Below are 910,714 nucleotides of genomic sequence, written 5' to 3'. Positions count from 1 at the left end.
AAATATATACATGTTGATTGTAGTTTTATTTTCTTAATTAAAATTTATCTATAAACAATAAATACTTGAAGATATCATTTAATAAATATATGAATTATGTAATTAAGTTAATGACACGATAAAAGCCGTTCTGGGTGTTGATGTACGACTGACTATTATATAAATAATCTAAAAACAGTTTTTACAGTCCATATACCTACAGGAAACTTTAATTTATAGTGAACATTTTAAAAACTCTACCAGAGTATGGGCTAGCTTTCATTCTAAATCAAATCTAATTCAGAGACTTCCAATGAATGTTTTTATATCATTGGATACAGTGGTGGTATGTGAATTAGAACTGTTTACTGTTTAAGATATATTCAGCCTATGTTCAATTATATTTCTTTGTTCATTTAGAATTTTACTTTTAAATAATTGTAGATTTTGATTTGTTTAAGTATGTTTAGTCTTTGTTCTTCAATGTTTACACACAAGGATTTCATATGGTTCCTGATATCTGTTTTGTTTTTATTTGTTTTTGATGTTAAGTGACTCAATTCAATAATATGATTTGCAAAAGGTGGATTCAGTTGTAGAAGAATCAAGTATTTTTAGCATTCTTTGTACTATGTAAAAATCTGCACCCTGATTGCCCTATGTAAACCTACCATTGTTAGAGTATTCAATTTACCTGGTATTTACAACTTCAATAAATAGTTTGTTGGTGAGTAGGTTGTTATAATTATATAATAAGTACATGTAAAAGGGATCACTGAATCAATTCATAGGGTTGTTTTACAAATCAGTATAATTTTATACATTATAAAATAGTGTATCTTTTGTAACAATAAGTCAGGAATGTAGAGATAATACAAAATTAGTCAACTATAAATATATAAAACAAGAATTATTAATAAAAAAAAATCCACAAAGATCCACCAAAAACTTGCATCTTAAATTAAAATGTAAAACAGTTGACAGCAGACACCAAAAATTTTAATCTAAAAATATGCTTTTATACTTGGAAACAGAAAATGATCTAATGATCTATGATAATTTCCGTGGTGGCGTCTCAACCTTTAATTCAAAGGTCCCTCTTTTTGAATTTCAATCAGCCTTATAATTCTTTTAAAAAATGTCTACACCATAGTCCCATGGAGAAACTTTATGTAATTAAAATTTTTAATTTGTAAAATTATATGAGGTATTCATTTTAATGAAAATATAGTACTTTAAGGTAAAGGACCACTTAAAATGAATTTTTCTTAAAAATAATGTGTTTAACCAGGGGTTACATTTTAGATGTAAAGATGTAGTGCAACATCTTATAAAAATGTTGAAAAAATTAAATTACTATATATTATAGTTACATAACTACAATTATAATATATAGCTTTAGTTATATTATCTTAAGTAAAATGTGAGAAAAAATTTTTAGCTCTGTTAATTTATACTGTAAATGCATTTTTTGGATAAAATAAAAAATTATTCACATAAAAAAAAATCAATTCATATTAAAAAAAAAAGCTACACAATTGCTCTAAAATTATTTCCTGTAAAAATAGTATCTATATTAATTTCAGTGAGTAATCAATTTTTTAATAGGGATCTTTCATTATGCTTATCAAAGAATATAAAAATGTACATATAAGAACTGTATCTTTATCAAATTACTGCTATTTATTCGAATAGGAGATTATTTAAAATACTGAGGGGCCTTCCAAAACATAAGGTTCATCAGGATATATATACATACACAAGTACATATATATATTTGTTATCACAGCAGCTTTACTGCTATAAAAAATGAAAACCAAAATAAAACAGGGATAAACGTAGAGAAGTGTTATATATCACAGACCAATGTGCAAGTAAGACACATTTTTCTCTTTCATATTCCACTTTAATATACTTATTATTTTGTTTATGTTGAAAGAAAAAAATTATAAAGACTCAGAAAGTGGAAAGAGGGATGTGGAGCAAGTTTGTAATCCATAGTTCACAGCAGTAGATAGGAAGTTCATTTTAAAATAACAGTAAAATTTAGAGTTATTGACTACTTGAATTTCTCACACACAAAAAAATATTTTTTTATACAAACATATAAACCTTAACTCATTTGTTAATGAAACAGCAGGTTTCCTCATTTAATTGAGTGTAACTACAAATGTAAATAAATCTAAAATACAAAACAGAAATTGGGAAAAATAAATAAAATTAAAAGTTATTACAGTATAACTGAGATTAAGTCAAATATTAAGTAACAATCATACTTTTAAGCAGACATTTATAAATAAACGTAAATAATGGCACGGGCAAATTTCATTTCACTTCTGAAAAATAAAATCTATAAATAACACATAGTTTATATTTGAATATTTTCATAAGAGTATACAATGAAAATTATATTAGAACCACACGGGGCAGTTATCAATGTTTTGAGAAATCTAACCTAACAATTTACTTCGTAATTTTGATAGCAACTGGTTTTTATCTTTAAAAAAATACTGATAACAATTACTCAAGTAAATCAACCTTTTTCCTGATATTTTTTTAAAATTAAATGAATTTCGATGAAAAATCAATAGTATATAATAATTTTTCAGCTCCCACAAACTACGGTAAGTACCGAATGAATAAATAAATCTGCGACCATAGCAACTCTCTAATACTGCAGCTAATACCGCATTTTGGCCACAGCCTGCCTGCCGTATTCACTACTAGATTCTTCGTAACATTAACTCAGTAGTATTACGGAGTTGAAGGCAGTTTACCTTCCGTTTTCAATAATATGAAAAGAAATCCAGCTTTACTGCGCTATGACAAGTACTACTCACTATTAACAATACGCGTAACCTAGGTAAATATTCCTATAAAAAAATTAACTAAAAGCTCGTTTTCCCGAAAGTCTTACTATTTACAAAAGGAAGAATCCTGCCAAAATTTAGAAAAATTATTCTTCAAATGTTATTTGCTGTAATTTCATTAACCTGAATTTTATTTGCAAAAATCTATTTTGCAAGAATGTTGTTCAGTAGAGGTTGGAATCGATTTAAATCAACACAAATTGTGGGAGACTTTAAATTTTATTTTTTTGAAGTAAAATTTATCCTCAACAATACAAGCACAATGTTTTGTTTGGCGGTGATGGCTCTTTAAAAATCAAATTGTTCAAGAAACGGAGTCTAAAAAGGCTTTTATACATTTTAAGTAAATTATCTACAAATTGAAATTCCATCACCGATTTAATAAAAATAAAATATTTTCTTTAGAAACACCAATATTAATCTAGTGTACAGGTTTTAAATAAAACTGATTACAAAACAGAATTTGTTGTGCTGTCCTACATGTACACTTAAATAACTGCATTACATTATATATTTTTAAGTATTAATCTAAAATTTAATAACTGTCCTTTGTACAAGTGTTTTACTCCAACAACCTCATAATATATACTATAAAAAGGGGAAAGTAAGGTAATCGTGAAAAAAAATTTTTCTACTGTTCTGGTTTCTGACTCAGGGAACTGAAAATGAAAACATTAAGTATAATCTGTTCATTTGAAATTGTATGGGTGTTAGTATCTCCATTGAGATTGATAAATCAAGATCGACTGAACAGACATCTTCATATTTAGTAAGGATGGCTTCTACATTTGCGGCATTGTTATTATTAAAATGTAGCTTTAGGGTCTCAAAGGTCTCAAAGAGGGGGTCTACACCTTTATGAGAATGTAACATAATTACAGTTTAATTTTTAATTACCTCCCTTTATTTCAGGAATCATATCTTATCTAGGGATGGTCTTAATGAAAATTTTACTAGTATGTTTGAATTTTGAGACTTTTTTTAGAAAAAAGATGATTTTTTTTCATATAAAATTTTTCCCAAAATTACAACTAAATTCAAAAAAATAAGGTTTATGTAATAATTTTCAATTGTCTTCAGATTTGGTGTTTTTGGTTCACGCACAGTACATTCATAATTGTTGCTCTTGTCAAATTTAAAAAATTTAAATTGGATTTTGTGATACTGCTTTGATTAATATTTTCACAGTTTCCCTCAATCCTTTCGACCAAATGTTAGCAAGTACCTTAATTTATTCATGGAGTAGCATATGCACATATTCCTGATATGATGTGCACAATGTATAATTTTTTTTGTTCATATGCACCACTAAGGATCACATTTGCATAATTGTTTAGAACTTCTTTTGTTTTTCCAATATTTTTTTACTTTGTTGTTTTTCTTCCGCAGTCCACTTTCTTCCTACATTCCTCTTATCCTTCTTCTATGGAAACTTAGATTCTTTAATCAATTTTCTAAATCGGTTACTATTTAAAAAGGTTTTTTGGAGATTTTAAAAATTTTTAGATCGTTTTCTACTTCTTTAAACCAGTTAGTTTTAATAGTTCTACTGTTACAAAAATTAAATATTTGTTTTATTAATCTCTTTTCACTCAATCTGTATAAATGCCCATAAAATTGTAGTTTTCTTCTCCAGATGGTTTTTTTTTATTTTTCCGTATTTTTATAAATTTCAGTTTCACTTTTTAATTTATAAATTCTGTTCTGGTAATTGGGTCCATATACATTTCTTAAATTCTTTTTTTTTTTTTTTTAAATCTTTATCCAAAAAAATTTCCAAACACTCAGCGCCTTATAATACTTCTGGAAAAATTACTGTTTTGTAATATAAGATTAGAATTTTATTATTTGGGAAGTAGAATTACTAAAGATGGACGAAGCAGGAGCGATATAAAATGCCGAATAGCACAAGCGAAACGAGCCTTCAGTCAGAAATATAATTTGTTAACATCAAAAATTAATTTAAATGTCAGGAAAAAATTTTTGAAAAGTATATGTTTGGAGTGTCGCTTTATATGGAAGTGAAGCTTGGACAATCGGAGTATCTGAGAAGAAAAGATTAGAAGCTTTTGAAATGCGGTGCTATAGGAGAATGTTAAAAATCAGATGGGTGGATAAAGTGACAAATTATTGCGGCAAATAGATGAAGAAAGAAGCGTTTGGAAAAATATAGTAAAAAGAAAAGACAGACTTATAGGCCACATACTAAGGCATCCTGGAATAGTCGCTTTAATATTGGAAGGACAGGTAGAAGGAAAAAATTGTGTAGGCAGGCCACGTTTGGAATATGTAAAACAAATTGTTAGGGATGTAGGATGTAGGGGGTATACTGAAATGAAACGACTAGCACTAGATAGGGAATCTTGGAGAGCTGCATCAAACCAGTCAAATGTCTGAAGACAAAAAAAAAATATCAGATTCATCATAATCATGAAATAATTTACTTATCAATGGCTTTTTCAGTTGGACCCTCAGTAGTTTGTAGATTACTGCAAGCCATAAAAGAGGTTTTGATGACTTTCTGACTCGCTCAGTTTCTTGTTGATGTTGAGCTAAAATATTATCCCGACTTTTAACCGTCATTCATCGGTTTTGACAGCTTCCCAAAATTCTGGCAGTTATTAAAGTATATCTTTTACATTAATAACATTGAAAAGAGCATGAATATTCCCACTAACCGACTTAATTTTATCTGACAAAATTATCCAACATCATGAATGATTTATATAGCAGATTATCTTCACACAAAAAAAAGATCTTCATAAAACCATTTTGTAAATCCATCCGTACACTTTTTTTTTAGTATACTTCACAGGACGGGAGTTAATGTTTTTAAAAGCTCTCAGGTGTTAGGCTTCATCAATGACAACAGACTTACTAAACCCCAATTTATTTGAACAGTAAGTGTGATGGTTAAACCTCTTTTTGCTTCACAGTAGCCAGGAGCTGACTTTTCTTCTTTAAAAACAGAGTTTTGATGATATTATTTTGTCATTTAAACCAGTTTCATCACATCTGAAAACCTTTACTGAAATTTCAAGATTTCAGCATCGGTTATTTTCTTAATTTTGTAGTGTTTTCACTGACAAAATGTTATTAATTGTCTAGGACTTCAGTCGATCAAGCCAACCCTGATTAAATGTAAATTTCTCCCCATATTTAAAAATTCCAAAGCATCGGCATAGAATCGGGCCTGATAGTGAGCTACTTTATTTCAAATTTGGTTGAACAGCAAAAGTAGAATTTACATTTTTTCACATTTTTTTTTGTTTGATGGCTCTAATTTGTGTATCACTACTAACCTTTGCAAAATCGATCTTTCAATTTCTATTCCGAGTTGGATTCAAAGCCTCTTCAACTGTCCCCAGTCCAACAATGACGAAATAAATAGCCTCTAATTTTTATTCTGTAGTAACCAACTTGTTTTATAAACTTCCAAGTCTCTATGGAGACAATCAAGTTTCTGTGGAGAAGTAGCAAATCACACTTACAATATGACAGTAACCGGTCCTTTACTATCTATTTTTACCAGTTTATTTATTTGGAAATTTTTTTATTCTTTTTTTTTAGTGAAAAATATTTTATCGTCATAAAGACTTGCAAGATGTAATATTCAAAATGATTTATGAATAAATTACAATGTATAACCTATTATTACGTACAACTTGTTTTATTGTGTTCCATTAGATCAGAATATTACACTATTTTTATACTGGCAACCGAAATGAAATTTTTATCCATTAAGAAACAACACAAGGAATAAAAAATGTTAAAAACAAAACAATATCCACACATTTCAGCTAGTACGGTAAAACAAAACAACTGGTTTTTATCTGCCCATTCGACTAATTTGAAAGTGAAGATCACAAAAAATCTAATTGTAACAACAGAAAATTATACACATTAGAACAGTCTGCTGATATCGGTTCATTCATAACAAAAATACATTAAGAGAATTTATAAGAAAAATATTTCAAACATTATAAAACATCCCATGAAAAATTAGCAAAATGTTACAAACTTAGGAACTTTGATAACATGTTAAGACCGTAAAAAAAATGAGATTATTTGTAAAGATATTACAAGTATGAAAATACATAATAATTTAACATACGATAAGCATTATTTATTTACTGAATCACACTCTCTTCCTTAACTTAATAATGCCTGTTCCTATTCTTATCCATTTTATCAGAATTTTCAGATTGCTACTCCTACATTTTTTTATCGTCATTCCAATTTCTAGATATCTCAGTTCTCCGATAATTAATACTCATTCTCCTAATTCTACAATATCATCTGTGAATAATTAAGATTTGAATTATTTATTCTGATTTTCAATATTTCCTTCACTTTCTAGAATATTTGGCATACATAACTAATTTATAATAAGCAGTTTGAGATCTTCCTATCTACAAAAGCCATAATCATATAATCAATATTACTATTATTGCACTTCTGGGACATGTTTTTAGTCCACTGAATTGTTTTATATATTTTACGTCAGCATATTGTTACAAAGTGAGAGTAATTTTCCAACAGCGATAGCAATCTTTAGCATTATCAGCAGTAACAGTAAACTGTTAATCAGATGATCTCAGGGATAAACCGGTAACTAATTCTTCTCTTATCAGTCTTACTGCTTTACAACAAAATAAAAGAATTTTAGTATTTGGTTTTTTGAGGTGCAAAAAATATGTTAATGACTGGAGAAAGTTCTGTTTTTAACAGATTTTTATAATTCCAAACAAATGACATATAACTAATTATTGATAAGTACATATTTAGAGTTGCTATTCGTTTAATCAATTTTGGAAAAGGTTAAATATAACCGTAATAACTGGCACACTTTGGCATTAAGAAATATGTTCTTTCAGAATAAGAAACTTGTAATATATACATATATATGACTTGATAGTTTATGTCGGTGCAGACACAGTAATTGTACAACCCTTATCATGGCTATACCACTAATATTGTCATGACTCTTTTAGAAACTAGTAACCTGTTAGAGAAAGGTTACTGTATTTACACTGACAAATATTATTGCCCCTGAACGAGCCCCTAACTTTGAACGAGTGAAATATTGATTTACAGGTAATGTCACAAAGAATATAGGAATAGTATTAAAAGAAATTAAATAAAAATGAAATTTATGCTGTGTATGATAAGGTGGGAAAACTGATGTTGTTGAAGTGGCAAGTAAACGAGATGTCTTGTGTTTGACAACTACGCAAATAATTAGAATGAGTAGAAGTAGCAAAGAAAGAAAGACGGTAATGGTTCCAAACACTGTCAATGATTATATTTTTATGGATGGAGTTGAAAGGGTGGATATCAAATGCTGAGCGCATACCCGCTCGAAAGAAAACAACAAAAAGGATGATATAAAAGCAGTTCTGTCAACTTTTAAATATCATTATATTTAATACTAATGTTTTACATAAAAAAAGTGGTGGCTAGTACAATCCTCTTCAAATCAGAGAGCAAATTGTTGAAATGAGCAAACAAGGTAAGCCCTCTGTTGAAGATGATCCCTTTCATTCTGTGTGTAATGACATTTCCAGTCATATTCAGATACAGAAAAAACAAACACAAAACAAGAAGATGTTTGTATTACAAACGCATACAAAAGGAATTGCAATATTATTGATATGAATATGATGTCGGTCTTTGTGCTTCTTTTAGAGATATAATAGATTACATGTAGAGATATTACTGTTAATCCTGATGAAATTTTAGATATTATGGCGAGAAAGAAAAATGAGCGTTTAGTATATGTGAATTATGAAAAAAAATGATATACTAACATTATGATTCTTATTTGCGTAGTAAATTATGTATTAAATCTAAGCAGATGTTTTGTGTTTCTCAAATGCAAAAAAGTGTAAAAAACCGTTATAATATAAAATAATTTTCATTATTATTATTATTATTATTATTATTTTACGATCATCATCAGCCCCCTACACAATATGTAATGTTAAATTACATAAACTTTAAAATACGTATAATATTAATACAATGTTGGGTCTTGTGTTTATAAAAATAATCCGTTTTAAAATAAAGGTGCCGAATCCGTCAGCCTTTGTATTTTTAACATGCCAAAATATTAATTTCATAATAAAAAAAAATTAAAATAATTTAATGTTGATATGCTGTCGATTCAAATTTGTTAATAGATGCACTTTGACGCGTCAGTAGAGTATTTGTTTTAGTAACGCGGAAGACATAACAATTTTTATTCACCCGCTGTCTATCTGAATGTAACGTATGTAGCAACGGTTGTTAGGAAACCGAATTCCCTTCCTCACTTCGCCTACTACAATCTTTCAAGGTTAGACAGTTAGAACTTAAATGCATCTTTTTTTTCAACTCGCTATGTATCTGGCAACGTCTGTTTGGCAACTCTGGCAAAGTCTGGCAACTCTGTACCAGCGGTTGCTAGGAAACTGAATCCTCCCTTCCTCACTTCCTCTACATACAACCATTCAAGGTTACACAGTTAGAACGTAAATGCATCAGTTATATTACTGTATTTTATAAAATTATAACTATACAAAAATATAAAATTAAACCCTTTAACACTACAAACGTTTTCATCACCGATGTATTTATTTTTTTATTCTATTTTTTTTATATTTATTTATATTATTTCGATTGAAATTACTGAAAAAAATGCTTGTTAGTCAAAAATTGGATTAAACACCTGTCACTATTTTAGTGTATGAAACCTACCTAAACAATTGCCGATGGTGTTGTCTAGCATGAGACTCGAACCTGACACTTCAGCATATCAGTAGGTTTTTTAAAATCTTTTATTATGAATTTATATATAGATGTCGATGTAAAAAATATTTATTTGTATAAGAAACCAATAGATTGTGACTATAATTTTTATAGTCGTTGACCATGATTATGTACAATGTAACAGAATTGATCCTTTAAGGTTACAGAAAGTGCAAAACGAGAATCAACTCAAATCTTCAATAAATTAATCGGTTTTTAATGATAATTCAAGCCAGGAATCGAATCTAGAATCTTAAAATTACGATTTTGGTGGGGGGAAGGAGCGATACTCAGATGGGAATACCTTGTGATCTGATGTGTGTTCAAGTTAAAAATCGATCCCGAGACCTTCAGTACATCAGTCATTTGCTCTACTGTCTCTCTAATAACGGTGTTACGGTAACAATTTATTATAAAACTGAACATGAGAAACAATAAAATTTAGTTGTATGCTGCTTGATGAACTCTAAATATAACTTATTAGCGGGCATCTGTAGTGCGAGTGGTAGCGTCTCGGCTTTTCATTCGGCGGTCCCTGGTTCGAATCCCGGTCAGATATGGCATTTTAACACGCCACAGGATTCAAAATTGTATCGTTTTATTCCATCCTCTGAAGCAATACCTAAACGTTGGTCCCGGAGGCAAAAAGAAAAATTGAACGTTTTGTACTACAAACAGCTAATCCTACCGTACTAAAAGGTATTGTGTGTGTGTGCGCGCGCGCGCGCGCGTCCCCCTTAGCTTAGCACCGAAATCTACCGATCACTAGCGGAAAATCCCATTTCGTTAGTACATGTCTCGTGGTGGTTAGTTGTATACTTATGCATATTATATATACCGTGTACATATCGATATATAAGCGAAATATATATCGAAATTTTGGGAAAATTTAGTACTTTTTAACCGGATCCGAATTTTTGGATGAAAATTGCAAATATCTCGAAAACGGTCAGTCCTAGCGTCTGAAAAAATTTTTCGACCCCCCACGACGATACCCCATCCGCTCCCAGTGGTACTACTTGGATGATAATATGTTCAAGTCCCCCCGGGGCGCCGTTCGGGAATTGGGGATGGGGTGCCACCGTAATATCTCGGCAACCGCTCGTCCGATTTTCACGATTCAAACGGCATATGTATCAGCAGGTCGAGCGTTAAGTATTTAACGCATTACGTACAATCTTGATCGACCGGATGTTGGTTATCCGGAAATTAAATCGTTTAGCCCTACGTTTTGATTCCACTCATCCACCGTAAAACGTACCGATCCGATCTTTCGATAAATACGTTCAAACCTGTGCGCTAGCGCAGTTGTAAATTATAAACTTATGAAGACTAAAAAATAGAAAATTAAAAATATATTAAACGCACTAAAATGTAAAAAATAATTTTAGGACGGTATCTCAGAATGGATTTGATGGTGATATGTAAGATTATGTGAAAATCATAACTTCAAATTAAAAATTTGATGTTTTTGCCAATTTTTTTTTTATACGTGATGAATGGCCTAAAGAGTGGGAGGCAAACACGCATAAGAAAAAATTGGCAAAAACATCAAATTTTTAATTTGAAGCTACGACTTTCACATAATCTTACAATCAAATTTTTTTTTACTTTTAGTATCTTTAATTTAAGAGTGGTGTTTTAAATTTTTTTTTTCATATTTTTTTATATATTTGTGTCATTGTTTTTCTTCATAAAATAATGAACTATAACCAAAAATCCTTTTCGGCACGCTGGAAAGCGGAGTAGATTTCAACGGTGTTAAGTAGGGGATAAAAAAAGATTTCCACCTTAAATTTAAGAAAAACTTCAAATTTATTCAACGGTTACATGTGAAAAAAAGGTTTATATGTTTAGCATACTACAAGCCCCATATCGTTTTACAATTCTAGCAACATTTTGTTCATCTCTTGCCGTAAGGGTTGGTCATATCAAAAATTGTTTCGTACAAAAGTTTTAGGTAATGTTTAGAGGACTAACGATTACTTTAACCGATTCTACACTGTGGCTACTACGAGAGGTATATGATATTTTGTCTTCGAAACCTCATTTTTTCACCCCCTGGGCCAACGGTTGGTTATATCAAGAAACTTTACTAAGATAAGTTTTAGGCCCTTATCCAAAGAATAGTAGGAACTTCAAACGAATTCGATATTTTACTTAATAAGAAAGTTATAACGATATTTTGTTTTTTTCGAAAAAGCCCCCCCCCACCATTTTCACCCCCATGGTCCGATTTTGCCTATTAAAAAACGTGACCAAGATTTTGGGTCGTTATACTTTATGTATCAATTTGAAAGTGATTGGCGCAAAATTACAGCAGCTATCGTGTCCACAAGAAAGTGAAATATATATATATATGTCGGAGAATAAAGTACAGTGGAGTATCTTCCGACAAAACGATGAGAATATTCTTTAGAATATCTGTATTTTTAGTAGTTTTAAGAAATGTACTATTACTTGTAATATTTTGTAAAATAAGGTTTAAATTGTTTTATTGCGGTAGGCTTAGGCCTAGGTAGGCACATGGTTGTCAACGTAGTCGGGATCCCAGGACGATAGGGGTATCATAAAATTAATAAGGAAAAGGAAATATGCAGTAGGCATATTATTTGAGAATATTGAGAAAAGGCAGTCTTGCTTTGGAACCCAGATCGAACAGACGTCCTGGTGATCGCGAATTCGTTATTTCCCTGAGCCTCGGTCTATCGCAAGTTGTTTTAATATTATTTGAATTCTAAATTAAATTAATCTTATATTATAATTCGTGTACTACTGAGTTATTGATAAGTGATAATTATCATTTGTAATTATTTCATTGTACGAGTTATCTACTCATTTTTATTAATTGAACTTTATTATAATCTTATATATTCTCCACTTGTAATAATAAAAATGAGTGAAACACAAAACGTTGAATCCCTGACAAATCTCCTCGCCTCTCCGACATCAGAAGTGGGATCGTCTCCATCTGGTCCATCACCTGATCAGTGGAATACATTGTTTGAGTTTATGAAGTGTTGTATGCAAAAGCCATTATCGACAAAGAAAAGTGTTGCGTTACCACGATTTAATCCAGAGAGTGCGGGATCGGATTCTGTTGCTTGGTGCTCTGCAGCAGAACTGTGTCTATTAGAAAATCCTCTTCAAGGCAGTGAATTGATATCTGCGCTTAGCAAAGCTTTGGAAGGTTCAGCAGCTCAGTGGCTATCCCAAGTGGCAATTCCGGGTATACAGTGGCCTCAATTAAAAGAACTTTTTGTGTCACGCTTCGGGGGACAAGAAACTGCGACAGCGGTTGTGCTGAAAATTCATCAGGAGGCACCAACCAAGGATGAAAGTGTCGGCGCCTTTGGCATTCGACTTCGATCATCGCTAAAGGCCCGCTGGAGGTCTTTAACAGTTGACGAAATAGTTAATGTGGTTGTGCTTGCGCGATTGACCCATATTGATAATCGAGTGGAGCGCGTAGCATTAACTAGCGACATCAAAACGGAAGCCGAATTTTTGAGCGAAATGCGAGGCTTTTCCTGCACCCGAAAAAGACCAATATCAGCTTCAGATAACTCATCTACATCCGATTTGAAGCGTTTTAAGCCAGCAGCTTCAGGGAAGTGCCATTTCTGTGGGGAAATAGGTCACAAAAAGTTTGAGTGTCCTAAACTTAAGAAGAAGCAAGCGGAGCAAAGCAGTAACCATCGTGGCTCCAAAGAATCATCCTCTTCATCGCGCAATGTGACGTGTTTCAAATGTGGGGTAGCTGGTCATATTGCGCCAAACTGTACGGCTCCAGGTAGCAGCCGTAGCGGTCCAGGGAACAACAAGGAGAATGGTAGCGTCGAACGCCGTGTGAATCTTTGCACAGTTGCAGCTCCTACTGGTATTCTAAACCATCTTGGTGAGTCGTTTCCATATTGTTTTGATTCAGGAGCGGAATGCTCATTAATAAAGGAATCGATAGCGATTAAGTTTTCTGGACGTAGAATTAATGAATTAATAATTTTGAAAGGCATCGGAAATGTTGTAGTAAATTGTAGCATGCAAATTTTATCTATTGTAATTATGGATTTGTTTACATTAGAGATTCTTTTTCACGTTGTCCCAGATGAATATTTGAGTTATAATATTTTAATTGGTCGAGAAATTTTGAGCTTGGGTTTTGAAGTAAATATTTCTCAAAATAATTTTAAAATCTGTAAATCTAAAGTAGTAAATGAATGTAGTAAATTCGAAATTATAAATTTTGATAATGTTGATACAGATGTTGATAAAAATGATAAAATAAGATTAGTTTCAATCTTAAAAGAGTATGAAAGTTCTTTTATTACGGGTTTTCCTCGTACTCGCGTCAACAGTGGTGAACTTGACATACGTTTAATAGATACAAACGTTACGGTACAGAGAAGACCATATAGACTTAGTGTAGAAGAGAGACAAATAGTTAGAGAAAGAATAAATGAGTTACTTGAAGCTAATGTTATTCGTCCTAGCAATTCACCGTTTGCTAGTCCTATCTTACTAGTCAAGAAAAAAGACGGATCGGATCGTTTATGTGTCGATTATCGTGAATTAAATAAAAATACAGTTGCAGACAAATTTCCTTTGCCACTTATTTTAGATCAAATACCGAGACTTAGAAAGGCTAAATTCTACATTAGTTTAGATATGGCCAGTGGTTTCCATCAAATTCCTATACATTCGGAATCTATAGAACGTACGGCATTTGTTACTCCTGATGGTCAATTTGAATTTTTAACAATGCCATTCGGCTTGAAAAATGCTCCTTCGGTTTTTCAAAGAGCAATTTTAAAGGCATTGGGTGAGCTCGCGTACACTTTCGTTGTAGTTTATCTAGACGATGTACTGATAATTGCAGATACGATAGAAGAAGCGTTTGAAAGACTTCGAGTGGTATTAAAAATTCTTATAGATGCGGGATTCTCATTTAATTTTTCAAAATGTTCTTTTCTCAAAACATCTGTTTCATACCTTGGGTATGATATTCAAGAAGGACAAGTTCGTCCAAACCCTCGTAAAATAAACTCTTTAACAATGTTACCCGCTCCAAGGACCGTTACTCAGCTTAGACAGTTTATTGGCCTTGCATCTTATTTCCGACGGTTTGTCCCTAAGTTTTCACAAATCATGAAACCATTATATGCTCTTACCTCAGGTAAAAAATATATTGAGTGGACTGAGACACATGAAAACGCCCGACAAAAAGTAATTCATACTTTGACCAACGAACCCGTCTTAATTATCTTTGACCCGGATTATCCTATAGAACTGCATACCGATGCTAGTTCCGATGGGTACGGAGCAATACTCATGCATAAAGTAGACGGTAAAAATAAAGTTATTGAATACTTTAGTAAAAGGAAAGCCCAGCCGAGTCCAGGTATCATTCTTACGAACTCGAAACTATGGCCGTTGTTAAATCTATTAAACATTTTCGGCATTACTTGCATGGACGACAATTTACTGTTGTAACTGATTGTAATTCATTGAAATCTTCTCAAAATAAGATTGATCTTAATGATAGAGTCCATAGGTGGTGGGCTTATTTACAGGCTTTTCAGTTCGATATAGTTTATAGAGAAGGCAAACGTATGTCGCACGCGGATTTCTTCTCTCGAAACCCTTTGTCCGATTTACCAAAACAGGTTAATAAAATTGAAGAGAAACGCGTTAACCTCGCGGAACTATCGGTTGATTGGCTTCTTGCTGAACAACAGCGTGACTCGGAAATTTCGGAAATAGTCACCAAATTGCAAAGCGATGAGCTATCGGAAGATCTCTTAAAATCTTATGAAATTAAAGCCGGTACGCTATACCGGAAAATACAGAGAAAAGGCGAACCCCTTTGTTTGCCGATTGTACCCAGAGCATTTCGGTGGTCCGTCATTAACCATGTACATGAGTCTGTTATGCACTTAGGTTGGGATAAAACACTCGATAAGGTTTATGAGTATTACTGGTTTGAAGGTATGTCTAAATACGTACGTAAATTTGTTGACAATTGTATTACTTGTAAACTCTCTAAAGCTCAGTCAGGTAAAATTCAAGCTGAATTACATCCCATCCCTAAGACCCGCATACCTTGGCATACTGTGCATATAGATATTACAGGTAAATTGAGCGGTAAAAATAATACTAAAGAATACATTATTGTTATTATAGATGGTTTTACCAAATATGTTTATTTACATCACACCAGAAAAATTGACTGTAATAGTGTTATTAAAGCTTTAAAGGCTTCAATATTTATATTGGGAGTTCCCGCTCGTGTGATTGCCGATCAAGGTAGATGTTTTACTGGGAAAGATTTTAAAGACTTTTGTAAATCTTTAAATATTAATTTACATTTAATAGCTACAGGTACTAGTAGGGCAAATGGTCAAGTAGAGCGTGTAATGAGTACGTTAAAAAATATGTTCACTGCTGTTGAGTCTAATAATCGTCCATGGCAAGACGCCATTGGTGAAGTTCAGCTAGCTTTAAACTCAACCGCGAATCGTATTACCAAATCTAGTGCGTTAGAATTATTAATTGGTAAGAAGGCAAGACCTTACGGGTTGTTAGTTGATGACAACGAAAATGAAATTGATATCTCTAATGTAAGACAACGAGCGATTGAAAGTATAGAGGAAAATGCTAATTATGAGAAGATTAGATTTGATAAAAATAAAGCGAAGGTTAATAAGTTTAAAATAGGAGATCACGTTTTGATTAAGAACGAAGAACGTAATCAAACGAAACTCGATAGGAAATTTAGAGGTCCATTCGTAGTAACAGAATTACTTGATAACGACAGGTACACACTAAAATCTTTAAGTAGTAGTAGAAGTTATAAGTATAGTCATGATAAGTTGAGAGAAATGCCTGAGAATTATATTCCTAATGAGTTGGATGTTTCCTCGGACAATGAAAGTTGTGCCGAGGAGACTGTTGATGTTGGTCCTGAAACAGGGACTATGGTTTAAAAGGAGACCACCAATGACGCAATGCACTAATGGCTGGCAGCAGGTCGTGGACCTGGCATTTTTATTTTTCGCACATGCATCAGTGTGTAGTCGTAACTGCAAACTAAATTAGTGGCTAATGTTAGTTTGATCAGGGCGCGATGGGCACCTGATGATGTGTCGGGCAGGTAGTTGTGGCAACTACAGAATATGTATGATACTGTATGTGGCATACAGGGTAGCCTAGAGATAGTGCAGAGGTCTATTGGTGGAGGAAATAAAATCTTATTTGACAGTTAAATGATAAGGAATAATGATTGATGGCTTTTCGATCTCTTGAGTACTGTACGATGACTATTTAGGATAATGAATAATTAATGGATTTCTGTTACTCGAGAGGACTTCTGAATCTATCTTTTGTACTTTAACTATTGTAAAATGCTTTATAATGACCGAGGTCAGTTGAAAACAAAAATTAAAATACCACTGTAACTCAATGTTTTAGATACACCCGAGGGCGTGTGATTGTCAGAATGGCCGTGTCGGAGAATAAAGTACAGTGGAGTATCTTCCGACAAAACGATGAGAATATTCTTTAGAATATCTGTATTTTTAGTAGTTTTAAGAAATGTACTATTACTTGTAATATTTTGTAAAATAAGGTTTAAATTGTTTTATTGCGGTAGGCTTAGGCCTAGGTAGGCACATGGTTGTCAACGTAGTCGGGATCCCAGGACGATAGGGGTATCATAAAATTAATAAGGAAAAGGAAATATGCAGTAGGCATATTATTTGAGAATATTGAGAAAAGGCAGTCTTGCTTTGGAACCCAGATCGAACAGACGTCCTGGTGATCGCGAATTCGTTATTTCCCTGAGCCTCGGTCTATCGCAAGTTGTTTTAATATTATTTGAATTCTAAATTAAATTAATCTTATATTATAATTCGTGTACTACTGAGTTATTGATAAGTGATAATTATCATTTGTAATTATTTCATTGTACGAGTTATCTACTCATTTTTATTAATTGAACTTTATTATAATCTTATATATTCTCCACTTGTAATAATAAAAATGAGTGAAACACAAAACGTTGAATCCCTGACAAATCTCCTCGCCTCTCCGACATATATATATATATATATATATATATATATAAATGTATGCATAAAATTTCGAACTGACGATGGTTTTGGGGTCTGGAGGATGTGAAACGCGAAGATATGTCTAAATTTTCGGGAAGTCGAATCATGGTACCAATTACAATAGGAAGCTTTCTGATGAAATACCCAAAAGTAGGCACCGGAATGTACCGATCACTAGCTGAAAATCCCGACTCGTTAGTTAAAGTTAAATTTCGTTACGAGTTAAATTTCTCATTTAACTTTTGTTTTATCGTTATATCAATTTTCATCATTCAAAAAAAAAATATTTTACACAATAGATTAAATTAATAATAACGGGCTTCCCATGGGGGACTGTGGGTAAGGCTAGAGTGGTGAGGTGATCCAGAAACCTCGTGCGAGGCTAGACCCATCATCACCAACAATTGGTAATACACGGGGTGCCCCTAAAGTGCTATTTGGGGGGTGCAATGGGATGTTCTTATAATATTTCTGCAAAAAATCGTCCCATTTTCAAAATCGCTACTTGTTAGTAGGTTGAAGGCTAACTTTTGCGTTTTATCATATACACTCTCGATCTAACAAATAACAGTTATTCAGAAATATTATATCTTCGCAACCGATCTTCCGATTTTCAAAATTTAAACGGGGTGTTTACTAGTATAGAAAATCATGATGGAACCAAAGCTGCACAAAAAAAAAAAACAACGTTTGTCAGCAGTTTCTTTTCGGCAGTCGTGTTTTTTTATTTTTAATATTTATGTCTTGTTTATCTTATAATTTGTTTTTGTAATTTATATTTTGTAGACGTAATCTATATGATGTATTATTGTCTCCCGATCGGAATGAAGGTTTATTTATAATAATTAGTTTTATAATGTGAAATTTGCCGGTTCAAATTCTACCTGCTGCGAGAGGTTAAAATTTGTAAACCGAATCGATAACTCTCCAACCGACTCGTGAAGGATACATTGATGTTGGTAGTTTAAGGAGATCAGGCGTGTTGCTGCTGAAAGTAGTTTCCTTGTATACCGTTGACTCTCAAATTAGCCTGAATTAACTTTTCAATTTTACCGCGCTCGCTCGCTTGTTTTTATTATTCCTCGAGAACACCCGGTCGGTGTTTTTGTGTTCTGAAGTGTTTCATTATAAATAAAGTATTAGTTTTTAAACCGCAAAATAAAACCGGAAAATTTTCAATAATATTTTGGGTAGTTTTGCCGGGTTATCTTAAAATCTAAGAAAGTTTTGTCTGTTATATTCTGTAACCAAACGGTAGAAGGTGACACGATTTAGAACTTTTTTTACTTCTTAAAAAAAAGCATACGTATTCTCTAAAATAATATTTCATACCGCGGGTACTAGAAGAGTAACACGTGATTTTCTCGTTCGCTACTCGTCGAGCCGAAAGCAGAATCAAACACCGATACACCGAGAGAGAGTTATGATACGTACTAATATATTACGACTGCACAAAAAAGTATAAGATTTGTAAGAAAAAAACTTCATTCGCGAACAAAGTTTTATTTTGGAGGGTTAAAACCCGCATTAAAAAAGGCTTTCGTACTTTTAACGCGATTTTTCAGTCTTTATTTATTTATTGTTCTATAATTTGTATAACCGACGAGTTAATCGTTAAACAAATATTTTGTTTAAAGCGGGATAACGCCGTTCGAAGTGTAAGAACATTTGTTTTTACAATGACAATTTTTTAGATTTCTCTGAGAAGAAACGGGTTAAACCCTTGTTTCAAGTTAAACAAATAATTTACGTCCTTTGAAATCTTTTTTAAATTTATTTTCGATGTAGTATACAAAAGAAGTTTCGGATCGGTTCAAAATTTCCAGAAAAATATATGCTATTCCATTTTTTCAAATTATTTTCGTACAAATAAAGAAAATCGATCGAAGGCGATAGGCTATAAATAGAAAAGTATTTATTCCAAGCGATATACTGTTTGTTTAAAGAATAAATAAATTCGCTTGTTGCGCACAATGAGGCGTCATGTTTCTTCTTTTTTTAAAGTTAAAATCACCTTTAGGCTTACTAATGTTATAGATGTAATTACTGCGTATATTTTTGTGCGGTAAAATTTTAATTTATATCTCGGTGTTAAAATATAATTTTTGAAAATGATCAAAATTGTGATTCTAAAAAAACCGTTTATTTTTATTTTTTTGTAAATATGCATATTTGTTAACCTCTAACGGTGGTTTTTTCATTTAATATCTGACACGTTAGGCTGGTACCAGAAAGTGTTTTGTGTGAAACGTTTGTGCCGTAAGTAATTTTTACAAGCGTACGTTAAATGAAATGTTTTATTTTGAAAAGCGAAATTGCAAGTCCTCACTGTTACCGATTTTCTTAGTTATTTGATGTACACGATTCAACTCGACTTACTATTATTTCGTTTCTCAAGCGGTGATGAATTAGAAAATATATTACGGTTTACCTTGACCGGGCAGTGGAGTTATTGTTAAAATACTTTGGATCCGACCGATTTTAGAACTCGGTTGACAGATTTCAGTTAATTTTTTTACGCGGGAAAAATTACGTTAACTTTTTGCGTAATTCGAAGATTATTCTCCTCATCGAGAAACTTAAATGTCTAACAAAGTTTGTATCGTACTATCTTTTAATCCGTACTATAATTCATTCGATATCGTAGCATATCTTAAAACAAGTATTTTCGATACGAATAAATCGATAGAGTATATCGATTATCCGATAGTATTAAAACAAAATCATAAATCGTATTTATGATTTTGTTTTTGGCCTTGTAGATAATTAAACATGCATATAGGCAAAACACGTGGGTCAAATCAAACGGTAAACAATAAAGGTCAGAATTAGAAGATTTTTGAATCCTATATATCCTCCTTAGCCATTTATTGATTTTGCAGCCGACTTTTCTTTTGTTATTGTGTCAAGGAAGGTTAGTTTCGTATTACGATAATTTTTTTCGTAAATCGAATATTATATAAACGATAAATTAATTAATTAAATTTATATTTAAGCTTTCCAGCTCTCGTATCGAGTGAATTTACACATGGATATTGTGAATCTTGAAAATGTTGAGAGCGTGCTATCTTTAAAAGATGCCTAAACCAGATTTAATCGCAAAGATTTGCTGGTATTTTTTCGCTTTTCCTTGATCAATTATCATCATTCAAAAAAAAAAAAAAAAAACATTTTCACACAAGAGGTAATCGGTTTTGGACTGAGATGCTTCCCGCCAGAGAAACCCGCCCGGAGGGCCTAGCTGCCGTACCGTATTTAAATGTTTTAAATATGTCAGTGTTAATAATTTAATTTATACATGCAAAGAACTACACTACGTGTATGTTTTTTTCTAAACGGTTTATTTTTCTCTAATTTATTTCGTTTAAAATAAAATTGTCGTAATGATTATTATAAATATAACACGAGGGTGGATAGTAATTAATTAGAAAAAATAAATTTATCAAATCAGTAAATATTTGTTCCTCCTCTATGAATCATGAGACCTTGCCGTTGGTGAGGGGGCTTGAGTGCTCAGGGATACAGAGTAGCTGGACCGAAGGTGCAACCATATCGGAGAGGTATCTGTTGAGAGCCAGACTAAGGAATGATTCCTGAAAGAGGGCAGCAGCTCTTTCAGTAGTTGTTAGGGGCGTGAGTCACAATGACTTAAACGGCCGTATCAACATCACTCAGTCCTCTGAGTACTGCGCAGCTGAAAGCAATGGAAAACTACAGCTGCTTTTTTTCCAAGAAAATGTGGCTCTCTGCATTTTCACATAGCAACAATGGAGGCGCCTTCCTTGGTAAAATATTCCGGAGGTAAAATAGTCCCCCGTTCGGATCTCCGGGTGGGGACTACTAAGGAAGGGGTCACCAGAAAATTAAAAAATAACATTCTACGAGTCGGAGCGTGGAATGTTAGAAGCTTAAAAAAGGTTGGTAGGCTAGAAAATTTAAAAAGGGAAATGGATAGGGTGAATGTGGATATAGTAGGAATTAGTGAGGTTCGGTGGGAAGAGGAAGGCGACTTTTGGTCAGGTGATTTTAGAGTAATTAACTCAGCGTCAAATAATGGGCAGGCAGGAGTAGGTTTCGTGATGAACAAGAAGATAGGGAGGAGAGTGGAGTATTTCAAAACGCATAGCGATAGAATCATTGTAATAAGGATAAAATCAAAACCTAAACCGACAACGATTGTTAACGTTTATATGCCTACAAGCGCCCATGATGATGATGAGGTAGAGTGTGTATACGAAGAGATTGATGAAGCAATTAAACACGTAAAGGGAGATGAAAATTTAATAATAGTTGGAGATTGGAATGCAAGCATTGGAAAAGGCAAGGAAGGAAATATAGTGGGTGAATACGGGCTGGGCAAAAGGAATGAAAGAGGGGACCGACTTATAGAGTTTTGCACGAAGTATAATTTAGTAATTGCCAACACCCAATTTAAAAATCATAATAGAAGAATATACACTTGGAAAAAGCCAGGCGATACTGGAAGGTATCAGATAGATTATATCATGGTTAAGCAAAGATTTAGAAATCAACTCGTTGACTGTAAACCTTACCCTGGAGCAGACATTGATAGCGACCATAATTTGGTGATAATGAAATGTAGATTGGGGTTTAAAAACCTGAAGAAAAGTTGTCAGATGAATCGGTGGAATTTAGAGAAGCTTGAGGAAGAGGAGGTAAAGAAGATTTTTGAGGAGGACATCGCAAGAGGTCTGAGTAAAAAAGATATAGTAGAAAATGTAGAAGAAGAATGGGAGAATGTTAAAAAGGAAATTCTTAAATCAGCAGAAGCAAACTTAGGCGGAATAAAGAGAACTGGTAGAAAACCTTGGGTTTCAGACGATATATTGCAGCTGATGGATGAACGTAGAAAATATAAGAATGCTAATGATGAAGAAAGTAAAAGGAACTATCGGCAATTAAGAAATGCTATAAATAGGAAATGCAAACTGGCAAAAGAAGAGTGGATTAAAGAAAAGTGTTCAGAAGTGGAAAGAGAAATGAACATTGGTAAAATAGACGGAGCATACAGGAAAGTTAAGGAAAATTTTGGGGTACATAAATTAAAATCTAATAATGTGTTAAACAAAGATGGTACACCAATATATAATACGAAAGGTAAAGTCGATAGATGGGTGGAATATATTGAAGAGTTATACGGAGGAAATGAATTAGAAAATGGTGTTATAGAGGAAGAAGAGGAAGTTGAGGAGGATGAAATGGGAGAAACAATACTGAGATCTGAATTTAAGAGAGCATTAAAAGATTTAAATGGCAGAAAGGCTCCTGGAATAGACGGAATACCTGTAGAATTACTGCGCAGTGCAGGTGAGGAAGCGATTGATAGATTATACAAACTGGTGTGTAATATTTATGAAAAAGGGGAATTTCCGTCAGACTTCAAAAAAAGTGTTATAGTTATGATACCAAAGAAAGCAGGGGCAGATAAATGTGAAGAATACAGAACAATTAGTTTAACTAGTCATGCATCAAAAATCTTAACTAGAATTTTATACAGAAGAATTGAGAGGAGAGTGGAAGAAGTGTTAGGAGAAGACCAATTTGGTTTCAGGAAAAGTATAGGGACAAGGGAAGCAATTTTAGGCCTCAGATTAATAGTAGAAGGAAGATTAAAGAAAAACAAACCAACATACTTGGCGTTTATAGACCTAGAAAAGGCTTTCGATAACGTAGATTGGAATAAAATGTTCAGCATTTTAAAAAAATTAGGGTTCAAATACAGAGATAGAAGAACAATTGCTAACATGTACAGGAACCAAACAGCAACAATAACAATTGAAGAACATAAGAAAGAAGCCGTAATAAGAAAGGGAGTCCGACAAGGATGTTCCCTATCTCCGTTACTTTTTAATCTTTACATGGAACTAGCAGTTAATGATGTTAAAGAACAATTTAGATTCGGAGTAACAGTACAAGGTGAAAAGATAAAGATGCTACGATTTGCTGATGATATAGTAATTCTAGCCGAGAGTAAAAAGGATTTAGAAGAAACAATGAACGGCATAGATGAAGTCCTACGCAAGAACTATCGCATGAAAATAAACAAGAACAAAACAAAAGGAATGAAATGTAGTAGAAATAACAAAGATGGACCACTGAATGTGAAAATAGGAGGAGAAAAGATTATGGAGGTAGAAGAATTTTGTTATTTGGGAAGTAAAATTACTAAAGATGGACGAAGCAGGAGCGATATAAAATGCCGAATAGCACAAGCTAAACGAGCCTTCAGTAAGAAATATAATTTGTTTACATCAAAAATTAATTTAAATCTCAGGAAAAGATTTTTGAAAGTGTATGTTTGGAGTGTCGCTTTATATGGAAGTGAAACTTGGACAATCGGAGTATCTGAGAAGAAAAGATTAGAAGCTTTTGAAATGTGGTGCTATAGGAGAATGTTAAAAATCAGATGGGTGGATAAAGTGACAAATGAAGAGGTATTGCGGCAAATAGATGAAGAAAGAAGCATTTGGAAGAATATAGTTAAAAGAAGAGACAGACTTATAGGCCACATACTAAGGCATCCTGGAATAGTCGCTTTAATATTGGAAGGACAGGTAGAAGGGAAAAATTGTGTAGGCAGGCCACGTTTGGAGTATGTAAAACAAATTGTTGGGGATGTAGGATGTAGAGGGTATACTGAAATGAAACGACTAGCACTAGATAGGGAATCTTGGAGAGCTGCATCAAACCAGTCAAATGACTGAAGACAAAAAAAAAAAAAAAAAAAAAAAAAAATATTTGTTATACTCTCGAGTTTGTTTTTAAATACGTAAAATATATTATTTTTTTACTTAATATAATTATTCATTTACGCTGAATTTGTGCCTGGAGACACATATGTTGTGCGTTTCATATACAAAACGCACATAAATTTGTGTGTTTGTGTGATAAGTAAAAAAGATAAATCGTAAAAAAAATAATTGTTCGTTAAAGTAATTAACTTAAAAATATTTCTTCCCTTTAGTAGGTGGATACACAATTAACACAAGTTTGTTTTTATCGTATAAATCGATTTAATTAGGCCATTTCTGGGTCCGTTTTTGTTAGATTTTTTTCTTTTATTTTTATTTTCAACTGACTTCACGTGTGTTAAAAAATAATGTTTAGAGTATATATTAACGTAGAGTTTACGATGAAAAAAGTTACTTTATAAAATTCTCTCTCCGCTACAGAAATAGGAGCGATTCCATTTTTGAAACGTAGAAGAGAGCGCGGCAATCGCTCAGCAGTTGACCACTCCGTTCATCGCAGTAGGCGTAGTGCGCCAGGCTTAGCTATATCTGATTTTTGCGGTTTTGATAGTTAATTGAATCGGTTAAAATTCAATCGTTAGAAAGAACTGACCAGATTGAATGAAAATTTTACACGAATTTAAACTTTCTGGTGTTCTATAAATCAATTGACTGCTTCCAGCGGTCTATCATTTTTTATAGGGTAAAATATTTACAATATACCTCATCTTGTCTCCGTTTTGAATATTTCCCGTTTCAAATCGATTTATTATTTTGCTTGTTTAAATTTCATCATTAAACGTGAACACATGATATTTTTGATAGCGAATAAAATTCTTCCAAGTCGATATCCCAGTATAAATTTTAAAAATATTATTTAAGAAATATAATATTATAATCAAAAGGTTTGTTAAACTTACGCGTATATTTCATTAAATGGGAAACCCTTTTTCCTCATAAAAGTTTTCTAAAAATTTTTTTGGAATTTCACGAATATTTTTTTGTGTTGATATATAACAACAGCTATTATACTGACTTCCACGTGCGGTTATTTAAAGTAATTTGTGGGTTAAAGTACTCAGTATTTCGTATAGTTTATTGTTTAATTACTATTTGGAATTATTTTGTATTAAGTTTGTTACTTCTTATTTTTATCTTAGCGTAATACGTAATGTTTTATAACATTTTCTGATTAAAATTTTGGCGGGATATGGTGTACTTACCAACAATATGGAGCAGTGTTGGCTGCGTGCATGTGTGTGTGTATATATATATATATATTTATATTTTTTTATATAATGAAGGATTTTCCTCTAATATTCTCCGTTTAGTAGGTGACACGTTAGATTAGCATCAGAAAGTTATTTGTGTGAAACTTTTTAGCCGTAAGTAATTTTTACACTTGTACGTCGAATGAAATGTAATAAAAAAACATCGGTATTTCAAACGCTAAATTCCAAGTCCTCATTGTTACGGACTTTCTTATAGTTATTTGATTTACTTGATTTAACTCGTACTTACCGTTATTTCGCTTCCCAAGCGATGGTGAATAAAAAAATATGTATATTCGGCCTATCTTGACCGGGCAATGGAGTTTATTATTAAATAACTTTAGAACCGACTCATTTTTAAACTAGGTTGACCGATTTCAGTTATTACTTTTATGTGGAAAAAATTACGTCGCCTTTTATGCGTAATTCGTAGATTATTCTGTTAACTGAGAAACTTAACTGTACAACAAAGGTTTTTATACTATCTTTTAACGGTTTCGCCGATCGTTGAGTACGGCTATCTGAATTCTCACACGGTGGTCTGTTTCTTTCGCGTCTGTAATGTACGCATCTACTTCGTCGAATCAAAATCGTAATGCATTTTAAATCCAAGATGTTTCCAAATAGGCTGCCGCTAGGTGTAGAGAAATAAGTCAAGTTACGTAACGTACTGGAATTTTTCTATTTTATTACCATTTTCTTTTAATGAAGCGTACTAAATTTATCAAACGTTATTTTTACTGAATTCCTAATAGATTTTATTTTAATAATTCAAAGGATAATTAGCCAAACCTGTTTTATTACAACGAAATTCAGTTGTCGTATACTTCGCATATTTTACTATTTGTTTAGTAATTCTTTACACGATTGTTTTACAGTTTATTTTATTTCAAAAACGTACTGAAAATTATCAATTAGGGAGCGAAATTACTTTCATATGAACAGGATGAGAGATTTAAAAACTGAGCGACCCGGTTCGAGCTACAATTATTATCGTGTCACTTTTAATACCGTTGCTACTACGAACTCCGCTATTAATTGTTTATTTTACAACTCTCGTCTATAGAGATGGGCAAAATCGATTGATTTTAATAATAGAGGTATTAGTAATGGAACGATATAAATAATCGATGATTCGTTCGAAATATGAACGTTACTTATTTTTTCCACAAGTACAAACATCGAATAAGATACATTAGTTTGAGTAATTTATCATTTAATAAGTTTTGACTGTCTACGGGCTACTGGCGCCGCTATTAATCGCTCCCTAAACATTAATTTCTTCAGATGCTGTGGTTTTATTTAAATTATTATCTCGTTGTCAATCAGTACCTAATATTTTGGTAACTTGTTTTTTGTTTTTATATATTGGGTCAATTCTTACGGTGTTATTTGTCCCAGTTTCAGTTAGCGTTGCGTTTTTCAATTTTGTTTCTTTAGTTTTTTGATTAGGTCTACAGAATTTTTCATTTATTTTAGTATTGTAGGAATTATTACTTATTAGAATTTACTCGTTTAGAAATTATTTCGTTAAACTTTGGTTTTATCGAGTTTGATTTATTTATTTTTCGTATATAATTTAGCCGTTTAGAAACTTTCTTTTTTAAGTTTTATTTATGAAGTAGAATTATGAAACCAGGGGGAAATCATCGATCGTTTAAACATTGTTTACTAAAAATGAAGACAACAAAAGTGTTTGTTGTAAAATTTGCAAAAAAAAAAAAACAAAAAACCATTTAATGTTTTTCGACAATATTACTAACATAAAAGAGCACTTAAAACGGAAACATTCTTTACAGTTAAATGAAGAATTGGGTAATAATAATTTTTTTTTTGTCTTCAGTCATTTGACTGGTTTGATGCAGCTCTCCAAGATTCCCTATCTAGTGCTAGTCGTTTCATTTCAGTATACCCTCTACATCCTACATCCCTAACAATTTGTTTTACATATTCCAAACGTGGCCTGCCTACACAATTTTTTCCTTCTACCTAATATCAAAGCGACTATTCCAGGATGCCTTAGTATGAGACCTATAAGTCTGTCTCTTCTTTTAACTATATTTTTCCAAATGCTTCTTTCTTCATCTACTTGCCGCAATATCTCTTCATTTGTCACTTTATCCACCCATCTTATTTTTAACATTCTCTTACAGCACCACATTTCAAAAACCTTTTCTTCTCAGATACTCCGATTGTCCAAGTTTCACTTCCATATAAAGCGACACTCCAAACATACACTTTCAAAAATCTTTTCCTGGCATTTAAATTAATTTTTAATGTAAAGAAATTATATTTCTTACTGAAGGCTCGTTTAGCTTGTGCTATTCGGCATTTTATATCGCTCCTGCTTCGTCCATCTTTAGTAATTCTACATCCCAAATAACAAAATTCTTCTACCTCCATGATCTTTTCTCCTCCTATTTTCACATTCAGTGGTCCATCTTTGTTATTTCTACTACATTTCATTACTTTTGTTTTGTTCTTGTTTATTTTCACGCCATAGTTCTTGCGTAGGACTTCATCTATGCCGTTCATTGTTTTTAAATCCTTTTTATTCTCGGCTAGAATTGCTACATCATCAGCAAATCGTAGCATCTTTATCTTTTCACCTTTTACTGTTACTCCGAATCTAAATTGTTCTTTAACATCATTAACTGCTAGTTCCACGTAAAGATTAAAAAGTAACGGTGATAGGGAACATCCTTGTCGGACTCCCTTTCTTATTACGGCTTCTTTCATATGTTCTATTGAAGAACACTTCAATACTGTTGCTGTTGGGTTCCTGTACATGTTAGCAATTGTTCTTTTATCTCTGTATTTGAACACTAATTTTTTTTAAATGTTGAACATTTTATTCCAGTCTACGTTATCGAATGGTCAGGTGATTTTAGAGTAATAATAATAACGAAAGAGAAAATACTTCTGAAACTTCTACTTCATCGGTTAATCAACCTCACCGACGCACAGTACCAGTAATAGCGGATCGCGTTCCTTCCATATCATCAGCCGAAACACCAGGTAGTAAAATTAAATTTAATAAAGTAAATATATCTCCGCCTAAAAAACAACTATGAAAATAATTATCTATCGCAGAAAAAAGTGCAATCGATATGTGCAACATTAAGGTTGTAGCTACCGATTTTCAACCTTTATCGTCGGTTGAAAATTCTGGTTTTTTAGATTATACAAAAAAATTGAACCGGTTGTATACGTCACGTAGTAGGAAACATTTATCGTGTACAATGCTACCCCAAATTTATTCTCGAACGTCGGAAAAAGTTAAAAATATCTTAAATTCAATAAAACATGTTTCAGTAACTACCGATATTTGGTGGACCGATGGCAATAAATTGTTTGTTACATTTTACACGCGGTAACAAACATCATTCAATTGTACCGGCGACTCGCGAAAAATCAGTTGCTCGAACGGGAGTGGCAATCGGCTCTATGTTAAAAACAATTTTCGAAGAATGGAATATCACCGATAAAATAGTGGCAATAGTTGCAGACAACGGATGTAAAATAAAGAATGCGATTAATGAACATTTAAATTTGCATTACCGTCCGTGTGTGGCTCACAAGCTTAAGTTACCTGTACAAGATGATGGTAAAAAGAACATAGAGTACTTAGATTTATTGAAAAAATTCAGGTATTTTGTTCGCATTTTAAACGTAGTGTGTTACGGCAACAAGCAAATTAATAACTGATCGTGGGATAACCTGTATTAAAAATTAAACAGGATGTCTGGACCAGGTGGAATTCTATTTTAATGATGCTGGAAAGGCTATTTAAAGATCCATTGTTCGTTACGATATCTGAAATTCCAAAAGCTCTTCGATTTTTGGATGCCTTTGAATGGATAATCGACACCGATTGTATTGTTGTTTTAAAGCCTGTTCGGCAAATGACTATCGAGTTGTCAGGAGAAAGTAGTTATGATGAAGTAATCTTTACAGCAAAGGATGATTAGGTGTAGTATGAGATATGGAAGAGTGATTCTTCCTTGTCCTTGGTTAAATTTGTATTTTCTTTCTCTCTCTTTTTATTTTCTTTCTCTCTCTGATAAAGTAGTTATGATGAAGTAATCTTTAGGGCGTTGAATGTTAGGTGTAATCTGAGATAAAGAAGAGGTAATGTTTCTATTCATTGATTGAATTTTTATTGGCTTTCTCTCTCTGATAAAGTAGAAATGATGAAGTAATTTTTAGGGCATTGAATGCTACGTGTAATCTGACATATGGAAGAGTGAAACTTCCTTGTCCTTGGTTAAATTTGTATTTTCTTTTTCTCTCTTTTTATTTTCTTTCTCTCTCTGAGAAAAAAAATCTTTAGGGCGTTTAATGTTAGGTGTAATCTGTAATGTTTCTATTCATTGATTGAATTTTTTCTGGATTTCTCTCTCTGATAAAGTGGTTATGATGAACTGATATTTAGGGCGATGAATGTTAGATGTAATCTTAGATAAAGAAGAGGTAATGTTTGTTTTCATTGATTGAATTTTTATTGGCTTTCTCTCTATGATAAAAGTAGAAATGATGAAGTAATTTTTAGGGCATTGAATGCTAGGCATAATCTGACATATGGAAGAGTGAAACTTCCTTGTCCTTCGTTAAATTTTTATTTTCTTCTCTGATAAAGTAGTTATGATGAAGTAATCTTTAGGGCGTTGAATGTTAGGTGTAATCTTTGATACTGAAGAGGGAATGTTTCTCTTCATTGGTTAAATTTTTATTTGCTTTCTTTCTCTGATAAAGTAGTTATGGTGTATTAATTTTTAGCGTTGAATGTTGGATGTAAGCTGAGTTACAGAGAGTAAATCCTTTTTGTTATTGTTTAAATTTTTTATCAGCTTTCTCTCTTTCATGAGGTAGTTATTGATGAAGTAATGTGTGAAGGCAGTGAATTTTAGGTTTAATCTGAGATACGGAAGAGAGAATGTTTTTTGCCATCGGTTACAATTTATCGGGTTTCTCTTTCTGATAAGTTTGTTCTTGAACAAGTAATCTCTGAGGGCGATGAATGGTAGTTGTAATCTCAGATACGGAAGAGTGAATGTTTTTCCTCATTGACTCATTTTTTATCGGATTTCTCACTTTCATAAGTTAGTTATTGAAGAATTAATCTGTGAGGGCTTATATGTTAGGTGTAGTGTGAGATATGGAGGAGTGAATGTTTCAATTCATTAGTTAAATTTTTATCGGCTTTCCTTTTCTGATAATGTAGTTATTGACCAAGGAAGCTATGAGGAAGGTGATTGGTAAGTGCAATCTGAGATACGGAAGAGAGATTGTTTCTTGTCATTCGTGAAAATGTACCGGCTTTCTCTCTCCGATAAAGTAATTATGATGAAGTAATCTGTGAGGGCGTTTAATTTTAGGTGTAATGTAAGACATGGAAGAGAGAATTTTTCTTGTTATTGGTTAAATTTTTATCGGATTTCTCTGTTTAATAAGGTAATTATTGAAGTAATCTGCGAAGGCGGTGAATTTTAGGTTTAATCTGAGATACTGAAGAGAGAATGTTTCTTGTCATTGGTTAAATTTTATCGGCTTACTCTTTCTGAGGAAGTCGTTATTGAAGAAATAATCTGTGTGCGCGTTGAATGTTAGATGTAATCTGTGATACGAAAGAGTGAATTCTTCTTGTCATTGGTCAAATTTTTATCGGCTTTCTCTCGCTGATAAGATAGTTACTGAAAAGCCATCTGTGAGGGCGTTGAATGTAACGTGAAATCTGAGATACGGAAAAGGGAATGTTTCTTAATTGGCTAAATTTTTATCGGCTTTCTCTTTCTGATAAGGTAGTTATTGAAGAAGCTCCATTTTTAAGTACCACGTTTAAGTCAATAATACTCCATAATTATATATAAAACATTTACACAAGAACAAAACTGATTGAAAAAGGTGATTGATTAGCAAAAACTTAAGAAAAATTTTCTTAACAGTTTAGAAAGAAGGTTTTAAAACATAGAGAAACAAGAAATCAGATTTATAAATTCTAAATAAAGAATTAAGAAATCAAAAGAGTATAAATTAAAAGATAAATCTATGCCTTTATTTCTTTTTTTTTGTATTCAGTCATTTGACTGGTTTGATGCAGCTTTCCAAGACTCCCTATCTAGTGCCAAATGTTTTATTTCAGTAAACTCCCTACATCCTACATCCCTAACAATTTGTTTTACATATTCCAAACATTGCCTGCCTGCAAGATGTTTACCATCTACCTGTCCCTTCAATATGAAAGCGAATATTCCAGAATGCCTTAATATGTGGCCTATATAAGTCTGTCTCTTATTTTAACTATATATTTTTTAATGCTTGTTTTTTCATTGATTTGACTAAACATCTTTTCATTTGTCACTTTATCCACCTGTCTGATTTTTAACATTCTCCTGTAGCGCTGCATTTCAAAGCTTCTACTCTTTTCTTCTCTGGAAATACTCCGATTGTCAAAGTTTCACTTCCATATGAAGTTACGCTCCAAACATACACTTTCAAAAATGTTTTCCTGATGTTTAAATTAATTTTTGATGTAAGCAACTTATATTTCTTACTGAAAGTTCGTTTCGCCTCTACTAATCGGCATTTTGGCATTTCCTATTTATTTATTTATTTGGAATTTCCTGCCTTCATCCATCTTTAGTAATTCTACCTCCCAAATAACAAAATTCTTCTACCTCCATAATCTTTTCTCTTCCTATTTTTATATTCAGCGGTCCATTTACTTTATTTCTACTACATTTCATTACTTTCATTTTGTTCTTGTTTATTTTCATGGCAGTAGTTCTTGCGTAGGATTTCATCCGTGATGTTCGTTGTTTCTTCTAAATATTTTTTACTCTCAGCTAGAATTACTACATCATCAGCAAATCGTTGCATCTTTATCTTTTCACCTTGCACTGTTACTCTGGATCTAAATTGTTCTTTAAATCATTAACTACTAGTTCTATGTAAAGATACCATTTGTATCTGTAAACCATGAAAAGAAACTATTAGCCCAGCCCAGTCTAGTGGTTGCTAGACTAATGACCACTACACTACCTCACTCTCTTTTTCCGTTTAGCCTCCGGAATGTGGTCTAACCAAATTTAACTGACGTAGGTGGATGCCCACCATTCCAGCAGGCTGGCCACCATTCTACTCCCCCCTCAACGCAGTGGGGATCCTCACTAACTCAGAAATCACATTCGATTATGTTATTCTTGTCTAACAGGTCCGTTACATACCTCACCCTTGGTTTAGTCCATTTGATGCACACGAAGATCACGTGTTCAACATTGTCGAGGGTGCCTCAATAAAAGCACAAATCATACTCGCTGCACTACAGGTTCGACCTGAAACAGTCATGATCTGACAGGAAATTAGTAAGGAAATAGTCTACATTGCAGCTGTTTCACACTGACATCAGATGACATTATTAGGTGGTTTATTTTTTAAATTGGTTTAACATATTTTAGAATGTGTTTGAAATAAATAACAGCTGATATAAACTTGTTTTAATGCTAGTAGATATCCATAATTTTTCATTCAGGACAAATGTAAAAATGAGGTGAATGAATGTTTACAAATGTCTTCAAGGATAAAAACTCAACGGCAAAAGTTAAAAAATAATTACTTCTTACTTCTCTTAGAAGGATTGACTTCTTAAAAATCTTGAATTTTAAAAAAGGTCAGTAAGATGTAAGTGTCAAATCTGATTTAAAAGGTTAATTGACAGTACATTTGGATGACCGTTGAGCTTTGATTATTAAATTGAGATTCTTTCTATAACTGTAGGTATGTGAAGAGTCGTGTACTTTCTTATTTGTAATGGACCAAGGTAAATCTGTGAGCTGTGAAAAACTTTGGATTGAAAAAGTAATATAATTACATTGAATTTTATTAATATTCCCAATAACTGGCTGCCATAAATCCAGATTGGATTAGGGATGGCTTTGTAAATAATTAACTTGTTCAGCGATAATTTTGACTTTAAATTTACAATCCAGTACAACTGACAAAATTTAATATTCAGTTTTTCTCGTTTTTCCAAATGTGGGCCTTTTGTCAAGATGAATACCAAAGTATTTTGTAGAATTTGATTGCGGTAGCTGAATGTCATCGATTATAACAAGTGGACATTTGTTCAGAGAGTGAAACTAAAATGTGTAGTTTTATTTTCGTTAGACTTTATTTGCCACAACTTCCATCATGCTTCAGTGTTGTTTAACTATTCTTGAAGGTGCTGTGACATGGTGTCTGGTGATGCATCAATTATTTTCACACAGTACAAGCAAAGAACATAAGTAAAGGGAGCTATTACAGTGTTGGGAGAAACTGGCATATTTGGAAGTGTATGAATATTACACTTCCTTGAGCAATCCATATATTTGTGGAAAATAGCGAAGACAATTCAGTCTGGATTTTAACCTTGAAATATCTATTACCTAAAAAAGAACTGAAAATGTTAAAATACTGAAAAGGTAGATGTTGATTAATTTTAAAAAGGCCAGTGTGCTACACCTAATCTGAAGACTTGACAGATATAATAAAAACTGGTAGAGCAGACGTTCTTTGTCTGAAGCTATCTGAATATTAGAAAGAACACTATGAATCTGTTCGATGGTACTATGAAAAGTTTGAAAGCCAAACTTGTAGTCAGATGTTAGTTTGTTTTGTTGAAAAAAGGTTTTAATCTTCTATGTAGAAACTTAAAGTACAGGTATAAAAAAATTATTAACCTCTGATTGTAAAAACCTTTTACAACAAATAACAATTCAATAATAATAAAAAATTATATATGAAGAAAAATCAGAAGTTATTAGTAAAATAAAATTTTATGTACTTTTGAGTTTATTTCAAAATTTTTTACAGAGGTTAATAATTATTAATAAATCAGTATATTTAAATTAAAAAAAGTTAAAAAAAATATATATGTATCTAAAGTTGGATTCAGACCGATGAGTCCATGGTTACGGATCCGATACCCTCTCACTTCACATAACTACTTCAACAACGTGAAACAGAATTAATATGTAAACTAATATAAAATGCTTAAACGTATCATTTTTATTTACGTGTACCGGTATTTTAAACAAAAGTGGCTGTCAAGGTCTTTTGGCATTGCGTTGCAGTGATCCATAAAAATACTGGTTTATGTCTGATGTTTGTTTTTAATAATTATTGACTTCGGATTCACTGAAAGATTAATGTGATTCGAATCAGGGATTCTTGATAACTAACTGATTTTGATAAGTTAGTTACTTCGGATTCAATGAAAGATTTATGGGATTCGAATCAGTGATTCTCGATAACTAACATATATTAGTTATCTCGATAACTAACTGATTTATGTGATTTGAATCATTATAATGATTAGTTTTTCCCAACTCTAGTTCTTTGCGGCTATATGTCGGCTATATGAGCCGTAGCATTGTCCTATTAAAACCACGTATAATCTATCCGTTCTGCAGATATAGTGTTTACAAATTGTTGCACCGTCTGTATGTAGCTCTCATAGTTCACAGTGCCGGAAAGAATGTCATGAAGTTTCGACTACTTATATTGCACGCGAAACTCCCATTTTTTGTCCGCGGAGAGGAGACTAGTGCACTGATGTGGATTTCCGTACGCGAGATGCGTGAATTCTGTGCTTTCATGGTAGTTCCATATTGATGGAACCGTGCCTCGTCGGATCGAAACCGATCTTTGAATTCATCCCCGTCCGAGTTATGACATGAACCGCTGACAGAAAGCTACACCTTTTTCAGTGTCTTCAGGTAACAACTCGTGAACGACAGCAATTCTGTGTGAAAATTAAAAAAAGCTAAAAAAAATATATATGTATGTAAAGTTGGATTCAGACCGATGAGTCCACGGTTACGGATCCGATACCCTCTCACTTCACATAACTACTTCAACAACGTGAAACAAAATGAATATATAAACTAATATAAAATGCTTATATATCATTTTTATTTATGTGTACCGGCATTTTAAACAAAAGTGGCTGTCATGGTCTTTTGGCATTGCGTTGCAGTGATTCATAAAAATACTCGTTTATGTCCGATGTTTTTTTTTAATAATTATTGACTTCGGATTCACTGAAAGATTAATGTGATTCGAATCAGGGATTCTTGATAACTAACTGATTTTGATAAGTTAGTTATCGCGATAACTAACTGATTTACGGGATTTGAATCATTATAATGATTCGTTTCTTCAAACTGTTTGCTGACCACTTTTGACTTGCCCGATCTTCCCGAGTTAATTTTTAATTTAGACGATGTCACAAAAAAAAGTACAACTAATTTCTTGTAAAATATTTTAAGTACATTTTTATAGAAAAAAAATAAAATAAGTTTGGTGCTGTGTGTCGTTTCAAAAGTATGCATTTTTAAATTAATATCACCTCCGATCGTCATGGTCAAAAATGTATAAGCAATTAAAAATAATTACCGGCTGTTTAATTTATTAACGAAAATGTTTTTTTTTTAATTTTTACGTATAACTACTGCGTTTTTGTGTTTTATTACTTTTATGTTTAACAAAAACATTATTATTATTCAGTATTATAACGAGATATCGTATGTATTGAAGTATACAATAGCATCTGTTGGCATTATTGAACAATCATTAATAGTGTGAACGTTTGTCTAAGACCGTTGTAAGGGAGGTATTTATATTCTAATATAAGTATTATTTATTTGGTGGTGTTCACTTTTGTTTTTCTGACCAAGTAAGTAATTTTATACCATTCTAGTATAAATTAATAGAATTTAAGTTTGATTTTTTTTTTATGATGAATTTGTCATTACTAATGCTGTACGGTTAAGTGCTCTACAATGTAATCATTTCTTAAAACATTCCTGTGTTAAATAGTCTAAGTTAGCGATCGTAAGTTAATTCGTTAAATTATATTTATAATATAATGGTTATATCGGGCGATATTGACAATAATCCAAAGGTTTGCTGTTTATAGTTATAGATACAAATTAACCAAATTTAACCTTTCTTTCTTTTTCTTGTTTAGCCTCCGGTAACTACCGTTTAGATAATTCTTCAGAGGATGAATGAGGATGATATGTATGTGAGTGTAAATGAAGTGTAGTCTTGTACATTCTCAGTTCGACCGTTCCTGAGATGTGTGGTTAATTGAAACCCAACCACCAAAGAACACCGGTATCCACGATCTAGTATTCAAATAACCAAATTTAACCTAAGATCGCTAACCTCTACTAATTAACATAAATGTTTTGATTATTTAAATAATTGCAATAATTACTGATTTATAATTTAAATACTCAAAACATTTAACAGTAATGACGTATACGATAAAAAAACATTTGGTTGGATAACATTGCATAAGTTCTGTGATTATCTTTTTATTTATTGGAAATAATAATACTTAATTTCTTTTTCATATTCTACGATACTAACAAATAAGAACAGCGGATAGTTGACAGTTTTGCAATAGACTGTTGAAGTTTTCAATTAGGTTATAAATACAATAGGACGCCGATTGTTCGTTACCCGTAAATTCATCTCGTTCAATAATTCGTCATCCCTCTGGAAAAATTTGTAATTTTTATTTTGGAGGTACAATAGTGATACACAAAAGTAAATTCAATTTTTAATTACTAATAAAAAGTACACCATCTGTTAGTCCTACAGCATAAAAATTCACTTAATTGCGACTGATGGTTTTATATTAGCCTATTGTACATTATGTATAAATTACAGTAATCATGTGAGAAAAGAACTGGTAAAATTACTTTACATATCTTTCATTCATATAAACATTTTCATTTGGACACTATTATTTAATCAGTTTTTTCATATTTCTTATAGTACTTTATTATCAAAAGAACTGTAATTACATCATTTCTCTTTCATTTCTAAAATTCATTACAGTAGTGAACTTTGCATTATGCGAGTCAGTTGTTCATACTAGTGTCGTACCTATTAGTGTGTACTTTACTTAACGAAGCAAAGTTCTCTAGCAAATGTGGAAGTTATAAAAGTTTGAGATTCTTCAACACCTGTATAAGGGTGAAAGTATCGTTAAACTATCACAGGAATTCACAATCCCTCATATATCAGTAAGCAATATTGAAAAAAAAATCCGATAAAATAGAACAATTGATGAGTAAAATGGAAGTTACTGATGGTGATGTAACAACCAGAAAGAGAATGAAAACAACAGAAAATGCTGAACTTGACAAACCAATGTACATTTGGTTTGCACAGCATCGTAGTCAAGGTCTACCTTTAAATGGCTCATTAATTATTGAGGCAGTTCTTCAAATGGATGAACCATTAAATGACGATCCAGATTTTAAAGCCAGCCAGGGTTGGCTAAATAGTTTTAAAGTAAGGCAAGGAATTCGCCAGCTTGCAATTGAGGGCAAAAAATTAAGCGCTGACAGTCAGGTTGTAGTAGAATATTGTGAAAGTTTAGTTCAAAAAATAAAAGTCATAATTTAAGTCATGCGCAGGTGTATAACTGTAACGAAATGGGATTGTCCTGGAAGGTGCTTCCTTAGAAAACCTTAGCATCTTCTTCCTGGAGCTCTGAGGCTGGATACAAAGTAAGGAAAGAACGCATCTCCAATCATGTATGTTCTATCACAAGTGGTTGTCATAGACTTCCTCTAGCTGTTATTGGCAAGTCAAAAACCCGAGAGTTTTTAAACTCATAAATCGTTACTTATTACCGGTGAAATATTTTTCGCAATGAAGTGCTTGAATGACAAGATATTTTTAGCCAGTTGTTTTACGATGTTTTGTGCCTGAATTCCAGCAACATCTTAGAGAAAATAATTTACCAGAAAAGGCAGAACACAAAATTTAGGTCTTAATCGGCAAATTTTGAAAAACCAATTTTTAAATTATGTTTTTCTTTGAAGGCTGTGTACAATTCCAATCAGCTTGTCTTACAGAGACACAATCCTTCTTGCCTGGCATCATTCAGCTGTGCTGATCATTGTGGTAAAAATGTTGGTCACATTTAATAACATTTTCATCAATTACGTGACTTGATTTCTTTTTGCCGATTTGTGGCAAAATTCCACTTGTTTTAACTAATTGTTTGGATTGAAGGGCTAAATACTGACCAACACTAAACTCATTTTGAATTTTTTGATTGTTCCAGCTTCTTGGTAATAAAATATTAATTTTTTCCTGGATTGATTTAACTGTTTTCATTTTATCTTTTATTTTAATGATTAATTCGTATTCCCTACCTAAATCAGCATAATTTTGTCACTAAATATTACATTTAATACAGTTTGTGAACATACATTTAAACATTTATGTTTGTGTACATTTATTACATTTTATTACAGTTTGTGACTAAACTGGTTTCTTCTGTAGAAATATTTAAATGAAAGGATTTGTTTAATTTACTGGTAACCGACTCGGCTATTTTTGTAACATTATTTTTTGAAATTGGTACCTTTGTGCTTTTCGATAATTTTTTAACTTTATCGGAGGAAATGCCAAGTGTTGAACAAGCTTTATTCACAGACATGACTATAACATATTGAGGCTCAAATATATCTTCACATTCCGGTTCGCTTGCTGTATCATCGTGTGGTTTTTGTATTTTGTTTAAGCATTTTGTACACAGTGCTCTGCCTGGAATTAATTTTAAATTTGGATTGCATGTTGAAAGTGTCAAAGATATTTCTTAAAGAGAGATCACCTGCTTAGTGTGATTGTATATAAATATTAATACCCCCTTAAAATTAGTTCTGCCTCTTGTTTATTAACTTTTAATATGTAACATAAAATTTGTTGTTAGATTTGATGATAATTGAATAAACTGGTTATCGCTAAAGCGAGTACTGCCATTTCCTGAGGGGTGTTAAGAGACCTAAGGATCACCTGGATTTAATTTAAGTTTAATAATTTATTTATTGAATTTAAAATTTTATATGCACACAATTCAAAATATGTTACATGGTGGTAAGCAAGGTATAACATAATGTCGAACTTAGATATGAGTAAACAAAGATGTACACAGCAATATTATGAATCTGTTTCACAAACATGACACAGTAATATAATAAATACAAGTTCCATAAGCTTGTGCATATTTTGACGTTTATATATCTAAACAAGCTTGTGTTATTTATTTTGTAAATTCTGTTTAAACTGATTAATTCTTAATTAGTATTTTCCCCCGTTTTTAGTAACCTTTATTAGTGTGGGCATGTTAAAAAAAAATATTTATTCTAAAATCAGAATCATTTTTGTAACATAATTGTCATCAGTTGAAATTGACCGTTTGCAAATATTTTAATGTATTCTGTTACAAGGTTTTTAGCTTAATTTATATGATTAAATCTCTCATAACATTCATTATACCGTATCTAAGTTGCTTCCACATAATTTTGCTGTTTTATTTTTAATTATTAAAATTCTGTATAATTTACATTGACTGCCAGTAGATATTTGTTGTGCTCCGTTAAGCATCAGGTAATGCATAAAACCGATATCTGGGCATGAGAATTATCTTCTTTAACAAGTCATTTAAATGTAATATTTATTAAAATTGTAACAAATACGCACATGTACAAAAACTCATTTGAGCCACATGTGGCTCACATAGCCTCCTGATGTTCTTTAGTTTTTAATTTGAGGTCCATGTGAGCCTTAGAGGGATCACATGATTAATTTTGGTATTATTTAACAAAGTATTCTTGTATAAATAAAAGTTATATTTATAACTCTTAACATTACATCAATTCTTTTCATAAATTCTATCATTTAATGATCAATTTTGTTATAAAGAATTCAATACAGAACTTTTTTACACAAAATCATGATCAACAAAGTTTCTATCAAAGATTTTATGTCATGACAAAATCAGTCAACAGCCGAAGCAATCAAAAATAAAAGAAGGCATCGTACACATAACATTTTGTCATCACCCTTTTGATAATTTTTGCTGAGGTTTCTCTATGATCTGTTTACCTCTTCATTTTGTAGCAGCCACTGCATCTCTGTCTTGCTGTTAACTTCTTACCTTCAGTGTTGATCAGCCTATCTACTCTTGCAGTTTCTTTTGTAGATGCATCTTGACTGACTTCAATTTGCACATCATTGTCAAACATCTGTAAAAATTGTAAAGTCAATTCTTCCCCAAATATTTGGGTTTTCGTTGGAAGTTTCTGTTCTTTGATAACAGGTTGTATGAAAACCAAGCACTGACAATTGATTTTTGATGAAAACAGTATTTCAAAAATGATTTTTTTATATCACTTAACATCAAGGCTGGTGGAATATGAGCTCATTTGGTCAGACAAATCTACACAGTATGTCTGAAAAGCTCCCGATCTAAATAAAGTAAAAATACAAATTTAAAGATAAACGAATTTACTCACATCAGCCCTCTACAAAGAACCCTTCAATAGTTATACAATTGTAGTGCCGGTAGAGCCTGTGAAACGCTCTGGAGAAATCACTTTGTGGGATCACCTTTTTCGGTGCAAGCCCTTTGGGTGGCCAAAATGTCGTTGAAAAAGCAGCCTTTCAACTTTAACTTGAGTTTCGGCAACAGAAAATAGTCAGCTGGTGCCAAGTAGGGTGAATTGGCCCTTTAAGACGGTGATTTGATTTTCAGCATAATAATGTATTAAAAACTGCTGCCATGTGTACCAGGGGGTTGTCAAGCAAGAGATCGGGCATCTGCCTGATCCCGGTACTCGGGCTGGATTCGAAGGTATCAGGCCTTTTATTACCTCCAAATAGAATTTAGAATTCACGATTTGACCAGTTTGTACAAATTTATGATTAATCAGGCCCTTTGAATGGGAAAATGCCATCAACATTTTTTTTCACTCTTGATTTTTGCTGCCTGACTTATTCCGATCTTTGTGTTCTAGGACTCAACCAAGCAGCGGATTCACGCTTTGTTTGTGGATCATACATAAAGCAGCAGCTTTCATCCCCAGTTACAAAAATTTCATCCCCAGTTTGCAAAATATTTGGGTCACTATAGGCAATTTCAATGAAGTCTTGAGCGCAAGAAAGACTTTTTGTTCTGCAATCCAACAAATGTGGAATGAAATGAGAGCACACCTTTCAGCAGTTCATTTTTTCTGTTAAAATTTTACGTGCCGCATCTTTACCGATGTTTAACGTTTCAGCTATGGCCTGAAGGGTAAGATGAGGTTGTTTGAGCAGGAGCGTGTGCACTTTCACAATATTTTCATCATGATCAGCTGTTGACAGCCTTCCACTTCGTTCATCGTCATGTAACGACTCTATCACATTTATGTTGAAGTATAAGATGGGGTTCATCTCCAAATGCTTGTTGTATCAGAGAATAAGTTTTAACAAAAGATTTTTGAAATCGAACACAAAATTTTATCGCGCTTCTCTATTCCATATTGCAAGCTCCCACAAGGTCACAGGAACACAACGTATGTGGCCGATGATGTATAACTCGAGACTGGAGTGACGAAACGTGATGAAATTTTGTACACACATTTGTCAGGCATTGTGCAACACATTTCCCTGATTGTTCGAGAGATGGGCGCTACTTGTATCGAATACAGAAATTTTATTTAGGAACTTTTCAGACCTACTGTGTATGTAAGTACTACTGCAATGTTGTAATCTGTAACTACCTTGGGTTTCGTGGTGGGCTTTCCTTCTGTTTTGTTGAAATCATTAACAAATGTCTGTTATTTTTCCATTTCAATATATATATATATTTTTTTTTACCTGAACCTTGGGCTGTAACTACTACTTCAATTTGTTTCAGTTTGGTTTCTGTTAATTGTTTTGTATTTCCTTTTCGATTAGCCATTAATATACCAGCAAGATTTTTGTGTAACAATCAAGTAACTAAGAAGTCAACGATACCCTTGTATACCAATTTCCAAAAAAATGTTCATCCAACATCAAGTAATGGTCCAATGGAACCCTTTTGCTTGAAATTACTTCTTTTCTAGCATATATCTTGAGATTCCATATATACCCACAGACAAAGCATAATTTTATAAGTTTCACCCTGTGCTGATGTTTTTTTTTATAGTTTTGATGAAAGACAAGCTGTCCCCCTAAAAAGAATTATTTTTCATCGATTTACATCTCTTCCTGAGGATTCATTCCGTCTTGAAACTTTGGGAGAAGCTAGTCGATGAGTTGTTGAATTTTGTACAGTCTTTCATCATATGGAACATTTCCATTATTTGAAGCATGGAACATTCTCAGAAGAATTTGAAATATGTTACAATAAATTAGCTTACCAACTTGGTTATAATACAACAGACTTGCTATATCCGCAGCAATTTACTATCACCCATCCACAAAATTATTCCACAGAATCTTTGCATTACATTTATATCAGGTGTATACCATTTTTTCACTCTTTTTTATAATTATTGATTGCTCTGTTCTCCTTCAGAATTCAATCTTTTGTTTTGCATAATGATGTCTCATTGCCGTAAGAAATTGAAAATGCATGATTAATGAAAAGTGCATAATACACTTCTTGGGGGTTGGCATCTGTACCTTTGCTATTATTTTTCATCATTAACTAATAGTGCAAAGGCATTGGGATAAAATATCATGTATATCTAAGTTGTTAGATTAAATTCATTATCTCCTTCGTTGTTATCATTGTATAGTGCATTGTTGAAAACATTGGAACATTGGAGGCTCCAATGGTACACACTCCAAGATATTCCCAGCTTGACCAGGAATACAAGAAATCTGAATATTGCTGCTGCTACTTATGTCAGCCGAATTACTGACAGAATCATCAGACATTCATAGTTCATCAATCACTCTCCATAAACCTCTAATTTTTTGTCTTGTCATTTACGATTGGTTTGTCAAATTTTGATCTGTATTCAGGGTTTTCATCAGTCAGTGTCAAAATCAGCATTTTCACTAGAACTCGTTTAAAAATAAATCAAAACATGAAAGTGTTATGCTGGATAACACTAGAATTAGGTTTGAAATAAAATAAATGTTTTTAGGTTTAGAATAAAAAATTTTTGTTAATTTTCCAGTAGACAATTAAACATTTCTAGTTTGTAGAGAATTCACTTCTGAGGATATAAATGTAAATAACATCGGTTAAAATTAAACAGAAATTTAGTTTAATAAAATAAAAAAAAGAAACTAGATCTGGAACTAAATGAAAACAAATAGAAAACTTATCAATAACAGAAAAAAATCATAAAAAATATAATTAAAAAAATTAAAATCATGTACATTAGTATGTATCAAAGAATCAGTGAGCCAAGGGCCATGTCACATGGCCTCTTAGAGAGATTAATTTGAGCCACATATATGGCGTCATCTGTTAATATCATTCGTCTGTTCTTGTGTTCTCTTACCTTTTTCATTGAGAAAGCTTGCATCAGTATCAAATATAACCCCATTCAAGCCACCACAAAACATAAACAAAGAACAGTCATTAAGGAGTTAGAGTAAGACAGTTGTTTATGACAGCTTAAAGAAACCTATTTATGAAAAACTCAACATTATTTTTACACAGAATTTTTTTAAAAATTTTTATTATGGATATTTATTTTGATTTTTGGTGTTTTTTTGTAGATAATGAATGGGCGTGTAAATAATACTTTTAGTAATGAAGCTGTGCCTCTTAATAAAAATATTAAATTAGAGACTGAACAGGATAATGTAGCACAAATGATATCCTTTTTTTACCACATCATACGACTGAAACTAATACATCACATGAACATGTAAGTTTTTTTTATTTTTCTTTTTTTTGTACGTTTGAGGCAATATTTTACTTTACATTCATTTCTTTTTAAATGTTTATTCCTGTTTTCCAACAGTTCTTCATTCTTTTGCTTTATTTTTCCCTTCTCTCTTCTGAGCAAATGTTGTTTCTTTTTTATACCTTTCTGTGAAATCTTTACTGGTTTTCTGAACATTATTCTGTATTGTACTATCTCCTTGAAAAAATATTAACATTTTCATTTACAACCACTGAAATCTGTTGATTTTCATTCTTTTTTTTCTGTAAATGTGGTTGAAGATCTGTTTTGTGAGACTGAAAAAGATTTGGCTCTTCTTTTTCGATTGAATTGACATTTTGTCGGTTTCATTGCATTTCTAAATGTCTATTACTTCTTAATCTGCATTCATTTTCTTGCATTCTTATCGGTTCTAGAATCTTTTTCAAGCTTTTACTCTATTTTCTTTTGGATTTATTTTATCTGATTTCAAACTGAAGATGCATTTGATGCAGATTCCGCTGCTAAAGACGCATGTAGTCAACTATCCTTCACTACCTGTATTACTACATCCAATTTTATTAACCATGTCAAACACACACTTTGTGCAAGGTGGCAAAATGACTGGATTGCCATGGTAGGTAACAAACTTTGACATCTCAAAGGTACTGTGTTACCACAGGATTCCTCTCACAGGAAAATTCGCTGAGAGGAAGAGGAAGTGGTTCTCTGCCAATTACAGATAGGAAGTACAAAAGCTTCTCACAGGTATCTGATGTCAGCAGAAAATGCACCGATGTACGTACAATGAGAGTGCTGTTTGACTGTGTGCCACATCCTTGTGGATTACATTTGTTATGCGGCCTTGCATTGTAAATTTAAATTTTCCAGGAATTTTCATCATATCCTGGGCAGTAATAAAGAAGTTTTGGACTGGGTATTTTTATTTCTTCCAAGTATTAGTATTTTACTTATTTTTAATAATAGTATGCTTAAATTTTTTATGTACAGTAGTTGTATATTTTTGTGTTTCACATTTTAGTTAAAGTTTTTTATTTTGTCATTGCTTTTCAGTATTTTAGTTTGAATTTTAATTTTTGTTTTTAAGATTTTATTTTAATTCTGTTGCTGTCTTATTAGATTTTATACTTTATTTCTATATTTCATTTTTTTTCCTGGGCATCATAACGAAAATGTTTTTTGCCCAGAAAAACACTGAAGCAAACAGGTCCTCTGGTTTGATTACTGTATTTTAGTGCCTAATTTTGGCATCTACTGAAATGTCCTTTTTGTTCAAAATATCTTTTGTTAGTTAAATATCTTTTAAATTTTAGTTTTTGTAAGTAGTATTATTATTATTATTTCTATACTGTTGGTGTTATTTTCATTTATTTTTATTTTTACAATTATTCGCAATATTTCTATCAGACATCTACTTAAAAAGAATAACAGATTACATAAAGGCATTAAAATCTTATTGGTAAACATTATACATATTATTAGAATGCTGAAATTTTTTTAAAAATCTGTAAAAGCGGTGGCAAGCAACCACTTTTTCTTAAAGCTACTGTTTGATTTCAGCTTTCCTCCAGCTGTTGTGGTAATTTTATGTACCACAAAAGGGAGATAAGTTGTGTTATCTATTATTACTGCACTCCCTTCTTGTAAGTTATTTGTACTTCATTCATAAACCAATTTTTATGATAAAAATAATAATTTATGATAAAATATACGTCGACCACCACTTGACGCTTTTAATTTGTGAAATGTCTTGAAACCAATTTTTTTCACACTACGACGAACGGTTATAGATGATAAAATTTGCTTTCAGTTTTTCCCGTATTTCCTCTTTGAACTTCTTAACGGTAAGGATTTCATTCTGAACGGTAGAGGTATTATTGATATATGTTTCTGCACAATACATGATTGTTAAAATTGTCCAGTAACAGATTTCCATTCTGTGTCCTATTTTTCCCTGGCGTTTCAAACTGAACGCAACTATTGTTGCTATCGCACTCCTTAGCTGTCCTACATATCCTTTGTATTGATCTCCAACTAATGCTGCGTGTTTCAGCATTGAGTTCACGAACTTTATCAAAGTAAATCACGCTACGGAATTCGAAGTCGGATAGCTTTTGAAAAAAATTATATTCATTGTAGATTACATTTCTCGAACTACTTTTAATTGTATGGCCATGTTGACTGGAAAATGAAAGTGTTTCCCTCTCATTCATATTACACTCTCACACATATTACATAGTTACAGAAAAATTACAAAAAAAATCTATAACTTAAAACCTGATAAAAAAAATGCGAATTAACTTATTATAGACTGTCTTTGGCATAATGCAGCACTGTTAAATAAAAAAAAAAAACAGCATGAACTGAACATATGGAAATAGAAAATCCATATAATTTATTAGATATCACAGCTAAATGCTTAATGAACTCATCAGACTGAATACTGGCATTGCAATCAATTTATACTAATATACAACGACATAATATCAATATACTGTAATCAGTATTGAGACTTTCTGCTCACTGAGACTACTTCTTCAATCCTTATATTATATTAAAATCTATTATTATGATCCTCGCCGTAAAATACTAATGTTTATTAATTCAGCTCTACAAATAAAAATTCTAAAAAATTACTGTCTGATATTATTGAAAATTTATTTTTTCTAATCGTTTACTCTACTTTCAAAAGTAGAAAATTTTTATCTCTATCGGTTTGGATTTTATAGCAATTTAAGTCGACATTCTCAACAAAAAAACTGCAAAAATTCGTTTTTCGTGCCTCTAATTTTCAGGAAAATGACTGTAACTAAAATTGGCCGAATCCAGGTAGTGCAAAAATAATTGCATTTACTGATGATACCTTAATTTTTATTGTGGGATTTTTAACTTAGATGCAGTAGTTTAAATACTAGCGCCGTTTTTCATAGTGAGTAATATAATTCCAATTTCTCGCAAAAATTTCTGTATCATGATTAATATCAAATTCTGGTCAGGCATTGTAATATTCTTATGCTGCAAAATTGCATTTCCATATTCCACACAAGCTTCAAGGTTATGTAACAACATAACAAATAAATAACTATTGTTTGGAATTTATCTTTCAGTCAGAGAATTTGAATCTTACATAATTCCTATTTTTATAATCTGGTATGTATTGTCAGATATGAGATAAGAATTCAAAATTTTAGGTAACATTATCTTTAAAGGTATATTTATGACTAACAAAAATTTTACCATAGACAATATTAACACCAATGTTTCTAAGATTAGAAAAAACTAAATGAGGAAAATTACCGCAGCAGTTTAACAAATTATTTGATTGTAAAAGATTACAATTTGTAGAATAATCTGTAGTTGAGTAGCGACATTTTTAACATTTAAATTCGGATGATAAAATTTGGTGTAAGAAACATTTTCTAGGTTCTTCCATACAAAATTTGGCTTATTAAAGTCATAATAATAATAATTTGACTGTGGCTGTACTGTTAATGTGTGTGGTAAGTTAATTAGAGGTACAGATTATTTTTTTTTTTCAAATTATACAAAAAATTATAAATATTTACTTTTTTAGCATTTATTTTTTTGTTTTGCATTGCAGCAGGTAGATTTAGTACAACTGAAAGAGGAACCGTTTAATATGATTAATGGTGATATTCCAAAAGATCCTTTATCAATTGAAGAGACCATCTCAGTTAAATCAAAAAATGTAAAAGTGGAAAATGAAATGGTAAGAGTTATAGATTTTGCATACAGTGGAATACCAGTTATCTAGATTGACCTTTGCTAGGCCAGATCTGGATAACTGGAAAGATAAATTAAAAAGTTTAATATACACTGGACATATCATTCTAATGTTTAAATGGTTAAAAAAAAGTATTAATGTAGAAGTAAAAAAAAAAGTCCCTAAAATAAAAAAGAAATTTGGAACATGTACAGTGTAAGAAAAAAAGTAATGTGACACATTAGTATAGTGTAAAAAAACACTGTGTAGAAATTTACTTTTATAATTAGTTTAACAAATCCCTTAATACAGGGTGAGCAACATAAAATCACTCATAATGTAACCGCTGCAGAATTGGTAGGTTATTTTGGAATGAAATTTGATAAATGATATGGATAAATTAAATAAGAAAAACATAAAACTTAATTTAAATGTTGCATTTATATACCTTATTGTTACAAAAGATGTTTAACATGGCCACCTGGGCATCACTGCACTTTTGTGCTCAACTGTTCATATTGAGTGTTGTCTGATGCAAAATGTCATTTGTGTTGATATTTTGTTAAATGTTCACCTTCAGAACGTTTGATGTGTGACAAGTAACTCCATCTTTTTGGAAGAAGCTGTATTCTTTTTCATTATCAGTTACTTGTGCATAGAATTCTTTGAAAATTGCGAGGTAACTTGTGTATTCACAGTCTGGTCAAATAATATTGTTCCCATTATACAATTACCGCAAACGGTTTGTAACACCAATTTTCTCATTGTGAAGTGAACGCTCGAATATCTTGTAAGGATTCCTTGCCATTTAGTACTTTGTGATCTGTGAATTAATATTGTCTTTTAAATGAAGATGCCGTGCCTCGTCTGACATGAAATACAACATGGGTCTAAATGTCGCCAGCAATGTTTTTGAGAAGCTGGTTGCAATAATCAAGTCGTTTCAGTTTGTCTGTCTCCTTCAGTTGTGTCACAGTTGTAATGTGGTCACAATTGGAACACAATTGTAATGTCACAATTGGATTCACTAACTGTGACTAACAACTTATTGTTCATTTTCCTCAGCTCTGAAATAGTGGCCTTAAGTGAAGCAACCTGATCAGACAACATCTGAACAAGTTTTTTCAGCTTATTGCAAGATCCACACTGCTTAATACCTAAATTCATGGGAGCTTGTTTTGACGCAGCAGTGGCAAAAGATACATCTAAATTAACAAGGTTCTGTGAATTTAAGTGTTTTTCTGTATTCTCTGCATGCAGCCAGAAAAGATAGCTTGTGCTCGCTAGAAAGTCTGAGAATCGCCTTTTCCTCTTTAAAAATTAGGCAGTCTCGAGAGCGGGCTGCGTGTGAACCACTATAGTTAACACATTTTTCATCCGCATGGCAGTCTGTGTCATTGTGGCCTTCCTGAGCACATCGAGCACGGATCTCCATCTTCGAGCAAGATTTTGATGCTCCTGGTATTACCGGGAGATTAAATGTTAATATAAGAGATGGCATTAGTTCTTCCGACTCGCTCTGCTACTTCTTGATACAATTCACACTTCTTATTACTTCTTGGATTCGAAGTTCATCAGAGTAATTTCGTCAAAAACCGTTAAGGGGGTTAAATAACTAATATCAATATTTGATGTCATAAGTTACACAATTTATGTTTGATTGATTTTTAGTTTTAATCTCGCTTGTTTAATCAAATTGATTTTATGTACATGTTATTTCTTTTTTCAGTTTCTTTTTCTTCCATATCTCCTTTTTTTTATTTTCCAGTGTTTTACATTTTTTCTTCTGTCCAGGTAAGAAATATTTCTTCTATGGTTTTTTCTCTCCTGGAAACCTGAAATATTTTGAAATTCTTTCTCATTGTAAATGTTCTTTGTATTATTGTAAATGTCTTCTTGTATTATTTTCATTTTTTCTCTCTTTTTCAGTTTCTCTGTTTCAGTTGTTATTAGTTTCTAGATTTTTATAGTGTATAAATACCCTGTTGGGGGGTTCATTCTTTGTAGATGACCATAAAAGGCGATTCTTCTTTTTCTGATTAAATCTAATATTTTCTCCATGTTCATGTAAAGTTCATTCATTATTGTGTCTTCTTTTCTGTCTTCGATGGGCTGAAAGACTTTTTCTGAGTATTCATTTTTTGTTAATTAGAAGTTTGTTGTCAAATGTCAGATGTTCAGTTGGATATAGAGCTTCCAATGAAATGATTGTGCAGTAGTGTCTTAGTCTTTTTTTTCATCCCTTCCCCTTGGGACCAGACCTAGACCGATGAAGCACGACTCAATCCCAAGGGTGCCTTTGCCTCTAACCTCCTGAGTGATAATGTTGGACCTGGCTATGTCATTCCCAGCACTGGGTACCACCTGGTAGGCCAGGACTGGATCTTTCCTAATGCCTTGCCTGAAAGAGGAGGGCCCCCTAGATGACCTTTCTCCCGGCACTCTGGTTTTTTTTCATTTTAACCCCTTAACAAATCCCCTGGAGTCCTCATTCACTCATCGGCTGTAAGACACCTCGGCATTCCATGCCTCCAGAAAGGGGCTATCCACCTAACCCGTAATCTAGAAACCCCAAATCTCCATTTCCCTATCATCCTCCTCATCTTCCAGCTCCTCCCTAGCCTTAGCTCTCATTATATCGATGACCATATTGCAAATGGTGTCCCAATTTTTCCGATTAAAAAACATCGTTTCCACCACGTTATCTGTGGTGATCACACCAATAACATGCTCCATCTCTCTCCTCTCCATCACCCATCTGACACAGTGGAACACTGTGTGCGCTGCTCCACTTCATCACTCTCTGTAGAAGAGGCACCCATCCGACCTCCTCCTCTTTCTGTTCCACAGATGCTTGTTGAAGCAGCCATGACTGGACAGGAACTCCATCATCTCATAGGCTAACTGCCATACCTTCTGCCCAGCCATGGTTTGATCTGTGAGATCAGCCTTCTCGTCCAGCTCCGTATCTGCGTCCTTTCCCAATGAACGTATCTTGCTTATCTTGACCTTTTGGCACACCCGCTGATCTCTCCACTACTTTCTTCGCTAACAGATCTAAAGGTGGCATGGCCGCTATTACTAAAGTTGCTTCCGTCAAAACTGTTCGGTACGACCAGTTTTGAGACCAGCAATCTCGTTCTCACAATCTTCTTATGTAATGCTCTCCTCCAGGCTGGAACAGTGTACAAGACAAGACCTAGCCACTGATGCTAATAATCTCTCTTTGGACTTTTCCGCGTACTGATTTTCATCACCGCACTTCTTAATTCCATCTCACAAATGGAGGAATCTCTGCCGCAGCTACCACCTCCAATACCTCACATGGCCTCCAGGGGAACAGTACCTCCACGCAGTCAGGTAACAATTCAGGTAACGCTCTCCCGAATGTTTTACTAACAATCTTGAAGGCGTCTCCCCATATGTCGCTATCAAGGTGATCACACAACCCCTGCCACTTCTCTCTCTTACTGCTCATAATTTCTTTCTTAAAAGCTTTCCGACACCTCTTTAATTCTTCCAGTGCCAAATCAATCTCCTCCATCGCATCTCTATGATTTGCTTGCTGTAGACACTTATTACACCAAAACAGGCCTTCTAGCTGCCGCTACCTCAGGCAACCACCAATATACAAGTTTATCTATTGGTCATGCCTTCTCCAGCGGCATATGGCAAGCCTTCAAAATTACCTCCGTTAAAAACGCCGGCGAAATGCCACTGAGGTGACCTAAACACTCTTGTACAATATGTTACACCCTCTCAATGCCCAACACACTAATCACTCTTCTTACTTATACATCAACCCCTCATGACCATGAGGCCCCCAGTTCAAAATAGATTACTTCATGGTCGCTAAGCGACTGTTCCTGCTGAAGCACCTCCCAACCTCTAGTCTTAGTCTGGCATTGAGTGATCTTACCTTTTTACTGCAGGTGTTTTTAGTTAATGTAAATGGCTAGCCATTTTACTGATTTTGGAAATTTTGAAAGGTTTTTTCTTTTATCTTATTTTTAAAGGAATCTGAGATCTCATTAAATGATGAAATTTCACCACAGTTTCATCTTAACATGAAAACCGATGAACTTGAAATTAATTGTTTACACTCTGTGAAGATAGAAGAAGAGATTGAATATCCAGATCATGTAAGTATTTATAATTATTGGATATTGTAACAAACATGCTTTGTCTCTTGTTAATTTCATGAGAGAGAGTGAGTGTGTGTGTGTGTGTGTGTCACAACTGTTATTAATCTGTATTGGGTCAGGTTGTAATTACTAACCTGATAAATATGACAAGTGAATATAATTAACAACCGATTACCCAGAGCTTATTAAAATGAGAACTCTATCAACAAGTTAAACTACACACATTTTAGACATCACACTGAAATTTAAAAATTAACCATTCATCATTAATCAAAAATACATACATATATATATATATATATATATTTTTTTTTTTTTTTTGCTATTTCAGTGTGTTCTGTTATAAAAAAATTGTTTCTAACTCTATTTATTTCTATTTCATTTATATAGATTTAAGTTGTGTGTGAATGATAAATGGTTAATGTGCAAAGGCAAATGTTTTTAAATTTCAGTGATGTCTGAAATGTGTTTCTTTAACTTGTTGATAGAGTTCTCATTTTAATAAGCTCTGGGTAATCGGTTGTTAATTATATTTACTTGTCATATTTATCAGGTTAGTAATACAGATCAATACATATAAATACAGATCAATCACAGTTGTGACATATAGTTTTATTAATGAAATGAAAATAAAATAAAATTTAATTTTATATTTACATTTGGAGAAGTTAACATATTACCATATTATTACAAAAGATATTTGAAGTTAGCTCCCTGTGAAGCTGATGCAGAAATACTAAAGTAATCAAACTGAGAGTCACCTGATGCAAAATGTTATCAATGACTTCAGTTTTTATTGTGAATGCTCGCCTTCAGTTATCGATAGTACAGTATCAAAAATATGGTAATGTATAGGGTTTTATATTTGTACAGTATTATAACATCATAAAAAGTGTATACTCAAAAATAGTCATTGAAACGTTTTTTTTTTTTAATTTCTGTATAAAAACTCCATGAGCCTGTAACTTGGTTGCTGAAAGGGGTTAAGCACATATTAGGTTTCTTATAAGAGACTAGCTGTCTAACGAGAACCTGGACCCTTCAGGACAGGTCAGCCCAGGCAAATCTCAGAGCCAACTCAGAGGCACCACAAGGTTCTGATCTGTTAGATCGAGAGTATACCTGAGCATGCAAAAGTTAGTTTTTAACCTACTGACAAATACCCCATTTGAATTTTGAAAACCGTTTGATTGTTTACAGAGCTATTATAAGAGTACCACATTGCATGTCCCCCTCCCAAGGGCGCCCTGCTTGTTACCAGTTGATGGTAATGATTGGTCTAGCCTCCTACGAGGTGCTCGTATACCTTACCATACTAGCTTCTCGCGCAGTCCCCACAGGAAGCCCATTCATTATTGTTAAACAGAATTTTTTTAAATTTATTTAATGTTACTCATATTATTTTTTTTAATATTAATCAAACGACTGATACAAATCATTCAGTTCAAACCCAGTTCACACAGTGATAGGGGACTCACAGTTCATTAATTCAATTCATTAAAGTTTATGCATAACCGGGAAATTTCCACTACTACATACATATTCTCATTTTTTTTCTAGATCAGAAAGATATCTAAAAACCTTCACAGTTATGCTGAGAAACATGAAGTAAAAAGTTTGGTTGCAATTGATTAAGTAATTTTTTTTTTGTTTATCCCAAATAAACGAACACTTCTTCCCCTTTACATAATAGTATAGATGTAGACAGGAAATCTTATCAACAAGTACTGCTTTGTCGATGTTAAGCTTAATTCTAGGAATATATATTAAATTAATTTTAAGTTCTTGCAAAAAGATTTTTTATTTAAAAGTTGTTTTAAATAAATTACAATTGTTGGAATGTAGTAATAAGAAATATGAGTGAAAAATCTCATACACAACCCAATATCTGTTTTTGATATATGAATAAATTTTTTTAACAATTTTATATATTCATTCAGAACAGATAAATTTTGCTGCTTTTGTAAAATTAAATGCTAATTTTCTTATCATTACACTATTAAACTCCCCAGTATCCTCATAGTTTGAATACCATCTAATTCATGAAATATGTACAGTGTCAACTTCATCATAAAGATCTTGTTTAACTAGTTATTATTACTTTACATCCATTTTCAAACTTGAATATTTCCTGGATCTATTGAAAATAGCTGAAACCAATCAAATGAAGTAAACCACCTAATGATGTAACATCTTATCAGCTGATTAGCATGTGAGGTGTATCGCAGTAACAGACTCGCTAGACAGAATCAACATATAGATGTCATGCTTGCCAGAGTCATAAATTGGACGGTGAAGTCCTATCATCTGTGCTGAGTATTTTTTTTTTTTTTGGTTGGATACATGGAAGTTTAATAATATTTCAAAGGACATTCTTTCATTTTTCAATTTTCTTTGTTGTTAAGACCTAATTTTCCATTTTTATCCTCAAGCAGAGGGCTGGGTGATAAAATGAATTGGTATTAGGTAAGTTTTAAAATTTTTGTAAGTGTGGTAAATGTTTAAAGCTTATTTATTTAGTTAATTCAAATAGGTGGGCATGAAACCCACAAGTACAAAAACCTAAGTACATAACAAAGTAGAAGATGTATCTTCATTTTTATTAGCATATTTAAAAAATGTTTGGAATCATTAGATAAATATTACTTTTTTTTGGTATGTGACTATCAACAATACATAGTTGCAATTCCTCAAAATTTCTATATCAAATTCCAGTCAGGCATGGCATTTTTCATGTACTAAAAAATTGAATTTCCATACCCCATGCATAAACTTCAAGATTACGTGGCAAAATAAAAAAACAAAAATTATTTACAATCAAACTCTCATTTATAAACTTTAATTGTTACCAAATTTTTATTTTTATATCTGGTAAGAATTTATGAGATATAAGATTAGAATTCGAAATCTTAGGTAATGTTACCTCTAAGGTAAATTATATTTATTACAGTTATTCACCAGAAGCAGTATTTAACAATAATGTCAGAAAGATTAGAAAACACAAAATCTTGTGAATTACCGCAAGAGTTTTAACAGTTATTTGATTATAAAAGATTACAATTTATAGAAAAATCTGTAAGATGAGTTGCACCATTTTTTTGTAACATTTAGCAAAACCTGGAATATTAGTCACATAATAATAATAATAATAATAGTAATAATTAAACTGTGGCTGCACTATTTATGTAAGTGGTAAGCGATTTAGAGATATTAATTTTTATTTTATAAGTTTTACAAAAAATCATAAACATATTTACTTTGTAGCATTCATATTTTTCTTTTTATTACAGCAAGAAGATTTACTACAACTGGAAGAGGAACTGTGTGATGTTATTAATGGTGATATTGAAAAAGATCCATTAGCAATTGAAGAGACCGACTTAATTAAATCAGAAAATTTAAAATTTGAAAATAAAGTGGTAAGGGTATTAGATTTTGCATACAGTGGGACACCAATTATGCAGATGGACCTTTGCAAGGTCAAGTCTGGATAATTGAAAAGGATTATTTTATAAAGGTTTATCATATATACTGCACATATCATTCTAATGTTTAATGGTTAACACTACAGTAAAAAAAAAATATATAGATGTATTTCAGTAAAATGAAAAAGAAATTTGGAACATACATACAATGTAAGAAAAAAGAGATACAGTAATATGGTTAAAAAAAATACAGTGTGCAGAAATTTGCTTTTATAATTAGTTTTAGAAACATGTTTTTGCTAAATGAATTGAAAAAATAAATTAAAAAACCCAGTAAAATTAAGATCGATAAAAAAATCTTATTGAAGATGTATTTGAATAGTGTTTAAATTTTTCAAATAATATATTAGTTTTTTTTAAGTTGTCTAGTCTGGGTTTAAGCAGTCCAGTTGAATATTGGTGACCCACTGTTTTCTTTTAATCATAGGCTGCTGTGGTCATTAGCCCCAAATTTTCATTTTTCATTATTACTACCTAATATTTAAATTTTGGATTACATACAGTTCGTTTCTTAACTCATATATATAACTTTGCGAAAATTCAATTAATCATCAACATACTGACCACTATGACAAATTCTCAAATAACAGGAAAAAAATCACCAAGCAAGCACAGTAACAAAAACCTAATACCAAAAGTTGACTTTTATAAGATCCTGCTTCATCAATCAGTACAGAAATCCATAATTACATCAAACAAAAACAAAAACAAAAAATAAAAAATAAAATTTAGGAAACAACCCTAATAACGACAAAGCTTGAACATAACTCAGTACTAACTGGAATGATAATCATTCCATTTGTTGTTCAAGTTTTGTCGTTATTAGGGTTTATGTTTCCTAATTTTTAGTTTTTATTTATTTTTTCTTTGTTTGATGCAAGTTTGGAATTTTGTATTGATTGATGAAGCGGGATCTCATGAAAGTCAACTTTTGGTGTTAGTTTTTTTGGTTTCTGTTAGTGGTTGGTGGTGGATATTTTTTGTTATTTGAGATATATACGTAGATTTAGCCCACCAGGGTGGTCTAAAATCAGTTGTTTAACAGCTATTTACGTTGTTGAAGGTTCTTAGGTTCAAATCCTAGTAAAAGTTAGTTGCGTTTGTACAGATTTAAAAACTAAAATAGTGGATACTGGTGTACTTTGATTGTTTGGGTTAGTCGACCACATGCCCCAGGAATGGCCACACATCTGTACAATACTACCGTTTGTTTACATGTCATACATATCATCATCATCATCATCAAATTGTGCCATGGTGAACTGAATTGATATGATGGTGACTGAAGAATGTAAATATGCATCTTCTGTATATATTTTTTCACAATAAAAAACATATCATAAAGCATTAAAAAAAATGACTGCAGAAGATAGGTGTATTTCTTCTAAATTAATAATTCTTATTCCTGCTAGTTTTATTTACAGCAGAGTGAACAAAAAACTCGTTAATGAAATAGATGATTGGATAATGATAAGTAATGTATATGTATTACTATTCGAATCATGTTTTTGTCATCCATTGTAATTGATACATAATTAGTTATTTTTCTAATTCATTCTTAATAACGTTGTGGTTTTTTTTATATAAAATCCTGTAATGGAGCTAATCAAAATCAAGGAAGGCAAACTTAAGGGTAAATTTATAATTATAATTATAGTCATTGACACTAAGAATATTGGGAATTTTTTTTTGTATTATTTAAATTGTTACAAATTAGTGTTAACAACATAACATACATAACAATATTCATTTTTACAATATACTAAGCATAAAAGTGTATAGCAAGATAAATGTTATTTACATATCTGTATATTCTTGTACCTTCTTCATATAAATAAATCCAGAATTTTAATGCAGAAGTACGGGTGGTCATTTGTTATAGTATTATTATGTTTAATTACACTGTTAAACATAATTTTTGTTTCCTAACATGCAATACATGATTTTATTCTGTTTTTTTATGGTAAAAACAAATATGAACTCAATCTTTTTATCGCCCACCATTTTTGAAAAAATTGTAAATTTTAATTAAAGGATTTTTTTAATTTTTCAACGTACAGTTAGCATTTTAAGCTCCTATATTGTATTTTGCTAGCTCATTTTATTATTGTTTAACTTTGTTAACATAATTTGTAAGGTATAAATAAACAATACTAGGCAAAGAATTAATTTTTTTACACACTATCCTAGCCCTGATGGGCTTTAACGGAGTCGTCTTTCACCCTCTGATTTTTTATAACTCATAGTAATAAGCCAGGCCTCGTTGGGATGCCACCAATGTAAATACCTCGGTAGACATTTACATCGGTGATTTTTAAACTCAGCTTTTGCCTTCACTGTACAAACATCTTGAATGTCCTACATCGTTGCCCTCTGAACTAGCTACCTGAGCTCGTGGAAGCACGAACCCTGCACCTAGTTCTATTTTTATTGAGCCAATTTCTAGTAAATGTCTCGAAATTCGAGGCAAATTAACAACAACATGCAACCAAAAATGTTGTTCGCAACAACAAAATTTAGTCCTAGTTCCTTTAGTGAACTCTACTTCAGTTCATATCCCTGACTTTAAGTTAATTTATAGATTCCAGTCTGGTCTACAAGGGAGAGGCAGACAGACTTCCTACTCCCACTCAGCTCCATTGCAGAGTCCCGCATGATATTTACTTTCTTCAACCATCGTCGAGATGCCGCTACACCTCATTGCTGCATGGGATCCATGTCCTCGGCAGTGCAGTCGCCATCCCACCGACAGTGTCGTGTGCTCGTTCAAACTGCCCTCGTCAAAACGGCGCTACATCTCATGGCTGCATGGTAACCTATGCCCTCGGCAGTGCAGTGGCCGTTCCGCCAATTGCTAACATTCAAATAATCACCACAATTTCTATCTAACCATGGCTCATCGCCAATACACCTACCTTCAGCCAATCAACTGCCCAGGCAGTCCCTAGCCACCCGAGGTACTACTCTACTATACCCCTTCAGCCATCCTGCTCAGGGCAAGGAATCGAAGGAAGCCAGCCACAATAGTTCATTCTCTGCGAGTGTTCTAGTTGACATGCGGTTCAAAGAAGGAGTTCACTCTCTCGAGTTCCCTAACAACTCTGGTACGTTCAGCCTCACACCGTGCAAACATATACAAGTAATACAATAACATCAACTTTTACAAATCATAAAAATGTTATTCACAGCCACATAAAAGGAGCCACCTAAACAAATTCTATTAATGTGAAATTTGCAAATGCACTAAATTTAATAAAAAATATATATAAAGTGAGCTCAATTTAACAAAATATATTGTTCAACACATACCAAAGAGGTATTGTAACTACTTCAAGACAGGGCCCATTAACAATGCTGTCTCCAACTCTGGTGATAATGGAACGAGTATATTAGCTTCATAAAGATCTTTTAAAAGCACGATTTCATTTGTTTTGGAAACAAATTGTATCATAAAAAAGTATTATACACTTCATTTGTGATATTCATAATTAGAAAAAATGCAGTTGCTAATAATAAAAAAATCTATTTTAGAAAAAAAACTTGAATAAGCTGTACAGCCTCAGAAAAGGTCTTGTATTAAAAATTATTCTGTGCATCAGATATTAAGAAAGTTATTTATTTTATGTTATGTAAGTGTATATAATCTATATATAATAAATATTATAACATTTTTTCGCACTTACAGAATTGCCTTTTTAAGTACACCAGCACCTATGTAAAAACTATTATTTAAAAAATTATACAAAGAAGTCTTGATATGAATAAATCACATAAAAAAATTAATCACATAAACACGATTATAATTATTATTTGTCATACATATATACAGTTTTGTTTTTACACAATTTGAAAAAATTAAGCCTTTTATAATTATTTTAAAATGAAAACTACTAAAATTTTAACTGAACAATTATTATTCTTATAAATCTAGCATTCAAAGTTTATTTAAAATTCATTATTTACAACAAAAAAATCATAAGACATTTTAATGAAAAATCAATGTAAATTATATATATAACATTTGTACTTTCTAGGTTAATGTAGGTAGATAACTTTTAGTTACCATAAATAGAATATATATCAAGAGAATAATTTCCTAAACCACGAAATCACAAGATCAGCTATTCGTTCCCACCAGCTGCGTTGATCATTATCACCTGAAAATAAAATGTTTATATTAGATATTTTCAAAAAAACAAACTTTTTTTTTATTATTAAACTAAATTTTATTTATTAGAATAAAATCTTTCATGATAAATATAGTAAAAATGAAATTATTATTTGCTTATTATTGTTATTTGCAGGCAAATAACAGAGGTTATTGAACCCAGTGATATATCTCAATAGCAGATCTCTCATTGTGCATAATTACTCAAGTTTTCATGTTCTAAACTGTAATGACACATACATATAAATAAATATATATATGATGATATAACATATTATGATAAATACATTTTAACAGCCACTGTTATGTAGTACCATCATGCTTTCCATACAATAAAACAACTTATAAAATAAACAAGGCACAATATTGAATTGTCATTTGCTACAGAGAAAATTACCTTTGTCTCATTTAAAAAAATAAAATATTTTGTTTATGTTCTGTTTGACAAAAATGGTGGTAAAAGAAATTTTTCTTGCTCAGAACATAGCTGAATAAAATCTTAGAATGAAGAACCAAATGGGTTTGACAGAAGAACAGCAGTAGAGTAAAATATAAAATCTCTATCGAAAATATAAAAGGTTTAATATTATTAAATATTAAATAATTTATTTAACAAATAATGAAAGTTTTCTTTCAAAGAACATTTTGTAGCTTATAAAAGCTCCTTCTTCAGTGAAGTTGCTGATACCTCTTCAAAAATAATATGAAATGTCTAAAATATGTAACTGAATATTTATTCATTTATTATCTTATTTTTGTCAAATTTTGTGTATTTAAATTCCATATTGTTCAAGTGATATTGTTTCTTATGTGATAAAAAGTTTGTTTTGGTTAATGTCTTTGTATATATATGCTACGTTTCTGTCAAGTGATTGAAAAGTTTGATTATGTTATTGTCATGTATGTAAAAATACCTACTATATGTGTTTCTTGTATCTTGTATCTTGTAGTATTCAAAATGCAGTAAATTTTAATAGTGTTATTTATTATTTATAATATTGTGTTATTTATAATTTATAATGATTCTGTTCTTTAGATAGAAGATTTATTATTTTTCAAGTGAGACATTTATTATTTAATAATTTTAAACTAGTATCACATTTTTCTGAATATTTCATACAACATTTTGTTTATAAACACATTTTTCATGACATAACTTTTTAAATACTGTGAATGATTTTATTAATGTAATTTGATCATGAGAGTTCAATTAATGTCACTGTTTCATGAATGATTATTCTGATTGGATTTCTAAAAATAATCTAATTAATTAAAAAATTATTTACTTTTTAAATACTTGCAATTATGCTACCAAAATATTTTTGCAAAGCAATCAGGCAGGTTTTAATTTGTGGTATTGTAAATGATGATAATAGTTTCTTGAAGTTGTAAGGAGAGCCAGTTTATGGTCAAACAACATATTTGATTAGTTAATATTTGTTCATGTAATATGTTGTTTCTTAAAATATAAAAATACATAAATTTCAAATTATTCAGGTATGTGGTTTGTAACTTTTAAATGCTATATAACAAGTAAATTTTATATTTGTCATATAATAGCCAATAACTCAATCACTTGATCATGAAATTTACAAATATTTGAAGAAAAAAAACAATATAAACAACAGTACACAGATCACACATATTATATCTTTACACAGTATATTTTTTGACCACACGTGCTAAACAGGTCACTTAACTAGTTCTAGATGAGCATTATAACATTTGCAATGCCAGTGATGAAGGAACTATGTCACAGCACAAAAAAATATCTTGAACCATATTTTCAGACCTTTAGATTCTCTAAAGGTCTGAAACACCTTTAGAGTCTATAGGTCTAAAAATATGGTTCATATTTTTAGATGAACCCTATTCATGGTTCATCTAAAGGTGTTTAGATGATTTTAGGTACTCTTGACTTAAAAAAGTCCCATTAAAACTTGAAAGAAATAAACAACCAGTAACAAAAATTTTGAAATTAATGTTACCTAAACAATTAGGATTAGATATCAGTAGTTCCATTGAATCACATTCAGATAATAAACCTCACACAGAAATTGCTTCATTTCCCAATACCTTGGCAATTCTTATGCCAAGGTCATGCCAAAGTCAGTTATAATGTAATCCTTAAAAACTAGCCAATATAATCAAATACTGCTTGTTTTTAAATTAAATTTGTATGCAATACAATTTAATTTTTAATTAAATTTTACTTGTTTTTATAAAAAGAAAAGAAATGAAGAATACATTCCCAAAAAAGTAATGAATAGTATGGACTAATTTCTAAATAGATATTCAGTTTTAAAGTAAATAAGAGTAAAGCAAAGGTAACATGTGATACAGAATGAAGGATAATGACGAATTAAGAGTTAAGATTAGAGGATATAACACAAATTTGGCATGTAAGTAGTGTAATTACAAACTGGATGAATTAAAGCACAAGTCAGGACAGCTTTTAGAAAGAATGCCAGGTAGCAATAAAGAAATCATTTTGTGTCAAAAACATACTTAGGAATTAAAGAGAGAAATTCTTAAATTTTTTCTGTAGTTTTACAACTAAATATGAACAATAGGAATGTCAGCAAAACAAACAACATGGAAGATTTTAAAATGTGGTATTATATTTGAATGTTGAACATTAGTTAGTTAATAGAAATGAAATGAAGAGTTTTTAAAATGAATTGAACAAGAGAAAATTTCTTGACAGTATCTTATACATAGGATAAGGTGGTGAGCCAATATTAAGAAATCCAGGTCTAATAAATATGGTTCTAGAAAAAAAGGACAGGTTAAAAATACTAAAGAAGACTGGATAATATAAAATAGGTAATTGAATATGTAGTATGCATGAATTAAAGTAAAACTAAGAGCGAATGATTCAGAAAAGGAAATGGAGAAATGAATCACATCAGTCAACCAACTGGTGACAAAAAAAGTAAAATTTTTTTCACAAAGTTGTTATTGCTGTAGAATATGAAAAATAATGAACTTTTACTTTTTTCTAGGCCTAAAACGTTTTGAACAGTTTTTATTAGATGTATAAGCTATTAATATTCACAAAGCTTCTTTTTAGTTATTTAAAACTGTAAAATATCCTCTGATAACTCAGCCATAGATTAGATTTCTAAATCATTTTATTAAAATTTCAAAATTAAAGACAGAATTTCCTGGGCCTAATTTTAATGATTGTTTTATATATATATATGTATGTATTTAGGGAAATAGAAGGACAATGCTCTTCAGCTATTAAGTTTATTGTGCAGCAACCAAATAGGAAAAGAAGTAGCTCAGAAGTTGGTGTGTCCTCCTATCAGATGTCAAAGGGGATGAACAGGTTCTTCAGATTCCAGGATCCTCGGCATAGAATACCTAGAACAGTCAGACCTACATCCAAAAAATCAATAAATGAGAAGAAGGGACTAATATTAGTATTAAGTATTTTTAACTTCTCTTGCTTGTTGGGAATTCAAAGCATCATAAATTGGGCCATACTGGTTCCTTTTTATTTTTTGATTAACTTTATTCTGGAAAACCAAGCTTAATGTGGATGGATTTCTTCTTATTTAATTAATATTCAGACTGAGAATTGAATGTAGGACACAGGTGCGGTATGTAGTAATGCTGACTACTAACTACATCAGTGGATCAGTCTAACTTAGAAGTTACAGCAGCAAAAATTATTTTTATCTCTGTATCATAAAAACAAAATAATATTATAGTGGTCATTAGTAAAAAAATATTTGAATGGTTTTTTCTTGGACTGTAACTTAATGTTAATTATTTCATGTACAAAAGATATATTGTTTACAGGGTGACTCAATTAAATATTAAATGTTTTTTTTTGTTGTAATTATTAGATATGCTTTCTCTCTTAATAAATCCTGTTAGAAAAATGCTAACTGAAGAGTATAAAAATACTCAAACTCAAAATATAACAATACTGATAAAATAGTGTTAAGAAAAGGCCTCACTCATTTTGACTGAATATAGTAATTGAGCTCTGCAACAAAATTGAATTAATCACTAGTTAATTTATCACCAAATAATAGATGTCACTTTACTACATTTCAAAGTTTTCTTGTGTTTTACTAAGGTGTTCAAGAAAAAATAATGAAAAATAAATTTATCAAGAACAAGTTTTTGATTATATATTAATATTAAAGAGAAGAACAGGGTACTGTACAGTAGAAGGATTATAGCCTCGGAGATGAATATTAGGCTTAAATATTGAAGTAAAACATAAAATTAATGTATGTAGTGCATTACCATGAAAAGACTGTCTCGAGATCCTAACATAATGTAAACAGTGGATACCAAATGTTAGTAACTCAACAATAGAAACACCTCAATGTATTACTTATACCCTGTTTAAGAAAAATAATTGTCACCACTTTGAAACAGAAAATAGCAAGTCATAAAAATCGGAAAGCATGTCTCTCTGTAACTGTGCTACAAAGAGTGAAAAATAATAATAACAGGATCTCACTTTGCTCAACCAGCTAGGTAATTATACATATGTTGTTATAAGTAAAGTAACTGTGATTAGCATAAAATTGAATATAAACTTTTTTTAATGTTTGTTATAAATAGAGACCGGATTATATGCATTTGCATATTATCACCGGTTGTTGCATATCTTCCTTAAAATCTAGTGGATGCATATTATCGTTATATTTACAATATTTTTCTATAGGGTACCTAGTTAATAAATGAAATCTTATGTTGTAACCGACCAAACCTATTAGCTGCACGGCTCTTATAGCGCAATTAACAGCTGCGTGTCTATTTTTTTGATAGGATAATATAACATTATCCTATTATTGGTCTTATTATAAGGCCAAGTAAAACACAGATGCACACGAGACAAGGACGGACGATATCATTCTTGCGTCGCGCTTGTCTACTGCAGCACTCCCCACTAGGCAATTAAATTACACATGTCATTGTTGACATGCATTGTTTAGTTTTTTATTTATTTGTGCCAAGTTTAATGTGTACCATGCTTCCCGAAAAAAAGTCTCTTTGAGGACAGCTGGCTATCCTGGAACATCTACATATAACGGAAATGTTTTATATTGTCAAGTTTGCAAAAAAAATATTTCGTTCACAAAAAAGATTCAAATAGACCAGCATGTCAAGGCAAGTCTTCTTTTTGCAGGGTTGCAAAAGAAAGACCCACGACAACTTATAACTGCGGCAAGTAGCAGTGATTCACTTCCAAAGGTAAACAAAAAAAAAACTACTACATTGTTTACAAGTAATATTCCTCTTCACAAACTTACAATCCTACCTAAAGATTTTCTGCGAAAATATTGTTTGAATCAAAATATATCAGATGAATTCCAGTATAAAAAAACATAGCTGTGATTAGCACTCATTTTCCCCACATACCTGCGACTATTAAAAAGCTTGAAACTTGAGGTTTGGCATTGCCTGAATTTACTCAGTTAATGAATAAAATTTGCCAAATGAACTCCGCAAAAAAAAAAATTTGAAAAAATTTTGAATAATAACCCAGGCTTTGAGCCTTTGTGTCAAATTGATAGTTTTATTAATGGGAAGAGTGAACTTTTACCAGAAACAATAACTGCTAATATAGCACCCAAATTTAAATACTGTCCAGTTACCTCAGTGGATGTGGAGCGATCCTTTTCCACTTATAAAAATATTTTGAGTGATTGAAGACATAATCTTACTACCGAAGATTTGGTACACTGCACAATTGTTTACGTTTACAAAACTAACAAAATGTTAAATAATTGTTAATTTTTGAATTTATGTTATTGAACTGCTTTCTAATTATATGCTAATTAAAAAAAAAAACTAAAATGCGTTATTTTTTTAGTATTTAAAGTTGCATATTTTGACACTTTCATGCATATTTCAAGTTTTTTATGTTACATAAAATCCGGTCTCTAGTTTAAATGATAACTGGAAAGACCAAATTATGTTCAATTGAATATACTACTAGATCTATTTAATACCAATTGCTTGTATTAGATCATAATATATTAAAAGAACAGTAATTCGAAATTTTATTAAAGCAGTGCTACTTTATTTTAATAAGTCTATTCAGATCAGCTCAAAACAAGTAAAACATAATCATATAATAATGTTAATAAAATAGATTTATACATTTTTGAGCCAATGAATCTGAACCATGAGGCAAATAACTCCTCTAAACTTTGGCGCCAAGAGTTATCATTTTCATCACCTGTAAAACAAAAGTGTTTCATTACTTACTCAGATTAGTTTCTTTCTTCTTTTTTTTAAATGAAGTGGTTGGTTATGTTTATGAATTTACTTATAAAATTTTGACTTCATAACATTATTTTTTATGCAAAAAAATTACATATAGTTTTGAAATGTATTGAAAATAGATTCACACTCTATTTGTCTATGGTCTTCATTGTAATGAAATTGTAATTTACACATTCACTGGATTTATTATGTTGTAGTTGTAACTGTTGCAGAAGAAATAGGTATACTATAAAAATTATAAACTTATTTTGCTAAATGATATTAAGATAGTAACTGGTACTATAGTTTGTTTTTGAAAGGTTCAGTTTTTAGGTTTTTTTTTTCATCTAACTACAGTGTAATTTTCAGGAGCCTCTTTTATAACAATTTGAATGATAATTCTTTACTGTGTTTTTAAAACACATTTTTTTAGCTCCATATTATACAGATTCATCATTAAATATAACATTAATAAATCATTTTTATTTTAACACCTGTGTAATAAGCAAAAAGGAGAGTAATTCTGTTTACATTCATTATATTAGTTGCATGTGCCCTCTAGGTAATATTAAGTGAACAAAAACAATTGAAAACCATCAGTAGTATGTGAATTTTAATACCATCCTTCAATAATTCTGTAAGTGAGCCAAAGTTAAAAATTATTCATTCCAACTTAAACTAAAACTATAAAATAACAGGAAAGTAAATAATTACATCAATAGAATAAAAAAGATTGTTTAATTTAAAGCAACCTTTTCAAAAGATTTTTTTTATATTACTGTGGGTACTAATGCCATATGGTAACTTGCTATAAAATTTAGTAATTCATGGCTTATCTTAAAATAATGTTGTTCTGCTGACCTCTACAACCCTCTTGTTTTATTTCTTTTATTATAATTAGGAGTGTCTGAATTTCTTCTAAAATTTGTCTGTCTTAAGTATCTCATTTATATATATATTTTTTCTTCTTTTTTAAAGTAATTCTTTTAATAACCATACTCCTCTGTACCAATACAAATTAATTTATATTTAATAGATCAACCCTAAGTACAGAATAATTGAAATGGGATGACTTACCTCATTTCATTACATAACAGAAGCGCTTTCGCGAATTTGATTCGAATCATAGTTATGCAATATAGTATGCAATGTATGCTTTGTTTGATATGATGTATGATGTGATAATATGTATGCGTTAGAACTTCATTGGTAAGAGGCGACGAAGTCAACAAACTACGTTTACAGTTCTAAACATGACCTAACCTAATAGTGGAATGAAAATGGGGAAAAAATAATAAGCGTGAAAATATTATATTTCAGGTCAGTTAGATTAGTAATAAAGAATGCTTTCAAAAAATACCTCTAATTTTGTTAGACACGTTTTTTTCCATTTGATGAACCGTGAGAATCGAATATGTCATCTTACTCATTTTTTAATGTACCTTTGCGAATCGCGCCACTATCAGTGGCGATAACAGTACTTGATAGTACTAGGTAGCGTACAAAAACTTGATAATGTATTTGAAATAATAAAATTTAAAAGAAAATATACTACAGCTTGTTCTAATAGTAAATGCTGTTATGTAAAAGAAAGTACTGAAGATGAAACAATTTTTTTAATTCCCATCACATCTTTAAATAACTTCTTTAAAAAAAATAAATGTATTAGTTTACAAGAAATTATACTAGTTTAATTTAAAAAGGAATGAATAAAACAAAAATAAATACGGTGGTGTAATCGAATTTAACGATAAAAATCGAGGGTTACACTTACAAAGTGCAATATTATATGACGGATTTTCGATTCGTAAAGGTCATTATACTAGTTTTATTAAAAAACTAATGATATCGCATGAAGTGCATGATATCAAAAAAAAAAATTTGACTGAGAAGTTCAATTTGTTTGTTCTAAGGTAATAAATTTTAATAAGAAATCCATAAGATAACAATCAGTAATTCATAAAAAAGAAAAAAATCTAAAAAACGCAGTTATATCCAAAAAAAATTACATGAAATTGTAAACCGTACAGTAAGAGTCTCGAAGATATCATTTCTTCCTCTCAAAAAACAAAAATTTCTGTAATATAAATAAAACTGTTTTTAACAAAACGATATTGATATCAAAAAAGGTAAGACAGTACATTTCTATTATCAAAATCTGTTATTAATTTAGAATTCTCTTTTAAAAAAATACATGTTAAATATATGTAATAGACAATAGATAATAAACAATGTTTAAGTGCTCCATGTAATAAGCAAAAAAAAAAATTTGTTACAAAACTCTTACCGGCCCGATTTCATTTATATGTACTAAATATTACATTTACAGAAGTAATACAATTCTTATGATTATTCGTTGTTTAATAAATGAAATCGGACCGGTAAGAGCTTTGTAACAATTTTTCTATTTTTTGCATGGAACGCTTAAACATAGTTTATTATCTATTATTGCATATCTATTACCTATTACATATATTTAACATGTATTTATTTTTAAAGAAAATTCTAAATTACTAACAGATTTTGATAATAGAAATTTAGTGTCTTATCTTTTTTGATATCAGTATCGTTTTGTTAAAAAGTTTTATTTATATTACAGAAATTTTTGTTTTTTGAGCGGAAGAAATGATATCTGCGAGACTTACCGTACGGTTTACAATTTCAGTGTAAATGTTTTTGGATATATATAATATATATTACAAAACCATTAAAACCTCGCAATCCATAATAACATACTGCCCACTCACTTAAAATTTTATGTTCAAAATATTTTTAAAAACTTAAAATATTACAAATTTAAAAAATATAAAAATTGTTTAAAATGACAAAGATCGATTAATTAAAATTAACCAAGTCAAAATTAAAATGTAAAAATGTATTTAAAACAAAGATAAAAATAAAATAATTAATAATTAAAACTCTTAAAATAAAATAAAAACTTAAGCAAAGCAAAATCATGTGCTAGCCAAATCACTGATTTTACTTTACTAGCCGTATTAAAAGATCAATTACTCAACAGTACTATTATAAAGTATTATAAAGGCTGCAGGAGATACTACCACTATCTGTTAAGATAGTAAATAACGTTGAGTAATTGATATTTCAATATGGTTAATAAATTAAAATCAGTGAAATGACTAGCACATGATTTTGCTTTGCATTTTGTATGGTTTTAAAGTACAAATTTAAAAAAAAAATGTAATTAGTTTTAAAAATATTTTTAACATAAAATTAAAAGTGAATGGGTGGTATGGTGTCATGGAATTACAAGTTTTTGATGGTTTTGTAATATATATATATATATATATATATATATATATATATATATATATAATGTATGCAGCTGATGATGCGAATCAAATTCATGAAAGGCTTCTGTTATGTAATGAAATAAGATAAATCATCCTATTTCAATTGTTCTATACTTAGTTGATCCATTAAATATAAAAATATATATTTATTACAAAACAGAATGTATGTGCATATATATATATATATATATATATTATATTACATTACATTATAAAAATGTAGTGATTTCTGTGAGTCTGTTACTCTTTCATGCAATAACTACTCAACTGATTGGGCTGAAATTTTGCATGAGCATAAAATTTATACCTGGAAAGAACATAGGACTATTGTGTTACTAAATATTTTACTGTTTCAAGATGGTGGTTGTTTTAATACCTTGTGGTAACAACCAGATTATGTTCCCTTACTGATATCCAACTTTACTACAGCCAAGCTGTTGGTTAAATCAAATTTGGAGACCACTTGCAGAATTTGAAATTAAATTTTCTACAAAAATGATATTTTTGCCTTTTTCGATTCTTTTTCAGCTATCAAGAAAAGTAGCTTTAAGGTGTGACGGTGTACATAGCAGTGGCTCAACTAACACAGCCACTATTACTCTGTGTGTAATGTGACTGGCTGCACCTGCCTCCAGTTACTTGACTAAAAAAAATTAAAGTAAAAAAAAGGGAAACAAAATGCAGTCACTTACTTGTAACCAAACTGTTGCTCTGTTTTTACAAAACACTGAAGTTTATAAATTTAACAGTGTTAATTGTTATTTATCAGTATTATTATCGCAAGCATGAGGATAATGAACACAGTGGGGTCCTGGCTAGACAGGAAGGGTGAGTGAAACAGGTTTTGACCAGCTACTTCTTTATAAATAAGTAATGGGAGAACCAGTATTAATTTTTGATCTATAAAATAGATCAAAAATCTAATAATTTAGATTTTTGTAATTTTTTTTTTGTAGGCCATATTTTGTTATTACTTCCATGTACAGGTTTTCTTCTGTATCCTAAAACTATGAATTTTATTTAAATAACGATTCATAAAACATAATTGAATACATTTATATTTTAAATGAGAATACTAGTCCATAATACATTTCTCTTCTCTTTATCAGTATCAAACCCAGAATAATAATTTCAGAGCAAAGATATTTCACTTAATGTCCCTACTGATGTATTCTTTTCATCAGGATAATTATTATCTCTCACTATATTAATATTAGTTTCTTGTTTCCTACATTTACTTTTAAAGCTTAACTGGACTTTTTTTGTTTACTTCTAAATTATATTGAATAAGATGTTGAATACCTGCATTATAAAAGATAAAATTATTTCATCTTTAAGGATTTACATTCACATTGGATAACTTAACATTGTACCATCTGAATTAATAATTTTACTATAGGAGTAGTAAACAAGAATAACGACAACTAATAAATGAACTCAGAATTTACAAGATATATCAACACAAAATTATAGTTAAAAAAAAAGTCAGGAGTAATAATGTCTGGTATGGAAATGTTGTAAGATCTACCACTAATGAAGGTCGGCTGTATTTAAACAAAGAAGAGTTTAATTTAAATTTAAAGTAGTTAATTCAATTTATCCATAGACAGTTTTATTACTTTTTAATAAAATTTGTTTTGTATATTATGTTACTTCAGCCTCTTATTAACCACTGAAACCACTCATGTATTTTGTATTTATTATTTCATTGATGAGTTTGGTTTCAATAAATTAACCAACTATTTGTCAAATAATGTCAAATTAACAAAAGTACATTGTCATAACAATAAATTACTGAAAATTATTACAGAAAATTTACTTTGAGACTATTAACAACCCAATCAGAAATCATCAATCAGAATACACAACATATATTTTTATTCATATATTTGTATTATATTTAGTATTGTTTGCAATGCAATTTATGCAGTCTGTCTTGATTTTATCTTCTAATAATCCAGACAAAAGTTTATTAAAATATTTAAATATTTCAGATACATATGCGCTTTTTAAAGTACAAAGAAACTGGTAAGCGTATGCCAGAAACTGAACAGAATGACAGACTGGATTTTCACTAATGCCAAATGAAAAGAAGAAAATGTTCATATTTTTAAAAATTTAACCATAAAAGAATTGCTTAATGGATTATTTGACAATTAAAACTATTGATCTATCCCCATGAATATTACATATTAGTGATCAGTTGTTATAAAAATTAAGTTCTGATCTGATAATTTATCATGTAGGAAACGAATTATCTATTCCAGTCTTTCTTTCCTATACCTTGTTCCAAACCTGTTTTCCTAAGAAGCCATTTAAGGAATGATCTTCTTTTTCCATCATTACCTTCTTCATCATTTCCCAGAGGTGGTAATATTTCTGTATCTTCTTCTTCATCTGGTGCTCTTCTATGTCGTTTCTTGGAACATTTTTTACTCTAAATTTTAAAACAAAGAAAATGTGAACATGAAATATTATAGTATATAAAAATTATTTCTACATAATTTTTGTGATAAAGAATATTAATAAATACTTAAAACTCATTTTCAAATGATATGAAAACTTTTCTTTTGATGTTTTTGGAAGAAATATGCTATTCTGGTATCACTAAAGTTACCACTTTTATTGTTGTTAATTGAAAATAATTATAACCTATAACTATAAACTATAACTATAAAATATATAGTTATATTATAAATATAATATAATAACTATAACTATAACCACCTGAAAATAATTATAAAACACATATAGTACTAGACAGATAAAATAATATGTCCATGTTGTGCTCAATTATATGGTTTTAATTTATTTGTAAATTTTGTATTGTTCAAGCATATTGATATGGTTTTTGTGTGTTATATGTGAAATTTGCATGTTGTGGTTATTATGCAATTATTGTGAGTATATTCTGTTTCTATGAAGGTAATCTGAAGAAATTCTGCAGTTTGTGTGTGTGTATCTCTCTCTCTCTCTCTCTCTCTCTCTCTCTCTGAAATGGAGAAATGGATTCTAAGAAAAATAGAAAAGGACAAAATTGAGGCTTTTGAGATGTGTTGGAGAAGAATTTGGAAGGTTTTCTTGGACGAGTAGAGTGGAAAATGAGGAGGTACTAACAAGAATGGATGAAAAAAGAATATTACTATTAATAATAATTTAAAGAAATAGAATATATTTGGCCACTTGCTTCGACATTTCAGCTGGTTTACTGCATTGAGTTCAATAAATGGAATAAAGATGACAGAAAGATCTGGGCAAAGGCTAATGAATGAAGTGAAGGAAGAAAAACTTTGCAAAAAAATTAATAGACTAGCTTTGAATAGAAAACTGCAACGCTCTCTGAACTTTGGGTTGAGGGGAAATAATCTCATAGTAGCAAAGCCAACCATCAGCTTTTGCCAACCATCTTGTAAAAAATGAACATCAGTACAATTATATCAACAGCAATTTATAAATTACTCATGCTTATATTAAAAGGTCACATAAAAACATATGAAGAGTATGAAATATTAAAAAAAGACAAAAATATGTGATACTGATAAACTAGGACAGACATGTTTTAGATCTAATGCAATTTTTTTACAGAATTCTATATGTGTCTTATTAATTTGAAAGAAAAATTAACAAAGCAGAAGAGCTTCTTCTGAAATCATTATACAATACCAGTCACTTATGAAAGATTTTTTCTAAAAACATTCTCATATGAATCAAAATTAGGTTTATTATACCTAAATTTTGGCTTATAAGTCTAATAATTATTTTATATAAGTTATAATAAATAACAATAATAGGTACAAGATTCTTTTTTTTATTATTTATTATATTGTATTTATATTTATGCATGTAAGTATGCTTTCACTATTTTAGAATATCAAATATTACATAAAAATATTTGAAAAAATGTAAAAACAATTAGAAATGAAAGTAAATAAATAAAATATTTCTTATTTTCCATGATGGCAAATTATCAAAATTATTTTTTAAAGATTTTTCTAGTTCTATCTTTTTTTTGTATCTTCTATTAAATTATAATAATATTAAAAATTAGTAATTATTTTGTTTACCATTTGATAAACACATTCAATAAATTTTAAATACATTAAAACAATGAAATAAACAATGACTAAGAACAACTTTATACTTATATATTCAAAACAGAACAAAGAAAATAGGAAAAATTACTTACAATAACTGCTTCAATATTAGTAGTACCAACTTCTCCAGTCATTGTTACATTTCCTGAAAAGACAAGCAAATTTTGTTCAGAATATGAATATAAAGAAAAAAAATGAATTAAATCTCTATTGAAAATAAAGCTAATAAAATTATTTTTATAGTGATAAAAAACATTTGTAATTATGATATTTGGTTTCTTATAATTAGTTATTAAATTTTATGCATTTCTTATTTTAATGATCAGTATTGAAAAATATACTTTTATTATTAATAAGGACATATTGATAAATAATCTGAACAGTATTGAAAAGAAACTGAGATTGAAATAGATTGATTGATCATTGTCATATATGCAATGGAAAAGAGAAAAGCTTCATCAGATTATAAAAAAAAAATATTGGATTATCTAGATCCACTTAAGAAAAAAACCTAGTAAAATGGGGATTTAAATATAGTTAATTTTGATTACATTTTTTCTAAATTAAAATTTGAGTAGTTAAGCATCAGATATCAGATATGTGTATATATATATATATATATATATATATATATAAAATTACAGACCTGGAAGTACCTACTTTAAAGGCAGAAACACTATAACTGATAATATACATACAACTTACAAATTACCACAACCACTTAAAAGTAAGTAGTTATATATATATATATATAATCTATTTATCAGATACTTCCATGTTCATTATAAAAAATAGGGTTAAAACTTGTTATTGACCCTCTTTCAAAATTACATAACTAAAAGATCATTTTGGAGCTAATTACTCAGCTCCTTTTTGCAGCACAGTTACTGGTCATACTGTTGATACTTAATAATTAGTATGTAGTAAATAAAAATTAGTCACACATCTAATCACCCAGACATATAGTATTTTCATAAATTTATATCACCTGTCCTAGCCAACAACTACACTTAACAACTTAATATAATAAAATATCTGGCAGAACTTAATGATTATTACCCATTCATACTTACACACAATATACTAGATAAAATAAAGAAAAATCAGACACAAAAAATACATAATGATCTGCATCAACCAGCAATGATACAAAGTTGGCTACATTTCCAGGAAAGAAGTTAACATTTCACTTTCAAAACCACTAAAAAATATACAAGATCATACTGCAAACTAGTAATACACAACATAATCACCATTACATAAAAATACATATTACATAAAAATAAATCATTAACAAAGATATTAAGTCTGGAAAATATTTACAAATAGTACCCTCAACCCAAGATATGCTTGAGTAACAGAAACTTTATAAAAGATACTGACAAAGCGAGAGAAACTTGACAAAGCTACATTAAATTATTTTTGTTATTAAATGAATTAACACCAAACAAATCAAATAAAATTATTCAACAATACAATAAATAGATATTCTAAATATTTTAAGACATACAGTTGACAACAATACTACTGATATCAAAGCTGCAAATTTGGCTCCAGAAAGATATAGAAGTACAGTTTCAACATTATTTTTAAAGTCAAAAGTTAATAATTTTAATAAAAAAAGTTCTTTTCAGCTGATTAATATGATTAAGAAAATATCTTAATTATCTTCATGGTTATTATGTATTTAATCTCTGTACTTCTGTTTGTTAATTTAACAAGAATTTTATTAAAAATAAACACAAAAAAGGAAATCAAATTAAAATAGTATAAATATTACTAACCAAGAATGAAAGACCAGAATCCATAATTTCCAGGTCTAAAACCCCATCTTAAATTGAAATCACAAACAGTCATATTCCAAGCTGGTTGATATATTACACCATGCTTTCCTGACCATGTTAAAACATTTTTCTTCACTTTCCACACAACATGAGATTCTGTATTTATAATTAAATTTCTAAATTTCATACTACCTGTTGCATATTCTGAAAGAAAAAAGAATAAAATGAAAATTTTTAAAGTAAACATTGTTTGTATGATTAGAAGGCAAAAAAGTGATGCTATTTAAAGTAAGTTTCCTCCTTCAACAAGCTAAATATACTGTTTATCATAATGGTCAAGCCTACCAGTGCAAGTAATTCACCCTTTTTAGTGACATCTCAACCCAGTAGGGGAAGACACCCACCTTGTGGTGATTCTGGTTGCCACACCACCCCCTCCATTCCAAGCCCTGAGGGCTTTACTGGAGATCATCTTTAGACCCTCTAACTGATTACATATCATAGTCATCAGCCAGGCTGCAGTTGGGATGCCACCAATGCAAATGCCTCATCAGACATTTACATCAGTAAATGTCTGTTATTATCTCAGCCAACACCTTCACTTTAGGCTTATTTCGGACATCTTCACCCTTCTTTTCCTACAATATCACCCTCTGAACTAGCTAACCGAGTCCGTGGAAGCAAAAACCCTGCGCCTAATCCAATTTTAACACCAATGCTTGTGACTCTAAATGTCTCAACCATTGACTAAGTAATGAATCAATACAATACTAAACTCATACCGTTCAAAATACAACAACAACAATACATAACAATGAAATTCAGCCTACATCCCATCACCCACTATAAACATCATACCTGAAGACCACCCTTGGCAAAATAATGCCACACCTCACTGCTGCATGGACTACCATCCCCTCAGTAGCTCAGTCATCCCCGCTGACAAAGGCTCCGCCATCCAACTTTAATAACTATTGCTCCAAATTAACCGCATGACATTTATTCCATCACATTTGAAGACCACTCCTGGCAAGACAGTGTCATACCTCACGACTGCATGGACAACCATGCCCTCGGTAGCGTAATCGCCCCCCCCTCGGTTGACAGTGGTTCCACCACTCGATTTCAACAATCATTACTTTTGAATTAACCAAGGCTCGTTGCCAAAATGCCTACCCCTGGCCAATCAAATATCTCAGCCGAAACACTAGCCACCATGGATCCTACTCCGTCTAAATACCTTCAGCCAATCTACATAATGCAAGGAAATGAGCCACTATCGATCATTCCCCACAGACCTTCCAATTAATTCAGAAATCCAGAAAGGAGTTCACTCTCTCAAGTTCTCTAACTACTCTGGTTCATTCAGCCTTGTACCAAGAACAGACATTAATTAAACAGAAAAAAAATAGTGATAATGATTGTCACATGTATATATTTTCTAGAACAATAAATACATGTGCAATTGTAAATTAAGTACATACTTCTAGATGCCATTAGACAGACAGGAAATAAATGTGGATGCTCCTCAGGGAAATATTAGCCCGTTTGACACATCTATCTTTAAGAAGAAAATTGATGTATTACAGCACATTTATTTAAGTAGAAGGTTATTCACCTTCTACAAAAAGGTATTCAGTAAAAGATTAGATGAAAAATTGTTTTCCGGTTATGCAATGCCCATTCCTACAGTTCCTAATATACCAGCTTCCTGTGAATGGGTTGGAGTTGGAAAGCCATTTATTGACTGAAGGGAGCCTTGTGAAACCGCAGGTATTTGGACAGCAATGTTGTGATCATCGCCTCTCACTACCCTCCCTCTTTTCTCATTTGAATTCCTTCTTTCTGCTTATAGGCTTGTCCAGAAACTGTTTCCTGTTCAATAGTCACACAAGAGCTCTAATGAGTGGCTAAGGTTCATATTGAATAGTGATAAACCTCCCACGTACAAATATTACAAACATACATGTGAATGTATGTATGTATATTATTAGCATATATCGCACATAGCTAAAAATTAGTACAAAATGTTTCAAAAAGGATGAAATCTAAATGTTGATATTATACTTTAATTATTTTCTCATAACATATTACTCAAACAATATAATAAAAAATATTAAGAAACCCTTAACTTCAGTCCATATTATTCTGAAAAACCTTTTTTTTAAATAAACCAAAAGGAAAAAAGACACATGTTTGTATAAGATCTTAGTCACCACACGATTTTTGAGATCAAGCTTCATTTCTACAATGACAAGCAGTACCATTTTGCAGAAAACAATATTTTCACTCATTTTCCTCTAAACACTGGAATAATGCTGGATTAACTTACAATAACACTTTACAGTATTTCACTATTAACAGTTTAATCAAATCATACGATTACACATCAGATACTAAATTTATGTCTATGTACTGATTGTAAAAAGTATGATGATTTTCATTACTGTATACTTTGCTATTTTGACTGTTTACATGCCTTCCAGTGAAACCAAGCCTCATTACTGAAATAAACATTCAGTATCTCAATTCCATTTTCATCAACAAAAAATCAAAACCAAAAATATATAAATAATAATCATAATATCTCTTTCTTTCAATTTCATAAATATCAATTTTCTTTCAATTCATAAACATGACTGCTGAAAACAATTTTAACATTTTTGTAGCCTTTAAATAGTAGCTGTTGATAGTTCAACCTATGAAGATAACTTTCAAAGAGATTTTCTTGAGAAACAAGTTAAACATTTGTTCATGTCCTCATGAACTTTCATGGTTAACCATAACAGTTGGCCTGGTCACTTTTAGTTTTTAATTTAATTTTTAATATTTATTTATTTACTATATAAATATCGTGTCCGGGCACTGATGATGACACTTTGTTGTGCGCCCAGGAAAAAACAAAAAAAAAAACTGGTTGCTTTTGACTTTGAATAGTCCCTAAAGAAACAAAATTTATTTATCAAATTTAATATTATTGGCTGATTGAGAACTGCATGCTGAAGAAATTTCAATTGAAACTCACTTGAAAGATTTATATACAAGTAAGTTTTTAAGGGAAGTAGCTGCTACATAATGGCAAGCTTGGATGATCAGCTCACATGTCACTGCTATACTATTGCTCTCTGAAACATTGGCACACCATGGTTAGTCATCTCTTAGTAGCATAAACATGATGCATGGTACGTTGGGTAGTAATCATCGCCACTCCAAGCGTCCCTTACTTGGCAGCTACTTAAGTTACACAACATATTTCAATAAGCTGAAGTTACAACAGCCACTTATTTCACTTAATAACTTTTATATTAAAACTGTTTAAAATCATCACCAGATTTCATTAGTCACATTTTAAAAAGCGAGAAAATTGAAAAAAAATAATTGTTTCTAAAAAAGAGCAATTTTTAAATATTTTTAGCCCAACTGTTAATCAGTAAACTATTCAAAAGCGATACCTTTAATGAACCATATACTACGACACGAGTGTACTGAAAATATGTTTAAAAGTTAATTTTATTAATATTATATGATGGGTTTAATGATATATAGGATGATACCATGTAGTAGAAAAGTTATCTTAATTTGGAAATAGTGGACTGTATAAGGATAAATTTTGGGGCTGGAGCAATCCCTTAGACTGTTATGAAAATGATAGATAATTGATTTATCTCCCTGTACGAATCATGAGACCTTGCCAATGTTAAGGGCCTGAGTGCTCAGTGACAGAGTAGCTGGACGAAAGGTGCAACCATAAACCATATCAAAGAGTTATCTGTTGAGAGCCAGACTAAGGAATGATTTCTGAAAGGGGGCAGCAGCTCTTTCAGTAGTTGTTAAGGGCATAGGTCAGGAGGACTTAAACGGCCATATCAACATCACTCAATCTTCTGAGTACTGCACAGCTGAAAACAATGGAAAACCACAGCTGTATTTTTTCCAAGAAAATCTAGCTTTGCTATTTCATGAAACAAAGATGGAGACACCTCCCTTAGTAAAATATTCTGGAAGTAAACTAATCCCCTGTTCAGATCTCCAGGTGGGGACTACTAAGGAAGGGTTCACCAGAAAATTAAAAAATAACATCTACAAGTTGGAGCATGGAGTGTTAGAAGTCTAAAAAAGATTGGTAGGTTAGAAAATTTAAAGAGGGAATGGGTAGCTTTAGATGTAGTAGGACAGGAATTAGCGAGGTTCAGTGAGAAGAGGAAAACAACTTTTGGTCACATGATTTTAGAATAATTAACTCAACATCAAATACAGTGCAGGCGGAAGTAGGTTTCATAATGAACAAGAATATAGGGAAGAGAGTAGAGTATTTCAAATGCTTGGCGATAGAGTAATCAGGATAAAATCAAAACCTAAGCCGACAATGATTATTATATCCTATAAGAGCCCATAATGATCATGATGTAGGGTGTGTATAAAAAAGTCAGTTTCATTACTTTTCTCACACACTTTGTACATGCCATTTATAGAGTTAGAAAAGGCATTTGATAATATAGACTGGTATAAAATGTTCAACATTTTAAAAAACTTAGGGTTCAAGTATAGAGATAGAAGAACAATTTCAAACATTTACAGGAATCAAACTGCAACAGTAATAATTGAAGAAAAGAAGAAAGAAGTCATAATAAAAAAGGGACTCCAATAAGGATGTTCCCTATCACTGTTACTTTTTAATCTTTACATAGAACTAGTAGTTAATGATGTTAAAGAATAATTTAAATCCAGAATAACAGTGCAAGGTGAAAAGATAAAGATGCTACAATTTGCTGATGATATAGTAATTCTAGCTGAGAGTAAAAAGGATTTAGAAGAAACAATGAATGGCATAGATGAAGTCCTACGCAAGAACTATCGCATGAAAATAAACAAGAACAAAATGAATGTAATGAAATGTAGTAAAAATAATGTGGATGGACCACTGAATATAAAAATATGTAGAGAAAAGATTATGGAGAAAGAGGAATTTTGTTATTTGGGAAGTAAAATTTACTAAAGATGTATGAAGTAGGAGTGATATAAAATTCTGAATAGCAGAGGCGAAACAAGCTTTCAATCAGAAATATAATTTGCTTACATCAAAAATTAATTTAAACCTCAGGAAAACATTTTTGAAAGTATATGTTTGAAGCTTAGCTTTATATGGAAGTGAAACTTGGATGATCAGAGTACCTAAGAGGAAAAGATTAGAAGCTTTTGAAATTGGTGCTGTAGGAGAATGTTAAAAATCAGATGGGTGGATAAAGTGACAAATGAACAGGTATTGAGGCAAATTGATGATGAAAGAAGCATTTGGAAAGTATAGCTAAAAGAAGACAGATTTATAAGGCATCCTGGAATAGTTGTTTTGATATTGGAGGGACAGGTATATGGCAAAAATTGTACAGGCAAGCAACATTTGGAATATGTAAACCAAATTGTTAGGGATGCAGGATGTAGGGAGTATACCAAAATGAAATGACTGGTATTAGATAGGGAATCTTGAGGGGGAATCAAATCAGTCAAATGACTGAAGACGAAAAAAATTGATTTATAAAATAAATGATATTTAATAACAATAAATCTCACCAAACAAGACACATTAAAGGAAAAATAATGTTAAACTAATTGTTCATTGTTACACTTTTTGAGACACTCGCTGACAGATCAGAACCAATGTCACTTTCATCAAGTACTAAGCGCGACTGAGCTTTAATGATTGATTACAACCCAACAGTATTTCCAGATCTCCCACCACTTCTAAATGTCCAACACTTTGCACTGTAAATAGTAAACAAAAAGTACCAATGTTCAACATCGTGTGTTAATACAGTTGTCATGATAACTATATTCCAGTGACAAATAGTAGTTCTTTCTTCAGGTATTTCCATTACCACTAAGGAATTACAGTAGTAAATGTCCAACATTATAGATTAATATAATAGAAATAAAATTTTATTTACATTACATCATTTAGAGAAGAAATTTTTATGAAAATGTGAAAATAAAAAATGTAGAGTAGTTTCTAACCATAAAAAACCAATATTTACCAATTTTTGGCCACCGTTTTAGAGTAACAGTCCACATCCCATCTTTAGATTCAGTAATCCATTGCCAAGTCAACAATTCAAATTGACCTGGCATAGTTTTATTTATAAAAACATTAACATTTGCATTTTCTGGTTTTCGCTGCCACAGTTGATCCTGAAATTAAAAGAAATTTAAATAAAAATAATTTATTGATAAAACCCATAACTGATGAAGATTGTTAGATTTATGAACTGCAATAGTATGTATGCTTTGCTTTTTTGGTTGTTACAAGTTGAACAGCCGACTATATCTTTCAATAATGGGTACAATTAACTCTCCAACAACTTTATTCTAAATTCAGTCTTGCTGTTAGTAAATAAAAAACAAATTGTAAAAAATAAATATATTGGGGTTATTTCTTTGAAATGTTAATATTTATAACTGAAAGCAGTATGTAGACAGAAAATTAGTTTTATACAAATAAATTCCTGAATTTTAATTTTGTTAATAGTTAATTTTTTCTAATTTTAATTTTATATTAATTATAAGACCAATCAGATTTTCTGTAACTGAAGGGTGTGGACCGTTAAGTTTTGACACCATTAGTTTTTCTTTTAATTGTTCTAGAAATTACAAATCATTTTAAAAAGAACAAACAAAATACCATACTATTCTAGTTTCTGTTAACTGAAAGACTGAGAGGGCATAGAATAGTAAGCAATTCTGAACCTCTTTGGCTACAGTTCTTGTACTCAGTTTTTTAAAAGACAAAAAATTTAGAGGAGGTTTTCAGTTCGACCAGTATTTGTAATTTATTTATGTCTGATAATTAAATGGACCAATTTTGATGATGAACTCTATGACCATATCAAGATTTTATTGGCCTCTAGAAGAACAATTTACTAAAATGTAAATTTTGAATATCTCATTATTTCAACGTTTTCCATTATCACCCTGCTGGAAGGAGAATATCGGGTGTTCTTACCAAATGATGATTCCCTTCTTTTATCTGAAGGAATTAAATTTTAAAATTTTGATCTACAATGATTTTTCATACTAATGGACTTTAATATTTATGTTTTTTATTACTAATATATTTACCTATATATATATATATATATATATATACACATTAGTTCATATTAGTATACTGCAATAGTTATGCAGTTTATATTGCATTATGCATTAGTATATATTTATACTAATACATATTATCACAGAGAGGTACCAAAGGGGGTGCAATTAGAAAGAACATAAAGTGAACATTATTAAATGACCTAAGTTACTCGGAAGAAATTAGTTTTTTAAAGAATGAAGGAACCCTTCAAATACATTAAATATTTCTTGTGATTACTTGAACAACAAACAAAAAATTAATTAAATTGGTGATTTTGTAATTTTATTATGTTGGTTATCTTTCTGTTTTGTTTTATTAACTTGAGTAGTGTTTAATTTTTACATAAAATATTGTCACAATTACAGAGATTTTAGTTTGTATATTGAAAAAAAGTGTAAAATTATGGTTAAATTTATTTTTCTGAAAAATTCACCCCAACATATTTCTGGTTTTTTAAATATGAATTGTTTATAGAATAATCTTTTAGTAAGAGAGGAATAGGGTTGAATTTGTTGAACTTTTCAACGGTTATAATTTGCTAATGGTTAATATAATTATAACTGTTCAAAGTAAGGATTTAGTTTAATTCCATTAGGATTAGATCTGGACATATTATAAACTGCTGCTGTATATTACTTATGCAAGCAGCTTAAATAAAATTTTTATAAACGAAGAAATTTACACCTAGAAATTTCTATTTAGAAATTTACACCTATCTAAATTATTACACACCTTAGAATGAATTAAGAAAATAATTTTTAAACGGTAAAATTATTTTCAAAATACAACCAGATCTCTTTTTCCCTACTTAATAAAACATTTTTCCATGACTTATTTATTCAGGACTCTTTGTAAAAGTTTCAGATGAAGAAATTGATTAAAATAAAATTTTAACAAAACGTTGTATAAATATATATGCAGTGTATCAGGGAGAGGCAGTGTATATATGATGGTAGATAATTTATATTTATTTTCTCAGAATTAAATTCTTAAAACTAAATTACAGAATTTAAATAAGTTTTATTTGTTTATTAACAATATAACAAAGTTATTTTACGCCAAAGCTAAAAAAAAACTGCGTTTTTCAACTTTGTTTATTACAACCTATTTCGGAGAAAATAATGATGATACAGTTTCTGGGACCTATTTTTATTAATTTTTCAGATCAAAAACCATTAAAAAAAAAAAACACTAAATTTGTCACTTAATATACCTTCCCAAAATTTCAGTAGGGCTCATATTTTTCCACTCATACAGAAATTGGAGCGAAGAAATCTTTCACTAGCTGTTACTCATTAACGAAGCGTTTTCGGACCCATGTTTATATAAACTTTTTTCATTATTTTAATGAGAGAAATACGTCTATGAAGTTTAGCAGAATCCCCCCGGGACACTCTGTATATATAGTGCAAAATTTGATAAAAAGTTCATTTAATTAGAACTAAAATGTAGAAAATAAATATTTTTTTTTTAAATTTTAAATTTTCAAAAATATGCTTTTCTTAAAAGCATAAATAACAAAAAACAATTCGTACTAAAGAGTAAAAAATATTTTGTTTTCAAGAAAATTACTTTTAAAAAAATTTTCTTTTTACGCATGCTAAAAAGAAGCGTGGGGTGCGCTCTAATTATAAAGTCGCTGTTTATAAGAGCGCGCCTCACTCTTTTCTTTTTAATCCTGCATAAATAATAAAATTTTTAAAAGTAATTTTGAAATGCCTTATAGTTCCTTTGCCGTTTTTAATAAATTATCGACTCATTTTAAAGATCTTCTGGCTAATTTATTTAAAATTAAAGCAAATCCGTATCTTTTAATCATTTTAGCGATGTATCTTTTTTAAAAAAATGCTAATTAAAAAATGAAACCTAAATTTTCTGCACTTTGTTTAACATATACAAATAATTTATGCTGAACTAATTTTTATTAATACCTTCTAAATATGTATTTTTTTGTGTTTATTTATATTTAAATGTTTTCTTTTCTATTTTTTCATATATTTATTATTTTTATGTACAAAATTAAAATTGTCTTTAACCGCTTGTAAATTTTTTATGAGTCATAAAGTATGTTTTGTGACGTTTTTCTAATTAAAGTTTATCACGATTTTCCCTTTATTCGTCCGAGCAAATGTCGGGATAGTTCTTTTTTTATGGAATAGCATAACTACCAATTCCTGACATGATCTATACAACATATAATTATGTATAGATCTGACAGCGATAAAATATTTATTTATTCTCTTTAGAAAATAGGCTGACGGCTGGATACAGTTTCATATTAATAGATGAATTTTGTCGTTTTGAAAGATGCCAAGCTTTACCATAATTCAAACTCAGTTTTCATAAAAATAGACTAAAACCTCAGTCGACAAAAAAAATGTCCACCGATCGTTGCCAATACAATCCTTAAGTCTTCAATTGATAATTTTATTATTTCGGAAGACAAGAAATTTTGTAGGAATATTTTTAAATAATAAAATTATTATAAATACGAGTAAATAGATTTTCTGAACAGTATATCAATAAATTGCATTCTGTAGATCACGCCAGATATATTTTATGGATAAAAAGATTAACTGTCCCTGCGTTTGCCTAGGTGGACTAAGGAAAACTATGGTAAAAATCTTGATCACATCATCACAGAATAAAAGTTAATTAAAAAATATAAATGGCTAAAGCCAAATTAATTTAATGAACAAATGGATTTTTTTATACGTCTCTATTATTACGTTTGAATTATGCGGCTGGAACCTGTAACATTATAAGGGTCATTATGATACAAGTATTCAACCTGATCGAAAGCCTACCTTTTCAACCACTGACGAATCAGAAGCGAGTATTGTTTAATGTGTCAGCTGTTTTTTTTACTTTCATTTTAATCCGATTTAGTAGTTAGCATGCAGAGGTTAATTTGAAATTATACCAATAGGTAACTAAGTTTATATACTTAGCCCTCTAAGTTTATATGATAACCCTCTACGGAGCTGCCGTTCGTACGTGCTTGTACGAGTGGGCGGAGGCACGGGGACTGTCGCACTCCCGAGCGAAAAAGACCGGGTCTCGGCGGGGATGCCCCACTCGGGATGTCCGCGTTAGAGGCATTGGCATAAAGACCGTGTCCCGGTTTCCGGAGTGAGGATCCAGGGATGGCATAGCCGGGCCTGGTGGATCCTACTCTGGGGGTTTGAGGCGGGCGCAAAGTGAGATCTGATCGGCGGGCCGAGACGTGGAGGCTCGTTAAAGTAAAGGACACTCCCCTGAGCTGTGTAATACTTAACTGCAGGATCCGGCCCGGGGGAGAAGAAAAATGAAAAAAAAGTTTATATACTTCTCTATTTATCCTTTTAATTACGTTGGATTCTGAGGAAGAAATGTCTTTCTCAGCAACACTGATCGACATTAAAGAAAAGACAAAACTTATGACTAATAACCTATTGCCACAGAAATGAATTGTTTAATGTATTTTTTTTTTGAAAAATATTAAAAAATGTTCCGTAAACAATGTATTTCAATAATCCCAAAATTGTCTCATCCGTAGAAAAAATACGGTAAGAAACTCTCTATAATGCCCATTAAAGCGCTCTTGTGAAGTTTACGACATTCACCACGGCTCGTATCGTAACTTACTTCGCATTCGTCCATAATGGCATCATTATAGTCTCGTAGCATAATGTAATTCAATTTTTATTTTGTAATGTGTACGTTGCAATCTATTCAACTAGTGAACAATTAGCAACCCCCCCCCCCCTTTGACCAAGTGAGATGAGGATGATATGTCATGACATGTAAATGAGGTATAGTCTTATACAGACTCACACCGACCATTCCTGAGACGTGTAGTTAATTGAACCCCAACACCAAACTACAACGGTATCCGGTGTTTAGTATTCAAATCCATATTAAAGCAACTAACTTTTTAGTTAGTTAACTAGGATTTGAACCTCAGAACTTTCGATTTCGAAAATTAACTGTTAAACAGCTGACTTGCAACGACGATAAAGATTACAAATAAATATAATTACAAATATTATACAAAAAAAATTACAATACAGGGGTTAGTGAAAATTGTTTAAGCACTTATTTATGTACACGTTAAATGGGAAATGCAGAAAATTGAATCTTTTTTATCAGTATTATTTAAAAATTCATCGTGAAAGTAATACTGTTTCTATAAAAGAAAATCTTTTAATTTTATTTTAAATAAATTTGTGAGAAAATGTTGAAAATGGTTCGGAAATCTATTAAAAATGGTTACGAAAGTACCAATAAGACTCTTTCTCGTAAACTGAAATATTGTACTAAGATACGAAAACGATTTGCCGGCTTGATTAAGATGAACGTTGTTGTTCTTTTACCAAAACGTAAGTGCTTAGTCTTTTTAGCAAATAATGTACATTTAATTTTATATAAACATATGAATAAACTAAAAGTTTTAATTTATTATATATTGGTAAATATAATTTTCATTTATGAACAATAAACAACGATCTGACAACCCATTTTTATATCTTGAAAACTTATTCTGATTTTTTGAGGTGCTCCAAAAAATGACATTATATTTCAGACAGATATGTATAAAAAATATTTAATAATGCTAACAAATTTAGCGTTTTATTAATTCTCTTTAAGGGAAAACAGTGCAGTTTGATTTTATTTTAAAAGGAATCAATTTGATCATTCTATGATATTCAGTCATTTAACAAGAAAATATCACGTACTCTTGCTTCGAGGTATGTCAGCTATTATCACCACGCAAATAATAATTATTATATATACAAAGTATCATAATAATAATGTAAAATTAATTTTTATTAATCGATGAATCATTTTCATAATAAAAAATAATATTTCTAAAATATAATTACATAAACAATCAAATTTTATATTAATTTAAGAATAAATTTAATTTACTTACACAACCGCACGCGTATGCTGAACTAAGAAATAGACTAACACATCCTAAGGTCCACATTTTGTGTTTTGATGAAAAATTTTGAATTTATTTGGCTTTATATATAAGTTTTTCTTCGACCGTCATGGCATTGAAACTAACCAATAACGTTTGATTATTTCAATGTCACCGAAAAAATATATATGGTAAAAAACTGTTTTTCTCTAGAATATAGTAATCATATTTTATGCTATAATGCATAAAATTGGCAAGGGCAAGCTTCTAATATATATCTTTTCAAGCGAATGTCAAGTTTTTTCTTCATTACAAAGATTCTTCGAAAAGAATTTCCCGCGGTTCCTACTACAAGAATAAGCGATTATTTTTCATTCGATCTGTAGCAGGGAAGCAATCCGTGTCCAATTTCTTTTGTATTTTTCTTCGTAATTCTTTATTTACGTTTTTATATTATAAAGATTATTATATTAACATTAAATAATAAATAAATATTAAATTTCATTAAAGTAATTAGATTTTTTTTTCATGAGGTGAGTAATTTTTAAAAATAATTATTATTAGTAGTTTTCTTTTTTGTTTAATAAGGTACATTTTTTGTACAAATGTTTATAATTTTAATATGAAATAGTATGATGATTTGTAATAACTGTTACCTGATTTTTTTTGGCAATATGTTGAAATAAAATTTGAATTTGATTTAAAAAAAAAATTTAATAAGATTGTCCTTGAAAATTATAAAAAATAATTTGTTTCAAACACACGCGCGCATAACAAATATATACCAGTAGTTTCAGGAAGTTTCTGTTGTACTTTTAATAAACGTACTGTACTGGCTTACTGATCCTGTCGTTGTAATAGTGAAAATAAAAAAAAGCTGAGGACAAAGTTGTAATACTTTCCTAACATCGGTAAAAAAATTCTTGTTTTGTGGAAAAATAATGATACATGAAAAAAGTTACCTAAGATTTATTTTTCGGGATGGGGATAATTTATGATGAAGTTCTATTGTAAAATTTTCATTTTATGTTTAAATAAACCCAAAAAAATTTTTTATTCAATATATTTATATTTTTTTCTACTCCCCTACCTTAAAAATCACCTTCCAGCAAACCCTTTTTATGTTTCTAAGTTTATTATGTAAAATGGAAAAAAAATTTTTTGAATTTCCTGAAAAATACACAACCTATAAAAGTTACCTAAGATTTCTTTTTTGTAGGTGGGGTAAATTATAATGAAATTTTATTGTAATATTATTATTAGAAATCTATTAATTAAATTAATTTATATTGAAATTTTATATAAATTATCCCTATATGTTTAAGTAAACCAAAAAATAATTTTAAAGAATTCAAAAATTCTATATTTTTAAACTTTGATCACTTCCCCACCCACAATATTGCTCCCAAAATATCTCTTTTTTTAGAGAGGGGGTTACTACTAATACTACTATGCTTAAGAAGATATAAAAAAAAATTCAGTAAAAAAGTATGCAATAAATAAAAAGGTAGCTTTTTCGATTTTTTGGAGAAGGGGGAATTTGGAGTAAATTTTATTTTAAGTGGTAAGATAAGCATGATTTATATACTAAGCTTAATATAAATTAGGGTTATGTTTGCAAAATTTTGAGCAAATTGACCCTAAAAATCTATCCATCCCACCCATTGAGATATTGACTCGAAAATTAAACCAACAAACTGCCCATATACACGAGTCTCTTTGTCAAATCTCATCAAACTTGGTTTATCCAGTCAAAATTTATTAATCTTCAAAATCCCAACACACGTATATACATTTTTACGAACATTACCCCCACTTTTTTTTCTTTTTTTGGGTCCCTGGGTTATGAAACGGTGAGAAGTTAAAAGAAACTTATCCCCCATTTTTTGACCGATTATCATACTTTCCTTCTTTCCTGGCATCATACTTACTTTCCTGGCATCATAGCTCTAGAATATAGTTTATATCCCATATAAACATGGGTTTGAAAACGATTTTATTTTTTCGAGTTACAGCTAATAAAAAGATTTCACACATATTCCTATTCTAAAGGTCAAATAATGTTATAAAACTCAACGATAATTAAGCAAAATTATTAATTTTAAATACAATCATTAAAAATTAAAAGAAATGGATCCAGAGCTGTATTGCAAGTAGTTTCCGAGAAAATTGTTATAAATTAAATAAAAAATAAAGTGAAGTAAAAAGGAGGAGCTTTTTAGGTTTGACGTAAATTTGTAGTGAATAAATTCTGAGAAAACTTAGGAAATGAAAATCGAATGAAATTTTAAAATATTTATTTTTATTAAAAACCAAACAACAAAATTTCTGAAGTCTAGCAACACAAATCATGGGTTAAAAGACAGGCCTACTTCTCTCAAAATAATTCTATAACAAACCCAAATTACTATTTAAATTAATAATTTTATTTTTTTAAATTCGAGGCCGCTTTTTTTACTATTTTGCTGTAAATTAATTCAAATGTAGATCTTTACTATGAAGTATTGTATTCATTATCAGCAAGTCAGAAAATAGCGGTTAGATTCCCCGTTTTGAATTCTTTTGACTTCGTATGATGACCCATGAGGATAGAGTGGAATCATTGTTGCTCAAAGATAATTTAGGTTTGTTATAAAATTATTTTAAGAGTAGGCCTATTTTTTAACCCATGATTTGTGTTGGTAGATCTTCAGAAATTTTGTTGTTTGGTTTTCAATAAAAATTAATATTAAAAATTTAATTGGTTTTAATTGCATCAATCTTCTCAGCATTGAATTTTCTACAAATTTTATGTTGAAGCTTTATTTCGTTATTGCCAATTTAAAAATAGTATATTTACTCCAATTCTAAGGTTGCTTTTTACTTCAATTTTTTTTAAATTTACAACAATTTTCTCGGAAACTACTGTAGATACAGTGGTGGGATCCATTTCGTTCTCTTTTTTCAAGAAAGATTGCATATAAAACCAATAATTTGTATTCGAGCATTATTATTTGTGTCCGATTTTTAGAGCAGAAACCGTAACTCGAAAACAAAGCTTTTTCATTATTTTGATGAGGAATACGTCTATAAATTAAGACAGCAACTTATAACAGAAATATATATACATATATATTTTATTAATGGATGATTTTACATTAATTTTTCGCTTCTGAATAATAATGAGATGAACTGGGTAATAATGACCGATGAAAGAAAATCAGTCTAAAGCCGGAAATCAAACTTGGAATTTTGATACATCAATCGATTGCTGTACAATCTGAATTACTCAAGCTACTTTTAATAATTTCTCTTCCGTTTAGAACTCTCAGTGAGATCCTTGGACATTTATCCCTTCTTCGCTCCTCTTTGTTCTTGCTATTTATTTTAATTATTTATATTCTCCATGCTTCTAGTGATCATATCGCGGTTTTTGCAAATCTTACGTTTTGTTTTAGGGTCCAACTAGTTCATCTAGACCAAAAAAATAAACATATGTATTTATTGATGTGCGTACGTATGTATGTATTGTGTCGCACTGCTTTCGGCCTTAAATCTGAGAATTGACGCAACCGATTTTCTTCAAATTTGACTCAATTATTTCTCTACATGGAACATTGATCATATTAATTTTTTCCCAAAATTCTTTAACGGGGTGGGGGATTTTGAAAATTCGTTAAGGAAGGATATCGCAAAAAACCAATGTCAATTTTTTTCAGAGAAATTTTAGAGAAAACTTTATTAAAGCAGATTTGTTACTTACAATCCGTATATAATCCAAATTTTTTTTTCAAAATCAACCCCGCTCTCTTAAAACTGAAATATATGTATTTTGTTCTTTTGCTCTATCTCATTTCGGTTTAAATATTTTGCAAACATCTTTTGACAGGATCTACTTCATACGGTACATAGAGCTATCAAGAAATGTATAGTGTTTTTTTTTTTTTTTATTATAGACCCCCGGCAAACCTAAAATGCTGGAAAATTTTTTTTGGAGCTCCAAAATTAAAAAAAAAAATTTGTAATGCTCAAAACGTATTTTTTTAAACGATAAAGTCACTAAAGTAATTTAATACCTCTCCACGAAAAAAAAATCGAGATTTTTTTTTAATTTCAATTTTAATTGATTTAAAATCTATTTTAATGAATATTTTAGTCATTAAAAAAGCCACCTGATGTAAGAGTTCTCAAATTACCAAAAGTGAAAAACATGTTTTTCGAAATTATGATGCTAATATATACTAAAATTAAAAATGTCGGTTATTGCTTTATTTTGTTGTTCATTTTGGCTTCAAAGATTAAAAGATTTAATAAAATCAATTAAGTAATTTTATATTTAATAAAAAAAAAATATTTTTTAGAAATCAATAACATCGAAATTTATTAAGATATTTTTTTTTTTTTTTTTTTTTATGAAATAACTGAAGCTGGCTAATTGAACATTTTTGATTGATATTTTGTAACATTTGTACATTGTAAAAAGAATTCATAATTTTGGTTAATGTTTTTCAATAAAAAGGTATTATTTTATCATTGAAATACAAATAGAGCTTAAAATAACTGAATTGAAAAAACTTTCTGGCTTTAGTCATTATTATTCATGATGTCAACATGTCATTCATGACTGTTACAATAACTACATTTAAACCTCCTTGAAAAGGATAGAATTGTAGAAAGTGATTTTGTATTTTCAATTTATATTCAAAAGGTTTTAGAAGCTTTTTTTAGGCTTTTTATGAAGAACGCAGTTTTAATGACTATGAGAGAGTGATTTTGTGTGTGTGTGTGTGTGCGCGCGCGCGCGGGTGTATACATAAAGCAAAGTTAATCGAGAGCACTGAAAGAAAAAATGAAGTTTTTTAATAAAAGAAATTTCTATAAAAAATTTTAAAAAACAAAAGTAGATGTTAACAAAATATGAAAGTACTAAAATTCAGATTAACAAAATCAATAGGAAATTGAAAATAAATTAGCTTATAAAAACTATTTAATTAAAAAATATATGTATTAAAGAATTAAAATAAAATAAGGTAAAGTAAACTGATATTTTTATAATATTTAAAAATAAAAGTTAAAAGAAAAACTAAGCTAATGTAGATTAAAATCAAGGAATAATAGAAATTGTAGAACCATAATATTAGAGCGGGGAAGTGAATAAGCAGAATGGGAAAGGATAAGCATCGTAAAGGAAATGGGTGTCAATTTGATTGATGATTTTCTTTTTGTTATACATTCCTGATATTCAAAACTAAAGATGTATGTTTGTTCAAAAAAAAATTAGATTTAATACATAATAATGAGAATTTTAATTGCTTTATAACATTATTTTCATTAAGTGTAACTTATTTAAGTTGTTTTTTTTTCTTTAGTTATATATTGTTTGGCCTGAAGTTGTCCATTACATGGACATATGATGAATATTTAGATCCCTGCACTCTATTTTTTTTGCTCTTTTGAGTTCATTAAAATATTTGTGAATTCACTCACACTCATTAAAACTGTTTTCTTCATATGAAGTAAGTCTTCTAAAAGCTTTTGAATATAAACTGAAAATACAAAATCACTTTCTGTATGTGTGTATATATATATATATATATATATATAGTTGTACCCTGCCACGCCTCGCTGTGGCACAGCGAAGTTTCTGCAACGTTTATCAATTGATCGTTTCTTCGATGGAGAACAATATCTTTAGGTTGGAACTGATCTCCGACTATGACAATTGCTACTCGGTCTATAGTTGGAGCATTGTATCTCCGGACATGTCCATCATATCTCCAGCGGGCGTTTTGTCTGCGTGAATGACAATCTTGTGGGTATCTGATGGCATCATATCAATTGCCGTTTTGAACAAACGCACCAAATTGTTCCTTTCGTGAAGGAGCTTCTATAGCTGCGAAATAATGGATGTTCTTAGCGAGGTATGTATTTCACAACGTGCATCGACTTCATCTCTATCATCACCAATGAAGTACATTTGAAGGAATTTATTGTCACTATCTGGGAACGGGAGCAGGGTGCCAGCTTTGTGATATATTTGCCCTTAGATTTTAAAAGTTGGCATGAATTGAGTCGTCACGATTTCCGCACCAAATGACGTCATTTGGAAGCAAGAGTTATATTTCCTGATGTTCGATAGGAAATGCTTCGATTCAGCGGTAGATCCAGCAAGTAGAGTTTTCAATGGCTCTGGTGGTGCATCAAGTTGAGGCAATTTGATTTTTCCCCCAGCGCAACACATCCCTTTCGTTTCATTATTAAACTTTAGAGCCTGGCAGTAGGTACAGACATGACTCATCTGGCCAATGACAACATGCCGACTTGAACTATAATCAACAGCTGGATTGTACCGGAACGCAAGACGATTGTATTGCAGATTCAGATCAGCTGTTCTTTGGGTTCGTGTTTCAGCTATCCTCACTCTGTCGCGTTCATTCCGTTGAGAACGAACCAAATCTGTTGCTGCAGAACGCGACTGACCTGCTCGCAATCGTGCATCCTCAAGCCTGGCTGCTCGTCTTTCTGCCGGTTCCACGTTACGTATCTGGATGGTGCTTAGTCTGTTCCTCTCTCGTACGTATGCCCGCTCTTCCTCAGTCATATTCGAAATCTGTCTTCTTGATCCTTCTGTGTGGCGAGTGCGACGGCCCACATTCGATTTTCTGCGAGGCATTGTTTCGGCTTTCACTGGAATAGAAGGAAGGGATAAGATTATAACCTCTTATGGCTCTCACAGCTTTAGGTTGAAAACCATTACAGAAAGGACAAAAAATTTAATAACGAAAAATTTTCATTTTGAAAAGGCCAAAAAAATTTATTTAAACTTTTTTCACCTATCTCTCATGGTTCTCATAGCTGCAGCTCGACAACAATGAGACACCGGACAGACAGTATAGAAAAGTGGCTAAAAATTAACAATATTAACTAAATACATGAATTTAAATAAATAATTAAAATATTAGTTAAATGAAATAGTTAAATAATAATTATAAAAAAATAATATTTTTTCTGATCATCTCTCATATAAAACATAACCTCTACTTACGATTTGGTAAAAGGCACAGCTCAATCACGACACGATCACACAAAAGTACCTCAATTAAAGTGAATTTTTAATTCAGATTGTATAATAATCTGAATCAGATGCAAGTGGATACGTTGTTTTTTTTTTTTTTTTTTTTGTTAATAAAGAATGTAATTGGGAACAGGTATTGTTTCACATGTGACTGCGGTTGTCGTTAGCTAGTATGGCGAGTGTTCCCCTCGCTTCCGGCAGATGGCGCGGTCACTGGTACACAGCTGACCGTTAAAAAACTGTCTTCTCGCGATCGTGGGTATGTGACTGATGCGAAAAATAGATGAAAACAATCTTTGATGCGGGCTATATATCGTGCTAAAATTTGAGCTCAATCGATGCAGAACATTTTGAGTTTTTGAAGCGTACACAAACGAACTTAACATTTTTATATATAAAGATTTGTGGGCTGCGAAAAAAGCCCTTAAGTCGTGCGAAAAAAGACATCATTTTAAATGCTTACAAAAGCAGAGTAATGCTTACAAATTACAGAATAATCAAACGGCGTTGATTTCCGATGTTAATAAACTGCTAACGTAAGTAGAAGTTGTGCTGCTTCAGTGTACAACGTGATTCTCGAGTATGAATCTACTAATGAATTACGGTCTCCAAAGAAAACAAAACCCCGCAGGTCAATTGAGAAAAAGGTGAGATTTTGATAAAAACGCGATTCGTAAAAAAATTACACGAATTTGAATTATTTAGAAATAGTTTAACGATGTATTATGTCTTTTGGAAGATAATTCGGTTATTGTCTTCGACAACGCTTCTTATCATTAAACGAAAAGAATTCCAGCCGGGTTATAGAAAAACAATGATATCAAAATGTGGCTTAGTTCAAAAGGAATAATTTTTGAAGAGGTTTAAGTTAATGTTCAATCATTGCAAAGGGTTTCACGTATTAAAAGTAATTATAGTCCGTATAAAATTGGTTTGACACACAACGCCATATTGGTAAGTCGTGTTTTTATTCGGCTCCTAACGAATATGTTTGCCGTCCTCCGTGGCGCGAGTGGTAACGTCTCGGACTTTAATCCGGTGGTTCCGAGTTCGAATCCCGGTCAGGCATGGCATTTTCATACGCTATAAATCATTCATATCATCATCTGAAGCAATGCATAACGGTGGTTTCGGAGGTTAGAAAAAACAAAAAAAACGAATACTTAGTTGTGTGGTTTCAGTGTTACTATTTGTGAATTTTGTTCTTTGCTTTTACATAGCAAAGAACGCTAAATGACCAAAAAACGCTTGTTTGGTCATATATATGTAAAGGGTGTTTTAATTTATTTACTGTAAGTCATCCTCTTCTTGGTGGCTTTTCTTTTTGTTTTGGTGTTTTTTGTTTTTTTTTTTAATAAAATACAGATGATTTAGCTGTTAAATATAATTCAAATAAATTTGTTACTTGTGATTTTGTTTACATTGGCAACGGTCATACGGGCTCTTTGTGATTGGTCGTTGTGTTTGACAGCGGCCATCTTGCATTGAACTGATTGGTTTTCCTTTGTTTACATTTCCATCTGATTTATTAGCCTCTTATTTATTAAAAAACTGTTTTCTCGCGATTTTTTGTAACACAATAATAACACAAAATTACGAAATATTTTTCTCAATTTGATCGCAGCACCAACTGTCGGGACAAACTAAAATTAAAATAGAATATTATTGAATATACGATACTGCGATGGTAGCGCAGTCTGCTGGATCCAATGTAAAACATTCCAAAATCAACAACTACTTATAAATAAAAAATTAATTAAAAAAACATTTTCCAGTGGACCAAATTGTGAATCTAAATCATTATCGTATCCCCTTGAACACACACAAAAAATTTCATCAAAATCGGTCCAGCCGCTTAGGAGGATTTCAGTGACATACACACGCACAAAAGAAATATATATACAAAGATATATATAAATATCTTTCATTTTAGGTTTTCTTTTTTTTCTTTTATTATATTCATTCTCTTAGAACTGTCCTTTTTACAACTAGAAAATCTTTTTGTTGTTTCCTATAATTTGCTTTGTGACTTTATTTTTTATTGATACTTGTTCCCTTTTTATAAACATTTATTAAATGTAAGTATTAAGACCTCTTTTCTAAATATTTTCTGTTTGATTTTTTTTTTTTTTTTTTTTTTTTGAGATGACCGGCTTTGATTATTTTGGTTATTTTGCTCTAAGAGAATGGAAATTTATAGTATATGAAAAATGCCATGTCTGACTGGGATTCAAAACTAGGACCTCCAGATGAAAGGCTGAACTGCTACTACTCTGTTACACTTTAATTTACATTTTTTTAAAGGGTTGTGTGTGTAATATTTTGTCTATTCTTGGTTTGGTTCCAGATCCTCTTTTAGAATATACCTGCAGTTCTTTTTATACAGATTTCTTTAAAGCTGGTTTTTTTATAAACTCTTAATTTTATTTACAAGTCATTAGCTGGTTTTATAATATATCTATTTCTTATTACTACATGTTTATGTCTTCAAATCTTTGCCTTTTTTGGTTTTATTCATTTTTTAAAGTTGTTTAATTATTTTTATTTAGCTATAATAGTTATTGCATAATAACACAGTAATTGCAAATAAGGGATATGTAGTAAATTAAATAATATGATAAATAATAAAAAAAATCAAAATAATTTAATCATTTTAACAGTTTTTTTATAATAAGTAAAACGAAACATAATAAATAAGTAAAATCATAATCAATAATTCCTTAGAAAACTTTTTCTTCACTTTTATACTTGTAAAAGAAACTAAATATCTATTAATACTTCTTTTAGAATTGACATTTTTTTAATATTTACTAACATTTTTAATATTATTATTAATAATGAAATACAAATATTTATAAAAAAGTGAATTTGAATTTTTCTGTTTATTGATAAAATCAATATAATTCTGAATGTCTGCTAAGATTTCAAATTTTAACCCAAATATCAGTGCCAAACCTACACATAAAGCAAATTTTATAAATAAATATCACTGAACTGTAGTCTATATAATCTTTAATGAATAAAAAATTTCTTAGAAGGTGTTCTGTAAAATCAACAAGTACATATACAACCTCAGTCTTGTATCCATCGATTATTTCCAAGCCATTTGAGGAAATCCTCAAAACTGTTTCGCAGGAAAGACAAAATATACTCAATTTGAATAAAGACTTACAGTCAAACAATGAGTTTTTGTACTAGTATTTATGATTTTTCCTGCATTTTTTACAAGTAATTCAATTTATTTAAACTGGAATTGCTGATGTTATTTATATTATTCTTCAATAAATATGGGTGTCTCAATTGATTCTTTGCCACAACCTCCTTTGCTAGTTAGGTCATGTACTCCTTCACAGATTGTTGTCTAGTGTCATAAGTGTTGTAAATAATGTTAGATCTATAAGTATTAAAGAGTGAAAGAAGATTTAAAAAAAAAAAACCAGTCATAGAAATATTTTTAAATGAATTTACATCATTTAACTCTACAAGTAAAGCCAAAAGTCAGACATATTACTTTTCCCTTATAATTCAATTTGAAAATTATTGTGACTTATGACACTTGCCCAGGATGCTATGTTAGTAAATATAACAAAGAATATACATTTTTTCAATTCTTTGAAGGTTACATCATTTGGCCTGGAAAGTATTGTGTCTAGTTGTCTTCTTTTTGTTTTTTAAACATCATAAATCGGCTGTATCATAAATCCCTAACTACAGTCACATACAAAAGATGAAATCTGTACTATATAACAAATATCAGGCATGAATAGGACCTTAATCCAGAACCTTCTGGATGAAAGATAGATACATTACCTACCTTTTTTTAATAGAAAACTATCTCGGTACTGAGAACAGGGAAAATCAAAAGTTAAACTTATCTAATCTTAAACTTAAAATATAACTTACTTATTTGTATTTGAAAAGGAAAAGAATTCTTCATCGGAGGAAAAAATATTTTTTAATTAAAAACTGTTTTAACTTTTTTATTGAAAAATTCTCTATTATCATTGATACCAGAATTACATAGTACATTTTTCATTAACTTTGGCCGTACAAAAGATAATTTACATCCAGATTATGTTTTGTTATGGACTTCTACAAACCAATATGTTCCATTTCTTGTGTCATAACAGTAATAATAATTATAACAATTTAATAATGTTCAATCTATGTAGTGATCTGGTTGTCAAATTTAATACATTTATAAATTTATATTGAACTGTTTCATATTGTATTGATTCATGACTTTCATGTGTTAATATTTCATAGTGTGATTAATGTAATTTGTCTGTATATCTTGTTTCTATGAGATGATTTACAAAGATTAATTCTAATGTTTACGTAAGGCTTTGTGTCTATGGATGAAGTTTATCATTCAGTTTATCCAGTTTAACATTTAGTAGGCCTACTGTCATTGTAATTAAGTTCATTTCCTCATAAATTGCTACATCTATGAGTCTGTACTTTGATAAGTACAATTTAAAAAGTCCAACAGTTATACTTTACTAAAACTATATGAATGTTTTTGTAATGTTTTACGAATTTCTATGATACATTTTAATGTAATGCATTCAGAAATTGAGCAGTAAATGTTTCATTATTTTATAGAAATGTAAATTAGTTTTATCTAGCTGATCTATAAATGATTTCATTATGTTCTTCCATTCTTGATGAGTTTGTAGCATGTAGAACTCTAGAATTCTAGATGACTCTAAATGTAGATATGATGTTTTATATTTTATTTTTCCTTTTTTTAGTTAAAAATTTCTTTCTTTCTTTTTTCAAGGCAACAGATGTAGATGACCCAGGTGATACTTACCTCTTACTATCTGTTTCCAACCTGGTACAGGTTGGTAAAAAAACCAACCTGTAATTGATTTCATATCATCTGCTACTTGTTATTACTGCTATAAGTATTTTTCATTAAATCAGACCTTTATCAGTTAAGCAGTTTAAAGATGAATTCCAAATGGAAATTCCAATAAAAGTGATTTTAAAATGCCAAAGTTGTTAGTTATTCTTTAATCAATGTTAGAGAAAAGTGTTATTTTTGCTGTATATATTTAAAGAAGTTTTAATCCTTATGCAATATAAACATTTCAACATTGAACGGTGTATGAGTGGTAAAGTCACATAAATCGCAGGATAGTGTAAACTATTGGGACGCATTTGTCACTATTGCATTTGCAATTATATTAATTTCTATTCTTGATCAATGTAGTTCAATAATTGCTAATGACTGATTGATATGTTAGTTTTTATTATAACTCATTTCTTATTAAAAAGAATGCAATTAATTAATTTTGTTAATTTGTTGTAAAAACATATGCAGTTTTTAGAACATTTTTAGGATAAAAAATAAAGTTATACTATGTTAAATTAGATCATTCATAACAAAGAACATTACAAAAATATAAGATTTTTAAAATTAGATCATCTACAACACAATCATTGAAAATATGTTTATATAATTATTTAATGTGTGTGTACTCAAAAAAATCCCTTTGCTCATATGTAGTACCAATAAGGACTATTACAAACAAAAATTTTTCATGCTGATTTTCAAATATTTACATAAGAAAATAATTATAATCTACTAGTTAGGATACTACTAGTAGTGGGTGTACTACTGAAAGTGAGGGGAGACACTACCAACAACCCTTAGAATTATGGGGTAAATCATATATGTTTTAGTGTGAACTACATTCAAATAGTAGATCATTTTATTTGCCTTGATGAAACAAAGAAACTGATGTAAAAAAACTCATTGCTACAACAGTTCTCACCAATTTAAAGACTAGCCTTCATTGATATACCTTCAGATTTCATTACACTCCAATAATATCATATGAGAATATTACATTTTTGAGTTTTAAAAAGAAAGTTTAGGCAAATTTAAATTAGACATAATCTTGAAATGTCTTTATTAAATTTCTAAAATATTTTTAAAAAATGTTTTAATAAACATTAGATCATTTGTATAAATTATATTAATTGATATATTTATGAATTAGGGAGATAATGGTAAATTGAATTAATCGTAATATTTTCTGCTTATATTATCTTAAATTAACAGTTAGGTTTGTAAATTTGTTTGTCCTGGCTTTTTCTCTTCTTTTACAATTTTATTTTTAATACACTAAAATTTATTTTATGTTTGCAGTAAAAAAAATTAATCTGTCTTTTTTTGTTGACAGAATTAAATGTCTAAAATCTGTTCCCTCACAACAATAAATAGATGTGTTGAATCTCTACAATTGGCTTGAAGGAGAGAAAGCTTAATGCCCACTACATCCTGTATATTCTGTTTTTTTCTACCTGGCACACCCAGATTGATGATAATTAAATGAATATTTCATTAATATCCAAGTGAAAAAATTATACTTCATAGAAAAATCCCATGCTTGACCCGGGACTCAAACCCAGAACCTCTAGATGAAAGACAGACACATTACTACTTCACCACAGAGATTGGCTCCCATATTTAAAGAAAAATTGTGCACTATTGTGCTTTTGTAGTGAATTTAATTTGAAAACTAAATAGATAGTAACAAATGAATTTTATATTATCATCATAAACCAATGATTTATGATGAAAAATATTTCATAACTGACGTTAAAACAACAAAAAGAAAATATTACATAACTGTAGAAATGATATCCTATAAACTGTGCAATTTTTTAAAATTAGTTTATCATAGTGTTAATATGTAATATTTTGCACAAATAAGTCACACTTATTCTACTCAAGAGTATTTGATATGATGTTAACCTCTATCTTGGTTGATTCTCCACATCTACAACCTGGAATAGCTGACATAGCCCATTATAAAATAAGAAGGTACACATTCATTTCCAGCCCTTATTTAGTTATGCCTGCACCACAGTTTTCTAGACAGATAAAAGTCTAGTTACTAAACATATATGGCTAGAGACCATGGCATAGGACTACTGGTAATCATTATTGTCATCACTTGCCATTGTTGATTCATATTGAAATCTTTGTACTCAGGTCTTTGGATAGTTTCCCCACAAGTTTTTACATCAAAGTGAGTTAGATCAATGTGTCTCATAAGGATGTGGTTAATGGACAACACTGCATTGCTAGCTTTCTTTCTCACCAGAAATTCAACATCTTAGGTCAGGTACAGACATACTAGCTAACGATTACACAAGGGTGGATGAAGCAGTACCACTAATTATTCTTATAGTGTTGCTCAGTTTATAATTCACTTTCCTAGTATGTCTGCATTTTTATGTATGGGTGAGAATTAATCAACATATATACAATCTATACAGTTCTTTTCCATTTATTCTGCTTCCTTAAAATTCATTTAAGCTTCTTGTTTCTAGTTCTTAACTTTAACATAAAAGTATTGAAAGTAGGCTATACTGATAAAATAACAAGAAGAAGATAAAATAAACAGAGGTAAAATAAAAAAAAGTAAGTAGTTAGTACTAATGATTGGAAATATGAGAAAAAAGTGAGAGTTTTTCAAGGAAAAATCATTAAGTAACAGTGGAATGTTACACAGCTCAAAAACATGAAGACTGGGATAATTGAAATTTAGAAAAGTAGGACATGGAGAAACAGAAAAGATAAAATGGACAGATAAGCTAGTAAAACAGAAGTTCTATAAAAAATTGAATGAGGGTAGTAGGTATACTATTAAAATGAAGTAAAATTGGGTTAGTCATGTAATTGGAAGGAAAGGTGAAATCATGTTACTTTGGAAGTATAAGTATACCTTTTATGACTCCTTTGCTTCTGAAAGGAAAAGTAAATTAGTGGATGTTCACAAGAAAAATGGAGGATATGATCAAACAATGAATGGAAAGAAAAAACAATGAACAGGGAGGAATAGAGAAAATTACATCTCAAGAACTTGCCTTACAGCAGGAAACAGAAAGAGAATATTCATTTATGGCACAATCATTATTAAATCACTATTTGATCAAAATCATTATTATTTAATTTAGTCAGGTTTGATATTTTTTTATATATTACAAATTCCCATGTCATTTACTAAAAGGCTTATGAAAATTATGATAAATATATGTATATTTTTAAATATTCACTAGTTAAACAAATCATTTTTTTTTAAATTTAGAAAGTGATATTTACTTTATTTTTAAAATGTTGTTACATTCTATCATGCTGATTAATTATTTTCAAATATTTGAAAAATATGATTTTAATTATTTTATAATAAAATAATTTTAGTTTTTTTTGATAACATGTACAGTTATTTTAGATTCATCGACGAACTGTTTGCCAAACAAACCAAAATTCATTACATTTGAATTACATTGATTTGTGTATTTCATTTTTGTATTCCATTAGTTTTTTATCATTAAATATTTAAAATTGATATTAATATTCAAAACAGTTGAGGACAGTTTAATAATTATTTAGAAAACATATATGTCGTAGGTGAATAGAAAATTCAGTCTTATTGCGATGTGCCCAGGTAACTGGAAAATGAAATATAATATTTTGGATTATTGCTTATAATTATAAATATAATCTAACCAAAATTAACCTTTTCTTGCTAATCTAACTAGCAAGCATAGGTTAAGTTTGTTTAGATTATATTTATAATTTCCACTTAACCAATAATTTTCCAATTTACCAGGCACATTGCAATAGGCCTGATTTTTCATTTTGCTGACATATATAAATTATAATTTTTCTTTTTTTTAATTTAATAATTATTTTTCACTGTTATTACTAGTAAAATATTGAATTACAATATATGCACTATACAATATTCAAACATTTATTCTTTCTAAGATCTTCTCAGTCGTAATATTTTTTTTCATTTGGGACTTGTCGTGATTTTACATATTAAAATATAATTTGTCTATATTTGACCAGGTTCTCATTCCTTATCTATTGCATCTGAATGATCTTTTCTAAATGAGTACTTTTTGAATTAGTAAAAAACATTCTTTATTTATAAAATTAGGAAAATAACCTTGCAGAACCTCAGAGTCTAAGTGTTTAGAATGTATTAAGAAAATCTGGCTAAATGCAGAGGGTGAATTAGCAGATTAAAATGAATTTATTTTAGACTCAAGGCTGTGCAGCATAGTATATACCATGAAATGTTACTTGTTTAAAAACTACCAAAAAGAATAAAAAAATCATGCAGTAATTATCAGGAAAAATGTTTTGTTTTTTTAAATTATAGATTTCAATTTACAGAGAATTTTGATTTGCGACGTATCAAGGAAATGAGTTTTGATTATTGAGGTTAAAAATAATACTTTTATTTGTTCACAAACTAACATAATTTATTCTGTATGTCATTAGATATTTACCAACATTAAACATTTAAGGATCATTTCCAATGGGTTTAAAAATACTAAAAATTCTTGAGAAAAAAATGAAATTACAGTTTAAACTTGTTGATGTAATGTGTTTTGGAATGCTGAATTGCAAAAAGTCCAAATCAGGCAACAAAAAAAAAAAAAGACAGGGAAAAAAATATTGCAAATAAAACAAGTTACAACTCTCTTTCCTTGAAAAACTATTGATGTCTACCCATTCACTGAATTCTACAGAACACTATACATAATTCAAAATCTTCAAGTGAACTGAATCCATTTAATCTTATTTGTGTTAGAAATGGACTAGGATCTACTGGACCTAATCAAAGAAGGATCTAGCATTTTAATAGATCAATTCATTCATCTGAGCTTCCTTATTAAAATGCATGTGTGTGTATTATATGTTTGCAGTCATATTAGAATTTATATATTGGAGTGAATGCTGAAAGCCAGCAGAGAAACTGAGATTACAGTATTTATATGGATTACAGAAGATATAGACGCACAATTTCTTTTAAAATATTGAAGATATTTAAGGATTCACTGCTAACTAAATTTGAGATAACTAAAAAAAAAACAACAATGTCTATATATATATATATATATATATATCAAAGAAAAAAGTACAAAAATCTTGAAAAATATCTTATAACTTTAATGGTTTGAATTTAATGCATGATTTGGAACAAAAGGTTTAACTGATGATGAAGGAAAATCTCGAAAGCACTACTAGAAAAAAATATCAAGCATAAGGTAAGAAGCATTATTGATTCTGTATTCTTGGTAGTAAACGGATTCTATACTTTTGTCTTTGAGATATTAGTGCAGAGGTGAATATGGACAAATACAATAACAAAAGAATTGTTTTTGCTAAGTTAAAATATATAAATATTAACTACATATATATATTGAAGTTTTATCAGAGTATTTTTAGAATATTCTTTTATTACAATGATTAATTTTAACTGTTATTTTATTTCTATAGATTCTTTTTTATTTAATTTTTTACGTTTTATGACTACTCTGCATGCTTAACTTTAATAAGAAGCCTATTACATATATAAATATATATATATATATTACATACAATTTCATTTAATACCCAATTAATGAACCTTTTTTATATTTTTTGAGTTTTGAAAAATAATAGCACTGGTAGATGCAATTAAATCAACTGAACATATACACAAATAAAATTCACAAACACATTAGTGTCCTGCAGTTTAGTAAGAAGTGCTTGTTACAACATATAATGAACATTTTTCTTTTTAACACACATCATGATCCTAATTTTTATTAGTTTTAATGTTTAACTCTTTTTAAGACATAATTTATCTTCCTTAAAAAAGTATCTTTTGGCATTAAAAAAGTGATGAGAAGCTAGAACAAACATAAAAAAGGAAGAAAATTGTTTTTAATTACAGTTATATTTTATATATTTTCTAAATTTGGATAATAGTTTTACTTTAATCGATTTTTTCTTTCTTTGTAGAACTAAATCATTAATTGCAAAGAAGCTTACATTGTATACCATTTTAATATATGATATATAATTTTTGTTAAGTAATTAATGTTTTGAAATTTTTAAAATTTAAGAAAAAGTTCAAAAAATTTAGTAACATTAGTTATAAACTAAAGCTGACTTATTTGTCATAAAGCTATTATATTTAGAATGAATAGTCAATAGTTGCTAAATAAATTTTATATTTCCAATTAATGTTTTTACAATAATTCTATTTATCTGTTCAGGATGTATGGATGGGTAAATATCATTATTACATCACCTGATCTAAACTGCAAAAAAGATCCATTGTGGTTATCATACATTATAATCTCTCATGTACATACATTGTCAGGAAAACTTTTCTCATTCATTTTAAGCAATTAGAAATGATATCATATCCAGTGTTTTATTGTTGTAAACCTGGGCTTATTTTAGTTGATGACATGATGTAAGAGTACAATTGCATAACATTATCTACATTTATAAAATTAGCATCCTTTGTAAAATAAAATTCTAAATAAGACCAACACAATTACATTAATTATGATTTCATTTTTCTTTTTTTTAAAAAAGACAATAATAAGAAAAATTTAAATTTATTTGAATTTTTTTTTGCATTCAATATGAATATATGATTTACAATAGCATGTTTATTAATACTCTAGTTCAATAAACATTTGCTATAAAAAAATAAATTACAATAAAATAGTTAAAATTATTAAGATGTATAGAAAGTTGTATGAAAAACAAGTAATATAATATGTCAAGTCTAATTAGAAATGAACAAAAAATCTTTTGGATAAGTTAAGGCATTTCTTTAACCATGTACTCATACACACACACACACACACAGAGAGAGAGAGAGAGAGAGAGAGAGAGAGAGAGAGAGAGAATGATTCACAAAGAACTTATAACAAAATTTCAGAACGTTTTACTGGTGAAAAAGAAGAAAGTTCATATAAATGTAGGTTTGGAAATGCTCTGTTAGCAAGTGCCAGTTGGCGAAAGATTTTGCCCTGATTTCTGCACCTTCAGTTAAATTAAGCCAAACTGTAATTCTTGAAACCCAAATTAAGGGATAAATTTAGAGGCTTTATAAGAAATCTGACCAGAAAAATTGAACAAATAGTTCCCAAAACTGTATTTTTAATAGTTTTTAAGAAATCTGGTGTAATAGACAAAAGATTGGGGTTAAAAACACACTAATTTATGCTTGGTGTAAAATAACTGTTAAATAGGCAATAAACAATAAAAATTATAGAGAATTTGATTCTCAGTAAAAAGGTATGAATAAAGTTCACACAAATTAAATAGAAACATAAGTATTTCAAAGTTAATTAAATAAAACATATCAAAATGGGACAGATTTTAACTAGATATTAAATGAAACAAAATTTTCAATTTTGCGTTTCTGAAAGTATGTTTAAATGAACTTTCTTCTTCTACTCACCTGTAAAACAAGTCTTGGAAGTTTGTTACATTCTTTGTGAATCAACCCCTATATATATATATATATATATATATATATATATACACACACACAAATGTTGTGTATGTGTTGTTTACAGCTCTTTACAGTTGAACCCTTTTTTTATTTTTTATACGATGTCTGTAAATAAAGTAATAAGACTGGTTCAGAAAAACTTTTTATTTACAATCCAATTATACATGGACTCTTATCACCTTTGAAATAGTTCCCTTGGGAAGCCACACAACGCTTGAAACGGCTTTCCCACTCTTTATAGCAGTGTTGGAACTCAGAAACCAGAATATCATTCAGATGATCAGTTACATTTTTTTCTACATTTTCTACTGTTCCAAAATGGTTACTGGCTAGGAACGGAGGGAGTGGTGTAGTGACCGGACACGCTACGAGGTGGGATCTTCTCCCCTCGGGGGGGAATCGAGATGTTCCAAAATGGTATACTCTGGTCTCCTTTAGTGCGTCCAGAGTACTGTGGTTTTTATCTACTTTTGGTGTTTCGGCTGCTGGTCGAGTGTGTACCTTCCAGTGGTATCAAGTCTACCAATCGAGGATTGCAAACGCAGTGAGTACAAGGTTGTATGTTCTTGGCCCGTTGACTAGGTTGTTCAATAGGTGTTTATTTGCCGGGTATTTCCCGGCTTGCTAGATGCGTCGAATTTTGAAGCTGTTGTTCAAAGGTGGCGACAAGGACCCCACCGTTAGTTCTTCTTACCGTCCTCTGACGCTCTTACCAGTTGTTGGGAAAATTTTCGAGAAGGTACTTTACCTTCGCATTAATAGTAGGCTCACTCTGAATCACATGCTGATGGACGACCAGTATGGCTTTAGACCCGGTAAGAGTACAGAGGATGCGATTTTTAGGGTCCTGGATCTGGCTTCAGGCAGTGAATGTGTACTCGGTGTCTTCTTGGACATATCCGGGGCATTTAATAACTTGTAGTGGCCCTCTGCCTTGTTTCAGTTGCAGAAGCGTGGTTGCACGCAGGATGAAATTAGGACTCTCTCGAGTTATTTCAGCGAAAGAACTGTTGTCCTTCATGATGGCAGTTCGCAAGTAGGAAAGACCCTGTCAAAAGGATGTCCACAGGGCAGTGTATTAGGTCCACTCGTCTGGACCATCGAGTTGACTCTCTCATGCGGCTACGTTTGCCCAGTGGCTGTCGCGTTGTGGCTTATGCCGACGATGGGCTGCTGCTGGTTGAGGATGGCTCACGTGCTGAGATTGAACTCAGAGCGGCACAGGCATGTAGGGTTTTGCGGTTGTGGAGTCTTCAGCATAAGATGGTTTTCAGTGCGGAGAAAACCACTATGATGTTTTTGAAGGGCCGTCTAGCTGCAACTCGCCATCCGCGGGTTGTGATGGACGGTCGTTCAATTAGGTATGGCACCCTTCAGAAATATCTGGGTGTAATCCTTGATGAGAGGCTTCTTTTCAAGGAGCACTTTCAGTATGTGGCGAAGAAGGCATGCTTTCTTCGGCGTCCGTAGAGTGGTCCATCCCGATTGGGGGTTGAATTTCCATACCATGCGGATTCTTTATAAAGGCGTTTGTGAAGCCATTATGTTGTACGCTGCGCCCGTCTGGGCTCATCGTTTGCGGTACCAATGTTATAGGGACATTCTATTACGAGCCCAGCGTCATCTTTTGTTAGCGGTTGTCGGTGGTTACAGGACTGTCTCGCGAGAGGCAGTAACTGTGATCGCGGGCATCAAACCTGTAGATATTTCGGCTATGGAACGTAGCCAGCGGTATGTTGCAAAGAAGGGAGGCCTTCTCACTGCTGGGCGTATGCGTGAGATTGAAGACCAAGGTTTCGACTCTTGGCAAGATAGGTGGAATACCTCTTTGACAGGTCGTTATACGCATGGTATATTTCCCAATGTTAGAGAGTTGCGAGGGGTTAGCTGGGTATCCCCCAATCGGCACACCACCAGTTCCTCTCTGGACATGGTGCCTTTAGGGATAAATTGGCAAGGTTTAGGTTGGTTGATTCCGGCTTCTGTCCGGACTGTAGGGTCGATGACACCGTGGACCATGTCCTTCACATATGTCCCTGGTACGAAGCTAAGCGTACCAATGTTGCTAGGGAACTCGAGAGAGTAAACTCTATTTTTGATCTACGAGTCAACTGGAGGACTCGTAGAGAGTGGACAATAGTTGCTGGCTTCCTTCGCTTCCTCGCCCTGAGCAGGGCTGCCGAAGGGATTTAGTAGGTGATAGGAACCTGGGTGGCTAGGGACCGCTTGGGCAGTTGACTGGCCGAAGGTTGGCGCTTAAGGCAGCGTGCCTCGGTTAGATGTATTGGTGGCATGTATTTAATTACGCTGTCGGCGGAGTTGCGGCCGTTGCCGGCGGGCAGGTTTATCCTTGCCCGATGGGTGCGGTCGCGCTCCGACGGGGGCACTTATGAGCTAACGACACTGTCGCGGGGCTACTCTGGGTACTGCTTTGGTAGTATGCAGGGGGGCGGTATGGCCCCTGCATACATGCGTGCATGGGGGGGGGGGGTTGTATGCTTGGCGGCGGTCTGCGAAAGATGGTGAATGTCACGCGGGACTCCGTGATGGCGCTGTGCGGGAGTAGGCGTTAATTCTCCTCTCCCGGGCGGAGTCAGATAGAAACTCATTTTGAGTATTAAGCGAGGTTCTTAAGGGAACTAGGTCTAAATTTCGATGTATGAAACTTTAGTGGGAAAGTTTGTTGTTGAGGTTATTAGTACGGAGACATTCAGTAATTGGCTCTTTAATAGTTAGGACTAGGCGCGGGGTCTTCGTTCCGCGGTTAGGCTTCTAGCTTAGTTCCTGAGGGCGACGTGGTAGCTGCAGGTGTCCGTTGTCTTCATTCTGAAGGCATAAACACGAAAAACTATCTCGGGGTGAACTTTACCGATGCAGATGTCCCTCGGGGCATCTGCATCGGTGGCATCTCTGCAGGGCCTGGACTGAAAGCTGTGGTGCACAATCAGTTTGAGGGCGAGAAGATGTCCTCCGTTAAAGCCACTACTGGCTAGGAACGGAGGGGGTGGTGTAGCGACTGGACACGCTACGAGGTGGGATCTTCTCCCGTCGGGGGGGGGGGGGGGGATCGAGATGTTCCAAAATGGTGTCCTTTGAGATGTTTTTTTTAAAGTTGGGAACAGGAAAAAGTCACAGGGCTCAATTCAGATGAATAAGGTAGTTGAAGAACTACATAAATGTTTTTATTTGTCAAAAACTCTCTTAATTGAGAGTGCATGTAACAAGGTCCATTGTCATGATGTAGCATCCAGCTGTCTTTGATGGCTGGTCTCATGTGGACAGCTGTTTTCCACAGGCTTTCAAAACTTTCTCAGTAAACATATTGATTTACAGTCTGTCCTGTAAGCAAAAACTCTTTTTGGACAATGCCATTACTATTGAAGAAACAAATTAGCTTGATTTTGATTTTTGATTTACTCATTTTTGCTTTTTTTGGGACGTAGTGAGTTTGAAGTGTGCCACTCCTTGCTCTGGCGTTTTGTTTCTGGGTAGTATCAAATATCCAAGATTCATCACCAGTAATAACATTTTTTAGAAAATCATGTATAGTTTCAATTCACCCTAGAAGATTGCAGCACACTCCACCCTGTTGTTTTTCTGTTCAATAGTGAGGTATTTTGGGACCAATTTTGCACAAACTATTTTCATGTTCGATTCGTTTGTCAAAATTTGATGGACTGTGTGATATAGTCAAATTCAATTGTTCTGCAATCATTCTGACAGATAATTTCCAGTTGTACCATATCAAGTCTCTGATTCACTCAACATTGTCGTCACTTTTTGACGTTAACGGTCTTCCAGAGCATGAATCATCCACAGCTAATTCCCAGCCACTTGAAAATACTTTAAACCACCTAAAAACTTGAGCTCGTGACAAAGCGTCATCTTCATACACACTTTTCAATTTTTAAAAAGTTTCAGTAGCATTCTCACCAAGTTTAACACAAAGCTTGACTGCACAACGTTGCTCATAATTGGTATCACTCATTTTTGTAACACATAACAAAAACTTGTTCATGGAACATTTGTTTATGTGTTACATGGCAACAATAGATTAAAAATATAAATATCTAATATAAATCAGCTGTTCATAAAACCATACATTTAATAGTAACTTTACAGTGTTGCCACTTTGGCTGCCAAAAAACTAGTCTCATTACTTCATTTACAGACCTCACAGGTTAATCAAAAAAATTGACCTAGGAAACTGTATAATTTTCTCTATGTTGAATTTTAGCATGAAATTAATTCAAAAATTTTTTAAAATAAATCTTTAATTGGAGGAGTATATTTTAACTCATTAATGTTAAATTACGCTCCTTAAGGAATTACTTCCACACTTTGATATATTTTATTTAATTCACTTCTAGTTCACTTAATTCACTTCCATTTCACCTCCAATTCTTATTCATTCCAGGTTATATTATTTAATTTTTTCTCAAAGTGTGCAAAATCTCACTGAGGATTCAGTATACCCTCAGCAAAATTTAATTTTCTAAGATCATAGTTTAGGGAGATATTGATGAGAATAAGTGACAGTTGTACATGAACATTTTACTTTCATACAGTGCATGGTTTATATACCATATAGAATTATGAGATTTATGATTGATTGAACTAGTAAAGTTTTAAATCACTGGGGACAAGTATGTATCGAATACAATTGATTGATGTGCAATATAAGATAAAATAATATAATTAAAATAAAAATAATATTACCATACTGAAGAAAAGATATCACTTGGTTGGAAATAAAAGTAATTAAAACTTAAAAAAGCTTCTTTTTAAGTCATTATGAATTATTATTGAACGTTATGGCGTAATTATTGTAAGTGTATCCTGAATAATAACTACTCTGAATTAACATTCTCAACTTGTTTCAACTTGGTCGATTAAATGTTCATATTGTTTGTGATGTAGGGTATTTTTTTTAGGGATACTCTCCTTAAAATAAGGTATGTATACCTTACATACCTTACAGTATGTATATTTTATCAAGCATATTTGCATCTTTTATAAAATTAAAGATAATTCCTGAATCTTCATTAAAGATTGGAGTAGATATCTTTAATGTATGTCCAGTAAATAAAATTTAATTAATTAAACTAAATAGATATTCTTGATTATATTGTAATTCGTTTTAGATATATTTTCAATATATTTAAAAACCCTTTTTAAAAATGTTTTCTTATTTTTACTGTTTTGCATTAGTTTAATCAATATCACATTAAATTGTAAGAGTTTGATGTTTGTTTTATGAAAAGTGGCCCAGCCATTTAGGCTCTACCTTAGAACAAATAAATAAACACTGCAGAATTCACATTGATCTCTGTGCAAGGCATAGTCTGGTGAAAATCTCATTAATTAAAGATGCGACATGGAATTAAACTGATTGCATACAAATAATAACAACCAACTTTTTTTATATTTTATTTGTCAAATATCAATTCATGCTATAAATAAACTGATATTTATAATACATTTTTAAAGAATCTGAAAAGTTTCTAAAACTTGACGAGTTCATTTTATCTTAACATGAAGTTTTTAAAATAAATAAAAGATTTATTTGTAACTTGTTAAAGGTACAATTTATGAAAACATTATTTCAATAATTTTGTCAAAAAACTTCCCTCCGCACCTGCAGGGGAAGTTCTTCCATCAATACTTCATATTTTATTTTATTTTAGATATTATGTAAAAATCTTTTAGTGTATGATTAATATATATATATATATATATATATATATAAACAACAATCCTTAACTGTACAACCATAAAAATTTTTAACAAATATTAATTTCACAGTACATGTAATGCTGATTATATGGAGTGTTCCAGGACGTTTTCCCTGAACTTCAGGTACTGATTCAGAACATCCAAATGAACAAAAATGTTCACATCTATATTAGTTTTCCTTCTGGACACCTTTTTGTAATTTTTAACAAAAAAAAATATTTCTTGGGAACAGGTAAACCTACTTTAATTAAATTTGGCATATCTAACACAATAAAAATTTGTCCTATTCTACAAAATAAAAATTTTTAAATGTTTTCAAATTTCAAAAAGTTTTTAAATTTCACCTTCAACAATTTCAAAGAGGCAGCTATTTTAATTTTTTAATCTCCAATATCTTTGTAATTATTTGTTTGATTTTTTTATTAAAAAAATTATTAAGCATTTTATTTTGAACAAAATGAGACCTAATTTGTAAAAATCCATTGACAAACGATAGAGTTAATGCAGACAATTAACCAGGCAATACACTTGCGCACTGAAATGCAAGATGATAATTTTTATTAATTTACTATTATTATTCTTTATTAATAATTTTTATTACATTTAATGGAGGAAATAAAAACGGGCAAAAAAATTATCAGCTTGATAATTAAAATTATCAACGAAATGGCGCCCAGAAGGAAAATAAAGCAAGGTAGGACTTATGTCGACATAAACTTTTTTGCTCATTTTGGTGTCCTGAATCAGTACCTGAAGTTCGGGGAAAATTTCCTGGAACACTTTGAAAAAGTTTTATATAAATTAATAAAACCTTTTTAAAACATTTTAGCATCCTTTTCCCAAGTTATTAAAAGATTAAAAACAGACTGATCAAACACTCATCACATCGTAAAGATAGATTACAAAATTATAATACTGAAGGGTCCCTTCATATTTAAATTGACTTCAATCCTGTTATTTTTTGTAAAATATAAGACAGTTTTATTCCTGAAACTGAAACTTTATTTCTGTTTTTCAGATATATTCTTCTCTTTTGGAATACTCTTTTTGAACAATAACATAATAACTTTCTGCTACTTGTTCTTAAAACATTCCTTGAGAACACTGACAGAAAATTTAGACATTCAACAAAATTTTTGTTTGATATGATTATTATGTATGTATTACTACATATTCTTATGGAGTATGCATAGCACAACTAAAATTAATAAAATGATAAGCTTGTTATCATTATTAAATATTTACTATACTTTTGTATATTCTCATCTAAAGTTTACTATTATCTCTTGGGCTCCTAAAAAAAAGCCAGATCATTGGGTTGTCAGACAATTGTCTATTGTGGTGTCAGATCTCTAAGTAGTGTTGACCAATATTTTAGAAATCAAAAAAATGTTTACTTTGTGTTTATATTTATGAATATGCAGTCTTTGATAAAAATAATAATCACTATTTCTTAAAAAAATAACAATACCATCCTCTACCAAACCAACAAAATACTTTGATTTCCTTTACTATGCTTCCATTGCTATTTTTAATAAATTACCAAACCATTTAAAAAACCTTCCTACTAATTTTTTAAAATGCAATTTAAAGATTTTCTTTTAAAGAAGCAATATTACTCTGTCTATGAATTTTTAAATGATATTAATTTAACAATTTTTAAAAAACCTGAATTTTCTCATTTGGTTCAAATAAATATTTGCTCAAATGATTTTCAATAACATGAATTATTTTGTAGTTATTTTTTTACATCTAGTTTCTTCATCTTAACATTATACCATATATTTATATTTTAAATAATTGATCTGAAAAATAATTTAAGAAATCAGCATGAAAAATACTATAAGAATCAATTATTCATTCTTATTTAACAAAATCATTGTTGAACAGTGTACTGTAAGGCATGGATGCATGACGCAGTAACGCATGGGTAATGTTTAGATGTGCGTGTAGTACTGTTACTAATAAAATTTTTAGTTTAAATGAAACTCAATAGATAGCGTATGCTTCTTAGTACAAAATAACAGTTAGGAAATGATTTTTTTTTTATAGATATACTGTGATAAATGTGCTGAAGTATCTTCATTAATTTGATAAGTATATTTTATTTGTCATTCTACCCAAGTAAAAAGCACTGAAAAACTTATACCTACCTTCAGCTGTAATGTGTGAGGAGAAAATGGTGGGGGTACTAGTGATCCACCATGGTGATTCTCGTAATCCACGAGATGGCTCCACGCTATTTTGTTGTCAAACTGCAGGCTTCGTAGCGTCTGGCTGCAGCAGTGTCAGAGTGTCGTGTTTTGAATGCTTGTTTACTTTTAAAATTAAACGTGTATAGTTTCGTTATTTCATTTACGTTAAGGCATATTTTAGTGTGAACTGTTATTTAATTCTAGCTAATTATCTTCAGATTTTAATTTACATAACCTTATATTTTAATCGAGATAATTTATTACTACCAATTTATAGAATAAAATGTGAGATACCTTTAAAAGAATTCATAAAATTTGATATTTTTTGATTACATTTTTGTAAGTTATGAGTGTTTAATCAGTGTTGTGCAAAGTGACTTTAGTAGATTTAAAAATGCCTGCTGCCGAAGTGGCTATGACAACCGATCAGAAAGAGCCGGATAAGGCTCCAGTAGTTAATGGTACCGAAACATTACCACGTCCTTCAGGAAAACAGGTAAACAATGCGCCATTTTATGTCATTGCCTTGGTATTAAATTAGGGGATGGGGTAATCGATTATTGACCTATTTTTTTTTGCATGTGTTTACTTCAGTGTAAGTAAAACTTATAAACATTAGGTACCTGTGAAGTGAATTTCATGACCGGTGTACTGTCAAGCTTTTCCCCCTGTAACTGCGTAATTGAAAGAAAACTTATTTTCATTACCTCTAGAAGTGAATTAAAAAAATAATTATAAAATTCTTGCAGTTACATATCTACCGAAGTCGTGTTAGGCATTAGTTGTTATATTTCGCTAGTCTATTTACTTTAAACAGTTTGCCCATTCACGAAAAATTACATTCAAATATTTTCATTACTTCAATAAAAACTTTTGGCATGCTTTGTTATCGTTAAAAATATTCTGTAATTTTTTAATTCGGAATTATACACTTTTTGTATAAGTAAACGTTGATTGAAATTTATCAAATTTTAAAAAAATAGATGAAATCAATTGTTATATATATCATAATAGTTTTAATTTTTTTCTTGAAGTAATTATTGAAAAGTGTTTTAAAAGATAAACGCTTATTATTTTGTTGAATTGCAAAAACGCTTTTGTGTTTGGTTATTTGTGTTGCTTACAGTTGATGATTTCAATTTGTAATACTAAAAGAAACTTGCTTTATTAAGGAAAAAATCTACTGGTAACGGTTATTGTAGATAGTATTATAGAAATAACTGAATATTGTCTTAGACATTTTGCTTGATAGTCGCTGTTAGTAAGTTCATTTTCCAGTATATTTTAAATATTGTACATTATGAAATAAAAATTTAAATTACAAAATGCATTAAGCACTTTATGAAATATAATTTAGTTTACAGTCAATAACCCAAAGCTAGTTTTTTATTTAATAAAATTTAAAAAGGGGAATTTTAATTTGATTTTCCTTTAATTGAAATAGACTCACTGCATTATTTTTTTCTTTTAATTAATCGTTATTTTAAATTAAATAATTATAATATTTTAAATAACTTTCACTTACATATATGCAAATGTTATAAAATCTGTATTAATATGCTGAAAACTACGAATTTTTCCCTGTAAAACTGGAAATAAGCTAGTTTTTTCCCCTGTGGATTCCCAGAATAAAGTGCACATTTCAGTAACGTCAATAATTATAATAAAATTTATTTTAATCTAATTAAATAAATGTTTTATTAAGAAATAAACATAATTGATATTGTTTTCTGATAGATATAAGTTCTTTTTCGTAAAAATGGATTATAAAAATTTAGTTTTTTTTATTTTCTTCTCTTCTTTCCAGTCCCTAGAGGTTGCTTAACAGAAAAGATTCATAATCAGTTTTCTTTGAATGTTTTAAGAGTTTTTAGTTATTTTAATCACGACGTGATTTTTTTAAAGAATTTTTAGTTCTTTTGACATGATGGGTTTGTATTGTAAATTTGCAATAATTACTATTTTCTGATACTGAATGTAATTATTTAAATTTCCAGACACAAGAATGAATTCCTTTTTATATTATTATGTAAAGTTTTTTGGAAGTGTTATTTGCGGAAGAAAAGAATTGCGTTATTTTAAAATGAAAGTTATAATTAACTTTCAGTTTATATCAGTGTTATTATTAATTGAACTTATTGAATTGACAATGAGGTAGACTGGAATTCCCTGTTAAGAAGTGTCAAGGATAAATTTTTCGTGCTTAAATATAATTACACATTAAATTACAATTTTATTTATAGTAGTCGGAACTTTTAACACGTTAACGTTTGTATTACTGATCCCATAAATTTATTGTACATTTTTTCTATAGAAATTTGATTGGCCTTTGAACGGATATTCCATTAAAATCGTGAGAAATAATATACCATACAGAAGAGTTTTGTTGGTCTTTAAAATAGCAAAGGAGTAGTTGTTTGTTCCCCGTTTATCCGAATATCAACTAGGGTAGAACCTCTTTTATGGAGCACCTATTGCGTCTGTAGTGTTATTTATTACAAATCTCTGAAGTAGTTTATACGCTTTCATCGGAAAAGTTAAGGGTTTCCGTAATAAAATTGTAACCCTAACAAGTATGGAGTTACGATTATTTCATACGCCACTGATGCTATAATATCATATAGAAGTTAAATAAATAACCAGTTAGTTGATTGAAGAAATAAAGAAATTCTGATTTCATTAAATGGATTTGCCGGCCTGAGCCATTGAATGTTGCATATTTTCAGAATAAATGCGTATATTTTTAATCGGTTGAGTTGCAGTTTGTATCAGCATTTATACTTCTTAATAAGTCGTAAGAAAATTTGGGCTATGAAATTTTACACTGTATTTTTTAAACTCGATTTGAATAGATATTTCATTTGGAATTTGTAGACTCATTAAAACCAAAAAAGAAGAAATTATAATAGTGCTTTATGTTCATAATGTTTTAATTTGTTTTACCTGCTTTTAATATATATATTTTTTTGTTATATATTATTCGTTTAGTATACATTTAGGTACTATACTTTTATTTAACTTTTATGAACAAACTTTTTTTTTATGGAGTGGAGTAGTCTGTGAAAGAAAAAAATATTTCAAGTACACTTCACTAGAGTAGCGGAATTCTCGTTAAGTACAGTTAAAGTAACAACATTTTTTCTGTTGTTTTCTTGGTGCAATTTTTATTATAAGAACAAAAAAGTATTGAAAAAAATCAAGAAATTTAGGAGCGTTTCACCGCTATAAAATGGTGTAACGGTTATAAATTATTTGTTTACATTAATTACCTACGGGTTTTATCTAAAAATATATATTACTCAATTACTTTAATGTAATAATACTAATTGTAGAGGTGATGTTATACTGTAATAATAATAATAATAATACAGTAATGCGGCTTATGCATCAAGCTCCAAGCAAGTGTGATATCATGCAGGATGTTTTTATGGAAGAGTGGGAGACATTTCCAAGTTAAAACTGGTTGTGTAGCGAGCCGATTACGTCATTGATTTTTATACTGCACTATGAGCCGGTTAAGCTAGACTAAACAGTTTTATAACTTGTACTGATCATGATTTCTATACTACATACAAAATTTATTCTGACCTTTCCCGGTGTTCTCTTTTTGTGCGTTTTTTAAATATTTCATCATAGTTTATATTTAGTTATTTACTCATTCGTTTGTTATTTATATTATGTTATTAAAAGAGTGCGATTTGTTTGGATACATTTACTAAAGGCCTTCATTTATGATTTATTTGTTTAATCTGTATTGCTCCCCTCCATGTATCATAAAATAGTAAAGGTTTTGCGATATCCAATCAAAAGAGTTAGGAAGGCTATTAATAATTTTCAGATTTTAAATAATTTGTCCAATTTCTGTTAATTTGTAATTTGTACAGTTTTTATATCTAGCCCATGCGTTTGAAGCTTACCATAAAATTCGATGTCGGTAATATATCTCCGATTATATTGCCTTCTTAAATTATGCAATTCAGTTCTTTAAAGAAATTTGCCTTAATAAAGAAATTACTGTAATTTCTTTTTTATACGGCTGGACGCCAAGTTCAGCATACTTGTATAAATATGTGAGCAAGTTGAAACCGAATCGCTGTACACTAAAAATATAAATACATGTATTTATGGATGAAATGAAAAGATTCGATGATTTCCGTATTTATATTAGCAAAGTTAACATATTTACCATATATTTAGAAAGGATATTCAAAATGAGCGCTCTACGCAGCAGTGCACTTTGTGCTAGATCACATTGAGATTCATCTGACGCAAACCGCTGTCGTCAGTTTCTTGTTAAATGTTGGCTTTCAATTCATCAATAGGCTAGGGATTTGATTCGTAAACTCTGTCCTTCAAATCGAACCAAATGAAAAAATCGTAATTAAACAAATCTGGGGAACTCGGAGGCAACCGCTCTCCGTTTGCAGTTCGTTCTGTAAAAAGCCACATGAACACGTGCTAGTATGAGGGACACGTTGCTCCGACTTATTGGAAGAAGCCGTATTATTTTTCAAGATCTGCTATCTGAATGTAAAATTCTTTGAAAATTGTACCGTACGGTGTACAGTGTTACATGTAGATCTAATGACTGTCCGGTCGAAAAAAAATTGGCCCCACTGCAACAGAAACAGCTTATCATACACCGATTTTCTCATCATAAGCGGGTGTTCAAAATTCCGGTGAGGATTTTTAGTCTTCCGATACCGGGTGCTGTTAACATGCATCTATAAATAAAACTATACCTTACCTGATATGAAATACGTCGGGTCTATCTGACAATCGAAAATGTTTTTGAGGTCAGTCACATTAAGGCGTTTCGGTTTGTCTCTTTTCTTAACATACTGCGTAGTTGTTACTCGATATGATTTAAAATCTAAATTATGAAGGATCTTACGGCAGGATATGCATTCTACACCACTTTGTTGTGATAACTCACGTGTAGATTTTTTCGGACCGGCAGAAAGTCTTCTTTGAATAGGAGCTATGGCCGGGAGGTGCCTCTTTTTCGTTTTGCATTTGAAACCGACCTTCTTATTATAAGCCATTTTTTAAACCAAATTGTGTAGAATACTCTGTGCTAGGATACAGTTTCCACTATAGAACATTTTCTTCGATCGAACATTTTTTTTCTTTTTCCTGTTTAGCCTCCGGTAAATACCGTTTAGATAATTCTTCAGAGGATGATATGTATGAGTGTAAATGAAGTGTATAGTCTTGTACATTCTCAGTTCGACCATTCCTGAGATGTGTGGTTAATTGAAACCCAACCACCAATGAACACCGGTATCCACGATCTAGTATTCAAATCCGTGTAAAAATAACTGGCTTTACTAGGACTTGAACGCTGTAACTCTCGACTTCCAAATCAGCTGATTTGGGAAGACGCGTTAACCCCTAGACCAACCCGGTGGGTTCTCTTCGATCGAACTGGGCATTTTAAAAAGCACAACTGCAAAGAACGAAATTTTATTGCTCTAAGGTTTGTCAGTTTAAAACTGACACCAGCAGACGAGAGTAGTTACAAACAGAACCAAGAGTAAAGCCAATTGCATCAGCGGTTAAAAGTGATATTCAAATAACTGCAGTTTGAGCTGTCTCTGTTTTGTCTTCCGTTGGTCTGCTGTATCATATACTATATGTATCCTATAAGGCCATTCACTAATTCGCTAGAAAATTCACTTTTAAATTTTATTTTGTATCAGAATGACTGATTGGTCATCATTGGTCTATAACGATCCAATACCAAATAATTATGACAGGTAAAAATTAAAAAAAATATATATATATTTACAAAATGATTATGCAGAAAGTGTAATTTTTATTTAAAAAATTTTCTCATTATGTTTGGAAAAAGTTTTTTTTTGAGTCGGAGAAATTCTATTTACGCATGCCCCATAAATGTGGCAGTGTCGGACTTGCACAGGTTCCGCTAGATGTTGCTAAGAGCGTATGTATATCTGCACCCTACCGACGAAAACTCCTATCTCACCACTTCTCCTCACCGGGGCCGGGCCACAATGAAGTACTCTCAGCCCCGGGGGGGTGTCTTCAGGCTCAGGGGTTCGAGAGTCCTCGTGCATCATCACCATAGCCCATCCACGCAAGCGCGAACGAACTACGGCTCCGTAGGAGGCTGTCCATCCCCCATGACTCTCTGATCTAATTCTTCACCTAGCAGCTGGAATATTTAGGACTTTCTCAGGCTGTTCTGTCTTCGAATCTGACTACTTACTCCTGATAATACGGGTGATCGTACGAGAGATGGAATTCCATGTTTCCTCGTTGAAAAGCATCATCTCTATTATATTCTTTGGTGTGAGAGGACCCAGATGTCTGTAATTATGACTCAAGGGTTCCCAATGTAAACGGTGGAACACAACGTGTTCCACGTCATCCAGGTCTCCGCAATATGGACACGCGTTATCATCCACTCTCTTAAACTTGTGGAGATATTGGCGGAAACAGCCGTGGCCCGTCAGGAACTGTGTGAGCTCGTAACCGAGCTCACCAAATCCCCTCAGGACTCATACAACTTCCACTGAAATTATACCATATATATACACGACCTGTACACATAGGCTGGTAACTAAGAAAGTACACCCATAAATAATTTTTCAGCGTTTAAATATAGAAAATGAAATTTAGCAAATGCTCTTCGTCTTGAAACGATCTATTTTTTGGTATAAGACATACATCCGAGGGGGTTAATTCAGAAATTTCAAAGGGAAAAATAAGGTTTTGATTCTTCATTTTAAAGAGCATTGAAAAACAAAAATGTTGACTAAAAAATCTTCGTGCCACGAAAACCCTAACCAAAATAGACCACTTAAAGACCGTTTAATATTTTTCACAGGTAATCTCAAAGTGATTTACATTAGCATCTGTTAAATTAACGTCGACAGTGAAACATAAAAAAAGAATTTAGCTAATGTACTTTCCCAAAATGATCTATTTCTTGATACGAGATTACTATTTGGAGTTCACTGTAGACTACTTTTGAAACGCTTTGAAAAATATTAATTGACCGCCATTTTGGTTAGGGTTGTAGCCCAATGTCTTTAGTTTAATCTTTTCTCAATAAAATTGTGACAAACCCCTCCCTACCTTTTCCATTTAAAATTTTAGAGTATGCGCGCACTTAGTGCCGGGGGGGGGATGGCTTCCTACCGAAAATAGTTCGTTTTGAGCTTAAAAACCTTTTGCTAAGTTTTATTTTTTTATGTTTAACAGTTGAAAAATTATTTAAGGGTTACTACACTTTTTGTATTCTAATTCTTTGTATTTTTAAAGTGTTGTAGACCAACTAATACCTGTATTTTGAAGTTAATGAAAGATTTTAGTAGTTTTTTTGAAATGGCGTTTCCCTCATCTGGCGAATAGAGGAGAAGGCACCTCCCGGAACCGTGTTAATGCTTAATTGTGGGTCCGATTCCAGGAGACAGGGTTAAAAAAAAAAGTATGTCGATCTGAAATATTGTAAAGTATTGGAAAGTAAAATAAAATATTTGGAGAGAGTTCGGTGGCAGTAATTTATATACTCGAGTATGAAAATAGGCTGCGTGAACCTTACGTGTCATCTTATAATGATAATTTAGAATTATGGTAAAATCTTAATGGCTTTTATGCATGTCCTGTTCGTACTTGTCAGTTTTCAATTAGTAATTACTCTAATAAAAACGAGTTTGATGAGTGAAGACAACCATGCGTTCTTTATAGCTTTTTTGTTTGTAAAATGTAATGTTAGTGTTTATACATATGCACACGCGCGCGCGCACATTTTATCGTTCACCTGACTTGTTCGATACGTTTCCGCTACCTCTCATCGACATATTTTTCGACGTTTTGTTAATTTCGGATCAATCCTGATAAGAATGCTTGCTTTCGGTACTCGCACACCATACTAGCGAAAACATTTCATTAATTTATTTCAAAGTAATATTCACTATTTTTTTAATATACGGTTAAATCAATTTATAAAAAAGCTGACAAAAAAGTTGTCATACTTTCCTGGCATTAATTATTTATTTTTATATAGTGGAAGAATAATTATCCCAGTAAAAAGTAACCGAAGATTATTTTTTTGGGTGGGGGTAATCTATGATGAAGCTTTATTATAAAAAGTATCATTATAAACCAAAAATAGTTTTAAAAAATCAAATACTTTTAAAATTTTTTTCTGCTCTCCCGCTCCCAAAATCACCTCCTAAGAATTTTTTGGGTTTGTCTACGTTAAATGAAAGAAACTTATAAAAAATCCAATTAAAAAATTACCTAAACTTTTTTTTTTGGAGGGATGAATTATGATTGATTTTATTTTAATATTATTAATAATGTTTAAATTTTAAATAAGCCAAAATATTTTGGGAAAATTAAAAAAAAAACTGATATTTTTAAACTTTGATCGGCTTCTCCACCCTCAATATTGACGTTTCTTTTGGGTCTTTTGAATTACTACTATGCGTAGTTATAAGTTACAATCCGATTAAAAAATATGCAATAATAGAAGGTAGATTGTTTTTCATTTTGGGAAAGGGGAATTTTGGGGCAATTTTTGTTTTTTTTAATGGTAAGTATGCACGCATGTACTGAGCTTAATATAAACTGGGACTATGTTTGCAAAATCTTGAGAAAATTGACCCCCAAAACCCTCCTAACCACCTGGAGATACTGACTCCCCAAAAGTTTTGCCAACACATTTCCCCAAATAACGAGTCTCTATACAAAATTTCATCAAAATCGGTTTATCCAGTCAAAAGTTATTAAGTTTCAAACACCACCAACACACGTACATTCGTTTGTACGTACCTTTTTTGTGGTGGGGGGGGGGGTTCTTGGCCATGAAACGTTGAGAAATGCAAAAAACTCATACCCCATTTTTGACTCGTTATCATTCTTCTTGCAGCATAGCTCCTATAACTATGATGCGAGGAAAGTAGAATGAAATAACTGTTAATGTTATATTTATCACGATGTGTTATTTTTTTCTAACTGAAGACAACGAACTGTATTTATTTTGTTAATCGTTTTTTTACGCTGATCTAAAGATTTACTTGAGTAGAAGTATTAAACGATAGCTTGCTTATTTTAATTTATTCATATGTCATGTGCTTTACGAAAATAAGGAATTTTTGTTGCATGTTCTGAAGAAACTACACACTAATAGAAATGATATTTCATGACCTTGGCTTAAACTGAAAGTGCTTTTCTGTCACGAAATTTTTTTTCTATAACGGTTTTATTTTCTTCTTTGTTGTGTAAAGTAAAAAAAGTAATTGTGTGTAATTAATGTAGAATATATTCCGTTTGCATTCGTGACTTTTTCAGAAATTGAAAAAATGTTTTGATTCTGCTCGTCGAGTGTCTACTGTAATTTTAGTGTTTAATTTTATGGCAGTAATTCACATTATCTTTTTTTGTGGCTACATCAAAATATGTCTCCACTTGTCGTTAAAGTTTTGCAAGTAGGTTTTCTATAATTACTAATAAATAATGTATTATATTACATATTATTTGGGATCGATTATTGGTTATACACATTTCTTATACCTTCTTCAGCCTCTACTGACTGGACAGACATTTCTAATTAATTATTTATGTGTTCCGGGGGGGGGGGACATAGAATATTAATTAACTCTGTTAATTAAATAATTAAGAACAATTGATGGTATTGCCAAGTTAATTAATTATCCATTGTTGGAGGTAATATACTGCGTACGGGCTTATCTCCTTTATATCTCTTATATGACTTTCTTGTGTATTAAGAACAAAAGATAATGAGTTTTTTAGTTTTTATTTGTAAGTTAATCCGGTATTCGTTTTTTGTCGGTTGTTAAAACAGTCGGGTATCTATCTTTTTTTAACCGATTTCCTGTGCAAATTTCTTTTCAGTAATATATTTTTAATAATTATAAATATTAACTAAAATAGTAAATTTAACAAAATGTTATAAATATGTAAAATAGATATTTGTTTATTATATGTAAAATAAGATACTCTTAACCCAGCGGGTTGGTCTAGTGGTAAACTCGTCGTCGAAGTTCTCAACTTAAAATCCTAATAAAGGTAGTTACTTTTATTCGAATTTGAATACTAGATCGTGGATACCGGTGATCTTTGGTGGTTGGGTTTCAATTAACCACACGTATTAGGAATAGTCGACCTGAGTTTGTTCGAGACTACAAATTTACCGGTACAGTTATATTACACTGGATGAGTCGTTAATGACTTTAATTGTTGATGGTACTATAAATAAAAGTATTTAAAAAAAGATATTTTTATGAATATATTTTAAGTAGAAAAAGGAAGACTAAGTATCACACTATTAAAAATTGATTCCTCACCATTTTATGTGCGTATGTGCTACTCGTTCCAGTGTGCTTGCTTTTTGATCTACGGCTAGTTTGAAAGATTTAATTGTGAGATTGAATTTTTGAATTTTCTAGGATATCTTATCTTTAAACGCTCAAATTTACGATTTGTACTCTTCTGTACGGGAATCGAATGGGTTTGTTCCAAGTTGTTAAAGAGAGTAATATGATCTTTTTATTAAAAATATACCGTTTTCAAAACGTGATTTGAACTTAAATTAACACATTACGCTTTCTACTCGTTCCAGGACATCGCTTTGTAATATGTACATTAGCTTATTATGCGTGACTTATTATTTTATATATTTTGCAGCCCTGAAGAGGATGGTAGCAAAATGTATACTGAATACATTTTATTGTCGATATATTTTCTTTAATGGAGGTCGATCGATGCGGTGTTAAAAAGCAGGAAACACGTCCATTAGGTGTTTCCTGCAGCCGTTAATTGTTTCGTTATTCAATCTGGACTGTTTGAGACTATCGCTGATCCGTTTGCGATATAGATTACATTCAATATCGGTAGTCTACGTACCGTTAAAGATATGCATCGCGGTGCGTGACCGTATTGGTCCGTGTTCATATTATTGATATTGTTGCACTTGACATGTTCTAGAATATACAGACATGTATTGAATTACGCTTAGAGTGTAACTTATACTGCACGACATGTACACTTATATTGGAGACTCTACATTCATCTTGCGTATCGTTATACTTGTGAATTAAACGATGTGGTATTTGGTCGATATACATACTATGTGTTCAGGGTTTTGTTTTCACTATAGATTTGAAATTCTTTTACTTATTTTTTTCATAAATTTCTAATTTTTTGAATTAAATTACTAATAAGTTCTTCGAAACATCGAGGGGAGGTTTACAAGAAGAGATTTGATTTTAAAACGTACGACTCCACATTGAATGTAATTACAAACATTGTTAGACATTTATATTTAAATATTTAATGTTTCCAGATGCAGATGGTTTTTTGGAACGATAATAGGAGCCCCGAAGAAGTTTGTGAAATTATTTATTTTTTAAACATCTGAAACCATTCCTGAAATGTAAATATAAATAGATATCTTATCATTCTATTAGATGTGTAATAATATGTGATTTAGATTACAAAAGAAATGTGATAGTTACGTCAGGTGATCGTGATACACTAATGATAAAAAAAAAACTGCCCCAGTATTTACCTGGATGGATCATTTTGAAAACCTTAATAAGGAACGTCACAAAGTTCATAATTAATGTTATAAAAAGTGTTTAAAATAATAATTGCTTGAAATAATAGTGAAAAGGAAAATCTAGAAGCCGCCAATGAAAATTATTTGAACGCTATTTGTATAGGTAAACTAAGATGAAAAATTCACGGTTTTTATTTTTAAACTAGTATTGTTTAAAAACTTATCAAGAGGTAATATTGTTTCTACAAAAGAAATTCGTTCAGTTCTATTTTAAATAAATCGTTGGAAAAATCTTTTAAAAGGATCAGTAATTAAAAAAAAAAAAAAAATGGCAATGAAGTATAAGAATTTCATCACTAAATATCTCCGTTGGCGCGTAATTAAAAATGTTCTGTTATTCCGAACAGACCTCCTACTCTATGGCTATGTATCATATGGCACAGTTCTCTCTAGTCTTGCACGACCTAGAAAAAGATATCTGTAAAATTTAAGTTAAAACTGTAAAACAACAAATAAAGTTGATCAAATTAAATCAGTACCTCTGTTTTCCACATATTGGGTGACAAACCCACAATAATATTTCATTTTAAGATAATTTAAATAGATATTATAAAAATTTATAAAATTATGCTCTGTTAAGTAGGCTAATAAAAAAAGGAATAAAATATGTTTATTTGGATGGATGCGCTTTACTCTATTAAAAAGTCATTTGAATATTCCATAGACAAGACAGTGAGAAAATGTTTTTTTTTTTAATTTCTCTTAAACTGTGCTCTGGTAAACACAGATATTTTTTCTCTTATTAGATAGACTATTAAGTTATCATAATTGGACCGTTATTTATTGATAACTAGAATATTTTTCCCGAAGGGACTATTGCCGTATTTTTTTAAATTTTATGTAGATGAGGTTATTAACATATCATCCTCATTCATCCTCTGAAGTAATTCCTTACGATGGTTCCGAAGGCTAAACAGAAAAGAGAGAGATGAGGTTATTAAATGCAATAAGATTTCGTTCATTCAGTTTGATGAATATATAGATGGGGTACGGTTTGCATAATCTCCTACCTGCGGAAGATCAAATAAGGAAAAGTAAATGCATATGAAAAATTGATAAGAGCTATTAGAAATGAGGTCATAAAAAAATTGTTTCAGGTATAGAAAGTCGCGTTCTCTATATAGGAAGATTTATGAAAAGAGGATATGAAAGTTTTAAGTATTTTCGGATGTGTATGCATCAAAAGGGTAGTAGAAAGCTGTAGATTGTAAAATTATGAAGGGAAGAAAGGTTAAACAACTTATTTTAGCGTAATGAGAAAAATCAGAAGGGTCAAATGAATAGGTATTTATCATTAACCGTATTATAAGGTTATAATACGGTTAATGATACCGTTTAGGAGTATCGGAGCTAAGTGTACAGCGTGCGTGTAGCAATTTTCAGAATTAGATGTTTTAATTCTTATTTCTTGTTTTAGCTCTTTTTTTGTGTAAATTGATATTAATATAAGACTAGTATTATTCAATGTAAACAATAAAATATTTTATTTAAATAATACATAAATTGTTGAATTATATTAAGATTTCCTTCCTGAATTGTTTAATTTTTAACGGGACCTGCCTTGTACCATCTTGTGTGCATCAAACAGCAGATGCTGGAGTGCGATTGCATTTTATTGTGGAAGTGTTTTTAACATACACGTTTGTATTTCCTGCGCCATAAAATTACTGCCTCTCCGTGGTGGAGTGGTAGCTTCTCTACATTCTCTCGAAGGATTCTGGGTTTGATCAGGCTTGGCATTTTTGCGTGCCACAATATTCATCTCTCATCCACAATGACGATTGTAATCAGGTGCTTGCTTGTAATTGCGGGAGTAAATAAATAAGATTTATATTCTCAACACCCTTTAGCATGTCGATCGGTGTGAATTCAAGAAGCATACCCTAGTATATACAAGTGAGGAACTTATTATTTACGATGGCTTATAGATGCCGTTAACGTAAGGTTTTAAGAAACCTGACGTAAAATACCAGTAGTTTCCAAAAGCAGAATAATTATTCCCAAGAATAACAAGCATCCTGTCCCCAGGATTACTAAAAAATAAAGGAGTAAAATGGTAATGTTATAGCCTTCTTCACCGAACTGAATTTACTGTTGTATATCAACATGCCGAACCAATTATCATCTAGCCGTGCAAGTAACACATTAAGTCTATTCATGTTTAGAAACTTGCTGTTTAATCAACATCATTACTCTAGAGAAGAGCAACTTCGACTAGTTCACGATATAATACCGGTTTAATTGATAATTGCAGTTTGTGTTTGTTGTTTCTTTTTAATGCCACTTGTTAATTTGTATAATTGAGCGTTAATTTTTGTTTTATTTTTATTTATTTATTGGCTATAATGTTAATTAATAAAAAATGAAACTAAATTTAATTAAGATGAAGTTAATGAATTGTTTTATCAAATTTTATTTTAATTTCTAATAATGGATTATTCAGTTATTGTGTAAATATTCATAATTTTAGTCGATTCAGAGTTACAGTTGAAAAGCTTTTAAGGTATTATGTAATTTTTTTTTTATTAAAGAGAGAACTTTCGTAGTGAAGTACGTTGTTAGTGTTTATTATTGTTTTACACGCTTACCTTTTTAAATAATTGTATGTTCATCTTGATTATGAATATGTTTACCGACTTTACTCGAATACAGCATTTGATAGTCTTGCTTAAAAGAGTTTGCAGATCTGTTGTAATCTTCCTTTCAAACCTTATAATAAACGGTTCCTATTTTTATTTGTATTTCTTACGGTTTATTTTGTAATTTTTATTTTATTAATAAAATTCATTTCAATACTAATTATGAACGATGAATTAATTATTTATACCGTATTTTTTGTTGTTGTTTTCAATGGGATTCCTTTACAAAATTAAGTAGATTTTCCATTTTTAAATTTATTATTTTATCTTCCTGCTGTTCAAGGTTCCATAAAAATAAATTTTGTTTGAATCTGATGCGTTGTTCAAAGGTTTTCATCGAATAAATAATTTAATTTTGGATTTGATCGGGGTTGTACGCATCACGAAATAAAGAACCTATTTTTGAAGAGTTATATCTTACGAATCGAAATTGAGTTTTATATAAAATTGAAGCTTGTTCTTTTTTGCGTTAATAAGATTAGGTGTAAATTATTTTTCTTAAAAACAATACGTTTTAACGTTTATTCTCCAGTGACTCGGTTGAGAAATAATACAAAAAACTTATGCTTTAAGTTTTATACAAGGTCTATATCGTTTAAGGGCTAAAAGTAATTTTCGGTTACAATTAAACGCCATTAAAGAAAGAACAGGAGAAAGGATTTTTTTTGTATTAATACTATTACATTTCGTACGTAATTTCAATTAACGGGGTGGAAAAAAGAATGTGTGAAAGAAAACTTTCTATTAAAACTGGAGAATTTTAAGTGCTGTTATGAACGAGTACAGTCGCTTTACGTAAGCGTAGACTGAGATGTGTATTATATTCAAGAAAAACCAGATAATTGTACAAGAATTTATTCAACTATCTGACTTTAATTGAGCACTGTGAAACGACCTTCGTATGTGATGTTCAAAACATCTACCGGTTATAATATACATTCTTCTTTCCTTCATAACTCCTTTTCCATTTCGTCGTTAATTCAATTATGAAGTATCATTATTATTACCATTAAGAATTTTTCTATCATTACTGTGAGTGGAAATAATTCCTATTTTAATGATTGCCATATTAACAATTGAACATCAAAAAAATTGTTAAATACATAAACCACAATTTAAATTTTGTTCTTTTTAAATATACTTACCCAATCCTTGCATAATAATTAATATTTATAGAATATTTTGTTATTATTTTTGATACAGCTGTCCCACAAAGAAACGGAGAAACTTTCAGGACATGTTCTATTGGTGAAAAAATAAAAATATAGGTCTGGAAACGCTTTGTTTTCGAGTTACGGTAAGCGAAAATTTCGCTCGGATTTTAGCCCTTCAAATAAAAAGAAGTCCTATTTAATTTTTGGGACCAAATTAAGGAGTAAAGTTGGTGGTTTTCTTGTGTAATTTGAGCTGGGAAGTAGGATAACACAGGTCCTAAAACTGAAACTCCAATAGGTTTTAAGATATCCGACGTAAAACACAAATTTCAGTGTTGAAATTAACAAAGTTAAGTGAATTGAGAAATTGGAGATACAGTATCGGGAAAACGGGTGAAGAACTGGGTCTTTTTTATGCATAATTTCTACATTTTATCTTCATTTAAATTGTAACTATCCTTAATAACGTAAAAGGAAAACACGTTTCAGTGAAATTAAAACTTAGTTTTTTCCATCTACTGGTTGTTTCATTAAGATATAACTAGAAATTGTCCAAAAAATTTCAACGATATTGTATTTTTAATTACACCAAAATATCTTAGGTGCGTTGAGGTTGCTTTAAATTATAACGAATTAAAAATTAAATAAAGAAGTGAATGTGTATAATTAATTTATTAGCACGGCGTATATTTTCTCAGTATTACTTACTAAATGTTTATCTCATGGGTATTATTAGCTTAATTTTAATAGCCCTAATCCTTTAAATCGGTTTTCTTTTGTTATTAGATGCGTCATATCATTACATAGAATAGATGACGCTACATTTAACTGGATTAAACGCTGTTAGCCTGCTATATTAAGTGGATTTAATATTTTCTCTCTTATTATGATGGAAAACTGGAAAATACTATTAATAAATATTTTTAATAAATGTACTAGTGCAGAAAAAAAAATTAATTGGTTTTTAAACTGTAAATATTTTTATTATTTTTAAAAAATCAACAGTTTGAAATCGATTACTAATTTAAAAAATATGTGTAAACTATTAATAAATAATAAAAAAATTATCATTGAAAGTATGAATTATACAAAAAACTTTTTAACACATCTCGCTGCTTCGAAATGCATCGTCAGTTTAAATATTTTATTTTTAAATAATATTTAAGTAACACCGTGGCGGAGCGGTAGCGTTTCGGATTTTCATACGGAGGTCCTGGGTTCGAATCCTGGACAGGCATGACATTTTTCATACGCTACAAAATTCCATTCTATATCCCACGCATAAGCTTAAAGAAACAAAAATGCTTTTGATTTCATATAGCTTTTTCGTATTAAGTAAAAAATTATTTTTAATATTTTAATAACATCACAAGTATTTTAAGTCGCGAGTAATAAAAGTTGACCCATTGTAAAAGGAATGGTAAACAAGTACAACAGACGTCACTGTCTATGCATATTAAAAATAAATAAATAAATAAAATAAAATTAATCCTTGATTTTCACAAAGAGATCATTAAAGTATAATTTTGTAGTGTTGAAATTATAAATTTATATATTTATGCGTGTATATACTGTTTTATTTTTATTTTATAAAAATTTGAGGCTATAGAAGACTATAATGAATAGTATTGTTGTCTTAATATTATGAAGCAATTAAAGTTTCTTTGTCAAGATATGCGTACGTGATTTTATTTTTATGTTTTATTCATTTGCATTACTAATGTAAAAATATTGACTTGTGTCAGATTGAAACAACGTTACCATTACTTAATCTAATAAACAAATAAGTCTTTGGTAAACGTTTAAAAAAATTATAATTAAATAAATACACGAATGGATGGAGTGTTTTAATTAATACAAAACATTTTCTGTATGTATATAAAATAAAGTTAACTTAAAATAGAAATACTGACTTTATAAACGTATTAAAAAGTAAAAACTCAAAGCTTTTTCGAAGATTTTTTTTAGAAGTCTGCTCCAAATTATATGAATAAATTAGTGTTGAATTGATAACTGTTAATTTGGCGCCGATTAGTGTTGAATTGATAATTTTCTAACCGTTAATTTGGCGCCGATTTATAAAAATACATTGAGTAGTGTTGTTTTTTATTTATTTTTAATACACGATTAAAAAACTACAGTATGCTTTTTAAATACAAAGCAATTTTGTTTTTCGTTATCCAAGATCTTTTTTCTTGCATTGTATACAATCAAGTAGTGGCTGCACTTAAAATACGAATTAACCTTTCTGAGTTGATTACATACGTTATTATTTATAAGTAGAGATGTTTTATACCAAATTTATAAATTTGGTATTAAAAAAAAAAATTATAAATTACTTATCTTAGTATTACATATAAACTTCATACAGTTTATTATAAACATTTTTCATTATTATCAATTTCTAAATAACGGTTTTTACTGTGTTTATGTGTTACAGTAAAGCAATTTGCTGTATGATAAAAACCATTGTTGCAAAATATAACAGAATAAATAGTCTAGTAGTAATTTCTAATTGTAAATTAAAAGATTTTATATTAAAACATATTATTATTTCTGCTTAGGAATTTACTCAAGTGAATTCGAATGAATCATTTATTATTATCATAACGGTCAAACATATATAAGTATATTTATTACATTATTTTTGGTAGTGAATACATCACTGTTTTATTATTAGCGTATTTGTAATAGTATATATAATGTATTGGGGTTAGTTGATGCGAAGGGGTCCCACTGGAGTTCAGTAACAAATGAACATGCTTATACAAGGCCTCTTAGGAATTCAGTCGACCTGTAATATTATATAATATTGAATATTATATTTATTGTGTTTATTATTGTTGTATTGTGTATATTGTATATTATATATCGTAGTTTGTAATATGAAATAATTATTATTGGTATATTGTTGTAGTATTGTGTTTACTGCACGATATTTAAAATTTAGTTAAAGGTTCTATAAATGTTTGTAGATATTGTTAAAATTATTTGTATTGTTCAATTTCATTAAATCGCATTCATATCATTTCGTCCTCCCTGTATATGAAACGCATCTTACATTTTATAAGCGACTTTGTATTATAAATGAAATATTCACCGTTAAACTTATTTCATTTTGGTTTGTTAAAAAGCACGCCGTGCCTTACTTTAGAAACACTTGTACACCCATGTAAAAATTTTTAATTACTGCGTTCCCTAGTTTTCAGTCCGCTTACAGTTCGACAATATTCTTCCTTTAGCTTCCTCACCATATAATCAATTTATCTTATCTTGAGCCATCATAATTTGATTGTTAAAGAGCCAGTAAAAAAAATATAACTAGTTAGAACATGAGTAATAACGTTTCGACGTTTGTATAAAAATGAGAATACAATATTTTTTTTATTACTCAAAATACCAAACTGTAAAGCGTCAAAAGTTTTTATTACATAAAATAAAAACGGTTTGGTTTTTATTACGTAAAATACCAAACCGTAGAGAATCCAGGGTGTTCGCCCCCTCTACGCGTTCATATGCTTATGTTTGTGAGAATATCAAGTATTTTATATATATTAATTAAAGAAAGATTAGTAATTTTACTTAATATATCTTTTGCCATGGTTGCCAAAATAAAAATGTAAGCACACACAGAAAACAAACCAACGCACCATACTTTTTTATTGTAAAGAAATTATTAATAAGTGTTTTTATTAAAAAAAGTTGTCGGATGTTCACACACAACACTTGTCTGATTTAAAAGGAGAAAAAAAGGGATGTAAGATGGTTTTTTTTTAACCTCCGGGACTATCGTTAGGTGTTGCTTAAGAGGTTGAGATGAATGATTTGTAACGTGTGTGAAAATGCCATGCCTGAACGGGATTCGAACTCGGGACCTCCGGGTGAAAGGCCACGCCACGGAGGCCGACTGTGTGATAGGTTTTTATTTAGGATCAGTTTTCTGAAACTTTTCCAAACAACCTCACTTTTTATTAAGCTCAGTTCTTGTGTGCATGCTTATCTTACCATTAAAAAAAGAATTGCCCCAAATTCCCCCTTCCCCTTAAATATTGAAAAAGCTACTTTATGTTCAACTGTGTGATAAATACGTAACGAGTTTAATTTACTTATCGATCGTATATATTTTCAATAAAACTTGAAGAAAGTAAGCGAGCATCAAGGCGCTCTTATGTTTGGCATTTTTTTTTTATTATTGTTATTGGCTGTGATGTAATTGTCTTAAGAATATCATTAAAAAAAATTATACTTTCCTGTCATCATAGTTTTAGAGTTATGCTTCAAGAAGGAAAGTATGGTAATCAATCAAAAATGGGGTATGGATATTTTTTTCCATTTCTCGATCTTTCATGACCCAGGGACTCTAGAAAACAAAACGTTGTAGGGGGTTATGTTTGTACGTCTGTTGGCGAGTTTGAAGCTTAATAACTTTTGACTGGATAAATCTATTTTGATGAAATTTTGTGCTGAGACTCGTGAATGTGGGCCAATTTGTTGGTAAAATTTTGGGGTCGATATCTCCAGAAGGTGGGGTAGGTTTTTATTTAGGATCAGTTTTCTGAAACTTTTCCAAACAACCTCACTTTTTATTAAGCTCAGTTCTTGTGTGCATGCTTATCTTACCATTAAAAAAAGAATTGCCCCAAATTCCCCCTTCCCCTTAAATATTGAAAAAGCTATCTTTTTATTTATTGCATATTTTTTATCAGACTTTTTTTATGTCTACCTAGACCTAGTAGTTGTTGTGACGCAGAAAAATACTTGAGGGAGCAGATCAAAGTTTGAATATATCGATTTTTTTTTCATTAAAAGGTTTCTTTTGGTTTATTTTCATATATAAGAATCATATATCCAATGCCAGGAAAGTATTATAATTTTGTTGTCAGATTTTCTAAATTAAACAAAAAATATATAAAAGGCAATCATTTTTATAAAAACATTTTATTTCTAGAATGCTACTGGACCGATTTTTGTGTAGTTCCTTTTCTTGATTTTTATTCCGAAATTCTATAAAGTGTCATTATACTCGGGAAACCGTAAAAGCTTACATAATTCCGTAATCGTTAAACATATCGAATCAGATATTTTTTTAATTGATTCTCTGATCAAAAAAATTAGAGATCTTTGTGAAAAGAAAATTTAAATTGTCAGATTTATCACAAATTTTCTTAAAAACTGCATTGAACTGGTCAATAGTAGACCCTTTTCTGTTACTACTTAAAAAATTAAATGGTCTTTGTAAATTGTATGCATCTAATCCTTTTCATGTCTATCAATACCCACCATTTCAACCAAGGTTCACATTTCAGGCAAATTAATGCTGGAAGAACTAGTTTCCAGCATATTAAATTTCAATATCTAGCTCGGGAAGTTAATAATTTGTTTTTACGTTTGTTATAGAAAATCTTGATAAAAAAGCTTTTAACTTGTATTAACGATTTGTGAATACTGTAACATAAAAATACTGCATGCTAAAAAAATAGTTTAAAACATAAAAAATAAAAGCTATAAAAAAAAACATTTAAAAACCAAACAAAAAAATGTAACTATTAAGTAAATACATTTATAGAAACGTGTAAAAAGAATCCGCGTTTCTTTACCTACGAGGTTTTATTATTGTGCAAATATTTGTGCATTCTGCATTTTAATGAAAGAAATTTCTAGCAGTGGTATTCTAGAGCTTATATTTTTTTGCAAAGGATTTAATTCCTGATATAGATTTGCTTATTATTAAAAAAAATATAATTTTTTTTTTCAAGTTACCTTTTTAAGAAATAGTAATAATAAATTAAAACTGAATACAGATTAAGTTCCTTTCTGTTAATGCATAATTATTTTCTTATTTCGATCTTAGTTATAACGCATTAATTAGATTTCAGGTACATTTGGTCGTTAACCCGAAGATTGGTTTAAATTATTTATTAGTGTATTACCATCTGTTGTTACACAGAACCTAGGTAGATAGCACTACAGACATATTCTCGACTAAAATTTAAGACGTCTATTCATTTATTCTTCATTTATTAACCAAGACCATATTAGTCTTGAGGAGAAAGGAACTTTCTTCCGCTTCTCAGAAATTAACCTGATTTCATGACTACTATTAATAATATATTAGTTAATACTAGTAATGATTTAGTAATAGTTTTACGGAGAGAAGCTTTATATTTCTCGTAAAATACATATATATATATATATATATATATATATATATATATATATATATATGTAAATTATTTATTGATATTAAAAATATTTTTTACGGAAATTAGTTTGAAAATTTAAATAGGTTAATATTTAAATAGAAAAAAAATAGTAGAGTAGCAGCTTTTTTCTTTTTCCTGTTTAGCCTTTGGGAATTACCGTTCCGGTATTACTTTAGAGGATGAATGAGGATGATATGTATGAGTGTAAATGAAGTGTAGTCTTGTACAGTCTTAGTTCGACCATTCTGAGATGTGTGGTTAATTGAAAACCCAACCACCAAAGAACACCGGTATCCACGATTTAGTATTCAAATCCGTATAAAAGTAACTGCCGTTACTAGGACTTGCACGCTGGAACTCTCAACTTCCAAATCAGTTGATTTGGGAAGACGCGTTCACCCGTCTTCCCAAATCACCGGGTTTGGGTAGACTAACCCGGTGGGTTAATAATAGAGTAACAGCTTATCAGAGTCTCATGTCACCCTCTACAGAAGTCTACCTTATCTTTTTGAACATTATTTATATCAAGGTTTAGATTTTTGACTTTGCGATATTTAGGAACAGCTTCTTTTTTTGTCGGTAGTCCTATTTTGTAGCGCTATTCATTTTTTAAATAAAAATTTAAAAAATATATTTATAATAAAACAAATTCCTCTTCTTATTCACTTCAAGGATTAGATAATGTTGCCTTTTTCGAAAACCATTTTCTCATCGGGCTGCCAGTGATTCTGTACTGTTATTATAAAGCCAGGATAGTTAATCGATCTGTTGCGTACTATACAAAGGTCCATATCAATTTATCTTGTACTCTTTTATCTTTTCTTCCATATCAAAAATCTTCAAACACTTTCTTAATATTTACCTTTGGTATTTTATCCAGCAGCTTACAGCAATTACCTGCTCTATGGAGTCTCATTTCTGCAGCTCCGACTTGATCTTTTTCTCTTTTGTTTCTCTCTTGATCTTGTTCTTTTTTTGAAATACATGTTTCAGTTCCATATCACTATATCGATACTCCCATGGTCTTGCATGGTCTGGTGATGCATAAAAATGCTGCACACCTTATGTAATGGAAGTTAAACACTTTGTTCAATATCATTCCACTTATCTATATCTTTGATCTCATTGAATATTTTTCGCAGAAAGCTATTATTATTATACCTATGTTTTCTAAGCAAATATTTTTAAGCCGTTGTGATATTTTGTAATGAATATACACCTTTCACTGCAACATATCCTCACATTCATGTTAATGATATCATCTGCAAATGGAATTATGCTTCAGTGTTTCCCCGAGTGTCAGAAATTATATCCGAATCAAATAATGCGTATCCCGTTTTCAAAAATTTGTTTCCACCTGTAAATAATGTCGTCCAGATAGATATTTAAAAGTGTCGGGGAGAAACATACCCACCGGGTTGATCTAGTGGAAAACTCGTCATCGCAAATTAGCTGATTTCCAAGTCGAGAGTTCTAAGGTTCTAATGCTAGTAAAGGCAGTTACTTTTATACGGATTAGAGTACTACAATGGATACCGGTGTTCTTTGGTGGTTGGGATTTATGATTTCATACATCTCGGGAGTGGTCAACCTGAGATTGTACAAGACCAATTCATTTAAATTCATACGTATCCTCTGAAGTAATACCTTACAGTGGTTCCAGAGGCTAAACAGGAAAAAAAAGAAAAGAAAAGGTGCCGGAGAGATACAGCAGCTCATTGAAAACCTCTATGGTCTCAGTATCTGTCGTGTCAATCTATTACCCAAGTCGATTGCAACCGAAGTATCATCATACAAAATTTAATAACTTTGATCAAATAATTTAATAAATTATTAATATAGATAGTAGTATATATATTGTTATTAATAATATTACTTATATAATAACTTTGATTCAATTAAAAGGAAAGCTCCTCCGTAGTGACACGCACCATAAATTTGTTCTATCTATGCTGTAAAAAGATTTCAGAAAATCGATAAATGGAAACGTGTTAACAAATCATATTCCTTTCTCATTTCAATTAACTTTTTAATTGTAAATATGGTATCTGCTGAACAGATGCCCCCAGGAGACTGTAAAATGGACGAATTTGAAGAGAGCTCCAAAAATTAGTGGATAAGTATCTTAAACAGATCTGCTTATGAGCTGATCTGTTTAAGATATCTTAGGATTTAATATTAAGGCAGGATTAGGATTTAGAATGAAGATCTGCTTAAGATTATCTTAGGATTTTAATAAAACAAATTAAAAATGAAATTGACAAAAAATAATCGTTTTAAAAAGTAAAACATAATACTTTAAAAATTCTTTTTAAAATTTAAACTTCTTGTATTCGGCGTCAAATTGAAGGGTAAGTAAGTTATTGATAGTACAGATTTTTCGCTTATCTAAACAACAAATCGAAATTTAACAAAGAATATTAACGTATGTCTAAACAAAACTAAACCATGTTTTACATTTTAGAGTGGTTTTTTTAAATAGTTTTATTATTGTTATTTTTTTTAACTGTAAAATTATATAATTGCGTTTAATTTTTATTGTTAACATTACTGTTTAGCATAATGTATTGTGTAATTTGACAAAACTTCCCATTCATTAAATTATAAATAAAAACCAGTTTACTTATTTTCTTTAACTTTAGGGGTACCGTAAATAATGTCAAAATGAATGCTACATAACTGGCCGTTATGATTAACACGTAGAAAAAATGAAGGCCTGAAGCACTATTGTATTAATTCTTCATAAAGCTTCCCCTTGTATATAACCATTGTCAGTTTGTTGAATACATTTATTTCATTTTACACTTTTCTCTTTCAGTGACTTGTGTGCATCCTTGCCCGCGCACAGTTGAAAGGATCCCTGTTCTCTCTCCCATACGAACAATTTACCTTTGAGAAACCTTTCGGTGGGAATGGTTTGCTACTGTAATGTATTCTCAACGGTTAGGTAGACAGATGCAGAAGGAAGAAAAATTGTTTATTCATGAGTTCATTCATTTTTGTATCTTTCTATTTGTGTACTCTACATTTATTCCAGATCACTGAAGTGTGTAAGTACTGTATATGGAATTTATAAGCGTAAATGTATAGCGAATATATAATTATATTGTAATAACACCAACCTGTTTTTTTAATCTTAGGAGTAAAAATTTTTGTAGTATCTTGGAAATTAATATTAATTTATAATATTTTTTCCTTACATTAATTTTCATCGGATATTTTTAGATATTTATTCTATTACTGTTAGTACACTCGAAGTATATATTTTTATTGCCTTAAAGTGAATTTACGCATGTAGTAGCATATTGTGCGCTTACTGTACAGCTACTATTACTCGACGTCCTTCGACCGTTTCAGTCATCGAAGAGAATTGTGAACATTCCATACTGTTTCTTCGCGTTGCTTTCATTTGTGATTACGGAGAAACAGACGCTAACGTAGGCAAATCTTAGGAGGTTCATAATTTAACCCGTTGAGGGCTAGAGAAGAATTCCAGAATATTTTTAGCAAGTTGAAAAATTTTTCATTATTTTAATGAATTTGCAGACGCAGATCTATTGCTGATGTTATTAGATATGAAAAAACTAGTGATTTTTCAGACTTCAGAATTAGATAGATGAGTTACTGCTAAAGAGCTATATACGCTATATATACACCCGCCGTAGCTATTACAAGTATTTCAGGCCCATCGCGTATTTTTATAGTAGGAAGCAAAAGCTTGCCCGCTCAAATACTACTCATTGCGATCATATCCTAGATCCCCTTCACAAAACAACTCAAATCACAAAATATTGAACTTTCGACGGTTTGTACTAAATAGAAAACGCTTATGGCCAGTTTTTGCATGAAAAGTAATAGTACTCTATTTTCGCCTTCAAATGAATCTTAAATTAAATCGTTTTTCTTGTTTATGTTCTTTATAATTTCATTTATGAAGATAAATATTAATTTTCCAATTAAGAAGAATTAGCAAGGTAGTTCAGATTACTCGCCGATTTAAAAAAAAATCTAAATTTATAAAGAAGATTAAGGTATTTCTCTAAAACAAAAAATGTAAAACATGTTTTAATTTTAGAGCGGTTTTTTTAAAAAATAGTTTCATTATTTCTATTTTTTAACTGTAAAATTATATAATTATATAATGTTAGCCCATCAATTCAATACTATCATGAGATATTAGTGGATTTTGTATCCACTAATTGTAGTTACGTGTGTGTAAATACAATTTTGATTATCAGTAAATTTGACAGTTTTACTTTGCTTTCCTGTGTTTAACAAGTTTTTTCGTATGTTTAAATGCTGAAGAAGGTTGGTTAGATGCATTAATAACTCTCTACTTTAGCCAGTAAGTCAGAAATTACTTATCGTGTACTTTTGGTTATTGATTTATGATTGCAAAAAACCATTTTCAAAGTTATGATTTAATTTTTTTTTCTCATTTCTTTTTTTAACGATGATCATTTGATTGATTTGATCCACTTGTCGTATTCGATTCTACTCTGTTTTATTTTGTCATTTTTACGTAATTAAGTTATTACACATTATTACATCCTACATTGATAATATATCTGTTATGTAGGATGTAATAAAGTACTATTATAGTTTAATTACTGATACTTGTAATACGTGATTAGCCAAATGGTTGATTTCGTTGTTATTTTGTAGTCTAATTATATAGTGCTGTTATTGCGCACATCTCTTATCATCATAATTAATGATTTTCACGTTTGTTATACGCTCAGATAATCATTCTTATCGCAGCTGTTTTGATTAAATTCCTTTTTTGTAACGCCTGACCTGATGAAGCCTTTAATTATAATAGTTATCTTTATGTCAACTTTTAGTTGTTAAATGATTTTATATTTTATTTTTCAGAGAAAATGATCTATTACAGTGATATTGCAATTCAAAGCTTGTAGCTTGGTTGCGCTAAACGCTGTGAGTTTATTTTGTAGTATTTTTGTTTGTAAACAGTAAAGTTTTCTCTCGTTTTGTTAATTGATTTTGGATGTATATATATTGTCGAGTACTGATAAAAATTGATTTTGAAATAATTTTTCAAATTGTAATGTGAAAATACTTGACTACTTTACAGATTTACAGAAAATACTTTACAGATTTAAAAATTAAGAAATAATAGACATTTCATTGAAAAAATGTAGTGTTTTATTAACATTATAGTAAACATAACGTTTGATTCCTTCAAAACAGTCAATCAAAGAAAAGAATTCCATAACATATTTTATGTTTTTTTAATGTTAAATCAGTATAATTCCAGCGAACGTCAGTATCTTATATCATATTGTCTAAGTTCTTAATATTCCTCAACATTACAGTGTAATAATATATATATTACAACTGTCATGACGGGGAATGCCGTACGAGAAGACGTATTTACCTCTCGTATTCCGTTGATAATCAGTGACACAAATATGCCTTTTAAGTTCAAACGATTGCAGTTTTCCATCCGGCTAGCATTCGCTATGAGTTAGATCCACCATAATTTGATTCTCCTAGTACAGATCGTAACGTTTAGGTTTTGTAAAAGGTAAGATACAAATTTTTAAGCCTAAAATATAATTAGGCTACGTAATTTTTTCTTTCTCCTGTACCTTACAAGGCACAGGGACAATCGATCACTTCGTGTGGCAGGCATTAAATTGAAAAGGCCACGTTTTCCACACAGTTATACGTAGCTTCCTCAAGAGTCGGTCACGCCAAATAATTTATTTGTCTGTGCTCTGGATGGACAAAAGAAAAACATAGTGTACCGTCAAGCTCTATAGTAAAAGCTTTGAGATAAATAAAACTGTTTTCAATATGCCATCTACTAGCCCCCTCCCCGTCACCCCTAATATATATAAAGGGTGGGATTTGATGAGTCTGTGACTTCTCGGAGTGGCGATTGGATCGCCACTCCGAGAAGTCCAACGTTTATAAATCGTATCTTATTAGGCTTACATGCAAAGTTTCGAGTTATTCTTATTATTAATAGATATTTCACAACACCTGAAAGTTCATTTATCAGAAAAACATGGAAAAACACCAATTTCGCGTAATCATAAAATGTTACTATTTGCATAGAAAAACAGTAAAGGAAACAGAGAACAAAAGCTCCAAAAGTGTTATGGAGAGTACTTCTTCGCATGGAATGGTTCAAAAGTGGTTTACTGAATTTCGCTGTGATTGTACGCGTACAAGTGATGCTGAGCGTTTGGGACCTCCTGAAGTTGTAACTACTCAAGAAATGATCGATAAAATCAATGATATCGTACTGGAAGATCGCGGAACGAAGGTACGTGAGATTAGAGTGATCGTAAACATTTCAACTGAACGTGAACGGCGAAGTTTTCATGAGTAATTGGGTATGCGAAGGCTATCGGCAGGATGAGTGCCGCGATTGCTGACGCCTGATCACAAGCGGTGCGGCGTGACGATTTCAAAGTAATGTTTGGCCGTTTACCAGCGCAATCCAAAGCTTTTGCGATATTATGTTTCCGTTTATGAAACGTGGATTCATTATCATACGCCGGGAACAAAACAGCAATAAAAAATGTGAACTGGGCGAAACGAAACAGGCAAATGCGGTTCCTGGTAAGGTCATAGCCATGGTTTCCTGGGACGCACATAGTATAATATTGATCGATTACCTGCAGAAGGGAAAACGATTACTGGTGAGTATTATTCCTCACTACAGAGATTCTCTCAAATAAATCGAATCTTTTTTATTTGTTTCATAAAAACCACGCAGTTAATCTCGGGTGTTGCAGGGGTTCAAACAAACGAACAATCACATCACCTGAATAAATTACTCTCTTCCTTACATAATCCGATAATAATATGTTTCAACGAAGCGTTAAAGAAAATGTCAAGTATTCACCCACAAGAATTTTTTAAATTTAAATATATTCATATCACAAATGCTGTTTTATAATTAATACTTTTGATATATAATTTCATTATTTACAAATGTTTAAATTAATTCTTGTTATGCAATAATTAATAAATTATTTTTGTTTCGTAATAATAGTTTTTATTTTTTTATTTTATTTTTTTATCTTTACAAGGGTGGTGGCATTATAGGTTTTAATATTATGAGCGTTGTTGTATAGGGTGTAATTATAATCTTTAATTAATACTGTATTTTATACTTCAACGAAAATCATAAATTGTTCTTTCTATTTACGTATTTGGATATGAAATAAAAGGTATTATAGTTTATTGAAAAAAAGTGTGTGTGTGTGTGTGTAGGTTATGTTGCAGTTTAAGTGAATTCAAAAAAATGATGTTCTTAACATACGCGTGCGCGCACTTGTTCACAAAATAGAAGTTAGCCGATTTTTTAATGAGATGTCTGCTGCAGAATCTTGATTTTGTGAAAACAATTTTATATTATTAATTTTTTTTTTAAATTTGTTTCAGAATCCCTTTCAATGATTGGAGTTATCCTCAGATGTAAATAGAAAGGTTTTTCAAAAATAATTTTTAAAAAAATGTTGAACCAAATTTTATTAATATTCCTAATATGTTTGTTAATAATAATTTTACTTATTGAATCGCATACGTGTGCTTTATTAAAATTATTCCAGATTTTACTGCAGAGGTATATAAAAAAAGTAATAATTTGACAAATTAACATATAACAAACATATTAACAGTAACATATAACAATATTGAGCGGAATCATTTTTTTTTTTTTGTATAATAACTGTTTAAAAAAAGTTTGATTTCAATTAAAAGTTTTAACAGCGTTGATTTTTTTATCATTCGATAGTTGATTTAACTTACACGTTCTGGGATAACTTGTTTATTAAAGATTGACGTAAAAGTGTTAGAGTTGGTCGCAAGGTTTCCTTTTATTATATTTTTTTAACTTATAAAATAAATTAGAGTAAAATTAAAGAAAAAAAAATCGTTTGTTGAAGTGCAATAATTTTTTTAATCTAATAAAAATAAAGCTAAAAAAAATTTATTACATAAATTTTTTTTTTATCCACAAAACGTTTTTCTAACTGAAATTTTACTTCCGTGAAACTCTTTTTCGAAGAATTGACTATTCTCTTGCACTTCAATAACCTTTAATAAATCTTCCACGGGTTCTTTGCCACCCTATTTGTCATTTTGGTCTTATGCTCTACGTCTTTATTTTCACTTTTATTTTGTTTTCCTTCAATGCTTGTAATTTTGTTAATGATAAGTGATCAACCCCAAAATTTTGAATGAAACATTCTCTCTAACAAAATATTTCCTCTCTCCTAAACCAGTCCAAAGAGAAACTATTTTTACTAATTTATAGGACATTATTTGTTAAATAATAATTAATTCGTAATAAAAGCAAAAAAGACCATTTAGTTGTTTTTTTTTTACTCCCCAATAAAATTTAAGTTAACCTTCGAAATTTCATTTTATCAAATTAAATATTGAAAAAATCTTTCAAATATATATTTTTCCAAATCTTTCCAAAATATATTGAACAAAAACTAAATAACTATTCTTCCCCCTTTTCGATTTCTTTTCAATTTTGTTTAAAACTTAAAGCTTGTCCGAAATGGGCTAATAATTCTAAGAATATAGACAGTTTAATAACACCCCTAATAATTGAACTTTTCTTCATAATCTTCAGGATTTTTTAGGTCCATTCAGAAGTAATATTCAACTAAATTAAAAACGATGTTATATTAATTTGGTGAGTAAAACATGAAATAGTAATTGTTATTTGGAAGTAAAAAACTATATTAAATATTTTTGTGTCTGAGCAGATGATATACAGTAATTCGCCAAGAAAATTGATCAGTGGGAGTACTGTATTAGCTTACGAGAAGCTTTGGTCATATAATTTATATGACTATATATTATATTTTATATATCATATATACGACTGTAATATATTTTTTTTTGATGTTACATTACTTTTACTTTCACGTCTAGATATCGCTGTAGCTTTAGAAGGAAAAGTGGTGTAATCGGTCCAATTTGGCCATATACGGTCTTCACCGAATCTTGACGTTTTGTACCTACGAAACTCAAAAACCCGGATGTTAATGTAGGTTTGTGTGTTCGGTATTGGCCTCTATATTACATTATTTCTCCAGAACTACTGGACCGATTTTGACCAAACCTGGTCTGATTACTTCTATATATGGGACATTAATGCTATTAAATTTTCAACTAAAAAGGTCAAGGAAGTGAGGCTGTAGAGCAAGGTCACCCTCAGTATTTCGAGTTTCACCTAATTAAGGACATATTTTTTTAGGGACATTTGTTAAAAATTAAAAATAGCAATAATTGAAAAAAAATTTGCAGAATCGCAACCCCCACCCCAAAAAGTGCTGCTATAGTCGTCTGCTATGTTGTGAACTAACAGCTGAGCGGTAGAATTAAATAAATGAAAAGTATAAAAAAGTAACTCCGTCTGGGTAGGTCTAGAATTCGATCGCCCGATTGACTCTGTACCTATTGCGTTAAGCATCGCGGCTACACCAGTGTGCCGACCGGACAAGCGAAATTTGTTCTACGTAAGTTGTGAAATTGCATTAGTTTAGTTAGTGCCGAACGTCGCCGCTAGTACCGCCACACACGCGCGCTTTAGTTAGAATCATTGAATTAAATAAACAAAAAAATTATACGTCAATAAAATGATAAATATTTTAACTTAAGTTGTCTGTGTAGCCGTGCACCAGAAACAACTGTGTTGTCAGCTTTTTCCCTATACGCCTCAGCTATTAATTTTTCCTTTCAAATAACAGTTAACCCTTTTTGTAATAATCGTTAATTTTAATTAAATTTAACATATTCTCATATATATATATATTATAATAATAAATAAACCATACCTGATTTAAGTGTTATTACATTGAAATTCTGTTATTTTCAAATTGGACCGGGACAACGAAACATAGGGTAGTTATTAAATAATTAATACGGTATATTTTTAGGTTTTTGCATGAAAATTATTATACGTTAGAGTACGTAAGAGTTATACGTTAGAGTATTTTTGTTTTTGAAAACAAATAAAATGTCATCGAATAGGATAATAAAAAAAATCAATGCAAATTAAAATCAAACCACCCTGGATGTTTTACAATTGTTATGAAGCAAATTATTAAAGTTCACTCATTGTTTAGCAGAAGTATATGATCCTTGAATATTACAATAAATATATACCGGTCTCTCTGGAAGAAATTGAAAAATAATTACAGGACATGTTTTACAAGTAAAAATAAAGACAAAAATTTACATCAACATGGCTCCGAAGACGCTTTGTTTTCGAATTACAGCTTGCGAAAGATTATTCTCTGATTTCTGCTCCATGGCTAAAATTAAGACATACTGAAAATCTTGAAAAATGAATTAAGTAAATTTAATCGTTTTTGAACTGGAAAATTGAATAAAACAGGTCCCTGAACTATATCTCAAGTAATCTTTGAGAAAATTATTGTAATACAATAGAATTACTGACACGAAACACATTTTTTTTTTAATTTTTAACGTTGACAGTTTTTTAGGTAATAGCTTTATTAAACGGTAAGCAAATAAAATGTTGCAACAAAATTCGTAGAGAATTTAATTTTAATAAAGTCTACGTTTCGTCGAATGAACATGAAGAGAAATTAATAAATTCGACTTTCATTAAGAACAAAACAGACCGAAACATGGCAAAAAAATGTTCTGAAATTTTTCTTATTTCTTCGTTATACTTTCTTTATTATAAATAAATAAATATGTATATATGAAACTAAAATAATAAACCATTACACTCTCGTTGTGTGCCAGAATTTCGTTAATTTTCATCATTATCCCTTGAAATACTTGTCTCTGTACGTATTTTTTATTTCTAATACACGACTTATTATGGTGTATTTAATCCAACAACTCTTTTTTATCACGCGAAATGTTTTAGTTTATATTACTTTTAAGCTGACTTGAATTTTCAATTCAAACTGTTTTTAATTTAGTCTGCTAAAAATAAATGAAAATAGAAACGTGACTGCATGCTCTCTTTCTTTTCATATATATATATATATATATATATATATATATATATATATATATCACATGTTTTATTTATTTCAACTGTTCTGCTTGATGCTTTCTGTGGTCATGAAATATGAAAAATGTTTTTTTTTCCGAAGATAAGAGAAAAAGAAATTATTATTAATTTGATCACGAAATATTTAAATTTCTTCAATAATAGTAAAAATAAATAAATTTGAGAGTGGTATACCTATTGTAATACAGTAATAACATTTTTATTTATTTTGGTATTATAAAAAGGAGAAAAACTATGTTTATGGCCCACTTAACAAAAAAGAGAGACTTTTGAATAATTTATGTTTTTGTTACATGTGGGTGTTTTATCGGTGAAATTACAGTACATGGAGGTGATGATAAAAATGGATTTTGTTAAAACGGTTGAAGAAAGTTTATTATTCTAGCTCACTTAAAAATACAAACAAGAGAATACGGATTGAAAAATTTATTACTACTGATGAAATTGTGAAATTAGAATATTTTACAACATACATTTTTTGCGTCTGATGTTTTGCCGTTTGATTTTTCAACCGTGTCAATAGAAGGTGAATCTAATTATTGTTATTTTTGATTGACATGTGGAAGTACAGTTCACCGATTTTATTATAATAAAGAAAATTTTAACTTGGCCTTGTATATTTTTTTTTTTAATGTTGATAATATTTTTGCATATCTTCAAAGAACTATTGTTTTACGCTTGGTTTAATTTTATTGTTTTTTTCTTATTTATTTATTGTATTTATTAGAAATCTTTGTGTTTGGATTTAGTAATATTTATGCTTGACGAGCTCTTTAGATATCTTGATTTTAATTATAAATAAATATTGGAACATGTCTTTAAATACTATAATTTGCTTTTACACCCGTTTAAATTACCGGTTTATATAGTAATAGAAAAGTTGAACTGTTGAAATACTTGCAGTGAGTGTTCTTTCGGATATCAAATCTTATTTATTATCAAAAATAAGTTATAATACTCTCGAAATTTATACTACCCTCTTTCAATGTATATAAAAATGCGTAAAACATTGTTGCAAATTTAATTTACTTAAATTGTTATCTTGAAATGTTTTACTGAAATTCATTCACGACAAACCATTGTGTAAATTACAAGAAAACTGCAAATGATGAAGAAGGAACTTCCGTTTGAAATTTTATATACGTGTTTCTATTGCAGCTGTGTCTACTCCCTTTGCTTTAATTTTCATCGCTAGAAATCTTTGGATGAATTACCTCCTTCAATGTGTAATACTAAAAAAGAAAAAAAAAATTAAAAGTAGAGCAGATTTAATGTTTTGTCTTATTATTATTTTTCGTCTCGGAGATGTTTCACATCCGGAATTTCAGTATGAGGGGCCATTGGGGCATACCTCATTGGTGTGGTGCATTTAACATAATTCTTACAATCCTGCACGTCTCCAGAATTACTAATTTTTGGGCTTTTGGAATTATGAGTTTAGGATCCAGGCCAATCTTTTCTATGCATTTCTTAAAATTTTTGTTCATTAATCCATTTGCTGTTATCACAATGGGAATGACTTCTATTGAGTTCAGTCTGTAAATTTCTTTATATTCTATTGCCAGAGGGTTGTACTTTGTTATTTTATCTGTTTCAGCCTTATTGATATTGTGATCGGATGGGTGAGTACATCAATGAGAAGAGCGGTTTTTCCTCTAACGTTGTGTAGAACCATGTCTGGCTTATTTGCAGCAATAAATTTGTCAGTATGTATGCGGAGATCATAATAGAGTCCATAATGCTCATTTTCCAATGTAGATTGGCTTTATATTCATAATAAGGACAGTGCTCTCTGTCATCTGAAAGTCCTAATTTTAATACCAATGCCTGATGAACAATGTTTACTGCAAGATTGTGGCGATGCAGATATTCCGTGTTAGCCAAGTTGAAGCATCCAGTTATCAAATGATCAATTGTCTCAGATGATTTATGGCATACTCTGCACTCATCACCGATGCTACGATTTTCTATGAACGTTTTGTAGTTGTTTGTCGCAATGACCTGGTCCTGGATGGCACGGAAAAACCACTCAGTTTCTCCAAATAGAGACCCATCCCTTAGCCAACGCGTAGATGCGTGTTATTATTATTATATCACACACTCACACGCACTAACATCCCCCGTCGCGGCTTCACTCACGCTATACGCGTATAAAACTTAAAAAACTTGAAATTTTTTTTTTTAAATTGTGATGTGTGGTTCTTGCTCTCAGCGTTTTAGCTACTCACAACCTATAACATATTTTTCAATGGTTTAATTCGATGTTGAGCCGAGCATGTACGTGTTTCGTCTTTGGGAACGCTCTGGCGTAGTAGATCTACGTTGTCAACGATCATAAATTCCAGTAGTTATAGAAGATGTGTCTATCTATGACCTCGCCGACCTAGACGTTATGAAATTATTAACACCAAATTGAAAATCAAATTATTCCGATTACGTGTATGTCTTAACCTGATGGAACTCTTCAATTCAGAATATAAAAATCTACGGAGTCCCACTTTACTCTCATGAGGATGACTTCTCGCCGGTTGCCGCCAGATTAGACTATGATATTAAATTTAGTAATGCATAATATAGCTTTCTGATGAAGTCTATATTGACACAGAAAATGACAATCGATATAGACAATTACATTAAATTTAATAAGAGAAGTTCAAATTTATTTATTTGTACGTTTTTTGTGTTTATGTTTTATACAGTAGTGAGATTGGTGAGGTTTGAATTGTGGTAAATATTCTGGGGCTATTAGAAAGCTACAGCTGAATTTTTGTAATGATTGGCTCAGTAGTTTTATCGGAAATAAATGAAAAATACGTCTCTTTATGTAGTATGAGATTATATACATATATACATTTGATCTATTTTACTATCTATATTTTCGGTATAAGACCCCATGAGATCCCCATGGGGAAAACTCAAAAATGAGTCCGGTGTTCTAATAGCGAAGAATAGCTTGTTTTGTGGTGGGAATATTCCCTAAATTTTAATTAAACATTTTTTTTTTGTGTTTAACTTGTCTCCTGGTTGCTTGACGTGAAAATGCTATCATACGAAATAAGATAGTTTCGGAGTATTCGCTAAATTTAATTTTGTGTTATGTTTAACGGTTGAAAAGTTATTTTAAGGGTTCCCACCCTTTAACACTATTTACAGTTATCCTAAACGAGTAAAGTCAAAAACTATCTTTCGTCAAGAGGGACATCCCATTGGTAAATATTTCAGCTTTAAGAATTTTGATAAGATTCATTCATGTAAACTGTACAATAAGAGACATGTTTTTAAATAAAATAGAAATATTTTCAACTTCTAGTTAAAATAGTTTATGATCTCAATGCGTATCTTACAAACAGTAAAATAAAAACAACGTTAGAATATGAACACAGATACGAGTACAAAACTATTGAAGCAGTGCATCCGTATTTTGCGTTAATATTGTAATAAAATTAATTTTATCACTTATTTACAGACATAGCCCGTGATTTAATCAGTAATTTGAAACATTGCTACACAAAAAATGATCCTGTAAAATAAACCATCTGTTTAAATTTTAAATCCCACGTAATGTTGGAGTTGTCTCGATTAATTACGCTTAAAATCATCCTAAAAATTCTACAAATTGATTTATATTAAGTCATTCATTTAGGAATAGGATTTCTTTGGTTTTAAGTGATATCGGTGAATGATAAATTACGTACAATTAAACATATACAAGAAATAATACTGCTTTTTTTTGGGTGGGGAGGGGGTTTATAATAGTTTATTAAAGTCATTTATTTGGCTTCTCCTTAGATTATCATTAGAAACTGCTTCACCTCATTAAAATCTTACTTATAAAGTACTTGAATTTAAACACTTGATTTGAAAATATTTTTAAGGAGGTAAAGTGGCTAGAGGTCAAGCATGTTTTTTACTTATATAAATAAAAAGTAAAATATGTTTTATATAAATGTATATCCCGTGGTTATTACGGTCAAGGTGAAACTCGTTCATGAAATTATTTAATCAAAGCAGAATATCATTCGTCATACCGTATATTGCTTTATTCTAGGAATGAATTTATATTTTAATGTAGACTAAACTGCAGTTCTTATCTTTCCCTGATTATTTTCTACACATGTAAATATTTCTCTAACTACATAATTGCTAAGTAATGATTCATATTAATGACAGATTTAACGCATTTTTTTCTAATATTTTCTTATTAAATGTTACGTAAATAAGTTATAATTAAGAAATCAACTAATATTATGAAACCTTCAAATTACAAACTTTGATAATTAAACTAGAATGTTAATTATTTTACTCTTTATTACGTTAATTATTGTACTTGTATAAAACTCTTGACAAAATATATTTACGTCCATATAATTTACGTTATGTATTTGTCGTAATCTCATGTATTTATGTAAAATTAAAGTTTTATTTGAAGGTTGTTGAACTTTGTTTTCATATTTACGGAAAAAATTATGTAGAAAATTGAAAATTTTCATTTAGTTCGTACTTATTTGTCTCTATCGCTTTCACGTAAAAACGATCAACTAATTTCTGTACAAAGTTTTAGGATTATGACTAATTGGTTTAAATATTTAAAGGTGTATTATTACTTTCTTGATGCAAAATCAAAAGTTTTGTTTTGCATTTTCGCTTTCGGGATCCACAAAAGAAAAAGTTAACAGGATAAGATTTAAAACTTACGTGATGATTTATACAAAACTTCCATGTGGAAAAATAAGTTTAAAAAAGTTACATTATAATTTCTTAGGAATTATTATTCTGAATTTGTCCGCGACTTCAATATTTTGTAATGTTACTGATAACTAGACCCTGGACGTCGAGTTTTTTTTGTCATGTAAATTATAACAATAGTTAATTGCGTCTTGCTAAATAAACATAATTCATTTGTTATCACTATAAATTACTTAACTACTTATAGTAAAACGCCACCTTATTTTACTTTTTACTATAAAAAACTTTTTTTTCAATGGTCACAGACCATTGAACAAATTACTTTTTTTTTTGACGTACATATTGTAATGTTACTTTAATGTAGAAAGTTCATAAAAGTATAGCTTGATTACATTTATTATTTTTCAATTTGAAAGAGTTAATTTTTTGGTTATTTACTTTTGATATATTCCTATATAACCAATAACTAATAAATTCTGCTGCAAGCATTCAGTATTTGTGTTTTCCACATAGATAAGTACTAAATCGCATCTTCGTATTAGTAAATCTGTTGGACCAGATTAAGTGTTTAGATATAAAATGCAAATTTCCTCTTCGTCGTCTTTCTTCAAGACATAAAGGATTTTAGTGATAATTTATAGTATTTCGTGAGTGAACTTAACTTCTCCCAGCAGGAAAATAATTTAGTTTTGAATCTGGGGATCTGGAAAAAGTGACGATTCTTTAAACTTACTGCTTCCTATTTCTAAGGATTGTTTTATTTAGTATACTAATTCGAGTCCTCTTTTTATTTTATTCTTTATTGTTTTTTTTTTTTGGTAATATTTAAGCTTTTACTCTTTAACGGAACGATTGGTTATAATTTCAGAATTTTGAACTCTTAGTTCATTACTTTTTTTTGAGAATCTAGGATTCACTTCCATACATCTAAACGTTATTTATTTTTAGTTTTATACTGATTTAAACAGAGCGACATCATAATTCATTCTTCTAATTGCCTCATTAAACAGGAATAAGAAGAGAATTCGCAGTGCGTATAGTACACTCACGTACCAGGACTAGAATTAGTTCCATCAAATTCATCGTACGGACGGTTATTGCACAAAATACTTGCGTTTATAGACTTTAATTGTCTGTGAGTGGGAACTAATGATTTTCAATATGACTAGACTGTACCTGCATGAGTTCAGTTTGTTTACTTTTGAATATAATGAAGAAAAAATAAAATTTTTTAGCAACTAGGTTGCGTTAAACAAAAAGATGCTACCTTGTAAAATTTAAGCCATTTCTCTCTCTTCCTTGAATCGTTACGCTTTTTCCCATTTACGGCGTCTTATGTGCGCTGAAATAGCTTGTTTTAGAAATGGAAGAGGCCATTTGACCTTTTCATAATGTAACAACCATTATATTTAAAATTAGAAACCTGGATGTCTATTGTGGTTGATTTTACAAATTAGTTAAGATTTTCTACGGAATGCTATCTTGTTTTTCTCTAAAATTTGTATCAATAAAATAAGGTGGAAACAATGGGAGGATGTTAAGAGGTATTCTCTTCTCTTCTGGTACTTATAAGTTGGTCACAACAAGTTGAGTCGAGTAGAAATTGTGCTCATAATTCGTAATTTGTCGCTTTACGTCAATACTATTAGCTAAGGTAGGTGAGAGCGAAAAATCTTCCATCAAACCCACAATAGTATCATTATTTCTAGTGAAAAATCTTACATGTTCTTCCATTGTATAAACCTATGATTAAGTGTTTCAAATCATTTCACATGCGTAAATATTTACCAAAATTTATACCTTTTTTTTGGAATGTGTTTTCATAATCGGTAAATGCAGGTAAGACTTTCTATATCAAAATGTAATCAATAAATTTCAGGATCTTTATCTTGCATAAATCTAGCTGAAAGTCTTATTTTATTAATTAATGATTGCATTAAAGTATAATCTATACCTACCCAAGGCAGCTGTTACGATATTATTTCGTTACATAAAAAAAAATTATTCAGATTTTTATTCACTAACCATTTCGGATATCAGTGTCATATTGGAATAGCGGCGAAGTGTTGGCAATGTACCACTAAAATGACATAGAAATCATGTGTTATTTTTTTTTATGAAACAGATGATCTGGTATAGATTGATTTTACGTATTTTTATTCTGCTGATCGAGGATATTTATTTTTCATCTATCTAGTTGCAAACAAATTGTCCTCATGACACTTGAAATCCACTACAATTAAATAAATTATCCGTTTTTAAAGATTCTCGTTTTACAAATTTGGTAGTTTTATCTCAAGGGACATTAATAAATGATAAGTTATCTATTTGAGCAGTATAATACTGGGTTTTTGTTTTAAAACGCAACCCAAGTAAAATACTTTCTAGAAAAGTTAACACAATAATTTCGGATGAAGAGATTGGTAGCACTACCTATATTGTTAATGTTTTATAATCACCTGAATATAATTTTCTATTCCTTGTTTGTGAAGACGGTAGAAAGGATTTTTATTGTGGAAATATATTTAACAACTAATTTTTTTTTGTTTTGTGCCAATAAGTTTTTCAATTGCAGTTCCCGGATGAGAATGTACCAAAAAAAGTTTTTACTTCATCATTTAATGTCGATAGATTGGAAGATGTTAGGATCAGTTAAAAAATTCATCTAACCGATCATTAGGAAAACTTGCGCAACATAAAGGAATATCTCTGTATAGTGTCTTTAAAGTTATCCGGCTACTTAACTTAAAGCCATACCGAATTCACGTCTCATATGAATAACGCCCAGTTGATTTTGCTGCTAAGTTCCATTCCCATCAATGGTTTAATCAGTTTGTTAGAGAACCATTAAACTGCTGGATAATTTTTTTTTTTTACTGCTAAGGCTTGGTTTCTTATGATTGGTTACGTTAATACGTAGTTGGAATGATCCCTACTGGAGCCCCAACAATCCTCACATCATCCATTCACGACCTCCATATCCACAGAAAATTGGTGTGTGGTGTGCAATTTCCAGGCGAAGAATAATTGGCCCCATATTCTTTGAAAATTCTCTTAATGCAGACCTTTACCAAGAAATTGTAACGCAGTTTATTGAAAATTTAGAATTAGATGCGAGAGATTCGTGGTTTTAAGGAGATGGGGCCACATGTCTTCCGACAATGGACCTTTTGAGAAAATTCTTTGGTGAAAGAATTTTCACCAAAGAATTTTCATGGAAAGATCAGGTGACCTAGCTGGCTTACGGCCAGCTAGGTCACCTGATCTTTTCCCTGCAGATTTTTTTTCTGGAGATATTTAAAAGGTTGTGTATTCAAAAATAATCCACACATACCATTGAAGAACGGAAAGCCAACCAAGAATTACGAGAAATTTAAAGTGGTATACTTCGAAAGGAATATGAAAAATATCCATGGAATTTGAAAAAGAGGGTAAACCATTGATGAAAAAGGTGGAAACTTTCAACATTTTTTTAAAAAAGTTTGATCTCAGTATTGGCTTGTACAAATAATTGTAATATTTTTAATTAATCGCATTAAACATAGCAAATTATTTTTCTTTAAAATGGGTTGCGTTTTAAAATAAACACTTATGTAAAAATTACGTTTTAATTTTTATTTAGTTCAGAACCTATCGTTATTTTTTGTTCTTTATATTATATTTTTGTAAGTTTTGCTGTAAATATTGCGTTAATAAAGGCTATTGTTATTATTATAGAATAAATTATTGTACAGTAAAGGAAACAGCATATAGGTGTTGGATAGGTGCTTTATCTCTGAGCTCCATTACTTAACTGTAACGTTTTTTTATCCTGATACAAGAATTAGCATATCTTAACTCACGTAGCTACTTAATTGTTGAAATTCCGTGAATTCTATAGTACAGTCGGTTAAGTTTATTATGTAGAATCATGTCTGAAGGTTCATTTTTTAATATTCTAAAGATTGTTAAGGTTTTGCTATTGGTAATTATTTTTTTTCTCAGTTTATTTTTGAAGTGAATCTGTGATACATTTACTAAATCTTGTGAATAGAAATTGGAATGGTGATGCGTCTAGAAAGTCGGTTTCTAGACATATAAGCAAAAAATGCAGGTTTTTTATTTATATTCATATGGAGGTTCCTTTCCGAATTACCCTCGTATTTGAATTGTTGATTACTCTTCGAATGTAGAGTTATTGGACTACGTTTAACAATTTAAATTGCAATGTTTATTTTTGCTATTTTAAATTCCCTATGAACATATTTTGGTGTTTCAGATTTTTAGCTGAGAACAATAGAATAATTACGTATTGTAAAATTTCTTTGTTATATTGTTTACCTTTGTGTTATTTATGATTAAAGTCGGCTGTATTTATTTATATTACAATAATTTAAAATCAATATAATTCTTTGTGTGACTGCAGAATCTAATCCTGTACTGTTAGAAAACAAAACAATTTTATTAATTGTTCTGTAAAACCTGTCATAATTTCTCTTCTTTTGTTTGAATCTGGAGAGAGATTTAAAAATAATTTTTCTCGATTCTAATTATTTTCCTTCTAGCTTCTTTATCATTGAAATAATGATAAATATTTTTCGTATTATCACAAAATCGTATTATAAGTTCTGTAGCCTAACAAAAATTATTTTTTCTCTTCGTACCTTTTTCCATATTTCTCGTAATCATCCTTCGCTGAACAAAATTTCTTAGAATATGTCACAAAAATATGCTCTTGCTTCCTTCGCATCTTCATGAAATTCTACTCTTCTCTGTTATTCCCCAAATTCTTATTTTTTCTATTATATCTATCTTTACCTCAATCACATTAAAAATTATCCAATTAGTTCTCTTCCTTCTTTCTTACCGTCCAGGAGTTAGATCCAGAGTACAAAATATTCCACACACCGATGTGTATAGCGAGCGGCGTATTGCTGTGCACATAGGCTGACGGTTGGCTTACCGCGCGCTTTACTATCCTAAACAACTTTTGACAATGTATTGCGTACTATTTACGGAGCTATACGAGATGTTTTTGTAGACTAAACTGTTCCACACTTCCTATTAGGCTATCTCTCGCACGCAGTGTGTACAGCTATACGCCGCCCCGCTACATCATTAGTATCTCTAAATAATTATGTCAATAAAGCTGTTGTAAGTAAATAGAAAATATATTTTTGTTGCTTAGTTTGCGTTGTATTAACCTCGAAATTTTGTTGTAGAATGATCCTATTTGCTGATTTGCTTGCATATCCTATTATTGTATAAGTTAAGTATTTATAAAATCTGACAGAGACTTGGGTTTTGTTCAGATTTATAAAGTCGTCTTCGGGTCTTAGAAAGGGACTACTGGAGGAGGAGCCGTGGTGTGAATCGATTGCAACATATTACCAATGAGAAAATAAGGGTGCGAATGAGTGTAGAAGATTCCCTTCTAATCGAATCCATTTTCAGTAACCAATTGGTCTGTATCGATTTATGCGACGTATGAATAAATGTAGGATACCACAAAGAGCGTGGAACTGGAAATTAGCGGGAACTTGGAGTAAAGGACAGCCAAAGAACAGATGTCAGGGTCAAGAACACTTGGCTATGGATCAGAGATACCTGGAGTAATTGGTTTGGTAAGATCACGAAAACTAGAAGGTAAATTGCGAAGTAAAGAAATGGCTGAATTAGCTGTATATACTCGCATAAAATTAAAGTTAGGTAATTCTTACAAAACACCGGTTTGCTAAAATTATAGTTTAGTAATGAAATCGACGTAAAAGTGGTTGATTTGTAAAGTACAAGCAGTCTTACGATGTTTTTTATTCTATGTATTTTCTATATTATATTGATTCTGTGTATTTTCTATGATGTCCTTTGGAAGGATTTTATTTTCGCAAAAAATTTTTAGAAATTAAAAATTTTGTTATTTAAAATAGTAGTCATTATTATAGTAGCTTAAAAAATATTATACAGTATGTCCGTAAAATAATAGCGGGGGTTTTAAATGGTTATAGCTTTGGAACACATCTTTGTACAAAGATGAACTGTACATTAAGTGAAAGAGAAACACTCAAAAGTTTTTACGTGTTCAGTAGATTTTGATGTGTGCTCCCTTTGTTGCTCTGCAGACATCAAAATGATATTCAGTCTCTTGCCGCACATAGAAAACATCCAGCGTGATAGAAGAAACAGCTTCAGTGATCCTTTCTTTTAAACAGTTCAGATTTCGATCTTGAACAGAATACACTTGTGTTTTTAAATAGCCCCAAAAGTAGAACTTCACGGGGTAAGGTCTGAAGACTGTGGGAGCTAGGCGATCCATCCTTCTCATCCCGACCCGTCGCTGAGGAAATGTTTCGTTAAGAAAATCCTGTACGATTGCGGCAAAACGTTAAGGAACTCCATCTAACTGGAAAATGGAATTCTCCGGTATTTGGGACCCTTCTAACATATAGCCCATACCCTTTTAACGTATCAGGAAGATGTTTCCCGTTATTGTTTTTTCTTTTAAAAAAACAAAGGGCCAATAACTCTGTCTCGACCAATGGCGCTCCACAGATTCATGTTTTCACTGTCAGGTTGATGTTCAATAACTACATTTGGAGGTTCAGTACCCCGAATACGAACATTATACCGTTGTATTCGTCTTTCTTTCTTTCTTTTTCCTGTTTAGCCTCCGGTAACTACCCTTTAGATAATTCTTCAGAGGATGAATGAGGATGATATGTATGAGTGGAAATGAAGTGTTAGTCTTGTGTACATTCTCAGTTCGACCATTCCTGAGATGTGTGGTTAATTGAAACCCAACCACCAAAGAACACAGGTATCCACGATCTAGTATTCAAACCCGTGTAAAAATATCTGGCTTTACTAGGACTTGATTGCTGTAACTCTCGACTTCCAAATTAGCTGATTTGGGAAGACGCGTTAACCACTAGACCAACCCGGTGGGTTTCGTTGTATTCGTTTAGTAGCATGAAACGTTACTTTATCATTGAAATGAATTTATTTAAAAAATCATCATCCTGCTCTAACCTATCCAGAATGTCAACAGTAAAACCAAATGGTTTCACTTTGTCGTGTGGATATAATTGTTGTACTGAATTTTGAATATAATTGTTGTACCTGAATTTTGCACGCAGTGAAACGTCTTTTTAACACGTTGTTAACAGTTTTTTTTTTTTTTAGGAATGCCCAACTGTCTAGAACACTTCCGCACGTATTTCTTCGGGCTACGCAAGGAACTTGTTCGCACTGCTTCAGTCGTTTCATCAGCTCGGCCATCAGGAGTGATGGCCGTCCTGGACGTGTTTGTTTCAGCAGGTTACCTGATTTTTGTCCCATCCGAATGTTATTTTCGGGTCTTCATTGTACACATGACTGTATTCATGCCTAACACGTGTAACTGACTCATAGCAAGCCAAATCACTCATTGAACCTTCCTCTCCATCGCAAACATTTTAACTAACGGGCACGTGCTGCTTGCTAATTTCTCTAAGTTTTATTTTATTGTATTTTATTTAGACGATTATATCTCTTAGGTATCTGCATAATAGTCCTTGAATTTCATTCGGAGGTGTATTGTTTGATAGTCTTTTTTTCGGAAAAACACCGGAAAGTGTTAAAAAGAATTGCGGTCATTAAAGTTCAATACAGTGCTATCTGTAATATTTTATGATCAGTCATTTTCAGAACTGAAATTTTTAAATAAGTCAGTACTTTATTTAATCTTAAAATGTACACAGTGGTTAAAAAGTACGTAACAGTTTTATTTTGTGACACTAATTTCAATAAAAGAATTAATATCTTTTATTATCATGTACATTATTATTTTTTTAATATTAACATGTAGTATAGCGAGTACTTTATAAAAGGCCTGTAAAAAAAAAATGTCGCAATTGCTTTAACTTATTACTACTATGACCTCCTTCTCGACAGTGTTGTAGGAATACTACTTGCTACGTGGTGTGATTATTGTACTGTAATCACAAGGAGAAAAATAGTCCTGTTTTTTCTTTTGTAAAATAACATTACAATTATTCTAAAAGCCATATTCTTTATAAATACTGTAGTGCTTGGTCTTAATAATTGTTATTTTTAATTTTATCTATATACATTTTTTTCTCTTTCTTTAGCTTATCAGAAATGAACGTACCAGTATTTTTTTTTTATTTTAAAAATAACCATTCCCAATTATCTTAACAGTTACTTTAAAAATATCTGATAACTTACAAACGACTTGTAAAAAGACCCCAAATAAGACTAAAACATGAGATAAGATTAATTATTAAGCTGATAATAAAGTAGATTTTCAGAATTTTTTGCTGGTTTCTCTCGGACGTTAAATTAATTTTTTATTTTATTTAAAGTTGTCAAATAGAATATTTTTCTGGTAATAATATTGTCTAGGATTATACAATTTTAAAAAACTATCTACAGTCGCAGTGCGCTTTTTGAATCGTTAAAAAATTGCAAACATGAAACGTTTACATAAAATTAAAATAAATTGTTAAAATAAGAAAGTGTAAAATTAATGTAATTCTTTGAAAATCTCCATAATTCAAACCGCAGATATCGTGGGATTTGTTTACGTATACTAATATAGAAAGAAAAGTCAATTTTTCATTGACATCTTTTTTAAGTTTGCTTATTTAGAACAATAAATTGATTTTAGTGTTAATTTATCTATATAACGGATGAGCAACTTAAAACCGAACCGAGCCGCATCGAACTGCAGTTATTTGAGTGTCACCTCTATCGGTTGTATACGAATTGGTTGTGGCAAAAAAATAAAACCGGACTAATCGATCTACAGACAAACAGCATGGCGCGTGAAGTCAAACGGCACAAGGCCAAGTCACGTGACAACCTCTCTCCACTCCTGCCGCTGAGTCGACTGCGGACCCCTTAGTTGGGCCGTCGCCTTCGTGTCTATTCTTGCAATTGCAGCCCGTCGGAAAAATTTTAAGTGTTTTAAAAGAGCACGCGTTAATGTGAAATTTCTTGGAAACTCAGAAAATTCGTCACAAACTCATTCTTCGTTAAAAAAGGATACTATGATGAATGTTTATCACGCACTCAGGTTTTTGTGTAGTTTAAACTGTTCAAAGAGTAACGTGAAGCGATTGAAGATGACCCACGTCCAGGACGACCATATCTTTCGACATCCATGGGGTTTTTTACGTAAATTTGGTACCTGAAGGTTAAACTCTGAATCAGCAACACTACTTTTAGATCCCAATTACTCTCCGTGAATGAGTAAAAAGAAAGCGACCTGAATTGTGGAAAAACAAGTCATGGATTCTTCATCAGCACAATACCCGGGCCCATACTGCATTTTGGTTAAGCATGAGATTCCCTTGTAGGAACATCCACTCTATTCACCAGATCTTGCCCCGCGTGACTTTTTTCCGTTTCCCAAGGTGAAATCAGCACTGAAAGGAATGAGATTTCAGACAATTGAAGTTTTGAAAGACAAAGCGACGGAGACCATGAACATACTTTCTGAAAATGACTTCATACACTTCTATGACCAACGGAAAATTCGCATGATACGGTGCAGGGGAGTATATTGAAGAGGATAATGTTAAAATTGGGAAAAATAAATAAAATTTTTTTTTAGCCACTCCTCTTATGTTAATACTATCGTCTATTGTTGTCAGTTGCAAACTGCTTATGCTCCAATGCAGTGTAGTTTCGTTCCCTGCAGTTGTGTTTTTCAAAAATGATTTATTCGATCGAGGAAAGAGTTTCTTTAGAGGAAGCTTATATGCGTACTGCATCCTTTCAAAAAAATTCTGAATGGCAGTATCCCCGCAAACACTGGCATTCAGTCATTTTTTAACCGAATCCTGTAGGCACGATTCGATAAATAGTGCTGTTAATTATCTGTTGTATGCCTTTAAAAATGGCTACAACAGAATCGGTTTCAAACGCAAAACGAAATAGGCAACCTTTTAGAACGCCGAAGCAATAGCCGATATTTAAAGACAGAAAAAACTTTGTCGATGGAGAGATAGACCCGCCGTTGTGTTTCTTGTCAAACTAGGATGATTTCATTTATCTGGGCATGTTAATTTGCACAGTACCATGTATCGGATGACAGAAAAACCCCTCCGGATGTTTGAACGTCTACTCGTGATGTGAAAATCGGTGTATGGTATGGTTTTTTTGATAATCGTTTAACGGGTCCAATATTTTTTGACAGGTCTGTTAATACAGAAGTGTACCGTAAAATTTTCGAAGAATTCTGCGCTTAGTTAAGAGATCGTGAAAAAGAGTACTTCTTCCAACTTGACGGAGCAAAGTGCCACGACTCAGTATTTTGTATTCATGCGGTCTTTTCTAGAAGAAAAAACTCTCAGCAGAGGGCGGTGACCTTCGCGTTCCCCAGACTTTCCTAGTTAACCCACCGGATTGGTCTAGTGGTGAACGCGTCTTCCCAAATCAGCTGATTTGGAAGTCGAGAGTTCCAGCGTTCAAATCCTAGTAAAGTCAGTTATTTTTACACGGTTTTGAATACTAGGTCGTGGATACCGGTGTTCTTTGGTGGTTAGGTTTCAATTTACCACACATCTCAGTAATAGTCGAACTGAAACTGTACAAGATTACACTTCATTTACACTCATACATATCATCCTCTGATGTATTATCTGAACGGTAGTTACCGAAGGCTAAAACAGGAAAAAGAAGACTTGCCTAGTTATATTTTCCCCTTTGGAACTATTTAAGGATAGAGTTTATAAGTCAGATTCTCACATTATTGATGAACTAAAGGCGAACATTTAACGTGAAATCGGCGGCATTAGCAACAACAATGTCAGGTGACTCTCGAGATAATCGCTCTAAGAGAAACGTGCATCGCTACACGTTGCGCACATTTCGAACATCTTTTGTAAAAATATGTAAACTCTGGTAATGTACGTATCAAATGTAATTTAATTTACGTTTTCGTTTCATTCATTAAATGTCATATATTGAAACTGTATTGTTTTCTCAGTAGCGGTTCGGTTTTATCTTGCTTATCCTGTAATTTTACATTAAAATGACAAAGGAGTTAGATCGCGTATAAGTTCTTAATTCTAGTTAGTAGCATATAAACAAAGTAGAGTTCCCTACAACCAAACCGCGCAATCCAATGACTATATATATATATATATATATAAATATATATATATATATTTGCAGTTTGACTTATGTAAAACAATAATTTTATTGTTTTGTCTTTTTTCTGTTTTGATTTGGTGGAAGAATGAACACACGTTTAACTTATAAAAAATAATGATACATATTGGTTTACATTTAAATAATGTTATTGTAATTTATATGAAATGTTGTCTGATGTATTTATATACAGTATTTTTTAATTAATTTAGATATTTTAAATCCATAAAATAATGGTAGAGCATGAATTACTGTACTGTTTATTTGTAAAAAGATTATGGATGAATTTCGAAGCAATCACTTAGCGAGGAATTCTATCTTCAAGATCACCGTCCTTATTATCTGTCAAGTTTTATATTATACTGCCGTTTTAGTATATATATTTATTTAATATTTTGACGTATCAGTTTAAATGCCTTATTGAATTTATTTCATTTCCTTTTTTGTTGTAGCCGGGCTGTAAAAATAATCCTTTCTTTTAAAAATAATATTAAATTCGTTTTATTTTTAACCTTGAACTGACCGAACAAGGTAAAAGGTGGGCGAGGTATTGAAGAGTAAATTAAGCGTAATTTGAAAACTGTTGCGTATACTATTAAAGTTAATTTATTATCTTTGTACTTGCCGAAGGTCCATTTAAAATGAAACATAATGATGATTAATAAACCTACAATTTAGTTTTTAATAAAGTTTCTGTAATTTCTAGATAATTTCTTAATTCTTGTTTCGATTTTATAATGGTCGATAATAAAAAACCTAATTTTAATTTGAATATTATTGATCCAGTTCGGTATTGCTACAGTTACGGTTTAAAAAAAGAAAATAGTCCTGCTTTTAAGTAATTCATTTAATAAATAGAAATTGAGGAGACTTGTAGTAAAGGAACTTTAGTCTCATTAGGGATTTTTTTTAAGTCACTTTAAATGAAATCCCCATTTTTGACAAAAGTAAAAATCCCATTCACAAAATTTCAAATTTATATCGTTTAAAGGGATGAGTATCAGTTTAAAAGAAAATATGTAATTCAACTGTCGGCAGCAACTGTTTTCTCGTCTGTTGAATTATAAACTAAATTTTCTACATTTTATTGCGATGAAAGATTTAATTAAAGCTTTTATTAAACATGAGCATGAATCCACTTATAGAAGAAACAGCTAAATTAGAAAAAAAATTCTTGATAGATTATAATTAATAATTGGTAGATATAAAAGTTAATTAAACGCCCTTTAGTTATTATCACCTTTTTAATTACCGATTTGAATTAACATATAAAACGTGTATCGTAAAAATTTCTATTAAAAATCAATGCCAAATGAATTTTTTTGCGCAACCTTTTTATGTCATACATTACATACATTCATATCCTCGTTTCTGTATATTAGAGGTATTTATTGTGTCTATATTTTTTTTTATGTATGTAAATTATGTCGTTAAGTATAATAAGTAGGTTTGCACTTTAACTGATGAATTTAGTAGTTCGTATAAATGATTTAAATATGAAATTTTTAATAGTACATTTGTCATAAAGATATGTATATAATAATGAAGTGAAAGTTTATCAAGAATGGTTTTTAATTCGATTGGTGACCTCGTTGTTGACAATTGACTTTTCACGTCTTTCTTTTTTTTGTACTGCATCGTCCTTTAATAATAAAGTAGTAAAGAATAGAGAATAAAAGGTTTTTTCTAATAATATTGAAGTATGATATTTTCATGGATTTTTTTATTTTGAAAACTTTAGTGTAATATTATTATTACTTTTGACTTGGATAAGTTGTTGGTGCAATAGGTGGGAAGGATGATGGGCGTCGTTCTATTTATGTACGATACGGGTAAATCGTCAAAATAATAATGCCGGTATGTACATATTTTGTGGGGAATGCTAATCTAAATTGTCAATATTAGCGCTTGGATACAGTTTCTTAAACTTTTCATTAACAGTTTAAAAAAAAGGAAAATGTAAATAGAAGGAAGCAATCATTATAATCACGATTGTATTTCGAGGAAAGTATAAGAGCTTGGTTTAGTGGAAGAGATCGGATTACACGTTAGTATGCGCCCGTCCTGGCTTATCTTCCTCTACAAGATACAAAAAATTAAATTAGGTAATGTTCAAAAAAATGTAAGTATTAAAAAAAAAACGTTTTTGTTAATGATAAACATTAATTATTATTTATATATTCTTCTATCTTTAATAACGCAAAAACGCCTTACCTCCAATTTTACTAGTAGTTTAATTCATTTTTATCTTTTGTTTGGGTATTTAACAATTTCTTAGATTATGTTTTCGTATAAAAAAATTCCTTCTTTTTTAATATTTTGTATCTTTTCCGACATATTTTACACTTGGTATTCGTATAATTAAATTGTTATGCACTAGTCTTCGTTTTCGGTTAAGAAACTTATTTATACTTGGTATTCTTATCGTTTCCTGTATACTGAATTAAAATGGTATTACGTGAGAAACTAAAACTGTTTTTTTGTTGTTGTTATTTTATTGATTAATGGCTAGTGGATTCTCTTATTTCTTTCTGTTAAATTCGCAGAAGGATGGAATTAATACGTGGTCTGTTCAAAAAGTATCATACCATATGGCGTGAAAAAAATAGCTACCAATCCTAGTCTCGTTTGAAATTTTCCTCTTGTGATTCAAAAACTTAACAGCGGTAGGAAAATTTTTTGTGTAAATAGAGATCGATTTTTGAGCTTTCTATTGAGTAATGATTTTTCTCTTTGAAGCGATCGGGCAATCCATATTTTTACCTTATCATGTGTTCTATTTACATTATAACATATGAAATTTTATATCGGTATATTTAATCGTTTTTGAATTGTTATTCGATTTGTAAAATACTGCACGAAAAAATAACATTCGTTATTTTAAATTGATGAGTGTGATATTTGATAAAACACTAAACATACATAAGTTAAAAAGGATTTTTCTGTGGACCTTCAGGACATAGTGGTTCTAGTAACTCACTTTAACTTTGCTTTAAAAAACTGACAACAAATTTATATATTTTCCTGACATTGGTTATTTAGTAGAAAAGTAATGATATATGAAAAAAAAAATGTTTAAAATCCATATTTTAATCGATAATTTAAAAAAAAACAAATTCTATTAATAAATATGCATTAAATAATAAGGTAAGATGTTTTCGATTTTTGAGAAAGGGTAAAATTTAGGGCCAAATTAAAAAAAAAATAATAAGATAGGATCCTTAATGAAGTGGGTTTATGGTTTGTAAAATTTTGTGAAAATTGACCCAAAAAAAAAACAATCTGCTCCACCTCTTTGTAGATATTAATCTTACTTTTAGCAACAAATTGCACCATGCACACTAGTCTGTGGCAAATTTAATCAAAACCGGTATATCCAGTCAAAAGCATCAAACACGCTTACACTCGTAACTTACGAACATTATCCCCCTCCATTTTTTGCGGCTTCCCTCGGGCGTGAAAAAATCCATACCCCATTTTTTTTGACTGATTACCATACTTTCCTTCTTGTAGCATAATTCTAGAGCTATTATGCCAGGAAAGTAAAAATTAATTTACTTAAAAAATTGGCTAGGATTCAGTACTATAAAAACTTTTTATCCTAAATCAATTATATAATTCTCACTACCGGTTGTATAAATTAGATTTCAGCTCGACCGTTTTTATTTGTTATCATCACAATTTTCTATTCAGTTTTAATGAAATCCTTTGTTCGTACTGACTAATTCATTATTTAAACACATTTAACTAAAAAAATATGATTTAGAATTCTGTTTACTTGATTTTTTCTTTTATTAACAGTACGTTCGTATTACAACGAATCGTCGATTGGTTTGTTTTCGTTATTCATTTTAGAAGAGAATATAAAAAACTTTGATAAAAAGGATAATAGAGCGTCATATGATAATTAAGTGATATGATAATTAAGTGATTTTTTAAATGGAAATAGTTTGATTTAATTAAAATGAATCTGAGTAAATAATTTTTTTCCTTATTAATTTGGTAAATTAATGCCTAAATTTATTGTCCAGGATGGTGTTCTTTATTTTACTTTTTACGGACTAAAGTTATTTAAAGTATAAAAGTTACTTTTAATATCGTTTCGTTAAATATTTATTTATTTATTTAGAAAGGGAATTCTTGTTAATTAAATTTAAATTATATTAGTTTTTCCGAACACTTTCCGAAGTATAATTAAAACTACTAACGACCATTCTAGTTAGTTATGAAATTTGTTAATATAATAATTTCATAACTTAATTTAATCCATTGAATAAAGTCAACTTATATATTTCTAAAGATTTAGTAAAATGTACAGAAAGTGTTATAAAAAATTTGCTTCTATTAACTGCGAAGTCAGAGTTGTAACTTTACCCTTTTCACTTCTAGAATCGTAAAATGTATTAAATTATAAAATTTATTCCGCTGGAAGCCTTATATCTCGCTATAGGGGTCGTTTTGTTCCGAGTTCCTTACACGGTTATTTTTTTTCTTTTTAAAGAGGCACCGGTTATGTCAGGGCAGTATAAACCTTCGAAAATTTATTTCATGACCACTAGAAGCAACCTTCTCTCCATTTTCTTTGTTCGTTTTACTTGCTGCCTCGTAACGTGTCGGTTATATTGCTATAAGGTGCTGCGTGTAATTTTTTAAATATCTAAAAAAAATGTTTACGCTTACTTGCTCTTATTTTGTTGCGGTGAAACTGTGATATTAACTTCTTTGTAATAACATGTATTATACAAATATTATTACTCTTATTTTTATTTACATTTATAAAATTCAATTTTTATCTGTGAATTGCTTAGAATATATTATTTTATTATATAATAAATTCCTACAACTGGGTGACCAGCTAATGTAATGGTTAACATGCATTTTGGTCAACTAATCTCGAATCCGATTCCCGACAAAAATTTGACATTTCTTATTTAATTTATCCCATTTTTCTAGTTAAAATATGTATATGGTATTAACTTCTTGATACTAATAATAATAATTTAAAAACAAAACTTAGTATTACTTGTAATAAGGAAAATGAATTTTTTAAGATCTCCGCGGCGAAGTGATAACGTCTCGGCTTTTCATCGGAGGTCCCGGGTTAGAATCCTGGTCATGGCATTTTCCATACGCTGCAAAATTCATTTATTATTGTTTTAAATGGATTAGGTGACATACGTGTCAGATTGTAACTGCGTCTTTATTACTTATTATTTCGGACGGTTCAGTATTATCGAGTGTATTTTGTTCAGTAAAAAATCTGTGAAATGAAGATTCAACGTGGGTAATTCTTGATCATTAATTAATTAGAAAAAGGGCCTGCCTTATTTACACAATAGGCGCCTCAGTCACTAGTTTGGTTCTTTGTGCCACTACCCCCGGGTAAGAGCCCGTGTATAATTTTCCACGCATAAAGGGACGAAGATATTATTCCCGGCTGGCATAATACCGTTTGGGAATTCAATGTGGCCGATCAATTTCCAATACCCTGTCTTTGGAAGAAAAGGATAAGGAAAAAAGAGAAAAGAATGAGACGATCAACCCACAAAGGAGTGTTTAGGGTTACGTTTGGATTTGCCTTATCCTACGTTTTGGTTGTTTTTTTGTCTTGCCTTATGGTTTATGTTTTTGGTTTTGTCTTATTATTGTTTCTTGTTTTGTTGTTTTGTTTTTCACTAATGTTGTGTGTTGAACTCAACTTTTTCCTATTAGTTGTGATTTCAGTTCCTTCTAGTTGTCTATTCGGTCTTGTTGAAGATGGACTTGTGTTTTGTTTTTAAAGAGTTATCTAGTAGGTAGGTAGTAGGACACCGATGGGAATTTCACTTGTGGCATTCGCATCGGTGGCGTCCTGAAAGAGGCAAGAACGAGGCTGAGAGATGCCTTTTGCCGAGGTTTTGAAGATGACCTCCGGTAAAGCCCATCATAGCTAGGTACGGAGGGGTTGGCGTGGCGAACGAAACCGTTATATGGAGGCTGTCTTTCCCTATAGGTCAGGAGGACCTCTCGCTGAGAAATTTATATTCCTTGACAATATTGTTATTCCTGAAAAAAATTTTTGTCATTGGGTAATAAAACCTGAAATAAAATTTTACTTTCTCTGTACGTTAAAAATGTATATTTAAATTTCGGTTTTCTATAAGACAGTTTCCATATAATTTGAAAGCGATCCGTTTAGAGTTTGTTTAATTGTAAGTTATTAATCTGTTTCAATAATGTATTTTAGGAATTTATTGAGTTTATACGATCGTACATAGTGAACAAGTATCGATCTCTCGTTTTAAAAGTAACTTTAACCCGTTTTCTCAACATATTTAAAAGTAGAAAAGCACAAAAAATCAAAAGTTAACAGCTATCACTGGTAACTCCATTGAAGCGGATTACCTACCCAACCTTAAAAGGTCCTCTGGTGAATAATTTTTATGTAATAATTTTTAATAGTTTTGAAATTTATACTTTCTTAATTAAATTTTATTTAATTAAATTAGAGCAATTAAATTGTACTAGATGGGGAATCTTGAAAAGCTGCATCAAACCAGTCAACTGGTAAAATGACTGAAACAAAAAAAATTTTCTCAGTTAAAGTTTGTCTATTTACATGATTATTTTATTGTTACGGCATTTTATATTGTTTTTACCGGAAGACAATTAGAAATTTTAAGTTTTTCATTTATTTTGATAAGGGCATCCCTCGCTTAACTGTAGACAAACAATTTATGTTTTTAGAACGATTTAAAATTTGGAAGCATGGTTGCCAGTTTACGGACTTAAGGATAGATGACAAGTGAAAACGCACCGCTCCACAAAACATCGTTTTGTTTTCTATTTCTTCTTGCTATCCTGGATAGCCATTAAACCGGTACCAATTTTAAGCAGAAATTATAACCACTTTCAGCGGTCTCCCCACATTTCTCTTTCCTCTTGGTTTATTAATTACTTGCTTAACCCATCTATCGTAAGCCGCATACATTCCAAGTAATTAAATTTAATTTATCCGTTATCCCTGTTTTTTATTTGTACGTTTCCGGTTATTGTTGTTGCCAATAATCTTGTTCTGATTTTCTACTTGAAGATTGTGAGTAAGAACAGAGTTCCTCTAAAAACGCTACTAACGCTGTGTAGAGTAAGACAAGTGCCGGGGCTACCACCTAAGAGCTCCTGGACTCGCTCTGGATTTCATTTGGAGACCCACCTCCTAGCCTCTTCTGCCTTTCTGCAGTTGTGGATTTCTTCCTCATCCGCCTTCAAGGCCGATGACCGTTTCCACTGGTTTTGTCTACCTTGGGTATTTTATTTCCCCAGTACCTTCCAATCGTAGTTGGCGGGTACACGTTTTTATTTTATAACATAATAAAATTTGAGCCGCATATTAAATCTGAAGTTATAATTATACATTATAGTTACAGAAGAGAGAATATATCTTATTGTTTGTTTAATTAATATATTTCAACAGTAATTTGATTTATAAATCAATTATCGATCCCTTCTATTAATGCGCTTCGTGGAAATATGTCTGTCCTACCGAGTGAAGCCGCTCGATTCGGTTCCTGCTTTAGGGGCTTCAGACATCAATACTGAGTTAAATTATTAAAAATCTGTTGCTAAGAAAGAAAAGAGGTTTGTTTATCAAATGCTTTGACTAAAGTCATAGTCACCAGATGCAAGGGGCCCTTCTGATTCATCGCTTCTAGTGATTTATTAATGGTGTTATAAAGTTCCCATAACATTTCTTAAGACTTGTAAGTGTTTAAATATAAATAACTTAACGATCACTAAACAAAAATAAAAAGGCGAAAACTACCCTTTCCTTTTTTAATTTTGTTTAAAATGTAATGCCATTAATGCGTTACGTACAGAAATGTTTTGAACCATTTTCGAAGAATTTTGTTCAGCCAGTCCGGAGATATTAATCAAAATAGAGGCCACACACGTATGTACGTGGAAACTATTGGAAACTTCTCTGTTGGCTTTTTACGTTTAGACTTGAATTCGTGAAATTGTCGTTAAAAGCAAAGAGAAAAACGGTGAATGGAAAATTTAGACCGGTCTATTAACTTCCCTTTGTATAGCAGTTATGTAGCATTAATAGAGCTATAGCTGGAAAAGTAAAAATATTTTAAAACAATGAAATTTAATTGATATGAATACGTGGTAATTATATTATTTTTTATTAGTAATTAAGTATTTTTAATTCATGATCTATTTGTAGAAACGAGAAGTCGTCAGGAAACTATAGTTACGGTAACGATATAAACGGTTGGATAATTATTTACTACTGAAAGTAGACAATATTTGTAATGCCACATTGTTACATTGCTCTGGGAATATTTAAGAAACAGTCACCGTCTATCGGCTGGCAATTCTCGAATCAATATCGTATTAAAAAAATGTTCAAGTATAATAGCGATAATGTATCGTATCACGCGTACAAATAGGTTACCCTTAAGCACCATACGTTTTTATATGAGATTAGTAAGATAAAAAACAATTAAAGATGAAAATATAATAATTCATATGTTTACGAGTCGGTGTGTAAATAACGAAACGCAGGTGTTTGTGCTTTATGTGAAAATTGTATAGGACTGATATCCTTTATAAAAGATGCTACGATGTCTTTCAGTAGAAAAGTAACCATTTAATGGTAATAATTTTTTTTTAGTGCAATAATTTTGCTAAGGAATCGTTAAACGAAAAGTTTGCATTCTAATCGTTTATAAAAAATTCACTTCCTTTCGTTTTAAGCTCTATTTTTTTTCTCTTTATTATATTGAAAACGTTTAATTCAGTAGGCATATTTTTGCATAGTACGCTGTTTTACCTCTCGTGCCCCGTGATTGTAAATGACATTCGTATTATAAAGAGTAAAATGTGGAAAGGAAAAAAAAAGTTATATTAACCCCTCTTTATGATTGAGAGGTCGCCAAAATTAATCTAAATTAAATTAGACGAAGTGAGCTTAATTTAGTTCTTAAGATCAGTAGGATATCGTCGTTAAAGTGATGTAGACAATTGCTTTCTAACTTAGTTCGCTACTTAAGACCCTCTTCTTTTATACGAGAATTTTGTTCTGCTCATGTATAATAATATTTCGTTTGACGTTCATACTAGTCGTATACTTTCATAAATTTTAATATTTTTTTTTATCGTAGCTATTCTTCGATTAAATTTTATATTTATTTTTGATATATATTTTTTTAAGTTGTGTTATATAGATAGGATAGTTTTTTAATCCGTCGTTGTTAAATATACTTTAAAAATACATGTTGCAATCTACTATCAAATCTCATGGCAGACATTGGAGTTTTTTTTTATATAGATTTGTCAGCGGTTAGGAAATTTAAATAGAAATTATTGTGATAAGACTAAAACGTTGAATGTTACAGTAAAAATTTATTTATTTATCGTCGATTCATAACATCGTAATGATGTTTATGAATCGTAAACATGATTCATAAACATCGTAATGAGTACATTATATTATTATTTTAAAATTAAAAGTTTGTTTGTATGTTTATATTATTACATGTATTTAGTTTTATTATTGCATATTTTTGTAGATTAATATCTAAAAGTTACTTTAATATATTTGTTAAAAAAAGTATTTTTTGAAGTTTTGTCCCTTAGGAGACAAAAAAAAGTAGATTTTAATAGATTGTAAGTAACGTGCGAAAAAAATTGTATTTCTATTCCCAAGTCCAAAATAACCTTTTTTTTCAAGACGGACGTTTGTGTATATATAAAATTGTAAATACGTATTTTGATAACCCACCGGGTTGGTGTAGTGGTGAACGCGTCTTCTCAAATCAGCTGATCTGGAAGTCGAGAGCTCCAGCATTCAAGTCCTAGTAAAGTCAGTTATTTTTACGCAGATTAGAATACTAGATCGTGGATACCGGTGTTCTTTGGTGGTTGGGTTTCAATTAACCACACATCTCAGGAATGGTCGAACTGAGACTGTACAAGACCACACTCATACATATTATCCTCATTCATCCTCTGAAGTATTATCTAAAAGCTAATTACCGGTGGCTAAACAGAAAAAAGGAAACACGTATTTTGATTAATAACTCTGGATCTCGTTGACCGATTTCTTTCAAATTTGATAGACCAGGTACTAGCTTCGGGGGAAAAGAACGTATTAAATCTTTGCAAAGACTGGAAAAGGGATGAGGTTGTTTTGGGCGAATTAAATGTCAAATCTTTTGTGGGTTACTTTACCAAATATCTTACAAAAGCTTTTTTTATCGAGATATCACAAATTACCTAAAGTTTTTATTTACTATTCGCCCCTTCCTCAAACTATTACATTATATATTTACTTTTTTAGCTGTATTTGCTTCAGAAAAGGGGTTAACGGGAGTTTTTTTGCAAACAATAGGCCTTCAAATCATTACAAAAATGTTTCCCATCCCACTCCAATAAGTCTGTGGTAACAATTCTTTTTTTTTTTTAATTTAAAAAAATGTTTTTAAATTTAAATTCATCCGTAAGTTACCCATTGCATTTAAAATGTTCAAATTTAAATTTTTTGATAGCCCTTACCCTTTAGTATTTTTTTGAAAAAAGATTACTTCAAAACTTTCACCTCTTCTTAGAAAATTAGAACTTTGTTTATTTAGAATTATGAATGGCTGTATCTTTGGACTTTTTTCAAAAACCTTTTTTTAAATTTATTTAAAAAATTTATCACACTTATTATTTAAAAAATAATTAATTTTCCCCTTTAGTACGGGAGCGCCCAAAATGAAAAATATTTTTTCCCAATTTCAAATTTTTAATGTTGAAACGTATTTTGTTAAACAATAAAGTCACTAAAATAACGGTAATAATACCACTCCCCTGATGGGGTAGCTCCCAAATTAAAAAAAAAACGAAAAAACTATTTTTTAAATTTCGATTTCAATTTATTTAAAATCAATTTTAAAATAATTCCCACCCTGATGCATGAACTCCCAAATAGCTTAAAATGATTGAATTACTTTTTGGCATTACCAAAACGTAATTGCCGGCATTTTAATTACATCTTTTAATCAAATTTGTTAGTATTATAATATTAAACTATTTTATACTTGGGGCGTTTTTTTTTCTCGAATTCTTGAGGGAATTGAACGAAACGATTTAAGATTTTGCTTTGTGTTCAATTACGTATTAACTTTTTAGATATATCATTTATAAAGTGGTTTGTCATTCATTATTTTTAGATTTTTCGTTGTGAAATACGAATAGATATTCAATAAAAAATGTTTAGTAGAAATACAACTTATAAAAATAACATGATATTTTCACCTTGATATGCCAACTGAGTTTGATTGAAGACCACAATTTGAACAGTTCGCTTTGTTGTTGTTTCATACGGCCGTTCTATTACAGAAATGTTATTACCAAAACAATATATGTATTTAATGATTTCATCTGTCATATTTTGACAGGATTTAGAGAAAATTATGGGATTTTACCGAATCTAATTTGATCAAACGTAGATCAGATAAACTTTATTGTAGTTTTTTAGTTGGGCCTCAATCGGTCAACTCCCGTAGTCACTTAAAAAAATTTTAAATTTTTTATGTTTAATATGTTTTATATTTCATTTATTTAGAAAAAAATGAGTGTAATATAATTTCTTTTTAAAATTACTTTTACTAGCATTAGTAGGTTACGATACTATACTGTAAGACTTTCATTTACTCCCATACATATCCTCTGAAGTATTATCTGAATGGTAATTACCGGTTGCTAAACAGGAAAAAGAAAGGAAGTTTTATATACAGGTGTATCGCTATGTTCTTCCGGGATTTCATAACCTATTCTACTCGTGAAAATAATGGAAAAAGTTCATATAAACATATGTTCTAAAATGCATCGTTTGCGAGTTACGGCTAGTGAAAGATTTCGCTTGGATTTCAATTACCCCGGAGAAATGAAGTCGTACTGAAATTTTTTGGACGTTAATTAAGAGGCAGAATTAGTGATTTCTTATGGTTTTTGACCTGAATCGAATAAAATAGGTTCCCAAACCATATCTACAGTAGTGTTTTGAGAAATCCGGGGTGGAAAGCAATGATAAAAAAACCCTGTCTCTTATGTTTGACGTTACAATAACTTTGTTAAATGAGTAATAAATACATAAAACATATTAACAAAACATGTAGAGAATTTAATTCTGAACAAAGTGGTGTAAGATAATTTGAATAAAACGAAGAAAAATTCGAATTTTATTTAGAAACAGTAACTAAACCGAAGTACATTATACATACCAGTTTATAATAAATGTTCAAAAATGAGCCCGCCATTTTCAACACATTTCTTTTAACGCTTTTGTTACTCTTAGTTCTTCAGGGCTGTCCTTCAGTTGCTCAGCCGCATCCATAATGGGGGCAATTAATTCCTCACAAGAACATATTTTTGTTTAGTATACAATACTTTTCATCCATCCCCAGTCGCAAAAATCTAAAGGAGTTAGACCTCCACGACCGATCCATTTCAGGGAAATGATGATTTAAGTGAATGGAAACGGCACAAGAGAAGTGGGGAGGAGCGCCATCGTGCTGGAAGTATACTTTGCGTCTCAGCGCTAGAGGAACCGCAAGAAAGTGCAAGTAGACCTCAGCATTTAAGCGACCAGATAGTATGAACGGTTCAAACAGCTGATTTGTGTAGGAGGCCGCACAGATTGACGCTAAATCGCGCGTTGAAAATTGCCTTCCACCGTTTCATGAGGATTTATTCCGCCCATCTACGCTCATTGCGTAAGTTGTTGACGCTATCTCCAATGAAATTTATCTCGTCGGTGAACAAAACATATTTTTAGACTTGTCGATTTGTATTTCACTAGAACTCCAAGCGAAGCGAACCGTTTCCTGGGTGTAGATGTTGAACCAACTGTTTTGTTTAAGTTTCCTCCAAACTATCTAATTCGAAACTTCGATCCGCTTAGAAAGATGTCGTGTACTCTGACGCCTGGATTGCGCTGAACTGCATCGATGTTAATTTCATCAATAACAACGTCGTGTTGGACAGATCGTTCGTATCTGGTACAAATACTAAACATGAACGTGTTTCCCGAAGATTCCGCCAAGTCGCGCTAACTGTTTTGGGATCTGGAATCCTGCGATTTGGAAAACGTATTTCGTATTCTGCTGCAGCAGCTGTAGCATTACCATTACTCACACCCAAAATGAATACCACATCAACAACGTATTCCTCTGTTGTACATAAGTATGCCATTACGTCAACGGAACCGATCACGTTCAAACTAAAATTCACAGATAACATTCGTTAACAACAGCACAGTTCACAGTACTCGATGTACTTAATGTACTTAGAAAATGATTTAAGAACAATGCAGTATTAGGTATTGTTGAACAGCTGTTTTTTTATTGCCAATTTTAAAATATTAATTTTTCTCAAATAATTTATTGTATTTCTGTCATTAATTAAAAAAATTATTATCTCAGTAATTTTTATTTTACAGTTGTGCAATTACCCGTTTTTTTAGATTTTTTAACAGTAAATTTTGTTTTTACAAATTCTTCACATCACCAAAAAATAATTTGGTTTTTGTTTACATTAAATAAGTATTTCTCTGACAACTGTAGTAGTGTACTGTTTCTAAATAAAATTCACCCCAAATTTCTCAAAAAACTACTGCTGCAGATATGGTTCTGGGACCTATTTTATTCGATTTTTAGGTCGAAAACCATAATAAATCTCTAATTCTATTCCTTAATTAATGACTAAAAATTTCAGTACGACATCATTTCACCGAGTTAGCTGAAATCCGAGCGAAATCTTTCACTAGCTGTAATTCGCAAACGGAGCATTTTAGGGCATTGTTATATGAACTTTTTCCATTATTTTCAGGAGTAGAATAAAAGTCCCGCGAGAACTTACTGATTCACCTGTATGTAAAACTACAGTATAGTAACGTACCTACTAATGCTAGTAAAAGTAATTTTATAAAGAAATTATGTACTCATTTTTCGTATTTTATTATATATATATATCTATAAGTCAAAGAGTATATATATTTCGAATGTATGTTTGTGGATACAAGCTGTATTCAACAATATAATTTTTTTTTCATCTATTTGCTGATTACATAGTGAGTGGTACAGTACAAACCATGTCTTTACTTACAGTTTAATTTGAAGGGGATACGTGATACAGATACAAATGTGGGCTCTGCTTTAAAAAGATTCATGATAGATTCTAATTCACTTGTTATGAATGTTTTCCTCTTCCTTTTCTTCATTCGTTGAACGTTTCATAAAATTATCATAAATTATTATTATTACTATTTAATGATGAATAAAAACAGATTAATTTACGGGAATCATAAATTATTTACTTAGTAATAATTTAATAATCTCTCTAGATTTATTATTAATAGTTGTTTTTTAATCTTCTCATTTTTCATTATTCTTATTTATTAATATTATACTGTTCTTCAGATTTAACTTAATATTTATAAAAATTCATATTTTGGACTGCGAAATCGTTGCGCATATTTAAAATTATCTTATGTAACATATATTAATTTAATTAAAATAGAGGCATTTATTTGTTTGATGACTAATTAAATTACATTATTGTAACACGTTTCCGAGGTTTTAATTTCCAATCTGTATTCCTCCTCCGTCTTCCGAGGAGAAGTGGTAGAATCCTTTATTTTATTCTATAAGTCTTAGTTTCAAATTCGAATCAGTCATCTCTCTCACGCTTCAAAAATCCCATCTCCCGTCAGTGGTTGTAATTGACAGTTTTAATTTTTAAGGGATTTCTTGTCCGTTATTTCTGAAAGTTTAATATCCAGCCAGACAATGTTCATTGCATTTTAATATTATTCTCATACATTTTCATTTATTTTTGTATTTTTTGTCATTTTGCATTGAGATAATATTACAAATTTTCCAGAATTCAACAGTTTTGTTCAAGCCCAAGTATGTAAAAGGGAAACCCTTTGTTTGCATGGACTGAATCTGATTTCAAGCTCCATACGGCGTAGTTAGCAGGAAACAAAATTTACATTGTAAGAACCAGACTATATATATATATATATATATATACAAAGTCATAAATGTATTACGAAAATGATATAAATATTAAATAATCAGATTGGAAGTTGTCAGTTTATAAATATGTAAATCGGTTTTTACGGTGACCCAGACTTCCATTCATTCCCGCAGCGTTACAGCAAGCTGTACTTGTGAGGATGTGATCTCTACTTGTTACAAGTATAATTCTGCGAAGACGTGGTTGGATCCAGAAATTATTTTCAGTGTGTTAGGTTTTTAACATTTTTAACCACATTAATCATTTTAAATTGTAAACTCTACTTCTTCTTAGAAGGATTTGGGTAAAAATTAAAACGTCTTTCATAGTATTTTAAATTTTGTAACGTCACACTATAAGTCAAATTTAGATATTACGTTGTAATTTCTGTTTATTGAATGCATTCGGTGAGAGGGATCCGTGTTCTTTGGATTCATTTTCTCTGTAGACCAAGATAATTCAGATTTTGTTGTAGGTAGAAATTAAATATATTTAAGCGCACAAAGCTTAAAGTAAATCAAATTTTAGGGAATTAACGGAAAGCTTTGCGGCTAGAGTTTTATATACTTGTGTTAACTAAATACATTGTTACGTGACTTTTTTAAAACATATTGTCGTTTGCTGAAACGTATCTTTTAAATCATGTTACATTATTATTATTATTATTATTAGGTTTGATCTTAAAGAGTGGGTATATTATTTTAAGTTTCCACAATTATTATGTACCCTTTTATCTTGGTTAAAAAAAAGTTTGGAAAATTGTTGAGTTTTTATATGCGCTCCAAACCTTGATTATTTTAAATAATTATATGAAAACTGGTTGCATTTGCTTAGAACAGTGTAAAATCTATTGTTCTACAAAAAATTGTTTCTAAAAGATTCAGATATTAATTATAAAATAATGGTTGTATCTTTTATGTAAATTTAATAAATTCTACTTATCCTATTATTACTAAAACTTGAACGTCTTTATTATGACTTTATCATTACACATTACACTTCACTGAGTAGCTCTCATGACCGTTCAGATCCTTTAATTTATCTTTTATTATTAATACGGACACTCATCAATGTGTTTTAATTATATCCCTTTCTTTCTATTTGAATTTACGACTTTTAAGGAGATTAAAATTTATAAATACAGTTTCAGACGGATGTTTTCCAACCTTCCTTGCCAGTTAAATCGAGTTGTAGATTGTATACACTGATGGATGTAAACGATGTGGTACAGTAGGTCGTTCTTTCACGGAAACACCTACACAGTATATGTTCGGTTTATCTAACCAAACCAACATATTTTATTATTAAATTTTATGCAATTTATATCGTCCTACAGCTCGTCGTGATATTCTTGTGTACTGTACTGTAAACCACACTTCAAGAAATGTATGATTTATTTATAATTCATCCGATAATTTCAGATATTTATTTTATGTTTTTACCTAGCATCGCAACATACATGTTAGTTTTTGCTAAATTCACATTCAAAATGATGAACGAGCCATAATTTAATCATCAAAGAAACTTCTGTAAACTATTAGTTGAAGCGAGTTTTGAAAAGAAAGTGGTAATTGTTGCCAACAGCGAACTACAACATATAACATTAGTAAGTTTTGCTAGAAACTGTCAGTCTGAATTATTTGTTCGCTGTGTAGAATTATTCTTTGGTGTTTGGGTTTTAGTTCTTATAGGAGTTTTCTTTCCACCTTCTTTCCCAGACCGGACTGTGTTTATGAGCATAAGCACAGCCTGAGGGAGTGTCCAGTACTCTTAACGACCCGCCCACCTACCGCCTGTAAGTCCGGCACGACAGGCAGGCCCGCCGGTAGGATCTTGATTTCCTTGCCCTGCCACAAAGCCACTAGGTCCGACAAAGTCGTGCCCAGCGCCTTACCCCGGGAGCCGGGACTCGGTCTTACCTTGTCTGTTTCAAACGGAGGCAACCCGAAGGTCACCTCCGCTGGGACTCGGTCCCTTAAGCGCCTGCCTGTAACAAGCACGACCCATAAGTCGTGTCTGCCGGCTCTTATCAGCTCCAGAGCACCAGAATCCCTGTGCTTCATCGCCGACTGCCACCCACACAAAATAGATGAATTCGGAAGGCTAGACACAGGACAACAGCCACTCTCCACAAAGCCTGTAGGCACCAGGACCACATCCCAACCCCGCAGGGGAAGACACCCGCCTTGTGACGCTTCCGTTTTACACCCCCCCCCCGTTCCTAGCCGTGATGGGCCTTAACGGGAGTCGTCTTTCGCCCTCTAACTTTTTCCATCTCCTAGTAATAAGCCAGGCCTCGTTGGTATGCCACCGATATAAATGCCTCGGTATACATTTACATCGGTGATTTTTAAACTCGGCTTTTGCCTTCGCTGTAGGCTTCGTCCGGATATCATGAATGTCCTACATCGTTGCCCTCTGAACTAGCTAACCAAGCTCGCGGAAGCACGAACCCCGTATCCAGTTCTACTTTTATTGAGCTAATTTCTAGTAAATGTCTCGAAATTCGAGGCAAATTAACAACAACGTACCACCAAAAATGTTGTTCGCAACAAAGAAATTTGGTCCTAGTTCCCTTAGTGAACTCTACTTCAGTTCATGCCCCTGACTTTAGGTTAATTTACGGACTCCGGTCTGGTCTACAAGGGAGAGACGGACAGACCTCCTCATCACCAGGACAAAAACTCACCCTCGAACAGCACACTCGTACATGCGATGATCCGCTTTCCCGCAAATAATGCATACCCGCGGATTCCCATAAGTGTAACCCACCGGGTTGGTCTAGTGGTTAACGCGTCTTCCCAAATCAGCTAATTTGGAAGTCTAGAGTTACAGCGTTCAAGTCCTAGTAAAGCCAGTTATTTTTACACGGAGTTGAATACTAGATCGTGGATACCGGTGTTCTTTGGTGGTTGGGTTTCAATTAACCACACATCTCAGGAATGGTCGAACTGAGAATGTACAAGACTACACTTCATTTACACTCATACATATCATCCTCATTCATCCTCTGAAGAATTATCTAAACGGTAGTTACCGGAGGCTAAACAGGAAAAAGAAAGGATTCCCATAAGTGGCCCGCTGATGACCATGTCGCCCGCAACTGTAACACAACGCCGAACAATCAGTCCCGCGAGAGGTCGAGAACACGAGACGGCAGCATCCACAGTTTTTCCCTCAAAAAAACAAGGTTCCTATTCGTCGCCTTGAAACCGTACACCATAGGCCTATTTTTGAGGATGTAGGGGAGATTCAAAGAAAATATGCAGGTTTTCAGTGCCCCAGGTTCGGTAGTTCTGACTATTAACATACACACCAAGGGGAAACCACGCTTCATCTGTGAAAAACACTTTATCGAAAATGTCAGTGTAGTCTCATGAAGTTTTTGAACCATTGACAGTAGTGTGAACCCTTTTAGCATAATCAGCATTCGATACGGTTAACATTTCAGCATTCTCCTTACTGCAATATGGGCTGAACCTAGTGAAATGTTCTTTTTCCAGCTTAGTCTCTGCAAAAATTTATGAGAAGAACTTGTAACTGCCCCTCTAGTATCCTGTACGACTTGCGTCGTTAAAAGTGACCTGTGTCGCGCACGTTTCTGGTCTAACACCGAACCAGTTTCACGAATTTTTTAAATTAACTTCTAAATAAAAGTTTTTACTAATAAAAAGTTTCATTTTCAAATACCTACCAGAACTTTCGCCGACACACAACATGAGATGTCGTTTCTAAATAAGTTTTCATGAGGAATGCACTTTCTTCAACAGTTAACCGCATTTTTACAAATAACAAAACACGATTACGCAACCTTTTTCAAAAGCGAATGTTCGACACAGACTGTGAGTATTCAATGTGCACACAATGAACAGTCGTCCTCCCCACTCCAGCTCCAGTCGTACAACATCTTCCACATTATTTTATATGCATTTACTGGAAACTACTGAGTGATGAGGCCTCTTTAAAATTGAACACTGTATGTATGAAAATTTTAATTTAGAAAATCATAGTTAGGATTTCAAATCCTGATGATCACGTGATTGTGTAGAAATTTGTTGAATAACTGGCGGCATAACGACGTAAGTTCTGATTTATCAAGAATTGCTGTTAGTTGATTATATTACAAATTAATCAAATTAATTTATTTTTTAATTTAACTGACGAATAGCACAAGTATTTTATCATAAGTTATACTGATTTTCACTTGTATAGATGAGGAGTATTTACTTTTTTCTTGAATAACTTTTTTTTTGTTTATACAGTATTTATTTAGATACATTTTTACCATTTTTAAAGTTTTTTTCATGTTACTCGTTAAATAGTGTTTTTTTTATAATAGCAGTATTAATAATACTTGAATATTTCCATCGTCTATTCTGTAATTCATTAAATTCGATGAGGGTCTGAAGTAGTAGCTTTTTACTCTTTCATTTTCTTGTGCTATTTTATGTTAATCCTTTACTACTCATTTTAATCATTTTTTTTTTTTTTTGTCTTTTTATCATAAAAATTTTTTCTCCTGAAATTAAATTTTATTTTTAGTGCATCTTTTCAATCGTCCATGCTGATTTTTTTCTAGTGAGGTGATGACGAATAATTCTTCTAATAATTAGTTGTTTTTAGTGTTTACTACCACCTCTCTTGCATCCACTCCATAAAAACACATTGTGAATTTACGTTTGAGTTTTATACATTTATCCACTGGCTATACAGCCACCGCTGTATTTTGATTCATTATTATTTGTTGTTAAAATATCGGTCTTTGTGTTATGTTATTTTATTATTATATTCATTTACCTTCTATTTATTCTCTATTTAATTTTTCTGAAAGTGGTTTTCACTAGTTCGAAAGGCCAATGGGCTGTTTGTAACTGTATATTCAATTAAATTGTGTATTTATTTTATTAAAAATTCTGCTGAACTTGTCTAAGTTTTATGTTGCAGTTACATGATTTTTTGAGTGTGTTCTTTATTCATTAAAAAAATAAATTTCCTGATTTCGTAATTCCAGCGAAACATTTATATTATTATTTTGTATTGTTATTTTAATTTGTCTTTTTCTTTTGTTTTCCAGGTACGTTATCAACAGATTTATACTCATTAAATATTCGTAAGTAACTTTAAATAACATATGTATGCTAATAGCAATGTAAATTATACATTTTACTGAATCGGAAATAAAAGTTTCCTAAAATCTATTTGTTGGTTGTTACGCAGTATAATGTATGCATTATCTGGTTACCTTGTTCGTAATTACTAAATTATTTTTCTCATTCTGTTAAATACGGTATTAATGTTTATTATGTTAGGCTTATGTGATCGTTATTTTCAATTATTTTACAAATTTAAAATTTTAGATATTTCGAATATCTTTTGTATAAGGTAGCATTCTTAGAATTTAACTATATGAATAAAAATACAAATTTAACTTTGTTTTAGTGGCCACTAATCGTTACAGAAAAAAATTAATAATTATCATTGAGATATTTCATTGTAATTTTAAATATAACGTTTTATATCCGTTTCCTGAAAGAAATGAATAATGATGGTCTACTCATTTTTACTTTTTTGTACGAAGTAAAGGAAGTATTGTGATCACGAAAAATTTCTGATTTCAACGGAAATATCTATTTTGACCATCCTTGAATCCATTTTGATTAGTGTCGACGTGACGTCTGTACGAGTAGCCGTAGGATGTTGAAATTTTGGATTTAGGACTATTGTAACATCTAGTTGTGCATCTCCTCTTTTGATTGCAATCGACTGAACCAAAAGTTCCAAAAAAGTCCAAAATCAAAAAAAAAATTGGATTTTGGACTTTTTCTTAACTGCAGTAATAACCCCTCATTGAGAACTTTAAACGATATATCATAATTGGTACTTAAATTTCATTGGTTCCAGAGTTATAGCCAAATAAAATTTTAATTAATGAAATATTTGGATGTTACAACGGGAAGTTGTACATCGGGAAGTTGTTACATCGGTTCGAATCAGACTTCATTTCCTTTTTTTTATTTATTTATTTTTTTTATTTAAATAATTGATTTATAATTATTAACCGCTAATTGTAAAAAAATTACGATAAATAATAATTCAATAATACATTTTTTTTTAAATATCAGAAGTTTGTTATTAATGAAATAAAATTGTATGTACTTTTTATTTAAAAAAAATGTGTATATGTAATTTAATAGGCGTACAAGGAAGTTACGTGGTGTACACATCAGATTTTTTTAGCTTTACGATTGATTTCAGCAGTCTGTCATCCTATCATTTCGTCTAATAGGAAATTAAGTAATTATTACATTTTTTTTCCACGTATCTATTTATCTTGTATCTATATTATTTTTCTGAGATGATGATATAGGCCAATAAACGACTCCTATTGTCAACATTTAAGTGTGGGTCTATTTTGTCGTTTAATTTACTGTATTTGTTTTTTGCCGTCTTATGATAACACTGTAAAGTAAGCGTGTATCATTTTGATACACGCTGAAAATATGGTGATACAAAACAATATTGAGACTAACTCATCCGACTAATAAAAAGATTAATCCTCGATCATACTGCCTCAACCCCGAGAGAAGTATGTACCGGTTTTTAATTGTGACGTCAAAAGACCGGCAAATAATGAATCGTGTGCGTTGATAAGCGGTGCATTTAAAATTTCGTATGGCGCGTATCAAAATTTGATACTACACAGTTCAATTTCTCCCAGTACGCATTATGTTTTCGTATCACGACATACCTAAACGACACGAAAAAAGATACTGGTGTCTACCACTTTAAAGGTTACGAATAATAAGGGTCGGTGTAATGTTCGCATCCCTGTTTTATATCGTGTTTTGAGACGAGAAGATATAGTTAAATGTGGGTGTATCCTCGAGAGTAGAAGGTCCAATATGTGATACAGGTACAAGTTTGGAACCTTAACTGCTGTATTTTGAATAAAGAAATAATACTTGTTGTTTTTAAGATATAAATGAAGATTTTAAGTTTTAATGAATTATTTAACTGAAGACTTAAAATTCTAAACATTTATTCTTCATGATTTTCTTCAGTTCCATTTTCTCAGATGTTTTTTTTTTCAACATTTGGTTTCATAAATTTTTTCTAGTCACCAGTTTTCCACCTTTTTTTTCTACTATTATTTTTTATTGGCTTTACCAGTACCGAAACCTCACCTTTCGAAATTTGTACTTCGGAAGAATTCATTTGTGGATTTCTTAATCTGTAGTTCTCCAGATGAAAAAGGGAATCTGTTGAAATTACGACGGAATATATATATTTTGTTTCTTCGTAAATATCCTTTTTTTATCCCTACGGATTATTAAATTTTTTTATATCATTCGCAAAATTTTATCTTGTATTGTTTGATAGGTCACTGGGTTAAAATTATTTTTATGCAATAAAAATCGGTAAATTACAGTTTAACATCACTCTAATGACCTTACAAACCTACGATAAAATTCCTTTTAATGACAACGATAAAAAATGTCACTCACGTTAAAGAAGCTGTGGTGTATTAGAATTATAATTGCAATTAATTATATATTTAATTTTTTCTTCTTGTTTTAGATTTGATAATTTATAACAAAACAGCGTTATATTTCTCTGAATATCTTTAATTGTACGATTGTTTTTTGTGACTAATGATATTATTAAAGGTTATACTTATCGTGCTATGTCTTTGTCGATATGTTTGAAACTTAATAACTCACTTTATAACAGCAGTAAAAATTATAGGTATCTTGTTTAATTCTTCAATGAGAACACAGTTTTCTTTATAGAATTTCATTTCATTTAAATTTTTTTATAAACCCTTAAAAATAACGAAAGAATTACATTCTTTTAAGTATTTTTAACGACACTATTTTCTACTTACGTGAAACGCATAAAAAACGTTTCACGGTGTATTAAAGCATAACTTCCTTTTTATCTTCACCCAATTTGAGAATTTTTGGATAAACGCTTTTCAGAAATCGGCTCTTTTTAAGCAAAAAAATTTTAGTCAGAAATGGTAGTTTTTTAAACTCTTCGTTTTTATAATCTGTGTCAGTATAAATACATACATTATATCAAAGTAACCGATATCACAAAAGAGGTAAATTAGTACTCCTTTATTGAGGTAAAAGTACTATAATATCATTATTACATTGTAAACCGCGGTTCCTGTGATCCTTCTGTTTATGGAATTATCATAATTCGCCTACTCCGGTCCGACATATTGATGATATTTTTACTGCGGCATTAGTCACAAAACAGTCATTTAATTTAATGTTATTAATTTTTTGTTTTGCTAATGTACGTTGCAATCTCTTCACTCGATGATCAATAAGAAACTCCCCCCCCCCGGACCTAAGAGATGAGGATGATGTGTATAGTATTGTACACTCAGGCCGACCATTCCTGAGACGTAGGTAATTGAACCCCAACCTGCAAAGTATACCGGTATCCACAGTGTAGAATTCAAATCCGCATAAAAACAACTAACATTTACTAGGATTTGGACCTCAGAACCTTTGAGTACAAAAATCAGCTGTTAAACAAATGATTCGCGACGGGCTACTCATTCAATTCAAATGTAATATTGGGTTCGAATCCCGGTCGGACATGGCGTCTTTTCGTACGCGAATAATTTCTACCGGGCTAATGACCATAGCTGCTGATGACCGCTTTTTCATAAGAAAAAAATTAAACGTATAATTAATTGCAATTGTAATTCTAAAACGTCAAGGCTTCATTTAAACCATTTTGTTTTTTGTTATCGCTAGTTAGAATGTTATCAAAAATAACTGGAATATCATTGGTCAAAAACTCCAGATACTGCGAAAACAATTAGAAAAGATTAGTTTGTAGTAAGTTGTTAATAAGAGAGGCTTATTTTTATAATTATTTTTTTACTGTCTTAAAAAGTCAATTTAATTTAAAACTTCCTCAACAAACTATTCTTTTTTAAGTATTTATTTAGTTCATTTGAAGAAAATCATTGTATTGACTTAAAATTGCATAAAGGAGAAAATTGCTTTCAATAAAATAAAATCGCTTGCGATTATTTTTTTATTATGAATGAGTTACTAAGCTTCAAATTCAAGGACAGTTATACAGTGTGCTTAATACAATCACTTTAGGACATTTGTGGCTGTGTTTGCGATTATATAACAAAGTATTTTTTTTGAATATGTAATTTGTGAATTTAATTAACTCAGCTTAAAAAAAAATCGTTGAAGCGTGAGCTCTCTTTAAATTGTAATTAAGTTTTTTCTCTTTTTTTTTCTTTTTCTTAGTAATTTTTTGTGAAAAATCGTAAAAATATTTAAAGTATTTAAGTACTTTTGTGTTTGTAAGTTTAATTCATGATTAAAATCTTTCTTTTAGTTCGATTAGCTCAGGATGTCGTCTTGAGAGACCTTTAAAGTTCACGTATATACGTTCTCGTATATTCGTTTGATTATTCTATACGATAAATTACTTTTTTACTTTGTTTTATCCTCGTTTCTGTGAATAATAATGACATAACTGTTTCAGTTAAAAAAAAAAAAAAATATATATATATATAGCAGCTGTGAACTGAACAGCGTTTGTAGTTATGTATTGAGTTGTAACGGACGTGATAAATAACTCATTTTACGGGGAAAAAGGTTTTAATTTTATAGTAAAATATAAATTACGGGAAGTTTTTATCCTATTTAAAAAAGAATCATATTTTTCATTAAATAATTTTTTTCATTATTTTTTGTACATTCGCTTTCTTGTTTCAATAGTATTTTAATCATAAAAGTTTCTGGTAGTAACTTATTAAAAGATTTATTATAGGTTTTTTTTTAGATGTATCCCTTTATCTGTTTATACCGATTTCACAATTATATGTAGACCTATTTAATAACATTTCTAGGAGAAAAAAAGCAATTGAACCATCTTTTATTTCATTTACTGTAAATTTCTGTAAATTTGGGAGTTAATTGTTAAATTTTTTCACAAAAAATTGGGTAAAAATATTTAAAAATTCCAATTATAAGGTTATTGGAAATTTATAGCTAGCAAATACTAAACAACTTTAATCTTGACATTTTCAACAAAAAGGTAGCGTGCTTTTGTTGCATTTCACGTTTTTCTTTTCTTACTACCACTTATGATGCAAAACGTGATATTTAAAAGAATTTGATGTAGTTCACGGGTTAAAATATATGCTTGATTATATTCGTAGTTTACGTGTTTATTTTATTTATTATTATTTTTTTAATCTGTAAGTGTTTATTATATATATATTTTTTTTATTTTATTTTATATATTTTACTTATGTGTGTGTATATATATATATATATATATATATATATATATGTGTGTGTGTGTGTGTGTGTAAAATTTGTATTTTTCTATTTATATTTATCTACCATACTTAATTTTGTAATATTTTGAGTATATTTAATATTATTAATCATATAGGACGGTGAACCAGTAGGCTTCAGTTTATCTGTCGACAATAATCATTAGAAATCCACCTTACATTTTTAAATAAAGGGTGCATTAATTTAATTTTTTGCTTTAAACTGTCTATTCCCTTTTGCCTGAGGTACAAGAGACATTAATCAGAGTCCTTTTTTTATAAAGCAAAGAAAACAGTCTCATTTGTAGAACATAATAAGGTTTTTTTTTGTGTATGTTGGATCAATAAAGATGGCAATGAGAAACTACTTTACTCCTTACTTTCCTTAATAAGACCTATATAAAATGGCTTTTATATTTTGTACAAATTTTTTAGGAGCTTCTTATATATCTTGCTTACCATTTTTTTTTTTTTTTTTGAGTTTTGGCTATTAATACACATACGTTCTTTAAAAATTAATCTAAATTATTACGTAATATTTACCTTTATTAAGGATTCAAATTCGTGATCGATGGGTATATTCAGATCTCAGCTGTTTATATTAGATGAGAAAGTAAAATTTATTACTGACAAAAATTTGAGAAAACAATTACTTTATTTGGTTTAAATCATGGTTTTGAAATCCGATTTCGGCCAATAGGTTGTTGATTATTTTTTTTTTCATTTAAGAAAGGTCCGGCGGCTCTATTTATCAAGTACAATAGCATTAATTTGGGCCCCAATTTTGTACAGTTACCTAATAGGAGTATCTCCCATCAAGATACTGGTCTGGTTGGGTAACGATAAGTTACCCTACCGTGCAAATACGAACACAGTAACTCAAACATTTTCGTCGATCCAAATACCAAAGATTGCCACTGAGAAGAAAGGAATCCATAGGGAAACGGGGGGATAATCAGGAAGGAGATTTACTCAGAGGATGACTAAACGAGATAAATGATCCCATGGAATTATTTCCTAAGAAGTTTCTTCAATTAGTAGCAGAAATCTATCATTTCCATAATTCTCGGGAGAAATCTTTCACCAGGACAGGAACTGTTTATTATTGATCAGCGTCTTTGCATTAACCAGTTTAATTGTATACTGGATATTAACCTTCAGATATTAAAGAGCCGGTGAACAACGGAGTTAAGATAAGTATGATTGTTAGTTTTCGTATACGATATGACATGTTACAGTTAGCATAAAACATTTATAGATTAGATTAAACTGGTCGAATAAAATTAAGAAATAACACAATTCTGGGGCGATTTTTTTTATCGCTTATATTTATGGTAAAATTATATTTTTCAGGATATACAAACTCGCTGTCGACCGGATGTCTTTCTTTAACAATATAATTAGAATTGTATATATTTCTATAATGTGATAAAGTTAGTGGAGAAATATACAGCTGTAATGTACAATCAGTTAATGATAATTTGAAATCATTTATCAGTTTTTAAGCACTAAATGAAAACGTAATTGCAATCGAGGTCAACTAGTTTTTTCCGGTTCTGATTTCTACTCTTATTTTTAAAGAATGCGTGTAATAGGTAATTGTTTTGATTTTCATGTATATTCCACTTGCAAAAATATAATTACAAGGTGATAAATTTGCTACGATCGTCAGCGTTTGTTTGATTAATTCAGTCTTTCTCTTATAATTATTATAATAGTTTTACGATTAACAATGGAAAAAACACAAAAATACATAATGTACCTAAGCAGTAAATTATTAAGAAAAAGTCTTCCTGATATTTATAAAACGATAGATTAGCGGATTTTTAGCTAACTTTTGTATCAAAATATGAAATCCGTTAATGTTTATTGGCTTCTTGTAAAAAGTCTAGAGTTGGAAACAGCTACTATTCCTGCTTAAATTAAGTGTCTTGTAAACTGTATACATCCATTCCTTCCTACATCGATTAATTCCCACCGTTTCAGCCGAGGTTCATATTCTAGCCAAGTCATATTCTTGATCAGAAGTCATATTGTACAGAATTTATTCATCTAACTTTCTGGTTTAGATATTTTTACAAGAAAAATTGATATAAAAAAATCTTGCGCAGTTCTGCCCAAAAATCAGACTTTTCGTTAATTTAATTTGATCTTAATAATTTTTTTTAAATTTTATTTAATATTGCTAACGATAGATACCGCAAACAAAGAAACGTTTACGTTCCAACTTTCAGCATCATAACGAACCTCGCTTCTAACTTGCCCCGCTCAATTTTTTTTAATCTTAAATTGAGCGTAACTCAAGATAGATTCAACCAATCTTCATGAAATGTTCACATGCATAAATTCAGTTACATTAATTCGACGTATCCAAATTTCAATGAAATCGATCCAGTAGTGTTGGAAATCTTCAGCCCCAAACCTTGATGTGTAGGCGTATACATATAAATATATACCATATAAATATATACATATATATACGGTATTTTCATACCGTTCACGTACTGCAAAAACTTAAAGAAAGAGCGACCAAATGTAATAAATACTGTACTTAACTTCGAAAAGACGGTAAAAATTTTAACGTAACTGTAAACAGCTGTGATGTTATTACAATTAAATAAAAAAATCCTTTTAAAACCCTTAATAAAAAAAGAAAAACTTGAAAACCAGAAATTAAAAAAAAAAAGAAGAAACACTTAAAAGGGGATCCACGCCCCTTTCTGTGGGAATATTACAGCCTGTAAACGCGTCAGCGTTTTAATGAAGAAATATTGCCAACGTTAATTTTCTTCTGCTCTTTTATTTTTTCGTACAAGGAAGTTCATTGCTGGTTAATGATAATTGATGTCGAAAATTGTGGTCGACTTTTCGTTGGTTTTATAGTTTAATTGATAAAATAGTACAGGAGTATGTATATGTCAAGAATACACTGGGAATAATATGCGTCATCCAAGTACAATTTGAAGTAAACTCAATGTCTTTTTTTGTAGAGGCAGGTGATAGCAGCTGGTTCATCCATCTATCTCGTTGTGTGAACTTATTCCTTTATTCATTAAATTGTTACAAAATCGAATTAAGCAAATATAATATTTGTTGATTCATAATAGTATATATTAAAAAAGATTGTAATTTTTATTTTTATTTCTCTGCTATTACTGCATGTAACAAAGGAGTAAGTATTGAAATCGTATAAAAATGATCCTATCCACCTACTATTTTCTGTATAATTTTTTTGTATCTTTATAAATCCACTAAATATTTAAATCTTAACTACAGAATTCCGCATGTTTGTTTCATTTTATCTCACTCGGTCTTTTATCTTTGTAACGCCGTAATTTTAATAAAAAAAAACCTGATTTCTAATATTAATAATTCTGATGAATTTTTGAAAAAATCGGATGAAAATGGGAAAATATTTAAGGGATGCTGTACCCCAAAGGAGGTTGATCTTCATAAATATTTATAAATATAAAATATCTTGAATAAATATTTTGTTCATGCGAATTTTTTTTAGCTTTTTAAAATAAAGTAATTTTATCATATCGTATTATTGGAAAAAAATATGGGAAAAAATATTTGATGTAGCTTTTTTTGCGTTTCAATCGGACGAATTAATTTTTTATTCTCTTCATGAACTATCAGAATTGAGTTAGGAATTGTGTAGTAAAAATATCATTCTCCCACCCTTTTATAAATGAAGTTGTATAAATTTAAACTTTTTCAATTAATCGATTTTAAACTCTTTTTATTATTATTTCTTTTTTAATCCGTTAACAAAATTGAAAAAGTTTTCAACTTTATTATATAGGTAAAAAAGATAGCAAGTTTTAATGTTTTTAAAAATTAATTTTTTGTTTACGTAAGTGAAATTGAATATTAATCGAGATGTCTTTTTTTTAAACGACGTTTTATTTATTCTCTTTGGCAACTATAGCTACTCCCAAACTCTGTTTTTTTATAATAAGAAGTGAATTTTGTATCGTTTTATGTTATCTTAAAACAATAAAGCTTTAAGTTTTACTGATTTACAAATCATTCTAAAAAAAAACTTTTATTATTTTTCTTTAAAAAACAAACATCAATAAATAAGAAAATGAGTAAATAATGAGTTCTCAAAAAAGATTGATTCTTTGATCGAAATTAATCATGGAAGGTTTAACTAGTGCCCTAATAAATGTTCTGTATTATTAATAAGCGCTTTCTCCAGTGTCGCTGAACGTGATTGACTTTTAAGTTCGAGGAGGCACACCCGATATATCCCCATCTTTTCTTTATCTTAGTAGTTTTTTCTCATATTTTATTATATTTAAAATTTATTTTAAATTAGGTGTCCGAGGGAAAAAGATAGAAAATAGGTTTATCGAAAACAAACGTATGATTAACAATTAAATAGTGTTCTAAATAAGGCACGATGGTCTGTCATCATTTCAACTGTAATTTTTAATAAATCTTTATAAAAGGTATGTAGATTTGGTCGACCACTTGTCATAACCCTATCGTACCTCATTATAATTGTTACTTTTCATTATCTCCTCGAAGTTGATCGCAAAATTTTTATTTTTATTTGGGTGGGGGATAATAGTCTAGCCCGCTTCAGATCTTTATCGGCCGTTGTCATGGCAACAACAAGCGTCATTCACCACTCTAACGAGCTCAGTATTGATGAAAGATCATTCAATGATGATTATTCGTGGCACTTGCACAAGTAGTTCACAGGAAATTGTTATTTTAATTTAACATTTTATCATGGGAATTTTATTGAGACGCTTGATGTCTTAGTCTGCCAAAAGACTATATATATATATATATATATATATATATATATGAACTATATCCTGTGATTCACAATTGAGGATAAGAATGACTAGATTACCATCATTTTTGCGTCGGTGTTTAGCAATTAATTAGTCCTTATTCTTCTGTCCCTTATTGTCTGGTATTAAATAATATTGATAAATAAGTGGATCATGACTTTTCTCCTCATTGTGCAAATATTTCTAACCGGCATTTTATACAACTGCAATATTTACTATCCTAGTTATGTCTATATTATTTGAGGCGGTGTATGTATACATTTTTTTATATATATACATGAAGAATATAATTTAACTAATCTGTATTATTGTTAAAAAACACAATATTCCATTCAAAATTACAACTTAAAATAACTGATTAATAAAAGTACTTTTTTATTATTTGAACTTCATAAAGTTCTTTAATAGTAATTATAGGTTAATATAAAATAAAAATGAAATATTTTATTTATGAAAAATATATTTATTTTATTTTCTTTAATTTTTTAATGGTGATCCTCCGGGATCACCATTAGGTATTGCTTTAGAGGATGAGATGAATGGCAATTTTTGTAGCGTGTGAAAATGCCATGCCTGATCGGGATTCAACGGACCTCCGGAAGAAAGGCCGAGACGCTACCACTCGCGCTACGGAGGTCGGCTATTTAAAATACTTACTGAAAATATTATGGTAAAGCATAATTAGCCAACCTAATAGTTAACTCTCATAAACACAACGTCAAAATTTAAATCCAGGGCAGAAAATTCTAAACCCTTTAAAATAAAAACAGGCATTAGGCAGAGAGATGATTTATCATCACTTTTCTGTAATTGTTTGTTGAAGAAAATAATAGGAATTTGGAATGATAAACTAAAAGAATGCAAAATTTTATCGATTATATTGAGGGGGAATAGTGAATCTAATGGGGTAAACTACCTAGCATTTGCAGAGATTTTGACATACTTTCCGAAAATCTAACAGACGCTGCTACACAAATTTATCTTTTAGAAGAAATTCTAAAACAATTTTAAGAGTTTCTGTAGAAAAAATCTAAATTTATTAACAGTGCACCAAGATTTTTGTTAACAAATATCGGTCACATAGAAAAGGCTAAAAAATTTTAATATCTAGGAGAGACAATACAAGATCCAAGAAGATGGATTAGGTGATAGGGTTAAAATACGCTATAAGTGATAGGATTCATAGAATGCAAAGAGCGTATAATTAAGAATTCCTATAACAAAAAATGCATGAATAACGCAGTATAGTTCTATAATTAAAGCAGAGTATTTATATGCTTGTGAATGCCTATCGCTTAATTATAGTTAGATAGATTACAATTATTAGAGAGAGGAATTATTAGGAAAATAATGGATCCACTAAAAACTAGTGAAGGCTGGAAAACAAGAAGCAATGATGAAGCATATAAAAAGTAAAAAAAATTCAGAAACAATGATAAAAGAATATTGATTTTCTTTCTGCACTTATGTAGAATGAATGACAACAGGTTAAAGAAACAAATTTTCAAGTATCTTTGGGAAAAGAAGTTAACGACATGTTGGATCCAAGAAATAAAAAAAGATCTAGAAAAAAGCAACTCAAAAGAGAATGAAATAACAAAAAAAGATGTGTTATGTAGGAAATTGAGCAAAATAGGATTCCTTAGGAAGGATAAGAATACTGGAACAAAGTGGTCCAAATAAAGGGGAAAAACGCATAGCGAGGAGATGAAAGTGTACTAGAAGATAAGGAAACAATAAAAGAGAAGGAAATGAAATTGTTCCTTAAGCGGTCATAACACAAGAAGAAGAAGAAGAAGAAAAAGTACCAGTTTAGCTATTAAAAGCCAAAATTTTGGTTTTTCTTTTGATACAGATACATGGCACACTGATGTAAGTAAATTGCCTCTTTCGTTAAAACACTCGGAATATTATAATAAAACTTCTTTTGTAATATGCTAGTATTAAAAATTGCAACAGTGACTGCAACTATATATATAAAACTATATATATAAAAATTGCAACTGAAACAGTGACTTAACCTTTTATAAATGATTTACCAAAAGATAAATCATTTTATCTTATTTATTTGTATTTCATAAAGCTCTTTAATAGTAAATATAAGTTGATATAAAAAAAAGTGGAATATTTTATTTATGAAAACTATTTACGATGGAGTTGATGTGTGTTTTATTATTCTAGAAAAAATATTTGTTAAGTGTATTTCTGTAACATCACCTCCTTTCCTCGCATCTTTCACTTCATCTCCAGTAAATGAACCGTGTAATTTGAACATTTTAGATTTAAACTCTTTTACTTTCAGAAAAAACTATCTGTGGAAGCTATTTACTGAATACGTGCTTGGAGTGGACGTGTTTGTCGCATTAAGTTGAAATCGTGTACAAAGTTGATTTTACTTCGTAAAGGATATTCGAGAATGATTTATTTTCTCTTAAATTCCTATTTAATAGAATATTTCTTAAATTTTTAGCAATATTTTGATATTATTTAATTCTGTATTTTAATTAATAATTAATTTAAAATCTGCAATCGTCTAAAACATTTGTTGTATTCCATATTATAAATTATTCTATTATTTTTCCAGATTTCTTTTATTTTTAAAGAAAAAACAAAAATAAATATTTGGTGATATTTTTGTATCCAGATGGTTTTTTATGCCAGTTTATTTTAGGAAGATGCTGTTAAAGATTGAACGGTTTGATCCATTTATACATTACGCCTTTTTTTGTGCGTAGTTAAGCCTGATAGCTCATAATAATGTGTATATATTAAGACGTTAAATTTAAATACCGATTAGTCTAGAATACATCAATTAGTAATCGATGTATCAAATCGGTTTTACGTGTGACGCTGATTAATTTTTAATTTCATTTATAAAAACTATCCGGATTAATTACATTTTATCCAACTCTATCATATGTATTCTTTCAGAGTTCGCTAGAAATACCGTTCTGTACGAACAAGACAGTTTAGTCGCATTGTTTTTAGGTAGATTTCATAAGAAAGCTAGCTATTGTAATGAATACCATGACTTCCGAAAAATTTCGACATATCTTCGCGTTTCACATCCCGCATACTCCAATATATATATATATATATATATATATATATATATATATATATCACTTTCTTGTGGACACGATAATTGCTGTAATTTTGCGCCAATCACTTTCAAATTGTTCCTTAAAAATAATTCGTCCCAAAATCTCGGTCTAGTCCCTTAAAGGCCAAAATAGGACTACGTGGTGGAAATGGGCGCTTTTTCGAAAAAAAGAGAATCGCTATAACTTTCTTATTAAGTAAAATATCGAATTCGTTTAAATTCCCACTATTCTTTGGATAAGGGCCAAAAAACGTATGTAAGTAAAGTTTTTTGATATCACCAACCATTGGTCAAGGGGTGGAAAAAATGGAGTTTCGAAGACAAAAAAAAAAATCAGACCTCCATTAATAGGCACAGTATCGAATCGGTTTAAAGTGGTCGTTAATCCTCTAAACATTGCCTAAAACTTTTGTCTGAAACAATTTTTGATATGACCAACTCTTACGGCAAGGGATTACCACAATGTTGCTAGAATTGTAAGATGGGGCTTGTCGTATGCTAAACATGTGAAACTTTTTTTCACATGCAGCCATTGTCGTATTCAGTAAATTTTGAAGTTTTTCTTAACGATAAGGTGGAAAGATTTTTTATCCTCTACTTAGCAGTGGTGAAATCTACCCTCGCCTTCCGGTGTGCCGAAAGGGATTTTTTTAAATTATTATCCTCGTGTGACTAATATAAATTAAATTAAGGCATTTTGTTGATTTTATTTATCTTTGTATTTAAAGTTTAAATAATCATCTATTTAAAGAAGATATGTAATTACACAATTCCGATTCATTTTTTTTTCTCAATTTGTTTAAATGATACGTAATTTCTTTTGTTATTGAACGTTTTGTTTAAAATCATCGATAAAAACGATTGATTTTGTCGTATTATTAAATATAATAAGAATTGGAATTCATATACAATAATAAGTAAATATTATTTTTATGTTATGTTCCAACAGAATAAATTTACATTTATGATAATATGGATTTACATTTGATATTAGTATATATATATTCTGTTTAAGGTGCGCTTCAATAAATCTCTTTTATATGCAGTCAGTTTTATGTTGAAATTTTATTTTCATTTAATGTTCTATTACGGTTGATATATGTATACATATATCGAATAAGAGAGGCGAATGGAATGTTTAAAGATATAAAGCGAAGTAGACATGCAATAAGTTGACAGAGAAATCAGGGTGTGTGACATACGAGAAAATAAACGGTTTCGAGGACGTGTCTGTTTTTGTTTATTGGTTTAAATGCAATCGTATACTTGTGCATTAGTGTAATGTGGAAGCTGGTTCGCTGATATTTCTTCAGTTTCCTTTTTCTCTTAGAAATATCATTGTAGATTTATTATCATAGTAGATTTTAGTAATTTAAAAGATTATAAATTATAGACATACATATTAACTTATTTTTAATTTTTTAAACTCATTCTGGTATTATATAATAAATCTAAGTATAGCTTGTTCTTAGTTTGTAGAATATTCCGATTTATTACATTATCCAGTATTGTTCTACTGACATATCTGTCAGTAGAACAATTGACGGATGTAATTATTTTCATTTATAACGTTGTTAAACATACAAAATAACTATCGTCCGAAAATTTTGCATAAATTTTTAATAATACACTATTTTTCTGCGAGATATTTAATCGGTCATTAATTTTGCTATTTTTATCAAGCAGTTCTTTATTTCAGAACATAATGAAAGTTAATTCATAACTTTAAGAAAATTCATCTGTAATCTAAAGTCCTAATTATCTTTGATCTGATTTATTCTTAAGGGTGTAATTATATTTATATCCCAATTTTAAGTTTTGCTGGCCCAGTTAATCGTTTACAAGATAATTGAGGCAAATCAGCTTCGATATTAAGACTTTCTTTCTTTTACCTGTTTAGCCTCCGGAAATTACCGTTCAGGTATTACTTCAGAGGATGAATGAAGATGAATGTGCGAGTGTAAATGAAGTGTAGTCTTGTACAATCTCTCAGTTCGACTATTGCTGAGATGAGTGGTTAATTGAAACCCAACCCCACCAAAGAACACCGGTATTTACGATCTAGTATTCAAATCCGTATAAAAGTAACTGCCTTTACTAGGACTTGAACGCTGGAACTCTCGACTTCCAAATCAGCTGATTTGGGAAGACGCGTTCATCATTAGACCAACCCGCTGGGTTTCGGTATTAAGACTACTGGCAATGATCTTTACTTTCCTGTCATCATAGCTCTAGAGCAGCGTGATCTCCAAACGTTTTTTGATCGCATACCCCTAAGATGAAAGTAATTATAAGTTTTATCACATGTATATATATATATATATATATATATATATATATATATATATATATATATATGTGTGTGTGTCTGTGTGTGTGTGCGTGTTTGGTCGTCAAAAATCAAATTATTTATTATCTATACTACTTCTTTGACATATCCCAAGTATCACTGTGTACACCCTCTCATACTTTTTCTGTTTAGCCTCCGGAACCACCGTAAGATATTACTTCAAAGGATGAATGAGAATATGTATGAATGTAAATGAACTGTAGTCGTGTACAGTCTCAGGTCGACCATTCCTGAGATGTGGTTAAATGAAACCCAACCACCAAAGAACACCGGTATCCATGATCTAGTATTCAAATCCGTATAAAAGTAACTGCCTCTGCTAGAATTTGAACCTTAGAACTCTCGACATCAAAATCAATCGATTTGCGATGACGAGTTAACCAAGACTAGCCCGGTGGGCTTTGTGGACCTCCTTGGGTACGCGTATCCCACTTCGGAGACCACTGCTGTAAAGCTGTGTTGCAAGAAGGAAATTTTTTGTGTTTCTTAGCGTTTCATGACCCAGGGATCCCAAAAAAAGTGAGGGTTAATGTTCGTACATGTGTTTATATGTTTGAAGCTTGACTGGATAAACCGATTTTGATAAGATTTTGGCACAGAGCTCGTCTATATGAAGCAATTTGTTGGTAAAATGTTGTGGTCAATTTTTTCAAAATTTTGCAAACAAACCCCACTTTAGATTAAGCTCAGTACGTGCGTATGTGCTTATCTTACCATGTAAAAAGAAAAATTTCCCCCCAAATTCTTCCCCTCCTCCTTAAAATTGAAAAGCTATCTTTATTTGTCACATATTTTTATATGTTTCTCTAAGCATAGTAGTGCAAGTGGCCAAATAAAAATACTATGAGGGCAATGTCGCGGAGAGGGGAACCGATCGAAGTATAAAAATAGATATTTTTAAATTTGTTTCTCCTATCATTATTTTCTATTATATATAAGAATCAGTAAGCAATCTCACGAAAGTACAACTTTGAAGTCGGTTTTTTTGCGCGATGTTAATTGTGACCAAATCTTATTTCTTAATTATGATTACTAAAATCAATTTCTAATAAAAATAAAAATTCTGTTTTAGAAAATAAAATACGGAGAAAAGGATGACAAACAATTTTTTTTTAAATTCATTAAAATATGGATGCTGCATAAAATTCATCGTCTACAGTTACAGTTTTTGTACAAAAACCCCTTCCCTTTATTATCTTCTGACTTTTCATTCTGCAGTATAACTTATATAGCAAATTAATAACGGTGATTTTGATAAATAGTCGACCAGGGAACAGAGCTCCCTCGACTACCTCCACGCCTTTATCCTCTTGTTCGTATCCCATCCTTTCATTCCCTTAGCTCTATAAAGGTCCGTATTTTTAATGCTACATTTTAACGCGTTTGGATATACGGTATACTGCTCTCGGGTATATCAATATATCAAATCACAGCAACATTGATATACAGTTTTTCAGAGATTCCGGTTAAAAAAACAATTCGGCTCATCGAGTCACCCTGCTGTATATCCGACAAAAGTTGTGATACAGAACTATTAACTTTCATGTAATTTCACAAAGAAATTAAACCATTTAATTCGCATCTTTAAACCTTTTCGCACCACATATGAAAGCAAACTATAAAAACACAAAAATTTTGAATGTATATATTTTTTGCCAATAGTGAAAAACGCACGAAAGATTCAAACGAAGACACCTCTGTGTTTTATTTTAGGTAACTACATAATCACAACTTATTGATTCATATAAATATTTGAGGAATATATCGGCTGGCGAGGGTTGTTATTCTCAATTAAAACGTGAAACGTCTTTTGTGTAACTACGAACATATTGTAAATTATAAAATATTTTCGTGCATTCACACTTAATGTTTATTTGATTTTAATAAAGTGTATGAAAAGTACGATAATGTTTTGTTTAAATTAAAATTTGTGATCTTAATTTTTAATTACTTTGCATTTATTTGTTGTGTAAGTGTGTAATCGACATTTATTCAGTAAACAACTTTTTTTTTTCAGTAAAATTTTTTTATTATTTTAAGAGGCCATCATGATAAATAAAATAACATCTTTAAATCGAACTTTTAGTAGTACTTAACATTAGATAGTCTATAGTTAATGAATAATAGAATCACGTCTTTTCCAGAAATCAAATAGACGAAATCATCTCTTTGATTTCTGGAAAAAGTTTGCTTGAGTTTCCTGATTGAAGTTTCTCTGGGTGTTAAATGATAGTATTTGATTAAGACTGGTAAAAAAGTAAGTGAGTTAATAGTGATTACATAAACGGTTATTATTTATGTTAATACAACTTATTTATTTTCTCATTTTATGATAGACACATTATTTTGTAAAACTTTATTAAATCTATCGTGGAACGTGCATGAAAAATTGGAGGGTTTTAATGGCATTGACAAAATTAATTATTTGTCAACCTTTACCCAGAGATTTTGACGGAAATACTTCGGGTAAAGGTTTTAAAAATTAAAATGTATAATTTAACGGAATTGTTTCCTTTATCCTGTTAAATAAGCGCATTCCACATGTAAATTGTAATATATATTTAGAGATTGAAGAAGATAACAATTTCCCTCCATATATGAATGTATTTGAAAAATTATTTAAGCCACAGTAGGCCTACAGTATTTACTTATGCATACAATTTTGATTCGGCTTACAATAATGATCGGAAACTGGTCAGTCGGTAATGAATTTTTCTAGGAAGGAAAGAAACTAATTAATAATTTTAGGCAGATGTTACAAATAGTTCTTTCTGGGCTTTGTCTAGCAGCTGGTGGTTGCCTGGAAAAATCAGCTGTCGAGTTAATGATCGTACTTGCATGTGTTTACCAGTGAAACGGAGAGAGTATGAAACAACTAATTGTCGAAGCGGTTCTTTAAAAGTTGAAATATAAAGTAAAACTTATTAATATCTAGACCGTTTAACTAACTTATACTATATTTTTATAATTAATTATTATTAATTTTATTTTAATTTTCACATGGTATTCCATGACGTACCTTATTCGCTAATAAAATTCGGGTTTTGTTTGTGCGTATCACATCGTCTAATTTTTTTTTTTGGTTAATTGATTTCATTGTATTACATAATCTAATTGAAATTAATGATATACGCTTTATTTTTACTTTGCTAGCTTACAGCTCTATTGCTGCTGCAGCAGAATAAAGAGAAATAAATTAAGGGAAAGTATAACGATCAATCAAAATTATGGTGGGGGGGATTTTTCGAAGGTCGATATTTCAAGACCTCCTTAGTTTAAAAAAAAAAAAGTTACAGAAATTCCTGGAAGATTAACGAGTTAATAGTAAATATTGTAGCTTGAATTTTAATTAATATTTCTTGATTGGCTCTTAATTAATTCGAAAATGACTAAAAGAATGTGTATATATGGGACATTGATTGCTTTAAATTTTGTATAAAATTAAAATAGGGGGAGGGGTAGTTTTCTCTATTTTGAGTTTCTGTGTAGTGATCGTAGAAAATTGATCTTCGGTACGATGAAAATATTTATTAAGATAATTGAAATTCCAATGTTTTAAGCCGATCAGATTTAGGAATGGGAGGATATTCAACAGTACTTCATAATAATTTTTGCCTCATATCACACCACAACTTTGGCTTGAATTTCGTGTAGTATAAAGGTATCCATGTTTCATTTTTATTTTTGTTTCGAACTATAATTTTTTTTAGAGTTATTGAAAAAAATTGCAATAAAGTCGGCCAATGTATTCAAATTAATAATTACTCCAATTAATAAATTTTTAAGTCCTAAAAAATAAGAGGGCTGAATGGGAACCGTGCTAAAAAATATCAATATTTTTTCAACTTTCATTTTTAAGATTGAAAATCCAACTTCATGTTGTATTAATGTAATTAAATAAGATAATTTTTTTTAATAGGATCGTATGGTACCTGATCTTTCAATTTTTCTATAATTCCTATACTTTATCTGTTTTCTAAAAAAAAATAGCTTTATTATAAATGTTACAGAGATAGCTGTTGAGCAAGGTGAACATAGCCTTTATTACTAAAACTTTTTTTTTTTATTAAGTAGTTGTCTTATCTTAATACAGTATAATTTTACTAATAAAAACAGTCATTCAAGGGGATCAAGTGGGATACAGAACATTTACCTAGAAAGTTTGATATTAATTAATTTACAGACTTCATAAAAGGAGGTTGTATTCGACCCGCATATTTTTTTATGTTTGTAAATAAATCTTGTAATCGACGCAGCTGCTTTTCACGGTAGTACTAAGTTGTTGAAAACAACTTTTTTAGACACAAAAAATCGGTCTGAAAATTGACAAAAAAAATTTTCGCCGTCCGGTGGGTATGTAAGGACAGTGGGAATCCTGATATTCTATATGTACGTCACGTTAGATGATATTATATGGTTTTCTGTAGGGCAGATAGTACGAGTTTCTGCACAAGATATGTAACACCCTTAATAGATCATCAAAAATCGAGATATCTCGTCTTAAACGTTACAGACCCATTTACAATATATACGATAATATTCAGCATCGGTAGGGACAGTGGGAATTTTATATCTGTGTACGTGCATCACATTACATGGTCTTTTGCGCTCTCTTGCAAGGTCGGATAGCTAAATTTCTTCATAATATTTGTAACACTGTTGATATGTTACTTAATGATATGTTGATATGTTAATCAGTGTATCGACGGGACACCTTGAGCAAAGTGTAGCTCAATATTAAATCCTGTGCAAGGTTTCTCAATTTTTCCGTCTCAGCAAGTGCTTTTTTATCCTGTGATCTATTTACTACTTTACGTGGATCTAAGTCACGGTAAACCACATAAGCTGAAAACCGATGCCACAAATTTATTTCTGCTTCACATGAAGGAGGTTAAACATCCAACCCCGTTGGGGAAGATACCCGCCTTGTACCGCTTCCGGTCGCCACACCACCCCACTCCGTTTCTAGCCCTGATGGGCTTTAACGGGAGTCGTTTTTCGCCCTCTAACTTTTTACATCTTATAGTAATAAGCCAGGCCTCATTGGGATTCCACTGATGTAAATGCCTCGGTTGACATTTACATCTGTGTTTTATAAACTCAGCTTTTGACTTCGCTGCAGGTTTTGACTAGAGGCAGCTGCTTCCAAAGGAGTTAATGTGCTCCTTTTTGGCTTTCACCAAATTGGAGCACATTAAGTACGCCGAATAAGTTTATTATCGTTTTTAATCAGACACTGGAAATTATGAAATAATTATTTAAAAAAAAAAAATGGAACCGACATCAAAATTAGTTAAAAAGTAAAAAAATGATTTCATCCAAATATTTAATTAATCCCTTAGACAATTTTTTGAATCGGCGTCAAAATGCATGGTCATACTTATGTGGTACTTGAACGGTCCTATAGATGGCGTCTATAAAAAAAGTAATAATCGCAGAGAAAAATCAATCAAAGCACATAAATATGAATTTTACTGATATAGTATCGGTATTGGTTTTTATGAAGTATATGTACATATTATTATGGAACAAATTTATATTATATCTAGAAATTAATTTAATAGAAGCAGGTGCCGATTCAGAATAGAGTCTAAGGAATTAATTAAGTATTAGAACGAAATTATATTTTGCTTCATATCGCATTTTGATGTCGATTATATATATATTTTTTTTTAAATAATTATTCTCAATTACACTTTTTAATACTATTTAATTTTTAAGCAAAAACTTCATTTGATCTATGTCAAATTGCTTTTATACGGATTTGAATACTAGATCGTGGATACCGGTGTTCTTTGGTGGGGTTGGGTTTCAATTAACCACACATCTCAGGAATGGTCGAACTGAGACTGTACGAGACTACACTTCATTTACATTCGTACATATCATCTTCATTCATCCTCTGAAGTAATACCTGAACGGTAATTTCCGATGGCTAAACAGGAAAAAAGGTCAAGTTGGACCCAGATTTTTTTCAGTTGTACTCCAAATATTGTTTTGATATAATAGTCATAATAACCTATATAATAATAATAATAATCGGTTATAATAATAATTATTATTATTAGGTTTATATAATAATTTAAAAACCCAATGGCATATTTAAAATACGGTTATGCAACTTTTTTTTCTTATGAATGACCATACTCAGTCTAATATTTTATCACTTTAACTCAGTACTGTTTGTTATGAATGTTCTTTTTGTTGATTTTATTTATTTTTTATATATAAAATTATTTTAGTTTTTATTCTATTACAATTATATATATATATATATATATAACATGCCTCTTTCAATTTGTTCATAACTTGAGTTTATTCTTCTTTTAATTTTGTTGGTAGGTTTAAGTTTAGGTTTTGTTGGTAGGTTGGTTTGTTGTGTAGGTTAAAAAGTAGTAAAAAAAAAAAAATAATAAAAATTAATAAAAGTGTAATATATATATATATTACACTCAGTCAATTGGTGTTTTTAGTCACGTTGATGTATGTTATTGTATGAATGAGTAATTTAAGTAACATCATGCATAACAAGTAAATGGATATGACAGTTCATTTAGATTATGTACTGTTGGAATCCTTTTATATGTCAGTAGCAGAGAAATAGCATCCGGCCGTAAAATATCCTACCAAATCCTTTCCGCCTAAGCATAAAAAAATACTAAGAAAAATGCGACACACACAAAAAAAGGAAATCAAAAAATCTCTGTACATTTTATTTTTAAGCTAAAATAAGTATTACATTTTAAAGGAAATAAATATATATATATATATATCTTTTTTAAATAAACATACAAATAATCTATTAATTAATCTGGTTTTTACTCTACGGCAATTAAGAGTGCACGTAGAAATCTTTCCTTTTTTATTTTTATTTTTTTTTTAATGATCGGCTTGAAATAAAACTGGATCTTGTTTTATATACTGACGAACCGGTTTGTGTCTTTTAAAATTGACGTGGTGATCACTTTCCCATTAAAAACAGTTACTGGAAATCGAAAGTTGTCGGATAGAAATGTTACAGAAAACTTGTCTACATGTAATTAAATTTTTGTTTTGCCGATTATAAATTTTTTATTAAAACTTTTTGTAATTAGTCTTTTATAAGGTTAGTTATTATTATTTTCTTCATCTTTTCTTTGAAATTAAAATATAAATAATTCTGTTAACAACCTGTTCTTCAGATTTGTAAAAAGCATCTTAAATAAACTTGGTTGGATCGCTGGAATCCACGTATTTAGTATATTTTGTCGCTTATCTACAAATGCTATAATTACATAATTGATTACAATTATATTAAAATATATACGCATTAGGTATGTGCAAAAGACGTGGTAAGAGATGACAGGATGTTCACATCAGACTTACTAGGAAACGCGAAGTTTCACTTTGCTTTCTATACCAAGGGCCCGTTATACTACATCAATAAGCGAAGCCCATTTAAGGGCAAACGCACACTTTCGCGGCTGCGGCAGGCCAGGAAAGAAGCTGGCCGCAAGCGGCAATTTGTATGGAACTCATATGAATGAACGCGCACGTGGACGGTGCGACCAATTGGCCGCTGTCGCCAGAGATTTTCCGTTCTGGCCGCCACGATTAACCGAAATGTTGCAGCCAAAATTTGTATTGTAATGGGACAACGCGTACGCCAGACGGCCAGTATGCGGTTAGACAGCAAGCTGTTCAGTTTAATGCAAACCTATGCAAAATTGTATTAAATTGTAATTTTAGTGCGTAAGTTAGCAAAGAATTGGAAACGTATATTTTTCAAATTCGTTTTTTCTCTTGACCGTTTTAAAAATATTGATATGTCGGAAACTGATTTCGATTCAGAGAACTTCATTTCTGAAGTTAAAGAAAGAGCCATGTTTACGGGATGTATATCCCATAAATATTTCAATATTTTGTTGGAATATTTCGATTAATATTCCAACAAAACTTTCCTCTACACAGACGCATTGATATGTCTATACCTCTTATGTTGTGTACAATTTTATTTAATAGATCATCAAAACTCTTGAATGACATTCTTGTGAAATCGAATTTTTTTCATGCTGACGCAGATCACAAAAAAAGTAAAAACATGCCTTTTGAAAAACGACTTCGTAAAACGGGATGCACCCAATACTTTTTTTTTTGCCGTTTCAAGGGATTATATGAATACATAACTGCAACTGTTTCGGTACATCCATCTTGTGACTGGACGGCCGTGGCGTGGCCACCACCTTGCTGGTCGTTTGCAATGCGGCCACGACCGATCGCTGGCCGTGGCTGTAGCCGCATAGTGCGCGTTTGCCCTAAAGCAGATATTTGTGATACCTTCATACTGTTTACCATATTACTATTAACATCATTAATCTCAGAGAAAACGACACAATAGCGTGTATTGTACAGCTCATATGCTTTTATTAATTTTAAGAAAACGAATGACGGTGATATAAAAATCGATAAATAAATTAACATAAACCATAGTGTCGCGAAACTACCCATTTTATGCAGTGCATCAGTACATCGTCTCTTATAGAGGAATTCCTTCTACCGAGCCCTTTCAATTGTACCTTTAGCAGCTCTATGTCGTTATTTCCTCAAAACCGTTTTGGATTATTGCATTATCTTTAAAGATATATTTATGAACAATAAAACAGGATTTAAAAAATTATTAATTCTGTTTATAAAACATTTAAAAAAAAAGGTTTTGCTAAAAATTGGCAGTATTTAATAGCATTCAAGTGTACTTTAAAATATTCTAAGTTCTAAACACTTTCCTAAGGTTGCCGCCTTTTCGATCTATAATATATACTGCTGCGTATTAATAGGAATTACGGTAACTATGTGGCGAATTTTTTATGTGAATTGTTCGTGAAAAAATCTCAGCCTGTGAGATCCAGCAAATTCACAAATTGAGCATAGAAATATCGTGTTGTATGGAAATAATAGTTTAATTCTATTCATTTACTACCTAGTTTAATATCATTTATTGATGTATGAAAGATCTCCCTATTTTGTTGACACCATTGTCTGAAATGTTTTCGCTATTTGAGGAAACAAAAATGTTTCAATCATTTGGATATGTCGCTCTGAGAAAATAGTTGCAGGATTTCCTTCAGTTTACTAGAAAAAAAAAATGGAATGATTATTTCAAAGCATTGTGTTATTGCACACCGTCTGGTGACTTTAGTGTTGTGCATTGAATTTTGATGCGCTTAATTAGAATATTTTTTTGCCCCATACGGGTCAGTTTGTTTGTTCATTCTTCCATAAATGTAAATATGTTTATGATTACTCATTCGTTCGTAAGAGTAAAGGTTGGCGACAAAATGTCGGGCTACTAACCTGACAGCGTCATTTAATTCCTGTACTTCCTATTTGAATTTTACACGGATGCATTAGTTAATTGTTATGAACCATAGTGTTTTACAACGTGAGTGAAATTTAATGAGTACTGGTAAACGGGTAACGACTTGTTCAACGCTTAACAGTTTCTTAAAAATTCTGCATCCACATTTAAATATAAGGGGCCTGACAGCACCCCATTATTGCGGTAGATATTCTTAAGCGGTTCCGAAACAGCCGTTGTTCAGGTACACAATTGTCGCTATTTACCAATCTATTATTTATTCTTTCTTGTTAATTTATTTGGAGTTCCTTCGCATTTTTACGTTCTGACTAACATTTAATTGTTAAATAGATGATGATTGTTAAAATTAATAATAAACATATTATTTATTAGGCACTACAGTATTTGGTTTGTTCAGTTTTACGAGTATAAACTAATAATGATATTAAATATTGCTTACGGCATATTAAATAGAGAATTATAATACAATAGTGACCGCAGAATTTCTTTCACAATGTCGCAATGTATATATAGTATAGAATAAATAAAAAAACACATGCAGTTACATAGTATTGTTGCACATGTGGCAGTTTATTGTTCTAAATTCATTGCAGTTATTTCCGGTAGAGTGTTATTATTAGGAGCACGGTTTATTTTTGGAGAAACATATATTTCATTTTCATCAGTATCCCTGTTATCCTAACTGATCGGGACCGACGGTAATTCATTCGGAAAACGAGAATTGACGTTATTGTATATTTATATGCCAAATAAGAGATTATGATGAATTGTTTTATCCTATTACTTCCTCAGCGATTTTTTTTTGACAAATACGAATTTTTTTCTGATTTACTTGCTAAGGAATTCACTTTTTTAACTGTTCAGTCGTTTCTTTATTATAAAAAAAAATTACAAATGCTTGATAAATTGTAAAAAAGCTTTATATGGACAAAAAACTTCGAGCTTATCTGGTTAATAACTGTCACCAAAGGAAAGCTGGAGGTGTACTTTGCGTCTGAGCGCTACTTATATACCTCACAGCAGTGGTTCTCAAACTTTTTCGTGTCGCGGCGCCCTTTTTCAATTAAAATTTTTCCATGGCGCCCTATCCTAAGTAAAAGTATGACTCGTAAGTAAGAGATAAAAATAAATAAAACTCGTGTATCTTCATTATTTTTTACTTTATTTATATTAAACTAATTATTGTTAATGTCTTGGTTCAATTAATTATGAAGCTTTTACAATACTTCACGGCGCCCCTGTGAAGAGGCCGTGGCGCACAGTTTGGGAATCACTGCCTTACAGAATAATTTAAACACTAATAGATTATTGCGCATTGTTGTTCAGCGTTGTTATTTTATTGTCAATTTTGAAATAAATTTTCGTGTAATTTATTGTATTTCTGTTATTAATAAAAAAATAATTATCCAAGTAATTTTTATTTTGAAAGTGTGAAATTTCCAGTTTTAAAAATTTTTAACAGGAAATTTTGTTTTTAAAAATTTTTCACATCATTAAAAAAGAATTAGTACTTTTCTGACAAATGTAGCAATGTACAGTTTATAAATAAAATTAAAATTAATTTTTTTTTTTGTTTTATTCAAGTTATCTTACACCATTTTGTTCAGAATTAAATTCTCTAAGAATTTTGTTTAAAAGTTTTTGTGTTTATTACACAATCAACAAAGTTATCGCATGTCGAACATAAAAAGCAAGGTGTTTTACTCCAGTTTATTGATTTTCACCCCAGATTTCTCAAAAACTACTGCAGGTACGGTTCTGGAACCTGTTTTATTCGATTTGTCAGGTCAAAAACCATAAGAAATCACTAATTCTGCTTCTTAATTAATATCCTAAAAATTTCAGTACGACCTCATTTCATCGGGGTAGCTGAAATCCGAGCGAAATCTTTAACTAGTCGTAACTCACAAACGAGTGTAATACAATAAATTAATCTACCGATAACTTTCTGAAATTATGTTGTATAAGCTACATAAATTCAGCAGGGGTTGATTTATTGTAACTAGTAAGAGACCGATGAGGCGGTTCCTTGTGTTATGATCAGCGACAGCTCAATATTGGTTTCAAACATTGTTAAATAAATTGGTTGTTCTGTACATTTCTATATACATTGGTTGTTGTAGCAGATATTACTTTTATATATATTAAACGTCATTCTAACTCATTCTTAATAATAATTTTTTAATTAATTTATAGATTTTATGTCAGCCTATAAAAACGAATGTAATAGTATTTTAATTTAAAAAAATTACCTTTCCTAATAAATAAATATTACGTAAAGAACTCATAAATAACTGGAAATCCGTTTGTTCAAGGACATCCAATTCGGGGCTAGAGAGTGAAAAAAGATTAACTTGTTTATTATGTATATACTAGGTGTTTGTTTTAAAATACAACCCAAGCAAAATACTTTTTTGAAAAGTGAATATAATAATTTCGGATAAAGATGGCAGCATTTGAGTGGTAACGTTAGAAGTTGGAATGATCGCTACTGGAGCTCCAACAATCCTCACATCATCCATTCACCTCTACACCCACAGAAAATTGGTGTGTGGTGTGCAATTTCCAGGCGAAGAATAATTGCCCCAATTCTATGAAAATACTCTTAATGCATATTACCAAAAAAATTTAGCGTATTTTATTGCAAATTTAGAATTAAATGAGGGAAATTCGAGGTTTCAAGAAGATTGAGCCACATGTCTCACGACAGTAGCAACCATGGACCTTTTCAGATATTTCTTTGGTGAAATATTAATCGATGGTTATGGCTAGCTAGGTCGCATGATCCTTCCTTCACTTTCAGATTTTTTCTCTGGGGGTATATAAAAAGTTGTCTATTCAAAAATAATTCACACACCAATGAAGAACTGAAAGCCATCATAACTCAAGAATTACGAGAAGTCTGAAGAGGTACACTTCGAATGGTTGCACGAAACATGAAAAAGCGGCTTGCATTGATGAAAATAGTGGATACTTTCAACATTTGTTATAAAAAGTTTTGAATATGTTTTTTTCACAAATAATTGTAATATTTATATCTAATCTCATTAAATACGAGTATAACACATTATTTCTCTTTAAATTGAGTTACTTTATTTGGGATTGCGTTTTAAAACAAACACCGTGTAACAGAGCATATTATAAGAATTTTTTTTTTTAGTTCAATCTGAAGTTGATTAAAATCAAATGTATAAATAATGGATACTTTTCTTTTTTCTTTCGTTCTACCTCCACGGTTCATTTTTACTTAGCTAAGATTTCTTATAACTCATCTCATCACTCCATTTACGATTTTGCTTTTCTTTTGCTCTTCAGAAAATTTAGATTCGTCTATCCATCCTTTTTCTGAAAGTTAGTCTGCTCATAATTCTGCTTTTTGGTGTATTGAATATTTCAAATCATTTTCTGCTTATCCAAACCAGCTTATTTTTACTTTTTGAAAGAAAATTTTTTCAGTGAATCTGCTGTTTCAATCTGTATAGGTTTCCGTAAACTTTTAGTCTACTGTTCTTCATAATATGTTCTATTTATTCAAAATCTATAAATTTCCTGTATTTTTCTTATTTCAAAACTTTTTGTTTTAGTACTTCAGACCTTATATTTTTCAAATATAAGGTCTGAAGTACTAAAACAATATATAATATTGTATGATTTATGAATTATAGGTATGAATTATATAATATTAAATTCTTTTTTCTATTTTGCTAATATTTTTTTCTGAAAACTTGTGTAATCTCTGCCCTATATAATTTCTGAAAGTATTACTTTTTTGTAATATCTCAGTTTTGTATTTTTGGAAAGGGATTTAGTGTTATAAATATCCTTTGTTACTCTCTTTTCATCTTCTAGCTTTCATGTTTGTTTTTCTTTTCCAGTTTGTTGAAAGTTTTAATAATAAAATGATTAAACATAGGTTAACTAATTGGGATATAAAAATAAAGCGCCCTGGACATGTTTACTGTTTTATGAAGCGAATTATTTAACTTTAAACTCATCGGCAATATATATATATATATATATATATATATATATATATATTTGTAATGTGTCACGTTTAGTTTTATAATCAGATACTCGTATCTTTACATGATTACATACAACTTTATTTATTCAGTTTATGTTAAACTAAACAGAAGCTGAAACTTAAAGGTATATCATTCCCAAGTAGATATATCGAGTATTGCAGAAAGGAAGCAAATAAGAGATAAATATTAAAAATTAAAAAAAACACGAAAAAAGGCCAAAAAACATTGCTTTTAATACAGAGTAATTAGAGGGGCGGTGACAGTTTAGTATATAGTATTTGTATATTGTATATTTTTTTTAATTTATTAAAAAATAAATGTGTATATGTGTGTGTGGATATATATATATACACACACACACACACACACACATTTACATAGCCTGTGATTCTCCCGGTAACGTTCCAACGTGCAATACATCTAAATCGGTTCAGCCATTAACTTGCTACGGTGGAACAAACATATATACATACACCCTAAATATATTACACTCCTTTTTGAGCAGTCATGTGAAACTATTAAGACAACTTCCAAGTTTGAGATACGAGGTTTCGGAAACGTTCAGAATGAAGCGTTAAGGTAGTAATTCAAAAAGATTCATTCATCTGATCAACTTTTTTAAATTTATTTAAACATATATATATATATATATATTATGTTATATATATATTATGTTATATATATACAAACACGCATGCATGCAGTACACCCTAAATACATTACATTTCTTTTTTGGCAGTCGTGTAAAAAGAGAGGACAAGAAGATGGGAAAAACTAGAATACGTTTGTTTTAACTTTTTGTATGATGTTTAACCCGTATAGAGTAATTTTAACAGAATAACCTTATTTATTTAAATGAATTAGTTGTATTTTCGCGGAATACTCGCAGTAATTAATTCAGATTAAATTCGTTTTAATTTTCTAAGTGTTATCGATTGTTTTGAAATCCCTTGAAACGTATGTTCTTGAATCTACACAAACAGAAAATTAAATGAAAAACGTGCCACGGAACGGCACATGGACCGTTTAATGTTAATTAAATATATTTTACCTATAATTAAATATTTTAATGTAATTTTTTCCAATGATTTTTACTTTTTCTCTTACGTTATTTAATTTGATAAAATTCTGAATTTTTCAATCGTTCTTTGGCGACCTTTTAAACGTAAAGTATGTATTATTTTACATCAGTTTCATTATTTTTCTTGTAAGTACTAAATGAATGTTAAAACCTACTTCTTGTTTGTTTAGATATAAGGATAAAATATAGCCGATTAGCAAAGTTAACAAGGCGGATATTACAGTTTACCCACCATATGTACTTTTAACATATGTTTATTTAAATAACACATCCAGTAAAAAAAAAAAAAATCGACTAACATCCGCATTACACATATGCTAAACAGTAATAATGTATTATTATTATTAAATTATAGTGTAAGAGTTTTTAAATGTATTGTTATAAGTTTCATAGTTTTATTTATACCAAAGAATAAATTTAGTATACGAAGAATGAAGTGCTATATTTTATAATAATTTTCTCTTGAAAACCCAAAATCAGTATTTTATATTTCTTGAATCCACTTTTACTTAAACATTTTTTCCCGTAATTATTATGTTTTGGGGGATTATAATATGATTTATTTGCACGCTTTGGTCACGTTCTAGTGTTTCTGAGTTTTTATTTGTAAGATAACTGTTATAATATTTTACTCTTCCGTCTAGATAGCGCTATAACTCTAGAAGGGAAAATATTGTAATCGGTCCAATTTGGGCATATGCAGTTTTCACCGGATTTTGACGTATAGACACCTAAGAAACCCAAAAAATCGGATCGAAATTTTCCGAATGTTAATGTTCGTATGTACGCGCGCGCGCGCGCGCGCGTGTGTGTGTGTGTGTTCCGTGTTGGGCAGTAAATCTATTTATATAAAAATGAATGTTTGTCCGGTATGCGTTTCTATACCATTCATCTGATTACGATGAAACTTTCGTGAGTTGTGCGCGCGGCCACGAAGATTTCTGATAGTTTGATTAAGTGACGCTGGGGTCGAGATATTTGGAAAAATTGCATTTGTGGTCCGATTTGGCTCATATTCAGAGTATTCGTGAAAAGAAAAAGTTTTTGCAAAAATTATACCCGCTAGGTGGTGCCGGTGTCGAGATATTTACGAAACAAACAAATAAATATTCAAACAGACTTTCTTCTATATATATATGTAAGGCAATTTTCGTATATTTGTCCGCTGTAGACTAAAAAACTACTGGACCGATTTAGGGATTTTTGCAAAATGGTCAGTGTTGTCCGGAGGAGGTTTAAAGCTATTGAAATCCTCTTCTGACCAGTGGAAAGAAAGTTATTTGGATTTATTTACATTCTGACGTTTTTGTAGTGAAAGGTTAAATTTTGTGAAGCTTCGTAATGTTCAGTTTTTAAACTTTCAGTTGTGTTCGTTTAATCTATATGTGTGTGTGTATATATATACAATAGTTATATATATAGTACAATAGTTATATATACAATAGTTATATATACAATAGTTAGGGTGAGGTTGTAGAGGAAGGTCACCCTCAGTATCTCGAGATTTCGCCTAATTAAGGTCTTATTTTTCTTAGGCACATTTGTTAACAATTAAATAATAACTTTTTTTTGCAAGAAAATTTTTTTGCAAAATCGCGTCTCCACCCCAAAAATGTTGTTGTAGTTGTTTGAGATATTGTGACGTAACAGGGGAGCGGTAGAATTAAATAAGTGAATAATATAAATAAGTATAAAAATGTAACTCTGGCTGGGTGTAGAACTCGATCGCCCGGTTGGCTCAGTACCTGGTGTGTTTAGCCTCGCGGCTACACCAGTTTGCTGCGAAAAAAGTAATAAACGGGATATATATATATTTTTTTTTTTCATCTCTATAACTTTTTTTTCTCTATGAGGATTCTGTTTTTTTTAAATTAGTGATTCTGTTTGTATAATAGATAATTACTTTAAAAAATCGTTATTTCATGTACCAGAATCTATAAAAAGAAAGAAATTAGTTCAGTTAAAAAAAATAATCTGTTTAAAATTGTAAAAATTATTTAAAATTTTGTTTGTGTTTGCTTAATGCTTTGATACTGAAAGGTATTTGTAATTTATAGTCTGAATAAAATTAACGTTATATGAACTTTAAATGTCTATAATCCTGTTCTTAATAATCATTAAGGTTACAAATAAATTAAAAAAAAAAAAACAAGCTTGTTTGGAACTGAGAAAACACTTCCTTTTACAGTCTTTTATAGTTGAAAAAACAATTATTGTATATCAAAGATATTATTTGTATCCTTGGAGTATCAGATATAGTATGTGCGTATATCTAAACTGGAAATAGAAGAAATTCTATCCGCGTATTTTGTCCCTTGGTTTTATTTTTACATTTTTGTTAATGAGTAATACAAACGTTATGTTTAGTAAATAAATTGTTTAAGTTTTTTTTGTTCACGTTAAAAGAGTGGTTTTTTTTCGATTATATTTCACAAAAATTTCTCTGAGTATTTTTATGCTATAGAACTTTTTAATTTATTTATTTTGAAGTTTATAACCACAGATTTACTAATTCTTGTAAACTGATAGCCAGGTTGAATATAAATTTATTATTGACCTATAATTGAGTCGGTTAGAAGGCGATGCCTGTCGACGGTAGGAAACCAGTTGCTCTCACGTGGGATGAATTGGACCAGTTTTTTGTTGATGTTTTGTAATGAAAATTCGGTTAACCGTTGATGACTCATCCAATTATATTCCTTTCTTTAGAGCAAACAAGTGGGTGTCTTCTGTTGTGTTTTTAATTTAATAGTATTTTTCAGCTTCTTGTTTGAATTATAATTGAATTTTTTCTGGAAAGTCATTTATGCAATACTAATAATTTTACCGGTTTATTTTTTATTTTAATTAATAATTTGTAACTTTGTTATCTCCCGATTCAGTTATTAAAATTATTTAAGATTTGATGACGAAATTATGTTCGTCTACTTGATAACGGCCGTTTAATTAACCTTTATTATTCCTTTAAATTTAATCGTGGTTGTTACAGACCGTATCAATTTGTGCCACTGAAGCAGATACAAACCTTTTTTTTGGATATTAAACTTTCGTTCGTTGTATTTAAACAAATAAATTTATTTATATATGTATTTTGTTTAAAATAAATTTTATGATCTCTTTTTTCTCGTAACGTTTACCTAATCTGAGGTATACTTTTGATTTATTTTTAACTGTAGGAGTTTTTATACTAAATAATAGATATAAATTAAATACGGATATTGAATTCGTAAAGTGTTTTATTTTTTGAGTCGAGGATTTACTTTTTATTGTCTTGAATTTATATATAAACAGTACTTAATGATGAAAAACAGTGATTTCAGTTATTTCTACTGTGCAAGTCAGTAGAAATAACTTCATAATAACGATAAAAATTCTTGGTTCTGTTATTTTAATCGTCAGTCAGTTTTCTATCAACCTGACAGCAACGAGGATACATAAAATTTTCTTGTTTTTTGTGTGAATAGGATAGCCGAAACCGAAAAAATCATTGTATAAGTAATGATTGGCCAAAAAGAGCTTCATTAGAACCTGGAACCAAATATTTGCTCGGAAAAGCTCTCATAGATCCGAATAACGTTCTTCTTCCACCTCTGCATATCAGGTTAGGCTTGATGAAGAAATTTTTAAAAGCCTTACAAAAGAAGGTAAATCTTTTAAATACATTTGTGACAAATTTCCAGTCTTATCAACCGCCAAATTAAAAGAGGATGTCTTTACCGGTCCTGACATTAGAAAACCTCTCAAAGATGGTAATTTTGAGAAACAAATGGAAGTTGCGGAAAAAGAAGCCTGGGGAGCCTTTAAAGACGTAGTAACCAAGTTTCTGGGCAATAAGAAGGATCCGAACTTCAAATGAATCGTTGAGAACGTGGTGCAGAAGTACAAAAATTTAGGCTGTTCCACGAGCTTCAAGGTTCACTTCCTAAATTCACATGTGGATTATTTTCCTGAAAATCTGGGTACCGTTAGCGAAGAGGTGGGTGAGAGATTTCACCAGGACATGAAAGAAATGGAAAGGAGGTATCAAGGAAAATGGACTACTTTGAGGATGGCAGACTATTACTGGATGTGTTACACCGAAATGAATCGTATAGAGAACTCAGAAGGAAAAGCGCGAAGCAGTCCAAAGAAACTTCGACCCATGGAATGAAATTGTATTTTACATATTTCCGTCATTAAGGGATGGTGAAGAGGGGGTGGTAGTGTTTTCCAAAGGCATGGCGTATCATAAAAATTAATTAAATAAAAATAAATTAATTTAAAATGCACTTAATAAAAATTAGGCTTACTTTGTGGTAATTTTTATCAGAAATTAAGGGGTCAATGGACTCCTCCCACCGTCTTCCTCTTCATACCATTGAACTGTTTATCTATATGCATGCATAGTATAAGCCAAAAAAGTGAATATATTATAATAATTACTTTTAAAAAAAAAACGAAAAAAACGGTATCTATTTTATTGTATCACATTTTCGTAATTTTTCAACTTTAACAGATTTTGAAATTGCTAAAAAATCCTGACGTGGTGGAAAAAATGAAGGTTATTTTTGGATTCAGCGCTAAAAAATACATAAAAATCATTTATCAAAAACTAAAAAAATACAACCATCGCAGGCTTGTGTTATTGGCTTTATGTTACTAACCTTTTGTTATTGTTCTTGGTCGATTTTGAAGTTTTTGAACAATAATTTCCAATTATCAACCATTTTCTAAGTAATAGTATTCACTTTTTACTTTACTCCGCTCTCGGCTACATTTTTGATTGAAATAGCTGTTTGTTGAGAAATAGCCAAGAATCTAAAAAAAGGTGTTTCAAAAGACATTTAAATTTGGCAAAGATAAGAGTTATTAGGCAGTTAATAGAGCATAATTAAAAATATTTTTTTATTGAGCATTTCACAATGAAGTCAAATGTAGTCATTTTAAGATATTGTGAAAAATGTTTTTTTTTTTTACTTCAGTAGTTTGAAGAAAAACTGGAATAAATGGTATGTAATTCTTTGAATAATAGAAAAGTGAAAGTAAAATAAGACCACTACCAATGTATTATTATTATTTTTATTTTTTATGAAGGGAGTTATTAAGCTCAATAGCAAAGTTATAACCAATAAACGTCGGTTGATAGTTCTGTTCACTCGCATTGGCAAAAGATTTAGAGTTCATTTCATTAAATCTGTTTAGAAATACAGCAACTCAACAGAACTCATTGTGCCTATCTTTTTTATTCGATTACAAATTGTCATTATGAGAAATTCGTTATGGTTATTATAACCATAAAGCCACAGCCTACGCAAAATAGCAGTCTGCTTGCAAAGTGATGCAGTAATTTTCGTCGACTATATGTATCAATACAGACGACGTTAGGTTTTTTTTTTTGAAAGTACGCTTAATGTACAATTATCAGTTTTTTTTGTTAGTTTTTTTTTAATGCTATCACGTACCATTTTTTTTTATGGTTTTGGTAATACTCTTCACACACTAATTCAGTGATTAGCCTGTTGAAGTTGATTGAAAAATAAAATAAATTTATTAGCTGCACAGTTGTATTAACTTAACGTGTTATGAAAAATAGTTTTACTTGAATTAAAATGTATCATTAAAATGTATCAGCGGTCGTGAATAAACTGATTTTGGTAACTTTATTCAACTTTAATATATGCTAATTATTAAATTAAAAAAACCTTTATTTGTTTATAGTTCGTTGTTATTCTAACTATGGTGAGGAAGAATATAAAATAAAGGCAATAAGGTAAATGATTGTAGGTTACGTGAAAGGTTGCCATTTGGTTTTTCCCTTGTTTATAACATTCAACTTTGTTTATAACGCAACTTTCTACCCACGGTTCTTATTTCACGTGGTTATAATTATAAAAAATGTCACGTATTACATACTGTTTAAAATTCACTTTACCGTTGTTTTATACATGTCGGTTCTTTTGAAGAATTCAGAATTAATGAAAATAAAAAAAAAGGTTTTGGTGTTTTTCGCTTTACTATTTCAAGTTCGGTTTACTTCATTATTTTCAAGGTTTTGGATTTAAATCTTTGTTAGTTAAACATTTTTCACATTCTACTGGATTCATTTCTCATTTACACCACACAAAAAAAATTACTATAAATTTAAAAGGGCGTGGCCCTGTCGTTACTTGAATTAAAATAAATATCAGTTCGAATCGAGACAGTGCTTCTATATTGATTAACAGAAGTTATTGTGTATGATAAGTTTTATTCTTGTTAACTTCTTGCATTTGTTTTCCTTAATCACGTATCTTGGTATAGATGCCTATAAATACGAGCGTAGTTCCAAAGTTACATGGATGAACACGAATCGCTATCAATGATACTAGAAGAAAAAACTTATTTTAGTTTTTAACATAATTTCCAAACCTATGTAAGCATTTGTTTCGATGTGCTCAAAGTATTTTCTATAAAGATTTTACATCCGTATTTATTTGCCAGTTTATGGACCGAGAAGATTCCTTCAGCATCACAAACGAGTGGAAATCAGAATGTATGAAGTCAGAGGTAATAGGGAATCCATAAGAATTCGCAAGTGCTTATCGAACGTCTTATTGGTGTGTTTAATAAGAAGATTGAGAAATGAAGATTCACTCCATTTTGTGCAAAAAGATTGACACCCTAAATCAGAATTCAAATATGTTTCTTAAGATGATGTCTTCTTACATTTTGGAAACTTGATGGGATATCTCTCACGAAAACGATTTTCATTTGATGACAAAGAGGAAAGTGAGATTATAGATTCGCTGATGAACATGGAAATAAATTCTTATAATGGTATTTCAAGGAGATGTGCCGTATTAGAATTTTTCTTCGAGCTGAATTACGGATTTTGTTCAAGAAAAGTTAGGAATATGAAGCCTGAAATGTAGCAGTTTCCTCAGACTACAGTCTTTTTCCGGGCTTTCTTAATATGCTGAGTACTGTTTTTAAATTAGATTATTTATACACGTGGATTATAGAAACATTTACATCAAATGCATAGATTTTAAGAATATTTTTGGTTATTTTATTTTGTTGAACGTAACAAAGTTTGTTCATCTCTGTATTTCATGTTCATTTCCTTTTTGTGTTTGTCCGGAGGTAATTATTTAAGGGTTAAATTTTAGTAAATTTTTATTTAGTTTTAGTGATTTTATACACCAAAATAACATTCATATTACCGAAAATTAAGTTTAATATGATTGGAAATAATCCGATTGGGAATAAATTTACATTTATTTATGTAATATATACCATATTTTTTGAACCGTCATTGTTTATCAGTATTGTCAGAATTATGTAATACTTTATCGTAATTTGTAAGGCTATTGTTTTTCCCTGTAAATAATATTTATTTTTGGGAAAATAGCTAATGAATCTGAACAAACTGTAAATAAGATGTTTGATTGTAAGTTACTAAGGTTGTCATGCCGATTCAAAAGAATGGAAAATCATTCTTACAGAAAGCATTAAACGTGTGTAATGAAGATAAGTGTTATTAGTTTAGATTGCTTTCCTATTTTTGTAATAAAATAGAGAAAAGAGAGAAAAAAAGAAGATTTTTCTGTTTACTAACTTAGACGGCTTCTTGAGTTGGATATACTTCTAAACTAGAAATAACTGGTATGAGCTGACTGATACATTAAGATATATTCTAGGTTTGGTGGTATATTACCTTACCACATTATGGTGGTATGTCCACATTATCTAATAATGGAAAGTCGGAGTAGCTTGTTATTAGTTTAAATTTACAATGAAACCTCGTTTTACCAATTCATGAGCATGTTTTCTTTTAATATGCTGAGTACTGTTTTTAAATTAGATTATTTATACACGTGGATTATAGAAACAATATCTTACATCAAATGTACGTATTTTAAGAATATTTTCAGATATTGTATCGTATTAAGCGTAACAGAATTTGTACACCTCGGTATTTGAAGTTCATTTCCTTTTTATGTTTGTTCATAGGTAATTCTTTTACGGTTAAACAAAATTCTGACTCGTTTTTTGTATCAATAAGTAGTGTGTCATCCATCCGGTTTCAGGTTAGACTAGGCCAGTCGAAACTCATTACCAATTTTAATTTGTTCCCAGTAGAGATTTTTATCTGCAAGTTTATGTAAAAATCGTATGTCTGTAAAATATTTTTTCGTTATATGCAGATTTATTGGTAAGAATTATTTATTAGGTATTTTCCTTAAAACGTTTCATCGTTCTTTTTAACGAAATGAAAACTTACCAAAGCCTTCAGAGTAATTAATTTGGGTTCAGATTCAAACCCAAAATACAGTGTTCAAAAGTAACGCAATCTTATGAAAGAATGTTTCCTTCTTTATTTGCGTGTTTAATTGAAGAAAAATGGGTTACACAACCTAGAGAGAGAATATTCATTGTTTCCCAATAAATTAGATGTGCCAGTTTGCCTGTACCCAAGAATACCTTCACAGAAAAGTAGGTGTGGATACACCAAACAAGTCCTCCATCAAGCGGCTGAACGACAAGTTGCAAGAGACAGTGGTGAATGTGGCAAATGCAACCAAAAGTGCTAGCACCAGAAAAGTTGATCGACGTGCAAGCTGCATATTCTATTAGTACCAAAAAGCCTGTGCGACGCCTATCTAGCCAGTCTGGTCTCCCCATCGGTATTGCCCACACGCCATTACGCAAGTGCTTAAAGATGAATCCGTACAAAATTCGTGTTGTTCACGGGTTTACCTGCAGACTTTGGAAAACGTCTAGCTTTCTGTCAACGGTTCATGTCATCTGTTACGCCAGATGGGAAAGAACTCGATGATTGGTTTCGGTCTGACGAGGCACGGTTTCACCTTGATTTGTGAATAAACTGAATTCACGCATTTGGATCGCCGAAAATCCACATCAGCTGCACGGAGAAAATGTATGTGTTTGGTGTGCAATTTCAGGTATGCGAATCTTCATTACATTCTTTCACGGCACAGTGAACAGTGAGTGCTATATACAGACGGTGAAACAATTTGTATCTGCAGACCGGCTAGAGTACCTATGGTATGTACAGGACAGTATTACGGCTCATATAGAAAAAACCATTATAACTTTCTTGGATCAGTGTTTTCATGGAAAAGTGATTACGAAGGGGTTGTGGCCCCCTCGGTCTCCTGATTTTTTCCCTCCTGACCTTTTCTTGTGGAAATACCTTAAGGATGTTGCTTGCAGAGCGAAATTGAACGATGTGTCGCTGAGATTCCTCAACAAACCTTACACCATGGTTTTAAGAGAATACAACGTAATATTCAATTTCGTGAATCGCCTAATGGAGGCCACTTTCAAGAACTACTGTAATGTACTCATTTTCCTGTACGGTTGCCTCACCAACCACTCTGTAAGTTGGCTTCTTTTATTACGATTCCTCTGTGTATTTTATACTAAGCTACAATTTTTATAATTTGTCGAATTCTTTTTTTGTTATTCTGTGATTTGTTGTTTTTATTTAAACCTTGAAACTTCAGTTTTAATTTATTTTTATTATTAATATAAAGGATAATTGCTTAGTAAATAACACAGTTTGGTGACATTTGCATAAATAAATAACCTGTTTCTTATCGCGGTTGGTTTGATGTTCTTTACTATTATAATTTAGTAGCTACTTGGTATTTCTAGAGTTAAGTAAGATTTACTATGAAGTAGCGACTTTGTTGCATCTCACGGGAAAACGTGAAAGTTAAACTTACTTTCTAGTTATATTACCTTCTTTTAATGCTCGTGGAAAATACTATTAACGTTCCATGCAGTAACCTAACCCTGTTAAATAAACTTTTGCGGATACTGATTTACCACTTAAGGTATGTAATTTTACTTTCTTTTATTCCTTTTAAATTTTAATTTTCACTTTAATAAATGTTTGATTATTAAAAAATAATGAATTATAAACGATGATTAATAAATTATGATTCTTTTTTTGTATTCATTATTTTTCATAAATTTAAAAAAAAAAATTCTTTATTTTCAAAAAATTTTCCACTTACCTATTTTTCGTAAAAATTTTGATTTTGAGAAATGTTAAAGAATTATTTCTTATAAGATGATGCGTAATTTTACAAGTTCAATTACATGAAACATGAAAATCTCTCACTAAAATAGCGGGTTGTTTCGTTTCGAGCATCCTCTTTATTAGGTAGATAAGTGTAAATAGCTATTTTTCAATAATTTTTGGGGTTTATTAAATATCATATTTTTATTAACTAATTGAAAACCTTGTATTCTTCCAGCAATCAGTTTTTATCGTATTACCATATGTATATTGGGATGCCCAAGTTTACTTTTTTTTTGAGTCTGCCTCCGTGGGGTGAGTGGTTGCATCTCGGCCTTTCATCCGGAGGTCCCGAGTTCAAATCCAGTCAGGAATGGCATTCTCATACGCTACAAAATTGTCATTTCATCTCATCCTCTGAAGAAATACCTAAAGGTAGTCCCGGAGGCTAAAAAAAGGTTACTTTTCGAAAATTATTTTTAAGTAAGTTGTGTTGAAGATTTGTAACTGAATATCAGTACTTCATCAGAATCAATCGATTACAAGGTTCAACATCATCATTCAATAATAACAAATTTTCATAAAAAATAGTTTTGGTCCTTGAATTTTTTTGTCAATGTATCCCGAAGATGTAAATAAACCTTATGGCCAGGAAAGAGGTATCGGTACTTACGTATTAACGCCACCGCAGCTACAGATTTATTTAAAAGCAAAGTAGTCAATCGGATTTCGGTGGAAAATGAGCAGTCTCTTTATTAATTTTAATAAATGGTTATTTATATTTATTTATTTTATAAATATAATTTAACCAAACTTAACCTACGCTCGCTAACCTGACTAATTAACACCGTAATTTTTTGAGTATTTATTTAATAAATTCAGTAATTATTGCAATTATTTATTAATCAAAACACTCCTGGGATGAAACAAAACACATACTCTCGGGAATGGAGAGTACCATACGGAATGGGTAAATATCTGAGGTAAAAGCGGTTCTAGTCTTAATTGATTTTTCCTGAGAGTAATGATGTTCATAATACAGCCAATCCCTGTGATGAACAGAATGTATAATTTTCTTTGTTGAATATCATCTGCATTTCGATCTGCTTGGCATGTTAATATAAAACTGTATTCGGCTGAAAGGAAAAAGCATCTAGAAATTATTTCAATTTTTACTTTCCCTAGTATGAGTTTTTGTTATTCTTAGGAATGGCTATTTCTTTTGTTATTTGTTTCTCATGTCTGGATCGCCCATTAACGTTCGGTTTCGTTATTTAGCATGCATAAAATATGACTATGATTACGTTATGTAAGTAGACTATTTTATGTTATATTATTAAGTTAAATTGAAATTGCACATTTTCAAAGATATTCTTATTAAAATTTACAGAAATTTTTACCATAAATCAATTACGGGTATTTAAATTATTATATTTGACTGGTTTATCATTTATTTATTTAAAGATTTTACGGTTTTATTATTAAATCCCTTTTACAGACGCTTCTATAATTTTCAAGATATCTTTTACAAGTGTTGTAATTTATTTAATTCTGGAAGACCATTTTAAAGTAGGTTCTTTAGTAGGTTAATTTTCCTATATTGTTGTAGCATCCGGTAGAATAGTATCCGTTGGTTGCATCCAGTCGTTACTGTAGATACGCGATTTGTTGTTTCTCCTCTAATTTACACCGTTTCAGTCCATTAAATCAATTAATGTTGTAAAATCCGGTCATCGTTCTTTTTAAATTTATATTTAAGAAAATAAGACAAAAAAACTTGCTGTTTTGAAATCATTGTCGGATATAAAGAACAAGAGGTCTTTGCCCCCGTAAGAAACCGTTTCTACAATTCAGGATAGCTGTTTCCGTCAGTAATCCTGTAATTCTAGATTGAAATCCTGTTTCCCCTTATTTCCTTGAATAATATTCTAAAAATAGAATAATTCAATCCGCATTTTTATATTGTTTAGTTTTTTAAATTATAAAAAAGTAAGATAAAGTTTAAATAAGGTTTACATTTATAGAAGCACAAAGAATACAGTACTTTATTATAATATTAGGTGTATGAGACTGTAGAGAAAAGCTGAAGATTAAAATTTTTCACTTAATTTAAAGTACTGATCCATATTCCTAACAGGATTTAATTTGGGTAAATATAAATTTAAGCTGGCCTCCGTGGCAGCGTCTCGGCCTTTCATACGGAGGTCGCGGGTTCGAATCCCGGCCAGGGATGGCATTTTCACACGCTACAAAAATTGCCATTCATTTCATTCTCTGAAGCAATACCTAACGGTGGTTCCGGAGCTTAAGAAAAATAAATTTAAGAAAGTTTTATTATAAAAACATTCCTTAGATTTATTAACTTGCAAAATTACCTCATTATTTAGGTAAACTCTTTTATGTTAAAATGATGAAAAACAATGCAGATTCTAAAATCTGATACAACAGATGTTAAACTATATTAATTTTGCAAAGAAAACTTAAAAAATATAAAATGAAGCTTGATAAATTATAACTATTTTGTAAATTTTTAAACTATTTCATTACATTATACTCGTATTAGTACAATATTTTGCGGCCATTTCAAACTAAAAAACCTCTTAAAAAATATTGAAATATTTATTTCAACTATAAAAATTGCAAAAGAAACAAGTCGGTCGATTTAGGAAGAAAAAAATTTATCATCTCGGTTCAAAAAAAAAGGCAGTTGTTTACTTTTAAGAAATCATATTGACTCCAAATAAAATTCGGTATAAATAAGTAAAATTTGTACAAAGGTTACAATTTTTTGGGGGATTTATGTAAATTAATTACAAGAACTCGTGAAAGCAACGAAGTGTTTTTGATAATTCCCATTTCGCTGAAAATCCAGAACCTAATAAAAATGAAATAGAATATTACCGTTATCTAAAAAATAATTGTAGAAATTTTTAAACATGTTCATTATAAATAAATCATATTGGTTTAACTGAAATAAAGCTCATCGGGTTGGTCTAGTGGTTAACTCGTCGTCACAAATCAGTCTTTAACACTTGATTTTCGAAGTCTCTGGTTTGGATTTCGGTAAAACTTAGTTACTTACGGATTTGAATACTAGACGGTGGATACCAGTGTAGTTTGGTGGTTGGGGTCTAATTAACCATACGTCTTAGAGATGTCGGCTTGAGTCTGTTCAAGACTACACGTCATACATATCATCCTCATCTCATTGGGCCTTGCTGTGGTGGGGAGGGGGGTTTGCTTATTGTTCACATTTGATCAGACTGCAACATACACATTAGGAGGAAAAAATGAATTAAAGAATATCTTTAGTCGCTGATTGTGAAAAGAGGAAATGGAAAACTGATTTTAATGTTATGAATTATATAAACTCTCAAAAAAGTAGATACAACACAGATTTACTGAATAGACAGATATATACTGATTAGACCACATCCTAGATCGGTGAGTAACCGGCCATTTTTTCAAGTGGTGGCTATTTCAAGCAGAATGGATATTTTTGGAAATAAAGAAAAAAGCTGTTTGATCTATTAGAGATAACTTGAATTAGAAAGTGTTTATATCAATTAAAAATAACCATTACTACGATGAGGATAAAGTGGTACTTGAAAAAAAACATTCTTCAAATATGAGTTGCAAGCAGGAAATGTAATGATTACGTAATAACATAGTTGCTGTGCTTTGATTCCGGATAATAAAATAGATACTGGTTATAGTTTTTATTTTTTTTTTGCGTTACTTATATCGTCCGCACTGGCACGCGATCGTACTTTTATTTATAATTGTAAATTCATCTACGAAGGTTATATTATGTTGGTTTTCATTTTTGATAATGAAATGAAAAGGTATACATTTCCTTATTTAGATTAACAAAACAGATATAGTACTTTTAGTTCAATTTTTAAACACAGCCGTTCCTGATTTGAATAATAACTATTTGGAAAATGACACTGTTGTCACAAAACCTTCTAATTGGGTGAGTTAAGTGAGAAATCATTTTTTATTAGACAGTTTTTTGTTCGTTTTAAATACAGGATAAATTCAAGTTGGATTAAAAAGTTTTTTAATCGAGAACAGAAAAATGATTTGGAAGTAGAACAGAATCAACCTCCTCATTTTTAACGTTACTATGAAGAGCGCGAATTATAGTAGCACATGAAAAAAATATATCTTACTAAATTCTTTATATTTTAATCCATTCTTTAGTAAAGTTAGTTTATTGTTAAAATTATAATTTTTTCTGTTTACTTAAATTTAAGATGATATGTAAGCCAGTATGCCGATCTCCGTAACGGAGTGGTAGCGTCACAGCCTTTAATCCGGAGGTCCTGGGTTCGTATCCCGACATGACATTTTCCTACAAATTTCCATTCTCAGATAGCAAAATGAACAAAGCATTCGATGCCCGTCATTTCAAAAAAGATCCAGTACGTTACGGTATTGTGAATTACCAATTTTTTCGAATGGATTTTTCAATAATTAATTTTTTTTTCAATAAATAATTTCATCCGTTACATCCAGCCTATTTGTAGAATGTAATCGAATGAATTTTGTTTTTCCTAGGGCTTATAATTCTTATACTTATTAATCTAGTACTCTTCTGTTTTGTTTTATTTTACTTTTTTTATGTAACCATTTTTACAAAAATATTTGTTTAAAAAAAAATAAAATCGGGTGATAACTGTTTATCCATAAACACCTAAATTGGGCGAGGAAAATGATAAAATTTATTTATTTGGACATATTTTCAGATGTTTGTTTTTTTCTTCACAAGTGGATCCTATTACTCTTTATTATGTCTGTTGGCATCTTTTTATTTATTTCGTCATTGTTCCATACAAGAATATCACTCCTATTTTGCATATGATGATTTTTTTGAGTTGTAGCGTGATTACTTTTTATGTAATTTACTAATAAAATTAGTTAATCTATTGCAGTCAATAAGATTTAACGATTTATAGTAAGTATCCTGATAATTTTAAAATTTAACACTTGGAAATTATAAACCACTCAGGCAAGAAGTGTTTTCAGTCGATAATACTCGTATCCTTTCTTTTAAAAGTCGAGACATGCAATATTGAAGAAAGATAGTTTTATCGCACGCACCATCTTGTTCCTCTACTGCAGTGTTTTCATTTTTAAATGTATTTTGTTAAAAGTACTGGTTGTTTAATCACTTATAACGTGAGCTCGTTGAAGTTCCTCCAAGGTATAGTTTGCTTTAATAAAAAAGAAAATTACAAATCTTTTTGCGAAACAAATATAATGTATGTATATAGATTGAAGAAAGTTTTAAAATAGTCTAATCTAAGTAATGTAGTTTAAAAAAATTCGATTTTGATATTTTAATTTATTAAATCTTAATATAATAAATTGAATTTTTTACATTTTCTTTTTCTTCGGAAGTATTGTTATATAAATATAAATTAGTAATTTGTGAAAATGTTTTCACTTAATTTAATGAAACACGTCAGCTTTTTAATATTATCTTTTTATTGATGTTCTTAGAACCCGATTCACTTATACTCTACGTTATCGTGCTAGGTAATCAGAGCATATATATATATATATATATATATATATATATATATATATATATATATATATATATAGAGCATTGTCGATGATCCCACATCCCATTTTATAGAACTTTATTGTTCTCCCTATTCTTTTTACAGAGAGAGAGAGAGAGAGAGAGACTGAAAATGAATCTACCTTATATATGTATAACGAATGGAAACCAGTACAGTGAACTGCTTGATTGTTTGTGAATGTCACTTCTAGCGTCGTAATCCAGCTGATAAATAATTTATGCTTGATAATAAGTTTACAAAGAGTAGTTCTTTTTTTTTATTTGTATTATGGCATTATTCATTTATTTCTTAAACCATTTAAAGAAATTTCGTATCGGTAAAAATAATGTGTTCTCTGTAATTAGAAGTCTGGGGGAAAAATTATTTTAAAATTGGTTGGCCTTTTAGCTCAGATAGTACTGATACAAAGTGATGTATAACGGTACATTGTAGGTTCGATTCCTCGAATCGGGAACCGGGTTTTTCGCATTTATCGCCTGTGTTAAATACGTATCATTAGATTTAAATTAAATTCTACTGCTATTTAATTAGGAATTAGAGAATTCTTTGTTTGCTGAAAACAAAACAAATGAAATGAAAATTGTCATGTGTACTAAAATTTCTGTTGTACTTACTTGAACAGTCTAAGCGAATGGATTGCAATATTGTTGCCTACATTCAGTAGTCAGTACATGTTTATTGTTAATTCAACAGTTAAACCTTTTCTCACTAATCCGTGCAGTACATATAAATATGAATTCAGCATGTATGAGTAATATCTCAGTGGTTAAGGCTGAGTCAATCCCACGTGCTAGTGTAATTATTGCTTTATCGTATAATTTATTGTAAGCTATCGCTTGTCTAGCGCCGTAGCATGCCGATGATAAGCAATTAAACATTTTGTTGAATGATGTTTTATAACGATAACAACATTTGTAATTTCTCAAAAAAGGTGATTCAAGAGAGGTGGTAAACTACCGACCAATATCTTTGTTGCCTGTCCTATCCAAAATAGTAGAACGAGTCGTGAAAGAAAGATTAATTTATTTTCTCTGTAAAAACAATTTCTTTAGTAAGAGTCAATTTGAATTCATAAAGAATAAAAGTGCTGAAATGGTACTTAGTAAATATTTTAAAGACGTATACAGCAGCATAAATATCGGTAAAAAATGTTCAGTTTTGCTTTTAGATATACAAAAAGCATTTGATACAGTTAATCACAAAATCCTCCTAGCTAAAATGAAGAGAATAGGAATTAGAGGAGACGCGTTGATTTGGTTTGGATCTTATCTGTCAAATCTTTCACAATTGTCAGAATGGGTGACTATTTAAGTGATTGGACTGTAGTATCATGTAGCACTCCACAGGATACTGTCCTATCCGTTGTTCTGTTTTTGATATTCATTAATGATATACGTAATGAAAATTTCTGAGGTAAATGTTTTTTAGCGGATTATGCTGCCATTGAATATAGCTGCGATAAGTGGGGATATGTAAAAATACAGATGGAAGAAGACCTCATTATTTTCAGAGATTGGTTCTACAATAATAAATTAGTTCTTAGTACAAGCATATCTAATTTTGTTAATTTCCTGGATAGGGAGAAAGTGACCTTCTTTGTGAAGTATCAGACTATCATAAACATTCTAGCTCATGTAATACTATTTTCGTATGTGAATGTGTAAGGAAAACTAATTCCACTAAATATTTAGTGCTAATTATTTATTTATTATTTTATTATTATTTATTATTCTACCAAATATTAACCTAATTATAGATTTTGAATTAAGTTGGAAGCCTCACATATTAAAATTAAGGCAATAATAATTATTATTATACTCATATACATTTTACTAGTTACGACATTATTGCAATCAAAAGTGGTTGGTTTGTATATATAATGCACTTACTAAATTTAGACTTGTATTTGGAATCGAATGTTGATCAGGTACTTATAAATCTGGCTTATCAAGTGTGAAGATAGCACAAAAAAGAATAATTACAATTATGGATTTCAATAGCAGTTTCAACCCATCCCTTGAGGTTTCCAAAAAATTGGATATTTTACCCGTGTATGTATATATACATACATACACAGAGTATTAAAAGTATTTTTCAATAGTTATAAAGATCATAAAATAAATAATGTATCCAATACGGTATCCAGTATCCAGTATGGATGCAGAAAATACACAAATCCCAACTGTATTTAAAGAACTGTTTCGAAAATCATTTGTCTATTTAGGACCTAAGATTTGTAACATGTTAGACAATAATATAAAGTTTATAACTATTGAAAATATCTCCATTATAGAGGTGAAGAAATGGGTTGCCAGTATTCAGGACGCTAGTGTTTTGTTGTCTAAATTAGAATGAATAAGATTAACGTAGAACGAATAAAATTAAAATGGTGTAACAAATTTACAATATGATCCAGGTTTTGTACTACTGTTGATGAATCGAACCACACACCGCCTTATATGTAACGATTATTGATATGAACTAGACTCCTTGATGTGACAAACTTTAGATTAATTGTATTTAGATTAGGTCATATAAGACTCATTTATGTTTTATTACCTGTGGCACTGGAGCTCTAGGTATTTCAGAGAATGGAACTTTGTATATTTATTTGTAAAATTATTATTGGAATAAGTTGGAATTTGAATTTATAATGCTTCGTACCATTACTCAATTAAACGATTGAAAGTATCTCAGTCTATGTTATCGTGTTACTCAGTGCGATGCAGTTTTATAGTTAATTTTTATAACAGTTTTATGCAGTAATATTTTAATTAATTTTATCTACCCTGTGTTTTTGTTCCAGTCGGGTGGTAACATGAGCGATTCCGTCGTGAAACATAAACCGGGAAAATCCTTAAGTAGTTCTGAAAAAAAAATTATCAGCGTTTCTATATAACTTTAAAACAAAGATAACCCTGAAACTTCAGTCAGAGATATTGCTTGGAAAGGCGTTAGCTAAAGAACAATTTTTAATACGAGTATAATAGAGACAAAAAATTGATGGTAACATGTTAGCCCTAAAAAGACTCGAAAACTATTGAAAAATTAGACAATTTTACTAAAACCGCTACCAGGAAAAACGTTCATTCGTTTTACTTCAATAACAAGCTTCCTAACTTGACCGAATTGTTAAATGCCGTGAATGCAGATTCTGAACTGGCGAACTTTTCTAGAAGTACACTACATGTGTTTTAAAATCAATGAATTTTCGTTTCATGTTTAGAAAAAATAATTCTTTATTGATTGAATGCGAAGATATTATTTCATGGCGTAAGGTATATTTAAGAGAAATTAAGCGATTTCCTAAAAAGGGTAAGACAATTATTTAGTTGAAATTTGGGTTAACGCGGGACATGTACGGGAAAAGGTATGGGTGAATAGAGAAATAAAGAGGGCAAAAGACGCTATTATTAAAGGTTTGTCAACTGGGATGATAACCCCGTCTGGAAAAGTAAACGATTTGTAGTAACGCACGTAGGTACTAAAAATGGGGTTTGGAACGGTGGTTTATGGGTGTTTGAATTCAGATCTTCCCAAGAGTATCACCATGAAATGTGTGTATGTAGAAAATTGGTGCTGATTCATATAAATAAATTAAATCTTATGTAGTTGCGATTGTAATTTTTGTTGTTGTGAACAGTAAATAATATTCATATACATGTGAATCATTATATATAAATGTAATGACAACACTTGAAGTAGGTTAATCGGAGAGCTGGAACTGGACTGACCGAACGGAACGGAACGCAAGGGTGGCGGGAGTTTATTATTTCTCCGTACAGATCCCAGAACCTGGACAAAGTCCTTTGCTGCTGTGTCTTTCTTTTTTCGGGCGGGTTATTGGTTATTTAGTGGCGGTTATAAATTTTCATGTTTTATTTATGGACGGATTTGGTGATTTGCGTTCCTGTCCGCGTGAAATGATTTACCGAAGCTGTTCGTGGGAGACTAAGCTTTTTGAGGCTCGTACTTTTGGCGTAATTCCCCTTCAGGCCGTCCGATGAAGTCCTTTCGGGTTAGCAGGAATACGCCCACCGGGGCCCTAGTTTTTGGAGGAAACAATGCGTCCCCTTCTCCGGAGAGTGTCGCTTGTGCTGGCTGAAGTGACCGAACGGAACGGAACAGAACGCAAAAGTGGCGGGAGTTTCATTTCTCCCTTCGAAAACGCAGAGCCTGGACAGTGTTCCTTGCTGCTGTATCATTCTATTAATCGGGCGTGTTTCAGGGTTTATTTTAATGTCGGGTATGAATTTAAAAGTTTCTTTTAGTTTTATGGACGAATTGTTTTTGTGTAGCGTTCCATATCCGTATGAATCCAGCGTTCTCACACCCATTTCTGGGTCCGACCGCAGGAGGCTAGGCTTTTAAAACCCGTGCTCCCGACGTGATTTCCCTTCAGTCCGTCCACTGAAGACCTTTCGGTGCTAACGTTTTATTGGCTAGTAGGAACACGCCACAAGGGGGCACTAGTTATTGACAGAACGAAGTGATGAGCTTGGTTATATACTGTATGTAGAGCCGCTAAATCGTCAGGAGCCGAGTGAACTGTAAAGAGTCGAATGAATCCGACCGAAACCGAAGATCTTTAAATGAAAATTAAAGTTCCAACATTTAAACTGGAGCAAAAAAGTGAACATTTATAAGAGTATTTAAAAATTAAATAATTAATTTAAATAACCCTTAGACTTAACAGAATTAATGATGACAATTTTATGTAGCGGATTAGAAAAATTGTTGACTTTTTGCTGAAGAATCCGTCATAGTAATGGATAATTCACCGTACCATTGCCTAAAAACTGAAAAAATTTCAAACTCTGCTACCCGAAAATCGGAAATTGCCGAATGGTTAAAATTGAAGAAAATCGTCTACACCGAAGACTTGTTGAAAGTAGAACTTTTAAAAAATAGTAAAATCAGTTAAATAAAAATATATTCATTATCAAGATGAATTCGCAAAATCAAAAAATTGTATCTTGTTGGGGTTTCCTTTATACTATCGCAATTTTTACCCGACAGATTTGTATGGGCACAAGTCAAAGGCTACATTGGGAGTAATAACACAATATTTAAGTTACGTGATGTAAAAAAATTATTGATTATAGGCGTTAGTGGAATAGTTGCAAATGCGTAGAGAATTGTATTCTACCATGTAATTAAAGTAGTAAAAAGCAAGGGAAGCAGACTGAAAATATTGTTGAAGATATTGTGATAAATTTCGGAATCGATGATTATAGTTCAACTATTAGCAGCTTATCGGGTATTGAAGAACTACATGTTACAACAAACATTTTTTCTATTTTACTATATGAAATTTTAATATAACCGTAATGTGCTTTCTTAAAATTATTTTTAAGCTAAATATATCGTCACAATTTTCTACTATTTATATTCAAAGTTATTTTTACGTTACAAGTAAACAGAAGTGTTTTTTTCTCGGTTGGATTGCATTAAATTAAAATATCATACTGTTATATTTTGGTTTACTGCACGGTTTTATGAGACAAAGTTTAGGATCCATTCCGGGAAAAAACTCGTTGCTTAAATTCTAAATTGAATTTGATTATTTAAAAATATTAGTTTCGGTAGAATTATTAAATGGACTGGTATTTTTATTATAGTATTATTCTTATCATTTTTTCAAGGTCGTTTGTGTGTAATATTGTGTAAATTGCACTGCTTTGCCTGCCATGTTAGGTAATTTAAATGTCACTCATTTTGTAAACAACAATTATTTAAATAAAAAACTGTATCTTTGTATTTAACTAAGTGTATGGTATTGTTTCCTTTAAAAGGAAAGATAGAAATAGATTAACCCAATGAGTGACCAAATAAGGTTGTAATAATTTCCTTGGCGGGGTGGTAACATTTCTGTCTTTCATACATAGGTTTCGGGCTCGAGTCCCAATCATGCATGGCGGTTGTTACATGTTAAAGAATTCATTATGATCTGTAACTGTTATTATCCATCGGTCTTTAGTTAGTGTATAATTAAATAAATAAATAGTGATCGGTTTTGCAAAATTGCCTGTTTCTTCAAGATTCTGATTAAGCCGATAGAGTTTCAATTTCTAATTATCACGAAAGTTTAAAAACGTTTATTTTTTGCTATTTCCTTTTGATTAAAAATATTTAAAAAATAATAATTGAACCCCGTGGAAAGTTAAAGCAAACAAAAATTTTTTAATAAAATTAATCAATAATTTTTATTAAAATATTACCGATGGAAGTCTTCAGCAAACAAAAAAAATTATTGATATAATTTTGAAAAAAGAAATAATATGAAGAATTCCTTGATGGAAAACCTATCTTAAAAAAGTGTTCAGTTACACCCATTGTTGTTTTTGAAGCTTCGTTTACGCAAATTCATGCAGTCGAAGTATTACAGAAATAACATAAATAAAACCACCGACTCCATTGTTGTAGACAGGTTTTGTGTTTCGTTAGAAATGGCATATATATATTTGATGACGTTTATTTTTATCAATCGATGCGTGGATCCACCTCATTGGTTATGTAAACTGTCAAATAATGTTCTGTTTTGGATTTGTATTTTTTAAATGAACCATATGTTCGGTAGAAATCGTAGTTTTTGTTTCCTATCTGTACAATATTTGACTGTTCTGCTGTTTAATATTCAACACTGTTCTTTTCTCTCAATAACCCCGATGGAAATTACCCTCTCGGTAGCTGACAGTTCCAGTCGTCCCCCAACTTCCCCTACAGAATCTAGCCAATTGAGTCTTTGTTGTTGAACCATATTTTCCCCATGCAACATAAACTAATATAAGCTGGCTTTAAATAGACTTCTATAACCGTGTTCATTGCCACAAGGCTGGAAGAAGAGAAATGAATTTAGTAAGAATATCATCAACGGGTTTTCCAGTGTATATCTTTAACAATAAAAACGACGTGAAATCAATTTGCCTGACTATTACAATTATGATCAGCGCTGCTTTCTCATTATATATTCAGCACAAACATAGTCCTGAAGAATTGTGCAACAAATTATAGTAAAATTATATGCTTACAGATAATGCCTGCCACTTCAACACTAGATTGGTACATCATGCCAGATTTGGAATTTTTTAATTATTGAACATTATCCCCAGTCTAATGTGTTTATATATAAACACATTAGACGGAACGCAAGAATAGCGGGAGTTTGTTTTCTCCCTATTAATTGCAGAACCTGGACAAATGACCCTTGCTGCTGTGTCTTTCTATTTTATCTGGCGGGTTATCATCTATTTTGTGGCGGTTATAGATTTTATTTGTTTTATTTTATTTATGGAAGGATTTCGTATTTGCGTTCCGGTCTCTTTGACCAATGGGAAACAATTGACTGGGGCTGATACTGAGATATTAAGCGTGTATATGCTTTGTACTTCCGGCAATATTTCCCCTCAGTCCGTCCTCTGAAGTTTTTTCGGTGCTAGAGCCTTTCGGTCAAACAGGAATTTGCCTTCCGTTGGAGCCCTAGTATTTTGAGGAAGCTTTCAGATACACCTGTGTCCGGGAAGGGTTTGGGGAGATCGCGTGGACACCGTCGTTGTGCTGGTTCACCTGAAATATACATAAACAGGAGGCAGGTTCTGTATTGCAAGAAAGATATAAGAAACATATCTCGTTCAGGACAATATGACAAACCTCTCAAGTTGCAACCTACCTACTTATTAAATTTTTATAAAATTTATATTTATTCTATTTTATGAAGCGCGGCAAAATGGCTCTTAACGTTCCCGCTCGCGCAAAAATAACCCCTAATAATGTTGAAAAATATTAATTAGGATAGCATGGGCTTAGATTCAGATGTTTTCAATGAAATTTGAAAGTTAACAATTTATTTTAAATAAGTGGTTTATTAGTAGTTAACTCTGGTCAGGTTAGATATATTTCCGTTAGTAATAGTAACTATTAAATTAGGTTGGGATCAACAAAATATCAAATCGGTGGATTTGGTATAGAAGGTTTAAAAGATATTTTATTTTATTTTGTTTATTTATACTGAATACTTCCATCAACTTGGCCGTAGACAATGAAAAGGGTCCGGTCAGGTAGCAGCGTCTTATCTATTTCCTGTTGAGGACACCTTTGCAGCATAGTAGAACAAATCAAATGTGTTCAGTTATTATTACGCAATCGTTAGGACATTAGATTTTATCTATATACTGTTGTAGGATATTATAATGGGGTAGATTAAAATAATATTAGTTTAGGCACTTATTTTGCGTTTAATTTGAATAACATACAACACAACTAAATGTTTAATTATTTTTTAAGCACTAGTAAGGGTGTTATATTATTTGTATAATTCAGTAGTATTGTATGATACTGAAATGGAGTAAATGAAATTGATTTAATTTTCAAAACAAAAAAAAACCGTATGTCTATACATTTATGAACTGTAACACTTTTCGCTCAATATGAGACTTTATGCGCACATCTCTTTTTTAATGACCTCGCAATAAAGGCTCCGCAATCATTTGTGAAGTTGCCAGTTGGCTCACCCGATGTAGAAGCTCCTGGCCTGGTTTATCATACACAAACCCTCGTCCCGCCTTTTTACGGTGGTTCGTTTAACACGACATGAGGCCTTTTCTTCACACCTTGCGGTGTAGGGTCTTCTCGGCAGATGTCCCTGAGATGGCTGTGCCGGATACGGCCGCTCTCCCGAACAGTCCGCGCCCCTGTGCTATGCCCACTTCCGACACGGTTTTTATGTCCGCGTCGAAGTGAAGCGAGGCGTTTCTGACAAACCACGGCGCTCTAAAAATCGTCCGCAGCGCAACGTTTTTGACAGCCTCTAGCTTTTTTCTATAACGCCCCCATGTCGGGTAGGCGTATGTCAGAATTGGCAAGATGTAGAGTCTGTATATGGCTATCTTAGTCGCCAGAGGAATGGTGTTGGCTCGATTAAGCACTGGTTATAGGGAAGCCCCGGCGGCATTTGCCCTCTGGGTAACATATTTTACATGTTCCCCTATGGTAAGTCGTTTATCCAGGACTACTCCCAGATATTTAACTTTTGTTTCAAAGGGTATTTTTCCCCCTGAGATTTCCATCTGTCTGACCGGAGTGCGTCGCTTGCATGTGAATAGCACGGCCACGGACGTTTCCCCGTTGACACTGATTTTGTACTTATCAAGCCACGGATCCACTAAATCCGGTTGCCGGTGGAGTCTCTCGACCGCGTAATCCATATTTCGGGATGTGTAGTAATATGCCGTATCATCGGCGTAGTTAACGCCTTCAGACAACGGCATATCGTTTGTATATGCATGTAAAGAATCGGCGAAAGGACTGCTCCCTGGGGAACCCCGGCGTTTAACGCCCTGGTAGTTGATAAGGATCTCCGGACGCGTACTGCGAACTGTCTTCCCAGTAGGTAAGACCTTATTAGCTTGACATGGCGGCCAGGGACCCTCGTGTGAGCAAGTACATTCTCCAAGTGGACAATTTAAAACAAGTTACCCCACGTACCCCACATGAAGCTTCATTGACATTTCTTGTCTTCTCTAACCAACCATTGAAATTGTCATGGACTGAAAAGTTATATGTCAACTGATTGTTACGTATTTTATAAATAACTTGGAAAAAAAATTGAAAGAGTGCGGTGAGGATGCTTAAACCTACCGACTAAAACAGTATTCCATCCTTTCCTTCCGGTGGCTGAATAAAAAGCTTCATCCTGGACTTAGCTGCTTTCTAATCGCTTTATTACAATACGATACAAGCTCTAACACGGTTATGAAAATATAAATTAGGTTGTTCATGATTTTTTAATTTTTAAGAATTTATTGGAAATAAGTAAATTTCTGGTTTGATGATTAATTTGCACATAACCTTGAAGCTTTTGCATGAGAATATGGAAATTATATTTTGTAGCGTATGAAAAATGCCACGCCTAACTGGAATTCGAACCCGGAACCTTGGAGTTGAAAAGCTGGGATCCTACCACTTCCCTAAGGAAATCGGAGGAGTGTTAGAAAAATAAATTATTATGAAAAATTATTTTAATACATTTTTTCATTCGCGATATGAATAGTTTGTTATCACCCCTAAAATGTTTTCCTTCTTTATTAAGTTATCAGAGTTTTTGAAACTATGTAACTTATAATCCACTTAAAACTTTTTACTTTTTAAAACAATCAAAAACATTTGTTATTAAATAAATATCCGTCCAAATCGACCTTTGCATTTAAATTAATAGGTTTAACAAAATAGATTTTTATTAAACCATTGAATTTATAAAATATCACTTAAACCAAACAATTGAGGGTTACTTCGCTTCTACTTGGCAAATATTCACTAATTATGGATATTAACAGTAAGTTTACCTTTTAGTAGAGATTTCGCTTTGAGAATATTATTTTAAAGTCTTAGGTGATACTTCATTTTAGAGAAAATACTACGTCAGGCCCCATCAGAAATGCTATAAAGATTATTATTACGTAAACATTAATCTTTTAAAAATGAAACCATTAATTTCACAAATAGATTTTTATATTAAGAGATCTTATACATTCAAGTACGTGTTACATGTTTATGCCTTATTCATAGTTTATTCATAAACCTTAGGTCGATGATAGATTTTTTATTGATCTTTGCATATATTTTTGGAATGCAAATAAGTGTTGGAAAAAAATATTTTTATCGTACTGCTATTTGAAGAACAAATATATTATTTATTGATTTATTTAATAATTCAAATTATCACCGTACTTATATTTAAAATGTTTGTATAACCAACCAATAGCTCTGCTGCAAATCATCGTTACATACTATCCCTATATTTTTATCATTTATGTTAAATTGGCACAACTAAATGCGTTTAATCATAAGTTTGATTAAACTAAATTATATTAATAGGTTAATATTTTTGTTTGCATATTGTTCAACAAATGGTTCTTTCTTTTACTGAATAAATGTTTCTAAAGTTACCCCTTCGTAATGATCACATCCTTTGCAGATTAGTGGATGAGTCGTTTGATGGATATTAATTCCATTTCAATTACATTCATATTATCACACACACACACACACACACCCACACACACACACACACACACACACACACACACATATATATATATATATATATGTATAGGGTTACTACATTTATATTATATATATATTTAAGGTACTGCGTTCAAAGCATTCACTTACGGTTGCATGGCTTATGAACAAATTTAGATCGTTTACCTTTAAATTACTTATGTGGTTTTACTAATCAATAACTGTGGTGAATGTAGTGATTCCATGATAACTTCAAAGGCATATTTGTAATTGTAGTCTTAACATTACGTATGATTTAATTCAATAAATCATTTGAGAAGAAAAAGGAGAAAAATTTGTTTTTTTTTAATATTCTCTAAACATAGTTTTCTTTCGACCATTCATTTAGCTAAAAGTTTTAATAATGTGATTTTCCCTCTAAATTATTTTAAAATTGGATTTTATATTATTTTTTTTCTATGAGATAAAAATAGTTGGATTTTATTTTGTTTAATGAATCTGTTACATAAAATTTTTGAATTCATCTCTTATTATAATATTTTATCGTAAAATCGTTTTGTTTTCAATTTTGTATTTCCTTCTGTTTTATCTGAAATTATCTTTTTTATTATTATTTTTAAAAAAATGTTTATTGTTAGGTATCTTAGTTTTTTTTTTAGTCGTTATTTTGGTTCATCAAGAAAAAGGTTTAATTAATTTTGTAATATCTGATAAAAAAAGAGAAGAAAATTACGATGAATCATGATTCAACAAGTTATATGAAGTAACGAAAAAAATTAATTTTTTCTGCTGAGTTTATTTTACAGGTCTATATTAATCAGTTACTGGATATATATTTCTTGTTATAACAGAAACGTCAATTCACTTTTCATTACTCATTGTAATTACATGGTGCGTATATTGCCAATTTCATAAAAATACTGCATGCTATGAAATTTATTAAAATTAAAAACGAAAAAGTTTAAATTGTGTCATATATAAAAAATATTGTAATTTAATTAAAAAATTTTTTTTTAGGAGAAAAATTATGGTTTAACGTTGTACAGATTTGCAACGTGGTTTACCTTTGCAATAACGTTTTGTTACATTTCAATAGATACTCGTATTTAGTTATAAAAAAAAAGCTATGTAGCAAAATAATAACGGTATTGCTATGATGAATGGTCAAAGAGAAGCTATTTTTATTGACTTCCCATCTATGTTTGTGTTATAGTGCAGGACTTTATTCATGTATTAAGTTTCAGCTCAGCAGTTTTAATGTGTGTGTGTGCGCGCGCGCGCCATGCATGCATGCATGCATGTGTGTACTCCTGTCACTACAAAACTGATGTATCAAAAAATATAAAATATTGAAAAATAATCTATGAAGGATAATTTCCAGTTCTTTTACGTCATGACAAATAATAATTCCTAGAATTCAATGATAATGAATTATTGTTGAGGGATTAGAGTCCTTTGTGACGACTAATTGAACGGTTAAATGAATTTCTTAACTTTTAATTATTATTTCTTTGAAGTTTGGAAACAGTTAGTTGAAAACTGTGTCGTACGCACGCAAGTTTATGGAGAAAATCACCTCGATGAGTGGGTAAGGATGCTGAAAAATAAGGAGCATAGTCTTTTTGTTGCTTGATGATATCGCCACTTAATCGAAGCTTGTGCGTGGGATATGGAAATGGAATGTTGCGTATGAAAAATGCCATATCTGACCAGGAATCGAACCCCGGACTTCCGGATGAAAAGCCGAGACGTTACCGCTCCGCCACATAGATCAGCTAGTATTGAAAACAAATAATACATATTTTAACTATATTTTACAATACGTTTTAAGTTCAGTTTCCAGATTACGATTTCTTTTATGTTTAATATCTACAACTATATTCTGAAGTTATCAGATGTAGAAATTAATTATTTTTTTATCTCTCATTGTTGAAAGTAGGGTCGCGTAATAGGTTACAATAGGTCACTTTCCGAGGTAGTTCGGAAAGTACATTTCACAAAAATCGAGTAATGCACATTTATAATAAACTTATATGTTACATCACACAAGTACTAGGGTTTGTAGTTTTTTAAAACCGGTTTTTAAAAGAAAATTATGCAATTCGAAAACCGAAATTCGAATTATTCAATACATAAAATAAAATTAAATTCATACATAACACTTATATATTAATCCGCTATAATGATTTTAATGTAGGCAAAATATACACAGCAAGTTTTATATCCCGGAGAAAGGTCTGGCAACACTGTTGCCAGAGTGGAATGCGGCTGTACGAGAACACGTGATATGCTGACTAGACATTTATGTGCATGTGCACTGTCCGATCGGTGCATTCGGTGGGCCCAGTAGGCCAGTTTTTATCAGACTGGAGGAGTGTAATTGACATGTTTTTTTTTCGGTGTCTACGTAAACAAATGTGTATTGAGATTATTTAGATGAAATTCAGAACCGATTTCCATGTTTATTATTTCGTGGTATAGAGTATAGTGTTTATTGATTTGTAATTGTTTTACAGTTAAAAATATCGATTTGTAAGTATTTTCATTTATTATTATTATTTTTTTTTTTTAGTCCAAAATGTTAGAGTTTTGGAATTATTTCAAAAAGATTGAAAAAGATAAGGCGCCTTGTAATTACTGTAATAAAATGTTAACTCCCAAAGGAGCATCCATGAGTTTTAGGACCAATGAGATTAGCAGCCGAAGCCTTAGGCAGACAAGACGCGAATTTATTAACAAGTGAAGGCATATTTGAAATTTTTTTTTGGTGAATTAATAAGTATGAAATTAGTTACAAGTTATTACACGCTATAAAGACACGAATTAAAGAAAGAAGAGACAGGGGATTAGTAACATTTCCCTCCTATTTACAAAATTCACAGTCCGTTTGGACAAAATATTCTAGTAAATTTCTTCCATTAGCTACAAAAACTGACATTATTGACTTATCCGGACAGATATTATCAAGATTATTCTACAGAAGATGACTTTTTTTTTTTTTTTTTTTTTGTCTTCAGTCATTTGACTGGTTTGATGCAGCTCTCCAAGATTCCCTATCTAGAAGATGACTGTGATGTTAAAAAAAAATGACGAAGAAGAAAATCAAGACATATCTATAAATAAATATGTGCAAGAACTTGAAAAAGTGATTTCCTTTAGTCCTCAAACATTAAAGGAGTTTTTGGTGTTGGAGGCTGCAAATAGAAGAACAAAAAATTTAAATACTTTAAAGGCAATTAAGTCCAGTTCAGTAGAAAGTGAGCCAGTTTTTCTATTTCTGGTAATTTTGTGTCCAAAATAAGGATACGAATAAGCAATTGACGTTCTTTGATTTTTGAAGTAATATTTTGTTAAACAAAGAAAGAAAAAAATAATAATTTACATAAATATAAAACATTTAATTTCTTAATTTTAATAATTTTATGTATGTACGTTTACGTACCTTGTTTTCCTTTTTTGTATTTTTGAATTATTATAAATAAAAAAGTTTCAATTTTAAGTTGTAAATGTCTTGTTTTTTATCTGTAAAAATTCGAAACCGGCTTTTTTAAAGTCGGTTTTTGTATAAACCCTAACAAGTACACCACTATTTTTCTACATATTCACCATTCAGTTCCAGGGAGGGATTCTTGTGTCACACGCCCGTGCCGCCATTTCCTTTGACCATTCACACACGGTATTCTTCATTAGTTGAAAAGCGTTTTCCGCCCGTATGATCTTTTAAATGGGTGAAAAAAAAAATCAGTTGGTATCAAGTCGGGACTGCGGGTAGGATGTTTATTAGAATATCCTAACGAAAACTGTTTAGGAGATCCGCCATTTTACGTGCGGTATGGTGCTGAGCGTTATTGTGCAACAGACACACTGCCTTTGTCAGCTTCCTTTTCTTTCGTTTTGAATGATCCGACGAAGCTTTCGGAGCATCTTTCAGTATCTATTAGAATTTATGGATTGACCTGCAGTCAAAAAATCGTTTAGCAAAACTCCTTTTCTATTTTAGAAAAATATCGATATGATTTTTTCGCAGACTGTTGCGTTTTGAATTTTTTGGCCGACGGGGAACCAGTATGCTGCCACCGGATAGGTTGCTTTTGGATTCTTGTATGTAGTGAACTTTTCTTTCTTTTCTGTTTAGCCTCCGGAACCATCGTTAGGCATTACGAGGATGATGTGTATGTGTGTAAATGAACTGTAGTCTTGTAAGTCTCAGATCGACCATTCCTGAGATTTGTGGTTAATTGAAAACCAACCATCAAAGATCACAGGTATCCACGATCTAGTATTCAAATCCGTATAAAAGTAACTGCCTTTACTAGGATTTGAACCTTAGAACTCTCGACTTCTAAATCAGTTGATTTGCTATGGCGAGTTCACCACTAGACCAACCCGGTGGTTATGGCGTGTAGTGAGCCACCCAGGTTTCATCCCGTCACAAATAAGAGTCCTGCATTCTTCAACCTCGAGCTCATTACGGCACAGTTTTTGAAAATTCAAACTGTTGGTTACCGATTCGTACAGTTCAGTTCAAAAAACTTCTGGACACGTTTCATGAAGTTCGCAGTAAAACCGCATCTTCGTGAATCAGCCGTTTGAATTTGTCAACTTACTCGTCGCCACAATCGACGGTCTTCCGCTCCTCTGTTTATCGTGAATGTTTGTTCTACCATCTTTAAATTCCATACACCGCTTTCTTACTTTGTCACGTTGCGGTAAACAAAAACAATTTCGCAGTGGATGTTGGCGGGCTTTTCATTTTTAGCGACAGCTAAATATCGGATGAGGGTTCGCATTGCGGTATCGAGAATTGTCGGGTTCATATGAGGACGCAATTCTCAGTAACCGATCAGGCTACTCACTCCCAACTAGTCTTCACTTCACTTGCACTCCCAAACTAGTCTTCTTCACTTCACTTGGAACTCCTTTTCACGCAGGCACGCCAACCTTGAAACGAAAAATTTCCCTTGGGGCTACAGACACGTTGTAATCTTATTTTCCGAAGGAACATACCTCACACACACACACACACACACATATATATATATATATATATATATATACATACACGTAATATTTTATGAAAGTGAATTTTGTCTACAAATTGCCCTCGGATTACGCTTTTACTTAATAAATAAATTTTATAATTTCATATATATTTGCGATTTATGGAAAAAAAATCATCTATTTTAATTTTTATCTTTTAAGCTCATAACTTAAGAACGACTAAATCGATTTTAATGTATAATTAATATTTTAATTTTTATTAAATTCTTAGATTTATTTTAACGTAGTTCCTCTCTTGATGGAAAGAAAGTTATTTTCTTTAAAAAAAAAGAAGTTAATTAAAGGTTGTAGCTTTATAATAATACAGTTTAGTAGCAATAATTCTCTGACATTTTTAATAGGAACCCATCTCTTAGGATAATCTTTTTCTTAAAAGGAGAAAATTTTAAGATTACAAACATTGTTATGGAAAGCGTTTGAAATTTGTATACTAGGCTTAACTTTTTCACAGTAAATTGGTTTCAAATAATTTATTCACTAAAGATGCTTTTTGATAAAAAATAACTAAATAAAATATAAGTGATAACGTATAAATTACAATTTTTATAGAATACAATATTATTTGTTGAAACTTCAAACGGCAACTCCATGTTCTTATAAACGAATTCTTTTTAGTGATAGATCAAATACGTATTTTCATTATAAACGATAAAAACCGGAATATTATAATGTTTGTATTGAGCAATCTGTTCTTTAAGTAGGTTAAGTTTGTGAAAGAACCGTTCGTGATGTATCTTCTTCTCTTGCTTGCATTTATTTATTAATACGAAGATTTAATGTTTATGGCATAAAACATTATTAACCACCACCAACTAATAAGTCTAAAGCTATGTTATAATGAGAGATTTCACGGATTAGTCTGCTGCTAATTTTTCATGATATAAGTTTGGACGATTTTCATTAATCTACAGAACTAATCCGATGATGTAATGTATTTTAAGGAGTTTTTCTTTTGCGATTTCCCATCATCATACTTATTAAAATGAAATAATAATATATAGTAGAATATATGATAAATTATAATATTTCGATCATAATTTCTATTTTAAATATTCTTTTCATTATGTAAAATCTACAAGGTTAAACTTCTTTTAAACAAGTGTGCAAAGACAATACTAATGAGAAATTTCTTTAAAAAATAATTACGTGTGTGATGCAGATAAATGTCTGTTAATATATCTTGAATTAAAAACAGCTGGTAAAATATTAATTAGTTTGTATTCTTGAATAATAATTTAATTACGATACACTATGTTTAAGCATGGTTGAATGTTACCTTGATAAAAATTATGTCGGTAAGATCAAATAATTTTATTCATTTAATTTTTTTTTTAATTACTGCAAAAAATGTTATAATTTAATTAACTTTTCTCGTATCCAAGTACGGTTGACATTTATTTCTATGTTTAATAAAACGTAATATTCTATTTTAAGCAATTATTCATTGTATTTTTTTAATTTTTTTTTATTCGAGTATATATATTATATATAAAATGCAATCGTTATTTTTAAAAATTTATTTTACATAAGTATTTCCCCTACTTTAAAACAAGTTGACCTTAACTTTAAAAATTAAATAACTAAGAATATCTTTTAACATATTTTCATTCACTTTCATAGTACACTGAACTCGATTAACTTTTTTTCATTGTAGGCCAAGGTCATAGTGATTAGAAAGGGTTCTGTCTGGTAACATTTGTTTGCAATTTATATTATATATTTGCATAGTTATAATACAGCTTAAACACCTGCATTTTGTTTTGTTATTACCACTTTTCAGTATTCAGTGCTGTTATTCTAATACTAATAATTAATATTTAAACAGATTGAATCGTGTAACAGTTGGTCTTTAGTCCTTTTAATCAATTAATGAGCGAAATTTTTCATCAAAATAATTCCACATTGTCTCGTTTATTCTTATTGCTTCTCAAACCGAATCGGATCGTAGGATCTGCTTTGTGTCTACAGAAAACCTTGTATGTTATTCTTATTAGCCGAATTTTCTAATTACCGCGCGTTATATATATGTATTTGGCTGCTTGTTTACAAATTGTAACTATAATGTTTGGTGGGCTTTGGATTTCTTTCAGTTTTTTGCAATGGCTGGTTTTTTTTTGCACACTCCGGTTGTCAACCTTATGTCCATCCCTCAACGTAAAGATTTGGTATCTCTCTTCGAGGTTACCGTACCCTAATCGAATTATCTGCGCCAGAATACTTTTTTCATCTGATATACGTGCTTTAATAAAATCCGACTGCATAAAGCATAAAGACGACCAGTATCGTGTTAAGTACTCATGAAAGTAGAATTTATTGATAAAAGTTGACCAATTGCAACTGTAAAGGCTTTGTCTTGTCTCATAACAGCAGTTAATAACTGCTATTTAATGATGAAATTTATTCGACTTCAATTTGCCACTATTTTTTGACAAGAATTCCTTCCAATATTGATTCCTAGGGTCCTTATTTGGGGCACTGGTCAATGGAAAGCACTCAAAAGTTTTATTTAATTTGATCATTCGTTGAAATCATATTGGTTTTCGTTTTGTGGAAATCATATTATGATCCACAACGCAATGTGTTCATTAAAAAATTTACCCAGTACTCGTTATTTATTCGAAATATGTTGAGTTATTTTATATTTTACTTTTACCATTTAATTTATTATTTATTACTTTTATCTAGGCCTATTGTAATATTATAATTTTATTATCCGATTTTTTTATTGTATACAATTTATTTTTATATAAAAACATATATATATATATATTTGGTTTAATTAAATATAAGTAAATAAAATTATAATTTGCTAAAAATACATTTCATGAGTAAAAAATTTATTCCTATAATATTATTGTTAATCATTGTTGGATATCTATTTGCATATTTAAGATCATCTGGGATTACATTAATTTTTTTTTGGAACAATAAAGATTACAACTGTTACTAAAACTACCTTTACAAAATCTTGTTTTGACTCAGACGAAATTGTTCGTTCTTATCGGGAACTTAGTTTTAGGGACTTAACGGTTGTTAATTGAATTTCATTTCTAGAGTAAACTGGTTGTTACGTTTTGTATTATACTCGTAAAATAGATCTTACAATAGAAATTTGAAAAACCCTAGACAAAAATGTAATTGATTGCTTCCAATAAAAAAGGTCAACTTGCAATTGAAATTTTATTAACCTCGGGAGAGGCCACGTCAATTTCAGTAAATGCTTATCCTTGATGTATTGTTTTTCTTAATTTTTACGTTAGACCTGTTAGCCATACATATAGTAACCTCATGTATTTATTTCATTAAGTAATGTTGTTCAAAAAATTTTAGTGCCGCATGATTTTTCCACATTCTTTTTATTCAAAATGTCTACCGCGTACTGATTTGGATGTGCATTTAGAAAGGATTATATATTAAAATCAAGTTCACGTTTTCTTAAATGTATTGTAGGATTATTATAACGGATTCAGTGATATTAAAAAGTGTAAAGTTATTAAACTATTACGGTTGGTTTCACAATACGTTGGATTTATGTAGGCTTGTGTTGTGTATTCTCACATATAAAGAAATAAGGGAACGACCGAATGAATTCTTTCATTTGATCGTTGTACTTTTTTTTCTTTATTACTGATGCTGGTATTACTTGTAATGGTTCGGTTAAAAGATAAAAGGAATGTAAAAGAGAAAGAGAACGAACGGGAAAGTATAAAGGACCAACGTCTAGGATGACCTGACTGCAATTTAGAGCAGCAGAGGTTGAATTTTGTTCTGTAATTACAAAGTTCGTTCACTCTTTTAAGACAAAACTCGAAGTCAGCGAAGCATTAACTTAAGTGGATGCAGAAGTAATAAGATAGCTGCCATTTTTTCTTTTCTTTTCTTTTCTTTTCTTATTCAATTTATTGTACAATATGTACTCGTATTACTAAAATTGAACGATGCGCGCGCCTGTATTTATGTACTCTGAATCTTACTCTAGCGTTATTACTACTACAATCTGGTAATTACCGTAACTGAAACTGGATAAATGACTGTATAACTGTTTTTTTTTAGAAGTCATTGAATAAAAATCGTTGAAAGGATAATAATGTTCTTGTCTGATGGGTTTTCTTTAGATAGACTCTTGTATTTTGTAAAATACCGTTTGTTGTTTGCCTTTTCTATCGCATCGCGTGATATTTGTATACGATCTGGCACGAAATTAAATTTTGCTTAAGAATATTTAAATAAATCCTTTTCTTCTTTTTTCATCGAATCTATCCCATTTAAAATTAATGATGTTTTTAAAACTAATGCGTTTTAAGGTATAAGGAAAGAATGAATAGTTGTACAGTACATTACTTTGACCTCGATCGCCGATCGAGTGGAATCTCTTATCTAATTCTAATTCTACAGTAACAGAATTTTTAATAATTTGTTTAATGTTTATTTAAGTAATACATCAGAAAGGCAACAGAAAATTGCCCTGGATAACTACCTGTGTGAACTCCGCTGAAGAAAATGAAGCAAAGTTTCATCGTCATTGATTGTCCGTTAAAATTAAGCTGATCACTTAATAATAATAAATACCGAGGATATCAGCAGAACTAGATCGTGGCTCAATAAAATAGTAACAGCGCAATAAGATGTTAGTCAATAGAAAACATATCCGTAAGAAGGAGCTAAACGGGAGGAACAAAGCGACAGCTATTAATGTGTACGCCATACCTCTGTTGGCCTTCTCGTTCGGAGTCGTTAAATGAAGCAACACAGAACTCGAAAAAATGTTTTTCGAATAACAAGGACGTTGAGAACAAAGTTCCGCTACCATCACCCGAATTCATCCGTCGAACGATTCCATTTACCGGGAACACACGGAGGGCGAGGAATAACCGATATCGTAAATGCGCACTAAATTCAAATCCAGACGCTCCGACAATATTTTCAAACGAGAAAAAAGAAACGAGCAACTTACACGCCGCTGTTTATCATTGCTAACAAGTATACACCACATAAACTTCAATGCTATATATATATATATATATATATATATATGAGACTCTCCAAAATGCGAGTGGCGGATGGAGAAAAGCTACGGAAGTGGAAAAAAAGAGTCACGGAAGTATGTCGTGACCGCATATCAACGAGAAAGCATCGCGCATGTGGCTGTAAGAGGAAAAATATGGTGAAACAGAGGGCCTCATGTGCAACATCCAAGATGCCACTATTAAAACCAGAAATTACATCAAGCTACATGACGGGAGGATGCACGCAACTTGAACCGTCGAGACAACACCCCTACACAATCTCGTCGCTAAGATAATACATCAAGAAATAGCTATGAAATACGGACTATCTCACTTAAAAACGGATTACTCGAAATATGAGCCGAATCCGTTATTCGAAAACGAAAGCGTAAAGCTGTACTGTAACAGAGAAATAACGACCGATTGAACTATCGCGCACTATAAACCGGACATCACACTAATCGAAAAAGCAACGAAAGAAACATTCCTGGTTGAAATCTCGATATCGAACAGGAACATCTTGAACAAAAATCATACCGAGAAAGTAGAGAAATATATACCGTTGTTTCAGTAAATTAAAGAATTACGGCAACAACAACGTGTTCACATACTGCCGATCATCTTATCGACTTCGGGGACGATACCGAAAAAACTACTAGCGAACATCGAAAACTTGCAATTCGACCATGGATCTATTTAGTTACAGAAAATTGCACTCATCAGTACCTGCAGCTTAGTTAGGAAATTCCTACTATAAAATAGTTGGATAGCTTGACAAAAACGTCAGCACTGACTGTGCCACTAAATGATAGAAAAAAATGTTTCAGTTAAAAAATTATAATAGTAATACTCGATAAACATTAAAGCACCTATAAAATGGATATGTTAATAATAATTACAGCGAGTATCCGTTAGAAATGTTAAACAGTCAATTGCATTTTAATTGTATGCTGAGATTTATCTCAGAATATATATCTTATATATAATAGCTACTTATTTTATTATTTTTTTTAATAGTGTGAGATTTTTACTTTTACATTGTTGGTGACAGTTTTTTATTTTAACATAAACATCCGTTTGACTTAATTTCTTTTACAAAAACGTACAGAAAAAAATGAGCGAGTTAAAATATGCATTGAAGGGGGAATGAAAAGATTCGTAACCGTTCGTCGTACGTCGAGCGTTCAGCTACTCGAAATATTTTCTTCAAGACAGTTTTAGACGAACATGTTATAAAAAAAGTTTATTAGTACCAAGAAAGAGAAATATACTGAAATTCTATTAAAATTGAACTGACCATTTTATTCTGAAGAAGTAAGTGGATGCTTATAACTTCAGAAGCATTCTGTTGTGTTGCAGCACAAATCATTTGTCATCAGTGATGATCTCGTTCATTGCGAATCAGATCACTTCTAATTGTGAATGTTATTTATTGTAGTGAACGGTTTGGAGTTACATTTTCGATTTGTACGAACATCTATTTTAGTTTGTAATCTTTAAAAAATTTAAACTCATAATATGTAATAATAATTTTTTTTGGGTGTAGGGAGGGAAGTGGAATGCCTTTACGCACGGAGTGTCGGAGGCTCTCACTGGTGGTCTTATCCAGTCGCTATCAGCAGACTACCGACTAAAACCATCCTCTTTATACCAGGGCTCGACTCGGAACAGTTTTAAACGTTACTTCAGGCCGAGTCCTCCTATCATGTCCAGAAAAGGCCGCTACCTAATTTTCACCTGGTTCAGAACTATCCAGGTCGCCCTACTTAGCCCTGAGAATGCCCGCGACGAATCGGGCCCCACCCTCCCAGCTGCTCAGATAACGGAGCATCATCGCAACTGCGTAGTGAGGGCTCAGTGCTCCGAGATCAGTCACTAATGTCCCTCGATCTGCCGCCTACCGAATACACCGGGCAATAGAGGCAGTCGGGGGACGGCGCTTTCCCTTTGGCATGGAGATAAGAGCGGAAGTACCAAAAAACGGGTTAAAAACTAGATCACGTAGTATTCCATCTCTCCATGCCGCCGCTTTATCTACGGTCTGACCAGAGGTTCAAGCCTTGTCATCTTCCTTTGATCTCGCGGTCCCAGGTCTCTTGCCAGGCGAGGAATGTGCGAGTCCGATCCTCCCCGGCGATGGTCTCCCGGTCTTCACCTGCCCGTCGCCTCCTGTAGGCCGCTGACGCTTTCTTGCCAAAAGAGCAATGAGTATATCTCCGGCGACCATTAAAACGGCAGGCTTAAAAAATAATAATGGTAGTTTTCCTCTTTCACCAACGACGCGATTAAGACATCAAGGCAGATGCAGATATAAAATTCAGCCGACTAATAATTACGGAAATAAATGATTAGGTTACAGGGATAAAAGCGATAGTGAGCTAATGAATTTCAACTGGATGAATCGTGATAAATTTCCGGTTTTTTAGTCTGATGATAATAAGATTATTAAAAAAGTTAAATATAATAAGTAAATATTTTAACCTTGTTAATACAGTAATCTAAATTTAAAAAAAGATTTTTTTTACACCAGTGCGATGTATATGAAATTATACATCGAAATTAGTGTAGTTTATAAAGTACGTATATTACTAATCATCAGTCCAACTTCCAATCGCGGAAAAATGGAATTTGCAAGGTAATTGAGTTAACAATACTTTTTGCAGGAACGAAAATAAATAAATATTTATATATTTTGAAGAAATATAATTTAAAAAATAGAGTTAATAGCAATGATGCAATTATTATTTTTGAATTTTCAATTAATTAATTAATTAGAAACTACGTAAACATATTTTTTTTAAGACTCAATATATGTATATATGTAATTGAAATTTGGCTACTCACTGCAATAAAAATTATTTTGCCGAGGCAGTAGTGAAATTATTAAAAACAATTTATAAAAAATTACGAATGAATGTTAAAATTTTATTTACTTTATCAAAGATAAAAATGATTGAAGAAACAAAAAGAAGTTAAGTGTAATAGTTATATAAATTAATATAATTTATTATTAAAAATTATTTAATTTTATACAGAAAAATGGAGCATGAACATAGTTTTAATGTATTTCTATATTTTTTTCTTCTCTTAATATGCCGAAGTAAAGTCGCTCCCAAAAATGACAACCATTTTCATGAATAACCACTCATCTCAGGCTTATAAGGGAAAGTTAGGACAAAAATATTTTCCTATTACCTTCTACAATTTATAAATCATATAAGCCGTTGCTTATCAGTATTCCAACCCATCGAAATGCACTTTATATTCAGTTCTGTTATTGTTACTTTTACTCTCTGTTAGGATTGATTACTGTAAAGATTGGTGCTTTACATCCGTCACACCCATAAGAAAGATCGAAACATATATTAACCTTTTGTTGATTTGAATTTTTTTTAAAATTATATTTTAGATTAATGTTATCACAATAAGGATGTCTTTTTAAGTTTCATTTTAGAACTCTGATACTACTTTTTCTTTTTTAAGAATAAAGTCATTATTTGTTTAAATTGCTAAATTATACGTCTACATGTATTTATATAAAATAATTAGTTTAATAAATCGCATCAACAGAAGATTGTTTTTCTTTAAATAAAAAATTATGTAGTAAAGATGGTTTTTACGTTTACAACGAATGGCAGAAATTAAATTTAAAGTTTTGTGCCTACGTACGGAAAGTTCACCGTTGTATCTAAAATATTTCTCGTCAGCCCGTAAATGGTTATATTTTTCGTCATCCTACAAATTGCGATTAAACAGGTTTTGTAATAATGCATTATGCAACGAGTCTTTAATGATAGCCATTGATACTCGAGTGCGAAGTAAGTTACAACTGGACTGTGGTTATCGTAAACAAGAGGTCGTTAGGGAGAGTTCCGTACCGTATTTTTTCTACAACTGAGAATATATTGGGATTATTGATTTAGATCAATGATAGAATACATTGTTTACGGAATATTTTTTTTAATTTTTCAAAAAATACATTAAACAATACATTTCTGTGGCAATAGGCTGTTAATCATAAGTTTTGTATTTTCTTTAATATCGATCGGTTTTCTTCCTCAAAATCTGGCATAATTACCAAAAGGATTAAGTGTAATATAGATTATTATTTTTTTTTAGTTAGGTGTGCTTCTGAGGATAAGATGAAATGGCAATTTTGAAGCGTGTGAAAACGTCATATCTGTTCGGGATTCACACCCGGAACATGCAGATCAAAGGCCGAGTTTACTACCACTCGCGCCACGGAGAACGGCAATACAGTAACTTAGTTACCTATTGTTGTACTTTCAAATTAAACTCTGCTTGCTATCTACTAAACCGGATTAAGGCTTTTATATGTATAAAAGCAGCTAATACATTAAACGATACTCGTTTCTGATTGGTCATTGGTTGAAAAGAGTCGGTTTTTTGATCGGTTGAATACCTGTATCGTAATGATTATCATTATGTTGCAGGTTCCAGCCGCGCAGTCCAAACGTTTTAATTCAGCCGTAGAAAAAATATTTAAATTTTCACTGTAATTTCACGTGTTCGTGGGAAATCTAATGAGAAACTGTCTAATTTTTTTGTTTTAAGTTCTTTACTACACTCATTCTATTATATTAGCTTTAAAATATTTAATTGCACTTTCTGACGACAATTAAATATTTTAAAGCTAAATTTTACTTTTAAATTGTAATTTTGTAAGTGCTACTTTTTCGTTATTTGTCGTATAGTGTTCTTGTGATAGAATTGCAATAAACGATGTTACAAATATTACAATGATAAATTTGACGTTAAGACAATAGTAGAGTTCCTCTATTGTTTCTTTATGACAGGTTTCTATTCTGTATTTCCTTGTTTTAACAGTAGCGAAACATTGTTCTGTCTTCAGTATTACAAAATTTTATGTCGGAATAGCAAAGCGATAAGGAACTGTTTGTATAATACGGTGCATCATTTAAACATTTCGGTTCTTGTTATGTGCTGTGTTCAGATGTGATTAACATCTTTAGTATGAGAAGTATACGTTTGAGGAGAATTATTTAGAACGGTTACGTTTTGATAACATGTTTTATTTTCGATATAATTTTAGATTGATACTGTTTTTAATCGCTTTATCTGATTGAAATAAAATGATATTTTATTCTTTATTGTACACGTAAGAGTGAGATAAGGGCGGATATACAGTTTCTCTTAACAAAAAAAAAAAACATTCCATATAGACACGTCTTATAATGCTTCACTTTTTGGTTACGATTATTTGTATATAATATTTAAGAAGAAAAAGAACAAAAATAACTGAATATTTGGTGGTAAAAGAAAAAATTCTCGGAAAACCTTTTTTGATAACAATCATAATTTACGATTATCGACTTTATTATAATTGCCTTTTTTTTTTTACTGTACTGAAGATCCTAGTTTTCACGATGATTAACATCAATTATTTATTGTAGTAATATTAATGAATAAGATACGATCATAATCGACACAATTATTTAACCGAATTGGATACATTTGAATTTTTTGACTGTTGATAATAATATGATATTACTAAGAATAATAATTTGTGTGTTATATTTAACATTTTAAATGTAAGGTCTCTTATAAATAAGTAAGAAGGTAATTTTAAACCTTTATTTTATTTATAAAAAGTTTTGTAGTTTTTTAAATGTAGTAGTATCATTTTTGTTTTTGTTTAAAATTGTACCTTTTTTGACACGTTTTGCCTTTTAATGCGAAATAGAGTCGATATTCTTAATTTTTGATTATTTTCATTTGACTGACTTAATTTAAGTCTTAGAATCAACATCTTCCCGTTATTAAATTCTCGACTTATTACGTTAAACACAGTAAGTTTTTTTAAATTTAATTAACCTTTTTTATTGGTAATTTAACAGAGTTAATGTCGATGATATCTAAAAATGAAAATATGTTTTACGACTTCAATTTTAATGTTACAGTCTCCTCGGAAACTATTAAACACACAATCTGGGAACTTTTTTCCAGATCAAATATCTTTACCTTTCTTTTTCCTGTTTAGCCTCCGGTAACTACCGTTTAGATAATTCTTCAGAGGATGAATGAGGATGATATGTATGAGTGTAAATGAAGTGTAGTCTTGTACATTTTCAGTTCGACCATACCTGAGATGTGTGGTTAATTGAAACCCAACCACCAAAGAACACCGGTATCCACGATCTAGTATTCAAGTCCGTGTAAAAATAGCTGGCTTTACTAGGACTTGAACGCTGGAACTCTCGACTTCCAAATCAGCTGATTTGGGAAGACGCGTTAACCACTAGACCAACCCGGTGGGTCAAAGATCAAATATCTATATATATTCTGTATCACGAAGTTCTCCTGGGACTTTCATAACCTATTCTGCTCGTGAAAATTATGAAAAAAATTCGTATAATATGACGTAAAATGCTTCGTTTGTGAGTTACGGCTAGTGAAAAATTTCACTCAGATTTCACTTACCCTGGTGAAATGTGATCGTAGTGAAATTTTTACGAATTTAATTAGGGAGCAGAATAAGTCATTTCTTATGATTTTTTTTACCAGAAAATTCGAACAAAATAGGTTCCAGACCCGTATCTTCAGTAGTTTTTAAGAAATATGAGGTGAAAACCAATAAATTGAGATAAAAAACATCGTGAAAAGTTGTACTAAAGATCCAAGTTTTCACGATGATTAACATCAATTATTTTTGTAGTAATATTAATGAATAAGATAGGATCATAATCGGCGTAATTGTCTAACCTAATTGGACATATTGGAATTTGTTGACTGTTGTATTACTAAGATTAATAAAATATAAAAATATTTTATTAATATTAATATATTAGTATTACTAAGAATAATAACTACATCAACTTCTAAACTAAACTGGTAAAGAATTTAAGTCTGAACAGAATGTCCAACATGAATTAAATAAAACAGAAAATTTAGAAAAATTGGAATTTTATTTAGAAATAGTACACTAGACCAACGTACCAGTTTATAATAAATATTAAAAAATGTGTCCATAATTTTCTGTACATTTCTTAGCACACTTACTTTTGATGCTCTTTTTAGTTCTTCGGGGCTGTCTCGCTAGTTCCGCGGAGCTGTTGCTCAACCGCATCCATAATGCGGACAATTAATGCGTTACGAGACTGTTTTTTTGTTTTGTATTCAATATTTTTCATATATCTATAGACACAAAATTTTAAAATGTTAGATCAGGCGATCTTGGTGACCAGGAATGTGGACCTCCACGACCGATTCATTTATCAAGGAAATGATTTAAGCGAGTGGAAACGGCACAATAGAAGGTGGGAGGAGTGCCATCGGGCTGGAAATGTACGTTGCGTCTCAGCGCCAGGAACATCTTCAAGCAGCTGCGGCGATTCTTCTTGAAGAAAGTGCAAGTAGACCTCAGCATTTAAGCGGCCAGGTAATATGAACGGTCCAAACAGCTGATTGCGAAGAAGGCCGGATCATACATTGACGGTGTTGAAAATTATCTTCCACCGTTTCATGAGAATTTACTTCTGCCTATGTATGCTCATTGCGTAAGTTGTTGACGCTATCTCGAGTGAAACTTTCCTAGTCGGTAAACAAAATATACTTGTAGAGTTGTTGATTTGTATTCCACCAGTTGCAGAACTCCAAGCGTCTCTTGGGTGTACATATTTAAACAGGCTTTTTATTATAAGTATAAACTTGTTTTGTTTAAGCGTCCTCCAAACCATAAAATGCGAAACTCCGATCCGCTTAGAAAGTCGTCGTGTACTGATGCCTGGACTGCCCTGAACTGCATCGATAATAATTTCACCAATAACAGCGTCGTGTTGGAAAGACCGTTCGTAGCTGGTACGATTACTAGTTAGCGAACCTGTTTCCTGAAGATTTCGAAAAGGCGCACTGATTGTTCTGGGATATGGAATCCTGCGATTTGAAAAACGTATTTCATATTCTACTACAGCAGGTGTAGCCTTACCATTACACACACCCAATATGAAATACCATAGCAGCGTTTCTTAAAAATCACTACAGATACGGTTCTACGACCTATTTTATTCGATTTTTCAGGTCAAAAACCAAAGAAATCATCAATTCTGTTCCTTAATTAACTTCGTAAAAATGTCACTACGACCTCATTTCACCTGGGTAGCTGAATACCGGGCGAAATCTTTCAATAGACGGAACTCGCAATCGTAGCATCTTAGGACAATTGTTTATATGAACTTTTTTCCATTATTTTCACGAGTAGAATAATAGGTTATGAAAGTCCCGGGAGAACTTCGTGATACATTTTATGTATAAAACTACTAGTTTTGTCATGTAATTTGTGTTGAAAAATGTTTAATATTTTATAATTTTATAGTAATAAAAACGTTAAGGCTAGCGAACATTTTCGCTAGCAGTAGCGTTTTCGACTTATGTTTATATGAATTTTTATTCTTTAATTTGACCTTTTCTTTCTTTTTCCTGTTTAGCCTCCGGTAACTACCGTTTAGATAATTCTTCAGAGGATGAATGAGGATGATATGTATGAGTGTAAATGAAGTGTATTCTTGTACATTCTCAGTTCGACCATTCCTGAGATGTGTGGTTAATTGAAACCCAACCACCAAAGAACACTCGTATCCACGATCTAGTATTCAAATCCGTGTAAAAATAATTGGCTACTAGGACTTGAACGCTGTAACTCTCGACTTCCAAATCAGCTGATTTGGGAAGACGCGTTAACCACTAGACCAACCCGGTGGATTCTCTTTAATTTGACCTGTAGATAACATTCCTAAACTATGTTCGATTCTTCATAAGACTGTGTAAATCCACTATGCTTAAAAATTATGCGTTTTTGTTTTCAGCCTGAGTTTTTTTTAATCTTCTTACGTCAAATATCGATGTGATATTTATTGAATTATTATTTTTTTCATTAAATCATTTTATTTTGTGAATCTCCTTAATGTTTTTCTTTCGTATTTGGTTATAATGATATTCCGTTTGAAATATTTATAAGAATTCATTTTATCGAGAGTTGGTTTAAGGTTTTTTTTTTTATTAAATTGATTACTCGTCAATCTGATTCCAAAAACTGAACGAAAAAATGTAGATTTATCATTTCAGAATGAAAATATTGTCAACTACTTTGAAATTTATTTCGTAACTACTAACATCTTTGGTGTATTAACGGTGTTTACAACATTTCTTAACGAAATCATTTAACATTTTGTTTATTAATGAAATGAGATTTATCATTTTGTAAAAATTGCACTTTGAAATTAAGTAATCTTTATTGACCGGATTTTTTTTTAACTGGATTTTTTAATAGTTCTTTAAGTCGGGTTTTCAATACATTTTGTTTTCGAAATATTAAGTTAGTAATGTCAGTCCATTTTTTCCTGGGTCTTCTGTTTTTCTGTTACACTTCCCGTTTCTTTTTCTTCTGAATAAGCACGGTCTGTGATTAAAAAAAAAACACTTCAGTACTTTTGATTTTTACATTTTCTTTCTTCTTATTTATAAATCGTCTCGCCCTTTTCCCAACTGACCGTTTTTTAATGTTGATAATAAAGTATATTTACACTATTCAGCCGTTCAACACAATACAGTCCAAAAGTAGTAGTTCTAAATCAACACATTGTACAACAAATGTTGCATTTTGTTAATATATGAAGTTGCTGTCGACTAAACTAAAAGTCTTTGGTTTGATTCCTGTGATTCGTCGTAATTTCTATGGTAGGATTATATTCCTTGCAAGATTTTTGTTCATTATATTACGCTTTCTAACTGGATTATAATTTAAAACTGATAGTACGATTTAATAGTCATATTTTGGTGCCTATTTGTTTCTCTTTTTTTATGTTACTAATTTGTTGTGCAGTTTTGTTAGGTTATTAATTAAAAAATCTTTTATTACGCGTTAGTTACTAATTTTTATTTATGTACACACACACACACACACACACACACACACACACACACACACACACACTCACACACACACACACACACACACACACACACACACACACACACACACACACACACACACACACACACACACACACACACACACACACACTCACTCACTAAAGTGTATACAGAGTTACCATAACAGGTATTGTATTAATTTTATAACAAGTTCGTTCAATTCATTAACTGAGTTGTTTTTCATTATTATCGTTTTTCAATTATGGAATTTTGTTCTATTTTTGGAAAAAATACGTGAAAGATAACTTTTAACTGCTTACTTTTTCTATGAGATTGATGATTGTTCACGTAATTGTGTTGATATTGGTGTAAAATTATGGCATTTAAAAGTGATGCAATAATTATTCTCATGTATAAACGTAATTTGTTGTCTGGTTGATTTATTTCTGGGTGTGTGGGTGCGGAGACAGAATTATCAATTAGTTAAATGATTGCCATTGCGTCAGCATCGGCTCAGCATACCGCATTGGCTTCAAGGTTATTCACATAGTATGTGTTGCAATACTTGAATGCAGTTTAAAATGTATATACAGTTTACGGTACTTAAAATAAGTATGACATACTTTTTTCAGTTACGTTACTAGTTTACTATTTTTCAATTTAAATTAATGATAAATTCTTCTTTTTTTTGTAATAATTGTTGATTATTTTTTGTTTGGTATTATTTTTTATTTACAAAATCTTTTTGTTCAAATGATTTTATTTACAAAAAGATATTTTTAATATGTATATTTTCCTTTAAGTTTCTTTTGGTATATAGATAGCTCAGTGTATATTCTAACATACTATTTGGTTCATACAAAACTGAAGCTTAGCTCCAAATTTATCGGTTTTACAAACAATCGTGGAAAAACCGAAAAATTATTTAACAAATATAGCAGGATGAATTTATCGTCGTACCTTTAATTTCAGTCTTGGCTCGCTCGTATTATTGATGAAGCCATTGCAAATAATTTTTCTATATTAAAATTACGGGACAAAAATTAAAGCTTATAAATTATTTAACATTTATGATTATTTCTCTGTAAGGAATGTTTTATATTTTGAAGTTAGGCATAGCACCCCCCTTTTGGAGAATACTTTTTTTACTTTTAACAATCAGGATGGGTTGTACGAAATATGTATAAAACTTTTCAACATTTTTCTCCAAGCTCAGCATTGATTATAGGATGATTATTGACGAGATAAAAATTGAAGTAATACAATTATAAAACCATTAATTTCTAGCAATCGTTGGTTGAGTTCGGAGAAACCTTTTCGAAATTTAAACTTTCTACTAAATAACGAATTAGTATACGGAGGCACAGCGAATTTTTCAAGTATAGTTGGCCTCAGTTAAAGTTAGCGTGCTTCAAAATAAATCTACTAAATTCTCATTACTTGCCATACGTACGAATATATTTTTCATAGCGTTTAATTTTTAAGATGAGAATCGTTAGTTTTTTATGCGATTGGAGAAACTTACCTTAAATTTGTCTATAAATCCCCTGGATTTTTTTGGGCTTGAAATCAAAAATAAATTACCCATATTTGTACTACTTGCGATGAACAGAGACGTTGATTAGAGATTGTACAAAAACTGCTTAATTTGAAATTTCCAGTGCCAGTAAGAGTAATATTATGATTAAAATCTTTCATGTCTTTCACGGAGTTCGTTAGAATTTAGCCGGTAACAGTCCGCAGAAAGCGAAGTCAACGAACTACGTTTTACAATTCTAAAAATGACCTAACCTAAAAGTGAAAAGAAAATGGGGGAAAAATTAAAAAGTAAACGTGAAAACAGTATATTTCAGTTCAATTAGATATGTTAATAAGGAATACTTTCAACAAAAAAAATTTGTTAGTCAACGTTTTTTTTTCTTTCCCATTTGATGAACCGTGTGGGACTCGAATACGTCATTTTTTTCAATGTGATTTTACGAATCGCGCCGCTAGATAGCAGGACTTGGTAGTTGTAGGTAGCTACAAAAACTTGATAATTACTTGAAATAATAAAATTTAAAAGAAAATATACTACAGCTTGTTTTAATAGTAAATGATTTTATGTAACTGAAAGTACTGAAGATGAAACAAAAAATAAAAGTATTAGTTTACAAGAGATTATGCTAATTTTATTAAAAAAGGGAGAAAATAAAACAGAAATAAATTCGATTCATAAATTCGAATTTAACGATAAAAATTCGAGAGTTGTACTTACAAAGTAATAAGTGCAATATTACATTACGGTTCTTCGATTCGTGAAAATTATACTATTTTTATTAAAAACCGAAAAATATAGTATGAAGTGAATGACATGACTACCAACAAAACAAAATTGGCCGTGAAATTCAATTTGTTTATTTTAGAAAGACAATAAAACAAAACACAGTGATATCCAAAAAAATTACATTGAAATTGTAAACCGTACGGTAAGAGTCTCGCAGATAACATTTCTTCCGCTCAAAAAACAAAACATTCTCTAATACGAATAAAACTGTTTTTAACAAAATGATACTGATCTGATATAAAAAAGGTAAGACATTACATTTCTATTATCAAAATCTGTTATTAATTTATAATTTTTGTTTAAAAAAAATACATGTTAAATATATGTAATAGACCAGGGCTTCTTAAACTGTGGGTCGCGACCCCCAGGGGGGTCGCGAGACTACTGAAAGGAGGTCGCAAAGATCTGATACTTTTCAATCATTATAAATAAAATTTTAAAATTAGTATACATACTACGTACAAATATAAATACAAATAAAAATCATACAAAATACTATTGTAGTTTTATTATAACTATTTTTTGAAAAAAGTGGCAATGCAAAACTGTTATGTAGGGCCTATAAATGAAAATATGGAAGTAGCATTTAAAATAATAAATACAACGCGCTCCTCGATTTTCAACTGAACGTTCGACATTGATGTCTGGCCGCCGGCGTCAGTGTTTGCATGATAACTTAGTGATTATAAGTACCCAGACGCCGCGTCGCCTTACAGCTTACACATACAATACGGAAGCATAATCAAGCTAGGCTAGGCGAATCGGCATATTATTTTTATAAAAGAATAATAAAAAAAATTAAATGAAAGCTTCTTTTTCGGCGTCTTTGTGATACGGTGCCTTTGTGCGCTGCACACTTTGAACACGCCATGCGTCGGGGTTGATCTGATCGTAATTTGTTGTCATTGCACTGGTAAAGATTCGAGTGTAGTTATTTTTCTGTTTGTACTGCAGTTTGGACTCAGCTTTGTCTTCGTAGTGACATGTGTGTATTTACTGTGTAATTTTCAGTTGGTGTTTTTAATTATTACGTTAAAGTTCAACTACATTTTGTTTAATTATTTATTATTATTTAACCATCATGGATAAATGGCTAATTAAAATTCCAACTAATAAGTCTGCCACGCCGTCACAACTAAGTTGCAGTGCTTCAAATCCGACTTCTAGCAAAACAAAAAAAAGAAAATATGACGAATCATATTTGCAGTATGGCTTCACATGCTCTTCTCACAACAATGAAGAACAACCAGTGTGCTTAATTTGCAAAGAAGTTTTGGCTGCCGAAAGCATGAAACCGTCAAAACTGCAACGACATTTGAATACTAAACATGCAACGTTATCAAAAAAGCCAATAGAATATTTTGAGCGTCTTTTGCAAACATCAAATAAAGAAAAGAACACTTTGGAGAAGTATGTTACTTTGAATGATAAATATCTATTGGCATCGTATGAAGTTTCGTACTTGATAGCAAAAACGAAAAAGCCTTTTACTATTGGAGAGCAACTTTTACTACCTGCAGCTATAAGAATGTCTGAAATTGTTCATGGAAAACAGTATGCTGTGAAATTAGTAAAATTCCATTATCAAATGACACTGTGTCCAAAAGAATTTCAGACATTAGCAATGATCAATTTCAACAGCTTCTTATGAGGCTTAAAGACAGCTCAAAGTTTGCAATACAACTGGACGAGTCGACAGACATTTCAAAAATGGCACAGTTGTTACTTTTTGTAAGATATATTTATGAGGGAAGCATTCATGAAGATATACTGTTTTGTCGTCCTCTGGAAGGTCATACTCGTGGAAAAGATATATATAAAAAAGTAAATGAGTTTTTTGAAAAAGAAGGATTAAATTGGAAAAATTGTGTTGGTGTGTGCACGGACGGTGCTGCAGCAATGACCGGACAAGATCTTGGTTTTACAGCATTTGTTAAAGCTGGAAATGATCATATTACATTTACACATTGTATGATTCACCGAGAGCCACTTGTTGTTAAAAAAATTGCACCAGAATTAAACACTGTGTTTTTTGATGCAGTCAAAATCATTAACTTTATTAAAAGTCGAGCACTTAATAGTCGATTGTTTAAAAATTTGTGCATTGATATGGATTCGGATTATATAAGTTTATTGTTACATGCTGAAGTTAGGTGGCTATCAAAAGGTCGAAGTTTGAAACGATTATTAACTTTAAAAGATGAAGTTCTTATATTTCTAACAGAGCAAAATTCTAATTTGGCCGATTATTTTCAAGATAATTTATGGCTTCTCAAGCTATGCTATTTGGCAGATATTTTTGATAAAATCAATGATATGAATTTATCAATGCAGGGAGTCTGCGTTAATATGTTTATGTTAAAAAATAAACTTGAGGCCTTTGTTAAAAAAATTCTTATATGGAAGAACAGAGTGGAAAGTGGATCGCTCGAAATGTTTCCATTTACTGACGAGTATATAATTAGTAACAATATTTCAAAAAAAGATACTCCTATAACAAAAATTATAGTTAATCGTTTGAAGGATATGGAAGTTTACATGCATAGGTATTTTCCCAATGATATCGATACACAACAATGGATTTGCAATCCATTTTCAATTGAAATGGAAGAAATTAATTTTTTAAACTTAAAAGCACAAGAAGAATTTGCCGAATTAACAAGTGATACTACCTTGCGACTTAGATTTTCTCAAGTGCCTGTGCATGAATTTTGGATAGAAATCAAATCAGAATATCCCCTACTATTGGAAATGGCAATGAACAAATTACTGCCATTTTGTACAACATATTTATGTGAATCAGCCTTTTCCACATTAACTTACATAAAATCAAAATACCGTTCAACTTTAATAAACGTTGAAAATTTATTACGATCTGCACTAACTCAAATTGAGCCTAGATTTAATTATTTGTGTAAAAATAAACAACCACATCCGTCACATTAATATTGTTTGATGTTAATAATATGTTTTTATTAAAAAAATTGTTACAAAAGTTTATTTTTTCTATTGAATATATAGATATAGTTTTATGTTCTCTTATAAAAAAATTGTTACAAAAGTTTATTTTTTCTATTGAATATATAGATATAGTTTTATGTTTTCTTATAAAAAAATTGTTACAAAAGTTTATTTTTTCTATTGAATAAATATATATATAGTTTTATGTCATTCTATTTATTGTGTTTTATTACGACCGATATCCCGTCAACGTTTCCAATTATATATATGTGAAATGAATGGGTACGTATTCTTTAATCCTTATTTTATTTACATTGTAAAATAGTGCGATATTACATCTACATCTACGGTTAATATATATTTCATTATATGGAGGAGGGGGTCGTTTAAAATTTCCTAAGCTTGAAGGGGGTCGCTATATAAAAAAGTTTAAGAAGCCCTGTAATAGACAATAGATATACAATAATATATAATAAACAATGTTTTAGGGTTCCATATAATAAGCAAAAAATAGAAAAAAAAATGTTAGTAGAAAACTCTTACCGCCGGTTTCATTTATATGTAATCCATATCACATTTACAGAAATAATACAATTCTTATGATTATTCGTTGTTTAATAAATGAAATCGGCTCGGTAAGAGTTTTGTAACAAATTTGTCAATTTTTTGCTTATTTTATAGAACGCTTAAACATCATTTATTATATATTATTGTATATCTATTGTCTATTACATATGTTTAACATGTATTTTTTTAAAAGAAAATTCTAAATTAATGACAGATTTTGATAATAGAAATGTAGTAGTGTCTTACTGTTTTTGGCTGCCGTAGTGAAAAGAGAATGATGTATTTTTCAGCCTATATTGAATAAACTATTTTCACTATATTCAGCCTAAAAAAATTGAACAAATATTTTTGTTGTTTGTCTATTACTTTATTATAATTAAACAAAATTGATATTTCCAATGGTAAATTGTAAGCATATTTGAGTTTGACAATTTTATAATACTGATTTACCAATAAACATAATAAGTCAAAGACAAACGAATCCTTTCTTTTATATCTTTTTATTTTGAAAAGATCATTCGGTTTGTTTTAATTGTACAACTAAAATAAATTAATACTAGTATGTATTATAATTATGTATTTTACCCATCACTGTATTTAATTTTGACCTTGCATTGTTATATATTCAGAATTTGTTTGATTTATTGTGTTGCAACTATATGTTTGCATTTTATACTACTGCAATTATGGTATCATTTACTGTTCAAGGTTGGTTTTGGAAGTTACCTTTATGTGATTAGCAAGCCAATTCATCATCTTTACTCTAGTTTATTAAAAAACCAAATTGTGGGCCGATGAAAACATATTACAGCCTTGATATATTTTAAAAACTCTAGTATACTTAATTTTTTCTTAATTTTATATGTAATCTCTAAAATCCGTTACATTTACAGGATTTTCTTTGAAACATTTATATAAAGAAAAATAAAGTGAGATGATTCCTAGACTTATTTATCTCTTACATTAAAAATGTAATTTATTTCATTTTCCCGGCTGTTATATTAGTAGTTGGCAGAGGGAGATTCAATATTTTTCCTCTGTCATTTGCTTACCTTATTTATTGAAAAAACTGTCTTTGTATCGGTCAGAAAATTAACCCTCTTGTGTGTTTTTTTTTTTATTCCTCAATGTTCTGAGTTTACTGAAGTCAAATTCTAAAATTTTGGATATAAAATTCTCCATTTATATGCTTCGGTATTTATTTTTAATGTTGTGGATATATGGGTTTCATAATGTATGTTTAATGCCTGTCCTTTTATGTTTTTCCTCTTTTTACGTTTGCATCACATTCAGTGCGTGTTTTTCCTAATTATTTCTATTTTTATTGATTCTAATAGTTATTGTTTAAAAAATTAAATGGGGAGACGTAAGAAAAAGAACTATTTCTCGAAAGAGGTTACACTTGATAAAAATGTTTCATTTTTGTTTTCAAATAATAGATTGATATCCCCCCAAAAAATAAGTTTATAAAATTTTATAACTTCTGACTATAACATGAAAAATCATTTTAATATTTGTTTATCCAAATGAAACTTTTTCATGATGGGAACAATTTTCAATTCTTATCACAGTTTAAGAATTATGCAAACCTAACTTTAAAAGTTGGTTCTGTACCTTTCACTTTATAATTAATTGACTTAAAATATATTTTATTATTTTTCTCTGAAGACATTAATTGATGAGATAAATGAGAGTTATTATCAGAGTACTCAAATTTTATTTCAAGAGTAGAGATAAACTTTTATAAAAAAAAATTTGGAATAGTTATTTATATTACGGCACTTTAACCGTATTTTGTGATTCATAGGATACAATTTTCGTGGGAATTTTTGTATTTTACTTGTTCAGCAAATAGTTTTAGAATTTTAAAGATCTTGTTTTTACATTAGGAAAGAAAATAAGTGGATAAAAAATAAGGAAACCATAAGGTAAAGGAAAGTTTTTTCAGTTTTATCATTGATAGAAATTAAATTTTAAGTTTGTGCAAATGCAGAGAACTTCAGCAACATTTTTTCAGGCTTCTTTTTTTGTTATTCTAATTAATTTATTTTTACGTATACCTTTAAAATATTATTTATTAAATAAACGTCTTATCAATACATCTTATGTAAACGCGTAATAAATACTTTTAAAAAATTCTGATATGGACACCACGTGACCTCCTTGTACGCCTATTAAATTACATATGCACGTTTTTCATTTTTTGCTACGCTTTATTTAAACTTATTTCTCTTGGAAGTGAGATACGATCCTCCAATTCTTCAATAAAGTGGAGAGTTACACGATTGCTGAAATATTAATTTTTATTAACATCAAATATTTATACAATTATTAATTCAGTAATCTTACATAAAATATTAGGATAGAGTAAAAGTTCCTTTATTACTAGTATTACTTGATCAGTATTATTCGTGTCTTCGTGAGTTGCTGATTAACAAACGTTTCAGATTTCTGGTGTGTCGTATAAATCAAAAGTTAATAATAATTAAACTATTCCTTTAGTGAACTCCTGTGTACTGGTTACAAATGTTAATTTCGACCTTACGGTGTAAAATATTCAATTTTTATTAATTGAATTATTTGGTGAATAATCAATAATGAAAAAGAAACAATAATACAGGAAAAAGAAAAATAACTTAAGAAATATATCTCAAAAAAATGACAAGATGAATATAAAAAAGAATAAAATGTTAAGAACAAGGGAAGAATAAAAAAATTAAGAAAAGATGATAAATATAAAGAGGAAGAAAATGTTAAAACCAAAGAAAGAATAAAAAGATTAAGAGGGTGATGATTATAAAGAGAGAGAAAATTTCAAAAACTAGCGAACGTGTACACAAATTAAGATCAGAAGAATTATATCAAACCAAAAAGCCATTTAATGATTGGCAACAAAAAATAAGTAAACGAAATGATGATCAACTCCGAGATAATATTGTCCGACAATAGCAGAAGAGTAATGAACTAAAAGATAAGAATTTTTTGCCATTTATTAAAGATCAGGCATGTATGCCTAAGTGTATACGTTGTTCTTGTGAGGGTCTATTTTTCAGTCACTCTCTAGTTAACTTTATTGTAGATAAAATTAGGCAGAAATTCCAGAATAATTAAATAAAATTAAACTAGAAAATTCAAAAATAGTACGATTCTAAATTATAATTTTGAATTAATATTAAATAACCAGATGCTTCACCAAATCTGATGTGGACACTATATGACTTCCTTGTCATAAATTACATATACACATTTTTAAAAGTACATAAAATTTTGTTTCACTAATTACTTATGATTTTTTTTTTCATATTTTTTTAATTTTATCGTTGAAAAGTTCTGAATGAGGGCTTATTACTGCAGTTAAGAAAAAGTCCAAAATCCAAATTTTTGGGGATTTTGGGCTTTTTTGGACATTTTTGGTTCAGTCGATTGCAATCAAAAGGGGAGGTACACAATTAGATGTTACAACAGTCGTAATTCCAAAATTACAACATCCTACAACTAATCGTTTTTCAGTTATGCGAGATATGTACAGACGTCACGCTGAAACTAGTCAGAATGGATTAAGGAATGGTCAAAATGGATATTTCCGTTGAAATCTGAAATCTGAAATTGAAATCTTTCCGAAATTTTTCGCGATGACAATACTTCTTTTACTTTGAACAAGGCATTAAAAAACAAAAAAAATCCTTGTCTGATTTATAAACCATCTTTAATGAAAATGGAGTAATTATGAGGAGGCAGATAGAAACAAATTTAGATTGCCTTATTTTCGTAGACTGTATTATCGATGCGAGTAGTTTTTTTGTTTCTTTGTTTTCTTATTTTCTGTTTCACATCTGAAATAGATATGCACGACAGGTTAATTTATTTAAGTTAACTAGAACAGAAATTAAGTTATAAATATTGCTTCGGCTATCGAGTCGAATGATTTGTCGGTTTTTATCAGGGGATCCCCTCTTCCTCGGAGAGAAATTGTTTTATCATTTGGCTAACTTTAAATTTAGAAGAATTGCCTACTTTAGAAGAAATTGAGAAAATTAAACCGTTTCTAGTGACGTATAACTTTTTTTAAATTAAAAACGTTATTTACGTGTTCTGTGAAAATACATTAGTCGTCTTATTGCTGGTTATGGGTGTAGCAAGCTACAGGTGTACACATTCCATGAACAAAACCTGTCTGAAGGCCTCAAATCAAGAAAGTTACCTTAGTTATATGGAGATTTACGTATACTTACAAGTCCATCTTTCGATCATTATTTAATACAGATTTCACGGTTTCTGTCTGTATGTCTGCCTATACACAAAATTACTATCGATTTATCAAATAAAATTAATTTAAATATTAGTAATGCCGTGTTATGTTCATCGGTTTAGGAGGAGAAATGAATATTAGTTATCATTTTTGTAATTATTATTTTATCATCCTTATTTAATTAACTGCTGTTTACTCGTTAGCCGTTAGAAATCGAAGTATGCCTTTTTTTTAAACTAGTGTTTTAAATGCTTTTTTAATTTCAGTTATCATTTTCGAATTGTTTGGGAGGAAAACTTTTTATGAGTAGTTATTTTAACAGGTAACTTCTATTTGTTATTCCGACAAAAACCATTACGGATGAAATAATTATAACCATTGTACATAATATTGAGGGTTTATCACAAGTATGCTGTATTATGAGACGTACAGTAATTGAAAAGTGGGTAAGAATTTTAATGAATTGGTTAGCTTACATTGTATCTGCAGAAATTTACATAGCATATAAATGTAAAATAGTAGTTTGTTGCGATGTAAGGCATATATTGACATTAAAAATTAATGAGTATAATTTTTTTAATCATCTTAAAAAGAAGGAGTGGTAACACAACATTCCCTAGTTAACTTGTCTATTCTGTTTCATTACAAAATTAAATGATACATGGTAGTTGTGGGATAATGACTATGATCATCCAACTCATATATGCAAACTGCTGATTTTTTATTATTAATATTGTAGAAATTGTGTAGGAAATGTCTGTGTGTGTGTGTGTTTATATATATATATATATATATAAACAAACACACACACAGTGTGTAAGTATACATATATAATTAATTTCATGATTTACGTCTTTAATATTTCCTAATTGTTAGAGCGCTAAAATTTTCAGAACTCTTCAGGCGATGAAAATCCTGAAACTGTAAATTATTGCTTTTATCCTTTATCATATCAGTAAATAAAATACTCTTTGCTTCGTAAAAAATTCTTGTTTGTTATACCCGATGTATTTTAAAAACCGATTGATATTTGCGATTATTGTATTGCTAGACTGCAACGACGCTAGCCGCTGTTGGTAGATACGATGTCCGTCATCATAGTGATGTTCCAAGGTTGTCACTTTTCGCATGACAGCGTGAATACATGAATTGCGCACTTTTTTGTTGTTAATGAAGCAGTTTTAGAGTACGTACGACAAAATAAAAGTCAGGCTGATAGGTTCGACAACTCATTCCAAATTTCTCGCGTTCTTTCCTTACAATTTCATCTCATGTTGCTGCAATAAGTAAGCTAGCAGCTCTGTATACCGCCTTCTCAAAAATTTTTATCATTTTTTTTTTTTTGTATGTTTGAAGTGTAAAAGACACGTTATAAGTGTGAAATTATAAAACGTCGTAGGTTATGTATTCGTTCTATCGAATGAAATGATGTTTATGAATTTAGAATATTTAGTAAAGTTTTTTTGAACCAATTCTTTTTGATTATGTATATTCATTGATTTGAGTCTAAAATGTTATCAGAGAAATGTGTTTCTGACAACGAACGGTAATGTGATTTTGTTAACTTAATAAAAGCAAGCGAAAAACTATTAAAACAGATTGACTACTCACCGGGAAAATGTAATGATAGGATTCTTGACAGAGAAAAAGTGTATTTCTTTTGAAAAAAACCGACCGCAGCATACATTGTAATTTTCTTATATATATATATATATATATATATATATATATATATATATATACACGTGTTTTGGCCCAATGCTCGCCTCGCTTAAGTTGTGAGTCTTGTATATTAATAATAATCAGGATGAAATAAATTATTCTACGTAATAAAACCGCCAGCCGTTAATATACGCAGGGGATCATATAAAGAACCTTTTGAATTGGCTGATTAGTTCTAACACTGGTTAGGATTTAACTGACTAACTAAGTGGCACCCCTTGTTGATTTATCCGCAGTTATATAACAGATATTGAAACTTTGTTTTCCTAGTTAGATGTTTAGTTGGTTGTTTTTGCATTGGTTAAACGTACGTTCTGTGTTGTGTGTGTGTGTGTGTTTTACTATTATGAATATTTATTATGTAATATTTATTTATTTTTTTTTACCTATTCTCATGTACTTGTTACGGCGTTGAGGTTATTTTATGAATGTACTTGTATGTAACACGTTTGTGTGATGGAGGACCACCAATAACAGTACTAACAGATGAAACTTTTATTTTTTAGTATACGTATCTGTTCTCAGCTTCTTCTGAAGAGTTTAAATGAATACGGGTGAATTGAAATTCTGTTAATAGGTTATGATTTATGAATATTTTAGGTATGTGTAATGTAGAAACTTATGAAATATGTGGTGGTATATATACGAGTTCTGTAGAAATGTAAGAAAAGTAATAAATAGTCGGTTCGAGCATCGGGATTCACATTTTTCTTAGTCTTATAATGAAAGTTCTTGTATGAATAATTAGTTTTTAATATATGAAATACAATTTCATATAGTACAGAATGCAGTTTTTTATGCCAGATTTATGTACTAAGGATCTGTTTTGGTGGGAATGTGTTGAGAGAATTTTGGTCGAGTAGTTTCTCTTTTTAGTGAAAAGGGAAACTGGCAATGCGGTATTGGTTATATTTACTTCACCATTTAGTTTTTATCGTTTATTTTTAGCAGAATATATATATATATATATATATATATTCTGCTAAAATATATATATATATATATATATATATATATATAATTGATATTGTATAAATATTTGTTCTGAATATTATCTGTGCGCTGAACTCTTGCGTGCTTATTCTACAGTATTTCTGACCGCATTCATACTCGTTAAATTATAATATTTGACATTTAATGTTACCCCAATTTTTGTTTAATAATTATTATTACTTTACAGACGACAAAAACTGAACAGAATAACTGTTTTATTTTTGAATGAAACAAAGAGATATCTATTATTTGAATTGCGTATAGAGATGGCTCGTGCATTATAAGGTAGTCTGTTCACACCTAAATACAAAAAAACATTGGTGATGATTATTATTAAATTTTAATTACACGGATACAAAATTTAAGGTGTAATATATAAATACGGTTAAGTTTATGTACTGGTTTTTTTTTCTTTACGTCACAATTAAGTGATAGAAACTTAAAAAAAGGGTTTTTTTTTATTAGAACATTTCTCTTGTCATTAGGAATACAGGTATTTGTTCTTCTATTGTATTATGATAATTGTAAATTTCACGTTTCGCCTGAAGCCATTACCAATTCTCATTTAAATAATAAATGTCAGCAGAACCTAGTTATGACGCAACGATGTACGATTATATTCTTGAAGGTATCTTATCTATTTAGGTATAAAAAATTCTTACATCAGAGAAATTCACAGTTGTCGAACGAGATCCTGCTTATCGGATCGACGTGTGAAGAACTGAAGCGAAGAGTTACACCGAGTGAAGTCGTCAGCATTAGGCAACGGTGTTTCTCCTCTTATATCCGCAGTGAGCGATAGTACAAGATGCTAACAGCCGAAAACCTTTTTTTTACGTTTCCTTTATTTTCCGGTTAAACGCGAGACAACGTTTTCTTCATCCAGAGGTTTGGCAGCTGTAGAATTGTTTTACTTAGGTATAGCCATTCATAATATATATTAATGCTATATACGTCGAAGTAGTAGCAGCATTCCCGTTGCGGTTTCACTCGCGATATATGGTTACTTGCGTTTCTCGTCGCAGTCATTTTTATTTTATTTTATGTTTATGTACGCCGCGCTGTACACGGTAGTACCCCTTAAAAAATTGAAATTAAAAAAAACCGAATTTGATTTTTAGATATTCATCTGAAGAGTCCAAATCTACTGAATAACTCGTTTAGCAGAATCGGAGAATGAGAAAATTTGCAAACATATATTTTTACCTTTCCTCACCCCTTTCAAGGTCAAATTTCGAAAAATCTATAAATTACACACGCCAAAAATCAAGTTAATATCTTAATTTTTTTCCGAGAAAATAAAAAATTGCAAATTTCGTTCTTACTCCATTTTAACCCTTTGAACTCAGAATTTCAAAAAATCCTTTCTTAGTGTGCCCTTACACCAACAGAAAAACGGCTATAACATTTTTCATCAATTTATCTTAAGTAGTTTTTACTGGGCGTTCATTATGAATCACTTTCTACACGTTATTTTTTTATGTATATAAAAATATGGATATATATTACCTACGTAAATGTGAGTCTGGAGTATTTTATAACAGTTTATTGGAATTCAGGAGTGAAATTTTAGTTGGGGGTTCAATTGGTTAACTATCGAATAACGTTACATTTTGGGTCTTAAAAGAAAATACATTGTGTAATTAATTCTAGTTATTAAACTTTATATATTATTCAAGTTATTTCACTTTTTTTAAACTGTACACATGCACGCACATGTATACCGTTTAGCCCAGGCATGGCCAACATACGGCCCACGTAAAGAATTTATGCGGCTCGCGAAAAAATTTTTCAATATTAACTTTTTCTTATAAGCAATTCAATTATAGAAAATACGAAAATTAAAAAAAAAAAATGCCAAGAAATATTTAGTAATCTTCAGCTCAACTTATATTTGTGAACAAACGTTTTCTTTAATGAATCTAAATAAAAGTACAATAAATTCCATAATAATTTTTTTTTACTTATATGAATCGTTTTTGTATTTAACAATTTATTAATTTAAGTATTTCGTTCGGCCCGTGAAAAAAGGTTTTCTTTCCGATTCGGCCCGGAGGCAAAAACTGTTGGCCACGCCTGGTTTAGCGGATGTTTTTTTCATGCCATAAAACCTACTTTGGATATATTTTGCGCTTTCGGGTGTATACGATTAGGTAAAATAACACGCTGTTCCGCCAAAATCGTCAGCAGATTTTGAGAGTTTTTACATTATTTATTACGTTAGTATAAATTTTTAATTTTCTTAAAAATATTAAACATAAGTTACTTGTATCACTGTACTTTTACGGTAGTAAAATAATAAAGAATACTATTTATAATTTAAATAACAATAAAATATTGAGAAATCTTGTCGTTAATAAGAAACGTGTGGGGTATCTTAATAGAAGTCTTTTACGCCTATATAGAAATAATTTCACCGCTAAGTGGTTGGTATGCTCATTCAGAATTTCTACCATCCGGCTGCGAAACTGTTGTTGTTGTTGTTGTTGATTGATATTATTAAAAATTGAGATTCAGCCTACGATTTTTATTAACCGTAAAATGCTGTAATATTTCTGAAATTTGATTCGGTAAACGGTGATGGCTAGATAGTTTGTTGTACAGCACTTATTCTCTTAAGTGATACAGTGTTCGTGTCAGTTGTATCATTATACTAGTGACAATTCAAATGAAGTGCGCAATGACGGCACATCATGCTCAATTGACTCAGAAATTAGGACATATATATATATATATATATATATGTATGTACATGCGCTTTTACTCGCACTCACATGCACACTTTATGGATCGTATCAAGTGGTCTTCTACCCGGTTGTTATTTCACAATCAGGGAAGAGAGTGTGATGAGCGGAATGACTGAGAGGTTATGTTATGCTAGAGGCACTCTGCAGTAGTTGTGACGGACCTAACGAACCGTGTGTTACTGAATTGCAGTAATTTTACATCCGTTACTTTATTTTCACTTCCGTTACATTATTGTATAATTTGGTTTAACTTTTAAATGTCGAACATTTAAAACCTGACCTATTTACATAATTTTCTTTTTTTTTATTCATAAAAATATAAATATGTATTTTTATTTTAAAAATATAAATAAATGATAGTGATGGATGGATTATTAAATATAACATAAAAAGACTATTTCAACGAATTATTTTTCTTAAAAATAAATTATTTTAGTTTCCCAAATTTTTTCCATTTAATCAAATAATACAAAAGTACAACGATAGTAACGTAACAATTAATGATGTCACTAATATTTTAAAAAAAAAAAAAAAAAACTTGTAATAATTATTTATTTATTTATTTACGTAGTATCGTAATAATAATAATTTTTTTAAACTCTACTCTAAATCAGCGGTTTAAATCTTTCTGACTCGCGGAGCCCTTTTTAGAATCAATTTCTTCGGTGGAGCACCTAGATGTACCTTATGCCATACAATTTTTTTTTTAATGATTAATCCACCATATAAGCTTAAAGCTTGTGGAAATATGAAGCGGAAATTTTGTAGCGAAAAATGCCATTTAGGCTCCGCGAAACACAGGTTGGGAACTCCTGTTCTAAATAAAGTAGTACAGTTAATTTTTGTTTCAGATCAATTTATTTAAATTAAAACGGGTTTAATGTTTCCATAATTACCATCAGTACCAAAAACTTCAGTGTAGTTAAAATCCAACCTAAAATTGATTTTTTTAAAATCTATTTTTTTTAACTCACAAGTACATGGTATTATGAATCTACATCCAAAAAACCTAATACGGCTTGTAAAAGTATATGAATAAAAAATATTAAATATTAAAAAATATTTCAACGATATTTAACGACAATAAATATAACAGAAATACTGTTGGAAGAACCGGTATTTGATGCAATAAGTTTCGTTAATAGTGTATTTACTGACATTTATATTGAGTGACTAATTGTTTGTAATACAGAATGTAGCACCGGAATGGTAGATATATAATTGATGTGTTTTTTTATAATACTGTCAGGTACTTACTGTGTATTGTTGAAATTTTATAATCTTATATATGGGTTTTTCTTTCTCTTTTTCATATAGTCGTCGAGTTGTAACTGCATCAGTTGTTTAACACTGCGGCTTGCCAACAACCCACTTTGGTACTTTTACCCATAATTTGTTTAGTTTTGTAGCCGTGCTCACAAAAAAAAAAGATTCAAATTGACAAAAAACGATTAAAACTTTATTAAAACTACCAACCCCCTTTCCTTCATACCAGATCATATTTTGGATTATTTCGAAATTGAAGTTCTACAGGGAAACTAGCTCGCACCTAATCATGCTCGCAAAAATCTGATTTTGGCTTCAAACATGATATTTTGAATTTGAATCGTTGCGAAACCAGCTCGCAAAAATCTAATTCAGGGTGCAAACCTGATGTTTTTGAACCATTGGGAAACCGCACCTGGTGGTGCGAGCAAAAATCCAATTTTAGCTTTCTGACATGTGACCCATCAAATTACAACATGAAAACTTTGAAAAAACTTGAAAACGTATCCAAAAACCAAATTTCATCAAAATCGGTTAAAAATTACGCCCAGTAGAACTAAAAAAAAAAACTATAAATGCACTAAAAAAAACCCGTTTTTCGCTCTAACTCCGGTTCCTATGAACCGATTCGCTTGAAAATCAACAGGACTGTATTCCCGATACGTTTACATCATCCCAAAAAGTTTCGTAAAAATTTAAAATTTCCGTACGGTAGAGTGGACGAAAATATCTAATACATGCTTACATGCATACATATATATAAACATTGCAGAATTGTGCTTAGGAGATTCCTAAACATAAAGAAAAGTTTGTCTCCCCTCCCATCAGTACCCTCTTAGAAAATCTAATCGGGCACAATTGCGACTTCTACAAATTCTTTGGAAATACGCTAAAAAATGTACTATGTTTGTAACTTACAGATCCTGAATTACTATTGTTTAATGATAAAGATAAGAAATTTATTTTGAAGCATACGGAAAAATGCCAGTCCTAGCCGGGATTCGAGCCTTATATCTTTCGAATAAAAGACGATGTTGCTACCACTCTACCCCATACTTCGGCAAAATGTATTTTTAAGATGTGATCATCTTTTTGTATTCATGACTTTTTTTTCTTAACCTTCGGGACCACCGTTAGGTATAACTTCAGAAGATGAGATGAATGATTTGTAGCGTGTGTGAAAATGCCATGCCTGACTGGGATTCGAAGCAAGACCTCCTGTTGAAAGGCCAAGACGCTACCACTCGCGCCACGGAGGCCGGCTGTATTTATGATTTATGTGTAGTAAAAGTGACGTCTGTAGTAGTCATCATGCTCTAAATGGACCTTTGTATATAAAACTTTTGTGATAAGCATTATTTATAATCATTACGCGCTTCAACTTCTTAATAGAATCGCTTGATTTTTTTTCATGAATTTTTGTCATTAATTCCTCAATCTTCTGTTACCGATGATTGAACGCTTGGCTTTTAAAAATTTTCATAAAAATAAATTACTCTTAGAAAGGTCTGGTGATCATAAACAAGAATATTCTAAAAGGCTGTTTCTTAAAATGTTTTGAAACTATTGCTGCGGCAGTTCCATCTTCTTGATGTATGATGATCAATCTACATCATTTTTTTTTAATATTTTTTTTTAATATTGCATACCAAGCTAAAACTTTTGTTTCTTTATGTACAAATTCTGGTGTTTTAGCAACGAGAATTTTTATCATTACACAACATTACCGTCGTCAAAAAATAATTTTTAGTAAATCATAAAGTAATTCCATTTAAACTTTAATAATTCCCATTCCCGCGCATCATCTTGTAAAGTAGAAATCTTCTGATCGTAAGCACTGCCTGTAACGTTTTGTCAAAAAATGGCTTAGATATATATTAATTTCTTATCAACGTGATGTTTCACTTATTAGTGAAATATTACAGTATTTGCTTCAGTAAAAAAGGATCGTTCTAATATACCCTCTCTAACGCTGCTTATGTTTTATGTAACAGTGGACTGTCGCCTTTGAGAAGTCAAACCAGTCATCTGAGTATTAATATCTAACATTATTTTTTAACTTAAAATATTATAAAAATTACAAATATTAAATTATGGTTTTAATTAGAATTAATAAAAGACAGAAAAATACGAATAAAAGAAGTACAGTTTTGTTATACATTCACTGATATCAGTTTAAACTTTTAATACTGTTCTTAGCACTCTTTTATTATGGATGTTAGAAGGGTATTGAAATTTGCGGCTTTGTTGATTCAGAAGTTTTTCATGGCAACAAGTGGTTATTTTAATCTTTAATTTTACTATTCACAAACAAGCTTAATGTGACGTAGTTTGTGTAATAATAGATTTGAATTAAACCTATGAGTTAAGCTATCTCTTCATTAATAAATATAGATTATTAGTTTAAAACAATTTAATGATTTTTAATCTGTATAAGCTGAATATTTAGCAATCTATTAATATAAAGTAACTTATATCGTTAATATTCGTAGCTACAATATTTCCTTTTACGTTACATATATATATATATATAATTTTGTTTGGTTTTTATAATAATTATTTACCCAAAAACGGTATATATACGACAAAATGTCGGTTAAAAGAAAAAAAGTGCTTGTCCAGGAAAAAAATGGTTGTTTCTTCAATTCACTTGAAATAAAAGTATCTCAAAATGAACTTTTAATTTTTTAATAAAACACACTTTTTGTTAAAATATTAAAAATATTTTTGCTTTATTAGTGAGTAGTAGACATGGTGGTTATGTTTGATACAAAACATCTGATAAATGAGCGCCCAGCCTTGGGTGCACATATTCACTCTTTCGACAAAATGTTTCAAAACATGTTGACACAATTTCAGGGAAATATCGGTAATGTGTCGAATTTCTTCTTTGAGTTCCTGAATCGCTTCTGGTTTATTGAAGTACCTTTTATCCTAAAGATAACCCCAAAGAAAAACGTTCAACGGTATCGAGTCACATGATCGGGCAATTCATAACACTCGCTACGGGATAACACGACCAATTAAATTTTTCTTGCAATAACTGCATCGTTCCATTGGCAGTGTGGCATATTGCACTATCTTGTCGAAACCGTACGTCCTCCACATCCATTTCATTAATTCTAGGCTATAAAAGTTTTAAATCGTATCATAATAAATGGAACTCCATTTTCGGCATCACCATTTTCATTTTCGAAAGAGTAGGTTCAAGCAGCCTCCCAGCCCAAAATCCGCACCAAACCGTGATGCTTCCTACGCATCCCGTGACCCTGGTGCACAAAAATTCTTCATTTTTTCGATTTTTTGATCCCCAAATTCGACAATTTTTTTCATTGACATAGCTGGTAAGATGTGCCTCATCGTTAAAGATGATTTTTTTCGAATAGTCCATTATCAACTCGTTATATTGCTATTTTTACAATTTCTACGCGTTGTTCAAGTGTATACTTTTCCGTAATTTAATCTCAATGTTTACTGTTAACAGCATATAAAAATCTTCTTTGGTTTTACCACGAAAAAATGGTAAATTTAAAATTCATTTGGGATACCTTTATACAGGCATTTTAAAAGAACCTTTATATATAGTTTATGTTGTTATGAATTAATTATGTAAAACGTCATTGTTGATTTCATTCTTTTTTTAATGATTTTATTGATGTTTGATTTGCTATAATTTTAATTTATAATCTAAATTCCCACCCTTTTATTCCTTTATAATCTTCTTTCTTAATATTTTCTCACGTCTTTATACCTTTCACTTTCTTTTAATCGTGTATATAGCTTATGTAGTCCGTAATTAATTATTTTTAAACGGTTCATTTTACATACTTTATTAATCATTACTTTATATCGTAGATTGGTTTTTAAAATAATTACGTATGATTTAATTCTGTATAGAAAAAAAAATCACGTTAAGAATAAAAATTTTTTTAAGTTTAAGAATAAACTTTTGCCGGTCTCCGTGGCGCGAGTGGTAGCGACTCGGCCTTTCATACGGAGCTCCCGGATTCGAATCTCGGTCAGGCATGGCATTTTCACACACTACAAAAATTATCATTCATCTCATCCTCTGAAGTTATACCTAACGGTGGTCCCGGAGGTTAAAAAATAAATTAAGAAAGTAATAAAATTAAAAGAAATTAATTATTAAAATTTGAGAACGTAATGTTATGGTAATAAAGTCGCTGGATACTGTTAGTTATGTAATAAAATAAAATGAAAACAAAGTTAAACGGATTAACATAGGAAAGTTTTATATTAAAACGAATTGTTTTATCAAATGTAAATTATTTAGAGATTTTATTATGATGTGTAGAGGGAGGGGTTACGTAGCAAAATATGGAAAAAGCAGGATTTTTAAACTGGAAAATTTTGAAAAGTAAGTCTGATGATGAAGCACGAAATAAAGATATTTTAAGACTAACTGGAGAAGAGGGAAATTAGTACCAGAATTTTGGAAGTAAATGCGCTACTTCTTTGATACAAGGTATCTTCGGTTAGTTAGTTTGGTAATACATAGAAAAAAGTATACAGGTAAAAAACAGTTAAAAGGTTAAACGCAGTGTAAGGTTCTTTGCCATATTTATTTCAATCGACTTTATTAAAAAAAAAAAAATTATTAAAAAGTCAAATAAAGAGGCATCCAGCCCTTTCTGTTCTGTAAAGTTAATTTTTTGACCACAATATTTTCATTAAGTTCTATATCCTCAATCATCTGTTGTCATTTCAATATGTGTTTTCATCTCCTTTTTTTTACGTCTACGTTTTGCTCCTCCAAATTAATACCATAATAAATAAAATTGGCTGGTTTAATACATTGTCCACCAACCTAGTTCGTTTGTACGAGATTCAACCACAAATTCCACTTTTCTTCTACTGAATCATCGTTTCTTTGTTTCTAATTTTGTAAATTAGTTTTCTAATAAAATTAGTAGGGATTAATTTTCCCATCTAATTTTCAATATCTACTTGTAGCATCATACTTCAAACGCCTCTGTTTTTTTTTCTATCGTCCATGTTTTACTACCATAAAGCGCTTCCCTGTATACAAATATTTAAGAAATTTTTTTAAAATTTTGGATCAATATTTCTTTGTTCGTTCTTTTGTTAATTGATATTTTAATTTTTATTCCTTTTCCTTCTTGAAATTTCCACTGATTGAATTTTTTTTAAAGTATTTATTTTATTGTTTCAGGTATGAATTATCTACATCAAAATATTCGAAAAAATTTTCTGCAAAATTCCTATTATAAGTAAGTTATTTATTACAAGTTGAATTATTATTTTTATTTTACATAGTTTAATAAATATTTTATTACTTTTAATGTTTTTTATTAATAATCAGATTTTAATTTCGTTCAACTGAAAAAAATACTTTTGTATGTATAACATCTGAATTTTACTTATTGAAATTTATTTATTTATTAATAAATATTGTACTTTTGTTGAAAAAACCGGCAATGAATTACAAAACTTTTATGCAATTCGTTTTTTAAAAACCTTTCTGGTTTTTTTAACGTTTTTTTTTTTATTATTAATTTTTCTTTTTAATGATTAAAAAATATTCACTAAAATTGATTTTAAACATAATATAGAAATAAAATATCTTTTTTTCGGTATTTTTTTTTTATTTGGGAGCTTTCCCATCAAGCCAAAAACCAAGTTGATTATTTTATTTGTTGATGAAAAATTAAAACAAGAAAAAAAATAGTAAATTTCATTGTTTCTCCATTTTAACCCTTTATATTCGGAATTTAAAAAAAAATCCTATTTTAGTCTGGACTTACACCGTAAAAAAAACCATGTATTCAAATTTTTATCAATTTATTTTCAGTAGTTTTTCCCGGAGTTGATAAATCAGTCAGTCAGGACATGTTCTTTTAAATATATGGATTAACATAGTTAATGATTTTAATAGAATTTCTGTAAAAAAAAAAAAGTGAACAGAATAAGAGTATACAACGCAGTTGTGTATTGCACTAATGATGCTGTGATAGATAAAAATAAAACTGTAATTGAAGGATTAGCAATTTTGCTGGTTGGTGTGGCAGTAGGAGGAAGCAGTTAATGAAATTGGTCAGAGTGGGTTGATTGAGTCACCCTTCTCTTCTTTATCTTTTTATTCCTGTCTATTTTCAATCCTGTAAGGCCTAATTTTTTTTACTTAATCATCAACGTTGGTTGTTTACTATCACTTGATGTTACTTTATTATGAACTGAATTAAAAAAAATAATATTATGCGTACACTTATGATTTGAAGATGAAATTCAATCGATTACTAATGTAATCATTCACTTAAGACGATTCGATTGTTAAGTGGTTGGATTGCTTTATAACAGATCATTTAATTAATTTGATAGGTTATGTGATTTTAATCTTATAAACAAATTATATAAAATGTTAAGTACTTTCTTTAATAGTTATCGGTTCCATAATTAACATATTAAAGTAGTAGAATTGGTGGTGTTCTACCCTAAAAAAGTTAACACTACTATTAAATGAGTAAACAATTTGGTAATTATATCTTAGTTCAAGTTTAATTTTTTTCTGTCTTCAGTCATTTGACTGGTTTGATGGTTTTCTCCAAGATTTCCTATCTAGTGCCATTCGTTTCTTTCCGGAATACCCCCTACATCCCTAACAATTTGTTTTACATATTCCAAACGTTGCCTGCCTGCATAAGTCCCTCCAATATCAAAGCGACTATTCCAAGTATTTTTCCTTTTTTAACTATACTTTTCCAAATGCTTCTTTCTTCATCAGATTGCCGCAACACCCCTTCATTTATTACTTTATCCACCCTTCTGATTTTTAACATTCTCCAACAGCACCACCACGTTTCTATCTTTCTTCTCAGGTACCCCCGATCGTTCAAGTCTTACTCCATATAAAGCTACGCTCCAAACATATACTTTTAAAAATGTTTTCCTGATGGTTAAATTAATTTTTTATGCAAATTATATTTCTGACTGTAAGCTCGTTTCGCCTGTCCTATTCGGCATTTTATATCGCTCCTGCTTCGTCTATCTTTAGTAATTATACACCCCGAATAACAAAATTCTTCTACCTACATAATCCTTTTCTCTTCCTATTTTTATATTCAGTGGTCCTCCACATAATTTCTCCTACATTTCATTACTTTTGTTTTGTTCTTGTTTATTTTCATGCGGTTGTTCTTCCATTGGACTTCCTCCATGCCGTTCTTTGTTTTTCTAAATCTTTTTTACTCTCAGCTAGAATTATCATATCATCAGCAAATAATTCAGTAATTCTACTTCCCAAATAACAAAATTCTTCTACCTCCATAATCTTTTCTCCTCCTATTTTCACATTCAGTGGTCCATCTTTGTTATTTCTACTACATTTCATTACTTTTGTTTTGTTCTTGTTTATTTTCATGCGATAGTTCTTGCGTAGGACTTCATCTATGCCGTTCATTGTTTCTTCTAAATCCTTTTTACTTTCGGCTAGAATTACTATATCATCAGCAAATCATAGCATCTTTATCTTTTCACCTTGCACGATTACTCCGGATCTAAATTGTTCTTTAACACCATTACCTGCTAGTTCTATGTAAAGATTAAAAAGTAACGGGGATAGGGGACTTCCTTGACGGACTCTATTTTTTATTTCGGCTTCTTTCTTATGTTCTTCGATTATTGCTGTTGCAGTTTGGTCCTGTAAATTTGAGCAATCTCTGTACTTGAACCCTAAATTTTTTAAAACGCTGAAAATTTTATTCCAGTCTACGTTATCAAATCCTTTTTCTAAGTCTATAAATGCCATGTATGTTGGTTTGTTTTTCTTAAAACTAACTTCTACTATTAATCTGAGCGCTAAAATTGCTTCCCTTGTCCCTATACTTTTCCTGAAACCAAATTGGTCTTCTCCTAACACTTCTTCCACTCTCCTCTCAATTCTTTTGTGCAGAATTCTAGTTAAGATTTTTGATGCATGAATAGTTAAGCTAATTGTTCTGTATTCTTCACATTTATCTGCTTCTGCTTTCTTTGATCTTTTCGAAGTCACTTTTCGAAGTCTGACGGATTTTTCCCTTTTTCGTAAATTTTATACACAGTTTGTATAATATTGTTCTCTTTGTTCCGCCTAAGTTTGTTTCTGCTGATCTAAGAATTTTCAGTTTAACATTCTCCCTTTCTTCTTCTATATTTTCTGCCTTATCTGTTTTACTCAGACCTTTTCCGATGTCATTACCTCCGATGTCATTTAGCTTCTCTAAATTTCACTCATTCATCTGACACCTTTTCTTCAGATTTTTAAATTCCAATGTGCATTTTATTATCACTAAATTATGGTCGCTATCAATATCTGCTCCAAGGTAAGTTTTGCAGTCAACGAGTTGATTTCTAAATCTTTGCTTAACCATGATATAATCCATCTGATACCTTGCAGTATCGCCAGGCCTTTTCCAAGTTTATATTCTTCTATTATGATTTTTAAACTGGGTGTTGGCAATTTTTAAGTTACACTAAGAGCAAAACTCAATAAGTCAGTTCCCTCATTCATTCTTTTTGCACAGCCTGTATTCACCCACAATATTTTCTTTCTTGCCCTTTCCGATGCTTGCATTCCAATTTCCAACTATTATTAAATTTTCATCCTCTTTTATGTGTGAAATTGCTTCATCAATTTCTTCCCTTACACACTTTACCTCATCATCATCATGGGCACTTGTATATAGACGTTAACAATCGTTGTCGGCTTACGTTTTGATTTTATCCTTACTACTATTATTCTATCGCTAAGCTTTTTGATGTACTCTACTCTCTTTCCTATCTTCTTGTTCATTACGAACACCTACTCCTGCCTGCCCTTTATTTACACTGCGTTAATTATTCTAATATTACCTAACCAAAAATTCGTTTTCTTCCCACTGAACTTCGCTAATTACTAATACATCTACATTTAATCTATCCATTTCCCTCTTTAAATTTTCTAACCTACTAACCTTTTTTGGACTTCTAACATTCCACGCTCCGACTCGTAGAATGTTATTTTTTAATTTTCTGGTGACCCCTTCCTTAGTATTTCCCACCCAGAGATCCGAACGGGGGACTAGTTTACCTCCGGAATATTTTACCAAGGAAGGCGCCGCTATGTTTGTTATATGAAAATACAGAGAGCTACATTTCTTGGAAAAAAAAACAGCTGTAGTTTTCCATTGCTTTCAGCTGCGCGGTACTCAGAAGATTGAGTGATGCGCCGTTTAAGTCCTTCTGACCTACGCCCTTAACAACTACTGAAAGAGCCGCTGCCCTCTTTCAGGAATCATGCCTTAGTCTCGCTCTTAACAGATACATCTCCTATATGGTTGCACCTTCCGTCCAGCTACCTGTATCACTGAACACTCAAGCCCCCTCATCATTGGGAAGGTTTCATGATTCATAGAGTGAGTTTATGTTTAATATCTAAAGTAAATTTTTTTATTATTTTTAGCTAAAATTTTTACCACCCATTCTTCGCCACAGTTCAGTAATGGTATCAGATTTCATATATTTTTGATAAATTTAAGAATATACCTTTCGGCACGCCGGAAGGCGAAAGTAGATTTCACCCGTGCTAAATTGGGGATAAAAAAGAGTTCCACCTTAAAGTTAAGAAAATTTTCAAATTCTCAATACGACAGTGGTTCCATGTGAAAAAAGTTTCACGTGTTTAGAATATGACAAGCCTAATCTTCTTACAATTCCAGCAACATTTTGGTCATCTCTTGCCGCAAGTGTTAGTCATATCAAATATTATTTCAGGCATAGGTTTTAGGTAATCTTTAGAGGGATAACGACTACTTTAAACAGATTCGATACTGTGCCTATTAATGGAGGTATGATCCTTTTTTGTCTTCGAAACCCCATTTTTTCAACCCCCTGGCCAAATGGTTTGTGATGTCAAAGAAATTTACTAGGTAAGTTTTAGGCCCTTATCCAAAGAATAGTAGGAACTTTAAACGAATTCAATATTTTAATTAATACGAAAGTTATAGCGGAATTTTGTTTTTTAGAAAATGTCCTCCCCCATTTCCATCCCCAAGGTCTGATTTTCTTAAAAGAAAGTAAAGAAAAATAACAAAATGGCGAAATAGTTCCACCAAATGGCCAGTGGACATTTCTTAGTCATTTGGTTCTACAAAGGAACCATTTTTTTTTTAAATTGGCGTTAGGACCACAATAAATATCTTAATCATTTTTTCTATAAAAACATTTTTAACATTTTATTATATTTTTAAAATATTTAAAAGTTAATAAAAATCCTGCATTAGATTTTTCGTATATTTTGTTTACATCGCATGTATAAAAAGTAAAGTACATGACCTTTTTTTTCTAAAAGTTCAACTAAACGGTGAAGTAAATGTTTATTAAAAATATATTTAAAACATACTGCGGTGAATTATTAATAATTACTCATAGATTATTATAGCATTACTAAAATTGTCCCATTAAAACGCTTAAACGTATGTTTAATTGCAGACGATAAGGTTGTTATACAGTATAAATCAACCACAACCCTATTCTAACATATCACAAAGGATAGAATATATAATTGTGATAATAAATCATAGAAGTATAATTTTAACAAAAAAACCAAGAAATTCGAAGTAAAACGTGTATATACATACACCTATCGGGTGTATATAAATCTTCAATAAAAAATGTTTAAATAGTTAAACATAGAAAAATGAAATTTAGTAAATACCCCTTACCTTAAAACGATCTATTTGCGGTATGAAACTACCACCACCCCGGTCACCATGGGTAAGCAACTCAGAAATTAATTGTAAATGGAAAGGACATGATTGTGACATATCATTTTATAGGGTTTTGAAAAAGAAAAATTTGAATTAAAAACATTTTGATTCTAACCAAAGCGGGCGGCCATTAAATAATTTTCATAGCAGGTTCTAAAGTACACCTTAAGAATGGTTTCATATAGAAAAATAGGTCGTTTTGAGGTAAGAAGATTTGTTAAATTTTGTTTTATTAACGATTCACTATTGAACAGTTATTTAAGAGGTACTACAAACCGCTTTTGAAACTAGATGTAAAAAATATTAAATGGTCGCCATGTCGTATGGTCCGTATTTTTTTTATGTCAAAAGATTTGTTTTTCATTGCCCTTTAAAAATAGTGTATCAACCCTATTCTTTACATTTAAAATGTAAAAGTGTCCTTCCTAGGTGCTTGGATTGGGGATAGTGGTTTCATACCGAAAAATAGAAAGTTTAATTACAGCATTTAGTAAGTTTTATTTTTCTTTGTTTAACTTATTCTTTGTCATACCTTATTAATATTCTGTATTTGTTTGTACGATTAAATAATGTCACAAAAAACAATCTGTGATAATCGTTTTTGTAGTAGTAGTAGTAGTAGTAGTAGTATAGTGCTTTAGCGGTTCAAACAGCTAACGGTCTGGTCAGAAGTCACTGTCTGTTATCCAACTTAATTTGAATATTTGATTGTCAGAACTGCCCTCATTAGTTCGAGCTAACTGGTTGACCGCTGTATCTGATAAATGAATAAACTTTATAACATTTTCATTTACTATCCGTTAGAAGTGACGTAACTAACGTGTTGTTATGTTTGTATGATTTGGAGATCCGTGACGTAAACAAAATTGTAGTCTATAAAAAAAAATTATATGAAATTAAAAAAAAAATTAAATTAAATTTCAAATGTACATTAAATGAAATATATATATGTATATATCGAGTGATCGTTAACTCGCGCAACCCAAATGACACCCATTTTGTTAATTTACAAAATAATATTAACATTTACAAAAGTATTATACAAGTTTATAAATGCTGAAAATTTTCAATGCATGCATCAATGCGTTTTCCCACGTTGCTGCGACCTTTTTCAGTGTAACAGCAGGGATATTTGATGTACAGTCCTGAATATTTATTTTTAAGTTAATCAAGTGTATGCGGGTTGTTTGATTAGACATTATCTTTCAAAAAGCCCCAGAAATAAAAATCGGGAGGACTCGGGTCCGGTGAACGAGGATGCCATAGACCACGAGAAATTTTCCGGTCATCGAAAAAATTGCATACTACTGTTCGCCGTGTGTGCAGTTGCTTCGTCTTGTAGCTAGCTATCACGTTCATTAGCTTGAAGCGAAGCTATAAACTGCATGATTATTTCTTGATACCGTTCAGCTGTGATGGTCTCCGAAAAAAGATATGCCCGAGAATTCTCCAATGAGATCACCACGCCACATCCCAATTTTTTGCGAATTTAATGGCTGTTTATGGAAACATGTGGGTTCTCAGAAGACCATATTTAGTAATTTTGACTATTAACATTTCCTCGAAGGTAAAACCTAGCTTCATCGCTGAAAAAAAATTTTGCCTAGAGCAGACACGTCATTTCGAATGAAACTTTTTAACCACCGAAATTACTGTTTTTGTTTCTCCTTATCTTGTTCCTGATGATACGTTAATCTGGTACCGATGTAATTTTAGAACTTTAGTAGCCTTATTGATACTTCAGTAAAATAGCCAAATCTGGTTAAAAGTTTTCGAAGAGACTTTTTTGGAGAACGAAGAAGTGTTTCATTTACCGTCTGCAGACTGTCATCAGTTAAAACACATTGATGCTTGGACAAAAAAAACTGCTTGGTGCCACGCCCATTGTTGTCCGAAGGCGTGATGTTGCCATGCTTCTTCATTCTTTTCCTATTTAGCCTCCTGAAATTACCGGGTATTACTTCGAGAATGAGTGGGGAAGATATGCATGAGTGTAAATGAAGTGTAGTTTTGACAGTCTCAGTTAGACCATTCCTGAGATGTGTGGTTAATTGAAACCCAACCACCAAAGAACATCGGTATCCACGATCTAGCATTCAAATCCGTATAAAAGCAACTGCCTTTACTAGGACTTGAACCCTGGAACTCTCGACTTCCAAATCAACTGATTTGGAAAGACGCATTTACCACTAGACCAACCCGGTGGGTTGATCTACCAGTGCTACCTTACACTATTCTGTTGCAAAAAAAATTACCCTAATTAAAATATATTTTACAAACTTAACTGTCATTCCTATAAAGCAGAAAAATTTGGGTTGCGTGACTTTACGATCACTGTATATATATATATATATATATATATATATAAAAGTAAATAAAAAAAGTAATTCTAGTTTAATTCATGTTTATTAAAATTGATTCGAATTTTACTATGTGTAATTTATACTGATACCTGTCTGAAATTTTTGTATACATTTTATTTTTTTGTGTAATCAGACTATGTTGAAGGTATTTTGTATTCCTCGTGGATTTATTTATCGGCATATTGATTCATAAGATTGTTAACTGCGGTAAACAAACGGTTATAATTGGAATGACAGACGGTAGAAGTCGATCGAGAAAGTGGCTTGTCGTTCTCAGAAATAGAAAGATCACGTGCCAGGCTTTATAAGTAAATCAAAATAAAGTGATTCCTAGTTTTTTCCATACTGCCTCTACTCTGTATGACCAATATTAATTTACTGATATATGTATATATATATATATATATAATAAGAACACAAATTTTACTTAACAATATTATCTTTATTATTCTCTTGGGTTAACCAATCAACTATACAAACTTATAAATTGAATTCACTACGTTTCATGATATATGATTTTATAAAATGTTTCATGCCATATACACGTACTACTTTTATTTTTAAAATATCGTAAATATACACAATCAATAATATGTGTTATGTTATGTTCATTTCCAACACCCGTAGAAAATTTCAGTCTGAGAAAATTGATGTAATTGGCTATGAAAAACAAAAGAAAACAACTTTTATTAAAAACGTAGCAGAACAAAACTGTAATGGGTACCATGATTCGACTTCCGGAAAATTTCGACATACCTTCGGTTTCACATCCCACTGACCCCAAAACCACCATCAACTCAAAAGTTTATATATGTATATATATATTTTACTTTCTTGTGGACACGATAACTGTCGTAATTTTGTACCAATCACTTTCAGATATTTCCTTCAAAATAAATCGTCCCAAAATCTCGGTCAAGTTCGTTAACGGCCAAAATAGGACCATGGGGATGGAATTAGGTGCTTTTTCAAAAAAAATATCTATTACTTTCTTATTAAGTAAAACCTCGAATTCGTTTAAAGTTCCCACTAGTCTTTGGATAAAGAACCTAAAACTAATTAAGAACCTTTGGATTAAGAACCTAAAACTCATCTAAGTAAATTTTTTTGATATCACTAACCGTTGGCCCAGGGGGTTGAAAAAATGTAGTTTCGAAGACAAAAAAGAATCATACCTTCCTTAATAGGCACAGTATCGAATCGGTTTAAAGTGATCGTTAGCCTTGTAAAGATTACCTAAAACTTTTGTCTGAAACAATTTTTGATATGACCAACCCTTACGGCAAGGGATGACCAAAATATTGCTGGGATTGTAAGAAGTGGGGGGCTGCTTGTCGTATGCTAAACATGTGAAACTTTTTTCACATGCAGCCATTGCCGCATTGAGTTAATTTTAAGTATTTCTTAAAGGTGGAAATCTTTTTTATCCTCTACTACTGGTGAAATCTACCTCCGCTTAACGCGGCGTGCGGAAAGGAAGTTTTTTTATCTTTTGGGTTCTTTTTTCCCTTGAGTTTTCTGGGCACCGTGTAGAGATGTGTGTTTGTTGTTCTACAATACGGTTCTTGGTGAAGTGAGAGTTATCAGTACATATATTTGCTTAAATAATTTTGCTATCTCTTCTATTCATCATCACTGGAAACATCTTAAACATCAAATAAAAAATATTATTTTTAGGGCTTAATTTTTTTGAAAAAAGAAAAAAAAGATGAGTATGCCAGGATATTGTAATCATTTTAATATTATTCGAACTTTTTTATCTTGCGGTATTTTTTTATTTTATATTAAGGCTGCATTCAGAACATGTTACATTCGGAGAGTAGATTCGGAAAGTTTAAACGTTTTTATAATAAATATTTATTACAGTTATTCTTAATATTTTTCCTTTAAATATTAGAAATCTGATGTGTTAATACCGTCTTCTTCCGTAAAACAGTTTCGGTTTGATATTATGATTTCTTCTAGTAGGAAATAATTCTATAATTTTTTTTTGAGTGTTGTTTTTTGTCTTTCCTAGCATTGCCACTCAAACATTCATTGCTTACGCTTGTCGGAGTACATCCATTCTCAAAAGGAGTGCTAAAAGTAGTTTTGAGAATGGAGGTATGGAGGTACTCCGAAACACGTCAACTCTAAATGTTTGAGTCCAGGAAAGGCAGAAAATAACAGATCAATTATGATAATCCTAGCGAAAATATAAAATATTGTCGTGTGGGTGTTGGTGCGCATGCGCGCATCTATTTATTTATCTCAATTGGTTTCACATATTCTTTGAGATAATATAAGTACCGTAGGATAATTTTATATTTCCTTAAAGATTTTCTAATTCATTATTAATTTTTTTCTCAAATTCTCCTGTTTTTAATTATTAATCTCGGGCTTTAAAAATATATCCGTAGCAAGAGAATATACTCGTTTTTATTTTTATTAAATGGTTAATAGAATTGAATTAGCGTCATTTTCATTAATAAAACCATTATCATTTTTTTCTTTTCCAACTTTTAATTTCTTTTTTAAGGATTCTTTTAGTTATGAATTATATAATACGCTCAAGTAGTTATTTTATTGAACGGATATCTTGAAATATACCATCTATAAGCTTTGTAACTTTTAAATGTCGATTGTGTACGGATGATGCATGGAATGCAAAAGTACGATTGTTTTATTTCCTTCCAGTGTAGAACGTTCGTGCATTTCAGGTCTCATAAATTATTAAGGGAAATGGAGCAGTCATGTACTTATACAGATATTGTTTTATCCTATACCCCTGCCTACGATAGACTTGAGGCCTTGCTCATTTGACTTTTTTTTTTTTAAAGAGGTTTATACCTAACAACCTTCTCGTACATTGTATCCCTTTCTTTGTACTCATTCTTATGTACATTTTGTTATTTCTCGAGATAGAATGTAGCTGGGAAACACTTTAATTTAATTTTTTGTTTTTATTTTTCTTGTTAAAAAATACTTCTTTTTAGTTAAAAAAAAAATAAACAAAAAAAAATACTGGTAATACGCAATTTTTATTACGGGTAACTTGGCAGAATGATGCTTAATTTCGCCGGTATTTGCGTTGAGGTTACAATTTATAACTCTTCTTCCAATGTTAAATTTTGCAAATTGTTATTGTTACACTTATGCTGTACAATAAAATAATTGTTTCGTACCTTTTTTGTTCGTCATGAAACTAATGAAACAATGACGCAATGACGCGTTTCGAAACATATCTTGTCATCAAACGTGCAGAATTATTATTCTTTATGATACTCACATATTAACACTACGAGTACTAAAATGTATGAAATTAATAAATACGTAATGAATATTCATTACAAAATTAAACAAAATAGTATTCAAGCCATGTTATAGGTGCACATCTAAGAATATTAAGAGGGTACTGATCATTTAAATTACTAAAAAATTTACCGACTATTTCTGAGTTAAAGGTTGGAAACTACATTCAATGAGTTAGAGTATAAGTTGTCGGGTTCGGCTCAATAACGCTTCTGTTTAGGGAGTTTGGGAATTTCCTGGACCGGCAATCATGATGTGGGCAAATGCGCCGCCATTCGTTTAAGACGTTAGTTGTGAGCTGATTAAGTTGGACTTGTAGGTTGTATTTTTCGGCTTTCAGCTCTAAAGTAAGGGCACCTTCATACGATCCCCTTGGACTACGACTTCGTCGGTGTGGTTTGACTTTTTCGGTGCGGTGAGATCGAAGTTTGCGGCTGAATTTCGAGGAGGTTCGGCCGAGGAATTTTCAGTGATTTCCATAATTTCATTTTCCTTTCCTTACACCTGCAAGGACCACTACATTTAGCTATGGTTTTGTTGTCATATATTCTGTATAAAATTCTTTACCAAATGAGTAGGGACACAAGATTCACTTCCGTAGATAAATATTGGCAAAGCCACAATATTTTATAATTTAGATTGTATCGTTTTTCTGGCTTTTAGTTTACGTAATTCCAAAAAGTCTTACACTATTTTACTAAAAACGTCGTGTATCTTCATGATGTCATGTATGAATTATTAAAAGCGTTTAAATCGTAATTAAAAGTGGTTTAGTAGTGGTCGCTTGGGTAGCTCGTATCAGTCCGATTTACCGAGAATATGATAAATACTGTTCTATTTCTGTTTTAATTATATATTTATTCCACTTAAGAGTAACATCTTTAAAAGACCACTTTACTTTTATAGTGATAATAATTTTTCGATCGGTTCGTGCATTATCACGTTATACTTTATTTATAATAAACTATCTATTCATTCATCTGAAGTGTTTTGATGTTAATAAATTATCTAATGTTGAAACTTTCCTGATAACGGTTAATTGCTTGGGCTGGATGTTTTCGCAAAATCAATAAGCCTCCAGTTATAATTTATTAATCGAGCATATTTCAGTGTTAATTTAATTATTAATTATATAAAATAATACATATTAGGGAACACAAAATAATTTTGTAGTAATTAAAATTCTTGGTTATATCTTTAAAATCGTTTTTCCTATTTGACATTTTTTTCTTTCTATTTTTTTTTTAATAGAATCTCATTTGAGGTGTTTTTAATGAATTTAAAATTGCATTATTAAAATTATTTTTTAATAATGTATTTCATTTTTATTGTATTGCAAACGTTACCGATTTTTATTTATTAAGCTACAAAATAGTAATACTCGAATTGGATTTTTCCCCTTAAATTTTACGGCTTTCTACGTAAATATTTCTTATTCCGCAATGAATGCACTGTATATAACGCGCTATTTTGACTAAAATGTTTGCTGCAAAAAACTAAATTATCGGTTGCGAAAAGTAGCCTTCGCGCCGTACGTGGATGTTGATGATTCATTAAACTTTTATATCTTAATCAATTCATACTGAATTATAATACAAACTGCTTTGTTTTGACTACTTACCTACATCCGGTGAAATAAAATGATTTAGTAACATAAAACAAACAATTTTTCTATGAGTAAATACCTTTTTCTTTTTCTGTTTAGCCTCCGGAACCGTGTAAGGCATTGCTTCGGAGAATGAATGAGGATGATATGTATTAGTGTAAATGAAGTGTAGTCTTGTACAATCTCAGGTCGACCGTTCTTGAGACGTGTGGTTAATTGAAACCCAACCACCAAAGACCACCAAAGTTATAAAAGTAACTGCCTTTACTAGGATTTGAACCTCAGAACTCTCGATTTCGAAATCAGCTGATTTGCGAAGACGCGTTCACCACTAGACCAACCTGGTGAGTCGTATGAGTAAATACCAGTATTAGAAAATTAAACTACGACGTTACGTCAGACTTGTCGGAACCATTTTTTCGTATTAGGCTATTCTTATTTTATAAGAAAACATTTTTATCGATCATGTAATCATAAAATCAGTTTTCGTTGTGACAACGACCGTTCGGAACGTTAATGTTTCGTGTACAGTAGAACTACAGAATGAGTGAAAAAGAGACTGCATTCGTTCATTCATTGTAGCAGAATCCTGTATTCTTGAGTGGCGATAAAAAGAAAACAAATTTTTTCGTAGCCAGTAATGATAAGAGAACATTTCGCCGGAAAAACGCGAAATTTAGGGAAATAGAAGAAAATCTTGCAGCGTCAGTTCGTACGTTCTGTTTCTACAGAAATGTCTCAAATGAAATTCCTGGAGAATGCCGATCAACTAATTTTATGTATGGAAGCTAGTCTTATACGCCTATTTCTTTACCGATAGTTTTTCTTTTCGAAGAATGATGACGACACCACAGTGGCTGTCAGAAACAAACGAAGATAAATTAACAAAGTTTCAAAGATATGTCAAATTTACGAAAAGGGAACAATTATTCCGTAGATAAAATGACACCGCTGACTTTGAAAAACTACAGTATAGGTGTGCAAAGACTGTTCAGATACAAACTTGCCTATTTCGAAAAACAACGTCGCTCTCGGTGATGCTAGTCATATTTTCCCCTGCATATAATTTTTACTAGATATCATCTACCGAAAGATAAAAATATCCACCCGGTATTATCGAACAAATTCATAAAAGAAATTAATGATTAATTAGTACTTGACTATATTAAATGTGTCGACCAGGCTCTTCATTACGAAAACCTTCCATACTGTATAAATTGACAGTTTTAGAGGTCATACGATCGATGATGAGGACAGATTCCTGGAAAGTGTGATAAGGTTATTATTCTTTGTTGAATGACATCTATTCTTCAACTCTTGTCTGTGTAATCCGACGATTTGAAACCAAATTCTGAAAACACTACACAAATTGGATGGTCAACACGAGACTACATCATCTGATAAAATTAAAAAACCCGTCTTTGTTACAAATTTGCGACTAGATTATGAGGATCGGTCAGAAATACCTCATGTTTTGGTTGAAAAATTGTTTCAAGTAATATATTTCGAACACTCTTGGTGGAAGTGAGGACAATTATTTGTGGTCAAGTGATTACAAATATAATCGCAGTTCTACGAATGACGAAAACTCGAGCGTTGATAACAGTAATTAATGTAAAATATCTGATGTAATTTCTTTGCTTATGATTCGATATTTTCAGTACGAATTGATTTACTAACATTATGAAATTATTGTTTTACGCTCAATCTTCAATAGTGATTTTGTTAATTATGTGCAAAATATAACAATACTTTTTTAAGGACTTTTCGACGCAAACGTTACGGTATTACCTTTGGTCGCATGGTGTGAGTAGGGGGTGAAAATGAATTGTATTTACTTTTTGAAGTATGAGGATACGAAAATACCATTCAGTTAGATTGGGATTTTCTTATACATATATATAGGCCGATATATAAAATTTTGTGGCTTGAAAATCGCCAAAACTACTCGATAAATTTCGTTGGAATTTAGATATGCTGTAGTAGTAGTGTATCTGAAGTCGTACATTTGAAAATTTTATGAAAATTGGTTGAGACATTTTTCAGTTGCGCTCAATTTAAAGTTGAAAAAATTTGAAGTCGCTAAAAATACCAATGTAATATGCTGATTACAGCAGATGAGTGTATATAACCTTAAAACAAGATAACCCTTAAACTGCAGTCAGAGACGTTGCTCGGAAAGCAAGTAGTCTAATCGGCGTTAGTGAAAGAACAGTTTTTAGTATAATAAAGAAACATAAAATTGATGGTAAACATGTTACCCCTAAAAAAACCTCAAAATTTTGTGGAAATGATTGAAAAGTTTGGTAGATTTACTAAAACTGCTGTCAGAAAAAAGTTCATTCGTTTTATTTCAATAACGAGCTACCTAACTCCAACAAAATATTAAATGCCGTGAATATAGATTCTCTGAACTGTTTACATCGTGTTTTAAAAATAATGAATTTTCGCTTCATGTCCAGAAAAAAAAACTCTTTATTGATTGAACGCGTTGATATTAATGCAAAAAATATTTTTGAGGGATATTTAACGATTTCGTTTAATTTTACACATATAATAATTTAACGATTTTCGTTTGGGTAACACAATTCATTATGTAAATGAAACTTGGGTTAATGCGGGACATGTGCGGGAAAGGTGTGGGCGGATAAAGAAATAAGGAGCGCAAAAGATGCTCTATGAATGGTTTGTTAACTGAGCTGAAAGCCCGTCTTGAAAAAGTATATGATTAATAGTAACGCACGTAAGAAGAAAAAAAACTTGGTTTTGAACGGTGGTTCATGGATATTTGAATCCAGATCTGCTCAAGAGTATCACGATGAAATAAATGAATGATGACAATTTTATGCAGCGGTTTAAAAAACTTTTCGACATTTTTTCTGAAGGATCCGTTGTAGTAATGGATAATGCAACGTACCATTGCCTGAAAACTGAAAATATTTCAAACGCTTCGACCAGAAAATCGGAAATTGTCGAACGGTTAAAATTGAAGAAAATCGCTACACCGAAGACATGTTAAAAGTAAAACTTTTAAAAATATTAAAATCAGTTTAACAATATATATTCATCATCAATTAGATGAAATCACAAAGTCAAAAAAGTTGTGTCGTTGCGTCTTGTTTCATACCACTGCAATTTTAACCCGATACAATTTTGATGATATGGCCACATGTCAAAGGCTACATTGGAAACAATAATACAACATTTAAGTTACGTTATATGAAAAATCTATTGATAGAAGGTGTTAATAGAGTAAATGTAAATGCTTGGAAACATTGTATTCAAAGTATAATTAAAGAAGAAGAATAAATACATGAGAAACAGACAGCTTGTGTGAAAATATTATTGAAGATATAGTGATAAATTTGGGAAACGATGACGATAGTTTAACAGACAGTACCTTAGCGTGTATTAAAGAAATATATTGAGGTAACAAATATTTTGTCTGTTTTACTTGATGAAATTTTAATGTAGCGGTAACATACTTTCTTAAAACTTGTATTTTTAAGATAAATAGGGCATTTGATCGCAATTTTCTAATCTTTTGTTTTATAAGTTATTTTTATTTCATTTTTATGTTAAAAGTAAAGAGAAGTGTTTGTTTTCGGATGGATTGTGTTAAATTAAATAGAATCATCACTGTTGTTTGGGTTTTTTGCACGCTTTCGTGAAAAAAAAATTATAGTTAAGTTCACATTGTTAAATTCACGTAGTTACGTGAAAAGTATTAGCTTAATAATAAAAATGAGCGATTATCCATTTTTTAATATTGCTGTCAAGTAAGGAGAGATAACAGCAGTGATGTGTATATTTAGCACATAAATTACAGTAAAGCAATTTATTTTTATATTATTAGTTCTCACTTGTATTATCTCAATTATCATGTTGTAATTAATTATCTTGTTTTTAAACATTGATCTTTTCCAATGTTTTTTTTTCAAAACGTCGATCTTTTGCGATATTTCTTTCATAACGTTTTGCACAAGAAGACCGACTTCGTTTTATTTTGTTTACTTTTGAAAAAGTATAAACTCATTCTAATCTAAAATTTTACAAAGAAACCGGATTGAGAAATAAATAAGGAACAGAAATAAGTAAACAAACAAGAAGCCATTAAAATAATATAAACTATACACAAATATAAATAATAACAATAAAAAAAAATAGTTTTTATATAATTTAACAAGAATATCAGTAAGTGATTAATAATTCCGACGCCCTCATTATTTTGCAATCACAAACGCACTAAATACGTTCGATTAAACCAGTGGACCTTACACACAAGCAAGTTTCAACTCTCTCACCATTACCCTCAAAGTAGGTAACGCTACCTAAATACGCCGAACAATATTGCTAACAATAGATACCGTAAATAAAGAAAAGTCAGCGTTCCGACTTGCAGGATCATAACGAATCACGCTTCTAACTTGCCCCGCTCAAATATTTTCCACCTTAAATTGAGCGTAACTCAAGGACGACTCAACCAATCTTCATCAAATTTTCACATGCGCAACTTTGGTACACTATTACAGCATATGTAAATTTCAGTGAAATTGGTCTAATATTTTTGGAAGTTTTCGAGCCACAAAAGTTTACACAGGCCTGTAAGTAGATAACCCAGGATGGTCGGGAAGTCACCGTACCCAAAAAAAGTTAGAACTAAAAATTTATAATGAGTTGTAAATGAAAAATGCGATATAATAATGAATTTTATCATTTACTCACTTGATACATAGTATTAATTTAATGGTCCAGTTGGTCTGTGTGTTCGCTCCTCATGTTGCACGCACAATTCTATACTTCTCCACGTCCTTTGTGACATGCAACGGAACATTTCTGGTGTACGTTACGGAAGGCGTCACTCAATTTTTCATTTGTGATGAAGCGATATGCAGATACGTGTGCCTTAATAATTCCCCATAATGAATCTTCTGATATATTGAGACCAGGACTTCGTGATGACCATGATGAAGCTGGTGACACTGGGGTACAGCGACCAGTTCGACGTTCTGGAAAGTTTTCATTCAGAAACGCGCGGACTGATAGAGCAAATTGTGTTGGTGCTCCATCCTGTTGCAATCATACTCATTCCATGAGATTTTTTTCTTGAAGCTGAAGTATTAACCGTGCTTCCAACATCTCTAAATAAGTTTTGCATTCATTGGCTTGACAAAAAAATAAGGAATAAACAAATGATGAGCTGTTATTCCAGTCCATATCATGACCACGGTGGATTTCTTTCCAACTCTGTCGCGTAATAAGGATTTTTTTTCTCCCAAAATAACGCATTTCTGGCACGCAAACTGTGATAGATTGCGTATTCGTCAGTAAAAAACATCTTTCCACGGTGCACTGCAGCGGGTAATTTTTCTAATAAAAAGCCCGGCAGGATGCAGCGCGCCGTTCCATGTTTGCATCTGACAATTCGTTGAGGAACATCGGACGAAATGGCCTAACTTTCAAGTCTTTTTGCATATGGTCTTGCATTGTTGTCCGCGATGTACGAAGTCCAGGTGACCGTTTACCAATTGATTTCATCGGGGATTGTTCAGTGGAAACTGCAACAGCAGCACGTGTTTCTAACCGCGTTAACTTCCTTTTCGTCCACTCCGCGGCTTATCTTTAACACTCCCTAATTCAAACCCGCGTCTTTCCCAAGCCAACATTGTTGCTTTTCGTGGTGGCGGCTTATTAAAGCGCTGCCGAAATATATCGCTAATTAGCTTCATTGTTTGATTCATGAACCCATACACTTGTCGTTAAGCGCTCCTCGACGCTGCAACTATTCGTGTCAGCCATTTTTTCAGAACTGTCTTTTACTCAGAGTGCGTGACGTTGCAGAAAATTGTTGACAACCGACTCCAACGAAAATACCGTATGTTCTAAACACATATCCTTACTCATATTTTTCGTTAACTTTAGGGGTACGGTGACTTCCCGGTCACGCTGTATAAATAAGGGAACCACAATTTAAATGACTGGTATTTTTTTTAACTTTTCATGCCTCAAAACATGAAGATATACATTTTCACATCCCACTCCCACCATGTGACCGAAAGTAATACCGTACTTCTTCGAAAAGGAGGTTAAAATTTATTTTTCTGATGATTTCAAATTCCTACTGCATTACTACTGCAGTTGGTTGTGGAGAAACAAAAATACAATATTTTTTAAGATTGACCGTGCAAAAAAAAAGGACGTACTGTTTTATGGGGTGTTTTCAAATTGCCGGTAAGTGTATTACGTTTTATATTTTTAATGGGGGGGGGGGGTTCATATTTTATTTAACGCTTAATTCAAAATTTTAAATTAAGAATTCAACGATAATTTCTTTTCAACTTATTTGTGTTACGTAAAGTATTTATGTCAAAATTGTTTTTAAAACTTACTTTGAACGCATTTAATAGTTTTTTAACATCTACAACTTTATTTACGAGTTATGATTTCTTTTATGTTAATTAAATATAATTTTTTTTCTTTCAGTTCCGGATTTTAACAATTTAGACCGATGCGGTGGGTGTAGTATATGCGTCTTACTATAATAATGTTCTCATTCGGTTTTATATTTGTTTATGCGTTCGTTATCTTTATTTTTCTTTGAATATTTTTGTGATTAGATCTGATAAATAACTTGTTTTCTAAAATTTATTTCATTTTTATATTTCCAAGAAAAATATTTTTACAATGTTAATAAAGAACTAAATAATTTTAAAATTTAAGGCGTAGTATTGCGAGGGCACATTTCATAATGTTACGGTGGATGCATTTACAATATGGCGGATATTTTTCTTTTTTGATATAATTGAATAATGTTCTAATTTGAGAACGGATGTTGTCAGCCACTATACAAGTTTGAGATAAAGAAATTTTTGCCTAAGAATAACGAAGGATTCTCTCTGTTTCCTTTGTAATTATAATTATTTGTTTAATAATTATGCACCTTCTGTTGTCGTGATTTTTTTTATTACCGGTAAACTTCAGCCAATTAACAATTGTGTAGTATAGTATAATTAATTGTTTCGCTTACTGATTTGTTTTAACCGGTTGTCCCTGAGTATAACATCCAATTAAAATAATAAAAATTATTTTGTTTGCTTTGTTGTACTGTGCCCGATGTTCTCGTTTTCTCGTTCAGTGTTTTCTTTTAATTTCATCTTACCTATGGAAATGAGCATTACGTAATTTCTCGTTTCTTATTATTAAAACTGCTTTTAATTTTACGGTAAGCGGTTTACCAAAGTAACAAAATTACTAAAAAAAGCAGATAAATTTTGAAAAAAAAAAGTAAATAATCTTAGAATAGGTGCTATAGATAACCTACATACCTTATTTAATCATTCCCCGTTAAACTGGAGTTATACGTTTATTTTCTTCCCAGAGTTTCGTGTGTGATACTGTATCACTTAATTAGAGGACTTAAAATACAATCATGCCTCTTTTTTGTACAAAAAGTGCTCCTACCTTTTACCTGACTTGAAAGCTCGTTTCGCCTTTGCTATTCGGCGGCATTTTATATCGTTCCTGCTTCGTTCTCTTTAGTAATTCTACTTCCCAAATAACAAAATTCGGTACTTTCTGATTAAACGGAGGCCATTCTAACACAGCGCGTTGCGACTGTTAGGTTGAGGATATAAATAAAGGCCTATATTGTGTGTACATGTTTGAGTTTTTTTTGTATAATAAATAAATATAATTATAAATATAATCTAATCAAACTTAACCTACGCTCGCTTCGCTCGGTAACCTTGACTAGCGAGCGAAGTGTGCGTAGGTTAAGTTTGGTTAGAATAATATAATCGAACCAAATGTTTGAGTTTATAAAAACCTCATTCTTCTTTCTGAAAACAGATGGCTTCCGTTTAATCAAAAAGTACCCAAAATTCTTCTACCTATAATCTCTTCTCTTCCTATTTTTATATTCAATGGTCCATCTACATTATTTCTACTACATTTCATTACTTTAGTTTTGTTCTTGTTTATTTTCATGCGGTAGTTCTTCCGTAGGACTTCATGCCGTTCATTGTTTCTTCTAAATCTTCCGTACTCTCGGCTAGAATTACTATATCATCAGCAAATCGTAGCATCTTTATCTTTTCACCTTGCACTATTACTCCGGATCTAAATTGTTCTTTAACATCATTACCTGCTAGTTCTATGTAAAGATTAAAAAGTAACGGGGATAGGGGACTTCCTTGATGGACTCTCTTTTTTATTTCGGCTTCTTTCTTATGTTCTTCGATTATTGCTGTTGCAGTTTGGTCCTGTAAATTCTAGCAATTGTTCTATCTCTGTACTTGAACCCTAAATTTTTTAAAATGTTGAACATTTTATTCCAGTCTACGTTATCAAATCCTTTTTCCAAGTCTATAAATGCCATGTATGTTGGTTTGTTTTTCTTTAAACGAACTTCTACTATTAATCTGAGCGCTAAAATTGCTTCCCTTGTTCCTATGCCAAATTGAAACCAAATTGGTCTATTAACACTTCTTCCACTCTCCTCTCAATTTTTCTGTACAGAATTCTAGTTTAGATTTTTGATGTGTGAATAGTTAAGCTAATTGTTCTTTATTCTTCCCATTTATCTGCTCCTGCTTTCTTTGCTATCATGAACACCCTTTTCGAAGTCTGACGGAACTTCCCCCTTTTTGTAAATATTACACACCAGTTTGTATAATCTGTTTGTAGCTTCCTCACCTGCACTGCCCAGTAATTCTGTAGGTGTCCTGTCTATCTCAGGAGCCTTTCCGCTGGTAAAATATAAAGTATGTAAAAATATTAAATTTTTTTTTGTTATTAGTACAATTTTGAGGTCCGGGATTTCTGGTGACCGTATCTTTATCTACTTACCGCTTTTACCAATTAAACCAAATTAATTGGCATGAAAGAAATCATCATACACAATTTTATAAAAATGTATTTAGCTTGAAAGTATAAATAAAATGATAGCTGAGGACAGAAACAAAACAATGAGCCTATTATTCTCCACCCCTGATTAGAATACTTAATCAAATTGACGTAGTAATGCAATGGAATCATCTAATCAGTATATGAATGTGACTTTGAGTACAGGATATCCTCCCCCCCCCCCACAGAAAAAGAAAAAAACGTTTTTCGTTTCTATCTTTTTGTGGAGAATTTAATAAAACCAAACACCATTAGGAGCATTTAAAAAGAAAGCTAGCACATTTACATACATACAGGAATTTTTCATAAACTTTTTTTATTCTTTTTTTTTTCGTTATAGTGATCATGAAACGTCAAGATTTGAAAAAAAATCCCGATTAGAATAGTATATAATCCGATTATACCGTTTAATTACATATCCGGAAAAAAAATCTTTTCTTTTTTTTTTTACTAATACATTTTAATTATCAAATGTTGCCAATATAACGGTTCATGTCTGTTTTATTTCTTTTAACAGATAAGAATTATTAAATATATATATTAGTTTTACCGGATGTAATTTGTTTACTTACAGTACTGTAATTAGTTCAAAAAGTTAAATGGGGTCATGGCATACTGAAACAAGATAACGACCTCTAAAATAATACTAAACTATAGTATGAAATATTTATTTGTCTTTCATTAGTAATATATTACTGATAATTGGCATATTCCATTAAATAATTGCTAAAATACTTTGAAAGAAAATAGTAATGCAATAGATGCACATGCATAGCGTGTTATTGCATTTTATATTTACTCGTAATAAGGGCGGTTACTGAGTGTTCTCAAAAATGTATGACGCCGATTTTACTTATAAGTTACACAAGAAAACTTTTAATTAATTAAGTTTTTTCATAAGTTACGTAAAATAAATGTTTGCTTACATTAATATATTTATTGAATACAATTTTACATTAAGAAAAAACTAAATAATCGTATTGTGAAAGTGTATTGTTGCCAGGATGTGTTTACTTCTTTAGAGTTACAAATGTAATCACACTTTAATCTCGTAAAGTTTGCCATAGTTATGAAAAATCTGTGTCCATGTACTAGGGTGAAACTGATGTAGTTAATAATAAAATAGTAATAAAGGAAAAAAAATTGAAACGTTCTTTCTGTTATTTTCGGAGGTTAATTATACTTTATTGTGTGATTTAAATCACGTAAAAAATACGTTTGTTTACAAAAATATCAAAGAATGCTACAAGGAATTTGTAATACTTACCGGCATTGGTTATTTTTATTCTTATGAAGTGAAAAAAATTCCTATGATTTCTTTTTTTTAGGTCGGGGTTATCTTTGATGAAGTCTTATTGTAAAATCATTAGACTTTTAAATAAGCCAAAAATAATTTTAAAAATAAAAAAAAATTGTATTTTTTTCGCTCTCCTTTCCTCAAAATTGACTCCAAGATAAGTTTGTTTATTTTCACTCCTTTAACTAAGTTAAACGGAAGCGACAAAAAAAATTCCGCTAAAAAATGTACAAACGATAAAAAGTTACATAAGAATTTTTTTTCGGCTGGGGGTGAATTATGATTAAAGTTTATCGTAATATTATTTTAAAAGTTTAAATAATAAATTTTAATAATATTAAAAGTTTAAATTAACCAAAGTTCTGAAAAATTAAACAATTATATTTTTAAACTCTGATTGGCTTCTCCTTTTCCTGATATTGCCCCGTAAAGTATTTTTTGGGGTCACTTACATTACTACTATGCCTAGAAAGTTATTAAAAAAAAAAAACTGTTAAAAATATGCAATTAAATAAAAAGAGCTTTTTTCGATTTTTGGGGGAAGGGAAGAATCTGGAGGCAACATTTTTTATATATAACAAAAGCATAAACTGAGCTTAATATTAAGATGGGTTCTGTTTGTAAAAATTTTTGAGAAAATTGGCCCTCAAAGAAATTGTCTACCCCATCCCCGGGAGATACCGACCCCAAAAGTTTACGAACAAATCGCTCCATATACACGAGTCTCAAAATTTAATCAAAGTCGGTTTACCTAGTCAAAAGTAATTAAGCTTCAAACACGATAACGCACGTACGCAGGTAAAATGACTTCGCCTTTTTTTTTTTTTTTGTATTTTTGGGCTCTTGACTCATGAAACTTCAAGAAATGCTAAAAACCCATACCACATTTTTTGACCTATTTTGTTCTTTCCTTGCGTCGTAGCTCTAGAATTGTGATGCCACGAAAGTTGTAGAAACACGTACTTATCAACTTTAGAAATTAATTTTTTTTATGGTAGTAAGGCTACAAATTTTTAATTACTTATCTTAAATTATTGCCCCCAAAATGTAAATATTGTATGTCCTCCTCCAGTGCTATGAGGTACGTATCTCAGGGCGTATCATCACTTTTTGTTCTTCCAAATTTGATTAGCTTATTTTTTTAACCTTTATTTGAATTCATATTGTAAGAAATTTACATAGTTTTAGTAAAATATACAAAAATTTAATAAAATAGCCAATTTTATGTTAATTAAAATCTTGTAAATCGTTACGTGTTATTTAACAGTTACTTAGCTTTTATTTAGCAATCTTTTTCGTTTTTCGAAATAGGGATTTAATTAAATATCGTGATACCTGATTGTGATATTATTTGATTTATTTTTTTTTTGTGAGAATCTAAAATATTTATAAAGTCTCTTCGAAACCAGTAATTTCGAAATTCAAATTACTTTGCGAACCACATAAATTCGCTCGGCTCGCCGGGCGAATTTATGATTATGGATTAAATAATACTACTGTGTTTTTAATCCCCATTTTTAACTGAATAATCGGATTAAGTTAGAGAACTGATTTTGACAATGAGAGATATTCTCATTGTAAATTCATTGCCACGTACGAGATTTTGGTATATTTTACACATAAGACAGTATAAGCACGCTCAAAAATTAAGAATTGCCGTGAAGAAGGTCTTATCAACCTAATAAAAGAAATTTCTGTCCATTAAGAAATATTAAAAATACTAATACAAATAAGAAGTAAATTAATCTGGGCTTTTTTTAATTCTGAGCATTACTGTTAGCACTTTGTTCTAAATGGAGGTTTGGACAGTAACATTTATATAACTGAGTTACTATAAAAAATTCTCTCCGTAGAATGCTTTTTTTTTGCTTGATTATATCACCACATAGCTTGAAGCTTGTGTGTGGGATATGGAATTTTTTGGCGCATGAAAAATGCCATACCTGGCCGGGATTCGAACTCGGGACATCCAGATGAAAGGTCTTTTGCTTATTTGTAGCTTATTTTTGCTTGTTGTAGCTTTAATACCTTAATAAATTCAGTTTCTATTACTGAATTGTCTTGTTAAATACGGGCCCTGATAATTTAATTTAAGATATTGTGATTCCTTACTTCAAACAGATACAGAAGTAGTGACATGTTTCGTAGTTACTGTGTTATATAAATCCAACAAATGTTATTCTCTATCTTTTTTTTTTTTTTTTTGTCTTCAGTCATTTGACTGGTTTGATGCAGCTCTCCAAGATTCCCTATCTAGTGCTAGTCGTTTCATTTCAGTATACCCTCTACATCCTACATCCCCAACAATTTGTTTTACATACTCCAAACGTGGCCTGCCTACACAATTTTTCCCTTCTACCTGTCCTTCCAATATTAAAGCGACTATTCCAGGATGCCTTAGTATGTGGCCTATAAGTCTGTTTCTTCTTTTAACTATATTTTTCCAAATGCTACTTTCTTCATCTATTTGCCGCAATACCTCTTCAGTTGTCACTTTATCCACCCATCTGATTTTTAACATTCTCCTATAGCACCACATTTCAAAAGCTTCTAATCTTTTCTTCTCAGATACTCCGATTGTCCAAGTTTCACTTCCATATAAAGCGACACTCCAAACATACACTTTCAAAAATCTTTTCCTGACATTTAAATTCATTTTTGATGTAAACAAATTATATTTCTTACTGAAGGCTCGTTTAGCTTGTGCTATTCGGCATTTTATATCGCTCCTGCTTCGTCCATCTTTAGTAATTTTACTTCCCAAATAACAAAATTCTTCTACCTCCATAATCTTTTCTCCTCCTATTTTCACATTCAGTGGTCCATCTTTGTTATTTCTACTACATTTCATTACTTTTGTTTTGTTCTTGTTTATTTTCATGCGATAGTTTTTGCGTAGGACTTCATCTATGCCGTTCATTGTTTCTTCTCTATCTATACTTTTAAATTATTTGTATGATTGAAGATCGACCTGCGGATTTGTGGAAAGTAACATGTTACTTCCCTGCCCACTTTTCATAAACAGAGGCGATTGGAGCATTGCTAGCCGAGGAGAAATAGTTACGTAAGAAAAAAAGATTCTTTTCTGTTGACAGCAAGCGCATTCGGGTCTGGAACACCATTCTTTAATATTCCAGCGCTAAAATTTTCTTTCCACCTACAGTAACGCATTAGTCCAGTAAGTAAGACAGTCCAGCGACATAGCAATTCACCGTTAACTAGTGAGTATAAGTTTTTAACTGGTACGTTAAAGTATAATTTTTTCAAGTATAATTTTAAAAGTATAATTTTCAAGTATAATCTTTTCACTAGTATAGTGAAAGTATAATTTTTTCAATTTTCACTGTACGTTGTCAGTCCCACTACATCAAATGTATTAGCGTGCAGCTAGGAGTATCTGACCAAAGGAGTAATTTGTCAAAAATTCCCTCTTAAAAGGTAAACTCTTACCATTGCGAGGCAAAATCCGTAGGAAAATAGATTGATTTATTCATATTGAAGAACAGCAAGATAACTTTACTATTAAAAAATTATCGTTCAACATTTTTGAAACTATAAACTGGTACTAGTCGGAATATTTAATAACAAAGAATTAATTTAATGTAATAGAGTAAAAAAAAAAAAATAATGAAGATACCACGAGTTTTATTTATTTATTATTTTATTTATTTATTTTATCTCTTACGAGTAGTCATACTTTTACTTAAGGTAGGGCGCCATGAAAAAATTTTAATTGAAAAAGGACGCCGCGTGTCGGAAAAGTTTGAGAACCACTGTTTTATAACATATAAACTTTTCATTCCAGTTATAACATGAACCTTTCAGCCGATCTCCGTGGCGGAGTGGTAGCGTTTTGCCCTTTCATGTGGAGGCCCCCGGTTCGAATCTCGATCAGGAAAGGTATTTTTCATACGCTTCACAAATTCCATTTCCATATTCCACGCAAAAGCTGCAAGGTTATTTGGCGATATAATCAAGCAAAAAATAAAATTTTATTTTTAAAAATATTTTCAAAGTTGTGTTATCTTAATTTAAAAATCGTACCATTTGAATTCACCTTATCTGTAGGTAATTAATACTAATATACGTAACACTACTTCGCCAGAATTTATGCAGGATCTTCTAGAAGAGAACGTGGGGAATGGTAATAATTAACAAAGAAAAGAAAACAAGAAAGAAAAAAAAACGATTGAGGAAATGAAACGGTACAGATGTCAGGAAGTTTTATTAATAGACGACTTGATGATTGAAGAAGAAATAAAAGCAGAAACAGCAGTGATAAAATAAGTATTAAAAAGACATTTTATTATATAATTTAAAACTCATTAACTTATGCAGTTTACTTTGTAGTCTAATAATATTCTCTGCGATTTATGTCAAAGGTCGTCTTGTGACTTATATGGGTTCACGCGTCACTATTTCTTAAAGTATTGCGCCGAACCTTTTAATATTTAATAATTTTTATTTTTAACACCACTTCCCGGTGATTCTGTGACGAGTATATGGAAAGACAAACGTTATATTTAAACCGTGTATTATTGTGGAGAAAAATGAATTATTTAAAGGTGTAAAAACATTATTTATTGAAAAGTAGTTTTAACCTTTTACAAAAAATCTTGTGTTATCACAAATACAAATGTCATACGATAATTTCTCCATGAACTTTGATCCTGGCTTAAGTTACAAAAATATTGTTCTATGGACATATAAAAAAAACCGACTTGTTAAATTTCTTGTGTCATATTTATCGTTGTCTAAATTTCTTTTATTATCTGTCATCTTGCTGTTAATTATTACTTCATAAATAAATTACAGAGTAGATTTCTTAAAATATTTCCCGTATTTCCATATTCCTATCGTGAATTTTTTTCTATAACCTAAAGAAATCTATAATTAATGTTTAAATGATGATACTTATTATTGCACAGTATTTTTAATTAGAAATTAACTATTCCTGATTTTCTCATTAGTTCATTAATTTTTTCGTGACTTTTCGTGAATCCTAATTTTAATAATGAATGAATATTAGAAGGTTATTTACAAATAGACTGAATTTCTTTTCAAATTATTGTTAAATATTAAAAAAAATTAATATAATTCTTTTTTATCGTACAATAGTAGATAAACTTGCAAATTTTTGCTCCTAAAAAAACATTTTTGACTGATAGAAAGGGAAAGAAGGTGTTTTTTTTTATTTAAATAATACCGAGAAAATCATTTTTTCTTTTGTTTGGAAAATCGTAGATAATGGTACTGGTGGGCATAATTTACCACATAATCTCTATTTTTACTTCCTTTAGAATTACTGATTAAAAACATAAAACAAAATGTTAGCGAGTTGATTGAAATAAACAATATAATTCGTGTGCTGTGATAATAACATTTATTTGTAGCTTATTTTTTCGTGTGAAATTAATTTCCTTCGCTTTTTTGCGTAAAATAATTTTGGTGGTTCTCAGATGGTGATTTTTAGATGATTTTGGTTGATCTTTTAAAATTAATTTTCGTAGTATTCGGGATGAATTTATTTTAAATTGAATTTTATACGTTTATTTTTTATGAATAGTGTCAACTATAAGTAATGGAGGTGACTGATTCCGTACCGATGCCATCGCCAGCGGTTGTACGTATACAGTAACCTATTTCTATTACTGAATTATCCTGTTAAATACGGGCCATGATAATTTAGTTTAAGATTCAGATTTCTTACTTCCAACCGATACGAAGTAGTACATGTTTTGTAATTCCTGTGTAACTACGAAAACCTGGCCTGTAATCCTTGTAATTACCTTGGTAATTTAAATTTTGAGTTTGTTCTATTAAATTAGTTAACAAAAATAAAATAAAATCTCTAATTTTTTGAAATTGTAATTCTGGTGAAACTGAAAGCATAAATTTATAGAAATGCTGATTGAAATTCTAGGACGAATTATTCACAGAGAACTCTTCTTGCCTTTTAACAAAAACCAATTCTTCAGGATTTACTATTCAGTGAGAATGTATTTACATTAGAAAAATTATTGGACTTGAAAATTGTGTAGGTGAAATTTTGTCTATATAATAGGTACTGCCGATGAGTAACAAATCAAGAGTTACAGGTAAAAAAAACAGGTAGTTCTTTTCCCCAGAAATCTTTTAAACGATTCTATATATTGTTGAAAAGTTTTTACTTACAATTAAATAAATGGCTGTAACAGAAAACCCGTTTTTGATTATATAAAATACGTCGACTTCCGGGACGGAGTGATAGCAGTTTATCCAGAAGATTTAGATTTCCAATTACTGTGGGCGTAGTATTTTTCATACGCTATAAATTTCATCTTTCATATCAAATTGTAATTGGGCGTTTAGTGCAATAATTTTAGTTTAATAATTTAGCCGATTTTATTTTTAATTCTTATCCTTTTACCAGTTAGAACGTTAGCGATCACTCATGACTTATTAATATTACTAATAATTACTGTAGGTTCCTTACTTTAATTTATATTATTTTATTTCATGTTGTGTCAATAAATTCTGTTCATGATGGCCTCTTTTTAAGTCGTGTAAACCTTTCACTTCCTGTAAGGAACAATGTTTATTGTCTTTACATTTTGTGCGGTGTATGTTTTTCTTTATTATTAATGGACTATTTCTCTGATTTTTTTTGTCAATATTATTTGCTTTTGTTACTATCATGAAGTTTCCATCTATGTTTACTGTAACATAGATATTATATAAATAAGAATAAAACAAAATTAATGAAATGCGACAGGAAGCAGTTAAATAGGGAATTAGAGTTTAAGATGGGTGAACGTAAAATACTAGAAGTTAACGGAATTTTGCTATGTAGGGAGTAAAAAAAATAACAAAAGGTTGGTGCAAAACAAAAGAAGTCGGTCATGAGCGAGGAGAAAGACTTGGTGGTTTTTGTATTAAGACATGAAGATTTAATTAAGTTGATAATGGGAGTGCAGAAAGCCATAAAGGAAAACAGAGATAGGAATTTATAAAATGATAGCCGAAAATGTAGGAGACAGTAATTATGTCGAGATTAGAGGATTGGTATAGAATATTAAGGAATAGAAAAATGTTCCCCGGAATGCCTATTATCTCTCTTCTTTCTAATTAGTCATTGAAAGAAACAAAATATTGATCGGGCAAAATATTCTTATCTTTCGAACCGGTGAACGAGAAATATTTTGTGATTGTGCAGTTATAAAATCACGGTTGTTTCTTGGGGTAATATTTCTAAACCTAACTATTAAACTCTTTCTTTTTTTTTAACGATTATGAAAAATCTCCATTACCACAATCTCTTATTTTGTAATATTGTGGTAATTCATACGGAACTGAAGGATAGTACTCCCCCCATTATCTTGGTGTGTATGGTTATACGTACGCGCGTTGTATCGTATCAGAAAATCGTGTGAGATTGACTAAATTAATTGTGATGAAATTAAAGCATGAATTTATCGAAATGCTGATTGAAATTCTAGGACGGATTATTCACAGTGAACTCTTCATGCATTTTAACAAAAACCACTTCTTCAGGATTTACTATTCAGTGAGAATGTATTTACATAAAAGATCGGATTCCTTGTAATCCGATCGAAATAACTTTGTAGTAAAGTTATTTCAAACTTATTTTCATCCGTTAAAATTTTTGACTGAAATTCATTCTGAGTGTGTAATTACAAAAAAAGTGTTTTACCAAAAGAGGAGCGGGTTTAATTTTTTCAATTAAAAAATTACATTAAGAAAAATAATATATATTTTAAAGCGATTTATCGTCAATCACCGATGGTGGTGTAACAGTCACCCTAGTTACCTTTTAAACGACTGCCTGGATCAGCTACTTCGGGTTTGATTCCCGGCCATCCAATTTATTTTTTCTAACTTTGCTAAAATAATTTTTTATTGTAAAATACTGTTATTGTTTTTTATAAAAATAATTTTATTAAATTCTTTACTCCAACAAAATTTTTACTACCAGGAATAAATAAATAATGGTGATTAAAAATAGGCAGTTTTCCATTTTATTTTTTTAATGATCGATACACGGAGCTTTTAAAAGAAATCCAAAAGGAAGAAAGAAATATTTTAGGACAATTTTTACTCCTATAAAGGACGACACATTTATTTATACATATTAAATATGTATATGTATTTTTATCTGTATAATTTCTTTTATACATATATTTTAAAGCGTTTATCAGACACCGATGGTGCCGTAATCGTCACTATAGTTGCCGTTAAGCAGTTGTTTGTATGAGCTGATTCGCGTTCGATTCCTGGCCATTGGCTTTTTTTTTAACTATGCTAAAATAATTTTTTTTATTTAAACATATAATGGATAATTTTATAATAAAACTTAAATATAATTATTCTCCACTCCAAAAAGGAGATTTTAAGTAGCGTTCTTTATAATTATTTTTCCACGATATAAGAATAAATAACCAATATCGGGAAAGTATTACCACTTTGTTGTCAGCTTTTTTGTGATTTACTTGTTCGGTAAATATTTTATAATAAACTTGAACGTTACAAAGCAAGGGAATAGAATTTAAAACAAGGTTTTTTGGATAAATCTTTCTTAATTCTAATTGCGATTTAGGTTCTCTTTATGCTAATAGAAAGTAATAGCTAATTAACTGAAGGAACGCCGGGTAATCCAACTAATAGTGTTTCTAAATTTTTTTTTAAATAAAAAGAAGTTTCAAAAATATTTGAAACAAATCATAACTACAATTTTGCAGTAGTAGTGGAAATTTAAATTTAACTTTGCAGTTTTATTTTGAAGCTGATTAAAAACTATAGTGGAGTAGTTTTTTTTACATATATCCACATTAATATTACATAAAAAAAAAGATTGAAGTTATATTAAATTTATTTGTTACGATTTACATATTCATTTATTATTGAATAGATCTCATTCGTTCACGTAACCTTGGTGTGTTATTTAAGTAGGCTGAGAGATTATTGATTTTACTGTACTCGAGTTTTGGGATGGTACCATTTTCCTCCTAAATTAAACACATTGTTTCGTTTAAATACTGCAGAAAAAATGTAAATCTAATAAATGAATGTCTTTTTTAGTGAATTTCTAGTTTTTATTAGTGAATGTTACTTTTTTTTTGTTTTGTATTGTAATATATGCACATTTGTGAGTACGTAACGGGTCTACTTTAAAATTTGAAAAATGTGAAATGTATTTAATGTTTAGTTGTTTCCCGGTTGAATAGAGCCGATATTATTTCAATACGAGTAGTAATTTCAATTATGCCACTGCAGAAACGTATTATATTAAGTTTTATCTTTACGCTATCTACGTTATCTGTCTTTCTTACGTCCTACGGCTGTTAAGCGTATAAATCATCTTAGGTATATAGTTCGTAGTCGTAGTTATCGAGGTTAGTTCACATATCACGACTAGTTCTTATGGTCAGTCGCTTGTAGGAATATTAACTGTAGGTTTTGGAAAAACCACGTTATTCCTCATTTTCCATAGTAAGAATGACGTTAAATACTCGTTTTTTTATAACGGGTAGTGCATTTCAGTAACGACAATTATCTCTTGCCAGATCGTCGTTCGGTCTGGATATCCAATAAACATATCAGTACATTTCATTGAAAAATATTATTTTTAAAATTTCCATTCATCATATTAACTGAGAAGGAAGGGAAGATATATATCAGATTCTTTTTATAATTGATAGTTCTTAAATGTGTCTCGCTAAACTATTTTCCAGATTACAAGTTGATTGAAGGAGTCATGGGTTCCAGAAATGTGCCTCCATCCTTTTGATAATCTGTTTTGATCGTTTGGGTGGGGAGTTAAAAAAGAAATAGCTGTTAATACTAATAGTCTTTAAAAATTACCGGGTAAAACTTTTTCACTAAAGTTCATTTTTGAAACCGTACTTTTAAACTTACCACAAGGTTACCGGTTTAAAGCATTCGTTTTCAAAGTGGGTGATGACGTCCCCTTGTGGACGCGGAGGCCTTCAGGGGGTAGAGAAGCCCCACAGAAAATTGGGTTCATTCAGGCGGTCTAGGAAGGCGATGGCTGATTAAAACAAGGCGAAAATTATGTTTTCCTGATATTTCAAATTAAAATTAAATACCTACTACACTAGTACAAAAAATTAAAGGGACACCGGTATTTTACGATAAAAATGATTGTATTCAAAGTACTTTAACTTTGCAACAAGAGGCTTAGAGAGACGAATAAAAAAAAAATAACTAAAGCTTTGAATACTCTACTTTTTGACAGTATACTTCAGATTTCAAAAATCATCAAATTAAAAAAAAACCAGTGAAGAGAAAATTTTTTAAAATTTGAACGGTTTTCTTCGCGTTTGATCGAGAGCATAGGGGAAACGAAATTTTTTCAGTAAACTGCATTAAAATCGTTTAAAAGCTTAACACTAGCTTTAATTAATTTTTTTGTATATCTTTCTACGATTTTTCTCTACCAAAATATTCCACTTAAAGAGAAACGAGAGGTCACTTTTGTCTTTAATGCTGCATATCTCCGATCTTAAGCAACGTATTGATACAAATAAATATAGATATTAAAAGATTTTGATCTACCTTTTCTAGCTTTAATGACAAGTTATAATGTAGCGTTGCAGTTTTTGGCTTTTGTTCATTTTGTGCCGAGGTATTGAAATCTTTAAAGATTGAGACTGTATCATGTATCACCCGCTCAAAGCTTAACACAAGATCATGTTACAGTCTTAATCATTAAATATTTTAATATTTCGGCACAAAATGAATAAAATATTGTTGATTTAAAGAGCGCATCTTAAAAATAGCAATTGCAATTATTATTTTTACAGATGGTAAGTTTAAATATTTTTCGGCGCTAGAAAATTTTTGATTCTCAATGTGGACGGTAGGCCAAAAAGTTTGGGAATTAATGGTATAAAGGGACAAAGTTCATCCATTCGTCCGATTGTCGTAAAATATTGTTAGCATCAATCCCTCCCTAAATATTAATGAATCGCATTGTAACTGTTCATGATTATGTGTTAAGAAAAATATTGCTTAAATAAGACGTCGTCGGTGTAGGTATATATATATATATAGTATTAAAGGTTTCCCCCTAATATTTTTTCTTTTTTGACTCTTCTTTTTTGAGTACCTCAAAATGGGGTGAGAAGTAAAACCATATATCCAAAATTTTGACTCGTTACAATAATTTCCTTTATATTACCGTATTCTTTGATAATTTGGAATATAAAAATTCTACAAGAGTGCAGAGCTGTTGCATTCTTAAAATAGTTGACTTACAAAATAAAGTGATTCAAATTAAATTCAGATTATTAACCTGAAATGAGACTTCCATCAGAGGATCTTAAAAATTTAATGAAGTGGTGCATTAGATGGTTAAGCAACAACTTGCAGAAAATCTTCCTATTATGTTATTAGTATTATTTATTTTGTTACTCTTAAATTAGTAATCGTATATTAAATCCTTAATTAAATAAAATAAAAACAAAGTATATATATTTCATTAGTTTTTTCTTCGCAAAAAAAGAAAGTAAATAACTTGTTGCAAACTATGACAATCTATGTCTATGAAATTTACGAAGATTCTCCTAAAGTAACGAAAAGAACAGAATTTTTTTATACCTTGCCATTTTTATTTAACTTCTGATGACGAAAGATATTAAAATGAAGATCTACATAAATTTAGTTCATAAATTTAAAAATAATAAAATGTAATATTTACTGAATTAGGAAATTTAATTAAATAAATCGGGCATTAATATTATTTATATCGTTTTATGTGGAGGTTCGTAGCGCTTAGAAAGTTCACTCTCTATCCCTACTCCTTTTTAAGTGATGGCGAAACTGATTTAGCAATGACGTCATTTTAGTTCCTTTTAAGGAGTTGTTCTACGTCTGCGGGTGTTGTACTTGATACAGACGACGCGACGGGCGTTGAGATCGAGTCGACTGGAATAAATACGTCTTTACACGGAGCAGTTATTATGAATTCTGCATTCTTTGCGTTTCGCATTAACGGCTCCGTTCTTGGCTTCGCTGGTATTGTCATCAGAGAAAAGTCGTTTCAATATTTAATGCCTTAAACGTCATTCAGTATTGTAGTAGTTTTGTTGTTAATATTTTATCCTTAGACTACTTGTTATTGCTCTGCGCTACAGCTATATACGTAGTTGCAATCCGTTGCTAAATTATTAATTCTTACAGCAGATAGTTTTATTAAACCGGAAAAACTTTGCCAGGGTTAAAACAGATTTTTAGCTAAATTACAATTTTTTATATTAATGTACTTTATAATATAGAAACTTTTGACAAAAATAGTTTTTTACCGCGGGAGCTACTAATAATTCATTAAATTTTAAACATTATCGCTAATCGAGGATTGTAGGAGCAAAGTTATTTGGTCCGTTCGTCGAACCTGATCTTCTCTTACATAAATTAATCGTTCGTTAACACTGATTTCTCAAACCATAATTAATTTGCGGCCGGTAAGAAATCACACAATTACATTTTTCGAATCTTTATTAATTTTTTTTTATATCCAGTAAGCTACTTTAATTCTAGTATCATTAGAGTTAAAAAAAGAAACGAGATTATACGTTTGGTAAAATCTTATTACATGAGGAAGGTTCTGATAATGTTCGTAATTTATTTCTCCTCTTATTTGATAATTTTGTGGTCCATTTTATCAGCTTAATTTAAATTTTCACAGTACTTAGCGAGTAGAGGCATGACTTCTTCATTTCTGAGCTCCGTAATTGAAATCTGGTGCTGTGAGTCCGTAACCTCGTAAAAACATTTATTAAAAATCAATAATGATAATTTTTTGTGGGCCTTATAGCTGTGCAATTTGGCCGATAATAATCAATATCTTAACCGGTAGATTGCTGTAAGAAGGTAATATGTTTGCCAATCTTGTTTGTATGTATTGTTATCAGAGAACGAGAAGATTCACGTTCAATATTGATGAATCTGAATAACGCCTTTAACGAATCGATTGCTGAAGAGATCAGCAGCTGAGACAGTTTGGCTCTGAAAAGAGCTGTGAGTTCTTGGAGTTGGCAATAATCACATTAGGTCCAGGAGCCCAAACCCATCGGGTTGGTCTAGTGGTTAACGCGTCTTCCCAAATCAGCTGATTTGGAAAGTCGAGAGTTACAGCGTTCAGGTCCTAGTAAAGCCAGTTATTTTTACACGGATTTGAATACTAGATCGTGGGTACCGGTGTTCTTTGGTGGTGATGGGTTTCAATTAATCACACATCTCAGGAATGGTCGAACTGAGAATGTGCAAGACTACACTTCATTTACACTCATACATATCATCCTCTGAAGAATTATCTAAAACGGTAGTTACCGGAGACTAAACAGGAAAAGAAAGAAGGTCCAGGAGCCCAAACCTCGGAGTGGTTTCTTAAATGAACCGTTTTGGTTTACCCGAGTAGAGATGTTGTATCGAGTAATCGATTATAGTTAAACGATCATACTCTACACAAGTTTTTCTTCGTAGAATTATCGTCTGAGTTCTTTATCTACGGCGCTCTGGATTAGTCGAGCCATTAAACTTTTTCATAAAACTGGACTACAATGATAGGAGACTTCTGTTCGAGTCGGCGCATGAAGATTGTTCCGAATAACGGTCATTCATTGCCGTGGCTTAATACATTGTACAATCAATATTGATCGAGATAAAAAGTTTTAAAACTGACTAATTCGGTCTGCCGGTCGAAATATCCAACCGAATTCTTGCGCTACTATTGTTTTTTTTTTAATAGTTTCTGGGACTACCCTTAGATATTGCTTCAGAGGATGAGATGAAATGACAATTTAATACCGCGCGAAAATGCCATGCCTGACTGGGATTCGAATCCGGGACCTCCGGATGAAATATCGAGGCGTTACTAATTTGTCCAACAAACTTAAAAAAAAGTTTGTAATCTTGTTATAAACATGCAAGTGATATACTGATGTAAACAAAATAGTGGTAGATTGATGTCATTTATCAAAATCCAATAAAATATACTAAATCAAAAATTTAATTTCTTCCTTCTCTTTCTTTTTTATGAAAAATATTTTAATTTACTTGACCTGTAAATGTGTTGACATATTTTAATTAAATTCCGTCCTACTTGGCGGAATGATGGTAGCTTTTCACCTTATCTTTCATTGATCCTGGTTACGCATGGAATTCTTGAAAAGGAAAAGTATTGGTTTTATATACGTACATGTAGTGAGATTCTTCGTTGACTTCTACATCCTGTTTGGCTATTTTTAAAACTTAGTATTAAATAATTAGTTATGTCTCTCATCCAATTTTTCTCGTTACAGTTCTTAAAGCATATCCAAGGCTGTTAAAGCGAAAAGGAACCAAGGTTTCTAATTTCCTTTTTTATAATCCTGATTTTTCAAATGGTTACCGTGAATTTGTTTTTGAATATCCTTATGTAATTTTTTAAGGAAATTTTTAATCGATTTAGTTTTATAATACAGTTTTAGAAATTAATTTCTGTTTCTTCTACTATTAATAGAAACATAGAAAATATTATTTTCATGATGTATTTGTAGCGAGTTAGTCAAAGGAAATTTTTTTCCGGTAACCTGCCTTACATTTCCTGTAAAATGTTTAACATCTTGAAATCTTTGTATGAATATTAAATATAGGTCGTCATTGTCTATTACTAAAAATGTTTTTATATTATTAATTTAAAAAATCTATTCAGGTCTTAATATTCTATAACGTATTGTACTGATAGTAAAAAAAGTGCAGTTTTGACAGCGGCTGTTCGGTTACTAAATGCAATTGCATGCCCGCCCTGCAGGCTAGCCAATTTAGCACGACGTGTCTGTTTATATTTGATTTATTGAATTCATTGGCGGTAGTATTTCTTGGAGTACATTGTTCTCTTGTTCGATAAATCACCTGACAGTTATTCAGTCATCGTACTAGAATAAAATATCCTGAAATACTTGGTCAGGATGTTTTGTCTTTGTGTCTAGCACAATAATAAATTTATTATATCGGTAAAAAAAATTCATGGTACTCTTTTTCTTATGATAATATGTACTGTTTAATATTCATCATGAGATAATAAGATTTTTTTTACTCATCATGGTTAGTCATGTCTATTGAAACATACATAGAATATATATATTTTACACAAGAAAACAAACGTTTTACTTTATTATGTGTATAATATTATCATTTTAATATTTTGTCGCCTATCTATTTTAGGAATTCCCTAATGATACTTATCTGATAAAAACTGTAGTAAAACGTTCTGAAATAAAACAAACCTATTGTATGACGTCATTCAGCAATTTAGATAACGGTCAAGTTATTAATTCCAATTTCAGCTGTACTATCCAGTTATTGTACCGGTATTTATCGTTTTACGACTATTAAGGCTATTGACTTTATCTTTTTAGTATGTAAAAAAGAGAACATTTTAGTACCTTACTAGAATACATGTGTATGGTTTATTATTTATTATTGTTTTTTACTTGCCTTTCGTAAATTGTGGCTCAGACTGTGCGGCATTTCATTACACGATGATATTCATACGTACGTAATATTTCTCAGGGTTAAATGGAGATTTGCCTTCCATTTCTTTTGTTAGAGATTTTTTAGTAGCTCCCAACGAGCTGTTATGTAGTGATAACTTTTGTATAGAAATTCCGTAATCTTCTATATATATATATATATATATATATATATATATATATATATATATATATCATAAATATTGTAAAACAACCGTAAAGTACATACCTAAATTGTCGCCATTTAAATCACTGTCGACAGTGACGGTAATGTTCAAAGAAATTGGTGTACTAAAATTATTTTTATTTCTGAAAATCTTTTTCTAAAATGTTAAATAAACATAGATTTCCATCTTTATTAGAAGTGCTTAAAGCTGAAAATGTTGCTCTGTGGGAAATGGGTTTTTTATTATGAGATAACGGTACGAACTGCTTGGGGAAAAATTGAATATATATATATATATATATATATATATATAATCCATAGTAGCTGCTCGATGGTTTTGATAGTGTATGAGGCGATTTAATAATAATTGATGAGCTAAAGCTGTTTGCTGTATGTCTTCAACGTAGTAGATCTATGATAAGGTTAAACTTATTGCAGAATTTTTTTTTCGTTTTGTGATACATTCTTAGGGTATCCAAACAAATATTATTTAAAAAACCATTTGGAATCTGTAAGTCGACTCGCATTATGTAACATGCTGTTGTGCTTTTAGCTCAGTCGAATTTTGACTCTGGTCTTTTCTTGACCGAGTACTGCTCGTAAGTCAGTACTGTTGTTCTCCACTAGGCGTGTGGTTTTTACTTTTCCAGCTATTAAGGTAAAGCATATAAATCGGTAAAAAACAAAATCCAAAAAATTGGTCTTTTTTGTGCTATTAGAAGATATATTTAAAAAAAATAGATTTAAATAAATTGTAAATAATAATCGAAGAAAAAAATGTTTAAGTGCTTCCAAGTTCAAAAGATTTCTATTTGTTAAACAGACGTTTGTGCATGTGCATGTTTGTTGGCCTGTATTTGTTTGATCTTATAACTTCGGATTCCACTGACTGATTTTCTTCAAACTTGGTAGACAGGTACTACATTCGCAGAAAAAATGTATTAATTTTATCAAAAATTGAAAAAAGCGGTGGGGATGTTTTGTACGATACAAAATTCTAATTCTTTACTGGGATACTTAAATTAAAAAAAAATTCTTACAAAAGTTGAAGGTTTTTTTTAATCAAGATCACAAATTATCAAAAGATTTTTTTTTATGTTTTTCACCTTCTCCCCATTAAATGACTTTGTATTTTTCTTTTACTAGTTATATTTGCTTCAGAAAAGGAGTTAATGGAAGTTGTTTACACATAATAGGACTTAAGCCATTTTTAAATGTTTTCCCATTCACTCTAATGTTCTGTGGTAACAAGAATTCTTTTTAAAAATTTATTTTAAATTTAAACTATCTTGTGAGTTACCTATTGTGTTTATAATGTAAAATATTAACTTTTGGCACCCCTTCCACTGTATTATTTCTTTAAAAAAAATCAGAAAATTTTCACACCCTTCCTAGAAAATTACGGCTGTATCTTTGTATTTTTAAACAATTTTAAAAGTTTATTACCACCACTTCGGGATTATTTAAAAAAATTAATTTCATCTGAATGCTTCCACTTAAGTAAAGGATTTTCAAAATTCGCAGTTTTACATTTTTAATGCTTAAAATGTATTTTGTTAAACAATAAAGTCACTAAAATATCTTAATACTTCCCTTCCCTGATAGGGGAGTTACTAAATTTGAAAAATAAATTAATTTTTTTTTAAATTGTGATTTTAATTTATTTAAGAAAAATTTTAGTGAATATTTTTATTATTAAAAGTAGCCCCCGTTGCATGAGCTCCCAAATTTTCAAAACACTGTTTATATATTTTTTTAAATCAAATAAAAATTTTAAAAGGTGGTTTTTTAGTTTTTTCTGATGCCTAAAAAGAAATTTCCTGACTACCCTTCATATTTTGTTTGAAGTTGTCCGCAACTAATATAGCTGGGGCTCCAAATTAAAATTTTTGTCTAGGGCCCGGTAGAGGCTTAATCCGGTTCTGAATCCTGTTGTAGTACCACAAAACAGCTGTAGCTTTAAATTATGATAGAATTTAATGTAAGCGGTTGTGGTTAAATATATTTATTATGATACAAACTTAGATTTCTTTTTATTGCATTTTTTTAATGCTTGACCTTTTTTGTGGTTCTGGTAAGTTAAAAATTTAGTTATGGATTGCGTGCTTTATTGTAATTATTACTATATATATTTATATATATATTTTTTTTTTATTTGTGGGTGGTTGTATAAAAGCATATGGCGCCAGTCTCGTTACATGAAATGTTAATTGTACAATAGATAAATTGCCGACGGCATCACGCGTCCGATGTATATGCACTTCCTCATTGTACGTTTTGGTATGTATGTTCCCATTGTATTATCTGATTACAGTCATGATGTCGACTTTGTGATAATAATCTTAGTTCATATGCACGCTTATCAAGAATTTAAATGTGAGGAATTGTAAATGCGCTATTCCTTTTCTATTATAATAATACAAATGAATGAAGTATTGTAGGGTTCAGCCGAGCGGTAGAACTCTGGCTTTGTAATCTAAAGGTTGCTCGTTCGAATCTGGTACGGACTGATTGAAATTAAGATGGATTCGATGCAGCTAATCCGGCTGTTAGTGGATTCAAAGGATAAAATACTCGTTCTCCTATATTTCGTTCTCAGTTTTTTGTCTAATGTTAAGCGAATAAAATTGTATTATACTAAATCAAAAATATTTAATAAAATTTTCCTATATTACTCTCAAAATTTTCCTGTATTACCTGTATTGCTTTCTATTATCTTAATTAACTTCTAGCAAGGTGTGTTTCCATTATTATATTTATTTATAGTTGCCCCAGCTAATCTACGAGCTCATGTATTGACATTTCATTATATTATTGTTTTCCAAAACATTATTTTTGCGCCTAATTATTATTTTTATTTCATTTTTCGACTTGCAAACAATACGGGCACCCAAACAATACATTTATGTTGTCGTGTGACCAATTCTTTCCACTTGAGTTGATTACATGTAAAATGCTTAATGATAATCTTGTAAACAATAACAGTTCCTTAACCCAGTGATTCCCAAACTGTGCGTCGCGGCGTCTGGGGTGCCGCGGCCTCTTCACTGGGCGCCGCGAAATATTGTAAAAGTTTAATAATTAATTGAACCAGGACATTTAATTATTAATTTAATGTTAATAAAGTAAAAAAAATAAGGAACATACACGAGTTTTATTTATTTTTATCTCTTATTTACGAGTAGTTATATTTTTACGTAGGGTAGGGCGCTATAAAATATTTTAATTGAAAAAGGGCGCCGAGACTCGGAAAAGTTTGGTAACCACTGCCTTAACCAATGACAAATGCTCTGATTGGTATTACGTACAGGCCTATAAAAATTTATACATGCAGTTAGAAATGATGTCTTTCGTCACGATTATATTTTGATCCGTCATTCGTAGTACACAATGTGTGTGTAAAGAAATAAACTTTAGTCCAGTTTATATCATGTTCAGTGAAGATATTCGGATAGCGTTTTTGTACGGTCATATTTTTTGTAATTGCTCATTATTTTTCACAAATTTTTTGTAATATATTATTTTTTGTTTTATTTTTGTTCGTGTGTTATTTATGGTTTGTTATGGCAGAATTTAAATTCATAGTTAAGAAAGAAAACTTTGAAGTCAAACACGTGAAATTATCAATAATTTTTATGATTTTATGAAAAAAGGAGCTCTAAAAGTAGGTAAATTAACTGACGACAAACATAATTGGCATTCAAAAATACGAAGAAAGAACTGCTGCTGCTTGTGGGATATCAAAAACTCAGAAGAAAAAAAAGGCATGATTCTTCAATCAACATCCCAGTGGTGTTCTTTCAGCACGTCGTAAAAATATAAACGACGTTCGAAACCTGTCAGTGGGCTGGACAGTTTTGATTTAGTTGTAGTTAAAAGAACAGTTAATGAATTTCATTCAAATAAGAATGAGTTACCTACCTACTTTAAAAAATATAAGTCAAGAACTTCAATCATCAATTGATTTTAAAGGCAGTGAATCAACTTTAGCTGTTATTTTGAAAGAATTAAGTTTCAAATGGCGTAAAACTGAAAATAACAGAAAACTTTTAATCCGATAATCAAAAATCCTATATCAGATAGAAGAGAATTGAATATTTCCATTAAATGGCTAAGCACAGACATAGCAATGCTACAATTGCTTATTTGGATGAAACGTACTTTTAAGTTCGCATTGTTCGACAAAGTCGTGGTCTGATGGTATTGTTGCGGGACTTGATGTGCCGATTAATAAAGGTGACCGTTTAATTGTAATTCATGCTGAAGGAGAAATCGGTTTTATTCCGAACGCATTACTAACTTGGAAAGCCAGTTCGAAAAGTGGCAACTACCATGACAACTTGAATACAGATAATTTCATGAAATCTGCCCGTGAAAAATTGATTCCAAATCTTCCACGGATATCAATAGTATTTGTTTGTTAACGCTCCTTATCACAATACAGGTATTGATAAAGCGCCAAATTCTAACTCCAGAAGAAAAGATATGACCGATTGGCTGGAGAATACCTATATTCCGTATAATCCAAAAATGCTGAAACCACACTTGTATGAGTTAGTAAAGTTACATAAAACTGAAGTACAAAAATATCACTTGGATGAACTTCTGAAAAATCATGGGCATCGTGTTGTTAGACTTCCACCGTACCATCCTGATTTGAATCCGATCGAGATCGTATCGTCAGCCGTAAAAAGAGATATGTCGAGTTTTAACACAACATTTTCTTTCGCAAATGTTGAAAAATTAACTACGAAGAAAATTAATTCCTCGAATGAAGATGACTGGAAACCCTATTATGAAAAAGTAAAAAAAAAAAATTGAAAAACTGGAACCACTGATTGATGAGGTGAAAGAACGTTATATTATACATGTAGACTGTGATAGTAAAAGTGAAATTGAAGGTGACAGTGATAATGATTCGTTTAGCGAGGATGGTGAACTTGCTAGAGGTTTGAATTAGATGCATGAAGAAAATTCAAGTAAGCTTTTTGTTTATTATTAAAAATTAATAATTTAGTACAAATTAAGGTTATAAAAGAATTAATTACGTATTTTTTTATAATTAGTAAATGTAAATATGATAGTTATTACTGCGTACAATATGATAATAAATAATACTTCAATTTGTTACGCGGATTTGTTGTTTTCAGACCTAGTAGTAATATGGAGTCTGCTCGTGACGTCACAAGGTCGTACACTGGCTGGGCTAAATATATAATATATATATATATATATATATTATGTTTAAAAAGTATTGAGCCTTTGTAGGACAAAATTGAGAATACATTTATTATTATTATTGGACAATAACATCATGAAATCACATATGCATAATTTTTTCGATGACCTGCTATTTTTCCGACAATACCATGATATCGACCCTATACATCGTCTGTGGTTTCTGGTCAAAAAAAAAGTGACGTGTGATTTTTGTAGGCCTCTTTTGAAACTAACTTATCACCATTCAGGGAGTTCTGCAGAGACCGAAACAAATTATAGCCTGACGGTACCAGGTCCGGGCTATACGGTGGATGCAGTAAAACTTCCCAGTCAAGTTCTCTCAGTTTTTGACGGGTCGTTAAAGATGTATGCAGTCTAAAGTTGTCACCGTAGCATATGACAACCAGTTTTTTTTGTTGACCAGTTCAGGCCGTTTCTTTTGAATTGCTAGATGCAATCGCGTTAATTATCGATAGTACACGTCCGAGTCGTATCATTCTGCCTGGCGGCAGGAGATCGTGATGCACGATGCCTTTCCGATATTTCCAAACTTACAGCATAACCTTCCTGCGCGTCAGTATGTGCTTTGCCAAAAACTGTGGAGTCTCTCTTCGACCACGATCTTTTTTTGCATATTGTTGTATTTTATCCACTTTTCATCACTCGTGATCAACCATCTGATCATTCAGAAATGGCTCGATCGATACGATTCAGAATTTCGTATTCGCAGATAGAAATTCGGTCGAGTAAATCATCCCGTGTCAGATCAAGTGGTACCCAAACGTTGAGCTTCTTTTTGTATGTAGCTTTCTCCAAATGGTTTAACGCTGTTTGATGATGGATGTTTAGGTCATTGTAGATGTCATGACTGCTTACATGCCGGTCTTCTTCAACTTTTACCAGAATACGCTACCACTATCTCGTGCGCAAATAGATCCAATACTTTTTAGACTGTTTATTTTATATATTTTATTATGATGTTATATCAGTTGCTTTCAATAAGCCACCTAAGTTTAAATTTACTGATTATTTCAATAGAAGATAGAAGAATCTACTCACATCTAGGCGTCTATGTTTTATGCTCTGTTTACCCATATTTAGGCGATATAAAAATCAGGAATTTGTGCAGTATCGAGTCAGTTATTGAGCTTCTGTAATTGAAGAAAGTAAGATTGATTTTTAAAACTGTGTAATTAATTATTTTAATTTTGCACAACTTAATAAAAATAATACCGCATTTCTATATTAAAAATAATCCCCTCCAAAAAGGATTGCTGTAACATTAATTATCTAATTAAAATGTGTTTTGTACTAGGATTTATGTATTTGTAAGATTAAGAAATTGCCTACTGTTAACAACATTCCGTCCTTTTTTTTCATTAGTTCAGTTAATTTCCCATTATGGAACAATAGAGCAGCGCTACCTAGGCTTACATTGGTATTCTTATATCAGTACATAAAGTACTAAAGGCAATTTTATGAGTTATATTTACTTAGAAAACATTTGGAGAACCTTCAGCTCCATAAAAATATAAATATTTTGAATTTCAAAAAGCTTTATTAAGTCCCTTTTTCACTAATAAATAAATCACGTCACCCTCTGCATTTAAATCGTAGAACTAAAAGGATTGCAATTTGATTAATTAATAAACAAAAATAACGTAATTGTCTGTCCAAAGGAATCATTGTTTAAATTCAAAATTTCTTCCTTTAGTATTCATCTTCCTTTAGTATTTTGGCTTATATGAAAATTTTTAAAGTAAAATTAAAGATATTAATGGATGATTCAAACCTTGATTATGTGATGAACTAGTTTTAATATTGCGTTTACTACTGCTTATTTGTTTTTTTTTAATGTAAATATTAGGAAAATTTACATGAAGACAATATCCAAGTAGTATTATTATTACTTTCAAATAACAAAATAGCTCTTTTTTTAACAAAGATGAGATTTAAAGAATAAAAGAATAAAAATCGATAGTAAAGTTATAAATATCAATAAAGAATAATAGTAATAATTACATACGATAAAATAATAATCATAATGTACATAACAATGGATCATAAAAAATGCATGAAAGTAATTTTAATAGAATTAAAAGATGCGAGTTATTCATTGTATCTGAAAGGAAGGTCAAGTAAGTAAATTCATTCTCTTCAACCTGGCCAGTCTCCATTTACATCGTCTTCATCAAGAGTTATCGTGGTTTTCCAATTTATTTTGATATTTCACTTTTAAAAGTTAGATTTTTTTTTTGTTTTTGATGCAAATCTATTTATATTCTCCTTTCTCTTGTAAAGTCTCAGGTCGACCATTCCTGAGGTGTTAACTGAAACCCAACCACCAAAGAACACCGGTATCCACAATCTAGTATATAAATCCGTATAAAAGTCTTTACTAGGATTTGAACCTTAGAACCCTCGACTTTGGAATCGGTTAATTTGCGATGACGAGTTCAACACTAGACCAACCCGGTGGTTTTTAAATGTATTTTTACTGCAGCGGTTGTAATCTACCGCCATTGTGTAGCGTTAGCGATAAATTTCAAGACTTTGAAATCGTAAGATAATTTAAATATTTAACCTACTTAACGATACCAAAATTGCATTTCGTAAGTCTCAGTACACCATTGTAGAACAGTAAATATGTGCTGTAGTAATAAATATCAACTGGTGCCCCTTATCCGATACAGATCCCGTTATTTCGAGGCCACCGCGTACATTGGGTAAACGTACATTCCGTGTATGTTTAGCCAGGATCCTTCGATTTAGATGGATCCCCAAATACATTACTTCATCAGATTGAAGTATTAGTAGTATATCGTTTAGACTTATCTTGAGGGATGCTTTTTGACTTAAATACAGCTTGTTTTAATTTGTTGTTTCTTTAACGTTATTTTTTTTACACCAGTCGTTAAGATTCCTGAAGTTTATTAGAAGGCTTGAAGGAGGATTATATATATGTATCATCCGCTATGTAGCGAGCACACTACTAGATGGTTGATCAGATGTAAATAATGTTTAAAGAAAGAAAAGAAAAAAAAACGACTCAAAAGGTTCTTTCGGTTACTCCACCATGTTTTATGAAACATGAATTTTCATTGGCACTTGCAAGTCTTGTTCTTCTGTTATTCTCTGTCTCGTCGTAAATAATAAGTATTCTGAATTAAGGTTTTTTTTTTCTTAATAGCAACCTCTCGAATACTTCAGGCTTCGAATGAAATTTGAAGCATACTAATTGATGTTTAGGACTGGTACATTTTAGTAAAAGTGCAATTTGGAAAATTTTTTACTGAGCTAGGAAAGTCCAAAATAAAAAATAAAATAGATAATTGTTATAAGTAACATTAGCCTTCTACATGAAAGTTTTAATGTTAAGTTTCAATCGTAATTATATCCTAATCTTGAATTACTTTGGCGCAGATCTTTAGTTTAGCTGTTAAAGCCAATAATCAGAAGTTAAGTCAAAATTTGAGAATATTCTGTTTCATTTTTTAGAATACATCTTGTAATAAAAAATCTGATGTGGGTACCACATCACTTCCTTGTAGGCCTATTAAATTACATATACACACTTTTTTAAAATCAAAAATACATAAAATTTTATTTCATTAATAACTTTTGATTTTTTCATATTTTTTTTATTATTATTGAATTACTATTTATCTTAATTATTTATTTTACAATCAGAGGTTATATTGATTTATATTAATAAATCAATATATTTAAATTAAAAAAAAAAGTTAAAAAAAGAAGATGAAGTCTGAGTCGAACTGATGTACATTGAAAGATCCAAATATTTTATTAATAAAAATTTCTTTTGGCTATAAGTCTGGAACTAATGAAAATAAGTACCTTTTATGATATATCGTTGAAAAGTTCTCAGTGAGGGCTTATTACTGCAGTTAAGCAAAAGTCAAAAATCCAATTTTTTTTTGATTTTGGGCTTTTTTGGACACTTTTGGTTCAATCGATTACAATCAAAAAGGGAGGTGCACAACTAGATGTTACAGCAGTCCTAAATCCAAAAATTCAACATCTTACGGGTAATCGTTTTTGAGTTGTGCGAGATATATATATATATATATGTCAAAATGGATTCAGGGATGGTCAAAATGGATATTTCCGTTGAAATCTGAAAACCGAAATTTTTCGCGATCACAATACTTTTTTACTTAGTACAAGGAAGTAAAAATCAATCAAAAAAATAAATAATTGCATAATCCCAGTATGTGCGATTTGTTTAATTCCAGTAAGTGTAATCTCAGTGTTGATAAGTAGTTAAAAGTATTATTTTGAGGAGCCATTAGAAGGATATGAGCTCTGGGATTGGTTAATCTTGATCCCAAAATTGATTTAATTATAATGCAAATTAAATAAATATGGCTTCTAGTTGTACCTTACTGGGATTCGAACCCGGGACCTCCAGATGAAAGGCCGAGACGCTACCACTTACCCACGGAGAGGGGCAGTATTTATTTGTTTTTATTATATCATGTATTATTTAGGAGAAATAACAAATTAAACAAAAAATGTATTGTTGAAAGAATCGATCTTCAGTAACAGAACTCGAAATTTGGCATCGTAGTTTGTAAGTAATCATACAGCTGTTGTTGCAGCTGTTGGGATATATTTTGTTGCAGCTGTTGTGTGTGTGAAACTAGAAGTAAATATTTAACTGCACTAACATGTCTTAGATGCCTCTAAAGATATTATTTGTAGGTTTTGGTATTTACAGTAAAACAGATCCTAACGTTACAGAAAACTGTTATTGTTTTAAACTAAATCAATAATCTTTTTGATATTGAAAAAAAAAAACAGAAATCAATTTAACAATTATAGAAATTCTTCAAAATGCCCTGTGATATTTTCATATCGCACTGCTCGATCTAAAATTCATTTTATAGCTGTATAGTAACAGGGTTGTTTTGTACAAACTAAGCGGTCCCGAAAAATTATCATCGCTAACGTACTCGTTGCATTAGTATATCTTTCTAATTCATATTAGAAATATATAATGACATTATTTCCATTACGAAATGTGCAAAGAAAAATTATAAACTCTAATTTATTTTCATTTCTGGAAGGTTAAAAAATTATTTAAATAAAATATACAACATTTAATTGTTATTCAGATGTTAATACTGCCAATTTTTGAAAGAAAATGTTATAAACTTTTTAATTTTTTAAAGACTTTTGTTAAAATAGTATTTTATTTGAGTAGGTCATGTTGTTATTTACAATGTCAAAGATATTTTTAGTTTGGTATAAAATTGTAACATTTTTCTACCGCTTTTTAACTCAAAAAAGTCAGATTTCTAAAATTTATTTGTCAGTTATCTCCGCTTGCATAAACATTCTCAGAATTAAAGTCTACTAATTTTGTAACTAAGTTTTAAGTTTTTATTTGAAATTTAGCAAAGTTAACTAGATCAAACCTGAAAAAAATGTTTGTTTTTCAACCCAAATTTTTTATGCTTTAAAAAAGATTTTTTGGATACTATTGCAAATACCATTTTGAAACCTATATGTCCTAAACTACGAGTTTTGCTCCATAATTCGTATCCTAAGACTTTCAGGGTGTTGACATTTTATCGTTAGAGCGTAAATCACGGCAAAATTTTTCGCTATCCATAACTCGAAAAGAAATCGTTTCCTTCCTAAACCGATGTTTGTAAGATTTTTTTTCATTATTTTAGTACGAGGAATTTTAGCCTATTTGAGGCTTTAGGAACCTCTTCGAACATTCTGTGTATATAAAGGGTGTTTAAGCGAATGAAGTTAAAAAAAAAGTTATTCATTAGGGTTAACATTATTATGATTATTGGTTATTATATCTAATATTCTGTAGAAAATGATCTTTTAAATTAGACTCTTCGTGCTTTATTTTTCCCTCTGTTAATGAAATGTCTCAGCTGTTACGGATCATACAGAAATGTTAATAAACTATTTGAATAAAAACACGATTGTCAAACAGTGCTCTTTAATATAGGATAATTAAAGAGCGTACGGGTGACAATTTTGTATAAATAGTGTTTGTATATAGTATAATTTTGTTTTAAAATTTTTGAAATTTATTTAAACATATATATATATATCCTATGACACTCGCGGTAATGTAAGGATTCCAACCCTGGGTCATTCATTTAAATTGGTTCAGCCGTTGATCTGTTACGTTGGAACAAACATACATACATATATACACCCTAAATACAAAAGGTTATCTCTAAAGTAAAGATCGTTTCATTGTAAAAAGATTTATTCTAAAAATTTTATAAATATTTTTTATTCCTCTTAACTTCATAACTTATACTACTTCTTTATATAATCGCTACATGAATTAAGAGGTTTATCGTAGCGATACACCAACTTCAATATACCGTCGTCATATTCTTCTGCCGCCAATCCATTTAGCCACTGATTAACAACATTTTTAAATTTATAGTCACCCGCGAATTGCTTACCACTCAAAAATTCTTTCATTTCCCAAACGAATGGTAATCCGGACTATACCGGTGGGTGATTGTAAATTCCCCATCAAAATGTTCTCAGTAGATCACGTGTCGGACCCGCAAAATGTGAACGTACATTATCGTGGAGCAGAACGACGCTGTCGGTCAGCCGCCCACGTTGCCGATTTTGAATGGCGCGCCGTAACATATGCAGTTTCGCAGTGGGCTTCTGCACTTATAATCGTTTCACGTGGCATGAAATCAATTAGCAGTATGCCAAACCGATCCCAAAATACTGTGTCCGTCAGTTTGTGTCGAAATGGCTGTGGCTTGACTTTTTTTCGGTCTGGTTGGTGATTGAGGGGATGACGCCATTTGAACTGCTATTTTCTCTCTGACGTGTTATACGAAATCCATGTTTCATCACCGGTAACGATTGAATTAAGTAACTCATCACCTTTTTCTGTATAGCGCATCAAAAACTCCAAAGCATATCCCGTTTGGATTTTTTGTGACGTTCCGTTAAGACGTGCGGCACCCAACGTGTATAAACCATTCTGAAGCCTAAATTGTCATAAACAATGCGACCAATAACAGCTGTTGAAACATCTGGAAAAAAAGGACCAGGTCGGAAATCATTGAGGGACGGTCTTTTCCGATTTCATCATCGACGCGTTTCAACAAGTCCTCAGTAATTATCTAGGGCCTGCCCGAACGTTTATCATGAACATTAATTCTGTTATTTCTAAACTTTCGCACCATTTTCGGATGTTTCTTTCATTCATTACATTATCACAGTAACCAACTTTTACTTACAACTGCATTGTTGACTTACAGACAACAATGCAGTGTGGCCATGAACGACACTGGTTCGCCAACGCTAAGAAGAGAAATTTGTGTTTGCTTTAGAGATTTCCCTCCTACGTTACATTCGTTTTTGGGAAGTCGTGCAATAAATTATTTAAGTATAAACCACAGTGAGTATTTTTTTAGAGTAAATTGAAGATATTTTAATTTTTCAAAGATTTTAATTTATTTGACTAAAAACAGATGTTTTTAATTTTTACAAAATCATACGATTTTTCTGTTTTGTTTGTTATTAGTAGAAATTGATATATTTTTGTTTTTCATAGACTTTATTAAATAAATTTTCTTAGAATAGAAATTTTCTACACGATTTGAAATGTTTTTCCTCTAAAAATAATCTCTAAAATATCGTGAAATACAGTTCTGGAAACTTTTATTCGATTTATCAAGTCAAAAAAAGAGGAGGAATCATTGAGTTTACCCCTAATATACTGAAATTTCTGCGGGGGAACTGAAATCCACACGAAAATTTTCGCTAGCCGTAATTTTATAATAAAGCATTTTCGGCATAAAAATTTTATGTTAAAGCGTTACGTTTGTATGAACTTTTTTCTGTATTTCAAACTCTAGAATCAGTTTCCAGATTATTTTCCTTTCCTTTTGAATCACCTGCATATATATGTATAGCGTATGGCACCCGTAATATAAGGATTCCAACGCGGGCATACATCTAAATCGGTTCGGTTGTAGAATTGCTACGTTGTTTATGTTATCTCTATTCATAACTACAATATATAGTGTTACACTATTGTCAGTATGTCATTTTAATATGTATTGTCTCACGAATATATATAGAACGAAGAAAAAACTTTCGTATTATTTATTATTATATTTAAATGTTTCATGTTTTGTTACACAACATGAAACTAAACTTTGAATGTCGTACTTTTATAATTTAAATTAATTGATACATAAGCGCGTAGTCTCTTGTTTACGACTACTTTATTATACGGTGTGACAGCTACATTACTTAGCTTTCAGTGTTTGACACCGGTAACAATAGTTCAATATAATAATAATAGTGGTAATATAGATCGTGTATTTTAAAATACGTAGAGTAAGAAAATAAATAAATTATTCATTTTTAAAAAAATAACATACGCTCTAAAAAAGTAACATTCTTGTACTATCAAAGCTGGTTATTTAAATAAATAGGTTGTGTAATTTATTTAAAGTCCTTGAAAAATATAATGTTATGCTAGAATTTAAATTTAAAAAATTCCCACAAGAATATCGATTTACAAGTTAAAGAGAATTTCAATTCTTTTCTTTTTCAAAAATTATTTATGATATTAATGGCATATTTTTAAAAAGTTTTTACCGTAAATAGTAAACGGTAAATATTGGCCACGGTCGATATTTTTTCTGTTTACCTTTCAAGCGTAATGCGTAATTTTACACTGTAACATTACACTATCATCTGGTTAAATAAATAATTCAGATTGGTTTCTTTGTTCGATTAAACATTGCGTGCTATGAAGAACCTTGTTATAATGCATAATAAATAGGTTAATTTGTTCAAGGAATTTCACGGGTTGAAGTTTTCTGCTGACAGTTTATATAAAAAATAAAGCTGATTCCATATTTTTATTACACAAATTGTTATTTGAGATTTATATTTAAATTATATAATGCTATTAATTATTATTTATTAAAATAATGCAAAACGTATTTTTAAAGTATTTATAATGGTACGGTTAAATTAGTTTTTGCTAGTTATCTCTATTCTTGAGGAAAATTGATTGGTGTGATAACGTGAAAGATGTCCTTTAAAATTATGAATGACTTGATCGGAAAAACCGATTCAATTTTTCATTTTTTCTTGCTTTTTTTTTAACTCGCAATGTCTTTTTTCATGTTTGTCCTCACATCTTGAATCCATAATTTAACGTACTTCCTGACATTACCGATTGATGAAATTTTACACATTTACTAAGGTCGGGTGACAGTACAATATTCCACCATTACTTTTGCACACATCCTCCTGTACGGGGGTATATTAAGGGTGCTGGTGTAAAAAATTGCATAATTTTCAAAACGGCTATGCGGGGTTTTTGGGGTTGCAGATGGCAAATCCGATTCACTATAAAAACTTTACTATTTCGTTACTTTGTATAGTAAATGTTTGATTGAAAATTTGTTTGATATTTTATAAATATATTAGAAATTTCAATATATGATGTTATCTTTTAAAATCCAACTAATTAAACTCACGCAATGTATAGTTATAATTTGATTATAGTATGACTAAAAAGTATAAAGCAAGTTTTTGAAAAATTTTTGTAATTATTTATTGCTTGCTAAAGAAAGAGAATATGAAAGTTTTAGTCGTTTAAAGAAAGTACTGTAAAAAGCCGTATATATTATTGAAACTTAAATTACTTTATTAATATTATTTATAATCAATAAATTCATAATAATTTGTATTGCAGATTAAATAATGATATGATTTATTAAGAACTTTCTCTGGATTATTTTTTATCTTTCCAGTATTATATTTTATAAAAATATCGAGAGAAAGTTTGATCCAGTAAGAGATTTAGAAGTTCTCTTAGATTCTGTATGTTGATAAAATGCCTTCTAATGAACAGAGATACTCGAGCCTGATGAAGCGAATTAGACGTAATTTTAGTACTTATATCAAATCTCGTTAACTTCTTTACAGATTTTTAGTACGATTGTAGCTTAGATACCAGCTCAATATATTTGGAATGAAGACCGCTTCTACACAGATAAAGTTTTTTAAGATGTTCAATTGAAATTTATACTACTAGGTAAAATTTCGTGTCCGCTTAACAGTACTGGTTAGAATTCAGTGCCTAATCTGTTTGTTATCTATTACAGCAGATTTGAAATCTGTATATATTTTTTTCGTAAAAACCTTCTTTCTTATTCAAATCGACTTCAGATTCTAGTTTATTCTGTATATCTTTTGATTTGTTCACTAAGAATGTAGAATTTTCACTCCTTTGGGAAAATGTATGGAGTCAGGAAAATAGTTTCTAACAGTAACTGATTTTTGCTTACGTTACTATCAGATGAGAGAAAAATTACATTCGTTTATTGTGAAACAAAAATGATTTGATTACAACAATGATAAGAATTTTAAAGATCTGATGCGTATCAAGCTGAATTTACCGTAGGCTTTTATTAATTTCTTTTATTCATTTTATCATCTTTTGTTATTCTTTTTGTTTACGATATATACTTTGTATGTGTGATTTTTTTTTAGTTCGTATTACATTTTTTACCGCTGTGCTTATCACTTATTTTTTTTTAATTTTAAAATATACAATTATTTTAGTCAATAATAAATTTTAATAACGAAAAAGTTGATATTTGTGATAAAATGTAGAAATATGGAATTTTAAAACATATAATAATTATATGCGATCTTCTAGATCCTTAATTTCTGTAGAAAAGTTTTTGTGCGATTGTTTAACGTATCTTAAAATATTAGTTTTTCCTTCAACAAATCTCTCAGATTATTTCAGCGATGGATTGTTTAACGTATCTTAAAATATTAGTTTTTCCTTCAACAAATCTCTCAGATTATTTCAGCGATGGATTGTTTAAAAAAAAACAAAAAAAAAAACAAATTTATATATATATATATATATATATATATATATATATATATATATATGCTTTAAGTATTGTATCAAAATTACTTTTCAGTAATAGATTTCATAACAGAAAATTCTATAATTTGCTCCTGAATTTTAGTTTTTTCAATTTTTTCTCGAATCAAATAATATAAAAAATATGTTCCCAAAATGCTATACGTATGGTTGTTGGTATTATTTTACTAATAGAAATGTAGTCTACAATTAACCTTAAATTTTTTACTTAATGTACAGATATATCCGTAATAGGGATGGGTGTGGTAAATCGTGTTTTTAGGAGGATGATTCTAATACATTTTTTAAAATTGAATTAATAGTGGATGAAAGTTATTAAAATAAGGAATGTAATTTTAGTGGGAGTGGATTTAATGAAAAATTTACCTCTACTACTTGCTAAATTAAAAAAAAGACGTATTATTGAAAAAAGCGATATTAAAATGCTTTTTAGAAATATATTTAGAAAATATATTAAATATAAATATATTTAGAAATATATTTATATAGATTTTACAAAAATATTTTACTCAGGTTTTCCTTGTGCCAACTTTTTTCATAGTTATACGGTTATATCTGCCACACCTCAACCTACATACGAGGACAGCCTTTCGCTCAAATAATTTTTATTGTAAAAGTATTTTATTTACTTACTGAAAAGCTTATGTAATCTTTTTTCTTTTTATTGACAATCATTATCTTCTTTTTAAAATGATGTTATCACTATAGGAATAGTTCTCATAAAAAGAGGATTAAATATTTAATTTTGAAAAAGTAACATCTGCTTTACGTAGCTCATCGTATAAACCAGCGGTTTTTTAAAACTACTTTATTTGATACAGTAATATAGATACTTAAGCAGGTATTGTACGAATTTTATTAAATTTTGCAATTTTAAAAATTCAGTTAGAGCTTATTTATTTTTTAATTAACAAAATACTAAGGGTAAAAATACTATTAAAGTTTTATTACTGGAGGGAGCAATTAATTTTGTCCCCTTCCTAAGTGCTCAAAAGTTCAATAATCTCAATCTCTGCCATTTTTATTGGATTTTAAAGTATTGTTATTGTTTATATAGTCTACGGTAGAGGCAAACAATTAGCAATTCAATTTTTTAAAAATAATTAACTTTTTCAGTGTTCGCTTGATTATTATTTATGTATTCCTAGTTATTGGAAGAATATTATCAACGTCAATTGTAAATATTTGTCGTAGTACTGCTGTTTAGTATATCGAACTGATCGGATGTTTTAAGTCGTCATAGCTCGAACCATAAAAAGTTTGTAACGAAAAACTGCTCTGTACTATTCCCGGTCACAATTTATTTTTTTTATTGACTTTGAATCAACAACACATTCTGGCCTGGCGATATTTAGATGTAATTAAGCTTCAAGTGTATAAACAAGGGGTGAAGCTGTCGATGGGTTCCGTAGTCAAGAAAATGCTAGAAAGACTAGGTAGACTTTTCTAAATATCATATGAATCAAATCAAATTAAAATCTTTCCTTTTGTAACTTTGGTTTTTTTATAGAAGATTATTTAATGATTTTCATCATTATTAATAGATCAGCTGATAGTTATACTGCTGTCGTTTAATTCAGTCAGCTATATAAGGACTGACTGGCCTGAATGTTACCAAATCTGATGCCTCGCATACACATTATACATATTCTTCCTGGTTTAATATGAGAATTTTTTCTCATATCTTGATGAGATCTTGAATGCGATGAACCGTGTGTGGCCGAACATTATTATGAAGCAGCACGATTCCCGTAGCATTCTGTTTTGGATTGCTCGACAGTGTGTCTCGACATTTATGGTCTCACTCTGAGGAAAAAAAATCAACAAGAAACGGTCCCTGACTTTCCCAAAACACTGCTCATGATTTGGGACCTGACATTGTTTGCTTATATTTCACTTTCTTTGGAGATATTGAGTGTCTCTCTTCCATGGCTGTTGTTTTGATTCCGATGTAATATGAGGCACTCGTGTTACGTGACCGGTAACGATTCGACTTAAAAATGGATCGCCTTCATTATATATCGTGAGAAAATTCAATGTACCTACTAAACGTTTGTTTTTTTTGGAACTCTGGTACCCAGCGTGAGCACAACTTCGATAATTTAAGCTTACCGATACAATTCCGTAGAGAACACTTAGTGAAATTAAAGGAAATTCATTACACAGTGAAGAAATCGTAAACCGTCGGAGACTTTTCCATTAACTCTCTGCCCAGGTCATCCGTAATGACAGGCGATCGGTCGCCTACACCGTGCCACATCGTGAATGTTTTTACAGCCCTCTTTAAATGTCCTAAACCATTTTTTTACAATTGCATTGGACATAACGTTTATCCCCTATATTTCACTAATCTGTCGATGAATTTCTGTCGCTTTTGTATCTCTTGCGTTTAATAAAAGAATTACAAAACGTATTTCACAATCGGCGGCTGTGTCTGTAGTTATAAGCATTTTAATCTCACAGGAAGTTGTAAACAAAGATTAAAAATCACGTGTTGGCTCTACAGCAAGCTAATTAGGTGTAGCTACTCACTGTACATGCACGAAACGGCGAGAACCGCGCCGCAGTGGACGTATTTCAAAATGATATTTACTTATAACACGTACATCGTATTTTCTCCGTAAACGTATGGTTATTCGTTTCATTTATTTTTTTTCGAAGTAATAGTTCATATATAATTTATCGTATCGAGGTAAGTAATTAGTATTGTTTGGTTTTTATTGTCCTTTACTGCACCGTGAAACCTACATAGTGCATGTTATTTTACTCGTGTTGTTTCCTGTATGCTTACTTAAATGTCATTTTCCGGAATTAAAGAGACATAATTTTATATGTATTTTTTGTTTGTTTAAAAATTATATACAAATACCTATTTGGTTGTTCCATTTTAAATAAATTAGGCGGATGAATAAATTAAAAGTACATATATAACATGACGGTCGTTTCACTATAATCGATATAACAACGTCCGGATTTTTTTTTGTGGTGTAACAAATTGTATACGCGATTTTTAATTTAGTACTTTATTTTTTGCAGTGACATTTGTTTAGTTATGTGTGAATGAATTTGTGTACTTCCGTTAAATTTTCGTTCGGTTTAATTCATTTTTTAAATTAGCCATTGCCTTTCGTTATGATTGTCTTCTATTACGTAGGAATGTTTTGTTTGTCAGAATACAAAATGATAAATCACTTTGCTAACATAATTAAGTAGGATGCTTTTATATTTTCATCAACCAAGTGATCATATAATTAGACTTAAATATCCACAATCAGTCGGGTCACCACAGATCCAGTAGCTGCAAGAATAGCGCTAATTTAACGTTCCTATATTTTATGTTATGTTATTAAATGTTTAATGGAAAAAAGCTGACAACAAAGTTGTTATACTAACCTGGCATTGGTTATTTATTTATTTTTTTATTGTGGAAAAATGATTCATGGAAAAAATTCAAAAAAATCGTTATTTATATTTTTATCGGGTCCCTATCCCCCAATATTGCAGCCGAATTATTTTATTTTGGGTCACTTACACCACCTTTTTGCTTAGGAAGACATAATAAAACTTTGGTTAAAAGGTATGCAAAAATAAAAAGTTTCGATTTTTGGGGAAGATCTATCCTACTCCATGGCAGATATTGATGCCAAACTTTAACAAAAAATTGTCCCATATACATGAGTCTCTACACAAAATTTCATAAAAATCATTGTATCTAGTTTAAATTTATTAAGCTCCAAATACGCCAACATATGTACTTATGTACCCCTCTCACTAATAAATTTTCATTCATTTCATTTGAGAAAAAATTTGGAAAATGAATTTTCACTGGTATTACATGGACTTATTTCTCGCATAAAGTAAAGAAGTCTTCTTTTTATGCTAGGACTATGCCAGGAGGAAGATAATACGTGACGTTAAGGAGAAAGTTTGGGTGGTTTGTTGGTCAGTTCTTTTGTATTTCCACAGCACCAATTCATAAAACCGTTTCATTAGCTGCATTGATTTTCATAAAAATATTGTAAAATGATTTTTACGATTTTAAAAAAAAATCAAAATATTCCTCTTCAACTGCATTATCAGATTTAAATACCTTAAAATTTGATTAAAAAAGTTACTTAATGTAGAATTTCTGTACATTTACAGTTACATAGTTTTGTAACGATATTTTCATGCAAAATATCCATAAAAGCTGAAAAGAGTATAGTATTTTGAGGAAAATATTTTTCATATGTATATATATAATCATGAAAATTAATATGAAGAGTTTGTTTAAAGTGTTACCATGAAAGGGGACAGCGTATTTAATTTATGGTTTCTTACTGAATGGGGGAACATTAATTCTGTGCTTTAGAATATCTATCGCGGTCTTTCGTACAATTGTGACGCACGTACGACATATGAGGTACAAGTAGCGCTAGTCAGAATTCCTTTCTAAGAAAGTAATAGTGCCTGTGGTGAACAGAATGAATGTGTCACATACAGCACCGAGTAATGTTTGCATTTCGGAGTGTTTAACTTGCTTATGTGCTATCGTATGTTTGTTTCGATGAAGAAGTTTCAAATAATTATTTCATTCCTCACTCTACTTTGTAAGCCTAATGCAGGATAATGTGTTTGGAATGACTAAATAATTTTTATGTCATCGTCTGGCCACGCACAAGCCGTTATGGTTGTAGCACCTAATATACTTGCATGCATACATAAAGTAATATTAAATTGAAATTAAATTAAAACTTTTTACAAAATTCGGACAGAAGAAAAATATATTGGTTTGCTTTGAAAATATAATTATTTAATAATACAGGTTTTAAAATCACAATATGACATACGAGGTGTGTGAGAAAAGTAATGAGATTGGTAACACTGCGAGCGATCTGGCAACGCTGTATCTACCGGTCTGTGCTAGACCGGTGTGTTCATCCCTTCCACATGCTCAGTACGAGTTTCACCTCCGTTCAGCCAACATAATATTTTTGACAGCGCCATCAGTGAATTTAGTGAAGTTGTGTTTTTGTTGTGTGTTACGAAAATGGAGCATCGGAATTTAAAACAACGTTGTGCAATCAAGTTTTGTGTTAAACTTGAGGAATCCGCGAGTGTGACCTATGAAAAGATGAAACAGGCCTATGGAGAACATTGCTTATCAAGAGCAAAACTTTCCGCCGGCACAAATCATTTTTGGAAGGCCAAGAACACGTTGAAGATCAACCTCGCTCAGGGAGACCTTCAACTTCAAAATCTGACGAAAACGTTGAGCGAGTGAGGGTTCTTGTGAGACCAGACCGTCGTTTAACAATAAGGATGATGAGTGAACAGTTAAATTTAAAAACTTTCACCGTACATCAAATTTTGACAGACGATTTGGACATGCGAAATTGTTGCTGAAAAAACTCACAACGGAACAGGTCAATCGAAGATACGTGTGCGTTCATCTTCTTGAGAGGATTGACAATGACCAAGAATTCATCAATCGTGTGATGTATCACAGGTGATGAATCCTGGATATTTGAGTACGATCTTGAAACAAAGCGGCAAAGCGAAGAGTAGCACACTCCGTCATCTCCTCGACCGAAAAAATGTCGAATGAGCAAATCAAAAATCAAAACCATGTTGATTTGCTTTTTTGACAGTAGGGGTATGGTGCATAAAGAATTTGTTCCTCCAGGACAAACTGTCAACCAAGTGTTTTACAAAGGTGTCCTTGAAAGGCTCGAGAAAAGAGTGAATCGCAAGAGACCAGATATTGCAGACAAGTGGATGCTTCATCAAGACAATACCCCGTGTGACACGGGGCATCAGGGAATTTTTGACCTGAAAATGCATTTCTACGGTTCCTCAATCCCCCTATTCACCTGATTTGAGTCTTTGTGACTTTTTTCTTTTCCCGAAATTGAATCACGTTTTAAAAGGACGTCACTTAAAACTCTGGAGAACATTCAAAAGACTGTGACCGACCAGCTTAAAGCCCTACCAGTTGAAGACTTCCAGCGCTGCTACCAGGAGTGGGAACAACTACTCCGTCGGTGTATAGCTGCCCAAGGGAACTATTTTGAAGGGGATAATATTATTGTTTGAAAAAATAAAAACTTTGGTAAGTAAAAAGTCAGTCTCATTACTTTTCTCACACACCTCGTACTTGTGGTGAAGAATAAAAAAATCGGAATTAGTAATAAAAAATGTTATTATTACAAAATAAGTTAAAAAATGTATTTAAAAACGCCCTACAAAAAAGGCAAATACAGCGAGAAGCCGATTTTTCAGACGCTTTTTAAATGAATTATTTATGAAATTGTAGGACAGAAAATTTTTATTTATTTCAGATAATTAAAATGTTTTTTCTAATTTTTGAAAGTTTTTGTTTCTGATTCTTTTGTTAGCAGATTCTGTTTAGTGAATGTTTGTTGTAACGTATTACTTAATGTTTCTTTTTTTTTAGATTCTACTATGTTCTTAGTATCTTTTTAAAAAAATAAAAAATATTTATTTTTTTATTTTTATTAAGTGTAATACCCACTAAACATTAGGATAAAATTTCTAATGCGGTTGATAAACTTCTTGTAATTCTCCTTTTATCCGGATAATCTGGGTGTCACTGTAGGCTATAATTATTTTAATTTCAACTTTCTGAAGCGAAGTCAAATTTAAAACGACTACGAGCTTACTAAACTTTAATATACCGTTGACTTTAAAAAATCGCCGTTTAAATTAGTTCATTAAACGATATTATTTTTCACTCTTTAGTTTGAGATTTATTTAATTATTTTTTAAAAGGCTTATTTGTTATTTATTTTTATTTCTTTAATACTTTTTATTTATAGTCGCATCAATAATTAAAATCATTAGCGACTTATCAATGTAACTTTACCGGTAAATCTGTAATCTTGAACAAACTCAAGTTTCCACGATCTAGTATTCAAATCCGAATAAAAGTTTGTTAGGATTTGAAACTGCGAACTTCAAAATCAGTTGATTTACGACGACGTGTTTCACCAGACCAACCCGGTGGGTTCCTTATTTTATTTGTTTAATTTTAGTTACGGTTTTTTTAAAATAAAATCCTTTCGTATAAATCGCTATTTGTATGAAAAATATTCTAAATGTACTTAAACGCAGGAAATGTGCTTTTTTATAAAAAATAAAATGATAAGAAAAGTACGCTGAGAAATCGTGTAAGATTGTTGTTGAGTGTGAGCAGCGTCTTTAAAATACGGAAAATGTATTATTTATCATAATATTAAAATCAATATATGTTTTCTAAATTTTTGTAAAAAGTTCTTAATTTTCTGTTTTATATCACAATAACTTCAAGCTATGTATTTTTACTTATAAAAACAATTCAGTACGAAGCAGTGATGACAAATAAATGAAAGATGTATTCGTATCCAACTATCTGAATCCATCACCTCTTCGTCTATAAAATAAAAATAAATAAAAAGCTCACGGAGGAGCGGTCAGTTTGGTGAAAAAAAGTCTTGAACATAAAAAAACTCTATTGGTCGAATTGAAAACCTCTTAATTTTACTTAAGTCTATTAAAAATGTTTTTAATACTGATTTTTAACACTTAAAACAATTTTGAATTTTCTTGAAAGGTAAAATTATTCCTGTTTATGACATAGGGTGCATGTAAATTTTATAATTGCTATAAAAATACCATCTATCTATTTTGGAAACCCCTGTAGCCATTTTCCGGCCACAGAATTTCACCATTAAAAATAAGATATGGTTTTATTTTTTTTATAATAACAAATTTGTATTTGTTTTGTTTTTCGACCGGTGTATTGATATTAGTAAAAACCGACTGAAATACGGAGTTTTTCCATAATAGATGGTTTTTATTCATTTTTAGTTTTCTTCTTTTTTTTTTACTATTATGAGTATACTTTATTACATAGTTGCATGTAACATACCAAACAACATCATAAAATAAATGGTACCTGTTAAAATTCAAAATTCGCTGTCAATTGTTTGAAATAACCTCTAGGTTGTATATATATATTTCATATCATCTTCGTTATTACCATTTTTTTTCTACCTTAAGTAATAATTTTACTAGGGCGTTGCCAGTCTGTCATGCAAGAAATTATTCGATATGACCTTGGAAATTGAACAAAGCAATCCGTTGTAATTTAGAGTTGTGTTTTCTTGTTTAAATTTTTATTAAATTGAATAAAGTCAGTAGTAATGTCAATAAACTTACGTAGCCTACATATTATACAAAATCGTATCAAAATATTCTCTTAAACATTTGACGGTATATTCTACGAACATCTATGTAATGAACTACCACTAATTAGAGTATTAAAGAAAAAACTCATAAAGCATGATAAGGTCTTTTATAATTAATAAAGATTATTTTTGATTTTAAGATATATAATAAATTAAATGAATTAAAATAATTAAAAAAAAAAAAAAATATTAAATGACTTTTTCTGTTCGTAGCTTCGAGTTACGTCAAATTTGACTTATGAAATAGAAATTTGGCTTTGATGAGAGATGTTAGTACGTAGGAATGCAAAGGTGTTGCGCTTTTTGACAGAGCCTGCACCTAGATGCAAAAAACATTCCTACTAAGTTATTGGTATATTTATGAAATATTACCCATATGATGATCCAAGATTTAAAAAGAATCTTTTCTTTTAAAACAGTTATTGTTTGAAAAAAAAATTCAGATAACCAACTTTCTGAACTGTTGATCCGTTTCCCGAGTTATACATATCCAGCCGAGCGAGGAAGTTAACTCTGAGCATTGTCGTCTTAACCAAAAGGGCTTTTTTTATACCGCGCATTTATTCGTGTGCGTAAGTATCGGAATGTTACAGTCTGTTAGATATACTGAACTTCACGCTTACTTACATAATTTCTTAAAAATATTTTTACCTTTTATTTCACGTCTTTACACAAACGGTTCCTTTACCAACATTGAGACTTTGTAAAGCTAGTACGGCGCTGTTTAATTTACTACTACATCTCAGATAATAAAGTAACGATTTATATTTTTAATGATAAAAGTATCAAATTCTTTAGAGGGTACTTACACAAGAAGACATAAAAATTAAAAAAACCCACGACCAAAAAAACGTTAAGTAAAAAAATATAAGTCATGTGTGATTTAGACCGGCGAAAATTATTTAATAATCCACGCAATAATGTAGCCTTGCTGGAGTTAATAAAAAGACTTAGAAACATTCAAAAGCCGTTTAGAAGAAACATATCTACTGCAGCGCTCCCTGGCGGCCTATAACCGAAAAACTAATCTAAAAACCTGCTGATACGTATGTAATGCAGTGGGGTGATACCTATGTAATGCAAAAAACCGCAACAAAATCGGTCCAACCGTTTTAGAGAAACACATCTACTGCACCGCCCTCTGGTGGCCTATAACTATAAAAATGTCTTAAGAACCTGTTCTGAAGCGATATTTATGTAATGCAAAAAACTGCAACGAAATCGTTCCTGTAGTTTTTGATAAAAATTGTAACGGCACGCGCGCGCACACACACACACACACACACACACATCCTCTAACCCCAAATGCGTATACCGTCTCCGTTCCGTCGTGGGTAAAATTACTAATGCAACAGCTATTTTTAGCTGGTATTTAAAAATTAGAATTAAAAATGAAAGTAAAAATAAAAAAATTTATTCGTTAAATGCAATTTCAATAGAAAGCATAAATTTCGTTATAAAATGTCTAACCTTTATTTCAATGACTTAAATTTAGTTAAACATTTCTTCTTAATTTAGTTAAAAATTACAATCTTTTTTTACTCTAAAAATGTTTAAATTGTCACACTTCTTTACTGCATTTTCGACGATACTTAAAATTAAGTAATCAAAATCCATTCTAAATGTTTATTTTTAACTCAAATATTAGTTTGAATATCATATTATATAATTTACTTGTAATTGAGATTTTTTTTTAAATTGTTAACGTAACATAAATTTACGTAAACATTCATTGTTAACCGATAAATTAATATTAAAAATTAACTTAATAAAATAAACAGTACAGAGAGTATGGTTGGTAAAAATAAAAAAAAAATAAAAAATTCTTAAATTGTTGATCAAGTGTTAAAAAAGGGTCATTAAAGGAAAATTTACTTCTGTTATTATGGTTAGATAATTCTGCACGAATTTTTGTTTGAGACTGTAGAAGCAATCGCCTTGTTTGCGTTGTTGCGTTATTCAAGCTTACATGCTGGATGTGTGGGTTGGTTTTAATAATGTGCTTGCAAACGAGATTTCATAAATAACCAGTTATCAATGAAAAGTCTAGTAAGGGTTTCCCCAACGAACATTCTTATTATTATTATTTCAATTATTAATTCATTTCTAGCAAAGTTATTATCTCTAACTTCTACTTAGCTCAGATTATTACATAGTGTACAAATTTGTATAATATATTTGAGTATTATTGTTTGATTTCACATATTATGTCAATCATAATTTACAGTCTTATATGTCGTTGGTTCCTTTTCAGTATCTGTTACGATTAAAAAGTTACACATTTCTCTAATTAATTTTTTTTTTAAATCTGCAGATGGCACAAATGAGTTTATGATTTTAATAAATTTATTGGGATACGCTAAGTTAATATAATTTATTTTTCTTGTGTTTTATGGCATTTTTACTTCCTTGTACGAAGTAAAAGAAGATCGCGAAAAATGTCAGTTTTCAGATTCCAACCGAAATATCCATTTTGATTATCCCTGAATTTTGAATAGTTTCGGCGTTACGTCTGTATGAACGTATCCCGCATAACTGAAAAACGATTAGACGTAGGATGTTGAAATTTTGGTTTTAGGATTGTTGTAACATCTAGTTGTGCACCTCCCCTTTTGATTGCAATCGACTGAATTAAGTGTCCCAAAAAGCCCAAAATCCAAAAACATTTTGATTTAAAAATTTTTTTTTAACTGCAGAAGTAAGCCCTCATTGAGAGCTTTTCAATAATATATCATAAGTGGTACTTATTTTCATTGTTTCCAGAGTTATAGCCGAATGAAATTTTAATTAATGAATATTTAGATCTTACAGGAGAAGGTACATCGGTTCAAATCAGAATTCATCTTTTTTTTAAATTTTTTTTATTTTAAATATATTGATTTATTAATAATTATTAACCCGTGATTGTAAAAAAAAAAACGTTTTACAATAAATAATTATTCGATAATAACAATAAAAAAAAATATATGAAAAAAAAATCAGAATTATTAGTGAAATAAAATGTTACGTACGTTTAAAACTGTGTATATGTAATCTCGTAGGTATTATTACATATGTGTATATGTAACAGATTTGGTTAAATATCCGATTATGTAATATTAATTGAAAATTATAATTTAGAATCGTATTATTTTTGGATTCTGTAGTTGAATTTCTGTTTAATTTTATTTAATTATTCTGGAATTTCTGTTTAATTTTATCTATATTAAAGTTAACTACAGAGTGACTGAAAAATGGACCCTCACAAGAACAACATATCCACTAAGGCATACATACCTGATAAATTGCAAAATATCTTATCTTTTAGTTGATTACTCCTCTGATATTTTCGAACACTATTCTCCGTAAGTCAGAGTTGATCGTCATTTCGTTTATTGGTTATTTGTTGCCGATCATTTAATCGCTCTTTGATTTGCTATAATTCTTCTGATCTTAATTTGTGTACACATTCTCTAGTTTTGAAATTTTCTTTCTCTTTATATTCATCATTTTCTCTTTTATTCTTTTTTCTTTTTTATTCTTTCTTTGGTTGTAACATTTTTTTTTATAATCAGCAACTCGCGAATATACGAATAATACTGATCTAGTAATACAAGTAATAAAGTTACTCTATCCTAATATTTTATGTAAGATTGTTGAATTAATAATAGTATAAATATCTGAGGTTAATAGAAACTAATGTTTAAGAATTTGTGTAACTGTCCACTTTATGAAAGAATTGGAAGATCGTATCTCATTTTCAAATGAAATAAGTTAAAATGAAGTGCCGCAAAAAATGTTACATGTAATTTGATAGACGTACAAGGAAGTCATGTGTTTTACACATCAAATTTTTATTTGTTATTGAAAATTTAGTTTACATTGTTATTAAATTGTAATGATTATTGCAGAATTTTAATTTTAGCCATTTTGAGGTAAACTCACGGCCGATTGTGTCCATTCCTGTATTTCTTTAATCCTCTTACGATGCTTAATCCGAAGCCGAAATCAAAATCAAAATTCGTGACTAAAAGTGTTCACACATACTCATACGCACATGATACATACATGTATACAACATGTTGAATTTAACACAAAACTGTTCGTTCGTTGAAAATTTTGTAGGCAGTAATACGGTTTTGCGATCACTCCTTCCAAATTAATTTAAGAAACTTTTTTGAAAAGTGTATACAATTATAATTAATTTTGAAAGTACATTGTGCATTATAATCTCAACATCTGATTTAATATCTTTGAGTAAACATACAAAAATGTTGGTAAGTTCTGTTGTTATTTTCGTTCTGAAAATGCAATTCACGATTCTTAAAATTTGTATGTTTAATCATTCCGTTGAGTTTCTGTTTCGTGAATATTGGTACTTAACAAAGTTAAAAAACTAAATATAGTAATCAAAAAACAAAAAAATGATAGACCAATACTTGGTATAAAATTAAGTATGTTTAAAATGACAATCACAGTTTTTATTTTAAGGCAGTGATGTTATATTTTATTATCTGAACTGGTTGGTCCACTAGTGGTCTAATGATGATGATGATCTAAGTAGGTTAGCCTTTTTCTGTTTTTATAGTCATAGTAAATATTCCCCTCTGTTACAGCCTACACTTCATAAATATTAATTTTCTAACTCCTGCTGAATTTTAAAATATGGGATGGGTTGCTCGCTTTACGAACGGTTTTTATTAAAAATAATGTTATGCAAGAGTTTCTCCCCTCTCAAATAAAAAAAATTCTCTCTCTCTCTCTCTCTCTCTGTGTGTGCGTGTGTGTGAGCGCGGGACGCTTAGTATAATGTTAAAATGTTCTTTGAACAATATTTCTTGTTGAAGATTGCTTTTTTAAATTAATTCTAAGTTATGAACCGTTTCATCAGTCATATTAAAACAGTTTAATTTACGTAGTTATGTGTGATGTCATTTTAGTTAAGAGAAACAAAATACACTAATATATAAATGTATTAGTTAGCCGAAATGAATAATTTGGCTGCATTAGGTTGTTATTTATTATTTTCGTTCCTTGGTGTTCAGTTTAAATGATTTTATAACAATTTTTAGTTATAAAAATCGTTTCTAGTTATTTTATGTCGTACAAAATTTGTAGAAGGAAGAATTTTATCACACAAAATTTTAATCGTAAAATTTCACTTTTTTGAGATTTTTAATTTCGAAATTTTTTTAAAATTTGTTTATCAAAGAAATAAAAAAAAAATAAATAAAAATATTGTTAGTCAGAATGTCAAAATTGTGCGATTTCAGTTATTAGGACAGTTTCTTGCCGTAAATGCCGTAAAAGATAAAAACTTTCAATAAATTCTGATATTAAAGTGATAACCTTACGCTAGTATGTATTTATGTAATTTATTTTTGCTGTTAAGTTTGAAACTTAATAATACGCTTCCTAATAATGGTAAAAAAAACAAGAATTGTTTTATTTTAATCCGAGATCACTTACCTAAAAATTTAATACAATTCAATCATTTCATTCAGATCTTATCAGAAAACTGTTGAAAAAACTAAAGAAATGTACCTTTTTACATGCTTTTCTTTAACTTAAAATTGTTCAACAGTGTCCTGAAATCTTGCAATGTTAATTAAACTCATTTCCCGACTTAATACAATGGTGAAATTTTACACAGTGATGTAAGTCTGGTGATGTACAATATTCTAATGCTAATTTCTTTAATAAAATACAATAATATATATTGTGTATATAATATAATATAACAATGTTCCTCTTGTAATAATACAAGAGGAATATTTTGTGGGAGTTAAATCGATAAGATTCAGCTCAGATTGATTTTAACTGTCGATTCAGATTGAGTAGATCAGGTGGCTGTTGAAGCGGATTTTAATGTAACTAGTGTAAATTTACCTTCTAAATAATTTATCTACGCTAATCATTTCTTTTTCTGTTTAGCCTCCAGAACCACTGTAATGTATTACTTCAGAGGATGAATATAAGTGAAGTGTAGTCTTATACAATCTCAGGTCCATTTCTGAGATCTGTGCTTAATTGAAACCCAATCACGAAAAAACAACGTTATCCACGATCTAGATTCAAATACGTATAAAAGTAACTGCGTTTACTAGGATTTAAACCGTAGAACTCTTCGATTTCGAAATCAGCTGATTTAGTTATAAATAACTGATGTGTATAATTATGAAAAATAATTATCCAGGTTATAATATAGAATAAAACTGCATATAAATATTTTTTTTGTTTGTTTGCTAAAGAATTAAAACAACGAAAAGTAAAAACTTACTTGAAAGCTTAAATACTTATACAATTTGTTTAAAAAGTGGTAAAAAAATCTTTCTTTTCAAAAAAACCTTTTTTTAAAAGTAATATTTTTTTATTTTATCCCAACCCGAACTTAGGAGTCTTTCACAAGGAAATTAAATTTTCATGTCCATCAATAGATCACGCTCGATTTTTAACGTCATATGAAGTGAATTTTAAGCTTCAAACTCATTGGTAAAGATTTTGCGCCACTAATATATGTCCGTATCCGCTATAAGCACATTCATATAAACAGTTTTTCTCTCTCAAACATACTCAAGACTCCCCTTTCTCTATTGTCACCCACTCTTTCGGCTCCCTAAACGTGTATGCACGTGTAGAATCCATATGTTCATGAGCATGCTGTGCAGTCAGTAATTAATGCCATTATACCGAAATTGTTACGACGTGATTACATATTATAGTAGCATACGGACTGGTATGCGTCAGCCTCAATAATTTTATCCATTCAACCAATCACTAATTAAACTAATAAATGAATGTATAACCACGCTATTTTAAACAGAATATGATAAATAAATATCTACTGATGCCGTAATAATTTACTGCAAATATGAACTTTTTTGAATTTTATCGTACTTTAAAACAATTCCTAAAATTATTTCACGTATTCGTTTTCGATAAATTTATATTCACAACGGATGAAAACCTATACATACATGTAGATATCAAATTTAATATTTAATTTTTTTTTTGTTAGAGGAAGTACTCTCAATTAGGGTTCAGGATAATTAGGCATTGATATAATTTTCGATGTAGTTTAAGAACAAACATTTGAAGTTTCTTGTATTATTTAGTTCTGTATTTTCTTTATTTTTGTTCGACCATCTAACCGTAGTTTTTTAAAAATTTATTATTAATTTAAAAAAGAATCCTTTAATTTTGCTTCCTCTATATTTGTAATTAGGATAACTACTTCATCTGCAAAAGCTAATTTCTTTTTTCGCGTTCTTAAATATACAGATATTATCAGAGATTCGGTGTTAAACCAGTCTTTATTCCATTCTCTTATTTATTATATAATTTGTAATTTATTTATAATTTTCATTCACTAAACTTATTATATAAATTTTAAAAATTTACGTTTATTTATTTTATTGTCGTTAAATAATACAAAGTCGAATTATTTAATACTATCTTTGGCAGGGACCGAATTTTGAGATCAGAGGTTTTTTAAAACCCTTCTTTCATTTTGTATTGAATTTATAAAATTGATGTAGTTATTTACCTTTTACAAAAGTTTATTGAATGTGTTCCTAACGATCAAACTTTCCATAATTATTTTTAATTAAAAATTTGCATAATCTCTTAAATAAAACTGAAGCAAGTGCAAAAATTATAATTGTTTTACTCGTACATGTCTTTATCAAAACGAATCTAATAAATTATATTTTTTATGGTTATTTTTTAATTAAAAATCTTGTTTGAATTGAGAAATTATGTATAGAAAGATAAGGATAAGATCGATTGAGGACGTAGGTTTAGAACAAGAAATGTTAAATAATTTGTGCTTTTTCATAAACATCCTAATAATGATGGCTTTTATGGGGGAAGCCCTACAAAAAAAAATCATTATTTAAGCTTTATATGTTACAAGTTTATTTTTATTAAATATTTACAAAAATAATTTCCCCACTTCCTAATATTGAGATAGGGGTAGTAAAAAATGAGGAATTTATAGAAAAAAATCATAACCAGTTACTAATTTAGATGTAATGCTATTTTTACATTGTTTTTTTTTTTTTAACTGAAGGTAAAAACTTTGTCCTGTTCTTCTATGCATGTTAAAAAGTTTTTCATGAATGGGAAATTTGATAATAGTCTTTTTTCCAAACAGCAATATTTTACCGTTAAGATTTACTTTATATATTTTTAAAAATTTTCCTTGCAGTAATTTCAGTGTATCCATGCTTGGACAAGTAGAGCCAAACCTTCTGAAAATAAGTAAAAAAACATTATGTCTTACGTGTAAAGGAACTTAAGTTATGATTTTTTTTCATGTCCAAGAAAATGAAAAAAACTTACAGGAAATGAAATTCAAAGTAACAAAATCACATGCAGGTAATTTTATCACTCGGTACCTTATCTAATTTAGAATTCCTTAGCTGCATATGTGATATATTCTGCTTCTTTTTTCTTCTCTTCTTTATCTGTTCCATTCACAGCCTACTCCTTTCCTTTAATTTCGATGATCGCATATTGATAATTTTCTTTTTTTTTCGGTGATCGCGTCTTCTTTCCAAGATTCCACTGTTTTTTCCTGGAGATGCAGACGCGCTTTCCATACTTCTTGCCTATTACAACTGTGTTACCAAAATTAAACTCAATCTATGCCTTTGTCAGTGCTGCTTGTACTACCGACCGCGAAACACTTTTAGTTATCTCGCACTTTTTCCATAAGATACTGTGGAAACTCTGATTGGCGTTTTGAATTTTTCCTTTCAGACACCGATTTAACAAATTTTCATCGGTGAGCCGATGAAAATTTTTTTATTTTAACACATTTTTAAGATAAACTGATGGGTGGGTAACATTATCAATGTGCTTACCTGGTTTTTCATTTTTAGTCAGTGTTCGATTGTAAAAACATCAACCATCTTGTCCTGTAGGGCATTTTGTGTGTTCTGGCTCATTTTCAGTTGAATATAATATTACTTATTTCATAGATTCTACATCTTTACTTGTATAAGCTGCCACAGCATTACCATAGTACTTGGTGCGCTTCAAAATTGTGCTCTATTTTAAACTTCCGTGAGCTTCCCCCCTAGTGTAATCTTTTGGTCCCTACAAATCTTTACTATATACCGTCTGTAATCGCAAAATGAAACAGTCGACTGCTGCTAATACGGCTAAATACAAATCTAAAAATTACGAATGTACATGTTTCATACTTATAAAACGCAAAAAACCGTATTTTAAAATGATTCTAAACGAAGTTACAAATTATGAAGTCTACGAGAATACAAGTTCTATTCAGCGAGACATGTACTTGCAAAAATACTCATAACTTCATTTTTAAGCAACGTAGAATCATTTTATTCAGGAGATTTTAACCTATAAAATAGGCTAAAAACTTTTTCTTTGAAAAAAAAACCAACTAATTTTAAGCTTTTTTTGGCCGGGATGCCCCCTTAAATATTTAAAAAAATGAATAATAATTGTTATATTTCATAGTTTATCATTATTACTCGTATTATATTATTATTATTTATATTATCTGACTAGTGTCTTTATTTACAAAACTAGATATTGAACGTCGTTGTAGGTTGGGGGATACGTTAGTCTATTGGATATTTGTCATTTTTATCCATGTTAAAATTGTTGTAGAAGAAGGTTTTTTTTACAGTTCAATCCAATGAACGAATGTTCTATATAACGTTAACAGAATAAGTAATGATAATCTGGAAGCCTTCGAGGTACCTGGTCCAGTTTTATTACAATCGTGTGGCTTCATATTCATTAATTTACACTAGCTGTGTCAAGGGTCAACTAGACCAGAAATAAATTATGTGAAGGATATAGATCTGAAGAGTTCATTACATTCAGACTGGTTTTCTGATGATACAAGAAAGTGATAACCATCGCAGCCGATTGTTTATCTGTCGACATTGTACACGAATAGTCTGGTAGTTTCTTTTTTAGCCTGTTCTTTACTGTTTTTTTTTTTTTTTTTTTTTTAAACATTAATATGAAATAAATAAATAAAGCCTCGGCGTTCCCCGTTGATCACCTTATGGTCGGTCGGGCCAGAGCGACATTCAACTTTTATATAAAAGTGAGGAGTATTTATTCCAATTAGGAGTAAGCATGAATGTCTATCATGTACGTTATTACACGGCTGCCCAAAATAAGTGTAATGTATTTAGGGTGTTTGTGTGTACGTTTGTTACAGCATAGCAGCTCAACGGCTCAACCGATTTAGATTTATGATCCCGCGTTGAAATCCTTGCATTACCGGGAGGGTCATACGCTATATATATAGTGTTTCATTTTTATCGCCCCAGGCGATTTTCTCGTAAACTACGCACAGTACAAAACATGAATTAAACAAAAGTTACTCAGACTGAAGGGGAATACCTCGTGGTGACCTTGAACTTTACCTTATCTAAAGGTTAACACGGGTTTTTCGAATGGAATGACCTACTTTTGACCCCACCAATGAAAATAGCAGAAAATTTTACATTGGAATACGTAAAACATGATTTTGAACCTTTTTTTTAAAGATCATTAGCTAACCATCAGAGTTAGTCTTATACGGGTGATAGTGTTATACGGAGATAGTCTTATACGAGTTACACGATTTTAAAGGTCATCTAATATTCCTGGAATATTTATATTCCAGGCCATTTATCTTGAAAACTATGGGAAAGAACGTTAAAATGACTTTACATTATTTCTGATGGTTAGCCGTATGACTTTCAAATATGATCCAAGGTCATATGTGTGACTATATTTTCCAATGCAAAATATTTGCTCTTTTCATTGTTGGGGTAAAAAATAGGTCATTCCATTTGAAAATATGGTGTTAACCTTGAAATAAGGTGAAATTTAAGGTCTCACCATATGATATCCCTCTCCAATCTGAATAACGTTTGTTCCGGTTATATTTTTTGTTGTATTGTGCATAGTTTTTACGAGAAAATTGCCTGGGGCAATTAAAATGAAACACCTATAACTATATAACATATGTGTTTTATGATATATGTGTTGTATATATATATATATATGTGTGTGTGTTTAAATAGATTTAAAAAGTTTGAAAAATATATACAAAATTGTCACCCGCACGCTCTTTGATTATCCTGTATTAAAGAACAATATTTGTCAGCAATAATATTATATATATATATTTTTAATGAGGTATGCGATTGATTAAATAAAAAATAAAATAAGAAAAAAACAGCCAAATCTTTGCCGGGAATCGAACTCTAAATCCAACTTGTTTTCTTTCTTTGTGTGCTTAGCCTCCGGAACCATCGTAAGGTACGGCATTACTTCAGAGGATGAGTGAGAATTATTTATATGAATGTAAATGAAGTGGAGTCTTGAACAATCTCAGGTCGACCATTCCTACCCACCGGGTTGGTCTAGTGGTGAACGCGTCTTCCCAAATCAGCTGATTTGGAAGTCGAGAGTTCCAGCGTTAAAGTCCTTGTAAAGCCAGTTATTTTTACACTGATTTGAATACTAGCTCGTGGATACCAGTGTTCTTTGGTGGTTGGGTTTCAATTAACCACACATCTCAGGTGTGGTCGAACTGAGAATGTACAAGACTACACTTCATTTACACTCATACATATCATCCTCATTCATCCTCTGAAGAATTATCTAAACGGTAGTTACCGGAGGCTAAACAGGAAAAAGAAAGAAAGAAAAGGTCGACCATTCCTGAGATGTGTGGTTAATTGAAATCCAACCACTAAGAACACCGGTATCCACGATCTAATATTCAAAAAATGTAACTTATCTAGACCTAGCATTCTGCCACTAAATCAGCCAGTCGGCCCTGTAATTATTTCTTAGATTTTAAAGTTATTTATAAAGATGATTCGTAATTTTATAGTTGAAGAATTTTTATGCCAAGGAGATTAACGTATCTTTATTTGTGACATATATTATAGTTACGTGGGAGGATTTTGTCTCTCTGTGTGAAAGTAATAGAAGGAAAATGTCATTTAAGTTATTGTTTGCGCATATTCATGCGTTAAAAGCTGCGTTATTATTTTTATAAACGTAGAAAAAACGATATTGTCATATTGGTTTGTTTAGTATTATTTTTTTTATGTTCTTTTACAAGGTTAAAATCGTCTTAAAAACATCTATAACAATGATTTTTTTATTGGAATTTTTAATGTTTTATTTATGAATCATAATAATTTTATTGTTTTTAAAATTTATTTTTATGCTCTGTATTTTATATTTTTAGGAATAGATTATTGTAATAAAGCCAATAAAAAAGTGTTCCTTTATGTGTGTAAATGTTCTATATTTGTCTTAAGATAACCGACGACGGAAAACTATGATAGTAAATAAAATATTATTATTATAACTTTTTCATTAAAAATAATTATATTTTATAAAAGTTGCTGATATGTATGTAAAGTAACTACAACTGAGCCAGTTGGTAGTTATTTCCCCCTCAAATCGATAACCCAGATAATGATTAATACATTGGTTAAGTAATTATAATAAGAGTAGAAATATATATTATTACTTGATTAATTCTCGCATATATTTTCAACTGATCAAAAATATTAAATCATGATTATTGGAAGTTTAATTATTAATTATGTTTATCATTAAGATTAGTAGAAAGTGACCAGTTTAAGTGTGTGCTGTTGAAATTATTAATTAATTTCCAAAATAGGAAATCGAATAATACATTATATTGTGAATTTTGTGTTTATTCCTGAGAACATTATATACTATGTTTATTCCTTGTGTCTTGTTACCCAGCTAATAGGAGGAGAGTGGTGCGTTTAGTTTGTTTGCTTATTTGTGCACCATTCCTTATTTAGAAGCAGTTCTAATGAACTGCTTCCCAAATTTTTATGAAAATGTGTCAGACGGTTTGTGTACACGTAGATCTCGACCAAGTATAGTTTTGGAATAAAAACGTATTGCTGGATGGTATCCGACGATATTCCTTACTGCAAATTAAAATTCTTTTTTACTAATGAAATATGTTAACAGACCAACCAATTTATAAAGAGAATTTCAAATTACGTTTGGTACGATTCCAAAAAAATTTGTTTAATCAAAATTTTCATCTTATTTCTTTTGCTAAACAGTATTTATTCACTAGTTAACGAACTACCTAAATGGGGCGCACTTTTCTTTTCTTGAAGTTACAGGCAAGTATACTTGCCTATAAGTTTTTTTCCAGTTACAGGCAATACTTGCCTGTAACTGGAAAAAAGCTTCAAATATTCTTTTTAATTTTGTTGTTTATAAAAATAATTTTATAATTTATATTATATATATATTTATGAATTCTGAGAGCGTTGTTTCTATTTGACTTGTCGAGTGAAATTCTGTTTTAACATTTGACCTTTTGGCATTTCTTCTGTATTTGTTACGCAGCGACAGCCTAACGCGTCTTTCCAGTTTTGAAATGAGAATTAATGAAATATTCCTGATAGCTTGGATAGAATTCCCATTAATGATAACGATAGTGTTTCTGTTGCCCGTAAAACGAAATTTCTCGGTTTTTTATTACATGAGAATTTCTCTTGGGTTAATAAAATCGATTGGATTTCGTTTGTAACAAACTCTACCCGTACTGACCTTTGCTTAAAATCTCCTTAATAAAACGTTAATCATTATTAAATATTTATCTTGCTTGGTTGTATTCCATTATAAAGTATAATATCATCTCTTGGGGACCCTAAAAACATCAGATCGAGTTTTTTAGATACAAAATTGAACTGACAAATCGTAGTTCGGTATGTATCGTGTAAACCTATATTTAGAAATTAAATATATTAACTTACTCTTCCATTTATATTCTTTGCAAAAAAGAATGCATATTCACAATTTTTTAAAGAAAAATGTCATTTGTTCTTCAAAAAATAGTATCCACCATTACCAAACCAGATAACCGAAATGTTTTCGTATAGCTTAACACAATACTTCGGCTTAAAACTTTAATACTTTGGCTTATTAAAATTTTTAATAAATTTCTAAACGATTAAAAAAATTTATCCACCATTTTATTTAAAGCACAATTAAAAGATTTTCTATTTAGTACACATTACTATATGTAAGTTAACTTTTAAATAATACAGATTAAAAAAAATTAAAAATCTGATTTTTTTGGGTCCCGTTCAACGTATTTATAAATAAATATGTTCCCAGAATAATTTTAAATAATTGAAGCCTTTGAACTATGAATTATTTTGTTAAAAATTTATTATGTTTAATGTACTTACCTAAAATTATTCCACGTGTTATATTTTAAATAATAGTTTACCTACACTTTAATCGCATTTATTTTTTACCTTATGATTTAATTTTTATATTTATTATTTATTTTATATAATGTAGCGTTCAAAAAGTGAAGCGACCTAATGAAAGAATGTTTCCTTATTTTGTTATCGGTTTAATTGAGAAAAAACGGGTTACACAATGCAGCACAGGATATTCATTGTCTCCCAATACATTAGATGTGCCAGTTATGCCCAGACTCAGAATGCCTTCACAGGAAAGAACCGTGTGGATGCACCAAACAAATCCTCCATCTAGCTCCTGTACGACAAGTTGCAAGGGACAGGGAACGTGGCAGATGCACCCAAAAGTGCTAACACCAGAAAATTTGACCGACGTGTAAGCTGTATATTCTGTTCTTACGAAGTCTGTCCCACGAAGTCTATCTAGTCGCTTCGTTGGTAGTGCCCACACGACATTACGCAAGCGTTTGAAGATGCATCCGAACAGAATTCGTGTTGTTCACGGGTTGTTACCTGTAGACATTGGAAAACGTGTAGCTTTCTTTCAGCGGTTCGTCGTCTATAACGCAGTATGGGAAAGAAAGAATTCTACAATCGGTTTCGGTCTGAAGAGGCACGGTTCCACCTTGATGGATACGTGACTGCACAGAATTCACGTATTAGGAGTACGGAAAATCCACATCAGCTGCACGGAGAAAAAGCGGGTGTTTGGTGTGCAATTTCACGTATGCGAATCTTCATGATATTCTTTCACGGCGCAGTGAATAGTGAACGCTACGTACAGATGGTGCAACAATTGGCAAACACTGTACTTGCAGACCGGCTACAGTACACGTGTTTTCAGCCGGACAATGCTACGACTCATACAGCAAAAAACATTATGGCTTTCATGAATCAGTGGTTTCATGAACAAGTGATTTCGAAGGGGTTGTGACCATCTCGGTCTCCTGATGTATCCCTCCTGACCTTTTCTTATGGGTATACCTTAAGGATGCTGCTTACAAAACACATCCTCACACCGTTCCCGAATCGCAGAACGAAATTGAACGGTGTATCGCTACATTTCCTCAATAAATGTCACAGAATGTGTTTAAGAGCGTGCAGTATCGTATTCTTTTATGTGAATCGCATAATGGAAACCACTTTCAACTACTATTGAAAATTATTCATTTTCCCACAAGGTTGCGTCACTTTTTGAACATCCGGAATTTTTCCTAGACCGTTATCAGTTTGTGAACTTCGTTATATCCATGAGCATTGCTTATGAATTAATTGTTAATTCCCATCAATCTTGATATTTTTAATACGCCACTAAAATTAATTTCTTGTGATAAAAAAAAGGAACAGGATATCTGTAGTCTTGTTCATAGGCTTCTAGTTATCGGAGTTGTATTAAATTAATGATTGTAAATAGTAAAAGAAAAAAAGACACATTAGCACTATTAATAGTATGATAGTTGTTAAAAGGCTGATTTAAATGTAAATTGTAAACATCGGTTGCATGTCAAACAGATTAAAGATAAATGCATTGTTATTATGCGTTTTAGTTTTTGTAATTAATTAGTAAAAATGCATTGTTATTATGCGTTTTAGTTTTTGTAATTAATTAGTAATAAAATAATGTGGATATGTACTTAATGGGATTTAATTGTTCTACAAAAAATAAATTACTCGTTAAGTACTTTCTAATGTTTTCCCATTTAAGGAAATGCGTTCATTCGTGTTGTATAAGACGTGTGTAATAATAAAATTACCGTAATATGTATATATACGTAAATGTATTAAGTTAGTAACAGTACTTTCCTTTTGTTATTTTGTTAGTTGTATAATAATAATTAAACGAATTGAAGTAGTTTTCAGTCGGGTCTTTTGTATAGTATTCATGTCGGTTAATAAATTCGTTCTCATTACCACGACTTCTTCAGAGGTTAATTAATGTATAATAACAGTATTACCACAACATACAAAATGCGGTGTTGGTGTTCACATTGCAATATAAGCGGAACCGGTATATAATATAAAGTAATTAATATTTTGCTTTAGTATTCCTTTAATTATGTCTTTATATTAATAATATAGTTGATGCGATTAATTAACAGAACATTTTTTTCTAATTTCACATGAACAAATTATAGTAGTAAATTATTTTAAATTTACTTTAATAGGTTTTTCTATTGTTACATAGTTTTCATTATGTTTTCCATTTCGAGTGATGTAGTATATATCAGTTTTACTGATCGTTCAAACATGTATTATTGTTGTTGTAAATTAGGTTATAAATATGTTATAAATCAATATTTATTAAATATACGATAATAATTTGCTAATAGTGAACTATTATACTTCTTCTTTCTCATTTCGGTTGTTATTTGACCAACGATTTTCCGGTTATCGGCAAATGTTCAAATTATGGCTATTAATGAATGACAATACCTAAAAATAAAAAAAACAACCATACTGCTATCTTTCTTTGAACAATTTGAATAAGATGATTAAAAATAACCATTTTTAGGAAGAAAAAAGTGATATAAAATAAAAGTTTCTTAAAATAATTGCATATCATTAACTGTTGCGGAGAGTATTACATAATTTGAATAGACAGTTATGGATTGCTGTTGTTAGATAAGACGCTAGATCTTTTTTTTTTCAAAGTTAGTATACAATGACTAGTGTCCCGAAATACTTGATAATTTCTTATTTTATATCATTTCATCCATGACATTATTATAATTGTTTTTTACTTTCCCATCTAGATAGCGCTATAGGTCCCAGATGAGAAGTAATCGGTTCAATTTGGGCATGTGCAGTTTTCATCGGATCGTGACGTTTTGACACCTAAAAAAAAACCCAGAACACCGGATGGAAATTTTCCGGATGTTAATATTTGTGTGTGTGTGTATTCGGTATAGACATCTAAATCATCTTATATCTCCAGAACTACTAAACCGATTATAACTTGGTCAGATTAATTTTATATATGGGGCATTGATACCATTAAATTTTTAACTTAATAGTTCAAGGGTATCTTAATAGTATAGCTCAGTATCTCGAGATTTCGCCTAAGCTAAGGTCATATTTTTCTTAGGCATATTTTTGAACAATTAAAAAATAAAAATTATTTGCAAAAATAGTTTTGCAAAATCGCGCCCCCACCTCAAAAGAATGCTGTTGTGACATCACAGGTGAGCGGTAAAATTAAATAAATGAATAATATTTAAAGTGTAAAAAATTAGCGCGGTCTGACTGGGTCTCGAACTCGATCGCCCGGTCGATTCGGAATCTGATGCGTTAAGTCTCGCGGCTACACCCGTCTGCCGACCGTACAAGCAAAATTTGTTCTACGTAAGTTGTGAAATTACATTAGTTTAGTTCGTGCCGACCTAAACCCACCGGGTTGTTCTAGTGGTGAACGCGTCTTCCCAAATCAGCTGATTTGGAAGTCGAGAGTTCCAGTGTTCAAGTCCTAGTAAAGTCAGTTATTTTCACACGGATTTGAATACTAGATCGTGGATACAGGTGGTCTTTGGCGGTTGGGTTTCAATTAACCACTCATCTCAGGAATGGTCGAACTGAAACTTTACAAGACTACACTTCATTTACACTTATACATATTCTCATTCATCCTATGAAGTATTTTCTGAAAGGTAATTACCAGAGGCTAAACAGGAAAAACGTTAGTGCCTATCATCGCCGCTAATACAGCCACATTCGCGCGAATTAAATACGGTATGCGCATGCGCTTTAATTAGAATCATTGAATTATGTAAACGAAAAATAAAGCGATAAATATTATAAATTAAGTTATGTGTGTGTAAGTCGTACATCAGAAACAACCCTTATTTGTAGGACTTATATAAATAATACTACTTATTTATACGTAGTTATAATAAAGTCGTCACTTGTAGGATTTTATATAAATTATAAAATTGTAGGACTAATATAAAGTCCTACAACTGTTTGTCAGCTTTTTTTATTACTGTACATATTTTTAATAGTTTTATCAACATAGGTATGTGTTTTTCTTTAAAAAAAATGAATGCTCAAATTGAACTTGGACAGTGAGATAAGATTATGTATTAAAGGTAACTTTAATAAATTATTAGTTATTTGTTAAGCTATATATTTTTAGATTTTTGAATGATCAGGTAGACTTTAATTCTTGTTTGATTTAAAAGTAGAAACAATAACATTTTTAAAAATAGACGTAAAAAATTCAGAATCTTGCATTTTTATTACATTGATTTTTTGTATAAGTTGAAAGAATGTAATAAAAAAAAAGTACCTTATTGTCCTTGGCTTAGATCTTTTGTTTATAGACATTTTATTTTGTTTCGTTTAGCTGTGAGACTTGGTTTCATCTGGTTGACTGTTTGACCAAAGTAGCCGATTACGGCGCTGTGAAACAGCTCCTTTTAAATATTAACCATGCGTGCGCTTTCACACATATACTATTATTATTTGGAATGCAACCTCTCACTACTATGCAGTAACTAATTTTTTATTACCATTATTATTTTTTTATAAAATGGGAATTGTGAAGTTTGTACACGAAAACAAACTAATTTCATTCAGCAGGACGGCGTTACGTGTTATACTAGTAATGAAACATAAGCCGAATACCTAGGATTTCTTGATCTTAGTTAGACCTGAGGAAATTTTTGATTGCTAAGATCTTCACATCTTAGTCTACAAGATTTTTCCTTTAAAGCTATTTAACTTTTTTTTTGGAAAAATCCTTCAGAATATAATTTTGACTAACTAAAAACTAACATTGAAAGTAAGATTTCAAACAGTTATGAATAAATTTAACGGAAGTTGCTGTAAACTCATGATATTAGTAAAAACCTTGAGTTAGGTTATTAGAGATTATCTTAAAAATGCATCGTGAAGTTAAAGAGATCTTCCCCTCGCCGTTTATTTTTTGCGTATTTATAGCAGAAAATTGTCGTACCATTTGGGAAAAAATATTTCATAAATTCTTAGACTGTTACTTTACATTTTAAAAAAAAATAATAAAAAATTTGCAAATAAATAAATTTGCAAAAGAATGTCCAAAATATTTTTTTAAATATTAAAAAAAAACATTTGCAATTTGATATGTTTAAATGCTAATTAATGAAAACTGAAACTGAGATTATAATAATTTAAAACATTTAATACTTACATATGAATTATCAGATTATCGAGGACGACCAAAATATGCGTATTTAAATGTTTTTTATAATTTGGGCTTATATTAGTTTCGTTTTATTCTAATCTCTTATAAATAGTCAGGATGGTGAGTTCTCAGACTTATTGGTATCAGGGCAGTTGAAAACTATAATTAATTACGTTTAATTTAGTTTAAGACTATAATTAATTACGTTTTTTTTCTGTACTCAGTTAATTAGTAGTTATAACTCATAATTTAGATGCACAGCATGTAACTAATTAATGGATATAACCGGTGTATGTTGTGATGAAGTATTAGAATAAAACAGAATAGAAAGGAAAATAGAATAGTTCATGAAAACATATAAAAAAACAGCGATGTTGAAGATAAACTAGTTTGAATTACTAGTTTGTTATATAATCTATTAATAGTCAGAAACTTAATACATGAAGCCATCTTCCTGAAGGCGAGTGAATTTTTAATTTAATCCAATTATTCTTTAATCTTACCTTATTATTTTTTTGAAGTAAATGAATCGATTAAATAAAGTTATAAAAATAAACAAATAAAAGTAATGGATACATTTTTAAACTAACTTTTTTTAAATTTCTTTAAGAAACATTACTTTAAATATTATTATCAAGGAATTGCTTGTTTTATTAAAGAAAATAGAATTACAGTTACTTTTTTTTTATTTAAAAGGAAAATTCATCCGTAGAGATTGCTCTAGTTTTATTCGTTGTCGGAGTAAATCGATATCTTTATATAAGAAAAGGGAGATGGAAAATGAACCATTCTAACTGAAGCTGTTTTTACGATGTACGTTGGAAAATTGAACGGAAATAAAACGAGAAATTCTTTTTTCGTGATTTTTTTTTAAGCTTTGTTATCGGTTTTTTAAATATATTAAGAACTATTCTAAATAAGTAAATAGATTGTAGTGTGCAAAAACGGGACTCGTAAATATTGAGTCTCTTAGTATTCGTGGTTTTTTTTTAATCTGATTATAGAAGTTTTTGTTCAATCGTGTACGAATCTAATTCTAAATTTTGTAAATACCAAAAACTTCAAAATGGGACGAAATTTGTTGATCAGTAATGTATAACATGAAATTTTCTTCTACTTTTTAATGTAATATGTATTTTATTTACACTTTCTATAACTATGTTGATGGTTTTCTTCTGACCATGCTACCAGAGGAAAGTTATATATTTCGGTGGTATGTTTCTCGTATTTTTTCTCTGTAAATCGAGAACGACTGCACTGATTTTCGTGTTATAGTTTCGTCTCAATAACTGTTATTAATCTTGAAAAAAGTTTTAAATAAGCACAAATGTATTAGTCAAAGTAGATGTTAGTCATTTGATTACTGCAGTTACTGTGGGGAAAATTGCTTTCTGAATTATACCAGATGAAGGGTAATGTGTTTGTGATTCCGTAACTTCATAATGGTTTTTAATTAAATAGATATCAAATGATTTGTCTCAAACACACTATTGGTAACTGCTGTGATGTGTAGAAAACTTTTCTAATGCAAAGAATCAAAAATTAGATTTCAAGAAAGTTAATTTATATTAAATGAACAATTAATATTCATATAATCTGACTGATGCCATCTTGTATCATCTTTATAATAAGTGACCTATCAGTTTGTAGAAGAGATTTCACATATATTTCGGCAAACTAATGAATCTTATTCTTGCCAAATTGATGTATAGCAGGGGTGACTGGATAATAACAATTAATTTTTATAAATCGTTATTCTAAACCTGTTTTTGCTATCCTGTCTATATGATACAAATTGTTTTGGTTTTTTTTAAATAAAATCCTAACGCAGCTAAATCCAAACTAGGGGAGGCAAGCAAACTTATTATGGATTAATTTGCAATTATTAGCTTAAAGGTGTGCAACAATATAAATATTATTCTTGTATTTTCTGTATATTAATAAATCTAGAATGCTGAATTTTAATTCAAGGGTGCGGGTGTTCATTTGTTATAGTTTTATAGGATAATAAGTTTTAATTTCAATTGATCTCAATCTTTAACAATTAACTATCTGATTGTAAGAACTTATTTATATTTATTTTGTTTAAAAACTTTTATTTTTTAACTTTTTGTATTTAAATTTTTTTGTTTACTATTATTTTTTTGTTTTAGTACATCATTGTTTTATTCCCCCTCCCCAGAGCTGGATCAGCAATTGAGCATTTACTCAGCTCTAGGGGGTAAAACTACCTCAAACCATCGGGAACTAAAGTTCCCCCCGGGTAGCCGGGACCCGGTCTTTTAATTATACGCCATGTCTATAATGAGAGGACCCCAAGGGATCCCCTCACCCGGACACCGGTCTTGATGCCACGCCTCAAATGGGGAACCCCAAAGGAATCCCCACCAGGACTACGGTCTTACTTTGCCCCCCCCCCCATGTTGAAGACACTAGGCCTCCCCGTCCAGTCAACGAGAGTGGTACACGTAAGTGGCTCACCCCTCCTGGACGGGGCTGTCTCAACCTTAGCCCCTCCACAAGCAAAGGCGACGGGACTCGCTGCTGGCCCTGCAGCTTTGACTTCCAACTGAATGCCCGCGAATGTTGCATAGCGAACATTTAACCTCCGTTTGGCAGTTATTCGGGATTACCCCTCAGCTCCATAATTAAAACAACGCCTCCTTTTGTCGAGGCCACTGCAGGATGCTGCCCGGTGTCCTATGCCCCAGCAACGATATTATCGTTCCTTGGCGGACCTCCTCGAAAACCTACAAGAAACCTATCCCACACGAAGTCGGCCAATCTTTATCAGTTCCTCGGCCAGCAGTGGCGGGACCGCCACCGTCGCCATCTTAGTTTCCCCATACGACGGCCTCAGGGAAAGGACATCAATAGTGACCGAACCCCCAACAGTCTTCCTCATGTCACGTAACAATTCTTCCTGCGAGGTAGGGGATCGATGTCCTTCATCAGTAAATGGACCCACCGAACGCCCCTACCAGCTGTGACAGTGGTACCTTCCGCCTTCACCAGTATTTTTTCTCTCAACTTGACAGTTACGTCACCAGTATTCTGAACTCTTACGTGGAGGTCCTCTCTCTCTGACCGCTACGTGCCGACAGAATGTTGGCCTCTCCCGGCGACACGGTATCCCTCCCTCACCAGAGAAGATCCGCATACTACCTTCCTGTCGTCTTCACCACGACTGTCGCGGTTGGGGGCCCAACCGGCTTCCTCACTGGGACTTGCTCCCCGCAACAGCCAACGAAGTCACATCTGTGTGTATCCGTAGCGTAGTAGAATTCCTCGGAGCCATGTACTCGGCCACCGGCCCATGACATAATTCGTTTTTATATATATTTTGTTCGAGAGAAATAAAGGTTTACTCATTCATTTATTGAGGTGGATATGCAATTTTATTATGCACGAAAAGTAATTGTGCAATTTAAAAATATACGTATAATCTATTATAACAAAATCGACGTATGTGAAAATTAGTATGATTAAATAATATAAAATAAATTTAAATTGAATGGGGAAATTATATAGGAGAATAACATGAAATCCATAGTTTAAAAAAAGAAGAACGACGCAGGAAAATTGTAATCAATTATTATTAAGTGTGATTTGAATGTTGATTTTACAACAAATAGAGAATTCTAAATTATACTGGCATTAATATTATCGTGAACTCTCCGTTCATATTCTGTGAATGACAGTGGTGGCTTTATAATAAATGAAAAAAAAAAGTAAATAAATAAAACACATTAAAAATATTTCTTAGCGACTCTGAATACGAACTTCGGATTAAAGAATCCTGCTGTCAGCATTCGTGAGGTTTTCTGTTTACTCCACTCTCATTTAAAAATAATTTATTTATTGTTTTGGTTTTCATACTTTAGAGAGTATCGATTATGTTGTGGTTTTGTTTTGGTTTATATTGTATATGCATATGTAATGTATAATATATATATATATATATATTATGTGTGAGTTACGCGCGTGCGCACTTATGTACGTAGTTTGTTGACGTGTTTGAATCGTAATAATTATATGTATATATATATATATATATATATATATATATATATATATATATGTATGTATAGTATGTGTACGCATGCGCGATTGTGGCAACCCTTAAATAATTTGTCGATTGTAAAGCATAAAAAAGTGAAATTTTGCGAATTCTCTTTCAAAACGATCTATTTTTACTTCCTAGCATCATAGCTCTAGAGCTATGCTGCAAGTATGTTAGTATGGTAATTAGTCAAAAATGGGATATGGGGTTTTTTGTATTTATCGACGTTTCATGACATAGGGATCCCAAAAAACAAAAAAAAAAAGTGGGGGATAATGTTCGTACGTACGTACGTATGTTGGCATGTTTGAAGCTCGATTATTATCACAAATAATCGATATTATGAAAGATATAAAATGAAAATAAATATACGTAAAAACATTTGTAGCTTTCTCTGTTTTTTAGTTTATTTCTTTTATTTTGATAATACATATTTAGGTAACATAATGAAATTCATAAAGTATATTCAGTCACAAACGATTTTGTAGGTCTGATTTATTTATTTTTATTTTATCTAAAGTTGTTAACGATTTATTTTTTATTTGAAGTGACTTTTGTTAACCGTAGTTTTAATTTCATATACCATGCTTAACGGTTATTATTGTTGGCGTGCAAGTAACGTGATTAATATAAAAATTTTCTTTTCTTTTGCATGTAACGTATAAAAACTGTATTATTAACTGTAATATTAATGCAGGTAACTGCGGTTGTTTGGCTGTTAAATCTATTAGTTGCTTAACCTCTATTATAGCTACTTAATTTCAGTTATCCGTTATTTCTTTTATTTTTTCGTTTATTTAAAAAAAAATATATATATATATTTGTTAATTACTTGAAGATTAAGTAAAAACTTATTTATAGCAGTATATTTAAGATAATTTTCACATAGGATATTGTTTTTTAGCAATCGAGATTCGCCAAAAAATATTTTAGCGGTAAAAATTCTGATTCTTGATAGGAAATGAATAAAGTAACGATGGTTTAAAAGCGTGTAACGTTAAATACGAACTACTTAAAAGGGTTAACCGCTAGGACTGTAATGCTCAGATACACTCGACATGATTTTATTTGATTTAAATTATTGTTGTTTTTTATGTATGTTTCCAACTCGGAGAGTTGGAAACATACATACTGTTCACATCAATTTTGTTGATTTATTTTATATTTTTTTACTGCGTCGAATTGTGTGTTTATTATTTTATTGTTTTATCTAATGTTTGCTTTTCTGATTAAATTTTCCTTTTTTTCTTTTCGTTCCGACCATTACGGATGACGTTTATATAGTTTTGACTTCTTTATTTTCCCAAAAGGTTTTCATTTACTTTCTTTGTTGTTTCCGTTTTTCTTTCATCTACTTATTCAGGTTTATACCCTTCTTTTTCTTTGTCTCTGGGAACTTAGGTGCTTGAATAACTTTTCTAGATTTATCTCTGTATTTATACAGACCCTTAGAAATGTTTAATGTTGTTAGATCTGTTTCTATTTCTTTAAACCGGGCGTTCTTTGAGGCTCTGTTTAAGTACAAATTAAATATTTCTTTTTTGTCAGTCTTTGGTTGTTTATTCTGAATAAATCTCTATAAAATTGTAATCTTCTTTTCCGAATTAAATCCTCTATTTTTTTTACTATATTTGTAAATTTCTTTTTCACTTTTCAATTTGTTAATTCCATATTCATATTTTGGTAGTTAAATTTTTGTTACAATTTTTTTTCTACGTTTTTTTTTATTTTTTGTTTTGAAAAAAAAAACTGCAGACATTCTGCCCCATACAGTGCAGACGCACTGTAGGACCAGACGGTACCAGACGGTAGGACTATAGTTTTATAGTTCCCCAATCTGAATATATATGAAAAGGATTTTTTTATTGTAAATGTTTTTCGTGAGATAATAGGCAATTTTCCTAGTATATTCGTCATCCCATTTTTTTTTCAATTATATTCGGCGTAATGATTTCTCTCAGATATTTAAATTTAAAGTATCCAAACGTAATTCTTCATTACGGATGTAGCTTTGCAGACTCCAGATGTGGAAATAGACCAATCTGCGTCCTGGTCTGGTGTGGAGGTTCGTCATATGATTGACGACGGTGACGCTGATGGAGACCTTGAGAGACTGGTCTTTTGGGGCTGGCCTGAGGATGTATTCCAATCCTCAGTCCTGGTGGAGGATACCGCTGGCGTCGAAGAAGACACGGTTTTTTCTTGGGTGATTGACTTGGCGGCAGGGGCTGACCACCCGAATCACGTCTCGGTTTTCCGAAAAGCGTTATAGATCAGGAACCTGACTCGTTCGGGTAAATTGACGGCGGTTCAATCCTCTGCTCGGGATTTGTGTGGAGACGGTGTTGATTCACGGATTGACATCAGTCACATTGATTACGCCCTCAGTCGGCGGCTGGGGACCGGGAGGTGGCCTCTGTTGTCTGTCGGTCGGTTCCCCTGGTTGATGACACGGTAGGGGGGTGTGCTTCTCAGGGCCTTCGGGACGAGTCGGCCAACGTTTGCGTCGCTCAGTCGAGTACTTCGGTCGACGGGTTGGGAAGAGTCATCTTGTGCACCTGTTGGTGTCAGCGCTGAAGGATGTCGTCTAGAAACGACCGGTAGGCCCGCCGACGACGACAGTGGTGGTTAAAGTGAAGGGGAAAACCTACGCCGATCTCCTTCGCTCAGTGAAAGGAGCTGTGTCTCCAGGTGAATTCGGGTTCCTCTCTGCACGTAAGGGGCAGGAAGAGGACCTTTATGTCCGCGTGCGAGCTGTTTGTGTTGCAGCTGAACGAATTAGTAAGAACACTTCGTTGTCCCTCGACCACAGCGAAGGTCGAGGGCGCCACTACGGCTCTAACAAGGGGGGGGGGGATGGTAGGAGAGTTCACGTCCTTGTCAAGGACGTGGAACTATTCAGAATGAGTTCGTGACGGAACTTCGAAAGGTCACGGAGGGGAGTCAGTGTCGATGGACGTTCTGTCCATACGACCGGCTTATGGTGGGACTCAGGTGGTCACTATGATGACCACTTATTTATGATTTGATTACTAGATCGTGAATACCGGTTTTTTTTTAATGGTTGGGTTTCAATTAACCACACACCTCTGGAACGGTCGACCTGAAACTGTAGAAAACTACATTTAATTTACATTCATACATATCACCCACCGAAGTAATTCCTTACGGTGGTTCCGGAAGCTAAACAGAAAAAGAAATTAAAAGGTCCTGACGGACAAATTACTAGCCGACGGACGTGTCCGTATTAGATGGGTGGGTTTCAGAATCACGAGGCGCTCAGTTGAAGAACTTTGTTTCTGCTGTTGGAAGCGGAGCTGTAGAGCCAATTCCTGTACTGACCGTAGTGGCCACTGCTTTACCTGTGACGAGGGCGGCCACCTGCGGAAGGACTGCCGACGGGAGGCTTGGTGATCTTCCTGCAGGTTTCGCAGCATGCTCCCGCGAGACGGGACTGTAAGAGTTCACCTGCGCCATAAGATGCGGCGTCTGCTTAGCGCTGTTGGATGTCTGTGGGGGACAGCCCCATCTAGGAGGGCTGGGAGGCTTCGGCATCCCGCCATCGATGATTGGCCGAGGCTCCTTCGCAGCACCTTCGGGAAGGGAATGTAAGACAGTAGTCCCGATGGGGGATCCCTTTGGGGGTTCCTGGCACGTAAGAGGTGTGGCACGTAAATAAAGATCGTGTCCCGGCACTTGGTTGGGACTTTGTTTCTATCAAGGTAGCTTTCGACGATGGCATCTCCCGGACTGAGTTTATGCTTGGTTGCGGATCCGGCTCCTGCGGCGGCGGGGAAAATGGAGATGTAAAAAACACAGTTCTATTCCGATTCTCTTATAACCTTTTCAAGGGGACAGATTGAAGACAGTTCATAATTTTGCCTTAGTCCAATTTTAATTTCGAACGATTCTGAAAGTTCCCCTACGAATTTCCCTTTTGGTTTTGTGTTTGTTAATGTTTCTTTACAATGTTTATTGTCATAGGATCTATTTTATATTCTTAAAAGATTTTAAGTTGAGATTTACTGTGGATGGAGTCATACGCTTTCTTAAATTCTTTAAAAATTGTAAATAATTATGGGTTTTTAATGTTTTGGTATTGTAAAATTTGTTTTAAGATTGGATTAAAGATTTGCTCTGCACAACTTCTTCAGGTCTACATACACCTTGATATTTTCCGATTTCTTTTTCTATTGTCGGTTGTTTTTACTTAACAATATTTTGGACAAAACTCTGGACAACAGTGATATTCCTGTGTAGTTGATGTTTGTTTTATTTTATTTTTTGTGGAGGGGATGTATTAAAGCGTTTTTTTAATATTCTGGAATTCTTTTTGTTTCCCAGATTTCTTTAAAGATTCTTTCCAGTTTTTCGCTCAGTTCACCATTGCTGGCATTTTTCACCATTTTTGCAACTATATTGTTTTATTATTTTTATAGTATGTTTTATTACTTTTAAGTGATTTTATTATTTTTGTATTTCCTGTGCGTTTGGTGGTTGGAAAATTCGGGAGTTTCGATTATATTTGTGGAAGTAAACGTTTCTTTGGATCGGGGCGGTTTTCAAAATTTTCAAAAGCGAATTGAATTAGATTTTATTGATTATTAGGTTACCGTTTTCATTCTTAAAGTTAGTACAAATTGGGTTAAAACCTGATAATTTGGATTTACAAAGTTCCCCATTTTTGGTGATAACATTTTGATGTCTGCACATGCATTGTGCATGTGGTTTAATCAGTCTTTTTTCTAAATAGTTATTCGTAATTTATTATTATATTTATAATAATTTTTGTATTATAGATTTAATTCTCACAATATCTGATTGTGACTCTCAATGTGGAGAGAAAAAAACATATTTTTCTAAATAGAACAGTTAAATTTTGTTATCTTTATTACAGATTCGTTTCAACAAAGTGATAATGGTTTTAATAGAGATGAATAATAAATTACCAACTGTAAAGAAAAAGGAATTGTATAAATTTGTTTACTTAAAAAAAATCTCATTCAACCCGTGTGTATTGTCTAATCTACATTCAGCCTTTATTCTTCAGCAAATTAACGATTTAGATGGATCTTATTTATTTTGTGGACGAAGTCGCCCTTATGGTCCCATATTAAGTTTCTGAAAAATTACTAAAAATTAAAAAAAAAAAAAAATGAAAATTACCTGTTTACATAAAAGATAGTCGTACTTTTCATTTTGTTTTGTCGTATCGCTGCTCAGTATGAGTGTAATGTTTACACTTATGCTTAATGTTTATTACAGCTTAGGCAGGATAACCGGACTGCATGTTTGAATAGTACCCATCAGTAATCAGTGATCCAAATATGGAACAGATTAAAATTTTATTGATACGGTTAGACCTCGGTCTGGTGGTTGAATCCCACCGGGTTGGTCTAGTGCTAGCGGTTAAACTCGTCATCGTAAATAAGTTGATCTCGATCATGGTTCCTACAGGCAGGAAAAGTTAGGAATTTTTTGGAAAAAATCAGGAAAAATTTCAGAGAATTGAATTTTTGTTACCGAATTAAGATTATGTTATTAATAAAGAATTTTTTAACTAATACCAGAATATATTTCATAAACTTTCTGGGTATCGGAAAGTGGCGACCCCATCGCCCAGCACACCTACGTGCATCAAGTAACCATTAACATATCCTATTCTTACTTACATTCCTTAATTATTCTTTTTTATTAGAGAAGGGACATTCCAGATTGCAGTTAATTTTTTCACTGATGATATTTTAACAAAAATTTACCGTTGAAATATTTAAAGGTTGTTAATTGCTTTATTGGGATTTCTCTCAAATCACCATGAATTTTTTTTGTATTTTAAATAATCAATTGCTTTTAAATGGCATCTAAAAAGACTGTTTAATGACCATTGGTTAGATATAAACTTACACCCGTAATTCAGTTGGTTGCGAAGAGGTAGAGATGTATTTCATGCTTTTTGAGATGTGTGTAGAAAACATTTTGGACTGGGAAATATGGGCCGAAAGGCAGTAACTTCGTACAGTAAACCGAATCAGCATAATGAAATAATTAAGATAAAGAATTCTCTCAGCCTTCAATGAACATTTTTTTATCTCCCAGTTGTACGTCAGCTCACAGACTAAAACTTTGATCAGCAGTTGTTGTGATACATCTATGTGTTCTTTGCATGGATCTTCTGGTCAGAGTAATAGCATATCAGCAGCAAATGATACATTTAAACCCTCGACTTCATTTACGCAAAGTGATAATACAATTACAATTTTTGTTATAAAGACGTTGTTTCTAAGGCTGAGATTATGTGGGTTCTCATTGTTGTACAAAATAGTTTATCCTTGAAGTTCATGTGAAGATATTGGGTAAAACTTTTAAAATTACGTTTTCTGATAGTTGGGTAGCGTCAAAATTACAACTTGGAGCTCTAAATGCTCTTATGTTATTAATCATGTTCTTCCGCCGTACTTCGATGGCATTCTGCAAATACATTAGAATAATAATAATAAAATATTTTTCATGTAAATATTAATAAGTTTGATTTCTGTACAAAATTATGTGTTCTGTTCTAGTTTGCTTACTTACTGTATTACTTTAGTCACAGTGATTTTAGTTTTTCTAATATATATCATACACACATTTTTTCTTAAGTTGAAATCTGTGTTTCTTAGCGTTTTTATGCAAACCAAGTGATTAAATATTTTGATTTTTGTTTACTTTGCAAAATAATGTAGGCTAGTTTTTGTGGAAAAGTTATAGTAGTCAGGTGCAAGGTAATTATTTTTAAAAATTGCATTACTTAGTTTGTTTTTAGTTTTAAAAAATAGCCTAAATTTAAATGTATATAGTAAAAAAACATTAAAAAATAAAACTTTAAAATAAATGTAATAATAAATAATATAAAAAAAACCGTGAGTTATGGAGATGGTGGGAAAAAAAATTTGCGGAGTAAACGCCAATAGCATAACATTGTGAGTCGGGAAAGTTTTACTAAATTGGTCAGTAAAAGTCAGGAAAAATGAATCTTAAAATTCGGTGGGAATCCTGCGGAAGTTCAGCCGAGAGTTCTCAAGTTCAAATCCTAATAAAGGTAGTTTTTTTTATTTGGATTTGAATACTATCGTGGATGGCGGTGTTCATTGGTGGTTGGATTTCAATTAACTGCATCTAAGGTATGGTCGTCCTAAGTCTGTAGAAGACTACACCTCACTCACACGTCACGAATAAGGGACACGGCTGCCTACGATCCCCGAATCCAGAAAGGTGCATGGGATATCTGGAGACTTCCGGAATATTCATAAGAAATAAATAAAGCTCGGTCTGTCGACATTTTAACTGCAAAGACTAAACTTTAATATCCCCCCTAATCCGATGTACAGTATGACGGTTAAGAATATTTATTAATGCCTTAATATTTATTGAATATTTCTCATGCTGAAATTTAATAACTGTAATTATCGTTGATATTTAATTACTGCTTTTTGATCTTCCATCAACGAACTGTTGTAAATCTTGATCGTTGATTGTTTAATAAAAAAATTGGTTTTCACACAGGTTACCGAACGATTTAATTGTATTTACAACTACTATTATTACGTCATTACCTTTATTAGCATACATATATTATGTAATAATATTTGCTCGTTATTAAGGTTAAATGCGCTAGAGAAAGTTCTACGCTCGTATTATATTTTTCTATTATGTTTGGGTATATTGTTTCGCATGCAGTATGTAGGTGCAGCTTGATCTTATCGCGCGAAGGAACTGCAGAAGAAAAAAAACCGTGAATATTTTATATAGTAGTATGTGCTATACTCGATTATGTGTTTCATATTATAGAACGGCTAGTTATTTTAACGATGCGGACTAATCCCCCTATCTTTATCAGCAGCGTTATTGCTGAATAAATGGATAAGGTCATTTACATGAAGAATATGAATTGTTGAATTATTTTAATAAACGTATTGTCTTTAAATGCTACCGTACAATGTCTGATGGGTTTTTAAAACAAAAACTATTTTTGTGCTTTTGTTTCATATCACTTAATGTCTTACTTTATTTTACCTTTTATTTTTTAGCACCAATTTTATTTTTCGGTGTAGGACCTTTATATTCTCGTAATAGATAAAAATCGTCTTTTACTTGGTGACCGGTTTTCATGCTATTAATGAACTATTTTTAGCCTTATGTTGTTACAATCAATCGTGCGATGTGTTAGTTATGTGAAAATGTGTTAGCTGAAGGAAAAATATGCAATATTTATTATTATTATTAAGTAGAAATTTCTATAAATAGATCTAAAAACAACTTAGCGTACAAAATAAGAGCGATTAAAAATTTTGCTTTACAGATGCCATTGATTTACTCAATAATTAACTTCTTTTTTTTCTATAAAAAATTATTATATTTTTACTAATAACTGTTAATTTATATGATTAAGCTGAATTTTCGATTTCAATATCTTACAGAGTTTTTAACTAACAAGTACGTTTCTGAACAAGAATCATACATAAACAAAATCATAAAATGCTGAAAAAAAGATTTACAAAATATAAATCTAAAAGTAGATTACATTACTCAGCAGATTAATAATAAACAGATACAGAGGAATTTGTAAAGTTAAATAAAAATAAGTATTTTATTAAAAGAACTTAAATAAAGGAGTATTAAACAAATATTATAAATAAAAAGGTAATAAATAAGAGAAAAAACTGGTAACTAACTCTTTTTGATATTTTTATGTGATTCGTTATCACTAAAAAGGTATTTTTACTTAAAAAATGTATTAATTAAAATGATGAAATATGGTTTAAACTACTTTAACTTTCTTTTCTTTTTTTTCTGTTAAGTCTCCGGAACCACCGTCAGGATTACTTCAGTGGATGATATGTATGAGTGTAAATTAAGTGTAGTGTTGAACAGTCTCAGGTCGACCATTTCTGAGATATGTGGTTAATTGAAATCCAACCACTAAAGAACACCGGTATCCACGATCTAGTATTCAAATCCGTATAAACGTAACTGCCTTTACTATGATTTGAACCTTAGAACTCTCGACTTCGAAATCAGCTGATTTGCGAACACGCGTTCACCACTAGACCAACCTGGTGCGTTGCCACTGTTCATTTGTCAATTGTCCACTTTGACTTTCTACTCGTACTGACCATCACGTTCTTTACTTAGAGTAACAATAAGATAAAATACTTTACTTCTAAAAAACAGTTGTCATGATGAACGTGTGAATTTTATTTCTCTTGCCTCAGTCGGAATGAAAAAGTTAAATGTTTATACAATAACAAAAAAAGAAGTTTTTTTCTAATAAACGAGTAAAATCTGAAATATTAAGCGTGTTTAATTAATTAATTTCTTAAATATATCATTTATAAATAACATAAATAAATATTTATATGTATAAATAATAAATAATATAAATATATAATTAATAATATATTAATTTTTTAAATGCTATTAGTTATTAGCCCTCTAATAAATTAGGTTCTTTTATCTAATTCCTGTTTATTACAGACTTTTTAAAAATTTTATTCTCTTAAGTTTATTTTATGAACCGTCTTACTACTGTTTGCTCGTAGTTCATTTTCGAATTTTCTGTATTGAAGACGTAAATATTCCATTACATTCTAGTTTCAGTCTGTCTTTTCGTTTGCTCTGAGAATATTAAATTGCGATGCCCGTAAGTTAACAAATCAGTTTATATGTTACAGAGGCCAATTTCCTAGACTTCCCATAGTAAGACTTAAGTAATACTTTTTTATGATATACGGAGTGTCACATGAAGAGTATACGCTTTTGATTTAGTGCCACTCGCCCATTATCCACCGATTGCATTGAAACTTTACAGCCCTTCTAATGAAGGTTCTAAAGATTTTCAGTGAAAATTTCAACCTTCTAGGACCTATAGAAACAAAATGGCGGCTTTCAAATTAAAACATCAATATCAGAAAACCACATTTTTATTCATTACAAAATAGCTAGTAAAAATGATTAAAAGCAGATGATATATTGTTGAACAGCTGTTCAGATGAAAAAAACAAGTTAAAAATTAGTTTCAACCATGAATAATTACCTAACTGTTTTTAATTATTCTAGTTCTAATTATCGTCTGGTTTTAATAATTTTTACCAGCTATTTTGTAATGAATAGAAAATGTGGTTTATCTGAAACATGTTTTTATTTGAAAGCTGCGATTTTGTTTCTATAAATCTTAGAAAGTTGAAATTTTCACAAAAGATTTTTAGAACCTTCAGTAAAGGGTCTGTAAAGTTTCAATAGAATCGGCGGGGGAGTCAATAGTATTCTTGTAAAACGAGTCAGTCTTTAATATGAAGTCCATTTCTCTGCTTATGCTCTATAAATAACCGCAAAGAAAACTGTTTTTTAGGATTAATAGAATTTTTAGTGATTATGTTTGTTAGTATGGATACTTTATCGTTACTTATCGAAAGTGATTTTATTATCTTAACGAAATAATTTGAAAAATGCTAACGTATTCCAGTATTGTCAATTTTTGTAAGTTTTATGCTTTTAATCTTATTTTCAATGTTAAGTGAAATAAAAAAATAGATAAAACCGTCTTCTAATCTTTGTTAAATCATAGGAAATATTAGATTTCATTTTTAATTACTCTTGAAAAGACTGATAAATGCGCAGTGCGAGCTGATTACCCATTTCTGTTTCATTTATTTGTTTACTGTTTTTAAAATTCCTTTACTGTACGTTAATATTTTGAAATGGCATCTAAGAGAAGTTTTAAAATTGCATTTTTTAACAAGTTCGAGTTACTGCAACGATTACGTCAATCAGATACTAGATAAAAATGATGAGTTGTATAAGTTTTTGTACTTGAAATTATGATCAAAGATTTAAATTAAATTTGCGCTAAATTAAAAGATTAGATTTGTGCTAAATTAAGAGAAAAGTGGAATTGAAAACTGCAGCAAATTAAATTTGCTGCATGTGTTTCTCTCTACATTTTTCAATCCTTAGACCATCGTCAGGAGAATAAAATAGTATTATAGAATAAATTTAAAAAAATTAAAATGAATAAGCAGTCATGTTTACTAGTTATCTGTATGCTATAACTATTATCAGTATACTATAGAATAATTTTAATTTTAATTTTTGACTTTATTTTATAATATAATTTTATTCTCCTGACGATGGTCTAAGGACTGAAAGATCTAGAAAACACATTTAATTTTTTGGTAAGGTTGATTTTCACTTTTTTAGCAATTTTTAGTTTTTTGTACGAAGTAAAGGAAGTATTGTAATCGCGAAATATTTCGGTTTTCAGATTTCAATGGAAACATCCATTTCGGCCATCCCTGAATCCATTTTGACTAGATTCGGCGTGACGTCTGTACGTACGTATGAGTATGTACGTACGTACGTATGTATCTCGCATAACTCGACGATTAGTCGTAGGATGTTGAAATTTTAATTTAGGATTTTTGTAACATTTAGTTGTGCACTTCCCTTTTTGATTGAAATTGACTGAACCAAAATTGTCCAAAAAAGCCCAAAATTCAAATTGTTTTGGATTTTGAACTTTTTCTTAATTGCAGTAATAAGCCCTCATTGAGAGCTTTTCAACGATGTGTAATAATTAGTAATTATTTTCATTGGTTCCAGAGTTGTAGCCAAATAAAATTTTTATTTATGAAATTTTGGATCTTACGAGGGGAAGGCACATCGGTTCGAATCGGACTTCATTTCCTTTTTTTAATTTAAATATATTGATTTATTAATAATTAGTAACTCCTGATTGTAAAATAAAAATGTTTACAATAAATACTAATTCAATAATAACAATAATAAGAAAAAAAATATATCAGAAGTTATTAATGAAATAAATTTTTATTTAAAAAGAAAAATGTTAAAATGTGATTTTAATAGTCGTACCAGGAAGTCATGTGGTATCCACATCAGATTTTTAAATATATATGTATACATACAAACATTAATTTACAATTATCGTTTTATTAAAAATATCCTAAATTATACATATATATATATTTTTTTTTTGCTTCATTAGGATGTTTATAATAACCAGTAATCTGATTAAAAAGTAGAGTGCACAACCATGAACTTTATTAGAATTTATTGCATTTCCTGCGCTTGAAACTTTTTATAGTTTCATTTGATATGAATTACGATTAATTGTTCGAACCAACCAAATGTCTTCTCGATATCGGAAACGTGGTAGAATAATCTAAGAACTTTCAAAGGTACTACTACACCCATCACTGAATTGTGCATGGAAATGAAATCTGCGGCTAAACGTGAGTAGTTCTCGTTGTGATCACATCTTGCACTTGCACATTTCTTTCTTTTTTTTCTAATCGAGGCCAGTTAACTTAGTTTTAACAGAGTGTAGGCTATCTGAACGGTTCACCTGTTGATCGAGTCGTGCGTGACTCAACCGTGTAATCTTTATCCAACATTGCTGCGGATTCTCTTGACTTTTTTACTGTGCTTATAGCACTGCTCTTGTTTGAACTTTATTGATCGTTTCCGGTGTTTTACTACTGGGAATTGCTTAAAGCTTGTTCTTGTCGTGTAATTGTCTTTGTGTTACTCAAAGCATCGAAGCAGTTTTAATTAAATAATGTTTTTCCTTTGTGTACACATTTCGAGGTTTTTTTTGGTCGTATAAGAGATCGATGAGATGTTTCAATTAAAATTACAATTACTTGTTGGTAATTTTTATTGTCTTCATTGTTTCTGTATTAAAATCTTCTTAGGAAGTTTTTAGTTAAACTTCTTTTTTAAATACTGAATTGATAGTCTTCTTGTAGGGCAAAAAGCAAGGTTTGATTAATATCTACGGGTAGTGTAGGTATTACTCTAGGTAGTTGTACTAGAGACCGGTTAACGTAAATGTTTTGTTCCAAATTTATTGTAACATTCTCATCTGTATAACATTTCGAACCGATTTACACATTTTAAATAAATCACCACCATTTTCGTTTTGTGTAGAAAACGGTGATACTTGGATATCATTATCACCAGTCTTTCAGAGTAAATGCGTATTTTTTTTTTATAAAGGTATTCTGTTTAAATATGATATGATTTTATGTATCTGATATATAATAATCTGATATTCTAGCTGTTGGGAAATCGCTTACGTTACCGATGTCTCCAGCCATTTCTGTCCCAAGCCTTTTCTTTCGTCCCCTAGTAATTTCATAGCTTCACCTTATCTACTGACTTCATCCTTCTTCTTCCACGCTTCCTTTTCTCCTTCCACTGACCCTTTCAATGCAGTTGTCAAGATTTAACTTCCTCTAACAACATGTCCTAACCGGTTTCTTTTTGTTTTGTGTACTTCCTGTATAAGTGTTTTTTCTTCTTTAATCCTATTTATTACTTCCTCATTTTTCACTTTATCGGTCCATCTTATTTTCCTCCGTTATTTAAATTTCAATGCCTTATCAGTCCTTTCCCATTTCACCGTCGTCCATGCTTCATTTGCATTCAACAGGACACTGCATACATAACATCTAACCTCTTCCTAACCTCTTCCTTAAACTCTAAGTTCAAACTTTAATTATATTGTAATCTATTCTTACTGAAGGCTTCCTTTGCCATCGTTATCCTTCTTTTTTCCGTTGTACTATTCCAATCTTCATTCACCATAGTTTCCAAATATCTGTATTTTTTTTTCTATTCGGTTGTCCTCACCACTAAATCCTCTTTGTTGTTTAGTTCCATTACTTTAGTTTTTCCTATATTTATTTTTATTCTATACTCTTTCATTTCTTCCTCTAAGGCTGTTAACAATCTTTTGTAAGGATTTCTATCAGCTAAAATTACCATATCTTAATACAACTTATCTTCTGTCTTCCTGTACTTATTCCTTCTTCTCTTTCTTTTAATATATTCCTTATCACATTTTTGGTGTAAATGTTATAAACAATTTCATTCTTTTCCTCTATCTAAATCTCTCTCCAATTATCCTTAGTAGTCCGTTGGCATCTCTAGTTCCTTTCACCTTCCTGAAGCCAAACTCTCCTGAATTTACTTCCATTATTGCGACCAATCTACGATTTAGGACTCTTAACAGTATTTTACCGGCTTGGGCTATTAAACTTATTGTTCTGTGATTGTTTATTTCTGGTACCAGTTTTCTTCGAAATTTACTTCATTACTGTTTTCACAAAGTCTTCAGACCATTCTCCCGTATTGTATGTCCTCTTATACAATTCAACTATCTCTTTCACTTTTTCCCCTTTTAAGCATGACATATAGGATGTAATGGAAAATTTATTCTGTGAAACTCATGAAAAAGTCGCGTGGAAATTAATATATACAATTTTTTTCCTATTTTCTTACTAGTGAAATATATAGAATGTAAATTTAAATGTAATTATTTAATTAATCTATTAAAAAATTATCAAATTTTTTTATTTTAATTTTAACATATAACCTTTTTTTACAGTCTGACCCAGGAACTGCATTTTTAAGGGCAGCTAGAGCTGGTCAGCTAGATAAAGTACTAGAACTGCTGCAGTCAGGAGTGGGAATTAATACAGCGAATGCGGTAAGTTGTATTTTATTTAGTTCAGTATTAAAAACTTGAATATTTTTTATTTTTTACTTCCTTGTACGAAGTAAAGGTCTGGCGTATCTGTAGGTACGTATGTATGTACGTACGTAGTATATATCTCGCATAACTCAAAAACGATTAGCCATAGAATGTTGAGATTTTGGATTTAGGACTGTTGTAATATCTAGATGTGGACTTCCCTTTTTAATTAAAATCGACTGAACCAAAATACAAAGTGTTTTGGATTTTTGCCTTTTTCTTAACTGCAGTAATCAGCCCTCATTGAGAACTTTTCAACGATGTATCATAAGTGGTACTTATTTTCATTGTTCCAGAGTTATGGCCAAATAAAAATTTAATTAATGAAATATTAGGATCGTACAAGGGGAAGGCAAATAATCCGACGTTTTTAACTTTTTTTTTGTAATTTAAATATGTTGATTTATTAATTAATTATTAACCTCTGATTGTAAAAAGTGTGTTTGTAATTAAATAGGCATTCCTGAAAGTCATGTGGTGTCCACATCAGGCTTTTATTTTTATACAGAATATTTAAGAATTTGTACGATTAAGAAGTTTATTAAAGATTCAGAGTAATTATATTAAAGCACCTTCAATTAAAAAGTAATTAAGTTTGTTTGGACAACAAAGTTTACTCGAATTTCTGTTCGTAATTTTTTATTTCTTATCAAGTTAACGTAAAAGTTTCAGTATTTTTTTTGTTAATGTCAACTTTTAATTCTTAAAAATGCAGTATTACGGAAGACTACATACCAGTTATATTAATTTTGGTGTTAGTGCGATGATATAGCATTTATTGTAAAGTACTATTGTATTTTCCCTTTTTTAAAGTTGTTTTACAGCTTACATCTAATGTTTTTGTTTATTTGGCCAAATTTTTATCGGCCAATACGCGTTTATTTTTTGCTAAACTTTACTTTGTCTTTATAGTCACATTTTGGTATATTTCTACAGCATTTCATATATATACGAGTATTTCAAGAGAGAATTAAAGCGTCAATATTGTGGTCTTATCAAATTATTACAATAAATATTATATATGTATTTTTTATTCCTTTTTTATTGAAATGTTTCCGTAAGTATGATTGTAACACAAGATTGGTCGTCTAGACATCTGTTATAGTATTCACACATTTCTAATGAACTAACGGATGAAAGAAAGTTATAATTCATATATTTCATAAAATTAAATGCAGTACAGTCGAATGATTTTTTAACACCAAAAATAAGTTTTTAATTAGGTCTATTAACTGAATAAGTTTAATTTTCCTGTATATCCTACAGATTTAATCTTATATATTTTCGATTGCGTTGAGGGTATCACTAAAGATAATTTACTTTTTCTCTTCTCGTGTTTTTTAACGGTTTTTTACTTTCATCAATAGTTGAACTGGCTGATATTCGGTTGATAGACGACTCTTCAACCGGCTTAGATCCGTTATAGATTTTATTTCTTTTCAATTATTATGCTCATTTCTTATATGAGTTATAAGTACTCGTATTTGCCTTTTATACTAAGACGAATCTCTAAAAACACGGTGCTATCACGGTTGGCTTTTGAATGCAGTATAGTAATATTTAATAGCGAATACATTTTTAACAAATGGGGAGTCATTTTAATAAAAAGAATTATCATTATTTTCATTAATAAAAAGAAAGTAATTATATTGCTGAATTCAGTCGGGTTGCTATGTTTTTGTTTGTGAAAAAATCCGGCAAAGAGTTTCATAAAACCAACCATCCGCTTGACCAAATGTAACCGGAGTTGAATGGAATCAGTGACTCATATTCAGAAGTTTTTGTACAAAATTTCATAAAAAAAAGCGGTTCTGCCAGTTTGGAGATACCAAGTAAAACGATAACTGTTAAAAAAACCAAAAAAAAAACTTATCCCCTACCTCTGAATGAAATTGTCCAAAGTGATGTATTAATGAAATCAAATCATCTATTTATGTGACTGAGTTTTAAAACGACAAAAAATAGTGGCCTTTCTGCCAAAAAAGTCCGCCATTCTTGTATGGAGGTCTGAATAAGGCTAAAACTATCAGAAAATATCTTAGCTACCGCGGATCATTAAATAATTTACCGTTCCTTTAAGGAAAAATTTGAAATACGGACCCATAAGTCCATATTTCCCTGCTCCATTGACCAGTTGTGATCAAAATGATTACTTTTTTACGGGAACGTCTATTAGCAGATATATTTCTTATCGTATTATTATCACACAATTATATAATTTTAAAAGTTGTTTTTTTGTTATTCAATCGCCACAAAACTACTGCACCGACTACCATCAATCTGTTTTTACTTTTTTTGTTTTTTATAGAGAAACATATAGGTTACAAAAAAACCACGATATACGTTAATTTTTCGAAAATTAAGAAATAATGGAAATTTGAAAAAGTTTTATCAGTTTGTAAAACGTGTGTTCGATGAATCTTTTTCCGTTTTTTTTTTTAAAAAGTGAGATATAGGATAAAAAAACCCGCAAGCTGAACTTCAAGCAGTATCCAGAGCTACTAAGACTGAAGATCAAACGCTCCAAGCTTCGAAGCGCTCGTCGAGTATGCGTGCGAAGCTGCTGGAAACTGTAATAATTGTAAAGTGTATAAAGCTATACGTATAACTACACGGCCCGGAAAAGGAAAATTAACAGAAAACCAACATTTCTAGTTTTGGTATCAGTTATTAAGTCTGTTTCAACGTATTAATGAGCGGTAATGCTAATCTGGGGTAGGATTTTGCATACCAACACGAATTGTGGAGCTACAGAAAATAACGCCTGTCGTTTGATTAATATGAAATAAAATTTTATTGATTATTCTGAGACAATGATGTTGGATATTTATATAAAAAAATGAATCATATAAATAAACCTATAAACTGAATGATTTTTGTTCGTTTTGTTTTAAATTATGACTTATTAAAATTTTGTACCATTTTTGAGAAATTCGGGTTTCAATTCTCACGAATCAGTGATCTTAATTATATTGAAAAAGTTGAGTATATGTAAATAAACCTGTAACATAGCCTGATTTTATGTTTCGTTGTTTGGCCATTAAAAAAACCTGAGTAATGTTTTTAATGTTTTATAATAACTTCAAAATTTATTCTACACTTCTTTTTAGCCTTTTTTTGATTTGGTAGCCGTAGTTAGAGATTAACATTTTATTTTTCTGAAGCCGGCGAGTGTGAGTAGTCTGTTTAGGATAGCATATAAAAGTATCGTTGATTTTTTTTTTTGTTATCTCGACCTCTCATCGATCAGAATAAATATGTTTAATTATTTTATTACCGAATGTTTTTTTTATGAAAAAAAGAGAATTTTTATATATATACAAAAAGAATTTCCTCATGGTTTTACTACTTTATGTCACGCGGTATTCAATTTGAAAAGATTACCAAGAAGAGTCGTGGGAATGAATTTTCAATTTATCATATGGCTAAATTGTTTAATAACGATAAATTGGTCGGTCGATTAGATAAATGACAAGTACCCTTATGCAAGTTCTTTGGAATTTCGAGTATCTCCTCTCTCTTTTAATAAGAAATATTATTTACGATTAAGTTTTTGTTAGAACTTCTATCTAATTCTATTATTAATTAATTCAAAACATTACATGTATGCATGCAACTTAAAAAGTTATTGTATGTAATCATTAAATTCTTGTAAATTACTTATTTTTAGCCGATTATTTAATCTGATACATTACGTTTTAATTTTTAAATTAAATCCCGTGTCTAATTTGGGCGTCATTATAGCATGCTGCTCGGGTTTATTATTATTATTATTATTTTTTTTTTTTTTACCATGACGATTTAAACTAAACGGCAGTGGTTTGTTTATCGTTTTTTGATTCTTCCTTTTTTTTATCAAGTATCATGATACCGTGTATTTATCCTGTCAAGTAAATTGTAACTCTTTCAGGGCATAATAAACTGACGAAAACTGATATAATTATATATTACTGGTTGTATAGGACTTAATTTAATAATAAGCATCGTATTAAACGACCTAATTTTGTGTATTAAAGTGTAACAAACGCCGCGTTTAACATCGTCATCATCATCATTATATTGTGTAGCATTTTCTAACAATTTTAAATTTGATGCACGTACATTCTGATCACGTACTTGTCTTTACTATTTTCTTTACGTTAGCAGGCGTGACTGTACTAGGTTAATCATATTATTTATTACTTATAGACAGAATAATCCGCGTGCTGTGAAACCTCTTTAAATGATAAGATCATTTAAGGCTCTGTTAATCTTTATAAACGGTTTACTATGAGTGATTTACCCCTAAAACAGCTATAATAATCTATTTTGACCAGATAATTATTTTTATCGTGTTTTTTTAGCCATTTTCTCAAGTTAATATACTTATATTCAAAATCCTTAGGATATCTGTTGCAACTACATTTAGCCGGGACTATTTCATTACTACATTTCTTATCATTTATGTTATAAATAAAACTGCGCAAGGAGTTTTTTTTATCATATTTTGGATTTTTCAGGGTCGGTTAAAACCGAACGTAAAAATGATGTCCGGTAACAGAACAGACTGTAGTTGCAATAAGTATAGATCCACTAACCTTTCACAGGTTAGTAACTGTTGTGCCAAGTCGATGCCTTTTATCTGGCCATTTCAGGTCAATTCGGAGCCATCTTCCATTTAGGGGGATAAATTCGGGAGGTTATACGAACGGGTGCGAAAAATAGCCAGAATTTCTGAAACTACAGCGACGTTAGAGCCCCCTCCAGTGAGTAGAGATAATGTCAAAGTAATCTCTCTGCCAGTTGATTTAGGTTTGAATTGATGAGAGTTGCGATGAGAAGAAATTCTTTGAATCTAGATGATAACTGACGCCGAATTCGTCAAGTGTTAGTTTGAATGCGAGTGACTTCTCTCAAAAAGTAGGTAGGTATATGTTGCATTCATGATGCATCGGGCGGCGCGAGATACGATAGATTCTCGTCGGGCTAAGTTCATGTTAATTCCGTTATTCGTCTGTCATTCTGTCCTCCGAGCCTGGAAACACGAAAGAATACTCATCTTTAGGCTAGGCAGCAGAAATTTTTTAAATTTTCTAATACTGACTTATTATAGTAGGATGACTTAGGAAACCCGGAGTTAGTTGCAAATGAAAGACATCCAACAGATTAATAATCAGACCACCTCGAACCTATCCGTATAAAGAAGCATAAAGTGTGGTCGCAGTAACTTTACGGATTCTGAAATCCTTAGCACAGATCCAGTGGGCTTCTAGTAGCCAAACCCCACTAACCCTGGGAAAGAAAAATTCAAATGAAAGAGGTAATTAATGAAAAAAGAGGATTTTCCCGGGAGAACCGCTTAAAAATGACTAAACCGAAACAATAACAAAAACAGTTTCAAAACCTCTCCAGATAATGGATGGCTGACCCACCGAGTTGGTCTGTTGGTGAACTCGTCATCGCAAATCAGCTGATTTTGAAGTCGAGAGTTCTGAAGTTCAAATCCTAGTAAAGATTCGGATTTGAATACTAGATCCGTGGATAAGGGTGTTCTTTGGTGGTTGAGTTTAAATTTACCACACATCTCAGGAATGGTCGAACTAAGACAAGACTACATTTCATTTACATTCATGCATATCATCGTCAGAAGTAACCTTACGGTGGTGGTTCCGGAGGCTAAACAGAAATGAAAGAAAGAAGATAATGGGTAGCCCATTTATAATTCCTGGAGGAAATCAATGTATTTTACCCAGGATTATAATTATAAGTTAATACTTTATATTATATAAGATATTATAGATATTTTTCTAGATCTATAATATGTTGCTTCTAACATACTGGAACATATGATGGAAGGAACTTATAGATCAGTGATTTTGCGTTGATCCTTTCCAGAATTCTTGGGGTAAATTAGGTTATTTTACTTAGGATGGGAATAACATATTACAAATAAATGATTTTGTGTTGAGCAGCTAAAACACAGCATCTGTCTTTCTATAATAAATTGATTTCCGTCTCCATTTATGTAGAACCAGTCGAGAAGAGCTTGGGCCAGAATTGGCCTTCTCCCATCGTCAGAATTGTAAGACGTGGAGAAGTATCCGATTGAACTATAAAAAACGTTCGTTCAGATCCTTGTTAGAATCTAGGTCACAGTAAGTCAGCAGAAACATTACAATTATGTTTGCTTCCGTGACTAGTGTCACGGATAAACGGGACAGATGATGCCACGTTCATTCGTAAAGTTGTGAATTCTAATTAGGGTTACGCTTGGCATTTTTATGTTCTTATCTCATTCTCATCATAATCGGTCGGATATTTCTGACGGTTACTAAAACAATGAATAAATAAATAGATTAGGGCAAAAATATAACGCACGCTTGTTATTGAATGGTGTGTTGGTATGAGTGGATGATCAAGAGCGTAAAAAATCAAAGCCTCGCCGGTTGTATGTGTGGGTAAGTCATTTTTATTGTTAACATTAGTATATTATATTTTATGTGTATATTTAATTTGAAAGAGCCTCATTTTAGGAATTAAATATTAAATTTGTCCTTTTTAAAATATATGGATTTTGAAAGCGCAACTGAACTTAAATAATTTTATCTCGTTAATGTTATAAAAAAAAAAAAAAAATGTATTTAAGTGCAATAGAATAGGACTGAAAAATTTTACTAAAATAAATAATTATGTTATGCTAATCGTTAAGGGTTATTTTAAGGGTTGATTGTTTGTTTTTGAGGATTGTTTATATCTAAATTTATATTAATTTGAGTTATTTAATCGTAAAATTTAACATCAAAAAAATTTATTATTATATTAATTATTATATTTATTTATTATTAGTAATTAATTATAAAAAACTCTTTATAACTTTTTTATTATTAGCTTATCTTATGTGATTTAAATTATTCTTAGTCTATTGAGATTTTATGGTTAAACGCTCATTAAAAAAGCCAATTAGGAGGTGAAGTCTATATAGTTCAAAGGGCTCAGCTAACACTTAAGTAGAATACTTTGCGGAGGATATACCACTTCTGTACTAATTAGAGGATGCGAGTACCAAATGATCTAAATAGACTATTTCCCTAAGCATTTAATTAATCCTTTTTTTTTTACAGAATATTTAAAATAGATAAAAGTTCATTAAATAATATAAATATTTCGTAATAAATTTCTTTAATCTGCATTTGATATTTAAAATTCTTTTAAATGCAGTAATTTTACATTTTTAAATATGAATATTTATTTCTTATCCAGTGAAATTTTATGCTATATTTGATCGATTATATTACTTCCTTACAACAGGCAGGCGGTTAATCCATTTTTTATCAGTTGACATCAGTGTTATCAAAACGTTTGTCCAGATCGAGTTCTGAGAATCATTATCAATTTTGTGTGGAATTAATTTTTATTATTTGCGACTATTATTTTTTTTTGAGCTATTTCTTATTTTATTTATTATTTTCAACCTATTTGTTATATTCGATAATTTTTTTATGTAATTTAAGTTTTACCTCCCATCATAATACTAAAAAAGTAAATAAATAAATTTTAATTTGATTTTAAAGAACAGTTTTATTATGAAAGGTTTAGTCACTTCGTTCCGTGAAATGCATGATTGGCGTGGTTTTTGGTAATTAATAGCTTTTATTTTAAATATTTATTTAAACTGCCATCACCCCTAAAAAAAAATTGTATCTTATTTAAAAATTTAATTAAATTAATTAATTCGCTTCGATATTAGTTATGGACATAAAATGATTTGGGCAGCTGTGTTGATTATTTTGTTTAGTCTTTTATTTCGATCCCTTTTCATTAAATCTGGAAACTGTACAATGATCATTGTTTTTTTTTTTGCCCTTAACACTAAAAATCCATTTCTCAGGAAGTACCATTTCTTCAAGATTTTTGCATTTGTAAGACGAACCGTTTTCCGCTAATTTTTTCGACATCGTCGTAGGATATACGTAACAAACAAACCACGAATAAATATTTGCAGTACACTATTACTGATTTCATGCAAACATTTAACTATTACAAAATTCAGCGATTTAGGAATGTAAGAAACGTGTAAATGTTAAGAAATCGATTTCTTATCGTTTTAGGCTATTACCTACGTAATACCCTTTTATTTATCCTTACACGATTAACTGAATTTCAACCTACCATTATACAATTTCACATCGTCCTTTCTCTTACATTTACAATCGTTGAGGTAGGTACGGAGGTATGCAACGGCTCCTTCCCGTACTGTCGGCAAATCCTAAAATTTTATGTTACTAATTATACCGGGTGTCGAAAAAGAATTCCAGGGTTTAAGAACGATTATAATTTTTATTTTTCAGTACTCTGTGCTGTTTTATGCGTATTTTTGAAGCAACAACAATTAAAATTTAGTTTATACATTCTCCGTCAGATAACAATCTAACACAGACTGTTGCACTGTTACGAGGCCGGGATTCAGCGCAAGAAAATCACATTGCGTGTACCATTTGCAGAAACAAAATCAGTGACTGTTGTACAAATAAATTATATGGGAGTTTGTCGTAGAAATTCTTCGTGCGACTAAAGCATACGTAAGTGGTGTGAACAATTGTTGGAAACATTTTGAAAGGACACCCGCCGGTTAGGCCTAAAACAAATGCCGAAAACACAGAAAGAATTCAATTATCTTTCCGACGAAGTTCAAAATGTTCAGTTCGTAGTGTTAGTCGTCGACTAAAATATTCCTATAACCACGGTGTTCCGAAACGATTGAAACTTCGTGCTTATAAACCGCGGCTAATCTATGAAATTTAACTTAACGATAAACCACAAAGAGTTTCGTTTATAACGACCGTGTTAGGTTTCATTATTGCCGATGAAAACTACCTGCAGCGCATTTTGTTTTGTGATGAAATATTTCATGTTCATAAGATCGTGAATCACCATAATTGCCGATATGAGGCTTAGAAAATCCACACGAATTGTGAAATTCGTCCACAACTGTCCTTAAGTGAATGTCCGGTATGGTATCATGCATAATCGAATATTTGGATCATTATTTTTTTATGAGGAAACTGTTTTTGGGTTTAGTGTACTCGGTCACGTTAGAAAACTTAGTAATTCCACAGATTGAAAGTTCCGACTGCTCTCGACGCCAGGTTCTCAGAAAGCTGGGTAGGCAGAGAAGCTTTTACATCATTTGGCACCACGAAGTCCCTATTTGACGTCGATAAATTTCTTCATTTGGAGCTACGTAAAAGTCATTGTATACCAAGAAAAAATCCAACTATTCGACAATTTGCGCCAAAGAATAACAGCAGCCTTGAAAGGGATTCCGGCAGACGTGCTCGCCAGAGCAGGGTTTTAAACGGTGCTCATTTAGAAATGTAGTATAATTTTAAATACGATAAAGCAAATTTAATATAAAAACCGCGGAGCTGTTTTTCGGGGACCCGGTATTTTTTAAAACGTTACGAAACTTCACAGTGAATGATAACGAAAAACGCAATTTATTGTTATATTAACGAACGGAGCATCGTTGTGTGATATTTAATTGCATTTCAGTTATTATCTTTTAAATGAAAACGAACGAATGTGAAACAAAACAGACTTTTACATCCAGTACTTGGAGGGGGTTGATGAAATAGACAAGTACCATTGTTTTGTATGATTGATGAAAAAGTTAATTATTTAATATCGTTGTTTGAAATCTGAAGTAAAGTACGTAGTTTATTTTCACCATTCATTTCCTCAGAAGTTTTCATTACGTTGTATGACGTAACTTGTTGCATTTAATTAATTTTACGTTGCCTAGGAGAAAGTTTATTGTTTACTACATGGACAATAAGTTATATTAAATTCAATGAATATCTTATTCTCTTTAGTTATCGTTGTTAATTTTTGTAATTTTTATGAATGCACGCTAAGAAATACCAGGAAAAGTCCTTTAGTACTTTTTTTTATGCGGTTCAATAACATCAACTTACTTGTAGCATACAGTATATGTACGATTAAAACCCGAGTTCGATTCTAGGTAAAGTATGATATTTATCACATCCTGCAAAATGTGCATTCTATATTCTCACGTATAAGCTTATCTGTTGATTAACCATATAAAATAAAATAAAAAAAAAAAAAAAACATGGTGCGATTGACTTATTCTGTAGAAATACGTGTAATGTGTCTGGAAAATGACTTTTCTAATCGGTTATTAAAATGTTATATATGTATATATAAGTTAATTTTAATAACGCTTTTAATTATCTGAAATATTTTTATTGTTAAATAATATTTCGTTATAGGACTACAACTATTTATGGATGGTAATCAATCACTTCGAAGATTGGATTGAATGATGGCTACTACTAATAATGGTAATACAAAGCCTAGACAGCACTGAAGAAATAATTTTGACCAAAATTTACGGACTATATAACTTGTTTATTCTATCTCCCTTCCAAAGAAGTATACTTAATAACTAATAATAGATGTATTAACTGTATGCATGTATAATGCATTTTACCATCCTACATTTTTACTGGAACACGTATATTTTAAGTTAAGAGAATTATAGCTAGTGTCTATGTTTATGATAACTTTTTTCACCTATAATATATAGTTCTAAAAAGCTATAATTCAGCTTTAGAACATATTCACTTATCTTGATATTTATAATAAGGTAGTAGTAATTAAGTTCACCTAAATCCAAAAACAGTAAAATCTTGTTTAAACAAATTCGGTATCTATGAATTTTTTTTTGTTAATCTATGAATTTGTTTGGCCTCTACTGCGAATTATGTCTTAAGGAATTAAATAACTACAATTATTGAATTTGGTGTAATAGATTATATATTACCGAATTTATTCTATTACATAAAAAAGATTAGATGAAGGATGGAGAATTATTTGAGTGCTATTTGTTGAAAGGATATGAACATTTTGCTTATTAACAAATAATAAATTTTACGTATCAACAGGTAATAGAAAATATGAACATTTAAAAAAAAAAAAACTCCCATCCATAAAGAAATATTATTTATTATTTTTATAAAAGACATAGTCATGGTGATCAGAGTTTTCAACTCGCATTATAGAATTGGGGAATAATATGCGAACTGAATGTATTAATCATTTATTATTATTATTATTACTGTTGATTAAACTTATCGACTTTTCGTGATGTCCCACGAAGAAACAGAGTAATTTTCAGCATCTCTTCTGCTGGTGAAAATAATGAAAAACGTTCACATAAGCATAGGTCTGGAAACGCTTTGTTTTCGAGTTTAGCGAAAGTTTCGCTTGTATTTCAGCTCCGCTAATAAAAAGAAGCTCAACTGTAATTTTTGGGACACATATTAAGGAGTAAAGTTGGTCATTTCTTGTGTAATTTGAGCTGGAAAGTAGGACAAAAAGGTCCCAGAACTGTAACTCTAGTATTAAAATATCCGATGTAAAACAAAATTCGATGTCGAAAAATAATTTTTTTTTTTAGGTTTTTTGTACAATAGCTTTGTTAAATGATTAATAAATACGGAAGATTTAGTAACAAAACTTGTAGAGAATTTATTTCTAAGAAAATTAATGTAAGTACAGCCGATAAAAAGTGAATAAAAACTTTTAAAAATCAGTTTTTTATTGAAGCAAAACAGACGGAAAATATACAGAAAATCGTATTACTCTTTTTTTTTATTTAATAAAAATTACTCTTAGTATAGCAAAACAAAAAAATTAAATACATGAAATGATAAATGGTAACAGAATAACAAACCATTTCATTGTTGACTAGCGGTTAGTATTGGCAACCTACACAATAGGATCTTTTTAAATATTTTTAAATTAACATACATTTCAATTTAGACTTTTAGGTAATTATTTCGTTTTACGTGTGTAAATTATTGAGTACACAGAGCAAAATATTGTTTTACAATTTTTGTATTTCTTTTAACATTATTTTCAGTAATTATTGTTTTTTGTTTTAAAAAGAATACTCATTAGGTACAAAAAGAATAATACGATTTTTTCTCTATTTTTCGTCTGTTTTGCTACAATAAAAACCCGTATTTTAAAAGTCTTTACATACTTTTTATTGACTGTATTTACATTAATTTTCTCAGAATTAAATTCTCTACAAATTTTGTCATAAATCTTCCGCATTTATTAGTCATTTAACAAAGCTATTTTACTACAGACCTAAAAAAAACTTGTATTTCAACACCGAATTTTGTGTTTTACGTCAAATATCTTAAAAACTATTGGAGTTACGATTCCGGGATCTATGTTATCCTATTTCCCAGCTCAAAGTACATAAGAAACCACCTACTTTTCCTTAATTTGGGTCTCAAAAATTACAGTAGGGCTTCTTTTTATTATAAAAGCTGAAATCCGGGTGAAATTTTTCGCTAGCCGTAACTGGAAAATAAAGCTTTTCTAGACCTAAGTATATAAACTTTTTTCATTATTTTCACTAGTAGAACATGTCCTGAAACTTTCTTCTTTGTTCGTGGGACACCTGTATATATCGTTATTACGGTAGACGAACTGTGCAGTAATATCACGTAAGAAAGTATGTTTTATTTTAGTGAAGTAGAGAAAGAAGATAACTGTGCGAGGGGTTGAATATTTTTATGTCTTTTTAATGACTTAATAAATCAATCTATATATTTGCTTTTAAGAAGAAAATTCAATTTTAAATAATCTAAAAATGTAATTTAATCGTAGGGATAAAATAATTTTCAACTTTCAATTTTTATGTGTGAGAGAGAGAGAGAGAGAGAGAGAGAGAGAGAGAGAGAGAGAGAACATTTTAATATAAGTTATGTAAGTGCCAAAAAAGGTTCAGTAACATCATTGTCCAATTATTTTACTAATCGATAAATCTATAATTAATAATAATGAAATGAAAGAGTATAAGTTTCCTTGACCTTTGTACGAATTTAGTGTCATGCGGTTACGCCAACTATGGACCACGCAAATATCATTTCTTCTAAATTCTTTTTCTTTTCTCCCAGTACTATTTTATTCTTTCCGCATGTTTGGTCTTTCTCTCTTCCGACCATTTTACTTTGGTGTTATTCTTTTCTTTCCTCACTGTTTCAAACTCAACTTCGTATATTTTTTTGCCTGAATATCTTTCTCTCTTTCATTTCCTGTTCTTGGATCCCTAGTTTCTGTAATTCTTAATTCATTTGTTGTAGATGCCTTCACTGCTCTTTTGATCCTAGAGTTTAATGAATATTTGTTTATTTTGTCTCTGTTCGTCTATATTATTATTATTTTTTTAAAGGATTAGAGTGAGATTTAATATAAAATCCATGCAAATAGTTTTTGTGATGCTTCTTTGTGTTACTATGTACTAATAGAAAAATAAATTTGTGTGTTAGAATTGACTTAGAAACTTATTATTCTCTTTCTATTTATCCATCAATATAAATTATGATTGTTGCCGTGTAGATTAGGCCTGTTTTATCTTTAAATATTTTTGTGTAATATATCTTAAAGTTCTTAGACAATTACTAGAAATTTATAAGGAAAAAATTAAATTTATAAATTTAAAATTTCTTATAAATTTATAAGGAATGTATCAATTATAAAATTTATTTATAAAATGAAAGAATGATTAACATTTTATTGAATTTGTTTGAGAATTCTGCTATCTTTACGTTGTTATTTTACTGTGTAAGACCGATATCTGGCAAATGTCGATATTCTCCGGTGAATGTCGACACATACCAAATACGTCGGTGAAAGACCGAAACATTTGCATATATTATTATTATCATTAGACATTCGGACCTTCGCTGGTATAAGTCGACAAACAAAGATAAGATCTGGTCGTGGTCGAAACGATAACTAGAAATTTAAAAAAAATCACCCACTACCAATCTCTAAAGTAAAAAATTACGAGAAGCCCTTCTAAAAAAAGAAGTTTAAATTTAAGCCAAACATAACCTGCGCTTGTGTAACTTCGTCTTCTAATTAACGTTAAATATATAAACTATATATGTTATTCTCCACACTGAAGGCTTTTAATCAAATTTACCGTAACTAAATTCACCGTAAATTCATTTATAACAAATTTTAATCAAATTTATTGCTTTTTATAAATTGAAAGAACCAATCAAGATGTACTGAATATGTTAATTGCATGGATGAACGATAACGATACTAATAAATGGTCAGATGGTACAAACTAAATTACATAAATCAAACAAAAATCACTAACTCATTCTTCATTCTCATTCTTCATTCCACTGTAGGAGAGGAATCGCAACGGACGTTTTTATACCTTCTTTCTGGTTTAATAGAAATTTCATATCCGGTTTCTCGAGCACATTCTCCCGGATGTTACGTAATTTCGTGGGAGGACTCAGCAGCCAGAACCTGTTCCACTGAGCCCGCAATTTTAAACGGACTGATCTCATGAAGTCTCTCTCATATGTAGATTGTACTCGGATGCCATTTATTGCAGCTCTCTTGGCAGCCTCATCGGCCCGTTCGTTCCCGAGGATGCCACAATGGCCAGGAACCCATACCAGAACCACAATCTTATTTATCCTTGAAAGAATATCATGAATAATCTGGATGATGGATTCAGAACGTCTGCAGCTCAAGCTCTCAATTACACTCCTTGAGTCGGTAATTACTAGGAAGCTGCCATCGCTACGGGTTTCGATAATTTTCAAGGCGGAGTAAATTGCATAGGCCTCGCAAAAGATCACAGAAGAAGAGACATTAAGTTTATATAATATCTCGGTGTCAGTGAGTTTTACATTTACTTTCATTTACATAACAGCATTTACTATTAAAACAAGCTCTAGTATATTTTCCCTTAAATTTTATTATTTCACGTACATTATTAAGTTTTTGTACGCTACCTAGTACTATCAAGTACTGCTAACTAGCGACGCGATTCGTAAAGTCATATTAAAAAAAAAAAAATAAAATGACATATTCGAGTCCCGCGGTTCATCAAATGAAAAAAAAAAACATTGTTTAACAAAATTTGAGGTATTTTTTGAAAGTATTCTTTATTACAAATCTAATTGAACTGAAATACAATGTTTTCACGCTTATTTTTTCTCCATTTTCATTTCACTTTTAGGTTAGGTCCTGTTTAAAACTGTAAACGTAGTTCGTTTATTTCGCCGTCTGCAGACTCTTACCGACGAAGTATAGTCTTAGGTGACCGTATACCAGCCCGATGCAGAATGTAAATTTTCAATTCATCGACCATGGTGTAATCCGTTTATAAAAATTATTAATTTAAAAAATTAAAACATTAGATGGAGAAGGATTTAAAAATAATATTTCTAAGAATTAAATTATTTTTAAGACTAGTCCTCGCTGTTATTCCTAGCGATAAACAATTTTTCGATTATAGTATGTCAGTATAATTATATAATATATTTCTAGCGTTATGATCATTTTACGAGGATGATATTTCAAACAGCTATTTTCAATGTTTATTTTTTTAATATTTCATTAAGCGAGATTGAATGTTTTGATCTTTACAGACTTCTGATTACGATTGTTGAAGGGCCAGTAGAGTGACTGTGAAGTGTTGGTATGGGAGGAGAGAAGTCCGGTAGTAATCCTCATCCCTTTAATTCCCTTTCGGAATGGAACGCATGCTTTTACAGGAATCGTATAGTGGGGGAATTGTATAGATGACGTAAGCCGAACTCTTGAAAGTAGGTCATCCCCTTTTGTGGGCTGTTCTGTATGGAATCCTGAACTCGACTACTACTTAAAGGGAACATTAAAACGACCTACTGAAAACCGTGTTGTTACTCCACCGTAAACAAATAAATTTTAAATAACCAGACCGATGATTACTAACGTACTGGCATTGAAAAAAATACGAATCGGTTTCAAGTACATTGACCTTATTTGCTTTGCTTTAAGCTTTTGGTTACTGTCGTTTCAAATTTTATTTTATTATACGTTACGATATCAAGTACTTCACGTAAAATACATCGTTTCACTTTTATTTATTCAAGCTTTATTCCTTTTAATTTTTTTTAATTTATACTACACAGTAACTGTAAACATCATTCATTGCATTTTTATATTAAAAAAAAAAATTATTCTAAAAAAAAAAATGTGAAAATTTTAATTTAAAATATGCTTTTTGTATGTATAAAATCATTGTTTCATTAATCTAAGGTACTATTTAGTTCTGTTTTTTCTTATTATAGTTTTAAAATTTTTTAAACTTTTTTAAAAATTATTTAATTAAAAAAAAAAAATAAATAAACACAAAAAATCGTTCTGACATCACTTTTATTTTGATTCTTTTCTAAAAATATTAAATATTTATGTATTTGAGCTGGAGATTAATATATTATGCATTAATTAAATATTTTGTTTACTTCCTTGTACGAAGTAAAGGAAGTATTATTGTAATTGCGACAAATTTCGGTTTTCATATTTCAACGGAAATATCCATTTTGACCACCATCTCTGAATCCATTTTGACTAGTTTTGGCGTGACATCTGTATATACGTATGTATCTCGCATAACTGAAAAACGATTAGTCGTAATATTTTGAAATTTTGGATTTAGGAGTGTTGTAACATCTAGTTATGCACCTCCCCTTTTGATTGCAATCGACAACCAAAAATGACCAAAAAAGCCAAAATCCAAAATAATTTGGATTTTAAAAGTTTTCTTAACTGCAGTAATAAGCACTCATTGAGCGCTTTTCAACGATGTATCATAAGTGGTACCTATTTTTATTGGTTCCAGAGTTACAGCCAAATAAAATTTTAATTAATGAAATATTTGAATCTTACAAGGGAAGAAGACACATCAGTTTAAATCAGACTTCATCACCTTTTTTTCTTTTTTTAATTTATTTTTAATTTAAATATATTTATTTAACAATTACTAACCTGTGATTATAAAAAAAGTTTACAATAAATAATAAAAAAAAGTATGAAAAAAATCAGAAGTTATTAGTGAAATAAAATTTTATGTACTTCTAAATATGTGTATATGTAATTTAATAGGCATTATTACATATGTGTATATGTAATACATTTTGTGAAACATGATTATTTAATATTAATTGAAAATTATAATTTAGAATCATATTATTTTTGGATTTTCTACTTCATTAACTTTTGTTTAATTTTATTTACTTATTCTAGAATTTCTGTTTAATTTTAACTGCGTTAAAGTTAACTACAGAGTGACTGAAAAATAGACCCTCAGAAGAGCAACATATACACTGAGGCATATATGCATGATCATTAATAAATGGCAAAAAAATGTTGTCTTTTAATTCATTACTCCTCTGATATTGTCTGATAATATTCTCCCTAGTTAGAGTTGTTCATCATTTTGTTTTTTTGTTGCCAGTCATTTAATCACTCTTGAAATAATTCTGATCTTAATTTTTGTACACGTTCTCTTGTTTTCAAATTTTCTCTCTCTTTATATTCATCATCCTCTTTTAATCTTTTTATTCTTTCCTTGGTCTAAACATTTTCTTCCTCTTTATATTTATTATTTTCTCTTAATGTTAAAGGAACTTGTATTCTATCCTAATATTTCCTGTAAGATTGTTGAATTAATAATTATATAAATATTTGATGTTAATAAAAACTAATATTTCAGCAATTGTGTAACTGTCCACTTTATTAAAGAATTGGAGGAATTTATCTCATTTTCAAATGAGATACGTTTATATGAAGTACAGCAAAAAATATGTACATCTGTCTAATTTAATAGGTGTTCAAGGAAGTTATGTGGTGTTCACATCAGATTTTTTTTCTCTATTAATGGCAAGTCCATATCAGACGAACGAAACGTAAATATTTATTTATTTAATTACATTGTATCATTTAGATTCAAAATTTTAGAATTAAATTGAGATTTAATTATATATGCTCACCATGGAATATTATGAATTTTTCAATGATTTAAAGCATGTTCTTCAACATGCTGATAGTCAGGGTATTACTGGTATTTTTTAGTGGTCATATTCACTGATTATCTGTTTATTACTCTGATTAGAACATTTTAGTTACATATTACTCATTCAGCTTATTTTCCACCAAATATTTTTCATAATCAAAAGCAGTGGTGTTCGTAAAGGTTATTTTTGATGGGGGAGAATGAGTATAAGAGATTGTATCCAAATTCTACTTATTCTCAATTCTCATTATTTATCTATACTAATATTCCCAATGAATTGTATGCCTGTTGAATGAAGGGCGGTGGTGTAAGATGTATCTTTATCTTGTATTATATATATATATATATATATATATATATATATATATATATATATATATATATATATATACACATCAATTATAAATAAATGTAATTTCACATTATTTATTACATATAGTAATTTTCTTATAATAAACGTTTTAAATACCCTTCATTTATAGCTGTACAGGCATCAATGTGTTTTCATGTTAGCAGCCATGTTTTCAATAGTTGCAGTGGTGATAAGGTATATTTAGACTTCAGTTTCAGTTGATCAGTTGAGTGAGGGCTATTTCTGAACACTTTTTTCTTAAAGAACCTGATAAAAATCCATAAAATATTAATTTGGCCACCTAGATGGCCATAGACCATAGGAAATGACTTTCTTCTCAAATAACAATGATAAACATAATTTTTGTTTCCTAATATGGGATACATGATTTTAATCTGTTTTTTTATGTTGAAAACGAATAAGAACTCAGAATCTTTCTATCACCCACCATTTTTGAAAAATTTTTAAATTTTAATTAAAGGTTTTTTCATTTTTCAATGTATAGTTAGCAAGCTCCTATATTGTATTTTTAGCTCATTTGTTATTGTTTAACTTTGTTAACATTTTGAAGGCTATAAATAAACAATACTAGACAAATAATTAAATCATACCATAGTCACATATTATTACATCATATCTAATACTGAAGAGTGAGCCTTCGTGGACAAGATTAATCATGTTTGTACAGGTCAAAACATGTAGCTGAAAACACAGCTGTGTTGTTTGTATTAAGCACTGAATTTAGGAATGAATAAATTTTGTTCAATCTTATTGCTGTCTTAAGTTTGTTAACTGTAGAGTGCCATAATGCCTTGAAATTGTGTAATGATGTGGATACCTTTTGTTATGTATGTGGTGTGTTTGCCATAAAATCAAATAGAAAAACCATTACACCTTTATTTAAAAAAAGCATATCATTTGTACTTTTAATGTAAAATTGGTGATCAGGATAAGACATGTACATATAGTATGCACTAATTGTTCTGTATATTTAAGAGGATGGCTGAAAGGTACACGGAAAGCTTTGTCATTTGGTGTACCTATGGTTTAGCGTGAACCAAAGGATCATGCCAACTGTTACTTTGGTTTAACAAGTGTGTCTGGAATTTTTAAAAAATTTAAAGATACTGTAAAATATCTTTTATTGCAATCTGCAATCAGGCCTGTATCTCATAGTGAAATTATTCCAGTTCACTGAGCCATCTGTGAATATATGTTTTGAAAGCAGCGATGAAGAATCAGGCTGTACTGAAGAAGACAACAATGATTTTGAATTACCTTCTAATAAGCCACATCTTATTTCACAAAGTGAATTAAATGACTTGGTTAGGGATTTAAATTTATAAACAAATCAAGCTGAACTGTTAGATCAAGACTGCAAGGTTGGGATTTACTTAAAAAAAACACAAAAATGTTGGGCTTTCGAAGCCAACAAAATGAACTTTGTCAGTACTTTATTGATGAAAATAATTTGGTTTATTGCACAAATATTGATAAGCTTATGTTGCACTTAAGACAAGATCATAAACCTGAAGACTGGCACCTTTTCATGGATTCATCCAAGTGTAGTTTAAAAGTGGTTCTACTCTACAATGGTAACAAATATCCTTTGATACCAATCGCTTATGTTATTAACTTGAAAGAGACATACAATGTGATGAAAGATGTTCTTGAAAAAATGAATTATAAAAAACATAGCAGGAATATATGTGGTGATTTGAAAACTATAACTATTTTGATAGGCATGCAGTTAGGCTATACTACTAAGTACATGTGTTTTCTTTGCGAGTTAGGGATAAACATTATATTACCACGCGATAACTTAATTCCAAATGGGAGAAATATTATTCATGAGCCCTCAGTTGAACCCAAAAAATATTTTCACCCCCTCACCATAACAAGCTAGGACTAATGAAAAATTTTGTAAAAGCAATGAAGAAGGATATTCCTGGATTTTTGAACATCAAGCAGAAATTTCCGAATGTAAATTAAGGAAAAATTAAAGAAGGAAAATTTGTTGGTCCTCAAATAAGAGAGTTGATCAAAGATGACGTACTTAACTCAATGTTAAATAATGTAGAAAGTGCAGCTTGAGGTTCATGTAAAGACGTTCCCAAAAATTTTCTCGGCAAACAAAAATCCGACAGTTACCATGATAATCATATTCTTACTTCATACAGATCTATCGGATATAATACGTCTTTGAAAATACATTTCCTTCACTCACATCTGGATTTTTTCCCGGGCAACCTCAGAGATGTAAGTGATGAACGTGGTAAACATTTCCACCAAGACATTTTGGTAATGGAAAGCCGCTATAAAGGGAAGTGGAATACTAACATGCTAGCTGACTACTGTTGGACATTAATTCGGGATGTGCCTGAGGCTATTTATAAAAGAAAAGCATCAGCGAAATCATTCTAACACAGGTATGACCATGCAAAATTATAAATTTGGTCGATTTTAACTGTATTTTTCCTTAATTTTTTTTGAAGCATAATTTATTTAAAACTAAGGGAGATAAAAAATTTGTATTTACAGATTTGTAATGTATGCCAAAAAGAAATCATATCACACTTAGAGAAACATTAAAAAAAATTTTTTTTGTTTATCAATGTAATTTGTGTAGCAGCAGCATTGTGTTTGTTATTCACTGTGTGGGCTGTTACACTGTCTTGCTGCAACCAGCAGTCGCATTCATCTTCTTTTAACAGCGCTATGAAGTCGCTTATAAATCTGCTTGTAGCGTTTAGATATTGTCATCTCCCCAAAAAATATTTAATCTGTTATTCTGTTCAGAGAAATTGCCAACCAAATTCCCCTCTTTTCTGGGTGTAATGTGACCTTGTTGTAAACCTGAGGGTTCTCTGCACATCAGTATAGATTGTTTTGGATTTGTATATTCATTTAGATGAAACTATGCCTCCTCACTAAAGAAAATGGTATGAAAGATCCAGATGTTGCAGTGAACAAAGTGCATTAACTGTTTGCAATAATTGGGCTTTTTTCATGATCAGGCTCTTGCAATTCCTGCTTGATGTGAATATGGTACAGATGTAATTTTAATTTATTTGTGGCCATGCAGAGATTTCCATACGACAATCCAATCTACTGAGATAGCTTTCTTATTGACTTTCTAGGTGATCATTCAAAGGCTGCATGGATACATTCTAGAAAAAAGTAATTTAAAACTGTTGGCCTGCAAACAGTTGACTGTAACTTTCACCTACACTATTGGTTTCTCTAAAACGAGTGACAATGAAAGAAATTATTGACCTATTGTTTGATCGAGGGAAGCTGCTGCAAATGCAAAGTATTTCTGTCACTTTAAAAACAATTGCAGTTTAAAATAACTCTTAAAGAATGAATGCATGTTGAAACTGCATAAAACGCTCGATAGTTTTTTGTAGCACACCTGCCACTGGCTGACAAAATAGGGAGAAATTACTTGATTGTTGTGTATACGTTATTGGTATGAGGTCAAGCATTACCATGCCACCTATCAGTACCAACCTAAAAGCCATTTTTCCACTTCAGTAAAATAAAATAATGAATTAAATTAATGAATCTAGGGTTGCGTAACTTTTCGCACACTTGAATCAAAATACTAAAACATCTGTTTTACAAGTCTCCAATAATTTATCTTCTTCAAGGGATTGGAACTAATAATTGCTTTTTTTTATTTTATGTATAAAATTGTTTTGGACAAATAAAAAAGACTAAATTTAATATATTTGCCCTAGTATTTCTTATGTGTTATGACTTAATTAAATCATCTAAGGTATACCTTAGATGTAGTTACATATAAGTAACTACATTCTTAGAAGTTACTTATAGTTATAGTTATACTTATAGTTACTTTTAAGTAACTGCAGTTACTTATAAGTAACTACAGCCTGTGATGAATAGAATAAAGATGATTACTTGGGGTCAAATAATTACCTGTATTTCAATGAGCTTGGGTTGCTGATATGCGATATGATATTGGGCTCAGTGAAAAGTCAATGGAACGCAACTACATTCCTCACTTTCCTTGATAATTACCTAATTGAATTATATGTTGACACAATGGTTGTACCATTGAAACTGTTTCATGCGTGCTTGCCTACAATTGTTTAGTTGTGCTATATAATAGACACATTCACCTTTTTTTGTAATTATAAAACTTTACCTGAAATAGTTGATTATCTTTATTATTTATTCTTTAGTCTGAGATATGGGATGTCCATAAACAGTTGTTGGGTTGTCAACAATATTTCTCCACATTTCCCTTGTTACTGGTAAATCAATTTGCCATTATTTATTTGAAAAAAAAAAATGTTTTAGCAGGTAATCTCTTCTTTAAAATCAGTTAAAAAATTTTGTCTTATTGATTTATTTGTTCTTATGTTTTAGAATGGATTGAATGCATTGCATTTGGCAGCTAAAGATGGTCACATTGAAATTGTTAAAGAGCTTTTGGAAAGAGGTTGTTCTGTGGATGCTGCTACAAAGAAAGGCAACACTGCTTTACATATTGCTGCTTTGGGTTAGTATAATTAATTATGTTAATTATTGATTTTATTTTCCTTAAGAATTTTGAAAAAAATTCCCTTACTTAAGTGAATTTTTATCATTGAGTAGGCGATACAAAAGGATGAATATATATATATATATAAAAATGGGCTGAAAACCTATTTCCAGGCTCTCTGGACATTCTACTGGACGGATGGGGCTTATTTTATTTTATTCTGCTTAGAATGATGTACAGATTTGTTATCAAGCATCACCGGACCCCAAACTTGAGATTTCTCTGACAATTTCTCAAAAAAATTCTCATTTATTACATGAAATTTTTGAAGTTATTACTTAGAGGAAAATCACTTTGAAGGTGTGTCAATGCTTGATGACATATCTCTGGATTATTCCGGGTAGATTAAAAAAAATCAGCCTGATGCTTCCAGTAGAACTTCTGGACAGATTGGAAATAGGTTTTGAACACACATTTTACTTGTGGTACAAAAGGAAAGCGAAAAAAAAGAAGTTTGGGAATGAGAGTGATATAAATGGCATAGGTTTTTAGCCGATTTTTAAAAATATACTACATTACTGTGTAATAATACTACAGAGCAGCATTGGTGTATTACGTTTTTAGATGATTTTTTAAAAATAAATAACATTACCTTGTAATAATAATGATGCGAGCAGCAAGGGGCCACTAGTAGATAATAACATGATTATGCAGGTAGTTATTCTAGGATTTTACTGATGTTTAAAAAGTGAATTTATGTGAAATTAAATAAACCATGTAGTGCAGAATCAGGAACGTATGTATAGCTTGTCTGTTTTTTCTATTACTTTTTCTGACAAAAATGTAATTAGAGATGATATGATAACTCTCAACCTTTCTCAAATTAAGGCTACTTTACATCCTCATGTTATCTTGTGATGTGTGGTTTTAATTCTAAAATTATATTATAATCTTTTGATTATGGGAGGACTAAACAGAGGACATTTTTTAAATCAGTGAAAGTTAATTGTCAGACAGTTTCATGTAGTATTTTACTAGAAGGTAGTAATAAGACAGGAAAGCCTGTCTTACTAGTTACTGTTATAGGGAAGCCTGAGACTGTATTAATTTCTTTTAGTCATTTTATTCTGGAGGTAAAGTAATGTATTACACTAGTTGTTAATTGGTCATTTTGTAGAAACAAGTTACTCCCATATTTCGGTTCCAATTACCCTTTATGATTTCAGTAGGATGGATACTTACTGGCTAAAAATAACATTACTAAATTGTATACTTTTGGTTGGCAATATTTATGTTTTGGTGGTTGATTGTCTTCCTCATTACTCATTCTCTTCCAATTTTACTATTGTCCAGAAACCTGTTTTCCATCCACGACCTACAGCTGTAGAGGTAAATCCATCCAGTCTTTCCATGCCTGGCTAGGACATATGTTTTACTTAGCTAAAACATATACATGTTGTGTTTTTATTTACCCTGCATCATAGTAGAATCTGATTTTTAAAAAAAAGTTTTAATGTGTATTAAAAAATTACAATATAAGCATTGCAATTGGTCCTATTAACTTGATATAATTAATAAAATTAGTATGAATTTATTATTAATCAACGTTATGTGTTGTTATCTACTATAAACTTAAAAGTAAGAATGACTTAATTAGTTTTCAGTATTTATATATAATAATTTTGTGTTTAATACATTTATAAAAAAGACGTTAATGAAAACAAACTCCTCTCAGTTCTTATAAAAATAGCAGTCAAGAAACAACTGAGTTAATCATATAACTTTTATTTTTATTTCTTGTTTTTTTCTGTTTTTTTTTTTTTTTTTAATTTATCTCCATTACAGATTATATGCATAACTATTTTATGTTTATAGATATACATAAAAAACATGTATATATATATATATATATATATATATATATGTATGTATATAAAATATACTCATATGTTAACCAGTGTTTTCTTTTTAAATATATTACAACCATATGTACAGTGTGATGTTTTGATACAGAATATCAATTTTCCCCCCTACTGGTTTTGACAACAAGACCAGTTACATACTGCACTGCAGTTTATTCAATTATAGTCTTCAAGTGGTTTTATTTTTTTAAGTTTTAGTGAAGCTCTCTAGACATTCTAGAAGGAAAAATAGCTAATTGGCTGTATCGTTTCAGTTGTAATTAGCTGCTTTCAATATAATTAAGTTGATACAAAACCATTCAAGTTTCGTGGTTTGGTATTAAGTGTAAAACAGAAGAAAAAGAACATATTGGTTGTATAATAACAGCTACATGGCATTAAAAAATAAGATATCAGCCAAAATTATGGGTCATTAAACATAATGATCCATGATTTTATTAACCAATAAAATACACATTTTACTGATATGACTGTAGACATACTTGGACGATGGACAGTAAATTTTAGCAGCAATTAGGTGGACTTTTACATTATGCTTAATAGTATCATCTACTTTAATTGCTTTTATAAATGTTTATATTTATGCTTCCATTTCCTGCTGTGTTCAGAATATATTTTATCATCGTATGATTGAAATTGTCACTTTGTGACAAATTATGGTGTAAATGTCATTTTCATTTTTGCAGGCGTAGCATATCGATGTTCATTAGCATTTGGATTAGTGAAGAAGGCAACAAGAAACTTCTTCACGCTTCATTTTCCCCGGTATTCTTGGCATTGGATGCATGTTGTACTTTAGCATGGATATGCCAATTTTGGGTGTGACTCGTGTCTTATGTCAGTTGCCTACTCCAGTTCCTCTTACTGTGTGTATCTTTCTTGGAGGTTTAGAAAAATAATTTTATTTAATTTCATTGAACCAATTTTTAAGTTTATTTATTAGTGCTTTTTGATTATTCTTGAAGTTTTTCCTTTCGGCTCTAATCATTTGATATTCCCATAGTTGTCTCCTGTTGGTTTAAACCCAAAATCTTTTTTTATTAATTAAAATGTACATTAATTTTACATTGATACTTACCTTACTCCTCTTTAATTGCTGCAGAATTCAAGAACATAAAAAAAAATCAATTGAGTTGAAATATGTTCATCAAAAATAAAATTTAGTTCTAGAAAAAATTCATTTTTAAAAAGGTATTCAAGTAACTTGTCCAGTCATGAACTATTATGGTTTTCATCTAAGAATAATGAATGTTATTCATCTTACTCAAAATAAATTGTGTGTGTCTGACTGATTCAGTGAGAATCCCAAGAAGTATATTAATTTATATTGAATACTGAATTCCTCTATGTAATTCTTAATACATTTATTTTTATCATCATTCCATTTATAACTTAAGCCACATTTTAAAACAAGATGTGATCTAAGAAAAAGGGTCTTGTGAATTAACTACTCTAAATTTCTTTCTACTGATTGCTAAATATCCTTTCAGCATGTGGCTTAAATGTAGACTAGTTTGTTGTATCGCTTTTTTATTTAGATTTCCTGTATTGTACTCAGTACAGACGGTTTGAAGGCATGTTTTTCATCTGGTAACCACATGTAATTGTCATATTATTGTATGTAATTGTGAATATAGAGCATTAAAAGAAGCATATTATTGTATGTAATTGTGAATATAGAGCATTAAAAGAAGCATAAGTTAAACAAGTTGACTATTTTTCTATTTGTATTGGAAGGCATTAATTAACTTTTTGTTGTTTTTTCCTTTGTCATTTCTATGTTGTGATGGTCCACAGAATTGTTTCAACATTTTTTTTTTTAGTTTCGTAATTTGATGGTATCTTCTTTATATTACGCATTCTTTTTTTATATTTCATTGCAGCTGGACAAGAAGAGGTAGCTAGAATATTGGTTGAACTCGGAGCAGGAGTTAATATGCAGTCACTTAATGGATTTACTCCTTTGTACATGGCTGCTCAAGAAAATCATGATGGTGTCGTTAAATTCCTTTTAAGCAAAGGAGCTAACCAAACATTAACAACTGAGGTATAATTGTGGTTTTCTTTTATTACCTAGCAAATTAGTCTTAAACATATAGTATTTATGAAGAACTAGATGTTGGTGAATATTTTCTACAAATACTTGATTGCTTGAAATCATGAATGTGTTGAATACTACATTCAACAGATAGCATAGAATATTTTACTTCAACACACACACACACATCACTATTTATAAATTAACTTCTGGTCAAGCAATATATACAAAATAAATTGAATAAATATACTATATACAAAAGTCACTTACATACTTCTTGTCACACTCCCTCTCATAATTCAAGCACTTGTACCATAACAAGTTCTTTGACCCTCTTCAAAGAACAGAGCCTCTAAAGTGCAATGCACTGATTCATTTGTTGATTCCATCCATGATGTCATCTTGCTTTTGAAGTACTGAGTAGACAGTTATTTCTTTAATTTTGTGAACAGATGAAAATCAGGTAGTGCCAAATCAGGGCTGTGGGGTATAGTCAAAAATGGGAGTGCCATACATATCTCTAGGTTAGCTTCCCACAGCAGTGCGGTAGGAGTATTTTCCATTAGGTAAACTAATGATGTCGGTTAAAACAAAGCAACCGCATCAAGGAAATCCCACATGGTCCGACAATGCGGCTCTCACCACATTGACTCACTGCTTGTGAGTGGCCAATTTTCCCATGACCTCTAAGTTCCAGGGTGGCCGGGTCTCTGGGTCCCCCAAGAGCAGTGCAGTCAAACATCAGATTTTCATTTGGATTTCATCTGGATCTCCCCGCAGACGCACAACTCATCAGCTGCCAGGCGGAACCGAAACAGATATTGGTTTAAATTAACATAGTTGGTGAGCACCTGGGCACCCATTACCCTTAAAAATAAACTTGAGGCTTACCATCCCCCCCAGACTCTGTATAAATTTATACAAGGATCTTTCCTTAGTCATGGTGTGCCATTCCAGCTTCCATGCCTCCATCGTAAGACTCTGCAGCCTCTTCCGCAGGCGGGAGATGGGCAACTGAACGAAATTTAGATCAGGTGCATTGTGATCACCATTTTGCTTTGGTACTTCCCCAGCTCGAAACCAGATCCCAAATACCTCGGCCTCTTCAAAATTTCCACATGGCTGCCCAAACTTTCAGCACTAAATCGATTGAGAGAGCCATTCCCAATATGATGGTAGCCTTGTAGAAGTTATTTTAAAAACACAGTGGATACAATTAAGGCTCTGCACTGGGCACGCCTCAAATTTTTAAGAAGTGCTCTATTCATATCCAACCTATGCACCAAAGTGGGCACTGTGTATGAAGTCATGCTTTTGAAAACACCTTGTACACCATGTAGATTTGACAGCTCAACAATCCATAGTCTTTCCAAGCAATCCTCCTAAGTTTGTGCATCACTGAGACGGTGTCCGCTGCTACTTGCTTAATGTGGTTGCTAAATAGCAAGTTCTCATTTAACAAAACACCTAGTTACTTATGAACTCTCACTCAGCTGATTACACAACCTTTATAGTTAATGTGGGGGTTCCGACTGTACAATAATTTGTCTGCACGCTGGAGATGCATGTACTTCATCTTGGGCACAGAAATCCTTATATTTTGCATGTCCATCCAGCCCTCTGCAGATGACAAAGCCGCATGGGCACGATCTTCTAGCTACCGTTGTGAGTTACTATGAACTAATAGGAGACAGTCATCGGTGAAAGCCTGGACCGTGGCCCCTGCTGGGAATGTCAGTTCCAGAAATCCGTGTAAAGACCAGGTTCCACAGCAAGGGACTGAGAACAGAACCCTGCGAGCTTCCCCTGGTGATGGATTTTTCCACACCGGTGTGCATCTTTTAACAGAGCTCTGCTGTTAGACAAGTAGTCATGTACTACAGCCTGTAGGGCTATGGAAACATTGTGGCTTTCCAACTCATAGAGGACTGAACTCTAACACAAGGAAGGAAATGCTGGCTTTATGTTAATAAATTGTAAAACATATTTAAAGTTGGCACTTTCCATCTCAAAAAGAGCATTTAAGATGCAATCCTTGGTGCCAACCCCTTTCATGAAGCCATACTCCCCTCGATTCAGAAAACAGTTCATATCGATGTTTTCCCAGAGCCGTTCCACAACCAGCCTTTCCAGTAACTTACCAATAACCGGCAAGAGGCTGATGGGTTGATAAATACTGACCTCACTAGGATCCTTTCCTGATTTTAAGAGCACCCTCACCAAAGCCACCTTCTAGCAAGCCGGAAAGCAGCCCCAGCTAAGGCAGCTTGAGAACAGTCTGCCAAGTGGCTCGCTTGTGACAGGTAGCAGATGATAGAAAATATCCGGGTCAAGTTGGTCAATACCTGGTGCCTTTCTCAGTGTCATTCGAGAAACCACTCGGTTTATATGAATGGGATACATAGCCCGCATGCCAGGGAATGGTGTCTCACCCGCCCTGATGTTGATTATTACTTCACCCTCCAAAACATCTGGAAACAGAGTATCCAGAAATGCCTGGTAAGTCGCCACAGATGTTAAAGTGTGGTCTCGACCACCAAACCCACATCGAACACTGGACAGTACATGCAATGGCTTTGGCTGGTAACATGACTTCATGAGTTGCCAGGAGTTGCTCTTCAACTCATGCATGGAGTCTTGCCAAAACTTGGGTTTAACTTCCTTGATGGCATGAACATACTCGTTACGGGTGCACCGATAGATCCACAGATGCTCAGTGTGCACATCGTCGACTAGGAATAAATATCAACGTTGTCCTGTTACGGGACAACGCTGATATTTATTCCTAGCGGACCTAACTCTTGCGCGCAGCTCACTATGGTCAGAGGACCACCACTTTTTCTTGGGTCTTCACCTGCATCTAACAGACAGCTGTCCAGAAGCAGTGGTCATGATGACTCCAGGCACTCTCTGATCAGCTGGCCACCACTTAAGCGTCTGTCCATTGGCTGAGGCTGCCGTAGGATCCTATCGCAGCCAGTATTGATGGTCTCTCTGAATCGCTCAGCAAGTATTTCCATCTCCTCTCTGTTCTTCATGTGCCATTCCAACCCCTGCAAGGCAGCTGCGCACTTGCACCACAGCCTGTGCTGATTCAGGCTCCTTAGGTTATAGTGACCCAAATCTGGAGCTAGTAGACCATCTCCATAAATGATCTCATAGGTTATAAGCCTATGAGATCACTCACACTGGCCTCGGGCCAGACAGTCCAACTACTTGAACTTCGCAGCAAGTTGCCCATCACCAAAGTGTTAGTCTCTATAGAAGTTAGATCAAATTCAAGAAAATTAGTGGGTGTAAGTATGTTTGAAGTTTTGATTATTACGAGGTATATTCATAAAGTAAGGGCCGTCGGCTTATATTTAAATATTAGTGGGTCTGAATGCAGTGTCACGCATGCAGGGCCATCTATCTGCTATTTAGGAAGCCACTGCAGTTGTTGTTTTGATTTAGTAGTTTTTTGCCTGCTGGTGAATGTAGATTGCAATGTCCGCGACAATTGTTTCTCCCACCAGTTGTGAAGTGCGTGCTGTGATTTGATTTTTGTGTGCAAATGGATCTTCAGCTGCTGAAATTTATCAGGAGTTGTGCCTAGAATATGGACCTGCAGTAATGAGTGAAGGAAGGTTAGACAAGGTTTTTTTGCACATTTTGTAGTTTAAGAAGTTTGTTAAGCCAGTGATGAATTGCTAGAGGTACAGTGAACAGTATCCAATAAAAAAACATATACGTAAGAGTTTTTAAGTGAGGGTACATATGTGGGTATTTGGTAACTGTTATTCAGATTGTTCTGTTAGATTATGTAAAAAAGAAGAATCACTTTTCATTTTTTGTCAGTATATAATAAGTATTTTTCTATTCTCGATGAAAATTATTGTATAAAAGTTTCTTTCTGTTCTGTTCTAGATTTATATATTAGTTATTAAAATTATGTTAATAATAATAAAATTAATAATATTGTTTTATCTAGTTTGTATTATAAATTATTTGTTTTTAGATGCAAATGTCTAGGACTATATTATTTATTCTAGTAATTAAACTTAAATATTTTAATTATAATCTTATAATTATTATCAATTTCCATTGTCTATTACTTATCATTTAAACAATCTGTAGAGTCGTAATATGGACAAAAATGTATGAACATTATTATTTATTTTATATGTTTATAGACCTACTGAGGGTATATTATTAGGCTGAATATTGGTAGCTTTTATATTCATTATTATTTTTATTTATTATTTTGTTCATTCATTACTGTAGCCGTTGTTTATTTCCTAGTAAGTTTATATGCAAGTGTTATATTTACATTAGTTCAATCAGCTATAGCAGAATAAATTTACATTAATTTTCATCTGATTTTAGTTTATCTTTAAAAAGTTTATATTAAATATTATTTTACCAACTTGTTTATAATAAAGTTTTTTTTTATATACAAATAAGAATAAGTTTACCTATTGAAGATTCATAATCATCTGATACTATTTTTTTTTTAATAATTTTTCAAGAAAATTAATTTTTTTAAGATTTCAGGATTAAAATATTTCTCAATTATTTTTTTTTCTACCTAATATGACAAGTTATACAGAGTGGCCCAGAAAATGTTGATCAGACTGAAGAAACTGATTCAGGATATCTAAATGAAAAAAAAAAAATTGTTGATGGGGACATATGCCTGCTCTAGTTTTCCTTTGTTGCGTGCGGATATTTTTTTAATTTTCTGTAAAAATCTATTTCTTAAGAATGGATTGAGATATTTTAATGAAATTTGGTATAGATGTGTTTTACAACATCATTTACTATAAAATAAATAAATTTGAAATCTTCTTTTTGAAAATTCCAAAGTGGCAGCTATTTAAATTTTTGAATCATTAATAGCTCTGTAAATATTAGTTTTATCAAATTATATTTTAGATAAAATGTTAAGCTTTTTATTATGAACAAAATGACATCTCATTTCATCAAATCTGTTGATAAATAGCTGAGATATGGGTGAAATTATTGAAGTTGATTGTAAAAGTTGTGCGATCTTGAAAATTTTTCACCTGTTTTCGCTTACTAGCAGTAGAAATTATTATTAATTATTTTTAATTCATTAGCTGAAATGGATGATTCACTGATAAAAAAACACTTAATGATTTCATTTATTCCTTGATTTTTCAAAAATGGAATCAGGATATTTTTAGAAATTTTGTGAAGTACGTTTATGCAGTTGTTATTGTGTGATTAAATTAAATGGGTTAATTTTTCTAGCGTTGGTATTATATACTAAAATTAAAGCAGACTGTGAATTTTCATTTGAAAGTTATATAAAAAACTGAAATAACAAGACCTGTAAAGGTCATGGTAAAGTCTCTTATCAATAGTTTTTTATTGTTTCTTGAATAGACTGACTTAGTTCATTGTTAAAACATTATGATTGGCTGTTGTGTTATAAAGAGTTATTGCTGATTAAAAGAAATGATTGAATAAATATCATTTATTCAGTCATTATTCACATTAATAAAGCACAACTTTATTAATGTAATATTTTTAAAATATACCTTCAGTTCCTAATAGATAATATAATTAACAAAAACAATTTTTTTTTTTTTTTTTTTTTTTTTTTTTTTTTTTTTTTTTTATATGTTTTGGTAATTTTTAAATTTTATGTGTTTATGTACATTTAAATAATACACTAATAACTTTTATTTTATAGAGTAGATTCCAGTCACATATCTTAACAGTATGGACTAACTATTCATTCATCTACTAATTTTGTGTGTAGTTGATTCATATCTTTGACCTTGGACTTTTAAATGTATGTTTGACATAAATGGTTCTATCACGTTATAAATTAAATTTCATGTAATTTATTAACCTTGTTATCAGTATCAGAATTGTGTTTATTACTTTTTATTCGTGTCTGATTCATAACTGCAGATAAATGAATGTAAACAAAAGTGAAATAAGAAATTAGCGTAAATTAATCATTCTTTGTTCAGTCACTTTTGTTTCTCATGTATGATTCTTAGTCATTTGTTAATTTATTGTCATTTTTGGGTATGATGTAATAGTTAGAGAACAGCAGAGTTATGATTACTATGGTATTCTTACAAAATATTTGTCCAAGGACTTTATTGTATTGTGCTTTCATTAAAGATTGATTTGCATTCAGTTATTGTTTTATTTTACTGAAATGACCTCATTAATTCCTCATAGTTATTTTGTGTTCAAGATCAATTTATTTATGTAAAATGTATTATTTCTTATTAAATAGTATGGAATCATGGATATATGCTTTAGTTGTTTTTAATAATATCTAAAAAAACAAATCTAAAATATAATGTACTACAGATGATGCCATTGCCCTATAAAGCAGTATTGCTCTCTTTGTTTAATGTAGTAAGATTTGAGTTTTGTATATATTATTAAACCACAATTTAATGTATATTGCAAATTATTATTGAAGTCTCTTTCAGTCACATTCAGGAAGAATATACAATCTTTTCCATTATCTGCCTACCAGTACATTAATTAACTTTTAAGTCATTGTAAATATTAATATTTTACCTTTACTCAGAAGGCTAGTAGGGCACAATATCTGCCAAAATATTTTCTAACATGTCCTCTCCTTATGGTATTGATGCCACATAAACTTGCACAATTAAAAAAAAGTCATGGACCAGTGCATACTGCAATGGGCTTTGTTGTGTTGCATCACAAGCCACCATGTCTTTCTACTTCTCTGTATGCACACCAGAGTTTGTGTATAAAAAGGTATATTTACATACAACAGTTTGATGGGGATAACTGTGTTTTTGATGGGAGTTGTATGTTTTTCATTCCTCTATATAATTGTCATCTCTGTAGAATACATTCTTTGACGATGGGTAACAACTAAGCTTCTGTTTGGTCCTCAACAACAATTAAAATATTACCGTGTTGTATTTAAAACACCTCCAAACACCCACTGTTGTAATAATGCATGGCCAGTATTGTTGTTATGCTACAAAAATTGGCTGTCATCAATTTCCATAGTTTTTCTGGGACCATTTATTTGTATTTGATTTTTCAATAGGTCGTTAGTGCACACTTCATGCTTACAATTAAATCAGTCACAACCACATTGTTATGGTTAATTTCCAACTCCTGCTCTCAAAACTGTCTTGTTTGTTTCTTAGACCAGCACTAGAAGAAAACAACATTTTCAGGAAAGGCAATTTAGAGTCTTGTCAAGTACGTATCTTGTTATAACTTGTTGTATTCTTCACACTCACTTTTATAACAACACCATCTCTTATATCCATTGAAGTGCCATTAATATAACAGTTTTAATGAATCACAAATGACTCCCAAAAATAATATTTGTCATTTTCAAAAATAACAAAAACCCATTCCACAGTTACCAAATAAAGTGACAAGTGAAATGGTTCTATTTTGTCTTCTTCACTGAGCTGAATAAACTTGTATACATCAATATACCAAGCTTCAGTCCTAAAAATGACACCATCTGGTTTACCAGAAGGATTGGTGGAATACTGAACAACATTTCTGAGTAAGCAAACTTGGCTGGTGCCTTTGTATCCTTAATTAATAAATTTCTATAATAACTCATCTAAGTCATGTTATTCTTTAATATTTTTAAAAAAAAATTTCTAAATGTTAATCCGTATGAAAAGTACAATTGTGATAATTTAAGCAGAAATTAGATTTTTTTAAATTGTTACACGATGATTGTAATATGATATTATTAATTAAAAGTAAACATTTTTTTCTGATATACTCTTACCAAGAAGGTGTTGAAAAAACTAAGATAATAAAGTTACATTAGAAATGTCTACAAAATAATCAGTGCTAACTGACTGGTAGTGGATATTTATTAATTATTAATTCACATGTTAAAAGCTCTTAAAGGTAATTTTAATTTTAAGAAATTCTCATGTATAGTATATATACTATATGTATATTGGTATATTTGTATACTTACAAATTCCAGTTCCATTATTTCAGATGAATATCTGGGGTAGTAGACATCTGACATTTATTTTTCTTATTAAAATTTAGAGTGAGAGACTCCTAATGTAACATTTAAATTTGTTTGTTGTACTCTTTTTAACCAGATCTGTACTATTAATTTTATATCATCAACTGATATTCTGCCTGTTGGCAGGTTCCTGATGCCACTATTGTCTCTGTCTGTTTCTGTTCCATGCTTTTTTTCTTCTCATCGTAATTTTCATTACCCATTATGTCATTTATTAACTTTCTAGCTCTTCTTTTTTCAGCTTTTACAGAGCCTTTAAGAATTTCATTTATTATTTCTTTTCTCTAATTAAATGCCCAACCCGCTTTCTTTTCCTTTTTCATATAGTCATCAATATTGTTCTATCTTCATTTATTCTTCTTTAATCTTTTATATATATATATATTTTTTTTAAATTTTTATAACAAACCATGTTCTGTTTCACAATTAATAAAATAAGGATAATTAAAAAAAAAATTCTTTAACATTTAAATAATATGTAAAGTCTTTGCATAAAGCTATTTCTTAAATATTCTATAATAATTTAATTATTCAAAGAAACAAGACTAAACAGAATGTGTTGCATAATCTTTTCTAAACCAGTTGATGAGAGAAAGCAGAAAAATCTATGGGAGACAAAGTTTTTATATATATAAAACAGATATACAGATATATATATATGTATATAATTTATATAAAAACAGATTTCTTTTATGTTTTTAAGTAAATTTATATATATATATACATAAATTTTATATATAAAATTATATATATATATATACACATGTGTATATACTGCTATTTAAATTACAAATTCTCTATTTTTTATAAAGTTTAATTGTAATAATGTTTTATTATTAAAATATGAATATTAACAATAAAATACATACAGTAAGCTATCCTGAATGGATATTGGTATAAAATACCTAGTTATATTTAATTTTTTTCAAAATGAGAATAAATAACCAAATGCACATTTTCATTTTAAACAGTCATCAATAATTAATTTTAAATCCATTATTTAACAATTGGCTATAAAATAAAAAATCAGTGTGATAAAAAACTAATAAAAACATATTTATGAAGTAATATAAGAATAGTTGTTTTAACCCGTGAACTTTTATTTTTTTAATTCCGTGTGGCATCTGATGATGAGTATCTAAAACAATTGAAATGTGTTTTAGTTTTTTATTTGCATTTGTGTAAATAGTGCTTGAACTCTTCACTGTTTTTATAAAGATGTAATTTTTTAATTTTAATTCTTTAAAATGAACGTAAGTATTTCTAGTTATAATTCATCAGTTTAGTTTTATGTGTTTTTCTTTATAATTTTTCTTTCTTGGCATCATAGCTCTAGAGCTGTGCTGCAGTTAGGAAGGTATGGTAATTAGTCAACAAATGGGTGTGGTTTTTTTTTTGCATTTATTGATGTTTCATGATTCTGGGACCCCAAAAAACAAAAAAAAGGTGGGGGTAATGTTTTTATGTACATATGTATGTGTGTTGGTGTGTTTGAAGTTTAATAACTTTTGACTGGATAAATTGATTTTGATGAAATTTTATAGAGAGACTCATATGTATGGAGCAGTTTGTTGATAAAAAAAAAAAAATATCTTCAATATCTTCATGGGGGTGGGGGAGAGTTTTGGAAGTCGGTTTTCTCAAAACTTGCAAACGTAAGTTTGCAAGTGGTTTGCAAAAGTAGTTTGCAAAATGTGGTTTATAACCCCACATTATATTTTTTTAGAAATGCTAAGATAAGTAAGCACATGTACTAATCTCAGTACATGCGTGCTTACTTATCCACTTCTAAAAAAATTTTGCTCTGAAATTCCCGTTCCCAAAAATTGAAAAAGTTTTCTTATTATTTGTAACATATGTTTTAACCAGATTTTTTTAATGTCTACTTAAGCATAATTGTAATGCAACAAACCTAAAAAAAATATTTTGGTGACTATACTGAGGGTGTGGGAGCCGATCAAAGTTTAATGAATTTTTAAAAGTTTTTTAGGTGTATCTAAACTATATATTATTAAAAGTTTAAATAATAAAATTTATTATCTTTAAACATTTATTTTCATTATTTTTATTGTGATTTTTTATTTCTTTTGTTTGCTTTACTTTTTTTGTTTATTTGTGTGGGTATGAATCAATGAATATGTTAAATCCATTTTTATATGCTAGGAATTTTATTATTATGTTAAATTTTTATATATGATCAGGTGATCATATATAAAAAGGTGGTGGTATCACTTACATATTACAAGGTTGTAATGTAAATGTGTTAGGTAAGTTTATGAATTCTGCCCTAAAATGTATTATTATAGTATTTAAATACATGTATTATATAGTATCTAAAGTGAAGTTTAGTTTGTGATTTTTATCTTTATGCAGCTTAAGAGCTACCCTCATTTTCTTATGTCTCTTATTAGCATAACACTGTCATCAGTATGTCCATTATTTTGCAGCTGTGCTTGTTGATGATGAAAATGTGTATTTATGTGTAATGTTTTCTGCTGAGAGCCAGTTTTTAAAAGTTGTTCATGCTTTTATTTTAAAATGTTCAACTTTATAATTTTAAACACTTTTAATATATAATATTATATATATTTATATTTATTTTAATAGGTAAAATATATATATTCATATGACTATATTTAAACTGAAAGACCGGACTCTAGAACACAAAAATATATTTAACTTTAGTATATTTTTTTAATTATTATTTTGGAAAATTTTATTATTAGATATTTTCAAAGATTTTGCTAATATAGATAGATTTCTTTTATGTTTTCTAAAATTTCAAGTTTTCCAGTTTATGTTGTGTTATGTGCTTATAGAAGAAAATGAAAAAAATAGAAATTTAATTGAAAAAATGCAGTAAGTAGTACATTTGCAAAATCCACTTATTTATCAACACATAATATTACCATTCACTTCTAGGCCCATTTTTCCATTGATAGTATATTTTTTAGTATAATATCCCTATAAAATATAATATTTTGTTGAGTATAATAATTTTACAATAAAACTTCATCATAAATTACCTCCCTCCCTAAAAAAAAAGAAATCTTAGGTAACTTTATATGTATAATCTTCATGTATGTATAATACATTATTCTGTTGAGTTCCGATAGTTTATTATTCTGTTGATAAAATATTTTTGGGTTGATGTAACATAAAGAAAATTGTTCATGTGTTATATATGTTGTTTTTCTCTGAGCTTTGAAGCCTGTGACTGACATTGTTTCATTTGGTATATTTTGCTATACAGGTTTTATTTTAAATACCCTAATCAGGCTTTATTACAGCTATTATTCTAAAAAAAATATTTTTCTGAAAGAAATATAGCATTTAAAACAATGATTTGCAAAATTTCTGGTTTGTAAACTTATGAATATTGAGAACAAATATGTTAGTAATACATTCGGAATGTATCAGACTTATTTTTTGTGATATACAAAGGTCCTGTTTTATAATATCAGGTTTATTCTGAGACACATCAGCTAAAATTTATTTTGTTAAAATTGGAAGTTGACTTCATAAAACTTTGTTCTTGTGCACTGCTAAGCCAAATAATTCTCAACAAATTACAAAGAGTAACTGAGTGTAAAAAATGAAATTGTGATGAATTTGAAAAATGTAAAAATGATAAATTGTGAGATGCTTAAAACAAATATTTTTTAAATATTAGTATCTATAATCTGTACTATAATACTTATTTGGATGATATTTGGCATGGTGTCAGGCCTACAAAATTATGTGTACATTGTTACACAATTAATAATCATTACTGCTTATTAATTAATAATAAAAAATAATACTGCTTATAATAAAATAATTTTATTTTAAGTACTTTTCAGATATTTGTTTGCCCATACATTTATAAGTCTTAAGAATTTATGAAAACAAAATAACACCATATAGCTTATGATTATGTATCTTTATGAATTTTTAAGAGTTCAAATAAATAGTGTGATTTTAGTAGCTGTGATTAATCTGTAATTGTAACTTTATATAATTAGAAAATGGTCATTCTCAATTAATATTATTTTATTAACCATTGTAAAATGTTCATATTGTTGCACTATAATCTTTTAACAGGATGGTTTTACTCCATTAGCTGTTGCTATGCAGCAAGGTCATGACAAGGTAGTTGCTGTTTTATTAGAAAATGATTCAAGGGGTAAAGTTCGATTACCAGCTCTTCATATAGCTGCAAAAAAAGATGATTGCAAAGCTGCTGCACTTTTGCTTCAGGTATGTTTAAACTTAACTTTAAAAAGTTGTCATTTAAACTTTAAAGTAATTGTAAAGATTCTTTCTACTTTAATTTTAATGTAAAATTATTGAAAAGAAAATTTCTTTTCACATTTTTATTTTGGAAGGTTAATGTTGTTTTAGGTGTTGAATATATCAAAATAGAGAGATGAATTCAGTAAATTATTTAATGTAAATTCTAGAATGTGTTAAATAACATCAAGAGAAACATTTTACATTCCTTTTAATATGTAAACTTAAAAGAAATTTTTTTGGAATTTCTCCAAAAGATAAGATTACCATTATGAAGAATTTAATTAATTCTCTTATCAATCTATAAATAGAAAATATGTTTTATATTTTTATTGATTTCAGCTGTGTTTGTATTGCGACATAAGGAATTTTAGTGCCAATATCAGTTTGGGTATTTAATTGTTTGCTACTACAGTATTTTTTTTTTTTTTTTTGTTTTTTTTTTACATTTAATGTTGGATTATAATGTTAATAAAATGTATGGTAATTTATTTTTTTTAGTAGCATCTGGTCTGAAATTTTCTAATTGTTTATTGAAAACTTGTCGACTTACATAAATCATTTATCTTTATTTTATCTTTTAGTATTTTTTATAACTGATGTAAAGATTTGCCTGTTTTAATGCTAGTATTTGTTTGGTAAATAATTTCTAATGATGTAAGCAAATCATCACTACATTGGGTAGTCAATATTACCGATGAAAATTGGTTTTAAAGTTTTTTCTTTTTTATTTTGTTTTATGAAAGGCATTTAATCTTCATAGGAAAAGTAATAACAGTAGTGTAAAAAATTTTTGGAATGACAAATGTAATTAATTATTTTATGAGTTGGTCATATGTGGTTATACTATTATTATTTTTGTCATGTTGTTTGATTTCTTTTTATTTTGCATTTCCTACATCTGCTATTATTTACTTGATATATTTTTTCTTTATTTTTTTAATCTTTGAAATTTCCTTCTAGAGAAAATTCTCTAACCCTATGTTCTAATATATGATCCACAAAGTTGTTTATGAAAATGGTTCTGCCACACACCTATCTTGATTTGAATATCTTAAAACATATCATTCTCTTGAAACATTACATTTCAAAATTTGGTTTTTTTTTTACTTGGTTCCTAATGCTCATGTTTCACTTTCTAGAGTGCTGCATCTGCACTCATACAAATATTTATTTTAATTAACAATTAGTTTTCTTATTAACTAATTAATTAGTAAATATTTACACTTTTTTTAAGTACATTTTAATATTTGTCAATTATTTATTCCTATAAATATAATTTTAGTGTTATTCATTTTTAAACCAGTCAGTGTTTGATAAGAAGTTTTGCACCTAACAAAACCAAATCAAAGATTTGTTTATTTGTGTGTGTATGTGTGTTTTACATTATGTATATATATATATATATAATATTCAAAATTACATGCATTCAAAACAGCAAAAAGAAACTCTCAACACTTGACAAATTTTCAATAAAGTCATTAATTATGAAATTATTTTCTAATTGCAAATGATAATACTAATTACAGTTATGTAAAGATATATCGCCAATTTATTAGTTCTTTTTATTGCACCTGTAACAGAATACTGTTCGTAAATTTATTTATTTATTTATTTTATTATTTTAATTTGAATATTTTAATCTAGAAAAATTTGAACATTTAATTTAAGCCATGTGGAATGTGAGTCAACTTCTTTTTAATAATATGTAATATGTTCCAAAATCTTGACTTAAGTTCAGGTAGTTATGGAAATTATCCACAATAATTTATAATACTTGTGGATTATGGTTATGGCTGGAAAAAGTCCTGCTGTACAGTTGCAGTTGTATAGGGTACATTAATGTTAACCCACCGGGTTGGTCTAGTGATTGTACTCGTCATTGCAAATCAGCTGGTCTTGAAGTCAACAGTTCTAAGGTTCAAATCTTAGTAAAGGGAGTTACTTTTATACGGACTTGAATACTAGATCGTCGATACCAATGTTCTTTCTTTGATGATTGGGTTTCAATTAACCACACATCTCAGGAATGATCAACCTGAGACTGCAAGACTTCATTTACATTCATACATATCATCCTCACTCATCCTCTTAATACCTTACGGTGGTTCTGGAAGCTAAACACAAAAAGAAAAAGGGTGCATTGATATTATTTATGATTACACAGAAAATTTTGCTGTAACAGAATTGCTTGTTTATTTATACTGTTTGTAGTATTCATCAGTGATTAAGAGATGATTGTCTTCTTCATTAATTAATTTGTATGTTTTTTGTTGTTGACAGAATGAGCATAATCCAGATGTTACATCTAAAAGTGGTTTTACTCCTTTACATATAGCTGCACATTATGGTAACCAGAATATTGCTAATCTTTTGTATCAGAAAGGTGCTGATGTCAATTATGCTGCTAAGGTAAGCAAATTTTTATTTATTTATATCTTACTTAAATGTATATTTAAGTTTAGTTCCGTCAGTTAGGAAAAAGAAATTTGGGGTTGCATTGTACTTGGTATGTTACTCCTAAAGTTTCATGTGTCCATTTCATTACCAAACTACATTTAACACTTGCAAGAAATGTGATAAGCAAGTAGTATACTCTGAGCAGCAATGAAACAGGAATTGAGATCTGGCATATGTCTTGGTAGTTGTAGAATACTTTTAACTTTGGACATTTTTTTGTTAAAAAATTTTTTCAACCAGCAGCAGGTCAATCATGTTATTTTATTATATTACATGTTTTTTATTATTAAAATTAACAATTTCAATTAAGTTCATCATCATCTGGTGCTGGTGGCAGGTCCCTTACACCACTGCTATCTCCATCCATTTTCGTTCCAAACCTTCTTCATCACCTTGTAGTTTCCAGTCTTCACCTTGTATGTTAACTTCATCCTTCATCTTCCTTGATTCCTTTCTTCTTCTACTGACGCTTCCAATTCATTTGTCAAGATTCCACTTTCTTAATCACATGTTCTAACCAGTTTCCTTTTCTTTTGTGTACTTCCCATGTAAGTGATTGTTCTTCTTTAATCCTGTTTATTTCTTCCTCATTCTTCACTTTATCCTTCTATTTTACTTTCTTCATCCTTCTCAATTTAGTTATTTATTTTTATTACATGTCTAAGCTAAATAATGTAATTATGGTATAAAGATGTTTTGAAATTTTTATACTTTTGTGTTATTAAATTGATAATTAAAGAGCAAAACTTGAATTAAAATAAATTTCATCATTATATTTGAAAATAAATTAGTTGTAAAATTAACATTAATTTAAAAAATTTTTTTAATCTGCACACCTTCTTGATTGTCTACGTTATTATAAGGTGTAATGTTTGAAAGTCTGTTGATAAATATAAAATGAAAATCCATTCATGCGTTGTTCTCAGATACAAGTCTAGTCCATGTAAATTTATTTCCCTGTTTTTCCATTAAAATCCCTTTCAAGTAAAAGTTTTTGGAGATTGCCTTTCCCTCGTGTAAAGATTTCATCACAATTTAATTTTTAATGTAATTTCATTAAAAATCTTTTAAATAAAAGAAAACAGACATAAAGTACTGGTCTGTCAAAAGAAGGGAAAAGAGTGAGAAAACTCATCTAATCCGATCGTGTATGAAATTCAAACTATTGAAATTAAAAGAGAAAAGTGAAAATTAGTAATTCATTAAACAAACTTTTAGAATAGTTGGATAAACTTATATTTTTTAAATGCTTCAATCTCCTTTGATGGACCGGTGAAGAACGGTCATGTATGTCAAAGGTGGGACTTATGGTGTTTTCAGTTAAAAATAAATCGAGTAATAATGTTGGTTACTTGGTTGATTCCATTTTTTCATCCCATTTTAATACGAGACATTGTTTTTATCCTAAAAGAATGTGCTTCAGATAGTTCGGTCAGAGAGGTATGCAGGATTTGATAACAAGTGTTCTGGCCTTATAAATTCAACTAACCTGAACATCTGAAAATAGATGATTTTATGAACAAATTGATGTACCTGCAATAAACTAGTACAATATGCTAGCTGGCTTGAATGGAGTCGTCTTTAGATATTCTTCAATAACCAAAAACTGAAATTTTACTGATTTGACTAATTTTATTTTCTCTTCCTTTTTTTAAAAATAAATTAGAGATTTTACTTAAGTAAGATTGTATTAATTACTTTAAGATTTCTTTTTGTTTGTCTGTGTTTTTTTTTAGCATAATATAACACCACTTCATGTAGCTTCAAAATGGGGAAAACTTTCAATGGTCTCACTTCTCATTGAAAAAGGAGCAAATATTGAATCCAAAACAAGAGATGGTCTTACACCCTTGCACTGTGCTGCAAGGTCTGGTCATGATCAAGTTGTTGATCTTCTCGTCGAAAATAAAGCACCACTTTGTTCCAAAACAAAGGTATTATAATTATTATTTATACAGATTTTTTTTTTTTAATCTAATACTGGTTATTTAAAATTACCCATACACATCAATATTATTTGTGTATTCAATTTGTGAATACACAATTAGTTCTTAGATGGTATGAGGAAATAACAGCTTTTCTAATTTCACTCATAAATTGGAGAGTGTACCATTAAATGATTTTTTAAATCTGGCAGACTGAAAATTACAATATTGTGGTGTGTTTATTATGCTGAGAGAGTAATTTTTTGAAATTGTGCAGTTTTTTCTGTCACAAATTATGTTAACAGGAAATTATATGAGAAAATTGATATTGCTAGTTTATTTGAAACTATATTGCATACCATTTGTGATTAAATGCGTGTTTGAATTATATTTTACTGTTTTGCTACCTAGGTTGATTATACTCATTTTATTACTACATTAAATTAAAATTTCTTTTAGAACGGTTTATCACCACTTCATATGGCATCTCAAGGAGATCATGTAGATGCAGCAAGAATATTACTTTATCATGGTGCTCCTGTGGATGAAGTAACTGTTGATTATCTTACAGCATTGCATGTCGCTGCACATTGTGGACATGCACGAGTTGCTAAGCTACTTCTTGATAGAAAAGCCGATCCTAATGCGAGAGCTTTAAATGGTTTTACTCCTCTTCATATTGCTTGCAAAAAGAATAGAATAAAAGTTGTTGAACTGTTGTTAAAGTATGGTGCATCTATTGAAGCTACTACTGAGGTAAGTTTTCCTTTTTTCCATTGTTTTATCATCCTGCCTTTATATTATTGACTGTGTTTAATTTGAAGTGATAGTTATGATTATAAATTACTGATTGTTTATACATTTTAAATTTGGTACTGTATTATTTATTATCACCTGCACATTACTACATTTGTAACCACATTTTTGAAATATTTTTACACATACGTCTGTCTATTAAATTAATCACATCAGCATATATGTTTAAAATTTTGTGGTTACAATTTTCAGATTCATATCATTAAAAAAAAACAAAAAAAAACATTAAAGTAGTTTTGGAGTTGAATAAGTTAATAAAATCAATTTAACTAGAATATATGTGCTTTCTATTGCAAATATGTGTAAAAAATGAATGTTGAAACACTTGGCAAAAAATATTTTAAGAATTCATTACTGGTAATATGGCATGTATTCTAGATCACCCAATAAGAGTTATTCACAGTTAAAGTAATTATTATTACTGCACATTCATTCGTATGTTTTCTTTGCTTACACCTAATTTTATATAAGTGTTTCAAGCCCATTATTTATATAATACTGTTTCTTGTTTTTATTTTTAATCATTAACATGTTCTGTGATACACAGAAGCCAGCTACAAAATTCAATTAAAATTAAAGTTATTTTTAATTGTGTTGATCTGAAAATAAATACCTATGATACTGTTATACTTTAAAGTTAAAATTAAATTAATAACATTCTTTTGATATTCTCATTTGACAGGATTAACTTTCATACTCTATTCATTGTGCTTGTAGGTTATATAATCTCATTGGTTAAGTGTAAAAATTAACACTTTTTTTTTTAGCATTAATAAAAAATCTGATGAGGACAACACATGACTTCCTTGTATGCATATTAAATTACATATATAATTTTTTATATATTTATATTTTTTATTACATTTTTTTCATATATTTTTTGTTATTGAATTATTATTTATTGTAAAACGTTTTTGTAGTCAGAGGTTAATAGTTATTAATAAATCAATATATTTAAATTAAAAAAAAAAGATAAGGAGATGAAGTCTGATTCGAATCGATGTATCTTTCTTTGTAAGATCCAAACATTTCATTTATTAAAATTTTATTTTGGTCTGGAACCGATGAAAATAAGTAACACTTATGATATATCATTGAAAAGCTCTCAATGAGGGCTTATTAGTGCAATTAAGAAAAAGTCCAAAATCCAAATTGCTTTGGATCAGTTGATTGCAATAAAAAGGCATGGTGCACAACTAGACGTTACAACAGTTCTAAATCCAAAATATCAACATTGTACGGCTAGTCGTTTTTGAGTTATGCGAGACACATACATACAAACGTCATGCTGAAACTAGTCAAAATGGATTCAGGGATGGTCAAAATGGATATTTCCATTGAAATCAGAAAACCAAAATTTTTCATGATTACAATACTTCCTTATTGTATAGGAAGTAAAAAATTAACCGTATGAACTATGAAAAAGAGGTTAACTAGCATTTGCTACAAGAGATATTCCAAAATTGATGTCCAGTTAGCTGGTTAAAAAAAAGAGATTAATGTTTTGTAAACCTTATTCTATCATAAATCACGTGGTTTTCTACATTACTTTTGTATATAGTTATCTTCGGCACATTTGAGTGCTTATTGTACAGTGACACCTTTTGCAGATGTAAATTGAATATTTCTGATATCAGAATACCCAACCAGTTCTTCATTGGTTTTAATTAAAAGCCAGCCAGTTGATCAGAACACTTTCTCAGGACTGTCTGGGTTGAAGACGGATGGTAAAAATACCCACTTGTTTAGATCAAATCTTTTTTTGTAAAATTCAGTCCATCTGGAGGCATTGTCGTGCAGAAAAACATGATCTTCATGACCATTCGTGCCATTTTATGATTATAATTTTGGATTGAACTCTGAAGTTACTGTTCATTTCTCAAGAATTCTGTCAGTAGACTTTTCTGGCTATTCTGAAACTCTGTAGTTATGATGTTTGGTTTGTTAGTCCTTATGTAATTTTTTTGGTGAAACCACAGTTCGACTGTTTCTTGGTCTTTCATTCATGCATTTATTGACTGTAACTCATCTCCATTTTGATTTTTTTCAAGATAATAATCATCTTGCTTTTTATTATAGTGATGAAAGAATATCAATGGTGTGACCATTCTTTAAGTTTTGTTCATGATTGTCAACAGGTGTAGTGTTAGTAATGTGGTCCTCCTACACATATCTTCCTACACTGCTGTTTGTCTTTTCCTTTTAATTCTTAATTATATGTTTTGTAAATTGACTTTTTAAGTGTTTATGATACACAAATTTGGATATTGTACAATATAAAAAGATGTTTGCTGATTTAAAAAACCTACTTTAATAATAAAGAGTCATCAAAATAATAAGGCACTCAAACATATAATTAATTGATTGATTTGTTAATCCACTTACAAACAGAGATTAAAAAAGTTTCATTGAGACATTAAAGAAAATGTAAAGATTGAGTACCTGTTTTAAAAACTTTTACTTTGTATTAAACATCTTATTTTTATTTTTACTAAACAAAACTGGAGTTCTATAAATTCACTATATCAATACTTAATGTAGAATCCTACTTCAGCATTTTATCACTGTTTACAAGATCAGTGTTACCTTTGTCTGAAAGAAGCAGCTGATACTAAAGTAATAAAGACAACAACTGGTATTCTTTGTTAACTTCTCATATTAGTGTTATTGAGTTTAGGAATGTACTTTTTTATCTATAAAAATTATATTCTTTGTTTTTAATTACTATTTATTTTAAGTTATTTAATTGTTTTAAATTTAATTTTTAGCGTATTTTTAAGTATGTTAAAAATTAATAAATTTTAATAGATCTTATTATAAACATTTTTAACTAAATTTGGTACTTCATGTAAATGTTGTATGAGGTAGCTTTCTCTACCTTTTTTGGTTACCTTCTACAAAATTTATGGAGACCCAGTCTGTCTTTCAAGATACTATATGTGGAAATTCATTTATCAAGAAATAAGATTTATTACACAGTCTTTTCTTTCAATATTTTGAACAATTTCTGTCATAATTGAATATTGCCCTTTCCTTCCTGCCTTGCACGTATTTGTATCTCCCAAATTTCCTTTATTGTGTCAGTGCTTTCCCTCATTACATTATTATTATTATAAGCATGATGGATTCATCAGTAGGTATGCTAACACTGTGCCTTTCTGCTTGTTAAAATTGATCATACCAGACACTATCACATGAGATATATACGAAAAAAAAGATAGGGCGATTCAAAAGTTAGAAGAACAAAACACAGTTAGTAGACTGACAATGTCAGGTTTGATGTTTCATTGGATGATCTTTAGCAGGATTGAACAGAATGGATGGCACAAATGGCTAAGTAACAAGATTATATAGATTGCTGTGACTACTACTCACTTGCTCTTGTACTATGGCTTATTTTCAACAACCAATCATAAGTGTTTTGAAGTAGGTCATGCATTTACAACAGCATTTTGTAATTTAACAGTGTATTCAGGTATCATATGATTTGAGATCAGAACTTAAGTTAATTGGAAGATAGAAGATAAAGCAGAAAATCAAGAGCATTAATTTACTTTGTTTATACTGTTGTTGAATCTGTACTTACAGAATAAATAATTTTAATTGAAAAAAGTTCTCTTAAACAATTATTTATTTGAAACAATTCCTAAAAAGCATTTGCTACTTTTTAACTTACTAGACTCTAGATTCAATTGCTTTGTGTAATAAAAGTCTAAAATCTGTTTCCTTCTCTGCATAGAGATCTAGAAATTCATATGCAAATCCAATTATTTGTTTTTTTGTACACTATTTTGCATTATGACACTCATCTTGTTTGAAGTTATTTATGGATGGGTTTTTGAGTAATAATTATATGCATTGTTAACGGCAAAGTTTTTGATATCCTACTGCAAGAATCCTAAACATTATTAAAAAAAAATTTTCTTTATTATTATTATTATTTAAATTAAGACAGTTAAGATTTTCTTTAGGCTTGTTACTGTTTACTGTTGCTAATTTTATATTATTATTGACTAGTCTTTATTTTTGAAATGCTTATTGTGTTAACAGATTTTAATTGTTTATTTCTTGCTATGATTGTGCCAGGGAAAATGTAATGAAACGTCTCTAATTTGGAATATATGGGGCAAAGCCTAGTCTGAATTCGGGAAATAATTATAGAATTCTTTTTTGAATAAAATGCCTGTTATAAAAATATTTAAAACTATATAAATAATAACAAAATTGTGTTTTTATTTTATACAGTCCTTAACAGCAGGTATAATTGAAGTTAAACAAACTGCTATTTCTTATCTTATAATTTGTACAAAAAAATTTTAACACAAACACATTTTTAATACACATTATTACAAATAAACATAAATAATTATCGATTATGATATGGATAAACATAAATTAATTGATTTTTTTACAATAAAGAAGTCAAAAGAGAGGAATAAACTTTAATACAATAGAAAAAACGTACACAGTACTAAAAAATAAGTTTGCCTTCATGTAAGTCTTTTCACTTCAGTGCAAAAGAAATCTTAATAGCGAGCATTATTACTGTATCTTATAACAAGTATAATGGCAGTTTTGAAGCTGATTGTTCTGATTCTTCCCAATTTAAAGTCACAGTCTTAAAGAGATTGGAAATTTTATTCTGTTTTGCTCAACTACTGTATTGTTTTTTAATAATTTCTTGATGCGTCTCTTTGATAATCAGATTATATTTTTCAAATTTGGGATCAGGAACAGTAAAGTTAATGACTGCATCAAGATTTTTCCACACATTGGAAAGGGTAGTGTTCGGAACATTATCTTCATTGTTGTCTCCTTCATCACCACTGCTGGCTTCACTTCTTCTTATTCATTTTGTTTGTCACTGATGATCTCGTCTTAGCCAAGTTATGATACCTCTCATCTCAACACCCAAATGCATTTTTGAAGATGTATTTTCTTACATCTTCTATGTCAGTAGCTCCAAAAACATTTTTGTAGTCCATCTTCCAAACTTTGCTGCTTCATCTCTGGCTCTTTATTATTATTATGCTTCTACGGCCAACATGGGACCACTTAAGTCATTGTATTTTGTTGTTTGTCTGTCTTTTGTTTGAATCTAATGTTTTTGTCTTTTAGCTTTGTCATTTTTCCAGTTTTATTCTGTAGGTCAGTCAGGGAAATTCCCAATTCTTTCATATCTTCTCTAATTTCATTGATCCATTCTACTTCTAGCTTTTGGAGCCAGAGCTTTTCAATGATATTTCTTGACAGTCTTGTTTCCGGTGTCCTTAATGAGATGACCAAAGAAAGAGATTCTTTTTTTTCGCATAGTATCAGTAACAGGCTCTATTTCTCGATACACCACCTTATTTGGCACAATCCACCATTGGCCTTCTTTTTGGTGTTTTTTATTGATACACGTTCTGACAATTCCCCTCTTTATGTTCAGAATTTTATCAATTCGGTTTTTCTGAGTGATTTTGAAAAGGGTCTCGCTTCCGTAGGTGAACTACAGTAGGTGAACTACTAGCTGAACTACAGTTTTATAATGTTTAAGTTTTGTTTTAGCCGAAAGGCATTTTTTGTTATATGTTGACCTAGTTAATTTTTGGGATTTAATCATTTTATTTGTCCTGTTTTGCCATGTCACTTTTTCATTTAAATTATATGTTATTATGTCCCCTAGATATTTAAATTGTTTTACTATTTTAATTTTCTTTTGTTTACCGTAATGTGCTCTATTACCAGAGGATCTATGGCCATTAGTTCAGTTTTTTCGAAAGAGATATGAAGCCCTATCTTTTGTGCTAGATTTTGAAGGCTCATGATTTGTGTTTTGGCTTCTTGAATATTATTTGTTAAAAGAGCGAGGTCATCTGCAAATCCCAGGCAATTTTGTATGATGGAGTTTTTCTTAGTACCCTTTTTTTATATTTTTGGGATTTATTTCATACCATTTTCTCATGACAAATTCGAGGGCGCAGTTAAATAGGAGTGGTGAGAGGCCGTCTCCTTGCCTCAATCCAGTTTTTATGGAGAAGGGTCGAGAGAGTTCACCTCTGAATTTCACTCTGGACTGGGTATTGGTTAAAGTTAATTTTATCATGTTTACGAGTTTAGGGTGAAGACCCAGGTTTCTCAGAATATTCAGCATGGATGGTCGGTGTATACAATCATAGGCCAATTAGTGTATACAATTATTAGTTGTTTTTTCCGTCTTTTGTATAAGTCCATCATAAGTTTTAGGGATATTATTTCCTCCGGGCAACCTCTCCATGGCCTAAATCCCCCTTGGTATTCCCCAAGTTCCAGTTCAAGTTGATCTTTGCATCAGTTGTATATCATTCTCGACAGGATTTTGTATATGCAATCCAGGAGAGTTCTGCCTCTCTAGTTTTCTGGATTAGTTATATCCCCTTTTTTATGTAATGGATGAATGCCCGGGGATTCCTTTGTAAATTCTGTAACCCTGTAATTCTGTAACTCTGGCTCTTTATTATATAAAATCTTATAATCTGTTGTATAATGTAGATAATTTTATCTCATTTCAGCTGTTTGCCCAGCACTTTAAATAGAGCACTAATAGAACCTTAAATAGAGCAATTTTAATATTGTACTCTTTTATTTTTTTAAGAGTCTGTTTATTGCTATTATCCAGTTCTTCGCTGTCATTAAAAAATACCATGCATTTGTCTAGTTGTTTACATCCATAAAGGTGCAAGCAGCTGAGCATCACTTCCTTATCCATTGGTTGGAGGAGGGAAGTCATACTGGAGGCATAAACATTATTTTGATTTTTCCATCTTTCTTAGTTACATAACTATCAGTGGAATGAACTGGAGCATTGTCTAATATCACCAATCCTTTAATATCCTCTATTTTAATTTTTAAGATTTCTAGTTGAAATTTTCTCATTTCTGGAACATATATATTAAAAATTCAATCAAAGAGTAATTTTTCTGAATAAACCATAGTTTTGTTTACTTTTAAGTAACTGAAAGATTGTCTATAATATTCTTAATTAATCTTGACTTAGGCTTTCTAAGATGGATTTGAAATGGTGAGATCCATCTGCATTTGCACACAACAGAGCAGAAATTCTTTCATTATTTACCTTTGACCTGGTGTGGAATTTTCCATTCTGAAGGATTGTGTGTTCTGAGGAATAATAAGCTCATAATAAGCCATAATATTCTCCATAATAAGCCTATTCCATCACCGTTATAAATTTGGAGTGTGTGAATTTTTCATCTCTTATTATCGCTTTGAATTTCTCATGAATTGGTTTGGCAGTACTTAACATCAGCTCTTAAGCTTACCCCAAATATTTTTTGATTCAAAATGAATGCTGCTGTCAAGATTTTAAAAGCCATCTTGTACTTGTTTTAAAATCATTTATCTCTAGTTTTTTGTAAATCTTTCTGCTGCTGTCTGCAACTCTACACTTCTATTTGGAACCCCAACAGAATATTGTTGCTTTTACCACTTATAAAGAGCATCATCAATGTTACTGAACTTTGCTGCAGTCATTAATTTTCTTTTAACAGCATTAACATTAGGTCTACCTTATTTTAAAATGAAATTGAAATCTTTTTCTATCTTTTTTTTTATGCGTTGTAAAATAGACTTACTTATACCAAATTCATTTAGAATTGTCTGACAGAATAACCAGTGTCAATTTTATTTAAAATTTTCATTTATTCTTTTGAAGTTAAAGTTTTGTGTTTTCATCAAACACTCATATTAAGTGATAATACAAAATAAAAATTAAGGACTACTGTAATGTATAATGGTTAAAGAAAAAATTTGTATTAAAAAATATAAAAAACTTAAAAAGTCACTAAACAGAATACAGTAATATACTAAATACACACGATTAAAAACATTTTTCATGTGCAACAAATGAACTTAGAACTATGCAGTATTGTACATCAACATTTACAAGATACATGCCTCAATAACAATAGCAACACATGGCACTACCGAAATAAAAGTCTGAACTAAACAATAACCTGGTCCATGTGACGTTGGATGGCAAGCCATGTTTAACATATCAATACAAGTTTAGCTAACGTAACTTGAAATATTCCCTAAAAAAATATAATTATTGTTATTTTTTAAAGAAGTTATCACAAGTTATTGCAATTATAATAATTATTAATTATTTTCACAATTACTGTATAATTAATAATTACACAATTATTTTAATTAGAGTAGTCCAAATTAGAGATGTTCACTACATACAACAGGGAGAAAGATAGTAAACAGTTAGTCTATTTTTGACAAGATATATTTATTTCTAAAAAAAAATTGACTTGTTTAGGCATGAAAGCAAAGCTTTCAGGTCAGTCTTGTTTGATTATTTAACTGGATGATGTATACACACTATACATGTGCACAACTATTTCCGAAACTGTAGCCTTCTTATTGTTCCCTATTCTAGACAGTTTTTTATTTTCAAACAAGCTTTCCTGGTGCAATCAGGATTGTGAAATTCTGAATTTTTTTGTTACATAATTTGTTTGTAATGTTACTTTTTAATACTTTAATTCATGATATAGGATGTTACCAATTTTTTTTCATGCGAGTTTTGCATTATTTTCTGTCTTGAGTCACTTGGATAAATGTATTCTCATTATGTCTTATTAATCAACTTACTTATTACTCTGTCCTTGTCACCCAGGAAACTCTGAGTGCTTTAATATTCTGTATGACCTTCTAACCTAGTTTTGTAAGAATTTTCTTCTTTTCTGCTTTAGGGTTTTCTTTCTTTCTGCTAACATGCTATTAACGCTTTTTTTTTACATTATTCATTTTTCATCCTTTTACTGCCTAAACAAAAAAAAATTACTTGACTTTGGTGTATAATATTCACTTATCTATATATAATACACTGTTGTCATCTTTCTGTCACGTACATTGCACTTTTTTTAATCTATTTTAAAGTTTACTTCCTCTTCAATTAATCTGTTATTCCTTTAACACATTTGTATTTCAGCTGAAAGAGTAGTCATCTGTGAGTTTTAGGATCTGAATTTTCTTCTTCTTGCTTATTACTCTGGCCCCGTACTATTCTTTGAAATCTTTATTAATTACAATTTGTGATTTGTTTTTTCTTTATTTTTGTTTTGTAATCTTTGTCATTGGTTATCACAATGTAGTTGATTATAATTTATCACAGTTTTGCTTTTATCTTGTTTATATGTTTTTTCTCATTTTAATTATGCTTTTTAAATTTTTTTTTGTGAAGTTGTGTTTATTTAATGTTTTTAATGATTATGCAATTTCAGTCTGGGCTGACCCCGTTGCATGTGGCAAGTTTTATGGGATGTATGAATATAGCAATTTATTTGCTGCAACATGAGGCTAGTCCAGATGTGGCCACAGTCAGAGGAGAGACACCATTGCATCTTGCAGCCCGAGCTAATCAAACCGATATTGTACGTATTCTTCTCCGTAATGGAGCCAGTGTGGATGCTCGGGCTCGGGAAGAGCAGACTCCATTGCATGTAGCAAGCCGTCTTGGTAACGGAGATATTGTCATGTTATTGCTGCAACATGGAGCGAATATAGATGCTACTACAAAAGATCTCTATTCACCATTACATATTGCGGCCAAGGAGGGACAGGATGAGGTGATAAAAATAATTGACTTGCACTCACATATGCACATACACGTGCACTCCATACAAATACACAGTTTTGATTACTTGTTGAATTAATGATTAAATGTAGTACAAAAAAAAATTACTTGATTTTTTAAAATGTTTCATGAATATAATTGTTTTTATTCCCTTATTTTGTGAGTATATATTTATGATTTTTAGTTATCTTAACATATCGTTTAATATATGTATAAATATAAGATAACAAATAAATATCAACATTTAGGAAAGCATAATACTTTAAACAGACATATGAGTATGTTTGTATGCAAAAATATATTTTTTAGTTCTGATTGAGTATTTGAAGTTGTATGATATGTATTATGATACTATTTATTTGGTTAAATTTGTCTGCATGTTAATAAATGTTATTATGTTTCCAAAAATGTTATTGTAACTAGAAATGATTTTTAGTTAGTTTTAAATGGTTTTTTATTGCCGGTGTTTTTGAGATGACACCGCAAATATTGTTTAAATGTAATTATTATGGTATTTATAGACTTTTATTATAACAGTTTTGAGGGGAAAGTAGTGAATGGAGTGTTAAAAAAATTTTCTAATTAATGCTACACATCTAATTTAATTATTAAAAACTAAGTGTTATTGTGAATTATAATACGTAATACAAATTGGATAATGAATTTTCTGAAAGTGACATAATTTTATGTAAATGTTTCATGATTACTTACCTTGATTTAGATTAATATTAATTGATTTTTTTTTGATAATAATTGCTTTTTTCTCTTATTTATTTGTTTATTATAATTGAGGTAAGATTCATTATAATTGGAATATATCTTGTATATTATCTTTAACATTAAAGGACCAGTAATTAAATATTCTGTATTACATTTTTAGCTGGACAGTGTAGAAGATCATTATTTAATTTTTGTTTTTTTTATATCTTGCAGATTCACTGATTTATAACTAGAAAATTATATGTAAATAATTTTTTCTAAATTTTCTTAATCTGATGAGAAATCTTTCTATTAATGATCGTAATTAGTAAATTCTTATATTATTTGGATTTTTTATTATAAAACAATACTTAATTTTTGCAAAGTATTATTACCTCTTTTATAGAAGCTTTTCGTATTTCTGATAGCAATTTATACATAGAATTATGTGTTGGTTTTTCTGGTAAAAGTAGATTCTAATTTATAAAATTTACTTTTAAATCTACATATAAAAGAGGAACATTTCAATAGTACTTTTGTTTTTGTAAGGTTGCTTCACTATTGGTAGAAAATGGTGCTGCATTGGCTGGAACTACTAAAAAGGGTTTTACTCCACTTCATCTTGCAGCTAAATATGGTAATATCAAAGTTGCTCGATTGTTATTACAAAGAGATGCACCAGTTGATGCACAAGGAAAGGTTAGTTTTTAAAAATAATTTGTTAAAATTAATTTACTAAGAAATAACTAATAAACTTAAACAAATCAAAGTAAATACTACATTTATATTAGGGGTGGGGGTGTGTGTTGTATATCTCTTCAGTTATTTTTTTTACTTGCATTAAAGAATTTTGATGGAAACCTTTTAAAACTCTGATTATATCTTTGCTACATGACACCTGAATATTTTTGTTAGCTGTTTTGAGTATTTAAGTTAAAAAAATTTACCAGCATTCATCATCTTCATTGTCTAATTAATTTTGGCTTTAAAGACCAACTTAAACTTATAGGTTGATTGTCCTCATTAATCAGAGGACAATCAACTTATTAAAGGATTATGACCCTAAAAACAGATGTTCAGTATTTACGTAAGAATCCAGTTTGTAGTAGTGTGTAAAAAGTTAACAAGTTTGCTTACAACTATGTAGAAATTTATATGGTATAGCTCTTCTATATAGGAATCAGAAAGATGGTTGAGTTTCTTGATGACGTGAAATCGGATTATGAGGAAAATAAAATTTTCTGGTGTATTACAGAAAATAAAAATTTGGCCAAGATGCCACCTGGAATGATCTATAAAGACTTAGATAAGAATTTCTCGGTAAAACATCTTTAAGAGGATAAAACTGGAAACTGTTTCCAGTTCATATTTAAAGTGTTGTGGAAACATTTTAAACAAGAGCATCATGCATGCATAGGACAAAACATTAACTTCAGACAGCCATTAATACATTCTGTTCAGAGATAAAATTTAAAATTTTATCTATATAAATTGCACAGGTGATTACAAATGAAATATACACTTTTGATAGCTTATTAAAAATGTATTTTTTAAGAGTTGAGATAGTTACTTACATGATTATATAGAAGAGTTATTTAAGTTTTTATTTATAAATGTTCAGTGTGTGTTCTCTCTGTAATGTGACAGATATAAATATGATAGTCGAATTCGTCCCAGACATGTGCAAGCATATGTCAGTCAACAGTAGCAACAGCATTTGTGATGCGTTGTTTTAAGTCGTCAATGTCAACAGGAAGGGGCAGTATAAAAACTTTGCCATTTACATAACTCCATAAAAAGTAGTCGTAAGGTATTAAGCCAGGACTATGTGGTAGTCGATGCTTAAACACCATGTTTTCCTCACTTGCACGGCTAGTTCATCATCTGGGAAGACATTCATCCAGATAATTTCTGACCTATGGCCAATTAGGCGGTGCTCCATCTTGTACAAAAACGAAGTTGTAACTGTTTATTCCAGTCATAGATTGATTTTCTTGTTGGTGGTGATCTACCATATTTTGTTCTGAAATGTCGCTGCACGATAGTAACCGATTTTGTTTTGGCTAATTTGAACACACAAAAAGCTTTCTCTATTGTTGTAGCAGTCATCTTGCCAGACTGGTAACATACCATATCAATCATTGATATTAGCAGGAGAGCAGATATACCAACATAAACTTTAAAAGATTCCCTTTAAAACCCTATTATTTATGTATTCACATGCACCAGTTTAATTTTTTTTTAAGCTTTTTTAATCATTTGTATATTAATTTACAGATAAAAAGTTTTTTTAAGCTTCAAAGAACTATTAAAAATATAAAGAGGCAAGCATAAACCAGTATTTCCTTGAGTAGAATTAGTATATTGACTAGTAAATAAAATCTATTTAATTATGCATATATTGTTCTAATTTGTTTTATTTAATGTACCTCTCAGTTTTAAAAATGTTTTTCATTTGAAGCCTGTTTTGTTTTCAGAATGGAGTTACACCATTACATGTTGCTTCACATTATGATCATCAAAATGTAGCATTATTATTATTAGATAAAGGAGCATCGCCACATGCAACTGCCAAAAATGGACATACACCTCTTCATATTGCAGCAAGGAAGAATCAGGTGAGGTTTATGCCTTTTTTTAATCATAGCCTTTAATTTTTTGTACTTTTTTATGTCTTTCCAATAAATTATGCAGATTTTAAAGAATTAACACCATATAAAATTAATTAATATAGTAACTACACTATTTTTTGTATGATTAACATCATAATTAGTGAAATGCTCAAGCTAAGAAGTACTAATACTGTTACTGTCTTTTTCTTTCATGTTGCAAGTGTTTTCATGTATTTCATTTGGTAACAGATCAGTTTCTTTAATTATTAAAATTTAAAAAAAAAATAGTTAAAATTGTTGAGAAAATTCATGTACTCTTTCACTAACGCTTGATTTAAGATACAAATAGTACGAAAGCCATCAAGAAAGATAAAATAAAGCAATAATTCTGTGAGCATTGCAAAATATTTATTGCCTTATACTGCTATATTGACATTGATAAAATTGATTGAAACAAGAAATATTGACTACTGTTATTTAATAGCATTGTAATTTTGATCAGAAGACAGATCAAAAAGAATGATTATAACTGTTTTCTTAAAATACATCTGGTAGTATCTGGTGTATAATTTTTTTTTTGTGACTTCATAAAGTACATAAGTTATTGTCTGGCAGCCATTGTATGTGTTATTATAACACATGCTTGTTTCATTTTTATTTTGTACCTAATGACAGAAGCTGTTCAACAGTGTTATACCATTACAACATATAAGCAAATTACAACGTATACTCTTACATAGCAACACAACATCTTCCAATATTTCTCCTTATATTTGCTCTCGCTGGTGTTGTGATACCTTATGAAACACAACCATAATCCAAAGTGGAAACTATTGTGCTGATGGGTGGATGGCTCTACATAGTGATTCTCGAACTATGTCCTCTGTGCACCTGGGTGTACCCAATTGTATGTAGCTCTAATCTCTGTACACATGGGCTCTATAGAGATGGTCCTATCCTTGATATTCATGGGACCAAAATTACTAATCCTGAAATAATCCCTATGATGATTGGTGGTCCATTTGAAAAAACCACCACATGAAGTCGTGTGAAAAGACCTCATTCAGCTTTGTCTGATGAGGATAAGAACTTTATAGAAGATAATATTAGGTGATAAATCCCATCCGCAATATAACATCACATTTATATTTCTCCAAAACAATCAGGAAGGTGGCTTCTTTCAAAAGGCCTCACCTTTCCTGATGAATAAAATAATAATTGATGCAAGTGGTTCACCAAAAAACGTCAGGAAATTAAAGACAGATTGGTGCTGGTTGAGAGTACCAATCTCTCACTTTTGTTCTGTTCATGACGAACAACCTCTCCAATATGGGTGGTATCAACATAAAAGCGGTATGCTACAAATCTTTGAATTCCAGCTGAGGAGTAATGTTTTGTCAGGATCTTTTTTTAGTTCGATGTTATGAGATTGCCATTGCCATTGAGCTTCCTCCACAAGTTTTTATAGAGGTGAAACTTATAAAACATCAGTGCACAGTGGAAGAGCCTATTCCCTCTCTTTTACTAATATTCCTTGCCTTCTTGTATCACTGGAGAAAATAAGAAGAGTGGGTTACCTGTCGGTTTGAGTACGACCATTCATCCTCAACCCGTGGTGATGTTTCCAATTTCAAGGGTATGGACACACTACAACATCTTGCTTGAAAATTACAATATATGCTCTATATGCTAAAGAGGGTCTCAATGATATTAACTGTCAGGAGGAAGAAAACTGTGCTAACTTTGGTGGATCATATTTAGCTCTCCCAGCATTTAAAGAAGAGAAGGCAATTTTCAAAATTTGTACTGTGCAGAAGCTATCTTTTCCAGCCGCATGAAGAGCATATAAAAAGACAGTGAACTTCTGGAACCTGGTTAAACCAGATTTCTGTTTTGCCACCACTACATGAAGGAAAGCCATGCAAGTACAGGTCGACAATTTAGATCCTGCAATTAGAGTTAAAACAGTTTGTTCAGATGTTATTTGATCAGTATGCTTTGCTCACAGTCACTTTTTCTGAACTAATTAAGAGTTTAAGCAAGAAAAAGGGTATTTTTGCTGGAAAGACCAACATTGGTTTACTGAAACCACTTCAGTTCGTACACCATCAAATAAATTACCGATGCACCAACAGTGGAGCAAACCACCAGTAGATTCCTATGAAGGGATCTCTTAAAAAAATTGTTGCATGGTAAGGTATCTCCGGCCTCCCAGGCTCCCCCACCACCATCTCAAGGTCTCTTCAAGGATGCGGAGGCCGATGAAGTGCCTGAAGAAGCAAAGCTTTTCCTAAAAGTTATCAATACCCAAATGAAAAACCTGGATAGTATTTGACAAATAATCAGCATGCAGAGTTTTGTATATTATAGAAAAAGAGTATTTTTATGGGTACAAATATTATTCATTGGAATGTTTGCGGTTTCTATTCTCGTTGTGAGGATACTGAAATCCTACTAAAGGAAGAAAATTCTTTATTACTGTGTCTGTGAGAGACCCACCTCCATCCCCAGGATAATGTGTCCTTTTGCGGTTATGTCTATGAAAGATGTGACCATCAAACTGAGGGTTAGTATGTGAAGGTGTGGCGGTTTTTCTGAAGGAAATTGTATTAGCCACCCATGTTCCCCTAGTGACAACATCTCTGCAGTCTCAGTGCAGATATTGATGCCATTTAAAATGAATATCTGCAACTTTTATCTTCTACCAAATTGCGATATCAATGGCGGATGATCTGTCCATTCTGTTTTCACAGATTCCTTTACCCTACCTAATAATTGGCAGTTTCAATGCCCATCACTATTCACGGGGTTCATCATCATGTTCTTCCCGAACTATGTACTATAGTTGATGTACTGAGGCAGAACTTAGATGTCTGGATATTGAGCGATGGGCTGTACATGTTTATGTCATTTTTGTCAGGTACATTTTCATGCATCGATCTGTCCTTGTCTTCAGCATCTTTACTCCCACGTCTTACCAAACAATTTTTTATAAGTGATCACAGACCAGTTGTTATCTCAGTTGGTAATAGTGATTTGCCTCAGAGTCAGTCATACAGATAGGTGATTTGAAAAGCAGACTGGATCACATACAAGGATTCCTTTGTGCAATACAAAAAGAGTAGTAGCATGATCCACCAACGTGCGAAGTTTACACACCTGATAATTGATAGCACAAATAAATTTATACCATTAACATCTGAAAAGCTAAGGCAGCCTGCTATTCCTTGGTGGGATGAAGACTGCAGGAGTGCACTAAGAGATCGCCACAGGGCTTTAGGTAATTTAAATCAAAGGCCTATGACTGAATTGCTCTGCACCTTTTGCAATGTGAGGGTTGTTTGCCATCAAGTGTTTTGGTATGCTAAATGGAAATCATGGCAGAATTATATCAATACCATTTCTTGAACAACTCCATCATTGGTTGTGTGGAGAAAAGTTCAGGTCATGATTGGATCAGGACAATCTCTGCTGCTGATTGGACTGAAATGCAACAGCATCCTGGTCACTGCACCAGTTGATGTGATGAACATGTTTGGAAACTCATTCAAGTCACTGTCACTTACATCATCATACTGTCTTGAGTTTATGAGGTTTAAGTTGCAGACAGAAAATATCGCATTTGTTATCAGAGACTCATGAAGTTAATTAAAAATTCTCTTTTCTTTTGATGAGCTAAGGTATATGCCTTGATTAATTCCTGTGACACTTCCCATGGAAATGATAATATCAAGCTCAGTTTGTTATCTCACTTCCCATACTGCATTACAACATTTTTTGTCTATCTATAACAAAATATATTCTCATCAGGTTTTTCCAGTTTCTTGGTCAGAAGCATTGATAATTCCCATACTGAAACCTGGTAAAGATAAATTGTGCCTTGTCCAGTACCTTGTCCAAATTTATGAAATAAATGGTAAATCATCGTTTAGTTTGGTACTTTGAGAGAAACATCCTAATTTTCCCGAAACAGTGCGATTTTTGCCAAGGTAGAGTTGTTTATCGATCATGTAGTTGTCTTGGAATCTGTTATTCAAAACACCTTCTTACTTCATTAATGCCTCGTTGCTGTATTTTTCGATATGCGAAAGCCATACAGCACGGCTTGGAAGGGAGGAATCTTAAATACACTACAAGAATTTGGGGGTATACAAGGTAATCTCCTTCCATTTTTCAGGGGTTTTCTAAGTAGTTGGTTCTTTCAAGTTCGAGTTGGAACAGTGTGTCTGAAAATTTGAACTAGAAAATAGAATACCACAGAGAAGTGTCCTTGTTTGCTGTAGCCATAAATACTATAACAAACTGCATGTGTAAACTTGTTATGTGTTTGTTATTCATAGATAATTAAAAGCTTTTATTTAACTCGCTTTAGGAATAATCAAATCTTGCAACTGCTATATCTTTTGATCTATTGTATGAAAATCAATGAAATTTGGTACACGTATGTAACTTCAATGACAATATAGCACTACGGTGTCAGAATTTGATATGACCCGCCCCCACGTGCTATCCCTACGCTAAATTCATGCATTTAGTTGAAAATTTTCATTTCTCATGAACTTAAATTTTCTCAAATCTAAATCTTTTTCATTTCGTATGAAAATGATTGAAATTTGGTACACGTATGTAACTTCAATGTGTAAAAATAAATATTTTTACTTTTTTTTGGTCTTAAAAAGAAATACAAAAATAAAAAAAATTACAAAAATATATTTGATTACATATAAAAAATTATTTTTTAAAAAAGCTTTTATTTAACAAATATTAATATTAACATTAATAAAAAGAGGAAAAAATTAGAAAAACCCTCTAAAAAGTAAAAAATAAGAATTAAATGAGAATTTTAAACAAAAAAATATAATATATTAACAAATATAAAAATGCACTGAAAAGTAAGAAATAAATTATATAAATATCTAATTTTAAAATTAAAAATAATGAAAATATTTAGTTAAATAAAAGCGTGGCACAGTTTTTATAATTTATTTAAAACAACACAACATTTATTTTTACAACAATTAATCTTCATTTTCATTTTCAATAATGACACGAGGCGGAAAGGTCTGCTGGAATATTTCTTCTTGAATATTAATTTTTTTGTCTGGATTCTAAGATATGTTAAAAGTGGGAGTAATATGTGGAAGAATTCGTGCTTTTAAGTGATAAAAGTAATTAAGCGTTTCAAGAATTGTCTAGCATGATTTTTTATCTGCCTCTTAATCATTTGTATTTCTAAGATTGATTTATTATTTATTTTAAGAAGTTTTTCACTTGTTTTGTTTTTATGTTATTTATTTTTCTGTTATTCTTTATACTAAAAGAATTATGCCTTCAGTTAGTGTGTTTGTATGCATATTTTGTAATGTTAGTTTTATGTTGGCAGATGGATATTGCAACAACATTGCTTGAATATTCGGCAAATGCAAATGCAGAATCAAAGGCTGGTTTCACACCATTACACCTTAGTGCACAGGAAGGTCACACAGACATGGCTTCATTGTTAATTGAGCATCAAGCTGATGTTAACCATCAAGCAAAGGTAAGATGATTAAATATCTAGTCTACTCCCTCAGAAAATGAATAGATGTGTTGAATATCTATAATTAACTTGAAGGGGAGAAAGCTCTATGGCAATTACCTCCTCTATATTCCATTTAATTCTGGGTAGCACCCTGTAACAGCTGGTGATGGATTTTAATGTATCAAATTTTTTTTAGTGTGTGAAAAATACCATCCCTGATTTTGGACTTGAACCCAGAACCTATGGAGTAAGGTAGAGATGCTTCCATTCTTCCATGGGGATCTGATAAATCAAAATATAATTTTATTACGCATAAAGATTAATTAATTTTACTCAAAGTCTGTATATTAGTTTTCAAGAAATTGGTCCATAGTCATCTAACCAACCTTATTTTAAAAATGCCAAGTTTTCATGTTTTTTTTTTTGTCCCGTATCTATGAGAGGTTATCTCAAAAAAGACTGTTTTGTTGTAAAAAGATTTATTCTGAAAACTTTATAAGTATTTTTTATTTCTCTTAAACTACACACCTTATACTACTTTTCTATATAATCACCACATGAATTAAGATGTTTATCGTAGTGATATACCGCTTCAATATACCCTCGTCGTATTCTTCTGCCACCAGTCCATTTAACCATTGATTAACAGCAGTTTTAAGTTCATATCACCTGCGAATTGCTTACTACTCAAAGGTTCTTTCAATTTCCCAAACAAATGGTAATCAGAAGGAGCTAAGTCCAGACTATATGGTGGGTCATAGTAAATTTCCCATCCAAATTTTCTCAGTAAATCACGTTGAACCCGCAACACGTGGACGTGCATTGTGCAGCAGGATGATGCCGTCGATCAGCCACCAACATTGCTGATTTGAATGGTACGCCTTAACTTACATAGTTTCACAGTAGGCTTCTGCATTTATAGTCATTCTACGCGGCATGAAATCAGTCGGCAGTATGCCAAACCGATCCCAAAAGACTGTGGCCATCTGTTTGCATCCAGATGGCTGTGGCTTGTTCTTGTTGGTATGTTAGTGATTAAGGATTGAGTATGGTTAGTGATTTGTGTGTAGTACAAAATCCATGTTTCATCACTGGTAACAATTGAATTAAGTAACTCATCATCTTTTTCTGTGTAGCGCATCAAAAATTCCAAAGCAGATCCCATTCGGATTTTTTTGTGACACCGTGTTAAGATGTGTGGCACCCAATGTGCACAAACCTTCTGAAGCCTAAATGGTCATGAACAATGTGACCAATAACAACTCTTGAAACATCAGGGAAAAGAAGGGCCAGGTCAGGAGTCATTGAATGACAATCTTTTCTGATTTCAACATTGACACATTTCAACAAGTCCTCGGTGATTATCGAGGGCCTTCTCGAACGTTCTTCATCATGCAGATTAATTCTGTTATTTGTAGACCTTTCACACCATTTTTGGATGTTTCTTTAATTCTTTACATTATCACCATACACAGTAACCAATTACCTATGAATTTCAGCTGGCTTAACATTTTGATGGTTTAAAAAACATATGACTACACATATTTCAGTCGGCAGCAACATCAACTTTCCTATTCATTTTATAACACAATAACTCACACCTAATCGAAGATACTACAATGCGGCAACTTACAGATAACAATACAGTGTGCACATTACTAGCGTGGCCATGAATGACACAGCTTTGCCAACTTTAAGGATAGAAATTTCCCAGTGGTCTTTATTTTAGAGATATCCCTCGTAGTATCCTGAACAGATGAAGGATCATTTTGTCTTGTCAACTGTTTATTCATGATCTGTTTATGTCTTCACCCACTATGTTGGCTTTAAATACAGTGAGGTTGTGTATTCAAAGATCATTTTATACCTAATGTCAGAAGAAATTGAAGAATATACAAAGAGGATTGATAAAAGAACATCCTTACCTTTCTAATAGTATTTTTTTGATCAGGATCAAAAAGAATTTCACACAATAAGGTGAAAGTACTGACAAACATTTTCATAGGTTCTTCTCCAGAAAATGATACTCTTAAGAACAAAAAATAACCATTTGGTGATGGAGCTTTTACATTCACAAGGCTAAATTTTTTTATTTATTTTGAAATGAAAGTAAGACATCAAAATTAGGTTTAGTTAACTTGAATAATCTTTTTCAACTTTTAGGATGTAATACTACAGTCAATCAAAAGTTATAATATTTTAAATGTTGATGCAATGATTTCAGGCTAAAATAACATTTAAGCTATAATTAATAAAAGCAGATCTTACTGTTTAGTTATCAATTTCATACTGCTACCTTTAAACTTTTGTAGTGTTTGGATTATGACATTATAATAAGCTATATGTTAAAGTTCAAGAAATAGATTACAAAACAATTTCTTTGCTGTTAAAGGTTTTTAAATTTGTATATACATTTTTTTTCTTATCCCAGTTCAGAGATTTTTCATGTGCCAATATGTGCAATATTTGTAAATAGATACATTTACAAATATTAATATTCTGTGTTATCTGTTTTAGTTATGAACTGTTAATGGTCAATGTACAAATATTTATAACTACAAAATTATATTTATCATATTGAAAATTCAAGTTTATTTACGCTCATGAATGTTCATTACTAGGCACAATCACTACCTGCTTGGTAACATTAGAAATAAAATAAAATCAGAAATAAAATTAAAATTTAGAATAGTTTTTAATTAAAAAACTATTATCTATTAACTATTTTTGTTGTCTTGTGGTAAAAACTTTATCACTATGGATTATTAAAAAATCATTTTTTTATGCAAGTACTAAAAAAAAAGATTTAGTCAATCTTGTGATAAAAGTAAAACAAAATTTTGATAAACATTAACCAAATGATAAGAAATAATTATGTCCATCTCTTGTACTTATAGATTTACCATTGTGTTACTGAAATGTTTTACTAGAATATTTCTTGCCTCCTGTATTTACAATTAACTTAGATTTGCAGTAGGCAAATTGTAAAATAACCAGGATTAAGCCATTTTTAAGTCCAGCATTCAGTCTCATCTTAAGTCTTGCAGACTCTATATAATAACTCCTCAAAAAATAATGGAGAGATTACAAAAATAGATTGATCAACTTAAAAAGATAAAATTCTTAAATCAAGTTAAAGTGATTTTCAGTCATTTAGGATGTATTTATTTAGTTCATTAATATTATTCCTCACCTCAAATGAAAGAATTATAACAGTGTTCATTGTCTTGGTTATGAATCCTTCATTATTGTCGTATATATAAATTGTTTGACAAAATTATAAAAAAATTTTGAAACTTTCTGAAAGCTATATATCAGGGCTATCCCAAGTGTTATCTTATAGCCGATTGGTACGTAAGTGGTTCATGTAATGTAAATTTTACTAGTTTTGGGTTGCCTCAAGGGGCTGTGCCTTCATATCTTTTATATCTAATTGAAAAAATGATAAAATAACAATGAAGAATTGCAAAGTCATTTCTTTTGCTTTAGATATGGTTTCTAATTTTTAATAATCATGCATGGTTAGTTTTCCTGATGCAGAAAAACGCATTTGAGGTATTAAAAAGTGGTTTGATTGATTATACTTTTAATATAAATTTATCTAAAACCAAATTTGTATCATTGTGGTCAATAAATTTGGTTAATTATCTGATGAATTGGATAAATAATTATGGATTATAAGAAATAATTACAACTATCCAAAATTTATTAATCTATCAAACAACAAATATCTTGGAGATGTAATTAAGAAAGCGTCTTATATGGGATAATTTTCACTTTTTTCAATCATTGAATTAAAAACAGTTTTATAATCTGCTAACAATTTCATGTTTCAGCTGTTGTTATAAACTAATTTGAACAGTAAAAGGCCAAAATTTTATTTAATGAAATATAACTCTTTAAAACTAGTATTATGTATTAAATAACACCTCATTTGTTCAGATTATTTGATAACAACAGCCGAGAAAAGGACAAAAAAGTGGAGTATTTATTTAAGTAATATGTAATTAATTTGGATATATTCCTATGAAAATAAATATGTTTTAAAAGAAAGGATTTTATTATCTTGAAAAATTTAAGTATTTACTTTAATACTCTTGGCTATAGTTCTTTATATGAGCATGAGAAGTAGCTGATGTAGACATGCTGCTTGAAAGGGTTAGAAGTGAAAAAAGAAATGTTTTTAAAATTTTTTGAATGTTGCCTCTAAGGTGCTAAAAATATTTACAAAAAAATTCTGTATTGTACGATTAAAATAAACAAAAGAATTTTATCAAAATTGTATGAACAGTTTTCAAATACTTAAGATTGTGAAATTAAGTTTTTTAAAATAACTTTTTAAAATAATTTTATTAAATTTACTCAGTATTTACATTGATATAAATATATATAAATTTTATTTTTATCATATGATCAATCAATTTTGTGAAATTTTAATTTCAAACCTTGAAGTAAAATTTCAAATTCTTAGAACATCTACTTATTTTTCTAGTTTTTATCCTTGATCACAGAAGTAATACTGGTGGATATAAAAAAATATACTTCTTTTTTTTGAAAATTTTTTTTTTTTTTTTTTTGTCTTCAGTCATTTGACTGGTTTGATGCAGCTCTCCAAGATTCCCTATCTAGTGCTAGTCGTTTCATTTCAGTATACCCTCTACATCCTACATCCCCAACAATTTGTTTTACATACTCCAAACGTGGCCTGCCTACACAATTTTTCCCTTCTACCTGTCCTTCCAATATTAAAGCGACTATTCCAGGATGCCTTAGTATGTGGCCTATAAGTCTGTTTCTTCTTTTAACTATATTTTTCCAAATGCTACTTTCTTCATCTATTTGCCGCAATACCTCTTCATTTGTCACTTTATCCACCCATCTGATTTTTAACATTCTCCTATAACACCACATTTCAAAAGCTTCTAATCTTTTCTTCTCAGATACTCCGATTGTCCAAGTTTCACTTCCATATAAAGCGACACTCCAAACATACACTTTCAAAAATCTTTTCCTGACATTTAAATTCATTTTTGATGTAAACAAATTATATTTCTTACTGAAGGCTCGTTTAGCTTGTGCTATTCGGCATTTTATATCGCTCCTGCTTCGTCCATCTTTAGTAATTTTACTTCCCAAATAACAAAATTCTTCTACCTCCATAATCTTTTCTCCTCCTATTTTCACATTCAGTGGTCCATCTTTGTTATTTCTACTACATTTCATTACTTTTGTTTTGTTCTTGTTTATTTTCATGCAATAGGTTTTGCGTAGGACTTCATCTATGCCGTTCATTGTTTCTTCTAAATCCTTTTTACTCTCGGCTAGAATTACTATATCATCAGCAAATCGTAGCATCTTTATCTTTTCACCTTGTACTGTTACTCCGAATCTAAATTGTTCTTTAACATCATTAACTGCTAGTTCCATGTAAAGATTAAAAAGTAACGGCGATAGGGAACATCCTTGTCGGACTCCCTTTCTTATTAGGGCTTCTTTCTTATGTTCTTCAATTGTTATTGTTGCTGTTTGGTTCCTGTACATGTTAGCAATTGTTCTTCTATCTCTGTATTTGAACCCTAATTTTTTTAAAATGCTGAACATTTTATTCCAGTCTACGTTATCGAAAGCCTTTTCTAGGTCTATAAACGCCAAGTATGTTGGTTTGTTTTTCTTTAATCTTCCTTCTACTATTAATCTGAGGCCTAAAATTGCTTCCCTTGTCCCTATACTTTTCCTGAAACCAAATTGGTCTTCTCCTAACACTTCTTCCACTCTCCTCTCAATTCTTCTGTATAAAATTCTAGTTAAGATTTTTGATGCATGACTAGTTAAACTAATTGTTCTGTATTCTTCACATTTATCTGCCCCTGCTTTCTTTGGTATCATAACTATAACACTTTTTTTGAAGTCTGATGGAAATTCCCCATTTTCATAAATATTACATACACACCAGTTTGTATAATCTATCAATCGCTTCCTCACCTGCACTGCGCAGTAATTCTACAGGTATTCCGTCTATTCCAGGAGCCTTTCTGCCATTTAAATCTTTTAATGCTCTCTTAAATTCAGATCTCAGTATTGTTTCTCCCATTTCATCCTCCTCAACTTCCTCTTCTTCCTCTATAACACCATTTTCTAATTCATTTCCTCCGTATAACTCTTCAATATATTCCACCCATCTATCGACTTTACCTTTCGTATTATATATTGGTGTACCATCTTTGTTTAACACATTATTACATTTTAATTTATGTACCCCAAAATTTTCCTTAACTTTCCTGTATGCTCCGTCTATTTTACCAATGTTCATTTCTCTTTCCACTTCTGAACACTTTTCTTTAATCCACTCTTCTTTCGCCAGTTTGCACTTCCTGTTTATAGCATTTCTTAATTGCCGATAGTTCCTTTTACTTTCTTCATCACTAGCATTCTTATATTTTCTACGTTCATCCATCAGCTGCAATATATCGTCTGAAACCCAAGGTTTTCTACCAGTTCTCTTTATTCCGCCTAAGTTTGCTTCTGCTGATTTAAGAATTTCCTTTTTAACATTCTCCCATTCTTCTTCTACATTTTCTACCTTATCTTTTTTACTCAGACCTCTTGCGATGTCCTCCTCAAAAATCTTCTTTACCTCCTCTTCCTCAAGCTTCTCTAAATTCCACCGATTCATCTGACACCTTTTCTTCAGGTTTTTAAACCCCAATCTACATTTCATTATCACCAAATTATGGTCGCTATCAATGTCTGCTCCAGGGTAAGTTTTGCAGTCAACGAGTTGATTTCTAAATCTTTGCTTAACCATGACATAATCTATCTGATACCTTGCAGTATCGCCTGGCTTTTTCCAAGTGTATATTCTTCTATTATGATTTTTAAATTGGGTGTTGGCAATTACTAAATTATACTTCGTGCAAAACTCTATAAGTCGGTCCCCTCTTTCATTCCTTTTGCCCAGCCCGTATTCACCCACTATATTTCCTTCCTTGCCTTTTCCAATGCTTGCATTCCAATCTCCAACTATTATTAAATTTTCATCTCCTTTTACGTGTTTAATTGCTTCATCAATCTCTTCGTATACACATTCTACCTCATCATCATCATGGGCGCTTGTAGGCATATAAACGTTAACAATCGTTGTCGGTTTAGGTTTTGAGTTTATCCTTATTACAATGATTCTATCGCTATGCGTTTTGAAATACTCCACTCTCCTCCCTATCTTCTTGTTCATCACGAAACCTACTCCTGCCTGCCCATTATTTGACGCTGAGTTAATTACTCTAAAATCACCTGACCAAAAGTCGCCTTCCTCTTCCCACCGAACCTCACTAATTCCTTACTATATCCACATTCACCCTATCCATTTCCCTTTTTAAATTTTCTAGCCTACCAACCTTTTTTAAGCTTCTAACATTCCACGCTCCGACTCGTAGAATGTTATTTTTTAATTTTCTGGTGACCCCTTCCTTAGTAGTCCCCACCCGGAGATCCGAACGGGGGACTATTTTACCTCCGGAATATTTTACCAAGGAAGGCGCCTCCATTATTGTTATGTGAAAATGCAGAGCCACATTTTCTTGGAAAAAAAAAGCAGCTGTAGTTTTCCATTGCTTTCAGCTGCGCAGTACTCAGAGGACTGAGTGATGTTGATACGGCCGTTTAAGTCGTCCTGACTCACGCCCCTAACAACTACTGAAAGAGCTGCTGCCCTCTTTCAGGAATCATTCCTTAGTCTGGCTCTCAACAGATACCTCTCCGATATGGTTGCACCTTCGGTCCAGCTACTCTGTATCCCTGAGCACTCAAGCCCCCTCACCAACGGCAAGGTCTCATGATTCATAGAGGAGGTTTTTGAAAATGTCCTGCTTAAAATATGTACTTTTTTCAGTTCATTTGGAATCTGCTTTGGGAATTATGTGTAGTTTCTCATGTATGTGGAAATATTTAAATTGATTCTGAACATTTTGAATCAAGGAAACATTCAGTGTTGCAGAATGAGACACTAAAGAGTACTAAATCTAAATTGAAAAGATTTACTTAATTTTAACTTAACTTAATTTTAGCACATTAATTTAATGCACTTAGAACTGAAAAATTAGTTTTTCCGATTATTTATAAATATTGCCTGCAGTTCCTAACAGTATGTGCAAAAATGTATTCTGCCCATCAATAAACAAATAATTTGTAACCTACCATTTCATTATTTAAACATTAACAAATGTTTATTTTCAGAATGGGTTAACTCCACTTCACTTATGTGCTCAAGAGGATAAAGTTAATGTCGCAGCTATTCTAGTAAAAAGTGGCGCTAAAGTAGATGCTACAACTAAAGTAAGGATTAATTGTTATTGTTATTTGTTAGATATGTAAATAAAATTAGTATGGTACTTGATGTAATTTTTTTTTTAACCTCTGGGTTCACAGTTAAGTATTGCTTCAGAGGATGAGATGAATGGTTTGTAGCGTGTGTGAAAATGTCATGCCTGACCGAGATTCGAACCCAGGATCTCCGGGAGGAAGGCTGAGATGCTACCACTTGCGCCATGGAGGCTGCAACATAATATATTTGAAGTCATTGAATCTTACTGATAATTTTATTCTAGTTAAATCAGATCAGATCAGATTAAAATTTAAAGAAAAATTAATGAATTTTAATTTTTAATTAGTATAAAATGCCTTAAAAATGTTCATATGTTTATTGTAACACAAAAGAGATACTTTTAAGTTTGTGTTATAGGGTAGGTCATGATTGCAATTTGTGTGTGTGATAAATATTACAATACTGATCCAAGCTGCTTGTGTTAATGTAAACAGTAGATTTTGTCATGGTATAATATGTCATAGTTCCTAATAGTTTTTAGTATTAAAAATTGTCTTGGTTAGGTAAATTTGATAATTACGTTTTAGTCAATAGTATTAATCTTTCCCTTTATTTTTATACTCTTGCCAAAGTTGTTAATAAACTGCATCTTTTTCGTTTAATGGACTCCAACATCTGGAACATTTAAGAGAGTAGCATTTTTAAAAAAAAAGAATGAAGTAAAGATTTGATCCCAGTGGTTGAAGGTGAGTTTAACTGGAATACGATTAAATAACACTGATTACTTTAAATTTATAACTGCATACTGTTGACATTTTTGACTGATGGTGTCATTAATCTCATAATCCCATTTTTTAAAAATATTTTAAAAAGATCCTTTACGTTTTTTTAACTTTATTTTTTATGTTGTTATATTATTACTTAATATGATATTTTTAAAAAAATACCTTGATAAACCAACTTTTTTCTACATTTCTTTACTATCAATCTGAACCAAGATACCTTTTACTAAAGAAACAGTTGTTTGATTCCACTCAACTTATATAAAGTTTAATGTTTTTATTGAAAAGTCAATGTGCAGATAGGGAAATGCCCTTGTACCACCAGAGAGCAACTAAATAATTTTTTTTTTTAAATTTAAGGTGCCATTTTGAAATTCACCAAAGACAAAGAAGAATGTTCTGTCTTAACAATTAGTTCTATTAACCTTATCATATTAACGTTTATCTTTGAAAAAATAATGTTCAAAAATGCTTTTGCTCAGGTTTTTTCTTTAAAGCTACCATTTTGGTTGACAAATCAGAAGACTGATTTTTTAACATCAGTGTTCTGTGGCTATGATCTGATCATTTGGATTTTAAATGGTTTTTAAGTAATTTATGAGGAAGAATTTTTATAAATATTCTTCATTTTGCTTATTATTTTTTTTCTATTTGTTAAAATATTATAAAATTTTAAACCCCATCAAATTAGGATTTATTGCTATTGGAGCTTTATAGATATCTAGAATTGTCAAATACAAAAAAAAAATTAAACTCTGCTTATTATTTTTATATGTTTTACACAACCTTACATTTTGTATTTTCCTTGTTATTCTTAAAATAAATAAAATATGACAAATATTATCTCAATTTTTCAAGATATTTATTATTTATTTTACTGCACTTAGTAATTATTTGTATGTACAAGAATTATTTACAATATTTATTATGTCATGTCAAGTATTTTGTTTATATGAATAATTTATTTTTTACAGTCTGGTTATACACCTCTTCATGTTGCATCACATTTTGGTCAGCTAAACATGGTTCGATTTTTGTTGAATCATGGTGCAAGTGTTGATGCCGCCAATAATCTTGGTTATACTCCTCTTCACCAAGCAGCTCAGCAGGGTCATACGCTTATTATTACACTATTACTAGAGCACAAAGCTGAGCCAAATGCAGTTACTAATGTAAGTAATGCTTAATAACTTGTAAATAGTAAATGATACTAAGTTATTATTTTTTAATTATGTTATGTTCCATGAATAAATTTCTGTAAGATCATTTGCTTCATCAAATAATAATTATAACATTTCACAATATCCTTTTCCTCTAGTATAATATCAAAACTAGGATCACATGATTTAATTTACTTGTAGTTAGATATACGTTACCATTAATGCATAAATAATTGTACTATATATTTAAAACCAATATGTTAATATTATATTATAAATCTAATTATGAAAGAATAAGGGTTAACGTAATTAAATTACGGATTGTTAGTGTATTTTGAAATAAAATATTAGCAATTAATTCATTTTGTCATGAGAAAATTTTATTTATTAACAAATTAATAGCATTAACATGATAATTATAATTAATTTCTTTAAATCAAGAAAGAGAAGATTCAAATTCATTCTTTAATTTGTCCTCCAATTCATCTTTATAATATAGATCTTTTTTCAATAATGTACGGAGAGTTATTAACATAATTAACTTTTCTTTAACTTAACCCTTTGAAATCGGAAACCTGTATATGGGCTACCTGTACTTACGCTGGAGGATGGAAACCCGTTAATGGGTCTCTGAATGTGACCAGCTATTTGTCTTCACGTAGTCATATAAATTATAAGAGATGGCAGGAGATGTTCTTTCAATCATTTTGAGACGGAAATTCCTGATGCAACGTGATTGAGAACCATTTTACTTTAGTTATCAGATGAGTTCAATGACCGGTGTGTATGTAACAAGACGTGTACATTTTTTTGTATTTTTCGCTCATTCTTAAGTAATTTGTTTACAAACTATTCCTTCCAAAACTTCATTTTTGGCTTGCTTCATTTGAATTCAAACAAAATTTATGAGACAAAAATTCATAAGGAAATGAATAAAAATATTTATATTATAATAAAACCATATTATACTATTCCTAGTCCTATTCCTAAAAAATTATCAGTCATCACCAGTAGTTTGCAAATTGTAGTGCACTCAGTGAGACTTGTGCCGTTTTCGCATAAGCGTTTTCTCATAAGATAATTAAACATTGTTCCTTAACTAGATTGGTGGCAGAATTCAGCAAAAACACAATGTATATGCTGTTTTTATGCATCAATGCATGTTTTAAGTCACTTTTAATAATTTTTGCTTGAACATTTTTTTTTTTGAAAATGTCTTCTGTCTACAGCCATAAAATTTCTCTGCCGGTGAAGGGTTAGTCTTATATTAAACTATCTATTCGTGTATAATCAGAAGGTACTCCTCATTTATAAGTTCTAAATTATCATGCTTTTAATTTTATATGGTGATCAACTTTTTTCCTTTAATCTTAAGACTAGTGTTAATATTATTTTTTAATTTTAACTTTGGAACCAATAATTAACTTTTTTTTTATCAAGAATTTTGCTTACACTCTGGTAATTTCAGCCTAAAGCCTCAATGGCATTTAATTCTACTCAAAGTGTAACCAATCTATTTTCACAAAATCTGATCCTCCTAATCTGCTTCAGTCCTTTCTTCCTTTATTTATTACTCCATTTAAGATTCAGTAATCTGCTAAAATATAGCAAGCAGTTTTATAGAAACTTGGAGCTTTCTGATATTTGCTTTGGTCACCTTTGACGACTTAAACTATGTAGGAGAAGATTTTGACATAAGAATAAAAATTTTCAAGTTAGTTTCCATTGTAATATTATGCACTTTCAGACATTACTCTATTGAATAAATGTACCATCGGCATTTCTTATTTTAAAATATACACAGAAACAAAATTTAAGGTAATTAAAAATGAAAGAAAATTATTTTAGCTTATCAAACTGCTGTTCAGACTGAAGTCAATTCATTGTCACTTTCATCTTTCTTCTTGTCTCTATCACTCTGTCTATTACAGATATAAATACTTTTATTGTAGTGGTTCATGAATATTGAAGATTTTTTATGTTTTTACATTTTTTATTGATTTATTTACTTGAAATTTTTTTCTATATCTTTTAATTTCCTCCATCTATTTATTGATTATTGAAAATATTTTGTGCTTCTAATTTTAGAGTTTGTAAATGGTTTTGACCATTTTCTCTTCTTAATTAGAGTTTTTAGAACCAAATCAAACTGTAATAATTTAAAAAGTTCTTTAATTTGTAGTTTTTCGTGTTTGTAATCAATTATGGTATTATATCAGTCAAAATTATCTGTTCTTATTGGATAATTATTGGATTGTATATTATTTGAGTTTTTTTATTTGTATTTGTAGCAAGGGCAGACAGCATTGAGTATAGCCAATAAACTTGGCTATATAACTGTTGTTGAGACGCTGAAAATAGTTACAGAAACAACTATAACGACTACTACGACAACTACAATCGAAGAAAAATATCGTGTTGTGGCTCCAGAAACAATGCAGGAAACTTTCATGTCCGATTCAGAAGATGATGGTGGTAAGAATTCTTGTCTATTTTTAATTGTAACTTTTAAATAATTTTATTAATTATTCTATCCAAATTGCCTGTTACTTCGAGGTTCTATTATACTGCATTGGCTTGGTTGTTTTATATTTGTGTATTTTTGAAGTGATTTATCATCTTTGATTATTTAATGAAAATAATCTATTGTAAAAATGTTACTTGTTTTATTTTATGATGAACAGTAATATCTTAAAAATAATATTAAAAATACTTGTGTAGGTAAAAATGTTTATTGTTACACAAAATTTGTTTGAGGTATCTAAAGACGGACCATTGTTTTTTTTTGTAACACACACATATATATAAAACTCACTATAAACTGTATGGTAGTGTGTACTGTCATTCAGCAGATATGATTGTGCATATGAAATGTAGTCATGTAGTAATTCTGCTGTTTGTGCCAGTCATGGCAGAGCACATACATATATATATATTTATTTTAAATTAATAATTTAATTTTCATTTATCCACTTACATATTAATATGATGTATAGAAATTTATACTGACAAAGAACAAAAAAGGTTTTTAAGTTTTGCTTAATAAGATGATAAGTAAATGAATCTATAAATATTAGGAATCCATTAAAACATGTTCTAATGTATTTTGTTGTAAAAATTTATCATATTTTTACCATTATATTTATTTGCTAAATCTACGTAAAATTTATCTTTAGGTGTAATAACAAAGAATTTTATATACTGAAAAGTTACATTTTGTTTGCATTTGGTTTTATAATTTTTTAGGACATGTCATAAGAGGTTGTCAATTTATTGAATTAATATTATGTATAGAATCATTGCTTTTTTGGGTGATACCAACAGGTTAATTTGGTAAATTTCTAGTGCATTGTCTAAGGGGTTTTACTATATTGTGACATTAACATTATACATCCATATAATATTATACTTATTCTATGAAAGTAGTTAGTCAACTTTGTAGTTGAAAAACAAACAATAATGTTAACATTAACTATTCAAATAAAATTAAATCTTTTATTATAAGTATCAAGCAATTAGTAGTCAGTAATGTTAGTCGAACTGTACACATTAATAACAATAGTCAGTGTATTTGTTAATACATTAAAAAAAAACTAATACTAGTTATATATTTGTTAGCATGTAAATAATATTATTACTACTTTTTTTTTTCATTTTTTACAAGTTAATTAATTAAGATTTTACATTGTATTCTTAAGAATTAATGTCTCATATTATCAAAATATATTTCTTGGTTATTATGTGTATTAATTGTTAAACCGTAATTATATAATTTAATCAGTAATAAAATTAAAACCATCAAATACAGTATATCAAAAAGTAAGAGAGACTTACCAACAGCAATGCTTTTGAAATCGGTTCTTCATCGTCAGCAGTTAAAATTATTAATCACCCATAAAAAATATTTGCATATAGTGCTTTGTCCATTTACTATTGAATCTTCTATCCCATACCATGGCATGAGCCATCAATAGATTCTTCATCAAAGTATTGATTTCAAAAGCACTGCAGTTGGTAAGTGTCTCTTTTTAGTGTACTGTGTTTGGTGGTTTTGATTTTAATATTTCATTATTAATTAAATTATAATCAATACAGTGAAAAACATTTTTGATAAAATATATACATAATTAACATTTTGGACCTTAACATTTATGCAATTTATCTCTAAAAGTATTACAATATATAAATGTATTATGAAATAAAATGAAGAAATCTGATAACATTCCTATTTTTTTTTTTTTGGAAAGTTGTAAAGTACATTTTTGTACTCTATTGTTTACAGATACTGTAAAAATAGTTGATGTAGATATCTGTCTGATTAATTAATCATATTAATCAGCAACTACAAGTTGACAACCAAGTATGATCACCTTACTTTTTTTTATTATGAGATGAATTTTGAAATGTGTGTGTAAAAAATACCTATTCTGCTTGGAACCGTTAAACTCTTGGAAACCTTGGATCAACCATTTGAATGCTACCATTCTTTTCAACCTCCCTGGTGCAATAATTTGTTTAATCAAATTTTAATCTTATTGTTATTCATGTAAATTGAGAGATGACATAAATAAACTTTCAGTTATTTTGGATTGATAGATTTTTTTCTTTAGGCTGTTAGTTACTACCCTCTCTTAGTGAGATAAAACATAAAAATACCTCTTATGTGATGCCCAGCTGGAAAATAGTTATTCAAGTTGTTCACATCTTGTGTTGAAGTTTGATTTCAGTTGACAAATTCTTGTGTTTTATTTTATAGAGTGATTGTGCATAAAAAATTCTACTACAAAAAATTGTTCTATGAAACATGAATGAAGTCTAAATAAGCAAACATAATCTCCAATTTGTAAAGAATCTCTCTTTACTAGTACTGCTGTTACTCACATTGGTAAATAAAATACTAAGTTCCTTGAGGTGGTAATACAGTTCATGTACTGGTATTTAGCTAGTGAATAGGATTGGTAGATTCAGATTTCTATAACTTTTCATTATACTCCATATGAATTTCATTGCTTTTGTATTGTTGCTGTACCTTCCCAATATAAACAATAAAGTAGAGGATCTTAACAATATGCCAAGTGAAATATGCTATTCAATCTCTTTATGCAAAAAATGGATACTATGAAATTCATTAACAGATTAGGAAAGATTATGATGATGATAATTAATCAAAACTGCAATGGTAGTGTTAAAAATTAATGATAGGAAGAAGAATTTGTATTTGTAATGAAGAACAAATTGGGCATCTGGCTGTCATAATGGATGATTTGCTGCATCATGTTGATCAGTTTATTAGGCATGATTGGCATCACACAGTTATGTGAAATATTTCCACACATCTCTTTTACTGTAATTTGTACAGTTTTCACTGTTTCAAAAATTTGTGCTAGATAGATTCCATGGATACAATCTGATTAACACAAATTGAAGTGTGTGGGTGTTGTGCTATTTAAAAAAAATAAGAAAATTAATTTTTCATGCACGTCCTGAAACTTGGGTTTTCTGTTTTATATCAGAAAGTAAACATCATTAAGTAGAATGTTACTTTCATTTGCTATCCGTGCACTGGCCAAACTAAATTACTTGGATTTTCAATTGAAAAATGTTTAACTGTTCATCCTTTTGGTATTCATCCCTAGTAGTTTCCATCTTTTCATGAAATTGAAGAATTGAAAGGATAAACTTCAATATTTAATAAAGAGCTGAGGAAGCAGTTGTTATACTTGTGAATATATTGCTGATGGATGCGAATAGCAATGATGTAGAAAACCTGTTACATGTTATGATAAATGCCTAAATGTTCAAGAGTACAACATGGAAATGACCTAAGTTATTAACTGCACATGTACAGTAAAATCTCCTTATCTGCAGGGGTTACAGACTCTAAAAATTCCACAAATACAGAAAATCGTGAATATAGTATGGAACTAATCTCATTTAAGGAAGAAAAATCATGCGTACTTCCTTAGGGCAATGTTATTAATGAAATACAGATGGCAACATTAATTATAAGCACTGATTTAGTACAGTACATAGATACACTACATAAAAAATATTTAACAGAATACAATATATCTCCTAATTTACTCATAAGCACTTACCGAACTTTTTGATTTAAAAACTCACTGCAGTATATACTGTATTAGAAAACGGTACTACATGTTCAAATCATACTCGTTAATCGTCTTAAAAAGTCAAGAAAACAGCACTACATTACTATGTACGCTAAAACTAAAATTACTGTAAAGGAAATTTACAAACTAACCTACAGTATTTTGGATTGCATTTACCAAAATTTGTGGTTTTTCCTTGTCTTGCTCTTGTTTTTAAATCCGTGTGAAGTTCTGTGTATTCTTGCATTGATCTTTAATTTTGCTCTTAAAAATTAAGCTTCTACTCAAAGATGGATCAGTGTCTACAAAAAACTGATAAGATTATGGGATAGTTAAATGCCTTCAGTAAGCGTTTTGACATTTAACTGTTTTCCAGAGATCTTCTATCTTTTCACATTCTCTACCTACTTGATTAAGTCTTTTAATATTTTTATTTTTTAATGCCACTACATAATGTAATGTATATGAATACAAAAAATTTTAGATGCGAATAAAGAAAAGACATTGCAAAATATTGCACTGCGAATACGGGAAGTGCGAATAAGGAGATTTCACTATACTAATTTCCTTATGATCCTTGTATAATGACTGTTCTATTATCTGATACTTTTTTTACTATTTATATTAGAAAAATATTGCAATCATTTGTGTAAAAAAAAATAATTTTTTAAGGTATTAATTTTTGTTTATAAAAAATTCTTTTTTATTGCTGATGTAATGCTTGAAATGAAGGTTTTATTTTTTTGATGGGAAGCTAATCAGTTTTTCATTATGTGGTATATTAATGATTAAGACCATATTAATGCTTTAATTATTTATTGTATTTAATATATTTTTATGTTAAATATTTTTTTATATATGTGCAGGGTCTTTAAAAGGTGTATCTTATTTTTGCTTATTAGCTACATCTGGTAATAAATATGCAATACAGTCAACTCTTACTTAAGTGATTAACAGCAGTTAACTATTTCTGACAAATTAGTGATTTAATTTAAAAACAATCATTTTCAATCTATATTGTGGATGGTCAGACTGTGGTCAAATAAATATTTAGTTAGCGTGTGCATATTACATGTTTTGTGTTTTTATTTGATATTGCATTGTTGATAGTGGTTATCTGCCCCATTAATATATGACAAAATGTCATGTTTTGTGCATATTAAACATGCATAGGAGTTAAGAAATAAGTTACTACATTTAATAAGGTTGTGATTTTAAAATATTCGTTTATGTTGAAGAATAAATGTGTCAGATTTAATGTAGACCACGTTTTTTGTAGCTAAATAGTTAATAGAGTTGACTGTATTCTAAAAGTGGTTTAATGATTAATTATCATTCTCAAAGTACTGCATAATGTAGTTTTATTAACACTTAATGACATAATTCTTGTTATAGTTATTGCTATATATATTTTTTTGTGCATTTATTAATATGTAAGATTTTAAAGGTTTACCCCTCTTGTAATAGCTGTCTTTTTATTCTGGTTTATGAATTATCAAGTAAAATGTTTATTTTTGATTTTATTGAAGTATTTAATGTAATACTAACTATTGTGCTAACGTTAAATAAATTTTTAATATGTCAAGATTTATTATTTTTTTAATTTAGCCAGGGAATAAAGATTTGATGTAAAAGAACAGTTTTTTATCAGTGCATTTCTATATCAGATTGGAATTTAACATAAGATGAATAAAGTAAATATGTGAAAATGTTTATTTTATATTTAAATAATATATTATTTTATGTAACTTGAACGTTATTTAAGAGGGGTAATGAAATTTAACTGATTCATCTGCATGATTAATTGGGCAGGTGGGGATGAAATTATGGCAATGGCGATGAATGTGTATGGGAAACCAACCCATGCGCAACATGTCTACCTCCCATACTACCAGGGACAGATGCTCTACACTCGTAAGTGCTCTTGTTAATGCGACATACATCACTTGCATTGTAGAGCAACAAAGCCTGTAGCACTTAACATTATTAAATTAATTGTCTTTCAGGAAATCATACTATTCTTTTTTTTTAAATCAAACTTAATTTGCCCAATTTTAAGTTCTTAATTCATTTGTCATTAGTCAATTTGAAAATTTTTGATGTTAATATTTTCATAAATATTTTAATTAAAACATTTTATAAATTCTTTGTTCAGTTGAAGAAAATTTTTTTCAACCAAGTTTTTCCTGTTAATAACTGCTATAATGATTGATGACTATTACCTAGTAACTGTTAGCTTTCATCTTTTTCTATGTATATGAATGTACTCGTGTATTTGTAGAACTCTTTTATATGATGGATAAATGATACAGAATACTTGAACATAGTCAGTTGAACAATTCTTGAGTTCTATTTAAGATAGTTTGCTTTTTGGATAAATTAATTAATTTTTGCATTTAAATGTGTGAGTTAGATGTAATCTTATGAAACTTTTAGTGACTTATTTGTACTCATTAAAATTTTTCTGTGAAAGAATCTTTGAGAACTTTCATCTCTTCATCATATTTATTATTTTTCATCTCTTCCTGAGAATTCTTTGTGCTATTATAATTTTAATTTAACCCTCTTTTTTGAGAGTTTCATGCTAAATTTTTGTTTCATTTCAATTGCTTAATTATTTAAAAACATTATTTCTAATATTGGTAAATCTTTAAGCTTATGCTTTTTCAAATTTGTTTTGTTTTTAACATATATAAAGAGCTATACCAAATAGTTATTGAATAAGCTAGAAAACAGATTAGATTTTTTTAAGATAGTTTTTAGAATTTAAATAAAATTCTAGTGAACAGTTTTTGAGTGTAATATTGTTACCAACTTATTTTAGTTTTAAGTTGCGTCAACTCCTAATGCCATAAATGACTAAATTGAGACAAACTTTTTAAGTTTTCCCAAACTGGGAATCATCAAAGCCAAGACCTTCAATGTAGCAGACACGCGAGCTGCACTAAAGGTTTATTTACTATCACTTACAGCTTGAAGATGGTTACTAGAGTAATTTTTAACTGTTATCAACCGCTATAGTGTCACAATAAATGAATAGATTAGAGTTTCTTTGTTTTAATTTCCAATATTAATTTTCTAGTTTAATCAAGGAAAAAACATTTCTTATTTTTTCTATAATGGTGTAGAAAGAAAAAATGAATGATAAAAATGTTTTTTCTTAAAAACACAATTTTGTAAATTAAAAAAGTAACTTTCCACTAAAAAAAATGTGTTTAATTTTAATTTTACAATTGTTTAATTTTGTAATTGTTTATTTCTTAATGATATACATTGTTTTGCTTAGAATTAAGTTTTTTTCACATGATTCTGTGTTCATTGTAAAGTATGATTTTCTGTATGACAATTAGATGTAATATATTCACATTAATAATGATAATAATTAATATCTATTAGTAGTTAACTTGAGTCAGGTGGCTGGCAAATGTTAAAAATGGCTTTGACTTGCATTTTGTATTAAATGCTTTCTAATAATTTTGTAAATTATATATTTATGTATTGTTTTTAGGTTAACAAGGTGGCATGTTTTATGTATATTTTTTGTATGTATTGAATAATTAGATACTAGAAAGTGTTCCAATTGAATATAATTTAATGTCTATTAACTTTATTTGATTGATTATTAACCATTTGTTATTCTGTTTAATCATGTGCTTTATATACATTTTTTACATCTTTCCAAACATTTTGGTGTAGTTTTATTACTTAAACTGATTTGGTAGAAATTAGACATTTTTTCAAAAGTCTTTCATAAAGCAATTTAGTAGCTTTTAAAAGGGTTGAGTAGTTTGTAAAAGGGTTCTCCTTTATTCACTGAAGTTAAGTATAAATAATAAATAGGTGTTTACATTATATGTTATGTATTTTCTCTTGGGTTGGTTAATGTTAGAAATGACTCAGTCAAAAGTTTTTTTTTGACAAAATCCTGCTGCTTAAGTCCAGAAAAATTTTTAGAGATAAGGATAACAGCAAAAAAAAAAAACTTTTGCCTTACAATTCTATAAATGTGAAATGGCCTTGTAATAATGTTAGAAAATCATTCTACACTTTTTTTATACATTTACTATTCTTCATCATAAAATATTAAATAAGTAATGATTGTTATCATGTTTATTTTATCAATTTTTTTTATATTGATTACAATTATCTACTTTTCTTAGCTTCGTCATAATTAAATCATATGTTGACACATTTCAGTGAGTTTTGAAAATGAGTACACCTGAAATGTGTTAACATATGATTTCATTATGATGAAACTAAGAAAGATAGATAGATAATTGTATTCAATACAAAAATTTTGATGATCTTAGAAAAAAAATTGATAATTTTTATTGCATCATTTTGTACATTTATGTAGCGAATTAAAAAACGATATATCTATATAATGTAAATTTAAAAAATTCATATAATCCATTAACATTTAGATTACAGAGTTAATAAAATTTAATGTTACATGAGATGTAGACCACCAAAACACAGTAATTATATAAATTAAACCTACCATATTAATTTCCAGTAACTTTTTTTCACAGTATTCTGCATCTTCAGTTGATATTAAAGTCTGTATTTAGTACATTAAAACATATTCTTTTAATGATTTATAATTTTTTCAAAATTATGTTTTCTACTGTGAAATTTTGAAATTTCATATTATGATATGATATTATGAATGTATATGTAACTTTGCTGTCCAGTATGCACAGCTGACATGCAAAAATTTCATATAAAATGACAAATCATTAAAATAATAAGTTTTAATGTAAAGGTTCTTCATACAAGAATGGTAGGGTTTCTGCTATTCAGATTAAGGCAGTAGAGAAATTTTGGGAAGTTATGTTGGTAGCCCTGACAACCTTTTTACCTGAAAGTTTATGTAACAGCAGTTCAAACTACCACACCAGCAATTACATTATTGCTGAGGTATGTTTAATTCATAACTATGTTCACTGTTCAAGAAAAAGCAAAGTGTGTTTTATAACTGGCTGAATTAAAGCCCATAATTTTAGTTCAGTTTACATTTCAATGTGATAATGGAAAAGCGTTACCACATGAAAATAATATATGATGGTTCAAACAGTTTGAAGAAACTGGATCTGTTTTCAAGGAAAAATCAACTGGAAACAAAAAAACAATAATTCACAAAGTTTTACTTAAGAGATTGAAATTGCACGCATATAAAATCCAGCTACTGCAGGAATTGAGACCTTATGATGGAGAAAAACATTTCAATTTCACTGTTGAAATTTTCCACAAAATTAATGAAAACAATTCATTGTTAGATGATATAATTTTTACAATGAAGCTGTATTCCATATTAATAGGTGTGTTAATAGACACATTTCATGAATATGGGGATCTGAACACCCACATGTAATTTTTAAGAAACAACATGACACACCTAAAGTAATGTTTGGTGTGGTTGATACAAATTGTGCAATCAGACCTTTTTTCTTTCCTGAAAAGAATGTTAATGGAAATGTTTATCTCGATATTTTAAACAATTACTGCTTTCCTCAACTGGATGAACTCAAAAACATAGAATGAATTTATTTCTAACAAGATGGCACACCCCCATTCTTAAATGCATTCGTCAGTGAGGCTTTGAACAAAGAATTTGAGTATCGATGGATAGGGTGGCAAGGACTTTGGCCTCCAAAGATTCCACTTTGCAATTTTCTCTTTTGAGGGTATATAAAAAAACATTGGTTTTTTCCCAAAAAATATGCGACCTACATCATTTAAAAGAAAGGATTAATGAAGGATCATAACAGAAGGCATGTTAATTCGGGTATGGGGAGAAACTGAATATCCAGTGGACATTTACCGAGTGACTAATAGTGCACATATTGAAATTTATTAGTTATGTAAAAAAACTGTTTGAGTTGACAAATTTGATAAATAAATATCAACTGTATTTATTTTTGTTTTCCTTTAAACCATGTTCAAAACCCCACCATTCTTTTATGAAGATCCTGTAATAAATATATGATTTGCTATCAACTGAAGATGCGGGATATTGTGAAAACCAGTTATAGGAAATTAATTTGGTGAGTTTAACTTATCAAATTACTGTGTTTTGTTGGTTTATATTTCATATTATATTAAATATATTTATTTTTATACAAGCAATGTACATTTAAATATTTTCTCAGCTACCTTAACAGTGAAAATTTAAGATGGTTCCTGAAAAAGAATGTCAACATTGGGAGTACTAAATTAACATTCTGTTTATTAGATTTAGGAAGGTTTTTTTACAAAAATTAATTTTAATTAAGTAATTATATCTTCCATATGATATAATATTTAGTGTATTTTCCATTATGGATTATATTTTTAATGGATTATCATTTTAATGTATTTGGATATTTAGTGGAACAATCGTGTAACTGTGGAATTTCACAGTAATTGATATCTCTAGTGGAAGATGTCAAATATATTTGTCATCTTTGTTAGATATCACTTTCCATGAAGATTGACCCTTTTCTATGCTGTCTGTTTCTTTACACTATTGAAAACCAATTAGTAAATTGAAGAAGCTACTTTACTGTATGCTAGTCTAATTTTAGTCTGAATATAAACAGCAGACTGGACTAATGCTACTCCATTAGAAATTCATGCTTTTTTTTTGAATAGATGTAGTGTTGTTATCAAACTAGGAAAATGATAGCTAAATGTTTAATATTACAACATGAGGTTGATGATTTACCTTCTATGATCAAAAAATTATCTTGGTAGGTCATTTCAACAGTAAGTTATAGATGTGTTCAGTAATGTAATTGTTTTTTTTTGAAACCTAGTATTTTATTCTTTCTTTGGAATAAGGTAAAATGTGTCCGTCCGTATTGCTTCTGTAGCTGCAAAACACAAATAGATTATGGTATACTACATTCAACCATTATTAATACTAATATCCTTGTTAAGTACCTCTATCAAGTAAAATGGTGCCAGCACCATCTACTTGAAAATTATCCAATATTGCAGGTCAACAGAATGGGCCCTAATGATTTACTAAAGCTTTCCACCACATGCAGATATGAGGCATAACTCTGTTTTATGTATACATGAAAATAATATAAAGCTTAATGTCATTCTGATATTTAAAATATTAAGGAACCTTAATATTCAGGAAAATATCAGATAACAAATAATATGTATTTCTATGTTCCAGAGAGTCTTTGCTATAGTAGTAGTCTGTCATTTTCTCTGCATTCCTTTTCTTATTTTTATCAAGGTACAGGATCCACTTAATATTGTGTGTTTCATATGAACAGCTTTATTACCATATGATCATTGTTTTTGTAGATTTTTCCCCTTTTTAAATAGAAATTAAACAGAAAGTATTTAAATTAAAGCAAAAAATAATAAACCCAACTTAAAAACACTTTAAATATTTAAAAATAATACTTTTTTAATTATTATTATTATTAATGTTGCTACTTTTTGAAGTGTGTGGCTAATTAAGTGTTAATAAATTGCTGAAAGTTGCTTATTTTTAATTTGACGCTGATTTCAAAAAATGAAAATTTAAAGAAGAAATGAAGCTTTTTGTGTTTTATAAATAATTTTTATTATATTAAGATCTGTCTTTATTGGTTAACTATAATTTTGTTGATAATAATTTATTTTGGTTAAGAATTTAATTTTGATAAATTTTAAGATATTTTAGCATTACTTTATTAAATTAATGTTAATTTATGAAACAGTTTAGACAGTAGTAGTAATTTGTAGTGTAATGAAGTTTGGATGTAAATGTTTCATTAAATTCATGATTAATTAAATCATTTTTATTTCTATACATTTATAAATATATTAATTTAATTGTTAATTTAATGTAAATAACATTCATCATTCATGTAACATATTTTTTAACATTATCACGCTTGCTTCTTTGATTTACATTTTTATTTAAATTTTAAATTCTGCTATTTTTTATTAGATTTGAAGTTCACAGTGCATGTTACATGTTTGTACTAATAATTTAAAAGAATTGGTAAATCTTGTTTGATAGCAGTTTAGTTCATCACATACAGTTTTTTAGTTTGCATTAGCTTTCATTGCATTATGTCATGTAAATACATAATTAAAATGTTTGTGTTGTTTTTTAAAAAAGATTATTTTAAATGATAAAATTGTGTCTTTAGAACTTATTAGTTAATAATAGTGATTTTTAGATGTGTGTAGACTGTTAAATATTTACTTTTCAAATTTTTTTTATTAATTAGTGTTGTTAATTGTGTGAATACTCTTCAAAGAAAGGTGTTTTTTGATTTGTAGTTATGTTGTAGTAGGTTTAGGTATTTTTATAATAATTATTACAGATAGTAAGCTAATCTAATCAGCACATTGGTGTCTCATTCAGAGAATATATATATTTCTGTTGAACAAAAAATAATCCAGTATTCTTAAGTAGTACGTTATCAGTAGAGTGGTGTGAAGTAAAGTAATTGTATATAATGTAATGATTAAATTACCAGTGCGTTACTTTCTGTATTACTTCTAAAATTAACATTTACTTCTATTGTACTGAAATATGTATCTTTTAGGAAGGCACAAAAGTTCTTCAGGTAAGTTGTATTATGATATTTTGTTCTTCAGGTAAGTTGTATTATGATATTTTCTGTACCAGTAATAAGAAATTTAAAAAAAAAAACATCCTATAATCATAAATATTAATAGAAATTTTTTAACAGTAAATATGTCCACACTTTACATAGAGGTATGATGAAAAAATAATGAGAATTTTAAAGCAAAAAGGCTGGTGAAGTCTTTTTGCTTTAGGTGAAATTCTTCTATATTAATTCCCATTTCCTTCAAAGTAGCCCACTAGAGATGTGAGACTCTTATGCCAGTATTTCTTCCAATCCTCAAAACCTTGGTGAAAAACATTTTCTTGGGATAGCTCTTTCTTAAGCTCACTTAGTGATATTTTCTTTATTTTATCTATATCAAATTGTTGTCATTTTAATGATCTTTTAATCAGTGGGAACAAAAAAAAAGTTGCATAGTGGCGTGTTTGGAAAATATGGTAGCTGCAACAACAGTATGATATTAGTTTGGTTAAATAAATAGTGAAACAAATAAATTAAATAAATAGCAAAACAAATTAATAGTACAACAGTATGATATTAGTTTGGTTAAATAAATAGTGAAACAAATAAATTAAATAAATAGCAAAACAAATTAATAGTAAAGTGTGAGCTTGAAGCTTTATTGTGGTGCAAAATCCAAGAATTGTTTGCCCAAATTTATGATTGTTTCCAGATTGCCCCATGTAAACTGTGTAAAAAAAGTACAAGTAATATTGTTTTTTGACTACAACCTTGTGATAAGAATTCATAATGGATGACACCATTGTTATTAAAATATAACAGTAAGGAGAATCTTAACATTTGATCGAACTTGGTTTTATTTTTTGTCTGCTTTTTACAAAGTTTCCATTGAAATGATTGGATCTTTGTTTCAATATCATAACCATACATCCATGTTTCAGCTGTTGTGATGTGTTTAAGTAATTCTGAGTCATTAATGATGCCAGCCAACAATTGTTCTGCTGTGTTGCTTTTGTTGAAAATTCAACAGTTTTTGAACAAATTTTGCTGCTACTCGTGTCATACCCAAAATATTAGTCAACATTTTTTCACACAAGCCATAATAGATTGCAACTCTAGTAACTCATCAGCAACCTTTTGTGATGATTTGATAATTATTGATCACAATGTCTTTTAGTTTGTTGATACTTTTTTCAGTTATTGATATGTTAGGATGTCCAACCCTTCTGTTGTCTACATAACATACTTGAAACTACTTGTACCATTCATAAATCCTTGGTGTCGTTATAAGATCCTTGCTAAAAGCCTTTTCCAACATCTTTTACCACTTCCTTGCACTTTATTCCATTTTTAATGTAAACCTTTATTCTATCATTTTTAAACAAAATAAATCATCATTTGTAATAAACTATCTACCAATTACTCAGCTGCCAAATTTGAACTATGCATCTAATGTGGTTAAAAATGTTGATAATAGGTAGTGCTGCTATCGTGTGGGAAAAAGATGAATTCAGTCAAAAAGTCATATAGTGCTCAGAATTAAAAAAAAATTGTTTATTTTTTATTACACCTTATATCCAAATGAGGTGAAAAAAGATCCTTACCAAATTTTAAAATTGAAATTTGGTATGATAATGTGTATTATCATAATGAATCTTTTTCTCTTCAAGCAAAAGTAGCTTTGGCATTAGCTACTTTTAGCAGATAAAATCTTGCTTATAAAACTTTGCTAATCCTAAGGTCATTTGCAATTTCTCAGTTAATAACCAACAATGTTCTATTATAAGACGATGAAAGTTGTTATTGACATTTGGATTTTGGTATTTTGTTCACTCTTAGCTAAAATTTTTAATATATCTATAATTTTTTAACCCCATAGCTTTGTTCCTGAAAGCTTGCTTAATCTTACAAATTTTATTTTGAATATCATTAAGTTTTTGACAGAAATTGATGCAGTAACATTGTTCAGTGAATTTTGTTATGCACAAAACAAAAATTTGACAGGCACTTGTTATTCTAATATACACAGTGGATGCTGGAAAACAATGGACGTGCTCTATTAAACTTAACAAAAAAATACATTAGTACTAGGTACTGGTCCTGTGCTGTATCAAGTTTTACAGTTTGCATTCAAATATTTCTTGTAAAAAAAAAAAAAAAAGGTAGGATATTTTGTGAACTGACCTCTACATTTTTTAGAAAGTGTTTCATTAGATTCCCAAAATAAAACAGCACATCTATAGTTAATAAGCATTGTTATATACAAAAAATATCTGTGTGGCAGCAATAAAACTAAAATATTGTGTCAGAAAAAAGCATCATATTTACAATTCTTTCTAATTATTTAATCAGAAAAAACTATCTTTAGACAAAACTGAATTAAAAAATAATACTTCAACAGATAAAATGTAAATTTATAAAGTTATTCGAATTTTAAATGGAGTTAACCAATTTTTATTAGTGACTAATTTATTCATTAATATTTATATTAACAAATTTCACCAATTAATAATTGTTAAAATTGTAATTAATTATCTTTACAGTCTTTAAAGTATAGTATTTAAAATAATAAAAACTTTTGTATTTATTATAATTATTTTTGTTTTTTAATTGAAAATTTACTAAATAATGGTGGCCGAAATAAACTTATCATTGGTTCATCAGATATATAACGTGTACGCAATTTAAAACTATTTTGAGACATGTTGAAAACCCCCAGAAAAATAAATTGAGTGGCACAATGTCAGGGATTGAGGTGGCCAGGGAATTGTTCCATTACGGTCAATCTACTGTTGAGGAAATTGTTCAACCCCAATGTGGTGGTGCACCATCTAGTTGGAAGTAAACATTGCGTTGTTGATGTTCAATTTTTGGTACTGCATTCTCCTAAAACATGTCTAGATAACTAGCACTAGTAACTGTTGATTCGGTGAAGAAGAATTGACTGTTTAAGAATCACTTCTTAAACAGTCAATGCATAACAAATGTTAATTTTTGGGTTATCAGACTGTGTTTATAAAGTGGCATGAGGGTTCTCGCTACCCCAAATCCAACAATTATGACTGTTATGATTAGAAACATATAATGTAGCTTCATCAGAGAAAATTACTTTTTCTAAAACCACATTATCTCCCTTCATTCACTTTATCAAAATGTCCATGGCAGAATTGATCTGCCAACACCTTTCTTGTATTCTACCACTTATTGTATCCTTAAACTGCTGATACCAACATTTATCTTTATTAGGAGAATCATCGCTGTAATCTATAAACAAAAATGTCTATGAACAGTAATAACAAATTCACTTTCATGAAGGCCTTAGTGTGCATATTGCTTTCTCCTGCATGGTATTCATTGCTCAAGTGACGATCCCCTCTACTGTTGCATTGAGTCAGCGTGTTCATTCAATTTCATCAGTATCTCTAGTACCTACACTAATGTTTGAAAAAAATCAACGTGCACTACATTGCTTTGTTCATTTTTTATTAACCCTAAAATGCACTGAATAATTTTTGTTTACTCTGTACATTAACAAAAAAAAGTGTTAATCATTTTTTTTGTCCTTATCTCAAATTTAAAAAAAATTAAATAGTGTTTCTTCATGTAAAAAAATATCAGGATTGCTTTTTCAGTTACAAGAAATGGCAGTTTCTAGCAGTTTGGAATACTTACCTATTAAAATTACTCCCTAATTTTATATACTGTAAACACTTCTATTTGTTGACAGTATGAAATCTAATCTACTCACATTCACAATGTTGTAAAATAATTTTTTTAAATTTACCTGTGATACTTAAGATCGCGTTTAATTTGATGTTATTTATTTTTTTTACCTCAGAATATAAATCTCTTTTTTGCAATGAAATGGTTATAAAATGAAATAAATTGATAAAAAATTATGCTTGACTCTGTATCTGTTATTGAACCTGGTAGGGGAACTATAATTGAGTTCATATTTTACATTTACAATTATACTTATCAGTTATCTTAATTACTTTCTAATTATTAGTTTGACAGTATAACTGAGTTTAGTAGTTGTTTGAGGAGCTAGAAGTGTCATCTCTATTATCTTGTGTAAAATTTTTCTGTGATTCATTTATTATTTCCTTGATGTAAAGTAATATATGTGTTAAATATATTCTTTATTATTCCTTTTTTTTTAATTTTGTATATCCAATTATAACAACTTCTTTTATAACTTGTAATAATTTGAAGTAATTTATTTTTACATTGTGTACTTCTGTTTGTAAAAGAATAAACATGAATGCAAAAGTATAGATATTATCCTAATACAATAAATTGATTTAGAATTTTAGATTTATTTCTTAATAGTTTTTTATCTCTGAAAACTTTAAAATTACTTTTTTGGTCTCTAAAATAATTATGTTTGATTCTTTTTTGTTATAATGATATACTTGGTATTTATTTCTGTATGTGATGAAATATATAAATTCTGTCTTTTTGTTCTTAATTGATAGATTTTTCTTCAGTTTTTTCTGTAGCAGCTTTTTTTATACAACTAAAATTTTCAGAATTGATCAATAGCTTATTTGATTTTAACTTTTATCTTTACTTATGATTATATATATATATATATTATGAGTACACAAACCAGGCCAAGAAGCCTGATCTATTTTCCCCTCATGAAAATCTTTGAAATACTTTCAGTACTTTATAATATCTACAATTAAAAAAATATGGAAAAACTGGTTGTGTTGAGAACCACCTACTTTTATGAAATTGTTAAAAATACTTTTAAAAAATATAATATTTGTTTTTATATTAAAAATAAAAAGAATATGAAGTAAAATAAAAAAGAATATAAAATGAAAAATTCAAATCAAACTCCAAAAATCTGAAAACAGAATATATTTAACTAATAGATGGAGGAAGTAGCTTTTCTTTAAACTGACAAATACCGAATTTGTATGTTCTCTTATGCATTTCTTTTCTCTTTCAAGTTCAAGAAATCATTCCATATCTCCAAATCAATATTCAGTGTGTGTTATCAACTAATGTAAAACTTACTTTGTGAAAAAAAAATAAGGCATGATGATGCCTCATTTTCCTAACACTTATTCTTTCTTACACTGCTTCCTTCTATCATTCTTCTATTCATTATAAGCAACCCATTTTACTGCAATTATATAATATGTTGTTTGTACAATATAAGCCATTATTTTTCGATTTTCTATGGCTTCTTTACATGTTTTCTGTAATTACATTTATATTTTTCCTTGTCATAGCATTATCTCTTATATAACATTATTTGTTCTTCAAATGCAAATAGTATTTGAAGAGTAAAATGAAGAATTAAAAAATAATTGCTTTTAACTTTCTGGATTTTCATTTCCTTCATAATTTAGTTTCATGTCATGAGAAGAGTTGACCATATTCTGTTTCCTAGATAATAAGAGATGTGTTCTACAACTAGCTTCTTGTAATCACACATAAAATTTTCATTCTTTATCTTAAGTGGCATATTTATGTAACTATTAAATATTTTTTGATAATTTCTTGGTCTCAGTCCCCTTAATAAATTAAGTTGTTTTCTGAAGACAAAATTTATATAATAAACTTACTGATTAATATTATAAGCACCTGTTCCTCTTTTTAATGCATTAACAAGCAACCCTTTCGCAAGAGGTTAAAGTGAAATCAAAAATTTATTTATACATTTTATTGAAGTAAAATTTCCAATCCAAATTTTAGATTTATTACAGTTGGAAAGCAAAATATATAGAAACTGTGAAATCAAACTTTATTCTGCTAGAGGTTATTAAAGGGAAACCAGAAGTGTTGTTCATAGATTGCTAGAATATTATGTATTGAATTTCAAGCTTCTATCATTCTATATTTCTTATAGATATGATAGAAGCATCCATTTTCACTACCAAGAATGAGTGAGGAAATATTCCTCATTAGTAGTAGCTTATTATTTAAATGGATCAATACTAGGTTTCAAGTTAGCTCTTCTTTTAATTTCTGTACCCCATTAAAACCATTTTTAATTTCACTCTCCAATAGTATTGATGAAATTAACTATTATTTTTCTTTCCCGTATATTTAGAATAAATATACTAACTGCAGAATTGATTTGTTGGTATTCAGGAAAAGGGGAGAGTTAGTTATTTGATGATTTAAATATAGGAGTTTATCTTTGGTTTATTCCTATCACTTCCTTTTAGGTGTGCGTGGAAACACTCCCTTCATAGAGATAGCTAATTCCTGAGATGTGCCAGGTTTAAAGTCTAAAATATTTTTTATAAATTTAAAAAAAAATTATTGTCAAAGTTTTGTGAAGCAGAGGTTTTAGTGGATTTAGTTTTAATACTTTATATGCTTTAAAGAGAAAAATGTGTTTTTCTAATATACATCAATTAATGTTAATAAAGAATTAATTTATATTATTCTTATACAAATAAATTTGTGAGTTTAAATTAATGAGTAAAAATAAATATTATATTTGAATGTCGAAAAGAATGAGTTTTGATTTTTTTAGGAGAGGATCCTATGATGAGTGATCAACAGCAGTATCGTTATATGACTGTTGATGATATGAAATCTCTTGGTGATGATTCTCTAAAAATTGATGTAACACGAGATGAAAAAGGAGATAATAGAGATTCCATCAGTGAGTTATTATTTAGTTACAATTTATTTCTCAATTAATTAATTAATTTTTTCCATATTTTGTTTGAACAATTTTTTTTCTTACTAATAAAGAAAAAAATAAACAAATAAATGTAGGAGTTATGTGCGTTTAAATTGTGGATAAAAAATAAATCAAATATATATTAGACTTTTTTTTTAGATGTTATGTATATAATGTATATTTGTGTGTATATGTAAATTTTTGTATCATCTATTTCTGAATATTATGTCTATAGTGTTGTACATGTTATAGTTATCTGTCTTGTTCATACTTTTTTTTATTTAATTTCATTTTCCTTACTAAAGTAGATATTAGTGCATGTTTAAGATTATAATGATAAATAAATTCTACAGAAATCTGTAAAGTAGAGTTGATGAAATCTACCTGGTGTGGATCAGTGAAAGTCCAGACTATTATTAATTTTTCAGTTTTTAATTGCTTTTACATTATTTAAAATTTCATTTGATTTTTAATGACACTGAAAGTAACATTTATAATTTTTTTGACTCATTATTAATCTGGCTGTAAGTACGGCAATGGAACACTTGCATTGAAGTAAATGAGTCATTTTCAGATTATGAATTATCCAGTTTACAATAATATATTTTGGTACATCAAAAGTGACGCATTATAATTCGTTAATAACTTTTAATAATTATTAGTAAATTGGTTGTGTAACACTCATAAAAAACTATTTTTTATGCCTGTTCATTATTTTCCTTAAAGTTGTTTTTTTACTGGAAAATGTGAATTAATTTGGATTAAAGGAAAGACCACACTGTTGAAGTTTAGATTAATTAGATTTTACTGTGTAAAGTGACTTAACTGTAGTGTTGTTTGTTGGATTTTTTATGCATTATTCTTTTAAACTTTTCTTTTTTCACTACAACCACTAATGTACCAATACGATAAATTTATTTATTGTTTTTTACTAAATTTATTGCATTTCTTTTTTTACATATTATGTAAATTTACGTATGGAAAAGTTTTAATTTGTAGACTTAAAGGTCAGTTTCATAGGTCTGATCAAAACTTTGAAGTTAATTAATATTTTTTATGTTTGTATTTTTGTGTAAGACTTTCTGTAGATGATAATCATTTAGTTATTCTGCCTGAATTTATTGATTCATAATTTTATATGAGTTATAGTTATGAATTAGGAAATCCATTTCCTGAACAAAATAAATAAAGTAGATTTTCAATTTTAGATATGGTATATTCATAATTTTTTATTAATAAAATGTAAGGAGATTATATTACAAATAAAAAGAGTTTATTTACAGATGTATTTCTTTTGCAATGTATGAGTATTTCATGTACCAGGAAGTCTTATATAAAGTTTAAATAAGTAAGTGTTAAAAAAAAATCTGGTATTTGTACCATAATCTGTTAAAGATAAAAGTATTTTTCACATTTTGTAATGTTTTCAGTTATTCTTAAAAAATGGATAAATGTAATTTGAGGGTTAATTCTGAGTGAGCAACTTAAAATCAAACTGAGCCAACTCAAACTGCAGCTACAGTGTCACCTTTAATACTACTACTACTAAGACCATTGTTGGTTGTGTATGTTACTACTCTTGTCTATTGTTGTCAGTTGTAAGCTGTTCATGTTTCTGTGCAAATTATTTCATTCTGTGCAGTTGTATTTTTGTAAAATTCCATATTCATTCAAGGAAAGAACTATTATAATGGAACTTATGTGGTTTTGTATCCTTTCAAGAAATTATATCATCAGAAAAATTTCCAAATGCCATTATCCCAGCAAAAAGTAACGTTCACAATTTGATGAAAAAATGCCATACAACGGGGGTTGGTTTCAAACATAAAATGAAATAGGCAACTTTCTGTTAGGACTCCAGAGGCCATAGCTGAAATTCAAAGAAGTATTTCTGCCAGTCCTAAAATTAATCTACGTGAAAAATATCACAAAAAAAGTGGTGTAAAATGCACATCTTGCTGTAAGATTCTTCATGATTTAAATTTTAATCATATTCTGTAATGATTGTACAGTAACTTAAGGAACATACTGATATCTTAATTATTGCAACTGGCTTCTCAGAAAAATTAGCAATGGACAGATAGATCCATTACTGTATTTCACATCAGATAAGGATGGTTTCATTTATCTGGGCATGTTAATTCGCACAACACTAGGTATTGGATGATTGAAAATCCTCACCGGATTTTTGAACATCAATTCATGATGAGTAAATTGGTGGATGGTGTGCTGTTTCTGGTAATTGTATAGTGTGACCAGTATTTTTTGACAGGACTCTCAGTACAGAAGTGTATCATGCAATTTTTAAAGAATTCTACACTTAGCTATCAGTTCATGAAAAAGAGTACAGTTTCTTCCAAAAGATGGAGAAATGTGCAACCAAACAATTCACTAGCGTGCATTTTACGCATGCAGGCTTTTACAAAAGAATGAACTTTCAGGAGAGGGTGGTGGTCTCTACAGTCCCCAATCTTGTTTAGTAGCAATTTTTTTTAAATAGAATTTATGAATCAAACCCCACCCACTATCAATAAACTGAAGGTGAACATTCAACAAAAAATCAACAGCATTATCAACATTTTGTGTCAAATGACTTTCACCATCATCACTTAAACAAAAAAGTGCATTGTTGTACAGGGTGTTCACTCTGAATATTTTTTTGAAAAAATCTGATGAATATATTAACCTTTGATAATATAGAATTTAATTAAATTTACATTTCCATTTTAATTTTTTTATTTCATTCATAAAACTTTACATATCATAACTATGTTAGTCTGTAGCGGTTTGGTTTTAAGTTGTTCCCCCTATACTTTTTGTGTAATTAAGTACACTAAATAGAAATTCTCTTTCCTCAAAGTGACATATTTTGATCAAACATATTGATAAGTCGATTATATGAAATAGATTTACATCTGAATGTTAATGATAAATATTCAATGATATTTTTATCTTGTTAGAAATGTAATAATCTTTAAATAATCATATTATTATAACTTTTTTGTTGTTGTGACAGTTCCAGCAAATGAGTTAATTATTTCACCTCATCATCTGAAAGAAAATTATGCAGCAAACTCCACTACTAGTATACCAGATAATGTTGATATTGCACGATCACCAGTACACGTTGGGTACGATGTTATAATTTTTATTTTTAATGTTGTTTAATGCCAAAAATTTTCAATTGCTTTTTTAAAATTTGTAAATATTAGTTTGTAATAATCTTTTATAATAATAAAAAGCTGTGCAACTAATATTTTATTTGATTCAGCTTACTTTAGTAGATATATTTTGCAGCAGATGTTTTTGTATGAGCCACGTTCTATTTAGTTGATCTTTTTTTAGTCTGTCTTGGTTTATTATATACTACTCCATTTAACAAATTAATTTTTATTATCTCCTTTGTTTTCAGTTAATATTCTTTTATATTTCAATTTATATAAAATAAAATTATCCCTTTCTGACAATATTATTCTGATTATTTATTTTCTGACAATTTTATTCTTACCTTTTGTTGCCAGATTAAATATCTTTGGTTCTGTATCATGATATATCATTTTATCAATAAGAATTAATAAGATAAGAATCTTAAAAGAATTAGCCAGCAATTTACTTTATACTTTATCCTATTATTTGTTAAGAGAATGAGCACTTTTCAGAAAAAAAAACACTTTACTTAAAATAAAGTGTCCTATATTGTTTGCTGATTAATGTGGGATTTTCATTATAATCTTACATTTTTTTCTGTACATTATATTTTTTTAGTTGAAGTGTAAAGATTGCAGCTTTCATTTATTAACTGCTTATTAATAGATATGATTTTTTTTATGAATTCAGGATTATATTTTTACTGTTATATTCTATAAGAACTGTCTCTTGTATGATGTGAGTAGATAAATGTGGAATGTTCTGCAGATTACACAATGAAATGTAAAGGTCTTGAGATAGTCCAACCTTTCATAATTTTGTTCCAATAACTATGTTTTTAGTGAAATTCTTTAATGTCATTGAAAAAATTAAATAAATTTTCATTTCACACAATCCAACACACTTAATAGTTGCAATATTACTTATGTCTATAAGCTGTGTTTTTCAATATTTTATTGTCATATTTTTGTAATTGTAAATAGTAAATTTTCAAAGTATGTTGTAAATTTTGGTTCTATTTATGGTCACATATTACAGTGTTAGTGCAATATTTTTTGTTTCTGTGCACAGTGCCTTTTATTTATTGATTAAACTTTCTGCCTTCATTTTCCAAACTTTAACTATGTTCATTGTGCATTGATTTGATTTTAATTCTGCTGATTTTAAAGTAGTTATATGTCATTTCATGACTTTTTATGGGCGTATGTATTGGTAACTTTCATGGTTCTTTATATTAAAATAATTCATTTAATTAATCTCGTTAACATGTTGATAAAAATATTGTGGCTAAAAGTAAATTAAAAGTCTCTTCATATAAGATTAAAATTAAGCGGCCAATTTTTTTTTTGTCAATTTCTATTTGATTACATTATTTTTTTGAAAAATAAATGCGTTCATTGCAGAGTTTCTTATTATGTAGCTATTTATCCAAGAATCTAACTTATCGTAATATTGTATTTTTGTCCCCTTCTTTGTAGTTTTGGAGTTAAATATTTAAAAAGATTTTATACCTATTATCTAAAAATTATGTAAATATTTGAAGTTTAGCTTGCCCCTTTTAAGGTAGTCCAAATCATGGCTTTGTAAAAGTTTCTTTAAGTCACTGTGATGTATTCAGTATAAACCAGAATTTTGTTTTTTTTTTTAACTGTTGAAGTGTTATTCAGTTGAGTTTCTGATATCATAGAAATCTCCAAGTTTGTTTGTATAGCTCTACTATTTAGTCAAGAATCAAAAGTAGCTGCTACATCCCTTAGATTTGTCAGGCCAGGTTATATGTTAGAGCAAATGGTGTTATTAAGAAATATAGTTAGTTGCTGATCTTCCAGAAGCACTTTTTGATGTTCCACTACTCTTCACACCAAAATTTTAAAATAAAGGAGTACTTGTTTAAACCATAGCTCTATAAAAGAAAATATAATGATTCTAAATTAAAAATATTACACTGCTTGTACCTGCATATCTTTTTTACTTAAATTTTTCTTGAGAATAATTATGAAAATTTATAAAATGTCAAGACTTAATAACTCTTAACAATAGAATTTTCTAAAAAAAATATTAATCTATGAAAGTTGTTCTAAGCTGCCATAAAACTCTTCATTTATGGATCCCTTTGGTGAGAAATTAAATTTAAAATTTAGATGTACTGTGATGTATATATATATTGGATTTATATTAGATCTATATTTCAATATATTAGATATATTGTGATGTATGTCATATTATTTTACTCAAATTAATCTTTTTAAGATTCATATTATTCCTCTGTACTGTTAAATTGTAGTTTAAATTCTATTAAAATAAAAACCTCCAAGTATAGAATATTGAGATAAGATATATCTTACCTTAAATTTACCATGAAAGTTCTTTCATATGATCTGTCAGTGTTTGAGGGAGATACTCTTATAATTGCAGCAGATAGCAGCACTCAAATAATAAATTAATATGCATTTTTCATTATTTTTATTTTTTATTATGCAATAACTGAATTATTTAAATCATGACTAATGATGCTGTGAAAGTAATTTCATGGTAAAATTAAGGTAAGTTAATCCTATCTCAGTATTCTCTATTTGGAGGTTTTTATTTTAATAAAATTTGAAGTATATCATATTGTGTGAACAATAACATTAAAAGTTGTGATAGTGATAAGAAAAAAGTGATCTGTAATTTATGTAAAATTTAGGTAGCTTCAATTTAACTTGGTAATTATTAATTATATGTAGGCAAGTTTGATGACCTATCAGTTCATTAATTGTGGATTCTTATATCAGTTGATATATCGACTGAAAAAACTTAAAGAAAACTATTCTAGAGCATAAATGAATTAATTAATTTTCTTTCTAATATGTTGTCAAAAGCTTAATGTTATTTCTGGAAATGTTACTAGATAATAATGCTCTGCAGTGTGCAAGTGGTTGTGTAATAAAGAAAAATATCAAATATATGTGGAATTGCTTATTTTAGTTTTGTGTTGTATATACACTTGGTAAATACATAAATTTGCATTTAACTCATTAAAAAAATAAATATTAAAAATAGGCTGTTTTCAAATAAAAGAATTAAAAAAATACAGGAATTTGGTGGGTAAGTTTTGACAATATGAGAAAATGTGTTGAGTAGATGTATTTATTTAGTATATGGTTGAATTTTTGTTTGTTAATGAGTCCTTTATTTGTAGTTTTTGTGGGCTACCTGTATATGGGATGGGGCAAGATGAAAATGTTTTCTTTTATTTTATAGTTTGTTTAATTTTATTTAATCAATTAATATTAATTATATCTGTAGTCAGTACATCCTATACTTGCTCATCAATGTTGTTTAATGCACAATTCCAGTTTTTGTTAATGAAGCATATTTATAATTTTGTAATATATTCAGTATAGTGTTTAGTTAATGCCTAAATGTATGAAAATATTGATACAGATTAAAATTACCATTTAGTATTATTAACCTAGCATGATTAGTTTAAGATGTATTTCTTTTAAGTGTCATTTCTGTACAAGCAATTTGAATGAATTATTATATTTGCCAGATGTGAAATAATACTTACATTACTGTTGCTCTTTATTATTATTTTTTGCAGTTGAGAATTTTTTTGTGGACTGACAGACTATTCTTTTTATTCTATCTGCAGAATGTTTTAAAATTATTTATTTTAATCTTTACTTATCTAAAGTTTTAAGTTGAAAATATTACAACTTGATAAAACAATTTTAAGTTTATTGTAATTTTTACAATTTATATATTCTTTTGAAAGTTTTATTCATATTACATGTTCTGTTATAATTCATTTTTCACTTTTGGGTGAAGAGACTTGGGGTTTTTCAAAACCAATTTTTCAAAACATTCAGCACAATCTGGACTTTTCTAAATTTAATATATTTATTATATTCTTGAATGTGTTATTGCTTCTTTTTTCAGCTAGTGAATATAAAAATTGTGTAATTTTTAGTAGCATTCAGTTGAAATTTATTGAATGTTTAAATCTGGTAATACTTCTTAATATGTATTCTGTATCTGATGGTTGGTGTGCAACTGATTTTCTGAAGAGAAGTAAATATTCCATGCATTGTTATAAACAAATATTGGTTGATATACATTTTACAGGTAACAGTCACAGATAGGTTTAACTTTTAAATTTAATTTAAGTTTCTACAGATGAAACTTTTTAACAAATTATTAAAAATAATAATTTATTTTACTGAAAAACTAATTAATTTTTTTATGATATATATATGTGTGCACACACACACACACACACACACACACACTATATATATATATATATACTGACCCCAACATCTTGATGCCACTGCCATGTAAAAAAGAAAAAAAAACATTGATTAGTATGAGTAATTTTTTAACAAAATGAATCATAAATTAAACTTCATAATTTTTGATTAGCAACATTTTTGATTAGCAATTAAAAAAAGCAACAAATAATTTTAAAGTATTCAGGAAATTAACTACAATTTACTTTTTCACTCCTTTAACTATCCAACATAAACTCTGTTGTTCACATAAACTCTTTTAAAACATGATTCATATACCAATTACTCTCTAATGTTACCTAAAGATCAGATAGAGGACTTAACTACAGGGTGTCCCATATAAAATGCAACCCAACCTTATATTGGTATTGAAATAATAAAAAGTCATATGTAAATGTAATTTATATTATTACCATCCATTACCTTGCATTTAGAGTAAATGTTGGAAGTAGCCGCCATCTTCTTGAATACAAGCTTCAATTTTTTTTACAGCATTTCTTGCAACTTTTTTCAAAGTTTGTGGCTGGATATTTAATACAGCTTGTTCAATATTGACTTTCAATTGTTCAAGTGTTTGTGGTTTGTTGCTGTAGAAAAACCCCATAGAAAAAAATTTGCCGCAGTCAAATCTGGACATCTTGGTGGCCACAAGCCTCGACCGATAACACGATTACCAAAGAATTCCTCAACAAAATCAGAAGTTGAACCTGCGTAGTGCGATGTCTCACCGTCATGTTGTAGCTAGCAGTGTCTGTCTTCCTCTTCCAAGAGTGCAATGAAGTGAGATAAAATATCCTGATATCGTTCTGCATTAATGGTGTACTCAAAAAAAATAGGACCGATTATTTTCTTCCGCAATATCGCGCACCACACGCCCAACTTCTGCGGGTGTAATTGTTTTTCGTGATAAACATGGGGATTTTCAGCACTCCAAATTCCACTGTTTTGGCTGTTTACATAGCTATCCAAATGAAACCGTGCTTCATCTGTGAAAAATAAAGAGTCCATAACATTAATTCCCTCACACAGAAATCGATGGAACCATTGACAATATTGTAGCCGTTCTTCTTTGTCGGGTGCAAGAAGTTGATAAGTTGATATCGCATCAAGTTTGAATGCGATAAGGTCGTAATTGTAATTGTTTGGTCCCCCGATGAACAATTGATTTAGACAAATTAATTTCTGCAGACAAACGTCTGATCGATTTATTTGACGAGGCGAGTAATCGGTCTTTGATTTCAGTGACTGTATCTGTATTCTACACTGATGCAGATCTTTTGTGTTCCTTGTTATTAACAGAACCAGTCTCTCTAAATTTTGCAACTAACCTTAATACTGATGTTTTGTTAGGAGCTGGTTTATCTGGGTACTTATGGCGAAACAAATCTTGCACAGCAACCACTGATTTCATACTGAAGTATGACTCAACAATGAAAACACGTTCATCTAGCGAAAACACCATCTTGTCTCTAGCAATACACTGAACGTTATGATTGCATTGTTGTTACTATCGGTAGTGTTCTTCTGCGTCGCCGCGATGTTCCGATGTTGGACAAGTCCATTTCAGTAACGAGTAGGGGAGTAAGCTTGACTTACTCATTTCATGGATGAGTGATTGATGGGTTGCGTTTTATATGGGATACTCTGTATATAAAATAAAATAAAAAAAATGGCAGTCAAAACAAAAATCATCATCTTAATGTACACGTTACTTATAGATTATACAAAACAATGATTCAGAAAATGTTGGTTAAACATTTGAATAAAGCAGTGGTATAATGAAGCTATTATAAAACAGTTTTAACAAAAGCAATCATTATGCATAGAATTCAATTGATGAACATAATTCCCTGGAATATATAATCCAAATCAGGTGTAGCTTCAAACAAAGATTAAATGTACTCATAAAGAACTCCATATCAATTTTCTTTTTTTTAAACACCCCCCAAGGCAACCAGTCCCTGCTGGTTAGACATAACTTGGTTGCCTCAGGGTGTCATGGCAGTAGCCTGCTCCCCCTAGCTTGGCCCAACCCAGAGGCCACCCATCGGGTTCCCCATGGAGATCGCACGGATGCCCTGACTTCCTCCTCTGGGCAGCTAAGACACTCCTCCTCAGGAGGGCTCATCCCTGTTCCTATCCTAACAGGATTCAGGCATGGATTATGCACGCCCTTCTCATTACTCGTGCCCTCTCATACCACAAGGGTCTCCCATGCCATCATTAGAAGCACCCTGACTCTCCTGCTCTTGCATGCAGGCAAGCCAGGATGTCCTAGGCAAGGGGGCTGCCTAACTGGCCCTACATGTCGCCACATTTCAGATTTTTTTTTTTTCCACTCTGGCATTGCAGAGAAAGACACATACAGTCACAAAAACAACAATCCACAATAAACACACCACAAAAACTGAATTAAAATACATTATTATTTCATTTATTATTTCAATTATCAAAATACAAAAAATAAACTCAAGAAAGTAAATCATGAAAAAGAAATTAAAACACTAGACATAATACAAGAACACATAATACAAATCAGATTACAAATAACTCCATAATAATTGGGTCAGCAAATCCAAACTTTTCATAGAAACAGATTACAAAGATGCTTTAATTAACAATTGCATAGATAGGAAACAAAAATATTTTGCCAAAACATGTTAATTAAAATATAAAATATAGAAGAAGCATATGTAATATTCTTTGTACTAATTCCTGCATCAGGATAAACAAGCTGAGTTTGAAATCTTATTTGTATATGATGATCAACTTGAAACTTGTAAGGGATCATTCTGGCAAGGAAACTGCTTCACTTGTAAAACAATTAAAATAAAAGTCATTAAATAAGATTTAAGTTAATTGTTAGGTGTGAAGTATAATATTAGATTCTGGTTTATAATGAACTGCTTGTGTATGTTAGTGTTACATCCAAAATGATTGTAGACAACATGACCATGAATCGCAAGTCAATTCTGTAAACATCATAGGCACTGTAAATCATAACAGGCTTACTATACTAGTCTTTCTAAGAAAAGTAAGAAGTGAAGTGGACTTTTATTGCCTTCTTTACTGATGCTTATATGATTTTGCATGTCAGTATATCATGCCTATCAAAATTTTGTTGATGTTTAGAGTCGTAAGAGAATACAGTTCTTTTGTGCATCATGTGCTCTTAGTTGTAATAAAGATTGGAAGGTTAATGTAAAACAACAAATGTACCTCTTTCTATTGAAAAACAGTGCTTTGTATATAATGCCTCAACTCATTAGGATTACAGTTAATTACAGTATCCCTTTTTATTATTTATACCCAGATGGCCATTGCAGCATTTCTTTTTCTGTTTTATTTATTTTATAGTAAGTTGACTAAAAGATTGTTAAGTGTAATTCACTTTGCATAGAAATCTTTTTACATTCACTGAAGGTGTTTGATGGGTGTTCTTAAATTTCATATATGCACTTTTTTCTACAACATAGTAGGTATGAATCATATAAAAAACTGTAATGTTTGTCATGTTAGATCACACGATATTACAACATATTTATTTCTTATCTGTAAAAATATAATTTAGTAAAAGTAAACACTGAAAATTGTTTATTATGCTAATAACCTTACCTTAGTTATATTGCTTGGCTTGAGTGACTGTTATTTGAGTTTAAATAAAATGTTAAATAAATTTTTTTTGCAATTTTTGTTATGTGTACAATCTACTGAATTAGAAAGATGCTTCTGAAAACTTGGTGAGTAAATGGAAAAAATGTTTTGGCTTTAAGTAGTAATGAGTAAAATTTCTGGAAGAGTTGAATATTAACATTTGTGTTTATCATTCAGTGATATCTGTTTGCATCCTGTTATATGCTGTACATATATGCTTCACTAATTTCAGTTAGGTCATACACTGATGGTATTGATTTAAATCAGGTATTGTGGTTACATTATAATATTGGTAAAATAATACTGCTTGGAATTTTTGCTTCAGATTTATTTTTTTATTATTATTTGATAAGAAGTAACTGGGCTGGAAATTGTTTTTATTATAGTTCATTTGTTGCATTTCTTAATCACACATTAGTTACATTTTTTAATCATACTTGGTTTCCTTACTCGTATTTAAAATTATTATTCAGTGCATTTTAGAAGTAGCTGTACACCTGTCATGCACCAGTACAACAATATGTAACACTGACTTACTATACAGTAGTTGGAAATGGTCCCAATGTGCATTCAGATGTATCTACATGCATTTCTTCTTGTTCTTAAAGACTCATGAATTATTCATGTGGAATGTTCTTGGTGAAATCACAAATATCAGTTTGAAGATTGTGGGGGCTGTGGGGGATTCATCAATAAACATTACTGTTTGTTTAAACCCAGAAGTAAAAATCTGGTGTGTTTAAGTTCAGAGAACGAGGTGGTCACAAGCCCTTAGAAGTGATTCGATCTCTGTAAACTTCTTAGTAACTTCTTGGACTGCCTGGCCTCTATGCATTTCATTGAATCCAAGCATTATTAATTTTGTACTCTATTAGCTCTGTTATGAACTGATGTATAATTTCACATTAACGAGCCAAATTTATTGTATTGTTTCTGAAAATAATAACAAGTTGAATTTATTTTTCTGTGAAGAATATCGGATTGAATTTTCTTCTCTTGGGTATTTCAATCCACACCCCAGTCTTATGGTTATATAGGCAAATTTCATACATGGCATTTTGTGGGTTTTCAGTAAACCATAGATGTGAGTTCTGTGCATGTGCATTCCTGATAAACGGAACCATACCTTATCAGTATAGAAAACAGTCCAAAATATCATTAGAATTATCCACTAGAAACTATTCAAACCATTCACAGTATTGAATTCTGCATTCCACAGTCTGTGACCAATAACTTTTGTAATGCTTTCTTTATGCAGGTTGAAACTGAGCTTCTTATGAACTGCCTTGCATGCAACTAACACTGATGTTTTTTTGATATTTTTCTGCTTTCACTTTATATGAGATGAGATTGAGCTTCTTATAAACTGCCTTGTGTGCAGTTGCAACACCAGTATTTTTCTGTCGGGCCAACATTTCCTTGGACTTGTTGGGATTATGTTGCATAGCAGCTGCAGTTTTGTCTTGCAGTTTTTCTTCATCTAGTTCTGAAAGTCTACTACTTTGCTCACAGTCCTTTACCAGTCCCATGTCCCTAAATTTCTTGATTAGTAACCAGTGAACCTGAAAATTTATCGGAAAACTTGTGTGTGTGTGTGTGTGTGTACTCTTCTATTTTATTAATTCTCTCCTTGTTTAAATATAGTTTTTTTTTAAATTATAGTATTTTTCCGTGCATTCATATGGATGGAAACCCAGTTTTCAATTTACTTCCAGCTAGAGATATTACAGAATAAATAGGGTTGCAGTTTTTGATTATTTTACTTTCACTTAATTTGAGATTTAGAATCCTACTTGTAAACAATATGAGAAAGGCAAACATTGCCTGTACATTAGGAATGTATTTTTAAAAAAATATAGAGATAAAACAGATTATAACAACAATAGATTACATAAAAAACAGATAACAACAGATTATAACAAATATAGAGATATAAACAGGTTTCATTAAATTTACATATTTGCTGTCATTAAAGTCAAGTTACAGAAGTCTAAATGTAATTCTGGGTTCCTATTGGCATTTTTGAAAGAGAAACTGTCTGTGAATGAGAGTTACCACCTGATGTTATTGTGTTCTACAGGTTGAATTAAAAATTAAAAATACTATTTAAATTACGAAGTTCTGTCTCTTATTATATTTCTCTTACTCCAAAATGGAAACCCCCTCCCAGTCAAAATTATAAAAATGCTTTTGCTAAAAAAGTTCTTTTGAATTTATTTTAATCCTTTTCCTTTTACTTTTTCCTGTAATTAACTTTTACTAGTTGAATGAAACAAAAAACACATTTCTTCAAGAGATGGGTTTACTGAAGTAGTTACTGGGATAATAATAAGTTCTTTGATGTTTCAATAAATTATTTCTCTTTGTTATTTATATTTTTACTTGATCTGATTTTTGTTTATATTTCTCCTAAAGTCTATTCTGAAGTTGCAGAAAACTATTCCTCATTAATACTGCTTTTTAAAATCTAGCTAGTTTTCATTTACGTTAAACATAATACTATGATTTTTTTTTAATACTATTAAATTAAATAGCCTTGATGTGTAAAAAAACTTGACACAAAGTAGAGAAAATTTGGTTAATTTACACCTATTTTTGTGAAATGCAAAGATATAATGAAAAATTGACTAGACAAAGGTTTTCTGTGTGCTGCATAAGCAAAACTTGTGCCATCTGAGACAACTGTTTGTACATAACCTGAATAAATCTATTGCTTGTTGCTTCTAGGAGCTTAATGTACCTAAAATGATTATCCAATATGTTAGTGACTGTCTCAGTATATAGTGTGAAATAATGCATGATCATATAGTGGATCCATATATACATTTTTAAAAACCAATTACCAGTAAAAACCAATTGATATTGGATATGGTGGATTACTTTAAAATTCCTCTTACATTTCATAAAGGAAGGGAAAAAGGGATGGTAGTCATTTTTAACAAGACTGTGCACCATCTCATTGTAATTGCAATGTTCAAGACACATTCAGTGGTAGGTTCCCTGTACTCATACGGAAATGTTTTAAAGTATGCTCTAAACTTGTTGTGGTTTTGTTCTATATTAAAATAAGTAATAAAGTTTGTTAAATTCAATTAAATATTTTATTTTTTAAACGTGAAATCATATCACCTTTTTCATTGATGTTGCTCCGATTACTGCTGTTTTTATCATTATATTTCTCAAATTACAATTTTTTTATGTCTTCACCTTACATGAGCCCATAAACTCAATTTTTGTATTTTTTTCATACAGTATACATCAATCATTAAGTTACCTGAAGAGTTTTAAAACCTTTCTTAATGGTTCTGGTAGTTGTAATTTATTTAGTTATTTTTGTTTTATGGATAAACATGTAAGTGTATTTACATTAAGTATGCATGTGTATATGCATAACTAAAACTAAAGACAAACAAATCTGTATTATACTGTGTATAACATTAATCCGTCTGTAACTTAAGTGTTTTTAAATTATGCATGATTTCTTCTATTTATTCTTCTGAATAATATTTATTCACATAAGAAGTAAAGGATTTAACAGTTATCTGTCGTATTATTATTGCTATTCTATACTAATTCTATAGTTTACATTAAAAAAGCATGTTTATTATTTTTTAACTAATTTTGTTGCTTATTCACATTCTTTGTAAATCCTAACTTTTGTTTAATTTGCATTAAATACTACAGTTTATGATATTTCATTCATTCACTTGTTTAATGTAAAAAAAAGAGATAATAATTACGATTAAAAAAATTCCTACAGATTTTTAGTTTATTTTAAGTAGATCTGTGTACTATTTCTTTTAAACTTTATTTTATTTCAGTTGCACATTTTTTAAATGTGAAGTAATAACTTTCTCACATTTTATAAAGTATTATACTCTCACTCTTTTGTTTTCTCTTTTAAATCATTACTATGTTTCTCTCTTGGTATAAAACTATAATGATGTCTTTGTTATAAGATCTTGATGTCTTATTACTGAGACGTAAAATTCCAATTGTTCTTGTAACAAAAGAATTTTAAAACAAAACATTTTTAACTCTCTGAATAGACAGTTTCTTTTCTGTGAATGCTGTCCCCAAACAAATGTTATTACTTATTAATGGTTTTTTTTTATTTATTTATTTATTTTTTTTAATATGAAATGTAGTTATAAGCTTACTCATTGTCCATCATGTTTATCTGCTAATTAATTGCATAATAACAATATACTCATATTAGTTTATTTTGTTTTGTATCAATAGCTTGAATATAATTTAATTGTGAATTCATTCTTCCTCCTTGCATTTCTCCATAATCCATTTGTGCTCATGATATGTGTTGCATTAGGTTGCTTAGGCTAGAACACTCACTGGCACGCCTCGGTCGAACGCCATCACAGTCCAGTGGAATGTGGAGGGAAAGGTACTGATCGATTGATTGCTTGTTTGTTTCATAGTGATTAAATAGTTATATTCAGATAAGAGTGGTGATGTATTTTTCTTGTATACGCATTCTTTTACTATTTTTATAGTATTAAAAAAGTATATATTTATGTTTAACTTCTGTTATATTTTTGTTACATTTATTGCTATAAACTATGCTTCTCTTAGTATTCTTTATAATGATTTTGTTATTGCAAAATCCCTTTTCTTCTTTCTGTTATTAATTTTTTCTTTTAAACACTTGTTAGAAATTTATTTTTTTAATCATTCAAGGATAGAAGATATACTAGACATATTGACAACAGATTATATAATAGCTTATTTGTAGATGTTTTTGGAATGAATTCCGCAGATTCATTGAAATTTTGTCTTCATTTTATTCTGTTTCATATTTTAGGTTCAGATTGATTGTAATGAAATTGTATTTTAATTTAACATATCATAAACGCTCAGATTTTATTAGGAAGATATTTGTTTTTGTTCATCAATTCCAATTTTTTTTTTTAATCTGTATTTGATTATTATTTTGTTCAATTACATTAGTACTTAAGTTTGTATTGGTTGATATGATTCTTCATCAAAATACAGCCTTTTATTGATTTGAAGTAAATTAAAAAAAGAAAATTATGAGATTTATGAGTTAAATAAAGAATTTATAAATATTATTCTGTGAACTTAAAAAAAAAAGTTCTTCAAAGTTGAGAGCTAATATAAAATTGTGCAACTTGGGTGTATGCAGACTGCTGTGAAAAAGACTATGTTTAAATCAGCCACTTTGAAAGTTTAAACATTTTTAGAATAAATGATGATTACTGTTGGAAGTAATAATTTATCCATCCTTTATAAATAAGTAAAAAGATTTTTAGAAATTAATATTTCTCTTGTATTTCAAATAAAAAATTCTATTATTACTATTACTAAAGTCACTATTTATAAATAAACCACTATCTAATTTTTCTAATGCTTTTACAACAATATATTAAATAAATTTTGTTAGATTTATCATGAAAATAATTCATACGATCTTAGCTGTCGATTATTTGAAACAAAGGTTTACAAATAAACTCTTTGTAAAAGATGGAAAGAATATGTGGTGAAGATAAAGTGAATCACTTTATCTTCATCATATTTTGATTTTTAATATAGTTAATTTTATATTATTGTTTGTTATAATTTGTGTTTTATCATTAAAACTGATAATAGGTTGTTTTGTTCTAAAAAAAGTAGTCAATTCCATTTTTTATATTGTTGTATGACTAATTTGATTTTAATTAGAACATTTTCCCACTATAGAAACAGGTAATATATTGTTTAATAAATAATAGCAGTTAGAAAATAGACTTTATTGTTTTAACTACTTTGCTAATTGTGCTAATAGACCGATAAAAATAACGCATTTAGAGGGGGGAAAAAATTGTTATTTGAACTTTTATATATGGAAATGGTAAAGGAGCTTATAATAAACATAAAAAAAAATAAATGTATCAGCGGGGGTGGTGGAGAATTGATTTGGGGGGAGTTGAAAAGGGGTGAAAATTGTATTATTACGATTTCTGGCAAAAGTTGACATCAGAAAAATTTGTAGTTATTTAAGACACAGAAAGGTATACTTTCACCAAGTTTCATCAAAATTATATTATTTTTGTGGAATGAAAAATAAAAAAAAAAATATAAAAAAATTTTCTTTTTGTAAAAAAGCATAATTTTTCTCAGAAATTTTGAGGTTATGTTAAAAAGCGACTTTTACAAAAGTTGTAGATTTTTGCATGATCTACAACTTTTGTATTGGAAAATTTTTTCTTTTCAACTCCCCCAGTCCTCCAAATCACCCCTCTACCACCTCTGCTCACACATTTTTTTTCAGTTTATTATAAGTCCCTTTACCATTTCCACTTTTAGATGTCCTGGTAACAATTTTTTTTTCTCTATGTGTAATTTGGTTGGACTATAATCCCAGGCAGGAAATAAGAGTTACTAAACAAGCCCAGTTACCCGTTTATTAAGGAAATTGAAGAGTTTTATGGTCTTCTTTTACCTTCTTCACAAAGTCAATGTAATGTATTTTGCATATCTGAAGATCACTGAAACAAGTGATATTTATTCCCAAAATGACAAATTTACCCTGTTCACCATAGTGATTAATGCTTTTTGTACTTTTGTTATTTTACATGAATCACATTCATAACAAAGAGTGGGACAGATTTTGTACAGTTGTAAGTTGATGTATCCCTTTTAACATTATGAAATGGTGCATATTACTCTGCTTAGAATATGCAAAAAATTAATTAAAAATGTATTTTTTTTGAAAATCCAGCAACCCAAACAGAAAATAAATGCTATAAAAAATATTTTGAAATAAATATTAAATAAGTACAACTATTTATTATTTTAAAATTAATAAGTTATGGATTTATTGAAACTTTTTATATGTTTAAGTTAATGTATTGTAAAAAGATGTTTTAAATCGTATAAGTATTCTTAATGTTAAAATTTATGTGTGTAAACATTCTATGGACTTCATGAAAGAGTAAGTATACTTATTTATGTGTTCATAACATAGTCTGTTTGTTAACAACTAAGATTGAATGTTTAAGATTTAGAATCGTTAGTGAGTCAGATAATATTTATAAGCTGGCTTAGAAGACAGATTGTGCTGATTTTTTTTTTCTAATACTTTATTAGTTTAAAATGTATATTACCTTGGGAATTGAATATAATGCATTTATTCTCATTTCATGGCATCTAGGTTTAAAGTGATAATAAATTTACACATTATAATTTACATAATTAAACACTTTTAAATAACTCCTTGATTTATATTTTAATACTGTCTTTTAGGAGTTCAGATCATTTTTCAGATTCAGGTATTCCATTATAAACCATATTTGAAAAATTGCTAATATTATTTTTAATTTATGCACAAAGTATAATAGTTGTTACAAAAAACTTTGTTTTTCATGTTTGGTAAATTATATTATTTGAAGAGTTATACTTTACTAACCATTAGGTTGAAAAAAATAAGTTTTATTTCATAATAAACCTAGTTCATTTATATGTTATTTTGAAGAATTTCAATTAATTTGAAGAAAGTGTAGGACTCCAGCAAATTATGTGTGAAATGTAATGGGTTTTTACCTTTTTCTTCTGACTGTGCTATGTTAACGTTCTGTATATTTATTTTAATAGGTGATTTTAAAAATTAATTTTATGTGTATTTAAAAGCAGAGGTATATGTATTATTAAAGTATTTTTGCAACTTTTCTGATGATTGGTTTCAGTGCGATTGCCATTCTTTTAAAATTGTTAGTATTCAGATGTGGGTAAAAATAGGAAATTGTTTGAACTATATGTTTTAACAATAATGGTGTATAAATAATTTGATAATCAATTAATAATGGAATAGAGAAAAAGTTATGATATAAAGAACATTGTTATCTCATATTGCTTTAGAACAAAATAAATGTCCAGACCAGAATAATGTCAGTACTACATTTTATGCATATATGAAGTAACTACACTTTTCCTAATAGTCTGCAGAGACTCCTCCCTGATTCACTTAAAATTCTTCTTTTATTTTGTGACAGTTTTTCTATTGTGATATTAATTTAGATTATGAAATCATATTTGTATTAGAAGAATGTTAGAACGTACAGTTCAGGGCAAAAAAATTATTCTTAGAAATACTTAGTATTAATTTTTTTTTTATAGTCTTCTGAACAAAAGTATGGTATGTTGAAATTGCACTACCATAAACATAGGAAAAACAGGATATTTATATTGCATAATCTATCATAAATCCTAGATTTCTTTAAATTAATTGAATACTGAAAAGAACTAAGTTTAATATCGTTAAAAAATTTTAACTTTAACAAAGGTAAATTTTTTTCCATCACAACATAGATAATCAAAAAAAGTTTTTTCTTATGTGACAAGATTTAATGATCCATTATTAAATATTCTTAATGCTCTGTTTATTTATTTTCAATGAATTTTTTTTTCTATCCATTACAATTAATTAATGCTTCCTGTAAGAATAAAATCTTAAAGGATTTTTTAGGTAGATTGAAATAGTTGTAAAAACTGGTTAAAAATGACAGTTAAATGGTTAAAAAAAATATATCAGTTTTTTTATGTTAATTAAACACGGAAGGAAGTATATTTTTAAAAGTGTTCTACTTTATTTGAAAATCTGTTTAAATAAATTATTTACTGTATGTATGCATTATAATGATGTAATTTTCAATTATTTTTTCAAAATTTTACTACATGTACACATTTTATATTTTGGTTTGTTCAATCTTCTTAAAAATTGTTACACTGCAGAAAACCCATTGTAAAAATAGGTTTATTTACTTGGGATTTTCTTATTTTTTTATGCCACAGGGTTTTTACAAATTTATAGTAATTTTAATAATAAAAATTAATTTAATAAAACTTTCAAATGTTTTATCTCTGTAAGCCTTAAAAATTAAAAGAGAATCCTCATTATTTTTGGAAGAAATGGACTGGATTGTTTCTATTAATTCTTTTTTTTTTATTTCTTAATATTTACATTGCAATCAGTTGTGTCTTAATATTTACATTGCAATCAACTAGTGAACAATTAGAAACCCCCCCTGGCCCAATGAGATGAGGATGATATGTATGACATGTAAATGAGGTGTAGTCTTGTACAGACTTATGCCGACCATTCCTGAGATGTATGGTTAATTGAGCCCCAACCACTAAAGTACACTGATATCCACGATCTAGTATCCAAATCCATATAAAAGTAACTAAATTTTACTAGGATTTAGCCCTCAGAACCTTCGACTTCAAAAATCAGCTGTTAAACAAGTGATTTGCGATGACAAGTTTACCACTACACCAGCTAGATATATTTCTAGTAATTGATGTATTCTTTTTTATAATTGGAAAAAAAAAATAGCAAGAATAAATTAATTTTCAAAGAGTGTAAGATTTAATTAAATTTAAACAAATTAAAAATTTTCTAGATTTTTTTTTAATTTTGTATTATGAATCATATTAATACATCATTTATATTTTAGAAAATATTTTATATAAAATCTAATTTTTATCTATTCTTTTAGAATTTAATTTCTGAAGAGAAGTAATTTTTAATTTTAACATTCTCTGTAGGAAACTGGTTATTGTTGTGCAATGACAATTCTGATACACTTTAGTTCTTGAGAGTTTAATTCAGTCATGGGCTTTGCTTGGAATATATGAGCATGAGCATGAAAAGTTTTTTCAACTTATATATTTTCAGCAATTTGTTTAATTTTCTGTACTATAAATAGTTAATTTGACAATAACTACCACTATTTGACTGTACCATAAATAGCTGAGTTGTAATAAAACATTTTTTTAAATAATTGTATAAATATATACATATTACATTTTTCATGTTAAAAATTAACTACTTTAATAACATTTTTTTCAGAAAAAATAAAACAAAATTAATTGCAGTACTTCTATAAAACAGTCCAGTGTTTCTTTTTACCTCCAAATGGTCTTTGTGTAAAAGTATTGCTTTTTTCTGTTTATTTTTAAAAAGAAAAAAATAATGCTTGTATATAAATTATTATAAAATTGATATATTTAGTTATTTAGTTGTATTTATCCTTTTAAGATTTATTTTTATTTTTTTCCTTTAGCTAGTTAGTATTTAAGTGAAATAAAATATTTTTACCATGCTTTTCTAAATTTCTTTTGTTTCTTTTTTTTGGTATTTTCTTAACGGAAACAGCAAAGCGCAGTGGAAAAAGTAAGTTTAATTGTGAAGGAAGCTTTATAAAATTTGAAAATATCATCAGTAGATTGTCACTGTTTCTGTTGTTCTGGAATTTTGATAATTTACTTTTTGTGAAATATGTTATTTTAATGAGAAATAATTATAATATTGATTATACCAGAAAAGTTTGTATTATCCATAAAATTATCTCTTGAAATTTTATTTTGCATCTAAATATTTTCTTTACAGTTATATAAATAATACATTTACGTAGAAAGCTTTTACACTCTGCTCCTTTTTTATGTTTTTGTGAAGTGGTAAAACATAATCTTTGATGTACAGTCATTTATAAAATAACAATAAAATATTTTAGTTTTTTTTAAAAACACAATTAAATACATTTATTTTTAATCTGATTTCAGTTTTATTCAAGCTACTCTAGAACAAAAGTTATTTTTCAAATAGATAAATCAAAAATAATAATTATTATATAAATTCAAATAATAAAAAATATCATTGTCATGATTATCTGTTCTGCCTGAGGAGGGTCCCTTACACTGCTGCTGTCTTCATCCATTTTGTACCCAGACCTTTTCCTTTTGGCAGTTTTCACAGTTTCCAATTTTCATTTCTTTTATTAATTCCATCACTCTTCTTCCTCGTTTCCTTTCTCCTACTGACTCTTCCAATGCAGTTGTCAAGATTCATTCCTTCTAACTAGACCGCCTTGGTCCTGGCTAGTTTTTATTTCTTTTTTGTACACCTGAATCAGTCCTCTTTCTTCTTTAATTATTTCTTCATTTCTTCATTACTCCCTCATCCTTCACTTTATCCATCCATCTTATTTTCTGTAACATTATCTCAAAAAAGTCAGTTCAGCCCCTCTCCTTTCCTTGTTGTCCGTGCTTCATTTTTGTACAGCAAGACACTCCATATGTAGCATTTTGCTTCTTTATCTAAGTTAAACTTTTACCAGATAATAATTTCCTCTTACTGAAGGCTTCCTTGCCTTTGCTATCCTTCCTTTTATTTTTGCTGTGCTCTTTCAGTCCTCTGTCACCGAAGTCCCTAAATATCTGTAATTTTTTTTAACATCTCCTATTCACTTGTCCTCACCACTAAATCCAATTTGTTGTTTACTTCCATTATTTTAGTTTTTTCTATATTTATTTTCATTCCATACTCTTTTACTCCTTCCTCCAGGACTGTTAACAGTCTTTGAAGTGTATGTGTTCTATTAACTAAAATTATCATATCATCGGCAAACTTTGTTTTACCCCCCTAACTTATTCTTTCTACTCTAAATTCATGCATCATATCTTCAGTATTGATCGGTGTCAGTGAGATGCAGCATCATTGTCTAACACCTTGACCCAGATCCACCCATTCAGTCTTATACTTACTTATTTTCATTCCTGTTGTTTGTCTTGTACATAATTTCTCTGTACCTATTGTTAGTTAATATTTTATTAAATATATATTATATTTCCTTCCCTCCTACCAGTTTGTTTTGAAATGCTATTTTTTTTTATGGTTACTTTTACATATATATATATATATTTTTTTGTCTTCAGTCATTTGACTGGTTTGATGCAGCTCTTTAAGATTCCCTATCTAGTGCTAGTCGTTTCAGTTTAGTACACTCCCTACATCCTACATCCCTAAAAATTTGTTTTACATATTAGATACAATTGTTTACTTTTATATACAACCAAGAATGATCACAAAGTTTAACTAAATAAAAAATTTTAGCTATTGTTTAGTTGGGTCCCAATAAATGGGCATGGGCATGAATTCTTGCTGTTGGCTCAAATGTAGCACCATTTTGATTGTATTAAGTTCAATATTCTTATGTCTCATCCAATAATTATTCATGATTTGAAAAAAAAATCAATGTTGTAATATATTGATAATGTTAACCACATTGTAAACATTAAACTTACAAATTCAAAATTTTTGTATATTTCAGAACGTATTGATTATTCATTTGATCTATCAGTATGTGATAGTTTTACAATAAGATGGATTTGAAAATTTGTAAAATGGCAACTGCAGTAAGAACAGGCAACTATTACACAAAAGTTAACAAAATTCCAGGATAATATGTTAATAGAAGCTTAATTTTACGTTCACGCTGTCCTCTGTGTTTTACACCAGGCTATGTTATTCTTCTGTGTTTGCTCTTATAGAATAATCTATTTTAATTTTATTTATGTACAGGTAAAATTTTATTTGCTTGTATAGATTGAATTTCATTTATTTACTTTACTTTTTTTTTTAATTTCTACAGGTATTTTTGTTTTAATTGGGATTTATTATTATCATTATTATTTTAATAATGCTTGTACTATTTTAGATTTATTATTCTTTTCATAAATGTGTAATATACTTATTTAGAAATTTTTTTAGCTTTTATTAACAAATATTATTTGTGTTAACTCCCAGAAAAATGTTCCTTTGATTTCCTTAAAAGCTTTTCATAGAATTGTGGTTTTCATAGTAGTCACATTAAATAGTAAATTATTGCTGTGTTTTTAAATGTTGCAGTTATTTTTAACAGCATGTTTTTAGTATTTATCTTACAGATTCAGTTTTATTTATTAAATTTCACCTGTTTAATTTCAAGTATTTTTAATATGTGTTTATAATTATTTAATTTTGTAAAATTCTATTTATTTTGAAAACTGGGAGGCAGTTTCATTACTGATAGTTGAATTCTGTCCAGCTACCAGAAGCATTCACTTTTTATAATCTTTCTGAGGGAATAGTTGGGAAGCATGAAAAATAGTATAGTATAAAATTTCAGTAGCTTAAATTATGATTGTTTGTCATGTTGGGCTTGTTGATAATTTATTATCATATGGCTCTTAAAAAATGCCATATGTTTTCATAATTTTTTGATTATTAGACAGTTATCTTTTATTTTATTTTATTTCATTCTATGTGTCGTTAATAGTATCTGCATGCTGTGTCTATATTACTCATTTTTATTTAAGAATGTGTTAATTTAAGCACCTGAAAATAATATATTTTTTTAACTTAATTGTTATACTTTTTTTTTAGTAAATAGTGTTTGTATACTTATTAGAATCCAAAAATATTTATGTTTACTGCTATTTTAAGTTTGTAGAAATTAATAATAGATTAAATAAATAGTTATATAAATTTATCTGAATGATGTCATATAAGTCAGTAAGGTAAGTTTCCTTTTATTAATTGAAATATAAATAATTGAAAAATTTATTTTGTCAATAAGTCAAAGTGGGTTTATATTAATAAAGTTGCTGAACATCTGTTCAGCACTTTATCACCAATTAATTTATTTTCCTCATTAAAATATGCTTTCACGCTCTTTTTTATTGTTGATGTTATAAAACATTTTTAAGAAATGTCACTCACCAAGTTGAATTTGAAAGTTTCTATCAGCTGTTCAAAAAAAATCAGGAGACTTTTCTAATGCAAGGTGTAATTTTTACTTATTAACAAATATAAATGTAAATTACTTGTTATTATAGTTTGATGCTTTAAAAAGCCATATGACTGCTAGAATGTAATAATAGTTGATATAATGAATGTATTAAACAGATTATAAAGATCTATTAAAATGTGACAGATATATCTCTTTCACCATATGAATTCATATAAGTCCGTATGTAATCAAAGCATACCATATTATTTTCAGATCTTCTCTTAATAAATGCTATAGTGACTTGATACATTGTATATGTTTTCTGTGTTCAGATTTGAATTTTTCAGCAATAGTTTGCTCTTAAGTGATGAAAATAAATATCATTGATTTCAATATACATCATTGAAATTCTCACACAGTTGTTGTTCTGTATGGAATGGTATGTTTGATAACATGTAATGATATATTTTCAGAATGACTGGTTATGGTATTTAAAAACATTTGTTAATTTTCTTATATATTTCACTAAAAACTCTTTGTTGTAGGTACATATTTGCCGAACATTTTGTTTAAGCTTCAAGAAACATGATTCATTAATTTGAACTATTCAGATTAATGAATTGTTTTTTCATATTTTCCTTTTTTAATAGAGCTTGAAATGTTTGCAGCTCACAACTCTCGTAAATAACTTTTTCTTAATCAATGACATCCAGTAGATACATACAGTTCTTTGGTGTAGAATTCTGTTGATGCAAATTCTTTGCAATGTGCATGTATGAATAATACGATTCATCTAAAGGCAACCTAGTGGTGATGGAGTTTTGAGTGCCAACTCAAAGCTTTATTTGTTGCAGTAATGTAGAGGAAAATATAATGCATAATATTTATAGTATTTGTATGAAAAATAATAAGTATCCATTCTTACAGAAATTCATATTATACAGTACATTGTGCCCCTGCAGGAACACTGCATTTAGCACTTGCAGGAACACTGGAGTGTACTGATGCAGTACACTCCATTTTATCTTTAATTTTTTGAAGTAAATTCAAGAATTATATGATTCTTAACTTAATTATAACTACAACTAAATTAAAATAAATGTGCTTAGTTACAAAATTTAACTTATCATGTCAATAACAGAAATACAAATATCAGTTTGCTCTAAAAAAAATTAGAGTGAAATTGCAAATTATAATTGAAATAATTGTAAAATAGGGATTTTCAATATATATAAAACTAATGCAACTGCTGTTTTGATGTTAGAGAAAAACTAAGATCGTTGTACAATAGAAAAGACTCAAAATCAATTATAATTTTTTCTGAAAAAATTATAAAATTGAAGTATTTTTCATAAACAGTCGTGTTTCCTAAACTGACATATCATATGATAATTGGTTGTATACAGTGTTCTAAGATATCCATCATTTAGTATCTTGAGCCCCTTAGTAAAACTTTATAGTTATTGGTAATCATATGAATTATTTTAGCTAGTTATGGAATTCAAATTTAGAGTGATGATTATGTTGGCAAAAGAATAATGAAACTGTTCTGAAGATGTATAGTGAAGGTAGAATTATATTTGTACATTATAATTATATTTGTACAATATAATTATTTTATTTATATACTATATTTTATTCATACAGTACAACCAAATGCAGAATTGGAGTTAATCAGTTTGAATGCGTGAAATTGACCACAGATATAAATTTATGTTCATAATTAATGGTTTGTTTTAAACAAATTTCTTGACATATATTTCATGTAGTTATTGTGTTTCACCTTGAGTTAATATTGAAATTAGATTTTTTCTGACCATCTTTTTTAAAAAAAATGTCTTTCACATTTTCATTATAGAGAATACAAAAAAGGCTTGTAAAATTTACTTAAGAACTGAGTAATGTAAAGATAAAGCTGATAATTGCTTTGGTAAAGTTTTATTGTTAAAATATAACTTTTAAGTTTGGTACTAACAAATATTATGTTAAAACAATAACTTGTAAAGTGATTGAACTTTAAGAATTTTACAATATAATCAAAGAAAAATGAGATTTTCAAGTTTTCAGTTTGAAAAATATACCATGTTTACAAATAACAGAAAAAATAATTTAAAAAAATTATGTTGCCGGCATGAGATTTTAGATTTTGGTTTGAATTCTTGTTTTTAATTCAGTGAATTATATAATATAAAATATTATTGTTTTTATTGATTTCCATTATATAAAAATATTTGTTACAGCTTCTTGGTGAGTTTCTTGGTTGATGCGAGAGGGGGTGCTATGAGAGGATGTAGACATTCTGGTGTACGTGTTATTGTACCTCCTCGTAAAGCTGCTAGTCCAATGAGAGTGACTTGTCGATATCTACGCAAGGATAAGCTTAGTAATCCTCCACCACTAATGGAGGGTGAGGCACTGGCCAGTCGTATTCTTGAACTTGGACCTAATGGTGCAAAATTCCTTGGGTTAGTATAAAATTTATAAGACTAATTGATTCATTTTTTTTTAAATTAATGGACAAACTTCTTAAATTATTGTTTTTTTCCTCTTAGCATCAATTTTATTTCACATCATAATGCCATTTAATGCATTTTACTCATTAAAAGGTTCTTAGATTTAACATATTCCCTGTAGTATCATGAGAGTAGTCATGCTGCGCGCTGTGTACATTTCAAGGTACTAGTTAGTATTTATTTCATCTTTATGTAATAAACACCATTATAAATAGTCTTTTTATTTATCTATTTTTCTTCAATTTATTCACAAATCTATTTTTTTTATCATACTGTGATTTATCTTTATTGAAAAGATTATCAAACTAATGTGCATATTTTTAAAAATAATTATAGTTTAGTAATTTGTCACTTTTAAAACAATAACAATATTAATGTAAAAGCAACTTTATCTGTGGAATTATTCATATAAAAAAGTTTTTGTGTTATATCAATTAAAATATTATTTATCAAAACATTATATTGTCATTTCCTGCACAGCCTTTTAGAAAACATTCTTTTAGAAGTTAAATACATTTATTTATTAATATAAAAATGTTTTTACTTGTAAAATTTTTTCAACAAGAACAGTGTTTTATTTCATAAAAATGTATATGGCTGTACATTTATATTCTTTATATTTCTGGTATTAAATTAATTTTTTTATTTATGAATTAGACAAATAAGATATGTGATAATAAATATTAACTGGTAGATTTTAGAGCGAGGTTGGACTGAATTTTCATAGGTGAAAAATGAAGACAATGCCTTGTTGCTTGTTGAATAATGATTTAATGAATTATTGTCTTGTATAACATATAAAATCTCGTGACATATAAAAATAAAAAATTAAGTAAAGCATTAAAGCTAATGTTCATCTGAACAAAGAATGGAGTCCATCCGGACTCCATTGACTGAGTAACACTAGTATGACTGAGTAACACTAATTTTCCATCCAGATGAAATGAAAAATGCACCGCACTGGGCAGGATTCTAAGGTAGAATGCTAGTACCAGCTTAATTCAAATAGAGTTACTTATTAACTGATAGTAATACGCATTTATTACCCATTAAAGAGGACTCCTTTTTGTAACAACTATTTGAAGAAAAGTATGATGTTACTTTCGGCCAAATGGTGAGAGTAGAGGGTAAAAATGGATTTTCTTTATGTTTTGTGGTATGGGGAGTACAAAAGTATTATTCACTTAAATTGTGGTTTTCGTGTATATATATATGAAAGTATGTATAGGACCTATGTATAAAATTTTTTGGCTTGAAAATCTCCAAAACTAACAGATCAGTTTCATTTAAATTTAGATATGCTGTATAGTGTACCTGAAGTTGGGCATGTGAAAATTGATGAAGATTGAGTCGATGAGTTATGATCAATTTAAGGTTGAACAAATTTGAGCAGGGAAGCAGGATTCGTTATGATGTTGCAAGGTGGAATGTTAACATTTCTTTATCTGCAGTACCTATCATTAGCAATATTAAATTAGGTTAAAAAAAAATATTAAAACCTAAGTAAATAAACAAAAATGGGTTAATGAAAAATCTTGTACAGAACTGCACAAGATTTTTTTCATTTACTCTATGATTTACATATAACCGTATTATAAAGGTGGAGCAGAGGAAACGCATGTTTTTTAAACTGCTATAGTAGTAGCGGCAAGTGGGAGTATTGACCTTCAGTGACCTCTGATGGACAGCTCAGATTATGCAGTTTCAGTCGCTATGGAGTGTTGGTCCGTAGAACATCATGTGTTTGCTGTTGAGGAGTTTTTTGGAACAGTGATTCTGTGGTCATGGTTCAACGTCTTTTCTGCCAAAATTTTAATGTCAAACGTCAAGGTGCAGTTCCAGATCAAAACACCCTATTCTGATAGGTTGAAGCAATAAGAAATGTGGTGAAGAAAAAACCACCTGGCCTTCCCCGTTCAGTCTGAACTCCGAAAAACATAGAGTGAGAAGGCAGTTTTTGCTAGTCTGAAACGATGCGCTAGGAAAATGCTGTAGCACTGGGTGTCACGTCGTTCACCTCATCAACCTTATAGGTGATCTATGATTTCACCCATACAAAAATAATGATTGTCCGGTACCTAACTGAAAGGGATTTTGCGGCATAGTGAATGCCATTCTTACGGAAGATGCAAACATCTTAATAATGATGAATGACAAGCCCATTTCCATCTGGATGGCTATGTTAATGTACAGAACTGTCCGTACTGGGTGTCGGAAAACCCATATAAACTACACCTAAAAACTCTCCACACCTCAAAAGTGTCCAGTTGGTGTGGTGTGGTATCTTATGATAGGAATTGTTGGTCCTTACTCTTTTGAAGAGGGGGAACCGCAATTAGTGACATAAGCGCGCTAGATCGACATGTTAAACAACTTCCTGCGTTCAGAACTGGAAAGGCGTCAGGTGAACATGAGAGAATTGTAGTACCAACCCAACAATTGGGTTATCAACAATGGATATTCCAATGATATGGGTTATATTCCAATGATATGGGTTATCAACAAAGTGGGTTATCAACAATTGATAACCCACCGGGTTGGTCTAGTGCTGAACGCGTCTTCCCAAATCAGCTGATTTGGAAGTCGAGAGTTCCAACGTTCAAGTCCTAGTAAAGCCAGTTATTTTTACATGGATTTGAATACTAGATCGTGGATACCGGTGTTCTTTGGCGGTTGGGTTTCAATCAACCACACATCTCAGGAATAGTCGAACTGAGAATGTACAAGACTACACTTCATTTACACTCATACATATCATCCTCTGAAGTATTATATGAATGGTAGTTACCGGAGGCCAAACAGGAAAAAGAAAAGTACCAATGGGATGATGCCACAGCTCACATGGCAAGAGCATCAATTGAAGTGGTTCGAGAAATGTTTCCTGGACATATCATTTCATGATTCTGTGATTTTTCTTGTCCCCACGCTCTTCCAATCTATCGATTTGTAACTTCTTTTTGTGGGGCTACCTGAAATCAAGAGTTTACATGAACAAGCCGCACACAGTTTAAGACCTGAAAATTTCCATTTGTCAAGAAATTGAAACTTATCGAATGAAATGTTGGAGAAAGCCATGCAGAGCTTTGAGGAGAGGCTCTGAAATTATGTCCGACAAGAAGGAAGTCATCTTACTGACATTATTTTCCGAACCTATTTAAGTAGATTTCAAAAATCCAATAAAAATATTATTATTTAATGTGAAACTTTTTTTCTATAATTAAAACAACCGAAGTTATTCAATAGTGAAAAGCATGCATTTCCTCTACTCCACTCTTTACTTAGTAGTTCTCTGTTTTTTTTTTTTTTTTTATTGCAGAATGTTGACTAAAAAATGATTTTCTATGTAGGTCATGTGTAGAAATTTGTTCTTATGAAAACATGTCTACAAAAAAATTCTTCTTAAATACAAAATGAACTCGCTCAATGTGGACTAAAATGGCTTTTATCAAAATTAGACTAACTGATTACACACACTTACTCTAAAATAGACATGAAAAATAGTATTATATTGAAAACAAAAAGAGTAAATTTTGAAAAGTTATGATGTTTGTTATTTATGCAAATTATTCTCTGTTGATATCAATACTGATGAAAATAAATCTTTTAAAATAACAAAATTAACTTTAAAAAATAAATAAAATTGTATTTTTCTTTTAATTGAAGCCAGCAATTAAAATAAATTATTAACAATTCACAAATGCTGACCTTTAATTTGATTCGAGTTTTAAAAAAATACAAATTAAAAAAGGGAATGCAAAAAGTATTTTATCTTAAGTCTTATAAAAAAACATAAAGGTAAGAAATATGCACTTCGATTAAAATATGGGAAGGAATTTCAAGAAACAACACAGAGACTACTGTTGAACATTATTTAAGGCGTGTTTCGCAACCTGTGGGGTGCGACCCCCTCACCGCCCTAGGGTAGCGTGATAAGAAAAAAAAATATTATTAAGAAAATATATTTACTGAAAGGAAAGCAAAACAATTTACATTCTGACATAATAAATAATATAATACAAATTTATATTAATGCATTTATAAATAGGATTGTGTCAGTACTGCATAATGTATTTAATAATTAACTTATCAATGCTAAATTAAATACAAGTTTAATAATTATTAGTGACTCCCTTGGACTTGTCTTGCAGAGCAAAATTTCTTAAAGGAAGGTTTAATAACAGAAATAGACACTTTGAATTCTTTTACCATATTTAGCTGAGATCTGTATTTTGTCTTCAAAGCAGCCATCGCAGAAAATCCAGTTTCGCAAAGGTAGTAGGTGTTGGAAATGGTAATAGTATACGAAATGTTCTTGTTTTCAGTGGAGAAAACTCATCATCCACTCCTGCCCAAAATTCAAAGAGTGATTTATTACTAAATTGTTTTTTGATTTCACCACTTGCTGTGAAGTCTATGAAGATTTCTTCTTCAGCAGTTGAGAGCCCTTCGGGAATATTTTGAATTGGATCCTTCTCCAGTTATTCCACTCATAACTTGCTACACTTGTCTGTGCACTTGTTGATGCTTCATTATCATCTAATGCTCGCTTAAGCTCATTTAAATATTTATCCATGATTCTGTATAAATCTACTACCATGAATATTAATACCGTGAATTGCAATTAAAACACAAATTACAACATACACATTCAAAATAGATTTGATAGCGATGGAAGGATCTACTTGACTGAGACTGGCTGGAATTGAATGAGGTGCAGCATTTATACACATATGTGCAAATATTTGAGACAAATCAGAACTTCTTATGAAGCTGCGAGAATGTCCGATATGGTGAACATAAGACAGAGAGCAATAGAGAGGCATCAATTCTGTTTTTATCATTGCACTGGATCGGTGTTGCCAAATATCAATTACAATCGATAATTGGATCGGTGGATTAATAACAATTATTTTAGTACTTATTCTTGATAATTTGTAAGGTTTGTAATTAAGATTGTAGTGTAGCTCTAGCATCAAAGTACTCAAAATACATTATTATTGTATACGTTCTTATTATATGAGAGGGGGAGCGCGATGAAATTTATGATTGGAAATTGGGTTGTAAATACTGAAAGGTTGAGAAACGCTGATTTAAGACATTCTCTGGATCATTGGAATATTTTTATTTTAAGTTTTTCTTCTGGTTATTAAATTTTTTTTGAAAATATTTTGAATATCTGAATGATAACAAGTTGTGTGTTATTTATCCTTTCACATTTATCATTTACCTTTATAACATTTCAGTTTAGAGGACATACAGAACACAGGCTGAAAATGAGCCTGTACTCACAAAAGTAGTGTGATGCAAAGTTCCCTCAAAAGTGTTAAATAGTTATCATCAGAGATTTCAAAGAAGTTGTTATACATGAGTTTAGGAAAAAAATAAAATTTATTTTCTAAAGAAGTATGAATTTGAGTTAAATTTTTTATAATTGTAACTAAATTTTCTGTAACTATAAGTAAGATATAACTTAATATTCAGTAAACTGATTAAAATATTATTCTGTGTTATACAGAATGAAATTATTATCATTTACAATTATTACTGTAGGTGTAGCAATTACTTCATTCAGTGTTATTTGGTGTAAGTAATCAATGAGGATTTTTGGCTCTAACCAATGAAATTTTATTCTAGGTCATAGCCTTTTATCTTTGATCTGTTAATCCCTAGGACTTAACACATTGATATATATTTTGTTTGTTTTATTATAAGATTTTAGTTCTGAGAGTTCATGTAATGAGGAGAATGTTCATTTTAATAAAAAGCAGTATCCAATTTAATATAAAATGTATTCATGGTGAATCTTATTAAATAAATACGAGGTCTGTAAATAAAGTAATGAAACTAGTTTTTTTTGGTAGCCAAAGTGGCAACATTGTAAAGTTATTAGTAAACATATAATTATATGAACAGCTGATTTATATTGGGTATTAATATTTTTAGTCTATTGTTGCTGCATGAGATGTAAACAAACTTTTCATGAAACTAGTTTTTGTTGTGTTACAAAAATGAGTGATACTAATTATGAGCAATGTTGTGCAATCAAGTATTGTGTTAAACTCTGTGAGAATGCTACTGAAACTTTTTCAAAATTGAAAATGACATATGGAGATGATGCTTTGTCATGAGCTCAAGTTTTTAGGTGATTTAAACCATTTTTAGATGGTCGTGAATCAGTTGCAGATGATCCATGCACTGCAAGATCATTAACATCAAAAAGTGACAACAGTGTTGCGTGAATCAGACTTGATACGGTACAACTAGCAATTAACTGTCAGAATGATTGCAGAACAATTGAATTTGAACCATACTACAGTCCATCAAATTTTGACAGACTAATTTGATATGAAAAAAGTTTGTGTAAAATTGGTCCCAAAAAACCTCACTGTTGAACAGAAAAACAACAGGGTGAAAGTGTGTGTGAATCTTCTAGGGTGAATTGAAACTGATCCTGATTTTCTAAAAAAATATGTTATTACTAGTGATGAATCTTGGATATTTGAGTACGACCCAGAAACAAAATGCCAGAGCAAGGAGTGACACTTCAAACTCACCAGTCCCAAAAAGCAAAAATGAGCAAATCAAAATTATGCTAGTTTGTTTCTTTTGTAGTAGTGGATTGTCCGTAAGGAGTTTTTACCTACAGAACAGATTGCAAATCAATATGTTTACTGAGAAATTCTTGAAAGTCTGGGAAAAAGAGTTACCCATGTGTGATCAGCCATCAAAGACAACTGGATGCTGCATCATGACAATGCACCTTGTCACACTGCACTCTAATGAATTTTTGGCAATGAAAAACATTCCTGTAGTTCCTCAACCACCTTATTCTCCTGACTTGAATCCCTGTGACTTTTTCCTGTTCCCAACTTTTAAAAAAACATCTCAAAGTTTTAAAAAAACATCTCATTTTGGAACAGTAGAAAACATAGTAAAAAATGTAACTGATCATCTGAATGATATTCTGGTTTCTGAGTTCCAACACTGCTATAAAGAATGAAAAACCATTTGAAGGTTGAGTGGCTTCCCAAGTGAACTATTTCGAATGTAATAGAGTCCATGTATAATTGGATTGTAAATAAAAAAATTTTTCTGAACCAGTCTCGTTACTTTATTTACAAATCTCGAATAACACATTTACCCTGTTAATAAGTATTCTATTTATAAATATTGAATTGTGTTTTGTGTGATTCTAAAAACTTGAAGGTTATGAGTACTACATAATTGAAGTGATGTAGGTGAATATTATAATTCATTACTATTATAAACATTTTTTAAAGGTTTTTAGATTTTTGATTAAAAAATATGTTTTACAGACCAGTTATAATTGAGGTACCTCATTTTGCATCACTTCGTGGAAAAGAGCGGGAATTAATTATAATGCGTTGTGATAATGGTATGACATGGCGTGAACATGTACTTGATTCAAATGAAGAAGCTGTTCAGGATGTACTCAATGAAAGTTTTCAAAATGAAGGTTTGTCTTTTTTATGTTAAATTAGCTTGTTTATTTCAATTTTTAGTGTATTATGAAATATTAACAAGAATTCAGCCTTCAGTGAACTCTCAAGTTAGTAATTAAATTTGTATGACTAATTAAACATATTTGCAGTTGTTCTTTTTCTATAAATTAACAATACCTTGCATACAGCATAAAAACACTTCTTAGGTTAAGCAGTGGATGTTCATCCAGGATATGCTAATAGGATCCTTCCTTCTTATAGGATTTAATAAATCCTATTTTATGAATACATCTCTACAATAATAAAATGACTGGTTCTGATTTTTTTTAGGGATATGCTTACAGGATATTTAAGACAAAATATGGGCCATTCTTGGGATCTGATATTTCTTAAGACTAATTATTTATTTAAACAATTTACACTTTAAATTCCTACTATTTTATTGTATATTTACAGAAATTTTATGTGTATTCTTTTTAATAGATAATAACTAATGTAAACAAACTTAGGTAATCTTTATGACAGATCTAGAACAGGAAAAATAGTTTCACATTAAAAGTATCAGTAATTTACAGAAATCAGAAAACAATCTCAATGAACATAGTGGTGACAGTTGCTGGCAGTTGGCTGGGTATGGAAGGAATACTTGTAATGATTTCTTCAATAAATCAGTATAGTGTGAGAATTAAAATTGAAAATTTATAAAAAACTTTTAAATGTTTGAAACATAGAAGTAAAAGGTTTTTCACCTACCTTAATTAAAATCTGTGTTTTGACTGTGTAGTATGTTATTTAATATTTATCTTAATCTTGTTATTTTATTTAAAATAATATTTTTTTAATATGCTGGTGATCTTGTATTTTTTACGTGATCTGTGAATACATAATAAGGATGTCAATGTGAAGCCTTGCTTATTTTAGGATATTTAAAGTATCTTTCAGATATCAGACAGTATTTCAGGATAAATTTTGGGTATCCTGTAGATGATGAGAAATGTGTAAGATGAGTTTCAGATATCTTTAGGGACATCATGTGCTATACAGATGTTAAACATTTTGAGAATTACAACGTAGAAAAGGATTAATTGTTTATGTAATACATACAACTCCACAACAGGCTATATGCTTAATTATAGTTTGACAGTCATCTCGGCCAGATTCAGACCATCTGTTTTTGACGAATAATATAATTAATATGTAAAATCTTGTTTACAATTAGTATTGAAATAGTTGATTAAGCAAGTGTAAAGCTGTATCTATATTATGTTGTTCATTGTGGTAGATTTTCTCCATTATTTTGATTCTAGATGTGCATTTAATTACTCATGTATTTTATACATATTTTGATTTAATTGCTTTATATGATTTATTATAAATACCCAGCAAAAGATATTAATTTCAAAAGAAAAGATATTAACTTTAAAGTCCTCCTGAAACATGAGCATAAAAATCTAATCAAAACTCAATTTTGTACTTTGTGAATGACAAAATTTGGTAAATATTGTATTTGTATGTGGTAAATAACGTACTAATATATTGAAGATTAGCTAAGATTTTATATAATTTTATTTTTTTTACTTTTTGTAGACCTTAGGCCACTGGAAGATCTTCAAACTAATAGGATAGTTAGAATAGTGACAGTAGATTTTCCACAATATTTCGCTGTAGTTTCAAGAATTAGACAAGAACTTCACGCTATTGGTCCTGAAGGTGGTGTTGTATCTTCAACAGCAGTTCCTCAAGTACAAGCTCTGTTTCCTCCTAATGCTCTGACAAAGAAAATTAGAGTCGGTCTTCAGGTAATTTATTTTGTTTACCTATGTATTTTAATAAGCTGAAATTTTTAAGATTTTTGTGTTATACCAAGTTATTATATTTTGTTTTATATGTATGAGGTCTGTAAATAAAGTAATGAGACTTAACAAACTTTTCATGAAATAAGTTTTTGTTGTGCATTACAAAAATGAGTGATACTAATTATGAGCAATGTAGTGCAAACAAGTTTTGTTTAAAGGGTCGGTGAGAATGCTACTGAAACTTTTTCAAAATTGCAAAAGTGACTTTTTCAAAATATGGAAGTGACGCTTGTGTCACGAGCTCAAGTTTTTAGGTGGTTTAAAGCATTTTCAGATGGTGGGGAATCAGTTGCAGACGATCCATGTTCTGGAACAACATTAAATCAAAAAGTGACAACAATGTTGAGTGATTCAGAGACTTGATACGGTACAACTGGTGATTAACTGTCAGAATGATTGCAGAACAATTGAATTTGAAGCATGCTGTCCATAAAAGTTTGACAATCAAATTGGATATGAAAAAAGCTTGTGTAAAATTGGTCCCAAAACACCTTATCAAAGACAACTGGATGCTGCATCATGGCAATGCACCCTGTCACACTTCACTCTCAATTAATCATTTTGGAACAGTAGAAACCATTAAAAAAATATAACTGACCATCTCAAGGATATTCCGGTTTCTGAGTTCTAACACTGCTTTGAAGAGTGGGAAAACTTTTTGAAAGGTTGTGTGGCTTGCCAAGGGAACTGTTTTAAAGGTGATAAGAGTCCATGTGTAATTGGATTATAAATAAAAGGTTTTTCTGAATGAGTTTCATTACTTTATGTACAAACCTCGTGTGTATATATATATATATTTTTTTTAGTTCAGTTAGAAAAGTTAATTTATTTGTTAGTCTTAATAAAGTAATTCCTTTTTTTTTACTGTTAAAAAAATTTTTCCTGTAAATAATCTTTTTTCAAAAGTAGTCATTGTGTTCATTTTTATTATTCTGAAATATAAACAAATGTAATTTTTCTGGGGATGAGTAATTTTTAATTTATTAAAACTTGTTCATAATATAGATTTTTCTTTCTAGTAACTTACCTATTAAAAGTTTTTTCAAATCTCTGCTGATTTTTAGAGAAAGTTCAAATTTTCATTGTATTTCTTGATGGGAACGAGCGATATGTATTATTTCTAAATAAATTAATAGGTCTTAATATATCTAAGTAATATTTAATGATATATCATTATCAATTAATGTTTGAATATCTAATCTAATTAGTAAAATACAACTGATGAATTGTTTAATGCAATTTTCATCTGACTGTAAGTAGAATTAACATAAATTAGAATTTAAAAAAAGTTGGGTAATGTTTAATTTTATATTTTGTTGTCATTTTTAATAAAGTAGCTAATGATTTTAAATTTTAATGAAAAGATTTTACAAGCATTTTAATTTTTATTATGGTGATCTAATTTAAAAGACATTAAGAGATCTCTTTTTAAAAGAACACTATTCCTATTGTGAGTTTTAAAGATTATTTGTAAGTTAAACCAAGCTTATCCTTCGAATGAAAAAATTGGAATGTAGTGATCAAAAAAAAGAATTGTGGAATCTTAGCCAGGTATTTTGAAAACTTACTTAACCTTGAAGATTTCAAAGAAAAATTCCCTGTAGTCAATAGCAACAAACACAAACCTAAGTCAGACATGTTTAGAGATAAAAATCTGATGTGGACACCACATGACTTCCTTGTATGCTTATTAAAGTATATATACACACATTTTTAAAAGTACATAAAATGTTATTTCACTAATAAATGTTGATTTTTTATCATATTTTTTTATTATTATTATTGAATTATTATTTATTGTAAATTTTTTTTACAATCGGAGGTTAATAATTATTAGTAAATCGATATATATAAATTAAAAAAAAGGTAAAAAAAGGAAAATGAAAAAAGGAAGAAAATGTTACAAACAATGAAAGAATAAAAAAAAGAGACGATGATAAATATAAAGAGGAAGAAAACATTGAGACCACGGAAAGAATAAAAAGATTAAGAGAGGATGATGAATATAAAGAGAGAGAAAATTTGAAAACTAGAGAACATGTACACAAATTAAGATCAGAAGAGTTATATCAAACCAAAGAACGATTAAATAATTGGTAACAAAAAAAAAAATGAATGATGATCAACTTCGACTTAGGAAGAATATTGTCTAACAGTATCAGAAGAGTATTGAATTACAAGATAAGAATTTTTTGCAGTTTATCAAAGATCGGGCATGTATGCCTCAGTGTATATGTTTTTCTTGTGAGGGTCTATTTTTCAGTCATTCTGTAGTTAACTTTAATGTAATAAAATTAAACAGAAATTAAACTAGAAAATCCAAAAATAATATGATTCTAAATTATAATTTTCATAAAAATAGATGTTTCACCAACTCTATTACATATGCACATATATAATAATGCCTATTAAATTACATATATACATTTTTAAAAGTACATAAAATTTTATTTCACTAATAACTTTTGCTTTTTTTTGTTATTGTTGAATAATTATTTATTGTAAAAGTTTTTTACAATCAGAGTTTAATAATTATTAATAAATCAATATATTTAAATTAAAAAAAAAAGAAAAGGAGATAAAGTCTGATTCGAATCAATGTATCTTCTCTTGTAAGATCCAAATATTTCATTAATTAAAACTTTATTTGGCTCTAACTCTGGAACTGATGAAAATAAGTACCACTTATGATATATCGTTGAAAAGCTCTCAACGAGGGCTTATTACTGCAATTTAGAGAAAGTCCAAATTCTAAACTTTTTTCGATTTTAGGCTTTTCTGGACACTTTTGGTTTAGTCGATTGCAATCAAAAGGGGAGGTGTACAACTAGATGTTACAACAGTTCTAAATCCAAAATTTCAACATACTACGGCTCGTTTTTAAGTTATGCGAGATACATGTACATACATACATATGTCATACATACATGCTAATGTCACGCCGAAACATGTGAAGGATTCCAGAAGAAAGAACAAGAACAGAATCAACCCAGCAAAGATGTGAAGAGCACTCATGCAAAATGAAAAAGTACTTTGAACAAAAAAAAGATGTCAATAAGTGAAACTCTTTATTGTGATCTTAAAGAGTCTGGTGTTCATTAAAAATAAGCCCTGGATTTCTAGGGACTTCAAAACTATTTTGTTATTTTAGTTGAATTGAAGATGACTGAAGAATTGTAGATGACTGAAAGAAAATTGTAGCTATCAAGAATTCTTTTTTTGGCTGGAAAATGAGCATAATGGAGATGAAGGTGGTGCTTTGGGGCAAAAATTCATGTAGTAGTAATGTGATAAACTTAATTTATTATTTTCATATTGATACACCACTACCAATTTCTTTATAATTATCTTTGCTTAATTGTATATGTGTATTTTACCAACTTTTCTGTGCTATTTATTAATTGTGTGATAACTGTTCTGACCACAGTGTTTTTTTTTTCAGTTTTAGATCTTTCCATGCAAATGCTAGAACATTTCCTGTTTTGATGTGTGATAAAGCAAATCTACCATTCCCTGACATGATAGTATTTAATGTTTAATTATGTTTTAATCTGAAAAAAAAATTTGTTTTGTATATATATATTTTTTATTATTAATATATGTTGGGGTGTATGTACAATACGTACATTTTTCTGTTATATTTTCAGGCACAACCAATTGCTCCTGAACTAGTATCAAAGTTGCTGGGCAACAGAGTTGGAATATCACCAATTGTAACTGTTGAACCTCGTAGACGTAAATTCCATAAACCTATAACTTTGACCATACCTTGCCCTACAGCTGCTAACAAAGGAATGATAAACCAGTATTCAGGAGATGCACCAACTCTAAGGCTACTGTGCAGCATAACAGGTTTATAGAGAGATACATATTAGTTTTGATATCATCATATTAGATTAGTTAAATATTTTAATGGTTATCACATTTCAGCTGCATGTAATTCAAACTTTTAAATACAATTTATTTAAAAATAAGAAATGTATTTTATTTATAAAACCATATCTAAGATGTGTAATTTAAAAAAAAAAAAAATGTTAATTAGAAATTAATCTGTTGTGTAAAATTATATATGTTATTATATGTGTAATTTTGTTTATTGGTATGCATCATTTAAGATTTAAGTTTTGAAGAAACTGTGTTACTTCTCTTTTACCTATGTATCTATTCATTCATTGATTTATTGACTCAGTAATTCGATCCTAGAAATGTTGAAAAAAATACCTTTCAACCACTTAAATCCTCTGTAATATATTTACTCTGTAGTATATTTACATAAAAAAATTCAGTTTGAGATTGAGTCATTGTTTTCAGTTTCAGTCAAAAAAATATTATAAAAATCTTTATTCAGTTAGAAGGTATGATCTAAGCAAAAAATCTAAATGACTAATATTTTTATCTATAAAAAATAGCTGAATATTAACATTTTTCTCAAAAATGTGGTAAAGATAATATTTCATAAAATATTTTTTGTGTAGAATATAACTTTCTTTTTACGATATATTTATGCAAATTTTTTTATGTTGAAAATTAACTAAATTTAAATTTCAATGTGAGAGAACTTTTCATTACAATCCATGTCTTCCTTTTTTTTTTAATTTTACACCCTCTGCCCTAGTTTTTTTTCTGTGATGTATGTGAAATGCTTAGGGTGCAAGTAACACTTATTATTTTTTAGACAGCTGCTTTTTCTGAGAGTAGTAGTATTCATTATACAGTCAGTCTGTGTTGGAAATAAAATAGTGTCACTTGTAGATTTACATACCACTTGTATTTAGTTTGGCTTGGCATTCTCATACCAAAGTGAAATGCTTTTGTAGGGAAACTATTCACTTTCCCCTTGTAAGTCTGTCATGTGATCCTTATTATTCTTGGGAATGACTGTAAAATTTTCATAAGTGACTTGTGTTTCACTTCAGGTCACCTACAAAATTAGGTAGTGACATCCAACCTACATAGTATTATATTTTCAAAATTGTATTTTTTTTTATAACTGTATATAACTTAAAGAATAAATTATAAAAGTTAGCCAAGAAAAATATTCTGAGAAATTCACATTGTTCTTTATTGTTCAAACTTCATTGTTCTTTATTATATGCGTTGAATAGCTAGAAAATATTTTTTTTTAAATTTATTGACCAGAAAAGTTAAGACACCCCCCACCCGTGCTTTGAGGAAGGCAACTTAGTAATTTTAACAAGAGTTAAAAAAAGAAGGTATGAATTGAAATCTTGAAAAAGTAATATTTATAATAAATTAATTATGACCTTTCAAAAAGACATTAGTTTGGGATGATATGAACTTAGATATATTCATACATTTGGTCTTTATGATGATGATAATAATAATGATTGTGTCATCCCATTGTATGCAATGGGATATTTTTCTCTTAAGGGAAAAATATTTTGTGTGTTTAAGTGTTGCAGTTCGAATAACTTGTATATCATGAATCACATGTATACGGTAAAGAAAAAGTAGAATGTTTTTCTAAGTCAATAGTCATTTTAATGATTTAAATAAAATTAGGATAAATATTAATTAAGATAATCACTTATGTTATTTGTTTGGATTTAATAAATTAATAAATTTGGTTTGTAATGTAAAAATTTTAATTTATTATATTTTGCATGTTTTAATGTATTCACTACATTATAATTTTATTAAATTGAATTTCTGATTAAGGTTTTATAAAAATAATTACTTGATAAATACAAGATATGAAAAAAGTATCCGATCTTATTTTTTATTGTCAGTAACCAGTTGTAGTGCAGGAGGGAGACCGTCACCAGTCACTGGTTAGCAGTTGTGAAAGTAAAACTTGTGCGTAGTGGTTTATCCTGTTTTCATTGTCGTTCAAAGTGACTAAATGGATTAGTAGAGAATCTGTATTAAATTTTGACTGAAACTTGATGGCACGCAAGTAAGAGACAATAAGGAAGATTCAAACAGTGGTATCACTGTTTCCAAGATAGCCAAATGTCTGTCAGAAGTAATGAACGCTCTGGCAGACCTCTCACTAAGAAAAATCTCCAAAAATCAAGCAAATTTGACAGATGGTGTGATTGATTATTGAATAACAGTTAGAGAGCTTGAAGATGAAGTAATGTTTTCATTTGGCTTAGCGCAATTGATTTTAACAGATGATCTCTGGATGTGGCTTGTACCCACAAAATTTGTCCCAAACCTCTTTTTCATAAACAAAAGGAAAACCTGCTGCAAGTTGTGCGAGACAAGCTGGAATGAGCTGATAGTGATTCTGATTTTGTGAAATAAATAATAACCAGAGATAGAAAAACGAGGGCTATGGCTATGAGATAAAACCTCAGTCATCCAGTTGGGAAAACTCCAAGTTCTTTGTGCCAAAAGAAAATCAGGCAGTCGTGAAGCAATATGATCATGCTGGCAGTCTTTTTTGATGATTATTAAGGCATCGTTCATCATGAGTGTGCTCCTCAAGAACATAAACACAAACTCCTCAACTGTCAGTAAAAGTAATATATAATTGTTCTTTGTCAGCTAAGAGATGCTATTCAGCGCAGAGACCACAGCTTTGGGAAAAAGACAATTGGAAAATTCATCACAACAGTGCTCCAGCCTTTGTAACACAACTTATCTTTGCAAATCACAGCATTGAAAATTCTGCAATCTCCTTACTCACCAGACATGGCTTCTTACAATTTTTGGCTCTTTCCTAAACTTAAAATATTACTTAAAGGAAAGAGATTTGAAGAAGAAATCAAAAGAAATGGTGATTAAGAGGACTTAAGGACTCATTAAAAATAACATTGAAAAATATTTCAAACTTTGGGAACATTGCTGGGCTAAGTGTGCCGCATCAGAAAGATAATAATTTTTTGATATAAACTAAGACAATTTATTGATTAATGTTAGTTGTGATTGTGGTAGATAAGTTATGTATAATCTTTATTTTATTTACAGTTGTACATTTTAGGTTTTTTTATTGTTTAAGGTGGAAACTCTAGAGCACAGTGGGAAGATGTTACAGGTTCAACACCATTAACATTTGTTAAAGACTGTGTATCATTCACAACAACAGTATCAGCACGATTTTGGCTAATGGACTGTCGAAATATTTCTAATGCCACTAACATGGCATCAGAACTTTATCGTGAAGCAAACCATGTTCCATTTATGGCAAAGTAATTAATATACATATTTCAATTTCTTATACTGTTAGGTTTTGTACTATCTTTTTTTTTTTTAAATAAAGTTTTCTTCATTTTATGTAAGAAAATTATATTGTGATAAAGATATTTCAGTTACAAATAATTTTTTTAAATTTATCATTTGAAATCAGTTGTTACATTTTTTTTTTAATTTTATAATACTTTCTATTCCAAACAAATAAATATGCATGTTTTCAAAAACTAATATTTTTAATAGTTATAAAAAAAATAACACTGTTCAAGGACTATTTGGAACTTTTTCATTAAGTAGTTTTAGGAATAATGACTTAAAGTTCATCTTTTTATGTATACATCTATTATATATTGAGAAGGAAGAAAAATGACAAAAAGTTTGTTTTCCACTTTTGAAAAAATTTCAGCAAGATTTTATTCAAAATATTAAACTTTGTTAAAATACATAATCAAAGTATCCTTGAACAAATGTAGTACTTTCTTGATGAACCTTGCTAAAAGTAGAAAATAATTTTGTGATAGTAGAATGCTTGATTGAAATAGAATTTACTAAACATTTTGTATACGATTTGTTTACAGTTCCTATAAAAATACATAAATCACCAATGGTGTTATTCACTAGCACAAAGAAGTAGACAACTAAAGAATGCTACTTTATGCATTCTCAACATATCATTACATTTATTATTTATGCATAGAAGTAAATACATATTACATATACTGTAGTTCCTGGTCACACACATAAAGAAATTTATATATATATATATATATATATATGTAATATAATGTGGTAGGTTAAGCCTCATCATCATGTGGTATTTTGCCTGTCGGCAGGTCCGCGGCACCACTTTTGTCTTTATGTGTTTCTGTTGCATGCTTTTCTTTTCATCTCATCGTAACCTTTACTTACTGTATGTCATTTATTAACTTCAGCCTCTTCCTTCCTCTTCTTTTTTTAACTTCAATGGAGCCTTCAAGAGCTGTATTTATTATTCCTTTTCCCTTAATTATATGCCCAATGCAGTATCTCTTCCTCCTTCTGATAGTCACCAATATTGATCTATTTTAATTTATTCTTCTTAATACTTCGTTATTTTGTCCACCCATTTTATCTTTTCCATCCTCCTCCAGACCCACGTCTCGAAAGCCTCAAGCTTATCTTTTTCCCTACTGTTCATGTTTCACTACCATATAAAATTATACTCCAAACATAGCATTTTACTTATCAATCTCTTCATCAGGTTCTGATCAGTGTTGCTGCAGAGTAGGTTTCTTTCTAAATAGGCTTCCTTTGCCATTGCAATTCTTGTCTTAATCTCTTCTTTACTCCTCCAGTCTTCAGTTAGTACTGTCCTGAGATATCTGTATCTTTTTACTTGTTCAAGTTTTCCTTCTGCTACAATATCCATATCTTCCTTCTCATTCGCCTTCATAACTTTTGTTTTCCTAACATTTATTTTCATCTTTTTTATTCCTTCATCCCTACTTTTATTGCTTTTATCATTTCTTGTAATGTCTGAGTGTCTTTAGATATAATCAACAGATCATCAGTAAATCTAGCACAATTTATATTTCTTCCACCTATTCTTACTCCTTATTGGTCATCTGATATTTCAAAATTTCCCCGATATAAAGGATGAACAGTGTTGGTTATAAACAGGAGCCTTGCCTTACTTCTCTGCCTAATTCTAACCAATTTGTAAGATTCTCATTTACTTTCAAAGCTTCTTTTTGCTTCATATAATTCTCTGATCAATCTCTTATTTTTTCAGTGAACTTTCTTTTCTTTCAGAATCTCAAATAACTTTCCCCAGTGTGCTCTGTGTCAAATGTATTTTCCATATCAATAAAAACAGAAGCTCAATCTTCTTCCTCTTTCAAAATATCTCTCTCCAATCATCCTGATCAGTCCTACAGCTTCCTTGTTCCTTTTCCCTTTCTGAATTTCTGAATCTATACTCTTCTTCCCAACATTGCTCTTCATTTTTATGATCAACCTTTTATTCGTAACTCAGAATTATTTTTGCAGCATGTGGTATTAAGTTGATAGTTCTATGTTCTTCACATTTTTTGGTTCCAACTTTTTTAGGTATTGGTATCATTATTGTTTTAACAAAATCTTCTAGCCGTACTCAAGGATCATAAATTATATTGCACATTGAGAGTATCTCATCTATTTCTTTATCTTCTAAACATTTAAAGAGTTCTATTGGAAGTTCATCTACTCCTGTTGCTTTCCTATTCTTCATGTCTTTAATAGCTTGTATAATTTTAGGTATAAATTGGTAGGCCTTTCTCCTCTTCCATAATTTATTCCATCTCAGCTTTCCATGTGTCCTCAATAAATACAGTACTCTTATATACTTTATCTATCGTTTCTTTATCTCATCTTCTTTATAAATGATTTTATGAGTACTATCTTTCTTTTCAATTTCTCTCATTTTATAAGTAGGACTTTTTCTATCCCATGTGGTGTTTTTTACCTTCTTGTACAATTTGTCACACTTATTTTTCTTTTCTAAATCTTCTATCTCTACATACTTTTTTAGCCATCTTTCCCTAGCTTTATGTGTTTATCTCTTTAATTTGTTATTTAATCTTCAATAAATTGTACTGTTGTATTCTCCTTTATTTTGATATTTTCCTGTTTCTTTTGTATCATTTCTTGCGTTCTTTACCCAAGTGTCTTCATAGGAACGATTTCCTTTCTCTGCAGTTTCTCTCATAGATGATTTTACCCTTGACCACATTTCCTCTACTGATTCATTTTCCCTTTTACCTTGCATAATTGCCTTTGTCAGCATTTCATCCACTTTTACTCTCCTTCTGCCCTCTAGCTCCTCTAAATTCCATTTCTTTACCTTCATTGCAGTTTGAATTCTTTTTAATCTTATTTTAATTCCCATCAACAGAATATTATCACTTTATATATCGGTTCCTGGAAGCCCATTTGCTTTCTTAACAGCATTCCTGTATCTATTTTCAACCACAAAATTATCTATCTGAAAATGAAATCCATCTGTTGATCTCGTCCAAGTACATTTTCTTAGTTTATGATTCTTAAAAAATGTATTCATGATGAACAAATCCTTCTCTTGGTAAAATTCAACCAGTCTGTTTCCTCTTTCATTTCATGTTCATAATCTGAACTTATCTTTTTCTTTTCATCTTCACTTAGATTCCACTTTCAACTTCACTTTCGCTCACCACTGCATTCCAGTTCCCCATAATTATTTTACAGCAATCGTTTCATTCTTTAATAATTCCTGAATGTTATTTTACATCTTTTCAATATATTCATCCTTATATTCCAACATTGGCATGTACATCTGAACTATTACTAGATCTTTGGCAGCATTCCAGTCCTTAAAGCCATTACTTATCCTAATAAATTACTTCTTGCACTTTTCTTACTACACTATTTTTTTTACTGCTGTTCCTGCTCTGTTTTTTCTTCTTTCAATTCCTGAGTAATATAAAGTAATTTCACCCCTTCTCAACTGTTCTTTTCCCTCCCATCTAATCTCGCTTATCCCTACTATATTCATTTTATTTATTTTTATCTCTTCAAAGTTTACCAACTTACTTGATGACAACAATTTTCTCACATTCCATGAAAGAGAGAAAATTCACATTCTCACATTCTAATTTTCACTACATTGTCTTTTCTATGACACTCCTTCTGCTGCTTACCCCAGAGATCCAAATGGGAAGTCATTTTACCTCCACAAAATATTTAACAAAAGAAGACAATCACCAACATGCCTGACTAGAAAAAGTATCTATTGTCTAATGTATCCTAATATCGTTTACTTCTTATAGAAGTTTCTTTTGCCTTTGGAAGCAATTTCTCACTCCCAGGACAGTAGAGTGCTTCAAACCCCTACTGCTTATCTGCCCAGTGAAAAGGCCACTGGCACTTGTAGGGGCATAGCTCCTTATCCTGGGAGCTGTTTGATCCCTTCATTCATTTTAGGCCTCTTGTATATGCCAAACAAATCTAATATATACAATAATTGCCCCCTCTTTACCACATGGAGGTGAATTTCAGGATTTTTCCTACATGAAATCTTAACACCTAATTGGCATTTCTTAGATTCTCTGGTGTTTTTAGAGAGGCTTATAAGACTACAATATATTAATACTCTTATATGTGAAAAAGATGAATTGATATAAAATCCATTGTAATTATTTTGTTAAATTGTTATCTTTCCCTGCTTAATTTGTTTACTATAGTACGCACTAATACTTTCAGAGACCTCTTGTTTCTTCAGAATTGATTTTTATAAAAATTAAGTTATTAAAAACATTAAAACTGCAGAAATAATGTTTGCTAACATTTCAGTAATTGAATGAAAATGGACTCCTTTGCAATCTGTTAGTACATAATGAAACTATTCTTTTAGTGGCTCTAAATTATAAAATTTTGAATAAATTAAACTGAATATGTTAATTCGAAAGTCAGTCATTATGTTCACATTTTATTTATTTATCAATTTTATTTTCATTATTGTTTTTTATTTTTCAAATAAGAAGATTTAAATATTCACTATTAATTTATATTGTTCTGTTTTTGAAAATTACTTTATTTTCTCTAATGTGATCAGTGTAATTTGATTTTTCGTTTATTGTCTAAATGTTTATGTATATGTTTCTGAAAGTGTGTTTAAGTGTCTGCTTGCTATTCATATGTAGAATTTTTTACAGTTTTGCTCTGCACCATATTCTATGTTTTTGGCTATTGATTGATTTGCTAAGCTTTTTTAATATTATATTTAATATTAATAAATGTTAACCATCATAATTACTATGCATGAAGTCCTGACTTATAGTATGTTTATCATACTATACATTATCAGTAATAACAAAACAGGTTTAAAAACTTAAAGGTTAAGGATTTTTTTTTAGAAAATATTTATTTATTTATTATTAGTGTCATACAACAGCAGATGTTCACTTCTAAAAACATTGTGTGTTAGCAATTTATAGTTAATTTTTCTGTATAAAACTAGACTTTAAATTTCATATAATTCTGAGATATTTATACATCATTACATTGTTTTTCTCTATGATTTTATGTTTAGCTTATTGAAAGCCAATTTTTTTATTAATTTCACTTAATTTTTGTTATACATAATTAAAACAGATTTATCAGAATGTTCTTTTCTTTTTGATCATGGGGATTAGTAGATAGATTTTCTAAGTTGTCTTTAGGAACTGTCAGATTGGCAGATAGTTCAGAAAGTTCTGTGCAGCTTAGCACAGAAGAGCTCAGCAAGAAGGTGTGGGATTCATTTTTTAGATTTACTGTTATCAAAGATTAATTTTCTATGTTTTTATGTATTATTTGCATATTGTTAGAATATTACTCATGAATTATTAACAGTTAATGCCTTGTTTAAGTTTAAATCCCATTTGCAGTGAATAGGAGTTTTTTTTAACATTTTACTACAAATCAGTTAAATCCATAAAATCTCTTGTTTAGGGGAATGGTACACAGTAAAAGGGATATCTAGAAGGTACATTAATATCCCTAATATTTTCTTTATATATGTATAGCTTAAATTAGTTAAGGAATTTTGTATTATATGTCTCGATTCACAGGGTTATTTATTTAAAAGAAATATTAAAAAAACTTAAGTCATGCTGACAAAATTATTTTTTATGTTATACAGATTTGTTGTGTTTGCAAAACGAGTTGACGTGAATGAAGCTAGATTGAGAGTTTTCTGTATGACAGATGACAAAGAAGACAAAACATTAGAACACCAGGAACATTTTACAGAAGTTGCTAAAAGCAGAGATGTGGAGGTAAATCTTTGAACGTGCTCAAGTATTTTTACATGTTTATAAATAAGTACTATAAAATACTATCTAAATAGAAACTGAGATATTTTGGACTGACCAAATTGGTTAAAATTTTGCAGAACAAATATTTCACTAACCTACTTCATTATGATTATATTTTTATAGAAATTATTTAGGTTTTTCTGCTTATAAATCAAATTACTCTTTCTTGATTAAATTATATGTATTTTACTTGCAAAATTTTCATTAGCTTTTTTATGCATGTGAAACATAATATTATCTAACCTGCATCCCTTACAACTAATGATTCAACTACACGTAGATTGTCTCATGAGATAGTGTGTTGGAAAATGAAGTATTTGATATGAAGATAAAATACCAGGTCAAAGTTACGTTCAATAATCTATTCTCCATTGATTTAAGTTAAGCAGCCTCTTCCTAAGCCATTGTTAGTGGCTTATGACTATGCAAATTGATAACATTTAAAATTAAAACAAATTTTAACACATCTTTGTACTGTAAATTACAACTGAATAATCGTGCAAAAAATAACTCCAGCATGCAGAGCTCTTTGCATATTATTTTAAATAAATTTAACACAGTTACTGTAAATATAGCATGCACCTTATCTTAACAGTCTCTTATGCTGTACCACTAAATTCATAATATGTAAAATATTTTTGCTATTTAATTGTTTAGTTTTACAAATCAGGCTAAATGTGCTTATAGTTTTCTAATTTTTTTCCTATATGCATCTATTAGTTATTTCAAATAATTGCTAATTTGTGCCATTTTTGTTATGTATTTAACATGTCAGTTGCATTATCACTGACAAACCTTATTATCACCATTAATTTTATATTTTCATATTTAGTTAATTTATTAAATTCTTGATGTAATATTTTTTTTCATATTTTTCAGGTACTGGAAGGAAAATCTTTGTATGTTGAGTTTGCTGGAAATCTAGTGCCTGTAGCAAAATCTGGTGAACCTTTAGAACTTGGTTTTAAAGCATTCCGAGAAAACAGACTACCATTTACAGTTCGTGTTCGTGATCAAGATGAAAAAGCAATGGCAAGAGTGTTATTTATGCCTGAACCTAAGGTACTGAACAATTCAGCTTAGTCAATTGTCTTCAGTTATTTTTAATTAAAAATTGCCATTAATTTACTGTTATGCTATCATGTATCATTTTTTAACAGTCTTCAAAAAAGATATTGTGTATATGATCTATATATTTTTTTATGTTTGTGCTTAAATTTTTTCCTGTTAATCTGATTGTAATAAATCTTGTTGCAATCGATGCAGCTGCTTTCCGTGGTGATACTATGATGTTGAAAAAATTTTTTAGATACAAAAAATTGGTTTGAAAATTGACAAAAAAAATTTTTCGCTGCTGGTAAGTAGATAGGGACAGTGGGAATCCTGATATTCTATATGTATGTATTCTGTTAGTTGATTCTAGATGTTTTATGGTGGTATGTAGGGCAGGTAATGTGAGTTTCTGCATAAGATATGTAGAACCATTAATAAATCATCAAAAATTGAGATATCTCATCTTAAACCTTTCAGATCCGAAATCATTATATATAATATATATCGGTAGGAACAGTGGGATTCTTATAATTCTATATATGTGCATCACATTATATGGTAGTCTTTAGCAGTCTCTTGCAAGGTCAGACAACTAAATTTCTTCATAATACTCATAACACTGTTGATATGTCATTAGTAATCAACGTATCGACATCTTGAGCAAAGTGTAGCAGATTATTGAATCCTGTGCAAGGTTTCTCAATCTTTCTGTATCAGCAAATCTTTTTTTATTGTGTGGGCTATTCATACTTCACAAGGATCTAAATCACTCAAAGCTAAATCATTTCAGCTGAAAATTGATGCCACAAATTTAAAGTTGCCTTAGATCAAGGAGGTTAAACAAAACATCATGGCCTTTGATTAGAGACATCTGTATTATATCACCAAAAAGGAGCACATTAACTCCTCTAAATAACTTATCATTATTAATCAGAAACAGAAAATTATGGAATAATTATTTTTAAAAAAATATGGAACTGACATCAGAATGCGCTACATGTAAGAAATAATGTTGTCCAAATACCTAATTAGTTTTTTAGACACTTTTGAATCGGTGCCAAAATACACAATCTTATTTTGGTACTTGAATGGACCTATAGATGGTGTGTATAAAAAAAAATATGTTATAACGGCAAACAAAAAACAATCAAAGCACAAAAATATGAATTTTGCTGATGTAATGTCGGTATTGGTATTATAGGATTTAGGATTATAGTATTATAGAACAAATCTATGTTATAACTAGTGATTAATTTTGTAGAGCAGATGCCGATTCAGAAAAGTGTGTAAGGAATTAAGTATTTGGACGAAATTATTAGCACATTTTAATGTCTGTTCCATTTTCTTTTTTTTAAATAATTATTTTTATATAGTTTTGGTTTTATTACAGAAATAAAAGATGATAAACTGGAGTTTTGTGTCATTTTTGTGTTTCTGAAATGAAATTGTTATATTAGGAAATTATGAGTGAAGTTTATTTTACTTCTTGTAAAATTTTCTTACTCTGTATTTTTTTGTTCTTGTTTATTTGTCATTATGAAAATCTTCAGATTACTAAAACGTCAATAAAAAGGATTTTTTAATGATGTATGAAATCTCAGTTTTCATTATTTTGTTTGGCTTCTAAATTGTGTTGCATAATTCATTAATATTTATACATGGTGTGTTATTATTAAAATAAGTCTATTTTGAAATTAAAAAAAAAACTGAAAAATATGAACAAACTTCATTACTTACGCATAAAAACTACATTTATTTAGTACTTTTCTGCATTGCTGCCTTCAACTTCAACAAATTTTTCATAGTCTTTCATTAGCTTCTTCATTCCCTCTTCAAGTAGTTTCTTTGCCACGACCTAAATCATGCAGTAACATCATTTCTCAATTTGTTGTCACTGGGAAAACTTTGTAATGCAAGGCACTATGTGGTTAAGAACAAGAAATAATTGTTGGGAGCTAAGTCAGGGGTATGGGGTGTATGATTGAAGATTTTCCAACAAAATGTTTCCATTTGCTTCACTGTCTGATTTGCCATGTGTGGTCGGGATTGTCATGCAAAAACAAAATATTGTGGAGCAGCAATCTATGTCATTTGTTTTTTATAGCTCTTCTAAGATTTATAGTGTTATACAACATGTATTGGCATGGACAGTAGTTCCATGATCACTAAATTTGACAACCAAGATAAAAAACAAGAGGCATAAGCTTCTTTATCAATTTGTCTCAATGTTTATATTAATACAATTTAACAGTACAGAGGAATAATATGAATCTTAAAAAGATTAATTTCAGTATATGTGTATATATATACTTTGCTCAACATAAGTAAGACAAAATATATGTCATTTAACCTACTGAAACCGGTAAACCCCCTCGTGAATTTCAACTAAAACTACATACATGTTCAGTAAATAATAGTGAATCAATAAACAGTAACTGCTGTTGTCAGTCAATAGACAAAGTCAAGTCAATAAAATATCTTAAATAATAAGAATTATTTATTTTGCTTATGCTCATTCACTTTTCCAATATGGAATCAAGATGTGGGGATGAATACGTGATACCCATCTTAATAAAATATTTATGCTCTAGAAATATTTAATTAGAGCAGCTCTTGGTAGACCAAGGTTATATCACTGTACACGCATATTTGAAGAATTTAAGTATCTAATTTGAGACAGATATATGTCAAGAAAGTAATACTACACATAAACAAATATATAAATGATTTTGAGTTTAAAAATAGACCATACACTACTTGTTCAGCAGGAACAAATACTTATACCACATTCTTTTCAAAATTAACTATTTGTAAACATCAATTTTCATATTATTCCAGTATATTCTGTAGCAAAGTCCCTAATCATTTTAATGTCCAAATACGAAATAGATGAATGGGTCAAACACAATATATATTTTAAATTACCAAATTGAAATACAAAAATAATCTACACTAATAACAATAAATTTAACATATTATTGTAATGAATAGCATACAACAAAATAAATTAATATACTAACTACTTAACATTAAAAAATCAAAAAATATAAAACTGTGAATGTTTAAGTGAATGCTAAGGATGTTTAAATTCATAATACTGTTCAGTTGTGTATGAATATTTTTTGTTGTCCTAGATATTTTATTATTTCTCCATTATAAAATTTTTTTTCTAATTGTTTAGGTTACAAATTTATTGTATTTTATTTTATTTGATTTCATTGCAAATTTAAATAATTTTACATTCTGGTTATGTAAAACAAATTGTTAGGGATGTAGGATGTAGTGAAATGAAATGACGAGCACTAGATAGGAAATCTTGGAGAGCTATCTGCATCAGGGATAAATATGTTGAATAGAATTGTATATGTATTTTTCAATTGACAATAAATATTACATATTAACATATTTGCACCAAGATACACGGTAGATATATTTTACTAGGGTTTTGTGCAAGTTGGTAGGTTGCATCTTGTTACAATCCAAGAGTTTTTATATGCGTTTAATTGTGAGATCTTATTTAGTGGCCAGTTTTCTCAGCAAAATTTTCTGTATTTTGTTTTTTACCTAATAAACAAAATGTTAAAAAGAAATAAATTATCCTCAATATTTAACATTTACTACTAATTTTAAATGCTTTAATTCACAGTAAAAAGTCATCCATCTAACTGTTGTATGCATTATCTTGAAAAGAAAACTCTTGTTTTTGAAGAATAGTATTTTTCAAACCGCTTGATGGAAAAAGTAGAGTTTTATATACATTAAACCACTTTTTTTCTTTATTTTTTAATGTTTCCTGAATGTTACTGGAATTATGAAAAATTATATATTAAACTTCCTATTTTTGGGGTAATGCAATTTCAGTGTTTGATAACTTTGTTTATAGATAATATAAAAAATAAGTGTAAAAGTATTTAAGAACAGAGCTTTTGCATATTGCTTAAGAATTAAAAACAAAAAGTTTGACTATTTCAGTATGATGGCCATTTAAAAAATAAGCTATTTTTATTTTTTGTAAAAATACATTCTTATACTGAACTATGTGGTTTATTAATACTTCTATAGTATATAGGTAATTTTGAATTAATAATGGCACAGAAAAAGATTGTAAAGAAAGAAAAATTTCCATTGAAACTGATGATGATTTCTGTTAAGATAAGGATACATTCTTTTCTATGTGATGTACACTAAAAAGATAAATAAAAAATTCAGTTTGCATTAAATTAGGGGCTATCATGAAACATGTATTGTTTTTTAATACTAACAGGTGGTATAGATTCCTGCCCATGTGAATAGAAATTTTTTTACCTTTACAACAACCCTTTTTCTATTCTGTTATCATTTGAAATTATCTTGGTATCATAATAGTATTGTTATAACACGTCAATCAGCGCAATAAAAAAAACTCATATTTACCAAGAGCTGAAATAAATTTTTTTTTTAGAATGGCACACATTGAAACTGACCACTGGCAAAAAATGTATAAATAGGTAGGTAAAGTTTTTTTTACACCTGTTAATTTATATTTTCTTAAAATATAATCTATTAACAAAGTTATGAAACAATGAATATGCATTACTAAAAAGTGGGTGAAAATAAGTACTTTTTCATAATTGTCTATAACTTGTGTACATCTTTTTTTCAAGTAAATTGAAATTCCGAAAAGAAATGTTGAGAAAACACATGATTTAATTTTACATAAAATTAAATTCATTTTCTTTTGTGATGAGTATTATAGTAAGAATTAACCAGATATTGGAATAGTAATCTTCTTTTTTGTTTTTTAGAATTGAGTGTACTTTTATCTGAAACATTCTCATTTTAATGGTTTTTCTCTGTAGAATGTTTTGTGTTTGTCATTGTACATAAATATATATGTAACCATCTTGTATTCAAAGAAATGATCATCTCCAAAGTAGTATCAAAACATATATGATATTTCTTGGTAGTTTTCTTAGTTCCTACATCTTGGTGCAAAATTTAAATTTTAAGAAAGAAAAATTTTCAAGGAATTCATTAAATTCTTGACTATAATATTTAAGAGGACATTTTCTTTTTAGATATGTTGATTTAATGTAGGAAAAATCCACCAGACTGCAAACAATGCACTGCCTTGAATGGAATGTGTAAATTAACATTTTTTTAGGTTATTTTTTGTTCTTGTTATTTTTAACATGAATTAGCAAAAATTGCAATCTAGATTTTGCAAACTTTTACTCAGTTTAGAGAAAATAATCAGTATATCATAGAGTTATTCTTTTGTTTTAAGTAGATAGTATTTAATTAATTTTCTAGATTATACAGTGATACTAAGTCTATAATTCACTTCAGAGGGGTAATATAATATTTATAAGGCAAATACTAATTGTATTTAAGTTCTGTAACAGATTATGCTAGTTTTTACAATATGTTTTCTTTTTTCCCAGGCTGGAAGAGGTGAATTGGCTTCAGTTCCAGTTTGTACTCTTAATATTTCACTGCCAGATAAAATCATTCGTGAATCAACTCCATCAGATTCTGAACTATTTTTGTTTGATAAGAGCTACAGTTATTTACGAGATAATGGACTTGGTATGTTTATGCTAATTTTTCAGAAAATAGATTTTTATTTTGTTTTATTTAAGGTATTAATTTTTTTCTTAGTTTGCTTATAAAAGGTCTGTTCAGAAAATAACCAAACTTTATTAATTTTAATTATTATACACATTATTGATCCCTGTCACCTTCAAATTACTCCCCTCACACTTTTCCCAGTGGTGTTTCCACTTTGCAAATTAGTCCTGAATAGCTTCATTTGAAAGACCTTTAAGGTCTGTGATGAACTTGCTTTAATTTCATCAAAAGTCTCACAACGGTGTCCTTTTCATCACTGATTTTAATTTCGGAACTAAGAAAAAATTGCAAGGAGCCAGGTCTGGTGAGTAGGGAGGCTGAGGGAGGATAGTCATCTGATTTTTGGTATAATACTGACAAATTGACAAAGCTGAGTGTGTGAGTGCATCATCGTGGTGAAGGAACCATGGACAACTTTGGTCTCTTTTTATGGTTTTTTTCATGTAATCACTGTAAAACGCCTTGATAGTATGCAAGGTTCACTGTTTCACCTTGAGGCAAGAATTCAAAATGCACAATTCTTTAAAATCAAAAAAACAGAGAGCATTAGTTTGACATAGTATCGAGACTGACATGCTTTCTTTCCAGTTTCACACAAAATTGTACGTTGTATCATTGCTCCCAAAAATTGCTACTTAACATTTTAACAGGTAGTACTGAAATAGCAGTAACATGAAACTAAACAAGTTATCAACAATCCAGTCTGTAATTACAGAGCAGGTTATCTGGAGCGCAGTGCTGCCAACTGCATGTCACTAAATATCTATCTCTGTTGGTGTGTAATTAAAAATTTTTGGTTATTCTCTAAACAGACCTTGTATATGTTCTTTCCACCTTTCTTGTAGATAGTCATTTTACTCATTACTAAGTTAATTGTAATCTATAACACTCCATAATGTGTTATAGATTCTTTGTGTTTTTATGGTTAATATAAACATATGTGTACTTGCCTACAGGTTCATAATGTTTTGGTGAAAACTGAAAATTCCAAAAATGTAGATAATTTCCTGTGGGAATAATGCTAAGGAGAAAATTTTTATTAATAAATTGAACTGGACAAATTTTTGACTGAAAACATTTGATATACTGTATTGTGAGTTTTTTATTATGGACACAAAAGAGTAAAGGAGAGTAAAAAACTTTAAGAATTATTCCAACTGTTGTATATTATACCTAAGTTTCAAAAGAAAAAAAATTATCTTCAGGAGTTCTGTAAGAATTTATAAACATTATTTTCAGAAATGTTTTTGAACAGTTCCCTTTTTTAATCTTGTTTATTAAGCTAGCAATAAAAACTAAGTCTTATTTTGTTCGTAATTGTGTTTTTAACTGCGAGATTTTTTATGGTAATATTTATCACTGATCTGGGTTTTTTGAAAATTTTTTTACACTATATTTGTTAAAATTAATTTCAAAAAATGAAAAACTCAACTGATATGCATAAGTGATAAAAATAAAAATAATTATAAAAAAATAACATTCCCTTGTCAAAATGTTTGTTGTGTGTGATAAATACCAAAACAATGTCCCACAATACATTCACTGTACATAAATCTAGATTCTTTATGCTTTTTTTCATTATTTTATGTATCTGTACATACAAAATGGACTTTAGTGGCATTTTTTTTTGGTGTGAAAAATCCATCGTGAAAAAATTCAACAAAAACTACACAAGTAACCTCAATATTGAACAATGCGGTCCGTCAAAATGAAGGTGTAACATTTGTCCACAATTTACTTGATTTTGTTACTTGGTAAAGTATTTCACCAAATTAACTAAAAAAAATATGTTGGAAACACTACAAGGTGCCAGTTTAAAATAAAAGAAAGCAATTTATCTGCATACAGAATCGGCACAGTGCGATCTAATATCAGTTCATATATTTATGGGTTTAGTGACACTGACACATCGCTATTATGTAATGTTATGGAGTTGGCAGTCAGTATGTTTTAATGTTAATTAAAATTAGTTAGTTATTTAAATTATAATTTGACACTGTGAATGTCTATTGAACAAAGTCTCACAGTTAATATTGATAAAGGTTTTTTACAAGTATCTTTGGCTGTCCAAATGGTGTAGTGGTTAGCATGCTGACTTCTAGATCATTGGCCTTGGGCAGTGATTCCCACAGTGAGGGTCTGGCATTTATTCACCTATCATATTCTATCTTTGTCCTTAATATACATGAGAAATCATGTCTATTTAATTTTCATTTTTTAAATTTATATATTTTTATTAATTTATTACTAAAACAAATTGTTTCAGTATTCATTTATTCACATTAGGTTACTGTTGATGTGATCAACAATTTTTAAACAAATATAAAGTAAATTTTATAACTATATTTATTACATGACTGGTCAAAAAGGAGTGTAATGTTTTTGGGGTGTATATACATATGTTTGTTCCACCGTAGCAGCTCAGTGGCCGAACCAATTTAGATGTATGACCCTGTGTTAGAATCCTTACATTTCCGGGAGTGTTATAGGCTATATATATATATATATATATATATATATAGTAGTGGAGATTTGTCAGTTGAAGCACAAACTTTAATGGATTGAACTGTGAGCCCCAATCACTCTGTTAACTGAGTTTGAAATTAATGATTTAAATCAATCAAATGAATAGAATGATAAAAATAATAGAAATTAGATTTATGTTATATAGAATAAAATAATATTAAATAAATTTAAAAGATCTGTGTTTAATAATAATGATGGCTTCCTGTGGGGACTGCATGTGAGGCTATAGTGGTGAGGTGATGCGAGCACCACATACGAGGCTAGACCAATCATCACCATCAACTGGTAACAAATGGGGTGCTGTTTTAGGAGATGAAATGGGGTGTTCATTTTAAAAAAATGTTTGTTAAAGTCTTTTTTGTAAATTATTAATTTATGTGTACATTCTTACATTATTATTTATTTTATAAAACTAATTTTATTACTTTTTTTATTATCAGGTAATTCAGAAAGGATACACAGAGCAGATATCAGATTGGCTGATATTTGCAACTTGTTAAACAGTGATTGGATTCTTCTTGCTAGGGAGTTGGAGATTTCTGAGTCAGACATTAATCTGATCCAAAAAGAATATCGCAACAACCTGCCGCATCAAGCCATGGTTATGCTTAGGCTATGGATGAAAATTAATGGAAACCAGGCTACTGGTATGTCAATAGAAAAATTTTATTCGTAATCTTTATATCCAAAAATTACATTAATACAACTATATTCAACTAATTCAATTTGCTAAATTCTATATATATATATTAATTCATATAACAATACGAAGAACTAAAGAAATACACTAATTTCAGGAATCACAAAAATGATTTTGGTCAATCCTTCTTTGAATCTGTTCTTTTCCTTGATGTGGGAAATATTTATTTTGATCTCTATATTAATATTTTTGTTTGTTTATAAAGTTTTATGATAGAATTATAGATTTGTGAAATAATAGCAGCCCATTCATTTGCCTTACAAACAGAATGGTTTGAGACTTAAAATTTGCCATATTTTTCAGTTTGCTAATCATCTAGTAAGCTGCATTACAAAGGACAAAATTCATTGACATATTTTGATTTACACAATATATTATTATATTTTATTTTATTATTTAAATTAAATTGTTTACATTATATTTACTATCATATTATTTACATGATTTAGGTCGTGTATATCATTCATGATATGCTTTGCTGCCATTATTTACTACTAAGTGTTTATAAAACATCAAAAACATGAAAATAAAAAAGGCAGGAAAAGAACATTTGCAAAATGTAAATCACTGTTTTATAACATACTTTTATTTTATTCTATATATATAATTTAATGTAATATTAAAACATGTGTTTAGGAATAAAACAATGATTTTAAACCACTCAGTTATATGAGATATAATTAGTATTACGTTTAACATAAGCGCAGCAACCTGGTGAAGGCCCAGTGTACAGGTGAAATAAAACATGAATCTTGAAATATAAAGATCACAGTTAATCATGTTCTCTATATGTCATATATTTGATATGAAATTATTTTATGTACTTCAGCATGTTCTAATTTGAAAAAAAAAATCAATATTAAAAAAAGATTTGCCATTAAACTTCTATTAAATGTAATGCAGTTGAATCATATAGTTGGTAAATTTTTATATCCATAGGATTAGTTTAAAATTTGCATATGTATATAATGTTGTTTGTTATGTATGTAAATCTTTAACCTTAAAAATGAATGAAGCTGTCCATGATGAATGTAGGAATAAGGGCAGTATTTACGGCAAACAATATTTAAGGTTAACTTGTACTGTATAATAACGTGCAAATCAGAGTAACAAACAGGTAGTTGAGATGTATCCATAAGAACATTAAATTGACGTTTAATTAAGAGTATATGCCCTTTTTTTAATTAATTTCTTTCCTTGTAGAACTAGGTTAACCATTTTACATTATTTAAACGATGGCAAAAGTAATTATTAATAATATCTAATTTATATTTTGGATATTTATTTGTTAGTTAAAAATTTGTAAGAATTACCTATGGTCATAAAATGCTGATTAAGAATGTTTGGTTATAAAAATTATCAGTTCTTCTGCCTCAATGTATTTAAAACCCATAACATTACATGATAAGCCAGTTTGACAGTAATTAAGAGAGCTAGTTGGCTGGCAGTAATCCTTTACTGTTTGCAGTACTTCTAATAGTAAAGGAATTATTGTTGAATTCACTATACTGTTTTACCTACCGTTAACCATTTTTCATTAGTTGACATATTTTTAATTAGACAACTTTTACAATTTTCTTATCTGACAACATGAAACTAAATGCATAAGTAATCTAGTGTTATGAAAACTTAAGAAAAGTGTGCTCTACCATGTTGTTATTATTTCTTTGCTTTTGATAGAAATCAGTTGTTAAACCAGGTAGTAAATTGGAATTTAATATTAAAAATAAATGAAGTGGAACTTAATCTTAAAAATGAATAAAGCTGTCTGTAATGAGCACTAGAGCAAGTGCAGTATTTATGACAAACAATATTTAAGGTTATATTGAAGCTAATTTAAACAATAACATCCATACAGAGTAACATTTAGTAGAGATGCATCCACAAGAACATTAAATGGATTTTTAATGAAGACTATTTATAATTTTTTTAATTTATTTCGTTATAAAACTAGGTTAACCACGTTATTAGGAAACTTAAGTTTAGATTTGTTAAATTTAAGTTGGAATTTAATAGTTTTTTAAGTCCATAAAACAATCTTTTGTTTTCATTTGAGGCAAAATTAGAATACACATATTTATGATATATTACAGGTAATAACTTGGAAAAAGGATTAAGAAGCATTAATCGTGAGGACATTGTCAACCAGTGTATCTATAATGTTGAATTGGTTACTGATGATGTTGAAAGGGCAGTTGCTAAAGTACACCTTGATCAATCTGGTTTTGAAACCTTAAAAGAAGAACTTGGACCTTCTAGAGATACATCATTGCATCGTAACACCACACTCGATCAGAGTTATAATCCTGATAAGGTAAGTCTTTCTCATTTCTATGTTCTGCTGTTAAGTTTTGAATCTGTAACTTCAGTAAGGTCCCCCAGTATTTTCTCTTCCATTTTTTACTCCCCTTTTCTGCAGAGAAGAAAGTAGTTTTTACATCTGTAAAAAATGTATGAGAAACAACCCAACAGTGGCCTAGGTTTGAGTTACATAAACCTAATCTTAGCCTTCCCCTTGTTTTTATCTTTTACTACCACTCCCGTTTTGTAATTGATTTACTTATACATTTTTTTAAACATCCATCCCATCTTTTCATTCTGGGTTTTCATCATTGAGATCTATTTTACAGTAGAGTAAATTTGTTGATTTGAATTTCATTAATTCAAATTCAGTTGAGTCTTAAATAAGTAGAGGAATATTCTTGATACAAAGGAGTGGAGCATTGAATTCACTAACCAAGGTTAGTTAACAGCAACAGAAAACCAAATCACATTTCACTGTAGATACCTGGAGTACTGCATATCAGTGAATTTTTTCTCTGCCTTACGACATATTCGTTAATAAAATTGAAATGTTCAGATTATTTGTTATTCATTGAATTAAAGGATTTCATTGGTGGTTGTTTTTAGATATTTTCTTGTATACTGAAAATTACAGCCATACACGTGGATGTGTTTTTCTTATTCTTAAGGTTTCATCCAGCTTCATAAGTCAGAGACAACCAACGACCTGATTTGTGATTCTCTCCTTTCACATTTTTCAGTCATACTTTTTTGAGAACAACATTTTCATAGCCTGAATTCTGGCTCTTTTTTACGCTGCCACTCATGTTTCTCTTTATTTTAGAATCAGAATAAAAAAGCTTTTATATAGGATCATCCTTTTACTTTTTTTTGTACCTTCTTATTTCGCACAAATCCTCTATTTCATTTGAAGAAACACATACTTTCAGCTCAGTCTTTTCAATTACTTTGCACCATGCCTTTCTTCTCTTCCCTTTTTCCCATTTTGTCATAATAGTTACCTTCATTTTCCTCTCACTGAGCATTGCTATCCCTCTTCTTCATATTTATCAGTATGTCTGTATTTCATGCTTACTTTTCCCTCCTCAAAATCACAAAAACATCTCTGTAAATCTTACTTTTCCTCCTCCTACCCCTAACATCACCCTTGCATTTATATCCCATATTTCATCTATTATTATTGTAAATAGAAAAAAATGAAAATACATTGCCTGTGTTTTTAATTAAATGATTTATTTATCACCTTATTTAAGGTGATGAGCATTTAAATGCTCAACTTGTCTAAATCTGTTTTATAGTGGTTTCAGATACTCAATCATAGTAACCAAAAACTTTTTTTAGAAGAAAATTAACATTGAGCAACCAAATATGTTGGTTATTACTATAAACTGTACTCTGTCAAATTTTGGATGCTATAGATATAATCAATATTAATAACTAAACCACTAATATAATTCTATGTCTTTTGGCATTCAGTTCAGTATTGAATTTTAATTATAATTTTAAATAAAAAATTAAATAAAAAGTGGTGTTGGTTTTAATTATTATTTTTAATGCATTTATAATAATATAATAGAGAGTTATGTGAAATAGTTACTGATGTATATTGGAGAAAAAAAAATACTCAAAAACATTTACAAAACGTTTACTTAAAATCAAAAGGTAGATTTTGGTAGAGGCCATTTTGATTGTTATTGTTATTAGCAGTCACTGAGATAAGAAAATAAATAAAAGGAAAACGGTAAAGATTTTAAGTGAAATCTTTATGAACAGTCTTTAAAAATTTCTCAATTTCTAATTCATTAAATTATAACTATACATTTTGTTTTTATTTGAATAACAACTTTATTTTTAAATATAGTTCTTTATTTATATTTAATGTAACATATATATATATATATATATATATATATTAATTTCATTGGTCGATTTTATATTTTTATTGATTTGTTTCAACTTTTAGCATTTTTAAAGTGATGAGTAGCATCAAAATCAGCAAAAATATCAATCACGCATCTCAAACAAACTCAAAAAATCACAAAAAAATTTGTTAGAAATCCAGATTGAGGGGTTATCTCATTGCTGTTCTATCTTTATAGAAATCATTTTTAAATAGTTGCCTAGTTTTAGATTTTAATAAGTAAATTTTTTTTAAAATAGTTTTTGAGCATTTTCTTGTTTTCCAGTTGGCAATGATAACAATCTTTAATGTAAAAAAGTAATAAAAAATAAACACTTTTTTTTTCAATTTAAATCTCAATATAGACTTATTTATGTATGTGTTGTTTTATAGTGTAAGTTTATTTAAAAGTTAAAATTGAAGGTGATCTTGGAATTGGTGATTTCTTGTACTGTTCTATTAGATGGTTAATTTATTATTATTTAATTAATTTTTGTATATTCTTTTAAAACGATTTCATGGTTGTAATTATTTTTCAGAGTACAAGTTCAAATGAAGATTTCAATATTTCTAAAAAGGATAATGAAATAACTGAACAAGGTAAGACATGTATGATATATTTATGCTATTTAAAGAGTCATATTCATCTATTTTTATAAAAATGTATTCATAACTGACTCATTGAAATTGAATTCTTAGAGGAAATATTATTTTATTTCAGGTTGGTGTAATTCAGTGAATACAGTAGAATATAATAAAAATAAATATAGTGGAGAAGAGAAAAAATTAACAGAAGATTTCTTAAATCATGAAATTTCTGGAGATTTTATAAAACGACCTTCTAAACCTGAGGGTAAGTTAACCTGAGGGTATTATTGTTAAATAACAAGTATACATAATTATTTATTGTGTATTTATTATTCTTTGTTAGCGGTATTGAAGAAATTATTATTTTTTTATTTTGCTAGAAATATAAACTTTTATCATTTATTTTTGCTCTCATGCTATCAAATTGTTAGTTAATAGAATTGCTGGTTTTGTATTTTTATTTTTATTATTGTTATGATATAATTTTTTTTTTTTTATATATTGTAGCATTTTTTAACAATGTCTGGGTATTTGCACTTTAAAAATATTATAATTTTGTAATTGAGATTAACAATTGTTTTGTTCTGTAAAAATTGACTATATTAAAACCAATAAAAGAATTATTGAAGTTAAAATTATCTTTTTTGTTCTTAATGATCCTATGATCCTTAATGATAGTACCTTCTGATTGGTAGTACCTTGTAACCTAATTGTCCAATGTATATCACAAATTAATTATTGGAAATTGACTGGTTAGGTTTTATTATGTATGTGTACTATTGATACTGAATTTCTTATGAGCTGAAATAGAAAGAAAACAGAAACTTAATTTTAAATAATGGGATGTAATTTTTTTCAAGTTTATTTCATTTTTCTTCAACCAGTTTTCTAGCTACTGCTGGGTCTGGGTGTGTATTTAGGCAAATGTAACAACTGCTACCGTGTAGCTGCAGTGTAAGTGTTAATGTACTGATGAAGTTGTAGTCTTGAATACTCAGGTTGACCACTCCTGAGATGTTTGGCTAATTGAAACCCAACCACCAAAGTACACTGGTATCTACAGTCTAGCATTCAAATTCATATAAAAGATATTGTATAAATGATAAGAACTGTTCTTGAAATACAGCTAACAAAATATTTTGCTCTGATTCTCCTCAAAGTGTAAAATGAAGCCTATACTAAAATTCTTGGGACTAATTGAGGGCAAATATAGTTTTCTTGTATGCTTTTGTTATGAAAAATTGAATAAAATAACCCCGCACAACTGTATCTCTATTAGTTTCTCAGAAAACTGAGGGTTCAACACTCAGAAGATTAGCATTGAAAAACACTAATTAACTTAAAAAGTTAATTTTAAGAAAGTACTATACTTGTAAAGTGTTGCAGTTTCTTGTTGTATTACTATTATTTTTATGTGGTTAATAATACACTAATTAACAAATACATTGAATTAGCATTTATTAAACATTTTTGTCATTATAAATGTTAGACATTTTACTGTAAATATTTTTACTGTGCATAATTTTTGACATTTCTTTGATTTAAACATATTTAATTCTCTTAATACCAGTAAATTTATTAAACGGTTCTTATAAACTCCATAGCTATACTTTGTTTCCTTCTTTAATAAATAATTTTATAAGTTGTTTTTCAAGAAGATTTTTGTTTGGCAGTTTTCTTTAATCTTTTACCGTAATATACTTTAATATAAAAATAATATACTTTATCTAAAAAAAAAATGTATTTTCATATATGTAGCAGTAACCCACAAGAATCTCATACTTTCAAGAAGTATAGGTTCTTGTAATATGAATACAAAGTATAAGAAAAAGATTCTAATCAAAGTGAATTATTTTAAGATATTTTACACTTTATATTTTGAGTTAAGCCATTGCACACAGTGTAATGAAGTGATTGCTAACACTTCACCACAGAAGTTAAAAGGATTATTTAAAAATAAATTAAACTAGTGGTTCCCAACTTAGAATATATGTACTTCTGGATCTATAGAGAAAAACTTTCAGAGTACACTATGAAATCTTAAAAGTCATTAATTGTTAATATTATTACAGATTAATTTCTGAATACTGAATGATGAAACACAATACCAAATCTCTTATTTATAAATATGTGTCAATTTTTACTCTCCCTTCCTACCTTGTAGTTGGTTCTATCAGCATAAGTTGATTGCTCTTTAGAATGTTTATATTTTTGCAAGATTTATTAAATATTTATAATTTTTTCTACAAATAATTTGAGTATGAAACATTTAATTTTATATGCTAGTATTATTGTATTACCATTGTTGTACTATGTAGTTTTATCTACTTTGCATACTTTGTATTAGGTATATGGCATTTTTAACACACTTTTTTTGTTGTATAAAATTAAAAAAATATAATCCTTCCTTGAAGTTTATAAGAATTGTCATAATAATAATAATAATATGCTTCTGAGTAGCTATGCTTCTGAGTAGGTATTTAATATTTAATATTTTTCCTTTAAAATTTTAATTTTAATAATTTATAGTAAAATTATTGTTCCAGTGGAAGTGAAGAGAAAAACTTCCAAAACACCACCACCCAGTCCTGCTGAGTTTCCTGACCAGATAGGTAAGAAATGTTAACTATGCGACTATCTATTATCAGTTCTTCATGAGTAGTTACTGTGGTCTTGTATTTGTTAGTGATTTCAAATTGAGTGAAATAATCCGTACTTTTTTTTAAATATTTGTAAGGGTTTATAAAGTTTTGATGATTAACAGCATTTAAATTAGGTCTCATGTTTCTTATATTACATAATCTTAATAAAATGTGTAATGCAGTATGTATGTTGTCATATCATTTTCAACTATGATGTTAAATTATAGGAATCAACATAGTGATGGGGTCTGAGTTATTCTGTAGCTTTGTGTTTGAAGTTTTGGATATTAAACAGAATCTATTTTAATACACATGAAGAAGTATATTATTAATACATGTATGAACATATGTGTATTAAAAATCTGATGTGGACACCACATGACTTCCTTGTATGCCTATTAAATTACATATACACATTGTTTGCTGCACTTCATTTAAACTTATTTCATTTGAAAATGAGATATAATCCTCCAGTTCTTGAATAAAGTGGACAGTTACACAATTGCTAAAATATTAATTTTTATTAGCATCAAATATTTATATAATTATTAATTCAACAATCTTACCTGAAATATTAGGATAGAATCAAAGTTCCTTTATTACTCTTTAATTAAATGCACGTCTTATATCTATCTAATCAGTATAAGGCACCTACATCCATATTACTGTAGCCAACAAGGGGAAGGCATGGACAATTTGAACCATATTGCTTGTGTGGAATAGTACACTGTTTACATGTCTTCATTACGAAATACTAACTTGCAATATTCAGTTATACTCAAGAAAAAGGGCCCTAAAAATGTCTTTAGCATTTTATATTAGTTTACATATTAATTTTGTTTCATGTCACTCCAGTAGATATGTGGTGTAAATGAGAACGTGTCAGGGCTGTAACCATGCACACATCAGTTTGAATCCGACTTCATATATATATATTATTCTTAACTTTTTTTTAAATTTAAATATATTAATTTTATTAATATCTCTGATTGTAAAAATCTTTGAATTAAAATGAGAAGTTCATAAAATTTTATTTCACTTTCACTAATAACTTCTGATTTAAAGAACGTATATGTATATGAAGTTGGATTCGAACCAATGTGCCATCTCCTTATAAGATTCAAATATTTCATTAATTAAAATTTTATTTGGCTATAACTCTGGAACCAATGAAAATAAGTACCACTTATGATATATCGTTCAAAAGCTCTCAACAAGGGCTTATTACTGCAGTTAAGTAAAAGTCCAAAATCCCAATGTTTCAAAATTGAAACCCCTGTATATACATTTTTGGCCCAGTCGATTGCAATCAAAAGAGGAGGTGCACAAGTAGATGTTACAACAGTCAGTCATAAATACAAAATTTCAACATTCTACGGCTAATCATTTTTGAGTTATGTGAAATACATACATTTGTATGTACATACGACATCATGCCGAAACTAGTCAAGAGTGGACTCAGGGGTGGTCAAAATGGATATTTCCGTTGAAATCTGAAAACTGAAATTTTTCATGAGTACAATTCTTCCTTTACTTCATATAAGGAAGTAAAAATAAATAATTATTGGTTGTAGAAAATAAAAGATGATTTTATTTTTATCTAGTATAGCACTTACATTTCTTTAAAATAGGAATTTGCATTATCATTTAGATGATTGCATTATGCATTTAGGAATGCATAATTTCCTTAAGATAATCTGGATTATCTTTTAAAAGACTTAAAATAAATAATTTCCTTAATTTTAAGTTCATTGTTTATTTTTCCCTATCCTAAATAGTTTGTACTGTCTGCAAGTATAATATTTATTTATTATTTTTTTGTTGTATTTATTTTTCAATTATGTTGTTTAATTCACAAGTATCAGTAGAAATCTTTGGTTCTTTTAGTATTTTTGGTTTTTGGTTCTTTATTACTGTTGATTATTTTAAAATTTATTTAGCTTAAAGATTTGTTTTTTATCTTTTTATACTTGTTTTTATGTTTATAATTATTTTTAACATAAACTGATAATTATTTAAATTTTGAAATGAGCATCTATATAGATATTAATTTTTATTATAAACATTTCTAGACTGTTTATATTGTTATTTTAAATAATTATAAATAAATAATAATAATCTTTATTTATCTAACTGACTATATAAATAAATAATTTTTAGGTTGGGGTTCACACGACTTAGTATCAGTAACAGATAATGGTTTACAACAGTGGGAAGGTTCACAGAATATGCCCCCAAGCCAAAATCTTTGGAGATCATCATCAATGGAAGGTGAACTATCAGCAAAGGAGTTATCAACATCACAAGGTATAGAAAAATGATGATTATTTTTATGTAAATCCACAAGTATGAACGTTTTCTTAATATTACTTTGTTAATATTTTATTGATTTCAGTTATATGTTTCTTGTTGTTCCTTATATCTATATTTTATTTAATACTTTCATCTTTACATTTAATACTGTATTTTAAAAATTTTAAAGTATTAACTTTGTAACTTTTTAAAGTATTAATTTTGAATTGTTTATTAAAACTCCATAAAAAATTATTATTATTCATTTGTTAGTAAGAATGGACAGTTGTCTTACTTTTATGTAAACCAACACAGTAAAATGGTGATTTTTGGTTAAATAATATTTTAAAATTATATTCCTGATGAGAAAATTCCACATACCACTCTTTACTCTACATAGGGCAGTATTTTTTTTAGTCAAATTATATCTTAAATGAGTACCTTGTGTAAAATTTCAGCATAATTATATTAGTCATTTTTTCTTCTTTAGACTGAATTTTTTCTTCTTTTGCAATGTAAGCTATATCCCTAAATTAAAAAAAAAATCATCTATAGATATTGTGCTGAATTATACTCGCTTACAAAATAGGACAAACTGTTCAGGCTGTATTTCTGTACATAGATACTGTAGACGTACAGACATTGTTGTGAAAACCACTTTTCTGTACTTGGAGACCCCTAAAATAGATTTTCCAGTGAATCTCAAAATTACACTTTTGGCCGATTACTAACTGTGCTAAATATACTTATACATATAATATATATATATATATATTTTTTTTTTTTCTTATTTCTCTATTATATTTCAATGGGTCTTAGCAAGTCTATTCCTTTTTCTAATAGAAAATTTGTCTACTATTATAGAATAATTATAAAATAAATGGTAAGTAGAGATGCTTACTTTATCATAAAAAATAAATAAAGAAACAAACTCTTTAAAATTGTATTGTTATGTTAAAAAAAATTGTTTAGTGATGTGCTTTTTGAAAAGTACCATTGTTTTAAGTTATATGTAAGTGTAAAAACTTTGTCATAATTTAATTTTTATTTTTCCTTCACACATTTTCAATTACAAGTAAGATAATTCCTCTATTACCGTTTATTTAATGAGCATTAATATTTTTTATAAAATGTGTACACATGTACATATATTTAATCAATCTCATATTGTTTATAGTGTGTGAAATGCTACGTTAAAGTTTATGTTTTGTGTCTTTGTTTCAAGCTCCAAATAAGAAAAATGTGAAACGTATTGTTTTCATTTTGCTTTTGTTATATAGTAATATTTTGAACACTACTGCTTGTGTTGTGTTAAAATGAAGTTTTTCTGTGTTGTTATTATGTATCCTGTATTGTTATTACATGTTTTGGATCTTTTTTGGAATTCCCCCACCCCCCAAAAAAAACCAAAAAAAAAACACTAAATTTTGGGCTGAAAATCGATGTATTTTTAATATCAAATAAGAATTAGGTGGGAGTATGTGTGTTTCAAAATAGCAAGAAAATCAATATTTCTTGACAATAACCAGGTTGGAGAAATAACCCAACAACCCGAAAACACAATAACATGCTCTTTTATATCAGTCATTTCAAACATTCTACACATTAAAATATTTTACAAATTAAAAATGTAAGCATTATTGCTTATAGTTATAGATAGAAATTATAAATATAATCAACCAAACTTACCCTATGCTCGCTTTGATCGCTAACCTCGATTAATTAACAGTAATGTTTTCATTATTAAATGATAAATAATTGTAATTATTGAATTTATTACAAATTTATTAATCTATCCAAACTTAACCTATGCCTGCTTCACTCGCTATCCTCAACTAATTAAGAGTAATATTATGATTATTTAAATAATAAATAATTGCAATAATTATGAATTTATTATTTAAATATTCAAAGCATTATTGTTAATTAGTAAGGTTAGTAAATGAAGCGAGTGTAGGCTAAAGTTTGGTTAGATTAAGCGTTCGGTTAGCGAGTCTAGATTAAGTTAGAATTTTTATTTTTTATTTTGAAACATGCATATTCCCACCTAATTCTTATTGGATATTAGAAATACATTGATATTTGTTCGATTGGTTAAAAAATTAAGTGTTTTTTTCTTGGGGGAGGAATTTTGAAAAAGATCCCATGTTTTTTCTTATGTATTTGTTTTATTTTCATTGAATTATTGTTTTATTGTCACTGAATTAGTTTAAAAAAAAGTTATTTGTTGTGTTTGACGGAGAGAATTATATAAAAAAAAAAAATACTCTCTTATTGTTACCAAAAATTATAAATTATAAGATATTCAGGTTTCCATTGTCTCTTTAAAAAAAGTATTTTAACTTTTGTATTTTATCTTATATTTTCTGATGGGAAACCTAAGAGAAATGTATGAATTTCTCTTCCTTCCAAGTATTTTTTTTTTTAAATTAAATAATTTAATGTTTAAATTCAAAACACTTAAAGTAGTTTGGGATAGAATTTTAACGTTCAGGCATTTACAATAGAATCATTTTAAAAATTTGAACCCTAAAAGGTAAAAGTAGAGAGTGAACCAACTCCAAATAAAGCTAATTCTCTAGTTTCTTAAACTCATTTTAATTAAGCTAACATTGTGCATTCTTTGAGAGATTTACAATTTAATAATTCCTCAATGTACTTCTTAGCCAAACCTTTGTTACTATAGATTAATCTCCAGTTTCAATTTTTAAAACATACACTCCAAACTTGGTAACCCTTTAATTTGGATTAAAATATTTGGTAGAAGTCTTGTGTATTCTTCCTGAAGACTTCTTTTATTTTGTTTGGTTGTTGTTTCTTGACGTCTCCTCTTTTCTTTAAAACTTCAGATATTTTCTTTCTTTGTTGTTTAAAGTTCTTGAACTCATCTGGGTTTTTGATGGAGTTCCTTTTTCCAGAGTTTGAAGTTTTTGAAAAGAGCTTCTTCGCAGCTTCCATCTTGCAATCTATGTTTCTTTTGTGTGGCCAGAAAGATTGTTTTTTCTGTTGCTTGAATTTGAATATAAGATATTTTTGACCAAACAGGGGAATTTATCTTTTAATTTCTTGTTGATAGTTTTCTTTCATTTATTTATTTAATTTTAATTCTTCTATTTTATATTTTTGTATTCTTTGGGAGTTGCTGCTTTCTATTTGGGGTAAACTTCTTTTATTCTCATTAAATTATGATTCAAATCTACATTCAGATTCTGGAGAATTTTAGAGGTTTCTATGTGGAAGAGATCCTAACTATCTTTGACTTACTATCTTTGGTTTCTTTCATAATATTCATTTATTGGAGTTTGGGCATTGATTAAAGTGTATATTTGTTTTACATACATTACTCTTAAAAAGGATAATCTGTCAGAGGGGAATTCTAAACTTGTTACAGGATTTAGAAATTCTTTATTTATGATAAATGCAGTTTCCAAGCTGTGGCATGGTATGCATTGATATTCTACCTAGTTTACCTTTTAGAATATTGTATCCTTTAGATTCAAAATAGTCTTCATCTAGATCTTGTTTCCTAGACTGCTAAATAATATGGAGACTTTAAATAGATCTAAAGGTTTTAAGATATTTTTCAGTTTATCTACCTTTAAAAGAGGATTTAAATTAATTGTTCCAAAAGAACTTTAATGTACATTTAAATTTTGAAGTTTTTCCAAGAGGTTCCATCTCCTGGAAAGTAAATTGCTCTCCAGAATTCTTTCTCATCTGCACTATTTAATGTTGGTGGATTTTTCCAAAGTATTGCTACTAGAGTAGTTTTATTTCCAAATGGTTGACCATCATTCTTTGAAAATTCTACGGAGGATGGAAGAGAATTTACCACATGTTGGTCTTAACAATTTCAGAATTTTCCATTTTTAGTTCATTACTTAAAAAAAAAAAGACTATTAAGGTACACTGCATGTCCTTAATCAACATTGGCCCTAATAAAGCTTATCAGAAAAAAATCCCTCAAAAGTTTTGCATCAAATTTTATTGTAGGAACAGAAACCAATCCCCAAATATTTATATATGTATATAATGTAAGTTTATTAATATGATTTAATTTTTTTTAATATTTTTTATTACAAATTTTACATAGATTTTATTGAATTTTTGTGTGATTTTATTCTGAATATGTTTATTTATTTTGTAATATTTATGGATAAAGGTATGTAGAAAGCAAATGTGAGTTAGTCTGTAATCATGAGGTTAAAACTGCATGTATTCACTTTCATGTAAATAAGATTTACCAGAATTGTCATTTTGATAGACTTCACTTACAGTATATGTAGAATGGAAAACAACAGATTTTGTTTTCTTATATATAATGCACAACACATAAATTTCAACATAAGGAATATTTAATGGTTGTTGACAAATCTTTTTCACTTTTGACAAAGTCTCAATAAAGGTTATTGAATTGAAAAACCCGATATCCAATTCTGCTTACAACAGTTAATAATTGTTTTATTAATGAAAAATGCTAAGTAAAATAATATTATGAAAATAATTTTTTTCTATACAACATTTTTAATTTCATGTGTTTTTATAGATGAGAAATTTTGATTTCCTAAGCTCATTTCTTCCGTGGTCACATATAACAACTTCCTCCCCAAAAAAGTTGACAAAGTATCATAATAACTTAAAATTCTTTGTCCAATTTTCATGATCCATTTCAAGCTTTAATTAAGTTTAGAATTATTGATTTATGTTTATGTAAATCAAATTGCTTGAAGGTAGAATGAACAATTAGTAGTTAATTCATTTTGATAATCTTTGCAGATTCACGGATTTGACAAAATTAATAATTTCTACAAAAATAAAATGTCTTAGAACGTCAATCATATGTGTATATATATATATATATATATATATATATTTATATATAAAACTAACTTAACAGCTGTTGAGTTTTCTAAAAAACTACAAAAATCGACAAAATTCAAATTACAGATCTAAAAACCTACTCCATTAGATTTGGCTTAATGGTCTTCAGATTTATAAACGGTTAACCATCTGCACCTCATTTGTTTTTGATGCCTTCCATCTAAACTCCTAATACTTTCAATTAAAAATTTACATTTTGTTTTTAATTTAATCTTGCATATAGACTTAATGCATCTTACATTAGTAACATTCTTAAAAATTACTTGATTCAAGTCCAGAGTTGGCTGAAAAACAACTAACAAGGTTTTTAATTAAGAAATGCTACCAGAAAATCATATCGATTAAAAAAAAAAAAGTTGAGTTGGCACATGAGAGCAGCAAATTAAAAAAGCACCAGGCAAATTAAACTAAAACAAATTTTAATTATTTTAAACTTCAATAATTATATTAATCTTTTGATATTGTAAGTAATTTTTTTTTCTGTTAATTTATTTTTATAATGTTATATTCTCTTGTTAATTTTCTTTCTCTATGTTGTTTCCCTTTCTTATTGTTTCTCAAAGAAGCTAACTCAACTCAACTGACTCAAAGAATTAATGGCTTCTTTGAATCAGTTCTTCTCAGAGCCATTAAAGTAATTACTTATCAGTTAGTTGAGCATGCTGGTGGTTGTTTTAACAGGTGTGGGTTAATATATGACAGATATCACAATAAAAACTGGGATAACATTTTTTTTTAATATCTTGCATGTTGTACATTTCTAATATAGTGACAGTTTTGTACATAAATTGATTTTCCATGATATTTAATCAAAGAAGTGGGGTATAGAACCAAAAGCACTTCAGACATAAGAGTTAAAATTTTTATTATGTGAAGATGGATTTATACGTGTAGTACTGTGCGCATACTACACCGCTACCGTGTCATAACTGTCTTCGACCGTCTCAATATACACATGTGGTACTGTGCTCGTACCAAACTCCAATTACTGTTGTTGAAACACTGTGTTCATATTCCTTCCATCCTTATTTTCTTTTAGCTCATTAGCTCTCTTTCGTTTGTAGGTGGAAATGTAGTGTCATGGATCGAGACGAAGAGGATGTAATTATTGCCTGCTGCTTATATGAGCTTGTACAAGAAGAACAACGGAAGAAAACAAAAAAATAAAAACTTATTTGGTTCATAATTTATACAGAAAATTGGAGAAGAATTTAAATATTATTGGCCATTCCCAAATTGCATTGGTGCAATTGATGAGAATGTAGTGATACAAGCACCTCCAAATATTGGTTCACTGTATTTTAATTACAAAGGTTTCTGTTCAATAGTGTTTTTGGCTATAGTTGATGCAAATTACAAGTTTGTAGTTGAGGATGTAGGAGGGTATGGGAAATCTAGTAATGGCAATATTCTTAGAACCTCGAATCAGTTCAGCATCTGGAACAAGGAACGCTGCATATACCTCCACTAAAACCACTACCAGGAACATCAGATCCATTTCCTTTTGTGCTGGTGGGAGACAAAGTTTTCCTCTTAAGAAATATTTACTGCAACCCTATCCAAAATCTTTGTTGCAGAATAATGAAAATCAAAAAATATTTAATAATTGTCTGTCAAGAGCTTGGCATATCTCAGAAAATGCTTTTGGCCAACTGGTGCAAAGATTTTGAGTATTCTATGGGAATTTTCAGTTTAAACCTGAAAACATAGAAAAAGTTACAGTCTCTGGTTGTGTTCTATATAATTTCCTTCACGAATAGAATTTTCAGTTTTTGTTTGACAATTCCGAATCTGACCTACTTCCATTCCAAATGTTTGAGGTCATGGTACCACAGAAGCCATGGAAGTTCATAGAAAATTCAGTGATTATTTTGGAAAGGTTCCATGGCAAGTTAATGCGATAAGAAGCTCTAGTGCAAGCAAAAATTAACGGAAATGTTAAAAATCTGACATGAAAAATGGTTAAATGTGAGACTGTTGTATATCACAATCTTGATGAATCCTCTTCGAAACAGTCGAGCATATGGTCTGAGCATGGCATGTGTACAGTCCTACATGTGTAAATTGAAAACAGCCTGTTTAAGGATTTAAAGTAGTTTAGACCATTTTTCATTTGAAACAGTCACGACACAGTAGCGGTACAGTTCGTACACAGTATGAGATTTGTAAATCCAGTTTAACTGGTTTTATAAAATGAATCTAAACCATTGTCAGCTGATATTGATTATAGCTGATATATAGCCAATTACTGTATAAAAACTGAAAGAAGTTCATTGGTTGATAGAGTTACTGACTTATTAATCAAAGATATTTAGCTAAGCACCTGCACAAAATTAACATACTCGTTATAGGTGTATTAGGGATCAGTGGCAATGAATTGAAAAATAACGTTTTAATGTTCAGAAAACTATCTCCAGGTTAGCTATGAAAAGTGTCTCTAGAATTCCAGAGTATTGGAGATAATAATTGATTATGTAAATTTTATAAAGTTACAGTGATTTTATTTTAATTGGTTTTATAATCAAATATAGAACATTAAATAACAACGAAATATGTGTATAGATAATATATATGTATAGATAAATGTATAAATAATACACCAGTAATTTTGGTTTATAACCTTAATATGAAGCTTTATGATTTTTCTTAATTCTGGTATTTGTTTTCTGTTGTAACATATTTTATTTAGATTTTACTTTAATTTTTTTTTAAAAATAGTAATAATAATAATAAAAACACCAATGATTGCATTTTTCTAGTTTACAAACTGTTTTAAAGAATTAAAATTTGTTCTTAATTTAAATTTTATGGAAAATTTGGGGTCTTATTTAATCACTGAAAATAAATGTGTCAAATAGAAGTTTATATTTACCAGTAAATAGCAGATTATTATAAGAAATAAACTGTTATTAGACCATATGGTATCACAATCAATTCTGTTGGCAACAAAAATAATTTTTTTTTAGGAGTATGCAGTAAAGTAAAATAGACACTTAAAAGAGTCATTTGACTGAAGTAATTTTGATTTCAGTCAACTTATACTATGAAAATGTTAAACTTGTGTGTGTGTGTGTGTGTGTGTGTGTGTGTGTGTGTGTGTGTGTGTGTGTGTGTGTGTGTGTGTGTGTGTGTGCGTATGTGCGTATGTGCGTATGTGCGTATGTATGTATGCATGTATATGTGTATGTGCACAGACATGATTAATATAGTTTGAAATCTTAAGTGTTGTTTTAACTAATCATAATTATCATTTAGAAAATGTGAAACTCACAATCATTCAGTAATTTTTATTAACCCTAGAAGCAAAGTAGTAAATTACGTCCAGTATTTATTGAATTTTGGAAAGTATCTTTTAAATAAATAGTTTTGATTATTTTGTATGTTAACATAACTAGTAATATTAAGAGTACATTATTAAAGGTATATCATTTCGTGGCTAATAATAATAACTTTGATTATTATTTTTTTCTTATTTTTATTATATAATTTTATAAATGTAAATATATCATGCCTGAGAGAATTGAGAAAGTTAAAATGTTAAAAAAAATGTATGAAACAAAATTTGTTTTTAGAATCAAATTGAAAATTTACAACTGGAAAGATTTAAAAAAAGATGTGGTTTTTTAGAACTTGGGTTATTATGATGAATAGTTACATAAAATTTCAGAATACTGAAATGCCTCAAAGATTAATTCTAATTTATAGCAGGAGGAGAGTTCTGTAGTGGCATGTTAGCAGGTGCATTTACCCTGGGTAAAAAAATTCTAGGTTTTTCTTATTTTCTGGGCTTACAGGACTACTTTAACATACATACTGTTATTATAAATACGTAAATTGTTATTGTTATCTGTTGAATAACCTGAAATGCTTTCAGAAGTAAACACCACTCATAATTTGATTCAATGTGATTTGGTAATATCCAGAAAATGTGCACTGTTAGTGTCACTACCACTAAATTCATATAATATAAATTCGCTTCTTTTAATTATTCATGATTAATTTTTGCTAATAAGATGTAAATAATTGCAATTTATATGATGCTAACAGTAAAAAAATTTCTTAATGAAATTGAGGTTAGTTTTAACCATCACCATCAATGGCCACTACATTATTATTTTTAAATACAAATATATTGATAAAGATTCTGTTCATTTAGACTAAAAGTAACAAGCAATATGTCACAACATCTACAGACGTTCTCCAGAAATTCTCAAAATAGAAGTAACAAGTATTATGGAAAGTGGAAGTGCTATGTTTCCATTTGCATTTTAAAATACATCCCATAGCTGTCAAAAAGTTGACAGTTACTGCTTCCAGGATTAAAATGTGTTATGTATTTTAATAAAAATTATGCATATCTGCTAAGCTTTGCATGACACTGCTACAGCTTGTGTGACTTTATGTTTGTGTGTGTATATGTGCATTAGGGGGAATGGGACCTTGTGTCAGTAGTGATTCAGACAGTGACTGCGCTGCCGATGGATGTCATAAGAGAAGAGGCAGCACTTATGAAAGGCCTACCTCTGGAAAACACAAAACTCTTGGCAGCTCCAGCGGATCAGATGTTGCTGTTCATGAGGGTGCTGACCTATCGGATACTGGTCAGTTTAAAAAATGCACATTTTGCACTGCTGAATGTTTAATAATCAGTTTGTTTTATTCTTATTTTTGTGATTGTGATTATATTTCTGTGTTATTTTATTTTAATAATTAGGCTTTTGAAATTTTTGAATTCATGTTTTACCTAGATTGAGAACTAACTAATGCTAGTTTAAGTTCTGCAGTATAGAAATTATGCTACTTAATCATGGATTGATTAATATCGAGCTGAGATTTAATTTTTTCTTCTAATTCATTTGATGCTCTCAGGTTTTTTGGGACTTCAAGTTTTTAAAGGACTTGACTTTACACCATTCACTAAATTAATCCTTATTTTAGGAACTCTTTGTTGGTGTGTTGGATTATTTTATTAAAAATACTATTTAATTTTAGAATATGTTTTTTTGTATTGTGATATTTTATTATATAATATTTGTTGTTGAAGTTTTAATGTGGTTCTTTAAATTAAGTAAATTTTATGTTACAGGTTCAGATCTTGTTCAGGAATCGACAATGCATGTTGAAAGTGACCATGAAATCCACAGGTATGTATGTTAATGCGTAAAGTGAAGTATTTCAGTGTAACGAAACCCATTAAAATATTTAGAGGAGAGGAAATTGCAATAAATGTAGTCATTTAAAGGAAAGTCTAGATAAATCCATGTGGATATATATTTAGTGGATATTACAAATTGTAGAGACATTTTGTTCTTAGGAATATATTTTTTAAAAATTATAGCTCTGATAGGCATCATTGTCCAGTTCTTTCTGAAACTTCAGTATTAAGGCTTGCAAAATCGGTTCAGACATAAAAACTTATTTGCTGAATTTTTTGTGAAAATCAGCCATAATTAAATATACATGTAATTTAATGATAGGTAACATCTTCACGTTCATCAATTATATTTGACAACTTATTTTTTGTTTTCAAGCGTATGTGTAATTTTATTCTGTTGTCTGTTTGATTTATATTCTAATGCATTTTTCTTCTTCATTATTAATGCACTTGTTATTCTTTTGGTTGCTATATTTTTTTATTCTTTTGGTTGCTATATTTTGATTATTATTTTTCAGAAAATAATAATCAAAGTTGTTGGAAATATGTTACATTACAAGTCCTCATAAATATGGGATAAGATATATAAACAATAGTAAAAAAAAACATTATAATATTTTTGTGCATTTGATAGGTTATAATGAAATTTATGGTAGATAGACATGTGTGAAAGCTCTGAACATCATCAATATGTAGCTGGAAGTATAATAGTCATGACACATACACATATGGACCTATATAATATATTCTTACACTTGCACTATTGAAAAAAACAATATATATATATATATATATATGCGGAGGTACCACCTGGCACACAGTTTACTGAACCCTAGGTCTTTTGTCATGATTGTTTGACTACTTCCAAAACTTATTCTAACCTGTGATGCAATTTCAGAAACTGACAGATGTCGATCACGTAAAGTCCATGAATCATGCAAATGTTCTCCTCCGTAATGCTGGTCCAAGGACAGTGATCAAGTTCCTCATTTTCAACCCGTTGGTATCCTTCTTTCAACTCCTTATGCCAGGCAAACACATGATCCCTTGACAGAGTTTGATCCTCAGACTGTGTTGTCATATTTTGCAGAATCTCCAGTGGCCTTCATGAGTGAAAAATGTAATGATAATGCATTGCACAGTGGAAGGATGCACCTGTTGCTCTGACATCGTGAGTGCTACTGCCAAACTGGTCTGAACCAATTTGGACACCACCTGGTCTTCCCACTTCTGACATTCCACCAATGCATTCTAGAAGTGGCCGCCCACTCCCTTAAAACTTACCCGCTCAGAATGAAAAGTCTCGTTTATATTTGATCCACACCTATATATCTCTTTTTTTTTTGAAAATTCAAATAATTCATTAACTTATTGACTACTGTGTGAATAAAATTTAATATTAAATGAAATTTAAACCACCAAAACAGAGTAAATAGATAAAACTTACCATATTAATTCTGCTGTCCACTTCTGGACAGCAGAATTTTCAGAATTGTTCATAATTTCAAAATATTATGGTAAGTTTAACTTTTCTATTTACTGGATTTTGGTGGTTTAAATTTCGTTTAATATATATAAAACTCTTTAATGTTAGAAATATGTTGGTAAAACATAAATTATTATTCCCAGTTGATAGTAACAAGAATTACCTATACACTGTTCTATATTATAGGTTCAAAATACTGAAATACTAAAATGGTGTTCAAAATACTAAAATAGTCCTAAATACTGCCTGTAAGCAAATGCTAGTGAATTTATATTTTATGTATAAAAATACTGGTTCCTTGTACATACTGTGTAAGATAAGAAAATAATATTTGATTCTTGTGTAAAGGATTTATAAATCAGTCCAAATGCTATTCTCATTTGTTTTTTTTATTAATTTTTTTTTCTACCAGGACTTATGTTCCTGTAGAGACCTTATAGTTACTGTACTAATCACATTATTGCAGAGTTATACTTTATTAGCTATATCTTTTAAATGGATTATGTATTTTAGGTTGGTTTTTCATTGACCACTATCACATTGCAGTCAAATGAAATCATGATTTATTGTTTGTTGTAGAGTATTTCAGCATACTATCAACTGTGAGTAAGATTAATTAGCATTGTGGTAGTAGCTTTATTTACAGGATAGCTAGTCAGATTTATCTGTCTGGTAGTTGTAAAAGAATGGTTAATTGTTTGATTACTTGATTATTAAAAAGCTGGTTAGAGAACCAGTTTTCTTTTATAACTTGATTAACAAAGGTCTGTGTGAAGTCAGCCTGTGTGTGCAGAAATCTCTTTTTGTAATTGATCCCTACTTCCTTTGATAGATACCACAGCAATTGACCTCTCTGTTTTTGATGTCATGTTAGTTATCATCTGTTGACCAGTAGGACAGTTACTTCCTTACTAGGGCTAAGCGAACAAATGCATCTTTCTTTCTTTCTGTAGGCTTTTCTGGGGTTCCAAAAACCCCAGGTTATATTCTCAGTTCTTGGAATTGAATGCAATAGTGGATCCAAAAACTTCTTTGAGAAAAGGAATTCATTGAATACTATCAGGAGAGGAGTCCTGTCTTCTATTGATGGAAGAAAGGTTTTTCAGTAGTACTTAGTCACTCTGAATTCATTAAAAAATTTATATATATATATATATATATATATATGATACTGATTAGAGTTCCATCAGTTTTTAAACATCTTACAAACTAATAATGAATTTAATTCATTTTAATTGAAGAAAAAACAGAAAACAATGCAGAATATATTAAAACACTCATAAAAATTATGAGAAATTAACTTACTGTATTGATGTACATGATACTTAAAATTAGAATGTTTTATTAAAGAAATAAATTAACAATTAATACCTAGACCTTACCAGCATGTGCAGTTGATGTGTTCTTTAGATCTTTCGACTTACTTGGAAGCCATCATCAGGAGTTAAAATTAATGCATTTAAAGACAACATTTAAAAAATGCATTAATGCATTTAAAAAAAATCATACTTAAAATTTGAAAACAATCATGATTATCTGGTCCTACTAGTATACTCTAGAGCAGAGGTTCCCAAACTTATTTTTCTCATAGACCACTTTTAAAATTTTGCTGGTTCCGGTGGACCCCCCGGAGCTACATTTCTACCATATTTCCAGTCGACGGAAAATGTGAAGATTAGATCTACCTATGAAAAATTGCGTTACGGCTGAGTTCCACGAACTAACAGCTTCCGAAAAAAAAGTGAGAATTGATTGGTTAATTTTTGATTGACTGTGCTGTGAGTGGATGTCAAAAAAGTAAAGTAGGCCAATAAAAAAAAAATGCTTCCATCCAACTTTACATTTTTGACATCTACTCACAGCACAAGAAAGCAATCAATTCTCACTTATTTTATTTAGAAAACTTCCCATTCAGAGTGGTAAAAAGCAAAAGAAAAATAGTATATTTTTTGTGTTGCATTTATTCAAATATGTAATCATTACACTATTAATTATTATTGTTATCAAATTTTAAATAATCAACACTGTACAGTCGACATTTCTTCTTAGATTCAGCCATGTTTTGTATCGGTTACCTACCGGTAAATAAAAAAAAAACTTTGTTTTAGTAATCTCAAGGCGGTCTTACATAACAGGATATGACTATTTTAACAGAATAGGATTAATTAATTATTGCAATGAAATAAAGTACCAGCGGCAAACTGATTCTAATTATTAAAAGCAATAAATCTGTAAGATCCATAATAAAGTTTTATGAAAATGGCTGAACCGATTTTAATGTGATGTAAAACATTTTTTCATTAATTATATTTTGATATATTTCTGTAAATTCTGTAGAAAATACTTTTAAATAACCAATATTTTGATATCACAACTCTGCAATTTTAATCATTTATTTATAACTTTGATGCACGTTACGAGTATGTAAAGACAGGTACAATTTATAAAAATATACAACGTGTTACAGAATAAGGGTTACAACCAGGAAATGGTATGTTCAGGATACGTTTTTAAGGTATTTCAACAGTTTTTTTATATATCTGAAAAAAAATTTAGACCAAAAATGAATAAATCCTTAAACGGAGACAGTAAAAAGTGGTCACATTACAATATTGTGATGTCATGTAGGTAGGGCCCCGCGGCTTTGACCGCGCCGTGCGCGACATTTCAATATTGTGATTTGACCACTTTTTACTGATTTTTTATTAATTTTTGGTTTAAATTTTTTTTCAGATATATAAAAACAAACTATTAGAATCGACTTAAAAACTGATCCTGAACATAGCATTTCCCGGTTGTAACCCTTATTCTGTAACACGTTGTATAAATGTATATAATTATTAGTGAATCACCACACAGTCGGGTAAAAAAATATTACTAATAAAGTAGGGATAAAAAGTTCAACCTTTCTCGGCTTTCTGTTCTTTTAGGGAAGTCTCTAATAATGGCTCTGTTCAGTATTTAATTTTTAATACATACCTACTACACGCAAACATTACAAATATACTTATTACAACATAAATATATCTTTATCGCAGGTGGGTTGGAAGAGATTTCTTTTAGGAATAAGCCTCGCCTTTTGTACCTACTTATTTTTTGTAATTTGTGCATTTTTTGTTTACTGACGCGTACAATAAATTGTCAAATAAATAAATAAACAATAAATGAAATAAAAGTAAGTATAACAAAAAAGCAGGTAAGTACTTACTACTTTTTCCGACACTGGCAAACGCTAACATCTATTCACTTTACTTTTCGAAATTTCGGAAACAAATGAGTAACCTTTATCCATGGCAATCGTATTAAATTAGTGAAGAATCAAACAAGTTCATGCAAGATTGCTAGCACACATACCACAAGTCGTATTTCGTCCCTTTGCACGTCTGAACAAGCGTTGCGGAGGGCGCGGCGGCGCTTTGCAAGTCTCGACACGTTCGTTGTACTGAATATGGAATATGCAAGTTTTTACAAGTAACAGTCACTGAGCTTCTCAAAACATTATCTGCCTAGATTGATACGCAAAGTCAAGCCAACATTTTAGTTCTTCACTATCGAAACCAGATGAATTTTCGTGGACCCCCACTTACGAATTGTGAACCCCCATTTTTTGCCACGCCAACGTAGACCCCCGTGGACCCCTGGGAGTCCACCTGGACCACTTTGGGAATCAATGCTCTAGAGTATACTAGTAAAATAGAGTATACTAGTAGGACCAGACAGTCATGACTGTTTTAAAATTTTAACTATGCTTTTTTAAATTTTAACTTTAAATGCATTAATTTAACTCCTGATGGTGGCTTCCAAATAAGTCGAAAGATCTAGAGAACACATCAACATGCTGGTAAGGAGGATTATATTAATTGTTAATTTATTTATTTAACATATCAGCGATACCATGCTTGAGAAATTAAGTTTTATTAAAGAGTTTAAAATTAACTTTTCTTTTCTAAAAATTCCTTTAACTTGGGAAATATGAGACTGGGGTAATTGTATTTTTAAATATGATTGTTATGTACTTGAAATAAGAATGTTCAGTATTTTTTATTATTAATAAATTCAAGAAATGTTTATAGCTTAACATCATGCTTGTATCCTCATTGTTATTATGTACAATATTTCATTAATCTCTAGTTAATAATAATTTTAGAAAAATATTACATTTTTAATAAAAAGTATTCAAATCCAATTGGGTTTTTTAAGATCCCTGGGTTGTACAAATTCATACAAAATGGACTTAAAAAAGATGTAATTATAAGCCTGTTTAAAGTTATTATAATAAAATATATGTTAAAGAAATACTTCTTTAGGATCGGGTCTGACCTTATAAATCAGACTCAGTCTAACATAGGATACATCTAAGTCTTCAGAAGGAAACGTACCAAAAATACAAATTAAGACTCATTTTTTGTATATTTTATATTTCATCATTCTAATTTTATGGAATACTCATTTAATCAGTTTAGTACAATATTTATGATCTTATCTTGAATGTTTAAATTGTGTGTTTTGTTAATATTATCTTTTTTCCAGTTACTGGTAATTATTGTGATTTATTTTTTTAAAGGTATGTAACATCTCCTTGATAGCAGTAGAGTGATTTCAGACAATCAATAAATTAATTGTTGATGCAGCCACGCAAAACTCCAATAATAGCAAAAGTAAATTCTTATATTTATTTTTAAAAATATATAATATATATTTTACATTTATTATTTATTACATAAATTTTAAATATATTGTTATAACTTAAATAAAAAAATTATAATATATTTAAGAAATTTAACAGCTAGTTAATAGATGAAGAGTATTGTTGTTCTTATAACAGTGTTACTGAATTTATGCTGCTTTTATCCTAGAGGTTGTGCAGTTTATCATTTATTCCCATAAAAATGGGTTATTCAGTATTACAAAAATTTATTACTTTTTTATTTTATTTGATATTATAAAAGCCTATATATATATATATATATATATTGGCACAATATTGTTTTGTAGATTTGTTAATAAGAGATTGTGCACTTATCTTCATAGTTAGTTTTTTTATTATACATTTTATTTTTTTGTGAAAACTTTAGCTAACTTTTTTTCTTTTAAATATTTATATTGCTAAGAGAACAAATTTTATGTAAAGTATTTTATTATTATGTAATAGAGTTTTATTTAGATAAGAAAAATTAAATTAATTAATGTATACAATTTTTATTTCATGATATTTCCTTTTCACTTTGTGTCCAGTACTTTAAAAGTATTTGTATTTTAATAAAAAAAAACCTGAATAAAATATTATTTGTTGTATATAATAGGTATATTAATATTATTTTATTTGAATTTTTTAAATTGTAATCTTAATTAAATTTTACTAGTAATATAACATTTTTATTAAATATAGTGATAAATATATTATGCAAAGTTATTAAACAATCTGTGATTTTTCAAACTAAATAATATGGCACATTTAAAAAAAAATTCTTTTTTTGAACAAAAATAACTTGTTTTACTCATTAAATAAATACATTTTGTTGTTAGATTATGTATTTTTATTTAATTTTTTTATACCTTAAAATAATTTTTTTCTTCATTGATATTTAATTCCAGTTTTTGTTTAAATTTTTGATCTTTCTAACTGTTCTCTGATGCAATGAGGTATGAAATGCTTGCTGATTCAGTATATGAAGTTAATGATGAATCTTCAATTTTACTGTAGATTTTTTAGTATTTATTAACTGAAAATCAAATTTGATTAAATTAGTTTGTGTAGTGTTAGTGCAGTAAAGTGTTAGTGTTGGTGCAGTTGTGTTAGTACACCTACAATAGAAAGATTCTTTACTCACATTATGTGTTTGTTTATTGATTGCTTACTAATCTAAGAATAAAATTATCACTAATTTTGTAAAAATAAAATTACTTTTTAAAAATGATGAAAAAATAATGTAAAAAAATATAACATATATTAGCAAAAATTTATTTTTAAAAATTCTTTAAAAGTTTTAATAAATTTTTATTTTTTACATTAATTTATTATAAATCAGAAAGATTGCTTTCTTGACTATAGGTTGTTTTAATAATAGTAACATTTAAAATAGCAACTAGAAAAAATAAAGAAATAGTAACATTTTCATAGAATACATTTTATGAAAATGGACGTAAAATATTGTAAAATATACAATTAAGCATCTGAGGTACACTGACTGTGCTATATATTGTGATGATACTGGTTTGCCAAATTATTTTATAAAGTATTTTTTGAAATTATATGCAGTAAATAAGAATTATTATATTTAATGACAAGGTTAGTGGTTAAACTCGGTGCAAAATTAGCTGATTTTCAAAGTTGAGAGTTCTGAGATTTGAGTCCTTGTAAAGGTAGTTGCTTTTATATGGATTTGAATGCTAGACTGTGGATACCAGTCTTCTTTGGTGTTTGGGTTTCAATTAACCACAAATCTCAGGAGTGGTCAACTTGAATCTATTCCAGACTACATGTTTACACTTGCATTACACTACGTCAGGCTTGGCAAGCCTTTAGCAATGATTGCATCTGCCTGCACACACTCATGCACACCCTCAGAACCGGCAGTAGCTGGAAAACTGGTTGGAGAAAACAAGCATGTATAAGGGATTTAATATATGTTTCATTACTTTGAAATTGTATACTAACATCTGATACTTTGTAAGCCTGATGGAGAAAAAAAACAAATGGTACATACAGAACAGACTGCCTGTGCTAGAATTCTGGCTACATTGTTATAAAAGTTTTGCATGAATGTCACACTAGGGAAAATTTGTACATTTACCAGGGATAAGATAGTTTGTTTTTGAAGGTGGTACAAAAATAGCAGCTTAAGAAAACAGTTTTCATTCCCTAGAACAAAGACACAAACGCCCTAGATTGATTCTTTTATGACAATTTCTTTAGAAACTACCTTAGACCTAAAGCAACTGTGAAATCAGGAGACAATAAATTGCCTGAATATTTTTTTGTGTGGTCAATAGCTATTATAACAATGACTTTACCCAAGGTACCTTGGGTTCATCAGAAACAGCGTTTTCAACAAGAATGTTCTCTATAACTGGAAGATTGTGGGGACCATGGCCAGAAACATTTACGAGCTTTAGATGACAAATATATTATGTATTACTCCAGTGTACATCTGCTCACACAAACGACAGATGGATATGACACTGTTTCAATAATCACCTTGTGATTGGTTGCTTTAAGCACACACCAGTACACTACATCTACACCCACTTGCTGGTAAAGCATTACCATATAACAGGAAAGAAGTGGTGGCTGAAGTAGAAAGGAAAAAACAAAAATGGATCCTATCTGCCCACTCTACTGTTATCCAGACAGTAGAGCCAGACTGGGACTCTAATCTCACTTTAGCTTCATGGCTAAATCAACTTAATTAGAGGTCAAGCCAGAAACTAAAAGACTAAAAAAAATGGACTTCCAAGGTCAATTGTCATCTTACTCCACTAAGGGATGAGTTGGCTAGCTCTGAAGCAGCTATTTGCATACTTTGCCTGGAGAATAGGTTGTGCACTGGAGTGACAAGATGGAGAACTAATTTTCTAAAGTAGCAAATGCTGTCTGTCTATGATGACTTCATTTGTGTTGTGAAGAAGTTCAGGAACCTCAGCACCTGATGCATTTGTAAGCATGATCTTGCTTTAAAGATTACTTCATTTTTGCCAATGGCAAAGTAATAAATGCTCCAGACTTCTGGAAGGACATCATTTAATCTGGACAAGAAAAGTAAGTACAAAATATTTTTAAAATAATCAAAAATGTTGTTTATAAAACATGTAGTGGCAGTGGAATTAATGTGGTATATACATATTTTAAATTTTATAATAAATCATTTCAAAATCATTGTCAGTTGATGAAATAGATGTGTGTGTTGAAATGGTTGAGTACCTTATCGAAGCAAACGGATAATTAATCTCAGACGAAAATGTATGTGTAATACTGTCTTCTAATAAATTATTTACCCACATCAGGAAGGATTTTGTTTACAATAAAAGTAATGACAACAAATCCTAAATATCAGTCTGTTCAATCTACATTTACACTTCCATACTTCTACTTCCCTGATTCTAAACATTTTTAATTTTATATATACCATCTTAGACATTCTGTTGCAAGGAATAAAAGACTGCATAACAAATTTCATTTATAATAATCCTAAAGAAAATATTTAATGTATCATTTCTTGGCTAATTTTTGTATCAGGTCTTACAGAAATATAATTAGTACACATATATTTCATATACAGGTGGTCCAGAGAAACGGGAAATTTTGAATTTGATGTTAGCAGCCCTGTAGGTCTACCAAAAATGGGAAAAATGTTAAACTGAAGAGCAGTAATGGACATTTATTTAGTTGCGATGGAGCAGTGGAAGTGTAGAGTGTACGGTTATTGTAAGAGCGTTTTATCAACATGGTGACAGCTGCACAAAGAGTGTTTCGGCGATGAGATCCCACTCTACAGTCAAGTTCCTTCTTTATACACAATCAAAACTTGGGTTTGTAACTTTGAAGAGACTGGTTTGGCTTTGAAAAAATATAGTGAATGTGTATTGTCTGTACGTATGCCAGAAAACATTGATGCTGTGAAAGCTGATGTGGAAAAGGGTAAGGAGCCTGCATCGTTTGATGCAGAAAATTGCCTCGTCATTGGAGCTCAGACGTCGGGAGCATGCAAAGAATACTTCTTAACCTTAAATTCCATCATTACAAGATTCAGATTGTCCAAGAACTGACACCTAATGATTGTGATTGCATCTGCAATTTTGTGTAAAACTTATCCAAAATCAATGCGAATGCTAACTTTATTGAAAATCTTTGGATGACAAATGAAGCCCATTTTCACTTGAGTGGATATGTGAATAAGCAGAACTTCTATTATTGGGCATAAACAAACCCTGCTCAGCTTTACCAGCATCCATTACACAGTGCTAAACTTACTGTACGGTATGCAGTTTCGTGTCGTGGGACAATAGGTCCTTATTTCTTTGAAGATGAAAGGGGCTCTACTGTCACTTGACATCTCAACGTTATGTGGAGATATCTTTAGAGACATTTTTTGCTCCAAGGCTCCATTCTTTTCCAAATCTTGACCTTCAGCAAACCTGATTTCAACAGGACAGAGCCTCCTGTCCTGACACTGCCTGACAGTCTATATTAGCAGTGAGACATTTGTTTGGGATCGTGTAATTTCAGGGATTGCTAACATTGCTTGGGCATCCCGGTCTTTATAGACCTTTCAATCTGTGACTTCTTTTTATGGGGACATCTGAAGAACCTTGTGTATCAGACTAGACCAAGAAACCTTGCCCTGCTCAAAACACAGATTGAAGAGGAAATTGCCAACATCCTGAACACACTGTGCCGTGCTATGCAAAATTTTCAGAATCAACTTACTAAATGTGTACACAAAAATGGACAGCACTTAAGTGAAGTGATTTTTAAAAAGTAATGTATATTGAAATTTCCACTCTTGTAGAACATATTTTCAACATCAAATAAAGGTTAATAACTTTACTTCATTTTTTTATTACTTAAAATTTTCCTATTTCTTTGCACGACTCTTACGTATGGCCTAGTGCAGGCCTGGCCAACACGTGGCCTACCAGCTGCATGTGACCCAGCAGTTTTATATTTCTATTGAAACTTTTGTTTCTCGTTGTATGTATACAAAAGATATTAAATAAATGAAAATTTGCATATGTTGTTGCTATAATGCGAAAGTGCAACTATGAACTCCAGTTCTATATTTGACATCCACGAAGGCCAAATGTTACTGAAAGGATCAGTTTTGTTAGGCAACCATCTGTAATTTGAATGCAGTTATGCAATAAAGAACCGATTCACACACCTTTGCGCTTAGTAATGTAGGAGAGTGGAATGATGATGTCAAGCAGTGGGCAGCAGGTTGTCCGTGAGGAACCGATGTATTGTTTTGTGAGCTGAATGAGAGAGATGTATGATAGGAATGCGAACTGAGAACACATGTGTTGCCCGCATAATTCATTTTAATTGTAATTTTAATTCTAATAATAAAAAATACATACATATTATGTTACAGTAATTGACATGTGAAAAAACATTGGTTCCTTGTGAATAAAAGTGACATCTGAAGACATCAAATTTTTTCCAAAGAAATTCTGAAATTTATTCAAGTGAGTATATTGTAAAATTTAATGCAAGTAAAATTAAAAATTAGTAAGGTTTTAACTAAATGTTAAATTCAGGTGTCAAGTGATCACCATTTGCATTAAGTTTAAAAAAGTTATTAAATATTGGTATTTTTACATAATATTAATATATTATTACAAAACAAGAATACTAAATTTACTTAAAAAAGTAAATCTTATTGCTCTGTGTACTATACCAATATTCTCTAACATTTTATTTGCAATTTTTTTTTTAACATTTCAGGATGTATTCAAAGAAAAGAAAAACTGCTGATGAAAACAGGAAATTGAATTATCGTTGGAAAAAACTATTTTTTCACAATGCAAAACTCAAAATTAATGTGTTTAATTTGTAGAGAGACAATCGCTTTATTTAAGTAAAATAACATTAAAAGGCATCATGAGACAAAACATATTGATTATGTAAATTTCAGTAAAGAAGTAAAAAGTTTAAAATTAACTGTGCTTAAATCGCATCTGAAAGCTCAGCAGACGATAGTTGCTTCACCATTACAACAATCTACCATTGTTAAAGTAAGTTATTCTGTTGCCATGTTGATTACAAAGAAAATGAAAGTATTTTCAGATGGTGAACTGGTGAAGGACTGTTTGGAAGCAGTTATAAAAAGATGTTTTGCCCGATAAAAGCAAATTTTCAAGTATCAGTCTTTCACACCAAATTATATGTCGTCACATTGATGACATTTCAGCTGAAACAGTAATAACTTTGAGAGATAAATTTAACCAATTCAAAGCGTATTCTCTGGCATTTGATGAAAGTACAGATATCTCATATTGACACATGTCAACTTGTGGTATTTATTTGTGGTGTGACTAATTCATTCTAAGTTTTCTTGGTTGTTTTTTCGTCTATGTGTACAGGATTTGTCAGTTGGTGATTTGTGGACTTGCATGTGAATTTTTAGGTTTTTTTGGATAACTAATTGTGCGTTGTGTGTTTTTTTTAGTTTTTTGCTTAAGTTATTGTACACTGGTGTAGTTATGATTCTAAGTGAAAATTTTCTAAGTCATTGTACAAGAAAATACAAGACGGTGACATCATAACACAAATAACGACTTAGAAAAATTTCACGGTTTAGCAAATTTTTTCCAAGTCCTGGATAATATAATGGGAAACTTTCTTTAGAACTTTCTATACATTTTTCTACTCATCTCTTCCTTCCCCAATCAATTCCTTCAGGTTCTTGCCAAAACCTGACATTTCCCTTTTGGTCCCCCCCAGAATTTTTGAGTCCATTTTCGGTCAAATACATTTTACTTACCCCCTGGTCACCCTAAAAAATAGCGTGTGAGGTGTCAAATCAATCGAATTTTGACCCTCTACAATGTACTGTTGGTCTGATCAAGATTGGATCAGACCAGAAGATGGAAGGAAACACAAAAATCGCTTCCCAATATGGAGATAACAATGCCATCTACTTTGGAGATGACCCCAACGACTGAATCTACAAATATGGATTCTAAGCACAGGAAAAATGGCATAGGCCCAAGCCCGCAGAAGAAGAAGAAGAACCATTACCTGGGAGTATGGAAGAGTTGACAAATCAGCCAGGACTCTTCTTGATTAAGTCAAAGCAGAATTTGAGTTTGGGTCTACGTAACTATATAGGTCAGCATGAGGAAAACCTTACTAAAATCTATAATGGATTTAATAATGCAGGCACCCAAACTGAGGGAAATAAGGAGTTTGTGATCAGGAAATTGTTGAATAAACAACTATTTGATGAGGAAGTTGTTAACTTGGTGATACGGAGATGGCTGGCTCAGCTATCAAAGAGTATTCAGATAGTGGATGATCTAACCAAGACACAAGGAGATATTGGATACCTTCGTGATCTTGCCGATACCCATGAGAGAAAAGGTACTATGGCAGACTCCATAATAAATAGTATCATAAAGTCAGCTACGGTAACGAAAGAAGATACAATGGTAATGGAGATAGATAATCCCTCCATTAACAAAACAACTTAAAAAGGTTTTTTACTCATCTACAGAAGGTGAAGAGGTGACCCTAAGAAGCATGCTGGTAGCTCTGAAGAAGATAAGGGAGAAAGCTGAAGCACTCACATTGACTATCCCTGGCAACTGATTGAGTGCAGCGCTTTAGAAAATGCTGAGTTATTTATACCAAGGGGACAAAGATAAAATCAAAGTTTATGTTTTCCCAGAACAGAAGAAGTTAACAGAGCAAAGACTATGAATAGGATGGGTACACTGCCGAGTTCAGATTAGAGAGTGAAAAAAGAAAGATGCTTCCACTGCTGGGGCATCAGCTGGTTGCAAGGAGTAGACTGGTCAAACTTGTGTTTTAACTGGAGCAAACCTGGTCACAAGCATACCCAATGCAAGATGCCCACGAACTGCACAATTTGTGGTACGGAGGGCCACAAGATGAAGAAATGTGTGCCCCCAAATGAAATATCTCCAGATATTTATACAGGAATTTACTATGTATAAATATCTCCAGGTATTTGTATGGGAAGAAATAGACTTAACGCAAGACCTCTGTTGGGACACTGTGGTGAGAAAGTGTGTCAATATGATCATATTGTCAGAACCAAATATGTCGATGACCTTGGGGCCTGCGTGGCTAGTAGATCACTTCTATCAGTGATAGGTTGAAAAACCTATCACTGCACTGAAAAGTGTCTGGTGTTTCTGTAGTAAAAAGTGGAGCAGGACAAGGCTTTGGGCTGATTTGGGTACTGTAGTAGTCTTTTCATGTTATCTATCACTCACCCAGTTCTGATATTGTTGATTTTTGTAACTTCCTGGATGAACTTGCTGAGGAAATTACATTACACAGGCGGAGGAACATACTAATTGCTGAGGACTTCTGCGCTAAAAGTCCTGAATTTTGTGGGGTGGTAAACAGCATACGAGCCCAACACCTTAGCGACAGGGTAAATGCGCTAGGGTTAGTATGTATTAATGGTGAGGGGGTGACCTTTCAGAGAGGGGTCTCCCATTCTGCAATTGATCTGGTATTTGTACCTATGGAGAGCATCAACGACTACATGAACTGCAATTCTAGAGATGGAGAATCTTTCAGACAACCTATACATAGTCTATGAAACTAGGACAGTGTTGGCCGTCCCACCTTACCAAGAATGATAGTATCCAAAAAAGGATGCATCCAATTTAGTGGAAGAATACAAGCTAGATGGCTGTGATGATATTCCTGAGGAATTTGGTGACAATACTCTAGGAGGAATGTGAAAAATCTGGTGTTTTAGTTCCTAAAAGGGCAAATAAACATGCATATTAGTGGATGGAGGAGATAGAAATCCTTTGAAAGCAAGCATGGAAAACAAGAAGAGCATATCAATGCTTGGCAAAGAGTAATGCTCCTGATAGGGATAAGGCTTGGTCAAATTATATTACAGCTAGAATAATATATAAAGCAACCATTAAAAGTGCTAAAAAACCGTGTTGGAAGAGTTTATGCGAGTGGTAGCGTCTTGGCCTTTCAACTGGAGGTCCTGGGTTCGAATCCCGGTCAGGCATGGCATTTTCACACATGTTATAAATCATTCATCTCATCCTCTGAAGCAATACCTAACGATGGTCCTGGAGGTTAAAAAGAAAAAAAAAGGAAGAGTTTATGTGAGCATAGTATCGATCATGACCAATGGGGAAGAGGATTTTAACTGGTCACTGGAAGACTCTGAAGGAGACTTCCAGCACTAATGGAGGGTTATGTGAGGGAGTGAGGGAGGCGATGGCCTTACATTTCCCACAATGTGATGATCTCCCTAGAGAGGAGATATATTGTGAACAGTTCCGTGTCATCCACCACTGTGACCTTATCGAGTCGGGCAGAAAGATGAAGATAAGGAAAAGCCCAGGATCAGATGGCATACCGGCTGAGATTGAATGGGGTGCTGCTTGATGAATTTATACCCACATCTTTAAAGAAGTGAGGGGGTATTTATTAAAAAACGTGGAGCTGAGAATTCACCAGGTGGATATGGACTGATTAATCTCAAATAATATTTGCAAGCTTCTTGAGTGGATGCTGGAGCCCAGGCTTAGACTGGACATAGAGAATAAAAGAGGTTTGAGGGAGCACCAATATGGCTTCCAAAAAGGTAGATCCACCACTGAGGCAGCAGGCTGGGTGATGAGGATAATGATGAAGCAGTAACAGGCACTTACATACCAGGGAAGCGGCAGTGGTTATTTTGCTGGACTTCAAAAACACATTTGGTTCTCTCTGATGGGGTAACTTTTTGGGTGCTCAGAGAAAGAGGGTTGCAAATTATTTAAGAAGGATGGTGAAAAAGTACCTGGAAGGTAGGGAGCTAATATACTGTGTGAATGGGATGCAGACTAGATTTAGAGCCACATGCGAGATGCCCCAGGGCTCTGTCATGAATCCCCTTCTTTGGTGTCTGGTTATGATGGGGGTGTTAAGGCTAGACTACCCTGCTGGGATTGCTCCCATTGCCTTTGTGGTGTTGGCGAGGCGCAAAGAGGATGTTGCTGCAAGAGTGAACATGGCCATTGACATGAATAACAGTTGGATGATGGATAAGGGGTTGACGTTATCTCATGAAAAACACAGTTTATTGCTGTGACTGGAAGACGGATCATCAGGGAGATACCAATACATGTGGAAGGTCATCCTGTGCGATCAGAGGCTAAAATGAAATACCTAGGGATTTGGTTAGATCAAAGAAGAAACTTTTTGGAACACGTGAAGGAAACATGTACAAAGGCAGGGACGATGGTTAAGAACTTCAGTAAACTCCTAGTGAATGCATTGGGCTCTTGATCATCAAAGAGAAGGCTATATGTACATTTAGGAAATTAAGTCTTGTTGTATGTTGACCAGTCTGGAGGGACGCTTTGGATGTTGACAGGAACAGGCAAGCCCTTGAGGGGGTCTAGAGACAGATGGTCCTCAGGGTTGTAGCGGCTTATTCGTCGATTTCAAGTGATGCTATTTTCATTATAGTGGGAGTCCCTCTGGTGCAGCAATTAGCCAGCATGAGTATGAGAATCAGCAGGGGTGAAAGCACAGATGTGGCATACAGAGGCATGATGACAGATTGGCTGAATAAGTGGAATAATTCAACAAAAGGATGTTGGACGTATTGTTTGATAAAAGAAATTAAACCATGGACCAGGAGCAGATTTGGTAAACTCAACTATTGGTTCACCCAGTTCCTTACCGGTCCTGGTGTCTTTACGACTTACCTTCATGCGAGAAGAAGAGCTGATGATGAAAGCTGCCTCTATTGTGAACAGCTAGATACTCCGGAACACATGATTTTTTCATGCCCAAGATGAACAAGGGAGAGGAGAATGTATGAAAGCATAACAGGCACAATTACTCTGGATAATCTGATTGGAAGCATGCTTTCTGGAGTACAGAAATTTGAGGCTATTTCCAAGTACATCACTGGGGTACTCCCAAGGAAAGATAAGGGGGTAAAGGGCAGCCCCTTATGGAGTTGTCGTTGATTCAGGCTTGCTTGGATGGGCAGTGGCGAGGAAGTAAGGAGACTCTGGATCTCCTAAGCTGGCAGGATACCCAGGGACTGATGAAGAGGGATGGGAAAGACTAAAAAGACCCGACACTGGTGGGGGAAACCAGAAATGGTGTATCCCCATTAGAGTGGGCAAGAAAAACAAAAGATTCGACTGGCGATCCAACCTGTCATGCCAGACTTACAGCCGGTAGGCGGGAAGAGTCATTAGAGTAAAAGTACAACCCGTGTATCAAGCGATGCTTTAAAGATCCGGTGCAGAGGTGTAAAAAAAAGTGACAGAAGAAATGTTATATCTTTTAAATTTAAAAGACACAACTAGAGAAGATATTTTCCAGGCGATTGAAAAAATGTTTAGCTAAAAATATCTTAATATCTAAATTTTGAGGCTTTTTTTTGGATGGAGGCGCCTACTTTGATAGGTAAAAATAAGGGAGCTGTAAAATTACTTATGGATAAGGTAGATTGCAGAGACATTAAAACCAATGATATTTTTTATTATTCACTGTTTGATACATCAACAAAATTTATGTGCTCAACTATTATGACGTATTCTTGAATCACATTATGAACGTAGTTATAAAGATAGTAAATTACATTCGTTCACATGCTCTTCAGCATTGGCAATTCAAAGAATTCCTTAGCGAATTAACTTCTGAATATGGTGATATCGTTTATTTTACCTATGTTAGATGGCTAAGTCATGGAAAATGTTTAAAAAAACTGTTTAATTTACTGGAGGAAATAGATTTTATTTATGAATGAGAAACAAGAATCTGTTCCTGTATTAAGTGATGATGTTTGGTTGTTAGACCTATGTTTTTTAGTGGATATAACAGAAAAACTTAATCAGCTAAATAAGGACTTGCACGGGCAAGATAATTTAATAATCAATTGTATTTCACCAAAGCTTTTAATAAGAAATTATTGTTATTTGAGTGCCAACTTAGAAATAATAATGCTCAACATTTTCCACTGTTAAATAACTTCCCAAAAAGCCAACCAAGAATTTCTTGAAATATGCTAATGAAATAAAGAAACTTATAACTGCATTTGATGGTCATTTCTCAGAATTATCAAAATATGATAAAATTTTTAAAATATTTTCATGTTGATGTGTTGATGTGAACAGTGTTCCTGAAAATCTGCAAATGGAGTTAATTGAGTTACAGTGCAACAATGAAATGAAACAAATTTCTGTGTCCACATCAAAAATTAATTTTTACAATACTTATATTACATCCGAAAGTTATTGCAACTTAAGATATTTTGCACGAGTTGTAAGTGCTTTTACACCCACATATGTTTGTAAAACTTTTTTTTCAAGATGAAAATTACAAAGAGTTCATCACGTGCTTCATTAATTGATGCCAATTTAGAAAACCAGCTAAGATATGCAAAGTTGAACATAAATATAGATTTATAAAAATTTAGTGCAAGAAAGGATAAACAATTATCTCATTAATTAAGACTCGGAAGTTAATTATATTGAATCATAGTATAACAATAAAGTTCTTGACCTTTTTATAAGCTTTCATAAGAATCGTTGATTTCAATATATTATCAGCTGTATTATGGACTTATTGTAATTGTTATTTACTAAGTTTTTTTTTTTAATTTCCTTTGTTGGCTAACAATTTTACCTAAAAATATAATTTGTGCAAAAAATTAAAAGAGCAATGTATTCTTACTAAACCTTATTTTAACAAAATGTTTAAAATAAACAAACTATTAATCACTGTTTAATTGAATGACAGAGAATTCAATCTGAAGTACTTAAGTATTTGTGGCTTTGTTCATTGTATCTTTTTTCTGATACAAATTTTGATTGGGACACCTGTAATTTGGGTTTGCTCGATTCTCTTCAGATATTGAAATAGATTAATCTCATGAATAAAATTGGTAACTGATAATTTATTGTTTCAAACTATTGTATGAATGACACGATTGTCTAGTTCAATTGGGAGAGCTAGCACAAAGCAACTAATGTACTCCTTTAAATAGGAAGCAATATATTATAAAGCCCATCAGTAAAAAGTAAAGGGATAAGTTAGGTAATAATTGCAGTTAGGTGTTTTACATATTACTGCCAGTTCTATTCTCCATTTATTATATAAAGAGCATTTTCACTATCATAGAAAGTTGAAGATAGATGACACTGACTGACAGGTGAATTCCAAAAAAAAAACTGTTTACTGTTTCAGTTTGACTCAAAAATCTGATTTTTCTTAAGTTTATCTAATAAAGATTAGAATATATAGAATTGAAAACTGTGCACTTAGAACATAGTAATTATGTTAAGGTGAAATAAGCAACAGTATTATAACAAGTAAACAAGTATAAACAGCAGTCAGTTAAAATACAGCAATATATATATTTTCTTGGGTTATTTACCCAAAGAAATTCATGTATCTCAAATGAATTCTTAACCTAAAAATGTTACATAAATAAAAAAATATTCTATAATTATTCATTTATCTTTTAAATTAATTTTGTGCTGATCTTTAAACAGGGAGATGCTAGCTTTTCATTTTCAATGTCTCTAGCTCTTAGCAATTAAATAATAACAAAAAACAGTTTATTAATTAATAACAATAATGGCAGTTCATCCTTTTTTTGGAAGTAGAATACTGATGAGAGCAATAATGACAATAATGAAACTCTTGAGAGTAACATATTGGCATTATCCCTCTCATCAGATTATGGCCCTTGGCACTAGTGTTTAATATTGTTTTAGTTACATGAACAGTGCTATTATTGTGTATATTTTTCACTTTATGGAGGTTCTGCAGTTAAGGCTCTCATTTTTGCATAGCCTAATCTCTATAGACATGTAAAAATTGTTTTCCAGTAAAGTTGATTTTTGTACTAAAACCGTATGAGGGATCAGTTTCTTTTTTTGACATGATAGATTATAGTGATTGGAAGTTTGATATGCAGTTCTATCTTGAACATGAGGGTTTATAGAAATGCATATTAAGTGACACATCAGCTACCACAAATGAATGTAACATGGTGGAAGCCAAGGCCACACTTGTATTAGCTGTGGGTATTGGTAATTATTCTCACATCAAAAATGATACATGAAGTGAAGCAGAGTTAGGAGAATCTGGAGACAGATTTCAAAGACTCAGGTTTCACTTGCAAGATCACTTTGTTGGAAAACCTTATCACTATCAAACTTAATAATTGTTTGAATGCAGCAGAATACGTCAACACTCATAAATAAGCACTGCATAGAAGTTAAATGCATTGGACTCCAAAGTTTCCACAGAATGGATCGGCATTCTATTTCTTGCTGATTTACTTGACACTTACAGGCCTATGATAATGTCTTTAGGAAGTTCAAAAGTAACTTTAAAAGCTGACTAATGTCAAAATTAGTATATTGCAAGATGTCAAGCATATCTCCAATGAAAGTGCTGTGGATTCAGTTTTCTTTATTAAGAATAGTAAACAATCCAATGCATGACACAAAATAAAAGGAAAACCTAGATGTTATAATTGCAGTAATTATGGACACATTGCCAAATTTTGTTGTGAATCCAAGAAACAAAGTGCTTATTCAAATCTATGTACTGCAAAGCCACTCGAAGACAGTGATGATGCAGCTTAACCCACTGGGTTAGTCTAATGGTGAACACATCTTTGCAAATCAGCTTATTTCGAAGTTGAGAGTTCCAAGGTTCAAATCCTAGTAAAGGCAGTTACTTTTAAAGGGATTTGAATACTAGATTGTGGATACGGTGTTCTTTGGTGGTTGGGTTTCAATTAACCACACATCTCAGAAATGGTCAACCTGAGACTGTCAAGACTACACTTCACTTACACTCGTACACATCATCCTCTGAAGTAATACCTGACAGTGATTCCCAGAGGCTAAACAGGAAAAAAGTGATGATGCAGCTGCTTGGCTAGTTGTCAACAAGATATTCCAAATGGTGGTATTTAAATTCAGATTTGACAGATCACATGACTTCGATAATAATTGTTTGCTCCAGATAAAGTTTAATCTAATTTCTGGAATTAAGCCAGTGACTCTTGCAAACAAACTTATTGTTACAGCGTACAGACAAGGTGAGATAAGTTTCAGAGTATTAATGCATAATAAAATAGAAAAGGTAGCAATGAACTCTGCACTATATTTCCTAATTTGGGACAAAATCTGGTCTCCGTTGGAAAGTTGATAGGATTACATTTCAAATTAGTCAGTGAAGACAATCATTGCCATATTATCAATAAGAAAAATGTTTTTACTTGCCATCGCTGTGAAAGTGAATAATGTAGAATCAGTCCTTTAGAATAAGCTTGTGTAAGTATTAAAAGCAGCAACAAGTAAATAAGTTGCTCTGAGTTTATTTATTGCAATTATTCCTCTCATCAGATACTCTAAGAAATACAGAAGAGAAATTTCTGATAGTTCAGAAATGTATCTCTTCTGTATTTTTTGCTGTAGAAAGTTTACATTGCAGGAAATGAACAGGTAAATAAGTCCTAATTTTTACATTTTCTGCCTTTATAAATAATATGTTAGTAATTAAACATGTATAATTTATTTTAGCAACTGTAGGCTGAACCTAATTATAGCTATACTTTGCCTATGTTTTTAAATGATAGAAAAATGAATTCTATTGTATGTGCATAAGATTCTAAATAAGATTTTAACTCAGAACATATCATTTGGAAGGGAAAACTGCTACCACATCAGCTTACAGTAATAAATGAAAAATTAATTAAAAATAATATTACATTATAATTTTTTTTTGGGGTGAGTGAGAAACACTTTCGCATTATCATCACCCGGAACAAACATAATACATTACAAAAAAAACAACAAAATATTAAAATAATTATTTAATAGTCAAATATATGCACAATCTTAAGATACTAAACAGAAGATAATCGATAGCATACTCACTGTTTCTTAAAATATCTTGGTTGTTAGCTCCTAATTTAAATTTACGATGCAATGCCACATAGCACACACAGACCACAAGGAGGTGTATCGTTAGATGGCAGTTGTAAATTAATGAATCAGTGAAGGTACCTAGTGAATCAGGCATTGGCCTTATTCATTAGGTGTTCTTGTGTAAGGTTTGTGTGCCCTATTAACAAATGGCAAATAACAACCTTTTCTAAGCTATTATTGCATGAAAAGTTTGATGAAACCACACTATCCTTGATGTGTCGATTACTTACTATAGCAGTCTGCCAACTTGCCACTTTCTTTGAAGAGTGTTTTTAACAGAATTAATAAAATCAGTAGTAGTAACACAAATGGTGGAAGACGTTTACATGCATCTTTAGCACATGGCTAGGGATGCAGCAGAAACTCACTTTTGTGTTACGACAGTTCAACTCTGTGATTACTTTAAGAATTTCAGTGATGATAGTAGGATCTCTAGAATACAAATTTTCTAAAGCTTGGAGTGCACTACATGAATTGCTACAAATAAGGATTTGACAGTATTTTGGGTTAATGATATTCAAAGTCTTATTGATGGTGTACAGTTCAGCATTGTAGACATTTGTATTACCAGATAGACCTAACATATAGTTTCTATCATTTACAGCAAAAGTGTGTCCAACAGTATCAGTCTGTTTTGACCCATTCATATATACTACTGCATCTGGGTTTGTCTTGGACAGAAATTGGTAAAACATTTGCTGAAAAACGATAGAAGTTGTTGATTTTTTATTATATATGATGAGGTCATAATTAAAATTATGTGGTTGAGTATCCACAGAGGTTATGAACAGGGATAGGTTGGGAAAATAGAAAATTTGTTACAATTTAAAAGGGTACAGTAAACGTGGGGTATGAAACACCCATTGGTGGTATATAACATGGATGGTTTTCATACTGTTGTAAATAAGGGCTTGTGAGGATTGCTTTAAAAACTGGGTGGTTTGGTTGTCCTTTAAGATGGGCTAAGATGTTAGCAACTAGTCCCATGTATACCAAAGTGATGGCCCACCACAATCAACAAGTATGCTTATGACAGGGCTTGATCTAAAGAGGCCTGCAGCAAGACAAAGAAAAGCATGATGTACAGCACCCAGCATCTTAGGGATGGTATGACGCTCTGAAGAGTAGGTGATGTAACCGTAATCCAATGGGACCAAACTAAAGAATAAAAAAAAATATAACATATATGATTGGTCGGCTCCCCACTTGGCGTTGCTAAGGACTCTTAGCATATCTAGAATTTTCAAACTTCTAGCTTTTGACTGTTTTCTATGTTTGACCTATAAGATTGCTATCAAAAATCAAACCTTAAAATTTAACATCAGGAGAGATAGCAATTGGCTCTCCATTGAGAAGGAGTTGTGGAATAAAATGGTCTTTTAGGTGAGAAAAGACAACACATTTTGCTTTCTCAAGTGAGAATGTGAAGCCAAGCTTCAAGGTGAGATATATAGTATTTTGTACTGTCCTCTGAAGCTGTTTATGATTAACTCTATCAACGGTTAATTCATGCCAGGTTTCATGGGGCTCCCAATTTGTTGGGTTGTGGGCCTTGATTTGGCACTGAATTGGTCACCTTCCCACACTTGAAACACTTGTGTTTTGTTTAAATATTACAAAACAAGGCTGTGGCTGTGGCTGTTTATATACATATACAACAAGGTTGTGATATACATAGCAAAGTCATCAACAAATTGAGAACATGAAACAGGTAGTACACATTTAGTAATGCTGTTAATGGCTGTAGTAAACAAGGTGGCTCTTAATTCACTACCTTGGGGCACTCCATTCCCTAAGGTGATGCTATTCAACACAGAATCTCCAACATGAACATGGAAAGTTTGGAATTTAAGAAACCTCTAATAAAGGCAAGCATATTGCCCACAACTCCCTTTCTTTGAGGGTGTCTAGAATATCATGTCACCAGACCATGTTTTATGCCCTCCTGATGTCAAAGAAAATAACGAGTTGCTGGTGGAGTAGAAAAGCATTTTGGATAGCTGTTTCTAGTGATACCAAATAGTCAATGGAAAATCATCTTTGGCATAAACTACACTGCTTAGGAGATATTAGGGCATGTTTCTCTAAATACTGTGTAAGCCTCTGGTTCACCATTTTCTCCATCACTTTGTACAAAATGCTTGACAAGCAAAGGATATAGGGCAATAGGTGTATGTCCTACCCAAAGTATATCCTTAGGTAGATAGGACGGTAATCTGAGGAGCATGCTTTGTCTCTACCAGAAAATACTATATTTAAATACTGGTACCACAATGGCTTCTGACCAGACAGGTGAGAAGACTTACACAGAGAACACATTATAAGTATGCAGTAGGTGATGTAGTGTCGAATTGGTTGCTGAAAGGTTGAGAGCATACTGAGATGAATGTTGTCAGGTCCAGGGGAGGTGTCAAGTGAGTTTTTTAATAAATGCGATAACTCATTAAAGTAAGCATTTAATTTACAGACTGAACCTACAAATTTAACAGTACTATTTCCATCTGTATTTTATATCTTTGAAATTCATTAATATATATATGAAATTAGGGACACCGACAAAAACAATCTGCCAGGTTAGTTGTGACTGCAGAAGTTGATGTTAGAAGTTCTCCTTCATGAATAAGTCTGAGGATAGACTGTTTCTGAGATATGCAAATTGCATGAAGCTTCTTCCATACAGTAGATGTGGGAGTAGTGCGTGAGATGGTGCCTACGTAATTCCTCCATGACTTTCTCCTAGCATCTGTTAATTCTCTTTGAATAGTAACAGTTATAAAAAGATTTTGTTAAATGTAGTTATTAAGCTAAAAAATATTCTTTGAATCATATATATATATATATATAACTCAGTTTATGTGTTTGTGAATATCAACTAACATTAAAATTTTAAATATAATCTTTAACAGTCTTATGTCCATCCCTAAATTTGCTAAAGATACTGTACATGTTGCAGATGATCGGCTACTACCCAATGTTTATTACTTCATTCAATTAATTCCAAAAATGTTAATAGTGCATTTTATTAAATATCATATATAAAAAAACTTCTATACAGAAATGTTGTCCTGTAAAGGTTGTAATTGTTACACCACTAGCAAATAATAAAAGCAGTTTGATAAGAGGAATAAGCTGGCTTTAGAAAAGGTACTTCCTGTGTTTATAATATACTTAATATTTATTCTTTAAACATATGTTTTAGAAAAATGAAGAATCTAATATGGAAAAAAAATTTTTAGTTTTCAGTATTCTTTTTTCAGTGACACTGATATTATAACAAGAACTAAAGCTCTTGTGAATGAAAACTACAGGATTCCAGTAAAGAGTATAGAATGAATTGGATAAAGTGGATGATAAAATTAGAATTAATATGAAAAGAGGAAGTATGTCAGAAAGTGGTTTATGAGAGTTTTATAGGTTGTGTTTCTCATTTTTTATTAATTTTTGTTAGTAGGTTATAAAATGCTTTAAACAGTGTATAAAATGTGAATTTTAATTTCTAGTGCAACAATACAGTGTTAATAATTAGAAAATGTTTAATGTAATTGGCAATTTTATAATCTTTGACAAGTTGAATTTAATTTATCTAAAGTTTTGATTAAACAATCTAGTTTTTTAAATTTAAAAAAATTGTTTTTTCATTTTCTAAAATTATTAGTATAAAAAATTAAAAATCTTTATATTTTGGAATTAAGAAAATAATTAACCTGAAGAGGAAAATAAACATGAGCTAAAGTGTAAATATGTCAGCTGTTTGTATTTGGCAATAGAACTTAAAAAAAAAAAAAAAAAAATGTATTAAATTTTGTTATGTACAAATGTATTAAATTCAAACTAATCAACAGTGCTATTTTTTCACCATTTACATTTAACTTGCTATGTACTTCATTTATACAAAATTACAGTAATGATTTTCAAAAAGCTATCAAAGTTTTATTTCACATGAAACAATGTTTAAATCAGTGTACTAAAGAGTTCAATGAAAATGGAGAAGAGTCAGAGAAAAATTGGATCACAAATTGGATGGAATCAGACTGGTATAAATATAAAGAAAACAAATTAATCAATAACTTAGAGTATTCATCATTTACATGTGATTTGCCATTATATACTTCTTGCTTTAGATACTATTCTAACAATTTTAAAAAAGATGAAAATATTTTAAGTTGTCTAAAATACTCTACACAGTATAAAAAAATTGAAGAAGAAAATCTACATCTAACAGAAAAACGCATTAATTGGGTGAGAATAAAAATGATATGTTTGTTTTTAAGTTTAATTTTATGTTGGATTTTTTATGTCTTTGGTTCTCCTTATAAAGATAAAAAAGGTAACATAATCAAAGATGAATTTAGTGAACTAAAGTTACCAAAACAATATGTAAAACGAATATTAAAAGGAATGGATTCATTTTTGAATAGTATGAATCAGCCAGTTATGCATAAATTGTTACCAGATTCAGAAACATTGAAATATACATTGCAATTTAATAATTATTCATTTTTATTTAAACCAAAATATACATTGGTATTAGAACTGACTGATTTACTGGTTCATGCAGACTGGACTTATGAAACCGGTTGGAGATTTAAAAAAAGACCTGGTGTTGATAAGTTTCTTGAACTGGTAGCATTACCATTGTTTGAATTGGTTGTTTTTACTATAATACAAAACAGAGTTGCATGCCCTTTATTAGAAGAACTGGATCCTCAAAGGTATATTGTATTTAAACTTAGTAAAACTTCAACTGAACTCATTGATGGACAGTATGTAAAGAATTTAGATTATTTAAATCGTGATCTTAAAAAAGTTATTGTTGTCGATTGGAATGAAAATTCAGTTAAATTACACAGAAATAACGCAATTATAATACCACGCTGGACCGGACAAGATGATGATAGAACTCTTGTTGAACTTGCACTTTTTCTTAGAACAATTGCTTACACTGATGTTGAAGATGTAAGAGAAATTCTTAAGTACTATACTGAATTTGACAATCCGGTTGAAGCATATAGGGAAAACAACAGAAAACTTTCAGATAAAATAAAAACAAGAAATAATTGATTAGAATTTCGGATAAAATTATGTTATATATTTCAGAACAGCCTGAGCTATTTTTAAATGGCTTTTTGTGATTTAACTCAAAAAAAAAAAAAAAAAAAAAAAAAAAAAAAAAAAAAAAAAAAAAAAAAAAAAATTAATGTTTAATCTCTGAATCAAACTTTAAATCTTTATTATCATACTTAATTATGTTACAGAAATGTTTATTAATAATTATGTGTTAGCAGTTTTTTCTTTACTGATTTCCAGTTAAATCCAGCAAAAAACAAATACATATAATATTGTTCATTAACAATGAAAAGAGAAAGATTGTTATGATAACCTCGCATAAAAAAAATTTAATTGCATTCTTCACTTTTTTTTTGGTTTCTTCCAAAAAATAAACTAAATTATAGTTTTTTCTTTTTTTTAATATTTAAATTATGTAACCAGTTGTCATTATAAAATATCACATTTACAAAAAATTCTTTTAAAAAGTTCAGTGTTGTGGGTGTGTGTCAGTAAGAGTGGTTGATTATTATATTATTATTATTATGTATATTATTATAGTGGTTTAAATTTTTAATTATTATATTTTCATCATAATGGATAGTTTAGTTACTAAATTTTGTTAGAAGTAGACAAATGTGTTTATCAAAGTTGTAAACAAAAAGTTATAAATTATCAGGAAATAAACAGCTGGATTAATAAAGCTAAACATTGATTTAATTCAAATGTATTATGGCCATCACTGCTTTAATTTTATAATTTTATGTTTTGAAAATGTATGATTATTTGGAGTAAATATTAATTGAAATAATAAACCATCAATTTGGGCTTGAGAATGACTTATTATTTTAGTAATTTCTATATATGTATATTTCTTAATAAAAATTTTAATTTGCTGTATACAGGGCTGGATTTACATGTTTTGTGCCCATGGGCCCAGGCAAAATTGCTGCTTGTATGTCCTCTCACCTATCCCATCCCTCCCCCATGGCTATCCTTCTTTTCTACAATCAGGCCTTATCTTATGAGGTCATGCCAGATAACTGGAAAACGACCAGACTGATCATGGTGTCTAAGATGGGAGGTGGTTATCGACTTATATCCCTGATTAATACTGTTGGAAAGGTCTTTGAGGCTCTCCTTAGCTAGGAGACTTGGCCTGGAATTGGCGAGGCCTAGTGGACTGTTCGAGAGACAATATGGTTTGGAAGGGCCGGTCCACTATGGATGCAATAGATAGAGTTTTGGAGATTGCTAAGGTGGCTGCATCAGGGATTAGACACACTTAGGAGATACTGGTGTTTATTACGGTTTTTTTTTGTCTTTAGTCATTTGACTGGTTTGATGCAGCTCTCCAAGATTCCCTATCTAGCACTAGTCGTTGCATTTCGGTATACCCCCTACATCCCAGATCCTTAACAATTTTTTTTACATATTCCAAACATTGCCTGCCTACACAATTTTTTCCTTCTACCTGACCCTCTAATATTAAAGCAACTATTCCAGGATGCCTTAATATGTGGCCTATAAGTCTGTCTCTAGTTTTAACTATATTTTTCCAAATTCTTCTTTCTTCATCGATTTGCTGCAACACCTCTTCATTTGTCACTTTATCCACCCACCTGATTTTTAAAATTCTCCTACAGCACCACATTTCAAAAGCTTCTAATCTTTTCTTCTCAGGTACTCCGATCGTTAAAGTTTCACTTCCATATAAAGCGACGTTTCAAACATATACTTTCAAAAATATTTTCTTGACATTTAAATTAATTTTTTATATAAATAAATTATATTTCTGACTGAAAGCTCATTTTGCCTGTGGTATTTGGCATTTTATGTCACTCCTGCTTCGTCCATCTTTAGTAATTCTACTTCCCAAATAACAAAATTCTTCTACCTCCATAACCTTTTCTCTTCATATATTCACATTCAGTGGTCCATCTTCATTATTTCTACTACAATTTTCATTACTTTCATTTTGTTCTTGTTTATTTTTAGCCAGTATTTCTTGCGTAGGACTTCATCCATGCTGTTCATTGTTTCTTCTAAATCATTTTTACTCTCAGCTATAATTACTTTATCATCAGCAAATCGTAGCATCTTTATCTTTTCACTGCGTACTGTTACTCTGGATCTAAATTGTTCTTTAACATCATTAATTGCTAGTTCTATGCAAAGATTAAAAATTAGATTAAAAAAACCAGCTCATATGACATAGCATTGACATAGACCAGCATTATATGACCAAAATCTTTTGGTCAAATCCTTTTGTAGTCGGTTTTCAAAGAAGTTCAACGTGACAGTAATCCCAGATGTTTCCTGTTAGAAACAGTTATGTTTCCTCTTTTTGCCAATGTGACTGCAACTTTGGTCTTTGTGGTTCAAACATTCACACCTTAGACAAGTATGTAAAACTGCTTCCTGCCACATGAGAAAACTCATCATGCTTTGTTGTCAGAAATGGTGCACCAATATTACAAAAATGGTCAGAAGGATTTAAAAACGTAATGAAAAAAAACTTCATGAAAACTATGCCTTTAAAATACAGTCATACAATAAGGTTGACTTTTCCTAGCCACAGGTGGACTGGGAGCAGTGACAACTTATACTGGAACATTTATGCATTTTACATTCTTCAGGATAAAAGATATCATTATGGACATTCCCAAACAGTTAAAAAAAAATTAATGCATCAAATTAATGTTCAAATTAATGCATCAAAAGAGACTGATATAAGTTTGTTTAAGTTTTTAGAACCAAAAGCATGTTTCAAGATTCACGTCAGTGTCCTTTGGTTGAAAGTATGAAAGAAAATTATGAAATTATTGTATAGATAATTTTAATACTGATTATATTGTTTCTTTAATGTTTTTGTCTTTTTATATGAAGGATTTTTTCATTTTTCTGTCTATTAACCAAGGATTATTTGTTTTGTTTTATCTTATTTTTTACATATATATATATAAATATACATTTTGACGATTTGATTTTATACCGAGTAATGTAAATATTTTTTAATAGTACTATATACTATTCATATTTTTTGTGTTAACTAATATTGTTGAGTTCTATATAAGCAGCCATCTATGTAGAAAGGTGTATAAAAAACATGATCAAAGATCATCTCTCTAAAAAGGGCTTATGAAAATAAATTTTATTCAGCAATTTTTTATATTAATTTATCAAAATAAGTAAATTCCAATACATGATTTAAAAAAGGCGTGTGTAAATATAAAACTTCTCATTTGGGCCTAAAAAACAAATATTCAGTAATTTATGAGTTAAAAGCATTACCAATCTTAACACCCTGTTTTCTCAAAACATGATTTTCTTGTGTGTGCAGTAGAAAGGTTAATATCAATTCAAGGTATTCAGTATTACCAACCAACATAGAACATGAAATCTTTACTAAATATGCCGATCTGTTCAAAAAATGAGTTGGCAGATGCAAAAACATTACAATTTCTCTCAAACTAAGAAAAAAAGTGAAACCCATAGCTTTTAAAGCTAGGGGAGTTTCTCATGATCTGAAAATAAAGGTAGTAAACACTTGAAAACCAAGGCATTATCTCAAAAGTCCAACGAAGTGACTGGGCACTAGTCTCCGTCTCCACTAGCCATGATTTCCAAGCATGATGGTATCGTTCATCTGTGTGTTGATTACAAAGTAGAGGTGAGGCCCCAACTGTAAGATGTGCACCCTACCCTATATGACCTTCTTACAACACTCAATGATTCTTTATATTATTGCTTCCTAGATCTTTTTTTCCCCCTCTGGTTAGGGGAGTAATCCCATTTGTGGACAAAGTGTCAGGCTTACTAACAGGTTCCACAGATGTTACAGCATATTTAGCCTGTACCCTACCAACTAAACCTCCACTTCACCAGCCACCGCTCTCGAGGCTGGAAACCGCATTTAAGCATTAGGCAGCCCCAGGAGATACCTTCAAGCTCAGTGTGTTCAAAGTCCCCGTGAATCATCACTGTCACCCATCCATTCAAGCACAAATGAACGCCAGCTCTGCAGAGGCTGTCTGTCCTCCCTTTGCTCTCCATTCCGGTATCCTTCACCTCACTTCTTGAGGTTTTTGCTGGTCTCTGTGTTCTCCTGGAGAGTCCACATGCTATTATTGGGGACCCTCGTCTCCTCATTTGAGTTGAGTCAGCCAAGGCTCCTTAGACATGGTTGCATCCCATTTCTTTTCACTATCTGTTCAGCTGTCCATCATCCTGCTCCTTCTGTCACAGAATCTTTATGGCTAGTTCTATTACTGCAAGCCACTTTCTATCTCCCCTGAGCATATACTCCAGAATATTGTCCAGCATCAGTTGGAGGACCCCGAGATCTCTCTGTAGCGGCACTCACTTTCCGCAGTCGAAGAAGGTGTACTCTGGGGTATCTACTTCCTAACAGTAGACACACCCAGGGTCTGTACATAGGCAGAATCTGTACAGGTAAGCTCCAAAATTGCTGAGGTCTGTCATGAGCTCCTCTGCCTCCCTCCCCCTCCCCCCCCCCCCCGCCGTTGCGGTTGGTGCTCAAACTTGTCTCCTGCTCCTTAGATCTGGTTAAAGCACATATACATGTACCGTTTGATAAGGAGAGTGCGAATATTCAAACTATTATTACTCATAAAAGAAGTTATGCCTTCAATTGTCTCTCATTTGGAATCAAAACTGCACCAAATGACTTTTATTTTGTCATGGAAAAAGTCTTTGGGGGGACTGAGATGGGTTACAACACACTTTGACAATATAATAGTTTATGCAAAAACACGAGAAGAATGCTACAAAAACCTGACGGCTTGCCTCGATAGATTACAAGAGTTCGATTTACATCTCAACAAATAAATTGATATTGGTTTGCATGGCGTTTCTCCCGCCACCATCCTATTCGGTCGCTCTAAAGCATAAGACCGAATGTCTGTGCCACAAACGGCTACTGAGCTTCGAAATAGTTAAGCGACCAGTCCTAACTAGATCCTGGAGCTAACCTAATTGTGTGAGTGAACTAAGCGTGGTACCACACAGCACTCGCTTTGTGTCCCACCGCTCATTTGTCAAAAAAAAAAACGTAGGCGCACCCCGTCAACTAATAAATATATATGACACTCAATAAATTAATTTACATCATGAAGACAGCAATTCGCTGCCACGCCTAGGTCGCTGAATGGCAGCAAGTACCCGTCAACCATATTAAAGCGCTTGGAGCTTTATTGGCTGGTGGCCAGCCATCACTATCGAGTAGCTTTCCATAGGAGTAATTTTTCCCCAAAAAACTACTGATGTCGATTGAACAAAGCAACGGCATCAAGGAACACCCACCCATACAGTCCGACAATGAGGCTCTCGCTACATTGACTCGCCGCTTATGAGAGGCCAATTTTCCCCTTGACCTCTAAGTTCCAGGATGGCCTGAGTTCTGGCCCCTTCCAAGAACTGGGCAGTTGAACGAACACATGATGTTCCTCCCCGCAGACGCACAGCTAATCAGCTGCCAGGCAGAACAGAAACAAACATTGGTTTTCAAGTTCGCGTGGTTGGAGAGCAGCTGGTCACCCGTTGCCCTTAAAAAGGAGAGGCATACCATCTCCCCCATGTTCTGTATAAATCTATTTAAGAACCTTCCCTTAGTCGTTGCGTGCCATTCTTGCTGCCATGCATCCATCGCGAGGCTGTAAAGCCTCCAACGCAGGCGGGAGATGGGCAACTGTTCGAAATTTAGAACCGATGCATTGAGATCACCGTTCCGCTCCGGTACAGGCCCGGCCCGAAACCGCATCCCAAATATTTCGACCTCCTTGCCTCTTCGCAACTTCCACGTGACTGCCCGAACTTTCACCACTAATTCAATTGGGAGAGCCTTCACCAACACGTTGGTAGCCTTGTAGCAGTTTTTTTTAAAAACACCAGTGCATACAATTACGGCTCTGCGTTGGGCACTCCTTAAATTTTGAACAAGTTCTCTATTCATATCCAACCTATGCGCCCATACGGGCGCCGCGTAAAGGGTCATGCCTTCAAAGACACCATTTGACGGCCCGACAACCCATAGTCTTTCCGAGCAATCCTCCTAAGTTTGTACATCACAGAGATGGCGTCCGCCGCTACTTTCCTAATGTGGTTGCTAAACAGCAACTTCTCATCAAACAAATCACCTAGGTACTTATGAACTTTAGAATTCATAAGAATCAGCTCGGCTGATTTCACAGCATACATACTTAATGTGAGGGTTCCGACTGTACGATAATTTGTCTGCACCCTTGAGAAGCATATGCTTCGTCTTGGGCACTGAGGTCGCCCAAGGTACGCCTGGTAAGTCGCCACAGATGTTAACGTGTGGTCTCTACCACCAAACCCGCATCGAACACTTTCTTTCTCAACAAAGAAAAGTAAGGGTTTTTTCAAAACTAAACTTAGGGTATGTAATTGAACAAGGAAAAATTTCCAAAGATCCGACTAAGGTACAGCCATTATAAACACATCTTGATCAGCAAGTCAAGATGTCAAAAGATTCTTAGGAATGGTTACCTATTATGCAAAGTTTATACCAAATACCTCGACACTTACTTATCCATTGAGATTATTTCTTCAGAAAAATCACAAATTCCACTGATCTTTTCCCTGTTTTTGATTTACGGGACGGCTCTTGCGTACACCCGAAGTAGTATATGACGCAATTTCTTTCAGGATATGGCGCTTTACGGGACAGACTACAGAAATTCGGCCTGTCAGACTCTGATATGTGTCCGCAATGCGGATTGTTGGACGATGCTTATAATGTGATATATGAGTGTGATGGGTATGACTTAATGCGCACGGAAACCATTTGTCGGCTTGACATTATCGGGTCGACACTTGATTTCCGTGTTAATTGGAAAAGCCGGGCCGAATGGATGATCGTAGAAAGTATTATTACATATTTGGCGAAAGAAAGGATCACTGAAGGGTTGTGATGTTACACTTGGACTTTCCTTCTTTGTGTTTGTTGTTGTTCTGTTTTATGGTTTGTTAAACTGTTGCTCTTTGTTTCTGTTTGAATATAGGTTTATTTGTTTTTTGTTACTTATGTTTTATGTTACTGCATATCTTTTATGTTATGTTACCCATACAGATGTGGTAGAGGTATGATCACCTGATGGGTCAGGAATGCTCATATTACATGCATGTATGAGTTATAAGCAGCTTCTATTTTCACTTAGATCTATGCGTTTTGGTGAGAAGGATTTCAGACTTACGAAACAAATAAACTGACAAACTAGCCGCAATCAGAACAGTTTTGCATGCTTTCAGAAAAAACCTTCGGGAAAATTTATTCTCATAGCGAATTTATAACAATAGATAAAAAAACTCGTGCCTTTTAGAGGAAGATGCAGTTGGATTCAGTTCATCCCAAGTAAACCGCCAAGTATGGTTTTGAACGTATTGGTTTGTCATTATCATTATTATCGCTTATAAAGTCACTTAAAATTTTACTTAATAGCAGCAGTGTTTTACTGCAATTATTTACAATGGCCAAACAGTAAATATGTGTTTAGATTTTACTGTATTAAAGTTGCTAGAAAAGTGTGTATGAAATAATGCATGGATATTTTAATCCTGTATTTTTAATATTATACCGAGTGTGCTGAGTATTGTGGGTTCGGAGGAGAATGTGAGCCTTTAGCATTACGTGCGCATGCTCAGACCAATGCTTCTCTCGATTTAGCCGATCCATATATCATCTTGGTATCACGTAGTTATTTTTTCACTTTAGATTTTCCTTGATTTTGTTTTTTCGTTTTCCGTTTTAGAACACTCTCTGAAAACAATTGCTGCTGTTCGAGCATCGTTGTTTCAGTTAAACATTTTTTAATTAAAAGTTAGATCGTTTTGACAATATCATGAATATTTCTCGTTTCCAAAAATATATCACTGTAAAAGAGTTCGTTTAAAACATTAGATCCATTCAATTTTTACCGATTTTAATTGAGGAAGCTTTGGGGATGAGAAGTTAAGGTAGCTCGCATCCCCAAAACTCCAGGTGTTTGCTTGGCATTTCTCCCGCCACCACCCCATTCGGTCGCGATAAAGCATAAGACCGAGTATTCGTCCCACAAATGGCAACTGAGCCTTGAAACAGTTTAGCGATCTGTATCCTAAATAGCTCCTAGAGCTTACCTAACAGCGTGAGCGGACTAAGTGTGGTATCATATACCATCGGCGAGTGTTCCACCGCTAACTTGTCATATATTACTGAAATGGGTAGGCGCACCCCATCAACTGTTAAAAGATATATAACATAAATAGATTAAAATTTATTTTGTCTAGACAGCAATTCGCTGCCACGCCTAGGTCGCTGAATGCCAGCAAGTACCTGTTCACCATTCTACAGTGGTTGGAGCCATACACAGGGTTAGCTTCCCCCAACAATGCCGGTTGAACAAAGTAACCGCATCAAGCAACACCCACATGGTCCGACAATGCAGTCCCGGGACATTAACTAATCGCGTGTGAATGGCCAGTTTTCCACTTGACAGGGTGGCCCGGTCTCTGGCCCCGCCAAGAGCAGGGCAGTCAAAAATCAGGTGTTCGTTCAACTGGACCTCCCCGCAGACGCACAGCTCATCAGCTGCCAGGCGGAACCGAAACAGATATTGGTTCAAATTAACGTGGTTGGTGAGCACCTGGGGACTCTTTGCCCTAAAAACGAACTCGAGGCATACCATCCCCCCAGATCACCCTTAGTCGTCAAGTCAGGGAAAATCAGGGATCTTCCCTTAGTCGTGGTGTCCCATTCCAGCTGCCATGCTTCCATTGCGAGGCTCTTCAGCCTCTTTCGCAGGCGGGAGATGGGCACTGAACGAAATTTAGATCCGGTGCATTGTGGTAACCGTTCCGTTCCGGTACTGGCACGGCCCGGCCCGAAACCGAATCTCAAATACCTCGGCCTCCCTGCCTCTTCGCAATCTTCACATGGCTGCCCGAACTTTCACCACTTAGTCGATTGGGAGAACCTTTCTCAATACGGTGGCAGCCTCGTAGGAGGTTGTTTTAAAAACACCAGTGTAAGTGTAGACAATTAAGGCTCTGCGCTGGGCATTCCTTAAATTTTGAACAAGTGCTCATATCCAACCTAGGCGCCCAAACGGGCGCCGCCTAAGAGATCATGCTTTCGAAGACACCTCGATACACCATGTACCATTGATGATACATTTGACGGCCAGACAACCCATAGTCCTTCCGAGCAGTCCTCCTAGTTTGTGCATCACTGAGACGGCGTCCGCCGCTGTGGTTTAAAAAGTATATCCGCCGCTATGGTCCACCAAGTATGGTTTAAAAATATTGGCCCTTTTCTGACGTAAAAACATTTTACACTTGTTAATTTGAAGTGTATGGCGGAATTCAACCTCCAAGGGAATATGCATTATCTAATAAACCTTATGGTATTGTACTCCGACTTTTGAAAGATAATAAAGGTACTAATTGAAATTTAACAACTAACAATTGGTACACGAGTTACTCACTAGCAGAATCGTTGCTAAAAGAAAAAATGACAATGATAGAAACTTTAAGAACCAATAAGAGGGAGATTTCTCCTAAAATGACAGCTAACAAAGGATGTCTAGTTGGATCATCAATTTTTGGTTTTCAGAAAAATAAGACATTAGTTTCCTATCGCAAAAAGGAATAAAGCGGTATTACTTTTATCAACAATGGATGATGCAGGAACTATCGACATGAGACTGATAAGCCACATATTATATTAGATTATAAGTCCTCTAAAGAGGGTGTTGATACAGTAGATAAATTATTTAGCTCTTACAGTGTTGCCAGTGTTACTAATAGATGGCAAATGGCACTATCTTATGCATTACTCAATCGCAGGAATCAGTGCCCAGGTTTTATTTACCTCAAACCCGAAAAAAGAAACATTAAGAAGGAAATTATTCCTCAGATATTTGGTATTGAAACTGAAGCAACCACATCTCAAAAAAGAGAAAATATTCGAACTTTGCCGCAAGATCTACAAGTATTTTTGGAAGTGTATAAACCTTCAACTGATGAAGCGGAAAAATCGCAGATTTAGAAGGTAAATGTGGAGAGAAACGTGGTCGTTATACAATTTGTGGTAGAAAGAAAAATAAATATACTCTTTTGAAGTGCAACTCATGCAAACGATTTGTCTGCAAAGAGCACAGCATACAAAAACTGTTTGCAATGTTTGTGAATATTCGGATTTGGAGTAACCGGTGGATATGGAGAAAATATTCAAATTGTTTCAATAACTTAATAGAAAATAATAATACAGTATAATAATGGTATGTCTTTATTTTTATATCTAAAAAAACTAAGTAAAAATTTAAAAAAGATAATTTCTTAATGTACCATATAATGAATATGTAAAGGGTTTCAATAAAGATCGAAAAATTTATCGTAAAAAAAGTTAAATTTTTTAATATAATAAAAAAAAGCTTAAAAATCTTGATAGAAATTATGTTTAAAACGTAACGATCGCAGTGCTATAGTCATGGATGCAGAAATGCTCCACGCGCCCGGATACGTAATCTGTATCTACGCGCCCGGCAAAAGTCTAATATTCTATATTTTTATACTTAACTATATACAGAATAAAATTATTAAACAAAAAGTTAAATAAAAGTGCAATTTCTATTTTTTTCTCCCTCCAAAAAATCCCAAATCAAAATATGGTAAAAGCAGACTTGTTTTTTACGAGAAAAAAAACGCATAAATATATTTTGTTAAATATTAAATAACACCACTGAAACATACTTTTTTAGGCAGACAATAAAAAATATATATTGATAATAAATATTAATAACATATAGTGCAATATGCAGAAAAAAAATTCCGGGTGAAATTTCACCCATCCTAATTATAGAGGCCAATAGGATTATCCTGGTAATTAAGGGTTAAGATTATGAACAAATTTCTATTTGAAAATATAAAAGTATATTTATTAATGTTATCACTTCTTTTACCTTTTAAGATATAAATATTAAACAATAAAAGTATTTTTAAATAAAACCTGAAGATAAAATTTACAACCACGTAATAACAAAACGTAGAAATATGCAAGAAACCAGTAAAATCCGGTAACCCAGACAACCGTCGAGACATCAGGTTGACAAACGTAATTTTCATTAACGTAATGTAACTTTCTGCCTATTTACATGATTGTTGAGTTACAGACTACATCAGTGATTCCCAAACTTTTCCGAGTCACGGCGCTCTTTTTCAATTAACATTTTTCCATGGCGTCCTACCCTAAGTAAAAGTATGACTACTCGTAAGTAAGAGATAAAAATAAATAAAAGTCGTGTATCTTCATTATTTTTTTTACTTTATTAACATTAAATTAATAATTATAAATTTCTTGGTTCGATTAATTATGAAGCTTTTATAATATTTCGCGGCGCCCCTGTGAACAGGCCGCGGCGCAAAGTTTGGGAATCACTGGACTACGTGATTGAATTATACCACTAATAAATAATTAAAGAAATAATAAAATAATTAAAAAAATAAATAAATGAAAACCGACTTCAAAAATAATAATACTGAAACGTTACAAATAAATATGTTTTTATTTATTAACTAAAGCAAAAATATTTACAAAAAATAACTATTTTTGAAATCGGAGCCAACCAAAACAAGTTAAACATAATGTTACGTAAAGTTAGTACCTCATCCGACCGCTAGGCGGCTAAACGGGATTCCCACAAGTAAAATGGGTTCTCAAGAGCGTCTCACAATTATACTTCCTCTTGAGTTCGCTAAGGCATATTTACTTGGTGATAATATATGTACCTAAGCATCTATAAAGTATTCTGATTTCATATTTTTGTGTCGCATTTTATTGTTGAATTATATTTTTGTAGATCTCATTTTATTGTAGTAAAACGTCAATTACCAAATTTAAATTGTTTGAAATAGGATTTTCCGGTCTCCGTGACGCGACTGGTAGCGTCTCGGCTTTTCATCCAGAGGTCCCGGGTTCGAATCCAGGTCAGGCATGGAATTTTCACACGTTAGAAATTTGCCATTTCATTTCATCCTCTGAAGCAATACCTAATGGTGGTCCGGGAGGCTAAAAAAAATTCAATTGGAGACTTCTTCATCAGGGTATAAAATTTAAAAAAACATTCCACAAACACAAGAAAAAATAGTGTGCTCACTACAGCTACAACTGTTCTGAGGGTGTTGTAGTTAGAATTTCAATGCACTACAGATGGCAGCAAAAGAGATTGGGAATTCTTCAAACAAATCAACCGAAAACATTCTTTAAAACAATTAAGTACAATTTCTTCATTTATTTGTATAGAATTCCTAGACTTTTCTCGTATTCCAAATCAGTGCCTACACATACTGGTAAGACGTGGTTTCTGTAAATGCAAATTTCAACATTTTTATCTACATTCAAGCTTTTCAGAATTAACAGTAGTATATCAATATAAAATTTTGAATAATTTTTTGTCACACATAATGCTTCATGGCAATGGTTTCCAAAGTATACACCTCAGCGTCTGGAGGAGCGACGATTTCTTCACAGGGGTTGCAAAATATTACAAAATTTTTATAATTTTATTTCTGTTTTCTATTCAATGTCATTCAATGTCATACGAGTACAATGCAACATCAAGTGGAGCTGATGCAAACCACTTACTTTCTGCTTATGGAAGCATCTGTAAATGGTTACTACATGGTGCGACACTAGTTTCTCAATTTTAATAGTAATTTTTCAAATTTTCTGTACTTTCTGTTCGTCAGTAGTTTAGTGTAGCCAACCTTATTTTTCGAAGGTCTAAATTTATTGTACCAAAAAGACCTGTTTTTAATTTTTATAAATTCATAACATTTTCCTGTTGAGTTTTATTCTATTTATTTTTAATAATGAAAGTCGATATTTTTTTGTTTTTCATAGACTTTATTACATCAATTTTTCTCAAAATTAAATTCTATACACGTTTTGGTAATACGATTTTTGCATTTATTAGTAATTTAATAAATTTGTACTTCAAACCTAAAACTAAACATAGTTTTATCACCGGACTTTTCTTTTTATGTTGGATATCATAAAAATAATAACAGGAGGTACAGTTTTGGGATTGTTTTATTCAATTTTTGAAGTCAAAATGCATAAGAAACCAGTTTACTTGTTATATAAAGAGTAAAAAACATTTTTGTATAACCTCTTAAGTTTTTGTATGACCTCAATTCACTGGGGGAATTGAAATCCGGGTGAAATTTTTCACTAGCCTGAACTCGATAACAAAGCATTTTTGGACAGTTGCTTGTATGAATTTTTTTCCTTATTTCAAGCTCTGCAGTCAGTTACCAAATTATATTTCTTTTCTCCTGAATCACTCTGAATGTGTGTGTGTGTGGGTGGGTGGATATGTGTGCATACATATATTTATTACAGAATAAACTTTATTTCATATTTGATAATAACTGAATGTATTTTTGATGGCAAATGTTTTCCTTTCCAAAATTAAATAAGGTTTCTATGATAAAAAAATATCATTTAGGATTATTTTGTTGTATTCAGAACACTATATTTAATTTTAATCTAACGGCTTATTCATAATACGATGTTTATTTTTAGCCGTCTGTGCATGTAGAATTTAGATCTAATGAAATGAGTTACGTGCATAATGTAATAATAATATCTGTGAACTCAGTTTCATTTATGGTTGGTGTGCTTGACACTGAACTTGTGTGTTGTGTTGAAGGATTTTGTTAAATTGCCAACGTGAGCGCGATTGAGATTAAAACATGAATGAAGTAATAAGAGAGTTTAAGGTGAATCGAGGTATTGTAAATCACAATTCCGTTGATGTTTGGTAACATGGTCGGGACGTTCGTTGGAAGGACCGGCAGAGCAAGAGTTTAGCGGTTCACTTGGTAGTTAGTGTGTTGTGTTGGTGTAAGGCGAAGCCCAGTTCTCCGTCAGCTCTCGGTCCCTGCGCACGGCAGGGTGTGTGTGTATGTGCGCTCGTGGTAATGAATACTACTTACTGTTAGCTGATGATAGATGACCGTTGTTGCTGAATTGTGTAAAACAATTATTATCGAACGACAAAAGAAGAACCATTTTTTAACTTTCGTTCTTCTGACACATATTCTAGTAAGTTTTGTTATTTATTTTATTTTTTTTTGTAGTAAAAAAAAATTAACGTTTAACTTAATTTTTTCCTCAGGAAGGTCAACTTACTTTTGGCAGGTGCATTTCTTCAAACCGACCAGACCTGTCCTATTTATTATTTCATACCCTATTTTGTTGTAACAGTCATGAAGCGCGTAAAAAAAGGTTTTTATTACTTATTTAAAATGGACTTATATGATTGTACTTCATTTTATCACTTTGTTAAAAAAAATTATAAAAACAACTATAAAGAATATTTTTAGAAAATCTTAAATGTTATGAATTCATTTTTTGTTGATAATTGTGTGAATGTTTCGTAAAGAATTTACCTACCAGTAAAATACAAATAAAACTCGATATATATATTACAATTATAACCTACATTTATTTTCTTAATTTATTAATAAATTTAAGGTATTTAAACGTTTAATTATTTCACAGTTTTGTTTTATAAATAAATAATTTTTTTATTCTAATCAGTATATAATAACTGTATAGATAACATTAGAAATGAATAGGTATATTCTAGATTAAAAGGAACTGTCCCAGCGTTTGTTTGGATAAATCAAGATAGTAAAACCTTGATAGTGGCATAAAATATGCAATTAATTAATACCCACATTAATAATTAAAACTATTAATAGATGTAGCACAAATAATAATAATAAATTAATACGTGAAGATAAAAATCAAAAATAAATTTAAATAAACACCTAAAAAATTTAAATAAATAAAAATGAAAATATTCTAATTTAAATAAACAAAAATAATTTTTTTAAAATAACTTCAAAAAGCCTTTATGAAAAATTGAGAACGTATTCGTGTACATGTTGAAAGATATGAAAAAACTGAGATTTAAATTTTTCTAAAAATGAATTAATATTATTTAAAATTTCTATAAAAAAACGTTGTTTCATGACTCATAATTTTTTTTATAATGCGGAAGATGTATAACACAAAAAAAACAAAGGAAGGCGGTCACCCAAATGTTATAATTAGTCTTTATTTTTAAATGTTATTCCGTAAAAAAACTAAATAAATAAAAAATAAATTCCTGATTTTTTTATGTATAACAGATGTAAATTATTATCTTTCAAAAGAAAAGCTTTTCAAATTTTTGTGTTTTTCAACATTTTACGACCTCCTGAATGCAAAAGTACGGGTACTAAACTCACGGTTAAAAAATTATTCTGCATGTGTTTGTTGGTGTCTATTATTAAATTATTTAAATTATCCCTGGAAAAATAGAGTCAGACATATTAACAAAAAGTTTTACCTTCTCGAAAATCTTTTACTAATTAATTTTTTTTATAAATGTCATTGAACTTAGAAAAAAATCTTTAAAAATATATATCCATTACCTAATTTTTCTTGTTATTTTCTATAAATTAGGTGTCATTAGGTTGGAAACAATTTTCAGTTCTTAACATAAATATATGAGTGATACACCCTTGCTCTTAAAAGTAGAAGTTTGTACTTCTTTCTAACTTTTTTTACAGTTTTTAAAGTATCCACTTAAAATGTTTTTATTATTATGATGATTTTTTTTAAATAGATGTCATTATCAGAGTAAATATGGAAGAAATTTTTTACCTTTATCACATCGATACTGGTAAATTAATAAAAAATTTTAAAAAAGTTAATTTTTTTGATAATTTTTTAAGATAATTTTTTTTGATAATATTTTTTAATTTATCATAGGGGAGAGGTTAGATTTTAAATTTTAAATGCTTACAAAGATTTCATTGATGGAATTTTTTTTTCTTTGATTATATATATATATCTTTTTATGTCATATACAGCTGCTTATAAGTATAAAGTAACGAATATTTGTTTTCTGTTAAGTATTTGAATGTTAGTTTATGCTTCGTTGAAGTTAAAATGTATATAAGGACTAGGAAGAATTGTAGAGGTGTAATAGGTCTTATTAAATGGATTCTCTTTTGTTGTAATACGGGTTACTTTTTCGCTTTCTTTTTCAGAATTCATCAATAGCATTGATAGTAAGTTCCATATTAAAAATTTATTTATTTTAGTTCATTTGGTTGCTGATTAACAAATATTTACCAGTCAACATCGTCGTCTGAAGAAAATTTATACTTTAAATATTTAAATTTGAAGCAAAATGGAGAGTCAGTTAGTTGGTTTCTTCATCTGACTGTTTCTCTTTTTCTTCAACGCGTAAAATAATAAATTAATTAGTTCTGAATTTTAGCTGCATTCGAAATTCTTATAAGCACATATTTCTATTATTAAAAAAAATCTCATTTAAATCGTCATGTATATGCATGACGATTTAAATGAGATTTATTAATGGTTTAAAAAATATATTTTAAGTGCAAAATATATTTTGAGTAAAAACATAGTTATCTCCAAAATCCTTAAAACCACATTTTTTAAAGGTTGCTGTTTCTTAGAAGGAAGTTTATTAAATTTTGTTTAAACATAGCTTATGAAAAAATTGAATAATATTCTGAAAAGTATTGTGTTCAACTTATACTGACTGTAGTAGTTTAATTTGTAGATTTCTGATGAATATTTGAATATTATTATATTATGAATATTTTCATTAGTAATTTATTTTTGTCTTTATTTATAGACTATATTGTCTATAGTGGTAAACACGTCGTAAAAATTACCTGTTTAACATCTGATTTTCGAAGTCGAAGAGGTTCAAATCCTATTAAAAGCTTTTATATGGATTTAAATACCAGATAGTGTATACCGGTGTACTCTTACTTTGGTGGTTCGGGTTCAGTTGACCACACGTCTCAGGAATGGTCTGTCTGAGTCTGTACAAGACAGACCATTTACACGTCATACATATCATCGTCTCATTGGGCAGTGGAGGTGTCGCTTATTGTTCACTAGTTGAACAGATTGCAACATACACATTAGGAAATAAAAAATATTTAAACATAATAAATAAATAATATTAAAATTCCAATTTTTGATTTTTTTTTAAAATTATGTAAGTTATTTTATTCTTATGAGCAAGGCACTAAGATTTAATGTGCCAGATAAAGTATCGTTTAATATTTCTAGAGTTTAAATATTTTTATAAAGTATCGGTGTGAACTTCTGTGTTTTCGTCTGCAGCTAACTCCGGCTAAAAGTCACTGGTTTAATGTGTTTTTTTTCTTTTTTAACATAATTAAAGAGATAATCTATTACATTACGTGAAAGTGAGGTTCCAACTCAAATATTTTTATTAAAAAAAGATGAGAATTTTTTTTTAATCTCACAAAACATCTATTTTTCATTTAACGTAATATATCTATGAAGCAAATACTAACATAAAATACATCCTTTCTGAAACTTTTATAAAAATTATTGGACTCTAGTGAGTAAATGCACATCAAGGTTGGAATAGAAAAAAAAACATTTTATTTATTTATTTTTTTTGTAATTAATTTAATCCAAGTTCAATGTTAGCAACTAAGCCTTGACGAGAAAGTTTGAGTTTTATCAAACTATTTTTTTGTCTTTTATTCACATGTCTTTTCCGCTAAATTATACAATTTAATGAATGAAAAAGTTGGAAAGTTTTTTATTAAAACAAAAAATCAAATCTAATTAATTAATTAATTAATTTTATACTATTCTAACAAATTCTAAGATTATAACGTAAAACACCTAATTTAATTTTGCTTTCGTCAAATTATATTTATTTTTTCTTTAAAATAAACCTGTTAGTTTCTCATTTATATTTTGAAAAAAAAGTGCTAAATGAAAGTGAATTTTTAAATAAAGTTACCTGTTTTTATATATTTTAATTTACGTTACCAATTCTTATTTTAATAAAAATTAAATATCGTTAAAACATTTCACACAAGTATTTTAATCATAAAACCTATTATTTAAATCTATTAATGTGATAGATAATAACAGAAGGCTAACAAAAAAAGTTAGAATCATTCTTATGCATTTTAATTAGAATTTTAACTTTCTCTCTCTCTCTTTCTCTCTAAAGGGAAAACAGATTTTATATTTGATTACTTTAAAAATTTGTCATCTTGAATGAGTTTTGCATTTGTATTTAAGTGATACTAAATATATTTCAATACATTTCTAAAAACTAAGCGTTAACGAATATGATGTACATGAAAAATGCGTTCTTTTGAAGTTATTTCCATTGTAACTGCAAATATCAACTTGCATTGAATGAGATTTTCATTTATGTATATATATATATATATATATATATATACCCACTTACATGGTGATATTAACAAATGAAATGGCTTCAGATTTCAAAAATAAGGGATAATAGGAGGTAGAAACAAGTGTGGATATACGAATACATTGTTACAAATTACTACTTTAATTTGAAATTCTTAAATAGGTATGTTTGAAATATTTGTCCGCCACCTTGGTTCCGCCAAATTAAATCGAACTTTTTTTTTGTAAATAGGAAGGTGAACATAAAATACATGATTTTAATGTAAAGTTTGTAAAACTTTACATTAAAAAAAAAAAGAAAAAAGTAGAGAAAACCGTTTGATAAATGATTTCGTATTTGAGTTATAAGCAATCAAATTTTCAAAAACAGAAAAATCACGGTAGTAATAAAACAATAAAACGCTCCATAGTAACCTTTTTATTTCGTATTACGTTCAGAATTATATTCATTAACGAATTTTAGACAGTTAATATTGGAATTAGTAGCCCAAACACTAAAGATTACAGCCTTCGCAATAATAAATAACATTAATAATAATATTCAATAACTTACAATTAAAACAGTACAACAAATTAAATGACTAGGTCAGGTGATGTATTTACTTTAATCAACCTAATATTTAACTTTAAAATTTAATTAAATGTTTTCGGTCCTATATTACTTGGTATAATAATAAATTTTTAAGCATATTCTACAAGTAACATTCAAAGTGCTTCCCCTCTACAGCTTGGCAGTGCGCTAAGAATTTGTGTAGTTATTTGTTTACAGGAAGGGCTACCAATAAAATATAGATCTAAAGTTCTATTTTCGAAAAAGTAAGTAATTTGGGGCAGATTTAAGAAATAAATAGGGAAATAGAATAGTATTTAATAAATATTCTTGACTTTATTTAATTAAAATACTTATTCTCTTTATAGTTACAAGTCGAAACAAAAAACAATTAAATTAATCAATAGTGTTTTTTTGAAACCATAATTATTGTTTCAACTAATAATATGTATATCTAAATGAAGTATCGTACTCGTACATTTGTAATTCTATAGCAAAGCACGGAAATTTTTCTATGTATTGTATACATGTTATATTCTCAAGATACGTTGCCATATACAAAGTGATTCACGAAAAACGTATCAGACTTTCAGAACATATTCTACTGGTGAAAATAAAGAAGAAAGTTCATATAAATACCGGTTCGGAAACGCTTCGTTAGCGAGTGTCTGTTGGCGAAAGATTTCGCCCTGATTTCTGCGCCTTCGATAAAATTAAGCTACACTATAATTTTTGAGATCCAAATTAAAGGGTAAATTTAATGGTTTTATATGAAATCTAACCTGAAAAATTGAAAAAAATTGATTTCAGAACTGTATTCGGTAATTTTTGAAAAATTACCGATTAGTAAAAAAACTAAAGATTGGGGTCAAAAAACACCACTATTTTAAATTATTAAGTTTTTACCAAAGTTGTTTTGCGTAAATAACTTATTTATATATACAATTAATATACTCGTGTGTGTGTGTTTATGTATATATATATATATATATATATATATACACACATGAGTATATAATACGAAGGCTCTGTGTATTGTATTTAATCATCATTTATACCCATTTTTGGGGTTGAAAACCCCGCGATTAAAAATAATAATACCACTCCGATAGTGGAATAGTAGCTGTACCTTTCATCCGGAGGTTCTCGTGTTCGAGTTCCGCCCAGTCATGGCAATTTTTCCCATAAGATTCACTGTAATCTATGATAGTAACTATTATTGGTTTTTAACCTGTTGTTGCTATAATATGAATAAATATAAGGTTTTCAGTTTCCTTTTCTTTCATAATAGAAATTATTTATACGTTTTGTAGACTGACAAATTTAATTAAAATAAACAAATGTTGTTTGTTGGGAAATAATTAATTCATTAATTTTTATTATCTAATAGTAATAGTATTTTTTTTTATCGAATAACTAAGATTGTACATTTAAGATATACGAAACAATTTCATTGAATCATTTACCGTGTAATTTAAAAATACCGTATCATAAAACAGTTTAAAAATAATTTTATATACTTTTACTATTATGCTTTCTATCATTTTTCTTTAAATTATAAAATAAATGGACTAAAGTAATTTCTTTGCTTTTGTAATTCAATAAACCTTTAAGTGATAGTATTTACAGTGATGACTGAAATAAAAGGGTTTCAGCTCATTTTAGGATAAAAGGTTTTCAGCTCATCTTAGTTCTGGCTAAAACCTTTTAGGTATTACATGAAAGAAATGTATACGGCTTAACCATTTGATCATCTCTAGTAATTTATATTACACTTTGGGATGTGTATGATTTTACCACTTACCCATAAGAATACAAAAAAATAATATTTTTAATTATATTTAAAATTGGAGTTTTATATGTACGTCACTCGTAATATGTGTTTCTCTATTTCTCGTAATTAATATCCATATATTACAAAATTGAAGCCTCTCAGTATTTACCTATCTGTATTTTTTTAAATTATTTCTATCCACGCATCGCCTAAGAGTTCCTAAAATGATAATGAATTGCGAAAGATCAATATAAATTTGTTGTAATCCTAACTAAAATTTAGACTATCTCTATAATTAAATTATTTACACGGATTCTGTTTCTTGTTTAAGAAAATTAGTTTATTGAAGAAATCGTCTCGTTCAGTAAGAATTTACAACGAAAAGGAAGAAAATAATAGAACTTAAAAATAAATATAATTAATTTTAATGGATAAATTATTACAAATTTAAACGATTAAGACTTAAAAAAAGAAAGAAATGAAATATTTAGGAATACATCTTGATAAAATCATATTAAAAAAAAGGGACGAATTTTTAAGCGAAAGCTAACGTATCGGTTAATAGGAAGCAAACCTCTATTGTCATTAAATAACAGCATAATGCTGTATAATTTTTTAACTAAACTAGCTTCATGAGATTGAGATATAGGAACTACTAGCAATAGTAATTTATAAAAGTTTTGCGGCAGCGGTTTCAAGACGAAGTCAAGAGAAACGCTACTAATGTTTCGTAGTGTACAACAGTGAGAGCCTCTAGAATATCCCTGTTCCTACCACATTAGATAAACTGAGACATAATTCAAGTTACTTAAAAAAAGAACTTTTGCTTGAAATTTGCTTAACAATAACAATAGAATAAGAATATTGAAGCGATAATGTATTTTAAAATTTTGTAACAGAACTAATCTCCCATTTTGTTAAATTTTAAAAAGAAAACTTTATATTAGTTTTTAGTGCAATTAATCAGTTAAAATGTTTTCTTCCCAAAATAGAGATATATTTTATTTAATGAAGGTTTATAGTGGAGCGGGCCCATCGAGGCTTATTTCATTCAAATTATTTTGTTTTAACACCGTTTAACAATAAGTAAATACTTATTGATTGTAACTTTAAAGAAATCTTGTTGAATTTCTTCTATTTTAATTTCGATTTGGTTTTCTTATCTTCTTTTAGGCCAAAGGTTTTAGTGATTTGTTAGCCGGTCGGTGCTAATAAATCAGCAGAGTTCGCTTCGGTCGCCATTTTACTTTAGCCAGAGGGCTCCTGGATCCCCGCAGTGATCGTTATCCTCACGGTTGTGAGAATAGTCTCTTCAATAAAAAAAAAAAGTTGCTATAGTTTTTTGTTGAGTGCTCATAATTTTATTTTATCTGCTATTGGCATAGAGCGGACCTCGTAGTGCGCCGGGCGGCTGCGCACAGCCGTTGTTGAGCGCTACCATCTAGCGGAAGAAATTGAACTACATAATAAATTACACTGTGCACTATAAACAGTACGTTGCCTAGATTAACATTTATTATACTTATTAGTTTTTACATTTTGTTAAAAAAGCTACTATGGACATAAGTTTTTTGACATTTTTTATAAAAATAAATAAGTATAGAATCACCACGCTTCTTGATACGAACGATTTATGTATATAATATGTAAATGTATTAATCCTTTTATTTCATTATATTTTTGTCACCGTCACAAAAGAAATACAATTAAGTATAGTTACTAATCTTTTTTTCTGTAATGAATATCTGTAAAATATTTAATATTATCACTAACATGAGGATACGAACGCGTCGAGGGTCCAGGGGGCTCCGCCCCTTGGCTATAACTTCGAGAAAGTGAAACGAGCCCCGACCGGCTAGTACTATAAATAACAATTAAAGTAGTAAGGCTTTATAGAAACCTGAAAAAGAAACAAAATTTCAAAAGACATAGTAGTAATTATGGTTACCAAAGCACACATACTTTGACGACGAAAAATCCATAACTGATCTCTGTTGTCGTGGTGACAGAAAAATGAGGTAAAAGGCTTAATCTTTTTTTCTTTAATGAATATTTTTAATACATAACTTCACCCCCAAGGGGGCTAGGGCCTCGGTCTACGGCTTAAAACCTTCCCTGATATAATACGGTTAAATCCTGACAATTTGAAAGCAATAGGTCGATTGGTTCTCGCGTGGTGGGATAACAAACAAACATACAGATACACAACTTTTGGCTTTATATATAAGAAATAAAAACTTCGAAGGAAAAAATTTTAAGAAAATAAAATTTTAAACAACTTTCAAACGTAATATTTTGAATGAAATTTCAATCTGCGTTTCGTCGCCAAGTAAACCTTTTTTCTTTTTTAATACGATCAGGACGGTTACCTCAAAAAAAATCAAGAAATAAAAATTAAAACGAATAAAAAACTGATATGAGCCGGATAATTCATCTAATACACAATTTCCATATAAGTTAAGGCAGGTTACTTGGAAGGGGTCAACCACCCGCTCGTTCGTCAATCTGCATAATAATATTATCTGACCTTGGCGATTTTTAAAAATGTTTGAGCATTAATTTTTTTAATTAATAGTAATTTAATACTTAAATTTTACCGGTTAGTACGAGACAAACATTGTTTTTATATGATCTATTATGGTATGTACTGTTAAAAAAATTCCAAGATTATAAAAAACATTTCATGTTTTAATTAGAGCAAGCGGTAAGTTGTATACTGACAAGCAAGGCAGTCTGTTGATCTTTCCGTACAGGTAGTCTGCTTCAATTTAGCTTGAAGAGGCCTATATTTTATTCATCAGTAGCTGTCATTGTTGCTGATTTTAAACTAGCTTTTCAGTGGTAAATGCACGCATGATTGACGTTACCATTATGATACTTGTATTTTTTACTACATATTTATCTACTACTGATTTTGTACACCGGTTACAGAATACGATTTTTGTTTAACTGAATAATTTGCAAGCCTTAAAAATGTATTATTAAACATACATTATTTATGAATGTTGTTATTTTTAAACTGTATAGATTTAAATTAATAAGTTTTTTGATGTTAAAGCGTAAATTTTTTTAAAGTCAAATAATTGTAATTTACACAGAAATAATTCATAATTAATGGATATATTATAGTATTAATATTTACTTTATCAGAAGACAGTTATTTAATTGAATCTTTCCTTTTTTTCCTATTTTAGCCTCCGGTAACTACCATTCAGATAATACTTCAGAGGATGAATGAGGATGATATGTATGAGTGTAAATGAAGTGTAGTCTTGTACATTCTCAGGTCGACCATTCCTGAGATGTGTGGTTAATTGAAACCCAACCACCAAAGAACACCGGTATCCACTATCTAGTATTCAAATCCGTGTAAAAATAACTGGCTTTACTAGGACTTGAACGCTGGAACTCTCGACTTCCAAATCAGCTGATTTGGGAAGACGCGTTCACCACTAGACCAACCCGGTGGGTTAATTGAATCTTTCCTGAAAATCTCAAACGATACGATAAAAAAAAATTGGGAAAATCCAGGAATTAACTGATAAAATAATTTATCCATTATATTTCATTCCGTTTTACTCAATTTTGATAAAAAGATGTAAAAAAAAATTACAAATAACAAGAATTTTTTGCCGACCTTTGTACCTGGGTAGGTAGCGTCTCGGCATTTCGTGCGGAGGTCCCGGTTCGAATCCCGGTGAGGCATGACATCTTTTCATATGCTACTAATTTCCACCGGGTTAATGACCAAAGTTGATGCCCGTTCATTCATAACAAAAAAAAGAAAAAATTTAATAACGCGAAAAATGATTAACCAATATTCGGAAATTATATACCAACCCAAATTTAAATTTCAGTTGAAGTGTGTTGTGAATCAGACTATAAATATTATTTTCTGATAAATTACTGATCTAATTTTGCATTTGTGAATATAAAATCTTGTCAATGTACTTCGGGTTTTTGAATTTTACATTTTTTCAATTTTTAGTAATTTTTTATCGATTAACTATTTTTGTATTATTTGATTTAATTAATATTAGCGTTGATCAGTTACTTGGTTGTCCCTCTGATCAGTTATTATTTTAATTTATCGAAGTAAAATACCTAATCAAAAGTCCGAAAATTGCATCCGACTAAATTATTTTACTTTATTTTATTTACATGAACATTTTTTTTAAATGCATCGTATGTAAATCAGTACTGTGTTTTCTGATTTACCGTTTCACTGAACGGTAATAACGTAAATTCTGTTTAAACTTGCCTTTGAAAATTCAATTAAAAATTGTTCGTTGAAAATTTTATAATGTACGACTTCTTTTTTTTTGCTATTTTTTATTTAGGTGTGATAACATAAAAATACTTTACACCAAGAAAAGGAAAGGGCTTTCTGTAAGTAAGATATTACGGTTATGGCCTAACTCTCTTTATTTTAATTGGGAATAGAATTATTATAATAAAGAACTGCTAATCAATTGAGTTTTCAATTTCATTTAGATTTTAAGTTTTGAAGTCGATTTTGATACAGTGTTCAAAAAGTGACGTAATTTTATGGGAAAATGAGTAACTTACAGTAGTTGTCGAAAACGGCCTCCATTATGCGATTCACATAATTGATTAGGACGTAGCATGCTCTTAAATACATGTTGTAACGTTTGTTGAGGAATCGCAGCGACACATCGTTCAATTTCGCTCTGCAATTTGGGAATGGTGTGAGGATGAGTTTTGTAAGCAGCATCCTTAAGGTACCACAAGAAAAAATCAGGAGGGGATAAATCAGGAGACCGAGGAAGCTACAACCTCTTTGAAATCACTTGTTCATGAAAACACTGATCCAAGAAAGTCATAATGTTGTTGGTTTTATGAGCCGTATCAATGTCCTGCTGAAACCACGTGTACTTCAGGTATAGTATTTATAAATTTTTGCGCCGTCTGTATGTAGCGCTCACTGTTCACTGTGCCATTAAGATTCGCCTATGCGACATTGCACACCAAACACCCACTTTTTATCTGTGCAGAGGAGACTCGTGCATTCATGTGGATTTTCCGTACAGCAAATGCGTGAATTCTGTGCATTCACGTATCCATCAAGGTGGAATCGTGCCTCCTCAGACAGAAACCAGTCATCGATTTCTTCCCCATCTGGCGTTACAGATGACATGAACCGCAGACAGAAAGCTACACGTTTTCCAGTGTCTGCAGGTATCAAGTAGTGATCAACACGAATTCTGTACGGATGCATCTTTAAACGCTTGCGCGATGCCGTGTAGCCACTACCAACGGAGAGACCAGATTGGCTAGATAAGCGTCGCATAGACTTCTTGAGACTAACAGGGTGTGGAGCTTGCACGTCCACCAATTTTTGTGGTGTTAGCATTTTCGGTCGACCACTTTTGGCTGCATCTGGCACACTCCCTGTCTCTTGGAACTTGTCATACAGCCATTTGATGGAGGACTTGTTTAATGTGTTCACACCATACGTTTCTGTGAAGCCATTCTGGGTCTTAGCATAACTGGCACTTCTAATGTATTAGGAGACAATGAATATCCTTTGCTACATTGTATAACCCATTTTTCCTCAATTAAATCTGTATTTTTTTCTTTAACCTCCGGGACCACCGTTAGGTATTACTTTAAAGGATGAGATGAATGACAAGTAGCGTGTGAAAATGTCATGCCTGAACGGGATTCGAACCCGGGACCTCCGGATGAAAGGCCGAGACGCTACCACTCGCGCCACGGAGGCCGGCTCCTCAATTAAACCTGCAACAAAAGAAGGAAACATTCTTCCATAAGGTTGAGTTACTTGTTGAACACAATTATTATTTCATTATTTTGCTTATGTATTTGGGCAGTTTCATTCAAGGATAGGAATAATAAATCAAATTTTTTTGATTTTTAATTAATTGTAGTTTTATTTGATATCTTCAGAATAGTAAAACCGATTTTTATGAAATTTATACGATGATTCCTGTTTCCTGGACATTGATGCCATTTAAAATTGGTTAAAGATGGCCGGAGATACAATCACCATGGGTTCCGTATCTTAAAATTATACTCGAAGTGTAGAATAATTTTTTTAAATAATTCTTTACTTCCATGGTTATTTTATGGTCCTTTTAATTTTTCTTCTAAATAGTAGTCTAACAAAATCAAAGCCCTGTAGCCAGAATCGCATAATTACCGATGAAACTGAGAAAGTTACACAAATCTGCCAGCTTTTTTAATCTTTATTTTATTGAAGTAATTTTTTATTTTTAGATAAATAATGAAATATTATTACTTTTTAGTTGGTTATATATCTCCGTAATGAGTGAATATACAGAGTAAAATTGATAAGAATAAAATCGTAGTTTGATTTAAAAATGATTAATTTAAAAACGAAGAGTCTGATATGTTGTTTACTAGTTACATAATAAAAAAATACAAACTCTTTAGGTTTTATAATTATTAAAAATATAAAATAAGAAAATCTAAAAAAGTTGTTAATACTTACATAGGTTTATTCTTGCATAGTGGAAAAATAATAATGCATGAAAAAATTCCAAAATCAATTTTTTAATCGCTAATTCAAAAAATTCCTTTAAAAATATACAATAAATAAAAAGGTAACGTTTTTTGATTTTTGGGGAAGGGGTGAATTTGGGAGCAACAGTTTTTTTTTTAAATAGTAAGATAAGCATGTACTCACGTACTGAGGTTAATATACAGTGATGTTATATTTGCAAAATTTTAAGAAAATTGACCCATGAGAAACTATCTGTCCTGCTTCCTGGAGATACTGATCCTAAACTTTTATGAACTAATTACCCGATATACAAGAGTCTCTTTGCCATATTGTATCCTTTTAACTTTTTTCAAAAGTTATTAAGGCTCTTACACGCAAACACACGTACGAGGGTATATATGTTACAGGGTACATGTAAGTTTCCTATTTGTATTGCAATAAAATTTATAACTACATTGCGGATAATAATTGACTTACCCTCGTACGAACGTATGAACTTACCTTCTCACTTTTTTTGGAAATCCTGGGTCCATTTTTTATATCCATTTTTTTTACTTATCCTTTTTACTTTCCTTCTTACAGTTCTAGAGTTATGGTACCAGGAAAGTAATTGTTTTTTTTCTTTTTTGAGGATTTTGAAGTCACAGTGGACCACTTTAGTCAACTCTGGTTCGTCTTTTGTTTTCATTTTTCTTCTTGATTGCTTTCCAATACTTCTTAATTCTGTCAGATCTTGCTTTTTTTCAGTTCTTCTGAACAAACGCACGTTGTTTTCTTTTCTTTAATTTTAAATCTGGAGTTTGCCTCTTTTAGTATTTTTATAATGTCAGCTTTTTCGTAAATCTTCTATTGTGATTTCTAGTTCTTGCATATCTTGTTTAATTTCGGTTATCCAGGTCGGTATTTTGGACATTTTTTCCAGTATTTTTCGATCAGTTTCCTGACGAGCCTGTTCGGTTATGTTCTTATTATTTGTCCAAAGAAGGGAATTCTTTTCTTTCTAAAGTAGTCTAGGGCCGGTTCTACGTCTTTATGTACCTCTTAGTTTGGTATGGGTCTCCATTCTCCTCCATCAGTAAGTAGTCTTTTATTTATGCATGTTCTTAGAATTCTTCTTTCTATTCTTTGCATCTCTGCTGAATAGGAAATGTTGGATCTTAGTTTGAGTGTTTCGCTTCCGTATGATATTATAGGTCTGATAACAGTTTTGTAATGTTTGAGTTTAGTATCTATTGAAATGCATCTTGTGTTATATGTAGTTTTGGTGGTATTTAGTGCATAACTGAGCTTTTGTGTTCTTTCTTTCCTATTGAACTTTTGTGTTCTTTCTTAGTTTTTCTTTGAGGTCATGTGTGATATTTTCTCCTAACTAGCCATGTAATTTATTAGATTTATGGCCATTATTCTAGTCTTTTCATATGGTATTCTTAGACCTATTTTTCTTGCTACTTCTTCCAATTAACCTATTCTTATTCGGTTACTTGGATTCTAGCTTCTGCGATTTTACTGGCTAGAAACGCTAGGTCATCTGCAAATCCTAGACGGTTTACTTTGATGCGGTTTACATGGTTCCTTGTTTCAATTGTTACCTGTGGTGGGTCTTTTTTGTACCATTCTCTCATTACATATTCTAGGGCGCAGTTGAAGAGCAGTGGGGATAGTTCATCTCCCTGTCTTAAACCTGTTTTGATTAGGAATGGTTCTGATGTTTCACCTCTGAATTTTATTTTGGAGTGTGTCAGTTAATGTGAGTTCTATCATGTTTACTAGTTTCGGGTGTAATCCTAAATTTCTTAATATTTTCAGCATTGATGGTCTATGAATACTGTCGTAGGCTTTTTGGAAATCTATGAATGATATTATTAGTTGTCTTAGTTTCATTTTGTGTATATCCATTATTAATTTGAGAGTGATTATTTGTTCAGACAGCTTCTCCACGGTCTAAATCCCCCCTGACATTCTCCCGGTTCATTTTCGAGTTGATCTTTTATTTTATTCAGGATTATTCTTGAGAGTATTTTGTATGTGAAATCTAGTAGTGAAATTCCTCTGTAGTTTTCGGGGTTGATTTTGTCCCCTTCCTTGTGTAGTGGGTGTATGAGTGCAGTAGTCCAGTGTTTAGATAATTTTTCTTCTTTCCAGATTTTTTGGAAATTTTCTAGAAGTGATTGTTTAGTCTCCTTGGAGAAGTATTTCCAAAGTTCTACCACTGTCTGGTCTTCCCCGCTTGCTTTGTGATTTTTCATTTCTTTTAATGCTTGGTTTAGTTCTTTTAGTGCAAGTGGGTTTATTTGGTTTTGGTTTGATATGATAAGTGTGTTTGTGTCAATTTGGAAGAGTTCTTTGGGTTCAATAAAGTAATTGTTTATTACCAAACATGAAATTTAATTACTTTTTGTATTAATATAAACCTTATAAAATGTACAATAACTGATTAATTTTGTTTGATATATTTGCAATAAAAATGAAATTTTTAACATTAATTGTATTTTTATTCTGATTAAGGTGATTTTTATAGAATGATGTTTTGAATGTCGTGTGTTCAACTATACAAATATGACTGAATAAAATTAGCTGTCGACAAATTAATTATAGAAATTCATTATTTTTTTTTAAAGCTGGAATTTTAATTTTTTAATATTTTTAATAATTAAGGTATTTAAAGTAATCAAGAACTTGATTCAATTTAGTTTCTTATACAATTTTAGTTTTATCTCTTTCATACTTTTAAAACATAATTCCTTTTTTTATTTTTAAATATTTAATTTTATTTATTATCTCGTCTTAATTCTACATTCATTGCAATTTGATCTCAAATTTCAAGTTTTCAACTTTATTTATCTTTTTTTTATAAATTTTAACAATGATTCAATATATGCATATACTAAAATAACTTGATAATTCAGAGTAGATATATATATATATTAGTCATTAGGTTAGTTTACTACACGAAGAGCTAACAGCGAGCGCTTTGATCTTAATAAGATACTACATCCGCTATCACTAATAGTCTACATATAATTCTGTCGTTGTCCCAGATTTGTATTCAGCTACTTTAGGTGAACCGGTAAAACGAACAGGTACTTTTTTTATATTAATCAATTTAGGGAAAAATATAGATTTTAATTATTAAAATTAAAGATAACATCCCATTTCCGAGGTAATAAATATTATTTATGGTCAGATTTGTATATTTATTATTTACTTAAGATATCATCTATGTACATAGATAATTAATAATTTTTAATAACTTTCTTTTTTTTATTATTGAGTTAATATTTTCTAATAAAAATACGTATTAAACATGCAATTTGCGTATTTATTTGTTTTAAAGGAAGATTGTTCATTTACTCAATTACTTGTTCATTAAAATTCTTATTCAGTTGACTATTTAAATCAATTAACAATAATAACTGGACATTGGAGTTAAATTTTAAAGTTATTTAATTATTAAAATTTAAAAAATCTAGCATTAAACCTTAAATCAGTAATAAATAATTTTCCTCCATATTCTTCTAATGAATCAAAACATATCTACTTAATTTTTATATTCTTTGAACTGCTCGTTATTCACCTATCTATTAAATCATCAAAATTTATATGTAGTTTTGTCTTTATTTCTTTTTCGTAGAATTGTATTAATAATAAATACTTTCTCTATTTATTAGCAAGATATCTTTATAATCATTTTAATTTAATGATGTTTTTTAATTTAACAATATTTGCTTACTTCTCTACATCATCACTGTACAAATTAGTGTTTATATTATTCTATTTTCATTGAAAATAATTAAACTTGTTTTATTAAATAATATTTTTTAGTCTTTCCTTTTCAATTTATAAAACGTTTAATCAAAGTTTTTAATTTAAAATAATAATCGCAGTTACTCTGACCAGATATTACTATACATATACGTTTTAATGATTAAAGATTTAACATCTAATTATTAATGATATCTAATACAATTAACTGTTTTACAGTTTTTAATGTGCTGTATCTAATATAGTCTAGATTGTCTATATATATATATATATATATATATATATATATATATATATATATATATTGTGTAGGGTAATTCACGAAGAATGTTGCAAACTTTCAGAACATGTTCTACTGATGAAAATAAAGAAGAAAATTCATATAAACATAGGTTCAGAAACGTTTTATTACATAGTATTAGTCGGTGAAAGATTTTGGCCGTGATTTCTGCGCCATCGGTAAAATTAAGCCCCTCCGTGATCCTTAGGATCCAAATTAATAAATGTAAAAGTTTTATAAGAAATCTGACCTGAAAAAAAACCAGCCTAGAACTGAATTTTTAGTAGTTTTTGAGAAATTTGTGATAAAAACAAAATTGGGGTTGAAAACCCCCCTATTTAATTTTTGGCGTAAAATAACTCTGATGAATGGATAATAAACACATAAAGGTTTTTAACAGAATTTGTAGAAAATTTGACTGAATAAAAAGTTATGAAAAAAATTCCTCAGAAAATAGACATATGGCGCGCGCGCGTACGCACACATTCAATCACTATTATTAGTATACACTATTCAATCAATCTATATATATAAAAATGTTAAGTTCGTTTGTGTACGGCTTCAAAAACAAAAAAGGTTCTCCACCGATTGAGCTCAAATTTTAGCACAATATATAACCCGCATCAAAGATTGTTTTCATCTATTTTTAATATATCTATCTATCTATTTTTAATTTGTACAGTTTTTTAATAAATAAGAGGCTAATAAATCAGATGGAAATGTAAACAAAGGAAAACCAATCAGATCAATGCAAGATGGCCGCTGTTAAACACAACGACCAATCACAAAGAGCCCGTATGGCCGTTGCCAATGTAAACAAAATCACAACTGATTAAGTAACAAATTTCTTTGTTAGGTTAAATATTCACTTTTGTCTGAATTAAATATTCACTTTAATCGAGGTACTTTTGTGTGATCGTGTCGTGATTGAGCTGCGCCAATATGACCATGGAATTTACAGAAGGCATTTACAACGAAGCATTGATAAATATTGAAGACAAGTGCTTAGCTATTGCAAATAAAGTTCTTAGTCAATTGGGAATGCCAGCACCCACCAGAGTTGCGATTGGTTTATTTAATGTGGATTTACGCCGTGAACAGAGTTACAACATTGGTGATCTTCAGTCATATGTCCAATCAAACATTCCAAAATTAACGCGTGAACAGAAAGGCATTTATGATCGCATAATGCAAATGATAAATGACGGAGTTGGGGGACCTTCTTCTTGGATGCGTCAGGAGGAACTGGGAAAACATTCCTCATTAGATTGATTATAGCAACGGTTCGAGCAAAAAATGACATAGCCTTAGCTCTTGCTTCGTCTGGAATAGCTGCGACATTGTTACCAGGTGGAAGGACTGCGCATTCAGCTCTGAAGTTGCCATTAAACATGCAAATCATCGAGACTCCCACGTGCAATATTTCCAAAGCATCCTGTATGGGGAAACTATTACAAAAATGTAAACTCATTGTTTGGGATGAATGCACGATGACACATAAAAAATCGCTTAAAGCTCTTGATCGATCGTTACGAGATTTGCGTGGAAACGTTCAACCATTCGGAAATGCTTTGATATTGCTAGCAGGAGATTTTAGGCAAACATTGCCTGTAATTTTTCGATCGACACCAGCAGACGAAATAAATGCTTGCCTGAAATATTCAAAACTGTGGCGACACGTACGTACATTGCAGTTGACTACGAATATGCGTGTCCAGTTGCAGAATGATCCATCAGCTGAGGTATTCTCACGACAGTTACTGGACATTGGAAACGGACAGATGTCAGTCTATGAGACGTCTAGACGAATATCATTTACTGATAATTTTTGTAATTTAGTAACATCGAAAGAAGAACTGATCGAAAAAGTATTTCCTGATATTCAAATTAATCATAGAAATCACGATTGGCTCAGTGAACGAGCTATTCTTGCCGCAAAGAATAAAGATTTCTATCAACTTAATAATGTTATTCAATCCAGCATTCAAAGTCAGGAAATTAAATATAAGTCGATAGACACCGTTGTGGAAGCAGATGAAGTAGTTAATTATCCAACGGAATTTTTAAACTCACTTGATCTGCCAGGGATTCCACCACACATATTAAAATTGAAAATAGGTGTGCCAATTATCCTGTTGCAGAATATTAATCAGCCAAAACTCTGCAACGGCACGCGACTTTCAGTTAAGAAATTGATGAATAACGTAGTGGAAGCAACGATTTTAACGGGGCCTTTCAAAGGTGAAGATGTCCTTATTCCTCGAATACCCATGACACCGACCGATACACCATTTCAATTTAAGACTGCAATTCCCAATTCAATTGGCATTTGCAATCACAATCAATAAAGCTCAAGGTCAATCTTTAGAATTGTGTGGTTTAGATTTAGATGCGGGTTGCTTCTCACATGGACAACTGTATGTTCCGTGTTCCCGAGTCGGCAAACCAGATAGCCTTTATATCTACGCAGACAGTGGAAAAACCAAAAATATTGTATATCCACAAGTATTACAAAATTAAACTTCTATGAAACGTATGCTTTGTTTTGTTTCTCATTTCTCATCCATGCAACCACAATGTGCCACAGCGAGGCGTGGCGGGTACAGCTAGTATATGTATAATATTGTAATATATTGCAATAACTAATATTTTCTGTTTACATTGTTGATATGCGATTATTTAATGATATTGTATCGCAAATAGCTAGCGATTAGACATTAGAAAAGAAAAAATGCCACCTGTGATTTACAGTGACTTTATCTGGGCAGGATTAAATAACGAACAAGACCGTCATTTTCCGATAATATAATTAGCATCATACATCTATAATGATGCTCCGCCTCATTATTCCTTCTCATCAGCGAGGTAATGTCTCCATCTTAATATATTTTTGTAATATCATACATTTTTACACCTAATCATAACCACTCCCGCCTATCCGTTCTGTTACGTTAATACTATTACTCCTACTAGTCCGATTTTTATCTCAGGTGTCTTAATATACAATCAGACAATACAACTAGAAATATTGAGACATATACGGCAATAGATTAATATACTTTTTTATATAGGAAAACACTGTGTGTACGACGTTTCTACTACGAAAGGAAATAAATTATGTTTTCTTTTTTACTTTTTATAGCGGGTTTTATGAGCGGTATTTTTTGAAATCCAGTAATCTTTTCTTAAAATCGCTTTCCAAACACTTTATCACCGCTTTTGATGAGTTACAAAATTTTATTTTTTAAATTTGAGTGATTGGCATACACCAGTTAACAAAGTAATCTTAAGCAAACGAAGTAATCTTTGTTTATCTCAAAATCTCATCTAGCGATATTTTACGCAATTAAGAAACCCCATCTGATAAATATTTCATTTTAATTGGTGTAACTTTTTGGAGTTATAGGGTACGTAAGTATAATTAAATATACTATCTAAACTCATTTTCCTGTATAATCTGGTAAAAAACACTTTGTTAGTTTATTTATATGAATACGTATATACATATATTTTTTATTTTTTTTTTAGAAAATTCGATACTTTGAATATTATCAACCCATTCAAAATAATTGTAAATTTGTGTTGTTTTTTACTTGTTAACGACTATGTACCTCCTTTTAATATTTATAATAACGCTTTATGAATTTTGTATAATTTTACTAACTTTTTCATGATTGCTTGCAGAAATTCTTTACAGCCTACATTTACAAGGAAGACCTTTTTGCAGAATATTTTGTAAAATAAAAATGCAAGCCTACAGTTTTATATGCACAATTTTTAAAGCGCTTTGCCGAATACAATTTAAAATAAAAACATTTACTTGTATTAAAAAATGTATTCCCTTTTAATAGTCGATTACGTTCATTAATGATAATGTTTAGGTTAACTGAATTAATACGAACATTTGTAGATAATATAAGTTTTCTCTCTAAAGAAATTTCCATGTATTTACCATCAACTTATATATGTTTGAACTGGAACGTAGTACGTGACAAAATCAAGTATGCCGATCAGGTATCAGTAGTTTACTACTTTCTTAGACAACCTACTATCTATTTACTTATATTATTTTTCCTATTATTTATTATTTTATAAATAAATAAATTTATATTTCTCATACAGAAAATTTGATATCATTTTATCATAGACAGTCAGATATTAAATATATATTTAAGCCATGTTTTATTACTTAAATCATGAATAAAAAAACGTAAAAAATTGCTTACAAAGATTTTTAATCAAAACCTGAAGCTACATGCTCATTTCGATTGTTAATCGATCGTCATCATAGACACTAAGGAAATAGTATATATAAATTATAAATAAGTAAGAAAAGCTAAATACTTAATAATAATCGATAAATAAATACCAAATTTACGGGGGGAAAACGGCCGAAAAACGGGTATGTCTGAAGTGTTTTTAGAACAAGGGTAAAAAAGTATACATATACAAACAGTTGTCTTTTTAGGCGATCCCGATCGAAATCTCACAGTCGAGAGTCTCTAAAATAACATTTATTTAAGTATTTATATACGAAATAAATATTGTGTGTGTATATGCAGTGGAACCCCCTAATAACGAGGTTGGTTGTAACGAGGGCAATTCTAAGATTTGTTTGGCTTTCTATCTCATTAATGATAAATTAACTTGCTTTTAGCGAGGTATCGATAAATCATAAACTTGGTTATTACGAGCATTTTCATTTTTTTAAATACTGTAATTGAAGAAAACCTTAAATAACAAGCAAATAATCTTAACGGAAGGCAAATTCCATTTCTTCATTTACGAAATACAGTATACATTTAGGATTTATTCGTAAAGATTGTGACATTTTATCTTAAGCTTGTTCAGATCAGGTCGAAGGGTGACTAATTGTTTGTAACAGGACGTTGCACAGTACGAACAGCACAAGTACCATTGCGGTTTTACAAAGACTGATAATTGTTTTAATTACTCGAGGTTTTCTGTCTAAAAAATTCCAGGAAAGACTGGGGCCAAACAATGATCCGTCAAAATCGCCCAAATAGGTTCATCGAACTCTACAGCAAATTTTAAACTATATAATTGAAGTCTGAAGAGGGGCGTGGTTAAAGATAAATTTTATCTGTCCTACCCCCACTGGTAAATTCAGTAGTCATAATTTTCAGTTTAAAAATACAGTACTGTTCCATAGAATCAGTTAAACAGTATTGCGCTAAAGTTATCGATCGGATACCCAGTAGCCACATACAGTATAGTAATACTGTAGTCGCGTCAGTAAATATGCGTTTTCATTTTAGTGTTTCTTGCTAAAAAAAAACTGTACGGTGTATTTTTAAAAAAAGTGTATTCTATTAACTCCGGTTCATTTGTAATGAACGATGTCGGGCGTAACAAGGAAACAGCTGTTTGTGAGTGATGAAATCCAAATTATCCAAGAACTGGAACGAGGTCTACCAAATTCAGATGTATGCAAAAAAACATGGACTTTCTTCATTCACAATTTCAACAGTACGGAAGAGTCGCGAGAAACTTTCGAGAGCTTTTAGTGGTCCAGTTTTAAACATGGAGGCTGAAAAATTCGCTATAAATCTCGGCTACGCAGATTTTGTTTGCAGCAACGGATTGTTAAACCGTTTTAAAAACAGACATTAGATTGGTCATTAGATTTTTTTAAAAAAATTAATGGCGCAGCTAACAGCGTAGAAAATTCAATTGTGAGCAGTTGGGTGATTAATAAGTGGCTACTTATTAAATCGGGTTATAATGAAGAGGACATTTTTAATGCCGATGAAACCGGCTTTTTTTATAAATTAACCCCTGACAAAACTTGTGAATTTAAAGATGAAAAATTTATTGATGGGAAACAGTCAAAGGTCAGGCTAATGATTTTGTTATGCTCAAATTCGACCGGGACAGAAAAACGGAAACTTTTAGTAATAGGGAAATCAAGAAATCCAAGATGTTTTAAGAATGTAAAAAAACTTCCCGTCGATTACGAGTCTAATTCTAAAACATGAATTACTTCAATGATTTTCGAACAAGAAATTCATAAATGGGATTTGGAACTGCAAAAAAGTAACAGAAAAAGTTTACTATTGATCGATAATTGCCCCGCTCGTCCGTCACTGCACACTTAAAAAATATAAATCTTGTGTTTTTACTGCCTAATACCACAGCAAAACTGCAGCCTATGGATCAGGGGATTATTCGTAGTCTTAAAGTTCATTACAAGCGGCTAATTATTTTAAACATTATTGAGAACATAGACCAAAAAAAATTGTAAATGTCGGTTTTAGACGCTATAAAACTTATTAAGCGAGCTTGGAATAACGTATCATAAGCTGTAATTTGAAACAGTTTTAAAAAATCTGGTCTCATTCTACGCCATATTTCGACGGAAGATTACCATGATGAAGACGATATACCACTCTCAGAATGAATTCAAACTCCTAACTCGACAAAAATCAGCCTTTCAAGAATACTTAGATGAATACGCAACAGCCGATGACGACGTACATACTACAGAAATTCCGACTGATGAAGACATTATTACTCATAGTCGTGCAGGTGATAGCGAAGCTGAAACTGAAAACAAACATGAATCTACAACTCCCAGATTTTTTTTTTTTAGCCTCAGGGACCACCGTTCATTGCTTGGGAGGATGAGATGAAATGGAAGTAAATAATCTAGAACTTCTTTTAGTAGATTTAATGTCGTTCTGTATATCAATTTCATCGTCTATATGGATCGTTATCTACGTTAACTTCAGAAAGTTATTATGAAATTTATTAAATTTAATGTCTGTAAAAGATTAATTTGTATTATTATCTTAATTACGTAAAAACCAATTAGTTTGATAATAAAATTAAAGGTAACGACAATTATTTATATATTTAACAAAGGTATGAGAAATATTGAATCTCGATATCAGTTTTTTCAGAAAGTTATATGTTATACTGAATTTAATCTCATTGTATAGCCTGGCGTTGACCCTTCCTTTCTTTTTCCTGTTTAGCCTTCGGTAATTATCTTTCAGATAATACTTCAGAGGATGAATAAGGATATGTATGATGTAAGTGAAGTGTAATCTTGCACAGTCTCAGTTCGACCATTCCTGAGATGTGTGGTTAATTGTAACCCACCCACCAAACAACACCAGTATCCTCGATCTAGTATTCAAATCCATGTAAAAATAACTGACTTTACTAGGACTTGAACGCTGGAAGTCTCGACTTCCAAATCTGCTGATTTGGGAAGACGCGTTCACCACTTGAGCAACCCGGTGGGTTAGCCAGGCGTTGACCCACGAGAACTCATCCTCACGCGAAGAAAGTAGCACTGTAGATTTTAAAATATTCTAAACTAAGACGTTCCATCAGATTAAGCCATACGCATAATTGGCATAGATTCGACTTTCAATTTGGTATTAATATTTTCATAACGCTTAGGTTGGCGAGGTCACAGATGAGAAGAACTTCTAGGACTACTAGAATTTATGATCGTAGATAATGTGAATCTACACCAGAGCGTTCTCAAAAACTTGAATAGCAATGAACACGCTAAAATAGAATTAGGTCTCAGATCAACTTTTGATTATCATCCTAAAATCGAGTATTTAAATTTAAAAGATATTCAAATAGGTGATTAAAATATGAAACTATTGTAATGCCAAAAAATAGAATGATGAAACTTCTGGACTGCTGTCCTGAGAGCAAAATAGTTTTTCAACGACTTCAGTATCCTCCTGATTTCATTAAAAATTTGATTTTGGAAAAACATCTTTTATCTAAACATTTTATTTTATCTGATAAGTTGTGAGTAGCGATAACTCTAAGCAACAGCCCATAAATAATTACTAAAATTTACTTTGAAGTTCTATATGCATGTAGCGCGTGGGAAGCCACTATGGATGATGCTAATATATTATTCATAATTTATAATTTGTTTTTTTTTTTCATTATTATTATTTTTCTAATATCTTAATCAAATACATTTTTTCTTAATCTAAAATTACTGTCAGAGATATGTAAACATTTGTTAGTGTTTTAGTATGGTGACGATTATAGTTTTTAGTACGTATTATTTGTAAAATAATATTATTACACTTTTTATTTCTTCATTTTTTCCTTTATGTACTTAACGTTTGCTGTTGATTATTTTTATGTACATTATTTCCGTTGTAACTATTGGTGATGATTGTTTAACAATCGAAATGAACATCTAGTTTTAAATATTAAATAAAAATTTTGTGAACGGCTTTTGAGCATTTAATTCTTTTTATATGTTTTTAGAATAATTTATTACAACTCTCTTTCTTATAATTTGATTAGGATTAATAAAACAGGACGATGATTTTGTTAAAAGAAGATATTCAGTTCTATTAAAACAAATAATAAACAGTTATAAGATTAATAATTTTATTACTTACTATAATCTTTTATATCTCTTGATAATACTCTAAATATTGTAAACAGTTGCCTTGTATGACGTTACTTTCCTTTATCTTAAAAACTAAATCATAACATGTTGTTAACCAATAGATCCAGTTTTATGAAACTTTCATTTAAATATTTAAAATAACACGCTGACTGATATCCTTAAGGTATTTAAATTATCTTGACCTTTATTTTACATTTTTAATTTTAATTTTTTTTTTTTAATGATTGGGCCTATGGCTAACAAATTACAAAGGAATGTCCTTTTAAAAAAATGTAATAATAAAAACCTGTCAGTTCTACATTCTTCATATTAATTTTTTATACTGTATTTTAGTGGCAATACCCGGGTTATAGTCGTTGTGTTGGCACTGTCAATGAAATTATGTTCCGACGAAAACACTAAATAGGACAAAATCAAAAGAACAATGTTTTTTAGAAAAGTTGCTTCAGATTTCATATCCGCTAATATTTTTATTTGATATATTTTCGTAAATTAATCCTGTTGAGTGAATCAAAAGGAACGTATTACCCTATAAAGAAAGTAGTAATCCTGGTTGAGATTTCATAAAAAAACTTTTACAAAAACAGTAAAAAACTGTGGGTAATTTATTTTTTTCTATTAACTTTTAACCTTTTTCTTTTGTTTAAATCCATTAGTTGCCCTCCTTCCCCCCCAAGGAAATCTAAACAAAGAACAAGATCTTCCAAAAATACTTTAATTTAGGAGACAGTTTGTACATTTCTTCTGCAAAGAAGTCACAATGCATTGTACTTAAACAGAAGGTTACTTAAACTAATATGTTGATTTACACTATTTTTTCAATTTTTCACGTGGGAAGTATTTAAGATAAAAAATATATATGTTTTTTTTTCTAAAAAATTATTGATTTTTCATTATGTAAGTAAATCCTGTGATAAAGATATTACTCGGGTTCGAATTTCACTCGTGTTATTTTGGATCTGACGTTCTGATGAGGAACATTATAATTAGCAAAATTAAAAATGAAAGAAGTAACAACTTCACTCATCAATTTTCCTAGTAAACCCGGCATGAAATTTTTTATTTTTGAGAGTGGCTATTTTGATACCGAGACAGATTTCTATCCCATCTCAGATCGTTTAAAACCTTTTTTGGTCATGTTACCTAAAATAAATCATTCATTTTATACGTCAATTTTAAAGACAAGATGAATCCATTCGGCAAATTTTGTTTTAAAATCGGTTCCCTGTTTTTAATTAATGAATGAATAAACACAAATCATTATTTATAAAAAAAATTTACTTCAGTTCTAATGAAGCCCATCCGATTGGTCTAGTGGTAAATTCGTCGCAAATCACTTGTTTAACAGCCGATTTTCAGTTGTTTTATAACTAAACATACAAAAAAAAGCAGTTCTGGGACTTATTTTTTCAATTTTTTTGGTCAGTTTAAAGCTACTTATATCTTATTTGGGTACTAAGAATTAAAATAAGGCTTAATTTTACCGAAGGCGCATAAATCACGGCCAAAATCTTCCGTTGCAGTTACAATTAACTGCAAAACAGTTAATTGTATTAAATATCATTAATAATAACATGTTAAATCTTTAATCGCATTAAAAGTAAATGTATAGTAATATCTCGTCAGATTATTTTTAAAAAAAATAAAAACTGATTAAATGTTTTATAAATTGAAAAGGAAAGACTGAAATATTATTTAATAAAACAAGTTTAATTATTTTCAATGAAAATAGAATAATATAAACACTAATTTGTACAGTGATGATGTAGAGAAGTAAGCAAATATTGTTAAATTAAAAAACATCATTAAATTAAAATGATTATAAAGATATCTTGTTAATAAATAAAGAAAGAAGTATTTATTAATTAATACAATTCCTGTGAAAAAGAGATCAAAACAAAACTATTTATAAATTTTGATGATTTATTTGTGTAGGTGAATAACGAGCAGTTCAAAGAATATAATGATTAAATAAATATTTTTTGATTCATTAGTAGAGTTCTTTATTTTCCCCAGTATTCTGAAATTTGTTACATTTTTCGTGAATCACTCTGCATATTCACTAATATAGATAGACAGGTGATAGATAGTAATTAAAAAAATAAAAATAAATGTTTTCATTCTCTAGGAATGTAGAATGATGTGTACAATTTAAATATATATTTAATATATATATATATTATTAGTTTTTCTAAATTTTTTCATCCATTTTCGTATATCATGGTAATTTTTTATTTTAAACATTATTTATTTATTTCTGAAGGATTCTAGAAATTTTAAGTATAATAGCGCATTGTCAATAAGTAAGGTGTCTATTGTGGATTAATAAAAAAATAAATAAATTGAGAGAAATCACATATATTTAATGGAACTGAAAATAAGAGAAACTTTGACTATTTTCTTATTTAATTTATTTCTATAAATTTACAACAACCATTTGTAAACTAAAATTGAAAAGTATCATTAAAAATATTGAAGTACAGAAGCTATTTATAATATATATATGTGTGTATGAATAGTTTATTGTACAAACAGATAATGCGAATAAATAGGTGTAATTTTCCTGGATAAATTTCGACATTGATCATTTAACTACTATAACAGACGTTTCTAATGCTTTCTATTTTGCACTGTATTACTTATTCCCAATATATTTACTAAATCCTACAGCCTTAATTTTCTTCTTTGTACATTATAATCTTAATATCCCTTTAGAATCGGTAATAATCTATCAAATAATCCGATTTACTATGATGCCTTAATAATATATGAATCATCAACTAGTATCTCTTTCTAAAAGATATGTCATATATATATTTTTCTCTGTTTCGTCTTAAGAGCATTATCATATTAAACTTTATCAATATTCATTATTCTTCTACATTTCACTTTACAATTTCAATTAAACTTTTTCTTTCGATATGGATTGAGTAAAACGATATTTTGTCGTTCTATACATAACTTGGTTTTAAAAGAAATACAGATAGGATAAAAATACTCGGAAATTTTTCTTAATTATTGATTATTTTCCTTCCTTGTAGGAAGTAAAGAAAGTATTGTGATCGCGAAAAATTTCGGTTTCCAGATTTCAACGGAAATATTCATTTTGACCATCCCTGAATCCATTTTGACTAGTTTCGGCGTGACGACTGTACGTACCTATGTATGAATGTACGTATGTATCTCCCATAACTCAAAAACGATTAGCCGTAGGATGTTGAAATTTTGGATTTAGAACTGTTGTAACATCTAATTGTGCACTTCCCCTTTTGATTGCAGTCTAATGAACCAAAAGTGTTCAAAAAAGCCCAAAATAAAAAATGTGGATTTTTCATAACTGCAATAATAAGCCCTCATTAAGAGTGTTTAAACGATATATCATAAGTGGTACTTATTTTCATTGGTTCCAGAGTAATAGCTAAATAAAATTTTAATTATTGAAGTATTTGGATCTTACGGGAAGGCATATAGGTTCGAATCAGAGTTCATCTCTTTTTTTAATTTAAATATATTGATTTATTAATAATTATTAACTTCTCATTGTAAACAAATTTTTACGATGAATAATAATACAATAATAATAAAAAATCAGAAGTTTTTAATCAATTAAAATTTTATGTACTTTTAAATTAAAAAAAAAATGTGTAAATATAATTTAATAGGCGTACGAGGAAGTCATGTGTTGTCCACATCAAATTATTTTATATTTATTTGGTTTTACTGTTAATATTTTTTAACATCTATTTATTATTTAACTGTTGTTTATATATTTTTATTTACTTTTGGTATTTTCCTTTGTAGATATGATGATGATTGTACAACAATGAATTGCGTATTTGTTTTAGAATTAAATTTTTATGAACGGTTTTTTTGTGTTTTATCTAATAAATTAATATTTTTTATAAGCATTTAGCATACATAAGTCATTGTTTGTATTCTTCAGTGCTTTGTGTTTTTTAAACCCTATTCGCTGCTATAAAGTGCTACGTTAAAAAAAATATTAATTCATATTTGATGTAAATAAATTTTTAAAAATTACATTAATTTGGTTATTCAATGAAATTTTTTTATTTCTAATAGCAAAATTTTTCGTTTGGAGGTATTTTGTGTCTCTGTACCTTAATAAGTTACATCTTACCTATTATTATCATTGTAAAATTTTATTAATTCTGTTTATTGACTAATAATAATTTAGACGGTTCATAATTTCTTCTAATTTATTTTAAATTGTAGTTAGAAGAACTGTGTTATCAATTAATATTAAAATATTTGTATTTCTTTATTTCTCCTAGGATTATTATTTCAATTACTTGACGCTGGTATGTTTGTATTGTTTAGAATAGCTAAACATTTAACGAAGAGAGTTGAAAAGATAGATTCACGCAATAATGTTTATTTTTCCCCGATTCATCCAGAATCCTGTTTCTAGAAATTCTTATTCTACATCTCTTCCATATTTTATTTTTATTATCTTTTCTTACGAAGATTTCAGGTAAAAAATTAGAATGTGATGAATCAGATTTGATATCGGTTCCTTGTACGTAGAGGAGAGTATTCCTTTATTCTACAAATATGTTAACCTCGATTCTTCATGTGTCTGTAGTTATTTCAGTGCAGGTTAATGTTTCAGTACTATTAATTAATTTTAGGAATATGAAATTTGTTAGTGTGTTATTAAGATTTATTATTTTTTTTTTAGAGAAAATTATTTCTTTTAAATGGTCGTTAATGCTAGAAGCGTTATAGTAAATAAATTAATTTTGGTTCTCTCTCTCTCACTAATCATTAAAGCAATTTCTATTTCTAATTGTTGAAGCAATATATTTTCATGAACTAATTTTATTGAAAACATAATGAATTGTCTTGACTAAAAAAAGACATTTGGCACACATTAAACGAGAAAATTATTTGAAAGAAGAGCGTAGCGCTAAGTTCATTAACAGTAAAAGTAATTTTTCTTTCTACCATCTGAAATCTTATTTATTGTCATATTAACTTCAGATATAATACAGAATCCAATGTATACAATAATATTCGTTCTGAATTTATCGAAAGCTGTTTATTAAGATGTCAGTTACATCGAATTTTTTCTGCTTTCATTGCATTCTAACAATAAATTTGCTCATATATATTAATATAAAACTAGATATAATACACAAACATACGCGCGCACATTTTTTATTTGAAGAAAGTTATATGCCTGGTAGTTCAAATTTGTAATGGTTGACGTGTTTGATTCAAGCCGCTGTTCTACAATGCCGGGAGAAATCGCTAACTGGATGGTACCATAATAAGCGTTTATAGTATATACCTGTTGCTTAGAGATCATCAGAAAGACTAGCAATCATCTGGAATTCCGGAACGGATCATTGAACGATAGCTTGCTCTTTCATTTGTTAAACAAGGCCACCCTAACTACAATTTCTATTTCTTTCGAGAAATGGAGATGATAATTTTTTTATCTGTCGTTGTAATAGATGGAGTCGATGCATATTTGTCGTTATTACAGAATGCATTATTATTATTATTTTAAAAATGTATTCTCAGAAATATATTGAACCAGATTATAAAGTAGTAAATTGTTTTAAAGTTCAAATGTTTGAATAATAATTCGTAATTTCCTTGGTTGGATGAACTAATTTAAATTCTATTAGAAGATCTCTACGATTTTTTTATGATAAACATACGTAGAAAAAAATCTGCTGGTATGATAAAGATATATTTATGTATGAGAATCACTCTTCGTAAGAAGGCCAGATTCTGTCATCATATCGCATCATCCTACAATCGTTAAACATAATAAATAAAAATAAAAAGGTTGTGTACCTATGTTAATTAGCATAACAATTTTAGGTGACTAGACATTAATCATGAGTCACTCTAGAAACGATGAAGGTATTATTAATTAATAGCAATCTAAAAATTAATGATTACTAATTTCAAAGCTTATTAGAGAAACTTATCTCCTTATCTAAAGCATACCTAAAACATATCTAAAGCTTATCAGAAATCAAAGACTGGAATGAAGCAGTTGTAGTTTTAATTTCATTTTATGAAAATACAGTTAAAAGATTCTTATTTTTTTGTAAAACGATATTATTCTATCGATGAAATTTTAAATAATATAATTAAAATTAAAAAAAAAAAAAACAGAATTCTTTCTCCCTTTCAATTTGATCATAAAAATGTGCTCAAAATAATTTTCAATGAATTGTGAATTATTTTGTAGCAATCTTTTACATTTAATTAATTTTTCTTAACATTATTTCATGTGTTTATATTTTAAATAATTAATATGGACTTCTTAATTTTATCTGTTTTTTTATCTTATACTGTAATTTATATTTTTATTTATAATTTATCATATAATTATATGGTCTATACAAGGTATTATTATGAATATATCAGAATAAAGAATTTATTTATTTTAAAACTTGTACAACAATCGTATATAATGATGCTCATCCAGCCGGAAATCAATAATTTAATTTTTAATTAACTTTAATTACTTTCTTTTCAGATATATTTAAGAAAAAAATCGGAAAAGAGTGCATGAATTTCAGACTTCGGTGGAAAATTTTAGTTACAGGACCCATGGTGACCTTATCCCGACCATAAGGTGGAGATACTTCACTTAATTGAGTATTCCCGAACTCCTTAACGCATTTGAACCAAAATTAAAAGGCAACAATGATCCATATTCAGGAGTCATGAACAAATCTCATAATATTTATTAAATATAGTCTAATAATAAAATTAGGCTAACGAAAGAATAAAGTAAAATTAGGCTTATTATTCCCATTCCTGAATGAAATCGCTCAAATACATAACTAAAGTGATATACTAATGTAATGGAATCGTGGCTTGGTAAGGGTATTGTAACACATAGTGCTACGTGCGAGCCCTGGCATGTCGGTATCGTAAGTAAAGCAGCACCTGACTCCTCGGCCTGGGTTAAATTTTTGGGAGGCGGCTGACTGGAGGAACCCAGGCAGGATCTATGATCCGGGGCACGCCCAACCGTCTCTCCACTGCACCTTGTGACATACTGACTGGCGAAAATATAGGTTATGGAGACTTCAACTTCTACAACTTCCGTGGCAGAGGTCCACGTAAAAACCATAGTCTTAGAGAAACCTCTATCTTCGCAGACAAAGAGAAGGAAAAATGTTGAGTTTTTGAACGTTGAGAAAACGGACCGAACTAAGCTTCGACCAAAAGGCAACGCAACGATACCAAAATATTTGGTTACCAAAAGGAACAAAGGAGATTTTAGTAACATAAGTTCTTTCGTGATATCCCTAGACATGACCGAAGCTGCTAGAGGACCAGTAAAAGATGTGAGGAAGACACAAGGAATAAACCTTAGACCAGTTCCAAGCTGAGGAACAGTGAATACAGAATAGATAAGAAACCTGAAGACAACGTACAAATCGAAAAACTCCCCATGAAGGGACCTGTGATGATTGAGATTAAAATTTTAGAAGAAGAAGACTTAAGTCAAACAAAATTGGAGTCTTCAAAGGCAAGAAGACCTTTAAGTGAGAGGGAGAGGATTTCAACCGCCCCAACAATTTAACGGGGAGTGCATCGAGTCTCAACTCTGTTGCACTACTGACTGCAACATCCGAGTCGGTATCGTCTGATACCGGTAGCAAAGAGCAGAGGATCGGATGATTCCATCTCCGAGGCCTCACATACCTTGAAATTTAACGTCGTGGCCTTTAGGAAAATGGAAAAGAGAAGGAAAAAAGGATGAACTTAGGATAAACTTAAATGGTAGAATTTATGAGGAAGATTGTTGTTTTATGCTTTTGAAGCATTTTAAATGAAAGTATATGATTTTTAATTTTTTTTATGACATGAAGTGTGTTAAAATTAATCTTGTGTTTCTTTGAATTTTCAATTTATATTTTTTTAAATTTTGTATGACAGTGAAGTAGTTTTGATAGTTCTGACACAATTTCGTTTAAAATGGTTTGAGTGTTTTTAAGTGGCAAGGACCCCTTAACTTGCCATCTTGTGTTTCTCTAGAGTTTTCAGTATCTTTTGACGTGTAATCCTTTGAAGTCTATTTCTAGATATGTTTTGACAAGACTAATATTTTGACTATGTCGCTAGTGTTTTAATCAGGTAAGATAAGAAATATTTTCTTTTTTTTTGTTTTTGATGTAGAAAGGGGCTAATGACCAAAGTATTCGATGCTCCTAAAACCTTAAAAAAGTTAAGTAATAATAAACTGGTACAGTCCTACGTTTTATTTATAGAATGCCATCTCTTTTGTGTCACCTGCTTAGATAAGTACGAGTAAGTCCATTACGATTGTTATCTTTACCACAATATTCTTGTCATCACTTGTCAAAATAGAAACATACACGCGCGCGCGCACATATATACATACAAGCATAAATATATATATATATATATATATATATATATAATTATGTATACATTAATATAATATGTAAAAGAGGCGTTGTCTGTGTCACAGCAGGATCGAGCATTCTTTACAACGAGAATCCGTTACCTGACCATTGTTTAATAATGAGTAATATTATTGTTTGCTTTGCTCTTTTGTGCCCAAAATTAATCCATGCCTAATGGAATATCATTTTTATTTATGTTTAGGTCTGCAATATACATGTGCGCCCACTTACAACTTTAAAAAAATTGAAACATAAAATTTAGGTTATTGCAATTTGTAGATTGAGATTTTTTTATGGTATGGTGTGTGGTGTGTGTGTGTGTGTGTATATATATATATATACAATAACTTAATAATAAATATATATATATATATATATATCAAATGAAAGGTATATATATTTTTTTTACTAAAAACACAAATATAATTTTTATTATCGTTTTACCGTAAATTTGTCATATAGGAATATTTTTTCCTACATGTTTCCCCGCATCAATGTATCAGCATCATCAGAGAATGAAAATTATCCACATTACGTTTTATCTTACACTCAAAAAGATGCACGACATTACACCAGAATATAATATATTAATGTATACTAAGTTCAGACCTAAACTTAAATCGGAAGTATATACTTTTCCTAAGATTACTTTTATTTAGTTTTTTTTAGAACTTGTAAATATATACATTAATATGTAATAATATGGTGTAGTATTATTTATGCGTAAGAGTGATGTAACGTAATGTGGATAATTTTCATTCCTTGATGAAGCTAAATTGATGCGGCGATACATGTAGGAAAAAATATTCCCATATGACAAATATACGCTAAGACGATAATAAAAATTATATTTAAGTTTTTAGTAATATATATATACATACACTTACGACAGATTAAAAAAGAAATATGCTGATCAAAAAGTTAATATGCAGAGTGTGTCACAAAGTTCTCCAGGGATTTCCATAACCTACATTGTACTCGTGAAAATAATGGAAGAAGCTCATACGTCCTAATATGATTCGTTTGCGAGTTACGGCCAGGGAAAATCTCACTCGAATTTCAGCTACCCCGGTGAAATGAGTCGTACTGAAATTTTTAGGACGTTAGTTAAGGAGAAGGACTTTGTTACTGTATTTTGACCTGAAGAATTGAATGAAATATGTCCCACAACCGTACCTGCATTAATTTGTTAGACATTTGGTGGTGAAAACCAATAAATTGGGGTAAAAAACAAGGTTTTTTTTATGTTTGATGTGCAATAACTCAGTTAAATGGGTAATAAACACATAAACCGTTAAACATAACCTATAGAGAATTTAATTCTGAACCAAACTGATTAAAATTGTAAGTTGAAGATTAATAATTGAATAAAAAATTATAAGAAATATTCGAATTTTATTTAGAAACAGTACACTAGACCAAAGTGGTATATACGTACCAGTTTATAAAAAATGTTCAAAAATGAGCCTGTTATATTCAACACATTTCTTGGTACACTTTTGTACTGCTTTTGTTGCTCCTTTTAGTTCTTCAGGGCTGTCCTTAAGTTGCTCAGCCGCATCCATAATGTGGACAATTATTTCCTCACGAGAATGTATTTTTGTTCTGTATCAAATATTTTAGTCCATCTCTAGACAAAAAACTTGTAAGTGTTAAATCTTGGTGGTCAGAAATGTGAACCTCCACGACCGATCCATTTCTCAGGGAAGTAATGATTTAAAAGCGAGTAGAAATGGCACAAGATAAGTGAGGAGGCGCGCCATCGTGCTGGAAGTATACTTTGCTTCACAGCGCTAGAGAAACATATTCAAGCAACTGCGGAAATTCTTCTTGAAGAAAGTGCAAGTAAATCTCAGAATTTAAGCGGCCATAAAACTGAACCAAACAACTGATTGTGAAGAATATCGCACTGTACATAACGCTAAATAGTTGTTGAAAATTCCCTTCCACCGTTTCATGAGGACTTACTTTTGCCCATGTATGCTCATTGTGTAAGTTGTTCACGCAATCTCAAGTGAAATTTATCTCGTCGATAAACAATACATACTTGTAGAGTTGTCGATTTCTATTATACCGATTGCAGAACTCCAAGCGAAGAGGGCCGTCCCCAGGGTGTAGACGTGCCCTGGAACTGGGGGAACTGCGAAATAGTAATATAAAAGTATATTGTCTTTACAAATATAGATATTATATTTGATTTCTTTGACAATCTAATAACTGTTTACTATATTAGTCATTCTGGTGAACAGAATGGTGTCAATTTTTAAAGATGAGTATCAGTTATAACACTTCTGGATAAGACCGAGTTCACTTATTTAGTACTATCTGGAATAGGAATTATTGTTCTTAAGTAATGCTACATCAACTTCGACAGTGAACCTCCATTTTAGGGTTATCTGCAAACTATTACACATGTATCACTGATAGACAAATTTTAAGTTGGTTTACTGTTTCACGAATTTAAAATTAAAAATAATTTTTTTTCACTATAGATTGCTTGGGAAATATCACATTTAATCAGGTAAAACACCTAATTACAAATTGAGATTTAATCTTGTATTAAAAAAAGTAAAGAATAAATAAAATATGTCACAAATAGGCTAAACAACAATAAACAACTATCAGATGAAAGTTTTTAGTCGTTCTAGGCTTATGTTGTTATGTTTGCCCTCATTTCGTATGCATACCTAAACGTTTCTATTAAATGAATCACTTCTAAGATAATGAATCATTTTATAACGTGACAATACATTCTTTCGTATCACATACGATACCCACAATTCATTGAAAGAAAAATTTAATAGTATTTAGTAGATCAGGTCAACAGATTACGGAAGTTATTGAATGAATAATTTGAAAGAAACCCGGAAATCTAAATGTTGAGCTAATTGATTCATCATTTTTAAAGAAAATTTATTTGAATGTCAACTAGTCAAATAAATCCTAATTGGAATAACATTCAAGAATTAATCATAATTATTTTTACATGACTTTTTTTATGTTTTCAATAATTTGATTGGTCAGATTCACTAATAGGTTCCATCAGATTATTTGTTAGTTATTTAGTCTTAAGGGAAGTCCGTATTCCTATTTTACCCTGTGTTAACATTTGTAACTTTTTCTCGAGAAATATAATAAAAAAAGTCCTGGATTTGTTTTAAATTAAGGTTCATTTCTTTTTACACGTTTTGTGTGTAGCAAATTTTCATACAAGGTCAAATGTATTTTTGCAGGCAAAATTGTAGGACACTAATAACTGTAATTTGGTCACAAAAATATTGTTAAACGATTTAATTCTCAGCTAATATTAAATATTTTTTAAATCTGTACACACAGAGTAAATCTAGGTTAGTATGTTAGGTTATAAAAATTTCATTACTTTATCTTTAGTGGAAGCAGAGAAAAAGGTACGCAAATTTTCAAAAATTACATTTTGAGAAATACGCGATTAAAAATAAAAACGAGGTAAAAATATCTGTAAGTAAATTACATACCTCTTTCAGTAATGGCCAGCATTACAGGATGGATTATCTGGGTCATCTTGATTCTCAAATATCATTACCTGGCAAGAATTTTCTTTTGACGAACTATTTTGTCGTAATCTGCAATAGTTTGTCACCCTTACGGTTCCGTTCCAAGTCCATTTTTTCATTACAAGTGTGTTTCTGCCAGGATTCAATATCATTTCTTCCTAAAGGGAAATTTCAGAAAAGTGTCCATCATTGCATTTACTTACAGCCTCATAAATACCGAAATGCAGAGTAGCAGTTTCAATATATATTTTTTTGGCACGACGGTCCATGTTAGGTGGTTTAGGCTCTCATTAGGGTTTTGCGTTTTCCCCTTGATACATTTCTCTAGACATTCAACCTTGGCTAAATCTTGGAAGATATTTTGCATTTCACTCATAGCAACGTTAGGTAAATGAAAATGTTGTTTGTAGTTGTATGATTCGCCACTCCTACGAGTCAAATTGTATTTGCATTACGCAATGTCCAAATGAATGTCTCGACTTAGTCGATCAGTAAACTAGCAAAACTAGTTGACTATGAACAGTACCGAAAATTGTACTGGGAAGTCAGAAGGAAGCTGAAGGCCGAGCTTGCAGCATATTGTAATGGTATGCCCGCCAAAATGGAAGAAGCTGTACAAAAACACGAATACCGAACCCTTTACACAACACTTAGACGCTTAACTGGAAAATTTAAGACATTTAATGAGAATATTCGGAAAGCCGATGGAAACTTTGTTCTATCTCCTACGGAACGACTACACAGACGGAAAGAATTTTTCCAAGACCTATACAGCCACGAGCTGCTGCCTGTCCCACTAGCAAACCCTCCGACCTTGGAACTGCTGGAAGACCAAGCCACTGATGCTATATCAACAATAAATGAAGAGAAAACAGTGATAAAACAACTCAAAAATAACAAAGCGCCTGGGATTGATGGAGTAATAGCTGAAGCGCTAAAAGCAGATGGCGATATCCTTGTAAATCGCATACATTCACTACTACAGTTAATATGGCGTACGGAGAAAATTCCTACTGCACGGAAACAAACGATTGTTATACCAATACTAAAGAAGGGTGACAGTTGCGAATGCAAAAGCTATCGTGGCATAAGCCTCCTATCGATAATTGGAAAAGTTTTCATGTGGATCATCCAAACTCGACTGCAGAAACATTGGGAGCAAGCGTCTAAAAAAGAACGGGCTGGCTTTCTCCCAAATAGAGACTCTTGCGATCAGATTTTAACTCTCAAACAAATGTTGGAAGAGCGAATACGCTGCGGCAAGCAGTTATTGTATTAACTGCTTGTTAATACAATTTTTTCATTGAAATTTTTTCATCTTGTATAGATTCGTAAATTTCAAGGTGGCATTTGACAACGTTCATTAGCCAGGGCGACACTCAAGTCTGAACTTATGCCTGACAAAACCATCCTACTACTCACAGACACGTGCAATGGCTCTAGCAGCCGCATACACATCCGTAATGAACTCTTCGATGAATTTCTAATACAAAACGAAGTAAGGCAAGGCTGTTTCATCTCGCCCTTACTACTCAATACTGTTATTGAAGCAATTTTGCGTTAAGCCTTCAATGGCCAGCGCGGTATCCAATACGATGAAAACGGTTCTGCAACAGTTCTTATGTTTGCCGATGATAGCGCTATATTTGTAGATGATGATGCCGAGGCGACAAACACTCTATACGGCATTGCGAGTGGAGCACAGCCATACGGTCTCAAAATTAATGCTGAAAAAACCAAGGTTCTAACGACTGATGGCTCGCCGTCTGCTGTTTACCTGGCCGGAATACAAATTGAGCAGGCTGAAAATTTCAAATACCTTGGGTCATTAATCCAAGAAAAGATGATTTCATCATCCGCGGAGGTCCGCGGCAGGATTGGCCAGGCAATTGCTGCCTTCCAACTATAGTTAACAGGGTAGGACAGGGTGGCGGCACTATAGCGAAGATCGGCAATGAACATTGTCTATGCCTACAGGATTGTATTGCGGAACGCTTTGGAGGTTATATCCAGTGTCCCTCCGGTTAATTTAGGGGCAGCAATGTTGCAGAAGATATATAGTGGTATACCCTTGGTATACCAATATATAAAATTTTATAGTGGCTCGCAGAACCATGCTGGAGGAGTGGCAGTTGGTTTGGGATGCGTTAAGCACCGGAAAATGAACCAGGACACGGATTTAAAACAGATGGGTGCAGAGGAGTTTTGGTGAGGTGGGCTTTTATCTCTCTCAACTGCTTACCGGACACGGCGAGTTTGAGGCCTACCTGCATCGATTTGGCAAGCGAGCTACGCCGACATGTAGGTATTGCGATGAAAATGATACGGTCGAACATACAATCTATTTGTAGCAGGTGAGACGAGACTCGTCAAAGAACGAGACTTCATAATATAACACCAGAAGAGACGGTCCCAACTGGGACCAGATTTCAACAATGGTCACAAAAATACTAGGTACCAAAGCAAAGGAAACTAGTTAATAGGATGGTGAGGGATCTGCAGGTACAGATTTCCGAGAGCTCTGTTCATGAGGGTGGTTCGCTGAAGTGGGCCGTCCTTGACTGAGCGGGGACCCCCTCATGTTCGTGGGTAAATAAAATATCGTAGTTAAGGCTAGGTCTCTCCCTCAAGGGTGGGATCTGGTTTGAGGCCTGGCAAAGAAAAGACTGAGTTCCCACCTGCCGGGTGAGCGACCCCCGTGGGGTACGACTTTGTCGGATCCCGCGGGGTCCCGAAGGGTTTGAGGCGAGGCACTCGCTGAGGTTGTGCAATGTATTCGATGCAGGTCTAACCTAAGTGGTAAGGGGGAAAAAAAGAAGAAAAGAACTTAGGGTAAGGGCACCATTAAAAATTTAATTGAAAAAGGGCGCCGCGACTCGGAAAAGTTTGGGAACCACTGGAATAGACTATTATTCTATAATTGGGATAAATAACTTATTACTTTGATTTATGTGATGATTATTTTTTTATCGTTAACATGCTTTGTTTTTGCCTGAAACAATAGCAATAACGGAGATTACTTAGTTAAAGTATATAATTAAAAAATTCGTTAAATGTCGGAACTCAATATAAAATTACTTTAATAATGAAAATTTGTGTTAAATGTCTCTGTTTAGCAATTATAAAACTGAAACTTTAACGGGTGTCTAACTCAAAGATGATTACAGACTTTCTGTAGCGTAATATTATTACATAAAAAAGGAAGGAATAAAAATTATCATTTTATGCTATAACGGTTACTTCAGTTTTTTAAATATTTAATCGATATTTAAACCTTCTTATTAAATTTAATATAGAAATACATTTAAATATATTTAATTCAGTTAATTTTATAACATTATTAAACGATTTCCTATTGGAATAATATCACGTACCGTCTATACAAATATTTTTGGTTCTCTAGGTAGTTTCAAAGAATTTTACATGTAAATAGAATCAAAGATCTTATAAAATAAATTTCTCATTTTTCCAGAGAAAAAATATCTTGAAAGTGAAGGAAACGTTTAAATATATTAAAATCTTTGATTAAAAAAATATCACTAATAATTGTTTAATTTTATTTGTTGTTTTTGCGAATTGGTACGAGTTTTGACAGGTATTTTTTTCTAGGAAGCCGCAGTTGAAAAAAATATCGAAAATCTTAAAAATATATAACGTAATTAAATAACTCTTTTATTAAAGCCTAGAATGAAGAAAGTTTCCTCCTTTCGAAAAACATAAAACTGAATATTTTGACTTGCTTTAAAAATATATCTAATTAAAAAAAAAAACGTTTTTATTATTACAGATAGTACAAAATTATTTACTGAATAGAGCAACCAATCCATCATTATGTCTCTAGTCTTCCAAGATTTTTTATTTTAATACCATTCAATTTCTAATGAATTTACGTTCACGCCGTTATCGTAGCTTTGACCGTATTAGTGATTTTTGAAATTCACTTAACCTTATTTTCTTGTTTAGCTTCCGGGAAATGCCATTCAGGTACTACTTCAGGGTAAGAATGAGGATGATATGTATCAGTGTAAGTGATGTGTAGTCTTGTACAGTCTCAGTTCGACCGTTCCTGAGAAGTGTGGTTAATTGAAACCCAACCACCAAAGAACACCGGTATCCACAACCTAGTATTCAAATCTGTATAAAAGTAAAAGCGTTCAAAGCCTTTACTAGGACTTTGAACGTTGGAACTCTTGACTTGCAAATCAGCTGATCTGGGAAGACGCGTTCACTACTAGACCAACCTGGTGGGTTTAAACTCACTTAACCTATTCAAAGCAAACAACAGTCAGTCTTTCTTTTGTTATCTTCCTCCTATACATTTTTCGTCTTTCAAACACATTAATTCATTGGGCAAAGTCCGGAAAGAAAGACCAGTCTCTTCATAATTAAAAATGTTTCTTTCATTATAACTCACCCATACATCGTTTAACATTTTCTTCCACTCATACACCAAATTCTCATCTACAGCACCAGCATCACCACAAATATTTTTTATATGAAACGTTATGTCTAATTCGGAATTACGTAACCAACCCCCTGATGCTTTAAACTCATCGTAACCGAGTTCTTAAGCAATTCCCAGGGTTGACTTAATGTCAAGTGATTACGATTTTGAGATATTTTAAGTTGCAGTAACGATTTTTACAATATACACAAAATTAAACATACAGTAAATGTACGGTTAAAAAATGTACTACAGGAAAAAATACAGTACTGTACAGTAAAAAAAATATTATGTGTGTTCAATGTGCAGTATACACTTGCACAGCAACTGTGACGAATCACGCTCGATGATGAATTGATTGAAATCATAACATCAACGTCTAGGCGGGAAGTGATGGAATTCACAGCAGGTAAACAAATTTACACCGAGTATAAAATAAAACAAGGAGAATTACGATTTTTCTTCATGCTGTTCGTTTTTCAGAACTGATTGAACAGTTTTTATTGGTAAATTCATTGATCGCATCCGTTACTCAGAACGTCCTTTATTGAGAAGTATTTTATTCATTAATATCACTCTAAATCTGCTCTCACTCTATCTCTAAATTGGGAAGTGTCTGTTTAGAGAAGTTTCACTGCATATATAAATCAATACAGATTTTTTTTTTTGCATGAGGTAAAATTTTATTTTTTAAAATATTTTGTATCAGAAATTTTAAACTTTGAAAATAATTGCTCTTGAATTTTAAAATAACTTATTTAATATAAAAATTATGATATACTAAACATAATTCCTACTGATATAAAAATCAATCTACATTTATTTTCTGGATGAGAAGATGTAGCTAATAAAAAAATTTAATCATGTAAAAAAAAAAATTGTATATAATATATATGTTATATACAATTTCTTTTTTTTACATGAGATAAAACTTTATTTTTTCAAATATTTTGTATGATTGTTATCTTCCTCCTGTACATTTTTTGCCTTTCAAACACATTAATTCACTGAGCAAAGTAATCCACATGACTTTCCAAAGTAAACACAAACACGTGAATCAAGGGGATTTTGGACCCCTATTATTTTCAATATATAGGGGTAAAAAAAATGTACTCGCTGATTGTAATTAAATAATATCTAAACAAAAAGACTTACACTCACTAGTCTAATGTGATGTGCAGTGTAAGGTATTAAATTTGTCGTGGAAGGCGGAGCTGGCAATTTATGCCGCGCATGCGCGAGTGGTTGGCGGTGGAAGGAGCCAGTCATATTAGCCAATGCAGTAGAAGACAGTCGAATAGAAACAATGGCTGAGGTTCGCTTATTATTTGTTGAACGCAAGGCTCTACTGAAGTGGTACTGGAAGTACGAGAACATTTACGAGGTACAACGGCAGTCAGTGGTAGACAGAGTTTCAAAATGTGCACAAGGAAAGATCAGGCCGACCATGAACAGCTACAAGTCCGACGTCCAGTGTTGCGGTATTGCAACTTTTCATGTGTAAGGCGCATTCTAAACAGTGGAAAGTGTACATTCCAAGACTGCTACACGCGATGAATGAGGACGAACCAGATCGAAGAATGGAGTACTGTGTATGATTTCAGTACATGGTTGGAGAGGATGAGGAATTTGCAGGGAAGTTTGTGTGGGCCGACGAGGCGCAATTAAAATTTAACGGTACTGTGAACCGCCACAATTGTGTCTTCTGGGCTCCTGAAAATCCTCACGCTCATCCGGCAGTGAATCTATCGGGAGTTGCTTGTGGTGTGGTGTATCAGTGCGTGGTTTGATGGTCCCTTCTTCTTCGAGGGTACCGTAACTGTGAGGCGTATCTTGATATGCTTCACACAAGGATTACCTGCATTTGATGAGCTTTTTTATGTGCAACAAGACGGTACCCCGCCTCGCTACCATCGAGATGTCAGGCTGTACCTTGATAAAAATTTACCGTGCGTGGGTTGAAGAGGTTCTGTTGATTACCCACCTCGGTTTCCTAATTTGACACCTCTGGACCGTCTTCTACTTCAGAGGACCGTCAAGAATGATGTATCGAAAAAACCAGCAACAATCGACGAGCTATGGAGAAACAATACTGAGATCTGAATTTAAGAGAACATTAAAAGATTTAAATGGCAGAAAGGCTCCTGGAATAGACGGAATACCTGTAGAATTACTGCGCAGTGCAGATGAGGAAGCGATTGATAGATTATACAAACTGGTGTGTAATATTTATGAAAAAGGGGAATTTCCGTCAGACTTCAAAAAAAGTGTTATAGTCATGATACCAAAGAAAGCAGGGGCAGATAAATGTGAAGAATACAGAACAATTAGTTTAACTAGTCATGCATCAAAAATCCTAACTAGAATTCTATACAGAAGAATTGAGAGGAGAGTGGAAGAAGTGTTAGGAGAAGACCAATTTGGTTTCAGGAAAAGTATAGGGACAAGGGAAGCAATTTTAGGCCTCAGATTAATAGTAGAAGGAAGATTAAAGAAAAACAAACTAACATACTTGGCGTTTATAGACCTAGAAAAGGCATTGGATAACGTAGACTGGAATAAAATGGTCAGCATTTTAAAAAAAATTAGGGTTCAAATACAGAGATAGAAGAACAATTGCTAACATGTACAGGAACCAAACAGCAACAGTAATAATTGAAGAACATAAGAAATAAGCCGTAATAAGAAAGGGAGTCCGACAAGGATGTTCCCTATCTCCGTTACTTTTTAATATTTACATGGAACTAGCAGTTAATGATGTTAAAGAACAATTTAGATTCGGAGTAACAGTACAAGGTGAAAAGATAAAGATGCTACGATTTGCTGATGATATAGTAATTCTAGCCGAGAGTAAAAAGGATTTAGAAGAAACAATGAACGGCATAGATGAAGTCCTACGCAAGAACTATCGCATGAAAATAAACAAGAACAAAACAAAAGTAATGAAATGTAGTAGAAATAACAAAGATGGACCACTGAATGTGAAAATAGGAGGAGAAAAGATTATGGAGGTAGAAGAATTTTGTTATTTGTGAAGTAGAATTACTAAAGATGGACGAAGCAGGAGCGATATAAAATGCCGAATAGCACAAGCTAAACGAGCCTTCAGTAAGAAATATAATTTGTTTACATCAAAAATTAATTTAAATGTCAGGAAAAGATTTTTGAAAGTGTATGTTTGGAGTGTCGCTTTATATGGAAGTGAAACTTGGATAATCGGAGTATGTGAGAAGAAAAGATTAGAAGCTTTTGAAATGTGGTGCTGTAGGAGAATGTTAAAAATCAAATGGGTGGATAAAGTGACAAATGAAGAGGTGTTGCGGCAAATAGATGAAGAAAGAAGCATTTGGAAAAATATTAGTTAAAAGAAGAGACAGACTTATAGGCCACATACTAAGGCATCCTGGAATAGTCGCTTTAATATTGGAAGGACAGGTAGAAGGAAAAAATTGTGTAGGCAGGCCACGTTTGGAATATGTAAAACAAATTGTTAGGATGTAGGATGTAGAGGGTATACTGAAATGAAACGACTAGCACTAGATAGGGAATCTTGGAGAGCTGCATCAAACCAGTCAAATGACTGAAGACAAAAAAAAAATGTGAAAAAATCGTAGTCATGTGCTGCCATTACGCCAGATACACTAACAGCCGTAGTTCGGTGTCATCGGCGTTGTATAGAAGCTGCTGTGATAATTTTGAATACATACCATAACCCTCTCACAGTGCCAAAAATTGTCACGTCAAGTCAAATTTGTCTTGAGATATGGACTAGCAATCAGTGAGTAGATTTTTGGGCCTCTTTTGTACTTATATGTGTGTGTGTGTGTGTGCGCGCGCGCGCATGTTATTTTTTTAATATATTGAGTAAAAAAATATAGTTCTTATTTTTCTTTTGTGAGATGTGCACTACATGGAAATGAATTTCATATATGTTCATGTTCTTATATGTATGATTAGTGTTGGTTGTATATTATTACTATTCATAACCGTTGACTCACACTCTGTTCATATATGTCACTAAATAATTATGTATAAATATAAATGAATAATACCTTATTATTTTTAATATTACCAGTTTTAAAATATCACTATTAGATTATTAAAAAATCTAAACATAATTACAATAATTCGAGGTTTTGTTAAAGAAAAGAATGACTTTTAAGGTATGTTCATATTTCAGATATTTTTTTTAATTTGTTAAAATTATAATTAATAAAATCGTTGATTAATTGAATTAAAAAGTTTTATTTTAAAAACTGTATTATTATACAAATACAGTACGATATGATTTTTATTTATTAACTAATTATGCACCCGAATTTTCAAAAAGAGAATATGTATTTTTATCAAACTATGATAATTAGTTTATATGTTCTATAATCTAATATGCAAGTGTGTGTGCGTGTAGGACTAGATAAACATATTTTGTATCAGTTAACTGAATAGCTGCCTCAATTCCCTCAAAATAAGTATCGAACGAGCCGTCGTGAAGCCGAACAAAATTATTGGTATACAACTTTGTGGGAGGGAGGGTTAAAGTTTGGGCTTTTTATGTAGTTACCTGTGGTGAAATGGATAGCAGGGTTAAATATTTGTATTTTATAATATCTCCTGATCGCATAGATCTTAAGACAAAACTTATATAATTTTTATATAGAAGTATTAAAGATAATTTGTTTAACTATAAAAACTAAATTAATCGAACTCGTAACAAGCAGAATATAAAATACTATATTAACTTTTTTGTGTCCTAGTAGCTTTTATACTTATGACATATTGAGTTGTAAAATAAAATGTTAGTTTTTATTCGCAGATTTTTCGGTTAATAAACATGTTCTTTTTAATTTTCATTATAACTAATTCTATTGCTTTCTGATTTTTAAAACTGTTTTTTTCTTATACTTAAAGTTATGATAGAGAATTCTTCTTTTCTAAATCCAACGGCTCCCTCTCATGCTTGAACAGTCTATATTGCAATTAGTATTATAGATTGTTCAAAATTATTGTTAAATATTTACTGTATGTAAAAATCCGTAGAATAAATACAAAAAGGTGTTTCTTTTTATTAACGAAATAAATATCTTTACAAAGTCAATTTTTCGGTAATATTATCTCCATTCCACATTCCATATCTACAAAATTATTAATATGGATTGTCTTTTTTTTGGCATAACCACAATAACAGGCTATCCGATTAAATTATATTCGGTTAAAAAGAGCAGATCTCAACCTTATATTAAAAGATCTCACATTATATTAAAAGGATTTTATTACGTATCATCTACGTACAATGAACCTGTAAGTGAAGTTCTTCGTTTTGGAAAAGATATAGTAGAGTTTGATTCCAAGTTTAGATCTTATACCAGGAAGAAGGGAGACTTCAGTGTTCAAATTTATTTTATATAACTCCTTCACATTCTAAGAAAAGAAGCTAAGCAGTCTCACCGGACTCTTGGCATAAAGAGATCCCGTAAATCTTAAATGAAACATGAACATTCCATTTCCGGTCAGAGCACTGACAACTTTCCTAAAACTTGATCTATTTAGTCTTAATAAGGAATCAAAAGACTTTAAAAGGTCCCTGAATAATAAACCTGTAATTTTATTTACAGGCTAGATTTCCAGCATTTACTCGTTACATCAAAAACTCATGTTTAAACTACTCTTTAACTTCAATATTTAATTGACAAAGGTCGTTCTAATCCGGAAATACAAGCTCAATATTTGTACCTTTTTTGATCAGAAAATCAATATCCCGAGTAGACGCACATCATTATAATTCTATATCGTCAAAGGATTAAAAGTCTGAAAGTATTTTATGGTAATATAGACCGGTAGAGAATTAAAATGGTTTGCAATTGTCTTTAGCCTTGCCTGATTATTTTAATCGATCTGAAATGATATTTGATATGATACCTAAATATTGTCTTATCCATTTTTTGCATATTTTAATGTAATTATTCCATTTTTAATTTAATTTGTTTTTTAAATTTGCTTTCATTTAATACATATATAGATAGTCATTCAAATTATATTAAATTAAATTGTAAGACATTCTACTGAACGTAAACCAAATAGCATTAAATTTTACGCAGTTATAAAAATTATTTGTTTGCACAAGTTTACTTATTATATAAATATGATACACATTTAAAATATTTCAACCATTTAAAATATAGTCACTGCAGTTACCACCAACCCATTTAAAGGGACATCAATAAAACTAGAATTTCCAGGAAAAATCGAGACTTCTTTAAAGTTCCGTTTGTTTTTGTTATTATTATTATTAACAATGTAACAGAAACTACAGAGATTAGTCTTTAATCCATCTATTAATTTAGGAATTCAACCGGTACACTATTAAATATGAATTTCTGAAAAAAAAGAAAAGAAGTTAGAAAATTAAATTGGTGACAAAGATTTATAATTTTCGTATTAGGGAACCTAGTAAAGACATTTTTCACTCACGATTAAGACTGAATAGCAAATTTCTTTGGATATTTATTAGTTTTATAAATGTACATGGTACATTCCATGTACATTAAAAAAATGTATGACATTTTTTGTAAATTATGAAAACAGTAATAAAAAACTGCAAGCCATTTGATTATTATCATTGAGTGAATAAAAAAGAAAAACTCCTTTTTGTCAAATTAGAGTTTGAGCTAGGAAGTCAGATTCTTGGTCTATTTAAATACTTAAAGCTAAATATCTGGGCTTAGAATAGTAGGAGATATATAAAAGGCATTTGAGGTTGTGGTATTTGATCAGAAACCTGTAATTTTGTTTAATTTAGTCTAATTATTTATTATAATCTAATAATAAATTGAATAGAAATAAAAATGTTATTATTTTTTTAAATTCCTTTAAAATATTTTTTCAATATTTATTTGTCTTATACCATCTTAAGGATTACACCCCTAAAAAAATTCTATCTCTTCAGGTGAAAAGAAAAATGTAAAAACATTGCATTTTTAATCAAATTTAACGTAGAAAGAAAAAGATTGGGATATCGCATCAGTAGGAAAAAAACCTGGTTTTGCATGACCTTGACCGTTGTCTTTAGTTTGTGGACGCTGTAAGTTGATACTTGAGAACACATTTCTCACGTTAGAATTCTTACAATGTTCAATTTTCAGTTCTGCCTTGTGTGCGTGTTTGTATTTTGTATGTGATCTGTGTGTGAGTATGTTGAAGAAATGAGAAAGAGAGAGAGTGTGAGAGAGACATTTACTATAAAATACATACAAGATGCAATGAGTTACGGGTGTGCGTGTAAAGAAGCAGGAACACGTTTAACTCTCTATTACCACTTTTGTTTACTGACCGTAATACCTAAGGTACGTTGTTTTACGTATCTATTCGTGTGAAACAATAACTAGCGTTATGTATTACTTATATTTTCTATTTGTTTATTAAATAAATAAATAAAAGAAAATTTTTTAAAAATCTGTATTACAAAGTTAGATTTTAACTAAACATATTAACTATTCATCTTCTCATTATTGATTTTATGTTTAAGTTATGTAAAAAATCTCAGGTACAAGTGGCACTAGACAAACTTTCTTTATCTGAGAGTAATGATTTTCATTATACAGTCAGTTTCTCTGTAGTAAACAAAATAAAGATGTCTCCTGCATACGGTTATATATCATATACAGTTCAGTATAATAGACAATTTCATTTCAGTACCGATATGCAATGGTATATTTGGGTCAGTGAAGGAAACGACGGGAAACTACTTCACTTTTCTTAATTAGTCTGAAATGGAATAGTTGTTCCCGAGAATGGCTATACCTTTTTAAAATGTTAATGGTGTTTCGTGTCAGGTTGCCTACAACCGTTATAGTAATGTCACTTAACATATTCAAAAATTTCTTCTCTTATAACAACTACACGTATAATTTATTTTTACTTCGTGAGATAGTAATTAAAAAAATAAATAATGCAATTTTATTTTCAATTCTTTTGTTATTTATTTCTTTTGCTTTTATTTATTGGCGTAACTGAATTTCAATGTAAATAGAAATTCTTTTACTAGTAGAGATAAAATATACAAGACGCATTGTTTTACATCGAAAAGAATTATATCAATTTGTTTCTTTACTTACTCCGTCACAGCCTACAAGCAGTAACAGGCAGAGTCGTTTTCTCTGAAAATAATAATGTTACTCGACCTTTATATTCACAAATGGTTTTGTTAATTTGGATTGTATATTTTGGAGTTTTTTTAAATTTACAAATAGATAGACGCTTTTTAATAAATTAAAGATTAAAATAGATAAAGAAAAAATATATAAACATCATAAGAAGCATAAATTATCATTGTAATAGATTTATCCAGACATGAGTTCGTATTCTCTCTCGGTCGTATGTGCATTGATTATTTACGTTTCTATTTTTTTGCATAACTAAATATGGATTGAAATTGTCCAATTGATTTTTAATTTCGGTTATTGTTAATTATTATGCATTTCAATCAGTTGTATAAATGTTTTCTCTTTACCTTTGTTTGGCTTATAAGAACCAAAATGTGTGGGTCTTATTTATTTGGTTGATGGCTGAGTTTATGAATAACTATAATTTGTCGTATCACTGCGCATAAAATCAACAATTTAACCGATGTTCTTGGAAACTATTCGTCAAAATACTCTTCTTAGGCGACACGGGAAAAATTTATAAAATAAAAATAATTGGATTTTTATTATACAAAGCCGAAGGTTTATAATTGTTTATTTATTTATTTCATTGAACACCACGACAAAATTCGATAACACTTTTAAATTATTAAATTTTAGAGTGAAATTTTTTATTTCCAATAGCCCTTTGGAAATAAAAAAGATAATTATTACCGGTAATTATCATCTTCTATATTGGAGATTCAATATCACTCAGAATATCTGGTATCTAGTTTTACGGGATGCATAACTGATGAATAGCTGATAGATCAGCTTTTTCATTAACTCTGGAAGGTTTTTTGGTAGAAAAAGTTTCGTTAACGTGAAATTAAAAGTTTATTATTTAATATAGTTAATAATTTGTATTGATATTAAGATAATTTAAAGTAATATCATAACATGGATTATTATTATTATTATTATTATGCATTAAATGCTGAATTTTTTTTTAATGGTTACTCCACCTTGGGACCGGAACTGCTTTGACATGAACACAGCCCAAAGGGAGAATCAGAGGAGAGTTATTCATCCCTATACTATTTCCTCCATCCTTGTATGGATTATCTTGAATAAACACGCGTAGACAGTACGTGCCACCCCTGTTCAGTCTGCAGCATAGTTTCCATAATGTTTTCTGGGGGTAAGCACACCGAATTCTCTCCGGCATGCTTTCCTATGCTGCAGGAACCGATCGCACACGAACACCGTGTGTTTAGAGGTATCCTGCTTCCAACGTCTCAACATCCGCGCGCATAGGTATACGTAAAACACCTGTGATCGGTAAGGACTGGGCCAACTTGTATCCCAGTTTCTCATATATTCAGTCCAGTCATCTATGGAGATCCGGGATCAGTCTGTAAGTCCATCTGCCATTCGTAGACTAATTCCATCTCTCCTGTCACGTGCGGACAACCGATGCCTCTGTATCCACCTTGTTTCCTTCCCTGTACATCTCTCTCCTCCGAACGAAGAGGTCCAGGTTGGAGGACCCCAGGAGGGCGGTATTGCCCGAGATGTTCTGTACCCTAGCATATCCGAAGGGAGACAGTCCTGTGCAGCCGTCTAAGAATTGCACAAGCACTCCTTCGTACTGAGGACTTGTAAGCACGAAACCGTGTATAAAAATATTGAGTTTAAATATTCAGTTCAAAAAATTCTTTTATACCGATGTATAATTATTAAATTAAAAAAATTAAATTTGATTTGCTTAAAATATCTTCAATGTACGGTCTGATCGGTTAAGAATAATATTTGAGATAACAAAAAATACAAACCAGAAACAGGCTTTTATTTGTTTTTTTATATTTTATGGGAACATAAGAAAAATTCTCCATTGAAATCGCCACTATAGTCTATTTTATTCCGAAATATTTTAGAAAAAAGAAATATATTTTTTTCCATGAGGAAATTTTTTGAATAATATTACTAAAGTTCGTTTTATAACAGTAATAAGTTGAAGTGTTAGCGATCGGCCAAAGATTATGTCAGCTAGCTATACGAGTATATGTTTTTAGAAGCATTGTAAGCTATGAATAAATGTTTTGATAGATAATCTGTTATTTGTATAGCCTAAGTTTTAATGTTGTATAAAGATTTAGTGGGTTTGGTGAAATCTAGAATAATGATGTCGGGGAAATTATTATTTATAGAAGTTGTTGTTTAGAAAGATTATTATAAAAAGAATGAAGACATCCATTCTCTAGGAAGAATTTAAAAAGTGAGCTAGAGAGCGACGACGTCATACGAGAGGAAAGAAGCAAGTTTCATTGAATCGGCTATCTAGCTGTACGGGGCGAGTGTCAGGTCTGGCCGCAGCACAGCGGGTTCCTCTTGCTGTGTTTTTCCGGTTAAATGGCTTTATTCAAATAAGATGTTCCACTAAGAGCAGGCGTAAACAATGTGTGCGACCCACATCGTGGCACGCGTACTTCCGGTCTACCGGCCGGCCACGCACTGATGCCGACTGGATGGGCAGTCTAAGTACAGGTATGACACGCGAATATGTTTGGTCCTGTTATTTGTTACTGTTATATAGTACTTATTTCACTTCACTGCTTTGTTGCCACTCTCACTTCTACATAAATTGTTTTAAAAACAAGTGAAAGACACTATGTAGAACATTAATATACATACAGTTCAAGCACCGTGTATTCTACGCTGAATTCTTAATTATTTTATTCAGGACTTCTATAGAAACATATCATTGTTTAATTTGTTTTTTCATTAATTTTTAAATTGAATCTTCACTTATGTTCATTAAGAAACAGTTTTCAAGTAAACACAAGGGTATTAAATTTAACAGTGTCTTTCATTCAATTTTTTTCAATCGAATTGTTAGATTACATTACATGTAATGTACATGTACATTAGAGTACAATAAAATTGATCTTTATTATTTTAATTCAATTATATTCGCGTATCAAGCCGCGTTACAAGATTTTTCCTTTAAGTTACTGAAGTAATTTTAATCTTAAAATATTTTTGTTATTAAAATTTATGATTCTGACTGAAAAATATTGGGGTTAGCTATGTGGTAAAATCTTTTAAAGTTACTGTATATTTAATTGACGTTTTAATAAAATTTTTTTTTTTAATAAACAAAAATTTTAAGAAATACTACTGTTATTTCGTTACTCTATAATCAAATACAATAATAGATTTAACATTATATACAAATAAAACCATTTAATTTGAAATTATTAAAATAAAACAAAAAATCTAGGATACAGATTGGGAATATTTTTCAAGTAAATAAACACTGTACTTTTTTTTATCATACTAAGCCTAGAAAAAAATTATTAGTGTAATACGCTGGTTTATGCCCTCTGATTCCAGAATTACCGACTCGATTTTCATATAATTGGGAAAAATTATACTTTTCTTACGAAGTCATCAGTCATTTGGCTGGTTTAATTTTGATGAAATCCCTTTCTACTCAGGACTAATCTTTTAATTATAACATATTTACTACATTCTATATCCTTAATTATCTATTTTTATTCTGTTCTTTGTCATCCTCTAGTTTTTATTTCTACATGTCTCTTTAACAGGAAATTAACTACAACTGGATGTCTTAAAACATGATCCATCATTCTACCTGTAGTTACTAGTTATCTAGTAGCTTTATAAAATTCTGCTACAAATTTCTTTCTTTTCCTATTCTTCTTAAAATATCTTCTTTTCAAATTTTATCGATATACCTAATTTTTAACATCCTCTAATAACACCTTATTTCAGAGGCCTCTATATTTTTTCTTTTCTTTTTATTCACGACTAAGCTAGTTCTACTATAAAGCGTTCATATAGAAACACTATTTTAATTTTATAGAAATAAATATTTTTAAGAATTTATTTCTGTACTAGTAGATTTCTACGCGAAAGCTGTCATTGCTTGGGTCAATCTTATTCGATGTTTGGATTAGTTTGTCCACACTTTTATAATTTTACAACCTAAACAAAAAAAAATTCTCTCTCTTTTGGTATAATGTATTCCCCTTTCTTAATATTTAATTTCTCATTACCCTCCATTCTTTTACAGCTCATTGCCATTTGATATACTCTTTATTTATTTCCAAAGTGAAGTCCATGCCATTCAGAATGTTTTCCGACTAATTTTTGGTTTTGTACCAGTAGATCACTGTCGTAAGCGAATGCTTAACGCCTTTATTGTACTCTTTAAGAGCGGAATAACTAATCTTAGATGTTTCTTTCAATTTCTTTATTGCTTTTTCTCTGTACATGATGAAAAACAATTTATATAGCTTATATTTTTATCTCATCTTTTCTAAATTAAACCTTGCTTTTCTTCTACTATTACATTTTTATCAGATTCTTGTATAGACTGTAAACATTTTTCTTACTATATTTAAATCTGAATTTTCATAAAATTTTAAAAATGTTATTCCATTTTACCTTTTCAAACACCTTCTTCAGTTAATAATTGAAGTACTTCAGAGTGTGTTTATGACTTAACGTTTACATACTGTAACACGGATGACAGAAATTGATGTTTTCTTAAGCGGAAAATTTTAATTTTTTAATATTAATCAAATTATGAATAAAAAAAATAATAAAATTTGCTTTAACTAAAGTTATTTTGACTACATCTATAAGTGTAGTTTAAAAGTTCATAAATTGTAGTAATAAAATTATTTATTAGAAAAATGATATTTACTCGAAATTGTAACAATAAATACAGTACGTTCGGAATGTTGCTATGCATTGAAATTATGAAAATGTAATGATGAAATTTTCTTAATTATTATTTTACATTTTTATTTCATTGTTTTATAGAAACTGATATTGCAATAACTGGAATAGTATATAAAAAGGTATATAGTGTATAAGAGGTGTTGATAATGACCTCCAACAATACTACACACGTTTCAGTTTGTTTTCAAACACTTTAAACCAGCTGATGTGCTGGAATGTCTCGTACGTATGCCGTTATTGCGGCTTTTACTTCGTCAATAGTGTGTGAATTGTTGTGATACACTGCTTGTTTCGCTGCCCTCCGTAGAAAGTAATCGTGGGGGGGGGAGTCAAATCGGGCGATTGTGCAGGCTACATACCCCTCGAAATGATTCGATCACCAAAGAAATTTCGTAAAAACGTCATTAACCTGTTAGCTGTGGCGCAAACCATGGAACCAACCGTGATGGATTTCCAGTTCTGTTATTTGACTAATGAAGTTTGTTAAAAATTGCACAATAACGATCACTATTAATTGTATTTTCAAAAAGACTGGACTCACAGTGTGCGTTTTACTCACACTGACCTAGATTTTAGTTTTCAATTCGTATAAAGATTGTTCGTATTTTATATGTTGTCGACCACTCGTGTATTTTGTGAATTAGTATACCCTCCCAGATAAAACCACGCTTCATCTGTAAAATACGTAATGTCGAGAATACCTACTGAATTTTGGTCGGTAAAACGTGTAAACTATTGACAATAATTTAGTATTTTTGCATGATCTGTTGGTTTCAGTTCTTGAATATTACTTCGTAGGGGAAAAGTTTCAGTTATTTTCTTACGGCTTTTTGTGCGGTAGCAAGTCCGATATCTTGCTGGTGTGTTAACTGACTTTTATGGCCTTTCGGTCATAGCATCCCAAATATCAAGCAGCTTCTGTTCATTTAGTTTAGGTGGTTTTCCACTCGATCAGCGTCTTTAACAGAACCTGTTGCTCGAAGTTTTCGATAAGATTTCGAACAGCATTGCGGTGAGGAAACTTTTCAGAAAATTTGTTCTTCGTTAAGTCAGCATACTTGTCACCTTCACGCAAAACGTGTTCTGTTCCTCTAAAAACGAGAAAAATACGTTCCTCTATCGAAAAACCCGTTACGTTTCTAGCAAACATTGATCCCGATAAACGAAAAAACACGAAACGAAACGAAGTACGTTCAGTCACAATTCAACATATCACGTCTTGGATTTTACTGTAATATGTAAAAGTAGGTAATTAAAACCTTTAGCTTAATCCTTTGAGTAAATATGTAGTGATCTGAAAAATTTTTAAATGATATTTTAGCACCAAAAAAGCCAACATTTTAAAATTTATTTTCAAGGATTACTCCAAAGCCATTTTTAGTACAAATAATTTGCAATTGGAAATTCCATTGCTTTGTTCTTTCTCTTCGTTCGTAATGTATATATATATATTTTTCACTACGATTTACAGTTAATAGTTTATTTGTAATGTATTTTTCTTTAATCATAATATCTTGTTTAAATTATTTATAATTTAAAAAAAAATAAATTCATATCTATCTCTTTTTCCGTTTATTTTATATATATATATATATATATATATATATATATATATATTTTTTTTTTTTTTTTTTTTAATTATTACTATTTAGATAGAATACTTGTTTGATTTCAGTACGTAAAAGATTATTTGTTAGCAGAATTAATAGAATATTTTAAACATAAAACAAATCTGTTAAAAAAGAATTTAGAAATTTGGAAACTCCCATTTCTTATATAGACATTGAAAAATCTTAATCTCTTTTATATATATATATATGGGTCAAGGCGAATATGATGACCAAATTTCAGCTTACTATGACACCAGGAAGTACCCTTATTGTCTTTGAGCATAGATGACTGGAAAATATAGGTCATTTATAAAATTCATTGTTTTGAGGACTTTTAATTATTGGCAGCCTTGAAAAAATTTAATTTCACTATAAATCCAGGCCTTTTCTGGAATTGATTTTATGATATTAATTTAAAAATCAAGTTCAATATTAAGTGATTCACAAAAGATGGCGTTCATCTTTTAAATACAGCAGCAGTTTGATTGGTTATGTATGAAGCTTCATTTTAATTTTTTTTATCATTATTATCGTAAGGTCCGATAACGTAGTTCATGTGTTACAAAGTTGTAAAACAGGACTTCTCGTGAACGATCATGGTATTCACCGGTTAGACATCCTACCAGTGATCGGTTTCAGTTACGTTGCCTCTTTCTAATACCTGCTGCATTCCACTCTTCTTGATTTGTTATCTCTTTTACCGGTTTTTTTTCTAGTTTCCTAGCACAGTGAAATTGGCCCATCTTTTACCTTCTCTCTTTAAATAAAATAAGTGGATTGAATAAAAGAGTGCTGTAATTCTGGTAGAAGCTTAGAATTTTAATAAATTCTACAACTCTTTAAAAAACTAACCTTACTGCTATTATAACGCTACCGAAAATTCATTCATTCAATTAATCCAGAACACCTGTTATACAAAAATGTGTTATTTTATACTTCTTTTCAGTTTATAAATATTTCTTGTTATAAAAATATTTACATAATTAATTATGTTGAATAGAATAATATAATTAGAGTTAATTTATTCGACTGAAAATTATTTTAATTTAATTTTTTTATTAATTTTTGTTGTATTCCAAAGAAAAAGGAAAATACTGCTAAACGTTAGCAATAAAAATAGTACAGATTATCATCTATGAAATTTAAACCGTGCAACGTAATTGTAGCTTTATTACTGAAAGCAGAGTCCTAAAATTTCTAATATCATTTTGTAGCAACTGTCGATTAATCAACATGCTAGCTAATTTATATTCCAACGGGTTAATAAGTGTATACTAATTATAACACATTTAAAATCTTTCTAAAGAGTCTTAGGTAAATTTCATGAAAAAGCTACCTATTTTAACGGGTACGATGATTCGACTTCGCGATATATCTTCGCGTTTCACACCCCCAGACCCCAAAACCATCGTCAGCTCAAAAGTTTATATATATATTTCACTTTCTTGTGGACACGATAGCTGCCGTAATTTTGCGCCAATCACTTTCAAATTGTTTCTTAAAAATAACTCGACCCAAAATCTCTACCGAATTTGTTAACGGCCATGGTCCGATACCATGGGGGTTGAAATGAGGTGGATTTTTCGAAAAAAAAGAACAAAATTTCGCTATAACTTTCTTATTAATTAAAATATCGAATTCGTTTAAAGTTCCTACTATTCTTTGGATAAGAACCTAAAACTTATCTAAGAAAAGTCTTTTGATATCAACAACCATTGGTCCACGAGGTGGAAAAATGGGGTTTCAAAGATAAAAAAAACATACCTCTCTTTATAGGCACAGTATCGGAACGGTTTAAAGTGATCGTTAGTCCTCTAAACCTTACCAATAACTTTTATCTGAAACGATCTTTGATATGACCAATCCTTACGACAAGAGATGAGAAAAATGTTGCTGGAATTGTAAGATGGGGCTTGTGGTATGCTAAAGATGTGAAACTTTTTTCACATGCAACCGTTGTCGCATTGAGTAAATTTGAAGTTTTTCTTAACGTTATGCAGTTTTTCCTATTTTCAAATATGTATTCGGAATTTCTCCATCACCCTCAATTGTTTTGTTATTTTAATCTTTTAAAATATATTAAAACGTTTTTCGTCCATTTGTCCATTGTCAAGTAAAAGCTCCTAGAGCATTGTAAATATGACTGAACCAAATGAGCTAACTCAAAGGGTGGCGTTGCTACTCTTGTACAGGTTCAGACGTTTGTAGACATGTACAAACGTGATCTAGTGTAGCACACAATCATCATTAACGATGCCAGTTGTGAGATAGTAGTGAACCAGTAAACACGTCATTGTGAGTGCTTTATGTGTGAATTATTGTGTATTACATATTTACAACTTTATTTCTTTTAATTAGTTGTTTCTTATAAAATGCCTACAATTTGTTTAAATCATCCTAACAATTTTTGTTATGTATGTGGTATATCTATTGTTTATCGTGTTCTAGGCTTCTCACTGCATGGAAAAATGGCATACGCCACATACCATTTGCTATCCCTATGATTTGGAGGGAATCTAATGATTACTCTTCTGACTGTTATTTCTGTTTAACAAACATTAAAGCCCGATTATGACAAAATCAGAACATACAGTGGTGTACCCTAACTTGCAATCTGCAATGAGATCAGTTCCACACTGCGAAGAATTGGCCATACCAAAGCCTCCAGAATGTGTGATATTAGATGAAGAGAGCTCAGAGTGTGATGAAGTAAGAAAGAAAAAGAAATAGATTCTGGCGGTACAACTTTCGAACAAAGCAATTCATTTCAGCCTTATTTAATGATTCAAGAAAATCTTAACGATCTCATACGAAATTTAAAGTTATCTAAAAACCAGTCTGAAATGCTTGCTTCCCAGCTGAAAGGATGGAATCTTTTTCAAAAGAACTCAAAGATATGTACTTATCGTAATCGACATTCTGAATTTAAAGACTACTTTGCTGAAGAAAATGGCTAAGTGTTTTGTAATGACATTTCTTTTCTTATGGAGACACTTTGTAATGAACATAACCCAACAGAATGGCGCTTGTTCATTAATTTCTCTAAGTTTAAAAGCTGTGCTTCTGTATAATGGCAATAAATTCCCATCAGTACTCGGCTAGTAAAGAAACATATGAAACTTTGAATTTATATTGGAAAAGCTTCAGTATGGAATGTATGAATGGAATATTTGTGGTGATTAGAAGAAATTTCACTTGTTCTTGACCTATAGTTTGGTTACACAAAGTACTGTTGCTTTTTGTGTGAATGGGATAGTAGGGAAAAAAAACATTTCATTAGAAAATAATGGTCTAAACGCGAATCACTCATTCTTGAACAGAAAAATTTGAAACATGACTCACTGTCTAATGCTAAAATCACTAATGCATGATGAAACGTTTGAGGAAATATTGAATCCACTGGAGAAAGCAGCTTGGCAAGCGTTCAAAAATGTTACTCAGAGGTTTTGGGAACTCGAAAGGCGGAAAATTACCGTGATATTGTCAACGAGCTTATAACATCTTATAAAAATTTGGGATTTAGTATGTCCTTAAAAGTACTACACTTCCTGCACTCACACCTAGATTTGTTCCCGGAAAATCTTGGCGCAGTGGGCGATGGCACGGGCAACATTTTCATCCGGAGATTGAAGCTATGGAAAAGAGGTATCAAGACAAATGGAATCCTAATAACTGGCCCATTATTGTTGGACTATCAAGAGGGATGCTTCACAGGCGAAATATAGCAGGAAATCATTTCTTACTTTCTAAGCGAGTCAAATGTTTGAATATTGTGTACTTAAGAATGCAGAAACTATTAAAATGTTTAAAATGATAAATTCCTGTCTCTCGGAAACATTGCGTGATGGAGAAAAGCGATATACTATTTGAATTCAGGGGAAAAATATTATCAAAATCACATATTTTTCTTCCTGACACAAAAAAAAGTTCTTTTTTGTTCCCCAGTGTAATCGGTAACCTTGTAGTTTACTACATCTTATTGTTATATATAATTCCTAATTTTATGTTTTGCGTTGTTATTACGATGAAGGATATTTTTAGCTTCCTTGATTTTTTTTTCAAAAAAAATTCCGAAGTAATATCATTTGTCATCTCTGTTTGGTACATCCGGGTACTGTATTAAAGAATATTATTATGTACTGATCTGAAAAAAAATTATTTAGTTCATAAATATATGGCTGTACTCGTATATCATTTATAAAAATTAATTAATCCTGTAAAATATTTAAAGGAATTTTTATTTATTCACACTAAAACATTTAAAAATTCTTTGAAGAATCATGAATGATAGAAAGGTGTTATCCTACTTAATACAATTTTCACGAGCTGTTATATGGAAGGAATTTTATTAACAGAATACTTAATATGAAGTAGTCTTACGAGGCTACAAGTAGGTTAAATTTTACCTCAGGTTATTTACATCGGTAAGAATTCGTATAATTCGATTATTCACCGCTGTTGTTCATATTTGATACTAATAAAATTATCTTAATGGAATATGTACCGTTATTGAAAAATATTTCAGATACTTCACGCCTACTTAAACTGAATAATTAACTAAGCAATAATATTAGAATTATTATTACTTTATATTTATGTAGATTTTACTTTTACTGTTTCAAAGTCTCTACCTTTATAATGTGGTAACATCGAAGATCCATGGTGTGAAAAATTATTAGCTATGTATTAGTTCTATATATACTTTATATTAGTTATATGTAAAAATTATTAGCAATATATTACTTAAGCAAATAGTTGTTTTATTTACACATTAAATAAATATATTAAGTAATAAATTTTAAGTATATCAATAAAATATACATTCATTTGCAAAGGTTTTTAGATAAATTTTTATAATTTAACGTATCCGGATAATGTCAGATTAACAAATAATATTTCAGTTCAATTTGTAAACAATAATGAAAATAAATAAACATAATTTTAACAGATAAATAGGGCAACCAGTCATAAAAAAGCAGACAGATCGTTGCATATCTCTCTCAGCTTTGCCCTTAACAAATTTTTGTTTCAAATTAACAGTAGTGTTTTTAAATATTAATGACTTAATAATGCATCGTTCTGTGCTTGTTAAAAAAGTCCCAATATTCAGTAAAAAGGTTGAGTCGATTTAACCCCCTTAATCAAATGAGGTTTTACTTTAAAAATTACTCAGTATTAAAACTATAATTAAGACAAAGGATCATAATTTCTAGTAAGGAGGTATGGGACAAGTTATTTGGTCAAGTTTCCTTGACCAAATGACCTTTTTATAATCAAAAGTATTTAAGAGTATAATTTGGTAAAAAAAAAATTACTTTCATTTGACCCTTTTTGGAGCCAATCGCCTTTTTTCCAACGCTATGGTCTCTTGGGTCGAATAGAATCTCTTAGACGACGAAGAGAATATTGTACACATTTTTGACAGTTTGTTCTTTCATGCTGTCGTGAAAATTCATCTCGACAACGCTCCAACCCATGTGTCACAACTTATCCGAAGATTTTTGGCAAAACAAGAAATCGAGCTACTTCAGCAGGCTGCTTACTCATCAAATATGGCTCCCTGCGATTTTGTCTCTTTCAAAAGGTCAAAATTCCGCTTAAAGGAAAGAAATTTCAGGACAGAAAAAAGATTTAAAGAAATGCTTCAAGAGGAATTATTAAACTCACTAAAATGACTTTAAAAAATGCTTCAATAATAAAAATATCGCTGGGATAAATGTTTTACATTAGAAGGGGCCTACTTTGAAGAAGACAAATCATTGAACTAATAGATTTAGTATTCTTGTTTCTAAGAGTCAAGGTTGGATACTTTTTTATCACACCTCGTAAAATCGCCGAGTATTACTGAAATATATTGAAGGATCCACTAAAAATAGTTACCCGAAACTAGCGGAAAAAATTCAACATTCTGTATGTTTTTTACACGGTAATTATGGCCTTCATGATGGCTACAATCCGTGAATTAAAGTGGACTATTTTGAAACATCCCTCTAATAATCCGGGCTTCGCATCCTCTGATTTCCATGTGTTTGGACTCTCAAAGGATGCTCTAGAGGATAAAAACTTTTGTACCGATGAAGAACTTATTGAAGGTGTTCGGGAGTGGGTCGTCAGCAGCAACAGGGATTGTTTCTAAAGGAATACGGACGTTATTCGAAAGATATTGTTCCTGTGCTTTGAAGAGGAGGGAGATATATTGAAAAATAACAGAGTTTAATTTACTTTTTTTGTGTTACTTTTTGAATAAATAGTAGATTATAATTTAAATTTGAACGTTCCTATACGTTCCATTTAAAATAATCTATAAAACAGCGCTCTTTTGTCACAAAATGAAACCAAAATTCCACTTTTACATGAACTACTACTGTTCATGTACGTAAACCTAAATTACATATAGATTTAATTGCTTTTATATGAATTTGAATGCTAGACTGTGGATACCGTGTTCTTTGGTGGATGGGTTTCAATTAACCACACATCTCAGGAGTGGTCGGCCTGAGTTTGTTCGAAACTACACATTTACCAGTACATTTACACTTACATGCCAGACTGCCTTGGGATCTCTGTAGGATGTTGTTGACATCATATCACTGTGTTGTTACTCTGTAATTTGATATTACATAAAATAAATAAATAAATTATATTTGTAGTTGAAGGAATAATGTATGAATTAAATTAATAATTTTATCGTGTTTATATACTCTAATAAAAGAAGATAAATTCTGTTGAACCGTGAATATTGAACAAGTGTAAACTGCAATAAACCACAATGTGTATCAGATACATAAACGTTTTTGTTGTGGTAAAATGCAGTAACAAGGAGACAAACCGCAAATGTAAATGAGTTTGTGGCGAATAACAATATAGCGGTATTATATTAATGATAAGAGAAATACTAACAGAAATAAGTGATTCGTATAAAAGAACGAATTTTTGACTACTCTGAGACAAGAAAGTTTGTATTTTCTATTTTAAATGTTTATTTTATTTTTTATCATAAATAAATTTAAGTTCACTTTCACTCTAATAGTTTTAAACCAATAAATATATAAAAAGTAAATAACATAAAAAAGAACAATGCGGGATGTGTAGTTTTTATCTAAAACATAAATAAAATCTGAAACATACATAAAATAAAATGACTACAAAAAATTAAAACCAATTATTCTTTCTTTTTTTTATAAAGTGATTAAAAGTTTAAAAAATGTAATAAATAAAATATGATTTAAAGACCGTTTTTAGAGAAATTTAGAAATATTAAAAAAGTTTCATACAGTAATAAAACACTTTACGTAAAAAAACTTTTAATTAAGTATACCTAAAAAATATTAAGTAACTGGACACGCATACTTCTCTCCAGAGAATTGTTTTATTACCCACAGATGATCGTACAACAGAAGCGAAGAATCACTTGACTTGCGGCAACCCACTGCTAAAGAAATACCTGGCCCACATTGCTTGTTAGTGAGTCACTGAAAACCCTCGTGTTCTATTGACCTATTCAACATTGTTTTTTTCTACTTCTTCATCAGTTAAACATAAAAAAGAATTCCACCAATTAATCACTGATTATTAATGCATATCCTGTTTTATGTAGTAAAATAATATAATACTTTTAATTGCGTTTTTATACATTCAAATGACGTTGCTACAATATGTTGTAATCTTTAACAAATGTATATTCTCAGTCTTATGATTATCTTCAACTTAAATATTTATTTACCTTGCTAAACAGAACCAGAAAACAGACTATAGACTATTTACTTACTTATAAAAAAAATACCTACATAGAGTGTACATATTCTTATTTCCCTTTTTTAAAAAAATAAGTGCTCAAAATGGAAGTGTAATGTATGTATGTATGTTTGTTCCACCGTAGCTCAACGACTGAACCGATTTAGATGTATGATCCCGCCTTGGAATCCTTACATTACCGGGAGTGATATAGGCTCTATATATATATATATATATAAGTAAATCTTATACATAAATAATAATAAATAAATATATATATGCATATATAAGGTGGAGATTTGCCGGTTGAAGCACAAACTTTAATTAATTGAATCAATGAACTGATAACTGTAAGCCTTTATCACTTTGTGAGGTTTGAACTGAATGATTCGAATAAATCGAATGAATAATATTAGAAAAATAGTGGGATTAAATTTAAGTTAAATAAAATAATATTAAATAAATGTAAAAAATCTCTGTAAATAAAAATTTATTTTCATAATAATGGGTTTCCCGTAGGGGACAGCGTGTGAGTCTAGAGCGGTGAGGTGATGCGAGCACCTTATGCGAGGCTAGACCAATCATCACCATCAACTGGTAATAAACGGGGTTCCCTTGGGGCGCTGTTTTGGTACGCGAAAAGGGGTGCTCTTATAATATTTCTGCAAACAATCATCCGATTTTCAAAATTCAAATATGGTGTTTGTTAATAGGTTGAAGGCTAACTTTTGCGTGCATCGATACCCTTTCGATCAAACAGATTATGGTTATACGGAAAAATTATATCTTCGTAACCAATTTTCCGATTTTCAAAATTCAAACGGGGTGTTTTCTAGTATAACACAAAATCACGATAGAACCGAATCAGAACAAAAATTATATAACCAGAAATGGACCTTATTAACATGACTGCCCAAAAAGGACTGCCCGTTTATGGTGTATGTATGTTTTTTTCCACCGTAGCAGCTCAACAACTGAACCGATTTAGATGTAACCCCGCGCTGGAATCCTTACGTTACCGGGAGTGTACAGGCTATATAAATTTATACACATATACATATATAAATATACGTATATGTTTAAATAAATTTGAAAAAAAAAATTATACTATATAAAAAATTGTCACCGTACGCTCTTTAATTATCCTGTATTAATAATTATCCTATGTTAAAGTGCAATGTTTTTCTGGCAGTCGTGTTTTTAATTTTTAAAATTTTTTATTATTTATTTTTTCAAATGCATATCAGCGTACTAGTTATGATAAAATACATAAAAATGAATATTAGACTACCAGCATAACATTTTTTATAACTGTTCTAAATTGAAAACGTAAAAACATTGACAAGCTCTGTCCACAATATTTTGGCCAACACCTACAGAAATAGAGCCAAAAAATAAGTCTTTTTATATTACTCGAAATTGTTGAATAATTCCATAATATATTAAAAGAAGATACAAAATAAGTTCTTTTTAATGGTGATAAAAAAATAATAAAATTACTTAAAAAACTTCCCATAAAAATACATTTTTAAAATTTTTTTAGATTTTTAATTCAGTGCCCAATTAAAAACAAAAGAAGTTTTCTGATTTTTAAATTTAATTTATAAGAGGAAAATTCAGTGTAGTATATTATTTTTTATAGATAAAACTAAAAAACACATTTACATTTTTTAGCTTTATTAAAATTTTAGTTACCCTGTTATAAAATTCTGCCCATATGAAAAAAATAAATTCTTTAGTATAAAAAAAATATAGTAGAAACCTAAATTTCAATACAGAAAAGAAACGACCCTGCAACGTTACAGATAGCTGACTACCACGAAAGTGAATTAAGATTCTCTGGAATATTTAGCTTAATTTTCTTAAATTTTAGCGTGAAAATAAATTAAATTTATTACCACAATATATTTCACAATATTAATATTAGACTGTATATAATTATGCCAAAACAATTCTGTACTAAGTAATGATGACGATAAGAAAAAATTTGATGTGGGCACTATATGACTTCCTCGTACGCCTATTAAATTACATATACGCTTTTTTTAAATGAAAAGTACATACAATTTGTTTCATTCATACTTCTAATATTTTTTCTTATTTTTTATATTACTGAATAAACAAAAGAAAGGCGGTTTCTCCGCTTTTCTCAAGACGGAGAATCCCCGTGGCAATTTGGAAATTTCTAATTAAAAACCATCATTACCTTTCAGTTTGATTAATTGAAAAAGCTCTCTCATTTCCACTCCCATAGTCCGATTTTTCCCATTAACAAACTGGACCGAGATTTTGGGTCTTTATATTTTATGTATCACTTTGAAAGTGATTGGCGCAAAATTACGGCAGTTATCGTGTCCACAAGAAAGTGAAATATATACTAGCTCCCAGTCGTAGTTTCGCTCGCGTTATATGGTTACTTGCGTTTCCCGTGGTGGTCAATATTTTTATTTTATATTTATTAGCCAAGTAACCGGAGGCAGGTGCAGTCAGTCACACATACGGTAACGGTGGCATATCGCATTTCCCGTTGCTCAGTTGTTTCAGTCGAGCAGAATTGTTCTGTGCGTATCGGTCGCTTTCTAAACGTATTTCCCGTTGGTCAGTTGTTTCAGTCGAACGGGATTGAGCTGTGTGTATTCGGTCGCTTTCCAATCTTGACTGTCTTTCGTCTTCAGTCTCTACCGCACGAACAGTTTTCATCATACGTACTTTTTTTGTATTTCTCCCGATTGAAGAATGTCTTTTAGGCATGGTATGATGTTTTGAAAAAAGATCATAGAATTTAAAAGATTGCAGTTACATACTTTACACACTTTAAATTAGTAACACACACATGATAAACAAAAGCAGCTATTTATTTATGTTTTTAAACAGCTTTAAAAAATTGTAAATGAATGAATCGTAAAAATTACATATGCATGTGCCCTAAATCAATTGAAACTTAGGAATAACTGTACGTTAAAACCTCATCCCTTTTCAAAATTAATCAATTCAATATTGAAAAAAAATGTTAGCTAAAAATTAAATTTTTCTTGAAAATCAAAGTCACTTTAAAAATTAAATAAGCTTTAAGGAAGAAATAAAGTATTTTAAATTTCGTTGTAAAATTTCATTATGTGAAAAAAAGCCTATGTTCACCGCAGGGCTTCAAAGTGTAGGTGTGCAAAATTTTAGACAAATCTGTTCGGTAGATCTCGAGTTAAGTTGGAACAGACAGACAAACAAACATTGATTCATATATATATATATATATAAACTTTTGAACTGACGGTGGTTTTGGGGTTTGGGGATATCAAACGGGAAGATATGTCGAAAATTTCCGGAAGTCGAATCATGGTACCCATTACAATAGGTAGCTTTCTTATGAAAGCTACCTAATAACACTAAAATATGTAAAATAAACTTTAAATCAAATAATAAAACCAACTTCAATGAAACACATTAAATTTATAAAATAACCTTTATTTAATTCCTTAAACTTTGGAATTTCGAAATCAGGAAATCAGCATCAAATTAAAAACTACTTACAAGGTCCTAGTTTGATGACAACTTCAAAAATCACAATTTAATGGAAAAAATATATTAGTCGACATCCGTGGCTGAGAAGGAGCGTCTCAGCATTTCGTGTGGAGGTCCCGGGTTCGAATCCCGGTCAGGCATGGCATCTTTTCATACTCTACCAATTTCCACCGGGCAAATAATATAGCTGTTGATGCCCGTTCTTTCATTTTTAGTTCATTTTATTGAAGCAGTGTTTTAAAAATTTGCTTTATTAACTTTTGTAAAAGGCATTTCGTGATATACTTTTAAAAATCCGTTATCAGTAGCCGGTTAACTGTAACCAGCTATCTTAATTTCGGTGATCAACAGAATTCCTCATATAATTATTTAGAAAATACAAAAGTATGACAGTAAAAATGTAAAAAAATTTACTTTGTTTTTATTTAAATATAAGCTATAAGCTTTATTTTATGAATTGTTAATATTAATTAATTCAATAAACACAACAGCAAGAACAAATGATAGATAACTATTCAGTATATCATTGACACACATTACAAACTGAATTTCCCTTTCAAGTTCAATGAAACACAATAAAATACTAGTCACTAAGGTTGATTAAAAGTCGCTTCACATTTAACACAAAGTCTTTTATGAAAATTAAAATGCCGGTGTATAATTAATTGATAAGTACTTGTACATTACACTTAATAGTATATTTAACATAACAAGTTATTTTTTCAGTAGATTTCACCTTAATGAATAGGGTATGGAAACTTTAATTAAAGATTTCCTTGTAGTGTTTGGTACGAGAAAACAGCCTTTAATTATTTTTTTAACTTTTTAGTTCAAATCTTTTTGTTACTTTAGTGAAGATAATTTGTTAAATTAAAAAAAATACAGATTATTATAAGCTTTTATTTAACTTGCTTTAGTTATAATGAAATCTTGCAACTGCTATATCTTTTGATATATCGTATGAAAATTAATAAAATTTGGTACACGTTTGTAACTTCAATGACAATACAGCACTACGGTGTCGGAATTTGATATGACCCTCCCCCACGCCCCCACGCTCTACCCCTACGCTAAATTCATGTATTTAGTTGAAAATTTTCATTTCGCATGAACTATCGTATGAAAATGATTGAAATTTGGTACACGTATGTAACTTCGATGTGTAAAAATAAATATTTTTACTATTTAGTCTTAATAAACAAACAAACTTGAACAAACGATTATACTCAGATATAAATATTATTAAGAATATTTTTTTTTGGATGTAAAAGGTTTATGGTTCATAAGACTAAAAAGTAAAAAATAAAAAAAAAATGCAAAAATATATTTGATTACATATAAAAAATTATTTTTTAAAAAAGCTTTTATTTAACTAATATTAATATTAACATTAATAAAAAAAGGAAACAAATTAGAAAAACCCTCTAAAAAGTAAAAAATAAGAATTAATTCAAATTGAGAATTTTAGACAAAAAAATATAATATATTAACAAATATAAAAATGCACTGAAAAGTAAAAAATAAATTATATAAATATCTAATAATTAAAAAATAAATAAATGTAATAATTATTAAATTTAAAAATTAAAAGTAATGAAAATATGTAGTTAAATAAAAGCGTGGCGCAGTTTTTATAACAATCTTTTCGAATAAGTATTTATAGACATTTGCTGTATTTAAAAAAATATTTTTTGTTTAATGAGGTTATTTAGTATATGTATATACTTTATTTATCTGTAATAAACTAACTCAAGTTTTAATTCTTTGATGGTTCAAATTTGCACCGAGATGACCTTTAAGGGTTAATAAAATTAAAAATAAAAATTAAATTTAGAAATCTTGCACAAAGTTATTGCAATTTGACAGTAATATGAAAAAAATATTAATTATTATCATTATTATAGCTGTAATCGTAATTATGAATTCATTAAATTAAAATTCATAATTAATTAAAATGAATCTTTTAGCGGAAAGAGTACGTTCATTTTGGCTTAGGTTACAAGCAGAATTCGAAGATGAACTTCAACTATGTGAGAACACGTACAAAGAAAGCGAGTGGGTGCATTTTCCCAGATTGTTACTTGTAGCTAGTCAGTCTCAACTGGAGAGGTTCCAGCAGACCTTTCCGCTTCCTCGCGTCGTTATTGAAAATAAAAATGAAGATTAATTGTGGTAAAAATAAATGTTGTGTTGATTTAAATAAATTATAAAAACTGCGTCACGCTTTTATTTAACTAAATATTTTCATTACTTTTAATTTTTAAATTTAATAATTATTACATTTATTTCTTTTTTATTTATTGGTTATTTATTAGATATTTATATAATTTATTTTTTACTTTTCAGTGCATTTTTATATTTGTTAATATATTATAATTTTTTGTTTAAAATTCTCAATTTGATTTAATTCTTATTTTTTACTTTTTAGAGGTTTTTTCTAATTTATTTCCTTTTTTTTATTAATTTTAATATAAGTTAAATAAAAGCTTTTTTAAAAAATACTTTTTTATATGTAATTAAATATATTTTTGTTAATTATATTTGTTTTCTTGTATTTTTTTTCATTTTAAACTTGAATGCGTACATTTACCCATTTAATATTTAGGAATGTACGCGTACACATCCCTGAATAACACGTAAATTATTAAAGTATACAATTTCATTTTTCATTTGAAAACGAGGTTAAATAACTGTAAATTTACATTTTTTCATTGACCATTAAAATCCTTATTTTTACAAAGATTTATGATTACGACGGAAAATATTTTACACTTAATTATGTACTGGTTTGGTTTTGGTTTGTATGAGTTTTGGTTTTTTTTTTAATGGTCCTTGATTAGTCTTGTTTTATTAAAAATGCTGATTTCTACTACTATGAGTACTTCGCATTACGTATGCTATAAATGATGTTATAATATTTATTTTATTTATGTGCATATGCGTATGTTATTTTTACCTTTATATGAATGACCTGTAACACACTTATTTGTCTTAAAAAAATGCCGTCTAAATGTTAAAGAATTCAGCTTTATAAAAGAAAAATCAAGTTTGAGTAATAACATCTTTTATAAACCTTGGTGATAGACCCGCTGTTGAAATTTTCCAGCATTCATAAAGCTTAAAGTTAAACAAGTTCTCCGTGGTATTTAAAATTATCATAAGACTTTTCTTAATTTACATTCATTTATTTTCAAATCGAAAACAAGATAATAAAAAAAGCTAACAAAAAAGTTGTAATACTTTCTTGGCATTAGTTACTTATTCTTATATAGTTGAATAATAATTATACGTGAAAAACGTTATCTAAGATTTCTCTTTTGGAATGGAGGTAATTTATGATGAAATTTTTATTGTAAAACTATCATTATATGTTTAAATAAACTAAAAAGAGCGTGTATTGTCAAATTTCATGATTATATAATAAATATTCAGTAATAAAAAGGAACTAGAGTAATAATAATAATAATAACAGTAATAATAATTTTGTACATTCTTGCGTATGTACAAAATACATACGCAAGTACACATGCGTTAAAAAAGGAATTCTTGAAATTAAAATGAAAATTGCACAGTTAAAGTAATTGAATGAAGTAAAGCAGTAATATAACAGGAATAGTTTAATTAAAAAAAGCGTGGGAAAAGTTAATAGAACTTTGTTTATTTTTTGTGAATGTGGTTGAAACCGCATGTCAAATCTTTGTTGACACTCTTACTCAAATTGCTCTTACCTGTTGCGTTATACGATCGTCGAGTCTTATACATATTTTGTCTTTCATTTTGACATTGTTGGTTTTCTCATATTTAAGTTCTGCATAGAAACATAATGATACTGATAAAAAATATGTATCCTTGGGTAAGATAGCGGGAGAAATAAAAACCGTTGTTCAGATATGAGCAATATTCATCAAGCTAACAACGTCTCACGTTTTTATGCGGTTTATCGCTTTGATCCACGCATCAATTTCAATTTTTTTCTTTTTTTTTTTGTGATCTAGACGATTTAATGGCTGGTTCAATAAAATGTACTTTAACGAGTATAATTTCTTCCTTTTAGAGCAGATTCTTTTTTTAAAATATAGAAAGGAAATTTTGTTAGCAATTAATTCTTGCGGTTTAGTAAACTCAACATTGAATTAAGTACTCCCAAATTCATATTAAACTAAATCTATGTAATTTCAGAAGAATTCCATAGCACTAGAGAAAAAAATTAGAAAGTAAAATGTGGTTTGTGCTGCATGAGAAATAAATAGTCTGCCAAATCCAGATTGAATGCTATTTAATTTTACTAAAAAGCTTTGATGACTTAAAAAACTTCTTTGTGAATCACATAAATATACGCAAATTAGAAAATCCAGCTTCATTCCATGCTGAAATTGTAAAATATAAAATTGTGATTTAAATGAAATTCTTTAACACAATTTTTTTTACTTTACTTAGTGTCAAAAGTGATGCATAATGATGAACATGTTTATGTTTCATTTTCTTGTGCATTATTTTCATTTTTAAACTTATTTTTTTACTTTTGCACTTAAAAAATAAATATTGAATAATATGCATTTCTTAAGGTGCTTTGAAAAGCAATGAAGGATTTATTTTCTTCAATTTTTTCTATATGTATTGGGTTAGCAAGAAAGTAATTTCGATTTTGTAGTGTGAAATAAAACTCAATTCCTTTTTTTTATATAAAGAATGAACTTGAATCAATTAAATATTTTCCATTTTTCACGCTCATAGAGCGAACTTCTGGTCCTCATCAGCAAAAAAATTGAACCAAATGCGATTTCAGGTCATTATTAGTAACCAAGAAATAAGTGATAATCTGATGCAAGATCAGAGACTGATGTAAAATAACATCGTCTACATTAAGATTTGAAGATATTTTTAACTTTGTAGTAATGACTGTTTAATATTGAATTTTTATAGAATAAAAAAAATACATACCCGTATTCAAAAGATTTTCATCCAAAACTTCAAGAAAATTATTTAAAAATTTTCGTTAATTAGGTGTAAGAATTATTTAAAAAAGATTTAAAAATAATTATTTTAATTTTATTTATGCATATGAATAAATTTGATATAAACAACAGTATATATTCCCGCTTTCCAAAAAGCCTTAATTTACTATATATAACTGTTTTTTTCGTTAACCGAATCTTTATTAAGATTCAGGTTTAGAATTATTTGAAAACGTAGTTATTTCATTCGGGCATTTACATTAAATTAAAACCAAAAAAAATTTAAATAAAAAAACTTAATATAAAATATATATGTATATCATTACTTTACTAATGATGATCTGAAATCGCATTTGGTTCAATTTTTTGCTGATAAGGACCAGAAGTTCTATAAGCGTGCAAAATGGAGACTGTTTAATTGATTAAAGTTTATTCTTTATATATATAAAAAAATTGAGTTTTATTTTACAATACAAAACCGAAATTAATTTCTTGCTAACTCAATGCATACAAAAAAAATTGAAGTAATTCCTTCTTTCCCCTTCAAACTTTGGATTTAGACAATCCCTGATCAAAATGGCGGCCACAGCTAGTTTTTAGTGTCTTATAGCACAAAGTACATATATATAAGAATCCAAGTAATGGTCTCATACCAAAAAATCATTTTGAGGTAAAGCATTTGCTAATTTTTTTCTTATGTTTTACGGTTAAGCAGATGTTTAAAGATTGGTTGCATACTTTAAATTTTTTACATTTTTATATATTGTACTTTTTTACTTAATATTCTTGATGATATCGCCACATAAGAGTAAGAGCTTGTATGTGGGATATAGAAATGTAATTTATGTAATTTTGAAATGTATGAAAACCCGGGACCTCCGGATGAAAGGCCAGACGCAACCACTCCGCCACGGAGATCAAAGGAGTGGTTAAACATTTCAATGTTTTGAAGTAGGGACTAAATTAGAATAATCTTTTTTTTTAATTTCACAAAAAGTAGAAATTTAAGATTTGAAAAGGTTCTTTCAATGAATTTTTTTGAAGTCGGGTTTTTACCTTTTGATGATCATTTAAGGATTTTTCTGTATGTTTATTTTAATTGTATATTTTCCTATTTCCACAGTATAAAAATGATAAACGGAGTTTTCGAGTAGGACTAAAGTAATAAAATTTAACATTCATGAACGTAATCACAGCATCAAAAATTTTTAATTATATTCATTTTCTACTGAATGTTTATAGATAATCAAAGAATTTTAAAAATGTTTATAAAACTTAAACAAAGGCCCAGATTACGACAACATTTTTTGAAGAGATAATGACGTACAGTTGTTGTTCATAAAAATTTTAGGTTTTGTTTATTTACTGAAAGATATTCACACTTAAGAATTATATATTACAATTGATTTATTGATTGACTGAAATCTTCTTGCCGTGAATCAATATTTAAAACCGAAATTCCCTTGAATTCCAGGTGTTAAATTTCAAAATCTGGCAAAATTATTTTCTAAACATTAGCAAGAAATCGTCAAAAAATTTGTCGCCCAAATTGATTGTTCTTAATTTTAATTATTCATCTGATAGTATTTTAGGGTTGAATAATGGGTCCTGGAAAATTAAAAGGCGATCAATATCCTTATAGTTAAAGCCTCACATTTCTAACATCTTTAGTCGGTTGAATGTTGAAATTTCGTATAAATGTTGGAGTTCCCTTTTTGAAGTCATTTTTAGAATATTTTCTTTTGTACGTGTATATACTCGTAATGAGATTTTTAATTTATATAAGTTATTGTGCTTGAAACTAGTATATATTTATGAGTAATTGTGAAGTGTTTGTTATATAAGTAGGCAAATATTATAGGAATACAACTTATATCAAGGTAATAATACATAATTAGGTAATATAAATAAATATTTAAGATAATGTAGAGAAAAAATAGGTTAATAGAAAAATGAAAAAATTGCCACTTAAAAGTAGCGTAAATGTACTGGCAATATCTTAAAAGCTAATTAGCCTAAAGTTATTTTTGTTAAAATCCTTTACTTATTCCACCAAGTACTTTTGACTTTATATTAACGTAATATATACAATTTGTATTAACGTAATATATTAATCCGCTCATGCAATGTCTCCCAAGCTCTAATCCTAGAGGACTGAAATATTTCTGGGAGTTCCATTTACATTGTAGACATCCGATAAAAAATCGCTTTAAATATTTCAGCCACTATTAGGTTATCCTTTTAGGCACTGATTTCAGATTAAGACTATCCTCAGCTATTATTTTTTATTTTCTATATGAGATACTCGCGTATACTTATTTTTTCTTAAAAAAATTGAATTGTATATACAATAAATAAATTAATAATAATATATGGTAAAAATAACATTTAATTACTGATGGTATCTATTTTAACAATAAAAATTCAGTGTTCAGCCAAAAATTATACATACAAACTGCTATCAGTAAACGTCTGAAGTAGGCCTATATAGTTTTTCTTATTATCCTACTTTCGAAAACTTTTTTCTCACGATAGAAATATCGAGCATAAATATTTTCATAAAAATTTAGATGAATTAACATTAATTTTAAATTACTAGATTTATTAAACTTTTATTGGGAAGAACTGGTAAAATCTATTTTACCGGTTATTTATTATCAATATAGTGTCATTTTGAGATTTCTTCATTAAAAAAAATATTTAAAACATCCAAGCGTTTTAAAGGAGTTCTATCTTTTATGTTAACTAAATTTGTGCAGCAGTCAATATGTAAGTAGGTTTTAAACATTCTAACAGGTTTTAAATTTCAATTTGTTCATTTTAACATGTTTAGGAAGGTTAAAGGTTCAATAATATTGTTGTTTTTGTATGTTTTGTACCTATCTTCTGTTTTGTATGTTTAAAAGAAGTGCTGATACATGTAAACATTAATTCTTATCATATAATGATATTCGACTTTAGCTAGTACCTAATAACAATATAAAAAAAACCTTTATGTGCTGCTCTTAAACTTATCTGAGAGCATTTAAAATGAAGAAGTAAGAATAGTAAGATTAAAACCTGAAATATTTATGGTCTACTTGCTAAATTTACTAATAGAAAAAAGTAATAAAACCACAAAGCTAAATAAAAATTAAATAAAAAAATATTAATTAATTATTTATCCAATAATTCTAATTCTAATGTATTATTCCAGTTCAAAACCTGCAATGTTTTTACATTTGGTGGTTTTGAATTACTGTTTTTACTACTTACTTTTACACAAACATTTTATTATTAAAAAAACATATAAAACATGTATTTTATAGAATTCATAGTATTTTTATTAGTAGAACCTCCGTTCCTAGATTTTAATAAAAAGATGTTCTTAAATATGTATAAATTATAAATTAGTTCAAACATGAGGAACTGTAAATCGATAGAAATTTAATGTTTGAGTTCTTTAACGATAACCTCCATTATTTGGTAAGCAATGTGAAAAATTGAAAATTAAATAATGATTGTAAATTACAATGTTTTTAGTTTCTAAAATAATGAAACCAAAAAAAAAGGCAGAAAATAATTTCTAGTTTTTTTTATATCAATTTTAATAAGTTTCTGACAAAATAAAAATAGCTTAAAATAATTCTTAATTCGGGCCTGAATTAAAAAGCTGTTTTTTAGTGCTGTTTTATTAGTTTATCAAAAAAAAGCCTCTCATACAGGAAACAGTGTTCTAAGAAGCCAGACCCGAAACAGCGTCTTGATAAAGGTAAGAAAAAGTATGCAGAAAAACGACGGAAAAAATTGATACTGTGAATGAACTACCGGAAATATGTATAAATTATTTTTCTATCAGTTTTAAAAACCTAGTTTATTGAAGTTCTGTATTAAAATACTTTGAATATTATTTCGGTTTTAAGCTATAAATTTATGAAATTGTCTTTCAGCTGTCTGTTCCAAATAGGTTTACCAACCAAAACAAAAAACAAGTTAAATTTAAAGGAATCAATTTGTATACATGCTTTTTTATAATTTACAATGGTTCTATCGTGTCCTCAAATCTTGGAATTTTATTTAAAGTTATTTCTCGACTTATGTAATGGTGAAATTTTACATATCGACGTAAGTCGGGTGGCATCACAATATCCCATTGTTAATTTCATATATTTCTATATTATATATACATATGTAATACAAGGGGAACATCTTAAGGAAGAGAGCTGACTCGATAAGATGTAGCTATTGATTCTATTGATTTTAACTCTCTTATACAACCATTTTATAACTGGAGTCCTTACCGCACTTTTTCTTTTTAACCGTCTTCAAAAAAGGAGGTTAAAAAGAACCGTATGTGTACTTCACCCGTATATTTTTATTTTATGTCTGTTCAAGCATAACATTTTTCTACTAATTCGATTGAAAAAAAGTCTTGTTACGACCGACGCAGCTGCTTTTCGCGGCTCTACCATGATGTTAAAAAAAGTTTCAGAGACAAAAATAGGTCTGAAAATTGACAAAAAGATTTTTTCGGCGTCCGGCCGGTAGTTGTTCTCGCATAATGTTTTTCCTATTAATACGATTAAATAGATAAATAAAATTGACAAAAAAATTTTAAATCTATTTTTAAATAAAACTGTACAGTTTAAAAAATAAACTTTTAAAAATTAAAACAGCTAAAATAAATTATACTTCTGTATTTATTCTATAAATCTACGTTTTTAAAAAATTTCTTTAAAAAAAAGTAATATCAGGTACTGAATTGAATCTTTCAAAATCTGATATTTTGAAAGGTGCTACGCTAAAAGACGCTTAATTTAAGGAATTGAAAAGGATAATATTTTTAATTTGCTATGGTTTACTTTTGAAGTAAGCGATAAATTTAAAAAAATTGATAATATTTATTTTTTCTTAATTAGTTGATAGAATCTCTTAATAAAATAAGTTACTGCACTTCGTATTTTAAAAAAATCACTGGTGTATAATTATGAGTGATAATGAAGTGTTTCTCATGCAAGTAAATAAATACTATAGGAATTACAAATAAAATTAAGGTAATAAATAATTAAGAAATACAAGTAAATGTTAAAGATATAGAGCAAAAATAGGGTTTTGAGAAAAATTAAAAAAATTACCAGTTCTTAGCGTAAATGTATTGCCAAGTTTTTAAAGTTAATTAGCGTAAAATTATTTTAAAATCCTTTCTTTATTTATTCCACCAAATACTTTTGATTTTCATTTTACGATTGATTTATTACTTTTTTAAATTCCAAATCCTTAATTTCGTCCGAGTTCTGAAATTTATATACATTATTATTTTCTTTGATAATAATTAATATTAACTTATCAAAATAACAGTTACATAGTATTAAAAAAACTTATCGAAAGGTACTTATCGATTTGATATTTTATTTGTAAGATAAATTAAGATTATTAATCATTAGATCATTAATTATTTGTAAGATAAATTAATTTATTTGTAAGATTAATTGTAAGATAAATTACTATAAATAACTATACATAAAATATACTATAGCTATAAATAATACTATACATAATGCCTAAGCTATTGGAATTATTAAGGAAACGAAATAAAACCTACCGTTGCATTTCCTCTTTTAAACTAGCGGTATTGTTTTATTTTATACGTTATGACATAAGATGTTGCCGTGTTACTATATTTAAAGAATTAATTAAACTATATAATGTGATGAAAGGACTGTCGTTTCGTCACAGTAGCAGTAGAAGCCACAAAGGTGGGAGCCGATATGTAGGTGAAGGTCAATAGAAGGTCACAGTACGGGATCGACCTTGGTCATTGAACTGTTTTAACGCCCAAACCAAACCGAGTTATCCCGTTAGACGCGCCCAAGCACAACAGCAGCCGCTGCGGCAGGAAGAATATTATTAACCATTCGATTCTCCCCTGGTCGGTGATTATTAGCTTTATTTTTATTACTACGTTTTATTTTTGCTACATATACGATCACTTAATTAGCTTAGTTATATTACTGATAGAAATAACCACTGTATAGACGTAGGATAATTTTACCGTTAATTTTCTTTTTTTCTTTATTTTAACTGACAACGCCAGGAAGAAGGTAATGTATTCGGATAATATTTGTGCTAGTTTTTATATACTCCTGAAATTTCATGACGGATGCATTGGCTTTCATGAAATAGCCTCAACAACATAAGTGATACTAATTTATAATGACTTAAAATAATAAAATTGAAATCATTAAACGTGTTTTTTCTTCTAAAAATTAAATAAAAACCAATTTTTTTAATATCATCAGTTATGGTCTATAAGTATAATAATCAAATAATTCGTCGATTTATTAAATAACTTCCTTCGAAAAAGAGATTTCAAATATTTTTAAAAACATCCCTTCCGGCACGCCAGAAGGTGGGTAGATATCACGGATGCTAAATAAGGAATAAAAAATATTTCCATCTTAACGTTAAGAAAAACTTCAAATTTACTCAATACGACAATGGCTGCATGTAAAAAAAGTTTTCACATGTTTAGCATACGACAAGCCCCATCTTCTTACAATTCCAGCAATATTTTGGTCATCCCTTGCCGTAAGGGTTGGTCATATCAAAAATTGTTTTAGACGAAAGTTTTAGGTAATGTTTAGAGGACTAACGACCACTTTAGACCGATTCGATACTGTACCTATTAAGGGACATACGATTTTTTTTTGTCTTCGAAACTCCATTTTTTCCACCCTCTGGGCCAATGGATGGTGATATCAAAAGACTTTACTTAGATAAGTTTTAGGCCCTTATCTAAAGATTAGTAATAACTTTAAACGAATTCGATATTTAACTTAATAGGAAAGTTATAGCGATATTTTGTTTCCTCGAAAAAGCCCTCCCATTTCCACCCCCATGGTCCGATTTTTCCCGTTAACAAACTCGACTGAGATTTTGGGTCGTTATATTTTATGTATCAATTTGAAAGTGATTGGTGCAAAATTACGACAGTTATCGTGTCCACAAAGTGAAATATATATAAACTTTTTAACTGACAGTGGTTTAGAGGTCTGGGGAGGATGTGAAACACGAAGACATGTCGAAATTTTCCGGATGTCGAATCATGATACCCATTACAATAGGTAACTTCTTATGAAATCTACCTAATATGGTCCCTAAGTAATATGACTCATAAAAACTAATTACAAAAATTCAAGAGAATGTCCTTTAATTAAAAATTTAGAGATCCCACATCGTTACAATTAGTGCGATTTAAATATTTTTTTCTTAAAATAAATAACAAAATAGCCGATAATTAGTGAACTAATCTTGTTCTGTTACTCAGGTTTAAGGGCGGATCCAGCAACTGAATTTGGGAAGGGGGTAAGGAGTCATATTTTCCTACTCTCTTCGAAGTGCATATTTCATACAATTTTATTGGATACTTACTATATTCTAAACTATTTTTAAACACGATAAATCGTTTAACCATTTATTAGTACGGCTGAAAAAAAGGCAAAAAGGAACGGTTTTGGCATAACTAAAAAAGTGCTTAAGTTTCTTCAATTTTATTTCGAATTATAAAATTTAACCTGTAAGTTGTTCGAAGTGACATTCACGGGGGGGGGGGGGGTTCCAGAAGCTAAATTAACTTTAAGCTCGGACTATATAGTCCTAATCAAAACTGCCATGCAAACAATCAAAATTATGTAATAATGTAAGATGGGGTAAAAAATAATAAGATGAAGATTTAAATTAAGTTTATTTTTAATTGTTCTTTAATTTCAATATTTATAATTAATCCATTACAATCCAAAATTTTACATATATTTTTTTTCATATAATAATATTAAAAAAATTATTTATTTACAGAATAAATTCATCGCGATGATTACGCATCTTAGCATCTGATCGATAATGCGATCTATATCAATTTGCATGTTGTTATGAATATGCATTAGAGCAAGTGACGTCAGCTTCTCTTAATTACCTATTTTTTTTTTTTTTGTCTTCAGTCATTTGACTGGTTTGATGCAGCTCTCCAAGATTCCCTATCTAGTGCTAGTCGTTTCATTTCAGTATACCCTCTACATCCTACATCCCTAACAATTTGTTTTACATATTCCAAACGTGGCCTGCCTACACAATTTTTCCCTTCTACCTGTCCTTCCAAAATTAAAGCGACTATTCCAGGATGCCTTAGTATGTGGCCTATAAGTCTGTCTCTTCTTTTAACTATATTTTTCCAAATGCTTCTTTCTTCATCTATTTGCCGCAATACCTCCTCATTTGTCACTTTATCCACCCATCTGATTTTTAACATTCTCCTATAGCACCACATTTCAAAAGCTTCTAACCTTTTCTTCTCAGATACTCCGATTGTCCAAGTTTCACTTCCATATAAAGCGACACTCCAAACATACACTTTCAAAAATCTTTTCCTGACATTTAAATTAATTTTTGATGTAAACAACTTATATTTCTTACTGAAGGCTCGTTTAGCTTGTGCTATTCGGCATTTTATATCGCTCCTGCTTCGTCCATCTTTAGTAATTCTACTTCCCAAATAACAAAATTCTTCTACCTCCATAATCTTTTCTCCTCCTATTTTCACATTCAGTGGTCCATCTTTGTTATTTCTACTACATTTCATTACTTTTGTTTTGTTCTTGTTTATTTTCATGCGATAGTTCTTGCGTAGGACTTCATCTATGCCGTTCATTGTTTCTTCTAAATCCTTTTTATTCTCGGCTAGAATTACTATATCATCAGCAAATCGTAGCATCTTTATCTTTTCACCTTGTACTGTTACTCCGAATCTAAATTGTTCTTTAACATCATTAACTGCTAGCTCCATGTAAAGATTAAAAAGTAACGGAGATAGAGAACATCCTTGTCGGACTCCCTTTCTTATTATGGCTTCTTTCTTATGTTCTTCAATTGCTACTGTTGCTGTTTGGTTCCTGTACATGTTAGCAATTGTTCTTCTATCTCTGTATTTGAACCCTAATTTTTTAAATTGCTGAACATTTTATTCCAGTCTACGTTATCGAATGCCATTTCTAGGTCTATAAACGCCACGTATGTTGGTTTGTTTTTCTTTAATCTTCCTTCTACTATTAATCTGAGGCCTAAAATTGCTTCCCTTGTCCCTATACTTTTCCTGAAACCAAATTGGTTTTCTCCTAACACTTCCTCCACTCTCCTCTCAATTCTTCTGTATAGAATTCTAGTTAAGATTTTTGATGCATGACTAGTTAAACTAATTGTTCTGTATTCTTCACATTTATCTGTCCCTGATTTCTTTGGTATCATTACTATAACACTTTTTTTGAAGTCTGACGGAAATTCCCCTTTTTCATAAATATTACTCACCAGTTTGTATAATCTATCAATCGCCTCCTCCCCTGCACTGCGCAGTAATTCTACAGGTATTCCGTCTATTCCAGGAGCCTTTCTGCCATTTAAATCTTTTAATGCTCTCTTAAATTCAGATCTCAGTATTGTTTCTCCCATTTCATCCTCCTCAACTTCCTCTTCTTCCTCTATAAAACCATTTTCTAATTCATTTCCTCCGTATAACTCTTCAATATATTCCACCCATCTATCGACTTTACCTTTCGTATTATATATAGGTGTACCATCTTTGTTTAACACATTATTAGATTTTAATTTATGTTCCCCAAAATTTTCCTTAACTTTCCTGTATGCTCCGTCTATTTTACCAATGTTCATTTCTCTTTCCACTTCTGAACACTTTTCTTTAATCCACTCTTCTTTCGCCAGTTTGCACTTCCTGTTTATAGCATTTCTTAATTGCCGATAGTTCCTTTTACTTTCTTCATCACTAGCATTCTTATATTTTCTACGTTCATCCATCAGCTGCAATATATCGTCTGAAACCCAAGGTTTTCTACCAGTTCTCTTTATTCCGCCTAAGTTTGCTTCTGCTGATTTAAGAATTTCCTTTTTAACATTCTCCCATTCTTCTTCTACATTTTCTATCTTATCTTTTTTACTCAGACCTCTTGCGATGTCCTCCTCAAAAATCTTCTTTACCTCCTCTTCCTCAAGCTTCTCTAAATTCCACCGATTCATCTGACACCTTTTCTTCAGGTTTTTAAACCCCAATCTACATTTCATTATCACCAAATTATGGTCGCTATCAATGTCTGCTCCAGGGTAAGTTTTGCAGTCCACGAGTTGATTTCTAAATCTTTGCTTAACCATGATATAATCTATCTGATACCTTGCAGTATCGCCTGGCTTTTTCCAAGTGTATATTCTTCTATTATGATTTTTAAATTGGGTGTTGGCAATTACTAAATTATACTTCGTGCAAAACTCTATAAGTCGGTCCCCTCTTTCATTCCTTTTGCCCAGCCCGTATTCACCCACTATATTTCCTTCCTTACCTATTAAGAAAAAATATATATCCACGTTAATTAGAGTTTCAGCTGGTTATTTTGACAATACAGTATTGGTAAAATATTTTAATTCTTTTCAACTGGGTTTTCAAAGGCCTTCGGGCCTTTGGGCCGCCATGGCTTCCCCCTGGATCCGCTATTACTCAGACTGTTAATTATGTTTATTCATATTATTATAAAAAGGGTTTATAATCAGTACATAAAATATGTTTAATCACGTGTAAACATATTTAGATGGAATGTTATACTCCTGTTAACTCCGAAACGGCCAAACCGATTTACATGAAATCGGGCTGCACACGTTTTTTTCTTTTTTAGTCGTTATGTGATTTTCCACTATTACTGCTTGATATTAAACAGAACTACATGTGTGTGTAATAATTATTCATAAAATTCAGTGTTTCATAATGGAAGCCAGTCAAGAGCGCTGATTGTTAATCATCAATAACTGTCACCCATCGCTTGGGGTACATATTCTTTGTACACCCAACTTTTAATTATTAACTTTGTTTTATATATATATTGTAATATTAAAAAAATGAAAAAAAGAAACATGAAAATATAGCACCTCAATAGTCATCAGTTAGTGTCTGTCAGTCCAGTGTCCCTAGAAACAGTGCTTCTATTCTTTAATTTAGTTAGATTAAACCTGAGTCAAGTGGTTAAACTTGTCGCAAAATCAGCTGATTCTCGAGGTCGAGAGTTCTAAGATTCAAGTCCTTGTAAAGGAAGTTGCTCTTATATGGATTTGAATGCGAGACTCTGGATACCGGTATTCTTTGGTGGATGGGTTTCAATTAACCACTCGTCTCAAGAGTGGTCGGCCTGAGTCTGCAAGACTACATATTTACGGGTACATTTACAATTATACGCAAGGCTACCCCCAGATGCCTTGACATCTCTGCAGAGTACTATTGACATCATATCACTGTGCTGTTATTCTGTAATCTGGTACACACAAATAAATAAATTCCGTTTTGAACTTTATTTGTTGCTCAATTAATCCAATTTTATTGAAAAATTCAATTTAATAGTCAGTACGAAATGAGTGAGACGTACTATTCTTATAATTAGTAAGTTATATCAATTATATTACTCGTCTCAATAATTAAGTATCAAAATTTTAAAATATTAGAATTATTTTGTAACACAAATTTAAAAAAAATTGAAATTCTACGCGAGGGAAACACCATACCAAACATTTTCCTGATTCTCTAAAGAAATAGATTTTTTTTATCTGGACATAGTAATTTCATTATACTGATTATCCCGGAAGGAGTTGATCAAACTTAAAGAACTGATTTAGGATATCAGAATAAAGAAAAAAATTCATGAGAACAATTACATTATCTTACTTCATTTTCCCTCTGTCGTATTATTATTTATAATAAAAAAACTATTATTGATTATTTAATTCAATCAGGGAAGGAAGTACAAAATTGTCAAACTGAATAATTTTTGCAATCCATTTTTACAATTTCAATCACATTTCAACTGTTCAGCAACTGATTTTAATAAATAACACGTCATTTTGTTTAAAATAAATACTTATTATTTTATCTATTAAAATATATTTCGATAAAACTAATACTATTAATGATAAAAAACTTTTAATGACCGTTGATTAAACTTTAAATGACCATTTTGAAATTTTCAAAGGTATAATTTTAACTTACTTATTTTTCAAACAATTCTGTTGGGTACATGTTTACCAAATTTCATTAAAATATCTCCATTCATTCTCAAAATATAAAATGTTTTTGAAAAACCGAATTTTTATTGAAAAAATATCTCTCCATGGCAGAGTGTTAGCGATTCAGCTTTTCATCCGGAGATCCCGGATTCAAATTTCGGTCAGGTATGGCATTTTTCATACGCTTCAAAATTTCCATTTACAAATTGCTACGTACAAGCTTCAGAAGCTTCTGTGGTGAATTAATTCATTAGGGAAAGAAACGCAATCCTCAAATTTAGCCAACACCTCCTGGAACACTCTGTATAATAGAAATTCCGGCTAATAATTAAAATTTGGGCCCTCTTTTAAAGATCATCAGTATAGATTATAATAATTTTTTTTTTAATTATTTCTTTCGTTTAAGAAACTTCTCATTTTATAAATTAAGATATGTATTTATAAAATTTGTGAGTTAATTCCATTAGTAGCTTATATTTCATTACTGGATGAGCTTATACAAATAAGATAAGTACACTTAGAAAGTAATATTACATTTTTATATACGGTAAAATAATATTTACATAAATTTTACACTTAATCAAGCTTTACTAATGATTCACGAAAAGATTGATTTAAAACTTAACGGACTACTAATAACCTCATTTAATAGAAAAGTTGTTTGTAAATAATTTCAAAATATTGGGTAATGACTATGAAATGGAAGCGTGCGTTAATTTGTTTTAGATTCGTACACTCGTCTAATTATATGTTTATTTAATACACTTAATTCGAAAGGAATTATTTAGTATGTTAATGTCTGTACACACATATTTTCTTTTTTAATTTTATTAATATTATGAAGTATGAATAAAAAAAACCTGTAGCGTGAAGAATCAATTTAGTTTTTAATTTCGCAATTTAATTTTATTTTCATCTAAGTTTCGGAACGGTTTATATTTTCTTAATCAAATAAAATTACTTTATAGGCCTTTTAAAATCACGAACAGACAAAACGGGTAATGAAATTATATTAAGTAAAAAGAAATATTAAATCGAGAAGTATAAAATCCTGGTTTGTGATAGTAATTTATGTCATATTATTAAAAAAATATGGAGAAAACATTTTTTGAAATTTCTTTATGATAATTTTACCTAATATTAGTAAGTTTTTCTTCCACTTAAGTATAAATTACATAAAAATGGTACAAATAAGTATAAAATTTTATAAAAATATCCAAATCCTTTTGAACTCATATAAAAGAAGAATAATACTTTTAATGAAATCTATATATACTTAAAATGGTTTAACATATTTTCATAAACAATGTATCTGATTTTTATCTTTGGAACATAGAAAAATGAAGAATTATTTTTTTCAAATCCAAAAATTAAATTTGTCAGAAATTCATCGAATGTATTATCAAACATCTTCAAAAAAGGATTTTAAATAAATTTTAAGTAAACTAGTGGGTCCTAAAAAAAGTAATCTCTGTAAAGTTAAATCTTAAAAATATCATTTACTAAAATTCAGTTTAACTTAGAAGCCAGAATACTTTTAAAATCTGTTTTTCAAACACATTATTGTACAAAAGTAAATTTGTTTACTTTCATGTTTTAAAGGACATGGAAGTTTTGTGATACTAGAAAACAAAAATTGAAATTCTACTGAAGTAACGTAACTCCGGCTGAGCAAGTTAAAACCGAAGCCGGCCCGAACGCACTTATTTGAATATTATCTTTAACGCTACCGCTAGCGCCACTATTGATTATGTTTATTACTACTCTCCCGCTACTGTTGTCAGTTGTAAACTGTACATGCTTTAGTGCAGTATAGATTTCTTGTTTGCAGTTCTGTTATTCTAAAATGTCTTTTTCGATCAAGGAAATGGTTGAGTAATGGAAGCTTATAAGCGTTCTGGATCCTTTCAAGAAACCAGTCAAATATTCGCGGAAACATTTCCGAATGACAGTACTCCAACAAAGAAAACCATACAAGATTTGGTTCAAAAATCGCGTACAATGGCGTTGGTTTCAAACACAAAACGAAGTAACTAACTTACGATTAGGGCTCCAGAGTCCATATTCAAAGAAGAATTTCTGCGGTCTGAAAAAATCTATACGTAAGTTATCATAACAAAGCGGCGTAAAATACACATATTTCCTTAAAATTTTTTATTGTTTAAATTTGAAATCGTGTCGTATAACAACTGTGCAACAACTAAAGAGAATAGACAAACCGAAACGACTTAATTATTGCGACCGAGTTTTCAAAAACATTGTCGATGAACAGATAGATAGATCATATGCTGTAATTCATGTCAGACAAAGTATTTTTTCATTTATCTGGGTATGTTAATTCACACAATACTAGGTATGGATGACTGAAAATCCTCACCAAAGGTTTGAGCGTCAAATTCTCGCAAAGAAAATCAGTGTACGGTGTGCTGTTTCTGATAATTGTACAGCGGGGCCAATATTTTTGACCGGATTTTCAATACAGAATTCATTCAAATCATTGATGAATTTTCAGTTAACAGACCGTGAAAAAGACCACGGCTTCTTCCAACAAAACGGTGGACGTGTCATGCATCAGGCGATTCATTAGTATGCATTCATACGGCTTTTACAGAAGAAGCAGAAGGCGGTGGCCTACGCGTTCCCTAGATTTGTCTGAAATGTTTTCCTATAGGACTATTTGAAGAATAAAATTTATAAATTGAATTCCCATATTATTGTTGAACTGAAGGAGAACATTCAACAATAAATCTACTGTATATTGACAACAACGTTTTGCGTCAGGTGTAACAATATGATCGCTCGAACATGATAAGTGCATCGTTGCGCAGGGCGCTCAAACATATTTTCGAAAAATGTGGTAAAAATGTACATTTTGCTTATGTAGATACAAAATTTAATTTAATTATGTTTTCATTTTTTCATGTCATTCATAAAATAATACGTGTTGCAACCGTGTTTAATTTGTAACAGTTCGGTTTTAAGCTGCTCGCCATAATAATATATATTATTTTGATATGTACTAGTATATATCTTGATGGTCATGTAAGCTATAATCGATTTTTGTTTTAAACGCAAAATCTGTTAAAAGGACCAAGACTTTTCTTTATTAAGGTTTTAAGAACTGTACACAAATGGTTATGATAAAAGTTCTCTTTGCACACTTTATATTTTTTAAATATAATTTTTTTTTAAATATAAAAAAATATAAAAATTCGTTGAGTTATCGTTTGCTACCATTGGTAACGTTTGTGATAAAAAAATAAGGTAAATCGAAAACAGATATCGACATACAAAGAAAATGTTTTTAATAAAAATCTATATCTTAAAAGTCAAAATTTACAAAAATAAATTCCTAAACTTGAACGAAATAGTCCTGTTAATTTCCGATTAGAAAAACAAGATACAAGTGCCGTTAAATAATTAAAGATACAAATGGAAACAGCGGAAAAATTGTTCAATAGAATAAAATGAATTTTGTTGACGTTCAAGTTGGCCCTGGTGACAAAAACTATCAGCTTTCGAAAACAATTTCCATTATTAAAACTTTTTTTGTTTGTTTCAAATTGTCGGCTCCGCTTGAAATGAGTACCGTGAAAGAATAGAGGAGTCCTACGATAAGATTTTTATTTTCTGACGCTGTAAAACCACTCGTTAAAACAGTACGGTAAAAGTATATTAACAGTGAAAATTGTTATAAGTGTATTGAACAGTTTAAATCGGGCAGAACAGTTATCACAAAATTCCATCTTACCGGAAGACCGGTGGAAGGTTCGATTGACGCTTTGCAAAACCGCATTAATGAACAAACGAATAACAATTAGGGGAAATTTCTGAAATTTAGTGCGAGTATCGGCACTATCCATCCCATTTTCCTTGATAAGCTGAATTATGGCAAAATGAGTTAAAAATTGAAACATTCAAAATGTTTGAAATGAGTTACGAGACAATTGAATTAAAATCACAAAGGCATCCGAATTAAAATTTGTATGTAACTTAAACTACGGTTTTTAGCGGGATGTTTTAGTTTGGATAATAAGTTTCGATAATGCTGGGTTCATCATTTTGAGCCAAAATCCAACCGTCAAACGGAATAATCCGTTGACGATTTTGTTAACGAAGAAAAAATTAAATATCTACGCGTCAGCCGGCAAAATAATGTTAACGATGTTTAGCGATTATAAAAGCCCAATTCTTTGTGGTTTGGAAGAATAACGTATAATCAACTGCGAGTACTATTATGACATGCAAGAAAATAAAGTGAAACTCGCAGTAAGAGGAAACGCCCTGGTTCTCCTCAAAAGGCGTAATTCTTCTGCACGATAACACTCTCCCCTTACTGCTCCATAGACACGGGAGCTATAAAAAAGTCGGGTCGGAAGTGTTGCCACATCAGACTTACAGTCACAGTCTCGCACCGTTAGATTTTATGAAGATCTGTACTCGCATCTGTTCCTTAATTTTAATCTATGTTAATGACTATTATGAATGTTATTTTACTATCTCTTTAACTACAGCGGTTAGTTTTGAAATGATTTTAAGTTTAATACTTGTGTGAATAAAAAAAGTACCGGTTGTTATCAATAACAATAAATTCTATTTTGTAGTTTTGTAATTAACTTTTACTTAAAAAATGATCGCCACTATAATATTTAAACATAATATTTATTCAACGATGCTGAAAGTATCTGGTACAAGTCCAACTAAAGTATGTTTACATTTGGTTGGATTTGAATGGACTTATAACTAATACTGTTTGGTCGTTGGGGTTACAGTAATATCTCAAGTGATATTAAGTCTGGAAATTCATACTAAGATGTATAAATAATCCTCATTTCATTAAGCGGTTAGAAATATCTAATATCATAGGTCTTCATACATGTGAAGACCTAATATCTAGTTTTCATACATGAAAATGAGAGTTCATTCTTTGGGGAAAAAGTTATCGATAAGTATTGTACTTTTCAATATTTATCATAGCAAAGAATATAATTATAACATAATAAAGTTATATAGTCTTTATCTCCATTGATATGGGTGTTGTGTATGGATGTATGTGTGTGTGTTACCTTCATATGCTTTGTACTGCTTTCGTTATTATGTTGGTTTATTACTTTATTCAAGCTTACAGAGATTTTTTTTAATTTTAAAGGTCTTGGGTAAAATAAAATAAAGAAAATTATTTACCGATTGAAAGTTTTAATGACATCAATGTTTTACTAATTAAATTAAATTAAATTTGCACTTAAAGCCATTTTAAAATTATTTCATAATTTTATCAGATAATCTCACCGTTAATTATGAGTTTTACTTAAATAATATTCAAAAATCTTTCGAACAAACCGTACCTTTTTACTGGATACATAGAAGATGAATAAGTACATAGAGATAAGTGGGACAAAAAAATTGTTAAATAATCACTGATCTTGTACTCTAATTATAGATGATTCCTGCGCATTAAATAAACCGATTATGGAGCATTTTCATGCTATTCCGAATTTACTATATGTAATTGTTAATTTTTAATGAATTTACTTTCCTATCTAGCGGTATATCAGAGCAATAGTTGTAGAAAGGAAAGTATTGTAATCGGTCCAATTTGTGTATATGCGGTTTTCACCGGATCTTGACTTTTTGATACCTAAGGGACACAAAAAAAACCGGATGGAAATTTTTCGGATATTCATATGTATGTGTGTGTGTGTTTGGTATCCCTCCAAATCATCTTATATCTCCAGCTTAAAAGGTCAAGGGGTGAGGGGGGGAGGCTGTACAGCAAGGTTACCCTCGGTATCTTAAGATTTCGCCTAATTAAAAAGTCTTATTTTACTTAGGCATATTTGTTAACAATTAAAAAATAATAAGATTTCAAAAAAAACGTACAAAATCGTACCTCGCACCCCAAAAAATGCTCTAAACTATTGGCTAAGGGAGTATACTGCGTCATTAGTATCCCCTCGCATTACGAGGAGAGCTATTGTAGTATTGACGTACAGCTGTATGCACGCGCGCTTTAGTTAGAATCATTGAATTAAATTTAAAAAAATTATATTTAAATAAAATATAAATATTTTAAATTAAGTTGTCTGTGTATGTGTGTGTAAACCGTGCACCAGAAAAAAGTCGCGTGACGAGAAAATCCTTCAACTGTTGTCAGTTTTTTCTTATTATGAATGAAAAATGGATGTAAATTCAGCATAATTGTGTAGTGTATCGAATCTCTGGTGTATTAGGAATAATAAACTGTTATTTATTTTCATAAAAAATATGTAAAGAAAATATTTCGTTAAGAACACTTTACCGTTGAGAATAATTCATTCATAATATTTTAATATTCGTTATTACCGTCCCAATATGCTATTTTAAGATAATTTTTTTAGCTATATTTTGAATTATATACCATAATATGAATTATTATGAGTATTTAAAATTTAATCCATTAAAAACTTATTATCATGTAGACTAAATTCGTGTTGCTTTTTTTTTTAATAATTCAATGAATAAATTTGATGCATTTCTTCTTATTTTTGTATAAGGTAAACATATTAATAATTTGAAATTTAGTTAATAACAATTTTAGTTATTTAGTTAATAATAAATTTCTTTGGTTCAAAGAAATAAAAAAAATTATTGTAGCACACTAACAGAAAATTAATGTAAATTTAGTAAATACTCCTACCACGAAATAATTTATTTTTCGATATGAGGCCACTACTTAGGGTGTATTATAGGCCCCTTCTAAAAAGTAGCTTTGGAAAAATAATAAATAGTCGCCATTTTGATTAGAGTTCTCGTAACCTAAAGTTTTTAGTCAGAAATTTTGTTTTTCAACGTCCTTTTAATGAGTTACTGTACAACCCTTTTCATTTAAAATCTTTGAGTTGCCCCCTTCCAGCCTGAGAACTTGGTATGCCGTGGTCTTATATCGAAAAATAGACAGTTAGTTGCGGTTGGAGCATTTGTTTAATTTAATTGCTTCTTAAATTATCTATATGATTCATAGACTTTATTTATCTTGGTTTGAGTGTTTATGTTTGTAAGGTCCTTTAAAACCCCTAAATTATGCTTTTTTTACGACTTTTTGAAGAAAAGATATTACTTTCGGTCGCACGGTGGGATTAGGGGGTGAAACTGAATTTGTTTTACGTTTTGAGTTACCATTCATTTAAAATGTAATTTACTAATGTGTGTGTGTGTGTGTATATATATATATATATAGGCCTATGGATAGAATTTGTGGCTTGAAAATGTCCAAACTACTAAATTAATTTCATTGAAATTTTGATATGCTGTAGTACTGTATTTGAAGTTGTGCATATGTAAATTTGATTAAGATTTTTTTATTAGACATCATACAATATGTTATAAAATCACACAATACGCAGTTTCGTTAATAATCATATCCTTTTACCGACTTTTTGAAGAAAAGTATGGTATTAATTTCGGTCGTATGGTGGGAGTGTGGGGTGAAAATAGATTTTCTCTATGTTTTGAGGTATGGAGAGCATGAAAATACCATTCACTTAAATTGGGGTTTCCTTATATATATATATATAGAGGCTTATGTATAAAATTTTGTAGCTCAAAAGTCTCAAAAATAAATTTTATTGAAATTTAGATATTCTGTGTTTTTTCAGTTGTGTATTTCAAAATTTGATGAAGATTGATTGAATCGTCCTTGAGTTACGCTTAATTAAAGGTCGATTTGGAATGTTGATATTTCTTTATTATTACTATCTTTTTTATTCTTTCACAAAAAAATAACTTTGTTCAGAATCTGCAAAGGTGTTTTCACATATTTTGTAAAAGTTGCGTATTAGATGGAGGTTTTTTCTAAAGTTTTGTTTTTGTTTAATTTTAATATACTAGTAGGTCTTATTATTGTATAAAGTTTTTTTTCTTTATGAACCGTCTATTACATTGTTGACATTATTAATGTTCCTCATTTTATTCGTTACACTCTAAATTCAAATTGACCAACTGAAATTTTTGTGTTTTAAATAGTTTGTATGTATAATATTGAGGTTAAATTGAAGGTGGAGATAAACTGTGTCTATTTTAAGTAACGGAAGGACAGTGTACATTTTTATTTTGTTAAACAAGATGATATTGAAAAGTAACGGTTCAAGAATTCCATGTTACAGTAGCTTCTGATAACAAAGTCGTTTGCGACTTTCATTGTCTGTTCCTTTTATGATAGTAGACTAGACTAGATACTTTTGTGTTAAACATAAACGTGTAAAACTAGATAATGTAGAAATTTATAATAAACTATCTAAAATATTGAATGTAGTGAAAAGAAGAATCTGGTTATTATTAATATAATACGGTTTAACCATATTAAAGTATTCTCAACACTGCTTTGAACTAATGGTGTTATAATATTTCAAAAAAGTAATTACTGAGTGTAATTGTTGACAGATGAGTTAATGGAAACTGTCCAATGATTATTTTGATTTCTTTTATTATATTTACACAGTAAATCAATGAGTTGTAGACTTTGATAAAATTCTTTTTATATATATTTAATTTCTATTAAGTTTCGGGTGTATCATCGTTTAAAATAAAATGAAAAATATGATATAGATCCAGTTGTAAAGGCAGCTTTGTAAATAAAACAACTATCTTATGTAAATAGTAAAATAAAAGAAGTATTTTTTGAACGAGTAGACATTTATTAAATAATACATACCCAAATAAGGAACCGTACTAAAAATTAAATAAATTTATTAGAAATTATATAAAATAAAGCTGATTTTATAGTTTAGCTTTCAGTTATGTTATGCCATTATTAGCTAATAACTGGAAAGAAGCTGAACAACAAATTAAAGAATTAGAAAAAATCTGTTAAGTGGGATTAAAAAATAAATTTTAAATTAATGAAGATTTATTTTTGGAATTTGAGGATCCCAATTTAGTTAACACGAACTAAATTTATTTAATAAAACTAAATTATAAGTATTAAAAATAAATAAACCAAAAAGACCAGTTTAAAAAAATTCGTCATAGATGTATATTTTTTAATATGTGGATCCCCAATCAGATAGTACATTTCACACAGAAATATTAGTTAAATAATGCCACTTAAAGATAATATATTAAAATTAAATATCTGGTAACAAGTCGTAAATAATATGGTAACCTAATTAATATCAATTAATTAATACTGTAAATTAATTCTCATCAATTACAAACTAATAAACGATTGCATTTTAATAACAAATCTAACACGGAAATTAGACTAATTTATATAACTGGATTTTCTTAATGCCTATTACGGATATTATATTTCCGTTACTATAAATGTGACTCATAAATGGCGAAAACATTTTGTTTTAAAATGTTTTTTATAAAGTTTTTTCATCTCGAGCATGAAATGTATTATTTATAAAATAGCATACGTACATATACGAATACAATAGCATATGTATATAAACAAATATATATATGTATGTATGTATGTTTATATATGCAAATAATCATCAGTAACATTTATCAGGAATCATTGTTTTCATTGATGGTACTGAATTTAAATACAAACATCTATCACTAGTTACGTCTGAATTCTATATAAGGGCAAGTCATTAGACTTGTTTTTGCTTACATGTAACTCTTTGACATGTACAACCATTGTAACCGTTTAGATAGATAAATAGATTTTGTATTTAGTGCTTGCAAAAAAAAAACCATCTGGAATAAACAATTTTTCATAATCTGATTTTACTTTAATACAAGTTTACATTTTGTTAGATCTTATAACCAAAAAGGTTGTGTTCGAAACCAGAGCTGAGATACAAGTCTGATTAATTATGTTTTAAAGTTGCTGCTTTAGTTTGATTCTATTATTTATTTATTTTATGAATTTTGAATATTTTATAAATATTTTGAAGATTATTTCTATTAATTGTTAAATAAGTCTAACGCGAACTAAAATCACTAAAATACTATAGAAAATAACTAAATACTATAACTAAAATACTATACTATACAACTTATTACGTAAGTTGTTTGAAACAGCTGAATCACTTCTTCAGAAAGATTTTAATTCTTTAATGAAATGGATTCATGAAAGCCAACTTTGCCTTTAAATGTATGTATGGGGTTCAACAGCAAATTATTTAACTGAAAAAATTAAAAAGGCTCAAGAAAGAATAAGTAAAATAAATCTGAGGAAAGACCGTCAGATGATAGAAAGGAGAAACTATTTTAATGATGTATCAACACTATCATCTGTAGGTTTTATCAGTTAATATGCATGTTTCATACGAAAAAAGGAATTTACAATTAAAAAAAATTAATCATCAAATTAAGTATAAAGATGTATTTGTTGTTTCTAAATATAACTTATGTGGTAGAAAGTCATTGAAAGTTGTAGTTTCCAGTTTACATAATATGTTACCAAAAGAAATAAAAGACATGACAAATTATAATTTGTTTTAAGAAAGAAAGAAAGAAAGAAAGAATTTAGATGCGTAGCCTCTGAAACTGTAAATATCTAGAATATCTGTTAATCTTAAAGCAACAGACAGTTAAATCCTTTAATAATTTGTTGCGATTGAAATATATATTTTTTCCGCAACCGCTTTACGACCTCTCTAAATATTTTTAATAATTAATAGTTATATCTGGATATAACTATCTGGATAATACATTAACAATATTTTTTATTGTTAATGTATTTGTATTGCATTGAATGGGCACTTGACAATAAAGCTTTAGAGCCTTGACGAGACCCAAATATGTACAATGAGGAATAAAGTTTTTCTGTTCTGAAATGTTTTTTTTTCTACTGTCTTAAATGCATATTATTATTATTATTATTAGAAAACAATAGCTCATAACATCAGTTTAGAAGGTGGCTCACTAACCATTACACCAACCAGCTGAACGTTATTTATAAACTCCTCTTTTGAATACAAGTAAAGAATGAATAAATATAAATACATTTATATTTAAACTAATAGTTATTCATTTTGTTCTAAATTGAAATCAGTTGATAACTAAAAACAACAGTGTTAATTTTAGTGTTTTAAATTTGTAGAACCAAACTTGCCGATTACGGATATTTTAATCACTACATCCAGCATTAGTCGATAAAAAAAAAAAACAGCGATTAAAAAACTTGGCATATAGACATTTGTTTAAATTACTATAGAATCGGTTGAGGTTTTATTTTTATCAAAACCGTAGGCTAATATAATTTGATGTAATATCTGTATGTGAAAGATTGTGGTAAAATATCAAGTTTTAATTTGAATTACAAATAGTACAAATTTCTTCACTACTAGCGCTAGGAACGTCCGGTTAGCTTACAAAATGTCTTCTTTCACTGATGGAGAGCGTCCTCGCTGTGTGTTTTGCCTTCATGAAAAAAAACCGTGACTATTTATACAATTCAACGTAATTTTCGTTTCTAATACGATAAGAATTCTTCCAAAAGATCAAAAATTTATTCTATGTAATTCTCGTGAAATAGTTATATCGTAAACGAATGTTTGATATACTCGTATATTAACGTAAACGTTTGAAGCTGAAACCATATAGATGTATTATTCAATATATGTGACTGATACTGTTGGGATGGCTTCTGCTCTTAATCCTTGATTTCCATTCATACATATCATCCTCATCCATCCTCATCCTCATCCATTCTGTTTAGCCACCGGAACAACCTTACGGTGGTTCCGGTGGCTAAACAGAAAAAAGAGAGATGGGATGGCTTGTTATGAATTCTGTGTAGAAAAGTTTATTAAGCGGATAGAGAAAACGAGCCGTTTCCGAAAACAAAATATTTTTACACATCTATAATAATGTGTCGATATTTTATGTCAGCGGTAAGGTGAACATTCACAAGATCAGATATCTATGACAGTTAAAATTCACATATTTCTAGAGAATGTTCGTATTAGTCAAAAGGTGAAAATGGTTTGTATTTTCAGCCAAGTTAAAGTGTATGGCCCGTTTTTTTTTTTCTTTTACAAAGATGACCGTAGAAGGACGCTTACACGTTTAGCTAGACGGGGTACCACATCATTAGTGTACAGAAGTGCACGTTTCCCAGGGCGGTCTGATCGATCTAAGCAAATTGCATGACCACCCAGTTCCTCATTTTGGCGCTACTTGATTTTTTATCTGGTTTCATTAAGGATCAATTTTTGTTCTGCTCGTACTTTCCAACAACTTTCTGTATTTAAAAATCGAATCACTGTTCCAATTTCAGAAGTGACGTCAGATAAGCTGAGTGGAATTTGGCCTAAAATCAATTTTAGTTGGTATGTCTCTCTCAATCTCTCTCTCTCTTTCTCTCTCTCTCTCTCTCTCTCTCTCTTTATTTATGTTTAGCCTCCGGAACCACCGTAAGATATTACTTCAGAGGATGAATGAGGATGATATGTATGAATGTAAATGAAGTGTAGTCTTGTACAGTCTCAGGTCGACCATTCCTTAGATGTGTGGTTAATTGAAACCCAACCACTGATGAACACTGGTATCCACGATCTAGTTGGTACGTCTGCCGTAACATCAATGACACTCCCATAGAACTAAAGTGATTTTTATGTAAAACTTTATATATTTTCGTGTATATGATACAACTAATTGGAAGTATACTAAATAAACTTCTACGCGCCTCCAAAATTGTAAAACACTTTTTAAATTATTTTGTATATAAAAATAATTCAGTTTACGTATATGTTGTACACAATTAAAAAAAAAGATTGAATTTATAGAAATAATTAATCTTCCTTTTATTAATAGCTCTAACAATTGCGTTGAGGCTGATGGGTGATCTCAAAGGTATGCTCGTCAAATTTTTGCATAATTAAATATTTATAGTCAGTGTGTAGATCGCCGCTACGGACATCATTGTCGTCTAATTGATTTGTTGATAAATATTAGTACCGTATGTATACCCTGTGTTGCATGTAAAAGAGAGAAATGTAGATTTCCTTCTTTGCAAGGAGGTATGAATTTAATAGATATCAATTTTTTGTGGAAGTAATGAATTTTTAAATACATATCAACCAGAAATTTTATCATAAATTACCATATTTAAACAATATATAATTGATTGATAATCTGATAGTTAATTCTTTATAGTGTTTTTTTTAAGTGTGTCACTATTAAGAATTTTGAAACTGTAAGAGCTATAAAAACCTTTTAATTAAGAACTCGCTTATATTTCTCTGAGCATTAAAACACACGAGATCGGCATTTTTAAAACAGTTCAATTCATCTAATACCTCTTTAACAAAAATCGGTGTAGTCCTCCTTCTGTATTGAAAGAGGGATTAACGAACACACAACTAATGATTTTTACTTACTTTTAACAAAGTGAGACAAAATTAATAATGATTTATTTATTTTTTTAATTTAATTAACCGTTCAGTTTTATTTTGTATCTGATAAATGTTTGATAGTTGAGATTATGTAGTTTACGTAACACAAATAGTTGTGTTTTATTTTTATGATTGTATTAAATTAGACAAACTTTTTACCATTAAAATATCGTATAATTTTAATCGTACAAACATGTAACATCTTAGAAAAAAATTATCTATCTCAATAAACGATGTTTTAAATAGAAGATTCATAATCAGCTCAATTGTATAGCGAGATAGAAGATGTTTTATCCTGAAAAAAAAATTACGTATATATTTATTTACTAAATTGTTTTTAGTAGTAGTGATATTAATACGGTTTACTCTTGTATTATGCCATGTAACCAGTTCAGATTAAAAACAAACCAGTTTGAAACGCCTTGCGTATCGACTAACAATATTTTTTTTTTAAGATGAACCGTTAATCGAAGCCTGTTGCAGATTGCACCTAATACGTAAATAAAAGGATTATGTTAACATACGACATAAAATTGAATTTACGCTGTTTATTTGCAATTTTTAATAAATATATGTGCACAAGTGGTTAAACTGGGAATTCACTTATTTAGAATTATGTAGTTAAGCCAATGAAAACTTACGTTCAAAATTTTTTATAAAAATTCTACTGATAACAGTAAAAATAGATTAGTGTTTTTATAGACTAACAGAAGCAACGGGACTGACTGATCTCTACTTAATGAAGAAAGTCCACTTCGGTAACATCTGATTGCAGCGCAAAATTTTACCATCTGTTTTTAGGAAAATATAAGAAAACGAAAAATCTTTTCCATAAAAAAGGATGATGCGTGATTTTGTTCGTTTAATGTATGTGCTCATATTTTTATTTTAGCTGCTATTGGCGCAGAGTTGACCATTGGTGGTGCACCGGGTAGCTACGCGCAGCGCCCGAACAATTCATTCGTTCGAACGATTTATGCTTCTTGATACGAACGATTTATCTAAAATTATATTTTTGTTTTGGGGATAAAAAAAGGAAAACATTGGGGTTAGAGCTGTGTTAAAAAATCACAACTCAAGAAACAGCTAAAAATGTTCAGGATTTTGAAGCTTTTCGTTGTAAATGTTTTTGTTATGTTACTACGCTAAATTCATGAACGTTATTTAGTTATGATTGATGAAAACATTTAACAAAATCGTATGTAATGAAACATAAACCATTTAAAATTTTTGCGGCGGACCGTAGGTCTGCTGCTTTCCTAGTATAATCTATTAATTGATTAAAATGCATTACTCATTCGTAAAAAAAAAAAAAGTAATTCCTTTATAAGCTTACTTTTTAAATATTTTGCAATGTTTGAAAATTTTTACATCTCAATTTATGACAGGTTCTTTTGAAATAACTTTAAATTTCTTTATTATATTTCATATTCAGTTTTAAAATTATGTATTTACATAATTGTACTAAAGATGTTACTACATCTTTATTCATATAAGGCTAGATATTTTTAATAAGCTTTAAAAAAGGGCTTTTTATTAATATAAATTCATCACTAAACCTAATGATACAAAATTCTGCTGATAGAATATTTAAATAGATAGAATGCAAACTTTCTGGATATAAAAACTGTTTTGTTTTTGTGTTTTTTTTAAACACATCCCAAAACTATTTTATAAGCATTTGAAATTGAGCTTTTATAATTGCATTTTTTTTCAAAATGTAATAAAATATATATTTTTAGGTTCCTTAATTTGTTGAAACAGTGTATAAAAACGTAAGACAGAAAATTTTAGATTCCATATGTTGCTTTTCACTAATCCTCTCAGCCTTTCTTATTTGCTGTGACATCTGAAAGACAAGAGCCATAAAATTATAGCTATTTCTCTGAGAGTAATAATTTTCATCGACTGCATTTGCATTTTGGTTTGGCTTGTTATGCCTATGAAACAGCTTTTTCAGTTTAATGAGGAAGGTAAGGGCGAAATTACTTGGCTTTCAACTGTCCTTAGTAAGCTTGTCATAGGATGGCAGTTTTAGAAAATAACTACGAAATTTTCAGAAGGTGCTTGTGCTTCCTATTATCTGGTGACCTACAATCGTTTTGTAATGAACGTAATCGAAAGCTCTACAGTTATAGCTGATTTATATAGGGTTAGAGAATTTACTTATATGTAGAATATTACATTAAACAAAAAATCACAATATAAATGAGAATTACATAACTTTATATAATAATAATAATCCGTTTGATTTTTGTGTCATTTTGAGAAATAGGGAACAGTAAAAAAAAGAAAAGGTTACTTGACGGCAATAATTAGATTGGTTGGAATAATTCATATTTCAAGATGAAAAAAAACAATAAATGTACCTTGAAATCTTATTACTTTAGTAAAATTTAATCAACCTCTTTATTTCTCTTTAAATTTACCTCATAACTATAGGAAATCAGTATTGAAAATGAGATATGATTGACTGTAAAAATAGCCGATCGAAATTCTTATCTTCTGAAATAATCTATTTAAAATTAATGAAGAATAGGTTTATGAAATTGTAATCTTCTGTTTATATTTTATCAGGCTCTATTTAATAATAATAGTAATAATAATAATAATAACAATAATCTTTGATTCAGTTTTATTTGATAATGAGGATTAAGTCGAAAAAATAACGAACTGATGAAGTAACTAGTAAACGTGGATTACCAAATTGTACTGTATCCAAATATTTCTTATTTAAAAATACTGATGAAAGTTTTTAATATCTTATGTATTCAATGAACGTTCCAACTTTTTCATTACTCCATAAATTTTATAAAAACAACAATTCAACTATTAAATTGAGATTGAGGGACGTTTGATTCTCTCGGAATTACTATTCAAAGAATGATTGATTTTCAATTTTGCTGAAATAAGATGAAAAAACCTGCAATAAATTGCATAACTTTCAATCATTTTAATATTTGTTTGAATTCTTATGTTAAAATAATCTCTTTTTGTTGTAAACAACAAAAATTATAAATTCTTTTTACAACGTACGAATTTGTTACAAAATATCAACAGAAAATATTCAATTAGCCAACTTCAGTTATTTCTTTATCGACATATAAAAAAAAATAAACATGAATCCTAATAAATTTTAATATTATTGATTTATAATTTTTTTAAAAACTAAATATAAAATTACTTGTTTGATAATATCGTAATTCTAATTTTTTAAGCTAAGATGCTCAACAGTATGAAACAGTAACTAAAATTTTTAATATTAGTATACTAACCATCACAATTTCGACAAATATGTATTTGACTTTAAAAAATTTGAGTGCCATGCATCAGGGGTCTTTTTTAATGATTAAAATATTCATTAAAATTGATTTTAAATAAATTAAAATTAAATTTAAAAAAAATTATTTCGATATTCTTTTTTTTATCTTGGGAGCTCCCCATTAGGGGAGACTTATTAAGTTATTTTAGTTTTAGGACTATCAAAAAATTAAGACTTACATTTTAAATGCAGTGGGTAACGGGAGGTGGATTTAAATTAAATGATTTAAAAAAAAAATAAAACAATATCTTTTGTTATCACAGACCTTTGTAGTAGAATGGGCAAAAACGTTTTATAGTGATTTGAAGATCTATTGACTTAGAAAATATAAGTGCAAAAAACTCCCATTTACTCCTTTTCTGAAGCAATGTATAGGTATAAAAAAAGGAAAAAATCATATTTTCGGGGAGGGGTAAAATTAAAAAAAAATTATGATTTATTATCTCGATAAAAAAACTACAACATAAAGATTTGATTTTATTTCGGCCAAAACACTCCCACACCTTTTCTATTTTTTTCAAAAATTTAATATATTTTTTGTCTCCGAAGGTAGCACCTGTCTACCAGGTTTGAAGAATATCGGTCAACGGGGTCCAGAGTTATAAAAAAAGGTATGTACACACAAACGTATTAAGGTATAAAGGTATAAACGAATAAAAAATATATACGCACAAACGTCCGTCTGACAAAAATATTTTTTGGATTTGGAACATTTGAATGTTTTTTTTTTTAATTATGTACAATTTATTTAAATTTATTTATTTTTATTAAATATTTTACTTTCCTGCCTAGCGCTGTAACAGAGCTATAATTTTAGAAGGAAAAGTGTTGTAATCGGTCCAATTTGCAAATATGCTGTTTTCACCGGATCTTTACATTTGACACCTAAGGAACCCAAAAAACACAATAACCGAATGGAATGGTGTGTGTGTGTGTGTGTGTGTGTGTGTGTGTGTGTGTGTGTGTGTGTGTGTGTGTGTGTGTGTGTGTGTGTTCGGTGTTTCACAACTTATACAGTATCTGTAGAACTACCCGACCAATTTTTACCAGACTTCGTCAAATTACTTCTATATATGGGGAATTGATGCCATTAAATTTTCAACTTAAAAGGTCAAGGGGGTGAGGCTGTAGAGCAATGTCACCCGTAGTATTTCGAGATGTCGCCTAATTAAGGTCATATTTTTTTAGGTACGTTGTTAACAATAAAAAAATAGCAATATTTCAACAGCAAAAATTATTTCAAAATCGCACACCCACCCCAAAAAATGCTCTAAATAAATCAGTGGCTAAGTGGATAGAGTCCCGGCTTCCGTGACACGAGTGGCAGCGTCTCGGCCTTGCATCCGGAGATCCCGGGTTGAATTCCGGTCAGGCATGGCATTTCACACACGCTACAAATCATTCATCTCATCCTCTGAAGCAATGCCTAACGGTAGACCCGGAGGTTAAAAAAAAAGTGGATATAGTCATTAGTTCTCCTCTCACCACAAGGAGCGCTAGTGTAGCATTGACGTATAGCTGCTGTAGGCGTATTTTTCTTTATTTTTCTGTTTAGCCTCGAAACCGTCGTAAGGTATTACTTCAGAGGATGAATGAGGATGATATGTATAAAAATGTAATTAAAGTGTAGTCTTGTGCAGTCTCAGGTCGACCATTCCTGAGATGTGTGGTTAATTGAAACCCAACCTCCAAAGAACACCGACATCCACTATCTAGTATTCAAATCCAGTGTAGTCGTCTGTTATGTTCTAACGTCACAGCTGAACGGTAGACTTAAATAAATGAAGAAATTAAAAAAAAAAGCTGACAACACAGTTGTCGATTTAATATTTAAACGATTTTAATGTTTAAAATTGTTGAAATAGAAAAAATATTATATTTAAATAAAATGATAAATATTGTAAATTAGGTTGTGTATATGTATGAGTAAGCCGTACATCAGATAAAAACCGAAGAAGCCAGGTGTCGTGGATCTTCTAATAATATGATTCCATTATTCATATTCAATAAAATCTCTGCAATATCAAGTGATTTTATCAAGTTTTATATAACTCTACTCATTTTATTTCAGCTATACGTAAAACTGAGAGGAAAAACATAATTTTGTTTGACCGTTACCCCGGTATAAATAAAATGAACGCAAAAGCAAATGTAAACGTTAAAGTAACCATAAATAACATTTAGTTTTTATTAAATTCTATCTGTTTCAAAAACACTTACACCAAGGGACCAAAAAGTACAAAACCTACTGAAATATGCAACTTAAGTAATTTAAAAATGTTATTAACTCTTAGTGCGTTATTTCTCCCAATGTTTATTTTTCTTTCTGAATGGCCAATTTCCACTGAGGGTGCCGTGTCGTATCTAGCATCGGCAGTTTCAATTTCCATCGGAGATGCTGTGCCCTTTACTTCTGCATCAGAAATATATTTTTTTGCATTAATTTGCCAGTATGAGTTCTATATAAACGAACACTGTTAACACCGTTGCTTCTTATTTAATATTTGCAAAAATCGAAAAAGAAAATGCTTGGTTCATAAATTCTGGACAGCACAACTTTCCTTTAAATAAAAAATATATAAATAAAAAACGCTTGCGTAGTTTAGCGTAACAAGACCGATTTTTCGTTAATTAATTTTGTTTTCTTTTGAAAAAGTATAAACTCATTCTAATTTAAAATTATTACTAAGAAAAAATTACATAATAAATAAGAAACGAAAATAAGTAAACAATCAAGAAGCAAATAAAAATAAACCTATACACAAATATAAATAATAATAAATAGTTAATTTTAATATACTGTAACAAGGAAGTTAATAATTCCAACGCTCTCATTATTCAGTAGTCAGAAAAGCACTGATTTTGTACAACGCACATGGTTTGATTAACCAGTAGAACCTACTACACCTAAGCATTAAATTTCAACTCACCACTGTGACTCGCTGCATAAGAGCGTATGAAAAATACATCAGCATAGTCAATTTAATCCTTAGATTGGATTTACGAGCATTTCTTCCGACACCATTCCATTGGGTCGCCCTAAAGCATGAGACCCAATGTCCGTGCCTCGAAGGACAACTGTACCTTGAAACAGTTTAAGCGACCTAGTTCCTAATAGCTCCTGGAGCTAATCTAATTGCGTAACGGTATAAGAACGGTCTATTACACCAGTTGCTTTAGTGTCCAGCCGTTCACATGTCATATATTTTCTAAATGGGTAGTCGCACCCCGTCTTATAATAAAATGTATCAGCGTCATAAATTACAAATTTATCTCGTCGATTTAATTAAATAAGGACAGCAACTCGCAGCCGCGCCTTGGTCGCTGTATGCCAGAAAATACCTGCCCATCCTTTATAGTTGCTTTGAGGTATAGATCGGTGGTCGATCATTACTCAAGGATAGCTTCAACCAGCAATGCGGTTAGAGCCCTCCCTTAAGAAAACTATTGATGCCGGCTGAACAATGTAACTGCATCAAGGAACTCCCACACGGTCCGACAGTGCGGCTCACGCCACACTGACTCGCCGCTTATGAGTGGCCAATTTTTTCCTTGACCTCTAAGTTCCAGAATAACTCAAGCTCTGCCCCCCTCCACAAAGAACGGGGTAGTCGTACATCATATGTACAATCGACTGGATGTCCCCGCAGACACACAGCTTATCAATTGCCAGGCGGAATCTGAACATATATTGTTTCAAATTTACGTGGTTGTTGAGCACTTGGGCCCCCGTTGCCCTTAAAAATAATCTTGACTCGTACTATCCCTCCAAGTCTTGTATAAAATTATACAAAGATCTTCCCTTCGTCGTGGTGTTCCATTCACGCTGCCATGCTTCCATCGCAGGGTCTGAAGCCTCTTCCGCAAGTGAGAGAAAGGTAACTGTACGAAATTTACATCCGGAGCATTGTGATCACGGTTCCGCTCCGGCACAAGTCAGGCTCGAAACTGCATCCCAAATATTCGTCCTCCCGATCTCTTCGCAACTTCCACATGGCGGTCCGAGCTTTCACCACTAAATCGATTGGGAAAGCATTTTCCAATACGGTAGTAGCTTCGTAGGAGGTTGTTTTAAAAACACCAGGGCATACAATGAGTGCTCTGCGCTGGGCACTCCTTAAATTTAGAATAAATGCTATATTTATTTTTTAACCTATGCGCCCATACGGTGCTGCGTAAGTGGTCATACTTTCGAAGACATCTCGTACACCACGTGAAATTGGCGGTCCGACAACCCATATTCCTTCCGAAAAATTTTCCTAAGCTTGTGCATCACACAGACGGCGTCCACCGCTACTTATTTGATATGGTTGCTAAACAGCAACTGTTCATCAAACAGTACACCTAGGTACTTGTGAGCTCTTACTCGGCTGATTACACAGTCTTTATACTTAATGGGGGGTTATGACTGTGTGATAATTTGTATGCGCCCTTCAGAAGCATGTACTTCATCTTGGGTACAGATCTTTAAAATCTGACTGTCCATCCAGCCCTCTGCAGCTGATAAAACTGCTTGCGCTGTTTCTTCTAGCTGCGTTCATGAATTACCACGAACTAATAGGAGACAGTCATCGCCGAAAGCCTGAGCTGTGACCCCTTCTCGGAATGTCAATCCCAGAAACCCGTCAAAAACCAGGTTACCTCCGCCCGAACGCCGACTTCTGCTTCACCCTTAGGAGCATCTGGAAACTGAGTATCAAGGAATGCCTGATAAGTCGTCACAGGTGTTAAAGTGTGGTCCCAATAACCAAACTCGCATCGAACACTGGATAAGACGTGCTGTGGCTTTGGCCGGTTGCATGATTTTGTGAGCTACCAGGGGTTTCCTTGCATTCCGCGCATGGCGTCCTGCCAGCATTTGAGCTTGGCTTCCTTGATGGCATGAACATATTTTCCACGAACGTGCCGGTAGATCTGGAGACATTCCACGTGCATATTAACGATGCTATCGCAACGCTGGTACCGTTTCCTAGCAGATCTAACTAATTCGCGGAGCACGCTAAAGTCAGCAAACCACCACCTGTTCCCCAGTTTCCGCCTGCGGTTAACAGACGGTCTCTCAAAAGTGGGGATCATGACGGCTCCAGGCACTCTTTGATCAGCGGACTGGCCTCTGCACAAGACTCCGTCCATTGGCTTAGGCCGCCGTAGGACTCTGTCACAGCGAGTTTTGATGACCCGGTCAAACTGCTCAGCCATCAATTCCAGCTGCTCGCTGCGCTCCATGAGCTACTCCAACCCCTGTGATGCAGCTGCGCCTCGCGTCGCAGCCTGCCCTGATCCAGGGTCCTTAGTTTATAGCGACCTGAATCTTGAGCTCTAATCTGAATCGGCTCCATAAGCGATTTAGTAGGTTATAAGCCTATGATCACTCACACTGGCCACGGACCAGACAGTCCAAACTACTTCTGAGCAAATCACCCGTCAAAAAGGTCACGTCAATGTAACTTTCCCCAGCACGGAAGAGAATCGCACTGATTTTCAGAGTACAACGCATTACATACGTTTGATTAACTAGTAGAACCTACACCCAAGCATTAAGTTTCAACTCACTCACCACTGTGTCTCACTGCATAAGAACGTATGAAAAATACACTACTACCCAGTTAGCTTAACCCTTAGATAAAAAACACATGCCCAATTATATGACCCTGAAAATAAGTAACGCTATCTGAATACGTCGAACACTATTGCAAACAATAAATACTGCAGATAAAGAAATGTCAACGTTCCAACTTGCAACATCATAACGACCCACGCTTCTAATTTGCCCCCTCAAATATTTTTGACCTTAAATTGAGCGTAACTCAAAAGCGACTCAATCAATATTCATCAAATTTTCATATGCATAACTTCAGATACACTACTACAATATTTCTAAATTTCAATGAGATTGCTCAAGTAGTTTTGGAGATTTTTAAGCAACAAAACTTTATACATAGGGCTGTAAATAAATAAGTAAAAAAATATATATATATATATATATATTTATCATATATAGTATAAAGCCAAAAGTTTGCTTGTTTGTTTGTTCTTGCATCACGCAAGAACCAACCGACCGATTGCTTTCAAATTTTTGGGATACATTCTTGTTATCCCAGGGAAGGTTTTAAGCCATAAACTGAGGCCCTAACTCTCTTGGTGTGAAGTTATGAATTAAAGATATTCATTAAAGAAAAAAAATATTAATCCTTTTACTTCAATATTGCACTTCTGTCAGAATGCAACTGAAATAAGCAACAGGAATGGCGCATTTATTTTTATATTTTTAAAAATATAAAATATAATTAAAATGTAATCCACTGTCACTACTTACAAGGAACCAAGCGAAATCAACATAAACTGATTGACACACATGATTGTTTGAATCACCTGATTGATTACACACGGAGGTCTTAGTCTGGGTGTTTCCATTATGACGTAAATAGTTGAGTTGATGTAAAGATGAGTACGACAGGTTGTAATTTCTATTGGAGGTGCCTTACCTTGCATGTCATCAACAATCAGCCGTTTTTGCTTTCAGAGACAAAACCGCTTGCTGTGAATGCTGGGAGGGATCCTTGGTGGTCATTGATACCGTTTCTTCAATATTATTTAGTGAACAATTTCATATTGTCCATCCATATTAGCTCCATAATTTATCATTCATATTAGATTAAGGCTAACATGAATGGCGTGACACGGCACCCTCAGTAGAATAGTTCTTAGATTAACAATTAGAGTCCGTTTTACGTTAACAAAGCAACTACTTTCAGTAAGGATCGAGCTGATGTTGTAATCTGTTCTTCTGTCATTCATTAAAATAATTTAATGAAATTAATTTGAGATTCTGAGATCAAGATTTGCGATTCATTCATAAAAATAATTTGACTATTTCTAATTGGTAAAATTTATAAAATAATTTCTAAATCGTATCAAAATATTAACGAAAGAGGAACCGATTTTTACAATAATAATGATAATAATGAAGTGGTTTTATACTGTAATTAACAAATGGAATAATCCCAGTCTGTAATTCAAGGAAACGTTTTGAAGAGCACAGTTCTGTTATGAACATATCCGAGAACAGATATGTATAAAACTGTAATAAATGTGGAAAAAGACTTGAAGTTTGCAGATAATCATTAAGAGTCTAAGAAAATCATCAAGGAGGCTGGTTGGTCCGATGTATATAAGTATATAAACGCTGGATGGAAAGTAGATTTATTGAAAGACCACTGAAAAAAAAAGGTTTATAAAGATTTTATTCCGTTTTGGAGATTTTCTTTAAATAAAAACACTTATGAAATCTCACATCGATCTATTCAAGTGCGATTTCACCCGTCCTTTATTTATCGATCTCAAATAAATATAAAAATGTATGCGATTATTGTGATGAATTTTGTTTCTATTACTTTACAGACTGAAATAAATCTTTAGCATTTCATCGATTGAACCTAAACTACTCATTCGCTTGAGATCGGGTATCAACAACTTTAACAAGGATTGATTCATTTTTTATTTGACTTAAGTAATTTTTTAAAAAAATCAAGAATATTGATTTTTTTTTTCAATTGCAATCAATCGATTTTTTAAATAAGAATAGAATAATTGTGCTTAAATTTTATTCCTAGAATAAGTAAATTACTTTTAAGTGGATTTGAATATTAGACAGTGAAAACCGATTTACTTTGTTGTTTGAGTCTCAATTAATCACACATCTCAGGAATGGTTGGACTGACTCTGTACAAGACTACTCCTCATTTACATATCGTCCTCATTTCATTAGGCTATGAGGTTAGTTATTATAAACAGGTTGATTTCAAAGTACAAATTAGGAATAGAAAATGGGAAGTGTTTACTATACTTACGATCTATTTAGACAGAGTAATGATGAAAAGGTTAAAAAGCCGCCCATCTTAACTACGGATGTGTACAGAATTACAAATTTCAGTTAAAATAATGATGAAATTATTATTAGTTTGATGCATTTATCATTTTTGAATTAGCCTACATTTTTCTATAATATTCCTAATGCATTTAAAACCTGATATGAACAATTAAGATGGCAACCTCTCGTGACTTATTAAATCGTGGCGTAACTGATTTTCGATTCTGGCTTAGTAACGAAAAGTAAATTATCAAATTTTTATTTATCCATTAGATTTTTTTTGCATCATTAATATTTCTACATTGAAACTACTGAGGCGTGACGAACATTCATAAAGCTGTTCGGTCAAAACATAATGTATAGTGTGATAATTTATTTTTAATTTTCTGAGCCTAGTATCAAAAATAATTATGAACAATTTTTAGTTTTAGGTTATATCCGATCAGATTATATGTAAATAATCTGATCGGATTATTTACATATAATCCGATATAATAAGTTAAAAAGTACTAAAAAATTTAATTTAATAATAAAAAAAATAAGTAGAAAGTAACGTTACTTTGGTAATTTTTTTCGTTATATATACATTTTTGTGGTATATTTTACACGTAGATTATTTAATCAAACCGTTCAAGTAGAAACTGAGTGATATTTTACGTTCAAATGGAAAAAATCGATTATTACAGAATGTTCGGGAAGTTACTGTCCTCCGGAATTAAGGAAGTGTAAACGTAACTCTAAATTATTACTTTGTATGTTTATTTCATTATTTTATAGAAACAGATATTACTGGAATATATTTACATTAAAACTGGGATAGTTTGTAAAAGGTGTAAACTCCTCCAACATACATTCAATACTGCACATGTTTCACTTTTTTCAAACTCTTTAACCAGCTGATTTGCTGGAATATCTCGTACGTATAACGTTATTGCGGTTTTTTGTTCGTCAGTGGTGCGTGGTCTAACGCGATAAACAACTTGTTTCGCTGTCCCCAATAGAAAGTAATCTGGGGGAGTCAGATCGGGCGATCGTTCAGGCCACAAACCCCTCGAAAAGATACGTTCACCAAAGATATTTCGTAAAAAAGTCACTGATCTGTTAGCTGTGTGCGCTGTGGCGCCATCTTGTTGGAACCAAACGGTATTGATTTCCACTTCTGTTAACTGACTAATGAAGTTTGTTAACACAGCACAATAACGATCATTAATTATTAACTGTATTTTCAAAACAGATTGGACCCACAATGCGCGTTCTACCCACACCGACCCAGACTACAATTTTCGCTTCGTGTAAAGATTATTCGTGTAATTCATGGGGGTTAGTTGTCGACTACGGTCGTGTATTTTGTGAATTAATCCCAGATGAAATCGTAATTTATTTGTAAAAAAAAAAACATATTTCGAGTATACTACGGAATTTTAGTCCATAAAAGGTTTAAACCATTGACAATAATTTAGTCTTATTGTATGATTTATAGGTTTCAGTTCTTGAACACACTACTTCGTAGGGGAAAGTTTCAGTTCTCTTCTTATGGCTTTATTTGCGGTAGCAAGTCCGATATCTTGCTGCTGTGCTAACTTACACATTAACTTTGATGGACTTTCGGCCATAGCATCCGAAATATTAAGCAACTTCTGTTGGCTTAGCTTAGATGGTCTTCCACTTCGATCAGCGTCTTTAATAGAGCCTGTTGTCCAAAGGTTTTCGGTAGGAGTTCGAACCATATTGCCATGAGAAACAGAAGCATTTGGCAACTTTTCTGAAAACTTGTGCTTCATTAAAATACTTGTCTCCTTCACGAAAGACGTGTTCGACGAGAAAAATGCGTTCCTCTACCAAAATAACCATTACGTTACTCACAATTATTGATTTAACGAAACGAAACAAAGCACGTTCAATCACAACTCAACACTGACGTCTTGGTTTATTACTGAGCAACGTCCAACCAACCCATCGAGCCATCAACCTAATGCCGAAAGAACAGAATGAACCACATAATTCTAAAGCATATTGCACGGCGACTTTCCTAACACACTATAAAAGAAAACATTTTTTAATTTTTGTAATTTGATATTTCAATATTATTTATATTATGTTTTTTTATTATCTATCAATTGTTTAACCTTTTTAGCAATTCAACAGTGAATCACACATAGAAAGCCAACGAAGTTTTATTATATTAAAATTTACTTATCTTCAATTTGTCTTAAGTGGCAGAAAAGTTATAAAATATTATTATTTTTTAATTGAATTTAATTTGTTTCAATTTTATAAAATTTGGTTCATTCAGAGGTAGAAGAATTTAACTATTTTAAATCCTTTCTTGTGAAATTTATCAAACTTCAGATCATTTTCACTTCTGATCAGCCAGAATGTATTATATCTCGGAGTAAAAAAATTATAAAAGTTTATAATATCTGCAAGATTCTAAGGTTTTAAAGAGTTTTCCTTATATCACAAATATCTTATTATAAATTTAAAGTTTTCAATTGTTAAATTAAAAAGAAGAAATAGATGATATTGTCTTGACCAGCGGCTGATTTATTTCATTGGCAAATGAATGATTGCCGATTTGGGTTAGTTAGGTTATAGAAAAAAATAATAATAGCGGCTATTTTTAATTAATTTCTGGATAAAAATAGTAACTTCGTTCCAAATTCAAAACAAATTATTCATTTAGTTTTTTGATTAAAAATCTGGTGAAATGGCCAACTTTTTACTTCCTTGTACGAGGTAAAAGAAGTATCATGATCGCGAAAAATTTCGTTTTTCAGATTTCAACGGAAATATCCATTTTGACCATCTCCAAGTCCATTTTGACTAGTTTCGGCGTGACGACTGTACATAGGTACGTATGTACGTATCTCACATAACTCAAAAACGATTAGCTGTAGGATGCTGAAATTTTAGATTTGGGACTGTTGTAACATCTAGTTGTGCACCTCACCTTTTGATTGCAATTGACTGAACTAAAAGTATTCAAAAAAGCCTAAAATCCAAAAAAACATTTGAGATTTTGGACTTTTTCCTAACTGTAGTAATAAGCTCTCACTGAAAGCTTTTAAACGATATATCATAAATGGTACTTATTTTCATTGTTTCCAGAGTTGGTCCAGAGTTTATTAAATAAATAAAATTTTAATTAATGAAATATTTGGAACTCACAGGAAAAGGCACATCAGTTCGAATCAGACTTCACCTCATCTTTTTTTTTAATTTAAATATATTGATTTATTAATAATTATAGTAATATAATTTATTATTAAAAATTAATAATATAAATCTACTATTAATAAAATAATTTATTAATATTTAATAAAATTTTATTTCACTAACATTTTATGTACTTTTCGTTTAAAAAAAATGTGTACATGCAATTTAATAGGCGTACAAGGAAGTCATGTGGTGTCCACATCAGATTTTTTATTTTTAATTTGACTTAAATAGTAGAAAATAAATTACGTTAATGATTATTTTTCAATTTAATTCAATATAGAATCCTTATATACCAAATAATATTTTTTTTTTTTTTTTTTTTTAATTTTACAGTATCTTGTGAATTAACTTTGAGAAATATTGAACTTGTGGGCAGCTGGGTAACCTCAAGCTGGGATTGTTTGAAATCAATTATCCATCATAAATTATTTTGAAATTTAGATGGGAGTTCACTCGTATCTTACTTATTGATTTGAAATACAATCTTACTGACTGAAATACAAAAAATAATTAATGTAGTTTTTATAAATCGTAAAGAATTAATGTAGTTTTCATATAATTTGTATTTGTTTTTATCATAATCTAATATTATATTATATGTCTATAATTATTATTATTACAAGATATTATTATTACGAATTACAAAGATTCATACGGCTAGCCCATCACCTTCGAATTTTTACATTGTCGAATTTTGAATGAGATTTGTACAATAAAGCGTAATTGTCAAAATTATTATTTATTTGTTTCATTTCGTTAGTCTGTGTGTAACAGTGATGATCATAAGTAATTTTTAGTTACTTTTAAAATTACTAATTTTATTATATTCCTGAAGAAATAGGAAGGAATTTAGGTTTATATAGTCGAAAATAATTTCATATTGCTTCATTTCATTCCGTATTATTTTTTACTTTCAAAATTATGTAGCTACGCTGTATAAATATACAATATACTATAAAAGGAAAAGTATACTGATCAGGTCAAATTTTGCATATCCAGGTTTTTGCGATTTCTTTTTTTTGGAGTGAAAAACGCTTTCGTGTTATCATCGCCCAGAACAAGTATAACATAAATGATATTAAAAAAAAGAACTTACAACTAGTATCACAGCTAACATACGAAAAACTAATTTAAAATTATTATCATAGTCGGAATCTTAAAAATAAAATATACTTTATTTAAAAATAACAACAAATATAAAATTTTAATAAACATAAATAAAACTTAACGAAGTTCGAGAAGGATGTAAAGAACCCCTTCTTGGATAACAAAAAAATTACTGAACTAAGATTAAAACTAAAATACTAAGAATGGTTAGCACTAGAATAAAATATACAACATGAATACAAGAATTGAATTAAAAATTGATTGTTGGAATCACATGGCAAATAATATTAATTTCTATGAGGCATATTGATACTTCAGTAAGAAAAATAATATTCGGATCGAAGGCTTTTTATCATTGCATAGGATACAGCAAATGTTTCTCGGCGATTTAAATTTACGACGTAAGGCCGTACAACATATGTGTCATCGTGAAAGAACGATATCTGGCACAATGTTTTCATTCTCCGGTGAATGTCGAAATTTACCAGATAATACCAAATACGCCAGTGAAAGACCGAAATATTGGCTTATTCAGACCTTCACCGGTATATGTAAACATTCAGCATGCACTAATGGTAAAAGTTGAATAAAAATATTTTTATAAAAAAAATGGTCTGAAGTTATATTTCTTGATATCGTTTCTCTGGATTAACAGATTTTTTATGAAATTTTATATGATGACTTCTGAACTGATTGATGTCATTTAAGTTTTATTACAATTAGACAAAGGCTGGGGAGATTCGATCATCGTTTGTTTCTTATTATTCAAAGAGTAGAATTTTTTGCATAATTTTTTAGTTGTATACTTACACATTTTAATGTTCCGCTTAATCTTCTTCTTTCTTTGTTTTCCTGTTTAGCCTCCAGTAACTACCGTTTAGATAATTCTTCAGAGGATGAATGAGGATGATATGTATGAGTGTAAATGAAGTGTATAGTCTTGTACATTCTCAGTTCGACCATTCCTAAGATGTGTGGTTAATTGGTTAATCTTCTTCTTTTTTTTAACCTCCGGGGCCGCAGTTAAGCATTACTGTACAGAGGATGAGATGAATGATTTGTAGCGTGTGTGAAAAATGCCATGCCTGACCGGGATTCGAACCCGGGACCTCCGGGTGAAAGGTAATCTTTTTCTTATGTAGCAGTATGTCAACGTAGCCAGTGTTGCCGATTTTTTCTTTATGAAAAAATTATTATTTCTTTTATTATTATTTTAATTTTATTTAATAAATATGGGGTTCTAATAATAAAACTGGAATAAGCAGAATTATAGAATCCCATGGCTGATCATAAAAAATGTCTATATCTTAAATTTTTTCAGATTAAACCTTAATACAAGAATGAATTTACAAAGCTGTTTTATAAAATATAGTTTTATATCAAAATAATAAATGATTAATAACGGATTTTTATTTGTTTACTTTAAAAAAATAAAAACGGGTAAAATATAAAACTACAGAAATAGTCAGCTGATCGATTTATATGTTGAGTACTGTTTACATTGCTTAGTGTCATTATTTTATTTTATGTTGATGCGTTGTCAAAATTACATTGTCAAAACTTATTGAATCTTTATATAACGTTTAGTCAACGCCCCTCGCTTTATTTGATGTCATCTGGCCTTCTTCTTGTTGTTTTGTTAGTAACGGTTATACTTATCTATTAATTTTACTTATCTATTTTGTGTTTTCAGTAAATTCTCGAAAAGAAAATCCGCTTGATTTTTTATTCGTTCGTTTAATTTTTACTTTTTAATTTTAAGATTTTTTGAAGATTTCTAAATTTTCTAAAATATTCATTTTTCTTCCTTTACTACAATTATAGATTAATATCACTGATTCTTTCATTTTCATTGGGGTGTATGAAATGCCTTTTATGAAATGCGTTGCATTATTAGAATTCTGTTTTTGATTTTTAAAATCTCTCATGTGTTCATTAAATCTTAATTTTAATTCCCGTTTGTCCAATGTATGTTGCATTGCATTTACATTTTATTTCGTATAAACCATTACCGTTATAAATATCTATTTCTTCTATATTCCTATTAAAAATCTTTTTTAGTCTATTATTTGTATTTATATTCATTTTTATATATTTACTAAAGGATTGTTTAATCGGGTAAATTTGTTTTCTGTAAATGCTAATTTACTCCATTTAACTGTTTTAATTTAATTTCTTTTATTTCTATTTTTATTCATTTTTTTGATCATTAATTTTTTTTGCCCGTTTTTTTCTGCTGTTTGAAAAAGTGTTAACTCTTTTATATATACTAGTTTCTTTAATGGTAATTTAGTAGTCAGTCTATAATGTATGTAACGACGCTAATTTATACTCCATTGGGTGATTTAAATCGTAAGCTACGATATTATCTGTAAATGGTTTTTTTCTGTGTATTTCGAAATCTAGATTGTTATTATTTCTTTTTATTGTTAGGTCTAAAAAATAAATATTTTCGCCCTTTTTTTTCCATCGTATATTTATTTCATTTATCGATGTCATAATTTTATTATTATATATAATATTTCCTTAATATATTTCCTTATATATATGTATAATTGTACTTAATGACTGAATTTTTAATTTTCTTTATGCTTTTTGTTACTTTTTTGTTTGTTTATAGATTTCATAAAATATTCACAAAAATTCCAAAAATTTAACTAGGAACATAAAACTGCGGTCATTTTCATTCGTTTGTAACTTTCTACATCGTGGTATCGATCCCTGATTAAGTTATATATCAAATAATATTCAAAGAGTTTTGAACCATGAACGTATTACCAATTCATTAATTCATGGTCAAAAAATCTTTAAGTCGGTTAATTTGTTACTACGTGATGTATACTTTTATCCAGTTAATGAATTAATTATGTGTCTATTCAACTATAATTTTGAAGTTAGATTGGAACTGGCTATTACTCCGTAACTCCTTATGGTATGGAAACTTATCTAGTTCTTGTGCAGGAGCATTTAAATTAGACAATTACCTAAATTAACACAATAGGCTATTTATAAACTATTAAAAATAGGCCTACTGTGTTAAATACACAGTGGCGCAGAGAAACAGGAAATTTTGAATTTGATGTTGGCAGCCGTTTCTTCCACTTATAGGTAACTATGAGTGGAAGAAAAAGTGGAAGAAAGACGTTAAACTGTAGAACAGTAACGGTCATTTAGTTGTGATGGAGCAATAGAATGGTAAAGAGCATGCGATTTCCGTAAGGGTGTTTACCGACATGTTGACAGTGTGACAGCTGTACAAAGAGTGTTTCGGCGACAGTATGAGATCCCGCCTCGCGGTCAAGTTCCTTCAGACGCAATCAAAACTTGGATTTGTAACTTTGAAGAGACCGATTTGGTTTTGAAAAAAACTAGTGGGCGTGTATTGTTTGTATGTACGCCAGAAAACATGATGCCGTGAAAACTGTAGTGGTAAGAAGTCCTTCTCGTTCAATGCCGAAAATTTCCTCGTCATTGAGCTCGGACGTCGGAGCGTGCAAAGAATACTCCATAACCTGAAATTTCATCCTTATAAGACTCAAATTGTCCAAGAACTGAAACCTAACGATTGTGTATTGCGCCTACAATTTTGTGAGAAGCTGTTGTCTAAAATGAATGAGAATGTTAACTTTATTAAAAATCTTTGGATGTCAGATGAAGCTAATTTTCACTTAAGTGGATACTTGAATAAGCAAAACTTCGTTACTAGGCACAAATAAACCTTGCTCAGCTTCACCAGCGTCCGTTACACAATGGTAAACTTACTGTATGGCGTGCAGTTTCGTGTCGTGTTGTGATAGGCCCTTGCTTCTATGACGATTACTTCTCTGCTGTCATTGTGACGTTTCAACGTTATGTCGTCATGCTAGAGACATTTTTTGTTCCTAAAACAAAAAATTTGGAAGAGAATGGAGCATTCTCTTCCAAATTTTACCTTTAGCAAACTTGGTTTCAACAGGATGGAGCCACCTCATACAGTGACCGACAGTCTATGGCAGTAGTGAGACATTTGTTTGGGGATCGCATAATTTCAATGACTGCTAACATCGCTTGGTCTCCGGACCTTTCAGTCTGCGACTTCTTTTTATGGGGACATCTAAAGGGCGTACCAAACTAGACCAAGAAACCTTGCCCAGTCTAAAACACAGATTGAAGAGGAAATCGCCAACATTCCGAAGAACACATTGCGCCACACTATGCAAAATTTTCAGAATCGACTTATCTAGTGTTTACGAAAGAATGGACAGCACTTAAGTGAAGCAATTTTTAAAAGTAATGTTTATTGAAATTTCCACTCTTGTAAAACATATTTTAACATAAAAATAAAGGTTAGTATCTTTACTTCTTTTTTTCTAATTATTTAAAATTTTCCCGTTTCTCTCCGCCACACTTAGAAGCATTAATTTCAAATAATATCCGTAATAAGAATACATCAATAAGTATTTAATGAAGTAGTTAAATGAACAATGGTTGGAAGACGTTCTTTTCCTCGTTTCACACACATTAAATTCTCGTTATAGTAACACTATTGTTATGTTTATCGGTAGTTAATATGTTCCGGTTTATTACATTACGTGTGATAATGTCTAATAGTCATTTCAAATTTGTAATGGATTTAGACACGAATAATAATGTGGATAAATGAGAATGTTACTGGCGAAAAGGAATATAAAGGAAATTTTCACACGATATTTTTCAATATTATATGTTGTATGATATGACCGTGAAAACTTTCTCTTAACGATTAGCAGTGACATTTATTCAAAAATAAATGAATGATCGTATTGAATGCTACGCATTTAATTTGTACATTAAAAGTTAAGTGCGTTCAATTCTTTAATAGAAAGCAATGTATGTAATATTTTAAATAAATTTTATCTGACTCTGTTGTGGCATATGTACATTCATTGAAAAATGCAAGACATGTATTCATTTACACGGATAACCTTTACTTTATCTATTTATCAGTGAATAGGGGAGAAACTTTATTAATAATTAACAAAAATAAAAACCATAAATAATTAATCATTATTATATTTCATAGAAATAGTAAATCAAATCGATTTACGATCCATGTGTTAATCCATTGAATCTATAATCGGCATTTAAATTTCGTTTTAAGAGTAATATTTATGTAAAATATATGAAACGTCCCGAAAATGTACAGGAAAACTATAGGAATTTTTAGGTAAAGATCAGTGGTGGCTCGTAGCTAAATTAGTGGGGATGCTGCTCCAGAAATTTTTTTCTGGGCCTTTTCAAGGCCATGATTAAAGTTTTCTGTAAAATAAAAGAAATAGAATAGCTGGAAGCAGGATAATAATCTAATTCTACACTATCACATTCATGAATACGGTACACGTTTTTAAGCACATTATCCTTAAAAACCGTATTCGGTTTAACAGAATAAATAATAAAATCTCAATACAGATAATATTTTTTAGTATTATTAGATAATAACTTAATAAAATATCCGCTTAAAAATATTATACTCCAATGGTGCTTAATTTAAATCTCTCTCTATGTACACAGAAACAAACATATGATTGGTTTTTACTAATTACCTTCTCTTTCACCCTTCCGGCGTGTTTTTAGACAGATCAATGGTCCTTGCTTTCCGCCATCTTCTGATGACTACTGAAAAAACCGTATTCCTTCCACCGACTAGACTAGAAAAGGGAACGAACAAAGAACGTTCCATACACACACGGAGTAAAAAAAAACTATCTTCCACCAGCTTGCCAGCGTCGGCACTGCTGGAGCGACAGTGCTCTCTGTTCCTCGCGTGTAGCATCCTATGTGCGCATGCGCACAACAACGAAACACCACGCCGCTGAAACCGTGAAGCACACAAACAAAGATTTTTGTATCTTTTTCATGAACTGGGGGATGGCTACTGACATTAAGCTTAAGGATTATATATTGTACAAATATAAAGAAAGGATTAAGAAAAAAGGACTCATTATATTAAATGTTATCGATAATATCAAGTGGAGATAGAGAGTGCTGCAGTTTCACAGTGCCTAAACGCGAGCCGTCACTGGTAAAGATTTATAAGACTTTCGATAAATCCACGTCAAAATCACTTCATTCTCCATTTATATTTTTTTATTTTTCCCAACTGTATAGTTATAGTGTATAGCTATGCAGTCAGGATCCTCATAAAACAATGGTTGGGTTTTGAAAATGAATTAAATGAAAACAAGAATACTTACAGTTGATGTTTACTTATCGAATTTATCATCTCAAACAGTTTTTTTACATAACTAATAAATTTCAGTATGTGCACCATTAGTCACTCGGCAAATGTCCAACCGATACTCAGTTTCTACCTATACCCAAATATATCATTTGTTATGGTTACAAATGGTTAATCCTTTCCTTTAAGTGACATAGGACGCATATTTTTCAATCTTCTGTGTAAAAAATAGTGAATTATTGTCTTCGGAATATCAAACTCGAGGCTTCGACGAGAGATGGATTTGTTAGGACTTCTGATTGCAGATTGTCTATTCGTTCAACAGTTTTGTTTGATACTCGTGGTTTGCCGGTTAATTTTTTCTTGAGAAAGAACCAGTTTCTTTAGACTGTTTGAACCAACGTCGTATATTATTTTCATGTGGTTGCTGTTTTCCATATTCACGTCGAAATGCAGTTGAACTAAAATTATGGACTTCGATTCAGCCTGCCACAAAACACACTTTTCTCTTTCTTGAACAGTGAACAAGTAACGAACTAAACACACCTCAGCAATAACACAGAAACTGGTGTGGTGGATTGAACTGATGTTACACAAACTTTTGGGTTGGTGGCTATCAGAGCTACTAACATAACTTCTCAAAATTTCCCTTCTGCCTTGACCTTTCTTTCTTTTTCCTGTCTAGCCTCCGGTAACTACTGTTTAGATAATTCTTCAGAGGATGAATGAGGATGATACGTATGAGTGTAAATGAAGTGTAGTCTTGTACATTCTCAGTTCGACCATTCCTGAGATGTGTGGTTAATTGAAACCCAACCACCAAAGAACACCGGTATCCACGATCTGGCATTCAAATCCGTGTAAAAATAACTGGTCTTACTAGGACTTGAACGCTGGAATTCTCGACTTCCAAATCAGCTGATTTGGGAAGACGCGTTAACCACTAGACCAACCCGGTGGGTTCTTCTGCCTTGACCTGAGTTACAGAAACCTCAGCATTCTTTTACAATTTGCCGAGCGATTATTGGTGCACATATTGGAATTTATTAGCTACTTAAAAACATTTTTGAAATGACAAATTCGATAAATAAACGACTTCAATTGTAGGTATTTTTGTTTTCATTTAATGCTTGTTCAAAACATTACCATTCTTTTCTGAAGACCCTAAAGAAGAAACATGCTAATGGGTCAAATTTTGCAGGTAGGTTTTTCAAATCTTGAAGATTCATAATCCTCACTAACAAAAAAAAAACTAATTTTAGCACTGAAAATTCCGGAATTGTATACGTAGATATGTATGTTAGCCTTTTTTTATTTTTCATATGTCTAGACTGGATGGATCAATTTCAGTTTAAATGAAAATTGTCACGATGAGTGCAATTATACATATGTGGCACTGATTCTACTTAAATTTGGTAACAATCTATCAAGGAGGCAGGTCTTACGGTTGTCGTATCTCAAAATTTTATACAAAAAGTAGGTAATAATTTAATACCCCTTAGGTAGCAAAGATACTTTCAGATGTTTTGGCCTTGTATAAGGAAGTGAAGAGTTTTCCAGTATATCTATACACCTGGAGATTAAAAATATGAAAAAAAGACAAATAGATAGAGAAGAAAGTGGTTCCGGTATAGATTTATCGGAAGTTATTTATTTATTATTATCTAAAAAATCTATTCTCGTAGTTTTTCCGTATATTTCAGGGAGATATATTTATTTATATCATATATTTTAGTGTAAACATTACCCAAAAAGTAATTTAAAAGTAAAAGGGGGATAAATAAAAAACCACTTTCCATTTTTGTCGTTTCTGGTTTCAAAGTCACATTCTTGTTCTAATTAGATCTTCCGTTATATTAGTAAGTCACTTTAATTATATATTTGGGGGATATAATTCAGAAATAAGGAATGATAAACCTGTTTTTATTTTTTTGTTAGTTGTAGTTTTGGTTGATATCCTCAGACTGGGAAAACCGATTTTTATGAAATTTTCTACAATACCTTCTTATTATGTATGATTGATTTACAATCGGTCATGAGAGAAAGTCACTACTCCGTATCATAAAATTTTATTCAGAGAATAGAATAGATTTTTTTACATATTTCTTTAACATTATTTACATATTGCATACCAACATACTTTAATGTACTACTTAATTTCTCTCCCAAGTAATTGTCTGTCGTGGGCAAACCCCTCGGTAGTCATACTATTTCCTAGTCAAAGCAGGGAAAGTTATGTTACCATTTGCTGAATTAAAAAAAAATAAAGATTCATATTTCAAGAAAATATTGAGGTGTTATAATAAGATTTAATAACATTATTTAGATCGAAATAACCCATTGTAAATCTAAAAAAACGAAGAAAACAGAAAAATATGAAGGAAGTAGGAAGTAGAGATTTAAAAGATATAGTTTATGTATTTCAAATGTCCAGAGAAAAAAAAATTAATTTATAGTCATTTGATCCCCCTCGCCTTAGTTAAAGAAGTATAAAAGCTATTCAACATAAATATCCTAACTACGAAATAATAAAATTAGTTTAAATCATTAATTGTAGCACTATTATATTTAATAAATTTAACTGTGAAATATTTTTTTAAATATTTTTATTCTCTACCCGGCTGTAGAATTTAAATCGGTTCTAGAGGTTGAAATAAAGCTTAGTTATAATATTCTTATAGACAATTTAATGGTCACTGAGTTCGTAGTTTACTTCCACATTTTCGCATATAGGATTTTAATTACGTAACAGTTAAAAAGACTTAATAGTAATTTTATTACAATATTAAACGAGTTCATGAAACCGATTTATCCTATCTGTGCCAGTCTTTTCATCGATATAACGGACATAAAAAACCTAAGGTACTAAAGAACCAGTTAGGTAGGGGTAGTAATGATGTTTATTACTGAACCAGTCCTTGTAATGAACAAAGTGAAAGTATCTTTAGTAGGGCTGAGTATCATCTACATTTAGGTCGGCCAATATGCAGCAATATATTATTTTCAATAAAGAAGATAGCCGAAAACCACTTCACTCCTCACGTCTTTGTAGCCTGGCATAGAATGTTACTTATTCTTGGGGATAGAATTGGCTTTTTTCGGTAGTTACTATGAGGTTCAGTACTAAGGACATTTTCAATATTCCTGGGAGCGCAGCGTAAAAATCCCTAAGTACAAAGCATACCGAATACCGTAGTATCGTATAACTGTAACCATCCTCCGTAAAAATCAAAGTAGTTTCCGAACTTTTACTATGTTGACACATTCGACGCCGTCTAGTATTGCTGCTTTCTCCTGAAGTTTGTGTAATAATTTTAAACCACTATAGATTTTAATTATTAGTGTATATATATATATATATATATATATATATATATATGTATGTATGTATGTATCAGGGTGAGTCCAAATTGCATGGTATATATATATATATATATATGTATGTATGTATGTATCAGGGTGAGTCCAAATTGCATGGAAATCTCTTGAGAGATGATTCTGTAGGCAAAAGTAAGGAAAAAGGTTCATATAAGCATGGGTCAGAAAACGGTTCGTTAGCGAGTTTCGGCTCGCGAAACATTTATTTAGTTCTGTTTTCTGCTCCCTCTGTAAATTGAAACTGTACTAAAATTTCGGGGTACAAATTAGAAACTAATAAATTTTTTTTATTTATTGGTACATTAACAAAGTTATTTTATTTCAAACCTAAAAAAGTGTAATTTCCAATTAACGTTTTTCGTGTGTTACCCCGCTTTTCTCAAAATGTAAGTGAAGTAGAGGCCTGGTACCACTTTTATTCAATTTCTTAGAACAAAAATCATAAGGAAGCACCAAAGACCCCTCGATTTGTACTTCAAAAATGTTAGTACGATTTAATTTCACAAAGGGAGCAAACAGCAGGGCTCTAAATGTTTCACCAACCGAAACTCTCTAACGAACCGTTTTCTGACCTATGTTTCTGAGAATTTTTTTTCTTATTTTTGGCTGTAGAATCATCTTCCGAGAAATTGCTGTGCAATTTGTAAACACTCTTTATATACTATATAGTGTGTTTCATTTTAATCGACGATTAAAATCGGCAATTTTCAGGCCGATCGGGAAATCAGTCGATTTTTCTCTTAAGCTACGCACAATACAAAAAAAGACCTAAAATAAGTTATTCAGATTAGAGGGAACACCTCATGGTGACCTTGGATTTGATCTTGACCGTTATTTCAAGGTTAACACGATTTTTTCAAATGAAATGACCTATTTTTGACTCCACTAATGAAAATAGCAGAAAATTTTACTTTGAAATATGTGGGCACATTATGACCTTGGACCTTTTTTTGAAGGTCATACGGCTAACCATCAGAGATAATGTTATACGACAGTGTAATGTTTATGCTTTTCCTCATAGTTTGCGAGTATTGTAAATATAAATATTTATATATACGAGTATATAGATATAAATATGCCAGGAATATTTATATATTCCTGGAATATTGTATGACCTTCCTACATAAACGTGTAACTTGTATAACACTATCTCCTACAACACTATCATCCATATAACACTATCTCTGATGGTTAGCTGTATGGCCTTCAAAAAGCGTCCAAGATTATATGTGTGACTACATATTGCAATTAAAAATTTTCTGCTCTTTTCATTGGTGGGTCAAAAATAGATCATTTAATTTGAAAACCTTGAAATAATATCAAGGTCAACTCCAAGGTCACCATATATATGGTGTCCCTATATATACAAACACGACAACCGATGAGTGAGAGACGAGCCTTTTGCGCGTATTCCTTTGCGACTAAGTAGCAAGCCGGTTGAACGCGTATCAAGCGTTTGTGCGGTCTCAACTTAGGAGCTTATAGAACATTCTACAACAGTGTTTTTATCACTAATTCATTTTAAAAGATACTAGAGTTGCTTTTGTAAATTTCAATATTTTATTATGTCTAAAGTAAATTAGAATCAAACTTTGTCATAAATAATTTCGGGTTGTAGTTAATAAAATTTTAAAAGCAAGGTCTAGTAAATCGATGATCCTTTCTTATAAAACTGTTTTTAATTCATAAAACTTGGTTATAATGTGATGAAAACATTTTTAGGACCGCGCGAACCATATTATCTGTTTCTAAACGGATAGGTTAGAAACCTCTCAGGACTCAGCTCAGATCGCCTAAAAACGTTTGGTTATGGCATTTAACAGTATTAAAATAGCGAGATAGTAAACATAGTCTCTTTATAACAATTACAATTATTTTTTAATCCCTCGTTTTGAAATCAATCATCCGTAATTTTGTAGCACTTATAACGCACGCTTTTTAATTTGTAAGCCGTATTTGGAGAACGAAAGGTCGACCTCTTAACAAGAAAGTTGAGGTTCCTCCCTTCTTAAATTGCGGTCTTGATCCGCCCATGTATTCAGAAAGAAATTCTTTTATTTTACTGACCAATAGTAAGTAGCATTTTATATTTATTTTCAGGTATAATTTGAAAATTTTCTAACTGCTAAAACTGTAATGTAAGAAAAAATCCATAAATTATTTGTTACACGTTAGCATATAAACGTCCCAATTATTTATGATGTACCCCGACTAGTTTTTATAATAGCACGGACCTGTTCACTTTTAAAACTTTCTCTCGTGCTACATTTAATCATTTATATTTTTTATACAATTGTTTTATATACATTAATCTTATTTTCTATTTTCTATAAAGGTATCTTTTTATTATATAAGATTCTTATTGTTAATAATTAATCTCTTAAAATGCTTTTAATATTCTAAAAAAAAAATATTTAGGGAAACAGGCGATAATATTTTCTTTGTTAAAAAAAAATGTGATTATAAAATGCAGATTTATATTTTGACTTTAATCCGAATAAAACAATTTAATATTTTAAATATTTATTCAATGAAAATTAAATAAATTTAGGCTTCTTTATTAAATGTTTGATCTAAGGGAAAGTAGCATCTTTTTTTTAATGGTTTTTTTTTGTTTTTTTTTTGGTTCGTTTTACCTCCGGGTCCGCACTCAAGCAATTCATTCCGCACAGAGGATGAGATGAATGTTTTGTAGCGTGTGTGAAAAATGCCATGCCTGACCGGTAATCGAACCCAGGACCTCCGAATCCCGGTCAGGCATGGCATTTTTCACACCATTTTTTAATGGTTGGTTTTCAATTAACCACACGTCTCAGGAATGGTCGGCCTGAGTTTGTTCAAGACTGCATGTCTATCGGTACAGTTACATAACACTGTTTAGTCTCTAATGACTTTAATTGTTGTTGCGACTGTAAATAACATTTTTTTAAAAACTTCTTTTACACAACTTCAAAAATATTATTTTTTTGTTTTTTTTTTTTTTTTTTTACTTTTTTAAGTCTCAAACATTTCAACTTACACGACAAAACGTATAAGTAAAAATGTAATTGATGTAATTAATGTAAGAAAAATGTAATTTCAGCATTGTTTCTTGAATCATGAAAGTAAACTCTGTTTGGATATGCAATGATCAATTTTCAATTTATTTATATCCGATAATTTCTTCTATCTAGTACTATTGTGTGGCTATGTAAGAGAATAGTTCACTAATTAAAGAGAAAAATGGTAACAGAAAAAATTATTTAATGAAATAAACTGAAACTGTGACGTTCAAGTTGGAATTCCTTACATAGAAAACATCAGCTGTATGAAAAGAATTTCCATTATTATAATTTCTTTTGTTTATTTAATTTAAATATCATTACTTTTATTTCAATTGTGAGCTCTACTTGCAATGTGTCACAGGGAAGAACACTATGCTTGTTCATCTAAACCGTGGAAGAATGATGGGTCAAGTGTCTAAATATAACCCATGATTATATTGAGAAGTAGGGTTAGTTTTGTTGTTAATGAATGAATAATAAACTTTCTACAGTCATTTATCTTTTTGAATATTGAACGATCCAAGGGCGTTTATGGTAATATAAATACAAAATGCCCACAGATTTTATGACTAAATGCCAAAAAAACTTTTCGTCTAAGGGATATATGAATAAACCCATGGATACACGCCCAAATTTAAAAATCAAATAAAAAATTTCTGCCATCATTATTTAAACAGAATGTTCCACGAAGAAACGGAGAAACTTTCAAGACATGTTCTGCTGGTGAAAATAATGAAAAAAGTTACATAGGTATGGAAACGCTTTGTTTTCGAGATACGGTTAGCGAAAAATTTTGCCTGGATTTCAGCTCTTCTAATAAAATGAAGCCCTAATGTAATTTTTGGGACCCAAATTAAGAAGTAAAGTTGGTGGTTTCTTATGTAATTTGAATTGAGAAATAGGGTAAAGTAGGTCCCAAAACTGATACTTCAGCAGCTTTAAAAATATTCGACGTAAAATTCAAAATTCAGTGTCGAAAAACAAGTTTTTTAGGTTTATAGCACAATTGTTAAATGACCAATGAATGCGGAAGATACGACGAAAGTTTTTCATTTTTTTCACTACTAGAACGTGTGCCGAAGTTTTCTTCGTGGGACAATTTGTATGTATGTATATAGTTCTATTTTTTCTATAAATACAAACTAATTTTGTCAACAAATTTTGATAGTGGTTTAGAAGTTTAGCAGAAGTTTCTTATGTTCAAGTTTATTTTACCACGAACCGTTAAAAAACAATTATATTTCAATTATCAGTGTTCTTTCTTGTTTTTTTAACGAAATCTTCATTTTTATTTTTGCTCATATTTTGTTTCCTATCAAGTCCAATCATATAGCTCGAGAAGTTAATTAAAATTAAGCAATTATTAGCCTAGCTGCATAAATATGGGTAATACAATTTCAAAATAGCTACCGATAATAATATAACAGCATGTATAAAACTTTATCGATGAAGTTTTTTTTAATGTTTTTTCTCTAATTATTAAATAACTGAATTAAAAAAACTTATTATTACTGTTTTCGTTACATGACTGATGCATTTAACACTATGTTAATTATTAATTATAATTTTTTAATTGGAGGGGGAGTGGTATTTTACCAGAGATTAAAAGAGGTCCAGCTTTATCAGTTTTGCATTTCACTCGTCAGACTTATATTTTAGTCACTGGATCGGAAACATGCCGGATCGGTCTACTGGTGACGGCTGCACCAGATCATATAAACGGTCGATATTCGGCTTTAGGAAACCGGATGTTCTCACCAAGGACCTTCTTTCTTTCTGTTTAGCCTCCGGAACAACCGTAAGGAGTTACTTCAGAGGATGAATGAGGATGGTATGTATGAATATAAATGAAGTGTAGTCTTGACAGTCTCAGATCAACGTTCCTGAAATGTGTGGTTAATTGAAATCCAACCACCAAAGAACACCGGCATCCACGATCTAGCATTGAAATCCGTATAAAATTAACTGCCTTTGCTAGGAATTGAACCTTATAATTCTCGACTTCGAAATCAGCTGATTTGCGATGACCAAGTCACCACTAGACCAACTCCTAGCAGGATTCAATATGCGCCAAAAAGCCAAAAATGGGAAAGAAGGAATAATATAATGAAAATGGTGACGATTGTATAAGAAAAAATTCATAGCACAAAACAAACAACTCCAAATTTTGGAATTTGTTCAAACTCCCTTGGTAGTTCAAGAGATTTTTAATCGAATGCGATCAGTAGCTTAAATATAAGCAATAACTAAAAACAAAACTGCTGATCCAGATATGATAAAGTCACCCGACTTACAAGATTTCTTAAAAAATATTGGCTGAAATATACATCATCATATGGCCAACATCTGTTACATACACAGAATTATTGTTCAAGTTTGTATTATAAATTAATCTGTTAGATTTCACCTTTTTTTATTCGTATGGGTAATTTTTGTTTTTTAGACGAACTTAAAGTTATTCTATAATTTTTTTCTTGTCTCATATTTTTTACGGGGATTTATGTATACTAAAGAAAATAAAAGTCAGTTTCCTCAGTCATTATATAATAAGAAAATAAAAAACATTTTTGTATTACAGCATGTTTAACACAGATAACATTTCTAAAAGAATCTGTCTGCCCTTGTGTGTTCATAGCAGTATCTAACCACTGAATCACACATTTTTTCGTCCCGATTATAAAATGAACCGATTTTTTCCATCTACACGTTGATCCGGTTCGTCATTTGAATTTGAAGAAAGAACTGTATCTTTGAATTTCATAGAGAACGAAAAATTGCAAGGCATCAGCTTACATGGACGTGGTAGTCACTCAATTATTCTTCAGCATCCTAGTCATTCAGGGAAAGTTAGTTTGAGGTATTCTATACCTTAAAGAGCGTAGGATGAAAATGCGCCAATCTTGCTGCCAAACACAGGGAGGCCTGCTATCAAGCACTGAGTATTTCAACAGCACGGAAATAATGTAATTTCGTGACAACATAAGATATGAATCGCCTGTTACACTTCTGTCAAAGAAATACAATTCCAACACTCCTTTTTTTGTGATTCCAGATCAAGCATGAACTTCAGGTACATTAAGATCCTTTCCAGTAATAAGATTAGGATTTTCAGCAGACCGATAAAGACAATCGTGACCGTTTACTGGGTTATTCGATTTGAATATTTGAATAGATTGTATGGTTGAGCAAAAGAGATGACCTACTTCTCGGACAGACAGAAAGGATTTACTCTTCAGCCAAAATCACCTGCATGAAGTGATTTTGGGTGATTATACTCGTACTTAAATTTCAGTTCTTAGAGCTTTACTAGAGTTGTTTCTAACTTAACGGAATTTGACGTTAGAAATTTCTTTATTGGTGTGTGAAATTTAAAAGTTATTTATTTTGTAACTAGCTTTAGGCTTAGTTACTTGAAGATTTAATATTTAATAAAACTAAATAAATGAATGAGGAAACTAATAATAAATTTTTCACTAAAGAACACATTTGAACCGCTAGGCCTACGACTTAATTTTTACTAGCACTACCAAATTTTAATATTAAAAATTATGTTGAAGTAAAAAGGTGAAATGAAGTGCAGTAAGTTGCATTGTTTCGACGTAATACAAACTGCATTGTTGTAAATTAACAGCTGATAAGTAACAAATATCAACTGATATTAACCCCAGAAGTTAATTTCAGGAGGAATCGCACCCCTATGCACACGATGCAACTGCCGCATGACTGTGCACCACATTCTCATAGACTGCATATGTTATGCGGCGTTGCGTCGTAAATTTAATCTACCCAGAAACATCCGTAATATCTTGTACAGTAATAACGAAATTTTGAACCGGATGTTTCTGTTTTTGCATAGTACCAAGTTACTGCAAAAAAGTTAATATTATCATATATATTTTTATGCTAGAAGAGTTTTTGATAATTTTTAACCTTTACTTTCAATTTTGATTTTTTTGGTTCTATGTCTTTAATTTTATTATCCGATCTTTTTGACTTTTGTTTTAATAAATTTTTATTATATGATTTATATTAATTTTACTCCTTATAAGTTTTACTATTTAAGAGTTATTTTACCCTTTTATTAATAAAAATTCCGGGCGATGATAACGCTCAGGCGTTTTTCGCCCCCAAACAAAAAAAAACAAAAATAATTTATTTAGAAAATAATGTCAGTTGATATATCCGTTCAATTTGTTGTGTTGTTATTAGTTATTGTTTATTATTATCAATATTATAGCACTGTTTAAGTGCGTTATTGCATGCATTATGGATGTAAAATACAATAAAATTGTTCATGTAGCACATTTAACCTCGTTTTATTGTTAACACGATTTTTCCATCACTGTAATTTTGAATGTTTGTAACTCGATAATGAAAACATTAACAGAAAAATGAGTTTCATCATTGTTTTCTCGTAAAATATTAGATTGAAATCCATATGTCACACATGTATATTCTCCACCTTCCTATTTAATAAATTAAGTTTTATTCAATATGGCGGATCCAGGATGGTGGTAAAAATTAAAATCTCACTTCAATGCAGATTTTTTTTAAATATGTAGAACCCCATTTCTTTCTGCCTTCAAATACCTCTCACATGTGCAGTATTTACATGTAAATAGCTGGTAGATTGATTTATGGACATCTTAGTTGTAACTTTTGGATCTGACTTCGATCAGTATAGGTATGACATTTTTTCATTTCATTCTAACATAGAAAAGCTGTGGACCAATTAAATAACAATGCGTAGATATTAAAATAAAAATGTTTATTTATAATTTTACACACACACGAGCATACATAATATTTATATGATTTGTGAAAAAAATTTAATAACCTAATTACTTTATTTTGATCTTGATTTACTTTGCTCTACTAACTGATCATTGATCCAATCGATTGCGTTAAAAATAACAGTGAAAAAAGTAACGGAATCATCAATTGCATGACTAAAGTATTTGTTTACATAAAAGTTGACGGTATTGAACTTATACTATATTAGCAGTGCATTCTTTTATTATAACTGTATCGTTTTCTAGACTGTTTTTTTTTTTTTATTATTAGAAGTGTGTCCATTAATGGTGAAGTTATTGTCTATAACTCTACTAAGTTTAATATCACGCAACCTATGTAACCACAGTTAATTCTATATAGCAGTACTTTTCTTCCCAAATTAATGGGTACAACGTGTAATCATAATCATAATAATTCGCTCTTGAACCACTAACACAAATATGTAGTGAAGTATTGAAGTTTTTGCTTTTAACTAGTGTTTATTCTTAATACAATGTTTTATTAAAAGATATATGTGTATATTTTAAGTATGAGTTTTTTTTATTCAGGTCAACTAATTGTTGATAACTAAACATAATTATATTTTACTTTGGCTTAAGCTTACGAATTAAATGAACATATTCGTTTAAAAAAAAAAAATAAATAAATAAAAATTGATGGGTGATAACCCCCTTGCATGATTTCCTACCTACAAATTTTTTTTGGATTAAACATTAATATTTTATATTAAAATATCCAGAATTCGAAGATCATGTTAATCTAAATAACAATATTATTTGCAGTACAATAATCTATGAACTAGAGTATTGTAACTTATATATTTTTACATCAATTATTAATAATTTCAATACATAATATTTATAAAAGAATAAATAATAATTTTTATAAGTTAAATAATTTAAAACGAAATAAAACGGTTTCTGTAACATTTTGAAGATATATTTTTTATTAAGAGGTAAATTCGTTCATCATATAATTTAAGTGAACATTTAGTAGGAGTAAAACAGTATTTACGTGCAAAATATTTAAAACAATACTGTATAAACTTGTTTTACTTGTAAATATTATTGTGGATACTTCACTAAATATGCCGATCCCCCATAGAGAAATTGTAGTATCTCATTCTTTTATCGTGAAGATCCCGGGTTCAAATCCCCGTAAGACTCGGCATTTTTCATATACGATGCAAAGCTTTTCATTTCCCATTTACAAAGTTAAAATAGAAATTATAAAATGATTACAGTCATAAAATTTGTATATCTTATAAATATAGTGTATTAAATATATCTGTGTCAATTTCTGAACTACAGATCAAGTAAATAATCTTTTATCATTTCTCACGTCTAGGCCACCATAATCTTTTTCATTTTGAACAGATTAATATTTTGCTTTTTTTTTAAGATAAATCTGCCATGTAGAAGTCATGTCCGAGATTATCAGTTATTATTTAATCCAAAAAAAATATTTAAATAAATTGTTTATAATTAAAAAATGGGTGTGTATATTATGTATGTGTCCTATAAGTTCCCATACATGGAATACATAAAAATAAATAAAAATGGTTATCATAAAAAAAATGTTTATTTTTCCTATGTATGGAAACTTATGGAACATATATTTATGTATTTAAGTATGTATGTATGCAGAATTAAATCAAATTTACATTTATAAAAAAATATTATTAAGAAATAAATTTAAGATCAAAACGTCAGCGCTTCATTAAATTTACGATCTCTAGGAGTTGTACCTCAACTTTCATTCAGAAAGTGCTGAGTTCTAATCTCAACATGACATTTTTCATTTGGTATAAAACTTCTATTCCATATCCCAACGCACAAGTTTCAAATTAAAAAAAAATATAAATTCAAAATTGTTTAATCCACCTTTTAGTATTTGCGAAATTACTCTTCGAGAGATAGAGAAAAAAACATCTATGATAATAGCTTATGAGAAAAAAGTTATTAACAAATAAGGTAAAGTAGCAAAAGGATGATAAGCTGCACAAAATCACGTCTTCTCTCCTTAATAGGTTTATACAAGAGAAAGACACGTATTCTAACGGTTGAAAAAGAAAGTAGAATATAAGCAAAGCAGTAGAGCTTTTTCTTTTGTTATCAGAATAACAATAAGGATTAAGTTAGTTTAGAAGAAATATCACAAAACTGGATAAATAAATATAATATAAATAAGAGAATTGTTCATATAGTTTAATTTGAAATACCATATGATAGAGTTAAGGATAAACACCTCCACAAAAAACTGTGTTTTACCGACCAGTTTTCTTATTTTTTTTTTTTTAATTCTGAACGATCCCAGCAAAGGTTGACAAAAATTTTAGTATGATCATGAACACGGACTTTAAGCTTGTTAAAGGTCAAATCTCCCACAGCCTAAAAAGTTTTTCTTCTTCAGCAGAAGAAAAAAGAAAGAATGAAAAAACTTTATAAATTGCTTGTTTTATTCTGTTATTTTTTGTTGGTACACTAAATTTATTATTATATAAATGAACTATAATGTTGTAGGAATCAACAGAATCATTCTATAGCAAACGTGAACTTATTACACATTATGATTAAATCGGTATTATTACATTTATTTTATATAACTTATAATCACAGATCTTCTGAATACAAATAACATAATATGTATAATTTCTCTACAGAAATGAGTACAATAATGTTATTGTTTTACAATATTTGCGTCGTTCTTTCTTATGGCTGATATACACCCCTCAAAGTTACTTTACTGCGAAAAATGAAGTTTATTATTCAACCGATCTCTAGTAATGGTTTCATTTGTAGGGCTGAAGGGCTGAACATATCCTGAATTTCAGAGAGATGCCATGATGATGTGTTAAAGAAAGTAGTCAACTCGATAAAGAAAGCTAAGGAAACCACTTCATTCCTTATTTTTCCTAGTAAGTAACAATGACCTTTTTTTTTAAAAGTAACTTGCGCTAAGTGTCAGATAGGCCTCGACCAATTGTTTATGCAAATAATTTATGTAGTTTATAGATTATCTTAATAGTCAGTTAATTTTTTGTTTTTTAATTATTCCTCTCTTTTTTCACATAACAGTAACAGACAGACGATCATTCTACTTGTTTTACAAATAATAAAAATATTGTTTTTAAGAAGAAATTAAATCTCTTTCATGTTTGAAACGTTCAGTAACATTTTATTATTTAACTAACATAATTGTAATTTTAATAAAAAGAAAAAACAGCGAAATAAACATATTACAACAGATAACAGAAAGAACAGGATTACTAATATCTTTTGACAAAATGCATTATATAACAAATATCAAGAATTCTCCAACTTTTTTTAAAAACTAGGTAAAAAACCAGATGAAAAAATTTATAAATTTAAAAAATTAAAAGACAGGACTGCCAAAAAAAATCTGATGTTGGTACCACATGACTACCTTGTACGCCTATTAAATTACATATACACATTGTTTTTTGTTTTTTTTAATGAAAAGTACATAAAATTTTATTTCATTAATAACTTCTGATATTTTTTCATATTTTTTTTTATTTATTATTATTGAATTATTACTTTTCGTAAAACTTTGTTTTGCAATCAGAGGTTAATAATTATTAATAAATCAATATATTTAAATTAGAAAAGAAAAGAGTTAAAAAAAAGGAGATGAAATCTCATTCGAACCGTCGTACTTTCCCCTTCTAAGATCAAAATATTTCATTAATTACAATTTCATTTTGCTATAACTCTGGAACCAATGAAAATAAATACCACTTACGATATATTGTTGAAAAGATCTCAATAAGGGCTTATCACTGCAGTATAGAAAATTCCAAAATCCTGATTTTTTTTTGGATTTTGGGCTTTTTTTGACACTTTTGGTTCAGTCGAGTGCAATAAAAAAGGGAGATGCACAACTAGATGTTATAAAAATCCTATATTAAAAATGTCAACATGCTATGGCTAATCGTTTTGAGTTATGCGAGATACATACGTACATATGTACGTATGTATCTCGTCTATGTATGACGTCTAAGAGACGTCACGCCGAAACTAGCCAAAATGGATATTTCCGATGAAATCTGAAAAGCCAGAATTTTCGCGATCACAATACTTCCTTTACTTCGTACAAGGAAATAAAATCTTTGCCGACAAACAATGACCTTTAATATAAGATAATTGAAGAGCGAGCGGGTATATATGGGATCATTATTGTATAGAGTATCACTTTTTTCAAATTCTTTAAATTTATTTTAACATATATATATATATATATATATATGCATGTATGTATGCATATTTATATAGCCTATGACATTCCCAGTAACATACGGATTCCAACGCGGGGGTCATACGTCTAAATCGGTTCAGCTTTGAGCTGCTACGGTGGAACAAACATACATACACCCTAAATACACTACACTCCTTTTTAGGTAGTCATGTATATAATATCTGTATATAGTATAATTTTTTTTTGTAAGTCTTTTAAATTTATTTAAACATATGTGTGTGTGCAATAAACACACCCGTACCGCCGAAGCCAGCTGACAATTCCGTTGACAAAGACAGGGGCAAACCTTCAGCTCAGTTAGTGTACTTTGCAGGTTGGGGTTCAATTAACTAGATGTCTCAGGAATGGTCGATTTAAGACTGTGCAAGACTTCAACTCATTTACGTATCATACATATCATTCTCATCTCATTGGGCCGTGGAGGGTGGGTTTCAATTAGATTGAAACGTACACATTAGGTAAATAAAGTACACATTAGGCACTTAGGTAAATAAAATACATTTTTTTTAGAAATCACATTTCGGATGTAAATCAGACTTTTTTCGCCTCTATTTTAATAATAATTGTTAACATTTTTCATTCAGTTAAAATAAAATCATTTTTAAATAAAAATGAAGACTTATTATTTATATAATTTTCTGCAAATTTTCACCTATTTGAGTATAACATATATCTATATAAATTTCTATTTATTTATTTTTTATACAGGTAGCATTTCATGCTATATAGATATCCATGGAAACTATTCCCACAGAGTTACTAAGTAGTTTCCCAATTATAGTAATCGTTAGACGTTATGCAGGGGTTAAGGTTAATTTCAAGGTCACGCGCCCGTGGTGTTTATCTCATTACGGTCATAAACATTATAATTTTTTTTTTTTTAGGTATTGTCAAATAATTTATTATATTGTTTTCAACGTTTATTTAGCATCTTTTGGTTTAGAATGAGTTAACTGTTGTTATCTGGTATTTGGACTATATAAATTGGAGTACCACTGTTATCTTTTAACAAGACGTCCCAATTTTATTTGCTTTAATATTATAATCATTGGTGTCAAATTAATTAATTATTCGTTGCTGAATAATAAATATATTCACGCGCGCGCACACAATCGTGTGTATGTGTATGGATACACTTACAATCACACTAACACATACAATCAATCAGGTACACATGATTGTGGGTGTTTGTGAGTGTGTGCCTATATATATATATATATATATATATATATTACAGGTGTACATAAAATGGTGGACTGGGAATACGATTTCAGATTCTGTGTTAAAATGAACAAAATATATGAACAAAATGACGATTTCCCCTTCGTTTTCCTTCTATTCGACATTTTGTGTTTAAGGAAAACTTTATATCTCAAGATCGAGATTGAGGAATTGAGGAAAAAAAAATATTTGGTTCACACATTTATAACAACGTTGTCTAATAAATAAAAAATGACAGTGCAAACACGTTCATAAATTGTAATGACGGCCACATCAAATGTTCAATCCTTTATATCTCGGTAATCCTTTCATTTATCATATTACGTTTTCACGTCTTGTTTACAGAAATGTAAAGTATTAAAGTCATTGTGAACAATTGACACCTTAATTTTGAAAATCGGTTGACAAATAACTAATTTATGACGGAAAATGTGACATAATTTTCTGCCTGATCTCAACTCCTATTAAATTAGGTACTTGATTTATTATGCCATTTATTGATTTACTATTAATTATTTTACTAATAATTTTTATTTATTATTAATATTGTTAATACTGTTTCTTTAATTAGTTTCAAAGTAATAAATTTTTTCAAGGTAAAAGTAAAAATAAATAATTACCTGAGATAATTCAACAATCCTATCTTCAAAATAACAATAATTAAGATCATTTTAAGACAATTAAGCTTTATTTTTAAAATAGCAGTAATTATTATGATTGTTTTTAAAATCAAACACAGGAGAAATTCAAAGTGACCAACATTATAGATTACACAATTCTCTACTCTTTTTGTAAGAGTCATACCCGCTCAAAATATTTCTGGAGTATTCCTTATTTGATTAAATCCAATCCGGATTCTCAGATCAATACTGACAAGCAGAATAGAAAAAAAAATTAAATGACCCTCAAAGGTTAAAAGAGGAGGATTTTAGTCGAATGATCTGACAGGTCACGATACCATGATATTGGCCCATCGCGACCTATCCATTTTTCAGGAAACGTTTCATGCAGGTGATCTGTTACCAACCGACACGTTGTGATGCAATCACGTATGTACTCTTGCTTCCAGAAATAAGAGTTTTCCAACTAATTTTGAAGATTTCTAATCAAACGGTTGAAGTAATTTTTTCAAATTTGGACGGTTTATTAGAACCACAGGACCAAATAGATAGTCATTGACAGTACCTGCCCGTATGTTTAGGGAAAATTGTTGTTGATGGTTGTTTGATAGAGAGTGTGAGAATTCTCCTCACTCCAAATTTGCTGGTTGCGAAGATTTACAACGCCATTTCTACTGGAACAAACTTCAATGGGAATAGATTGCTGGCAGAGAAGAAGGGTTGTTTAATAATCTTCTTTGAAACCACTTCCAGACAGATAAATGAAGAGATGAAATCTGGCAGAAAATTATACTGTACATTTTCTGTCGTAAGTTGAGTATTTAATAACCTAATTCATAACTAAATGCTCAGCCTTTTTTGTAATAAAACGAAGTATAACAAAAGTGTTACCGAAATATAAAGGACTGAAATTTGTATATGATCGCCATTTTTAAATTTGTAAACGTGTTTAAACTGTAATTTTTTGTGTTTAATAACACAAAGTTGGTATAAATGTGTGCATCAAATATTGTTGTGATTCCTCGAATCGATCTTGAGATATAATTGTTTTATTAATAAACACAAAATGGCGGATAGAAGGAAAACGAAGGGGAAATCGAAATTTTTTTTGTAGGTCATTTTAATCCGTAGAATTTGAAAATATATAGCCAGCCCATCATTTTAGGCATACCTATAAACATAAGAATGACCCACGAAGAAACAGAAAAACCTTCAAGACGTTATTATACTCCTGAAAATAATTAAAAAATCTCATATAAATATAGGTCAAGAAAATTTTTGTTTTCGAGTTACGGCTAGCGAAAGATTTCGCCCGGATTTCTGCTCTTCTAATAAAATGAAGCCCTGCTGTAATTTTTGGAACCCAAATTAAGGAGTAAAAGTTTTAAGTTTTTTTGTGTAACTCCGGGACTACCGATATTGCTTGGATTATTTGCAGCCTGCGAAAAATGCCATGCCTGACCGGGATTCGAACCCGGGACCTCCGAATGAGAGGCCAAGACGTTACCACTCGCGCCACGAAGATCGTCAAGGAGTAAGGTTGGTGGTTTCTTATGTAATTTGAGCTGGTAAATATGATAAACAGTTCCTAGAACTGTAACTCCCGTAGTTTTTTTGTAAGATATTCGTTATGAAACACAAAATTCGGTGTCGAAAAACAATTTTTTGGGGGTTTGTAGTACAATATCTTTGTTAAATGACAAATAAATACGAAAGATTTAGTAACAAAGCTTGTAGAAAATTTAATTTGAGAAAATTAATGTAAATATAGCCAATAAAAAGTAAATAAGAACCTTTAAAAATCGGGTTTTTATTGAAGCAAAGTTCACGAAAAATAGAAAATCGTATTATTCTTTCTGTACCCAATAAACATTATTCTTAATATAGCAAAATAAAATACATGAAATGATAAATCGTAAAAGAATAAAAAGCCTCAGTTACAGTAATTGTTCAAAATTCTCTCCTTCACAATGTAAACAGCACTCTACCCGACGTAAAATATTTCCGGTGTCTGTCCGTATCTTCTCAGGATCGTTTCGTATAAATTCAACAGCATTTTGTATTTTAATGAATAACTCTTCTTTAGTATTAATTTTTTGATGGTATACTATCGTTTTCATATGGCCCTAAATGAGTTATCTATTGGCGTTAAGTCAGGTTATTGAAAGGTGGATTAATCGGTTAGTCCACCACGTCCAATCTAGTTTAAGAAATTAGCATTCAAATGATTTCTAGCTACAAAAGAAAAATGTGATGCTGCACCATCGTGCTGGAAAATTATTTGCAATCTAGAAAGTCATTTGCAATCTAGTTTGTAAATATACATCCTCCAGAAGAGCTGGCAAATTATTTTTCAAGAAATGAACGTATTAATCTCCCGTAAGATTTTCATTGAAAACAGACGGTTACAGTAATAAAATAAAAATAAATAAAATTGGATTTACCTTTTCAGCGTTGTCTAGAAGCCAATGACAGAAGTTTAACCGCTTGGGGTAATCTATTGGCCGCAAATTTTAAACTTTCTTCAGTTGGAAAGGATAAAGATTTTCTTTCTGTAGGATGCGCCACACTTTGTTTTTTGACAAACCAGTGCGAAAGGAAATTCACCTTGTACTAGTACCTGCGTTACGCCGAATATGCTTAATCACACGATGTTCATCATTAACACGATGATTTACTTGGCGTTCAACAGAAAACGTACACGTGGGAAATGGCCCTTTCGTTTGTAAATGCTGATACGCCGAAGAATGTTTAAAAGAACGCTTTAAAAGGAATGTTTATTAAGTACAGAAAGAGTAATACGATTTTCTGTCTATTTTTTATTTTATTTATTATTTTCCTTCAATATAAAACAAACTTTTAAAAGTTTTTATTTACTTTTTATTAGCTGTATTTACATTAATTTTCTCGAAATTAATTCTCTACAAGTTTTTTTACTAAATTTTCCGCACTTATTAGTCATTTAACAAATCTATTGTTCTATAAACCTAAAAAAAACTTGTTTTACGACTCCGAATTTTGTGTTCTACATCGGATATATTAAAAACTACGGGAGTTACAGTTCTGAGACCTATTTTTTTCTGTTTACCAGCTCAAATTACAAAAGAAACCACCAACTTTACTCCTTAATTTGGCTCCCAAAAATTACAGTAGGGCTTCTTTTTATTAGAAAGCTGAAATCTGGCCGAAATCTTTTGCTAGCCGTAACTCGAAAACAAAACATTTCCAGACCTATTTCTGAATGAAATCTTTTCATTATTTTCACCAGAATAACAAGTCCTGAGAATTTCTCCATTTGTTAGTGGGGCACTCTATTTGCACATGTGTATGTGTTCTTAATAAATCATGAAAAATATTCTCAAATAGTTGTGCACAGTTAACCAGGGGTGCCGGAACGCCGTTCCGGTACTACTTTTTGGGAGAAATAAAAAATTGTCCTTTCACATAAATTTGTTTTAACTTAGTCTAGACTACCTTTTATTTTATAAAAAATTATAATAAAATTCATTTTATAAAAAAATAAAACCTAAATTATAAAACTCAGACCGTACGAAAATGATATTCTTGCTTTTGGATATCCGTAAGTAAACGGCGATAAAATTAGTCACAAAAAATCTAATTCACGAAAAGTTAAAACATTTGACATGAAAACGATAAGTTTTATTTCTTATCAATGTAGACATGGAAATGAATGCGAATTTTTCATAACATTATCATGCAGCCAGCCGGCTGTGGCCGTGGACAATATTCTAGGTCTACTATAATATAAAATCTAACGTTTCAGTACTGGAAAATTTATGAGTGCTCCCCTGCAGTTAATAATAATATAGCCTACAGTACAATACAACGTGTACAAATTATCTATTGCTTCTAACAGAACGGAATAACTTCAATGATTATACAGCATACATTATAACTAATAGATAAACTAAATTTAGTAATTAATCCAATTAAAAAATAATTAAATATATATTTATTACTTGTTTAATTTCCCTCCTATTTTTCCTTCTCTCTATCTTAAAATTGCACTCTTCTCATTAATAATAAATTTTGATATTTTTTTTCTTTAAATTTGTGTGCACTGTTTTTATTAGAGAGGTATGTTGTGATTTATTGGAAAAATTTCTTTATATTTAGAATATGTATGCTTTATTTTGTTTTTGATATTATTTCACGTTTTCTGTTTGTTTAAACTTTTTCAAAGTTGCAGTTAACAAAGGCTTTTTTTTAATATTGTTCTATTATTACTTCCTTACTTTCTTCTGAATCGGGTATAATTTCTGCTCTGTGTTTAGGGTGGTGATGCTTTATAAGGGAAGATGAGATGACGTCAAATAAAATTATTGTAAAATTGCTACAATTTAAAAATGATAATTTTTATCTTAACAATAATTATAAATATGACCAAAAACTGTTATTCATTTACTCATCTAATTTCATCTTCATTATGTCTCGTAAAATTACTTCGATAAAATTATAGAAATTCATCGATAATAAAATATTAACTCGGCTCTTGTATCTGCCGATTTTAATTTTCGGTCTTTTGAACATGTCGACAACACTTTTCTCAACAATTCACCGTGACGTTTGCAACCTTTTTACCTGCAATATTCAATAATGGTAACAGTGTTGATGATACATCATTATCTGTGACCCACTCTTTTAACAGAGCTAATAAAATATTCGATTTGGAACAAGTCTGGTGACACAAAGGTAGACGCAAGTCTGGATGACAAGAGAGTGTCATTGTTTTTTTTCTGTTTTTGAAGAAGTTTTTCTATTCTAAAAAAAAATGTTATTGAGAGCAGAATTAATAAAAGTTTTCTTTATCATTATATTTACTAGAATTAATGAATAATAAAACTCTCTTCAGTGTTTTTTTTTACTTTTTAATTTTCTTATTTTTATTTTAATAATGATGAGCAAAATATAATGATATTTGAAAGAAACTTTAAAATACAATGAAGCAAAAAATTTATTTATGAATTATAAATATAGTTGATATTTCGCTGCAAGGGTTAAATGTTTTAAATACAGGTGTAATCGTGTTAAAGAAAGAGGAGTAGGTAAAAATGTGTGGCAAAATGTGCTGTTTACGGACCGTTGATTAAAACGGAACACCTACTATAAAAAAAATTACATAATACAGTATTAAGTGAAGTAGGTCATGAATCATGGAGGAATTCAATTAAATAAGTAGAATGTTAGAAAAAAGTTAACGAAAAAACAGTTTTTATCTTAACTATAAATGATTGTAAATATATACGAGACAAAAACCATTACTCATTTACTCATCTAATTCCGACATCATCATCATTGTAATCATCTAATTCCGACATCATCAAAATTACTCTCGACAAAATTATAAAAATTCAAATTGATAATAAATATTAAATTCGGTTCTCTACAAACACCTATATCTGCCGATTTTAATTTTCGACCTTTTGAATCTGTCGACAACACTTTTCTCAACAATTTTTCTCAACCAAGACAATAACAGTCGATGTTTATTAAGTTATTCAACTCCCCCTTTATTTAAAAAATAAATAAATAATTATTTTCATTATGAAGAAAGAACTGAAAAAAAAAATTATACGAAATCTGATAGCGATAGCGGGATGCTCTAGATCAGCGTCTCTCAACCTGGGGATCACGGTGATATGAAAGGAGGGTTACCGAAATTACCTACAACTTTACACGTAAACAATAAAGAAATCATTTTACAATAAAAAAATTATTTATTACAAACATTTTACTTACATTTATAAGTTGTAAATAAAATAAATTAATGAGGTGGTTGCGTTTGTTTTTCATTTAAAAGTTTTTCTATACCTGGGGTCTGTGTTAGAAACGCGCAATAGCAAATTGTTTTCAAGTTATAAAAGACGATTCCTATATTTAATCTTTAGCGCAGCCATAAACTAAAATCCTTTTCACAGAGGTAAGAAGTGGCGAAAGGCATTAATATTTTCAATGCTTCTCTGTGATTATTTTCATATCCACTTCGACAAGCAAGCCAAAATTTAAATCTTCAGATGTGAATTGTAGTTGAAATGTTTTATCGGTAGGCATTTCGATGACCTGGTCGTGAATCTCAACTGGTAACTTAGCAGCTGCAATAACGTTTTCACTAAATGGATTCAGTAACCATCTCTTAGAGAAATCATTTTTATCTTCCGGGAAATACTCCGCCAACTGAATTTTTAGCTCACGCAAATGTATCTTCATGCTATTCATACTGTTGTGATAATAATGTCTTCTTCATCCAAATTTTTCTCAATATAATCGGAAGTGAATGGAAATTATCAACATTTTTGTTTTGAAGGCGAATAATCCAGATATCAGGCTTCTTAATCAAACATGAAATTTGTCTGTCATTAAAAAATGTTTTTATCATGTCCTTATAAATTCACATTCAAATCGTTTAAATGTAAACATACATCAGCTAAGTAAGCCAATAGCTACATATACTCATTATTCTATAAAAACATTGAGTACGGCGTTTGTTTATTCTGGTAAAATATTACTGATTCATCTCACAATTGCATTATCCGGGTTAACACTTTCCCCCACGATAAGCACCTGACTTTCTTTTTGCCCATTTCTTCGCATAATTTAACAATGTGCCTATTCTGTAATGGTCGACTTTATAATAAGATTTTTACGGCTTTACAAAGAATTTTTTTGAGATTTTCCGGTATATTTTTTGTTGCAGGAGCATGTTTTTTGTTTAAGGAAGCAGTGCGTCCATTCCGCCCTTGGTAAAAGACGATTTTCTAATTTTTTCAGAGCTCCACTGTTATTTTCTGTTATCGCCTTTTTACCATCCTTACATACTGCAATACATTTTGTACAATCTATGTTATAATTTTTATTAGCTTCATACAAAAAGCAAAAAGACATTGTCCTGTTGCAAGATCAGGTATTGATTTGCTAAACAATATATTTTCTTTGTTCATCTATTCCTATTGCATTTATATTTCACAAAACATAAGAACTGGGAAATGTTTGTCACATCTGTTGGTACATAAAATTGAATACTAAAAAATTCACTTGAACTAATTAGCTGAATTAACATCAGCAGCCATGTCATCGATTCATCTTGATACTGTATCTTTAGAAAGCAGAATTTTTCAATTTTGTTGCTTCTTCCATGCCTATTAAAACACTGGCCGCAGGAAATATTAGGTTTTTTACGATTGTATGGTTTGGACATCTTTGCTACTCTTAATTCTACAAGATAAGATGCTTCAGTGTATTTATATCAGTCTATCTTGATTTACAAATAGAAGCTTGGTGAGTTCTCAAAGTATGTAATTTTCTTTTGAAAAATTCCAAGGGTTTGCTTTTATGATCCAAATGTTTAGATTCCAAGGGTTGAATTAATTTTGATGGCTTCATGCTTTAGTGGAAAGGACTTGAAAGCAAACAATGCACTGTGGCGTTCCATCCAATAAGATAAAACCCTAATTTAAGTAATTGTCATTGTACAATTATGTTTTTTTACCAAACGATTCGCTGGATGTAGATGGCTCACTTTGTTTTTTTCACAGATTTATCCATTTTGCTTAAGAATCTAACTGAAAAAAAAAACGGTTACACCATTTGATCACGCACTAAAAAACCGAAACCTCAATAATTATTTTCAGTGAAACTATGTTTTAAAAACCTACTAAACTCATGCTACACATTTGAAACTAAACTGATGTTCTGCAGTTTCTTATGCCTCTTTTATTCTGCTGAAAGCACAACGTGTTCAAACATATCATTTGCACATTCAAACATGATACTCTCACAGCAAATATTATGCAAGTAGACCAAATTACAAGGAGCACATTCACATCAAGTTGGAACCTCTGAATTGCTCATGTCTGTACACTTCATAAATACTTGTTCATACCCATTGCTATCAATGCAGTTAAATAGTTTTAACTAGGTTTCATTGGGTTGAAGTTAGGGGGGGGGGTTGTGAAATATTCATTATATATTTTTTTTACTTACGGGGAGTTGTGCAGCTAAAAAGGTATTAATTTTATTTCATTTACTTTAAGTATTGATTTTAGTTTATAGAATAAGTTTTTTACAAATGAACTATGAGCCTCCCATCTATAACTATGCCAAGATATTTCTAGGTTTTAACTTTTTCAGTCACCAGGCATTTACATGTACAGGCACTGCTGCAATCCATGTGCAGTTTCAGATCGGATTCGTTCTGTAGTTGTCCTCTTAAGGAAGGAGAAGAAGCTAGTAGTTTAGTTTTTTCTATGTTTAGACTAAGGCTGTTTAAGATCTGCTGTTTCTAAATAGTTTTATTTGATGACAAGTTCTCATGGGATGATCCAATTGTCTTCATTTGTAACAAAATCAAGCCATACTGTTTTGCTCTGAAGCACTTTAATAAAATGTAATTTGAGATCTTTATTAAATATTTATAATGCCACTATCTTGTATAAAGCATAATCTCTTGAGGCTTCCTCAAAAAATCTGAATGAGTTTTTAAGATATAAAAACTGGCTTCTTTTGTTTATATTTATGAATTAATCTCTGATAAAAAGAATTGTCACTTATTCTGAAAATAGAAAAAACTATAGAAAACTAAATAGAAAAACCTGGTATGGTAATTGTAATTCATAAGAATGGCTATGCCATTTTGGATATGGCCACCAAACACCCTATTACTATCATTACAATTATTACTGTACTCCTTACTACATTCCTATATTTAGATATAATTTATTATAAAATTTGACTGCCCAGAAATTAATCCTGTTTCTAGTTCTTTTCAATCTAATAAATAAAAAAGGAAGTAGAAATTATTTTTGAAATAGAAATTATTATAATTGTTTATAAATTTAAAATCAGTTTCACAATTATGCTCATAAATAATTTGGTTTTATTTAGTTACTAAAATTATGCTCACTCCACCAAATTCATGACTCTTAGATTAACTCATTCTTAAGTAAGCCTGTTGGTACCGGCTTATTGAAAAAGGTACAAACTTTCTTTATTTTTTTCAAAAATAACGATATAAACGTGTTTTTTTACATCCTGATAGAATAAAGGAGACATTAATTTCTACAATTGTAGCATGTATCAAGCCAGGTACTAAAATGATATCAGAATTATGGAAAGAATATAATTGTATAGAAGATTTAGAAAGCATGAATTACATACTTACAGGAATGATGGTAGAAGTAGATAAGTCCTCATTTTCAAAAAGAGAGTACAATAGAATTTGAATTCTTCCTAATCAGTGGCTATTTGAAGGTATTTGCAAAAAAAATATAAATATAATCTAACCAAACTTAACCTATACTTGCTAACCTTACTAATTACAAACATGATATAGTAAATCATAGCAAAAACTTTGTTGATCCAAAGACAGGTACACATACCCAAAGTACTGAAAGTTTATGGTGGCGAGCTAAAAATTGCAATAAGAAGGAATGTGGCACTAGAGGATTGTTGGGTTATTTTAATAAAAATATGTTTTGAAGGTTAATTTGGTTATTAAAAAACAAACAAAAAATATTGGGTTATTTGGTTACTTTTTGAAAAAAAAAGAAAAAAGTGGTATCCGCTTGTGAAAAAGGATTATAAAAGTTCTAACAATCATCTGTATGAAAGTCTATTAGTTCAGAGATCATTGAGAAATTCTGATTACAAATAAAAGTATATAAGCAACTAATTGTGTAAGCAACTAAACTAATCATGAAAAACAATCATTTTATATCATTCAGTCTTGAATACATAAAAGATCCATTACTTCTTCATTATAATTTATTTATATATTCATAATATTATATAAGCATGTATATAGTTTATCTTGATGAAAAAAAAAAACTAATATAAACTTAATATTCAAAACTAGTAAGTTTTCTTAGATCAAGTGGACGTTTCTAAGAACCACTGTTTGAACTAGTTTACATCGGGTAACAAACCCACTGTCCAACGGTTATGTTAATAAACAAAAGGTTGCTCCATTCAGCAAAGTTATTAGTATTCTAAATGTTTATTTAATTTATTTGTTTTTATTTTTTATTATTAGTATATGTTTGTGCTCATGTATGTACATGCAGAAGAAGATAGAGAGAGAGTGGGAAAAAGAGTTTGGTTACTTGTACTTTTTATGGGGTCTTGAAAGCCTTACGGTATTATAATCACATGTGCATATTTAAATACTAGTGATGAACATACAAAAAATGAATAAAAACAAAAACATATTTAAAATAAAATAGCATCAATATACATACAAATTAAAAAAAATAATAAATAATATTAATTTGATTTTTATACTCTTGATATAAGATTCATACCAAAAGTAAGATAATTTTTATTAGATAGAAGATACCAGCCTAATAATTTTTTCTAACTATAAAATTTAAAAAAAGATAAATAGTAATTATACTTTTGTAAACTAGTAAAATAAAGTATAAATAAAAATCATGGTTAGTGCAATATTAATTACACAAATAATGATAATAAAATAAATAAATTGTTATGAATAATAACTTGTTAAACTTTTGGAAAAAAAACTTAAAAAGTTTCACATTAAAAAAGACTTCTAAATACAATAAAATATCTTTCCATATCTATTGAATAGTTTATTCATAAGTGGTGTTGCAGGTGGTAGAGTTGTTAATTGCACTTATATAAAGAAGACTAAACATTTGACTATGTACTGAAAGGTACATAGTCAAATGTACCCTTTAGTACATAGTCAAATGTTGTATGAGCTAATTAGATCTACATTGTATTTTGTTCATTTACCATTCCTTTACCAGATTTAGTGTATCATTTAACATTGTCTGATATGTCAAGGCATTTATGTGATATCTTAAAATTATTATACATATTGTATTTTTTATAACCAAAAACCAACTTGAACAACCCATAATTACAAAGTACATAATTACAAAGTAAATGAAATGACACTTACCTTATTTTTTATTTCAAAAGAAATTTTGTGGGATCCCGCATCATCAGTTGTATATAAAAGATATATTTATAAAAAAATGACATATCAAACATAACTTTTTTTAAAATTAAAATTAAAATTAAATTTTAATCTTAATTAAAAAATAAGGTAAGTGTCATTTCATTTACTTTGTAATTCTGTACTTGGGTTGTTCAAATTGGTTTTTTATTATAAAAAATACAATATATTGGTACAGAGAAATATGGGTCTTATAAGTATTGACTTTAGAAAAATCATATACGAGGTGTGATCAAAAAATACGGTGAATAATTTTTTATTAAAAAAGTACTAAGGTTACATAGAATTCGATTTAATCTCCTTCAAAGTACTGTCCTTGGCTAGCAATGCACTTATCCCAACGTTGACTCCATGACTGGAGGCATTTCTGGAAGGTGTCTTTCCGAAGGGCTTTCAGCTGCTCGGTCGTGGCCCTCTCAATGTCAGCAATGGTGTCAAAACATTTTCCTTTAAGCACAGTTTTAATTTTTGGGCAGAGCCAAAAGTCACATGGTGCTAAATCTGGTGAGTATGGCGGATGTGGACAGATAGGAACACTTTTTTCGGCCAAAGATTCGCGAATGAGAAGTGAGGTGTTACACGGCGCGTTGTCGTGGTGAAGAAGGAAGTCATTGGTCCATTTTTCTGGTCGCTTTCTTCGTACGTCGTTTCGCAAACGTTGCAGTACACCCTTATAAAATTCAGAGTTTACAGTTGTTCCCCTTGGAACGAACTCTGATCGCACTATGCCCTCACTATCAAAAAAAACAACGAACATGACCTTGATGTTGGATTTTGACTGACATGCCTTTTTAGGGCGAGGAGATGAACTGGTTTTCCATTGGGAACTCTGCATTTTGGTCTCAGGGTCATAGCCATAGACCCAACTTTCATCTCTAGTTATAATTTTGGCCATGAAGACCGGATCTGCATGAAGACGACCCTTCAACTCCGTACAAATTGACACATGATTTTCAAAATCCATGTTGCGCGACAGACACGATAAACACAACCTCACTCTAGCGGCTCTGGCAGCTGACTGGCAAGCTCGAACGTGCTACAACTTGTCCCTGCCTGTCTCAGTTAATCACGCTATTGGACAGATTACAGCATATGGATGTAGCATTGGCAGTTGCCGCTATAAAAATTCATTCACCGTATTTTTTGATCACACCTCGTATATATATATATACTGCTTCATAGATATGTTGATGTAAATTTCTTAGAATTCTTTAACAATAATTTTAGTTCCCTAATCAGGTCTCTGAAAACTTGGTAGAAAAGAATATAAAGTATTTTTCCATTCTATTATTAACTGCAGACTTATCTCAATACAAAAGACTGTAGAGAACACTCTTTTGAAAAACACCCTTGAGCGAAAAAGACCGTGCCCTGGTGGGGATGCCCCACTCGGGGTATCCCCATAAGAAGCATTGGCATAAAGCCCAAGTCCTAGCTCCTGGATTGGGGACCCAGGAATGGCATAGCTGAGCCTGGTGGGGGTTTGAGGCAGGTGCAAAGTGGCATCTGACCAGCGGGCCAAGATGTGGAGGCCGATTAGAGTAGACACTCCCCTGGACTGTGTAATACTTAACTGCAGGATCTGGCCTGGAGGAGAAGAAGAAAAAGAGAAAAAATAGAGTGTTAAGACATTATTAGTGTCTGGCTTTGAAAACTAACAATGTTGTTATTGAACATTAATTTTTTTATTTACGTAATAATACATATTTTTTTAAGTCGCATATAACGCATTTTGAAGACTGTGTAAAATATGATTTTTCATTTTAGTTAAAAATTTTAGAGTTTTCAAAAAATAAATAGTAATGCACCTTAGTTGAGTGCTGATAGAAGCTCTTTCATAACAGAAAAAAAATAAAAATAATTTAAAAGAAATGGCTCACTCAGGCAATGTGTACTAGCTGGAATTAGAGATACATATTTTCCAAAATTGGCATGTTTTGTTATATCTTTTTTTTTTGCAAGACTTAAAAACTGACTAAATAAAGTATTATATTATTATATTTTGTAAAATTCCTCAATGTTCAGATAGCTTACAAAAAAGACATTAGTGAACAGATTATGTCAGTAATAGACAAAAATATTAACATTTAATGAATAAGTATTTATCACTACATTATTAATTTTCTTTTAGTTTTATTTTTAATACAATATTAATTTAGTTTAGTATAAATTTTTTTAATTTAAAAAAATTATAACAGTTTTTTTAAGTTCCAGTGTTCCTATTTTGTAAATTATAATTCTGAAAATTTGTATTATAGTATATTTGATACTCTGATTGATATTAATAACTTATTTATAATGTTATTTATCATCTAGAACCCCTATGTGGTTAAAGAATATGCTTCATTAGTACATTTCTAAAGGAAAAGCATTTAAATATCCCGCCTTCATAAATCCATCACTATAGTTTTTTTTTTAAAATGATCAGAGATGAAATTAGGTTAACTGCAAAGATTCACTTCATAAATGGTAATGTGAAAATGTACACACCAATATTCATCACAGCCTATTTTTTTTTAGGCATTAATTTTATTCAAAGAAACATTAATTTTTTTGAATATACTGTTGAATACATTGCAATATAATATAATTATCATGATGACTTTCAATTTAAGTTTTCATTAACTTCCTATCTTATAATTTCTTAAACAATGAAGAGTTAAACACATTTTATTTAATACAGAATAAAATTTCATCCAGTAGTTCCGGGTTTGAATCCCGGTTAGGCATGACACTTTCACACATGCTACAAATCATTCATCTCATCCTCTGAAGCAATAACTAATGATGAACCCGGAGGTTTAAAACCAAAAAAAAATACCAAATAAACTTAATATATTAAAATTTTCTTAAAATATTAAGAAATTTTACTGTCTGCAATAAGTAATTATTAATAGTAATACTATGAATATTAATAGTAATTAATAGAATAATATTATTTCTGTTACAGGCAAAAACATGGAATTAAAGAGTAACAGTCTACTAATTAGTCTGGTCTACTTGCTTACACTAATAGAAAATGCAATCTCAGAATCTGCAGAAAATGTTACAGATACACAGGAAGCATTTGTTAAAGAAGTACCTAATCCGACAATGACAATTGAGAGAGCAGATTTGCCAGATTATCGTCTTCCAGGTTATTATACATTTAATAATGGAGAACCTTTCTACTTGGAGAAAGATCCTCTAACAGGATCTGTTGATTTTACAAAGAAATCATCGTCATTTGGCCAAACAAGTTCGCCTATAGATTTCACTTCTGCTTCTAAAGAAGACAGAGTCAATGGGCAAGAAAAAGCTGATGCTACTGAAAGTGAATATTATGAGGATGAAGAAGTAAGCTCATCCGATCAGGATTTCAAGGAAGATGGAATCGACAGGAAAGATGGTAATATTGATGGTAATGCAGGATATCGTCCAAATGATATTGAAAAAAATCCATTCAAAATATCACCTGATTTGCATCAGTTTTTGAACCTTCCTGTACATTACAGCTCCAGTGATAAATTTCCTCTTATATCAAGTTCGTATGCTAATACAAAAATTCAAGGGACAGGAAGCAGTAGTAATAATAATGGTTATAGCAATCATAAATACTCAACAACTTCTTCAACTCAATCTCCATCATACTATACCCTGAGGAGACAAAGCACAACTACAACAGCAGTGCCAACAACAAAAAGAACTATTATAACTACCACACCATCACTTCCACAATCATCATCAACAGTATCTACAACAAAATCACAGACTACATTTACTACTACACAACCACCATCATTTATATTTTCTACACCTAAACCAAAAACAACTAGTAAATCAAGTACTGCATCGATTACAACTACTGCTGCAAATATGAAACCTTCATATTCAGAATATGCTGAAGGTGAAGATTTAGTATATTCAGATTATGATATGGAATATGGACAGCCTCATAACTCTCATTCAGGTTATTATCAGACATCAACTGTTACTTCAACCACAAAATTGAAGACGCCAGATCCAGTATTCAAACCCACTGCCATTTCAACAACTGATGAGTATTTTCCAACAAAGCCAATAGAAAATTATTCAGAAGAGGAAGAAGAATTTGAAGAAGACAATATAAGCATTGTTACTTCATTACCTGTGGATGTTTATTATTCACAGCATTCTCAAAAAACCACTACTACAACTTCAACATCTACTACTTCCACTACTACTACTACACCTCCTACAACAGAAACTTCAACAAAAACAGTTTTGACTTCACCGAGTCAAACAAGTACATCTAAAGTAATAACTACAAGCACTGAACAAAGTAAAGAACCATTTTCAACAGCTGTAGTAACACCAAAACCTAGTAAGCCAACTCCAACACTAACTTCTTCTATAACGCCAGGAACTACAAAATATAATACAGTATATAGTGGTGACTTGTACAAACCGAGTTCAGGTGGAAACTATTACCATTACTATGGCATGAAAGATAATTTTGAGCCGGTGGTTGATGAACCATTTAGACCAATTTTTGGTCCTCATGATACTACTTCACCATCAACCTATACTCATAAACTCCAACCGGTACATAATGAAGTAAAATCAACTCCTACAACACAAACTAGACCATATATTGAATATCATTCACCAAGTAATGCAAAACCACTACCAAACCAAGGAAAAATTGAGTTTGTTGAAAAAATACCTGGAAGTGAACAAAACAAGTATACACATAAACCTAATAATAATCCCCCTAGATATCCTGGTGTGGAACCACCTCGACCAGATCCTCCATTAGTTTTTTCAAATCATGGTGCCAATGAACACACTTTGAATAATTTTAGTAATCAACCAAATAGTGGACCTCCACAAAATAATCCCTCATTATTCAACAATGAAAAGCCAAATGTTAATGGAAATCCTGCTCATACTTCCTCTCAGCATGAACAATTAAATTATCCAAGACCACAAAATAGTAATAGTCAAAGTCATTCAGGCTCATTACTCAGTACCCCAACTTTATCTAATCAAGAATTACCAGTTAGGAATCCTCCACAAAATCAACGTCCACCATTCATTCGTTTACCAGATGATTTAATGTTCCACATGAAAAAGCATTCTAATTCTTCTGTTGTAAAATTATCAAGACCTGAAGAAATAATTTATCCTCACCAAAGGCCTGTTGGAGTATTACCTCCATCAGGTTTAAAACCAGAAGCTAGACCGACTAATCAAATGGTAAAATTTCATCCTCCAGTGAAGCATGAAAATCATTTTATTAAAGTCCCATTAGATGAAGAAAATCCCAGTTACTCACTTCAAACTTCATTTTCAATTGGCATGCCAAATGGAGACCACCCAGGAGATAAAGAGCAAGAGAAAAATAGACCTGGTCAAGGAGTTGGGCAAGTTCTTTTCCCTGATGGTAGTCCAGATACCAGTTTACAGCCAGAAAATGACAAACCTGTCCAATCTCCTCCAAACAGAAACAGACCATCAAATTCTAGACCATATATTACTTCATATAACCAAAATAATCCACAACAAACACGCCCACCACCTCCTCCTCCACCTCCTTCCCCTCCTGCTTCTCAACTGCTACCTCAAAGACCTTCACAAAGGCTGCCAATTCCAGAACTTCGGCCTCCAAAACCAAATGGAGATAATTATCCTCGACCTTACTGGGAAATTCACTCTAAGCCTCATATTCTTTTCAACCAACAACACAATTCTAACATGAAACAAGAAATTCCTCCTCACTATCCTCCCATAAACCGAATAAAACCAGAACCAAATATTCAGCGACCTGATCTACCAAACATTCTTCCCCAGTTCAGACCTAATGCAAAGGTAGGATCAAATGAATTCCCCATGAACATCGGATCATCAGAAAGATTGCGAGAGCCTATGGACACCCTACAGCCTCCCCCTTTACCTCAACCACAACTTTTAAGAGCAAATAGAAATGATGATTCTGGAGATGAAGAGGAAAAAACTTTTGAGTCAAATGAAGCTACACAACTTCCTTTGGTTCGTCACAGAACAGGTTCACAGGCTTCAAACAGAGTTACAACTCTACAAATGATGCAACAAAGTCCACCAAGAAGAAATCTTGTAAGAACAGATTATCATGATCATAGACAAGAAAGACCAGTATTTTTAGTGTATCCAACTAATGGAGGAACAAAACAACATTTACCACCTAGTGAAAGTGGAGTTGTAATAGGTACTAGAGGGCCTCATCAACCATTACCTCCTTCAAACTTAGATTCTCCAAAAACAGATAATGAAGATGATATAGATCCATTTCCATTAGATGACAATAAACAATTTTCACTTCCTACTAGAGACAGAGTGGATACTCCAATACTAAAAACTAAAACTTCTGCAAAACCTGTCTTGAAAAATGATTTTCCTTATGAAATACTGAAACCACAAGAAAATATACTACCACAAGAAAGAATAATGGCTGGAACTCTTGTTACCAAAGAATATAATGCTTTCAGTCCTACTGTATCTAGTAGTACTGAAGAAATTAAAGACCATGATTCTGAGATAAATTTAATACCTTACCTGCAAGATTATATGCCATTTGCGACAAAAAAACCAAGTCCACCAAAACCAGCCTCAGTTTCTTCCCAATTAAACAGTGATAAAAATTCTGATTTTATTAAACATCCATCAACAATTAAACCAATTTCTGTCACTCTCAATACCAAGTTAGCATCTACTACAAAGCCAGAAACATCATCTGAGTATATGAAAAATTCAAAACCGATATTGCCAACTTTAATTTCCCATGAAAATGGGCCTTTTAATTTAAATGGTGGAAAATCAGAATACACTGTTGGAGCCATCATGCATACACATTACCAAAAGAAACCGGTAAACCATCGACCGTTTGAAATTTCTTCTTCAAATCAACCAAAGCCATTAGACCTGGAAGCACCATTTCAAGCCAGTTTAAGTGCTCCTCAAAGTCAGGGTTGGACAGTAGTTAAAAGTAATTCAGAGAAACATAATCAAGAAATTGAAAGACATGACTTGGAATCAGAAGATGAAGAAAAAAAGTCTGAAACATCAGAATCCAAATTCGATTTTGATAACTTCAAACCTCAACTGTTTGGTGGATTTAAACCAATTATACCATCTTCATCATCTGAAGACAAATCAGATAATAAAAGTAAAGAGGGTACAGAAGAAAAACTGCTATCTCCAGGAAGACAAGAAAAGAGATATCGGTAAAACCATTTTAGTTTTGTTTTATGGTACAAGTAAATGAGATGATGATAACTTGTTTTGTTATTAGGTTATGCTTTATTAACCGATATGAGAAACTAGTTAGTGTTTGGAAGAACTATAATGAATATATTGAATAGGTTTGTAAAATGTTTGATGAAGTAAACTGTTTTGAATGAATGATTGTCTAAGGTAATTAAAAACAGGACTTACAAGGACAAAAGAACAAAAAAAGGACAAGAGTGTTAAATTGCTAGTGCACTTATACAGACTATATTTGTTTGGGGTATATTTTTAAAGGTCAGTAAAAATAGTGTGATAAACTGAAGTACATACTTGAGTGGCAAGTATAAGTCAAGTAATTGGTAAAATAATAATAGTAATATGTCTTGTGTGGAATCAACACTCAAATAGTTTTGAATTTTTTTTTAAACCTATTTCTCCATAAAAATTGAGAAGTGCTGTGCTTTAACATCAAGTTCATAGTTTGATGTGTTAGCTTTTATAAAAATATAAAAATTTTTCTGTATTGTATAAAAAACAAACAAAAGATTATATAAGCAAAGAAGTAACACTTATTTAATGTTAATGATAAAGAGCTGATACATTCTTTATTTTACATAGTAGTAGTTGGCTAGGAATGTTTATTCTATTTATTAAAATATTTCTTCTTTCTTTTAATGAACTTTTATGAACAAATAAACTGGCCAGTGTTCTGATTTTTAATTTTGAAAAAATTTTGTCTTATTAATAGTAAGAAAACTAGTTTTTTTTGTCATTAATGGTTAACACTAGTGATAAGAACCACTACACAGTTAATGAAAACTAATGATTCAGTTGTTCAGGTTTCATCCATTCTATTCTGTTATTTATTAAGTAAATCAGACAGTATATACCTTGTAACCTAAAGTAAAATTAGACTGATACTGCTGCTGTTATCTGAATGAAAAAAGTCATATTCTTCAACATATGATAAGGTTTTTCCATATTTTACTTAGTTTTTCTTCTGCAATCCTACAGAGAATAGAAATAATGTTAAACAAATAATTTCTATTTTGCATTTGTAAAAGTAGTATTAATTGACCATAAAGAATTAATTTTTACTGTAGAATCTCGTATTCAGAAAAAAAATTTAAAACATTTTCCTTAGTTATAATTTAAGTTTTGGTCTTTGTCAATGTTCTTTGTGGTTAATGTTTCATATTAATATGTAATTTTATGTTTTCATTATGTTTTCCTGCATTCATGTATGAATATATATATATATTTTCATATATACAAAATATATATATATATATATATATTCATATGTATATATATGTATAATATATATATATATCCATTCATGTATGAATGTATATACACATATTCAAAAAAATACTCATTCATTTTACTAATGAGTGAGTAATTTTTTTTTCTTTTTTCTTAAATAAATTTTTAAAATGTCGCCTTTAAAATGCAAGAAATAGCATAAAGTATGCTATCTGACAATTAATAAATTTATGCTATTAATAAATATTTTTTCATTAATAGCACTGCCAGTAAAATATAATTAAATGGCACCCATCTTGAAGTGGTCAGAGAAGCTCCTTCAGTATGTGATCAAATAATATATGTGATCTACTGTAATCATTTAATACTTGTACATATGTGTAATCATTTAACTGATGAAAACAACATTAAAACTAAATTTGAAAAGTTAAAACCACATTAGATGAACAAAAACAACATAGATCAGCTGTACTATTCAAGCTTATACTAAGAATTTTCATAACTTTATAAATGGCAGCTCCACTTAGATTATCTTTGATAGAAAAGCAGCAAAATAACCTTAAAAAGGTCTTTTAGAATCACACTTCCGTTCATTTAAAAACAACTTTTTTTAAAAATTTAACCACATTGTCATGCTCATCAATGACTTCAGTTTTCATTAATTAATATTGGTTGAGGCAGTAATAAAGTCAGCCTGAAAACTGATTTAGTATAGTATTGTAATGGAAAAAATTTGAATGTTAAAAATTAATCTAAAATTAAACCTATAATTGAATTAGAAACTTAGTATTGTAATTACTATATTGTTTTATTTTTTAAGTACTACAAAATAATTTATTGTGAATTAGAACTCATTATTACAGTCATAATTACTTTATCATTCATAGATTTAGATTACATTAAGAGTATTCATTCACTAGTTTGCAATACAGTTAATTAAGATAACATGAACTAATCAATGTATATGTAGTCCGAACTGCCTCTGCACCAATTAACATATTATTAAATAATATAATTAATTAATTATATTAATAGTATTTGATAAAATTCATTTTTTAAATAGATTTCTATGATTAAAAATGATTGTAGCATAATCAAGTGTGTAAATCCTACTATCTAATTGTATATATTATGTTAGGATTATGATAAATTTATGTATTAGCAAGTATAATATGAATTAATTTTTTTTTCTAAACTTAGTATCAGTTTAATACTAAGGGGCTCTTGCAATTAAAATATGTGAGCATTAAAAGCTACTTTCTTATACAGTTACATAATGTAGTAATAGTTTTTCTTTGTATTGTAACCGCAAGCTTTGTTTAATCAGGTAAAATATGGATACAATGAAATTTATTAGATAAGGAAAATACCAGTCTGATATACAACATATTAATAATAATTATAATATCCTATATTTCACATCTAGAAAATTAATAATTTTATTTTTTTTCAGTATTAAGAATTATTATTTTAAAATATTAGAACCAGTACGAACCACCTAAGTTGAGTTAAGTATTAAAAGATTTTTTTGTTAATGATACAGTTAACAAATAATAACTTCACTACTTAAAATACTTGATAAAAAATCATACAATTACAATATTATTTGGTACATTAATTAATATGTAAGTGCATGAAATTAATTAATTAATGTGTATATGTGTATGTATGTGTGTGTATGTGTGTGTGTGTATGTGTATGTGTGTGTGTGTGTGTGTGTGTGTGTGTGTGTATGTGTGTGTGTGTATGTGTATGTGTATGTGTGTGTGTGTGTGTGTGTGTGTGTGTGTGTGTGTGTGTGTGTGTATGTGTGTGTGTGTGTGTGTGTGTGTGTCTGTGTGTGTGTGTGTGTGTGTGTGTGTGTGTGTGTGTGTGTGTGTGTGTGTGTGTGTGTGTGTGTGTGTGTGTGTGTGTGTGCAATTAACTTTTTTAATAAGATTCAGATCACTCCTAATATTCTAAAACACTGTGTCATGATAATCTAAGCTAACAAAAAGATGTAAACAAAACTTAAGCTTGACATTGTGATGTTGATGCATTGTTACTAAGCTAGCAGAGTTTAAGTAGTAAAACTGTATTTCTGTATTTATTTAAATACAGAATATATAAGGAATGTTAATACAATATTTTAGGATTTTTATAATAATGGTTCTTGATTTAATTTTACACACTTTAGAAACAGTTGAGAGTGAAATGTTATTAAATTTTATGTAAGTGCATATGGATATTTATTAATTTTGATACCCACAGTATAAAAGTTACATAAAAATTTATTGAAATTCTCATTAATATAATAATCTGTAAACATATGAGTAACTTAAGAATATTGTTGTTTGAATATAAAATATAAATCCCAGTTAAATATTCAAAATTATATTTTGTGGAAAAGTAAACTGGTATAATAATCAATTTTCACAAAGTCACCATTGTATACTACAAAAAAATTTTTTTGAAGATCAAGTATAGTACACTTTTTTAAGAGAAAAATTGTAAAAACTTCATCTTCTGAAAGAATTCTTGAGGTACCTTAATATAAAATGAAAGTTAACTTAGTAAATTTCTTTTAACTTTAAAAATTTGTACTGAAGTTGACTTTCAAAAAATTCTCAGTGGAAAAACAAGATATGTCATGGATATCAAGTTTCAAATAGTATTCTTATTATCTTAATATTGCTAAGTTTTAAATGATGTGAAAAACATCTGCAATTTAACATTACAGATATTATACTTTTATCAATTTTCCTGAGTACTACATAGTTTATTTTGCAATGATTGTAACTCACTTATCTTGCTATCGAAAATGAAATACACAACCACTCATGTGGAATTTTATTTGAAAAGAATAACACAGTTATTGTGAGGGACCTTGGATTGTTATACTTTTGATATGGATACCAAATGCATGATTATTAAAAGTAGTTATACCACATCAGATACTTGTTGTTTCTCAATATATTATTAGGGCATATTAAATTATTAATTACTATTTCCAAAGTCATCATCATCATTTCCAAAGTATTGATAAATAATCACAAAGTAGTGAATTCTGATTATTAGTCATTACTGAATTATAATTAGTTTTAATGATTGCGATTTTTATTTGGTAATACTAATTTTTGTGGTATAATATTGCTCTCTATGTGTTTAGCTAAGTCCAAATCTATGATTATATTCTAGTGAATTTTTAATCTAGATTTGGCTGATGATAAACCTTGGAAATCTGATTCATCGATGAAAATCTGATAGTGTCTAAACATAAACAATTTGAAGCACAAGGAAAATAATACTGATGTATAATAATAAGTGACCTGAATTAATATTTTTCTCATTGGTTATATTTAATGTAAATTCCTTACAGAATTTTATATAAAATTGCACTATTTCAATAGAGCACTTGACATCAGGTAAGATGGTAAATTGTATCATTATAACCTGATGGTTTATGACAACTGGAATATTACAGGAAGTTAGATCTTACAAATTAAAATTTTGAAGCAAGTATAAATTGTATTGTCAATGACCAAAGCCATGTTTGGTATATCAGTTGCCTTAATGCTATACATTACTGTTGAGTGTAGTTTTTCTGAATGCTAATAACATATATGACTAAGCACTCGGTGTCACTTAAAACTTAAATACTCAACAATAAGAATAAAAATTTTACTTTACAACATGATCCATTGTGAAATTTTTACTACAATGATGACACAAAATTTTTTCTTAGTATATGACTAAAGTATTTCATTTTGGTGGTGGGACATCTATTAAGGGAATCTGTACAAGGGATTTTATACTTCATTTACTATGTTGGGTGCCTGTAATTGTAGAGAGCAATTTACAATACACTTTCATAAAATCAGTGATCAATTTTACAGTGAAACACTTCTGAATTATGTGAATAATGCTGGAATGATTTACTATAGCGTTTCAATGAATTAAAAATACTCTGATTGTTGACATTTAGATATTATTTACTTATAGTTAATCTATCAAAACTTTATTTCTTTTTACTTTTTTAATAATGCTCTTTATTCATTGTATAATTGTAAAAAACTTAAAAAATTATATTAAAATTTATTTTCAATCTTCTTCAAGAAGAAATGTATTTTCTATTCATTTATATTTTTCTTTTATTTATTCTATTTTTGTGATAAATAGTATAAAGATTAATAATTAGTTTTATTTCATATCTTGTAACATGCCAAAATAAATTATTATTTAAAAATCTAATTATGTATTATTTTATAAAAAAAATTAATTAAAAAATGAAATTATAAAATAACTATGCTATTTTTCTTACAAGTAAAATGAAAGCTATCTGTACCCATATTATACTATGAAACCTAATCCGTGAAAATCCTGATAATATTAATTTTTAATAAAATTTTATATATTCTAATTCCCCTATACTAAACTGAAGCAGTATGTAATCAAGCAATGAAAGATATCAGTATCAATGATCACCCACGAAGGACTGCAAAAACCCCATTCAAAGGAGTGCTTCAAACTCCTCTAGCTAGTGAGTGCCATCCTCCTATCAATAATACATAGTCAAGATATTAGATTATCTTTACCTAGGATGGGAGCAGCTTAATATTGAAGAATAATTTTGTATTACCTAGCTTAGATTTATGTTGCAGCACATTAATTTATCTTCATATAAAACCCAAGAGTAGGTTTAGATTTTCTTAAGGAAACTCCTAACCTATTCCCAAATTTGATAAACAAATGAAGGTATCCAACTGAACTGTACACCAGTCAACCAAATTCCCATTAGCAAGAATTTACAATATTGGTTCAAACATAATCAGTCATTTGTTTTTACAGATTTTTTATTAATTTCAAAATCCTTTCAATCCAATTACCATTTGTTCAATCACTGTGGAAGTTTCTAAGTATGTCTTAAAAGACTGTCTTTCAGAGGAAAGAAATTTTTCAAACTATAATTATCATCACTGTATTTTTATCAGTTGTACAAATTACCCATCATTACTATTAAATATTTTATTTCTCAAAAATTCCTTTACTGGTCCAAATACAGAATGAAGTTACCGCTATTTGAAGAATGAGGCAGAACATCCCATTTGAGTTGATAGAGAGTTGCGATTTTTAAACCAGCAGGATGAAGATCTGCATTGTCTTGAAGGAATTAAACTGTACTACTCATTTGGTGCTAATAGCCAGATTTACGTTTCATTCAACAGTTTAATTGAATAATACTGTGAGCTGATGATTTTTTTTGAGTGATAAGAAAGTTTGGATAAATAACACTCTTTAAATTGTAGAATCTAATTTAAGTAGTTTTAAATTTTCTAATTGTTTAAAATCACCCAGGCAACATCTATGAGGTAAAGTATATTGCGACTGTGATGGGATCATAGCCGCAACTGTCATTTCATATCAGACAATCACATCAGACCTAATTATACAAATAGGTACAGAAAAAGGAAAATTTTATCTGATAAGATTTAATATACTTTTACTTTTTACTTCTTTCTACAGAAATTCTTACTTACTCAACATTTAATTTATTATTACGTATATAAGTTGAAAAGATACTCTTTTGTCCAAATTAATTAAGTAGAGAAGATGAGGAATAAATATTATTACATTTCTTTTTTTTAAATTAGGATGAGACCTCAATCTGCTAAGATTACACTTTACTCTAAGCTATTTATATTTCTTTCAATTTCCGCTAGAGTTTTATCATACAAAAATTCAGATTAAGTAGCTTTAAATTCTAATTTCCCAACTACTGACAGAGAATAGTGTGGAAATATAGCCAAAATTTGTAAACTGGTTGTTAAAGGTATTACTTATTTCCTCAGGTCGTCTTTTTTTCTTATCCTAAATATCAGTTGTCTTTTTTGAAAAAATATCTCTGTCTCTTGACGAATTGATAATTCTTCTCAAGGTCTTAGACAAATCAATACAGTTAAAAATAGTAGTGTTTTAGCACTTAATTTTTATACAAAAACTCATTTATTGACCTTTATGGTAAAAAAAATATAGTTCATTAACCACCACCTTAACATCATAGTCCTTAAAATTCAGAATAACACAATAATAAAAGCACAAATCTCATTCACAGATTCTACCATATTACTTATTCATAATAAATCACACTACATGTAAATTAGTATTTTCCTTAAATGAGTCTATGTTTTGATCTCCCATTAAGAAAATGTTATATTTAGCCTATTAGTAAAGGTTTGTGAAGGTTTCCAAGCTCTTAATATCTTAATAATATAATTGCATAATAGATATACACCTGTTACGATAAGTTCTTCCCTACAGGCACCTTTTTTCCTGTTTAACCTCTGGGAATCACCATCAGGTATTACTTCAGAGGATGAATGCTGAAGATGATATGTATGAGTGTAAGTGAAGTGCAGTCTTGTACAGTCTCAGGTCGACCATTTCTGAGATGTGTGGTTAATTGAAACCCAACCACCAAAGAACACTGGTATCAATCTAGTATTCAAATCCATATGAAAGTAACTGCCTTTACTAGGATTTCAACATTGGGACTCTCAACTTCAAAATCAGCTGTTTTACAAAGATGTGTTCACCACCAGACCAACCCGGTGGGTCTTCCTACATGCACCTATAGCAATTCTACTAACAACCACCTTAAAAGTCATTCCCTTTTCATATTTAACCACCCAAGAAATTTTAAAAACTTTGTGCTATTCCAACAATATAAGGTCATTTTACACTTTTATGGTTCTAACAAGTGCATTCAGTGGCTAAATAATAATACAATATACCAGTAACAAAAATTTGCTCAAAGACCATTTCATGTTCTGTTGGCACTGTAACATTTGGTTGTAAATGATCCAAAAATTTCTATACTTGTATTGAAATAATTTGAACATGTATATTTTGTACACCATGTATGTTTTGATATGCTTGATATCTAATAAAAACTCTGTTTCCAACAATTTCCATACTACTCCAAAAATGTTCAACATAGATACTATTTTGTGCCATTCTGTTCTTAACAGGTCCAGTTCTTTTTATTAAAGGTTTTCCTTATCTAATTCATAGACAATTGCATTCAATTTCAAAATTTAAATGCTGGTACACATCTTAAAATGTTCTTGCATCTTTCCTTTTCCATTGCAAGCTATGCTGTGTGCTTATCTCTAAAAATGTATGTCATTGAAGTACAGAATACACCTCGCATTGATATTATGAATTCTCTTTGATAGAGAATTTTTAGGCAGATCATATATGTAAAGAACAGAGCAGATTACACGATTCAAATATGGGTTTTTTCTAACCATATCACAGAAGAAGATCAGAAAATTTTCATCACTTTCTGTTGTAGTTCACTAGAGAGGTTAGACATTTAGGAGCCCTGGATGAAAGGCCGAGATACTACCACTCACACCACAGAGGCCGGCAAGTTATTATTAACTTTTATTTATACGATGTACCAGAAATCTGAAACTTTTGTTAATCAGCAACTCATGAAGATACAAATAATACTGATATAGTAATATGAGTAATAAAGGGGCTTTTACTGTATCGTAATATTTCATGTAAGATTGTTGAATTAATAATTGTATAAATATTTATATTAATAATAACTAATAGGAGATCCGCAATTGTGTAACTGGCCATTTTATTAAAAAACTGGAGGATCATATCTCACTTTCAAATGAAATAAGTTTAAATGAAGTGCAGCAAAAAATGTGTATATTTAATTTAATAGCAATACAAGGAAGTTATGTGGTGTTTATATCAGATTTTTTAATTTATTTTGTAGGTAAATTTATTATGATAATCTGGCTGAAAAGTCTTTTCCAGTTAACTTAAGTTTTAGATTTTTTAAACTAAACATCATGCAGCCTTCACTGACAAATTAGACACTTATGAAGTTTTGTTGCCATTTATAGCTTACTGATTTTATGTACTTCCTGTATTGTTCTGGAATAAGATAGATAGATATACACTGAATATATGAGTATACAGTGTCTCACAAAGAAATGTAAAGACTTTCAGGACAAGTTCGAAAAAGAAAATAGAGAAAAAAGCTCATATAAACATAAAAATGCTTCATTTTTTATTATTATTATTTTGAATGACTACATAGGATCACTTTAGTCAGTCTGTTATCCAAGACTCTTTGATAAGACTGTTCGGGCCTTGCGGATCTCCTATTACATTTTCATATGTTCCAATCTTTGTGCCCTTTCTAGTGTTGAAAATGTTCATGTTGTGAGTTTTTTCTTGTGAGTGTGAAGCGAGTGTTTTTGTTCTTGATTTTCTTTTTGAATTTTATCGTATCTATAATATCTTCTGGTGTAAGGCCAATTTCCTTCAGATCCTCTCTTATTTCTCTGATCCATCTGCATCCTGTCATGGTGGTCTTTGAGTTGAGATTGTACTGTACTAGCTGTTTCAGAAGTATTAACTCTGAATATGCGTAACTCTTCTTATGCATGGTATCAGTGACGCATGGTATCAGTGATGGGTTCTAACTCTTTGTATATGATTTTGTTGTACATAACACCATTCCCCGTCTTTCTGGTACTTTTTATTGATGTAGGTTTTTCTAATTCTTCTTTTGATTTTCTGGAGTCTGTCTTTCATTGTTCAGGTGGAAGAGTGTTTCTGCTGCATAAGTGGCTTCTGGTTTTAAAACTGGGTTGTAGTGTTTTATTTTTGTGTTTATTGATAGGCATTTTTTATTGTAAGTGAACCAGGTTAATTTTTGAGCTTTAGCTAATTTGTTTATTCTTATTTGGATCGATATTTTTTTGTTTAGGTTGTTTGTTATTATTTCTTCGAGGTATTTAAATTGGGTTACTATTTTGATTTTATTACAATTTATGTTTACTTCTTTTAATTGTGTTGGTTTTTGGGGCATAATTTCTGTTTTTTTGAATGATATTTTGAGGACAATTTTAGTTGCAGTGTTTTGGAGATCTATGATTTAGCTTCTTTGATGTCGTTTGCTAGCAGTGCCAAGTCATCAGTAAAACCAAGACAGTTTATTTTGATTTTTCGGTCTATTTTTACTTATTAGGGGTATTTTTTATGCCATTCCCTCATTTAAATTTCTACAGCACAGTTGAACAATAGTGGTGAGACCCCATCACCTTGGCTTAGTCCTGTTTTGATCTCAAATGGTTCCGAGAGCTCACTTCTGAATTTTACCTTTAACTTAGTGTTTGTGAGAATTAGTTTAGTCATGTTTATTAATTTGACATGTAGTCCAAGGTGTCTTAGAATTTTTAGTAGTGATTCTCCACGAATGCAGTCATAAGCTTTCTTGATATCTACAAATGTTATCACCATGACTCTGTTTCTTTTCTTGTTGTAATCTATTATTAGCATGACATTCATGATCTGGTCTTGACAGCTTCTCCAGGGTCTGAAACCTCCCTGGTATTCTCCTCGTTCTTTCTGAAGTTGTGGACCAATCCTGTTGAGGATGATTCTTGAAAGAATTTTGTATGTTGAGTCTAGGAGTGAGACTCCCCTGTAATTGTTAAGAGTCTGTTTTGTCCCCTTTTTTGTGTAGCGGATGGATTAGGGCTATCACGTAGTGTTCTGGTAATTCTTCTTTGATCCAGATGTTGACAAGCTGTTGATGAAGGGCAATTTTTGCTGATCTTCTTCCATGTTTCCAGATCTTTTCAAAAGTCTAATCTTCTCCTGCTACTTTGTAATTCTTCACCTCACCCAGTGCTTGTTAGACTTCTTTTATTGTGGGAGGGTTGATATTTTCTGGTGGTGTTGTTATTGGGATGTTGGTGTTGCAGTTTAAGAGTTCTGTTGATTCTTTGCAATTTTGGAGTTTGTTGAAATATTTAGCTAGGATTTCCTCATTGTCTTTATTGCTATAGGCCAGTTTACAATTTTCACTCTTTATTAGTAGGGTTGGGGGTTCGTATTTTTGGATCTGATTTTTTAAGTTTATGTAGTAGTTTCTAGACTGTGTTTTATTGAATTCTTCTTCTATTGACTTCAGTGTGAGTTTGTGGTGTTGTCTTTTTATTTTCCTTAGTGTTTGGGTAGTTTCTTTTCTTTATTTTATGAGATTTTGGAAGGATTTTTCTGATTTTTGGGAATGGTGAAATAGCCATACTTGAAGTTTTTAGTCCTCTGTTTCATCACATTCACTGTTCCACCATTGATGTTTTTTACAGGATTTTATTGGGACTAATTCTTCTGTTGAAAATTGACTAGATCTTTGAGTTTATTCGTGATTGTTATTTTTTCAGTCGCTTTTTGGTAATTTTCATTCTTGATTATTAAGGTAGGGTCCATCTTTCTTTTAGTTTTAGGGGCTTAGTTTTGTGGCTTTCTTTGGTGAGTAAATTTAATCTCAATTTTGACTAGATAGTGGTCTGAGCCTGTGTCTACTCCTAGGAGCACTTTAACATTGTAGGTGGTGTTTGTCCATTAAGACATGGTCTATTTGCCATTCTCCTTTAGTGTAGTCGGGTTGTTTCCAGATTTTGAGTTTTGAAGTTTCCTCTTGCAATATGTGGATTTCAAAATTAATTTGTAGTTTTGCAGAGATTAACAAGTCTCTGTTTGTTTTCTTTTGGGCAGGCCATTTTCTGATGATGTCACAGTATTTTCTTTCTCTGCCTAGTTGAGCATTGAAATCTCTGATTAATTGTTTAACATGGTTTTTAGGGATGTTATTTATAGTCAGGTTGAGTAAATCCAAAACTTTTCTCTTTCTTTACAGTCTTCTATTTTTATTAATAGTGGGTGAGTTATTTTTATTAATAGTGGGTGAGTTATTTTTATTAATAGTGGGTACATGGGCATTTATTATAGTGTAGAATATATTAGATGCTTTTAGGGTGAGTGTTGAGATTCTTGAGGATTGTGACTTGAATTCTTGTATGGAGTTTATTATTTTGAGGCTGACTAAAAAGCCTGTTCACAACTGTGGAGTATTTTTCATCATTCTCTTCCCAAGTATACCTTTGTAGATATCCTTGAGATTCCATGGCATCCTAGTCAGAGTTTCTTATTTCCTGCAGACCCATGATGAGAATTTTGTGTTGGTCCATTAGGCCAGTTATTATTTTTAGTTTACCAGTCTGTATGAGCAAGTTTACATTATGTGTGAAAATGTAAGTGATTTTGCTTACATCACTTTGCTTTGGTTTGATTTTGGACTTTGCATTTTTCTTGTTCATGTGTGTAATGTTGGGGCATTCCAATGGCAAGTTATCTTCAAGTGGCAGCCCACATATCCAAATGCTGCCTTCTCTGAACTCTGGTGTCTTGGTTCAATGGTGGAGTATTTCTTAAAATATCTTTCATAGTTGACTGTCAAAGGGTCATCTGCAATAGAAATAGGTCCCAAGTTACAATTCTAGATATGATCTAGTGAGGTGTGATTTGATGATAAATGAAGCTGTTAATTTTATTTAGATTCAGTTTACCAGACAAATTTCTCCTATTTGTTCTAGATATATCCAGGCGCACCTCATGGAGACTCAATCTGACTTTTGTTAAAGTTACTATTTTGAGAAAAATTACAAAGTCTGATATTAAACATTACGCCCACTTCTTTTTTTAATTATAGCTTGTGAAAAATTTCACCCTTATTTATACTCTAAGGGTAAAATGAAGCCATATTGAAATTCATGGAACTTAAATTGGCGGATAAATTTGATGGTTTCATATGGATGAAATTGAAATTGTTTATCAATTGAATAAAACAGGTCATAAACCTTCAGTCGTTTGTGAGAACATTCTTATAAAAACAAAAAATTGGTGTAACAAATCACAATATTTTTATGTTTGACACAAAAGTTTTGGTTAAATTTGCTATTAAACAAAATTTTCCAACAAAATTTGAGAGAATCTAAATCTGAGAAAATCTATGTAGTCTTTAACTTTTATTGAAAATAAAAGATAGCAAAACATGCCACATGAATACTGTATTAAACTGCATTTAACCAAATGTGAATCATTTTAATGTTGGAACTAAAACAATACTAATTGCTAAAAATAAATCGGTATGATATTAATTTTTTTTTTTTTTAATTTTCCGGCGTCTATTACCACAACAGGAGTAAAAAAAATGCATTTCATATGTCGTGACCGTCACGACTAATGGCATAACAATCGATAGATAATATAATCGATTACAGGTTGTTAGTTCAATATGTCGTTTAATCGTCGCGAATTATTCTGCTGAAGGCGTGTTTGGTTTGTGTGCTTCTAAAGTTATGCTATGCTGTACAATAGTTTTTGAATTGTTAAATTTGTTTCATAAATTTCTTTTTACTTTATAAGTTTAATTACAGTACAGTTTCAGATCTGATTTATCTTTCTGACGGGTTTTTTGGTTAGAATAGCCTGTGTTTGCTTCATATTACCATAATTTATGCAACATGAAATTTAAAGATACGTTGTTTTCAAAATATGAAAAACTGTTTGTTAATGAAGTAATATTAAATAGAAAACGTGTTGATGGTCGATCTCACGATGATTATCGTAAATTAGATATACAGTTTGGTAAAGAATGGGGTGTTTGTATAGTTTCATTGGGTGAAACTAAAGTGATGGCACAAGTAACATGTGAAGTTCAACAACCAAAAACTATAAGACCTAATGAAGGTTTATTGTTTTTAAATGTCGAAATTAGTCAAATGGCAGTACCTAATATTGAACAGAATGTGTTATCAGAATTACATGTTCATTTGAGTAGATTATTAGAAAAATGTATTAAAGAATCACATTGTGTGGATTTAGAGGCATTATGTATTGTAGCTGAAGAGAAAGTGTGGAACATTAGAGTTGATTTAACTGTTCTTAATTATGAAGGTAATATGGTCGGATGTTGTTCAGTTGCAGCAATTTCTGCCTTATCCCATTTTCGTCGTCCTGATGTAACTATTGATGGTGAGAAGGTCTTCATACATACTTCTGCTGAAAAAGATCCAATACCACTTAGCATGCATCATTATCCAGTTGCAATTTCTTATGCTATTTATGATAATGGTAACTGCATACTGGCCGACCCAACTGATTTAGAAGAACGTAACTCACAAGCTGAACTTGTATTAGGTATATAATTTTTTTTTTAACTAATTTAAATATATATTATATGCTATGTTGCTGAGATATTTGCAGATGATTAAGATAGTGCTTTAGATAAATACATACATTGACAATCAGCAGTTTACTTCTTTAATGTAATTTTAATTACTCTAACAAGAACTCTCATACACAGCATGTATTTTTTTCTTTACAATCTTTTCTTATCTTAACTATCAACGTTTGCTAACCATCTATTGAGACAAACCAACATCTCACTTGTATCACAACTCCTACCTCAGTTGAAATGTTTACAACAAAAATAATACATACAAATATAACAATATTACTACATTATCACAACATCACACACCAAAACATAATGAACTTTAACAATGTCAACAAAAAATAAAAGAATCAAATGTTCTTACTTTACATTTAACATTAGCTTTCTTAATCTTACGAATGACACACCCAGAGGCTTTGTGAATTTGTCACTGACTTGGAACATCTGATGGTATGTAACATACTTTTATTATACCTTGCTTAATTTTCTCGTGAATAAAATATCATGTGCTTCAACTGTTTAGGCTGCTCGCAAGATTTACTAATTTGTATAGCTGACAAATTGTCCTCAAAATATAAGTATATCTAAATCACTTGAATTTTCCATCACATCTAATTCAATTAAAATATTTTGAAACCACAACCCTCACTGATGTGTAGACTCTGGGCTACATATTCTGCTTCAGTAGACGACAGATCAATACAAAGATGTTTCTTTAAACACTAAGACACAATACAATTGTAACAATTTTAAAACTATGTTCACTGATGGACTTTCTGTCAGTGTCACCACCTCAGTCAGCATCTACAAAATTTGTGATATCAGTAATAGAACTTTTACTATAAACTAATTTCAAATCAAGAGTTCCTTTAATTTAATTTAACACTCCTTTTATATATATATATATATATATATATATATATATATATAAATAAATCATTTCTAGAACACCTCTGATATTTGCTTAGAATATTAATAGTTACATTCAAATCTGGTCTACCTAAAATTGCACACATAATACAACTTATTCATTTTCTACACTTACTTTCTAACTTGATATTTTCTGAGTTTACTCTCTGCAAATAATTATAATCAAAATTATTATCTGTTGGAGTAGAGACAGTTTTACAGTCAACAATATTTGAATGTTTAAATTTATTTTCCAGTTAATTACTCTTATTCAAAATTATCTTGATTACTGTGACTCAAATTAGGTAGTAATACGTAAATTTGACTCAAATCTCCCATTTTAAACTTACTCATTTTTTCATTTTTAAAAACATTAATTTCTTGCTTATTTGAGCACAATCAAAAAACGAAAATTATTTGGTTTAGATGAAACAAAAATACATCTCTTTTTAATGTTACTGCATTCATATCTGGAAAAATATAACGATTCCCTTTCTACTCTTAAGATGAAGCTTCTTTCTCCTTTTTTTTGTATATGCACTCGCACTTCTATACCAAACAGCAGTTTTATTATTTTTAAATCAGAACTTTGCTTATTATTCCATAATTCATAAGGTATTTTACCTTTCACTATACTTGCTCCAGGTCTGTTAATCTGACACATAGCTGTATTTGCTGCTTCAGACCAAAACCAAAACAACTTATTTAAATATTTGGTGCCATCATAGTTCCATAGGACCACAGACCTATGCATAGATTATGGATTATGGAATCATAGATTATGCTTCCACCTTCAGTTGATTGTGAATTACTTCCTTTGAATCAGTCATGATATTGTTTTCCCTATACATAGGCTTCGCAGAACAAGGTTTCATTTTATCTAAACACATGATACCATTTTGAGTCAAAAAACTTTTCGTATGATTAAAATTTTTATGTGCCAAACTTTCATGCCCCCAGATTAGAGATTTTTATTTGAGTTCACTATGGCGTCATTTGTGCCACAACAGTCATCTTGGTCTACAAAATTCTGGTTAGCCAAGCAAAAAATCATACAACAAAGTTTATTTGACTGCCTAGCAGTCAATATGTTTGGAAGTAAAAGAATTCTGTTATTTGGAAAGTAGAATTACTAAAGATGGATGAAGCAGGAGCGATATAATATACTATATTCTTGAATAATTCAGACAGGATAACTGCAGAATAACTAAGCAGTGCAGGTGAGGAAGGGATAGTTAGATTATACAAACTGGTGTGTAATATTTACAAAAAAGGGGAAGTTCCATCAGACTTTGAGTGTTATTGTCATGGTACCAATGAAAGCAGGAGCAGATAAATTTGAAGAATACAGAAGAATTAGCTTAACTACTCGCACATCAAAAATCTTAACTAGAACTCTGTACAGAAGAACTGAAAGGATAGTGGAAGAAGTATTAGGAGAAGACCAATTTAGTTTCAGGAAAAGTATAGGAACAAGGGAAGCAATTATAGCACTCAGATTAATAGTAGAAAGAAGATTAAAGAAAAGAAAACCAACATACATAGCATTTATAGACTTGGAAAAGGCATTAATGTAGACTGAAATAAAATGTTCAGCATTTTAAAAAATTTAGGTTTCAAGTATAGAGATAGAAGAATAATTGCTAATATTTATAGGAACCAAACTGCAACAGTAATAATTGAAGAACATAAGAAAGAAGCCATAATAAAAAAGAGAGTCCAGCAAGGATGTTCCCTATCCCTGTTACTTTTTAATCTTTACGTAGAACTAGCAGTTAATATGTCTTCCAACAATCGCTAACAGTTATTGTATCGGGAAGAGTATAACTTTTTATGATTGGCAGTACGGTGACGTGTGTGATAATTGGTGTAGCTAACTCTACAAGGTATTATATTGTTAAAAGTAAAAATTGTTAAAATTGATTTGGGAAAAAAGATCTGAAATAGTAATTTGGATTTACAGGTGTACAAAAAAAAAAGAATATTGGTACTTATCGGTTTTACGGGACCCCTACTGAAATCCAATTGTTTGCGTAAGTAAAAATAAAATCACCTATATGTATAACTTATTGTATATAATTTTTATTTTTAATGTTAATCTGATGAGGAAGCAAGCATAGGTTATGTTTGATTAGATTATGTTGATTCTGTGTAATGATGTATTGCGCACTATATCAATATAACCTAACCAAACATAACCTAAGCTCGCTTCGCTCACTAACTTCATCTAATTAACGTTAAATATACAAATTATATATATATATTTTGCCTATTTAGGTGGCCAGCAGACAGCTTCATTGTACCATGGCTATATGATGTAGTTGCCCAAAACAGCTGATAACGCTACTGCCATTACAGATTCTGAGGAAGAATACTAAGCTAATTTCACTTCTTTGACTTTTGAAACTTGATTTTTATCAATTATATAACTTATTTTTCAACATACTTCAATTTGAAAAAGATTGAGGATGAGGACGTTCAGACTCACAATTACCTATAATATTCTAGCGTTTTCCTTCTTATGCTGTTTTTACCATGCCATTACCAAATTTGCTAAACATGGATGTCTTAAATGCTTAAAAAGAGTGGAAGGCTATTCTTTTACTTTCTGCTTTTCTAGCTTTTTGTGTTTTTCAATCACAAATAGTTTTAAGAATGTATCTAATTTTTAGATTTGTATTTGTAACTGGCAGACTTCTTCCTACATGAAAACACCTTGTTTGTGCTAGTTTGTTTTCAATCTCTACCTTTGCCCATCCTTAGCAATTCACAACTTAAATAGCAAAATTCTTAATTTTTTTTTCCTATTCAATAAAGTAACATTACTTATGAGTCATATTAGTTTTAGTTTTGTTCAAGTAAGATACCAACTAATTCAGCCAAAATAAAGTTAAGTTAAAGTCAAAGTAAATGTACACATGACAGCACTTAAATTATTTATATGTGTATATAGTGGTGAAAACCATAATTCTATTTTTCATTTTTTATATTAAAAATATTTCATACATTATCAAAACACCATGAGAAGAAATTGAAGAAATGGTAGTATGTGAATATGAATGGCTTATTTTAGTACTGTTCTTCAGACTGATGTGCCCCTTCAATTGTATGAAAATTTATAATATATTTTCTATCAAAAATTTGGCTCTTAAATCTTCTTATATATAAAAATATTATTTTTTATTCAATAATATTAACCAACAGTTGTGGTAATGATGTTGCTTTTTATTTTATTTTTCAGTGAACTTATAAAAACAAAATTCGTATAAAAGACAATAAATTGTTTGTGATTAGTTAAATTATTTATTGTTTTTTATTTATGCATTATCTAGTATTATTTGAAGCAATTTTATTTCTATTTTTTAATCTGTTAAAATATTATTCTGTCTTTACACTTGATTTTAGAGAAATTAAAGGCTTGATGATTGTAGTATGTTTGTATCTGTAAATAACACATCATTATACTACTGAATGTTAAATTAGAAGCTCTCAATCATATTGATAAAGGAAAAACTTTTGCCAATTTAGCCTATGATCTATAATTAATAATATAAGAAAACATAATTTTGAAAAACAATTGTGTAAAAGACGAGTCATAATAAGATATTTCTTACAGCTTAGTTTTACCTTTATATTATTTTTCAGTTTCTTTGCTTTTTATTAATTAAGGTACCCTCAGTTCACATTAACTCAGATTAGTGGGGTACTACTGTACTTAATTCTTCATTATTATTCTTTCTTTTATATTTCATTACTTTTTTGTTTTTATTCCTTGTTATGGATTGCTTATTAAATTTAAAGTACAACAGAACTATGATTGATTTGATTTATCAGCAATTTATTTTTTTACAATTACTGATTTATTGATGAAATAGATGGCACTATGTAATCACTAAAAAAACTGAATACAGTATATGTGTTAAAGGTTACATAATTTGGCCCAGGAGAGAAGTACATATAAAATAACTAGAAACAAGCTAGCATGAATGATTTATAAACCTGCAAATATATGATACAATAAGCAAGAACTGTATAGGGCATCTCTTTTTTGTTATCTATGTATATTATGAAAGTAAGAAAAGATTTCCTTACTATATGTAGGTACTTAGCAAATGCATTGTACTAAGGACTTGTGAGGAGGTGCCACTTGCCCTACAACCTCTATTTGATTGCTAGTCTGCTCTTTTGTTGTTTATGTCTCCTGTAGAATTGAAGAAATCTTATATAAATGTATTATTATTATTATTAGTTTTATTGTTATTTTCTTTGATCTTGTTTTAGTAATTTAATTATTATTTTCAGGCATGAATGCATACAGAGAATTATGTGGTATACACTTATCTGGTACTGTATTACAGGAGTTAAATGTATTATTGCAATGTGCACAGAAAGCTGCAAATACTGCTTCTGAATTGGTTCAGCAAATAAAAACTGCTATTGAAAATGATGAACAACAAAGAAAAGAAAAATCCATATCATGTCTTGTTGAAAGTATTGATGTTAATAGAAAGTTGCAGTTATCACAGAGTCGTTCCTTTGTGTTAAATATGTCCAGTGATGAAATTATTAAAGAAGCTAATAAAATAACAGCTTCAACGGCACCAGCCAATGATGTCTCTGTATCTGATGATGAAGTAATTGAAATTAGATCATCAGGATTTAAATCATCTGAAACTTTTCATAAAAAACGTAGTAAAAAAAGGAAAAATGTAGAAGTTAGTTCGTGGTCAAATGATGAAAATTCTGATGATGAAACAGTAAAATCTGTTAAAGAAGGCAAAAGTAAAACTGACCTTAGTGTTAAAGATAAAACTAAAGAAAAAGAAGTAATTTTGTCATCAGAAGAGGATGATATCGCCTTAGTTGGAGAAATAACTACTGAAGATCGTATTATTGAACGTATTGAATTATCTGGTGATAGTGAAGAAGAAGATATTGTTACAATGATGCCAGCTGATATTGAAAATATTACTGGTGAACCAAGTGGGGGGCATGTTAAATATGAAAATGATTAAGATTTTTTATCTGATTTCTGTTTTGTAATTTTAAATTTTTTTAATGCACTTGCTGTTTATGTATTTTACATTTTTTATTTTAAAATTAAACCGCTCCTTATATAAGACTATATTGCATAGATTTGTACAAACTAAAATTCCTCTCTATAATTTGTTCATTTCAATCTTTTCTAATGTATTGTTGTATGGTTTCATATGGTTATATTGATGTATGTTTTTTACACTACCTTTTAATTGTTTTGGAATTGTACAGTTTAAGTATGTGGTATGATTGATTGATTTGTGATATTCCTCCTGATGTCAGGACTCATAGAGGTGGCTGCATCTCTTATTTGTGTAGTTTGTTAATTCCTAGGCCTTGCATTCTTATTTCAGGATGAGTTGTTAAAACTGATTGGTTTTTTAGAAATCAATAAGAGACTAGTGACCAGGAGACAATAGAGAGGACTTGATGACATTAAAAATCTTATCAATCTGATTTGTTGTCTAACTTATTTGATAGCATTATCTATGCTATTCTGAAACTCAGTCTGTGATAACAGATAAAATGAAGTCTCTCCCTCATGTAAATATACTAATTAATTATTGTTCTCATTATTACTATTCCTCTTGCTACATGGTAGTACTGGAATAAGCTGATCAGTTAATGTTAGCCTTCTTGTAAAGGAGTAATAGTTCCAGAATGGTCAAACTAGTCATTTTTAATGCTGATAATTCCTTAATAGTGTTATTTATTTTTTTTCTAATTGTCAACACATTCTAGCCTGGAGATCTGTTGACCTAAGAAACTATAGAGGCATATTCATTACACAAACAAATGATGCAGATCATTTGAAGTCCTTGAATTAAAAAAAGCAGCACTACATATCTGGAGACATCCAGAATATTAGATCAGTCAGTTGATGCACGGTAGTTCACAGAATAATGGAAATATATGAATTACTGTGCTTCAGGTATGTCGGTAGTTTAGACAGGGAGCCTATAATGTAAAAATTTTTCACCTTGGTAAATGTTAAATTGCAATATTCAAGAAGGCTAATTCTTAGTTATTCTTACTTTGATATAAAAGGAAATTCATAAGAAATTTGTCCAAAAAATATAGAATAATTTACCCCGTATTATCTATTTAAGAAACCATATCTATCCAAAAATAGACTGGCTGGTCATGATGTTAGCTGAATATAAGCTGTTAAGACTCATAATATTATTATCATAGTATTTAGTACAATTTATGACTGGAAATCATACTTAGTTTGTTAAATAATGCCCAAGATTACTTTACTAAATTAGATGTTTCTTGAACTGAGAAATTAAAAAACGTATGAAATATGTTTATATTGAAATATTTGATTTTTACACTACATTTTAATTATTTTGACATTTTGGGTATCCAAAATTTGTTTTTTTTTTAGTCAGTTATTTGATTTGTTTGAACCTGCTGTTGCCTATACCTTTCTATTCTGTGCTAATCATGTAACCTCAATTTAAGTAATACTTCCTACACCTATAGAAAATTTACAACTTAGATCTACATATAAAGATTACCATCAGTGACAGACATACATTCATTTATAATACTGAATGCCATCCAAACTCGTATAAGTTATCTGCTTTTAGAATTATAAACACATTCATTTCACCTAAAAATTCATAGAAGAACTCAAAAACTATAAATTACCTAGCCCACAAAAAGTGACATACTACAGCACACTTATTGATGCACTTCTACACATAACAAAGATAAGTAAAATAAAAAAAAAATCTCAGTATAAATAAAGACTAAGAGAAACTTGTGTAATTGCCAAACACAAAACTCTATGGATATAAACTGAACCGAAGAATATATTGTACACTGGGCAAATGGTAAGTTGTGTTAAAAGGCACAATAAACTCTTAGAAGTCTACCTTAGCAACGATAAGTCAACATTGCTAGTCTTTTCATGGATAAAAACTACTGACTTGCTAACATAACAATTTTGATATTCTCTTAAACTGTTTCATCCTAACGCTCTTAACATTATGAAGGATATTAAACATATAAAAGCGATTTTACCAGATGAATAGATAGTTCAAATCCTACACACTTTGCCTACATTCTAAATATGAGGGGTTGAAAAGGAAATTGGACTAGCCCACAATGTTAACTGAAATTGAAATTTTAGACTGACCATACATAATTTTTTTAATGCAGTTAGTGACTCATTGGTCTAAATTTTATGTGGCCATGGTTAACTATTTAAGCTTACTTGATTTTGACTTCCCCAAAATAAAAAAAATTGTGTATAAATAGAACGAACCAACCTAAAGGTTTTCTACCTGATTGGACCGACCAAGAAAAAGAAATAATGCACTAACTCCTTTTTACTTTCAAATAGAGTAGTTAGAGTTACAATGGACTGATTAAACCTATTTATATAGATAATGAATTATCATTATTATTTGCCTGACCTTCCATCAGCAGGTTTTGTTAGGTTAGAGTATTGAGAGACAGATTTTATTATTGTGGGCTGTAACAATGCAAATGTCTTTAGGAAGAACAAAATTATGACATTTTGCCTTATTTCAAAATGATGATTTTGCAAAAAAATGAAATTTACCAACATCAGAAAATGATGGTAATACTAATCATAGTGATTTCACGTGAACATGAGGTAAGAAGTTTATTTAATTTAGTCACTAGATGTAGTTACCCCTTCATGATCATGTGAAGTTTATGTGTGATACTGTTGATAGTGTAATTATAAAAACTGAAGTCCTATGAAGAAAGAGAAAATTATAAATGAAATTAATTGGAATGAACTGTAAGAAAACAAGCCAAGCTTCATTCGTAGAAAAATTTTTTTTCTAAAAACAGTTTACTTACTAGCTTATACATAAGAAGATCTCCAGATAATGGTGTAAGCATTTTGTTAAATGTAATAAAAAATATATCTTGCTCAAAAACATAAAATCTTTAGTTTGATTTATAAATTTTACAGTAACGAGACACAGTTGGCATACAATGTAGGGTAACATCAAGCAATAAGAAAAATTCTTACTTTAAAGAAGAAAAATCTAGACAAAATTATACTTTGAATAGTATTTGACTTGTACTCATGGAGTAGATTTTGAAGTTTGTAAAATCTTTTTTTACATAAAGTTACAAGTGTGTGTTGGTAGAATCAACCATTTGATGAAGACAATCCATAAAGAAGGATTGTTAAATCCTGATTAGAGAAGAAAGCATGAGCCCTCAAATAAAACCCCTGCTATTTGTAATAATGTTCACTTTTTTTTTTAGAAAATCTATAATGAATGAATTAATGAAAGACATTCTTTACAAATAAATGTTACATTATAGATTACAATATTCTTGAAGACTTAAAATTCAGTGCAAAGTTTGGTGTTGTATGCTTAAAACAAATGACAAGATATCTGGTTGTTAAACTTACAAAATAACAAAGTTTTTTTGAACAGAGATGGTTATTTGTCCATTTTTAACCTTTAGCCAAAAGTTGCATAACTAATTTAGTAAAGTCCATTTTTAACCTCAATTGTAAGATAGTTCTATCAAAGATTGTTTTGTGTTAGGTAGGGTTCCAGGAATGATATCTAGTATGAAAGGGTTTTGTATCCACAGGAATTCAGAATAATCTTCAAAAATTCAGCAAGCATTAGAAGTGTGATTTTATATTACTGACGATTATATTTCATTTCAATTTGTGTACTCACAAAATTTTACTAGTCTGGAAAAGACTGCAGGTTTTCATTTGAAATCATTTTTTATAAATACCCTTAATTTGTTCTCCACTGAAAATTGATTTGTTGTTACAAACTTAAATGTAAGTCATTGAGACAATTGAAAATATCTGATAAATAAGCTAGTGTTGTGATCAATACCTCATTTGACTATCAGTTATGCAACTTAAAATCTGTATTCACTGGAACACCTACCTACACCTCTGAATACTTCATATAACCCGCTTAACATTTTTCCTTTAGAAAGTTATCTCATCTCTGTATGAAGCAGTAAGTAAACATGGTCACTGCCAACTTCAGAACACAGTTTCAAAAATAAATGAGTGTTTAAAGCTAGAGTTAATCAAATTGTCTATTTTGAGAACATGTTTAAATTGTTCAGACATCTGTTTTGCTGTTAAAGCTTCTCTGTGGATGTTACAATGAGAGGGGTAAAATTTTCTAACTCAGCGGATTTCGTGGCACAAGTGGTACCATCTTGGCCTTTTATCCAGAGGTCCCGGGTTTGAATTCTGGTCAGGCATGGCATTTTCTCATGCTACATTCTCATCCTCTGAAGCAATACCTAATGGTGGTCCAGAGGTTAAGCAAAAAGAACCGTCAGGTTGGTCTAGGTGGTAAACGCGTCTTTACAAATCAGCTACTAAAGGCAGTTACTTTTATACAGATTTAAATATTAGATCATGGATACTGGTGTTTATGGTGGTTGGGTTTCAATTAACCACACACCTCAGAAATGGTTGACCTGAGACTGTACAAGACACTCAAACACATCATCCTCACTCATCTTCTGAAGTAATACCTGATGGTGATTCCCAGAGGCTAAATAGGAAAAAAGAAAAAGTACTATTTTCTGTAAATGATTTTACTTTGGTGGTAACACTTCCATATTTTTTGTCATAGCTTGAGTATCATGAGAACAAAAGCCAGTGCGGTTGCTTCTAGTCCAGTCCATTTTCTCCAAAAGTCATCCAACCTTTTGAATATTTCATCGGCAGTAGTTCATGTTAATAGCTCATTATAAAATAAATGATCCTTTAATTGTTCTTTGAAATTCATAAAGAATGTTGTAAACCACAAGTTTAGCATAGTTCTTTCTGTGAAAAAAAATCACTATTTTTAACTTGAGCTTTTAACATTCAATACCATGGTTTCAGTTCCTTAGTGCATAGTCTCATTTGATACTGGTATCATATCTAGCTGTTTAGCTAGCTATTCATCCAACATACAAGTTACCATATCTTTCACAGCTGGTAACAACAGTTCTTCACTGATTGAGCATTTTCACTCTTCACTATTACTAAGCTAAGCTAAGAAAGATGCCTAAATTGCTTTTTGACTGCTGCCTGAAAAATATGAAAATTTTCTTTGTGCATTTTATCTCTGACAATTTTTTAACAAAATAATTTTTAGTTTTGTTCTCTTATGTTGAATGTGTAGTAGTAAGCTGCTGTTTCAATAGTAAGGTTTCATGCTTTGGTTTGAAAGAATCTCAAAGCAGATTATGCATTGAAGTCATGGCTCAATATTTACATCCATGACAGTAAATCCATTATTAATGTACTCAGGATAATATTCTTACATTTTTTCATATTTTAGTATGAAAACGCTCTTGATTTCCTGCAAATTCTGATCTGAAGTAGAACTCAATGGTACAGTGTTTTTAACTGACATTGTTTCATCTGTCGTTGCTCTATTAAGCCTCTTATCCATGTTGATTTATATTTTATGTCAAGCAAACTTAACCAAATTAATTCAAACAAAGTACGCAAACAAGTATGTATACTGAAACCATTATGATACAATTTTTAACAAGCTGCATTTAATAGATTTGGTTAAGTTTGGCAGCCAGATTTAGAAAGCGTATATTGTTTAAAAATAATAATAAAAAACATTTTGATATTTATTATACAAAAGGAAAATCTAACTATTTTAACTGCTTTTACATAGTTTTGTTAATGTTTTTGAATTCTGAAAAAGTGATAGGTATGATATGATATTACTCTTTTATTATTGTCGTTAGACATGGCCGTGAGAAGTGCTGTATAATTCTGAGATAAAAAAGGTTACTTTATTGAAAATTGTCAATTATTATTAAAAAAATAAATAGATTCTAAGTAATCTGAAACTTCTGGATAATTTATTGAAATAGTAATTACTTAATCCAATTCTGATGATGTTTTTTTTATTTAATATGACAGAAGAAAACTTGAAGCTCATTAAACTAAACTCTTTTTTTATTAGGAATATCGGTAATGGTTGTTTAAAGAATGTAAAAAATATTATTCTATGTAACATTAACATTTTAATAAAATTTATGTTTGATGGTTTTGGAAATTCAGTTTTGAATTTTGAAAATATTTATGCATTATAAATAAGTGGTTTACAATTGTAGAATTATAAATAAAATGGAAAATCTTGATTGAATAAGCTCAATTTTTATGAAGAATATTATCATGGATGAGTTACAATCTCTCATTGGTATTCTACTGAGCGATTACTTGAACATCCAAGTGAATGGTATTGGTGAATGGTAATGGTGGTCTTCTATTTATTACTTTTTTCTCATTTTATGCAGTTGCATTTAATATCATCTTATATCAGAAATACTACATAAAACAACACATTAGTAACCTGTTTAAAAGAATACAACAAAATACACAAAAACTTAGGTATTTTAAGAAACAAATTAAAAAATAATTGAATGCTGTTGTATTCCCTAAACTTTAACCAATTGAAAATGCAATGTTTAGTCATGTTTTACCCTTCAGCTAGTTAATAGAAACTAACGGTTCATTATACTATTTCTTTGCAGGCTGCTGACTCAAAACTCAGAGATTCAATTATTACATATGCTTTGTCAAAATATTTTGATAATCTGTATATTGTATTCCATTTAATTCTATTTATGAAAACTAGAAATAAAGAATTCCAATTTATTTATGAGTCAATAGAACATCCAAGAATAATAAATACATTTGTAATCATTGGTAAAAAAAGTAAAACAAAAGGCATTGCTAATGCTGTCCTTGCTCTAATTTATTAAAGTTGATAATTTTGAATTTTAGTTTTAAGAATTGAAGTTTATTTGAATTATTTTGCAAGCCATTAGAAAAACATCAGTTCTTTAAATCATCCAGGAAGAGGTAAGTTGATACAAAACTGAATTGCCAGAAGTAAGAGCTTGTGTCATCAGCAAATAGTTCGGTTTATATTAATCATGAAGGAAAAATTACTGATAAATATTAAAAATGAATGTGGGCTGCAGTAATGATATTTGGTACATCCCTTGATCTTTCTTAATAATAGAGTTGTGTACTAAAACATCTAGATCAAATTAGATATGATTTTATCATTGTTGCTCAAATCATGATGCAACTGGTAATTTTCAGGGTTTTCATCTAAGTGAGTAAGATATTGCTCAAATGAATAAAGTGAATAAAATCTATTTATCTCTAGGTAATTTGCATATGATAACTCTATCAGAGCATTGGGTAAAGGATGAAATTATCATATTGAAAATATTTAATGATAATAACATGACTGCTAATTTCTAGAAAAAGATGGAATTTGAGAAATGATTTAAGTTTGGCTGGCAGAGACATCTTGTTTATGCTTGGATCTGATTTAGAAAAATTAATCAAGAAGATAATTTTGAATATTATGGTATACACATTAATAAATTTTAATATTTTTTTGTGTATATATCACCAAACAATTGTAAAAGTGGCTTAAATAAATCTTATAAAACTAAAGTAGTTATTAAATTAGGTACTTACGTATTAACCCCACAGCAGCTTTAGCTTTATTTAAAAACAAAGTAGTCAATCGGATTTTGTTGGAAAATAAACAGTCTATTTATTAATTTTAATAAATGGTCCTTTATATTTATTTATTTTATAAATATAATTTAACCAAACTTAACCTACGCTCGCTAACCTTAACTAATTAACACCATAATTTTATTTGGGTAATTGTTTAATAAATTCAGTAATTTTTGCATTATTTTTGTAATTATTGATTTTTTTAAATAATCAAAACACTCCTGTTAATTAGTCAAGGTTAGCGAGCGTAGGTGAAGTTTGGTTAAATTATATTTATAAAATAAATAAATATAAATAACCATTTATTAAAATTAATAAAGAGACTGTTTTGAATCTATGTTAAACTCTATATCGGCCCATTTTCCACCGAAATCGATTGACTATTTTGTTTTTAAATAAAGCTGTAGCTGCGGTGGCATTAATACGTAAGTACCATAAAATACTATTAAAAAATGTCAAGTGCATATTTTAATTGGACATGACTAAAATAAATATTTCAACAGGAAGTGTTTATTGATCTGAATTCTTCACTGATTCTTATTATTTATTTTTTAATATTAATATGCCAACCAGAGTGGCTTATAATTCCATGTACATGTGTGTGTATATATATACATACTGATACAAAATGTTTCATTTTATCACAAATAATACAAGATGCAGACATACATTATTTATTATATGAGTCTTCTCAACTTCATGCTGACAATTTCTTTATAATAACTTACTATATTTTATACAAGGTGATGCAAATATATATAGATAAAGTATTCAAGAACTCTCTGTTGGTTTTACAGAATAAGTGCTATTATTCCACAGAAGAATTTTTCTTTGAGTAGAGTTGCCTATTCTATCGATGCGATAAATTGATAAGTGAATATATATTTTTATATTACAATTAAATACTGTTAGGTATATCTGAATATGTTCTCAAGCATGTTTGACTTTGTATTTCATTTTCTGAAGAGGTATTATGGCTGTTGATTATGTATGATGCATATTTAATACTGCTAGAGTAGCCTACCATTTAGAGTAAACTGTAAATGGTAGGTTATACGTGTCAATAAAACAAATAAATTAAAAAAATAACTCATAAAAGGTCAGTAACATCAGCTGATGCCAGAGTGGAAGACAGCCAAAAAAAGTGACTGAAAGTATTATGAAGTGAATCTTCAAAATGTAATATTAAATAGATTATACTCAATCTGTTGTTAAAAATCAGTAGGTTTTTGTAACTAGTATTCAGCATGGCATAAAAGGATCATATGATTAACTGCCTGAGGATGACTTGGCCAACTGTTGCCGAAGGAATTTTGTTCTTATACTCGAATACTACATATTTTGTAAAAATATGTTCATCAAAATGCCAGGAATAAAAAGAAAAATACATTTATTCTGAAGCCTTATTAATCATTTATGAACCTAATATTATTATTTATAATATCATTAAAAATAGGACATAACAAGAATAAAACTAAAGCAGTTGTAGATAAAACTAAAGCAAGAAAATTAAAAGAAAAAATTATTAAAGATTCTCAAAGTTCTTAAATACTTAAGTAAGAGTTTTATCAATGAAAGTAAATGAAATTATTGAGAGAAAAAAACACTTACACCAGCTTGTTTGTTTACCCATCACGTAAAAAAAGATAGCTCAGTACTACATCTTTGAATAATAAAGTATTTTATAATGGTGAAAAACATAAAATAGGAATATTTTATATGTAGTTGTTTTAGAGGGATTAGAAGATTCGACTTTAATGGATTGTTATACAGCTATCACACAGATAAAGAAGTTCCATAAGCAACTCCACTATCCCCTACCAAGGATGTAATTTTTAGGTCACCCAACTACAGGGAACCTCTCCCTCTTTTTCTGTTTAGCCTCCAGAACCACCATTATGGTATTACTTCGGAATATGATATGTATGAATGTAAATGAACTGTAGTCTTGTACAGTCTCAGGTCGACCATTCCTGAGATGTGTGCTTAATTGAAACCCAACGACCAAAGAACATCGGTACCCACAATCGAGTATTCAAATCCATATAAAAGTAACTGCCACTACTAGGATTTAAACCTTAGAACTTTTGAGTTTAAAATCAATAGTAGGGAACCTAATGGTAACAGAATTATACCCATGGAAAAGATTGTAGAGGAAAAGGGTTCAAGGATAAGGAAAAAAGACGGTTTGGTCCAAAAAGGTACATTTTGGCCCAACCCGAAAAGCTTACAATTAATTATCAACATTTACAAGAAAATGTTGATAATTAATTGTATTAATAAAATTTGAAATGGAGTGTATTAAGTACAAGTAAAGTTCAGGAAAAACTTCTCTAAAAAAAAAATTGATGGTGCCTTAATTAACGGCATCAGGATCTATCTAAATTGGTAACAAAAAGAGTTGAGGAGAGATAAAACTTCAAGGGAAATATAGGCCAGGATGATATAAAGCAGATAACTTAGCATGTAAAATACAGCACATACAAGGAAATAAAATATCAACAAACAAAAAAAGAAAAAGAAAAAATAATAAGTTATATGGAAACAATATGTTACTCGTATTTTTATAAGTTATTTTAATTTTTTTTAATTTTGTATTTGAAGAAATGTCATACTATACTTACTTTGAAATTCATAGATACTCAAAATAAATTTTAATAATGGCCCAGAAACCACCCAGTCAGTATCTAATTATAACAAAATTTTGCTTAGACAAATATGTTTATTTTCATTTTTTAAATATTTTTTATGAATTATGAATTCAATTATTATTTCTTCATTAAAAACCGAATCTGGGAAAAACTGAGCAGATAATTTTTTTTCATTATTACAACTAAGACATCGTTCTACATGGCATTAAACTATAAAAGTAAATTTGATGAGATGGCTAGTGAAAAATGCACTTGCTGAGAATCACACTCAAAACTGATCTAGAAGGCAGTGTTCATAACCACTAGCCATATCATACACTTTTGTGATATAGCTAGTGGTAATATCATCTTCTGAAAGTTCAACCTATAACACTGATTATTCTAATTTTGAAATTTTTTGTAGAATTAATGAAGTTTTCAATGTACATGCTGAATAAAGAGAAATGATAACAGATATATAGCTATGATTTAAAAAAAAAATTGTTAATTAAATAAACAGAATTACATAGGTTTTCCTCTTTTAATTATGTCAAAAGTGTAAAGTGATAAAAAACCTGAAACAAAAAATCCTACAAAAATCCAACAACAAGGAAATAAAAACCCACAGAAACCACTAAGAAATATTGTTTCCTTATTGTTGAATTATACTTTTGGAACCACTAATTAAAATGTTATCTTTGTCAATTATATTAAAGATATAATAAAAATGGAAGGGATGGATAATCCTGAAGTAGGTTGCATTTTATAGGCTGGAAGTTATTCATAGTTTTTACCTAATCAAACAATGGTTTTTGTGCCAGTTTGAAAACAGTTAATTTAAATTGTATATGTAATTTGAAGATTAAAAAAGTAGTATCAACCTAAATGTTTTTTAAGGTAATGTATGTTTATAGCATAACAGTTAACAAATTCCATTGCTCAATCATTCAGCTTTTTCAATACATTTTTATTTTATTTTAAAATTATATTTTACGTGAGTTTAAAGTAAAATAGGGATTATTTGAAATAATTTTCATGTACTCCATTTACTGTGTTGTGTATTATTACACTTTGAAAAAATAAAATAATATGATTTTTAATGCACATGTAAGTTAGAGTAGCTTTAATACCCCTGTAAGTTATGCAAAATTAGTTATGTATGCCTGAGGGCAATAACTTTGTATGTTAACCACCTTGTATTGTGTATCTTCTACTTCGTCAAACTTTTTTTGCAATCTGATTTTTATTAAATTCTTTGAATTTGATTTTGGGAGTGTTAAGCAATATTTGATTCACTCAGTACATTACCCAGAGGGCAAATCTTAGTCATATTAACAAAGCAGTTTTCATATTATAATCACTGAAAGTATATGTAAAAACAAGGCAAATTAGTTGATATTTCAAAAATTTCAGATTGACCCTAGACGTTCCTGTTAAAAATGTTAACTTATGTTTCAGAATGATGTAGAATATATATATTAACATTTTAACAACTGAAGCACTCTTCAATACTAAAAATGTTTTCAAACACAATGAAGTACTAGTAGAACAAAATAATAATAAATATAATAAATAATAAATATACTAAACAAAATTACATCCAAAAAAAAAATATATATATATATATACTAGCTTGTATACTTGATGTTGCTTGGGGCCAAATTTCTTCATAGGCTGATCCATTTCTTTTTTACAAAAATTGTCATAAACTTTCCACAAACAAACATAAATCCTCTTTACATTCTTTCTTGTTGAATTTAGCCTATTTATTGCCCTAAAACAGTATGGTTTGAATGAAAACAGAAGAAGTTTGAGAAAGAACATGCATTTTAAACTTTCAAACAATATACAGTACAATAAGTATGCAATATGCAAATATACAATCTAATTTAATTTTTAATTCAATTTAATATAATTTTTTTAATTTAATTAAATTACCTAATTAATCCTTCTGTGAGCATTGAGAAAGAAACTACAGACAGCCATAAGTTGTGTATGAAGACACATACAAATGTACAATATACAAATAACTTATGCAACTATACAAGTATGTACAATATACATTCAAATAAATACGGCTTTCAAACACAGCAAAGTTCAAGGCTGGAATGATTTGACTAATTCAATGCTTGTCTGTAAACAAACTGTTTTGTGTTTCAACCTGGAGCTCATTTTAAGAGATGTTTTGGTGAGCTAGTCCTAGAACATGCTACATAAAGCTGTCTGTGAAAGTTTATATACTTCTTAATGATAATATTGTCTGAAATGTCAGTAATCACTATGATCTGAATTCACTCATTTTCAAGAAACTAAGTGTTACACCTCCACTTTGATCTTAGATTATGCACTTTTAACTTCAAATTGAAGCAACTGACATCTCACACTTCCTTTTATATTGGTTAAGAACTTTCAAGATCTTCTCTTTTCCAAAAATCTCCAGAATTTTCTATAAACATTTGAAAAATTACAAATTTGTCTAGAAATGCCAATTAAAATATGTTCTATAATGTTGCAGAATAATGTAGAATGCTCCAAAATGTTGTAGAAACTTTTATGAAGTTCTCCAAATTTTCAAAATCTAATAGTGTTCGAAAATATTCTAGCATATTTCCAAATGTTGTAGAATTTTACTATCACTATTTACTAAAATTTTACTTTAACAAAACTTTAAAATTTTACTTTAATTTTCTATAATTTTACTATTTATAATATAAGATCTCATCCCTCTGCCACCCCCCTCCCCGCAAGTTGCAGTAGGGATGTCAAAAATACCCTCAGTATTTTTGATCAGTTAGTAAGTAATAATTGTGTCCCAATTTTGGTTGAAATCAGTCCTGCAGCTTAGCAGAAGATTTGGAAAATATGTACATATCCACATACTCATGTATATAAATACAATGACTTTTATTTATATTAAATTTACACTCTGTCTGATGGACCTGCGTGGGCTCTTCTATTTCCAGCAAGCTAAAATTTTTTCTTGTAACATTAAGGACAGACACACAAGATAATATAGGTGACACAAGTATATTGACAATAACATCTTGTTATACAAGGCAACATAAGATGATATGAACAATATTATACAATGAACAACATACATTAATATACATGTAATATTCTACAAATTAAAATTTATAACTGAATATGAATACAATAAACAAATGTATTTTTTTGACCACACTATTCTAAAAACAAACTAGCAAAGACATTTTTAAAATATTTTAATATCCAACAATGACAAACACCCTCAATCATGATTCTTCAACTATGAAGAAAAAAAGATATAAACTATCTTTTTTAGAAGTTTTATCCATAGACTAATCAATACACCCTTGTCATGTAGTTCACACAAAAATCAAAACTATAAAACATCTAATTTATAAAATACATAATTAATGTTACAGCAACTCTTACATAAAATAAATACAAATAAAAATAAAACAAAAATACATTACAACATACTAATACATAAACAGAGAGTAAAAAAATATTTCCCAAAATAAAAAAAATCTGCATATGCAGTAGCATGCAATACAATAAACAAAAACTATATACATAGAACACAATAGCCAATATAATGGTTCTGGGATATGTAACACGTACTGTTGCACCTGCACAATGTTTTGCATTGTTCAAATGAAATGCAATGAAGATATAAAGGCTGTCCACTGAAATATGTTTAATATTTACCAATCAATTCATAAATACAAATTATAAATGTACCAACATTAACAATAACCTTTATATTCTACATATAAACAAAAATGGGTCACATTGTAACAACAAGCATGTAAAAGATGCAACAAAATATTAGGTGAATAGACATAATTCAAATCCAACACTATTTTTGATTATACTTTTTTATTCATATTTGTCTAACTCAAAAAAAAAATCTGCCAGCACAATAACATCAGTTATTGCCAGAGAATGAACAGCAGCATCAGTCATTGAAGATTACTACCAGATTACTGATCATTGAAGATTACTAATAGAGTATGATAGTATTGAAAATTTTTCAAAACATTGTAATTATTAAATTTATTTTGGTCTTTTAAAAAAAATAATAGTTATAAATATATTCATGGTACCAATACATATTGAGGATGGTTCCACAATATGTTACTCGTTTACACAATTTTCAACTACTTTAAAATATATAATTCAATTTTATCAGTGAAACAGTTAAGCAATTATAATCACAGATTATTGATAAAATAAAAATATTACTGCCATTAAAGCTAATTAAAACTACAAAGCTAATAAACCACAAATATTGATTGGAGTTACTATTTACCACAACAGACAATATTTATCACCTCAACTACTAAAGAAATAAAATGTAAAGATAAAAACCACTAGGTTTAAGAGATCATTTAATTTGGATTATTTCAAACAAAAACTCTTAGGCTACATATAACAAAACACACAACCTAAAAAAATAAAACACAAAAATTGTTATTTTAATAGTTTTCTTTCACTCGTGAAGGAAGGAAAGGTTTGATTTTGCAAAGTTTGAAAGGTTATGAATGCACCAACATTAACAACAACCTTTATATTCTACATATAAACAAAAATAGGTCACATTATAACAAACATGAATATAATGAAGTAATTGATAATATTTTCAATGTAAAATACTAATTTCATTGGTTTGTATTTATATAGAAAAGTCATAAACAGAAACAAACTATGAGACATTGATAACTAATCTCTTAATTAAAAAAGAGATTAAATCTGAAGTATGATTCTTTTTCTTTGTAAAAATAACAAACAGTTTTAACTCCCATAACTGATCCAACTCAAATGATTATACTGCTTGAGTATAAAATTACCCAATATTTATAGCTACCACATCTTAAGAGAGCACTCTTTAAAGGAAATTTTGAGCCATTTTAATAATTAATGAAATTCACACAATTCTTTTTTTAAATTCCTTTTAATTATTTACAATTTAAAAAAAAATTAAAATAGGATAGTTATGATCTTTGAATTATTAAAATTTTAATAAAAATATAAGATTATTTTGAATTTTATAAACATTAAGACCATTTGATAAATGTGTTCTACTTTTTTCAATTTTTTAGATAAGATATAAAACAAGGTTTTCATACAGATAATTTAAAGTTTTCAACATTTTATAACACTGCTGAAGTATCATAAATATAAAACAAGCAAGGATGAATCATTATACTCATTACTCCCTTGGGTATCAATTTATCACAAAAGTATTGAAAAAGTGCATGAGACCTTAGATCTCTAAATCCAGATGAGGGGTTAATACTGTTGCCTAAAAGCTATGCTGTGTTGTTCAGAAATGAAATGTTTTAGAATGCTACTAAACTATGGTTTAAATTTTGTATTTTCAGTAGAATTTGAATGCCTATTTTATTGAAGTATTTAAGTAATTGGAATTCAATTAATTGCACTGATTTAGTAATGCTGAACCTGAGTCCGAGGAAGAAGACATACCTCGTTTATAACCTAAAGCATAGTCTTTTTTTAGGCAACAATTTCAAAAAAAGAAAGGTAATAATAAATAAAAATAACACCTATGTACATAAGGATTTTGGAATTGAATTTAAAACCCAAAACTGATTTTATAAACTTCTGAAAATTGTTAGAGTGTTTTTGAGAGTAACAAACAGAAAACTGAAGGGTGGTGGATAAAATGCCAGTAATGCTGAAATATCAATAAAACAAATGCCAACAACTAATGCAGGATGACAGCAAATATAGGCTGTTGGCCAGTTAATTAAACTAATTCCTGTTCTCTACCAAAATTAAACAATACTGGTTGCAGTTAATCATATTATGCATGAGAATTAAATTAGGTTTTTGCAGATGGTTATACAGAGAGCTTGGAAAGTCACTGTGCAGTATGTTTTAGAATTATGTGATGCATTCTGTTCTTTTGGCATTTGGTTAGTTGTCCTTTGGGTTCATTGAATGTTGCTCAGTAATAAACCAAGACATCAGTGATGAGTTGTTTTTAAATGTACTTCATTTTATTTATCGGAATTAATAATTGTGAGAAACGTAACAGTTCTTTTGGTAGAGGAATGCATTTTTCTTGCTGAACATGTCTTTTGTGAAGGTGACAAGTATATTGATTTAGTGAAGCACAAGTTTTCTGAAAAGTTTCCAAATATGCCTGTTCCTCACCACAATGCAATTTGAATTCTTGTTGAAACATTTTGGGCAACAGACACTTAAGGAAAGACCTTGATATTTCGGATGCTACGGTCAAAAGTCAATGTGTAAAACAGCACAGCAACAAGATATTGGATTTCTACTCCACATAAAGTTGTAAGAAAAGAACTGAAACTTTTCCCCTATGAAGTAATGTGTGTTCAAGAACTGAAATCTACAGATCATGCCAAAAGACTCAATTATTGTCAATTGTTTAAACGATTCTATCAACAAAATTCTGTAGGTATCCTCCACATTATGTTTTTACGTGAAAGATAACTCAGGTTCTTTTTACACATTTAATGTAATTTGGACAGATTTTCATTTGCTACCATAGAGAAATCTAAATGGTAGTCCAGTTTTTTGCACATGACAAAGCATATCAAGTTTGATTGGTTTTAAAGCCAATTTGCATTTTCAAATATTGATGTGAATACTTATCTATAGCCTTCCTGTATGAGTCATGACTAAAAGATGACTTACAAGAATATTCTAATCTGTGATGCTGCCAGTTTCTCTAAGCTAATAATTCCTATATTATTTTGATGTGGGGGCTTTTCATTAAAACCATCTTGATATTCATATCAATCAATTTTGACAATCAAAAAATATGCCGACCTTTCTCAAATTTCCACATCTTTACTAATTGGTATGATACATTGCACATTGTCTATGATTTGCTGTGCACACATCTGAAGCCCACACCAAAATTAAAAATTTGCTTGAGCAGTATTTTTTTTGTAGGATATAACAGGAGTCCGGAATTGCAACATAACCTTAAAGTTGCAATTTTTTTTTTCACTTGTTTTGGGAAAACTGTATGAAGAAACTAGATATTTAAATGACTCATGTAATTGTATTTTTAAATGTATAGGCCTGCAATAAAAATAATCTTATAGCAAGATTGAATTTTAATGAATTATTCAGTTGTTTGCATTAAAGCACATATAATAATTTTATTTTGTAATTATTTTAAAGTTCACTTCAAAATACTGACTATCTCTCCTCAAATATTGATAATACCTGCATATCTGATTTTTTGTATCATCAACATGAAGATTGGACTTCAAACTTTTATGGCATATGATTCCTCTAGTTGCTAGGTAAACATCACACACTTAGGTTGTCATAGATTACCATAAATAACACAGATTACTAAATAAATAATATTCGATGAATAAATAAAATCTGTTAGTTTAAAAATGGCCAAGAAAGGTTTTATATTAATTTACAATCATGAATCTATTCATGGAATAGGTCTTCATTTCCCCATTACCTTTAATAATTATCTAGCACTCTTTTAAATGCTGCTTTGTGAAATAATTAAATAAATGCTACAGGAGCATTTATTTAATCATTGTCACAAATTTAATTAAAATTGAATTTTAATTATTGATTAATTAAATAATTAATTAATTTCCCATAACAAAAATGTGTTACGTGGAAATTAAACAAATTACTACTGAAATAATTACAGTAGTGTCAGTTTAATGCTCAAGATCATTAAGGATTGAAATCTCTAAAAAAAATTCTTTGATATTAACTTTCTTTGATATTAAATGAAATAAACAATTACATTTATAGGATGTCCTCACTGACACAGTAATATTACTAATAAATAATCAATTAAATGATTACTTCCATAAATTAACATTTCACATATTTACTATATGTTACAGAGTTGCTGAACAACAGAAAACATTTAAGAGAATTTAAAGTACATTTTGAATTTGAATAGATTAAGTATTCAAAATTAAAACCAATTGCATAATTTAAATATAAATTAAGTAAAATGAAATTAAATACATTAATATTCGTATTTTGTTGGTTATATTTAAGTACTACGTGGCTGGTTGTAACAAATTCATTTCATAGTATTTATTCAAATCAAGAAAATATTCCATACAGAGAAGGATTACTTATGAAAAGGTTTCTGCAAAAATTTAATCTGCTTTCAGCTATCGGAGGACCAGAAATTAGTATATGTGGCAATTTGAAATGTCAAGAACTGTCTAAACAGTCTAATGAACCATTAGGTTCTATAGCAAGAAGAAGGAATTGAGAGATAAACACTGGTGTTAAATATAATGTATCCATTGTTTTAATTTTATACATTTAATATTTTTGTATTTAATTCTTATTAGTATATAGTATGTGTAATACAATTAAACAAATACCTCTTAGCACTTAACAAAGTACATCTAGAAAATTAGCATTAGTTTCTTATAATAAAGAATAATTAATTTTTCAAAGTGTATAGCATATACTTTATTCTAACCTCCACCACATCCCATAACAACTTGATAGAACTACAACACCTGAACATGTCAGAGAATACCTTTCAAAATAAAGAGCTTCAAAGTTAATAAAAGGTTACATATCCATCATAAAATAAAGAGCTTATCTTTGAAGAATTATATTATACAAACATGAAAAAAACTGAGTTTTATATCACGTATGCCATGTACATATGGGATTACATATATGTAATCAAAACTACATTCCTGAATTAATTTCCAGTTTTTTCTGCTATTTAAGGACACAAAAATTCTTTAATCATTGGGATCATTTAATTATTCGGATGTAATTGCTCCAAAATTATGGTAAAAGCCCTCCATAACTAATCTCAAAGAATTAAGATGTTTTTTTGGGATTTCCGCAAATTTTATCCATAAAGTTGGAAATATTTTTATATTCACATAATTTAAAAAGTGATTCTTTCTGCATTATTGAAAACTTATGTGAATAAAGTTTTCGTTAACATTACTAAGATTCAAAAAGTGTACGCTTAATTCTAAATAAATCCTGAACTCTGATTTTCAACAAGTTAAGCAAAACTGATGAGGACAGGCAGACAGTCTGGGGGTATTCTAGCACTGCAGCTACTACGGCATTTATCTTTTAAGGTGTATGTACAGTGTGTATGATGAAAATAAAAGCTACTTGCACGAGACAGACAGTCGCTATGCAGGACATTATATTACTTTTTTCTTGTAACATTAGGCTTATTCAGAAATTGAGTATTCCGCAATACATTGCGTTTGACTATTTTCATAAATAGCTAAAATTCTTTCCATAATTAAATTTTTTTATAATTTTGTTTAATTTCAGAAAATAATTTCTTTAAAAATATTTGGTGTACTTATAAATATTTCTTACTGTATGCAGTTCAAAAATGAATTGTTACTTGTGTTAGTAGGTTGTTACTACACTCTCTCCATCAAGTGAGTCATAAAATGAATGAAATCAATGACCACTTTATAAAAATAAAGGTGTCAAAATATTTCAGTTGAGTTATATTTATATGCCCTTGTTGCAATGGGTCTTAGTATTGATGTTTTAACTAAACTAATGTAATTTCACAACTTACATAGAACAAATTTCTTTGTTCTCTGTACAATTTGCAGACTGGTGTAGTCGCGAGGCTTAACGTAAAAAAAATGTTCATCAAAATGCCAGGAATAAAAAGAAAAACACATTTATTCTGAAGCCTTATTAATCATTTATGAACCTAATATTATTATTTATAATATCATTAAAAATAGGACATAACAAGAATAAAACTAAAGCAAGAAAATTAAAAGAAAAAATTATTAAAGATTCTCAAAGTTCTTAAATACTTAAGTAAGAGTTTTTTCAATGAAAGTAAATGAAATTATTGAGAGAAAAAAACACTTACGCCAGCTTGTTTGTTTACCCATCACGTAAAAAAAGGTAGCTCAGTACTACATCTTTGAATAATAAAGTATTTTATAATAGTGAAAAATATAAAATAGGAATATTTCATATGAAGTTTTTTTAGGGGGATTATAAGATTCAACTTTAATGGATTGTTACACAGCCATCACACAGAAAAAGAAGTTCCTAAACTTGTTCATAAGCAACTCCACTATCCCCTACCAACAACGTAATTTTTAGGTCGCCCAACTACAGGGAACCTCTTTCTCTTTTTCTGTTTAGCCTTTGGAACCACCGTTATGGTATTCCTTCAGAGTATGATATGTATGAATGTAAATGAAGTGTAGTCTTGTACAGTTATAGGTTGACCACTCCTGAGAAGTGTGGTTAATTGAAACCCAACCACCAAAGAACACCAGTATTCCAGGATCTAGTATTAAATCTGTGTAAAAGTAACTGCCTGACTAGGATTTGAACCTTAGAACTCTCGACTTCGAAATCATCTGATTGGCGATGACGGGTTTTAACCACTAGACCAGCCCGGTGGGCAAAAAGAATATCCTATTTTTATCAAACATACCCATGTACAACTGGAAAAAAAGATCTTTAATCGCCTACATCAGCTGTTCACACATTACACTTGGTTTAAGTGTTTTTAACAAGACAGTTTTATCAGTCTTTGAAAATATGTAACATTTTTTCCGATAGTATGCTTCAGTAAAATTTTTGGCCCTTAGTAAAGAGAGGAATTTTTGTCTCACAGAAAAACACAAGTTTAAACAATACTATTATTTTGCTATGTAAGTGATTCCATCATTTCAATTAACAAAGCATGGAAAGAGGATTACAAAGGAAAAAGAACATTAGAACTGTTAGGAATCTTAACCGTCATTTAGAAAAGAGTCAATCGCTTAAAAGTGTTTCAAGATAAATTCGATAATTGGATGATTACAACTTCTGTACCTCATTTAACGGTTTTCCGTGAAAGTGACTGCATTTTTTAGAAGTGGTTTTAATAGATAAACAATCCTTTCTTCACCCTCACACCTCTTTTTCCATTCCGTTCATAAATAAAATAAAAGTATATTAATATCATCAGTGTTGTTAAAGCATGTGCTTCAGGACAAAATGTTCCTGCCTTTAATGAGAGAAGAAATAGCAATTTTTCAAAAGCCTATTTGAATATCTCAAGGCTATTCGAATAATTTAATGAAGACTCAAACACTAATAAAGAAAGAAGGCAATTTTATGTGAAAATTTCTTCTATCATCTTGTATCTTTTTTAATAATTTCAACTCACAACAAATATGCAGATATATGCAACAAATATGCAAATGTTAATTAAAATACAAATTTTAATTAACAATAAAACTCAATAGTTTTGATTTACTGGCTCGTAAGAAATAGCTCTTCAAAAGAGGAACTTCTTTTTTGTGACGCGCATCTTAAAATCTATAATTACTTTTAATAAATGGCAGTAATAATTTATCAAAATCTCTAGTAAACAATTTGTAGATATAGCTGCCAATCGGATGGATATTCGGGATTTAATAACTAAATACCAAAACAGTCAGCAAATTAAAATCAACAAAATGAAATATGTGTATCTTATTTAACCAGTTTCCCCTATCAACCTTAACGACCATCTTTTTTAACTGATACGTTTTACAGATCCAGGGAGATCAGATCGCTTGGTAGGTATTTCTAAATCTTTATACTTTATGTATTTTTTAAATATATAATATTTTTTTTATTTTAGTATCTTTTCACATAACTTATCTAACGTTAACTTACCGAATGTTGGTCTGAAATGTATAAAGTTAATAATACAAAAAACCTGGCAGAGGGATAAGGACGCCGATGATCTTTGATGAGACCTGATTACGTCTAGAGTGATGATCCGAACGAGCTTTGTGAAATATTAAATTATTCATAGCTTTGAAAGGCGCCGGTCACCGGTCATCAGAACGAAATAAATTTGGCAGTCGAAGAATTGAGAGAACTGGGAGGAATTATAAAAGAAGTTGTGCATTCATCTGAACGTTAATAATTTGCGATATGTCATTATAGAGAGTGGCTCAACATATGCTCCGTCAAAGATTGACACTCTTTTAAAATGCCCTAAAGAGTGATATCGATGTTGGAGAGCGTCGTATCAGTGCTGAAGACGATGAAGATGCTGTTAATTTGAAGGACTGTAAGAAGCTTATCGATGAACAAAGCCAGAACGATATCGAAAAATGTATGACAAAAAATAACGTGCTTCGACTTGATCGAGATGCAAATTCTCATCAACACGGGTATGATTTTCATAATTATAAACTGATAAATGTTGGCAATAGTCATGTTACGGTTGAAACAGTAAACAAAGGGCAAGTATTTAATTATTTTTACTATTTATATTGTCAGTTGATGGGGGAAAAGCGTTTAAAAATTATAACGATTGAAAAATAATTTCGCGAGTGTATTAAGTAATGAGCTGAAACAAAAACTGCACCAATAAAAGAAACAAATAAATCACATTATTACCACGGTCGGTTCTGGACACTATGGAGATAGATGTATAAAATGGCATGCGTGTACCGAGAAGGTAAAATTTAAAGCGAGGAACCAGTCTGTTTTATATGCGTTTTCCCAAACAACGCTGCGAGTGATTTAACTAAGAACGCAGATGTAACAGTAATAAACAAAGATTTCGACTTATTGCCGGTAGAACTAGACATACCGGGTACTAGTATTGCGGACCAGGAACCAAACTTCAAGAGAGGTTGAAAAGAGGTGACCGGGAAATAAATCCGCTAGACGCCGCAAGGAGCACGATACCGCATATTCTAGATACTCAGATTCGAAGAACAGAGCTGAAGCTGACAGAATAATCGCAGAAAGAGCTTGGGAAAAAGTAAAGACATCCGACGCTAGTATCAGTGAAAAAGCTACGGCTTGGGCGGTAACTGATACCATGAAAGCAAAGAAAAAATTCGGTGAGAGAATCCGTAAACGTACTTCACGTAAACGTCTCTACCTTAAACTGTATTCTTCACACCGTACCAGTTGTGGCACCAAGAAGAGAAAAATTTTAAACAAGGCCGACAAGGAAGTCGGCGAAGAAGATGTAACTATTAAAAGATCTTCATTGCATATTTCAAAATTAAGATCACCGTCGTATCTGATCAGATATTTTAAGACTTTCAACGAAACACCTTGTATAAATATCTTGTATAACTACGAACGCAAACAGATATTAATCTCACTTAGTTAAATGAGACTAATAAGTCACTTAAATGAGACTAACAAGTGGCCGCAGTTGCGGCCACTTGTACTTAGAATTTCTCTCGGAATAATAATCTTTTGTTTCATCAGGAAAGTCTTCCACCTTTAGCACCGACTTTTTTCCAACCATAGAACTCGAAAATTGCAAATGGAAAATAGTTCTGAATGATTTCATTACTTATAATAATATACCTAATATCGACAAAGAGAAAACAATTTGTTATGATGTTCATAAGTGTATCAAATTACCTGAAGGCATGTACAAAATTGAAGACATAGATATGACGTTGAAACATGAAATGGTCAATTAAATGTGCATTGAAAACGATGTGGAGAATCCAGACGCAAATAAAGTTTTTATTCCCGAAGTGATAAAAAAACAAAATAAAAATAAAAAAGTAGAAATCGGAGTATAATGAAACAACTAAAATGTGTTCAGAACTACTTTATTGTATAATTTATACGTTAAGAAAACTATGAGGTGTTTGCTGTACTATTCTATAAAAGTCGATTTTAGTCGAACAAAATCCGTTCAATTTTAAGCTTCAGTCCAATAATTTTAAAAGTATGTAGTGACAAACGTCCGCCGAACTGATTCTCTTTAGCACAGTGAACGCCATACGCTCGAGCGACTTCGCAACTCTGTTACGATTCTTTCATCGCTAAGCTGAATGATGAATTCACCTCTCATGTTCCAGAATTTCGTCCATTTGATGTAATAACATTCAGGTACACAAATGTGTGAATCTATTACAGGTTACGTCAATATATTGAGATCCCGATACGACAAAATGGGATCGAACTGCTGTGGGGACCACAAAACTCTCAAGTCATTAACGCTGACAAGTTGGAAAATTAGTTTCAGGAAATTGCGTAATCTCAAGACTAACTCCAAAAACAAGATGCTTATCACATCCTGCTTTGTTTAGTGGAGGTAATAATTTTAAAATTCTACGAAACTGGTAAATTTTAGAATTCTGTTGAGAAGCATCAAGCAGTTAACACCTATCCAAATGGATCCAGTCACGTTCAACAAGCTCTTTAACGACGTCTCGTAAACAATCATTTGTCCGACAAAAACATTCGAAGGTCTACAGAGTTTCTATGAATACACTGTAAGGGAAATGAAAAGGGTTTCTGCCAATTACAGAGCTTCGTTAGTATTCATTCTGAACGACATGATAGAGAACCTTCTGTGTAAATCCTTCTACCTTCTACGACGAATTACCTTCTATGTAAATCGGTTAGCGATGAAGATAACTTGGAAAATTTTATTCGATAAAACTGGTTTATTTCAAATTGAAAGATGATGATAAGATGCAAATTATTCAGTTGAGACTGTAATTATTTTTAAATTGATATAAAATAATAAATAAAAAATATTTAGTGTTTTATAGTAGGTCTCCTGGAGAGAGATTTCATCGTTATTAAAAAATCTTAACGAGCCGTGGTTGCTACAACGTGAAATTTTATTTATATTGTGATGGGAAAACGTAGCCGAATAATAATGGTGGAGAATGTAAACACCTGAAGATATTAAAAATAGAAAATGTAAAATCATCGAGGTAGAGAATTTGAAGAGCTAAGAATAATAATGGTAATAACAATAATGAAGAACGGATGGTAATCGCTACTTTCTGAATTCTTTTATCGAGTGTAAATTTTTTTTAAAGTTCTTTTTAGAACTACAACGCTACACGTACAGGACACACACACACACACAAACTTATTAATCATGTAATTTAACACTCGAACTTTGGCAGTAACACTCATGCATACACGCACGAGCGCGAGCGTATGTTGACCCGAAAACCTCATACCTCTTTCCTAAAAAGTATAGATTACATCATCCTGTTCACAATTTACTTTTCCCCGACGTGCTACGCCCACTGTTACCGAGATATATTGATTAGAAATTTCAGGTTTTTTTCAATAGTTGAGTGACAGGGCCAAGATGGTGGAGGGGCGATTTCAAGAAGGCGCCTTGTTTTTGAGGGATGACCTTGACCCTTGACTGGAAGGGATGTGACGTAACGGGCTCTATATTACTAAAATGTTACATTTTTAAATGTATTAGGGTCAAGATCTTAATAAATAAAAAAATTATAAACATGATTCATGAACAGATACGGGCAGCATGGCAACCTGACACTGGACAAAACCGGATTTACACCACGTTTAGGCAGCAGAGTGATCGAAAAGTAAACAAACATATTTGTAAACTTTTTTTAATAAGTTTTGAAAATTCTATTTACAATATTACTAAAAGTGTTAATGTGCTCATTTTTTATTGTATCGATGTTGCAAAGAAATACTATTTACGTACTCTCCATGAGGTGGGGGAGTGTCGGACTCGCACGGGTTCGGCTGGATTTTATAGAGACTATGTTTGCCCGCGCACCCTACCGACTAAAACTCGGGTTTCACCGTTCCTCTACACCCGGGGCCGATTTTGCAATTAAGTATATCACAACCTCGAGGGTGAGAAGGCAGGGGGACTTAGGAGTCCCGCAGCTTCATCGCAGCCGCTCACCCGCACAAGCACGGACGAACGGTGACTACACTGAAGGCTGTCCCTCACTCCTCACCGTCCGACTCATGACGATACTTCTGACAGCTACATTATTCTGACTGTTTTTTCTCGGACAGTTTTATTTCACTGCTTCAACTAATTAACTACAGTTTAATCAATAATCTAGATAACATAATGACTTACCGACTGTACTCACTTGGCTAGTATTTACACCCTACGAGCGGCAATTCCCCAAAGGGGCTGTCTTTCACCCCTTTGCGACACCCGACCTGGCTGCTGGGATGCCGTTGTGTATTGGACTCACTTGTCGTCTAACTCTCTTTGCCTCATCATTTTATTTCTGTTGTAGCACTCTACAGACAAAATTGGCCGCAAATCGGTCAATTCATATTAGCATTATATTAATCACATTGTCAGGACTAATTGTCCTGTTACTGCTGTGCACTCTCATCTTTCCTTCTCCCATCTACTACAGGAAAAGATGACATGTTCTGCTGTTTCTCTTTCACCGCAGTACCGACACTCCGGACTATCTGCTCTGTGTCTCGCAAACAAGTACACTCTGAAGGAGCCGTGGCCGGTCAGGAACTGTGTGAGACAGTAATTTAGCTCGCTGAATGAGCACATTAATATTAATTTGCTCATTTTGTACTAATGCATGCTTTAGTGTGTTTTATCATGCTGGTTAACATCTTTTTAATTTTGCTTCTGAAGTAGAAATACAGTTTTTTTCAATTAACAAGGCGTATAGAGGTTATTTGTATAGATATTTTCTTTAATAAACCTCCATAATTAGAAGTCAGGAAACAAAGTAATATCTAGAGGACCATAAACCGCGAGATAGTAGTCGATAAAAAAAGAAGAAAATCACGTTACACTACATTGAGGTCGATGTAAAGATTATTATTATTATTTCACCTTGCTGGATCTGACAGAATCATTTATCAGCCTCTAGCGATGTTAAGTTAATGATTTTAAAAATAACTTTAGATGTCAGAATAGATACGATTTATAACTTCTCTGTAAGACACGGCACACCACACCGAACCCTGATTTCATGTTCTTCGAGTGTAAGCAGATTCTTAGAATTTCAAGTTCTGATATTTTTCTTTTTTCTATTCAGTGAAGCGGAACCGTGCGTCATAGGTAAAAAAAGTTATCTAAAAGAATCACATTAATTATAACTAAACTAGTAAACCGAAAGCGATGCTCAATCTTTTTTCCACGATCGGTTCTTCTAATGAATGAATTTCGTGGATCCATTATAAATGAAGCCACAAAACAGTTTTGGACGTTTTCTAAATACTTCTATAGAATAATTCCAGTACTACTGAATAGAATATGTCTTCTCAAAAAAAAAAAAAATGGGATACAAAAAAAAAATTAATAACTTTCTAGGATAAATACCAATGAATGCCAGATCTCCGCCAAGTTCTCGGTCAAAAACTTGGACACCCAAGTGATCGAATAGTGATCGCGGCCGCACTTAATGGTCGCCATCACTTCTTTCCTCCTTTCTTTTTCTGTTTAATCTCCGGAACCACCGTAAGGTATTACTTCAGAGGATGATATGAATAAATGTAAATTAAGTGTAGTCTTGTACAATCTCAGATCGACCGTTCCTGAGAAGCCTGGTTAATTGAAAACCCAACCATCAAAGAACACCGATATCCACGATCTAGTATTCAATCCGTATAAAAGTAACTGCTTTTACTAGGATTTCTTACTTCTTTCCTCCTAGAAGCTACATTCTACACGGAAAATAGTGGATTTATTTGACAGCTTGGCATGAGGATAAACACAAGGAAAGCCTTCTCGACACTACAAGAATGATTACAATCTTAAATAAGCCCCAAAATAAAGCCGCGATGAGGTTGTGTGCATATACGTCGATTCTGTGGTGTAAAGAAAGCACCGATGAAAAAATATAATTTATGTGGGGAACAACCTCAAAAATTAATCGTTATAACGTGTCCGTCATTTTTAGCTCTTTTTTTAAAACAATTCAATTAAAGAAAACTCTTTCGTTTCACGCAAGAAAAGTCCTTTTGAAATCGAACTACCAAAATTGAATCATGTAAAGAGTTAAATCTCAAAAGCGGGTAGGACTGAGAAAGATTATTTTAATTTGAATGACCGTAATTAAATGCGTATACATTTTCTAGGTTATTGTGTGCCGGGTATAGTTAACTCTGAAATATTTTAAACAAAAAAAGTTTAGAACGAAAAAATCTGGATTTAATCGAAAAAAATAACGCCGAGACAACTATTAAAATAATTCATAACGAAGAAAGTATAATCATGGCTCGGACATAAATATACGTCATTCTCGGAAACTGCTTAATAAAATTATTTATGAAGCGAAGTAAAAAACTTGTGTATTATTAATTGTGTTCTTTTTGTCGTTACGTTTTTGTTGAACAGGAAGTTCCACGAAGATTGCATCAGATTGACAATAAAATTATCATAAACAAAGAAATTGAAGAAATCTAAATCTAAATCAAACTGCAGATTTTTCTTTTAACAGCATTACAATTCTCACGAAATTCATTTTGCAAAAATGTTTAATTTGATTTTTTTTTTTTTTTTTTTTTTGTCTTCAGTCATTTGACTGGTTTGATGCAGCTCTCCAAGATTCCCGATCTAGTGCTAGTCGTTTCATTTCAGTATACCCTCTACATCCTACATCCCCAACAATTTGTTTTACATACTCCAAACGTGGCCTGCCAACACAATTTTTCCCTTCTACCTGACCTTCCAATATTAAAGCGACTATTCCAGGATGCCTTAGTATGTGGCCTATAAGTCTGCCTCTTCTTTTAACTATATTTTTCCAAATGCTTCTTTCTTCATCTATTTGCCGCAATACCTCTTCATTTGTCACTTTATCCACCCATCTGATTTTTAACATTCTCCTATAGCACCACATTTCAAAAGCTTCTAATCTTTTCTTCTCAGATACTCCGATTGTCCAAGTTTCACTTCCATATAAAGCGACACTCCAAACATACACTTTCAAAAATCTTTTCCTGACATTTAAATTAATTTTTGATGTAAACAAATTATATTTCTTACTGAAGGCTCGTTTAGCTTGTGCTATTCGGCATTTTATATCGCTCCTGCTTCGTCCATCTTTAGTAATTTAACTTCCCAAATAACAAAATTCTTCTACCTCCATAATCTTTTCTCCTCCTATTTTCACATTCAGCGGTCCATCTTTGTTATTTCTACTACATTTCATTACTTTTGTTTTGTTCTTGTTTATTTTCATGCGATAGTTCTTGCGTAGGACTTCATCTATGCCATTCATTGTTTCTTCTAAATCCTTTTTACTCTCGGCTAGAATTACTATATCATCAGCAAATCGTAGCATCTTTATCTTTTCACCTTGTACTGTTACTCCGAATCTAAATTGTTCTTTAACATCATTAACTGCTAGTTCCATGTAAAGATTAAAAAGTAACGGAGATAGGGAACATCCTTGTCGGACTCCCTTTCTTATTAGGGCTTCTTTCTTATGTTCTTCAATTGTTATTGTTGCTGTTTGGTTCCTGTACATGTTAGCAATTGTTCTTCTATCTCTGTATTTGAACCCTAATTTTTTTAAAATGCTGAACATTTTATTCCAGTCTACGTTATCGAAAGCCTTTTCTAGGTCTATAAACGCCAAGTATGTTGGTTTGTTTTTCTTTAATCTTCCTTCTACTATTAATCTGAGGCCTAAAATTGCTTCCCTTGTCCCTATATTTTTCCTGAAACCAAATTGGTCTTCTCCTAACACTTCTTCCACTCTCCTCTCAATTCTTCTGTATAAAATTCTAGTTAAGATTTTTGATGCATGACTAGTTAAACTAATTGTTCTGTATTCTTCACATTTATCTGCCCCTGCTTTCTTTGGTATCATAACTATAACACTTTTTTTGAAGTCTGATGGAAATTCCCCATTATCACAAATATTACACACCAGTTTGTATAATCTATCAATCGCTTCCTCACCTGCACTGCGCAGTAATTCTACAGGTATTCCGTCTATTCCAGGAGCCTTTCTGCCATTTAAATCTTTTAATGCTCTCTTAAATTCAGATCTCAGTATTGTTTCTCCCATTTCATCCTCCTCAACTTCCTCTTCTTCCTCTATAACACCATTTTCTAATTCATTTCCTCCGTATAACTCTTCAATATATTCCACAAATATATTCCATCTATCGACTTTACCTTTCGTATTATATATTGGTGTACCATCTTTGTTTAACACATTATTAGATTTTAATTTATGTACCCCAACATTTTCCTTAACTTTCCTGTATGCTCCGTCTATTTTACCAATGTTCATTTCTCTTTCCACTTCTGAACACTTTTCTTTAATCCACTCTTCTTTCACCAGTTTGCACTTCCTGTTTATAGTATTTCTTAATTTCCGATAGTTCCTTTTACTTTCTTCATCACTAGCATTCTTATATTTTCTACGTTCATCCATCAGCTGCAATATATCGTCTGAAACCCAAGGTTTTCTACCGGTTCTCTTTATTCCGCCTAAGTTTGCTTCTGCTGATTTAAGAATTTCCTTTTTAACATTCTCCCATTCTTCTTCTACATTTTCTACCTTATCTTTTTTACTCAGACCTCTTGCGATGTCCTCCTCAAAAATCTTCTTTACCTCCTCTTCCTCAAGCTTCTCTAAATTCCACCGATTCATCTGACACCTTTTCTTCAGGTGTTAATTTGATTTAAAGTTAGGATTCATTTTTGTTTAAAAATATATACAGTACATATTTATCATAATGAACTGTTGAAGAAATACATTAACTTAGCTACATTTGACTGGTTATTAGTTAATTTTACAGTTCAGTTAATAAAACTGAACTGTAAATTACCTCTGTAAAATAACTCTAAATTTATATTTTAAAACAGCATGTTTTATTCAGTAATCTTAATTCAAATAATCTGATAGAAAGCATTATCTAACATTTTAAGTAGATTTATCATATATACTACAGAGATAATAGTGTACGAATAAAAATCAGCAGGATGTTGGAAAAAGGACACAAATCAAACTACACCACAATAAAAACCAATTAATAACAAATTAATTTTTTTTTTTATTAACTGGAAAAAGTACGGTAAATATGAGGTTACATACTTCATTTTTCTGTCACTTACCATAGTTATACAACTACTTCTGCAGACCTACATTCCAAAGACCAAAAACCTTTCTTAAATCGTAGTCAAGATGTGTCTTAAAGCGATAAAAATTACAATGTGATTACCTTGCTCTCTGTCACTTGTTTGAGAGTCATAGAATTAATTGTTATTACCGAGTGTTTAGGTTATAAAAGTGAGTGGTTATAAAAGTAAGAGTGTTTAGGTATCGAAAACCTCTGTAACAATTCTGAAGGTTTTTTTAGATTATCAGTGTCGTTTGGTATATACCATAAATAGCGTGAATGGTGCTAATGATAAATGCTTACTAATTAGCAACATTTTTGCTCTTCACATTCTATACTATGGGCATTAAATTGTTTCAAAATCCACAACTTATATTAAAATGTTATTTAAATAATAATGCTTTGTAATAGACAATAATTTTATTATTATATCTATCTGAAGATTATAATAGCAGTAGATAAATTCATTTTATTTTAGTGAATGAGATAATAATCAAATTTACCAGGGACATTCAATAATTAAAGACGTACGCAAATAGCTGTGGAAGCAAAACAATTGGTAAGAGAGTTCTGATACTTTCAGAACAATAAGTTGGTAACCCTGTGATGACTTTGCTGTTGGGTAAAATTGTTTTATTTATAACCTCAAAATTTCATTTTATGATGGCGGTCCGTTTGAAGCTTGCCAATTAGTGAACATCGGGTCGTGACCCGTTTATCGACTTTTCGAATTAAAGCACGCTATTATTTTCGGTCACATGGTATGAGAAGAAAATGAATTTTCTTTGCGTTTTGAGGTATGAGGAGTATGAAAATACCATTAACCTAAAATGGAGTTTCCTTATATATATTTAAGATAGGCTTACGTATAAAGTTTGTTGGCACAAAAATCACCAAAACGACATCAATTTCATTGAAATTTATATATGCTGAAGTAGTGTATCTGAAGTTCTGCATGTGAAAATTTGATGAAGATTGGTTGAGTCGTTCTTGACTAATATATAAAATTTTAGATTAGAATGAGTTTATACTTCCTCAAAAGAAAAAAAAAAACAACGAAAAGTTGGCCTTTTTGCACAGAACTGCGCAACAGTTTTTTGCTTCCTGAAGGTAACAAACCGGTTAAAATTACACTTGCATGACCAAATAATACGAACAAAGTTTTATGAAAGGCAGAAATTTTTACATTTTCTATCCACAAAAGTGGATAGAAAAATTTTAACACGGTCGAATTTCAATGATTGACCTTCGGATTATAGTTGAGAGTAGATGTGAAAAAATTATTATCATAGAACGTTATTATTATTATTATCATCATATTATCCTTGGAACGTTTGAATCTCACTGATGCTGAAACGATCTTCAAAACTTTAAACAGTACTTTGGAATAAACGGGTGTTTCATGGAAGGACATTGTAGCTGTATGCTTCGATGGAGCTTGGAATATGTCAGGTCATTTCACTGGAGCGTAGACAAGATGTAAAGAGATGAAAAACTCTATCTTATATGTTTTCTGCTATGGTCATTGCCTTAATCTCTCTCTTGTAATTGCTTGCACAAACCACAAAAGCAATCCTGTAATTTTTTACTTTTTTGGCATGATACAGTTAATTTATAATTTCATCGAAGGCAGTCCGAAAAGGCATCAGATGGGAATGGCGTGGCTCAAATCAGATAACATCGTGGTGTACATGCTCCTAGGCAGGAGGGAATGGAACACCGTGGAGAAATTGGTCGGCAGAATCTAGGCACGAGAGTTCTAGCCGAGAGTTCCAGCGTTCAAGTCCTAGTAAAGCCAGTTATTTTTACATGGATTTGAATGCTAGATCGTGAATACCGGTGTTCTTTGGTGGTTGGGTTTCAATTAACCACACATCTCAGGATTGGTCGAACTGAGAATGTACAAGACTACACTTCATTTACACTCATACATATCATCCTCATTCATCCTCTGAAGTATTATCTAAACGGTAGTTACCGGAGGCTAAAAAGGAAAAAGAAAAAAAGAATCTAGGCACGAAGGAAGAGGAGGGCAGACTCGAAGAGGCGGCTCTACGAGGCTAGGAACAGGACTTGATCAGGAATGCTTGCTGTAAGGAAGTAACTATTGTAGATTTCAATATGGTTATCGATGAATTTAAAAAAATGGTCCCGTTCAAACCGTAGAATGACATTAGTATCTATAGATCAATTCCTTCATTTATAATTCATGAATGCTTTAAATATTTTAAATTTGTTATATTTAAAAATATATATATATATTAATAAAAGTTTAAATACATTTATAAATAAATTACTTTTTTAAACGTTATCTTATATCTATTTTATAGCTTGCTTCGGTGTCAGACTAAATTTATGAGGGGAGCGTTCGCTGGCGACCTCGGCACCCACTGAAAAAAATCCTGGACACGCCTATGATATACAACCGTACCTCAGGTTATAGATATTCCTAATTCTTCATCTAATTCCTGATCTTCATCTAATTTTTACTTGTTAGATAAACATTCCAGTAATTCTAAATTAATTACAATAAAATTATATAAGTAGATTACTTATTAATAAATCGGTTTAAAGTTTTAAAATGTAATTACGATCTCCCTCAATTTCTTTAAAAGATAAATAATATAATCACTGGATTTAGATCAGAAAATTCGTATACAGCGAAAAATAATATAGTTTACATTTAATTCAGATAATACCAGTATTTTTGACCTTATCTTCCAATAACCTCACGAGTGACTCTCTGCTGGTTCATCAGGAAATAAACAACGTCATAGAAGACTGTAAAATACTCTCGAGTGGTGGGGAGTGAGAGAAAATAGAAGGGGAATAAGAATACATGAACAGCAAAGAAAACACCAGTATTATATGGGAACGGTTATGGTGAACTTTTAACGCTTCCCGGAATTGTTTTGGAAACACGTTTCTATACCGAATCGCGAACTAAGAAATTTCAGTTTAAGCACACTTTTTTATGAAACTGTGATTAAATATAAATCACCTTTACATCATCTGTTAATTCTGATATTAAAATATTTCATTTTTAATCTGTGGTTGTTATAAGTAATAAATTTTTAGTGACATTTATGTAGTTTTATATTGAAGTGAGTTGAAGAAAGAATCAAAACAAACCTACATAACTACTTTTGATTCTTTTCGCCGAACAGAAACAAAAAGGTATCTTTAATATCCATTATGATTTTTATATTTTTTAGATTATTTATTACGTAATTAATAAAATTCTTGATTTAATTACATATTATAATAATTCGACCATAATAATTTTAAAAATATATATATTATTTAAGTAAATTATCATCAAAAATATTATTGTGTATTTTTAATGAACGATACATACATAAAAATAATCTTAATAATACATTATATAAACATAAGGAAATTTTATAACTATTAGTAAATTAACATTTTCTGTCCAGAAACTTTTGCGTCGTCTATACAAAATTTAAATCAAATTTCATATTTTCACAACTCGTAAAAAAATTTTTGCAAGTTTATTTTAAATTATAATTGTAAGATAAGATAGAATCGTTTAACGAAGACATTTTATTTCAAATCCAAATTCATTGCAGGGTTTCTTAGGCAAAACAACAATAAAGAAGGAATCCCTTACATTACAAACTTATGAGTCAAACGTCAATATTTTGTTCGTCAATAAATGGAAACTCCACTGATGAAGAAGCCGTAAAACTAACCCCCCCCCCCCCAAAAAAAAAAACAAAAACTTAATGAAGTTGTATTCCTGTCTAAATATAAAACTGAGATGTTTATTATAAAACTATAATTTAAAAATATATATATCTATTATAAAGATCAATAATACCCGAATAAGATTAGCATATTCAGAAAAAACTTCACTTTAAAAAAAAATGATCCTGTTTCACTAGAGTCATGAAAATGTTGTAAATTCTTTTATTTATAATTTTATTCTATTTAGTAAGTTCTAAAAACAAAATTGGCGTAATGTGTCTGTACATACTTGTCTTGTCCAATAGCAAAATAAATAAAATTATTTTACGCGGGAAAATATTCCTGTATTCTTTAGCAACGGAAATTTTAAAATATTTTAATTTAAATTTGTCAATCTTAAAAAAACAATGTTTATTATTTTATGTATGTACTTGTAAATAAAGAAGATCAAGTCACGAATAATAAGTTTTGCTATTTCAAGGATAATAAAAGGATCAAGGGAAAACGTGGAAAATCCTTGGTTAGGTAAGTTAGTTTTTTACCCATTGTTACTTACATTAAAGTTAGTTTTCAAAAAAATAATTTAATTTACCGTTTATAAAATCTATTTCCTTTAGGTATTATTTAAGAGAACATACGCGAAAGATCTTTTAGGCGCTTTCCTGCATAACCTATATCACGCATCCACATTCACTTTCCGTTGAAGAAAAAAAAAAGAAATATTAATAAACGAAAAACCGGATGTTAAATAAAATTGCTGGTTTTCTATTTTAGCAATATTGATTTCTAATAGGAAAAAAACTTAAGTTATAAATTAAATTTCCTGTAGTTAAAAAAAAACGAATTGCCTTTCTTTTTCTGTACTTTTACCTTGAAATCGATATGTTGCCGATCAGGTCAAAACCGATCACCGGCTTAGAGCTGAATCTGGTTTTTCCATTCATTAATATTAAAATTACGAAATATATGTGGCATCACTGGTCAAGTAGGAGTAAACAAACGTATATATTAATGCTTAAACGTGATTAAAAGATACTTAATGAGAGAACTGCTTTCAAATAACATAAATTTATCTATCCGTTTTATTTTTTACTCTTTTTTTATTGTTTACTGTATCAAATACAAATTTTAATTAATCAGATTTCACGGTTAATTTACATATGTTCATTGGCCCAAAAACTGATTGGACCTATCCAATACTACGTTAATTGCTCTACACAAAGCCTGACAGAACTAGAGAATTGCTTAGGCAATACTAATAAGTGGTGGAAGGAATCTTTTTCTTACCAAAAACCAGTTGTGTATCGTACATTATTCGGATAAAACTACCCCAGTATCAAAGATACACCACAAAAATAATATTATTTCTCCATATACCATCTTGCTATATGGAGAAATATAAAAAAAGATGAATAAGAAAAAGTTATTACATAGTTTTCAAAGTACTCAACATTTGATATCGTAATCAAATCTACCAAATGCTGTAGTAGTTAGGGTGTTAACTTCTAGATTATTTATTCTGGGTTCGATTCTCGGCACCGGTCTAGTATTTATCTCATCTTCATCGTTAAAATTTGTGCAAAAAAGCATGTCCGAGATTGTGTAGTAAAAAAATCTTAGATTTTAAGTTCATTCATTTATTTATTTAATATCTTTTAGAAAATCAGAAATCAAAAGAAAACATAATTCTATTTCAGAAATTCACAGTGTCGTTATAATCTAGTGGACTTGTTCTTGAGTGATTAGTTAATTTATAGAAGAAATGCGACTTTTGTAGCAGCTTATATCTAATATCAGCTTGTCAACGCAAAAATAATTGATCAGTAATGTGCTGCTATCATCCTGGGTAAAAATTTAATTTCTCCAGGGATTCTGGACTGGACGGATGTCCACTACTTGGAGGAGTCGTGAGATATCCTGAGAGTAGAATTGTTTGTCTCATATACCTATTCCTGAACTGTCAATCCGCTCTTTTTCATCATCATATTTTTATTCCTTCTTTCTTGTTTTAGACTCTGTAATTGCAGGTTAAACTCCAATAGATCCATACTGAGCGGCTCCGTATTTTTTTAGGGAAGTCCGTGAACCTTGAAAATAACAATAATAAATAACACTTACTTAAATATAATTCGTAGAATTAAAAGGTTTGTGGGTTTAAAAAAGAACGATGTTGATTTCAAAATTTCTAACACGATATTCGAAACTTTAATGACCAACCTACCAACGTAAAATCTGATATGTTTTCTCGGTCAAACCCGAGTAACATTGTAATTTGAATCATATTGTTTCATAAATTGTTCGATTTATTTGTCTCCATGAATACTGCAAAGAAATAGTAGCAATAACAAAATTTGTTATTTTATGTAGAATTGGTAAATTTCCAGTAGCCTAAAGTATTGGAAAGTCATTTTTTCCATTTCAAATTATCCTTCTATTAAATATAACTGGAGGGAAAAATGCACTGAAAAGTAAAAAATAAATTATATAAATATTAAATAAATAAATATAATAATTATTAAATTTTTAAATTAAAAGTAATGAAAATATTTAGTTAAATAAAAGCGTGGCGCAGTTTTTATAATTTATTTAAAACAACACAACATTTATTTTTACAACAATTAATCTTCATTTTCAATTTCAATAACGACGCGAGGAGGCGGAAAGATCTGCTGGAACCTCTCCAGTTGGGACAGACTAGCAACAATCTGGGAAAATTCACCCACTCACTTTCTTTGTATGTGTTCTCACAAGTTGAAGTTCATCTTCGTATTCTGCTTGTAATCTAAGCCAAACTGAACGCACTATTTCCGCTAAAAGTTTCATTTTAATTAATTATGAATTTTTATTTAATGAATTCATATTACGATTACAATTATAATAAAGATAATAATTAATAATTTTTCAGATTACTGTCAAAATGTAATAACTTTGTGCAAGATTTCTAAATTTAATTATTTATTTTTAATCTTAAAGATCATCTCGGTGCAAATTTGAACCATCAAAGAATTAAAACTTGAGTTATTTTATTACAGATAAATAAAGTATATACATATACTAAACAACCTCATTAACAAAAAATATATTTTAAAATACAGCAAATGTCTATAAATACTTATTCGAACATTGTTATAAAAACTGCGCCACGCTTTTATTTAACTAAACATTTTCATTACTTTTAATTATAAAATTTAATATTTATTACATTTATTTATTTGTTATTTATTATATATTTATATAATTTATTTTTTACTTTCAGTGCATTTATATATTTGTTAATATATTATATTTTTTTGTTTAAAATTCTTAATTTGATTTAATTCTTATTTTTTACTTTTTAGAGGGTTTTTCTAATTTGTTTCCTTTTTTTATAATGAAGTTTTATTGTAAAATTGTCATTATATGTTTAAATAACCAAGAAAAAAAAAATTGATATTTTTTCTTCTCCTCCCCTTTAAAATCACATTTCAAGAAAATGAGAGCTTTCTAAGTTTACTATGTTAAATGGAAGAAACTAAAAAAAATTCTATTAGAAAATATACAACCAATAAAAAATTGCCGAAAGATTTATTTTTTGGGGGTAGGAGTGAATTATGATGAAATTTTATTTTAATATTAATACTAAAACTTTATTATTTTAACTTTTAATCTTATTAAATCAAAAACGGTTTTGAAATATATCGATATATTTAAACTTTGATTGCTCCTCCCCTACCCTCAATATTGCTCATAAAGTATTTTTTGGGGTTGCTTGTACTACATAATTTTTTTTTCTTTTTAATTTTGTACTACATTAAAAAAATTGGTTAAAAAATAAAAAGATAGCTTTTTTCAAATTTTGGGGAAGGGGTAAATTTTGGGGCAATTTTTTTAAAAAATGGTAAGATAAGAATGCACACACACTTACATATACGTACATATAACATAACATAAAGTTGGATTTTATGTTTGCAAACGTTTGAAAAAATTGATCCCTAACCCTTCCACCCGCTGGAGATATTGATCCAAAAATTTCCCAAAAAATTATCGCATATTTTCGCGGGATCCCCCTATCCTCAATCATGGTTGAATTCATTTTATTAAATTGCACATTAAAATATATTAAAAATTAACAATATACTGTGTCGCTAAAATAAACCCATACACAATACTCTAAAGAACATTACACCATGTGCTTGGTTTTATTTTAGTGACACAGTGAATTGTAATTTAGTAAAATGAATTCAACAATGAGTGAGGATGTGAGATCCTGCAGAAGTATTATCGTGATAAAATTAAGATAAAACATATTTAATCTCAATAGACTGTACTAGGTGGTCTATTTGGGAACCAAATTAAGGAGTATAGTTGATGGTTTCTATGTAATTTGAGCTGAGAAAACAGATCCCAGGACTGTAACTCCAGCAGTTTCTAAGATATCCGACGTAAAACACAAAATTCGGTGTCGAAAAACAAGTTTTTTTAGTTTTTAGTACAATAGCTTTGTTAAATGATTAATAAATGCGGAAGATTTAGTAACAAAACTTGTAGAGAATTTAATTTTGATCAAATTAATGTAAATAGAGTCAATAAAAAGTAAATAAAAGCTTTTAAAATTCGGTTTTTTATTGAAACAAAACAGACGAACATAGATCGTAATTTTTTTCTGTGTCTAATAAACATTCTTTTTAAAAACAAAAACGCAAATTGCTGAAAATAATTTTAAAAGAAACACAAAATTTGTGAAATACTATTTTAGCTGTGTGTATTCAATAATTTACACAGGTAAAAGAAATAATTACGTAAAAAACTAAATTGAAATACATGTTATTTAGAAATATTTAAAAAAAATTTATTGTAAGGTTTGCAATACTAACAGCTGGTTAACAATGAAAATTGTGTACTTCATTTGAATCTGTAGTCATAAATTATCACACAGTAATGGAACTGTAGAATTGTCATATCGTAGAGTAAAAATGCTGTTTCAATTTTCTAATGAGGACTACGCCGATTTTTTTTTTTTTTTTTTTGTTTATTGATTTTGTAACCGAAATTCTGAAACTGCTCAACGTGACTATCAGGAGAGATTTCCTGGAAGGCGAGTTCCAAATACTAGATCGCGGATACCGATGTTCTTTGGTGGTTGGGTTTCACTACATCAACATTAACCACACATCTCAGGAATGGTCGACATGAGACTCTACACTTCATTTATACTCATACATATCATTCTCATTCAACCTCTGAAGTATACCTGAACAATAATTCTCGGAGGCTAAAAAGGAAAAAGAAAGGATTCCAAATACGAAAATCTTATTTTCGGTGTATCAGCATTTACGAACGAAAGGGTCATTTCCAACGTGTTCGTTTTTTTTTTAACGCCAAGTAAATCATCGTGTTAATAATGAATATCGTGTAATTCAGCATATTCAGCGTCAGCCCAGGCACCAGTACAAGGCGAATTTCCTTACGCACTAGATTGTCGAAAAACAAATCCACAGATGACCCATCTATGGATGAGCCATAGATTTTCTATGGCCCATCCTACGAATGGGCCATAGAAAATCTTTACTGTTTCCGTCTACAGAAGGTTCAAAATTTGCGGCCAGCAGGTTAAATTTCTGTCATTGGCTTCTAGGCAACGCTGATAAGGTAAATTCAATTTTATTTATTGATGAAGCCACTTTTACGAGAAATGAGTATTGAATTCTAAAAATGATCATTTATGGAGCGAAGACAATTCACATAGGACTGTGGAAACTTGTTTCCAGTATAGATTTCACGTTATTGTTTGGTGTGACAATATTTATGACAAAATTCTGGAACCATTTGCTTTCAGTGAAAAAAAGGAGAAAAAATACGTTCATTTCTTGAAAAATAATTTGCCGATTCTTTTGGAAATTTATCTTTACAAAGTAGACTGCAAATGATTTTCACGCCAGACCGGGATTCGAAACCCACCGGGTTGTTCTAGTGATTCTAGTCTTCCCAAATCAGCTGATTTGTAAGTCGAGAATTCCAGCGTTCAAGTTCTAGTAAAGTCGGTTATTTTTATACGGATTTGAATACTAGATCGTGGATACCGATGTTCTTTAGTTGTTGGGTTTCAATTAACCACACATCTCAGGAATGGTTGAACTGATACTGAACAAGACTACACTTCATTTAACTCATACATATTATCCTCATTCATCCTCTGAAGTATTATCTAAACGGTAATTACCGGAGGCTAAACAGGAAAAGAAAGAAGTTTTAGAGGATCTATTTTTTTTCTTATATAAATACCATCACAATCATTACATTTAATTTTATAAATTCCACACAGATTATTTATTCTATTGTTATTCATTTTTAAATATTTTATTATGTGGTTATTAGGTTTATATGTTGGTTTAAATATTTTCAATTATATTATTAGTGTATAAAACATTTATGAATATGTATTCACTCTTTTGTGTCTTATTATGTATTGATCGTAAGGTAGTTGTTTTTTTTTTTTATTATGTTTTGATAGTTGTTTTTTTATAACTATCATTAATTAAAGTAGTATCATTCCATTTTCAACCACTGTATATTTTATGATGTTTATTTCATTCTTTAACTTTTCTTTGTAATTATGTGTATATTTTATTGCTTTATTGAGACCAAGGTTGATTTGAATTTTTATGAATTGTTACATTATTAGATGTAGGTTTTCTATATACCGATACTTCAAATTGGTTGCCCTTATTTATTTCGATATTGAAATCTAAATAATTTAAAATTCTATTTGAAAAGTGAATTTTAAATTTTCATTATTATAAGAAATTTTTTTAATATTATTAGATGTTCATTGTTTACTACCAGTTCATATATAATGAAAATATCATCAAAATACCTTATCCATATTTAAACTTTACCCATATGAGTGATGCCAAGCACTAATTTATTCTCAAAATCCTGCAAGTATATTTCTGATGTAATCACTGATAGTGGAAATCCCGTAGTTAGGCATTTTATTATGTATAATATTTGATATTAAATTAAAAATAATTTTGTTGACATATATTTCTTAATAGTGATGATATTTTTAATAAATTTTAGATCTTCTCGGTTACTTTTTAATTTATTTTTTAATATTAAAAAATAATAAAAATAAAAAATATATATCTTATACATCCTAATATAAAAATTTATAAATATTATGATAAATTACCTTTATTACTTTTATATTGACAAATATAAACAAATGCTGAAATTAAGACAATTATACAACATTAGCGGTGGGAATATTTTAATTAACTTCAGAACACAATAATGACTGCCGGTGTGAAACCTTAAAATTTGTTTTTATCTACTCATCATCTAATTCTCAGTATTATTATAATACTATTAAATAAAATAATTTGTAAAATATACCTTCAAAAACTTTCCATTATACGTTTTTTTATTTTATTTTCATCTAACTTCCCTTACTCTTGAAAATATTTAAAAGTTTTTAGAAAGATTAAGTTATTCACAACTTCTGCGCAACAGCATTAATTAGTCATCAGGGCCGATTCAAAATGAAATTAAATAAAAACACATAAACAGAAAGCTACTGAATTCCCTTAAATATTTTCATTCATAAATTAAATTCGATCATATTAATATTTTTTTTTAAATTTCCAAAATTTAAAAACCATTATCATAAAGATTAATATATGTTTATTCTGATTTGTACAAAACGTTTAACAGGTTATGGGCACAAAAGTTAACCTTTATGAGTTTATTAATTGAATGGTTTATACAAAATCAAAGTTTGACTATGCTATTCAGAAAAACTTTCTTTTCATGACCTTTACATTTCTTAAACAACTATCTATGTCTACTTGTTAATATATCGCATAACTATGGTTAAACTGGTTTTAAATAGTCGGGCATTTATTTATTAAGTATGAATTAAAAGAATAAATTTACAACCACAACGTTTATAATAATCTATTAGGACAAATTTTTTAAACTTTCAAATAACACTGTAATGTGTTATGTGGTGAATTAAATGTCAATCACTTTTGGAGACAGAAACAGTTGTTTCTGGTTCACTCGATCACAATTTGTTTCAACAAAAAGATCTGGAAGAAAACAGACTTTATAGAAAACCTATTTTTAGAACTTTGGTCGTACATGGGTTCTTCTGTAAATGATAATAATCATTGTAATTTATTCTTCTGTTTTTAATATATTTATATTATACTGTAGTCAATTAATTAAATGAATACCTGTAACCACAATACACTTGAAAAAGTGTAATTCAAATCAAATTGAATTGATTTGACTTATATCATGATCCAATACAATTAAAAATTCAGTTAAAATTTAATCAGTAAATTTTTGTTAAATATAAAAAACATAAACATAGTTAATATATAAGTTCTCATGTGCTAAAAATTGGCTATATCTGGTTTGAATATTTTAATGTAAAAAATTATGACACCAATGCTATTAACAAGAGATTTATTTCAGAAAAACTTTATCTTTAACTTTGTTCATATGTTTGTAAAACGTGAGCACTGTACTACTGTACTATACTATATTGATGACATGGCAGATTGTAGAACAGAGAAAAAGTTGTAAGAGGTAGATTTTAACTACGACTACAATCATTAAAGGTCAATTTTACTGCAAACAACAAAGTTAGCACCTTATATGCAAACGATAATAAAATATTATTAAAATACAGAATGAATAAATATTCATATCCGTTTACTTTAAACAAATTAAAATGCTGAACCATCATAAATCAGCTTTACCGTACTTATTCTATTATTCAGGTTATTTTTTTCATCACAAATTATTTTTATGCATCACAAATAATTCTGTACAATTTCCTTATTAACTTTTACTAATTAAACAGCCACACTGTTTCAATGATTGAAATTGTGTTCAGATTTTTATTTATTGAGCTTTATAAAGAAAAGAAATGTTATTTCAGAGAAAAAATTAAAGTTGAAAAATTTGCAACTATGGTATGAAAAAATATTACTCTTAAAAATTGCATTTACTCCAGTTTTTGTTGAAGAATTTTATAGACTGCAGCATAGTATATAAATAATCTTTCACCAGGAAAATTTCTTATTAAAAATTTCAAGATATGTTTAGATCTAATTCCAACTTGGCCAGTTGTTCCTAATTTATAGCAAAATGCATAATAAACAGATTCATATTTTCTTAAAATTTTAGAAACTATCTCTGAGAGATAAAAATATTTGAGAAAAGCCTCAAAACTTTAAAAAAATTTCACTATTACAGGCACACAATGTAACTGATGATAATAAAATAGACAAGTGGATATAAAGTTAAAATTAATTTTAAAATTTATAATTGATGCTTGTTTCTTAAATGCTGTAATCGTAATGGTTAACCTGTCCAAAATCCCACATCACCCAGAGCCATTCTCAAGAATAACCAACATCCCATCACTGGCTTTCTAAGTAAATGAGAAAGAAACAGATTTTTCATAGCTTTATTCACAGAATCAAAAATATTGCTCATGTCAAGCCTGCTGAAATTCAGGCGATATTCATTTTGTACAACTGACATCTTCAGTCTGTTCAGTAGAGCGACTGGTTGTGCACAGAATATTTTTACTCCCAGTTAAAGCAACTCTGGTTGGTGCCAGAGTTGTATCACAGCTATAAGAGACTGGAGTAGATGGTGTAAATTATCAAATTAATGTACCTCTTTCTGTTGTGAAACAATGCATTATATATTTTGCCTCAGCTCAGTAGGAAAATTGTAATAATTCCTTTATTAGTCATCAATAGATATATTGATAAAAATTGTCTCAAATATATAAATAAAACAATTATTTACTAAGTGATCAACTTAAAAATGAACCTGCACTAACAGCAGTTAATTCAGTGTCACTTTTAATGCTGCTAACGTCGTTGCTATTACTATTGATTGTGTATCTCCTTCTCTGTTCAATTGATCTCAATTGTAAATTCTTTTTGTTTCATTCAGCTCCGTATAGTTTTGTTCTTTATAGATGTGGTTTTTCTAAAATCTTTTATTCGACTGAGGAAAGGGTGTATATAGCAAAAGATTATGTGCGTTCTAGATTCTTTCAAGAAACGTGTCAAATATTTGAGGAAAATTTTCCTAATGCCAGTATCTGAGCAAAGAGTAGCATACGCGATTTGGTTAAAAAAATGGCTTACAACGGGATTTCGGTTTGATTTGAAACAGAAATTTATTTATTTTCCCTTAAGATTCCAGAGGCCAAAGCCGATATTCAAAAATTTCAACCTTCCGAAAAAATCTATACGTAAGTTATCTATACGTAATGTGTAAAACCAATCTTGCAATAAAATTCTTTGTGATTTATTGAAACCGTATAGTGAACACCTATCCTTATTATTTGTCTTATTACTTCGACCTAGTTCTCAAAAACAATGTCGTTGAACAGATAGTCCCGGATGATGTATTTTTCAGTCGAAGCACGATTTATTTATCTGATTTCATTTATCTCTAAATTCGAACAATAGTGGATGATTTAAAATCCTTACCAAGGATCTGAGCGTCCTCGTCACAAGAGAAAATCGGTGTATATAGAAGTCGCCATGAAAGATGGCGCTTGCGTTTAAACTATTGTATCTAAGTTAAAAAGAAATAACATCATTAGAACCGATGTAGCTTTTCTCTCGTTTGAATGTTTTGATTGTGGCCTTATACTTTGATAAGGATTACGTTTATTATTACTATCAATATTATTACAGTTTGTATTTTTAATGCTATATTGATAATCAGGATTCTGTTGTCCTTGTGACTAAGGTAGCGGATTTAAATTTATATTAATGTTAGATTCGCTTCTGGTACACGCGATTTCCTTTGTTGTGAATTGAAGGTTTTCGTTGGCATCCGTAGGTTTTTTATAAAGTCAAATCGTTTTTTAGAGGTTAAAAAGTCTTCCCTTTTCATCTACCGTATATGTTTATGCTTCGATTGAAGAATATTCTCATGAGATAACTTATGTTATCCATTTTGATACTTCCACCACGTTGCGACAGATAGTTATGATTATCATTGATATTTGAATGATCTTGTTCATTCTTAGAATATTGTGTATTATTATTGTAAAATTGTTGGAACGATACTCTAGGTTGTGCGTTTTTCAGTAACAAAATATCTTTCGAAGTTCGACCTTTGTTGTCTCATCCGGATTTGTTGATGTACAGAATAGCATGAATAATAGTTTTTTAACTTTCCTTCGATTATGTTTTTCTTCAATACATCGCCAACACATGATATGTATGATTGAACTCCAATTTTTTTCTGTGACTGATTCTTAGATTAATAAGTATTAATCTCAAGAGTTATTACTTTCTAATTTAGAATCATTAAATCTGTCCGTATGGTATGTGTATTGTGTTTCTTAGCACAAATCTTTATCGATTTTTTTAATAACATTGATTGGAATGGCCTTTACGCAGATAATTATAACAATTATTTTCCAATAGGCTTTACGATCATCAATGTATACAAGTATAAAAATTCCTTACACTAGTATAAATAATGCTAGAGTTACACAACGAACATTGATTAAAATTAGCTTTAGCATAATAACTAACAGTATGTTCTATATATTGTTTATTAGGCTTTAAATTAAAGCGTTTGGTAATGGTTTGGTTGTATTTTGTTAACATTCTTTGGTTTTGTTTTATGTATTTATTTGACGTGAATGAATTACGTACCGTAAAATATTTTCTAAAAGTTGTCATCTGGAATATAAGTTCTTAAAAAGGTGGAAAAACCTTTTAACAATTTCTCATTCCATAGTCTCAAAGTGTTATAATACAAATTAGGTATTAAGAAATTGGAATACAATAAATTTTATGTTTTGAAGGGAAGTTGCATTTATTCGAGTTTGTTGAAATATAAGGAAATCTCAATAAATTATCTACATACAGGCTCGCTTTTTATAGAATCTGACCTGATGTATTAAGCATTATGAGATGAGATGCAATTAAATATTTGTTGTCAAATTGTGATTCTATCAATTCTAGATATAATATGTAATTTTAGATAGTTATCAGCAGACGACTTCTTCAGTCCACCATATATTGCCACATTTTAAACCGATTTTTGTTCGTGTAAATGATCCTTACCATAAAACGCGAATATTTTAATTTTAAACTCATATGAAATCTATAAAATCATGCTTGATAGTATTTAGAAGCGGTGATTATATCACCGATGATTATTAAGTAGGCTGGGACCCAATAAGTGAAGGACAGAGTTTGAAAACGCAGTAATTAAAATGGAAAATAACTTTGTACTAAATTATGATGGGACAGCGCGAACGCAGTCCCAACTCTCAAAAATTACGCGCCCGAGATATCCACATTTGGGATATTCGCAGGGGTCAACCAGTCCGAAGTGCAATGGACAAGCCTCGCCCTGGAGAAACCGCCTTAATGATCACGGTAACCTCCACGCCAGGTAAGTATGAGTTCATTACCTTATTGACAACAGCCCACATAAAATGAAACTACCCCAAAATCGAGAAGTTACAGCGTTAAAATGTAAAAATTGCAATTTATGTCGTCTAAAACGTTCAATTGGAATTAATTCTATATAAACAAAATAATGATAAAGAAGTAACAGTTATTTTTTTTCAATATCTAAACAAGCAATAATAATTATTTTGTGTCAAATCTAATAAAATATTTCGGCTAGCCGTATTTAGTTCTCCTGTTTACCGCTAGGGTGAATGTTCGTACTAACAACAGAAAGATTGTTTTTCAATGCTGCAAGACGTCAGAAATGTGGACTGCATTTTTAATAATAACTTCTTGGTTAAATGAATAAGTAAATGCGTATCACATTTTATAGAAACTACAAATATAATAAAAAAATACTGTTTCATATTTTTTTAATAACTATTTCATGTTTGTATGATAAAAAGGTGTTTTTTTAATAGATAAGAAATTGTGGAAGAGTTTTTAATGTAGTCAACTATAATTATTCAACAACACAATCAAACATGCTCCTTTATCATAGTTTTTTTTTCTACTCTGCAGACTCAAGTTATTATTAATGGCTTTACAAACTAAGCTATAAATGCCCTACCATTCAACAAATTTTATTTTTTTAAATAGTTTGTAATTTGCCACAAAACAGGGGGCAATACGCTGTCTGATTCTTCTTCATTATTATTTAAAAGAAATACTGAAGAGCAAAGGTTAACTGCTAGGATGGAAATTAAATTTGAAAGTAAAAAGAAAAAACAGAGTAGTATAATGAAGAACTAAGTATTATGAAGTAGAACACAACATAATCATTTTTTTTGTTTTTATTAAGTAAAAAAATTACAATGGATAGAGAAAATAACCTTATGTGAATAGTGGACTGGTGCGAATAGGATGAGTTTTCATGCAGAAAAAGAAATCTGCTAGTATCAGTTGTAGTTGATCTGGGAATTCTTGAAAACAGTTATGTTGATAGTAGTGCTTTACGAGAGGAAAACGTGAGCAATAGTAAAAATAGTTTAGAAAAGAATAGAGGCCTTTGAAACATGGTACTGCAGAGAATGTTGAAAATTAGATGATCTGTAAAATCTGACTGAAGAGGTTTTTAAGACAAATAGAAGATGTTGGAAATTTGTGGCAAATCTTTTAAAAAGATAAAAATGGTTGGTAGGCCATCCATTAAGGCATGGCTTTATTTAATTTGATGATGAAGGATTTTCAGAAAGTAAAAATCATAGAATTGGAAAAACATTGTAATGTATAAAACAGAAAACTGAGAATGTAAGATGTAGTAAATAAATCAAGATTAAAAAATTAGCACAGAATATAAAGGAATGTAGAATTGCAGAAAACTAGCCAATAAATGGTCAAATACTCATACATACATCATAAGGCAAAAATATGTCGTATAAGTATTTATTTGCATAAAAAATTGTAAGTATTTATTCATAAAATAGTGAAACACATTTAACTTGTGTAAGTGGATGTATCAGGCTAATGATTAACTACATGCTTCAGTGAGGGAAGCTGCTGAAAGAAATAGTTGCATTTCAATATTTTTTACTTTCAGTTTAGTCTCTTAATTATTATTTGATGCAGATTTCTATATCTACCACGATAAACCTAGGTAATAATACAGCTAATATACACTTCCTTCATTCACTCATGAGTGAATGAATTTGTTAATTGTCATTGCCTTAAAGATTTGTCATTTCTACCTACTTTGCCTCCCATCTTCTTTTTCGCTTTGTGCAATCTCTGTCAGTTGTTGATTATATTTCCTAGTAAAAGTGGCATTCTTAGTAAATTTTGAGTTAATTTTGATCAGAAAGACCTAATTATCTCATTTAATACAAAAAGTATTTATAATTCTAGCTGAATATCTAAGTTTGTTGATCCATCTAAAATGCATTCGGCAAACAAATTTAATTTTTTCTGATTACAATATGTATTTATTCATCACCCAAGCTTTACTGAACAGCAAGGTGCAGTCATTGTTTTACATAATTTCAGCAAAACCTTTTGTCTGAATTTATCTAAAGATATCCAATTTATCATCCTACACATTATACACAATTTTTTATAACAAAATCATCCCATAGGATAAATCACAATACAGATAATAAAGTGACTTACCTGTTTTACAACAAAAATTAATTTATTACTGGATTTTTTATCTTACTGATGTTTTTACCTTAAAAGCAACAAATTCACATTTTTTTCTAATTTGCTAACACAGATTAGAAAATGTTAATTTCTTTTTTATTAAGTTTGTAAACAATTCATACATTATTTTCATTCTTTCGAAGTACAACTAAGTACGGATTTCACAAAGTAAATTTGCCCTCTAAAAGTTTTATTCAGTAAAATGGAGGGCATCTCAAACTACTATGAATATATGTCAGTACATTTATTCATAAATATTTCAGTAATAGATCATTTTGAAATAAAAAGCTATTGATGTAATTTTTAATCTTTTTAAATCTAATTTTTTATTCAGTTTTATGTATTTTGTGATATATATATATAACGATTAAATTTTGAGGTACAATATTCGTTTCAAAATTTTTTTTCAATGTAATAAAGATGACTCTTGTTTCTTTAAAAAATCTTTTGCCACATTTTAGTCAGTTTTGTTTTATATTAAAATCAAATTTCCGAAACTTGTAATAATCTTCTATTGACTTCGCAATCTAATCAATTTTCTCAGAATTGAAATTGACTATTAATTTTTTTTTATAAATTTTAATTTGTTTGTTGTCACTAAACAAAATTAATTTACAAAAAAACCCTATAAAAGTGTTTTTTTTTGCTTTTTTTTATTACAGTATGCTTGGATTTTATGACTACAGGACAGTTATGATGCTTGTTTTACTCAATTTTTTTTAATCGAGGAACATATAAAACTAAAAAATCTGCATTTTAATCCGAAATTTGCTTCCCAAGAGTTTCAGTAGGGTTTCATTTTACCCTTGGTGCAGAAATCAGGACAATATATTATGTTAGCTGTAACTAAAAAAAAAAAAAACATTACTAGACATTTGTTTATCATAATAAACAAAATATATAATAATGTATAATAACGTACGTACGTATGTATAATAATGTACAGAAACCCCTTAACAATTTTAAAACCGTTCCAGATAGAGTACAGAAAATTTCAGGATAAGGTATAGGTCAGCTACTTTAACTATTGACAGTAGAATTTCAATCCCTTCTTGGGGATAGGCCAGGGGTTTTAACTCAATTATTCATTTAACCAAGAAGTTAATTATTAAAAATGCAGTCCACATTTCTGACGTCTTGCAGCATTAAAAAACAATCTTTCTGTTGTTAGTACGAACATTCACCCTAGCGGTAAACAGGAGAACTAAATACGGCTAGCCGAAATATTTTATTAGATTAGACACAAAATAATTAGTACTGCTTGTTTAGATATTGAAAAAAAATAACTATTACTTCTTTATTATTATTTTGTTTATATAGAATTAATTCCAGTAGAACGTTTCAGACGACAGAAATTGCAATTTTTACATTTTAATGCTGTAACTTCTCGATTTTGGGATAGTTTCATTTTATGTGGGCTGTTGTCAAGAAGGTAATGAGCTCATGCTTACCTGGCGTGGAGGTTACCGTTATCATTAAGGCGGTTTCTCCAGGTTGAGGCTTGTACCATTGTACTCCGGACTGGCTCTCTGCATTTTCACATAGCAATAATTTAAGCGCCTTCCTTGCTAAAACTTCCCCCGTTCGGATCTCCGGGTGGGACTTCTAAGGAAGGTGGTCACCAGAAAATTAAAAAATAACATTCTACGAGTCGGAGCGTGGAATGTTAGAAGCTTGAAAAAGGTAAATGGGTAGGTAGGACAAATGTGGGTATACTAGAATTAAGTGAGGTTCGGTGGGAAGAGAAGAGAAGAGGAAGGCGACATTTGGTCAGCGTCAAATAATGGGCAGGCAGGAGTAGGTTTCGTGATGAACGAGAAGATAGGAGAGTGGAGTATTTCAAAACGCATAGCGATAGAATCATTGTAAACCGACAACGGTTGTTAACATCTATATGCCTACAAGCGCCCATGATGATGATGAGGTAAAGGTGTGTATACGAAGAGATTGATGAAGCAATTAAACACGTAAAAGGAGATGAAAATTTAATAATAGTTGGAGATTGGAATGCAAGCATTGGAAAAGGCAAGGAAGGAAATATAGTGGGTGAATACGGGCTGGGCAAAACGAATGAAAGAGGGGACCGACTTATAGAATTTTGCACGAAGTATAATTTAGTAATTGCCAACACCCAATTTAAAAATCATAATAGAAGAATATACACTTGGAAAAAGCCAGGCGATACTGCAAGGTATCAGATAGATTATATCATGGTTAAGCAAAGATTTAGAAATCAACTCGCTGACTGCAAAACTTACCCTGGAGCAGACATTGATAGCGACCATAATTTGGTGATAATGAAATGTAGATTGGGGTTTAAAAACCTGAAGAAAAGGTGTCAGATGAATCGGTGGAATTTAGAGAAGCTTGAGGAAGAGGAGGTAAAGAAGATTTTTGAGGAGGACATCACAAGAGGTCTGAGTAAAAAAGATAAATGTAGAAGAAGAATGGGAAAATGTTAAAAAGGAAATTCTTAAATCAGAAGAAGCGAACTTGAATAAAGAGAACTGGTAGAAAACCTTGGGTTTCAGATGATGATATATTGCAGCTGATGGATGAAGAATGCTAGTAATGAAGAAAGTAAAAGGAACTATCGGCAATTAAGAAATGCTATAAACAGGAAGTGCAAACTGGTGAAAGAAGAGTGGATTAAAGAAAAGTGTTCAGAAGTGGAAAGAGAAATGAACACTTTGGGAACCAAATTAAGGAGTATAATTGATGGTTTCTATGTAATTTGAGCTGAGAAATAGGAGAAAACAGATAGATCCCAGGACTGTAACTCCAGCAGTTTTTAAGATATCCGACGTAAAACACAAAATTCGGTGTCGAAAAACAAGTTTTTTTAGTTTTTAGTACAATAGCTTTGTTAAATGATTAATAAATGCGGAAGACTTAGTAACAAAACTTGTAGAGAATTTAATTTTGATCAAATTAATGTAAATTAGAGTCAATAAAAAGTAAATAAAAGCTTTTAAAATTCGGTTTTTTATTGAAACAAAACAGACGAACATAGATCGTAATTTTTTTCTGTGCCTAATAAACATTCTTTTTAAAAACAAAAACGCTAATTGCTGAAAATAATTTTAAAAGAAACACAAAATTTGTGAAATACTATTTTAGCTGTGTGTATTCAATAATTTACACAGGTAAAAGAAATAATTACGTAAAAAACTAAATTGAAATACATGTTATTTAGAAATATTTAAAAAAAATTTATTGTAAGGTTTGCAATTCTAACAGCTGGTTAACAATGAAAATTGTGTACTTCATTTGAATCTGTAGTCATAAATTATCACACAGTAATGGAACTGTAGAATTGTCATATCGTAGAGTAAAAATGCTGTTTCAATTTTCTAATGAGGACTACGCCGATTTTTTTTTTTTTTTTTGTTTATTGATTTTGTAACCGAAATTCTGAAACTGCTCAACGTGACTATCAGGAGAGATTTCCTGGAAGGCGAGTTCCAAATACTAGATCGCGGATACCGATGTTCTTTGGTGGTTGGGTTTCACTACATCAACATTAACCACACATCTCAGGAATGGTCGACATGAGACTCTACACTTCATTTATACTCATACATATCATTCTCATTCAACCTCTGAAGTATACCTGAACAATAATTCTCGGAGGCTAAAAAGGAAAAAGAAAGGATTCCAAATACGAAAATCTTATTTTCGGTGTATCAGCATTTACGAACGAAAGGGTCATTTCCAACGTGTTCGTTTTTTTTGAACGCCAAGTAAATCATCGTGTTAATAATGAATATCGTGTAATTCAGCATATTCAGCGTCAGCCCAGGCACCAGTACAAGGCGAATTTCCTGACGCACTAGATTGTCGAAAAACAAATCCACAGATGACCCATCTATGGATGAGCCATAGATTTTCTATGGCCCATCCTACGAATGGGCCATAGAAAATCTTTACTGTTTCCGTCTACAGAAGGTTCAAAATTTGCGGCCAGCAGGTTAAATTTCTGTCATTGGCTTCTAGGCAACGCTGATAAGGTAAATTCAATTTTATTTATTGATGAAGCCACTTTTACGAGAAATGAGTATTGAATTCTAAAAATGATCATTTATGGAGCGAAGACAATTCACATAGGACTGTGGAAACTTGTTTCCAGTATAGATTTCACGTTATTGTTTGGTGTGACAATATTTATGACAAAATTCTGGAACCATTTGCTTTCAGTGAAAAAAAGGAGAAAAAATACGTTCATTTCTTGAAAAATAATTTGCCGATTCTTTTGGAAATTTATCTTTACAAAGTAGACTGCAAATGATTTTCCAGCACAATGGTGCAACGCCACATTTTTCTTTAGTAGCTAGAAATTACTTGAATGCTAATTTCTTAAGCCGAATCGGTCGTGGTAGACCAATCGATTAGCCACCACGATCTGACTTAACGCCACTAGATTAAACGCCACTTGGGGCCATATGAAAACGATGGTATGTTTATTTTTTATTAGGTGGTCTGCCAAATTAGATAAATCTAATTTATTATTTTCGTAATTTCTGTAATGTTCAGGAAATCTAGTTTTAAAGGATCTAACCTACCGGTTGGTCTAGTGGTGAATGCGTCTTCCCAAATCAGCTGATTTGTAAGTCGAGAATTCCAGCGTTCAAGTTCTAGTAAAGTCGGTTATTTTTATACGGATTTGAATACTAGATCGTGGATACCGATGTTCTTTAGTTGTTGGGTTTCAATTAACCACACATCTCAGGAATGGTTGAACTGATACTGAACAAGACTACACTTCATTTAACTCATACATATTATCCTCATTCATCCTCTGAAGTATTATCTAAACGGTAATTACCGGAGGCTAAACAGGAAAAGAAAGAAGTTTTAGAGGATCTATTTTTTTTCTTATATAAATACCATCACAATCATTACATTTAATTTTATAAATTCCACACAGATTATTTATTCTATTGTTATTCATTTTTAAATATTTTATTATGTGGTTATTAGGTTTATATGTTGGTTTAAATATTTTCAATTATATTATTAGTGTATAAAACATTTATGAATATGTATTCACTCTTTTGTGTCTTATTATGTATTGATCGTAAGGTAGTTGTTTTTTTTTTTTATTATGTTTTGATAGTTGTTTTTTTATAACTATCATTAATTAAAGTAGTATCATTCCATTTTCAACCACTGTATATTTTATGATGTTTATTTCATTCTTTAACTTTTCTTTGTAATTATGTGTATATTTTATTGCTTTATTGAGACCAAGGTTGATTTGAATTTTTATGAATTGTTACATTATTAGATGTAGGTTTTCTATATACCGATACTTCAAATTGGTTGCCCTTATTTATTTCGATATTGAAATCTAAATAATTTAAAATTCTATTTGAAAAGTGAATTTTAAATTTTCATTATTATAAGAAATTTTTTTAATATTATTAGATGTTCATTGTTTACTACCAGTTCATATATAATGAAAATATCATCAAAATACCTTATCCATATTTAAACTTTACCCATATGAGTGATGCCAAGCACTAATTTATTCTCAAAATCCTGCAAGTATATTTCTGATGTAATCACTGATAGTGGAAATCCCGTAGTTAGGCATTTTATTATGTATAATATTTGATATTAAATTAAAAATAATTTTGTTGACATATATTTCTTAATAGTGATGATATTTTTAATAAATTTTAGATCTTCTCGGTTACTTTTTAATTTATTTTTTAATATTAAAAAATAATAAAAATAAAAAATATATATCTTATACATCCTAATATAAAAATTTATAAATATTATGATAAATTACCTTTATTACTTTTATATTGACAAATATAAACAAATGCTGAAATTAAGACAATTATACAACATTAGCGGTGGGAATATTTTAATTATCTTCAGAACACAATAATGACTGCCGGTGTGAAACCTTAAAATTTGTTTTTATCTACTCATCATCTAATTCTCAGTATTATTATAATACTATTAAATAAAATAATTTGTAAAATATACCTTCAAAAACTTTCCATTATACGTTTTTTTATTTTATTTTCATCTAACTTCCCTTACTCTTGAAAATATTTAAAAGTTTTTAGAAAGATTAAGTTATTCACAACTTCTGCGCAACAGCATTAATTAGTCATCAGGGCCGATTCAAAATGAAATTAAATAAAAACACATAAACAGAAAGCTACTGAATTCCCTTAAATATTTTCATTCATAAATTAAATTCGATCATATTAATATTTTTTTTTAAATTTCCAAAATTTAAAAACCATTATCATAAAGATTAATATATGTTTATTCTGATTTGTACAAAACGTTTAACAGGTTATGGGCACAAAAGTTAACCTTTATGAGTTTATTAATTGAATGGTTTATACAAAATCAAAGTTTGACTATGCTATTCAGAAAAACTTTCTTTTCATGACCTTTACATTTCTTAAACAACTATCTATGTCTACTTGTTAATATATCGCATAACTATGGTTAAACTGGTTTTAAATAGTCGGGCATTTATTTATTAAGTATGAATTAAAAGAATAAATTTACAACCACAACGTTTATAATAATCTATTAGGACAAATTTTTTAAACTTTCAAATAACACTGTAATGTGTTATGTGGTGAATTAAATGTCAATCACTTTTGGAGACAGAAACAGTTGTTTCTGGTTCACTCGATCACAATTTGTTTCAACAAAAAGATCTGGAAGAAAACAGACTTTATAGAAAACCTATTTTTAGAACTTTGGTCGTACATGGGTTCTTCTGTAAATGATAATAATCATTGTAATTTATTCTTCTGTTTTTAATATATTTATATTATACTGTAGTCAATTAATTAAATGAATACCTATAACCACAATACACTTGAAAAAGTGTAATTCAAATCAAATTGAATTGATTTAACTTATATCATGATCCAATACAATTAAAAATTCAGTTAAAATTTAATCAGTAAATTTTTGTTAAATATAAAAAACATAAACATAGTTAATATATAAGTTCTCATGTGCTAAAAATTGGCTATATCTGGTTTGAATATTTTAATGTAAAAAATTATGACACCAATGCTATTAACAAGAGATTTATTTCAGGAAAACTTTATCTTTAACTTTGTTCATATGTTTGTAAAACGTGAGCACTGTACTACTGTACTATACTATATTGATGACATGGCAGATTGTAGAACAGAGAAAAAGTTGTAAGAGGTAGATTTTAACTACGACTACAATCATTAAAGGTCAATTTTACTGCAAACAACAAAGTTAGCACCTTATATGCAAACGATAATAAAATATTATTAAAATACAGAATGAATAAATATTCATATCCGTTTACTTTAAACAAATTAAAATGCTGAACCATCATAAATCAGCTTTACCGTACTTATTCTATTATTCAGGTTATTTTTTTCATCACAAATTATTTTTATGCATCACAAATAATTCTGTACAATTTCCTTATTAACTTTTACTAATTAAACAGCCACACTGTTTCAATGATTGAAATTGTGTTCAGATTTTTATTTATTGAGCTTTATAAAGAAAAGAAATGTTATTTCAGAGAAAAAATTAAAGTTGAAAAATTTGCAACTATGGTATGAAAAAATATTACTCTTAAAAATTGCATTTACTCCAGTTTTTGTTGAAGAATTTTATAGACTGCAGCATAGTATATAAATAATCTTTCACCAGGAAAATTTCTTATTAAAAATTTCAAGATATGTTTAGATCTAATTCCAACTTGGCCAGTTGTTCCTAATTTATAGCAAAATGCATAATAAACAGATTCATATTTTCTTAAAATTTTAGAAACTATCTCTGAGAGATAAAAATATTTGAGAAAAGCCTCAAAACTTTAAAAAAATTTCACTATTACAGGCACACAATGTAACTGATGATAATAAAATAGACAAGTGGATATAAAGTTAAAATTAATTTTAAAATTTATAATTGATGCTTGTTTCTTAAATGCTGTAATCGTAATGGTTAACCTGTCCAAAATCCCACATCACCCAGAGCCATTCTCAAGAATAACCAACATCCCATCACTGGCTTTCTAAGTAAATGAGAAAGAAACAGATTTTTCATAGCTTTATTCACAGAATCAAAAATATTGCTCATGTCAAGCCTGCTGAAATTCAGGCGATATTCATTTTGTACAACTGACATCTTCAGTCTGTTCAGTAGAGCGACTGGTTGTGCACAGAATATTTTTACTCCCAGTTAAAGCAACTCTGGTTGGTGCCTCCTACATGTATCACAGCTATAAGAGACTGGAGTAGATGGTGTAAATTATCAAATTAATGTACCTCTTTCTGTTGTGAAACAATGCATTATATATTTTGCCTCAGCTCAGTAGGAAAATTGTAATAATTCCTTTATTAGTCATCAATAGATATATTGATAAAAATTGTCTCAAATATATAAATAAAACAATTATTTACTAAGTGATCAACTTAAAAATGAACCTGCACTAACAGCAGTTAATTCAGTGTCACTTTTAATGCTGCTAACGACGTTGCTATTACTATTGATTGTGTATCTCCTTCTCTGTTCAATTGATCTCAATTGTAAATTCGATGTATATAGGAAAATCGGTGTATATAGAAGTCGCCATGAAAAATGGCGCTTGCGTTTAAACTATTGTATCTAAGTTAAAAATAAATAACATCATTAGAACCGATGTAGCTGTGCTCTTCGTTTGAATGTTTTGATTGTGGCCTTATACTTTGATAAGGATTACGTTTATTATTACTATCAATATTATTACAGTTTGTATTTTTAATGCTATATTGATAATCAGGATTCTGTTGTCCTTGTGACTAAGGTAGCGGATTTAAATTTATATTAATGTTAGATTCGCTTTTGGTACACGCGATTTCCTTTGTTGTGAATTGAAGGTTTTCGTTGGCATCCGTAGGTTTTTTATAAAGTCAAATCGTTTTTTAGAGGTTATAAAAGTCTTCCCTTTTCATCTACCGTATATGTTTATGCTTCGATTGAAGAATATTCTCATGAGATAACTTACGTTATCCATTTTGATACTTCCACCACGTTGCGACAGATAGTTATGATTATCATTGATATTTGAATGATCTTGTTCATTCTTAGAATATTGTGTATTATTATTGTAAAATTGTTGGAACGATACTCTAGGTTGTGCGTTTTTCAGTAACAAAATATCTTTCGAAGTTCGACCTTTGTTGTCTCATCCGGATTTGTTGATGTACAGAATAGCATGAATAATAGTTTTTTAACTTTCCTTCGATTATGTTTTTCTTCAATACATCGCCAACACTATGTACGATTGAACTCCATTTTTTTTCTGTGACTGATTCTTAGATTAATAAGTATTAATCTCAAGAGTTATTACTTTCTAATTTAGAATCATTAAATCTGTCCGTATGGTATGTGTATTGTGTTTCTTAGCACAAATCTTAATCGATTTTTTTAATAACATTGACTGGAATGGCCTTTACGCAGATAATTATAACAATTATTTTCCAATAGGCTTTACGATCATCAATGTACAAGTATAAAAATTCCTTACACTAGTATAAATAATGACTAGAGTTTACAGAACGAACATTGATTAAAATTAGATTTAGCATAATAACTAACAGTATGTTCTACATATTGTTATTAGGCTTTAAATTAAAGCGTTTGGTAATGGTTTGGTTGTATTTTGTTAACATTCTTTGGTTTTGTTTTATGTATTTATTTGAAGTGAATGAATTACGCGTAATATTTTCTAAAAGTTGTCATCTGGAATATAAGTTCTTAAAAAGGTGGAAAACCTTTTAACAATTTTTCATTCCATAGTCTCTCAAAGTGTTACAATACAACTTAGGTATTAAGAAATTGGAATACAATAAATTCATATGTGTTGAAGGGAAAGTTGCATTGATTCGAGTTTGTTGAAATATAAGGAAATCTCAATAAATTATCTACATACAGACTCGCTTTTTATAGAATCTGACCTGATGTATTAAGCATTATGAGATGAGATGCAATTAAATATTTGTTGTCAAATTGTGATTCTATCAATTCTAGATATAATATGTAATTTTAGATAGTTATCAGCAGACGACTTCTTCAGTCCATCATATATTGCCACATTTTAAACCGATTTTTGTTCGTGTAAATGATACTTACCACATAAAACGCGAATGTTTTAAATTTAAACTCATATGAAATCTATAAAATCATGCTTGATTAGTATTTCGAAGCGGTGATTATATCACCGATGATTATTAAAGTAGGCTGGGACCCAATAAGTGAAGGACAGAGTTTGAAAACGCAGTAATTAAAATGGAATAATAACTTTGTACTAAATTATGGTGGGACAGCGCGAACGCAGTCCCAACTCTCAAAAATTACGCGCCCGAGATATCCACATTTGGGATATTCGCAGGGGTCAACCAGTCCGGAGTGCAATGGACAAGCCTCACCCTGGAGAAACCGCCTTAATGATCACGGTAACCTCCACGCCAGGTAAGTATGAGTTCATTACCTTATTGACAACAGCCCACATAAAATGAAACTACCCCAAAATCGAGAAGTTACAGCGTTAAAATGTAAAAATTGCAATTTATGTCGTCTAAAACGTTCAATTGGAATTAATTCTATATAAACAAAATAATAATAAAGAAGTAACAGTTATTTTTTTCAATATCTAAACAAGCAATACTAATTATTTTGTGTCAAATCTAATAAAATATTTCGGCTAGCCGTATTTAGTTCTCCTGTTTACCGCTAGGGTGAATGTTCGTACTAACAACAGAAAGATTGTTTTTTAATGCTGCAAGACGTCAGAAATGTGGACTGCATTTTTAATAATAACTTCTTGGTTAAATGAATAAATAAATGCGTATCACATTTTATAGAAACTACAAATATAATAAAAAAAGACTGTTTCATATTTTTTTAATAACTATTTCATGTTTGTATGATAAAAAGGTTTTTTTTTAATAGATAAGAAATTGTGGAAAGGTTTTTAATGTTGTCAACTATAATTATTCAACAACACAATCAAACATGCTCCTTTATTATAGTTTTTTTTTCTACTCTGCAGACTCAAGTTATTATTAATGGCTTTACAAACTAAGCTATAAATGCCCTACCATTCAACAAATTTTATTTTTTTAAATAGTTTGTAATTTGCCACAAAACGGGGGGCAATACGCTGTCTGATTCTTCTTCATTATTATTTAAAAGAAATACTGAAGAGCAAAGGTTAACTGCTAGGATAGAAATTAAATTTGAAAGTAAAAAGAAAAAACAGAGTAGTATAATGAAGAACTAAGTATTATGAAGTAGAACGCAACATAATAATTTTTTTTGTATTTATTAAGTAAAAAAATTACAATGGATAGAGAAAGTAAGCTTATGTAAATAGTGGACTGGTGCGAATAGGATGAGTTTTCATGCAGAAAAAGAAATCTGCTAGTATCAGTTGTAGTTGATCTGGGAATTCTTGAAAACAGTTATGTTGATAGTAGTGCTTTACGAGAGGAAAACGTGAGCAATAGTAAAAATAGTTTAGAAAAGAATAGAGGCCTTTGAAACATGGGACTGCAGAGATTGTTGAAAATTAGATGATCTGTAAAATCTGACTGAAGAGGTTTTTAAGACAAATATGAGATGTTGGAAATTTGTGGCAAATCTTTTAAAAAGATAAAAATGGTTGGTAGGCCATCCATTAAGGCATGGCTTTATTTAATTTGATGATGAAGGATTTTCAGAAATTAAAAATCATAGAATTGGAAAAACATTGTAATGTATAAAACAGAAAACTGAGAATGTAAGATGTAGTAAATAAATCAAGATTAAAAAATTAGCACAGAATATAAAGGAATGTAGAATTGCAGAAAACTAGCCAATAAATGATCAAATACTCATACATACATCATAAGGCAAAAATATGTCGTATAAGTATTTATTTGCATAAAAAATTGTAAGTATTTATTCATAAAATAGTGAAACACATTTAACTTGTGTAAGTGGATGTATCAGGCTAATGATTAACTACATGCTTCAGTGAGGGAAGCTGCTGAAAGAAATAGTTGCATTTCAATATTTTTTACTTTCAGTTTAGTCTCTTAATTATTATTTGATGCAGATTTCTATATCTACCATGATAAACCTAGGTAATAATACAGCTAATATACATACACTTCCTTCACTCACTCATGAGTGAATGAATTTGTTAATTGTCATTGCCTTAAAGATTTGCCATTTCTACTTACTTTGCCTCCCATCTTTTTTTTCGCTTTGTGCGATCTCTGTCAGTTGTTGATTATATTTCCTAGTAAAAGTGGCATTTTTAGTAAATTTTGAGTTAATTTTGATCAGAAAGACCTAATTATCTCATTTAATACAAAATATTTGTAATTCTAGCTGAATATCTAAGTTTGTTGATCCATCTAAAATGCATTGGGCAAAAAAATTTATTTTTTTCTGATTACAATATGTATTTATTCATCACCCAAGCTTTACTGAACAGCAAGGTGCAGTCATTGTTTTACATAATTTCAGCAAAACCTTTTGTCTGAATTTATCTAAAGATATCCAATTTATCATCCTACACATTATACACAATTTTTTATAACAAAATCATCCCATAGGATAAATCACAATACAGATAATAAAGTGACTTACCTGTTTTACACCAAAAATTAATTTATTACTGGATTTTTTATCTTACTGATTTTTTTACCTTAAAAGCAACAAATTCACATTTTTTTTCTAATTTGCTAACACAGATTAGAAAATGTTAATTTCTTTTTTGTTAAGTTTGTAAATAATTCATACATTATTTTCATTCTTTCAAAGTACAACTAAGTACGGATTTCACAAAGTAAATTTGCCCTCTAGAAGTTTTATTCAGTAAAATGGAGGGCATGTCAAACTACTATGAATATATGTCAGTACATTTATTCATAAATATTTCAGTAATAGATCATTTTGAAATAAAAAGCTATTGATGTAATTTTTAATCTTTTTAAGTCTAATTTTTTATTCAGTTTTATGTATTTTGTGATATATATATAACGATTAAATTTTGAGGTTCAATATTCGTTTCAAAATTTGTTTTCAATGTAATAAAGATGACTCTTGTTTCTTTAAAAAATCTTTTGTCACATTTTGGTCTGTTTCTTTTATATTAAAATCAAATTTCCAAAACTTGTAATAATCTTCTATTGACTTCGCAATCTAATCAATTTTCTCAGAATTGAAATTCACTATTAATTTTTTTTTTATAAATTTTAATTTGTTTGTTGTCACTAAACAAAATTAATTTACAAAAAAACCCTATAAAAGTGTTTTTTTTGCTTTTTTTTATTACAGTATGCTTGGATTTTGTGACTACAGGACAGTTATGATGCTTGTTTTACTCAATTTTTTTAATCGAGGAACATATAAAACTAAAAAATCTGCATTTTAATCCTAAATTTGGTTCCCAAGAGTTTCAGTAGGGTTTCATTTTACCCTTGGTGCAGAAATCAGGAACACATATCGTTAGCTGTAACTAAAAAAAAAAACATTACTAGACATTTGTTTATCATAATAAACAAAATATATAATAATGCTTATAATAATGTACTAAATTAGTTAATAAAACATACTTATAAAAAGTATTCCCTGTGTGTATTTGTGTATAAAAAAAATAATTTTATTTTTTTCTAATGCTTTTGCAGTATTTATAATGTCAATTGTGTGTGTGAGTGTGCATGTAACAAACAATTGGAAAAATGAAATTTAATTTAATTAATTGTGAGGAAGAAAAATGTCTTAAATACGTGAATCATTTAATTCATAGTGTAAAAGACAAATTCATGATTTTATTTGTTTAAAATGAGTATTTATATTTTATTATTATCATTTTGTCTTCTTCCCTTTTTTGTACATGAAATTATGTTATCAAAACGAGAATATTTATTACCATGTTCTATAAACTGAGATTCTTCATCTGCTCTTTCCTGTCATTAGTGATACAAATTATTGGTCTTCCAATGATATTGCCATGTGGATATAATGGTTTTTTTGTTACCTCTGATGATACTGCTGGTGGATTTTTTTAGAATTAGGCCAATGTGTATTAAGAATGTGATTGAAAAGCATATGTTTAATTTAAATTGTGTTTATTCATTTTTTATATCATTCTTGTATGTGTATATATTTAATAATTTTTATGTGCGAAAAGATATGGACCTATTTATGTATACTGCTAATGTGGAACTTCACCACATCTGAAAACATGACAGTTTTCAGGTAGTCCATATTTTCATCATGTTGTTAAGCATTAAAGCTACATACTCCAATCTTTTCACATTGTAAATGGGTTTGATTTCATGTAAACGTTGCATCATTGCATTTCATTGCAAAGTGTAGGTGTCAGCACTACATCCATATATAAGATAAGATAAGATAAGATAAGGGGCGCATAAGAGTCAACCTCTTAGGTCCCATAAGAGGCTAAGCCTCTTATGCGCCCCTTTGTACACTGTTTAATTTCTGGCAAGAGTCTTATAGTTCTTCACTTATCATTTTTTAACAATATATGAATGCTTGTCTTAAATCATATTTCTAAAATAAATTGAATGTAGTATATATATAATAGCCTTTGGGGATTCTTTAGCCAAGAATATATATGTTAAACATCTGTGAAGGACTATTTCTTGAGAGATGTTCTGTACCTTACCAATTGATATGTCCCATATCATATCATATCCTTGTGATCGAGCGCCAATTATATGGTTGGTAAGAAGGTAGGCAGGCAGGCAGCAAACTTAACTCTGGGCGCATAAAAGAAATAGATGACAATGTTCTCCATTTATGGCAATGTATAACACATGTAGAATGAATCGTCGGGGCTGGCTGTTTTACATGGTATTTTTCCTACGCGAGACTACACTACGCACTAGTTTGGCGATTTCCCCAAATCAATATACGAGTTTTCCATATGATTTAAATAATAAAAATTATTAAATATATACACATACAAGAATGATATAAAAAATGAATAAACACAATTTAAATTACATATGCTTTTCAATCACATTCTTAATACACATTGGCCTAATTCTAAAAAAATCCACCAGCAGTATCATCAGAGGTAACAAAAAAACCATTATATCCACATGGCAATATCATTGGAAGACCAATAATTTGTATCACTAATGACAGGAAAGAGCAGATGAAGAATCTCAGTTTATAGAACATGGTAATAAATATTCTCGTTTTGATAACATAATTTCATGTACAAAAAAGGGAAGAAAAATGATAATAATAAAATATAAATACTCACTTTAACAAATAAAATCATGAATTTGTCTTTTACACTATGAATTAAATGATTCACGTATTTAAGACATTTTTCTTCCTCACAATTAATTAAATTAAATTTCATTTTTCCAATTGTTACATGCATACTCACACACACAATTGACATTATAAATACTGCAAAAGCATCAGAAAAAAATAAAATTATTTTTTTTATACACAAATACACACAGGGAATACTTTTATAAGTATGTTTTATTAACTAATTTAGTACATTAATATAAGCATTATTATACATTATTATATATTTTGTTTATTATGATAAACAAATGTCTAGTAATATTTTTACTTTCAAATTTAATTTCCATCCTAGCAGTTAACCTTTGCTCTTCAGTATTACTTTTAAATAATAATGTGTATATTAGCTGTATTATTACCTAGGTTTATCGTGGTAGATATAGAAATCTGCATCAAATAATAATTAAGAGACTAAACTGAAAGTAAAAAATATTGAAATGCAACTATTTCTTTCAGCAGCTTCCCTCACTGAAGCATGTAGTTAATCATTAGCCTGATACATCCACTTACACAAGTTAAATGTGTTTCACTATTTTATGAATAAATACTTACAATTTTTTATGCAAATAAATACTTATACGACATATTTTTGCCTTATGATGTATGTATGAGTATTTGACCATTTATTGGCTAGTTTTCTGCAATTCTACATTCCTTTATATTCTGTGCTAATTTTTTAATCTTGATTTATTTACTACATCTTACATTCTCAGTTTTCTGTTTTATACATTACAATGTTTTTCCAATTCTATGATTTTTAATTTCTGAAAATCCTTCATCATCAAATTAAATAAAGCCATGCCTTAATGGATGGCCTACCAACCATTTTTATCTTTTTAAAAGATTTGCCACAAATTTCCAACATCTCATATTTGTCTTAAAAACCTCTTCAGTCAGATTTTACAGATCATCTAATTTTCAACAATCTCTGCAGTCCCATGTTTCAAAGGCCTCTATTCTTTTCTAAACTATTTTTACTATTGCTCACGTTTTCCTCTCGTAAAGCACTACTATCAACATAACTGTTTTCAAGAATTCCCAGATCAACTACAACTGATACTAGCAGATTTCTTTTTCTGCATGAAAACTCATCCTATTCGCACCAGTCCACTATTTACATAAGCTTACTTTCTCTATCCATTGTAATTTTTTTACTTAATAAATACAAAAAAAATTATTATGTTGCGTTCTACTTCATAATACTTAGTTCTTCATTATACTACTCTGTTTTTTCTTTTTACTTTCAAATTTAATTTCTATCCTAGCAGTTAACCTTTGCTCTTCAGTATTTCTTTTAAATAATAATGAAGAAGAATCAGACAGCGTATTGCCCCCCGTTTTGTGGCAAATTACAAACTATTTAAAAAAATAAAATTTGTTGAATGGTAGGGCATTTATAGCTTAGTTTGTAAAGCCATTAATAATAACTTGAGTCTGCAGAGTAGAAAAAAAAACTATAATAAAGGAGCATGTTTGATTGTGTTGTTGAATAATTATAGTTGACAACATTAAAAACCCTTCCACAATTTCTTATCTATTAAAAAAAAACCTTTTTATCATACAAACATGAAATAGTTATTAAAAAAATATGAAACAGTCTTTTTTTATTATATTTGTAGTTTCTATAAAATGTGATACACATTTACTTATTCATTTAACCAAGAAGTTATTATTAAAAATGCAGTCCACATTTCTGACGTCTTGCAGCATTAAAAAACAATCTTTCTGTTGTTAGTACGAACATTCACCCTAGCGGTAAACAGGAGAACTAAATACGGCTAGCCGAAATATTTTATTAGATTTGACACAAAATAATTATTATTGCTTGTTTAGATATTGAAAAAAATAACTGTTACTTCTTTATTATTATTTTGTTTATATAGAATTAATTCCAATTGAACGTTTTAGACGACATAAATTGCAATTTTTACATTTTAACGCTGTAACTTCTCGATTTTGGGGTAGTTTCATTTTATGTGGGCTGTTGTCAATAAGGTAATGAACTCATACTTACCTGGCGTGGAGGTTACCGTGATCATTAAGGCGGTTTCTCCAGGGTGAGGCTTGTCCATTGCACTCCGGACTGGTTGACCCCTGCGAATATCCCAAATGTGGATATCTCGGGCGCGTAATTTTTGAGAGTTGGGACTGCGTTCGCGCTGTCCCACCATAATAGTACAAAGTTATTCTATTTCAATTACAGCGTTTTCAAACTCTGTCCTTCACTTATTTGGGTCCAGCCTACTTTAAATACATTGTTTGGTATAATATTACTTACTATATCTATACTGCTTGGAAATAAAATAGGGTAGTAAGTACTTCCATTTTTCTATTTATCCCCCGGTAACACCGTAAAATAAATCATATGGAAAACTCGTATATTGATTTGGGGAAATCGCCAAACTAGTGAGTGCGTAGTGTAGTCTCGCGTAGGAAAAATACCATGTAAAACAGCCAGCCCCGACGATTTATTCTACATGTGTTATACATTGCCATAAATGGAGAACATTGTCATCTATTTCTTTTATGCGCCCAGAGTTAAGTTTGCTGCCTGCCTGCCTACCTTCTTACCAACCATATAATTGGCGCTCGATCACAAGGATATGATATGATATGGGACATATCAATTGGTAAGGTACAGAACATCTCTCAAGAAATAGTCCTTCACAGATGTTAAACATTCATATCCTTAGCACGTTTCTTGGCTAAATAATCCCCAAAGGCTATATATTCAATTTATTTTAGAATTATGATTTAAGACAAGCAATACATATATTATTAAAAAATGATAAGTGAAGAAATATCAGACTCTTGCCAGAAATTAAACCTAAATCGTTCAACACATTTATATAATTTTTTAGGAGCTCACACTCTCCCTATAATTTTTCTTGTGCTTCATTTATTTCTTTTCTGCTTTTGGGGAAATTTTACCCAATCTGCATCACACTATATATATAGTTCGGTCAATTAGTTAATATTAACATTTTTAGTTAAACATTAATGTAGCAGAGTTTATTATGCTTTAGCCCAAAAGAAGTTAATAGTATTTGTAATATAAGAAGGAAATTAATATTCATTAATTTTATATCCAAAGATATACAACTAGATGGGTTTAAAGGGTTTATTTTAGATTATTATGGATAAATTTAAAAACATATTTTTCGGTGTAAAAAGTAGAAATAATTGCTTCTCTACAGTCTCAATCAGATATAGTCTAATCACAGATAAAATCTACTCTTCTATAATGCTGATAAACATAATTTTTGTTTTGTAACGTGATGATACATGAATTTAATCTGTTTTTGGTGCTGAAAACGAATACAAACTCAGAATCTTTCTATTGCTCACCATTTTTGAAAAATGTTTAATTTTAATTAAACGATTTTTTCATTTATCAACGTATACTTAGCATTTTAAGCTCCTATATTGTATTTTGTTATATCATTTTTTATTGTTTAACTTTGTTAATATAATGTGTAAGCTATAAATAAACTATATTAGACAAAGAATTAAATCATATCATAGTCACATATTATGACATATGTACCTGTGGTTTGGCGTGAACCAATGGATCATGTAACAGATTGTTACTTTGGATTAACAAGTGTGTCTGGAATTTCTAAAAAATCTAAACATACTATAAAATATTCATTGCAATCTGCAATCAGGCCTGTACCTCACAGTGTAATTATTTCAGTTCCTAAGCCATCTGTGAATGTATGTTTCGAAAGCAGCGATGAAGTATCAGCCAGTACTGATGAAGACAACAATGATTTTGGTTTTGAATTATCTTCCAATAAGCCACATCTTATATCACAAAGTGAATTAAATGACTTGGTTACGTATTTAAATTTATCAAAAAATGAAGCTGAACTGTTAGGATCAAGACTGCAAGGTTGGAATTTACTTCAAAAAAATATAAAAATTTTGGGCTTTTGTAGCTGACAAAAAAACTTTCTCATTACTTTATAATGAAAATAATTTGGTTTATTGCACAAATATTGATGTGCTTAAGTTGCACTTGTCCAGGTATAGTTTAAAACTGGTTCTACTACACAACAGTAACAAACTTCCTTCAATACCAATCGCTTATGATATTATTTTAAAGACATACGATATGATGAAAGACATTTTTGAAAAAATAAATTATAAAAAGCAAAGCTGGAACATATGTGGTGATTTGAAAGTTACAGCTATTTTGTTAGGCATGCAGTTAGGCTATACTAAGTACATGTGTTTTCTTTGTGAATGGGATAGCCGAGGTAGGGATAAACATTATCTTCCCAAAGAGTGGAAGAAACGAGATAACCTAACTCCAAATGTGAAAAATATTATTCATGAGCCCTTAGTTGAACCTAAAAAAATATTTCTACCCTCTCTCCATATCAAGCTAGGACCAATGAAAAATTTTGTAAAAACAATGAAGAAGGATAATCCTGGATTTTTGTACATCAGGCAGAAATTACCGAATGTAAATGAAGGAAAAATTAAAGAAGGAGTTCTCTTATTTGAGGACCAACAAATGTTGGTCCTCAAATAAGAGAGCTGGTCAAAGATGATGTATTTAACTCAATGTTAAGTAATGTAAAAAGTGCAGCTTGGGCTTCATTTGAAGACGTTTGCAAAACACATTTCTCGGCAAAAAAAAATCCGATAATTACCATGATATTGTTAATCAACAACTTCTTACTTCATTTAGAGCTATGGAAAGGTAACATAGAGCTATAGCAGTTTTCCATCAACATTTTCTTCATTTGAAGACGTTTGCAAAACACATTTCTCGGCAAAAAAAAATCCGATAATTACCATGATATTGTTAATCAACAACTTCTTACTTCATTTAGAGCTATGGAAAGGTAACATAGAGCTATAGCAGTTTTCCATCAACATTTTGTTGATGGAAAACTGCTATAAAGGGAGATGGAATACTAACATGCTAGGTGATTACTGTTGGACATTAATTTGGAATGTGCCTGAGGCTACTTATAAAAGAAAGGCATCAGCGAAATCATTCGTACACATGTATGACCATGCAAAATTATAAATTTTACAGATTTTAACTATACTTTCCCTTAATTTTTTTTGAAGCGTAATATATTTCAAACTAAAGGTGATTGAAAATTTGTATTTACAGATCTGCAATGTACACAAAAAAGAAATTTAAGAAGTAGTTTCACACTTAGAGAAACAATAGAACATTTATTTTTGTCTATCAGTGTAATTTAAGGAACTGTAACTACAAATAAATAAATTTATAATAATTTGATTAAATGGATATTATCAAATAAATTTAGTTTTAAAATAAAAATAATGTTTGCTTATTTACTTACATTTAATTTTAATAAATGTTCAAAATGTACTCCTTCTGTTGTTTGACAGTGTCCCAGTTGGTTGTAAAAGGATGATACTGCATCATTTAATGATTCACTAATGATAATTTGTGCTGATTTTGGATTCTGTTTTGTAAATCATCGATATCTTGGGGCTTATTATGATAAGCAATACTTTGTAAGCGGCCCCAAGAGAGTAATTCAGTGGTGAGAAGTCGGTGCCATTGGTCGACCTCACTGACCATTTCAGGAAAAGAATTTCACGTAAAATTTCACAATCGAAATGAGGGGAGCACCATCTTGTTGAAACCAAAATGTTTTGGAAATTGGGCTAACAACGTTTTGAATATTTGGAATGATGTAGTTGAGAAGCAAAGCCTCATATTTCAATGCGTGTAAATCTCCATCAATATAGGTCCTATCATCAATCATCCACCAACAATACCTGCCCATACATTTACTTTGACTGGATACAGTGTGAGTGGCTTACTAGACTATTTTTGCCTAATATCATCTTTACGTATAAATACATATTCCACTATCGACAGTTATGATGATTTACATTGCTATTTTTTTTTTAAATGTGACCTCATCAATAAAAACTATGTTGTTTATTAAATTAGGATCTGAACAGATATTGTTCATCATAATTTCACAGAACTAAAGTCTTCAATCGTACTCATCTTCATTAAGTTCTTGGAACAGATGACTTTTGAAGGGTTTGAAATTTCACTTTTTAATGTTTGAATCGCTGAACTCTGGCTAATGTTATATTTTCATGCTGCTGTTCAAGTCAAGGAATGAAGGATCCTCAATAAATTCTTGCATAATCTCTAATGATTTGTTATTATTTGTAGCTGATTTAGGCCTCCCTGGTTTTCCCCTATTATTAATGCTCCCTATTTCTTTAAATCATTTGATGGTTTTTGACCTGTACATTTTGAAATAGGGTTACGATTATTAAACATTCCATTGAACAGTTCACAAACCTCATTATACAACCTAACTCTGTCACCAAATAGGGGTTTATTATATATTATCACCATTAAAAGTGTGACCCTCTTGTTTTACTAAATGACTTGTTGATAGCAAGTAGCACAGAAAAAATTAATTCAGTAAAAAACAATTACAAAAAAGATGCAAATAACAGAAGTGGCTTACAAAAGGGTAAGGGTAGATAAAATCAATTATCCAATTGTCACAATAAATTCTCATAAGAAACTTAACAATGTAGTAAATAAAACACTAAATTGAATATTACACAAAAATGAAGTAAGCTTCAGTTTTGCAACAATAATAAGAGACCATCAATAATCAATAATGATCAGCATGATTAGGTTACAATATTTTTATTCATTTACTCACTAAATTGGAACAAAAACAATTTTTTGTGTTAAAAAATAAATTTTGTTTACTATTTTTAAAATCTGAATTTAACTTTTCAAATAGATTTTAACTAAATTAGATTAAATTTTTATTTAATTCTGTTTAATTTCTTTTTATTTAATTTTATTATTTGAACTTACTAAACTTAGTAATTTTCAAAATCCAGACTTCATCATGCCACCATTTTGGATACAGACATCATACCAACTTTTTATTGTCTTAAAGAGACCTCTATAATGATTTACCACACAGAGTGTTACCATTTAAAATATGGGTATACTATTTAAATATAGGGGGGGAGATGAATTTCATTTCTTCTCAAAAGATAAAGTAGTTGAGCGATACCTTACACTGAAAGTTACAGTATTCTATCTGGAACATGGTTGCGATTATTAAATGTTGCAATGAACGATTCACAAACATCATTATACAACCTAACTCTTATCACCAAAGCCCCTCATCATTAAAAGTGTGACCCTCTCTCTCATAAAGTTGTTTCGGGGTTTCCTTAATTTTGACTCACTCTGTATATATATTTTTTTATCATAGTATCATGTGTATTTTATTGTTTTTTTTATCAATAATAGTAAATGAACCATCCATCAGTCCGAATAGACTGATATTTCAATAAACAAATTTCAACATATTCGCATGTTTGTTTTTTTAAATATGCAATTTTTTGCAAAAATGAGTAGATGTTTATAAAAAAAAGAAACAATATCCATTTGTATCAAACTGGGCAACAGAACTGTTTTTACGTAACCCAACATAATACTTCACCTTACAAGAAAAAGGCTTATTATATTTCCATTCCTAATATTAATATATTATCTGACATAAAAAAATTCTTCCCATCAATTTCTTTACATATGATTATAATATTCTCTTTTACAAAATCATTATTTCTTCAATGGATTTTTAAATAATACTAATTCATCCCAAATTTTCTGCAATTCCATTCAATGTTTACAAAATATGGGCTCAAGCAAATTTCATTACTGCCTTCTAGAGATTAATGAACTGTGAATTATTTTGTAGTAATTTTTTTATGTTTATTACTTTCATGTTTTAATATTATATTATTATGTATTATCTATTATTTTTATCTATTTTTTTATTTTATAATTAATTGTGTACTTTGTGATCCTGTTCTGATCAAGATTTTTATGGCAATTTCTTTTATCCATCTAGTTTGGGGCAGTTCATTTTTTTCCTTACAAAACTGTTTTGTTTATGATTTTATTCTGGTTTTCTTGTTGGATACTATTTTATTCATGCCTATCTAATTTATCACTAGGTTAGGGTTGGTTATTTTATGAGTTTGCACTTGGACAGTAAATTAAGTCTTTACAAAAATATTGGATGTTGGCAGTCTTCAGTTCACTGGGGGAGAATCGACCATCTAGAAGGAGAGTTGTTATTAGGCAGTTCAGAAAAAAAATTATTGTTAAAAAAACAAGTATTTTTAAACTATTTTCTGTTCTTTATTTTGAATTTATTACAAATATTAGATAATCTGTTACAACAGGTATATCTAAATTTTCATTTTTACTTGCCCTATTGTAGTCACATAAATGTTCTTTGAATGATTGCTTTGTTTTATTAGAATACCTACAATTAGAGTCATAACACTTCTATTTTTATTATTTGCTTAATTCATATGTATAAATATTAAGAATTTTTTTTCATTAATATATTTTAACATTTTTATTTTCAAAATAAAAATGCAAAATTATATATATTGCATATTTCCTTATTATATAATTTGTTAAAGTAATTTCTGGTCATTTATCTTTTATTCTTATTTTTTTCATTTCAAGTTTGTTTTGTTAATCTTGTTCTTAAATATTTTGAGTACACAGTATTACATATAAAGTCTTTGTCATGGCCACTTTGGTTTGCTTAAATTTATTTATTTTTTTAATTTGACAATGATTTCTTGTTTATAAAAACCAAAGTAGAAAAATAAAAACATGATAAAATTCTTCAATAATAAATATTACCTGAAATAATTTGTGGAAAATAAAGTAAAATATATAAAATCTAAGCAGCATATTCAAAAATAAGTATTGTGACAGAGATAGTACATACACTGCTAGAACAAATTAATCATTCAAATATTGTTTCTTCAAATGTATAGAAACGCGTAAAAATTTTAATCCGAAATTATCTAATGTAACCAAAAAATGTCATTTGTAAAACACAAAATGCAGAGATTAAAAATTAATATCAAATGTTAATTTAATATTAATATCAACAGAAATATTTATTAAGTTAGATAGTAAGAAAAAATTTGTTACAATGATTTTACATTCACAGGCCATAAAACATTAGTTAATATTCTCAGTCCTGAGTTCTAAGTCACTGAAGACGGATGCAAAGATGATTAAAAACCATCTTTATTATAAAATTTGATTCAGTTTGTAATTTTAAAAGTTCATATTTTTAAATAATTTTTAGTCCTTGATCAAATAATGAACAGATGAGCGTTTTTTACTATTACACAATATTATTTCTTGTTAATTTCATTACTCCAGGTAAATTAAATTATAATAATCAAGAAGGAAGGTAATTTAAAGATAAGTGCCTCTAAATCTGTAATTTCTGAAAATGTTCCAAATTGTCAAACATCTGTGGGCATACATACCATATTTTAAGATATTTTGTTTTGTCTTTAAGTCTTACTTTCATTCCATAATAAAGAATAAATCGTGATGATCACTAAGAAAGGAAATTCAAAACATTTGATGCCATACTTATAAAAATATTCCATTCTTCATGGTCATAACCAGTTTGGTGGAATATGTGATTTAGTAAAATTCTTTTAACTTAAACTATAATAAAATTCTTTTTCTTTATATATCAAATTCTTTATTGTCTAAGATGTTTACTTTTTTGTTATTTTTACTCATAATGAATAATGGTAATATAAAGTTTTCTAATGTTACAGAGTACATGATAAAAAACAAATATACAACAAACACTGAGAATAATTTGTAAATTTTAAAAGTAAACCTTAAGAGAAAGCTTAAATTGTCAATTAATCTACCACACGCCAGGTTGAAACATAATATCATGTAACCATCCTGAAAAGTGCTGTTAATTTACCTCTTGCAACCAAAATACACAGTGACATTGGCAAAGAAGTCGAAATAAAAGTAACCACATCTTTATTTTTACTTTAACCTAAATCCTGCATCATCACAAGATTGCTTATTGGTGAATATGCAGAACAATTAATTTGAGGTAAATATTGAATTTTCTATTTACTTATATTATCTACTCTCATTGAATCTTTCACTTGTAAAAGTACTTCATAAACTATTTCTAACTATTATAAATAATACTGCAGAATTTTATTTATGATCAAATACAATGCTGGCCTACAAATGGCCTACATAAAACTACCACAAAAAGTGATAAATTTAAAAGCTATAATCCAATTGAGGTGCCATGAAAGTTATTATTGTATAAATGTATTACTGTTATTGTTGTTGATTATTACTGTTATTGTTGTTTATTACTGTTGTGGTTGTTGCTGCTGCTGCTGTTACTGATGCTGAAAATTTATATTTATGAAAAGAGAACTAATGAGTAATTGAAATGAATGACTGGAGATATTGAGATAGTTCAAAAACTACACATAACTATTGGTTCAGGTAAGTATATACTTACCTTAATCTCAGAGGTAGATAGATTCAAAAGCAATCATGATTCCTTAAACAATGTTATTTTAGGCCAAAATAAAGCTAAGTAGCTTTTTTTTATTTGAACAATTAGATCTCTTCTGAAAAGAACTTTGCTAATTTTATGACCCTTATTCCAAATCTATTTATGTAGTAATTCATTCAAAGAATAACAGGAAAATTAATCAGCTAAAAAAAATTTAACATCTTTTCTTGTAATTAAAGGCACAGCATCAGGCCACCCTCTAGGCTGTACAACTGGCATGTTCCAGACCAGGTTAATTTATTAAATTCCAATAAGACATAACTAATTTGAAACTATTATATAAAATTATTTATCTATTTTTAATTATAAAACAAATCTTTACAAGAATCAGCCAAGAGGCCAACCAAAAATTTTTCTTTTGGTAAATGATCGAAATTGCAAATCTCATAGTGTTCATGTTAATAAGTATAATATAGTCATTTTTATAACAAATAAATGTAACATAACCAAAGATAAAAGTAAGTCTGTGACTCTTGTCAGTTTTTATAAATATTTACAAAGGTTTCTAAAAAGAATACTGTATGCAAACACACAGGCACAACTTTGATAACTTCATCAATTACTTGCCTTATTTTTGTCATAAAGAAAATTTAATGAAAAACAATTATTAAAAAAAAAAATAGTAAATATATAAATTAGCTATTAAATTATTAAATTAAATTTATTTCTTCTATTGTAAGGTAATATAATAATTAATTTTATTATAGTATTTTATCATTAAAATACTATTTTTGTAGCAACATTAAATATTGCATTAAGAATTCCTTTCTAGATCAGATGTAAGATACAATAACGTACGTTTTATAACAATAATAGTAATATTAAGTTAATACATAATGGCTTCATATAAAATCATTAATGTAATAATAGAATTATAAAATATGGACATCATCAACAACCTTGTAGTGACATCAATTATTCTATTTCAAGGTTATGTACTCAACAACCTGGAACATCATGAAATTTAAAGTGATTACATTTGTACTATTCTGAATATCAAATCACCAAAGCACAAAATAAAGCAATCAAAATTAAAAAAATAAAAATAAAACTACACAACTTTACAGTAGAAACAGAAGATTAAAAATGCTATATATACACAGATAATTAGTTGACAGTCCTGGTGAGATGATTTATAAGTTTGGATCTAGTTTTGCAACCAGAGTGAATATAGACCAAATCAAATTTCCGCAACATTGAAAGAAGCTATGTTTACTAATTATTATAATTGTAATAACTGTACTACATGTTAAACTCTTGACTTGTTACTGTAATCATTCAAATTTAAAATGCTGACCTAATCAGTGATATAATATAGCCCTACTTATTTAAATTCTTTTCATCTGTACATCCAAATTATCTGTACTGATTTGGACTTCAAGATATTTGATTACACTATTTTTACTTCCTTGTACAAAGTAAAGGAAACATTGTGATCACGAAAAATTTCAGTTTTCAGATTTCAACAGAAATATAATATTTTGACCAGTTTCAGCGTCATGTCTGTACTCAAAAACAATTAGCCGTAGGATGTTGACATTTTGGATTTAGGATTGTTGTAGTATCTAGTTGTGCAACTATCCTTTTGATTGCAATCAACTGAACCAAAAGTATCCAAAAAGCCCAAAATCCAAAAAAAAAAATTTTGGTGTTTTTATTAACTGCAGTAATAAGCCCTCATTGAGAGCTTTTCAACAATATATCATAAGTGGTACCTATTTTCATTGGTTCCAGAGATATTTGTTTATTTAAATTTTGAAGAATGATTGCAAATTTTCTCCATTTTTGACTATATTAAACGAGATACTCACTCGATTTGGGTTTTCAAATACTCTTCAGATAAATAACTAAAAATAATTTTTGGGTTTTTTTTGGAATTTTGACTTTTTAAGGGTTGCAACGGTATGTAGCGCAGCTCACTCAACCAACACAGCCAAAATAAAGAAAATTTTTAAAATGAGATATGAGGTACAGTCACCTCCTAGTGGTGTTTGTGGATACTAAGAACTGGACTAAATACATTTTTACCTGTACAAAGGATAGATAACCAGCTATAACTAATATTTTTAAAGTGGAGGCAGTCTATTTTGAAACTTGCATTCTTCAGATTACTGTAAATTTTGTGTCATATACTGAGCAAACTGTTGCTCTTAAGAAATTAAAATACATTGATAGTTTTTATAAATTGAACAGGCTTTAATTTTTTATTTATCATTATTATTCTCACAAGCATGAGTTTAATGAACATAGGGGGGTCCAGGGGGCACAGCACCTGACTAGTCTTTACCTTTAATTTTATACATGTTAGTGTTATGTTTATCAATTTTGTGTTCATTATTTTATAAATAGGTTTACAGGTTTATATGTTATCTAAATTAAACATACTGACCTGACATCATTGTTAGGTGTTCTCTTGTAAGCTCAATTAATCATTAATCTTATGAATTGCAGTATGATTATTGGTATTGTAGAATAATGTTTTTGTAAACTGCAGTATTTATTGTTTTACTCATTCTGTATATTAAGTTCCAAAAAATATTTAATTCTCTTTTCTTCTTCTATTGTCAGTATTACAGATTATATTTAAATTCTTATTAAAAATATTTAATTTTTTAAAATTGTTTGATGTTTATTTTCTATTACAGTTTCCATTAGAATAATTATAGTATCTGCATAAGGTTTCCATAATATTATTTTGTATGTGTAATGTTTAATATATAATAATATTACATTTTCAAAGTTTTGCAAGTCTCTCTGGCATTATTCCAAATGGGGATCCCATTGGAGGAAGGTCAGTTGTTGTAAATAAGATTTATTACTGAATACCAGATTTTTAATGTTTAATTAACTTTAACAAAATGAGTACATTAGTATAACAAAATGAATTCTTTTCATGTTGACTTTTTTTGGTTGATGAATGTGCCATTGACAATTACAACCATCAACTGCAAGTAACAAAATTACAACCAATATTGTTTAACTTGGCAATCGTCAGGAAAAATATCATTAAATTTGGCTACCACTGTTAAAATTTTTATCATTCTTGTCATGTTTTGATTTCCAGGATGCTACTCTCTGAGAAAGTTCAGGTATTATACAGGATCAGTAGATTCTTAGAGGACCCAGATGACCATCTCACCCAGGACCAATCCTTTATTTAAGCAAAAAATATAAAATCCTCCCATTTGATTTGTTTTTTTTAATTTAAAAATAATAAACCTGACCAGTTTCTCATTAAGATAAAAAATTAATCTAATAATTTAATATTCTAGAAGATACAGGTATGGTGACAAGAATTAGAAAAACAAAATTTTTATTTTTATTTTTTAATCTTTAATGAAATCTCTCATTTTTCAGAAATATTCAATGCAATTTAAAGAAGCATCTTGGCATTATATTAAAATTTTCTACACAGTATTCTAAAATATTACTCTAAGATATATTACTGTAAGTTATTTATTATCTAGAAAGTTTATTGGTTTGGCTGGCATATGAGACATTTTTTAACTTGAATGGAAATTATATAAAATAAAAAAAAATGAGTAGGCCTGAAGTAAAGCATTAAGTAATGTAAGGTGAAATGAAGGAACTTATAACTATGAATATTAACTTAAAGTTGTGGAAAAAAAATTCCAAAAGTGCAAATGTGAAAATTTGTTTAATGTGGTAAGAAAGAAGGAAGAAAGATTTTTGTCATGTTTTTAAAAAAAAAGGTGTAGAAAAAATCATTTCATTTTACAGAGAAAATAAAATAAACAAACCATCTTAAAGAAAGAAGCCATATTGCAAAGTTGCAAAATATGGTTGTATGGAAGAATAAAAAATAACTTAGAAGAAAAAAGAGGTTTAGAACCCAGAGAAATGGAAGGATGTATACTGGGTGAGCAACTTAAAACCGAACTGCTACAGACTAAACATTGTTGCAGCTCATAACATTCTATGAATGAAATGAAAACATAAATTAAATTCAATTCTTTATTTACATTTGCAAAAGTTTACATATTTTTATTAAAGTTGTTAGAAGTGATCATCCTGTGCAGTGGTGAAATTTAATGTTCAAATTATTATGCTAAGAGTCACATTTGATGCAAAACTCTGTTGTTGATGCTATTGATTTCTTGTTAAATGTTCACTTTTAGTTCATCGATAGTGTAGGATTTGATTCATAGATTCTATCCTTCAAATAATGCTGAAGGAAAAATTCCAACTATTCAGATCTAGGGAACACTGAAGCCATCACCCTTTGCTGAACTGTTTATTTTTCTATAACAGCCGCATGAACACATGCTAGTGAATCATTTGGTGTGTGATGCATTTTCTATCTTGTTAGTGGAACCCATTCTCTTTTTCTCAATCTGTTAGCCTAGCTAGAATTCTTCAAAAATTATACAATACACTTGTGCTGAGAGTCCAGTCAAAAAATATTGGTCCAGCAATAAAATCCCTAGAAACAGCACACCACACACCAATTTTCTAATCGTAAAGTGGATGCTGAAATCTTTGGTGAGGATTTTCAATCATCTAATACCTAGTTTTGTGTGAATTAACTAGTCCAGATAAATAAGGCATGGTTTTATTTATGGTTTTATCTGACATGCTATACAGCATCTGTTCTATCTGTCCATCAACAGATTAGAACATTATTTCTCAATGTTTTTGAGAAGTCAGTTACAATAATTAAGACGTTTTGGTTTTTATTTTCTCTTAAGTTGTTAACACAGTTGTTGCACAATATGGTTTCCAATTTAAATCATTTTTTTAACCTAATTTGTATGCTACTTGATAGGATATCGCGATTCAGAAATTTTCCTGCTTTTCTTGAAAGGATCCAGAACGCACATAAGCTAACACACTATAGCTTACTCAATCAAATTGGGCATTTACTCAATGAAATTACTTTACTCAATTAAGTTATTTTTTAGCCAATTGAGTTAGGCATTTTAAAAAAATCGTAACTATGAAGAACGAAATTATACTGACTTGAAAAACAAGTAGTTTACAACTGATTTTCAACAATAGATGAAAATAGTAATGGTGCTTGTATTAGCAGTGACACTAGCAGCATTAAAGGTTACAAATAACTACTGTTCAAGCTGGCTTGGTTTGGTTATAAGTTACTCACCCAGTACCAAAATTAAGGTAAAACATCAGAACAGAAATGCCTGAAAAAATAGTTCTTTTGATTGAAGCTCTATATGGACAGCTTCACCACAACATTGATAATGATTGTCAGTAATTTGACTGTAACATGTGATGTAATTTTAATACGAGGCAAATCTAGTAAATTGTTAACTGATAATAATTCATATTCAGTAATGAAATTCAAAGTTTCAAAGGGGTAATGGATTCATGTTCAGCATTGACATTGAAAGGTTCAAGGGGTAAGTCCTTCTGTAGTATTAGAGAAAAGCAAGCAGAAATGGAGTGTCTAGTGCTATAATTAAATAATGTATTACTATAATAAAACATGGCACACATTATTATAAATGAGTAAAGATAGAAATTATGTAATATGTAATTAAAGTAATGATTGTATGTTACAGAGCTGGTGTACAATAATAACAATTCATCTGGGAGAAATAACAGCTACACAACGCAACAAATTCTGATAGACAGTATTATAAATTAATAAATTAACATTAATAACTAGAATGAAATCAAATATTTTAATATTCATTATAAATAGTATATTTCTTAATTCTATGCAGACACCTTTAACAACTACAACTGCAATTTATGATGATAATAATATTAGCTTCTTACAACAAGCACTTCTTACAACAAGATTAAATTATAATGTGACTCAAAGACAATTGAATATTGCTGAGAAAAGTTTTGTATACGATACTGGTGAAAATAAAGATACATCACATAACTTTCCTCAACCTAATACACTAGCATTATTTCAATCAGAACATATAAACTCAAGTAATCAGCACGTCAAAAATATTACTCCAGTGAGAGATAAAGTTCCTTTCTCCAATGAAGAAACTACTCCATTGTATAGTTTTTCAAAAGAAGAAAGATTATGTTTTACAGAAAACCGTGTATATTACAATGATTCATGTCAAGAGCTGCTACAAACAGGAACTTGTAATGACGGACAATGGCTAGTACTGGATTTAAAATCTGCACTTTTGTCACCACCAAAAATTGTACCAAAATGTGAAAAAAAATTTTGTAAATTTAACCAGTTTTACTGGAAACAAACCAGAAAATGTTTTAATGATAGTGAATACAATAATTCATTGTTATGTCCATCAGGTAATGTAGTAGAAACAGATTTTTTTGGATATGGAACATGTGAGTGTAAAACTGGAAATGGTTTGTTCCAAAACGGGTCATGTTTTGAATTGTATACACAAGGTCCCTGTTTAAAAGGTTATTTATTTATAGAAAATGATATTAATAAAACAGAGTGTGTTCGAAATCCATGTTCAGATTCAACACTTGTTCCTTGGGAAGCTGGTGATAAAAAGTGTTATACTCTTGGAAAACAAGGACCATGTAAAAATAATTTTATTTTTCAAGTTTCCCAAAAAACAAGAAAACCAGATTGTGCTGATCATGTAGCTTTACTTTCAGTAATTGGTGGACCGCATTTATGTCCAACTGATGAAAAACAAGGTTGTCTGCCAGAGGTTAAGCTTAAAGAAAACAATAAAGATTACTTCGAGAGAATAATTGCACAATCACAAAAAAGAAGAACATAAAACTGTGAGTTTCTTTTAAATTCTTTTTTTGTACCATATGCTTTCTGTTCAGATAAACACTTATGTTTGTTAGGAGTTTATTGTTTTGATTCTTCTAAAAATAAAAGCATAACATAAAAAAATGTAGACTGCAGTTGTTCTTTAGTACATTTATACAGAATTGTTTACTTTTTTAGCCCTTCTAGCATGATCTGAAATCTACAACCCTTCATAACCAACCTATGCAATTTGAAAGAGAAAAATGTCATTTTAACAGTAACATTTTTATAAAGATGCAGCATTTTGTAGATATATATTTAATTCTTTTCGAAGTTATGCCAATTACAACCAAAAATCAGAAACCTTTTTCTTGTAATAATATTATTTTGTTAAATATAATATTTTATAATAAAACTTCATATTATGTTCAGCAAGTTCTTTACATCACTCTGAATTTTGTCACAACTCCACACGTTGAGAAACAATAAAATGAAAATACATTTATTGTGTGCTAGCAGTAGGGATATAAATTTATTTTTTTTTTTTTTTAGTTTGCATTATTTTAATAATACAAACATTTTACTCTCTTATTTATTTCAATGGAATAAAAATATTGTATGGAACAGTGCAAATATACAAGTGAATGTATAAGCTCTGAGAAACACAACTTTATCTTAAATTGTACCTGGCTAATTCTACAATTTTAAACATCACATTACATTTCAGTTTCCAATTCATTCAAAGACACAGCTACCGAATAAATTCTAGGTTTGTTTTCTTTACGCATATTTTTATGCTGTTGTTTTAGATATTGTTAAAGAAAAATTGAATGAAAAGGAAAATACTATTTTTCCATTGATTTTTTTAATATTCTTTTCTTACATGCTACATGTTTCTGTTATATGTTGAAGAAGAGGTTTTCTTAATACACACTTGCCATTGTGAAGGTTACATAAATATTCCCCAAATTATATTTGTCAAGCTTTCCACCACTGTAAACATTCTGGTTCACCAGGAGCTCCATATCAATATCCCCATTCCCATATCCCTAAGTGAAATATTCACATCTAAGGTGAAAACCATGTCTATATGTGTTCAACCTTTGAATGAAGAAACCACAGTAGGCAGCTTATCTCCAAAATACCTGTAAACCACTTAAGATACTAAACTATCTTACCTTTCTCAAAAAAAAAAAAAAAAAATTAAAATAATAATATATCAGAATCTGTAATTATTTCTAAAGGCAACTCATAAAGTTTTACAACTTCTGGTTTAATTATTTATTACTAGTCAAAAGAGAAAAAAACATCTTTTCATAACTTCCACAAACAAAACTATTAATTTTGTAGGTTTATTAATGCACCAATCTCCATGGTGGAGTGGTAGTCTCTCTGTATTTCATCCAGAGATCTCAGGTTCAAATTCCAGTCAGGCATGGCATTTTTCATACGCTACAAAATTCCATTTCCATTTCTCATGCACAAGCTTCAAGCTTATGTGGTGAGATTATCAAGCCAAAAAAAGAAGAAAAATGCAAGACTATATTGCTATGCCCTATATGTTTTTAATGTTTAAAGGCCATAAACTTTCAGTTAAAATCAAGATATTAGAAATAATTTTTTATTGATATTGTACTTAAATATTCTATTAATTATACAGATTGTTTATAAAAGAATACCTTAGTTCCAAAAAATTGTAATGAAATAATGGAATCAATTAAAAGCATCCGGTTTTCATATTTATGTTCGTTATATTATTAGGTTTTTCACAGCAAATATTTGTCACAGTTGGCACTACTGTGTGCCAGTTGGCAATCTCACTCTAGTTATTACGACACCGCAGCAGAAGGCTCAGTACATGATTTGGTTTATCAAAACTAAATCAGTTATCACAGTTCATTATTATCGATGTGAATATGGCGTAAAGCTCATACAAATAAAACAATGGTTTAATCAGTTTAAGGAAACAGGCAGTGTCTTAAAGGGGAGGTCACCAGGCAGACAGTCGGTATCTGAACAGAATATTAAATGGATCCAAGTAACTTGTACACGAGCATCTTGTGGAACGACTGAAAAAGTCATTAGCAAGGCACAGTTTAGAGTTAGGAATACTTAAATTTACAGTGTACATAGGGGTGCATAAGAGGCTTACACTACATGCATATAAGATACAACTTTTACATGAAATCAAACCCATTGACAAAGTGAAAAGATTGGAGTATGTAGCTTTAATGCTTAACAACATTGATGAAAATATGGACTACCTGAAAACTGTCATGTTTTCAGATGAGGTGAAGTTCCACATTAGCAGGTCAGCAAATCGACACAATTGCAGGATTTGGAGGTCAGAGCCTTCGCGTGAAATTAACAGTGTGACTCTCCCAAAATCAATGTCTGGTGCGAACCAATGAATGACCGTACTGTGGGCACGTTCAGTTTTGTAGAAATGTTTGTGCTGCATTAAACATTCACTTTCAAAATGGCTGGATTTGGAAGGGCAGGGTCAATCATAGTCACAAAGGAGCCCAAGAGGGAATGTTGTATAAACGATTCCAAAGATTGATACTAAAACACTCTACTCATCTTAACAGGATACATTCAAATACTCTTAATAAGTTGTATTTATTAATAAGTTACTTTAAACATTAAGATTTAAAACTTTGCACTTTTGTAAAAGTTAATTTAACGTGTAGAATATCAACTACAATTAATAAATTAGTTAATTTTAAAATCAATAACCAAAAATCGACAGGAATAATATTATAAGAAATTTACTTTTTTCAGTATTTTTATTTTATTTTACTTACTTCCTTTTTTTACTTTAATCATTGTTATATTTTGATTTATTTACTATCCTGTAATATTACTGGACCACAAGAATATTCATGGTATTACAAGTCCAGTCAAAGTTCATGAGGCATTTTCAAAATTATTCAGCTTAAATTAAATCTAAATCAATAAAATTGATTAAAATGCTCTACTTTCTTTATTAAATTATTAAAAATATTCTGTGTAATCTATAAATTAAATGTTTTATATTACAATTATTATTCCAAAGAGAGATGTAAAAATAATTGATTAGTTTTGTGTAAATAAATGTAAAAATATTAAATAATGTAACAAATAAATCATGTGGATCTATAAAAGGTGATAATTATTAAACTTTTTATAGCAAATCCCCAGGTTGTTGTTATTAATTATAATTAAACATTACTTTTAAACTTTGTTAATGAAAAACTGAAACAGATTTTATTACAAACCTTTGATGAAAAACTTGGTTCAAGATATTTTCAATTGTCTTCGCAACCATTCTCAGTAATTGGTGTTGCTGTTATTCACTGGAATCAGCTGACACTGCTGCTGGTAATTTTTTTTTTAAATTAGTAGACGCATATTAAATATGTGGTCGAAACATGTGTATGATTTGAAGTATATATATTTCATAGTGTTCAAATATGTTAAGATACAGGCCTGAGATCATACTTAGCACAACAGTAACTGGGCTTTTATAAAACAAGTCCACCAATATGAACAATAATCTTGTTATTTCATCGATACATAAATAGGTCAATATCGTTCACACATAAACATTATTAAATATATACACATACAAGAATGATATAAAAATGAACAAACTCAATTTAAATTAAACATGTGCTTTAGAAACACATCCTTAATACATACTGGCCTAATTCTAAAAATCCCACCAGCAGTATCATCAGAGGTAACAAAAAAACCAAAGTGTATTGCGCCATTATATCCACATGGCAATATCATTGGAAGACCAATAATTTGTATCACTATTGACAGGGAAGAGCGTATGAAGAATCTCAGTTTGTAGAACATGTTAATAAATAATCTCGTTTTGATAACATAATTTCATGTACAAAAAAGGGAAGACAAAATGTTAATAATAAAATATAAATACTCATTTAACGAATAAAAACATGAATTTGTGTTTTGATTAAAATGATTGTGATAAATTTGTGTATGAATAAAATGATTCACGTATTTAAAACATTTTTCTTCCTCACAATTAATTAAATTAACGTTCATTTTTCCAATTGTTACATGCACACTCACACACACAATTTGACATTATAAATACTGCAAAAGCATTAGAAAAAAAATGAAATAATTTTTTTTATTCACACACACACACACACACACACATATAGAATGGTTTTATAAGTATGTTTTATTACCTAATTTAGTACATTAATATAAGCAAAAATGTTACGATAAACAAATGTCTAGTAATGTTTTTTGTTTAGTTACAGCTAACATAATATTTTGTCCTGATTTCTGCACCAAGGGTAAAATGAAACCCTACTGAAACTCTTGGGAACCAAATTTAGGATTAAAATGCAGATTTTTTAGTTTTATATGTTCCTCGATTAAAAAAATTGAGTAAAACAAGCATCATAACTGTCCTGTAGTCACAAAATCCAAGCATACTGTAATAAAAAAAACACTTTTATAGGGTTTTTTTGTAAATTAATTTTGTTTAGTGACAAACAAATTAAAATTTATAAAAAAAAATTAATAGTGAATTTCAATTCTGAGAAAATTGATTAGATTGCGAAGTCAATAGAAGATTATTACAAGTTTCGGAAATTTGATTTTAATATAAAACAAAACAGACCAAAATGTGACAAAAGATTATTTAAAGAAACAAGTCTTCTTTATTACATTGAAAAAAAATTTTGAAACGAATATTGTACCTCAAAATTTAATCGTTATATATATGTCGGAGAATAAAGTACAGTGGAGTATCTTCCGACAAAACGATGAGAATATTCTTTAGAATATCTGTATTTTTAGTAGTTTTAAGAAATGTACCATTACTTGTAAAATAAGGTTTAAATTGTTTTATTGCGGTAGGCTAGGCCTAGGTAGGCACATGGTTGTCAACGTAGTCGGGATCCCAGGACGATAGGGGTATCATAAAAGTAATAAGGAAAAGGAAATATGCAGTAGGTATATTATTTGAGAATATGGAGAAAGGGTAGTCTTGCTTTGGAACCCAGATCGAACAGACGTCCTGGTGGTCGCGAATTCGTTATTTCCCTGAGCCTCGGTCTATCGCAAGTTGTTCTAATATTATTTGAATTCTAAATTGAATTAATCTTATATTGTAATTCGTGTGCTACTGAGTTATTGATAAGTGATAATTATCATTTGTAATTATTTCATTGTACGAGTTATCTACTCATTTTTATTAATTGAACTTTATTGTAATCTTATATATTCTCCACTTGTAATGGTGGGAATGAGTGAAGCACAAAACGTTGAATCCCTGACAAATCTCTTCCCCTCTCCGATATCAGAAGTGGGATCGTCTCCATCTGGTCCATCACCTGATCAGTGGAATACATTGTTTGAGTTTATGAAGTGTTGTATGCAAAAGCCATTATCGACAAAGAAAAGTGTTGCGTTACCACGATTTAATCCAGAGAGTGCGGGATCGGATTCTGTTGCTTGGCGCTCTGCAGCAGAACTGTGTCTATTAGAAAATCCTCTTCATCGCGCAATGTGACGTGTTTCAAATGTGGGGTAGCTGGTCATATTGCGCCAAACTGTACGGCTCCAGGTAGCAGCCGTAGCGGTCCAGGGAACAACAAGGAGAATGGTAGCGTCGAACGCCGTGTGAATCTTTGCACAGTTGCAGCTCCTACTGGTATTCTAAACCATCTTGGTGAGTCGTTTCCATATTGTTTTGATTCAGGAGCAGAATGCTCATTAATAAAGGAATCGATAGTGATTAAGTTTTCTGGACGTAGAATTAATGAATTAATAATTTTGAAAGGCATCGGAAATGTTGTAGTAAATTGTAGCATGCAAATTTTATCTATTGTAATTATGGATTTGTTTACATTAGAGATTCTTTTTCACGTTGTCCCAGATGAATATTTGAGTTATAATATTTTAATTGGTCGAGAAATTTTGAGCTTGGGTTTTGAAGTAAATATTTCTCAAAATAATTTTAAAATCTGTAAATCTAAAGTAGTAAATGAATGTAGTAAATTCGAAATTATAAATTTTGATAATTGCAGATACGGTAGAAGAAGCGTTTGAAAGACTTCGAGTGGTATTAAAAATTCTTATAGATGCGGGATTCTCATTTAATTTTTCAAAATGTTCTTTTCTCAAAACATCTGTTTCATACCTTGGGTATGAGATTCAAGAAGGACAAGTTCGTCCAAACCCTCGTAAAATAAACTCTTTGACAATGTTACCCGCTCGAAGGACCGTTACTCAGCTTAGACAGTTTATTGGCCTTGCATCTTATTTCCGACGGTTTGTCCCTAAGTTTTCACAAATCATGAAACCATTATATGCTCTTACCTCAGGTAAAAAATATATTGAGTGGACTGAGACACATGAAAACGCCCGACAAAAAGTAATTCATACTTTGACCAACGAACCCGTCTTAATTATCTTTGACCCGGATTACCCTATAGAACTGCATACCGATGGGTACGGAGCAATACTCATGCATAAAGTAGACGGTAAAAATAAAGTTATTGAATACTTTAGTAAAAGGACAAGCCCAGCCGAGTCCAGGTATCATTCTTACGAACTCGAAACTATGGCCGTTGTTAAATCTATTAAACCTTTTCGGCATTACTTGCATGGACGACAATTTACTGTTGTAACTGATTGTAATTCATTGAAATCTTCTCAAAATAAGATTGATCTTAATGATAGAGTCCATAGGTGGTGGGCTTATTTACAGGCTTTTCAGTTCGATATAGTTTATAAAGAAGGCAAGACCTTACGGGTTGTTAGTTGATGACAACGAAAATGAAATTGATATCTCTAATGTAAGACAACGAGCGATTGAAAGTATAGAGGAAAATGCTAATTATGAGAAGATTAGATTTGATAAAAATAAAGCGAAGGTTAATAAGTTTAAAATAGGAGATCACGTTTTGATTAAGAACGAAGAACGTAATCAAACGAAACTCGATAGGAAATTTAGAGGTCCATTCGTAGTAACAGAATTACTTGATACCGACAGGTACACACTAAAATCTTTAAGTAGTAGTAGAAGTTATAAGTATAGTCATGATAAGTTGAGAGAAATGCCTGAGAATTATATTCCTAATGAGTTGGATGTTTCCTCGGACAATGAAAGTTGTGCCGAGGAGACTGTTGATGTTGGTCCTGAAACAGGGACTATGGTTTAAAAAAAGACCACCAATGACGCAATGCACTAATGGCTGGCAGCAGGTCGTGGACCTGGAATTTTTATTTTTCGCACATGCATCAGTGTGTAGTCGTAACTGCAAACTAAATTAGTGGCTAATGTTAGTTTGATCAGGGCGCGATGGGCACCTGATGATGTGTCGGGCAGGTAGTTGTGGCAACTACAGAATATGTATGATACTGTATGTGGCATACAGGGTAGCCTAGAGATAGTGCAGAGGTCTATTGGTGGAGGAAATTAAATCTTATTTGACAGTTAAATGATAAGGAATAATGATTGAAAAAGAGACCACCAATGACGCAATGCACTAATGGCTGGCAGCAGGTCGTGGACCTGGAATTTTTATTTTTCGCACATGCATCAGTGTGTAGTCGTAACTGCAAACTAAATTAGTGGCTAATGTTAGTTTGATCAGGGCGCGATGGGCACCTGATGATGTGTCGGGCAGGTAGTTGTGGCAACTACAGAATATGTATGATACTGTATGTGGCATACAGGGTAGCCTAGAGATAGTGCAGAGGTCTATTGGTGGAGGAAATAAAATCTTATTTGACAGTTAACTGATAAGGGATAATGATTGATGGCTTTTCGATCTCTTGAGTACTGTACGATGACTATTTAGGATAATGAATAATTAATGGATTTCTGTTACTCGAGAGGACTTCTGAATCTATCTTTTGCACTTTAACTATTGTAAAACGCTTTATACTGACTGAGGTCAGTTGAAAACAAAAATTAAAATACCACTGTAACTCAATGTTTTAGATACACCCGAGGGCGTGTGATTGTCAGAATGGCCGTGTCGGAGAATAAAGTACAGTGGAGTATCTTCCGACAAAACGATGAGAATATTCTTTAGAATATCTGTATTTTTAGTAGTTTTAAGAAATGTACCATTACTTGTAATGTTTTGTAAAATAAGGTTTAAATTGTTTTATTGCGGTAGGCTAGGCCTAGGTAGGCACATGGTTGTCAACGTAGTCGGGATCCCAGGACGATAGGGGTATCATAAAAGTAATATGGAAAAGGAAATATGCAGTAGGTATATTATTTGAGAATATGGAGAAAGGGTAGTCTTGCTTTGGAACCCAGATCGAACAGACGTCCTGGTGGTCGCGAATTCGTTATTTCCCTGAGCCTCGGTCTATCGCAAGTTGTTCTAATATTATTTGAATTCTAAATTGAATTAATCTTATATTGTAATTCGTGTGCTACTGAGTTATTGATAAGTGATAATTATCATTTGTAATTATTTCATTGTACGAGTTATCTACTCATTTTTATTAATTGAACTTTATTGTAATCTTATATATTCTCCACTTGTAATGGTGGGAATGAGTGAAGCACAAAACGTTGAATCCCTGACAAATCTCTTCCCCTCTCCGATATATATATCACAAAATACATAAAACTGAATAAAAAATTAGATTTAAAAAGATTAAAAATTACATCAATAGCTTTTTATTTCAAAATGATCTATACTGAAATATTTATGTCGAGGAACATATATCTTCGATTAAAAAAATTTGAGTAAAACAAGCATCATAACTGTCTTGTAGTCACAAAATCCAAACGTACTGTAATAAAAAAACTAAGAAATAACAAAAAAAAACTTTTCAGGGTTTTTTTGTAAATTAACTTTGTTTAGTGACAACAAACAAATTAAAATTTATAAAAAACAATTAATAGTGAATTTCAATTCTGAGAAAATTGATTAGATTGCGAAGTCAATAGAAGATTATTACAAGTTTCGGAAATTTGATTTTATATAAAACAAAACAGACCAAAATGTGACAAAAGATTTTTTAAAGAAACAAGAGTCATCTTTATTACATTGAAAAAAAATTTTGAAACGAATATTGTACCTCAAAATTTAATCGTTATACCGATTTTAACCGAATACACTATAATCTGTTCATTCTTAAGGAGATATGAAATAAACAAATGGCGATTGTGGTAGTGCGTGTATATACAGCACACTATTGTACGCGCCGAGCTGTTGTAACTAACTTCAAAAAACAGTATAAATTTTCTTATTCGATATTGGATATTTTTCATTTTCTTTTAATTGTAGTTCTGTGTTTCAGTACTTTTTTTGGTAAGCGTAATTGTGTGTGTATATTCGGTTATCGAGTGATTATTGTGAGATATGATAGTGCGATTAGCCTGTATGTGTGTGTATTCTAATAGTTTATCGATATGGCTGATAATTCAGGAACATCTTTTAATAAGCACAGAAAAGGGAAACATTTGCGTAGTGAAAAAAAAAAATAGTTTTGAACGTGTTAATCAACTGCTGGAGAAAAATCCTACGTCGGTTAAAAAGGAAGTAGTGAAACTTAATTCTGAAATACTGGTTTGTCAGTTAGTAGTATTAATGAATTACGGACTGAAATAAATAGGAAGGGAAAGGTAGAAACTCCTGTTAAAAATAGATAACGTGGAAAACCTGTGCTAGGAAAACGAGATGAATTTGACAAAAATATAGTAAGATTGACTGTACATAATTTCCTTTTTCGAAATTAAATACTGACCTTAGAAAAATTGCTGGCTGTAATAAACTGTGACAAGAATTTACCGAAGTTTGGATACAGTAGTTTTACGAATTGGATTTTAAATTTATTAAAAGAAATAAAAAAAATGTAATTGTTGATCGAGAAAAGATCATAATTTGGCAGCGTAATCGTTTAAAAAAAATAGTAAATTATAGAAAAACGGGTAGAAATATATTTATTTGGATGAGACATGGGTAATTGAAGGCCTCACCACTTCAAGAATTTGGTATGATACGACAGTTACATCGGTAGAAACAGCATTTCTGTCAGAATTAAGAAGAAGCCTGCAACCTACAAAAAATACAGGAAAGCGATTAATTGTGGTACATATTAGCAATGAAAATGGATTTTTAGAGAGTGAATTACTCGTTTTTGAATCCAAAATATCTGGAGACATCACGTTGAGATTAACGGATATTTTTAGGAAGTAGTTTGAAAAAGTATTGTCGTTATTGTCCAAAAAAAGTATTGTTGTAATGGAAAATGTTCCGTACCATAGTGTAAAACTGGAAAATATTCCAAACAGCTCATGGAGGAAACAAGAAATTGCTTTATGGCTGCGATAGAAAATATTCACTTTGTAGAAAACGGTTTTAAAAACAGAACTCCTTGAACATGTAAAGCACAATCGTGATAAATTGAATAAATCTTTAATCGATGAATTGACTGAAACGAAAGGTCATACGGTGTTAAGGCTTACCACTGTAACCTTAATTCGATTGAGTTAGTGTGGAGCCAACCACACACTGATTTGCGAAGACGCACCACTAGACCAACCCGGGGGGTAAATAGACTTTGTTTAAACTTCGGGTCCACCGTTAGGCATTGCTTCAGAGGATGAGATGAATGATTTGTAACGTGTGAAAATGCCACGCCAGACCGGGATTCGAAACCCACCGGGTTGTTCTAGTGATTCTAGTCTTCCCAAATCAGCTGATTTGGAAGTCGAGAGTTACAGCGTTCAAGTCCTAGTAAAGCCAGTTACTTTTACACGGATTTGAATACTAGATCGTGGATACCGGTGTTCTTTGGTGGTTGGGTTTCAATTAACCACACATCTCAGGAATGGTCGAACTGAGAATGTACAAGACTACACTTCATTTACACTTATCCTCTGAAAAATTATCTAAACGGTAGTTACCGGAGGCTAAACAGGAAAAAGAAAGAAAGACCGGGATTCGAACCCGGGAAATTTTTCCCCGAAATAATAATACATATAAAATGAAACACGTTAAAATCCTGCTCGAAAAAGGCGTAAAGGAGGTATCAACTGGTAGTGCGTTAAGTATGTTATAGAAGAAGAAAAGATGTGGGACTTAGATAATTTTCTCGATGTTGTGGTTGATGAACTAGTAATTAATGTTAGAGATGATTCGTCGTCAACGCCAATTTCTGGGAATGATAAAGAATCGGATACAATAGAAGGAATCCAGTGTTTGTCGGACACTGACAGAGAATAAGGTAAGCAACTCTCTTAATGTTTCGAAGCGGTAAGATTTTGTTCAAATTATATGTTTTACCTATTAAATTATTTTTAATAATATGGCAATTATTGTCTGGAATATTATTTTCGTAGGTTTTATTATATTAAAAATTTTGTGACGTATTGAAGAGTTATAGCTTAGTGTAAAATTAAGAATAAAGTAAATAATTAATTATAATTAAATAAATAAATTAAGTGTTTTTTTTTTGTCTTCAGTCATTTGACTGGTTTGATGCAGCTCTCCAAGATTCCCTATCTAGTGTTAGTCGTTTTATTTCAGTATACCCTCTATATCCCACACCACCTGTCCTTCCAATATTAAAGCGACTATTCCAGGAAGCCTTAGTATGTGGCCTATAATGCTTCTTTCTTCATCTATTTGCCGCAATACCTCTTCATTTGTCACTTTATCCACCCACCTGATTTTTAACATTCTCCTATAGCACCACATTTCAAAAGCTTCTAATCTTTTCTTCTCAGATACCCCGACTGTCCAAGCTTCACTTCCATATAAAAGCGACACTCCAAACATATACTTTAATTTTTTTTTTCAATTTTTTTAAATTAAGTGTAAAGTGAGTATAAAATTTTGTGAGGAATTACAAAAAAATGTAAGTTTAGTATGTAATAGTTTTTAGGCATACTGTTCCAAAGCGCTCTGTCGTCTGCAGTGCGTTTATGTCATATCCACTGAAATATAGAAATACTATATTTATATAGTATTTTTATATTTCAGTGGTCATATCTCCTTAGAATGAACAGAATGCAAATTTCCACCGGGCTAATGACCATAGCTGTTGATGCCCACTATTTCATAACCCCAAATAGACAAGGTTTTTTTTTTATTTCTTTAATCCTAGGGACCACTGTTAGGTGTTGCTTCAGAGGGTGAGATGAATGATTTGTTAGCGTGTGAGAAAGTGCCACGCCTGACCGGGATTCGAAGCCGGGACTTCTAGATGAAAGACCGAGACTCTACAAATAGACGAGGTTCTTTTTTTCCTGTTTAGTCTCCGGAATCACCGTCAGGTATTACTTCAGAAGATGAATGAGCATTATATGTACGAGTGAAGTGAAGTGTAGTCTTGTTCAATCTCAGGTCGACCATTTCTGAGATGTGTGGTTAATTGAAACCCATCCATCAAAGAACACATTCAAATGCGTATAAAAGTAACTGCCCGTATTAGAATTTGAACGTTGGAATTCTCAATTTCGAAATGAACTGATTTGCAAAGACGCATCACTAGACCAACCCGGTGGGTAAATAGACGAGGTTTTCTTTGTTTAAACTTCGGGTCCACCGTTAGGCATTGCTTCAGAGGATGAGATGAATGATTTGTAACGTGTGAAAATGCTATGCCAGACCGGGATTCGAACCCGGGAAATAGACGAGGTTGGCGAACGTTAGCATAACCTAACTAACGATTCTGTTTACTGAATTTCGTACGAACAACATAACCTAACGATCGGTAACCTCGTTTAATTAAAACTAAATAATTTTAAAAATCGAGGTTTTTTAATGTTGTATCAGTTTTTAATGACAATTTTTCAAAAAAAAGTAAAAAATTGGAGCATCCAGATAAGTGACAAAATACATTTGGTGGGACATAACCGACAAGCACCTTTATTTTATATACAAGAAAATATTTTTTTTAGATTATTTCATTAAATTATGATTATAATAATTTAATGATTGTTATAAACAGAAAATAAAATTTAATATTAAAAAAAATTATACCTCTTAGTTTTTTGTGAAATTTTAGATTAGAATGACTAAATACCTTTTCAGAAAACACATAAAATAATAAAAAGTCACGTCTTCTTATCCAGAACTGCGTAATAATTTTTGACATTAGTGTTGTTTAGTTGGATTGTTATACTACAGTGCTACATGTTTTTACCCTCAAACTCATGTTAAATTATGTTGTAAACAGTAATTTTTTTTAAATTTATCCAAGAACAAGCAAGTAAAAAAAAAAACATCATAATCCTTGTAGCTAGAGTATGAAGGGACAAACCCCCTATATTTAAATTTATTAAATAAATTTAATATTAAATATAAAAATTTGAAGTAATCATACTTCCTAACACTTTTAGTAAGTGTTAAGTATGCTTACATTAGAATTTCAACTGTGACTGATCAGGTTAATTCTTTTGTCAAACAAAGTCAAAAGTTGATATGAATAATATTTATGTCAGCTCTGCAAATAAACCCAATTTAAAGAAACCGGATTAACATAATTTAATTGGTGAACAATTGCTATTAATAAATATTAGAACAATATCCCTATAAAAGGGATTTAGAAGAAACAATGAACGGCATAGATGAAGTCCTACGCAAGAACTATCGCATGAAAATAATAACAAAACAAAAGTAATGAAATGTAGTAGAAATAACAAAGATGGACCATTGAATGTGAAAATAGGAGGAGAAAAGATTATGGAGGAGAAGAATTTTGTTATTTGGGAAGTAGAATTACTAAAGATGGACGAAGCAGGAGCGATATAAAATGCCAAATAGCACAAGTGAAACGAGCCTTCAGTAAGAAATATAATTTGTTTACATCAAAAATTAATTTAAATGTCAGGAAAAGATTTTTGAAAGTATATGTTTGGAGTGTCGCTTTATATGGAAGTGAAACTTGGACAATCGGAGTATCTGTGAAGAAAAGATTAGAAGCTTTTGAAATGTGGTGCTATAGGAGAATGTTAAAAATCAGGTGGGTGGATAAAGTGACAAATGAAGAGGTATTGCGGCAAATATTTGAAGAAAGAAGCATTTGGAAAAATATAGTTAAAAGAAGAGACAGACTTATATGTCACATACTAAGGCATCCTGGAATAGTCGCTTTAATATTGGAAGGGCAGGTAGAAGGAAAAAATTGTGTAGGCAGGCCACGTTTGGAATATGTAAAACAAATTGTTAGGGATGTAGGATGCAGAGGGTATACTGAAATGAAACGACTAGCACTAGATAGGGAATCTTGGAGAGCTGCATCAAACCAGTCAAATGACTGAAGACAAAAAAAAAATATATTAGAACAAAATTATAATCAACCATAATTACAATCAGTAAAGAAATATTTCTTACCAAGCTTACAAAAGAAACAGATTTCAGAATATTTTTGATTTAACAGAAAAAATTGCTTCACTCACCTCTGCATTTCTATTTTATACAATTTAAAAACAAAATCAAATTTTTTTTACGTCTATAATTAGGCAATTATTTAATGTATATTTGCATAATATGGATAAAATAGAATAAGGTCTGATCATTAAATATGAATAATTCAAAGTCAAAGAGTTCCATACAGCTTGGATATTTTTATTTGCGGTTGGAAATAGCATTGTAAGTCTCAAGTTTTTAATGCAAACTGGAAAGGGTATTGCAGATATGCAAGTGGAGAACTATACTGCAGCAGCACCAAAGTGGAGGAGAGTCATATGCAATTGATTGAAAACTAAGCATCATCTTAAGCTGTATCCTTCCTACCTTATATAGTTCCACAACAACAAACATTCATCAATACCTACACCTGCCAAAAGATAAGCAAAATGAACTACTGTGCATCAGTCAACTACGCTTAAATAACTTAAATGACTTACTATACATCCTTACAAAACTAAATTTGAACAATAGGGTTATCATATTATTCTCCTGGCAATACTAATAGTGGCTGAAATCACATGGGTTTAAGAGTAGTGTCTAGGTTCACATCTTTTTTCTAAACTTATCTGCTTGGCTAACTGATATTTCCAAACTGTATATTAAATTCAATTAACTATAATAACCCTTCAATGCAGCTTGTTGAAAACTAATGTAAAATAAAAAATTTCATGGAATGCTATCAATAAGGGTAGAAGCATGAAAAATGAAGGGAATATATAATCCATTAACCAAAGTCCACATTTACAACAAATGCAATTAGGAAATTTTAAACAAAAACAATTATAAAATATAATTAATACAGTCTTATCACTAAAATGCATGAAAATTCAAATCAAAAGTATTAAACAAAAAATCATCTTTTTAAATATATTTATTTTTCATATAATTTTCCTTAAAAAGTAATTTTTGAATTCTAATGTTAAAATTACTGTCTGAATTGTCATTTAACTAAAGTCATCATCAACTAATTGCTGATCATTGATTTGTGTGAATTTATTAACAGTTATATTAAATAACGGCTTACATAAAAAGAAAACACTTCACAACAATTTTACTACTGTAAATGTCATTTTTTAAATAGTTTCAGTAAGTTTTAAAATTAAAATATTCTGCTTTTCTAAAAACGTCAATTACGATAACACATTCAGAACATTGACAAAAATCTCAATATTATTAAAACTACAAACCAAGAGTTTGATTTATTAATCTTGTGAAGTAGATAATGTTAAAGCAGTTAATTCTATAAATACATATTACCACATAAAGGATTGTACTAATTCTATAACAAAAACATTTATTAATGTACTAAACAGATCTGTTAACTGTAGTAAAATAGGCTTTACTGTAGGTGTACAAGAGTTAGATAGGAGGGAGATTAAACAGCATAAACGTTTAATTTGAAAAGATGTTTCATATTTATAGTAATAACAAAATTTATCATATACCAGTAGTTTCTTGAGAACCCTTTTCAAAACAGTTTTCTCTTTTTTGTTTCAACGCTTCCACTTCTCTTTTCATTTCTCTAACCACTGAAGCTAATGCTACAGGATGAACACCACTTTCACAAAGGCGCACACAGTAAGTTAGTGTTTCGGCGTCTAACCCAGTATTTAACATGTTAGATATCTCCATAATGGCTTGAAAAGTTTCACGAGCATCATTAAAAAACTCTTCATCACACATTTTCCCCATTTATTTTTACAAGGTAATTTCACAACTAGACAACAAACACAGTTAACTATGGTAAAGTAAATGTAGAAATTCTTGTACAACAGCTGTTGATATTACACGAAACTCTTTATCATTCACCTTATCAAACAATCGAAGATTAAACTTAAAAATTTGAATATGCAACTCAGTCGTTCTTAACCTCAGTGAGACCTCCTGATGAATGAGAAAACAAACAGAATCAGATAAACAAACGAAATTGCCGGAACATTTAAAGAATAAAATAAGTACTAGATAATGAAAACTATGATTTAATTAATTTTCAAACAATTCGTAATGATCATTATTAATTAGTATATCGTATAAATAATAAATAAACCTAATAAGACATCTCAGATAGACATGCTATTCACTCATGAAATTTAGATGGCATTAATATACGATACGCCTAACCTCTCAACTTGAACTAACGTTTTATTGATCATACATAGGTAATACATAGAATTCATTTGTCTTTAAAAAAAATTCTTTGATCATTGATTATAAATTTGATTTATAGATTCCACTGATGAGAAATCGTATTAACGTCGGCTTGTTGATGCTGGCTTATCCGTCAAGAGTAACTGCTCTTCATTGTGAGTTTTACTTCATCGGTGTCTGCTTTATGTATTCAATTAATTTTTTTCGTACATTAATTTTTTGTTATTGAAGCAAACTAAATACTTTTGTGTATGGTTTAAATGGCTTTATTGTTAATATTTTAAAGTATACTTGTCACGTATGTTTTTATTTATTTTTTAATTTGTAGTAATTATTAATAAATTTAATTGCTGACAATTTCCTATTTTTTTCAACTATGTTAATTGACTACGTAATGCTGAAGATGCTGATACTAAAATTGCCAAAATATCTGTTCGTGAAGTAGTATTATTTTATTAATAAGTGTGTATTACATTATTACCTCTGAATTCCGTGCTTAAATATACAAAAAAGTACAATTGTTTGGCATCCGTTGATTAGATTTTCTCTTAGTATTGGAACACAATGCAGAAATTTTTCTAAATTATCACTCTTTGAATATAATTTAAAATAATTATTTATCAATGCAAGATTTGCTCAAAATAACCATTATTGTCACTAGATGTAGTGACCAAAAAAATTTATGAGTAAAAAAGCATTATGAAAAATTTGTTATATCAATTCCTGTCAGTAGTGAGGAACTTGTACTTGTGTTAGGTGGTCTTCAACCACTGTGCTTACAACTGTACATTTAACCATTGTAGTACTTCACAATTGTAATTCAGGTAGTTAAAGGAAAAAAGATAAAGGAAAAAATCATCAATCATCACTGAATATGATATCTTGATCTAATTAGCACAACAGCCATAAGAATATATGATTCAGTATAGGTATTCCTGTGTGCTGGCAAGATAATACACGGTATGATTTCCAAATAATTAGAATAATATACTTTTAAATAAAAAATGAATGAGAAAGGATAATAACTTTGTTATGATTGTGGCTTACACAGCTCCAAGTAAGGTCAGTAGTATTATGTGCTACTATCAAAATGTTATGAAGACATCATTTTTCAAATTATTTTAGGTAAAAATGTTTCTTCACATAACTAGTGGCATGAGTAAGGTACAAAACATAAAAAAATGAATGGGAGCAGGTAAACGTTTTCTTGATAATGGTGGCATCAAAGTGTTAATACTTAGGTAATTCTGAGAAATTACTTTATCAACTTCAATCTTGCTCGTACTTTAATATGCCATAGTAGATATGCTTAGGATCAGGAAAACAGGGTAGGAATAAGAAATCAGTAGAATTTCAGATAGCAGGTTTGAACAAGGTCAAAGTCTGTGATACATTATCAATGCTGTATTCAGTTAGCAATCAGTTTTGTGAATTATCAAGACCTGTTGTTGCTAATCTGTTTTGTGGAGAGAAGTTAGGAATAAATTGCCAAGATTTGGTAATACTTATACAATCTTGTAGTACACTTTGCCAAATTTATGTTATACAGAAATATATTCACTACAATACCACATGTTCCATGCTATTAATCCTGTATAATGACAGATTATCACCTCAAAAAGAGCATTGTCGGCATTTTCAACTGCTGACTCAGAGTCAGACTCTTGATGAATATTAAGGTTAGTTTATTCCTCTCCCCATAGAACTTAATCCTAACCTCTTTCCACAAAATGGATTGCCAGTTTACTAAAGTACTGAGTACTGTGCAGACATGGATCACCTGCAGTTCAAACCTGCTTTCTGACATTTAGATCGTGAATTATTCTGACCCTAAGCATATCTGCTATGGTATATCATAGTGTGAAAAAAATAGAAAGTAACTGGAAGCAATTGCTCAGAATCACCAATACAACTCCACCTCCTTTATAATTTTATTTCTACTATTATTTTTTGTACACTAAATTCAACATAAGAGCTATCTCTTGGATGTTATAGTGAGAAGTACCATATAAAGTATGTCATTCTATTAGTTTTTAGAAGTATTGAATGACTATGTACAATATTTTGACTTATTTGTTGTAAAGTAGAGATGCACACATTATCTTATTTTATTTTTGCTGATATGAAGAGTGGCTGAGATATAATGTGTATTGGAAAATATTACATAAGAGTGACAGCTGCTGCCATTTTGTAGTTTCATTCCCTAATACTTACACTCCAAAACTTGATTCATGCTCTCTCATTTTCTGTCAGTTGCCGCTGTTGTGGAATTGGATAAGCCTGTAACCCATCTACTAAAACAACGTCCAGCGATTGAATTTTTATCAGTGGAAAAAGTGAACGCTAGAATAAAAAAGTTGTTTATAATAGGAAACTGTTGATCAAAGTTTTGTGAATAGGTGGGCAATAAAAAGTTTTACATAAAGGGTTGTAAAGTTAATATTGAAGATAAACCTCATATTGGTTGGCCAGTTTCTGTGACTGATGAGAAGCAACAAAAGGAGGTAAAAACACTTCTTTTTGATGGTTCTAAAACACATGCTAATCACCTTAGGAGCTGTGTATATATGTGTTGTATTTGTGACTGTCCAAGGAGATAATTATGCATGCTAATACTTGGCCACACACATTGCATTCTGTTTATGAATGCAAAATGAAGTTGAAATTTGAATATATCCACACCTTCCATACTCACATTTGATGCCTTCTATTTGGTTGGGTGGTTTTACCTTTTTTCTGCAATTGAAGAGAAATATTAAAGATATTCATTTCACCATGGCTGATGAACTTAAGGACACAATGAGTTCATAGACGAGAAAGACCAGCGTTCTTTATCGATGGAATTAGAAAATTGGTTAACCATCGGAAAAAATATGTAGCTGTTAATGGTGATTATGCGGAAAAATAAATTTAAGTTTTTTAGTAAGTAAAATGTACTTTTATGCCGTGTTTGTTTCATTTGCAAGTTATGAACGATTGTGCTTTACTTTCAACCACTCCTCCTCCTCATTTAGTACATCCATGACAGACTCTTCTTTACAGTCTGATTTGCATTTGTAAAAAGCCTATTTTGTTTACAATAGCATAATTAAATTATTTATGGTGTTGATGTTGAAGAAAAAAATTATTATTTTTCAAAAATAAAAATTTAATATAGTTTACCATATATTAAAAAATCCTTGAAAATGTGTTATTAATTTTCTTAAGATATCTTCCAGTGGCTTATAGAGTTGTGGTTTTGTGTTAATTTGTCTGTTCTCAGATTTATATCACTTCTTCCATTTCTGTTTCAGAGCTTACTGTAAAATTACTCCTTGTTACGACAACCTATTAGATAAAAATATGATGAGCTTGTCATAAACACAAAATTAAGCATATGATTTGTTTTGGCTACAAACCATTTAAAATAATTACTTCAAAAGCAGTTCAATTAATTAAAAAAATACAGAGTTGTATTTAAAAATTTCTAATTGCGTGATCATATGATGTGACGTGTTCATAATGAAGTAGTAGTACAGTATCTAATAAAATTTAACTTTACATTTGAGTAAAGTTAATGCAACTTTATTCTGCTACCAGATTGTATTTCATAAATCTGTTTTGAACTGATCTCAGTCACTGATATTTCTGACAGTACTATTGTTAATTAACTTTAACTATCTTAAGTAATCATTACTATACTTAATAACAGTTTTGTCATTTACTTGCACTCATTTTTGCTAGATTGGTACTATTTTGATATATATCCTTTGTTTTCTTACAGATTAGACCATTTTTATCTTTCAAAATGCAACGAGTTATTATTTTAGTTGTAAAAGTTCAAAATAAAATTTCAGTTTTAGAGGAATCTTGGTTTATCTAGATTAATGGAGAGTAGAGATCCTTTAAAAGAAAAATCTAGAATTGTAATTCAAAGATTAAAAAAATCATGTTTCACTTACATTTTAATTCTTGTACAAAACCTTCCCTTAGTTGATTTAACACATATTTTAAAACATTAATTATTTACACTATTTTTTAATAAAATATTGAGTGTTTTTGCTATATCAATTTTATATGATGTTTACAAGCAGCATGGACTCAAAGACACCATAAGTTTAGAGAGTAGCATTTCAAATTATTTATTACTCTGTCCTGGTGAGCTGTAAGTTTCCACATGACTCATGACTTCTTCCAGTTGTGTACCTGCTTTGTAATCAAATCTAACTTCACTGTTAACATTGTATGTTGACAAACAGTAACAGTTATTCTTTAATATACCAATTGAGTTAAAGAAAGCTAAGCAAGTCAAGTGAACTCACTTGACATATAATAAAACTCATTCGAAGACAATAGGTAATGCAGCACCACAGTGGTTTAAGACTGATTGACAGAATAGAATGGATTGACCAAATTGGTATGGGAGGGGCTAAATGATGTACTGACCTGTGTGGTATGCATACAACACTGTACAGGCAAATTAAGACAGCATTTATTATCAGAATAATGCATATTGTTTTAGCTCCCACAAGTTATTCTATATATATTTCTGCTTGCCTTTTAAATAACGTTTCTGTTTAATATAGTTTTCGATTATTACTCATAAATCATTCATACAACTAAATTTATTTCTACATAGTAAAGTGAAAAAAGATTCATGTGAAAATTCAGTCTGGATAAATAAAGGCCAGATAAAAAAGGTCTAAAAGTCATAATATCTTGAGCTTTGTAATCTTAATTAATGTTTTTAATATATGTATATATATATATATATATATATATATATATATATATATATATATAATATTATCTTATTTTAATGTTTGGTTTATTTTGAAAACAATTAATTTGTATTAATAACAGAATTAATTTTTTTACAAAAGTTTTTGTATAAATGTATCAGTAACTTTTACATTATTAATATATGTGTCTTATACTCAGTATTTATGTTAAAATAAATTGTATTGCATAAATCATTTTTAATATTTATGTTTCTGTGAATTAGATATGTTTGACTGTATGTGTTGTTTAAACAAATTTTTTTTAACTCTCTTTTTCAATTTTAACATTCTTTTCAGGTAGAAGTCCTAGTCGTTTGGCACATAGAGCATTAAAAATGGATGGTGATAAACCAGTAGAGGCAGCGATACGTTCCAAATTGAATGAAAAACTGAGTCCAGTTCATTTAGATGTTATTAATGAATCATTTATGCACAATGTTCCAAAAGATTACGAATCCCATTTTAAAGTAGTTGTTGTCTCAGATATTTTTAATGATCTACCTTTACTTAAGGTTTGTATAAAATCTTTCAACCAAAATTAAATAGTTATAATTTTACTTTCTTGTTCAGAAAATGTTTATCTGTTTGTTTAATGTTACATGCTTTTACTAGTTTTATTGTTGAAGATGATGGATTAAATTGTAGTGATGGATAAATGGTAGTGTTTCAGCCTTTCATCGAGGGGTCCTAGGTTTGAATCCTAGTCAGGCGGCATGACATCTTTCATATGCTACAAAATTTGATTTCTACCTTCCCACATACAAACTTCAAAAGCTTCTGTAGTGATTTATTCATCAAACAAAGCAAAAAAAAAAAATTATATATATACTGCTTGATGATGAGGTTCAAATAATGTTTTTTTTTTTTTTTTTTTTTTTCATTAATGGCATCTAATTTTCACCTTTTAATTTATGTTCAAATTGTTAGCCATTGGTCCCATATCATTATTCAACTATTTTTTCTCTAACATTGTTAATAAAGGAATCTTTATAATTATTTAGTTCCTGTTTATTACAAAACATTTTTTCAAGTTTTAGTTTCTAAATTTTCCAAGCATTGTCTGGTTAAAGCGGATGATTTCTTTGGTCTTGTATACTTATAATAGACCATGTACTCTACTTATAAGTAACCTTAATTACTTTCTTTGTTTGTGCAAAAAAGTAATATATACTGGATTCTATTAAACTGGAAAAGATACTTCCGTGGGTAAAAATTCCAATTTTGTAAAAAAATGTATTAGTTTTACCAAATAATTTAATTTGTTCATATTCTACTTAGAAAATAAAATTGAAAAATATTAATTTTTTTCAGAGACATCGATTAGTGAATGAAATCTTAGATGAAGAATTAAAAACTAGCATTCATGCTTTGTCAATAGTGGTAAGATATATGTTATGATAAATTTTAAAAATGTATATATAATTCAGTGTTTTTCTTCCTCAATTAACATCATTTTCACCTCTTTCAGGTTAATAGTTAACAAACTCTCTCTCTCCACTTTTGTCTCCTCTCTCATATTGCTTCTCCATTCACTTCTTACAAATCTTTTCCACTTTTCTCTCATTTTTCTTCCACTCATATTATTTCAGTTATTTTCATTCTATGATGTACTTCAGCCATACTTCAATTCGCACTAGTAAAGGATTTACCTGAATTTCCATTATAATAGGTTTTAATCTTGTTTCTCTTCACTATATCTCTTCTATTATATTTGTTTTTCCTGTTACACCTCCAAAATCTTCTTCATACTTTCTATTTTACTTTCTCATATATCTCCATTTAATATCCAGGTTTTTGATTGTATTCTATTCCTTAACTTCATATATTCTATAAATGAAATCACTCGCACAAGCCATAATCAATTTACTGTTCATATCTAGTTTACTGTTTGAAATATGTCAGCTATTACAATATTATAAGTGTTTGGGGAAAAATACCTCTCTTTCTCACCCCTGATTCCATTTTAAATGATTTGATTTCCCTGTGTTTATATATCTTTCATAGTTTGCATTTACTTTTCTTTTTTTATTAATTATTTTTGTACATTTAATCTCTAAGTTTGTCCACATCTTTAATTTAATACTATTAAATGTTTTTTCAAAATTTATATTGACATGGATATGTCTTATGGCTGGGGTCTTAGAAAAAATTTGTGTGTCACACCAAGCATTACCAGGACTCATCATGAGTTTCAGAGGCTTGGTATAGTGGTTTGCATAGTGGGAGTAGAAGTGGGCGGCACTCAGCATGCGCGGCTGTAGATATGCGCAGCACGCAATCTGTTTTATTCTTTCGCTTAAAACAATTAGGTTGGTATAGCGCCGCCAATGTAAGTATGTGTAAAACTTGAATAAATAATGATTATTAAATAAACTAAATTACAAATATCAATTAAAATTAAACTTTATAAAAGTAAATAAAATCAAATAAATCAAAAATAATTTTATCGCTTATGTTTTATTCGGCGACGTAAAATTTCTGTTTTGATCGTTTTTAAAACAAATAGGTTAGAATAGCGCCGCCAAAGTAAGTATGCGTCAAACTCAAATAAATAACGATTATTAAATAAAGTAAATTAAAAGTATAAATAAAGTTGAACTTTTTTAAATTTAATAGAATCAAATCAGATCAAAAATAATTTTGACATGGTTATGTCTTGTGGCTGGGGTCTTAGAAAAAATTTGTGTGTTACACCGAGCGTTACCATGACTCAATCATGAGTTTCGAGTTTTATCGCTTATCTTTTCTTCTGCGACTCAAAACTTCTGTTTTATTATAGGATAGTTTAATCTAAAACTATGGCCCCTAAATTGAAAGCTGAGTTGATGCGGGAGTCCCGAAAACATAAGCGAGACAATGTTCTAGGCAGCAGTGAGGAGTTCCAGCAGTTTCTTCGAGATACACCATCCAGAGCAAATGTTATGGACGATGAATGGTTTGACGAATTTGCATACTTTTAATACGATATTAACATGAATTCGACGTGTATCGTCGCAGTATTTTCTCGATATATCGACCTACTCGAAACAAAAGCATATGTTTCATACTTAAGTACACACCGTCCTCTTTTGTAAACGACTGCACTTGCTACTAACTCGATCAATGTGATGTAATGAATTGTAATCTAGGTGACAAATTATTGCTTGTAAGTGTAAAATATGTATATAATGATTGTAATATATAAATTTAAATTTGTGTAATTTGTACTTCAGACCTTAATCAACATGAGACATATCCATGTCCGATGTGCCTGTGTGAAGCAGAGGCATTTTTTATAATCAGTTTTTTGGAAATTCCCTTAGTATGCTATATATATATATATATATATATATATATATATATATATATATATATATATATATATATATATATATATAAATATAAACAAATCACTTGTATGATTTTAAATTCTGTTTTTCCTTTCATATACCATTTTCCTTCAAACCTTTTTAATTTATTAGCTAATATACATTACATTATATTTATTATTAATTTATTTAGGTTAAACTTTTTATAGTCCATTTTTTCTTTTTCTTTTCCCTCTGTACATAAATATCTATATACATACACACACACACACACACACACATTATATTTGTAGCAATGGTTTTTTTAATAGTTACTAGTAAAAAAGAATAAATATTTAGTGTTCACTATATGTAATAATTCAATTTATTTACATTACTTTATTATTTTGAATAAGTATGTCAGTCCAGATTTTTTATGGTTGTTTATATCTCTGTAAGTTTAATTACTTTTTATTTTAAGAGAAACAGAATTAAGAGTGAAATTTTGTATGCAGTTCATTTAATTGTAAAAGAAGCTTTCTAGAAGTAACGTCTGCTTTAAAATAAAATCAAGGCTGAAGATTAAAAAAAAAGTATTTTAGCCAAATAAACTGTACAGTGTATAATAAAATAAAATACACATCAAATAGTAAATTAGAGATATATATCTTCTTTTTATATTGCCTATGCAAATAGAGAAATATTTTTTTGTAGATTTTATTTCTGTTTTTAGTTTGTCTTTTCACATCAGGTCTACTGGTTATCGAAAGAAGTTGCAGATAATTTTTATAATACTCAATCTGTTGAAATATAAGTTTTTTAATGAAATAGTCTAAGTAACAAGAAAAACATTTTCTTGTGCAAGTACAAGTACAAAACATTTTATGCTCATTTAAAAAGTAATAGGTTTTCATAAAGTAGGTTTTGTTATTAGAGTAATCATGATTCCTGTGTAAATACATCAACATTATTTGTAATTAAAAGTCTAATTTACGATGTGAAAACAGTTTACATCAGAATTTCTCAATCTTTCAGTATTTGCAACCCAATTTTCATTGTGACTCCTCTCATACAATAATAATGTGTTTTGAGGCTAAAGCTATACTATGACCCTAATTACAAACTTTACTTACAAATTACCAAAAATAAGTAAATTTATTGATATTTGGCAACAACGATCTGCTGCATTGATAAAACCAGAATCAATGCCTCTCTTTTGTTCTCTGTCTTACACCCATCATATCGGACATTCTCACGGCTTCGCGAGAAGTTCAATTTGTCTCTAAATTCTGAAACATCTGTGCAAACATGTATAAATGCTGTACCCTGTTCAATACAGCCAGTCTCAGTCGACTCAGTCTTTCTATCGGTATCAAATCTATTGTGAATGTATAGGTTGTAATTTGCATGTTAATTGCAATTAGCGATATTAAATATTCATGGCAGTCAATTTATACATAATCATGGATAAATCTAAGTGAGCGTAAGCGACCACTAGACGTTAATGAAGCAACAAAAAGTGCACAGATGAGCATAGTTCCAAAAATAAAATTAAGAAAATATTCTTAAGAATTCTTAAATTTTGGGTTTACCTGTACTGAAGTAAATGAAGAAGAGAAGGCTCCTATGTGTCATTTCCTCAAAAATTTTGGCAGCACACAGCATGAAACCTAATAAACTTAAATGACATTTGGAAACACTTCGTAGCGAGTATGTTAACAAACCCTGAGAATTTTTTGAATTAAAATTAAAATCATATGAAAAGCAAACATTTTTTAAAAAACTTTATCTGTGAATGAAAAAGCTTTATTTGCCTCTTACAAAGCTTCATATAAAACAGCCAGATGTAAAATGCCTCACATCATTGGTGAGGAGCTTATCTTGCCAGCTGCAATTGAGAATGTAGAAACTATTTTTGGTGATAATTTTGCCAAACAATTGCAGTCCATACTCTTATTTGATAAGAGTATCAAATAACACTATTGCCTGTTGAATTGGTGATATAGCTGAAGATTTACAGTATCAACTTTTTGGGAAGTTGCATGACAAGTTGTTTTCAATTCAGCTGTTTTTGAGACAACAGATAGCAATAAAGATGCTCATTTCATTGCCTATGTTTGATTTTGTGATGGTATGTCAGCACTAGAACTACTACTTCTCTGCAAACCAATAGAACTCAAAGCAACAGCACCTGCATTGTTTGCTATCTTAAATTATTTTATAGACGAGGCAAACATAGAGTGGAAAAATTGCATCGGAATATGCACTGATGGTGTTTGTTCAATGTCTGGAAGATTCCAAAGTATACAAGCACTTGTGAAACAAAAATCTCCACAGTGTGTCTGAACACATTGCATGATCTACAGAAAAGCTCTGTTTTCCAAAGAAATGAGCCCTTGTCTGAATATTGTGCTAACAATGGTTGTAACCTAGTAAATTATATAAAAATGAGACCCCTAAAATCAAGAATCTATTCTGCACTTGGTAAAGACATGGGTGTAGTTCATTCAGTGTTACTATTTCATTGCAAGGCAACATGGTTATCACATGGGAAATTTTTGCAACGTGTTTATGAATTAAGAGATGAAATCGCCATTTTTCTAGAAAATGAAAACTGAGAAGTTTTATTTGTGATTGAATTGAGTTACTTGGTCTACATATTTGAGAAATTAAATACTGTGAATCTTTAACTCCAAAAAGAAAATATATATATGTTGGATACGAGTGATAAAGTTAAGTTTTTTTTTTAGAAAATTGGAATTATGGAACAGAAATTTAAAGCAAAAACCTAGAAATGTTAAAACTTAATGAATGTGTTAAAATTTAACAAGGCTTAAGAACAACATGTGAAAATTGTTTTTGTAACCATTGAAAATCATTTAGTCATGCTGGCAAAGAATTTAAAAAAGTATTTTGCTGATGACAATTTGTAGCAAGTTTTGAGTGGGTTAGGGATCCATTTCAAAATACTTCCGAAGGGCTGCTGAAGAAATCTTCATGGCAAGAGGCGAAATCAAAAGATAATTTAGTAATAAATCACTTTGAATTTTGAGCAGGGGTGTATGATGAATTTTCTGCACTGAAAACAAGAGCATCTCATATACTATTACTATTTTCAACATTCTACCTTTGCAAAACTGGTCTTTCTGCGGTGACTGCTTTAAAGACAAAATATAGATCTCTGCTAAATAAAGGAAAAAACTCAGACCTTTCCTTCCTTCAGAATACTTCCTTTTAACATTTCTGATATTAAACCTTCCTTTGAAAAGCTTTGCTCTGCAACAGACCCAAGAATTTTATTCCCATAACTTTATAAGATTTGTAAAATGTTTATTTTTAAAAAATGCTAATTTTTATTGTTTATTTGTTAATTTTCTATTTTCTTTAACAATATTTTTATAACACAATTTTTATTCTTATGTGTTTAATTTCTAACCAACCAATTGATTGTCAGACCAATAAACGTGGTTGTATATACATACATATGGAACAGTACTAAATTTATTATTTTGGAGTATTTTATTTCACATTATTTATAAAATGTATAATTTATATAATTTGCCAGTTCATCATTTCCAAACACCTGCAATGGAGAATATTTTTTAAGATGCACATGTAGGTGATTAATTTGCCAGTTCATCATTTCCAAACACCTGCAATGGAGAATATTTTTTAAGATGCACATGTAGGTGATTATCACTTAGTATCAGATCACTATTGCTGTAGCTATAGAATTGTTCAATTTTTGATGCAAGATTAAGGATTATTAAGCATACCATAGTTCTGCAGCATAGTATCTTGTGTATTTTATTTTGTGTACCTGAATTAAGTTTTGGTTATAATGTCGCAGTGTGTATCACTGTGTTTTTACATAGACAAAAATTCCAAGAACCAAAAAAAATTCAACTATTTTCACCATCAAGAATTGAATTACAGCTTAAATTTCTCAATGGGAATGATTATTTATTTGAGTATTCAAAATAAATTGGTCCTTTATCAATAATGTGACTCATTTGTGGGTAACAGCAGATCACTGATGTAGATTTATTGCATAAACACAACCCCAAGAAAAGATTTGTACTAGATTTAAAATATAGCTCCTCTAAAAAATATTTCCTATGTATTTTTCAGCAATTTTACTGTAACTAGTAATCTTTTCGGTTTTACATTGTTTATTAACTTCGTGACTATCATTATTAGAGATTTTGTTGTGAATTTTTATAGCATTAATATTACAAAAAGTGATTACCAATTTAGTTATTTAATTACTGCATCCACTTGTCAGTAAAGGTATAGATATATAATTTCAACATACTTAATACATGAGTCAAAAAAATTTATTTATTTTTATTTTTGTTCTTTTCTAGGCAAAAACCCCTGCACAGTGGGACGAAAGTAGTAAAACCATTGAACCTAGCCCGCCTTGTAAGGGTGGCTTTGGAAAGTAATAATATATCACCAAATTATTGTATTAATTATAGAATTAATTTATTATCACTTCTTAAGTATATGTATTTTTGTCAATAAACCAATATAAGCAAATGTTGCCTTTTATTTTACCTTATAGTATTTACAGGTGACACAACCAATTTTAATGCATGGTGCCATCATTCTTAATTAGCATAACATTTCTTCAAACACTATTTTTTGACATTTTTATCACCTCATTATATATCTAATATTTTGAACATTATTACATTTTTAAATTTAACTTGAATTTATATATATATATTGGCTCACTCAAAAATTTTTAATTAATATCAGAGCATTATTTAAAAAATATATATGCATTTTTCAAAATGGTAACATGACAAGAATTACGGTAGCACTTATGTGAAGGTGAGAACTGTACAGTAGCAGACCACTCATAAAATGGTATAACATGCAAATAAAAATGTATTACCTTCATTGAGTGCTTGCGTTCACAAGAAATATTAGAATTTCTGTCATCAGAATTATCAAAGTTACTTTCCCTTTCTTACAGTAAAGAAATAAATGATTTCATAGTATTGCCAATAATGTTCTTGTCACATATTTTCCAGCTTCTGTTTTCCTTAACTTTATATAATACACCTAATTTTTACCAAAACAAAATTTAGACTGGTCAACAAAATTTGAAACTTTTTGTTTGTTAAATGAAAGTGAATGGCTGATTCTTTAGTATTTTATGTGCTGATTTCATATATGTTAAATTTTTTCTATCAAGCTCAGTTTTTTGTAATTGAGATTTCTTTTAAAACAAAAAACATACGGTGAATGTAATATGACAATACATTACATGCATTTTGTACTTGCTTGAAATCTATTTCTTTTAGATTTTCTGCTGTAGGTAGATTCTCCCTCTTTAGATTTCAACAGTTGTCAGCTAACATTTTTGGGTTCCATTTTCCCTAGTACTGTTTCCATTGTAGATATTTCCTGTTGAAAGCATTCTCCAGGTTCATCACTGATAGCACCAAGAGATTGTTAGGGAAAAAATCCAAATGTGAATGTAAGAAATGGATTTTGAGTGACATGTTACACCCACGTTCTTTGTAGTTTTAAAGTTGTTCACTCACAAGTTCTCTGTAGTTACCGGCCTTATGGTTCCAAGGAAGTTTTTTTACCACATTTTGAAATGATTTCCATGCAATCTCCAAGTCATTCAAACATCAGATCACTCATTAATTTTCTTATTTGTCAACAAATATACCTTCCTTTATTTTAGCCTCACTTATATTAGGGAATTTGTTTTATAGAAACTGAAACCCTGAAAGAGGAATCCACCTACAGCAGAAAATCCAAAAGAAAGAAATTTCCAGCAAGTACAAAATGCATGTAATGTATTACATGCATATTACATTCACCTTACGTTTTTTGTTTTAAAAGAAATCTCAATTACAAAAAAATACTGGCCTGAAAAAATTTATTAATATATGAAAATCAGCATTAAAAATACTATAAGAATCAGCCATTTACTCTCATTTAACAAAGAGAAAAATAAATTTTGTTGACCAGTGTAATTTATAAACTTGGGTGGAATACCCTACCTAAGAAAATAGGAGTAATTGATCTACAAAAGATCAATTAATTTTCTGATTCAATTTATATGTTTTCTGTTACTACTTTTCATATAAGTAGATAAGAATATTCTGGGCTTATAAACTCTTATTCTTCCCATTTTTTTCAGATAAATGCTGGAGCAATACCTTTAGTATGTTTTTCTTATTCATTTATTCTTTCTTTCTTTTTCCTGTTTAGCCTCCGGTAACTACCGTTTAGATAATTCTTCAGAGGATGATATGTATGAGTGTAAATGAAGTGTAGTCTTGTACATTCTCAGTTCGACCATTCCTGAGATGTGTGGTTAATTGAAACCCAACCACCAAAGAACACCGGTATCCACGATCTAGTATTCAAATCCATGTAAAAATATCTGGCTTTACTAGGAGTTGAACGCTGTAACTCTCGACTTCCAAATCAGCTGTTTTGGGAAGACGCATTAACCACTAGACCAGCCCGGTGGGTAATATTCATTTATTAGCTCACTTCATTCCTTACGTTTTACATAATAAGTAGTCGTTTTATAATCTGAAGTATTTATTTATTTATTCAATTTTTTTTGTAATTTTTAGTTTTATTCACATACTTGGGATACTTAAAAATAACAGGAATTGTTAAAAAAAAAGTTGTTTTAATAATTTTTATTTACTGAAACTTTAATCTTCTTGAAAATACTATCCACATGGCTGAATGAACTTGTCCAAAACATTTCTCCATTGTTGGAAATATTTTTTTAATTCCTGAAGAGGAATATTGTTTAAAACCTGCAAAAATTTATTTTTGCCTTCTTCCAAGATACAAAAACACTTTCCTTTGAGTTTTTTTTTCTACTCGGGAACAAGAAAAAACAGCAAGATCAGGCAAGTAGAGAAGATGAGGGACTTCAGTCATCTTGTTTTTCTATCAAAACTATTTGACATGGAAGGCCATATGGGTAGAAGCACTGTCATAGTGCAGAAACCAATCGCTATTCTCTCCCCTTATTGGGTGTTTTCATCACACGTATCAGGTAGAAATATTGATTCACAGTCAGACCAAGAGGAAGGAATTCTCTGTGAACAACCTCATTCACATCAAAAAAGTTGTTCAACATTTGATCAAACTTGCCGGGCTTTTTTTAGCTTCCATGATTTCCACTGGCTTGGTTGTTGTTTCACTTCAGGTCATAACCATAGCACAAACTCTCATCACCTGTGACAACTTTAGAAAGAAAATATGGATCATTTCAAAGATGGTTTTCCAAATTGTGGCACATTAAAAGATTGTAATCTTCTGAGAGCAACAAGACATAAATTTTGTAAGAATTTGCTTCCTGTTAAAATTTATTGGCAATAACTCCAAGCATATAAATCAATTCAGAATTCTTTCAATAATCCAACAACAGTCTTCATGAATAGCATTGCAAACTGTTTCAAGATTTCCATCATTCCTCACTGCAGAAGGACAGCCAGATATTAGTTGACCTTTAAATGACATTTGCCCTCAATTGAAACACAAAAACCATTCATAGATTTGTATTTTATATAAAGCTTTCAATTTAACAGCAAAGGAATCGCTGTTTCAGCAGTCGTTTTCCCTTAGAAGAAACAAAATTTAATGCCAACTTTGTTCTTTATGATCACCCATCACAAAAATGTCAGAATAAGTTTAACACCAAGAAAAACCAACACTAAATGTCTAAAACGATCAATATAAAGCAATGAAACTTGGCAAACTGGAATAATGTAAGCTACACTTAGCAGCAAATTTGCAACTATGTCTACGATTTATATACCACTTGCAGATTGCAGTTATTTTTGGGTACCCCCTTGTACACATAAGTACTTTTCGTAATTATATATATTTTTTTTTTTATTATTTTGAAAAGGAGAATGTAACTTATAAAAAATTCTCATAAGTTGAGTAGTTTGCAACTGAAATGGCAGTATGGTTGTTCACGTATAAAATTGAAACACAGATAAAAATACTGTGACAAATATGTAGTCATACATCTAAAAACATTATAGTGCTCTATTCAAACAATTAGCTATGTTTAAAACAATTGATATACTTCATGGACAGAAGCTCTTAACCACTAAAATAAAAGGATTACACTGTAGAATAAATATTATTAGAAAAATTAGGGGTTAATTTATCAGCTGACAATAATTAACTTGCTACGTTTAGTAATTACTTTTTTCAAGTTATCTATACCAAACTTTATTATAACTGACAAACATGAAGAATCAGATACAAAAAGTAGGACTCTTAGTAGCATTCTCCAAGAGTAATGTCCATTATTCAACCACACTTATGGAGAACAGATTTGTTCTCCAAGTTGTAGTTAAATTAAGTTGTTCTTCAAGTTAAGTTGTACATGTACGACTTCAAATCCAGTACAAAACAAGAGCGCTATTTGACAGATATCCTCCACTTAACATAAAATAAGTAGCCAGTCTAAGAAGTTTTGTGATTGCATAAAATTCAAACTACACTGGTATCAAAAAAAAAATAAAGAAAAAAAAAAAATATATATATATATATATATATACATATAAAAAATGGAAAAAAATATCAGAATTTACAGTTTATTAATTAAAAATGTTTCATGTATTTTTTGTAGTTTCAATTATTCTGAGTAAAGTAAATATATCAAACAATAAACTACAGAGAAGTATGAGTTATGTGTTTAATTTATTATGCTATATAACATGCAAAAGAAAAAAAATAACCGGTTTATTGAAATTAATTATAACAATTTCACTTAAGGTATGTTATAGTAATATATAATCTACTAATTAACTCTACTGCATGAAGAATAAAACATGCTTTTATTAATTATTGCAACAACAGAATTAACAAAATTAACAACAGAATTAACAATTATTACAACAGAATTAACAAAAAGTGTTTACTTCTTAAAATGCAGAGACTTTTATTGAGAAATAATAAAAAAAGAATTAAAAAGCAAATAATGATATAAATTTATATTATTTTAATTAATAGAGATTAAAATGTTGGGCTAAAATATTATATATTTGGTTTGAAAATAATGTTTTAAATTATTCCTTAAATAATATTTAAACAAGTTATGCCTGCACACCTCAGCCAATTGCAGCCTCAGAACATCACAAACCACATGAGATGAACTATTAGATATATAAAAAATACGTATCATTTAAAATATATATCTACGGTATATGTTCAATTCAAAGAACAAAAATTTAGCATTTAGATGTTAAAAAAAATTATATAAACATGTAAATGTTAAGTTCGTTTGTGTACGCTTCAAAAAGTCAAAATGTTCTGCACCGATTGAGCTCAAATTTTAGCACGATATATAACCCGCATCAAAGATTGTTTTCATCTATTTCTAATTTGGAAATGTAAATAAAGGAAAACCAATCAGATCAATGCAAGATGACCGCTGTCAAACACAACGACCAAATTTCTTTGAATTATATTTAACAGCTAAAACATCTGTATTTTATTAAAAAAAAAAAAAAAAACACCAAAACAAAAAGAAAAGCCACCAAGAAGGATGACTTACAGTAAATAAATTAAAACACCCAACTTTCTTATAGCCCAGATAGACTTAAGACTATGCAAACAAAAAAAGTCGAAATAACCAAATACACAGAAAATAATATCCCTACATAATGACCAAAAAATCCTTTGTTGGTTAAATATTCACTTTTGTCTGAATTTACTGAAGGCATTTACAACGAAGCACTGATAAATATTGAAGACAAGTGCTTAGCTAATGCAAATAAAGTTCTTAGTCAATTGGGAATGCCAGCACCCACCCGAGCTGCGATTGCTTCATTTGATGTGGATTTACGCCGTGAACAGAGTTACAACATTGGTGATCTTCAGTCATATGTCCAATCAAACATTCAATGCATGAACAGAAAGGCATTTATGATCGCATAATGCAAATGATAAATGATGGAGTTGGGGGGGACCTTCTTCTTGGATGCGCCAGGAGGAACTACAAAAACATTTTTCATTAGATTGATTCTAGCAATGGTTCGATCAAAAAATGACATAGCCTTAGCTCTTGCTTCGTCTGGAATAGCTGCGACATTGTTACCAGGTGGAAGGACTGCGCATTCAGCTCTGAAGTTGCCATTAAACATGCAAATCATCGAGACTCCCATGTGCAATATTTCCAAAGCATTCTGTATGGGAAAAGTATTACAAAAATGTAAACTCATTGTTTGGGATGAATGCACGATGGCACATAAAAATTGCTTAAAGCTCTTGATCGATCGTTACGAGATTTGCGTGGAAACGTTCAACCATTCGGGAATGCTTTGATACTGCTCGCAGGAGATTTTAGGCAAACATTGCCTGTAATTTCTCGATCGACACCAGCAGACGAAAAATAAATGCTTGCCTGAAATATTCAACACTGTGGCGACACATACGTACATTGCAGTTGACTACGAATATGCATGTCCAGTTGTAGAATGATCCATCAGCTGAGGTATTCTCACGACAGTTACTGGACATTGGAAACGGACAGCTGCCAGTTGATGAGACATCTAGACGAATATAATTTCCTGATAATTTTTGTAATTTAGTAACATCGAAAGAACTGATCGAAAAAGTATTTCCTGATATTCAAATTAATCATAGAAATCACGATTGGCTCAGTGAACAAGCTATCCTTGCCGCAATGAATAAAGATGTCTATCAACTTAATAATGTTATTCAATCCAGCATTCAAAGTGAGGAAATTACATATAAGTCGATAGACAATGCTGTGGAAGCAGATGAATGAGTTAATTATCCAACAGAATTTTTAAACTCACTTGATCTGCCAGGGATGCCACCACACATATTAAAATTGAAAACAGGTGTGCCAATTATCCTGTTGCGGAATATTAATCAGCCAAAACTCTGCAACGGCACGCGACTTGCAGTTAAGAAATTGATGAATAACGTAGTGGAAGCAACGATTTTAACGAGGCCTTTCAAAGGTGAAGATGTCCTCATTCCTCGAATACCCATGATCCCGACTGATACACCATTTTAATTTAAAAGATTGCAATTCCCAATTCGATTGGCATTTGCAATCACAATCAATAAAGCTCAAGGTCAATCTTTAGAATTGTGTGGTTTAAATTTAGATGCAGATTGCTTCTCACATGGACAACTGTATGTGCGTGTTCCCGAGTCGGCAAACCAGATAGCCTTTATATCTACGCAGACAGTGAAAAAACAAAAAAATATTGTATATCCACAAGTATTGCAAAATTAAACTTCTATGAAACGTATGCTTTGTTTTGTTTCTCATCCATGCAACCACAATGTGCCACAGCGAAGCGTGGCGGATACAGCTAGTATATATATATATATATACATACAATAAAAGATTGCTAATATTTATATATATGTGTGTCTGTGTGTGTTTGTATCAAATCAAATTAATTAAACATATTCTCCAGTGTACTGCAGTCACCAAGTACTAACAAAAACCATCAAACACTCAAATTAACAGCAAAGTTAATGTTATTTAACCATTTGTTAATTTACAATCAAATAGACAAACAATACCTTAAGCAGTACATTATCTTTATTTATTTATTTATACAGTAACAACAGGCTTACGCCCTCTTTTTGCTATCTATGAATGATTAATGAATTTTGTAGTGTGCAAAAAAAACTATGACTCACCGGAATTCAAACCAGGACCTCTAGATGAAAGGCCACTATGCTACCACTTCCCCACAGAGATCAGGAGAGTATATCTTCATCATAAAACTACAGTTTTCATGATTAACTAGTTTAAAATTGGTTACAAACTAAGCCAGCTATAAAAACAGCCTTCAATTATGGTGAAATATCTGACATAACTTTATTAATAAAACACTTTTAAACAATAAATAATTTTCAAAAATATTTAAATCATGTTAAAATTATATCACAAGATAGATTTTATTACAATGGCACTTACAAAATTAATTGTAATGATAGTAGATCCTTTTTTTTAACATTTGAGAGTATACAAAAATAAGAGCTTTTAAATGTTTATGATCATCTCATTACACATAAACATAGTTTAGAAAAAATAGAAATTAATAATAATATTAAAAAACTTATTTAAAAAAAATTATATTTATAAATTAAATACACACACAGAGAGATAACAAGGCAAATTTAAAAAATGATAAATTATTTAACTTCAATTCACCTCTTTTTATAACTCACTTAACTGTAAACAATTTCACATCGGATGACTATCACTTTCAACATTTTGTTTTTTTTACCCTACAGGACGATTGTTAGGTATTGCTTTAGAGAATAAGATGAAATGACTATTTTGTAGTGAGTGAAAATGCCATGCCTGATTGGATTCAAACCCAGAACTTCCGGATGAAAGGCGCTACCACTCATGCCATGGAGACTGGCTTTTAAAATCTGAAAATGTAATTCAATACCTAAGATATTATTTTCATAACTGATGATGAATCCCATGAATTCAAAAAAACGTTTTTTATGGCTTTATAAGTTTGCATTCAATTTAATGTAAATTTGATGTGTTTATGGTTGGATTTTTTGTTGTAAACATTTATATCATATAATGTAAAACATTTATAATGTAACATATAATAAATAAAACTCCTCATTATCAGATAAATATAGATGAAAAACTTCAAATATATGCATTATTAACATTCATACCTCTTTTCCAGTTTCCACCCTAAAAAAAGGCTACATTTAAATGATGTGAAATATGAAAAAATCTTAGAACTACTGATTTTTTCATCTGAAGAAGATGACTAATTTTTTATTTTAGTTGGTAATTGTGCAAGATTTTTTATTATAATTTATATAAATTTTTTTATATCTTTTGAGGGATCTCAAAATAATTCCACGTAATCAAAGTTACATGTTAACATAAATAGCCCCAGAAAAAAAATGTTATCTGAAAACATGTTTTTTTCTGGAACCATAAACCGAAAACATTTTTCTTTTAAAGAATTACTTATGAATACAATGAAATGTACATCTGGGTAAAATTAATTGTACAATCAATAGAAACTATAAATGATGAGGTACAACACTATACATGCAATTGAAATAAAAATAATGTTACACAAATTAAAATAGTAATTAATCAAAATTATCATATTAAATTATTTAATAATGTTACAGAGCTAATCAAATAATTGTATTTTTTAAAATCATAAACAATAAATAGAAATATATAATGAATAAATATAAAATTAGTTATTTTTAATATCAATATGTTTTTAGTATTACAGAAATCAGATTAAAAATAATATTACCACTATTTTATGGTAAATTTTAACGCCTTCAAATCTTTTATTTGAGTGCCCTTCCTAATGTTGTCACTCTAACATTTGAAACTGATGTGTTCCAGAGTACCTAGATTTTCAAAACTACTTTTAGCACTGATAATGATTGGAAGGATAGAAAATAACACTCAAATCAATTATGATAATCCTAACGGAAATATGAAAAATTGTGAAAATTTTAACCTTCAAATATTACCAACCTCATTCATAAAGATATAAAATAATAAAAGTGGTTTATCTGTGGTACAATTAAAATTCAGCTTATATAACACAGTGTTTTAACAATTTTTTTACACCTTACAAAATTATTTATTTATCTTATTATTTATTACCTACTTAAAATTAAAAAAAATATTTATCTAGTTTTATTTTACTTTCCTGTCTAGTGCTATAGCAGATCTATAGATTTAGGAGGGAAAGTATTGTAATCGGTCCAATTTGGACATATGCAGTTTTCACCAGATCTTGATGTTTTGACACCTAAGGAACCCAAAAACCGGATGGAAATTCTGTGGATGTTAATGTTCATATGTATATGTGTGTGTTCAGTATCACACTCTAAATCACTGTATATCATCAGAACTACTGGACCAATTTTGACTAAACTTGGTCAGATTACTTCTATATATAGGGCATTGATGCCATTAAATTTTTAATTTAAAAGGTTAAGGGGGTGAGGCTGTAGAGCAAGGTCACCTTCAGTATCTCAAGATTTTGCCTAATTAAGGTCTTATTTTTCTTAGACGCTTTAGTTAACAATTAAAAAAAAGAGTTTGCGAAATCACACCTCCAGCCCCAAAAAATGTGCTAAACTGGTTGGTATACTGCATCAGTAGTACTCCCTTGACACCACAAGGAGTGCTAGTATAGCATTGATATGCTAAATTATGTTGTGTGTATATGCATGTGTAAGCCGCATGATGGGAAAGTCCTGCAACTGTGTTGTCAACTTTTTTTAATTTATATACATTTTTATTTCTTACATCAACTCAAAAATTAACATATCAGTTTTTATACTCAGAACTGCTGGCAACATCACTGCTAACGCATTTTTAGGCCACTACAAAAAAAAATAATACTTACAAGCTACTTTCAGAATAATACTGCAGTTATATAGTAGAGAATATCTGAATTTAATTACAATGAGAATACCTCTTTCTTGCTAATAGAAAGTGAAAAAAGGCAGTTTTGAGTATATATGACAAAGAAGAAATAGGTCATTAATTGAGTATAATAAACCAAGAAGGTTTTATTAAATTTATCAGAACATTGTAATTTTTCATTAAATCTTTTAAAGCACAATAAACTGGAGAATCAAATTTATGTTTATACAGATTTTAATACATAAATAAATTTAGAAACACGATCTACAGGCTGCATCTTTTTCAAAATCCACTATTATACTAAAATTCGTTAATATAATTGCCAGTTCATTTATCTTGAGACCAGGTGTATGACACATCACTTTAAAGGCAGCAAGTAATGTTGATGTCTTTTTTTCTGTAATCAAATTCTTGTTGCTCACAAATTATTGAATCACAGGCACAATCATCGTCACAAGCCTATTTTTGCCACACATTATTTATTGCATCCTTAACCAGTTTAACACTGTAAGACAACAAGGAACATTTTGCTATATCATATTCAGTGATGGTAGGATGTCATAGCACAGCCTACAAAACCTAAAAAAATCTTCATACTTTTAATACAGCAACCTGTTAAGATATATTTTTAGCCTATTACGGTTATTTAAAATTTTGCAAGAGAGCAATTGTATTTCTGACTAAACAGAGTACAGTACAAAATGTTTGGCGTATTTTCAAATATTTTGCTTTTGGTGGCTAATGCATTAATTTAAATGTATTAAAACTATAAATATTTTTATTTATGTTTAATGTACTTCATATTTTATATTACACATTCAATTATTAATTAGCCATTTTTTTTTTTTTTTTTTTTTTTTGTTTAATGCTTTTCCTAACTTTGCTGTTAACGTACTTGCTGTTATCTGTAAAATGTAAATGGCGATATTATCTCTTGCCCAGACACTCATAAACAAATTTTATTTATATAAGAGAAGTATCCATGCAGTCAGGAGCAGCTTAATTAGAAATAACTATTTATACTGTGGTGTAGGTGATACAAGAGTTATTTAAACATCTGTTTAAAGAATTGACTTAAAATTGATTTTTATCCTAAAAAATTCCTTTATTTATTACAAAATATAAAATTAAAAAAAAAAAAAAAAAAAAAACAAATGCATTACTTTATTCCTTATTTAACACTTAAAAGTAATACCATATAGATTTTTTTTTTTTTAATTATTTTTACTACTCACTTTAACTGAGTTACTTCTGAAAAATATGTTTTAGAAATAACTGATTTTTCTTATGTCTATACAGTTGTATTCTCTTTCTAAAAATATTGTATAATTTTGAAAATATAATTAAAAACAAAACCAAATATTAGGAAAATAATAATCAATAAAACTTTCGTTTTAAATGTTTTCCCTGTACATTTTTAATTATAACAAAATTAAATTTATGTCAAAATTATGAAAGATAAAAATTATAAACTCTTTTATGGGGAGGGGAAACTGTAAAAAAAATTAAAAACATCAACTGTTTTTTCTTATTATAAAGGATTAACAAAAAAATTTCATGGAATTATTTAAGGTTTAAGTAAGTTATGATTAAGTTTCTTTTGTAAAGTCAATAATTGGTTTTCAATATTTTCAAAAATCCCCATTTCACCCCTCCCAACACTGTTCAGATTAATCCGCTCATTAGTACTTTCCATAATCTTAATAAGTGAGTACAACTGAAAATATTAAGTAAAAAATCAATACCACCCAATTGTGTCTTATTATTATATCTTTTTTCGTCCATTTTTTGAAAAAACAGTTTAATGTTAACATTTTTTTAGTTACAGAGAATGGTGCATTTACTTCCAAACTTCAACTGACGTATACAATTTAGAAAATTATTGTTAAATGTATTTTTAACATTAAGTGTTTTAATTATTGTCTAATGAAGCGGTGATCACAAAGAAAGTGCTCATGTTAACAAAAATAATTAGCAAAATAATGACTATCAAAACTGATAATTATATTCACGTTTCAACTTACTTTGGTTAAATGTAACTATACTATTTTAAAAATAATGAGTGAATGCATTAATGAAATAATGTTTAATGTTAAAGAAATTGTTAACAAAATAAAACCAAAAAGCTACACAGTCTCAGAATGAATTTCGACAGATAACATTACAAAAAAAAAAAAAAAAAACAAAATTAATTATTTTAATTTCAGTTATAATATTCATATTTCTTAATTCTTTTTTGCAGAGTGGAGAAAATTTCTGCAAACCTGAAAACCTTTTGTTTGGTTTACACTAATTCTTTTGAAATTTAAATATTTTTAATGGATCAATTCTTTATAATAAATTTCATAAAGATTTTTATCTGTCAGTCCTAATTTGACATTAAAAATGTACATGTAGAATCCTGATTCATCAAACTAGGATGTGTTATTTATTTATAACCCAGCAATAAATGGTAAATGGAGGTAAAGGAAGAGAACCAAGGAAAAATAATAATAAAACTGAATTAAATCATCTAACAAGGTCACAATCTATGAACCCTCATCTTCAATAGGAAAATATATAATATCTGGACATAATGGATGACAAATAGTTTAAATATCTAGCTGTTAATTATTTATTAATAATATTTATAAAACTTTCAAGTTCTCTGATTAATAAAAATTATTTAATATTTCCCTATGCAAAACATAACATGCTTTTTAATAAATAATTATTACTTTTTTTATGGTCTATACTTTAAAAATATAACTTTCCCATAGTTTTGAATGTTACTAAATATTTTTAACTGATAAGGAAAAAGAAAAAATTAATAAAAGCAATATAATAATAAATGTGTCCTATTACTGAGTAAGTACTAAAATTTTAGTACAAAAATAACATAATGTATTTAACAAGCTCTGAGCCAGACAATGGGAAACTCAGCCATAATAATGAATCCATTAAAAAAAAAAGATTCATGCTGACCACACCAGAATTCTGTCATCACCATAAATAAAAAATAAAATTCAACTTGTGAATTTCTTTTTCTAAATAAAAATGATATTTATGTTCATAGTAACATTTTATTAAATGATAAATTAATCAATAAAACTAAGCAATTATAAAACTCCAGAAAACAATGAATTATTTAAAAATAATAATAAATAACCTGCATACATTAATGGCTAATCAACAAAAATCACATTCAGTGATTCTTTCTATAAACTATTAACTTAATGGTTTCAAAGAAACTTACATAATAACCATGTGGATAATAATTTACTTAATCTCATAAAATGCCCTTGAAGTCACGTATGCAGAAAAATAGTTAATATATTATGTATAAATATACAAGTCACATTATAAATACTAATTAACATAAAATATATCTATAAATTACAACTACTGACTATATAAATGTCTTTAACACTTCAAATAAACAATCTTAACAGCAAAACTATTTACATGTTCATAATGCTTCTTTTATGAGGATTATTATTTGGTCCAACTTTCTTATAATAAATTTGTTCATAATACTAATTATTATTTCACTTTAACCTTTACATGGTACAAAATAAAATATAAGATAAATATAGCATTACAACAAATGCCTTCATTTTCCTTAACAATATTTAAAATACATTCATAAAATATATATATATATATATATATATATATATATATATATATGTACAAAATTTTAAACATTTAATAAAATACATAAAAAATATAAATATAGTTCAAATAACAATAGATAACCACTAACACCAATTATAAAAAGATAAAAAGAATCTGTATAATATAGACTTTATTATTTTCTTTAAGTATGACTTTACAGAATATTATTTAACAAAATGTTATAATAACTTTCAAAAATTTTCAATTCATGAAATAAATACTTAAAATGTTTTTTTTTTAAGGCCAAAAAGTATTGCTTCCCTGTACCATAAATAAATTTTATAAATTAATAATCACAGTATTAAAGAAATCCCAACGACATAATGCTAAAATTGATTTTTTTGATATTAAAAATATTTAATAACAAAATAAAATAATAATAAAATATTTAATACATTTTAAAACTAATCTCACAAACATGTGTAGGCACTTAAATTAAATTCCTTTAATACCGTTATTTATCTTAAACTTTCAATATTTATTTTTTAAAAGTATTTTTTGTATGCATGTGGCTACGTAAGCTTCAAAAACATGCAATTTTTAATAGCAGAAATCTTGTAATTAACCTAAGAGCTACTAGAACATATTTTTTCAATGCTATTAGTTAACATCATTAGAGATCACAGTTTTCATAAGAAAACAACAAAGATTGGATTACTTGGAAAGCAGTAAATATGCAACATTTAAAAAAATAAAAATAGTTTTACTATATCAATGATCATTCTTTTTATATTACTATCATCATCAGATGTTTACTACAAATTACAAAGATAAACTTTCTACATCACATAAAATCATGTATTACTTGAAAGACACTCAGAGCAGTTTTTAAAAATTCAATTTTGAGAATTCAAGTCTATTTTTTTAATTTTTAAAATGAAGAAATTAAAATAAATTACTGATTTCTTTGGTGGTGTGATAGCATATCGACCTTTCATCCAAAGGTCTTAGATTTGAATCCCAGTCAGTATGGCATTTTTTATACACTACAAATTTCATTTTTCATATTCTTACACATAAGGCTTGCAGCAAGCTTCTGTGGTGAATTAATTCATTAGGCCAGAATAATGAAAATAATAAATAAATTTACAGAAGTGATTTTCTATAAATTCAATTTCTTCTTTATAAATGTAAAATTGCCTAACATAGCAGAAAGAATAGATGGATTTATTAGGAAATCAACAATAAAAAGAGAAGGTAAATCTCCACTTAATTCCACATTGTAAAAATATGTTCATTTTAATAATAGTTAATATAATAGAAATACATTAAACAGAGTAACTTATATTATTGTAAAATGAAATCAATATGAAATTAATACAATACAACCACCCTATTTATCCAGACCCTGTCCAAACATATTCATTTTTTAACAGGATATATTTTAAGTACAGCATTATCTCATTTTTCTAAATAAAATATTATAAAAAGAGTTTTTTTTTAAGTATATAATTTCTTCAAATGGTCATTATATCATCTAAGTATTCAGTAATTACAAAATGGAATGTTTTACAAAATATACAAACAGCCAAAACATATTTCTAAAATATAATCTTAAGATTAAAACTTTCCTTTCAAATAAAATGAATGAATTTACATTAAATAATCAGTTTTTAATTGTTTATGTCCATTCTTAAATATAATGCTCTTAATGTACAACATGAATAACACTAGTTTGATAGTTCATTGAGGGTTACTTTATAGTAATAACATTTTCTGAATTATTGTGTTTTTTACTAATTTAATAATGTTGATATAATTAATACAGTTTCATTCACCATAAAACCTGGAAGCTTTAAGAAGTGTAAATAAAACTGAGTGGTTAGAGGATTAACAATTTACAATACTTAAATAGATAAATTGAAGAAGAAAAGTCGAATATTCTGTTAGTACAATTACAGTGTTATCATGATATCAATTCTACATCAATATATAAATACCACCAATGACAAAATACCAATTCCAGTTGTATTATTATCAGTTTTGTTTTATCTAAATTAACAGTATTATATTGTAACGTAGAAAAAAGAATAAAATACGGCGTTTTTAAAAAAATACTAATTGGACATAGAGAAATTAAAAGTAATAAAATTAAAATTATTTTTAACTAGATAGCCTCAGACTGCTTTGAAACTAAAATTTGGAAACTTGAAAAATTTTGGATTTTAAACTTAAAAAAAAATGATTAAAATCAACAATTTTTACAATGTCATAAATTAGTAAAATAGAAAATTTTATCAACCATGTAAAAAATAATTTTGTTTCTACTAATTTGTACAATGGTATACATGAAACTGGCACATTATTATCACTATTCCAGACAATCACAGATGTCACCATACTTTTTTAAAAACATTTAAACCTAATTCAAATCATTGAATAAAATTTAATTTTAATAATTAAAGTAGGACAAATGTTATTATTATTTAATAATTTAATAGGAATTAATTAAGTATGCTTAATAATTAAGAGTAGGAATTAGTAAATTATATTTCTTGAACGGCATCAACTGCAATAGTGACAAACAACAAATACCAATAATGTATATTTGATGCAGTTGACCTGCATAATTTATCATCATAGAGCTTTTGTGATTTACAAGAATTTTCTTTTTATCTTAACTTCACCTGTAAATTTTCTGGATGCTACATCTAGAGACATTACAGGTAAATGGAATGTAAATCTATATCTCATACAGTTTAGGCGGTACCAGAAGTGCCTTTATAAATAGTTATAGGACAGTAAACGGTTTCTTCCTTATTCAGAGGCAAATATTCCTAATTAATTTAATTAATTTTTTACATTTATTATCACAACCTCATGCACACTTTTAAATGGATTTTAACAAGGATGACAAGATGGATGAAATAATGAAAAATATGACACATCCTGGCACAGAATTGAACCTGACATTAAACTCATGTGCAAACTGTTTGGTAAATTGGCCTGGATAAATTGCTAGTTACATAACTAATGATTATACCATATTCTGAGTAACAACCATCAGTCAGTAAGATACGTGGCTGAAGATTTTAAGTTCTTATATAAAACTAAATTAAATGCAAATAATCATTATTTATTACAGATAGTAATTATTGATTATGGATAAGCACAATAATTAATGATGCAAATTACCAAATCAATAAAGTTGAATATAATTATAGTTTAAGTGATGACATAAGCAAAATGAAGAAGAACCAATTATAAATATTGAATGTAATTAAAGTGATGATATAAGCAAAATTACAAAGAAGTATCAATTATAAATATTATTAAACAATAAATATTGTTAAATAGTACGGTTAGATTCTCTTACAAAATACTTCACAATTTTCTGCTGTTATTTAAAAAATAAATTATATACAACAAATTAATAATATGCAGAGAAATAATATATATAGTATATATATAAAAGAGTATACTTAATTTCCAATTTTAATTACATATTAATGTTTAACTTATTACATATAAAAAAAAAAACTAAAAATCACAGATTAGAACTTATATGAGGTTATACAATGACAAACATAACTTTAAACTGAAGATGATCCAAAGTGGGTGTTTAGTTAACATTTAATCAATCTTATTAATACACAAGTTATTTCTTATCAAATTTTATTCTAATAAACCTGGAGAAATATATAAAATAATAATACATAGTAAACATCAGAGTGTAAAAAATTTATTTACCTTTAAACAAAAAAAAAAATTATAAACCACAATTAGCAAAAATCACAGAATTAAAAAATGCAATATGAACAATTACCTTTCAATATAAATGCATATTATAAGCAGTGTATCAACAAATGAATTAGCTAACAAAAATAATACTTTGGCAGTGGTTAAGTATTACAACATAAAAGTATTATATATTTATAGACTATATACATATATCAACATATTTCACTAAAATTATTCAGTAATATAATATACCAGTAAATCTATCAACTGCAAAATATAAAACTATTATTTTTTTTAGGAACAAAGGAGATAACTTTATGTTAAGGATTACTCAACAAATTAACCTTATTTGTTTAAATAATCAGTATTACAAAACCCTTCTGGAAAATATTATCATAATTCTCCATCACTAAAATGAATTACCTTTAATTAACAAATAGCAATAACAATTATATTTCTAAATACACTATATAACCAATTTCAAGAGTACTTCAAATGAAGGTGACTACCTACAACAACCTATGGTACATTAAAATGTCCTTATTAACTTCAATATATCACTTTATCGACTACATAATGCACACATATGGTTCTCATCAGCCTACATCTAATTAGATAAAAATGAAATTAATATGTATATGTATGTATGTATGTGTGTATATAGTGTTACCCTAATTATATAACTTAAAAAATAATACAAAAAGACATTAAACAATCTGTTTATTGCAGAAAAATATTTCAACAATAATTCTTAAAAATCTTTCATGACTTTACAAGTTTTTTAGCTACTTCCAAACATTAAGCAAAACCTTCAGTAATCTTAATATGATTCAGTGGCATAAAAGCCTTTATAATTAATTATAATATAATCCTTACAGTACACTTACAAGTTTTCTTTTTAAATTTGTGGAAAACATTTTTAGGATCAATAGTACTATCAAGCAACTTAACTAAGACTCATGATTTCTACAGTTTATAGGTTGTTTTTATTTTTGTTATTAGAGCAGTTTATGGTAACTGTCAACAGGCTTGTCAGGAGCAGCACCATAAGCCACAAACAGCAGATTTGATGAATGATCTATAATATGTAAAAATATTTTCTTTCAACATAATGTAAATGTCACACATATTACACATGTAATTGTATATATGATTATCACTCACTGACGGTGAACTCCGTGTAAAAGAGTCTTTAAACAATGTTTTAAAAGAAAACTTTTAATAAGAGAAGAACCTTTAGTAATTATTATAATTTTTTCAGTTGGTATGTCTTCTGATGCACTAAAATTATCAAAGGTAACTAATGCCTTTCTGTAAACTACATTAAATCTTTAACATTAATATTTTTTTAAAAGTAACTTATGCTGTTAAAAAATCAGATTGAAAATCAATTAGAAAGTTTCAACTTTCAGAAAATCAATTTAGATTTTGGTTGAGTAAATCTATTAACTCTTAAAATTGTTTTAATTATATTTTTAAATTTTTTGAGGAAAACAGGTTTGCGAGGCCACAAGGATTCAGGACGAATAGAGGTCTAGGTCAACCAAGTACCAGAAGAAAATGATGGCAGTTTCAGGGCACTTCTTCATTTTCGAAGTAAGACTGATAATGTATTAAGAAATATGTTGACATGTAGTATTGGAAATGCACAGTACACCAGTCCTAGAAAACAGAATGAAATCATTGAAGTGTGCAACAACCTGATTGTTCAAAATCTCATGAAAGAACTTAATGCCTTCAGTTGTTTCTCTATTCTCATCGGTGAGACATCAGAAATATCAGGCTTAGAACAATTATCACTGTGTGTTCATTATGTTGATAGAGAAAATTTATCTGTGAAGGAAACTTTTCTACAATTCATACCATTATATGATGTGACTGGAAAAGGAATCGCAACAGTGATATTGGACAAGTTGCATTCATTAAATGTAAACATATATAAGATTTGTGGTCAAGAGTATGACGGAGCTATGTCCATGTCAGGAAAAGTAAATGGAGTCCAGGCACATGTAAAGGAAATAATTTTATCAGCTTTATATGTCCACTGCTCAACACACAGCCTTATCTTAGCTGTATCCAGTGCTTGGGAAGAAACTGCCATTAGAAACTGTATGGGTACAATATCAAGTCTGTACAAATTTCTTAATATCCCTAAAAGGCAACATGTTTTAAAATCGGAAATAAGTGAAATGGAAACTACAACTTCATGCTGTGAAAAATACATTCAACTTTGTGCAACACATTAGTTGGAAAGGTATAATTCCATGGCCACGATGGTGGAATTGTATGACCCTATTGCAACCCTTCAAGGCATATCAGAATGGAATGACAAAAACTTGTCCTCATAAGAAAATTCACTTTTATATGCTTTGACTGACTGTCAATTACTGATATCACTGTTTTTTATTCAGAGACAGTTTTCTTTAAGTCTCACATTCTGTAAATTGCTGCAGAATTCAACTATTCATCTTGTGGAAGCAGTAAATCTTGCTGAAGATTGCTGGCAGAGGCAGACTTTCTGCCTCTGCCATCTCAAGTTTATGCTTTCACTTTTCTTACAGAATTCTATGCCAGTGACATAAGAAGTGGTTGCTAGGAAGACCTGAATAATGAATTAAGATTATGGTACAGAAAAATTGTATTTCTTGAGAACGGAGACCAACCAAAAACGGTTGGAGTTAATGAGTTAACTATTGACCAGTGTAATATAGGTAATCATACGAAAAGGTAATCATATCATAGGTAAATTATATAAGACATTATTAGATCACTCCTCAATGTACGCTTAGTTTCATAAAATAATGGAAATAAAGCTATTTATAAATTGAATTAGTCTGTAACAGATGCAGTTATGAAAACTTTTAAATTAAAAATGTATGAAGTGGCTTGTACATAATGTATTTATTCTGCAGATGAGAATTTTGGTACTAATTATGTATTTTAATAGACCTATAGATGAGACAATGTTAATTACAGTAATGGTGAATTCTATTCACTGTATATGTTATTAAAAGAAATAATAATAAAAAGGTGCATCATATAATATCATTATCTGTAACTTATTATGAAATAGTTTTTTCTAATTATTAATCAATACTTTAAACTTACATTATCACAATTTGCAACAGCAAAATATAATTATATTTTCTTCAGAAATACCATAGTAAAATACTATTATAATTAATTAAATATTATATTAATACATTTATCGTTTGTTCTACTATAACATTATTAACACAAATTTATCAACAATTAATACTTATTATTTATTTTTATATCTTTATAAACAAATTATTTGAAAGTATGATATTTCATTAAAAATAACAATGTATCAGAGAAAAATGGACATATCTATTACTAGATCCAGCTGATTTTATGACTGATTTAATAATATTAATTACTATCAAAATTAATCCTATTATTTCCAAACTATTTAGTTCAACATCAACTTATTCATTTTTAGAAATAAATAAAATATCAAATAACAAATAAAACTTTGTAGAAGACATCTTTAACAAACTCTATATGTTCTTAATAAGTATAAAAAATGGAGAATGAATTTTTTTTAATTTGAAATATCAAAGTTACCATATAGCCGTAAATTACTGATGGACAATCATCTCCATAAATTTTTTCTATAAGACACAACATTCAATATAATAGAAATCCAATATTTACCACAAAGAACAAAATTATCTAATGTAAGATAGAGGATTACATATGCATATGTTACATGAATTGACAAGGCGAGAGTATTAATTGTGTGGCCATTATTTTAATGGTCACATAATTAAGACCATTAAGATCATAAAAAGGCTTGTATTAACATTTGAAATAAGGATAGAGTAACGTCATAATTTGTAACTTTGTTAAGATGTGAGTTAGTTTCCACCAACAGAGATACTAAAAGTTTAATGTTTATAAATTTCATGAATAAGTTACAATTTCAAATCTAATGAATTCTTTGTTCATTAACACATTCACTATAATACCTATGATTCTACATATTCAGGCATTTTTCATTCCATCAATTATGAAGCAATAGAGCACGTTACAATATAGAATTTAGAAAGATCCAATTTTATTATGGTCAATTCATTTTGGCTCTTTATGATCAGTTTTTTAATGAACTTTATATTTTACTGATGAAATTTGATATTTCACAATCAGATTGCTGTTTTCTCTATTTTTTAAATTATTTAGGAATTAAATTTAACTATTTTGATATTTATTTGTATAAGATGGATTTTTTAATATTTTTTTTAACATTCAAAAATCTTATAATAACAAAATAAATAAATCACTTACTGTAATATTATTTCATTGTTATAGATTTTTCCATTACTTTTATAATATATTTTAATCTGATATAGACTTTTAACATTAGATCTGGCATAATTGAAAAGTAGAATACTTAAGCATATTCATAAAAGCATTTGTAACTGTATTTATTTTTATTGTAGCTGTCTTTATTGGTCAGCATGTCGCCAAACGGCTCAACAACCAAGGCGGGTGTTGGCTAGTAAATAAGAGAGTATTTATTTTTTATGCAGAGTTATTCTTTCTACAACACATCTTTTAATTTTTCTACTTCACTTTATTAAGATTGATTTCATTCCCAATAGAAACTTTTCATGATTTTTATGCTACAGAAATATTTTTTTTTATATTACTGCAATTTCTTGTTTATTTGACCAAATAATATTTATTGACATCTTGTTAGGGACTTTTCAGTGTTAGTCCTGCATTTTCTTTGTTTTTTACAGTAATTTATCCAAGTTATATTTTGTATTATCATTTTAAAAAAAAGAAAGAAAAGAAAAAATAATTGTTAGAGTGTAAATGCATATAGTAAGTAGTATGCACGTAATAATCAATATATATCAAACATGGGAAACAAGAGATGTGCTTGTGCAATGCTAGTCTTGTCTGATATGTTTGGACCTCAGTAACGAACAGCTGTAGGTTGTATTATTCCTTGACTTTGTCATCCTAAAGTTCAGAAGTGGGATGGAACTAGATTGAATTGATCATGCACGAAGGTTTATTATCTCCAGAAGCTTAGTGATTAACTCTCAACAGCATTTCTAAGTGTCTAAGTGTGTGTTATGGTAGAGGTAGTGACCAAACCAGAAGATCAATAATTCTCATCATGTGTATGTCGCAGAGGCTTTAGACTCAGCTCTCAGCCATACTCAACTATGTATATTAGTAAATTGCATAGATGTGACTGTTAAATTTATGCGTAGTGTATCCTTAAATGTAATAAAAGATTGTGGATTTGCATTGTCATGAATAAACAAACAAATATAAATATAAACACAAACATAAAACATAAAGGTTTTACTGTTTGTTTACACATAGCTGTTTTCATATTTGATAGCTGATTGAGAGGTTGAAATTTTCAAATCCATTGTTATTTACATTGAGCAATATAGACAAAACAATGGCAGCAGACTTGACTGTGAACAAATTAAGAAATATTCTATGTTGGAAAAGTATTTTTTTGTGGTGGTAACAAAGCAGAATTAGTACAGAGACTGAAGAAAGCAGACCCAGATATAGTTTGGATTCAAAAATAGAGTAAGTTTCAAGCTACACGTAATACAGAAGCAGCTAGAATTATATTGTCAACAAATGAACCAGATCATGTAATAGGGACTGGATGAGTAGTTCAAAATACTCTGTCAATTATGCAACCTAGTACCAGTATAGCTTCAAATGCATCAATGGATTCACCACAACAGATCATGACAATTTTGTAGAATTCAGTACAGGACATTCTACAGCAGACCATGGAAACTAAAATGGAGGATATGTTTAGACTGTAGCAGGCGCAACAGCAGCAACTGGCATAGCTATTTTCATCTTGACAAAAAAGTTGATACTGAATAATAATATTTTCCATTAGTAAAATTGTATTTTGAAATTGACAATAAGCATTTTGAGGTTAAAAAACAACCTTACTTGACAATAATTCTCCAATCAGTCTTATTAAAAACTAAGTTTGTGATGCCAAATATTGTTATGCTGACAGATGAATCTGATGATGATTATAATGGTATTAACAATTCAAAGATTAATATGACAATTCAAAGATTGTATGACAAAACACAAGAAGTAAGACCATGTGGTTACAGATGATACTATGTAGTCATCAATGGTTTTCGAAAGAGATGCTTTCAGAACTTTCAAACTGAAAATTATTAGAATTGTTGAACAAGATGAGACTTGTGATGAGAGTACTGTGAAAGACAATATAAATGATATTATGAATATCGAAAAAGATAGATTTAATGTTACCAATTTATTAGATATTAATCCTGAAGTACCACTTAAATTTCAGAATGACTTGAAAGATTCTTTTGAGAAAATTTATGTTTCATCCAAAAGATCTGATAAACCAAAAATAAAAACTGAACTTCATTTAGATTTAAAGGAGCACAAACGGTTTAGGCTTTCGCATAGACATCTTTCATATTCTGAAAGAATGGATTTGCAAAAGATGACTGATGATTTGAAGGAAAACAATATTATCAGAGACAGTAAACCTAAATATGCATCGTTTATAGTACTAATTAAGAAAAACAATGGTAAAAAATGAATGTGTGTTGATTATAGAATATTGAACAAATTTTTATAAATAAACAATTACCCAATACCATTGATAGATGACCAAACAGATATCCTCAGAGATACTTTACTGGATTTAAAGATGGCTTTTACCATGCAGATGTGGCTGAAGTTTCAATTAAATATGTCATTTGTTACACCTTGTGGACAATTAGAGTTTTTGAAAACGCCTTTTGGACTGAAGGTAGCTTCAAAGAATATCCTAATATTCATTAATATAATATTCAAAGATTTAATACAATCAGGAGAGGTAGTCATATATACGGATGACATTTTGATTACAACAGTAACTCTAGAAGAGCCTTATACTATTTTGCAGAAGGTTTTTGAACCTGCTGGTTGAAAATAAGCTTGAATTGCAATTATCAAAATGCTTAAAAAAAGTGTTAACTTCACCTACATTTGGGTGATTTACAAAAAAGTGAGACTCTTTGAACCCAAAAATGTGCCCAAAGGTTTTTTCTTGAAATCAATATTTTGAAGAATATTGTTTGCACCTAATTGAAAATGGTGACGGATGGAGAACTCGTAGTGAGCTTTGTCAGACCCTGTCACCCTGATACCCGCCAACTCCATTTTAAAGTTTCCACGCTGTCCGTTTTCTAAATTACTTAATTTAGATTTTATTTTTACTTAAAATAAAATTCAGAAAATGCAATTAATGTTGTAATGCATAGGTGGCCCTTATGGAATAATGAATATTTTCATAAGTTTATGTAGATGATACAGTAAAACACTGGAATTATATAAAAACTGACTCAATATTTCTCTGGTTATGTTGGGAGCATTTGAAGATTATTTTACAAGTCATCCATGAAAATTATATTTGTATATCATCATCGCTTCAATTCATGCATATATATTTGAAAATATTACAGGGGCTTTGTGAATCAATTAAAAAAATACTAAAGTCACAGTAGTCACGTTTTAGGTATTAACGTGGTATTACTGGTTCATCCCAAGCTAATGGTCAAATTGAAAGAGAGTAAATAGAACCCTTACTTCAAAGCTAGATAAATTATCTGATACAGAATGTGATAAAAATTGGACTAAAGCTGTAGGAGAGGTAGAATTTGCTTTAAATAATTCTGTTCATAGATCAACTGGCAAGATTCCCAGTATGCTTCTGTTCGGAGTAAGTCAGCTTGGTAAATCTTTTAGCTGAATTTGTAAATAATGATGTCAATACAAATGTAAGAAATCTGAATGATTTGAGATATATAGTGAGTAGAAAGATTGTAGTTCAACAAGCTAAAACTGAAATACAAACAGATAAGAAAAATAAAGAAGCTACTGCATATAATGTTGGTGACTATGTTATGCTAAAGAATTTTGATAGTACAGCACATATCAGAAAAATCAAACCTTTATTTCAAGGTTCTTATGAAATGTAAAGGGTTTACTTAATAAAAGGTATGTTGTGGCAGATGTACCATAATCACAAATGACTCAAAACATATGAAGTTGTATGGGAACCTGGTAACATGTACTTGTACCAAAAAGCAAATAATTCATGATTATGATTCATTGTGATTATATGATCTTTGATAATTGTTTTTTCAGTCAATTTACTAGGTGTTTAACAAGAATTCTTGTTGTATTAATTTTGTTCAACTGATTTTTTAATACTATGCTTTTTGTGAGTAATTTTGTAATATAACTTATATTACCAATTCAAATCTATGCATATTAGTTCAAATATATAAGAAATATAAGAGTTTATACATATTAGACAAACATATGTCAGGATTGGCAGAGTTGTAAGAGTGTATATACATATGGTACATAGTATGAGCATAACAATTGATATATATATATATATATATATATATATATATATATCAAACACAGAAAACAGAAGATATGCATGTGAAATGCTAATCACATCAGATATGTTTGGGCCTCAGTAGCAAATGGTTTTAGTTGTATTATTTACTTTATATTCAATAAATTGTTGATAATACTATGTCTGTAAGTCATCCTTGACTTTACTATCTTAAAAACATATATATCTATATATTGATTTACAGAGAGAGTGCACGTTCCAATAAAAAAGATTTACTGAAAATCAGAATATTATTACATTTTACAAGAAAAGAAATACTAACTGAAGCAGCAAAAATATATTTAAGCATGAAGATACAATTATTAAATTTACTTTTATTACAAAACAAATGATGAATTTTAATTTTAAATATTTGTTTCAAATAAAGGAATATCTAATAATCCTGCATACATACAAAAAAAAGTAATAAATAAATAACTTGCAATAACCTTGAATATATTAAATAAATTATCTTTGCAAAAAAAGAAT

General features: G+C 30.2%; 10 protein-coding genes and 3 non-coding genes across 23 annotated transcripts; 10 read left to right on the top strand and 3 right to left on the bottom strand.

Annotated features, from left to right (window-relative positions):
- The first annotated feature begins 12,644 nt into the window (after window positions 1–12,644).
- Window positions 12,645–17,514, top strand: LOC142320922 (uncharacterized). Its single transcript, XM_075358904.1, has 2 exons — window positions 12,645–13,536; window positions 17,106–17,514. The coding sequence occupies exons 1-2, from the start codon at window positions 12,651–12,653 to the stop codon at window positions 17,123–17,125; spliced, it is 906 nt and encodes a 301-aa protein (XP_075215019.1). The 5' UTR covers window positions 12,645–12,650; the 3' UTR covers window positions 17,126–17,514.
- An 18,876-nt stretch (window positions 17,515–36,390) lies between these two features.
- Window positions 36,391–57,971, top strand: LOC142320921 (uncharacterized). Its single transcript, XM_075358903.1, has 5 exons — window positions 36,391–36,486; window positions 44,328–44,479; window positions 48,099–48,227; window positions 52,238–52,363; window positions 55,657–57,971. Exons 3-5 carry the CDS (start codon window positions 48,138–48,140, stop codon window positions 55,858–55,860), a joined length of 420 nt encoding a protein of 139 aa, XP_075215018.1. The 5' UTR covers window positions 36,391–36,486; window positions 44,328–44,479; window positions 48,099–48,137; the 3' UTR covers window positions 55,861–57,971.
- Window positions 57,972–59,490: 1,519 nt separating this feature from the next.
- Window positions 59,491–114,875, bottom strand: LOC142321742 (uncharacterized). The gene is made up of 7 exons (XM_075360079.1): window positions 114,762–114,875; window positions 81,478–81,631; window positions 75,449–75,652; window positions 73,757–73,809; window positions 71,854–72,007; window positions 66,155–66,233; window positions 59,491–60,008 (listed from the first exon to the last, which is right to left on the bottom strand). Exons 2-7 carry the CDS (start codon window positions 81,569–81,571, stop codon window positions 60,005–60,007), a joined length of 588 nt encoding a protein of 195 aa, XP_075216194.1. The 5' UTR covers window positions 81,572–81,631; window positions 114,762–114,875; the 3' UTR covers window positions 59,491–60,004.
- LOC142321739 (uncharacterized) lies at window positions 114,876–563,592 on the top strand. Of its 6 annotated transcripts, XM_075360072.1 has the most exons (36): window positions 114,876–115,299; window positions 383,062–383,163; window positions 405,843–405,975; window positions 409,763–409,926; window positions 422,027–422,182; window positions 424,499–424,627; window positions 426,412–426,609; window positions 427,060–427,356; window positions 436,689–437,033; window positions 438,290–438,439; window positions 440,218–440,358; window positions 445,736–445,891; window positions 454,106–454,204; window positions 455,950–456,147; window positions 458,427–458,610; window positions 464,058–464,159; window positions 477,297–477,428; window positions 480,466–480,580; window positions 498,696–498,713; window positions 504,330–504,554; window positions 511,919–512,079; window positions 513,653–513,864; window positions 517,569–517,773; window positions 520,889–521,078; window positions 526,754–526,889; window positions 527,808–527,990; window positions 533,405–533,549; window positions 536,558–536,764; window positions 538,911–539,131; window positions 541,561–541,621; window positions 541,743–541,874; window positions 544,156–544,221; window positions 546,412–546,558; window positions 555,852–556,025; window positions 556,511–556,568; window positions 562,630–563,592. In XM_075360072.1, exons 1-36 carry the CDS (start codon window positions 115,198–115,200, stop codon window positions 562,646–562,648), a joined length of 5,463 nt encoding a protein of 1,820 aa, XP_075216187.1. In that variant the 5' UTR covers window positions 114,876–115,197; the 3' UTR covers window positions 562,649–563,592. The 6 variants fall into 6 exon arrangements, with proteins under 6 accessions (XP_075216187.1, XP_075216190.1, XP_075216189.1 ...); XM_075360075.1 differs by lacking the exon at window positions 464,058–464,159; XM_075360074.1 differs by lacking the exon at window positions 544,156–544,221.
- On the top strand, window positions 562,701–583,944 carry LOC142321741 (mitochondrial import inner membrane translocase subunit TIM50-A-like). The gene is made up of 4 exons (XM_075360078.1): window positions 562,701–562,723; window positions 568,157–568,250; window positions 568,510–568,799; window positions 581,987–583,944. The coding sequence occupies exon 4, from the start codon at window positions 582,558–582,560 to the stop codon at window positions 583,809–583,811; it is 1,254 nt and encodes a 417-aa protein (XP_075216193.1). The 5' UTR covers window positions 562,701–562,723; window positions 568,157–568,250; window positions 568,510–568,799; window positions 581,987–582,557; the 3' UTR covers window positions 583,812–583,944.
- Window positions 583,945–748,946: 165,002 nt separating this feature from the next.
- Window positions 748,947–753,212, top strand: LOC142321160 (uncharacterized). Its single transcript, XM_075359153.1, has one exon. The coding sequence runs from the start codon at window positions 748,947–748,949 to the stop codon at window positions 753,210–753,212; it is 4,266 nt and encodes a 1,421-aa protein (XP_075215268.1).
- A 13,405-nt stretch (window positions 753,213–766,617) lies between these two features.
- On the top strand, window positions 766,618–773,605 carry Rrp45 (exosome complex component Rrp45). Its single transcript, XM_075360071.1, has 2 exons — window positions 766,618–767,534; window positions 772,783–773,605. Exons 1-2 carry the CDS (start codon window positions 766,859–766,861, stop codon window positions 773,493–773,495), a joined length of 1,389 nt encoding a protein of 462 aa, XP_075216186.1. The 5' UTR covers window positions 766,618–766,858; the 3' UTR covers window positions 773,496–773,605.
- Window positions 773,606–807,378: 33,773 nt separating this feature from the next.
- LOC142321737 (uncharacterized) lies at window positions 807,379–856,610 on the top strand. 6 transcript variants are annotated; one of them, XM_075360065.1, is made up of 4 exons: window positions 807,379–807,702; window positions 847,890–848,185; window positions 848,523–848,598; window positions 854,215–856,610. In XM_075360065.1, exon 4 carries the CDS (start codon window positions 854,323–854,325, stop codon window positions 855,382–855,384), a length of 1,062 nt encoding a protein of 353 aa, XP_075216180.1. In that variant the 5' UTR covers window positions 807,379–807,702; window positions 847,890–848,185; window positions 848,523–848,598; window positions 854,215–854,322; the 3' UTR covers window positions 855,385–856,610. The 6 variants fall into 6 exon arrangements, with proteins under 6 accessions (XP_075216180.1, XP_075216181.1, XP_075216182.1 ...); XM_075360066.1 differs by having other exon boundaries at window positions 848,523–848,627; XM_075360067.1 differs by lacking the exon at window positions 848,523–848,598 and adding an exon at window positions 843,603–844,030.
- LOC142322527 (U1 spliceosomal RNA) lies at window positions 820,518–820,679 on the bottom strand. Its single transcript, XR_012755921.1, has one exon. It is a non-coding gene; the product is annotated as a U1 spliceosomal RNA (small nuclear RNA).
- LOC142322529 (U1 spliceosomal RNA) lies at window positions 833,201–833,362 on the bottom strand. Its single transcript, XR_012755923.1, has one exon. It is a non-coding gene; the product is annotated as a U1 spliceosomal RNA (small nuclear RNA).
- Window positions 840,230–840,391, top strand: LOC142322528 (U1 spliceosomal RNA). The gene has a single exon (XR_012755922.1). It is a non-coding gene; the product is annotated as a U1 spliceosomal RNA (small nuclear RNA).
- Window positions 856,611–871,947: 15,337 nt separating the features above from the next.
- On the top strand, window positions 871,948–884,519 carry LOC142321736 (bolA-like protein DDB_G0274169). Its single transcript, XM_075360063.1, has 4 exons — window positions 871,948–872,085; window positions 876,988–877,202; window positions 878,002–878,070; window positions 884,345–884,519. The coding sequence occupies exons 1-4, from the start codon at window positions 872,019–872,021 to the stop codon at window positions 884,423–884,425; spliced, it is 432 nt and encodes a 143-aa protein (XP_075216178.1). The 5' UTR covers window positions 871,948–872,018; the 3' UTR covers window positions 884,426–884,519.
- An 18,870-nt stretch (window positions 884,520–903,389) lies between these two features.
- On the top strand, window positions 903,390–904,013 carry LOC142321159 (zinc finger MYM-type protein 1-like). Its single transcript, XM_075359152.1, has one exon. The coding sequence runs from the start codon at window positions 903,390–903,392 to the stop codon at window positions 904,011–904,013; it is 624 nt and encodes a 207-aa protein (XP_075215267.1).
- The last annotated feature ends 6,701 nt before the right edge of the window (window positions 904,014–910,714 follow it).

This window comes from Lycorma delicatula, chromosome 3 (genome assembly GCF_047948215.1).
Source record: "Lycorma delicatula isolate Av1 chromosome 3, ASM4794821v1, whole genome shotgun sequence".
NCBI classification, from domain to species: domain Eukaryota; kingdom Metazoa; phylum Arthropoda; class Insecta; order Hemiptera; family Fulgoridae; genus Lycorma; species Lycorma delicatula.
This window is presented reverse-complemented; position numbering and strand designations above follow the sequence as displayed.

Bases quoted from the DNA above. Each gene is read 5' to 3' on its own strand.
- LOC142321159 (XM_075359152.1), top strand. From the start codon at position 903,390: ATGTTGACATGTAGTATTGGAAATGCACAGTACACCAGTCCTAGAAAA.
- Rrp45 (XM_075360071.1), top strand. From the start codon at position 766,859: ATGAAATTTAAAGATACGTTGTTTTCAAAATATGAAAAACTGTTTGTT. The intron at 767,535-772,782 runs GTATATAATTTT...TATTATTTTCAG, and splicing joins ACAAGCTGAACTTGTATTAG to GCATGAATGCATACAGAGAA.
- LOC142321739 (XM_075360072.1), top strand. From the start codon at position 115,198: ATGCCTGCTGCCGAAGTGGCTATGACAACCGATCAGAAAGAGCCGGAT. The intron at 383,164-405,842 runs GTAAGTTGTATT...CTTATGTTTTAG, and splicing joins GAATTAATACAGCGAATGCG to AATGGATTGAATGCATTGCA. The intron at 405,976-409,762 runs GTTAGTATAATT...ATTTCATTGCAG, and splicing joins TTTACATATTGCTGCTTTGG to CTGGACAAGAAGAGGTAGCT.
- LOC142321737 (XM_075360070.1), top strand. From the start codon at position 854,323: ATGAAATCAAATATTTTAATATTCATTATAAATAGTATATTTCTTAAT.
- LOC142320921 (XM_075358903.1), top strand. From the start codon at position 48,138: ATGATTAATGGTGATATTCCAAAAGATCCTTTATCAATTGAAGAGACC. The intron at 48,228-52,237 runs GTAAGAGTTATA...TTATTTTTAAAG, and splicing joins TAAAAGTGGAAAATGAAATG to GAATCTGAGATCTCATTAAA. The intron at 52,364-55,656 runs GTAAGTATTTAT...TTTTTATTACAG, and splicing joins AGATTGAATATCCAGATCAT to CAAGAAGATTTACTACAACT.
- LOC142320922 (XM_075358904.1), top strand. From the start codon at position 12,651: ATGAAGTGTTGTATGCAAAAGCCATTATCGACAAAGAAAAGTGTTGCG. The intron at 13,537-17,105 runs GTGAGTCGTTTC...TCAATGTTTTAG, and splicing joins TGGTATTCTAAACCATCTTG to ATACACCCGAGGGCGTGTGA.
- LOC142321160 (XM_075359153.1), top strand. From the start codon at position 748,947: ATGGAATTAAAGAGTAACAGTCTACTAATTAGTCTGGTCTACTTGCTT.
- LOC142321742 (XM_075360079.1), bottom strand. From the start codon at position 81,571: ATGCCAGGTCAATTTGAATTGTTGACTTGGCAATGGATTACTGAATCT. The intron at 75,653-81,477 runs GTAAATATTGGT...TTTTTCTTTCAG, and splicing joins AAAACGGTGGCCAAAAATTG to AATATGCAACAGGTAGTATG. The intron at 72,008-73,756 runs GTAAGTAATTTT...TTTAAAATTTAG, and splicing joins CTAATATTGAAGCAGTTATT to AGTAAAAAATGTTCCAAGAA.
- LOC142321736 (XM_075360063.1), top strand. From the start codon at position 872,019: ATGAGAAATCGTATTAACGTCGGCTTGTTGATGCTGGCTTATCCGTCA. The intron at 877,203-878,001 runs GTTTGTATAAAA...AATTTTTTTCAG, and splicing joins ATGATCTACCTTTACTTAAG to AGACATCGATTAGTGAATGA. The intron at 878,071-884,344 runs GTAAGATATATG...GTTCTTTTCTAG, and splicing joins TTCATGCTTTGTCAATAGTG to GCAAAAACCCCTGCACAGTG.
- LOC142321741 (XM_075360078.1), top strand. From the start codon at position 582,558: ATGTACAAATGTATTAAATTCAAACTAATCAACAGTGCTATTTTTTCA.